The sequence below is a fragment of the Pelodiscus sinensis genome, chromosome 21 (genome assembly GCF_049634645.1).
Source record: "Pelodiscus sinensis isolate JC-2024 chromosome 21, ASM4963464v1, whole genome shotgun sequence".
NCBI classification, from domain to species: Eukaryota; Metazoa; Chordata; order Testudines; family Trionychidae; genus Pelodiscus; species Pelodiscus sinensis.
In genome coordinates this window covers 10,732,863-11,778,344 of record NC_134731.1, presented here as the reverse complement: position 1 = coordinate 11,778,344, position 1,045,482 = coordinate 10,732,863, and the positions used below count along the sequence as shown (strand labels likewise).

The following is a 1,045,482-nucleotide window of genomic DNA, read 5'->3' as shown; positions in this document are numbered from 1 at the left end:
AGACACGGACTAAGTTATTTTGAAATAATGCTGCTGTGTAAACGTACCCCCAAGAGAGCATTTCTTTCTTTTGTTGCCTTGATTGAACAGCTTTCATTTTGGCTAGGATTATCTGCTTGTTTTTTTAAATCACATTGTGATTCAGAATTTGCAAATTGCCCTTAGACTTTAAGGACAGAGGTCCAGCTACAAATAGTATTCCATTAGCTTATCAATTCTATTTTATTGGTCCTGCACTAGCAGAGGACTTTATATAAACTTTGCTGCTCACCTTTGAAATACAACTTTATCTAGCATCTGTAAATCTGGCTTGTGTGGTGAGTCACCCTTCACCTGTTGTCTCCTTTGTACTCTGGTGCTGTGTTGGGCTCTTTTCTGCTATATTGCAAAGTTCAATCTTCTTTGGCATCAGTGCTGTAGAATGTCATTCCTACTAATGTTGAAGTATTTTTTAATTTTTACATATTTATTAGTGACACTGTGAGACCCGAAAGCAAACATAGTGTCCTTGACAAAGCTTTTCAGGTTTAGTATTAACTGGACATTTATTTCCGTACATTAAGAAATTAGCTTTGTACATACAAGACATCTATTTATAGTTCTTAAAAGGAATTACAGTTCTAGCAGGAGAGAATATGTATTATTTAATAAGTCCCTGACAGAGGTTCTCTTTCAGTTAGGCTTAAAGGAGCACTATCAATGGATTTTAAACCAAAACATAATCTAGTCAAAAAAATGAGGGGAAAGGTGAAGGAATAGATGATCTAATATGAATAAATGTGTTCATTTAACATTTCTACTAGTTATGGGTGTGACCTATGATAGGATATACTTGTGCCAGTTTTGCTTATTTTGCATGTTCCATCATAATATTATGTTGGTATCCAGACTTGTATAATGTTTGTTTGGTATACCTTTCTGCTTCCTAATTTAAGAGCCTATGACTTTACCTCAAAGCAGTAACCTCAGTAAATTAAATTCAGTCTTTCAGCTATACGCTTTTGCTGCCATTTCTGGCATTGCCAAGGAAATTGGTGCCTAACGTAGTTGCAATTAGCTGACATTTGGGACAACGAGGTCAATGTAGTATAACTGTAAGGCCTAGTCTACACTGGGAGTTTAGGTCAAGCTTAGCTGCTTTAGGTCTATTTTCTAAACAAGTCCACACCATCAAATCATTCTGTTGACTTTAAAGGCCTTTGAAGTTGATTTTTGTACTCCTGCTTTCAAGAGGAGTAACCATTAAGTTCAATCTTGCATGGTCAACTTTACAGTAGTACAGATGCAGCACTGTGAAAGTTGACGTTCTTGGCTTCCAAGAGGTATACCACAGTACTCCATGGTGATCGCCGTGGATACGACTTTGAACTCTCCTGCTCTTCAGGTGAACAGGAAAAGCCCCAGGAAATTCTGAATTTCATTACTTATGTGGCCAGCATGGAGAGCAGACCTCTGAGCTGACAGCTCACCTGAGCAGTACACCTGGCCATGAGCTCCAGGAGTTCCCCGGATTGCAGATGAGTACCAGCATGTAGCGTAGAGGGGATCCTAGACTTCATTGCTGCATGGGTAGAGGAATCTGTTCTTGCAGAACTATGAACCCACAAAAGAGACACAGATATCTATGCCAGATTGCAAAGGGCATAGAGGAGGAAGGATGTGCCAGGGATGCCCAGCAGTGCTTAGTGAAAATGAAGGCGCTGAGGCAGCCATACCAAAAGACAAAGGAGGCAAACAGTTTGCAACATCGCCACAAGCATGGCACTTCTACAAGAAGCTGCCCGCGATCCTTGTGGGGGGACATGACCAGCTTCCCTAACCAGTCTGTGGACTCCTCCCAAGATACTCAGACAGGCTCAGGTAGCAGTGTGGAGGACAGCATGGTGGAAGAGGAGAAGGAAGAGGAGAACAGCAGGTGAGCAGGGCAATCGAGGTCACCAAGAGCCAAGAACTTTTTATAACCTTGGAGACAGGCCCCTCCTCCCAAGGTGTCTCACAGTTGGACACTAATACTGGGAAGAGCACTTCTGGTGAGTTCACATTTTTTTATCTTGCAAAAAGTGGGTTAAGGCAGTTGGGTGTGATCTGTGGTGGTCACAGTGCCTGCACAGTGGGGAGTCCCCGGAGCAGCTTGTTAACATGTCTAGAGCTGGAGTGGGAATCCTCCCTGCACATCTCCATAAAGCTCTCGTAGAGGAACTCTATCATCTTTCTCACAAGGTTGCTGGGGAGGCTGCCTTATTCCATTCTCCACCGCAGGGCACCTTTCCCGGCCAAGCCAGCAGAAAGTGGTCTGACATCGTTGCAGCATAAAGCACTGAAGCATAAGGTCCAGGTTTCTGGCCACATTCAGTCAGCATCCACTCCTTATGACTGTGTGATTTGGAGAAGACTGATCTCTCACATGACAACCTGGATGAAGCACAGGAAGCTATTAGCTGATGCCTCTGCAGTAAATCTCTGTTTGCTCATCCCCAATGAAGCATGGCTTGAGCCCCTGCCCTGCCCTGCTGTCAGACCAGACTCCTCCTCAATCCCTCCTGCCCACTCCTGTAGGAAGGGAAAGTTACACCTTCCTGCCAAACACTTGGGCGCCATATCAGCCCAATCCAGACCCCCTTCCCCGTTCCTCTCACCTGCCCATGCCTGTGGGAAAGGAAATTTGCACTCTTTTGGAAAATGGAGGGTGTCGTGTGAGTCCCTGCCCTGCTCTGCTGCCATTCCGAGGCCTCCTGCCCCATCCTGCCCACAGGCTCATGCCCCAGCCTGTCCCTTACCAGGCCTGCCACCAAACCAAATCCAGCTGCTCTCTTAAGAACTCTGAGGTGTACCTGATGCAAAATGGCTGCCTAAAAGTATAACTGTGGCCTTGTGCATAACACATCCCTATTGTCTTCAGACAGACCTTCATTATATTCTAATGTATTAGGCTTTACACTCTTTGATGTATCTCCTGTAAAGTCCACACTTTTTGTGACAGCAGGAACAGCAGTCAAAGCTGTGGTGCACTCCTCTGGCCCCGCCAGCTGTCCACCTGGCACAAATCTGCAGGCAAAACAGACTAGAGAAGAGATGTCCAAGGAGCAAATGCAATCCACCAACTTGGACAGGGAGCACACAAGAGAGGGGAGGAATATGCTGCAGGAGGAGATGTGAGGAAAGGAGAACATGCAGGAAACTGGAAGTGAAGGACTAGTAGAGTGTTAATATTATTAATAAAAAATATGGTAAAGCCATATACATGTTCAAACATATATATCCTGATTTTTAAATAAGTTAGACATTCAGTTCTGCTTGTAAAATATATTGTGATTATGTTGGTAATTTGGGGATGCAAATACTATGGATGTATATGTAAATTAGGTAATCATAACCTCAAATGGCTAATTAAGGTCATTTGTGGGCACAGGTACCTGAATTGCATTAGAAAATCACTCAGTTGTGAAGCTAGCTTGTTTGAAAATTAGACATAAAATGTCTGGATAGATAATTCCATAAACCTAGTGTTATATCTCTGATCTCATGAAAAGAGAAACTCCAACATAATCTGAGATTCCTGAAAAAAAGTTAGAAAACAAGCTGACTACCGAAGTACAAATGTTCTTTGTGTTTTGCTAGTACTTTTCAATCACACATACACATTTAACAAGCATACAAATTATAAATCATTTTAGTCAGAAAAATATGGAACATAGCATCGTAGCCAGATTGTTATAAGCAGTGATGTACGGATGCATCATTAATTGTAATAAGAAAGAAACTATTGTAACACTTACTGGTATGGGAGTAAAAATTTTTGGAGGCAAATAATCCAAAACATGTTAATGTGAGGTAGTAGTGTTAAAGGTGGGGAAAGCATAGGCTTTCAAATCTGCAGATATCCATTTTATATCCATGTTGTGCATAGATGCAGATGCAGACACAAATTTTGTATCTAGAACCCTGCAAATTTGCAGTTATCTGCTTCCTATCTGTGGGTATCCGCCTCCACGGATGTGGATGTGGATATTACAGCTCATTTTTGCGAATACGGATGCGGATACACATTTTTATCCGTGCAATGCTCTATTCATACCACAGCATTCTTAATCCACAGTTATCCCAGATTTCAATTGAAGTACCTTCTGGGTTGTTCGCCCCCCTCTATTTTAAAAGATCTTTTTTCATATTCTGATATTTACCTTTGGACACAGTGCTTTTCCCTTTAATAATTCCAGGTTTAAAAGAAGACATATACATTTTTCTGTTGACTATATCTTTCTGTTGAATGAATCTAAGAAATCATTAAAAATACAGTGGATATGTTGTGTATTTTTTCATTCTTTAACTCACATTGCTAATTATAGTAACTTGTACTACGTGTGTGTGTTGCTGCTGCCATCCCCTGTAAATTAATTTCAGTGGGTTCCTTTCCTAGAAGTAATAAAACAGTGCAGATGAAATGAAATGCAAATGCTTCAATTGTATGTAATTACTATTCAGAAAAGGATCGTTTCGGTTTCAAAATATTTGCTTTTCATTTCCAACATCTTGCAATTTACTCTGATATTACAGGTTGGACCTCCCTAGTCTGGCATCCTGGGGACTTCAGCTGTCCTGGACTGGGGATTTTACCTGACCAGGGGAAGTCCATGTTTCCCTGCTGACTGCCCCACTCCCAGGCTCCTCTCCCTGGGCTCCCTCTACTGCTGCTGACCCTGCTAAAGCTGGCCCAGCAGGGGCTCCCCACCTTGCTGCCTGCCCACTGCCCCAGGGTCTCCTGGAGTTTGGGAGTCGCTTGGCCACTGCCAGTCCTGCTGCCGCAGGGTGTTCCCTGGGGTTCCGGGTTGGGGCTACCCAGCACAACCGGCCCCGCTGCCAACAAGGGTTTCCCAGTCGGGGCCACCTGGCCATCCCACCTCGCTGCTGGGGCTGCCCTGCTGACGCTGAGGATTCTGTGGGTTCCCCAGCCAAGGCCACCCTCCTCCGCCAGCCCCACTTCAGCGGGAGTTCCCCGACAGATGTTGCCCAGTCACCCTGCTGCCACCACCAGGGGTTTGCCAGGATTCCTGGCCTCGGCAGCCCAGCTGCAGGGAGCTTTGCTGTAGCTGGGGGTTCCCCAGCTAGAGCCGAGGCTCTCCAGCCATGTGGCCCTGCTAATGCTGGGGGTTCACTGGCCAGGGCAGGAGGTCCTCGGCCACCTCCTAGCCCCACTGGAGCCGGGGAGCTCTCCAGCCACCACTTGCTGTCTTGATGCTGTAGGTTCCCAGCCAGGGCAGGGGCTTCCCAGATGCTACCTGGCCCAGCTGGGGCTCCCCAACCCCTGGGTTGCTCCAGGGTTCTTTGGTCCAGCAACATCCATGGCCCTGCCAGACCACAGATGTTGCAGGATCAGAGTGTCCTGGATTTGGGAGGTTCAACATGTAAAAGTTGTTGTTTTTCATAATTTGTATTATTTTTTTCTTTTATTGTTCACGTCCCTTAGGAATGTGGAATCTGCTGTCAAACTGAAATTTCTTTCTTCCAGTAGACGTTCAACATACACACTGATTTGTTATTGCAAGGTTGTCAAGACCTAGCTATTAGCAATCATCTTTTAAAGCTGGGAACTGCTGTGCTAGGCACTACACACACAGAGGTGGGCATGGTCTCTGCCCTGATGAGATTACAGTCTTCCAGTCAGTCCCAGAGAGAACAGTATAATGTTAGTTGCAAGAGAACCAGAACGATAAACTAACTGGGATGAAACTGATTAACTTAGTTTCAGTTCTTTATCTGAGTGAAAGGAGAAAACTAAAAAGTAAATAAATATAATTCAATAATCTGTTGCTAGTAAAACAGGCAAGGATATCTTTTTTATGTAGAAATAAATATTGTGGAACAATGTTTCATAACATTAAACTATATCCACTGTTACAGTGGAGTAGACCTGTAGATGATAATCAACTTTTCAAAATTGCTATATATATCCTTGACATAACTGTCTCTTACTTGTCTCAGAAGCAGTGCAGGGCTTAGCTGGCATAAAGACTGAATTGCTTCTTACCCAAGAGGAAGGTGATCGTTACAGGTGAAGCCATTAATAATGTAATAGAGGAAAATCGTGTTGCCAACAATAAGATCTTCATGTAACCTTGTGAGTAGCTAACCCAGTGGCAATTTCTGACCTTTTTTATCTCCTAATTTTCTCAACTACAAATATTTATTGCCTGAGAATGAAAAGAAAATAAATGCCCTTTTTCTGACCTTGAAACAGAGCGACCTTAAATCTCATATATTGTCATTTAACAAATGCACCTACTTCTAATTGTAAAATATTGATAGTCAATTAAAATATTAAGTATCTGCAATATTTTTTGGAAAACAAATGACAGAATTTTCTAAACGATTTCCGTAGAAAACAGTATTGCAAATATCATGTTGATTTATCACTTTAAGAAAGATTTTGAATACTTTTCAAAAGAAATGGACCTGAACTAAAGCGACCTATCTGAATACTCATGAATATAGTCCCACTAGACATGTATACAGTTCTCTTCTGCTTCTGACATGAGTATTATTGACCTAAGTAGCAGCTGTTACAGCAGTTTTCAAATATGCAATAAGGGTTCACTTCTCTTCTGTGTGCCAGAGGTCTGTTGTCAACTTTTTAAAAAAATTGTTCATATTAGGCTATTTTACCCATTAATCAAGATGAAGCATCTATGGGAATAGCAAAAGTTGCTGTCTTATTTGCCAAGAGCTAGGTGATACACAATATATTATGATTCACAAACATAGGAACACACCAAGCACAAACCATGCACAAATACACCCCCCCCCCCATGAAATTATACATTTGGCACTACCTTAAAATGAAGTTTCCTGAAAATTAAAATATTAATTAGCTATGCTGCTATTTGAAAATCATACTATTGTACCTACAAATTGCATGTTTTGGTGGAATTTGGCTGTTCTTTGTCATGTATCCCATCGACAAGCAGTAGAAGCTTAGGTAGCTTTTTCATTCAGGTTTGAATCTCTGGAGAACAGTTTTAATTAATGTGACATTGCTGAAAACATGTTTTGAAGGAGGGCCTCTTTGAAACACCAGTCATCATTATAGGTACTTTTTAATGAAATGAATTGAAAGTTGCAAAGGAAGAAAAAATACGAGTTCTTTATGCCATTGTGTTTGCAGAAAATCTATGGAGTAAAAAGTCAGTGGGGAAGAGAAGTAGCTGGTCTCAGTAATTTACCATCAGAATGATAACAGCAATGGGAATGGGGCTTATTACAAATAAAAGAAGGATACGGAGGAACGAAAGTTGACTGCCTGGGAGAGACAGAGATAGAGATAAGAAATCTTAAAGTCTATTGCAGAAATGTTTCTCCTAGGGCAACTGAGGGAATTATTGGCTTATGTTTATTGTAATTCTCTCATCCTCCAGATACATTTTCCCAGCATTAGATTTAACATATTAAGAAAAGTCTTATAAGAATGGAAATAGGGTGAGAAAAAACAAAGTCTTTCTGTTCCATTTTTTAAATGTGAGAATCCTAGATAAAAGAGTGTTTTCCTAGTCACATAAATAGTCTGAGACTTAATTGAAAATAGGCTCAAACTTGAGTGACATTGTGAAAAAAAAAAGACGTTGATTCCCCTGGTATGTTGCTTTGTGGTCTAGCACTTTAAATGGATAGAAAAAGCACTTTAGACCTTCTTTAGCAGGTGATATGATTTTACTAGATTTTCTAGCTTTACATTTATATTTACAGAGGTGGTAAAAGCCACTGTGCCTCATGGATTTAATAGTTCAAGGGCAGAGATTATAAATGATTGTGGCAATAAAGTAACCTCATTCTAATCTTTTTAGTTGAAACCAAACTTTCTGTTACTCAAGTAAATAACAATAGGAAAAGGGAGCAATTCTGTTGAATAACACCAGAGAAGAGGTATACAAGATCAGGTATTCAGCTATGAAAGTATTGTCTAGTAATTAAAATGTGAAATAGCATAAATGGGAGTAAGCATTCCATGCCTTGATCTGCTAATGACTTGTGGCATTATTTTGGGCAAATCTTTTAACTTCTTAGTACCTCACTTTCCTCACCTGTAAAAAGGTTTAAACGTATTAGTTCATGTTTATAAAAACAAGTTTGTTTCCATGCTTTGATAGGACCATAGATACATATAGGCTACGTCTACACTGGCATGATTTTCCGGAAATGCTTTTAACGGAAAAGTTTTCCGTTAAAAGCATTTTTTTGGAAAAGCACGTCTAGATTGGCAGGATGCTTTTCCGCAAAAGCACTTTTTGCAGAAAAGCATCCGTGGCCAATCTAGACGTGCTTTTCTGCAAAAAAGCCCCGATCGCCATTTTCGCGATCAGGGCTTTTTTGTGGAAAACAAATCTCTGCTGTCTACACTGGCCCTTTTGCACAAAAGCTTTTCAGAAAAAGACTTTTGCCCGAACGGGAGCAGCATAGTATTTCCGCAAAAGCACTGACAATCTTACATGAGATCGTCAGTGCTTTTGCGGAAATTCAAGCGACCAGTGTAGACAGCTGGCAAGTTTTTCCGCAAAAGCAGATGATTTTGCGGAAAAACTTGCCAGTCTAGACACAGCCATATTTATTAACAAAGTGTTGAAAACTTGTTTTATAAATCAGTGACAAAACTCCCATTTACTTCAACTGTCACAGACTGAGCCATAAACTAATTGGCTCTACTTCAATATTTTTTATAGTAGGACTTCAACATGAATGCACATTCTACTGGCTCAAATGCTTTCTTAACATCAAGCCCTACAATGTCATTGTTTGTGATAGGATTTACCATAATTAATAATCTTACTATCTCAATGCATAGAACGATTGAGACTCATTGAAATATGCAATTTTTTTTGGCCATCTCAGAAGAACTTTTTCATCTGCACCCTTTGAATTGATTGGGTTCTACATTGTATCGTTTATACTCTGGTATAGCTACAAACAATGGTAGGCAATAGTTAGAATTTTTTATTGCATAGGTTCAGTTTACAAGTTTTATTAGATGGGTATTAGTCAGAATGTCTCAGAAAGTTCCACTATATATATGTTCAATACATTATTGAATAAATTGAGAAGAGGCATGGAGCAGTGGTCTCAGTAGAAGAATGAGCACTATGAACACCAGAATTCTAACCCCATTCTAAACACCAATTTCCTTTTTGGTTTGTCCAGTGGTGATGCACAACTATAACTAGGAACAGTATTTGACACTAAAATTATAAAAATGACAATGGGGTATTGTGATTCGACATAATTCATTACTGTTTGTAAAAGCATATTGAGACCCTTAGTTGGAAATTGTTATAATACACGAAGAGAGTTCTGATTTAGAAATGTGTGATTGAGAGGCAGGCCTAATAATTCTTTAGAAATGGGAATCAGCTCCTCTTGGGTTCATTTATAGACTCCCAGTGGGATTCCATTTGGCTTGGAGAATTTTCTCTGTCCCCATTTTCAGGCTTCCTGATGTTAGCTGTAGTCACTTTTTTATCTTGTATAGCAGCTTTTTCATTAAACAGGCTCTGTGAAAGCTCTATTAAATTAGATCATTTTTGACATTTTACAACACAAGACAATACAAAATCTTTCCTGAGCTTTCTGGTGGGTTACAAAGTATAGGATGTATTGATGTCTACTGTATTGATAGAAGGCATCCAATATAGAATAATACTTCTAAAATGTAGTATTTATTGCACTGCACTTTTCTTTCTTTGTTTTAAGAATTAGTTTTCTCCTTTGAGGAGGTGTTTGGAAAAACCAAAACCAACCAAGAGGTAGAGTCTGACAAGTGAGAGAATGAGAATTATGTAAATATGAAGTGTATGTCTCATCTCTTCACTTGCAAAGTCCTTTCTCCCAAAATAGATATTACTTAGGATTCTGGATTTTCAATTCAATTATTTTACTGATTTTTGATACTGAGTAGGAGACTGTACAGAACTCATCAAGCAAATGATGTGGGGCACAACTGAAAGATATATCTTCCGTTTTGGATAGAGTTGGAAAATCTACTTTTAAGATGCTATTCTATTATGTTTGTGAGAAGTGACTAACTGACAGAAGAAGTGCCAGAAACACCTCTAGGGAAAACAAGTTTGACAACAAGGCACTGAGTAAGACACTTAATTATGACCAGCATGAGTAGTAACACTAGTGGGAAGCAACTTGTGTGGGAAGATAGGCAGATACCTACTTGCCACTGTAAGAGGTTCACAGTCGGCTCAGTGCAAGAGGCCAGCACAAGACTTGCATGTCTTTTAAATCCCAGCTTGTTTCTGAAGCATGAATATACATAATTGCTGTTGGCCATCTGCCTTATAGTGATTCAGACAAGAAGCCAGGCAAGCCAGAGAAGGTTAGGATCTATCTAGGTGGATTAAAAAACCCCGACTATAAAAGTAATACCTGTTTTTCCCTTACAGCTTTGCTTTGCCATTTCTGAGAAATGATTTGACTTTCATAGAGCCCAACCCTGTACCACAGAAATCAATGTATGTCAGTTTTGCCTTTGACTTTTATGTGACCAGGATTGGGCCCTAAAGTGAGAAATCCTGATGTGATAATCCAAAACTGAATGCAGAGAAATGCCTTTAGACAGTCCCAGCAACTGCAAGATTTCTTTTTTAAAACTATTTTTATTTAGAAAAATTTAGCAGGCATAGAAATCCTAGCTATGTAAATATCAGAGACAATACAATAATAATTACAACAGTGAGCTTTTGTTTAGAGAAACAGATAGTGTAATACAATCATATCTCACTATTTAGTAGTACTACAAAGCAAGCATCTTCATACTAACTCTGACATGTCATTTCTAGTGGTTTTATAACATTGAATGAATTGATTGCACATATTTAACAAACCAGGCATGTCTATCAAATGTTAATAGTTAAAAAAATCGGATGGGTGGGCTGGATGATTTGCAGGCAAAAATGTACTTTGAGCATTGAATAAATGGTAACCGAATGTCTAAGTATCTCTTTGTCCTCTGTCTGTTTTGCTGGGTACATAATTGCTGCATTCATTTTTCCATTACAACCACTTCCCATATTTTTGAGCTATTCATCTAGAGTCAGACTAACAAGATTTTCATTTGTGAGAATGGGACTACATCCTCAAAACTGGGAGAACTGCATTTTCTTGCTGGACAATGAGATTTGAAGTCTTAGATGCCTGCAAAGAAATCATAAAGAAAACAAAACCCAGCCTGTTACTTAGGAGCTTCTGGTTGTAAGCCCTGCTCAGTAAGGGTATATCTACATTGCAAGGCTATTTTGGGATACTGGAAGTCCAAGGAGGTCCAAGGAACGTGCCCGTTATTTTGAAATATTTTTCAAAATAACAGACATGCTATTTCGCCATCCCTGTAAATTTTATTGCAGGAGGAATAAGGAATGGCTTGAAATAGCGCTTTATTTCGAAATTCGGTGCCGTGTAGATGTGCCAAACTTCAAAATAGCCTATTCTGAAATAAAATCAAAATAAGATATGAAATTTGTGTATCTTATTTCGAGCTAAGGGTCCAGTGAAGACGCACCCTGACAGAGCATGTTACCCACCCGATCCTTACATTTGTTCCCTTAGGTACTCAATACAGATCACTGTTTCTCAAGATTAAACATGCTTTATTCATGGAATCTTTCCCTGTGAGTTAGTTCCTTCCATGCCCCAATTAATTATGTTTATTTCCTCTGTGGTTTGTTTGATACTGAGAAATCAAATCTAATCTATTTCAAATTTTTTGTGGTGTCCACTGCGATAATATCTAACTACTAGTCTAAAGGGATGACAAAAATCTGAATGTGGAGAGGATATTCAGGGATCATCCTAGTTCTCACAGAACATAGTGTCTTCTGGATAACTTAAGTAGTTGTCCTGAAGTAGGGTGTGTCCAGACTCCATGCCTCCGTCGACGGAGGCATGTAGATTAGCCAGATCGGAAGAGGGAAATGAAGCCGCGATTAAAATAATCGCGGCTTCATTTAAATTTAAATGGCTGCCCCGATCTGCCGATCAGCTGTTTGTCGGCAGATCGGGAGAGTCTGGACGCGATGCCCCGACAAAGAAGCCTTTCTTCATCGACACAGGTAAACCTGGTTTCACGAGGCTTACCTGTGTCGATGAAGAAAGGCTTCTTTGTCGGGGCATCGCGTCCAGACTCTCCCGATCTGCCGACAAACAGCTGATCGGCAGATCGGGGCAGCCATTTAAATTTAAATGAAGCCGCGATTATTTTAATCGCGGCTTCATTTCCCTCTTCCGATCTCGCTAATCTACATGCCTCCGTCGACGGAGGCATGGAGTCTGGACACAGCCGTAGTATACTTTAGGGTAGGCAGAATCCTGTATATTTAATGAGGTGCTTTAATCCCTATATTCTAGGAAAAGACCTTGATAGCATTATCAGTCATTAATTACACATACTGTATCTATTATAATGTATCGATCTATTCTTGTACCACTAGGCCAGTTAAATGAAGACAATTTCTTAAAGTGAACTACAGCTTTGTGCGTGCATGCTCTTGGCTCAGTGGCTGCCACAGAACACCAGAGACAAGGAGTCACAACTGAGAAGGGTTGTGAAGAGAGAATAGTGAAGAACAGAGGGGGCAATACTGGGTCGGATCCTGTAAGATGCTGTGTGCCCACAATGAAGCTAATGGAAAATTGCAAGTGCTCATTACCTCTCAGCAGGAGCTCCATCAGATAATAGTCTGCACATGCTATTGAAATAGCCCTAAATACTGAGAGTTTCAGTCTCACCCCTCAGTTGCAGCCTTTGTTGTCATAACAGTGAACCTTCAAATTCTGCTAGATAAACGCAGCAAGACTCCTAGTGCCATGTACGATGGAGGAAATAAACCACCAGTCGTGCTAAATGTCATACTTGGAAATGACAGTCGCACGTGTTCAGCAGCCCTTTACCAACTGAAGATTAAAAAATAATGCAAGGGGATGCATCACCAGTCAGAAAAATAGAAAGCACTGTCTGCACAGAAATTGCTGAGCCAGCCAAATGCATTGGAAGGATCTCTGTGCCAGTGAACTGTTACCTAATAACTTAGCGGTTCAATCTCTGGGAGATACAGTCACAGAGCACAGGAGAGCAATAGATAGCTTGTAGCTTGACGTTTTGGCACCTGAAAGAAAGAATTAAATAAAATCACTAGCTTTCTTTTAATTAAAATTCATGCGCTCCCATCAACTGTGAGGCATAAAAGGGAGCAAATTAAAGTCAAACAAGACTGTAAAGCCCCAAAACCAGCTGAAGGGGGAGAGCAGAAGCCACATCAGCTGCTCCTGCTTCTCAGTATCCTAAAGGAACTTCTCTAGAGTCAGCTCTGATCAATCAGGGCTCTCCAGCGCTGGGAAAGGGTACGAGGCCAACAGCAGCTACACGGGGCAGTATGTTCCTTTCTGAAATCTATGAAAATACCTTCAGAAACAAACAGCAGCAGCTAAGGCTTATAGGAGCAAAATTTACTCCCATGCCACACCGCCCCACTCCTTGTGACATAGGACTTATAATACAGTTGTGGGCAGTGGTAGTATGGCTACTAGGGGGAATCCTGCTGTCAGATAGAAAAGGCTGGCTAGAATGTCCATTCCTATCAGATCCTTGGGATGTGTGTACAGGTTGAACCTCTCTAATCCAGAATTCTCTCATCCAGAAACAGCCGTTGTCCAGAATTATTTTAGTGATCCAGATGTCCACTTTTCATGGGTGTGGCCAAGTTTCCCACAGTCCCATAAAGCTTGTTTATGGCCACCAGTCCTGGCTCTCAGTGTTCTGTGCTGTTATTTAGCTCTAATTTACCCCGAAATGTCCTCTAACCGCACAGGAAGCAGTGGAAGTATTGGTAATGCTGCTAAACAATATTGACCTCCCCATGGACCAAAAAATTCACTCATTCAGAATCAGTCAGGTCCCAAGGATTCTGGACTAGAGAGGTTCCACCTGTAGCTTGGAGAATGGATTCCCTGACTCATCTACAGGTCCTTAAATCCCTCACCTCTGAAGGGAACATTTGTCGCAAACTCTGCAAGGTGCATGTTGTGCTGAGGTTGTAAGTTATATTATTCTAGTCACCAATTATATGTCAAGGCCTAGACCTTCCGATCAGTCCAAACTTCATTCAGTGCAAGACCAGGGGATAGAGCTTTATGCACCTCAAATCCCAGAGTTGGCTGGGGATTGGGCCAGTTCCCAACAAAGTGAGAGCAGCATCAAAAATGTTCCTACTTATGTAGGAGACCGATCATAAGCTTCCAAGGTGTCATTTCAAAACCAAGGGATTGCTGTAGTATATAGACTATGGTTCCCATATGCTGTGAATTCTCACTACTGCAAAGGCAATCTATGGATCCTCCAGATGTATAGTTCCTTTGTGATGCCAGAGGAGGATCTGGATCTGGTTCATAATCGACAAAATTCAATGCTGGTATAAACTTTTGATGTTAGTAGAGTTAATGTTGGTTTTAACGTGGCCTGATAGGATATTTAGTCCTGACATTTCTTCAGAAGAAAGTCATCAAGAACAGAAAAAATGGAGGTGAGGAGGTTTCTTGGTTGCTCCTTAGAAATCATCGAAAATGTGCACAATAGCATTTCCCTGGACAGGTATGCACAGTAGAGAGACATTGCTCAAAGGCAGGCATAGAAGCTACATGCCCTACTAATACATTTGCTTGCTCACTCTCTCTCTCTGGTAATAGGTGATTCCTGATACCTTCTCAGGTATAGATCAAAGAAAATCAGACATTGAACTGAAATGAGGACATTTGTAACTGGGAAGGCACCCTAGCTTTGGTAATGTAATATGGATAGCTCTTTTTATGAACAGTACTTACAATAGTTTCTCCTACCTTTGAACTAGAAAAATAATCTTTTTATAATTATAGCTCTTATTAAGATGAGTGATAAAAAGCCACAAAGGATACGTAGACTAATTCCAGATAAGCATAAGGACTGGGAAGTTCATACATCAACTGTATTTTGTAGAAAGATACTAGCATTTTAGTTAAATGTCTGCTTCTGAAATCTAACTCGAACTTAGGCAAGTTATAGGTGAGTAAAAGTATTTGTTTTTCACCTCAGCTTCTGCTGTGCTATCAATGACTTTGATACTGTGCATATGAAAGGAGCATCTAGAACAAAAGAGTACAAGGGATTATTAAATGACAAATCAGAAATGGAACAATACTTTCTTTCTTTCTTTCTTTCTTTCTTTCTTTCTTTCTTTCTTTCTTTCTTTCTTTCTTTCTTTCTTTCTTTCTTTCTTTCTTTCTTTCTTTCTTTCTTTCTTTCTTTCTTTCTTTTAATAAAATATAGTAATATACATATATAAAATTAAATAACAATAAATTTACACACAGAAAGAGTATTTCCATGAACAGAATTGGTCATAACAAACCGATAACATTTTTCAAATATATTGAGGTGATAGATGTGAGGCAGTATGAGAAGTAATCAGCTTAATCTGTAGCAAGGGAGATTTAAGTGAAATGTTGGGGAAAACTACTCTAATATCAGGGTAGTTAAGTACTAGAATAAGTTACCAATGGAGATTATGGAATCCTTGTTGTGGGAGGTTTTTAAGAACAGATAAGACAAACACCTCTCTGCAATGGGGTAGGAGGGTTGATGCCTCGGTGCAAGGGGATAACTGACTGACATCTCAAAGTCCTTTGCAACACTATGATTCTGTTATTTTATAAATGTTCAGATTGGATATTTCATACATATTCAAATTGGACTAAATTTTGTAATTTCTTCCGTACATGAAAAGAGGCCCTCTCAAGATTCACCACATCTCCTAAGACAATGTGTTAATTTTATGTACATTTTTAAGCTAGTAACATGTTTTAGTTGCTGAGCTAGCCCTCAATGAAAATTTCCCAGGTGCTGTAGTTATTTGAGATGAATTATCTAGATGTGTAATATACTTTGTTTTAGTAGTCTTAACTTTTGTAAAATCAAACGACAAGGGACACTCTCTAGAGCAAGAACCCTCACTGGTGTAAATCAGCACAGGTTGGTTGACTTCAACTGAAATATGCCATTTTACACCAGCTGGGAATCTGGCACACTAGAAAACAGTTTCTCTGCACAGCTTGGTATTTTTTCCATTGAAAAGGAAGTAGAAAGTCTTCCATTGCCTTCAATGGGAGAAGAAGCTACGAGAAACAAATTATTCTCTGGTCATTATTAATGAAGTTACACCAGAGGTGAATTTGACCCTATATATTTCAATCAGCAATTTAATTTTTGTACAAAGATTGCAATTAACAAAGTACATTTTTTCAAACCTATGCTAATGAACATAAAAGCTTGATATTAGTTATTAATTATATTATTAGGCAGAGTTTAGAAAACCACAAAACCCCATCATACCACACTTGTAATTAGAAAAAAAATCATTTGCAGTGTAAAGGATTAGAAAAAAAAATCTAAATTGTAATGCATTGTGGGAAACTTACAGTGCATATTAAATATTCAGGAACAAGTTAATTCTTTCTATTGCAAATATATGAGCCAGATCCTCATCTGGCCTACAATGGCATAGCTCTATTGGCTTAACCGAAGTATACTGATTTACACCTGTTGAGAATCTAGTCTATTTGGGACTGATTCTCATTTACTCTAAAACTTCTTTATATCACTCTGGGGTTGTAATGGGTGTAGTTTACATTTACACTCATTTCAAGGCCCATTTACAGTGGTGTAAAAAAGCTTAGTGTAAATGAAAATTCAGGTCCACATGTTTTGTCCCTATTCCTTAAATATTAACCTTCTCTTGTTCTTTCTTTCTCTTTCATCTCACTCCAAAATAAAAAGATGCAAATCCTGGTGTAGGAAATTATTTCAGATTTCCTGTCTTTGATATTATTAGAAATCTTCTGTGTAGCATCATAAGGGCTAGTATGTTGGCTCAATTAACCAGATTAAAAAAAATTTCCTTTTTGTGTGTGTGTGTAGCAAATTATGTATATTTAAGGAAACATGATAAATGATATTGGGTAATAAATGATCAAGATAAATGATTTTTTAGCTGTTACTGTTGCATTTAAGGTTTGTTAACACCAGCATGGATTTCCCTATGAACACTCACTGAGGGTATGTCTACACTACCACCCTAGTTCGAACTAGGGTGGTAATGTAGGCAACCGGAGTTGCAAATGAAGCCCGGGATTTGAATTTCCCGGGCTTCATTTGCATCTCGCCGGGCGCCGCCATTTTTAAATGTCCGCTAGTGCGGACTCCGTGCCGCGTGTAGCCACTAGCGGACATTTAAAAATGGCGGCGCCCGGCGAGATGCAAATGAAACCCGGGAAATTCAAATCCCGGGCTTCATTTGCAACTCCGGTTGCCTACATTACCACCCTAGTTTGAACTAAGGTGGTAGTGTAGACATACCCTGAGTTAGTAGACTCTTTGAATAAGCATATTCCATAGGGAATCATAATTGTAGGATTTATCTTTGCATTATTCAGTCTCATTTGAATTATTTGGAAAAATATGTTGTTAATAACCTTACATCAATTAAAATGGATGTTAGGTTACTTTATTTAGAAAAATAAGGGATGGTGAATAGAAAGCTGCCAGTCATTCATTATTTAAGTTGTTCATTGTACTGTGTTATAACAGATGTGAGAATAGCTAATTAGGCATGATAGATAGAAAAATTAGTTGTATGACTGGGGCTCCTATATTGTTTTTATGGGAGTTGTAGTTAAGGATCAAATAAGCCCTAGTAGTCCCTAAATATTTTCTAACCTGATAATAGGCTGTTAAGAAACACCATGGAGAAGATCTCTATGACAGAATCACCAGAGAGGTGTAATATATGCCTCCCTTTGCCAGCTAATCCTCCTGGTTTACAACAGAGGAGAAGTGGTGTTGCTCTTGTTCCTCAGAGCTTTCTGCAAAGGAGAATAACTTGGATTTCTGGCTCTGGATTCATACAAGCCCTACAAGAGGCCGTTGGGATGTACCAATCTTAGCATCCTGTGACTGTCCTTGCTGGGTCTTTTCCCAAACAGCTATCCACTTTTGGGGGTCTTCCTGTTTTCTATGAGATGACCCCATCAACCTTGCAGAGAGGAGGTTGCAGCAGTTTTCTGCAATTTCATCCTCCATAGTAAACTTTTACCTTAGGGTATGTCTACACAGCAACATTATTTCAAAATAACTTAGTCCGTGTCTAGACAGCAGGCAGTAATTTCAAAATAATGTTGAAATTCTCTCAAGCTGGAGGACTTCTTACTCGGATTCCTGTAGCCCTCATTGTACGAGGAGTAAGGGAAGTCGGAGGAAAAGGGCTCTGTTTCGAAATAAGTGCTGTGTAAACATTCCCAATTTCGAAATAAGCTACGCAATTGATGTAGCTCAATTTGCGCAGCTTATTTCCAGTTAAGCCCTGATGTGTAGATGCACCCTTAGAGAAAACCCTTTGCCTGAATATACAGCCATAGAAATTAGAGCAAACTTGGGCTGACTTTTACCCATGGCTTTCTTCCACATAGTAATTGCTGATTATTTGTGGGAAGCAGTGTCTGGCTTGGGAGATGAGGTGGACAATATTGCAATTGCTTATGGCACTGGTAGAATACCAAGTATTTCCGAGAACAGTGTTTCTCAACCAGTGGTACGAGTATCCTCAGGGGTGCTTGAGAAGTGTCTGGGGGGGATGTCAGCACAACTAAAATTTAGAGAAAACTGAATTTTTGTTTTAAGTTTTGCAGTGCTTTAGTATTTTTGCACTTTTTACACCCGAAAATTTCATCACCCACCCAGCTACAATTAAGTTGTTTAAACAAATGTTGCAATGGTAGAAAAAATTGTGTGTGTCTGAAATCTGTAGGTACTGGGGATACTTATAACTTTTTAGAAGGGGGTACTTACAATTTTTTTAAAGGGGTACTTTGTAAAAAAAATACAGGACTATGTAGCACTTTAAAGACTAACAAGATGGTTTATTAGATGATGAGCTTTCGTTGGCCAGACCCACTTCCTCAGATCAAATAGTGGAATAAAATTGTCACAACCATATATACCAAAGGATACAATTAAAAAAAATGAATACATATGACAAATCACAAGGACAAATCACATTACAGAACAGAAGGGGGATGCGGCGGGGGGGAGGGAGGAAGGTAGATGTCTGTGAGCTAATGGTATTAGAAGTGGGGAAAGGTAAATGTCTGTGAGCTAATGGTATTAGAGGTGATAATTGGGGAAGCTAGCTTTGTAATGGGTAAGATAGTTAGTGTCTTTGTTGAGACCGACGCGTAGATTGTCGAATTTTAGCATGAATGACAGTTCAGAGGATTCCCTTTCAAGTGCAGATTTAAAAGGCTTTTGAAGCAGGATGCAGGTAATTAAGTCGTTGAGACAGTGTCCTTTCTGGTTGAAATGGCAAGAAACTGTTTTTTCTTTGTGATCCTGTCTAATATCTGTTTTGTGGGCATTGATCCTTTGGCGAAGTGTCTGAGACGTTTGTCCAATCTACAAAACTGACGGACACTATTGGCACATGATAGCATAAATTATATTTCTGGATGCGCAGGAATATGTATTCTTGATCTTATAACTCACTTGGTTAGGTCCAATAAGGGTATCAGCAGAGTGAATATGTGGACAAAGCTGGCAACGGGGTTTGTTGCAAGGGAAGGTACCAGGGTTGGTATTAGTGTGGTATGTCCTGTGGTTGTTGGTAAGAATCAACTTGAGGTTAGGTGATTGTCTATAGGAGACTATGGGTCTGTCTCCCAGAGCCTCTTGGAGTTTAGTATCCTGTTCCAGTATAGGCTGTAGTTTATTGATAATGTGTTGGACACGTTTAAGTTGGGGGCTGTAGGTGATGATAAGTGGTGTTCTATTGTTGGTTTTCTTGGGTGTGTCTCGAAGTAGATGGTTTCTAGGTATTTGTCTGGCTCTTTCAATTTGCTTTTTTATTTCTCCTCTGAACTGTCATTCATGCTAAAATTCGACACTCTACGCGTTGGTCTCAACAAAGACACTAACTATCTTACCCGTTACAAAGATAGCTTCCCCAATTATCACCTCTAATACCATTAGCTCACAGACATTTACCTTTCCGCCCTCTCCCCATCCCCCTTCTGTTCTGTAATGTGATTTGTCCTTTTCATATGTATTCATTTTTTTAAATTGTGTCCTTTGGTATATATGGTTGTGACTATTTTCTTCCACTATTTGATCTGAGGAAGTGGGTCTGGCCCACGAAATCTCATCATCTAATAAACCATCTTGTTAGTCTTTAAAGTGCTACATAGTCCTGTATTTTGTTTCAGCTACACCAGACTAACATGGCTACATTTCTATCACTATTTGTAAAAAAAGGTTGAGAAACACTGTCCTAGAATATAATAATTATCATTTTACTCAAGACTTGTCCAGTGTGTTTAATCCAAGGATCCCAAAACTATTTATAAACATCAATTAACTGATTCTTACCACATTTCTTTTGAAGTATTAAAGTCCTATTTTACAGGGTAGGAAACTGAAGCAAAGAGATTTTGTACATAGATATAAGTGAGTCAATAGCGGAGTTGGGAACAGAGTCTAGAACAGGCCTGGGCACAATACTCTCGGCAGGCCACATCTGGCCTGCAAAGGCACCGGATCCAGCCCACAGACGCAGTGGGGAGCCTCAGGCAGACTCCCTGCTTACCCCGAGCGCTCCCACCCACCACTCAGAAATGCAGCTGCCGGCCATTTCTCTTTCTCAGCTGTGACCTTGGGGGAGGAAGCTTCATGTGCTACCTCCACACCCAGCACAATCCCATTGGCCCATTTATGGCCAATGGGAGCTACCAGTTTGAAAAACAGGCAAGTGTGTGAAGCACCACTTCCCTGCCCTCTCCCCCGGCTCTTATTGACCAACACACATGGCCCCTGCAGTCTGAGCGGGTGCAGGGCAGACAGGGAAGCTACCTGAGAACCTGCTGGCTGGGTGTCACCTGGGAAAGTCTCCTGGTCAGAGCCTGCATCTGGCACCCCAGCCTGTTCCTTTCCTTACCCTCTGCCTCCTACACACACAATCCAAACCCTCTGCCGCCCTCCTGAATCCATACCCCCTCCTAGATTCTGCAGCCCAATCTCCTGCCCCAGATCACAGCCCCTTCCAACACTAGGTCACAACCCCCTCCTGCCCTAGGTCACAATCTAAATTCCTGCAGACCAGTGACCCAGGTCACAACAACCTCCTTCACCCAAATGCCTTCCCAGACCCCACATTCTTTCCTGCACCCAGTCCTTTACCCCCAAGCTCCCTTTTGCACACAACCTCCATCCTAGGCCCCACACCACCTCCATAAATATCATGGAAGAGTGCGGTCCTTGGCCACTTTCCAAAATCTTTGAGTGGCTCCCATCAAAAATGATTGTCCACTCCTGATCTAGAAGCAGCATTGTCAACTCTTCGGTTTACATTGCAATCCTCATACTATTTCATGTAGCCCAACAGCTCAAAAAACGAAGGTAAACAAAAATGTGAGTTAGTTTAGTTAAAAGATTTTTCAGCCAATCTCATGACTCTGGGTCATATAGTTTAGCAATAGACTGTAGAAGCCTTACCAGCCCCTTGCATGCTTTGAGATGTAAACCTTGTGGAGTAATTTACATCTGTGCAAAATGAATATGAAATGCTACCAAATCAGAATGCACTATTTTCCACTCCCATTTCACAGACGACAGCAGGACACCAGATACAAGGCAGCGGGGGGGAACATGATTGTGGGATTGAATCAGTTCTCACTTATACCAGTTTCATGCTGTTTCAACTCCACTGGCTTTGATGGAGTTGCTTCTGATTTATACAGGCATGAGGACAGAATCAAGCTCCTTCCATTCAAAAAAAATGTTCATGAAGCTATAGCATTCATGAACTGCTATCAACCGCTCCAAGGGTGCAGTGCATAGCTTGAAATAAGCTATGCAAATTGAGCTACATCAATTGAGTAGCATATTTCGAAATTGGGAACGTCTACACAGCACTTATTTCGAAATAGAGCACTCTTCCTCTGACTTCCCTTATTCCTCGTACAATTAGGGTTACAGGAGTCGAAGTAACAAGTCCTCCAGCTTGACAGTATTTCAACTGCTGTGTAGACACGGACTAAGGTATTTCGAGATAACGCTAGTTATTTCGAAATAATGTTGCTGTGTAGATGCACCCTAAGTGAAACAAACATGAATATAGAATGCTGAGGACATTGGATTAGACGCTGGAGGGTTAGTTAGAGGCTGGAGGGTTAGTTAGAGGCTGGGGGAAGGGAGCTTGGAAGAAGCTAAGGAAATAAGGGAGAGAAGCTGATGTCAGTCTCATTTAGCAATTAAGGAAAGAATCTGCCTTTATCCCTGGTGGCAGACAGACAGAGAAAAGTAAGGAGGGGGAGGGGTTGGTCTGGGGTGTTTTCTTAGAACACAGGCTAGGGTGAGACAGCTGAGTGAGAGCAAAAGAGAGTGTCTGCTGTCAGTATCAACAATACAGAAATGTCTTATCAGGGTGACAGTCAGCTAGTCAAATATTCCATAGCCCATTTATTAGCCAGGTGGCCAGTTCCCCACTTAGCCTGCCAAGCGAGATGATCCATCAACTAAGAGCCAGACAGAAGGCCAGGTGGCCACATCCATCACTCTGGATCCAATTAGCAATGACACTGGTTCAAAGCCAAGTTGAAAGCCAGCTACAAAATGGGGAGAAAGCAGTACCCCAGAATTGCTACGCTGCTGCCAATGTCCTGTTTCCCCCTGCCCCTCCAGCCCCATCTTTTAACTCTCCTGGAAAGCCCTGCTCTGTGACTCTCCACCCTCAGTTTCCTTTTCTTACAGCCTTCAGCTTCTCTCCCTCTCTCCTTCTGGCATCCTCATTTTGGGGAACCTGTCCCTCGTTTCTGAAATTCCACATGGTCAGACTTGCTCCAGACTGTGTGGGGGCACTGGACCTGTCTAGCCTACAAAGAAACTACCAAACTCATTTCTAAATGGTGCACAGTGTTATCCCAGAGATGAATAAACCAATTGGATGTTAGCAGGTAGTTGGTACCCCCAAGCAACAGAGCAAGTAACAGCATCTGAAATATTTGGTAGCAAATAGTGGACTGACCCACTGTCTCACCTATCTCCATCAAGAATAGTGATAGAAATGTAGCCGTGTTAGTCTGGTGTAGCTGAAACAAAAAACAGGACTATGTAGCACTTTAAAGACTAACAAGATCGTTTATTAGGTGATGAGCTTTCGTGGGCCAGACCCACTTCCTCAGATCAAATAGTAGAAGAAAATTGTCACAACCATATATACCAAAGGATACAATAAAAAAAATGAACACACATGAAAAGGACAAATCAGATTTCAGAACAGAAGGGGGATGGGGTTGGGGGAGGTAAATGTCTGTGAGCTAATGATATTAGAGGTGATAATTGGGGAAGCTATCTTTGTAATGGGTAAGATAATTAGAGTCTTTATTCAAACTTAAGTGTAAAGTGTCGAATTTTAGCATGAATAACAATTCAGAGGATTCTCTATCTTCATCAAGGGTGTCTTGTATCTAAGGGTATGTCTACACTACCCCGCTAGTTCGAACTAGCGGGGTAATGTAGGCATACCGCACTTGCAAATGAAGCCCGGGATTTGAATTTCCCGGGCTTCATTTGCATAAGCGGGGAGCTGCCATTTTTAAAACCCTGCTGGTTCAAACCCCGTGCAGCGCAGCTACACGGGGCACAAACTAGGTAGTTCGAACTAGGCTTCCTAGTTCGAACTACCGTTACTCCTCGTGAAATGAGGAGTAACGGTAGTTCTAACTAGGAAGCCTAGTTCGAACTACCTAGTTCGAGCCCCGTGTAGCCGCGCTGCACGAGGTTCGAACCAGCGGGGTTTTAAAAATGGCGGCTCCCCGCTTATGCAAATGAAGCCCAGGAAATTCGAATCCCGGGCTTCATTTGCAAGTGCGGTATGCCTACATTACCCCGCTAGTTCGAACTAGCGGGGTAGTGTAGACATACCCTAGGAAAGCTGTCTCTCAAGTGGCTTTTGCACAAAGTCACAGTTATAAACAAGAATCTACCTTTGGAGTCTAATTTGACACCCTTTAAAGCCAATGGAAAGACTCCATTGGCAGTGCAGTGGTGGGCAGCCTCCAGGCCGGATCCCCTTTGGCCCCTCTCCCCCGTGCATCTCTCATGCACTGAGGAACCGGAGCCCCACACTTTTTACTCCTCCCCTTTCCTCCTAGCACTTTTGGAGCGCGTGAATTGCCTGATTCGCGCTCCATCCCTGCTCCTCTCCCTCCCTCCCACCCAGAGCTTGAACAGCCACACCCAGCTGATTTGCGTGCTCCATAAGTGCTGGGAGGGTGGGGGAGAAGTGGGAAGTGCAGGGTTCCAGTGTACGAGAGGCACATGGGGGAGAGGGGCAGACGGGGGGCTGCGGGGCAGCAGGTAGAACTCCAGTAGTCCGCAGGTTGCTACAGCCCATTGAGGTGAACGAGGGCCACTCATGCAGCCCACTCCCTAGTTTTGGTTGCCCATCGCTGGTATAGTGTTTGGCCTTGAAAGTATGTCTCCATTAGAAACCTCTGCCCCAGTCCCCATGGCAACAACCCTGGGTCAATGGACAGGTTCGTGCTACAGGGCTAAAAGAGCAGTGTAGACCGAGGTTCTTCCTAGGCTGCACGGCAGCACGACCCCTGCTTCATGAGCCCACCCAGCCAGGGGCTCAGGTCTCCACTCAGGGAGCTGCCTGGTTGAGGGAGGGGCTCTTCTCCCTCAGCAACAGCAGCAGCTCCCTGCGGAGGACAGAGCAGCGAGTCTCTCCCAGCCCGTAGGGAAGGGACCTGGCCGGGCAGGGCTCATTATGCAGCTGTGGGGACGTGCTGCTGCGCAGCTCAGAGTGAACCTTGGTGTGGATGTTCCTGCTTGGGCGGCAGCCTGGGTTCGGAGACCCACCCCCCTTCCCTGGTTTCAGTGACTGTGCACCAGCTCATGGCACAATGTCTGCACTGCTGTTTTTAGCCCCCTAGCATGAGCTCTGTGAGCCTGAGTCCGTTGCCCTGGGCTGTGAGCCTAGCTGCCATGGGGTACTTTTTGCTGTGTAGCTGTGCCCTGAAGGGCCTTCAACCATCCTTTTGACTGAAACCACAGCATGGACCATATCAATTAGAGAGAGAGAAGAAAGGATTTATTTGCAAATCCAGCACTTTTCATAGCTCTGTGAGTGTCTCGCAACAGAATGTTCCCTCTTTACAGCTTGAGGCTGACAGCTAAGGCAAGATAAACATTCATGAATGAAACTCTCTGACTGGCCAAAAGTAACATGATGGTTTATAGGGAAGCATCTATATATAGCCTTCAAGAAATGCAGCTCAGTTGGAAATGCCGGAGCCAGGGACTCATGAGCAACTCAGGAATCATCTGGCACCACATACAGAAATCTGTTGGATTATCCACAATCCTTCAGAAGTGCTGCTGCCACTATTGAAACACGTGCATGACTCTGCTTAGAACATAAGAACATAAGAACGGCCGTACTGGGTCAGACCAAAGGTCCATCTAGCCCAGTATCCTGTCTGCCGACAGTGGCCAGCACCAGGTGCCCCAGAGAGGGTGGACCGAAGACAATGATCAAGCGAATTGTCTCCTGCCATCCCTCTCCAGCCTCTGACAAACAAAGGCCAAGGACACCATTTTATCCCCTGGCTAATAGCCTTTTATGGACCTAACCTCCATGAAATTATCTGGCTTCTCTTTAAACTCTATTATAGTCCTAGCCTTCACAGCCTCCTCTGGCAAGGAGTTCCACAGGTTGACTACACGCTGTGTGAAGAAGAACTTTCTTTTATTAGTTTTAAACCTGCTACCCATTAATTTCACTTCAGGACGAGGGCCGGTAATCTAGGGTGGTCTCTTGGGGCATGTCTACCCAGCAGTGTTATTTCAAAATAACTAAGTGAGCATCTACATAGCAAGCCCATTATTTCGAAATAATTTCGAATATCAGGCATCTTATTCTGAGTTCTGTAACCCTCATTCTATGAGGAATAACGTCTATTCTGAAATAGGTATTTTGAAATAGGGCGTGTGTAGACAGGGCAGATGGAGTTTTTTCAAAATAACTGGCCTCCAGGGTTTCCCACAGGTGCCCTGGTGGCCACTTTATTCACACTCATCAGAACTTTATAGTTCCTCTTCCCCTGCAGCCCTTAAAGCTAGAGCCACAAGGGAAAGGGCTTGTGGCACAACGTAGGCACCAGCCAGCCCAGTGCCACAGCAGCAGCCATCACTGCCTGCCCTGCTGCTGTGGCAGACCCCAGCACACCTCCAGAGCCCTCCACGGCTGCCAGCAGTGCTGCAGGCGACTCCCAAATCCCTGCCCAGGGGCGGAAGAGAGAGGTACCATCCTGGTCTGGTGTGGAGATCCTGGATCTCATTGAGATATGGGGAGAGGCGGCAAACCTCCAGGATCTCCACGCCAGATGTAGGAATGCTGAGATATACAGCCAGATGGCCGACAGCCTGGGCCAAAGAGGCCACATACGCACCCAGGAGCAAGTGTGCATGAAGGTCCAGGAGCTCAGGCAGGCCTACACAAGGACCAGGGAGTGCAGCAACCACTTGGGTGGCACCCCAGACCTGCCCCTACTTTGACCAGGTCCACAGCATCCTGGGAGGGGGGTCAGACCCTTTCCCCCTCCCCGTTGTAGACTCTGACCTGTAGATGCCCATCATCACCTTCCTGGAGGGCAGGCCTACAGCTCAGGAAGAGGAGGAGGAGGAGCAGGCCAGCCACTGACACCACCATGTCTGCCAGCCGGAAGCTCAGCCAGTACCACCCTCCCAGGATGTCACCAAGGGATCGGACGAAGCCGGGGAAGGCCCATCAGGTGAGCCCTATTACTTTCCCTAGACACACAAGGTGTGGGGCTGCACACTCCTTGCTTGGCTTTCTTGGCCTGGTCATCACGCAGCAGCCTCTGCACATGGGTGCACATGGAGAGCCAGTCTGGAGCATGCAGCCCCTATGAGGCTGCCACAGAAGACCCTTGTGCTCCTGCTCAGAGGGTTTCTGGAGAGGCCTGTCTTACTCCTGACTCCGAGGTGGGACACTCTCCCACCACTGGCCACCCCTAAGAAGGATGGGGTCAGGGACACACACACACACAGCAGTGCCATGCACGGCCCACGGGCATGCCTGCTCTCTCAGGGCAGCATGCGCTCCTGGGTGAGCATGGCAAGGGGGAGGACACTAAGCCCCTGCTAGGGGAGCCTGCTGGGAGGTGAAGGACGTGTAGGGGAACCCAGTAGCATCCTCCCCAGCAAGCAGTGTCTGTTGCTCAGACACATCTTCCGCCCCCCATCCACCAGTGGGCAGGGATAGAAGTCTTCTCTCTGCTGGATGCCGCCACTGCCAGTCCTGGTACGTACATGGCACAGAAGGAAGCCAAGCCGCTCCATCGCCTCCTCCCCCCAGGCTTCCGGCCTGGCTGGCACCTTCCCATGCCTGCTCATCCCCAGGACGTGGGGGAAGGGAGGCTCCCCCAGGGACATCTGTGCCCCTGCAGGAAGGGGCCTGCTGTGTAGGCCACAGATGGCCTTGCTTCAAACACACCTTTGTGGGACCCGAGACCTTTTGGAGTCGGTTCAGAGACAAGGGAGAGGCTTCAGGCACAGTGTCTCTAGGGATGACTGCCCCTTGTTTTGTTCTTCACAGCTGGACCAGCTGCAAGTGAGGCACCTGCCACACCTCCTGCATCAGCCTCCCAACCCCATGGGAGCCACCACCGCAGACGAGCCTGTGAGGACTTGAAGCAGAAACATGTGGCCTGCCTGCGTGGCCTCCAGAACTCTCTGGACCAGCGGGGGAGGAGGCAATCCAGGTGGCCAGTGTAGGGCTTCATAAGCCATGGGAGCAGAGGTAGGCAGCATCCCCCACTATGTACATGGGCATGTCTACGTCTCCGATCCTGATGGTGTGCTTGGGGGAAAACGTGCCAGCGGGCATCTTCTGGAACAGGCTGGAATTCCTAAAGATGCGGGCATCATGCACCTTCCCCAACCACCCGGCATTAATGTCTGCGAAGCGGCGCTGGTGGTCCACAATGGCCTGTCGGACCATAGAAAAGTACCCCTTGTCGTTAATGTCGTTGGATGCCTGGTGGTTGGGGGGCCAGATGGGGATGTGGATGCCATGAATGGTCCCCCCATTGGGGAAGCCCATGGCAGCAAAGCCCGTGACAATGGGGTCCACGTTGCCGAGGAGGATGAGGCGGCACAGCAGATTGGTGCTGATGGCCCTCACTGCCTGTAGAAGGATACAAACAGAATCGCAGGGTTGCCAAAGCCCTTGGGAATTCCCCGAGACCAGCTCTCCTTCCCTCACACACTGGGCCCAACCCTGAGCTTGCCCCATCTCCTTGCAGGGCTTTGTGAAGACAGAGACTGAAAAACCTTCCAGGGAGGGAGTTTCCATCACCACCAACCTCCCCCCCCCCGACCAGGGAGCCCCATTCCAGCAGTTCACCTCCCTCCCAATAACATAGTAAGAGCACCATACCTGCATGAGCAGTCGATCTCCCCACACCGAACTGGTTCCGACGGAGCAGTAGCTGTCGGCGTGCTGAGCTTCCACAGTATGATGGTGACCTGCTTCTGGAGGGGGATGCAGGTCGCATGTGGGTGTCCTGTTGCCTGAGGGCAGGGGTGAGCCACTCACACAGCTCCAGGAAGGTGTCCTTCTGCATGCATAAGTTCTGGAGCCAAGGCTGGTCATTCCACCGCTCTGTGATGATGTGGTCCCTCCAGTCGGAACTGGTGTCCAGTGGCCAAAAGCAGCGGTGCATTGTGCACAGGAGAGGCTAGGAGGGGCTGTGCTGCCTGAGCAGCACATGGAAAGAGGAGAGGAGGTGCCCCGCAGGGAGCTCTGGGTCCATATTCTGCAATGCTACGAGAGCAACCTGCAAAAACTGCACCAGGAGATGCATCATGAGGTCCAGGAGCTGGTGACAGCTTTCCAGCAGGTCCTGTATAATGTCAAAAGCTCCTATTTTATAGGAATGTGCTACAGGTAGCACTTACTTATTGATACGATTGTAAGGAAGTGCTACTGTAGAAAATAGCTGCTAGGGCAGCACAATCCTACATGCAGCAGTTCCCAACATTTCTGTGCCAAAAACAGCTCCCTGGAGGATTGTGCTCCTGGGGGCAGTTTCTGATTTCCAGAAATGAGAAATTGCTACTGTAAGAAAATAGCAGGAAGTAGCACAATCTCTCAAGGAGGAGCTTTTGACAGTACACCGGCTCCATGGCAGATGTGCTGAGGTATCCGCAAGGGCAACCAGAGCAGGCAGTGAGAAGGCTTTGCTGTCCCTCCAGGAGGTAGGCAAAAGAGAGGCGCCTGAGATACGGCTAAACCGGAGGTGGGGGGGGGAGGTTTTCCTTTAAGCACAAGCCTCAGGCAGCAGCTACAGGAAGTGACTGCTGTCCTGATGCCCTGCCTAACGTGCTTCCAGGGGGCTATAAATGCGATTGAGGCGCCAATGTGTGTGAACGGTCTATTTCATAATAGCTCAGTGCTATTTTGATTGGCATTTGCTATGTAGACGTGCTATTCAAAATAAACTATTTCGGAGTTTTTCTTCCAAAACAGCTTATTCCGAAATAAGCGTGCAATGTAGACATACCCTTAATAGCTAGGGTAAGCAGATAGAAAGTTAAGAACATTTAAAAATCCATTGCAGAAGATAGGTGTTAGGTAGGTTCCACCCGATCGCTTCCTTGTTGTTAAAAGCCTAAAGAAATGCCTATAAAAGACAGTTGAATAAATATTAAGGAGGTATGTTCTAGAGAGAAAAGGGTGTGGTACACTGGTCTGACCACTGAGGAGACCTATGTTGATTTTCTGGCTCACTCAGGGAATTAATCTGGGAACCAGGTCAAGTCACTTAATTCCTGTGCCTCAGTTTCACCAGCTGTAAAACAGGAATAACAATACTTGACAATCTCACAGGTACATGCTGAGGTTCAATTTATTAATGTTCACAAAGCCTCTTGAGACCTTTGGAGGACGGGACATTAACTGATTAATCAGAACCTCGGTCTGACTTTAATACCCTCTGTGATCTTGGGTAAGTCTCTTGGCTTTGCTTCCTGTTTCCCATATGTAGAATGGGACTAATGATCAGTAATCTATTTTACAGGGATGTTGTGAGGTTTATTTTCTGTTTCCAAAGGGCACTGAAGAAAAGTGACTGAATAACAGTACTCACGGTTACACTGTGCCCTGTGATTTCTGGCATAACTTCATGAGAGTAAGAAGCCAAACACGGCTCTGGTTCAGGCAGGGTTAACAAGCAGATGCAAATGCTACGCACTGTGTCACTCCTGGCTCTGCATTCCGAGTTCTCTCCACCCTCCAGGACTGCATCCATGTATCTGTGCCGTCTCTCTTGACTACGCATGCTTCCTTACAAAGGACTCAGTCTGGTGATTGCTGAGTGTGATACCCACCCCCTTGCATCATCCTCTTTCCTCCCCCTCTCTGTAGCTGTGATAGTAACAATTCTGGTGTGGTTCCTGTCTTGCTTACGTGTCTATGTTGATACCACCCAGCTGTGCGTCTGCACTGAACTGTGTATAGCAACGTGTCTGCAGCAGAGGCTGACAACTTGTGGCTTGAAAACATTAGGCGGCTTTTTGAAGACAGGCAAGCAGCTCGGGGGCAGGGCAGGGCCTAGGAAAAAAAATCAAATATCTCAGCAGACACTCTATGTCCCCAGTTCAACTCCCATGTGCCTGTGGTTCAATTCGGCTTCTTCACTCGCTCTGATTGGCTTTTTGGCGTGCTTGAGAGGAGAGGGAGAGGGATGTTCTTTGGTAGAACGTGAGTTAGAAATGGCAAAGACTATGATGCAATCAAGCCTCTCCTTTGACAGTTTCAGGAATTGGGGCTACAGAGCCCCTGATAGGGGGTAGATCAGATATTAAATTGACACAGCACTAATAGTGAGCACCGTAGACACACACATAAAAAACCTGTGCTAAGCTGAACCTAAGTATCATGCAGGTAGGTGCAGAAGCACTTGATCCTGTGATGCAGAAGGTACCCAGCGCCTCTCAGAAGACACTCAGCACCTCACAGGATTAAATCCTCTTGAAAACAGATTTCCAGCATAGATTTAACACACTCTGGCTGATACACACTTAGCAGACAAAGAATCAGAAACCCTTGGTTGGCTGGGCCATTTTCAAAACATTGTTCAGATAAAAGATTTTTTGTACTCTAGATGGGGCCATCCCCTTATCCAAAAAATGCTGCTTCTCTTTTCCTTTTGACGTTTATTGAGTAGAACTGGTCAGGACATTTTGGACTAAAAGTTTATTCATCAGAAAATACCAGTTGATCAGAAATGACATTTAACGGAAATCGATCAGTGCTGATAAATGTCTTAGTTCCAGGATGGAATCTCTGGTCAAAAGTGAAAGGGAGGGACCTTTGGTTTTGTTTCCCATCAGAACAGAAGCCTGTGTCAAGACCTTGCTTATTTTTTTTCAAAGTGGAAGCTCTGTTTTTAGGTCAGCCCTAATATTGAGGGGTTTGTTAAATCTTTTTTTTTTAAGTGTGACTGTTTCTAAATGTCTCCCCCAGTTTGGAGACAGAGGTAAGTGCCTATGACATCAATTTACTGATGCGAGTTTACGAATAGAATCTTAGTAATATCCGTTGATTACCCAAAAGGAAGTCACCAGCTTCATAAATTTCAAAGCACAAGGATTCAGCAGATCCCCAGGCTATAGGGTATCCTTTGCCATTTAAATAATCTTAGCTGGAGATATGTTGAGCTAATCCAGGGGTTCCCAACCTTTTTCCGTCCCCATAGCCCCTTGGCTTTTAGTAAACCTTCCCGTACCCCCTATTCAATATGAAAGGAAATAAATTCTAGACTCTAGAATCCACTGCTTTTTTCACTAACACTACTACTTTTGGAATATTTCAATTAGGATAATCTAGTTATTGACCAAATATTCCCCGTACCCCCTTGACAAGCTTCTCGTACCCCCTGGGGGTACATGTGCCCCAGGTTGGGAACCCCTGAGCTAATCAGTCTCTATACACAATATTTATGCCAGCTTATCACTGGGGTACCTGAGCGCCTCTGGATAGAGTATTTTCATTTGTTTGTCTTGATTCTCAGAGATTTATCTAGGCTCTGAATCTGAAAAAAAATGTGCAATAGATGAACAGGAACCAAATCCATTGACAATGTACAAACAATGTACCATTTGAAGTCAGTTGGGACTATTTTTCTGATCAGAGGTCTCACAGTTCCAGACACCAGATGGAAAGCAATTATGACTAGGTTTGTCGACTTGATCTTGCTCCTGAGTAGACGATGGGAGTTGAGGTTGTTTAGTGTCTCCTCAGGATCAGAGTGGCAAGACCTTTTTTTGGGGAAAAAAATGCTGTTTGCTTTGAGCAAACCAGTGATATCTGTGTTCATGCTAACTTAGACATGGGTTTAAATGCATGCACGACTATACATAATTATCCATATTTGTAGGTCCTACTCCTGCTCTATCCTGGCAGAAACATGCACCTGAATGATGAACCCAATGATGGTCCATGCAGACACAGGCATCCTCCTGAACAGATGCAGTTGCGAGGTGGAAGCCTTATACCGCACGCTCATTGGGACAAAGACCAGTTTCTTTTGTAAAGCACCATGCACACCTGCCCACTACTTATTTACTTCTCAGGGGCACAGCGAGGATTCACTGGCCAATGTTTGCAACAACGGAAAGTGCTACTGAGATACAATTATTAATTATTATGATATTGTTAACTCAGGGGTTGTGAGAGGTGTTGTGAGAACCACTTTACGTTCATAAAGCACTTCAAGGATGGGGGAGTGCATATGTCCTGAGGCCAATGGACTGTAATACTCTGAATACTGGGATGTGCATATTGACTGAGGCTGCTGGGCTGTAATACCCTGAATACAAGGAGAGTGTCTATTGACTAAGGCTGGTGGGCCATTCTGTGAATAGACCTGGTGGTTGTTAGGTCACTCAATTAAGGAAGTAAGTTCGAGGAGCCTCCAAGGGCTTGTCGCCCCTCGACAAGGAAAAATAGGTGACAATGGAGATTGGCTGATTTTTTGTGCTTTCTTGGATACATGGTTTTCTGAGAATAAGGTCAGGCAAGGGAGCAGAAGAGGGAGAGGAAGGCTGTTTAGTTGTAATATGTTGGATGAATGGATTGGAGAGAGAAGTTATCGACAGTAAGGCTGGAGAAGAAGTTGCTATAGTCTTGATGAGTGGGAACCGAGGCATGAACCAGGGATTTTGCAATGGGAATAAGGCAAGAAGGCATGCAATTTAGAATTGTTAGGGAGAAACAACAACATTTTGTGGAAAACCTGGATGTGACAAGAGAAGGAAAAGGAACAAAACACCAAGATTTTGATCATGAGTGACCACAAGGAGAATGGATTTGTCAGCAGAGAACGGAGAGAAGGCCAGTCATCCCAGGAGACACTGGGCCTGAAGCCCATCCCTCATCTCTGAGTCAACACCAAAAGTTCTTGGTTCACACGATGGCAATGTGCTTCGAGCAAGTCCATCTGTGGCCTAGACAGCAGGCAGTGTCCTGGCATGTGCACGGCACGGAAGGAAGACGAACTGCCCTACCACACCCTGCCCCTCACTGCCCACTGCCTTCCCCTTTATGTGAAATTAATGGAACTCACATGATGGGCCTTCTCCGGCTTCGTCTGAACCCTGGCTATGGTCTTAATAGCTTCTTGTGTATTCTCTTAGGTTGGGGAGGCAGTCTTCAAAAACTGAAGACAATTGTTAATCGCTTCCCATCCCTTAAATAAAATTTCACCCTGGTCACAAATCTGTTACCGTCTCCCCATCCCAATGGAACAATGCCAAATTCAAGATGGATTCTAGCACCAAGGGGCATGGTCATATGTCTTTGTAGGACCAACCACAGTTATGGCTTTCAGGACAAACACAACCATTTACAGATCCTTGTCTTGAGCACTGGGCCATTAAGTCCCTTAAGTACCACTAACAGCTCTCACTAGAAATTCTAGATTAATATACAGATTTACACTTCATATTTCTAACTTCACAGATACGTATAATGCATACACAAATAGAATATTCACATTCAGGAGATCACAGTCTTGAATGATAGGTTACTTGGCCTGTTTTGCCTAAAGCATCTTCAAATTATGCATATTCATATTCAAATACATATTTGCATAAAACTATGGGGCAAAACATCATACACATCTCAAAGAATCTCAATTACTGCAGAGGGTGAGTAACCTCTTCTTGGCTCTAGACAGTGCTAGCGCTCTCTCATTTCCACATTGCACTGAACAGACACAGATGTGACCCAGGCTGCCTGGATGTGGATAGCTGATGGGTTTTTTTAGATATAAAATGCCGTATTAAGATTTGACATTTTCCGAGCAATAATACATATAAGTCAAGAGCCCCTTCCTCAGCTGAAATAAATCATCTTAGTAACACTGAAGGGTAGGAAGCTACGCTGATGTATGCTAGTCGCGGTTCTGTCTTCAAGTATCTTATTCTTATCACTTGATGTACATTGCTGTGCTTAGCTGCAGATTAATATGTATGTCTTATCAGCTTATCACTCCCTGTATTCTTTACAATCTGTTCCAGTTTAGGATGGCCCTTAATAAATCAATGAAACAAGTGCAAGGACAAGCCGCCTGAGTTTGCTTATCTGGCATCTCAATACCCAGTTTTTAAGCAGCATGAGCAGATAAACTTGTCTGGAAAAGTATGGTAGGTCAACTGCAAAAGTAATACTTCATTTAAATGTTAGTAAGGGCCTGATCCTCCATTGTCTCACATCTTGTGTAATTTAAACCCCTACAAGAGGAGTATAAAAGCTACCAGATCAGGGGAGCAGTGTTTCACACCCACCTTGAAAAGGTGTAATTGATTACACAAGATGCAAGGCAGTAGAGAATCAGGCCCTTACATTTAGCAATATCGACTTGATGACCTCCTGAGGTCTCTTCCAGCTCTAGGATTCTATGATTCTAAGAGACCTCAGGAGGTCATCGAGTCCAACCCCCTCCCCAAGGCAGGACCAACCCCAATTAAATCATCCCAGCCAGGGCTTTGTCAAGCCTGGACTTAAAAACTCAAGGAGTGGAGATTCCACCCCCTCCCTAGGGAACCCGTTCCAGTGCTTCACCACCCTCCTAGGGAAATAGTTTTTCCTAATATCCAATCTCGATCTCCCCACTGCAATTTGAGACCATTGCTCCTTGTTCTGTCATCTGTCACTACTGACAACGGTCTCCCTCCATCTTCTTTGGAACCCACCTTCAGGTAGTTGAAGGCTGCTATCAAATCCCCCCTCACTCTTCTCTTCTGTAGACTAAATAAGCCCAAATCCCTCAGCCTTTCCTTATAAATCATGTGCTCCAGCCCCCTAATCATTTTTGTTGGCTCTCCAATTGGATGCAATACACCAGATGAGGCCTCACCAGTCCTGAATAAAGGGGAATAAACACTTCTCTAGATCTGCTGGAAATGCTCCTCCTAATGCGCCTGTTGAGAGGCCAGTCCCCTTAACGGTGAGGACACCCCCAAACAGAGGCAACCCTTGATCCTAGGCAAACTAGGCAGTTGCCTAGGGCGCCACCGGTCCGGGCACCCTATGATGATGTCATGGGGCACCGGGGTGCCCAGTGATTATGTCACGGCCATTGACGGCCGTGCAGGTGGGGGCGCTGATTGTGCCTTCTGCCTAGGGTGCCAGCTGCCACAGCCGGTCTCAGGACACTCCTCTCCCCAAAGTCGGGGCAATGCCTCTTTTTTGCAGGGTAGATACAGCCTTCCAGGCCTGGTCTCAAAGTACAATGCCCTTCGACTAGGGTAAATATGGCCCTGCAGGCCTAGTCCCAAAGTTCAGTGCCCTCCAACCAGGGTACATACGGTCCTACGGGCTTAGTCGCAGACACACTCCTCTCTCTTGGAGTTGCTCTGGCCTAGAGACTTAGTCCATTGCTAGGTCTCCCCAGGTTGTCAGGGGGTAAGGGGGAGGGTGGTCAGGGGATCCGGGCCCTCCCGCTCCACCGGGTCCCAGCCTAGAACCCTGTTGGCAGTGGAGGCTTTCGCTGCCTGCTCAGCAGGGATGCCGGTGGAAGTGTGCTGAGCTCCTGGAGGACAATCCTCTGCTTGGGGCCACTTCCTACTGTCCCCGGCACTGCTCAGCTCTCCAGGCGCTGCTCGGCGTGTCCGGCCCTTGCGGACGGCCTCCCGGGGTTGCTGCTCCTGGGGTGGCTGTGGCTCAGACGTCTGCTGCCAGGGCAGCTCAGGAGCTCCAGCCTGGGCTCCTTCCCCTCTGGCAGTCCACCCCAACTGAGCTGCTCCGCTTCCTCTTATATGGCTCCAGCAATTGGAGCATGCCAATTGATTCTTTGAGGATCCCCTCCATGATTTTTCTGGGGATTGAGGTGAGGCTGACTGGTCTGTAGTTCCCTAGATTGTCCTTTCTTCCCTTAGTCAAACCGTGCTGCAAACTGTTAAACTAAAGCAAGAGTGTTTCAATTTTGCGTTACTTTTTAGGTCTGTTTGAAGTTAAATTTAATTTTACTCCTACCTTTTATGAGGGTATGCAACAGCTCTACCATCTCTTGGAGCCAAAAACATACTGAAAACACCATCTAATTTTATGGCCTTTTGGAGAAGAAGGGGTAAGAATTCATTGTGAACTCTGATCTACATTTTTTTAATCGATTAGTAATTTTGCATATGTCAACTTTTGGATATCCAAATGAAGACATATTAAAGGGGCTGATTTTCATAAAGTGCCACCTTTGACTTATCAGACCTCTTTAATGTATGCCAAGTGGGGCACCCAAACATAGAGACATCCAGAATCCTTTGCCATTTTTTTTAAATGGGGCCCACTAGCTATTCTGAGATTTAGTTTTCAGCTTTTTGTTAGTATTAGCTCTTGGTGTACAAACCAGCTGCCCCGAGTGATGTCTGTACCTCTGACACACTTTCTCCTTATTATACAAAGCATCCGCTCCTGTGGCTTTTGCTTTAATCATGTCCCCACCTAAGTCAATGGGACTTTTGCCATTGGATTCAGTGGAGCCAGGATTTCACCTAAAGGATTTTGTCATAGTGGTTACATCATCTGTAGTGCTGTCAGATGTTCATTGTGACCATTCAGAAATGCAGCCCACATCCTCTGGCCAGGAAAAGTGGGTGGCAGAATGAGCAAGAAACTTTTGGATCTTGTTAGCTTCCTGATCCACAGGCTTAAATCGCTGCCTTGTAACCTTTATTTTGACATCCAAGTTTGCCATCTTCTCACTTAAGCCTAGAAATTCTTTTCATGCGGAGGGTTAGCGACGAGGAGATGTGTGGCTTATGCCTGTTAATCCTACAGTGAGGGAAATGGGGCTGCACTTAGGAGCTTAAGAAGTCTTTGGGAGTTTGTAATTTTTTTCTTGGATGGTTTGTATGTACAGTGATTCCTCATTTAACCCTATAGGGCTATATCTAGACTGGCATGATTTTCTGCAAATGCTTTTAATGGAAAAGTTTTTCCGTTAAAAGCATTTGCGGAAAAGAGCATCTAGATTGGCATGGACGCTTTTCCGCAAAAGCACTTTTTGTGGAAAAGCGTCCATGCCAATCTAGACGTGGTTTTGCGCAAGAAAGCCCCAATCGCTATTTTCACGATTGGGGCTTTTTTGTGCAAAACAATAACGCATTGTCTACATTAGCCCTCTTGCGCAAAAGCATTTGTGCAAGAGGGCTTTTGCCTGAACGGGAGCAGCACAGTATTTCCGCAAGAACACTGACAATCTTACATGAGATCGTCAGTGTTCTTGCGGAAATTCAAGCGGCCAGTGTAGACAGGTGGGAAGTTTTTCCGCAAAAGCAGCTGCTTTTGTGGAAAAATGTGCCAGTCTAGACGCAGCCTAGATATATTTCAGAAAATGATCGTGTTAAGTGAAACATGTTATGCGGGGTCAATTTTCCCATTGAAAATAATGGAAAAGGTGGGGCTTGCGTTTCAAGCAGTGGTGTCTGTTGGGACTGGGACATAAGTTTGAGGGAGAAAGGGGACTGGGTTACAGCAGGGAGGGGAGGTGTTTGGCTCTGGGGAAGAGAAGGGGAGAAGAGGTGAGGGGGATTGGGTTGGGAGTATGCCCCTGTGATGGGTCTGCCGGGACCCACACCGCGTCCGGGAAGGGGGGGTCGCTGGGGAACGGCGCAACAAGCAGCAAACCCTCTGCCACTTTGCAGGGAGGCGGGGGAAGCCCGCGCAGCTGCCGGCAACGGGCCGGCTGGGGAAATCGTGTTATTCTGGGGACGGTTGTGTAATTCAAAAAAGTTCGCTAAAAAAAAAAACCATGCTATAGCGAAAATGTGTTAAGCGGGCACGTGTTAAATAAGGAATTACTGTACAGGGCAGCCCTGTTATCAGTAGCCCCAATATACATCTGTTCTGCACTGAAGTCATTGATGCTTGTAGGAACTGATGCATTATAAGTCTTCCTGTTCCCTGCTCTTAAGTCTCACAACACCCTCCCCCCCCATTTGTGCAAATGGGAGTCAGCCACGGGAAAAAAATTCTCCACTTTAAGTTGTTGCACTCTTAGGATGCGTCTAGACTGCAGGTTTTTTTCAGAAAAGCAGCTGTTTTTCCGAAAAAACTTCATGTCCACACTGCTAATGCGTTCTTTCAAAAGAAAATCAAAAGAATGCAGGGGTTTTTCTGACATTGGTGAACCTCATTCTATGAGGAAGAACGCCTTTTCCAAAAGGGCTCTTTCGTAAAAAGGTGTGTATGGACGGGGAAGAGGGAGTTTTTTTGAAAGAAGAGGCCCCCAGAAAAAAGCACAGGTGCCCTTGTGGCCACTCCATCCATAGTCATCACAGCTTACATGAGAGAGCGTCCAATGAGTGTGGACGCTATCTTTCGAAAAAGCAGATCGCTTTTTCAATGCGCTTTTGAAATGTGAACGCTCTCTTTCGGAAGAAGATTTTTCAGAAGATCTCTTCTGAAAAAGCTTCTTTCAAAAGAAGCCTGCAGTCTAGACGTACCCCAAGTCCAAGATTTTTGGAATGTATCTTGGATTTATAGTGAGGATGGCCTATATCTTTTGCCACTAATGGTTTAACATTTAATGATAATATGCAGCACTTGTATCTCTTCAAGGGGGGGTGCAAACATTCATTAAGCCTTGTTGCTAGTTATTGGCCTCTGTGAGGTGGGTAAGCATGGTCCCCGTTTTACAGGTGAGAAAGCTGAAGGTAGAGAGTGTCTGAGGATCACAGTTTCAAAAGTGGCCTCGTTAATGCTGGTGCTTGCATTTTTGGGTGTCCAGCTTTCCCTAGCTGAGGCCTGATACTGAGCAGTGCGGGGCACCGATGTTTCCCATTGGCTTCAACTGCAGTGCAAGTGTCTTAGGTCTCCAGTGTCCACAACTGAGCGTCTGAAAACTGAGGCATCCAAACTAAAACACTTTAGCAAATATTGGTCTGGGTGACTTATCTAAGCCACATGGTGAGACAGTGGTGAACTCCTGAGTTCATCAAATAGGGGACCCCAGAGAGGGCAGATCCTCAGCTGGTGTCCATTGTCATGACTCCAACTTCAGTGGAGCTGCTAGAATGTGCAGTATTCAAGGATCTGCCCCTGGGCCTTGTGACTTGATTATAGCCCCATGCGTCAGTAAACTACATACTGCCTACAACTGCCGAAAACTCCGACTCGCCTTTCCTTCAAAGTGACATCTTTAGTTTTAGGTCTACACTAGACCCAGAAGCTCAGCTTCAGGTACACAACTCTAGCTGCGTAAAATTCATAGTAGGGATGTAATATTGTAGTCAGTTAAACAGCTAACCGATAATGCTACCAATTACACACATCCCTGCTCCCCCGGCTCTGCCAGTACATTTTTTAGAGGGCTGGCCCACAGCCTGGCTCGGTCCCAGCTTGCACCAGGTCCCAGGAGCTACCCCCACTGTGGTTCTGCAGGGAAAGTAATTTAGGAGCCAGCAGGCAGGTAGCCTGGTTCACTCCCAGCTCACACCTGGTCCCGGGAGCTACCTCCTCCACGGCTCTGCATTAAAAGTAATTTAGGTGCCGGCAGGCAAGCAGCCTGGCTTAGTCCTGGCTTGTGCCAGGTCCAGGAGCTACCTCTGCTGAGGCTCTGCATGGTAGCTCCCAGTACTCGGCACGATCCAGGACTAAGCTGGGCTGCCTGTCTCCTTAATTTTTATGCAGAGCTGTAGCAGGAGTAGCTCCCAGGACCTAGCATGAGCTGGGACTGAGCTAAGCTGCCTGCCCAACGGCTCCTAAAATACTTTCCCTCCAGAGCCACAGTGAGGGGTAGCTCCCAGACCTGATGTGAGGTGGGACCAAGCCAGGTTATCTGCCTGCTGGCATCTAAATGACCTTTTATGTAGAGCTGCAGCAGGGGTAGCTCCCGGGACCTGGCCCAAGCCAGGACTGAGTGCTTGCAGTGCTAATCCTTATTGATTAATTGTGTGTTCATCAAAATTTTTGTCAATGACATGATTAACAAATTACACGCTTCTTAACATCCCTAATTCATAGCTGGAGTTGGCTTACCCTTACTCCTTGCAAGAGCAAGAGTACCAGCTGCAGGCAAGGATGCCCTCTGAGTTTGATTTAGTGAATCTTAACTAGACTCGCTAAATCAAACTCCAAAAGATTGATCACTGCAACCTCAATCGTTGATCACTGCAACCTCAAACTGAAGATAAGGCCTCACTGAGAAGCGAGTTCCTGTGTACAGGCAGTCCCCGAGTTACGCGGATCCGACTTATGTTGGATCCACAGTTATGAACAGGGCTTTTCTCACCCCGGAGGACGGGAGTGGCGGGACGCCCAGATGCGCTGCGGTCCCGCCGCCCACGTCCTCCGGGGCGAGAAAAGCTGCTCTGCGTCTCCCTGGTCTGCTGGGGGAGCCCCCCCCCAGCAGACTAGGGAGACGCGGAGCAAAGCCGCGGAGCACGCGGGCAGTGGGACAGCCCAGATGCGCCACGGCTGCCCCGCTGCCCGCGTGCTCCGCAGCTTTGCTCCCCATCTCCCTGGTCTGCTGGGGGGAGCCCCCCCAGCAGACCAGGGAGACGCGGAGCAAAGCCGCGGCGGATGCGGGCGGGACCGCAGCGCGTCTCGGAGGTCCCGCCACCCGCGTCTCCCTGAGGTGCAGCGCTGCGGGGACCTACCCGGCAGCACCCCAGCTGCTCTACCCCAGGTGTCCCCAAGTCAGCCGCTGCTGAAACTGATCAGCGGCTGATTCCAGGAAGCCGGGGCAGAGCAACTCTGCCTCGGGCTTCCTGTAGTCAGCCGCTGGTCAGTTTCAGCAGCAGCTGAATCTGGACGCCAGTTCCGACTTACATACGAATTCAACTTAAGAACAAACCTACAGTCCCTATCTTGTATGTAACCCGGGGACTGCCTGTATAGGATTAATCTGGTTAACTAAAATGAAGCGATCCCTATTCAGGGACTGAATAAACATTTCCAAAATGTCATTCTCACCTTTCTTTCCCCCTCCATCTCTTTTTTTGCTTTCCTTGGCAAGTAAAAAATTGTAGCTATTATCCAGGGATTGCCCAATCAGGAAGCTAAAATCTTTTAACTCTCTTTTGGAAGCGAGAGAAATGTCTCTCTGTTTTATAGGCTATTCTTAGAGGGCTTGTGACATATCAAGAGATTCACTACAGTTAGACAGAGAGCTGCAGGCTGTCTGCCATTTCGCTGAGCACTGAAAGTTGTTGTTTGAAACACTTCAAAGTCCCAAAGCTGCAGCTGGAGGGGGTCAGCAATCCTAGTGCTGCAGAATCTTTTTCTTGAACTTTTACATGCTCGGCTATTATTCCGGAAGTGTTGTGCCACCTATAGAAAATGAGATTCTGTGCCAACTTATTGGCATTTTATCAGATTCTCTCACAGGTTCAAAAGGAGCAAAAATTCAGCTGTGTTCTCTGTCATGGCCCCTGCCATGTTTTATGAAAACTGGCTTATGAATATGCATAACTCAAAGATGCTGTAGACAAAATACCTCCTGGAACCTATCTATTTTAATGTTACAGGCTGATGCATGTGTAACCCCTTATGTGTATAGTGCATGTATCATTCTTGTATGTGAAGTTAGAAGTATGTGGATCTGTTTATAATTCTAATGTGCTAATGAAGGCCATTACTGATCAAATCAACAATCTGTGAATAGTCTTGTTTGTCCTGTAAGCCCAGATCCTGTTTGGTCCTAGAAAGGCATGTGACCCTGCCATCTGGTACTGGAATCCATCTTGAATGTGGTATTTTTCCAGGGGAATGGGAGTGCTGAACAAAGGAGTTCAGCCCTAGGAGAAAGTGTATTTATGCCATGGGAAGCTTTAGTTGGCTTTTGAAACTGCCTGACCTACCCAAGATACTTAACAATGAAGAACTCTGAAGAGCTGTAGACCCATAATAGAGTAAAGCTCAACTCTAACTTGAAGCTCTTTACCTGAGATAAGAACAGCTGTTTAGGGTAAGAATTTGCATGTAACAACTTTCTTAGTGGATTAGAACTAGCTAAGCATTAATTTAGTGACTTACTTTCATCTGACTATTTTCAATTGTAACCACTTTAATCCTACTTATTGTAGTTAAAAAACATTTTGTTTATTACCTGGGAGGGGGGAACCACTGTACATATCTCTCTTTCATTGATAAAGTGTAAGGACCTTATGAGCTTTCCCAGATTTATTTGGGGTTTGGGCCCCTTTGGGGGGTAGATTTCCTGGGTGTTCAGCCCTGATAGTTGAGCCCTCCTGGGGCAGAACGGGTTCAGCATCTGTGTTGTTCTGCAGGGTGAGGGTGACAATAACCCCAACTCTGTGCCTTGTTTGGGGGAGACCACATGATCTGGCCCAGCAGGACAGGATGGTGGGGAGCCCCAGAGAGCACGAAGGTGAGTGTCGGTGGCATGATCAGCACACCAGGGAATAACCTTAAGGGGACTTTTGTGATTCAACCCATCACACTATCATTGTAGCATGTGTTAGAGGCTTGCTCTAGATAAAGCTTTAGTGCTGATAGAACTATGTCAGTTAGGCCATGTCTATACCAGGAAAGGATTTCACAATTACTAAATTCAACGTAATGACTCCCGATTTAACTAATTCGAACTAGCGTGTCCATGCTATGGGGAAGCCTTGAAATTAGTCTGAGGCAGGCCCTGTAGATGTGGATGTGCTACGTCGGACTTAGAGCCTCAGGAAGCACAAGGAAGTAATTAATTTGAATTACTCTAGGAAGTAATTATTTCAAAATAGCAGCACCAGAGCATCCACACGACTGTTATTTCAAATAACTATTTCGGAATTAGTGCTACTTCTGATGAAAAGCAGGAGTACAGATTTTGAATTCCATGGCCCATTATTTTAAATGAATGGGCTTGCTAGTAGGGAAGCTCTGCTTATAAATTCGACCTGGGAAGTGGGGGGTTATTTCAAAATAAGTCCTAGTGTAGACCAAGGCTTAGAGGTGTGACTTTTACAGAAAAGATATAATAGTACAACCCCTTATGTGGATGCAGTTATACTGTGAGGCTATGTCTACACTACAGAGTTTTTCCGGAATTCCGGAAAAACTCTTCTGCATCTAGGGAACATGTCTGCTCTTCCAAAACTTTTTTTGCAAGAGCAAACTCACTTTTTCGGCATCCCTGTAATCCTCATTTTATAAGGATGAAGGGATATTCCAAAAAAGGGTTTTTTTCTCACATGTGGCCCAGTGTAGCTGGGCCAAATGTGGAAAAGTCTCTTCCAAAAAAAGGAAGCAGAAAAAGCTATGCAAATTGTTGTTCGTGATTTGAGTAGCTTTTTCTGGAAGAACAGTGTAGTGTATACACAGCCTGAGAAAGGTGCCTTATACTGATCTAGCTTATTCCCCTTCCCATGTAGGGATAAACTATGCTGGTGCAAGCATCTTTATACCAGTATTACTGCTTTCACACTGGGGAGGAAAGGAGTTCGTAATTATAGGAGTATAATTAAAGCAGTACAGCTTTTATGTATGGATGAGCCTTAGCATGATTGCCATCGATCACACCTAAGTAAGGATTACACCGTTGGGCCCAGTATAGTCTAATTATTTGAAATCATTTTCAAACAAATTGGCTATCCTCTTTGGCAGAGTAAGTCTGAGTATGAAAGATAATCTATACTCATAATTTATTCAGTTCTAAATGCAAAGTTTGGCTTTACAGTATGGTACAATTAAAGGGAAACAAAGTCCTTGAAAAAAAGCTTTCCCAGATTTCCAAAGAAAAGCGTTTCCTCCACAGACCTTCCCATCTCACTGATTTTTATTTCCCCTGCTCCAGGTAAAACATTCTGCTCGGTCACTAAGTATGGAGGTATCTGTCCTGTCCGTCTCCTCCTGCTTCATGTCCTGATATCTCTATGGCTCCCTGTTACTGTGTCCTATCTGACTGCCACATGCAGTTAAAGTCCCTTGCACTTCAGTGGGCAGCGCACCTTGAGCCGTTCTGCAGCTATGCATGGATGTAATTGACCCACACTTGGCTGCAGCGGAAGATCTGTTTGATACATATTCTCTCTTGGAGCATGAGGGGCACTGAACTGCAATCGGTGGTCATCCACCATGGAGCAAATTGAACAGACAGTACGCTGGTTGTCAGAGTGGTAATTCTGAGACACAATATGTCACCATATTGAAGTCTCAAAGGTGACCTTGCAGGAACATTTATTTCAGTCTGGCTGAGAGTCCCTTTGAGAGGCACCTAGTTTTAAAGGAGTTTGTTGCGAGGAACTTCTCACGAGTAGGTTTTGTATAATGTTCATTGGACAATCAAGTGTTGCTGTGATTTAAGTGACGAGGAGTCCTGTGGCACCTTATAGACTAACTGAAGTGTAGGAGCATAAGCTTTCGTGGGCAAAGACCCACTTCGTCAGATGTGATTTAAGTGTAAGTTAATGTTTTCATAAAGCAGACTTCTGCTTTGTGATTACTTGTGAATATTTGAAATTATACGTGAGGCTTCATATCATCTAGAAAACAGGCCTTAGTCCCCTTTCATTTTTCTGTTTTATGCCCATTGGAGTTCCACTGGCTTCAGTAGAGCTTATTCTTGATTTACAAGGTAGGAATCAGGCCTAGTGGTTTTATTTTTGACACAGTTTTTTGGAAATTGCCAGATCCTCCACACAGACCTTAATGCGTATATTAGAAAAGAGTCATTTCATTGTTAATATTATATCTTATTATTTAACCAGTGTCATAGAACCAAGAAATAGGCAAACTAGTTTAAGTCAGTATCTGAATCCTGTGATTGCTATGGCAGTATGGATAATTAAACTTGTTTCTGGCTATGCTAAGGAACTAGCAGCAACATAGCTTTGAAGTGAAAAATGCAGGTGTCTCAAGGAGGTATAGTGACTAGTAATAAAAATCAATGAAGTAGGTGACCCCCAAAATAATCCCCAGTCTCTTTGTACACAGGACAGCAACTGTGGAAATCATTCTTTTTGTAAAGTGAAGGGATGTCAAATTGGTGACCGGTTCACAACACCTATTTTGTGTCTCTTCAGATTTCATAGAATCATAGAATCATAGAATAATAGGACTGGAAGGGACCTCGAGAGGTCATCGAGTCCAGCCCCCCGCCCTCAAGGCAGGATCAAGCTCTGTCTACACCATCCCTGACAGATGTCTATCTAACCTGTTCTTAAATATCTCCAGAGAGGGAGATTCCACCACCTCCATTGGCAATTTATTCCAATATTTGACCACCCTGACAGTTAGGAATTTTTTCCTAATGTCCAATCTAAACCTCCCCTGCTGCACTTTAAGCCCATTACTCCTTGTCCTGTCCTCAGAAACCAAGAGGAACAAATTTTCGCCTTCCTCCTTGTGACACCCTTTTGGATATTTGAAAACCGCTATCATGTCCCCCCTTAATCTTCTTTTTTCCAAACTAAACAAGCCCAGTTCATGAAGCCTGGCTTCATAGGTCATGTTCTCTAAACCTTTAATCATTCTTGTCGCTCTTCTCTGTACCCTTTCCAATTTCTCCACATCTTTCTTGAAATGTGGTGCCCAGAACTGGACACAGTACTCCAGCTGAGGCCTAACTAGTGCAGAGTAGAGCGGCAGAATGACTTCACGAGTTTTGCTTACAACACACCTGTTGATTTCTCTCTTCCCTCTTATAATAATGCTCATGGGTCAGAGTCTGGTGCCACTACTCACACCCCTATGAGAGCAGTCCGACTGAAATCAGTGCATCTCTGATGAAGTAATGAAGTAAATACTCTCTGCTATGTATAAGGACTCCCTGGTATAATTAATTACTTTGGATCAATCCGATTTTTAACTTTCAGGAGCTGATTTGTCTTTTCTGGTTTTGAGTTGTTGTCTTCTTCCTATTGGCTTTATTTGATGCAGAGGCACCAAACTTCCAGATACACGGATTTCCCACCAGCCAGCTATCTTGCTTTTTTGAGGCATCTGAGAGTTCTTTGTTTGGAGAAAAGGGAGTTCAGTCTGTATGCTCAAGACTTTCCAATTTTCCCCAGGGAAGGAGGGTTGCCACTCTAGGCAGACTGAATAATAGCCAGTTCTTGCTCCACTGTTAGGATAATGTCCTCATCATTGAACACAATGGACTTCTGGATGATCTAGGGGTGCGTCTACACAGCAGGACTTAACTTGAAATAAGCTTCTGCGAGTTGAGCTCCATCAATTGCATAGCTTATTTCGAAATTGGGAACATCTACACAGCACTTATTTTTAAATAGAGCCCTCTTCCTCCAACTTTCCTTACTCCTCATACAATGTGGCTACATCTACACTGCAGGCTTCTTGTGCAAGAACTGTTTTGCAGTTGTTGTGCAAATGGTCTTGTGCAAAAGGTCTTCCACAAGAGAGTGTCCACACTGCCGTGTGCTTTTGCGCAAGAGATGTGCTTTTGCGCAAGAGCGTCCATGGCAGTGTGGATGCTCTCTTATGCAAGAAAGCTCTGATGGCCATTTTAGCCATAGGGGTTGCTTCCACAAGAAATTCATGTTGCTTGTCTACACTGCCTTCTTGTGGAAGAACTCTTGTGCAAGAGGGCTTATTTCTCATGGGGAGAGGATTAACTCCTCTGGAAGAAGCCCTGTTTTCCAACGCTGTACTGTAAATTTACTTGCACAAGAACGCGCATGCAGTGTAGACATTTTGCAAGTTTTTGCGCAAGAACAGCCGTTCTTGTGCAAAAAGCCTGCAGTGTAGACATAGCCTGCAGGTTACAGGAGCTGGAGTAAGAAGTCCTCCAGCTTGACAGTATTTCTACATTATTTTGAAATAACTGCCTGCTGTGTAGACACAGACTAAGCTATTTCAAAATAACACTAGTTATTTTGTAATAATATTGCTGTGTAGACATACCCTAGCAGACTTCCAGTTTTGCATAGTATATTTGTGGTTCCCTGTTTCTTGTAACCTTGCTGAAACTGATTTTTTAAAAAGCAAGGTTGAAATGTCTTAATTTTTTAGGAAGTTTGTTCTAATTTTTAGCAAATTCTCCCTTTTCTCTTACCCATTGAGCCTGATTCTCCCAGGCTGTGGTAATATTCACTTACACAAAAGTGGGGTAAAATGGCATTCTGATTTGGTAGAATTCTGTAGCCACTTTGCACAGAATTCTACCAAATTACTGCCAAAAGTACAAGATGTCAGAGAAGCAGGCCTCTCCAGGCTGCTATCCGTACTTGGATGTATGCTGTTTTATTCACTTTTTTTCATTCTTTGCTTTGAGATTTTGGATACATTGAGACCACCAGGGATAAAATGTAAAGTCTGTTTAAACTCTTTTCTTCCCCGTTCTCTTCACTAGAAATGCATCTTGAACCTCTTGGTGTGCGGCATTTTCTCTCTCTCTCGTATTTCTGTAGTTCTGATATATTGTGATGCTCCAAGAATAGTCACAAGCAGTGGGACTAAACCAATGGCATCTAAATCTAAAAGTGTGCACCTCTGCTGCCTGAGTCAAAGGACGCATCCCAACCTTGTACCCAATTCCTTCCTATGTGATCCAGCCACTAGAGGGAGACAGAGAGACACCACAGATTAAGGGAAGGAAATATTTTTGGTGTCTAACTCAGAAATAGCCTCATCTGAGCTGTTGCATTACTAGTAAACTTGTACAGTCTGGGGGAAAGCATTCATTTGAGCTCCACCAAGAACTACATAGGACACAGGAGATTAACTCACCATCACGAAAACAGTGAAATTGATTGTATATGTGGTGTAGGGACGTTGTTATACAGCAGGTTAGACTAGATAAGCACAGAGGTCCCTTCTGGCCTTACAGTTTATGAATCTATTAATCAAACTCCTAACAAATTCATCAATACGCAGACGAAAAAGAGGAACATGAGTGTCGATATTTCTTCTCACGGTAGGTAATGGATGTGCAGACAGTGTGATCAATGTTCTTTCGATATCTGAAAGCCATATTTCTAATCCTTTTGCACAGTGAGGTTCAGAGTTATCCTATCATCTTTACATATTTTCTCATGCCAAACAAATGTGATTTTGGTTTTGAGTGCATAGACTAACAGTGACATCCATCAGAGGGGTGGCTGCATTAGTTTTTAAGGCGCTATAGGACTGTTTTTGCAGATACAGACTATCAGACTGATTTGGGCATAAGCTTTTGTGGGCAAAGACCCACTTTGTCAGATGCAGAAGTGGGTCTTTGCCCACACAAGCTTATGCCCAAATAAATCTATTTGTCTTTAAGATGCCACAGGCCTCCTTGTTGTTCCAGTGATATCCAGTGGCTGATCAGCCTATCCCCAAAATAGAAGCAAACATTTCACCTGGAGCATCTCAATAAGGCAAGCCAGTGACTTAAAGCAGAGTTAGTTTGTGGTAAGATCTTTGCAAGATTGAGAATGGCACAAAGTTGTCAGCTTTGCATTTATTCTTTTTGAAATAAGCTAGTCATAGTTCTCAGAGTTTATCCCACTGTAACAAAAGGAGGGGATGTTTGTCAGTATACGTTTGTTTCCTTTTAGATTTCTTTGATAGCAAATTTGATTCACTCAGATGCCTACAGATTTCCCTTTGGTTTAAGTGCATGACAATGCAAAGCTTTGTATAGTTTCTAAGCAGAATACAGAAGCCACTCAACTTGGTTAGCCAGTTCTGCCCGTACTAATGAATATTACTTTAGAAGGCTTTTGAGCACACAAATTAATATAAACTTTAAAAAAAATTGAACATTTATTTTGGTTAGCTAAAGTGAAGCATATTAATGTGCTACCTAAGGCTGAAGTAACGGGGCCATGGAATGGCAGGAAACCATTTCTATCCAAGCAGAATTAATAAGGGACAGATTTAGTTAGGTCAGATACTCAGCTGAGGTAAATCAACCTAGCTCCACCAAAATCCGTGGTGCCACAGTAATTTACAGCAACATAGCTCTACCTATTTGTCTTTTCAATCCTGGTGGTTTTCATAGTTATTTGTGAAGAACAGAGCCAAAAACTGAATGAAGAATTAAGAATTAGTTATATGAATTAATTAGTTATATTTCCTAATTCCCATGGAATGCTAGTTCTTGATGGAAATGATGTAGCTGAATTCCCACAACGACTGCAGAACTACCCCGTTAAAGTTCAAATTGAGTGAAGTCTTTAGATATGGTAGGAAAAATATACACAACAGATACTATGGTGTTAGCTGCCAATAAAAGCCCTACATAGATAGCTGAATCTTACCAGAAAACTGCTACACCCTATGATTTATTTAGGTGCTATCAGGGCTACAACAGTGATGTAGATGTGGTGGCCATTGCTCAATAAAGAATTAGTCTGTAATGTAAAAGGGCATTTCATATATACCAAAATATGACAAACAGCTTAAGAAGTAAATTATACCAAGAGCGTACCCTATGAAGCAGTAATAGGACAATAGCATAATAGTAGCTACCAGTAAAGGGCAAAAAAGAATGCGCTAATTTCACTGTGCTATGTGAATTGTGTTTGTCAAGAGCATGTGCTTGGTGAAGATACTTGATCATCCTTGCGGTGGCTAGCCGCAGGCAATAAGACTGAAATTAATGCTATCGCTGCAATCAATGGTTACTACAGTGATGGGTGTAATGCAAGATGAGAGCACCTGTTGCATGTGTGTTGGTAATGCAGTGTTTATTTTGTTAGTAAATTGGTGATGCAGGGTCAGGATAATGCAACTAGTAGTGCATCCTGTTCCCATGCTGTAAGGGCTGGTCTCCACTACAAAGCCGAGTTAACCTAATTATGTCAGCGTCTAAACTACAGCCCATGTAAGTGCCTGATCCACCCAAACTTTAAAGCATATGCCTCTTGTGGAGATGGCGTTATGTTGGTGCAATAGGCGTTATGTTGGTGCAAACTTGAGAAGCACGGGGGTTCAATGCTGGTGTAGTAAGGTGTCTCGGAGACACTGCTTTATGATCTCAGTCATTGTCTGTCGTTCTTGTCAATTTCACAGCTGTCTACAGGAGCCCAGAAATTAACAACAAAAGGTAGTAGGCTTCTTGCTGTGAACCCCCTAGCTCACATCTCAGGTATTCCCTGGGGCTTCCTTTCCCTGCACTGCCCCTCTTAGGTTGATGGAAGCGCTCCTGGTGAGGATATGCACCACCAAGAGAAAGAGGGAAAAACTTCAGAAATTACTTTGTTAGCTGTAAGCTGACCTAAGAGAGGGCAATTTGAGTTTGCCATCTAGACATGCTCTAAGCATTCTGTGGAGATGGTTGTAGGGTTGTTTCCTACAGTCTGCTACAAATTTGAGGTAATCTTACTAATGCACCATACACAGAACCTACCTGGCTTGGGAGGAGGGGGAATTCTAGTATCATGAGGCCTTCCCATACTCGCAGAAGCAGATCTTGCTCTAGACTTACTCATAATAGAATATTGTGTTTCAGCTCTTATATAAGCTGTTCCAGAAAAATCTGGTACAAAAGCTATCCTGTATCTCATAAGCTGTTTTCTGGTACTAAACACACAAATAACCTGATAGAATGAATGGTGGCTTCCCATGCGGATGCATCTAATTTTAGACAGTGGTACTTCATGTGCCCACCCGTACTTGAGAAATGAATGATTTACAGTTAAAAATAGATTGTTTTCGTGTGTTCGCTTGTGCCAGGACTTAGAGCTACAGGGGATACAGTCCCAGAACATATTTTATTTCAGTATGTTCTGGGGATGGGTTTCAAGGCATCTGCTCAGCATAACTAATTGCACCATCACAAGTGGAAAATGTTTCTAACCCTGTGTCAAGGGGCCAGTCCCCTCAACAGTCAGGACACCCCAAAGTCTGGGCAATGCCCCTTTTTTGCAGCGCAAATACAGCCCTAAGGGCCTAATCCCAAAGTTCAGTGCCCTCCAACCAGGGTAAATACGGCCCTATAGGCTTAGTCCCAGACACACTCCTCTCTCTTGGAGTTGCTCTGGCCTAGAGGCCTAGTCCACAGGTCGGTCTCCCCAAGTTGTCAGGGAGCAGGGTACTGGGGGTTGGGAGGTTGGGGGATCTGGGCCCTCCCACTCCACCGGGTCCCAGCCCAGGGTCCTGTTGGCAGTGGAGGCTTTCGCTGCCTGCTCAGCAGGGATTCTGGCCGAAGGGTGCTGAGCTCCTGGAGGATGATCCTCCGCCCGGGGCCACTTCCTACTGTCCCCGGCACTGCTCAGCTCTCCGGGTGCTGCTCAGCAGACAGCCTCCCTGGTCGGGGCTGACACTGCTCCTGGGGCTGCAGCTGCGGCTGCTGCCAGAGTGAGTGCTCTGGGGGCAGCAGCTGCTGCAGAGGTGATTCAAGAGCTCCAGCCTGAACTCCTTCTCCTCTGGCCATCCCCCCTGACTGAGCTGCTCCACTGTCTCTTATACGGCTCCAGCACTTGGAGCATGCCCAGACTGGAGAAAGGGGCGGGACTTCCTCCGGCCACAGAGTCTTAGCTCCCCCTCTGCAGGGCGTGGTACGCTTTCCCCATCACACCCTGGTTATAATTCCGAGAGATTTATTCTGACTTGACTGCCTTCTGTTATTCAGTTAATTGTCATTCTAGCTGATTGAGTAAGCCAGGCCTCGTAGCATAATTTCCTTTTTACTAAATAGATGAACACTACAGGCTATAATGCTGCCTTTTATTGATTGTAATGTGTACTGGTAAATTGTTGTTATATCATTATTACACATTCTCCAAATGCCTCTTTGAATCAGTGGGCCCAATTTTCTTCTCATATATACTAGAGTTGAAGTCATACAAAACTTGTGTAACTGGGGCCCTGCACAAATACTCTGAAGAAATTTGACATGTGAATCACTGTGTTTCCCTACCATGCTTGTGACGCACCTTGCATCCACCCACAAAAGAGCTCCCAATAGCACAGAATTTCTCCCAACTATTTGGATTAGACATTCTTTGCGAACAGAGAACTTCTTTCAGCCGTCCAGATTAGTGGACCTAAATAATCAAGGTATTTTCTGATTTTAGAAGTTCACTTTCATGTACTGCTGCTTGAAGGGGATGGGAATTTCCCCCTCCAGCCTTGTTCTTAGTTAATTTCTTTACATGAACTTGCTAATTGACATCTCACATATCTTGTGTTTGTTAATCTCCACTTAAACATTTTTCTTCTCACGTCATTTCACTTCCTAATCTGTGATATGATTTTAATTAAATATCACCTGAAAACTAATAGATATTTTAAATGTGCCCATTTGCAAACAAGGCTCCCTTCACAAAGCCAGATTGTTCTTTTAGCATCCTAAGTACTGCATATTATGAGCACTATGGGACCTCAATATTTAACATGGAACCAACCTATTGTGCAAAACCTAGAGAGCAAATATATACAATATATGTTCTTAAAAGGCCAAAAATGACCATGCCTTGTGTAGGTGTGTAACATAGCCACAGAGAACTGATCTTGTATTAAGTGCTTAATTAGCAACTAAAGAGTAAAGTCAGGAAAATCCAGTTAATTATTTTTCTTAGGTACATAGTATGTTTCACTTTGCTATGTACAGTAATACGTTTATATTAAGACTTAACACTTTCAAGGTTCACAGGTCAAGATTAATCATTTGTGACCTTGGAATGTAGCTCTTCTGTTCATGAAGTAAAAGCTGAGTAAGGGAGACTAGACAAGAACCCATACATTTGATCTGATAGAGTGGTTAAAATATAATTGAACAGCGAAGATAACATTACTTTTTGGAGAGACGAATTAAAAACCTCAGGGACAAGAAAGGTGAAATATGAGTAATTGTTCAGAGTGGGAGAATTATGAATTAAGCTGTTGCAGGACTGAGGATGGTTGTCACTGTTATTTTTCTAATAGAGTTCTTTTTCAAGAGAAACTTTATCTGCTTAAAATAGCCATCCACTGGCTTATTTATATATATATGTATCAGATGCACTGATGGAAAGACGACATACTGCCTCATTGACCCTAGCAACTATCTTTACTTCTTTATGGGATCTTTATTTTATACGAACCTCACTCCTGGCTCCACCTTACACATTCATTGGCATAAAAGGAAAAAAATTGCTTGACAGTGGATTACTGAACCCTTTTTAGCATTGATTTTGGACAGACATGGCACTGGTTTGTTAGTAAACAAGCCAGGATACTAAGATCTAAGGGGCAGCATCTTCACTGCATCTGAATCGCACTTTGACTCGGGAGGAGGGGGTGTTTAAACTGATTGCAGATGATTCTGAGTAATCCCAAGCAATGTTTCCTCTATTTTTTTCCATCCATGTGCAGAATAAATTTTGGTATGTGCACCAAGGCATGTGTGGATGTGCACCACCAGTCGGAACACATGCAGCTGTGGGCGCTCTGCTAATCAGGTGGGTGGAATCTGACTCTCTCCTGGGTGGCTGCCCAAGAGCTCAGCTTACAGGGAACGCTGCAGAAAAGCAGCTCTGACTTATGCTTGGTCACTTACTTTGTGCCAGTCTTGAGGAGAGAGGGTGTCGCTGATCATCTGCTATCCCAGATAACCTGAGATGCCATCTCCCCCTCCACAGCAAAGATGGGGAAGGTAACTATGCTATCTGTGCTAACTTGACAGCAGTTGAGTTCTCCTGCACAAGGGAAGTTCTCCTCCTCTGGCTGTTTAAGGGAAATTTCATTTTTATTTTTTATTTTTGCAGCTTAGTGGGTTTAGCAGACCAAAGAATTTCAGCCTCATAGTTTGAACGAGTTTTGTTTGTTAAACTCCAAACAAAAAGCCCTTACATTGACATGAGACTCAGTTTTCTGCTGTGGGTTGGCTGCAGTGTTTCTATTCAAATTGAATTAGCTGCTTTTATATTCATTTCAAAATTATCCACTCTTCACTTTAGAAACCCTTAATCTGTTAGCTCTACAGATTTAGGAGAAAATCAGAAAGGAAATATTAATTTTGCTTGGTTGCATAGTTCCCCCCCGCTCCCCCGTCCTATTGCAAAATAACCTTAAACATTAATGCTACCATATTCTGGGTAGAAAATGCATAACTTTCATCATAATACATGATCTCTTTGAGCAACAAACTTTTTCTCAATTATTTTCTGTTTTTATGAGCATCTGTGCCGAGATTTTTTTTTTATTTTATAACTCCTTCTGTTTGTTTCTGCTATCACCTTTTATTATCAAAATAAAAATACATTTAAATATTTAATTATTGCCAACTCTCATGATTTATTTGAGTCTCATGATATTTGGCATTTCCATTAACTCCTGAAGGGATGTGATTGACTGAGAATCTTTGTTTTAAATTTAAAAAAAAAAAAAAACTTTCCAGCTCTCATGGTTGCAGATAACCACATGAAAACATGACCCATCAGGGTCAAAAGACCAGAAGACAAAAATAACCCCACATTTACTATTTTAAAAATAATTTCATTATTTAACAACATATCCTGATTATTTTTATCCTAACTCATGATGTGTAAACAGCTGGAGTTGGCACCACTGATTTTGATTTACTTTTCATATTTGCACTGAGGCAAGGAAACTGAGACTAGTCCTTTCAAAGTTATGTTTAGTCAGTTTCACTTTCTGGTTCTCGTGCACTAGCACAGTGGTGCAATGTTTGGTTTGTAAATTGTAACCCTACTGGGGACTACATAAATCCAAACGAATATTTTCATGGAGTTTTTCTTTTAATCCATGGAATCATTTGTATTAGTTTTGTTACTTTCTGTTTAAAAGCACACACACTATATTTTTGTTTATATGGACTTTTCTGTGTCCTTTTTACCACTGTTCATTTGTTATTATAAGGATGAAGAGATGGAACAATTTATTAATCTGTCAGCATTTAACAAATTAGTTACATTTATTTTGCAGCTGTAGTGTTGTGATTATGGTTTAGCCAGCTGGTAAATTCCATAGGCATTTCTAGATACATGTCAATAAAATTAACTAGATTATTACTGGTTGACTGCATTAAAAAAATTATGATGACATTCTAGCCCTATTGAGGTCAATAGCAAAACTGCCATTGAGTTAAATAGGGACAAGAATTCACCTGTGGCCCCTATTCTGCAATGCACTGCATCCTTGCAGAGTTATATGGACTTCAGTAAGGCTCCATAGAGGCCAGCAGTATATCTGCATGCAGCAATTTGCATGAACAGGACCGAATTGACACACTGCATTTATCCAACTGGCGGTGATGCAGCAAGAAATATTTTCAAACAACATATTCCTGGCCACAGCGACACTTGATGTAATTTCATAACGCTTGGCTTTTTCAAAATGATAGTTTATGTTTTCTTGTACACTGTATGTGTCTAGGATTTGTTGTAACTGGCACACAAGTAAGCATGTGGTGTTCTCTTGCTGCTGCCTGGTGTTACTCTCCTGTTTGAAAACTGTCCCTGAAACACCAGAGTTTGATTCTTCTTCAGGCTCAATCAATATAAATGTCGCTTGCTACATGCACATGATTGAGCATACCAGTGATATAATGTGCAGCCATGAAAATATAGGAAGTGGAAGAGTCCTTTACAGTTGCTACAAATTCATAACCAGATGGTTCCATGAATTTTTGTCTATGGGTATTCTGCACTGCAGTCAGAGATGTGTCCACAGTATGTGTAGACATACACAAGTGAACTTTGGTCTAGTTAGCTTGAATAAGATAACAAAGAAGTCTTGGTGGCATGGACTGTTAAGCCCAGCTGGGATGGTAGGTTCGTACTCAAGTAGCTAGATTTTGATATTATTCAGCGTTAATATCTACAACCCAGAAGCTATGGAAGTTCTAAGGTACTCTCCTGAAAAGACTTTGGACATACAATGATACGTGTTTGAAAAGGTTAATTCCTACTGCTCTCTTATCGGTTAACTTTGTCCACTCAGTAGAAGATCTGACTGGACGTGATTCTGACAAAAAACACAGCACTCTTATTATTGTTATGTAAAATTCCCCATCTTCGTATGCTACTTACTAACCCGCTTCTTATTTATTCAGATACTGTTTGTAGACCAAATCACTTTCATTTTCAGAAATTGTAAGTGACACTTTTGATTGATGGCAGGTTTGCCAACATGGAATCTAGGAACATGCCTTCTAGTGTGAGTAGGCAAACTCTGCTCAAGCCAGCTAGCTAAAAATAGCAGCACTGGAGCCCAAGCCTACTCAACCCCTGGGATGAGGTGGCTGGATAGCACATGCTGCAAAGCCGTACTGTTATTTTTAGTGTACTAGCTTGAGCAGAGCTAGCCCAAGTCTGTCTGCGTGGACTGGGAGGCATGCTCCCAGCTGCAGCATCATAGGCGTGCACACGGGGTGTGCCGCGTGTGCCCAGGTACACCCTAATGTCTCGGGCCAGCTAGCAGCTGCTGGAGAAGGAGGGGGATTTGAGACGGGGAGCCGCAGCCCTTTACTTTCCCCGCGGCCATCTACAGGCACTTTGGGGCAGAGAGAGTGCATGCCCGAACACAGACACCAGCCCGAGCCATTTTTGCACCCCGGGCCCCGCCCAGTGCGCCTTCTGCACCCGGGGGTGCCCCCACCCGGCCCAGCAGCACTGTGTGGCACCCCTTCTGCGCCCAGGGCCCCAGCCCTGTCCTCGGCCCCAGCCCTGCCCATCCCTGCAGCACTGTGCGGTGCCCCTTCTGCACCCGGGGCCCTGGCCCCGCCCTTGGCCCCACCCCAGCAACACTTTGCAGTGCCCCTTCTGTGCCCGGGGCCCTGTCCCTGTCCTCTGCCCTGTCCCGGCAGCACCTCGCGGTGCCCCTTCTGCGCCCGGGGCCCCATCCCCGTCCTCAGCCCCGGCCCGGCAGCACTGCGCGGCATCCCCTCTGCGCCAGGGGCCCCAGCCTGGCAGCACCGTGCGGTGCCCCTTCTGCGCCTGGAGCCCCGACCCCGGCCTCAGACTCGGTCCCGCCTGGCACGGCAGCACCGTGCAGCGCCCCTTAAAGTGAGGTGCCCTGGGCTAAGGCCTGGCTGGCCTGTAGCTTGGGCTGGCTCTGACTCCAGCCCTGCAATCTGGAAGGCAGAAGCCGGTTTAGCCAAAGGTAAGGTAAGGTAAAGATAAAGGTAAAGGTAAGGTGAAAAATAAGGGGCAGAGGTGGGAGAGGAAGGGGCTTGTGCTAAGGGGAGGGGGGCAGGTCAGGAAAAGAAAGGAGAAAGCACCAAAGGACAGAGTAGAGGAGAGACAAATGCCAGGGGGCCAAGTGGAGACAATGAGGAAAAGGGCAGGAGGGGAGGTGTCAGTGGGAGGGGGACAGGGTGATGCTGGAAGAGGCGAGGTTAAGGGCATTGGGTGTTAGAGGGGGGAGGTGGAGGTGCTGGGAGAAGGCTTGAAAGAAGGGGAGGGCGTGAGGAAGGCAGGGATGGAGCAAGACATGTGTGAGGGCCCAGGGGCATGAGGGGAACGGGGGCAGAGGGTGGTGAGGGGGTGGGCATCAGGGAAAAAGAGGGCAAAGGGGGCAGGGGCAGTGAGGGAAGGGGGAGGCACCAGGAGGGTGCAGGGCTAAGGGAAGGTGCAAGTGCCAGGGGATTCTGGGGTGAAGCAGAAGGGCAGACACCTGCAGGGGAGGGACCAGCACCAGAGGAGAGAGGCAGGGCAGGGGTGTAGAGGGAGGTGTTAGGAGAGGGGATGAGGAGGGGTAGCTCACATGATCAGAGTGGGGCTACTGGAGGAGTGGGCACGGGGGGAGAGAAGGGCTGGTGGAGGGGGGCAGGTCTCAGCAAGGCTGAAGGCAGCGAGAAGGGCAGGAGTCAGGACAGCAGAGGAGGGTGAGGGGTTGGGGGGCAGCAGGCACCAGGGGAGATGATGGAGCAAGGAGAGACATGGCAGCAGAGGGAAAAGGTAAAGGTTTATAAGATATTTATTAATAACTTGGGTGCCACAGTGGCACATCCAAACAAGCCACATGAACTCAGTACTGGTGCACAACACAAAATTCATTCTGCTCATGGGAGGAAACTCTTAGAGGGAACACTCCCCCCAGCCGCTCCGCCCCTGAGTTGATGTCACACACACTGGGTTAATGCAATTGCAGGATAGTTGTATGAGGAGGTTTTGGTGGGGGCCAAACTAATCCCTATTGGTAGGAGGATGGTGGGAAAAGTCCTTGGGGGGGGTCACATGGCACCTTTTACTTCTGGTCATGTATCCATCTTGCCCCGAGAGTGTTACCTCCAGAGATGTGGCCAATGGGAGTCAGGGGCGTGGCTAACAGGGGTCAGGGGTGTGGCTAATGGGGGTCAAAGTACATTTAAAAAAAATTCTTTGGGTGCACACCCTAATGAAATGTGCTGCGCACGCTGATGTGCAGCATAGATCTACCCTATCGATATTAAATCTTTGCAGTAGTTTCAAACAAAAGTTGGTTTGACTGAGAGAGAGCATAATATCTGTCCTTACGCTACTTGGCTCAAACTTCTGCTAAGTTCCTCCATACAGAGCCACTAGACTTCAGTCTGGACTAGAAATACCCCTTCTTCCCCCATCCTGGCTCTCTCTTGAGGCTAGACTAAGCTGTGCAGAATTGTGTTATGATTTATTGTGCGGCTCAGCACCGTGCACACACAAATCTACTCTGAAGTGAATTTTTTACTTTTGAACTCTGGTTTTCCTCTATTCAAATACTCAGTAATGAATCCATATTATTCACACAATTTATTTCTCCAACCTTTGTCAGTAGCAGTGCTTCCTAGCTTTCTCACTATGTTAAGGAAGTACCTTAGGGTGTGTCTAAATTACATCCCTCTTTCGACAGAGGGATGTAAATTAGGCACTTCGAAATTGCAAATGAAGCCGGGATTTGAATTTCCCACGCTTGATTTGCATAAGCGCGTCATGGCGCTCTTTCAAAAAAGTGCTATTTCGAAAGTAAAACCACAGTCTAGACACGGTTCTTTCGAAAACGGAAGCCTTTTTTGAAAGATCCTGTAAACCTCATTTTTTGAGGCTTATAGGGTCTTTCAAAAAAGCCTTCCCTTTTCAAAAGAACTACATCTAGACTATGGTTTTACTTTTGAAATAGCGCTTTTTTGAAAGAGCGCCATGATGTGATTATGCAAATGAAGCGTGGGAAATTCAAATCCCAGCTTCATTTGCAATTTCAAAGTGCCTAATTTACATCCCTCTGTCAAAAGAGGGATGTAGTCTAGACATACCTTAGTAACTCTTTACACCGATTTTTCTCTTGGACATCTGAGATGTATTGCAACCCGAACACACTCAACCACACATTTTAGCTTTGCTTTTTTCATCAGTTCACTCTTCATTTAATCCAGCTTCTCAGTTCCACATATATTTATCAAATTGGCCTTGTCTGATTTCTGAAGCGTTTTAATTATTTTTCAACTCGGAACTCCCTTGTGTGCTAAGCCACAAAGAGAGTTTAAACGAAAGCCAAGGAAAACACTAGGGAAACCATTTCTGAAGTAGGTTACTCTCCACTGTGCAATTGTACATAATGCAGTCCGAAGGGGGATAGGGTTAATCTGGCACATTTCAGGAAAGACGTCAAATCTTACAAGCCAAGATATCGCTGAAGCAAATACACTGTCCACCACAGCGAATCCGACAGCCTCCATGGGCCCCTGGACAAGGTGCGGGGGGAGCTCCATGCTCCCGGAAGGGGTGGGGCCTTGCGTGGAAGGGGCAGGTGTGCAGCAGACAGGCCTCAGCACTGCCCGGGCCACAGTATGTCTCCCCTCTCCCCCCCAAACTTCAGCTCTCAGAAATGCAGAGAGCACACAGTGCTTGGCCATGATTGAAAGGGCCCAGGACTCCGGCTGCCACTGCTGCAGTAGCAGGGGCGGTGGCCAGGAGACACGGGCCCCTCTGAATCATCTAGCTCCAGGCAAATGTCGTTTTTGCCCTCCCCTCCCCGCGTTGGTAGGCCTGGTCCACCATTTTTCCTGTCTCTTCCCAGCAGTTTTCAGTGCTGCTGCTTTATACCAACTCTTCTTTAAGAGAGAAAGTTCCTAGCTGTGTTGTTTTGGTTGGATTTTTAAGCAAACAGGACAAACAAGCTTGCTCCAGAAGGCTGACTCCCTGACTTCCAACCCTGCCAAGAAATGATCACATCACTGGATCTCCCAAAAGGCAGCAAATTCATCTTTTGCCAAATCACATGACCCATTGGTTATATAATGAATGAAAAATGGCTTTTTTTTTTTCTAGGTCAGGCTAACTTAACCATCAGCAATCTTATTTAAAGCATACACTGGCGCATGTGGAATCACCTCAGCTGATGTTTACAGTTTTAAGAAATACAGGGCACAAATCTGGAATATAGTTTTCAGAATATGGCGTATTCTTTCTTTGTATGGTTGTGTAGGTGATTTTAATGCGGTAGGACCTTGCATGAGCCTGATATCTATGGGAGAATGCACCCGATGGACAATGCAAGCATTTTTAAAGGAATCCTAACCTCAACGCAAACAATGCATTTCCATTTTCCCAGGAATCCTTGTGCTTTATCTCAACATTTCCAAGACCCTCTTTCATCTCATTTCCCACACATAACTCTTCCCTTAAGAGTTGCCTTTAGTTTAATGTTTACAGGGGAAAGATTTCGCTGCAGCAGCATCTGTGACAACTGGCATGGACTGAACAGCATGTTAGCATCCTGGATGGACTCCCCTCAGGGCATTCAGCAGGCTGCTGGACAGGACCCAAGCTTGGAGCGTGCGTGTCTCTCTGGCTATGGGCCGTAGGCTCACATGCCAGGTGCAGATTCCATGTCTGACTCTGCCTCTTGGCAATGGGGACACTGAGGTCTGATTGCCAAGATCCTCAGACCAGCACCAGCTCTTCCAAGCTTCGTCAGTAGCTGTTGCATAAAGTTGCAGCCCCCTTTGTCAGCTGACAGTTTTCAGTGACTTCAAGTCCCTTGTCAGGTGATCCGTTGCTTGGTTACCAGCTCACCAGGAAGAACAGGTTTCCTTAAGTGGTAGCTAAAAAAAGAGCTTAGAAAAGAGGAGACTAAAGGGGGATATGATAGAGGTCTATAAAATCATGACTGGTAGGGGGAAAGTGAATAAGGAAAAGTTATTTACTTATTCCCACAATAAAAGAAATAAGGGTCACCAAGTGAAATTAATAGGCAGCAGGTTTAAAACAAACAAAAGGAACTTTTTCTTCACTCAGCGCACAGTCAACCTGTGGAACTCCTTGCCAGAGGATGCAGTGAAGGCTAGAACTTTAATAGGGTTCAAAAAAGAGCTTGATAGATTCATGGAGGTTAGGTCCATCAATAACTATTAGCCAGGATGGGTAGGAATGGTGTCCCGAGCCTCTGTTTTTCTGGAGGTGGGTGACAGGGGAGGGATCATGTGAGGATTACCTGTTGTGATCCCTCCTTCTGAGGCATCTCGTATTGGCCACTGTTGGCAGACAGGATACTGGGTTAGATGGACCTTTGGTCTGACCCAGTATGGCCGTTCTTATGTTAACTCATTTTGCAGAGTGTTTCCATTTAAATAGGAGACCCTCCAGTTTATGGACCCTTGGCCGTTCTGTATTGATCATCCTCAGCCAATGTCTCTAGGAATCCCAGGCAATGATGGAGGGAAAAAGAAAACAGTAAGGATAGAGTGCAGTTTTGCAATCAAAACGGTATTCCCAAAAAACGGTATTCACAGAGGGAGGGAACTGAAGTGGAGTTCATTTACAAGTGCAGTACTTAGGCTTGAATAAAGATCTTAACTGGTTCTCAAAGGCAAGCTCCCCAACCTTGATATTTGCATCTCCAAATGCTGTGAGTGAGACACATCCACCCTGACTTCATTAGCTTCATTGACTTCTTTTGCTGTTATGTATACCCTGGATTCTGTCATTTCCACTCCAACTCATCTGATGATGTGGGCTCATGCCCTACTAAATCTGTTAGTCTCTAAGGTGCTACAGGACTGTGTGTTGTTTTGACAATTACAGACTAACACGGCTACCCCGCTGAGACTAGTTTTTTATAGATACATACAGGAACATGCTAATGCATCACATAACACAATGTACATTTATAATGCATTCACTGGATTTGCAGTTTGGGAGATAAAATAGTGTTGGTCTAAGGAACTGATGGGTTAACCCACCTTACTCTCTGTTGTACAGCTACAAGCACTGTAACTAAATAAACTTTTCGGTCCTCAGACTCCCATGTATTGTTCTTTCCATTTGCATTCCCAGTCTAAGGCTACATCTAGACTGCAGAGTTAAATCGGAAAAAGATATGCAATGTGCAGTATGCAAATTGCATATCTTTTTCCGCTTTACTGTTGAAAGAGGCTTTTCTGAAATTTGGTGCATTTACACGGCACCAAATTTCGGAAAAAAGTCCTCTTTTGACACATCCCTTATTTCTTGTAAAACGAGGTTTACAGGGATGGTGAAAGAGCACGTCCGCTTTTTCGAACATTTTTCCGGTATCCCAGAAAAGCAGTGCATTCTTGATGTAGCCTAAGTTCTGTTATACTGTGTAACCTTTGGAGCTCTGCTGTTCTTTCTTTGCATGGGAAGGCTGAAGAGCTGAAAATGCCGTGACTTCTGCCATAGTCCTGCTATTTGCATCACATGAACCACAGTTTCTCTGAGCTCTGTTCTCAAGCAGCTTTGAAAACAATATAGCGCGAACATCATCCTCCCAACTCTGTAATTCTGACTTTTGGCATTCCCTGGAGGTCCATTTCCCAGGCACAAGATGTCATCGTCCATCTAGTCCACTGGGGTGCAGTGGTCCATCTCCACGGGACATTTTTAGACACACTTTCCATGTCAGACCGAGAATCAATGCAGCTTCTCCCTGCCAAGATTAAGCAACAGCCAACTGCCCCGTTGGATTAGTACTTTCCTTTCCTGACTATCTTCACACTGGTGAGTGTTCTTGCAATGCAAACTGCTCCTTCTCATTTGGCAGCTCTTCGGAGCCACCTTGTCCTGTGTAACCCCCATGGACTCAGACCAGGATTCTGTCTGGATTCCTTGTCACGGGGGTGGGGATAGGAGTTGCGGCAAAACATTCTGCCTGTGTCAAATCCAAACCCACAAATTTCGCCCCAGACTTCCCACATCAGAATCCAGAAATTCCCTCAGTCCTTCCTAAGCCCAGCCAAGCATCTTGAAACATCTCATTATCTTTCATCATCCCTGAACTGGAGTCTGAGCTCAGAGTTCAGAGTTACAGCAGACAGTTGATTGGCAAACTTTCCTGGTACATCTTCTGTGCTCTATAGCAGTGGAGCACAACCCATAGGTTGTGACCCCCAAGAGGGTAGCAGATGTCTTCCTGGGGGAGTCGCCACAGCAGTGAGCATAAGCCCTGGCTGGCTGGATCTATGTGCGGCGGGTCTGCCAATGGCTGGGCCCAGCCCTCGGCCAGCCAGATCTAAGTGGCGCACTGTAACTTACCTTGAGGGTCGTGACATGAGTACAATAAAATATGGGGGTCATGGTTGAAAAAAGGCTGTGCACCACTGCTCTATAGCAGTGTTTCTCAACCTTTTTTATAAAGTACCCTTTAAAAAAATTATAAGTACTCCCAGTACCTACAGTTTTTCAGACACACACAATTTTTTCCTACCATTGCAACACATTTGTTTAAACAACTTAATCGTAGCCGGGCAGGTGTAAAAAGTACAAAAATACATTTTTGCGTGTAAAAAGTACAAAAATAATAAAGTGCTGTAAAACTTAATACAAAAAAAATCCGTTTTCTCCAAATTTCAGTTGTGTTGACGTACCCCCCAGACTTCTCTTGAGTACCCCTAAGGGTACTCCTACCATTGGTTCAGAAATACTGCTCTATAGATTTCATCTGCCTTCTTCCTCCGGCAAAGTTTAAAGCTTATTATTTTGCTCCATTTTGCAATTCCCAGAAGTTTTGTTACCGTACTCTTGTTTGGGTCCCAAAATGGCCCCATGATTTTGTCAGAGGCTTTTTAGGAAGGAGTCCACAAGTCCCGTGTTTCCAGCAATCACCTGACAGACTTCTAAGTAGCTGTGTATTTAAAGCGCGTACTTACGTATGCCAGTAGCCACAAGGTACTGGAATTATCTCATCTTCCCCCTTAGCTTTTTACACATTTTATAGCAGGGGCAGGGAACCTTTTTTGGGTCAGGGGCAACTGGCCCCCAGAAAAATCAGACGGGCTGCTCACACATACAAAGCAAAAAAGAAAAAAAATCCCTCACTAATGTGGCCTCCGACTGAGAAGAAGAGACACTCTTCACGTTCCCCTCACACACTAGAATCTAGGGGGGCTCAGCCTGGAAGATCTGATGTGTTCCAGCCCCTGGTGGAGCAGTGGGGGGCACTGGAGCACCAGCAGGAGTTCCTCAATAGTGGAGGGGCCCTGAACCTCAAGGGCCAGATCCAGGCAAGCTGGGGATCACATCTGGCCCGAGGCCTGAGGTTCCCTACCCCGGTTTTATAGCACAGATTTTTTTTCTTTAACTTAACTATTGCATTGAGGCTATTCTCCAAACCAGTGATCTCCCTGAGATAAGGAAACATTCATTGCTACACACCCGGCTTGGCTCAGTGTTCCTTGTGAGTTGTTGGTGCTCCAGTAAGTATTCGTTGTGCACCAGAGCGAGGGCGAAGTGAGTGCAGAATCACTCTTTCTTTCTCAAAAACCAGGGTCAGCTTTATCACTTACGGGGAGCGTTGAGAGAAACCATGTGGAAACTTCGACTAAAAGTTTGCTCCTTCAGGCTGCCTTTGCCCTGTGGGGTATTTTAGCCTCATGTTGGAAGTGGCTGAGAACAGCAATGGACATACTAGATCAGACATCAGACCAACGGTCCATCTAGTCCAGTATTCTGTGTCAGAACAGCCAGTACCATGTGCTTCCACACAAAGTGCAGGAAACTCTGCAGAAGCTAGTTATAAATAACTTGCCCAGAGGGAAGTGTCTTCCTAATGCCCATTAGTAGTGGTTGGTTCATTCCTGGAAGCTTGAGCTTTTATATCCCTTCAAAATCTTTTTTTTTTAAATCTTCACTATCATAACTCTAGATACCTTTGTTTTCCATGTCAATGTCCAGTTCTTTCTGGTTCCAGGCAGGTTTCATATTTTCCAACTATAATGTTTTTTCCCAATTTGTTGGATATTTGTTGTAGAGTGGTGTGGTGGGGCGACTGCCTCATACTGTCCAGAAGGGGTTAAAGCAGACAGGAAGGCGCCTGCGTAGAGCCCTGGCCAATTAGGAAGAAGCTTTTAAAGAGCCAACCAGAAAGTGGCTTGCTGGGTCAGCCCTGTATATAAAGAGCTGCCCAGCAAAGACAGTCAGTTAGGCCTTGACCAGGGAAGGTGCAGGACCAATTCCCAAAGAAGGCACCTTTGCTACAGCAGGGCTGGGCAGGCACAAAGGGGCTAGAGAGGGAGGCTCCAGCCTGAGACAAGGGCCTGGAGGGTGCAAAGGGTTGCAGGGGAAGTGGTGGCCCAGCGAACAGGAGGCAGTGAAGGGAAGTAGAGAAGGGCAGGACTAGGCTGCTGCCAGAGGGACCTTGGGTCGGGACCCAGAGTTGTGGGCAGGCCTGGGTCCCCCCCCACCCCTTTGCATCCACCACACCTGGCCACCAAGGCGTGGCCTGTACAAATTGTGGCTTGTCCCTGAGACAGAAGGGCTGGGCGTGGAGACCACAGCTGCCACTGGAGCAGTAGAGACCAAGGACTGCTGAGACAGCCCCCGGAAGGGGGATGAGAGACCATTGGAGTGGGCCCAGCCGGAGGTCAGTGTCCTGAAGTGGACGCCACAGTCTGGGAGCAACGTGGGTCTGGAACAAGAGTGTGGCGCGCAGCGGGGCGAGTCACCACCACAAGGGGATTCCCTGCTGAGAAAGGACTAAATCCCCCAGAGCTACCAGCAGGAGACGCCGCAGCAGTGAGTCCTGCCCCGTGACAAATGGAACACAGTTTTTAAATTACCGGGCCTGAAACCTACCTATGGGCATGTCTGAATGACCAAAACCACCCCGCGGTAGCAAGTCTCAGCCTGGGCTTTGAAATCTTGAGGGGAAGGGGGGTGGGTCTGAGCCCCAAAGTCTACACTGCTGCTAGTTTTATCTCTGTCGCACAAACCCCTTGAGCCGAGTCAGCTGACCTGGATTCAGACAAGCCAACACCTAGGCGGGTACCTGGGCAAGGTAGATGGGGGTGGCGCCACACTCCCAGAAGGGGGGGGGCAGGGCAGCCAGCCCTCTGTGCTGCACAGAGTGCACCTCAGCTCTCAGAGCCATAATTGCTCCCTTCACTCCCCCCCCCAACACACACACACACACACACACACACACACACACACACGCACATATCGGCAGGCCTGCCTGGACTTTGGAGGTTCACAAACACTAATGAATTTATGTTCACATCACCTCCGTGCAACACAGCAATGCTGGATCCCCATTGTACAGGGGAAGTGCAGCACAGAGAGATTTAAGCTCACAAGTACTTGTTAACTTTGGGTTCCTGGTGGAGATGCCCCAGATGTGACTTTTCAAAGCACATGGCATTATCCAGCACATAATGTTCAAAATGCAGCTCCTGTTGCCTTCAGTTCCAGGTGAGACTGCTCAACATCTCTGCCTATCAGACCTCTGCGTCTCAAGCCAGGCTGCGATAAAAGAGGAACACGCTACCTGTGACATTAGCGACTTGCCTAGTTTCACACAGGAGCTTTATGGCATGGACAGGGATAAAATCTAATTCCCCAAGGCATGATGCAAGTACCTTAACTATTATGGATATGTCTAGACTACAAGCCTCTTTCAAAATAGGCCTCTTTTGAAAGAGAGCATCTAGACTGCAACCCCTTCTTTTGAGAAAGCGAGCCGCTTTTTCGAAAGAGAGAACCCAGGCAACCTGGTTGCTCTCTTTTGAAAAAGCCCTGTTTGAATTCAAGAACGCCTTTTTTTGAAAGAAAAGACAGGACTATGGAGCACTTTAAAGACTAACAAGATATCCAAGTGCAAAAAGATGGACATCGTACCCAAAGGACTGAAAGTGAAAACATCACCTAATAAACTATCTTGGTAGTCTTTAAAGTGCTCCATAGTCTTGTCTTTTGTTTCAGCAAGATCAGATTAACACGGCTACATCTCTGTTACTTTTTTTGAAAGAGCACTTTCGAAAAAAGGCGTTTTCTCATAAAATGAGGTTTACCACGGTCGAAAAAACCCTGCATTCTTTCAATTTAATTTTGAAATAACACAGCGGCAGGCTAGACGCGGGGGAAATTTTTTCGAAAAAAGGCCACTTTTTTTCGAAAAACCCCCGTAGTCTAGACACAGCCTCTGAAACCCTCCTTTTTCTTCTTACAGAGACCTGCTTTATTCCCTACACACTGTCCAGCTTCTGCAACAAAGCTGGAGTTCTACCAACAAGAGGCTCCTTCGTGACACAACCCAGCACAGATTGCCCCTCCGTACGCAATGATGCAGAGGTGCCGTGGAAAGAATATTAAGTGATCATTCAATGAAAGACTGCATTATAACGCGCACACCCAAGGACATATTTCCAATCTTGTGAGAGCTTGATTTTGCAACCTTAATAATAGTCTCTTAACATAGGTGTTTTGTGGGCCATTTCTGAGGTTTTTGAAAAAGCAACAGAAATTCCAACATAAGCAGGCACAGCTCTGCCTATTAGGAAGGTTGTCCAACACATCCACTATAAGAACTTATTGGCTGCTGCTTGTAACTTGCCAAATTTTAACTGTCTATGGTGGGACGAGTCATACAACTTTAATAATAGGCAGAATTGACAACCCTATCTATAACATATAATAGACAGTTTGATAGATCGATCACCTTGACTGTGGAAGTGTGGATTAGCTCCTCAGTGTGAAGAGGGAAGTACTATGCTTCGGAAGGTACCAAAAATGTCTTTGTGTTTTTGATTGCTATTGCTATGTGGTTCATAAGACAGGTTAATTCATTAGTTCAATGTGACTGATCAGGCGGAAAAAATGTTGGCAACAAAAAGTTCATTGCAGGATCAGAGCTTACAGGTGGAGTACCGCAGCCCAAACACATCGGTTAACGCTTCCATGTGGGCGTCTAGGTAGCATAGTGTTTGCTGTATTATAATAGTGTAGTTCAGATAGCTTCAGCTTAAATGCAGAGAGCGACCGATCATTGATTAGGGCAGAGAGCGCCTATGCAACGATATTGCTGACACCAGTATTGTGCTGTGATTTTAAAATATGGCTTTTCATTAGTAAACAGATGGGTTTTGCTCTGCATTGCAAGCCTGAATAAATCTGATGCCAGTCCTTGAAGCGATTTGTGTTCTTGGACTCCGACTACTAAACAATAACAGATGTGAGAACACTTAGCTGTCAAAGAGCTTAATGAAGTAAAACGGAGATCACTAACCAGTTTTAGAGAAAGGTTAAGGGGATCCCCTTTTGAAAGCTAATTATTTAGGACAGCACACCTGTCATTAGGCATCAGCAGATACCAAAAAATAACCATTTGTCTCGCATGAATTCTTGCTCTGCCACATGTTGTTGAAATGATCGACAGAGTTGTAGTTCAACATTAATTGAGCTTTCAACCCTAGAATTCAAGTGAGGGAAAATTCAGATTTAAGGTCATTAAAAGCCATTAAAATCTTTAGCACGGCACACTTCCTATAATTATGAAACATTTCCTATTAATTCTTAACATTATAAGGATGTCTTGGTTGCTAGAAAATGATAATTAAACCCAACATATTAAATGCAAATACGTCTGAATGTCTGTGCTTTGCATGTTCTGGTTTATCCTGGCAAAGATATGGTCTTATAGTTAAGGCCGTGGACTGAGACTTGGTCAAGTTCCTTTATCTCTATGCATCTCTTATGCCCTCTGTAAAATTGGAATAATAATACTTCTTTTGTCTATCTGGAATGTAAATAATTATAATGACAGCGATTGCCTAATTTGGGCTGATCATTGGAACTGTGTGTCAATAATTTTGCATGCATTTTCTTTGGTATGTTGCTTTGAACTATGTCAACAAACACCTATCAGGGATGGTCTAGATCAGGGCTACTCAATTTTGGAAGCCCCGGGGGCCACAATGATACTCACAGTACATGCCGAGGGCCACAACTTAAGTGTGGTTGCATATACATGCAAATATCTTTCACACTGACAAGCACGAATACAAAGCACTTCCCACAATGCATCGGTGCTCCCAGCACCTCCTCCCTGGGGGAGAGAAACGCCGACATCCTGTACCCGTCTGTTCCAGCCAGCCAGTCTGCTTGCGTCTTTCAGTGCTCATCCTGCCTGGGTGACACCTCGCCGTTGTGGAACGTGTTCCCAGTGGAGGCCGTGTTCAAAGGATCCCACCCGCGGGGCACATCTTGAGCCCCGCATAAACCCAAACCGCACCGCGGGCTGCAAATAAACGGGCCACGAGCCGCATGTTGAGTAGCCCTGGTCTAGATGGTGCTTGGTCCTGCCATGAAGGCAGTGGACTGGACTTGATGACCTCTTGCGGTCCCTTCCAATGCTATGATTCTATAAGCTCACTTGACTAGTAATTTTTAACTGTAATGGTGATGTGCAGCTAAATCTTCTGCACAGCTTTAAAAACCCAGCCCTTATGTTTAATTGAGGCAGATGAATGGGAGTGGAAATAACAGAAAACAAGGTGTGTGTGTGTGTGTGTGTGTGTGTGTGTGTGTGTGTGTGTGTGTGTGTGTGTGTGTGTGTAAAATAAGATACACACACAAAACAAGTTTGATTGATATATACACACACACAAGATCAAGGTTGTACACTGTACACATTGTACACAGACTGGCTAAGTACCCTCAAACGTTGCTACATCTTTGCCTTTTGTTACAGTTCTCAGATTATCCACTTCCCATCTCCACACAGTCTCTTTTATACAATCTGACCTTTGTAGCATGAGCAATGCATGTGACCTTTACTAGCTGTTGTATTCATCCCCTTCCCGTGGATCAGTCAGCACGCATGTCGCACGCATACAGTCTATTGTACGTCTCTTTCTGCAGTGAATGAATTCTGCCCTCCCTCACTGTTCAGTGGCATCCCTGCATTTTCCCAGCGGATGCCCAGAATCATCCTCGCCCAGTGCATCCAGGCCCATCCAGCCTCCTTGTGGTTTGTGCCTCTGCCAAGAACCAGCTGTCTAATTCGCTGGCAGTTTCCTTTCACCTCACATGATGCATGAGGCAGTTGTACTCAGCCTGGCTACTGGGAGATAAATCACTTTCTTGCAGCATGATGATTTCAGTTTAAGTAGTTATTTAATCTTTCCAATGTGATCCTCTTAGGTTAATTGCACCGTCTTTATTAGCCTTATTGCTACTGTAAAATAGCCATTGTGGGGACCCAATCCATGTGTGCAGGCAGATGGAAAATGGGCCGCTCTGAATACTCTAGTTCTTTCCAGTGACAAGTGCTTTCTATGACTGTGCATTGAAATTATGATCTCAGCTTGTTGAGTTTTTTTCAAGCCTCAAGCCATCTGGCAGGCTACATATTAGAAATGCAAAAACAAATAGATTTGTTTGTATAATATCAAGATTCTGGTAACAGTAACTATCCCTTAAAATGTGTCTGTTTAAAAAAAATCCCATTATCTGTGGTAGATTTCCCCCCAGGAAGTTACTTGTAGTATTAGCAAAGGAGAATATCGTGGGCATGAATTTAAATGTATTTTGGAATATTACCTTCTATGAACTTTTCCTCTTCCCCATCCCCAAACTTCCTGGAGAATAGAATATGCTACAGTGGCGTAGCCAGAAGGGCCCACTTGGGTGGGCCCCGACTTCAAGTGGGTGGGCAAGAATGGGATGGAATGGGACAAGACTTGACCCCCTACTTTCTGGCCCAGAGTACTGGGGCACAATTGGGGCTCCCCAGTCCTGGCCTGGAGCACTGGGGTGCAGTGGGGTAAGTCCTGGCCCCCGCTGGGAGTGCCAGGGCGCAGTGGAGCTCTCCTGGGCAGGAGCTGCCGGAGGTGGGCCTGGCTCTGAAGTGGGTGGGCCAAGGCCTACTCAGGTCCGCCCATGCCAACGCCCCTGATACGTTATCGATAACCTTGTCTGAAGGACTTCAGTGTGAAAACTGTTGTGTTTCCCTCTGGATGCATCCACACTGTGGCGCTAGCTCGAAATAAACTACGCAATTAGAGCTGCGCAAATTGTATACCTTATTTCGAGCTTATTTCGAAATAGAGCGCTAGTCCGACAAGTCCCTTAATCCTCGTGGAATGAGGTTTACTGGGACTTTGGAATAGCGTGCCCGTTATTTCGATTACATTTCGAAATAACAGGCATGCTGTCAAGATGCAGAAAATGCTATTTCGGGATACCGTAAGTATCCCAAAATAGCGCAGCAGTGTAGATGTACCCTTTCCGTCTCTGGTTATTGTCTTTTGTGGCTCCTTCTATTGTTAAAAACAATAACTATCCCTCTTTCTCTCTTTTTCCAGCCTGCCAGAGAAGGGTGATATGTTTATAAAGAAGGGGTTATGTGTTGTGTGTGCAGATGGTAATGCATGTGAAGAAAAGTTTATGCATATGCCACATAATAAGTTTCAGTGAAATCAAAAAGGCTTCTCTGGCAGTGTTGAAGCTTTACTGAGGAAAAGCTGAGTGAAATGAATAGCTTTTGCATCAAATGCCTATCTTACCAACACACGCATGCTAAAGTTGCTCACTTAAGATGTCCTACTGAGTTCAATTGGGAAGTGTTTGCAGAATCAGGGCCTATGTTCTGAAAGTGCTTAGTTCTGTGATTTCTTAGTTCTGTGATTTCTTAGTTCTGTGTTTCCTTGCCAGAAAATGTTTATTATCTGAGATCACCTCTGGTGAGACTTCTGTCTCCTTCTCCAGTGAGCATCCCCAGACAGGTCAGCAGATTCATTGTTCCAGAGGAATGTAAGTGTGGTGGCAGATCACAATCAACGGACAGGTAGGCCCAATCCAATGGAAAACTTTGCATCCAGATAGAGTCTTGGCATGTATTTAAAAGCTTAGCTACTTGGTAATGTTTCCTAGCTACCAGGTGAAAACAGTATGGCTACATCTACACTGGCATAATTTTCCGGAAATGCTTTTAACGGAAAAGTTTTCCGTTAAAAGCATTTTCGGAAAAGCGCGTCAAGATTGGCAGGATGCTTTTCCGCAAAAGCACTTTTTGCGGAAAAGCGTCCGTGGCCAATCTAGACGCGCTTTTCTGCAAAAAAGCCCCGATCGCCATTTTCGCAATCGGGGCTTTTTTGCGGAAAACAGTACTGTGTTGTCTACACTGGCCCTTTTGCGCAAAAGTCTTTCAGAAAAATATTTTTGCCCAAACGGGAGCAGCATAGTATTTCCGGAAAAGCACTGATGATCTTACATGAGATCGTCAGTGCTCTTCTGGAAATTTAAGCGGCCAGTGTAGACAGCTGGCAAGTTTTTCCGGAAAAGCGGTTGATTTTCCGGAAAAACTTGCCAGTCTAGACACAGCCTTTGGGGATAATATGTTTCTTTACCTTAAAGTTTGTAACCAAACATTTAGCAAAGCAACTTTACAAAATGCACCAGATGGTTCTAGAGCTATCACAGTGCATTCTTTCACAAGGCAATTTGCCTTGATAGTGAAACTGTTACTCCATATATTTCTGTGCGCTTTCCACATCATGTAGGTAAATAGCTGGCTGAAACCACAAACTGTTTTTGACACTCAAAATTGTACACAATCTGATAAAAAGTGCATAATGTTTAAAAAATAGTGCACCAGATTCTTGGACATACAATTATACTTTCAGCTTTCTTTATGACTGTGCGTTTATTAGCTGATAACTAATTTCTGCTTCCCATTGGAATTGCTACTTCAATCTGAAATGTTTCCATAATGTCCACTTTGCTAACATGGCAGATTAGTAACTTTGAAACATTCACAAAGTGGTAGAGAGATTATTAGTGTCTACTCATCCTAAACGGTCTCTGAGTCCAATCTTGTAATGACTTCTGCATGTGAATAATTTTATTCCAATAGCAGTGCTATTGAAGTCAATAGCCTTTATCTAGGAAAATCATAGCTACTCATTGTCAAACTTGGAGACTTTTCTAAAACAAGGGTTTTTTTTTAAATGACAGTTAATATATATTAAAAGAAAAATAGCATTTGGTGTGATTATTCCCACTTTAACATGCCACTAGGGTTCCTTACTTGAAAAACAAGTTTACAATTTCTAGAAGATGGCTGCATTTTTACCAAGGATTGAGATAAATGTGTGAATTCCCAGTGTAGGTTGGTTCTTTCTTTTGGCACCCTATTGTCTATTTTTTCCTCTTGGAATTAATCTTTGATTTTCAGGCCATGTCTATATAAGGGGATAAGTTCGAATTAAGATATGCAACTCCAGCTGTGTTAATTGCTTAGCTGGAGTTGACATGCCTTAATTCAAACTTTGGCACCATCCCCACCGTGAGAGGTCAATGGAGGAAATGCGACCATTGACTTCCCTTACTCTTCATGAGAAGTAGGCATACCAGTGTTGACAGGGGCGTCCTCAGTATTCGATTTACTGGGTCCTTACTAGACCTGCTAATTCAAATGCCAGAAGATTGACCTTTGGAGCATCGATCCACGGATAAGTATAAATGTGGCCTCTGAGATAAATCTTTGAATGCTAATAAATTGTCCCTCTTCCTGTTAGTGTTCATGGCTATAGTACAAAAGGTAACATTTTAAGTCTATGTGTTAGGATGGATATCTGTTGCCTCTTCCAGCATAGAAAATCTGCTTTGTGGTTCTTCATTGATCCTGTCTTTTTTTAATATAAATCTTCATAATTTGTATAAAGATGAATCTGTTATTTTTCCTGATGGATTTCCAGATGCTTTTTTCTTTATTTCTGAAAACATGGTGGAAAGCAATAGAGCAATACAGCCCTTCGCCAGTAAAATACAGAATTGCAGAAGCATAGAATCATAGAATACTAGGACTGGAAGGGACCTCAAGAAGTCATCGAGTCCAGACCCCTGCCCTCATGGCAGGACCAAATACTGTCTAGACCATTCCTGATAGGCATTTATCTCACCTAGGTATGTCTACACTACCCCGCTAGTTCGAACTAGCGGGGGTAATGTAGTCATCCGCACTTGCAAATGAAGCCCGGGATTTGAATTTCCCGGGCTTCGTTTGCATGAAGCCGGCTGGCGCCATTTTTAAATGCCGAGTAGTTCGGACTCCGTGCCGCGCGGCTACACGTGGCACGGACTAGCTAGTTCGGATTAGGCCTCGTGGAATGAGGTGTACAGCTAGTTCAGATTAGGAAGCTTAATCCGAACTAGCTAGTCCGTGCCGCGTGTAGCCGCGCGGCACGGAGTCCGAACTAGCCGGCATTTAAAAATGGCGCCGGCCAGCTTCATGCAAATGAAGCCCAGGAAATTCAAATCCCGGGCTTCATTTGCAAGTGCGGATGACTACATTACCCCCGCTAGTTTGAACTAGCGGGGTAGTGTAGACATACCCCTACTCTTAAATATCTCCAGAGATGGGGATTCCACAACCTCCCTGGGCAATTTATTCCAGTGTTTGACTACCCTGATGGTTAGGAACTTTTTCCTAATGTCCAACCTAAACCTCCCTTTCTGCAGTTTAAGCCCATTGCTTCTTGTTCTATCCTTAGAGGCCAAGATGAACAAGTTTTCTCCCTCCTCCTTATGACACCCTTTTAGATACCTGAAAACTGCTATCATGTCCCCCCTCAATCTTCTCTTTTCTAAACTAAACAAACCCAATTCTTTCAGCCTTCCTTCACAGGTCATGTTCTCTAGACCTTTAATCATTCTTGTTGCTCTTCTCTGGACCCTCTCCAATTTCTCCATATCTTTCTTGAAATGCGGTGTCCAGAACTGGACACAATACTCCAACTGAGGCCTAACTAGTGCAGAGTAGAGCGGAAGAATGACTTCTCATAGACCTGTCGGGCTGAAAGAGACCTCAAGATTCCACAATCTTCCTTGGAAGTCTATTCCCATGCTTACCTATCCTATATAGTTAGACAGATGTTCCTGATATCTAACCTAAATTTCCACTGCTGCAGGTTAAGATGAATACTTTTTGTCCTATCTTCAGTGGACCCAGAGACTAAATGATCACCATCTCTTTCAAACACTCCTTAATATATTTGAAGACTGTTATCATATCGCTATGAGTCTACTTGTTTCAAAACTAAATTTGTCCCTTTTTTTTTTCAACTTGTCCTCAGAGATCAGGTTTTCTAACCCTTTTATCGTTTTTGTTGCTCTCCTCTAGACACTCTCCAATTTGTCCACATCTTTCTTAAAATTATGGCACCCAGAACTGGACACAGTACTCCAACTGAGGCCTCCATAGTTCTGAGTAACAGAACGATTGATTAACATTTGTGTTTTACATATGGCATCCCACTTAATACTCTCATCAGATCAGTCTTTTTCGCAACTGCATCATATTAAATTTGTGATACTTTTCTGCAATGTTGCTGCGTAGCCAGTTATTCCCCATTCTCTAATTGTGCTTTGATTTTTTTCCCTTCCATTTGGACTTGTCTTTATTAATTTCATCTTGTTGATTTCAGACCAATTTTCCAGTTTATCAAGGTCATTTTGAATTGAAATCCTGTCCTTCAAAGTGCTTGCAAAGTGCTTGGTGTCATCCACAAATTTTATTTGCATGCTACTGACTCTATTATCCAAGTTATAAATGAAAATATTGAACAATATCGGATCCAGGATAGAGCCTTGTGGGATTCCACTAGATACATGCCCCCAGTGTGATAGTGAACCACTGATAACTACAATTTAGGTGTGGGTTTTCAACTCATTGTGATGGGTTGTGGTCACAGAAGACCCCTTGGGATTGTTTCCCACTGTGCTGATTATGCCATTGACGCCCACCTCCTTGCTCTTTGGGGCTCCCCACCAACCTGTCCTGCTGGGCCAGATCCTCTTGTCTCCCCCAGACAAGGCACAGAGTTGGGGTAATCGCTCCCCTGCAGAGCAATGTAGATACTGAACCACATCAGCTCTGGGAGGACACAGATCTAGGGCACAGCATCTAGGAAACCAACACCAAAAGGAAGCAAAACCACAAATAAATCCATCTTTCTCTGTGTAAACGTTTTACACAGTGAAAGAGAGATATGCACAGTGGTTGCTCTTCCCAGTAACCAATCATTTACACTAGGCTTGATAATATATCAAATGTGTGTATTTTATTAAATCTGAAAGATAGGATTTAAGTGGTTGCAAGTAAAAACAGACAGATCAAAGTAAGTTAGTAAATTAAAACAAATACAAAATGGATAGTTAGTTCTAATTCCCCAACGGTGTGTCTACACTGTAGAGCTTAAATTGAAATAAGCTATACAAATTGAGCTACATCAATTGCATATCTTATTTTGAAACAGGGAGTGTTTACACAGCACTTATTTCAAAACAAAGCACTCTTCCTCCAACTTCCCTTATTCCTCGTACAATGAGGGTTACAGGAGTCGGAGTAAAAAGTCCTCCAGCTTGACAGTATTTTGACACTATTTCAAAATAACTGCCTGCTGTGTAGAAGTGGACTAAGTTATTTTGGAATAGTGCTAGTTATTTTGAAATAGTGTTGCAGTGCAGATGTATCCTAAGAAACTTGTCACATGCAAATGCTTACCCTAAATTTCTGTTCTTATTTCAGGAATAAGTTTCAAGTCAGAGATGGTCTTTTACTTTGACTTGGGTCACCAGCCCTCTTTAAAGTTCTTTGTATCTTCTTGGGCATGTTAGGCAGTTTCCAAGGCCAGCCGAAGACAAAAGGAGATAGCTTCCCATTGCTTACATAGACTTTTCCCAACAGTGGGAATCCTTTGTTTTTACATTCCCCATTGCATGGAAAAGGTTTAAATGGATTTTAATAGCAGTTGGTATGGTCACATTTCTTACCATGTCTTACTGGGCCTACAAGACTGTTCACAAGTCTTGAGTTGATCACCATGCCATTAGGCTTCTAATAATGGCTTTTATTAGCGCACTTAAAACTATGAATAGATTCACACTTCATATTTGTATCTTCCCATACAAGAATGATACATGCACCAAAATAGGATATTCAGATCCAGTAGCTTATAACTGTAAAATGGATATGTGACATGACCTATTTTGCATAAAACATCTTTGAGTTATGCATATTCATATTCACAAGCCAATTCTCATGAGGCATGGAGTGGGGAGAGCTGTCACACTTACTTTATAGTAATTTCATATCAACCACATTTCCTTAGTTTGCTTATGAGACTGTCATGTGGGACTGGGTCCAAAGTCTTGCTAAAATCCAGATATATCATATCTACAGCTTCCTCTCTATCCCCTAGACAAGTAAGAACATGTAAGCACATGCTTAACTGTAGGTTCATAAATGGTCCTATTATCTTCAGAATGCATATGCTTAGAGTTAAGCATGTATTAAAATATCTTGCTGGGGTATGGGTCACTGTAGATTTTTTAGGATAATACAGAATGATTTACTGTGTTTTAGCATATATAACCCACACTTGTGTATAACCCGCACTCGTGCATAACCCACGGTTTTTCTTTGCTGTGTAAAAAAACCCGTAGATTACCCGTGGACGTGTACTTCTCTTTTGATTTAATTATTTGTAACACGCAATTTGTACGTTTTTAGTATTTTTAAAGAAGTAATATTACTTTATAAATCACAAGCTATTTTTATTTTTAAATGTCACATTTTAGCATAATATGGGCCCAAACAAATAAAAGGAAGTACTTCTTGCCATAACACTCAGTCAACCTGTGGAACTCTTTGCTAGAGGATATTGTGGAGGGCAAGACTCTAACAAGGTTAAAAAAAAGCTAAATACATTCATGGAGGATAGGTCTGTCAATGACTGTTAGCCAGAATGAGCAGGGATGGTGTCCCTAACCCATTTGTCAGAAGCTTGGAACGGGTGACAGGATCGATCACTTGGTTGCCTGTTCTGTTCATTCCCTCTGAAGCACCTGGCATTGGCCACTGTCAGAAGACCGAATACTGGGGTAGATGGACCACAGGTCTGACCCAGTATGGCTGTTCTTATGATCTTAATCTATAAAAGCACATATGATTAATTTTACTTATATTGAATGGTCCCATTAATAGTAATAATAAGAAAAATTTACACATATAGATAAGTGTTTGCAAGATCTCTTAATCTGACATTTTTAGGTCACAATAGCAGTTTCAGTGGTTAGCTGCCATACAAGTAGATAAAAAAACATAGCTTTAAATCTGACTAAATTCTTAACTGCAGTATGACTAGCAGTCTCAGTATAATGGTAGGCATTTGTCTCTCTGAAAGCCACTACAACTACCCGAAAAACATGATGTAATTGGTCTCATTTTGACACAAGTGACATATTATCCCTGTTTACAGAGATCGGGCACTGGAATAGCAGCTGTATTACACAGAGGAGTAGGGAGGAGAATCGGCAGTGTTACACCATGTGCAGAAGGCTGTTTTGCAACATGCTTATTGTATGCTCCAGTTTAGTTGATCCCTCATTTACGCTTAATTATAAAGAATTAATTTTTTTGCCATTTGAGAATTATTTAATAGTCCAACACACACAGAGAGAAACATGTTCTGTGATCTTTTAATTTGAATAACAAACCCCAACCTTTTAGGAATGTTCGTATACAACAACTAGATTTGAACATGATCTCAAGATATCTTCCTTTGGATTTAAGACCCTTTTATCCTGAAGTGAGTGGGGGTTTTTTTTGTTCTTCATTGATTTATTTTTTCCTTCCCAGAGGGAGGTGGCCCACATAGCAAATCAAGCACAGTGGCAGATGTAGAATAGGGATACATCTACACTGTCCTCTCTTGCGCAAGAAAATATGCAAATGAGGTGAAGCGGTGAATATCGCCACACCTCATTTGCATACTTAATGAACTGCCATTTTTGCACAAGGGGCTTTGGTGCAAAAAGGAGCTATTTACACTGCTCCTTTTTCTGCAACCCCCCCACCTCTTGCACAAGAGCCATTCTGCTGCTTTTTTTCAGGAAGAACGGCTCTTGCACAAAAGCCCTTTGTGCAAAAATGGTGGTTTGTTAAGTATGCAAATGAGGCGTGGTGATATTCACCATTTCACCTCATTTGCATATTTTCTTGAGCAAGAGAGGACAGTGTAGACGTAGCCTTAGAGCTTACTCCCCCAATGAATGCACTGGCAAGTTTCTCTTTCGTGTCATTTTACATTTTAAAAAAACTTACAACCGAGGGGACAGACAGGTTTTTTTATGTCTTTAATGTTAGCAACTGTGAATTTAGTTTCCAGCCCCTTTTCTGCCACCCACCCACAAGCAGGTGCTTGAAGTAAAATTATTTTGAATTACTTGTATAATAGCAACACTTAGAGACTGCAACCAAGATTGGGGCTGCATTGTTTGGGGCACTGTCCAAACACGTAGTAAGAGACCGGTCCTACCTGAAGAGCTCACAATTTAAATCAGTGATGGGCAACGTAGGCTACTGAGTGGCCCCCTTCAGCTCAGCGGTCACAAGATTTTTGTAACCAAGACAGAATTGAGCAGTGTTGCTAACGGCACTTGTGTACCTAGAACTTGCGGGGTGGGCAATTGAACCGTAGCAGCGCTCTGATTGGACACAGAGGAAGCGTACGGCTTTCACCATCAATATTGTGTGCAGTCAGCCCGCACCTCACTCCGTATGTCACTTTAGCAATTTCAGTGGGAGAAATAATACACAGACCAAAACCAGTGGAATCTGGTAACCCTGCATGGGGGCAGCAGTAAACAAAATGTCTTGTGGGCCACACATAATACAGCACCCTGATGGGCTGCATGCATCCCTCAGGCTGCAAGTTGTTCAACGCTGACCTAGATAGATAAGAAAATACAAATGCAGGGAAAACAAAGAAGTGACATGCCCTGGATCACAGAGCAGAGCCAAGAATTGACCTCAAGGCTGAGGATAGAGAAAGGTTTTTCTGTGTTGCTATGCCAGCAAATTCTCCTAGTATAGAGGCAGCTTATATTGGTAAAAGCATACTTTTTCCATTGTAATGTACACCAGTTCCTCAACAACATAAACAAAAGAGCGCTTTTGCCCCTTATAACTGCATTTACACTAGGGCTATGCCCATATTAAAATGTCATAAAAACGACACCCTAAGCAACATTAATATACCAGGAAAATTTCCTAATGTAATATCGGGGCCTAGTACCATAACAGACTAATAGCATTTTTAACAGAATAACTTCATTCTGTTCGTGTTTTATTCTTTTTGCTTCTGAGTATGGAGCAGCAAAAAGAGATTTAATCCATAGGAATGTTTTGGAGTACAATTCTAGCAGGAAACTGGTTTTTATGGATATTTCTTGATTCACAATCAGCACATAATTGCAGTAAACTACCTTTAATTAGAGAGATTAGAAAATGATAGTAAATGTAACAGTAATATCGTAGCTCAAATGACATAGATTACTTAGGGCAGTGGTACCCAACCTTTTGGGGTTGCCGGGCGCCCGGGGGCAGGGCCATGCATGTGCCGCGCCCCTGGGGGCAGGGCTGTGCATGCATTGCGTGCCCAGGGCCAGCACTGCGCATGTGACGCGCGCCTGAGGCCGGCATCATGCATGTGCAGTGCACCCGGTGCAGGGGCCACCCATGCGCCACACGCCCGGGGACGGCACCTGCATGTGCCGTGCGCCCGGGGTAGGGGCCACCCATGCACCATGCGTCTGGAGCCGGCACCGTGCATGTGCCGCATGCCCAGGGAGGGGCCGGCCCAGATTGTTCGGCGGGTGCACATAAATGCCCCGGTGGGCGCCATGGTGCCCATGGGCATCGTGTTGGGGACCACTGACTGAGGGTATGTGTATACAGCACGCTTATTTCGAAATAAGCTAGTTTGGATTTTTTTTTTCAAAAACAGCTTATTTTTAAATAGCCCGTCTACACTACAGGGAAGCCTCAAACTTAGTCCGAGGCAGGTTTCCCTAATGTAGACGTGCTACCTCGATCTAGAGCCCCAGGAGGCACTGGGGAGTAATTACTTTGAATGGCCACGGGGAGGAGCTATTTCAAAATAGCAGTGGTGGAGCGTCCACACTACCACTATTCCGAAATAGCTATTTCAGAAGAGGTGTTGTTCCTTGTGGAATGAAGCCTACAGATTTTGAAGTTAGCCGCCCATTATTTCGAAATAATGGAATTGCTGTGTAGACACCCCCATTGTTATTTCGAAATAACGGTCGTTATGCCAAAATAACGCTGCTGTGTAGATACACCTGTACAGAGTTAGATGTTCTTTGCTCCCTGCAAAGCCTTTTAAAGGGAAAGGTATTATTGTCCAATACCTGTCTCTCAGCTATCCAGAGCTTGAGTTGATTAAAGATATGGAAGTTTTCAACCTATGCAGCTGATCGCACATTTTCATGGGCATATTGGATTCAGTTGAACAATGTTTTTACCATGCACATTAAAACATTCTGAAACCAGCATGGCCTGACATGAAAGTGAACAGCTTCCTGCTGCTTGATACCTTTTCCATTGTTTTTGGTCATTGTCTTCTATGTAAATATTTCTTTTCAGCGTGCGCCTCTTTTAAAAAGCCCTGTGAACTCTGCTGATGGAAGGTCACTATGTAAGAGTATGTCTAGACTGCAAGCTCCTTTCGAAAGAGAGTGTCCACACCTCAAAACCGGACCAAAAAAGCGATCTGCTTTTTTGAAAGAGAGCATCCAGGCTGCATGGACGCTCTCTCGAAAGAAAGCCCCGATTGCTAGTCACTGAATGGCCACCAGGGCACCTGTGCTTTTTTCGATTGCCTTTTCTTTCAAAAAATGCCCCTGTTCTGCGTTCACACATGCCTTTTTTCAAAAGAGCTCTTTCAAAAAAGGAGTTCTTCCTCGTAATTTGAGGTTTACCTATGTTGAAAAAAACCCTTTCGATTTTATTTCGAAAGAACGCGATTGCAGTGTGGACGCAGGTGACTTTTTTCTTTCTTCTTCGAAAAAGGGCAGTTTGTTCTTTCTAAAAACAACATAGTCTAAACATACCCAAAGAGCCAGGTGGTGCTGGTGGCGTTAGTTATTATTCACCAAGGAGAGCATTTACTGATGAGACGAACAGTGAAGGGAATTTGGCAGACATGAGTTATTCTCTGTGGGGTAGATAGATGACAACTAGCCATAACAGAGCTATGCAGGGGAGTAGTCAGGGGTGGCCCGTGAGTATAGGCAGTCTCGGCAGTCACCTAGGGCCCCGCCTTCAACGGGGCGCCGGGGGCGCCCGATGATGAAGTCATGGGGCGCCCGGGGTGCCTGATGATTACGTCATGCCATTGATGGCCGTGCAGGTGGGGGCGCTGATCGCACATTCCGCCTGGGGCTCCAGCTGCCACAGCCAGCCTCAGGCCGCTCCTACGAGTAGTGGGAAATAAAACTCTCAGCCCTCCGCCCTCCACAGCTGCATTACAGTACCCCAGATCTGAGGTCCCTACCCGAGGATGACAGAGGTAGTGAATGCCAGTTATTCCCTTTGCCCTGAGCAAGCAGAAGGGACAGAGAGAGACGGGCGTGCCTGGAATGATGGACAACAAAGAGCTAGCAACACAAAGGGGATAGGTCCTTTTGCTTCGATGGGCTCTTTAGTTTTTAAACATATTTGTATTAACTCACCAAGCCTGTGATTTTGTAGCAGGCAACATTGGGCAAATGCACCGCCTGATTTTACAAGATCTGTAATGTTGCGCCATGTGTGAGACTCGAATGACTCCACTTCACAGGTTGTGCCAATCGAAACCTTCCCCGGATATGTGGCTGTTATAGGTGGGACTACATCTCCTGGAAGCTGGTGGGTGTTGTAACTGCAGCCCTTCTATGAAGGCAGCTGAAGCAGTTAAGCTGCTTTCTGATTTCACAGCAGTTCCCACTCATAACAAAGGCCCAGCCAAGGCCACGCAGGAATTTGAACTATGTGGGTGGAGGTATTCCTGGAATAGCTAAGTAGGGGGAGACAAGCACAGAGGGAGACAAGGAGCAGACAGAACGGAGCAACAGACACAGCCTAGACAAGCAAAGTGTGTGGCCTTCAGAGTAGTCTCGGGAGAGGGCTTTTGGGATTGGGGCCGGGTAAGAAAGGCGAGCAAGGGTATTGTTTGATTCCTCCTGTGGTGTGTCCTCTCTGTGTGCAACCCATGCATTGCAGGACCACTTTGTCCCTGGGATGAGTCTACCTGGTCCCGAGAGATCCTCAGCACAGCATGAGTCTTCTGTGCACATGTATCATTGCGTGCCTTCCTGAAAACGATCCAGCACTCCACGGGGTTCCTCCTATGTTAAGAGAAGCAGGATTTTCACAGAATCATAGAACCATAGAGCTGGAAGAGACCTTAGAAGGCCATCAAGTCCAGCCCTCTTTTTTAAAGAAATAGTCCTTCCTTTATAAACAACAGTGCACCAAAGGTATCTGGCTCCACCACCAGTCTCTTTCCTTAACTGGAACAATCTGCAAGACTGAATTTTTGGCTAGCTGAGCTTTTGCCTCACAGGGGGCAGCACTGCAAAGAAGGGATGGAACAGCAGAAGGAAAGGTGCAGTGATTTACCCCAAATACCTGAGACAACGAACTAAACATTAAAATGCATTTTAAATTTTTAAAAATGTCTTCTAGACATCAACTTTAGAATCATAGAGTTGGAAGAGACCTCAGGAGATCATCAAGTCAAGCCCCCTGCCCAAGGCAGGACCAACCCCAACTAAATCAACCCAGCCAGGGCTTTGTCAAGCCTGGACTTAAAAACTTTTAGGGATGGAGATTCCACCCCCTCCCTAGGGAACCCATCCCAGAGCTTCACCACCTTCCTAGTGAAATAGTTTTTCCTAATATCCAACCTAGACCTCCCTCCCCCCATTTGTTTAAAAAATGTTGATGTCTGTAGTTGTCAGCTATCTCGACCAACATTTTTAAATAGTGTCCTCTAGTTATGAACCTATATGGGTATGTCTACACTACAGCGCTAATTCGAACTAACTTAGTTCGAATTAGTTAATTCGAACTAAGCTTATTCGAACTAACACATCCACACTAAAAAACTAGTTCGAATTAGCGTTTTCCTAATTCGAACTAGCATGTCCACATTAAGTGGACCCTGAACCGGGCTTAAGGATGGCCGGAAGCAGTGCCGGCAGGGCATCAGATGAGGATTTAGAGCGTGGAGCTGCTGCCTCAGGCTAGCTGAGGGCTGTGCTTAAAGGGACCCGACCCCCACCCCAGACAGTTCTCAAGGGTGCCCCGCTTGCAAAGCAGTCCTGGCTTGGAGTGCCCAGAGTGCCCACACTGGGCACATCACAGCACTCGGCCATCAGACCGGCTGCACTTGCCGCAGGCTGCCATCTGGGGAGAGGGGGCAATTGGGGGGCTGCAGGAGAGCTTCCACCCCCAGAAGCCCACAGAGCCAGCCTAGTCCTCCCCATCGGGGACTCGTACCCCATTCCTCCCTCACCTCCTTCCACCTACCCTTCCCTAGCCCCCCTTCCTGATGTAAAAATAAAGAAAACGTGTGGTCAAAAATAGAATCTCTCTTTATTGCACAAAACTCGGGGAGACTGGGGAAAGGAGGTGGGAGAGGGGAGGGCAACTAAAATGATCAGAGGTTTGGAACAGGTCCCATATGAAGAGAGGCTAAAGAGACTGGGACTTTTCAATTTAGAAAAGAGGAGACTGATGGGGGATAGGATAGAGGTCTATAAAAGCATGAGTGGGGTGGAGAGGGTGCATCAAGAAAAGTTCTTCATTAGTTCCCATAATAGAAGGACTAGAGGACACCAAAGGAAAGGAATGGGTAGCAGGTTTCAAACTAGTAACAGAAAGTTGTTCTTCACAAAGCAAAGAGTCAACCTGTGGAACTCCTTGCTGCAGGAGGCTGTGAAGGCTACAACTAGAACAGAGTTTAAAGAGAAGTGAGATCAAGCCATGGAGGTTGGGTCCATGGAGTAGTCTTAGCCAGGGGGTAGGAGTGGTGTCCCTGCCCAAAGTTTGTGGAAGGCTGGAGAGGAATGGCACGAGACAAATGGCCCAAGAGTCACTGTCTTCGGTCCATCCCCTCCAGGGTCCCTAGGGTTGGCCGCTGTCGGCAGACAGGCTACTGGGCTAGATGGACCTTTGGTCTGACCCAGGACGGCCATTGTAAGCTCAGGGCTCAGGGTCGGGGGTCTCAGTGGACCACCTTGATTTTCATGCACACCTGCTCCTGGGTGGCCAGGCTGGCAGCTCTCCTGCCCTAGACGGCCACTTCCCTGTGCCTAGTGCGGAGGTCGTGGACGAGGTCCACGATGTCCGCACTAGACCAGGCGGGTGCCCGCCTCTTGCGGTCCCGGGCAAGCTCCCGGGAGCTGCCAGTCTGGTCCTGGGAAGAGGGGGAGGGCTGGGGGGCATCGGGTGGCTGGCTTGAGCCGTGCCAGGTGCAGGGTCTGCTAGCTGTGTGCTGGCAGGCTTGCACCTGGCACGGGCACTGTAGCCAGCCCATGCCCCTTTAAGGGGTCCGGGGCCAGGAGGGGGGCAATAGGGTTTCCCTGGTGTTGGCCAGAGTGGCCACCAGGGAAAGCTGGGGAGGGCTAGCCTCCCACTAGTTCGAATTAAGGGGCTACACACCCCTTAATTCGAACTAGCTAGTTCGAACTAGGCTTAGTCCTCGTACAATGAGGTTTACCTAGTTTGAACTAAGCGCTCCGCTAGTTCGAATTAAGTTCGAACTAGTGGAGTGCTAGTGTAGCGCCTATCAAAGTTAATTCGAACTAACATCCGTTAGTTCGAATTAACTTTGTAGTGTAGACATACCCTATCATATTAGATGGGTAAAAGCTGCGCACACACTATTTTATTAGAAAGTGATCTATATTTAAAGTATATAAAAACGGCGGCTTGTGCATATTTCTACCTGAATTTCTGTTAATGGGTATTTTGGTAAGATCAGTAGTATCCACTAGTTCAGTGGTTCCAACTTTTTTTATACCGCGCCCTAGCAAACCCATTCACAAACTTGTGGTGGACTGGTAAAATTTTATTTGCATATTTGCATATTCATATAACTGATACACAAATAAAATGTTACTGGTCTGCCAAGGGGTCTCTGGGAACAGCCAAATTCAGCTGCAGCTGCCACCTGCCACATAGTGGATGCTGGAGCTGAAACAGACTGCTGTGCGGCAACTCAGGGGGCCAGGGTGTATCGCAGCCCAAGCCACCATGAACAGCTGCCCGTCAGCCCGCAGTTCATGGCCCAGCACCGGTCCCCAGACTGGCGATTGGGACCCGCTGCGCTAGCTAGATAATATATATCTCTTTTAGCTGAGCAAATATTTGTGCTAGAGTTCCTTTCTTACAAAGGAGACACAAACTAGCACAGACAGAAATTAGTTTTAAAAAAGGTTTCTTCTTTTGCTGGCTTGTTTTCACTTAGGAGTCAGTAGAAGCAAAACAGCCTCCTGAATATTTAGTAGGTGCTGCTTTTGCTTAGTCCTTAAGTGAAGCAGTAGCAAAGGAATTAAATAGATTGTCCTGTCCAATGAGAAAAAGGCAGTTAGCAGCCACCGTAAAAGACTAGATCTATGCCTGTCTTCAACCGCATACTTTCAGAATTACAGATCTGAGCCAAAGCCCATTGAAGTTGCAGGGTACATAGCAGGGCTTGTAATTACCAGTTCTAGAATTACCTACTGCAGCTCCTTGAATAGAAAGCATATGTGGATTACAGAGGGCTAAAGGTTCAGGCCTTCCGTCTGTATTTATACATGCTGTATAATACTTTCCATCTGAGAATCTCAGATGGTTTTACAAACACTTCACGCTGTCTAAGTATTGTTCAGACTGTCAAAGTATTGTCTTCATTTTATAGATGAGAAAACTGAGAAACGGAAAAAGTTTATTTTAAATAAGATGCTGATGGGGGCATTGCAGTGTAAATGTAACATTGTAAATCCCAAAGTCTTGCTGATACCTCTCCATCCATTTAGCTCTGTGCATTGTAAAGAACATGAAAGTATGCTGTTTGCTGAAGGCTTAAAACCGCTCATGTACTTGAGTACTCATCACCCTACTGTTAATAATACATTCCCAAACGTTCCATTAGATGCACTTAACCTGCTGCAGGAAACCACATTGATTCCTGATTCGTAGTAACCCAGCAACAGTTTCTTAGCACTGGCTCAGCTGATCTGCATGCCGAGTAGTAGCAGTTTGGAGGGGTGGGGGCCAGGGCGTTTCTGTGTTGGAAAAAAAATAGATGCACCTCATGTAGCTCTAGAATCCAGGCAAGCTAGAGAGCCAGCCAAGAATGGGAGCCAGCTAAGCAGAAATATTGGCCTACATTTTTCCTTCTCTTTCGTGTAAGGCATGCAAGTTTCTATGGCAACTTCTGTTTTCTCTTCTGCAAGGCCTACTGACTCATTTTGTGTAAGAGCTGCACACCGGAAAAAAAAATTGTTTTCTTTCCCTACCATGTCAAGTGGCTCCTTTTCACCGGCCCATTGCTCTCGTCTGAGTTTGTCGGAGCGACAAAATGTCTGGTGGTTGATGCTGGCCCAATTCTTGCAATTTAGATTGACGACAAAAGACAGCTCCACATTAAAAACACCCTCTCCTTCTTGAAGAATTGCCACAGGGAAGCTTCACTTTGCCATATCTTAAAATAGCACATCAGTCTCGTTAAAACACGAGAATGCATTAGGTCAATGCACCTGGAGATAAAGCAGTGTTATGCCAAGAAAGTAGCATTTCTCTGGAGGAAAAAACATCTGCAAATGGGCCAATAGCTATCAGACCATTTGTGACCTTCCCATTTTATGAGACCCCAGTTGCAATGTCTCCAACAAAGGCTAAATCAAACTATGCATCTAGGATGTATTTGATAATGTTGACTGGAACGCTGCATGCAGACTCTGTTATTACCTTCTGGGATTTGTAGGCACACAGCCTTCCATTAGGTCTTGAAAATGTAACCCTGTATGGCTTTGTTATTAGCACATGGCTGTATCTCATATAGAAGCCAGCTGAGTCTTGATTTACACCAGTTGAGGCTTTGCAGAGATGGCAGCTGCGGGTAAAGAAGAACGTGTGGCGATCCTTTTGTTGGACCATCTCTCAGAGCCAGTGAGGAGTATCAGAAGTGTTTGAAATAGAGGGTGGTACTTTGGGATGACTTTGGAGAGAATAAACTTAAAAAACAACAAATGGTCTGGTCGCACTTTATAGACTAACACAACTTGTAGATGGTATCATGAGCTTTCGTGGGCACAGCCCGCTTCTTCAGATGATGGCTGTGCCCACGAAAGCTTATGATACCATCTACATGTTTTGTTAGTCTATAAAGTGTTACTGTACAGACTAACTCGGCTACACCCTGAAGCTTTTGGAGAGAATGGTAGTTCTGGATGAAGAGAGTGGTATAAGACCAGAGCCATGCCCAAAACCTGCATAATCACTGCCTTTCGGGAATTCAGGGTGCTTTTGTAACCTGATGGGTAGAAGGAATCAGCACATTTTCAGAGCTTCACACCAGGCAATGCAAGGTAGATTTGTAACTATGTAGATCTGTAGCTGTACAGTAAGGGTGTGTCTAAACTACATGGCTCCGTCGATGGAGCCATGTAGATTAGGCTGATCGGCAGAGGGAAATGAAGCCGCGATTTAAATAATCGCAGCTTCATTTAAATGTAAATGGCTGCTGCGCTGAGCTGACAAACAGCTGATCAGCTGTTTGTCGGCTCAGCGCGCTAGTCTGGATGCTCCCGCGCCGACCTGAAAGCCCTTTATCGACCTCCCCGTTATGCCTCGTGGGATGAGGTTTACTGGGGAGGTCGATAAAGGGCTTTCATGTCGACAGGGGAGCATCCAGACTAGCGCGCTGAGCCGACAAACAGCTGATTAGCTGTTTGTCGGTTCAGCACGGCAGCCATTTAAATTTAAATGAAGCCGCGATCATTTAAATCGCGGCTTTATTTCCCTTTGCTGAACAAACAAATCTACATGGCTCCGTCGACGGAGCCATGTGGTCTAGACGTACCCTAATTTAAAAAATCCACTTGTTTTATGTTGCCTTGGAATTCTGTTTAGAACATTGACCTCAATTCCCTGCTAAGTTCAAAATGATTTTTCTGAAACATGCCAGTCTCTATTTCTTAAATGGTTTAACACATGCTTAATATGTGTGTGGTTTCACTTGAGCTAGGCACACTAGGGACCAGATCATCAAATGGTGGGAATAAGTCTGGCACCAAGGATGTGACCCTACAAATCCAGCTTTTCTCTGGAAAACCAGCATAGACACTGAAGTGTGGATTTTCAAGGGGGCCCTGGGAAAGTTGGAACCCATCTGCCACTGACATTCTATGGGAAATTCTACGAATGTACCTAACTCCCTTAGGTTCCATTGAAATTCTCCATTTTAACGTACACTGTGATGATTAGTACTACAGTGGATTCCTCTGGAGCGTTCGTCCTCCTAATCACAAACATATGGCATGCTTAAAGGGAGATTATATTGTTAGTGTTAACATGCTACCTTCTTGCTAGCTTTACTAAGCAGGCATCCAGTCAATTGTTAAAGCAGAAGTTAGGGGAATAAAACCCAGGAATAGATTCTGACCATAACTCAGTGATCATGGACAGTCAGCTAACCTCTCTATGCATCAGTAGACTGTACAAGGAGAATACATCCCATCTCTCTACAAAGTGTTTGGAAATCCCTGAATGAAAGGCCTGGCGTAAGTGCAACGTATTAATTATTTAAGTGTGAATAGGATGCTCAGCATTACAGAGAACACAGGTGAGCTTATGACTTATTATTGTCTGTTTATTTACTACTAGATTTTACACTGATTGCAGATTGGTAGAGCCCTGTGCGGATACAGAATTTTGTATCTGTATTGGTACCTGCAAAAATAAGCCGTGGATATCTGCAAATTTGCAAGGTTCTAGACACAAAATGTGTATCTGCATTTGTATCCATGAAAAAGGGGCCGTGGATATCCGCATCTTCAACTGTGGATGTAGATACTCGCGGCTATAAAATGAATAGCAGCAGATTTGCAGGGCTCTATGGCTAGGCACAGTGATGCAGCTGTCGGTACACTGTGGAGGTTGTGGTTAGCAGGTACTATTCACTGACCTCCCTGCATTTGCTGTTCATGCCACTGGCACTTAGAAATGATGGCCAGATACACGGGGATTCAAGCATTGCTGGTCCTACAGGTTCAGTGAGTGGGACTGTTTTAAAGGACTTAAGTCAGCATTTTATAGGGAGGCACTCAATAATTATGCAGTAGGAAGAGGGGGGTGTTATGTTGTAGCCAGCCCTCTCGAACCACAGTGTAATGTCATGAACCAAGCATATTTTCTAAAAAATGATACAAATGTGTGTACATGGAAAAAGCAAAGGCTGACTCTTCTTGCTCCAGATAGTAATTTCAGTTATGTGATTTTGTGGGGAAACGTAATCCGAAATCGCTCATAAATTGGCCTTCTGGTGTTGCATTAAGCTGGATTACCCATCATAAAGCATTGATTTTTAGATTTTAAAATGTTGAATAATTTATGTGCACATTGCCCGCTAACTGATTGTGGCAGTTTGACTGGTGAGCGCCTTTCTAAAAGAGGTCCAGATAATGACTGGTTTAGAGATTGGCAAACTTGCAGTTCTTTTATTTGGCTAACACCCTCATTACAAAAAAGCGAACATGTCTTTCCCAAGGCGGTCCGATTTTACTGTGGGCTCATTTTGTGATTTCCAACAGCACGGTCCTACTGGGAGCTTTGCGGATGATTTTGAAGTGGTTAAAACCTCCTCTTATTATAATTTTCATTTCAATACAAGCATACGCAGCAATCAGGAGTGTTCCGTCCAACTGGAATCTGCAGAGCGGGGGAATGATTGTATTTTTATTCACCACTTCGAGGTTCATCGTAAATGGGAATAAAATCCCATCAGAACTTCTGTCAGATGAATTTTTAGCCATTCAGACTTTGTTATATCCATGAATAATGGTGCACATGGATGCTTAGAAATAAAACAGCGTTTTGAAGAGCAACTTATTTAGGTGAGCTGTATGTATCTTTGAGGAAGGCCCGCCAGTTGGGGCATTCATGCTGGGGAAAGTATTCTCCTTAAGGATTTTATTTATTTATTTAATGATTTTAACCATTGGAAAAGTGCCCCAGAGGGTGCTGATGATTCTCTTATGCTTGGTCAGCTTTGCTTAAGACTCATCAAAAGCGAGAAACAGCTATTAAATGTTTTTTTTGCCGAGTCCTCAATATAAATGAATTTGCAAGAAGCAGCAATTTTTCCTCTTCCCATTTTCCCTGGACTAGCTGCTGCATCCCTCAGAGGTCACATCTCCCCAAAGTCTGAGAAACACTGGTCTAAACAAGCCCAAATGCAGCTATTCAACGACAGTACAATAATCTCACTCAACTACCCTAACTTCCATCCATCAAAACGATTGACCCTATATATAATAGGGTGGGAGAGGAGAATAGGTAATTGTAATAACACAATGCCTGATGGCAAACTATTCTTCATAGTAGCCTTTACCTAAGACAGTGCATTATCCTCACACAAAAGGCTATTGACACAATGTCAGATGTTGACATTTATAGCAGAGTTATTGACAGTGATTGTCCCATGTTGTAAATAGATTGGCTGCTTATAGCTTTTTACCGGTATCTTAGCTGTTTATCACTAGCTTTATAGACACATCGGCTTAGGGATCCTTGCTACTCTCCAGTTCAGGGCATGCATTACAGAGACACTTGTCACAACTCCAAAGGTAAAGCCTGAAAGCTGGGTTTCAGACTCTTTGTTTTGTGTGAAAGAACATATCCTCTCCTAATGAATAGCACTTGCTCTTTAGTGTATTACTCGCTAGCTTGGAAAATTAGTTATTGCTTTCCACCATGCCGACTATTGGTTAGATCGGTGTTTCTCAAACTTTTTTTTATAAAGTACCCCTTTTTCAAAACAATTATAAACACCCCTAGTACCTATAGTTTTCAGACACACCATTTTTTTTCTACCATTGCAACACATTTCTTTAAACAACTTAATTGTAGCCAGGTGGGCAATGAAATTTTTGGGTGTAAAACATACAAAAATAATAAAGCACTGTAAAACTTAACACAAAAATTCAGTTTTCTCCAAATTTCAGTTATGTTGATGTATTCCCCCAAGCTTCTCTCAAAGGGTATGTCTACACTACCCTCCTATTTTGAAACAGGAGGGTAATGTAGGCATACCGCAATTGCAAATGAAGCCCGGGATTTGAATTTCCCGGGCTTCATTTGCATAAATGGGGCGCCGCCATTTTTAAATCCCCGCTGATTCGAACCCCGTGCCGTGTGGCTACATGCGGCACGAACAAGGTAATTCGAACTAGGCTTCCTAGTTCGAACTACCATTACTCCTCATTCCACGAGGAGTAAAGGTAGTTCGAACTAGGAATCCTAGTTCGAACTACCTAGTTCGTGCCACATGTAGCTGCGCGGCACGGGGTTCGAACCAGCGGGGATTTAAAAATGGCGGCGCCCCGCTTATGCAAATGAAGCCCGGGAAATTCAAATCCCGGGCTTCATTTGCAATTGCGGTATGCCTACATTACCCTCCTATTTCAAAATAGGAGGGTAGTGTAGACATACCCAAATATCCTTAAGGGTACTTGTCCCACTGGTTGAGAAACACTGGGCTAGATGGCACTAAATGGGGTTTTCTACTTGGTATATTCTCTCTGAGCACCTTCTAGGTTTTATTTTGTTTTGTTTTTAACTAGCTGCTATTGTTTTGTTGGGCTTTTAATTGTCATGATATCTTGGGTCCATTGTAATTTTTAGTATTTCCCCCCGCCCCCAAAGCCAAGGGCTGCTATTATTTAAATGTTTCAGCCAAATGCTGAAAAACAAATCTTAGTTTACAGTCTCAAAGGGAAACTACCGTTCCCCTTTGTTATAGTAAACAGATTTCTCATTGCCTGGTCATTCCAGATATAAGTGAAATCCAGTTTGAACAGTGGAAATAATGCTGCTTTTCACAGGCAATGGCATGATAATAGCATTGCCTCTCTAGTTACTATTACAGCAGCTGGGCTAGCTCCATTTATATTTCATCCCACATAGCTTAGACCTAAAGCCTGCTAAAAATTGTTTCGCATTTTTTCTATTAATGATTTGTATTTATAATGTGTAATTCTTTGAAAAGGTTCCTTTATAAAGCAACTTGCAATGTTTTCCCTGCTGTGACAGGTGATAAAAAGATTTTTTCTCGCTCTGCTGACTGCACGTGCTGTTATTACACATTAATCCTGGGCTACATAAATTGTAATTGTTTCAGTAAGAGCCTGCATGTTTTCCAAGTCTGACTCCCAAGTCTTTATCAAAGTACAAAACTCCTCTTTCCTTAGAAACCATCTAAAGATAGTCACAGCAAGTGAGACTGAACAGCAGAATCTTAAGGTCTGAGATCTTCAGTTTGTAGCAGAGTCTGGATCCATCTAGTGGTGGTAGTACAGAATATGAACATAAATATATTTTATAAATACTAGGGGGCCGTGCCCCCTGCTCACTACACTCCAACCCTGCTGTCCTGAGGGGTAGGCAGGCCACGCCAGCCTCAGCCTCTTCCTCCACCCCCCGGCCACCAGGAAGGGCCCCAGGGTTATGCCAGCCCCCGCCTCTCAGCTCCCCCCCTCCTGGCTCCTTGGCAGATAGCCCCGGCCTCTTGGTCCCCCCAACCCAGCCACAGACAGCCCTGGCCTCTCACCCTCCCTAACCCCTCATCGCAGTCAGTCCCGGCCTCTTGCCTCCCCCGGACCCAGCCAGCCCCGGCCTCTCAGCCCTCCCCAGCCACAGCCAACCTCGGCCTCTCACCCCCCCATCCCTCATCAAAATCAGTCCCTGCCTTTTGCCTCCCCCTGCCCCAGCCAGCCCCAGCCTCTCAGCCCTCCCTGGCCACAGCCAGTCCTGGCCTCTCCCTCCACTCCCCTGACTGCTGGGGCTGCATCAGCCCCAGCTCTCTCCCCCAGGAACAGGTTGAGCTGAGGCCTCGCCAGGTCCCACGCTCTCCCCCCGGCCGCTGGGAAAGGAGGAGGATGGAGGCTGCAGTACGGTAGCCCAGCACTGGGGAAAGGGGAGGCAGGAGGAAGGGAGGGAGGAGACCTATGGGATTCAGAGTAATATGATGACGTCACTCTGTCATCCCACAGGAAAAGTTTTTGTCTAGAGAGAGAGAGAAAGAACATACCCGTGTAGTGTAACTCAGGCAGTCCACTAAATGCCCAAACCACAACAACATGGATGAAATGAGACAATTACTGAGCTCTTGAATGAACTCAGAAAAATTACAAAAAACAAAAACACCATAAAACAAAGCAGTCACTATCTGATCTCTCAGTCCTCCTCCTCAAAGGAAACTACCCGAGGCCTTTAAAAGATGATCCTGGAAGCTTAAGTAAATAACTTGGTTAGACACAAAAAATCGTGGACAGAACTGAACAGGATTTATGGTTTATTACAAAAATCGATAGCCTGCTCACTCCCCCATCCCAACCTTTTTTCCTCTCCTTTCCCTGCTAGGATTGGAGAGGTGTTAACTGGCCTCCTGCAATTTGTGTTGGCTACACCTGTTCCACCCTGCATTTAGCTGTGACACTGAGGTCGTGTCTCAGACCTGAAGAAAGCAAAACTCCGTGTAAACTTGAAAGCTTCTCTCTCACCAAAAGAAGTTGGTCCCATAAAAGATGCAGGTTGGACCTCCCTGGTCTGGCAGCATTGGGGTCTGACTGGTCCCGAATAGGAGAATTTGCCAGACCAGGGGAGGTGTCCCCTGCCACCTGCCCCGAGCCAGTTGGCCTCCTGCCTATGGACCCCTCTACTCCCTCCCCGGCTGGGCTGTCCATCGTGCTGCTGCTGCCCCTGACTCCAGGCTGCCATGGGCAGCTGGGGTTCTCTGGCCCCGGCACTGGCCCCACACCACTGCAGGTGGCCAGGTTTCCCTGGCTTTGTGCTGCCGCATGCTGCTGGGCTTCTCTGGCACCCAGCCCCACGCTGCCACAGGAGGCTGGGGTTCTCCTACCCCTGCTCCATGCTGCTCCGAGTTCCCCGGCCCCACTGCCGCAGGTTCTAGGACCCTGGCCTCAGCTCAGCTATGGGGTCCCTCCAACCATGCTGCCCCCAGCCTTGGCCGGGCTGCTGGCCCTCCTGCCATTAGGCTCCTGGACTCCTGGGTCCTGAAGCATCCAGAGTCCTGCCAAACCACAGATGTAGCCAGACCAGAGAGTGCTGGATTTCAGAGGTGCAACCTGTACTATCTCAGCCATATTCTCTCTGTAGTAAAGAAGTGTTAGTTGTCTTGCTTGTTAAGGAAGCAAAAGGAAGTGTGTGTGTGTGTGTCAGAGAGAGAGGGGTGAGGGCACCAAAAGTGTTGTCCCTTTTTATTCCTGTATAAACATCTAACTGATTTATTTTTTTTCAAAATAGTAAAAGGAAACATCAGGGACCAACCGGATTGCACAGCTGTCACCGATTTTCAGTTGTCTATTGCAGGAGCAGCACTATTTTCCTGCCTTCTCAGCCCTTGTCTTGCATTGCTCATCGGCAAAAGCAAAGGAAGTGCCTCTCAGGGCACGTCTACACAGCGACTGAACACCCACAGGTGGCAGGGGTCAGCTGACAGGACCCGGGCCTGTACCATTGCCATTTAGATGTTCGGGCTTAGCCTGGAACCTGAATCTGAACTCTTGGGCCCCGTGAAGTGAGAGGCTCCCAAAGCCCAGACTCCAGCCTCAGCCCCACTGTCCGCACTGTGTTTTTTAGCTCTGCAGCCCATGTCCTGTAAGCCCACATCAGCTGACCCAGGGCAAGTGCAGTCGTGCTCTGAGTCTTTTATCCCAGTGTAGACTTACACTAAGAGGGAATGAAAGCCACTGAGGGACCAACACGCAAAGCTAAGATGCCGATTTTTTTTCCCCTCCTTGTGATGGGGCATTTGCCCTGCGCTGGCCCTTTAAGGGTAAAACCCAGTGCTGGGAGAAGGCTGAGAAAGTGGAGCCTGCAGCTGAGGAAAATACAGCCAGTGAGGGCCCAGCTGGGACTGTATAAATAGGGGCTGCTGGCAGGAAGGAGGATAGATACTCTCCTGCTCTACCTGGAGAGCAGGAGGGACCTGACTGCTAGGGAAGCTGGAGGCTTCCTGAGACAGGGCTGGGGAAAGGCCGGCAGAGCTGGGGAAGCTCTGGGTTGGCTTCACTCCTAGGCTACAGGGCCTGAAGCAAGGCCTGAGGGTAGCAGGGCTGCAGAGGGGCAGGCAGGACAGACAAAGGCAGCAAGTCCGCACCCCCTTGCTGATGATGAATGCTCAGACTGCAGTTTGCCCCTGAGGCAGGGGCTAGAGGACAGCTGGCAGTGGGTCACTGAGGCAAGGTGAGTATAGGGGAGCTGGGGGTTCTCTGAGAAGGAAGGACCCCAGACTGCTGGGGCACTGAGCTAGGACAGCCTGAGGAGGAAAGGGCCAGGAAGGGACACACAGCTGAGCCAATGGCAGACTTGTGCGGGAGGCTGGGCCAGCGACCAGTAGGGGGCGCTCTGTGGCAGGAGAGCTGATTCCCTGAGTGACTACCTGGAGGTACCATGCGGACGAGTGCTCCGCTACTACCTTTTAAAAGTAAGTAGACATGAAAAGCACTTGATTTCTGGTAGCTTGCAGTGGTGAAGATGACTACTACATGCTGATGGACCCCTTAGCCCAGTGGTTCCCAGCCTTTTGTATACCAAGGACTGAAGCCCATCCACAAACTTTTGGTGGACCAGTAATGTTTTATTTGCTTATTCATTATGCAAAATTCATATGCATTATCCAGCCTTGGGGAAGGGCCACATGGTGGTTGCCTGGCTGCTCCCGGGGCGGAGCTGCATGGTGGGCGGTTGCCCCATGTGCCAGGGCTGGAGCTCGGGCCACAGTGTGACTGTTCCTGCTGCTGCACTGCAGCCCTGGTTCCAGAAGCAGCCACATGGCAGCTGGGATCAAGCTCCAGCATGTGGGGCAGTGGAGATGGCCAAAAGAGCCCCATTTGGTGCTGTACTAAGCCATTCTTGGCTTGCAAACCATAGGCTGCTGACTCCTGCTCTAGTCATTAGGCTGCACTACCCTGAACCCTAGGGCTGTGTTACAGACTTTGGCCACTGGGCAGCGCTGCCTCAGGGCAGGGCATACCTATGCTGTGATACGACCCTTGGTGTCAGTGAAATTAATTTTGCATTTACATATGTAACCCCCACACCTAGTGGGTGCAGGTCACTGTCCCATGAAGTAGCATGCAGACCACTTACAGCCAGAGATAAGAACAAGGGCGCTCTACAGTCTAAGCTGAGAGCCAGCTGGTAGAGGTCCCTACACAGAGGTCCCAGGTTCAAATCCACCTTGTGGCAGTTATATATAAAAGGCTACTTCACTGTGTGGATGGAGTGAACTAGAAAAAGGGCCTGTGTGATACTTACGGGCCGCCCCTGCAAGCCTAGGCAAGCTAGGCAGGTGCCTAGGGTGCCGCTGGCCCGGGTGCCCAAAGATGATGTCACAGCCATTGATGGCTGTACAGGCAGGGGCACTGATTGTGCTGCCCTGCCTAGGGCGCTAGCTGCTGCAGGCAGCCGTGGGCCGCTCCTGGATACTTGCACAGGCCTCCACAGCTTTGTAGGATTTAGTGTTACAGGAAATAGCGATTATACAATAGGGGAGCTCACTTAACCAAGTTGTATCTTCTGAAGTGGAAAAGCTCCCCCTCCTGTCTAATAAATTCAACATACCCAAATAAGAGAAATGGGGTTCTACTGTTTTTTTTCTTTTTAAAAGTTAATTGCCAATGTCTTACAGCAAATGCTAAGCTAGTCCATGAGGAATATCAAAGTATTTTTTTCATTTGTTTTCATGAAGGGTTCCAGGAAACTTAGAACTCCCACATTGGCGTCTGCACAAGAGAAACCAAACACATTTGCTCAAATCTGTTCCTTAGTCTCTGGACGGTAGCTAAGCAGGGACACCCTGTTGGCTTTGGGGTGGCAAAACAGTTATGCTACTTTATCAGAATGATTTTATATGGCTCTGATTGTCACACAACTTTGAGGTGATTCAAAGGAAAGTGGAAGTGAGTCATCTCCATGCTCTCTAAGACAGACAGGCTACATTTTTGGCAGACTTCCTGATAATCTGAAAACCGATTCATTGGAAGGGGCAAGGACACATGACACCCTGGTTTAATGGAAAATAAAGCAGTGAAAATGAGGAACGTGTCATTGCAAAGTACCTTTGTAATGCTTCTGCTCCTGCTTGTGGAACAGGCCTGCTTTTGAAAGATCAGCATGGTTTTCCTTGTGAGAGAAGACTTAATATTTGGAGAATATTTAGATTGCGTCTTTGATACATGTAACATGATCTCAGTTAGGTGTTGAATTCCCGATAACAGGTACTGGTTTGTTTGGGAAGATGTGAAATTTTTTTTTTTTAATTAGGGTATTAATTCTTTAGCCAAGTGGTTTTGAGACTGTGGGACATGGACCACTGCTGATTGCCAGAGTTGGCCAGTCCCTGGAGCTGATTTTGTTTCCCTGGTGTCTAACCCTGTTCAGAAGCACTTCTGAACCATAACGGCTCTTTGAAGGATGGAGAAAATGTGACATTGAGAAACTTACATAATGCAATCTGCTTCACTTATCAAAAAGAAGACTGAGGGATGACTTGATGACCGAGTAGATAAGACTCTTCATGCAGAGAAAATACCAGGTAGCAAAGGGCTCTTTAATCTAATAGAGAGGCCAAACAAGAACTGGTGTCTGGAAGATGAAGCCAGACACAATCAAACTAGAAAGCAGGCACAGTTGTTCAGCATCCAGGGTAGTTGCTCACTGGAATAAATTAACCAGGGAAGAGAGAGTCTCCTTCTTTTGATGTGCTCAGATTAAGACTGGCTGCCTTTCTGGAAAATTTGCTTTATCTAAACACAAGTTATGCCTTAGTCAGACCGAAGATACTGGAATCAATACCAGGATAAATGGGTAAAATGTAATGGCTGGTGATCTACAGGAGCTCAGACTAGATGATTGAACTGTCCCTACTGGCCTTGAATTGTGACTTGATGTCTTTTGATTATCTGCAAAATATGATTGAGCACCCCCCCCCCCCCCAACACCTTCCCTCCACAAGAGAGACACAAAGTCCTCTGTGCAACTAAGGCCAGGTCTATGCTGGAGAATAAGTTCATATTAAACTATGCAACTCCAGCTCCATTAATTGTGTAGCTAGAATGAATGTACCTTGATTCAAACTTAGACAGCGTCCCCACAGTGGAAGGTTGAGGGGAGAAACACTTCCATTGACTTCCCTTCCTCCTTACAAGGACTAGGAGTCCAGCGCTGATTGGGGAGGGGTGCCCTCTGTGTTCGATTTAGTGGATCCTGACTAGACCTGCTAAATCGCACACCAGAAGATTGACCTCCGGAGCGTAAGCATAGCAAGTAAGCATAGATATGGCCTAAGAGATTGCATCGCTTTTTCATAAAAGGGATGCAAATTAGACATATCGCAATTGCTAATGAAGCAGGGATTTAAATCTCCCCTGCTTCATTAGCATAAAAGTGGCTGCCGCTTTTTTTCAGCACGGAGCTTTGCCAGAAAAAAGCGCCAGTCTAGATGCGGATCTATTGGAAAATAAAGCCTTTTCCGAAAGATCCCTTATTTTAAGAGGGATAAGGATCTTTCGGAAAAGGCTTTATTTTCTGAAAGATCCGCATCTAGACTGGCGCTTTTTTCCGGCAAAGCTCTGTGCTGAAAAAAAGCGGCAGCTATTTTTATGCTACTGAAGCGGGGGAGATTTAAATCCCCGCTTCATTTGCAATTGTGATACATCTAATTTGCATCCCTTTTACGAAAAAGCGATGCAATCTAGACGGAGCCTAGGATTTGATTTGTAGTTCGATTAAATTCAGCCCTTCCTTCAGTTGCCAGAAGGTGGCATATTTGTCCTTTACAATTACATCCTACATTGCATTTGTATTGCAGTAGGCAGGGGATTCCTTCCTGCATAGAAGGCCCAGATGTGATTTGTGCATTGCTTAAGCCCTCTGGAATTAAGTGGTGCACCAGCCTTCAGCTGGCTCACTGCCCCTCCTCTCAGACTGAAGTTGCCTTGTCTTGTAATGTTTAAAAAAACTCGGCAATGAATCTCTTCCTAGAACAAAGACCCTATAGGAATCCAGTAAGGCAAGACTACAGGTTATTTTCACTACTGTAGCACCTGCATTCAAAGGCCAAAATATTAAGATGAAGTCTAATTTTTCAATAAGGGCAACTAGAATAGCTTCTTAGACCTCTTGGTTTTGCCCCATAGGAAGGCCCCAGTTCAGCAAAGTATTTAGGCATGCGCTTAGCTTTAGCAGTTGAGTTGACTTCAATGGAAAGATTCACCTACCATATATGTTGCTGTATCAGGGCCTTCTAGGTTATGTCTAGACTACATGCCTCTGCCAACAGGGGCATGTAAATTAGACTACCTGACATAGTCAATGAAGCGGGGATTTAAATATCCCCCACTTCATTAAAATAAAAATCCACAGCCACCGCACTGTGCTGGATCAGCTGATCGTCGGCACAATGCAGCAGTCAAGATGTGGATCGGTCGACACGGAAAGCCTTTGCGGACCGCTCCCTTCTGCCTTGTGAAACAAGGTTTACAGGATCGGTTGGCAAAGGCTTTCCTTGCCAACCGATCCATGTCTTGACTGCTGCCTTGTGCCGATTGAGCAGCTGAGCTGGCACAGCGTGGCAGCCATTTTTATTTTAATGAAGTGGGGGATATTTAAATCCCTGCTTCATTGTCTATGTCGGGTAGTCTAATTTACATGCCTCTGCCAGCAGAGGCATGTAATCTAGACATACCCTTAGAGAAGCTTGTGTTTGAGAAGACAGTGCTTACCAATGTTGTCATGTTCTAGTATGCATGGTTAGAACATTGGACTGGGCGTCAGAGATCCAGGGCTCTGTTCTTAAAGGACAACATGCTCCAACAGGCCATAAGACTGCTACTTGAGAGACCTAGCTTCAGTTCCCGGCTCTGCCACGTTTCCTGTGTGCCCTGGGGTACATCACAGGGTCTGCCTTGTACCTACCATCCCCTTCTGGAAACTGGGGACAATAGTCTGCCCTATTTTGCAAGCATGTTGTGACGGACCTAGCTACTATGACACATCAAGACCTTAGATAACCGAGCACCTGAAAGTGAAACTGACCGGAAACAGCAGCACACACAGGTCTGGTTTCCATCTCCAAACCAAAAGCCGTAGACATGGCATACGTAGTGAAAGCAAATTAATTTTATAAAAGGGAGTGCAGCGCCCAGTTTGCATTGTAAGTCGTTAGTTTTGTAAACTGGGAAAGAAGAGTTTCCTACCTGTGTGATTTTTGTCTTTTTATTTTTAATAAACCTTGGCAGCAAAAATGTGGCACAACAGCAGGTCTCGCTGCCACGGTCTGTTCATATAGAACTGTTCAAAATCATCCAAGCCAGCGTGTCTCGAGGCTCTGATAACTACTGTTTCTCAGCCATCAATGCAGCGTGAGAGGATTTTTCCATACATGCTGCTTTCCAAATGAGAAAAACATGCAGACAGCTGGGCGCTTGCATTCCGTGACACAGCAGAACGCCTGCAGCTGACCGAAAGTTTTCACGTAGGCTCAGCAGCCGTGTAGCTGTGGGAGGGGGAGGGGAACTGGGCGATCACTGGCTGCCCCAAAGTGAACATGCTGCAGCCCTCATGCCCTATGAGTTAAGAGACTGTCCAAGAACACACCCCCGACAGCTGTTCCTGATAAACTCAACAACAGCAAAACCAACATCCTGATCCACACCTCTTCTGCAAGAGAACCAAATGCAAGTAATTTCCTTCAATGGGAAAAAAATTAAACAAAAATCATAGGCTGAACTGCAAATATGACAAAGAAGCAGACTGTTTAAAAACTTGTCTCACCAAGTTTTGCTTATGGCTTTGGGTGCGTCTACATTGCAGGGCTTAATCTGAAATAAGCTACTCAAATTGAGCCACGTCGATTGCGTAGCTTATTTTGACATAGGAAGTGTCTACACAGCACTTATTTCACAATAGAGCACTCTTCCTCCGATTTCCCTTATTCCTCATACAATGAGGGCTACAGGAGTCAGAGTAAGAAGTCCTCCAGTTTGACAGTATTTTGATACTATTTCAAAATAGCTGCCTGCTGGGTAGATGCAGACTAAGTTATTTCAGAATAGTGCTAGTTATTTTGAAATAGTGTTGCAGTGTAGACCTACCTGTAGTGTAATAGGCAAAAGGAAGCCAGAACAGAATGAGCAAAAGGAGAACTGTCACATCCTTATCTGGATTAGAGTTCTTCTCCTACGTCCAGACCGACAAGGTCCAGACAGGAAAGGTCTAAAATCGTGTTTCTCAATTAGTGGTACCCTTAGGGCTACTCAAAAGAAGTCCGAGGGGGAACATCAACACAACTGAAATTTGGCAAACTGAATTTTTGCTTTAAGTTTTACAGTGCTTTATTATTTTTGTAGTTTTTACACCCAAAAATTTCATTGCCCACCTGGCAATGATTAAGTTGTTTAAACAAATGTGCTGCAATGGTAGAAAAAAATTTTGTGTCTGAAAACTGTAGGTACTGGGGCTACTTATAATTTTTTTTAAAAAAGGGGGTACTTTTTTAATAAAAGGTTGAGAAACACTAGTTTAAAACATCCAAGTGATTGCTACACGATCTACAATATGCTGTTAGAGGCTTAGAATATTATGTAATACTTATAAAGGGATAAGAATGTATGACATTGGACTATAAGAATTTATCCGCAGTGCCTATTTCTTATTTTCACATGTGATTTATTTTCCTTCCTTGTTAGAAGGATGTTGGTCAGAGAAAACAGGAGTCCAATAACCCCTGCTTGTGCATGTGCTCCTTCTGCATGTAACTGACCTCATTTTAATTTTACCTACTTAAATCCAAATATCCATATAGCGTGCCCCTCACAAAAACTGAAGGACAGCACATTTCACAACATACAGTATGGCATTATATTGGTGGGTTTTTTTTTTTACCCTATTTAGGACAGTAAAATATGCCCTGGCCACCAGCCTTCATGCTTTACTCTGGTAGCCGAAATCATCACTCAGCTCCTACAAGAAATTGAGCCAGGTTTATTCTTGGTGCAACTCTATTGATTTCAGGTTTATTTCACCAGGGATAAACCTGACTGAATAGTTACAAAAGGGCAACGTGTACTAAACAAACCACAGAGTGGGACAAGTAGGAAAAGCCCAAAACCTCAACATCCTTCCACCGCCTCAATAAAATACAGACCTACCAAACCACATCCACTTGAAAAGGAATGGAAGGCTTGGGATTCTGCCCTCTAGCACAGTGGTTTTCAAAGTAGGGGTCGCGACCCAGTACTGGGTTGTGGAACGACAGGCTCTGAGTCTCATTGATGGGGAGTAACAGGTGGGGGTTGCTAAGGCAGCTTCCTGCCCGTCCTGGCACCTCAGACTGTGCTGTGCCCCAGAAGCAGCCGGCAGCAGGCCCGGCTCCTGCAGGGAGGGAAGAGCGCGCAGGACTTGAGCACTAGCTCTACGCTCCCACTGACAGACTCCGTTGCTGGCTGCTTCTGGGGGCAACATCGTTGGTGGTGCCAGGAGAAGCAAGAAGCTGCCTTAGCACCCCTGCTGCACTGCTGAGTGGGAGCTGTTCAAGGTAAGCCCCTCCTGTCCCAGCCAGAGCCCCCTCCTGCACCCCAAAGTTCTCCTCAGCCCCATCCCGGACCCGACCCTCCAGTCACGTTATGTTGAATCGTAGCATCAACGATTCTTTTCAACTGGGTCATAAGAGGAAAAAGTTTGAAAACCGCTGGCCTGGATATCACATCGGATCTGGGGAATAGACCAAAACGAAGAAAATTTCACTCTCCTCAGGCCCTGCTGCCAAAACTTTCTGGATTGTACCTTGGGGGGAGTGTTGGCCATTCCTGTGCTTCTGAGATAGAAACAAGAGAACAGGTGGTTCCAGGAGAACAGGAGAGTGACATTTCTATCCGACATGCTGAGCTTTCAAGCAGGGTTGCTAAAGAATAAGCCGATGGTACTGGTCTCACAGCCCTATGCTCAGTGACTTCTGGGGGAAGTCCTCTGCCCAGCTATGCATCCTGCCATCATTTGCGACCTGTGTGGCTTTCAGGAGTAGCCCAGATAAAGAGCACTAGAATAGAATCATAGCGCTGGAAGAGACCTCAGGAGGTCATCAAGTCCAGCCCCCTGCCCAAGGCAGGACCAATCCCAACTAAATCAACCCAGCCAGGGCTTTGTCAGGCCGAGACTTAAAAACCTCTAGGGATGGAGAGTCCACCCCCTCCCTACGTAACCCATTCCAGTGCTTCTCCCACGGCCCTCCCCCCCCCCCTCAGGGAAATAGTTTTTCCTAATATGCAACCTAGACCTCCCCCACTGTAACTTGAGCCCATTGCTCCTTGTTCTGCCATCCGTCACTGCTGAGAACAGCCTCTCTCCATCCTCTTTGGAACCTCCCTACAAGGAAGTTGAAGGCTGCTATCAAATCCCCCCTCAATCTTCTCTTCAGACTAAACAAACCCAAATCCCTCAGCCTCTCCTCATAGATCATGCGTTCCAGCCCCCTAATCATTTTGGTTACCCTGTGCTGGATCCTCTCCAGTGCGTCCACATCCTTGCTATAGTGGGGGGTCCAGAACTGGACACGATATTCCAGATGTGGCCTCACCAGAGCTGAATAAAGGGGAATAAGTGCAGCACAGAGCTCACCAAGGTGTGGATCTCTTCTGTACTGGAATGAGCCGTTTCTATGAGAAAAGGCTCCGACTTTAATAAAATGTGAGTGATAAAAACCAAAACCCATAAACGAAAAATACACTTGGGCACCATCAAAACCTGAACTTCCACCTTCAGCTATGCAGCATAGATCAAGTTCTGCTCCCTCCATAAGCTACAGGCTATAAGGCAGGGCAGAGTTTGACTTGCTGTGTTTTTGCCGCATATCTGCAGAGTTTAAAAGCTCCCAATGAGAATTGAAGCAGTCAAGCCAAATAACTGGACTGTTTGGTGACATGGCTGCACATGGCAACAGGATCAAATGATTCAGCAAAAAATGTCCTTAGCATAATTCTCCAGTGGCAAATAGATGGATTTTGGATGATTTCCCAAATTATTGTATTAGTTGGGTCCAAAAGCCCTCAATAAATGATTTTAATCAGGCGCTGTGTACGAAGTGTTACTTTGTCTGATATGAGCAGTAATTTGGACATCCAGCTGCCAGACAAGCAAGAGCCCACTGGACTAAAGGTTTTAGAACAATGAGCTGTCCGTGGAGATTAGTGTTGCAAAAGAGGTTACTAGACAATTAGAGGCAGAATTTTGCCTCCTTTTAATCAGCTAACATGACACAGGCCCCAGCTATTCCAGTGAATCTGAAATCATTTCCTTACCAAGCCATGTTTTTAACACATGCTCTGCTACAATTGCTTGTTGTATTTTTAATACAGATCCGATTCAAAAAAGAAAAATGAATTGGAAGTTTCCCTTATTTTTAACCAATTTGCAAAAAACGAATAGTTTATGATATTTCTACTTGTGGCTAATATATGCACGGCAGTTGGCTGTTTTGACAGCTGGCTATAAAGCAGTATTAGGGAGCTGTAACAAACAAAAGCATAACGTTTGTAGTTACAAAGAAGCCCAATTATGCCTTTTGCAGTGTAACCTGGTATTATTTGTAAACCAAAACTTTTGATAAGAAATTAGTTATCCGTTCCCGAAAAAGGCCATACATAGGAACACAAGCATATTTACCCGGACTTGCCTGATAGTTCCAAAACAGAGCACTACTCCAAATTTCTTCCCTGTATCTCTTTTCTGTAAGGTTTATTGAGAAGCAATCCAATTTCAGGTTCATCCTATTTTTCTGGCTCATCTTCAACATTCACTCTGTTAGGTCAATCCTAGGATGACGTTAAAAGAACAAGTTAAATGCCACAATTAACATTGCCTGTGTATCTTTAAATCCGCTCCATTGCCCATGTATCCTCAAATCAGCTCTTTTATGTGCATTATGATCCAGGCCATAATTACAGGATCATATTATTTCTTCTATAGGACCCTGGCCTTATGTACTCAAGTGCAGCTCCCATTGACTTCAGCCAAGACTGTGAGTTTTCAGCATTTCTGCAAATCAGAACCCATAGGCCATGTTCAGAGATGAATCAGGGTTGTGTAGTGAAAGGTTCTTGTCTATGAGACTCATGCATTATTTGTTGCAAAAGTTGGAAGGTGCTTAATGAACAAGGCAGAGGATTGCAGGAAGAGAAGATGGGTCTGTGGTTAAGGCAGTAGAATATTAGATTCTACCTGTTTCCACCGCAGAATTCCCATGTGATGCTAGGTAAGTCACTAAAACTTTTCACCAGTGGCCACTATTTGTTTTCCTCGTTCTCTGGTGCCTGATTTGATTTGCAGAAAAGCTGAAAACACACAGCTGCAACTGAAGTAAATGGAGGCTGCACTTGCATACGTAAAGTGCTAAGTTCTCCGAAAAGTCGGACCATGGGCATCTGAAATTGGGCACCCAAAATTAATGTTCACTTTTGACATATGCTGTTCCCCATCTGGCATTTCCTGGTTTCTAAGCCCTGGTCCACACTAGGGAGTGCGCAAAAAAAGCAAATATGATTCTGGGAGTCATTAACAGGAATGTTGTGAGCAAGACACAAGAGGTCACTCTTCTGCTCTGCTCTGTGCTGATTAGGCCCCAGCTGGAATATTGTGTCCAGGTCTCGGCACTACATTTCAAGAAAGATGTGGAAAAATTGGAGAAGGTCCTGAAAAGAGCAACAAAAATGATTAAAGGCCTAGAAAACATGAGCTATGAGGGAAGACTGAAAGAACTGGGCTTGTTTAGTTTAGAAAAGAGATGACTGAGAGGGGACATGATAGCAGTTTTCAAGTATCTAAGAGGGTTTTACAAGGAGGAGGGAGAAAAATTGTTCTCCTTGGCCTCTGATGATAGGACAAGAAGCAATGGGCTTAAATTACAGCAAGGGAGGTTTAGGTTAGACATTAGGAAAAATTTCCTAACTGTCAGGGGGGTTAAACGCTGGAATAAATTGCCTAGTGAGGTTATGGAATCTCCATCACTAGAGATATTTAAGAGCAGGTTGGATAGACATCTATCAGGGATGATCTAGACGGTGCTTGGACCTGCCGTGAGGGCAGGGGACTAGACTTGGTGATTTCTCAAGGTTCCTTCCAGTTCTAGTGTTCTATGATTATTTCAAAATAATGCCCCCTTATTTTGAAATAATAAGTGGAGTGTCCACACTACCAACCCTGTTACTTTGAAATAGCGTTAGTATGGATGCGCCGCTGCTGCTATTTTGAAATAACTACTCCCTAGAGTAATTCAAAGTAATTACACCCCAGTGCTTCCTGCAGCTCTAAGGCAAGGTAGCGCATCCACAATAACGGAGCCTGCCTCAAACTAATTTCAAGGCTCCCCTACAGTGTGGACATGCTATTTTGAGGGTTATTATTTTGAATGTAGTTATTTCACAGTAATTTTCTAGTGTAGACATGCCCTAAACGTTTGACTTTGCCACCTTCCTACTCTCCCTTTACTGTAGTTTTTTGTGTGTAATTTCCTAGGTGTTCTAAAATGCAAATGGAAAATTCTATCATGTGGAATCACACTGACACCCTCATTGGGTTGAAATGCTTAGATCCACAGCACAGACTTCTGCCACTCAAGGTAGTTGGGTAACCGACAGCAACAGTAGTAGGGTACGTCTAAACTACATGGCTCCGTCGACGGAGCCATGTAGATTTGTTTGTTCGGCAAAGGGAAATGAAGCCACGATTTAAATAATCGCGGCTTCATTTAAATTTACATGGCTGCCGCGCTGAGCTGACAGACAGCTGATCAGCTGTTTGTCGGCTCAGCGCGCTAGTCTGGACGCTCCCCTGCTGACATGAAAGCCCTTTATCGACCTCCCCGGTAAACCTCATCCTACGAGGCATAATGGAGAGGTCGATAAAGGGCTTTCAGGTCAGCGCGGGAGCGTCCAGACTAGCGCGCTGAGCCGACAAACAGCTGATCAGCTGTTTGTCGGCTCAGCGCGGCAGCCATTTAAATTTAAATGAAGCCGCGATTATTTAAATCGTGGCTTCATTTCCCTTTGCCGATCAGCCTAATCTACATGGCTCCATCGACGGAGGCATGTAGTCTAGACACACCCTAGGTTATCATTCTTTAGACCAGACACCGGAGGAGAATGACACACATGTTGTGCCAATGGGTTTCACACATATTTACTGACAACCGGGGAAAGGTGAGCCTCAGGGACCTCAGGGTCCATTCCAGATTCAGGGGCGGAATGTTTTGCCTGTGGTCACAGACTCTGCTGCCTCATTTCCCACCAAGCTTGGGTCCTCTCCAGCTTGTTCCCACTCCAAGCCTGCTACCCACACTTCTCATGCAGGTGTTCATTACATATCCCCCTCCCACCTCCTATCCTAGTCCCAGTTTCCTTGCTCAGTCAGTCCCAGACTTCCTTACACTCCTCTCAACCCCAGGCCTATTCCCCCTGAAACCTGGCCCCAATCTACTGGTCCAACCCCATGCCCATTCTGGTGCTTGTCTCTGTGCACCTGAGCCAGATGCCTCCTCATCTTCGTTCCTTGGGTGCCAGCAGAGGGAGCATATTGAGCACAGTGGAAACATTCCCCTTCCTGTGAGCCCATCAGGACAGCGCCTCCAGGGTGACCCAGGGCCAGCAAGTCCCACTCGGCCCCGGGACAGAACAAGAGCAGCAGCTCTGTCCGGCAGGAACAACGTTGCCCACCTTGGCGATTTTTCGCCAGACGGGCCATGTTTGGAAAGCCTTGCAGACAAAGTATCTGGAATCAGCAGCAGACGACTTCTGGGATGGCAGATGTGTTGCCTGCACTGAAATTTGGGCAGTTTTCCATAGGGCTTGTCTGCACAGGCTTGGCACTAACACACTGCCAGGGCCCTCAGCTGGGGCTGGGTGGGTCTTGGCTGGCGGGGGGTTGTTGAAGGGACATGGTCTCGGGGGAAGGGGCAGGGCTTTGGGTGGAGGGGGCGGGGCCTCAGGTGGAAGGGGCGGAGCTTCGGCTTGCCTTCCCCAGTTGGGACTTCACCCACCGCCCGTGCTGTCTGCATGCTGTCCATGTCCCTCATTTGCATGACCTCATCCTGTATCTTTTACAGTGTGGCAGCAGGATCCGTATGCAGCAAACAGCACATCATCATAAGAACAGCCATAATGGGTCTTCTGACAGTGATCCCAGGTGCCCCAGAGGGAATGAAGAGAACAGATAATCAAGTGATCCACCCCCTGTTGCTCATTACCAGCTTCTGACAGAGGTGAGGGACACCATTCCTGCCCAATAGGCATTGATGGACCTTCCTCCATGAATTTATCTAGTTCTTTTTGGAGTCCCAGTCTTCACAACATCTTATGGCAAGGAGTTCCACAGCTTGATTGTGCGTTGTGTGAAGAAATACCTCCTTTGGCTTGTTTTAAACACTAGCACACTCTGTATGTAAGCATCTCCAGTCTAAGGGAGCAAGTCTGGGGCCTGGTTTGTAGGGATACAGTTCATAGTCCACTCCCCCAGTGTGGTTTGTGTGGGTTCATTCCTCCAGAGCATGATCAATAACAAGAGAGCCTGGGGCACACTAGCACACTCTCCCCCACACAACCGTGACTAGGATGACTTGTGACTTCACTCTCCCTTGTTAGTGGTCTCAGTGCCTCTGGATTACACAGCCTTCAGGTTGCAGGGTGTACAGATGCACATCTGGTGTTTAATTAAACACAGTCCTGATTTACACCAGACAGGATCTGGCCCTTGTGGGAAAGGGACTGTAGAAGGCAATGTTGTAATGCTTTTTCCCACTCCGCATACTTAAAACTTCTTTTTTACATTGCTACAGAGAACAGAGCAAGCGGGCTCTTTCCCTCCTTGGCGTGCCCTGCTACACTGAAAGCTTTGCTTGACAATCACGGCCTTTATGCTGTCATCTGAAATTCTGACTGAATTATTAGTTGGCAACACCAAATAACTGGGCTTTTGTCCTGCATGTGCTACTGTGGTAAGTGACGCAACCTCCCTTTAAGAGGCACTGAGACAAAGCGATGTTGCATTACAATTCTCTAGTCCTTTTTTATTTCATTTATTTATTTTTCCTCCCCCAGATTGGTAACACCAAAGAGGGTAAGTGACCTATTTGGAGAATGGCCTCCACAGAGATCTTGGGTCCTCCAGAAATATTGCATGATGGAGGCTGGGGGAGATTATTGAAATGAAATTTAAAATATCGGATTAAAAAAAATAAATAAGAGAAGGCAAAAGACTTCAGCATTTGAAGCAGCAGCAGTCCTAGCTCTGAGGGTCATTCTGACAGCGGCTTTGGACAAGGCACTGGATCCATCTGCATTTTGGCTTCTCAATAAAAGCAAGACAATCTCACTCACCTTAATAACTGTGAAGACTAATCAGTTATTGACGTCGTGCTGCAGTTGAAAAATGCCAGGTAGTGTTATATGGATCCACTCTGGGTGATGGAGATGCTAGATGGTGTGTGAGACTCCATAGTGGGGCCGTTTATTGGTGACGAGCTGACGAGGAAGGTAGGGCAGGTGTTGGACTTTGCTGGGGCTGCCTCCCACGAAAAACGAAACCAAACTTCTTGAGACTCCCAGGACTTGGCTGCGGCTGTCTGGGGATGCCGCTGGTTCTGGGGGGTGGTTTGGGTTATCCAGCTTTTAGAACAAAGTCTAGTCCACGGGTTTTCAAACTACGGTCATGAGCCAGGACTGGGTCGTGGAATGTTGGGCACTGGGGCTTGTCACCTGAGCCCCCTGCAGCAACCAGTGGGGCTGCTAAGGCAGCTTCTTGCCTGTCCTGGCACCCCAGATTGTGCTGCACCCCAGAAGCAGCCAGCAACAGGCCCAGCTCTTACGTGGGAGGAGGGGGCTGCCCCTTCCATGAGCACTAGCTCCTCACTCCCGTTGGCTGGGAACCTGCTGCTGGCTGCTTCTGGGGGCAGCATGGTCTGCGGTGCCAGGAGAGGCAGGAAGCTGCCTTAGCCCCCCCGCTGCACCGCTGACTGGGAGCCACTCCAGGTAAGCCCCTCCTGCCCCAGCCCCGACCCTCCTCACCAAGCAAGAGCCCCCTCCCACACTCCAAAGCTCTCATCTTCAGCCCTGTCCCTGGGCCCAGTTATGTTGGGTCACAGCATCAACCATTTTCTTCAACTGGGTTCTGAGAAAAAAGTGTGAAAAGCGCTGGAGTAGGGCACTGGGTCGCTGACCCTGGACTGTGCTGTGAAAAGGCAGCAGGTCAGACAACGTGCTAGCTCACAGGATCTGAAACACATTGTTGTCCTTAGTGTGGGCAAGGAGATGTTAGCTGGGGATGCCTAACCCCGATGGGGATTTATAATGCGCGAGTCCAGAGCGTGATGTGATATAGTTCCTGGGCCTGGCCTCTATACAGCTTTTCATTATCTCACAGCTAAGGACTCCTACTATAGCTTGAGTGCGGGATGGAATAAGGCTGAGCTACAGGATGGACCTCCCTAGCCCAGCACCCTTGGGATCCAGAGGGCAGCAACAGAGGGGCAGGCATTGACCTCCCCTGGTCCAGCAAACTCCCTGATTTGGGATCAGTCAGGCCCTGAGGATGCTGGACCAGGGAAGGCCAATGCCAGTACCTCTGCTCCAAGCCGCTAGGCTCCAGCTCTGGCCACTGATCTCTGCCCCCGGAGCTCCTGCAGACTCCCCAACCATGCTGGACCACAGATGTTGCCAGACCAGAGAGTCCCGGACTAGAGAGGTTCAACTGGTCTGTGTTCTTTGGTCTCAGTCACAGAGCATGGGTCAGGATTATAAAAAGTTATACCCAAGGGGCCAGGATGGATTGACTCTGGTGGTTGCTGCTCAGATAGGGTACGTCCAGGGCCGGATTAAGGCATGGGCTAGCTGGGCAGCTGCCCAGGGCACCAATCTATGGGGGGACGCCTGATGGCAGCTATAAGGGGCGCTGTGTGGGCTGCAGCATCACCCAGTGTCCACCCTGCAGCATCCGCCTGGGGCGGGGGCCACGTTAACCCCCGTAGCGCTGGCCAGCAGCGCCCTTCCCCCCACGGTCGCAGGGCCCTGCACAGCCAGGCTCAGCCCACCCCGGGCTGTGCACCAGCGACAGTAGCCAGGCTGGGCTGCGCCGGGCACGTGGGTCCTGCTGCCACCAGATCCGCACGCCGTCCCCCACACGCCGGGCGGGGGCGGGGCCATGCATGTGCCCTCCCCCCCACGCCGGGCGGGGGTGGGGCTGCGCATGTGCCCTCCCCCACACGCCGGGCGGGGGCGGGGCCGTGCATGCGCCCTCCCCCACACGCCGGGCGGGGGCGGGGCCGTGCATGCGCCCTCCCCCACACGCTGGGCGGGGGCGGGGCTGCGCATGCACCCTACCCCAACCCGGGGTGCAATTAAACTGTCTGCCCGGGGCGCTGTAATGGCTCGGTCCGGCCCTGGGTACGTCTACACTACAGAGACGATCGAAGCTTCCGGGGTTCGAATGAGCGGATCTGGTGAAGACAAGCTAATTTGAACTGAGAGGGGCTAGTCTTTAAAGAGTTAACAGACTATCTGTTGTTTTTTAAGTTTATAAAACAAGGATTAGAGCTACCTCATGGGGGTGCTGTGAGACTTACAACATTAACATGTGGAAAGGGCTTCTAGACCTGTGGGGGAAAGTATTAGACAAATACAAATTAGTGGAGCTACTATTTGGCTCTTATATTTGCCCATCACTTAGCTCTATTTGATCGCTGAGAAGTTTCCAGCACAATAGATGGGAGATTTCTAATATGCCAGAGGCAAGGTTTTGTTGTTACCAAAAGCTGATTCCTAACCTGTCCTTCTCTTGGCAATCCATGGGCTCACGCTGTGGGCATGGATCTGTGGGCACCTCTGCGGTTCTCCAGACTTTATATAATGCAAAGTAGCTAATTGTTCAAACAAAACTTATGTCTAGATCAGAAACTGCTTTTTTGTGTCTTTTATCCTTCCTTCAGAATTGGGCCTTCTGTTACAATTTTCAGGCAGTCGCATGGGCTGTCAAGCTACCGTACCTTTCACCGACACTACAGTCACCCCAGTAGGGGGAAAGACACGATCGGTGCGGTGGGGAGTAGCGTTACAGGTCCCGTCCCCATTTTTCTCTGCTTTTTATTCTTTCCCCATTTCTAGCCCTTTCTCCTTTGGTGTTTTAATTGCGCTGTTTCCAACATAGTTGAAATATTTGATCTGTTTGGGAGTTAGAACCTATCAACCGGGGGCGGTTTGAGTTGCTTTGCCAAGGAGCAGCTGGAGTCCCCAGTCCTTTAGAGGAGGGGGTCTCAGACTCCTGGCCTGCAGCCCAGTCCCAGCTGGAGCAATAGCACAATCCTCCCCAGGATTCCTGGCAGGCTGGGGGAGGGCTGTCCGTTATTAGCCCCCAAGTCCCGCCCCTTCCTGCCATCGCCCTGCTCCCCCCATGGCATCCTGTCCTCTAAGAACACGGCTTCAAGGACCCTGGAGAGGCCTGGTGCAGGGCAGGGGCAGCAGCGGCCCCCTCCACATTCCCTGTGGCGGCAGGAGCCGTGGGGAAGTGAGCACAGCTTTGCACAGTGCCAGGTCCCGCCCCCGTGGTCCTCCAAGCTGCATGCTCAGGGGACAGGGTTGCCAGATGGTCTCCCAAAAAATATGGTATTTTTTGGTCGAGCAAACAAAAGAAAGAAGGAACACGGGATAAGCGGCGATCACAGCCCTGCCTCCTAGCTGGGAGGTGGGGCCGCGAACGCCGCTGGGAGCTTGTGATTGCACAGAAGCCTGGTGGGGGCGGGGGGAGTGGCTGGGACTTCCAGCCACTCCCCCTGCCCCCGCCAGGCTTCTGATGCAACCAGAGGCACCGAGCAGCGATTGTGGCCCCGCCTCCCAGCCAGGAGGCGGGGCTGCGAATGCTGCTGGGAGCCTGTGATTGCGCAGAAGCCTGGCAGCGGCAGAGCTGCCCACATCAGGCTTCCGTCTGGTGCCCAGACGGAAAAATCAGAGAATACCGGACACTGCACGTGTCCGGTATTGTCTGATTATTTTTTTTACTGGGCAGAGGGCTCAAATACTGGACTGTCCGGTAGGATACCGGACACCTGGCAACCCTATCGAGGGCAGGGCAATGTCAGGAAGGGTAGGGTTTGGGGGCTGGTAACGGACAGTCCCATGCAAGATTGCTCTGGCCAGGACTGGCCCACTCCCTGGCTGGGAGACTGAGACCCCTAATTTAGGGCCGGATTGTGCAAAGGGCTGAGCGGCCCTTGGACAGAGACTTCCAATGAGGAACCTGCACCGGGAGTGGAGTGCAGGGGTGTAGCCATGTCGGTCGAAGGACGTTAGAGAGGCAAGGTGGGCCGGAAAATATCTTTTATTGGACCAGCTTCTGCTGTTGCGAGAGACCAGCTCTAGTGTGTACCCAGAGCTGTTCTTCAGGCCAGCAGCTCAGAGGTGCTTGGTTTTGCAGGATCTGGTGCTTAGGGCCTGACTTTCCGAGTTGCTTGTGCAGCTATTCAGGAGAAATTCCAATGCCGCCCAGTGGGTTAGCAGAGCACCCACAGGTAGGTTTTGTTTCTGCTGGAGATGCACATGCCTCAGTGCACACAAAAAAATTATTCTGCACATGGATGGAAAAATCCACACATGGGTGGAAAAGATTCGAGGGAACATGGGAGCTTAGCAGGCATCCTCACTGAAGAGGGTGCCTTACTAATCTGCTAGAGTTCTTTGAGGGGGGTCAGCAAAAATGTGGACAAGGGGGATCCAGTGAAGATACTGTACTTAGATTTCCAGAAAGTCTTTGACAAGGCCTCTCACTAAAGGCTCTTAAGTAAAGTAAGTTGTCATGGGATAAGTGGGAAGGTCCTTTCATGGATTGATAACTGGTTAAAAGACAGGAAGCAAAGTGTGGGAATAAATGGTTAGTTTTCAGAGTGGAGAGAGGTAACTAACGGGGTCCCCCAAGGGTCTGTCCTGAGACCAATTCTATTCAACTTATTTATACATGATCTAGAGAGAGGGGTAAACAGTGAGATGGCAAAATTTGCAGATGATACCAAACTGCTCAAGATAGTTAAGACCAAAGCAAACTGTGAAGCGCTTCGAAAAGATCTCACCAAACTAAGTGACTGGGCAACAAACTGGCAAATGAAATGTAATGTTGATAAATGTAAAGTAATGCACATTGGAAAAAATAATCCCAACTATACATACAATATGATGGGGACTAATTTTGCAAGATCTCTCTCTATCCCCTTTTTAATGATTCCTAACATTCTATTTGCTTTTTTGACTGCCGCTGCACATTGAGTGGATGTTTTCAGAGAACTATCCAGTGATGGCTACTTTATACAAAAAAAGGTTGAGAAACACTGGGCTAGATGGCTTGTTAGTTTGACCCAGTCTAGTGGCTGTTATGTTCTAAAACAAGTGGAGCTGAGTGATGGTGCTTTGCAAGATCAGGCCTTTATTTTTTAAGCCTTTGGTGCTGATTTTTTTACACCACCTGTGGCGCTCGCAGGCTGCTTTCCCTTCTCTGTGCAGGGATGAATCACGCCAGGGAACTCCCTGTATTGAAAGGCAGGGCAGAGCCAGCTCCATTTTCCCCTGCGCTGCGCGAACTTCCCTGTCGAGCCGCCTCACGTGTTTCCCCGGCGGGGCCCTGGGAGAAATGGCGCACGGGCCCTTTAAGGAGCAGGCTTGGCCAGCGCAAGCCATGACTAGACAGATTATCCTGCCCGAGGTGACTGTGCTCCGCCTCCCTCTGCCAGATCAGGCGGCTGGTGTAAGGCCCGGAGCTCCGCCCCCCTCCACGTTGGGTTGCCTGATTTACTGGGGAGGGTGAAACGCCGCAGAAGAGGCGGCTTTGCCTTTCCCCTCCTCCCCCCGCCTGCACCCCCCCCCCCACCTCTTCCTCCTCCATCCTCCAAATGCAGCAGCCTCCGCCAGCAACATCCATCACGAGGCTGGGAGAAAGCCAGTGCGGGCAAAAACTGGGGCCAAGGGCTTGGGGAGACTGTGCAGCGGGGAGGCTGATCTGGGCGCTTTTTGGGCCATAGGCATCACGCTGAGCCTGCCCGCTGGGGCGTGCGTGGCTGCTTGATCCTCGCAAATACACCCTCCCCCCAGGGATCAAACACCTGCAAGGGAGCGGGAGGGGCCTTCCTCTCTCCTGGGATTGCCGATCGCCTAACGTCAAAGGGAGCCGTCCCCGAGGTTAACGCACCTGGCGCTGTGCCCCCAGCACCGTTCGCGGCATAGGTGTTCAGTGTGAGCACCCCCCGGACTACAGCCCGCTGAACCCCCTCTCCCCCATACGATGCCTTGCGCAGCGCACGGGAAAGCACCGATTCCGTGGGCGCATGGAACCGAGAGCGCGTCCGCTGCGGGGTAGGGGGAGCGCACCCCAGGGCGCCGGGTGTCTGGGCTCGGCCGGGTATTTTACAGCCTTCGGGGCTCCATGTTGCAGCAGCTCCCGGTGCATCTCGCAGCCCGCGGGGCTGCCGCCGACTTGCTCGGCGGCCGGGTGCCCTGGATTGGAGGTAATTCCTTTGGCTCCGTAACCAACGCAGCGCGCCCCGTTGGCTGCGGGGACCTCCCCTTCCCGCGCCCTGCAGTTTTCTGACCCTGGCTGAAACATCTCCCGGGAGCGCCGTGTTCAGAGCATTTTAGGCTGTTTCATTCAGCCGCAGCCTCCCCCTTTCTTCGAGGCCCCCTGCGGGTGCGAATCTCCGTCCCAGGAGCGTGGGAAGGAAAAACCCTCTCCCGGTGGCACACTGATGGAGGCGCAGCCATCAGGGTTCACCGGGGGTAACGTGCCCTCCTCCTCTTCTAGTGCGCTGTTCATGGCTGCTGGGGAAACTCCGAGGGTGGCTGGCCCTTTAAAGGAGACGCCGTCGGAGGCAGACGGAGCAGGGTGCCCATGTGGAGCTGCTCCATGCCTTGTTGTTTTCCAAGCGGATTGGCTCGGGGCAGGATGACATATTGTAATCGGATGCAAACGCACTGCGGGGGGAGGAGCAGGTGGAAAACCCGGCGCCAGGACTCACCTCTCATCCTCTTGCAACCAGACCTGGGGTATCATTTAGTACAAAATAATAGTGCATGCAACTCATGGAGTTGTCTCGTTCTCTGTCAAAGTAATCGCAAAGCAAGAGGCACCCCTCCTTCCCAGGAACGAACCAAGTAAAAGAAACTGGCACTCAGCAACTGAAAACAAGCCTGTCTGTAAAAATAAATGTGGGTTTCTTTTTTGCCCTGCAGAAACATCTGATGTAGCCTTAATGGGTATTTGTACCCTGTTGTGTATACTTACCTTCCTGTGCTGCAAGGGCAGGAAGTGAATTCAGTGATCTATTTGGCCTTTTCCATTTACATAATTTATCTTGTCCTGAATTACACATGGAACCTTATTTGTTTTCAATGATAGCTACAGGCATATATGAATAATTATGATCACATGTTCTCTTCTGTTTCATCTACCCTGTACATTCCCATTTGCAAAGTTCATACTGATGTGATGGGACAATACCCTTCCTCTTTCTAGGAACCTAGTGCTGAATATTGAGCAAAGGGCGGTCTTGCAGAACCAGTAACTGCATCATTGTCATGGTTATATAAGAACATAAGAACGGTCGTACTGGGTCAGACCAAAGGTCCTTCAAGCCCAGTATCCTGTCTACCAACGGTGGCCAGCACCAGGTACCCCAGAGAGGGTGGACCGAAGACAATGATCAAGCGATTTGTCTCCTGCCATTTCTCTCCAGCCTCTGACAAACAGAGGCCAAGGACACCATTTTATCCCCTGGCTAATAGCCTTTTATGGACCTAGCCTCCATGAAATTATCTAGCTTCTCTTTAAACTCTATTATAGTCCTAGCCTTCACAGCCTCCTCTGGCAAGGAGTTCCACAGGTTGACTACACGCTGTGTGAAGAAGAACTTTCTTTTATTAGTTTTAAACCTGCTACCCATTAATTTCATTTGGTGTCCTCTAGTTCTTCTATTTAGGGAACTAATAAATAACTTTTCTTTATAGGCCCTCTCCACACCACTCATGTTTTTATGAAACACCACTCTTTTGTTTTTATGAAAGACCTGTCATTCATACTGACTTCTATTACAGTTAGAGGTATTTTCAAATAATTCATGAAAGAAGAGAAAAATCAGCTGATGTGGAAATTCTAAGATCTCTGTCAGTTTGTGTTAATAAAATGTCAGGTGACTGATTTGTGTAAGCCAGGGTGTCCAACACACTAGCCCCATGTGACTACTTGGCTGGTAAAGTGTAGCTAGTTGGCTTGAACAATGTGGCTGTTTGACCAGTTGAGTGGGGCTAGATTGCTATATAACTGGTTGGACACCAGGGCTGTATCTTATTTAGGTCCTGGTTTTCAGCAGTGTGAAGCACCCATAAATCCAGATGAAGTTCTTAACACCAGAGCTGGAGGTACTTAACCCCACTGAACAATCAGGTCCCAATAAATAATAACTGCAACACCTGAGGTTGCTGACCGGAAATATTCTGTGGGCAACAATACTGCAGGGAAAGAGAACAGAGAGCAAAATGACCTAATTTCCCCTCCCCCATCTATAATTATTATAATTAATAATTATATTGAAAGCAAGGGGTACCCTCCACCTGCTCAGACCCAGTCGGTAACATGCAGACCAAAGCCAGTCTAATTTGTGAGACAGAATCTTTTTGGATTAAAGTGTAGATAGATGTGTTTGATTTATTTATTTGTATTTATTTAAATATTTTACCCCCCCATTCTATTTGATTAGTGATAGATAGTTCACAACTAAGTTAGAACAAAGTTCCATGAAGATAGTCTTATCTGACCGTTTGAGTGACTCACTCAAATCCATCAAGAAAAGGAGAATTAAAAAAAAAACACATTTAATTGATCCCAAATAAGAGCCTTGGCCGATCTGCTCCCTTTTGTAGCAAGAGTTTTCACTCAAACCTGCAGTGGTTAAACTCCACCCCTGCAAAATGGCATTGACGAGTTCCAATCCAGTGACCTACACCGATCCAGGCTGGGTTTTGTCTGCAGCTGTCTGTATAGTAGCCGAGGGCAGTGTTAGGCCTTTTTTCTTGTTGTGTTTCTGTTACATACTCATCGCCATCTTGTTGCAAACCCTTTTCTTGTCTGGAAGATTCGCAGGGGATCGGGGGTGGGGGGGTGGTTTGATCAGGCATTTTGACTTGGGAGAAGAAAAGAAGAAGGAGACCTCCCGGTTTTTTTAAGTCTCCAAGATTTTGGATCCTCCACTGAAAGGCAACCCAAGAGATGAGCATTGAGACGCTTTTGGAAGCGGCCAGATTTCTGGAATGGCAAGCCCAGCAACAACAGAAAACACGTGGTAAGGGGGGGACAGCATGTAAAATCGGAATTAGAGCGGTTTAAAGACACAGGACACCATTTCCCCAAAGCGGGGGGAAATATAGTCTTTATTTTTAGAAGAAAGCAGCCTTACTTTCAGCCACCCGCCGCTGCACTGCGTGTTACCGACTGGGTCTGAGGCGGGTGGAGGGTACCCCTTGCTTCCAAAGCGGATTTTGTAAGAAAAAAGCACGGTCTGCAGTCCGTTCCAAATCATTCTATGGAATGATTGCAAAGGGGCTTGGAGATAAACCAGCCTCCCTTTAGCCTTGGGAATCAGCTCTGGACCAGGCAAGTCTTTAATTTGGGATGGAGTGGAGCATTTAGTAGCGATGTGCTGACACATGCTTGTGGGCGATCGGAGAGGCTTGGTTTTCCGGAAGATTAGCTGTCTCTCACCTTTCCTCTCTCATTCATCTGTATGTATGTACAATGCACAGACTCTTACTCGTAGGAGGGGAGTCTGCCAAAGCACTTTTTTTTTTCTTTGCTGAAATGGTGAAAACGATCGTGTTCAGAAAGGAAGAATCACCGAAGCCTTATTTTTTGGGTCAGAACATAAAGCTGTGTTAAGAATGTGTATCTCTGCTGGTGGGTTGGGAGGGAGTAGTTATGCGCCAAAATGACCCCCCCTAAATCTGCCTTCATAGATTTGCTTTGCAGTTGAATTCTTAGAATGATCCTTGTTCTATTTAACGTGTGCATGGCTTTTTTTTGTTCCTTGTGGGGGAAAAAAAATCTATATTTCAGGGCTTAGGGCGGTGGCAGTTCTCCAGCAGAGCTGAGCGAGGGGAGGTTGCTTTTTGCATAATGAAATGACATCGAGTGTCATATGATACACGCCACACAGTTCCTCCCTCCCTCCCTTTTTTGTGTGTCTGCCTTCCTGGAAATGTGCAGAGGGGAACCTTGGGTGGTTCTCCTTCCTCCCCCCCGCCAATGGTGGGATGGGGTGGGTGGGGAGAGCCCTGATTCCGTCTGCGGGGGGGGGGAAGGATCAGGCCAAGGCTGGGATGCCTTTCCTTTCGCATTTGGAATCTAGGGTGCTGCTGGCTCGCCGCGTTCCAAACTAGTGCGTTCCATTGGGGGGGGGGGGGGAATGACGTGTCAGGCCCCGCCCTCTACCACGTGCGCCGCCGACACTCCCTGTGGGGCTTTTGTTGGGTTGGGCCACAGCTGTGCTTTCGTTCTGAGCGGGGAGTGTGTGCCCGGTGGGGGAAGGGCTGCTCCATTCCGGGGAGGGGGAGGAGTCAGAAGTGCAAGGGGGGGGGGGGTTAAAGAATAATTTACACCCTGCTGCTGGTCTGCTCATTCATGTGCCAGTGCAGTTTATCCGGGCATCTCTTGCTGCAGGAAGAACCAGGCTGCACCCCCAGGAGTTTATAGTATATATGGGATTAAAAATAGAGCAGCAAGAACTGTACTTCGGTATTTTCCCTCCAGCTTATCTCCCTCCCCCCTCCCCATGTGATCTTCATCCTGCAGATAGTAAGGGGTGTGCACTAGAGTGGTGATTATTTCATTTCTTAGGTTGTGGTGACATTCACTGTATGCCATCCAGAAGTCAGCCACTTGCAGCCCACTGGGCCGTGTGTGGCCCATGAGGTGTTTTTGTTTACCGTTGCCTGGGCACCGGGTTGCCAGAGTCTGCTGGTTTTTGCCCACCTAGTTTTTTAAACTTGAAGGGCACACAAAGTGAGGGGCGTGCTGATTTCACACAAAGCTGAGTGTGAGAACCACGCACTCCCTCTGCATTGAATCAAAGTGGTGCTACAATTCAGTCGGCCCATCCCACATATCCTAAGTGCACAAGTACACTTGGCTAAAATACCCTGTCCCAGGAGACGGTCTTGGTTACCACTATCTTGTGGCTCGCTGAGATGAAGGAGGGCTGCTCATGCGGCCCACTCACTAGCCTAAGTTGTCCTTCACTGTGCTACACAAAGGCAGGCTTTTAGGTGCATCAATCTGTCTTCCAATTCCCACTGGCTTGCAGGGAGATGCCTGCAATGTTTTGATCAAGACGAGAAGGGTAGTTTTAAAATCATCATTCTGGGTGCTGCTGCATGTGTGTGTGTGTGTGTGTGTGTGTGTGTGTGTGTGTGTGTGTGTCTCTCTCTCTCTCTCTCTCTCTCTCTCTCTCTCCAATTCTTCCTTTGTGGGGATATTTTTGGTGGAGTGGATGTGGAAATCTCAGTCTACTTGAGTTTTAGATATTGGCCTGTATCAAGATGTGCCAAATAAAAAATGAACCCAGGACTTTTATTGGCATTCATAATAGTGGGAGTGTATGGGCAGGATTAGACCTCCTGCAGGAGGTACCATAGGGTTAGGCATCCCCACTTCCAACCTGTTATCTTTTCATCACATGGTAGCATAGTTGTAGGTGCGGATGATACCTGGCTACTTGGCAAGAATGCCATCTTTCCTGATTGATCGCCGAACTTGCTATCAACCTTAACCCTGGCATCATTCACTTTTTCTGTAACAAGTGTAACCTTTTCAAAACGAGATTAAGTGTGTATCTATGTGTGGCTAGATTAGCAGTGCATTAATACAGTAAGTGGGCTTTCAATTAATTCTAATCAAGCAAAGGTGCTTGAAAATATTACAGTTGCATTTTGGGATTCCCCTTTTTATTTATTCATTTTATGTGTGTGTTGTCAAAGCAGTTGGAGCGATAATGCAGCATTAGCTCAGTGACACTACCTGCTGCAAAAGCAAGAAGGAACAGCTCTCTTTGTATGTCATTGCTGTGGGATGCAGACGAAAATCTATTGTTTCACTGATGAGTCATGCAGGAGATAGTGGATGTGGTGAAGAAAGGCAGCTTGGAGACATGAAAGACCAGACAGCTTTCTGGTTAACTAAGAAGGAAAAATCATCAGTGTAGGCTAGTGGGCTAACATGTCGTCTTCCGAGCCAGAGCTAATGTCATCGCTGAAGCTGGGAGTTGTACCTGTAAACTGAAGCTTTAGGATGAATTTTTTTTAAAAAAAATCCATGTGCACATTTAAGATGATGGTTTTACAGCCTCCATATTCCAACTTGCTCCCTGGTTAGTGTTAATGTTCCTAGCTCCACAGCAAGTGCACCCTAGAAATAGAAGAGATGAAATATGTGAGACGTGGTGGCAGGCATGCATGGGACGATAATTTCTCAGGTGCCCCAAAATATGGGAGGCATAGCGCAGAACAAGTAGTGGTAGGGTCCCAGCTGTGTCTGGCAAGGTGAGGTCAGCAAGACACAACAAAGGAATGTCACAGGCACACAGGAGCAGGTGGGGATTGCATGAGAGAGCAGGAACAAGAATGACTCCGGTCACGCAGCTTGTTAGCTGCAGGGGACATTTGTTAAAAACAGGGTTTGTGGCGGAACAGAGCTTGAGGAAGGTGATTAAGCAGACAGGGCCAGAGGGGGCTTTCCAAGCACAAAGAGTGCCATGACCAAGCACAGGGGTGCCTTCTTAAGTCTGTAAGCCCTTTGGGGGCAGGGATGGTCTTTTTCTCTGCTTGCTGGCGCCTGATCCTGAGTGGGCTCTTGGGGTGCTACCACACTAGAAATATTTACTACTGGTGCTAAGAGAGGAGGTCTCCATGCTGGCAGAATAGGGAGGTCACGTGGCAAGGGAGAGTCCACGTGAAAGGAGACCAGGTCAGAGACACAGGGGCTACGTCTAGACTGGCATGATTTTCCGCAAATGCTTTTAACGGAAAAGTTTTTCCGTTAAAAGCATTTGCGGAAAAGAGCGTCTAGATTGGCACGGACACTTTTCCGCAAAAGCACTGTTTGCGGAAAAGTGTCCGTGCCAATCTAGACGCGGTTTTGCTCAAGAAAGCCCCGATCGCCATTTTTGCGATCGGGGCTTTTTTGCGCAAAACAATACCACGTTGTCTACACTGGCCCTCTTGCGCAAAAGCATTTGCACACGAGGGCTTTTGCCCGAACGGGAGCAGCATAGCATTTCCGCAAGAACACTGACAATCTTACATGAGATCGTCAGCGCTTTTGCGGAAATTCAAGCGGCCAGTGTAGACAGCTGACAAGTTTTTCCGCAAAAGCAGTTGCTTTTGCAGAAAAATTTACCAGTCTAGACGCAGCCAGGTAGTAGCGGTCTAGTGTACAACTTTAAAGGAGACAGCGAGTTGTATGGACTAGGGGGATGTAATAGTGTAGTCGATTAACCAATACGCAAAAGGTGATAGGTTAATGCTATAGACTACACGCATTTTCCCTCCCCACACATGTTGCCAGTAATTTTTCAGCAGCCTGGCCAGCAGCCTGGCTCAGTCCTGGCTTGCGATGGGTCTGGGACCAACCCCTGCTGTGACTTTGCATTTCAAGTGTATTAGGAGCCAGGCAGGCAGGCAGGCAGCCTGAGTCAGTTTCGGCTCATCCTGGTCCAGGAGCTCAGACTGCCCCCCAGATGGGCTGCTGCTACCCCACGCTGCTGTCTCTGAGTGGCAGGGGGCTCCTTGAGAGTGGGGCCAGAGCGTACTGGCTGCCAGCCCCACCGCCGGGGACTATAGAATAGTTGACTAACCGATAAGAATTCTTGAGGTTACTCGACTATTCAATTAACCGATATTTAGCATTCCTTGTATGGACTTGGTGTGTGGGCCAAGGGGGAAACAATTGAGCAGCTCAGCGGCTGGGGAGTGACAAAGCAGAAGTGATGGGCATGAAACAATATTTTGAGCCACCGGAAACGTGTGGGGCTGCGAGTGGAGTCAGGAAGAGAGTCTGCCAGCACTGCTGGGGTCTGATGTCGCTCTAGCAGGGGCCCGCAGGAATGTACCGGCCCCGTGGGAGAGCAAAGCACATGGCTGCTGGGGAGATCCTGCTGTCCAGTGCCAACTCTAGACTCATAGGACATCTGGCTGCCCCCCTCCATTCCATTGCCAGAGAGGAGGAAAACTTTCTGCCGTGGCAGCCACCCAGCCATGGGACTGAACAGGAAAGAGCTATTGCTCTCAGAGTCTCCTCTGCCAGAGGTGGGGTTTTTTTTTTTTGGCAAGACTATTACGTGTAGAACGTGGAACTGTGCATGTGACGGAGCTTGCCGAGTCAATATCAGCGTGTTGTTTGCTGCGCAGCTCTGGGGAAAGATCCAGACACTAGCAAATGTTTTGTAGCATGGATGGTCATTTTCTGTGTATTTGCACAGCACCTGGCTCAATGGGGCTGCAGCCCGTTGGCTCTGCCTCCAGGCTCTTCCACAATACACCTCTTCAGTGTAAAGGAGGAAGGAATTATTTTGGGGAAGGTGAAAAGAAGGCCGGTGCGGTTTTTGCAGATCCCTGTAAATGTTGAGTGTGGCAGTGGAACTTTTCACATCGGTATTTGTTACCCAAAGTTCCATACTGTGACTCCATACTGTGTGGGGGTACGTCGGCAGATACCGAGGCTTGCACAAGTCTTGTGTCGAACCAGGGGGAGCAACGGAAGAGTGATGTGGAACGTCAATTCGCAGGTGAGGAGACAGTGGCTCGGATGTGCAGCCTCAGGAAATTGACAGTTAAGCCACAGGAGACATGAATTCTGTACCTGGCTCTGTGACCTGTGCGACGCGAGCTTGGGCAAATTACTTTACCTCTCTGTGCTTCACGCGTGACATGGGGCTAGCCGTGCTGATATGCCTCCCCGGGGTGTCGTGAGGCTTAACTCACTAATGTCTGGCAAGTGCTTTGAGGTCCAAGGGTGCAAAAGGGCAGAGGATTACGAAGTAATATTAAAGCACTTGATTCTTCTTTGACACCAATAAATAACACAATCTCAGGACCAGAGCTATCTGGGGGACAAATGCTAATACAGTGTAAAGCATGTAGCTTTCTCTTCAGCGCTAAATTACTAAGGTCCTCCCCTTGCCCCCTCTCGGTCAGTGGGAGTGGACAAGGCCAACGGACATCCTTGGGGGGAGGCCTATTGTTTCAAGCTCAGGGGGCCGATGTGTTCAGCCAGTCCAGAAATCAAGATGGACTGAACATTCTAGAGCGCTTCATAACAGGAAGCAAAAGAATATTCCAAGGAGACACATGGCCAGTTTGAATTCCATCAAGGGCTGTGCTCCCACCTGCCCAGGCTCAGTGATCTCCACCCATCTGGGCAGGCACAACGGAGGGACCGTTCGTGGCAGCGAGTTTGGGTTGAGAAGATCTGCTTGAAAAGAGAGGAAGCCATAAGATCCATGGAAGGGAGCCATGGTTATTTCTGGTTGACTGGTTGGGAAATCAGGCTAGAAGCTTCTATCACCAGATGTTCTGTGGGTTTTTTTTGTTTTTTCCAGACTGACTCTGTTAGTGGATTGCAACTTGAATAGTCTTAAGCTTTGGGGATCAAACCAAGGAAAAGCCACTGGGAAAGTTTCACTTGCTGAACAGGAATGACGTCACATTCTTAAGGGAGTCAGCTGATTTCTGCAGAAGAACGAAGGGGATCTCTACCCCCATCAATTGCATCAAACAATTGCTTAGGAGATCTCTAAAGCATCTATACCAGGCTTGACTAAATGAGCTATGCAGTCTGCACTGAGCCGGCAAATGCTGTATTTGTAGGACTGTCACGTCACTGTCAAATCTAGTGTATAAAACATTTGTCAGTTTCACAGCAGAAACAGCCCTCACTCCTTAGTAGTTTGTCTCTTTGGTTTAATTGTGTGTCTCAGAAGGCTGGATTCCCTGATCACACATGTGGCTTCCAAATGTTTTGTAAAGCTGACACAAGTATTTCCAAATATTTTGTTTTCCCAGCAGTTACACTGATGCCTTTTCTCTTGGCCAGTCTGCATTTGCTTATCTGGCACACATGGCTTTTTGTTGCTCTCCCAACCTCTGTGATGTGAAGAAAAAACTAAAACAGGTAGGGGATTTAGGGGATTGTTTATATTAACTCAGGGGTGGCCAAATACCGGCCCACGGAAGCTCCTGGTGGGCTGCCACTGCTATAATTACTTGCGCCTCCAAAGGTACAGTCGATTGAAGCTTCCGTAGGCCACAGATTGCTGTTCCTAGCCAATGGGAGCTGTGGGAAGTGGCAGGGACCAGGATACCACTTCCTGCAGCTTCCATTGGCTGGAAACGGCTATCCGTAACCAATGGGAGCTGCAATCACCCATACCTGCAGAGGCTCAAGTAAATAAAGTGGCAGCAGCCCGCTGGGTGGGCTAACGCTGGCAAACTGATGCTGTTTTATTGTTGATCCCTGCCTTAACTGGTAATCTGCCTGTTCACCTCATTTAGTTCTCTAAGGACCCATGTACATTAGGGGAATTGTGTTTGTAACAGTTTGGTCTTGTCTTTGTGGATGAGATAAAATGATGCCATCGGCCATGTTAAATATCCCTCAGCAAAACCAGTTTCTAACCCCATTGGGAATCTGCTTTGTTGTAACCCCATGCTCCACAGTGGTAAATCGTTTGGAATACATGGCTGTAAGGCCTTGTCTGCACGGAAGTTGAAACGGTGTTTAAAAATGGTTCTTACTAGAAATGTGCTTGGATGCTCTGCCGAAGGCACATACTAACCTGGTTTCAAATAGCAGCTTGAACAGGACATAAATGTGTTATTAACTGGTATACAACAGCATTACAAGGTTAGGTAGTGTGAATGCTGGTGCAGACAGGATTTAAAAGTTGTTTAACCGTGGTTAAAACAGGTGCCACGTTTTCAGCCTTTGCTAAAAGATGCACCAGGGTCTGCGAAAGATGCACACATGGGAAACTGCCATCGCCATTCTGCATCGGAGCACAGACTCGGTAGCACACAAGGATCAAATTGGGGGATTGTGTTTTAGGGGTGGGAACTAGGCAGGTATTTTCTCTTTAAATGGACACTCTCCAGAAGTTCCTTGTAAGTTGCATACACACTAGGGATGTAAAAGGATAACTGTTTACATGGCTAACTGGTAAGCCTAGGCTTATCGGTTAGTATGAACGGTTACATGCAGGCTCCCACCCCTCTCCAGAGAGCTGGCTGCCGCCTCGTGCTACAGGTCCGTGTAACTGTATAACCATTGAATTTCAGCAGTTACATGGTTACCCAATTAGCTGCTTTTTAACATCCCTAAATTACACACTTTCTTTCTCTCTCTCATTCTCTCTTCATAAGGTCTATATATAACATAACAGTATCTGCTTCCTTACTAACATTTATTCCTGTCTTAATCTTTTGTTCTTGTAGTGTTGCTCTTAATTGCCAGTTGCATGGGCTGGTTTCTCTTTGTAGAGTTGCTTGAGATTGCCTAGTTGTCTGATGGGGAAATTGAAGCGCAAAGAGACTAAGTGTGGGGGACCGTTGGAGACAGCCAGCATCCTGACTTTAAAAGTGCTGAGCTCCCGTGTTCCCCATTGCAGGTCCCCCCAGAAAATGGGGCTGTGACACGCCCAAGCGCACACGGCAAGTTCCTGGCAGACTAAGCAAAGGTCTTGACTCTCAGTCTCCCCCTCTCCCCACTGGCCTTGTCCCCTTTTGTCATGAGCGTCATGCTGCATGAGTCTTTCAAAAGCTTTGACCCTGGGCTTCCCCCAAGACTATAGTGAGGATTTTTTTTTCTTCCTTCATAGGATTCCAGGTCAATTGCCTTTGAGCTCCACTGCACTCAGAGATGTGCCATAACGGATGCATGGCAGGTGGATATAACGAAGCTGATGTAAACACCAGCTTGACTTGTATCAGTCCACACAAGCCTGCTGGAACCACAGACTCAGCAGGCTGGTGGCAAGGAAAGAATTGCCTCTCGTATCCCTGCCCGATCCTGTTCCTTTACTGCTGGACTAAATAGCTGCGGTGTCCCCCTCCTTTTGTTTAACTGGATGATGAATGCAGACAGAGTACAGCATGTTAACCTGTGTACAGATAATCAGGACAGGTGATATGACGAGAGGGAGAATATCTCTGCATAGCTTGGACTTTAAATTTTCTCTCAATCTGGTGCTGTCTTCACCAGTCTTTTGTATTTGATACACTAAAAAGGAAGGGTTTTGTAGCATTGTGTAAGGAGATGGGATTGTTTTGTGGGCTGAGCAGAACATAAGAACATAATGCTGGCCATACTGGGTCAGACCAGTGGTCCATCTAGCCCAGTATCCTGTCTGCTGACAGTGGACAATACCAGATGCCGCAGAGGGAGGGATCACAACAGGTAATCATCACGTGATCCCTCCCCTGCCATCCATTTCCAGACAGACAGAGGCAAGGGACACCATCCCTACCCATCCTAGCTAATAGCCATTGATGGACCTAACCTCCATGAATCTATTAAGCTCTTTTTTGAACTCTTCTAAAGTCCTAGCCTTCACCACATCTGCTGGCAAGGAGTTCCACAGGTTGTCTGTGCGCTGAGTGAAGAAAAACTTCCGTTTTTTGTTTTAAACCTGCTGCCTATTCATTTCATTTGGTGTGCCCTAGTTGTTATATTGTGGGAATAAGTAAATAACTTTTCCTTAGTCACTTGTTTCACACCGGTCATGATTTTATAGACCTCAATCATATCCCCCCTTAGTCTCCTCTTTTCTAAGCTGAAAAGTCCCAGTGTTTTTAATCTCTCTTCTTGGGACCTGATCCAAACCCCTAATCATTTTTGTTGCCCTTTTCTGAACCACAAACTCTTGGCTGCTTTTCCTAGCTCTGCTCCTGTCTCCTTGGGTGGCCTTGGGAAAGCCATTTAAATTCCAGGGGTGAAAGCCTGACCCCATTGAAGCAAATGGCATAACTCCAGTTTGACTTCAGTGGTGCCACATTTTCACCTGGCGTGTTTATTTCCCTCTTTGTAAAGTGGGGGAAATAGTATTTGTTAGGGATGTTAGATATCATTTAATGTAATAATCATGTCACTGCACCAAATCTTAGCAGTTACACAATTATTTGATGGTCCCTGGGTGCAGTGCCAGCATCCAGTGTGCGCCTGGCCTCACTCCTGGGGAGCCCCCTCCAAGCCCACACATCGCAGGGTGGCAGGTGGGAGCCGATCTGTGAAGGGAGTTGGTTTAAAAACAGTTTCCTTGTGCAGACCGGCTCCCGGGTGCCGCTCCTCACTGCTGCCTCTGATACAGAAGCAGCAGCGTGGGGTGGTAGCAGCCCCTGCCTGCGGGGGGAAGGAGGAGGTGGGCGGGTCCGCAGGAGCCGATACATGCGGGGAGCCAGCTTGAAAGCTGGCTTCCCATGTGTATTAGCTCCCACCTTTCTCCTTCCCCGTTTCCGCTGCTGCCTCTCAATCAGAGGCAGCATCACGGTGGGGGCGGGGAGGGGGAATAGGAGCTTTTGGGGACCATTTAAAAGCTGCCTCCCCACTGGCACCAGCTCCTGCCTCACACACCCTCTCCCTGCTGCCTTTCATACAGTTGTTTGGATTAACTGATAAGCCCAGGCTCAGCGGTTAATCATTTACACGAGTATACACTCACATCCCTAGTGTTTATCTGGCTCACAGGGATACTGTGCCATCAAATTAGCCACATTTTGGGTTATCCCTATAGTATAGGTTGAACCTCTCCTGTCCAGTACCCTTCAGACCTGACCAGTATGAAACCAGAGTATTTGCCAAACCATAGGAGGTCAATATTGTCTAGCAGCATTATCAACACTTCCACTGCTTCCTGGGCTCTTAGAAAGCATATAGGGGCAAATTAGAGCTAAATAACAGCACAGAACACTGACAGCCCGGACTGGTGGCTGTAAACAAACTTTATGGGACCACGGGAAACTTTGCCACACGCACGATAAGTGGACACGCTCACTAAAATTGTGCTGGACCACGGATGGAGCCGGACAAGAGAGGTTCAACCTATGTGGAAAGGGGTGTGTGTGTGTGTGTGTGTGTGTGTGTATGCACGTACCACATGGCCTCCTCGCCCCTCATGGGGGGGTGGGAGCTGCACACCCTCCCCACACCCCCAGCCCCCTCACTCACCACACTGCTGAGACCTCACACCTCCAACCCCTCACTCACCCCTTCTAAGAGACCCCATATCCCCAGCCTGCTCCTGCCCCCTGGCCAGACACCTACCCCCAGAGAGTGGGTTGGTGAGTGCAGCGAGCAGTGGGTACAGCCCCCTAGTGTGTGTGTGTGTATTCATGCTAGTTGAAAGTGTGACAGAGAGAGAGAGAGAATGTATGTGTGTACGTACACCTACACACATACTTAGGGCTGTACTTTCAACTGGTATGAATTGACATGATTTTGTTGGGAGTCAACAGATCTGATCCTTAGTGTTTTATACATGAGTGTTTGATAGATGCATATGCTGGGCTTCTATGAAAGACTCGAGGAAGAAAGGATATCGGCTGCCTCCATCCCCCTCCCCCTCGGCCACATGCATAGGGTTTTCATAGAAACGTAGAATACTAGAACTGGAAGGGACCTTGAGAGGTTATCAAGTCCAGTCCCCTGCCCTCGCGGCAGGACTAAGCCCTAGATCATCCCTGATAGATGTCTATCCAACCTGCTCTTAAATATCTCCAGTAATGGAGACTCCACAACCTCCCTAGCCAATTTATTCCAGTGTTTAACCACCCTGACTGTTAAGAAGTTTTTTCTACTGTCCAACCTAAACTCCCCTTGCTGCAATTTCATAACACTTGGTCGGTGGGGATCTGTAAATACTTCAAACTCACCATTGTTGTTCGGGACTTGAGATGCCCCAGAATGAATTGTATGTAGTGCCTGCATAATTCCATCGGGAATGTAGTAATTGTCTTACTAGAACAGACCAAGAGTCCCTCTAGTCCAAACAGTGGTCTGTATTAGCAGCTGCAGAGGAAAGTGTAAGAAGTCGTCTAGTGGACAGTTACGAATCACCTGCCCATAGGGGATTTTTCTTAATCTTTGACAGAAGATGCTTTGGTTTATGCCCTGAGGCATAAGGGTTTAGAGCTCTTTTTTTAAGGCATTTTCATCCATATAACGTCTAATCTATTTCATGTTTAATCTCACAGAGCTCTTGGTCTCGATGATATTTTGTTTCGGTTGAGTTGCACAGGTTAAGTATGTGTGTATGCAAATGATGAGGGACTCCCAGACAGTGTCTGTTTAAAGAGCAAAAGGATTTCCTTTGATCAGTTTCCACCCTGTTGCTTTTCAGTTCTGTCCAGCGTCCCCCTTATTTTTGTATGATGAGAAGGTGCAAATAGTTGTTCCCAATTTCCTGTCTCTGATCCATTTGTTAGTTTACATACCTGTGACACAGACCCTCTGATTTGTCTCTGTCTAAAATAAACAATCCCAACCCTGCTGTGTACGGAAGCCGTTCTGTGTTTCTCGTGTTCCTGACCCATTTCGGAACTGCCTCTGTGTCGGCAGACTCCTCTTGGCGCTAAGGGGGAGGGGCAAAGTTGAACGTAGCATTCGAGGACAGGGGTGCTGTGGGTCCGTATAATGGCCCTAGAGCAGGGGTTTCCAACCTTTTTTGGTCCCCATACGCCCTTGGCTTTTAGTAAACCTTCCTGTACCCCCTATTCAATATGAAAGGAAATAAATTCTAGAATCCACAATTTTTTTCACTAACACTACTACTTTTGGAATATTTCAGTTAGGATAATCTAGTTATTTACCACATATTCCCCGTATCTCCTTGACAAGCTTCTCATATCCCCTGGGGATACTCGTAGCCCAGGTCGGGAACCTCTTCCCTAGAGCCTTGCAGAACATGGGAGGTGAGTGATTAATGAAGATTTTTTTAGGGATTTAAAAATCTGTGATTTTCCCAGTCAAAGTGGGGCAGCTGCTTCTTCTAGTTCTTACTTATCCAGAGAGAAGCAGTTTCAGCTTCCAACCACAGATGGCCACTCTCTCTTGCATGACTATACACCTCTGCTGGCTAGGAAAGCAGCTATATTTCTTACGAGGGTCTGGTTTTAATTTCCCTAGTACAACGTACAGGTCCCTACCAAACCATGAATAACCTTGGTATGTTTCAATGTGTGCATTAATCCCAGCAGCATCCTAGAATCTCTTGGCTCCCCCTCCTTCTTTCTGCTTCTTCAGTCTTTTTCATAAGAGTCGCAGCATCTGATTTGAAAAAGCCAACTGTCTCCCTAATGGCACCTCATGCAAGCCAAGAAAGTGGCGATAGCCCCTTGGAAGGCGATGGGCGTCTGTACCCGGCGTTAGCCTAGTTGTGCATGGCACACTTGAAATCCTTCTGGGAGCATCTGTGTGTGAATGCTGTGGCTGCCAATGGCATGCTTGGTTTCCCTGGACTATACGAGGAAGAAGTTTTGGTGAGTCTGAGCTTTCTGTTAGATCTAGGTTCTGGGCAGTTTTGTTTGTGCTAAGACACTGTGCTGTTTAGCGGGAATGAAACCCAGATTCCCTTTACCACTCCCAGCACCCTTCAAAAAGGGTTGGAAGCTGTTGTCCGACTGTCATACAGGGCCGCTTGAGTTCACCATCCATTACAGCAGGGGTCTCCAACCTTTTTAAGCGTGAGATCACTTTCTGTATTTAAGTGCAATCCACGATCTACCTCAAACTCAAACACCCTTGCCTCGCCTTCTTCCTGCCCCTTCTCCAACGCCCTGTCCTTGCTCACTCCATCCTCCCTCTTTCCTTCACCCTCACTCACTTTTATCAGACTGGGGAAAGGGGCTTGGGGTGCAGGAGAGGTTCAGGACTGGGACCGAGGCTCGGAATTCAGGCTCCAGCTGGGCACTGCTTACCACAGGAGGCTTCTCGGTGGTGGTGCAGGGGGCTAAGGGAGGCTCCCCCCTCCCCTGGCCTTGTATCACTCCTAAAAGCAGATAGAAAACTCTCTCCAACCCTGCCCCTCTCTGCTCCATGGAGATTGGGTATGGGGTGGAGGGAGGGGCACCCTGACATCAGCATCCCCTCTTTCTCTTCTTCTTATGCCCTGCGCAGCAAGCAGGAGGCTCCCAGGGTGGGACACACCTCCAAAGCAGAGGGCAGGAGCAGCACAGCAGTGCTGAGAGGGGCAGATGAAGAACCAGCACTTGATAGCATCCCGGCCAAACCAGTCAGAATCACCTGTCAGAGGTTCCAAGAGCTACCAGTAGATCCCGATCTACTGATTGGTGACCCCTGCACTACAGGATAGCTAGGTTTTGTCCCCTGCTTCATTCTTTCATTCCAATATCCATCCAGTTTGTTAAAAATGCCTCTCTAGAACTCTAGGTAGCTTCAGTAGTTTTTAAATGCTCTGGTGAGAATTCATACAGCCCAAAATTCAGAGGGTTCTCCCGTCAATTCACAGACAAAATCCTCTGTTATCAATGGCTTGGTCCCCCGTTCCCATTGTGGAAAGCTGAGAATGTATAAGCCATGCAGTTTTCCCCAAAAGTCAGGGAAAGCTGCGGAGGGGCTCCGGCGGCGGGGCAGCTCAGGCGCGCCTGGGATGCCCCGCCGCCGGCTTCCCCCGAGGCTTTGCAAAGCCGCATACCTGGCGTATAAGACGACCCCCGATTTTGGGGGGATGTTTTTTAACATCAAAAGTCGTCTTATACGCTGGAAAATACGGTACCCCAAATGTCCTCTAGCAGCCCAATAAGCAGGGGAAGTGTTGGTAATGCTGCTAGACAATTTTGGCTTCCTGTGGTGCAGAAAATTCTCTTGTTTGGAACCAGTCAGGTCCTGAGGGTGCCGGACTAGAAAGGTTCAACCTGTAGAAGAAAGTGTTTATTGCTTGCTTTGTCCTTCCTGTTGCATAAAGTAATGCCTAACAATTAGACCATTGAAAGAGACAGATGGTTAATAAACAGATACAGTGGTGCCATGACTCAGTGTGAATTGGAGTAAGTTACTTACCCTGTCTGTGGCTTACCTTCCAGAAGCTCTGAAATGGAAATATTAATTCTCTCACCTGCCAGAAGGATTATGTTTTCTTTAGAAGTAAGTTTTATTACAGTAATCACCAATTACTACACACAGTCAACCTGTGGAACTCCTTGCCAGAGTATGTGATGAAAGCTAGGACTTTAACAGGGTTCAAAAAAGAGCTAGATAGATTCATGGAGGTTAGATCCATAAATGGCTATTAGCCAGGATGGGTAGGAATGGTGTCCCGAGCCTCTGTTTGTCTGGAAATGGGTGACAGGGAAGGGATCATGTGAGGATTACCTGTTGTGTTCCATTTCTCTGGAGCATCTGGCATTGGCCACTGTCAGAAGACAGGATACTGGGCTAGATGGACTGTTGGTCTGACCCAGTGTGGCTGTTCTCGTGTTCTTATGTTCTTATGATTTATATTTACAACACAGTCAACCTGAATATTTAAATGTTTCTTGGTTCCACTGGATTTCTCCAGGCAATCCACCATCCCTCATATGAGTGTACTTCAGAGACTGGATGGGACTGTATTCCAGAGATCATGCAAAGTTCCCTCTTGCTTTGGGGTCCTGCAGGGAAGCCATTTAGATGACACGTAGATGCATATGAGAATAAACTGTTTCCTGGCTATTCCTTCAAAAAAAGCAGCTGATGCCCAATAGAAAAAAAAATTGAAATAAACATCCTATTTAGAAACCACTCTGGTGACTAGACTCCCAAGGGCCTATCATATGATGTGGCACAGTCAGTAGTAAATATGTGGTTGTTCTGTCTGCTGAAACCAAAGTTCTGCATTTCTGTAACTGGGCTTTATGTAGCGTTGTACCTTCTGCTGATTTCAGACTGCCAGTTCCACGGTGCGCACCAGGGAAGGCGGCTCGGTTATTAGGCAGCCTTATCTTTTGAAGGCAAGACAGTTAGAGCTTTTGTATAAATTGTGTCGTGATGACTAGCAGAGAGGACTAGCAAAGGGGGGAAAAATAAAGCCTAGTCTTTGGCTTTGGTTTCATTGAGAGTTTTTCTCATAAGAACAGCCACACTGGGTCAGACCGAAGGTCCATCTCGCCCAGTATCCTCTCTTCTGACCCTGGCCAATGCTAGGTGTCGCCAGATGGAATGAGCAGAACGGGGAATCCTCAAGTGATTCCACCCCTGCCAGCTTCTGACAGAGGCTAGGGACACCATTCCTACCCATCCTGGCTGATAGCCATTGATAGACTTTCCATGAATGTATCTAGCTCTTTTTTGAACTCTGTTAAAGTCCTGGCCTTCACAACATCCTCTGGCAAGGAGTTCCACAGGTTGACTGTATTCCATGAAGTAGTAGGGATGTTAAATTTAGATGAATTAGCCAATTGAATAGTTGATGCAATTTGTCCATAAGGACACCTCTGCCTTTGAAGTGTAGCAACGGCCCCAGGGGCTGTTGCTATACTTCAAAGGCAAAAGCGCTGTGGGGAGCATGGGGCCAGCAGGGGACTCAAGCAGCCCCCTGGTGGCCCCGTGTGCCCCGTGGTGTTTCAAAGTGGCAGCGCCACCTGGAGCCCGGGGTCAGCTTGGTCCCCAGCTGACCCCAGGCTCCATGTGGTGCTGCCGCTTTGAAACGCCGCATGCAGACAGGCATCAGGCTCCCCATGGCTTTTCAAAGCAACCGCGCCACATAGAGCCCTGGGTCAGAGTCCCTAGCTGGCCCCGGGCTCCAAGTGGTGCTGCTGCTTTGAAGCACCCCCTTCACTCCCCCCCCCCCCTTGCTGCCTCTTTCTATTAAAGGAGCAAGGGGGGAAAGTCACTAATCAACTGGGGTGTCGACTATCCGATAAGCGTTTGTTTATTGGATAGTTCACAACCCTATAAAGTAGTACTTCCCTTTGTTTGTTTTAACCCTTTTCCCTATTTCTTGTGGCAAGTAGGCACCAACCTGTAAATAAGATAAAAAAACACCCCTCTCCAAAAGAGGAGCATAATACACAAACCTCTAGATTTGCTGCGGTGGGAAACTGCCAGCATCCAAGACCCGATGGACCAAGCGTCCTGAAGTTTCCTGCGCCCAGGCACAGATCATCAGAAGCCACTTTGATAGACCAAGGCCCGCAAGGACACGTGTTCTTAGGGACGAGTTTTCTCTGTTGTCTAGAAGCCAGGTGTGATGTGGCAACTGGAGTTCCTTCCAGCTGTGCCTGGCTGGGAACCTCGCATGTTATTTGGGAGAATCAACCAAATCCCTGTGCTCTGGCTCCTCCTCCCTGGGGCAGCAGCATCTCGTTGGTCCAACCGTCTTGTTCTGGACACGCATGCTAAGCTTTCAGGGCATCTCTTCAGAGACCGGCTTTGGCTCCGTGACTCGGGGGATCCCCATGACACCACTCCCGGGGGCTTTTGAGAACTCCCCTCCCAGGCTGGCGTAAGATCTCTCAAGCAGAATCCTTAGGAGAATAAGGTTAAACTGGGGTGCTAAGGCTCCACCCCCAGCGCCCCTCCCCCCTCCTTGATTTTTAATTTAAGGGCCCTACACTCAGCCAGGAGTGAGCTTATATGGCAGCTAGCTATGCACATCTTAAAACCCCAGCAACTGGTGCTGGGAGTATCCTCGAGCTTGGATCTCTTTCGCGGTGTCAGATCCCGGGCCCTTGGATCCGTTCTATTTTTCCTTTCCGCTCAGCACTGCGTAGGGGCAAAGAGTTCTGGCTCCTGACCAAGTGGACTTGAAGGAGGGTTTCAAGAGCAGATTGGCGGTGAGGAGAAGTTTGCCCTGCCCAAGAGGCTGTCTGTCCCCCCAAGGAAGAGAGGACATGTGTATCCCTTCCTCTCCGTGGGCACCTTGCAGCTTTGTACAGTCATTTCCTTCTCTGTTTGCTTGGGGGAGGGGATGTTACGAGTGTTGCTTACTTTTCCAATAGTGTTTCACATAAGCACGTCATAGCGAAACCAGCAATAAGCTGTAGTAGTTGATGCTGCAGGAGGCCTTTCAGCATCATCTGATTTGATTTGCTTACATAGACGTGCCCATTCTGCTGCTGATTGGGGAAACAAGGACTCAAACCTTTTGGCGGCCTGGTAACTAATCTGCCTCTGAGTTGCTAGTAGCTGCTAGTAGCTCAGTGTTGGAAAGGATGGCTTTGGGCAATGGGCGTGGGTTAGACATTGCTACCCTTCCTAGAACCACCGTTCAAATCCCAGCAGGTTTGATTCCATCCGTTAGGGCAGGGGCTTGGAACCTTTTTTGGGTCAGGGGCCACCGACCACGGAAAAATCAGGTGAGGCTGATTGTACTGACTGATACGCTCTGGGATGGGGCCAGAAATGAGGAGTTCAGTGTATGGGAGGGGGCCAACATGCAGATTTCTGTCCACCTACCTCATGCAAGGAAGATGTTGATAAACAGGAGAGGGCTCAGCGAAGAGCCAAAGGGATAGAAAACCTGCCGTAGAGCGGGGCTCTCAGACTCATGGCCCGTGGGCCATCATCAGCCAGAGCATTTTTGCAAACTGGCCTGGGAGTTCCAGCAGCCGGGTGGGCGTGTCCATCTCGATCCCCAAGCCCCGCCCCTTCCCACCACTGCCCTGCCCTCTCTCCCCCATTGCACCCCATCCCCTGAAGGACAAGGCCTTGGGAGTTAGTGGTGTGGGGTGGCAGCAGCGGTCGGCCCCAGGAACTGCAGGGACGCGGGATGAGCGTGTGCCCTGAGGAACGTTGGAACCATTTACCAGAGTCATGGAGTAGTCTCCGTCACTGGCAACTTTTAAATCAAGAGTGGATGTTTTTCTCAAATGCAGGCGTTAGGAAGCATTTTGGGGAAGTGGATAGCTTGTGTTATACCAGAGGCTACTCTGGATCACGTGGTTCCTTCTGACCTTGAAATCTGTGAGGCTATGACTACACAGACAAAGAATGGCTGATCCGTAGCAGACGGGTGGGGAAGACGTTTGCATCTCTCATAGAGGAAGGTGTGGACAGTGCAAGCTGCCAAGCCAGGAGAGTATTATAAATAAACAAACCAGAACTCCTGGTGTCCAAGATGTGCCTAAAGCCAGGCGGGTACCAAGTGCAGCTGGTCAGTCTCTTTTTCCCCCCACCCCCCGCCACGGGTGTTGTGGGTGAGCTAGTGAAGAGTACATGTGTGGGGGTGTGGAGGATTGTGCCCGTGTGTCATAACTCTGCATAAAAACGATCACAGATAAAAGGCCCATAGGAATTTTTAAAGGCAAATTGAACCAGAAGGTACATAGTTTTACCCCCATGCATCTTGCTTCTTCCATTAGAACTAGTGCCTCCAGCCAAGACCAGATGTAACGTTTTGCTCTGATACAGTGAAAGAGGTTTTTTTTTTTTTTTTGAGGTGACGTCCTCCTCAGTCTCTCGCTGCTCATAGATTCCCCTGTCTGCTCTCCAAAAAGCAACTCTCCTTCAGCTTGTCTCATGGACAACATCAGTCCTGTGTTAGGTTTGGTACATTCCTGAAACTGGGATGCTCTTCCTCCCATATGAATTGGGCTCCTCGGTGCCCAGGAGAAAGGATTTGAGGATCCTACAAACAGCCTCTGTGAAGTCTGAGGTGGTAGTATCCTGCCTTTTCTAGGGTTGAACAGATTTTTTTTAAATTAATTTTTTAGATTATTTTTTTTTAATTAAATTAATGGAGATTGCCTATCTCCTAAAACTGGAAGGGACCTTGAAAGGTCATCAAGTCCAGTCCCCTGCCTTCACAGCAGGACCAAGTACCATCCCTGTCAAATTTTTGCCCCAAATCCCTAAATGGCCTCATTTTTATCTGAACTACCAAATCTCAGGATTTCATACCTTATTCTGCCTCCTAGCCACACTTGTCTGCAAGCCCACTGCTCAATTCCCAGCTGTCCTCTACCTTCGGGTCAGCAGGGAACCACTTTGGGAGGGCAGGGTCGGCCTTTTCCGTCATGGACTGTGAGTTCTTGCCATCGGTTCTAGTGGGATTTTACCTTCAAAAACCTCCCTCATCTTCTCTGCTTCTCTCCATAACCTGGGGTCTGCAAAAGCAGAAAATAAATAGTCTTCCCATTGCCAACAGTGGGGTTCTGGTTGGTTTGCAGTTTTCCATTCACAATTCAGAGAGGTCTCAGTGGATTACAGGAATGGGGCCATAAGATGCATCGTGAGTGTTATTTGCCTGACAATGGTAATCCAAAGATATTGTGCTGCTTTTGAAGTCTTAGAAGTCTGGGGGAAAAAAACAGCATCCTCCTCCATTCTTTGTCCAAGCCTGTTCTCTTTTCCTATTCCCAACAGGGGGACTCCCACCAGAAAGATCAAACCAAGCACGTATTCGTTTCAGAACTCCATTGTTTGTAGCTACGCTGTCCCGCCCAGACATTTGTAAGCAAACTTCAGCTGCATGGCATTGTCCTCCAGACAGCTGATTATTGCTTTAGCCCACTTGGAATGCTGGGAGAGGAGGTGTTTGCTGTAACATAAGACACTTAGGGTGAGCGCTGCACTAAAACGGGAAATGACAAAAATGCACCAACACAGTTGGTCTCCACAAGCTGGCCTAAGGTCCGTTTCTTGTTCGGGAGGTTTAAAACGGTTAAAAATGTAACCGTTAAATATCTTAGTGGTTACACGTGCTGCGGACTCTGCAGAATAAAGCTGGACTGCAGAGCCTGGGGTGGCAGCCGGCTCCCCATGTTCACTGGCTTCAGCTGCTGACCCTGCTTCTGGGGAGCCAGCTGTCACCCCACGCCTGCAATACAGGGTGGCAGCCAGCTCCCTGGGAGCCAGTGTATGTCAGGAGCTAGCTTATAAACTAGCATACTGGTTCCTGGCCCCGCTCCCCGGGGAACCAGCTGCACTGCAGGCTCTGCAGTATAAGCTTTATACTGAAGAACCAACGGGGCGGCAGCGGACTCCCCAGGAGCAGGGCCGGGAGCCGGCATCGAACCATAACTGAAACCAATAAGCTGATGCTTATCGAGTAACCGTTAAAATGGTTAACCTCTTTCATCCCTATTTCTCGCACAGCTCTACAGGATTTGTCTGTTGCATTTCTCCCACTCCAACCCCATGAAGCAACCAAACTAAAGGGAAAGGAATTCTGTGTTTATTAAACTGTTATTTTACTGCTTATTCAATATACACTTCTAGAGAGGGACCTGTTTGCAAACTGAGAAACAGAGCATCATCATCTCTAGTTAACAGTAAAAGAGATTTTCAAAGGCAGTTTGGCACCCAATCCCCATTCAAATCCAATGGGATTTTCCCTTTCTAAACCGACCCCTAATTCCTTTACATTCTTTTGGAAATTCAAGCCAAGAGGCACAAAAATGGACATAAACTACACGATTATCAGTATGAAATAAATATCTGAGTTAAGATTTATCAGAGGTAAAGGAAAAAGAATTAACAGGAGGGACCCATCTCCCACCCATTTAAACTGGTGTAAATCTGGAGTAATACTGATGTGTGATCTATCAGAGCTTTTGTGTGGCATGTGCAAATTAATACAGTAATTTCTTTGCGTTCCCCACTACCTGAAGCATTAAATGGTTCAAATATACATTGAAATGTGCCTGGATGTGCCATCTGGTTTTCTTTGCATTGACTCCAGGAAGTTCTGATTTACACCAAGGGCATGTCTACACAGCAGGGCGAAAGCCAAAATAAGCTACGCAACTTGAGCTAGGTCAATTGTTCAGCTGAAGTCGAAATAGCTTATTTTGGCTTTTGGCGCTGTCTACACAGCAGGAAATCCGAAAGAGCACTCTTCCTCCGACTTCCCTTACGACGAGGGCTACTGGAGTTGGAGTAAGAAGTCCTCCAGTTCAGTGGTGCACAATCTTTTTGATCTGCGACCCCCGCGCCGTGGGGGCCGCCAATTGCCAGGCCCAGCCACCAGCTGGCCAGATCTAAGTGCCACACTGTGTGGCCACCAACGGCCGGGCTCAGTCCCTGGCCTGACGGATCTAAATACTGTTACCTCCTGGGAAGACATCCATGAACCTCTTGGGGGTCACGAGCCATGGGTTGCACACCACTGCTCCAGCTCAACATTATTTCGACATTGTCTGCTTGTAGTGTAAAGGCGGACGATGTTATTTCGGAATAACGCTACTGTGTAGACACAGCCCATGAGAATTAGGCCAGTGCATAAGTTCATGTGCACTTCTGGCATGTTCTCTCAATATTCCAGCATATGTATATCAAAGATGGCGGATTTAGCACAGGCAGATGCTCTTGACATGTCAGTTGTGAAAGCTGATGGTCTGTCCAGTTAGCAACACGACAAACAGCAGGAATCCTTCATATTGTACTCTTGCAAAATGTGTTTTCCTGGAAGGCCGCAGCCTGCTCCTTCGGTGAACTTCTGCATTCCTGACAGCAGCCGCTCCTGCCGAGTGGTAGCAGGAGGTGTATATAGCTCTGTCTGCAGAACTACTACTTGTAATTGCAGCTTGAGGAAATTTCCAGGCAAAGTAGGCGTTAGACATAAACCCAGGCGATTATTACATAACAAAGTTAAGAGTCCTTGATGTGAACCAGTGAGGCCCTAAAATAGCACCAGTTCACTATCAGAGACTGTTGACCCTGCTACCTGTGTCCTCCTCATGTGACATGATTTGCTGTCTCTTCTCTTCCTCTTGCTGCTAGCGCGGCAGTCCTGCTCCTTTATTAGGTGCAGCCGCTCCAGTTGGGGCTGCAGCTGAACTCAGATCCTCAGCCCGAGGGACTGAAATCCAGCCACGGAACATGGACAGCTTAAGCGGGGGTAGTGAAAGTTTCCCAGTTCCAGCATGTGACCTAGAGAGTCCCCGAGGGATTTGAGAGGAGTTCCGCTTTCATAGTCCCCTCAGGCCTGGCTGCCTCTACTGAGAATGTAAACGGGGGGTGACCGTGATGGGGGTGAATTTGGGGATGTTGGCCCCTGTTCAGGAATCCGAGCAGGCCAGAAATACCGGGGCCTTGTGAATGTCATAAACATCCCGTGTGTTCTAGGGATGTCAAATCCAGCTTCCGGCTCCATGTGAAGCTGCTGATTCCCAGCCCAAATGGCCTGGGAGCCAGCTGCGGGCAGGGGACGGTTCCCAGATAACCGTTACCCAATACGTGGTGCTAACCAGGTAACCAGTTACCCACTCATATCCCTAGTGTGTTCTGCATATTGGATTTGTATGAGACCGTCTAGGTGAACTCATACAAAAGTGGGCCTTGATGAGTGTGTGTGGACTGTCATATACGAGAGATATGCCTTGTGCTTCTGTATTTGTACATATGATACAGATGGGGAAAAAGTTATCTGAGGCCACCCAAGTTATTTCATATAGACTTCTAAAGAGCTCTCAAAGGACTTCTTAAAAGCTCTTAGAAATATAAGACTGGAAGAGACTTCAAGAGGTCATCTAGCTCATCCTCTTACACTGGGGTGTTTGTCTGACCTGGCCTTAAAATTCTCCGATGATGAGTTTCCACAGCCTCCCTATTCCAGTGCTTAGCTATCCTGAACGTTCATTTTCCCTAATATCTTACCTGACTCTCCCTTACTGCAAACCAAGCTGCTTGCTTCTTATCCTACTCTCTATGGCCAGGGAGAATGATTGATCATCAACTTCTTTACAACAGCATTTTACATATTTGGAGACTCTTATCTCTAAACCAAACATGCTCATTTCTTTCCGCCTTTCCACACAGGTCATGTTTTCTAAATCTCTTATCGCGTTTGTTCCTCTCCTGTGGACTCTGTCCAATTTGCTCACTGCTTTCTTAACATGTGGTGCCCACAGGAGACTCCAGCTGAGGCCTCACCAGTTAGGCACAGGTATAAGCTTGAGGAGGAGGTTGGGCAGAGACTCTACTTCCCTGAGGTCTGTCTGGTGTAATTAAGAGAGCTGTCTTGGCCACACTTTTCCCCTTTGCATATTCAGGAGCAAATGCCAGTTCAGTTCCTTTGTGTTTATAAATAACTCATGTCATTGATCTATTGTGTTATAGATTGGCTAACCCATCCTTGAAATGATTCCTCTAGCCCTGCATTCGTGACACCAAAGGCCTAGTGGGCAGCTGGTCAGTAGCCTGCTTTGTGCTGCATTTACATAAATGTTTCTGAGCAAGAGGACATGCCTGTCAGCCAGGGGCGGCCCATGAGCCTAGACAAGCTAGGCAGCTGCCTAAGGTGCCGCTGGACCGGGCACCTGATGATGACATCACGACCATTGACAGCCGTGCAGGCAGGGGCGCCAATTGTGCAGCCCCGCCTAGGGCGCCAGCTGCTGCAGCCAGCGCCAGCTGCTGCAGCCGGCCTCAGGCCGCTCCTGCTGTCAGCTGACTTTCCTGCTCTCTTATCTGCCGGGATGAATGAAAATTGCTCATTGTGTGATTTTTCACTAACAATACTGATGTGTAAATTGATTAGCATTGCCCTCACTTTGAGGTCACGGGGCAAATGCAGGCCATATTCTGGGGTCTTACATTATAGCTATTCTTAGAGATCTGCACAAATTCGAAATTGGTATCCATATCCATAGCCGTGAAAAAGAGCGGCAGAGACCCGTAAATTTGCAGGGTTCTAGATACAAAGTTTTGTGTTTGTATCTGCAAAAATGAATCACAGTTACTAGGGATGTTGGATATCGGTTAATTGAATAGTCGAGTAACCACATTCATTCCTATCGGATACTTGACTATTCTATCTTCCCCAGGGGTGGGGCGGCATCCAGTGCTCTCCAGCCCCACTCCCAGGGAGCCTCCTGCCACCCTGTGCTGCTGCTTCTGTATCAGAGGCAGCAGAGTGGGGTGGTAAGCGGTGCCAGTCCATGAGGGGAGCCAGTTTAAAAACCAGCTCCCTGCACAGACCGGCTTCCTGCCATCCCGTGTTGTTGCCTCCCGTGAGGCAGCAGCGGAGGGGTGGCAGCAACCCCTGTCCGCAGAAGGTATGAGCTCCCCGTGGGCAGAGGCTGCTCTGCAGCAGCCTCTCCTGCCCCCTCCCCCTCTGCTGCTGCCTCTAATACAGGTGGAGGGGGGAGGAGGACACCATGCAGCCAGTGCTGCAGGGAACCATCTTTTAAGCTGGCTCTCCCAGCACCAGCTCCTGCTTCCCCCTCCTTGCTGCCTCTGATACAGAGGCAGTAAAGGCGTTGGGAAATGTGAGTAGTTGAAAAGATTAACCAATAAGCTTAGGCTTATCAGTTAATTGTATACTCGACAACTTGTTTACATCCCTAATGGATACCTGCACCCATATCCGCAGATGCGGATAACCACAAATATAAAGTGGCTATTTGCAGGGCTCTACTTATCCTGACTTAAATACCAGGAGCCAGGACGGACTTTCATTCATCATGGACTTCTGTTGAGTTGTCCCAGGGATGAATTTGGTTTCAGGGTTTACCAGCCTTAACCAGACTTGCAGTAAGTCCAGCAGTTTATTATCAGACCAGAATTTTTTAACTTCTTTCAGCTAGTTAGAGGTTCTTCGTCCCTCCATCACAGGCAGTAAAATCTGGCACCGGTGACATACTCCTTGCCTCTTGGAGCAAAACTGCCCAGCAGCTCTAATGCTGGAGAGCCTGCTCAAACATGAAAAAGAGAGAACAATTAGTCACCAGGTCACCCGGATCGAATTTCCTCTTGTATTCTGTGCCAGGGCAATCCTGTTGGTTCTGGCGGCCAACCAGGCAGCAAATTGGAGTAAAAGAACAGCAGACAAAGGGCTTTTATTTATTCGTTCTTAATGTTGTTCAGTTTAAGTGAATCAGTCTGAAATGGTTGGTAATTCAGCTTTAAAATCGTTTACATCAGTGGAATCCTGCTGACAGGTGTTTGCCCTTACATCTTCCTTTAAAAAAAATGATGTTGGTAATATCATTTCCTCACGGTTGCTTGTATTAGAGAAGACCACAGTCAAGCCCAACACCGCAGTCCAAACCCCCCCTTGCTTTGAGGGCTCCCACATGCCAGCTTCACAAGTTGGCCTTGATCTCTGTAACAGACTGCATCTAAGCACTGCATACGAATGTGCCGGGAGCTTGGGAAAACCCAGATTCCAAGTGTGGAGTTTCACATGCTTTCCACCCCATGTGTCTCACGCAAAGCGTTGGAAACCTAGCCCTAGTTTTTGAGCCTGATCCAAATGTTGCCTTCCGCTTTTTTAGATGCTGGAGCATTCTGAACCGAGTCCTTGTCCCAGCCTGGGGTCTGGTTGGGTTTGCACTTTGCTTGTTACTGCAGCTGAGAAATGAACCAGGATTCTCAAGGTTCATTGGCAGCAGCTGTAATAGGGGGGTGAAAATAAAGCTTCTTTTCCTCCTTTGCCTCAACCGCAGGAAACACACTGAGCTGCCCTCGGTTGGAATTTGCTCTCTGCATATTTTACACTGTCTGCTGCTGTTCCTTTTCCTTCTGAGTGTTCTATCCCCTCCCTGATATGCACTGTGCCAAAGTCTGCTTTCAGTTACTCTGCTGCAAGTCTGGTTGATTCCAGTCAGGGTTGTGCCTGTTTAGATGAGTGCAGAATTGTACCTGAATACTTTTCTGAGAGTGGGTTGGTGATAGGAAATACCCAGTATCATATCCGACAGCAAACAGGCATGTTGGAATGGGACGAAAGTTCTGCCAGCATCTGGAAGAACATTTTATTCCCTCCACCTCCTTCCCCACTTGCCCCACTAAGCAATTCAACTAATGCAAAAAGCATTTGTTTTTAATTGAGAAAAACTGCCATGAAGTGGAGCTGAGCATTCAGTTCTGTATGTGTGAAAAGGATTGTTTAGAAGAGTGTGTTGGAAGACTGCTTGGGAAAGAGTTTTATCAGCGGTTTTTGTGTCGCTGGTGCAAAAGGGAAATCCCCAATTAAATGTAAGTTGATGTGGGCTTCTGTTGATTTTGTTTAATTTGACTACTCTGCCCAGTTCTAGCCAGTGTACTGTAGGGATAGGACATTCAGTAATGGATTTAAAAGTAGTCATTCTCTACAAAGGAATTTTATCACACAATTACAGAGAGAGACTGCTGAACTGGAATTCATTTACAAGTTTGACACTGTTAATCTGGGCTTGAATAAAGATATTAACTGGTTAATGCACTAGAAAGCCAATTTCCCCAACCTTGGATATTCGCATTTTCACATCAATAGTTATGAATGGGACACATCCAGCCTACTTACTTAATTTCATTAACATGGGTCCTGCAGTTGACAGGTAACTGCTTTTGAGTCCTATATTCCTTGGATTCTGTATTTTCCACTCCAGCTCATCTGATGAAGTGGGTTTTACCCATGAAAGCTCATGATCTAATGTATTTGTTAGTCTGTGGGGTGCAACAGGACTCCTCATTTTTATAGGGCTAGAAGTCATCAAAGAATTAGGTGGACATTAGAGGAGTTGCATTACATCACCTTACTAGCTTTATTTAAAATCTATGTGCCTTTATGATGGATGATGTTTTAGATGTTTTGGGTTCATTTACTGACTCAGGGCCAAATTCTGCTCCATTTTACAATCCATGGTAACTAAAGTGAGTGGCGTTACTCTGGATTGACATCAATGGCATAATGTTATTTACATTCTAGTAGCACCTAGAGGCCCATTTGAGAGCAGGGATCCATTGTGGTAGGCTCCATGCTCACAGATAGTGAGACACAACCCCAGTCTAAACAGAGACCCAGACAGGGAAAGCGTCTTGCCCAAATCTGTGCTAGGAATGGAACCCGGGTTTTCTGACTCCCTGTCCAGAGCCTTTGCTGCTGGATCATGCTGCTCCTGTGGTACAGAAACGATCATGTCTAGCATCAAGAGGTGAAGACGCCAAACCAGCTAGAATAAGCAGAGGCTCAAATTCTACTTGCTCAAAACCCCCACTTTCTGGTATTACCAGTCTCTTTTATTTCCATCTGGTTTTGGTGCTGCCGTCTAGGGGAAAGTAGTGAAAAAATGGGAGTACTGGTGTGCAGTGTAAATATCTTCATTGAGTCAGACCCCTTACATGCTTCAGAATGCAGGACAACTCCTAGTTTCTTCCGGGGGACAGTTGCATTTGACAATAGTGGGCCATTCTTGTATCTTCCCTCTGAATCATTTGGGAGCGTCAAAGATAGAATGCTAGACTTGCTGTACCACTGGTTCCTTTGCTCCTGAGTATTTGAGGATCATTCAGGGGAAGGAGAGGTCGTTGGTACCAGATTTGTGGAGTAACTCCGTGACTGCAGTCACCCCTTAAACTTGCAGGTAGGGGGTTGTTTGCCCACTTCAAAGGAGTGAGTTTGTTTTCTAGGAATTTGATGTCAAGCAGGGATGTGTGGAGATGCCAAGTCTATCTGGGTCTTAGCACTAGTATAAATACATTTCAGATGTGCCATATTTGCACAATTCAAGCCAGGAACCCGGCACATGGTTAACGGGGGTTTATTTTGCTAGTCAGGACACACACATTTTGTCTGGTGGTGTAAAAATACACACGGGCATGTCAAAGTTAAGTGAAAGGGCATGACTAATGCACAATGGCAACGAGATGTAATTTACGAGCCTTGCTCCTGCCTCGCCACAGTTTCACAGCAGAAGTAAGTCTGTGGGTTCCAGCTGAATTCCTCCTCACTGAAGGCTTCACACAGCTCCCACTGAAGTTGGTGGCCCAGCTGCCATTGACTTCAGTGTTGTGGGATTGCACCCTCCCCCAGCCGTAAATCAGGAAGGGTAAGTCTACACTACCCCGCTAGTGCGAACTAGCGGGGTAATGTATGCATATCGAACGTGCAAATGAAGCCCGGGATTTGAATTTCCCGGGCTTCATTTGCATAAGCCGGCCGGCGCCATTTTTAAATGCCGGCTTGTTCAAACCCCGTGCCGCGCGGCTACATGCGGCACGGGCTAGATAGTTTGAACTAGCAAGCCATTCCGAACTATCTGTACGCCTCGTTCCACGTTCCACGAGGCGTACAGATAGTTCGGAATGGCTTGCTAGTTTGAACTATCTAGCCCGTGCCGCGTGTAGCCGCGCGGCACGGGGTTCGAACAAGCCGGCATTTAAAAATGGCGCCGGCCGGCTTATGCAAATGAAGCCCGGGAAATTCAAATCCCGGGCTTCATTTGCACGTTCGGTATGCATACATTACCCCGCTAGTTCGCACTAGCGGGGTAGTGTAGACATACCCAAAGATCTCAAACCCAAGAAGTCCTTTCTGTCCTGAATCACCCCAGGGAGGCCTTTTGAACCACATGCCCAGTGTTGATATTAGGCGGTGGAGGGACTGGCTCACAGCTGTGTGAAGTCAAAGAGAGATGCATGAGCTGGAAGGGTTTGCCTGACTCATGCACAGGATCTCCGTAGGGCAGCGGTTTTCAAACTTTTTTTCTCATGACCCAGTTGAAGGAAATCGCTGATGCCACGACCCAACATAACGTGACTGGAGTGTGAGCTCCAGGATGGGGCTGAGGATGAGCACTTTGGGGGGTCAGAAGGGGCTCTGGCTTTGTGGGGGGTCAGGCTGGGCCAGGAAGGGCTTACCTTGAGCAGCTCCTGGTTAGTGGTACAGCGGGGGGGCTAAGGCAGCTTCTTGCCTCTCCTGGCACCGCAGACCATGCTGCCCTCAGAAACAGCCAGCGGTAGGTCCTCAGCCAATTGGAGGGTGGAGCTAGTGCTCAGGGCTGGGGCAGTGCATGGAGCCCTGTGCGCTCTCCCCCTGCCTAGGAGCTGGGCCTGCTGGCAGCCGCTTCTGGGGCGCAGCACAGTCTGCTGTGCAGGACAGACAGGGAGCTTCCTTAGCACCCCCACTGGTCACCTGATCACTCTGCAATAACAAGACCCAGCATCCGACATTCCTCCACCCAGTCTTGGGTCATGACCCCTAGCTTGAAAACCGCTGCCTTAGGGAGATGAAGCCAGGATGTTTTTTTAAGGCCGGACACTGTCATTGTCTCCTCTCTCTTTGGGCCCGATCCCACCCCCCTGGAAACCCTGAGGAGTTTTGTCACTGCTGCTTCAGCCGTTGCAGGATCGGGTCCCTTTAAAGACATTCAAGAGCCCTTGGCCTGTTTATAAATGGAAAAAGCAAGACGTGGACAGAGTTGATGGGGATTGAATTCTGCTGCAGTGCAGTACGCGGCAGCAAGGTCTTTTGTTGGACCTGAACTGGCGCCCTGAGCTGGAGGGAAAAGAGTTCTCTGGCAAGGCACCGTGTCGGAGGGGTCCCTGCAAAGGGCCTGCTTAAAACTGTGTGACGGCGTGCGGAGGATAGGGCCAGCGATTCCTTGTCCTTAAGTTTCTTTGGATGGGGTTTGGTTTCATTTTGAACCAGCTTCTGGGAGGCAAGGGTTAAAAATAAATGTGCTTCATCTTTCTTAATGCCAAGACTCCAGATTTGTAGCCTGGGGGTCCGAGGTATTTAGATCGGAGGGTTTGCTCTGGGCCTGCCTAGTTCAGGGTATATAAGATAAGAGCTGTGGAGGCCAAAAGGTAGCTCATGCCCCACCCACTATATACATTATTGCACAACTAGCTAGACCTGCTGTGAAAATGGTTTTATCATCTCTGAGGAAGCAGGGAGAAGGCCACTACCCGGAGGCAAGAGGCAGATCTTTATAATCTGTTGGTCTTGTCTGGTACGAGATGTTCCGTATACCAGTAAGGCAGTGAGGCCTAGTCTTATAATTTGTGAGGGGGGGAGGGGTGTCACATTTTGGGAGGGCAGATTGGGCCAGGACATTGGCAGCTCCGCTACTTGAGACAGCGGGTGGGTTATCTAGTAGTATATGTCTTTTCTGCCAGACTGCCTGGTCTCACTGCTGTCGGGGAGAGTAGGCTGGTGGGTTTGTGGTTGGATGTGTGCGGGACCCTTTGGTTTCTTGTCCTGAAGGTCTGGTTCTGAAGGCAGCACATTATCTTCTACTCCCTGTTTGAGTTCGTCTGTCTGTCTCTCTGTTTGTTCAAGAACTAAATGGTAAGAGCTAGGACTGCCAAATTTGGTATACTGAGCAAGTAGGGTTGCAAGATAGTTGAAACAAAAATACCGACCCCCCCCCCAAAAAAAAAACCCAACAACAATACTGGGAAAAATTCTGTTGAAGGGGAAAAAAGGGGGGGAGACCAAAGTTGTTGAGCCAAAAAAAAAAAAAAAGGACTCCAAACACTTAAGCCAAAAAAAAAAAAAAATTAAAATAAAACAGCATGTCCCCTTTAAAAGTGAGTGCAGGGCAGAGGTTGAGCACTAAGACCCAGGGGAAGCATTGCTGGGAGGCCGGGCGCTGAGTGTTTGTAGGGTTGCCAGGTGCCCAGCATTTTTGCCTCCTGGCCGGGAGAAAATTCAGAAAATACCGTACATCTAAGGTGTCCGATATTCTCTGAATTTTTTTACCGGACGGGAGGTGAAAATACCGGACTGTCCGGGTCAATACTGGACACCTGGCAACCCTACGAGCAAGATCAGGGTTTATTTGTGCCAGGGCAATAGGCTGTGCCTGGAATGGGATTGCTTCTCAGAAAAGGGACAGATAGGGTTGCCAGATGTCCGGTATTGACCCAGACAGTCTGGTATTTTCACCTCTTGTCCGGTAAAAAATTTCAGAAAATACCAGACACCTAAAATGTCCGATATTTTCTGATTTTTGTCTCCACCTAGGAGGTGAAAATATTGGACACCTGACAACCCTACAACACACTAGGCAACTGGGCCTCCCCCCGGCGCCCCTTGCTTTTTTTTTTTTTTTTTTTTTTTGTGCTCAACAACTTTGCTGTCTCCCTTTTTTCCCTCCTCAACAGAATTTTTTCCCCAGTGTTTTTCTTTTTTTTGTGGAGGGGGGGAGGTGTTCGGTATTTTTGGTTACATCATCTGGCAACCTTAGAGACAGAAATACCATGAAAGGGGCTGGCTGGGGACGCATCCCGCCCCCTTGGGACTATCCAAGCTTTGAGCCAGCCAGGCACCCTTTAGAGAGGATGAGGGGGAAGTTGAGGCTCCCCTACCCTCTCCGATTCGTACAGAGACACTGCTATCTGTTCCCATTTGTCAGGAAACAAGGGGAAAGTACACAGTTTCCTGCATTCCTCCCTCTGGCTGGAGAGTGCAGGGGGCAGATGAGCTGAGCACTTTGCTCTCGTTCCCTGATAGGGACAGGAAGGGGAAGAACAAGCCGCCTTGGTAGGAATTTTCCTTTTATTTTAAAAAAGAATAAAATAAAATATTGAGATAAAGGCCTGAGCAACGCCGGGTAAATGTGCAAGTATTTTATTATTGACGCACGAATCAAGGGAAGGTGAGCGGAGAAAGTAGCAGGATCTCATAGCTGGGTTGCAGGACAGGGAATCGAGAGCCCCAAGCTGTGTTCATTGCTCTGCACTAACTTACTGCCTGGACTAGGACAAGGCATTTCATCGCCCTGGGTCTCCGTTCCCCCATCAGCAAAAGGGAGGGATACCGATATTACCAGAGACCTACGGATGGCAAATACAGTGTCCGGGCAAAGGGCTTCACTATGAGCACTTTCTGTTTTCTTTTACAGAAGAAAATGAAAAGCTCCGCCTAGAGCGGGAACAGGAGCAGAAGAAGGCCAGCGTACAAAGGGTTAACAATGCCGTCCACCCAGAGGAGCCCAGGAACGAAATCCCAGCAGTGCCCATCTCTCCCCCTGCGCCAGCTCCTCCCCCTCCTCCGCCTCCGCCCCTAGCAGCCCCCATATCAGTCATTCCCATCCCCGTGGTCACTAGCCCCCCTCAGCAAGCCACCCTGTCCCCTTCGCTCATACGCCACCCGCCTCTCATAAGCACTCCCAGCATCAGCAAGGAGGTGTCCTCCGGTGCACCTGTCATACAGAGACCACCCGGCCCCCTTCTCCCAGACGTCAAGGCTGCTACGCCCCCTTCAGGGAGCCCCAAGCAGTTGCAGCAGTATGCCGCTCCAGTGCTGGCCATCTCTCAGCATCATGTGGTTCCACAGCCAATCCAGCCTCAGCCCCATCAGCCTCTGCAGCAGCACCCGGCACCGCCTCAGCAGCTCAACGCTCTTAAGCTGGCCCCGGCCGAAGATGCCAAACCAAATGAGCAGAAGAAGAGACCTGGCGGGTGAGTCCCTAGAAACTCTTACACTGCTTCATGCATGTGTCCTGTGGTCAGCTCGCTGGAGCACCCATTAGGGAAAGGAAAAGGGAGGAGGCGTGGGGGGGGGGATGGGGTTTTTGATCGCTGCTCTGTGGAGGGTTCTCCAACCCTGTCCACAGTCAGATCAGCACCAGGCATGTTCCATGAGTGTTTGGATCAACAGTGGGATGTTGGCTTGGTTTGCTCTGACCAGAGCGCAGGGTTTGGCCTGACCCCACATTGCATTATAAAAGTTGGCTCGCAACCAGGAGCACACACATCCCTGGAGTATACTGACGTCCTCCAGGGGAACATCAGCTCATTTAGATATTTGCCTCGTTTTATAACTGGCCGTGTAAAAAGCAACTGGCGCCAGTACCAACTAAAATTTCCTACAGACAATGAGATATGTCCTGCTCTACGTACCATACACTGAAATGTAAGTGCAGTGTTTATATGCCAGTTGATTTATTTTATAATTATAGGCTAATAATGAGAAAGTCAGCAGTTTTTCAGTAATGGCATGCTGTGACAGTAATTTTAGGTCTGATTTTGTGAGCAAGGTCGTTTTTAAGTGAGAGGAAAGCTGGATGGTACACAAGACAAATCGGACTCCTGGAAAGTTATCTGGAAAGCTTGAGAGCCACTGCTGTAGACTACTTCTCTGATCCCAAGAGGTCTGTAATGTTGCTTAAGCAAAAAAAAGAAAAGCCTGCAGGGAAACCATGCAGGGACTAAGGATGTTAAATTGCGGTTAATTGACTAGTCGAGTAGTCAATGGAATTTCTATCAGCTATTTGACTAGTCGATAGGCACTTCCGCTTTTCTCCTTTGAAATGTACAAGAGCCCCCACTGGGGCTTTTGCACATTTCAAAGGAGGAATGTGGAACTCCGCATACAGCTGGGGACCAGTAGGAAGTCCCGCTAACTCCTGGCTGCAGGTGGGCATGCCTGCTTTGAAATATATAAGAGTCCCCAGTGAGGGCTCTTGTGCATTTCAAAGCCATGGAGCCCGGGGTCAGCGTGGGACTCGGAGTCCCCTGCTGACCCCGGGCTCCATGCTGCACTGCATGCCACGTAGAGCCTGGGGTCAGCTGGAGACTCCCCAGCTGATCCCAGGTTCCATCGAAATGCTGCGCAGAGCCCCGGATCAGCTGGGGAGTCCCCAGCTGACCCCCAAGCTCCACGGGTGCTGCCCCTTTGAAATGCCAAGGCGGCATTTTAAAGAGGCAGCACCGCACAGCTGAGCTGGGGATCAGCTGTGCAGCGGCTGCCCCTTTGAAACGCCGCCTTGGGGTTTCAAAGCAGCGCAGCACAGCTGATACCTGGCTCAGTTGTGCGGCACTGCCGCTTTGAAGTACCCCTTCCTCCCCCCTTCCCCCCATGCTGCCTCTATCTGCTAGAGGCAGCAAAGGGGAGGAAGCATCTAGTCAACTAGTCCTTAACATCCTTAGGAGGGACCCTGTGAGCAACAGCAGTTCAAATTTGGTTGTCATTAGAACAGTTTCCCAAGGCAGATAGCATCATCATTATTTCTTTGTGCAATGATAATTTTAAATACTAAATTAAATGCAAGGTGAGCACACGAGCAGCCTGTTTCACAGAGGAGGAGTGTCCTGGTTCTCATGTGACAAAGGTAACAGAGCAAACACGCCTATGGTTAGCTGCAGTGGACAAGTTCTTTGTGCTTGGTGTGTCAGTTCAGGAATTAAAGGGGAACTTTGTTGAGACAAAATTATGTATAACAGGTAACTAAACTCCTCTCTCCAGCCAGATAAGAGGTCCAGCAGAGGTGAAGATTCTGAGAGCTGCCCCTATGCTGTCCTGCCAGTTTGTCTTAGCCGTGGCCTGGAGAGACCACGTGTAGGGGTGTGATGACATTAGGGACGTGAACGGGCCAACCGTTTAACCAGTATCCAGGAGCAGCCCCGCTGGGGGAGAGAGGGGAGACCAGGAACAGGAGCCTCACACATGCGGGGGCTAGGAGCAGAAGTTACCCCTTCATCTCCTGCAGCCCCATGCTCTTGGGAGGTGGGGGAGGGGCTTAATCAGTTAACCAGTTAAATCTAAGGTTCAATCAGTTAACTGATTAACCAGGATTGTACATCCCTAGGTGATACTGGGTCCCTACTGTACATTTGGCCTTCCATGCCTCTGCTCAGATTGTGAACAAGGATGCCTTTTTGGGGTGGACAGCTGTCCACTGAGACCTGGGGTTGGTACCAAGCAACAAAGAGTAGCATTGCCTTCTGCTCATTACCAGACTGAGCGGGATTTGCACTGCTAGTCAAGAGGTTCAACGCGCCGTAGTCCATTGTTTATATCCTGTGTTCTCTGCCTTCGGTCTCAGCATTGCTCTCATGCAGCGGTTCCCAACCTTTTCCAGATGAGGACCTATTTTGACAATTCAGAAAGACTTGGTGATGCAAGGCAATTCAAAAACCGGGGGAGGAGGGAGGGCAGAGCCACCTAGGGAGACACTTGACTCTTTTGAAATGTAATGGCAACCCATATTTGGGTCCCAACCCATAAGTTGGGAAACCCTGCTCTAATGCAACAGGGAAAAGGAGTCCAAAAATGAAGGGCTGTGAATTCTGCTCATTAGTGGAGAGAGGGTGCCTGGCCTTGCTGAGCAGCATCCTCCATCTCTTGGCTGACTGAGGCGCGTTGTTGACCCCCGGCCAAGGGGGAGTCTCATCTGGTTCACCTCAGCCAAAGAGTAATGGCTGCAGAGTGGGGCCTTGAGAGCAGGGGAGGGCTGTGAGGAGTAGAGAAGATGAAAGGAGCTTGTGTCTCTTGGGGGCACAGAGATTCTTCCCAGGAAAGCCAAGAAAGGACAGAAGGATAAAAAAGAGTCTAAATCAGGAAGCTATGAAGAGAGTAGCAGTTTTTCTCCTCAGAATATAATCATAATTCTCGCTAGAAAGGTTGTGGTCTTTAGCACTGGATTATCAAAAATGCCAGTTGCTACTGAGGATGTGAAAGCGTAACCGTTTACATGGTAACCGATGAACTCATCGGTTAATGTGCGTGGTTGTACACACCCTTCAAGTATGCATGGAGAGCCACCTCCCCCTCCTCCCCCCTGCACTGCTGCCTCTGTATGAGAGGCAGCAGTGCGGGGGGTTGGCAGTAGATGGTGTGCATGGGGAGTCAGCTTAAAAGCCAGCTCCCTGCACACGCTGGCTCCCGGGGAGCTGACTGCCCCTCCCACGCCCACGTGTAACCGCTGGACTTTTGTTTTTTAGCGGTTACACATTTACTTGAATAAACGTATTTTAACCTTCCTAGTTGCTACCAGGATTGCTTGTGAAAAAGAGATTGTGCATACGAATGGCTAGATAGACCCATAACTGCCCATTTGTGTCAAGTATCAGAGGGGTAGCCGTGTTAGTCTGAATCTGCAAAAGCGGCGAGGAGTCCTGTGACACCTTATAGACTAACCAAAGTGTTGGAGCATAAGCTTTCGTGGGCAAAGACCCGCTTCGTCAGATGCCCATTTGTGTTCATGCAAGTCCGTGGTCTGGGCAAGTCCAGTGATTACTCTTCCTTAATAAGTGAGCAATTGGGTGCCTGCAATTCCGGAACAGGCCCAACGTGCTCCTTTCTCTAGCTCTGGTTTTATGTGACGGGGAAAATGCTGCGTCAGAACAGATTACCACAGCCCCAGGCCCAATCTCCAGAACTCTGCTTGTGGCAGGCAGCCACCTCCCGACTTGCACCCAATTATTCCTGGAGGGTTTGGACAGCGGGCAGTGCCTTTGACCGTTTAGCTCCGAACAGGATTTGCTTGTTTCCAGGACATTAAGCAAGCCACCTTGTAAATGCTACTTTCTGTAATGCCTTTGGGTCAGACACCTAGGTCTGTGCTGTTTTCTCTTCAGCGCTGCTTGTCCAGACACATGTATGTGGAGAGATGGTTTAATTAGCTCATAAATGTTTCATGGGAAAAGGCCCAGGGCGGTTTATTTTTAATTGATTGAATAATTTTAGCCCTTATACAAAATTGACCTTGCTTTCCGCATATTTTTTATCAGTGGCAAATAACTGTACAGAGACTGGAAAATACCAGAGCTCTTTCCCTGCCTAATAATATACTCTCCAGTCTGAACCCCAGAGCTAAGTTGTGGCCAGGGGGAGGTGACATTTGTGAATTCATTCTGAAAGAAGGTTTTCTCTGTTTTTATAAGCATCTGGAGCCCTGGCCCTATACTGTGTTTGTTGAACAGTGGCAAATTCTGTGTTCCTTGATTACATTGTTTCATATTTCTGTTTGGTTACATTATTCCAGTTACAACAGAAAATGAAAAGCTTTCAAGTATGCCTGCCACGTAGCATATGTTTTAGTTTATAGTTGTAGAACTCCCACTGATGGGTGGGTATGGATTAGAAATGGGCCTAAGGTCTGGCTCCAAACACTCCGAAACCGCTCTGAAGTCAAAGCTTGGATACTATAGTGTTTAGTGCTGTACAGTATACATGCCCAAAATCCACACCAATGTAAATACCTCTGAGCTTTGCATCTTTTCTCCTCTCTAATGTATATACCTAATATACTAACTGGAACCTATATGCACCTAGTATACAGTATATACCAGTGTTTCTCAACCTTTTTTTTTTTTTTTTTAATAAAGTACCCCTTCAGAAAAATTACAAGTACCCCCAGTACCTACAGTTTTCAAACACACAAACATTTTTTTCTACCATTGCAACACATTTGTTTAAACAACTTAATCATAGCTGGGTGGGCAACGAAATTTTTGGGTGTAAAAAGTACAAAAATAATAAAGCGCTGTAAAACTTAAAACAAAAATTCAGTTTTCTCCAAATTTCAGTTGTCCCCACCCTCCAGACTTCTCTCAAGTACCTCTAAGGGTACTCATACTACTGGCTGAGAAACACTGATATATACATTATGTATTGTGCATGAGATGTATGTGCGTGGTTATACTATATATATATATGGTTTATATCATATATACAACAGGTCTATACTATATTTACAAATAATATGTTATAAAAACCTCTCATTTCTGAACAGTTTCCTGATGTTCTTTAGAAATCTCTCCTTATATATCAGCGACACACAAGGCTGAAGGCTCAAATGGACACAGTTCTAAATCTGACACTGAGTTTATCTTTGTTCTGTTTGGGTTGCAGGGTTGGGACCAGGGAAGTACATAATAAATTGGAGAAGAACAGGTGCGTAGAAAGCCAGATTTTTGTTTATTGTAACACCCTTTCTTATGCTTCTCGTCTGCAACTACTTGTTTTTCTAGAAAGACTTGAACAAAATGTAGAGTTACTTTAATTGATCTTGTATTACTCAATTTCCTTTTTAGCTGACTCTTGTCTGTTTTGCTTACTACTGAATTGCATTACAATAACCCTGCAAAGCCCTAATCCAGCAAAGTGCATTAGCACATGCATATTATTAATGTTGCTTATTGTGTTGAAGTAATACCTAGAGTCCTCCCCTGAGATCAGGGCCGCACTGTACTGCAAACCGATAGTAAAAAGCAATCCCTGTCCCAAAGATCTTACAATCTAAATAGATAAATGGTGAGAGACAAAACAGACACACAAAGTTGACAGGGTTTATCTAAGAGCACACCACACTACAGTGGCAAAATTGGGAATGGCACGCGGGTCTCATATGCTCCAGTCCAGCAACTGCTCCACTGAACCACACTGGCTCAGGTTTAAGAGTGCAGGCAATCCCACTGATCGCGACCCACATCTTTAAGTGCTTTGCTGGATCAGGCCCCAAATTTAGTCCTCATCCGCAGTTTGGCTTATGCTCCCGCAAACTGACAGGCGACTCATGTTGTTTCTCCAGGCGTGCCCATTTGAAAGAATGCTTTGAGACGTTAAAACGCAACATCCCCAATGTAGATGATAAGAAGACCTCAAACCTCAGCGTTCTAAGGAGTGCCTTGCGATACATCCAGGTATGGCCTTCTTGGAACTGATTGTTACTCCTGGCTGCTGATTCTAGAATGCTTTACTTGTTGGCACAAAAATCTAGTATTGTGGGGTTGTTTTTTTTTTACCGTTTAATTGTTTTTATCATTGGTTGAATTCTTTGGCTTTCAGTGCTTGCAAAGGTAAAATGAACAGGGACTTTCTCCTTAATGTAGAATGGTCATTTGTACCTTGCAAAATTTTCAGCATCTTTGGATCTGCTGGGACTACCCTGTGTAATCCATGATGCCTGTTGTCAGAAAGTCCTAGTTTACCAAAAGCCATCCATGCCCATGAGAGCGATCCACTTTGGATCAACTTCCATGGTGGGGTCGGGGGCCACCCGAAGGATTGAGTAACACTTAAACCTGACGTTAGGGGGCCTTTAAAGGAACGGAAGTGGTATATAACCCTGCTGCTGGTCCTCTGCATGGGTGTGAATTGAACCCCCAGGCATTTTTCTCCCTGGGGACCCAAGACACTAGTAGGTTTTGTGATGGTTTTGAATGTCTCTAGTTTTTTGCCGGGGAAACAGGGCTGCACTGCATCTCTGACATGTTCTATGGCAGGAAGAGGCGCTCCGGGCCTGGGAGCTGTGAGTGGTTGTGATGCAGGAGCACATCATTTAGAGATTAAGGATCAAATTCAGCCCTGGTGTATGGTGGGCCAGCTCTTGTTGAAATCAGTGCAGAAGTGTGCATGATAATCTGTGGCTGCGTTTAACCAAAGCGTGGTACTGTACTGTCAGCAGTGAGAGCTGGAGGCTGTTGTTTGTCTGTAGATTCCAAACACCTTTTCCTTATGTAACGTTTGTTAGTGTGGTCTAAGGATGTGACCGGTTAAGTGGTAAGCACCACCTGGTAAGGTAACCGGTTACCCGGGGGCAGGAGGCTACTCTAGCCCAGCCGGGCCCACAACACCATGGTAGGGGGCTACTCCAGCTTGGCCGGACTGGAACAGCCCTCTGGTTAAGCAGTTAAGCGGCTAACCAGTTATACATAGCGGTTAACTGGTTGACTGGCATGTTATATAGAGTGGTCAACGGTACAGTATGTAAAAAGAAATCCCAAGCCTTGTATTCGGTGATTTTAAAGTTCCCATAAGTGTAAATTAAAACTAGCTTTGTTATTTACAATGGGTGTCTGCTAACTCTCTGTATGTGTGGTATCCTTAGTGCTGACTTTCGGAGGTGCTGAGCCCTTCCGGGACTTCACCTGGAGATCCAGGTGCCCAGCAATTGCTCGCCAACCCTCAGGATGACACCATTACTCATTACATGCCTCCGGAGCCAGAGGTCGAGGGCTCGAGCCCCCCCCCCCCCAATCCAACATGGGGTCACCCAAGATCAGCTTGGCGATGGATGCACCTGGCACCGCTGGGACATAGGACAGATAAGAGGGGCTGAGATATAGGGCACTTAGGAGGCTCCTTCAGTGGTGCAGTGGATAAGGTATCTGCCTCCAGAACCAGAGGCTAAGGGTTCAAGGCCCACCCTCAACAAAGATGGATTTGGGACATAGGATGGATAAAAGAGACCTGGGGGGCTCCTCCAGTGACCCAGTGGATAAGGTATCTGCCCTCAGAGCCAGAGGTCAAGGGGCTTGCTCTATTCTGTTTGTGCTTGTGCTGGGAAGGATGCCTTCAGCAGGGCAGGTGGGAGTGGAACACAGCATGGAAACCAAAGGAGAAGAGCTGTGTTTCCAAGAACAGTCATTTCTGGAGAAGCAGTCATTTTGCAGCTCATGGGCATTGAAAAACTCGGGAGCCTTCCCTTTGATTTCCAGGGAAGGAGCTGAGCTTCCCTTAGTGCTAGCAGAGACAGAGCGAGCGGATTGCCCACTCTCACATATGGGAGTCAAGTCCAAAGTCCTGATACCATGAACAGAGACGTCTCGGGCGTTGGTGGCTGACACGCTATGAATATTGCTACAAGCGCTGGTCCATCCCTCCGCAGGCGCTGTTGACAAGCACAGTGTTCATGCTGTGCCTCTAGAATGCAACGTAAAATTCTCTTGAGGGTGACAGTGGGGATGACGGTTCCTCTCTGTCTCTATAGTCTTGATCCACCATGAAATACTGTGACGGCTAGGAACAGCGAAGGCAGCAGCACGGCACTGTAAACAAATGTGCAATCAGATCTGTAAATTGCTAAGAATTAAGCTCTTGCACTAATTATAGCAGAGCATTTCCCTGATAATGGAGCGGTTCGTAAGAGGAGGATAAATGTTTCCATTCAGACAGTTAATGAAATACGTGGTCGTGTCCTTGAGTGCCTCCGAAGTGTAAACTGCAGTTAGGACAGTCCAAAACACGGCCATTGACTCAGAAGAGCATCCTGACACCCTTGTGTTTCCCCTGTGTGATATCTGTTTCGGTTTTGATCTCAGAGTTGGCTCCCCTGTGCTCCTCCATTCCTCACATAGCAGGCCAGTCATTATTTGTGCAGAACCGAGTGGCAAATGAAATTAAAATGGTGCTGGGTTTATAGCTGCGCAGTTGCCTTTGAAAAATGTCTTGGGAGCCGTGTTCTGTTTTGGGAGGCCGGAGGGAGGGAAGGGGAAGGGCGCCCATCTCTACCCCCACCTACCCACTGGCACCGACAGGCATGTCAAGGTAGTATAAAGCTGCAGCCTACCTAGCCATTCACCCAGGTGTCAAATGCGAAAATCCAGGCAAGGTTGTCATTTTGATGCCAGGTTGTTACAAAAATGGCTCTGAAAGAAAGGAAATCTTTGTCTAATTCTTCCCGTTCGTTCTCCCGCCAAGTTCACAATGACCACGTTGGGGTGTTGGGGCCGTCAGTTGCCTGCTGCCTGTTTCTTCCCCTTGTAAAAGCCAGTCTTTGTCATGGAAGTTATTGGCGAAGGAAAAAGAAAATGTGAAAGGGTAAAAAATAGGGATGTAAGGGTGTGTCTAGACTACAGGGTTTTGTCGACAAAAGTGGACTTTTGTCGACGAAACTATACCTGCGTCTACACTGCCGCTGAGTTCGGTTGACATAATGTCGACAGAACTCAGCAGTTTTGTCGATGGCGGTAAACCAGTCATTCTACAAGGAATAACGCCTTCTGTCAACAGAGTTCTGTCGATAGAAGGCGTTATTGCATTTACACTGTCCTTTGCATCTACACTGTCGTGTCGACGAAGCGGCTTGCTTTGTCGACAGAACTGGATGTAGTCTAGATGCTCTTTGTCGACAGAAGCTTTGTCGACCGTATCTGTAGACAAAACTTCTGTCGACAAAAGCCTGTAGTCTAAACGTACCCTAATTGACTAGTCAACTATCTGAGAAGCAAAAGCTGGGTCTTTTGTACATTTCAAAGGCGGCACACGCGCTAGTCCTTATCAACTAATCGAATAGTTGATGGAAATCCCGTTGACTATTCGATTAGTTCATTAATTGTTATTTAACATCCCTAGTGAGAAAACAAGACAGCAGCTTCCTTGTCCCCTTCTGCTCCAAAAGCAATGGCATCAGCTTGCCTTGAGTGAAGTCCTTGGCCTTAGGTTGGCAGGGTTAGGCCAGACAGTGAGAATTTTGCCACATAGGAATGAAAATGTAACTGGATAGCTGTCCAAGCCGGTGGTTGAGGGATTAAAACGGGCGCCAGCGATATTTGAGGCTTTTCAGTCCTGTCTCTGATAGAGATGTAAAAACAGTTAAAAATACTCACTTTGGTTACAGTAACCACTGCTGGCCCCACGGGTTGCCAGCGTCGGGAGCTCCCAGTGCAGGGCTGGGCAAGAGGCTGTCAGCGAACTGGATCTGGGCCACCTAGCATTTTGATCCAGCCCCCGGCAATTTCCGGCTCTGCCGCTAATGCGTTGCCATGGAGCGCGAGCCGTTGCAATTGCTGCTATCGAAAGGGCTCCTGGCCTGCGGCTACTCTGCCACTCCCACACCCCCAGACCAGTCGAGACCTGGGACCAGGGGAAGGCGCGAAGTCTCCTCCCCTGGCCAGGAGAAGTGGCACCAGAGGGACCAGCTGGCAGTTCTCTCTAGGCACTGTGCACCTACGGTGGGTATGGGGGTGGCTAAGACTTTACCTTCTCCCCCACCTCCAGGCCAGTCAGGGTTTCCAGGCCTTGCCCCTTACGCCCGAGGCCTCGCCCCTTCAGAAATTCACCAAGTGGCCCCCCCCTTTAAAAATTATTGCCTGCCTGTCCTACTGGCTGCTGGCCCTGTGGGCTGCTGGAGCTGGGAGAGCTCACGGCACTGGTGATCCACTGGAGTTTAACCGGTAACCGAAACCAATAAGCATCAGCTAATCGGTTAAACTCTTACATTCCCTAGTCTCTGCAGTACACCCAGGGTGTGTCTAGACTGGCATGATTTTGCGCAAAAGCAGCTGCTTTAGTGCAAAATCTTGCTGCCTGTCTACACTGGCTGTGAGTATTTGCGCAAGAACACTGATTTTGTAATGTACAAAATCAGTGGTTCTTGCGCAAATACTCCAACGCTCCTGCTCAAGGATAAGCCCTCTTGCGCAAGACGGCCAGTGTAGACAGCCCGTTAATTTCTTGTGCAAGAAAGCCCGATGGCTAAAATGGCCATCGGAGCTTTCTTACACAAGAGAGCGTCTACACTGGCACGGATGCTTTTGCGCAAAAGCAAATCTTTTGCGCAAAGGCACATGCCAGTATAGACGCTCTCTTGCGCAAATACTTTTAACAGAAAAGCTTTTCCATTAAAAGTATTTGCGTAAAATCATGCCTGTCTAGACACAGCCCCAGAGTTTCAACCAGCTGGCAGTACTTTTGATAACCTTGTAATTCTGTTTGGTACCCTCTCGGTGAGCCCTGCTGTAGGAGACAGCTTGGATTGCTGTCTCCATAAATCCAAGTGCAGTGGGTAAACTGAGGCAAGCTTCTGTTTCCCCCATAAATTCAACCATTCACAATAAGAGAAAGCACGAAGGAAATGATACTGGGGTGAATCCCTCTCCCAAGTGAAACACACTGGTGATTGCATGAAGATCTTCACAAGCCCCTCCGAACAGCAGGCTTTGCCTAGTCCAGAGAACGAGGGGGGGTCTTTACTTTTCCCATGAAACCCTTACACCATTGACTTCAGTGGGAGAACTGTCCAGATCCTGTCCCACCTACGCCCTGTTCACACATGGCCCTACAGGCAACTCTTTCAGTTTCACTGCCAGGTTGAGAAAGTTACAGGTTGTGGGTGTCTACACATGCACTAGGGAGCTCTGCACTGTGGGGCCTACAAGGGGCCAGGCCAAGGGAGAGGTGGGTATGTTGTGAGCGGATCCACGAATAGTGGGCACACGGTGGTTGTAGATGGTTGTAGCACTGGACAGGTGAACTCCCACAGGGCCTATACACTTTGCGTTTGTGCAAAGTAGGGATGTGAAGATTTCACCAGTGAGCCTCACCCTTAACGGGCGACGCTTACCGGTTAAGGTTAACCAGTGGGGCTGGAACAGCTCCCTGCCTGCTGCAGGCAGGGGACTGGTCCAGCCCCAGAGGGGGCCCACCACAGGCAGGGGCTTCTCCCATGTCCCAACTGGAGCAGCCTCTGCCCATAGCAGGCCCACAGGCCCCTTAGGCAGGGGCTGTTCTGACCAGGCTAGAGCAACCCCTGCCTGTAACTGGGTGGGGAGAGGCCCCCTGCTCCTGCCCTTTAATTGGTTAACCAGTTAAACATTTTGTATAATCCCAGTTAAACAAGATTTCCCATCCCTAGTGCCAAGGGACAGGATTTGAGCCTGGCTGAGGAAAGCCAAGCAGGATTGCCCTTGCAGTTCTGTGGGTGCAGCCGTGTTGCAGACAGGACTGGTTAGACCAGCTTTGGGCTGTGGGAGGGGGCTCTGGCTTTGGGGCACGGGGTCAGGTATGGGCCAAGAGAGGCTTACCTTGAGATGCTCCTGTTCAGTGGTGCACTGGGGGGGGGCTAAGGCGACTTCCTGCTTCTCCTGGCACCGCAGACCATGCTGCCCCCAGAAGCAGCCAGCGGCAGGTTCCCAGCCAGCAGGAGTACGGAGCTAGTGCTCAGGGAAGGGGCAGTGTCCGGAGTCCTGTGCGCTCTCTCCCCTCACCCCCCACCACCACTTAAGAGCCAGGCCTGCTAGCGGCCGCTTCTGGGGTGCAGCACAGTCTGCGGTGCCAGGACAGGCAGAGAGCTGCTTTAGCGCCCCCACTGGTCACCTGATCCCCCTGCAGCAACGAGACCCAGCCCCCGACATTCCACAACCGAGTCCTGGGTCTCGACCTGTGGTTTGAAAACCTCTGGGTTAGATGCTTTCATTTCTAGTGAATCATTTCTGTCCGATATTTTGAATTTGGGTGGTTACAAGCAGGAGACTGACAATTCTGTACTTTCCTTTTGAAAAACGCTTCTACAGCCAGATTCCTACGGCACTGAGAAGTCTGATTTTTCCCGGGCTGATAAGAAAACCTTTTATGGTGGATGGATTCCGCAGGGCTAGTTGGAAGCTGGCAGTCTAAGTGTGTCACGTTTTGGGCACTGAGGAAAATGAATATGTCATTTCCCTCCCAGAAAGTCTCCAGTGGCTCTTGCTTCTCCCCTCTTCCCCATTTCAACCCCCAAAGTCAAAACCAATAGAGCAGAAAGTTGCCCCTACAGCCTCTGGACCATGGCTGGAGTGAGTAATGAACATCTCTCTGCTCGTGGGTGGGACTGCCTGTTAGCCCTTCCTGGGCGATGAGGGGGTGAAGCTGGTGAATTGGTGTTTGCACTGAGCAGACAGAGTCTGGGGCTAGTTCTTTTTAAATCAAGGGACTCACATTTGAAGTCGTGTGTGAGTCTCTGGGTAATTGAATTTGCCTCGGAGGAATCCGTAGAGGTTCCCCCCCCCCCCCCCCCGATCACTACATTGGAACACCAGTGCTAGGGCCTGTTCCTCTCCGTAGAAGCAGCACCAGGGCGTTTATAGATAGCCACATCTGAGCCTCGTGCTGGGCTGAGAGGGCGAGGCAGGTATATTCCTGCTACTGCGTCTTGCTTAACTCTTCCCCATACAGTGACCTCATGCTATGGTGTGGGAAGATATCTCAAGCTAAACCAGGTCAGGCTGGATTAGGACTTGGGTGGGAAACCCCAAGATCACCTGGGTGCTCTCAGAAGTAATAGGGGTGGTTCAACAGGTGGCACGCTGAGTCAGTAGTGAATCTGAATTCCAGCATGTTGTCAAGGGTCATTGTGCTGCTAGCTGAGCCATCTTTAGAGTGAAACGTGAAACCGAGGCTTCAGCTGCTTGTAGTCCCTTGAGATTCCCCAGGCCTTTTTCACAAAAAAGCACCGGGAAATGCAGTCAAAGGTGATTTCCCCTCCCTGAATCCCCAGGACCATCCATTGTGAAAATCTTCCTATCGCCTGGTAACTGAATTTCAGCTCTGATAGTCTTGCTGCATACAACTGGTGCCTACCACCGAGTTCGGGAAGTAGATGCGCAACTTCTTCAGTTTCAGCTGGATACAGTTTTGACTTCCTCTTCTAAATTGCTATGGGGTGTTTCTGCAACCTGCTATATAGCTCAAAGATAGACCACAATACAGGTGTGTCTCTGTACATCTTTTTGGGATCCTTCAATGTAATGCTGTCACACCTGCTGCTACAGTCCCCCTGTCCCATCCACAGCTATCCACTTTATAGCTGCATCTGCGGATGTAGAGGCCAATATCTGTGGCTCATTTTTGCAGATACGAATGCGGATACCAATTTTGTATCTAGCATCCTGCAAATCTGTGGATACCCGCTTTATATCCATGGGTACCTGCGTCCACGGATGTGGATATCTGTGTCTTATTTTTGCAGCTACGGATGCAGATACAGATATGCATTTTGTGTCTAGGGTTGCTAAGTGTCCGATTGTCATCCGGACTGTTATTCAGGTCCCCTGTCCAATAACAAAACCAGAAAATAGCAGACATGTGAAATGTCCAGTATTTCCTGTTTCCCTCGGTAAATTTTCCCCTGCTGCGTCGGGCGGGAGAATGAGGAGCATGGGGCCATTTAAAGGCGCAGCGCTATTTTTTTTTTTTTTTTTTTTGCTCAACAAGTGGTCTCCCCCCTTTTTTTCCTCAACAGAAATTTTTCCTGCTTTTTTTTGCGCGGGGGGGGGGGGGGGTTGTCGGTATTTTTTGTTAAGCCATCTGGCTACCCTATGTGTGTCCACGCAGGGCTCTAGACACAGGACGGCTATTATTTCTGTCCCCAGCTGCTGCTTGCTGAGGGCTCGCTCAGGCGCGTCCCTTTCTAACGGGGGCCACAAGGCATCCTCCTGCTCCACAGAGACCCCTTGCTGCTCTTCTTCCAGAAACACCGCCCACCAAGTTTACCCCCACCCCCTCGCGTCTCGCCCCACCCACCCCAGGGCCATGGCTGAGCAGATTAAAAAAAAAACCCAACCAAGCCCCCCAATGCTCGTTGAGGCTTGAGGGCGGGGGCGGGGTTTCATTTGGATGCCCTGGTAGGGGAGGCGGCTTGCAAAGAGGCGGGGTCCGAGCAGAGGGGGCCCAAGGCCGCGCGCACCCCTCGCCTCCTTGCAGGGGCCCGATCCCGCCGAGTCCGGGCGCTGGGGGAGAAGGTCACCGTGACCGCGCGGCGCCGCCCAGCTGCGCTCGCCTGCCCGGCTCCCTCCACGTGTGCAGCGCGCACATGGCGCCGCTGTATCTGCGGGCGCGCTGCGGGGCGGCCGCCCCCGCCCTCGCTTTGCAGCGCTACCTGGGGGGCCGGTGGGGGGCAGCTGCTCTGTGCAAAGCCGAGGGGGTATGAACGCCCCAATCCAGGGGCGTGTCCGCTTTGCATCCGGAAAAGAAGCTGGTCAGTTTCTTGCTCGGTGTCCAGCCCCCCAGCAGGGCAGGTTGGGGGTTGCAGAGGCTCCCGGGGGCTGGCTGTTTACAAACGAAATCGCGTTTGGATTTTCAACACGTGGGGCCCCACGTTCCCCCAGCTCCTGACTTTTTGCCAGGGATCTAGGTTTGATTATTGTAAAGTTTAACTCCTCCCCTCCCCGGAAAAAAAAATTGCAATGTGGGATGCAAAGGGCGTTCGCGTCTGTGGATATGAAAAAAAAAAAGTCGGCAGTCGGTTAGGCCAGGCCTTGGTTGCAAAAGAACAGGTGTGGCTTTATACCAAGATGGCTATCATGCTGTAAAAATGTCAGTGTGTTTATCTGTTAGCTACATTAAGGTAAAATTAGACTCCAGTGTAGGGTTGAGCCCAACTATGAAAACTACCCATGCCTTAGCCATGGCAGAGAGGGTCGCAGCATTGCTCCCCCCCTTTACACTCTAGGATTTTACATTGTTAGCTATGTCAAGCTAGAAAAACACACTCCTTTTTGAATAGTGATAGAAATGTAGCCCTGTTAGTCTGGTGTAGCTGAAGCAAAATACAGGACTATGTAGCACTTTAAAGACTAACAAGATGGTTTATTAGATGATGAGCTTTCCTGGGCCAGACCCACTTCCTCAGATCAAATAGTGGAAGAAAATTGTCACAACCATATATACCAAAGGATAGAATTAAGAAAAAATTAAACCATCGTTAGTCTTTAAAGTGCTACATTGTCCTGTATTACACTCCTTTTTGGCAGTGAAGACATAGCTTGAGTGAATGTACCTACATATCTGATACAAACAGTGAATTTACCTACTGCACTTTGAGTCTCAGAAATTGCTTTCCTCTGTTCCTCTCCTCCCCGCTCTCTTCTCTTTCTTCTCGTTCTTGAGTACCACAAATAGCACCCAGAATCCCAGTGCATATCCCTTAACAGATTTGACACGTGTTTCTCTCCAGTGGGACATGGGATTTTGTAAAAGGGAGAGTTGAAAAATTGTAATTCTCGATCTAGTAAAATAGTTAAGCACAAGAACACTGAACTTCTAGCCACCACCTCCCCCCCTCAAAAAAACCTTCTTGTAAAATTAATCCCTCCTAATATAAGTGAGTCTTGCCAGCTCGTAAGTTGCAGCTAGTGGATTTTTTATGCCCTCAAGCAGTGTAATGGGCTAATTTTGAAGCCTCTTTTCTGGCAAAAGACTTTTTTCCCCTTTGGGTCCAGCTGGAACGTCTTGGAAGCGAGCCTACTTGTTTCCTTGGTTGGATTTAAATATTTGTGTCTGCGTCACATCAGATAAATCAGACAGTAAAATTCTGAACACCCCATATATCTGTCATTTTAATTTATCCTCCAAGTTGGGTTTGTTGATCTGCAACAACACATGTGGCTTTCTGCTATTAAAACGATTGCACAACGGAAATTGGGCTGAACACAGTTGGAAGTCAGTAATCTTTAAAAAAAAAAAAAAAAAAACCTACAAGCATGATAGTTGTTTCTAGGCAAACCACCTGGCTTCAGTGCTTTCAGTGGGAGGGACTGTGCCCTAGTGGTTAGAGCAGCTGACTGGGCCTAAGGATTGTTGTGGCCACTCATTTTGCGGCTCGTTTGTTCCGCAAGCCACTGAACCTTCTCTGTGCCACAGTTTACTCCGCAGTAACATGGATTCCTAATTCATACAGGTTGTGCGATGTTCAATATATATAACATGCTTTGAGAGGCTGTGATAAAAGACGTTTTGGAGGAAGTATGATTAGTGTTTATTTAAGTTCCTAACATAATTGCAGTGAAGCCCACTGAGAGCTTGGGGGACCAAGCTCCCTTCTGTCAAAAATTGAAGAACCTTGGCAATTTTTTCCAACTGTGTGCAGAATATTTTGTCCTGTGCGCCAAGGCATGTGCAGATGTGCACCACCAGTAGAAACAGATGCTGCCAGCTGTGGGTGCTCTGCTAGTCCATTGGGCTAAGTGAAAATGTGGAATTGAACCTTTCTCTAGCTGTGTTGAATAGGGCACTGTCTTAGTGACCAATAGGCACATAAATTGTAACTGGAGCCTAGAGAGGAGACAAAGCATAGTCAAGATTCTCACTCAAGTAGGAGTTTTGTTTCTGAGCATCTTCCGTGTTGGAAGGATTTCTCTCCTGCTCCCATTCCCCCAGGAAACACTGTGGCTGTGTCTAGACTGGCATGATTTTCCGGAAATGCTTTTAATGGAAAAGTTTTCCGTTAAAAGCATTTTTGGAACAGAGCGTCGAGATTGGCACGGACGCTTTTCCACAAAAGCACTTTTTGCGGTAAAGCGTTCGTGCCAATCTAGACGCGGTTTTGCGCAAAAAAGGCCCGATCGCCACTTTTGCGATCGGGGCTTTTTTGCGGTAAACAAATCAGAGCTGTCTACACTGGCCCTTTTGCACAAAAGTTTTGCACAAGAGGACTTTTGCCCAAACGGGAGCAGCATAGTATTTCCGCAAGAAGCACTGATTTCTTACAGTAGGAAGTCAGTGCTTTTGCAGAAATTCAAGCGGCCAGTGTAGACAGCTGGCAAGTTTTTCCGGAAAAGCGGCTGATTTTCTGGAAAAACTGGCCAGTCTAGACACAACCTGCTAGCATCTTTGCTGGGATATATTTGAGGCCCTCGTAAGCAAGGCTCTGTTTCCCTTCTAGATGTGTTCTCAAATCAGGCTCATCGCCATTGTATATGAACCCTTTCCAGTTTCATGGGTTATTTTCTTCTGCACGTTATTTTAAAAAAAGTTTCAAGTGCTTAGTAACACCAGGGCACCAGGACAGTTCTCAAACTGAGCAGTGGTTACAGACTGAGTCACAGAGCCTGACAAATTTCAGAGCCCACTGCAAGCCCTGTTTATTTGCCAAAGCTTTCCCACTCCAACCAAAGTCCAGTGCGAACTAACGAGCAACCTGCTTATAAAAAATAAGACTGAGCTGAACTCCCCGGAGAGGCAGAGAGTAGAATCCCATGGTGAAGTCCGTAATGGGCAAAGACATGCAGATTTAAATTACTGCGGACAGTGCTTAAACACTATGATAGTGGGTGCTATAAAAATGTCTTAGATAGACAAATACTAAGACTCAGGCAAACCACGGGAACGTTTATGGTTAGAGGGAGCTGGCTTAGATTATTATTCACAAAAGATGTCTGCCAGTTCCTGGTTTGGTGGAGATTAGTCATAAAACAGATGGAAAGTTACAGAATAAACCGGCAATACCAAACTGATCTCTTTGCTATCTTTGAACTTGGGAAGGGGCAAAAGAGGAGAAGATTGGGAGTTATTTGTGCTTTGGGACAGATGGAAAGTCAGGATTTAAAAGTTCTGTCCTGAGTTATAACCATTGAAGTCAGTGGGCTTGTATAGGGATTAAGTTGGTATGGAATTTGCCTGCCGGTTCTAGGCCTACATGTGATCATCAGTTGGATTTCTGTTGCAGAAGCTGACTTTTTTTCAGTATGATTTTGGTTGTAGCCCTATATGTTTGGAGATTTATATGAATGATTTACTCAAAGCACTGGTCACAGGAAGAGCCTGATTCAATAGAACTGCTATAAATCAGCTGGCCAGAGAGTCATTCCCCCCCTTTCCAAAATTAAAATTAAAATAGTATTTGTTGTTCCCTCAATCCAGTTCCTTAGAGGCAAGGGGTCACATCAAACCACACACCTCCAGCTGGGAATAGCTGGCTCGCAGAGAAGTCAGGCAGTACATGGATAGAGACCCTGAAATACCCTAGCGTTAGTTCCACCAAATCCTGATTGAGACACATTGACAGAACACAGTGGGAGCCAGTAGTGTTGGAAATATTTTTAGGGTTAGAGTGCTGAGCTGAGCCCCTCCCTCTCAACAGCTGCTAATGCCCCTCAGTGCCCCAGGATGGGGTCACACCTAGGTTTGCCAACTTGACCAGATGTCCTGGACGCCATTGTTGCAAATGGACTCTGGTCCAGGAGAGCTGGCAACCTAGCCACAGCTAGAGACGGTTGCGGAGCCCGGGGCCAGCACTGGGACCCCAAGAGGCTATAGAGCATGCAGAGCCGATGGTCTGGACCGCGGACACAGCGGGCAGTGGGACCCCAGAGGGGCTGCCCAGAGGCTGGGACCTAGGCTGGTAGTTTAGCAGGGAAGTTGGGTGCAAAACCTGAGGTGCAAAACTCCTGTGGTGGGAGCAGCTTGTACTGCAGCTGCCCAGATGCTATTCAGTCTTGAGGTTAAAATAGCAGTGAAGACAGGGAAATTCTGCTTTTAGCTTAGGTTAGCAGCCCAACTTCATATTATTGAGCCAATTCAAATAGTGTCTTAACCCTAACACGAGAGACCACCCGTGTGGGCGCCATAAACTTCCGCCTGCGATGTGCCATACCATTGACTGTTGTCTGATGTTAGACAGGCTCCTTCAGCTCTCTGTGCTTTGGTTCCCCCATGTCTTTTCTGTTTACAATGTAAATAGAATCTGTTATCTACAGGTGGAAACTCTCTAGTCTGGCACACTCTGGTTCAGCAACCTCCATGGTCTGGCAGGAATTTAATTATGGATGTGGCCAAATTTCCCACGGTCCCATAAAGTTTGTTTACAGCCACCAATCCTGGCTCTCAGTGTTCTGTGCTGTTATTTAGCTCTAATTTACTCCTACATGTCATCTAAGAGTGCAGGAAGCAGTAGACGTGTTGGTAATGCAGCTAGACAATATTGACCTCCCATGGATTGGCAAATTCTCTGGTTTGGCACCTGTCAGGTCCCAATGGTGCCAGACTAGAGAGGTTCAACCTGTACTACTATTATTTGTATGCTGCCCTGATCTTAGTGGACTAATGTTCCCATATTACAAATAATAAATGAAAGATAGGATTCCCAACTTCCCACCGGAGGCAGACAATTGCTTATGAATAAAGTTTGTCCATGTGAATTGGTGACAATCAGAATGCTGCTTATCAATTACTTTTAGTTTTTTTACTTCTGTAATCAGAGCTCAGAGAATTCCAGCCGAACCTCTCTCATAAATTTAAAGTGGAAAAAAATTACTTGCATCGTTTCAGGTGAACGAATTATTACCGCACATTACCCAGCCGCAGTATTGTGCAGCTGCGTGACTTGCTACCTGGGGGCAAATCAGTACAAATATAATTCAAAGGAGGTCAGATTAGTGCAGCTCAGAAATGTTGGTCGTCAGCCTTTTCGCTGATTGCGTAGCTGCGTGGCCTGGGGAGACACCTTTGGCGTGAGTTGACATGAGGGATCTTTTTGCTTAGTGGCAAATGAATTTGCTGATGGCTCCAGTGCTTAGCTCTGCCCACGCACCCGAGTTTTTCAGTTTATACTGAAACACCTTTTTGTTTGTTTTAAATTACCATTCGTACCGCGTGATCAGAGCCTAGAAACAGTGGTGCTGGATGAGGCATTCCTCCCCACACAGGCTAGAGGACCAAAACCTGGACACCACTTCGTAGCCCACTGAAACGCTCAGATGAAGGCTTAAAGGGTGCGTGGACGCACACAGGGATGAAATTCACACTGTGTGTCTGTGGCAGTGGTTCTCAAACATTTTGGCCCTCAGCCCACCCCACTCAAGGCAGAGCTTTCTGCGGACCAGCCAACCACCCATGATTGCAAAATGGGTGGAGGAGAGGATGGGGGGGTGAGGTCTGGACAGGAGGTTGGGTACAGAAGCGGGCTGAGGGTGGGGGGGTCCTGGGTGGGTGAGGGATGGGAGTATGAGGTCTGGGCATGAGGGAAATGGGAGGTGCTTACTTGGCTCCCCGCCTCCTGCTGCTCTCAGGCTCCGCCCCCTGCTGCTTCCATTGGCCGCGATTCCAGCCAAGGGGAGCAGTGGGGAAAACCTCCATGAGCCCCTTCCCCCCCCTCCCTGGCAGTGGGAAGCTGGCCTGGTGCTCCAGCTTCATGGGCGGGTTCAGGGCTAGAGTGCCAGTGCAGCCTCCCTGCTGCAAGGGAGGGGGGGAAGCCCTGTGCTTGTGTTCCTCCTGCCAGATGGTTGTGGACCCCTCGTGTGCATGGACCACGCTTTGAGAACCACTGGCCTATGGGCTCCGTCCTGTCGCACTGAAGTAAATGTAAGTTTTGTTACTGACTTCAGTGAGAGCTGGACCAGGCCCTACGGCAGACGGTCTTCCTGTGTTTGACTAATACTGCAAGCCGAGTTCATCCCGGCAGGAGGATTCTCAGTGAACTCACTGCCCCGAGTCTAAATTTGGCCTTCCCTATATAGTTCTTCTGTAATGAACCAAGCTCATTAAGCTCCTGTCCCGCCACAGCTGAATCACTAATCAAAATGCATGAAAATGAGCTAATCTGATAGCTACATTTTTTCTTTCCCTACCTTTTGAAACTGCCGACATGACCCTGTTACTTTTCATTGTGCAATGACTCCTGGAAAAATGACTGCTTATAAAACATACCCGATCAGACTCTGTTCCTAGCAGGCCTCCTTCATGTGGCCAGCATTCATGTGCCAAGGGCTGCCTCTTCATGTTGTTTACCTGACCTGATCCATTGAGTCCATCTCATCTAATTAGCCTGGATTTTACCACACAGGTTGGAGGCTCCCAGCACCCACAGGCTGTGCTCATGCACTAGGGTATTTTGTAATCGCCACGTTTCAGAGAGCAAGGAGAAACTGGCATTTTTAAAGCCACTGATCTGTTCATACGGAGCAGGAGTTTGGTACCCTGAGTTAAAAGCATGATATAGTTGGAAGGTGAGAGTTAGGGGATGATCCTCCAGTGGAGTCAATGGGAGTTTTATATGCACAAGAAATGAAGGATCTAGCTCCTCCGACCAGCATCTGGTTCAGAAAAGGGCAACAAAACTGATTAGGGGTTTGGAATGGGTCCCAAGAAGAGAGATTAAAAAGACTGGGACTGTTCATCTTAGAAAATAAGAGACTAAGGGGGGATATGATCGCAGTCTATAAAATTATGACTGGTGTGGAGAAAGTCAATAAGGAAAAGTTATTTACTTGTTCCCATAACATAAGAACGAGGGCTCACCAAATGAAATGAATAGGCAGCAGGTTTAAAACAAAAAACGAAGTTTTACTTCACGCAGCACATAGTCAACCTGTGGAACTCCTTGCCAGAGGATGTTTGAGAAGAGCAGGGCTTTAACAGGGTTCAAAAAAGAACAAGATAAGTTCATGGAAGTTAGGTCCATCAATACGTATTAGCCATAATGAGTAGGAATGGTGTCAGAGGCTGGAAGTGGGTGACAGGGGAGGGATCACTTGATGATTGCCTGTTCTGTTCACTCCCTCTAGGGCATCTGGCATGAGCCACTGTTGGAAGACAGGATAATGGGCTAGATTATTACCTTTGGTCTGACCCAGTTTGACCATTCTTATGTTCATCTGACCTCATGTAAATCAGCATGACTCCATTGACTTCAGTGAAGCTAGCTCAGTTTACATCAACAGAGCATCCAGGACCTAGAGGTTAAAGGGCCAATCCCTTGAGGCTTTTCAGTTCATTGCTATGGGGGAGGGGGACACTCAGCATCTTTCATGACTAGGTCCAAAGATGTTCACCTCTGCTCCACCATCGTGTGGTCCAGATGGATTCTGCTGTGATGTCGGGGGCTCCATTGGAGCAAGGTCAAGCCCTCTGAGAAATCCTGTACTATGGTTCTGTTAAGTTCATGCAAAGTTCACTAAGGTTTATCGAATTCTAGAACACTAGAACTGGAAGGGACCTCGAGAGGCCATCGAGTCCAGTCCCCTGCCCTCATTGCAGGACCAAGCACTGTCTAGATCATCCCTATTAGATGTCTATCCAACCTGCTCTTAATGGTTGCTTTAATAGTTGGGGCAGTCATTTTTATTCATTCCTGACGCATATGTTTGTGGTATGAGCTTATATTTACAATATCGTTTTATACATTCCGAGTGCAGAAGGAACTATGTTGATAATCTAGCCCGACCTGTTGTCAAACAGAGCCGTAGAACTAGTTCAGACAGATGTTTTAGAAAACATCTGATCTCAATTTTAAAATGGTCAGTTTGGGAGAATCTGCCACGGCGCTTGGGAAATTGTTTCAGTGGTTAATTACTCTCACTGGGAAAAACGTGTGCCTTATTTCCAGTCTGCATTTGGCTACCTTCGACTTCCTGTCATTGTTACATTTGAGAATAGTTGCCTTCCCGTTGGTTAACTCACATATTCGTTGATGTGAGGAAACGGCTTTCCATATTGCATCAGACAGCTCATACATTTGATCTCTCAATCTGGCTTGAGCACTGACCAACACCTGACTGAGTCCAAAAGCAGCCACGGAACAACGAACAAAGAAAAATTCCAACCACACATATCGCCCATGCCTGGTGTAGGATTCTTAACATGGCGGAAGATTCCTTCCAGGGGGCTGGAACAGCCAGGATGAATTTTCCATTAGTACGTTTGTCTTCAAATGCAGTATGATCTGTGGCGTAACATGGCCCCGCTCTTTTAAAAAATCCACCCGCTGTTTGTCTCCCATAGGATGGGTCATTGATGTGCACATTGTCTTAACCACGGAAGATGGGGCTGACACACAGGTTCACAAAATGGAAACAGCTTTTTAAGCATTTTTTTCCTTTTGTCTGTTTTAAATGTTAAAAAGTCTGTATCTGTCAAGCCATTATCCCACAAGGAGTAATTTAGGGAGCCATCGCTGAGGTTGCGATGCCTCAGATGTGAACGACCTTTGTCCCATGCTGTGGATTTGTATAATTGCGGTTTATTTCTAGTTTGTTTCCTATCGCACACGTAATGTGTTTGGGGTTGTACCTGCATAAAGGAAGGTACGATCCCTGTTTGAAAGTGCTTGCACTCTTAGGCCAGGTCTAAGCTAGACCTGGCAGCTCGGCTTACGGTGCGCAACTCCAGCTATGTAGAATATCTGGGGTTGGTTACCTTCAGCCGAGTTTGACAGCATCCCCACAGTGGGAAGCAAAAGCTCCCACTGGTTTCCCTTACTCCTTTCAAAAGGAGGCATACCAGACAACAGCGAGGGTGCCCTTGGAGTTTGATTTAACAAGTCTTGACTAGACTTGCTAAATTGAACTCCGGATGATCGATCGCAGCAGCGGCTATCTTCTTTTTTGAGTAGACCAGTGTTTCTCAAAGTGGTCCACGAAACCACTTTGGGAAACCTGTTAACTGGCCGCACCCGTTTGTTTACTTACCAGCCATGGAGCCTCGCAGCTCCTATTGGCTCTGTTTTGCTGTTTGCAGCCAAGGGGAGCCACAGGAAGCAGCAGCCCGGCCCACGCCACTTCCCACAGCTCCCCTTGGTGGCAAATGGCGAAATGGAGCTAATAGGAGCCGCGAGGCTCTGTGGCTGCAGGGCCGGTAAGTAAACAAACCAGCACAGCCAGTTAACAGGTTTCCCGTAGTGGTTTCATGCACCACTTCGAGAAATACTGGTGCAGAGAAACAAAAAACAGGACTATGTAGCACTTTAAAGACTAACAAGATGGTTTATTAGGTGATGAGCTTTCGTGGGCCAGACCCACTTCCTCAGATCAAATAGTGGAAGAAAATTGTCACAACTATATATACTAACGGATACAATTAAAAAAATGAACACGTGAAAAGGACAAATCACATTTCAGAACAGAAGGGGAATGGGGGGAGGTAAATGTCTGTGTGCTAATGATATTAGAGGTGATAATTGGGGAAGCTATCTTTGTAATGGGTAAGATAATTAGAGTCTTTATTCAAACTTAAGTGTAAAGTGTCGAATTTGAGCATGAATGACAGTTCAGAGGATTCTCTTTCAAGTGTAGTCTTTAAAGGCCTTTGAAGCAGGATGCAGGTAATCAAGTCGTTGAGACAATGTTCTTTCTGGTTGAAATGGCAAGAAACTGTTTTTTCTTTGTGATCCTGTCTAATATCTGTTTTGTGGGCATTGATCCTTTGGCGAAGTGTCTGAGACGTTTGTCCAATGTACATAGCAGACGGACAAAGAGAAGACCTTAAGAACTGAAGAGAAAGCATAGGGATTGTTTGGCCAGGCCTTAATAACACTCCTGGGTGAAGAGTTTTGAACAGCAATGGGCAAGCAAAGCTAGAGAGTGGACCACACAAGTGACCCTCCTTCATCTCAGTGGGGTGCAAGAGCATCATAACCACGATGGTCTCCCGGGACAGGGTAGTTTTGCTGCCTGCGCTGGCATCCCTGGAATGTGCGGGATGTGCCGACTGAACCGCAGCAGCGCTGGGCTTGGCAGCTGAGGGAGCACCCGTCTCTCACAATTTTGTGTGCAGCCAGCCCGCACCTCCCCTCAATGTGCCCTAGCTTTTAGTTTAAAAAACAACGTGGCTGACAACCAGCAGGATCTGGCAACTCTGCGCGCAGCAGCAAACAAAATGTCTTGCGGGCCACACATAGGAGCCCAAAGGGCCACTGGCTTTGAACCTGACTCAGTTTCCCAGCGGTAGGTGTTTGTTCTGCGGTTGCACGGTGGCGCGAGCGTGCGTGATGCAAGCTCCGTGGCGCTGTGGTGGTACTGCTGAGAGAAGTGGCCCCGTCAAGTCAGGAGCCTTGGCGGCAGGGCCAAGTGGAGGGAGCGTTCTCTGCCCGCGCTGTCCCTTTTCTGTGGCTAGAGAGAGGACTTTGGACCCCAGAGATGTCGGCCTGGCACCCTCCCTCCTGCAGCTCCTCCCTCATCTGGGGGCGCAGCCTTCCATGACCATCACCATCCCTCAGGACCTAAGGTCCTTAAGACATCTCTTCCTAAGGCCTGAAGCTGCCCCTCCTCACTGGACTGAGCACCGAGCTCCCATGGCAGGGGAAAAGGGGCCCTCCTTGTCTTCCCCAGGAACCACCCAGGTAAGCCCCAAGCTCCTGCCCCACCTTGAGCTCTCCTTCAGCCCCAATATCCTCCTGCACTCCAACCTCTCATCCCCAGCCCCACCCCAAAGACCACCCCCCCAGCCCAGAGCTTGTACCCGCTCCTGCACCCCAACCTCCAGCCCTCTCCTGTTGCCCCCTCCTGCACCCCAACCCCTCCTCCCTAGCCCCACCCTAAGGCCTGCACCCCAGGCCAGAGCCTCTGCACCACAACCCTCTGTTCTAGCCCTCAACCCCTGCCCTACCCTAAAGCCTACAGCCAGAGCCCTCACACTCCTGCCCCCCAACTCTCTGTCCCAGCCCTGAGCTCCCTCCCACACTCAGAACCCATTGGCCCCACTCCTGCCACATGCATTTTGTTATGTGCACCCGCTGCTTTTTTTGTGACAGTTGCCCGGAATGGCGTACCGTCACCTATTTTCCCAATACAGAGAAAAGGAATGTCCCCCGGGTGTATTGACACCTGTTTTCCTGGGGTGACGGAAGCCTACTTGGGATGTGAGGCATTTTTCTTTTCTGGCTCCCAGCACCGTGTTTTGGCTCTTAAAGGGGCTGCGACTGCATTTTGGACCCCAGCGTGGTGGGGCTTTTTTGTTTTTGGTTTTTTTTCCTCTCAACAAGTTTGAGCCTGGAGTACCAGCACCTTTTTCCTTACAAAAAAAGCACTGGGTGCACCAATATGCCAGTGATGTGCCACATGTCACCTCTGTGATCGCACAGCCCCTCCCCACTGGTGTACATAAAAAAATTCATTCCCATTCGGTGTGGGGGGAGGGAATAAAAGGTCCCATGACTTAGCACTCACTGGCAAGTAAAATCTGATCATTGGCCTTTGCTTGTGACTTGTCGATTTCCCGTTACAATTCCGTGACAGGAGAGTGGTCCTGGCCACGTGGAGCCTAAAATAGCTACTCCGGCCTTTGGAGTCACAGCAGTGTTAGGAGAAGGCGGAGAATGTTCTCCTACGTGGCAGTTTGTTGAAACATATGCTGTGTTATACAATACCATTGCCCTCCCGAATGGGGTCTGGCCCTTACAACACTTCAACCCCCTCTCCTCGTTTACATGGGCGACTGCGGTGTTCCAGACCTGACACTTTTCACTAATCCAGCGAGTAGATTAGGGTCACTGCCAAAACAGATCTCTGGTGTCCTTAAACAGCTTGGTGCAGGTCACAAATTGTCACTCGCTGCTGCCAGGAACAGATGTTAACATAGAAGGGGAGGGAGGAATAATTAACCTAGCAGGCACTGCTGCCAAACAAGAGTCCAAATCAAGTGCTTCTCTGCCATAGCCTTTTCCTCCGTGGGGCGGCTAACTGAAATTGACTGATGCACCCATTGTGACAGGATAGTAAGTATGATTTTTCACCTGGGATCTGTTCTTTAACTGCGGTCTCAGTTTTTCCTGTAAGCTGAGCTCTTGGGCGGCCACACAGGAGAGATTCAGAGGCCGTCCAGCTGATTAGCAGAGCACCCACAGCGTGCGTTTCTACTGGTGGTGCACATCTGCACATGCCTCAATGCACATAACAAAACTTATTCCACACATGGATGGAAAAAAATGAGAGGGAACATTGGTTTCAGTAAATAAGTTAATTGACCTTTTTACATGGCATGTACCATACTTATGTACTTGTGTGTGTGCAGAACGTGTGTACCCAGATAAACCCGCATAAAGTGTGTACCACAGCACCGCATCACATGCATTTGGCAAGTCGCCTCTGGGATTTTACTGGCATGAGTTAAAACCTTTACCAGATCTATTGCTCATCTTCCTTCTCATGCCTTCTTCCAGAGAAACAAATGCTTGTGTACAAGATTTCAGTGACATTTTTCTGTGGCTCTTTTTTGGACCCAATTTGGTGAAATAAATACATTAATTAATATTAATTAATTTATGCCTCTCCTAGGGCTTCCCAAACAGTGCCTTTGGGTTTTCTAGAAAGTCAGGGCTGGTACAATCACTTTCCCCTTACAATTTTTATTCAGGAGGGATGGGGGGGAAGGTAGATGCACGGCCCAATGGTTAGAGAAGTAAACAGTGAGGGTTAATCTTATTTTGGCCAAGTCACTTGGTTGTGTCTCTGTTTCCATGTTTAATGTGGGACACTAGTGATACTTCCCCTTCTGCATCAAGGATTTTGGGATCCTCTGATGAAAGGTTCTATAGAAATGTAAAAATGTGATTTATTTTTTGTATTGTTACCCACAAGGATTCTTGTGATTTTTCCACTTGAGGGACTGTTAAAAGTCTGTCCCATCCATGAAAGGGAGGGAGAAGGAAAAAAATGCAGAGAAAGGTGGAGGAGAAACGTAGGGGAACATCTTCTATTTCTCCGACTTTTCAGTTCAATTTCTGAACAAGACCATCCTGGCAACAACAGAATCCATGGTGTTATGGCCAGCCCACCTTGAGAGCCAGGGTTCCATCTGTCTTGCTGCCCCTGAATCCACAAGAGGAATAGTGTTGATGCCATTACACTGGTCTTCTGAGACACTCAATATTTCCAGTCTAACTCCCAATCCCCAGGGTATTTAGGGCCCTTTTTCATAAATGTAGAGTGTGTGGATATCACAAGGAGAGCTTGTGATGATACAGATGAGAAGATGTACTTAGGCAACTAGATATCAATATATAATATGCACATACATATAAAAATATATGTAACATGCATATAATTGTGTGTATGTCTACAGTTTATATAACTTTGTTGAATAAACTCTCCATATAACCCTATCTATGTCACCAGAAAGTCTGAAGGCATTAATACCCTTGTAAATTGCAGTTATTACATTTCTAACTGTTACAGGAAGACAACAATTATCACCAATTGCTTTTCACCAGAGTGTTACAGAGCCATGTCCTCGTTATTTGATGAGCTATACTTACAGATGTGACGATAATCTTTGCTGGACCTGATTCATAAAGTACAAAATAATCAATTATAATAATTTTGCAACTTTTTAATGACAGCCAGCTGAAAGCTCTATATGTGCGTGACCATGCACTGTCCTAGTAACTGCGGACAAAGATATAACTTATTTTGTAAGAAATGGAAATGTAAGCAGGATTCTCAGAGACCCCCTTCAACTTGAAATCTTGTTGTTTTCCAAAGCTGAATTAAATTTGGTTCCTGGTTCTGCAGCTGCCCCATATCCTTTGTGCCAGTTTCTGAGGCCTTCAGCAACATGTTTGGATGTTCTGTAGTGATGTTTCCTCTTGCACTGAGAAAGACCCACACAAACAACAGGGAAAACTGGCTTTCCTTCAGGAGGAAAAAAATGACACTGTACACAAAGTGAACAGATCAGAGAAAAGTGTCATTTCCCTACTCTCGTTCCGTTACAGTGCTCTTTAGTGTCACTTGTAACTTTGGTTGGTTAAAAAAATTCAGACAGAGGTTTAAGTCAAGAGTGTCTCTTTACTTTTAGTTTTGCATTATTCTTTTGGCTAATAACAATGATGTGCCCTGGAGAGGTAATCCAGGGACACCGATATACAGCTGTTGCACACCTGGCCTATAGAATTCCAAATGCAGCTCACAGATGCTACTAGTGAGGGCATCTTGGTGAGACTACAGATCCCATCATGCCATGATCCACTTTGGTCCAAATAGCTGGGCTTCTCAGCTCCCAAAAAGGTACAGCATGTTGCACCTCTGCTCGAAAGTGGATGCCGCGTGACCTGTTTTTTGACACAAGTCAGGTGCCCTCTTTTGAGAATATTTTGATTTCTTTGCTAAAGTTCCATCTCGGAATGGAGTGGGCAATAATTTTAGAAGGGGGGGGCACTTCACAAATTTTTGAAGTGGCCCCAGGCTACCCAGGAAGGGGCGGGGCCTTGGGCAAAAGGGGCAGGGCCAGAATACTTCCGTGCTCCCCTGCCCATAGATCCTGATTGGCCTGGGGGTCGGGGGAGCATGTGAAATCTTTGCCCCCCCCATAGAGAGAAACGCCAGCTGTTCAGAACAGCTGGCGTTTCCCTCTAGGCAGGCATCCATGCCCGCCCCTGATGGTGGGAGGAGACTTTGTACTCTCCCTTCACCCCTAGGTTTATCAGGGCCTGGGGGCGGGGGAGCACGTGAAATCTCTCGCTCCCTGTTGCTGCCCTGCAAGGGGTGTCTGGTGCCTAGAGTGAACCAGTGGAACAGCTGTCAGTTCACTCTAAGCGCCGCTCATCCCAGGCAGGGGAGGAGACTTCGCACGCTTCCCCCTCCCTAGGCCCTGGGGCCTGATTGGCCTGGGGGTGTGGGAGTGGCAGGGCGTCCGCGAGCTGGATCAACCTGCTTGGCGGAGGCTCTCTTGCCCACCCCTGATCTTGGGGATGCAGTTCCTAACACTTAAGCTCTGCTGTCCTTGGGGTGTGACTGGCCTTTACGTTGCTCATGTTCCCAAAAGCCAAAGATGTTTTTATTGAAGTGGAAAGTACCATTTTTTTAAAAAGAAAAGTATCAATTACATTTTCCAGGCAGAACTCTCCACCAGCAAAGTTGCATCATTTATTTCGGTCTAATTCGTTTGTTTCTAGGTAGCTGACATATTTTTGTTAATCCTGGTGCATTGTCCTTAATTAGGGGACCTAGCATCATGAGAAGGTTTGGCTGTCCACTGCTGTTAGCAGATTAGTCAGTAGGACACTCTGGAATTATCACTGTGTTTTTCCCTACAATTTGCTCCACGGGGAGAGAAAGGAATCCGTTGGGTCTTTGTCTGTATTTTTCTCCTTGATGCTGCAGATCCTGGGATATGGGCGCATCATTGGTATCTCTCAGTCAAGCTGCACTTTTGATTTGATGTAAGATTTTCAAGTGCACCCAAGTAATTTAGGAGCCTAAGTTCTATTGACTTGCCATGAGGCTTAGGCTTTTAAGTTTTAGAGGTAATGTCTGCACTACAGACTGTGGTCGACAGAAGTTACATTACTCAGCTGCTGACATTTGTACATCACTTAGGTGCATGTGTAGTTGGCTGCGCATACTCACTAGGAGTGCTTGAATCATTGTAAAAGTCAGTGTATTTTTGAAAACGAGACTCAGGCTCCTAAGTCACTTAAGTGCTTTTTCAAATTTTATTCTTGTCCACCTTCCCGTCCACCCCCATTATTGTCTCTCTCTATGTATAAAAAAGCTTTTCCTGACAGGCGACAGAATGACATTATCACACTCTGTGGTTAGATGACTGTAGTGAGTGTAGCGGGCACAGCCACCTAGTAGCATATAAAAGAACTGTTGGTTTGCACTATGGGAACTACAGGAAAACATTTTACGTGTACAAAGGCCAGTGAAAAAGATAACAGAGCAAGAAATTATTACCTGTGATGCTACAGTACACATACAGCGTGGTTCCAATATTCTTTAGCACTGACATTAGCTTTATCCTCAGGAAAAAATGTGATTTTTTTCTCATCTTATTCTACACTGGAACTAATACTTTAATATTACATTCAGAGGAGAAGCTGCAGAATGCTGATCAGCCAAAAATTATGAAAACATTCTTAACAGGAATGAGCCTTAAATAAGAGAATTTTAATTACAAGATTCTGTAAGCAATTCTCTGCAGTGCTTTACTCCTGAGCCATAAGGTAATATTATATTGTGATTCAGGATTCATTATCATCCACAGTTTTGCACCTCTCTGTTATTTTCCACTTGACAAATGAGTGCTTCACATCCTGTGGGGTAGGTCTCACTTCCATTTCCAAATGGGGAAACTGAGGCACAGAGCGAGCGTGCATGATTTGGCTCGTTACCCATTGAGTCATTGACTGAGGCGGGAACTGGGCCCAAGTTTCCTGCTGTCCATTCCCACGCATCACACATGGTAGCATTTAAAGTTAAGCAACCTGAGTTGCTTGGGCTTTGCCTTTGCTCACAACGCCCAGCACAGCCTTGCCTCTCCCTTTTAGCAGCGTGAGATGACTCAGTCCAAACTCCTGCAGCCGCCGTAGTTTGCAAACAGAAGGGCAGGCCCACAGCCTCTAGTGTATCTTTGCTGCATTTTTTTTGGCTCTTGGAGTACTAATTTGAATCTGTGTGGGAAGCACCTCTTTCTACTTTTTGTTGTTATTGTTTTTGTTTCCCCAAGATGTGTACTAGCATCAGCCATCCTCTGACTTTTTGGCCTCTTCTGCACTTCCTCTCCTTGTGCGTTGGTTTTCGTCCAGTCCTCCAGTTTCATTCTCTGTCACAAGACAGTCTCAGTTGCTCCTTCCCCATAGAGTCTTTGGGATGGGACCAGATTGCTCAGAGCTTCAGAATGGGGCATGCAAACTATGGGTCGTTAGTCGTTATTTCGGTGGTAACAGCGGCAATTAGCTCAATCTTGCCACTTACGGTAGGGCTGGCCTGGTTGTGAATTACTTTGCCTTCTATGCTGGGAGAGGAAGAAAGTTACGGATGCCCTCAACTGATTGTGAGCTGCCAAAACTGTGTATGGGCCAGACGCGCCACCCCTTGCAATTAGATTATGGCCTGATCAGCTAATGTGTGTGTTCCCTCCCACATTTGGTTCTAGGTCAGAACCTTAGTGTTGGCATTTCGCAGTGGGCTGAACCACCTCCCGATACAGCAGGGATGCACGAAAGGGCCTCGGTGGGCTGGATTCGGCCTGCCAAGCAGGTTGATCCAGCCTGCAGAGGCCCTGCCACTCCCCCGGCCAATTAGGGCCTGGGAGTGGAGAGAGCTGCACAAAGTTTCCTCCACCCCCAGGCCCTGTTTGGCCCGGGAGCAGAGGGGGGACCGTGCGAAGTTGCCTGGAGGGGAACCTCTGGGAGAGGGGGCAAAGACTTCACGTGCTCCCCCATCCCAGACCAATCATGGGGAAGCAGGGAAATATCCTGGCCCCTCCTCTTCCGCTTGAGGCCCCGCCCCTTCTGGTACGGCCTGGGGCTACTTCAGAAATTTCTGAAGTGCCCCCCTGGTAAAAAATTACTGCCCCCCTTTGCGGTACAGGAACGTGGGACTTGGCAGGCTCCACCAGACTTGAGGTCCAGTGGTCCCATGCCTCCGAGGAGGGTGTTTGAATCCTACAGCGGGGTCAGCGGAGGATAATCTCGTCCTAAGGAAGGTCACTCCATGATCTGGAATAGACAGAGATTAGCGTAAGCGCTGAAGTCTGAGCTTTGATTTCTTGTCCAAAATTTTAGTTGCCTGAACGTCAGCTCAGCTGTTTTGCAGGATCCAGCTCTGGTGGCGAGATGAAAGGCGAGTGTGGCTGTTTTTTGCTCCTCCTCCTCCTCTCCTGATTAAATCTCCTTCATGCATAGAGCTGTGTTTCTGCAAAAGGCAGGCTGGCACAGGTACTGCGGCAGGGACTAACTTTTTGTTATGTACGTGCACGGGTCCTGGCTCAGTGGGGTGCTGGAAAAATAAAAGCCCCCCCTTCTCTTCTTTGCCCCCCTTGTCGCCTCTGGTTTGGGGCACATTCTGTTTAGATGGAGCAGTCTATCTGCTCTGTCAAGCTAGAAAGGATGGAAATGGCTGCGCCAAAAATGCGTTTAATCACCAGCTTGAGCCATCTTGCTGAAGTGACCCCTTTGGCTGCTTGTGGACAGGGCAGGGCTGTTCCCTCAGGAGGGGAGCTGCTCACTTCCTGGAAACACCGTGTTGGCTGCCTGTCTGCGAGTGTGAACTCACACCCTAGCGCAGGAGTTTTCAAAGAGCAGGGCGCAACCCCGTCTTGGGTGGTGGAATGTCAGGCCTTCAGTCGCTTTGCTGTAGAGTGACCAGCGGGGGTGCTGAGGCAGGCTGCCTCCCTTCCCCGGCACAATGGGCCACACTGCACCCCCGAAGTGGCCAGTAGCGGGTCCTGCTCCTAGGTGGGGGGCTACGGAGCTCCACGCACTGCCCTTCCCCCTCTTCCCCCGGAGCACCGGCTCCACACTCCCATTGGCTGGCTTCTGGCCAATGGGAGCTGGGGCAAACAGTGTCTACACTCCTGGTCGCTTGCACATCTTTGCCTAAGACTCGGACCAGCTGCTGGCCTGGTCTTAGGTGCCAGGACAAGTGGTAAGCCAGCCATAGAATCCCCTCTGTTCTGCTGAACAGAGCCCATGCTCAGCTCACCACCCTAATGCCCTGCCCCCGCCCTGAGCCTCCGCCTGCACCCCAAACCCTTCATTCCTGGTCCCAGCCCGGAGCCCACACTCTAGTCAAAAGATAGAATTATGTTGGGTCGTGGGCATCAACCATTTTCTTCAGCTGGGTCGTGAGGCAACAAAGTTTGAAAGCCGCTGCCCTAGGACTTTGCAAACCTCCTTGGCTACTCGCTCTGTCCAGTGTGTTGTGGCAGATGGAAAAACTAGGGAATGAGGCCACTCACAGATGACAAAATCAGATTGGTGTGATCCGTAGATAGACCTGTGCTCCTCTCACCCAGAGTCACACCACGGGTTGTGTAGCCTTTTTGAAAGAATGTGAAAGGTGGCTCCAGATCGACTCTCTATTGATATGTAATACGGTAACCCTGCCTGGTGCAAAGATTGGTGATAAGAGTGAGGGGTAGGGTGGGATATTATAGAATCACGGAACACTAGAACTGAAGGGACCTCGAGAGGTCATCGAGTCCAGTCCCTTGCCCTCACAGCAAGATCAGACACCGTCTGTTCTTTTAATTCCTTTGGCCTTAGGTTTTGTTGGGTGAACTTCAGTGGTTGTTCAAAAAGCTGGCTTGACAGCTCAGGAAACCACAGTCCCCAAACGGATAGTGGCAGAATGAGCTTCCCCTGCAGTACCCCATCCACATGTCTCAACTCTGCATGGGGAGGGCAAGAAGAACGTTCTGTTCCTGGAGCTCAGTTAGTCCTTGACGTGTGTGCTCAGGCTGCCAACAAATGGGCGCTGTATACCAGTTGTGGTCAATGTTCCCACTCATATTTTCCACCTATGTGTGGAATAATGTTTTTCTATGTGCACTAAGGGGTGTGTGAATGTGCACCACCAGTAGAAACATAAAACCTAGCTGTGGGCGCTCTGCTAATCATCTGGGTGGAATTAGAATCTCTCCTGAGTGGCCGCACAAGCGCCCAGCTTACAGGAAGCACTGGATGTGGTGGGTTATGTCATAGGGACCCTTATCCTTCAGGAGCAGGGTCCGTCACAATTATTCCCCATATGTCACCCAACAGCCACCAGTGGGCTGTCATTTTCAGTGATTCCCAACCAGTGGTCTGCCCCCAATGAAAACTGCCGAAGCTGTAGATCAAGGGTGGGCAGTAATTTTCACTGGAAGGTCACTTAATGAATTTTGGTACTGGTCATGGGCCAGCTCCACCCCCGGAAGGGGCGCGGTTCAGGACTAGCCTCCCCCCAGAGTAGTCTGGGGCCAGAGGCTTTGAAGTAAAAACAGAGCATAGAGCTTTCAGCTCCCAGCCCCTTTGCTACCTTGTTGCCTGGCAGCTGCCCTGAGTTGCTATGGCTATTTAAAAGACTCATGGCTCCTTCCCCTTCTGGGGTAGTGCCGTGGCCAGGAGCCTTTTAAATAGGCTGTAAATTCAGTGGCACAGGCAGCAAGCTATAAATAGAAAGCAGCCAGGTGCAGTCCGTGGGCCGGATTAAAGTGTTAGGTGGTCCAGATCCATCTTGCCCAGCCCGGCTGTAGATTCTTGCCTTTAGTGATGGCATTTTGGCACCCAAACAGAAGCAGGTGGAAACGACTGTGAATCCTCCCATTAACTTTGTTGGGCTTTGGATCCTGCCCTTAATGACCTCCTGTTTTTCCTGGGGAGAATGTAGATGCCTGTCTTCTGAGGCAAAACTGCCAAGGAAACCAGTAAGGCATTTACTGTGGTACAAATTGCCGGGTGTCGGCCTGTGTGGGTTGATTTTAATTGCGTGTGTGTGAGGATGCGCGGGCGCGTGCACGCATGTATTTCCCTAAACACTGAAAATCTGCAGCAAAGAGGTTACTTCGACAGTTCTTTTACTTAGCATGATAATGACACGGCCATGCAGAGACGTGTGTTTTCCCTTCTGTGTCAGGCGGCTAAAGAAGAAGGAACTTCTACTGCTGCCACGGCAAGATTTCATCTGTAAAAGCCAGTCAAATGAAACAGTTGCTATGGAAACCCCAGTTTTTGTTCCCTTGGAAACCAGCTGGTGGTTTCACACATGCTGAGTATTGAATACAACTCTCACCTCGGCTGCTGGGCCGGATCCTGCTGAGCCCCGAGTGCTGTATCTTGCAGACCTGTGGCCTTCTGTGGCAACCAGGCCTGGGTCTGTTCCTGTCGATGTCAGTGGGAATTAGGCCACTGACTTCAGGAATAACAGCAGGGAGGCCCTTTGGGTAAGGACTGAGGACATGGTATGTACTCAAATAGAGCAGGGGCAGGAAACCTTTTTTGGGTCCAGGACCTCTGACCCACAGAAAAGTCAGTCGGGGGCCACACACAAGTGAGAAGGAAAAAAAATCCCTCACTGACATGGCCCCCGACTGAGAAGAAAGATACTCCCCACATTCCCCTCACACACCAGAGCCTGCGGGAGGGGGGGGACACACCCCTGTTTTGGAGAACAAGCCCTTAGTTTTCATGCTCTTTTTACTCAATCTCAGCTCCGTGGAGAAATCCTATAGAACGTAGTAGGAGTGATTTCTGTAGTAAGGTTCGATAGAAATGATTCCAAACAGCGCTACTTAATAATGGAGCAAGATTCAGAGAGATTAAGCCTTTGTGTGGCTAACAAGAATATCCAAAGTTGTTATAATAGTTCTGAAATACTGCAAAACTATAATCTCTCAGTCCCTGGAGTTAGATTTATGGGGGACATGTTATTCCATTGCTTCCTACAGGGTTCTTTTTTTCCATCTTCATCTGAAGCATCTGGTTCTGGCTGCTGTTACCCGATAGATTTGCTTCCAGTTCCTATGAGAATGCGATGCCTTTCGCTTGACTTTTGGTTATTTTCAATCATCCTTATCAAATGCTGCAGCAGAGCTAGAAATCTCCGTTCACTGCTATGTGATGGTTCCAAAGACACCTGTAGAACAGAGCATTTTCTGTTCAGCTCAGTAGGGATTGCCCATATAGGGCGATTTCACCGGGGAGTTTCTCTGTGTAAAAACCAAATAAGGAAGTCACGTTCTGGCGTGGTGGCATAACTCTCATGAGTAAGGCTTGCAAAATCAGGCTCTAAATTACAAGTCATTTTACGATCACTCTGGGTGTGATGCCTACTAGCACAGCAGCCAAAAGGCTTCTTTGGAAGTGGGTTTTTAAATTGCTAATGTAATGTACACAAGGAAGCATTTTATGAAGATTTTTTACACTTCCTGGATGCCCAGGGCATGGCTAATGTTGTTCTGGAGGTGAAACACAGAGGAAGTGTTAGGGCCTTATTGTCATCCAGACATCAGAGAGCTAGCTATAACCTGGACATATTTGTATGGCGACAAAAGGCTGTTGCTGTGTACAGGTTGCCAAATGATGGCAGGTGACATGCACACAAGGACCACGTTGGCAGGTCTTAAATTCCGAGAAGAAGGTATGCAAAGGGGAGAAATGTTACAGCTGGTGTTGCTCCATTTATTTGCTGCTGTTCATGTTGCGCTTTTTCGGTTTAATAATCTGTATGTTGGAACGCTGCTCTGAGTCTGCCTGCGACAACCCAACACACACATTCAGGTTCTCACTTGGGGGAAGTCCATTAAATAAAATAGAAAAGGGCCTGATTTTCCCATGGCTTGTGCTTTGTGTTGTCATGCACAGCTGTGCGCAGCGGTATAACCGCGGTGGCCAACCTGCGGCCCATCGAGGTTCCCTGTGCAGCGCACAAGATATTTTGTTTACCGTTGCCCACGTGCAGGATTGCCATCTGTGTAGATTTTTTTTTCCCTACTGGTATTACTAAAGTGACACGCACATAAAGCAAAAGCACATGTAACGAGGTTTGTGCTCATTCCACACAACTCTGGCTGTGAGAGCTGGATGTTCCCTCTGCGTCAAGTCAAAGCGTTGTACAATTCAGTGGGCACACTGAGATGGAGGGCCACTCACACGGTTCACTCACTAGCCTAGGCTGCCCATCACTGGGCAATAAGAGGCTACCAAACCAGGATTCTTGGCTACTACAGAGAGTAGCATTATTACAGGCAGTCCCTGGGTTACATACAAGATAGGGACTGTTGGTTTGTTCTTAAGTTGAATCTGTATGTAAGTCGGAACTGGTACATATTGTAGGGGAAACTCTAGCCAAACATTTCTCCAGAGCTCAGTTTTATTCTCCCACACCTCACTTCCCTCAGTCCTTTATTCTCAAGCTGATGTGTCTGCTGAGAAAAGCCGCTCCGCGTCTCCCTGGTCTGCTGGGGGGGACGCTAGCTTCGCGTCTCCCTAGTCTGCTGGGGGGAAGCAGCTAGTGCGGGGTTGCCTCACCCTGTTTGTAAGTAGGGATCCAATGTAAGTCGGATCCATGTAACCTGGGGACTGCCTGTACACCCTCTTTGCACCGGTGTAAATTAGTGATGTTAAATTGTGTTTAATCCATCGAATTTCCATCGACTACTCGATTAGTTGATAAGGGGGAAACTGCAGAGCCACAGCGGGGTTAGCTCCCGACCGCGGGAGCTAACCTCGCTGCAGCTCTGCCTTTTAAATGTATGAAGCCAATATATTTAAAAAGCAGGGACACAGTGTCTAGGACCGGGCACGAGCTGAGACCGCTGATTCCCAACTCGCTCCCCGTCCCCGCTCCTGTGCCTCTGCCCCCCTGTGGAGACGGTACTGCAGGAAACCAGCTTTTAAGCTGGCTCCCCCCAGAGGCAGCAAGGGGGAAGAGGGGAGCGACTAGTTGAATAGTGACTCAACTAGTTGCTTACATCCCTAGTGTAAATGACAGCACAGGGCAGCAGAGAATGAGATCCGAAGGGCTATGAGCCAGTCCCACCAGTATCCCAAGTGTCCCAATGAGACGACTCATCCACAAAGCTAAGCACATGCTCATTTTCAATACAACCTTTGCCCCCCCACCCCTCAAAAGAAAGTTAATACCTTGTGGGGGATGGAAGAAGTTTCTCCCTCCCCCCCTCCAGAAATTCAGGCTCTTTTTGCCCTGTTGGTGTGTGTCCTTGCTCATCATTTGCTCTCTCTTCACTTCTCATGCAGCGTAGGGTTTAATCTAGCAGCTGGGGTGGTTCTCAGTGAACATTGGTGCCACTGTTTCTCCTCAGAGCCTGCCAGCGTCCCCACATCTCAAAAGGCCTGGATGCATTCTGGCAAACAGCGTGAATGTCCTGGAGTTAGTGACTTCTACCGCAGCAGTGCTGGGGCCAATGTCTGTTGTGTCCAATCAGCATGGTTGAGATTTGTACAGGCACAAAAGTCAAGAAATTCAAAGTTCTGGTTGTCACAGCAACCCGTTAACACTGTAGAGTAACAGTTGCCTTGGCAACCAGTCCTTTAAATTTCTTGGTTGGGGGAAGGGGGAAATTGCGGTCATAATTTCTCATGAACATAAGAAACGCATGGAACTTCTGTGCTGAAAATAGCAGCCTCCTGGGCTAGTGTGCTCGTGAAGCCAGCTGAAATCGGATTGCACCTTGTGCTACAGTCAGGTTGCATCTTCACATCAAAGCTCACATGCTGCTGGGCTCTTGCAACTCTATTGCGTGTGCAAATAGAAAACTGGTAACATGAGTGTCCATATTAAAAAAAAAAGCCAAACTTATTGGTCCCATTAGGTGCTTGCTTCTGGGTAGCATGATCTGGACTCAGTTTTCCTTTGAGGTACAGAACCTCTGGACCACAACTTTTCAGTTGAACAGGAGCTCTGAGAAGTGCTTGTTTGATACAGGAGTGTTACTGATCACCCCCAAACCAGAGTCCCCTTCCCAAACCACTAAGAAAATCTCTCACGGCACATCTGCCAGGTTAGCTCACAGGATCATGTGGCCATCTCTTAGAATGGGCAGAATGACAGTCGCCCCCTCCAGTTGCTACTAACCGATTTTGCTGTATGATAGTAATGTTTATGGCCTGTTTAATAGCTGATACTTCCCACATGAAATGAAACTGTAGCGCAGGGAAGTATATCCATTTTTTAGGTAGAGAAACAGAGTAACAAATAATTAAGTGATGTATTCAAGTCCAAGAGAAGGAATCAGTGCCTGAAACAGGACTATTTCTCTGACAAAAATAAACACATTAAATAGCATGGCAGGATAGTGGTCCAGGGTGAACAGTGAATATGAAGCAGTCAATATAAAGCTTAGGCAGTCTGCTTTCACTGGCTTATTCTGTTTGCATATGCATTTCTCCATGTACATGTATCTGGAATATTTCAGTGCATGAATCGTGAATACATTAGGTGGATGCTACATGTGTTCAATGATGCAAGTTGTGAACACTTAAAAACTTTTCTCAGATGTGCGTAAGGTTTTTGTCCTCATCAAAGACTACATGCGCGGCGACTTTGAAGTTAGCCTAAGCATGAAAACCACATGTGGGCAGTTGGATATCTGGTGGAAAACTTGTGCTTAATTTTATTTTGTTCATGCATGAATGGTGCAAAGCCAGTCCAATTGATTTAAGTGGAAATCTCAGTCATCTTTCTCCCAGGAGAAATTCCAGCCAAAAGGATCTTTTTTGGTGGAAAATGATAAACCTGACAAAGCAGAGCATTCTAATAAAAATGCTAAGTATAGTATCGGTTCTCTAATGGTATAATACAAGCCTTTGGTTTTTTACACTAACAAAGCGATCACTAACCTTGGACACCTGCAGTATCATCGCAATTGTCCTTGATCATGTATTATCTCCGTACGTGGGTGTTCTGTTGCTCTGCAGGAGGGGAGCGCTACAGATGAAAAATGAATCTCCTAATGATCTATTGCTGTTGGGTTCTTTTTGAGCTTCTTGGTAGGTGACGAGAATTCTTGGCTAACTGAAAGCAGCTGAGAGTCTGGTGTAGGGTTTTAAAATCTGTATCGGTGTTTAAAATCAGCCTGCTTGGAGAGGTTTCTGCCCTTACAGGGTTGTTTTAAAACACCAGCGCCCTCTGTCCTGGTAGTTATTAGTTTCCCACACTGTCAAATAAGCTACTTGCCCTGAGTTTCCACTCAGGGTTTCTCACTCCTTCGGGGCATTCTCCCCTTGTGGAGGAGTGACTGCCTCCGTGTGGGTCAGCAGCAGATTACATCGGAGAGGGGGATGAACTCCTTCCAGTCCTCTGCTGGAGAGATGGTGCAGGACAACAGGAAGATGTGCAGAGGACACTCCGAAGGAAAAAGCAACTGTATGTCATGGGCTGGATCACCCTATGCTCAGTACAAAGACCTAAGGAAGATCTCGCTATATGGTTCATCTTAGGGATGTTAAATTTAGATGAATTGGCTAATCGAATAGTCGATGCAATTTACATCGATTAGTTGATAAGGGCGCCTCTGCCTTTGACGTGTAGCAACAGCCCCAGCCTTCAAAGGCAAAAGCCCTGTGGGCATTTCAGAGCACCGCATGAGTTCAGGGTCAGCTGTGGATTCAGAGTCCCCAGTTGACACCAGGCTCCATGCAGCGCTGCTGCTTTGAAACGCTGCGGCGAGCCCGACGTCAGGCTCCACATGGCGTTTGAAAGTGGCAGCGCCACATGGATCCTAGGGTCAGCAGGGGAGTCCCCCACTGGCCCCGGGCTGCATGCAGTGCATCCCCGCCTCTCCCCCCTCGCTGCCTTTTTCTGATAGAGGCAGCAAGGTGGGGGGAAGCGACTCGGATTATTTTAGGAGTGGGTAGGTGAGATTCTGTGGCCTGCACTGTGCAGGGGGTCAGACTAGATGAACATAATGGTCCCTTCTGACCTTAAAGTCTATGAGTCTAGTCGACTAGTGTGTTGACTATTTGATAAGCATTTGCTTATCAGATAGTCAGCTAGTCCTTCACATCCCTAGTTCGTCTTATGGAGGCTTCCATGCTTTTTCTTGGAAGAATCAGCAGCCCGTTACATTTAATGGCTGATCTGTGATTTTAATCCTTTTCCTCCAAACTCTCTCTCTCTCTCTCTCAATGAGACAATACTCACTGGTTTCAGAAAGTTTGAGACCCAAACACTCACACCAAAGCTTTTTGTTTGTGGCTCTCCTACATCCCAAGAAGCTTCCCTTTAAATTGGAGGCCATGGGCCAGGGGAGAAAGAGAGAGAGAGGGAGGTGTGGTCTGGGCACAGGACTGGGAGACTGGACTCTAGAATTCTAATCCCAGCTTTGGTGCTGTCCCTGGAGCTCCAGAGAGCAAACGGTCTCCCGCGAACACAGTCAGGCAATACCATTATCTGGTGAGAGGGGGCTAGATGAGACTGTGCCAAGTGTTGCAAGTAAAGCACGTCTCCACTTCACAACAGGAAGCTCCGAAGGGGACCATATCCTGATGGAAACAGCAAGGCCGCCTGGAAGGAGGAAGTGTTTCTTTGTAAAGGGCGTTGCTTTGAGCAAAGGATTGGAACATTCAGGCTCGGAGACCTGGGCCAAACTTGGGGAACATGCATCTCCCATAGCTTGGCAGACAACTTCATCTTTATCTCAGCTACGAGCCCCTGCAAACTCCCTACTGGAGTCTTAGATTTGTCTTCTTGACAGTTTCCATTAGGAGTGACAGCGAGGGAAAGTGGGTCAGATTGCAGCTGAAAATCTGCCACTGTGCCAGATACACGTGCGACTGCTTTAACAAAATATCAGACGTAGAAAGAGAAGTATTGGGGTATTTGTGCTAATTCCCTTATTGAAACATCATGCCTGGTAGTTTAATTGTTGCTCTTCTTTATCTGGGGTCTGGGTTGGGTTTTTTTCCTGCCTGGTCTAGACTTATTTTCTATCTCTGTTGCGGATCCCGCAGACAAGATCAGGTGAGATGGGGGGTGCATATGAAATTGGATCCTATTTTTTAAAATATGCAACCTCTGTAGGTTGCAGTAGCACCTGGGGCTGAGTTCTGCTGTGAGAAGCATGGTAATTCAAATTCTTCTTTTAATAACGTTGTGCTGGGGGGACTGGGAAGTAGGGATGTAAAATGCCGGTTAACCAGTTAACCCGTTAACCTGTTAATTGTTACGTTTAACCAGTTGACCACTTAACCGGGATCGAGGGGGCTGCTCCAGCCCTACCAGGCTGCTGGTTAACTAGTTACCGGTAATCATCACCCAGTAAGGGTAGTGCTTACTGGTTAAATGGTTGACCTGGTGCCTCCCTGCTGGGAAGTCTGTTGAAAGATGATTTTCATGGCAGAGGAGCTCTAAGCCAGAAGATCTAGAAGAGACAGGGCTTGAATATCACGGTGCCCTTTCTGGCGAAACCCAGTGTCTGACACTGATGAGTCTTGAGAGTGCTCAGCTGTGAAGAGGCGGGTGCCTTGTCTAAAATGACCTCCAAAAGCAGCTAAAAGAATCAGGGCAAAATTCACCTCTGACCGACTTAAGCTGGCTATGTGGGAGATGTAAGCACAGCTGGACCTTTGCAACTGCAAGCAGCACCCTGCCTGGGCCCCAGACCCTGAGTCAGCATTTCACCGCATGGCGGAGGCGGTGGGGGGGAGCCTCGCTGAAGGCAAGCGGATTCCAGGCCCTCGGAGCAGAAACTCCTCAGGAGCGAGAGCGTCCTGCTGGGGCTGAATCCCTGGTGAGATGCCGGGATCAGACACTGCAGGGAGGTTTCGTTTCCTCCCCCTGCTCTGTCTCTGGCGAATGCAACTCTGTCTGGCTTTAAAAAAAAAAAAAAGCTGCAGCAATATCTCCGCAGGGGCTGGGTGGCGTGGAGCTCGCTGCGTGTTTGCAAAGGGCAAGGAGCGCCTCGGAGGGGTGGGACTAAGGTAAAGGGAAATATCCTGATCAGACTGATTGAGGAATCGGAATGCCTGGTGTGGCGTTAGTGAATCTTTACGGGCGCGCCTTCGGGGTGAGAGACAACCCCAGTGGCCGGGCCCTCCCTTATCGCCGTGCACTCGGAGCGAGCTTCCTGTTGGAGCACACACACACCGCCCCCCCGTGCATGTACGTGCGTGCACCAGTGTCAGGCGCGCGGGTTGCACAAGCCCTAAAAGGAATGTGTAGCTACAGCAAGTGGCTGTTGTCAGCTGGCACCCAGTCAAGTCATTTCCCGGCAGAGGGAGGGGCTCAGGCTGCTGACATGTGGAGCGCTGCGTGGGGGCGGTGGGTGGTAGGAGGAAGGGCTGGGCTTGGAGCACTACCATGCAGACAGCTTGTGTGCCAAGAGGCGGTGCCCGGACCATGTGAGCTCCGGGGGAGTGGATTACTGAGAGAGCATCCGCGTGAGATCTCTGACCCCAGCCTCCAGGAGAGAGTCTAGTAACCGTTGCTAGGGGCTGCTTTCCTTGTGGCGATGAACTCTGTGTAGCTCGTCAATCCCAAGTCACTGCTCTGACTCACCTGGTGCGACACTCTTCTTTGCTCTCAGGAGGGAAGGAAACCGAATCCGAGTCGGGATTCTTGTGACGTACGACATACGGGTTTGCAGACCGGGGAGTGATTTCTCCAAAGCGGCCTGGCTCTGTGTTCTTTCACTTACCCCGCCATGTGGAGAGTCATGTGGTGATGTCTTTGGAGGGAGATGATGTGTAGAGACTGGTAGCAGGTCTTGTGTGCGCACATCCGTTTATGAGCATTTTATTGGCAGGCTTTTTCCTTTCTCCCTGGCTTACATTGCAAAGTGACAACTCCTACTCCGCTCACATTGGGGCTGTGCCAATGAAGGACATTTTTTCACGGCTGAGAATAGGAACATGTGTCTTCCCCCACTCTCCTCCGCCTCTGTAGAAATCGGAGCCAAGCCAGCTTGTGTTAAGTGTTGCATAGTTTTGTAACGTACCCGCCACAACCCAATGAGAAGCTGCAGAATAAGGGGCTTTAAAATAAACGCCTGGATTTTAAACCATGGCAGCCTTATATGGACTTAAACCAGCTCTCCTAAGATTAAAGATCAGAGCTGTAATATAGTCAAGAGCCCCTTAATCCCCATCTATAGTAGTCACAAAATTTATGATTTACCTGTGTTTTGTTATCTCGGTGCTTACTGTTGCTGCTATAAACTATCAGTGATTTCCAGTATACACCTCTGAGATTAGGGGGTTCCACTGTAATGTGTCTGTTTAAAAAAAAACCAAACATGAAAAACTTCTCTCCCTGGAGTGAAAATATTAACTCGTAAAAGGTTGTTTACCTTGGACAAAATCCAGCTGTGGCATAAAGCCATTTAAGGGAGTTGCCCCTCCCGTTACAGCAAAAGCTGAATTTGGCGAGTTAGTATAAATTACTTGGGTTCTGTTTTAGGGTAGTTGCTTTGTTTGCTTTGGGGAGGGAGGGGGGGAAGACTCCAGTAATTTCTGCGCTTCACTAATACAGTTTTGACGCAGCTTTGCTGTAAGGAGGAGGCAAGAGTCACCCTCAGTCTGTTGTTTGGTAACTAACAAATTAAGAGCCCCCATCTGGGTCCCACTAGACTAGTCAAGCAAGCATGAAAGGTGTCCCAAGGAAGGCTTAAGTCTGTTGCCGTTTGGGACTGTTACAGAATATGGGACCGTACTCTGTCTGGAGACAAAACACTGGTAGAATTGCAGTCTAGGTGCCTGTGTCCTGAAGATCATGGGGTTGATCCTGTGTGAGGAAGATCAGCAAAAGCGTTGTCTTAGATTTCACTGAGTGTTGGTTGTGAGTGGAGAGAAATACCCATGACATAAGCACATAGGAACGGCCATACTGGGTTAGACCAAAGGTCCATCTAGTCCTGACTTCCGACTGTGGCCAATGCTATATGCCCCCAGAGGGATGAACAGAACAGGGAATCATCAAGTGATCCATTCCCGGTCACCCATTCCCAACTTTTGACACCATTCCTGCCCATCCTGCCTAATAGCTATTGATGGACCTGTCCTCTATAAATGGATCTGGCTCTTTTTTGAACCCTATTAAAGTCCTGGCCTTCACAACATCCTCCGGCAAGGAGTTCCACAGGTTGACCGTGCATTGTGTAAAGAAATATTTCCTTTTGTTTTAAACCTGCTACCTATTAATTTCATTTGGTGACCCCTTAGTTTTGGTGTTACGGGAAGACATAAGAATAACTTTTCCTTATTACTTTTGCCACATCAGCCATGATTTTATTGACCTCTCTCATATCCTCCCTTAGTCGTCTCTTTTCTAAGCTGAAAAGTCCCAATCTTATTAATCTCTTCTTATAAGGCTACGACGGGCTAGGTGACAATCTCTTTGGGTATAATTTTCAAAAGCACCTGTATGATTTAGACTTCTAAGTTCCTGACACAATTGAAAATGGGATTTCGACACTTTAGTGGATTTTACTCACTGCTTGTCTTGAGGGCTCATAATTGAAGCCCAAGGGCTAAACGCTTCTTCTTATTCACAGCCAGCCTGCTGTAGAATGGAGCTACCTAACTGAAAGATTCTGTATCCCATTAGCAGAATCCTGTGCCTCACTGCTGGTTTAGGGCTTCCAAAAAAAAAAAAAAATCTGTGAAGATTAGGGATGTGAAAGTGTAACTGCATACATGGTTGACCAATGAGCTGGGGATCATCTGTTAACCTTCATGGTTACATGCAGGCTCCTGGTACACATGGGCTGTGTCTAGACTGGCCAGTTTTTCCAGAAAATCAGCAGCTTTTCCGGAAAAACTTGCCAGCTGTCTACACTGGCCGCTTGAATTTCCGCAAAAGCACTGACTTCCTACTGTAAGAAATCAGTGCTTTTTGCGGAAATACTATGCTGCTCCCGTTCAGGCAAAAGTCCCTTTTGCGCAAAACTTTTGCGCAAAAGGGCCAGTGTAGACAGCTCAGATTTGTTTTACGCCAAAAAGCCCCGATCGCGAAAATGGCCGTGCCAATCTAGACGCTCTTTTCCGAAAATGCTTTTAACGGAAAACTTTTCCGTTAAAAGCATTTCCGGAAAATCATGCCAATCTAGATGTAGCCATGGGGAACTGACTTAAAAGCCGGCTCCCCACATGCACCAGCTCCCAAGGGAGCCACTTCTCCAGTCCCCCCTCACTGCTGCCTCTGATACAGAGGCAGCAGTATGGGGAGAGGGGCAGGCAGGAGCCACCTGCTGCCCTGCATGTAACCATGTAACCACTGAAAATTTCAGTGGTTACACAGTTAATTAATTAAATGCATTTTAACATCCCTAGTGAAGATCGGCTTCTTTCTTGTCACTATTAGGGATGTAAAATCCCATTTAATTGGTTCACTGGTTAAACATAAGTTTTGACCGATTAACTGATTAAAGGGGACATGGACAGGAGCCTCACCCTCACCCCTCACCTCAGGGAGGGGCCACTCCAACCTGGGGAAGGGTGCGGGTGGGGACAGGACTCTGCTGGCCCCACACGGGACTGCTGCTTCCAACCACAGGTAACTGGTTACCTGAGTACCCCTTCACATCGCTAGTCATGATCTGGTGCAATGACTTCAAATGTATAGTGGTGCTTTGTTTGCTGTGCCTTTGTGTATTAGGAAGACTGCCAGTGACACAGCCTCTTTTTCCTTCTCTGCTGATCGATGTATGTAAGGGCTCTCAGACTCTGTTAGCAGGGGCTAGCAGAAAAGGACGGTGCATGTTCTCTTTCTTACTTCACTTCAGTATTTCCTGGTGATGCTGCCTCTTCGCCTTCCCCCTTCTATTAGTAGCCCTGTTTCAGGGTTGTGCTGCTCAGGTATGCTGGTTAATAATAGTACCTGTGCTTATTTCTTTTTGTAGCGTGTCAAGGTTTCTTCCAACCCCAGTGGTTCCTCTCCTCTCCGCACCACTCTCCCAAGGTCCTTCTCTGGGAATTGGTTCTGCATCTTCCCTAATCAGGGCCTAAATGACTCTGTCTGCTGGGCAGCTCCTTATATAGAGTGCTGCCCCAGAAAGCCACACCCTGATTGGCTACTAAAAAACCCTCTTCCTCATTGGCCAGAGCTCTGTACACAGGCTCCCTCCTGCCTGCCTTAACCCCTTCCAGCCAGTGTGGGGCAGTCGCCCTACCACAGAATGTTACAGCACAGAAGCAGCAAGGGACTCCCCCAGATTGGGCTTGAGGAGGGGACTGGAAGAGGTGTTCAAGTTCATGCTGCTGCTTTGGGGTAATGCCCCTCCTAGGGTTCTGGAACTGGCTGCCTCATCAGCGCATGTTTCATAAATTCTGTATGTGCTTTGCCCCCGTGATTCATTTACCGATGTCCTTAAGAGAGCCTCTTTCCATGTCAGCATTTGCCACGCACGTACAGACAGAGTGTTCTGGCACACAGCTTAGGAAGTCAGCAGGGTGGAAGCGCTGGGCGGGAAAGGGTCTGACTTTCACATTCCAGATTCATTTCATGGGTCTTAATTTCTGAGTTTTCTTTGGGATGCGGTGGATGTGTGTGCGTGCACGGAGGAATGTAGGGAGAAGGGTCTAGTTGGTTTGAAAGAAAAATCCTTAACAAACATTGTAAACTTAGGTTGAAGAGCCTGGCTTATGTCTGCATAGCGCTATGGTGGTTTTGTGTGAGAAAACAGGTATACAATTATTTTTCTTCTTCGTTCCATGTCTAATCCTGCCTCCTCCCCTTCCCTTCTGCACTCTGTGGCCCTCTCAGCTCAAACCCGAGGGTTAGATAATGGAGAATGCAAACTGCGAGTAGTTTTCAGCCATGATTGTGCCTTACATTCTATGTGCCTTGCATTTTAATGGGTCCCAAACTGTGCCCATGCAGAATTCACTTAAATGCAGCCCATATTTGGGAGACAGAGCAGGAAGCAGATGGGTGAACAAGCCATAGAGCACTTCGGGGAGGTGAAAATCAGGATGCGGGGGGGGGGGGGGGGGGGGGAGACACAAGCCCCTCCCCCCGCTTCTCCCCCCGAAAAGTGAAGTGAGATCTTTAGTATTCATTATGACCAGATGTGATCTTGGGTTTTTAAGGCTTCGTATGAAAGATACTGTATGGGGTAAACTCCCATGATCATTAAATGCCTGCCTTGGAAGGGCCGAGTTTATCCTTTTCGAATTTGAGTCTATTGTTTTGGGGCGTGTAGGTATTTGAGAGCCAAATTTGAACCACTGTGTCCTTGAAGCTAAGAGCTTCCAGAGGAGATCCTGGCCAAGTCAAGTTACTTGGCAGATCCGTGCTGGCTGGAAGTCATCTCCCTGTAGTATGGGTGGGGTCTTGATCCTGAGAGGGGCTGAGAACTCAGAACTTCCATGGGGATTGTAGGTGTTCAGCATTTTTTTCAGTCCAGCCAGGAGCTGAATCAACGGGTGGATCTCAGGAAGCCTGCTCTGTTTCCTAGTGCATTTGGATCACCTGCTATGAGAGTCGGCCATAAAGGCGTTTCCCCCATCGCTCGCATGCAGCCTTGCAGAGTTTTCCATGTGGATTATGGGAGGTTTTCACATTGCCCTGGAGCATTCAGCAGGCCCCACTGACAGAGAGGCGGTGCTCACCTTGGCAGGCTAGACTAGGGATGTTAAATATCGGTTTATTGAATAGTTGAGTGACCTCATGAATTCTTATTGGTTAATCGACTATTCTGTAGTCCCCCGGGGCAGGGGCGGCAGTAGTGTGGGCTGTCAGGTGGGAGCTAGTCTGTGAGGGGAGCCAGTTTAAAAAACAGCTCCTCTTGTGGACCGGCTGCTTGTCACCCTGTGCTACTGTCTCTAATAAAGAGACAGCAGTGTGGGGTGGCAGCAGCTTCTTTTCGGGGGAAGCGAGGAGATCTGAGTTCCTGGACACAGCACAAACTGCAACTGAGCCAGGCTGCCTGCCCGGCTCCTAATACACTTTAAATGCAGAGCCACAGCAAGGGTAGGACCCAGACGTGGCGTGAGCCAGAACCAAACCAGGCTGCTGGCCAGCCTACTAAAAAATGTACTGGTTGTGGAGGGGTAGGATGCGTGTAGTCTATAGCATTAACCTAGATCAGGGGTGGCCAACCAGAGGCTCGCAAACCGCATGCAGCTCCCCCCCTCCCCTGGCCCTGGGTGCCGCTCGTGAAGCCCCGTGGCTCGAAAGCCGCCCCCGCACCCCACAAAGCGGCTCTTTCCTGTGCTGACCTGGGCAAGGGAGCCATCCGGCGCAGCCATGAAAAGCTGCAGAAATAAAGATAGCGGCAGGTGGTGGGTGCCTGCTGTGGCCAAAAAACCTCAAAACACGTTTAACTGCGGTTTCTTAAAGGGGCAGAGTCTTTTTTTTAATTGGTTAATCAACTGCACTATTACATCCCTAGACTAGACGTTCACTCAAATGCGGCAGAGCTCACATTTCTACGTGCACGGCCTCAGGAGCTTTGCTGCAAAATGCTACTGCGTGCCAAGGAAGGGGAGGAGGCAGTATGGAGCAGATTCTTACGCAATACATTGTTGCATTGTGTATGTGCTTCTCCTTATTACATCAGCTGGCCTGGTGCCACCCACTCTAATGCAATTAACACGATTCCCACAAGTGTTGGTTGATGAAGCCAGTCAGTTCTGCAATCTTAACTATCCTCAGAAACCAAAGCATCAGCAAACACATGGTAGGATTATTGTGGACTCTTACAATGTGGGCCACAATTTGCTTTGGCTCCTGCTCCGTGCATGATGCTGCTCTGTTAATTGTTGCGGTGGTCTTAAAGAAAGGGACCAATCTTGCAGTGTCATGACTAGGACCCCCATTTTCAGCAGGATATTATGCTCTCATGGGAGAATGGAGGTGTGTGTGGTTTTTGGTAATGAACTGGACAGTTCTTTGCTGTGTATGTAAGGCTAAGCAGCTCAAAGCCCCATATAGAGACGAAGCCATGGGCAAGATTTTCAACAGTGATTAGTTGTTTTGGGTTGGGTTTGGGGGTTTTTTGGTCCCCAGCATCTGAAAATGGAGGGGCATGAAATCGCAAGGCACTTTTGAAATTCTCGGCCTTAGGTTCGTGATTGAATACAGAAGATTTCCGTGATAGCAAGGCATGCTGCAGAAATATACTCTACTTAAACAGGAGCAGGAAGAAAGTCAGCGGAAAGCTCTCTCTCGTTCTTTCTCCCTTTTTCTCCCTACCTCCCTTTTTTAGGGGAAATCTTCTTGTTGGGATATTTTTGTTTGTTCGTGGAATTTTTTTTTCCTGATTGGCTGATAAGCTGGCTTGTTATAAGTCTTCTGAGGCTGTTTTGGTTCGGTATTTAAGGAGGGAGCATGTTGGTAGATGGAGACGTTGTTGATGGGATTTCACTCTGGCTGTGGGGGGAAAGCATTTTTGAAGAGGCAGATTTTATTACTTTTTCTAAGTATGGTTAGGCTCTGGAGGCTCCGGTGTCCTTTAGGAGTTTGATCCATGACTGGCTCCTTTCAGCTGAGAATGCTCTGTCCCCGTGTCTTAGACACAGCATCATGGATTTCTGATCTGTTTAGTCCCAGAGAGCCACAACTGTCTTGACAGTTCACAGATAGAATCATAGAGGTGGAAGAGACCTTAGGAGGCCATCAAGTCCAGCCCCCTGCCCAAAGCTGGACCAATCCCAACTAAATCAACCCAGCCAGGGCTTTGTCAAGCTGAGACTTAAAAACCTCTAGGGATGGAGATTCCACCCCCTGCCTACGTAACCCATTCCAGTGCTTCACTACCCTCCTAGTGAAATAGTTCTTCCTAATGTCCAACCTAGACCTCTCCCACTGTAACTTGAGACCATTGCTCCTTGTTCTGCCATCCATCACTACTGTGAACGGCCTCTCTCCATCCTTTTTAGAACCTCCCTTCAAGAAATTGAGGGCTGCTATCAAATCCCCCCTCAAAATGTAGGCCCTTGGGACTTATTCCTAGTTGTGTACTTTGAGAGGATGTAGCCCACAGTTGCAGCAATTTATTTTGGCGTAAGACTATTAAAAATTTCCAAAGGAGACATCATTATTAACACTATTAAAGCTCAGTTTAAACACACGTCCGTTACTTAATCAGACTTGTGGCTAACTTCAGACCCAATGCAAGCAGGTGCAGTTCTATTGATAACCGTGAAGTTGCATTTACTTATATCTTGCTTGATTTTGACTCATTAATCACCAAGAGAGTAGTTATTAATGGTTCACAATCCTGCTGGAAAGGTATAACAAGTGGGGTTCCGCAGGGGTCTGTTTTGGGACCGGCTCTCTTCAATATCTTCATCAACGATTTAGATACCGGCATAGAAAGTACGCTTATTAAGTTTGCAGATGATACCAAGCTGGGAGGGGTTGCAACTGCTCTGGAGGATAGGGTCATAATTCAAAATGATCTGGACAAATTGGAGAAATGGTCTGAGGTAAACAGGATGAAGTTTAATAAAGACAAATGCAAAGTGCTCCACTTAGGAAGGAACAATCAGTTTCACACACACAGAATGGGAAGCGACTGTCTAGGAAGGAGTATGGCAGAAAGGGATCTAGGGGTTATAGTGGACCACAAGCTGAATATGAGTCAGCAGTGTGATGCTGTAGCAAAAAAAGCAAACATGATTCTGGGATGCATTAACAGGTGTGTTGTAAGCAAGATATGAGAAGTCATTCTTCCGCTCTACTCTGCGCTAGTTAGGCCTCAGTTCTGGGCACCGCATTTCAAGAAAGATGTGGAGAAATTGGAGAGGGTCCAGAGAAGAACAACAAGAATGATTAAAGGTCTAGAGAACATGATCTATGAAGGAAGTCTGAAAGAATTGGGTTTGTTTAGTTTAGAAAAGAGAAGATTGAGGGGGGACATGATAGCAGTTTTCAGGTATCTAAAAGGGGTGTCATAAGGAGGAGGGAAAAAACTTGTTCATCTTGGCCTCTGAGGATAGAACAAGAAGCAATGGGCTTAAACTGCAGCAAGGGAGGTTTAGGTTGGACATTAGGAAAAAGTTCCTAACTGTCAGGGTAGTCAAACACTGGAATAAATTGCCCAGGGAGGTTGTGGAATCTCCATCTCTGGAGATATTTAAGAGTAGGTTAGATAAATGGCTATCAGGGATGGTCTAGACAGTATTTGGTCCTGCCATGGGGGCAGGGGAATGGACTCGATGACCTCTCGAGGTCCCTTCCAGTCCTAGTATTCTATGATTCCATGATTCATTTTTGGTGCTGTGCTCAGCCGTTGTTGGGATGAGCACTGTCCCTACAATGGGGGAGATTCCAGAGGATTGACCAAGCAGAGCATTCTGTTTTTTAATAGGTAGCAGGTTTAAAACGAACAAAAGGAAGCACTTCTTCACATAACACACGGCCAACTTGTGGAACTCCTTGCCAGAGGATGTTGCGAAGGCCAGCACTTGAAGCACCTGGCCTTGGCCGCTGTTGGAAGACAGGATACTGGGATAGATGGAACTTTGGTCTGACCCAGTGTGGCCGATGTTATATTCTAATGCAGTGGTTCCCAAACTTTTTGACATCACGCCCCCTTTTTGAAATTTGAGAAACCCTCACACCCCCCCCTCCCAAAAAAATAGCAAAACTTGGGGTGGGACTGATGGGAGTGTGTGTGGCTGGGTCACCTTGGGCCCCCCCTGCAATTTCTTCATGACCCCCAGTTTGGGAACCCATGCTCTCATGGCAAAGACAGCAGGTGTGTCCAGTTACAATGGGTCACATTTTTATTTGCATTTCTTCCATTCCTTTCTCCATCCTGTCCCTAGACTTTAAAGAGAAAGGAGAAGGAGTATGAACATGAGATGGAGCGGCTGGCACGGGAGAAGATTGCTACCCAGCAGCGACTGGCTGAATTGAAGAACGAGTTGAGTCAGTGGATGGACATCCTGGAAATTGACAGAATTATTCGGCAGACAGTTCAGCCAGAGGATGACCAGGCATCTACCTCGACTGCATCAGGTACCGTTAGCTTCTTGGTCATCAACGTGGCATTGCCTGGTGCTAGTGGTAACATGGAAAACAAACTGAGCGTCCTCTTGGTTTCACCCCAGACCTCTGAACGTGGCACTAAGCAACGGCATCTCCTCCTTGCGGGGTCAGTAAGACTTTTGACTTACCCTGCCCATGTTCTGCTTTTGTAACAGAACTTGGAAGCGGACGAGGGTCTGCCGGTGAAAAGCTCCGTTTTAGCCGGCATAGTGTAACACGATCAGCAGACTTGCTTTCACAGCTAAGTAGCTGCATCGCCATTGCCTTTGTAAGACCCACTTAGATCTAAGACCCACTAGATCTAAGACCCACAGCTCCAACCTGTGAGCAGTGTTTTCCAGGTGATGCAGCAGGAGCCAAATATGGCTGTGCCATCGGCTTCTTTAGGGTGTGGAACCGGAGGCTCAGGGAACCTGCGCTGGTGATCCCGCCCCACCACTGGACTGGAGCACACAAAATTTACTAGCCTGGGCCCTTCTAGGCCTGGTGTGCGAAGGGAATGTGGGGAGTGTCTTTCCCCGGCTCGGTCATGGGCCACGTCAGTGAGGGTTTGGCGTTTTTGTTTTGTTTTGTTTTGTTTTGTTTTGTTTTGTTTTGTAATGACTCCCCATTGCTTCCTGGGGCTATAAGTTGAGGTAGCACGTCCACATTAAGGGGGCTTGCCTCGGACTGGTTTCGAGGCATCCCTGCAGTGTGGACGCGCTATTTCAAAATAGTTATTTTGGGAGTTGTTTTTTCAAAATAATTTCCTAGTGTAGACATGCCCTCAGATGCCACAGGACTACCCATTGTTTTTAAAGTTACAGACTAACCCGGCTACCCCTCTGAGACAGAGTCGTATGTGTTGCAAACCCACTTTTCATTGTGCTAAATGCACTAAGTATTTCAGGCCTCTCTTGGAGGAATCTGGAGATGAAATTAAATAGGACTTTTTTCATGCCCATTAACAGGTAAGTAGTTTCCAGAAGTTGAGCCATCATGATATATCCAATCCTGAAATCAGGCTTAAAGCACACAGAATTGGAATCAGATGACCTGAGTTCTAGTCCTGTGGGCACATCATTTACAAGGGCACCATTTCAGGAGAGCAGTGGGCAGCAGCCGTGTGTACCGGGATGTAGCTGGATTTTCTTCCTGTTCCTCTATCAAGGAGCGAGGGGAAAGTACTTGGATACCGTGAATTACTCCTCCGTCCCCTGTCTTCCCCAGCCAGGAGTGAGGGGCATGCACGGAATCCAAGTACTTTCCCCTCACTCCCTTATCGTCAGAGGAACAGGAAGAAAAGCAATCCGTGTCCCAGGACGCACGTCTGCTGCCCCCCTGCTCTCCCAAAACAACGCCCTTGAGCATTTGGGCCCAGATTTGTGTCCGGGTGCCCAGCTTCACAGCCTAATGCTTGATTGTTCAGAGTGCAGCGCCCTGGGATCTCTTGTGGACTTCCTCTGGAGCGGTGGGTGCGTGGCACTTCTGGAAATCAGGCGCAAAGTTGCTTGGGGTCGGCACCCAAAACGAGAGATCACTTTTGTAAAAGTTGTTCTTAGCCTCTCACACGGGGGTGGCTCATTCTTGCCCATCTTCATAAAGCCCAGGGAGGATCTTGCATGGGAATTCTATGTATGGACAAGGAGGTATTGTTTAAAATTGCTGTTTAACCATTAACATCTGCATGCTTGGTCACCCCTCCTTGTAAAACTCAGCTCCCCACCTTCAACACCCAGTTTTAACCTAATACCGGGCACATTCCTGGTGGTTGGAGCTGAGCAAGTATAAAGCCACAGGTGTATTTTCATAGATTCATAGATTTTAAAGTCAGAAGGGACCATTATGATCATCTAGTCTGACCCCCTGCACAGTGCAGGCCACAGAATCTCACCCACCCCTCCTAGAATAATCCTCTCACCTATATCTCAGATATTGAAGCCTTCAAATACTTTGAAGACCCCAAGATGCAGAGAATCCTCCAGCTGTGATCAGTGCCCCATGCTACAGAGGAAGGCGAAAAACCTCCAGGGCCTCTGCCAATCTACCCTGGAGGAAAATTCCTTCCCGACCCCAAATATGGCAATCAGCTAAACCCCAAGCATGTGGGCAAGACTCAGCCGCCAGACACCCAGAAAGTTCTCTAGAGTAACTTCTATCATCCCTCCATTGACCTATTTCCCGGTTCAGTATTTGCACTGGGGTCTGAGGGTTTTTCTGCCCAGTAGAGAGGAGACTTTCGAAGGGAGCTGAATGGAGGAAGAAGCCGTCAGTCCGTTGGAACGGTTTTAGCATTGGCCTGCTAAACCCAGGGTTGTGAGTTCAATCCTTGCGGAGGCCATTTAGGGATTTGGGGCAAAAATTCATTAGGGATGGTATTTGGTCCTGCTGTGAAGGCAGGGGACTGGACTCAATGACCTTGCAAGGTCCCTTCCAGTTCTAGGAGATAGGCAATCTCCATTATAATAAAAAAAAAAACAAAAAAAACCCCCGGTTTGAGAAAGAAAAGGAAATGGTTGTTAATGGAAGCAAAACCCTTTCACACGCACCTGCCCCGTCACGCGTTTGTCAGTGCGATAGAACGGGCCCTGCCTTTGGCTCTTGTGATCTGCCCTGTGAAGAATAGACAGTTTGAGGATGTGCTTTGGCCGAGGTTAGCCTTCTGTAGCCATTTGTATCAATTCCTTCAAACAGAGATGGCATCTGCTTGTGAAACTACAGGCAGTCAGTACGGCAGCCTCCGGAAAGGGAAAATCTGAGTTTACCAATTCTGTCCAGGTTCTTCTACTGTGCCTGTCACCAACAGGGCTGACAGCCACTGAAAGGGGCGGGGCCTTGAGTGGAAGGGGCGGGGCTGAGGGCCGTCAATCCTTAGCGCCACCTGGAGCACAGTGTAAGGCCTCCCCCCCAGTCCTCAGAGCTGCATAGAGTGGCTGGGAGCCCCTTGGAAATGCCAGTTGCCCCTTTTGCCTCTCCTTCCCCATCGCCATGGCATCTGAGCATCAACAGACTGAATGTAGGCGGCTGGAAATGAGGAACGATGCCAGCCTGCCATCTCTTGAGCTGTCCTCTGCAGGGAGGGATCTCTGAGAGGGCTGGGAAGAGGGAAAGGCCTTCTCCATTCCTCCCAAGACGCGGTGTCTTTCAAGATGCGCAGTTGCCATTGCATTGCTGCCTTTAGAATGAGCAACGCAGAGTAGAACACTCAAGATCCCAGCGTTCCCTGGCTGGCCCAATCTCCCCTTTCCGTAGCCAGAGGGCAAGGAAACGAACGGCCATATTTCCCCATCTCCCTTTCTTTCCTGATGTGAGAGCAGAAAGAGAGGGGCAAGTTGACTAAACCCCTTGGCAGAAATAAAGAAAGAGTCCCAGTTAGCTAGGTCTCTCTACAGCATGACCACCTGCGGCCTGAGAGCCACACGTGGCCCCTCAGGGTTCTGTGCGTGGCCGGCGAGACATTTTGTTTCCCGTTGCCCATGTGCAGGGTTGCCCGATTCTGCTGGTTTCCAACCACCTGGGTTTTTTCTACCGGGAGTATTGACCTGGCCCGCACGTAAAGCAAGGGTCCTGAAATGAGGAGGGTGCTGAGTGCGCTCAGCATTGACCGTCAGAGCCGGGCGTGCTCTCTGCCTCCAATCACAGCGTTGCTACGGTTCAGTCGGCACTTCCCGCGTGTTCTAGGTGCGCAAGCGCAGTGAGCTAAACTACTTGGCTGGTCTTGGTTGCAATAGTCTTGCAGCCCCGTGAGATGAAGGAGGGCCGCTCATATGGCCCACTCACTAGCCTTCATTGCTGCTCTACGACAAGAAAACGCCCCAGGCTAGGCCTTTGCCTTGTTCTATAACCCTTGGATGTGCAGACTTCCACTAGTTTCCCATGCAGCCATTCTTTATCACCATTCCTGAGCACCTGGGAAGCTCAGAAAGCATTCGCCAGAATACTGTGTCTGCCCCCATCACAGGAGGCAACTCTCACTGTCTGATTTCTTTCCCCCAGCCTGGCGTCATCAGGGCACCGCTCTCAATTGGGGTGTCCCGCTTTGGGAAGCTGGCTTTGCCCCACTGTGAAAATCCCTGTCTTGGCAATCCTAGTGGGAGTGCGGAAAAGTTAGTGGCGAGGGTTGGTCAAGTCGATGACATTGAATCTGAATAGGTAGCAGAACTTGAATGGGTAGCAGGTTTAAAACAAACAAAAGGCAGTATTTCCTCACACAACGCCTCATCAACCTGTGGAGCTCCTTGCCAGAGGATATTGTGAAGGCCAGGACTGTAGCAGGGTTCAGAAAAGAGCTAGATAAATTCATGAAGGATAGGTCCATCAATAGCTACGAGCCGGGATGGGCAGGAATGGTGTCAGACCCTGGGAATGGGTGACAGGGGATGGAGCACTTGATTCCGTGTTCTGTTCATTCCCTCTGGGGCACCTGGCATTGGCCACTGTTGGCAGACAGGATACTGAGCTAGATGGATGCTGTATGGCCGTTCCTGGGGTCATGCTACCCTCATGCTTTAGAGTGATAACTCTGTCCTGCCGGTAGGATCTGTTCCTCGCTTCATGCCCCAGAGAGGCTGGTGAGTCAGGGTCATCCTCTGCACTCTGTTTACCCCAGTTTCTTTCCTGTCGTTTCTTCCAGAGGGCGAAGACAACATTGACGAAGACATGGAAGACGACCGGCCCGTGAACTCGTTACCAAAACTAACCCAGCGCCAGCACCCCGAGTTATTGAAAGCTGTCCCTCCGAATGCTGCTTCCCCCCACCCGGCGGCCTTGCCTCCGCACCTGTCTGTCCATCAGAAACAAGCCCCTCCCCACGCGCAGCCTCCCCTCCAGACCCAGGCGCTCGTCCAGCCGCAGGCGATCGTCCCCGCACAGACTCACCTCGTGGCGGCTTCGACGGTGCAATCGACTGTTATTGCCCACACCGCCACCACCCACGCGTCGGTCATCCAGACTGTCAACCACGTGATTCAGGGTCCGCCGGCCAAACACATCGCTCACATCGCACCTTCCACGTCCAGCCCTGTTCAGCTCACCACTGCTGCTCCGCCTCTCGGCCACATCACTGTGCACCCGGCAACCATCAATCACATGACCCACCTCGGCCAGCCCATTTATCCTCAGCCTGTGGCTGTCAGCCAGCCGGTGGTGAGCCACATCGCTCACACGATTTCTCACCAGCAAGTGAACGGAACCACAAACCTAGGCCAGCAAGCGGTGATGGCCAAACCGGCTGTAGGAACCCCCGTTGTTCACCATCAACAGTTAGTTGGGCAAACAGTGCTAAACCCGGTAACTATGGTCACCATGCCCTCATTCCCTGTAAGCACGCTCAAGCTGGCCTAGGACAGGAAGCCCGCTGGCAAAAGTCTTTGGCTGGCCACCTTTCCTGAAACTCCATACATTCCAACCACGTTCGATTCCAAGGGAGAGTAGTGCAGGAACTCTGTGAACAGGGAAGAATGACACATTTAAGGTTGGGACTGTCACGTCCATCATGTTTTAACAACCAACCTGTCCGTGGTAATGAGAAACGGGGTTTCTCTGCACTTGAATTTCGCTAAACAGAGAAAACTTTTAATGACGGTTGTTCATAGTGATTTTTTTTTCCTTTTACGTGTAATCAGTGACCTATGGATATGGTGTTCTTAAGACTTTAATTTCCCCCTTTCATGTGTTGCTTCTTTATAGAATAAAAAAAGGCTGATCTCTCTATTGAGACATTGCGTAGAATGGGAAAAAAAATCATAGACGTCTATATTTTTATATATATATGTATCTGCCCAAAGCTACATATATATAAATAAATATAACTGTGCAGAAGGCCCTTGGCAAGGTTGTTTGCAGGAGTATTAGTCAAATGTTAATTTTCGGAGGAAGAAAGCAGAGTTTCCTCAGATGGTTTAGTGGACCAGGGTACAAATATTTCATGACAAATAAAAAAAAAAATGTTAAAGGTATTTCCCTTCCGTATATTACATTTCAGTAAACCATCTAAAATCACTGTGACTTGTTATGGCATTTAAAGGAAATTCTCTGTCCTGTTTAATAAAAGGAAAAAGAATGCACAACCGGACTTCATTTGTTGGGATTTCATAAATGACTCACTTTTTACAGCTTTGTCAACAGAAGATTTCATATTTGTTATTTTCATGGCTTACAAATATGTTTTGTTTGGGGTTGTTTCGGGGTTTGTTTTTGTTTGTTTTTGCTAACGCAATAATTGATTTCACAGAACTCTCTGTGCACAGCTCTTATCTATTTCAAGATTCCTCACACAAGTCCCATTCCCTAAAAGGACTTTGACAGAGGCAGTTATTTTGAACTAGTGGCTTTGAAACATATTTCACCCATCAGGTGGAATGGAATCTGGGACAGGAATGCTGCCAAAAATTAGGTTGATTTCTGCGGGGGGGAGGATTTTCCTGAATGTGACCACGTTTTAGTGCTGGATAGTGTACGGATTAGACAGTTGATCAATATGCACAAGAAATGCTCTGAAGAGCTGCTGAGAGCTTTTAAAAAAATGAAATGGAATTTAGTTTGTGTATAGGATAACAGTAAATCCATTCTAGAACCAGTAAACCGTTCTCGAACCAGTTTATTCCAGTAAATCAGTTCTAGAACCTGACAGTGTGTCTTACAAAATGCAGCGAGCAACCCCTTCTCATCTGAAGTGACTACTTTAAAGCGTCCCAAGGTTTCTGATATAGTTTTGTTCCATCTTTTGTGGTGGTGGAACTAGATCCCCATTGAAGTCAATGGCAAAATTCCCATTAACTTCAATGAGCGATGGATTTATTTTTTTACAAATACTTGCCATTCTTTGTGCTGGTTGCTTAAGATATGTTTTATTATCTGTTGTTTGAATCTTCTGTTTCTTGTCCCACTTTCCATGCCGTACTAATGCTAACATTCTCCTTTTTCCTCTTTCTTTTTCAATCTGTAATCCCGATGCAGGCAAAACTCCCACTGCAGTGAGGGGCGGTTTTGCGTGTGTCGAGTCAAGTGGATGTTGGTTCCTATCTGAGCTTCTGTCCTTTCTATCCTGTTACTGTCTGGAAATGGCTGGTCGCGGGAGTAAAGGAGCAATTAACTCGACCCCCTTTGGAAGCGACATCAACCCCGATTGGGATGTAAGGAGTTCATTGACTAGTGATTGGACACTTCGCCACCCTAGCCGTTGAGTGTGCAAATCTCTTTTCTAAGTCGAGATCCCTTGGAAATGGATCCTTTGGACTGTATTTGTCCAATACTCACATTCACATCAGTGGGCATGTCACCTGAGTAAGGACTGCAGGATTTGACTCTGGAATCATCAGTGTCAGATAGTTACTACTGAGTTAACCTTAAAAAACAACAAATAGTCTGGTAGCACTTTAAAGACTAACAAGAATTGTTTAAGTTTAATCTGAAAATCTACCCCCAGATAGATCCTGCCCCACCCGACAGTTGGAACCATTCAAAGCGGCGATCTAATACTGTTTCCCTTGCCGCGTAGACAGGGATATTGCTCCTAAGAATTGGAAGAGATCCATGTTTGTGAGAACTTGCATGAAATGAGAAGTTGTCGGGGGAAATCATCCCTGTTTACGCTAGTCTGGGAAATTGTATGAGCCCTTTGCCTGCCTTGCTAGCACCCTCAGTTACAGAGCAGTCAGCTCTTAAAGCAAATGAGGCCCTATTCCCAAACCACCTGCCTATACATTTATTCCTAGTCATTCCCAACGTACTGTTAAGATTGTGGAGATAACAGAATCGCTCCAGGGTTACTTGCTCCTTTATGCAGTTAGGGGCTTTCTCAGGAAGGCACTATTTCTTGTGTGAGTTGGAGCCTTTGATGGACCTCGGTGGAGATCAGAGTTAGCCTGGAGGACGGTGACTCTTCATCAGAGAGTCTTGGGGTGTGGGGGGCAGGGTTGCCCACCCGTTTAGGGATAACTGTGTGGCTTTGTCTCCTGTAGCCATGGAGGAGGAAAGGGGGACTAAGAGCTCCCACCTGTCCTTGGCACAGGTCAAACTGATGGACCCTGAAAGGACAGTAACAGCGAAACAGGAAGTCCCGATTCTTGCCGTCGAAGGCTACATTTCTCAAAAGACTGGGGGCTCCAATCCAGGGGCTAGAATTCATGTGCCCATGGTTACTGGGATTACAACTATAAATTGCCAGCTCAGATAAATGTGGCTAGCGAGTCCTTGAAGCAAGGTTGAGGGCATCCAGGACTGGACCCACAATTATCAACCTTTGCAGGAAATTACAGTCATTGCATAGGTGACTTTGGGAGCTGTTGCAGGCATATTTTTGCATGTGGATCTGTTCTCTCGGTGTTGGAAAACATGGTCCCTGAGAGACTTTTGTAACACATCCTGGATATCGAGCGGGGAAAGAGACACACAGTTACTCCTAAAAACACAGACTAGTGAAAAGTGTTGGAGGTGCAAAGGCAGCACTGCTTTCATTTTACACCGGGGAGCAGGTTTGCTTGTGGGTTTGTCAACGGCTTTTGTTGCGTCGGCGTGTCCTCTTGCCAGCCTTCGACTCTTTGACTCCTGTCAGTAGATTAAAATGTAACGGTGACGGGAGGACTGAGGACGGGGCAACACTGCCGTTTCAATTCCTGTAATTTGCTTCTGCCTGACGTCCCCTCCAGTGATGCTAACAAGCCCCACGACAAACAGGGCTCCGCCCCTGTGGGGGAGCTGAGGCAGTCAGCAATACTAGGGCTTGGTCTTCACTAGCACTTTTGTTGGCAAAACTTCTGTGTGGAAACAACACACCTCGACTGACCTGAGTTTCACTGACAAAACCACTGGGTGCTGACAGCCTCTGGAGGCCCCTGGACAAGGTGATGAGGGGGGCAGCTCTGTGCTCCTGGAAGGGGCGGGGCTTTGGGCAAAAGGGGTGGGGCTGGGTGGAGGTGCCCATCCCCTCCCCCTGCCCTCAGAGCTGCTCCGGCAGTGATTTAAAGGACTTGGGGCTCTAGACGTTGCCACAGTAGTGGCAGAGTCTGGAAGCCCCAGGCCCTTTTGACTTGCTGGGGGCCTGGGGCAATTGCCCCCCTCCATCGACAGGCCTGGGTGTGGAAAATGCTTCTCAGTGTGGGGGTTAATGACATCAACGGGCGCGCTCTCCTGCCGGGTGGCTACCGCGGGAAACCAGAAAGTCTGTAGTGTAGCCATAGCCTAGACATCTTGGACCAACCCCTTCCTCGTTCCCAGTCTCCACGGTAACCCAAAAGACTGTTGTTTGTTTGCAAGTCTCAGGGGGGTAGCTGGGTGAGCCTGTAACGTTACAAACAACGAGTTGTCCTGGGGCACCTGCTGTCTGGCCTAGCGAGGAAGCCCCGTCCCGTCTCGTCATCTCTGCCATTCCCGTTGAAACCCTTCCCCCCGGACTCTAATGCTTCTTAGAAATCCTGTTCAGTACTGTATCACAAGGGGCACTTTAGCAATGTCTCTCCTCCTCTGAGATGTGTGTTTTCCCTATGGAGAAAGCTATATATAAATAAATACATATATATCTATATATCTATATATCTGTACACGTTGGGCTTCGGAAGATCGGTATGTCCCAAAATAAATAAATAAATATGAAGTTTACAAGAAATCTCTTCTGTTGTCGCATAATATTAGTGACTGCTAATCCGACCGCAGGGAAAGCAGTCAAAATGGGATTCCTGGACAGGCGGCTGCTGTCATTGAGGCCAGCGGTTTTCAACCTTTTTTTCTCATGACCCAGGGAAAGAAAATTGTTGATGCCGTGACCCAACATAATCTGATTAGCGTGTGGGCCCTGGGGTAGGGCTGAGGATGAGAGCTTTGGAGTGTAGGAGGGGACTCCAGCTTGGGGGGCCAGGACTGGGGTGGGAGGGGCTTACCTTGAGTGGCTTGCGGTCAGTGGTGCAGTGGGCGGGGCTAAGGCAGCTTCCTGCCTCTCCTGGCACCGCAGACCATGCTGCTCCCAGAAGCAGCCAGCATCAGGTTCCCAGCCCCTGGGAGTGCCGAGCTAGTGCTCAGGGCAGGGGCAGTCCATGGAGCCCAGTGTGCTCCCCCCCCCATCTAGGAGCAGGGTCTGCTGGCGGCCACTTTGGGGGCATTTCAGTCTGCAGTCCAGGACAGTTAGGAAGCTGCCTTAGCACCCACCTGGTCACCTGATCCCCCTGCAGCAATGAGTCCCAGAGCCGACATTCCACCACCCTGTCCTGGGTCGCGACCCGTCCTTTGAAAATTGCTGCATTCGGCTGATTTAATGCCCATGGAAGTCAGTGGATAGGTTTCCACTGACTTCAGCGGCCTCTGGATCAAATCCTTGAGCTGCAGTGGGTCCTAGCGCTGCAGCCTTTAGACAAGTCCTGGTGTACGTGTAACACGAGGATGCCCTCCAAGATAGGGTACCGAGAGGGAGCAATTGGTGGGTCAGGCAGTTTCTGTCTCCTTTCAATCTAATTTCTAAAATGAACCTGCTGTAGAGGCCACATCTAAATGCTGCTTAGTAGGCACAAAAACCAACTAGCTTTTAAAAAAATCAAGTACTCCAAAACACTCTCTCTTGCAACTGGCACATGAAATATGGAGCACAGCCCTGACCTCGCAGAGCTGTAAATCCAGAATGCAACTCACAAGATTAGAATCTGGCCCCATTTTCCAGCCTCGTGCATCTTGTGTAATCCCTTATGCGTGTGCTAAGTGGGTGTCAAGGGTTCCTATTCTGGCTTGGGAGCAGTCCGCGCCCACTCTGCACTCCCATTGCGCAGGGCTGACTGACGACACACTGCGCGGTGTGTTAGACAGTCAGGCCTGACGCACTGTGGCTCGTCAAAGCCAGTACAGGGGACTCTGTTCTTAAAGGTGGTGTTCTTGGCCCAGCTAGTGTTTCATAAGCTCTGATTTCTCCCTTTCAAACTGCAGATTGCCGAGGTGTTTCAAACCAGATCTGAGCAGTATCTGTAGTTTTAATAATAATAATAATAATAATGATGATGATCCCTTTTACCCCAGAGAGTGGCTGGAATTTTTAGAAGGCTAAGTCTCTTAGCAGCAGAAGTCCCAAAGACTTTCAGTTGGACTTCTGCTCTGAAGACTATAAGTACTGCTCCATATGACTCAGGGTGGTGGAATCAGTCTCCAGTGGACAAGCTTTCCTCCTCAGTTCATTAATTTGAAGCTTTTGAACACGAGGGACTAAATTCAGATGGCCCTTGGTAATGTCTGGCCAGATCCTGAAGTCTTGACTTACGCTTTTCTCAGAAAAAACTCGCATTGATCTCAATAGAGGCTGAGAAGCGACATCAAGATCTAGGACCTGATCATGCAGTCATATACTGCCTGTTGAACCTCTCGAGTCCGGCACTCTCTTGTCCAGCAACATCCGTGGTCCAGCATGATTTTAGTTGGCCAGATGTTCACTTATCATGAGTGTGGCCAAGTTTCCTGCAGTCCCATAATGTTTGTTTACAGCCTCCAGGCCTAGCTCTGTTCTGTGCTGTTCTTTAGGTCTAATTTACCCCCAAATGTCTTCTAAGAGCCCAGGAAGCAGTGGAAGTGTTGATAATGCTGCTAGACAATATTGACCTCCCATGGTTCATCAAATTCTCTGGTTCGGCACCAGTCAGGACCTGAGGGTGACAGACTAGAGGTTCAATCTGTAGTACTTGATACTGCTCATGCTCCTGGCAGTAATGGTTGGGCCTGGTAGCCCAGCAGCTTTGAGCCCCGCCCCTGCACCAGACAGAGTGGGGACCAGCAGCCCGCCTGCACTTTGCCAATCACACCATCCGGGCATCCATGTGCTGCAGTATAAGGAGTGCAACTTTTACATCAAAAATTCCAAAGTAAATTTCCCTCTCTTCACCTGCGCTTCTGCAGGACACAAAAAAACTCGTTTTATAGGAGGCTACACATTATGCCCTTGGCTTTAACAGTCCTCTTTTAAGCCAGACCGTCTTTTCTCTGGAGTTGCATTTGTAAGCAGGACAGAGCAAGGGAAGGAGTTTTAACGGCTTACAGTCTGCCAGGCAGGTGGGGTCTGTCTTTCTGAGCGTGGCTGCTGAATACAGTTGGAACATTGGAAAGCCAGTTTTGACCCAAAAGGTTCTTCATGTGACTCTAATAGAAACAAAGATAATCATTCCTTAAAAGGCTTGCATGAAGACACACAAGGACAGCCTTTGTGCTTTCGAGCAGACCCCTGTAGCGATTAACGTGAGGGTTTGGTTTTGGGGTGGGAACTGGTCTCTTTAATCCCAATCCATCCCTTTCTCTGTCCGGCCATCAGTCTGCAATCAAATCCTCGCTTTGCTCAATCATTAGCAATTTCATGTCTTGATAAAAGGGGGGGTGCACGTCCAAAGCAATAAACCCACGGCGGGGCCGGTGCTTTTACAATGGGCAGGGCTTTCTGAGGTCATATTCCCAGACAGTATGTTGCGTGGCTTGTTCCTGCCCCATTCCCGCCAATGCCTCTGGCTGTGCTATGTCAGAATACAGCCCTTGCTCGCTGTCCATAAGGGACTCACGGATAGTGAGAGATTTGAAGTGCGCAGTGCCAGATTGGGGCTCTTTAACTGTCCTAAGGGACACCTGCAGTGATCATAACTGGAGTAGAAACTTTGTATTCCAGTTAAATTACTGGAAGCCTGGCAAGATGGCTGCACAATGGTGTGTATGTTTCTCTCTACACACAGGTGGGCTGTGTGTGCCTTCACCACGTGTGTAAGTGTGTATGTGTAAAAGAATGGGACCGAACCGAAACCTCAGGCCCAAACGCTCTGAACCGTTGGGGGAAATCAGAGCGGAACCCAAACTTGTGTGTCCAGGCCTCATGGGGGGCGAAGGAGGGGGTGTTGTGTTGCTCAGTTCTAGTGAAAGGCAGGTTTTCTAATGGAAAGTACCGTGTGGCAAGACTTTAGTTGTAATAATGGAAACTGCTTGATTAAAATCACGTACTGTGTTAGCAGCTGAAGGCTGCTAGGCTATATTAGTCCATCATTGAAATCCAAATGTTTGAAGAGCCTTAAATCTTCCTTGGAGGGAAGCAAACAGAGCTCTTTGTGGGCCGTTCTTTGTCTACAAGGGTCCTGTTGGGTGGGGAAGGAGAAAACCAGGAGCAAATTGTTCTAGTTATTCAGGGTTTGATCCTGCATCGTTCAAGCCAATGGGAGTTTTGCTGTTGTCCTCAGTAGAAGCAGGATTAAGCTTGCATAGTGCAGGGACAAAGGAAGGTTAATTCTTATTTTTCTTTCTTTTTTCTCTTTTCCCCCACCATAGAATCTGATGGACATGATGTTCCATCTGCAGCTGCTTCTACTTACTGCTTGTGTACAATTTATCCAGGTGGGCTGGTGGAAAACTTCTCCACCAGTTATGATTTAGTTTATTCTTGTGTCATAAAAATAGCAGGTCCAAAGATCAGACGGGGCTGTTGGATTCTAGCGTTGAACTATTTGTCTTTCTGTTGTTGTGTTTTGGGTTTTGTTTGGGGTATTTTTGTATTAAAAGTGGCCTTTCGTAACAAAAATAAAAAGACATAAAATAAAATGCCTTTGAGTGGGTTAGATGGAGGTGAGATTATATTGCTGCTTTTGTTGATGTTGGTGTGATTGTCCGTATGCACGCCTGTTTATAAACGTAGAGAAGTTCAAGCAAAGATTTTATTGTGTCTCTGATTTTTGTATGTAGCCTGTGTCTCTTTTGGACAGATCTGCATCCCGAGTGAATTTTTTGCATTTTAAAAAAAATGTGTGACAATTGTTACGGGTGGGGAGGGGCGGAAGACGGGGATTTGAAAAACATCACCGTGTGTGTGTATGGGGATTCAGAAGAGGGATGGGGGAGAAGACTTAATTTGCCTTGTGTGAAAAAGATGCATTTGATGTGTTTGTTTTATCCCCTCTTGCTTTCTGTGATGTATAATGAGAAGGGTACTGAATAAAGGTAAACATTTCTTAGCTGGGTTCCAAAGGGGCACAGTTTCATGAGGTGCTAGCGGTCTCCTCCAAAGCCCAAAGAAGTCAATGAAAGTCTTTCCATCAACTTCAATGGGATTTCAATCAGACCCAGAGGGTCCAGTTCAGCACTCCCTTTCTATTCAGTAAAAGCACTTTGGCCTTCTACACTTATCAGGAGATGGAGGCTGTAAAGCTCAATCTACCGGGGTTTGATTTAGCGGGTCTAGTAAAGACCCACTAAATCAACTGCTGATCATGTTCCCGTCAACTCCACTACTCCACTGGATTCAGAAGCGTAAAGGAGTCAACGGGAGAGTTTCTCCTATTGACCCTTCACAGTGGAGATGATCCAGTAACTCAGTCTAAGGTACATCAGCTCAGCTGCACTATTCACATAGCTGGAGTTGTGTACCTTAGTTCGACATTGCCCCCTAGTGTAGACCTGGCCTTAAGCACCTGCTTAGGTCCATTGACTTTAATGGGAACTAAGCATATGCTTAGGTGCTTTGCTGAATAGGAATGGTTTTAATCACACATGCAAGTATTTTGCTCAGCTGGGATGCCTTAATTGTCTTGTAGTCAATGGGAGTTGAAACTGCATAGTAGCTGCTCAACTCCTTTCATGATCAGGCCGTTAAGACTTTGGAATTCTGAATCTAGAGTAACCAGTTACCCATCGTAAACTGTTTATATATATTTTTTTCAAGTACAGTGGAATGATAAAAGGCAATATATGTAAAAGTCCCCCTCACCCGCCATGAATGCGGGGAACTGGGCTTGATAACCTCTTGAAGTTCCTCCCAGTTCTATGATTCTAGGAAAAACCCCAATATTTTCGACCTACTTTCAATCTCTCAGCATTTGTACAGTCTAAAATTGATACCAACACTTTATTTTTAGATTTCCTCGTTAGTCAAAATATCATCTGTTTGGAACAGACATTCGGAGTTAAGAAAAAGGTTGCCTTTTATACATGTATTATTTTTTAAGGTTCATTCCTATTTATGGCTTTTTTCTCTTCCTCTGTTTTACAGTATTTTTAAAAAATAATCCCAAACTTGAAGACCCAACAAGACACCAGCACAAACATAGCCTCATTTGCCAGAATCAGAGAACTGTAATAATAGGCAGTGTTTCAGGTGGATGTTATTTTTCTTATAAAAGTGACATGGAAATGTCAATCATTTTCTGCACTCGAATTTAGGATTTCTACAGGCTGCAAAAAATGTCTTTGGCCTGATTCTCATTTACTTTAAGGGCTACTTACCAAAATTCTCTCTAATGTTTTCCAGCTGTGCGGATTTTTTCCAGCCAAGTGCAGAATGAATTTTTTATGTGCACCTTGGTGTGTGCTAATGTGCACCACCAGTTGAAACAAAAAACCTAGCCATGGATGCTCTGCTAATCAGCTGGGTGGCATTTGGAACTCTCCTGAGTTGCCACACAAGTGAATGGCTTACAGGGAACACTGCTCATCACACTGTTAGGATAGTTACAAGTTTCCTTAGTCATTGTTACATTTATGACTAATTTAAGACCTGCTTTATGCTGCAGAGTGGTGTTAAGGGACTTGCGTGTAAACCAGAATAAGGGTGCATGTACACTGCACCGTTATTTCGAGATAACTAGTGTTATTTCAAAATAACAATGCGATCGTCTACACAGCCATTCCGTTATTTTGAAATAATTTCAAAATAACAGACAGCTTATTGTGAAATCTGTAAACCTCATTCTACAAGGAATAACACCTGTTCCAAAATAGCTATTTCAAAATAAGGTGTATGTAGACGCTCCACTGCTGCTATTTCAAAATAGCCCCTCACCAGGGCCATTCTAAGTTATTCCTCCCCAGTGCCTCCTGGGGCTCTAAATCAAGATAGTACATCTACATTAGGGGAGCCTGCCTCGGACTAATTTTAAGGCTTCCCTGCAGTGTAGACGTGCTATTTCGAAATAAATTATTTTGGAATAATTATTCTAGAATAGTTTCTTTCGAAATAAGCGTGCAGAGTAGACATACCCTAAATTCTATTAATTCGACTCCTTTCCTGGCACTAATTACATTGTGAAATAGCATTTTTGGTACTCTCCAGAATGTCCCAACCTCTTTCAGACGGGCAGAGGGCAGGACACAGGAAACCGACCGATGCTTTTGCTTCTAGGTAAGTATCCTGACCCTCGCCCACCTCCCACCTCCCCACTGCCATCCTGTCCTTTGGTACCTTTCTTGAGACTCCTCTGCACATCATGCTCAAACCAAAGCCGAAGTATCACAGGCCCGATCTGTGAGGTGCTGAGTGCGCTTGTCGATCGGACAGCTCACACGAGTCAAGATTTCAGGATTTGGTCTGTGCATGCACAGACATAGACGCCTTACAGACATGACTATTATGATCCTGACTCCACAAAGCACTTAGGCATGGTTGAAACATTTAAGACTGTGAGTGGTTCCGTTGACTTACAGGGGACTATTCCCACACTTAAAATTAAGCATGTGCTGAAGTGTTTTGCTAGATCAGCGCCTACAGCGGGAGTGGAAAATCAAACCATCCCATTCTCAGGCTTAAGTCTTTCAAAGAAATATATCTATAGAGATAGAGTTACAAATATCTATGTTGAGAGAGCTGCAGATACCTAGTTATAGCTAGACAATTTAAGCACCTTTGTGGCTAAAAGTATTTACCTTTATTAGCTCTGAAATTTTTTCATGGGGAATCCTTCTGTGAAAGGCATTGCTTACCAATGCAAAGTTACTTCCACTGCTTGTCCACGATTCAGTGGTGGGCAACCCTATTCTCCTTCTATTGAGCATCACAGGAAAGCCAAGCAATCTGGAACCAATCACACTGGGCAAATGGTGTCTTTGTTTACAGTGCGGACTTGTCACTGTGTTATCAATTTATTGAACTATTAAATATTGAAAAATCTAGACTGTAAAGATTTTTATGTGTTTGGATACATCTGCTCTGTGGAAAAAAACTAATTTTGTACATATTGTATTTTTACTATTCAGCTGTATTATATTGGCTCTTCATGCTCCACAATTTAGGTATCAAACATGAATAATATCCATGTAATAAGCACTTGCCTGAAATAAAATATAAAACTGAAATAAACATGCACTGAAACCTGAAACAGGATTTTGCATCTCCATCCTCGTGCTTTATATACGGATCTTCCAATTTATTTATCGTTTCCCAGGCATCTGATTCCCAACCTGGCAAATATCTATTATCGGGCTTCACACTTGGGACTTTTGATGGAAGTCACCACCACAGCTAGGCCGCAGGTGAATGAAGGCAGCTCCCGAGTACCAGTTAACTGGAACCCAGTAAGCATCATCCGTTAAGGGTGATGCTTACTGGGTAACTGGTTAACTGGTTACCCAGTCTCTTCCCTAGTTGTGATAGTGCTGCCCTGGTGGCCTGGTGTGGTGTTGCCACCCTTTCTTCTGTGCTGCTGCCTGCAGAGCTGGGCCCTGAATCAGCAACTGCTGCTCTGCAGCCACCCAGCTCGAAAGGCAGCGTAGAAGGAAGGGTGGCAATACCACAACCCCCCTAAAATAATGTTGTGACCTCCCCCTGCAGCTCCCTTTTGGGTCAGGACTCCCAGTTTGACAAACACCGGCCTCCCCTCGGAAATCTGTGTAGGACAGAAGAACAGATTTCAAGTGGGGGGGAGACCAGATTTCACAGTCTGTGACGTGTCATGGCTGTGAATTTGGTAGGGCCCTAACTGTAGCCACTAGGACGAGTTTGCAAGATCAGGTCTTTGCTTCCCCCCCAGTGTATTGAGAGTTCATCTGAAAGCCATTCTCCCTTGTCTCCAGCCTCCAAAATCATAATCCTTATCCAGTCATCAGCATTCCTCAGAGGAGGCCAAATGTTATAACAGATAGAAAGCACAAACGGGAAGTCCTGGCCCCATTGAAATCAGAAGGATCGCTATCAATGGGGGAAAACAAGGGCGGAGGTTCATTCAGCCCCTATTCTGGGGAGCTTTGCCGGCTTAGGGCAGTGGTGCTCCACCTTTTTTCATTCATGACCCCCGGAGCTGGAAAAAAATTTGTTGAGAGAAAAAAAAAGCCAGAAAAATTTTTTGGTGAGCAAAAAAACTCCCCAAGGAACATTTTGTTGTGGCTCCTCTGCCACTCTCCCCACCCCCACCATGTGTACGTCAGGTGCCACGCCAGGAAAACAACATGACAGCTGGCCCGGATCAAAGCACTGCGACCCCCCAGGGTTGCACACCACTGGCTTAGGGGACTCCAGCCCCACCTGCTGGTTCCAGCTGTAAAGTCGCTGTTCACCCAGCTACGTTCTGCTATAGGCCAGTTGTTTGCATCACCATTTCCCCCTGCTGTAATCACCCGTCCTGACTGAAATTGGCATTGGATCACTGACGTGTCTCGGCAGAGGAAGAGCTGCAGTGCTAGGGAAAAGTTCATGCTGTTAATCAATCCAGTGCACAGGATCCTACTTTCTGGCTGCATCCACCATGCTTAACCTGTGAAAGAGTTTGAGTTCTCAGGAGCCTGTCTGCTCAAAAGATATTTAGATGCCTAAGTCCCCTAGAAATCAGTGCGAGTCAGAATCTATATGGCTTTTATCATAGACTTCAGAGGGGCTAGGATGTCACCATCAGACTTTCAGGAAATCCTGCGAACATCTGCCGCCATTAAGGATCACGGTTACCAAGTTTCCAGGGAATTTTTTCTAACTGGTGTACAAAGAATATTTTCTGCCTCAGAGCTGTGTTATTGAACTCTGCTCTAGGCTATTCCCGTCCCAGGCCATTGAGAGCAGGGTGTTATAACATGATTATAGAACCACAGAACACTGGGACTGGAAGGTGCCCTGAGAGGTCATCAAGTCTGGTCCCCTGCCCTCAGGGCAGGACCAAGCACCATCTAGCTCATTCCTGACAGATGCTCTGCTAATCAGCTGGGCGGCATTTGAATCTCTTCTGGGTGGCCACTCAAGCCCACAGCTGACAGGGAACACTTGTTGTGACTTAAGGCTTGCTCCAAACTGCCGTATGTTGCTGTGCCCCAGAGCTGGCTGCTTTTGTGCCTTCCATCAGTGGGTGAAGTGGCCCTAGCTATCAGTTGTGAGTTTGCTGAGTGTCCTCTGCAAGAACAGCCGCTATTTAAATGCAAGACGTTATTATTCATTGGGACAAGCTTCCCATGATAATGAGATCAATTAATCTTACTCTGTGGCACTTCACAGCTCTTTTAAAAAAAATCCAAAGCTGCAGCAATAGCATCCTATTCTATTGAGGGTCGCTAGAAAGGGATCGTGCATCCTCAGAACAGAAGCCTTGGGTTTAATTTTGGACTGAGTTGCTTAGCACAGTGGTTCCCAACCACTGGTCTGCAGACCGGTGCCGGGCCGTGAACCGCTGGCTGCCGGACTGCGGCACACTGCCAGGCCACGCCCATGCCTTGACAGGCCCATACGCAGGAGGGGGGGGCGCGAAGGGTGTGAACGCACCCCCTCTCCATGGTCCCTGTGTTGGTCTCTACCATGGCCCTATGGGTGTGCCAGGCCTTAGGTCATCTTTTCTCCTTTGCCCAGTTCAGCGGAGGGGTGAGGTGGGGCTGCTGGGGGGAGTGAGCAGGAGGCCGGCTTGCAACGCCTTGCCTACCCCGCGGGGCACTAGCTGCTGTGACTCTGCCCCTGCAGCCCAGTGTTTACCCCTGCTCCTCTCCCCAGTGTGGAGCAGCAGCTCAGCCAAAGCAGAATGGACCCAACTGTTGCCAGGGGAGCCGCGGAGGGATGGCTGGGGGAGCCGCGGAGGGACCACCAGGGGGCCCTGGCTGCAGACAGAGGCCCCCTGTGGAGATGTGAGACCTTCCCACCTGCCCCAAATGCGTCCCCTGGTCCCGGAGGTGGGTGGGAGCATCCTGGCTTCTCGTGCTGCTCCTGCCTTCCCCAGGGGAGCCAGGAGTAGTAATTTGAGGGCCTACAACACAAGCCCATGTAGCACAGGCCTGGTTAGAGGCCTGAGGCCTAGCTATCAACGGACAAAACATGGCTAATATAAAGCCAAGCTAAGCTGTGAGCAAGAGGCAGGCCCCTGCTCACAGAACTTGGCATGCACAGAGCTGAGAGTGCAAAACACTAACTGGTAACAGGCCCAGGTATAGACCAGTAATTGGTACTAGGTACGGATTGTAAAACAGTAATCGGTACTGATCATAACTTGAAAGCAAATGGCAGCACCAGCTCATTAAAAAAGATGTTGGTACCCACATTCCCCACAGATACCAACCCAGGTTCCGGAAAGGGTCTAAAATGACAGCATGATGGATAGAGATGATCTAATCGAACCATGAGGTGCAGGGTGATGGGTGGTATCCAAGTAGCCTCAGAAGGTGGTAACCTGACCTGTCAGGAGTGATGTGTAACTTGTTTGTACCTGTATATAAAGTGGTGTCTTGGGGAGGAGGGGCACCATCTTTGGATGTCCTGAGGGGCAGTAGGACCTTCCACTAGTTGAGTCATTCCATTGTTCCGGGGTACATATGTGGAATGGTGCAGTAGAGTCTACTGAAAGCTATGACTGTACTTTGCTTAACAATAAACCTGGCCTGGCACCTTCGATCCTTACCTGGTTTGTGCTCTTTGGGGGCTCTCTTGGGGGTCAGTTATGGAGACTAAGTGCACAAGTCGACACAGCACAGATCATTGAGCACCCTTGCATGCAGCCTTCTGGTGATCATCATCAACGGAGACAGAGACCTGTGAGGACACGTCAGCAGTAAATCCTGACCCCACTTGATTGACTGCACCAGATAGGCTGGAGCCACTCTGCCTGGTTCACGTGTGGGGCGTGCAGGCTGGGGGCTTGGCTGTGCACATCTCCCTCTCTCCAGGGTGGGACTAGTGCAGTGAGGTGAGGACAGACGGTAGTTTGAGGTGTCTAACTCCTTTCCCTCTGGGCTGCAGGCAGAACAAAAGGCCTAACTCATGACATTTATGTGATTACATTTCAAACAAAGCTTACATAGGTGTTAATGGCTCAAGATAAGAAAGGAAAGGATCCTTTTAACAGAATTTTGTTAGTGCTGTAGATATCTGCAAACTCTGATACCTTACAGTGGCAGGTATTGTGTGCATACAGATGCGATGTAAAATAACACCTGGATGAGGGGATGGATTGCACCCTCAGCAAGTTTGCAGATGACACTAAGCTAGGGGGAGAGGTAGATACGCTGGAGGGCAGATATAGGGTCCAGAGTGACCTGGACAGATTAGAGGATTGGGCCAAAAGAAATCTGATGAGGTTCAACAAGGACAAGTGCAGAGTCCTGCACTTGGGACAGAAGAATCCCAAGCATTGTTACAGGCTGGGGACTGAACGGCTAAGTAGCAGTTCAACAGAAAAGGACCCGTGGATTACAGTGGATAAAAAGTTGGATATGAGTCAACAGTGTGCCCTTGTAGCTAAGAAGGCGAATGGCATATTAGGGTGCATTAGGAGGAGCATTGCCTGCAGATCCAGAGAAGTGATTATTCCCCTTTATTTGGCTCTGGTGAGGCCACATCTGGAATATTGTGTCCAGTTCTGGGCCCCCCACTATAGAAAAGATGTGGACGCATTGGAGAGGGTCCATTGGAGAGCGACCAAAATAATTAGGGGGCTGGAGCGCATGAGGAGAGACTGAGGGATTTGGGTTTGTTTAGTCTTCAGAAGAGAAGAGTGAGGGGGGATTTGATAGCAGCCTTCAACTTCCTGAAGGGAGGTTCCAAAGAGGATGGAGAGAGGCTGTTGTCAGTAGTGACGTATGGCAGAACAAGGAGCAATGGTCTCAAGTTACAATGGGGGAGGTCCAGGTTGGATATTAGGAAAAACTATTTCCCTAGGAGAATGGTGAAGTACTGGAATGGGTTACCTAGGGAGGTGGTGGAATCTCCATCCCTAGAGGTTTTTAAGTCTCTGCTTGACAAAGCCCTGGCTGGGTTGATTTAATTGGGGTTGGTCCTGCCTTGGGCAGGGGGGGCTGGACGTGATGACTCCTGAGGTCTCTTCCAGCTCTATGATTCTATGAACACATGACCTTTTAAAATTAATTACCATCAAGAATATGCAAATATACAAATAATATGTTACCAGTCTGCCAAAAGTTTGTGAATGGGTTTGCCAGTCTGCAGTATAAAAAAGGTTGTGAACCACTGGCTTAGCAGAAGCGAGTGACATTTCAGCAGCCTTGTACCAAGGAAGTGATGTCGTCCGCAAAGAGGAAGTTTACACACCCCTTAGCAAACTACCATTTGGGGCTGCAGCTAAGGCGTATCTGGGTATGAGGAAGCTCAGTGCCCTCTGCTGGTCAGCGGATGCATGACGGTGCCAGAACTGACAATTATTATAGAGACCAGGTGGGCCAGGCAATATCTTGTACGGACCAATCTTTGCTGGTGAGAGAAACAAGCTTTTGAGCTTACACCAGAAGAAGAGCGCTGCGTAGCTTGAAAGCTTGTGCAATAATAGATACTACATCATCCACCTTTTCTCTCTAATACCCTGGGCTCTGCACGACTATGACTCCATGTGCAAACAGTAACTGTAGTCCCTGGAAACTAAGGATTAGCTGCCACAAGTATTTCCTAGGGCTGACTCCAGGCATCAGCAAAGCCAGAGGGATGGTCCTGGAAGAAAATGTTTGCAGGCCGTCAAAGCAGAGTGAAGTGGGAAGGTGGGCTGGTGAAAGGCCCTGGGTGTGGCAGAGGTTTGAGAGATCTCCAGAGGTGAGAAAGGTTAGAGAGTCAGAAGGCTGAAGACTGGTGTCTCTCTCCTTTCAGCATGTCACTGTACCAGGAACCGCATTGGTATAAGGCAGGAGGCAGGCATTGCCTTGCTGGCACTCGGTGCATTAGCACGTGTGACTGTGGGCATGGATGGAAACAGTCAGAGGGGAGGAGTGCTGGAGATTCCACAACTCCCTAGGGGTATGTCTACACTGCCACCCTATTTCAGACTAGGGTGGCTAATGTAGTCATTCGAACTTGCAAATGAAGCCCGGGATTTAAATATCCTGGGCTTCATTTGCATGTTCCCGAGTGCCGCCATTTTTAAATGCCCGGTAGCTCGAACTACCTGCCTGCAGCTACACGTGGCACAGGCTAAGTAGTTCGAATTAACACTCTTAATTCGAACTACCGTTATTCCTCCTGCAATGAGTGTAGACATACCTGTGCGATTTATTCCAGTGCTTAACCACACTAACTGTTAGGAAGTTTTTCCTAATGTCCAGCCAGGGCTGGATTACCCCATAGGCAGACTAAGCACGTGCTTAGGGCATCAGCAAAGCAGGGACACACACACACACACAAAAGAGATTTCACGGTATAGTATTTTTATTTTGAATTACATGTGGGGGGGCACCATAATCTTTTCAGTGCTTAGGGCCTCTAAAGGTCTTAATCCGGCCCTGTGTCCAGCCTAAACCTTCCTTGCTGCAATTTAAGCCCAGTGCTTCTTTTCTTATCATCAGGGTCAGCAAACATGTTTGTTGACTGTTTGGAAACCTGAGTTTGATGGGTCTCAGTTGATGGCTCCAACTATTGGTGGACAGGCATTGGAATTTCAAAATTCACCGTTACGGGCACTGTTGGCATATGGAAAATAACTACAACTTGCATCCTCTGCTTTGCTAAGATAGTCAGATTTCCTAAGGCAGTGGTTCTCAACTCGTTTCAGCCCACGGACCACCAGGCCAATCAAAACATTTTCATGGACCACTTCCTTTTTGAGACATGATAAAAAAGAGCAGACAACAAACATTTTGGTTTGAAGTTTATTTCTTACTAACAGATTTTTGGTGCCTGCCCACGCTGTGTGACTTTGGACAATGTTCCTGTGGACCACTGAAAAAGTCACCGTGGGCCACCAGTTGAGAACCACATTCCTAAGGAATCCTGTCCCTCGCCCAGTGTTAATTAGTCATATGATTGTCTATCTAGCTATGAACTCGCTAATGAAGACAGGAAAATTCTTTCAGACAGCTCTGTCTTACCAAGCTGGCACCCTACAGAGCTAACTCTCTGATTTCTCCCTGTGCATCTATGGTAAATGCTTTCTTGAGACTTATGGGAACTGGTCAGGCTACCAGCCATGAAGCGCTAGTCAGTGCTGTGTTAATCCAGCACCAGCACTCCAGGACTCTGGAGTTCGTGTAGTAAAGGCAAGTCCACGGGAGAGCAAATCCCATATTGATCCTAGTATCTGTGGTACAAAGTTCAACCCTACAAGGTCGACCCCGGAGCATGTGCATTTCAGATGCTGCCTAATGTTCAGTGCTCTGTTTTCTATCTCCTTTTGCAGGTGTGATCTTACACTGTGCCCACACCTTCCTGTGCTGACTGAACACTCAGAAGCACAGGCAATCAGAAAGTGTAAACTTGTGGCTATAATTCATTACAGGAGCACGCACCCCTAGTCCGCCCACAAAAAGGCAACCGAGTTGGACCCTGATTGCATACAAATGGGGGAAGGGCAGACTTCCGCATCCGTAGCCGCATGGATCTCCGTGGGTGTGCAGAGCTCTCACCAACAGCCTCTCTCTTTGTCCATCCTCCCTGGGCTCCTGTGGTCTTCAGGGAGGCTTCTGTTTTATGAGTCTGTTCAGTGTAAAAACAAAAAGCACGTGGGGGTCTTGGGTGGTTGACTGCTTGTTGCCCAAGTCTGACCTGTGTGAATTTCAACAGGGGGATGGTCCCCCAAAGCAGTCCAAGGCTACATCTACACTCGCGACTTCTTGCGCGAGAAATATGCAAATGAGGCCAAGCATGGAATATCGTCGAGCTTCATTTGCATACCTAATAAGCTGCTATTTTTGCAGATGAGGCTCTTGCGCCAGAAGGAGCTGTCTACACTGCCCCTTCTTGCTCAAGAAAAACCCTTTTGCGCAATGCCGCGATGACAATTATTTTCAGGAATAACAGCATTGCACAAGAGGGTTTTTCTTGCGCAAAAAGTGGCAGTGTAGACAGCTCCTTCTGGCACAAGAGCCTCTTCTGCAATAATGGTGGCTCATTAGGTATGCAAATGAAGCTCGGCGATATTCCACGCTTAGCCTCATTTGCATATTTCTCGTGCAAGAAGCCGCGAGTGTAGCCATAGCCTAAGGGTACATCTACACTGCATGGCTATATAGAAATAAGCTATTCTGGAATAGTTATTCCAAAACAGCTTATTTTGAAATAGCACGTCTACACTGCAGGGAAGCCTCAAGATTAGTCCGAGGCAGCTTCCCTAATGTAGACGTGTTATCTTGATTTCGAGCCCCAGGAGGCACTGGGGAGGAATAACGTAGAATGGCCCTGGTGAGAGGCTATTTCGAAATAGCAGCAGTGGAACATCTACACATGCCTTATTTTGAAATAGTGATTTTGGAATGGGCATTATTCCTCATAGAATGAGGTTTACGGATTTCGGAGTAAGCCGCTCGTTACTTCGAAATTCTTTCAACATAACGGAATGGCCGCATTGTTAGTTGCTCTTGATTGCAATACCAGAGTGAGGCTGAACTGTCCCAGGTCAGTATGGCACCTCTCGTGCAGTGGATTGCTTGAGAATTTGGATCCCACAAGCAGAGCTGGAGGAAGCTTTTTGGCTGCCAAGAAGTAGCCATGTGATTGACATCGGGTGTTCCCTGCTAAGGAGCGTATGGCGTTTGTTTGGAGGAGGAGGAGGAGGAGGAGGAGAGCTGGCTGCCTGCCGACTCCTCGCTTTTGTTCTTGCCATAAAGGCAGCCTGGAATGTTAACTAAATCCAAAGCATATCTGTGTTTCCTTCTAGCATGGCTAGTTCAGGGGGCATTTGTGACTGGGCTCCTGCCTAGCTTGGATCTCTTCAAACTTGAGGCCCAAACACCCCTACGCTTTGGAGTGTTTGGAATCGGGGCTTGACTGGTGTCGTTTGGGGTCCAGTTCCAGCATGAGCCTGTAGCTACACCGAATATGACCTGTCGCTAGAGACATCTGACTGTGTAGGCAGATTGGTGGAGGCTTTCCTGGAATCTGTGATACCTCCGAGGGCAGGCGTTAGTGGAGAGGTGTCATTTCTCTGTTACAAAACAAGCTGAGGGTTCTGCTTGCTTGCTTCACTCCAGTGTGTGTGTGTGTACATGCATGTGTACCCATGCACATGCACGCACACAATCAGCAGGGATTGTGAAAGTCAATGAAAAGCTGACAAATCAGGTTACTCTTCCAACTGCGTCACTGTGAGAACAAGTTTGACTACACATGCATTTACGGAACCGCCAGCCTGCTCCGTTCCCAGCCGCACTACGACGTCCTCAGAGTTCGGGAGAACGTTTGGGCTTGGGGACTTAGTCCTGAGCTGTTAGTGAGGGAGGAGGCCATATTGGAATTTCACCAGCCAACCCCTGAGACTTCAGAATTGATCTTTATATGCAAATTTGACACTGTTTCCCTGGACTTGAACAAAGACCTGAACAGGATGTCCCATTATAAAACCACCCTTCCATATATTTAACACCTCATTGACATCAAAAGCCAAGTACAGGACACTTCCAGCCCACTCAATTAGCCTTATTAGCACCAGGGCTACAATTGACAGGTACTTCTTTCTCTCTTGCCCTTCTTTTTCTGTTATAAATTCAGGGTTCCTTTTTTCCCCACTCTAGCACATCTGATGAAGTGGGTTTCACCCATGATACTATACATACAGGCTACATCTACATTGGCATGATCTTGCACAAATACTCTTTAATGCAAGCGTTTTTGCGTTAGAGTATTTGCGCAAGAGAGCGTCTACACTGGCATGTGCCTTTGCGCAAGAGATGTGCGTTTGCACAAGAGATGTGCTTTTGCGCAAGAGCATCCGTGCCAGTGTAGATGCTCTCTTGCGCAAGAAAGCTCCGATGGCCATTTTAAACATTGGGCTTTCTTGTGCAAGAAATTCATGTTGCCTGGCTACACTGGCCTCTTGCACAAGAACTGTTGCGCAAGAGGGCTTATTCCTGAGTGGGAGCATCATAGTTCTTGCTCAAGAAGCACTGATTTCACACATTAGAACGTCAGTGTTCTTGCGCAAGAACTCCCTGCCAGTGTAGACATGCAGCAAGTTTTTGCGCAAAAGCGCGTGCTTTTGTGCAAAATCATGCCAATGTAGACACAGCCATATATTTGTTAGCCTCTAAGGTGCCACAGGACTACTTGTTATTCTAGTTCAGATTTAAATTGGGAGTTGGCAGTTGGTGGGATCTTGGTTTTTTGGCCCAGACTCTCTAACTATTGCATCGGCTGGGATTGTTTTTCACCCTACCGCAGAGGTACTCCTCTGCTTTTCACAGACTGTTCGGTTAACGGTGCCATTCCAAGTGTACTCTTGTATTTGAGCTCATGGTATCAACAGCTCCCCTGGACAGACCCCTGGGTCCTGTCTCCATGCCCAGCTCGCATACTTCAGAGAGGCTGTTAATTATGCCCCATTTGATTTCTAAACCCCTAACAAAGGCCTTTTCTGCTGAAACATTGTTTCTCACTTTTGAGAGCCTTGTTAGCCCTGGGCGCTGCTTGAAGTGGATTTGGTTAATTAGATGCTGTGCAATAGGCAAGTTGTCCAATACTCGTTCCCACTGGCATGGGAAAGGGCTGTTTCTTTTCTGCCAAAGCTCTTGAAATACAGGACACGGCTCATCAAATTATTTATGGCCTAAGCCAGTCCCTGCTCAAAACGTAAGCTGTCTCCTGCAGATCCTCTCTGGCAGGCATAGCGTGAGTGTGCGCGTCTTTGGTTTAAACCTTTTTGTTTTATGCATAGGAATCAGAGCGGCCACTTTAAAACTCTACTAGTTTGGGTGGCTAGTGCCAGATCTTAAAGCCGGGTGGCTTTTGTGATGGGCTGAAGTTGCGTGCAGTAGCTTAATTGTGACCTTTGTTTTCAGCATAAGGCGCTGGATGCCAGGGCGGGAGGTGGCAAAGCACCGCGGGAGGTGGCAAAGCACCACGTGTGTATGTTTCAGAAAAAACGTCTGCTTCCTTCCTTGCATACGAGTCGCTCTATGGCTCCTGCACCCCTCCCCGAGGGAAGTAAGGGTAAAGACTGCTTGGTAAAGATTACACAGCATCTTACTAGCACAGTCCTTGGTGGCAGGCAAAGAAAGAATCTTACAGATAGATTATGGAACAATCTCTTATTTGGATGAAATGTCGTCTCTGTCTCTGTGATATTACTATGCAAAATCAGGGATCTTTTTTAAAATAAAGTTTCTGTTCTTTGCAGGAAGAATAAGTCCTAATATTGCACTTCTTGGTGAACTAGGGGCTTAATGTAATGCCTGGCAGAGCTCAGGGAGTGTGCAGTCTAAGCATGCATAGAAAATCTGATTTTTTTTCTCCCTGTGGTGAAAACAGGATTGCTAAGGCATGAGCTCTCCAGAAGCATTAGGGGCGGATACTAGTATACTCCTGCAGTCTACAATGTATCCCATGAAAGTCTTGTCTTAATCCTGTGGGAACCACTTTGGGAGCTCAGCTTTGTACAGGAGAGGCTGCATACGCCACGCGGCTGGAACAGTCTCCTGTTTGTGCATATTGTGTGGGTCACCGCGATACTGCCTTGCGGGTTTTAGCCCATCTGATCGAGATGTGAAAAATGTGAGTAATAAAGGCTATTGTGCCTAGTGTCGTTATGGCGAATGTCCTTGACTTTGGGCAATTAGCTGGGTAGCTGAGATTTAAAAATAGTCTCCTAGCACGGGGGTTGGATACGTGTGGTTGAAGGGCCCTATCAATCTAATCTATCTAGTGTGTGTCTGTGAGTCTGTTTATTCAAGAACCCCTGAACGGTAAGAGCTAGGGCCACCAAATTTGGAAAGCAGCTTCCTCTTCTCCTAACTTGAAGCAAGGTCAGGGTTTAGCTGTGCCAGGACAACAGGAAACCTCAGGGAAAGGACTGTTTTCCATAACACACAAAGGAAGGGGCTGCTGTTCCAAGGGGCGTGATATGAGAATGGCCACTGGGGGCAGCCACATCACCAGGGGGAGTGGCCAGCAGGGCTAGGACTCTGCCATCTTACCTGCCAGCACACTGAGTAAGTAGCTCCCTGCCCCGAACCCTTTCCCCCCTCCCAGCCCTTGGCTGCAGTTTTCCCCCAGCATTGGCTGCAGCACATGGGGGGGGGGGTGCTGGGGGCCTGGACTGGCCCCTGTGGCCTGCTCCACCTGCAGAGGGCCTTCAGGCCATGGGGTGAGGGGGACTCTGGAGATTGGGGCTGCCCATCGGAGCCTCCCCCCGACAGGCTGCAGACAACAAGGTTGTGGGGGGGCCCCTGCAGGCCAGGAGCCACTCCTAGAACCTTGCGCCCCCAGACAGGCTGCAGGACATGGAGAGGGGGGGCTAGAGGCTGCGAGCAGCCCCAGGAACCGCCCCTCCCCCACTGACAGCCTGCGACTGCAATGGACCCCTGGAGGCCTGGACCTGCCCCCGGAGCCTCCCTCACACCCACAGACAGCTGTAGCCTGGGGTTGGGGGTCTCTGCAGACCAGGGCTCTTGCTCCCACCCAGGCACAGAGAGCCGGTGTAACGTCACAAACAGCGGTGAGCACAACTGGCTGCCAGTAGCTGTTTTGACAAACTACCTGGCAGATTTCGCTTCCATCAGTTTTAGCTACCAATAATGCATAATTAGAGGGGAAGCTGATTATGGTAGATGGAGATGCACAGTGTCACATTTGGCTGCCTGGACCCCTGCCAGTAGTCCAGAGGGGCCTTTCGCATCCCCTGGTCCAGGGCTACTGATTCTTATAGAGGGGGTGATTCACCCTGTCACATTTGACTGCCTGGACCCCTGCCACTGGTCCAGAGGGGCCTTTCACATCCTCTTGTCTTCAGCGCTACCCTTCCCATGCCACACAGTGTTCTAGCAATGATTTACAGGTTCCAGGGCTCTTTTAAATCGCTAGACCCTTGGGCAGCTGCCCTTCCCCTCTCCCTCCCAGTTATTTTTGCACTGATTAGACACTGATTCGATTTCTAAATACTCTGACTTAGGTATAATAGAGCACGTATGATTAACTACACAGTTTTCTCAGAGGCCATTTTTGCATTGCATCTTCTCCTTTTTGCAGCATAAATTGGGCGGCAGCTAGGAAACTAATACAATTCCCTCTAAATTCTTAATTGTCCTCATCATGGAACCTGGTTAATTGACTATGTCTTGACTATATCAGTTTACGCTGAGGAAAATAAATGGGGAATGATGTTGATATGAAATGCATTCGATGCTGTGAGTGATTAAACAGTGTTAGGGTTTTTAAGTTATACTAAAACATTGAAATTAAGTCTGAAATAAATCTAAGATATTTAAAGAATGATGGCTGACATTTTCGTTTACCAAACCTTTGTGATGTATACCAAAGACTATGTGTATATTTCCAGTTTGAAAGTGGAAGGCAACTTGGGTGAAACTGATCATGAACTCATAGAATTCATGATGCTAAGGAATGGTTGAAGGCCCAAAATGAGCTCACTCTTGCTAGAGACATAAAGGGTAACAAGAGGACTTTCTATAAATATATTAGAAGCAAGATGAAGACCAAGGACAGGGCAGGTTCACTGCCCAATGATGCTGGAGAAACAATATCAGGAAACTTGGAAATGGCAGAAGTGCTTAATGGCTTCTTTGTGTCCGTCTTCACCATGAAGTTTGATGATGAAAGGATGCCTATCATAGTGACTGCTAGTGGAAGTGGGGTAGCTTTAGAAGTTTTTTTTTAAAAAGTTAACATTTCTTAGAAAAGTTAGATGCCAGCAAATCACCAGGGCCTGATGAAAATGCATCCTAGAATACTGATAGAGGAGGTATCTGAGCCCTTAGTTATCATCTTTGAAAAATCATGGAAGTTGGGAGAGATACCTGAAGGCTGCAAAAGGGCACATCTAGTGCCCATCTATAAAAAGGGAAATGAGAACAACCCAGGAAACTACAGACCGGTCAGTTTAACTTCTGTGCCAGGGAAGATAATGGAACAAGTAACTAAAGAATTCATCTGCAAACACCTGGGAGATAATACGGTGATAGGTAACATAAGCATGGAGTTGTAAAGAACAAATCATGTCAAACCAATCTGATAGCTTTCTTTGATTAGATAACAAGTCTGTGGATAAGGGAGAAGCAGTGAACATGGTATACCTAGACTTTAGTAAGACAGTTGATACGGTTTCACATTATCCTCTTATCACTAAACTAGGCAAATACAACTTAGATGGGGCTGCTATAAGTTGGATGCAGAACTGGCTGGATAACCGTTCTCAGCGAGTAGTTATTAACAGTTCAGTCATGCTGGAAGGGCATAACAAGTGAGGGTCCAAAGGGGGTCTCTTTTGGGCCCAGTTCTGTTCAATATCTTCATCACTGGTGAGCTGATGGCATAGCACGTACATTTATTAGGTTAGCAGATGATACCTAGTAAAGAGGGGGTTGCAAGACCTGGTACCCTACAGCCTGGATGTGTCCGAGGCATCCTCTGAGGCCAGGGAAGGCTCCTCAGGCGAGTGGTCTTAGTTTCTTACACAGCCAGGGTAGGGATGGTGGGCACTGAGAGCAGGGGGTGTGATCATTGCTCGGCCTTCGGATGGCGCTGCAGTCTGTGAATATGGATGCATACGCAGCACCAGTCTGCACCCTGCAGCTCCAGACAGCAGCACCAGAGCACTCACAGGCTAGGAGGCAGCTGGGGACATACACACTCACACATGCCGCACATGGGCATGCCTGCACACCGGAGGCAGCACCCGCTCCCGGGGACAGCGTACCAGGTGCAGGCGTGTGTTCGGCTCACCTCCCCCATACCCTCCCCCTCTCCCCCAGCAGCCAGGGATACAAGGTCTCTCCCCTTGGGATGCCACCACTGCTGAAGCCGGCATGTGTGTGACACCGATGGAAGCCCAGCCAACTCGAGACCCCCTCCCGCCCATTGGATCCCAGTGTGGCCAGCCATTTCCCATGCCTGCTTGTCCCCAGGATGTGGGGTGTGTGAGAGAAGCATGGTCCCCTGGAGTGGTCTGGGTCCCTGTAAGACAGGGCCTGCTGTCCAGGCCACACATGGCCTGGATCCCAGGACATCACCATCCTCTGACCCAGGAACTGTTGGTCTCAGCTCACAGACGAGGGCACGGCTTCAGGGCCAGTGTCTCCAGGGATGACTGACCATCTCTCGTTATTGACCCCAGCTGGACCAGCCATGACAGGGGTGCGAGAATCACCAACTGAGCCAGCCACCTGACACCGGGGGAAAAAGGGCTGAAAAGTTATTCGCCCCAAACGTTACGGGTCATATTTTTATAGCAAGGATCCATTTTTGTAAGGGTAGCCACATGATTAATCGATGACCACACATTGGAGGTGTGGGGTTGTGGTTAGACGCAACTGATTCAGCTATTGGCTGCTGAAGAGTTGCTTAGCCATTTATTAACCATCTATTACCCCCTTTATAAACTAGCTCTAATAAGAAAGCGTGACCGAGTTACTCTTAAGAGATGGAAAGGCAGCCTGAACAAAGCTTGTAGCAAGGAACATAAACTGTTAAAAATGTAAATGGGAACGTGAAGACAAAATAGACGGAACAGGATAAAACCCAAACTCTGTAAAGTACATTGGAAACAGCAAGCCTGAGAGAGAAAGTGGTGGATTCGCTGGAAAGAGTAAAAGTGAACAAGTAAAGAGGAAAAGGAACCATCACGGAAGCTCATTAGTTTTGTTGCACGAATGTGGTGAGAGCAGGCTCTAAACTTGTACGGTGAGATTTTCAAAAGGAAAATCCTTCAGCATAATACCGCCCCCCCCCATTACAGTCCAAGGAAAAATCCCCATGACTTAACTGCAACAGCATCTGGTGCCGTGTGCGTGTAGTTATATATAATGAATGCATAGATTGTATTATGTGTTAAGTTATTCAGGAAACCTTTAAAAATCTATTTGATGGTGACCTACTTACTCTGAAAAGGGCTGCATAGTACAATCGTCCATGCAGATTATGCATGGAAATTTAATTACATATCACTTGTTATTCAGACACAAGCATAAGGTCAGTGTTCTCTCTTCAGCTTTTAAAATCGCTCCCATCCCCCCAATAAATGGGACCAAAGTTCACAAGAAGCCTTGACAATATGTATTATTCATATGTTACATTTAAAGATAAATAATTTTGAGCAATAAAGGAAACATAGTCTGCTCTTGACAAAAATAAATAAGGCAATGCACAATAGTCATAAAATACAAGAATGCAGACCAGATACAACAAAGTTTGCAGAGGGTTGGTTTTTTCTAAACATAGTAAAGAGTTGTATAGTACATTCCAAACAAAAAAAATAGTGCAGTTTTTTTAACATAAAGTCCTCAGGCTGGGTTTGTTGGAGAGAGTTTTTTCTTCTGACGGGATTTTTAACGGATTTTTGTTTTCACCTCTCAAATGAACAAACAGATACACAAATCGTAAAGCATTTGTTAAGACCCTCCAGCAACCATGCAATGGGCTATAATACAATTTGACACAAAGCTATAAATAATAGTGGTTTTTGGCGGCTAGCATGCCATTAACAGAATGGTTTTGTTAATTTACCTTTGAGCATTCCCAAATTATTGGGTGGCAACTGGTCTCCTCCTCCTCAAATGCCTTTTAGTTTGGCATTGTTATAGGCTTAAGAAAAGGGTTCTTCTTTAACAGACGTTCTCCACACATCGAACTTCAGCCTATTTGCATACACCTTAATCTTCTGCACTTTTTGACCCTTCTTGGTTTTGAAAATGCAAGATGCAGCTTAATGGTCAGCTCTCAGCACAGAACAAATGGCTGACTAGATCTAATGAACTGGTCCTGGATCAAGCCTGCCAGCCTGGGAAAGTAGGGAACGATTTGAAAGCGATGCTATAATGCATCCCAGGAATTCAAAGAAACAATCATTAAGTTGATGACACTCAATTTGTTTTTGTGTTTTTTTTTCATAGATCCACTGGTACCTTCCCAAGCCAGGCTGATGTTTAAAAGAGAGACTTTGGCCTTTTTAACTCATTGCTCCAATAGACCACTGCTACATACACACACTGCTGCCCCTTAACACCCTTTAGGGACAAATCCTGCTGCTTTTTTTTTTTAGTGAGCCTACTCAAGGGAAGTTAGCAGGTCCAGCCTTAAGAAAGCAGCTCTCCACAGGACTTGTTTACCACTCCAACAATATTTAATTCAAACCTTTTTGCTTGGTGTCTTTATTTTAACCATTGGCTAATGACCTGCATTTTGGGAAGAAGGTCTAGTCCTTACTTTCAAAGGACCAGGTTTTCTTTGCCTTTTTGTCCACGTGCTGCTATATAGAATCTATCTGCATAACCCTTCCTCCCCTTTCTACCTGGATAGAACGGCTTCTTGCTGAACACCAGAAGCAAGCAAGCAAGCCTTGGCAAAAGTCAGGATAGCTCAAATGCAAGATGGCACAATCCTGCGCGCGGCAGCTTTTCTCATGGAAAAGAGGCAAGGGTAGGGGGCTATTTATGTATTGGCCATTTGGGAGAGGGTGGTGCTCAAACCCCACCTGGAATGAATTGAAACTGAGAGGCATTTTAAACTACTCTGCTATTTCCTCCACTCTGTTTTGTGAAATCACAAAGGAACATGGCACCAAACGTCTCATGTCTCTCCTTAGCGGTGGTCACATGAACGCTGACAGTGGTAACTGACGGCATGATATTTAGGTGTAGTTGGAATGACGGACAGTCCTCTTAAAGACCTAAGATACTTTACAAATGACACAGCTTATTAACAATAGACACGCAGAGTGATGTAGCCAGGATGTTGCAACAATATTCTGAAATGTTTTTTTTGTTTTTGCCTGAATCCTTGTTTTGAACACACACCATTTACTTGGTCAAGTAAGGCATAAATGACAAATCTTCATTCATCGAAGTCAACGGTCTATGGAAAGTGGATCAAGTTAAAGGCGATTTCCCCCTAACTTCATGAGGTATGGGCACATTACAGGTTATATATCTGAAACTCTATAATTTAACATCTTTTTTTCTCAAAAAAAAAAAATCTGAAAATAAAAGGGCCTATGCCCATTTTATTGAATATTAAGGTGGCTATACATCTCATTAATATTAAGGATACAAAAGTTGGTTGTGTCTTTATATACCTGAAACTTTTTGCCTTGATTTGTAAAAATATAACAAAGAGGAATAGGGTCGTGTACTGATTCTTTGGCATAATTCAATCTGTAACTTTGCACAGACTGTAATTGACAGTAATGTGCCTCCGATTTCACAGTGGGCCACTTGCGGGTTATAATCTGTTCCAGAAATGCATCTGTTTACCAAACCCGCTATACCGTGTAAAAGATGCAAGTGAAACAGTGGATAAACAATCACTGTTCTAACGCTATTTAGTGAAAACAACACTTGAATTTTTCTAACTCTGGTCTTGTTCATTCTACTGCAGAAATTGATGTAGGTTTTAAAAATACAACACTGATTTATTCCCTTCTTAGGAGAAATCTGTTTAAAAATTCTCTCAGACAGACTAATATGTTATAGGCCTGATTTCCAGAAGTGGTTAGGATTGGCCTAACTCTGCTTTACCACAATCCAATGTGGAGTTTCACCAGTGATCCCAATGGAAACAGAGTCAGGCAAGCTGTGAGCCTTTTGAAAATTCAACTCTCCAAAGGTAACTCAAGCAGATGTAAACTGAGCTGCAAACTCTAACAGCATTTGGATCCGGGTTTCAGTTCAGGACCAAATTTAACTTTACCAGCTCTCCCTTGGGAAAGATTTGACCATCTTTAATGTCGAGGCACATTGGCAATGGATGGAATTTCCAAAAGTGCTGAACTATTTAGGCGCACAAGTCCCCCTTGCAAGGCATGAATCTTGCACAGCTGAATGTTTTAAAGTGCCTGCGTCTACTGAAATCAGCGTGTAACTTCATTGGGCTCAGACTGTCTCTCGTGCCAGCACAGTGATCAATCACTCTCTCTGCTATAGCATTACACTTGCAATGCAACTGTTCAGGCTGAAGCCTCTCCTGGTACGTCTGGATCTAGACATGTACTAGAGTGCGTGGTGATGCTGTTCCACTGTAGCCAGAGACATCCTGAGACTGGGCTTTTGACTGTTACAGACCTAGGACAGATCCTCAGCTGGTTTAAATTGTCATAGCTCCTTAGCCCAGCAGAGGAGGTATAAGTATTGTGCCACTGCTACACACTTTCAGCCTGAGACGGAGATGAATGCTGCAGAAAGTCGGGAACCCGCAAATGACAGAGAGGGCTATTGCATGTTTACACGGGGAAATTCAGGCTGCAATCAAATAAAGACTAGTTCAACAAAACACACTGTGTTCCTCAGGCACGGTGCTGTTACCTGCATGAGAATTCATGATGTTCCGGATTCTATTTTTCAAAAGGACCGTGGTCCTCCTAAGATCAGCCCTAAGCCTTTCTGAAAAGTCAGGTGCGTGAACTGCAGGGCATTCACGTGTATTCAGGAGAGGCCACAGCAAACAGGGTCCTCCTCACGCATATGCAAAATATGCAGCTGTGCAGGGTGCTACTCAGTTTGGGGCAACAGGTGCCCTAGGCAGATGCATGCTGCATATGTGGGGACCCGGGGTTCAGGGCCGGCAGCGGAGGCCCATGTGGCAGCCGGGGCCCCAGGTGTGGGTCTGGCAGCAGCTGCGACCCGATGTAAAATGTGGGGGGTGCTGCAACACCCTCCAGTTCCTGCATCTATGCCTTCTTGTCCCTCCAGAGCCTTGAGTGCAGCACCCCCCACCACCCTCTGGAGCAGCCATTTTATTCCCCCACTGCCTCCATGTAGGGCACCAGAAACCGAAAGGACAGCCCTGACAGTAAAGCCCCATTCCAGTCAGTTTGCCTGTTGCAGATTCCTGCACTTGCTCCATTGAACGGACCATCGCTCCAGGTGCGGGAATGCCTGAGCAGGAGATCCAACCATATGAGAAGGGGCTTAATTTCCCATGCATTCAGCCTCATACCAAGACCTGACTAACCTGAAAGTGTAAACTCTATAGGGCCAGCTTCTGCCACCCTGGAGTACTTGCAGTGTAAGGTGCTAACTACTTGGTGTGGGGAAAGGTAGCAGACACGTAACCCTGATAGCTGGATCCTCTTTTTATTACAATTATTTATATTGTGGTAGGACCCCCTATTATGCTAGGCACTGTACAAACACGGAACAAAAAGCTAGCTCCTACCCTACAGAGACTGCAATCTTTCTGGCCCAGCGTCAGCATCTCACTAACTATACATTTCACACTAAGCAAACGTAGTGGTTAGCTGAGTGGGGGGGGATTTAATAACAAATGTAACTTTAAGCACCTACTCAAGGGCTTTGGCCGCTGAAAACTGATTGGTCTGAAAAAGACCAATGTCACAGAAATGCTAGCAAGGGCTATCGTTAAGTTTAACGATCAACACCTGTCATGTTTTGAGATGTCTGACCAGGATTTTTCTGAGTAAGCTGGCTAGCGTCTCTGGTTCTAGGAGGCCTGGTATTTTTATTCTCTTCAACAGCATGCTTTTTAACATGGTTCTAGATAATGTGATGGGCAGTCATTAAACAGGCAAAAATACTCTTGGGAGCTGGTGCATCCTTTCACATATCCTAGGTGAGCGCCACAACATTTGCTTTCCTAAGATCCTGGTCCAGTGCACACAGAATTCGACTTCAGTGGGCGTTGAATTGGGCCGTAAGTCTGCTAGCCCAGGGAGTTTCAGTCAAGCACAAAATATGCCAAGTGTGTTAAGGGTCTGATAGGCCAAAATATGACTCCAAAAATCCCTTCTGTATCTCAAACATGTAGCTGCATAATATCTGGAGACTAGGATAGGCTAGAATGCCAAAAAGAAAAAAAAAGTGTTTTGCCTCAAAATACAAACTGAGCGTAACAAGGACTATCAAACACAAACCTCCTCAGCTCGAGGTGGAAAATTTTGTTTGTTTTAAAAGTCTAGTATAAATCTCTGGGCTATTTACTACATTACATGGAAGATGCACTTAAAACATCATCTGAAGTGACAGTGCAAGAAATGCTTCGTCCCACAGTCAGCACTAAGCCCGTGTTCCTCTCTGTCCACATTCACTTATTTTCAATCAGCGTTTGCACTTTATAGACGAGGTCTCTTGCAATTTTCAGGATTTCCTGGGCATTGTGATGCTCCGCCATTTCTACAAGAAAGACAGACACAGATTTGTAACTGCATGACTCCCGCAAGCCACCGAGAGTCTCTCACACACACAACAATCAAACATACTGCGTGACTACTGACTTGCAGATTTAACTAGGTAGGAAAGCTCCAGGATTAATCCTTTGGGGCTAATGGTCCAGAGATTCCCCCCATGCTAACAAGCCCTTTTGTTTCCGTTTTATTGCTGGGAAAATTCCAACTCCTTCCAGTCAAGGGGACGGGCGGTGGACTAGGATAGTTCGGTACTTACATGATTTACAGTGCCAGCTACTTTCAATCTGGTAGGCACATGTACACTTATTGTAGGGACCAATTAATTTGGGGTTGTGGAAGTATTACATTTTCCAGCACATTACAGTATTACATTTTCCAGGAATGAAACAGACCACTGGCTGCTTTATTGTTGAAAATATAGTTTAACGGTACCACAGAACTGCTCCCGAGCTCACAAACTTGCTTGCTAATTAATAAATCTCCTGAATTCAGTCTCAGAATGCGTCTACGCAGCAGGGCTTAACTCAAAATAAGCTACACAAATTGAGCTACGTCAACTGTGTAGCTTATTTCGGAATTGGGAGCGTTTACACAGCACTTATTTCGAAATAGCGCCCTCTTCCTCCGACTTCCCTTACTCCCCGTACAATGAGGGTTACAGGAGTCAGAGTAAGAAGTCCTCCAGCTTGATGGTATTTCAACATTGTTTCGAAATAACTGCTGGCTGTGAAGATGGGGACTAAGTTATTTCAAAATAACGCTAGTTATTTCAAAATAATGTTGCTGTGTAGATGCACCTTCAGAGGGGTAGCTGTGTTTGTCTGTAACTTTAAACACAACAAGCAGTTCTGTGGCACCTTAGAAACTAACACATTTATTGGGTCATGAGCTTTCATGGGTAAAAATGAAGTGGGTTTTACTCACAAAAGCTCATAATCTAATACATTTGTTAGTCTCTACGGGTGCATCTAGACTACATGGCTCCATCGACGAAGCCATGTAAAGTAGTTTACTCGACATAGTCATTTAAATAATCCCCGCTTCATTAAAATAAAAATGCCAGTTGCGTTGTGCCGACAATCAGCTGATCCGGCACAGCGCGGCAGTCTAGATGCGGCGCGGTCGACAAGGGAAACCTTTGTCAACTGCTCCGGTAAATCCCCACTTCATTGACTATGTCGAGTAAACTACTTTACATGGCTTCGTCAACAGAGCCATGTAATCTAGACACACCCTAAGGGTGTATCTACACTGCACCCTTATCTCAAAATAAGCTACACAATTTGTGCTATGCAAATTGCATAGCTTATTTTGAAATTTGGTGCTGTCTATACAGCGCCAAATTTTGAAATAAAACGCTATTCCGAAACATCCCTTAGCCTTCATGGAACAAGATTTACAAGGACATTGGAATAGCATACCCATTATATTTTGAAATAACGGACATGCTCAACAGATGCAGAATAGCTATTTCAGGATATTTCCAGTATCCCAAAATAGCGTAGACCTAGTCTAAGCTGCCACAGGACTCCTCATTGTTTCTACTGAATTTAGTGAGATTCTAACACGTGTGCTGGTGGGGTTAGAACCTAAATGAAGAAGCAAATCTCCAAGAGAGGGCATGGATGTATCAGACTGAGGCTGATGAAAGTAAGGGTTGTGTACATGGGAAAAGTGTCTGGAATACCTTTATTGCAGCATACCACAAACAGCTGTTCCTAAATCATTCCCCATCTGGACACACTTATTCTGGTCTAGGGGGTCTTTTTCCAGTTTAGCTTAATCCATCTAAAGCAGATAAAGGCCAGGTCTACACTGAAGGAGAAGATCAAATCAAGATACACAACTCCATCTACGTTAATTACTTAGCTGGAGTTGACATACCTTGTTTCGAGTTTCCGCGCCATCCCCCATGGGAGGCTGATGGGAGCAAAGGTTCCCATCAGCTTTCTTTACACCTCACAAAAGAATGAGAACTGGCTGCTGATGGAGGTACCCTCTGAGTTCGATTTAGTGGGGTCTTATCTAGACCTGCTAAATCAAATGCTGGAGGATCAAGCACGGGCAGCTCTTCCGCTTAGTGAAGACATGGCCTAAGCTACATTGCAACAGATAGCCTTATTCCTGAATCGATATGGCAGAACAACATAGGTCACAATCGCTATGCCAATCAATTTCCCTGCGTAGATGGAGAGGGTGGCCCAGGGAATACGACCTGCTGAAGCCGATATGAAACCAGATCTATGACTGAGCAGCATCACTGTAAATCTTTTAAAATACAGGTTTTACTCCATGGTCCTGCACCCTCGGGACCACAATCCTAAGGTTGTCAGACCACAGAAGTCCGGACTATAGAGGTCCAACCTGTAGTTTAACGATTCATGGTGGGAGACAAGATCTAAGCCTCCAATTCCGGAACGTGCTAAACTTCAATAGCATTTAACTTGTTTTCAGCAAAGCACCTAGATGCGAATTCCCCGGCAGATGTTGCTGCCTATCCTGCTGCCCTCCAGCTCTGTATTTAGGTGCTAGCAAAACAGACATATTGTACCATAGCAGGATTCCTTCAGAGCTGCCATGCAAAGACCCAATGTTGCAAATTCTCCAGAAGGTGAATCATTTGCTTTTCATGGGACATTCTGCATTAGGAAAGTTACACACATGCTTAAGCATTTGTAGGACCGGGACATACATGTGGAAAGCACTTGTGGCGATCTTAAACCATACAACTGTCTTTCCAACCAACTCTTCAGTTCCAATGGTTCTGTAATGGAAGTCCCCTTCTAATATCATCTTTAAAAGATTCTTGTACTGCCCAAAGGACAGAAGTTGTATTGGACCTTTTTTGAACAAAAAAGGCAGAAGCTTGCGCTATGGAGCTTTGAAAACCCATCTTCTTCCATCACTCACTTTGTTCAAGATCTAGGGCCACTATAGAGGTGACGCATGTGCAACCACCACCAGGCGAATTTGAATGTGGGCTCTCTGAAGTGGAGTATAGGAGCCTCTACCCTCTGAGCTAAAAGCCAGCTGGCTCCCAGCCCATGCTGTAGAGGTCTCTTGGTCTTAACTGTTGCTGTGGTCTAGGTACCACTCGCATTGCTCAGTAACGACACTAGGGGCTGTGTCTACACTGGTGCGATCTTGTGCAAAAGCAGCCGCTCTTGTGCAAAAACTTGCTGCCTGGCTACACTGGCCGCGTGTTCTTGCGCAAATAAACTGACGTTCTAATGTATGAAATCAGGGCTTCTTGCGCCAGAACTCTGACGCTTCTGCTCAGGAATAAGCCCTTTTGCGCAACTGTTCTTGCGGAAGAGGCCAGTGTAGCCAGGCAACATGAATTTCTTGCGCAAGAAAGCCTGATGGTTAAAATGGCCATCGGAGCTTTCTTGCGCAAAAGAGCGTCTATACTGGCAAGGATGCTCTTGTGCAAAAGCACATGCCAGTATAGACGCACTCTTCTGGAAAAGTTTTTGCACAAGAACTCTTCTGCAAAAGAGTTCTTGCGCAAGAAGCTGCCAGTGTAGACGTAGCCTAGAGGTGTGTGGGTTTCATATTTCCCCTAGGTGAGGAAGCATGTCCCGAGCTTCAGAGACCCAGTTGAGATCCCGGACGAGCCCCCACTTGCAACCACCACCAGGCGGATTTGAACTTGGGATCTCTGAAGTGGAGTACAGGAGCCTCTACCCTCTGAACTAAAAGCCACCTGCCTCCCAGCCCCTGCTGTAGAGGTCTCTTAGTCTTAACTGTTGCTGTGGTCTAGGTACCACTTGCATTGAGCTTCTACAGTAACCACACTAGGTGTGTGGGTTACCCACGTATAAACACTGTAGCCAAGAGTGAGGTGTGAGTTTGAATGCCTCTGTTATTTGAGTGCTCCCCCTTGAAACACATTTTTTTCTCAAAAGTCCTGCTTTCAAATACTGCAAAATACCCGCCCTCTGGAAAACAGGCCCGTTATCTTATATCCGTGGGCGGCAGGTATAAGAGGCAGGGGAAGGCATTGCCTTTCCAAACTGCCTGACTGACTAGCCCTGCCCACACTCCACCCCTAACTCCCCCCATTCAGCTTGGCTCCGTCTCCTGGAGCTACCTAGGCTTCAGTCCTATGCTGCCAGCCCTCCTGGTGCATCAGGGCCAGGGAGGTGGGAGAGAGCAATGTACTGCTTGCCCTTCCTGTGATGGGGTGGAGGGAGGAAGAATAGAGAGGGGAGGGCAGGTTGCCTGTACTCTGGGGGCAGAGGGTGGGAAGGGCCAGGGTCATAGGCTGCCTTTGCTCTGGGGTGGGGAGGGCCCTGCAGGGGCGGGAGGATGGGGGCACAGCCAGGGTCACGTGCTCAAAGTGGGGGCTGCACAACTCCTACAGGGGGAGGGGCATGGGAAGCAGGGTGGGCGCTTGCCTCCCCCCCACTGCTCAGACTCAAATGTGTTGGTACCCAGCATCACTAGTCACTTGAAATTCTCGGCCTATTGCACCCACCCGGAGCTTAAAAAAAACCCCCAACCAGACAGTAATGGAGAGGGAGTACGGAGAGGGCAAAGGTTCTGTTTCAGGTCTTTTAAAAGTAATTTATTTTGAAAAAGCACCTCTTACCATTAAAAAACTTGATAATATCAGTGAAGTCCATGTTGTTATCACGGATAATCTCTCGATAGACCTCCACTAATGCTAAGGCAATGAAAAGGACAAAATGTTCTGAAGAGATGTGCTTTGCTGCCCAAATAACTTCCCACACTGTAAATACATCCTCGTACAACAATTCTGAATGGGAATAAACATTACAAAGAGCATCTGATTATTCAAACTGACCATTTCTTTTTCTCAAAGGACATGTTTTTCCTAGTGCCTTAGCCTGAGGTAAAACAGTATTCAAAGCTTTTGGGCCAGATTCTGACGCTTACATGAATACTGCTGGCAAAGCCCAGTCCCTAGTGGTTATACAGGCTCGTTGGGCTGTCAAACAATACACTTAACTTTTTTTCCTATAAATAGGAAAAATCTTCTGGATTGAAAAATGAAATGCAACCGCTCCCTTCTGGGAAGCAGGAATGAAAGGTTCCCTAGCAACACTGGGGCTGGGAACCAGGAACTGACTAGGCCCAGTGTGTGTCCTGACTAAAAAGCAAATTATAACCAGCGGGGGGGGGGGGGGGGGGGGGGGGGGGGGCGGTTCTGGGAGCAAATTACATTGGTTCATAGATTATGAAGGCAGTGAGCTAGTAATTTCACAAGACATACACAATAAATACAGATCACAGTGCAGGCATGGAATAACAGACATGAGTTGGCCACTATGTGTCTGCCCCCAATGACCTGGAGACCAATCCGAGCCAGCAAGACACAAAGGCTGTGTCTACACTGGGCCACTTATTCCGGAAAATCAGCCGCTTTTCCGGAATAAGCTGCGAGCTGTCTACACTGGCCCTTGAATTTCCGGAAAAGCAACAACGCTCTACTGTACAAAATCAGCCACTATTCCGGAAAAACTATTCTGCTCCCACTCGGGCATAAGTCCTTATTCTGGAACACTGTTCCGGAAAAGGGCCAGTGTAGAGAGCCCAGTAGTCTTTTCCGGAAAAAAGCCCCGATCGCGAAAATGGCGATCGGGGCTCTTTTCCGGAAATGCGCGTCTTCATTGGCCACAGACACTTTTCCGGAAAAAGGGCTTTTCCGGAAAAGCAGCCTGCCAATGTAGACGCTCCTTTTCCGGAAAAACTGAAAACGGAATAGTATTCCGTTTTAAGCAGTTCCGGAAATTCATGCCAGTGTAGACACAGCCAAAGAAGTAAGTTACTCTGAGGCTGAGAGATGAAGTGACTTGTCCTCCCACACAGGCCAAGGGCAGAGCTGGACTCAGACTCTCCAGTTTCCCTTGACTCAGTCTTGTCCATTAGATGCTAGAGGCCAGATTTGTGAAGGCAATTTGAGGCCTAGTCAGATTTTCAAAAGGATCTAGATGCCCAATTCCCATTCATTTCAATGGGTGTTCGGCATCTAGGTGTTTCTGAAAAATCCCACGAGGTGTTTAAATACCTGTTAAAAATCCGGCCCTAGGTTCATTAGAATCATCTCTGGCTTTGTTTTATGGACAACGTGGAGCACCACCAGGCCTTAGTTTTTTATGGAGGCTTCTAATCATAAATAAGAAACAGCCTCTCTTCCATGAGGGTTTGAAAGCACCTGTCGGCTGCAGTAGTGGGTAGTGCCACAGGCTTTATAAAGGGCACAGCAATTGGTCCAGCAAAGATGGTGAGGAACAAGCCGTAAAGGATTCATTGCTGTGTCTGTACTTTGCTGACCTGCAAATCGCTGCTTGGGGGTGATGCAGTGGTGGAGACAGGCAACGATACTTAAATCGGACACAGAAATGGATCCCTAAGGGTCCAGAAGCCAAATTAGTGACCAGCATGACCCCAAAGAGCCACAGTCGTATGAATTCACTATTGTTTCATTTACTCTAGTGCTATATAGTCACCGTTAAACAGTATGATGGGGTAGTAGTTAATTCTTGTATATATTATTCTGACTGTAAAATGACCAAGTACAGTAAAAGCTTTGTTATCCAGCAGGCTGTTAACCAGAAAAATCTGTTAACCGGCATTGCCCCCAGCTGTTTAACAAACTCTGAAACTAACAAAGGGCTGTGGTTCCCCCCTGAATGCAGGCTAACAAAGCGTTCACTGTATCTTTTATCTTTTATCAACTACAACTGGTTAATAACATAGTAAAAAAATCTGGATTGGTTAACAACTTGGATTGATTAATAATGAAATCACACAGTGTTTTAATATCACATGCCACACAGCGCCGCAGAAGACACATTAAAAAACCACTTGCCATCACGAGCCTTGCTCTGAGAATCACCAGTCTCCAGTGTGTGTTTTGCTGTGGCGCTCTTTGGAGGAGCGGGAGGAAGGTTTGGGGTCCCATCAGATTTCCCTTCCCCGCCCACCATCTGACAGATGGTCAAGAGAGAGAACCCGCAGACGAGTTCTTGGTTTTTCTCCTCCTCCATCTCTCAGCTGCAAGACCTGCACTTACAGCATGTGCACATCCGGTCTTTTCATAGCTGACATTAACATCGTTGACGTTAACGTGTCTTCAAGCCGCTGGGGAAAGCTGGTGTGTGTGTTTAAATGAACTGTGGACTTGTTCTAGAACAAGTCGTGTTTCTTGAGTTGTAGTGATTGGTTCAATGCGCATCTCTTTAATGGTGAGAGAGGACATCTTGGTATTTGGGACTATATATAATACAGTACCACCTACAGGACCCAACCAAGTCTGGGTTGTGCCAGGCACTTTATACTGTCTTCAGAGCTATTGATCTGCTGCTGATTTGTTAGAAGGCAAATTTCCACATTGGCTTGCCAAACGGCGCCATGTCAACATCAGATATTGTGCCGGTAACCAGTTCAGTTGCCTGGGCAAATACATAGAGAGCCCTGCATGGATACAAAATTGGTATCCGCATCCCGTCTGCAAATATGATCAATGGAACCCACCTCCATGGCTGCGGATACCTGAGGAGATGAAGTGGATCTTTGCAAACGTGAAGAGTTTTAAACACAAAATCTGTATCCATAGCCACAGCTGCAAAAATGAGCTGTGGATGTGGATATAAAGTGGATATCTGCGAATTTGCAGGGCTCTACAAATGCATGCTTGGTCAGGAACAACAGGACCGACTCGGGGTAACCTTCTTTTCGAAACTTTTGACTTCCTTCCAGCCTGTGAATGTATGACGTTTGCCATTGTCAGTTGTATGTAGGGTCTTTGGCTTGGCCCCGGTGGCCTCTATTTACCATTGCTACACTTAAAACCAAAACCACTGGTGGCTCACTGCATTACACAACACCGGAGTCAGGCTCTGAGAGTTATTACCTCTTTTAAAATCAAGCAGGAACCAACGATAACAGAAATAAAAGTGGGTGTAGTCTCCATTTTGGTGCATCAGCTCAAAGAGCTCACAGTCGAGAATCTGAAAAACAAACCCAAACCATTAAACTTCAGTATCCTGCCTCCGCTAGCGCTGGTATCACACGCTCCAAGGAGATCCTCTGTGCTCCCAGCCAGCCTCACCAGGCTGCTAGAGACGCTCCTTAGCTGCTCTACCTCACTACTGCTGTGAGGGCCGTAGGTGACCTCAAAGCAGTGGTTCTCCACTCCAGTCTCCCTTCTGCGATGTGACCCTACAGCAGAGTCAGGAGAGGAAGATGGCTGGGGTAGGAGGTTACCTCCTCCAGCTTTGTAACAGCTGAGAGTTCTCCCCTGGCCACCCCCAACCAGAAGACAGCCGCTCTTGTTGGGCTAGGGAATCCAGCCCTTAGTCTCAGAGCGGTGTTGCTGGAAGAGGAACAAAATCTTTGCTTGTGAGTGCACAGAAAAGCTGGGCTGGAAAGTGTATGGAGCAGCGGATACACCTCTGGGGCTAGATCCTCAGCTGGTGTAAACTGGCCAAGTTCCACGGAAGGAGGCAGCAATGCTGATTAACCCAGCTGCCCATGCTTAGCTGAGTTCCCACCAGTGAACGTGCAGGGGGTGGCAGTCTCTACAATGGTTCTGACGGCACTTCAAAAACCCGGTGCCAAAGCATCCATCTGGCATAGCCTGCCTGTCCTCCCACGCCGACTCCTCATCTCCCCTTACGTGGGGGCGGGAGGAGAGGCAGATACAGCAGGGCATAAGAAGTCAGGATTCCAGACTTTCCTTGCCACCGAGTGTCCTTGAACATGTCACTTAAGTTCTCTGCACCTCAGTCTCCCCATCTATACAACGAGGATTGCCCCTACTTCCTGTGCAGGGAGCGGAGGCATATGCAAGTTCATATTTGTAGAGCTCTTTAAGATCTGAGGCAGAGGGGAAGCTCCGTTCACTGTCTGCAGCATACTAAAGTCACATTTTGAAAAATCTCTCCCCCTGCCACGGCCTGAGTTCTTGGCAGCCCATATACTTCACCCCTGCCATAGCTTTGGGAGGTCTAAGCAGTGGTTAATCTTTGCAGCACTGTAAAGCACAGGAGCTAAGCCTGGGTCCCAAAACTGGTTGCAGATGTAAACATGGGGTAGCCACTGCTTGAATGTCAGGCACTCTGCACACTGCAGCATCTAATGGCCACTAGTGTGTGCTCCCACACTGATAGAAATAACCGACCCAGAAAAGGTATGAACTGGCACAAATCAGGACGTGTGTTACAACATCAATTGACAGCCCTGGACACTCTTTTGGTGCATTTATTTGTGCTGCGCCTAAGAGGGCGGGATCGACAATACATATAACAGATCTCTACCAGCCTGCAGTGGGGTCTGAGTTTTCAAAGATGCTAATGATGTGTTCAGGCCTGCAAGCCTGACCCACGTGAACGATCCTACTGACTTCCACAGTTACTCACTGGACTTCTAGAAGTTGCTGCATTTTGTTATGTGGCGTCATCTGCACATACAGTTCACAGTCTAACTCCCTGCTCCTGTGGAAGAGGCATACAATGAAAGTACCTCTCACCAGATGTCAGGTGGATGTCTCCAAAAATAAAACGTGTAAGTGAATCACTCTGACAGACCTTGGAAGACAGACCAGTCCTCATTTACAGACAGCCCCTCAGCCTGAAGCAAATACTCACCAGCTACACACTACACCACAGAAACACTAACCCAGGAACCAATCCCTGCAGCAAACCCGCTTGCCAACGCTGCCTGCATACCTACTCAAGCGACACCATCATAGAACCTAACCACATCAGCCATCAAGGGCTCATCCACCTGCACGTCTGCTAATGGGACACACAGCATCACGGGCCAGCGACGCCCTCTGCCATGTTCATTGGTCCAACCAGACTGTCTCTACACAAAAGAATAAATGGCCACAAACCAGACATCAAGAACCTCCAAAAACTAATCGGAGAGCACTTCAGTCTCCTTGGACACTCAGTAAGAGATTTACAAGTGGCCAACCTTCAACGCAAACACTGTAAACAGACTTCAGAGAGAAACTGCAGAGCTGCAATTCACTTGCAAACTTGACATTGTTCACCTGGGTTTGAATAGGGACTGGGAATGGCCAGCTCTCTACAAAAGCAATTTTCCTTCTCTTGGTATTCACATCTCCTCAGCAACATCCACCCTGACTAAACTGGCCTAGTTAGTACTGGTCCCGCACTTGATAAGGTAACTCTCTTCTGCTCATGTGCTAGGATAGTTATGCTGCCTCTGTGATTTCCACTCCAGTGCATCTGAGGAAGTGGGTGTTCGCCCGCAAAAGCATATGCCCTAATAAACCGGCTAGTCTTTAAGATGCCACAGGACTCCTCATTGTTTTTACATTGAAATGATTTTTCCCAATGGCCATTTGATGGAGTAGGGCGTGAGTGCCCTTTGCACTATGACATCCGCCTCGGTTCTGAAAGGAGTTGCTCTTTCTATGAAGTGAAACTGTGGCCACACCCTGCTAGTATCACCTCACTTAAAGACAATTCGCTTATAAAACCAGACAGAAAAATACACAAATGTCACCCCATGCTCTTACTGAAAAATGGCCGACTTTCTCATTTTTCCTATATAGTTATAAAATAAACCAAGGGCTTGACAAACTGTGGCGAGAGCTACTCGGTAGCCCTGCACAGAGCATGCGCCAGACTGGCATTGTGCATGCGTGCAGCGCTGGTGAATGGGGCGCACGGAGCGACCGCCTGAAATCTACTTGCCACGGGCAAATAGAATCAGCAGTTTGTCAAGCCCTGCCAATAGGAATATAAATATTGTACTTCCATGTCAGGGTGTGGGATATAGAGCAATGCAAACAATTATCTGTATGACACTGTAGTTTGCACTGACTTCACTAGAGCTTTTCATGTGGCCTAGGCAAATATCTAGAATCTGAAGTGAAGTACGCCCCTCCCCCCAGTAAGACCTCTGTTTGTCCCTGGTTGAGAGTTACTGAACTAGTTTCTCCACCTCCCTCCCTCCCCCGGTACCACAGATGAATGATAAACAGAGACATCTAGTGGTGCTATAAAGTAACTTTCTATGATTAAACAACGAGAAGTCCTGTGGCACCTTATAGACCAGTGGTCCCCAACCTTTTGGGGCTGCCAGGCGCCCGGAGGCAGGACTGCTCATGCGCCAGGCATCCGGGGCTGCTCACATGCCACGCATCCAGGGGCGGGGCCATGCACGTGCCGCGTGCCCGGAAGCGGGGCCGCCCATGCGCTGCATGCCTGGGCTGGTATCGCGCATGTGCCGCGCGCCCAGGGCAAGGGCTGTCCATGCACCAGGGGCCGGTACTATGCATGCGCCGCGCGCCAGGGGTGGGGCTGGCCCAGATCATTCGGTGGGTGCAAATAATGCCCTGGCGGGCGTCATGGCGCCCGCAGGCACCACATTGGGGACCGCTGTTATAGACTAACAGATTTATTGGAGCATAAGCTTTCGTGGGTGAAGACCCACTTCGTCACATGCATCTGACAAAGTGGGTCTTTGCCCACGAAAGTTTATGCTCCAATAAATCCGTTAGTCTATAAGGTACCACAGGACTTCTCGTTGTTTATGCAGAGTCAGACTAACATGGCTACCCCCCCGATACTTCTTTCTATGATTAAGAAGCCACTCCCCTAAGATGCTATCAGCATATTGCTTACTTACGGTTTATGATCATTTAAGTACAGGTTGAACCTCCTCGTTCGGGACTCTCTGGTCCTGCAACATCTGTGGCCCGGCAGGAACATGGATGTTGCTGGACCAGAGGGCACCTGGACCAGAGAGCCCTAGGAGCCTAGCAGCTGGAGTGGAGCAAGGAGCGCAGCAGCCTGGTGGCCCTAGAAGAGCAAAACCCTGGGGCTTCGGCAGCCCTGAGGCAATGGGCCCCCGGCAGCAGTGGAGCCAGAACCCCAGCGGCAGGGGACAGGGGAGCCCTGCTGCTGTGCGGGGGAGCCCTCTGTGATGGACCCTGGAAGAGCCTAGAGTCTTTCAGCAGAGGGGTAGAACTGACCTCCTTTGGTCCAGCAAAGTCCCTCATTCGGGACTAGTCAGGTCCCGAGGGTGCCAGACCAGGGATGTCCAACCTGCACTACATGCAGGAGTGTTTAAAGGACTGAGGTCTCGAATGTAGATATAAATCGGTATGTCACAGCTAAATAGCTGTGTTTAGACATTTGTAGCACTGGAAGAGTTTAACTGGTTAAACTCAGTATCTGTTCACCCTTCCCGTACGCCCAATTTTAAAATGAGCACAGGGAAGATTAAAAAAATCTTTGCACAAATACACGGCTCAGACGGGGCTCAGAGGCGGCAGCTGGCTTCATTCCTGTAAACGCAATTGGAAGATCAGGCCTTCGTTTGTGGTCAAATCCGACACTCCATAAGACATGATAACTTATTCCTAGCGCAAACGTTGTCAGGGATCAATTTGAGTTAAAAATTGACTCTTCAATTATTTGAACAAGCAAATGGAAAGCCTATTTATGTGGTCAACAAAATCTACACCAATGATTATAGTTTCTAAGAAGTTAAATTATTAAAATCCAACAACCTTCCACTGATGTATTTATAACTAATTAGAATATAACACACATTAATGCTTATCGTGGCTAATAAACATTACTCTTTTGCCAACTACTTATAAAGGTAACCTTAATATAAAAATGTGATCCTTTATTTAATGTCACACGACTGTAGTTATATGACAACCTGTGTCTAATTCATGGTTAAAAGCAAATATGATTCATTGTACCTGATAAAATCATAATGATTTGTTACTATTTTTAATATTCATAATCTATTTATCCTGGAAAACTGAGAGAGTCCCAATCTGAGATTGGATACAGTCTGGGGTTTTTCGTTTGTTTGTCTTGTTCATTTTCCCCAAAGAGCTGTGATCGTCTTACATATAACTCAGCTACAAATGTGTGTGTGTGTGTGTGTGTGTGTATCTGTTCTTCTCTCACACACACACACGCCTTGCTCAAGATACACACAATGAATCCGTGGCCCAGACAGCATTATATAAACCATCACAGCTCCGGGCTGTTCTCCGATCCCCACCCTGCCTTACACATTCTCTGCTTGGCAGTGGAATGTTGGGCCTAAATAAATCACGCGACGATCATATCAAGAAGAGCCTGCCAAGAATACAGACAGAGCCCGTCCAAGTCCTGCGTGTGAGCTGAAAGGAAATTGAGCCTGCACTGGGGAAATTCATTGTTCTTTCCATCTCAATTGCTGCCCAGCTGCCTCCCATTGAATCCAGAGTCTTTTTTCCATTGATTCCAGCAACTGAATTGCCCATAGACCAGGGGTGGGCAAGAGGCGGCTAGCGGGCTGGATCTGGCCCAGCAAGCCGCCGGATCTGGCCCAGGGCCGCCTCGCCAGCACAGTTACTACAGAGCAGCTGCAGGCTCTTTAAACAGCAGCCTGCTAACTGCTATGCAGTCAGGGCAGGGAGGAGAAGCTTCCCATGCTGTCCCCGCCCCCTCGCAAAATCCCTCAGCTCCCATTGGCCAGTTTCCGGCCAACAGGAGCTGAGAAATTTTGCTGAAGGCAGCGGCAGCAAATGAAGTCTCCTCACTTCCCCACTCCCCTCTCCCGCTCCTTGTGCTGGAGCAGAGCCACATAGAGCAGCCCGCCCGGCACACAGGCAGGGAGCTTGCAGGGCTGCTGGCTGGGAGCCGCCTAGGTAAGCATCTCCCAGCCAGAGCCTGCCTCTGGCATCCCACCCCTACTCTGTCCCCAACTACCTGCCCCAAGCCACCACCCAAACCCTCTGTATCCCCTCTGCCCACCTCCTGCAGATCACATCTCCCTCCCAGGCCCTGCACCCCTCCTACACCCCTCTCCCAGGCCAGACTCCTCTTCTGCACCCCTGCCCCAGGCCAGACTCCTCTTCTGCACCCATACCCCTCCCTGGCCCTACATCCCTCTGCACCCCTCCCCCAGGCCAGACTCCTCTTCTGCACCCCTGCCCCAGGCCAGACTCCTCTTCTGCACCCATACCCCTCCCTGGCCCTGCACCCCTCCTACACCCCTCCCCCAAGCCAGACTCCTGTCCTGCGTCCATAACCCCTCCTGGACCCTGCACCAGGTCATAACCCTCTCCTTCACCCAAATCCCCTCTCAGGCCCCACACTCCCTCCTGCACCTCAGTCCTCTATCCCAAGCTCCCTTCTACACCACACCCGCCAACTGAGACCCTGTTTCCCCTCCACAGAAGTGCAGCCCTTGACCATTTACCAAAATCTTGGAGTGACCCCCATTATAAAGTATTGCCCACCCCTGCCATAGACCCATTTCCCGGACTGTCATTCCTCTTCGTAGCTGGTGGGCAGCTCATGCATGTGCCTCTCTGAGCGGAGCTGTGCTCCCAAACATCCCTTCCTAACCACATAGGGCAGTCACCCGGGAATTGACCCGAGCAACCTCCCACTGGAGCTGTCCCCTCCTCCTTGCTTCATCAGGAAGAGTTTGCCCAAGAACAGGGCGTGTTTGAGCTAGTGGGACACAAAGGCTGATAGAAATATGCTCCCCCGAGCCGAACCCCAGCGCCACTCCAACGAGGACTCGCCTGGATCAGCGATCGCATGTTGGCGAAATGTGTGTCCATAGCACCCCCATTGGGGAAATTCTGGCTCATTCTCTTCATGAGGTGGCTGAAGCAGCTGTAGGCCAGTTGATCTGTGGATATAAAGAGGGTAGATTAGACGGCTGGAAAATCTGGAACTCCATGGTGGGCCCTGGAACAAAGTGAGGGGGGGTGGCTCTGTGCTTCTGGAAGAGGTGGGGCCTTGGGCACAAGGGGCGGGCTCAGGGCAGCCAGCCCTCTGCGTGGCTCCTCCCCCCAGCCCTCAGAGCTGCACAGTGCGGTGCTCCAGCGGCGATTTAAAGGGCCTGCAGCTTTGGTCACCACTGCTGCTGCAATAGCAGGGGTGGTGGCCAGGAGCCTTCCGGGCCCTGAGGTAATTATTCCCTTTGCTCCCACTGCTGGCGGGCCGGGACCCATGTTTGCACCGCACGAGGCGATGCGCTGCAGGGTCAGGTGTTGGGGGAAGAGGGGCAGCTTGCTCCTCCTAAATCTGTTCATTCCCTGTGTGAGCAGTGCGGGGTGAAAACACGAGGCGGGACACTGGAGCCTCCCTTCTGACTGCAGAGCCTCTCTTACCAGTGGTGAGTGGAGGGACAGACGGAACCCAGCTAGATGGGCAGATCCCGTGTTGAGTGGGCAGCCCCTCCTCCCCCCGCAATAAGGATACTGTTAACTCTGGTGACACGTCAACTTTAGTGTGGGGAGAATAAACAGGGAAGCCCCTAGATGCCCTTGCGAGTCCCATCACCACGATCCTCTGAAACGTGGCACATTGTTTGAATCGGTGTATTCTAGGGATGTTACATTTTGCATCGACTATTGGCTTAGTCAATAGGGCGCCCCCGCCTTGGAAGTGGAGCAACAGCCCTAGGGTTCTTGCTACACTTCAAAGGTAAAAATGCCGCATGGAGCCTGGGGTCAGCTGGGGACTCCCCTACTGACTCTGGACTCCACGCAGCGCTGCCACTTTGAAACGCCAGGAGAAGCCCGGACTGCACACAGCGTTTCAAAGCGGCAATGCCATGTGGAGCCTGGAGTTAGCTGGGGACTCTCCTGATGACCCCGGGCTGCGCTGCTGCTTTGAAACACCACATGCAGCCTAGGGACAACCCAGCGGACCCTAGGCTGCAAGCGGCATTTCAAAGTGGCAGCGCCACGTGGAGCCCAGGGTCTGGCTCCAGGGTCCATGCAGTGCTGCCGCTTTGAAGTACCTTCCCCTTTACCACCCTCTTGCTGCCTCTTTCCGATAGAAACGACTAGTCCACTAGCCTGTCAACGATCTGATAAGCATAGTCAACTAGTTGTTCACATCCCTGGTGTATTTCATGTATCCTCGTTGTAATCTGTAATGGGGGCAACATATTATGCAAGGAAAACTCAGCCCTCCTACCATTATCAAGTATAACCATGAGAGGAGCCAGTAGGTCACACATGCCTTGGACATATCCGACATCCAGGTGCTCCCAAACATAACTGCACGAAGAAAAAAACAGAAGAGACACTAGCAAATGTAGTCTCTAAATCTTCTCTCTGATGGATTGTTTTTAGTCAATCCAAGACCTTGCGCCCATAAAAAGCCCTGTGTGCAGTGACAGCCTATAGAGCAATAATTCCTGTAATATTTTCCATGCATGCGTGGAATAAATTTTGTTATGTGCACCAAGGCTTGTGCAGGTGTGCACCACCAATACATGCTGCCAGCTGCAGGAGACTGTGGTGATCTGCTAATCAGCTGGGTGGCATTTGACTCGCTCCTGAGTGGCCGCCCAAGTGCTCACCTTCCAGGGAACACGCCTGTAGATGCAGTGGGTGAATTCCCTAAGGAGGGCGTCGATAGTGTTTATAGAAATCATCCTTAGAAACCTCTACAATTTAATAGTGAGCGAGATCCTCACTTACAGCTTTTTTGCACCAGCCTACAGAATTCTGTGGCAGGCGTAGAACTTTCTCCTACATTATACACAAGGCTCCAAAAATGCCCAATGAGGAGGTTTTCTGGGTGTTTCCCAGTTGCATGACAGCCCGCCTCCATGCCTGTTTTGTCACAAATACATCACACGGGATTGAAAGCTGGGGGGTACAGAGGGTCAGCAAGGTGAGTTATTCTCCTGCCCCACCTGAGGCAAAGATGAATTACCTATTGAGGGTATATCTACACTACCCGCCTAGTTCGAACTAGGAGGGTAATGTAGGCATACCGCACTTGCAAATGAAGCCCGGGATTTGAATTTCCCGGGCTTCATTTGCATAAGCGGGGCGCCACCATTTTTAAAACCCCGCTCGTTCGTACCCCGTGCAGCGCGGCTACACGGGGCACGAACTAGGTAGTTCGAACTAGGCTTCCTAGTTCGAACTACCATTACTCCTCATTCCACAAGGAGTAACGGTAGTTCAAACTAGGAAGCCTAGTTCGAACTACCTAGTTCGTGCCCCGTGTAGCCGCGCTGTACGGGGTTCGAACCAGCGGGGTTTTAAAAATGGCGGCTCCCCGCTTATGCAAATGAAACCCGGGAAATTCAAATCCCGGGCTTCATTTGCAAGTGCGGTATGCCTACATTACCCCGCTAGTTCGAACTAGCAAGGTAGTGTAGACATACCCTGAGATTTCTACAAAGCACACAGGGAGATATTTACCAAAGCCCACAACTGTTTTGGGAGAAAGAATAATCACTGGCTTCCAGTATGGCTTGTGCACCTAAATCTTAGGTGGCTTTGAAAAATCTCCCTTTGGCAGGGACTTTTTGCTATGGGGTGAAACACAAACTAGCAAATATAAAGGAGAAGCCTTCTCAAAAAGCCGGGGCGCTGAGAGCCATTGAAGCAAACTGTAAACCCCGTATGTGATGGAAGCCAAACCCGGGGGTGCAACAGCATCCATACGTCCCGCCCTTAGGGAGAGGCATGCGTGTCTGGTAGTGGGATGGGGGGCCCAACTCAGATTCCAGCTTTCAGACTCTCGCCCCGGAGAAAACAGGTGACTAAGCAGACGTAGAGAACGGTAGAGAGTTTAAATGCCACCTGACCGGGGTGAATGTAGTTATATCAGCAGCAACTGGCACTGGCCACTGTCGGCAGACAGGAGACTGGGGTATGTCTACACTTGCAGCCTATTTCGGAACAGGGCTGCACATGTAGACATTCGGAATTGAAAATCAAGCCCCGGATTTAAATATCCCGCACTTGATTTGCATCTTCCCATCTGGAAGCCCTATTTCAATAAATAAAGCCCTATTTCAAACTATCTATTATTCCTCCTGCAATGAGGTTTAATGGGTAGTTCGAAATAGGGCTTTATTTCGAACGCCCGTTTCACTGCCGCATGTAGACGTGGGCAGTTATTCTGGGCTTGTAAATTTCAAAAAATGGCGCCCAGCCGGGAAGATGCAAATCAAGCGTGGGATATTTAAATCCCGGGCTTGATTTGCAATTCCGAATGTCTACATGTGCAGCCCTATTCCGAAATAGGCTGCAAGTGTAGACATACCCTGGGCTAGATGGACCTTTGGTCTGACCCAATCTGGCTGTTCTTATGTTCCCAGTGGCATGCGGTACTGGCAGGGGGTTGATCTGAAAATGTAGCCTTCCCACTCCAATCAATTATCACATGAGTGTCTGAGCCACTCAGTTTCCACGGATCTTTGCCACACCCTTGTAAGCAGGGTAGTGTACTCTCCCTTTAATAGGTGGGGAACTGAGGACCAAAGAAGAATACAAAACGTGTCCAAGGTGGTACACAGTGTTTGAGGACACGCTGGGACTATCTAGCCTACCTCCATCTTCTCTTTCTCTAGAAGCTTTTAGCCAGACCTCCCTGCCCGCTGGGAGAGGCACGTGGTATCGATTATTAACTCAGGGGAGCCGTAACGCCACGAGGAGAAGCATGCTCTCTGCAAGCTGTTACCTGCACATGATGTTTCTGAGTTTCTCCAGGTTAGCGGCAGTAAAATACCAGTAATTCCGGTCACACCTCTGGACATCTTTATCGATTCTATGCAGATTTAAGGCAACTGTGTCCAGCAGTTCTATCTAGGATTTAAAACACCCCAGGGAGTCAGGTGAGCTGTTAAACAAAGGTGTTTCTGGATATGAACTGGCGTTAAGAAGCAGGAAGGTAGCGGGATTCAGCCACCTGACTTCCCTTGACTCGCACCATGAAACGCTTTGAGATGAACAGGTGAAAGGGACCTATACAAACTCGATATTATTATTACCACCAAGAAGGCATTTGAAGCTGCAGCAGAACTTGCTTATCCAGCTACTTCGCTCACCATGACAGCCCTGGGGTTGAAGCCCAGGCAATTCTTGGCCTGAGCACGTTGCATTCTGGCAATTGTGTATAGTTGGGCCCTACCAAAGTCACAGTCCGTTATGGCCAATTTCACGGCTGTCACAATTGAACATTGGTAAATGTCACATCTTCAGCTTTTTAAACCTGACATTTCTCAGTGTTGTAACCATGGGGTCCTGACCCAAAAGGAGACTGGGGGCGTGTCACAAACCTGTTGTGGGAAGGGTCATGCCACCCTCTCACTTCTGTGCTGCCCTCAGAGCTGGACTCTCAAGGCAGCAACTGCAGAGTTTCCTGTAGCCACAGGAGGTTCCAAGAGGTAAAGGGGAGGGTCTTGTCTCGTGCCCCCTCCCACCACTACAAGTTTCCTCCAGCTGCAGCAATCTCAGGCCGCTTGCTGACCAGTCTCAGACAGTGTCCTGCAGCAGGAGGAAGCACCCAGAGGTGCATTTGGTCTGATCCCCACCCCACCACCAGCATAGCAGGTTGCCAGCTGCTTCTGGGGTGCAGCACAGTCTGTGGTGCCAGGACAGGCAGGGAGCTGCCTTAGCGCCCCCACAGGTCACCTGATCCCCCTGCAGCAACAAGACTCGGTGTCTGATATTCCATCACCCTGTCCTGGGTGATGACCCTAAGTTTGAAAACCGTTGCATTAGGCATAGGCAGATTTGTCCTAGGATAGACAGTGACCTACTGTATAGGCAGCCATGCAGACAGAGCCAATGTCCTCGCTGGATGTTAAATAATCCAGCTGGGAGCACAGCTGTTCCTCCATTACAGGATCCTGAGACTCCAAGACAACCGCTTTGGCTTTCTGAGCCTGGGTCGGGTCCAGATCTGGTCTTTCTGAGTCCGTGTTCACATCTTCCTCAGCCCCATCCTCAAAGCTGACACTTTGCCCGTCATCGATGCTGGACAGGATGCCCGAAGCTACCGAGTAGTTCCGAGAAGAAGGCAGCCCCGAGTCGGGAGAATCAAATTCTACCGACTGCTGTTCAACCACAGCAGCCGCAACCGGCGTGTCGACGTTCACCACAGTCAAAGAGGGGTCATCTGGACCTTTGAAGTCTCGATCTGCTGAGTCCATGTCATCTACAGATATGAAGACCTGAGAAGGATGATTGCAGGAGGGGGAAGAAAGGAAAGAGATTAATTTTAGCAAACAAGTCCTAAACTTGTGGGGGGGGGGCGTGGTCATGTCAATAGACAAGATCACTGATTGAGCAGAGCATTTATTATCACCTGCAGCATCTTGGTGTGTATCTATTAGGAGGGAATAGAGCAGGGGTAGGCAATAATTTTTGATGGGAGGCCACTCCAAGATTTTGGAAAGTGGTCTATGTCTCCAGCCAGAGCCACCCTGTCCATAGGGTATGTCAGGGAGGCTGTCCCAGGCCCTGTGCTATGGATTGGCCTGGAACGAGGCGACAGCATTCATCAGGGCGGTGCTCAGCCCTGCCCTGCCACCCCCTCCCGGCCTGCTGCGTTGGTTTCTCTGCGGCAGCAGGAAGCCGGGCACCCAGGCCCCAGGGTGCTCTGTTTCCCGTTGCCACGGAGATGGAGCCGCAGTGGGCTGGGAGGGCAAAGTGGAACAAGCTGCTGGGTCGCTCCACTCCCAGCGCCGTGGTGAGTAGGATGACCCCTGCTGCTGCTAGCACCCGGCCCCTGGTAATCCCCTTCTTTGGGGGAGTGGGAAGGGGCAATGCAGGGGCGGGAAGAGGCCTGATGGGGATGCAGCAGGGGTGAGGTTTGGGGGAGACATGGAGGGGGTGGGGTGAGGGTGGGGCAGAGGCAGGACCTGGAGGGAGGGAGTTGCTCTGGGTCCTGCACTTGGGGCACTGGGGGGAGGTTGCCCCAGGTGCCGCACCTGTCTTGGGCTGGCCCTGTCTCCAGCATCACCCACTGAACTGAAACATTCCTTAGCGGGGAGCACACAGGAGGGCAAAGTGCCCGACAAGGCAGCTTACGTCGTTGCTGATGGTGGAATCCCGGTGGATCAATCGCTGGACGTGGCTGTCGATGCTGCTGCCTGATGAAAACTTAGCAAAGATGACGGAGTGCGACTCTTTCTCCCGCTGCTTCACGATGACCTCGCAGGCTTTCCACTCGGCCATGACCTTCTGGTATTTGAGAGCAATGTCCTCATCCACCTTCAAACAGACACACGGACCCTTCAGCTGTAATGTTCGCTGGAAGGCCTCCAAGGCTGTGAGGGACCCCGACCACGTGGCTTGCACACGAGAGATTAAAGCTAGTGAAATGGCCCAACAGGAAGACAGGATCGGAAACCCTGTTGAACTCCAGGGCAACTGGGTTTGGGGCTTATATCGCATGTCCAGGAGGGGTCCTTCCCTAGCAAAAAGTTGCTTGGGGGGGGGGGGAACAGACTTAATTTAGGTATGTGATGTGAAAGAAGATCATGTGCTCACTACACTGGGAACTGGCACGTTTTCTCCGTGAGACCTAGGTTAAGTTGTCTGGGCCGTGTCTTCACTAAATGGAAGACTGATGCTGCCGCGGTCAATCTTCCGGAGTTTGATTTAGTGAGTCTAAAGGCCCACTAAATTGAACTCAGAGGGCGCCCCCGTTGGTGGCCAGGACTCCTGCTTCTGCAAGAAGTAAGAAAGCCGATGGGCGTGTTTGCTCCCATCAGCCTCCTGCTGTGCGGACAGAGGGGAAACATGAAACAAGGTACGTCATCACCAGCTATGTAATTAATGCAGCTCGAGTTGCATATCTTGATTCGACCTTCCCTTTTAGTGTAGACCTGGCCTTAATTTCTCTGTGCCTCAATTCTCCATTTGGATAGTGGGAGTAAAAGCCCCCTCGCCCAGAATTTTGGGGATGGATTTACTGTTGGTGAGGGGTCAACAAGAGGGAGCCACAAATACCTAGAGTAATGGGCAAAGTGGAACAAGGTGCATGCTTGGGCACGGACAGAACGAGAGGCAAAGGACTGGAGGGAAGTTCAAGGCCAGGTCCAGCTACAACAAATAAAAAGAAGCAGCTAAGGTGCAGATTTTGTGGCTGCAGCCAGCCAATAACATCAGGCTTGTTAAATGGGTAACTGAATCTCATGCTTCAGGGTAGAAGCTGCCACCAAGAAGTGCAGGAAGCATTTTTTTAACATTTACTGTCCGGAACTTTCTGACTGGCTGCCCCCAGTGTTCCCTCTCATCTTTTCCATCCATGGGCAGATTTTTTTCCATCCAGGGGCAGAATAATTTTTGAATGTGCACGGAGGCACGTGCGAATGGGCACCAGCAGTAGGAACAAAACCTGGCTGTGGGAGCCCTGCTAATCAGCTGGCCAGCATCGAAATCTCTTCTGAGTGGCCGCAGAAGTGCCCAGCTTCCAAGGAGTGCTCATTTAGAGGTGAGCTGCGACCAGACGGACCAGTGGCCTGCCCTAATCAAATCCTCTGGCACCAGAGGGTATTTCTGCGCCCCCTTTCCATCTTTGCACCTTAGGGCCCTGCAGTGGGCTCCAGACACGAGCGCAGGGGTCTGCACAGAGTTCACTGCAGGACCAGCCACTGAGAGCGATTCTCACCCTGGAAACTCCAGCTCTGATACCATCGCTGCACGGTAGCCGGTCACAGTGACTGGTGCCACGGGGCTAGATGCTGAATAAAGATGGGCTCTGCCCCAAGGAGTTTTCAGTCTAGCTCTTCAACGGCACCTTTTATCTAAGGATCTCAAAGAACGCACCCAACACGAGTTTACGCTTTGAAACGCCCTTGTGAAGTGAGTAGTAGTCCCCTTTCACAGATAGGAAAACTGAGGCACGGGCGTTATTCAGTTCTGATGACCAGTCCCTGGCTTGAATCCCCTAGATGCTGGGACTAGAAGCCAGGTATCCTGACACCAGGACTCCTCATTTAAGCACTAGGCAAACAGTCCCCTCTCAGATATATGCAGATTGGCCTTGCTTTTCTACTTATTATTATCCTTACTTATTGGTTTTATCTCCCTCTGGAGCAAGGATGTAAGAGACTAGTTTCTTCCCTGCCCCCCTTGCTGCCTCTATCAGAGAGAGGAAGTAAGGGGGGAAGGAGCAGGAGCTGGTGCCGGGGGGAGCAGTTTAAAAGCTGGTTCCCCCCAGCACCATCTCCGCGGGGGCAGGGGAGGTAGAGGCACAGTGGAAACAGTGCGAGCAGGGACTGAAGCAGTCTCTGCTCACACCACTTCTGCTGTGATTCTGCTTTTGAAATGTACAAAAGCCCCAGTGGGCGCACAGGGGACACCTCTGGCCCCACGCTCCCTGTGGGGGCTTCCTTTTGAAATGTACAAGAGCCCCAGCCAGGCCTCTTATACATTTCCAAGGTTGAGGTGCCTCCGAGAGCATGTGGCCAGCGGGAGAGTCCCCCTCTGGTCCCCCGCTTGATTCTGCCAGGGCTCTTGTACATTTCCAAGGCTGGGCCAGACGAGTCCCCTGCTGGTCCCATGCTCCTTGCGGGGCTTCCTTTTGAAATGTACAAGATCCCCACTGGGCTCATGCTCCCTGTGGGGCTTCCGCTTTTCAACTGTAGCAAGAGCCCAGCAGGAGGCACCCTTATAAACCGACCGAATCGTCGATGGAAATCCCATCGACTAATCGATGAGTTAATTAATCTAAATTTAACCTCCGTGCTCTGGAGGAAAAGGGAAGCAAGGAGACTGGTGTGTGCTTGTCTCCCCCGGGGATTGCACCCTGGCCATCAGACAGAGGTGGAGTTACTTGGACTCTAGTGCGGCGTGTCTAACAGGAGAGAAAGAGGGGCAGTTGCCAGACCCGTGTCACAGCCGCGGCAGCCCGGAACCAACGTGGCTAACGCTTTAACGTGCCAAGAATGGAAGCCTGGCGGAGAGGTGCCGACACGGCCGGGTGAGGCGAGTCTCTGGAGCGCCGCCCACAGCCCTGCTCCTACGAGGCATGTCTGCCCACAGTCCCTCTGCCTGCCCTTTCCCCACTCAGACCGGTGCCACGTACGAGCCTCACAGGACTCCCCCACCACCGCATTCAGCTCTCAGGCTGCTCCCCTGACGTAACCCTTTGCAGACACCGACAGGGCCAGCAGGATCATTTTCACTTCTTTGGGGCCACGGGGAGGCTGCAACGTGCGGGGGGGGGGGGGGGGAGAAGGGCACGTGAGAGGTGGAAAGCAGGTGGCACATTCTGGGCATGACTGCAGGGGACGCTGTGTTGCTCTAAGTCAGGGGTTTTCAACCCCTTTTTTTTCTCATGACCCAGTTGAAGAAAATGGTTGGTGCCGCGACCCAACATAACGTGACTGGAGTGTGGGCCCCGGGGTGGGGCTGAGGAGAGCTTTGGGGTGTGGGAGGGGGCTCTGGCTTTGGGAGGGGGTCAGGGCTGGGGCAGGAGGGGTTTACCTTGAGCAGCTCCAGGTCAGCAGTCCAGCATGGGGGGATAAGGCAGCTTCCTGCTTCTCCTGGCACCACAGACCATGCTGCCCCCAGAAGCAGCCAGCAGCAGGTTCCCAGCCAATGGGAGTGCGGAGCTAGTGCTCAGGGCAGGGGCACCGCGTGGAGCTCTGTGTGCCCACAGTCTAGGAGCCGGGCCTGCTGCCAGCCGCTTTTGGGGCACCGCGCAATCTGTGGTGCCAGGACAGGCAGGGAGCTGCCTTAACGCCTCCCGGTCACCTGATCCCCCTGCAGCAATGAGACACAGGTTATGTCTAGCCCGGTGTTTCTCAACCAGTGGTACGAGTATCCTTAGGGCTACTTGAGAGTAGTCTGGGGGTACGTCAGCACAACTGAAATTTGGAGAAAACTGATTTTTTTTGAAGTTTTACAGCGCTTTATTATTTTTGTATTTTTTACACCCAAAAATGTCATCGCTTGCGCGGCTATGATTAAGTTGTTTCAACAAATGTGTTGCAACGGTAGAAAAAAAATGTGTGTCTGAAAACTGTAGGTACTGGGGGTACTTACAATTTTTTTTAAGAAAGAGGTACTTTATATAAAAAGGTTGAGAAACACTGGTCTAGGCTACTGAGTTTTCCAGGCTACCAGAGGTATTCCGGAAAAACTCTGCCACATCCAAGGGAATGTGTCTGCTTTTCCAAAAGAGGAGGTTTTTCTGAAATTTGGCCCAGTGTAGATGGGCCAAATTTCGGAAAAGCCTCTTCTGGATTTTCTGTGGAGTGCAATTTGCTACCTTTTTCCGATAAAAAGTAACAGTCTAGACGTAACCCCAGTTACAGGATTGCGACCTGTAGTTTGAAAAGCACTGCTCTAAGCATTCTCCACCACGAGTGCGGGTGTGATTGTAGAGCAGGTCAGCATAACTGCAAACAGACAACCGTGTAACAAAGAAATGCTGTGCACTTGCTGCTGGCCCTTTTGGCACAAGAAAGGCATTAGAAGAGCCTACAGTCACTGCCCTACTTAGAAGCCATGTCCAACGGCTTGCATGGGACCCTGAACTCTTCTGAGGCAGAGGCACTCTGTGTTAGGGGAACATGACAGCGGGGCTGCTCGCTCTATGATCAATGTGCTGTCAGAATCTCCCTGACAACCCCCCCTTACTTCTAGGGCTTTACTATTTGTATCAGTCTTGGGCTGAAATGAGGTAAATAGCATTAGTGTGGAAGTGGTAGAGCAAAAGCTGTGCATGTAGTACAAATAGGATATTAGAATTTACACTCTGCAATAGCAGGGAGTGTAAGTGTGTGTGTGTGTGTGTGTGAAGATATGTCTTACCTGGCTGCAGGAAAAGTGGACATACACAGCCCTTGTTGTCTATTTTTAGGAGCGCCAGGTCTCCAAAGTTTTATATGGGCCATTTTGAACAGCTGTATTAAACCTGGGAATTTGAACTACTACTAGGTCACCCAGACAAACACCTTAGGGTACATCTACACTGCACGGTTATTTTGGGATACCGGAGGTATCTCGAAATAGCTCCTGCGGGTCTACACAAGCCTCTTGTTATTTCGAAATATTTTTCGAAATAACAGGAGTGCTATTTTGCCATCCTGGTAAACCTTGTTGCAAAGGAGATAAGGAATGGCTCGAAAGATCGCGTTATTTCAAAATTTGGCACTGTGTAGATGCGCCAAATTTCAAAATAAGCTATTTCGAAATAGATGCAAAATAAGATAAACAATTTGCGTAGCGCCAATTGCATATCTTACTTGGAGGTTAGGGTGCTGCGTAGATGCACCTTTACTGTGACTGATGAACGTGCTGCCCTTTGGTAGCCCCTTTGCTGCAGGAAAGCATTTTCCATGCACTAATTTAAAAAAAATGCCCCACGAGGACAATTATCCCCCAAATGGAGAAACTCAGGCACAGAAAGCCAGGGGGCTTGCCCATGGTGGCACACAAAGGCGTCAGACTCAGGCATTCCAATTCCCAAGTCCACTAGACCAGTGTTTCTCAATCTTTTTTTTATAAAGCACCCCCTTTTCAAAAGAAAAAAAAATACCCCCAGTACCTACAGTTTTCAGACACACAACATCTTTTTTCTACCATTGCAACACATTTGTTTAAACGACTTAATTGTAGCCGGGCGGGCAATGAAATTTTTGGGCGTAAAAAGTACAAAAATAATAAAGCGCTGTAAAACTTAACACAAAAATTCAGTTTTCTTCAAATTTCAGTCGTGTTGACGTACCCCCCAGACTTCTCTCTAGTACCCCTAAGGGTACTCGTACCACTGGTTGAGAAACACTGCACTAGACAGGAGAAACCCCCAAATACAGGTTTTGGTCCCTCTAAAGACCATATCCTCGGAGCACGTTTCTTAACATTTACTAGGTATTACACCTCCATTGTCTTCTAGAATTCAACATCCCATGTACAGCTCCAGAAGCTGTCACTTACCCGATCCATTTCTTTTTTGGTCATGCCAAATTTGTAGTGCCCGAGTAAAAAGGGCCACACTTCCTTTCGAATCTCGTGCTGCACTCCTCCATAGTACACGCGTCTGAGTAACTCTAGCTCCTTGTAATTCTAAAGGAGTCAGGAAAGAGGGAGGGAAAATTAATGCGCCTTGCTACTGCGTTTACATCAAAGCAATACAGTTACTTGACAGTATAAAGCTAAAGGAAAAGACACCCAGTAGACCCCTTAAAAAGGTTGGCAATTACAGAAGGGGTATTTTTATGTCTAGACTATTGGTTCCAATCTGGCCTGATATGGTAATCATCTTAAGCTGTTACTGTCTGATGGAGGTTCAGCGGCGTATATAAATGGGTCAGTTCCCACTGCACTGGTATCCATCGTGAAATCCACCACTCCGTAGATGCTCAATTATACTCTTGCTGTCACCACAGATGCAAAGGATCACACATAAAGAATAAACGTCTCTTCCATCGCAAGGGAATTCACACAGTGAGAATCCATAGATCGACCCTGATTTAAGAAAGCACTTACGTACATGTTTAACCCTGTCCCTATTCAGGAAAGTGCTTATGAAGCATGTGCTTGGCAGAGGGGTAGACTGAACAGGAAGCACTTGGATGTTTGCCCTGATATTGCTTGTGCCACATCTGTACTTTAGATAGAGGACTCCAGTCCTTAAAGCTGGCAGGGACTTAAGAACATAAGGATGGCCACACTGGGTCAGACCAAAGGTCCATCTAGTCCAGTATCCTGTCTGCCGACAGTGGCCAATGCCTCCCCTGTCACCCATTTCCAGCCTCTGACAAACAGAGGCTCGGGACACCATTCCTGCTCATCCTGGCTAATAGACATTGATGGACCTAACCTCCATGAATTTATCTAGTTCTTTTTTGAACCCTGTTATAGTCTTGGTCTTCACAATATCCTCTGGCAAGGAGTTCCACGGGTTGGCTATTTTAATGGTGCTAAATTTGCTTCAAAGAGTACACAGAAAATCTAATTCACTGTGGCTTCTACCAAAGGTTTTCAAGCTCCAAAATTTGCAAGTCTTCTCATCACTGCTGCCCAAAATCAAGAAGTGGCTCATCCAGATTTTTTAAAAAATCACTTTAAATGTCTAAAATGGCAGGTCAAGAAGCTCTGTAGAAGTATGTGTTCCTCAAGATTGTCCTAGTTTCCAAAATCTCCTTCATCCAATCGGGCTGAGTCTCATCTGGATGTTGTCCACACATGGCATCATTCTTGATTAACCCTACATTTGGACTCCTTTATTCTGGAGTCTTAGCTTAACCCACTTTTTGCGTTAAGCCAAACAGCATGAAGGCGCTCTTATTCTGGAATACTTAGGTGTGTCCACACATGGAGTTAATCAGGAACAACTCCATATGTAGCCTAGCCCTTATACTTTTATGCCACTCGGGGAGTGAAAAGCAGCTTTAAGGTAAGTGAAATTGTAATTTACATCAACTTTCTGCCACTCTGATACTGCACAGGGGCCTTAGTGTAAGTCAGAATCGAGTTTGCAGAAATATTAGAACAAAGCTGGCCCATTCATGTCCCATCTTAGAAGCAACAATGGACATTGGGAAAGACTCTTAGGGTATGTCTACACTACATGGCTTCATTGACGGAGCCATGTAGATGAGCTTTGTAGACCTAGAAAAATGAAGTGGTGATTTAAATAATCACCATTTCATTTACATCAAAATGGCTGATCAGCTGTTTGGCGGCAGAGTGAGGTAGTCTGGACGCTCGGCGGTCGACATCAAAAGCCTTTGTCGACCGTCCTGTTATGCCTCGTGGGATAATGTTTACCAGGGTGGTCGACAAAGGCTTTTGATGTCGACCACCGAGTGTCTAGTCTACCGTGCAGTGCCGCCAAACAGCTGATCGGCACAGCGTGGCAGCCATTTTGATGTAAATGAAGTGGTGATTATTTAAATCTCTGCTTCATTTTGCTATGTCTACAAAGCTCATCTACATGGCTGTCGACGGAGCCATGTAGTGTAGACATACCCTTAGAAATACTGATAGCGGAATTGGGGAGTGACACTGATAAAAGCCATAACCCCTAGAGCAGCGTGTGAGTGGGAGGCTGACTTTTCCCCTTGAAGAACTGGGGGGTAGGGTTTGTGTCCGTTACCTTTTTGTCCTTTTGATATTTACTCCAGACCTCTTTTGTCAGGCCTCCAGTTGCACTGGAAGGTTTGTCAGGCGGGACAATTGAGTGGTTCACGAGGGCAGACAGATGCGTTCTCACGGTGGACAAGTGGCGGCAGTAGGCAAGCCCTGCAGAGGGGGTAGGGAGGCAGGGTCTCATATAAGCGAGCAGGTCCCAAAGAGGGTGCCAGCAGCTCCTTTTGAAGCTGGAGCTGCGCAGTTTAAGCTGGAAGCAAAACGTTCGTCTCTACGTGCACTAGAGAAAGCACACAGCACCCTGCTGACCTGTAATCATCCCTCCTCCACGGTTGCTGGCCGTCGCGTCCCTGGCACTACCCAGCCAGGAGACCTGGGGCATGAGCATGAACGTTCTAAAGTCCTAAGTTGCTCTGGCTCGTTATAAAGAGAAAGGCAACCCTTCAAAATGTGCACCAGGACTTGGCTTTCAAATGTCTCCCCCTATAATTGGGCTTGGATCCCCTCTAACCTAAACATGGCCAGTGACCTCATTGTGCAGCCCTTCTAAGCGCAAACAAGTGGATGACCCAGCGGAAGTCACATGCATTGTCCCGTTTGGAAAGCAGCCTCACTTACATCCATAAAATGCTCTGGAAACAATCTGTCTCTTCATGCTTTCACACAGCATCTTTAATGGGGTTCTGTAAGGCAACATTTAAAAAAAGGATTAGTTCCACTTGAAACACATCCCTGATCCCAAATGAGCTTCAGACCATGCTCCCTTCCAAAAGCCAACCAAGACAGATTTGGTTTAAAAAATCCAATAGGAAAAAGGTCTTTAGAGTTTAAAATTATTTTGTTGCCTGGGATGCTATCCTTGGCCAAATGGCTGGTTAGATAACTCAGTACCACAGTGACAGGTGGATTGATGAAGAGCTCTGTGTAGCTTAGCACCTTCAACAACAGAAGTTGGCTCAATCAAAGATATGACCTCACCTATTTTGTCTCTTTCATATCCTGAGACCATCACGGCTACAACAACATTGCCATTAATAAAATGTGGCACACAGCAACATTACACAGCAACAACACTACACAGCAACATTATTTCGAAATAACTGGCGTTATTTCGAAATAACTTAGTCCGCGTCTACACAAACGGCAGTTATTTCGAAATAATATCGAAATACTGTCAAGCTGCAGGACTTCTTACTCCGGCTCCTGTAATCCTCATTGTACGAGGAGTAAGGGAAGTTGGAGGAAGAGTGCTCTGTTTTGAAATAAGTGCTTTGTAGACACTCCCACTGACATAGCTCTATTTGCGTAGCTTATTTCGAGTGAAGCCCTGCTGTGTAGACACACCCATAGAGATGTAAGCATCCTTCACAGGATTGCTGGTTTGTCTATTCCCATAAAATTCTGCCACTGATTTAACTGGACATGAGACATAAGAACTGGAGGTTTTTTGATTGATTGAAATGAGCAAGTTATTCAATAAAAATAAAAATGACACTGAACAATGTTCAGTTTTAAAAACCAAAATTGTCACTAAAGGAGTTTTTGAAAACAAAACTTCCTGGGGGCATTGCAATGGGGAACATTCCTAGCAAACAAATAATAGGCAAAAAAAAAAACCATGCCCAAGCTCTACTAGATACCAGTGCTTCCCACCGTGCAAATCTACAAGCGTGTCAAGGAACCCCCCACAGGGAGCAGTACAAGCTAAACGACTAGACTGGGCACAGCACTGCAATCGATGAATCGCTGTCCTTGGAGAACATGCACTAAATGAAAACGGCATTCCCTGGCTTCTACTGAGAATTTATAGAGCACTACACACGAGGCTCCATAATAGACAAAAAGGCCTGATTCTCCTTTTGCGTCCACTGATGTAAAACCAATTTATTGCGAGGACAATCAGAACCCAGGTCTCCGTATGGCCCCATTGCTATAGGTCAGAGTGCCTCACGAGCTTCTAATGCAAACAGTCTTCCAACGTGGCTGAGAGGTCATAGAATACTGGAACTGGAAAGGACCTTGAGAAGACATCAAGTCCAGTTGCCTGCCCTCACAGCAGGACCAAGCACCATCTAGATCAGGGGTCGGCATGTGGGGAGCCCGTGCTGCCACTGGAGCCTCGAGGCCGGTGCGCAGCTGTGAGGCTGCAGCACCAGCTCCGGGGGGCAGGCAGGGAGGTGAAGAAAGCAAACTCCTCCTCCCTCCCGCTCAGTGCCGGTCTCAGAGCTACACGTGGAGGAATGCCGCCCCACCCTCATCCATGGAAAAGTCCCGCCTGCCGCTGGGCATCTGCCTTGATTACTCCCGCGGGGCAGCTGCAGATTGAGCTGTGCGGGGCCCGGACGGGTGGGATGGGTTCTCGTGGGGCGCAAGCAGCCAGCACCCTCCCCCGTCCCAAGCAGCAGGTTAGGCTGCGCCACACCATGCAACAGCCCTGGGGCTGAGGACCCTGCTCACGCAGGACACAGGTGAGGGCTCAGGGCCCTTCGGGGATTTGCACCCCCAAGGACTCCGTCTGGAGGCATGCAGATCTGTAAATAGAAGTGAGTAAGTTCAATCTTGGCACGCCACTTCTGAAAGGTTCCCAACCCCTAGTCTAGATCATCCCTATAGATGTCTCTCCAACCAGCTCTTAAATATCTCCAGAGATGGAGATTCCACAACCTCCTTAGGCAACTTATTCCAATGTTTAACTACCCTGACAATTAGGAAGTTTTTCCAACCTAAACCTCCCTGCAGTTTAAGCCCATTGCTTCTCGTCCTGTCATCAGAAGCCAAGGAGAACAATTCTTCTCCCTCCTCCTTGTAACACCCTTTTAGGTACTTGAAAACCGTTATCATGTCCTCTCTCAGTCTTCTCTTTTCCAAGCTAAACAAACCCAGTTCTTTCAGTCTTCCCTCGCAGAACATATTTTCTAGACCTTTAATCATTTTTATCACTCCTTTCCAATTTCTCCACATCTTTCGTGAAATGTGGTGCCCAGAACTAAACACAGGCCTCGCTGTGAGGAGGATATGACCCTAACCCTAACACCTTAACCACTCGGCCATCACAGCTCTGAAGGTAGGGAGAGGAAACCAGAGAACTGGATTCAGGTCTCCCAAGAAGCTGGCTAGCTCCCTAACCACTGGACCCTCCTTCCACTCTGTCCCATGGATGGTACAAAGTACCTCAGACAAATGTAACCACCAATTAGCCTAGGCAGAGGGCATTGTAAAAGAAGTGGTGGGAGACAAAGTAGGGGGAAGGCTGCTTCTCACATTATGAGTGGGAGGCCCTTCTAAGCATGCTCTGGCAGTGGGGGCTATACCACAGACAGGCAAGCAAAGGCTGTCCTGCGGACAAGGAGGCGGCTTTCTCTCTTGTCCTTGGGAGGCTCTAGCACTCTCACAGGAACATGCTGGCCCAGGCACAGTGTGCTCCTTGTAGCCTGTACCGGATTTGCCTGGGAGTCCTGAAGCATCTCCCCAAAATACTGGCCATTGCTGCTTGGAGCAAAGGTCTATGGGGTGATTTCTCCACAGGCAAAGCCTTGCCTTGTGGGGCGGAGTTAGCGCACCGCTGACTACACAGGTGCCACGGCAACACTGATGATTTCTCCTCGGCCTGCGGAAGAAACCTTTTGAAGACCATTTTGAAAAGGGCCAGTGGGGTTTAGGAGCCGAACTCCCAATGTCAAAGGTGAGCTAGGAATTTAGGCGCCTATGTCCCATTGATTTTCACTGCAACGGAGGCTCCTAGATGCCGAGGGCCCTATTGAAATTGGGAGTTACGCCTGCAAGAATTTTTTTACCTCAGCCTCGGATGTTGCTACTAGCGAGTCCCCCGTGGCTTTTAAAAGGGGGCCGGATTCAGGCGTTTGTGTGTACGATGCACAAAGCGGTCCAGAGGCAACGAGCCCAGAACTCTCCCCCGCCACTGTGGCTTTCTGCCGATAGAGCCAGGCCAGCTCCCCGTGCCCAGCACGTTTACCTGTCGTGAATGCAGTTGCAGCAGCTGGGGAGGTCATAGGGAGAGCTGCCCGTCGAACAGGAGAGGCACGAGGACCCTTGGCTGCAGTGCTCCAGCTGCCAGGACAACAAGCTCGCACCGAATCCCTGCATCTCTATCATGTCGCCGGAGTCTGGGGAAAGTGGGGAAAAACCCATGGGCATAAATGTTTGTCTGCCCCTGCCCTCTGATGTCAGGTGCTTTGCTTTGCTGCAGGCTCTTCCCTTTATGACAGTAAGGGACAGAACGACCCACCCTAAAATATTACTGTCTGCTCTAACGCCTCTAAACCAGCCGAGTCCTCTGTATGCTCAGTTTTTCACAGAATCCCACAAATGGACAGCTGCAAGGGACTGCAAGAGGTCACCCCGAGCAGCCCCCTTGGGCCGAGGCAGCATTAAAACCTCTGTGATGGGGATTCCACAGCTTCCCAAGGGTGTCTACACTTGCACCCCCTTTCGAGAGAGGGATGCAAACGCAGCGGAGCGAAATTGCAAATGAAGCGTGGATTTGTATTTCCCGTGCTTCATTTGCATATTCGCCTTATGGCGCTATTTCGAAATAACAAACACTGTGTAGACGCGGTTATTTCAAAAGAAAACCCTCCTTCGGAAATAACCCTTATTCCTCCTACACTGAGGTTTACCAGTTATTTCAGAAGAAGGGTTTTCTTTCAAAATAACTGCATCTATACAGTGTTTGTTATTTCAAAATAGCGCCATAACGCAAATATGCAAATGAAGCACCGGAAATTCAAATTTCGCCCATCTGCATTTGCATCCCTCTCTCGAAAGAGGGTGCAAGTGTAGACATACTCTAGAGAACCATGTGGTGGCCCCGCACCCTGCCTGTTCCGAACACAGGGGGTGAGATAGGCTGCGAATCTGCTTTCCGAAGAGAGGAGCTGATTTTAATCTTACGCGGCAGGAATAGATGTTAAAGCCCAAAGGACCCATTATGGTCATCTAATCTGACCGCAAGCCCTTCTTTCACTGAGCCCGTCACTTCTGGCTGAGCTGCAGTAGAACGTCTTGTGTGTTTAATTGCAGAGCAACAACAGGCTCTATCTCAAAAGGAGACCGAATAAACATCTCCATTCTGGACGCAGCCATTTGGGCTCTGACCTTTCCACGGTTACTCACAGAGGTACAAAGTTACTCCAGCACCAGGTTCCACTGATTTTCAGATACTCCTGGGAGTAAAATGCTTTGCCGGGAGAATGGTGCTATTGACCCATCTTCACAATGCAACCTCTCTTCCCAGTCTCTTGAGCATTTTTGGTTTTTAAAGTGGCCTCCGCCAAAGCCTGGTTTATGAAACCAACATGAGCACCAAGGTAACACGTCACTCCTAAAGGCATTTTCCGTGTGCATTTAAACGTAGGGTGCTGGAACATTTCACAAAATCACTATTGCCTCTCTGGGCGCCCCATGGCCCTCCACTGGATCATCCCCAAGTGGACAAACTAGATTCTAAGGCTCTGACTCATGCAACATCCATGTGTCTGAAATCTCTCTGCACGTGGAAACAAGTTGCAGGAGCAGCACTTACAACATTTACAGAAGCAGCTAGAGATTTTGGGTGCCCAATTCCAAACCGTAGAGGGCTGATTTTCAGAGGGTGGATGCTTCTGAAAAGCAGGGTCCCCCTTTAAAGGCATCTCAACCTGAGAACCCCAAAATTGTGAGTAGCTTTTGAAAACGATGGCCCATGTTCTTAACACTGCTGGCGCTTTTCATAAATAACTGGCCTTTCAGCTCACCTTGGATTTAAATTAAGGCAAAAGACATAGTAAAAAACGTCATTCACTGCATTAACACATGCAAGCAATTCCAGTTCTCTGGCCGTGCTTTCAAATGCTTATGTTAAGTGCCTGGCATGGGGGAGGAATTTCCAAACTGTATCATAAATTCTGCCATTGCAGAGAACAAAACTTTTTTTTTTAGAAGATTGGACTCCATTTTTAATATATAGCCATCAATGTCGCATAAAGCATTTTAACGGCAGGGAAATAATAGAATGTTACGTTAACATATAAAGCACAGGCTCATGCGGAAGCAGTCATAAATATTTCACATCACAAAACAAAGTTTAATGAAAAAATGCTCTTCACCTTAATTCTTCAAGAAGGAGCTGAATGACCCAGTATATGTTGCAGCTTTTGGTCCAATAAAAACCATTGGACAAACAAATCCTTTTAGATTTTTTTTCCTCCCCCTCCAAGGACAAGAAAAGTGGGTGGGTTTTTGTTTGGTTTTAAAGAAATCATCTACTTTTAAAAGGTGAGAACCCCACAGAACCTAAGGATTCAGATGAAAGGTACCTGAATTAGTGAAGAATTAGAGTGAACAGCATCTTCATTTCATTCATTTTTGTTGTTGTTTATCTGCAACTTTGGGCACATGCAAAATGTCAAGCATGTTGCAAAAATTCAAAGCAAAATGGCTAGCAAACCTGATACAACAGTGTTGTCATTGTGTCAAGGGAGCAGTGATGGTTAGACAAATGATAGTCAAACCTAGCTCCCTCAAGAATCACTCGTCAAATGGTGGGTGGTCCTAATTAAGCTGTTTACTACTTTTTAATAAGTGTTTCTGGGCCTCTCTCTAGTAAGGTGGCTTTAAATGTCCATTAGCTGACTAGCTACCAAATAAAGTGGACGTTGCAATAGTTTCTCTTATATTTTTACTCTCATTTTTGCAGGCATGCGATGTCACAGACAGATCTTTTACCACAAGCCATTGCAAAGTCCCTTCTGCATAAGAAACCTGCTGTAGAGATATTTCCTGCTACAAGATGAGGAAATCTTTGGGGCTGTTCTTTCCTTCCATCCCTACCAAGAGCATTTTGATAGACTATGAATCCAGCCCAGCTGGGTCACGATCAGATCTAATGACAGTTTTGGTGACCTGTGAGGTTCCCAGTGGACAGGGGTCCACATAACAACTAAATAGCATCGTGGCAGAGGTCCAGAGTAGAATGGACCCAAGGGAGTTATCTGCTCGCTCCCATTGGTGGCATCACCAAGCCAGGAATGGTGTCCACTCAGCACTTAACTCATGTGAGAGCTCCGAGGAAGGAGGAAAAGCAAGATGCCTGATATCACTCAACAGCTGGAGGAGGTTCTATTGCTAAAGGAAGAGTGTGTTAAATCTATGGCACCTGCAGACATGATGGCTCCAAGCACAGCTAGGAGGCATGGAAACAGTACCAGGACAGCTACTATAATGAAGGGAGGAGGGGTTTTGCTCTTGAATAAGGTCAGTCCCGGGACAATCGGGAACATGAGAGAGGTAACATGAGCATTGAGCAGAACTAAGAAAATATTTTTTTTCCTCTTCTGTTCTATTCTTGAGCCAATGCAGCTATATTTCTACAGCCTTAGGGCTCCATCTGGCCAGCAGACAGCTTTCTGCTCCGCCGGACGAAGGCCGCCGGATGCCCCTCACTTTCCTTCTTCAAGACAGGAGGGATTCTAAATCTCCAGAACAACCTGATCGAGGCCTGATCATCTACTGAGGAGCACCTCTGTGCTGGGATGAAACTTTGCTGGTGTGAGTGCTTTTTGATGGGAGCGGGGCCTAGTCTACAGGAATCCAGAGTATGTGGATAGGTGGGCATTTGCATGCGAAAAGCTGCTTGGTCTGTACAAGTCTCCATGTGCACGGAAGGGTAGATTGTATAGGGACCCTGAGACTCACTGCTGGGGGTCTTTTTCTGGTGTACAGATGTTCCCTAAGGGTGTGTCTGCACTTGCAGCCTAATTCGAACTAGGGCTGGAAATGTAGGCATTCGGAATTGCAAATCAAGCCCAGGATTTAAATATCCCGTGCTTGATTTGCATGTTCACGGCCAGGCACCATTTTTGAAATGTACAAGCCCGGGCTAACTGCCCGCGTCTACACAAGGCAGGGAAACGGGCGCTCAAAATAAAGTCCTATTTTGAACTACCTGTTATTCCTCCTGCAATGAAGTTTAACAGGTAGTTCGAAATAGGGCTTTATTTTGAACGCCCGTTTCCCTGCCGCGTGTATATGCAGGCAGTTAGTCCGGGCTTGTAAATTTCAAAAAAAAAAAAAGGCACCCGGCCGGGAACATGCAAATCAAGTGCGGAATATTTAAATCCTGGGCTTGATTTGCAATTCCGAATGCCTACATTTGCAGCCCTAGTTTGAATTAGGCTGCAAGTGTAGACACACCCTAAGAAGTTACAGCTTTATTCTTCTTTCCCTGCACGAGCTGAGGAGGTGTGATCTGTACCAGCCCTTTACTCGGTGCATCTATTTTCTCACTACCCATTATGTTGGACAGGGCTCTCCACCGATGCCTTCCCCCACCCATCTCCCACGCAGCAAAATGCAGGGGCCTCTTCTATCTGCTTACTTCTCTGTGACAGCACATGCCATGAATCGTGACCTAGCTCATAGAATGTTTAAGGGGGAGCCTGGAGGAGGCAGGTTCTGGAAGCAAGATAGATCTGTGGTTCACTGTGATGGATCTCACCTTGAGAGCCAGAGGGGAAGGTGCTGCTAACCCTGCTCCCCCAGCTTTTGGGCGCCTTCCAGGCGGGCATGAATGAAAAACGTTTGCCTTGCCATAATGCCAACACTGTTGTACGCAGCACTGGGGCGATGCTGCCACAGAACACGGACGGGGCAGGGTCGGGGGTTGGCGGATAAAAACCTTTCATCCTATTAGGAGCTGTGAGGTTCCGAGAGCAGATCATTGAGAGCATAGCGTGGAGCCTGTCTTCCTCCTCCTCGTCGTCATCGACTGAGGCAGAGCGGCTGGCAGCTAAGTGGTGGTAGTTAATAGTTACTGCTCAAAGAAAATAGTGAAAGAGGAGCATAAGAAGACAGGACTCGGTTCTCCGAGAAGTCTCAAAGGACACGTTCAACACAGACAGGGGCATCGGCGCTGGGGAGAGACCCCGTGAAGGCCCGTGCGTCTGGGCGGGAAAGAAACATTTCTCAAGGAGCAAAGGGTGCATGGCGTGGGCCAGATTTCAATCAGACATGACCAGCAGCGCTTGCCCACAAAGTCCGCAGCGCCTCTAGCTGGTGGGAGCAGACTGCCTGCCGAGCTCTGGGACCCCGCAAGGAGGGTCCCAGAGCTCGGGCTCGGCTTGACATAGGCAGCTTGTGGGTGTTTTACTGCGTTTAGACATTCCCTCACAGGCTGGATTGAGCCTAGCGCGTGGCCCCTTTAAGGCCAGTTCGCTGGGGCGGCAAATGGGAAGGAGGGGCGAATGTTTAATTGGGTTTTGCCACTTTCTAGATGGGACAGGAATGTGGGGTTCAAATCCTATTTACACTGGGGGGCCGTATTTAAACATCTCCAGATGTTGCTCTTTCCGGCTTCTCCGCCAATGGCCATGTCAATGAGCCTACTGCGAGAGAACCGGAGCGCAAGATCCCTTGTAGACAGAGAGTTCAGTTTCACTGATGAGAGGAAGAAGTTTGATGGTGGGTTCTGCCCCCCACCCTCCATTCGTTGTGAAACTTCAGTAGAGAAAGCCAGGCCAATAGGGCTGGTGGGGTTTTTGGTGGGGGGGGGGGTCTTCTTTTTTTGTGATTTATCTTTTCTCCTCTTCATAACAACCTTATTAGTAAGCTGCCTCTGAAATAAAAATCCCCTGCATGTGGGGGGCAGAATTGCTGTTGGATTAAGCCATGGGGATTTTGTTGCATTTAGTCGCCGTCCGACCGTCTGCGAAAGTTTTGCAGTGGGTTCAACTGGAGAACGCTGGGTCGCTCCAAGAGCAGGACTCTCCACTTCCGTTTGGGGTAAGGAAGCTTTCCGGAAACCCGTTTGAAACTACAGCATGGCCCACGATTACCCAACAAGGCAGAACTCCTCTATGGCAATATCCACGAGAAAAACCTGCATGGTCTCTTCCGCCCACAGATCACAGCCTAACCCTTTAGGTTTTTTTCAATGAAGCCACTTACTGTTATCATGCCTGTGTCCTGGATAGATAATTCTGAAGACGTAGTCCGTAGCGGATTCCTCTGGCATTTCCTCCAGGTCCACTGACTTGTTGTTATTTCTCTTCCGGAGTTTGGGAAATACTTTACCCTACAGCAAAAATGACCCAGTGGGTACAGTTACCAGGAGATGAGGAAGTGCAGTACAACAGCGTCAAAATAACACTCAGGAGATGGCTCTGCAAGCCCTTCGATCGGGGTGGGGAACCTTTTTTGCACCGGGGGCTGCTCACCCACAGAAAAATCAGTCGGGGGCTGCACACAAGTGAGGAGCAGGGGAAAAAACCCCTCACTTTGGCCCCCAAAGGAGGAGAAAGGCACTCCCCACATTCTCCTCACACACTAGAGCCTGGGGGGGAGGAGGCAGCCTAGTAGATTTTGTGTGCTCCAGCCCCATAGGGAGGCAGCAGGGGGACTGGAGCTCCACAGGTGTGTGTGGGGGGGAGGGGGGCTGGATCCAAGATCCACATCCGGCCCCCGGGGCTCAGTTTCCCCACCCCTGCCTTAGATGAAGGAAGGAAGCATTGTGCACTAACCGGAGCTCGCCAGCAGCAGGCCAGCATGGGCTGCAGGCCCGTGCCCTAGCCAGCGGTGGGTTTGAAAGGGAGCTGGGTAGACAATTCCAACTGAACAGGAAAGGGGAACAGATCTTCCACCATAGCCTTTAAAAACCCAAGTCGTGGATGAGAGCCATGATGACCCTACTGCATATGGAACAATGGGAGGTGGGTATCCGAGGCCAGGGGAGACTGAGCCTCTCCTAACAGCTGGTATGGTCCCACCTCCATCTGCTGCCTCCAGGCCGACTCCTGCCTGCTTCCCGTTCTCACTCTTCCCCCATCACCCAGGCTGGGCTGGGGTTGACCTGCAGCCAGGATTCAGGGTGGCTCGGGCTGGTGCTCGCACCACTTGGTGCTCCGGGATTGGGGGTGCAAAAGCTGGGGGCACTCAGGTGGTCTGGGGCTGGGGCAAGGTGGCCAGCAGGCATTTATGGGGGAGGAGAGGTGAGAGGGGCGGGGCCTCTGGCAAAAGGGGAGGGGCTGAAAGCTAGCCCCTCCCACCCAGTGGGCAGCTCATGAGCCACTCGTATATAGAACCAGGGGAAGCTGATCATTAAAGGTAGCAGGGAAAAGCCTTGTCAGGCTATCGGGAAGACGTGTAAAAGCCTAACAACCTTCACAGATCGGCAAGAGTCTACCAGTTAGGCGATATCCTCGGCTGCGGATGCTCCTGTCCGCGTCATTTTCAGCCCCCTTTTTAAAGTGCCACTGCAGCGGGTCAGTGGTGAACCTATAACCCGGTTGCTCTAGAATCTGTGTCCTTATAAACAAGCCAGACTGTTCAGGGGATAATCTGTGGGGTTGTTTATTTTGCGTTTAAGTTCCTCCCCATGTCCTGAGTGTATTATTTGCGTTGCAGTCCTTCCCAGGGCCCCCTGGCTGCATTGTGCTGGATGCGGTGGCTCTGTGAAGAAATTACAGTTCAAATCCCTGCCTCTCAGCTGGACCATACCTTGCCCTGCTGTGACCAAAGTGGGGGCTCTAGCTGTCCTCGTGGCAGAAGCCCATTTTCCAGGCAGGAGAGGAAAGCGAGGAGATGACCGCCCTGTGGGAAATGGAGTGGAGGTCTCTGGATCCCATCCTGGCTCACCAGTACTAACGTCCCTCCTCTTTCTGCTGCAAAGAGAACTCACGGTGAGCTTGGGTTGCCTTTCGTTAGCCTACAAGCAGGATCAGTGGACCTGACTTTCAAACTGGATTCTGTTTGTACCCCAGAATCACACGGCACTACAGGACAGCTAACCGGACAGATATGACATTTCCCAGATGTTTCCCAGCGAGCAAGAGTTATGGAAACCTTGGCAGGCATTTTTTTAGATGACGTCTACATGGAATATGGGAAACCATTTATAATATTATTAATGCCAATTTTACAAAACCTTACCAGATATGCCATGTAAGGTATCAGGGAAAAGGTATGCTTTGCTACGCATAACCTTGTTTGTATGGATGTTTGAGCTTTGTACTGGGAGTTATAAATAGGAGTGATATATTGATATCTCAGACCTGGGCTGTGTTTCTGCGTGACACCCCCAGACAGACTGACATCAGCACTATCCAGCCTGCTTAATGGCCCATCAAGGGCAATCAGTGGTGCAATCAACCCATTGAGAGACGCCACAGGTTACGCCAATGAGTCAGCGGGACATGGCTGTGGTCAGGGGACTAGTCCAAGAGTTCTTCCATGTCTATATGAGCTTGTGTTTGGGGCAAAGAATGAACAGGCCCTATGGCGCAGGATATAAAAAGGCAGCTGCGCCTTCTCCATTTTGGCTTCAGTCCTCACCTCTGGAGTAACTTCTCTACAAGCTGATGCTCTGACCAAAGGACTGACAGCTCCATCCAACTTCTGGACATATTCCAGAGGGACTTTGCAGGACTTTGCCCTGGTCCTGGAGCAAAGTGGCTGCAGAGCTCCAACCCAGCTATGGAGCGGCAGCTGTACAGCACTGGCCCTGGAGCTCCGGCTGTGTCACTCTGGCCCCAGCAACAGCGGGCCGGTGGCAGCTAGAGAGCCCCGGGGAGCTGTGGCAAGCAGCAGGGCCAGGCTGGAGCCCTAGCCTGGTGGTGCCATAGCAACGCAGGCCATGAGGAGAGGGACCTCTCCTGGTTCAGCAAATCCCCCCGTTCGGGACCGGTCATGTCCCAAGGGTGCCGGACAAGGGAGGTCCAACCTGCATGGATCTGACTGCTCCGACCATGTGACAACTCTTGTCTCTTTTCTTTCTTTTGTAATAACCCTTTAGTTTGAGACCCCAAAGGCAGGGCTGGCAGCATGGTATTTGGGGTAAGACTAGTATGGGGGTGGTAATGTGGCTCGCCCTTTGGGGATCAAAAGAACATTTTGTACAGCGAGTGAAGTTTTAAATCACTTCTCATGGCACTGAGCCTATGTGCTGATTGGGAGCCTGTGACCGGAAAAGGCAGCCTGGGGGCGAAAGGGGGATGTGTGATTTCTTTTTTGGGCTTTTTGATACCCAGTGTGGGATCAGGAGCACAGCTGGTGACCGGTTGTTGAATCTAATTACAGTGTTAACCACCTGGTTTGGGAGAATCTGCTCTTCCTTTTTGCAGCCTGCCTTGACTTTGGCAATTTCAACTGTGGGCTACCACAGGCACCTCGACTCACACAGCCTGGGCCCACTTTAGATATTAATTTAATTGCAATCACACGTCAGGCATTTATCTGGTGCTCACCACAGGGGTGGGTGTAGCAGCAAACAGGGGTGCAGTTTTTCTATATCACACAATAGCTAAACTGTATTAGACATTCCATCCAATTTCCCCCCACTGTCCCCACCCCCCCCAAATCACAAAAAGGCTCGTAACTCACAGGAACATAGTCTGATTTTGCCCTAAGTAGGCAGAAATATTCTAAATATAATCGATAATGCAATGATGTGCTCAGAACAGTTTTGGTCTGGAAAGGTGGGGAAATATTTCGCCCCTCCAGTCGATAGATGTTATACCTTTTTCTGTGCTTTTTTCTTTGGCTTTGGCTCAAGTAAAACCGTGTAGCTGAACAACAGCATGAGTTTGTCTTTACCATGTAATATAAAGACTTTTTTTCCCTTATGGACCCATACAATGTTTCCAATGGAGATGCAGACCCCTTTGGAAATGTCAGACCAAGTGTCCGCCAAAGAAAGCAAGGGCAGTGGAACGGGGAGTTCCCAGGATATCCCCATGCAAATCCCTTGTTTCATGGGCAGAAGCAGGATTTGAACCAAGATTCCCCCACCTCCTAGGTGAGCACCCAATCACTGGACTCTTTCACCAACAGAAGTGGAGCTGATAAAAAGTATCACCTCTCCCACCTTGTTTCTCAATACAGGGGTGGGCAAAAGGGCCTCCGAGGGCCAGATCCAGCCCACCAAGTGAGTTGATCTGGCCCACGGAGGCCCTGCCACTCCCTCCCCCCCAAGACATTCAGGGCCTGGGGGCGGGGGGAAGCACACAAAGTCTCCTACCGCCCTGCCCCTGCCCTGCAACGAGTGCACGGCGTGCGCACGCTCCTGGCAGGGCGGGAGGAGACTGCTCGTGGTTCCCCGCCCCCAGGCCAATCAGGGTTTGGGGGCGGGGGGAGCATGTGAAGTCTCCTCTGGCTCTGCAAGGGGCTCAGCACTTAAAGTCAACCTCCAGTTGCTGCCGCTCAGCTGGCAGTTGACTCTAAGCGCAGCGCTCCCTTGCAGGGCAAGGGCAGAGAGCGAGAGACTTCCCATGCTCCCCCTCCCCAGGCCCTGAATGGCCTGGGGGCAGCAGGGGGAAGCACGTGAAGTCTCCTCCCAGGGCCAGGGGCACAGGTACCTAGAGGGAACCACCAGCTGTTCAGAACAGCTCGCCGTTCTCTCCGGGCGGGGGCAATGACTTTGCAGCTCCCCCACTCTCGACCAATCAGGATCTGTGGGCGGGGAAGCACGGAAGTGTCATGGCCACGCCCCTTCCGCCTGAGGCCACGCCCATTCCGCCTGAGGCCACGCCCATTTCAGGCAGCTTTGGGCCACTTAAAAAATGTCTGAAGTGGCCCCCGGTCCAAAATTATTGCCCAACCCTACTCGAATAGCTTGAGACCGACAAGGCTACAACAACTCTGCATAAATATTAGTAACTGTTTGAAATACAATTATTTGGCCTCCACCCATTAAAATTACCCACAACCATTAAAAAGTTGAGGCCAGATTCTCAGAGCAACTGAGCACCCACAGCTTCTCGCCATGGTGTGGCCGTATCTGGAGAGGTTTGAGCTTGCTACAGCCTCGGCTGGCACAGCAGGATCCTTTCAAGTAGAGGCTCATGCTTTTAGATCCAGATGGTGTCCCATCAAGACGTAGGACCAAAGCAAGCCCGAAGAGACACTGGAAACAGCGTTAGGCCTAGTCATGCTCGCTGGCTCTTTCAGTGAAGAAAAACCACCAAAGAGTCAACAATAAAAAATACAGACATCACGAGCATTTCACAGGCAGACACCGGACCCTCGAGTCTTTGTGGCACCCCGGGGGATACGCAAGTTTATGCTTACGTTGTTGATGGCAGTGAATGCAGACAATCTGACTAAATGGCACGATTAAGGCGTAGTCCCAGTACACACTAAAAGGAAGAAAAAACACCCAGGAGATGTTATGTTTTAATCATCAGTAGCCAGACTGCCCAGTAAAAGCACAAGCACGTCCATAAATTAAGAGCCGCTTACAAAACTTGGCCGGTGAAGTGGAATTTATGAGGAAGTAAGAGGCAGAGGAAGTAGCTGAGTATCACTTATGTGTCTGGAGCCGGCGGGTTCACAGTCGCTCCCCTCCCATGCAGCACTCATCCGCTGGCTAGCAACAGGAGCATGACACTGGAGATTTGTGGTCGGGATTCAGGACACCTGGGTTCCATTTTGCCACAAATTATGCGTGACAGGAGTCGGCTCAAGTGGGGCCCAGTGTCGCATGCGCCAATTCAATTCAATGGGAGCAAGATCCTTCCCCTCAACTGGCCAAAGCATCCACTGCCAATCTAGACGCGGTTTTCCGCAAAAAAGCCCCGATCGCCATTTTCGCCATCGGGGCTTTTTTGCGGAAAACAGTACTATGATGTCTACACTGGCCCTCCCGAATGGGAGCAGCATAGTGTTTCCGGAAAAGCACTGATGATTTTACATGAGATCGTCAGTGCTTTTCCGAAAATTCAAGCGGCCAGTATAGACAGCTGGCAAGTTGTTCCGCAAAATCAGATGATTTTGCAGAAAAACTTGCCAGTCTAGACACAGCCCAGGTGTGAGAGAGAAATATTTCCAGAGGGGAACATTCTACCATAACTGCAGGGATTTTTTCGCCTTCTTTTGAAGCAGCAGGTACTGGCTCCTCTCTGGGGCTAAATCAACACCGGCACAGAGGTGTGAAAACACCCTCCCTCCCCCCAAACACAGCCAGTTACAGCTGTGCTGTAAAGCACCAGTGTAAACAGGCTCCTACGCTGTTAGCTACTCCCCTGGTGGAGATGGTTTACACAGAGTGCTGGGAGAACTCTCTCCCAGTACTCCTACTGTGGCCACACTTCCAGTTTAAAACGTTGCTGCAGACAGCACACTGCATTATAGAATCCTAGACTCCTAGAACTGGAAGGAACCTTGATAGGTCATCGAGTCCCGGCAGGAGCAAGCACCAACTAGATCATCCTTGAGAGATGTCGATCCAAACTGCTCTTAAATATCTCCAGTGACGGGGATTCTACAACCTCCCTAAGCAATTGATTCCAGTGTTTAACCACCCTGACAGGTAGGAAGTTTTTCCTAATGTCCAACCTAAACCTCCCTTGCGACAGTTTAAGGGTCTGTCTACACTTGCACCCTCTTTCGAGAGAGGGATGCAAATGTAGACATTCGAAATTGCAAATGAAGCTGGGATTTAAATGTCCCGTGCTTCATTTGCATATTCGTGCTATGGCGCTATTTTGAAATAGCGCTATTTCGAAAAAAGAAACGCTGTCTAGACGCGGTTATTTCAAAAGAAAACCCTTCTTCCGAAATAACCCTTATTCTTCCTATAACGAGGTTTACCAGTTATTTCGGAAGAAGGGTTTTCTTTCGAAATAGCCGCATCTAGACAGCGTTTCTTTTTTCGAAATACTACTATTTCAAAATAGTGCCATAACATGAATATGCAACTGTAGCATGGGATATTTAAATCCCAGCTTCATTTGCAATTTCGAAAATCTACATTTGCATCCCTCTCTCGAAAGAGGGTGGAAGTGTAGACATAGCCTAAGTCCTTTGCTTCTTGTCCTACTATAATTTTCCTATTATAATTGTCCAAGGAGAACAATTTTTCTCCCTCCTCCTTGTAATAATCTTTTAGATACTTGAAAACTGCTATCATGTCCCCTCTCGGTCTTCTCTTTTCTAAACTAAACAAGCCCAATTCTTTCAGTCTTCCCTTATAGGGCATGTTTTCTAGACCTTTAATCATTTTTGTCGCTCTTCTCTGGACCTTCTCCAATTTCTCCACATCTTTCTTGAAATGTGGTGCTGGACACAGTACTTCCAGCAAACACAAATCTAATCAGGGGTGATCATATCACAGGGCTGGTTTGAGGCTGGATTATGAAATACTTTCATATCTTGCAAGGGGGAGGCACTAGAAAAATGAGATTTGTGATAATGGGAGGGAGACTTTTAGCTCTGTGGCCCTGGAGAGCTGGAAAAAGACTTGTTCATTTTAAATGGATCCTAAATCTGGATGATATTGTTTGCAAAAGCATGTTATCTGATGTATGCTAGGGTAACACTGCCTGTGTGTCTCTGTGATTCAATGAGGCTGCCCCAGCAAACACAAATCTAAAGCAGTAAATATTTCAGCACTGCTACCCAGCAAACATTACCATTTTTCTTAATATTAGTTCACAATAAAAATTATTCTGGAAAATGGCTGAAAAATCCTTGCATTTTATTAATGCTATTATTTGTATGAAAGAATCATAGAATCACAGAATACTAGAACTGGAAGGAACCTCGAGAGGTCATCAAGTCCAGTCCCCTGCCCTTACAGCAGGACCAAGTACCATCTAGATCATCCTTGACAGGTATTTGTCTAACCTGTTTTTTAAAATCCCCAATGATGGAGATTCCTGACCTTTATTCCAGTGTTTAACCACCCTGTCATTTAGGAAGTTTTTCCTAATGTCCAACCTAAACCTCCCTTGCTACAATTTAAGCCCATTGCTTCTTGTCCTATCATCAGAGGTTAAAGAGAATAATTTTCTCCCTCCTCCTTGTAACAACCTTTTGGGTACTTGAAAGCTGCTATAGTGTTCCCTCTCTGTCTTCTCTTTTCTAAATTAAACAAATTCAATTCTTTCAGTCTTTCCTCATAGCTCATGTTTTTTAGGCCTTTAGTCATTTTTGGTGTTCTCTGGACCTTCTCCAATTTCTCCACATCTTTCTTGAAATGTGGTGCCCAGAACTGGACACAATACTCCAACTGAGGCCTAATCAGTGCAGAGCAGAGCGGAAGAATGACTTCTCGTGTCTTGCTCACAACTCTCCTGTTAATGCACCCTAGAATCATGTTTGCTTTTTCGGCAACAGCATCACACTGTTGACTCATATTTAGCTTGTGGTCCATTGTGACCCCTAGATCCCTTTCTGCAGTACTCCTGGAAGGGGCGGGGCCTCCCTCAAAAGGGGTGTGGCCTGGGGCAGCCAGCCCTCACTACTGCTCAGAGCATGCCGTGCTGGCCAACCCTGAGAACTTCCCGGAGTGTGCCGCATGGCGCTTCAGTGGCAATTTAAAGGACCCGAGGCTCTGGCTGCCACACCACCCGTGATAGCCTCTGGCTCTTTTAAATCACCATGCCTCTTGGCAACTGCCCTTTTCTCCCACCCCCCACAACAGCAGGCCGGCTTGCCTGTTATTCCCATCACGGTTAGCTGCGTCACGTCTACCAGCCGGAGACCTAGCGTAAATGCTGCAAGCGCTTCTGCAAAGGACGTGTTACCTTTTCTCAAGCTCCGAGTCCCTCAGGGTGCCGTTCATGAGCTGATTGGGTGTCCATTTCAAAGTCAAGCTCTCTGCTGACTGATGCAGGGAGAGATAGCCTGGAATTGCCTCCATGTCGTCCTTCTGTTTCAAACAATACACAAAGACCAGCGCATTGACATCCTGATGTGTACGACTGTGGAATATGTCAGCCCTAAGGAGAGGTCCCCGAGAGCAGGCTGACCCTGAAGAATCCTCTCAACGAGCCTCACTTATTCAGTGCATCCTCCCCTTCCAAGAGCACTTGGACTCAGGCCCGTAGCCAGCTGGCTAGTCCTGTCCCCGTCCACTGTGGAAACCCAACTGGCTTCCAAACTCCCATCTCCTCCATTAACAGTGAGGGGTTGTGGGTACCTGAGCACCCACAAAGCCAGCCAATGGGAGCCCCATGCCTCTGGAAATCTGGGGTTTAAAGATGACAGCCAGTGTGTTTTCAGATCCACTCTGGGCCTACAAACAGCCCTCCCTGCTCTGCCAACAGTGTTACCCAGGCCAAAGCATCTCCCCTCTGTGGGCTTCCGCTTTTATCCCTTCCCCTCTTGGGCAGCATAAGCTGTTCAGGGCAGGGACGGTCTCTCCCAGCAAGTTTGCTTAACTGCCACCAAGTAGATATGAAGCTAGGACCTCTGGAGCTTAGTGTAGCCTCTACAGCTTGAGCTATAAAGCCAGCTGCCTCTCAGCTTAGGCTGTACAACAGGGCTACTCAGCTTTGGAAGTTCCGAGGGCCACGATGATGCTCACAGCACATGCAGACAGCCACAACTTAAGTGCAGTTGCATATACATGCAAATATATGCAAATGGCTTCTTTCACTCTGACGGGCATGAATACAAAGATTAAGGCAAGACTACACAACACGCAGGCCCCATTTAAGTCAGTTCTGCTGATATTACTAAAATGCACTATTTACCCCATATGACAGCACTTTAATGAGAATGACAGTTCAGGAATGTAACTACTAAAACGCATATTAACAGCAGACCACCCGCGGGCCATGTGTTGAGCCCCCCCATAAATCCAAACCGCACCGCGGGCCGCAAACACACAGGGCACATGTGGCCCACAGGCCATGTATTGAGTAGCCCTGCTGGAGAGCTCCTTTCAAAGCCTATGCAAATGAAGCGCGGATTAGCAGATCACCGCACTTCATTTGCATAATTAATTAGGAGCCGTTTTTGCACAAGAGGTTTTTTGCAAAAACCCCCTCTTGCTCAAGAGTCGTGCTTCCTCATTTTTTCAGGAAAAACAGCTCTTGCGCAAGAGGAGGGATTTGCACAAAACCAGCTCCTAATTAATAATGCAAATGAAGCGTGGCACTATGCTAATCCGTGCTTCATTTGCATAGGCTTTTGCGGAAGAGAGATGTTGTGTAGACGTAGGCCTAGTGCACCGGGCCCCAATGTCAGCTGGGGTTGCTATGTGCTACCATCATGCCCACGAATTCACGACAACCTCAATTTATTCCTCTGCAAGCTGCCAGTGAGTGGGAGCTCTGGGAAGGGATTTAAGGCTGCAGAAACGGTGATAAATTCAAGCTCTTGACAGGGCCAAGAGTTTTCTATAAACTCACGACGGTCTTTCAAGCCATTTTCCTTGCTTGGCAGAGAAGATCAAGTCGCAAATCTGTCTTCTGGGTGTTTGACATTATTAGCTCACAGCATCAATCCTGGGGCAGATATAACAGCTCCAAACCCACCAGCAATAAACATCTTAACCCTGTTCAACAACCTTGTTGGACAGGAGCAAAACAATCAACCCTCTCCCCCGACTATTCCTAAAGCATGTGTATGTCTGTCCGTCCATCCATCTTTCTGCCTTTTCGAGGCTGAGGCATGCGAATGGAGCTTTGCAACAAGTAGCCATGAATGAGTTTCTAAACTGTTGACTACATTACCTAAACACAAACTCATTCATTATATTGTAGTTGCACCACTGGATGTAGTTGAAATAGACACTCTCCCCGTTATGTGTATTGTACACACATAGGCTATGTCTACACTACGTTTTTTTGCGGAAGAGGCAATGCAAATGAAGAGCTCATCAGCATTTTCTCACGCTTCATTTGCATAATCTCTTCTGATCCTTTTTGCACAAGAGGTTTTTGCGCAAAAACAGGTAGTGTGGACGTGTCCGTTTTGTGCAAAAAACCCCTTTTTGCACAACATCCTTATACGTCTATTTTACAGGCATAAAGATCTTGCAAACGGACACGTCCACACTACTTGTTTTTGCGCAAAAACTTCTTGCTCAAAAAGGATCGGAAGAGATTATGCAAATGAAATGTGAGAAAAAGCTAATGAGCGCTTCATTTGCATTGTCTCTTCTGCAAAACGTGCGTAGTGTAGACAAAGCCATAGTGAGAGACAGTGCCTGCCCCAGAAAATCTACAGTCTAGACAGACAAAACAGTGAACGGGGCAACAGGGGTGGAGAGAGGTGAGGTGACTCACCCAAAGTAAGGTAGTAGGTCAGTGACAGAGCCAAGTTCCCCAGGTCTCCTTACTCCCAGTTTAAAGCCCCCCATGCTCCCTAGACCACTGAGAATCCTTAGCAAGGCTCTTGCTTTCAGTCCATTTAACATGGAGGAGATCAGTTTGATGGGCAGGGGTATAAACCCATTTCAATTAGCCAGTTTTAATCCCAGTTTGATGACTTTTCTCTTTGTTTTGGTGTGGTTGGTTTGTTGGTTGGCAGTAGCTCTCGCAGTTGAACTGGAGGCGGGGGCGGATGGGAGGGGGTACCACTGGTGAGGTCTTTGCCTGGGTATGGAGTCAGAGCTCCCAATACTCAGGCTGAGACCAATAGGATGGCATTTGGCAACCCTGAAGCTTCCATGACTCTTTTGGGTGATGTATCCATCTTCTGTTGGACCGGCTCAGGAGTCAGATTTTGCCTCCAGAGCTGGATTGTCCATAGGATGAGGCACTGGGTTGGGATTCAGGAGACTTGAGTTAAGGAGTTGAGTAACCAGCAGTATCTCACTCCAGTCTATGAGCTCACACACATGATGGTCAGATACTCACGGGCTGGACCAGGACGTTATTCTTCCCATACAGAAGGTGCGTCCTTGAATTCTGGTGCAAAGACTCCACATATTCTCTGGCCGAAGCCGCAAACCGGTCTTCCGACATGCTCCCGCTTGAGTGCCGCTTCCGGATCTAGGAGACACGAGAGCTGTGGCTTGACATGCAGGCCACACGGTACCAAAAGCAACGATGTGAAGAGCCCGCTCAGAGCAGCAGCCCCACTAAAAAGGGCGCCTCAAGAAATCTCCTTTAGAATGGGACTTTCTTGCAGCAGCCTGGGGATGACAGAGGCAGGAGAGGGGCATGTCCCTCACCCTGGCCAAAGAGGGTTGCTGTTCCCCAAGGCTGGGAATCAGCACATCAGGTGAAACTCTTGCTGTCTCAAGCCACAGAATTCGACCAGTGGTAGTGGCGGCTGCCTGGTTGTTCCTAGGGCAGGCATGGGACTCAAACCCACAATCCCGAGGCTAATGCTGTATCCATTAGGCCACAGGGACCTAAGCAAGCTCCCTTCCTTCAACTGAAGCTTTGTCCTCCCTAAATTCAACTAATGCAGGGTGGGCAAAAAGGCCTCTGTGGGCCGCATCCAACCTGCCAAGCGGGACGATCCAGCCCACGGACTCCCTGCTGCTTCCCCACCCCCGGGCCAATCGGGGCCTAGAGATGGGGGAGTGTGCGAAGTCTCCTCCTCCACCAGCGGCTTGGGCCAGATGTTGAGAACTTCTGGCAGTTCTCTTTGGGGGCGGGGGGAAGACTTCACGCGCTCCCTCCTCCCTTAGGCCAATCAGAGTCCGTAGGCAGGGAAGCATGGAAGTGTCCTGGCTCCGCCCCTTTCACCCTAGGCTCCGCCCCTTCTGGGGAGGCCCAGGGCCATTTAAAAAATTTCTGAAGTGGCCCCCCCATCTCCAATTATTGCCCACCCTGAACTAATGTCAGCTCCAGCCCTGGGGAAGCTACTGGTGGCTGCCCAGCTGGGTTCTCTTCAGCCTGGTTCTCAAATCTCCCTACATTTGGGAAGGGGTGGAGGGGAAATTTGGCACTTAATGGGCTTTCATCTGTGCCGAAGGCGCACGCAAAAGTGTTCTCCATCCCTGGCAATGGGAGGCTGCCGGTGGGTGTGATCTAAATCCACGTCCACCCTTCTGCCTGCCCGTGGGGTCTCCGCCAGTGCCAGTAACAAGGGAGGGGCGTGCTGCAAATACCTACTCCCAGCGCCGGGCGTTTTGATGGTGAGTCCTGGCGCCCGTGAGCTCCATGGATCCGGTGTCGCTGAACCAGTTCATCTGCAGAAGGGTCTGTCCAGTAGTGGTCAGCTGTTTTCAGCTTGGTATATTCTAGTGCACACGGCCCAACTAGGAGGACAGGAACGAGAGAGGATCTTTAGGAAGAACGGACATTTGTTCACTCTCGTCCTCCAGGTCAGAGGTGAAACGGAAACGCTTTCTGCTCGAGTCGGGTGAAGTTATCAATATCACTGCATAATTATAACCAGAGCTGATGAGAGATTTCACTGAGCCTTAGGGGGCAGCCACTCCAGAAGGGGCAAGGCCTCAGACAGAAGGGGTGGGGACTCAGGCAAAGGGGGTGGGGCCTCAGGCAGAAGGGGCAGAGCCTCAGGCAGAAGGGACTGGGTTGGGGCTAGTCTCTCCCAGCCAGCCCATCAGCACTGCCAGGCCCAGGGAGAGGGTGTGACGGGGGCTCTGGCAGTGATTTAAAGGGCCTAGGACTCCAGCCATTGCTCCTGCCAAGGTAGCAGTGTCTGGGAGCCTTTTAAATCACCGGGCTCTGACACAGCTGATCCTTTTTGATAGAATCATAGAATCCCAGGGCTGGAAGAGACCTCAGGAGTCAGAGTCCAGCCCCTGCCCAAGGCAGGACCAACCCCAGCTAAATCAACCCAGCCAGGGCTTTGTCCAGCCTTAAAAACCTCTAGGAATGGAGATTCCACCTCCTCCCTAGGGAACCCATCCCAGTGCTTCACCACCCTCCTAGGGAAATAGCTTTTCCTAATATCCAACCTAGACCTCCCTCACTGTAACTTGAGACCATTGCTCCTTGTTCTGCCATCCATCACTACTGTGAACAGCCTCTCTCCATCTTCTTTGGAACCCCCCTTCAGGAAGTTGAAGGCTGCTATCAAATCCCCCCTCACTCTTCTCTTCTGCAGACTAAACAAGCCCAAATCCCTCAGCCTCTCCTAAATCATGCGCTCCTGCCCCCTAATCATTTTGGTTGCCTCCGCTGGACCCTCTCCAATGCATCCACAACCTTTCTGTAATGGGGAGCCTAGAACTGGACACAATACTCCAGATGTGGCTTCAGATGTTTGCCCTTCCCGGTCAACAGCCCTGATGGTAACCTTGGCATTCTGGAGAAATTACCTCACTTAAAAAGCCAGGTGTTGTTGGGACACAGAAATATTGCTGAGCATGTAATACACAGCCACTGCTATCTCGGTACCTCCAATGCCCTCCAGTGGGATGCTACACGTAGAAAGAGCTCTAATAAAACCAATTCTGCCAAATCATCAAAGCCAGCAATCAAATAGTTTGCCTGTCTCCATTTCTACCCCTCTGCTTCAGGGAAAATTCAATAAGAAAAAACCAGCCACCCCCAACACAACTGGAGATAATATTTCAAGTACTTACCAAGGAGAGAAGCTAGGATTGGTCCATACACAGGATCTGCCAATAGAGCTTCTCTCTCATAGTATTTGCTGGGAATAAACCATAAAAGTGGATTAGAGCCAAGGGTTGGGGTTTTCAAAAACTCCCAACTCGCTTAGTGTGAATACCAGTGCCGGCAGCAGATACACGTGCTCCTGCCCGTGCTTTTGAAAATGCCACTCACCGCTAGCTCCTAGTGCGTGTGTCTGTTTGTGTGTGTGAACCCTGGCAGCACTGCAACTCACCGCTAGCTCCTTGTGTGTGTGTGTGTGTGTGTGTGTGTGTGTGTGAGAGAGAGAGAGAGAGAGAGAGAGAGAGAGAGAGAACCCTGACAGCACTGCAACTCACTGCTAGCTCCTAGTGTGTGTGACTGTGTGTGTGAACCCTGGCAGCACTGCAACTCACCGCTAGCTCCTTTTGTGTGTGTGTGTGTGTGTGTGTGTGTGTGTGTGTGAGAGAGAGAGAGAGAGAGAGAGAGAGAGAGAGAGAGAGAGAGAGAGAGAGAGAGAAAGAGAGAGAGAACCCTAGCAGCACTGCCTGTAATGCAACATTTGATTTTGGCTAACAAGCCGAGAAGTGACCCCCAGACCAGCAACCCCGCCAGACATGCTAAGAAAGGTATCATCTCCATCCAGCCAGGCAGTTACCACAGAATTTGCTTTGAAGAGAGAGCCTGGGATACAAACCTCAACGCACTTAAAACCACCATCACAAAGCAAGGACACGCCACCCTCTCCAGAGAAGTAGATCGCATCATGGAACGGGCACCCGCACACCCTGGGAAAGCCTGCTTCAATCCAGAAACCAACTGCCACCCACTGGCCATGCTGGAACCTGTATGCGGATTCATCAAGCTATATCTGAGGGAAACACATCCTGAAAGAAATATTCCCCAGCCCCTTTCTTCTGCCCTGACAGCAACCCTCTGGCCTCACTATACTCGTCGCCAGAAGAAAGCTCCCCACAGACCCGGGCCAATTGATCCATGGGTCCCACGTGTGCATCAGATGCCCCCATAACAACTCTGTGGACAGTCACTAAGCTCTCGCATGAGCTCACGCAGACAGTTATAAAAGACAAAGATACCGTGTCACTCTTGGGCGCCCACTTTTCACACACCGACCTTTCTCTGTCTGATCTGCCAAAAGGTATCCTCAAAGACACCTTCAAAAGATGGGAACCTTGGGACTTAAATTCGTAACTCTGCTGGAGCCCTGAAGGGCATGTCTGCATTGCCAAGTTTTGTTGCCAAAGTCGGCCCTTTGGTGACACAGCAGTGAGTGCGTACACACTGCAATGTCCTTTCGTCAGGAAAAACACCCCATTTCTGCAACAAAAAACTTCCATCTCTTCGAGAGACTTGTTTCTTTTCCCCTCTTTTTATTGTCAACAAAGAGCCAGTGTAGACACTGCTGTTTATTGTGTTGACAGAACTGGCTTCCGCCAGTATCCCACAATGCCTGCCTGGATAGCTCTGCTCAGGGCAGGTCTATGCTAAACCGGAAGGTTGGCTTAAGATATGCAACTCCAGGGACTTACCTTAAGCCAAATTTCTCTGGCGTCCCCAGAGATGGGATGGGAGAAACTCTCCTGTTGACTTCCCTTACTCCTCGTGACTGCCAGGAGTACTGGAATCGATGGGGTCATCCTCAGCATTTGATTTAGCGGGTCCTTACTAGACCCACTAAATCGAACACCGGAAGGTCCATCTCCACAATGTAGATCCTCCGTTTAGTATAGACATGGCCTTAGAGTTTTGATCTCTGCTGCTCTGCTGGCATGCACCCCTCCTCTTTCAAAGCTCGGGGAAGTATCTGACAGCCGAGTGAGCTGCTGCAGGGAGAGCTCACAGAGCTACTCACAATGAAATCTCAAGATGCACAGGGATCAGCGCTACCCAGGTCTGTGGGATACATACCCACCCTGTATTGCTCACACTGTCGATGATGGGCTCCTCCCCCCGGTCCTCAGTGGGGATATGATCTGTCGGCAGAGGGAGCAAGCGTGAACACCCTCTGGGGCGATTTCTGTTTTGTCGACTTAAGGGTGTCGACATAAGTTTTGTCAACAAAACTTGGCAATTGAGACATACCCAAACTTAACAGGGACAATGGTTTTATGGTTCGTTACATGTTATAACTAGAGATGCAAAATCCTGCTTAAAATGTTAACCAGTTAAACTACATGTTTAACTAGTTAAGAGGGGGTGGAGACCTGGCTGGAACAGCCCCCATCTGTGGTTTGGGAGCCACTTTGGCCAGGCTGGGCCGGGGCTACTGCACTGTGTCATTGTCGGGGGCTGCTTGGGCCAGACCAGGTGCCGGTTAACTTGTTACTGGTAAGCACCACCTGGTAAGGTTGATGGTTATTGGGTATCCAGTTAACTAGTTACTCATTTACATACTTAATTGTAACACACCACACTGCCCGTTAAACCTTAATTGCTCACTTTACAAGGTCTCCTGCAGCATGTGAGAACCTCTTGCGTTTAACAATCTGTCCCAATTTGTAGTTAGCTCAGACACTCTGGTTCCTCTCCCAGGCCTGACGAGCTCCTTGTGGCTTGCAAGATCTCTCACAACAGAAGTTGGTCCAAGAAAAGCTATTACCCCACCCGCCTCGTCCCTCTGAACATCCTCTCATTTTGCTTCTCTCTCCCACTAGATGGGGCTCACACTCTATGCCATTTCCGATTTCCGAAACACCAGGGATTCAGGGAGTGACGTCATTACCCTGATCAGGAATGTTCTCTCATCTTCAAGAAAACTTTTCAGCACATTCCACATGGATTCAGATACAGTCAGCCAGGAAACCACGGCAACACAAACCAACAGACCAACCCTGCGGCTGCTTTAGGAGCAGACACGAGGCACCTCTCTTCCCAGGGACAGGACCCAAGCCTGGCAGGGCTGACCTGGTAGCAGAGACTGGGACGGACTGGAAGACTGGCCTGGGAACCAGTCTGACCAACAGCAGGTTGGGTTTTCCAAGTTAGGTGCCTAACATGGCCTGTGTTTGCATTGCCCCAAGCATGTATATCTTTAGGCTTGTGGTGCCCCAAGCACAGGTGCAATCAGCACACCTGGTTGGCAGAGATAATTTAGGCAACAGCACATACCTATCTGTGAAGCAACAACCCCAAATCTTGTAGACGGAAGCAGTAACCCTTCTACTCCCGGGAGAGCCTAATGCATTTCTGCAGCACTGCAGTGTGCCTGGACAAGATCGTGGGCCTCACTTGTCCTGTCCTGCCATGACAGGTAAAACCTGCTTAACACAGGAGGTCAGTTAGCCTGAGGCCTTGAGCCAAAATATCTCCCTGAGAGCCAATCACAGGATACCCTCATGGTCCATGCAAATCTGACACACAAATCACACACAGCTGTTTAATTTTAAGCAAACTGGGATGAGAGGCCACTAACACAGGGGTGGGCAATACTTTTTGATGGGGAGGCCACTTCAAGAATGCGATACGTGCTGAAGGGCCGCATTCTTCCATGATATTAATGGAGGAAGTGCAGGGTCTAGGATGGTGGTTGGGTGCAGAAAGGGAGTCTGGGGTAGAGGATCGGGGTGCAGAAGGGGTCTGGAAAGGAGTTTGGTTGAAGGAGAGGGGTCACGGCCTGAGACAGGGATCTGGAGTGAAGGAGGGGGCGTAGGATCTGGGAGGGAGTATGGGCATGGGGGCAGGAGAGGATTCTGACCTAGTGGAGGGGTATAGGAGGGAATGCGGGGTTTGGAAGGGGAGTGTGACCTGGGGATTGGGGTGCAGGGTCTGGGAGGGGATATGGATGCAGGAGTGGGGGTGCAAAGGGTTTGGGTTACATGAGGTAGGGGTACAGGAGGGGGTCGGGTGCCAGGCGCAGGCAAGATTAGGGTGCAAGGTTTGCGAGGGGATGGGATGCCAGGCGGTTACCGGCCAGCAGCCCAGTGGGAACCTCGGGTACACTCCCTGCTGTCCACGCCCCCGCACGCCACTCAAAGCAGTCGGCTGCGAGGACCATGTGCTGTGAGTCCTGCGGAGGGGGGGGAAAGGTGTCACACGCTGACTGCGTGAGAAGCACGGCCCAGGCAGCCCTCATCAGCTGGAAACCAGCCAATGGGAGCTGCGAGATTGTGCTGGGGGATGGGAGCAGGGCGTGAAGCCCTCCCCTCAGGGGCTTGTGGGGCACAGGACACATGGTCCCCTCAGCCGGTCGCTTTGTGCGGGTGCAGAAGGCAGGGAGCCTCCCGCTGGGCCGTGGGATGGCAGCAGTGTGCGGATCCGGCAGTCTGACAGGCTGGATTCAGCCTGCAGGCCTCCTTTTGCCCACCCCTACACTAACAAAATCGTTCTCTTTGAACCTTACAAAGATCTTTTCTTTCCCTCTCAACAGGAAAACAGAACAGGAAAAAATATCCCTCTTCTGACCTGCTGCCCACGAAACGTAAGCCAGATTTGGGAAATACCGTGGGAGAAAGACCAAGTCTATATACTGCAGCTGCCCCATGGGCTCCCCCCAAATACCGCTCTTCTTCGCAACTGCACATGTCCTGAGGTGCAGCCATCAATGAGAGCCAAGCAAGTTGGATCGTCAGTGTGGGCAGACGGGCTCTCGGTTAGCCACTAACCTAGGCCAGGCCTCAGGGTTTCTTCTCTTCCAAGGCTACCGAAATGTCTCTGCTACACTCCTCAATCGATTGCATTAGCTGTGGGGGTGGGAATAGATAAGGGAAGGTGATGACGGTCTTGCTGGGGAGAGCGACACCTCGGCATGCCCTGGCCAGAAGGAAACTTCAATAGAATGTCTTGGAGCTTGTCCATATCACAAGAACGTAACATAAGAACGGCCATACTGGGTCAGACCAACGGTCCATCCACCCCAGTATCCTGTCTTCTGACAGTGGCCAATGCCAGATGCCCCAGAGGGAGGGAACACAACAGGTAAGCCTCACATGATCCCTCTCCTGTCACCCATATCCAGACAAACAGAGGCAAGGGACACCATTCTTGCCCATTCTGGCCAATAGCCATTGATGGACATAACCTCCATGAATCTATCTAGCTTTTTTTTGAACTCTGTTTAAAGTCCTAGCCTTCACCACCTCCTCTGGCAAGGAATTCCACAGGTTGACTGTGCGCTGAGTGAAGAAAAACTTCCTTTTGCTTGTTTTAAACCTGCTGCCTATTAATTTTATTTGGTGACCCCTAGTTCTTATATGGTGGGAATGAGTAAATAACTTTCCCTTTGACATTTTTTCCACGCCAGTCATGATTTTATAGACCTCTATCATATCCCGCCTTAGTCTCTTCTTTTTTGTCTGCCAGAATCTAAATGCACCATGTCCACAGGGCACCTGAGCTTCTGCCAACCCTGAAGGGCAAAATCTCCATCACAAACGTAACCCTCCCAAATACAGGCAGCATGTCGGCACAGGACTGATCTACTCCAATCAGACCTTCCTACAGTTTCTTAGATGTCTACTCCTCACCATCCTTTGTTCTCCTCTCTCCTTTTTCCCTCTCCTCTGCAGAGCACACATGGTCTCCTGGCATGCTATCAATTCTATGCATGTGTCTCAAAAATGCCTACATGACGAACACATTTAATTCTTATGGCAAGTCAACAGAATGCAGGTGCCTACATTATTTTGGATAGTGGTTCTCAACCAGGAGTATGTATACCCTTGGGGGTATGGAGACATCTAGGGTACGGCTAGACTGTAGGGGGGTTTTCAGGATACCTCAGGTATCCCAAAAAAACTCCACCGCATTGAGAAAATGCGTTTGCTCTTCCGCTTTTTTTTTTTTTCCGGAAGAGCAAATGCACTCTTTCGGAAGCTCCTGTATTCCTCATTCCACGAGGAAGAAGGGGCTTTCGAAAGACGGGATTTTTCCGAAATTTGGCCCAGTCTAGATGGGTCAAATTTCAGAAAAGCCTCTTCTGACAAAAGTATTGGAAAAAGATACACAAAATGCAGAGTGCATTTTGTGTATCTTTTTCCGATAGATCCTCGCAGTCTAGCCATACCCCTAGATATCTGCCTGGTTTTACAATCGGCTGCATAAAAAGCACTCTCAAAGTCAGTACTGACTGAAATTGTATTCAATGACTTATTTATACTTCTCTGCATATTATACACTGAAATGAAAGTATAATATTTATATTCCAACAGATTTATTTTATAATTTATATGATAAAAATGAGAAAGTCAGCGATTTTTCAGGAACAGTATATGACATGACACAGTTGTAGTTTTCGTCTGATATGTAAGCAAGTTGTTTAAGTGAGGTGAAACTTGGGGATGCTAAAGATAAATCAGAGTTGTTTGGGAGCCACTGACTTACGTCCTTTGACAATTTTACCCCTGGCCAGCTGACCTTGCAAAGTTTTAAAAAAGTAGTAAAAATATATATTTTTTAAATGTGTAAGATTTTTTTTACTTATTCTTTAAGTTCTATTCCAGGTTGACATTTACATTTAAAATGTTGTCAATGTTTAAAAAAAATACAAATTTTGGTGAAACTTTTTTTAACTGTTGTTCTCTGATCAGCTCTGGGGTTGTGGATGGGACTTGACAAAGTTCCCTGCTGCAAAGACACAGTGCACATTGGTCGACAAACAAATCTTTGCGTTCCCAGCCATTTGCTCCCCTCGTTACCTGCAGTTGTCCACAAGGTACTGCACGATTTTGTCCAACACTTTCTCAATCAAGGCCGTCCGCACCCAGATGTGTCTGAGGGCCTGCGGCGTTAGGACAGGCGTTTTGCCTGAGGCAGAACATTGTCTCTTGAGGGACTCCTGCCCACTCAACTGATTCCTCCTGCAAAAGAGTTAAAGTGAAAGGTGTTGGGAGTGCAGACTTTTAAAGGTGACCTGCTTGCCCCTTGACAGAGCTTCTTCAGATCACTGCTGCAAATTTCTGTTTTATTTCTGTTCTATCAAGTTTATTGAGACACAATCCTACTGCAGGACCATCCCATTTTTCTGGCTCATCTTGGTTCAGTCTCTTTCAACATTCACTCAGGGTATGTCTACACTGCCACCCTAGTTCGAACTAGGGTGGCTAATGCATGCATTCGAAGTTGCAAATGAAGCCCGGGATTTAAATATCCCGGGCTTCATTTGCATCTTGCCGGGCGCCGCCATTTTTAAATCCCCCTTAGTGCGGACTCCGTGCACGTGGCTACACACGGCACGGAGTAGGTAGTTTGAATTAGGCTCTCTTAGAATTAGGCTCTCTTAATTAGAGAGCCCAATTCAAACTACCTACTCCGTGCCGTGTGTAGCCGCAAGCACGGAGTCCACACTAAGGGGGATTTAAAAATGGCAGTTTCAAGTTGGACAGGGATACCCAGAGTTACCAAGTGGTGAAAGTTAAAATTCATTTCTCCCTGGTGTGTGTGTGTGAGGGGGGGGGGGGGGGTGTTTTTACACCAAGTAAGGAGGAGACCATGTGATCTCCCCATGTGCCCCTCCACGTGGTTCTATCTTGCCCCCAGCCTGAGGTCTTCATGCTCTTCCCACCTTCTTCCCCTGTTACCTGGGGGAGGGGAGGCTGGAGGGCAATATAACCGCCCCCCCCCAGCCCTGCCCCCTATGCTTCCACTGAGCTGCATCTCCTCTGGCTCTGTACAGCAGCAGTCCTGCAAGGGAACAGGGCTCCTTCTTCTTCAGGGAGGGGCAGCAATGAACAGGGAAAAGAGCAGAACACAGGCAGCTGTTGTATCACTCTCAGCTCTCCCCCTCCCCCCCCCCCCCCCCAGCCCTGTTCTCCTGACAGGCAGCTCCAGGGAGGGGCTGGGGGCAGCACGGTGTCTGTCTGGTACGTTGTACCCGCTACAAAGAGCTTGCTGGACGGCGTACTGGACCCTACCAGCTTAGGTACTTCAGCCACTTTCTTATAGGTACGCCCTACCAGCCCGTACCGGCTTACAAAGGGGGGGGGGAATTGTCCTCCTTGGCCCCTGAGGATAGGACAAGAAGCAATGGGCTTAAACTGCAGCAAGGGGGGTTTAGGTTGGACATTAGGAAAAACTTCCTACCTGTCGGGGTGGTTAAACACTGGAATAAATTCCCTAGGGAGGTTGTGGAGTCTCCATCACTCGGGATATTTAAGAGCAGGTTAGACAGACACCTGTCAGGGGTGATCTAGATCCGGGTTTCATCCTGCCAGGAGGGCAGGGGCTGGGTGCGATGACCTCGCAAGGTCCCTTCCAGTTCTAGGATTCTACTTCCACCTCCGCGGTCTCCTTCCTCTTCTCTTGCCTTTCCCCTCCCTCCTCTCATCTGTCCCAGTCATTGGGGTGTCTCATCATTTATCAGGCCCTGCTCCCTGAACGAGCTCCGTGCAGGTGGGACCCCTACTCCTGTATGTCCGCCTCTGAACCAGCCAGCAGCGAGGACACTGCAGGATCCCGGCCTTGGAGCGTACGCACGGTGGGGAAGGGACTGGGTCTTGCGGTGTGTCCAGACTGCGCCTAGCACAAGGCTGACTGGGGTGGATTGAATGTGGTGTCGCTTGCCTGTTCCTCTGATTCTCCCAGTGCACATAGGGTGGAGAAATGGATAGCGAGGGGGTGATTTTTTAAAGTTCAAACAAGCAAGCAAAGAAAAATGTTCAGGCCTCCTTTGCTGCCTAAAGAACCGACCCCTGGCACAATGCGGGCGAGTCGCTCCCGTCTGGCACTGGTTTGGGCCCGGGGCGAGCCGAGACATCTGCTTCTCCACTAAGCTCTGTTCATTCTGTCGCCTGATCCTCCTCCCTCCCAATCCGTCCACATTATCCCCAGGCCAAACCCAGACCGCGCGCTGCCTGTGAGCAGCGACGCTCTTCGGTGTCCTTTGTCTCGACAGCACCGGGTGCAATCAGGGCTCCTGCGCCTCAACTGGGGCGCCAGAAAGCTGCCCCAAGTCGTTTTCCAACCAGCTCTCGCTGTCCCCTTCAAGCCGCCACAATGTTCTCACTTTAAGAACAGCCCCCTGGGCTTACCTGCCTTCCGCCTGCTGCTGCAGCTCCTGCACTTTCTTGCAGATGTCCCCCGCTACCGCAGATGTTTTGCCCACTTTGGTGAAGAGAGCGGCGACCTTATCGGTCCGGAGGAAGCCGGCGGCTCTGCGCTTCAGCATGTGCAGGAGGCATGCCTCCACCACCCCTGGAAAAGGAAAGGAGACAGCACGGTGAGCACTCGGCTCCACTCTTCTCGGCACATGTCAGTCAAGAGAAGAAAAGTCACCTAACAAAATGAATCTGACGTCTAGGCAAGGAGGGAGGGGGTGGCGTACTCAGTAAGGAGGGCCCCTGGTTTCTAGTCCTGCTTGAGCTGTGGACTCAGCACACCCAAATAAAGCACCTTCTTGGTGCCTCAGTTTCCCCATCAGGATAGCAAGGGTAACAATACATTTACCTCTCCTGCAGGGGGCCATCAGGCATACTAATTGCCCTGATAATCTTGGATGAAAGTTGGGCTCTGCAGCCAAACTCGGCAAGAACCTGCATAAACCCAAATGTCCAGCCAGGCGTCGGCCTCTGTGTTTATGTTTTTCCTATGGGCCATATTCTGTGCCTCAGTGAGCCATTGATGTGAATAATGTAACAGGAGACTGGCCTTCTAGGAACTGAAAAGCAGAGGAAGATCAGATCTGGTAACTGGTAGAATCATGTATACAAGTGCCAGACCTGCAGCCATGGGTCCTTGAAAACACTATATTTTAATTCCCATGAATAATTGTAATACCAAGCTCTTATATAACCCTTTTCTTATATAACCTCAGTAGCTTTCAAAGTGCTTTATAAAGGAGGTCAGTATCATTATTCCCTAGATAAAGAGGGGGAAACTGAGGCATGGCTGGTTAAGTGACTTGCCCAAGGTCACTCAGAAGGCCAGTGGCAGAGTCAAGAATAGAACCTAGATCTTCAGAGTCCAGTCTGGTGCTCTATAGTATTATAGCAATACTATAATAGCCCCGGAAAGTGAAAGAGACCTTAATGCTGCTCCACATGTGTGGCAAAACTCCCATTGGCTCCACAAGGCAGGATTGTGGAAGTACGCAGAGCTAAATATTGGGGATGTTAGATATTGAGTAACTGAACAATCATGTAAAAACTTAGTGGTTACACAGTTATTTAATAGTTCCTGGGGGCGGGGCTGGTAGCCAGTAGTGTGGGGTGGCAACAGCCCCTGCCTGTGGGGGGGGGGGGGGGGGGGCGGGGGAGATCCCTACAGACAGAGGCTGCACCAGCATCCCAGGGAGCAACCTCCCCTCCTCCACTGCAGTGCAGGGGTTGGGGGAGGTGGCTCTGCAACTCAGTGGAGGCTTCTGCACAGGCTTCTGCCATCCCCACCTTGCTGCCTCTGGCTATGTCTACACTATGGGTATGTCTACACTAGCCACCATAGTTCGAACGAGGGTGGCTAATGTAGGCATTCGAACTTGCAAATGAAGCCCGGGATTAAAATGTCCTGGGCTTTATTTGCATGTTCCCGGGCGCCGCCATTTTTAAAGCCCCTAATTCGGACTCCTGTTACTCAGCGGCGGATTTAGGTCAGGGCGAGCAGGGCGGCTGCCCCGGGCCCCACGCTTCCTGAGGCCCCACGCATGCGCTGTGTCAAAGAGGGAGCCCCGCGAAATTTCGCTGCCCGGGGCCCCGCGGCGCTGCCATGGACCCCGCGGCACTCTCATCCGCCCCTGCTGTTACTCCTCATTGCAGATCAAGAGAGCTATGGACGGGGCGGAGGTAGTTCAAGTTCTGTTTTCCTGCTTCTTAAAAAGCCATCCATGTCTCCGATTCGGTGCCTATCAGCTGAACTGGACTGCCGGGCTCCTACAGCCCTGAGACCTGCCAACCCTTCACTGATGATTTACTGGTGACTGACACAACCCTGAATGAGAAGCAGGGGGAGGAAAAGGAGAACACACCAGAGCATCATTTCCCAGAACACACTTGTCTGAATCAGGCTGGAACAATTAATGTTGGAGATCTCGGGGGACAGGACTGGCTTGCGAGAGAGAGAGAGAAAGAGAGAGAGAGAGTGTGTGTGTGTGTGTGTGTGTGTGTGTGTGTGTGTTTAATGGAAGGAAGGAAAGGTTGTGCACAGCGGCAAGAAAGCTGAATGGAAATAGCCATCCCTGACAGTGGAAAAATACAGGGTTTCTGGGATTTCATGCGATTGATCTCATTGAAGTCTCTGAGGAAAACTGTCCCTGCCTTGCTGGGGGAAGGGAGAGGCTTCTAGCTAAGACACATATGTGCAGGGACTTGTTTTAACATCGTTTTTCTCTTACGTTAGCCCTCATTCCTGATGTGAAGATGAACGATTACTTTGGTTTAAGCAGGCTGGTCACTGAACTCCCACTGGACACAGACTCCTGAAGGGAGAAACCCAGTCAGACCTGCTGGGTAAAAACCGTGGTGGTACGTGACGCTGTCACTCAGAATCCAGACTAGGGTTGGGAGAATCATGAGATCCTGCCCCGAGAAAGAGAAAGACCTGACACCCGCAGGGTGCAGGGCCGGATTAAGGGGGGGGGGCTAGCTGGGCAGCTGCCCGGGGCGCCAGCCTATGGGGGGAGCCTGATGGCAGCTGTAAGGGGCGCCGCACGCCCGATTGCAGCTGTAAGGTGCGCAGTGCTCCGGGGGGCAGGGCCGTGCATGTGCCGTGTGCCCGGGGGTGGAGCCGTGCATGCGTTGTGCGCCCGCTGCCCAGGGTGCAGGAATGGCTCGAGCCGGCCCTGGCAGGGTGGGGTGGGCTGGGGTGGGGGTGGTGAAATCAGCAAGACCAGGCAGGGGAGAGAGGTGCAGCTAGCTCCAGGCTCGTGAGGTTACCAAGCGGAATGTTCGTTTTGTGATTCTTCGCACAACAGACTCTGAAGTTCACCAGCCAAAGAGTGAAATCCAAAGATCACCCTGGTTTTATTTTGGTCTTGTGCAATGCCCCCTAACTCCCAGAATCTGAACGTTACACTTCAGTGGCTGCAAAGAGCCCCAAAACTAGCATGATCTATTTCTGAACACTAGGGGGGAAAAAGCCATTCGGGTCCACTAGATCCATTTTCAGGATTTTAAATCTAGGCTGAAAATGGCTCTTCCCATCAACGCTGTACACAAAGGTAGCAATGGAGGACAATATCACTTACTCTTTGAAAAATTAAACCCCTGACAACGGTCCCTCTAATCTCTTCCATCCACGTGTGGATTTTTTCCATGCATGCACCGAATAACGTTTATGTGCACTGTGTGAAAGTGCACCACTAACACAAACACAAAACCTAGCTGTGGGTGCTCTGCTAGTCAGCTGGGCAGCATTTGAACCTCTCGTAGGTGGCCACCCAAGCGCACAGCTTACAGGGCATACTGGCCCCTGAACCCGCTCCGGAGTTCACACCCCCGCACCGGAGTTTGTTTTCCTGCCTCTGAGCCATGTTCTCCCATGTTTATTGATGGCAATTTACCACAGACTGTCTGCTGCTAACATTGCACCATTAAATTTTCATCACAAGTATCAAACGGCGCTCCATCTGCTCCAACGTACAGTACCTCCGCCTTAGAAGCTGGCTGCTCAGAGTGAAGAACGCAGAACCCACCTATAGTTGCCAAACCTGCCAGGTGTTAAGCCCTTCCTGCAATGACCACACTAGCCTCTTTGATAGATTTTTCCTCCCAACACCCCGAGGAGGTACTATGATCCCATTTTGCAGGCAAGAACCTGACCGATTCTTAAAGAGGTTTAGGCACGCAAAGTTGCAAATAAGTGCTTCTGAAAATCCCACTGGGTATGGAGGTGCCTGACTCCCAAGCAATGATCCCTCTAATTTTTTTCCATTCATGTGCAGAATAAATGCTGTGATGTGCACCGAGGCACGGGCTATGTGCACCACCAGTGGAAACACATTATGCCAGTTGTGGACATTGTGGGCACGCTGCTAACCAGCTGGCATTTGAATCTCTCCTGGGTGGCGGCCCAAGCACTCAGCTTCCCGGGGAACACTGCTCCCAAGGGGATCACACCTCTTCACACCCCTGAGTGACATCAGTATGCCGGTAGCAGTCTGGACGGTGGAGACAGCCCCAGTTTTCATGCGAGCTAACAAGTTGAATTACAGGCCAGTTTTGAGGTTGTACCCTGAGTTAGCTAACTCAAATGAAGAACATGTCTTTTATCACCTGAATCTCTCTTGGTACCTCAGCTCCTCATCTGTAAATTGGGGATAACAACACTCCCTTTCCCCTTTGTCTATTTAGACTACAAGCAATTGTAGTTCTTATTATACGTCTGTACAGTGCCTAGCACAATGGGGCTCTGATCTTAGTTAAAATTTAAAAATTCAGCATAGGAATAGCAACAACTCACCCCAATTTCCGGAGGTAGAAGGAATATTTGTTTTAATCAAGGCTGTAGGAGGCGTTTGTACTGCAACCTCAAGTGGCTCCGCAGGTGTCCCTAGGCACAAGACAACCTTCCTGCGTGCACTTGTAATAGACAATCCAGATAAACTCTCATCTGGGTGGAAATTCTAAACACAGGCCTTGCTCCAAATGAAGAATTGGCTTGGATCTAGGTATTTTTGTTGCTAGCTCCTTGCAAATGCACCAGACCCTGGGAGACAGTAGACTGAATGTCATGCTCCTTCATCAACCAACAGCTTTCATGTGTTTTCATTTTTAATTAAAGTATTCATGCTTTCATCAAATCAATTCCTTAACCAGGGATACTCAAGATCTTACAGACCCATCATTGCTGGGTTAATGGGGAGCATACAGTGGCTACTATCTTTGAAACCAGATGGATAAAATACAGATTCTTTGATTATTTAAAAAAAATGTTGGCAACACACTTCCCCATATTGCTGCTGTTTGAAAGCTACTTCAGTTATCATTTAAGCTACTCAACAGCGTTTTTATTAAGAACACAAGAACGGCCATACCGGATCAGGCCAAAGGTCCATCTAGCCCAGTGTCCTGTCTTCTGATAGTGACCAATGTCAGATGCACCAGAGGGAGTGAACAGAAAAGGTAATCATGAAGTAATGCCTCTCCTGTCACCATTCCCAGTCTCTGAGGGTATGTCTACACTACCACCCTAGTTTGAACTAGGGTGGTAATGTAGGCAACCGGAGTTGCAAATGAAGCCTGGGATTTGAATTTCCCGGGCTTCATTTGCATCTCGCCGGGCGCCGCCATTTTTAAATGTCCGCTAGTGCGGACTCCGTGCCACGCGGCTACCGTTACTCCTCGTTTCCTTTTGTTTGTTTTAAACCAGCTACCTATTCATTTCATTTGGTGACCCCCACAGCCCTTGTGTTATGGGAAGGAGCAAATAACTCCTTTCCCCCCCCAACTTTTTTTATACCAGTCATGATTTTATAGACCTCTATCATGTCCCCCCTTATCATCTCTTCTCCAAGCTGAAGTCTCCAGTCTTATTAATCTCTCCTCATATGATAGCCGTTCCATACCCCTAATTTTTGTTGCCCTTTACTGAGCTTTTTCCAGTGCTAAGATACCTTTTTTGAGATGAGGTGACCACATCTGCATGCAGTATTCAAGATGGGGGCATACCAGGGACTTATTAAAGTAGTACTCATAAGCTTCTAAAGTCACTGGAAATTATGCTTCCTGGGTATAAGAAACAAACCCCGTAATTCATGGAGTTTTATTAATACACATTGGCTACGTCTGTACTGCGCTCTCTTGCGCAAGAAAATATGCAAATGAGGCGAAGCGATGAATATCACCGCACCTCATTTGCATACTTAGTGAGTCGCCATTTTTGTACAAGGGGTTTTTGCACAAGATCTGTTCTGCCACTTTTTTTCAGGCTGAACGGCTCTTGCGCAAAAGCCCCTTGTGCAAAAATGGCAGGTCATTAAGTATGCAAATGAGGCACAGCAATATTCACCGCTTCACCTCATTTGCATATTTCTTGCGCAAGAGAGCGCAGTATAGACGTGGCCATTCAGTTCCCACTTACTGCTCCCCAGCTGAGCTGTAAATACAACAACAAAGTTTTCAGAGGTCGAGAACGGCAAGGCACCTTTCACGCAGAAGCATTATTAAGCCAGTATCTTTTACATAATGTTAGCATCTGGAAGCTACAGGAAAGCCATTGTACCAAGCAGTGTGATCACAGGGTGCCGCTATAAAATTGTAGTCAGAGGTGTGCCTGCTACCTGTGCTCCTAGCCTGGATCTAGCTAGCTGCAATAACAGACTACGTGGCCCATCGGAGAGGCTAGCTCACGCTGCCACCGCTGTGCAGCTACTGTTGGTCAAAGCTAGCTTGGGTGCAGGAGTGAACTGAAGGTGGGGATCTGGGTGGGAGAGGGCTGAGGGTGGGAGAGGTCTGGATGGAAGGTTGGGTGCAGGTGTGGGCTGAGGGTGGAGGTCTGGATGGGAGGTAAGGTGCCGGTGCAGGTGCATGCTAATGGTGAGGGGTCTGGTTGGAAAAATGGGTGCAGGTGTGGGCTGAGATGGGGGGTCTGGGTGGGAGGCAGGGTGCAGGTGTGGGCTGAGGATAGGGGGTCTGGGTGGGAGGCAAGGTGCAGGTGTGGGTTGAGGATGGTGTCTGGGTGGGTTGAGGGTGGGAGGCAGGGTGCTGGTGTGGGCTGAGGGTGGGGGTCTGGGTGGGCTGAGGGTGGAGGTCTGGGTGGGAGGTTGGGTGCAGGTGTGGGCTGAGGGTGGGGGTCAGTGTGGGAGGTTGGGTACAGGAGCGGGCTGGGGGGGGCTGAGCGGAAAGGGAGGGTGCCAGCTGCAGGCAGTTCTGATTATGATTTGTACTGCTGCCGTGCCAGGGACACGTGTCTAAGGTGCAGCAGAGCTAGTATCAGCCAATTTCGATGTTGCCGGGATGGGCAGACGCAGACAGAGGCCCGAGTCAAAGAAAAGACTCAGCTTACGACCTGTGCAACCAGCAGGCTGGTGCTGGCTGCAGCGACTGGGAGGGGGGTAACACGCACGGTGCTGCACCCCCGAGGCATCCGGTAGCCCCGGACTGTGCAGAAAAGCAGCGTGGCAGCTGGCTGATCAACAACTGACACAATTTCACAGGGATCACATCAGCCCCAGGCTGGGAGCCCAGGCAAGGGTTTCAATTAGCGTCACCGAAGCTGATGGGGAAGCTCAGGGCAGGGATGTTACAGGAGCCCAGGTGTTCCCCAGCCGCCCACCTCCGCCTCTCCACGAGCGAACGACTCTTATGAATGTTTCAGGGAGGCAGCCGTGTGGGTCGAGAACTCTCTGCTGTGTGACCAGTGTGTTTTCTTCCAGTGCCACAACACAGGAAGTGGGACTACGGCAGAAGGATCCAAATGCTGGGGGAGCCGGGCTCCAGGTTCATCAATTCCCAGCCAGGAGGAGCCAGCATTTTGTCTGTGTGTGTCCATAAGGCACAGAAGCTGCTCTCTTAATAACGGCTGGTTCCAATCCTGCACCGCTTGGGTCATCAGCTGATGTGCCCCCAAGGAGCCTCTTGGTCCAGCACGCCTGGTAGCCCTCATCCGGCTCCGGGACACTGCCCAACGGCCAACGCTGCCTATGACAGCAAGCCCCGCGCACCCCCCTCCCGCCACTCGCGTCCCAGTGCGGAACGTGCGATGCAGTGTTGAGGATCGGCACATCCCGGCCCGACCCTGCCACTGCCACTGCCATCCCACGGCGTGACGCACGAGCTTGGATCACGACGGCCGCCAGAGAGGACGGGCAGTTAGCATCTCGTGCTCTGGCTTAGAACGCCTCCAGCTGACGGCGTCTCCACGAGAGGGGGCCCTCTCGGCTCCGTACCGCGGGAGGGGATTGCTGCACAGTTGCTCGTGGGGCAATGCAAGCGGAGCTGCACAGGAAGAACAGAGTGAGCTCCCGGAGCTGGGACGCACAGAGCCGCTCTCTGCCGCACGGCTGCGGAGCCTGCTGTAAGGCTCCCAGCCCAAAAGCAGCTGGCAGGGCGGGGGAGGGGGAGACAGCTGTCACATCACTGAAAAAAAATCACTTGAGATGTTTCACATAATGCAGCAATAATTGGTCGGGGTAGAACAGAGCTGGGAAGAGGAGCATCGCGGTTGCCTAGGAACCGTATTTTTTTTTAGAAGACAAATACAATATTAATGGAGCAAATTTAGTAACAACCACAGCTGACCCGGCTTTGATTGTTAATATTCGCGGAGGCTGATATCAAGAGTAATCGCCACCTCGCCTGTCCCCGAAGCCCCCAAATTTAATTATGCCACTGTGACATTTCTCATCACCACAAGTCACGACAACGCGGCTTAACTGACTGGAACGCGCGCGTGATGTACGTGTGAAGGGAAATGGCAGGCCAGGCTTTGACAGAACTGTTGTATTGTCAGCCCCAGAGGTACAGTGGGAATCAGGACATTTGGCTTTGATTCCTAGATCCATGTAACAGTGTCTGGTAAGCTGTGCACGTGGGCAACCACCCAGCAGAGATTCAAATGCCACCCAGTGGATTAGCAGACCACCAGCAGCATGTGTTTCTCTGGGTGGTGCACTTCTGCACATGCCTTCGTGCACCAAACAAAATTTATTCCACACATGGGTGGAAAAAATTAGAGGGAATGTTGACTCAGACTAGCGGCTGCCTGTCTTATATGTTTAGGTGACCAGGTACTCATGGCAGAGGTTGCCACTTGATCCATGGTTGCACTTAGAGGCTTGAAGCACCCAATTCACCCATTAATGTCCAACACCAAGCTCAACAGGGCACATGCGGCTTCACGGCATGTTCATCCAGCAGCTCAACTGGCTGGTTCAAAATGCCTTTTCTGTGTGTCCAGCGACAGGGCCAGCCAGAGGTTTTGGGAAGGGCCCAGGGCAAAATCTGGACTCCCCCACTCTTCCAAAACAATGAACAATGAGAGGGAAGGGGTCTGGCGAAGGAACCCTCCGTGAACTCACCTTGACTTGGTGGCCCCACCCCATGAGGCGGGGCCCAGCTCCACACTCCAGTCGTTGTGACCGGATGAACAACGTCGCAGCCCCTCCATTGTGACAGAGGGGCCAAGAGGTCAAATGACAGCCAGTGGTGTTGTGATCCCATGTGCCAAGTTACACCACCCCTCACTTTGGGGCCCTCTGACACTGGAGGGTCGCGCAAACTTCCGCTTTTACCCCCGCCCACTGATAGGGCAGAGACAGTAATAATCTCATTGCTTGTCATCCAATTGTGCCCTGGAAAATCACACCCATCAGCCTCTTACAGAACCAAACTTGGCCAAATGGGAAATGCCAAATGGGTTTAAAGTGCATACAAAAACCTGCTTCCTGGAGGGCAGCGAACAGCTGGGTCTTCCAAAGAAGTGACTGGGCTAGGATATGTAAGTACCTTCCTGGGGCAAACACAGCAGGTATTTTAAGTTGTTAATCTGCCAGAGAAAGGCATCATGAGAGTCAATGGCGAGAAGCTACCTTCAGCCAAATTCAAATCTGAAATAAACCTCAATTTATTAAAACCAGTAAAAACTGGAACAAACTGCTAAGGGACACAGGAAATTCTCCATCTAAGTCATCAACTCAAGACTGGATGCCTTCCCAAAGAGATGCTCGAGTCAAACAAGTTTTTGGGTGCAAAACAGGAGTTAACTGGGTAAATTCTCTGGCTGGTGAAATAAAGGAGGTCAGTCTGAAAGAACTAAGAAAACTTTTAGAACAGAACTACAGCCAGGAACTTCTTCACACTTCACTGAGAGGCAGCCATTTCTGAAGTGGGACATGTCAGCTGTTTAAGCATGCCTTGGAGTGGTTGATTAGGTCAGGCTGTAACGTGTTGTAGTGGATAGCTCCTATGAAGTACCTCTTCTACCTCTGAGCATATTGGAAGATATCAACTCACCCAGAGTGCTTTGTTACAGCACTTCACAGCAAGCTAGAAGAAACTTAGAAAGGCAATCAACAGAAATGTGCCAAGCAGCCTCAGTGAACAACAAGAAGTGCTTCCCATAACTCCAGATAGACCTAACAGTGGTGAGACGTACTGAAGAGAGTCGAACACCACATTTTACAAACCTCTCCCCTCTGATCCCACCTTGGACTACCAAAAGAAACTACACTGTCTCCTTAAAAGCCTCCCCACAGCTACTCGGGAACAAATCCTCACAGAATCACCTTCTGACCCCCGACCAGGATTGTTCTATCTACTTCCCAAGATCCATAAACCTGGGCACCCCGGACGTCCCATCATCTCTGGTATTGGCACGCTCACTACTGGTCTATCCAGCTATGTAGACACTCTTCTCAAACCCTTCGTAACCAATACCCCCAGCTATCTCCGAGACACTACTGACTTCCTAAGGAAATTACAAAACATCGATAACCTCCCCAATAATACCATCCTTGCCACCATGGATGTAGAAGCTCTATATACCAACATCCCACATGAAGACGGATTACAAGCAATTAGAAACACTATCCCAGAGGACACTACTGCCAACCTGATAGCAGACCTATGTAACTTTGTTCTCACCCACAATTATTTCCGGTTTGAGAACAACTTATACCTCCAGATCAGCGGCACAGCCATGGGTACACGCATGGCCCCACAGTATGCTAACATCTTTATGGCTGACCTAGAACAACGTTTCCTCAACTCCCGTCCCCTTTCACCCCTCCTCTACCTACGGTACATCGATGACATCTTTATGATCTGGACACATGGCCAAGAAACACTGGAGATATTCCACAGAGATTTCAACAACCTACACCCCACCATCAACCTCAGCCTGGACCATTCTACACGAGAGATCCACTTCCTGGACACCACCGTACAAATCAACAATGGAAAATTAGACACCACTCTCTACAGAAAACCCACTGACTCATACAGTTACCTACATGCATCCAGCTCCCATCCAGAACACACCACACGATCCATCGTCTATAGCCAAGCCCTTCGATACAACCGCATCTGCTCTAACCCCACTGACAGAGACCAGAAGCTTCAGGATCTCTACCAAGCATTTATAAATCTCAACTACCCACCCAGAGAAACAAAAAAGCAAATTGAAAGAGCCAGACGAATACCTAGAAACCATCTACTTCAAGACAGACCCAAGAAAACCAACAATAGAACACCACTTGTCATCACCTACAACCCCCAACTTAAACCTGTCCAACACATTATCAAGAAACTACAGCCTATATTGGAACAGGATACCATACTCAAAGAGGCTCTGGGAGACAGACCCATAGTCTCCTATAGACAACCACCTAACCTCAAGATGATTCTTACCAACCACCACAGGACATACCACACTAATACCAACCCTGGTACCTTCCCTTGCAACAAACCCCGTTGCCAGCTTTGTCCACATATTCATTCTGCTGATACCATTATTGGACCTAACCAAGTGAGTTATAAGATCAAGAACACATATTCCTGCGCATCCAGAAATATAATCTACGCTATCATGTGCCGAAAGTGTCCGTCTGCTATGTACATTGGACAAACATCTCAGACACTTCGCCAAAGGATTAATGCCCACAAAACAGATATTAGACAAGATCACAAAGAGAAAACAGTTTCTTGCCACTTTAACCAGAAAGGACACTCTCTAAATGACTTAGCCACCTGCATTCTGCTACAAAGACCTTTTACATCTGCACTTGAAAGGGAATCCTCTGAACTGTCATTCATGTTAAAATTCGACACTTACCACCAGGGACTTAACAAGTCTTTGAACTTTCTCACCCATTATCAAGACAGTTTCCCCAATTATCACCTGTAATACCATTAACTCACAAACATCCCACTCTCCCTACCTTTAATATCAGCAATTCACAGACACTTACCTTCCTTCCTCCCCCTTCCCACCCCCCCGCATCCTCCTTCTGTTCTGCAATGTGATTTGTCCTTTTCATATTTGTTCATTTTTTTAAATTGTATCCTTTGGTATATATGGTTGTGACTACTTTCTTCCACTATTTGATCTGAGGAAGTGGGTCTGGCCCACGAAAGCTCATCATCTAATAAACCATCTTGTTAGTCTTTAAAGTGCTACATTGTCCTGCTTTTTGCTTCAACTACCCCAGACTAACACGGCTACATTTCTATCACTAGTCATGCTGTTTGCATTCATAGGGAGCTTGAGCGAATCTTTGGGTTCAGGTCAGATGGGCTCACAAGCCCAGAGTTTCACTTTAAATTTCTCTTTTCGATTAAGCTTCAGAAACTGGGTAAAACTCAACCAAGCCTCCGATTTAGCTGGCTGAGACCCTGCAAAACTGTGGAGTTCTGGAGAGTTTCTTCCACAGGTGGAACCTCCATACCAGTTCTAAGTCCAGAATCCAGTTCTACGAAACTTCATGAACAACGAGTTTTGGAATGGGCCCTGTTTCTTGCTTTCATCCAAATGCCATTACAACTAGCCCAGTTTTACTAAGAGTATAAAATAGCCATACTGCATCAGACCAAAGGTCCACCTAGCCTAGTATCCTGTCTTCCAACAGAAGCCAATTTCAGGTGACCCTGAAATGAACAGAACAGGTAATCATTAAGTGATCCCTTTCCTGTCATCCATTTCCCGCTTCTGACAGAGGGTAGGGACACCATTGCTATCCATCCAGGCTAATAAGTATTGATGGACCTAACCTCTATGAATTTATCTAGTTCTTTTTTGAGCCCTGCTACAGTCCTGGTCTTCACAACATCCTCTGGCAAGGAGTTCCACAAGTTGACTGTATGTTGCATGAAGAAATACTTCCTTTTGTTTGTTTTACAGGTCAAAAAGCTTGCAAACCTTTTGAAAAAGTTGGCACCTGCGTTTTGCAGTTTGAAAAGAAATCCCAGACCAGAAGATCTTGTCCTTACAGTGGATCTCAGGTACTTAAAGTCAGGTCAACATTAAAAAATTAGGCCCACCCAGCTACATAGCTCAGGTGTGTGAAAAATCTGTGTTCATGGGTGACATAGTTAAGATGATCTAACCCCCAGGTTAGAATTCTTTCATCAACCAAGACACCACATCACAAGGAGGAGAGTGACGGAGGAGCCCCACCCCTCATTGCAGCGAGTGGCTACATAGAAGCACTCTAGCTGTGCCCCTGCAGCGTTTTTAGGGAAGTCCTAGGCTCAGAAACTGTCCTCCCTCAAATTTCATAGGAGGCTTCTCGCTGCACGCACTCTGCTGCTGAGAAACCGAACCTACGTCCAAACTCAGGGGAGCCCTACGGCCAGCTCCTCTGATGCTGCATGAGCCTTGAGTTAAGGTCCCATTTCTTCTGGAACTTGGTCCAGGTTGAATTGCGATAGATTGCCCTAGGCATGGGAGTTGTCAGGGCTGCTGGGTGTTTCTACCGTCCCATTGGTGTTACTGGCCTGGGGGGTTATCAGATCCAAAGGAAAATTTCTGTACCCAAGGGAAGCCATACAAGCCAGCAGCTGGCTAGGTGATAAATGTGGGCCAGAGATACAGCCCAATGAAGGTCGTGGGAGACTTTCTACTGACTGCAGCAGACTTTGGGTCAAGCCCCTGAAGCGTTATGGCTTCTCCAAAATGTGTTCCATAGGGTATTTCCTTACTTAGGACAAGAAGGATGGTCCAGTGCTTACTGTGCTAGTCGAGGCTGTGGGAGGCCTGGGTTCTATCCCTCTGCCACTGCCCTGCATGACCTTGGGCAAGTCACTCGGTCTTTCTGGGCTCATTTCCCCATCTGTGCTGTGGGGACAGCAGAAATGCCCTACTTCACAGGGCTCTTGTGAGGCACTCAGACACCTAGGTGCCTGAGACAGACAGCAGCCAGAAATGTGATGCTCAGCATTCTCAATGCGCAGGATTTCTCTCTCTTTTTTTTTTAGACTCATAATACAAATCAGACACCCATATCAGCTTCAACTGATCAATACACTTTCCGGGCCCTTTACTCTCTCTCATCTGGCACTGAGCGGTTGGGCGCTCGCCTCCAATCGGCCCGCGGGGCCGGCCTCCACCGCCCGCTTGCTGCATTTTCAAAGAAAACCCTTTGTGCTGTCTCCCAGGCTTGGGAGGCGCGCCCTGTGCGTATCGACACAGCTACCTCATTCTCTTCCCTCAGCTCCCTCCTCAGAACCTTCTCAGGCCGCGATGCCTGCAAACACTTGCCACCAAGTCAGCTGGCGGCTGGCAGAGACCACTGCCCACCGAGCTGGCCGGGGCTCCGTCACTGGTTCCTTGTTCTCCCCCACCTGTTGTCTCTGGTCTTCTCCCATGCGCCGGGTGCTTCATTTGTAATGAAAGAGGTGCCAGAGTTCAAGCAATTTTTGCTTTCATCCCTCATGCAAAAAGCCCAGAGGTGCCGCGGCTACAAACTGCCAAGCCCAGAGGTGCTGAGACTCTGAACGGCTACCCGAAGGGCCGGGGCTCAGCCCTGACAGGTCCTGGCACTAGTAAAATACTGTGCAGGTCCCTTGTGGAAAGGCCCACCTCAGCACCTAGTGCAACCGGTCCCTGGTGCACAATGGAAGCATCTCGGTGCCACAACAATACACATAAAATTAGGCTTGCAAGGTGTCCAGTATTCACCCAGACAGTCTGGTATTTGCGTCCCCCATCCAGTAAAAAAACCCGAAAATACCAGATATGTGAAATGTCCTGTATTTCCTGTTTCCCTCGGACAGAAGCCCAGTGGGGACAATTTTCCCCTATTGCATCTGGTGAGGGCAGGGGCGTGAGGAGCGCAGGGCCATTTAAAGGCACAGCACTTTTTTTCTTTTTTTAGCTTAACAACTTTTGTCTCCCCCTTTGCTTATTTGCTCAACAACTTTGGTCTCCCCCTTTTTTTTTCTCAACAGAATTTTTCCCCCAGTGTTTTTTGTGGGGGGGGGTGAAGGTGGTTCGGTATTTTTGGCATCTGGCAACCCTACATAACCATCTGGCAACCTTACATAAAATCAGGCCCAGCCGAAGAGTTTGCTGGGCCAAAGGCGGCACGCTGACAGCAGGGCCAGGCTGGTGGATGCCACAGTGCAGGCAGAGCCCCAGGGAGTGGGGCCGGGGAAGGCACTGCCCCCACCCTTCCAACGTGCTGCAGGGGCCGGCCAAGGAAGGGGCAGCGAGAGGCAGGTGGAGCGCAGCAGGAGCTGCAGGTGGAGCGCAGCATGCCCCATGACGTGGGAGCGGACAGGAGGGAGAATGAGGAGAGCAGGCTTTGGCAAAGCTTTTTCCCCAGGCCCGGACCCCCATTGGACAGCGTGAGAGTGGTCAGGGCCAATCACCACCCCAGTGTTGCAGCTAGCGATCCATAGCTGGGCACCCCTCCGTGGGAATCAGGCGGTTTCGATGCCTGAGGCATTTGTTGCGAGCCTGAATTAGCCACCGAACAGGCTCAGGGCCCAAGGCAACTGCCTTGCCCTGAGACCGGGCTTGACTAAAATAATCATCAAGAGCAAAAGCTCAATGTGAGGCACTTTGCAAACACTCTACTTTCCAACAGAGGCAGCAGCTTTCCCCTTCTTTGTGAAAAGGCCCGTGGGCCCAAAGGAGCAGAACTCTCCTGCCTCGCCATCTGGCTCCCTACAGGCCCCATGTTGTGTTCAAACGAAGCCCCCACGTCCAAGGGAATTCGCACGCTCTCTCAGCCAGCATTTGAACTGAAATGCAGTCTGTATGGCAGGTTCTTGGCACTCGTGCGAGTGCTTGCTGAAATGGGTGGGGACATATGGAACCAGCTCATTCCCTCGGATCATGATGTATCCTCCTCTTCTTCTGTGGGGGGTGTCAGAGAGGAGGAGAAATGTTAATTGGATAAATGAAAGGACACAATTTTCACACACAGTCTTTCAGCTCTTCCCACATCCCACTTAGCTTTAACCATCTGTATGGGCCACTCCCATTTTCCACTTGTTTACTGCATCAATGTTCCCTTATAAACTGGATTTAAATCTACACAAATACATGTTAAAGATCCCTAGATGTATGGTACAGGTGGGGTAGAACACAGCACTGCATTCCCCCAACTTTTTTTTTTTGGGGGGGGGGGGGGGGGCAGTCAGATACATGGGATCCTTGCAAACATCCCAGAAATTAAAACAGAGATGCTTCTATGGGTAGCCACTGATTGTCAAGAAGGGAGCTCCAGCCAGGACCATTCTTAGGATTTATGGGGCCCTACGCAATCCTATTAAACTACAGGCAGTCCCCGGGTTACGTACAAGATAGGGACTGTAGGTTTGTTCTTAAGTTGAATCTGTATGTAAGTCGGAACTGGCGTCCAGATTCAGCCGCTGCTGAAACTGATCAGTTTCAACAGCGGCTGAATCTGGATGCCAGTTCTGACTTACATACAGATTCAACTTAAGAACCCCAGGCATCCCCAAGTCAGCTGCTGCTGAAACTGATCAGCGGCTGATTCCAGGAAGCCCGGGGCAGGGGCTTCCTGTAGTCAGCCACTGGTCAGTTTCAGCAGCGGCTTACTTGGGGATGCCTGGGGCAGAGCAGCTGGGGTGCTGCTGGGTTGGTCCAGTAGCGCCGCCGCTCCTCGGCACTACTGGACCAACCCAGCAGCACCCCAGCTGCTCTGCCCCAGGCGTTCTGATTCAGCCGCTGCTGAAACTGACCAGCAGTACTGAATCAGGACGCCTGGGGCAGAGCAGCTGGGGTGCTACCGGGTTGGTCCAGTAGCGCCCAGAGCGGCGCTACAGGACCAACCGGCAGCGCCCCAGCTTCTGTACCACAGGCATCTGGAGCAAAGCCGCGGAGCACGGGGGCAGCGGGACAGCGGGACAGCCCAGACGCGCCATGGCTGTCCTGCTGCCCTCGGGCTCCGTGGCTTTGCTCTGCTTTGCTCCCCGTCCCCCTAGTCTGCAGACCAGGGGGACGGGGAGCAAAGCGGCGGAACAGCGGGCAGCAGACAGCCCAGACGCGTCTGGGCTATCCGCTGCCCGCGTGTTCAGCCGCTTTGCTCTGCTTTGCTCCCTGTCCCCTTGGTCTGCAGACCAGAAGGACGGGGAGCAAAGCGGTTGAACACGCAGGCAGCAGACAGCCCAGACGCGCGTCTGGGCTGTCTGCTGCCCGCGTGTTCCGCCACTTTGCTCCCTGTCCTTCTGGTCTGCAGACCAGGGGGACGGGGAGCAAAGCAGAGCAAAGCCACGGAACACGCGGGCAGCGGACAGCCCAGACGCGTCTGGGCTGTCCGCTGCCCGCATGCTCCGCCGCTTTGCTTCCTCTCCCTGGTCTGCTGGAGGCCAGGGAGAGGGCCCCGTTCGTAACTGCAGATCCGACATAAGTCGGAGCCACGTAACTCGGGGACTGCCTGTATTGCCCCTATGCCCGATGGCAGCCAGGGCGGGTGGTGGTTTTTTTAGACATGCGATTTTATAATTTTTAGCAACGCACTAATGAAATATTTTTAAAACAAATTCTACATTAAGGTCCTGTCGACTAATGCAATACATTCAAAAGCTTCAGAGAAGTAGCTGCATTAGTCTGTAACGGGGGAAACTTAAAAAACAACGGACAGTCTAGCAGCACCTTAAAGACTAACAAAACATGTAGATGGCATCATGAGCTTTCGTGGGTACAACCCACTTCTTCAGATGAATGTAGTATTAAGACTATGTCTACACTACAAGCCTCTTGCGGAAGAGCAAATGCAAATGGAGTGCTCATTTGCATATGTCACACTCTCATTTGCATTTCCTCTTCCTTTCTGATTTCTTTTGCGCAAGAGCCGTTCTTCCTCCAAAAATGAGGAAGTCCAGATCTAAGAATAAATAAGGGAAGGGGGGGAGGAAGGGAGAAAAAAATGGAATCAGAGTGTTCAAGTTACAAGAAGCTGTTAAGAACAATTTGCACCTTCTCTGAGTACCCGTTGTTTAGTTGGTTAAGTCATTAGGATGTGGACGGTAATGTGTGAGCCAATGTCTTTATTCATATCTCTATGATAGGAATCAAACTTGTAAATGAAGTTACGTTCCAACCCTTCCCTGTGCATTTGATTTGTGGAATCGGCCTGAAACAGCATGGTGACTTGGAGATCCATTAATGAGCGCCCGGGCAGGTTAAAGTGATCTCCAATAGGTTTTCGTGTGTTGCCTTTTCAGATATCTGGTTTGTGTCCATTAATTCTTTCCCAAAGAGACTGTCCAGTTTGGCCAATACACATGGCAAAGGGGCATGGCTGGCATGTGATGGCACAGATCAATACATTCAGAAACTGACAGTCTATACCTGGGTTTGGCAAATGCCCGTTAATGGCTTCATTCCCATTTGAATGGCTCTTTCACAGGGTCAGGGGTCTGGCTCACATCTCTGGAGGCTTTTTCACTTTTAAGTTCACAAGATCCTCTTCGGAGGAAGCAGAACCCCAGAACAGGAATAGGAAGAGGCAGGTGGGTAAGGGCGGCCCTGGCTCCAGCCACTATTCCCTTGGCCTTGCAGGAAATGAGCATCTCCGGGGAGTTGGTAGAAGAGATCCTGGGGAGAGATTAGGGTGGGCAGCAACAGTGGGGCTCGTTCTGTGGGAACCGGAGTCTGCAGCACTGGGGCTCAGGAGAGCCGGAGCCAACGGCAGCCCAGGAGGAGGAGAAGGCCTCGCTGAGCATTTCAATGGGAAGTGGGTGGAAAAGGCAGGCTGGCGGACACACATACACAGTACTGAGTCTGCAGGTTCTTTGGGGCAGGGAACATATTTCTGTCATCTGCACGCCCAGCACCTAGAACAACGGGGTCCCAGTGTGGGCTGGGGCCTCTCAGAGCCACCGAACCAGCAAACAATTACAAAGGCAAGAATCTGCCTGTACCCCTGGCCCCAAAAAGGGGGAAGCTTCTTCCGATGCTCAGACTGATCGAGTAACATTATATCTGTAACAGGCCACTGCCATTCATGAAGCTCAGGCAGGCACGGGGCTCAGAAGCCAACTCTCTGATCAGTTACTTTGCTCACCTCACTCGGCTGACAGCAGCCGTCTGAAAATTCATTATCTCCAGTCGATTTTGAGGTAGATCCCCAGCAGTATTTAACCGGCTGACAATACGGATATTGATTTGCAGTCCAAATAATCACCTCCCCAGTATGCTTAGAAAAATGTCACATTTTTATTGTGTAAAGCCATCCAGACTTTCTGCACTCAGACAGCTTCAGGTTTTTTCCCCTTTTTCTCTTGACTGAAATCTTACTGCAGTTTAATGGCCTACATGCTAAGGGGGCTTTGGAGACCCAGGCAAAGGGGTGCAAGAAGTGTTTTTTAACGGAATTCATTTAACAAATGGATTTTCCTTAAGCTGCAGCTAAACTCTTTGTTTTCATAGAAACCGTGCACAGGATTCCTAAGGTTGAAGTGTGGACATAAAAAAGAATGAAAGCAAAGGAAGAAACGAGAAAAGCAAACCAAACACCAGCCTGTCTTCAGCACACAGCTTGCTGGCAAAGCTGGGAACCCATGGTGTGAAGATGGGCTGAGATCGAAGTCGGAATGGATTACACACATACACACGTTAAGACATGGTCTCTGTCTTAACTAGCTTACAGTCTATACATACCAGACACACAAAGAAAATTATTAGGCTTCCCCATTTTAGCAAAGGGGAATTGAAGCACAGAAAGATTAAGTGACTCACCCAAGGGCACGCAGTGAATCTGTAGCAAAGACAAGAAGTGATTCTAGAGCTCCTAAGACCCGGCCCAGTGCCTTAACCACATAACTAGTCTCCCTCTGAAGGGGACTGCAATGAGACTACTTGTAAGACGAAGGCCTTGTCATGCAGATGAAGGATGATTCTTCATTAATGACAAATTACGGAATACATTTGGGCAAACTGGTGTGTTTAAAAGCAAAGGCGGAGATTTTCAAAGGTGTCTAAGAGATGTGGATGCCCAGTTTGGATTAAAATGGGCATCCCACTTGGGAAAAGGGTGTCCAAATCTCCTAGGTGTCTTTGAACATTCCAGCCTTGAACACACAAGAAAGAAAGAAACGTTTTAAAAGAAATGTCCAGTGTTTTTCACATTGCTGCAATAACTCCGGGGGAGGGGAGGGAGATGTTTATTTCTTCCTTCACATGATTTTCTAGTTGTTCCTTTCCACAAGTAAGGATTTTGAATGGCAGAGTTTTGGTTGCAAATAATTTTTAAGGCTAAGAACATAAACCTACAGAATTAAGAAGTTTATAGTGTCGTTGAGAGGCGCACTTTGAGGCATAAATAGATTGCTGCAGAGAGTAGAAAGGAGAGGGGAGAAAGATTGCAATAAGTCCTGTTAAATCCCTTCCCACAATTACCACCTAGAACTAAAGCCAATGCCAAATCTGATTTAGTCTACTACCGACCAGATTTTATGATTGTGCATCCCAGCTTTTGATACATGCAACCATTCACTCTGCTTGTGTGTGGCTGATGTAGGATGTCATTAGTTTCAGTTTCCTTTAAAAAGTGCTGAGGTATTGTTTCAGAATAACACTTGAGCCGTCTTAGGGCTGAGATTTCATTGCAAGCTCCATGCATATATTATCCTATGGGCTCCCATAAGCAACACCATCATAGCAGGGCATTGTCAACACAACCCAGGCCACATCTTCACTTGCCAAGCTGGAGATCGATCTTCTGGCGTTTGATTTAGTGGGTCTAATTAAGACCCACTAAGTCAAATGCTGAGGGCAGCTCCAGTCAGTGCCGGTACTTCTCGCAGTCACGAGGAATAAGGGAAGCCGACAGAAGCGTTTGCTCCCATTGGCCTCCTTTAAGCTTGGTCAACGTATTTTATGTAGCTGGCCTTGTGTACCTTAACCTGACTTTCCAGGCTAGTGAAAAATCCACACCGCAAGCAACTTAACTAATCCAACCTAACCTCCGGTGTAGACAGCACTAGGTCGAGAGAAGAATTCTTCCGGCGACCTCATTACCATCTCTCAGGCGGGTGGATTACCGATGCCAACAGCAGAATCCCTCCCAGATAGTGTCTACACTAAAGCACTACTGCTGTTTCAAGTGCAGACAAGCCCTTAGAGAGATACAGGCTATTGGGCTATGCAAGGGTTAACTAAGGAGTCTGGGAAAGGGATACCATGGTGATAGGAGTATGGCAGGGGCAGGCACTCTCCCTATTGATTTACAGACTTATTTTGATGCCCCTTTTTTCTCCCTTCCTACTGCCTGGATAGATAAACGTGCAGCTCCCCCAAGGCTGTGACTTTGAATGAATACCATTGTGTGACAACCTTATGCCAGTAATTCCCAACCTTTTTCCCATGGAGGAACCCCTACAATAATTTTTCATATCCTGAGGAACCCCTACCTATGAAAACGTTTGCTTGGCCAGAAAAAGTTGACAGCGGGGAGCGCAATTCAATTACTGCTAAATTATTGTCAAGAAAATGTATTTGTAAAGAGCTATAATATATGTCAGCTTACATTGTAATAAAAAAATTATTTATTTATTCCACAATTTCTTGCAGAACCCCTGATGATGGTCTGCGGAACCCCAGGGTTCCACAGAACCCTGGTTGGGAAACACTGCCCTATGCTATCTTCCTCCCCTCCCTCCTTTCCCACTCCTTCTGAAACCTATTCAGGGTCATAGCTCCTTCTCCCCCTATGTAAGTTGTTGATTCAGGGAATTTGTAATGTAAAAACTGCATGCTTCATCTAAAAGTGCTGTAAACAATAAACAGGCATGGATATAAGTATATTCACCATATGGTAATTACTGTTCATTATATGTCTCAGAGGGGTAGCCGTAACCTATCTGTGCCTCTTGCTCCACTCATCTGAAGAAGTGGGTTGTGCCCACAAATGCTCATCATACTATATATTATTTTTCTGTTAGTCTCTCAGGGTATGTCTACACTACAGCACTAATTCGAACTAACTTAGTTCGAATTAGTTAATTCGAACTAAGCTAATTCGAACTAACACATCCAGACTAAAAAACTAGTTCGAATTAGCATTTTGCTAATTCGAACTAGCATGTCCACACAGAGTGGACCCTGAACTGAGGTTAAGGATGGCCGGAAGCAGTGCCGGCAGGGCATCAGATGAGGACTTAGAGCGTGGAGCTGCTGTCTCAGGCTAGCCGAGGGCTGTGCTTAAAGGGACCCAACCCCCACCCCGGACAGACAGCTCTCAGGGTTCCCCGCTTGCAAAGCAGTCCTGGCTTGGATTGCCCGGAGTACCCACACTGGGCACATAACAGCACTCGGCCATCAGACCGGCTGCACTTGCCGCAGGCTGCCATCTGGAGAGAGGGGGCAATTGGGGGGCTGCAGGAGAGGTTCCACCCCCAGAAGCCCGCAGAGCCAGCCCAGTCCTCCCCATCGGGGGCTCGTGCCCCATTCCTCCCTCACCTCCTTCCACTTACCCCTCCCTAGCCCCCCTTCCTGATGTACAAAATAAAGGACACAGCAATACCCATAGACTCCAATGGGAACTTACATGTATAACATGGGGTGGTTTTGCCATTAGACTCTGGGTTCGGTCCTGCAAACCATGCCTTAGGAGCCTCGAATCACAATCGAATGGTCCCGACTCCTCATTCAGTCAGTCTTGCCTGGCCAGTAAGACTAATGTGAGCCACAACAGACTGGTAACTATACAACATCTGCAGGACCTGTGTGTGTGAGTGCATATGCTGCTTTTCATGTTGTACTTTCAATAAATACGGCATATTGCCTTTTCCCCTGAAAAAGATCCCATGTGCTTCTTATAAGCATAGCAGACATAATCACAGAACTGTCAGGGGATAGCCGAGTTAGTCTGTACAGGATAAACTTAGAAAACAACAAAAGGTCTGGTTGCACTGTATAGACTAACAAAACATGTAGCTGGTATCATGAGCTTCTGTGGGCACAGCCCACTTCTTCAGAGGACCGGAGTTATGCATTTAGGATGTGTAGACCCAAAATAAATAGGGAAGAAGTCAGTGACTTCGACAGGAGAAGCAGCAGAGGCTAAAAGATAAATGAAGCAGGGCTGTCTCCTTCACTAAGGCTGGCTGATAAAAACCTTACACTGCAAGGGCATCACCGCACTCTTAGCTCCCTTGCCGCTCATCTGATTAGTGATCATCTACATGCCTAATTGCTAATGAGGTTTTTAGGAGGCAATTTTGCCCGAGCGAAGCTCAGTGCTCTGCTCTGGGCCGCATGCTGAAGTCATTAAAGGTCTGCATGTATGTTGTTTGCTCGGTGATGCTGGTTCTCCCTCTTTCTACAACACTAACTCACGGTTTGGCTGGGAACAAGGAATCCAACATTGTTTTCCAGCTCTGGAGTGACTAACACTCTGGTGTTGAGTGCTGTCTCCCTTTACATGCTATGAAGGCTGCTTCGATGTGTTTCCAAAAGGTGAGTCGGCACGGCTGTAAGATGGAATGATGTATATTGCCTAGTCTACATCAGCCTGACAGCAGATCATGCTGCCGGGCGTGTGAAGCAAAAGGAAAAACTGTGGCAAAAGTTGGGCATATTTTTTTCCTTGTTTTCAATCTCTCACTGATCCATGAAAAAAAGATTACTCCAAAAATACATGTAATTGTCTAACAGTCCTAGCCGACTGTTTGAACAGTCAGAGGGGGCCTTTCAGGGAACAGTCACAAAGCAAAGACTGATCCCTTCCACACACATCACCAATGCAAATGTTACCTAGTCTGTCAACACGCACAATTACCCCAGAGCGTCAGTAAACCAGCTGTTTGGGCTCGGAAGACGTTTGAGTTTATGGATCAACCACTGTCAAGATGACACTGCAGCCGTGTGCCCTTAGCCATGGAGGAAAGGCACCAGACAGGGTCCCTTTTTGCTGACCAGATAAGAAGCAATGGTTGAATTCCCAGTGGAATGGCCAGAGTCATCAGTAAGGGTGCAGGTGTTCGGGGGAGAGAGAAGAAAGAGGGGGGGGGGAATCATGATTTCTAATATGTTAAACTCCCAGAGCTCTGGTCCGCACAATGCTGATAAATATGCTAATTGTTTTATTCGAATCTCCTGCTTTATGGTCCCGTTTGGTGTTAGTTAAATCCTGCTTGCCTTAGCATAATCATCAAGAGAGAGCAGCTCCGCCCCAGTTCAGGCAGAACAACAGGTTATTATGCATGGGCGCTTTGAGCTCGGCCTTTGAAAGAAAAGGACATTGTCAGATGCTTCTCTCTCTCTCCCTCGATTTGGCTGTGAAAGTTGCATGCTGTTCACAACAGCATAGTACCCACTAGGTGAAATGCAACCCACTTTAAACAATTATTTCATGATTCTTAAAAAAAAAAAAAAAAAAAAAAAAAAAAAGCCCCATGTCCTGATTCATCTGTCTGTGACTGCAGTTTTAGCTTGATGGGAGTCCAACCAAGTCATTGTCTTCATTGAAATCCAGCCAGCATAAAACTGGAGGAACAGAGCCAAGGATCAAGGCTCCCAATTTCTTCCATCCAAAGTGCATCCTTTTATTAGACCTTCATAAAACTCAGCATCTACTGGAGACAATTAATTAATGGAGATTGCCTATCTCCTAGAACTGGAAGGGACCTTGAAAAGTCATCAAGTCCAGTCCCCTGCCTCACAACAGGACTAAGTACCATCCCTAACAAATTTTTGCCCGAAATCCTTCAATTGCCTCTGCAAGGATTGAACTCACAAGCCTGGCTTTAACAGGCCATTGCTCAAACCACTGAGCTATCCCTCCCCCTGCCTGACGATGAAATGGCCGTGTCACCTAACACAACCTCCCCCCCCCCCCCCGCCCCAAGTACAGCCCATTAAAGGGTGCACCACGACTGCAGAAAGCACTCATTGAACGATGCTAAATGTCGCACTTTCTGAAGCACCTTTCATTGGAGACTCCCCATAGTCCTCTATGGACATGAACTAGACCTCGCTATGTCCCGGATGGTGGGCAGGCATATGATCACACCAGCCATTTTACACACAGACAAGTCAGACCAGACTGCCAGCTCCAACTCTCCAGCTCGGTTTTGCTCCTCCAGCCTCCAATCCGCCAGTATTCCTAAACTTATAAGGAGGGAAACATGGGATCTCAGAGCCACACAGACAACACAGTGAAACTCCAGAGATATGGATACAACTCAAACAGAGCTCACCGGTTGTCACTGATAATGCACTCACCTCTCCCTTTTATGAGATACTCTTTCCTGGGCTGAATGTAATTTTGGGGTCCCATCGTGCCAGGCAGTATACAAACACATGTGCGAAGTAATGTTATTTTACAGTCTAAAGAGATAAGACAAAGGATAGGAAGGAAACAGAGAAGTCAAGTGACATGCTCAAGGCCATGCAGTGGGTCAGTAGCAGAGCCAGGAACATAACATGTTTCCATATGCTAGTCCAGTGCCCTAGCCTTTAGCCCACATTGCCAACCCTGGAAGCATTGCATTGGGGAATAAGTGTTGGCAGGGTGTGTCTCTTTGGCCTAGTCTACCGTGGAAATATGCCCCAGTCCCAACAATGGTAGGCCAGCAGCTAACACTGGTGTAACCCCCATGTGTGGACAGAGAAAGCCACAATTTGGTGCTTGCCCCATTTTCAAGATTGGACCATATGGAATTCTGGGAATACATCAATCCTTGCCAAATCACTGCAACTAAGATTCATCTAGAATGTTTGTTGACAAGATTCTGGCTTAGATCTTGTGGTCATCTATCAGTTATGGCCCCCTATCTGTAATAGCTGAGTGCCCACAGTTCTTAATGGAGTTCTCTTCCTAATAGGTCTGTGAGAAAGGCCAGTGGCATTAGCCCCATTTTACAGATGGGGAACTGAGGCACACAGAGACTGGACCTTGCACAAGGTGACAGAGGAAATTTGTGGCTCAGCAAGGACTTGAACCTATAGTTCCAAATCACCTCAGTGTCTGAAGTATCATGTCTCCATCTAGTGGCTGAGCCTAGCAACTATTTTGGTTAGTCTCTAAGGCAGGCATGTCCAAAGTCCGGCCCGCGGGCCAATTGCGGCCCGTGTTCCGATTTAATACGGCCCCCGCTTCCTCCCCCTCTCCTGGCTCCCCAGCGCTCTTCTGAACTGGCGCGTCCAGCGCGCCGCTTCCGGCCGCGCTGCCGCCGCCCATAGCCTCTGCGGTCCTAGAGCCTGCCCTGTAGGGCACGTCCGCAGCCCCGCTCCCCCGCTCGGCTGTGGGTTCGCCCTGCCCTCGGGCCGCCGTGAGGCCGGCGTGCCCTGCGCTCTCCGCCCGCCTCCGACCCTGCGGGCCCTCCGCCTTGGGGCTAAGAGTGCAGGGACGGCCCTCACGCATGTTCACTTCTTCAAATCTGGCCCTCTTTGAAAAAAGTTTGGACACCCCTGCTCTAAGGGCACATCTTCATTTGCTGCACCGGGGATTGATCTTCTGGCGTTTGATTTAGCAGGTCTAGTTAAGACCCAGAAATCAAATGCTGAGGGCAGCTCCGGCTGGCACCTCTACTCCTTGCAATCGTATGAAGGGAAGCCGACAGGAGCATTTGCTCCTGTTGGCCTCTTTCTATGAAGACAGAGCCAATCTCAGCCTAAGGTAAGATGACTCCAGCTACAAATTTTACATAGATGAAGTTGTGTACCTTAAGCCGAGCTTCGAGGTCTAGTGTAAACTTGGCCTAAGGTGCCACAGGACTACTTGTTGTTTTCCCAGCAACTACAACAACCCAGAAGTTTCTCAGCCTGACAGGGACTTTCTTTTACCTTCCCGATGTACAGTGCAGGATGTTTTGGTGCTGATGATCCAGCTGATGACTGGATGATGACACATGTCCTCTTATGCGTGTGAGGCCTGGGGCACTAGCAGAGTTTACTACAGAAGGACGATGCTCTTTCTAGCCTCGGCTCTTGGGGTCCATTTCTGATTGCTAATTATATAGTTAATCACATGAAGCAGTGCAAAACCCCATTTTTTTGTTTCACTGCTGGCCATTTAATGGACCTTGGGATGAGCTGGTTATTCTGATATTGATTCGGCTGCACCCGTCTCAGGAGGTTTCTTATTTTTATTTGAAAAGAGCCTCTGAAGTCTGTTGCGTGATAATAAACACCGAAGGTGCTATACAGGGCCTGAGATACAAATAGTCTCATTTATATACCCAACCTGCCAGCACATGGTGCCACCGAACAGAGCTCAGAGACCACTGCTGCTAAGCAATCATAATGCACGATTATGAAATAATTGATGGCTTCGAAAAGCTTAATAAGCAATAAAGGAGCCAAACTCTTGCATGAAAACAAATCAGTCTTCAGCGGGAAAGAAGGGATTCATCAAAGTGCCAATTCTGTTCCTAACCGCAGCTGCCGGAAGAAGGAACGAGGTTGCTTTTATCACAGCGTCTGTTGGATTTAGGCTTATATTGCAGCTGTGACTGCTTGGGTGTTTGAGGAGGAAGATATAAGATGTCTCCTGTTTCATCTGGGTGGCAGCCACAGTACAGATCTTCTGGTGCATAGATTACAAGCACTTTAGAGCAGGAACTTTCTTCTGTGTTTGTACAGCGCCTAGTACAGTGGAGTCCTGGTCTGTGACTGCCACAACACTAATAATAAATAACCACTATCTGCGGTGTGGTGTGCTGGCTCTTCGGGCAATGCATGTAGGAGGCTTCTCAGCCCAAAGTAGGAGCTCCCAGCCAGTCGGGCTAATCTAGGACCCCGCCTGTCCCCTTTCTGCCACAGATAGATATGAAGCCTCAACTATATCACCGCTTGTCACATGGTGCCTGCCTGCCGAGGTTCGCACGTGGCCCTGATCAGCACAGTGCTGCACTAGCAGTAATACACTCTCACCCATGAGGTTAAGATCCTCCTCATTTTACAAATGGGAAACTGAGGCACAGAGCTACTAAGCGACTTGCCTCGGGTCACAGAAGCAGCACGTGGCAGAGCCAGGAACTGTACCATGGCCACGGAGTTCTAGTTCCATGACTTAAAACGTATCATCCTGCCTCATTCTGTCCAAGCACCCAGACTGGCTGTTATTTGCCTACCCCACAGTGCTCCGAGTGTCCTTGATGACTTTTGATGGATGATAATGGAGGAGCTCTACACCGGGCAAGAGGGACACGCTCAGTGGCCAAGATCGCAAGGAACTGGGCAGCTCTCCTTGGAGAGTCCCTGCCTTAACTGCTTAATCCAGGGATTGTGTGTTCCTCTCTGCTCTGGACAGCACTCAACACAGCCTATGGAGCACTCAGAGCATTGCATTTTAGGTCGGACCAGGATCTGCAACGTTCCCTCCAGGCGTAAAAACTCTTTATGGGTTAGATCTCTTATGCTTACTTGTTCCCATTATGTCCTTCCTCCTCTTGGTGGCACTCATCCTGTTCCATGCTATTCAGCTTTTTTTTTTAAAAGGTCAGAGTCATTTACAATTTCCATTTGAGTATGTTAAGGAGATTAAAAGCAGCTGGTAAGTGTTGCTAGCTCAGCCTCAACCTTCTGTCTGAAATTTTTCTGGGGCTCTCCTCATGAAAAGACAAAAAGAGTGTGTGTGTGGGGGGGGGGGGGTGGGGTGGATAGCAGCCTTCAACTTCCTCAAGGGAGGTTCCAAAGAGGATGGAGTGAGACTGTTCACAGTAGTGACGGGTAGAAGAACAAGGAGCAATGGGCTCTAGTTACAATGGGAGAGGACCAGGTTGGATATTAGGGAAAACTATTTCCCTAGGAGGATGGTGAAGCATTGGAATGGGTTACGTAGGCAGGGGGTGGAATCTCCATCCCTAGAGGTTTTTAAGTCTCAGCTTGACAAAGCCCTGGCTGGGTTGATTTAGTTGGGATTGGTCCTGCCTTGGGCAGGGGGCTGGACTTGATGACCTCCTGAGGTCTCTTCCAGCGCTATGATTCTAAAAGCAACTTTGCAATGCCCTCATCTAAGTCTTCAACATTGAAGGCTTGTTTGAAAGGGAAACACAACAGAAATGCATGCTGAGAAGCTCTACTCTTCATTGCCTTAATTCATGAGAATATTTTGCCTTTCTGTAGCACCTCACTTGGAGGATAGGGAAGTACCATTTTTCCCATTTTACAGGGGAGGAAAACTGAGGCTGAGTGTGGTGACCTGACTTGCCCAGGGCTACGTAACAAGTCTGAGGCAGTGCCACGGATAGAATTTGGGTGAAATCCTGGCCCAAACTGATATTATTCGGTGACTGGTGTGTTTTCCATTAAAGACTATTAAGAGTAAATCCCCTTCTTTATCAGGGGTGGGGAACCTTTTTTTGGGTCGGGGGCCGCAGACCCACAGAAAAATCTGTTGGCACATAAGTGAGAAGCAAGAAGAAAAACCCAAAACAAAACCTCCCAAACTCTCACTGACATAGTCCCCTGGTAGAGAAGGAGAAAGATGCTCCCCACATTCTACTCCCGCATCAGAGCCTACGGGACCCAGGCTAATAGATTTGTGTGCTCCAGCTCCATGGTTGGTAGGAAGAGGGGCTGGAGCACCAGCGCAGGCTCCCCAATGCTGGCGGGAAGCCCTGAACCTCAGGGGCTGGATCCAGGCAAGCCAGGAGCCACATCATTAACCTATCCCACCCTCGCTTTAAATGATCAGTCTAGAGAAATCTGAGGACCAAGGGCTGCAATAAAAGTCGGCAGACTAAGAGTGAAATGCTCTAAACAGTATGAGAACATGTAATTCATTTCCCCTCCAAAACTAGGAGTGCTGTTAAAAAGCTTTTGCATTCCACCCCAGAAGTGGCTGCATTTCAGTGCCTGCATTTCAGTAAAGACAAAAGGTTTTCTACTTTAGGGTGTACTCTCTCTCTCACACACACACACCCTTTACAGCAGAAAAACACATTTCTCTTAGTGATAGAAATGTAGCCGTGTTAGTCTGGTGTAGCTGAAACAAAATACAGGACAATGTAGCACTTTAAAGACTAACAAGATGGTTTATTAGATGATGAGCTTTCGTGGGCCAGACCCACTTCCTCAGATCAAATAGTGGAAGAAAATAGTCACAACCATATATACCAAAGGATACAATTTAAAAAAATGAATACATATGAAAAGGACAAATCAAATTTCAGAACAGAAGGGGGATGCGGGAGGGGGGGGGGAAGGTAAATGTCTATGAGCTAATGGTGTTAGAGGTGATAATTCGGGAGGCTATCTTTGTAATGGGTAAGATAGCCAGAGTCTTTGTTGAGCCCCTCGGGTAGAGTGTCGAATTTTAGAATGAATGACAGTTCAGAGGATTCTCTCTCTCTCTCTCTCTCTCTCTCACACACACACACACACCCCTAAAAATGCATTTCTGAAGTGCAGTTACTTTTAGGGTAAAATGCAACTGCTTGCTTATCCAGTTATATTATTTGATATAGGCCTCTGTACAACTGCAACAGACTGTGACCCTTCTCTTTGGACACAACTAGTCACAAAGTAGACTTTAAACTTCTAAACAATGTTACAAGCACTGTCCAGTTCTGAAAAATCATCCCGTTCGTCCTGGTTTTGCCCTCTGAACAGGGGGGAGCAGTCAGAGGGGAGTTTGTTTATGTGTGCTTTCACACTAGTCCACTGGGCGATTTATTTGTTTGGTTTAAATGAGACTCTGAAAATGCCACGGTCAGAAAGCCAAAGGGATTAACCAGGCCAGTTTCTGGCTAGACAATGGTTATTTACATCTGGCTCTGTTCTAAAAGTTGACGTGTTTCTGTGGGCTTGACCAAAAGCAATGCCCTCTAGCAGTCTCACCAGAACCTAGCACTATGTTGCCATTTGCAAGGTTTTTGGCACATTTATTTTTTTTAAAAGACGGCAACCTGTGTTCATAGGGGGCCTGATTTTCAGAGGCGCTGAAATGGATTCCTCGCTCTCCTCTGTCGTATAAAAAGTGAACTCTACAGGTTCAAAACCCAGAAGCCAAATCAAAATTCCTTCCTTCCAAAATCCTGTGGTTTTTAAGCCAAAGTCCTGGGTTTTGGTAGGGTCTGACTCATGATTTTTGAATGCAAGGGGCTGTCAATAATGCATCTGGGTGACTCTAATCGCAGCCTGGATTGGAGGGTCCCTGGAGGTGAAAAACCAGAACACAAGCTTCAGGATCATGTAGTCATAAATACATAATTAGATCTTCTCTGTCAAAACATAATTATCTTCCGTGCAGATTTTTTCTCCCTTTTGCACAAAGCTACATTACGTAATTAGCGTGGAAAACAGTCGTACTGCTCAAAACAGCATTTTAGCAGTTAACCCTTTAGTCAGAATAAATAGGTGACAACAGCATTTTGGGGTCCCAGCTAGGACCCCCAGGCACTATTTCAATCCAAATTATAAAGAGAAGCCCAGATTCCCCAAAAGTGCTAATGACTTTGGGTGCCAAGTCTGACACGCCCTTAAAAGAGCTTTGTTTTCGGGACCGAGGGTGCTCTGTTTTCTGAAAATCATGCTCCTTTTCAGGTTGGGCCCCCCAAAATGGAGACAGATAAAATCAGTCATCGCTGCCAATAATCTTTGGATACGTCTACACTTGCACCCTCTTTCGAGAGAAGGATGCAAATGCAGCTGAGTGAAATTGCAAATGAAGCGCGGATTTGAATTTCCTGCACTTCATTTGCATAGTCACGTTATGGCGCTATTTCGAAATAACAAACTCTGTGTAGAACGGTTATTTCGAAATAGCCATAACACAAATATGCAAATGAAGCGCAGGAAATTCAAATCCACATTTCATTTACAATTTCGCTCAGCTGCATTTACATCCCTCTCTCGAAAGAGGGTGCAAGCGTAGACATATCCTTTTGCGAACAACAAAAGATGGTTTTGCCACTAAAATGCAGCACTTAGAGTCAAAAGTGGCCTGGGTTTTAATTCCCAGCCATGCCAGAGACTCTTCCCCATGCGGGGTAGGACTACATCCCCACTGGTCGTTTGCCATCAAGCCTGGGTAGATAGACACACAGTAGCTCGTCTTGAGCTAGTGAGCTAAAAATAGCAGTGCGGAGGGGGCCACACAGGCTAACCACATGAGTCCCAGGGGGCGTGGCTCAGGCAGCTAGCTCAACCCACCTGATAAAGTTGAGATCATAATTACATACCTTATTGGGACACTAAGAGTCTTCGTTTAATAATGTTTATCAAGTGCTTTGATAAGTGGTTAAGGGCCCTGACAATGCTGGTACAGCCATAGACTCATAGAAGATTAGAGATGGAAGAGACCTCATCTAGTCCAATCTCCTGCTCAAAGCAGGACCAACCCCAACTAAATCATCCCAGCCAGGGCTTTGTCAAGCCAGGACTTGAAAACCTCTAGGGATGGAGATTCCATCCCCTCTCTAGGTAACCCATCCCAGTGCTTCACCACCCTCCTATTAGTTTTTCCTACTATCCAACCAGGAACTCCCCCACGGCAACTTGAGTCCATTGCTCCTTGTTCTGTCCTCTGCCATCACTGAAAATAACCTAGCTCCTGTCAAGGATTCCAATTCTATAAACCCTTGAAAATGACACGCTCGTGCAGCTATAAAAACGTGCTTTGAGTGGAATCTGGCCCATGGAGCTCTCTGGATGGGAAAGAAACATTTCAAAGCGCTTTGAAATGCACAAGAGCCTGGTGCTCTTGTGCATTTTAAAGCAGAAGCGCCCACGTGGAGCCCAGAGTCAGCGGGACTTCCCGCTGGCCCCAGGCTGCACAGTTGTGCCAGCTTTGAAATGTACAAGAGTCCCCAGCGGGGACGCTGCATTCTAGTCTCAGTTATGCTGTAGTAACTGCGTGGAAATTGAAGAAGCTTCTCTGGATTTTACACCCGCATAAGTGAGAGCAGATATTGAGGATTAATAAATAAACTCATATAATGCTTTTTGTCCAAAGAGCTGCACCAGGTAGGGAAACTGAGGCACCGAGCAGCAAAATGACTTGCCCATGATCACACTTTGGGTCAGTCAGTGGCAGAACTGAGAATAGACTCCCCATGTCTCCCGGCTCCCACTCCAGTGCCTGTCCATAGGACCATCTTGCCTCCCTGACAAACATGCAGAACCTAGATCGGTGAGCTCCCAACCCCATTTCTCAAGTTCTGATCCCTCAATGACCACCACACAGGTGTACTGGCCCCTGAATCATTGCTGTAGCTTCTGGTGGATTCCAACCAGACTAAGTCAAAATTTAAACAACATCTAAAAAACCCAACCTTGCTTTGTAAACAAAAAGTAAAGATAATTTGAGCACTTAACGTTATTCATATTAGAGCTTGAAAAAGAAGTGGCCACCTTCTCTTCCTTTCAAAACACAAACTTGGAACCTAAAATCCTTTGCTGTTTCACAGAGCAGGTGTCGAAGCCGTACCACACTCCGGCACTGAGTGCAGATGATGGGAATTCAGCTTCAATTAACATGAAGACAAATCCCCCAGTGCAAAGATAACTCTGATTAAGAGAGTGGAAGGAACTGAAGACTCATCTAGACTACACCGAAGTTCCGAAAGAGGATTTGCAAATTCCGCAGGGAATTTACATATCTTCTAAACCTCATTTTTTGAGGAAAAGCGGCTTTTTGGAAAAGGGGGGGAGGTGTTGCCAAAAAAAAACAACAACAACAACAACAACAACAAATGCGTCCCCACTACTTTTACTTTCGAAAGTGAGATCGGAAGAAGATATGCAAAGTGGAATTTGCACATCCTCTTTCGGAACTTTGGCGTAGTCTGGACATAGTCTGAAAGAACAAAGCTAGGGGATGCAAAGAGGCCCGCGAGGTCCAGGGAGAGGCGTGGGCAGTTTCAGGGCATCGTGACACCCTCTTGAAAGCGAGAAAGAGGCTGGCTGAGGAGATGCGCTCTAAGAGGTTTCCACCAGATGGGTAGCCAAGGCCGGCAACGTTCATTGTAGTTGGTCCCCGTCATGCAGGAGCCGTGCTTACCCCAACAGACAGCGTTCGATTCCTTGGTGAGCTCCTGGGCATCACTCGCTGATGCACAGCAGGATGGCGAGATGACGCCAGATGGGTCTTGCCATTCTCCGCACCCAGCTCCACCCTGGTGCAAAGGGAGGTGTCAATGGAGCTGCAGCCATTTACGCCGGGGCTTGTTTTCCGCATTAGGGGAGCAGACTGCGGCTTTAAACCCTTGGCCATGTTAGGAGCATGGAGAGGCGTGCGCTCTCCCAGAGGACTCCAGATTCTCCGCAGAGTGAGCACTCGCTGCAGGAGGAGAACCACTGTCTCTTCAATAGCCCTGCTGCCAGGTGCATGCTGGGGTCTTGCCCCCATCTGGCACTCCCTGGCAGAGCCAGCACAGGTAGCAGTGTCTGCACTCTCCACGGAGGAGGAGGAGGAGTGTGGGGAAAGGGAAACGAACACGTGCCAGCGGGAAAGGAAATGAACAAATTTTCCACCAGCATGGCCACAGATGGAGACAAGCAGAGCAGCCCTCCCGTTTCTGGTCGGGAATTCCTACATCCCTAATTTCTTCCATTGACAAACATCCAGCCCACAAAGCAACACATGTTCCCTCCATTACTATCGAATGCCGAAACTTAAAACACAATGAATAGTCTTGCAGCACCTTGGAGACAAACAAAACATGTCGATGGGATCATGAGCTTTCATGGGCACAACCCCCCAATTAGCCATTATCTGCATGACAACTCTCAAGAAGCCCCCCTTGAGCTCAGAGCTCTTTTTGTGCCATGTACTGTAGAAACACAGAAGAAATGGCTGTGCCCCTGTCGGAGAACCTCCTTTCAGAACAGACAAGCTGGAGAAATGGCGGCTGAGGGAATGGAAAGACAGAGACAAAGGTCACACTAGGGGCAGAACTAGGAACCGAATTTGCTTCTCCTGGCTCCCACTTCAGTGCCCCATCCCCTCGCGAAGGCCTGCCTAAGATTGAACACTGGCCCCTGTGTCGGGGAAGCTCCGTGGTCGGTGTCCGCTTGATTAGAGACTTGGGTTCGTGACGGCTACGTCTCGGTCCGTACAGCAGGCCTCGCTCCAAGGAACTCTCCGGACAAGCACAGCATGGCTGAGGCCTCACAAGGGTGAGGAAGCCACTGCCAGACAAGCAGAGGGGAAGGTGTAAAGAGAAAGACCATCCCTGAGGCAATTCCAAGAAGAGAAGAAAAAATGATGGAGGGAATTTAAAGCTGGGCCCTTCGGTGCCTAGGGCAGGGGTTCCCAACCTTCTTCCTTCTGAAGCCCCCCATCCTGCTACAAAAACCTCTACAGCCCACAACAACTGCTGTTTTTGCTGCATATAAAACCCAGGGCCAGCGTTAGTGGGTAGCAAGTAGGGCAACTGCCCATGACCCCATGCCGCAGGGACCCCTGCAAAGCGAAGCTGACTTCGGTTTTAGCCCTGGGTGTGGGAGTCTGGAGACCTGGGTTTCAGCCTCATGCGGCAGGTCTTCAGCTTCTGCCCTGGGCCCCAGCGACTGACCCTGCTTGGCGGTGCCCCCGTAACCTGCTCACTGGCCCCCAGTGGGCCTGAGACCCATGGCTGAGAACTACTAGCCTCCAGGACTGGAGTTCTGCTGGGAGCTGTTTACTGAAGAGGTCTGTCGCTTGCTTCTAGTCTCCATTTCGGAGAAGCTGGGCCCGGCGGTGATAGGATGGGGAACCTAACGGGGAGACATTTTAAAAATGTGTCAGACATTGAGCCTGTCAATCTCACGCCATCACATGGCTAGAGAAGAGCCCAGAAGCCAATTCCTGTTTCAGAGCAACCAGCTGGACTTGGGATGGAGACACTTTTGTTAATAGGACAAAACTGGAAGTGTCTAATCAGTCCTTACGCTGGCCATCGTCAACTTGAGATGGAGCTCACCGGCTCTGAAGCACAGAAGGGCTTATTATGCCGTCTCTCCAGTACCATTATTCATATATAAAAGCGCATTATTTCAATGACTGATTGCTAATATGACTCTATTATATCCTAGATTCCTGCCTATTTTGCAGTAATTACACCCCTTCTTGTTAAAAGGATTTCACATGCATGACTCAATGTCGTTACATCGAAAAGTATTATCGTATTTCTGCTAAGATTCAGGCTGCAATCTGCACAGCCTCAAAATACATTCCTCAGGCGCTACCTTTATCCCAGGACAGATCATCACAAGGTTTTTGTTTCTTTTGTATCTGAAGTCCCGGATGTTTCTCAGAGATTACAGAGTTATTGCTACAAAGTGGCACCAGCAGCAGAGCCAACTGTTTCCGCAGGCCCCTGGGCAAGGAAAAGGAGAGGGCCACAACGCTGCACTCCTGGAAGAGGCGGGACTAAGGGCAGAAGGGGCGGGGCTGGGGCAGAAGGGGCAGGGCTAAGGGCAGAAGGGGCGGGGCTAAGGGCAGCCAGCCTCCAGCTCTGCCTAGAGCATAGTGTGGCCCCCACCTCAGCCTTAGCACTGCTGAAAGTGTGCTGTATGGTGCTCCGACAGCAATTTAAAGGGACCCAGGGCTTTGAGTTACCAGGCTCCAGTGCAATTGCTCCCTTTGCCCCCCAACCCCCCATTGGCAGACCTGGGCACCAGAGCAGTGAGCACATAACTCAGGGCCCTCAACAACCACAACAAATTGGAACCAGTGTGGAGGGGGAAAAAAGGAATCTATCAACCTTCAGCAGCTTCATCATTAATAAATCCTCAAACACACACATACTGAGGAGTAAGGTTTTAGCCTCCCCGGCAGGGACGGCATTAATCTATATACGTGCTGAGGAAGAGAAAACTGCAAGACCGGATTAGGGATGTTAAATATCGGTGAATTGAATAGTCAGTTCACCTCGTGACTTCTTATTGGTTTCTCGACTACTCTATAGTCCCCAGGGTGAGGTCAGCAGACAGTATGATACGGCCCCATTCCAGTATCAGGGTGCCAGGAGGGAGTTGGTCCAGTTCCCTCATGGACCAGCTGCCTGTTCCCCTGTGCTGCTGCCTCTGATACAGAGGCAGCAGCATGCGGTGGCAGTAGCCCCTGTCCAGGGGGCGGGTCTGAGCTCCCAGATCTGGCATGAGCTGGAACTGAACTGGTTCCGGCCACCTGGTTCCTAATACACTTTAAATGCAGAGCCACAGTGAGGGTAGGTCCTGGATCCAGTGCAAGCCAGGACTGAGCCAGGCTGCTGGCCAGCCTGCTAAAAAATTTACTGGTGGAGATATGCGTCAGTCTATAGCATTAACCAATAAGCTTTTGCTTAAGTCAGTTAATCGACTACACTATTTCGTCCCTAGACCAGATCAGAGCAATAGCCTGTCTAGTCCAGTGGGCAGTACTGGATGCTCTATAACAGTGTTTCTCAAAATGTGCTCCACGGAGCCACAAGGCTCCGTGAGGCAGCTCGAGGGGCTCCGTGAGGTTGACAAACTGGAAACATCGATAGGTACAGCACACACAATCGGTGGACTGCTCAGGCTCCGCATACATTTTCACACATGTAAAGGGCTCCGGAGCCCAAAAAGTTTGAGAACCGCTACTATTTAGGAAGGGAAAACTAGGCGTGGAAATTTGGGTGGGCCCCGACTTTCGGGTGGACAGAGGCAGACTGCGTTAGCTCGGCTTCTCCCCCGACGTTATGCCCTCTTCCCAGTCGCGGTGCCCCCAGACACAGGACTTCATCTGCCGAGCTGGGCGCACGCATGGGGTGGCTCAGAAAATGGCAAGGCCAAGTTGCTAGCATGTAGCTGTCCGACAGGCGGGCGCGTACCTCCACCCAGGATATCAGGTGTCCTGGTGACGTTCCGGGCCACTGTGACAGCACTACTCCCCTGCTCAGATTTGCATAAGCCTGGATGCTCAGTTGGTGGGCAGCCCAGCTGTGACTACACCCCTGACCAACCCTAGCGATGGCAGGATGCTGTTCCAAGAAGGACTGCTAAGCACGGATGGGGTTCGACTTTCGAGGAAGGGGAAGAGAGTATCTGGACACGGCTAACCTAGTGAAGAGGGCTTTAAACTAGATTTGACAGGGGCAAGCGACCAAAGCCCGCAGGTAAGCGAAAAGCATGGAGACCTGGGAGGTGGGTCAGAAATGGAAGGGAGCATGGGCTATAACAGCAGAGATAAAGAAGGGGCAAGGCAGAACTGGGGGGCAAAATCAAATCAGTATCTTAGATGCCTGTATACAAATGCAAGGAGTATGGGGAATAAACAGGAAAAACTTGAAGTGCTAATAATTAAACACAACTAGGACATAGCTGGAATCACAGAGACCTGGTGGGATAATACACACAACTGGAATATTGGTATAGAAGGGTACAGCTGACTCAGGAAGGATAGGCAGGGAGAAGGGGAGGTGTTGCCTTATATATTAAAAATGAACTCACTTGGACGGAGGTGGAGATGGCCATAGGAGACAGACTTGTTGAGAGTTTCTGAGTTAGGTTAAAAGGGGTAAAAAACAAAGGTGATGTCATGCTAGGGCAGGGGCAGACTGGCCCGGCGGGATACCGGGAATTTCCCAGTAGGCCGTTGTATCCACCCGTGACGGTCCATCGTTGCCCCGCACTCCGAGTGGCTCTGCGTCTGTGCTGTATCGGCGCACGGAGCCTGACCCGCCACGTGTGCTGTGTGCTGGACGTGATGCAGGGAAAGGGGGCAGGGCTCGAAGGGGGCAAGGGTGACGTCATGGGGAGGGCCGTTCCCAGACCTATTTTGATTGCCAGTCCACTCCCGCGCTAGGGGTCTACTACAGACCACCCACCCAGGCAGAAGACGTGGATGAGGCTTTTTTTAAACAACTAACAAAATCATCTACCACACAGGATATGGTGGTGATGGGGGACTTCAACCATCCGGACATCTGCTGGGAAATGAACACAGCAGAGCACAGATTATCCATAAAATTACTGGATTGCATCAGACACAATTTTTTATTTTAGAAGATTGAGAAAGCTACTATGGGGGAAGCTGTTCTAGATTTGATTTTAACAAATAGGGAGGAACCGGTGGAAAATTTGAAAGTGGAAGGCAGCTTGGGTGAAAGTGATCATGAAATCATAGCATTCCTGATTCTAAGGAATGGTAGAAGGGAGAACAGCAAAATAGAGACAATGGATTTTAGAAAGGCAGATTTTAGTAAACTCAGAGAGCTGGTAGGTAAGGTCCCATGGGAACCAAGAGAAAGAGGAAAAACAACTGAAGTTGGCAGATTTTCAAAGGGACATTTTTAAGGGCCCAAAAGTAAATTATTCCACTACATAAGAAAGATAGAAAGTATGGCAAAAGATAACCAGGAGATCTTCCATGATCTAAAAATAAAAAAGGAGTTGTATAAAAAGTAGAAACTAGGTCAAATTACGAAGGATGAATATAAGCAAACAACGCAAGTATGCGTTTAGAAAGGCGAAGGCACAAACTGAGATCAATCTAGCTAGAGACATAAAGGATGACAAGAAGACATTCTACAAATATATTAGAAGCAAGACAACGACCAAGGACAGGGTAGGCCCATTGCTCAGTGAAGAGGGAGACACAATAACAGGAAACTTGGAAATGGAAGAGGTGCTTAACAACTTCTTTGTTTCGGCTTCTTCCAAGAAGATTGATGGTGAAGGGATGCCTAACATAGTGAATGCTAGTGGAAATGGGGTAGGTTTAGAAGTTAAAACTTTAAAAAAAAAGAACAAATTAAAATGACTTAGAAAAGTTAGATGTCTTCAAGTCACCATGGCCTGATCAAATGTGTCCTAGAATATTTAAGGAGCTGACAGAGGATGTATTTGAGCCTTTAGCTATCATCTTTGAAAGGTCATGGAAGTCGGGAGGGATTCCAGAAAACTAGAAAAGGGCAACTATAGAGAAATAAGAGCAACCCAGGAAACTACAGACCAGTCAGTACCATTTCTGTGCCAGGGAAGATAGTAGATGTGGATATCTACAGATAGAAATCTGTATTCTCTGAAACGCACGGCTCTTCCGGAAACCACAGCAACAAAAGGAGCAGAATGTGGGGCTGCCGTTTCCAGCTCCTCTGGTGCAGCTGTACCATCTTCAGCCCTGCCCCCACTCCTCCCATACAGTCGCGTCAGCTGTCTGGGGGCTCGTTCTGCAGTGCCACGTTCTGCTCCTTGCACCGCTGCGGTTCCCAGAAGAGCCCTGTGGCTCAATGGATACCGATGTCTATCGGTGGATAACCACATGCATGGGCATACGTTTATACCCACGCGGGGCTCTACAATTCAGTCTTGAAAACGTGTCTGTCCAGGACGGCATAGCAGCAACAAATGTCTCTGTTGTAGGGATGTAAAATCCTGGTTAATCAGTTAACTGGTAAAACATTAAGTTAACCTAACACTTAACTGGTTAACCAACTAGCGGGATCCAAGCGGGGGACCACTCCAGCTTCCACTCCCAGCCCTGCGCTGGGGCTGGCTGCCAACTCCAAGCTCTCAGCGGCTCAGCCCCTGCCTGCGGAGCAACTAGGCTTCCCACAGGCGGAGGCTGCCCTGGGATGAGAGCAGCCCCGGTCTGCAGCAAGCCCCCTGGTTGGAGCTGCTCCAGTCACCACTGGTTACCTGGAATCAGTGAGCCACACCCGTTACGGGTGATGCTTGCTGGTTACCTTTCACATCCCTACTCAGTAGTATGGCGTACCTGACCACATCGGCTTACTTGGCCCACTGGGGCAAAGCCACCCACATATATGTGAAGTGGGGTGTCTACCAGACCTTCCAGATCAGAAATCCACCTGTAAGAAAATGGGAAAAGAAACCTGCTCATAAACACACGGGTGGGGGACGGGAACGGACAAACCAGTCCATTTTGCTTATTAAAAATCAGCCCTTTCAGGGCCAGGCTACAGAGAGCAGGTGGATAAAACGCCGGGAGAGCAAAAGGAACCAAGGAGACAATTCGGACTGGCATTAGGAATAAACATCCCAGCAAACCAGCTGCCTAGCCATTGTTGCGTTTTGTAGGAGTCATGGCAGAAGAGAGGGTGAAGAAGGGCTCTGAAGGAGGACCGCGAGGGGGCTTTGCAAATGCAGACCCATTTGTAATACAGCAAAGAAGTTTAGGTTCCAAGTTTGTGTTTTAAAGGGGAAAAAAAGGGGGAGGGGAGAGAGGTCATATTTTTGCAAGCTTTAATATGACACATGTAAGTGCTCTAATTACCTTTACTTTTTGAATCGATGCACACATTTTTGTAGATGTTGTTTAAACTTTGGCCCAGCTTTTAATAGTTTTCTGTACAATCCTATGGCTTGATTTGCAATAGAACAGAGATTGCCTTTCCTTGGCGCCATCAGGAAGTGGGCATCAATGCAGATGGAGTTTCTCAGGGTTAGATAACCCACTAATGATGCCCAGGGGTTAAGTAAAAAAGGCCTAATAACATTTTTAGTGAGTTATTTTACAGAAGAAAAATAATTCTCGGCTGATGTATCCATTGCTTTCCCCAGGCAGGGAAAACCTTTGTAAGTCACCGTTCAGAGCAATCCTATAATTTCTACAATTACTGCCCTCGCTTAATGGCTGACCTGCGGAAAGTGGTAAACAAGTGCCGTGATAATGCGCAGAAGGAGCTAATTGCTGGAGAAGGCAGCTCATTCCATCCGCTGATGCGATCTCCACTTTATCATCATTGTACTACACAAAGCTCGCCTTGGCGTTTGGTGTCTTGCTTTGCAGTGAGGATTCACATTTCCCTGTTAACCAGTGCGTTGAAGAAGTGGTTTCATTTTGCACTGACAGTCAGAACTTGCCCTGTTACGAAGCATCTTCATCGGACTAGATGGATGCTTCTGGAGATGTCTTGTCTAGACACGCCGCACATAACCCAGCACACACCAGGTGGCTGAGCTGAATTATTTTATCATCTCGCTGAGCTTAAGAGGCAGGACGACGTAAATAACAGAGCAAACTTGAAAGCGGGTCTATTTAACAACCTGAAATTGCTTTTGCCAGCAGTTCCCTCTTGCCATCCACAGTATCTGTGTTCGGATCAGAGGCTTGCCACTTCACAGCCCTGTTGCTGGTCAGCTCTGCCGTCAAGTCACAGGAGCCAGGGCTAAGCTGCACAGAAGGGAGCAAAGGAGGGTAGAAAGGCCCCCAAAGAAGCAAACTGGGGAGGGCAGCCCTGTGGAGTGCTTCCCCCACTGCCCTAGGAGCCTGCAGAATCCCTTATCCAGGGAGCTTTCAAGGCCAAAAAGGCGGCCGCATGCCTGGGGAAAGATCTGTTTGAAAAGCACCGAGCAGTGCCAATTCCTTTGAGGGAGCAGGGAGAACCACAAGCACCATGACAGCGCAGCTGGGGTGATATTGCCAACCCCCAAACATTCACAAATCACGAGTCAAAGCCAAAAATATCATGAGCCGCTTAAAAATCACGAGAATTCTTTTTAAGTCATTAATGCTGGGTTCTTTTTCTTCACCCTCTGATTTCTAAGCCTGCCTGGTGCACTTTTCAAGCTTTTCTCTGCAGCCATGCAGGTAGAAACTTCTCCTTCCAGCTTTAAGGGCTTGAGAGTTGGCAACAGCAGCAGTACAAACAGAAATCTTGAGGGTAGACCAGAGCTGGTCCTAATAGATGGCCCCGGACAACATCCAGCTCACCTGCAGGGATGCCAGATGGTTAAAAAAAAAAAATATCGGACTTTTGTCAAGCAAAAAAAAAAAAAAAAAGTCGGGGAGTAACCAGGGAAACCTTGGGGAAGGATTCAGGAGGTCAGGTCGAAATGCGGCTCTGTCGGCGGCCCCTTGAAAATGGCGGCCCCAGGTGACTGCCTGGCTCACCTGCCCCTAAGACCGGCTCTGGGTAGACCAGAAGAGCAAGCCCTCTCCATGGATTTCCCAGGAGGGGTCCAACAGACTCGCTGGCCCTCTGGACAAGGTGGAGGGGGTCAGTTCCATGCTCCTGGAAGGGGCAGGGTCTCAGGCGGAGGAGGGGCTGGGGCAGCCATTCTTCAGTGCTGCCCAGAGAATGCCACGCTACCCCCTAGCCCTCAGAATTGTCCGGAGTGCACTGGATGCCATTCCAGCACCAATTTAAAGGGCCTACCGCTCCTGCATCCTCTTTGAACTGCCTCCCTTTGTCCCTCCCCCATGTCAGCAAGTCTGATCCCATAACCCACAATTCAGAGCTTGATTTCTCAGTGCACCCTTGGAGAATGCATGTTCCCTGCCCAGCCATAAGCCTTCCCCCATACACAGAGACTACAGCCGATTTGGGATCTATTGCCCTCCTCAAGTAGGACTTCCCACGGAACGATGCACTACAGCCCCATAAGCCAATGCTTGAGGTGAGGAAGGACAAAAATTGATCTCCTTGACCTGTTAGGAGAGGACAAGAAGCAATGGGCTTGAATTGCAGCAGGGGAACTTTAGGTTGGACATTAGGAAAAACTTCCTGTCAGAGTGGTTAAACACTGGAATAAATTGCCTAGGGAGACTGTGGAATCTCTATGACTGGAGGTATTTAAGGGTAGGTCAAACAAACACCTGTCTGAGAAGCTCTAGAGATGGTGCTTGATCCTGCCAGAAGTACAGGGAACTGGACCTGATGTCCTCTCGAGGTCCCTTTCGGTTCTAATATTCTATGACATGGCAGCAAATGGCACTCAGGAAGACAAGGCACAGTTCTTAGGTTTAGTAGGCCCAATAAAACTTCTTCATGTCATGTACTGCTAACAGCTTCCTTTGTGCAACTCTTTCAATCTGCTCTTAACATTCAGGAGAGAAGAATTCAAGTCCGTTTACGTGAGGTTACACGCACAGTTTACGCTGTGTGGCAGCAGCGTTGGGGTAGTGGGGGAGGGGAATACCGTGAGGCATAGTAAATGGACTTGTGGTCTGAGAAGGATTGTTTCTCAAGTTTTATTTGGCATGAAAGACTTTTTAAGTTAGCCATTGGTTTCGCTCAGGATCTAGGTCCTCGGCAATTGAGTGGAACGTCACTGATCATTCCAACGCCAAAATTCAGGAGCATAGACATAGCCCAGCGATTAGAAGACCCATCTTTGCTGGGGAAGAGCAAGTCTGTTGCATTTTAAAGAGCAAGTTTACCCCAAAGGGACCAGAGCTCTCACTGAAAGTGCCTATTTGGGGACACGATGAATGGGTTTGGAACGACACAGATGAGCTTAATTGAATCAATCTGCCCTCATTTGGCTCTTTTACCTCAAGTGGCGCAGAACTAAGGTGTTGAGTCACTTGCTTCATTTCCTCACTTTCTGGCAATCCTACTGAGGGGAGTCACAGGAGGAGCAAAAATGCAAAATGAGGGAAAAATCAGTGGAGAGAAGTGCCCCATCAGTGCGATCTATGGACCAGGGTCAAATCCCACCCTGGCCACGCTTAACACTAGACAGAGCAAAACTCTAGAAAACAGAGCCCAAGAGAGAATCTTGCACTGGGTCCTCGACAGCGCTTTATCTGAGGAGAAAACGGCAAACCCAGCCAAAATGAAGCTGTGTAGCTGAGGGGCACACAGTAAAGCGCTGCTTTACCACAGCGGTTGCTCTCCACATTATGACAGACCCACCCCCTTTTTTTAAAGACCACTTTAAGTACAGACCCCCCAGGTGGCTTTGATCCCCAAATGCATTTTCTCCATCCTGGACTCCTATGATGCACAGTTCATTTCAGCTTCTAATAAACACCCACTGCGGACAAACGAGGCAAGTTAGAAATGAAGCTGTTTCCTTGTCCATCACAAGGTACTATACTATGGGGCTCACATGTTCAGCTTTCTGTAGGACTATTACAGCTCCTCCAGCAGGGACAGAGCTGCTAATCCAAAGCCGTCACCATGAGGACTCCTGCCATAAAGGCGAGCAAATGTATCAGAGTATAAGCTTTTGCAGGCTGCAGCTCACTTCCTGGCCCAAAGAGCTTGCACTCTAAGTCAAGCCATAGAATTCAGAGGCTGATTTTGAAGAGCACTGCAGATTTTCAGAGTGCAACTCACTAGAAGTGGGCAAACTTCTATGGCAAATCATAATTTTGCTTTAAAAAACAAACAAACCTGGGGCTCCACCTAAAACAGTTGCAAACTAAGGTTCAATTAAGCAAATAATGTCAGAGGGGAAAAAAATTTCAAATTCCAAAATGAACCGTTTCAATGTTTCATTTGGAATCGGCATACATCGACCCTGTAACAGCAATATACAGATACAACCTGTCAGTACAGACACTGCAGGTAAACTAGTCAAAAGGGTTCTTTTCTATTCTGTTTGTGTTTTCATATTGCCCTTGTCACTGTAGCCTCCGAACCCTTTCCAGGTGTGCAAAACCAAAATCTGCATGATCAATTAAAATCATACATCATGATCCATTAGCAAAACCGTGGCACATCTGCAATGTGATTCAGAACCACACGTTTTTCCATGACAAGAATGTTCTCACGTCCCAGCGTGGGGCATGCATAGAGTTCATCAACCTGCTACCAGCAGCTGATCAAGGCATGTACCTCTTAAATTGAGTTAATTAGTAAGTGGTTAAACTGTGAGGGGAAGTTGATCTCGAGGGAATCTGGGTCAGGTTCTAAGAAATGAGGCTCTCACCCCCAAATTTTCTCTGCAGAACTCTAGCTACAAAAGGGACAACTCACATTACTTTTGGCACAGTGCAATTAAAGCTCAAATCCTTTTAAATAAATCCTTGTCTCTGAGGATTTATATGAATGAGTCTGGATCTAATCCTGGGGCTAAGGAGCTGGGATTAATTTAGTATCGAGAGATTCAGCATGGTCCCTTCTGCAAAATAATTGGTAGGGCACTAAGCTGATGTAAAAACAATTACTTTTTGGCCCTGGCAAAAAGGGAATTAGTAGCCTGACTTTGGAAATAACTACAGGCAAGGCAGCGGTCCCTTTTACACTCAATAGACAGAGCTCTCCCTGTCAATTAGCAACACTGCATTTAGGCAAGCTGCAGTTTTCGATGTGCTGTTCTCCCTGTTTCAGTGCTGTGCTCTTGTTTTGGCTTTTTAGCTAATGGGTTCTTAACAAAAATCCAAAGAAGGTGGAGGGAAAGGGATCCTGAAGTTTAAGAATGAATTAAGCCAAGGTTCGCTTGGCTCCAGAGCTGCGTACCCCAGTCATCTAAAGAAGTGGGCTGTGCCCACGAAAGCTCATGATACCACCTACATGTTTTGTTAGTCTTTAAGGTGCTGCTAGGCTATTTGTTGTTTTTTAAGGTTTAGCTTCTCTCCCTTCCGTACTGAAACTCTCCTTAGAGCTCTCCTTTTCCATGAAACCTACCAAACCCCTGAAAAAAGCGTTCGGCTGCTGCTGTGCTAAGATCACAGCCAACCATGTTGACCAATGCTGTCTCATGGTTTCCTTGTGCTCCTCTGTTGGTCTGTCTCTGTCTGTTATCTCTTGTCTTCTAAGACTCTGTTCTGTGTTCATACAGCGCCGAGCACAAAGGGGCTCAGGTCCATGAGCTCCTAAGCATTTTGGTAATACCAATAATACCTAATCATAGGCAGTGGGCTGTGTCAAAAGTGAACAGCTTTTTCATCCACCATGCTCAGCATCCAACAGTGGGTTACTTATTTCTAGATGGTACTGTGTCCTGCCATGAGGGCAGGGGACTGGACTCGATGACCTCTCGAGGTCCCTTCCAGTTCTAGTGTTCTGTGATTCTTATATTGAACCAGGAAAGGTTCCACTGCAGAAGGACACAGGACTACAGAGTTGGTTAGAGTCAACTAGTGGGCCAAGACCTGGAAATTCGCTAGTAGGTAGGGTGATAATGCAGTGGCAGGAAGTAGCCACCACTTTTCCTCCAACAAGGGACTCGAAAGGAAGTCAGTGCCACCTGAAATATCAGGAGAGGTGGACAGGATATCTGGGAATCACTGTTCACATGCTATCCCTGATGTAGCCTTCTCTGGACCAGCTGCTTGGTGTTCAAGCTGCCTTCCCTTGATAGAACTTCAGAGGGTGAGCAGTGCTGGAAACACTGCTTGCCTGGTCTCTGTAAGGGATGAACCGCAACCTCCCCAGTCACATGTTCCAGAGGCTGGTCCAAGGTAAAGTTGTAATCCTAGAATAAGAGTTTAAAAAGAATCCTTGAGAGCACCTGTCCTGAACAAGGGGAGTGCTGACCAGCACCCAGCGACTAAGGAGTTAACTTAGGCATCTAGCAAAGGTGTTGGCCAGGGGGATGGGAGAGCCAATCAAGATAAAGAATTGAAATTTGAATTGGATATAGGTTCCCTGCCTGTTTTCTTTGTAACAAAAAACAGGACTATGTAGCACTTTAAAGACTAACAAGATGGTTTATTAGGTGATGAGCTTTCGTGGGCCAGACCCACTTCCTCAGATCAAATAGTGGAAGAAAATTGTCACAACCATATATACCAAAGGATACAATTTAAAAAAATGAACACATATGAAAAGGACAAATCACATTTCAAAACAGAAGGGGGATGGGGGGGAAGGTAAATGTCTGTGAGCTAATGATATTAGAGGTGATAATTGGGGAAGCTATCTTTGTAATGGGTAAGATAATTAATGTCTTTGTTTAAACTTAGGTGTAAAGTGTCCTGTGAGAGTGTTAAACCAGGAGTTGAGAGACACAGAATGATTTAAACCCAGGCAGGACTACCATGCCCCCCACACGATTCAAGGCATGGTAGTGGATGAAACAGAGAAAATTAGAAGTGAGTATCAGAGAAATGTGAGTCCAGTCGCATTCAGGGTAATTTTTTGCTTTATTTTGTGGTTTGGTTTGAACTGCTCTGTGTGAATCTATGCCTCCCCTCCCCATTTACTACCATCTAAGCATTGTGCCGAGACTTTTTTATCTGTTTTAATTTGTTTTCCTTATTTGCTCGGTGACATCTAGCAACCAAGTATCAAGTTTATCTTTTGTTTTATAATAAAAATCACTTTTTTTAAGGTGTTGATTTGATTCTTGCGTCCTGGAAGGTCTGTCTGTGTGCATCTGCAGGCCTCTGACTGAGGGGTCAGCTACCAGAGACAGCAGCTTGTTTTTCTCTTTTCTTTTTTCAATCTCTTTTGGGGCAAAAGAACGTGGGGTGCCCTGAGGGTAATTTCAAATGTTCACCCCTGGTTTTTTTAGGGGATCAAAGCATTTGATGGTGGCAGCAAATTCCCCAAAATCTGTGTATTAGGATTCTGGGTGGAAGTTTTTGTAACCAAGGCCTGTAGAGGAGAGGTTTTGAAGCTCTCTTGCGAGCCCCCACCTTCTGCGTTCATAGTGCCGGGGGGGGAACATCCCTGACAGCATTATTAAATAAAATCCTATGGTGCTGACACTTCTACAACACTGGAATGGAGCTTTTCAATTTATACTCTATAGGCGATTCTGCATTTTCTAATTAATGGGTTTAATTACCAGCAGTAGGTTTATTGTTCAGGCAGAAAAGAGCTTTTTGTTCAGTTAGTTAGAAGGGAAAGCTTGCTAAAAAGTCAGGTTTTATAGGCTTGGAGACACATAAAAAAACAATGATTTTAACTCAATCATTTGAAAATGTAATAATCGCATTTACACTGACAAAAAGCAAACTGGATGTATGTCTAAAAAGTCCATTTTTGAGGGCTCGGATGTTTTCCCCAGTTCTGGCTGAAATTTAATGTCATTATGTTACAGTAAGAGATTTAGAATCACATCACTTTTAATTTATTTAAAATACTCGTCCAAGGTAAACCATCTCATCTGTTGAGACTAAAGTTAGACAATATAAAAATCCTTGTTACGAGCCACACTAGAACACATTCCTATCCAACAACTATTTCACTCTAAATCGAAATCAAGCCTCATTTTCTTTTAAGACCAATACAGTAGGTGATAGCATAAGGATGCATACACAATCAAAGGAATCTCACCCTTAGCTCAGAATCCATTGTAACTAACAACTATTATTTTGACAAATCACATAGTTATACCAGTGGCAACAATGTTTACAAGGTTCAGAAAAGGGCAAAAAAATGATTAGGGGTTTGAAACAGGTCCCATATGAAAAGAGATTAAAAGACTTGGACTTTTCAGCTTAGAAAAGAGGAGACGAAGGGGGGGATATGATAGAGGTCTATAAAACCATGACTGGTGTGGAAAAAGTGAATAAGGAAAGGTTATTTACTTATTCCCACAATATAAGAACTAGGGATCACCAAATGAAATTAATAGGCAGCAGGTTTAAAACAAACAAAAGGAAGTTTTTCTTCACTCCGTGCACAGTCAATCTCTGGAACTCCTTGCCAGAGGATGTGGGGAAGGCTAGGACTTGAACAGGGTTCAAAAAAGAGCTAGATAGCCATTGATGGACCTAACCTCCATGAATCTATTAGTCAGGATGGGTAGGAATGGTGTCCCTAGCCTCTGTTTGTCTGGAAATGAGTGACAGGGGAGGGAACACGTGAGGATTACCGGTTGTGTTCTCTCCCTCTGGGGCATCTGGTATTGTACACTGTCGGCAGACTGGATACTGGGTTGGATGGACCATTGGTCTGACCCAGTATGGCTGTTCTTACATTCTTATTTCATCTACTATATATTTGAGAGAGTTTGTGAGCAGTAAGTCTGTGGCCGTTCTTATGTTCTTGTGTTGTTAACTTCTGCCTGGAAAATACTATCTCAGCACAGTTTGTTTTTAGCTAGCGTAGTTATTGATATATCTTTAAAAAAAAACCACATTAAAAAAAAGACACGTCACATTTAATTATTGTTATTACAGGTGTGGTACACATTTGTAGGCATAATCTCATTCACCGAGCAGCTCACAATCTGCGCGGTACGGATTGCTTTTTAAAATTTCATTTCTATTAGGTTCTCCTCAGACATGGTCCCATGAAGAATAGATACAAATGGACTAGTGAGAACTAGCCCTGGAGACCAGCGACTGTTATTACAGCTCAGCAAATGTAATAAACAAGGAAAACAAAATGCATTAAACAGAGGCGGGGAAGGTAAAGGAGAGGTTGGAGGGAATATTTATGTCCATATCTACCAGCCAAACAGGTGATTTGGTTGTACAACGGAAACAATATTAGAGCTTCCTCCTTGTCCTGGTTCAGATCATTCCTTCAAACTTCTCCTTTGCCATAGTGCCTACAAAAACTTGACACCAGTTAGGCAGTTGAGCGAGACCTCTGCCATTCATGTTGGTCAATATTGTCTCACTTCCTTGCGCCCTCCTCCCCCGACCTCTCAACATTCGTCTTAGCTTGTCCTATTCGAATTGTAAGGCTGTTAGGGCAGAGGTCAACTTGTTAGGTCTTTGTCCAGAACCTAGTACAATGGGATCCAGATCTGCAACTGGGGCTCCCAGCACTGCCATGATACAAATAATACTTGATTGTAATAAATTAGGAAACCCATGCGGCTCTGCTGTCATACGGACTTTTCCAGCCTTGGGGCTCGAAGCCCCAGGCCAGTCTCCAGTGTGCACTGTTCAACGCGCACACGGGTTATGCCTGTGTTATGAGCTGCCAGTGATCTTCCTGCTCGCCTCCACATGCTCGCCGTGGCAGCGTCATGGCTGAGCTGTGCTGAGCACAAATGCATCTGGAACCACATAGAGGGATGTGCTCAGCTGGGCTGCTACTGCGGCTACACAGCCATCCATGCCCACGCGAGTGCGAGGATGCATACGCGCTCAAGGGAATCACACTAACTCAGAGTGTAGCAGGGGTACAGCCGCTTAACATCCAAGCCCACTCCTCTGCCCTGGCTCTACTCTGCCCAGTGATCCAGTTGTTGAGGGAGTTCAGGGCGTAGAGACTTGATCTGCTCTGCCAGTCTGGTGCCTTGCCAGGGTGGGGCGGGTGAAGCGGGGCTAAGCCCCACATCCTGGCTAGAGCATCAGGCAGGCGGGTGGAGTGGGGCAAGCCCCCGCGCTCCCATCTTATTGCCCAGCTGAAGCACTTGGCTTGGCTCACATGCCACTGGGAGGAGGCCAAGCGAGTGGATTTCCAGCAGCCGCAGAGGGGATCTTCAAAATGCATAGGCCTGCTGCCTGGGGGAACCAGGCCCAGTGTGGGCAGCAGGACCTGAAAGGGAGCTCTGTGTGCTGCAGAGCAGCACTGCCTCTTGGAGACGGATGCATGCCCAGGACTCCAGGAAGCCCTAGCCAGAGGGTTCCTCCGCCCCCCCACCCCGAAGATCAGCTGCCGGGGGGTTGGGAGGAGACAGCCCCATCCCTTCTGCCCTCCTAACCTTCCCTTAATTGCCCAGGCCCACTCAAATATTCTCTGCTGGCTGCACCACTGGACTATTGGAATCACCGTACAGCAACCAGGATCTTCCTCACACTTTTCCAGTGACCAATTAGAGACCCATTAAAGGGGCCCACTTTTCAGATAGAGGGTGCCCCATACCCTTTAAAAGGCAGCTTGTACTGGGCACCAAAACCCCCCATGAGCCACAGCTGAAAAGCCTTGCCCAGTCACACTGGATACATTCCACAGTTGATTTCCCCATCTCTCTCCAAGCAGCCCTAGGGGGGAAGAAAAATCAGAAACATGCCCCAGCTTTCTGCAGATCACAAATAAAATGCTCTCATTTGCTTTCCCTGTTACCACAGAGTGTCAGGCACCGTTATTAGTGCTTAATGGACTGACGCAGAGGAGAGAAAGTCTCCCCCGAAGGCACCGCTGATATTAGCTTCCCACGGCTGTGGCAGAAGCGACAGCAGCAATCAGAACTCTGAGCAGATGCCCACGGATGCCCCCTGCACATCCCATTTCTCCATCAGGACACTGTTATTCATCTTAGCAAAGTGGCAGCTTGTGGCATGGCAGGTGCCGAACGTACCTCCGGGACTTCGTGTCACACCTGGAGTTGTGCAACCATTTCAGTGGAAAACAGCAGCCCACGGATTCCTAAATGTCACAGAACAAATACGACACCACACAGGAGGTCACTGTCAGTTTCTCCTCACGTCACACCTGGAGAACCTTCCCGGAACTCAGCGGCCCGTGCTGCTGGCAGATTTTCCCCTGGCGTTCGGTTAAGAAGCAAGCTAGATTTTCCCTTTCCTATTAGCTCAGCATGCTGGAGGCTTGGGCAGTGCCTAGCTCTCCTTGCCAGTTTTAGTCAATAAAAAATATTTGAACAGAAAGTTGATTTTAAGGCCAACATTTCAGACCTCCCTTTAAAAGGTCACATCCCCTAGCTCTGTGGGTTTCAACCCCGGGGGTCTGCAGACTATTCCAAAGGGGTCCAACCCTCCAGGGGAAACTTTGAAAGGGTCCACAAAATTAAAAAAAAAAAAAAAAAAAAAGGTTGAAAACGACTAATTGAGGATCACAGAAGGACCTTTAAGCAGTTACATTACAGGGCCTGGACTTGGGAACTGATCTATATACCAACTGGGTTGTAAGGGTCAAGGACTGCACAGTAGTTTTGGGACTACAGCTGGATATTCAAGGTGAGTCATGCACCTCAAACCCATTCAAATCTGATCAGCGTTGGGGATCTCATGCCCTTAAACTCTTTTTGAAATTTCAGGCTAACATCATAAATCTTTGGGGGAAAAAAAAAGCTTCTGATTTAATACAGCATGGAAACCAGGTCAAATGAATGAAGAAGAAACAGTACAACAAGGAGCCTCAGAGAGGTAGCCATGCTAGCCTGTATCTGCAAATACAAGTCATGTGGCAGCTTAGGGGTGGGGAACCTTTTTTTGGGTCGGGGCCATGGACCCTCAGAAAAACCAGTCGGGGGGCACACACAAGTGAGAAGCAAAACCAGAAACACAAACAACAAAACCCTCCACCCCTCACTGACATGGCCCGACTGAGAAGACACGCCCCACATTCCCCTCGCACACCAGAGCCTAGGGGAGGCCCAGGCTAGTAGATTTTGTGTGCTCCATCCTCGCGGAGAGATGATAGGGGGGCTGGAGTACCAGCGCGGGCTCCCCCTAAGCCTTGAGGGCCAGATCCAGGCAAGTCAAGGGTGGCATTCTGCCCCCAAGCTTTAGTCTTTAAGCCAGGGGTGGGGAACCTAACGGATTTATTAGGGCCTAAGCATTAGTAGATAAAACCCCACAGCAGATGAACACTGCGGCAGTCTCTATGGGGCCACAGGACTCCTTGTTGTTTTAACAAAAAGGAAGTCGCACCCCCAGCAATGGGACAAGCCTTTGCTGAATAGTTTTACGAAGTTTAAGCCCACCATTGAAATTTAAGGCTGCAGATAGTCTGCACCGGCAGCCTTCCAGAAGCCCAAGGGACAGACCTATTTTAAAAAGAAATTTAGTACAAATAGTCAAAATACCAACAACAGTGAAGAATGAAGGGGCTGCTTGCTGAACACAAATAAGAAGTGCCGCAGCACCGGCTCGGAGCGTCATGGTGATGACTTATAGTCATAGAACCAAATGCTAATTGCTCGTTGGGGCAGGGGCTGGTTGGGGCAGGGACTGTCTTTTTGTTCCCGGTTTGTATGGTGCCTACCGGCTTGCCGACAGGGGAGGGGAGGACAAAGGGGGTTGCTGGCCCGGGGCCTGGCTATTCCAAGGAGCCCAGGGCTCCTGACCACCACCGCTGTTACTACGGCAGTAGCTGCAGCCAGAACCTCAGACCCTTTACAGTGCTGCCGGAGCCACTTGCTCCAGGGGACTCTGTGGACGGGGGAGGGGGCACTCCAGGCAGTGCAGAAGGCTGGCTGACCTGGCCCCGCCCCTTACATCGGAAGCCCTGCCCCTTCCAGGAGCATGGAGCCATGCCCCGCCCCCATCTTGCCTAGGGGTCCAGGGAGGCTGTTGCCGTAGCACCATGGGATTCCGAGGTGCTACAGCAACTGAAATAGTCCGTCACCTCCACTGACTCCGCCTTTGCACCCAGCCACAGCTCTGAACACCAACCCCAGCCCGGCAGTCCTCTCTCCCCTCCTCAGAGCCCAAGTGGGCCCAGCAGGGAACCCTAGAAGTCAATTGTCCTCAGCTATTTTAGAGCAAGGTGTGAGAATATGACACAGCAAACACGCCGCCAGCTGCCCCCCTCTTTATTATATGATGGGGGCTCCCATCATCGGCATTTCCTCTGGCTTCAGTGGTAGCCGTGCATCATGGAGAGAGAGAACACGTTCACAAGTAAGTGTTCAGGGAGCAGGAGGGGAGAAGCCACCACAATGGGGCAGAATCAGGCCTTCCTGCCTACAGATTAGCTTATAACGTCCACCTGCGTGATCGCTACTCGAGACTATTCAGGGGAGGTAAAGCATCCTTGCAAAACCAAACAGAACTGCTGTTGTAATACAGGCACAATGGGAATTCTCATCTCCATGTGACTAGGGCGCTAGATGGGTTTGCAAGGGCAGGATGCAGAAAGCACCCAAAGCCCGGATGTGAAAACTGCTTAAGGTACACATGGATACAGGCACTAGCTCATTCAAAGGGGATAGACAACATGCAGGAGTGGCCAGAGACCGGCTGCGGCAGCTGGCCACAATCAGTGCCTTCGCCTGCACAGCCGTCAATGGCTGTGATGTCATCATGGGGCGCCCCGTGATGCCATCATCAGGTGCTTGGGCCAGCGGCGCTCTAGGCAACTGCCTAGTTCACCTAGGCTCATGGGCTGCCCCTGACAACATGGAGCCCAGGGGCCATCCCTCCTCTGCACCAGGTTGCCTGCAGCAGCAAGGATACAATGATCATGCCAGGATGATGAAAAGTCCAGTGTGGCCTAGCAGAAAAGGAAGCAAACAGGGAATCATGAGATCTGGACTCTGTTCCCAGCTTTGCCGCTGATCTATATTTTTTTCACCTTGGTCAAGTCACTTCAACGCAACGTGTCTCCTTTTCCCCCTCCACCTTTTATCTGCCTTGGTGTATGCAGTCTGTGAGTGCCTACAGACAGGAACTGTTCCAAATAAGTCCATGTACAACACCTGACACAATGGGCCTCGATCACAGGTTAATTCTTTAAAGACTATTGCACTACTAGAAAGGGCTCACCTGGTCTCGAGTGCCCCCTCTTGGACAAGGATGGGTATCCGCAAGCTCCTCTGCCCCAACTGGTTCTGGGAGTGGAGGTATCCCAGATGCTCTTTCCTCCAGGGCACCTAGGAGCAGGCTTCTTTCCTACCCTCTTTTTGTAGCTGCTGGGAGTTGGGGGGAGAGAAAGGCCCACCCACCCCTCTGGGTCCCAGCCCAGGGACCATGTAAACAGAAGTTGCTTGCTAAGTGTCCTTACTGTCCACTGCTAACACACTCCCTGGCCACTTCCTCAAGAAGCTGTTCTGTCCAGCCATATCTCTCAGGGCTTTGAGATCAAGTTCTCACCGTACCCTGTCCAGGTTCTGCAATTTGCCATAGTCCACTACAGCCAGGCTGTGTCTACACTGGCATGAATTTCCGGAACTGCTTAAAATGGAATACTATTCCGTTTTCAGTTTTTCCGGAAAAGGAGCATCTACATTGGCAAGCTGCTTTTCCGGAAAAGCCCTTTTTCCGGAAAAGAGTCTGTGGCCAATGTAGACGCGCTTTTCTGGAAAAGAGCCCCGATCGCCATTTTCGCAATTGGGGCTTTTTTCCGGAAAAGACTACTGGGCTGTCTACACTGGCCCTTTTCCGGAACAGTGTTCTGGAATAAGGACTTATGCCCAAGCGGGAGCAGAATAGTTTTTCCGGAATAGCGGCTGATTTTGTACAGTAGAGCGTCGTTGCTTTTCCGGAAATTCAAGGGCCAGTGTAGACAGCTCGCAGCTTATTCCGGAAAAGCGGCTGATTTTCCGGAATAAGTGGCCCAGTGTAGACACAGCCCCGTCTTTAGCTACCTGAGGTGGGCTTCAGCTGGGTCTACAATCCAGCCCACGCTCAGAACTGTTTGAGGTGCCACTGCCTTCACAGTCAGTCCCTGGGTCTGCCTGGCTTGAGCTCCAGCAAGGAACTACCAGGCCCTGGCTCTGCAGCTTCTTTATACCGGCTTGCTGGGCCCTGATTGGCTGCAGCAGAAGCAGCCACTCTAGTTTACCTGGAGGACCTCTCTTCTGCTTTTTTCCCTGAGGCAAGGTGTGGCAAGGCCACCAGCCTCCAGCAGGGGGCTTCAGGCTTCAGCCACCCCGTCACAACTACAAATCATTAAGAATCATTATTTGAGAGTTAATATATGGACCAAGCCTAGCTACAGAGGCACCCATGCAAAGCTTGCAAATTGGATAGTATGGCTAGCGTGGGGGTTCTGTAGGGTATGCTCTTCCTTTCTGGCTTTGCAGGCATCATCTGCCCCAGAATATTTGGTACCCATCAGCATTAAGTGACGTCATAGGCCCAAATCCACAGCACAGGCCTGGAACAGCAGATCTCATTACACATACATCAAATACATTTGCTGCAAAAAAGACGCAGTCCTTTGAATCACATTAAAATTCTAATTTAAAAAAAATGCAGTTGAAAGCCAATGAAAGGGACTTTTTTTTAAAAAAGGAAGTTCTTATTATAGCACAATCTCAGCTGGCTTTGTGCATCTGGGGGAAAGAAACTCTTTAATAGGGTGTATTTCAGCTTTCAGTGGAAACGTAGTACTTACAGTATAAAGGACTAGATCTTTAAAAAAATACAGAACTAATGAAAGACCTCAGACAGGCAGAGCTTGAAGGACAACTATAAGAAAACTAGACCAGGGAAGAGTTAGAACATGAGCCACATGCTCATAAGGGAAGGAAGAAGAGTCTTCAAAGGACTAAGACTAGTTCCCAGTCTTTAATGTAGATATTAAAGGGCTGTGTTTGTGCCACAGCAATTTTGTGAGGGGTGAGATGGGAAAATCGTGACTTCTCATGAGCGAAATATCAAAAGCGGAGATCAGAGCCCCGTTGGGCTAGGCACTGCCAGAACATAATCAGAGATGGCTGTCTGTTCCAAAGTGCTTAGAGTTTAAATCCACAGGATGGACAAAGGGTGTTTAGGGGAATCAGAGATGTCGAGGGTATAATGGGGGCCAAGCCTTACCCCATGGCACCTCCTGCTGGTCGTCCTGGGAATTAGCTTTGTCCTCAGCAGGGCTCCACCTTCAGGCTGGTGCCTCACCTGCCGTTGCTCCACGCTCTCTCCACTCTCTGGTCTGGACATATGTCGCCCCTGGGATCATGGCGACCTCTTCAGGACATTGCCCTCCGGCAGCGCCCACCACACTGGTCTCTTGCCCCCTTCCAGGGGTACCAGCAGTCCTCTGCTTGCACCATCCACCGGGGCCAACAGCAGCCTCAGTCTAGCCCTTCACCTCAGGAGCAAGTACCTATCTATCTTATAGAACTGGAAGGGACCTTGAAAGGTCATCGAGTCCAGTCCCCCGCCCTCAAAGCCGGACCAAGTACCATCCCGAACAGATTTGCCCCAGATCCCTAAATGGCCCCCTCAGGGATTGAAGGTTTAGCAGGCCAATGCTCATACCACTGAGCCAACCCTCCCCCCTTGAGCTAACCGTCCACACATGCCACTCACTGTCTCTGGTGGCAGTGTGTGGTATAAAGGTGAAGGGGGGAACCCAGGCCCACCCGCTACTCTGGATCCCAGCCCAGGGACCCTTTGGCAGCAGCCTTGTCCTGCCCTCCTCCTCTTCTTCCCTCTGTTCCCTGGGCCATTTCATCCTCCTGGCCCTTACATCAAGGCCTGTGGCCTGTCAGGTATCAGGCTGGAGCCTCTCTTGCTTTGTTCTCTTGAGCCTGGCTAGCACTGCTTTATCCCAAGTGTTTCTCTGGGAAACAGTCCTGCACCCACCCTGGTCAGGACCCAACTGAGCTGTGCTTTGCTGAGCAGCTCCTTATATACAAGGCTGCCTCAGCAAGCTGCTCTCTCATTGGCGCCCTCTAAGCCCCTGTGTGATTGGCCAGGGCTCTGCCTAGGCTCCCTCCAGCCTGCTTTAACCCCTTCCCTGCCAGAGTGGGACACCTGTTCCACTACAGAAGGATTTTTGGTTCTGCCACAGACTTCTAGGGTGACCCTGTCTGCAAAGGGCTCGGACACCTTCAGATGGAAGGTGCTAGGAAAAGAGTGAAGTATTAGCATTTTATCACTTGGCCCATCCCTGAGACACAGTCATGGCTGGGGGAGGAGGGGAGGAAGCCCCGTCACACAATAGCAAGGAGAGAGTGAAGAAGAAAAGGTGCTGTTTCCAACTGAAACGCTGGGACAGGATGGAATTACTCAGGTAAGAATTTGGCCAGCATGCCCGAGTGCTGATTAATAAATAATAAAAAAATTACCTTGTGTCCTTCTATGCTTCCTTCCAGCTGAATACCCCAAAGTGCTTTGCAAGTATCCATGAACTAATACTCAAAACACTCCTGTAAGGCAGGAACAGCGCTTTTGTTCCCATTTTACAAAGGGGGAAACAGAGGCACGGGGCAGTGAAATGTTGTGCCCCTAGAGGACACTTTGTGGCAGAGCCAGGAACAGAACCCAGATCCCCTGACTCCCAGCCCTGCTGCGTTTAACCCTCGATTCTGCCCTTTTCACCCAGCTTCCACTGAGGTAGCAGCTTATCTGAAGGAGAGACGCTCGCCCCACATGCATCCGTGGGCTCATTTACAAATTGGACACTTCCCGTGACGTTGGCAGTTTGGCTGCAGGCCATTTCATCGAGGTGTTAATTCTTCAGTCCCAGCCCTGCGATTCTGTCAATCCTAAAGCACCGGCATCCAAGCAGAAATAAGGCTGCAGGTAGTTATGGACACGCACGGCTCAGGCGTAGTTCCCTGAACTAGAAGCTCTTGCTTATTCATTACTGCGAACTGATCACATCCCTATTAGAAAATGATGAACCAGAGCATCCCCTTGTTCAACAAAGCGACAAGCCGAGAGGAGGGGGGCTAGCCTTTTTCATAAGGATGACAAACCATTTTCCCTGACCCTCTGGGAAAGGAAAGATGCTGGAGAAAATGGAGGTGAAAGGGGGAGGGCATTTTCCTTGTCCTGTAGAGAAGACACTTAGTGAGCTAAGTGAGACTCAGCTCAAGTGAGGCCCAGTTCATACGCCATTAGATGTCAACACCAGTTACTGTTACCAGGGAAACAGCTCCCTGCAACCCAAGCTGGAAACACCCCCAGATCTAGTGCCCTCGGGGAACACCCATCACAAGTGATGTTACACAGATCCGATCGCTTATGAGAGAGCCAGAGTAAATACAGGAGAAATCCACCTCAGCTGCAGAGGAGTCCACGGAAACTTATGTGGAGATGGGCACCAAGGCGCCCCTCTGAGTTAAGGCAGAGGGTGCCATGCCAACAGGCATTAGGGCAGGATGTCAAGGGAGTTTTGCTTGTGTGGGTCTAACAACAAAGGGTGCCCATGGAAAGGGTGCCGGGATAGTGGATGCTACAGAGGGGCTGGATTGCCCTGGACTGGGCAGGAGCCCAAATTGATGTGGGCCTTGAGAATTTCTATTCTGTGAGGTTTTCCTCCACAACAAAACACTTCAAAGGTGCTTTTCCCCATTTAAATAGCCGCATGTGCCCAGAAGGTCCAGGCACTCTGTCACCACAAACCAGCATGCACAGCCCTGCTCTTGAGAGCCCCCTCCCACAACAAACCGTTATTGTGCACGCAGGTCAATAAGGCATGGGGGAAGGGGGGGGAAATCCTAAATAGATAAGAAACAAGTGTGGGGAGACACATCCTGAGTACAGCCCAAGCGTGCCTTTTATCTAATGAGTATCCCTGAGGCCAGGCCCGCTGTGCAGGGTAGGACAAAGGGGATATCTGCCTCAGGGCCTGGAAATTCAAAAGGGCGAGGGGCTCTGAGCCAACACCACCACTATTACTGCAGCAGCCAGCGTCCCGCCCCGGCCCCTTTAAATCACCACCAGAGTACTGGGCAGCACTGAAGGGCTGGCAAGGAAGATTAGCTCCAGCCCCACCCCTTCTTCCTGTGGCCCCACCCCTTCTGGAAGCACAGAGCAGCCCCCCAACACCTTGCCTAGGGGCCTAGCAAATCTGTCATCCCTCCTGCTTGAGACACCGGAGAAACGGTTTAGAAATGGTGCGTCCTCGGGGAATCGCCACTCTCATGCTGCCAAGACCCATGAGATTCCAGCACCCCGACTTCAAAGTCTGATCCTTCCAGCTGTTGGTCGCCTATTAAGAGGTGCTGAGCACACTGCATACCCTGTTTGATGTTGCTGGCTGTTGGGAGCTCCTCACACCTTGCAAGATCAACCTCTAAGTGTCCTCAGTGCAAGCTGCTTTCGGCTTTTCTCCTCAGCTTGTCCTGTTGTCTCCCACTCGGTCAACCTCTCTACCCTGGTTCCCCTCCAAGCACCAGGCCATGATGGTGCTGTGCCAGCAAGAATCGCGGAGGCTGAGAAGCAGGACAGGGTGGAACACAAGCCCTGAGAACTCATGCGGTTTAGAGCTAGGGGCTGGGAAGGAAACATGGGAATCTAAGTCACCTTCTGCCGTCGCATTCCATGGAGTTTGCCTCCCTTGAGTTTCCTTTTGAGTTATATGAACCCACCTTAAGTCACAACCACCAAAAGCCACCTGGTTCCCTGTCCAAACCTTGGGGAACGGAGGTGTGAGAGCTGAAACTGTTTTAGTGCAAAGGTGTATTTCAGCCCAGGCTTGCTCAGAAAGCTTTCCAGCCTTTCCACAACCCAGAGGGCAAGGAGTACGTAGGCTCAACTCCAGTGGGTTAACCAGAAGCGTTCAGCAGAATGGTCTCTTGGCTGGAGTCCGTTTGGAACAAAAGCAGGCTGGCTTCATTGCCTTCGTTTATTGCACTAACCTAGGCACATTAAGCATGAGTGCAATTTTAAAATTACATCTCACTAATCCTACAACCCTTGCTTGATGCAAAGGGCAAATAAGGGCAGCAAGATCATGTCCTAATGTAGTTTTATTGATACTGTTTTATAGTTAATTTCACCCCCTGGAACAGCTAACAACTGCTACGCAGCAGGATGTTCCTGAGACACATTAACTTTGTTGTAACAAGGAATTTTATCATATTCCAAGCAGTTATGTAACAAGGAGTTTTATCATACCATAGCTCAAGTGTTTTAGAGGCGATTATACACAGTTATTCTCAGTGACATCATCTTCTATGGCCCAAATCCCCAGGAACATTTTTCTCTTTTACTCAGACAAACTTGTGGAAGCCAATGGGATTTCTGTCCCAGTAAGGCTCTCAAGGATGGTGGCTAGAAATCCCAGTACATGCCATAAATCAATGTGTAATTATCCTGTAAAGGCACCAGCTTAGTTATTAGGCAAATCTGAGCCCTTTTTCCTATATCCAGGAAGTTGCTGCAACAGCATCAAACCTCATGGAGTTTAATAATAAACTCAGTAATAAACCATCAACTCAGCTTGCCCTGCCATGAAGAGGCTGCCAGCACAAAGACCGAGCCTTCAGCTTCCAAATATGTTAAACTGGATTCAGAAATCAAGAAACAGAATCAGTCAGTTTCCTCCAATCAAGCTCACAACCTTAAAGTACATTTGCTGCAGAAGGAAGCAAGAGCCAATATCGAACCCAATAAGAAACAAGCCAAGCATAAAGGAATGCTTGTCTCTGTGCAAACTGAGCCAAATCTTATTTGCTCAGTGCAGTGTTTTAAAAGCTAACAGATGACGGAATAAGACAACTGAATAAAATCTCCGCAAGGCATACAATGGAATGGAAGCAGCTTCTCTCCCAAGTGAATATATGTGATAAGAGTAAAGGTGAGTGCGAATCTCAAACTAAATATCTAAAGGGAGAAGAGAGTAGGGAAATCCAGACTACCCTATTTTGAAGGTCCTCATTCTACTAACACTGATCTGGACACATATGAATTCTTTCCTAGCGAATGTAGAATACTCGTTCTTTACAAAATTCTATATAAAAAGGAATAATAATTTTTTCGATTGTGTGAAAAGTAGAGCTGGAGATCAGATTTTCTGGCAGAACCAGACCAACTCCCGAGAACCCAACCTACCAAGTTTAAGTTTACACACACTTAAACCTACAGCACTCCAGAAAATCTTTCTGCCTAATATTATTTCCATTACAGGACCAACCAGAGAACTAGATTTGGAGTCCTGCCCTGCTGGGCACTGTACAAACATGGAACAGCTCCTGCCCTTGAGAGCTTTCAGTCTGGGGATGTTTTCTTTTTCAGCTGCTAAAATGCTACTCAAACTTTCCAGCCTGACTCATTCCCCCTCCATGACATACTGCAACAGCTCCTGCCAGTTCAAGAGCTGTGGGTAGAGTAAACACAACCAAAATCTCCAGTGCTGGCATCATTCATTTCTTCCCCATGAATGAAGCTCAGAAAGACGCCGCTGCTAGCAAGCTTGGTTTTTGTGTTCCTTTAAGAAATATTATTCCTGCCCCGCTGTGTGCATCATTAGGCCACGCACGCTACTGTGTCAGTACAAAGTGTGCTGCTCTAGGAGAGCAAAGCTTTGAGTCACGTAACTGGAGGTCTAAAAACCAGATGAGATCAAAGCAAAAGGGCATCACGGGGCTATAAATAGGTTGGAAAACACATGCATCTACATCCAGCCTGTTCAAAACGGTGACTCTGTCAGGGCTGGCTTTTTTGTTAGGCAGAGCATACAGAAAAACGTCATCTCGCAGATAACACGGTCACAATAACCCCCTTCCGAGTGGTGCGGGCTAGGTCCCTACTGAATAGCACGGAGGGGTAGGTAACCAAATCTCTGGGTTGAAATGTTGGCCCAGGGGAGCTGTCCCTGGTCCTGGATCACAGCATCTTTATGCTGTTTATCCTCCTGAGCTCCTCTGCGAAGCAGCTCCAGTGCTCTGAACCAGCAGGGCCTGACCAAGAGACATCGTCACAACCAGTTGAACCAGGAATAGTTCATCCGTTGGGCTCCATGATGGCACAAGCAAGATCGTGGAAACCCAGCAAAGCTCTGGAAGCTTGTTCTCTGCTCCCAGACCCAAACCACACACTGCAAGAAACAAGGACAGAGGCCTCTGTTCCCAGGCTCCATTGCAATTTGTTTGAGAAGCTGAGCATTTAGGGCAGGGTTTCTTAAACTTTTTAAGACTGAGGAACACTAAAGATTTTTTGTTGAGGAAAAAAAGGTTGCCTGCCCCTTTAAGGGCAGCCATTTTGAACTGAGTTCTCCGCAGCACACCAGTGTGCCACAAAACACAGTTTAAGAAACACTGATTGAGGGGCCCTAACGCTTTTGAACCTCTGAAGCACATGCATATTCCACCTGAGCATGTGGGAACTTTGCTATCTGTATTCATGTCAAGGTCCAGCAGAAGCAAAGCCTTAAATGCCTGCCCTGAAACTTCAGAACTACAGAAATTATCATTAGTAGTACAGAAAAATATATGGGGCCCATCATGCTAATGGGCAGTGCAAATACAGTCTCTGCCCCAAAGTGCTTACAGTACAATACAAGCAGCAAATTCAGGATCTCTCTGAATAAGAGATGCACAGGGAAAGATCATGTGAGGCAGGTTTTTATTGAGATCTGGATTAGCACAGCTCCTCATAAAACTCACTTTATCTTCTTCAATCAGTGCATTTAAGACACGGGGCCAGATCTTTAGCCAAGAGAAGTGTGTGTAGTTCTAATGAGGTGACTTGGCGTGGCTCCATACACATCAGCTGAACCATGTAATCTGCCTTTTTACATTTCCTGTGGAGACAGCTGTACCACGTCGCTAGACAGCACCATGAATGTTGCGTTGTACAGCTTGAGCCAACCAGCAGTATCAGCTCCAACCAGATTTCATTCATCCATTTGAAAACGTATTCAGGCGTTCTCAAGGGCTAAAATCCACGACCCATTGGGACAATCTGCCTCCCTGCACCCAGCATCAGCAATTCAACAGGCCTCTGGGGAATTCCACAGGGATTCTCAAAAGATACAGCACGAGGGTGGCACTCTCCAGACTCAAGCAGGCTCCAGGACCTTGACATTCCCTCTCCACAAGGAGAGAGGAGACAACCAGGGGATCCATGTTGTGGCAGCCAGTCTGGCCTCATGCCCAGAGAACAGCGGCATCAGCAGTCGCTAGGGATCTGAGTTCTACACTACACCGGGGAGTTCCATAGAGTGAAATTCTTCCCCCGGAAGCCCTTAAATGAGGAACAATGAGTCCACCCCCCAACCCCTCACAGGGTTTATTCCATACCCTGATGCCTGTTGATCCCCCACACAGTGGTTCATGGTCACTGACACAGTGATAGGGGCCCTACCCTGCCCTCCAGACGTTGGCCTATGCTAAAATGGCCCAAAGCTGCTCTTCAGGCAGCCTCTCCGTGCATCCATCCATTCAGCACAACCAAGAGAGCCGGCTAAACACTACCTGCATGGTGGGGGAAGGATCTATCTGCAACGGACTCTCTTGCGCTCCTCCTGTGGGCTCTGAAAAATACCTCCATGCCGCAGGTCCCACCTACCCCATGCAGAATGAGCAGGGTTTGAGGAGACAAAGCATATGAGGGAAGGAGCATGGGTTTGCCAAGTCACACAGCCTCTTGTAGCCGCTCAAGGTCTAGCAAGACTCGCCTTGCATTTAGCACACTACATGCCAAGGACCAAAAAGCAAACAGTGTATTTAGAGAGGCTCTCGTTAAGCCCAGCTTTGCAGGAGCGTAAAATGATTCACAAGTACCCTATAGCTATAAAAAGAAGATTCGCGGCAAGTGACTCACCTACTGAGTTTTAAATAGAGGGAGAATACATCTCCTGGAAACAGACAGCGCTGGAAAACCCAAGGCAGGGCCCAGCCAGGCCCTGTTTAGCCAAGTCTGTTGGAAACACTGTGACATTTCTCTACTCAATTAGCTAAGGTGATATCAAAACACCCTGCTTCCCCTACTCCTTGTACAGAGATAATTATCCTCTCTTCTTACATTCAAAGCAGCAGCGCCGCTTCAAGTCCAAATACTTTCTTAGGCTAATCAAGACTGTCTAGCAACAGCAAGCTGGCTAATGAAGTGTTTCTCACTCCTTAGTCCTGTCACAATATCACACATATTCAGAACAAGAGCCCAGCTGGAGATGGGGGACGGTGACAGGAATTTTTAACAGTGTCGCTTAATTTCAGGGGAAGGATTTATCAACTACTAACAGTTGCCTTTTCTCCCCTTCACGCAGACATCACCCTGGCTAATATTCCTCTGCGGTGCAGGAATACAAACTGGGTAGCACGCCAGGCAGTCGCTGTGAAAAATGAGAGATGACTTACAAGTATAAAATATGCATCACATGGTTCTAGCCCTAGCCCTACCTATGTTGAGTGGTACATGGACTATACACAACATTTCACGGTCCAAGCCTCAGCCAAGATCAGGGGCTTGTGGCCAGTGCTTAGAATTTTTGTCACGTGCCTCATGCTATTTGGCACTACAGTGTAATCTTAAAAGTCGAGCGTCTAGAGCCATGGGAGTAAACAAGAAACTTGGCTGCCATTTTTTTTAAAATTAAGCAACCGTCTAGCCCTCCTGGCTGCAGCAAAAAGGTGATTCCCCGAAAGCAAATAAAAACAACCCCAAATTTACTTTTTCTAGTTCTCATGATTTTTCAGGCCTGACTCCTTGATTTTTTTAAAGGTCTAGGCTTGCTTGGCAGGACTGCTACTGTGCAAAATGCTGTAGATAGACAGAGTGAGAAGAAGTCCCTGCCCCAGAAAACTTACAGATGAAGGCTCCCCTCCATGCTACCAAGTAAACCCATGCTAACTCCCACTGAAGTTGGCAGGAGTCAGCCAACAGGGTGTTGGAGCATTGGGGTCTATGTGGACAAGGCAGGCAAAGGGAAGAAGAAGAAACTAAAATAGCATCCACTGGGGTCTCCATGTAAAGAATTCGGACAATTATTTAAAATGCAGGTACCCACTAACAGTGGCCAACAAACACACCAGGCCCCTGGGCAAGGCAGGGGGAGGGGCTAGCTCCATGCCCCCAGAAGGGGCTGGGCCTTGGGTGGAAGGGGTGGGGCTCCAACAGCCATTTCAAGGGTCCGTGGCTCTGGCCGCTGCCACTGCTGCACTGGCGGTGGCGGCCGAGAGCCCTGTTGGCCTTTTTGCCCCTCCTCCTTGGTGGGCTTGCCCACTACACAGAGCCTCCAAGAGCGACAGCGGCAAACCCACCCCCTGCAAAAGTCAGAGCTACAGTGCCCCAGCCACAAACCAAAGAAAGAGCGGGGTCTAGCAAACGCATAGTTAAGGACTTGGCCAACGGCAGGGAAGTGGCGGGATGGGGGGAGGGGAGGGGGAAGAGAGGAGGGGAGTAACCATGGATACACCAAGGAGCGGATTCTGACCTGGAGGAGGGGTGTAGGGTCTGGGAGGAGGCTGTGACCCAGAGTAAGGGTACGGGGGGGGGGGGGGGGGGGGGCAGAGAGTTCCAGGGGAGGGAGGGGCTGGGAGGCGCTTACCTAGATGGATCCTGGCGAGCAACCCAGTGGGACCTTCAGTCAGGCTCCCTGCTCCACGTGTGCTCCCTGCACATTGTGTTCTTCTGGGCGGGGAGGGGGACAAGGGGAGGGGCACTTCACACGCTGCCTGTGCCACAAACTGGCCAATGGGAGCTGCACAATTGTGCTAGGGACGGAAGTGTCATGTGGAGCGGGGCTCACGGTGTTTAGTAAAGGATAGGACCCCTGCAGCTGGCTGCTTTGAGCAGTGCGTGGGTGCACAGGAAGCCTGCCTGAGGCTCTTGCTGGGCCGTGGGACAGTGGAAGGCTGGATTTGGTGGTTTGCCAGCCCCTGAACTAAAGCCTCACCCAGGTGGTTAAATGTAGCCAATGATACAGATCTTCAATAACCATAAAGGAAACAGAGACAAGAACGTGTCAGTCCAGTGGGCCCCAGCATCAATACAGCAGTTGTCACACAGCTTAATGCATAACTGGGCTGAGGAGACCGATATAAGGACATAAGGTATTTATCTGGCCACCATTGCCGTATTATGTAAGCACCTCAGGACTTGTAACGTATGATTCTAGAATAAGTTCATAGAGGAGAGATCCATCAATAACTATCAAAGATGCAACCCCCCATGCTCTGGGAATGTTGAACTGCCAGGAACCAGACCTTGGTCAAGTCACTTATTCTCTCTGCGACACAGGTCATTTGATAACTGCACCGTTCTGTGGATTCCCTCTGCAGCATCCGGCACTGGCCAGTGTCGAAGACAGGCTGGCTAGATGGACCACTGGCCTGGCTCTGTATGGCCACTCGTATGTTCTTGAGGAAACAACACCAGTGGAGACAAAGCATGTGTCTAAGTGTCTCCCTTAGATCATGAGCAGCTATTCAGATACATCATGCATAACATGCCCCATTTCACTCACAGTCATGGAAAGTAAGATGTGCCAAAGAAAAACTGAAAATTGTGTAGCAAAATGGTTGCTGTAGGCGTCAAAAACCTTCCCTAATTTTTACTACAGGTTGAACCTCTCTGGTCTGGCACGATTTTAGTGCCCACTTATGATGGGTATGGCCAAGTTTCCCACAGTCCCACAAAATTTGTTTACAGCCATCAGTCCTGGCTCTCAGTGTTCTGTGTTGTTCTCTAGCTCTAATTTACCTGTAAATGTCTTCTAAGAGCCCAGTCAGCAGTGGAAGTGTTGGTAATGCTGCTAGACAACATCGACCTCCTGTGATTCAGGAAATTCTCTGGTTCAGCACCAGTCAGGTCTTGAAGGTGCTGAACTAGAGAGGTTCAACATGTATTTCTACTCTAGAAAGATCAATCGCACCATTTGGAAAGATCTTTCAGGCCAGACTCTGCCACCTTACTTGTACCGACTAGCACCTTACTCCTCAAATAGTGCTAGTGGAGCAACGGAACTACTTGTGGATGATGGTACTTTTAATGGGAATACAGGCACTCTTCGGCTACGTCTATATTAGCAAGATTTTGCGCAAATACTCTTTAACGCAAGAGTTTTTGAATTAGAGTATTTGAGTAAGAGAGCGTCTACACTGGCATGTGCTTTTGCCAAGAGCATCCGTGCCAGTGTAGACGCTCTCTTGCGCAAGAAAGCTCCGATGGCCATTTTAAACATCGGGCTTTCTTGCGCAAGAAATTGATGTTGCCTGTCTACACTGGCCTCTTTACGCAAGAGGGCTTATGCCTGAGCGGGAGCGTCAGAGTATTTGCACAAGCAGCACTGATTTTATACATTAGAACATCAGTGTTCTTGCACAAGTACTTGCGGCCAGTGTAGACAGGTGGCAAGATTTTGCACAAAAGGAGCCGCTTTTGCGCAAAAACTTGCCAATGTAGATGTAGCCTCTAAGTTACAAACGCCCGGCTTATGAACATCCACAAACAAAAGCTCACCTGCAGCCTCAGGCATGGCCGTCCTTAGGATTTATGGGGAGATGACGATTTGAGAGAGATGTGATTCTATCATCTGTAGTGTAGGCTATGTCTACACTACAGAGTTGGGTTTTTTTCCTTCAGAAAAACAGTCATTTTTCCGAAAAAACTTCACTTATGTCCACACTGCAATCGCATTCTTTCGGGGGGGGGGGGGGGAGGGGAAATCAAAAGAACAGGAGGGTTTTTTCCGACATTGGTAAACCCCTTTCTATGAGGAAGAAGCCTTTTTCTGAAAGAGCTCTTTCGGAAAAAGGCATGTGTGGACGGGGAAGAGGAGTTCTTGTGAAGAGGAGGCAAGAGGAAAAAGCACAGGTGCCCTGGTGGCCCCTCCATCCATAGCTGAAATGCAAGATAGCGTCCACACTGAATGGACGCGATCTTTGAAAAAAGCAGATCTTTTTTCAATGCACTTTGGCAGTTTGGATGTGCTCTTTTGGACAAAGTGATTTCGGAAAAGCTCTTCTGGAAAAGCTTCTTCCGAAAGAAGCCTGCAGTCTAGAGTAGCCTAAGACCCAGCGGTGCCCCACATTTTTGGATGCCCTACGTAGATGTGTATTCTGCGTATGGATAAGGATGGCCCTGGCCTCAGGGGAGCAGCAAGAGGTGCAGATTGTGGTAAGCGGCTCAGGTGCTGACCAGAGGACTCCAGAGGAGTAGGGGGCGGTTGAGCAGCCAGTGGCTGGAAGGAAGCAGCTCTTTAGAGGGGAAACTGCTGCTTCTCTTCATCCGCCAGCTGCACAGCCACCTCCTGGGCCTTCAGAGTCCTCCAGCCTGTGCTTGCGCCATTCGCCACCTCCAGGTGAGCAGGGGTTGGGTGTAGCCTGTGGAAGACGGGGGTGACCAGGGGATGAGTTTGGCTGCAGGAGCCCACAAGAGGGAGCAGGACAGTGGCCTGAGGATGCCCCTAAAATCTCCTTCAGAATCTCCCCGGTGCCTTTGAAAAATCTCTGCCTAGACCGACACGCACAAAAATATCAGGCAGGACAGAAGTGTGAGGGTCCTCGTTGTGAGTAAAGCTACAACTCCCAAGCTATCCCGATCTCGCAAACATACAGGTCACTTTTCAGGAGACCTACTCAAGTTTCTTCACACCCCGCTTCTAAGGCAGCAATACTGTTTACCGGCAATATTCAGCGCACCCCCAGCCTTTGTATTCTCAAAGTGCCAGACTAGCCAGCCTTCTTCACAGCAGTCATATAACGGGGAGGTGGGGCTGTCCTTACTGTACAGATGGAGAAACTAGCACGACATGGTAAATGACTTGTCCAAAAATTATTTCCTGTTCTTGGTCCACTAACCCGCACTGCCTCCTGCTCTGTTGACTGGTTGTGCCTGGCACTATACAAACATACAGTGCCCCACAGAATTTACAGTCTAAACAGAGAACACAGACAAAGGATGGGAAAAGAAAGAGAGAAAAGTGACTTGCAGCAAGTCAGGAGTCAAGCCAGTCTGCTCCATCCTGCCTCAAAGCCCAAGCACAGGACCACGGATAATGGGATATGTACTACTGCCATGCAAACATAAAAGGGGCTAAATATGAGGTCACTGGCAGGAGGATGGGGCATTTCTTGACTTTTGGAGCATTCAGCTCTCTGCTTTTGCAATGCTCCTACAGGGGAGCAAGCATGGATTTAATAATGCAATTAAGACGACAGGCAATGTTAGTGGAACCCATCTGCAAATGTTGCATTTACCACATAAGGCGATGATGTGACTGCTGTCTTCGTGCACAAATTTCCTGGTGACAGCTTCTTCCATTATCTGCTTTACCTGAAAGAAAAGACAAAGCATATTGACCGGGTGGATTTTACATGCTGGTTCCATCAACTCTGTGGAAGGAGAGTCCAAAGAGGATTATTTTCCTTCTTACAAACATCAGACGTTTACCTTGACTTGAACGGTTTCCGTACTTGTCACTGCAGGCATTGTGCCAGGATTCATTTCTATGTCCCAGGACAACTGAAATGCCCTTAAATGTGTCACCCCAGCTGCATATCAGCAGCAAGCTGAAGGACAGGAGACAGGAACACCTACAGCAGTGGTTTTCAAACTATGGGTCGTGACCCAGCACTGGGTCATGGAATGTCAGGCACTGGGTCTCGTTGCTGCAGGGGGATCAGGTGACCAGTGGGGGCGCTAAGGCAGCTCCCTGCCTGTTCTGGCACCCAGACTGTGCTGTGCCCCAGAAGTGGCCACAAGCAGACCCAGCTCCTAGACGGGGGACGGGGGAGCACACAGGGCTCTGTGCACTGTCCCTGCCTCGAGCACTAGCTCCGCACTCCCATTGGCTGGGGACCGGCTGCTGGCTGCTTCTGGGGCGCAGCATAATCTGTGTGCCTTAACACCCCCGCTGCACTGCTGACCGGGAGTCGCTGTGGCTAAGTCCCTCCTGCCCCAGCCCTGAACCCCCTCCTACAGCCCCATCCCGGAGCCCACACTCTAGTCAAATGATGTTGGGTCGTGGGCATCAACAATTTTCTTCAACTGAATCATGAGAAAAAAAGTTTGAAAACCGCTGGACTAAAACGCCAGGTGCAGTCCTGCAGAGGTGCTAGGGAGGTAGCCAACGATTCCTCAGCAGCTTTGCTGCACCGTAGAGCCAAACACTACCTCCCACCCTGGATCCTTAGGCTTGCGAATGACAGGACAGTAGGCCAAAGAGACTGGGAAGCAAAGGGTTCACCACCCCACGCTGCTCTCTGGTGTTGATGGGGTGGGACCTGGGGCTATCACACAGAAGACAGCTGGTCCAGTGTTTAGGACTAGTCTTGGAGCTGGAAACCCAGGCAAGGCTTCCCGAGGGGATGCATCTCCACCACACTCAGAAATGTGACAGCAACGTATCTCAGGCAGCTTCGGTCCAGCTAGCGAGAATAACAGTAGCAGCAATGCCATGGCAGCATGCGCTAGCCGCTTGTTTGAGTACATCCCTGGGGCCCGGCCAGGGCTGCCGCAGCTTCATCGCTATCGTTATTGGCGCTGGCCAGATCACAACTAGCTCAGGTACGTCTACACACGCTCTGGGCACAGCCCTGACTGCGGTACGGAGAAACCCCTCGCCTCAGATTCACTCCCATCTGCCCTGGTCAGGGACAGAAACGAGGTTTGGCTGACGCAGGAGAGAGATGCAGCCACCACAGCTCAGCACGAGCTGGAGTCCACTCCCACGTATGTTTACACAGGGACACCTGTGCAAACCCACCGAAAGCAGGGCCTGCCGTGACGAGGTTGCCGAGGTGCCACAGAGTGGCATGGGGCCTCTGGAGCCTTTATTACAACAGACGATGAAGGAGAGGAAAAGCACCCAGCTTGACTATCAGACCCCAGGTTGAGTCTGCAGGACTAGTAAGTTAGAAGAGACTTTTTTTGGGCAATAATCAAACTCCTTAAGGAAGCCACTGAGAGACAATTTGTACCAATCCCCGCCGAACAGGAGAAATACATTTTAAAGCAACGATGGGCAACCTAGGCTAGTGAGTGGGCCTCCTTCAGCTCAGAGGGCCGCAAGATTGTCATGACCAAGACAGTCTCCCAGGACAGGGTGGATTTGCTCCCTGTGCTGGCGTCCCTAGAATTTGCAGGATATGCCGACTGACACTGCAGCGATGCTTGGATTGGCTGCAAAGGGAGCGCCCGGCTCTCCTAGTCAGCATGGCGTGCAGTTAGCACCCACCTCACATCACCCTCACTTTACGTACGCGTCACGTTAGTAATACTCAGGGCTCAACAAATAATGTAATCTACTCGCCACAGGCGAGTAGATTACAACCCGGAAGAGCCGGCACAGAGCGATCTGCGCATGCGCAGAGCGCAGAACCGCGCGGCTGGCGAGCGGGGCTCACCGCCGCTTGGCGAGCTCTGGTAATACTGATATGAAGGAAACGACATGGACAAAAACAGACCCCGCCAAAGGGCTTGCGAGGCCCAAGGCAGGACGCTGGGAGCGGGGCCCCAAGCTCGGGCCAGGCCCAAGGCAGGACGCTGGGAGCGGGGCCCCAAGCTCGGGCCAGGCCCAAGGCAGGACGCTGGGAGCGGGGCCCCAAGCTCAGGCCAGGCCCAAGGCAGGATGCTGGGAGCGGGGCCCAAGGCAGGACGCTGGGAGCGGGGCCCCAAGCTCAGGAGGGGCCCAAGGCAGGACACTGGGTGCAGGGCCCAAGGCAGGACGCTGGGAGCGGGGCCCAAGGCAGGATGCTGGGAGCGGGGCCCCAAGCTCGGGCCAGGCCCAAGGCAGGACGCTGGGAGCGGGGCCCCAAGCTCAGGCCAGGCCCACGGCAGGACGCTGGGAGCGGGGCCCACGGCAGGACACTGGGAGCAGGGCCCCAAGCTCAGGAGGGGCCCAAGGCAGGACACTGGGTGCAGGGCCCAAGGCAGGACGCGGGGGGGCGAGGCCCCGGGCCTGGCTGGTGGATGGTGAATAATCAGCAGCGCGGGACCCAAGCATGTGTCTTGCTCACCTTGCCCTAGGGCCGGGCCTAGACAAAACCAGTGGAATCTGGCAACCCTGCTCGTGAGCAATGGCAAACAAAACGTCTCACGGGCCACATTGGGATGGCCGCATGGAGCCTGGGGTCATAAGCTGCCCACCATGGCTCTAACGTGCCCAATGGGGCCTTTGGACAGTGAAGTCCTTAGTGCAAGTTTCCATGTACTTGCACAAACCCTTCAGAACGAGACCTGCATTTGCTTTCCTGCACATAGCTACTTATATACAACAATTCTATCCACTGTGCTTTCTCTACCGAGCGCTGGCGTTTTTCAAACCTCCACCGACTCTCCCATCGCTCTCAGGAGACAAGCATCCTCCGAGAGGTTTCCAGTGACCTTTCAAACGTATTAGGCAGAGAGAAAAACCCGAGCGCAGGCTGACTGCAAATGGATTACGGCGAGGGGGCCAGGCAGTGACATTTTGTAGCAACAGCTCTGACAAATGCTTCCTGACACCGATCTCTTTGCAGGTGGGCTGAGTCAACAGAAGCAAGTCTATTTGAAAGGGAGGCATGCAGGGTTTCAACTGAGCAACTCCCAGAGTCAGAAAAGAAAGAAAGCAGGTGCAGCACAGCTAACGCCCACCCGCACTGCTTTGAAATTCTTTTCCCCAGACCTGCCAGAAGCAGGTTTGGGAGAAGATCTCGTTCTAGATGGAGGGAGTTTGAAATAAAATGCTAAAGCCAGGTAACAACTGCACAGATCATGCCTTATATTATTCACGTCTTACGTGCATGGCTAAGTGGTCTAAGTGTCTCTACACGGGATAGTACAACCACACCCAGTAGGTGTGTGAGTTACACATGCATAAGATTTTATGTTTATATATGAAAGAGGGCAGTGTGGCCTACTGGATAGAGCACTAAGCTGGGAATAAAGAGACTTGGGTGCCCACTGGGAAAGCTTGGGCAAGTCTTGCTTGCACCCCAGTTTCCCCATGGGTACAAGTCTCTCCTTTGTTAAGTGCTTTGAGGCCTATGGACAAAAAGCCCTATATGAGAGCTAAGTTTTACTCTGTATTGACAAAACTGAACATCTGTAATGGAAAACTTGTTCAGAGTGGGGTGTATTCTTAGTACTCACACTAGGGTAGAGCCCAAAGACTGCCTTGGAGACCAGAGTCCCGTTGTGAGAGGCGCTGTAAAAAACAGAGCAGCTGAGAGTCCCAGTCCCAAAGACCTTATAGTCTAATGAGCCGTGATGAACAAGTATTATCAACTTCATTTCCGAGAAGAGGAACTGAGGCTCCAGGCGCATTAAGGACTAACTCAAGACCATGCAGGGAGTCTGCCACAGAGCCAAGAATTCAGCCCCGATCTCCAGAGTCCTAGTCCAATGCATTAATCAAAGCACAATGCTTTTTCAGTATAAACACTCACAGGGGATAGATAAATGGGCAAGACTGTCTCCCATCACCACCTTCAATATTATCTCTCCCCCCACCCCCGCCCAGGGGCCGGAGAGGAAATAATGTTGTTTATGTATTTCCACTACTTTACACCTACTTACGCTTTTATCCCCACATGAACAATTCCTCCCCTTAACAGCCAGGCACAAACCCATAATTTCCTCTTAAGTAGATCTCACTTCTCTCCTAGGATGTGCAATCACCTTCCGCGTATTCAAAGAGTGATAAAACCACTTATCAGCCATTATTGCTCAGCGGCAGAAAGGGACGAAATGGCTTGATGACAGGCCTTCACATCTGCCGGACCATATGTTAGCTCGCTTCAACGCCAGCAATAAAAGAAGAGGAAGTTTTCAGGACGGAGAAACCCCCTGTCACCAGGCATTCCCCACCTGGGTTTGCAGACCCCAAGGAAGAGGCGTGGTTGGTGCCAGCGTCTCGGCCACCAATTCAAACTCCTCTTTGCTTTCAGATTCCATGTCACTAGGCTCCTGCTACTTGTGATACTGTGTCCTCTCCCGCACCACATCTCCAAGGCAAACATAGTTCTATAGCTGCCCATCTGTTCCTGGAACACCAAGTCAGCCACGCCTCCCCACTTTCCCAATTTAGGGGGGGTCAGCTTATGATTTTGTACAGCACAGTGAGGCCAAGGTGCATGACTGGCTCCTAAATGCTAGCCCAGTACCATCAATACACAACATGCTATCGGAAGCCATCAAAAAGAGCATGGAGGGGCTGTTGCTTCTGAGGCAGAAGTTTCCTTCCAGTGTTGAAAAACTTTCCAGCAAATAGGCTGCCCATAGAACACACACTCCTATCCTCTCCTTCATGAGGGAGGAATCATTGGATAACCATGGCGGGAAGCACGGAGAGGAGCGGCCATTAACATAGCTCCATGTCCACAGCTCAGCTTTGGAGAGGAAACAATCACTCCGGGGTCCAGCAAAAGAATTAAACTCGGCTGCAGCATGTGGCTTGTCCTTGCCTGAATGTGAGATGACTTTCACAACTGGTTAACATGACCTTCTCCCTGAGTGAGCCGGGGTAGAGTTATGTGATCCACGTTGGGGGTGGAGAAGGTTTGAGAGGAGGAAGAGACATGCAGATCAGTCAGAGATTGGGAGATTTCTGAGGGGAAGGTTATAAAATGCAGAGGCAACAGATCATAGACTGGAGCAGATTAGAATCTATACTAATCTAACTAATAATGGTTAACCGGCCTGCTGCATCGTGCCATGGGTGGGGGACTGTTCAGGCCAGGCTGGGCATCAGTTATCTGGCTACCAGTAACCATCATCCAGTAAGGGTTACTGGGTAACTAGTTACCCATTTAAATCCCCACTCACAAATCCAGATGGTGATGGTGAAGGAGAAAGCTCAGATTTTAACTGTGCTCATTGAAAGAACACGCTGCTATGGAGCAGTGGCCCCATGTTACACGGAGAGGGCCCCAGTTTAGCAGAGAGAGATACTGCCCTTTTCTAGACATCCCAGCCATTCAGTTAACTAACCTGCCTGTAAAGGGCAAAACCCAGAACTAGGGGGTATCCAGGAGGTGTTGGCAGGGAGCCAGGAGAGCCACTGGGAAAAAAGTAAGAAACCTGAATCAGGAAAACAGGTTTTGCCTGCTCCCATCCTTTGTGTGAGGCAGAGCAAGAGCTGGGGAGGGACTGGAGTAAGCCTTGAGAACCAGGCACGGAACAACAAATGTAAGCAGAACAGGGAATGTTTAGTTAGATGCAATCAGGTTATTTTCTTTATTTCGGAGCTTGGTTAAATTCTGTGCGGAGCCCATGTGTGTCCCCATCCACTGTAACTGAAACTGAACGCCAGGGAAGCAATTCTTTGTGCTTTAATCTTTCTTCGGTTGCTCTGGAACACCGAACCACCAAGTACACTTTACTTAGTATGTTCTCTCTGTTTTGTCAATACAATCACCTTCTTCTTTCTTTCTTTATTTTAAGACGGTGCTCTGATTCTCCTGTCCTAGAAGGCAGGAGGTTCTGTGTGCACATGCCTGAGATGGAAGGTTAGCTACTAGGAGTTACCGTTTCTTTACAAGCTCTCACCTAAGTGAGGGGTAAGGAGCTTGGGGGTACATCACAGGAAGAAATTCCCAAGTGCATCTTCTTGGGTTCAAAAGGAGGGAGGGGGAGAGTTGCATTTGGATGATGGAGGCGTGACCCTGGGGAGTTTTATTCAACAGAAGCCTTTAATAGCAGAGTATTTTAAGGTCTCTTGCAGGCCCCCACTTTCTTCACTCACAGCATCACACTGGGGAACAACCTTGACAGAGCCACTCTGGCTAAATCACTGAACACCCCTCCCTCAGCATCGCTCCCCATGCCAAGGGGATAACATGCACTTGGCTTGCCGGGCTGACATCAGGGGTGCTCAAACAATTTGTACAGTGAGGGAGCAGAGCACCACTGACTCATACTGCAAACCCGGTGCAGAATGGCAACCGCTGCAAGCCAGGGGATGCACGTGGGTGCAGTCGCGTGTGGAAAGAGCTTTGAGGATGAAGCATGCCGTGCAAGCACAAAGTGTGAACTGGGATGTGTGCACTAATGGTTACAGCTTAAAATTAGGACTCAGGAGTCCTAGGCTAGTTCCTGGCTCTGCCACAGGATGTGCTGTGTCCCCTTAGGCACAACATGGAACTTCTCTGACCTGCCATGTAGCCCTGGGCAAAATAAGAATTGCACCCCCACTCAGGGCTGGACGGGGGAGAAAGGGGAGGGAAAAGGGGTAGTTGCCCCGGGTCCTGGCAATTTAAAAGGGCCCAGGGCAACTGCAGCAGCAGCAGCCAGAACACTGTGCAGCGAGATCCAGGTGGCACTGAGGACTGGCTTGAGGAGGCGTGGTGAGGTCCAGGCAGTGCTACGGTCTGCCTGCCCTAGCCCCGCCCTTCCCACTCAAGGCCCCGCCCCTTTTCAGGGGGCAGAGCCGAGTCCCACTCACATTGCCCAGGGCCTGGCCAAATCCGTCACCACGCCTGCCACCAGTTGAGAAGATATTGGTGCATTCCTTGGACATTAGCATCACAGGGATGTGCAGTACTAATATTTATTGTGCTTGAATGGGGGCTGGCTTTGAGTGTGGGGGGGGTACAGTTTCTAGAACAACAAGGCTCTGCTGGTGTCTCTAGATAGCTGTGTAATACTAATACACAAAAAAAGGATATAAAACCAAAATTCCTTTCCAGCCCAAGAGCACAGCTGCTACACAGTAGAGGGAATTCGGCAGTGTAAACTCAGACCTCTGATAAAAGGGGGGGGGGGAGAAAACGGACACTGTGCCCCAAAAGCAGATTCTCCGAAGAGATGCTGCAATTGCCTATAATTCCATCTGCTTGCCTATCTAACCCACAATGGCATCCACAACTTCCTGCCACCAGCTGAAGCCCGGGGGCCTCGTTACACTCGTTTATCGCACGTGAACACAACTCCCTCCCTTAATGACGCAGAGTGCAGGCTCTGAACAGCGGCATCAGTTGTGCCTCTTCAAGAGACAAATCCCTCCAAAACGCTGCTTTTGCTCATTTCCGAATAGTCATTAACGAGCTGAGACCCATTCCCCAAACAACGCTACTGGATTTCATCACAAAAAGGTGGGCCCACTGGGGTAACAACCGACCAACCCACACTCTGGCGCTCTGTTATTTTTAGCTCCCGCATCATTTTCCTACCCCGTGTGTTGGAATCTAGGGCTGCTGCTAAAAAGAGATCAGCATGTGACCCCTTTTCCCCACGCCCACATGCTCAGCACAACTACTGATCTGTCAGAACTTCAGACACTAGAATCACTTTCATGTATTAGCCTTCCCAGTCTCATCAGTAGCTTTACAGAGAAAATATATTCGTCCCAGAGGATGGGTGAAGGACAAACATAGTAACTATCTGGAAAAGGGGGTACAAAGAGTAGCCAGGAAATTATAGGCCAGTCACCCTAATTTTGATACCAGTTTAGGATCTTTTGGTCTGCATTGGCATGGTGCAAGAAACAAAACCATCACACTGCAGGAGCTGATGATGAAAACCGACATATGATCCATCATCAGACCAATCCGTGGCATTTCATAAGAACAGGCAGACTGGGTCAGACCAAAGGACCAGCTAGCCCAGTGTCCTGTCTTCTGATAGTGGCCAATGCCAGGTGCTCCAAAAGGGACTGAAGAGATCAAGTGATTCCCACCCATTCCCAGTTTCTGACAGAGGCTAGGGACACCATTCCTGCCCATCCTGGCTAATAGCCATCGATGGACCTAACCTCCATGAACTTACACAGTTCATTTTTTAACCTTGTTATAGTCTTAGCCTTCACAACATCCTTCTGGCAAGGAGTTCCACAGGTTGACGAAGTTGTGTGAAGAAATACTTCCTTTCATTTTTTAAAAATCTGCTGCCTATTAATTTCTTCTGAAGCCCCTTAGTTCTTATGGTATGAGAAGGAGTAAGTAACACTTCCTTATTCCCCTTCTCCACACCAGTCATGATTTTACAGCTCTCTTATCATATCTCCACTTAGTTGTCTCTTTTGCAAGTAGAAAAATCCCAGTCTTATTAATTTCTCTTCCTATGGCAGCTGTTCCATATCCCCCTAATTGCTTTTGGTGCCCTTTTTTTGGAATTTTTGCCAATTCCAATATATCTTTTTTGAGATGGGGTGGCCATATCTGCTCTCAGTCTTCATGATATGGGTGTATCATGGATTTATATAAAGGCAATAGGATATACTCTGTCTTCTCGGCACCTTTCTTCCAGATTCCCATTTTGAGGGCCTAGCATTGGGGGCAGCAGTTGGATGCTAAAGATTTTGCCCATGGAAGCAAGAAAATCATCTCTCCCCTGCAGGAAGGGCTGCCCTTAGAGTGACAGTATTTGAAAGAGCCATTCAGGAATCAGCCTGTCACATAAGCATCCCTCTCCTGCCCCTCCCTCTTACCTCTGCCCGCCATCCCTGCTCGCCAATGGTCTGAAAACATGTTCTCTTTCCTGTCTGGCTTGCAATATTGGTGGTTGTTCCCAACTCAAAGCCCGAGCTACTGGAGTCATGTGATTATGTGAGAATTAGGGATGTTAGCCTGTGCCCGTTTACATGATTTACCAACAAGCCTGGGCTCATTGGTTAATCCTAACAGTCTCCCCCCCCCCCCACCCCGACCTTGCTGTCCTTTAAGTTGGTTCCCCATGCATACCGGCTCCCTCCAAGCCAACTGCTCCCTCTCTATAAGAGGCAGCAGTGCAGCGGGAGGGGTGGGGGAGAAAGCTTTTAAGCTGACTCCCTCTGAGCACTAATTCCCCCCCTGCTCTCCCATAGTTCTGCCTCTGTGGAAGGCATCCGGGGGAGTGAGGGGGCAGGAGGCTCAGCTCCCTATGCATATCAGCTCCCACCTGCCCCCCTCACGTAAACGTGTAACCACTGAAAAATTCCGTGGTTATACGTTTCCAAAAATAAACACTTTGTAATACCCCTAGTGAGACTCTCACTCAGTTTTTTAATTAAATCTAATTCTCTAGCCCTCCCAGTGGCAGAGCAAAACCTGGAAACGTGAATGGGCGCACCCTAAAGACTCAGGGAGCAGCGTACAAAAAGAACTATTTGATTTGCACACCAGTTTTGTGATTTATTGAACATGGCACCTGGACAGGAAACATCCGTAGGACCATCTCCTCTCAATATCCCACCCACTCAGCTGGGGCTGTTGGACAAGTCAGAAGCAGCGAAAGGTGGAGGACTGAGATCTTGTCCAAGGAGGAAGCCACCATGAGAGCTCTGAGCATGGACTCTAGCAGGCAGCTCTTGAACTAGCATCTTTAGCCTCCCCCGCCTCGTAGTGACAGCACTGTTGACTTACAAGCTTGAGGTGTGTTTGCCTTGGCAGGAACACAATACACCACATCCCTAACCTTTCCTGTTTGTGAAGTGCCAAATTGAGATCGCCTGGGGAAAAGTGACTAAGCAGGACACCACAAGGTGGAAATGAAAAGGCCAGGCTGGGTGAGCAACCCACCTTTGTGTATTCAGTTTCCATCTGAAGACAAAGGCCTGCTCACCGAGAGCCAATTGGGAAGCAACATTATTCAGCACAGATGGAAAACAAAACATCTTGCGGGCCTGTGACATAGTGGGGGTGCTGCCTACCTTGTAACCTTGTTTCTGCCTGCCTGTATTGTGTTGTGTGTGATTCCCTATGACTCAGTCCAAAAGTGTATTAGCCGTAGACACCTAAGGGCCAGCCTGCGAAGATAACTCTGTTCTCAGAGAGACAAAGGGATATAGGTGGGGACTGTGACCAGGCTGGGGGGTAGGGCCTAGGAGTGGGGTTAGTCTCGGCTGGGTGGGATGAGGAGAGCAAGAAAAGGGGGTTCAGGGCCCATGATCCAGCCCTTCCTCTCAAGAGGAATAAGGCTTATGCTAACATCGATCCTACGCTACACTGTGTCCCCGAGAACCAATAAAATTTTCTACTCTACTGGCCGGCTAAGAGTCACATCTGACTGCGGATGGGTGGTGCAGGATCAGGAACCCCCCGGACGTGCCATCACGGGGCCACATACAGAACCTTGCTGGGCCACAGGTTGCCCACCGCTGCTGTACACACATGTCAGAGACCCTACAGACCGTACCAGCTAAGCAAACAGAGCACGGGAGAAAGGAAGGGTGGTTTGTCCCATTTTGCAAACGTGCAAACAGAGGCACGAGGCAATTAGGTGACTTGCCCGTGGTACCACAGAGAGTCTGTGACGAAGTTTGCCCCTCTCAGCCCAGACCTCCCGATTCCCAACCTCTTTCCAATTATCTGGGGTTTCCCCAAGTACGGTCTGACTTCCCTCAGAACTTACTCACCATTAAAATACAGTGAAACATTTTGATTCCCCCATTGGCTCCCTGTATTAAAAACGCAGGGCGATCGCTCCTCTCAGGTCAGAGGGATGAGAAAATAATCGCAGATCACTGCCAAAGGCCACCCACAGCATAAATCAGCCTCTACTCCCAGCAGTAACTGAAACGTACAGCAATCCTTCCAAATGCTCTGAGGCGATCGCGAACCTTAATGGACAGTGCTTTCGGGGCATGAAGAGAGGGCACTCGATGTCAGAAGCTGGAATCATCAGCAGCAGCGCAGAAGGGTGGAAATACCATCAGTACGCCCCTAAGAGTGTGCACGGGAATTTGCTACTAGAGGGGTCAGAGCTACCAGAGGGGTCATTGCAGCATGAAAAAAAAAAGACCTACATAATCCCTGGACTGAGCTGCAGGAGATCTGGGTTCAAGTCCTGTCACAACGATAAATGCCCTGAGGGTGTGTGTACACTGCGTTATACACCCAAGTCTGTGGGACCCAGGATGGTCAGCCAGGTGTTTCCAAGCTGGGTTGAGCTGCGTCCATACTGTGAACGCAGAACTTGTGCTCTGAGCCCCCTCCCCTTCCTCAGCAGGGTCTTAGGAGCCAGGTCCCAGGTGCTCACTGACATGAATCAGACTGATATATGGGAGTCCAGAAAGGGAGCTCGGGCTTAAACCAGAGTCAGAGCCTGGCTATCGTGTGTCGTGTAAACGTATCCTGTGGGAGCCAGTCTCTTCATCTCTCAGTGCCTCCTTTGTAAGATGGGAATAACGCTTTAACTGCACCAACGAATGACACCAACGTTTACTGGTGCTGCCATCTTGGGAGGAGGTGAGTAGAGAAGGACCCGATCCCTGCAGTAAGAGCTTTGCGGTCCTGAAAGCACTCTCAGAATATGTCACCGTGGCCAGAGCATTCCAAGGCTGAGCACCCATAATTACAGCTAAATCTACAGGAGCTAAAGGGCACCATCCTTGTGCCTCAGTTTCCTCATTCAGAAAATGGGAATGTTACTTCCCATAGAACCCAGGACTAGAAGTCAGGAGATATGGGTTCCCCTTCCACCTCTGCCACCAACTTGTTGTTCAGTATTGGGCAAGTCACTTAAAAACTCTTTATCCAACAGCTGGTGAATCTGATGCATAATGAGGATGATCCCAACTTGAGCGTAGCACTTTGTGATCCAGAGGTGAAAAATATTACAAACACACTCTGTAATGGGAACATTAGCACCCACCTTAGTACAGGGAGTGCGTGTGCATGCGCCATCCTCTTATTAAACGTAAGACGTGGTTTTGACTTTTAAGGGCTGGACCCTGCACACACTTTTGACTGGTGCTTCAGTGCCTGAGCGCTCTCACTGCAACGAGGACCTGTTTGCAGGATCAGGGCCGACTTCAGGGAAGACAGACATAGCTGATCTGCCGCTTCATCTCCCCAAAACAGACGTCTGGATTTTTCAACACTCTGCACCATTTTCTGTGCTGCTTTCTCCCCCCTTTTAATTTTTTCCTCTTGTCTCTCTCCCTTTGCGTCTTTCCAACTCAAGCGGCATAGCCGTCCATTACTGACACACCCCAGTAGTTGGTGTTGCTTCTGGTCTAATTTGTGACTCAGAATGATGCCCACTGAGGACAACCTGATCCCCCCCTCCCACGCGCTCCAAATTAGGCTGCGTCCGGGTCACGAGACAGAAGAGCAGACAGAAGCCGTTTCCTGCAATACCTCGAACTGGCAATTAGCTCTGAGGAAAGTCATACAGTGCAGAAGGAGGCAAAACTGGCCATGTGGGTGCCGTGTGCACATCAGGCGATCTGAACATTTCACCTCTTCACCCGCCCCTGTGCGCCGCTCTGGTGCACTTCATTTTCTAGTGAAGGTCTCCGCAGTTCCTCCATCGTTCATGATTTCTCAGCGCTCTGGAGGCCTCTCACCTCATGCACCCAGGGATATGAAGCAGCTAACTCCCCCGATCCCTTGAGGACAGCGTGCTGGAGGATTTCCACACAAAGAAATCAACCGGTTGGCATGGCAGTGCTGCTGTTCTTCTGCGGGGGTGGCTCCAAAGAGAGCAGCTGGCCCACGGTTTATACCTTACTTAGGGAAGGGATGAAAGAGTGTTTGCGAGGCATGAACATTTCTGGATGACCTAAAATCTCGTTTCCCTGGAGCTAGTGAAGGGAAGTGGCCAAGGCCTTGCTCCTGCAAATACGTACAGGCCTCACTTTACCCTTGTGAGCAGTGCCACTGACATCACAGGAAGCCATCACAGGCTTAGGAGTTCACTTGGGCCTAGTTTGAAAGCCTGACTCAACCCCGCCCAGACCACAACTAGGGTTGCCAGGTGTCCGGTATTCTACCAGACAGTCCGGTTTTTGTGCCCTCTGTCCGGTAAAAAATTTCAGAAAATACCGGACATGTGCAATGTCCGGCATTTTCTGTTTTTCCGGCTGAGCGCTACCAGAGGGAGTCCCAGGCTGGGAGACGGGGCCATGATCAGCGCTGGGAGCCTCTGGTTGCATCCAGAGGCCGGGAGGGAGGACAGGCTGAGAGCGGGGCGCGATTGGCGCTGGGAGCCCTCAGCTGGTTGCTTCTGAGGAGGAGTGACGCCGTGGGGAGGAGGAGAAGCCTCGTCCCTGCTCCTGAGCGCTGGTCAAGCGCGTTGTGGCGCCGTAGCCCAGGAGAGACGCCCGCAGGTGCTTTGTGGTTGCGTTTAGGCGCCTTTCATGGGCGCTCAGCCAAAACTGACGGGGGTGGAATTTCTGCTTCTTCCCACTGGGACACCCAAAGACCTGGCTATGTGGGACTCACCTTCCTACCCATGGCCGCCCCGCCCCCCCCTTGTCCTGCCATTGTGTTGCCCTGGAATCTGCCTCTCCACTTTGGGTAGCGAGCGGCTGCTTTACAGAGCAGGCTCTGCTGCCTCCCCCTTTGTTCCCAGCTTGGTGGCTCCTGGTAGTAGCCTCACAGCAGGAGGTGTGTTTGGTGTGGGTGATTTTTTCCCCCCCTCGACAAATTTTTAGCCCGTGTGTTCGGTATTTTTTGGGAGACCATCTGGCAACCGTAGCCGCAACCAGCCCAAACGGGACCGGACCCCAAGTGTGTCCCGTTAGTTTTAAAGCTGAACCCAAACCCAACACGTGTCATCAAGTCCTGTCGGGTTCAGCCACCAGGGTCTAACCATCAGCCTGGACTCCATTTCTCACCCCTCCCCCAGCCTGTTCCCCAACCCTGGCCACGCACCAACAGGCCACTGCTCCTCCCAAACTTGAGTAAGTGGCATGGTCTTGGCTTGGTGGGAGCCTCCTGCTGCCCATGCCCACAATCTATCTTCAGCCACCTCCTGCCCGTGGGGTCGGCATGCCCCACTCCTGCCAGCCATCACCACCTTGCTATGTCCCATGTGTGCGGAGGAGTGAGAGCTTGCAACACGTCAACACCCTCCCTCCACAGCATGGCTGGCCCGGCACGGCGACAGCTGCCGGCAGAAACAGGTGCCCAGCGGACACTGTGCCAATCCCATGGATTGGAGACAACCAGGCCCGAGCCAGAACAGGCTGGGTTGTTTTTCTACCCAACCCCACTCAAGTTGGGTTACCAACATCTGGATCAGGGCCTTATTTAGATAATTGCTTAGTATTGTTGGTATAGATCCCGAAACAGGCTGGTGCCAGTAACACCCCATACACCCAGGTGTGTTTCTATCAAAGACAGAATGTTAACCTTCCATTTGACAAATTTACTTGTCACCACTGTGGGAAACAGGACAAGTGTGGCTTTCAGAGCCATGCGTGGGACAGCCACGGAAATGCGCATGGTCATTCCCTCAGGCTAGGCACATTACAAGCAGAACAGAGCTCAGGTAGGAGGCCTCCAGAGAACGAGGTGCTGCAGGAAAAAAGTGGCTTGATTCATATTTCCCCATCCAGAGATGCTACAGCGTTGGGAGGGTGCTTGGGACAATATTTAGACCTGGGATTCTAGTCACTTATGTTACTGAAAATCCGCAGCATTTCTCTCTCTCAAGAGGAGGTATTTACCACACCCTGCTGGTCAGTTTCAGCTCTGGTAATTAGGGCTGCCAGATGGTTTAACCAAAAATACCCAACACCCCCCCCCCCCCAAAAAAAACAAAAACAAAAACACACCAGGGAAAAAACTCTGTCAAGAAAAAAAAAGGGGGGAGACCAAAGTTGTTGAGCAAAAAAAACACCAGTGAGGCCCCTTTAAGAAATGCTTTTGAGGCTTTTCGGCCCTAACAGTCTGCTGGCAGCCGTCCAATATCTTGTCTCCCTACTCCGCCAGACAGCTCCCCTGTGGATCCCGGTAAGCACCTGGGATTTTTGCCTCCTGACCAGGAAAAAATGAGAATATCCTGGACATTTTAAGTGTCCAGTATTTTCTGAATTTTTTTTTACCAGACAGGAGGCGAAAATACCGGACTGTCTGGGTCAATACCAGACTGTCCGGGTCAATACCAGACACCTGGCAACCCTACTGGTAATTGTTATCTACTCCACTAGTTTCAGTTGGGTCAATTCTTCATTTCCTCTGCTCAAGCGTTGTGTGGCATTGCTGGGGGTTGTTAAAGTTTCTAAAATGCTTTGAGATCTTTCAGGACGGAAGCTGCTTAAGGCTCCCATTCATATATTTGTTTCCCAGCTAGAAAGAGCCCTTTGGCCGAGTACAATAATGGCAGAAGTTCCATTTCAGTAGGCAGGAAATAAATGGCTAGAAAAAGCCTGTGTTAACCTATTTGTCACAATACAGTCTCCTGCAGAAAGTGAGAGAGATGTTTGAAACGCTGATTTAGAGGCTGCTTCAGCACAATACCCAGTGGAGTCAAATAACCAAACCATATTACACGTCTTTCCTTCTCTCAGCATCCATTTACCAGTGGAAACAGCAAGTCCACCCATGAAAAAAGCCAATTCGTTCCCCAGCATTTCCAAAAGATTTAAGGTTTGAAAAGTTTTACTGGAAATAAAAAGTTTCAAGCCACTTGATGAATGTTCTACCCAAATTCCCAGAAAGAGAACTGAATGTCAATGGATTTCGTAGAAGCGGGGGGGGGGGGGGAAATGATAACATTAAAAGATCATTAAAGACTGATTCTGTTTGGGAATAGTGAGACATTGGAAACAGAAGTAATGGACAGAGTAGCACCCTGTGAGAACACACCCACAGAGACAGGTTTGGGCAGGGGAGGGCAAAAGGATGTCCACGGGCCGGATCTAGCCCACCAACTGAGTTGATCCGTCCCGTAGAGGCCCTGCCGCTACCTCCATCCCCAGGCCAATCAGGACCTGGGGGCGGCAGAGGGAAGCGCACAAAGTCTCCCTCTGCCCTGTGACGGGCGCAGTGCTTCTAAGCACCGCACACGCCTTGCAGGGCAGAGACAGGGTGGGAGGAGACTCTGCACACTCCCCTTACCCCCAGGCCAATCAGGGCTTGGGGGCGGGGGGAGCACGTGAAGTCTCCTCCCACCCTGCAAGGGGCTCAGCACTTAAAGTCAACTGCTGCTCAGCTGGCGGTTGACTAAACGCAGCGCTTCCCTTGCAGGGCGGGGGCAGGGAGCAAGAGACTTCACGTGCTCCCCCTCCCCAGGCCCGGATTGACCTGGGGGCAGCAGGGGGGAGCACGCAAAGTCTCCTCCCACTGCCAGGGACACGGGTACCTAGAGGGAACCGCCAGCTGTTCAGAACAGCCGAGGGTTCTCTCTGGGGGGGGAAGGGGGCGGGCAAAGACTTTGCGCACTTTCCCACCCTCAGACCAATCAGGGTCTGTGGGTGAGGAAGCATGTAAGTGTCTTGGCCCCGCCCCTTCCAGGGCGGCCCGGGACAACTTCAAAAATTTCTGAAGTGGCCTCTGTCAAAAATTATTGCCCCCATTATTTGAGACGGGCGAGGAGAACGTAAGAGCAAACTGTGTAAGCTATGGGGCAGGCATTAGCAGTTATGCTGCAAGCTGCATAAAGGGAGGTTACAAGGTTGGAAAACTTACCGACGTACCATTGTTGGCAGGCAATGCAGTCTGGTGGAAAGAGCGCCAGTCTGGGAGCCAACGGAGGGGGTTTAGTATCTGGTCTGATTGCGGGCCAGCCGGTGTAACTTTGGGCAAGGCACGGCTTGTTTACACACACTTTAGTGAGGTGCAAGTTTTAGTCCATCACTAGCACATTGCACACTTACCTGGCCTGGGCAGACCCTGCTGACGTGTAATAATGTGAGGGGGGAACTTCTAATGCAGTGCCATGGAAGTACAGTGATCCATCCTTGGGAACATTTAGTGAACTAAAATGTACACCTCTCCGGGTTGAATGGCGGCACCATAGAGACAAATCCTCATTTTACATCCCTGTCTGTCTGTTCCCTCCTCTCACTCTGTCTTTGTCTGTCTACACAGACCGTGAAATCTTCAGGGCACGAGTTGTCCCTCACCATGTGTATATTCCAATACAGGCAGTCCCCGGTTTACATGGATCCGACTTACATCGGATCCCTACTTACAAACGGGGTGAGGCAACCCCGCACTAGCTGCTTCCCCCCCCAGCAGACCAGGGAGACGCGGAGCGGCTTTTCTCAGCAGACACCTCAGCTTGAGAATAAAGGACTGAGGGAAGTGAGGTGTGGGAGAATAAAACTGAGCTCTGGAGAAATGTTTGGCTAGAGTTTCCCCTACAATATGTACCAGTTCCGACTTACATACAAATTCAACTTAAGAACAAACCTACAGTCCCTATCTTGTACGTAACCCGGGGACTGCCTGTACTCTGGTTGGAGCATCTACACATAACGTCATTACTGATTACCTCCACAGTTACGTGTGTTGCAAAGGCCAATCCAAAGCTAGAAAACGCCAGATGCAAGGCTGTCTTTGCAACCTTAATTCTGCCCCTTTGTGTACACTTCCTGACTGAAGTACGGTTACATTGCAAAATTATTATGACATCATATTTAGTGACTATACCAGGCATAATGCAGTGCACAAGGGGGCAAAACTGAAGTCGCAATTGAAGTCCCTCCCCCAATACCAGGAGAGATTCATCCTATTTTCTGACTGTTCCTCACTGCTCATAAACAGAGAAACTGTGGGGCAGAGAGAGAGAGAGATAAAGATATTAAATGACATGCCCAAGGACACAGGGTAAAAGAACTTAGATCTCATCTCTCAGATAGCTGCTCTAATCACTCTCTCACGCTGCCTTCCTTTCTTGCTTGCTCTCGGTATGTCCAGTACCAATATAGCCTGTAGCAGGAAGCAATACATTTAGGTTTTCCATCTAACTCTAATATAGTCCATCATAAACGGACAGTGAGAACTTGACTATAATGCCATAGCTTGGAGCACTAAAGCCAAGAAAGTAACAAAGGATGTTAACGTTCTCCAGGAAAAAAAAGATGCTGGATGCTGCAGCTGTCTCCAAAGGCAACGTTACAAGACTAAATACAAACCAGTGCAGGGACCAGCGTATCAGCCGTAGAAGCAAATCCAAGCAGGAAAGAAGCCCTGATCTCATGGGGCTTGGTGGAGAAGTGGGTTTATCGCTAGGCACAGATGACATGACATGGCATCAGATGCGTTGGGGGAAATAAGACATTTACAACATAGATACGCGCATTAAACATCATTACACAAACAGGGTTTTTTTTAAGTTTTAATGTCTTCGACACACAGAAAAAGGATTACAACAGACCGAATTGCAATATCCATTATACTGTGGCATAACACTGCGGTTATTCTTTTCTTCAGCAGAGCTCAAAAGCATGTTCTAAAATTGCCTTATGGGCCTTCTCCAAATGACAAACATCTGCACACACGAACCAAAGCTCCTTGGCTACCTCAGGAGAGGAGTCAAGAGGTGCAGGAGGTGATGAGCTGGGCAAGTGCTGGCCGCAGGACTCCAGGGGAACAGGAGACGGCCGTGCAGCCAGTGGCTGGGGAGAAGTGGCGCTTTGAAAGGGAAACCACCACATCTTTGCAACCACTGGCTGCACGGCCACCTCCTGTTCCTCCGGCATCCTCTGGCCCGCACTCGCCACTGCCTGCCCGGAAGTCCCCTTCAGAATCTCCACCCATCTCCTCAGCTTCCTCTAATTAAACCTGCCTTTCCTCAGGCACCAGCATTCAACGTGGAATAAAAAACGATTTCGCCCATTTTCATTGCAGATCACAGTATCTCCTAATGCCTCGTCACCCCCCAAAGTCTCAGCCAACGAAGATGGCAGCCTGTTTTAAGCAAGACGGCATCGTGTAATTTCAGGGGAGGAGGGAGGCTTAAGTGACATCTGAGATTCTCCAACACCTTAAATTGCACAGCTTCCCCCAGGCAGCCCTTGCCTTTAAAGAGACAGTACAGTCTAGTGGAGACAGCACTGGACTGGGGGTGACAATATCTGGACTCCAGCGCTGGCCTGCTATGGTTCCTTGAGCAAGTTACAGCCAGCGCCCTGCCTCAGTTTCCCCAGGTGTAAAATGGGGATGATAAATACTTACCCTTGTTTATAAAGCACTTGGAGATGTCTAGATAAGGTGGCTTTACAATCAGAGCTAAGTGTTCGTGCTAGAATCATGCTGGGCTTTTTCCCATCCCCGAGCATGCAGTAAACCCAAGACCATCCCAGCAGAACATCCCCACATGAAAAATGGGCTCCCGTCAAGAGAGCGCAGGTCTGCATTTCAAACCACCCAACATTTGAGGGTGTTCAGAGGTGAGGATTTATCCGGCCTTGTCGAATGGCAGGGTCCACCTGCACACCAGCCTGGGGGGTTGGATTCCAGCCATGAATTCGGGCCCTTCTGCCCCACTTCCACCTCACCTCCACTGTTTCTACTCTTCTCCATTGCCCGTTTCCCCCCACGCTCCTGAAACAGTGGAGCAGCCTGGGCCGTGCTGCTGCAGCAGGGCAGTTTGTAACACTACAGACCCCCGGGACCTTCCAGGCTACTGGAAATCCCAGGTGGGGTATTTATCCAATCTGTGTGGAGAGTGTTCTGGGTCTTTTTCAAATACAAACCAGCACAAGTGACAAAACTAAAACCTTCCCCGCCCTCCCTCCCCCTCGCCCCCCAGTGCTGGCTACTGCCACTCCTCCCCCCCTCCCCATGGCAGAGGAGAGGCCTGGCCAAACCTGAGCAACACATTGACCCCGGGCACCAAGTTTCAATGGGTCAAGGAGAGCCCAGCCCTGCAGAACAGGTGACACCGCTATGGGAAGAGTGCAGGGCAGACTTGCTCTGCCACCCCCCAGCCCCTCCCACCCCTTCCAGGGCAGGAACCAATCCCCGCCCCTCACTCCACCAGGGCAAAAACTCCAGAACAAAGTGAAAAGTTATACAAAAGTACAGGCCATTCCCGGGGCTGGACTCTGGAGCGGGCCAGGCTGCAGGAGTTTTCTGGGAGGGACGTTACACTGCGCCTGAACCCCCAGAGGGACGTCCAGGAGCAATAACAGGCAGCACTAACAGCAGTACAGCCTGGCACCTACACAGACTTTATACAATCTGAGGCTAAGTGAGCCTGGAAGGCTAAACCTAGCACCCCTCTTTAGCCAAGGCGGTTCAGGGGCTTACCCAAAGACATGGAGGGAGGATGGGTCTGAGCTGGGAGCAGAACTCAGGCATTCCTAGCTCCCAGTGCTGCCCACACACGGCTGCATCGCACCCCACTGTCCCCCAGAACGCTGCACCCACATTCATGGGGAAACGAGGAGAGCAACCAGAGCGTCTGCTGAAGGTAAAGTCCCCCCTCTGGCATGCCACTGTTCTCACCAAAGTCCAGACAGGGCTGTCCTTAGGATTTATGGGCCCTACCATTCCTATTAAACTGGTGCCCCTCGGCCCGATGGCAGCCCAAGGGGGGGAATAATGATTTTTTTAGAGCTGTGATTTTATCACCTTCAACGGCACGCTAATGAAATGGTTTTAAAGCACATTTTAAACTAAGGTCCTGTGGACGAACACAGTAAATCCAGAAACTGACAGTCATTACTCAGGGTGGGCAAATGCCTCTTAAGAGGTGTCATTAGCGCTCCAAACGACTCTTGAACAGGTTCAATGTTGCTGCTAATGGGTCTGGCAGGCTTTAAACCTTTTAAATTAACTAGATCCTCGCCAGGGGAAGCAAAGCCTTAGATCAGAGGCAGGAAGAGAATCAGAGAAAACTAGGGCTGGAAGAGACCTCAGGAGTCAGAGTCCAGCCTCCTGCCCAAGGCAGGACCAATCCCAACTAAATCAACCCAGCCAGGCCTTTGTCAAGCTGGGACTTAACCTCTAGGGATGGAGATTCTATCCCACGGACTAGGTAGTTCGGACTAGGCTTCCTACCTTCCTAGGCTTCCTTCACGAGGAGTAATGGTAGTTCGGACTAGGAAGCCTAGTGCGAACTACCTAGTCCGTGCCGCGTGTAGCTGCGTGGCACGGAGTCCGCACTAGCGGACATTTAAAAATGGCGGCGCCCGGCGAGATGCAAATGAAGCCCGGGAAATTCAAATCCCGGGCTTCATTTGCAACTCCGGTTGCCTACATTACCCCGCTAGTTCGAACTAGGGTGGTAGTGTAGACATACCCTTAAGGACATAGTTTTTCCTAGTATCGAACCTAGACCTCTTCCTCTGTAACTAGAGACCATTGCTCCTTGTTCTGCCATCCCTCACCACTAAGAACAGCTTCTCTCCATCCTCTTTGGAACTTCCCTTCAGGAAGTTGAAGGCTGCTATCAAATCCCCCCTCACTCTTCTCTTCTGCAGACTAAATAAGTACAAATACAGGCTGTGAATTTACTGCGTTAGTTGACAGGACCTTAGTTTAAAATGAAACAAAATACAGGACTATGTAGCACTTTAAAGACTAACAAGATGGTTTATTAGATGATGAGCTTTCGTGGGCCAGACCCACTTCCAAAGATCAAATAGTCTTTTTGATCTGAGGAAGTGGGTCTGGCCCACAAAAGCTCATCATCTAATAAACCATCTTGTTAGTCTTTAAAGTGCTACATAGTCCTGTATTTTGTTTCAGCTACACTAGACTAACACGGCTACATTTCTATCATTAGTTTAAAATGTGCTTTAAAACCATTTCATTAGCATGTTGTTGAAGAGGATAAAATCACAGTTCTAAAAAAGGGTGGGTGGACGTTAAGACCCAGTGGTGCTCCAAAATTTCAGGTGTGTATGGGTAAGGATGGTTCTGAGCTCGGGTAAAACCCAACCCGGTGACCAGAGACAATGAGCTAGGATGCTACCAGGCAGGATTTGAACTCTGTCAGCACAAGGGAGGTTACTGATTGAAGAGGAACAAAAGTAGCGCACAAAGTCTTGTATCTCGCCAACCTGGATATTCTAGGACAAGATTCTGAGGCTGATTTACTCTGAAGGACGTAAAAGCAGGGTATTTAGACTGCATTTTCCATATGTCATGCACACAAGAGGAGAATGGAAATCTGCCCAAAAACAGGCTGAGGGAAATAGGCAGAGAAGCCAGATAGAGGGCAAGATATGGGTGTGGCCCCACAACAGGTTGCTCATAGTTTTCTTACTGCCTTCTTCACAAACCACAAATATGTTGCCGTCCTCCACCCAGAGGGAGCGGCTGGTCACAGATCAGCTTAGCCGAATGACCTGATAGGTCCTTTCCATCTCTAAATTAGATCTACAGACCCGACAGAAAATGTTACATCCCAAATGTCCTTCTTTATTATGCGTGGAGGAGTTTGGGCATCCGTCCTAGATCCAATGCAAATTGGACAGGCTAGAAACAGGCTGCATCTTAAGACACCGGTAGTGCCAACACAATTTGGAAGGAGAGTACCTGACTTTTGTACAGCAAATGGCCTAGACCAGCACCATGGGAGAGCTGTTTAGGAAGCCAGAGTGCAAAGCCAGCCCTTGGAAGAATCTTAACAAGTTATACAACAAGCAAGCAGACTTCAGCTCAGCTGCAACTTCACCACCGAGCTTTGTTCAACACCCAGCTGTCTCCATATGGATCAAGTCAGGACATTGCTGAAACTGCTCTTCTCTCTGTGATTGTCATCTTACTAGCATCTGGATCTTGCCTTTAATCAGGGGATGGGACCATGAGAGTTTTGAGAGGGCTATAAAAATCTCATGCTTTCGGGGCTTACTTCAACCACTCACTAATGAGAGCCAGGAGGAAATCTTCGCAACCTGCAGGGTTTCTTGTAACTTCCTATGAAGCAACTGGTCCAACAGGCCCCCTGGATATGGGATTAACAGGACCCCTCCAATCGGCTTGCTCTTAAATTCCAGCATTCATTTAGCTAGGTCAGGGGTGGGGAACCTTTTTTTGAGTCAGGAGCCACTGACCCACAGAAAAAAAAAGGGGGGGGGGGGAGCTGCTCACATGTGAGAAGCAAAAAAAGGGGGGGGCACATCTCACTGATGTGGCCCCCAACTGAGAAAGAGAAAGACACTCCCCACACATTTCCCCCCCCCCCACTGGAGCCTAGGGGGGCCCCAAGCTAGTAGATTTAGGGTGCTCCAGCCCTGCGGTGTGGCAGGGAGGGGGGCTGGAGTGCCAGCATAGCCTCTTCAATGCTGGGAGGGCCCTGAGCTTCAGGGGCCAGATCCAGACAAGCCAAGGGCCCATCTGGTCCCCGGGCCTTAAGTTCTTCACCCTGAGCTAGGTACAGTACTGACTCATGAGGCGGGTGATCCATCGTGTGATGGACGGTCGCCTTTGAGAATGAAATATTGTCTATCCCACACCAGATTCCTAAACTGGCTCTTTTAACCTCTCCCCAAACAAACCCCTCCCCAGTGGCGATGCTTTGGATCCAATCCTTGCATAACCTGCTGATAGAGGAGGCAGTTCTGGGCAGTGTTCCCAGTAAGCTGAGCACTTGGGTGGCCACCTAGGAGAGATTCAAATGCCACCCAACTGATTAGTTGAGTGCCCACAGCCAGCAGCATGTGTTTCTGCTGGTGGTGCACATCCGCACATGGCTCAGAGTACAACAAAATTTATTCCATCCATGGATGGGAAAAAATTAGAGGGACCCCTGGTTTTGAGTGCCTAAAGAAAGTAGGATCAAACTTTTGTAATTTAGTTTAAACAAGACTTGGCCACAGCCATACAAATGTTGATGCAAACTACTGTACGATAGAACAACAAACAGCATCATTATGAGAAGTGAACATTCAAAAAGACTGTTCCTAAACACAGACAAGACATTTTTATAATACACAAAGGAGTTAAGAGGTCTATAAGAGCTTTCAAAAGCGAGAGTAAAGGCCAGATTCAGAGTTTCATAGAAGTTAACTTTAGTCTGGCTTCCTGAATAAGACAGACCATTACATTGCAACCAAATACCTCTATATCAGGCCCAATAACTTGAGCTAAACTAAACTGTGTGTCACCAGCACAGAGCAGGAGAGACTGAGGTGCCATCTATGCTCAAGGCCCCAGCAAGGAATTGATGAGATGAGATACGGCCATATGATCTCATCAAGTGATCCACTGCATGCTGCAGAGGAAGGCAAATCCCCCCCCCCCACCATCTTCTTTCTACACCAGTGTTTCCCCAATTTGATTTGGCCACAGAGCCCTTTTAAACTCGGAAGAATTTCGAGGAACCCCTATAGCCAAGAGGAAAATTTTTAAAGTAAAAAAAAAAAACCAAACAGTGGACCAGAGAAACCTGGAGGTCACATGTCTGGAAAAGCAAAATGCAGAGTGGCAGGAAGGGAGGGGAGGTGTCTGAAAGCCAGCGGGAAACCAGAGAAGGGGTGTCTTTGCACGCTGGCTCCTCTCTGTCTCTTAAAGGGGGAGGATCCGGTTCCCACGGAACCTTCACTTTCACTTTGCAGAACCCCAGGGTTCCATGAAGCTCCATTTGGGAAACACTGCTCCACACACAAGGTTGCAGCCAATTTGACCAGTGGGAAAAAGTCCTGCTTGACATCAAATATGGTGATCAAGTTTGACTCTGGACACATGAACCGGACGTAGCAACCAAGCATTTAAGAAAGAGGAAGGTGAAAAAAACCTCAAAATACAGCTGACCAATTATACATCGTGTGTGTGTGGGGGGGGGGGGGGGGGGGGAAGGAATCCTTCCTGACCCTTGCAGGCATCTAGCTGAAGCCCTGAAGCATGAGATTTGATTACAGTGGTGGTTTTAAAGCAAAGTTGCAAGGGCAACACAGAGTTTCCTGTTTTCACCCTGGCCCATGAAGGACAGGAACTAAGGGAACTCTTAGACTTCAAGACCAGAAGAGACCATCCAGCCTGAGCTCCTGCCCACACAAGCTGCAGAATCCCCCCCATAAAATAGATTAAACTATATGTTCTAAGAAGAGATCTAATCTCATTTTAAAGACTCCAAGTAATGGTGAGTTCACCATCTCAGTAAACTGCGCCAATGTTTAGCTACCCTCACTGCTAGAAAACGGCATCTTATTTCTAGCTTCAACCTGTCTAAACTTTATCTTCCAGCCACTGCATTCCAAAATGACACCCTTTCAAATTCACTCAAAACTTTCCTATTGCTATTAGTTTTATAGACATGGGTCTTAGGTACCACGGCCGTATAAAGCCAATAGATTAGACACATCACTCCAAAATGTCCTGTTTTGAAGGGGAGGGGCAGCTGAGTAAAGTTTTTCTAAGAATTGCAGCCGCACTTTGGCCCCACTAGAGCCACCTTTCCAAACACAATTATGAAATTAACTTCAGTAATTTGGCTGGGCAGATCTGATTGATTCTTCAATTGCTTATTTTGCCAGTTCCCAAAAGCAACTGTAACCTTCCTGCCACATGCACAGAAAGGGTTAAACATTTGTCGTTGAACAAAGCCTCCACATCCCATTTATTGCCTTCTGGAGGGAAATTAGATTTTAATTCAATCTAGCCAAAGCTTTATTTTATTTACTCTAAGCAAACTCTTAACTCTATCTGCCTTATTGACAAATAGATTAAACAAATTCATCACATAAGCAGTGTAATTTTTTTTTGCAATATTGAACCGGTCACCAAAGAGGCCAAAAAATCCAGCAGCGACATGCTGATTTTCCACTTGCAACAAAAGAATGAATGTTTGGCTTATATGTTTACTGAGACTAGAAAGCCACCTGGGCCAGGACTGTCTTTTTGTTCTGCAGCTTCAGGGGGTAGCCAAGTTAGTTTGTACAGGATAAACTTAAAAAACAACAAATGGTCTGATAGCACTTCATAGACTAAAAAACATGTAGATGGTATCATGAGCTGTCATGGGTATCATGCCCACGAAAGCTCATGATACCATCTACATGTTTTGTTAGTCTATAAAGTGCTACCAGACCATTTTTTGTTGTTGTTGTTCTGTGTTTGTACAGTGCCTAGATCAACAGGGTCTTGGATCTATGACTCCCACAATATAAAAAATATGTTCAATTCACGAGAGGCTATTTTTCAAACACAAGATCCTGGATCATACTCGTGACCTCAGGCTTGGTCTGCACTAGAAAAACAGGTTCACATGACTCTCTCGCTCTGGGGTGTGAAAAATTCACACCTCTGAGCAACAGAGTGAGTTCTGAGTTGCCTGGAAGACAGTGCTAGGTGGATGGAAGAACTCGGCTATGGGATACCTACGGTCCTGCTGGTGTAGCTAGTGTCTATGCAGAAGCACTACAGTGTTTTAAGTGTAGATAAGCACTGAAGTCCCAATCCTGCAAATTCTTAAATCCACAGGAAATGCCAGGCCTGGGTGTGCACCTGTCCAGTCAATGGGACAATTCACGTGATTGAGCCTAGCCATGGGTCACTCTTGTCAATTCAGATATTTCTTGGAGGTGGGAGCAATTCCTGTCCGTGCGGCCAACCCTGCCCTCCCAAGAGGCAGCCTGTTCTGTCCCCCCTCCAGGGACAGTGGGTCTCTCATAGCTGAAGCATCTCCCTCCCTTCTTACCCACACAGGGCTTGAACCCATTCGCACAGGAAGCCAGCTGCTGGCAGACTCCCCTGAGCTCCTGTATGGGAACAGGCTCTGTTGTGCGCCACCATTTGGCCTGCTCACCCTTCCATCCGTCTGGAGGGTCAGGCAGGTCAAATTTCAGCAGCTTTCCGGCCACACACGGGACTGCTCCAGCTGTACTGGGACCACTGTGTCGATGGACACAGCCCGCCCCAGCTCTGCTGTCTATGGAAGTTTAAACGCAAAGATCCCGGGGGGAAGGGACTTGTGTCCTGCCCACCCTTCCCAATTGGCGACCCGGGCAGACGTGTCATTATTTAATGGAAATCCTTCTCCAGCCTTACCTTGCTGGCTGGGGCTGTGATAGACACCTGCAGCTCTAGGGAAAGTAACCGGCCTGACAGGTGCTGCACTTTCGATCTGATCCCCAAGTGGAGGCACAACTAAACCCACACGACAGAAGCCCCTGCGGGTAAAGGTCCAGGGCAGAGCCCCAGGGCCCGGCTGCACATGAGAGGCTCCTAACTCTCCTTGGTCGTTTAAATCACCCGGCAAAAGAGGTCTCCAGCCGGGGCCGGTCCCCGCCCTGCAGAGCCTCCCCAGGGCCAGATCGAAACGCTGCTGGGAGGACGCGGAAGCAGCTACACACTGGGCACGGCTCCATCCTTTTTTATGAATGAGCCTGTCTCGGGTCCCCTGCTACGGTGCTTGTCACTGGAGGCAGGGGGAAGGAGGGGGAACTTCCCCTCCCCACGGAGCCTGGGCTGGCTTACTAGGCATGTCTCCCCCCACCCAGCTCTCCCTTCCTAGGGCCCAGGTGCCGCTGCCCCCTGTGTCCCCCACTCTCCTTGTTTAAGGAGCTGCTGGCCTGAAGCGGCAGCCCCTTTCTAGCCCCTGCCCTGAGCCAGGCTGGGGGGCACCGCAGCCACGTTGCAGCTTCCTATCCTCCCCCAGCCACAGGGGGAACAGCTGGGAGATGCCCCCACGGTGCTGGGGGGGGGAGCGGGCTTGACCCCAGCCCCGGTGTTTCCTTGATGCTTTGCCCTAGTGAAGGGGGGCACAGACGCCTGGATTTCTCCCCTCCCCGCTGCCCGGAGCGAGGGGGGCTCCCGCACCCCGCGGCTGGGGGGGTCCCCTCCTCTACAGGCTTGCAGCTCGGCCTCGTAGCGCTCAGCCCAGCGGGGCCAGATCCGGGGCGGGGGGCGAACCCCCCGGGGACCCCACCCCCCGGGCTCGCCCGCTCACCTCCTTCTTGACGTTCCATAGCAGCTTCTCCTTCGCCGCCTGCTCCGCGCCGCTCATGGCTGCGGCGGCCGCGGGGGCTCAGCGCGATCCGACGGCGGCTGGGGCGGGAGACCCCCCGCGGGGACACAGCCAAGCACCCGCCGCCCGCCAGGCAGGCAAGCGCCGCCGCTGCTGCTGCCGCACTGGGCGCTGCTCCGCAGCCATCTTCCGAGCCTCCCGCCTGACGTCAGACTGCTGGCCCCTCCCCCGGGAGAGATTATTTGGCAACAATACAGTGTGAGATTGGGGGGAGGGGGGGGGGTTACACCTGCCTGCAAAGGGGGCGGGCAAGCAGCCAGCCGGCAGGATCGGGCCCCTGCCTGGGGCAAGATCCAACCCAGCAAGGCAGGAGAAAGCCGGGGCTGCAGCACAATCCCGGCCAGGGGGCACCCACTTTAGGAGAACGGGATGGAATCCATCAGCGCCCAGGCAGCGGAATTCCAGAGGAAGCGGGGTTCCCACGCACCCCCCCCCCCCCGCCCGTGGGCGCCTGGCTTTGCCTCTGGATGTGGCTGCACAGCCGAGGGTTGAGGGGTGCTTGCTTGTGACACACCTGATGCCCGGGCCGGCTGTGAAGCGATGGGTCCGAGTCCCGCTGCACTCAAAGGGGGCAGAGCCGCAAAACCCCAAGGAAAGGTAATTCTAAGCTCTTTACGTGGGACAAGCACAACACCCAGGCATAAAACACGGGCCGCAGCCGGACTGGCTGAGCCAATCGCGTTGGAGCGAACTCTGCACCCTGGGGAGGAAATCGGTTTACAAGGTGGGGGAAGGGGACATGTCCTACGGATCTGCTCTCTCCAAGGCGGCGTGAAAACTACCGGCAGCTCCCGGAGAATTCTCTATCCCGGAGCCGCTTGCCCTTACCCCTCCCCCCCCGGAAGCTGGAGACTCAACGTTCCCGGGTAGAACCCTGAGTTCTGAAGCGTTCCACGGTAACCACAGCGACCAATTATATTGCGGGCGAGAATCCCTGCGCGACACGCACAAGCCGGGCTAGTACGTTCTGTTCCATTTCCTCTGCCCCCTCACTCTAGCTCGGGAGGGGAGGAGCAGGGATAAAGCGGATCTCTGCTCCCTTAGGCCGTGTCCAGACTCAGGGGTTTTTTCGGGAAAAGTAGCCTTTTCCCGAAAAAACTTCCCCTGCGTCCAGACTCAAGCCGCGTTCTTTCGAAATTATTTCGAAAGAACGCGGCTTTTCTTTCGATGGCGGTAAACCTCAATTTACGAGGAAGAACGCCTTCTTTCGAAAGTTCCTCTTTCGAAAGAAGGCGTTCTTCAATGTAAAGAGGCCGTCTTCAAAAGAGAGCATCCAGACTCGCTGGGTGCTCTCTTTCGAAAAAGCGGATTTCTCTTTCGAAAGATCCACCTGCAGTCTAGACGCGATCTTTCGAAAGAGGCTCTTTCGAAAAATGCTTTCGAAAGAGCCTCTTTCGAAAGGAGCCTGCAGTCTAGACATAGCCTTAGTTACTTGCAGATTCGTAGACGACGTCCTGGCTGTTCAACCCCATTGACAAATAAAAACTAAGGCCCTAGAGTTAAGCAGGTTCACCAACTCCCACTCCAGGCACAGCAGAGAGGCAGCGCCGGTTTACTCTAGCCCCTGCACAATTCATACAAATGGCTTTCTTCTCTCCTACTCCCTCTCAGCAGAATGATACCGGCCCTCTTGCGATTTACTCCCGCCCAGACCGTGGCTAGAATCCGTTGCTTCATCCCACCCGCTCCTTGTAAAATTGTCTAGGAAGCTAGCGCCACCTGTTTGCAATAAGCGCTGGGCGCAGCTTCAAACAAATCGAGCTAACGGGGCCTTTTGACAGAGTCAAACAGCAGCAAATATAGGTACACGGAAGCTTCTGTTTCCATAATTGTTCTTTCTGCTTCCATCATTTGCGAAAAAGCTACTGCTAACTAATTGCCTGAAATGAACTGTACTAATTCCTAAGCAAGCAAGGGAACAAACCTTGCACAACAGATCCAAGGATGCGGAAATATTCACCATCCGTTACTGGGGCAGTGTATTAGGATCTATAGATCTGCCTTCTTAACACTTTGCATTTAATTGAAAGTTTTATAAATCTACATTTTAAAAAGTTTGTAGTATTCTAATCATCACTGTGGATATTAAAAAGGAATAGTGAGTTTCACTTTGATTCATGGTCAATTTTACTTTCAGATCCTGGTAAAACAAGCAAAGCTGCAGGGAATATTTCTTTTTAAGTGATTGACCCAATGGTAATACTTCTACTGAACTTGGGTTTTAGCTTGCCTTTATAAAACTGAAATTAGGAATGTGCAGGGCAGGACCATCCCTGAAAAAGTACCAGTGCCCTGTACATTGGGGGCCAAATCTGTTAAAGGCATTACTGGAATATGGATAATATAATATGTCTTCTGAGCTCCCCGCTAGGGATGTTAGACCTTGTTTAATAATTGCATCAAAACGTATCAGTTACACAATTATTCGATGGTTCTTGCGGCGGGGGCAGCAACCAATGCTCTCTCCCACCCCACTCTGGGGGAAACCCCTGCACCCCTGTTCTGCAGTGCGGGATAGCAGGTGGGAGCCACCCAGGCTCCCAGTGCAGACCAGCACCCACCTGCTGCCTCACACTGCTGCCATTGATACAGAGGTAGTAATGCAGGACCAGAACTCCCTGCAGCCAGAGACTGCTCCACCATCCCATGGAGCAGCCTCTATCCACAGGGAGCTCAGACCCACCACCGACAGAGGCTGCTTTGGCATCCTGCCCGCCCCTCCCCCCCACCCACTGCAGCCTCTGATAGAGGAAGGGCAGGCAGCTCTGTAGGATCTGGTGCTTTCCTGCCTTTCCCGCCTTGCTCCCTCTGATACAGAGGCAGCAATGGGGGAAGGGTGGGGAGTGTATGTAGTCATCTGGATTAATTTGCATGGCAAACACCACAACTCTCTGGAAGCTCCAGTGTGACCATATAGATATGCAGAGGAGTAATACACATCTCCCAATCACAACAGTCCCACCAACAAAAGGAAAAATGGACCTCAGGAATAGATAGTAGAGGATGAGCATGTATTCTTACAGTGCATCATGCTCTTGAGTTTTGTACTATCCAAGGCCACCTCGGGGGTAGAAGTTGCCAAATAAGCACGTTCCCCATAAGAACTATGAAAATCAATTTGTAGCCAAGTTTGGAACCAATGATGCAGTGGTGGTAGAAAGAGTCTGAAACTAGCAAAGCCAGACTGCTGGCATTAAAAGGGAAGGAAGAACAAAAAGCAGTTGAAGTGAGGAAATGCACCTTACTATATCCACCACGTGAAGATGACAAATCTCAACTAAATGGCTCCAAAAACATGCAAGTTTCAGCAACAAAAGCAGCAGCTAAATTAAGCTGCTAGGCAAATGATCACTGCTAATGAACACTTGCCCAAGAAGGTTAAGAACACTGCCAAATCTCAGTGCAAATTCTATTTGTTGTGAAAAATCTCACTGGTTTCCCTTCATTGAAAAGAATCACTGAATCGCAGATCAACTAGAGTTGATAAGTTGTTACAGAGAACATGAAAAGATCTGAAACCAGTACAGGTAAAACCAGTGATATCACCCCCAGGGCACACAGAAATAAAAGTTTAAAAAAAAAAAAAAATCAATGTGAACTGGTGATGTAGGGAAATATTTAAGGTGTCCTTATATAAAGACAGGCCATACACAAAGAGAATGTCATTTCCTGATGGGCACTCTAGCCTGTATTTGTAAAAGGATGGACTTAATCAAATGGTTCAGGGGATAGCGGAGTTTGTCTATAAAGTGCTACCAGACCATTTGTTGTGTTTTAAGTTTATCTTGCACAGACTAACAAAACATGTAGATGATATCATGAGCTTTCGTGGGCACAGCCCACTTCTTCAGATGACCGGAGTTTTGAGTTTAGGATGTGCAGACCCAACATAAATAGGGGAGAAGGGAGATGGGGGAAGGAAAAAAAAGGGAGGGGGGGCAGTAAACCAGGAGCAGAGGGTATGAAAATATCAAAGGGAAAAACAAGTAGGCAGAACTGGCAATCTATAAGCATCTGAAGATTGGATAGTTAAAAGGAAGCCGATAAGGATCAAAGGATAGCAACAGATAAGGAAGCGTACTAAGGCAAGAATCTACACAAAGAGCTGTTGGCACCTTCATTGAATGTTAGGTAGATAATGCCCCAGCCATCCCCTATCTCTACTGAGAAGGCCATCAGCATGATAACTGAACTTGTGGATGAATTGTAATTCCAATGCCTCTCTGTGTATTTGACTAGTAGAACTGGTTTGTGACAAGATAGACACCTGCAGATCTTTTAAAGAGTGATTAGGTAGATTTTGGGGTCTGCATATCCTAAACTCAAAACTCCGGGTCATCTGAAGAAGTGGGCTGTGCCCATGAAAGCTCATGATATCATCTGTGTTTTGTTAGTCTATAAAGTGCTACCAGACCATTTGTTGTTTTTTAAGTTTAATCAAATGGGTGAAAGATAAGTAGTCTTAACAGGGCACTGTAGTGCAACCTATGGATCAAAAACTAGTGTTACATGTCTATAGTGCAGGGAATGTTATGTTGGAAGCGTGACCCGTAACGAATGCATGAACTAGAATTGTGTGCGCTAGGTATCCACAAGCCAGTCTGAATAAAATCTCTAACCCCAGTGAAAAGTCACACAAGCCACTTAAAATATAACAGTTTATTAAAAATTAGTGATCCATTTCCATTCAATGCACTGAGAGAAATCACAGGAAAATACTATGTTATTGGTTAATAAGCTTACTCCATCAACCTATTTCCCTTGCAAGGCTGACCCTTAAAAGACTAAAAATCCAGAACAAAATGAAAGCTCCTGTGATCACAAAGCAGCTTGTTCATAGAGTGTCAGCGACATTATGAAGAGTCACCCTAATAATTTGATGTCGGCCGCTAAAAAAAAAATTACAGTAGTTCAAGGGGCTTGAAAAACATCAATGAATTAAACCTCAAGACCCCTCTGAGGTAGGGAGTGTCTCACCCCATTTGTATGGGCGAGGAAAATGAGGCTTACCGAGGTCGGAGGTCACACACTGAGTCAGTGGCAGAAGTCTCGCAGCAAAACCTCAGCTGCCCTAATAAAAGGGGGTTGGTATGATATTTGGTTATACGGGAGATTTTTTTAAAATGCAAAAGGATTGCCAGAGGACACAATTCAGTTAGTCAAAAGTATTCAGCAAAACCAAACTTACTCCGGTTTCTGGCTGTTTAAGAACAAAACAAGCATTTTCTATGCCCGCCAGAATGCAGCTCTCAGAAATAGCCTAGCGTCAGTCACTCCAGTGCCCCACCAGTCGGGGTTATTTATTTATTTTTAATCATCCGGTACAAGAGAAAAAGTCAGCGAAATGGAACGTTACCAGGGGATACACGTCTCCCATTCTGAAGCTTAAATGTCAAGGCAAAGGTTAAATATTTTGTTCTGTCTCGGCATTTATCAAGCAGTGGAAGACAGCTTCCCTGCAACACTGTCCCAGCTGATGTTATCACCTAATTAAAACCTATATTAAAGTGCTGCTCAACGTAAGACATTTGTTTAGAAAGCTCCAAGCTTCCCTCCCTGGAGAAAGGAGGCCATTTGCAATTCATCACTACCCCATTTCAGAGAATACAGCTTTCCCAGCACAGATGCCAAATCAACAGTCCCCTGTCAAGGACTTCATGTACAAATGTCAGTTAATTTTCCTATTCATTCTCTAATAACCTGAATGCATAAAGTTCACTTAAACACAAGTGTGTAGATTATAGCCGGGCTTCAAAAAGAAAGCACCAGCTAATGACGGCTTGCTGGTATAGTTAAAATTCACACACTGCAAATGAGGCTCTCTCTTCTTTTCCTCCAAAAGGCTATTTTAGAGCCACAGACACAGCAATAAAATGCAAACGTAGGTGATTATGGTCTTTGTAGGAAGTTATTACAGATCTCTCAATGCACAGCTGTGAATGCCTCAAATTAAAAAGCAACACTGTCGTAATGGGGAGATCATAATAACTGCTATTTAAAAAACAGCAGAGAAAACATTCTCAGCAAGAATGGCTGCTTTGTCAACCCTGCAAAGGGTATTTTACTATAAATAAGCAAAGATTGTGCTTAGTATGATAATGATTTCAAAGCTGCATGATCCTGCACAATGGTACTTGTTCTCAATTACATCATGTCAGAAAACATAACCTAGGATTCAACAGCATCCAAGCAATTTACATCTTTTCAGGAAATAGAGGGTTAAAGTGATAATACAGAGCACAAGTTACATCAAAACTATTACTATTAAACAAAACCAGGTAGTCATACTGTACAATCAACAAGTCACGGTTCAGGTGCAATGAAAGAACATTCAACTAACATTCTGCATTGAAATATACAGGAATTTTGTTAGAACATTCAACCCATTAAAAACAGTTTCCAAATGATTCGATATGGAAACAGTGGCACTGCCTATTCCTGCATTTGGATTTAGTGAGACTTCATGGAAAGCTGTCCAACAAGGTAAGGCCCTTAGTATAGTCTATGTTCTATATAGGTACAGTACTATCTTAGCAAATCTAGTATTACGATCATTTAACACTGTGAAGGTCTCTTAGCACAAAGTCCTAGCTTTCTCTCTGAAAGTGAAGGATTTTCTGATATTCTCCCACCACTGGACTATCTCTGGGGCTGTCTGTAACAATGACACTGCTAGTTTTGACCAGCCACAGGCATTTTAACATGTCATCTAACCATGCCATGAACCACACCAATTGCTCCCACTAGTTTCTCAGAACAAAGGAAGAAACCACCTCAATAGTTCCTTGATTCACAGAACTTGTATTTCAAAAGTTACAATATGGGGGAATTTTTTTTTTTAAATTACCAGAATTCAGAGATTTCAAAAGCCTTAGTCAAAACAAATCTCAGCAGCTGTGTTTTTGCTGGCATGATGTCAAAACCATCTGGAAAACAAAAAAAACCACCTCAGAAAGCAATAAAACCAGGCTATTGATCTGTATAGTGTTTGAGAGAGGCCTTTCATAAAAAGGCAGGTGCAGTTGCCTTACTGTGGCGGCAAGCCCTGCTAAAGGTGAGGAGAATTAAGAGATCGTGTTCCAGATGCAGGAAAAGCGGCCAAACAATAAGGTTAGACAATCTGCAGCAGCTAACGCCCTGCAAAGAGGTACATTCACTCTTGTTTTAAAAAGAAAAAAATAGACGGATCCTCTATTCTTTCTAAGTATTTCTTCCCACCAAAATACCTATCTAGGCAGTGCACATTCCAGCATGTCACTGTGAACTAAAAGACTCCACAGGAAAATAATCCCAAGGGATTTTACTTTTAAATGTGCAAATGAGTTTAGGGCTGGTGAAAAGTGACCCTGGAGGAGATGGGAGTCTCCCATTTATCTAAAAAGCGGATACTGAGAAAACCAGTGGTACAGCATGCTTACCACAAGGCTCTCCACATCAGGCAATGGTTTGTGGTCATACCTAGAGTGAAGCAAAGTTTTTGGATGAATAGAAATTGTGTCAAAAATGCCTGAGGAGGGACAGCTCTGTAACTTTTAGTGAATTTGGGTTGCAAATAGTTCTGGCCAAAAACAAAACAAAAACAAAAGTACACCTGGAAAAAATATTTGGAAATGTTAGAAAGTGTTGACACTATTTTGAGGTGTCACTCTGAAATAACATTCCAAATGTTTTGTTTGAGACAAACAATGTTTTTTTCTTTTTTCAGTTTTGTTGACAACACACAAAAAGATTCCATCTTGGTTTGAAATAAATTCTCCCCCCTTTCCCCCCCATTTTTCATTTCAGTCGCCAAACAAAGAAAAAAAAATCTGCTCAGACTAACCAACCAGCCTCTTAAAAAAAAAATCAAGCTCATTTAAGATCTCAAACTAGGGCATCCAAAATAAGGTCAACTTTTCAAATGTGCTTATACATTTTTCCTCATTATCCAAGTTTATGCATGTTATCTGCCAATTAATAAATAGAACAATTAGCTAGCTTACTCCGTTTGTATCCTGAATACAAGTAAGGAAATAAAATATACTTGACACTGCAACCTGAAAGCATTTTTACCACCACATTCCACAGCCATTTAATGAATTGTCAAAGAAAAAGCTAATTAAAATATTCAAAATCTTTTATCTAACCAGACTGCTGTAGACTGGGATCTTCGTCCTGGGAGACGGACCATGCTAAAGTGCTGAGCAGCTCAGGTTTTTTAATGGTTTATTACGCTGGAAGGCTGGCAAGTCTAGCATCTGAACTTCATTGCTCTTCCCACAAACTACTCTCCGGGCAATAAAACCCCCACACCTGCTGCAGTTATATACATATTTTAAAAGGCCCCTGAAACAAACCTTGTTTTTCCTTTGATACAGTAATAAGTCATCCAGTCTGATCGTTAACCGAAGGTCGGACCCTGTGACACTGGAGCTTGCTTGGATTTGTCTCCAAAACATCATTTCTACACCAAGCCCATACCCCATTTGAGCCTTCTGTGACCAGCAACCCAATGTAGCTGCCCCACTGCTGATGTCTAAGCGTAAGCTGAGGCTGGCAGGCGTTTGCACCTATTACTATCACCAGGGTCGGATGAATTGGTGCAAACCCAGGCAAGCTCTTCTTTCTGCTTTGCACTCGGCACCAGTCCAGCTACACCAGCGAGTCACACCAACTCCAACACTAATTCCAAATTCTCCAGTGCCCTTGATAAGTTTGCCCTATGTGATTAATACCACAGCGGGATGTGGGAAAGGCTGGTTTGACTGCACAGCTCCCATGATCTTTAATGGGGAATCAAATGCCTTCCACTGAGCACACTGAGTTTAGCAAAATGAAATGCGGCACTGCGGATGCTCATGGACGGCATGCAACACGCTCTCCTTTGCAACCCGAAACCTTGAAAAGCAAATAGAAAATGTCTCACAGAAGCACTGGAAAGTCAAGCTTGGAAAAATCCTACCATCCAGCACAGGCAGGCAAGCAACAAGCCAGTCTAGACGGATGACAATTAATTCCTGGCTGCTAGACAAATTGCCGCCCTGCATTAAAACAATCCTTGATGCAATAATGAACGAGGGCATGCAACTAACTGCACATTATATAATCGTCTCCTATGTGCAGTAGCTTCCCCCCCACCACCACTCAAAAAAACAACCACCCACCACGGAGATCAGACGCCTAAAGTTGGCTGACTTGGTTCGTCAGCAAACCCCATTGTTTGCCAATCTGGGATCACCAATTGTCCTCAAGGGGGAAAGAGAGAAACTTGGGGGTGCTGAGAACTTCAGAAAAAATGAAGCCTGTAAGCTTTCAGCTGAGCTACCGAGCAAGTTGGGACTGTCGCTTTCTCTCACTGGATAGCACGTGTATGATCAAAGCTCAAGCCCAAATCACCCGAAGTCCAAGGAGAGTTGACATTGCAGTACAAAGCGGAGAGGGAACCGTTTGACAGAGTGCACGTGACCTCTCCTTTTTTAAAATACACGTTTAAAAAAAACCACGTGAGTCACAGAAGAGTCTCTCTTAAAACATAATTATAGAACAAGTCAGCGGAAGGAACTGTTTAAAATTCAGTATCAAAGTCTCTCCCCCTGGGCTGTGCACAGCCAGAGCGCCACTCGGTAACAAAGCGTAACAGCCGTTCTTATCCCTGCACTCCAAGCTCCATACCTCAGAGGGGCTTAAAACAGAGGCACATGGACAACCCCAGTGGTGTGGGAGCGAGCATGCTAAGAAGCGTCCTTTGGTCTTCACTTTACCTTAGTTCTTTTCCCTCAACAAGCCTGCTTTGTCCTAGCCTGAGGAAAGATGACACCTGGCAATGCTTTGGGGCCCTCTTGATCTAGTGACTAATTCTAGAGAGATCCCCAAGATCTGTTAACACAGTGCTCTCTCCACTCCCAAAGGCTGGAACGGTAGAGCCCACACCTTACCATGATCTCACCAGGGCTTTCTTTTCCTGTTAGCTTCACCACACCCACACCCTTCATCTTCAAGGCTTTTTCTTCTTAAGAATCACATCATTTGATGTTGGCTCTCTAAATTTCCCCCATGTGGACCATCTGTCAGCTTGATTCCTAAACGACTGGCTTACAGTGAGCTAGGTTACGCTGTTTTAGAACCAAGGGTGATCTTTGCACAAAAGGGCAAACGCCCTTCCTCTTGCCACAAGAATCTAACCATTTACTTGGCTAGCGAGACAAAGCGAATGCTAAACTACGGTTAGGATGGTACGGGGCAGCCTTGGTAACAGAAATTTAAAACTTAAGAATTCCATGCCACAAAGCTCTTATGTCTCTGGAAATGGGGTTTCAAACCGACCCATCAGCAAATGGAAGAATACCTTGCTTCCCACAGGACACAGTGCCTGGTGGCTGTCAGGACAGAGAAACTGCCACCTGTATCCGAACAAGTGAGCTCCACAGGCAAGTTCGTTGCAGCATGTGAAGAACTGCTGTCTAACACCGCACGGTGCGCAAGGAACATGTCACAATGACGCTAAACGCCTCCGGCCGTTAATGTTGCTTTTGGTTTGCACGCACAGATCCTGAGCGGCTTCTCTAGGAAGCACCCAAACCATTTGAGGATCAATGCTGGCCCACCCCCTGCTTCCCAGCCTAGCTCTGTGCATGCCTCAAGTTCTTGAACAAAGCACACCGGCTCTCCTCCAGCGGCAGGCTAGTGGCCAAGCTGCCGGTCGTCGTACGTGCTGTATCGCTTCACATGGATGCGGCGCACTCGGTCGCGCAGTTCAAAGCCCTCGTCGTCCTCGCTGTGAGAGGCCTGGCTGTGGTTCCGGCTCGTCGCCTCCAGCAGAGAGTTGTCAGGGACGCGTGGAGTTTCATAAAGTAAAACGTTTAGTGTCTCCTCGTAGATACGCGCCTCAGGGAATTCAACCTAGGGAAGAGACATGCAGACTGTTTGCTGAGGCAGGCTGGCTACCAAGACAGGAATCCCTGTCGTGCTTACTGGTGAAGGAATTTCAAATGCTCGTGCACATGAGGACAGACACAGAGCCAGTAAAACAGTTCTAAGCAGAAGAGATCTGAGAGATAATCCCCCAGGGTAGGATAATACTTCCCATTCTCTCTTGCTCAGGCCAGCTGCCGCTACTTTTGGGAGAGACTTGCCGAATCTAGCCCATCTCAGTGTCAGGATGCGGTTTCTGATACTGAACTGCAATGTCTGGGCTGCAGTCTGGTCTCAGCATCAAGTACCACTTGAGTTGATGTCAGGGGAATGACTCTAGATCTATCAGTCTGTAATTGTAAAGCAGCAATTTTTCTTCTTCAGCTGTTAGTATTGAGTCCAAATTTCCCTGTTGTCAACTTCATCCTACTGCTTTTATTGACATGTCCCCGCTTGGAACAATTCGCCTCTTTTGACATTTGTGTTTTCCAACTTTTGGAAGATCGTCAAGCCCCCTCCCGCACCCCACACATCTCACCCTTTAATCAAGCCACATATGGGGTAAATTCTGCTCCTAGTTACACCAGTGTAATCAAGTCTAGACTAATTCCAGGGAAGGTCATTTGCACCAGTGTAAGTGGGAGAAACGGGGATGTTTCAAAAGCTCCTATGGGACTTAGGAGCAGGACTCTCAATGGCATCGTTCTCCTAAAAATTATGTCGGTGCTTCTGAAATTCCCTCGCTCAATCTTTCCTCCTAAATTATTCCTTCTAATCCCCAACCCTATTTTGCACCTCTGAATTATGCCCAATCGGTCAATATCTTTGGGATATGGAGATGCTCAGGACAAGATGCAGCTCGTGAGCCCAAACAGCAGTCCCGACCCCCCAGTGAGTCACAGGAAGGGTCTAGGTGGATTGCCAGTCCCACCCTCCCATGCTCTTGCTTCTTCTGGAAGCAGTGGCATAGTCAACAGGATCTGGCCAGCAGCAGCACAGAAGTGGCTGGAATCTATTGGCAGCCTGGTGGGGCAGGAGAACAAAGGGAATGGAAGGCCGAGGAGGCCCAATGAGAGAAAGAGAGCGAGCGAGCACCAAGGGCAATGTGGACAAAAGGCAATCGGGTGGGTCACCAGTACAGTTTGGGAACCACTGTGCTAGCCAAGTTATCCCAGTCATTTGGAGTTCAATGATCAACACCACCACATGATGCACAAGTACAGGTTGTCACAGGGATGTAATAGTGGAGTCCCGCGTTTCTCAAACTGTGGGTCCTGACCCCCTGGGGGGTCACGAGCAATTTAGAGGGAGGTCGCGGTATCACAAAGTTTGAGAACCCCTGGTGTAGCTGATTAACGTGTAAGCTTTTGCTTATCGGTTAATGTTATAGACCACATGCATTTCCCTCCCTGCCCCTTGCCAGTACATTTTTTAACAGACTGGCCAGCAGCCCCACTCAGTCCTGGCTTGTGACAGGTCGAGGACCTACCACTGCTGCGGCTCTGCATCTGAAGTATATTAGGAGTCAGGCGGGCAGGCAACCCAGCTCAGTTCTGGCTCGTGCTGGGTCTAGGAGCTCAGATCCCACTTAGACAGGGGCTGCTGCCACCCCGTACTGCTGCCTCTTTATCAGAGGCAGCAGCATGGGGCAACAGGCAGCCGGTCTGTGTGGGGAGCTGGTTTTTAAACTGGCTCCCCTTGTGGACCAGCTCCCGCCTGGCACCTCGTGCTTCACGGAGTGGCAGGATGCTCCTAGGGAGTGGGACTGGAGTGCACTGGCTGCCAGCCCTGCCCCGGGGACTACAGAATAGTCGACTAACCAATAAGAATTCATGAAGTTACTTGATTATTCAATTAACCGATATTTAACTTCTCTAGTCTGTCACCCTTGGGATCTGACCGGTGCCAAACCAGAGAGTTTGCCGGACCACAGGAGGTAAATATTGTCTAGCAGCGTCTCCGACACTTCCACTGCTTCCTGGGCTCCTCAAAGACATTTAGTGGTAAATTAGAGCTAAGTAACAGCACAGAACACGGAGAGCCAGGCCTGGTAGCTGTAAACAAACTTCATAGGACCAGGGGAAACTTGGCCCCTCCCATGATAAGTGGACATCTGGCTAACTGAAATTAAGCTGGACTACAGATGTTGCTGGACCAGAGAGTGCCGGACTAGAGAGGTTCATCTGTAACGAGTTAAACCCATTCATGAGCTGACCTGCTCCTAGTCACTTGGTCTGAGACCGATCCCATTGTGTAAAGTCCCCACTTTGTTACTTAACCACAAGACTCAAAAGGAGGACAGTTCCCAGTACCTTGGTTTGTTTCTTTTCCGTGGCATACACTATTGAGGTGCAGCAGACCTCAGCAAGCTTCCGCCCCTGTCCGTAGAAAGACCAGCAGCAGATTTCATCCCCTATAACATCCTTCATGAAGAGGACTCGGCCGTTGAAGCGGAGCGAGAGTTTATCAAACAGTTCTATGTTCTTCAGTAAGTTATCGTCCGAGTTACTGAAACACAGCAGCAAAGGCAATGAAAAGGTCTTGGTGGTTTAGCAATTGGCCTGCATGGTAAGCTGCCACTGGCTTCCTATTCCTGCCCCACCACAGCTACAAGCAGTAGTCTAACTGGAGGATACAGCTGGTGACTCATTGCTCTGCACTGCCAAGAACAGGCGGGAATCCCAGCCAACTTGGAACATAAAGAGGATGCTCTGGTCCCATGTGCAAATGCTTCTTTAGAGGTCAAATGGTGTTATTAATGTAATAGTAGCCTACGGTTTCCTATGCCATTACAGCAATGATCTAAACCCACATCCTGGCCAGCGCCTGAGCTGATATCATATGCCACTATGGTTCTACTTAGCAACAGCAAGTGACCCCAGAGAGCCAATACCAGGCTCAACAGAAGGTGTCCGCGCATCAGAACTGTCACTGTACAGCAGGGGTCTCCCACCTTTTTAAGCATGAGATCGCTTTTTGAATTGAAGTACAATCCGAGATCTCTCTTGGAGCCAAATACCCTGGCCCCGCCTCCTCGGTGCCCCTTCTGCAAGGCCCTGCCTCTGCTCACTCCATCCTCCCTCACTTTCACCAGGCCGGGGCAGAGGGTTGGGGTGCAGCCTCTGGTCTTGGATTAAGGGATTTGGAGTGTGAGAGGCTGGGCTGAGCTTGGGGCAGGCAGTTGGGGTGCTGGAGGGAGTTCTAGGTACAGGCTCTGAGAGGGTCTCTGGGGCATTCTACCAATCGGCCCTGAATCCCAGAAGCATTGAAGTTTAACATTTAGTTATGGTCTGATGATTTGGTCTGGCATTCAGCATACGAGGGCAAACCCAGGCCACCTCATCACCCTGGGCCAAAGGGGCTGAGGCAAACTTCAGAGGCCTCTAAACCTGGAGGGGGAGGAGAAGGTAGCCAGGCAAGAAAAAGCACTGTAGAAGCAACATATGAAAATGGATTTCCTTAACAGGGATGTTAAGAGTTTACTCGATCAACTGTGTAACCAATAAGCTGATGCTTATTAGATAATGGTGTCTGGTAAACTCAGCCGGCTCCCAGGGAGTTGGCTTCACTGCAACAGGGCAACGAAAGCTCCCCGCTGGGAGTCGGGCCGGCAGGGGCTAGCAGCCCCACTCCTGGGGAGGTTTCACAGCAGGCTGTTCAGTATAAAGCTTAGCTTTATAGCACAGCGCCTGCCGTGCGAGTAACCACGTAACCGATACGATTTTTTTTTTGTGGTTACACGGTTACCGTATTAAAAGATTTAAGCATCCCCAATCTTGCCTGCCACCAGACCTGGTAAGTGGGATTCAAATGCTGCCCAGCTGATTAGCAGAGCGGATCAGCAGCGAGCCCACAACCAGCAGCCTGCCTTTCGAGTGGTGATGCACATCTGCACGACATGGTGCACATAACATGTATTCTGCCCATCGATGGAAAAAAATGAGAGGGAACGCTGCTGGATGTCTGGGTGGAAGCCGAAGGCTGGGCTGCTTTAAGGGATCTGTGTTGTACTGTATCACAGAGGCTGTTTTGTGCTGACTTGGTAAATCCAAGTATCAGAATAACCACCTGCTTTAGGGAGTGGCTGCTCCATTCTTTGCAGTTCACCCTCACTGAGTGGCCTCAATTGGCTCCCCGGCAGCTCCTGATGTGATCAGTCACAGGCAGCTCCTAATGTGATCTAATGCTTCATATCTCTGCCCTGAATCTCCTTTGCGGCTATGTAATTCACTGATTTCCAAAGGGCTGGAAGTCAGGCCCAAGGTGGACAGCAGGGCTGCATGGGGGCTCGGGACTGGAACTGCAGAGGGAGGTATGGGTCACAGCTGCATTGCAGCACGGAGGTGGAAGTTAACTCTGCATGGCGGGACTACTGTCGGTGGTGTTAGTACTCACGGTTCTCTGGGCACTTTGAGACACCGCCACCTCCCTCCCCCGCACGCTGAGCTCTAAGCCCCTCCCCCCCGGCAACTCAAGAAGTCTGATCATCCTTTGCCAATCACAAGTAACCACTCCTGGTGCGTCTAGACTGGCAAGATTTTGCGCAAAAGTGGCCGCTTTTGCGCAAAAACTTACCAGCTGCCTACACTGGCCGCTTGAATTTGCACAAGAGCACTGACTTTGTAATGTACAAAAATCAGTGCTTCTTGCGCAAATACTTTCATGCTCCCACTTGGGAAAAAGCCCTCTTGCGCAAGAATACCAGTGTAGACAGGGAAGAACTGTTTTGCGCAAAAAAGCCCCGATGGCCAAAATGGTGATCGGGGTTTTCTTGAGCAAAATCACGTCTAGACTGGCCACAGATGCTTTTGCATAAAAGCATCCATGCCAATCTAGACGCGCTTTTGCGGAAATACTTTTAGCGGAAAAACTTTTCCGTTAAAAGTATTTCTGCAAAATCCTGCCAGTCTAGACACAGTCTCCTGGAAGAGGAGAACCAGGACTTTACACTCCCTGCCCCCTGTTGCCCCACAGGAACCTTTATTGTCGGGGGAAACCCTCAAGACATACCTGGTGTAGGAGTATTTGTTGTTGCTCCTGTTGTACAGCAGCTTGACCACAGGCTGTGAGGAGAGAAAAGAATAAAGGCAGGGCTGGTAAGTTGTATACTGGGAAGAGCTCAGCAGAAATGCAGCGAGTGTGGGGTGGGAGGGAAAGCGGTTACTTTCATGGAGGATTCAATGAGCCGCTCCTCTTCCTTTGGAGACGTGATGATGGGGATGTTACAGACGGGCTCATAGGAGTCTTTCTTGTCCTGGTTAAAATAAAACAGGAGGCATAACTAATGCGGGAACCTCCAGACACGTATCCAAGCACTCTGGTGCAGGGAAAGCACAAAGTTGCTATAGTAACCCCACACTGTTAGCATGAGCAGCAATCCAGAAATACAACACAGACGGTAACTAGCCCTGAAAGGCCACGACAACCAAAGCATTTGGATGCAAACCAACATCAGTCCTACATAGAGCAACAACTCCCAGCCTGCTGAGGGTTTGTGTTTGGGGGCCATGGTGGTCTAAGCCAGTTTTCTCAACCAGTGGTATGAGTACCTTTAGGGGTACTCCAGAGAAGTCTGAGGGGTACATCAACACAACTGAAATTTGGAGAAAATGGAATTTTTTAATTTACATTTTATAGCGCTTTATTATTTTTGTACTTTTTACACTAAAAAATTTCATCGCCTGCCCAGCTATGATTAAGTTGTTTAAACAAATGTGTTGCAATAGTAGAAAAAATTGTGTGTGTCTGAAAACTGTAGGTACTGGGGGTACTGTATTTTTATACATTTATTTATTTATTTATTTATTTTAAAGGGGGTACTTTATAAAAAAAGGTTGAGAAACACTGGTCTAGCCCCTTTGACAAACAGGGGAAGAGTGTGGGCCAGTTTTAGCAACTGCCCCCTGAAGATCAGTCATCACACTGTATACATTTGCTGGAGAGAAATGCACCTCACTGAAATGGATTCAAACCCTTTGTTGTACAAGCAACAAGCGAGTGTCTGCTATAGTCAATAACTCCAGCTTCCATTGCAGTCAACTAGAGAGTCAACGATTGGTTTCTTGAGTAGAAAATGTATTTAAAAAAATCAAAATCTATCATCTATCTTCTGATATGACCCCCATTTAGGGTTGCCAGGTGTCCGTTTTTCGCCTGGATAGTCCAATAATTGCATCTTCTGTCTGGTAAAAAAAAACCCAGAAAACACTGGACATGTAAAATGTCTGATATTTTCTGTTTTTCTTGGATGGAAGGCCGGTGGGGACTTTTTTCTCCTGCTGCATCTGGTGGGGGGAGTGGGAGCACAGAATTTTTTTTTTTCCCTCAACAAATTTGATCTCTGGGGTTCCCCCCGCCATGTTCAGGATTTTTTGTGAAGGTATCTGGCAACCCTACCCCCATTACTGTAGTGTCTCAGTATCTCTGATCCTCCCTATACCCCTAGGAGGCAGAGAAGTGCTGCTGTCTCCAGTTTGAGGCACCAAAAGGCAAAGACTTGCCCAGAGTCACACAAGGAGTTTGGGGCCGAGCAAGGACTTGAATTCAGGCCTCCTAAATTACAGGCCCTAACCACTGGCCCACCCTTCCTTTTTTTATGATGGGAGAACTCCTTTGTTCCTGCAGTGCTTCACAAGCCCCGTAGGCACTCAGCACTGCTAACTTCCACCCCTTTTAGGGTGGAAGACAGAAGTCCAATAGTCAGATTATCTGGGGATATTCTGGCCAAGTGATCACTCCAATTCTCTTCTCTGACAAGAACCATCACATGTTTAGTTCTCCTCTCTGCATGGACACAACATGGCTTTACAGTCTTATCCAAAAGATGCACAGAGCAAGAGGTATGTTTCTCGATTTATCTGCCTTGGAAAGAGACCCTGGTAGGGATCAAAACTGTGGCTCTAGACATTTAAGACTTGCTATCAGACATCCCCTGGAGTTGCACCAGTGCCTCATTCAAACACAAGCACATACAACAGCAGGCAGGTCCTGAAGTAGAAAAACTTCAGGCTGCTGCTATGTCTTACCTGGAGAGCTGCCTGGCATATGTCGACTAAGCCCTGAATTAGGTAATATTTTGCTTCTGCCATCAGCTCTTTGATCTCCTGCCTGTTTTTAGGAAGCGCGACAGTGTCGTCTCGGAGGTAATTTAAAATGGCACCAAAGTGTTTCCCACAACGGTCTATAAGGATCCACCCTGAAAGGCAAACATCACAACATTTGAGCAGCGTATTGCAGCAGGGGAGGCAAGCAGCAGATCAGCAAAGTGACTAAACATGGAATCTGTGGAGAATTCATCTTCCTGATGTCTCCTGCAACGAAGCTTGACTCAGTTCCCATGGTAGCTAGTGGGAGTCTTTGCTGACTTCAGGGGAGCCGGAGCAGGTCCACAGAAAAGAAACCGACAGAGGAATTGCTCTTCTCCACGGCCCAACCACCAACCTCCCAAAAGGAAAAGATTCCCCACAGATTCCAAGCCTAAGAAGACCTAAATGAAAGAATCTGTAAACCTTCAGGCTTGCACTAAGAGCAACAAGAGAACCTGTAAGAATCCTAGCGTGGTTTTTTTTTCTACTGATCAATCCATACAGTTTCATCCCAAACCTGGTTGTTGTGCTTTGTCTTGTCTAGATTAGATGCCAATCAGCTTGGGACTTGGAGCCATAGAAATATTAGTGGATGTTACCAGTTGGCACTTGAGTAGTTCTGTTTAACTGACTGGTTCGGCAGTTCGATCTTAGAAAAATGCTTATGGTTAAATATGGGGCAGGTGTTTTAAGAAGCTCGGTACTATCCCAGAGAAGTTGGTTCTTACTGCTTTAATTTCTGAGTTATTTCTGTTGCCTACAGGTTGTATGGGCAAAAAAGAACATTGCATGGTGCCAGAACATTACAACCACATGAAATGCAGTAAACACTGGAGCTGAAACTCAGGCTTGAGAAATAAGTGTGGGGTGGAAAGATCTTTCAGGGGTCCTATTTAATTTTTTTTAAATAGGTTGGAATAGATTTTGTGATTTTTAACTCTTGTGCCTGGAGAACATAAGCGCACACACAAATAAATATCAAGATGTAGGTATTCAGTAATAACAGAGATCTACTAGACCAATTGGCATGTGGCAGAGATTTCACCAGTCCTCTCTCCCAGGTCTGGAGAGAGAAATCAGAGCACCATCTCACAGATGCCAAGAGACAGAACAGGCCAGTAAAGCCAGCAAGAGAAAGGCCATCCTGCATATGCAGAGAGCAATGCACCCATCAGGAAAGCCACCCATCAGGGAAAAACTCCGCACAGGACCAAAGGAAGAAAGACTCTTTTCTAATCTGGCCCCGGTGCCTCATTCCTTTGAAGAAGGATGTAGAAACTGCCATCAAACAACGCTTGCGTAGGCTGCACATAGCATTAAGAAGCAGCCCCCTGAACCTCCTTATGTAACAAGGTGGCGTTAACATGCCAGGCGGGCAAGGATTTGCAATGAGTCAGGATCTTACATGAACAGGGGATGAATAATAACGAGACTCTGGATTTCTACACTGTCTTCCGTACTTCAATCTCCCAGCACTATACAAACATGGAAGACTTACATCCCTGTGCTCTTAGGGTGCGGTCACTCTCCCCATTTTGCATCTGGTCTAACACACTAAAGATGTGCTATCACACTGATTTAGTTAAGCCAAGTATTTAGCAAGCAAGATACACCAGCTTCATACCAGTGTACGGTAGCCACACACAAAGCTGCCCTGAGTTAGTTTACACCTGGGTGTAACATCGCCCCTTCAGTTTAACCAGCACAACTTCTACGGGTAGACGAACAATATGAAATACCTAGAAGCTAGGCGACGTGCCCAACCTCACCCAATAAATCTATGGCATAGCAAGGGCCAGAATCCAGATCCACACATCCTCAAACCCAAACCCATCCCCAAACCCAAACCCACCCACTCAAAACCCAAGATCATTCTTCTAGAGGGCCCCAATCAAGGATGTTCTCTCGCAACATAACTCCACAGCTTTACTGAGCCTGCGTTATTTCTTCTCCTAACGAGACAGTTTGGCTTAGCCCATCGTGAAGCGGACTCTGAAAGCATGGCCTCTGCTCGGGCAGATGCTCTTCTTCCTATTTAAATAAAGTCGCCGCATTAAGCCCGTTTAGATGTAAACTTATTGAGCCACATGCACAGAACAACATGGCCTTTATCCTTGACGGTGGCCTTTAAATGCTACCTCAATTCAAATATTATATTATATAATTATATACCTATACAGAGGGCTTGCCGAGTGGCAGTGAGCCCCGCTCGCCAACTGCGTGGTTCTGCACAGATCGTTCTGCGCATGCGTGGATCACTCCGCGCCGGCTCTTCTGGGGTGTAATCTACTTGCCACAGGCGAGTAGATTACGCTATTTGTCGAGCCCTGCCTATACACCTAGGTTTGGCAACGTGAGTCAGAGCTTTAAAAAAACAAAAACAAAAAAGCGATTCCACTTGTCTGCCCTCCTCACACGCTTCTGGATGCTTCTATATAACACCATACAAGTGCCAACCCACATGCCGTATGCTCAGTCCTCCTGACAGCAGGGTAAGCCATCCACCTATCAGTCGTGCCAAGAGCAGAGCGAATTCTGATGAGGAAGGGGGAAATTTTCCAAAGGTAAGCCAGGACATTAATACCAATGGGAGTTGGGTTCCTAATTCCCTTGGGTCCCTTTGGGGGGAAAAAAAGTCACCCTAAATCTCACGTACTGACAGAGTCCTAGTCTCAGACACGCAAGCAGCTCCTGACTCTCTTACCTTCCTTATCCGTCAACACTTCCATCCTGCCACTGAACATGGCCTTCAACATGGTGTCATGCCTGGTCAGCACCTGCACCGTGGTGTAGTACAAGGCGCCCCCCACGTTGAGCCGCACGTACTTGTTGCCCAGGCTACCCCCTTTGAAGCTGCAGGTTTTGGGCTTGGCTCCTGAAGACCGGTAGATGGTCGTGAGGCACGTGTCCCCAGACATCTCCTTCTGTAAGTAGATGATGACTCTACAGAGGGTTGGCTTGATGGATTCCGCCGTGGTTGGGGACGAGGTCACAGGTTGTCGGATGGGGAGAGCAGGGTAGGAATGGTCATCACCTGCTCCAGCCCTGGGTGGGGTTAGAAACAAGGGGAAGAGAGTGAAATCAAGGCAGAAGCCTAGATTTACCTTCGGCGATGAAAACATGAAGCCTGCGTCAAAGAAGGTAGGGATTGTTAAGAGGGTACACAGCCTTCCACCCTGAGGTTCCAGAGTCAAAGCGAACGCAGGTGAAAACGGCTGAAAACTGTTACCTGAAAACCTGCCTGCAGGACAACTTCAACAGGGAATTTTCATCGGTTTTTACTAGACAAGCTACGTCTGTGATGGGCAACCTGTGACCCATCGAGGTTCTACGTGTGGCCTACAAGACATTTTGCTCACTGTTGTCCACGTGCCGGGTTGCCACATTCCCTGGTTTCTATCCAGCTAGGTTTTGCTCCTGCTGGTATTACTAAAGTGACATGCACTTAAAGCAAGGGCACGTAAAGCGGAGGTGCACGCTGATTGCACACAACACTGGGAGAGCCAGGTGCTCCCTCTGCAGCCAATCAAAGTGTTGCTACAGTGCAGTCAGCACACCCCGCAAATTCTACATATGTCAGCGCAAGGAGCAAAACGACCCTATCCCAGGAGGCCCTCTTGGTTACAACGGTCTTGCAGCCCACTGAGATGAAGGGGAAGCCACTAGCCTAGAAAAAAACAAGTAGTCCCGTGGCACTATGAAGAGTAACAAAAATATACAGTGTCAGGAGGTTTCATGGGCAAACCCCACTTCTTCAGCTTGAGTGGTGCTCATTAGCCTAGGTTGCCTGTCACTGTTCTACAGTTTCTGACAACACACAATGTTGGTCCAGCATTCTTCTTCCTAAAGACAACGTTACTGCTCATCTGGGATGTTAAACTGCATTTATTAAAGTAAATGTGGAACTGCTAAAAATGTCAGTTACAAGCGGGGAGGCATGCGGGCGACAGGGACCATAGTGCGGCGAGACAGGGGGCTCCGCAAGGTGCCAGCTTAAAAGCCAGCTCCCCGCACATACCAGCTCCCATCTGCCCCCTCCCCTGTGCTGTTGCCTCTGATGGGGGGGGATGCGTGTAATCGTGCATGTTAACCGGCTAGCCCAGGCTCATCGGTTAAGCATGTAAATGGCTGCACTTTCACACCCTAACTCCCACTGATGCCAACAGGAGCAGCGTTACAGCCCTGTTAAAAATCCCACCTACAACATTGAAAAAAAGGGGAAAAAGAGAGAAGGGGATCAGACAGAATATGGACTTTATTTGAATAGCTAGCCAGGAACACGGCTGTCCTACGCTTACAAACCACTGTACGAAGACAAGTGATAGAAATGTAGCCGTGTTAGTCTGGGGTAGTTGAAGCAAAATGCAGGAAAATGTAGCACTTTAAAGACTAACAAGATGGTTTATTAGATGATGAGCTTTCGTGGGCCAGAAGTGGGTCTGGCCCACGAAAGCTCATCATCTAATAAACCATCTTGTTAGTCTTTAAAGTGCTACATTTTCCTGCATTTTGCTTGTACGAAGACAGACGCATTATTAGCAGGCATAACTGAAAGGTTGAATGAAGGACTGACACAGGGAAGCTATAAAAGAAATCACAGAGTGTGAGTGCATGCCTAGTTACAATGCATCAGGAAACGAGCTATTTCCTCCCAACAAAGTCATGAGAAAATAATCCAGGCCACTGGCATTCGGTGTTTAACAAAGGAGACAGCAGAAAAAAAAATGGGGGTTGATTTTCTCTTCAATAGGAGACAAAACTTGGCAGCTCATTTCAAACAATCATTTGAAAACAATGGTGCTTCAAACCCCCCTGGCCAAATTACACTTTTCAGGACTTTACAAAGCGGAGGCATCAGCCAAACCTGAAGTGGAGGCGAAACACGTCAGTCTGAACGTCTCTGGGCAGAAGGCAGGAACTCTGCGCTCGCTCTCTGCTTCCCAGAGGGATATTACACATCTCGTTCAGACCTGTCCCTCACAATGGGAGAGTTTCCTGCACTTCCCCTTGGCTGGAAGAACAGCGTGTAGGGCTTTCCTGGCAGTCTCCATTGTCAACTCGATTCCGATCCCTGTGGGGGCCATTCAATTTCTCTATCCATACACCTGGTACATCTTTGCAGTCAGAGTTGTTCTCACTAACAGGGGAACAACTAGCTGATGCTGTAGTTGCATTCCAATGTGGAGAAGATTGCTTGGGACCTGTTTGCTGAAACATTCCTCGCTGATGAGTGCAGATAAATGAAGTTAACCTGTCTCTAGTCCAGTCCTAGCCCCTCCCTCCCCGCCCCTCTTCTCTCCCATCCCCACACAAGCAAAACAAGAAATGGAACCAAACGAACGCAAGCAAAGATGGGCCCCATCTAACCCATCAGAGCCACGACCCTCTCACTGGACTCTGGATCTCACAGGCACCGGGCTGTGCTCAGCTGAGCTCAGGAGCAGCTGCACTTTGCTCCCAGAGCTGAAATCTCTTCCCTCCCTCCCACTACGCGTAGTCTAAAAGGGCGGATCTTTTTGCAGAGCCCAGGCACTGGGATGCAGCTCCTGAAGCCCCTGCATCGCGGGTGGGTGGGTGGGTGTGGAATGCGGCTCCACTCCTGCCTCCCTCCTGCCGGCCTGGACCTGCAAGCTCTGCCCATGTGCTTCCCTTACCTGCAGGCTCCACTCCCACAGATCCCATTGGTCGGGAACTGCGGCCCATGGGAGCTGCACCGGGCAGTGCCTGCAGGGGAAATACAGAGCCACCTGCCCACTTCCCCACTGTGCCACCAAAGGGGAGCTGCTCCAGGTCAGTGCCCCTCACCCTCACATGCACCCTATCTCCTACTTGGACCCTGTATCCCTACCCCAACCTCCTGCCGACCATATCCCTTGGCCCCAGCCTGGAGTCCCTTTTTGCCTCCCAAACCCTTCGTTCCCAGCTCCACCCCAGAGCCCATAATCCCTCATTTTGGCCCCACCCTGGAGCCTGGGGGAGCGGAATGACAAAATGTAATGGCCCTAGGCCCCCAGAAGAGTAAATCCAGCGCTGAATCTACCGATCTGTCCATTTCGGGTAGCAGGCTCTTCTGTCTTCTCACTTCTCCGGACAGCAAAAGGCACCATCAGTGATCTCTTACAAACAGCCCACTACCAGGTAGTGCAATCCTTTACTGCCCTACCGGCAGCATGAGAGAGCTAAGCATCCACCTGGTACAGAATAACCTCCCGAGAGCTACAGATGGCAACTTAAATGTCAGAGATTTGAAGAATCACTGATATTACAGACCCAGACAAACCTTCCAACAGCGTCATTCCCCCCTTTGTTGGATCTGAGTAATCCCTGCCAACTGCCTCTAATAATCCACAGTGAGTGGGAAGCAAACTCTGCAACATGCAAGGACACAGCAAATTCCACAAAGCATTTTGAGGCCAAAGCAGGTCAGTCAGGTTATAACTGGCTCTAATTGGCAGCCCCACTCACTGGTTGCATTCTTAACCTCCAGCTGAGCAGCCCTAGAAAACAAAGCCCAAATTCTTTTCTGCCTGCAAACAGGTTGAAAGTTCCTTCCTCGCGGATCATTTGAGCCAAGCATCTCAGAAGTCAGTATGAATCACAGGCAATCAGGCATCACAAAAGGAAATGGCTATAAAAGCAACTGTTGATCTGCAAGCGACTAATCACTAAGGCTATGTCTAGACGAAAGAGGGATGTAAATTAGATCCGAATTGGAAATGAAGCCGGGATTTGAATTTCCCGCGCTTCATTTGCTTAATGGCGGCTGCACGTTCTTTTGAAAATGGGTAGTTTGAAAGTGAAACTACTGTCTAGACGTGGGTCTTTCGGGGAAAAAAACCCTTTTTCGAAAGATCCTGTAAACCTCATTTTTTGAGGAGTACAGGATCTTTTGAAAGTTTTTTTTTCCTGAAAGAACCGTGTCTAGACGGCGGTTTCACTTTCGAAATACCCGTTTTTGAAAGAACGTGCAGCCGCCGTTATGCAAATAAAGCATGGGAAATTCAAATCCCGGCTTCATTTCCAATTTCAGTCTATCTAATTTACATCTCTCTTTCGAAAGAGGGATGTAGTGTAGCCATGCCCTATAAGAGGTGATCACCAAGACCTGCTTGGGTGTACTGTCACACAATGACAAGATCATGGAACAATACCACACTGTTCACTTCTGAGACCCCCTGTTAAAAGGTCCTAAAGCACATGACAAACACTAAGGAAATTCAGTCTCACAATACTCACGTGGTAAAGGTAAAGGTAAGTTACATACAGACAGTAAGTCTGACACAGGAATAGGAATAAAGAGCAGGTTTCCTATCTTATTTCAGATAACCTGACCTATGCTTTCGCTGCGATATAATCCATCAGGGATGTCCTTAGGATTTACGAGGGCCTATGCAGTGCGACTAAACTGGTGCCCGACGACAGCTGGCAGGGTGATGACTTTTGAGAGATGTGATTTTAGAATCTTCAGCAACACACTCATGAATAGTTTTAAACCAAATTTTAACACTAAAGGTCCTGTCGACTAACACAGTAAATTCAGAAACTGACACTATATACCTGGGGTAGGCAAATGCCTCTTCAATGCCTTCATTACCACCTGAATGGCTCTTTCACCGGTTGGATGTTCTGCTAATGGGTCTGGCAGGCTTTTTCATGTTAAAGTTAACTAGATCCTCTCCGCAAGAAGCAAAGCCACAGACCAGGAACAGGAAGAGGCAAATGGGTGGATATTAAGACCCAGTAGTGCCCCAAATTTTCAGGTGCCCTATGCAGCTGCATGTTCTGCATATGGGTAAGGACTGCCCTCTAATCTATCCTCCGTTTGTCTTTGTTACCTTGGAAAACAAAACAAAAAATAAGTTTTATTTGTGTACGGGCATTTTCACTTTTAGGTTTCAGTTGCTGAAGGGAAATAATACTGATTTAAAAATCAAGGGGCTTCATTTGGATTTTGTTTTAAACAATTACAATCGTCTGAGGTTTTCAGTAAAGATTAAATTTTGTAAAAACCAATTTTCAAATCCAGTTAATGTAGGGAGTGATTTAAATAAAACATGTTTAAAGACTTTCAGAATGAGTGATTATAAAGGTTCTGAAAAGGACAGAATTCAAGAGTCTGATCCTGCAATGAATGGCAGATCTCCACACCCAGTCAGAGTTCCAGAAACCTACATGAGTCTGCCTGACAGCATCTCATTGTAGAATCAGGGTCTTTGTTAGCGCTATTATTTTCTCCCAACAAAGCACAGAGGAGTAAAATAGGGAAATCCTTTTTGCCATCCAGACAAGTCGCATGGGAGCCAATACAATTGATTTCACATGTTAATTAAGAGGCAGGCTAGGAGACTTCACCCATACTCAGCAAGGAAACCCTCAATTAGCGTCTTGACTGTAAGAGGAAAAGTTTGTTACTCTGTCCTTCTTTCCTGCCTTGAGCAGGAAGAGTGGCACAAGATTGTAAATACAATAGCACAACATTTCATCTCTCACATCAGGAAACTGTCCCAGTTAATAACTACTGTAAATCCCAGACCACGTTCTCAACAGCTCAAAAGAAGCATTCATTTCAAACAGCAACACTCACAAACTAAGGACGATAAACACCACTCCCCATCTTTGGGTCCAGCCCGGTAGGGAGCTGGAAGAGAGACACAAACTGGTCTATTAGCGTTCGCTTGTACTACAACAGCAATATGTAGAGTCTCTAGCTGACATCAGAGCTCCACTGTTACAGGCTCTGTACAAACATGGAACAGGAGACAGCCTGCACCCCAAAGTTGATCATCTAAAACAGCGGTGGGCAATCTGTGGCCCAAAGGCCGCATGGCACCCAATGGGGTTCTATATGTGGCCCATGAGACATTTTGTTTACCGTTGCCCATGCACAAGGTTGACAGATTGTGCCAGTTTTCGTCCACATAGTTCCTTTCCTACTAAAGTGACACACAGGTAAAGCAGGGGCACATGAAGTGAGGTGCGTGCTGACTGTACACAATATCGCGAGAGCCGTGTGCTCCCTCTGAAACCAATCAAAGCCCTGCTACGGTTACATCCGCACACCCTGCCAATTCTAGGTACACAAGCAAAACCATACTATCCCGGGAGACCGACTTGGCTACAACAATCTTGCAACCAATTGAAATGAAGGGCTACTCATGTGGCCCACTCACTAGCCTAGGCTGCCCCTCACTGGTCTAAACAGATGACAAACACCACCACTGCGTTCTTACACGGCACTTTTCATCGGTCGATCTCAAAATGCTTATAAAGGAGGGTGAAAGATCTCTTTTATTGGACCTACTCTGCTGGTGGAAGAGACAAGCATTCAAACTATAATGGAGAGCTGTATCATTATCTCCATTTTACACATGGGGAAAACATGCCTAAGGTCAGGGGCAGAACCAGGAACAGAAACCAGCTCTCGTTTTTGTATTAAGACTTATCTGTAGGAAACAATAAGCAGCATGGCCTAGTCCAGGAGTAGGGAACTTCAGGGCCGTGGGCAGCCCCCAGTTTGCCTGGATGCAGCCCCCGAGGCTCAGGGCTCCCCCCCCCCCCCCAGCATTGGGGAGACCATGTCTACGGTGGGACTGGAGCACACAAAATCTACTAGCCTGAACCCCACTAGGTTCTGGTATGTAAGGGGAACGTGGGGAGTGTCTTTCTCCTTCTCAGGGACCACGTCAATGAGGGCTGGGTTTTTTTGTTTTTTTTTTTCTTCTTACTTGTGTGCAGCCCCTCGATTGATTTTTCTGTGTGTTAGCAGCCCTCAACCCAAAAAAGGTTCCCCACCCCTGGCCTAGTCAAGAGAGCGGAGGAGTGGAACTTGGAAGACTGGTCATTTTTGCATCAGTTTCCTCAACTGTAAAATATGAATAATGTTGCTGTCCTCCTTTATAAAGCCAGGTGAGATCTTGGGATGAAATGAAATGCACTGCATGAGAACTAGTCAGTAGGCAGCAAAAGAGAGACCATTCCCTAGATTGCAGAGAATCGTGACTGCGCACACAGGAATTTATTTTCAAGAGGCATGGGGGACACCGGCAAGAGAATCTAAGAATTCCTGCTGTAAATAAAAAAAGAGAGGGCACTGGACATCTATAAGGCATCCTCAGAACATGCAAGAAGCTGCCTTACAAAGGGATAAAATATTTGCTTATGGTGCCTCTGTGCATTTACATTTACAGACATTAGTTAACCCTCACTGTCCCCCTGGGAGGTAGGGAACTTTACAAATTGTTAGTCCTGCTTCATAGGTAGAGAGAAACATGGCCCCTTCTGCAAGGAGCAGACATACCATATGAAAATACTGTAAAACTCTTTGGGGAAGGGATCATGTTTTTTGTTCCAGGTCTTTACAGCCGAGCACGCTAAGGTTCTGGTCCATGAAGGTGACTCCTGGTCACCAGCGCGATACAGCTAACGAGTAATGAATGATATACGACAAAGGGAAGAGAGGAGAATGGTTCCCAACTCTCATGAAGTTACCGTAAGTCTCAGCATTCTTAGTGTGATTCCTGAAACACTTTGTGAAGCGCTCGGAGGCAAAACGTGCAACATGAGAGATCAGCATTGTTATTATTGAAGTCCCAGCTCCAGCACCACAAGTATCTCGGCCCATCCCACCCTGATCCCCGCTTACAAAAAGTTGTCCTCCTTCCACTAGGGACAACCCTAAAGGCTTCAACATAGGAAAGGAAATACCACCCCCCCCCCCCCCCCCCCCCCCCCACACACACACATTTAACATTGCCCACAAATGAGAGGACTTAATCTCACTAATTTACCCTTTTGGCCAGACCAATGATATCGGTGTGTTTGTAGCAGATATCACCAGCCCCACCACAATCAGGTAGACAAACACTTTGATTAGTTACGCACACTAGGGTTTATACTCACAGGGGATACGTGTTGGGGGCATCCTCCCCACTCCAACCACTCCCAGGGGCATTTACCCGGCTTCCTTCTTGCCCCCAAGTCCAGGGATATTTACCCACCCACCTCCCTCCTTCCTTCCTTCCCCCCAGCCTCAGGAATCTTTACCCACCTCCCTCCCTCTTTCGCTTACCCCCCCCCCCGCCAGTCCCGAGGGTATTTACCCGCCTCCCTCCCACCCTCTTTCGCTTACACCCCCCCCCGCCAGTCCCGAGGGTATTTACCCGCCTCCCTCCCACCCTCTTTCGCTTACACCCCCCCCCCGCCAGTCCCGAGGGTATTTACCCGCCTCCCTCCCACCCTCTTTCGCTTACACCCCCCCCCGCCAGTCCCGAGGGTATTTACCCGCCTCCCTCCCACCCTCTTTCGCTCCCCCCCCCGCCAGTCCCAAGGGTATTTACCCGCCTCCCTCCCACCCTCTTTCGCTCCCCCCCCGCCAGTCCCGAGGGTATTTACCCGCCTCCCTTCCTCCCCCACCCAGCCCGCTGGTATTTACCCGATTCCCTCCCTTCCCCCCACCCAGCCCGGGGGTATTAACCCACCTCCCTTCCCAGGCGGGGAGTATTTACCCGCCCCCCAGAGTATTTACCCGCCTCCCTACATCCCGGGGGTATTTACCCGGCTGCGGGCCCTTCGTGCTCCCCGAGCTGCTCGCGATGCTTCCCCGCGGCCCCCGCTGCAGGAGATCCCGGCCCAGCTCTCCGCCCTGCCCCGGGCACAGCCTCCGAGCGCAGCTTCCCCGGCGCGGGCCCGGCTCCTCCCCCCCACGGCCCGGGACCGCTCCCTGCAGCGCAAACTACAGGCTCCGGCATGCACCGGGGCCGGCCCATCGACCGCGACTCCCAGCATGCACCGGGGCCGGCCCATCGACCGCAACTCCCAGCATGCACCGGGGCCGGCCCATTGACACCACAGGCATCGCATGCCACAGGTCTCTGTCTACCAAGGACCACAGTCCCCAGCATGCACCGGGGCCACCTGCCCGCAGAGGCCGCAGCCACCAGCATGTCAGAAGGTCGCCACCGCCTCAGGACTACAAGCCCCAGCATGCACTGGGGTAAGAGAAACGGCGCGAGAAGCGCTCCCCAGCGGGCTTGTGCCCCCGTCGGTGCGTGCGGCGGGGCCAGGGGCAGGCTGCGGCCGAGCGGCGGCAGGGGGCTGAGCCGGGCGGGCTCTGCCGCTGTCTCCAGCCGCGCCGAAGCGGGGGCGGGTCCTCTCCGGGCGGGCGCCGCGTGGTGGGACTACAGCTCCCGTGATGCACCGTCCCCCCTCCCCCCGGGAGTGGTACGGTCCGGCCGATACCGGCGCTGTCGCCGTGGCAGCCGGAGGCCCCAGCGCCCTGCGAGCGGGGGCGTCGGGCAGGTACGAGGCGGCCGCGCGGCGGCTCCCGAACGCCTGGGGACCCCGGCAGCGCCGCCTGGAGACGGGTCAGCCCCTCCCCCCCCCTCACCTCCCCCGGCCAGGTCAGCCCCTCCCCCCTCCTCCCGGCCAGGTCAGCCCCTCCCCCCTCCTCACCTCCCCCGGCCAGGTCAGCCCCTCCCCCCCAGTCAGGCCAGGTTAGCCCCTGTCAACTCCTCCCCCCCCCCGCCAGGGTCAGCCCCTGTCCCCTCCCCCACACAGCCAGGCCAACCCCTGTCCCTCCCCCCCCCCCCCCACAGCCACGTGGGCAACAGGCTGGCTTTGTCCCCCCCCCACACACACACCCCTGGGCACTTGGTCACTTCAGCCAGCTGCATAAAAAGCCCCGGGGAGGTGAAGCAGCAGCTTCCGTCCCTGGGACAGCAGGTAAACTGAGGCACACAGTGTTCCAGGGACTTGGCAGCAGTCAGGGAGCAGCCCCTTGGCTTTACTTGCCCCACTCCACTTTCCTGTTGTGCGACAACACTGTGGTGAGCTAAGGGCGCGGGGGGAGAGATGGGGAGAGGGCCGACCATGGTTGCCTCAACCCCAAGGCTTTTCTGACACTGTCCCTCTCAAACTTGGTCTGGGACTAGCAGCCCCAAATCCGTCCCATGCACTTGGATCACGGCAGCACTATGGTAAACATGCTCCCACGGGGTCCACACTAGCTTGGTTGTCATTGCTGCCCAGGGTTAGGGGGGGGGGGGGAGAAAGCCTTTGTGTAGACAAGAGCAATTGTTTTCTAAGGTTTTCTTCAAGATTCCCAACTCTCTGTGGAAAGCCTGCCCTCTGTGGAGAAAGGCTAGATGGGAGTGGGCATGTGGTAGCAGACAAAGTGAGATGACATTTGCCTTGGGGAGCATTCCCCACCCAGGCTGTCCATTACTGCCTTGCTCTGTGACCTTGTGACAGCTCCTCTATACATAAAGCTACCAGGTTCTGATCAGCATCATAACCTCTGCCATGTAGTGTATCTGCTCAGCACGCATGTATGCTAAAGCCAGTCAGCTTCTTTGCATGAAGTGGCACCAGGCCAGATGAAGTGCTAGCTGTCGACCTCGAAACACCCACCCTGGGGAGAGAAGCAGCTTTGGGCGTATCCAGGCAGCTGTTTCTCATTGTGTCATGTTCCAGTTGCCCTAACTTTCCCTGTACACAACCAGCTCCTGGGGCTCACGCAGGGACCATCATACTGTCATTCTTCCTGGACAGTGGGATGGGACTCAATGGCTGCGTCTAGATTGGCATGATTTTCCGGAAATGCTTTTAAATGAAAAGTTTTCCATTAAAAGCATTTTTGGAACAGAGCGTCTAGATTGGCACGGACGCTTTTCCGCAAAAGCACTTTTTGCGGAAAAGCGTCCGTGACAATCTAAACACGCTTTTCCTCAAAAAAACCCCGATCGCCATTTTTGCGATCGGGGCTTTTTTGCGGAAAACAAATCTGAGCTGTCTACACTGACCCTTTTGCGCAAAAGCTTTGCGTAAAAGGGACTTTTGCCTGAACGGGAGCAGAATAGTATTTCCGCAAGAAGCACTGATTCTTACAGGAGGAAGTCAGTGCTTTTGCGGAAATTCAAGCGGCCAGTCTAGATACAGCCAACACCTTTATTTTTAAAGTTCTGTCTTGCTCTGATATGAGCTCTGGGGTCTTAGAGTGCAATTTGAAAATGGCTGCAAGTTTAATGCTCTTATTTGCATGCTTTTTATCTTTAAAACGGATGTCTAGATATGGCCAAGGACATTCTAGGCGATGCAAATCTTCACTTTGATGAGCTGAATAAATTACGAATTTTGGATCCGGAGGTTGCACAGCAAACAACTGAACTCAAAGAAGAATGCAAAGCTTTTGTAGACAGTAAGTTCTTCCCCTTTTTTTACTTTCCTTGGTCAAGCTCTCAATCCTACTAAATACCGTACCAGCCTCCTGTTTTCAGAGCTTCACTGCACCCAACCCCTCCAGAGTCTCCCCAGTGCCAGCCCCCAATATTAGCCCCATCCTCAGAGTACCACAGTGCCAGCCCTGCCCCTATAGCCACCCTACACTACTAGCTCAGCCCCCAAAGCCCCCAAGCACTAGTCCGCCCCCCCCCCCCCACCTAGCCCTGCACTGCTGCCTGCATCACGGCTGCTCTGGGGATTGGGGTACACTGCCCAGCGCCGCCCCTCTTGTTGCAGCTGTTGGGAGAGGCGTGTTCTGGGCCGGGCAGGGGCGAGGTCTCCTCCAGCTGTGGAAGAGCGGTTCCCTATGCAGCGGGAGGGCCGTGTGGCGCAGGGTCTCCTCCCAGCCACAGACCAGCGCTTCCCTGCGCAGCAGGAGGGGTGCGCAGAGTGGCTCCGTGCGGCCCTCCCACCACGCAAGGAAGTGCTCTTCTGTGGCTGGAGGAGACCCCTCCGCCTGGCGCTGATTAGCTGAGAGGCAGGGCAGGCCCGCCTCTCCCAACAGCTGCAACAAGAGCACCATGTACCCCAGCCCTGGGCCCCAAGAGCCGCCGCGGCCCGGCAGCCAGAGGTCTGTGGCCCGCCTGGCAGTTGGGAACCGCTGTGGTAGGGCACCTATTCTTGTATAGGCAATGGCATCTCTTTTTAAATATAGATCTAAATAAATAACAGAGGGAAGGAAGACTGAGAAGACAAGAACCTAATCAGTACTTAATGGCCTTTCATTATATTTTTCTCTCCGTCTTTTGTATAGAAGTCTTATAGTAAACATTCCTAATACAAGCTATTTAACAGTGTTAAGGATATAACACACAAACCCTGGATAAAAGCACACCAGTGCTATGGTATAAGAATTTTGGTCATTTTGACAAACACTTCTGGCTTAAACACCACCATTTTTTCCCCTTTCAGAAATTGCAGAGTTTCAGAAAATAGTGGGTAGCTTAATAGAACTTGTTGATCAACTAGCAAAAGCAGCTGAAAATGAAAAGATGAAGGTACTGTACATGAAATTATTGGTTCCTGAAGTATTCTGTCCTCTACAAAACACAGTAGCCCCTGCCTTACCTGTGTGTGATTTAAGCAATCTAGGTGGTTATTCAATTGATATGATAGAGATTGTTTTAGGGATCTTTTAAGTGGTCGAGCTGTTAACACCTATTTTTGGATTAACATCATAGTTATCCCTCCCCAAGGGCTTAAAGGACTACTGCTAGCCTGTGGCACACAAACAAGCAAGCTTCAGGTCATTCCTGGTGCTTCCCCTCCTCCCCCCAACCCTACAGCTGATCCATTAGATTTGCATGTAAATAGCAGATTTCTTCCTTCTAATCAATCTTGTCCTTCTACCAGTTCATTCAATGGGGCCAAAATTGAGTGCATGGAACAGTAGGTTTTAATGAGATGTTGGGGACAGCACCATCACTGAAGACATGTGGCAGAAGGAAGCAGCTGATTAGAAACAAAGCGGTTTTGTTTGTACACATCTCAATAGCTACTTTTGCAATCGCCACACTTGTAGAAATACATGTTACTGGGATCTCTACTTTATAGGTCAGTCTAGAAACAAGCATGAACATTTGTTGTTTAAAAAACCATGTATATAGGACAAAACTTATTTATCTAGGAAAAGGTTCAGAACTAATGGTCAATTCTGTGCTTAAATATCCGTTGCCCCAGTCATCCAGAGGTCAAGTAATATGTTTAGACTTTGCACTTAGTCACAGTAATGAATGTTTGAATGGCAGCTCTAGGAAGCCGTTATCTTCCCTTGAAGTCTAATTATTCAAACCCCTTGGACAAATGACTTGTTAAAAATGACAATAGCACTATTGCTAAAACCGAGAGCACTATTACTAAAACCCAGTCTTGGTTCCCTAGGCAATTGGTGCCCGAAACTTGTTAAAGTCTATAGCGAAACAGAGAGAAGCCCAGCAGCAGCAGCTTCAGGCTTTAATAACAGAGAAGAAAATGCAGTTGGAAAGGTAAGTTAAGATGGCCTGTGAAGCCAAGACCAATAGTTTTCCAGGAGTTTTGGTTTGACATTTTGAAAGGATAAATAGTAACAACAAAGAGTTACACACACAGCATCAGGACTGGGCTAGATGACCTCTCAAGGTCCCTTCCAGACCTAAAACAATGGTCCTATCGGGGCTCTTCAGTGGTAGTTCTTTATATAAGGAAACTGGACCTCAAGCTCAGTGCCTGCCTGCCGAGCGGTTTCCCACAATAAATCTGATATATGAAACACCTGATGCTATTGATATTTTCCCCCATGCACAACATTGGACACAGTTTACAAACTTTTTCTAAAGCTGACATGTCAGTACAGGCAGCAAGTCAACTGCGTAGACATTGTTGCGTTCTCAGAGTATCACTGGTTTTGTGGATTAAAATTGTCCCAATATTTAAACTCTAAATACAGGTTGTAAGCATTCTCTGTGTCTTTTTTTTCAGATACCGAGTGGAATATGAGACCCTTTGTAAAATAGAAGCTGACCAGAATGAATTCATCGACCAATTCATTTTTCAGAAATAAGGATTTAAGACCAACACCAACTCCCTTGGCAAACTTGTACTTTTCCAGTATCCTAAGGATTCTTATGATAAAGTTTTATATTGCATAGGAAAGATCAAAGCAGTATGCAAAAAGGTTAAAACACTAATTTTTTTTTTTACACTAGATGAACTTACATTTAAATGGCAAAAGGAAGAGTTTTCTATGCATGTGTAAATAAGATTTCTAACCTGTCTCTTGTTTTAAAAAAAAAAATGGTATGGTCCTCATCGTTTGAATTCATTTAATTTTTGAATACTACCTTTACATGTCCCTCCCCCCTTTTTAAGTTTACCATACTTCCTAAGGAATCAGGAAATAAATTATTGTTTTTAGTTTCTTTTTTCAGATTGTTTTTTGAAAGGCCAAAAATCAGCTGCGCAAGTTTTGTATATAATTTAAGAGACTGTTTTCCTTAGATTTAACTAGTTCGCTGGATTGTCGCATTAATAGTTTTACCAACTAGAGCTTTTCATGTTTACACAGACACAAATCACAACATTGAGAAGCACCAATAGCTTTTTATTTGGACTGATCAGACAACAATGGCTGTCCAGTTTAAAAAGCCACACACATTCAAATTTGTGACTAACAGAACCCACAAGTGGCAATCCAAAATTCGAAAACATACAGCAGAATTAAAGACAGATTATACCTAAGGTAAAATCTGTTCTTTTACAATTACAGACTGATGTTCAGAATAGCAATTTGTTGGGAATTTTTAACAATGAAACAAGCCACCAGTAACTAAGGTCATGTCTATTCTACATGGAAGATCAGTGCTGCTGCGGTCAATCTTCCAAGTTCGATTTAGCGAGTCTAGTATAGACCCACTAAATCTAACTCAGAAGGCACCCCTGTCGTCCCCCCAGTACTCCTGCTCCTCATGAGGAGTAAGGGAAGCAGATGGGAGTGTTTGCTTTCATTGACCTTCCGCTGTGTGGACAGTGCAGCAACATGATTTAAAATATGTCGACTCCAGCTGCATATTTAAACACAGCTGAAGTTGCATCGCTTAAGTTGACCTTCCGCTGCAACGTAGACCAGGCCTAAGAGACCATCCTGAAGTCTTTGTGACAGAAGCGGCTGTTTTGACAATGGATGTCTAAGGTCAGGCTCCACAATCCACCTTTGGATATCTGACTAGGACAGGTCTGATTTTCCAGAAGAGCGGAGCAGCCACAAATCAATAAAGAGCAACAGAAGGTGCTGGTGGTCAGCATCTGAAATAGAAGTCAGGCTGCTTATGTAAGGGTATGTCTACACTTGCACCCTCTTTCGAGAGAGGGATGCAAATGAAGACATTCGAAATTGTAAATGAAGCCGGGATTTAAATATCCCGTGCTTCATTTGCATATTTGCGTTATGGTGCTATTTCGAAATAACAGATGCTGTTAAGATGCGGTTATTTTGAGAGAAAACCCTTCTCTCGAAATAACCCTTATTCCTCATACAATGACGTTTACTAGTTATTTCGAGAAAAGGGTTTTCTCTTGAAATAACCACGTCTTAACAGCGTCTGTTATTTCAAAATAGCGCCATAATGCGAATATGCAAATGAAGCGTGGGATATTTAAATCCCAGGTTCATGTGCAATTTTGAATGTCTTCATTTGCACCCCTCTCTCGAAAGAGGGTGCAAGTGTAGACATAGCCTAAGTGCTTAGGTGGAGTTGTATATTTAACTGTAGGCAACCAAGCCATGAGACCACTGGACCTTGTAATTTGAAGCACAGCACTTGGCTAAATATTCAAATATACTTCCAAGGACAGACTAGGCCTGGACCCACTAAACAATTGACATTGCCGCACTTTAGATGCTGATACTTGCCCTTTGAAAAGAGACTTGACTATAAGACCAGACCACTTGCCACCAGTGTCCAATGGCAACACATTTGCGCATTTCACCTCCGATGTGGCTGCAGATGATCTGTGTGTCAAGCGACTAAAAGGAGGCTGCCCCATCACACAGGTTTGGCTCGGCTTGCTCTCTCCTCTGTACATGGAAATGGAGGAGTGGACAGGCCAAAGCTAAGCGGGGAGGCAGCCGCATGCACGAGGTCATACAAATACTAGGTTTGGGGTCCTGCAAAGAGGGGACCCAGGGCAAGCTCCCCCTCCCCAGGCAGCCCAGAATGTGGGAAATGTTCACTTCAACTGAAATGGGCTGGGAATCCAAGTAGACTAGTCCCACAAACCCAGCACTGCTGGGAGGAACGCTGCAGATCAGAAGTGGTAAAATATCCCTGCTCAAACCAGCAAGGAAAAGATTTTAGGACCCTTTGGGAAGAGAGGTGCTTTACAAAAAGCAGATGCATGTCTCAGAAACCCACTTCAGAGGCAGGTTTTGAAATGTACTGACAGCTGATTCAGCTTAATAATCAAAAATGGAGCTGGGAGAAGCAGACTAAAAGAGCATGGGGTAGTTTGAGCTGGTTTGACAATGACACATAAGAGGGTGTTTGAGATCTTGGCGGCAGCCTGGAACACTGGGCAAGGCGCAAGATCAAAAACGTAACGAAAGACCCAGCATTTTGGCCAACAAGTTCAGAGTTACAGAATCGTAAAACTTCAGCAACTGCATGATTTGGACAAGAATAGCCAGTTGTATTTGCGCATCTGCCGTAAGAATCTAGCGGGCCAAGTTCTGCTCTCAGCACTACCCAAGTCAAAGGGATTGTGGATATGGATCTATGGGCAGAAACAGCCCCTGTTTTTACTGCAAATAAAAATGATACCTAATAGCACTTCCTCCCTCACATCCTCTTTGCTCCCCAGCTGCTTGCAGTTGATTAAGTCATAACACTGTAGGATTGTGCAGCCTCCAGCAGGCCTTATTTTTAAACAGAAGGAGGGATCAGGGGTTTCTCACATGGGTATATTTACCATGGTCTTTTGAGAAGGAGAGCGGTTGAAAGGGAGGCAGAATATGCAAATGCACTCTTGTATCTTCAATATTGTGCATCAAAGGCTGTACCGATTGCTAGCACGGATGAAAAAACACTTTGCCAGCAGCAGTGAAGCTAGGTCCCGTTAGCCACAAACAGGTATAGCTTAGGCAGTTGCTACTGGGACCCTTCTTTTGGGAGGAGCAAGGACCTTCAGCCAATTCAAGTCTTCCATTGGGAATTCAGTTGCGTTGAAGGAGCAGACTGTGCTAGACGGGCATTTATCCCACAGGATTGAGAGGGGCCAGAGACCAGCTGGGGCTAGCTGCTTAGTCAGTTTCCATTTGCCATTATTTCTTTTTCCTTTTCTCCACTGGGTTGTACTGGGGGCTGTGCAGCATGGTAAGCAGGATCAGAATTGGAATCAGCAAATATGGCACATAGATGGACAACAGAGTAAGGCGTTCCTGCTGAGTCTTGGGACCCAGGTGCTTGGATGCTGCGAAATCATGAAACAGGATGTGTGCAAGGATAGGAACCAGGGTTGTAGCTACGTGAGTGGAGTAGATAATTGCTGGAGTCCGTATCCATTTGCAGCCACCTGTATTTGAGCCAGAAAAAAAAAGCATAAACAACATTTGTTTGAAGGTTCCAATTCAGAAGGCTGCATTCAACAGTGATAGGATAAATACTTTAAAGAGGGTGAAAGTACATTGAGATCTACCTATGAAAGCGGCTATAAAAGAGGGAGGTATTACCAGAAAATTAACCTAGACTGCACAAACCTCAGTTGCAAGGAATATATGGTAGCAGGAACACTAATCTGGTTTTTTTTAAATGGAAGAGTGGCAACACAAGGCATGTCAAACAGAAGCTCAGAAAGACAAGAGTCCTGGGACATCACATCAAAGCAAATGGATAAAATATGCCCATCAAAATGTAGAGGATGATGAGTAGTTGAATGACTTGTCCAAGGTCATACAAGAAGTCAGTGGCAGAGCCTGGAATTAAAATGCAGCCGTCACTGGGCTGCATTACTTAGACACATAGGATATTTGGTTTAAAAAAAGGTCTCTGATGTGGAAAAGTATATTCTGCCAGTTTTGATAAGCATCAGTGAAAGAATATTTTGTCCTGTTTTTATTTTAATTAACATTCCTATAGGCTCTATTAGACACTCCTTACTTAGGCAAAAAGCCTACATGTTGAACCTCTCTGGTCCGGCAACATCTGTGGTCCGGCATGATTTCAGTGAGCTGGCTGTCCACTTTATCATGGGTGTGGCCAAGTTCTCCACGGTCCCATTCAGTTTGTTTGTAGACACCAGTCCTGGCTCGGTGTTCTGTGCTGTTCTTGAGCTCTAATTTACCCCGAAATGTCTTCTAAGAGACCAGGAAGCAGTGGGAGTGTTGGCGATGCTGCTAGCCCAGAGTGGGCAAGAGCCTGTCCGTGGGCCGGATCTGGCCTACCTAGCTCTTATCTGATCCACCCGGCAGTTCCTGACCCCGCCCCTAGCGCTTTGTCTGGGAGCCAGGCACCTTCCCCGTGGCCGCCTGAAAATGGCAGCCGCGAAAGGTGCGAGCCGTTTAAATAGATGCAGTTGAAAGGTCTCGCGCAGCCCCAGCTCCCTGGCCACACGTTAGCAGCGAGGCTGGGAGCAGCGAACCCTTTAAATAGCAGGCGTTGAAAGGGCTTGCAGCTCCCACCCCCGCTAACATGATGCTTGTGAGCAGCGGAAGAAGTGCGAGCCCTTTTAACGTCTGCTATTTAAAGGCTCCGCCTCTTCCACCCAAGGCCCCGCCCCTTCCTGGACGGCCCGCAACCACTTCACAAATTTTTGAAGTGGCTCCCCTTCAGAAATTATTGCCCACCCCTGTGCTAGACAATATTGATCTCCTATGGTTTGGCAAATTCCCTGGTTCAGCACGGTCAGGTCTGGAGTGTGCCCGAGCAGAGAGGTTCAACCTGTAGTGAAAAGCCAGGGCCCATACAGGATGTATTTTGTAATGGCGTAAATGTACAGAATAAACGTTCTGTGCCACATAACATGACTATTTGCAACAGGATTGCATTCACAGTATTGTTCTGTTGTTCCTGCTGTACCAACCTTTGAAGAATGCATAGGCTGCAATGGGAAAGAAAGGCATTTGTAAGAAGGCTTCACAATAGATACATGACTTAAACCATGCAGGGGGCTCCAGCATCATGGGATCTTTAAAGGTAACCGCATACCACTTTAACAACTCCGTCAGCTTAAGAAAAAAAACACAACAGATTAGCACATTTAACGTTAATGGCAATTAGAAACAACAAGGCATTCGAAATGATCCATTAGGTGGCGTCATTATAGCAAGAGGAACATTTTTAAAGAGACAGTCTCGTTTGGAGGCTTCAGCTGCATAACTATTAGCGTTAATGGGAATTAGGCTGCTAACACTTCGCCAGGGTGAAACCTCTTTTTAAGCATACATTAGATTCCCCAATGTTTATTCCATATGCTCTCAGGATTATTTCAGCTTTACACACAGCCTGCTGCCTCGGACGTCAACAGCAACAGACAGCTCCTGAATCCTGATCTGTCTTTTTCCATGCAGGAAGCAAGGCAGGTTTACTGGAAAGCGGAAAGATCCTTGAATTCCACTCTTCCTTCCCTGCCCCTGTGAGGCCATGCGGAACCTGATTTACAAAAGTGTTTGCACATTCCAAGAGGCAAACCGGTGCCTAGTGGAATTCACAAAAGTAGGTTTGTACAGTGCCTAGCTCAGTGTCCAAATCCACCCCGGGGTTCCTAGGCACTAGGACAATAAATAAGAGGTGCTCAAAGCTTAATCCTGACTTAGGTGCTTTGTAACACCCATTAGGCCCCATCTGCATCTTTTGGGGCTTAAATCCCTGTATATATCTGGCCTAAATGTGTTTACACAGTCCAATAAAAAAGGTTTGGTCCCAGCTCCCAGTGCAAAAAAGTTAAGTGTCAGAATGACAGGAAAATAAATGTAAACGCTATTTCCTTAGGAGTCCTTTGGTTGAAAGTCCATTGATATTTGCTAGTTAATTTTTAATTTAAATTTGGCTTCTAAAACGGAAGAAGCCACCTGATGGACCAATAGCAGAGAGAAATCAAGTTGACTAAGTAAGCGGCTGCGTGACCAGTCCCAGTCTCATGCAGATAATCGAAACTTAAAATTGTCTGAGCTAATGACCCCCTGTCCCTGGCTATTCATTCAAATTCATAATCCCTATATTGATCAGCCTGCAGTGACGAAAAAGGAGGCTTTTACAAATAACTAACTGGAATGGTTACATGAAACACAACTGGCTCTCCATTATCTCTGCCCCTCACATGCAGGAGGGAAGAGCATAGAAAACAAACATACTGAATCAGGAGGTCAGAATTACAGAGCTCACTCAATGAGCTCCGCTCTGAACTCTTCCAGTCTCTCTCAGACTCTGGTACCGTTTTAAGGACAAGTAACACATGTTGCTTTCCTGGATGCAGAAAAATCTATTTTAATCAACTAGATATTCAGGTAGTTCTAGGCCGGTTGGGTTTCACCTCTGCAATAACACACATGCATCTGACGAAGTGGGTCTTTGCCCACGAAAGCTTATGCTCCAACACTTCGGTTAGTCTATAAGGTGCCACAGGACTCCTCGCCGCTTCTACAGATTCAGACTAACACGGCTACCCCTCTGATACTGCAATAACATAGTAGGCTGGGAAATGGGGATGTGAAGGGTTAACCAGGTGATGCTTAAGCTGTTAACTGGTGGCCTGGCCAGGCTGAAGCAGCCCCTACCCCCACATGCAGGATCCTAGCTAACTGGTTAAACTTAATGTTTAACCAGTTAACTGTTTACATGGGATTTTATGTCCCTATTAAGATGATAAAAGTAGGAGAGATTTTTAGCAGGGAGGTTTCTTGCTGTTGTCTAACCATTGTGTAGATTTAAATGGCTGAGGAATGTTGCACAGATTTCATTTGATTCTGTGAACAATTGTCTTGTGTTCACAATTGTCTTGTGAACTGATCACAGCAAAATGTATCCTAGTGACCCCACTCTAATGAGCTTGGCAAAAGGAAGTTACGCTCTCTATGGCTGTGTCTAGACTGGCAAGTTTTTCTGCAAAATCATCTTTTACGGAAAAACTTGCCAGCTGTCTACACTGGCTGCTTGAATTTCCGCAAAAGCACTGATGATCTCATATAAGATTGTCAGTGCTTTTGCGGAAATACTATGCTGCTCCTGTTCGGGCAAAAGTCTTTTTCCGAAAGACTTTTGCACAAAAGGACCAGTGTAGACAGCAGAGATTTCTTTTCCGCAAAAAAGCCCCGATTTCGAAAAGTGCTTTTGCGGAAAAGTGTCCTGCCAATCTAGATGCTCTTTTCCGAAAATGCTTTTAACGGAAAACTTTTCCGTTAAAAGCATTTCCGGAAAATCATGCCAGTGTAGACGTAGCCTATATATGCACTTAATACTATATAAAAGCCAAGTGGGAATGTAAAATAACCCTTACTCTAGGGCTGTGAATTAACAGGAATCTCGTAGGAAAGATGCAGCAAGCGCAGGTTTTTCAAGCCAAAGGCGAAGCGCACACATTCATTGCTATTCAACCCCTTGTACGGAATGAATTCCCCCTCAAACTCCTGTATCCGACAAATCGCTACAGATTTTGCACAGAGCCCCACCCCCCCACACACACGGTACGTCGCTGAGAGACTCTTAGCAGCATAACACTCACAGACCCTCCTCCCCACACACACATTTGCAGAGATTTATCAGCTACTTACGCTCTGCGGGTAGATGCCAGCTCCAGGGACAAGAGCTTGCAGGTCTATCATTAAAGTGATGGGAATGTGAGTGAGGAAGTACAGGGCAAAAACCCACTCCAGGAAGCCTGTCACCCCAGCCATAGTTTTCCTGGTTGCAGCTGCAGGAAATCAGCTTGTAAGTGACAGACAGCAACATGCCATCTCTCTCTGGCTCCCATTGGTTGCCCTCTAGTAGGGCTGGCTTTCCTGCTGGGACAAGCCACAATTTAAAGGGCTACACATGTGGCTGAAGTCCAAACATGTGCAGCTGCCTTAAGGAAGATGCCCTACGCCAGGAGAACTTACTGCATTTGCGTGACGATCCATTTGAGAGACTCGAAAACATTTTCGCTGCTTGATGAGGGAAAAAAAAGTATCGATTTGATCTCTAGTACTCAGCCCAAGGAGTTACGGTCTTCAAGGCATCCTCCAGCAAAGCAGCCCCACACTTGACAAGTTACCTTTGCAGCAGGTCACAGAAGGTCAGAGATTCTCTGTGTGTGCAACCCACACAGCTACGCTATGTCTACACTCGCGGCTTCTTGTGCAAGTACGGCCGTTCTTGCGCAAGAATACGCAGAGCGTCTACACGGCCCGCAAGGAAATGTATAGGACGGCGTGGTAAGAGAGGGCTTCTTGCGCAAGAGCTATGCTCTTTTTTAACAGGTGTAAGCCCTCTTGCACAGGAGCTCTTGCGCAAGAGGGCAGTGTGGACGTTTGGCAGGGATTTTTTGCGCAAGAAAGCCCTATGGCTAAAATGGCCATCGGAGCTTTCTTGCACAAGAGCGCGTCTACACTGCCATGGGTGCTCTTACGCAAAGGCACAGCTCACACATGGCAGTGTGGACGTTTTCTTGCGCAAGAAGCCGTGAGTGTAGACACAGCCCCAGTGTGGTTACTGAGTACTGCAAGTGGCACCTAGACCACTGCAACAGTTAAGATCAAGAGACCTCTACAGCAGGGGCGAGAAGCCAGCTGGCTTTTAGCTCAGAGGGTAGAGGCTCCTATAGTCAGCTCCCGAGATCCCAAGTTCAAATGCACCTTGGTGGAGGTTACATGTGCACATGCACACTAGTATGGAGCCCCACAAGTATCAGGAGAACAAGTCCTGTTGCCTGTCAATGGGACCGCACAGGTAAGTCACATATAGTGCCATTTTCAAAAGCAGCCTGTGGATGAGATTCTCCTGCTAAGCAGAAATTCTTGGCTACATCTACACTGGTGGCTTCTTGCACAAGAACACTTTTGCGGAAGAGTCCTTGTGCAAAAAATCTTCCACAAGAGTGCATCCACATTGCCATGGCAGTGTGGACGCTCTCTTGCACAAGAAAGCTCTGATGGCCATTTTAACAATAGGGGCTTCTTGTGCAAGAAATTCATGTTGCCTGTCTACACTGCCCTCTTGTGGAAGAGCTCTTGCACAAGAGGGCTTATTTCTTGTGGGGAGAGGAATAACTCTTCCAGAAGAAGCCCTGTTTTCCAATGCTAGACTGTAAATTTACTTGTGCAAGAACATGTGGGCAGTGTAGACAGCAGGCAAGTTTTTGCGCAAGAACAGCCAGTGTAGACATAGCCAAACTGTTGTAAGATGCTCATATACTCTTGCTCCTGTTCTTTTATTTACTTTCCCCCTATTCCCCTGACTGAATCCATCCACTAACAAATCATGCACTTTGCTAGTTAACTTCCTCCGAATAAGAGTTTTCAGCTGGCTGAAAGGTTTTAGCAAGATCCCAGGAGTAAGAGGGGCAGATGTGTCTAAATGTGCCTTGAACATCTCAACCTTTGGGCTGTGTAATACGAGATTCCTGTTAATTCACAGCCCTAGAGCGAGTTTTTTTCTTTTACATTCCCACTTGGCTTTTATATAGTATTAATCTACACAATAGTTAGACAAGAGCAAGAAACCTCCCTGCTAAACATCTCTCCTACTTTTATCTTCTTAATAGGGATGTAAAATCCCATGTCAAAAGTTAGCTGGTTAAACATTAAGTTTAACCAGTTAGCTAGGATCCTGCATGCAGGGGCAGGGGCTGCTTCAGCCTGGCCAGGCCACCAGTTAACAGCTTAAGCATCACCCGGTTAACCCTTCACATCCCTACTTTCCAGCATGCTATGTCACTGCAGCGGTGTAACCCAACTGGCCTAGAAGTACCTGAATTGATTAAAATAGATGTTTCTGCAGCCAGGAAAGCAACATTTGTTACCAGGCAATGTACTTCCCAAGGAGCAGGTTGTGTTCCTGTCACACACACAAGTTTGGTTGTTTAAAAACCCCTCCACACTATTTACAGGTTTACTTCAAATCCCTGAACCAGTCTTATTGCCTTCCTGAACTGGAAGCCGACTAAGGTTGAAGATCAATTTATGTATCAAGTTGTTATTGTGCAGCGGCTGTAGATGTCTTCCGTTAATACAGATAGTAGGAACACGACCAGGCCCAGGCTGTGTGCAAAGAAGTGAACGCTGGCAGCAAAGCTCTACAAAATACATACACATAAATGAAGACCAGGTGCATTTCAGGGATCTCAAGATAACTCTATTGCTACAAGAAATATAAAGTGTAAGGGAGTAAGACTGGGAAAGCTTCTTCACAATGGATTGAACATATGGTTTTAATATTTATTAAACATTCAAATCCTGTTAGCAATTCAAATGGGTTACGAGATTTGGCAGCATTTGCCTTCTGCTCTGGTGTGTCTACCTGAAGTTGTGGCAACTTTTCTGTTAGAAAGCCCGTGGCTGCGTCTAGACTAGCAAGTTTTTCTGCAAAAGCAGTTGCTTTTGCGGAAAAACTTGCCAGCTGTCTACACTGGCCGCTTGAATTTCTGCAAGAACACTGATGTTCTCATGTAAGATTGTCAGTGTTCTTGCGGAAATGCTATGCTGTTCCTGTTCGGGCAAACGCCCTCTTGCACAAATGCTTTTGCGCAAGAGGGCCAGTGTAGACAATGCGGTATTGTTTAGCGCAAAAATGGCGATCGGGGCTTTCCTGCACAAAACCGCGTCTAGATTGGCACGGACGCTTTTCTGCAAAAAGTGCTTTTGCGCAAAAGCGTCCGTGCCAATCTAGATGCTCTTTTCCGCAAATGCTTTTAACGGAAAAACTTTTCCGTTAAAAGCATTTGCGGAAAATCGTGCCAGTGTAGACGTTGCCCTTCACTTTCAGGGAATCTTAAGTTTTAAACATTCTCTCCCTGTTCAAATGTCTACACTGGCCCAGATCCTCTTCTTCCAGCAGGTCTCCATGGAACTACTGGTTGAAGCTCTCTAGTGCAGCACTCCCTGGCTGGGCAAACAGCTGCAGTCTGGCAGGTTTTTAAATAGCTAGATGGCCACTTATGATGGGTGTGGCCAAGTTTCCTGCAGTCCCATAAAGTTTGTCAGACTAGAGTGGTTCAACCTGTATGGATTTATACATGGGCAGTTGGAGCAGGGAGAGGCAGGCCCCACACCTCACCTCAAGCCCTGCCCCCTCTCAGGCCCTGCCCCCCACGGGGAGGGAAAAGAGATAGGAGAGGGGGTGTGCACGGTCCTGCCTCCCTGGCGCACCAGGGGGAGATAGGAGGGCACACTGCACTGACCGCTCCTGCCCCTTTGGCCCCCGGCGCACCAGGCTGGGAGGAGGCTGTGCAGCCAGGAGCACAGGGAGAGTACAGCAGGCATTCTGGGGGGCGGAGTGTGGGCGGGGCCAGGCCTTGTGGTTTGGGAAGGCAAAGCCCTCCCCCACCTAGGCTACCGGACGCCCATGGATTTACGTCAAGGATCAGGCCCATGTAGGATGAAATACAGGCTCCACTGAGGTCAGCGGGCCCAAGATCATAAATCAGACAGCACTGCAATAAAACCAAAACTAACCTAATTGTAACTTACTACCAAGTGTATTGTATAGTCTTCCAGATGGGCTGTTCTTTAATGTGAGGGATTATGTCCTTCTGTGAGCCGAGAGCAAGGTTCATACCTTGCCAGGGCACTGAAAGCCCAGCAAAAAGCATAACCACCAAGTCTCTGCTTGTGCCTTCCAGCTGTTGCCTCAGTTTGGAAAGATCCCAGCTCATCTTCAACTCAGAAGACTCAGTTTTTTAATGGTGGTGGTGATTTAAACGCAGTCAAACTCACACATTTACATGAAGTCAGGTGGTCAAGGGAAATAAAGAAAGTGCATTCATCAGTCCTGGGGGAATTCTGAAATTTTACTATGGCTCCAAATGCAACAATTGCAAAATTCCCCCAGGACTAATACATAAGAACAGCCAGTCTGGGTCAGACTAATGGCCCATCTAGCCATTAGCCTAGTATCCTGTATTCTGACAGTGGCCACTCCCAGGTGCTTCAGAGGGAATAAAGAGAACAGGGGAATTATTAAACGATCCAGCCTATCATCTACTCCAGAGCATCGCATCCATGATCATCTTGGCTACTAGCACCCCTATGCTCCATGAACTTTCCTAATTCTTTCTGGAAATCACTTAAAGTTTCAGCTTTTGTAACATCCCCCGGCAAGGAGTTCCACCAGTTGACTGTGTGTAGAAAAACTTCCTTTTGTTTCAAACCTACTGCCTATTAATCTCATCAGGTGACCCCTTGTGTGCCTGGGTAATGACTTCCTCCACACCATTCGTGATTTTATAGATCTATTGCATTGCACCTTAGTCGTCTCTTCTCCAAGCTATGAAAAATATACTTACCTATAATTTGCAAATACATACGCAAAATCTGCTACCCCTCTTGGATTAGTCAATACACCAATATTATGCAACTAGTACATGTGGAAATAGTGACTAAATCACAACATAGCAAATTATATACAATGGTTATGGGCCAGCCACTAAAAAACTTTGTTCTGAATTCAAGAAGCCTGGTCAAAAATGTAATTCCTTTTTGAAAACAGCAGTTTTGTGGATGTGCATCTCATGAATTGGCTGAAGTAGAAGATAGTTTTGTTCTAAGCCAATCAGTATGCAACCAGTTGTAGTAAGATAGCCTGATACAAACGCCCATGTAGCACAGGCCTGTTTTGAAGCCTGAGGCCTAGCTAACAATGGACAACACTTGGCCAATATAAAGCTAAGCTGTAAGCAAGAGGCAGGCCCCTGCTCAAAGAACTTGGCACAAACAGGGCTGAGTGCAAACCACTAATTGGTAATAGGTCCAGGTGTAGAACAGTCATTGGTATTGGGTCATATGCTGAAAGCGCATAGTACCACCAGCTCATTAAGAATAGTAATAGAAATGTAGCCGTGTTTTAAAGACCTTTTAAATCTGCATTTGAAAGGGAATCCTCTGAACTGTCATTCATGCTAAAATTCAACACTATCTGGAGGGGGGGGGGGGGTTGAACAAAGACACCAACTACCTTACCCATTACAAAGATAGCTTCCCCAATTATCACCTCTAATACCATTAGCTCACAGACATCTAACATTCCCCACCTCTAATATCATTAACTTACAGACACTTACCTTCCTTCCCCCGCCCCCTGCATCCCCCTTCTGTTCTGAAATGTGATTTGTCCTTTTCATATGTGTTCATTTTTTTTAATTGTATCCTTTGGTATATATGGTTGTGACAATTTTCTTCCACTATTTGATCTGAGGAAGTGGGTCTGGCCCACGAAAGCTCATCACCTAATAAACCATCTTGTTAGTCTTTAAAGTGCTACATAGTCCTGCATTTTGCACCAGCTCATTAAGAGAGACCTTGGTACCCACCCTCCCCACAGATACAGAGCCAGGGTCAGGAAAGGGTCTAAAATGACAGCATGATGAACAGAGATGATCTAATCAAACCAAGAGGAGCAGGGTGATGGGTGGTATGTAAGAAGCGTCAGAGGGTGGCAACCTGACTCAGCAGCAGTGGTGTGTAACTTGTTCGTACCTGTTTTTAAAGTGGTGTCTTGGGGGGGACCGTCTTTGTCCATCCCAGGGGCAGTGGGCGTTTCCCACTGGTTGAGCTGTGGCCGTTGTTACAGGTACATAAATGTAGTGATTTAGTAGTCACTGCCTATGACTGTACTTTGCTTAACAATAAACCTGGCCAGGCACCTTCGATCCTTATCTGATTTGTGGTCTTTGGGGGGCTTTTTAGGGGGTGTGCTGTAGTAACTATGTGCACATGTTGACTCAGCACACATCACTGAGCACCCATGTTTGGTTATCATCATCGACGGATCCAGAGACCTGTCAGGACACCATGGCAGTAAATCCTGGCACGACAACACCAGTCAATGATGTTTCATGAGCTGTGAGGAGGGGGATACTAGGAATCGACTCCTACATGGTTAATCTTGTGCCTCTGATGCTATTCTTTGCTATGGGCTTGCCTTCCTCCGAAGAACCTGCTGGCTGTATGTGTATTATGAGCATAGTGCTTCCAATATGTATGTTCATTTTTGCATCTTTCCTTACCCTTGTTCGCTCCCTCCTGGTCCCGTAGAAACCACCGACCGCATGCAGCATGTTTGTCAACGAGCATCTCTGTGGTAATGGAACACCATTTGTTTTAAAAATTCTCAGAGGGGTAGCCATGTTAGTTTGTTACTTTAAAACCAATGATTGGGCCTGGGGCACCCTAGAGACTAACCAAAATAAAGAGAATCATGAACTTTCGTGGGCAAAACCCACTTCATCCACTCCAGTTCATTTGGCAAAGTGGGTTTTGCCCACGTAAGCTCATGACTCTTTATATTTTGGTTCGTCTCTAATTGTGCCACAGGACCACTCGTTCATTTGTTTTAAAATGATTTTCCAGCGCTTGCTAATTCCGCACCATTTGTTAGTGCAGAACTAATAAAGAAGAAGCACGAACTAATGTCCAAAAGCTTGCAGACAAGCAGTGACAATAATTGTTTAATCCCTTGTACAACAGGAATTTAAACGTCTTAAAATGCCATCCAGAAAATTCAAAATGGCTGTCAATGGAGAAGAAAGACTTTGGCCGTACTGAATGCAAAGAGGAATTTCAACAGGACTTCACATTTTTAGTACGCAGAGACAGATGCACACAGAATAGCTAATTATATATTAAATCTCCTCATTTTAATTCTTGAATCACTATCTTTGTCCCATAGACACAGCCCCCAACACTGCTCTCATTTAATTGTAATTTATGTAGAGAACCAAGACACCATGACTATGGAAAATATTCAAGTCACTACACATTTTAAAGCTGTTGTCCTGGTGTGTGCACAACCATTCCTCAGGGTGCCGATCCCACACCTGGGCCACTGGCTGGCTACCAACACGATTTTGTTCATTATGTGTTTAGAAGACCTACATAGGAAACTCTGGCAATTAGCTCCAATTGTATTGGTTCACAGCGTGGACATTACTATTTATAACATTACGAAATAAACACTTTGCAAGGCAATGTATCCAGGAGAGAGAGGCCATAGAAGCAATTCATTTCCTATCTGCATTTAAAATAATCAGACTCCAGAAAAATGTAAGCACTATGATAAAGCAGAATGGAGTGAGTAGCACTGGCTAAACAAAAGTTGTGCCAGATAAATTAACCCAAACCAGTTCAGTGATATTCATAGATGGCCCAGGAATGAGATACCACAGGCAAAAGATGTTGTAATTTAGCTCAGCATACTAATTTGAAGAAAGTGAGGCAGAGAGGTTTCACGGATTGCCTGCAGTCATTGGCAAAGCCAGTGTCAGTGCAGGGAACAGAAGCCAGACTGTCTCACTCCATCTTACATTCAAGCCATGGCACCATCCTTCCCCATCAATAAGATTATTATATTTCTTGTGGGTTCTAACAGCTGTAACTATGTAAATTACTTGCTTGATTCTTTGAAAGGTTCATAACCATGAAATGTGCGAAATGCTTTCCATTCTGGTTTGTGAATGCAGCACTACAGAAAGCTGGCCTAACACTCATTGTTTAGAGAACCCATAACAGCCTTTGCTTTGAAAGAAAGAATTACATGGAAATTGCAAAAAAAGTAGGACCAATCCTCTTTGAAGTGTGTAGCTTTAATCCCACCCATATGTTTAAGTGTAAACGAATTTATTTCTCAACTTCATCCATTGATCAAATGTTGTAATAAGGTTCAGAACATAATTAGCAAAACTCAGTGCTTCATAAAAAGTAGATACATCAACCAAATCACCACCCTCCAAATCAAGATGCTTTGAAGTATTCTCACTTTAAACCATTTTAGAGAGCGTTAAATCAAGTTTAGAATCATTGAAAAGTTAGCAAACTTTTTTGGGGGGTGAGGAGTGGAATGAGTCAGGAAATGAAAAAGATAACACAATTTTTTTCAAATGTCACATTTAATGTTTTCACCACTGTACTTCAAATCTACATTTTACAAAGTGACCAGCAAGTGTGCCACATTAACTGACCAACCTCTGAGATTTTACCTTTCATACCAGTGTCTTCTTGGGCTCTTTTAATTAAACATATTTCTCATTCAAGTGAATTGAGATGTTTCAGTTGCTTTTATTCTCAAGAGCCTCATCAAAAACAAAGATATTGCACCATCTTTGTTTAGTAATTCAATGTTTGTCTCTTTCACAGCAAATAATTACTTCATTGAAGTTAAAACTTCCAAACATAACTTACTAATAGTCTTCAATTTCAGCTCAGATCACTCTTGTTGAAAATACTCTGCTAAATACAGATAACTTACAATAACTTTAACAGTTAATTGTCCATAACAAACACCAAGGTTTTTCCCCAGACCAATGCTCAAAATTTAAGACCATCCATTAGTATTTCTTTGTACAGGTGAAAAACAGTCTTCAATTTTCTTGTCTTGTTTTAAATATAAAAGTTGGAAGGGACATTCAAGTTTCAAGTCTCCACACTGAACTTAAAAAAAAATAATAATCATGTGGAGGTAAACAAACCAAGTTGTATACTCCAGGAGGTAGAGGCCTTCAATTTGTGTTCATATATACATATGCACAGAATAATTCAGTGTTCCAACAGAAAAAAAGAATTAGCCAAAAAGAAATAAAAGTTATTTACTACTGTGACATTTCAAGACTTCCACAGCTTTGCCTAAAGACACAAACACAATTAACATAATTCCCTATGTGCTGTTTTTTTTCTTTTCTTTCTCTCTCAACTGTCCAGTGCAGGAAAAAATTCTCACAAAATTTCACAGACCTAAAATGTGCAAGCTAGTTTCTCTCTATACAGCAATGATGTCAGGATTCTTTGAAATTAGCCCATAAATGGAATTATTTACACACATAGAAGATGCATGCTTGGGGGTTTTATGTAAGAAAGAGCAGAAAAACTTCTAATAAAAATAGATTAAATATATATATATATATATTTATACTGGGTAAGGAAACAGAAGTTTATTCTCTCCTAGTCACAAACTCATTCTCTCTACTCACAACATTTGATTTTAGAACAGCACACATCACCATCACAACTCTAGTGAGAAGCTATTTATAGGATTTGATCATCAGGTGACATGTCCATTCGTAGTCTGGTCACTGTCACCTGATGTGACTTCATGATTGGTCGCAATCAAGTTCTCTGTATTCCTTAATTTTAGAAAACCCCAAATCTTCAGGAATGGATCAGTATCAAAATGTATGTCCATCCTTTGTACAATCTCACTTCAATTAAAAAAAATCAAAACAAAAAAACATAACTTCCCCAAATTTGGTTCATTTCTCTATTTGTTCCGAGCTGAGCCATCACAGCTGCACCAGAATTCATAAAACATGTGCAACTCTGGGTAAAATATTTTCTTCTAAAAGCACAACCACTTTACAAGATTAAAAGTCTAGTACATCTCTAAATATTATTCGTATCATACAAGTAGTGGTTGTTAATTTAAAACTTCATTAGTAAAATTACAGTACAAGCATGATTAACCTCCAGAATTGCAAATCCCAGACTCCAGTGGAAAGCTACATTACATCTTCAGTAGTATATCATCTTCCACTTTTATTCCCAAACCAGTGGAGATGGTGGCATCTCAGATGGCTGAGCAACAGTGGAACTAGAATATAATGAGAACAGAAAATCAGTGTTCATTAGCAATGGGTAACAGATAAGCAGCACAAGAAGCTTCAAGTTTGATTTGTAAAACTAACATTGACCTCAAACTCAGATCAATAATCTTTTATATTAAAATATTTTAGCATACATTTTTTGTTATTATTCTTAACTGCTCATTGTGTTAATGGTTCACCATCATTTTAAATTTAGAATCAGAATCTCTGAATACACTCATCTCTTTATTTTAAACTTTACATGCTGACACACTTCTCTGTTCACACACAGATGATTACTTGAACTTTCCATGTTTTACTGAATTTCAGCATCATCCAAATACAAATACTTTTAACTTTCACCATACATGTTTAAACTAAACTAGTCTCGGCAGAAGGCAGTTATATGGAAAGTTTCCCCACCCCCTTAATTCAAAATTTAAAACATTTCAAATGAATCACAAAATGCTGTACAACTAAGAAATGTGAATGAATATCAGATGTGATTACATACAGTTACCTAATAAAGCTCTTAAAAGCAGCAGACTGAGGGTTGATGCAGAGAGGTACTCTGTTTCCTTTCTGCTGTTCCAAAATGAACTGATGAATTATTTCTGCACAAGAAACAATTGATACCATTAGGTTAGCGGGTTTTGCTTTGGTTAGATGCAATGCAGAGTGGAAGCAAACATGGATTTTTTTGGTGAGAGCACATGCAGTAAGATTATTGGGGACGAGAGTGGAAAATAAGCCACCCAGTTTCCCCACTACCAGTCTGATGCAGCCTGTGAAGTACCACAAACGGCCATGGTACACATTGAAATAAAGTAAGTAAAATAAATACTCATCCCTATTCCCTACTGAAACACTAACTGATGACAGACTATGAAAATTTAAGGACAATTTCTTGAAGTGCAGAAAACTCTCGATAATGTTAAGCTGGAGTTGCATGCATGGAGAACATAACCCTAACATCTACTACATTTTATTAGTACGTAAAAGCTGAAAATAGAAACTTCTGCCTCCAGATACGCTCATTAGTCCAGTCTGGTATTTAAATACACTGCAACTGCAGCTATTAAATTCATGAAACAAGCCAATAGTACTAGTTGGCGAGGTGAAAACAAATCAATCCTCACAGAGCAAAGGGAACTCTGGCGGCATAGATTACCTGCCTGTGCATCTCCTTATGCAGGAGGAAAAAATGGCAACTGGAAAAGATGGAAACAGGGCAGGAATGATGTCTTTTAGGAGAAGACTCTGGTATGGACAGCGTGCAAGAGTTTGCACTGTTGTCAGTAATCCCTGAAGGGAGCTTTCAGAACAATCCAGTGACCACTGTTTCATTCTGTACCTGAATGGGGGACAGCAATACACTGGTTGGTAACAATAGTGGTATTCTGTCTTTGATGTGAACGCTTGCAGGAGATCCTGATTACTAGATCGGTGAAACAAGGTGGGTGAAGTAATCTATCTTTTATTGGACCAATGTATGTTGATGACAGAGACAAGCCATAAGCTTAAAAGCTTGCTTCTTTCACTGACAGCTACTACTTCACCCACTTTGTCTTTCTACTACCCTGGGACCAATATGCTCATAACACTACAAACATACTAGGTGTATGCCAGGGCCATTAATGCTGGCAATGTGCTGAGGCTATCTTGTATCACTGGCCTGATAGCTTTATACAGCAGGATCTGACATTCCTCATGTAGCCCCGCCACAAGAAATCCTGTGCACAAAGTATTACGTTGCAGAGTGAAAAGGGGGAAATATTTTTATATGGATCAAATATTTTAGTTTCAGGAGTTTTGTTTTTTTAAACAACACAAGGTACTTGCCAAGAGTTATTATGCTGCTAACTGGCCATTGCTTCATCACATGCGAGATAATCTGCCATTCCTACCTATGAGTATTGCCCTACCAAATTCACAATCCATTTTGGTCAATTTCGTGGGCACAGAATTTTAAAAATGATACATTTCATGACTTCAGATGTTTAAATCCGAAATTTCGAGGTTTTGCAATTGTGGGGGTCCTGACCCAAAAAGGAGTTGCGTGGGGGTTGCAGTATTGCTACCCTTACTTCTGCGCAGCTGCTGGCAGCAGCATTACTTTCAGAGCTAAGCAGCTGGAGAACGGCAGCTGCTGCCCAGGAATTGAGCTCTACAGGTGGCGCTACCGCCAGCAGCTATGCAGAAGCAAGAATAGCTTGGTATGGTATTGCCACTCTACTGCACTGCTGCATCTAGAGTGGGGCCCTTAGTCAGCAGCTGCCACTCTCTACCCAGCTCTGAAAGCAGCAATGCAGAAGTAAGGGTGACATGGGTCTGATATTGCCACTCTTACTTTGGCATCGCTGCTGGAGGGGTATTGCTTATGGAGCAGGTCACCTGGCCAACATTACAATCACCGCTCTCCAGTTGCTCAGCCCTAAATACAGTATAGAAGTAAGGGTAGCAATCCTGTATCTGTCCCAAAATAATCACAAGATAGAGTGGGGATTTTGGATTCCAACTATTCCTTTTGGGTCAGGATCTCCAATTCGAGAAATCCTGGTCTTCCCTGTGAAATCTGTTAAAAAAATCCATAAAAGACCAGATTTCAGGATCCATGATGTGTTTTGCATGGCTGTGAATTTGGTAGGCTCCTACCTATGAAGGATCTCTTCCAGGCACATGCTATACTCTCAAATTTACATGCACAACTTCATTGGGAATGAGAGGATGGAAGTTATGTAGCCTGTAACACAATAGATATTTCTTTATACTTTGCATCTCTGCAGCAGTTTGTGAGTGCAAATGTTGTGCGTCAATGAACTGCAGGGCTTTAAAGAGCACAGTAAAATTAAAAATAGGTAAAAGTCAGACCCAATTTATTACCAGTGTACAAGACAGGCTCTGCATGCCACAACAGACATACAAGTTAGGGTTAAGAATGCCTACTCCAAGTGCCACTTTTGCACCAAGAAACTGAGAATCTTCTGGCATTCTTTTTATTCTTGAATAAACTAACATTATTTCATTAGGAATACTACACAGTAGCCTTGCTTTGAGAGACAATACAGCTGATACTGCTTGCATCTTAGCACCAAACTGGGCACAGAATAGTACATTAATGTGTTCCCTATTTAATAAAAAAAGTTAACGTTAATTAAAATCCTTAATAAAAAATCAGTTTTGGAAACCTCTCTTTATATATATATTTATAGCAGTTCATTAGCATATACCTCGCTAGTGATGCATTAACACACAAATTTAAAATTAAAATCAGACACATGTTCTTATGGTACATAGAAGGGATTTTTAAAATTAACATTTGAATTGAAAAATGCTCATCTTAGTATTTCAGGTTCCCAGTAACACCTTTTGCCAGCATCTCCCTTTTTGGTAGCATTCTAGTAATTAAATTAAGAGGCATGAGGACCGTTCTCTCTAAGTTCAATTTTTGTCCGGGTATGAGATTATGTCAAGCACACATGTCACTGAAAAGGGCTGGGTGGTAAGGTGAAAATAGGGGCAGAATGATTAGATCAAAGAAAGTTTGATAAATTCACAGAAGCAAAAACTTTGAAAGTTTCAGAAATATGGGTACCCAACAGGGCAGATAGCTCAAGGCATCATAGCAGTACCAGGGGTCCTGTTTGTGAATGAGAGAAATGAACCTCTCTTAAATCATTTCTTCCACCTCCGAAATGCATGTTATTCCATCTATATTTCATCTGAAAGAAATGTATTGAGAACAACTCTTGTACAACTAAATCCCTATTCATGCTCTCTTGCCTTTGTTCCCATTCAGTTTCCCAAGGCAATGACAAATTGCTGGGTCATGTTTAAAAACCCAACATTTATATTCTGGCTTGTTAGTTATGTTGAGATCAGACTTCAAGTCTCTAATGGCACAGAACAACTCCGAGTGGTTAGTAACTTCTGCACCACTAGTTTCTTCTTTCAGGCATCAAACCTGATGCCATCATGATGACATGTCAAGACTCAGAGCATGCCCCTTGGACCACTGCCAGATTCGTGGAATGGCACCAGGAAGAGAGCTTCTGATGGCAGCTGCTTTTAAGGCATTTGACAGGGCAGTATCAATGCAAACAGAAAGTGACAGAATTAAGTGGGAGTACTATAAAACTTTTCCCAGCTTCTGCAAACTGCTTGTTCATGAAGGCTGACTCTTCTGAGGAGCACAGCCATTGCTGATCCACTCTCTTCCTTACAATGGTCATGGCAAGTTTTTTGGTAGAATTTCTTGTTAAAATACCAGCTTTCCAATGCCTTATGCTCCAATATGGATGGCCAGCTCAGAGAAAATACCAGAAAGGACAGAAATTCATATGCCTTATGGCATTCTCTCTATCAATACCGTAAGAAAATAAAGTTATTTGGTAGAGGACTGTGACTCTACTGCCTGCCAGAGGAAAACACCTAATGGGTCAGGGTGGTGGGTTCACTACGCAGAGCAGGGATTCCAGATCCCACCTATGCACTGCCAAGCACAAAGCAGGGAGCTACAAACCTGAACGTGAAGAGTGCATGAGACTCACCTTTCACCTGACGAACAGAACTGAGGTTCTTTTCAAAAGTGTCATCAAATTTGGGATTCGTGATGGGTTCAAAGTCACTGGTATAAACTCTTCCAGTAGAGGTGGAAAAACAACATTTACACATACAAGTGTGATATCGCAATCGCCCTTCATCAAGATACGGATGAGCTAAGGCATCCTTAGCAGATATTCTTTTGGACTGAAATATTAAATTAAAAAACAGTCAGTGTATTTGTAATAGAAAGTATTTTCAGTACCTTATTTTGCACACAGAATGTTTTCCCACAAATTTACCTCTACTGTTTTATAAAACCCACAGGAAGTATACTTAAAAAAGTTACTTTCTATTTTTGACTAATTATGCCACTAGGGGGAGTATCTTACTAAAAACCAAGCAGTATTTTTATTTATTCATATATATGACACACACACACACGGTGTATATCAAATATATTAACCTTTCTATGTAGCATCCAGTATCAGAAAATTATGCTATAAAGCCTTCTTCTGAAATATGTTTCACAATAATTACTTTTTACATTTAAATTCATTACAGTAAGTGCTACAATAACCAAAATATTCCCTAATACTTTTAACAGTAGCAAAGAATTCTCTGGGCTAGTCAGCAAATCATTTCATCATATGCCTAATTTCATGCCCTATATAGTAAAACATTTAAGCACATACAAAAAGTTAAGTACATGACTATAAGTCATCAAAGCCAATAGACTTAAGCATGTGCATCTGAGATCCTTAAGAGCATCTTATACATTAAATGTCACAATACCCTTCGTGAAGGCAGTACAGTATAGTAAAGTAGCTAGGATGACCTAAGGTTAGAGCAGTGGACTTTGACTAGACAAATCTACATTTTATTTCCAGCTTGTTGACAACGGCTGTTATATGACCAAGCAAGCCACTTAATCCTTCCATGGCTTTGGCTCCTCACATCTGTAAAATGAGGAAAAACTTCCACTTCTGTAAAATGCTTTGATTTTTTTTAATGGAAGCTGCTATGGCAAATGCAAAGCATAATTAAATTCTCACCTCACAGGTGAGTGGAAACAGCAGAAAGATTAAGTGACTTCCCCCAAATTTCTGAGAAAGTCAGTGGCAAGGCTAAAAATAGAACTCAGACATCCTGGCCACCTGTTTTAGCCACTATACAACATGATCTCCCCTCCTGAAATATCAGAATATACTGCAGTGGTCTCCAACCTTTTTAACCACAAGATCACTTTTACAATTTAAGTGCAATGTAAGATCCACCTTAAACCCAAATACCCTCGCTCGGTTTCCTTCCTACCCCTGCTGTGAGGCCTGCCTCTGGGTCCATCCCTTCTCCGAGGCCTCACCCTGCTCACTCCATCACCCTTCCTCCCCCATCCTCACTCACTTGCACCAGGCGGGAGTAGGGGTTGTGGTGCAGGCTCTAGTCTTGGGCCAATGAGTTTGGAGCATGGGAAAGGCTCTGGGCTTAGCCCAGGGAGGGAACTGGGATCCAGGAGGGGGTTCAGGATGCAAGCTCTAGGAAGGAGTTTGGGTGCAGAGGGACTCACATCTGGGACTGGAGATTGGGTGTAGGAGGAGATTAAGGGCTGGGACAGGGGTTCAGGAAGCAGCCTCTGGCTGGGCACCATTTAACTGAGATGGCTTTCAGGCGGTGGAGCAGTGGGGTTAAGGCAGGCTTACTCCTTCCCTGGCCCTGGCTGTAAGCAGCTGGCATGTACAGAGATGGCTCCATGGTGCTATGTGCTGTCTCTCATCTACAGACACTGAGTCCACAGCTTCTACTGGCCACTGTTCCCCATTACTGATCAATGGGAACTGCAGGAGCGGTGGCTGCAGGCAAGGACAGCTTATGGCAACCCCCTGCTCTGCCTCTCTCAGGGGCTGCAGGGACAGGCCAGCCACTTCCAGGAGCAGTAATTACCACAGGGATAATGACTCCAGCCATGACGAGTTAGGCATTTGAGAACTCACTACTCAAAGAATTAAATTTAAGCCTCAGAGAAATGAAAATTATGAACTGCACAGACCAGTCAAAACCCAAACATAACCCAATTTGCAAGCAGTAAAAAGAGTAACCTCCCCCCACACACCCATGTATGTGTTGGGTCAGATGCGAGGGAAGGACAGTGTGTGTTTGTGAGAATGACAGAGACACACACAGTGTGTGAGAGTGACAGAGATTTGTACTGCCAAGCTCCCTTCATCCCCTTCTCTCTGTATGGAGATAGGACACAGAAGTGTGTGTGTGTGTGGGGGGGGGGAATAGGGACACCCTGACATCAGTACTCCCCTCTTCTCCCTCCCACAGCAAAAGGAGGCTCCCAGTGGGGCAGCTCCAAGGCACAGACAGGCGGGGGAGAGGCAACTGAAGTGCCAGCGCTTGATAGCTTCCCGGCCAAACGAGTCAGGATCACCTGTCAGAGGCTCCAAGATCTACCGGTAGGTCCTGATCGACTGGTTGGTGACCCCTGGTCTAGAGCACCTGTTCTAGGGCTGTGGGTGCTCAAAGTAGTTGAGCGCCCACAGCTTCCACAGACTTGACTGTGATTTTTGGGGATCATATGTAAGTAAGTTACTACTGAACTTTAAAAAACTTTTCCCCATGGGACAACAGAGTGACGTCATGCATCATTCTACGTCCGAAGCCCCTCCCTCTGCCCTCAGCCGCATGCCTCTGGCTTCTCCGTGTGAGCCACGAGCCATGCGGACTCCCCTGCGCTCCAACATGCCTCAGTGAGGCCTGGGGCAGCGGAAGCCATGAGCTGCATGGCTCCCGGGGCCTGCAGCTTTCCCCCTTCCCAGTGCTCTGGGGAGAGGCCGCAGGGCCTGCCTACTTTGTTCCTGATGTGAGGCAGCAGGGGGTGGGGGAGCACTGTCCGTCCTGCGGCACCTCGGACTGCTTCAGAATGGGCAGCAGCGTGGCTGGGGCAGGCAGCCAGGAAGCAGGGCGGCCTGACTGTGTGTGGCATCTGCTTCACAGCCTCCCTCTGCCTGCTGGGTCCTGGGTGCCTCAGGTCACAGCCCAGAGTTGCATGAGAACGGAGGGAGGCAAGGCCTCCATTTCCCTCTCAGTGAGCCAAGGTGTCACCGTGGGTTCGGGCCCTGGGCAGAGATGTGCTGCAGCCTGGAGTGGCTGGAAGCCCACAGAGGTGCCTGTCTCCCCTCGCCCTCAGCTGTGGGTTGTTGGTGGGGAAAGGGGTGTAGGTTGGCCTTCCACCTTCTCCTGCGAACGGGACTCCTAGCCCAATCCCACAATGCACAGGGCTCCCTCAGGGCCGTCTAATGGAAACCTTGCTGCTGGGCGCCATGACCTCCTACTGGCTCTGCACCGCACAGGCCAGGGGTTAACCCCCCCGCATCTGGGCCTTGTCCACCCCCCCACCGGTTCCGCACCGCATGGGCTGGGTGTTAACCCCCTCCTCCACTCCACAATGTATCCTATGCGGCTTATGTCAGGGGCTAATTCTCCACACACACAGTCCAGTGGGGCAGCCCAGCAGCATTCGGAGCAGCTGCCAACGTGCAGGTGCCTGTTTCTTTGCTGGGTTAGGTTGACCGTTCCGGGGGGAGTAGGGTATATGTGCAGGGAGGGAGGAAGGGGGATGGAGTGTATGCGGGATGGGTGGTGTGGTAAGGGGGAATGGTGGAGGTGAGGATGATGTAGGAATGGAGGCAGGGGGATGGGCAGGGCGGAGGTGCAGAGGGGAGGGGTTAGGGAAGGCTGGGGATGTAGGAATGGAGGAAGGAGGTGGGGATAGGGATAAGCAGTGTGGGGTGGGGAGGGGTTAGGGAGGATGGTGGGTGTAGGGATGGAGGTGGGGGTAGGAATGAAAGGACGGGGATGGGCAGGGAGGGGGAGTGGTGTAGGAATGTAGGATGGAGGTGGGGGTAAGGCTGGAAGGAGGGGGGTGGGTCATGGAGCTCTGGGTCCCAGCTCTTCCCCCCGTGCTCCCCTCCTCACAGCACCGGGCACACTTCCCCAAAAGCCAAATCAGGTGTGGAGCCTCGGGGTTTCCTGCTCTCCCCCATTCCCTGCAGGAAGCTAGCGTTGGTGCTGTAATCTTGGGGGAGGGGAGAAAGGAGGTTCGAGGCTGGCACACCAGGCAGGTGGCAGCCCGAATGCGGGCCAGGCGGAGGTTCCCCTCTGGGTCCCAGAGCCGCCATCCCTGCTGCCCCAGGTCAGTCCCCACCCCAGCTGAAGGGGAGCCGAGAGACTGGGGCTGTGACCGGGGGGGGGGGCGCGGGGGGGGTGAGGAGAGGGAGGAGCTGTGATGGCCAGCCCTTCCCTCCCTGGCGGCTGGGGGGAGAGCCGGGCCTGCCTACCCCCAGAAATGGGGGTTGGTGAGTGCAGCGAGCAGGGGGCAACTGCTTACTATTAAACATTTGATTTGTTTTCAATTTCCCTGTTTGTTCGCCAAAAGCTTTTACAATATTTTCTGTTGAAAGCAAAGACAGCTCCTTTTTAGCACTTTGCTGATCAGCTGCTGGCTTCCTGCTACTCAGCCGTCATTTGCTTGTCTTATTCAACTGCAATTTTACGGATTTTCCTCTCAGGGTGCAAGTGTTGCAATGACTACAAATTGAGATATCACATTTTTAAATGACAAAGTTGCACAGTAAGCCCAGGAGCAGAAGTCCACAGCACCAAAAGGCTTGATTCCAATTAGAAAGACAGGTGCGTGCCGAAAAATCCCCTATGTGATGGTGTGTATAATACAGAAGGAAATGTTCATGTTACACGACCATGGATGCCCACGCGTCACTAAAGTTCTGCTACCTACACCTAACTAAACTAGGGAGAAAAATGGCATGATTCACTAACACCCTCGTATGCCACATTTCCATGCCTTCTTTCTTTAAAAGGGAGCCTATTATTTATAGGCGAACTCCAGATTGTTCAGTGCACTTTATGCCCACAGGACCATTTATAGAGACTTTGCTGAACAGAAGACACAAAAATGCTGGTATTGAAGAAACCCAATTACGCCCCCCTCCCCCAAGTCCTTTATCCACTATGTTCATCTATTCAAAACAGAACAAGGCATGCCATTTTAATTAGAGTGTAACAAATATAAAATAAAAACACTTACTGGATCAAAGACCAACATCCTGCAAAGGAGATGAACTGCTTCATGTGTAGCTTGGCTGGAAAGTGTATATAGGACAGGAAGGGATGGCTGTAAGAGGGAAGGAAAAATATTCATCCAAGTCCTGTCATCAATCCTGTATAATATAACAGTGTAAAAAGTGCTTATTATATCAATTATCCAGGATATATATTTTGCTGACAGGGAAATACACCTTGCCTGCCACCTACAATGGGGAACTAATATTTGATAATGGCTCTTCCATCTAGCAGACGACAATATAACAAGATTCAACAGCTAGACGTGGAAGCTACACAAATTCAGTCTGAAAATAAGGTGCAAATTTTTAATAGTGAAGGACTGTTTAACAGTGGAACATGTTAGCCAGGATCATGATAGGTTCCCTATCACTGGCAATTTTAAAATCAAGACTGGATTATTTTTTTTAAGATAGGGCCTTGTTCAAAAGGAATGATTCCAGGACATTTTACAACCTGTGCTATACAGATCAGACTAGATGACAATGGTCCTTTCTGGCCTGGGAATCAATGAACCTCAAACATGAATATCACTGCTATCGCTGAGCTCAGCAAACCTGAATGAGAGGTAATCAATTATTTTTCCTAAAGACTTAGACTGAGTTGCAATTTTATTTCCATTTCTCTCACAAGGACATTCATACAGTAGTGGCCAATCAAAAGTCAAACTTTTTAATCTCACAAAATCAGCAGTGCTGCCCTATATTTCATACTCTAGTTCCTTTGGGTACCTGAAATACCACTGCGTAGCAACTAGTAGTACATGCTGATTTTTGATGGATCACTAGAGCATTGTTGCTGAAAGATTGAGAGTTGTTGCTAATGGCCTATTGCAGCACCACAGCTATTAGGAAACTCTGCAGTGCTTTCTTTCTTTTTTTTTTTTTTAAATGGGTCATCTGACAAATATAGTGTACTCTAGATTATCCAAGTCGCACAGGGACATGGATTTTATTTGGAGAATTAGGTGTTTGGAAAAGCAAGAGGCTGGCGCCTTTTGGCAGCAGGATGAACACTCTGTTCTATGTCCTCTCTGCCCTGCTTGCTCGCTCCCAAAACAGCAGGACTGCAGAGTGCCCCCTCCATTGATGCAGGGCTGCCGGCAGATGCAAGATGCAGTGGAGAGACCTTCAGCCAGGACTTTGATGCACCTGCAGGGATTAGGTGTCAAGTCCTGTGGCAGCAAAGAGAACCCTCTGCAGCTCCACTGACATAGCCCTGCTGGCTCACCCCCGAGAGGCATGGGGAATAAGAAAGGGATTCTGATAATACGGTGTTTGGATAAACAGACTACTGCGGGGTATGTACACACATACACAGTCTGGGGGCAGAGAGTTGGATTTATGGTTCACTCTGCACTTGAATATTGTATTCGTGACAACGCTTTACTCCCACTAGCCAAATATGTTCAGTCATTTCAGACTGTCAGTACATACACAAAACACTCACTTAAAAACTTTGAAAGTCTGATGCCTTTGTAAGAGCAGGAAGAGCATAATGCTCTTCTATCAAAAAAACTTTTACCCTCTATGGCAATAAAATTACTTAATACACTTATCTGGAAATTAAGAAACGTAATGTCGGTATGCTGCACTGTTTAAGACAACAAACTTCTCCAGAGATTAATTTTCTCCTTATTCTGCATGACAATCATGCCTTGCTGCCTTTTCCCTGGCTATGCTAGGAAGAAAGCGGGGGACTCCCAAGCAGGAAAAAGGATTCCCAGTCCCTAACTTCTTGTACTAAAACAGCTAAAACCATGTACAACTATTTCACATAACAGAGATACAGAAGAAAGAATTTCAAGGACACTGGAGTGTTCATTCTCAGATCATGCACAGGTCAGAAGGAACCGGAGAGGCAGGCGTTCCACCCCACCCCACCCCTCCCAATACCCTCAGTTTAGAGCATGAGGAGAGAAACTGCACAGACATGGACTAACATGCGTTATGAGTATGCATTTTCCAGTTTCAGGGACATGAAGCACATGCATCCCTACAATGGAACACACACAGGGACAAGCCCTCAAAGAACTTATTTTAGGTCCTTATAAAAATTTCCTTTCAAAGATCACAACAGTTTTGACACTTTTCCCTCCTCCACACAAACCCTATTTATTTTCTCCATAGGTGGCATTTATCTACTAACATATTTAAGGCCAGTTACATTTACAGGACAAGATAATACACTACATGTTTTTGCGATAACCTTGTTCTCTGAGAAGTGTATATGAGCTACATATTTTTAGGTTTGCATGTACTTAAGACAGGAATTTGCATGCCAAGTATGAGGAAACAAGAGCTTCTGATAGATGCTGTGTTTATGTATAGATTTAAAATATACACCATCTCAAACTCCCATTCATTTTTCTAATAAGTGCATCCCCCCCACCTTTTAGATCTTCTTATCTAGCGTGTTGACAACAAAGTTCAAAGGTTTGAGGATATAGCACAATAATCCGTTAGATATTAACCATTTGATAAAGATGGATAACTTTTTGTTGTTTATTAGTTGTAAAGTACCATTTTATTTTTCTTTTACATGGCTTTTGTAATTTACAACCCTCACTGAAGTTAGTTGCCTGTATTGATAAACAACAACAAAAATCCATTTGACCATTTCTTCTTAATGCTCCCCTATTCTCAACATATTTTTGTGAGGATACCTAGGTCCTATGAGCATTCACTTGGCTATTCAAGAGGGCCATTGCTTACTCGTTCTTTAAGTTAATCTGCCAAAAAAACATACAAACACTATTAATTTAAATGATAGCATTCACACACCACTTGGTGATCTATCATCTGGTTGTCCACTGTATTATGCACACAAACACACACACAAACATTTGGAAGAATATAAAGGTTGCCAAGACAAAGATTCAAAAGTTTGGGAATGACAAAGGTGGGTGCATAACTGGCTGGATAACCGTACTCAGAGAGTAATTATTAATGGTTCACAATCCTGCTGGAAAGGCCAAGATGAACAAGTTTTCTCCCTCCTCCTTATGACACCCTTTCAGATACCTAAAAACTGCTATCAAGTCCCCCCTCAATCTTCTCTTTTCTAAACTAAACAAACCCAATTCTTTCAGCCTTCCTTCATAGGTCATGTTCTCTAGACCTTTAATCATTCTTGTTGCTCTTCTCTGGACCCTCTCCAATTTCTCCACATCTTTCTTGAAATGCAGTGCCCAGAACTGGACACAATATTCCAACTGCGGCCTAACCAGCGCAGCGTAGAGCGGAAGAATGACTTCCCGTGTCTTGCTTACAACACACCTGTTAATGCATCCCAGAATCATGTTTGCTTTTTTTGAAACAGCATCACACTGCTGACTCATATTCAACTTGTGGTCCACTATAACCCCTAGATCCCTTTCTGCCGTACTCCTTCCTAGATAGTCACTTCCCATTCTGTGTGTGTGAAACTGATTGTTCCTTCCTAAGTGGAGCACTTTGCATTTGTCTTTATTAAACTTCATCCTGTTTACCTCAGACTATTAGTCCAATTTGTCTAGATCATTTTGAATTATGACCCTATCTTCCAGATTAGTCGCAACCCCTCCCAGCTTGGTATCATCTGCAAACTTAATAAGCGTACTTTCTATGCCAATACCTAAATCGTTGATGAAGATATCGAACAGAGCCTGTCCCAAAAGAGACCCCTGCAGAACCCCACTTGTTATACCTTTCCAGCAGGATTGTGAACCATTAATAACTACTCTCTGAGTAGTAGTAGTAGTACAGGCAGTCCTCGGGTTACGTACAAGATAGGGACTGTAGGTTTGTTCTTAAGTTGAATCTGTATGTAAGTCGGAACTGGCGTCCAGATTCAGCCACTGCTGAAACTGACTGCCAGTTCTGACTTACATACAGATTCAACTTAAGAACCCCAAGCGTCCCCAAGTCAGCTGCTGCTGAAACTGATCAGCGGCTGATTCCAGGATGCCTGGGGCAGAGCAACTCTGCCTCGGGCTTCCTGTAGTCAGCGCTGGTCAGTTTCAGCAGCGGCTGACTTGGGGACGCCTGAGGCAGAGCAGCTGGGGTGCTGCTGGGTTGGTCCAGTAGCACCGCTCCTCGGTGCTACTGGACCAACCCAGCAGCACCCCAGCTGCTCTGCCCCAGGCGTCCTGATTCAGCCGCTGCTGAAACTGACCAGCAGCGGCTGAATCAGGACGCCTGGGGCAGAGCAGCTGGGGTGCTGCCGGGTTGGTCCAGTAGTGCCCAGAGCGGCGCTGCAGGACCAACCGGCAGCGCCCCAGCTGCTCTGTCCCAGGGTCCACAACAAAAGCCTGGTCTGCTGGAGGGGGGGGGAGGGAGGCACACTAGCTGCGCTTCCCCCCCGCCCCCAGCAGACCAGGGACACAGGGAGCAAAGCCGCACCGGCAGCGGGGTGCCGCGCCTCTGAGGCTTTGCTCTGGCAAAGCCTCAGAGGCGCAGGACCCCGCCACAGCTGCAGCTTCGCTCCCGGTGTCCCTGGTCTGCTGGAGACGGTCCCCAGCAGACCAGAGACACCGGGAGCAAAGCACGGCGGGTTCCCGCGCTTCTGAGGCTTTGCTCTGGGCAAAGCCTCAGAGGCGCAAGAACCCGCCACTGCTGCGGCTTCGCTCCCGGTGTCTCTGGTCTGCTGGGGACCGTCTCCAGCAGACCAGGGACACCGGGAGCAAAGCCGCAGCCGCGGCGGGGTCCCGCGCCTCTGAGGCTTTGCTCTGGCAAAGCCTCAGAAGCGCGGGAACCCACCGCGGCTGTGGCTTCGCTCCCGGTGCCCCTGGTCTGCTGGAGATGGTCCCCAGCAGACCAGGGGCACCGGCAGCAGCTTTTCTCGCCCCGGAGGTCGAGGTGGCAGATCGCTGCCTGCGAGCTCCAGGGCGAGAAAGCTCCGTTCGTAAGTGCGGATCCGACATAAGTCGGATCCGCGTAAGTCGAGCACTGCCTGTAGTAACAATCGGCATACTTTGGAGCACTGTACAAATAAATACTAGCAGCTCTTTTATTGTTAGACATTTAGATACTATGATGTTTGGTGCCAGGATAGAAAGCAAAAAGATCAGATCCCAAGATTATAAAAAAAGTTCCTCCTACATAGTATAAAATGTTTTATGGACTGAATGCATTAAAATAATTTACCATCATAGCTCTGCTGCAGTTTATAAACCATCTGAACTTGTCTCTCTAGTTTATAAAAAGAACCACAGATTTCATGTACTATTTAACACTCCTTTGTAGAAATTCTTCATGTCGTTAATCTTAAGATCAGTGGCACTCAAACCTAAATGATGTATTTGTCGACAGACTTTGAGAGTATTTTTCTCAAGGCTTCTTGAGTCATTTATTTTATGTATATATGTGAAAGTTCAAACCCGCTCCTACCAGTGAAGTTTAGTAAACTGCATTATTTCTTACAAGGTTTCTTATCTCAGTGTTTTTGTTTTCCCTTCTAAATCCACATCCGGCAGAACACAATCAAATCTTCAGGCAGACAGTGGCTTTAATTAGAGCTAAAGCAAGCCAAAGTTGAAACTCTGGATTACATCTTTTCAGAAAGCTCCACCTTGTGTTGCAGTGAGGTATCTGAGCCAGGAGTCGATGCCAAAGGTAGTTACAAAAACTCTGCAGCTGATCTGCATGCTGAAAGAACACACTCAAATTCTAGTGGGGCTTAGAAACTGGCATGCATTCCAATTAATATATGAAGAGAACCATTAGGTTCAATTTCTTTAAATCATAGGAAGAGATAGCTCTGCCGTTACTCCCCCACACTTCCTCATCTTGTACAAATAAGTTAGAGCAAACTGTATTTTCAGAACTAGCTAATTCAGCCACAATCCTTCTGAGAAAGAAAACCTTAAAATATTTTTATTAAAAAACAAAAACAAAAACACACACGCAGAAAAAGGAATAGAGAATATTTCAAGAATCCAAAGGATCTAACCAAGTGAGTATTTGAAATAGGTGATGATAGCTCACAGACTTCTTTAAAAAAGCCACACCCTCAAACATGATTCTATAGATTATTAATTATTGTGGCAGTGATAAAATAAGGAATAGTTTGCCAGCTCCTGACTCGTTTAGGTCAGTCCACCAGAAACCTTCAAGATACACAGCTTTACAACTTTTCTTCTCCAAGGAGCCTCCGGAAACCTTTACAACAATGAAAGATCTTCTGATTCCCAGGTCAATGCCTTATCTGCATCCTGCCTCATATTGCCCCCATCCAGATTACTTTTAAATTCATTGTTTCCTCTGTATATTTAGTAGTTTAACACAACAGAAGCCAGTTTCCTTCTTCCATCAAACATACCAGCTCACAACTCTGTAATTCACTTCAGTCCGTTTTTTAATTTACTCCTATAGGGTTCTGGCACATCTCTCACTTTCATTTGCTGGACCTGCCCTACATCAGGGATCTGAAGGCAAGTAAAAATCTCCTTAGCAGAGTGGATAAAAAAGAATTATTTTTTGAGGAAAAAAACTATTACATACATTATCGCTGATAGCTATCTCATCATGGAATAGGGATTATAAATTCTAATTCATTTAATGTTTAAGAAAAGTTTTACAAATGAGTTCCAATAGTTCATGGATTAAGGACCTAATCTTATGGGGTTCCAGAGGCTTCTGTGCAGATTATTTAGGTTCATTTTCTATCTACTAGGGATGTGAAAAATTAACTGGTGAACTGGTAAGGATCACCCTAAATGGGTAAGCTTTTTGGTTTGTGTTAACGACAGGGGCTGAAGCAGCTCCCAGCCCATCCCGGACAAAGGGCTGCTCCAGCCCTGCGGGGCCCACCTCAAGCAGAGGCTACTCTTGCTGGCTGGTGGAAGCAATCTCTGTCCACGGTGGGCCCAGCTTGTCCCTCCACCTCCTCTTCCCCGCCACACTGCAGGTAACATGCTGGTTCCCAAGGAATGGAGGGTAAAATTATCAACCTGAGTCTTGATGGGTGGGGTAATGGACACAGTGATCACGTTGTATGTGCTTGTAAGGAAAGGTCTTCCTTATAGAAACAACCAAGACATCAGGAAATGCACACACAGCAGAATATTTACAAGCAGCAGCAGCAAAAGCTATAATAAACTGTGAACAAACATTCAAATGTCTAGTACGCAGCTTGGTCACAGACAATGCTGCAAATGTATCCAAGATGAGAAGAAATTTTGAAGAGTGACCCAAGCTAATACTATATGGTTGCAGTGCTCATTTGATGCACCTTCTAGACAAAGACTTCAGTGTCCCAGAAATAAAGGCTAATGTTGAAATTGCAAAATACTTCCATAACAACCACTTTGCAGCAGCTGCCCTGAAAAACGTGGGAAGAACCAAGCTAACTCTCCACAGGATGAGTGATGGAACTCAGCAGTGGACTGTTTTGAGCCCTATATCAAGAACCAGCCTAATCTGAATGACAGTTTGTGAATAAAATTGTGAAAAACTAGATGGAACTGTCACAGCCAAAGTTCTCAGCACTGGGCTTAAGAGAAATCTTGAACACATTCTGAGTACCCTGAAGCCTATTTCTGTAGCCTTGAACAAAATGCAGGTAAACAGTTGTTTTATGGCTGATGCTACTGAAATTTGGAAAGAACTGAGTGAGATCTTAAAAAGAGATATATGCATTGCCAGTTAAATTACAAGCATAGGACAAACACTATCTCCAGCTCCTTTTCTTGCAAATATTCGCAATATTCGGTACCAGGATCAAACCTTAACTACTGAAGAAGATGAGTTGGCTATGATATGGGCATCCAGCAATCATCCCTCCATAATGCAACTATATAAACTTCAGAGCTAAGGATAAATCATTTAAGAAATATATGTTTGATGATAACGTTTTAAAGAAAGTAATACCAGTCAACTGGTGGAAGTCACTTAAGCACTTGGATTCAGAAACTGTTGAAGAGATAATCTCACTTCTAATAGCAGTAGCTTCTCCTGCCAGTAGAGAAAAAAATATTTCCTTCCTTTGGATTAATTCATTCCAAATTGAGAAATTGTTTGGGTCTTGAAAAAGCAGGAAAGCTTCCTGAACAAACAGGAATATTTAGCTGCAAAAGCCAATATTTTAAGTTTCTCATGTTGACCTGGCTGACCGTCAATTTAATTTTTGTGTTTTTTTTTAAATATTTCATTTAACTATTTTAGTTAAAAACAATTTTAACAAAAAGAAACCTGATTTAAAAAAACTTGAATGTTTAACTAAATTAAAAAAATAATATGCTAGTTTTGTTATATTATCATATGTTTACTGTTGAAGAAAATATCTAGAATACATATAATTGCTGTTTTAGTTAAATACAACAATTTAAATGTCTGTCTGGTGATGTTCTCTTCCTCATATAACATGGTGGGAAAATCCTCCAAATATTAACGGATTAACCTGTTGAAATGGAGATAGTTTACCTCCTAATGACTTCATAAATATCTGCTTCAAATACCTTTGGTAAACGAAATGACCAAACAATCATTCATTTTCTGACACAGCTGTAAAACTAATCTGAAAAGTTTTCAAAATAAATCACTGTTTAAAAATGTACAGTGTGTAACTTCTAAAAATGAAACCTATATCTATCTCTGAGTTGTGAAGAATATGTATTAAGGTTATAACAATCAACAAGAATGCACTTTTATGTAGAAAATGATGATTCAATCGAGTCTTCCTGACTAGTGATTTAAATCATTATATAAATCAATTTGAGTTAAAGCAAATCCACCCTGTACCTTAGTGATAAGTGCTTTAAGCAGACTGAATACACAGATTGAAATATAAGGTCAACATTTTCTTCAGTCTCTGCATTAAATGTAGTCTTTATCACACTGATGTCTAGATATCAGTTCAGCAAGATTTACTTAAACATCCTTGTGGGTGCTATTCGAGAAGAACTTTTTACCTTCAGACATTTCCTACCCCATAAGTCTCCCATGACTTTTAAGCTTAGTCTCTGGTAATGCCAACAAGATGCAACTAAATACTTATGATTTCAAATATTTAGTAGTTCCCTTCTCAGACAGCTTATCCCTTATTCCCTTCTCTAAAATCCTGGCAGAAATACTGCCTAATTTTTTAAGAAAATATTATGATTCCATATGATGCCCTTTTAAACTGCTAGCCACTTACTAGAGACATTGGAATCTCTCTTTTTTAATTATACAGACATATCAGTCTCCCGGATCAAGTGTAAGCTTCTGTATTTTAAAACATATTATTCCTATTATCAGATCTATTCATGGGAAATAGATTTTTGGACCACAGTCGCTCTTTTTTCTTAATGCACATTAAATATGATTCATAGATAGTCAGTTTCAATTATCCTATGCCCTAGTCTTCCTGAAAAGGTATCAATAATTCAGTTAAGAAAGTGTTTCCTCTCCCTGTTTGAAGGTGGAGGAGAGTCTGCACTTGAAATCAGTTATTCAAGACCCATTTTTCGCCTCACTAGTAGAAATTAATGAAATTCTCACAAAATGAATAAAGGAGTAACTCCTCTAATGTGTGGCGAATTTAAAATTAAGATGAAGGTAGAGAGAAAAGCAGCTTCTTAATTAAAGTAATTTTCACAGCTAAAAATAGAACTGACCCCTTTATGCAAATCTAAAAAGCTGTATTTTCAAATTCCTGCTTTGAAGTTTGTTGCTCTGAAAGCTTCATACATTACCATTTTCCTCCTTTTTCAATAGTACCTGTACATCTGTTTACTTCCCATGCAAATTCGAAAAGCACTTTCATTGCAGGAGACCTAGTGAGTGCAGGTGTTGGGAAGAGCCATTAGGGCAGGAAGGGTTATAAAGAATGCTCCATTAATGTGTATGATGAATTGCTATTGAGATGTGGAAGGCATATACTACTTTGCTGGCAGAGGACTCAAATACTCTGCCTAGAATATAACCAAGCAATTGAAAGCCAGCTACTGTATTTATGGGACAATATTAACTTAAAGGGTTATAATCCATCGGAGGTGCAAATGATTTACAAGATTGTAACAGAAATGCACGAATGTTTAACTGATAGACTAATACAATTCTGATGCTTTGCATAAGTCTGTCACGTTGCTTTTTCTGCTTTAGTAAACACAAACAGATATATACACACAGGCCAGATTCTGCAACACTATCTTTTTATAATAGAAAATATTTTTTAGTGCTATACCAAATGCGTAAGTGAATTGTTCTAAACCTACACAATAGGATCACTAGACTTCTAGGGGGACTGATTATAGGATTCAGAATTACTAGTCATTTGTTCAAATAGAACCTATGCTACAATTTTGGTTTGTATTACCGGAGACCTCCGGGGAACTAGTCATAGACAGGCCCTCATTATGCTCGGTGCTGAACAAACAACAGTGATGATGTTATCATTTCAGAGCATAGTGTTCTTAATTCATTTGCAAGTGTCCATTACATAAAACCCAACATTACCACCGGCATCAAACGAAACTACAGGTTGCACATCTTTAGTCTGGTACCATTGGGATCTGACCCGTGCAGACAGAGAATTTGCTGAACTACAGAAGGTCCATATTGTCTAGTAGCATTTACCAACACTTCTACTGCTTACTGGGCACTTAGGCCATATCTACACTAGACCCAGCAGCTCAGCTTAAGCTATGTAAAATATATAGCTGGAGTTGGCTTACCATAAGCCAAACGTGGTGGCGTTGCCACAGTGGGAGGTTGATGGGAGCAAACACTCCTGTTGGCTTCCCTTACTCCTCACAAAAGCAGAAGTACTGGATGTCCTCTGAATTTGATTTAGCAAGTCTTAACCAGACTCACTAAATCAAACTCTGGAAGATCAAAAGTTCCAGCATCAATCTTCCGTGGAGTGAAGACATGACCTAAGATGACATTTAGGGGTAAATTAAAGCTAAATAAGAGCACAGAACATTGAGAGCCAGGATTGATGGCTGTAAACAAACTTTATGGGACCGTGGGAAAATTGGCCAGGCCCACAAGTGGACATGGGGCTAACTGAAATCACAATGGATTGTGGATGATGCCAGACCTGAAAGTGCCAGACTACAGAGTTTCAATCTGCAGTATGACCCATCCATTTAGGGTAGAAAATAAACTAAAACCACATATCACTCCAGAAAGGACTGTGTCACACATTAATGGACAGAGTGCTTTCTCCCTCTCCCTGCATACCACATGCCATATTTCTTCCCCCACCTTAGGCAGATTATAGTAGTTTCTCTCCCCCCACGCCCCACCCAGAGAGTCTGGCTGTCTTCCACATCTGGTGCCTCAACAAATCACTTAGGGTACATCCCTACATTGCGGGCTAAAGTCGAATTAAGATATGCAACTTCAGCTACGTTAATTGTGTTGCTGAAGTCAAAGTACCTTAACTTGGCTTCAGGCACTGTCTATACAGAAGGAAGTCGAAAAAAGAACACACTCTTCCTTTGACTTCCCGTACTCCTCGTGAAATGAGGGTTACAGGAGTTGGAGTAAGAAGCCTGTTATTTCAAAATTATTTTGAATTTTGGCTTGCTGTGTCAACATCCACTGTTATTTCGAAATAACGTGCGTTATTTTGAAATAAGCATTCAGTGTTGGCAAAGCCTCAGTCATCTGCAATGACCACAAAGGTCAGAGGCTGGAGGAGTCCTGAACAGAGGTGCTGTACTAGTAGTGCTAACAGCAGGAAGAATTTAGTAGACAATGAACTTCTTTGGAGTTGGTCACCAGGGATCAAAGTCCAGGCCCCCTCAGTAAAGAAATAGTCTGTAACCATCACTGACATCCCTTTTCTTGCTAAAAGAAAGCTCACGGATGAACTGGGCATAGAGACTAAAGTCTTGAACCAGTGGGGGATAACCTGCAGCCCACATACGACCCATTGGGGTTCTGCATGTGAGGCTCGTAAGACATTTGGTTTACACTGCCCATACGCAGGGTTGCCAGATTCCACTGGTTTCCGTCTGTGTAGTTTTTTCCTATTGATATTACTAAAGTGACACACATATAAAACAAGAGCACGTGAAGTGAGGTGGGTGCTGATTGCTCACAACATTGACTGAGAGCCATGCACTCCCTCTGCATTCAGTCAAAGTGCTACAATTGGTTCAATTGGCATATCCTGAAAATTCTAGGCATGCAAGCGCAGTTAGCAAAACTATCCCAGGAGACAGTCTTGGTTACAAAAATCTTGGGGCCTTCTGAGATGAAGGAGGGCCTCTCATGAGGCCCACTCACTAGCCTAGACTGCCCATTGCTCTCCTGGACCTTTGCTTCTAGAAGCAGGAGGGTCAAAGTTGATGCTCATTGCTGACAGTGATCAATGTAGGCAAGCTTATATTGCCACTGTTCTGTATATAGAGAGGACAGTGCTCTTGGTCAAGCTCCTTTGATTAGTGGTTAATTTACTTTTAACACTGTTAAAAAGAAAAACTATAAATGTGTGACTCTCTTCCATACTGAAATACTTACATCTACTTGAGTTTGTGCGTCTGTCTGTGAGTCTGTTTGTTCCAGAATTCCTCCTAAACAGGAAGAGGTAGGGACTACCAAATTTGGCATGCAGCTTCCTCTCATCATAATTTAATGCAAAGTAAGGGTTTGGCTGCACCAGGGACAATGGGTGTGTGTGGAATGCAATTGTTTCTCATCAAACAGAAAGGGAAGGCTGTGATAGCAGGGATAGTTATGCTGCAGGGGGGCCAACAAGCAACTTCCAGATGCCTCCAGAGAACTGTGGAGCAGCCGGCGATCATGTAATGCAGCCCCTGCCACCCCTGGGGAGCAGCCCACAGCTGCCTCCATTCACTGCCCCGAGTCCCCCATCCCCTGCCCTAGTCCTGAACTTCCCCCTCTCTCCACTGAGCCACCCCCGCACCTTCCAACCCCCTGCCCTGACCCCTGCACCCTCCACATCCCCATCCACTTGCCCTGTGCCCCCCCCCCACATGCCAACCCCCCTGCCATGACTCTTTCATCCTTTCCCCCATCTTCACTCCCTGCCCTGAAGGACCCAAGCAATACCAGGTAAATCTTCTAGTAAATTGATATTTAATCCAGAAAATGGCCCATGGATGTTTCATTACATAATGCAGTTAAGTTTTTTCCCATTAAATATTGCTGTTTACCATGTATGCGGATTAAAAGCAGTGTATGGTACAAAGGAATTTCTAATTTGCTAAGACTTACTTTCTTAGTTTTTCTATCCTTGTAAGACTAATTAAGAAATGGTACAATTTAATGACTTAACATTAGCTTAATCACCTTTTTTTAAAACCAAATTTTATAAATTTAAACTTACAACTGAAATGTACTTGAAGATCTATAGCTAGAAGAATAATCTTATCAGATATGATATAATCCCCCAATTTGCACACTGAAAAAGACCACACCAGCACCAGAGGAGTGAGTTTTGAGAACCTGGGTAATTTTTGGTAGAAACTGGATGGTGTTTTTCTTGCATTCTTCCCCTCTAAGGACTTTTTTAGTGGGGGAACTAAGGAGAAGGTGGTGTTGGGTGGGATAGCAGAAAAATTTGAGGTTTTAAAAAAACCAGACATTCACACACATTTTGAGGGCTAAAACTCATCTGGCTCCATAGTGTCTAGACTGGTTTAGAAGGGGGAAAAAAAAAAAAAAAAGACCCAACAAATTCCAACCCCCTTCACAAATCTGGTGATATACTGTGTTTTGAACATTTGTTTATACAGTGTTTTTTTTTTTTACAACTGAGTTTCTGAAAGGATTCACAAAGGTTGTTTTGGGACAATTCTTTGCTGCTACTGACTGAGCATCACTCAAATGGTATATTTAATTAGAACTATTTAAAATGTACACTGCTTGCTAATTTATGCAACGGTATTATTTCCACAACATACTGGTGTTAAGTGTGCTTGCAGCTTTACACCTGTTTATTTTCAATATAGAGTGTTAGGGATATTCATGGCCTCTTTTACAGTTAATACAACAGATGTGAGTAGTATACTTTAGAAAACCCATTTGTGGCATTGTGCAACTATGTACTTAAGAAACTTGTGAAAATTAGAACAAAACTAACTCAATTTGATTTAAGCTCCCTGAAATGGAAGGTTCTACAGAAGAAGTGCTCAAGTATTTTCAGTACGCATGGAATTTTCTGATAGTAAATAATATAAAAGCAGCTCCTAAGGTGTTCAAACCAGAATATCAGAAAAGCTATCATTTACACTGGACAGACAGTAGGTGGTGATGTATCTATTTAGGTATTTAAACTGCTTTCATGGTGGAGCATAGGCTCTGATGGCCATCAAGTCCCTCATATCCATGTCTTTGTTACCAGCATTACCATCTGTATCCAGTTCATTGATGCTGAACAGCCTGTCTTCCAGTGGCTGAAACAGTTGTGTTGTTTTCTGTATTCATGTTTACCTATGCGTTTCTGAGATTCAATGTCTGTACTAATCTAGACAAAGCACTAGAAATGATCTAATGGTACCATCACTTTATAATCTCAAAGTGTGATACACAAACCAGTCAATCCTCTTCCCACTCCTGTGACTACCCCATTGTACAGAGGGTGTAAAGAGACAGATTAAGTGGCTTGTCCAAGACCAGTATCAGCACTGGGATTAAACTCAGGGGATAGTTATAAAATATCACACACTAGTGAAGCATCTTAGAGTAGTGGATTGTACATGGTTTGTAGGCAAGCCCTGAAGTGCTAATCCCAGTGCTCACATGAAGCTTGGTAAGTGCCTGTATAGCACTTGTAGACTGACACAAGAAATATCAATACTCAGAATGTAATACTATTTTAAATGCTGGGTATAAGTGTGCACATGACTTCTTGTGACCCAGTGCCTCTAAGCAAAACACAGAAAACAACACTCTTGTTTTGGACACTGAAAAATAGTCAGTCTAGTATTCATTTACAAAACCAGATTTACAGCACTGTACACATTAGAAGACTAAGGGACATTCTCCTCAAGTGTTTGCAAACTGAAATGGCTTATTTGAAAATATATAGGGAAGACCTGGAGAATATTTTTATAGTAAACATCTCACAATAGTGTAGGAGGCAGCTTGGACTGAACATAGTTAGGAGACGGGCACTTCTGAGTTACAATTATGTAGCAGTGTATTCACAAAACGCTAATTTCCATAGTAACGGTTACTGTAGCATAAGCTAGGCTGGGGTGGGCAAAAGAGCCTCTACGGGCCGGATCCAGCTTGCAAAGGTCCTGCCACTCCCCCACTTCCAGACCAGTCAGGGTCCAGGGAGCATGCAGTGCTTAGAGTCAATCCCGGTGGTTGATTCTAAGCACCACACACCCGAGGACAGGGCGTGAGAGGAGAATTCACACGCTCCCCCCACCTACAGGCCAATCAGGACTTGGGGGCAGGGAGAGAGTGCAAACTCTCCTCCTGCCCGGCAGGAAGTGTACAGTGATTCTACATGTCGCGTGCTCCTTGTGAGACGGGGGTGGGGTGAGGAGACTTTGCATGCTTCCCTCCCACCCCCAAGCCCTGATTGGTGGGTGGCTGGGGGTGTGGGTGTGGGTGCAGTCTCCTCCCACCGCCAGGGGCACGGACACCTAGAGAAAACCTCTAGCTGTTCAGAACAGCTGGTGGTTCTCTCTGGAGGTGGCAGGGGCAAAGATTTCACATGTTCCTTCACCCACAGACCAATCAGGGTCTTGGCCCCACCCCTACCAGGGTGATCTGGGGCCACTTCAAACATTTCTCAAGTGGCTCCCAGGCAAAAATTATTGCCCACTCTGAGGTAGGCTCATCAAATTAATGCAAAGAACAAAAACATAAACATACATGTATAATTTTTTTCAGACACATAAAATAAACATGTTATGTGTTGTTTATTTTTACCATCTGTCAGTCAACTTAGAGAATTCTTTTTTCACAGAAACAGATATTACAGGTGGAAAAGACCTACTGACCTCCTGTCAATACAGAAGTGTCTCCGAAGCATTCTGAATTGTACTATTGATTTTAATTCATGTCTCTCCTTACATCCTCCTTTAAAGCAACTGCCTCGATGCGACCTCTCTTTAAAATTGGAAAATTTTTGCCCATGCCAATGAGGGAAATATTTGTGAGGTTGCAGCTGAAAGTGCAATTTACAGATGAAAAACTGCTCTGTCTCAACAGCGTTTTGTGTAGCTGCAGTGCTAATCTAAGAGCCTATATTTTGATCAGTGCTAATCTAAGAGCCTATATTGAGCAAATTCACATTTGGCTGACAGGCAGAGGCAACACGTTAACAGATAATGTTAATGGATATAGATGGGTGAGATGCTTACATAAATTATTTATAAAAGTGCAGGTGACAAATAGGAACCACAGGGAAGAAAGGAAATCTTTTTAAAACTTCTGATAACTTCTCATTTAAAAGTTACGTTAACTATTTTTGGTTTTCTCTATGAACTTCTTAGACAAATATTTATCTTGATAAAACAGGGAATTTCACAGAGATTAAGTTAATACTTGTGCAAAATGTGTACAAAACAATGGATCCATCTTTTACTGTACCATAATACATCGGGTTTCTTTGTTGGCCTGTTAATTGCCAAAGTGGAAAAGACATTCCTGAAAAGAGTAAGAGTAGGCGCACACGCGCGTGCGTGTATATATGAAAATTATATGTAACTCATACCTGTTTATGAGGACCCCTGAGTATGTGCGCCTTGGCGCCTTCACAAGCCGTCCTCATTGCTTCCAGTGACGGTGTTCCCAACAAATCTGTGATCAAATCCAACTGTAGGTGTAAAATACATACATTAGAGATTAATTTCAAAGGTATGCTTATAATCTTTGAATTCAAACAGTTGATTCCAGAGTTGGAAAAATAGATTTTAATTCAATCTGAAAATCTTACAAAGAAAAAATTTACTTTTAATAATGAAAATAAAATTATATTAATGGAAAAGGCAAACAAAGATTCACTACCACATCTGGGAGTATTTTATGTAGGTTCATACATGTTTTATTGCAATTTAAGAAACTAGATTTGCTGTGTTATTTTTTAAAATACCAGTTAAAATATATTACACATACAACAGACTGAATGTCCACTCTTGTTTGAATATCAACAGTACATCTCAAAGCACTGAGCAACACAAGATAGGTAAAAATAGCTGCATACAAATGCATGAAGACAGCAAAATACTTTTCAATGATAAAACAACTTATGATCAGAACTACTGTGCAAAGTATTATATAGTTCTAGTACCTATAGTTCTAGCACCTCCAATTATGAGATATTATGTGAACCAAAGTGCTTCATTTGTTTAATATTACTTTAGAGTAAAGAATCAAAACATGAAAAATCTCTTCAGCATAACCTGCTTTAGTTTCCTTTTTAGAATAAATGCTCATCAGATATTAGACTCTAAGGCTGTGTCTACACTGTGTCCCTTTTCCGGAAAAGGGATGCAGATTAGACACTTTGGAATAGCAAAATCCGCGGGGATTTAAATATCCCCCGTGGTATTTGCATTAACATGGCTGCCGCTTTTTTCCGGCTTGGGGATGAGCTGGAGAAAAGCGGCAATCTAGACGTGATTCTCCGGAAAATAAACCCTTTTCCAGAGGATCTTTTATTCCTAAATTAGGAATTAAAGATCCTCCGGAAAAGGGTTTATTTTCCGGAGAATCACGTCTAGACTGCCGCTTTTCTCCGGCTCATCCCCAAGCCAGAAAAAAGCGGCAGCCATGTTAATGCAAATACCGCAGGGGATATTTAAATCCCCTGCGGATTTTGCTATTCCAAAGTGTCTAATATTTTGCTCCTATTTCCACACAAGAGTGTGCATATACATTCATATTTATGGTGAAAAAAGACATTGTCAAATGCCGAGGCCTGCCAACAGGGAGAGGGGAGGAGGTCACAGAAGGGGCAACTGCCCTAAAGCCTGGCGATTCAAAAGGGCCTGAGGCTTCTGGCTGCTAGCACTGATACTGAGGCAGCTGGAGCCCTGGGCCTTCTATATCACCACTGGGCAGTGCTGAGGGCTGGTTGCCTACAGCCCCACCTCTTCTGGGAGTGCAGAGCTGCTCCCCTCCCCGCATCTTTCCCAGGAGCCTGGAAAGCTTGTCGTCCCCTGCAGATACCATCTTCACCTTCTTTGAAGATGACAGTGGCCAGATTAGCAAATATTCCTATATGACCATTATGCACTTGAGCTAATGGAGCAACTGCAGAGCTTTACCTTTAGGGTAAAGCTATTCTCGTTGTACACGCTAAGCTGGATGACAACTCACTTTGCTTGTGAGTGCAAAACAGGAAAGTGTGATTATTGTTTATACATCACCAACACATTTGTTATTAAAGCTGCCAGTCCCCTACAAATATGAAATCATTTCATATTTGTCACCAGAGATCCCAATCTATAAAGTGTCTCTTTGCACACTTACACTCAACACCAAGCAAAAGTGTAGGTCTATTCCTCAACAAATGACTTTTCACTATAGATACTGAAGTAATAAAACAAATACCTATAAACATGACCAGATGGGGGAAACTAGATAAATCATGTGTTAGGGCTTTTTTGAAATTGGAAAAGTATATGCTTGAGTAATTTACAATATAAGTATAAATAGCAAGCCAGCAGTATCAATGTGGAATTAACTGATCAGATCCTTAGCTGGTGTAAAATGATACAACTCTGTTACCTTAAATGGAACAATGCCAATTTACGTCAACTGAAGAACTGATCCAGATCTATAGTTCCCCACAATTTTGCCATTTATCTGCAACTTTCTCCTCTTAGTCACATTTAACTGCTTGGGGGATGTGTAAGTGTCAGTCGTTCATCTTAAGTTACCGGGTTGCATTCATATAACATCCCTAGGGACACTGATGTTCAGTGGCAATTTTAAATATGTTTATGGCCTCAGTATAGTTCCTACAGGACAGGTGTTCACATTACAGAAGTCACTACAAGTACAGATGAAATCCCTGCTGATTCCTGCTTCCAAGGCAGGGGTTGGGGAACCTTTCTTGGGTCAGGGGCTACTGACCCACAGAAAAATCAGTCGGGGGCCACACACAAGTGAGAAGCAAAAAAACCCCAGACAAACCCTCACTGATATGGCCCCTGACTGAAAATGCAAAAGACACTGCCCCCATTCCCCTTGCACATCAAAGCCATGGGGACCCATCAAGGGTTCCCCAATGCTGGGGGGGATCCCTTAGCCTTGGGGGCTGGATCCAGGCAAGCTGGAGGCCACTTCTGGTTACCAAGCCCTAGGTTCCCCACCGCTGATCTAGGGCCACTAGGTGATTATTTCAAATTGACTGTTTGACTTCTGAGCACCCGATTTTACAAATTCAAAGTTCCACGTGCTCACTGCGGGGAAGAATTGATTGTATTCCGAGGTAGCACAGCCACATTAACAGAGCCTTCCATGGACTCAGAGCCCCAGGAAGCTCTCTGGTGAACTGCGGGAGGCCTACCGGAGCCCAGTTAGTTCGAATTAGCGGCACTGGAGAGTCTACACTAACATTATTTCAGACTCACAAAATGTATTGATCCCAGCTAGACCATGTTCACCTTATTTTAACACAATTAGACATTTTTCTGCCTACGGGTAAGGCAAATGATACAAAAGCTGGTTTGAGGTTCAAATGTGATTATTTTAAGGAATTCTGCAGTACCCTACAGTGAAGACTTTTAACATGAAGTTTACTAATACCTGTTGAATTGGACTTTGTGCCTGAAACAATATTCGTCGGCCAAGTAGTTCTGCAAAGATACAGCCCACAGACCAAATATCAATAGCATTGCTGTAATGACGGCTGCCCATCAGAATTTCCGGAGCCCGATAATACTGAGTGACAACTTCCTGAGTCATGTGACGAGATTCATCTAATTCTTCCACCCTGGCCAATCCAAAATCACATATCTAAATTGAGAAGGTAAATAAATTTAAAAAATAACCAAAATACTTAGTGCATTTCACACAGTTATGTCTTTAGCAACAAAGTATAAAATCCCAAACCACCATTAAATGTTTTTAAAAGTCTGCATACAGCAATAACTATGTAAAGAAGCTTTACTTTTTTTAATGAAGTGTTTCATTTCACCTATCCAAAAGCTTAAAAGTATAAAAATAAATTAAAGGAGAAATCTCCAGCATTACAGACAGGGTTGTAGCAACATTTAAATGTATTAGAAGTATTTCAAAACCGCGGAGCACAGTTAAAGTCAATGGAAAAAAATTCTGTCTATATAGCTTTACTTGTGTTTTTCTGTTGGGAGGTGTGAAGCTGTTTTTACTTATGAAAACAATTAACTAGGGAAAGATTTTATTAAACGGCAAATCTTTTTGACCATGACCCCAATATACAGTGAACTGTACAAATCTTAAATAAATGGAGATACCACCTTAAGAACACAGTTGCTGTTCACAAGTAGGTTCCCTGGTTTAATGTCTCGATGTAGAATCCCAGCTGAATGTAGATATTTCAGACCTGAAATATTAAATAAATAGATTTTCTACTACAATCTATGACTGAAGGCATATTTTCCTGAAAGGCATCATAAACACTGAAGCTGCAAAGACTTATGCATCTGCTTAATGTCACACACTGCTTTTAACTCACTCCTTTGCAACTCAGAATGAAGTTAAACTAGAAATTAAGTCTTTGCGAGATCCAGGTCATAGAGAGGATACTTTCCTCTCTCCCACTAGCTGCCGGAGTTTGGCCAAGCGGAGGCTGGCCGGGCTCTGTCCCTCAGGCCACCGGGAGGCCTCCCAAACCCCATGCTCTTCCCCCAGCCACGGCAGCTTCCACCCCTTCCCAAGCACACTAGGGGGGAGGGGAAGTAGTGTGGTTCAAAGCTCCCTCCCCCCCCCCAAGCTCCGAGGGGGGGAGGAGGAGCCTTGCCAGGCCTCATGCTCTCCCCACAGTTGACGGCGGGGAGGGGGTCCACTCTGTGGTCTTGCCAGGCCCCACACAGCAGCCAAGTAGTGGGGAAAAGGGAGGGGGAGGAAAGGATGAGGCAGGTGGGATGCACAGTGACGTGATGACGTCACTCTGTCATCCCAGAGGAAACGTTTTTTTAAATATATAGACTAGAAGTTTTTAACAAGCGCATTCAAGAGGAAGTAGCATGAGGCAGTACCATATACAACATATGTTTTGGTTCACTGTGATATTTTACAGCTCACAGTAGCCAACATGATTTTCTGTTATTTATTACCTTTTAAACTGGTGGGCAGACACACCAGCCAGGGAATGTAAAATAAAGTCCCAAACTATAATTTAGTCCAAGACATTTCATTCAGGGCTAACTTTATTAATACCAAAATTTTCAACACAAAACAACTCAGAGCATTTGGTCACTGCCAATGGAAGTCTTTCAACTTTCAGCAGCTGGGGGAAGGGGGAGAGGGCACATCATTCCCTTTATTTAGCCCCCGGCAGATGCTTCCCCTGTGGTTTTATAGTCCGTGACTGCAACTCTGGCCCAATTTAATAAACAAACGAAAAATTCAGGAAGCACCTCACTGAAGCTCATCATACAGTAAGTGTCCATGACAGGAACTTTGTCAGTGTAAAGTTCACTAGGTACTGGAAACGCAGCAGACTCAATGGGAAAATGACCAGATCTTCATTTAGGAATATGGGACTAAATGTGTAGTACTGATGTCAAAAGGTCAAGTGACGAGGGCAAATGGAATAAAAAATTATTCACAGAGCTCTCTGAAGAGGCTCCAACTGGAAGCATTACATTGCCATCTTGAGGGAAATTCAAGTTGACGTGTACTACCACTCAGTCTAAAGCTAACTCACAACAGAAGCATAAACACCATTTGTGCTTCAGAGTATAAATCTCTCCTCTGGTTCAACAGGCTTGACTGGGGGATGGTACCACCTCTGGACGTAGTTTAGGGCTCCTTGTTCTGACATTGCTGAATATAACCCAATAATTTTTTTTATCAAGAAAAAAATGGCTTCTGTTTTTTTTCCCCAGTTGATTTTTATTGGCCGTGGGAGACACAAACACAGCACAGTGAGGCAGTTTAGTCAGAAATGCAATTCATTAATCCGAATCTGTAATTTCCAAATACACAAAGATCTAAATTTATAACGAGTATTAGGATAAAACTATTTTTACTCAGTCAATTTTAGTGGCCATTTCTACAAACAATTTTAGTTACTTCATTTTACAATAGAACATCACATTTAGTTCTGGCTAAAACATAATCATCTGAAAGGATGACCTCTAGTATCTTCTCTACAGCCTAACTCAAACGGTCACTTTAATTCACAAAACCCATGGTTAAAAACAAAATCAGCATGGTACTTCATTTTTTTAGTAACCATTAGAGAAATCATTCAGGTTAAAGCACAGTGATCGCCATCTTTACACATAGTGCTCTAAAAAAGCAGCAAGGCCTAGAGTTTCTTGAGCACCTGTGTTATTCTTTCAAAGACAACATTAAGGAACAAAAAAAACTTATTAAATACTAGCATATTTACCTCACATTGTTCAGATTCATAACTCGGGAATTCTATCAAGTGTATTTTGTTTCTTCATCCCTATAAACGCTTATCATTTGCTATGTTTTAACAAAAGGGGCTACAGTTCATTTTGTTTCCAATAACATTTTCTTCTAGTTTTCAAACCTTAAGCATTGATTTAGTTTTGCCAAAAGAGAGCACTAGTCCAAATTTCTCCATCTTCTGTCTTTTTTGTAAGGTTTATTGAGAAGCAATCCTATTCCATGTTCAGCCTACTGGCTCATCTTAGTTCAGTCTCTTTCAACATTCACACAGTTATGTCAATTTTTAGGACTGTACTTGCTTTGGTGATTCTGTCCCTTTTCTGTTTGGTTTTATGAGAAGTAATCACATTCAAGGCACAACCTGTTTTCCTGATGCAACCAAACTCTTATGTTGCTTTAAGTTATGATAGGAGGAAGCTGTATACCAAATTTGGTGGTCTTAGCTCTTAGACTGTTTAGGAGGAGTTCTTGATCAAACAGAGACACAAACTTTCTAAAATATATATAGTCAATAGCTTGTTCTACATATTAGTGGGGCCTGGGAAAGTTTTGGGAGTAAAATACAACAAAGAGAAAAGTACCAAGTAGGAATACACCACTGAGTTCATCATTTTTAAGTAAAAGTTACCTCTTAAAATCTGGTAAAGAAAAACTTTGACATGATCCGAGCTGAGTGGTTGAGGAGAGACGATAATCTTATGGAGGTCACTCTGCATCAATTCAGTAACAACGTATCTTCAAGTTATTAGTTAAGGAAAGTACAGAAAGTGCAGCACAAGTTATTCTTGCTCACAACAATTTAAAATCTTATAGTTCAGAGCTGTAGAACAACAAAAGAATAAAGCTTCTTGACTGATGTAAAAAAGGTCAAAACTCCACACTTCCGTAGTAATTGGCTGGACAATTTAGCTACAAAAGAAAACTTAGATTACTGAAGAAAGCCACATTTACACTTGTGTATTACACAATTATCTGAAAGCCAAAACATGGCTCCTGAGGGATAGGATGCCCAGTGTTAATTTAATCATATTTTAAAACCTGTAATTTTGGGCTCAAAATTCTTATTAAATCATAAATTACAGAACATGTGATTCTACAGGCATCATCTTAATCCCTGCTGGAAACATATCCACATCACATAACCTGACCAATACACCAGTTAGTACAGTTGGAAAATACAGCCCAAACAGGGGCACTGCAAGTCAGTAGTGTAGGGCATTTATAGGATATTTGCAAGAGTCAGCATGCATTGTGCCAGCTCTACCCATACCATCAATATTTCACTTCCACAAGCTCCAAATCTCCTCCCATGCACACACATTCAAATCACTGGTTGTAAATCTCCTTCAAATTCTAATTAAAAAAACCTACCACCTCTATGTGGAAGAAAAGGCAAAAGCCACCAATTGGTGTGCTGTCACATACACAAAGCAACAGGTGTAGGCGCCTGCTGGTGATTTATAACAGTCACTGAATATTCCAAGTGCTGTTTTTCTTGCTGACATCAATGTAGAGATGTAAATTAAGAAGAGGGCCAGGTCTGCTCAGACAACGCCAGACACTGCAAAATACTATCTTTCACAAATGGAGAAATACAGCAGAGGGAACACAGAAACATCACCACAAAGCTGTCAATTTCCTGAATGAGGAGTTATGGAGAAAAAAAGTAACTCTTAAAAAACCCCAAAAGGGTTCCTTGGATGCTGAAGTTAGCTGCTCACAAGACATATCTGCTTAATTTACTGACAATATTTTGATGATGTCAACAACAAAGAGGCTACATGGCTGCTGAAAAGCAAGTTATATTTTATTCTGCTTCCTGCACCAACAAAATTGCCAGCTAAGTACTAATTTGCATTCTTTATTGTCGAGGAGAGCCTGCAATGATGGACAGTCTGAAGTAGAGCCCAGTATGCCTTGATTTTCATGTAACAGGTTGAATTTGTAATGCTGACAGTTCAGAAAATCTTATTTTGATTTATAAATTGAGCAAGTTTGATAAGAGAATAAAGAAATGTATTGTTTACACAGCTGCTTTTCAGGGGAGAGCCACAATTGTAATGGAAAGGAAAATTCTGGGATTTGCTGTACTAATATACGCGCAACATAATGTTCTCACTGTTGCAGATGGTCAGTCAAATATTGTGATATTTTCAATAAATTATTATAACAGTGCCTAGCCTCTCAGCTGTGGTTAGGTCAGAGGTGGACAACCTGCGGCCTATGTGGGGATCTATGCCCACAGGCCATTTTGTTTACTGTTGCCCATGCACAGGGTTGCCATATTTCACTGCTTCCATCCACGTTCTCGTTACTGGTATTACTAAAGCAGCATGCACTTAAAGGACGCCATGTGAAGCAAGGTGTGTGCTGACTGCACATAACATCGACTGTGATTGGATGCAGAGGGAGCACCCAGCTCAGTTGGCATACACTGCAAATTCTAGGTACGCAAGCACACTTAGTAAAACTCCCCTATCCCAGGCTTGGTTACAACAATCTAGCGGCCTACTCACTAGTCTAAATTGCCTATCACCAGGTTAGGTAGCAGTGGTGAGCGTAACACAAACACACAGCTAAGACATACCCCTTGAATTGTATACCCTTTGAACTAAGTAGCTAAAAGTTAGAAGGGGAAACAAAATGCTTTGCCAAGGTCACATATCAAGTCAGCTTCCGAGTAAAAAACAGAGCGTAGGTTTCTCAAGTCCCAGTCCAGGGGTCTTCTTCAGTGAACCATACTCTTTCATTTGCAATTTAAGGTATGAGAATTGTTATTGACTCTCCTGTGCTTCAAGGTATAAACTAATCATCTGCAGAGGAAAGGAACAGCTCAACTTCCACCCACCTGAATATGTAAGTACAGGCAGTCCCCGAGTTACGTGGATCCGACTTATGTCGGATCCCTACATACGAACGGGGCTTTTCTCGCCGCGGAGGACGCTGGTGGCGGGACCGCCCAGACGCGCCACGGTCCCGTCGCCTGCGTCCTCCCGGGCAAGAAAAGCTGTTCCGCGTTTCCCTAGTCTGCTGGGGGGGGAGGGGACGCCCCAGCAGACCAGGGAGACGCGGGCGGCGGGACTCCCCACGTCCTCCACGGCTTTGCTCCGCGTCTCCCTGGTCTGCTGCAGGGACCTACCCGGCAGCGCCCCAGCTGCTCTGTCCCAGGCGTCCAGATTCAGCTGCTCTTGAAACTTATCAGCGACTGATTCCAGGAAGCCCGGGGCAGAGCAGCTCTGCCTCGGGCTTCTTGTAGTCAGCCGCTGGTCAGTTTCAACAGCGGCTGAATCTGGACGCCAGTTCCGACTTACATACAAATTCAACTTAAGAACAAACCTACAGTCCCTATCTTGTACGTAACCCAGGGACTGCCTGTAAACAATTGGTGATGGGCATGATATTTTTTCTGCCTTCCTCTGAAGTATCAGGCCACTGCAGGAAAATTTATAGAGTAACAAAATTTAGAGAGTAATACACAACAGAAAATTATGTATTTCCATATCTGACTAACTTTTGGGGAATTTTTTTTTTATGACTAGGGCATAACCTAGTAGCATTCATTCTGCGGTGCATCAGCCATGGCAATTCTATAAACTCTGCACCAGAGCTTTACCATTGATTTCAGTGGGGACACCATGAAGTTATTTCTGAGTTGAATGCTTTTAAAAATCCATCTTTAACCTACAAAACCACTAGATCGCCTATGAATCCACTACCTCAATACTTATAGTTAGGCTAAATCCTCTGCTAAATAATTCTGAAAATGATAACAAAATAACGGAGATAAATATTTTTCTGAACTACAAGCCAGTAAATTGATAAGCAGATTAGCCTTGTCAGGAATTTCCATGTCTTCTTATCACTTCTCTGGTTAGTGGATCAACACAGGTCAAACCTCCTGTATGATGGCCTAGAGAGACCCTGCAACCAGCTTTCTTCTCCAACCAAATAATTGCCCACTTCACTAACCCTGTCTATTACTTCACATACTTTAACATGCACTACATTCCTTTCAAGTATAATTTGTTTAGGTTCTCTATCTAATCAGGTTTTATACATCTAAAAATGAATTAAAAGTTTAAGTGGTACAGTACTACAATCCACCAAGGTACATTTAATAAATTAAAGACACATCACAACATTTTCTAACAAAAACATCCCTAGGACTTCCTGCATAAATGTAACACAAAGGGAAGTTCAGCAACTTTGCAGTACAGTATTTTTTTATTTTAATAAAGCAATTTCCACTTTGCAAAGGCCTCATAGTTATGCCAGCCTTTTTACATTTCATTTTAGCTGCTGGCTGGAACTTATCCTGAAATTCTACATTTTACAATAAAATATTCAAAAACCTAAAAGCAATACTGTGCACTTTATTAGAAGATTTCTGTTTTGCTATACCACAAATCCTCCTAAATCTCAATCCCTAGCATAATGTCTCCCAGATGTCTCAACTAGTTGCCATGCCAACTAAAGCCGCTTAAATTAAATGAGGGCCTGAAATGGCACCTGCACCACTCCAGGTCTGTTGCGCATTAAATAAAGCTCTCTTGACAGGGGCTCAGAGGTGCCATTAACTTGAACAGCAGCTATCTGATTATTGTGTCTGGATAATTTAATGAGGATCTCTAAACAAGAGTGAAAGCAGGACTTGCTCAGTGTATTTATCTTTTGCAAATGTGGCAGCCTCTTAAACAGCTGGTGCCCAACCAGGTCAATGACTTTACTTAGTTCTGTAAATATTTAGCTAAAATAACAGACTATATCTAAAGTTATGGGTTTTCAATAAAACATTTTAACTGACACTTGCATTTTTCTCATTTAAATTGATTTATAATATATGCTGGCCAGTAGGAGGTCACTGGAGCTATATTACACAGCTAAACTGAACATTACCACTAGATGAAAATTGCTACTGACATCTATAATTAGTTAAGTAGCTGTATAAAATTAGAACTACAAAGTGTACCAGTTCGCTTCAGCACAATTATAAAAGAAAATGTGTAGCACATTCACTAATTCACACAGACTGGGAGACTCACCAAAATCAGTACATTCTGCAAACTGATAAGCAAACAAAACCCAAGATACTGCATCAAATTTTACTCTGTTCATTGGCTATATTATCTTCATTTTAATAGCTCATGCCCTATTGTATATTCATAAGGAAAGAAGGAGCAGAAATCTCACATTTAGATTGAAATGAGATCACCAATGTTTTGGTACCAAGTTACGGGGTATGTCAATATGAATTGCTTCTAAGGAAGTAAATGGTGGAAGAGGTGTTCAACTTCTATGTTAACATGGGAAAGAGTTTCAACAGTTTATTTTCCAACCAGAAAAGTTATTATAATTTTCACATTTCAGGATGCCCTTGAAACAGACACAGGAATGCTCAAATTCAGCCACTTTTAGCACTTATCTTTAAATTATTACATGATTCTGGGATGCATTAACAGGAGTTTTGTGAGCAAGACACGAGAAGTCATTCTTGTGCTCTACTCAGCACTGATTAGGCCCCAACTGAAGTACTGTGACCAGTTCTGGGCACATTTCAAGAAAGATGTGGAGAAATTGCAAAAGGCCCAGAGAAGAGCAGCAAAAATGATTAAAGGTCTAGAGAACATGATCTATGAGGGAAAACTGAAAGAATTTGACTTGTTTAGTTTAGAAAAGAGAAGACTGAGAAGGGACATGATAGCAGCTTTCAAGTATCTAAAAGGGTGTTACAAGGAGGAGGGAGAAAAATTGTTCTCTTTGGCCTCTGAAGATAGGACAAGAAGCACTGAGCTTAAATTGCAGCAAGGGAGGTTTAGGTTGGACATTAGGAAAAACTTCCTAACTGTCAGGGTGGTCAAACACTGGAATAAATTGCCTAGAGAGGTTGTGGAGTCTCCATCACTGAAGATATTTAAGAGCAGGTAGATAGACATCTGTCAGGGATGGTCTAGACGGTGCTTAGTCCTGCCGTGAGGGCAGGGGACTGGATTCGTTGACCTCTCGAGGTCCCTTCAGTTCTATGATTCTATGAAATTAAGATCATATCCAGGCTTGCCGGCACAGGGGGACAAAGAGAGCAAGTGCCCTGCTACTGCAGCAGCGGCCAGGGCCTCAGGCCCTTTAAATCGCCAGTGGAGCCCCCAGGCAGCATGCTGCAGAGGCCTGGATGGCACTGGGGGGTTGGTGTGATCCCGGCAGAGCTAAGGGCCGGCTGCCCCAGCGCCGCCCCCTTCCACCAAAAGACCCGCCCCTTCCAAGAGCACAGGGCCAGCCTCCCACTCCCTTACCCAGGCACCCAGCAAGTCTGTCTATGGTTATTTCATACTAATGTGCAAAGTAAGAAAAGGCTGGCCTGGTTAAGAACATTTACAGTTAAAAATATGCTTGCATTTCTTCTCCACCCAATGTAATTATTAATATATGTAAGTACGGCTGTGGAATCACTATGGGGAGAGGGATAGTGGTTTGAGCATTGGTCTGCTAAACCCAGGGTTGTGAGTTCAATCCTACCGGAGGCCATTTGGGGCAAAAATTTGTCAGGAATGGTACTTGGTCCTGCTGTGAAGGCAGGGGACTGGACTCGATGACCTTTCACTTCCAGGAGATAGATTATAATCCTTAATGGAGATTGCCTATTACATAAGGAGGGGTTGGGACTCTGTTCTGCTGGTTGGCAGGATTAAAATGTACACCAAGTTTACTCAACTTTGGAAGCCCAGGGACCACAATGATACCCACAGCACATACCGAGGGCCACAACTTAAGTGTAGTTGCATGTATATGCAAATAGCTTCTTTCACATTGACGGGTGTGAATACAAAGACTAAGGCAAGACTACACAACACACAGACCCCATTTAAGTCAGTTCTGCTGATATTCATAAATTGCAATATTTATCCAATTTCCACCTGTATGACAGCACTTTTAATAAGCAATGACAGTCAAGGAATTTAACTACTAAACGCATATCTACAGAAGACCGTTATATTCAGGGCTCGACAAATAATGTAATCTACTCACCCATGGTGAGCAGATTACAACCCGGAAGAGCCGGCGCAGAGCAATCTGCACATGCGCAGAACCGCGCGGCTGGTGAGTGGGGCTTGCCGCCGCTTGGCAAGCCCTGGTTATATTGACTACTTTTTTGCTTTGGTTTCACAACAGTCCAGGAATTTAACTATTAAAACACATATCAACCCAAACTGCACCGCAGGCCATAAACAAATGGGCTGCAGGCCGCACGTGGTCCACGGGCCGTGTGTTGAGTAGCCCTAATGTATAGGCTCCTTGATGCTTAGTAAAAACTACTTGTTTGAAAATCTCCTATTTAACTAGTGGGATAATGAGTGACGATTCGTTCCCTGACGGCATGGGAAAGAATAACAGAACATTGGCCTGCAGCACTGATAAATTAGTAGGGATGTAAGTAACTAGTCGACTATTCAATATGCAAATGCTTACCGGATAGCTGACTTGACTAGTCGCTTCCCCCCACCTTGCTGCCTCCATCAGAGAGAAGTAGCAAGCTGGTGGGAGCAGGACACTATGCTGGGGGGGAAATCAGTAAAGCAGGGGAGGTAGAGGCACAGCGGGAAATGGTGCGAACGGGGTCTGCTGCAGTCCTCGCTCACACTGGTTCCCAACGAGGCACTTCTGAAACGTACAAAAGCCCTGATCGCTGCATCTCTGCATTTTAAATGTAGGAAGACCCCAGCAGCTCTTACTACATTTAAAATGCAGAGCCATAGCACGGGTGGCTCTGGAGCTGGCACGAGCCCGGACTGCTCAGTCCCAGCTTGATTTGGCTCCTCTGGAGCTATTCCTGCTGCGGTTCTGCAGAGGCACTTACTGACTAATCGTGTAGTTAATTCAAATTGTATCAACTATACAACTAGCCAGATACTCACATTTTAACATCTTTATAAATTACATCACCTATTTTAAGATTATTTTCAATTATGCAATTATTTAGACTCAAATGAAATGAATGTGATGTTTAAATGGGAAATTCTTCCCGTGCTCATATTACCATGCACTTGTTGCAGTTTACAACAGTGATACAGAGGAGTATTCATGTAAAGCCGCAATACAACTATTAAATGCAGCCATGCATAGAAGAAGCAGCAATGTAAGAACAGTACAAATTAAGGAGAAGAATATTTTTATGGATGACAAACTGACAGACAAGTTACTACTGATTTTTTAAATAAATACCTTCAGAGATTTGAAATTGAGAGCATATGATATTAAGAAAATGACAAAATATTGTAAAGCATTCCTACACAAAGCTAATATTTCAAGACTTTCCTCTTGTTATGTAATTTCTATTTGCTCATCAATAAAGTCAAAATCTTGTAGTCACAATTTAAGACAAAGAAGTGATTAATGAAAAATGATACAATAAGAATGGACTGGGGGAGGGGAACTTATAATCAAATACTTGATGAAATACAACTCTTAATTGTCAAAGAGTTTAACATCTATAAAAATCATGGTGCACAGCATAGCTTTTTTGCACAGTTTATTTCCAACAGGAGAATGGGGAGCACTGTATACTATTGGAGAGTTCTCACACCATTACTGCAAAGCCATCGTTATCTCCATGCATGCACAATTGGAATGTTACAATTATATTTGCAAAGACCAAATAAAACTACACATTACATACATAATGTGCAACAGGAAAAAAAGAACCTTAATGTTAAAGAAAGAAAATCTGTGTTTAGTACTTATTCAGGTGATGGAAACAGGACTCATGTGATCTGTATGAATGGCTTGTGGGCAAGTCAATTAAGTGTACTTTGGATTAGCCTGTAAAATGGGTATTATCATCATCCATTTTGCAGGAATGTTGGGAGGCTAATTTGTAAAACACTCAGATCTTCAGAGCAAAGGGGCTACATAAGTGGCAAGCATTATTTAACTCATATATTCTCAAACCTTACTGCATCATGACCCCCTTCTGACAACTCAAATTACTACACAATCCCAAGAAGAGAGACTGAACTCTGAGCCATGCTGCCTGGGGGAGAGGAGGGACAAAGCCCAAGCCCCACCATCTAGAGGAGTGGGGGTGTGGGGAACCAAAGCCAAAGCCCAGGAGCTTCAGCCCCTGTCAGGAGGCGGCCTGTACCCTGAGCCTCACATGAAGCCCTTGGGTTCAGCTTCAGCACTGGGCAACGAGGCTTGGGCTTCAGCCCCAGAGCCAACAAATGTAAGTCAGCCCTAGTGACGCCATTAAAATGGTCTTGTGGCCCACTTTAAGCTCCTGACCCACAGTTTGAGAACTGCTAATTTAACATATCACAGAACTGTTTCTTCCTTTAAAGCATGTATTTTTAAACTCAGGAAGTTTTAGGTGACACCAAGGTGGTTGCTTATGAATCACAGTCTTGTAAAAATTGACAGGGGTTACTGTGATTAACGTTCATGCCGCCCACTGGTAAGTTAAAGCAAAGAAAAATGCAGAATCGGGTGTGCTTGATCATTTACAGCAGGTATACAAGCCTCCCTAATTTTAGGCATATTTTCTAGGTAGAAATGGTTTCATATTTGGACAATATGAAGGGAAAAAAACTCACAAAACAAGGATTTAGTCACAGTAAAATAAAATGCCTATAAGGATATTGTGTGTCTGAAATTACATAGAGCAGATACCATTTTCATGTATTAACCTGCTTATATTGGAAAAACTATGTGCAATTAGCTAGTGCACGCTATTATATGAATCCTTCGCTTAGCCATTTTCAGTGATGTCAGTGACGTTCATGCAGGTAGCACTTTAGCACTATGCAAGAAACAATACAAAATGCCTCTTTTTTGCATATTGTTCCTGAATTTGGCTCCTGTCACTTCTGAGTTTATTTCAGATAATTAAAACACGCTTCCCATGTGCCCCTATAATGCAGAGACAAACATCTGAAAATTGAAATTATTTTTACCGCAGGTTTCTGAAAACTTCAGAGTGGTCATAGGCAAGATTTATTCTTACTGTTGGTTCAGCTACATAAGTGCAGGTATTTTGCTATTTAATCAATGACTGCATAATTGGTGAGATTGAGCAAAAAAAACCCCACACAGCTATGGTTTACCATTTAAAGATATATTCCTTGATATCAGTGTATACTTTTATCTGGCCTCAAACGATAACTCCTCTGTTAGTAGGGTGTATTGGTGCACAAAGACTGGAGGATCAAGGATTTATATTTTCAGGTCCAAGTGACATTATTCAACTAGCTTTTCAGCTCTTGGAACAAAGATATCTTAGTTTTCCTGATGCATTCTAACAAAATAAGATTTCAATCCATAGCAAAGGGCCTTCAGAAAATACAGAAGGGGAAAAAAGGCAGAACTTTTCTGGTTTGGAAATATCACATTTTCAACAGATGCGAACAGCAGGCCATATTATGCTATGAGCAAAAAATTTAAAATGCTTAAAAAAAAGGGGAAGAAGCAAGGAGTAATGATGAGGGAAGAAAAAAAAACCTCAAGAATAAAAAACTACTGTATACCATTCTGAAAAGGTCCTGTGAAAGAACGAAAGGTCAGGGTACTCTAATGGGCACTTTGATAGTGTCATCTTTCTTACTAGTCTCATTGGGAGGTGGAATAATGTTTAAATGTATTTGTCCAGGACATGTTTCATGAAACACTGTCAGAGAGCTCTTAAGACAGAATGGATAAGTCTGCTGCACATCTCTTCCTGCATCTTGCCCAGAGTGTTAAAATCAATTCAGGTTGACGTATATGATTGACAAAGAGTGACAATATTGTTAATCTTCAGCTGCTCCTGGTATAAACTTAAATTGGGAAAATCTTCAGAGAAAGAGTGACTATAGAAACCTGCAGTAATTACTAGTCAAGAAGGAGAACATCTGTCTTTCTTGAGTTGTAGAATTCAATACTACAAAGATTAGAAAGCAATATTCTGGATTGATACTAGAAAAGTGGTGTACTATTAATTCAGATGTTCCAATAATCCTTCAGTACCACAAGGAGGGTAATACAACTTCTTAAGACATTAGATCTCTATCTTCTTGACTTATAATTTGAGCTGCTATGTTGTCAAGATGAATTGTTCAACATTTGGCATCTTATGACTAAATATTTCACTCCGCTATCTGGTATTTAGTATAGAAGGCAGATTCTTGCTCAATATTTTCCATAGGGATTGAGTATTTATTGCTAGATTCCTAGTTTATTTATATTACCTTTATGTATATTCTTGTTTTGATTTTGTGTAAAATGTCATGCCACTTTCAGTAAAGTTTAACATAAAAAAGGGAAAACAATTAAGTTATTCACTGATGCAATAACATTCACTAGAATTAACAGATGTGAATCCTTGTAATAAAGTGCATTCTTAGTCTGCTCTAACTAGGTAACTGACTGACACCTATGCACATTTTAAATGGACATAGACTTTACAGGAGTATCTATGACACTCTACTAGTTCAGGCATATCATACCACTAGAATGCATATATATAAGTTTGAGTAACAGAGGTTGGATTTCTACACAACAGCTTTCATATACTATTCTCATGCCTATATTTATGGGGATATGCCATCAACTCTAACCCAGAGATGAATTAACTCTGAAAAAGCAAACAGTTTTCTATAACTGTGTGAGGCAAATTGTTAATGCTTGTGAATGAGCTTTAGTGTTCATTGGAAGCAGGGATGTAACTAGTGGCCTGGCTGGGTTGGACCAGCGAGCTCGGCCCGGCCTGGCTGGAGCAGCCCCTCAAACCCAGTTGGGCCCACTGTGCCGCAGGATCCCAGGTAAGCCATTTAAATGCAACATTTAACCCGTTAACTGGCCAGATGGGATTTTACATCTCTAGTTGGCGGTTGGTTATGTCAGGGCTACTCAACATGTGCCCATGGGCCACATGTGGCCCACCTGTTTGCGGCCCACGGTGCAGTTTGGGTTTACATGGGGCTCAACACGTGGCCCACAGATGGGATCCTTTGAACACAGCCTCCACTGTGAACACACTCCACAATGGCGAGTCAATAGAATGGTCTTTTGTTGATACACGTTTTAGTAGTTAAATTCCTGGACTGTCATTGCTCATTAAGGGTACATCTACACTGCAACACTATTTCAAAATAACTAGCACTATTCCAAAATAACTTAGTCCATTTTTACACAGCAGGCAGTTATTTCAAAATAATGTTAAAATACTGTCAAGTTGGATGATTTCCTATTCCAACTCCTCTAATCCTCATTGTATGAGGAGTAAGGGAAGGCAGAGGATTTCGAGTTATCCTATTTCGAGTTAAGCCCTGCAGTGTAGACACACTCTAAAGTGCCGTCATATGGGTGGAAATCGGGTAAATATTGCATTTTATTAATATCAGCAGAACTGACTTAAATGGGGATTACATGTTCTTCAGTCTTGCCTTAATCTTTGTATTCATGCCCGTCAGTGAGAGAAGCTATATGCATATATATTTGCACGTACAGGCAGTCCCCGAGTTACACGGATCCGACTTATGTCGGATCCGCAGTTATGAATGGGGTTTTTCTCGCCCCAGAGGACGGGAGCGGTGGGACGCCCAGATGCGCCGCGGACCCGCCGCCCGCATCCTGCGGGGCGAGAAAAGCTGCTCCGCGTCTCCCTGGTCTGGAGACCAGCAGACCAGGGAGACAGGGAGCAAAGCCACAGAGCACACGGGCAGCGGGACCGCGGTGCATCTCAGTCTGCCGCCCGCGTCTCCCTGGTCTGTGGGGGGGGGGGGGGACGCACTAGCTGCACCACCCCCCCAGCAGACCAGGCTTTTCTCCAGACGCCTGTGGAAGAGCAGCTGGGGCGCTGCCGGTTGGTCCTGTAGCGCTGCCCTGGGAGCTACTGGACCAACCCAGCAGCACCCCAGCTGCTCTGCCACAGGCGTCCTGATTCAGCCGCTGCTGGTCAGTTTCAGCAGCAGCTGAATCAGGACGCCTGGGGCAGAGCAGCTGGGGTGCTGCTGGGTTGGTCCAGTAGCGCCGAGGAGCGGCGCTACTGGAGCAACCCAGCAGCACCCCAGCTGCTCTGCCCCAGGCGTCCCCAAGTCAGCCGCTGCTGAAACTGACCAGCGCTGACTACAGGAAGCCTGAGGCAGAGTTGCTCCGCCCCGGGCTTCCTGAAATCAGCCGATCAGTTTCAACAGCAGCCGACTTGGGGACGCCTGGGGTTCTTAAGTTGAATCTGTATGTAAGAACTGGCATCCAGATTCAGCCTGTTGAAACTGATCAGCGGCTGATTCCAGGAAGCCTGGGGCGGAGCAACTCTGCCTCGGGCTTCCTGTAGTCAGCCGCTGGTCAGTTTCAGCAGCGGCTGAATCAGGACGCCAGTTCCGACTTACATACAGATTCAACTTAAGAACTAACCTACAGTCCCTATCTTGTACGTAACCCAGGGACTGCCTGTATATGCAACCACACTTAAGTTGCTGTTCTTGGCATGTGCTGAATCATTGTGGCCCCAAAAGCTTCCAAAGTTGAGCAGCCATGGGTTATGTGGAAAGTAGAGCAATATAGTTAAGTCCACAAAAAACTTCTGCTCAGGACAGCAAAGAGGAACTGGTGATCTTGGCAAAAATGCTTTCATGGAAATGCTAAATTTCCCAGTCAACAGCTTAGAGAGGTGTGCAAGCTACACCAGTAACCTGTCACAGAAGCCCATGTTCAATTTCTCACAGGTAAGAACTTAAGTGGTACCTGTAGCAAAAACAAAAGCACAATTTGAACTTATCCATGAAAACATGTTATATAACATGGAAAAAGCCCAAGTAGTTAGGAAGATATTTTCTGTGCCATTTTCCTCTATAAAAATACGGAGATGGGCAAATGCCTCAAACATTACCTAATATGTCTTTATCTATGACTCCTCAGAAGGTTAGACTGGGACAATTACATCAATACACAGGTAAGAGAACTGAGTGTTCATCATAGATTTTAAAATGCAAAAGCTTGCTTGTTACAAAGTTAGGTAACTTTGAATATACAAAAGTTAGAATTCTGTGTTATAAATATAAATTAAACCTCACTAGTCTCAGTGTAATAAGAGAGGAACATTAAGATGATCATAGTAATTATCCCATCTATACGTTAGACCTCTAAAGAGGGGGAAAATATTCATTGCTGCCTAACCACCTTCATTCTAAGGATTTACATTTATCTGGGAGAAAGGGCAATCTCCTCAGATCCCTCTTTATATACATGCTTCACAAGCAGTCACATTAGACTATTCTCATCCATAATATTATACTATTATATTAAATAAAGCCTCCTCCAACGAGCTAGGAGGTAGATGGCTAATAAACAGGTTACATAGAAAAACAGAAAAATTTGAGTCAGACATGAAAGAATGAGAGCTTTCTAAAATAAACACCCAACTAATCTAAAATAAACACCCAACTAATTACAAGTCAAAATTACATACAATTTGTGTGTACTTAATGGCACTTCTGAACTAGGGTTCCTCTCACACTTCCTACTTCTAATCTTATGACACTACTAGCTAAATAAACACATATAGCTCAAGTTTTTAATAGCTGTATCAAAACTGGACACCCAATCTGAAATAAGCATTAACACAGATATGTACTAAAATAACTAAAGCTGTGAATTACGTTAATTTCATTATTTTGTTATATTTAATTCTGTGTAGATCAGATAAGACCTTGGTTTTCAGAACTGTAAGACTACTTCCCTCCCACAAACAATTCAGTAGTCAAACCCACAACCTGACCTTCTATTCATTTATTCAGAGGAGCCATCCAGCCTTTAAGTATTCAGACCTTAAATTCACTCACCAGATGAGCTTGGGATTTTGCTTATTCACCAAGGAAATAAAAGATTCATCCAGATTGTTTTCACTGACATCTCTTTCCCAGAAAAGCTTCTAGGTTCCCAATCTTAGAAGTTTCCTGGGCAAGGGGAATGCATTTAGCATAACATTCTATGGCATCTGACCATTAAACTTCACACTCAGTAGCACAGGTACACATTTGCAAAGTGTGCTGTTACTGTACTTGACAACAGTAAAGCAATTAATTCTACAAAACCTCAAAGGAAATTCATACACAGACATTAAAACAACATTCCATATTAGACTGAGCACAACTAAAATGGGTTATTAGAAGAATTATTTTACAGTAATCTACAAAGAACTTTTTAAAAATTGGAATGTATCCTTTTTACAAAAGATGTAGAGAGTTTAAAGATACATCTGAAACTTAAGGGGGGAGGTGATTATCCTGGTTTTCCCCCTTTTTCAAAATGTAGATACATCAAGAATGCTAAAACTGGTCTTCCTTAATTTTGCTGGAAGACTCCTTTTGAAGCGGTGGGGGGTTGGAATATGTTGTGAAGTCTTACATCTTAAAAAAACCTTCAAAAGTTCTGCAGGATAAGGAACCAGAATCTACATTTTGTGAAGAAATTTTTACCCTTATTTTCAAAATATGCAATACATAACAAGGGAAATATGCTACCTGTTAATTTTCTCCCCTTTGTTAACCAGCAGAAAGTATTTTCCAATGACATTCCAGATGTTTGCTATGGGATTGCCAACATGAAATCCTAAGTGGAAAATCCCTGTAAGCAGCCACTAAATTAATGACCAACCAACCTCTCGAAGGAAATCTATGAATATCATATTCAGGTTGAATTGGCAAAAACCAAAGTAGTTACCAACTGAAAAATGTATGGTGACACTAAGTTCCATGAAAATTTAATTACTACTTCCCTGAATTAGACACTGTATGAACAGTAACTACAGAAACTTCTAGATCTACTTTTAAAAAAAACTAGATTTACCAGGCATTGCTCAGGTCCTTTACTCCTGTCCAAGGCTGCTGCAGCAGCAGTAGGAACAGCCAGGGGAGGGGTGCATATCCCCCAGTTAGGGGACAGACAGACACATAGAGAAACTCTGAAACTCAGTAATTCCTCATTTAACACTATAGATGCGTTTCTGAAAATGTTTGTGCTAAGTGAAAACGTGCTATGTGGGGTCAATTTTCCCATTAAAAATAATGGAAAAGGTGGGGGTTGCGTTTCAGGTGGTGGAGGCAAAGTCAATTTTTGTTGGTGCTGGGTCATCAACATCAACGTTAGATATCTAGAATCACAAGATAACTAGCAACACAAGTCGCTGTGGTTTGTTAAAAGGCAAAGATAAACACGTGAGTGAGCAGAGGAACGCTGTGACCATGTGTATTCATCCACTCATGAGTATTACCACTGTTTTCACCAACTTGTACTGCCGCATGAAGTACAGGCAGTCCCCGGGTTACATGTATCCGACTTACATCGGATCCCTACTTACAAATGGGGTCAGGCAACCCCGCACTAGCTGCTTCCCCCCAGCAGACTAGGGAGATGCGAAGCTAGCGTCCCCGTCCCCCCCCCAGCAGACCAGGGAGACGCGGAGCGGCTTTTCTCAGCAGACACCTCAGCTTGAGAATAAAGGACTGAGGGAAGTGAGCTGTGGGAGAATAAAACTGAGCTCTGGAGAAATGTTTGGCTAGAGTTTCCCCTACAATATGTACCAGTTCCAACTTACACACAAATTCAACTTAAGAACAAACCTACAGTCCCTATCTTGTACGTAACCCAGGGACTGCCTGTAGTCTGCCACTTGATTATTTTCATGTATTTCAGGGACAGTCGTGTTATTCGAAAAAGTTCCCTTAAAAAATCGTGCTATTGCAAAAACGTGTTAAGCGGGCACGTGTTAAATGAGTAATTACTGTATATAGTAGATAGCTGTCCCCTGCTGGCCCAGGGGATTATAGCTGTCCCAATACCCATCTATGGCCCCTTGCTGTGGTCATTCTGGAGTATAACTCTCTTACCAGACCCATCCCTCTCCATTTTATGAGAAACAATTGGTTATGACACAACCAAACTCTTACCTTTGCTTTTAAATTATGATAAGAAGAAGCCGCATACCAAATTTGGTAGCCCTAGCTCTTACTGTTCAGGAAACGTTCTTGAACAAATGGACTCATAGATATATGGATGGGCAGACACACAGTTCTAAAATATATTGTAAGAAACTGTTAAAGCTTAAAAAGAACAACTTCGAACTCACTTACCAAGAGTAGCAACAGAGACAAGAAAAAAAAATCCATCAATATAGACAATGAAGTTCTCATACATTAATTCCTCTGCAATACATCTATGCTGAGGATTGCCAATGTTCAGTTGTTACAATGATGTGTGCCAGGATACTGACTCCCAAAACAACTGGATTAAAATAGTAAACTTCCTAGGCACCCAAAAGTAACATTATCTACTTGAAAAAAAATTCAACACCCTAGATTTTAGGTGTAAACATTAAAACAAACCAATAAAAAGTGTGATTTTAAAAAAGCAAATATGAACTGGTGCATCCAATGTAACAGGTTTTAACCAAGTATACCACTTGTTCCCTCCATAGGACTATAATTTCCCTGGAAAGAAGCAATCGCACCACAAGACAAAAGAGTTTCATATGAACAATACAATCCAAATATCAGGAAACCCAAATCAAAACTATGTAGAGCTTTATAAAACACTATCAAAATACATTATCCTTAAAATCAGTTACATTTATGAAAAAGATAATTCTGTTATTACATATAGAATTGTTCAAAAACATCTATATATAAAGATTGTGGTTACCCAATTTAAATATTCTTGATAGTACAGTCCCACAGAGGAAGCAATCCTTAACCTAGATCTGATTTATAACTCAAATGACTCTTAATAAAATGAGGGCATTTAACTAGTGCAGATAACTGAAATCCAATTTATGAAGATTATTTGTTTCAGACACTGCTGTCCACATGAAAGAAATAGCTATGCACACTGATGGGCGTATTATCTATTGTTCATATGAAAGAGCTAACAGTAAAGTATATCCCATCTCTGCAACTAATAACTTGGTATGAAATAGAAAATTTGCATGTACTTCAGTTAGAATCAATGACCTTGAAATGTGTTCATACTTTTCTGCAGCAATCAAGATATTATATTTAAATAAAAATAATTTCTTTCCCAAGCAAAAATGATCTAAATATAAAAACCTGAATTTTCAGATGGTCAAAAAAATTGTTAAACTGGTCAAAAATAGAAAAAAAAAGTGACCCAATCAAACAGTTAAAAACAGCCTTTCAAAAGCCCAGCAGCACTCCACAAAATTGATATATTCAAACTCCAAAAAGCTCAGTTAGAGGTTGAAACCTAGTACAGTAAAGCTTCCTGTAGGATAAACAGAAAGTATAATGAGAAAGGGTAAAATACTGAATTAATCAGTTTCAATTTTAATGCTACCATATACACAGGATAACATTGCAGAAAAATGTCAATACACCTAATTCTGAATACTCATGGATGTTCTTTTATGTAGAAATTTAGGTTTTTAAAATATGAAAATATAGGAAATACAATCACTTCCCTAACAAAAAAATATTTTACTTGTGCATATCTACACATGTACACTTATTTTTAAATTTCTGGACATGGTTTGCAGCTATCTTATTGATGGAAATTTACAAAGGTTCTTTCAGTATCATGTATTGCCCCTCAGATGACAACATGATTTGATGGTGTATCTACTGTACCTTATCATAGAATCATAGAATAATAGGACTGGAAGGGACCTCAAGAGGTCATCGAGTCCAGCCCCCCGCCCTCAAGGCAGGACCAAGTTCCACCTATACCATCCCTGACAGATGTCTATCTAACCTGTTCTTAAATATCTCCAGAGAGGGAGATTCCACCACCTCCCTTGGCAATTTATTCCAATATTTGACCACCCTGACAGTTAGGAATTTTTTCCTAATGTCCAATCTAAACCTCCCCTGCTGCACTTTAAGCCCATTACTCCTTGTCCTGTCCTCAGAAACCAAGAGGAACAAATTTTCTCCTTCCTCCTTGTGACACCCTTTTAGATATTTGAAAACCGCTATCATGTCCCCCCTTAATCTTCTTTTTTCCAAACTAAACAAGCCCAGTTCATGAAGCCTGGCTTCATAGGTCATGTTCTCTAGACCTTTAATCATTCTTGTCGCTCTTCTCTGTACCCTTTCCAATTTCTCCACATCTTTCTTGAAATGTGGCGCCCAGAACTGGACACAGTACTCCAGCTGAGGCCTAACTAGTGCAGAGTAGAGCGGCAGAATGACTTCACGAGTTTTGCTTACAACACACCTGTTGATACAACCTAGAATCATATTTGCTTTTTTGGCAACAGCATCACACTGTTGACTCATATTCAACTTGTGGTCCACTATGACCCCTAGATCCCTTTCCGCCATGCTCCTTCCTAGACAGTCGCTTCCCATCTTGTATGTATGGAACTGATTGTTCCTTCCTAAGTGGAGCACTTTGCATTTCTCTTTATTAAACCTCATCCTGTTTACCTCTGACCATTTCTCTAACTTGCTAAGGTCATTTTGAATTATGTCCCTATCCTCCAAAGAAGTCGCAACCCCACCCAGTTTGGTATCATCTGCAAACTTAATAAGCGTACTCTCTATCCCAATATCTACATCATTGATGAAGATATTAAACAGTACGGGTCCCAAAACAGACCCTTGAGGAACTCCACTTGTTATCCCTTTCCAGCAGGATTACCTTGTTAAACTACCTTGTTAGTTTAGAATTGACAACAAAATAGTAGAAATAAAAATTGGAAACAGAAAGCCAACAAATGGCAGCAGTACAATGACAAGACATGCTTGAACAAGCCAAGTCACAGGAGTTTCCTTTCAACTCTTCTGCTCTTGGTTTAATCTTCAACATTTGCTTTTGTTTATCACAAAAAGATGAAAATTAAATGTTTAACAACATAGGCCAGAACAGCTTGAAAATGCTCCCAAGGAAAAGTTTTTGGCTCCTTGTAGATGTTGGCCAGTTGAGCAATCACTCAAGCAGCTGGGGCATCATCCAATCCCATCTACCCAGGAGGGCTCAGCCTAGCTCAACACAGAGCCTAACGAAAGGGTGGAGGGCAAAGCATAAAATTGCCACCAACTCCACAATTTCAATCAGGAAAGGCATTAAAAACCTCTAGAGAAGAGGTTATATTCTTCAGTTTAAGATTTCGGTACAATAGCTGAGTTAACGCAATTTAGACATAACACATGCACTGCAAAAAGATCCCTACAGTTGTGGCATTACCAATAAGATGCAAAGGTAGCTCTAATTTCGTATAAATGCAAAATAAAATACATACCGCAAATAAATCAAAATTATTTACACTTTAAATATTACAAAAAGGTCCTTTAAAAAATAACTGATTCCTTAGGGCAAAATACTCATATTCTCAACAAACATCAAAAATTGACTGGAATATCCAACATTTGGGAGTCTCTTTACAAAAAACACTCATTTAAAAATTATCCCCAACTCTTTCATACAAGATAAAGATGTACCACCACTGGTATTACAGATGTAATATAGGTTGTTCTCCTTTACCTTACCTAGATTGGATCAGATTATATTAACATGACAAAAATGCTGAGTGATCATTTAGTTTTAGTCTCAGAGGGTGGCCATGTTAGTCTGTAACTTTAAAAAAAACTTAAAAAAAACCCCAAGTAGTCCTGTGGCACCTTAGAGACTAACAAAACTATATATGTATATTAGGGTGCATTAGGAGGAGCATTTCCAGCAGATCTAGAGAAATTGTTATTCCCCTTATTCAGCATTGGTGAGGCCACAGCTGGAGTACTGCATCCAGTTCTGGGCCCCCCACTATAGAAAGGATGTGGATGCATTGGAGAGAGTCCAGCAGAGGGCAACCAAAATGATTAGGGGGCCGGAGCACATGACCTACAAGGAGAGGCTGAGGGATCTGGGCTTATTTAATCTGCAGAAGAGAAGAGTGAGAGGGGATTTGATAGCTTCCGGAAAGGAGGTTCCAGAGAATACGGAGAGTGGCTGTTTTCAATGGTGACAGATGGCAGAACAAGGATCAATGGATCAATTATACCACCTTGAGATGTAGTATATGGCCACTTATGAAAGCTGAAAAATAGTAAATGAATTACACAATTTTGAGAGTTACACTCAGAGGAAAAAAGTACTGTATTCCATGCTACAATGATATGGAAAACTGTGTGGAGATAGTCAATCTTGTTTAATGAATTGGGTACTCTTAACCCACAAATAAACCCTGTAAAGATTTTTATGCCTGACTCAGCCAAACAAACAATCCCTTGCTTTATACAAGTATGTGTCATCAAATCATTACTTACAAAGCTTATTTTCTTTAATATTCTGATCCAACTGCACAAATACTTTTAAATCAGCAGTTTATTGTGAACCTGCAAATTAGCTTGCAGTTTTTTTCACCCTAAAAGTTACACAACATACAGTAAGTATATAGAAAACTCATCTCAATCCAAACTAGTGTAACGAAACATTCAATATTTTAGGTAAGCAATTTCTAAAGCAGCAATTCCATGGGTGACATCACTTCTAATTCTAAACATGGGAAAAAAAATCTATATTGAAATGATAGCTTTGCAAGAGGAGTACAGGCAGTCCCCGAGTTACGCGGATCCGACTTACGTCGGATCCGCAGTTACGAACGGGGCACTTCCTCTCCCTGGTCTCCAGCAGACCAGGGAGAGGAAGCAAAGCGGCGGAACGGGCGGCAGAGCAGAGCGGCGGAACGCGCGGCCAGCTGACAGCCCAGACGCGTCTGGGCTGTCAGCTGGCCGCCCGTTCCGCCGCTCTGCTCTGCTCTCCCTCCCCCTGGTCTGCAGACCTGGGGGACGGGGAGCAGAGCAGAGCAAAGCCGCGGAGCCCGAGGGCAGCAGGATAGCCACGGCGCGTCTGGGCTGTCCCGCTGCCCGCGTGTTCCGCTGCTTTGCTCCCCATCCCCCTGGTCTGTAGACCAGGGGGACGGGGAGCAAAGCAGAGCAAAGCCACGGAGCCCGAGGGCAGCAGGACAGCCACGGCGCGTCTGGGCTGTCCCGCTGCCCCCGTGCTCCGCGGCTTTGCTCCGGACGCCTGTGGTACAGCAGCTGGGGCGCTGCCGGTTGGTCCCGTAGCGCCGCTCTGGGCGCCACTGGACCAACCCAGCAGCACCCCACCTGCTCTGCCCCAGGTGTCCCCAAGTCAGCAGCTGCTGAAAATGACCAGTGGCTGACTACAGGAAGCCCCTGCCCCAGGCTTCCTGGAATCAGCCGCTGATCAGTTTCAGCAGCAGCTGACTTAGGGATGCCTGGGGTTCTTAAGTTGAATCTGTATGTAAGTCAGAACTGGCGTCCAGATTCAGCCACTGTTGAAACTGATCAGTTTCAGCAGCGGCTGAATCTGGACGCCAGTTCCGACTTACATACAGATTCAACTTAAGAACAAACCTACAGTCCCTATCTTGTACGTAACCCGGGGACTGCCTGTATACAACATAAGTTTAAAGTACAAATTATATTTTCAAGGCTAATAAAAAAGGCCTGTTTTTCTATTTGTTCCTTCCTGCCTCAAGCATCAGAGTGAACCATAACAAAGGGGAAACGGGCTGTCAAACTAAAAGAACTTTGATAAAATAAACCAGTCTGAACGAGGACCCTGAGAACTAACTTAATAGGTGCTGTAACATGAAGTTATGGCTTGGTGTCTGGTTGCATGTTATAGCCATTCCGATGGGAAAATAAATGTATTTGCCTTGGATCATTTAAGGAACAATCATCTTTTTTATAAGCTTTTGCAAATATTTAAATTAATCAGAACATCGGACTTCTGCAATTTTGTGCTTAGATTGCCTAACGATAATTTTGAAATGAATAAAACTATAATTTTGTATCGGCTACAAGTCTATTAATTATATCAATTAAATGAGAATTACTTGGCAGATGTTAGGAAACCTTACAACATATTTCCTCACAGGCTCTCCAACAGTGTGGGGCAAAGAGGGCAGTTGCCCCAGGGCCCAGTGATACAAAAGGGCCCAGAGCTCCCATCTATCACCGCTGCTACTACAGTCATAGTGGCTAGAGTCCTGACCCCTTTAAATCACTGCTGGAGCACTGCGAGGCACACTCTGGGCAGCACTAAGGGGAGGGTGGCACACCATGGTTCTGGCAGTGCTGAGGACCAGCTACCCCAGCCCCACCCCTTTCCACCCAAGCCCCCGCCCCTTCAAGGTGCGCAGAGCAGACCCTCCCGTCTTGCCCATCGGCCCCACTGTTACCATGAGCAACTTGCCCAAAAGCACATTCCAAAATGGTGACCGAATCAGGAATGGAACCTAGGTTCTTCTTTCTACCATGCCTTTGACACATGCACTGAACTTGCTGTTGCATGCATCAGGTGCTGACTGTGCTTATTAATGTAGTCTTAATAAAGCAAATACTCTTCGAATCACAACATGCTGCCCATATCTTTATACAATACACAATCTCAAACTCTTAAATAATTAAAAGCTATAGCTGGTACATGATGAGGGGAAAAAGCCCTTTAAGCTTTTCCACAGACACTATCGAATACCATACCACTACTGGTTGACAAATTAGATGCAATGGCGTGAAAACACAAAAGCAAAAAGATACCATGGTCTCCATGGTATTTGTTATTATTTCCAACTGACTGACTTTTTCCTCAGCTAAAACTACAAGTGCAACACCCTACAGGCACATATACTGACAGTTCTGAGATTTCTCTTTCTTCTTCAGCTGCCTGAGGGAGCCATTTATCTAAATATTTCCCTACCAAAAAGATACATAATCTGTAAAACCAGCCCAAAAAAATCCATTTGGCATTTGAGATACACCCTCTGTGTAATCTATTCTAGCAGAAAATAATTCTACTCCAACAGTTGTATGCGCAAGCGGAGATGACACTTACAGTTGGGTTGGGAGCTTAGACTAATGTTACATTTGGCCTAATTAGAGATAGTTTAGTACCAGACTTCTGCTTTGCAAGATAAACAGGCCCACAGTCAAATACAAGAAACTGGGTAGACATCTTTCTGTGGTAGACTATCCCCCTGAGATGTAGCCCATGTGTTGGCCAGAGAATAGGCAGAATTTTCATTTCATCAACACTTGGAGAACAAGGAGCAGCAACCTGGCACTTTTTCCCCATTGCATTCCCCTGAAATTTGTTCCACCATAACGAAAGTCTACAGCAGTGGTCTCCAACCTTTTTAACCACAAGATCACTTTTTCAATACAAGTGCAATATAAGATCTACCTCAAACCCAAATACTCTCACACCACTTCTTTCACACCCCTTCTTTGAAACCCTGCCCCATCCCTTCCCCATGATCTCATCCTGCTCACTTCATCCCTTTTCCTCTCCCAACCTCACTCACTTGCTACAGGATGGGGTTGGGGTGCAGGCTCTTGTGTTGAGCCAAGGGGTTTGGAGTGTGGGAGGGGCTCCGGGCTTAGCCCAGGGTGGAGTATTGGGGTCCAGGAGTGGTTTCAGGGTGCAAGCTCTAGGAAGGAGTTTGAGTGCAGGGGGACTCGCATCTGGGACAGGGTGTTGGGTGCAGGTGGAGGTTCAGGGCTGGGACAGATGTTTAGGAATCAGGCTCTAGTTGTGCACTGTTTAATTGAGACAGCTTCTGGATGGTGGAGCAGTGGAATTAAGGCAGGCTTACTTCTGCTCTGGCTTCTGAAAGCTGCTGGTATGTACAACAATGGCTCCATGGCACCGTATGCTGCCTCTCATCTACAAGCACTGAGCCCACAGCTTGTACTGGCCACGGTTCCCCATTATTGATCAATGGGAGTTGCAAGAGTGGAGGCTGCAGGCAAGGACAGCATGTGGAGACCCCCTGCTCTGTCTTTCTCAGGGGCTCCAGGGACATGCTAGCCATGTGCAGGAGCAGCAATTACCACAGGGATAATGACTCCAGCCAAGACAGGTTAGATATTTTAGAACTCAATACTCAAAGATTTAAATTTAAGCATAAGAGAGAAATGAAAATTATAAAATGCAAAGACCAGTCAAAAACCAAAAATAACCCACTTTGCAAGCAGTAAAAGAAGTAACAACCACCACCCACATATGTGTTGGGTCAGGAGAGGAGAGGGAAGGACAGTGTGTGTTTGTGAGAGTGATAGAGATTAGCACTGCCAAGCTCCCTCTATACTCTTCCCTCTGTGTGGAGATAGGGTACGGAAGTGGGGGGAGGATGAACACCCCAACATCAGTACCTCCTCTTCTCCCTCCCACATCCTGCACAGCAAGCAGGAGGCAGGGGGGTAGCCCCAAAACAGAGGGCAGGTGCAGCATGACAGTGGATGGAGGGGCAACTGAAGTGACAGCACTTGATAGCTTCCTGGCCAAACCAGTTAGGATCGCCCGTCAGAGCGTCCAAGATCTATTGGCAGATCCTGATCTTATGGTTGGTGGCCACTGGTCTACAAGATGGGAGAGCTACTGAAATTCTCAGTAAACTTCACTTTAAGTGTTGAATTTTTTAGCAGACAATATTAGAACGAGTTGAAAAAATGAGAGAGGAATTTCACAAACATTTTTGCAAAATCTGAAATCCCACTTTTAGTTTTATTTAAATATTTTGAGCAGATGCATGGAGGAGGGGGGGTTGTCCAAAAATGGAACATTTTTTCACTAAAAAAAATTAATCTTTATTTTTCCAATTTCTTTTTGGAAAAATTCAAGAACTTCAAGTTGATCCAATATATTTTAGAATTCATGTGAAACAGAGTGACAATTGTCCCTCATGCTTCATGAAAATTGGCTCATGAATATAAATACCCATAACTTAGATGCTCCGAACAAAATTCCCCGTGTAACCTATCCATTTTAATGTTATAATCTGTTGGATCTATATATCCTATTTTGGCACATGTATCATTCTTGTACATGAAATTAGAAATATGAAATATGAGGCTGTTTATAGTTTTAAATGTGCTAATGAGAACTATTACTGTCTCCTCCTAAGCCTCAAAAACTGGGCGATCAACTTAAATTGTAAACAGCTTTGTTTGTCCTGTAAGTCTAAAGGTGATTGTCTAGTACAATATGTGACCATGCCACCTTTTTGACCAGGCAGTTTTCCATGGAAGAGAGAATGTAGACCAAAAGATTCCCACACTGGGGAGAAGACTAAGAAATGGGAAGCTATTAGTCTTTGTCTTAGGCTGGTCTAGAAAATCCTAGAAGGATACAAAGGGCTGGGGAAACAAGTCAAGATAAAAGAGGTTGTCTCTGACCTGAAAATTTTGCCTAGAACAAAAGCAGCTCTTTAGGATAAGAATCTCATTGTAAGTTTTTTAGTGAATTAGAACTAGCTATGTGTGGGTTTTTTTTTCTCCATTTTAACTTAGTAACTTACTTTGATCTGTCTGTTTTCACTTGAAACCACTTAAATCCTACTGTTTGTACTTAACACAAACACTTTTGTTTACTATCAGGCCCAGCGTACATAATTGTTACTTGAGGAAAACGACCGTGGGCATATTTCTCTTTTGTTGACAAAGAGGGTGAACATCCTCATGAGCTGTCTTTGTGTAAAACTTTTACTTGGAGAAAGACAGATTTGGGGGCTTATCCCTTTTGGGGGTTGGTTTCCTGGATTGGTCTCCCAGAGCTAAAGTGGTTCAGTGTCTGCACTGCTCTTCAGGGGGGTGGTAACCCCAACTCCGTGCCTTATCTGGAGGAGACCAGAGAATCTCACCCAGCAGAACAGTGTGGTAGGGACCCCCAGAGAGCAAAAAGGAGGGTGTCAGTGGCATAATCAGCTACACTGGGGAACAATCCCAAGGGTTTTTCTGTGACCACACCCAGAGCCCAAACTGACTCATTTATTTTTGAAGACTGGACTCTGAAAAGAAAATCTACGCAACTCAAGAGACAGAGAAATAGGCTGGCTCCTCAGGACCTACTAATATCAAAACATGGAGGCCTTTATGCAAGAAAGAATACATTTTCCAGAGGCATCCTAACCCTAACACCCCTCCCCCCCCCCACACACACACTTCCATATGTCTATCTGATCACTAGGAAACATTGTAACAGTAAAAGTGAGGAGAGAGTGAAAAAGTCTGTATGCCAAACAGACAAACCTGATATCATTTTCAAACTTCTGTAGTTATTAGGAACTAAGAAGAAAGCTAACTCCTGCAAAACTTCATTTAAAATCATGGTGCACAAAACTAGCCACTCGAAGTTTTAATTTATCAGAAAATTTGACAATGTTATATCACATACACACAAATCTGATTATGTTCTCCATCAGCATGTAATTTAAATGCAGTTGATGTTTTTACTCTGAATAGCTTTTCCGCAACTCTCAATCTTTCGTTTAATTGGTTTAAGACCAAATTTTAACTGTTGGTTTCATGTAGATAGATGCCCATGTTAATGGTCTTATCATTCAATTTAAAATAAAGCAGCTCTGGAGTTGACCTTCGAATCCTCTATCTTCCATCGCTATGAACTTTGTTTCTTATATCACAAGCTTCAGCTACTAAGCCTGTAAGTTTACAGTTCTTGAAAAAAAGCCAAAAAAAGTAAAATGGTGTTTCTTCCACAACTACCAGGGCTTTAAGTGCCTAAAAGTCAGCACCTTTTCAGCTAAGATTTATTATAAGACCAAAAGATTCCACTAGCAAATAATTAAAAAAGAAAACAAAACTAAAAAATGTTTCAGTTTTCCTGAGGTATAAGTACATCAGCATTGCTAGCCATCAAAATTATGATAATACAGCTGTGACCTTCTTGGTTCTACAGATTTACAATATTTTAATAAGAGCTTATATAATACCTCCAAGGTGAGCATTCATTCTGAACTCTCAATTCAGAAAAACTTTTCATTAAACTTAAAAACTTCATTGCTGTAGCTTGCATGTTATAATAGTTTGTAAGATTATACTATGCTTTAATCCTACCAATAGGAACCATGTTTATAATTGACATATAACTTTAATACATTGTTTTAAAAACTGTTTAAAAGTATCTAATCAGGACCTGTTTGTAAGATGTACAGAATACTGAAAATGAATCTTTAAAAGGCAAATATATTTTCATCTTTTAATAAAGTTCTATTATTTCATCTTAGATCATCTCTAAAACCAAAGTTTCATAAAAAGGGAGGTGGGCAGAAACACAACAACATTTAAAAGCCCTTTCTAAAAGGTCTATGAAACTTCAGTATAAAATATTAATCAAGTATCTTAATAAAATAACGTTTACATTACCAAAATTATCTGATCCTTGAAATACCATTTCCTTTTAAACCTGCAAAAATATTTGAATATTATTTGGACTCTTAAAACATTTTAAATGTTTTTGCAAAGTTATACAAATTACCTACATCAGTCAAGGAAAGGCACCTGATGCATTATTTACCATTGCAAATATGTCTAACGCCAAATAATCCCCCTCGATATTGCTTATCTGGTTTATTTCCCTATTAAAACTGCTAAAACTTTCCTAAATATTCCTAATAAATTAGCATTTTGTGTATTAAATGTATAATTTAGCCATAAAATAGTAATAGATTAGTGAGATCTGTGTAGGCATACCATACAATCTTTATTGTGATCATTAGATCTGTAAGATGGCAATGTCTTATTGAAAGGAACAAAATTATTCTTAATCATAGACATTTTAAAACCAAAATCATAATACTCCTATATACTTTTGTACAAAATCAATACTAATATATTGTGGTGATGGGCATTATACAAAAATCTTCTATACAAATGGCTAAAAATATTCTAGAGCTATATTTCATAATATTGCCCAATTATTTTACTTCTCTCCAGTATTAAGAATTTTCAACTAAAAGGTCACAGATAATCACTAAATATGTTCTCGGTACACTTAACCGCTAAATAAATAACCTCTCCCCTTCCCGCCTCTCCCCCCCCCCCCCCCCAAATAAAGCCCAAATCAGCCAACTGAACAAGTAAGAATTTGAAAATACATATGTATTTTGTTCATAGTTGTCAAGTATTGTTTCTTGGAATTAATCAAAACTGTTCCAGTGATCTGAGAAATATCCTAATGTTAGGTAATTTATTATGGTATTCCTTATTTCTTGATATAATTATCCACAACAGCTTGTGTTCTTTTCTTCTGTAAAACTATGATAAACATATATAATATCATATGACAGTTTTCTACTTCAATATGAGGCCTAAATAATGGATGTCACAAACCACTGGCTGTGTAGGAATATACCTAAAATTTCTATATTTTTGTATGAGTCATCACCACTCATGCTTTGAGCATGGGAAGATAAGCATTTATTTTTAGATTTTTATCTATGAGTTTATCATATGAGATTTAGATTTATCTCAAATACAGATCAACAAAGTCATTCTTGGAAGTAATTCTGAAGGCAGTATTTGGGGAAACCTGTTCTTCTCTAGTGAGAACATTAACAAACTCTTGCATAATCGATCCCATTGATCTCAACAAAACTATTCACACAAAGACTATGTAAATTGGGCCCAAGTTCTTTTCAATTCCCTTTATAGAGATCAGAGGTTAAATCAAACATTTGCAATTTGTAGTCTGAAGTCAATCACATATACTTCAATTTTTTTATATATATATTTAGGATACATTTCTTCAAAGTAGTCAATATGTGGAGGCTGGAGTATGTCAAGGGCGGAAAGCACCTATGGAAAAACAGGTAAGACAATTTTACCAGAGAGAAAATAAAATTCTTAGTCAAACCAAAGCAAATACTTACTAAAAAGGCAAAGTCAGGTTATATTTTAACTCTGTTTGTCTATTATTTAAAATATTTGTCACATCAATTTAAAGGACATCTCCGACAGAACAAAATTTATAACTGCTGGTGAATTAAGTTTTTACTGTTTAACCTTGGTCTGCACCATGACTTAGTCCTACCTCACAGTTGGCATAATTTACTTGTTCTTTATTAAATTAAAATACCTAACCAGACTTTCTATACCTATCTACCAATATCTTTGTCTGCAAATGGCCTCATTTTACTGGTAGGACTTTGCCTTATTCTACCCCAAAAATATTAGTCTGGTCTTCACATCTGGAGAACAACTCTATAAAAAGTGAAAAAATAGCTAACTTCCAAATATTTGTGAAGTTGCCATACAATATAATTGTAAGTTACATTGTATGGCAAAACTGTGAGATAACATATGCTGTATTCTGTCAACACACAGGACAGAAGGAAAAATTTCACACTTGCAAAACATAAAATAAACCCAACTAACTTCAGCAAGACTGTATTGCATGCAGGTGCATACAGAATTTAGCCTGTGTCTTTATTTCTCCCAACAAAATCATTTATGAAATGTTTATTTTTCATCTTGCATAATGAATACAAAACTTGAAATAAAACACAATACTAATTCCTTCTATAATTCAAAAGATGGTGTTTGTTTATAAAATAAAATGCCTGCAATCAAATTTCACTATCAAAGAGACATTAAACACACATGTAAGTGTAATTTCAAGTACATACTAAGAATGTTAAATATCGGTTAATTGAATAGTCGAGTAACCTCATGAATTCTTATTGGTTAGTCAACTATTCTATAGTCCCGGGGGTGGGGCCAGTGCCAGTGCGCTCTGTCCCCACCCCCAAGGAGCCCTCTGACGCTCCGCGCCGCTGCCTCTGATATAGAGGCAGCAGCGTGAGGTGCCAGGCAGCAGTTGCCTGTCGCCCTGTGCTGCTGCCTCGGATACAGAGAGAGCAGTGTGGGGTGGCAGCAGCCCTTGTCTAGGCTGGGTCTGAGCTCCCAGACCCTGCACAAGCTGGAACTGAGCTGGGCTGCTTGCCCACCTGGCTGTTAATACACTTTAAATGCAGAGCCACAGTGGGGATGGGTCCTGGACCCGTTACAAGCCCGGACTGAGCCGGGCTGCTGGCCAGCCTGCTAAAAAATTTACTTGCAAGGGGGGGAGGAAGGAAATGTGTGTAGTCTATAGCATCGACCGATAAGCAAAAGCTGGAAATTCTGCATCTTAACAACAGATATCCTGTTTTACACTTCAGGCAATGTTGGAGTAACAGTGCCTATTTAGAAAAAAAACAACATATCAAAACGTTCTGTGATAATGTAAAATTATGCAAAGAAGAGAACACAATTTTGAACCTTGATAACAGAAAGATAGAGAAGCTCTTCTCCCATGTCGCATTTTAGGGCTAACATACTGTTGCATAAATATTATAATTTGAATTTTAGTCAATCTATTCCTAATTTAACACATTTGTTTCTAGATTAATTCATCTTTTGAGTAACATTATTAGAGAAAAAGTTTCACTTGTTTACTATGAACATGCAATTTTCACTGCAATTAACTGCAGTTAGGGCATGAGTTTGCCATCTCTTTCCTCTCCTAGACTACTTACAAACTTCCAAATATGAGCAAAGGAGTATTTCAGAGAATTACAGCTCAAACTCATATGCCATCCTCTCAAACATTATATCCTTAAAAAAGAACAGCAAAGGAAGAGTATATAATCCCACTTCATTCATTTAGACCATTGTTATACTATTTTATTTTATTCTGCTATTCTAAATTAGCTCTTCATTCCCTTTCTTTGCTGCAAGACCATGATAAATCTTTGGAGAAGCTGACTAGCAAATCCACAAACTGCAATTTGAACTATTGCCATCCTTCGCCATGCTAAGTGTTGAAAGGTCTATGTTTGCATCCAAAAATTAAGCTGAGGTCTTTTTGCAAAGAGAGGAAAGTTAGGACAAGATGGTCAGAGGGCAATATTTTCAAAACTGATGCCTAAACTCAAACACCTGAATCCACAATTAAGACGCCAGAATAAGTGGACTGATTTTCAAAAGTACAAAATGCCCAGCAGCTCTATGCCAATGCAAGGTAGGGACGTTAAATTTCAATTAATCAGCTAATTGAACAGTTGATGGAATTTCCATTGACTGCTCGATGAGTCGATAAGGAGAGAGAGGGGCACTCGATCTACCTTCTGCACTTCTGGTCTTTGAAATATAGCAAGAGCCGCCCGCAGTTCTTGCTACATTTCAAAGGCAGAGGCGCAGTGGGGAACCCAACAGGGGAGGCAGAGGTACAATAGTCAGGACCCGGGGAGAGCGGGGATTGCTTCAGTACCCACTCACACCAGGTTCCCTACTGCATCTCTGCCTTCGAAATGCAAGTTACTAAGTATTCCATTCTTTTCAAAAACTAATGCTTTCCTTCTCCCCCCCCCCCCCCCCCCGCCGAGCCTGAACATTAGCATACAAGTGTAAGGCATCTTGGGCTCAGTATCGCAAATGTAAAAATGTGACACGCTACGCCTCTGCCTCACCTGCTCTCTCCCCCCCAGATGGTGCTGAAGGGAACCGGCTTTTAAGAAGGGGTGGGACTGGGGACTAGTCTCCTCCTAAAGTTGTCTGGGGCCAGAGTCTTTGAAGTACAACACAGCAAAGGCTGGTGGATCCTGGCCCAGATGCTACCACATTGCCTGACAGTTGACCAGTGTTGGTGTGGCTATTTAAAGGGCTCACAACTCTGGCCCCGCCAGGTAGCGTTGCAACTGGGAGCCCTTTAAATAGCTGCAGCATCCCCGGGCAGCTACCAAGCAACACAGTAGTGTCAGGGCCAGGAGCTGTGAGCCCTTTAAAAAGCAGCAATTTAAAAGGCTCCTGGCTCCAGCCCCTGATACGGTAGCACGGCAACCAGGAGCTGTGAGCCATTTAAATAAGATCCTGCTGCCTGAGCCACAGACTGGAAATTGGGTGGCACGGCAGCAAGATATAACTAGAAAGCAGCCACGTGCAGTCCGTGGACCGGATTAAAGTGTTAGGCAGGGCGGATCCGGTGCCCGGGTCTCATCTTGCCTAGCCCTGTTTTAACTCCAGCCCAACATATCACTCCATTTCCAAAAAGGTATTCATAACAGACATTAAAGTTATTCACTTTTTGAACCAACAGCCCAGATACTTACTTAGGTTGTGCCCCTACAGTGAAAAGTTTGAGAAAGCAATCACACAGAATTTAAATTCTCACAAAACCAGAAAATTACTTTGTTATGGGGGATATAATCTATGTGAGTAAGTGCATATGCACAAGATGTTTGTGTTGTCATCAGACGCCTCTTCAGATCACCTGCCAAAAGTAGCTATTATTTCTTATTCCATAACAAAAGTTAACCCTTCAGGAAGTTGCTGCACAGAAGTGATTTAATGTGTTGCCACAAGGAAATTTTTTGTAAAAGAAATTAATAAGATTTTCTTGGACTCGGGTCTCATGGAATTCTTATGAAAAGGGAGTAAAAATCTTCCCCTCTTGTAGGAATGTCAACGTGCAGACAACTTACACGATGAACTGATAAGCTTCATCAACTAGATACACTTCCTCTCCCCACCCCGCTTTGCTGCCTCTGTACCTGAGGCAGTGGGGGAGGGGGAAAAGCTGGTGTCCGTGAGGAGCTGTCTTAAAAGCTTCCTCCACATGAGCACTGGATCAGCCTGCCCCCTCTCCTGTGCTGCTGTCTCTGATAGAGACACAGCAGCATGTAGGGGAGGGCGGAAGGCAGGAGCCAATACACGTAGGGAACTGCTCTGCACAGGAAGATGGTTTTTAAACTGGTTGCCTCGCAGACCAGCTTGCGCCTGCCATCCCATGCAGCTGCCTCTGATGGGGGGCTCACCAAGAGCAGGGCAGGAAGCACACTGGCTGCCAGCCCTGCCGCTGAGGACTACTGAATAGTTGTGTAACTGCTAAAATGTCATGCGGTCACACAACTATTCAATTATATGCTATCTAGCATCCCTATCCTCTTGCCATGAGCTTTATTTTCACCAAGGATCTGGTGGAACCTTTGGCAAAAGTATGCAATTTAGGGATGTGACAGTGTAGTCAATCAAGCAATAAGCAAAAGCTTATAGGTTAATGCTACAGACAACACACATTTCTCCTCCACCCCATCCAGTAAATTTTTTTAGCAGACTGGCCAGCAGTCCAGCTCAGTTCTGGCTCGTGCTGGGTCCGGGACCTACCCCGCTGTGGTTCTGCTTTTAAAGTATATTAGGAGCCAGGCAGGCAGCCCAGCTCAGTTCCAACTCCTGCCAGGACAGGGGCTGCTGCCACCCTGCGCTGCTGCCTCTGTGTCAGAGGAGGTGGGAGCTGGTCCACGAGGGGAGTCAGTTTACAAACCAGCCACCCTTGTGAACCAGTTGCCTGTCACCCCATGCTGCTGCCTCTAATACAGTGGCAGCAGCGCAAAGTGGCAGGGGGCTCCACAGGAGTGGGGCCAGAGTGCATTGGCTGCTGGCCCTACCCTCACAGACTATAAAATAGTCAAGTAGCCAATAAGAATTCATGAGGTTAATCGATTACTCAATTAATCGATATTTAACATCCCTAATGCAATTACCAGTAAGGGAGAGGAACCCACTTCCCAATGGCTATCAGAATAAAGACAAAGAAAAACGTTAGTTTGTACAGAAGTCTATTACATAGTACAGGTTAAAACTCTAAAATCTAGGACTCTCTGGTTCGGTAACATCCGTGATCTGGCAGGGCCTCAGATATTGCTGGATCAAAGTCCTCGCTGGCCAGGTTCAGAGGCTGGGCTGGCCACAGGCAGCACATCCCCAGTGGCAGTGGGCCAGCATGCTGGAGAGCACAGCGCCAGCTGGGGCTGGAGATGGGAAGTGCAGCCCCGCCCTGGCCACAAGCAGCAGAGAAAGCACCTGTGAGCACAGCTCTGGCTGAGTTGGCAGACTGGGGAGCGCAGCCCCACTAAGACCAGCACAGCTGGGAATGCTGCCCAGGTCAGTGGTGAGCGCAGCCCTGCCCAGGCTGGAAACAGCAGGCCCTGGCACCCCAGCACGGTGGGGAGCACAACCTCGTCCCCTAGGTGGAAGCGCAGCCCCAGCAGGGCCAAGGGCAGTGAGACCATCATGGAAGCAGGGCTGACAGCCAGGAGAGGAGCCTTGACCGCCCCTGGTCCGGTAAATTCCATGGTTTGGGACCATTCAGGTCCCAAGGGTGCTGGACCAGGGAGGTTTTACTTATTCTCCTTCTGAGCGCTCTTTTGTAGAAACTTGCATAATGATTTGTAGGCCACCCCTGGAAGCTGAACTTTTGTTATAATATTTTCATTAGTTACCATCTGGCTTATTTCTAGCATCCAGTTTGTGTTTTTAGCTCCTCAGACTTAGATTGCCTCTTTGTTCTAATTGAGAGCTGTCTTTACATTGATTTCTTTGCTTAGCAACACTATAGTTAGCCAGTAATACTTACAGTGTAATAGACCAAAGACACAGACTTTCAAAATTGCTGGGGGATACTTGACCCCCCAGCTCTGCCCCAAGCCCTGCTCCCACACCATTCCTTCCACCAACACCCCAACTTACCCTGCCTCTTCCTACCCCTTCGCCACCCATGCCCCACTTCTTCCTACCTCACCCTCAATCCCTGAACCCCAGCCTCCCAAACACTGGTAAACAGCTGATCATGGCAGGCAGAAGGTGCATGGAGAAAGAGGGAAGCACTGATCCATAGGGCCGACCAATAGGCAGGCAGTGCTGGGTAAGGGTGTTAAATTGTAGTGAATTCACTAGTCTAGTAGTCAATGGAATTTCAAAGCCATAGAGCCCGTGGAACCCAGGGACTCCTCAGCTGATCCCGGGTTCCACTGAAATGCCACACAGAACCCGGGATCAGCTGGGAAGTCCCCAGCTGACCCAGGGCTTCATGACACTGCCCCTTTGAAATGCCGAAGCAGCTTTCAAAGGGGCATCACCATGGATCCCGGGGTCAACTGGGAACTCCCCAGCTGATCCCAGGCTCTGCGTGGCATTTCAGCTGACCCCAGGTTCCGCGTGGCATTTCCCCAGAACCCGGGGTCAGCTGGGGAGTCCCCAGCTGACCCCAGGATCCACGGCACTGCCCCTTTGAAAGCCAGGTTCTGGGGAAATGCTGCTTGCAATCGGGGTTAGCTGGAGAGTCCCCAGCTGACCCTAGGCTCCATGGCACTTCAAAGGGGCAGCACCGCAGATCAGCTGTGCGGTGCTGCCACTTTGAAGTACCCCTTCTTCTCTCCCTCTTTGCTGCCTCTATTAGATAGAGGCAGCAAGGGGGAAGAGAAGACTCAACTAGTCGCCTGACTATCCGATAAGCATTTGTCGACTAGTCCTTAACATTCTTAGTGCTGGGGGGAGCTGCCAGTGGGTGGTTAGCACCCACTGATTTTTCTCCACAAGTGCTCCAACCCACAGAGTTGATGCCTATACAACAGACTTATCTGGCAGAAGGGAAACTGCGAGTAAAATCTCAACTGCTATGAGTAGTATACGAACTGGTCAACTCTTTGAATTAAAAGAAACTCTCTCCACACTATCTCTAGGTATGTCTACACTTGCAGCCTATTTCGGAATAGGGCTGCAAATGTAGGCATTCGGAATTGCAAATCAAGCCCGGGATTTAAATATCCCACGCTTGATTTGCATCTTCCCAGCTGGGCGCCATTTTTGAAATTTACAAGCCCGAAATAACGGCCCTATTTCGAAATACCTGTTATTCCTCCTGCAATGAGGTGTACACATTAGTGGTATCAATAACCAAAATGGGTTGGAAGAGGTCTGAAAAAATAAAACTCATTGAAATCAGATTACAGAGTGGAGGAGGAATTGCTGGCCAAACAGAGATACGTCTCAAAGGCCTTCTTATATGTATCAAAAGAAAGTCTTAAAGCTTCTATGAGTCTGCTTTGCTGCCTCATCACACCCAATTATGAAGACAGATACTTACACTTATTAAAAAATACCACTGATCTCAAAAATGAAAATTTATCAAATATAAAAAAGAATGCAATGTCAGAACATATGTTTACAGAGCAATATCACATGCCAGAATCAAGACCTGTAATTTCATAACAACTATTTCTGTAACTGCAAGTTAATAGTTAATGCGTTGGAGAAAAGCAAGAATAAAAATACACCAACAATTCAGTAGAAAAACTACTAAGCTGAATTCAGCATTTAACCACATACAAGAGTATCATTATTAGAAACTGAAACACTCAGATGAACTGGCTAGGAAAAATAGGGAGAAGACAACACAAGGTAGTGAAATAAAGGTAATTTAGGCATAGACTCCACTATGTCAATCAGTTCAGATCAGGATGAATAAGTGGGTGTAAGCATCTAAATGTCAAGTATTTAACTCTGTGCATCATCTGAATTTTTAAATAATTCTAAAGCAAATGGATTTTTAAAAGCTGATTTAAAGAATCCCTGTTTAAATCTTCTCTTAACACTTCTACTAATATACAAAGAACTCAAACTTTACTTACATTGTCATGCTTAAAAAAACACAACATCTTCAATTCCCGGAAGACCCTTTTGCAAGAGACCAGATTTTGGAAGACATTGGGCATCTTTTTGAGTGCAACTCTCTTTCCATCTCGTGGATCTGTTACTGACCTGGAGAATAAAGAGACTGAAAGGTTAAAAACCAGTTCAAGTAAACTTTTCTAGAACAGAAAAAAAAATGTCTCAAGTTTACAATACTTTTTAACCAGGGAGGTGGTTCAAGACGCTTACAAAATGGGGAAAAAAATCATGTAAGCAAGGGGAATACAGTGTAAATTACGGTCTTTTATTAAGTAAATTCCAATCACTCTTTGGTTAGATTATGTATCTACACACATTCAACTACTCCTGGTTACGTAAGTGGCTGAGCACATGTCATGCATTAGTGAATTTAATTGTTCACCTTTAACATACACCTCTGTTTGAAGTCAGGGATCAACTGGGACCACAGCTCATGTCAGACCACAAACATTTCCTTCAACCTCCCACTAAACAGTCTATTAATATGAGAGCATTTTTCATTTATACAAATTTGCAGTGTCAAACAGTTACACCGCTTTCATTTTTTTTCCTTAAAGAGAATAGATTTAACTATTGCATGGTAATAGAAGAGAAATGAATACAGCTTAAAGATGCATTCCCTAGATCACACTGCCAAGCACAGAACTCAGGAGCTCCATTCTGATCTTGCATCTGCCACGAAGTATCTTTGTGTGGTGTTTTGAAAGCTGTGTTAAAAATTACAAGCTACCACTTTAAATTTGAAAGGGATTCCTGGTCCCGCTTGTGGAGTAGGAGACTCTAAAAGAAACATGTGATCTGGTTCCTCAGCAGTTAGTCTCCAAAAGGTAGGTAAAAGAGCCAGTCAGCAAGATGAGTTAAGCTGTACCACTCTGCCTTAGACAACACCTGCTATGTGTGTGTGTCTCTCTAAGTATTAGATTGTTGGTTAGATTTCTGGATTCTAAGAAATAAAGTAGTTTACATTGCATATTTTCAGGACAAATATTTCTATTGTTATACTCAGTTAGAAACTTTGAGTATAACACTTTGGAGAAATCACTCCAACTGGTGTCTGAGTTTACTCATCTGTAATGTGGGTTTGATGCTTACTTTTTCTAAAGGATTATGAGGATGTATATACAGCTCTTCAGAAGTTATTAACACTTGCGGGACTTCTTGCATTTTATTCTAAAGTTACTAGCCTCTGAAAATTGAGAGTTAAACTGAAAACTTTAAAGTCAGAGTGATGGGACTTTGATGCTTTAACTCCACAGTCTTCAGATTTTACAGCAAGATGAGGCCAATACAGTGCTTAATTTGTGCCAGGGTTTGCCAATGCTGGGCTCCAGCACCTCTAGACTTGACAGTTCATAGCCCTGGCACTTTTGGGCTAACTGCATCAGTTATAAATGGAAGAAAATTGCTTCAGCTCAAGCACCTATTTGCTTGTGCCCTGGCACCTCTTTCGTTACAAATCAAATGCTGCACCAACACTTCGACCACCTGTCTATCACAAGCCAAAGAATTTTACTAATTCCTCCGTCAGTCCCATAACTTCTGATTGAACTAGAGCACATCTTTTAGACAGAGACATTCAATCTTTATTTAAGGTCTTAAAAGTGATATAAAATTCTTCAATCCAACAGTTAAGGCACAAATATTTAACAACGAGAATATTTATTTCCAGTCTGAATTTTTTTTAAACTTTCTCTTTGATAAGCGAAATATATCAATCAGGATTCTTACACTTGTCATTATAAAGCATGTTTTTAGATGGCAAATTATTCTTTTAGATCCATTCTGAAGTCCTTGAAATTTTTCTAAATCAGTTCACAACTGGACATTGTACCAGATAAACAGCACTGCACTGGGAGTTCACAATCAGTTATCCACCATAACACCCAAGTCCTTTCCAGAGTCCCTCTTTTACAGAATACATTCCCCATCAGGAAAATGTGGCCTATGCTGGTTGCTCCTAGATGTAACTCTTTGCATTTCGCTATATTACAAAGCACAAATTTCAATGAGCCTAGCTTATCAAATAATTCACATCATTCTGTATAACAGGAGTGGGGAATCTTTTTTGGGTTGGGGGCCGCTGACACACAGAAAAATCATTTGGGGGCCGCATACAAGTGAGAAGTTAAAAAAAAAAAAAAGACACCCTCACTGACGTGGCCCCTGAGTGAAGAGAGAGACATTCGCCTTGTATACCAGAACCTAGTAGGGCCCAGCCTACTTGATTTTGTGTGCTCCAGTCCTGCAGTAGGTGCAGGCTCCCCAATGTGTGTGTGGGGGGGGGGGGGGAAGGAGGAGAGGAACGATACTGAGCATTGGGGGCCAGATCCAGGCAATGCTGGATGTTCCTCACCCCTGCTATATAATAACCAACTTGTCATTTACCACTCCACCAATCAGTCTGTCATAGTCAAACTTTGTCAGCAATGATTTTATATTTTCTTCCTCATCATCAATAAAGACACTTAACAGTATTAGGATAAAAATAATTGGTCCTGTAAGATCTGACTATATAGCCTTGCAATTTCAGAAAGTTAATGATTAGTTTTAAAATTAGTTTAATATGTGCTACACTGATTTTGTATCATGATGATTTTTAATCATAATATTGGGGGGCATTAATCAAAGGCCTTATGGAAGTCCACGTATATTATGACAGCATAGTTACTTTCATCAACCAAACTTGTCATCTCACTGAAAAACAATATCAAGTTTGTTTCACAACACCTTTTTTCCCTAAACTCATTTATAATTCTGTCATCTTTTAATTCTGTACTGATTGCTTTGATGTATCTCTTCAGATCACCAAAGTACGTAATAATGTACCATTGTGAGTTTACTTACAGCATTATAATACTATGTGGACAAAATTAATATTGTATTATTAAAAATGCTGCCTTATGAACTGAATTAATTTTCTTACAGTAAAACTATTATTCTGGTTTAATTTTCTAATGTCAAAGTAAATGAGCTTGTGGAAGTGAAGACGGGATGTGAAGCAAGGGGCATGATGTCAGAAAGAGGCAGCAGCAACAGAAGACAGAAGTAGTGAAAAAGAAAAAGAACCACTCGCAACTGCAAAAGTCACTGGCTTGCACTATTTATAAAAGAGCAAAAGTAAACTTTAGACTGACTTTTTCTTGTCTGCCAAGAGGAAGTACCTTATGGCTTTGGGAGGGAAATCTGTCAAATCTCCAAGCACCAGGTATGACAAAAATTATAATTTAGAGTCCAATGACATTGGGTGGAAAGGGCTGCAGTGTTCTTTTGCATCAGGTTCCACTTGTTCAGAGTTCAGGTAAAATGCCCAAAGTATCTTTTAACAAGAATACAACAGGCAGGAGAAAGCCCCATTGCAATTAAATTTGATGGAGCTTTTACCTGATTCAACTTTATGTCCATATATTACTCAAGAATCCTGTCTTCTAGACAAAAATGTTGGCCTTAAAAGTATCATCCATTGACAGTGCCATTGGTTTCTGTTGGAGAAATGAAGTTCAAGATACTCTGTGGACAGAAACCCAAAACAGATGGCTTCAAAACAATATTAAGAATCTGCATTTTCTGTCTTTTTTCCTCTAACACACCAAACTCACAGGTTTCACTAGGGAACAGACAGAGGAAAAAAACAACTTTTTTTTGGTTGTGTCTCTATACATGAAGTACAGGAAGAGCATATTTTTAAATGGGCAAAATTTGCTTACACCACACAATCTGCCCACATCAATAGCTGGTAAAAAGTTTCCTTGAGGCCAAACTTAAAAAAAAAAAAAAAAAAAATTCAGACAGCAAGTCAAAAAATGTCCATTGTCTGCACAAATTGATCCTCATTACTGGACAGATTACAACACCTCTTCTTATGTTTACCTTACTCCACACATTCCCACTGACATCAATGAAACTATTTTCAAAACAGAGTACTAAAATGTGACTAAGTAGGGGTTACAATTTGGGCCTATAGCTTTAACTTTACACCAAGGAAAAGGCAAACCTTATCCATCATTAATTTGAAATAATGTATATCAATATTAAGAGGATGCAAGTTGTTTTTGAGTCAAACATTTTTCAAAAAAAAAAGAACTATGTTCTATTTCACTATGGAGTCCCCCTCTACTGAATTTTACTATCCCTATTATAAACACTGTATTATGTAGTCTGAGCAAAAATATACACACTCTACCAACAGTATCAAGATTTAATAACCCATGAGTTTTAAATTCTACGTAGAACTGACCTGCCAGAATTGTTCTTTACAGTCCTGATCCTAGTGTCAATCCACGCTTATGCACAGTCTCACCAAAGTCAACAGTACTTCACACAGGTACAGGAATCCAACAATAGGATCTATTCTAAACTTCAGTTACTGTCTAGCTCAGAGTGGCCACTCTCAAAATCCCAGAATATGAGACATTTCATCACTTTCAGAAGTGGTATGAGCCAGCTGAATTTGGAATTAATTTTGGTAATCTAAACACTGAAGATTCAGAATATTTTAAATACAAGCATTCCAATATCTATGGATGATACACACATAAGTAATTATACACCCTGACAGAATCAGTATTCCATTTTTCTCAATCTACTGCAGAACAAAGACTTGTTCACTGATTGATGCTAATATGGTATTCAAGCTACTATGGCATGTGCTGTACATATGGATAAACATACAGCTACCAGCTTGGCTTCACATTTCATAGGGACACCCACACATTTCAGAAAAAAAGTAGAAAATGAAAAGACACTGACGTGCACATGAAGTGGAGTTAAGTTTCTAAATAAGTTATGCAAGTAAACCAAGCTGTATCTTAACTTTGAGTTTAAGCACCAAGTTATCTTCAAGGAGGCAGACCAGTATAACCAGAAAAAAAACCAAAAACCCTTAAGTATTCTCCTCTCTCTCAAACGTACATAATCCTCTTTCACAGTGGCACAATGGGCTGCATTAACTAGAATCAGATAATACAAAGGAAATTATTAGAAGATTGCCTAAAAAACTTCTAATTATACACAATACTACTATCGGCAAAATCTGTGCTGGTTACAAATTAGATTCTTGTACTATTTGCAGAGAGAGTTAAAATGACTACTTACAGAAAATGTACTCATTTAGGTCCCAATTTACAATCACTGATAAATTTTAAATTCATATTCATCTACTACTACTACTACATTTCTTCTTGACATACCTGAACATGTTCTTCATAAATTCTCTCCACCTCAATGAAGTTATATCAAGAGTAATAAACTCTACATACAAATGCTCAGGCACAGATTCAGAAAAATAACTGAAAGTAAATCATGTTCTGTCTCTCTCTCTATTAGCAAAATGACATTTCACAGAGGGCCTTCATTCTTCCTTTCACAAGGAAAATGATGACAGAACAGCTCAAGTAGTGAGAATTTGGAAAGCTTATTTATTTGCTAATCTGTGTACAGTGGTAGGTTGTATCATCTCAGGAGGCTGCACCATTGTTTAATAAAACAGAGAAAGGTTTAAGAAGAATGCTATGCCAGGATTAGCATCCAAATCCAGTTGGTTTTTAGTCTATGCTTATAATCATTAAAGCAATTACATGAAATGCATGCATGCTAGTAGTTTAAATCCCCACCTTTATCCAAATGTCACTGCCATGTTCTACTTAATGTGCTTTTAGCAAAAACAATTCCATAAGGGGAAAAAAGTGGACTCCAGCTTCTATTGAGGACATGCTACTAATTTATGTCAGCACATATTAAGTAATCTCACTAAAAAGACACGCAGAATGCAAAATTCACAATTGCTGAATATTCAACCAAAAGGGCAATTTGTTTGCTTGTGTAAGTTGTTCAGTATGAAATGAAAACTTCCCGATATTTCACCATGTTTTTTTCCTGAAATAAAACACACTTGAACCTCTTTAATCCAGCAACCTTGGGAAACAAGGTTTGCCAAAATAAAGATTTTGCTGGGCCAGGGAAGGAGTGAGAGTGATGAGGATAGGGCACTTCCCTGTTACTCCACATCCCCCGCCACTTCCAGGCACACCCCCCTCCCCACACACACACTACTCCTGGCAGAGGGAGTTGCTGTGCTGCCGTTCCCCCAACGGGGAGGGAGAGGGGAGTGGCCGTGCACAGAGCCGCTTCTGCCTCCGCCTGCCAGGATCGGTACCATGGGTATTTCCCCTGAATTAGGGACATATGAAGTAGAGAGGCCATAGTGTACTAAACAGCCAATAATAGGAGGGATTATTATTAGATTAAAATAATGTACAATATCATGTGAATCTGGTTCAATTAAGATCCCAAAATACTGCAACAGTTTTCAAACTTCTTTGATTGAGAGGATGATTACAGTATATGTCCTAGTTCATTTATTTTACTAAAAAGGATCTTAAACAACTAATCATAGATGAATATCTTCAGCCTTAAATTATAGTGAATAAAGGCAAACAAACAATCTTCAGCTTCATTATCTGTCCATACAAATACTCTGATAAACTAAAGAAAATTCTCGTCTTTAAGTTGTTTCAAAGTATGTTTCCAGAGTAACTGAACAGCAGCAATAATCACAAATCTACATCAAAGTAGCATGTAAACTCACACTCAAACACATGTTTCTAGTTTCCAGTCATATGATTTGCACTGAATTACTGCTGTAATCAGAATGGGATTAATCTGTAAATAGGCTACAGACAAATTGCATTGGGTCATTCCCTACTTCAGGGTGGAGGTAAGATATAGCGGAGAGGCATAAAACAAAGAAGCGATCTAAAGATGATGTGTCCATAGTCAGATTTCACTGAAGGAAACAACTGCAATTTCACAGCTTCAGCACTTCCTTTTTTCTTAAAAAAACTCCTTACTATTAACCATCAATAACTTTTACAGCTAACCTATTAATAGGAGTTCCATACACACACCTATTTCTAGGGTTAGATCATTTCCTTAAATAATTCAATATTAGTAACTCAGTCACAAACATGAATCTGTACATCTAATGTGACACATCAACTAAAATACCTACTTGGAAAACAATTAGGATAGAAAAAAAAATGAACTATAGTTTTTCCGTTTGTTTTCTCATGCAATGGACAGCACAACACATCATATACTCTATCATTTTTTCCTTTAAGGCAAACTTCCTGTTTATCCCAGCAACATGGAGAAATATTTTTAAAGTTAGAATATGAGATAGTAAAACAACAATTGATAGGATGACGTGGGGGCTGTTCAACCACCTGAAAGTACTTGTAACAAAACAAACTCAGGCTTGTAGCAAAACTGATCTCAACTTCTAGCCACTCAATTTTCAACTAGGGATGTAAAATCCCAATTAATCAGTAATCAGTTAAATGTCAGGTTAATTTAACATTTAACCACTTAACTGACTAAGCAGCCCCCATCCTACAAAGGTCCCACTTCCAGCCCCACAAAGGCCTGGCTGCTGGCTCCTGGCCACAGCCACTGGCAGGCCATGGGTGGGGGCTGCTTCCGGGTAACTGGTTAACCAGTTAACATGTTCATATTCTCTATTTTCAAACTTGGCTACATTAATATTATCACTTTATAAACTGGGTTTTCTTTAAAATAAAGTATATCATAGGGTTGCCAGGTGTCCGGTTTTCTACCGCACAGTCCGCTATTTGCACCATCTGTCCGATAGAAAAATTCAGAAAATACCGGACACGTGCAATGTCTGGTATTTTCTGAATTCCCGGCTGGGCGCCGGACGGAAGCCTGGTGGGGACGGGGGCAGAGGAGTGACTTGGAGGCAGGGCCACAAATTGGCACTAGGAGCCTGTGGTCGCGTGCAAAAGCGGAGGGAGGGGAAGAGCGGGGGCTGGGGAGTGCCTGCCGGGGGCACGGCCCCTTGGACTCTGGCTGCAATCAGTGGCTGCACCCCTCCCCCTGCCGCCAGCTCCGCTTCCCGCCCCCCCTCCAGCCCCGCATCTCCCCCTAGCTCTGCTTCCTGTCCCCCCCCTTTCCTCCCGACTAGCCCTACTGCCCCCGGGACTGCCCCCACCAGCTCTGCTTCCTCTCCCCGGCCGCCCATGATCAAGTGTGTCCGGTTTTTTGGCGGGGTCTACCTGGTAACCCTGTTCCTATAAGATATATGAAGGGGCTGCACCCCCTGCTTGCTACACTTGCCAACCCCCCTCTCTCCAGTGGTAGCCCCAGCTCTCCGCCCTGCCCCGCCCCGTCGCTACTGGGGAGGGCTGGGCCGAGGCCAAGGCAGTAGGATGTAAAAAAGTAGCTGAATAGTTGACCACTTGCATTTCTCACCTCCTCTTGCTGCCTCTATATGAGGCAAGTTATAGCAAGATGCACCTTAGTTTGTACTGGAAAACAGAGTATTTTGCTTCAAAAAATTCTGGGATGAATGAGTTTAGAGGCAATCCAAAGTGAGTTCAGCCATCTTTTCTACTTAAGGAGAGTGCACACTTTAGATAAACAAGAGTCTGAAAGAGTTTTCCCTTCACTCATTCTCTGGTTTTAAAGGCCTTGATCCAATTCCACCCAAAGTCAGTAGAAGTTCGAACTAAAATTAAAAAACAAACAAAAAAAACCCCCCACACTACATCCCCCTAAAACTGTCATTAATTTGAGGGGTTTTGGTCAAAAATTAAAAAGCCATTGAAAAACTAAAATTCAGCAAGTGTCAACTACCGCTAGCAGAAATCTTTTAAACTTTAAGAGGAGCTGTATTGGGTGCTAACTACTTATTGCTAATACTTACAGGAATATGCAGCAAAGGAAACCTATATTAATGTATGGGTATGAAATTACAGGTGTAAAATAATGGCAGGAGGAGGAAATAATGAAAGAAATATTAAGCAGAAGCAATGGATAAATACACCTTAAAAGAGAAGGAGACCAAGCAAGACTTAATTCCCTTGTCTATCTTCCCTTATGGATTAAACTTACTATGTGAAACCAGGGCATTTAGAGTTCAGTGCACAGTAACAGTACGTGGATTACCAAGTGATTGCTTGCAGATAACATGTGTTGTGTACACCTCCTCTCTTCTCTACCTTTTTAAGACTGAACTCTCTATAATGGGACCATGTCTTCTTGAGTATACAGCAACTAGAACAATCAGGCTTCGAACTTGATTAGAGCCTCTAGATCAGTGGTCTCCAACCTTTTTACACCCAAGATCACTTTTTAAATGACAGACCAAGCCAAGATCTACTACCCCGCCCCTTCCTTGAAGCCCCACCCTCTCTATTCTCCTCCTTTCCATCACTTGCTAGCCCCAATCCTTATACTGCAGCTTTTTTTAAAAAACAAAATAATTCTTCTGTAGGAAGAGGTTTTTCCAACATTTGGCCTGTCTAGACTGGACCAAATGTCAGAAAAAAAACCCTTCTTTTGGAAGCCACCTTATTCCTTGTGGAAAGAGGAATATAGGGGTGACCAAAAGAGACTGTTTGCTCTTCCACTAAAAAAGCAGAACAACAAACATAACCCTGGATGCAGAAGAGTTTTTCTGGGATATCTCCAGAATCCTGAAAAACTCCTGCAGTCTAGCTGGACCCTTGCTGTGTTGAGACAGGATGTGTAGTCTCTGGGGTGGGAATGAGGGATTTGGGTGTGGGAAGGAGTGAGAGGTGCAAACTCTGGGAGGAAATCTGGATGCAGGAGGAGGTGGAGAAGGGGACACTGACTCGGGTAGGGGGCTCCAGGCTGGGCAGTGTTGGGATACGAAGCAAGTCACAGGCTTGCGGATGTGAGGGTGCAGGAATTTGGGTTGGGGTCTGTGAGGGCCTGAGGGCAGGGGGTTCCAGTGTTTGATAGGCTCAGATCTACGGTCTGGGGAAGGGGGAATGCAGGAGTGGTTGTGGCCAGAGGGGAGCTTGGCCCCAATTGGGGGTTTGTTGGCCAGGCTTCATTTTTAAATAAAATACTATGTTAAACACAAAGGCTGTGTCTAGACTGCATCCCTTTTCCGTAAAAGGGATGCAAATTAGACACATCGCAATTGCAAATGAAACAGGGATTTAAATCCCCCACGCTTCATTTGCATAAACATGGCTGCCACTTTTTTCTGGCTCGGAGCTTTGCCGGAAAAAAGCGCCAGTCTAGACATGGATCTTTCGGAAAATAAAGCCTTTTCCGAAAGATCCCTTATTCCTTATTTTAAGAGGAATAAGGGATCTTTCGGAAAAGGCTTTATTTTCCAAAAGATCCGCGTCTAGACTGGCGCTTTTACTGGCAAAGCTCCGAGCCGGAAAAAAGCGGCAGCCATGTTTATGCAAATAAAGTGGGGGGATTAAAAAGTCATTTGGGAGCACGGGACACAGTACTGGGGAAATTTCACAATCTTAAATTTGTGAAGGTGAATTGCACTACATGTATGGCCTTGTCTCAATGAGGCTTATACCCCCGTTTTTAAGAAACTACTTCTCCAAAGGGTTTGCGCCTTTGGGCTAGAACCTGGTAAAATACTAAAGATATTATTCACACAGAGAGAGAAAGACCCTCTGGACTGTAAAGTTAAACAGAAAGTTAGCATATGTCTTGCCACTCCAGGTGCTTCATTAATTTATCTCCTGGAAAGAGTTTTAAGTTCCTTTCACTTTCAGGTTAGTGGTGACCAGAGTGCAAAAGGTAAAAGCCATCCAATAGCATGCAGAGCATTTGCAGTCATTCTTAAAACTATCTTGCAATCCCATAACTGCAGCACTTGCAAAATACTTCATCTGGATAGAGACTGAAAAGTTGTGTCTGAAATTAAACATCTCTCTGCCAGAGGAAGAATCTCTGATCTCTGATTAGTTGATCATTTCTAATTCAATAAGAGGAGAAGAACCTCTTGTGTCAGAACTGTGAGAGATTTGCTTCCCTTATGAAAAAGCTCCCCCTGAAGTCTATTAGGGCCACATACTCTGGAAGAAGAAAAAATTGTGGGAACACACAAATCAAGCAGCTTCTCTTAATAATCATATCCTATTTACTATGTTTTCTTCTGCATACTTCGTACCTAAAGCAGCAAAGCCTTTTCTAACATTTGAAGGATAGTTGCTGTAAAATTAACCCAGGTGTGATGATGCTATACAGTAGAACCTCAGAGTTACAAATAACAGAGTGACAAACTGACTGGTCAACCAACCTACTCACTTTGAGCCAGAATTATAAAATTAGGCAGCAGTAGACATACAAAAAAGTAAATATGCTACACAACTAAAAAAAGGGGAGGAGATAAAAAAGATTTGACAAGGTAGGGAAACTGTTTCTCCGTGTGTTTCGTTTAAATAAGGATGACTGAAAGTAGGGATGTAAAAATGTACACAGCTAACCAATGAGCCTGTATCAGAGGCAGCAACGAGAGGAACAAGTGGGAGACAGTACGCACATGGAGACCAGCTATTACTTAACTGAACATATTTAAACATCCCTAATTGAAAGTAGCATTTCTCTTCAGCACAATATTGCTTTGAAATCTTAACTCCATTCATCTGAAGAAGTGGGTTGTGCCCACAAAAGCTCATGAAACAATCTACATTTTCTGGTAGTCTCTAAGGTGCTGCAGGACTTCTTGTTTTTAAAGTTTTTCAGTTACAGACTATCACAGCTACCCCCTCTGAAATTTTTACTAAATCAATATTCAGTTGTAAACGTATGAAAGAACCACCACAATGTTTTATTCAGAGTTACGAACAACCTCCATTCCTAAGGGGTCTGCCACTCTGACGTTCTACTATATATGGTTTCAAGGTTAGTGTTGTGACTTGTTAATGTTCTACGGTAAGACTCACAATGTAGCATTTCATTTTATTATTCATGCAAAGACCAGTCATGCTTGTACCTGGTAACAATATAACTCTAATGAATGTGAATGGTAGTGCAGTAATTTCACACCATGTTGGGTTTGTTCTCTCTTAACTTGGAGGAGCAGCTGCTTTGGTTCAGCACAAACAGTACCAGAGAACAGAGATAAGTGCTGAAGCCTGTTACACAGGAATGCTTTTATTTTCTTTGTTGCTGAAAGGCTTGCTGTGCTGAGTCTTCTGGTGCTGAGACACACTGGTTATCCCATCTGTACTAGCTAATGAATCTCAGGCTGCAAAGATAATGAACAGCTCTGAAGGCAGCTTCCGTTATCTCTAGCGAAAATGAGAGAGATGATGTCTTAGTGATCAGTTACTTTTCACATTAAACTTTACTCCATAATTGTTTTGAGTATTAAGTGCTTTAATTACATTAGACTGTGCCCTTTAACATACATTAGATCAATCATAATGTATATAGAACCATAAATGAAACTTCATTTTACTGGTAAGGGGGTTTTGCATTAAAACAACTTGGACCATACAGATCCAAATACTCAAAGGTGTTAACATGACCCTGTAACTGTCCAATATTAAACAGTTTCAAGCTAAGATCAAAGTTTGGTATAAAGAGATTTCAGCTTGCTCAATACCACAGCGAACATACAGATAAATTTGTAATCTACTATTAAACACATGGAAAAGAAAAAACAATTTGTAGGGTTTTCCATAGTGTGCCATGAGAAAAATAATCATGACAGTTGTCTGTTATTTTGTTACTATTTTTCTGATTGTTTTCTTGGTTTTTACATCCCTACCTGTTACCTGGTAAGCATATGCCTTACCTGAATGTTTACTGGGTAACCTATTAACTGGAGGGGCCTGAAGCTGGGAGCAGCCCCCAGCTCGCAGAGCCAGAGCCACCCCCACCACCGACAGCCACAACGATGCTGCAGCAAGGCCAGGCCAGAGCAGCCCCTGCTGCCTGTGGCAAAGCTGGGCTGGAGCAGTCCCCGCTGTCTGCTCTGAGCAGGGAACCAGCTGCCCCATTGCTGTGGCAATATAAGCCTTCCCGCAATGTGAGGCAGCAGGTGGCACCCTAGGAGCACCACTCCACCATCCTTCCTTCCCTAGTTCCACCAGTCCAAAACTGGCAAGCCATGTGATTTGTAATGGTTACTGTTACTTTTTAAAAATCTTTTTTACATATCTAATTTGTGGTCCCACACTTCTCTTGTTTAACAGGTATGATCTTAACCCAATCCCTGAGCTGCATCAGTAAGACTGTTAGTTTGGACTATACCATTCTGACTCCCTTTTGCAACTTTTCCCATTTATTATTACAGGTGATTGTGACATTTTATAAACTTTCACTGACTTCTTACAACTAAGCTTGCAATTAGGATAAATTCATAGGCCTAATTATTACAACAACAGATCTTATACACATTTAAGTCAATTCACTGAGAAAACTAGAAATTAAAAAAACTGACGTGCAAGTCATTAAGAATAATAATTAAATCTTATACTGCACTTTAAAACTATACATTTCAAAGCTCTTTTCTAAGGAGAGCATGCACAATCATCTTAATATAACAGATGGGGAAACAGGTACTGAGAACTGAAGTGGCCTAAGAACTCATGGCACAGCGACAAGAACCAAGTACAAAACCCAGGTCCTCCTGACTCTCAATCCAGTACTCTATCCACTAGAAAACACTGCCTCCCTTTAACCATAAACATCTGTAAACATTTTTAGATTTGGAGACTGAAGAAATGACATTCCCAATTCTAATAAAATATAAAAACTGAATAGAAAACACCTATTGTTTTAAATTATTAATCCCAGAGATGGTTAATCTCTCAAATTTAATATTTTATTTAACGTAACAGAAGAAGAAAATTCAATCTCAACTGTCCAAAATTTTAATACAATGAGGAACAGTGTGAACTTACTCACATCTAGAGTTATCCATCTGAACTGCCTCCATGGCTGTTCATGTGGGTTTATGTGTTTGTTTTTGGTAAATCATATCATTTTGATGTTCAGTGGCTTGATTCCACCAGAATAACTCTAATAGAAGCAGCCCTACACATACCTCATTTTTGTCCATTTGCCCATGAGGAGTTTCAAAGACAAGTGGTGAGGGAACAAATGTGACAACAAGTTTCTGTGGAGATTATAGAGCTATGAGGCTGTAGCCCAGATGTAAATTTGCATAAATGTGGTCCCTCGTTCAACAGACAAATGGAGCCTAAGAAACTGCAAGAAAATGACACAGAGAAGAGGAAAAAAAATGTTTAATGCCTCCTTACAACAGGATAATAAAGGTGGATTTCTCTAGAAGCAAATTTGCAGTATTACATTCCTTCAGCTATATACTGCTATTAAAACATGCCAGTTCTGTGGACCCACTGCAAGAGTTCAGGACTGCTGATCTGTGGAAGCATTTCAAGTTGGAGAAATAAGGCTTTACGAAAACTGGTCACTCTGCAGACCACCAAATTCTTTTATGCAGATAAGCAGCTTCTGCTCCACTGCAAGGTAAAGGGTTAGAATTTATAATTACACAACTGATAGTTCTAATATATCAAAAATATATTTAAGTTTTATGGGCACTGAAAATTCAGTTTGCCAATTATGCGATCATACTCCATTTCCCCTTTCCTAGTCCAAAAACATAATTAAGAACAAGGAATGCTATTCCTGCTTTTAAACATAGCTGTCTTTAAAAATAATCTATATTCTAGAAATAAATTCTTAAATCAGTTCCCTCCTATTAGCTATACAATCATTTAAATTCTCTTATACTGAAGAGATTATGTAAAATATAGTGAAAGAGAAGGAAAACAGCATAACACTTTTATAAAATCTGAAACAGATTTCTTCACTTTCTCTCTCATTCAGATTATTTTTATCTGTAAGAGCTATAGAGTAGGGATGTAAGTAACTAGTTGAGTAGTAACTCGACTAGTCGGTTCCATTCCCCCTTGCTGCCTCTATCAGAGAAAGGCAGTAGGGAGGGGGAAGCAGGAGCCAGTGCTGCACGGAACTAACTTAAAAGCCAGTACCCCCAGCACTGTCTCTTCAGGGGACAGGGGAGACAACGGTATAGTGGGGGGACCAGGCGTGAGCCAGAGGCAGAGGTGCAAGAGCCTGGTGGCTCTTAATAAATTTAAAAAGCAGGGGTGCAGCATCTGGGACCCGGCGTAAGCCGGGACAGCTGATTCCCGGCTCACACCCGGTATTCCTCCCGCCCCAGGTGGCTCTTAATACATTTAAAAGGCAGAGCAGCAGTGGGGTTAGCTCCTGAGGTCAGGAGCAAACCCTACTGCGGCTCTGCAGTTTCCCCCCTTATCACCTAATCAAGTAACTGATGGAAATACCATTGACTACTTGATTTGTTAATTTAATGCAATTTAACATCCCTACTATTGAGGCCACATATTTAATTTGAACTAGACAGATGTAATCAAAGAAAAGAAGGGCTGGAAGGGACCAAAATCCAGACCCCTGAGCTGAGTAGGATCAGGTAAACCTCAACTATCTCTGCTGTCTAAAATGCAAACAGGCTCCAGAGCTGTTCAATAAAGTATCCAACATATCGCTACAAAAAATTAGATTTTGTATGTTAAACATAAGGCTCAAATGCACTCAAAAGTGTTGACTATAAGCATACTAAAGGAAAGTTAAAGACTGCAACAACTACTTAGAGCAGGCATGTCCAAAGTCCGGCCCGCGGGCCAATTGCGGCCCGTGTTCCGGTTTAATACGGACCCCGCTTCCTCCCCCTCTCCTGGCTCCCCGGCGCTCTTTTGAACTGGCGCGCCCAGCGCCCCGCTTCCAGCCGTGCCGCCGCCGCCACCCATGCCCTCCACGGTCCTAGAGCCTGCCCTGTAGGGCACGTCCGCAGCCCCGCTCGGCTGCAGGTTTGCCCTGCCCCCGGGCTGCCGTGAGGCCGGCGTGCCCTGCGCTCTCTCCCCGCCTCCGACCCCGCGGGCCCTCCGCCTTGGGGCTGAGAGTGCGGGGACGGCCCTCACGCATGTTCACTTCTTCAAATCTGGCCCTCTTTGAAAAAAGTTTGGACACCCCTGACTTAGAGCAATATCTTACATTTGACCCTATAGCATCATGGAAGTGGTTTACAAACAACCATTTAACTTCAGAATCTCTATAAGTGAAGCTTTCCTATGATATAATTAGGGTAACCAAGATAGTGTTAATAGAAAAGCATAGTTAGAGCATTTGAACAATTTTAACTCTGGCCCTGGACTGACATCTTGCAATAAACATACACTTATGATGAATGCATACTAGTGTGCATAGTCCCCGAAGAACTTCAACTGATTTAAAAAAAAAAAAAAGTCCCCATCTCCACCCCTCAATAGTAATTTTAACTCTGAATTTCTTGGGTTTATGCTGCTTATTCTGTGGATAGTTACAACATCCATGTAATCTCTTTCACCCTAAATTATTTATACATATTCAACCGTAAATCCATCTCACTGTACCTGTTTAAAAAAATCATTTTATACATGAACAGTGAGCAAGAAACCCAAAAAGGCCATCTCTAATCCAGGGGTCACCAACCAGTGGATCAGGATCTACTGGTAGATCTTGGAGCCTTTAACAGGTGATCCTGACTGGTTTGGCCAAGAGGCTATCAAGTACTGGCACTTCAGCCCCTTCTCCCACTGCTGCTCATCTCCTGTCCTTTGCCTTGGAGCTGCCCCTCCTGCTAGGGAGCCTCCTGCTTTCTGTGCAGGGCAGGGGAGGGAGAGGAGAGTGCTGATGTCAAGATGCCCCCTCCCACTCTGTATCCTCTCTCCACAGAGCAGAGAGGGTATACAACAGGAGTTGGGATGGAATTTGCTGGCTGCTTTAGGGAGTGGTCCAAGGCCACGGCAGGGGTGAGCTTGCCTTAGCCCCACTGCACCACCACCCAGGAGACACCAGCAGTGCCCAGATGGAGCCCACAGCCCAAACTCCTACCCCAGTCATGAATCCCCTTTAAATCCAAGCCCCTGCCCTAGCCCCGAGCACCCTTGCATCCAAACACCTTCCCAGAGCCTGCACCTAAAACCCATCCTACATCCAACTGCTTGCCCCAAGAGCAGCTCAGAGCCCCTCTCACACTCCAGTTCCCTTAATCCAAGACCAGAGCCTGCACCCCAACCCTCTGCCCCAGCCTGAAAGTGAGTGAGGATGGGCAAGAGAGGGAAGATGGTGTGAGCAGTGGAAGGGCCTTGGAGAAGGGGTGGGAAGGAGGTGGGGCAAGGGTATTTATATTTGAGGTAGATCTTGGATTGCACTTAAATTTAAAAAGTGATCTCGTGCTCAAAAAGGTTGGAGACCACTGCTCTAATCCAATTGTATACATTATCAATTTTTTAAATAAAATTCATGTTATATAAAATATGCACGCGCACAAAACATAACATTTAGGGTCAAGATTCAGTGAGCCGTTTTGACTGTTTTATACCATTCTGATGCAGCAAAAAGTAGTCAGAGCACAAGTGTTCAGTTTTCCATACTGTCTGACTTACCCACACGCCCCAAGTTGCTAGTGATGTTTTCCACATTCACCAGTGCATCAGAGTTCACCGCACATCAAAAAAAACAATTGTGAAGCCTCAGAAATTTCATGGTGCATCCAATGAGTCACTGCTGTAATTCTGGAGAGTATGCATATTTATCCTAAAGCAGAATCCTTATTGTATACAACCCCCTCCAAAATTTTAAACCTGACCGGTCACAGAACAACGGGATTTGCTGGACCAGGGGAGGTCTCTCCTAGCATGGCTTGCGGTGTCCTGCTGCCCCCGGCTAAGGCTCCTAAGGCTCCAGCCTAGCCCCGCTGCTGCCTGCTCAGCTGTGGCTGCTGCTGGGGCCGGAGCTCCACGGTCCCACAGCTACTGCTGCCTGACCCCGTTATCGCCTGGCCACAGGGGCCAGAGGTCCCTGCTGTGCCACCCACCCCTCCGCACCTTGCCCCCTGGCTGAGTCTCTGTGCCCCCTCTGCCCTCCTGGGCTCTGTGGTCCAGGAACATCCGCAAACACTTATAATGAGGTAATGCCTATTTAATAACAAGAAAAAGATCAGAGAATGTTTAGAAAACAGTGGAAAAAAATGCCAGTGAATCCGACAGCCCTATTTACATTATGCTTGTTACTTACACATTGTTACTAGTGGTGATACTGCCCAATAGTAACAGTCAAAGATTTCCTATGATAGGGGCTCATGAAGACATGGCTGGTCTGGACTCGCTTACACTGACTGCCAGAGCTATCACAAGTTTCTAAATATATGCGTATTTCTCACCTGTGAGTCCCATCCTCAGAGAATGGGCCAAGTGCACACAACAGCTACAACTGTTAAACTCCACCATAGCTGAATAAGCAGACTCTAAGAGACCTCTGCTCTAACCTTGTTCTTTGAAGGCTTGTTCCTTCCAAAAAATAGGTTTTACCCAATGGCCTTTTCCTAACTATCCTGTTTCGGAGTGTGGAGAATTAATGAGTGAAATGGATGGCTGCAGCGTATGTGTCAAGGGGCCATAATTCCTAACCGTGCCCTCACAATACACACCAACCTGATCTTCCCAAAATAAGTGCAAGTTAATTTCACATTGCTTTCTACACCATCACTTTTGCTGGTGAGCTCTGCACCACTTATTGTCAATTTAACTTCAGGGAGCAGCATGAAACGAACCACTGGAGTCAAAGATCGGAAGTAAAGAGACTTCATGCAAAAAAAAAAAAAAAAAAAAAAAGGCTTGCCTGAACTGAAAACAACTGCTATTTACAGCATCTAATAGAGATGGTGAAAAGCGCTGCTTGTCTTTTGTATACAGTACGTAGTTTGATACAGGCAAAATAATTATTTATAGCAATAAGTTATCAGGTCACAAATTACCAAGAGAGACTGGCTAAGCATGAAAGTCTCCTAGGAGCCAATTGAGAGAATAGATAGAAAGACAGCTTTACTTACTGCTGTTCTCAGAAGAACACATTTCAATTCCCTGCTCTGCTTTGTTAGGATTTTGCACCCTAGGTGAATCTAGCAGTAAAGTGAACAGCAAGCAGGAAATCCATCCATCACTCAGCACAGAGTCAGTGGGGTGCTCTTTCAAGCCACTACAGAAGTCTGCAAAGGTCTCACTTATTAAGCATCAAGTGTAGCTGGAGATAGATAAGAGACTAAGAGGATTTAAACTAAAAATAACCTAAGAAAAAGGATATCAGTAGTGGACAAAAATTAAATAAGTAAATACAGCCTCACAGTGAGAGTTCATGAAGATCTATTAAAGACCTAGTTACATATAAACTAATTATGTATATTACTATGAAAATTCAAAACCATGCACCTTACTTGCCTCATCTTTAGAATTATATTATATTGTACATATTAAAGTAAAAATACATCTAATACCAATAGTTTACATTTAGGGCAAAATTTTTGGCTCAAGCTATTTACAGTCCTATTGTAAATTCCTTACTTACAATAATGAACTTTTACAATAGTGAAATTCACATATGTCATTTTCTAACATTACTGGAATTAGCCATATGAGTTAAGCACTCAGAAACTTAACTGAGAAGGTCATAATCTGATCTATTGTAAAAACATGTGTACACAGCTTGTTAACATGACTCAGTAACCTTCCACACACAGTCATAACAATGGTACAAACTGTAAATTCATTGCACAATATATTTTATAAAAGAAACTTGTGCAATGTCTTAAGAAAGTCCCTCCCCTTGTTACTCTCAATAGTTTTTTTAGTGTTTGTGTATTTGCCAAGCTAAGCAATAGCATTCTGAGTGGCCAAGCGGAGCCCCAGAGCCAACTACTGAATTTGGTTAGCAGGCACTCCTTGACATTACAGTTTGACCTGCATCGCAGCTGCAGCATGGGTTGCCTCCAAGACCCCAAAAGTGCTAGTTGGCTGCATAGAGGCATTGCCCAGAACAGAACTGGTTAAGAAGGACCCACTGACAATATGGCAGGTCAAAGTCAGGCAGGCGAGCAATTGGGTCTGTGATGAGAAACCAGAGGTGAAAGTAAGCAAGTGGGCCCTGATGTACATCTCCGGCAAGAGCTGGCTGAGCTGCAGCAAATGCCAGCAGAAAGCTATTTAAAAAGCTGGCAGAGACCTGGGTTACAATACAACAGTACCCATAAGAAATGTTAAGTTACTTTCACCGCTGCAAGGAACTGATTGGTAGTTGACATTAAGCACCAATCTTTCTGCCACAAGTCACCTGCTGGCATGGCAGCCTCCACCTCCAGTGGGTGTTCATGATCAAAGACATATAGCTGGTGGGCTAAAAAGCTTGCTGATCAAGGGTAAACTTGGGTTTGCACATAACTTCTCAAGCAGCTTACCAGCTGCAATCTCCCTCCTAGGAGGGAGCACTGTGGCTCAGAACCGCACGCCATAAAAGATGTATTGGTCAGAGAGTCCTATGAAAATGCACATTGTTGGTGAAGTTGCATGACAAGTTTAGTGCGTGTCGATCGATTCAATACAGGTGCACTGTGACCTACTATTGAGTATGAGATGGCAAGGCCTGAGGTCCTTAAGGCAGGAATATTCGCTCCCAATGAAGAACCTGTTAGTTTGCTAAGAAGGCTATTTTGTGTCTTGACCTTCGCTATCATTAAGGAATCAATGTATGAAAGTAATTTCCCTGGTGACAATACTTGTATTAATTTCCCCCAGACTTAATGTGCTTCAGATTCAACCATTTACAAAGGGACTCCAACTTAAAAATAACTAATTATTTTTTCCATCACCTGTTGTCACAAGGAACTCCAGGGATGTCAAAATGCATTTAATCAAGCCTGTCCCCACCTTTGCTGCTGGCTCTCCCCAGGCTCATTGGTTAACCATTACACTTTCACATCCCTAAGCAACACCTAACTTTACTATATCCAAAACAGGGATGTACAATCTCAATCAGTTAACCCAGGGTTACAATACAAACTTTGAGATACCGCAACCCCCCCCCGAGTTGCTCACGACCCCCCAGGGGGTTGGGACCCACAGTTTGAGAAACACGGAGTTAACCAGGAATATGTCTGGGCCAGAGCAACCCCTACCCAGCACAGCTGGAGTAGACCTATGCATAGTTCCCACTCCCCTTACCAGTTAAACCTTCACATCCCTGTGTCACACACCCATACGCTCAGGCTGTGACACACCCTATCTATCTCTCACACACACACACACACACACACACACACACACACACACACACACACACACACACACACACACACACACACACACACACACACACACACAGAGCCCCACACTCTCCCAGTCTCCATGCCACAGTCTCTCTCCCTCTGCCCCCCCCACAGAGACTGTCTCTCTAGAGACCCCATCCCTTCCAACTGAGGCCCCACCCTTTCCTATGATAACTTCACAAAATGTGTGAAGTAGACCACCTGCAAAAATGATTGCCTATCCCTGGTTTACATCATGAATTTGACAGCATTTTGTTAACTATAACAAGTTCAATGTCCTTGACAGCATCAACTTAGTTGTGCATGTCTGTCAGAGGGAGCAGTGTGTAGGAAATAAGGGTCTTTCACATATCAGCAAGAGGAAAAAAATATTTAAAGATAACAAAGTGATTACCAGATCGCAAAAAATGTAGTAAGAGTAGGCAAAACTACTTTAAACCCATTTTGAGAAACTATCACCTTGAAATACAATACGTTTTCCTTTAAAATTTTTAGTGACTATCTCAAGGAGGTCCCATTGAATGTTTAATCTGAAAAAAAATGCTGAATACAAACATTTGCAAAAACTTTATATTAGAAATTTTCAGAGTTCAGCAAAATAAGCTTATGTCAAAATGTGTATTAAGGGAAGTAAATTCCGTACATACGAGGAGGAATACAAAATAAGTTTTTAAACCCATCATTTTAAGCTATGGGCCATGGAATACAAATCCATTTTTCTGCATTAAAAAAATGTAACCCCCTACAATATGTGCACAATATTTCCAAGATGACTCTTTTTGGGACTGTTTTTCTACTAGGGATGTAAATTAAAAAAACAAAACAAAACAAAACACTAACCATGTAACCAATTTAAATACAAAGGGTTAGGCAGTTAACGCTCCCAAATGCTTACTGGTTAAACTTATATCCCTGTTTTCTATCTTCTCTCACCACCACTTCCATTCACACATGAAAGAGAGAAAGGTCTGAAAATAAAGGACAAAATTATGAACACAAAACAGACATGCACTCAATAGATAGGAAAAGTGGGGGTAATGTTGCTGAAGTCTTCATGGATTGCATAGCTACTGCTTACAGTGGAGATGGCAGCACTAGTGAAAGAGACAACGACTACCTACAGTCAATGGAACAGTCCACAGAGAGGAAAATACAGTTGGAAATACTACCAAGACTTGTTCATGTTCGGAGCAGGGATGTTAAATTTAGTTTAATCAACTAGTCAATCAGTCAATAAGCAGGGGAGCTGCAGTAGGGTTAGTTCCCAGCCCAGAGAACTCTTAATACATTTAAAAGGCTGAAGCGCGGCAGGGGAGGACCTGGCACGAGCTGGGCCAGCTGATTCCCAGCTCGCACTGGGTCCCCCCGCTGCACACCAACCTTAAATGTAAAAAGGCTGGAGCACAGCAGGGAACCCGGCACGAGCTGGGAATCAGCTGTCCCAGCTCTCGTCAGGTCCCCCTCCTGGCTGTGCTTCTGATTTTTAAATGTATTAATACATTTAATAAGCAGAGGTGCAGCATCCGGGACTGGGCGTGTGCTCTACCCACTGCTTCTCCTGCCCCCTGCAGAGGCAGTGCTGGGAGGAACCAGCTTTTAAGCTGATAGAAGCAGCAAGGCGGGGGGAAGCTACTAATTCAGGGACTAATCGGCTATTCGATAAACTTTTGCTTATCGGACAGTCAACTGGCTGTTTACATCTCTAGTATAGTTCCTTACAACAGAAAGTTCACCCACTATCTACTGACAGATAAAATTGGAACAAGTGATCAAAATGATGGTCAAAGAAAACCTGTTGATTGTGAAATGCTCTTGAGTCGCTGGAGGTTATTTAAGATGAAGTCATGTGGAATGAAGCTTCAGACCCAATGACCATGCATGCACTGGTTGTCCCCAAACATGTCCCCCCTTTCACTGGAACTGCTAGCAAAAAAAAAAAAAAAAAAAAAGCCAGCAACTTACACAGATCTACTTAGGAGTCCCTGGATTAAAGTGTACATTTATATTCCCAGAGCCATTAAAGACCCTCTCAACTCTACCTGAGAACATCTGGATTAAACTAACGTGTACAATATGGCTGTCTCTAGACTGGCATGTTTTTCCGCAAAATCATCTGCTTTGGCCGCTTGAATTTCCGGAAAAGCACTGACGATCTCATGTAAAATCATCAGTGCTTTTCCGGAAAAACTATGCTGCTCCTGTTCGGGCAAAAGTCTTTTTCCGAAAGACTTTTGCGCAAAAGGGCCAGTGTAGACAGCATAGTACTGTTTTCCGCAAAAAAGCCCTGATCGTGAAAAAGTCGATCGGGGCTTTTTTGCGGAAACCCGTGTCTAGATTGGCCACGGACGCTTTTCCGCAAAAAGTGCTTTTGAAGAAAAGCATCCTGCCAATCTAGACGCGCTTTTCTGAAAATGCTTTTAATGGAAAACTTTTCCGTTAAAAGCATTTTCGGAAATTCATGCCAGTGTAGACATAGCCTATACGTATATATTAATAGTGCATGACCCCGCCCCCGGCGCGCGTGCGTGGCCCCGCCCCCGGCAACCCCAAAAGGTTGGGGACCACTGGGCTAGATCAAGCCAAATAACAAAAAGCTATAAAGAAAGTTTCTCCAGTTATAATTTTGAACTGAAGCTCACACAAAACGAACTAAATTTCTAAGGGAAGAACAATAGCACTTTGAATCAAAGTCAGATACAATGTTTATATAAAAATTGACATGTCCGTTTAAAAACAGATTAATATTTGGACTTGCTATCATTTTAAATATTTAATTGCATAGATTTTACATATGAAAAAATGCTACACCCTTTGGAAGTCTTGGACTCAACATATTCAAATAACTGCATTCATATGGAAATCCAAAGTTGATATTAGCTCTGGAAATGGCCCTGAATAGTATATGATTGCCATGGTACACAAGGGAGCATACTATTTACCAGAAGTTAAGTATAGACAATCAAATAGCCTGATGAAAATTAGAACATAAACTTCAGAGAATGCATCCTAACCTATTCAATTACCCCAAATCAGGTTCAGTTATCTACTCAGGTGATCATTACTTTAATGCTCTTATTTTTTTAATGAAACATTAGCTCATATTGGGATTTTAGATAGCGTGATGCAGGTTGAATCTGTCTAGTCCAGCACCCTCGAGACCTGACTGATTCTGAACGAAAGAATTTTCCAGACCACAGAAGGTCAATATTATCTAGCAGCACTACCAACATTTCCACTGCTTCCTGGGCTCTTAGAACACATTTAGGGGTAAATTAGAACTAAACAACATCACAGAACATTGAGAGACGGGACTGGTGGCTGTAAACAAACTTTATGGGACCACGCGAGACTAGAGATGTTAAATATCGGTTAACTGAATAGTCAAATATCCTCATGAATTCTTATCGGTCTATAGACCCCAGGGGTGGGTCTGGCAGCCAATGAGCAGCCAGCCTGCTACTAAGGAGCCCCCTGCCACTCTGTGCTGCTGCCTCTGATACTGAGTTGAAAGTTCCGCTTTTTATGAAAACTGGCTTTGCAATATGTTATCTGAACTTGGAGGAACAAGCTATTTACTTGCCAAGAGAAAAAAATGATTATTTCTGCTGTGCATGTCCTCTCTTAAAATCCACTCATTTTATCTTCATTCTTGTTCATTTAGTTATATTATTTATTCACGGAGACATTAAAATATTGCATATTACACAAGAATCATTGTCCTACAATAAGGTTTCCTTTCAAATGTACAAAAGTTTCAGGGGGTAATGAATAGTCTTGCAGCACATTAGACACTAACAAAAAATGTAGATGTTATCGTGAGCTTTCATGGGCACATGATGAATGGAGTTAAGGGATCCAGTTTCTAATAAACAGCAGAGAAAAAGAGGGAATGTTGGGCCTATCTTGAAGAAGCGGCTATTTGGGTTGTCCTCTGGCTCTGTGAATGTGTTTCTTCCCTTCTCCAGGTGGGCATTTCAATTTTAAGAATAGTTAATATAAATCCTGTAGGTGTTGGTCTTTGTCTGTGAGACTGGAACAAATCCGGTTGTATTTTAGGGCCTGGCTATCAACAATCAATTAGGAAATGTGTCTTGGAAGAAAGCTAGAGGCATGTAGGTAGGTGTAATGGTTGGTAGGTTTCCGGTATAAGGTGGTGGAAATGTGTCTGTCATGTAATTGTACTGTAGTGTCAAGGAAGTGGATCTCTTATGTAGACTGGTCCAGGCTAAGGTTGATGGTGGGGTGGAAGTTGTTGAAATCCCTGTGGAATTCTTCAAGGGTCTCCTTCCCGCGGGTCCATATGATGAAAATATCGTTGATGTAGTGTATGTAGAATAAGGATGCTAGGGGGCAAGAGCTGAGGAAATGTTCCAGGTCAGCCATAAAAATGTTGGCATATTGTGGGGCCATGCGGGTGCTGTGCAGCTGTGTTGCTGACTTGAAGATATAAATGGTCTCCAAGTCGGAAATAGTTGCGGGAGAGGACAAAGTTGCAGAACTCTGTAACCAGGTGTGCAGTGGCGTCATCAGGGGATAGTGTTCCTGACCGTCAGTAATCCATCATTCTGTAGAATATTGGTGTAAAGAGCTTCTATGTCTATGGTAGCCAGGATAGTGTTCTCAGGAAGATTACTGATGTTCTGTAGTTTCCTTAGGAAGTCAGTGATGTCTCGAAGATAGCTAGGAGTGCTGGTAGCATAGGGTCTGAGGAGAGAATCAACATAACCTTAAGAGGCAGAGGTGTAGCACAGAACCCCACTGCCCAGCTCTTACTACATTTAAAAAGCAGAGGTGCACAGCATTTGGGATCGGGCACAAGCCAGAACATCTGAGTCCTGGATCACGCCCAGTCCCCAACTGCGCCTTTGCCTCCCCTGTCCCTCCTCGAGACAGTGCTGAGGGTAACCAGCTTTTAAGCCGGCTCCCCCCAGCACCAGCTCTTGCTCCCCGCACTTGCTGCTTCTGATACAGACAACAAGAGCAGGGAGATGCAAATAGTCAAGCAGTGACTCGACTACCTGATAGGCCTAAACTTATTGGGTAGTCGACTATTTGCCTATGTTCCTACTGCAAATCTCAAATATTTTATATTTATCATGAAAGAAATTACATTTATTTAAGCACACTGCATTTAGAAAAATCTTAGTATTTACCAGCAGTGTCAGAAAACTTATTTTAAATTGGATCAAGGATGCTGCCATATGTTCACCTTGAGGGTAAATGAGGCTTTTCCTATTCCATCAGAGATTCCACTTGCTTTAATAAATCACAGGACACTATTTTAAGAAGTGGAAGTCCTGCTAGAAACTCACATTTATGCCACAGTACCAGTCATTTATGTTACAGATTAGAGAGAGAATTTTTTAAACAAAAAGTCTAGTAAATCTAGATCAAGGCTCAGCAACCTGTGGCTCTTTTGGAACCCTGGATCAGCCCCCTCGTACCCCCCTCACAAAAGGGAGACCACGCTGGCGCTACGCCCTTACAGCCTCCCGCAAGATTGGAATGACAGCACGGGCTTCCTGCACGGGAGAAAACCCTGAGCCTCCTCCTGGATTCAGCATGTGGGGAACAAGCGGAGCCAAAAATAGCTCTGCATGCTTCAGTTTTCCTTCCCCCAAGCTGGGAGCCAACCTTGCAGGGTCCTCCCTAGATGCTTCCCCTGAAAATCCTTCCTGGAAGCCTCCTTCTGGCGAATGGGGGCAGTGAGAGGCTCTGCAATGCAGCATGAAACATGTTAGTGTGCCCCTACTCCCTCATGACCAGACTCCGCCCCCTGCGTCACTCACCGCCCTGGCTAGACACCCTGCCCCCAGACCCTCAGCCAGACACCCTACCCCCAGCCCGCTCCTGCCCTTTCCCCAGCCAGACACCCTCTTCCTCCAAGCCTGCTCCTGCTCCTCTTTCCTCCTGCTCCGTAGCCCCTGGCCAGACACCCCCTCCCCAGCCAGACACCCTACTTGCAGCCTGCTCCTCCACCCAGACCTTGCACCCCCATTCTTATCCCATTCGCTGGCAGCCCTGTCCCACACACTCATTTCTGGCCCCACCCCAGAGCCTAGGGAGGCCCACAAAATCCACTAACCCTGGAACCCCAGAAGAGTAAGTCTGGCCTAAGGCCTTGAACCTCAGTCTTCCCTGACCCTCCCCCAACTATGGGGCTGAAGCACCAGGGGAGTGAGGTGTCTCAGTTGGGGCCCACATCAGTGTGGGTTGGGGGGTTTGGGTTTTTATTTATTTATTTATTTGCATCTCACATGTGTGGTCCCCAACTGAATTTTCTGTGGGTCAGTGGCCCCCCAACCCAAAAAAGGTTCCTTGCTCCTGCCATAAATAAAGATAATGTTGAAACCTTGTGTGTTGGACATAATATTTTACTTTATTTAAAAATGAACCTGGTCAACAAGCCCCCAACTGGGGCCCAGCCCCCATCTGGCCTCAGTGTCATACCACTCCTGCATACCCCCCACACACCAACCCTGAGCCCATCATATACCTGGAACCCCTGCCTTGAGCCTGTGATACCCCCACATCTCCAAACTCATGCACCCCCATGCCTCCTGCCCCTTGCCATAACTAACACTCCTGCACCCCCCACACCTCAACCTTGTCCTCTGAGTCCATCATGCACTCACACCCCTTGCTCTGAAGCCCTCATACACTCCACTCCAGGCTCCTGCACCCCCACATCCCCAGCCCCCTGCCATAAGATTGACAGAAGACAGCCTGAATGCAGGCAGGAAGCTGGATTTCACAAGTTATGATGTAAACTTCAAAGAAATGTGCAAAAAGATGCAGCAGAAGTCCCATTAAATAAAGTCTGTGAATACTAGGTATAATTTATGCTATTATTAATCATTATGCCAATTGTCAATAAAATGCCCCCTCCTCCCCCCACGGGCCAGTAAATTTGTTAGCAGGCTGGCCAGCAGTCCAGCTCAGTCCTGGCTTGAAACGGGTCCGGGACCTTTAAATGCGGCTCTGCATTTAAAGTGTAAGAGGAGCCGGGCAGCCCAACTCAGTTCCGACTTGCACTGGGTCTGGGAGCTCAGATCCCCCCGTCCCTTGACACCTTGTAGCACCTCTTCATCAGAGGTAGCAGTGTTGGGCAACAGGCAGCTAGTCCGTGAAGAGAGCAGCGTGGAGTGACAGGGGGCTCCTCAGGAATGAGGCCGGAATGTACTGGCTATTGGCCCTGCCCCCAGGGACTACAGAATATGCAACTAACCAATAAGAATTCTTGAGGTTACTCGACTATTCAATTAATAGATATTTAACATCCCTAGACTAAGCCAGAAACTAAATTCAAGTGTCCTGGATTCTAGTCCAGAGTACTGCCTACCAAATTATCTTTCCTACTCTACAAAAGCTTCCCTTGTTTCTTATCCATGTTCTTCACAAACCCAGAGTGAAATGAGACCTTGACAAATATAATTTAAGAGGATTAGAAGTGTTTTACATATCTGTTTATAAAGTGGAGGATTAATAGGCTAAAAACTTTGGAAAATATAATTTTAAGATAAATTGTGGAAATGCTGAAAGCGATAATAACCCAAACCCTTAGTTACGTCATGTTGTCAGAGATAATACTTATTTCAGATAACTATCCTTTTCAGGGATTTCACTCTGAAGCCACAAGTGTCGTGGAATGAGGAGTACAGCTAGTTTGGATTAGGAAGCCTAATCCGAACTAGCTACTCCGTGCCGCGTGTAGCCGCGCGGCACGGGGTTCGAACTGCCGGCATTTAAAAATGGCGCCGGCCGGCTTTATGCAAATGAAGCCCGGGAAATTCAAATCCTGGGCTTCATTTGCAATTGCGGATGACTACATTACCCCTGCTAGTTCGAACTAGTGGGGTAGTGTAGACATACCCTAGGTTAATGATTATGCCAGCAGTTCCTTTTTCTTTCTGAATCCAGCTCATTTAGCAAAGTGTACACTTTGTTCTACAGTCTCAACTGGTAGAAAAACAAGTTTGTGACAACTCCATTACAATTACTATACAGAAACAAGATAGTGAAAGAATGTGTTCTCAGGGTGGAGTGGGAAAAGTGTTCAGTGAAATTTTAGAGGGAAATAACCTTCACTCATGTGTTATAGGCAACACCTTCCTAAGACATACAGAATGGAAAGAAATCAAGGTTTTTTTAAGCTTTAGGTCTTTATCTGCACTACGGATGTGAAAGTATAACCATGTATACAGCTAACCACTAAGCCTGGGCAAAAGCAGCAGCACGGTGGGTGGCGGGTGCATTCACCCTCCTGCCCTCTCCCTCCCTCCCCCGCCCCCGCTGCTTCACGTTATCAGAGGCAGCAGCTGGGAGGGGGGAGGAAGAGCAGGCGGGAGCTGGTGCGCGCAGGGAGCCGCTTCAAAGGCAACACCTTCCTAAGACATAGAGGATGGAAGTAAACCAAGTTTTTTTAAAGCTTATAAGCCATTGTCCACAATACTACATGGTTTTCAGCAACACATCTGTGTCAACACAGCCATGTCGCTAGAAGTCAGGAAGTGTAGCCACTGTTTGTCGGCTCTTTAGCTGATAAAATACTACCTACATTGAAGTAATAATCTTAACAGGGTTTGCATTTAGGCCTGAGGATTACCTAACCAAGTTCTAGCACTCTGCAGTTATGTAGCACCTTTTCATCAAAACACTTCAAAGTACTTTTGCAAATGTTAAGAAATTCATGCTGGAAATTTTTTGCTACAGGCTAAATCCTCCTTTTGTTTCTCCCCCCCCGACATAACAATTCAATGTGAAACAAAGATACTTTTCTGTGCTTTTGGAAAATATATAACCAGAACTCAGTTAAACACAAAATCTTTTAGTACCTGTTTTCAAATGGCATTCTGGCTGTCATGCCTGACCAGGCTGAGGTGGCAGCTAATAAGTGACCCATGAGATGGTACTTACATTATGTGACCTGAAACAGTTTTGTAACCACTCAAAACTTTTATAAAATATGCTCATTCCCCTGTATCAATAAAGGTTCATACACTCAAAAGTTTTATGTAGAGTTTTTAAAAAAAAAAAAAAACCAACTATGGAGCTGCATATGGTTTCACAACAAAAGAGTCACACAGCTCCAATAATGAGGCTGAGAAGTATTCATTGAGGAAAAAGCAGTACTAGGTAAGTGAAGTTCTTGAATGTTAGCCTAGAAAATAACTGAAAGGCTATAGTGTTAAAAAGACACACATCTCCACAGAGGGGCTGTGCCCTTTGGAGGTACATTTAAGAAAACATAATATGTTATTAGTTATAGTGATTTCCAGGTCTTTATTGTTGAGCCAGGGTCTCAACCTGACAATATTTCAAAGACGTTAAAATGAAATCCTGGAGACAGCAAGGAGGTGGCTGTCAAAGGATAAATCAGAAGCCAGCAGGACACAAAGATCCTTTTATTTTGGGAGCTATATTAAAAGAGCACTAGTGAAAGAGATAGCTAGGGAGGGGGCATTACCCATCATCCATCTCTAGGACTATCAAGTAAAACCTGGTTTTCACTTGGATTCATATGCATGAAATAAACATTCAAGATTAATAACTGCAAAGACAATCAGACAAGATCAAGCCAACACTCTGATAATTTGAGGGAAGGGTTTAGTAAATCTAGGAGATATAGGGTATTTGAGTAATAGTGCAACCACCACATCTCTTCCTCATAACATGTATGTATGCATCAGTCTTAATTTTATATATCATCACCACTTTGGAAAACTGAGGATGCAATGACCTTTACTATATTTTTATAGTAAATAAAAAACATTCAATTTGCTGGAATTCTTTCCGTGGTTAGCTGTATGATATAAAAACAATTTCACAGAACAAGCATGTCTACAATGCAATGCTTTCACAGCTGTCAGGTAATTTTTTTTGTTCATTAATTGTACTGAAGGAGCGCTTCAAAGACCCCGTCAGAAATGAAGCCTCGTTGTGCTAGATGCTGTATAACAAAGAGTATGAGACACTGTCTACCCCAGAAAAATGAGTCAGCTATGTGCATAGCTGGATGATGTGAAGCTGGTTAATTATATTGTCCTTACCATGGTCAGATATCGCAAAGAACTGGTTGTTCATGGTTAACCTTGTCACGCCAAAGACTAAATCCTGTAACTCTGTGCTAGTTAAAGCATGTTACTTAACACTTCGTAATAGGATGCAATTTTCCGGTATAGCCAAGACCTTATAGTAGAAGGAAACTAAAGCAGAGTGAAAACCAACTGAAATGTACTAAAGCAATTCAGGATTTTTATTCCACTGAAAATGCTGTTTTACTATATCCAATTTCATTTGACTATATATTTAGCAAAACTCACAATAAAAGGAAACCTGTTTTCACTAAATCCCACTAGCTTAAGGTGAATAATACCAGAGAAGGCAGTTTATAATCTGTTTGCCAGAACCCCGCCAATGCTTTTCAGTCTACATTTATTAACAACACTGGTCAGTAATTTTAGCCACTCTCCGGCATTTTCCCAAGCTTTAGAATTACTGTAATAAAGCAGTTCTCATAGTAGGTGGTAATGATTTGTTATTAAAAAAAAATCAAGGCACTTTTTAATTTCTTTACAAAACATCACAATTTCCATCATGAACCTTCGAGCCGCAAGGTTTAAGCAAAATACACTCTTAATTTTCAGCTTGATTTATCAGTCAGAACATACAATTTATGTTTTTGCTTACTAGACCAGCAAAAAAGTTATTAGTATGAGTGCTTAAGAAAGTTATATATTGTATATAAATGCAGTTTTTAAAGACTGCCAAGTAGTTAGTGAACTAATTTGTTTGTGGTATTTAAATAAAAGCATGCAAGTAACTTTTATTAAGAGCTAAACTTGCACTTTTGCAGTTTTAAGTGTGCAATTAGCAAAATTCCATAATGAATCCAGATGGGTTTAGAATAAATAAGCCACTTGAATAATTGAATATAAATTCCTTTTCATTGACAAAATGATCTGAAACAGCAAAAATGCTCAACTATAACCATTCTTAGACCACTAGTCTCCAATAGGGATTTCCCTTTTATTTATCTAATAATGTGCTAGCTTTCATATAATGCTGTTACCAAAACTTCTGCAAGAACATTTCCACTGTCACTATTTTTGCTAGGGATAATTTAGATTTACAGATGATCATTGTCACAACTGATCATCCTTTCTGAAAACCTTACACTGTTTTGCCTTTTCTACAGTAGACTTCCGATAATCCGGAACCTATGGGACCTAGGTGGTGCCGGATTATCAAATATGCCGGACTATCAGGAGGTACAATAAACTGGTTTTTAACACACACACACACACACACACACACACACACACACACACACACACACACACTAAAGTGTTCTTAACCCTTTTTATTACACATACTGTATACAGTATACTGTAATGTTTTAGTTTAAGCCTTTTTTTTACCCTTTTTGCTCCGTTCAGCTGCTGCCGCTGTTACCCTGTAACTCATTTTTTGCCGAAGCTCACTCACTAGGCTCTTGCCATTTTGATGCCGGACTATCAGGAGTGCCGGACTATTGGAGTTTTACTGTAATTCTCTAGCATCTTCCTAGATCTTTGTGATTTGTCAAAAGACAGACTCTGGTTTGGCAAATTCATTATACTATTTCCTTAGCTTCCCAGGCTATATGTCATAAAGACCTATTAATTTCTGAGCTAACACCTTAACTGTCCATACTATATCACTTTTTAATAACTCCACTATTCCATCTTTAAATAGATGCCCAGTGCATGTATCTGCAGGACAAATTATTGAAAATATCCACAAAATCTAGAACCACACAGTATGGATGTTAAATTGAATTTAATCAGCTAATCGAATAGTCAATGCAATTTCCATCGACTACTAGATTAGTTAATGGAGGAGGGGGACTGCAGAGCCGTAGTGCCTTCTGCAGCTCTGCCTTTTTAATGTGTTAAGAGCCACCAGGCTGATTCCTGGGTCAGGCTTGGTCCCTTGCTAGCCTCTGTCTCCCCTACCCCCCATGGAGATGGTTTTGGGGGAAAACCAGCTTTAAGCAGGCTCCCCCCAGCACCAGCTCCTCATCCCTCACACTTGCTACCTCTCTCTGACAGAGGCAGCAAGGGTGGGGGGGAGACTAGTCGAGTCACTACTCGACTACCCAATAAGTATATGCTTATCAGCAGGGCTTGACGAACGGCAGGGAAAACTACTCGCCAGCCCAGTACTGCACATGTGCAAGAGCCGCATTGAGCATGCGCGCAGCGCGAATGAACAGGGCGCGTGGCTGAAATCTACTCGCCATGGGCGAGTAGATTGTATTGTTTGTCAAGCCCTGCTTATTGGCAGGGCTTGACAAATTATGCAAAACTCTACTCGCCAGACAAAAAAGGGACTCACCACCCTCACTATTTGACCTCCACCATGCAGGCGCACGCCACCGGAGAACGGGTCATGTTTGCTCGTGTGACAGGGCGGGACTGCCCCGTGGTGGCGAGGGAGACCCACCCCGCACTCCAACGACGCCGACCCCCATGTTGCACAGGGAGCGCAGCGTTCTGACAGTGGTCTGTGCCGCTTGCTCCCGTGCGGCTGCCCAGCCGAGCGGCGTGCAGGGAGGCCAAGTCCTGGGACGGGAGCAGGAAGCGGGGGTGGGGTCGCATGCGGGCATAGGGCAGGGCCAGAGTGTGCGTGCGTCCCTGATGTCAGGGGGAGAGGTACCGGTGCAAGAGAGCGCCACATTGAAAAGGGGAGTAGAGGAGAGCGGAAGAGAGGAGGGAGGCAGCGGAGACAGAAGAGAGTAAAGGAGGGAGAGGGGAGAACAGAGGAGTGAGCTAGAAGACGGCGGAGGGTGGAGGAGTGAAGGATGAGAGTGGAGGAGAGAGGAGGGGGATGGGAGACAGAGCAGGTCAGAGAAGGCAGGAGGGAGACAGGGAGTGGAGCAGAGAGCAGAGCGTGAGGGCAGAGGACGTGAAAGGAGGAGCGGAGGTAGGAAGCAGCCCAGGGCGGGGCTCCTAAGGAGTGCCGGCGGACTGGTGAGTTACGGCGCATGCCCCACCAGTCGGACAGAGTCCGGACCGAGTCTGTCCTTAGGGCCCTGGGCTGGGGCCCCATACCTCACCCCCCCCCCTTCGGAGGGGCTGAGAGCGGACAACTGACAATTGAGAGGCCTTGGGGACAACCGAGTGTACCTTGTCCCAAGGAAGACTAGAGGTCGTCCGGCATCCAAGGAGGGCGCCGCAACCATCTGGACTGAGAGAAGGCTTCTTTACTGAAACAGCCAAAACTACCACTTGTAATGGGGGACTTTGAAACAGGCAGCTGTTTACTAGGAACTAATCCGAGAAATGCAATTAATTCAATGGTTTCAAACAGGCATCAGTTAGTTTAAAAAAAAATTGCCCAAACTTTCTGTCATAATCAACATGGGTTGTATGTTGAATAATGACTTAGAGGTGAAAGTATTTTTAAATCTCCTTATAAATTCACTGAAAGAATATTTGTTAGCAACTCAACATCCAGATAATCTATTTTTTTTTAAACTAAAATAGAGAGTGATTTACTCTTAAAGGTTTTTCAAAACAATACACATTTCTGATAAAGTTCTCAAAGTGTTTGCGGACGTCAGCTGGTTTATTTAGAAAGCCCATACTAAAGTTTTTAATCAAAAACCCTTAGTGTGTAGAAAGTGAGAATTAACTTGTCAGACTGAAAGCACAATTCAAGTGTTTACAAAATCTTGGAAGCTATATTCTCTGGAGACCCTGATCAGACTGTGGAAATAAGTCTTGTTAGCAATGCAAATTTACAAGACAGCGGCAGCAAAGATTTTTAAGCAGCAACTTCAAGGCAACATGTTCTGTGAGGAAATACTAAATATGACAAAACAGACATTTACAAAACAGACATTATTATATCTCAGTATTCTCAATATAAAATATTAGAATGTTTAAGTGTGAATTATAATCTCACTATGGTGAATATATTACTAACATCTTGATAATTTAATATACTTAGAAGAAGAAAAAATACGTTTTTACAAAATATTCTAGACGGGTAGTAAATTAACCTGCTTTTCAAACAATAACATCTAAAGATGTGGTCATAATTCAACACCAAGACAAAGCATTCCCAATACTTCCTGAGAAAGTGCTTAAATGAAGTCATGCAATTACTTACAATTCCATGACTTGATTTGCTTTCAAAACAAAAATTGACAATCTAAACTTTAAAATGTTATTCTAGTTATTGTCATATAAATTATCTTAAACTAAAATATGCTTTATAAATAACATATTATGTATTACCTCACTACATAGTAAGTGATAAAAAGTCTGTAGTATTCACTGTGTATTTGCAGACAGTATAAAATGCTACAAAGGGAGAATTGAACTGCCTATCAGCCATATAACAGGGTAACACAAAACTCTTTATACAAGTTTCATAAGTCTGCTGGGAAAACCGTATCACTTCATTGATTTTGCTCTCAGAACACTTCCAACAATACTGGGGAAAAGCCCACAGTCTCAATTGTTACTGAAATGTCAATATGAGACAAAAATAAAAGGAACATACAACTGTTTCTCAAAACAGTGCTTCCTTTACCAAAAGCAGTGGTTCTCAAACTTTTTGGCCCGTGGTCCGCCTGGCTCAATGCAAACCTTTCCATGGATCACCAGTAGCTAATGGAAACTCACCATTAATTCCATAATTACGCCCGAGCCAGTTTGCTAGTGCTACAGCTAGGGAGAACAGTTTAATTTAACCAGTAAGAAAGGAAATATTAAATCATTAAACAGATTAAGCGCTTTAACTTTCTCATGTTAGTTTATCAAACTTCATTTTAAATAAAGTAAAATGTTAAAACCTTTTGTGTTGGACATAAATTAATGTTTTCTTTATTTATGGCAGGGCTGGGGAACCTTTTTTGGATCGGGGGCCACTGACTCACAGAAAAAAAAATCAGTTGGAGACCACACAAATGAGAAGCAAAAATTTCCTCTAAAAACCTCCAACCCTCACTGATTGTGTCCCCCAACTGAGACATCTCACTCCTCTGTGCTCCAGCCCCATGGGGGTGAGGGGAAGGGACAGAGAGGCCTGAGGTTTAGGGCTTCACATGGGCCAGAATTACTCTTCTGGGGTTTCGGGATTAGTGGATTATGTGGACCTCCCCCCCAGACTCTGGGGTGGGGACAAAAATGAGCGGTTCAGTGTGTGGGAGTGCCAGTGAGTGGGACAGGGTAACAGTGCAGGATCGGAGGGAGAGTGCAGGATTTGGGTGAGAGATGAGGTGTAGGAGGGGATGAGGATATTTGGGTGGGAGGTAGGGTCAGGGCCGGCCCACAACATTTTGGCACCTGAGGCCGGGAGCTCAAATGATGCCCCCATGCCACCTTTTCTCCTGCCTGCCTATGTCTCTTGTGCCCTCCTTCCAGCAGCACAGCACTCTACCATCTCTGTGCATCTAGAGCAGAGAGAAAACATATGCACCAGCAGCAGACAATTTTCTACACTCTGGGTCCTAGTGCCTGCCCTCGCCCAGTCTGGCACCTGAGGCGGCTGCCTCAGTTCGCCTCATATGGCCAGCCCTGGGTAGGGTGCAGGAGTAGGCTGGGAGCAGAATGTCTGTCTGGGCGGAGGGAGGGGGGGTAACAGCAAGGGAAGTGCATGGGCAGGGTGTCTGGCCAGGAGGGAGGGTGCAGGAGCAGACTGGGGGAAGGTTGTCTGACCAGGGGGGTGGGTACAGGAACAGGCTTGGAGTAGGAAGTGTGGCCACAAGGGAGGGTGCAAAAGTGGGCTGGGGGTGCAGGATCTCAGCAGGGGGCAGTGCGGGAGCAGGGTAGGAGTGCGGGGTTTCGGCATGAAGGAGTGGCAGGGGTACTTACTTTTGCACCCCATGCCACTCACAGACATAGTGTCTCAGGCATGATTTCCTGTTACTCCCATTGCCCAGATTCCAACCAATTGGAGCAATGGGGAAATCCTCCAGGCAGCACAGCAGTGCACTGCTGTTTTCTCAGTCGGTGTAGGGGGAGTGGTAGCGCACAGGGCTGCTTCTGGATCTGCTTCCGCATGAGACAGATCCAGCAGGGAGGTTCGGGGCTCCCCACCTACATAGGGAAGCCAGTGCTGGCACTCCAACCTCGCAGGGACGGGGTGCATGAGGCTTAAACACCAGCATGGACTCTCTGCTGCGATGAGAGGGAGAGAAGGTGGCAGGAAAGTGGGAGGAAGGGCAGAGATTGAGCTGCAGGAGAACCACTGACCTAAAGCATACAATTCACCACCAATATTGAGCTCAGTGGCTTGAGCACTTGCCTGTTATACCCAGGGTTGTAAATTCAATTCCTGAGGGGGCCATTTAGGGATCTGGGGCAAATCTGTCAGGGATGGTATTTGGTCCTGCTGTGAAGGCAGGGGACTGGACTCAATGACCTTTCAAGCCCTTCCAGCTCTATATGAGATAGGTATAGTTCCATATATTTTATATTTATTTAAACTCAGAGAAGATATGCCAAACACTAAAAATTTTAGGAGGAAAACAATGTGAAATGGAGACCTTCACCTATGAATTTCTCAACTGACAGATTGAAACAATTCACCTTCAACTTACTACAAGCCTATGTAAAAGTAGTTGCCCATATTAAACTAATGAATCCTCTAAAAAAGAAATAGACATTCTGTTTTTTCCAAGTAAGAGAAAGTCACAGCTGAAAGGAACAGTGAAGAAAGGTGCCAAAAAACTGTGAAGCCTGCTTCTTGTCAACTGTCAGAGGAGCAAGCAATTACAATTAAAATATGATGCCTTTCCAGAAAATATATATGAGATTAGATATGTGGGAGAATTCTGTTTGACTGAACAGAGTTGTGGGGTTGCCTGAAGGACTGAAAGGAAGACATTTAGCATGATTTCTAAATAAATGGGCATCAAATTTTGAAAGTGAGGGTGGAGAATGACAATAATGGTGAAGCTGAAGCCAAATATTAAGGATGTAGTTACATTTCTGTTTCAAATCAGCATCATGTAACTGTCCTTTCAAAAATCTCAAAAGTAGGATCAGCCTAAAACTTGGGTAGGTCAAGTCCTTCAGTCTATCTCAACAAAATGTTGCAAGAAAACAACTGAATTCGCCTATTAAACAGTTGCACATGGATAGAGTCACTGTGCAGTGGATGAAGCAAGGGCCTTCACTAAGAGAAAGAATGGTTTTGCGGATAAAGCAATGAACTAGAACCAAAGAGAACTCTATTCTATCCCTGGCTATGTGCCACAGACTTGAAGCTGAGGGAAGCCTAGTGCAGTGTCACGGGTGGACTAACAATAGGAGAATCAAGAGCTGTACCTGGAATACGATTAAGAACTTCTTGTTCCTCTCCTCCCTCCCACCTAGGACCCAGCTTTCTTCCCCAAACACAGTTTTGTTGTTTCAGCACTCTCTCTCACCCATCTCTCTAAATAAATGAACCTATTTACCTCAGAAGCAACTGCTGGGCTGCTCAGTACTTCTGAAAATGTTGTCTTATTTAGAAGCTGCAATATAGATATAGAAATATAACTGTAGAGTTCTGTGTATATACACAGGTATGTTGAGAGGTTCAGTAGAAAACTATCCTAATTTAAAAAGTCACAGATAGAAGAGAAACTAATTTTGCACTCGGTGCTGGTTAGACTTGTTCCCATAGTGACCAGGGATGTGAAGTGTTTGGTTTTTTAAAAATGTGTAATCACTAAATTTTTTAGCAGTTACACGGTTACATGGAAGGAGGAAGGCGAGAGCCAGTGTTCATGGGCAGGCAGCTTTTGAGTCAACTCCCGACAAGCACCGGCTCCCATCTACCCTGTCCCCTTCCCCACTTGCAGCAGCATGGAGGGGGCAGGCGGCTCCCCAGGAACTGGTATATGCAGGGAGCCAGCTTGAAAGCCAGCTTCCCACATGTACCAGCTCCCAGCTGCCCCTCCACCCCCTGCATGGCTACCTATATGGGAGGATGGGGGAGAGGAGGTGGCTCCCCATAGGCACCGCCTCCCCTCCCCCTTGCTGCCTTTGATACAGGGACAGCAAGGGGATAGGGGTGCATGTAACCCTTAGGATTACCTGATAAGGCTGGGGTCATCAGTTAATCGTATGAAGAGGTACATGCTAACATCCCTATTTGTGCCACTTAAATGTGTCTACCACATTATATGATATGCTGTCATTTTTCTTTTTTCAAAACCAGAAGTTAAAAATAAAACAATCACAGTGATATTAAACACACACACAGAGAGAGAGAGAGAGAGAGAGAGAGAGAGAGAGAGAGAGAGAGAGAGAGAGAGAGAGAGAGAGAGAGAGAGAGAGAGAGAGAACGAACTTCATAGCGTACCCAGCTTTAAGTTAAAATACATTATCAATTCTATTGGTTAAAAATGTTAATTTTCCCCTTAGCTATCTCCAAGGTCAGCTTTTGTCATTTACATTAATTGTAAAAAGTGCAGTTTCTATTCTCAGGCCAAGAAGTTTGTTTTTTAGTGACGAAAAAATACCTTTTCTGTCCTATTACTTTGAAGGTCAACTTTAAATTTCTCACTTCATTCTTAGTCCACAATCCAAGTGCAAATCACCTAACAAATTAAACAGAGTTGCAGAACCATAGCTTTAGTCATGTCCTTTCATTTTTTTATATCCTGTTTGCAGACAGAAGTGGATTGATAAAAGTTGGATGAATGTATTAGCAAACAAAAGCAGAAAATGTCTTACAGTTATAATTAGACATCTGGGACCTGTAAAGCTGTATTCTGCCAGCTAAATATTTTCCTGCAATTTAGGCAGCTAAAATGAATTTTGTATCCTGGGATTTTGTTTGATCACCAGCAATGTGTTTGAAAAGGTTGCAAAGAAAATTTCCTTTAATAAAGGCAGTTTTCTGCTGACAGACCACTATATGGCAAATATAATATTTCTATTCTCAAAACCTGTAATAGAATTGACTGGAAATATCTAATAGAATATTATGTGCATCTAACAAAGTTTCATTCATTCCAAATATAAAAGTCTCTCTAATACATATGCTCGACAGGTAGTCTATTTTAGGGTTCAGGATCTGTTTGAGGAAGACAGGATTGAAAGCAGGCAAATACATTTAACGGTTAACTTAAAGCTGAATCTAAAAACACCTATATTTAGCCTTCTCTAAAACCAAAAAGGCATTTTTCACATGAAGGGGTTAAGCAGCTTGCGCTTCATGATATACTTCAAAGGTAAGCTTTATTCACATCTTGTTCAGCTGCCAAATGCAGACCTCTCCAGAGCTCCTTTTTCAACTGTAGATGTCCTAAAAAGCCTTTTAATGTTGCACTCTAATCACCCCCTCAAGCATGTGTGCCATTATCACTTATTCTTTAAAAATCAGAGCTAAAAGCAAAACTGATTACTGAAAGAAATCTGTCTCCTTGAACAAAAATTGATTCAGAGTATCTAACTTACAAGAAAGGATAGGAAATTAAAGGGATACGGTCATGGTTAATGCCTTTAAAAATGTTTAATTTGCCTTACTCCATGGAAGCTTAAAACTGAACCCATTTCCAAATCAAGTTTATATTTCTCCCTTTATGCAAACTTCTTCCAGCTAGATGCTAAACTCTAGTATTTTCATTTACCTGCTGATTTACATACAATGAACTTTGGTGACACCAAGTGATATCATTTAGGAAGTCTATTTTTCCATTTTCCCCTCCGCTCCTTAAAACACAGTGGCTGCGTCTAGACTGGTAAGTTTTTCCGCAAAAGCATTTGCTTTTGTGGAAAAACTTGCCAGCTGTCTACACTGGCTGCTTGAATTTCCGTAAGAACACTGACTTCCTACTGTCTGAAATCAGTGCTTCTTGCAGAAATGCTATGCTGCTCCCGTTCGGGCAAAAGTTCTCTTGTGCAAAAAAGCCCCGATCGTGAAAAGTGCTTTTGCGGAAAAGCATCTGTGCCAATCTAGACGCTCTTTTCCGCAAATGCTTTTAACGGAAAAGTTTTCCGTTAAAAGTATTTGCGGAAAATCATGCCAGTCTAGACGTAGCCACTAGGTTTCTTCCTTTGAACTAATCAGTAGCATAATTCTGTAAATTGCAAATGATGAAGCATCACTAATATGCATTCAGAGATGGGCAGCAGGCTGGAGGCTGTTTGTTAGGGTTAGTCCCTGGCAGGCTGCTCGCTTTTTATTTACCTGCACATCCACAGGTATGGCCACTTGTAGCTCCTGTTGGCTGTGGATCATGGTTCCTGGCCAATGAGAGCTGTGGGAAGCAGCAGAGACTGGGACACCACTTGCCACAGCTCCCAACGGCCAGGAACCATGATCCACAGCCAACAGAACTGTAAGTAACAGTACCCATGGGCAGGCAGGTAAATAAACAGCTGTCTAGTCCGTGGGACAGTTATTGCCCACCTCTGGTCTACTTGTTGGTTCCTATTTTAAGTTTATATACACTACAAGTATAGGAATTGCTGTCTTCCTGGCACAACTCAGTGATATCCATTCCAACCAAAACTACCCTTGCAAACAAAATCCAGGTCAGAAATGCTGCCCTAGTTATCCAATAAACTTCTAGGCTCTGGGACCATTCTCAGAAGAACCTATCAGCTACTAGGGGTGGCAAGGGAGTGAGAGGAGAATTAAGTTCCTAGACAAAGCCATCTACCTGGGTTCCCTAGTTAAAATGCTGCGGGAGGGACAGGGATAGCTCAGTGGTTTGAGCACTGGCCTGCTAAACCCAGCATTGTGAGTTCAATCCTTGAGAGGGCTATTTAGGGAACTGGGGCAAATCTGTCAGGGATGGTACTTGCTCCTGCCATGAGAGCAGGGGACTGGACTCAATGATCTCTCAAGGTCCCTTCCCAGTTTCATATTAGAGAAGGATTAACTCCCATCCCAATCCTCACACACACCAAAAAACCCCTCTCACCTTACAGCTTTAAATCTTTTATTTAAAAAATATACCAACTCCCCCCCAAGGAACTGTACATACTTCCCTCAATCACTAAAACTGTTCTAACCAACGTTGGCTGCAATTAATCTTAACTCGAATGATAGCACAATGATCCCCTCAATACCCCCCACAGCTTACCTCCCAGACCAAACCCAATTTCTCCCCACCGTATGGCCCTTGGCAACTTACTAAGGTCTGAAAATCCATCTCATACATATCCAGAGTTCACCAGCTATGCCACAAAAACTCTACATTCTAGCATTTTAGAACTGTCTGAGCAAGTATTAGACATGGTTTGGCTTTATTTGACAAGGCACAGTAGATGGGCCTGAAAAACTGAGGAAGAAAGGTTGACAGCACCCCTTCCATTTAAAAAAAAAAGGCAAATATAATTTATGCTTGTCCCTTTAGAACTAAATATAAATATTACAAATCCACAGAGGCATATGAAGTTTCTCATGAAAGTGACAAGTCGTTGGCTTGTTGACCATTCATAATCACCATGTAATCGTTCACAAAAAATACCCCCCCATCGCATCTGAAATTTAGAACCATTATGATTTATCCATCCTCCACCTTCTAGATATTATTTTAGATAAATGTAATAATATATCTTTTTGGTTTCTTTTAACCATAAAAGACAGTAATACTCATTATGAACATATTAGACCATGGCTACTCAACTTAGGAAGCCCCGGGGGCCACAATGATACTCAGAGCACATGCAGAGGGCCACAACTTATGTGTGTTTGCATATACATGCAAACCAATATATATAAATAGCTTCTTTCACACTGACAGGCATGGATACAAAGTGCTTCTCACTCGCTCCTGGCACCTCCTCCCTGAGCGCGAGAAACACCAACACCCTATACCCGTCTGTTCCAGCCAGCCTGTCCTCTTGCGTCTTTCAATGCTCACCCTGCCTGAGAGATGCCTCACCGTTGTGGATGGGTTCCTGGTGGAGGCCATGTTCAAAGGATCCCACTTGTAAGCCCCATGTGAGCCCTGAATAAATCCAAACCGCACCACAGGCCACAAACAAATGGGCCGCCGGCCATGTGCTCAGTAGCCCTATTAGACAATGGCTAGAGTCAATCAAAGTTAGAGGACTTTTTATTATGTCTTTAACTTTCTCTTGTCCATGTTTACACTGGCAATCAAATGACAAAAGTTTTGTTGTTCAGAAGTGCTAACCCTGTATCTCTTTCCCCCCCTAAAAAAAGATACAAGTTTTTTGTGGGAAGTGCCAACGTGAACAGCATATTGTCACCAACATGCTATCCTTTAAATAATGTGAATGCCACTTGTTAGAGCTGACAAATGACTATACCGACTTTAAGCAGGACGGCTGTGTGAATGCTAAAAGCCATGCAGTGCAAACAAAATCTAACAACTTCTATTTTAGCATGGTAGTTCACTTTTAAATGTAAAGAGAAAGTCAGGAGATATTATACATAGATTATTATTAATTTAGTATCTATTCATGGGCCATATATAAACAGACAGAACTATTTGTTGAAGGCTTTGAGGATTTTTAGATGAAAAACAACAAATTTGTAATTTCATAATATACAGGCAGTCCCCGGGTTACGTACAAGATAGGGACTGTAGGTTTGTTCTTAAGTTGAATCTGTATGTAAGTCGGAACTGGTACATATTGTAGGGGATACTCTAGCCAAACATTTCTCCAGAGCTCAGTTTTATTCTCCCACACTTCACTTCCCTCAGTCCTTTATTCTCAAGCTGAGGTGTCTGCTGAGAAAAGCCTCTCCACGTCTCCCTGGTCTGCTGGGGGGGGGGGGGGGGGGGGGCGCTAGCTTCGCGTCTCCCTGGTTTGCTGGGGGGAAGCAGCTAGTGCAGGGATGCCTCACCCTGTTTGTAAGTAGGGATCCGATGTAAGTCGGATCCATGTAACCCGGGGACTGCCTGTATACCCAATTTCCATGTCTTTTTTCTTCTTGGCAGCACTCCCTGAAAGATCAATTGACATTTGGAAGTTACAGTCCACAAAGAGCATAGAAGGTTGACAGGACATATTTTTGAGTTGTGAATAGTGGAAACAAACTCCTTTTTCAGGAGTTGCTTGTAATTTTTATCATAAAAGTAGTAATTATAATTTTTAATTTAAATTCTTAGGACTTCACTTCTGGTACTCTCTCCCATGAACAAGCCCCTGGTTCTCTGTTTATTCCCGGGACTATAAAGTGATTTCAGCATGAGCAAAAAATTATTTTAGGTGAAGAAAAATGTGTTGCTATTTCAAAAAAGCTGTTATACAAAATATATATCTAGGGATGGTCTGCACAGATCACTTGTCACAAGTTCTAGATAATTTTTTTCGTGGCATGCTGTATCATCAAGAAACTTACTGTCACTAAATAAATAACCTAAAAATGGGAAGCAATCTGACACATCCAAAAGGAATAAACAGCATACCAGATAAGCTTTTATTTATAGTTGTTTGAATAATTATCACCTCTACTAAAGAAAATTCATTTTCTGCATCTCATACATTAATCAGTTATTTAAAATTTATTCCAAGCCAGGAATAATTTAAATGGCAAGTGATGCTTTTTATTTTGGCTGTAAGAGCTGGGGTCATTACCACATCGGTAGCAGTCACTTTTTCTTTTGTTTGAAGTTTTTGAGGTTTCATATATTAGCTTTAGAGATATTCACTATTCACGATTCCTCCATGGTTTATTCTTTTATAAAGCTGTGTTGATGACCAAAACTTTATCATCACCCTGCATAATGCCAATAAACCGACAACGAAACAAGAGTGTTGAACAAGCATATAGTAAGTACAACCCAGCTGTTCAGCAAATGTATTAGTCTTCATTCAATGGTATTTAGCTCTTTATTCATCTCTTTGTAAAGGCATCAAAAAAGCTTCCAAAAAAGAGCATTCTTCTTTACATTCAGAAGGTGGCTTAGAAAGTACACAGACATAAAACCTAAAGAGAGACAAGCAGGATGGTGTAATGTTCAAAGTACTCGGATAGACTGACATTTGAGAAGGGAAAATTTAAAATCAAATATTTTTTCCAACTCTTTCCGCTATCTCTGACAGACAGCCTGGTAAGTAACACAAATAGTTCTTTATCACATGTGAAGATATAAACACACTGCAGATCAACTGATTCAGAAGTCAATAACAAACACGGTGGGCTTTGAAAAATCTCCTATACAATCTTCAGGTGAAACAAGTTGCTGACCTATCACGATCAATTCTAGTGTTCTCTGCAATTTCACTGTAATCAGGAGCTGATGTTCCAAAACATTTTAGCATTTTAAAGGTCTAGATTTTAAAAAGACTATCTATGGGACACTGTGCAGTAGTTACAATCCAACAGCGTTTACATTCTACTGATGGAAATTTAATCTAATAACACTATGCGTCAAGTTGAATGCCTACTTCTCTCTCCTCCTCCAGTTTTATTTCATTTTTTTTAAAGTCTGCTTGATCAGGAGCTTGCTTCAGTAGCTAAAATATCTATAATCCTTGGAGAAAGGAAAGAGAAGGGAATCCTGCCAATTGGAGATCTGAATTCATTATATTAGATAGTGGGAAAAGATTATGAGAAAGTAAAGATAATAGACAAGACAATAGGGGAAGGGAATAAAACTCTTCATTTGAGTTATTCTCTTGTAAAAAATGTTATGTAGATAAGATAGAAACTAAGGGATAGGATGACCACTGGACAAAAACTTAAGGAGAAATGGAAACTGAGAAAGAAAAGAGCATGTAGGTTAGTTAAGACATTTATACATAATTCCTATATTTCATACCTCTGGAGAAAAATCAACACTATTAATAATTTGAGGGAGAAGGCAAAACAAAAGGGAAGTGATGACAGAATGCTACTGTTAATGGGAGTTGAGTCAAATTGCTGTTTATTTTTCTGCTTCTTACTAGATTGATATTTTTGAGAACTACATGGCAGAGTAGTATTTAAACTTTAAAGGCTGCCCTCTCCCTCAAATTTCAAGTACTGTAATGGTTTTTTAAAACCTTATTTTTCCTATGATTCATACTTAAATGTAGGCTTATATTATACAATTAAACATATATACTTCTCATGCCTAAGAACAAACGTTTACATTTCTTTTGAGACAGCATCAGTGTTTAGTTACTGAAGCTAGTGCAGTGGTGTTATTTAAAACATACGCATTCTTAAAAGGGATTTATTACACCATTGCCTATTTAACTGCAGAATGGTTTTAATTGTAATTTATTTCACTGTAATTCAAAATACTTCAATACTCTCAAAATGCATTAGTGAAAACTAAACATTTGTGTACACAACTTGCTCAACAGCAAAATGAACGGAAACTAAAATTCTAAGACAAAAGTTCCAATTATGATTCTTAGAAGCTGTACTATTTATCCTAAACAGCATTTTAGAAGGAGGTAGAATTCAGTAACCTAAAAATTAATTAAGATGACCAACCTCTGAAAGAGATGAATCACATGGTAATCTCATCAGTCATTCAAAAAAACTCATGACATAAAAATGCACAGCAGTTACTTTATGCACAAAAAGGGGCAGATATTGAAGGCAATACTGAAAACTTGATGTACAGTTTATTCTCTGCTACTAAACAGAGTGCACTCACAAGTAATTCCAGTACATACTTGCACAGAAAAAGATGTCATTCAGAATGTCCTTGTTTCTTTAGTTTCAACTATCCCGATGTGGACCATTCTGTTTTGACTTCTTGTTAAAAAGGTATCCAATTCCATCTTAATGTATTTGACTATGGCTTAAAAAATCCATACATGTATTAGCTAGAGAATTAAACTCAGTGGCTTAATTACAAAGAAGTAGAGAAAAGGAAGCCTATAAGCGGGAATCAGAAGTAATGCTTTATTGAAAAGCCCAGCTCCCAACTCCTCTCCATGCTGGGATCATTACCAGGATGATGTCACCACACACTAGTTTAGAAGTTTTCATTCTGTGTGTCAGGCTCTGGTAAGCAGGTGTCAGATTTGTTGTAGAAGAGAAATTGACCAGAGTTAAATATTATACTGCCACTTCCTGGCAAAGCTCCGAAAAGCAGCAGAACCACTGCTGTCTGCAGACTAAGGAAACTAAGTCTATTTATATTCGGGTCACATTTTGAACGTTATCTACAGGACTATAAGGGTGGGTCTAAACTACACCCCTCTGCCGACAGAGGGATGTAAATTAGGCACATCACTATTGCAAATGAAGCAGGGATTTAAATATCCCGTGCTTCATTTGAATAAGAATGGCCGCCACTTTTTGCCGACGTGGCACTTTGCCGGCAAAAAGCAGCAGTCTAGACGGGGATCGGTCAACAAGGAAAGCCTTTTCCGACCGATCCCTTATGTCTTGTGCAACGAGGTTTACAGGATCGGTCGGAAAAGGCTTTCCTGGTCGACCAATAACCATCTAGACTGCCGCTTTTTGCCGGCAAAGTGCCTCGTCGGCAAAAAGCGGTGGCTATTTTTATTCAAATGAAGCGGGGGGTATTTAAATCCCTGCTTCATTTGCAATAGCGATGTGCCTAATCTACATCCCTCTGTCAGCAGAGGGGTGTAGTTTAGACACACCCTAAGACATCTTTAAAAATGAAATAGTAAGTTCTGCAAAAACTGAAGGAAGAGTCAAACGTATCAGTATTCTACCACCAATGGTCCCTTTAAATTGCGCAGTAGCACAACTCCGCAGCTACTTAATCAGCCCCACTCAGGCAGAAGTTCAGGCTCAGCACACGGAGCTGTCTGACTGGGCTGGGCTGATTAAGCAGCTGCAGAGCTGCAGAACAAACAATTTAAGTGAGATCCAATGTTAATGCTTAACTATTTTAACACCTAAGACTGAACCTACATTAGAACTATATTAGCTGCAGAAAAGCCACTGACCTTGCAGAATATAAAGGTGAAGACACCATACTTGAGCCTAGAGATGATTTGGTATCATTCCCAAAAGTAAATCTGGTTGAAACTAACAACCACAATATTCTTCTAAATAGAAGATGATAGAAAAAACTCAAGTTGTTTATCTTCTGGCAGGGAGAAATGCTGCCCAAATTCTAAACCAATGTCCCCGGTGCAGGTGGGGGGGGAGGAGCACAACCAGTTTTCAGGGGATCATAGAATACTATAACTGGAAGGGACTCAAGAGGTCATCAAGTCCAGTTCTCTGCACTCACGAGAACAAACACCATCCTAGACTATCCCAGAAAGGCATTTGTTTAACCTGCTCTTAAAAATCTCCAATAATGGGATTCCACAACATCTCTAGACAATTTATTCCAGTGACCAACTACCCTGACAATTAGGAAGTTTTTCCTGATGTCCAACCTAAACCTTCCATGTTTTAATTTAAGCTCGTTGTTTCTTTCCTATCATCAGACATTAAGGAGAAAAATTATTCTCCCCCCTCCTTATAAACACCCTTTTAGATACTTAAAAGTTGTTATCCTATCTACTTGTCTCTTTCCTAGACTAAACAAATCCAATTCTTTCAATCATGCCCTAATCAACAGGTATACTATTGGCTATTCTCATTGTTATTACAAAGAATACAACTACTCAGAAGTCCTGTGGCACCTTATAGACTAACAAATTTATCGGCGCATAAGCTTTCGTGGGCAAAGACCCACATCATGCATCTGACGAAGTGGGTCTTTGCCCACAAAAGCTTATGCTCCAGTCAATCTGTTAGTCTATAAGGTGCCATAGGACTTCTCATTGTTCTTGCAGAGTCAGACTAACATGGCTACCCCTCTGATACTTGTATTCTTTGGCTATGGAATGAAAACGAGACATTTAAAAAGAATTGAGCAAGACAAACAAAAACCCTCTCTCAAAACCTTAACTTTTTTAGGGAAACTGTTTTCAGGCTATCTCTAATTCCTGCCTCTGTGCCTAGAATTCTGTCCATTAGATCATGCTATCTCAAGAAGCTAGGAAATTCACAAACCAAGTTTCCAATTCTAAGAATAAGAATCCCTTCCTCTTTCAGTAAAGGCAGAAGGAGAGATGCAATTATACAGCCCTGGATGACTCAATATTTAGATTCTCTAGTGCTGTTAAAGTCCTCCAAGCAAAGAGTGGGATGCAAGGATCTCCTTATATACCTGACTTTTCAAATATATAAACAATTAGAAAGTACTTGGATATGTTTAAGGCCATCTTTAGATGTTAAGAAATAATTCAAGGCAAAACACAACCATACTATTTTTTACTGTCCACTTCGTTCTTAAAAGAAGCAGTTTAATGCTTACCTGGAACTCCACTGTAGAGGCCTGAATCAATGCAAACTGAAGTACATAATATATACTGATTTCTTGTTTTGAGCAATACCAACTACGGTAGAGACACTATTTGCTTTACTTTATATACTGCTAGGCTAGTTATGCACAATAATTTCTTGTATTTGGAATTAGGGTTAATCATATTGCCTCAAGGATTGATGGCATGCAGACTAGATCCATTTGGAGAAACTAATATGCTTCCTTGCCTTGCATGGTTATAAATTCACAGAGCTCACCTACTTATACAGTTGTTTTAGGTTACAATTATTTAAGACAACCTCGTGGAGGATATTAAATTAGGTCATAATTTCCCTTCCCTATCCCCTTGGCTTTGTTCTATAATTCAAACTGGCTACTTGGATACTTCTCCCACCCCCAACTGATCACTGGCATCTTGCAGGTTAAGTGACTAATTGTGTTGGTTTCAAGAATTAAAACTGAATCTTTCAACATATGTTTCATTGTGTCAGACCTTACAATGATCAAGAGAGGATAACACAGCAGCTAAGAAGAGTCTGGATTAACTTGTCATGGTGACTAAGAGGTGGGGGATAAAATCCGTCTGTTCATAAGGTTTACAAAATTTACAGGGAATGTTACATTGGACTCTTTCTACAGCAGTTTGAACCAAAACACAAAGGTGCGATAGTATGACTAATATACATACATCTAATATGGAAGAATTTCTTTTGCTTCCTTATATATCAGGAGAAGACTTACCTGGCTTTGCCCCAGGTTTAGCACCAGCCAGGCGCAGTGGGGCTGTATTGGTCACCTGCCGACTTCTTTCCAGAGCCTGTCCAAGGTGGGAGAACCTGCACTTCTGGCCCAGGGTGGGGGTAGGGGACCACACAGGTGGCCCTCTGGCTTCTCTTTGGGGCCAGCAAGGGAGGGGGGGCACCCAGGCTGCCCATTGGCTTCTCCCTGCTACTCCCTGGGGCTGGCCCAGGGCAAGGGAAAGCGGGAGCCCCAGAGGCTACGCATAGGGTTGCCAGATGGTTTAACAAGAAATACCGAACACCTCCCCTCTCCCCGCTCACACACACACCCCTAAAAAAGCTACACACAGGGAAAAAATTCTGAGGAGGAAAAAAAGGGGAGGGGGAAGAGATAAAGTTGTTGAGCGAAAAAAAAAACTCTTTAAGAAACACTTTACTTTTGAGGCTTTTTGGCCCTAATAGGCTACCAGCGGCTGGCTGCCACCTTGCCTCCCTGCGCTGGGCTGGACAACTCTCTGCGGAACCCAGTAAGCACCTGGGATTTTTGCCACCTGGCTGGGGGGGGGGGGAGGGGAAATCAGCAAATACTGGACATTTTAGGTGTCTGGTATTTTCTGAATTTTTTTTTTACTGGACAGGAGGCAAAAATACCAGACTGTCCGGTTGCAGGCGAAGAGGCAATGCAGACTGCCCAGCAGCTTCTTCCTGGAGGGGGGCGGGGAGAAGGAGAGGAGGAGGAGGAGGAGGAGGAGGAGGAGGAGGAGGAGGGAGAGAGCGCAGCCTGATTGGCAGCAATTCCCCAGAAGCAGCTCAAAGTGGGGGGAGCCCAGCATGGTGGCAGACAATGGCAATCTGGGGTGAGGACTATGTGGCGGTAGGCAGATACTCCCTGGGGCAGGCCAGGGGAGTGGAGGGCTATGCTGGGGCCTCATGAGTGGTCATTCATGAGTATAACTGTCCCTGCTATCACAGCTCTCCCCTGCCGTTTGATGTGAAACAATGGCATTCTACGCACATCCCACTGTCCTGGCACAACCAAACCCTGACCTTGTTTTAAGTTAGGAGAAGGGAAGCTGCATTCCAACTGTGGTGGTCCTAGCTCTTACTGTTTAGAAGGAGTTCTTGAACAAATAGACTCACAAACAGACAGACGCACAAACTCTCTAAAATATATAATAGTTTTAGATTTAAATGCAAAAAAAAAGTTAATACACTTGGTCATTATAGTTATTTGTGCTAATGTTTGTTCATGATCACCTTAAGAAGTTCATAGGTTCTCTGAATTCACAATCAACAGAAACAATTAGCTTAGAGACTGACACATATTTTTTATATATATATATATATATATATATATATATATATATATATATATATATAGTATCATGAGCTAAGATGCCACAGGACTCCTCATGGTTTATTAAAACAGTAATCATGACTTGATGACACAAGCTAAGAGCTGGCAAGACCACTAAGCTTTGCCAATACCATGAACCTGAGTGTTTAACTTCAGATTTATCACATATGGGAATTAGGGTTGTTAAATATTGGTTAATCAAATTGTCGATTAACCTCATGAATTCTTATCGGTTAGTCGACTACTCTATAGTCCCTAAGGGTGGGGTCAGCAGCCAGTGCACTCTGGCCTCACTCCCAAGGAGCCTCCTTTCTCCCCTTGGTCCCCCGCCACTCCGCGCTGCTGCTTCATATAGAGCTCCTGGACCTGATGCGAGCTGGAACTGAGCTGGGCCGCCTGCCCACCTGGTTCCTAAGACATTTTAAATGCAGAGCTGTAGCGGGGGTAGGTCTTGGACCAGTCACAAGCCAGGACTGAGCCAGGCTGCTGGCCAGCCTGCTAAAAAATTTACTGGTTGGGGAGGGAAATGCATGTAATCTATAACAGTGTTTCTCAACCAGTGGTACGAGTAACCTTGGGGGTACTCGAGAGAAGTCAGGGGTGGGGGGAGAGTATATGTCAACAACTGAAATTTGGAGAAAACTGAATTTTTGTTCTAAGTTTTACAGCGCTTTATTATTTTTGTACTTTTTACAACCAAAAATTTCATCGCCTGTCTGATTACAATTAAGTTATTTAAACAAATGTGTTGCAATGGTAGAAAAAAATGTGTGCCTGAAAACTGTAGGTTCTTATTTTATTTTTATTTTTTTAAAGGGGGTACTTTATAAAAAAGGTTGAGAAACACTGGTCTATAACATTAAACTATAAGCTTTTGCTTATCGGTTAATCGATACACGATTACATCCCTAATAGGAATACTTTTCATGTAAAATTATTTAATTTCATGTTTGCTCAGACTTTGCAGCATTTCAACAAACAATTTTGTTCTTCCATTTCATTCAATTGTTATTTAAAATGGCAGTGTCTTTTCTTTGCTAAATCTTCCAGTTCTGTCTCCAACTCAGAATTTTGCCTCTTGTATTGCCCACCCACCACTACTTTTCCCATGACTCCCACATTACAGAAAAAAAAAATCAAGGCAAAAAAGTGAGCCTAATTTTACCTTTCAGAGATTACAAGCCTGGTATCAAGAGTATGACTGTCTGAAGAATGGGCAATAATTTTTGATGGGGGCCACTCTAAGATTTTGGAAAGTGGTCAAGGGCAGCACTCTTCCCTGATATTAATGGAGAAGGCGTGGGGTCTGGGATGGAGGTTGGGAGCTTGGGGTAAGGAACTGGGGTGCAGGAGGGGGTATGTCTGGGAGGGAGTTTGGGTGAAGGAGACAGTTGTGACCTGGCCTGGGGCACTGGATTGGGGTGCAGGGGTTTGGGTTGTGACTTAGGGCAGGAGGGGGTTGTGGCCTGGAACTGGGGTGAAAGGACTTGAGTTGTGACCACGGGCAAGGAATTGGGGTGCCGGATCTAAGAGGGGGTATGGGTTCAAGAGGAGGGCAGGGGGTTTGGCTTATGTGGGGCAGGAGTGGGGATACAGATGGTGGGGGGGGACAGAGAAGCTGACGTGCCAGAGAGAGGCTCTAGCTGGGAGACTTACCTGGGACACTCCCAGTCAGCAGCCTAGCAGGGTTCAGGATGCAGGGCCTTGTGCATTGGTGACTTAGAGCCTGAGGGGAGGGGGGCAGGGAGCTTTGCACACTGCCTGTTCTTCAAACAGCTCCCATTGGCCAGAATCAGCCAATGAGATTGTGCTGGGGGGCAAAAGCAGCCTGTGAAGCACTACTTCCCCCTCCCCAGGCTCACAGCTGAAAAAGAGAAATAGCTGTGGCAGCTGCTTTTCTGAGTGGTGTGGGGGGAGGGAGCGAGGCAAGCAGGGAGTCTGCCTGAGGCTCCCCGCTGTATGCACAAGCCAGATCTGGCCCCTGGACCGTATTTTGCCCATCCCTGTCTTTGTGGAATACCTCCAGCCTTGTTCCAGCATGGTTTATTATTCTCGGACTTGAGCCTAAATTCAGAGGGGATAATAAAATCTTAAAGATATTTGCCTCTGGATGAAATGGGGTTGGGTCAGCAGACTCTCTACCCCAACACAGAGAAGGAGAGAACTGAGCTGAAGGCAACTTACAAAAGCCTGCCATGAAACTTTACAGGGTAGGAAAAGCCCATGAGCATAAGCCTTTTTTGTTGGTTTGTTTTAATCCGGCATGCTATGTACTTTGGGGTGAATAAATAGTGCTTTGTTTTTAAGAAGCTGTTTTTAAGTCACTTTAATCAGGTGCAGTCAGAGACTGTCAGAAGAAGAGAGTTTACACATGCCAAATGGGATTACGGTTAGAGCTCTGAAAATCTGCAGATATCCACTTTCTATCTGCAGGTATCCACATCCGTAGATGTGGATGAGGCTATCTATGGCTTATTTTTGTGGATATGGATGCAGATGTGGATACACTTTTTTTTTTTAAATCTAGAACTTTGCACATTCGCAAGTATCTGTTTTATTTCCGAAGTTATCCACATCCACAGATGTCAATGGATATATCCACAGCTCATTTTTGTGGATACAAGTGGGGATAAAAATGTTATAACCATGCAGGGCTCTACCTATGGTATTAAATTGGTTGGGAATGTGGGACGTTGGGTGCCACTTCCCAATGATCTGGTCCTACGGGAGTAAAAAAGTGGGGTTCAGCCTTTGAGAGGCATACACAAAGCCTCAGGGATGCACTAAGGAGGAATTAAAAGAGATTTTGGGGACAGCTCACATTGTAACTGCAACCATCCCTCCCTTAATTAATTACGAGTCTACTAAAGAACTAAAGCCAAACCACAGATGCAGACAGTGCGCAACATTTCTTCTTAAGGTTGAACTCAGTAGATTTTCAAGTCTCATTTAGACAAATTGGCAAATGTGACAGTAAATGACCTGAGAGATGTCTTATCCCTGGATACATCCATTTCCCCCAAGGAACAAACAATGCCTACTAATAGAAAAATGTTATGCTTTGCTCTGCATGGTTCTAATGTATGCCATTTAAACTGTTTAGATATTGATCATTTTGGTAGTGTGGGTATATGGTGAGGAGGAAGACAGGGAAAGCTAGCTCTAGCGGTACCAAATGAGAGAGTTGCTCCAAAAAAGGAAGGGAATATTAAATTACCATTACAGCTTTAGTCCCAAATTAACAAATTCTTTGGGAGCAGCAGCTCTGGGAGAGCAAAAAGTTCTCATAGGCCCATCTCTGGCTCCAATGGTGCAAACTGGATGAAGATCTAGTTCTATGGACCTTTATTATCTGAAGAAAACATCCTAAATAAAATTTACCTTAGTTGATGAGCTACCTTTTACACTGAAGTCCAGGTGAGAAATAAAACTAGAAATAATGCAAATCCAAAACATGAAAATATCTGAACACATCTCCTTCCTCAACAGCCTTTTTCCTAATCAAATACACATAAACAACAACAACAAAAATCGAGCAAGGAAGGGAATGGGAAAACCATGTTCTGAGGTTCAAGGATTCCAGATCTCATTTGAACTCATAGGACACTGTAATGCCCACAGACTTGTAACAATTCATAAGAGAAGAAAGCTTTATATGTATTTTTCAATTATTCTGTTAATGCCATCAGAATAAACCACATGGTAAGATTTGATAAAAAGATAAATTATTTATCAGCATATATGTTCTGTATATGTGGTAAACTATGATAGTGTTAGCCACAGCAGCGTAAACAGTATGACGGTTTAAGTCTCAAATGCAATGTCTGAGCTCTGTAAACTTCTAGGTTTCTGATCCTTAAAGATAGGTAGTACTAGGATTTGGAGATCCTTTTTCCTGCTTTTATCATTAGTTTTCAGACCTCTCACTAAGCACTTTTAAAAACTTAATATGGTAACTTAGAAGGTTCATCACCAAACCAAAGGCCATTTATGGTAAAGGCTGGCATAAGTCTATCCTTAATTTATCCATTATACACTCATGTTGCATTAACTAAAGATTTAGCATTAACCTTTGCTTTAATGCTGAAGCAGTTCTAAAAATCTGTAAAATCAAACCAACCAAAACAGTACAAAAATATAAGTCTTTCATGGAAGCTTGAGCCACCTGAAATGAAGTTTACGTTTGTCCAACTGTTCGGAATGTCACCAAGACAGTTGTTACGACGTATAAAACCAGGGCTACTCAACTCTGGAAACCTCGGGGGCCACAATGACACTCACAGCACATGCCAAGGGCTGCAACTTAAGTGTGGTTGCACATACATGCAAATATACATGCAAATAGCTTCTTTCACACTGATGGGCATAAATTCAAAGATTAAGGCAAGACTACACAACACACAGGCCCCATTTAAGTCAGTTCTGCTGATATTAATAAAATGCAATATTTACCCGATTTCTACCCATATAACAGCACTTTTAATGAGCAATGACAGCTCAGGAATGTAACTACTAAAACGCGTATCAACAAAAGACCATTATATGGACTACTTTTTTGTTTTGGCTCCCAGCCGCAGGCTGCATATGGAGCCCTGCATAAACCCAAATTGCAAACAGATGGGCCACGTGCAGCCTGTGGGTTGCGTGTTGAGTAGCCCTGTATTAAACACACAGTATTTACAACTTTTTCTACAATAGCTTATTTACCTTGATAGAGTCATTCCAGTCTAGCATTTCACTTTATATTCAGGCAGAACAGTAGTATAAAAATGCATATTAAGTTGTTATAAAACTTAACAGTGAACTATTTAAAAAAAAAAAAAATCTCTTATAAAGAATTCCTAACCAAAGATTATGACCAAAGTATACCCGCTCACACGCACAAGCGAGAAGAACCTAAACTACGATGAACATCAATGTACAGCTACAATATTTAGACCACTCATTATAAGCACCAGCCTCTTAAAAATACTGGTATTACTAACTGGACCTTCCCACCTGTGCCTCCCTCCCCACCCAAAAGAACGAAAGCCAAATTAGTGCATTTTTGATCACAGTCAAGTTTCAGTAGAAAATGTTCAGTTCTCTAAATGTTTATTGTCTAACTCAATAGCAGCAAATTCTGGAATATTGAGATCACACACACACACACACACACACACACACACACACACACACACACACACACACACACACACACACACACACACACACACACACACACACACACACACACACACACACACACACACACACACACACACCCTTGAATAAAGTTTTATAGATACAAACCTGCCTTTAGTTACCTAGTTTGTTTTCTCCCTTCAAACTACTAAGCACAGCACAGCACATAATTTGCCAATACAGATTTTTACCCTGGTACTAATTCCCAGTCCATGTCTATTATTTGAAAGGTGTTAGCTAACATTAGGCTGTTAAATTAATCAAGCTTAAGCAATGAATGGTCCTGCAGCACCTTAGGCTGTGTCCAGACCTGCGTCTAGACTGCAGCCGCGTTCTTTTGAAATTAAATCGAAAGAAGGAGGCTTTTCTTTCGACGGCGGTAAACCTCATTGCACGTGGAAGAACGCCTTTTTTGACAGAGAGCCGTCGAAAATAAGTGAGTGTGGATGCGGGGAGGCCATTTTTTCAAAAATAATGGCCTCCAGGAAGAAGCCCTGGTGGACAATCTGGGGCATGCCTTGCATGTCTCTGGTTCCTGTCTGCAGCCATTTCTTAAAGGGACAGGCACCCTCACAGCCACTTGTGGCAGCAAAGCAGCCAGAGCACATGGCTATTTAAGTGCAGCATGTCCCAGCCCCAAGACCCTCCTGGCCCTAATACGCGAGCATTCTGGGGACCCAACCAGGGGCTCCAAATGCTGGGCACCGTCATGGTCTGGGCCAGAGCTCAAGACCCTTCTTGCGCTCTGGGGAGAGGAAGAGGCCTTACAAGCCCTAAAAAGCAGGCGGCGAAATGCGGACATTTATGGCCGCATGGCAGAGGCCCTGGCCCAGAAAGGGCACTACCCCCACACCCAGGACCAGGTGTGCTCCAAAGTTAAGGAGCTGTGCCAAGGATATGTGAAGGCCAGGGAGGATAGCTCCCGTTCTGGGGCAGCCCCCCACTCCTGCCCCTATTATACTGAGCTGGACCAGATCCTGGGTGGTGGTGAAGCACGCACACCATGGCGTCTCGTGCAGTCAGGCTTGGCGGACCCTGTGGTGGACGCGCCAGAGCAGGACCCAGAGCAGTCTGGAGACGGGGACATGGTGCCAGAGGAGGACAGTGAGGAGATGGCGACCCTCACCCTGGGGCCAGTCACACAGACCCCAGAGGCCTCCCAGGTGTCATCTGACACCAGAGATGAAGCAGCAGGTGAGTGCAGTGAGGTTGTGTAATACCCAGGGGAAGGGGGCGGGTAGGTGCACAGTGGGTGATGCACAAGGGAAACCTATAATACTCAGGCTGATGCCCAGGTCACACACGGTGTTACCTTCAGAATGTCTGATTCCCCTGTCTCAAGGAGAGGGCATGCCCTTTTGGACAGCTGTTGCACACATGACTGATTGTGATAGAAATGTAGCCGTGTTACTCTGATCTGAGGAAGTGGGTTTGGGCCACGAAAGCTCATCCCCTAATAAACCATCTTGTTAGTATTTTAAGTGTTACATAGTCCAGTTTTTTATGACTGATTGTGTCTTCCTCTTTTCCTCCACAGCCGGACCAGCCGTGCAAGAGGGCCGCAGCACCCCAGCCCCACCTCCATTTCGGGAACATGGGAGCCGCAGACACAGGCGTGTGTATGCGGACATCCTGAGGCAGCATGTGGAGGCCGTGCAGGAGCTCAACACCATCCTGCGAGGGAGGGCGGAGGCAGAGAATCGGTGGCATGACCAGCTGATGGAGGAGCTGGTCCAGCAGCGCACGTCCCTGAGTGCCACTCTCATGGAGGTCTGCGGCTTGCCTGCTCCTGTGCCTGGTCCTGCTCCTCCAGCACCCCATGACCCTGCCCCACCAAACCCCCCCTTCCACAGCAGCATCCCTTTCCCCCCTTGGACCTCCCTCTCCCCCAGCCCCCCTCTCCCCCTAGCCCTCCTCTCCCCCTAGACTCCCAGTCCCAAGAGCACCTACCCGCTGTTATCCAGCCAACCGACAGGCGCACCACCCGATCCCGTGGCCATGGTGGACCCTGAACACGAGGCCCAAGCAGGAGACTGAGATCAGGCAAGCACTATGCAACCTGATCCCCTTCCCCCCTCCAGGTTTCAAGTCCCCTTCCCCCCTCCAGGTTTCAAGTCCCCTTCCCCCCTCCAGGTTTCAAGCACCCCCATCACCCCAGTTAAATGACAAGGAATGTGTTAAACAAAATGTTTATTGTACATACTTTGGCATGAAAGTATATTTTCAACATCAAAAATGAACAAAAGCTTTTTTATGTTTGCAACAGTTATACTATTTTCCAGTGAGTGATATTTAAAAAAATAAAACAGAACTTATTATTTTGAGACAAACCCTGGTGTTTATTATTTCTCCAAACAGAGTCAGGAGATGGGTTGTGGAGGGAAGCTTCTATTGGGCCAGGGCCCAGTCCCCAGGCAGAAGCCCCTCAGTAGAGTCAGTGGCTTCCAATTGAGAATTGCTCCCGTAGGGCCTCCCGTATGCAAACAGCAGACCGGTGAGCCTGGTCGATAGCAGCTGTCCGGGGCTGGGCAAAGTGCCTCTCCTGACCATCAGCACCTGTACCCCACCCTGGTAGGAAGGCCTCCCCTTTCCTCTCCACCAGGTTATGGAGAACACAACACGCGGCCACCACCTCAGAGATGTTGCTCTCCCCCATGTCTAGGCGTGTGAGCAAGCACCAGAATCTGCCTTTTAAACGTCCGAACGCACATTCCACCTGGTTGCGAGCCCAGTTAAGGTGAGCATTAAACTGCTCCTTGCTCGCATCCAGGTGGCCGGTGTAGGGCTCCATCAGCCACGGCATCAGGGGGTAGGCGGCATCAGCCATTATGTACACCGGCATGTGCACATCCCCAACCGCAAAGTCGTGATGCGGGAAAAATGTTCCTGCCTGAAGCCTCCGGTAGAGGTACGAGTTCCTGAAGATGCGGGCATCATGTGCCCGCCCTGACCACCCAACGCAAATATCAGAAAACTAGCCACTATGGTCGACCAGGGCCTGGAGGACCACAGAAAAGTAGCCCTTTCTGTTAATGAATTGGGCTGCTCGATGGGGCGGTGCATGGATTGGAATGTGTGTCCCATTGAGCACTCCTCCACAATTCGGGAAGCAAAGCCGGCCATGACGCTGTCCAGATCTGTTAGACAGACGAGCCTGTTGAGCAGCTCGGAATTGATGGCCCTCACCACCTGCAGAAAGAGACAGACAACAAAATGTTAGAAGAGGTGCCTTATCTCTTAGGAGGAGAACCCACCACCCACCTTCCCTCTCAAACACCCCGGGAATCCCCTCCTCAGAACTCCCCCCACAACAATTCAGGGTGAGTGGAGGAGCTCCCTCCTACTCACACTCCACTTTGCCCTTCCTGACAGTCTCCCTCCCCCCCACCCCAAACTGTGACTGTCCCCAGACAATGACTTACCTCCATCAGGATGTATCCAGCAGTAGACCTGCCCACTCCAAATTGGTGTCCCATGGAGCGCTAGCTGTCGGCGGTTGCCAGCCTCCAGAGGGCAATGGCGACCCTCATTTCCACAGGGATAGCGGGCCGCAGGTGGGTGTCTTGCCGTTGCAGAGCAGGGGCGAGCCAGGTACACAGCTCCTGGAAAGTGGTCTTCCGCATCCAGAAGTTGCGTAGCCACTCTTGGTCATCCCAGAGCTGCATAACGAGCCAGTCCCACCAGTCAGAGCTGGTGTCAAGCCTCCAAACACGCCTGTCCACAAAGAAGTTTGGAGGCAAGGGCAGTGGGGCTGCATGACAGACGATCCCTTCGTACCTCTGGTCTGGGTCCAGATGGGGAAGTAGCCTCATGACTGTGTCATGCAGATGCAGCAACACTTGCAATATGATGGCGTGGGGCCATCACCTGCCCAGGGGCAGCCCTGGCTCCATGCTGAAAAAACGGGTCTAAAACAGAAAAACCTCCAAACAAAAAGCCTGCTGGGGTGTCCCAGGAAGCTGAGCACTCCAAACCAGCATGGCAATGCCTTGCTTACCTCCTAGAGGGACAGCAAAGGCAGCTGCAGAAGCAGAGCAATGGGTGTTCAGGGGCGTCCCTTTAACCACGCATCTCTGCAAAGGGCAGGCAGCAGCACCCGGAAGGAAATGCTGCCCCCATGCCCTGGCAGACGCGGTTCCGGGTGGCTTTTAATTTCGAAAGAGCGTCCAGCAGTCAGGACGCTCTTTTTCGAAAAAGCGGATCGATGTAGTCTAGACGCGCTTTTTCGAAAGAGGCTTTTTCAAAAGATACTTTCGAAAAAGCCTCTTTCGAAAGAGGCTTGCAGTCTAGACATAGCCTTAGAGACTAACAAAAATATAGATGGTATCATGAGCTTTCATGGGCACAACACACCTCTTCAGATGAATGGTGCAAGGCTACCTGAGACTTTTAAATTGATCAGTTCATCAACTGTTAAAAGCATAGTGCTTTAGCCATACTAAACTGTTAACATGTTGCACCTAGTACATTAGCTAAACCCTTCCAAATCCAAGTCTAAGGAAGGCCCTAATGACTTCATTAAGATTCCTTACTGGTATAAAGTCCAGAGTCAAGGTTCCTACTGTAAGGCTGAAGTATAAGCACTTGAAGTGAGTATTAGAGATATTTGCAAATTATACACTACATGGGGAAAATCCTTCATTGATGCTTAGAAAGCTAGACAAGCATGAACAGATATACGAAGTCTTACTGAGATCTACTTATTTTTTCAGGGATTTGCCTTCGGGGAAAAATTTACAAATAAAATTCCCCACGAAGAAGAGTGAAATGTCAGGCAAGACGCTTAACAGCCTAAGTGATGGGGTAGGTAATAGTTTGACATAAACAACAGGTACCAGTAGTCTTAAACCATGCTTCAGCCAAGATGCATCTCCTAGAAGGAAAACAGACAACTAGAAGAACGACTGTGGCAATTATGCAGGTAGAAGAGTGCACTCACTTCCCCATTGCTATCAGAGCAGCCTAACCATGGAACTTTCATTGTATACATATATAGAAGCAATGACCTCTATTTTTTCCATCCCATTCCAACACACATTTATGTCCTTATTTAAGCATACTGTTGGCATGCTTCACTTCATATATAAAACACACAATAAGTATATAGAAAACAGTGTGTTTTATTTCTGGGTGCCTGTGATGGTTAAAATACTATTATCTATAAATAAAACATTAATCACATAAACTTCTATCCTTTACATACATATTTACCCTGCTTGTCACAAGCCACTTGTACTTAAACTTCAATTGCCTCACTCAGGGGTCTACTTTACAAAATTGGGTCTAATAGCTAGTTTCACTCACAGTAAAGCAAAAGATTTACAGCCTCTACTAAATGATTTACTGTAGAACTATCTAGATGAGGTCTTACCTACATCTTCAGCATTCAGTTGTTTGCAGAACAATTAACTAAAGCACAAACAATCAAGAACACCCACACTAGCCATCTTAAAGGACTCTAAAGCTTGTCCTTCTGTCCAAAAACTAGAATTGCCTAATCCTGATTCAGATGACATGGCTGTCATCTTTTGATTACAGTTAAGATCTGACAGCTGCCCCTCAGCCAATAAACCTCCTTCATGTCACACATCCTCCACTTTCCACCTCCTCAGAAACATTCCCTCAAGCCATGTTTCTCCCCATCTCCATTACAATACATTGCCTTTCTCCAACTCCACAATTTCTCTGCTCCCTCCCATCTTACCTCCCCAGCTTCCTCACTATCCTCCTCCCATCCCTACCCAGTAATTCCTCTAGCTCCACCATAGCAGGTTTGCAGCCAAGCCATTAAAATTTCACTCAGAATGAAATTCCTAGCTGAGGGAGATGACAGCTCTCAGCGTTGGCAGTGCACCAACTGTGCTAGTGTGTCACATCCACAATGGCATTCCAACTGACTGAACCTCAGTCAAGAGAGACTTTACCCCAACCCAATACTGGGAGTAAACTGCAGTGATTGTAGTTACCATAACAATCAACTGAATCACCTCTTTCTGTAGACACTTTGAGCGATAGGGTAGAAATAGTATGACTTCCTGTAGAGGTAGACAACCTTAAATTAGTTCTCGTAAATTAATTCTGCAGTCAAGCATATACTTTGAATAATAGATGGCATCTGAATTAAGGAAATTTTTACTAAGCGTTCCCTGTCCTTATAAAGATTTTAGGCTGATTCAAAACTTAACATTGTATTCCCACACACATATGTAAATGTTTTTATTACACTCACACATATGTACATGTATAAATAGTAGTTGTCATTTGGAAAATAATAGCTGATTTACAGAAAATGAGTTTTACTACTGAATTATTTTATATGAGGAATGCAGAAGAATGAATCTGACAATGCTGTTGTATCACCTCACAGTGACTTTTAAAATAACACACAAAAGTTTAAAGCAGGAGTGGGCACAATACAACCCACCAAGCCGTCTGATCCAACCCACCCTGCCGAGACCCCCAACACTGTTCAAAATGGCTGACGCCTCCCGTCTACCAAGAGCCTGAGGTGCCTAGAGGGAGTTGCCAGCCATTTTGAACAGTGAGGCACAACCCCAGCAGGCGGGATGCGTATGTGTGTGTGGGGGGAGAGGGGTGAGAGACTTTGCATGCTCTCTGCCCCCAGGTCCCAACTGGCCTGGTGGCAGGGGAGCATGCAAAGTCTCCTCCTCACCTCCTACTGCCAGGGGCACACTGCACATAAAGGGAGCTGCAAGACCTTGCGGGGGGGGAGGGGAGGGAGAAAGAAGTTTCCACATTTCCCCATCCCCAGACCCTGTTCCCAGCTGCGATGATTAGCCTGGGGGCAGAGGAGTGCGCAAAGTCTCCTCCCTCTTCTCCCCCTCTCTCCCCGGATGCGTACAACATGTAGAGGGAGCTGCCAGATGTTCAAAGCAGCTGGTGGTTCCTTCTACACGACACATGACCCTGGTGGGAGATAAGAGTTCACATGGTTCCCTGTCCCCAGCTGCCATGATTGGCCTGGGGGCAGTGGAGCACGTGAACTCTCTTGCTCATCAGTTATTCCTGTAGCCCAGGGGCGGGGAACCTCAGGACCAGGCGCCACATGCGGCCCCTGGATTGCCTGGATCTAGCCTCCACGGCTCAGGGATCCCCCCCGTATTGGGGAGCCCACGCTGGTGCTCTAGCCTTTCTGCCACCCACCTACATGACTGGAGCACACAAAATCTACTAGCCTGCCGCCCCCCCATGGTCTGGTGTGCAAGGGGAATGTGAGAAGTGCCTTTTTTCTTCTCAGTCAGGGGCTTCTCATGCTCCTCACCTTGCTGTAGCCCAACCGTACTTTGTGATTTCATGCTTTAACATTTTTGACACGTTAGGTTTTGATTTCATTTTTTTTGGTAGACTACATTGATTCCAAAACTAGGGATGCAAGAGTTTAAACAGTTAGCAAATAAGCTGATGCTTTATCAGTTATCTTGACCCAATAAACTCTTCATGGGGCCACCAGCAGCCTTGGGATCAGTTAGCCATGTAACTGATATAACTGTTAACAATTCTGCTGGTTACACAGTTAATATTTTTATTCATTTTACACATCCCTAATCAAAACCAAAACCACTTTAAAAAAATGTAAGTGACAACCATTTTGTTTAAATGGCAGCTCTAAAGCCCGTCCACATAACACTATTACAGTGGCCTAATTACTGCAAAAGCCCAAATTAGATTATTTTAAGTTCAGTAACTAAAACTCCAGTTTTATTCAACATTATAACTGATAATTTAAATGTGCACATTAGGGATGTGAATGGTTAACCAGTGGGGGCTTGTCCAGTCCGCCAGGTGCAGTAGGCGCTCCAGCCTACCTGAAGCAGTCCCTGCCCACCCTGGCCAAGCCCAGCATGCCACAGGTAGGTATGCTCCATGCTGGCCAGGCTGGAATGGTCCTTCCATCCCCACCCCCATTTAAGCAGTTAATCAGTTAAGCATAAACGGGATTTTACATCCCTAGTGCATATGCCACAAAATCCAGCATTATTAGGTTCCCACATCTACTGTAACTAGGTCACCTGATATGCTACTAATGCACATATCTCTAGGATATGCAATATTCATGTTACCACAACTAAGAATGATATTGTTTGGGGCTTTCTGGCAGTTCTACATTTAAATTCTCAACCTTATTGCTTTGCTACATGTGCACTTTTATTTAAAAAACTAAATTTCACAGCATTTGTGTGCACAATGCACACAATGTTTTCAAACGTCTACAGAATCACAAACTGAAACAAGCACAAGTTTGTTTATTTCAACTGGGTTCATGCAGAGGGTCTCCATTATAATCTTTGCAATCTAATTCGCAAATAATTACATTTATTTCAATTACGGATGTTAAAAAGCAGGTAATTGTGTAACTGTGTAACTGCTAAAAATCTCAGTGGTTACATGCACCTGCAGTTCAGGGCAACAGCCAGCTCCCTGGGAGCTGGTGCGTGGCAGGTGCCAACTTTTACGCTGCCTCCCAGCATATACCGGCTCCAGGCTGCAGCCCCAATTCCAGGGAGCTGGCTGCTGCCCCATGTTGCAGGTGTCTGTAACCACTGAAATTTTCAGCAGTTACACAAGTACCCGATTTTTAACATCCCTAATTGATACAGAGCCAGCAGCACAGGGCAGCAGCCAGCTCTCCAGAAGCGGGGCAGGAGGCTGCATATAACCTTTCATAGGAACCAATAGGCTCAGGCTATAATTTTACATCCCTATTGTCAATACTCGCTATATTAACTACTGTATAGGGAATACAATGGTTATCGTACGATTGACAATATTGAAATTGACTGTAATAGCAACCATGTAAACTGTATCTGAAACTCTGAATCTTGGCGTATCTGAAGAGACCAACTACACAGGTAAACTAATAAGAGCATTTTAATCTTCCTATATAAAACCAAACGGAAGAATCTGGCTCATGTAAAGTACTGTACAATGTCCTGCATACTCCATATCAACCCAGAAAAGGTCTTCATTCCCCTCTCCATAACAATTAGGAATAAACCACCTTTGTTGCTCTTTACAAAAGAGCTCGCCAGCTGATACCACACTACCATAGTCTTTCGAGTAGTGAAAGACAAATGCATCCTGTACTTGAATAACAAAACCACAACCATAAAAACGGGAAGCAATGACTTGTTCAATCCAAAATTTAAAAAATTACGGGAAAATTACTTTTCAATATCTTCCACTAGGCCAGATGAACAGAACTTAAAAAAAGAGTCCTGGAAGTTCAAAACAGATGAGAATATACTTCTATACAGAAGCTGCAAAAACTCATACACCTTTATCCCCCCTGAAATCACCTTTCCCTACCATGCTGCCTAGCCTTGCAAACATTTGAGGCTTTTCCCCCCAAAAGTTAACAAATATTTAAAGCTAATTTTGACCGATAGCACCGTTGCAAATGGTTTCTAAATATTCCAATTTTAGAATTCTATTTAAGATACTCATTTTAACAACAAAAATTCAGCCTAAAAAACAATTCCATACTATGTAAGTTGCCTTTCACGAGAAACAACTCAAAACATTACTTCATGTTTACTATCCCAGACTGACAGGTAAATAGGATTAATTTTTTTTAAATCCTTACCCAAATGGATTAAGGCTAAATGAATCCTAGATATAACAACCAAAAGCCACCCCATAATCATATATGCCAACAACTTCCTCCCATCCCACATTCCAGCCCCTGCTTCAAGGGCAGATTAAGTCTTACTCTTCTCTACCCCAGTTCCTTGGATCTCCCAAGAAATTGGGCAACTAGCATACCCCACAACATAGTCTACTTCACTTGCTACTCTGCTTCACTCTTACCACCCTGCCTTGGTCTGTTGCTAACTGCTGCATGCATTTTGTTTCTTCTTAAAGTAGACAATTTAAGTGACTCAAATTCTGGTTTTTTGTATTCTTTCCTAAAACTCACAAGTAAAAACATAAATTAAGATGTAAAAAATGCATCAGTCAGGGGATGGACACATCTTAAAAATAAATATCTTGTGAAAACCTAATTTTGATTCCCAATCCAGTTACAAGCTGTTCAGCTATAACATTTGCAGAGCTCAACTGAAAGAACAAACATTGGATTCTATCATGCGCTATCTGTATTGCCAACATGCAATTACATATGGATACAAACAATATCAAGACTTGCAAATGGTTTAATAGAACAAAATGGCATATGAAGTTAGTCATAAAACAATGCTGCCTGAAAAGAGTCTCACCCACCTTAGAGAGAAAAAAATATACTGTCCATATTTCTTCATTTTTATGCAATCTTGCAAGGCAACAATTCGGACTTTATTATTACTAAGTGTTGCTTGGATCCTTAAGGAGGGGCTCAGAGCAGGGAGTTGGGGCTGTAGGAGTCAGGGTTGGGTGAGAAGGGGCTCTGAGCAAGGGTGTGGGGGGGGATGGGAGGAGGCAAAGTCCCCCCCTCCCTCTGAGATTCATATCAGGGCTGATTGCTCTTCCCCTTTCTGTCCCTGTCAGGGAGCAAGAGCAAAGTGCATAGCTCATTTGCCACCTGCACGCCCCAGAAAGAGTGAGGCATGCAGCAAACTGCATTTTTCCCTCGCTCCCTGCTGAAAGGGAACAGTCAGCAATGTATCTGTACAAATCTGGGAGAAGAGCTGCAGTAACCAGCCCCTCTCCTGCCCCCCTTCCCCCCCGCACAAGGGGCACCTGTGTGGTGTGAGGCTCAGAGCTGGGGCAGTTCTAGACTGGGGTAAGGGGACGTCCCCACCGAGCCCTTTTTACTTGCCTAGTGATTCTGTCTCTTTTGTATGAGAAGCAATCCCACTCCAGGCACACCCTATTTTCTTGGCACAACCTAACCTTTATGTTGCTTTAAGTTATGATATGAGGAAGCTCTTACCATATTTTAGGATAAGTTCTTGAACAGTCCCTCAAACTCTCTCAAGTATATAGCAGATCTGTCACCCAGTTTCCAGATAATTTTTCAGAGCTGTAACTGGATACAATAAGAAACTATGCCAATGTTGAAACAGTATTTTTCCTGTACACCAGCTCATAACAAAAAAAAAAAAATCAGAGACATTATTTACATATACTTGATTTAATTCAGAAACACTAGGGATTGTAATGTTAAAATAGGTTTTCCCTAGCTCACAACCCAAATCCCTGCATCCTCTCCTGTACCCCAATTCCCTACCCTAGGTCACAATCCAACCCCCCTCCTCCCCAATTCAGTGCCCCAGGCCACAACTGCCTTCTTCACCCAAGCTCCCTTCTGCACCCAACCTCCGTTCCAGACCCTGCACTTCCTCCATTAATATAATGGAATATTACGGCCCTCAACCACTTTAAAAATTCGTAGAGTGGCCCCCATAAAAAAAATTATTGCCCACCCCGATGTATACCCATTTATTCTTAAAATGTGGTGGTCACTGTTACGAGTCTGCATATTTTGTCTGCTCCACCCAGTCGTTTTATTCACACACAACCCCCGTGACACTTTGCGCCACCCGCCCCACCCTCTACGCATGCACCGTAGCAGTCAGCAGGGGGAGCGGGAGATTATACCCGATTGCAGTCCCTAGATCACCTGCCGGCAGTGGAGAGGGGGGTCCGGGCCCACCTACTCTCCTGGACCCCGGCCCAGAGCCCTAATTCAGGGGACCATGCTCCCTGCGGTAGCAGGCTGGGGGTTACCCCTAAACTCGCTTACTCGCGGGCTTCGCAACCCCGCTCTGGGCCAATGCTCAACCCCACCACCGGGGACCCTCTTGGCAACCCCTCAGGTGGGTCTCCCCACACTCCCATCTCTCCCTTCCCCATTACCTGCCACCTCTGTCTTTTCCTCCCCTCTCTTGCTCTTCCCCAAGCCTTTATCCTCCTCCCCCTCCTGGGCTCGGCGGATTACGTCACCCTCCCTGGTTGCCCCGCCGCCCTTTCCGCCCCCTGTCACGCTGGTGACATCATTCGCCACGACCAGCGGGGCGCTTTGCCCAGACGTTTCCCCGCCTCCTCCTGCGGGCCTCCCGCATCCCACCAGCCGGCCTCCTCCCAGTGTGGGCTTGCCGGCACTTGCGCTGCCGCTTCTGGAGCGGCACAGGTGCACAACCCGCCAACATCCCGACTTCCCCTCCATTGGCCGTAGTGGCGGGGTTGCCTCACCCCGCCACAGTCACCATTAGGTACAATATATGTACTACCCTCTCATGTTCTCATTCTGAGCCTGCATCTTTTGCCTCAGGCTCTCACATAGTTTCCTCCCAGAACCAATGATATCAAACTGACATAATATCTTAGTTAGGAAATGAGGAGTAGCTGCCTTAGATGTCCCAGACAACAAAAGAATTCATTACAGCATGATACAAGAATAGGAATACTTCACAGATAAATCTTTAGTGTAATTTTCAAGTTTGAAATGGTCCCAACCCAATGTCTTCAAACCATTCAAAACTGAAGAGTTTGTGCCTAGCTGAACAATTAATGGTCAGGTTTCAAAATTACACATTAAAGTGTAAATCTGAAAATTATACAGATTGCACCTCCCTTAATCTCTTGTCTGGCAACATCCATGGTCCAGCATGACCACAAAAGCTCCTGGATGAGAGAACTCCGGAGCAGGAGGGCCAGCAGCTGGGAGCCCCGTGGATCTTGTGGCGGCAGGACCACAGAAGCTAGAGCAGCAGCGGTGCAAAGGCAGCTGGGCGGTGGCAGAGCACTATCAGAGCTGCTTGGCATCTGGCAGCGGAGCCTGGAGCATGGCTGTCCAGGAGGGAAAGCCTGGCTGGGGCCTAGTCTGCCCAGGCAGCAGTGGGGCTGTAATATCCTGAGCAGCAGCAGCAGGTCCACAGCTGCCAAGGTGGCAGCGGCAGCAGGGCCAGGACCGAAGCCACATCAGCCTGGGAGGGGAAAGTGGGTCATGGCAGCCCAACAGAAGCAGCACAGCTGGGGCCATGTGCCACCCGGCAGCAGGGCTGCGGCTGTGGATGTAACCCAGAAGGGGAAACCTGGCTGTGGCCACAGCAGCCCAGCAGAAGCAACACGGCCAGCCATATGCCACCTTGCAGGTAGCAGAGCCGGGGCTGGTCAGCAGGCAGCCTGACCGAACTCAAGGAACCAGAAGAAGGGAGAGGCAGCAGGCTGAAGGTCTAGTGTCAGGGGACCTCCTGTTGTCCGATAAATCCCCTTATCTGGGGCTGGTCAAGTCCCAAGGATGCTGGACCAGGGAGGTTCAACCTGTACTACGACATCAACACCAACCTCAGTATCTCGTACTGCTGGGTTTTCTGAACAGATCCTCACATCATAAAACACTATGGAAGCAATAACTGTGATAATATGTTTTTCTATCAGAAGAGTGTAGATCAAATTTTCCAATTATGGTATTTATCTAGACTAACCAGATAAACTCATTGAATGAATTGGTGTGTGCAGATAGCTAGAAGAGTGAGAATTGTCAGTAATACCAAACAGGGGTTTCCTCTAAACTGCATGGTGATGCACCTATTCTAATAAGCCAGGCTGCTGCAGCCAGGAGAGAGACCCCTCTGCTCTAGAAGCTCCCTGCTGTGGCCAGAGGAGTATGCCTCTCTCCCTGCCGTACACAGGGGAGAGGCGTGCTCCTCCAGCCAAGCAGGGAGTTGCAACAGCAGGGAAGAGGTTCACTCCTCTGGCCCCAGCAGCAGGCCCAGATTAAGAAACAGTTCTCAGGGCTACAGCCAGAGCCCCAGGCTAAGGGGAGTCACCGTAGCACAGAATTACAGTCCATAAAGCCCCTGTGCTTCAGGCCATGCATTACCCCTCACCCCCACCTGCAGTTACATCACCACAAGCACTAGGAAGCTCTGTTCCCGCACTGCCCTCACCTGGAGGTTCCACTCCTGCAGCTCCCACTGGCCAGGAATGGCAGCCAATAGGAGAAGCAGGGGACCATGCTTGCAGGTGAATGCACAGCAAAGCCATCTGTTCCCCCCACCAAATAGGTAAGCACCCTGCACCCCAGCCCAGAGCTCCAGCCATGAGCCCTCCCCTGCACCCCAGCTCTGAGCCCACTCCACCACCCTAGATCCCTCCTAGACTCCACACCTCAACCCTGAGCCCCCTCCTGCACCCTAACTGCTGCCCAGAACCAACACCCATCCCAACCTCCTCCCTGGAGTCAGTTCCTGCATTCCAACTGGCCACAGCCTGGAGCACCCTCCTGTATCTCACCTCATCTCCAGTCCAACCCCAAAACCGAAACCCTCAACCAGAGCCCTGATCCCATCCAACTTTAACCACCACCCCCATGCTCCAATCCCCTCAGCCCCACCCCCACCACAGATTGTTGATATACAGAATTAATTTTGTTGATGTGCAGTACATCATCTCCATATTGGTGCACTTAAAATTAATTCTGCATAGGGGCACGAAGGAATACTCATGCTGAATGCAATACCCATTTTCTTGCAGTTGAGTTTTATTGGTGTATTATCACAAGAATTTGTTCAGGAGCATTTTATTTAATTACACACACTTTTTTCCATTTGATTTATACATTCTTAAATAGAATTCTACTGTCCATCATAAAAAAGTAAGTTTTACTGAGCAAAACTGATATTTTAGTGCATATTTTTAATGGGGCTTTTTCTCCTAGAAAAAAAAATAGCATTCCTTACCTAACTCCAGACCATTAGTCACCTGTCATGTTAGTACTTTTTTCAGTAGTCTCATTGGATTTGCCTGAGGTTTGTTCAATTAATATTTTGTTATAACTATTTCTACGGTGGCCTTCTCTATGGATATTATGTTATCAGCATGGATTGCTATTTCCATGGCCTCCTACTGATACCCAGCTATATCTAGTTGAGCTAGCATTTCCTGTTTGCAGTTCAAGTATTACTCAGCCTCATTAGCATTTAGAACTCCAAGGAAAAACTTTCAGCTAGTTTTTTTCCTATGTCAATATTGGAAAAATCATTCTAGATTATTGCAAAGCTGCAGATGAAGTAGTTTTTTTAAAAGTAATTGTCAACACAAGAATATTTTTCTGATTGTTAAAATCACTTCCTGATTCATTTGCTGCATGCACAATATAATGCTTACTAACAAGGGGGGAAAAAACAACAGAATGGCTCTTCTGGTTCTCATATGTGAGCTTTGTGTAACTGGAAATTACCTTCACACAAAATGGCTTCATGAAAAACGTCTGAAAACATAGCAAAACTCCTCCTGAAAGCTGTTTAGTAAAAGGTTTTTAATCATTCAACTATCTGCTGAGCGTCCATGCTTTCCCTAAACTAGCTCTAGTCTTTTATAGTTTGGATTTCCATTAACACCCAATGCAAAACAGAATCCTGGTTCTCATCAGCACAAAAGAAAAATTTATCCTACACTTGTTTATAGGATTCAGAACTTACGGCCTCAATTGTTTGTTCTACTATACCATCCAGCATATTGTTTCCAAAACGAATTATTTCTACTGTTCTCTTGTTCAGTACAAAAAGCTCTTTCACAAAAATATTAAAAGGTTATCAGTTGATTCTAGAAACATCTTCATGGCTAGAGCACTTAATATCAATACAATAATGTACCTAACTTTCAAACACAAATTTCAGGCCCACATATGATCCACTTAAAATAATATTACATATAATAATTTTTTCAATAGTTACTTAGTATTTGCTTTAACCATTTCAGATCTAAATACAGGCCAGACACCAACTTTATCTCCCAGCTGTCCTTATCTTTAATACAGTTTCAAGTCACAGTCCCATCTTTACATGAACAACCGGACTACTTGGTACGACCATACTGCCATTAAAAGGAACAGGAAAAAAAGGTGTTAACCTTTGGGGGGGTTGTCCCCCCCAACATGAAGAAAATGAACACTTTAAAATCCACTTCACTTTGAGTCTTCAGAATTGATGTTCAATTTTATAGCTTATTTGTAAACAAACATATGTTGACCTCTTAGTGCGTGCAGTTCAGATACATTGGTGAGAGGACATTACATTGTGCAATGAGCTGGAAGCCACAAATGCACACTTCCATAAACTACACAAGAATACAAAATGATAGCTGCCACTATTCAAATCTATGTATTTAAAATGTGAATGCTAGTAAATTAATCTACCAAGTTTTTAAACTTTTTAGAGTTTGCACATGTCCTGTATATGACATTTATACCAATTTAAATATGGACTTCCCTCCGACAGCATGCCCATTTCATCATCTTTTAAGAAACTAAATGGATTTCTCCTACACACCTTAGGAAATAGGTCCTAGTAGGGATACTGTATCCTCACAGATAGGACATTGGACTGGAATTAAGGAGACCCCAGTTTAAGTTCCCAACTCCACTATTGACCTGCTCTGTGATTTTAGGCCAGATACCGTGCCTCAGTTTCCCCATATATAAAAAGGATATAATTATACTGACTTCCTTCCTTTGAAATAGGCTTTGGGGGTCTAAGGATGAAAAGCATTATTTAAGATCTAGGTATTACCTTAGTAAGCACCTTCTAAAAGGCACTCTTTCCCTCTCTCTCTCCAGCATGAGCATGTTGGCTTACATAATGGTTACAGGCCAATTCCCAGCCCCACTCCCGGGGAGTCAACTGCCACCGTGCGCCTCTGGCTCTGTATCAGAGTCTGCAGCGTGGGGTGGCAGCCAGCTCCCTGGGAGCAGGGCTGGCAGCAGGGAGCTAATGTGCTAGCAAGCTGACTATCAGCATGCACTGGCTCCTGCTGCCCGTCCTGCTCCTTAGAAGCCAGCTGTCGCCTCATGCTGCAGACTCTGAAATATAATACTTATACCCAGGAGCGGAGCCAGCAGCCAGAAACCAGTTTCCAGCATGCACTGGCTGCCAGCCCCTCCGGTGTGCACTGGAGGAGCCAGCTGTGCTGAGTGCTCTGTAGTATAAGCTTTTTTAACAGTTACATTATTAACTGTTTTTAACATCCCTAACACACACATACCTGCTCTCCATGTATGCAAGCAAACTGTCAAAATCACTCAAGAAGGCTTCCCAGCAGATCTGCACCAGCACTAATGGTTCTCCTCACTCTTCTCGGAAGGGTGCTCCATAAACCGCTGGAGCGATATAAGCATCTATATTGTCTCCTGACCACTCTGAAGTGTTCCCAATCCTCTTCTGTATTCCCATCCTATAGTGGGAGCACACTGGCAACAAAAACAGATCCTATGCCCACCAACAGCAGAAGTATAAGTTACCTGTTTGCCCTCCCATACTCCTCCCTAGCAGTATTTGCTCATCACCACTGGTATAGTGAGGAGCTCTGCAGTGGCTGCTTCAGCTTCTCTACATGCATCCTGGAGAAGCGTTACAAGGTACTAGCATTTTCTCTTCCTCTCTAATACCAAGCCCCTGAGCTACAGCAAGTTCTCTTCTTTGCAGGGGAATCCCACCAGCTGGCAGCAGATCTCCCTAGCAACACAGGGAGCACTCCCAGTGGAGGACAGCTCCTTGTGCATGTGCACAGTCTAAGGATGTAAAAGAGTCTTCCAAAACCCATATTTAGGATTGAAATAAGGAACACAGACAGAACTTTCACGAAGGATAAAGATTTATAAGACTATTCTTAAACAAATTTAACTTTAAGTTGATACGGATCCTTTAATGACAAGGACATCTGCAAACTGCTCTGTTTTAAGCAAGCTAAGTTGCAGTCCTTGAACTGTTGGCAAATTGACAACATAGATAAGCAAATTGTAGATGTCCCTGGCAGAGGCACTTTTCAACCCCTCCCTGCTTTAACAACTTTTTTCCACTTTCACTGTAAATATCTTTGGTTAAGTTACTGCATGCACACACTGCTAAAAATGCACTGGCCTCTGAACAGTAAAGTGATTTATTTATGGCTATTCTGCCTGTTGGAAAGTTCTTATGGCTAAACCAGTTAGGTTGAGCTTGTTTTAAAAGATACATGTAGTTAACAGAGATTATATTTGTCAAGGATTGCCAAATTATGCTGCAGTGGTGCCCACAATAAAGATATAATCCTGGTATATTAAAACAGTATGGCAGTATAAGTCTGAATAAGATACTACAGAAAACACTGAAGCATAATGCTTTGACAACTCATGAGTGGTGAAGTACAGCAGCCCACTGGTTGCACCAAAAGGTAACAGGCACTCTTAATTACAAACATTAATTCAGTTGTCAAAACAAAATCTTTACCAGCTAGCTAATGGGAAATTCAATATCTTTACCAACTGTCCACTGCCAATAACTTAGTTCACTAGCTACATTCAGCAGCAAGGTAGTCAACTAGGACTTGATTTAACTATTAAGTGATAAAACTGAATGGTAAATTGCAGAATTACTTTTACAAATGTCTCATCTATATGTAGCAGTAATAGTAATTTCCTTCAAAAATCACACGCATTACTTTTTTCAGAAATTAATTAGTGCCATGATGTGTTTAGGGAAGATGTATGGATATGTAATTTGTAACTGATTCATTATATAAAATTAGTTTAGATGTACTACAGCTCTCAGGTTTTACAAGTACCAAACTTATGTATTTCATATCTAAATGAACTCGGGCAAATTTTGTATAAACAATTTAGAAATGCATCCTTATCTTTTAAAACAAAATTTACTTTCATGCTAAATTCTGGATGTATTTCATCTGGAAAAGTCAACATCAAATGCCTAAAAATAGAGTCAGATTACTGAGTTCTCTGAATATAGTAGGTTCAAAACAGGAACGAATTTGCAAGTATACATTTTAAACACTACTAATTATTCAGTGCATAGGAACACAGTAAAAACCATAGTGTGGCGCACAGATATGGGAATCTTAACCATTTTTAATTAAAAGTGTGACAGTTTATCTTGAAGTAAATACTGAGGACCCAATTCTGCACTATAAGTCACTCAGGGAAACCCTTCCATCTGCATGGATTCAATTGCAGGAACAGGGCTAAGTAAGACCAGTGAAACACTTGGCTATCATTCTACTGTAGTCACAGTCAACTACTATTTCTACAACATATTTTTCTTTTTCTTGATGTTTCTGTTAATGCTGACATATTTTACTTTACTATTTACTCTCCACTCTTCATTTTTATTTGGTCAAAATGAAATTTACAAAAGTAACAAAAGCAGGTCTCTTTTTTTTATAATTTTGTTTGTAAACGGAATATACAAAACAAACTTAAAGAAATACATACAATAGCAAAATGTTTGCAAATGAAAAAAATGGAATGCGATCTTATATAGTAGTCAAAATTAATAAAACTTACAATAAAGTATATTCCAAAAATATAGATATAGATACATCTCCAGTGATAAAAAAAAAAATCAGTGACAGATGGAAATTTAGATATATCTGTACAGCAGGCTTCTCTCTAGTTTTTATCATCTCAAACTTAAATCATGTTACACTGAAGAGTGGCAAGAGCACCTTTACTAGGGGTACAGAAATTCAGACTCTGTATAAACATGCATCTTTTGACTTTTTAGTATTAATATCTTATAAATTTCCAACATGGGGATCTAGAAAGTTTAAGTTTCTTCATAATCAGTACAAATGCAATTACAATATTAACATAGCTTCTTAAAGCTTAGCAAATTTAAGCCATATGTTTTGTGTTCTTAAAAACATGATTTTGTAACAAACACATTTGTCTGGATACTTAGTCACCTTTAAAAAAGAATAAAGTCTTGTTTTTCAAAGACTTCTACTATAAAAATTTTTTGGAGCTGCAGTACATATTAGCATTCAAAGACAATCATAGCTCTAAAGGCTTCAGCACTTTTATTTAAGTAAAATGAAACTCGGGGAAGGCTGTAAAGACAGATGTCCCCTAAATGACACCAAAAAGTTATATTTAACAAATACAGAGAGAAGTTTTGTGGGGTCATGCCACTGCTACGTACTCGTGACTTCATATCAGTGATACAGGAAGTATGGTGCAATATGCCTGCTCTGTCAAAAAACAAAACCCAGACGCACTTCGTGTTTCTAAGGCATCTTCAAGTCAGTGATAAATTTGTTGGCTTAAAATCAGCATTATAACATATGAAAAACAAATGCTGGTTTAATTTCAGCAATCCTGGAAAAGGGGCTAAAGGGAATTAAATAGACTACGGTAGGTGATCACGAGTTATATTGTAAGAGATTACATTCCAAAAATAAGATCTACTGAAATAAGTGTCTGGAGAGAAGACAGGACACACACAGGTACAGCAAGACAGAAATTTCCATTTATGACAAGTGCAAAATACAGGGATCACTATCTTAGGTAGTATTTAATGTGCACAAATGCAGCCTCCTAAAATCCTGGCAAATGTCTAGAGAAAAAACCAATTTTCATATTTCTGGTTTGTAGCTCTTAAGTGTAAAAGTATATTCTACTACCCAATTATTATCAAAAATTGATATTTTGTTTTAAAGCTGTGCCATTCACCTATAAGGAAAACAAATGCCATTTCACTGTGTCTCTATAAAGTTTTTAAGCTATGTTGCATATGTCTCAAGATAATGGTGTCATCCAAAAACCGACTTAGCTTATTGTGTGGCCTTATGTTGTTGCCCCCACAAAAACAAGAGAAACCGACTTTCTACAATAGACAGATATCACTGAAAACAGTTTGTAAGTAGCTTTCTTGTATTTTGGCCCAAATGACAAAAATGAGTTATGATTAGGCAAATAATGAAAAGGAAAAATTATCTGAGTTTATTTTCTGTACTCACCAGACAACACCAAAGGCTCCATATCCAATAGGTCTGTCCGGCTCAATATCCAGTTGCTGTTGTGGATGATGTGAGTGCTGATGATGGTGCGCTTTAACTGCAGCAGCTGCTGCAGCCTGTACCTGAGCAGGGGCCGCTGCAGCTGGTCCAGGGGCCTGACCCGGTGCCGGTGATGGGAAATATGGCTGTTGCTGCCCTGGGTTTAACATTGCCGCAGCCGCGGCCGCAGCCGCCGCAGCCGCAGCCGCCGAAGAGGCATGCTGCTGTACAGGATGTACCGCAGCCGCAGAGCCTGGATGTAAGTGATGTTGAGGGTGGTGGTGGTGATGGAGGTGAGGAGGGGGGAGGTGAGGAAGGTGGTGATGATGGTGGTGGTGGTGACCTGCTGCAGCTGCAGACGTACCGCCATTGTAAGCCGCCATCATTTTTGCGTTGGCTGTTGTGCCACAAAGAGACATTCAAAAAAATGCCCTTTGACTGGATAACAACTGGGTCAAGCTGTCATTTGGCCATAAAAAATGAAATTTGCTACACTTTAAAAGAAGTCAGGCTTCATCATACATGGCCCACCTTTAAAAGCATTGAGCCCAACTAGCTCTGCATCTCCATCAAGCCAGACAACGTGACGAATCTTTTCACGTGTCTGCAAGCCCAAAACCCCCTTATCCCCCCCCAAGATTTCGGCCGTGTCTGGCTACTAAAACTCCATCCTTGGGCTGTTGGGGATGGGGGTTTTTTCTTGTGCCACTCTTTAGAAATAAAATGGTCACTCCCCCTCCCCCTCAGAAAAGGGATGTGAAGTCACCCCCCTGGAATAGTTTGAGAGTATTGACAAGCCTACCCCTTCCATTCCCACATCCTCTTGGTCAAAAACCTTGGAAGAGCTCCCCCAGGTCTTCTACATCACTTCCCGCTTTGACACTCCCTGTACCCACTGAAATATACTAAAAACTTGGGAGGCTGGCAACTTTCTCTGGAAGGACAGAGAAGCTGTGCACGGGCACAGAGCAGCCCGAGAAGGGATGAGAGAAGAGATGGGACTAAGAAGGGGGAGGGAAAGAAGGGGGTAAATAAATGGGGGGGGGTGGAATCAAGATGCGAGGGGAGGGGGGAGGGCTGGCAGAAGGGAAAGTGACAAATGGAGGAGTGGGGAAGGGAACTGGAGAGGAGAATAAAGGGGGGAGGAGAGAACGAGGTGGAGGGGGACGAGGGAGGGAGGCGGCAAGAGCCCCAGCCCCCTCTCTGGCTGCCTCCCAAAGGCCCTGACAGCCTGACCCAGTGCGGGGCGGGGGGGAGCCCGGAGGCTGCAGCCCCCCCCTCAGGAAGGGAGGGGAAGGAGCAGGAGCCGGGATGGGGGGAGGGGAGAGGGTCTCCCGCGGAGTGTGTGCGGGAGGCAGAGGATGGGGGGGTTCTCAGGCCCCCGCCGCGCGGCGCCGCTCTGCCCCCCGGCAGCCGCCGCCGCCTCCTCCTCCTCGGCCGCCCGACCCGCCGCCGCCGCTGCTGCCGAGACTCACCTCCTCACGGAGCCCCAGAGCGGAGCACACAGCGAGCGAGCGGCGGGCACGCGCACCCGGCCTCCCCTCCCCACCACCCATGCGGGGCGCGCGCCCGACACCCGCCCGCAGCCAATCGGACCCGGCCCACCCGGCTCCGCGAGAGCCGCCCCTAGCCAATCACCGCGCAGAGCCACAGCTCAGCCGGTCTATCGGCTGCGGTCGCTGCAGAAACTCCGAGACTCAGTCCCGCCTGCCCGGCCCTGCCATCCAATCACCACGCGCCTTCTCGCCCGGAGCCGGTGAGACCCCGCGAGATTCCCTCACCTCACACAACCCTCACCTCGAATGGCCGCACCTTCTTCACCTTCCTGGCCAATCACCTGTCGCCGTTTCCCCCAACTGCCCAACCAGCTCTTCCCACCGCTAAAACCCACCCCAAAACAAGTCTCCGGACCAATAGAGATTGAAGGTGGGCAGTCATGGTGATTGACAGCCCTTCTCACGAGTGATACGGGCCGATGGAGCCGTCGTGCTTCAAATCGTAACGGGGAGGTTCCCCTCCCACCCCATGCCGGACCAGGAAGTGGCTTGTGCCACCTTCCGCAGAGGCCGGACGACCTGTAAGAGGCAAGGATGGTCGTGATGGGCAGAAGAAGCAGCCAATCCGCGAGGAGGGGGCGGGGTGAAGCGAGGACGCTCCTGGCAGGCGAAGAGAGGCAAGTGGGGCTGATCTCGTTGCTGAGGCGGCACGGGGAGGGAGGGGCCTAAAGGGGAAGGAAGCCTGAGGTGACCGAGGGCTGGAAGCCGCCGCTTGCCAAGCTCGTGGGGCGCGGGCTGGGCAGGGGCACGGAGGCGCGGCAGGTGTCGGGCAGCCCTGTAGGCCGCTGACGTGCGTCTGGGTCGGGCGCAGGCGCGGGGCTCCATGGGACCCCGAATCCCCCTCGCAGGCCTGTCAGCCGCGTCGCTGGGGGCTTGGGAGGCGGCCCCGCCTTGCCTCAGGGCGCCTGGGGTTAGCGCAGCAACAGGCTGCCCCGCCCACCCCCCTGGACTCAGGGCTCTAGGCCAGGGGAGCTTTAACCCCTCCCCCTCCCCCCCCCCCCCGGCATAAGAGTCGTTGGGCCGGCCCAGGGGCTAGACATCCGTGTGCGGGGCGGTGTTTCAATCCACCCCAAGTAACCTGCTTGGGCCTGAAAACCAGGAAGTGACACTGACTCGACGCAGGACCAGAGGGGACCTGGCAGTGTCAGAGACTGTCTGAGCTCTGGGACTTGGGTCTTGTGAGGACTCTGCTCGGATGTGGAGCCAGGACCGGACAGAAGAACCTTGTTTCTCAAAGCAGTGATTTCCCCCGTCTCCCTCCAAAGGGACAGGGGTCCTCTCTCAGTTCTCCACCGAGTTAATCCACTTCCTCAGGAGCTGTGTGGGCAGAAGAAGCTCTCCTGTTGACACAGCCTCGTCTACATAGAAGTTTGGGTTGGTATAACTGCCTCACTCAGGATGAGGATTTTTCACACCCTAGAGCCACTTTACATCAATATATATTAGGAATGTTTGATATAGTTTATTTTAGTATTTGTGTAGCGACAAACAATTTTTAGCAGTTGTACAGTTACTAAAATACTTCCCCTCGTGGTGGGACCAGCAGCCAATGCACTCTCAGCCCTATTCCTGGAGAACCCCCTGCCACCTCACAAAGCTGCTTCTGTATCAGGTGGGGAGCCCTGACCCACTGTGGGCAGGGGCTGCTGCTGCCTCTGATACTGTATCAGAGGTATGAAAGCAGGGTGGCAAGTGGCTCCCCTGCATGCTCTTCATTTAAAACTCAAACCAGTGATCTGAGCCAGCCTGTTGGTCTGAGTTTAAAATGCAGAGCATGCTAGGAGCGGGGGAGGGGTTGCAGTTAACCAGCACCATTAACTGATAAGCAATCACTTATCAGTTAAATGGTTAGCCGGCTAGCCATTAACATCCCTAATAGATATCTGTAGTGTAGATTTGGGTTTAATAGCAGATGCTGTAGTGAAATCTTATATTGCTAAGATTTTACTTTTTCTACATCTACTACTGAATATTTATTAGCATGCTCAGCAGTCCTGTCCAAAGTTAAAATAAATATCACTTTCCAAAATAAACAAGCAAAGTATATTTTTAACCATCACATCCTTGATTTATTTTTAAGGTGGTAGTTCATGCAATGAATAAAGTCCAATAATTCAAAATGATTCTTCCAAATCCTGTTAGGCAATACACTGTACATGCACTTGAAGAAGCATAGACACAATAAGGACATGTTCCATATATACATGAGTAAATTTGTAAATACTGCTTAAATCTAAGAGAGAGCTTTAATTGTCTACAACATATCCTTAAACTAACCCAAGCATTATTATGGGAAATGCATAAAAACTTACTAAATGGTAAGAGTTTTATAAAATCTATTTAAATGAAATAGGTGGGGTGGCGATTCAATGTCAGAGGAAGAATGACTGACTGACAGTGAATTTGCAGGTGTCATCCTTAAGTGTGAACAAGCTGACAGGCCTTTTTACTCCTTCCTAGCTGACACTGGAAGCTTACTACACAGGGAAATTGACCGGCAGAACTACAGTGGTATAATTATACTGCCGGTCAATTTCCCTGTGGAGACAAACCCTATCTCCTATTATTCTAACGTCTTGTCTCTGTTAAAAAGGCAACAGCCAAATCATTGTGCTGTTTTTATAATAGTGCAGAAGAAGCTACATGATATGTAATCCCATCACAGTACCAGGAAGTATTTAGCTTCAAAAGTGTTACATTAGCCAAATATCTAAATGAGAAGAGGCTGTAAATAGCTTTAGCATCTTGTTTGACACATTGGTAGAGGGGATAAAGAATTTTCAGTAAAACTAGTCATGTCAATTAAATTTTCACTGCATTTTGTAAAAATGTATATGTAGAGTATTATCCAATTTTGCAAACATTGAACCAACATTTGAAGGCATTTTTCTTGGTGTTATGATCCACTAATGAGCAAACCTCAGTGAGAGAAAATTGAAATCAGTTTGCATTTTGGCTGGGGGAAGGAAGAGGAAACACAGATGATCAGGACTAAGACACAAATCAGGGATGTAAAGGTTTAACTGGTAAGCTTTGCCTTACCAGCATGCTTACTGTGGTAACTGGTTAACCGACACCTGGCCAGCCAGAGAAACCCCCACCCATGGCATGGTTAACCAGTTAAACCTATATTTTAACTGGTTAACAATTTACACAGAATTTTACATCCCTACCCCACATTGTGTGTTTTGATGCCTGCTCGCATCTCCTGTTGAAGTCAGTGGCAGCCATGAATGTGCTTCAGAATTCCCCTAAGTAGCTTGCACTGGGATGCTAAATAGAGAAGCAGGCAAACATCACCAACTTCAGAAAACATGCAGGAGTCTGAGGTGCAGAATCAACCAATAGGATAAACAGTGTGTGTGCCAACTTGAGCTCAGTACCCATAGATCTCACCTAGAGGGAAAAAAATACTTTCAAAGAGTTGAAACAAAAAACAAGCAAACAAACTCCACAAATGTGATGCAGTGTGATCTTACTGAAACACCATTTGCCCTTCCATGTTGAAAACACTTCCTGAAGACTGCATGAAAGGAACATTTTAAAGGAGAAAAATCCAGTTTGGACCTAACCTTCATAGTGTAATTGTCTGATCAAAAGCAAATGGCAAACAAGACATGATATTTAATGGGTTGCTAACAGGCAAGTGCCTACACACTACAGTCACAAGTGCTTTGCAGATGCCTAAGATAGATGTCTCTGGAAATTCAGGCCCTATGCTTGCAAACACTTGTGTAATTTAATATACATGAGTACTTCAGTTGAAGTCAGTGCACCTACATAAATGCCTTCTGAATGGGCCACAGTTAAATTAGGTCACAAAGGAACTGAAACAGTGGGTCAGTGTAGTTACAGCAAAGATATATTTGCACCTATGTATTTATTAAATCATATTGCAAATCCCATAGACTGGAAGTCACAAATGCTGGGGTGGATGGAGAGAGAGAACAAAAACTCATTTTCCTTGCTCTTGAAGCTGATCTAGAAATTAATCAAACTGCCTTGCTGAAAAATTGTCCCAACATAATCTAGAACTCCTGTAATGTACTTATTTATTGTCGCAGCTGATAGATACAGTTGGCTTTCAAAGTTGACAGTGTATTTGAAAGTTGCTTGTGAAGATGTTAAGCTGTTTCCACTGGCAGAGCCTGGCTCCTTCAGGTACTATGTTGCTAAAGAGATTTGAATCACCACTACTCATTCCTATCAGTGCTACTTATTCAACACAGCTGTTACCACTTTCTCAGAAGCACACAAGTTGCCAAATAACTTCAGGGAAGCACCATCTGACATGCATATACATTATCGTTTGTACTTTCTTGAGGCATCAATACCATGTTGGGGGCTGCATTTCTTTCAGTATCTTCTCTGGGATCCAGAATGTATTAGATACTTCAGTTTTCCAATGTAAATAACTCATGGCACATGTCCTGAATCCTGAGCATGATACTGGTGTTTGCTAGTTGTGTATAGCAGGCCTGCACAACTCGGAAAGCGGCAAGGGCCATATTACTCCAAAGAAAACAGCTGCGGGCCGCAAAGGTAGGTTTGGGGGGGTGGTGATACTTTATTAAGAATTTTCAATTAAATCAGGCCTGCGCAACATACGGCTCCCAATACCCTTACCCTCTCCTCTCCCAGGATCACCCTGTCCCCCCTCCCACTGACACCTCCCCTCTTGCCCCTTTTCCTCATTGTCTCCACTTGGCCCCCTGGCATTTGTCTCTCCTGCACCCTGCCCCTTGGTGCCTTCCCCTTTTTCCTGACCTGCCCCCCTTCCCTCAGCACAAGCCCCTTCCCCTCCCCTACCTGGCTTCTGCCTTACGGTTTGCAGGGCTGCCGGAGCCTTTTTGAATCCGACGGTCACTGGCCGTGACGTCACAATGCCACGTCACGCCAGCGTCCTGGTGTCTGCTGGCGTCCTGCCCTCTGGCTTGCGCCCCGCCTCCTCACGCCAGAGCTGCATGCAGGCAGCCCGGCGGCGAGAATCGCCACACTTCCCCCTCCCCGGCAGCACTCCGCTTCTCCGCCTAGCCAGCAGATTGGATGGGGCTGCACCGCCCATAGTCGTCACGGGCTGCACAGTGAGCTCCTGTGGGCCGCATACAATCCGCAGGCCGTATGTTGTGCAGGCCTGGTGTACAGGAACAGCAAAGAGGTGCTTTGGGTTTTAAAAAACATACAAGCATTGCATTAGGAATAGTCCTGTTTAAAGTTAGTCTCTGACAAAGAGGTGCTTTTCCATGGTTTGTATACATCCTTTGTGTACATGTAGCCGAATCATTGGTCTGTTACACTTCAGTTGATCGCTCCAGTGTGGAATTCTGTACGTTTGCTGAAAATAAACCTGTTCCTTGGATTTGAAAGCCTAGGTAGTAGCGTTTTTGTCTCCTTTGCAAGGGTCATGAAGTAAGCTGTGGTTCTAAAATATCCTATAATGTGCACAGTGTATTTCTAATTAATAAAAATACTTATATTGCATCTGCCATTCAAATATCTTAATTTGTTTCCACATTTTATTATAATTTATTCCTAATTAGAACAGACTTACAAACTCTTCATTGCATTTGTTTGTACCTCATACTTTTACTTACTTTGGTCCTGATTCTGCAAACCGCCTAAACACTTGTTACTTTACACATGTGTATAATCCAGTTGAAACTATATGAACAAAGTTATTTGTGTCCTGAAGCACTGGCAAAACTAGCTGACTTTTAATGGTAATGGAAGAATGTCAAGCATGTGCCCCATGCAGGAGATGGCAGGGGTTATGGTCCAACCAGAAAAATGTTACTTATTAACCTCTGACCCTAATGCTGTTTAACTGTAAAAATCAGAGCTTTAACCACGGGTGGGCACTAATTTTTTGCCGGGAGCCACTTCAGACATTTTTGAAGTGGCCCCCAGCTACACAGAAAGGGGCGGGGCAGCAAGCAGAAGGGGTGGGGCCAAGATACTTCAGGGTTCTCCACCAGAGCCGAAACTAAGGTTTTCTGCAACAGGGGCAAGCTACTGAACTGTGCCCCCCTCCCAAAAATGATAACATTCTTAATTTTTGTATTAATTTTATTCATCGCACATGTTGTTAATTGCACGTCTATTGAGATTGCAAATAGATGATAGTAAAGATATAAATGAACTAATATTTTAACTTTATAATTTTTAATTTTGCGCCCCTAAATGTACTGCGCCTGGGGCGAGTGCTTCACTTGCCCCTCCCTTGTTACGGCTCTGTTCTCCACCCCCAATGCTTGGTCTGGGGGTGAGGGAATGCCTCCCCCCCACCACGTTCTTCCTATGTGCCCATGCCCCTGGTGTGGGAGGAGACTTCCCACGTTCCCCTGCTCCTAGGCCAATTAGGGGGTTTAAAAGCGCAATGTGTTCCTGGCAGGATGGGAGGAGGCTTCATGCGCTCCCCAGGCCCTAATTGGCCAGAGGGCAGGGGAGCAGCAGGGCCTCCGCGGGCCAGATCCACCCGCTTGGCAGGCCGGATCCGGCCCACAGAGGACCTTTTACCCACCCCTGGCTTTAACATATCTTTACCTCAGTTTAATATATATAAACCTAAGCCAGATTGGGGTTTGGGGGTTTTTTTGGAAGTGGCCACTAATTGTGGTTTGAAATAATATCTGACTTTTAACTCAATGCTATTGTTGACTACAACTGCTGCTAAACACACTGGACCTAATTTGCAGAAGTATCTCAAGCTGGTCCTCCAGAATTAATGGTCACACTTGCATAATTTGGTTACTAATACATATATTAAGAGTGTGTGTGTGTGTACATCTACTATATATTTGAGAGTCTGTACATCCGTCTATGTGTCTGTCTGTCCAAGAACTCCTCCCTAATGGAAAGAGTTAGTACCACCAAATTCGGAATACAGCTTCCTCTTGTCATAACTTAAAGCACGGTCGAGGTTTGTTTGTGCCAGGACAATGGGATAGATGTGGAATGCAGTTGTTTCTTATCAAATGGCAGGGGAGTGATGTGATAGCAGGGACATTTATACTCACAAATGACCACAGGGGGCAGCTTACATGGGGGACAGTTATATCCCAGAATGATCAAGCGGGGCCAGCAAACATTCCAGGCCTGGGGAGCAGTCGCTGGCAGGCAGCCCCTCCCTGGGCCGACCCCAGGCAGCAGCCAGTGGGCGGGCCACACAGCCCCTGCCACTCTGTGGAGAAGACACTAGCTTCCCCCTTCCCCTGCTCTGAACTGCCTCCCTTCCCTGAGCCTCTCCCACACCTCCGAACCCCCTCCCTGAGCCTCCTACCCCATGCTCTGACTCCTGCAACTCCCACCCTTTGCCTTGAGCCCCTCCTCACCTCCAACCCTGACTCCCACACCTTCCACACAACCCAGTCTCCTGCTCTGAAGAACCCGAGCAACACTGGTTATGTCTTCCAGTATGTACATTTTTATAGCTTTTCTTACCAACTGAGTTTGAGTTCAGAATTCTGAATCATGCTTTCTGGATTCACTATATAAATCAATAAATGAGAGATAATTAGGAGTTACTGTGAAACATTGCATTTGTTTTTCATAATAGCTGCTACAATATGTTTCACAAAGCGACAACACTTGAAATAATTATGGAAACAGTACTTAAAGCAAGGGAAGATTATGTTGGACTCACCATTACAGTATAGACACTGATCTGAATTTCACTATAAAAGTATAAGCAAGAAAGAAAAGATTAATCGCCTACATTCTAGTGTGGTCAAACCTAGTGGTTCTCAACCAGAGGTACTTGTATCCTTGGGAGTACTCAGAGATCTTCCATCCGGGTCCATCAACTCAGCTAGATATTTGTTTATTTTTACTACAGGCCACACAAAAAGCACTAACGAAGTAAGTACATGCTAAAATTTCATACAGGGACTTGTTTGTGTTAGGGATGTTAACTAACGATTAATTTACTAGTCGAGTAGTCAGTGGAATTTCCATCGACTACTCAACTAGTTGATAGGCACTTCCACATTCTGCCTTTGAAATGTACACAAGTCCCCGCTGGGGCGTGCCAACTTTGAAATGTACAAGAGTCCCCCCCAGGCTCCATGCTGTGCTGCCACTTTGAAATGCCTGTGGAACCTGGGATCAGCTGGGGACTCCCGAACTGATCCCAGGTTCTGTGGAAATGCCACATGGAGCCTTGGAATAGCTGAGTTTCCAGCTGACCCTGGGCTCCACGCAGCGCAGCAGCTTTTAAACTCTGTGGCAGTGTTTCAAAGGGGCAACGCTGCACAGCTGAGCCGGGGGATCAGCTGTGCGGCACTGCCCCTTTGAACGCTGTCTTTGTGTTTCAAGGCGGCGGCACCGCATAGCTGAGCCCAGGAAAGGGCAGCGCCACATGGAGCTCAGGGTCAGCTCCTTGCAGTGCTGCTTTGAAACGCCGAGGTGGCGTTTCAAAGGGGCAGCACCACACAGCTGATCCTGGGATCATCTGTGCTGCACTGCCACTTTGAAGTACCCCATCTTCCTTCTCCTCCTTTACTGCTACCTTTTCTGCATTTGCTCATTTATAGTCAACTAGTCCTTAACATCCTTAGTTTATGTTGCTCTAGACACTGAAATGTAAGTACAGTATTTATATTCCAATTGATTTATAATTATATGGTAAAAATAGAAAATAAGCAATTTTTCAGTAATAGTGTGCGCTGACACTTTTTGCATTTTTAGGTCGGATTTTGTAAGCAAGTAGTTTTTAAACTTGGGGGTACATAATACATATTATACTCCTCAAAGCGGTGCAGTACTGTGAAAAGATTGAGATCCACTGGTCTAAACCAACATCCTGAGAGAAACACTTTTGCTTTATTAATGAAATTTAGAAATACAATATATTGGCCATCAAACGTAAAAAGAACACTAATAAATGTGCTGGAGCAGTGGTGTGTGATACAAGATCACACTGCAAATGTTGATAGTGCAGTTTGTCTTTATATATGTTTAAGTCCTGATCTCAAGCCCATTCCAGCCCATTAGTACTCTTTCCACTGATTTCATTGGGCTTTGATTCTGGTCCTTAGTGGATTGCATTACTTTTAATTTTTGTATATGTAAAATACTTGGCCTAAAATGTGCCATGGAAAATAATGTATGTCAAAATCTGAAAAATATTTCTTTTAAAAAATATATATAATTTATGGCAATTATCGTTGCTACTCTATAAAGCTGAAGATCATGCCTTCCATTATTATTTTTATCCTGCAAAGCCCTCCGTAGTGTATCGAAAAGCCGTTATACTCCAGTGCAGCTACATTCATGAGCACACAAAAGTTTAAACTACGGAGCTATGTCTATACTGCCCCTGTTTTGGGCAAAAAATATGCAAATGAGGCAAAGCGTGGAATATCACTGCACCTCATTTGCATAATTAATGAGGCTCCACTTTTGCGCAACAGGCTTTTGCATAAGAGCCGTTCTTCCGCATATTTTTCAGGAAGAATGGCTCTTGCTCAAGCGGGGGTTTTGCGCAAAAGCCTGTTGCGCAAAAACGGAGCCTCATTAATTATGGAAATGAGGTGCAGTGATATTCCACACTTTGCCTCATTTGCATATTTTTTGCCCAAAACAGGGGAAGTATAGACATAGCCTAGGTGTATTTATCTGCATTGTGAGAGTGCTCCAATAAATAGGGTCCAAGTGCGAGAGGTAGGAGAGCTGGGTTCCAGTCCTGGCTCTGCCACCACTGACTCCCTGTGTGACCTTAGCCAAAATATTACAAATCTCACTGCCCCAGTTTCTCCATCTGTAGAATGGAGATAAAGATGTTTAATGGAACTGATCATTATGTGCTTTGAGTTTAATGACTAGCGAGCATTATTGAAGTGTTATCTATTACTGTTTATAAATAGTAGTATGTCTCACATGCCCTTACTGTTTGTTTGTTCAAATGGGATTGAGGGAGGCAGATCAATCAAGTGGAGGGCTGATATCAGATAATGTCTGAAGGGATGCATTTATCTGAGGCATCCACACACAATTCTGGCAGATGACAGCATGGAAGGATATACAAGTATATCTGACTGGCATACAGGATCCGTAAACCTCCTTTTTGGATTTGCCATACTGTATTCTTTGCAGCAGAACCTTACTAGTTCTTGTTTTGATTTTGGGGTGGGAGCTTGTTTTGAGGTTTTTTTGTTTGTTTTGTTGTTGTCTTTGGCATCCCACAGACACTCAGAGAAGGGAACAAGAATCCCCTTCCTGCTTTCAGTTAATCTTTTTTGCAAAATACCACACTGATTTTTTTTCTCACAACGTTCAAAATAAAAGTATGTTATAACATAAGCTAAAAGAACTATCTCCAGGAAAGTCTAATGCTGTATATTTAAAAAGAGCATGAGAGGAATGATTTGTGGATTTTTTTAAAAAATTTGATTGACAGCCCTTGCAAGATACCATTTAAACGGTTTCTTTTTTAAAAAATGGGTAGAAACATACAGAGATCAAGAGACACTGAAATATACGTGAATTTTTCTATTGAATCATGTAAGGGAATATAAAGATGTAAAGGAAAAAATAAACATGATGTTCATCATTTGTAAGACACTCTTAGTTACCTCATTCTGAACTTGATACATCTACCCTTTATTCACAATGAGTAGTACTTACAGATTGCATTAGTAAGCCCTATTCTATGTAGGGTGCAGAATCAAGTTGTCACATACAATTATGTGTGCTTCACAGCTCTTCTTTTCACTGTTCCAATCATCCAGGGCCACACTGTGCAACTTTACTCATGCTGAATAGTACCTACCTTCATCAATAGTCCTAATGATGTCAGTAAAGCAGAATCAACCCCTCATTAGTTTGGAAAGTGCAGGTAGAGACAACACGAGATCGTGCCAAAGCCTAGATTGATTGAAACTAATTTGTCGTTCTCAGTGATGCATGGAGAAATCTGATTGATGACTGTTGTTGATGAAACATGACAGATCAATTCTAATCTTTTACTGGTGAAGCCAGTTATTCATGGGGACATGCATCTGTCTGTTGCAATTTTGTTCACACTAATGGTGCTATAAAGTGGTAGCATGTCTACCGTTTGTGTATCCAACACCAAACACTGGCATTTCATCTATATATGTGTCAGACCTATTTACCTAAACCCACTGCAAACTACATGGAAAAGTTCCATATACATCAGTTGCACAGCATGCAGACCAGTATATTTGTGAGAACACAGTATGTCAGGTCAACGTACAGAATTCCATTGATCTGATTCTCTACTGCATTGAATTTGTCCCTTGCTTTGCACAGGTGTAATCCTTCTGGCAGCCTCTTGCACTAGCTTTGCACAAAATTAAATGGAGGAAGACAGTGGCTACTAGTGCGTCTTCAAAATGTTATTCACAGTTTCCTTCCTTAATTTAAAATCCCCTATACAATGGTTGGCACCATCCTGTATTGTGTACAATAATTGGACCAGTTCTGGGCAGAGGGTAATACTGAATTCATAGACTGCTGAGACTAGTTGTGAGAGCAGAAGTTTGAATATTAGAAAGCATCTTTTTTAATTTAATAGCTGAAAACAGTTATATGCATAGATGCCTTTTAAAGCTTGTGTATATCCCTTCTTTTGACCCATGAATGAAAGAAATAATGTAATATTTCACAAGGGACAAAGCATAATAGGATACTTGTGTATCAGTCAAAGACAAGAATCTGTACAAAGGGGATACTCTGAACTGGGCTATTGATAATATACCATGTGGGTGTTCACAGGCCCACCCTGCCCCCAATCCACAACTCTACAGCCAGCGACAGAGTGTTAAAGAATGTAAATGCCCTGGTTATATTTTATTCATAAATCCTACTGATGCCATTAAGATGTCATAAATGCAGTGTTATGTTAATATATGCTAATTAGATTTTTTTGACTTTTCAAATAAACATCCTGCTCTAATTAGGTGCATGGCTCCTAACATACAGACGACAGTAAATATATTTAATACACACAGGAAATATTTAAAAAGCTAGAGAATTAAAGCATCTCCATTCATATTAAAAGGCCTTTTTCATTAAAAATAAATTAGTTAAGGCTTCATCTCAAACCATTTTTTTGTACAAAATTAGGAATAAATCAGCACATCTATTAATAAAATTGAGTGGGGGGTGGGAATTGAGTATTTTCCTATAACTAAAATAGCTTGAGTAGGAAGGTTTGTATTGTATTGTTGTTTTGGAGCTTATAATAAAGATACTTTTCAGGACTGAAAACACGCAAAAGTGAGTGAGGCTCCTTGAAGGCACAGAGATCCATCCACCCATGCACATGACCTTGCAGGTTTGCAGTCTAAGTCCATTTCGGTGCTCTGAGGAGGAAGAGGGTATGAGCTCATTATATGCCCAGGAAGGCTCAGGGGATCAAAGTGACCAGGTTAGTGTGATCAAGGACCTGATCCAAAGCCAATAAAAAGACTGACATTGACCTCAGAGTATTCAGCTCCATCCCTAAAAGCAGTTGCAGAGGGGATACAGAACTTCTGTTTGTTTTCAAATCATATTACCTTTGGTAATCTGCATATGGATAAAATCCTATGCATTAATTAAATGTGTTTTAATATGGCTGTAAATGTAAATTTCAGAATGGGTACATAGGATAGGATGACAAATTCCTCATTTCAAAGCTCAGATTGGAACAAAGACTGAGTCTGAAGGCCTGTGTGACGTTCAGCATCAGGACCCATAGATGCATGCATGACCTCATTGTTCTGGCAATGCCAGCAGCATAATTTATAAGATTCCATGTAGCTCCCTGACCATGCACATATAGCAAACCACACACACGATCATCATGCCTGTGAGCGAGGATCAAATCCAGGACCTTCAGTACCCAAAACACAGGCCTCTGCTACATGAGCTAAAAGAAATCTCTTTTAGCTATGAGGCAGTAAAAGGTTGTAGAGTCACTAAAGTCCAAATTCAACCAGATAGTTAAGAAAAAAGATAACCTTGAGCACATGCACAATCCCACTGAAATCAGTGGAACTATGCTGATCTACACAACGTGAGAGTCTAATCCAGATTATTTGATTACCCTGTGCTCATTCTTCCTGGATTACCTTCTCCCTTTTCTCCACTTCTCAATGCAAGCCACCACATCTCTCCCTGTGGTGTTTATGGAGAAGGTGACACCGTTTTGTCATTTGCTCTGTTCAACATTTCTTTGCACCAGAAATGACCTCCGCCTCCCCTGCAGCTCTTCACCAACAGTGTTTCCTTTCATCCTTTCCCTAGCAAACGCTCTCACTCATTTTTCACGTTGGGACAGCAGGTGAACTCCCTCCGAAGCAAAGGCATAGATGCAGCAAGAAAATGGACATTCTCACCAAAGACTAGTGTGGGCCTGCTCATCATCTTCAAGTCAGTTCAGAAACATGCTACGCTATTTCCATGTAAGGTGAAAGATTTTTATACAAATGGCTAATTATGCACTATAAGAAGAACCAGTTTGAAAGGCCATGCCCTTCAGACAATAGTCCATCTAGCCCAATATCCTGTCTCTGACAGCAGCCAGGGCCAGATGCTGCAGAGAGAATGAACGGAACAGGGCAACCTGTTGGCCAATCCCAGCTTCTGTGAGCTAGAGGATTAGGCACATCCAAGGCATGGGGGTTGTGTCTCTGACAATCCTGGCTAAAAGCTATTGGTGAAGCTATCCGCCATGAACTTATCTAAGTCCCTTGTTATCTCATTTATGCTTTTGGCTTTCACAGCATCCCATGGCAATGAATTCTTCAAGTTGGCTTTGTGCTGTGTGAAGAAGTATCAGTTGAGCCTCTAAAATCCAGGACTCTCTGGTCCAACAACATGATATTGCTGGACCGGAGAGCCCTGGCTGGCCAGGTTCAGAAGCACAGCCCCAGGGTGCTGTGGTGGTGAGCACAACTGAAGGCAGCAGAGCTGCAAAAATCAGTTTGCAAATTAGAAGTAATACAGTTGAATCTACCATGAAATACAAACAGCTGCAAAAATGCATAGCATTCCAACTACGTATATAAGATATTAAATAAATAATGATCTGATTTAAAAGAATACAAATGAAGCCTTTAAATAGGTCTTTTCTACATGCATGTTATTCCTCATTAAAGAAAAATATGTAAAAAGGCCATTGGTAATTGCTATGTTAACCTCTTAGAAAATGCCAATTTTCTGGTCTGACTCCCAGCTGTGGCTGGAGGCACTGGGGCTGGCAGTCAGGAGCTCATCCCTGACCAGGGTTGGCACAGTGTAGAGCACAGCCCCATTTGGGGCTGGATGCTGGGGAGCTGGCCCCTGGCTGGGGCTGATGCGGTGGGCACAGCCCCGGCTGCGAGCAGAGCCTACAGCTGGGTGAGGAGCCTTGACTTCTCCTGGTCCAGCAAACTCCATGGTTTAGGACCATTCCAGTCCAGAGGGTGCTGGATCAGGGAGGTCCCACCCACACTTTTGTTTGGTTTAAACCTGATGCTTATTAATTTAATTGGGTGACTCCTAGTTATTGTGGTATCTAAAGGGAAAAGAATGCTTCCCTATTCATTTTCCCCTTACCATTCATGATTGTATAGACCTCTAATATTATCATCCCCTTAGTTGTCTCTTTTCTAAACTGAACAGTTCCACTCTTTTTAATATCTCTTCTTATGGAAGCCTTAATTATTTTTGTTGCTCTTCTTTGCACCTTTTCCAATTCTAGAGTATCTTTTTTGAGTTGGGATGCCTAGAACTACATGCACTCTTTAAGATTTGGCTCCTTGGAATTCAGCTGGCCTACTTGCATGCAAAGTTATCCGTATGTACATGTTTGCAGTGTAAAGACCAGTGCTGCTGATTCTCTGTTGCTCTGCACCTTGTGTAGTCAGTCACTTCAGTGCAAAGTGAGTACAAAAAGCTAGCAGGTACAAATAGATGCATTTTTTACCCATTCTGCACAGGTGTAAAGGAGTGCAGAACATGTAGGGCAGAGGAGACTCAAGCCTTTACACTAGAGACCATGTCTTATGTGGCTGTAAAGCATCACGTTCAGTTTTGGAAGTCATATAGAGAATGAGAATACATAAAACTAGTCATGATTATTTTCTCATTTTAAGTCAAATGATTTATTGCTGCATTTATTTGTAAAGAATAAGCCTGCCTATCATACAAACAAACCCCTAATCCTTGCTGTGGTGTGGCATTAATACGAGCAGTACATCATATACAGCCAGTATAAAAAAAAAAGTAATATTATGAGTCAGCAGTGTGCCCAAGAAGGCTAATGGCATATTAGGGTGCATTAGGAGGAGCATTGCCAGCAGATCTAAAGAAGTGATTATTCCCCTTTATTCTTCTTCGGTGGTGTCCCCGTGGGTACTCCACTGAGGTGTCGGGCTCATCCCTGTGGCGCCGGGATGAGCCCAACACCTCAAGTGGAGCACCCACGGGGGGACATAGCTAGAAGAAACGTCGTTACTGCACAGTCCTCTTCTGCACTAGTAAGGCCACATCTGGAATATTGTGTCCAATTCTGGGGCCCCCACTACAGAAAGGATGTGGACACATTGGAGAAAGCCCAGTGGAGGGCAATCAAAATCATTAGGGGGCTGGAGCACTTGACCTACAAGGAGAGGTTGAGGGATTTGGGCTTATTTAGTCTACAGAAAAGAGTGAAGGGGGATTTTGATAGCAGCCTTCAACTTCCTGAAGGCAGGTTCCAAAGAAGATGAAGAGAGGCTGTTCTCAGAAGTGACAGATGGCAGAACAAGGAGCAATGGTCTCAAGTTACAGTGGGGGAGGTCTAGGTTGGATATTAGGAAAAACTATTTCATTAGGAAGGTGGTGAAGTACTGGGATGGGTTACCTAGGGAGGTGGTGGAATCTTCACCCTTAGAGGTTTTCAAGTCTCGGCTTGACAAAGCCCTGACTGGGATGATTTAGTTGGGGTTGGTCCTGCCTTGGGCAGGGGGCTGGACTCAATTACCTCCTGAGGTCTCTTCCAGTCCCAGGATTCTATGAATCTAACATAAAAACAAACAAACAAACAAACAGTGATTTTCAGGAAGTCAAATTCTGTACATGAGGTCTATCTAGCCATTATAGCAAGCAGTTCTGAGAAAGCAGTTTAAAAGAAGCCTGATTTCATCATGCTAATTTACAACACTGATTATTTTCAGTCGCCCTGCCACTGAGTTCTCTTTTTTTGACGTACCCAAACTAAAAATATCTGGTGAAGACTAGACAGATAGGAAACAACGTATCTGTGACCTGAATCACTAGAGAGAATCACTCTAGTATTACCTCCGGAGTAGAGGTAAAACTGGAGAAATGCAGTGGTTAATAAACTCAGTGAAGTTCTTCCCATAGAAGCTCTGTCAGATACTTAAGGCTCATTGTGCTCATTTTTACTAATGTAACACCATAGTTACTTTGGATTTATACTAGTGTAACTGCCAGAAGACTCTGGTCCCTAATGTGCATTATAAAGGAGCACTGCCAAATTAAAAGTCATGGGCCAGATCTTTAGCAAGTGTAAACCAGTATATCTTGATTGTGGTGAGTGCCTTCTTATAGGCTAAAGAACTGAACCTGTGACTTTGTAGAAGGAAGTTTTCTAATCTCTGTTATTGACACCTTAGATTATTATGCTGGAGCAACTTTCCATGTAAAATTAAATTTTTACTAAATATGATGTTATCTTTGTTACATTGAAAATAGATTCTTCAGTTTACTTTTAGTTTGTTTCTCCCATTAATTCAAAACCTTTATCCTAAAATACAGATGTAATCTTCTTGCTAATAACATTTCCTTCAACAGGTTTTGAATTATGTCCTCCCCCGAGAAGCCTTTTTTTGCCTGCACATAAAACCAAATATAGGAAACTGAGCAATTTGTTAAAAAAGAGACCTACAAATAGAATTCAAAAAATAGTAGCAAAGACATACAAGAGAACTGAATAAACAGAAACAAAATATAATGTAAACTAGGGCCAGATTTTACAGATATTTATGTAGGAGTAACTCTTATAATAATAACCCTATTAAATCAATTGGACTACTCGTGTGAATAAAGTTACACGTGCACATAAGTGTTCATGGAATCAGGCAGACCTAAAAATAAGTGTCAATTTTTCACTTCCGGTCATTGGTCTCATCATGAATTTCACCCACCCCTCTTGCTACAGAGACAGTACCTTGGATCTAATCTAATCTAACTTGCCTGACATCACTAGTTTCATTGGAGTGGCTTTTGATTTATGCCAGGATAAGTGAGATTAGAATCAGGCCCTATGCTTTTCTGCGTTAGGAATAATAAGAGAAAGTATTTCTGATACGCCCAACTCAGAATGGCACCCAAAATAGCACCTCTGAAGTTTTCTTGTGTGAACTTCATTTTGAAATATGTTTGACTGATAATGAGGCTAGCCTTCAGGAAGATTCAAGAAATACATATGGTTTGTTATTTCAAGGGGGGGGGGGACACATTTAAATCAACAACTACTCTTACGCATACCCAGATGCATCATTTGTAGTAATTAAATTATTCTTGACATAATATTGGTAAGGAGCTATGTTTGCACATTTTAATGTAACCATTAGGCGCACATAACAAGGTCCATTAGGCAGAAATGACAAGCTGTATCATTAAGCTAGAAATATATGCACAGTAAATGCCCATGCTTGTAAGCACATTCCTCCCAAAACCAACACCGCCTCGTACCACCACGATGACCCCAGCAGTCTGTATCCTTGGAAGTAGCTCTAGGATGTGGGAACATAGAGTGTGCATGCTACAAAGAATAGCAGCATTTTATAAAAACTGCCTTGAAATCCGGAGCACAAGCCAAAACATCCTGCTTGATTTGGTAATGTATAATACCAAATTTATAATAATAACCCTAAGAACAAAAACTGGCTTTGTCCTACTCACTTTAAATCCAAGGGATTTTTCTCTTACATAGGAGCTCTTTACAAAGTACAGATGAATGGGTGGGCAGACTCAGAGGGGTACTGGATTGTTGTGCTGACACCCTGGAAAAACAACATAACTTGCCACAGGAAACACTTACTATATTACTACAGCCATTGGCAGCAATGACTACTCATGAGCATATACTTGAGTTTACCCATGCAAATGCTTCATAGGATTCCTAAATTTGCACAATGTGAGTGATCTCAGAATACAGGCAGTCCCCGAGTTACGCGGATCCGACTTATGTTGGATCCGCAGTTACGAACGGGGCTTTTCTTGCCCCGGAGGACGGGAGCGGCGGGACGCCCAGATGAGCTGCAGTCCTGCCGCCCGCGTTCTCCGGAGCGAGAAAAGCTGCTCCCTGTCTCCCTGGTCTGCTGGGGAGGGGGGGCGCAGCTAGTTCCCCCTCCCCCCCAGCAGACCAGGCTTTTCTGCCCACGACGCCTGGGGTAGAGCAGCTGGGGCGCTGCTGGGTTGGTCCCGCAGCGCCGCTCCTCGGTGCTACTGGACCAACCCGGCAGCACCCCAGCTGCTCTGCCCCAGGCGTCCTGATTCAGCCGCTGCTGGTCAGTTTCAGCAGCGGCTGAATCAGGACGCCTGGGGCAGAGTAGCACCCCAGCTGCTCTGCCCCAGGCGTCCCCAAGTCAGCCACTGCTGAAACTGACCAGCGGCTGACTACAGTAAGCCTGAGGCAGAGTTGCTCTGCCCCCAGCTTCCTGGAATCAGCCGCTGATCAGTTTCAGCAGCAGCTGACTTGGGGACGCCTGGGGTTCTTAAGTTGAATCTGTATGTAAGTCGGAACTGGCGTCCAGATTCAGCCGCTGTTGAAACTGATCAGTTTCAGCAGCGGCTGAATCTGGACGCCAGTTCCGACTTACATACAGATTCAACGTAAGAACAAACCTACAGTCCCTATCTTGTACGTAACCCGGGGACTGCCTGTATAGGCAGTTTTAATTGACACCATAGTGAATAATATGTAGGGCTTGTAGAGCAGTTTTCGGCTGTGTCTAGACTGGCCAGTTTTTCCAGAAAATCAGCTGCTTTTCTGGAAAAACTGGCCAGCTATCTATACTGGCCGCTTGAATTTCCGCAAAAGCACTGACTTCCTACTGTAAGAAATCAGTGCTTCTTGCGGAAATACTATTCTGCTCCTGTTCAGGCAAAAGTCCCTTTTGCGCAAAAGGGCCAGTGTAGACAGCTCAGAAATGTTTTCCGCAAAAAAGCCCCAATCGCGAAAATGTCGATCGGGGCTTTTTTGCGGAAAAGCGCGTCTAGATTGGCCCGGACGCTTTTCTGCAAAAAGTGCTTTTGCGGAAAAGCATCCGTGCCAATCTAGACGCTCTTTTCCGAAAATGCTTTTAACGGAAAACTTTTCCGTTAAAAGCATTTCAGGAAAATCATGCCAATCTAGACGCAGCCCCATGTATAGATCTCAAAGCATAATAAACCCTACATTACAGATAGGAAACAGAAATGTTAAGTGACTGTGACAGGATCCCGGGGTACAACTTGGAACTGAGGTCTGCTGTGAGCCCCTTAACTCTCCAGCCTAGGCAGTCTCGCACTGTATTTTGCGAGTAAAGCTCACCCTAGGGGATGGCAAATTGGGGCAACTCCTACTGGACCCAACACTTTGGGTGGGGGCAGGCCCACACAACTAGCCAAAGTGGGCAGCCCTGAAAGCGACAGATCAATCCCATAAGTGATGTATTAGTCACCTCTGCTCCAGGCCCTTCACCCTCCTAAGAACCAATCTGCTAGTGACAAGCAACAAACCTCTCCAGGTGTGCTATCACTTAGCACAATAGCATATGGCCCCCCCAACACATACATACCCAACTAAACTGTATAAATACTCACTGAGCCACTCACAAATCACACAGAGAAAGGCCTCAGCAAATCTCCCAAATCCCAGCTTGGCACCCCCAGAATACACCATCTTGCCCTGGTCAGAAGTCTGACCAATGTAAGTTGATTACTCAATCTGCTCCTCCGTCAATGTGGAGAAGACACACACTAGCCTTTGTAAAATGAACTGAGATTTCCGAAGCACTTCAAGCAAAACACACTGTAGAAGATGAAATGTAAAAAATAAAACAGGCTTATTAACTTCAGATAGATTTTTAAATGATTATAAGTGGTAAGAACAAAGGGGCAGAGCCGAGATGGTTACCAAAGAAAATAAAAGGTCTAAATCTTAAATCTTCTGGCTACGTCTACATTGTGCTCTCTTGCGCAAGAACGTGCAAATGAGGCGCGGCGATAAATATCGCTGCGCCTCATTTGCATACTTAATGAGCCACCATTTTGCGCATGGGGCTTTTGCGCAAGAGCCATTCTGCCTGAAAATAAGCAGCAGAATGGCTCTTGCGCAAGAGGAGGTTTTGCACAAGAAGGAGCAAAGTGTAGTCTGCTCCTTTTTGCGCAAAAGCCCCTTGTGCAAAAATGGCAGCTCATTAAGTATGCAAATGAGGCACAGCGATTTTCATCGCCACACCTCATTTGCATACATTCTTGTGCAAGAGAGCACAATGTAAATGTAGCCTATTAGAGTAGGCAGTATTTAGGTCAAATAGTTTTTCTCACCCCACTGGATGTTGTAGGTAGGTTGTAGTTCTTAGTACATAGGCTTCCTCTTTAAGCCTGGGACCAATGTCTTTAGTGCTAAAGACCAAGTCCATGTGTCTAGAAAACACTGGCCCAGACATGTCCCAGTGGGCTTTGCTGAGTCACACAGTGATGTGTGATGCTTCTGCAGTTCTTACACAGCATTGTAAATCCCTTGATTACAACTCCCCTGCTGATGAATGGTCGTTTAATGCTCTCCTAGGAGTGGGTTAGCTCCTTTGTTGTCACTGGAGAATTAGTAACATCTCTGAGTAACAACCATACAGAAAAATCTCATCAATTTATACACACTAATGATATACATATTTTGGCAGAACAATGGGTTTCAGCAGATCATGACCTTTGGTATGATATCTTACATGGCATGCTGTGTATGAAATATATCAGAATTTTATGCAGGGGTGATATGTGGGTTTCAGGGTGCTGCTTTGCCACAGTGATGCACCTAAATCCCACACCGGAAGTCAATGGCAGAGCTAGGACTAGAACTCAGGTACTCAAAGTATTAACTTGCACAGGGTGTTTTTGCCATATATTTCTGTAGCTCGTAGCCCACTGGGCACTTGTATGACACCTACAGGCCTCCACTACAGCCCTCCAACATACAGCAACGAAATTAAGTGACATGTTTTAAAGACAAAAGGATTTTGCTCCCAAGTGGAACTTTGAGTCACCAGCCCCAAGCGAGCAATCTATATTAAGTGTGCAACTAAAAAGGCTGCGGGAGAGAAGGGGAGAGAGAGTTCAGCCAGAGAACTCTCTCCACCCAGGGATTTGTTGCTGTTGTCAGGAAAGTTGAGAACTTAGCTGTCAGCTTTGTACCTCATGGTGCACCTAAAGCATGTAATAGCTCCAAACAGTTGCATTGCCTCTTGTGTTTTATCACTTAAAAATATCCCTAGTTCTTTGTGACTGTGTGCTCTTGTGTGAGCTGCTGCTTCTAGGCTAAAGTACTTTGGCTGAAAATAGCTCAGGGAGAGTTTTTCTGAAATTATAAATCAGCACTTCTCCATTAAAGTCAGCGGAACTATACTGATTGACCAGATCCTCATCTGGGGTAAACAGCATTTTCTGTCCTTTGCCTGTAAGTTGACAAAGATAGTATGTTATCTTAGGGAATCATCCTGCAATCCTCATTCAGGCAACAAACTCAGGGAAATCAATGGATACTTGTACAAGTCACGGTTATAGGAGTCTAATTCTAACCTATCAACATTGGTATCAAAGTTCACCGAACTGTCACTTACTCGTGATTTGTTGACCCCCTTGTTTTCTTTCACACATATCCATTAGCAGAGGATTATATCATTAACACCACATGACACAGATATTTTGTTACAGTATATTTATACATGCAATGCTGAGTACATTGTGAGGCATGCAGCTGAAGGTTGTGAAGTTTATCACTAGAGACAAGTGTACATGACGCTAATCACACACTTTGCCCCGTACAATTTTATTTTGGTCAATCCTCAACACAAACATACTTAATTCTACTGCTTAGCTTTTGTATCATCCAATCCATTTACTTCCTCAGTCCAAGTGTGTCTGATCAGAAAAGATAAAGGAAGGACAGACACTGGGAAATGGTGCCATTTACATGTGACCGGGGAATTACTAGTTCAAGTGCTTTGATGATCTATTTCTGTGGTTAGACAGACATCAGTCATTACTGTGTACACAGAGAATTTTGTTAGTTTAAGAGCCCTTGCTGATAGTTTTCCACCTGAATGAGCAGTCACCTCTGGGTGTTTGATTTCCTGATGGCCTCAGGAGAATCCCTGTCAGTGTTAGACTTGCTAGGAGAAACTGGTAGCAGGTACAAGAGCATTATTTTGGTTAAAACATCTGCTGTCTTTTCAGAAAACATATGCCTGTGATTTGTTTCCTAAATCTGAGGGAAATTCATTTGTATTACAAAAGACCAGCTGAAATGGTACTTTTTGAGAATCACTTTAAATATTTCTGTATGTGACGGCAGATGTTTATTTCCCTTTAGAAAATAAACTTGTGCTGTCTACAAGGAAAAATAAAGTATTTATATTATATATCATACATCAGCTGCAGACGTTGTAGATAAATTGTACATCAACCATGCTATCTAGGTATTTTTGTCATGCCTTTTGGATCTGAGCATAGTTTGTTTCAAACAAAACTGCTTTCCCAAGGTTTTGAATTATTTTGGGGGCAGGTACTAGCAGTATCGGTGTATTTGTATTGGAGGCATTAGTTTTGCCCTTCCTTGCAAGTCTGCTGAAAGGCCCTCTATTAGTCCCCTCTGATGCAGCAAGGTAAAGCATTTGCTTAATCTGTAGGACAGTTCATGTGCTTAAAGTTAAGCATTTTGCTCAATCGGGTCCTGAAACAGAAGATGTTAAAAGTTGGTATGAAGTATGATTGAGCTCAAAGAGCCATTATGCAATTCCCTCTACAGTGTATTAGCTACAGTACATTAACACTTTAAAATAATTCAGAATATGGGATGAAAGAAACCATCCCTCACCCTAAGGACTTAAGGGTCAAAGAAAGAGATTTGCAGTGTAAGTTTAGAAGTATTCAACAGTCTTTCTGGGGAAGAGGGTATGTGTGTGCGTGTGTGCGCGCGCTTTCTTGGCTGTTCCTATTTCCCCAGAGCCTGTATTCTTCCTGAAGCAGTATAAGTGGCTGTAACATAGGTAAGGCCAGGTGTACACTAGGGGAGAAAGTCAACCTAAGATACACAACTCCAGCTACATGAATAACGTAGCTGGCGTCAACCTACCTTTGGTCAAATTTCCTCTGCATCCCTATTGCGTAGGTCAGCAGGAAACTCTCCTGTCAACTTCCCTCACTCCTCGTGACCTGGTGGAATATTGGAATCAATAGAGGAACCGTCAGCAGTCTATTTAGCATATCTTTTAGACCTGATAAATCGAACCCTGAGAGATCAATTTCTGCAGTGCCACTCTCACAGTAAATGGAGACAAGCCTGGCAAAGAGCTGAAAATAACGTGTACAGGAGTAGGAAAGCCCAATACATCTGAAAGACTAACAGAGCTGAACTTCTTCTCAAAATATGAAAAAAACCCTTGCAGATCTGAAAATATACGGATCATCTTTTTTCTTGCACTCATTGGAATGATAACTAGAAAATGAAACTGGCTGGGAACAAAAATGAAACAGCTGTTGAGAGCTGAAATTCTTGACGCTGGGTTTTTTTTCACCATAAAATGATCTTTAAGGGAAAAAAAGTCACTGAAATAATTGGCATTTTCAAAAGTTTTCATTTTTTTTGAAAAAGTCCACGTTATTTTTTAATTATATTCATGTTCTGAAAATCTCCATTTTATTCAACAAAAATGGTGATAAACATTGTGACCCATTTTTTCATAACATCTGTAACAAAATTTATAAAAATGTTGGAGACACTTTTGAAAAAAGAGGAAACATTTTTGCAGTTTTGAAACTTTCATGACATTTTTAATTTTTTTCAGCCAGCTCTACTGACCTACATATATTTATTGAGTAAGCTGAATGATTTGTATAAATAATCAGCATTTATGGTACAAATACATTGGATTTTAAAAATATTCATATATAATAATTTCAGGATGTATTGATAATACAGTATGGAAATTTTAAGAAGTGTGATTCTTGGCATGATTGTGTCTCTTTAAGAGCTACTTTGGCTAGATAAATGAGCTACCTAATAGAAGAAACTAAAGCTTTTATCTAGTTCATCCTGAAGTTATAATTTATCCTTCAGGCTTGAATTTCTCATATCAAGATAACTAACAGCGATACTCCCTTCTGGAGATTCACATCAATTACTTATACATCATTCATCTCCGCAGCATTGAAGGATCAGTCAGTTGTAAGAATGATGTTAATGTAAACACCAAGGACTCTCTTTTTGAAAGAAACAGCATACATGGCAGCATATTAAAAGATGGGAAATGTGTAGATTTATACACGCGCATACAGAACCATGTGGTTGCTTCATGCAGCCCCTTTTGGGATGTTGAGTTTCTTTGCCCACTGATCTCGTAAACAATTTATGAAGGATCTTATTCTTATAGCTAAGCAGATTTCTCACAACAATACTACAGCCAAAGGGGAGCTGTGTGTCATCCAGAAAAACAAGAGAGCTCTCAGAACTCACAGCAGCTGGGCTCTTAGCTGATGCATAGATCTAAATGCTTTTGTGTGCCCCATAGCTGTAATGTCTGAGTATCTGATGCCACCAGGATGGTATCAGACGCCTTACAGACAGACAGAGTCCTGCAGCCTTAAAATTCCACACATATCCTGAAGGACAGGATTTTGTTGTTTCTCCCTAGGATTAATATTGGTCCATGGAACTTACCCTGGAGGAAATGTAGACCTTTAAGGCTCTCTAGATAACTGAGATGTGATCTCAGAGTTTGCCTTGAGCTAATGAGAGTGAGCCTTGCAGAGAAAGCCACAGTCTAATCTAACTTCACTGGATAGCTAACAGTTCAGAAGCCAGCAACTGTAGCTTCATATTCCATCATATGTGAGAAGCCATTTAGTCTTCTGGTAAAACAAGGGAGAAAAGCAGCATGAACAGGAGGCAATAATTCCTGTATATGAACCTTGCTGTCTTTTTACTAATTACTTCTTTGTGTGCATGTGAGTCAACTAAGTGCATTCATACCGTTCTGGGTACTATTTAGGCACCTGCCCTGAGCAGGTGGGATAGAAGTTGCTGCTATCAGTTATATACAGGCAGTCCCCGGGTTACGTACAAGATAGGGACTGGAGGTTTGTTCTTAAGTTGAATTCGTATGTAAGTCGGAACTGGCGTCCAGATTCAGCCGCTGCTGAAACTGACCAGCGGCTGACTATAGGAAGCCCGAGGCAGAGTTGCTCTGCCCTGGGCTTCCTGGAATCAGCCGCTGATCAGTTTCAACAGCGGCTGAATTTGGACGCCTGGGACAGAGCAGCTGGGGCGCTGCCGGGTAGGTCCCCGCAGTGCTGCACCTCAGCTCTGCAGGGACCAACCTGGCAGCACTCCAGCTGCTCTACCCCAGGTGTCCCCAAGTCAGCCGCTGCTGAAACTGATCAGCGGCTGATTCCAGGAAGCCGGGGCAGAGCAACTCTGCCTCCGGCTTCCTGTAGTCAGCCGCTGGTCAGTTTCAGCAGCGGCTGACTTGGGGACGCCTGGGGCAGAACAGCTGGGGTGCTGCCGGGTTGGTCCAGTAGCGCCGAGGAGCAGCGCTGCGGGACCAACCCAGCAGCGCCCCAGCTGCTCTACCCCAGGCGTCGTCGGCGAGAAAAGCCTGGTCTGCTGGGGGAGGGGAGAGGGGGCACTAGCTGCGCCCCCCCCTCCCCAGCAGACCAGGGAGACGCGGGTGGCAGGACCGTCAAGATGCGCCGCGGTCCCGCCCGCATCCTCTGCAGCTTTGCTCCGCATCTCCCTGGTCTGCTGGGGGGGAGGGGGGGGGAGGCCGAAAGGATTTAGGAGCCTAAAATGTAAACTTTTTAATGTTGACACATCATCTCTGCAGGCTGTAACCACTACTCAGACCACATCAAAACACACACATATGCATATACAGGCAGTCCCCGAGTTACGCGGATCCGACATATGTCGGATTCGCAGTTACAAACGGGGCTTTTCTCGCCCCGGAGGACGGGAGCGGTGGGACGCCCAGATGCGCCTCCCGCGTCCTCCGGGGCGAGAAAAGCTGCTCCGCATCTCCCTGGTCTGCTGGAGGGGAACCCCCCCCCAGCAGACCAGGGAGACGCGGAGCAAAGCCGCGGAACACGCGGGCAGCGGGACAGCCGCGGCGCGTCTGGGCTGTCCCACTGCCCGTGTGCTCTGCGGCTTAGCTCCGCGTCTCCCTAGTCTGCTGGGGAGGACTCCCCCCCTCAGCAGACCAGGGAGATGTGGAGCAGCTTTTCTCGCCCCGGAGGACGCGGGAGGCGCATCTGGGCGTCCCGCCGCTCCCATCCTCCGGGGTGAGAAAAGCCCCGTTCGTAACTGCGGATCCGACATAGGTTGGATCCACATAACTTGGGGACTGCCTGTATATGCATATGTGTGTGTTTTGATGTGGTCTGAGTAGTGGTTACAGCCTGCAGAGATGATGTGTCAACATTAAAAAGTTTACATTTTAGGCTCCTAAATCCTTTAGTCACTTATGAAACTCTCCCCCAAATGAAAAGGCACATGCCAGGCACTGAAGAATTTAAAATTTTGCAAAAAGGACTTTGTTTTAAAAAGGAAACAGCAATCCTATTCCATTCGATTTCAAAGCTGCTTGACTCACATGGATTTAATAGTTATTGTGAAATCCAATGTTTTGGAACATTCAACAATCTACAGAATGATCTTCATTAGGGTTGATGCTCTGAAAATGATCATGCTAGCTTGGGATGTAAAATCTCACTTAATTGGTTAACTGGTTAAACGGGATAGGGGGGCACTCCAGCCTGCCTGAAGCAACCTCTCCTCCCACCACTGGGTAAGTTACGTATGGAGTAAGCACTTGAAAGTGTGGGTAAAGGATCATTTGGGTTGGGCAGCAATGGTGAACCAATGGACTCACATGCAGTCTCCACACTGCAGCTACAGTGAGAATATGCATCGCTTTTTAAAATATTCCATGGTAAAGGAGGAAACGCAAGGTCTAGTAGCTAAAGCACTGATTGTAAGGAAGTCATTTAAGGATAGTAAGGATGATTTAAAACAGGGCAAATCATCTAATTAATGCTGTTGTGAGCCTTATTTCATTAATGATGAAGAGCTTTCAGACCTTTGCATGGAAGAAGCTATATGTAGAATAAAAGCAAAATGATCTTGAGCCAATCAGAGGCTTTTGAGTCAGAAGCTTTCAGCTTGAGAAGACCTCCAGAGACCCAGAAATGGAAACATCAACCATCCAGACCATGTAGAGCAGTGTTTCTTAAACTTTTTAAGACCGACGAACACCAAACAATAATTTTTTTTATGGGGAACACCAAGGATTTTTTTTTTTTAAGAAAAAAAAAAAAACCCCAGGGAAAGGTTATTGAGCCCCCCCCCCCCCCAAAAAAGGAGGCTTGCCCCTTTAAGTATTAGAGGGGTAGCCATGTTAGTCTGAATCTGCAAAAGTGATGAGGAGTCCTGTGCATCTGACGAAGTGGGTCTTTGCCCACGAAAGCTTATGCTCCAATCTGTTAGTCTATAAGGTGCCACAGGACTCCTCGTTGCTTTTGCCCCTTTAAGGGCGGCCATTTTGAATTCTTTTCTCTCCACGGCACACCGGTGCGCCATGGAACATACTTTAAGAAACGCTGATGTAGAGCATCATCCACAGCACCACAGATACATGGTGAGCTGTTCTGGATGCCCCAGACATGGTCTGTCTTGGTACAACGAATCACACTGCACATGAACCTGGCAAGCTGGCTGCAGAGGTGGCTTGGGAGTCTAAAGCCAAGTAGCTGTTCAGTCACACTGACATTGATATAGGAGTTCCTGGAAGTGACTGAAGCTCTTACCCATTCAATCTGCCTGAGCTGCAGATATTGTCAGCTGGATGGCAAGTTTGCAGCACTGTCCAGATGGAATTTCTCCTATGCAGTTGATGGCAGGGCACATCCCATATACCAAAGAGCAACAGCAAGGGTGGTTCTTGCTGTATCTTGATCACTTTGTTGGCAGTATTACGATGCTGTATGTTAGGTGGAGGAATGTTGAGTAGGACGGTAACCATACCAGTTCTGTTGGCTTCATTGGGCCAATGATAATTTTTATGTTATGATTAAGATGTGTATCCAATAATCTAGTGTGGGCAAAATTGGGGCACAGTATTTGCCAACTTTATAACAGAGAGTGAGTCCCAAATTACATAATGTTTGCACACACTGGCTCCTTAGGTGGACCCTACCAGCCCAAAGGAATTATGCAAGTATACATTATACAAGATCATAGTAAACGTTAAGGGCTAACAGTCCAAAGCTTGGCACCTAAGTGCTGTGAAACATTCAGTTTTACCCTCAGACTTGCCCATCCCTGCAGTTACCTGGCCTATGGCCATACCGGACCGAACACCCCCAATCTTGTCTGATCTCAAAAGGTAAAGCGTCCCAGGCCTGGCTAGTACTTGGATGGGTGACCCCCTGGGAAACCCAGGTGCCGTAAAAAAAAGTGCTTGCTTTGGCAGCACGTATACTAAACTTGGAACGATACAGAGAAGATTAGCACGGCCCCTGCGCAAGGATGACACGCACATTCGTGAAGCGTTCCATCTTTACAGCAACCTGTCAGCCCATCAAAGCAAAGAGTCAACCTGTGGAACTCCTTGCTGCAGGAGGCTGTGAAGGCTAGAATTAGAACAGAGTTTAAAGGGAAGTGAGATCAAGTCATGGAGGTTGGGTCCATGGAGTGGTATTAGCCAGGGGGTAGGAGTGGTGTCCCTGCCCAAGGTTTGTGGAAGGCTGGAGAGGGATGGCACGAGACAAATGGCTTGGTCACTGTCTTCGGTCCATCCCCTTCAGGGTCCCTAGGGTTGGCCGCTGTCGGCAGACAGGCTACTGGGCTAGATGGACCTTTGGTCTGACCCAGTACGGCCATTGTAAGCTCAGGGCTCAGGGTCGGGGGTCTCAGTGGACCCCCTTGATTCTCTTGCACACCTGCTCCTGGGTGGCCAGGCTGGCAGGTCTCCTGCCCTAGACGGCCACTTTCCTGTGCCTAGTGCGGAGATCGTGGACGAGGTCCATGATGTCCGCACTAGCCCAGGCGGGTGCCCGCCTCTTGCAGTCCCGGGCAAGCTCCCGGGAGCCGCCAGCCTGGTTCCGGGAAGAAGGGGAGGGCTGGGGAGCATCGGGTGGGTGGCTCGATCCGTGCCAGGTGCAGGGTCTGCTGGCTGGGTGCTGGCAGGCTTGCACCTGGCACGGACACCGTAGCCAGCCCATGCCCCTTTAAGGGGTCCGGGGCCGGGAGGGGGACAGTAGAGTTTCCCTGGTGTTGGCCAGAGTGTCCACCAGGGAAACCTGGGGAGGGCTAGCCTCCCACTAGTTCGAATTAAGGGTCTACACAGCCCTTAATTCGAACTAGCAAGTTCGAACTAGGCTTAATCCTCGTGGAATGAGGATTACCTAGTTCGAACTAAGCGCTCCGTTAGTTCGAATTAAGTTCGAACTAACGGAGCGCTAGTGTAGCGCCTATGAAAGTTAGTTCGAACTAACGTCTGTTAGTTCGAACTAACTTTGTAGTGTAGACATACCCTGACTCATCGCGAGTGTCTGGTCCTGGGTGGGTACTTTAACTGCACCCTCGAGGAGCAGGACTGTACGGGGACCAAGCAGTGCCTGGCTGCTGCAGATGTCCTCAGGGAGATAATAGACCATCACTCCCTGGTGGACGTCTGGCGAGACTTCCACCCAGGCAGAGACAGGGTGTTTACCTATGTCCGGGAGGTGGGTCAATGGTCATTCCACTGCCAGTTGGACCGCATTTATTTTTCTCATCATCATCTCTTCCGGGCCCACTCCTCCAGCATTCATCTAGCCCCATTCTTGGACCACCACTTGGTGGCCGTGATGGCCTCGTTTTCCTCGAAGAGGCCTGGGCTGGCCTACTGGCATTTTAATAACAGCCTGCTGGAAGATGTGGGCTTTGTGGCGTCCTTCTGGGAGTTCTGGAGTGCGAAGCAGTGTGCCTTTCCCTCGGCGCGGAGGTGGTGGGATGTGGGGAAGGTGCACACGTGGCTCTTCTGCCGTGACTACCCTGATGTATTTGCGCGTGCGGGTTCATGTCCTCCACCTCCGGGCCCTTCAGAGACTCTTATTTGATGCAGGTAGTCAGGTATGGAACACGCTTGTGCACGCTTTCCTTCGCCGCTTCAGAGGGCTCCAATATGACTGGCAGCTCCTTTATTTGAGGGGTCTTCTGCGAGACCTCTCCAGGCTCCTGGCCTTCAACCAGGACCTCCTCTGGACCTGGAAGCTGCTTACAGCAACCAGGTCCTTGGGAGCCACCGTGGGGGCAGACCTCCTCGCAGAGCTCCAGCTACACAATCCCCATCTACGTGTGCAGGCGGCAGAGTCCCCCTCGGTGTGCCAGAGTTTGGTCCTTGCAGAAGTCACCAGAATCGGAGACCTCCTGGACTACGACCGGGGAGACTAGGTGGATCGTCCGGTGCTTGCTCCGTGCATGGGGCTCTCCACCCTACGTACTCCCCAGTGCGTACTTCAGGAGGTGAAGGACGCTTTGCCACCCACTGCTCAGGTGTACCTAAACAGGGTCTTGCGAGAAGGTGCACTCCACCCACCCCTCACCCCCAGCCTTCCTGATCTCCCCATCAACCCTCAGCCCCGCGTACCTTCCCGATCGCCTCCCCGTCATCACCTGAGCCAGCTGCATGCATTGCAGCCGGTCCCCTTCCAAACTGCCCCAAAGAGTATACGCTCGTGCTTCACATTCTCCACTTCCCTACTCTTGTGTCCCGCCCAGACACCAAGTGCTGGGACCTCTTACCACCAATAGAGGTTGGGGAGCCCTAGTGGGCTAGCCTCTATTCGACCTTGGTTCCACAGCCCACCGGGGACATCAGCTGGAGAATCCTGCACAGTGCTGTGAGTACGGGTGTGTACTTGGCGTGGTTCACCCCCGTTCCCAACACTTTCCCCTTCTGTGGCCCTGGTGTATGTCTGCCTCGGTGCACCAGGCTACAGCCCCTCTTTCAGCTCCTCCAGAACCTCTTGTTAAGGTTCTGGCTGCACTTCTTCCCTCACCTACTAATCTACGCACACCCCATCTGTGGCCCCACAAGGTCCCGGGACCTCCTGGTCAACCTCCTCCTGGCCATGGCCAAACTGGCAATTTATAAAACCAGGGAGCAGAGGTTGGCTGAAGGAGGGGCCTGCGACTTTGGGGCCTATTTCTGTTCCTGCATTTGCTCATGTATCCGGGCAGATTTCCACTGGGCAGCATCTGCTGGCTTTCTCTCGACCTTCGAGGGGCAGTGGGCGCTGTCTGGGGTTCTCTGTTCGGTGTTCCCATCCGGTTGCCTTGTTTTAGCCCTTTGACCCACACACCCATCCCTATTTTCTCATTATTTGTCCCACGCAATCAGTTGGTTATCTGGGCTCTGTGGGCCCTCCCTGTAGGCTGGGGGGAAGGTCCTTTAGATGTATGCCTGGACACTACCTCCCGGATACCAAATAGGACTGCAGTTACCAGAGTGGTACCTGCATATAAGAGGTTTGCGCGGGTAGTTGGTTTGCAGGTGCAGAGCGCTTGAAGGATACAGTTTAGGAAGAAATAATATGAAATGTTGTCTGGAAAAAGCCCTTTTTAAGTTCTCTTCAGCACCTTTGAACCATGTGGCTCAGAGGGAGTGGTTGCAAAGCTCTCTAAATGCTGCATGCAGGGTAGAAATAAGCTTTTTTGCATTAATCAATTATAATAATTATCCTCCTAAACACATGCTTGGTAAGATATGAGAGCCTTACAGAGATTGATTAGACTAAAATAAGCACCTCATTTACATTTTTCTGATTTTCCTCCACTCCATTTGTCCCCATTAAGGAGCCTGATCTACAAAAGGACAAATGTTGAAAAGCACATTTAAGAAAAATGTCATGTTCCACACCCACCTGTTAATGCTTTGATCCTTTACCTCAAATGCCCTTATGAAAGCTTCAAACAGGAAAAACTTGTCTGTCCCTCAAGGTGAAAACTACAGGGTAAAGTTTTTCCATTCTTGGCAAAGATTAACGCTTAGGTTCCCAAACATTTCTCCATACAGCATTAGTTTTAAGTATGAATGTGTAAGGAGAACTTACCTGCATCTAAAAACGAAATAAGCTTTGTATTTATACTTTTAAAAAGTGAATAAAAATGGGAAATGAAACATTAAAGAGCTGGTTCTAATGAAATTAAGTATCTAAAAATGAATAGCCTCAGACATGTAATAGTTCAAGACAACTTATAATTGGCTTGATAGTGAGTGAATCAGTTGGAGTTATAAATGCCCAGCAGTTCACCTGGGCTCTAATCCAAGCCTCACTGAAGAGAACACATTCCCATTGACTTTAATAGACATTGGACTGAGTGGCTATTTGTACATGCCATACATTTATTTAAATTTTTAGTCATATGCATGCAAATATATAGCTCCCACTTAGCAATATTTTATTACATATTGTAGTGGCATTGTCATTAACAAAGCAACCAGGCTATGTCACTGCATGTTTGCTGTCAGGTCTGATTAATTATGCTCTCCATCATATCTATTAGTCAGATGAAAATAGACTAGATCATAAGAAAATAATGGCTTGAACCTTCATGCATCTCTCCATTTGAACTTCTGTAGTGCCATTCCCATCTCTCCATCTTCCCCCAGCAGCTCCTCAAACTGGCAGTGTTCTTTCACTAGCAACATATCGCCAATGGCAATTTCTAAGTCACCCCTTTTCCCATGTATTTTCAGATCCTGTTGTTATTCCATACCAACAGAAATGATGCCACGAGCCGGTGGGGTCTGCAGCTGAATGACAGAATGTACAAAGACAGAAGAAGCAAGCTAGAGAGTTGGAGTAAGGTAAGGCAAGGCATATTGGATTCTCCAAGAAGTAACGAGAACCCTAGACTAAATCAGATAATCAAAACAAGAGTCAGAAGAAACTTTTCAGGTTCTTTGACTTTCTAGCAGTGGTTATTCCTCAGATATGGGAAGGAATCAGTCAATGAAACAAATCTTCGGCTGTTTACTTTGATTGGCTTTAGTGTAATGTAAGTTAGAATCATTGCAGAATTACTGCTAGTGCAATTTTCCTACACTCATTTATGCAGCACCAATGGTGGATGTGTGTCATCCTTCCCCTCCCCCCACCTGACTAAAACACATGACTGTGGACATGGTTTCTCACAGCTGCCCGGGTTGCAATGAAAGTCCTCCACTCTGGCCTCTTTCTGGCAGGTCTTTCAATGGTTCTCCAGCTTTGTGCCAGGTTTTTCAGCTCATCTTCCACAGCTCTTCACCATGTTGGTTTTGGGCAGCCTCATTTTCTCTTGCCTTCAGGTGTCCATCTTATTCCTGCTCTGGTCAGGGAATCAATTTCCTCCAAAACATGTGGCCAGTTCATCTCTATCGCCTGCTGACAGTGGTAGTGTTCACATCCTCTTAGCTGCACTGTGTCAATGGATCTTGGTTTGAAGTGGTTCTGGGCCAAACAGTACAGAAAATTCTTCTGAGGCAGGTAGTGTGGAATGAAGGCAGATTGAACATGTCGTATTTTCTCATCCCTTAGTATTTTGCACTATAAAGTAGTGTTGGAAGTATGCTGCTCTGATAAATCTTGGTTTTGGTGTTGGTGTTGTATTTTAATGATTTCCAGAATGTATTAAGCTCCTAAAAGTATTCCTGGCTTTACTGATTTTGTTCCGGATGTCCTGGGTTATTGTACCATCCTAACTGATAGTGTTGAGCTCAGGAACGGAGTAGGGAGCAAAGTTGGCTTTTAAGATATGTCTGTGATCTCTGTATTCTGGGGACTTTCAGCGGCTGACACAGGCCCTGGTGTCAGAGCAATGATCTTCGAATGCAATAGGGCATGCATTGGCCAGAAAAACTCCACCGATTTCATTAGCTTTACTCTCAATGTACATTGGTGCGAGTGAGAACAAAGTATGTCTCTGCTGTAGAACCTACTAGGGACACATAGATGGGAGGGGGGGGGGGGGAAACATTTTAAAACAGCTGATTCTCTTTCACTGATGCTTAAGACAAAACTCATTTCAGAGAATTATTAGTGAAGGACAACTGTAAAGACAAAATGATACAGGATCTCATTAAAATGAAAATGCTGAAATAAATGGGTAATTTGGCATTGATTCCACTCTCCCACCCCCTCACTCTGAAAGCCATTTTGTATTAAAAGTTACATGGCTGCAGGATGATGCTCCAACATCTGTTATTGCTGAAATAAAATGATTTGCTTGGGTTTTTTTTCCTCCTCATATTCTTCTAACATCTGCATGTGTAGATCTCTCCTGTATATTAATCATTTCCAACACTGATTGCTCACGTGCTAGAATAATGCATCAAAGGATATAAAATTCTGTCTTCATTTAGGCAATTGAATATTCTGGTCAGAGATTAACATTTCTATATTTCTGTCCACCTACACTGCTTGCTAGTTGATTATTGTTTACAAAAATTAGCATGGTGGGCGATATATATCCCTATGCAAAGGCCAGCACCAAACTCATATACCACTTGGGCCCACATTTTCAGGGGTTTAGACATCCAATGCCCATTTAAATCAATGAGGTTTAGCTGCCTAAATACCTTTTGAGGATCTGACCTCAGTCTCACAGGCTCACATGGAATTTAAAGAGGTCCATACACCTTAGACTAATCCTCTTCATAGCAACTAATTGCAGCGGATATGATTAGAACAAAGCAAATAATTCACGTTCGTCTCGTCTCTCAGAATGTTTGCAGACAAACTGCAGTTTCCTCAAGCATACTTCTTGCTGAAAACATTGAAATGTTGTTGTTTAACCCATGGATTTATCCAATCGACTGCTTGCAAACAATTCTCTGAGTCTTTCCTATTCCTACTTTTTCAGTTAGCTTTGATTGGTCAGATAAAAATCATGGGATTGGTTTGCTGTGATTAAACATTTCTGAGACAAGCACTTGCATGTGCCAATTTCGAATTCTGCACGTATTTGTGAGTGTGACTTTAAACTCTATGCTCCACCAACATTTGCACTGGTAAACTCAGTGGAACAAATATTCCCAGGAAGCAAATGCAAAAAGTTCACACTGGGTCTGAAAATAAAATTGTTTAAAAATTCAAGTGAGTAGCTGCAATCGTTTATTTTATTATATGTACCAGACGCTATTTACAATGTATTTTAGTGTTACCATGCAGCATCCAAACTTTGGCCCTGATTCAGAGAAGCACTCAGTCCATCCCTATACAGAGAATTAAAATTAAGCATATGCTTGAGTTCTTCTTCGAGTGGTTGCTCATGTCCATTCGAATGAGATGGTGCCAGGACTGGATTACCCAATAAGCAGACTAAGCATGTGTTTAGGGCACCAGCAAAGCTGGGGCACCAAAAAAATATGAGATTTTACGGTATAGTATTGTTTTTATTTTGAATTACATGTGGGGGGCACCATAATCTTTTCAGTGCTTAGGGCCTCTAAAGGTCTTAATCCGGCCCTGGGTGGTGCGCGCACGCCGCTTGCACAGTTTCCCCGGAGCATTTTCTCTAGAGGTACCCGTAGCTCCGGCAGGTTGCCCCCTGAAGTGGCGCCACTATAGTGGAGCATAAGTACCCCTGCTGGTGCTCCCCCTCCTCAGTTCCTTCTTACCGCCTGCCCGAGACGGTTGTAGGAGCATTGATATCTCTTAGATTAGCTAGTGTGTTGTTTACCCATTGGCAGTTAGCCTTTGTTCCTGTAAATAGTTCTCATTAGTTAGGTACTTAGTTGTTAATTGTTCACCTTTGTTTCTCCCCCCCGCACGGGGGAGGGTAATGCCTGGGCTGCACGGCTTTATTACCTATGCATCCTGTGCAAAATTTATGCCTAAGGGGGACCCCCATGACGAGTGTCTAAAATGTCTGGGGGAGGCCCACTGGATAGACACCTGTAAGATCTGAGGAGCCTTTAAGCCCCGCACAAAGAGGGAGAGAGACTCCCGTTTACAGCTATTACTAATGGAAGTGGTTCTTCAACTGGCACCGGTGGCTCAAGCCATGGTGCGCAGTGCACGGGCGTCGGCGCAAGCTGCATCGGCGCATACTGAGACATCAGCACTGAAGGCACCGAGGCACCGGTCGCATTCCCCAGCTCCAAAGTAGCCACGAGCCTGGAGGGGCAGATCTCTAAGCTGTACACCCCATGTGGGCTGGCGCCACTGGCATCGGTCATCGGGCTGGGATTCCCCTGGTATTGGTGGCTCAGGGGCGCAGAAGAGGAGCGGCGACCTGCTGGGAAGCCTGGGCCCGATGCCAGCGCACTGACCCTCCACACTGGAGACATTTGAGGCAGCGCATGAGCTAGTCCACCTAACCACCTCCCCGCAGTCTTCGCTGAGCTTGGAGGGGTTGCGGCCGCTGACACCGGGGGCCATGTTGGCACTGGTTGCCTACCTGGAGCAGGCGCCTCAGTCAGCACCAGCATCCTCAGCGGCTCCCCAGACGACAGCGAGAGTGCTGCCTGCCGCACCACCCGTACATGCGCCCGTGCCGATGGACACCCAGCATATGTGGTGGGACCACTCGACATGGTTTGCACCATTGGTGGGTGCGGAGTGGGCACCGGCTTCCACTTTATTGTCGTCATTGTGGCCGGTTCCCGGGCTGATTCTAACTATGTCCAGCGGCCCACAGCTGGTACCGTATCACCAACCAACCGTATCCCGTGGCCGCACCACCTCAGCAGCCAGCAATGCACCACCCAGTACCACGCACCATGGCAGCACCACCATAACCTTCATCAGCAGGGACGGCATCGGCACTGTACCCTCAGCCCTATGGTGGCACTGGCAATAGTGCCGCCAGCGCTGGCAACAATGCCGCTGGCACTGGCTCCTGGACCCACACTGGCACCGTTGCCCCTGGCACCAGTGGTGCCGTCGCTACCGGCTCCAACCCCTGCTGGCAGTTCATCGCAGCAGACTCCCGGCACTGGGTTTTTGGCACCGGCACCTCTGTGTCTTCCCCCACAGACGCATACCGGAAAACCTGAGTCCATGGCCAGATTTAGATCCACCATGGCTCCTGGACATTCCGCTTCAGCTCTACTTTGGTCCCAGCCCCACCCATGCCGGCGATGGATGCCAGATCCCACCAGAAGCTCCTCCGCTACCTGGCATCCAATTTGGGGGTCCCCGTGGAACCAGTACCAGAAGAATCCAATCCAGTGGTGGACATCCTCTCTGAGGATGCCCCAGCTAAGTTGGCTTTGCCACTCAATAAAAGAGTGGCAAAAATTATGAACACCCTATGGCAGACCCTGGCATCCTTAACCCCTACCCTCAAAGGGGTGGAAAAACGATATTATGTCCCACAGTTGGGACATGAACAGCTGTACTCCCACCCTGCTCCCAGCTCTTTGGCAGTTCAGGCCATGGTACAAAAAGAGAGACTACTGCAACCATCTCAGACCCCAAAAGCCAGAGATCCCAAACACTTAGACTTGCTGGGACATAAGCTGTATGCCACGGGGAGGATGCAGCTTTGCATCGCGAACCAACAAGAGATGCTTATAATACCTGGCAGGCACTGGACAAATTCAAAGACAAACTTCCCCCTGACGTGAGACAAGAATTTGCACGGAAGGCAGGGCCATTGCATGAACAGCCTTGCAGGCCTCCCTGGACTCTGTGGACTCAGTGGCGAGAACCATGGCGTCTAGAGTGATCATGCACTGCAGTACAGGTATCTGGCATACTGCTGCACGTACAGACTACCATTCAGGACCTCCCTTTCAAGGGGAAGGCCCTGTTCTCAGAGCACACAGACTCCAGGCTCCATACCTTGAAAGCCACCAGGTTCATGCTCCGATAGTTGAGGATTCACACACCGGCCCTTCAAAGGCGGCAACTTCCCAATAGACAACTGGGGAGGATATAATTCCAGCCCTCCTGCGGAGACTATTGGAGGCATCATCCTAGAGTTCCCAGTGGGGGTGTGGGGGCGGCAGCAACTGCTGCCTTTAACTGAGCAAGGTGTCACAGTCTCTTAGGACAGATAACCTTCGGGGAATGGGTCAGCCCCCCTCCAGCAGCCCAAACATCCATTTTGAAGTTATCATCAAGGCCCTCATACCAACCCCCTCCTTTTTCCCCTGGTTTGGAGACAGGCTGTCCCATTTTTTCCAGGCATGGTCCGAGGTCACTTCTGACAGATGGGTGCTCGACTTGTTGAAGATGGGGTATTCCATTCCCTTTCTGGGTTCTCCCCTTTTTTCCCCCCGTCCCTCCTCAGGGACCCATCTCACAAGGTTCTCCTTCAGCAGGATGTCCTCGCGGTCCTTGAAAAGGGAGCAGTAGAAAGAGTCCCCTCCCATCTAGAGGTTTCTATTCCTGCTATTTTATTATCCCCAAACCAAAAGGAGGGCTTCGGCCTATTCTGGACTTAAGGAACCTCAACAAAGAGGTGATAAAAACGAAGTTCAGAATGGTAACCCTGGCCTCCATCATTCCGGTTGTAGTGGTAGGGGATTGGTATGCGGCTCTTGACCTCAAAGACACTTATTTTCATATAGCGATAAAGCCGAACCACAGGAGATTTCTCCACTTCATGGTGTCCTGCAGCCACTTCCAATTTACTGTATTCCCTTTTGGGCTCTTACAGCCCCCAGGGTTTTTACAAAATGTATGGCAGTGGTGGCTGCATTTCTCAGGACACACGGGATTAATTCAAATGCAACATTATAGAGCAAATTTCACCTTTCTGCTAATTACTACTCTTTATAAGCGATTTCTTTCTAAAATAATAGTTTATTGGCCTTACATGGACAATTGGCTGATTTGTGGACGCTCCCAAGGACAGGTGTCCGCGCATGTAGCTTTTACAAGGGCCCTCTTCCAGAGGCTTGGGTCAGGGCAGACAATCCAGGGGAGATGCACTGACCATGACCTGGCCACAGGGGCTGCTGTATGCGGTCCCCCCCACCCCCCCATTGGTACCCAAGGTCCTAACCAGAGTCAAAACGTTCAAGTCACATATTATCCTCATGGCCCCGAATTGGCCCAGGCAGTATTGGTTCCCCATATTGCGGGAAATGGCGTGTGCGGAGCCACAGCTCCTGCCCCTGGTTCCAGATCTCATCATGCAACCCTGGCAAGGGGGATTCCTGGTTCTTCTGAACCTCAGATCACTCCATCTGACTGTGTGGCTTATCCGTGGCTGACACAGTCAGAAAAGGCATGCTCCGAAAGGGTGCAAATGGTCCTATTAGGTAGCAGGAAGCCATCTACCAGAAGGTCCTATGCAGCTAAGTGCAAATGGTTTACGATATGTGTGTCCAAAAAGGGGTTGGACCCATCCTGACCTCTGTCCAAGTGGTTCTGGACTACTTATTTGAGTTGCCCTAGAAGAGCCTATTTACCTCTTCCATCAAAGTGCACTTAGCTTCCCTCTCGGCCTTCCATGTGGGCTGTGGGAGCACTTCCCTGTTTGCTGACCCCATGGTCAAGAGGTTCTTAAAAGGGCTGGATAAATTGTTCCCTCATGTAAGGGAGCCTGTTCTCCAGTGGGACCTCAATCTGGTGCTCACGAGGCTTATGTCACCCCCGTTCGAACCTTTGGCCACTTGCTCCCTAAAGTACTTATCCCTCAAGGTAGCGTTTATTGTGCCATAACGTTGGCGCGTCGAGTCTCTGAGCGTCATGCCTTGACGATTGAGCCACCATATTTAGTGTTCTCAGCAGATAATGTCAGGCTCCGCCCGCATCCGGCCTTCCTTCCTAAGGTAGTCTCTACTTTCCATATGTCCCAGGTGATATACTTACCTGTCTTCTTTCCAAAGCCACACCGCTCCCCTATGGAGCAAGTGTTGCATTCCCTGGACACTAAGCGCACTTTGGCATTTTACATAGACAGAACAAGACACTTTCACAAATCCTCTCAATTGTTTATTGCTTTTGCGGAAAGGATGACGGGACTACCAGTTTCAACCCAAAGATTGTCCACCTGGGTTTCTTCATGCCTTAGGGAGTGTTACATGTTGGCCCATAGAGAGACGCTTCAGGTTAGGGTGCATTCCACTAGGGCACATGCATCCTTCACAGCGTTTGGGGCACATGTTCTGATTCTTGAAATTTGTAGAGTGGCCACGTGGTCCTCTGTCCATACGATTGTGACACATTATGTGCTCACCCAGCAGGCCAGGGATGATGCCGTGCTGGGGGCCACAGTTCTCAGCTGTGTATTGGGACTGTAAAATACAGGTTACTTGTTATTATTCTGTTGCACTTTTGTTGAATAAATTATCTGGTTGTTGGTTACAACTCTTAAGTATGTGCTCCTAAGGGTTTACTCCTTCCCCATCTCCGTAGGGGCTTCTGTTTGGGAGTCACCTCATTCTAATGGACATGAGCAACCATTCAAAGAAGAAAAGAACGGTTACTTACCTGTAACTGTTGTTCTTCGAGATGCATTGCTCATGTCCATTCAGTTCCCCCTACCTCCCCTTCATCGGAGTTGCCGGCAAGAAGGAACTGAGAAGGGGGAGCACCAGCAGGGTACTTATGCTCTGCTATAGCAGTGCCACTCCAGGGGGTGACCTGCTGGCGCTACGGGTACCGTTAGGGAAAATGCTCCGGGGAAACAGTGCACGCGGCGCATGCGCACCACCTCATTTGAATGGACATGAGCAACGCATCTCAAAGAACAAGAGTTACAGGTAAGTAACCATTCTTTAACTTTTACTCCAGTGAGAAGTGAGCTCTTTCCAATGAGAAGCAAGAGCTTTCATAAATAAGGAGGCTTTCCTGACTGGAACTCTGAAAATATATCTATATTTTTACATTTATTTCAAAATCCTGCAAAGGGAAAAGAACAGTGGTTCTTTTTGACCTTTCTAATTGTTTTCTAATCTGTTTTTGAAGTCAGAAAACAAAAATAAAAATGTGAAAACTATGGGTTTTATTTCAGGAATGTGCTGAAAAGGAGAGGGTACACAAAAGGAGTTCTATAGTATAGTAATTCTGTGTGCAGAAATAGAGTACTTTGGGTGCACGGCAGATGGTTTCAAAGGAAATCCTCGAGAGCAAGGATTAAAAAGCAATTTTCAGCAAGTTAAAACTGGGTCTCTATATTTGGGTCAGTGAAATTAACTCTTTCATTGTGAACGATGGGAGTCTTTTGTTGGATTATCTGTCTGTATAAACAACCAGCCTGCCCTATGGAAAAGGAAAGTTTAGGGGAACACGAATTTGTGTTCACTCCATTTATGCTTGACCATGATTTATATATACACAATAGTGTATATGCTTTTGTTCTAGCTGGCATGGAAAATATTACTAGTGTGAAAAATTCAAATGCAACGTTATAGAGCAAGTTTCACCTTTCTGTTAATTACTACTCTTTATAAGCAATTTCTTTCTAAAATAATAGTTTATTGAATTTTTAGCTAGAAGGCATCTATCTTTCTGTCTACTATGTAAATACACACCAACATGACAGCATAAAAATATTCACGAGGAAGGGTGGTCAGGTGGTTACCATACCATACTGGGATTTAGGAGATCTGTGTTTAGGTTACAAGTCTAAGAGAGGTAGCCATGTTAGTCTCTATCTGCAAAAACAATGAGGAGTCTTGTGGCATCTTAAAAATTAACCGATTTATCTGACAAAGTGCTTTTACCCACACAAGCTTATGCCTAGATAAATCCGTTAATCTTTAAAGTGCCACAGGACTCCTCCTTGTGTGTAGGGTGGGATGTTCAAGGAAGCCCAAGGAAGTTGGAGGCATAATTCCCACTGAATTCCCAGACTGCATGACTGGATCTCCTACTAGCTTCCTGGGCAAGTCATGTATGGACTGATTCAAAGCTCACTGGCGTCAGTAGTTTCGAATGAGGCCTTTGCCACTTTGCGCCTCAGATCTCCTTCTGGGGTGAGGAGGTAAAATGGGAGTAGTAATACTTCCTTTCTCTCATCATTATTCATTCTTTTCTTTTTAGATTTTAAAGCTTTCTGGTTCAAGAACTGTTTCTTACTAAGAGTTTATTTAGCACCTATCAAGATGGGCCTCTGTTCTCATATTACAAATAACAAATTCTATTTTACATTGTGTACAACATTTTCATAACATTTAGGCACCAGATTCTTTAATTATAATCATTTTTCTCTCCTTTTGTGAGGCTGTGACAAATGTGTGAAAACAAATAGTAGGTGAGCAGAAAATAAATGAAAAATTAAAACAAAGAGGCTGCGTCTAGACTGGCATGATTTTCCGGAAATGCTTTTAACGGAAAAGTTTTCCGTTAAAAGCATTTTCGGAACAGAGCGTCTAGATTGGCATGGACACTTTTCTGCAAAAGCACTTTTTGCGGCAAAGCGTCCGTGCCAATCTAGGCGCGCTTTTCCGCAAAAAGGCCTCGATCGCCATTTTCGCGATCGGGGCTTTTTTGCGGAAAACAAATCTGAACTGTCTACACTGGCCCTTTTGCGCAAAAGCTTTGCACAAATGGGACTTTTGCCTGAACGGGAGCAGCATAGTATTTCCGCAAGAAGCACTGATTTCTTACAGTAGGAGGTCAGTGCTTTTGCGGAAATTCAAGCGGCCAGTGTGGACAGCTGGCACTCACAGCTCCCTCCCCCTGCCATACTCACTGGCAGCAGCTGGGAAAGTGGAGCAAGGCTTGCTCTGCCCTCCAGGTGTGCTGTTCAGGGGAGGAGGCGGGACCATCCCGGCACTCACCAGCAGGAAGTGGAGCAACGCAGCTAGAAAAGCAGAGCAAGCTGGAGCCCCATCTCTTTGCTTTCCCCGCAGCGGCTAGTGAGTATGGGGAGTGAACTCCCCCGCTACTGATGCTGGACCCTCAGCCTCACTAGTTCCCCAGGTTGTACTGGCTGAGGGAAAAGGCAGGGTGGGGATGGCACAAGGGCAGTCCTGAGGCAGGGAGAAGGTGGAGGAGCACAGCAGGGATGGGAAGAGAAGGGGGTGGAGGAGTTGAAGAAAGCTAGCGTGGTTGCTAACGAAGCAGAGGCAAAGTGCCATGCAGATATTCTCCCTGGCTGCAGCAGTTTGCGCCAGTGGCTTGATGTGGCTGCCAGCATGTTGGAACAACCAGATGCATCCGTCTGTTTCAGGTAGAGACCAGTTAAGGAGGAGATGCAGCTCACCAAGGTGCTTTGTTCTGTGAAGTCAACAGAAGATACTGGACAAGTTCCTTAGCTCACAGCTCCACCAAGATCAACTGAATCTACATAGGCACGCAGGCCCGGAGGCAGGGGGGTGTGAAGGGTGCAAAAGTACCCCCGATTGCCCCCCAAGTAAGCATGCTCTGGGGGCCAGGGGAAGGCTGGGGCTGTTTTCCCTGCTTATTTGGGGGACCATAGGGGATGCATTCACACCCTTGCAATCCACATTTACAAAAAAAGCACCCCCTCCAGAAATTCCTGCATACGGGCCTCATAGGCTACACCAGCTGAGAATATGACCCACAACAGATTTTAAAATAGACCTAATTAGGAGCCAGAGTCACCTTTACTCTAAAATAGTATAAAGTTCCAGCAGTGTAAAGGAGCCTTAAGATGCATCTAAATTACTCTTACATCCACTTTAAGGCCCCTTTATCTTGCTGAGTGCTGTAAAGGTGCCCAATCGAAATGAAAATTCATCCCTAGACAGCATTCAGTACTCAACAATTAAATACAGCAACTGATACAGTTTTATCATGTCCATAAAGCTAAACCAGGCATATTATGAATAGATCTGGAAAGTTCTCTGAGCAAAAGTGTCTGAGGCTTTGTTAATTATAAAACAAAAATGCTGGTTTAAATTTCAGCCTGGGGAGGAGTTAACTGCATTGTGCTATGGCGATTTTGTAAGCTACATGTTAACAGCAAAGGACAACATATTCCTGTGTTGGCATCATAAATGCCCTGATGGGATGATTAACTGCAGGTGTATTATCACAATTAATTAACAGTCGTAAGGTGTTTTTTTTCCCTGGAGAACTGATCTAAGATGGAAATCACAAGATCCTGAAATGTCTTATCTACTATTCAGAAAGAAAGAAAAAAAGAGTTCAAATGACTGACAAAGTTACTGTTATAAGGTGTCTTTCAAATGCCTTATACCACAGTTCTTGGTAGGGATGTTAGTGTATAGTCGTTTAAACGATTAACCGATAAGCCTGGGATTATTAGTTAATCCACACGACTACACGCACCCCCCCCTTGCTGCTTCCGTATCAGAGGCAGCAAAGGGAGGAAGGCAGGAGCTGGTGCTTGTGGGGAGCTGGTGCTTGAGGAGAGCCGGCTTAAAAATGACCCCCCACGAGCACCGTTAGAGAGGCAGCAGTGCAGGGTGGACAGAGGCAGGCAGGAGCTGGTACATGCAGAAAGCCAGCTTTCAATCTGGCTCCCTGTGTGTATCAGCTCACATGGAGCTGCCTGCCCTCCCCCACCCCCCTTGTTGCTGCCTCTGAATCAGGGGCATGAGTATGGGGGGTGCTGCCCTTGGGGGGCTCGGACCCACCATGGGCAGGGTCTGCTGCCATCCCGCACTGCTGCCTCTATTACAGGTATGGCAGCACGGGGTAGCAAGTGGGAGTTGGTCTGTGTGGGGAGCCGATTTTTAAACTGGGTCCCCTCACGGACCAGCTCCACCTGCCACCCTGTGCTTCTGCCACCCTGTGCTTCTGATACAGAGGCAGCAATGCATGATGGCAGGGGGCTGCCCAGGAGTGGGACTGGGAGATGGGAGTGCACTAGCTGCTTTTACCTTTAAAATGGAGAGTATCCATTTAAATCCATCTATGAGTTTTACCTTTGTATGGCCTCATATGAGCAGATCTGCATCCCATTTCCATTCTATTCAGGTTTTCACATCACAATGATAAGCGTAATACATGAGTGTGTTTCTGTATTTTGGCTTTCGTTGGCAGAATCAATTAATAGTCTTTCTACTTAAAAGTATGACATTATAAACTAGAAGTGTTCCTTGTGTTTTAGGTTCAATTTAAACTATAGTAGGTCTTGTCAAATACTAATAATGCCTTCATTTACTTATACCTTTATCGCCTCATTGTGGCCGTGTTCTGATCTAAGTTTTACCACTAAGAATCCAGTACAGTTCATCTGATGAAGTGGGTTTTGCCCATGAAAGCTCATGATTCTATAGAATTTGGTTAATCTAATGTGCCACAGGATTACTCGCCATTTTTAAAGTTACAGTCTGAGATTCATTAAAAATACAGATGAATGCCACTGGTGTCAGTTCCAGCTTTACATCGATGCTTATGAGATCAGAATTTTTCTGTGGGTTTTCAAGTGTTTATATCTTGCAACAGAAGGCAGACTGGTTTGAAGCAAGGTCTTCTCCTTATTGTTCTTTTTAATAACTTCTGGCTTTTGAAAAATACCTTGGAAGATTCCACAACGTGCCTTGAGAGAAGATTTGATCCAAAGCTCATAGAAGTCAATGAGGAATCATTCCACATTGGCTTTAGCAGGTTTTAGGTTGGGCCTTGAGTGAAGAAGTTAGCACCGGAGTTACAGCGGTAGAGTAAGTCTATTTTATTGATTTTTTTTTTTCGCCAAACTGTGCAGCCAAATGTTGAATCCAGCAAAGAACTTCTAATGAAGGGAAGAACCCTATTAATCAAAATGTCTGGGTTACTGTCCGCCTCATAGGGCTGTAAAATATTGGTCCTGTGTTTTATTTATTAGGCTGTTTGTGCCTCATTTGTTTTCTCTTAAAACAGTGGTCCTCAAGCTAAATAGCTTTCAGTTGCATGCATCTTTCCTGGGGCCTGTGTCCTCATGTAAAGCTGAGACTGGGCTTGGCAGTGCAAGTACAGCACCGATCAATAAACATTCCCTCTACTGCTCATGCGCAAAGGTAATGAGCCCCCGCTGCGGAGAGAGCACCATATCTCCCAAACTCCCTCCACAGCTGTGATGGGGAATGACAGACTGAGAATCCATCCTGCTGCTTTCAGTAGCACAGTACAGGGAACTACTAAGTGGTGTCCCCAAGTGGACTCTTACTTTTTCCAACATGAAAAGGGTATGGTCTGCTGTCAAATGCACCAGTGTAGCGTCCAGTGAAATCCGCTAAGAGCACTGCAGTCTTCTGAAGCCTATCAGTTTGCCATAGCTCTTTATGATGTTTCAGATTTTTTTTTTGTTGGAAAGCACAGCATCAGGAAAATTTGAAAGGCTCAATTCCATTGAGTGTTTTAGGATTGCTCGCTGTTTAGAGCTTAAGGTGGTTCAGTGTATTAAAGAGCATTGTTCTGAGTAGATTGCTGAAGGACTAACCAATGCATCTCAAGGCCATGAATTTACATGTACTATAACTACCTAAGCAAGCTCAAAGATCATATGCCGATGAATTTGTGCTTTCTTCTTACATAGGCTTATATGGACTGCTTTATCAATGGCGTTTTGAGTAGCGAGATGAAGAAGAGGAGATAATGAACAATTGATTCTTCCCCGCTCGTCTTTGCTGCTTACTGTTGGACTTGGACAAATCTAATCTGAGAAATAATTTAAAGTTCCCTCACTCTGATTGCTGTAAGTGGAGTCTTAGGCCTGGTCTACACTTAAACAAAATACAGGACTATGTAGCACTTTAAAGACTAACAAGATGGTTTATTAGATGATGAACTTTCGTGGGCCAGACCCACTTCCTCAGATCAAATAGTGAAAGAAAATAGTCACAACCATATATACCAAAGGATACAATTAAAAAAAATGAATACATATGAAAAGGACAAATCACATTTCAGAACAGACGGGGGATGTGGGGGGGGGGGGGGGAAGGAAGGTAAATGCCTGTGAGTTAATGATATTAGAGGTGGGGAAGGGGAGATGTCTGTGCGTTAATTATATTAAAGGTGATAATTGGGGAAGCTATCTTTGTAATGGGTAAGGTAGTTGGGGTCTTTGTTCAGCCCCCTGCGGAGAGTGTCGAATTTTAGCATGAATGCCAGTTCAGAGGATTCCCTTTCAAGTGCAGATTTGAATGTCTTCTGAAGTAGGATGCATGTGATTAGGTCATTGGTCTACACTTAAAAATTAAATTGACCTAGCTACATTGCTCTGAGCTGTGGAAAATGTTCATTCCCTATGCAACATAGTCAGATTGACCCGTGTAGAGGTGACTATAGGTCAATGAAAGAATTTTTCTGGAGTAGAAGAGATGGATTAACTATATTGATGGAAAAATCCTTTCAGCTGAATTAGGAAGTGTCTACATTATGTTGTGCTGTTGTAATACAGACCTATTCTTGGTTTCATGAAATGTATTAGGAGCCTATTTGCCCTGTACAGAAAGAAAAGTGAAAATGCCAAAGCACAAGCAAATGGCAAAACTGATAAAGCGAGCACCAATTTGTTATCTAACCGCACATGTTGTGAGTGATTCCTTAATGGCATTTTGTAGCTAGAGGGGAAAAAACCAACCCTGTTGACAAATTTAATAGCACAGTTCTAATTGTGAATTGTCAGTAAAGATCCCAAATGTAACAATATTTTGAAAGATACTTTCATCAGGATTACAGATGGATTATTTATCTCAGCATGGGAGATGGGTTCTGCTGTTGTTATGTGTTTTGCATGTAGTTCAGAACAACTACTAGCATTCCACTGCCAGTTACAGTTAGACAAAAGTGTTTCCTGACATAGGAATATCATTAATATATAGTTAGCCTTTTTCTGTCTCAGAAATGTCTCTCACAGGATTCCAGGTTACAAGGACATGCACGTGCAATTATAGGATTTGCAATTTTGCTAGAATCTTAAACAACCAGAATGTTTTCAGGTCCACTTCACCCCGATGAGCTGAAGCACCTATAGATAAAAAAACACATCCTACTAAATGAAGGCATTATTACCATCACAGTGGAACACATCCCTAAGTGCAATTTGTTCTACTCATAACTGAACAAATCTTGGGAATACCAAGCATGGGCAGGGGCGGCCCGTGAGTACAGGCCAACTCGGCCGTCGCCTAGGGCACCGTCTTCAACGGGGCGCCTGGGGTGCCCAATGATGACGTCACGCCATTGACGGCCATGCAGGCAGGAGCGCCGATCACGCGTTCTGCCTGGGGCGCCAGCTGCCGCAGCCCACCTTCAGCCGCCCCTGAGCATGGGCAGTATTGTGGGCCTGTGCAAAAAGAACAAACAAACCAAACTTCAGCTCAAACAGTGGTGTACTTCCAGATATCATAGGAGATTATTTAGTATGGTAGTCATAATAGGTGTATCCTATAGCTGAAGCAACCATGGTCATTACTTTAACACATCTTTGCCATCAGGCAAGTAACTAAATTTGCCTCTGATCTGAAGCTCAGACTGAACTCAAGGGAAAGGCTCCTGTTGACTTGAGTTGGCTTAAGGATTGGGCTCCTACTTATCCTTCTGTAGAAATCGACTGTCCATGCTTTAGGGCAGGGATGGACAATAATATTTGAAGGGGGGGGCACTTCAAAAATTTTTGAAGTGGTCGCGGGCCACCCTGGAAGTGTCGGGGCTTCGAGCAGAAAGGGCGGAAGGGCAGGGCCTTGGGTGGAAAGGGCAGGGCCTTCACATAGAAGGAGTTGAAAGGGCTTGCACCTCCCCTGTGGCTCCCACACAACATGTTAGCAGGGGGCGGGAGCTACGAGCCCTTTCAACTCCTGCTATTTAAAGGGTTTGTGCCCAAGCAGCTGAGGGGAAGACGCGAGCCTTCTAAATAGAAGCAGTTGAAAAGGCTCGCGTGTGCCTGGCTCCTAGGCAACGTGCTAGCAGCGCAGGAGCTGTGAGCCCTTTCAACTGTTTCTATTTAATGGGCTCATGCAAGCCTTTTAAATAGAAGCAGTTGAAAGGGCTGGTGTGTCGCCGCCTCCCAGGCAATGCGTTAGGGGGCAGGGCCAGAAACTCCCATGCAGGCTGGATAAAAGAGCTGAGCAGGCTGAATCCGGCCCACTGACAGGCTCTTGCCCACCCCTGCTTTAGGGTGTCTCAGAATAGTTCAGGGAAGGGCAAAATGTGGCCCTGGGCTGGATGCAGCCTGTTCAGCATTTCTGTCCAGCTTGTCCAGCTGATTGGCAGAGCATGTACACTTTACAGCCGACAGCGTGTGTGCAGCTGCTCCTCTCCCCACCTTGCTCAGTCCGGCAGCCATGCTGCTCCCTGCACCCTCTTGCTAGGAGAAGAGAGGGGGAGTCCTGAAGTCAGGGTGTTCCTCAGTCCCTGTACCCCATCTCAGCAGAGCAGGGGTCGGGCAGAGGAGCATGCTCCAGCCTGAAGCATGGTGAGTGACTGAGATGAGTCCCTGTTTTAAGAGGCAGTGCACCGTTTCTAAGATTCACACACACACACACACACACACACACACACACACACGCACTTCCCATATACCATATCTTTTCAGAGTAGGGGAGGGGAGATAACAGAGCAGGACAGCTTTCCCTGCCTTAAAGAGAGAGTGCATGGCATCTCTGAGAAACTTACCCAGCAGTAGCCAGCACATACACTCTGTGTCATACACCCACACGCCTAGACTGTGCCACACACAATCTCCCAGTCTCTGTGCCCCAGACACACAATCTGTGTCACAAAGTCTCTCTCACGCAGTCTTTTTCACTCATACACTCTCTCTCTCTCTAACCCCCAGCCCTGCCCCCATCTGCCTGAGGCCACGCCCCTTCCACCCAATGCCTTGCCCCTTCTGGGGACTCAGAGCTGATCTCTGACAACTTACCGAAATTTGTGGAGTGACTCCCCCCGGCAAAAATGATTGCCAACCCTTGGAATAGTGGGATGTCGTGTTAGGTATTTATTATGAATGTATAGGCGTTTCTACAGCACATTTTCTCACAACACTTCTGTAAAGCAAGGGCATATTTCCAAGTGACTTGCCTAAGTCACAAAATAAGTCTGGGACAGAATTGAGCATGACACTCACATCTGATTTGCCAATTCAGTGCCTTAACTGTAAGTCGTTCCTTTTTTCTGAGAAGCCCTGGCACTGCTAATTTTGAACAGTGATTGAAATCCCCCATTCATGCTAATCACACAGCAAGATAAAGCCTTGATTCTGCAAAGGCCATGAAGCACTATGCTTACTGCTGTGAAACCAAAGGGACTGCTCAAAATAGTCAGTGCTACCCTAGGTAGAGATTGCTTCCCAAATTGGGCTGTGAAGTGACCTTCACAAAACCGGAATATTGCTTTGCTCCAATGGTGCCCTCAGTGGGCCAAATTCTATACTGATTTACACCCACTGACAGCAGTGAGGCTGCAGTGTCATTCAGCACAAAATTGGCCCAAATGAGCCTCACTGCACTGATGACAGACCACAAAAGACTTCTTCTGTCGCCTACATTAATAATCCTAGTAATACTGCTGCTAATGACACGTCCTGTATTCCTAGAGATGTTGCTATCAATGGTTATGTGAAAGGGTCCCTCATAAGGAGTCTGCTCCCCTTCACTTTCTCTACCCCTAATCCCAAGTCGTGACCCCGGCGATGGGGGTTACTCATATTCTTGGTGGTGCACAACTCCCGAGCAGGTTGTGAGGGGGACCTGGGCCCTCCCTCTCTCCAGGTCCCAGCACAGGGCCCTAAGGTGGGGGTGGTCTCTTCCCCTACCCGACTGGTGGGGCTAACTGTCAAAACTCGCCAGCCCAGACTCCTTCTGCCTGCCCTGGGCCACTTCCTCACCCCCGCTCTTCGGCCCTTCCCTGGGCCTCTCTCCCTTGGCGTGGTGGACCCTCACCTGCCTCCACCTCCGTCCTTCCTCCCTGTTGTGTCAGCCCCTCCCATTTTATGGGCGTCCAGCCTTTCTCCTGGTCTGCCCCCAGAGCGCATGTGCTGGCGTCTTCTGGGTACTTTCCTGGCATTCTTGCCTCAGGGCTCGGCATCCCGCCTCCTAGGGCGCATGCGCCGGCATCCGCCACACCTGCAACTTCTGCGTAGGCAATCTTCCTCTCCCAGTGCAGCTCAACCGCCACCGCAAAGAAAGCTGGCCGGTTGCTCACCCCGTCCTCCCAGATCTTGCCCCTGGCAGTGTGGGGTTCCTTTACCCTGTCACAGGGTACTATTCCTGTAATCAACCATGACCAAAAAAAAAAACCCACTCAAAATTCAGTGTCCCCAAAACCATAGAAATTACGTGCTGGCTTCCCTCACAAAGAAGTTATGGAAAGTTGTGCAGCTGACATCTGCATCTGGCTGACATATTCAGCAAGATATTTGGCTTGGATGCTGAAGTACTTTTGCCAAAAGTACCTCTCTCATTGAGCTGTTACAGATCGAGACTTCATTATATTACTACTTTCCTCCCTTAGTGGAAAACAAACCGATTCACCAGTACCAGAATGTTGCCAGAATGGGAGCTGTTGTGGACTTTTGAGCATTAATCAAGCTCTGATCATTTAGCAATACTTTGATAATTTACAAAGGGTTAGTGAGGGCTTATTTCTGTTCACTCTGATGGCAGATATGCTATACATGGATTGCCATTTTGATTTTCTTGGATGGTAATCTGGCCCATAAAGCTGAAGCATGATGTGCAAATTGCTTCTCTGGCACGCCTGCACTCTTGCCATCTGTGTTAGGCTAGAAGTGAGCCTGCTGAGAAGGTGGCCTGCCAATTTTAAACAGGCCATGAGTGCCAGTCACAGATGAATTTAAATTGATAGCCTTGAGAAGACAGAAATTGGTACTTCTGCTGAAAGAAGATTCTGTTGTTGGCAAGAAGCTTCACTTTCAGGCATATCTCATCTGTTGGGTCTTGTGGGAACTGGAATGCTCTTCTCCTCTCTCTTCTTTTGCCAGCCCACTGCCCAATCGTGGGAATACTGTACTGTGTCCAGAGATTTACCACCATAAATGAGCTCATTCATTTCCTCATGCTGCACAGACTAGATCATCACCATAATGGAATGCAGTGGAACCCACCTGTAGGATCCTGCTAGGCTTGCCCTACTGGCTTGAAAACGCTGGCTTTACTGTACAGCAAGATGGGGCGTCAAACACTGACAGCAAAATGATCCATATGTTTGAGACATGATGAGCCTATCTTCTCATGTTTAACTAAAAAGTGTCTTTACACAATATGTCAAGGAACTCAAGGAAGCACTGTAAGTAAAAGTGATTTCCACTGGCTAACTATACACTCTGTGAAGGAATATTTCTATTTATATTGCTTGAAATTGACCTTATAATTAGCTTGGTTGAGTGACCACTTATTCTTACATTAAGGATATTTAAAAAGGAAGCATTGATCAATTTCCACTCACTTCCACTTCATAATCTTAAAAACCTCAATCAAGTCCCCTCTAAGCTGTCTCCTTCCCAGTCTAAAGGAGGTGGATTTTGCACTCTCTCATCATCTACGCTCCTTAATTACTGCTCTTGAGAGAGTTTCTGCCAATGCATGGTGCTATTTTGTCATGTCACATCGAATTGCATCAGCTTTATTTTTAGGAACCAAGAGGGAGGAGGCAGAAACAGGATGTGGGCTACAAATATAACCAAAGGGTTTTTCTTGAGGACAAGCTGAAAATAGACGAGAAAGGTAGCAGTGCTGTTTTAGGCAATAATCCATGAAAGGAAAAAGTCAATGATGAGAAAAATGGAAAGTGGGTCTGGGTGGGGAGAAGGAAAGGGATGTGGAGGCATGGGCAAGTGTGAGGGGAAAAGTTGATCAGCTTGATTCTCATTTACACTGAGGGTACATCTACACTGCACGGCTATTTCGAAATAAGTTATTCTAGAATAGTTCTGAAATAGCTTATTCCAAAGTAGCTTATTTTGAAATAGTATGTCTACGCTGCAGGGACGCCTCAAAATTAGTCTGAGGCAGGCTTCCCTAATGTGGATGTGCTATCTTGATTTAGAGCCCCAGGAGGCACTGGGGAGGTGTGATGGGGCATCCCAACCCCGCACTGGCTGAGGGGAGGCTAACCAGGCCTACTGGACTGAGAAGACCCCTCCCCCACAGCCCTGCTGGGCATACTCCAACTGCAGGCCCGGTATAAAGACCAGAGGAACAGCTCAGTTGGGGCTGACCTCCGGAGGGGAAGGCGCTCCTGCTGGAGCACAGGAGCAGCCGCCCTTGCTGTCGGAGACCGAACCGCTGCCCCAGCCGGAGCTGCAGCAACAACCACTGCATTGACATCAGCCACCACGCCAACCACGGCCGGCCGCCATGCCAGCCACCGACGCCACTCCAGCCACTGCAGCTGCCGCACCAGACGCCGATGCTGTGCCAGCCACCACAGCTGCCACACCAGTATCCACCCACACAGGTGGGGACTGTGCCAGTCGGGAGCGGGATAGGAAGCAGCCCGGGGCAGGGAGCAGGAGGAGCCCCAGCGGACTGGGTCCATTTTGGGGGGAACTGCCCGCCAAGCCAGTGGTGGAAATCGCCAACCACTGATAGGGCTGGGGCCTGGTGGAGAGGGAGGGCTTGAGCCTCCCTACCCCCCACAACCTTACACTTCCGAGAAGGGGCATTAGAGACTTGGCCGCTGGGCCATATTGACCCCCAGACTGGGGGGAACTAGAGATTCGGCCACGAGGCCTGCGGCCCCGTGACAGCCATATTGACCCCCAAGAGGTGTGGGCTCAGCTGACCCCGTGACGGGAGGAAGAAATTAGAATGGCCCTGGTAAGGGGCTATTTCGAAATAGCAGCAGTGGAGCATCTGTACATACCTTATTTCGAAATAGCTATTTTGGAATAGGCGTTATTCCTCATAGCATGAGGTTTACAGATTTCGGAATAAGCGTCCATTATTTTGAAATAATAGAATGGCTGTCGTTGACGCTTACACTGTTCTTTTGAAATAACGCTAGTAGATGCACCGTGAGTCTGCTTTCCAGTGCAAGGATGATAGAACATGTCGCTAGCATGAAAATCAAGTGTAATGAATTCCAGGTACTGAAGAAGGCTTGATCTGTAAGTCCTCAAATTTTATATGTGGAGGTTTTGTAGAAGTAGACTGGCAGAGTTTATTGTTATGGGTAATATATGCCTATTAGCTGACATAGCCTCTGTAATGAATTGTATCCTGGTCATCTTGGTCAATAATATCTTTTCCATCTCTAAAAGCTATAATCGCAAGGCTAAAATCGGCACTGTTCCAAGCAGGTCCGGCTTCCTTGACTTCAGTGGACTTCTGCCTGCTTGCACCATAGTTGTGTTTATCTCCTATGGTTGGCATGATTTGTTCTTGCATCATTTGGCTTCTAGTACCAATTCCACCTGCTGGGTTCCCATTGCTTTCTGGGACAGTGCCATGTGCAGGAAGCACATGAATTTCTGTTTACTTTATGCTGTTTGTACCATTTGGGGCACAAGTTGGGATTTTATTATAATTTGAAAAACCAAGGAAAATGAAAGTTTAATAAAAGGAGACAGGAGAAGAAAAATATTTAAAGAGAAGAAATGGAAAAAAAGAAAAGCTGGAAAGTAGTTTAGAGAAGAGTAATGATTCTTTGCTGCTGTTTCACTGTCTTTTTCAGTTGGCTTTTGGCCAGACTCCTTCTGTAGATATCCCTCTCTTTCCCATCCCGGGTCTTTATTTAGCAGATTTTTTTCCTTCTCCCTTCTTAAAGTACTAATAAGATGGTAAGCCATAAGCATGCTAATATCACATAATATGTGCACCTTCTATGTGCTTCAGAAATATTAAAACTTGTGAAACTCCCATGAATCAGTTGGATGATACAATAGGTGGTCGGGTCTAGCCTCTCATCTTATCAGTAACACCATGGTAAATTTGGAGTTAACCTCACTTTAGGGACCAAATGACTAGCCCATCCTCCAGACTTCAGCTACTGTAAATCATGATCACACCACAGATGTTGTTGGAACTATGATGATTTAAACCAGCTGAGAGTCTGCCCCCGTGACTTTGATAAAGCCTTTACACTAGTCTAACTGAGGGTATGTCTACACTACAAAGTTAATTCGAACTAATGGACGTTAGTTCGAATTAACTTTAATAGGCGCTACACTAGCGCTCCGCTAGTTCGAATTTAAATCGAACTAGCGGAGCACTTAGTTCGAACTAGGTAAACCTCATTCCACGAGGATTAAGCCTAGTTCGAACTAGCTAGTTCGAATTAAGGGGTGTGTTGCCCCTTAATTCGAACTAGTGGGAGGCTAGCCCTCCCCAGGTTTCCCTGGTGGCCACTCTGGCCAACACCAGGGAAACTCGTCTGCCTCCCTCCCAGCCACGGACCCCTTAAAGGGGCACAGGCTGGCTACGGTGCCCGTGCCAGGTGCAAGCCTGCCAGCACCCAGCCAGCAGACCCTGCACCTGGCACGGCACAGAGCCACCCACCCGATGCCCCCCAGCCCTCCCCCTCTTCCCGGGGGCGGCTCCCGGGAGCTTGCCCGGGACTGCAAGAGGCGGGCACCCGCCTGGGCTAGTGCAGACATCGTGGACCTCGTCCACGATCTCCGCACTAGGCACAGGAAAGTGGCCGTCTAGGGCAGGAGACCTGCCAGCCTGGCCACCCAGGAGCAGGTGTGCATGAAAATCAACGTGGTCCAGTGAGACCCCCGACGCTTAGCCCTGAGCTTACAATGGTCGTACTGGGTCAGACCAAAGGTTCAGCCCTGAGCTTACAATGGTCGTACTGGGTCAGACCAAAGGTCCATCTAGCCCAGTAGCCTGTCTGCCGACAGCGGCCAACCCCAGGGACCCTGGAGGGGATGGACCGAAGACAGTGACCAAGCCATTTGTCTCGTGCCATCCCTTTCCAGCCTTCCACAAACCTTGGCCAGGGACACCACTCCTACCCTCTGGCTAATACCACTCCATGGACCCAACCTCCATGACTTGATCTCACTTCCCTTTAAACTCTGTTCCAGTTCTAGCCTTCACAGCCTCCTGCAGCAAGGAGTTCCACAGGTTGACTCTTTGCTTTGTGAAGAAGAACTTTCTGTTACTAGTTTGAAGCCTGCTACCCATTCCTTTCCTTTGGTGTCCTCTAGTCCTTCTTTATGGGAACTAATGAAGAACTTTTCTGTATGCACCCTCTCCACCCAACTCCTGCTTTTAGAGACCTCTATCCTGTCCCCCCTCCGTCTCCTCTTTTCTAAGCTGAAAAGTCCCAGTCTCTTTAGCCTCTCTTCATATGGGACCTGTTCCCAACTCCTGATCATTTTAGTTGCCCTCCCCTCTCCCAGCCTCTCTCTTCCCCTCTCCCACCTCCTTTTCCCAGTCTCCCCCAGTTTTGTTCAATAAAGACAGATTCCATTTTGGAAGACACGTTATCTTTATTTTGTACATCAAGAAGAGGGGCTAGGGAAGGGTAAGTGGAAGGAGGTGAGGGAGGAATGGGGCACGAGCCCCCGATGGGGAGGACTGGGCTGGCTCTGCGGGCTTCTGGAGGTGGAAGCTCTCCTGCAGCCCCCCAATTGCCCCCTCTCTCCAGATGGCAGCCTGCGGCAAGTGCAGCCGGGCTGATGGCCGAGTGGTGTGATGTGCCCAGTGTGGGTAGTCTGGGCACTCCAAGCCAGGACTGCTTTGCAAGCGGGGCACCCCTGAGAACTGTCTGTCTGGGGTGGGGGTCGGGACCCTTTAAGCACAGCCGTCGGCTAGCCTGAGACAGCATCTCCATGCTCTAAGTCCTCCTCTGATGCCCTGCCAGCACTGCTTCCGACCATCCTTAAGCCCGTTTCAGGGTCCACTTAATGTGGACATGCTAGTTCGAATTAGCAAAATGCTAATTCGAACTAGTTTTTTAGTCTGGATCCGTTAGTTCGAATTAGCTTAGTTCGAATTAACTAATTCGAACTAAGTTAGTTTGAATTAACGTTGTAGTGTAGACATACCCAGAGATTAGTTAGTTAAATGAGAGACTGAGGCAGAAAGCTGCAGCGCTCCGAATTGTGCACAATGCATTAGACCAAGAGAAGTCCCATTGTTAAAGATTGAGGGTCAGACAACGCCACCTTTATACACATGAGTAGCCACTTACTCTACAAGTAGTCTCATTGAGAATAGATTTGAGGTCAGTGAGTTTACCCATGGAATAAGTTGCTTCTTGCAGGAGTATAGCTGGTAGAATTTGGCCCTAAAATGGGTCCGGATTCTTATGTAGGATGGATGTAAGTTCATTTATTCCTAAAATATAATATAATCCCATTGATTGTTTCCTTTGCTAACAAGTCAATAGAGCTGAGATGCCGATTGACTTCATTGGTCTTTGGATCAGGCTTTTTGTAACTGTTATGCATACACCTTGACCTTTATTCCACTCCGCTCTCCAAAAGTTAGTCTTTTCTCTGCTTTAGAGAACGTCTCTTCAGCTCTTTGTTTTCCCTTGGGACAGGCAATTCTGTAAGAACTATAATTAGAATCTGTCTAAACGTTTGATTTTGTTTTCAGGTGAGAGTAGTGAGAAGTAGTTTTGCAAACCACCTATCTCAACTCAGTGTTCAGCAAAAGACTTTAAACATTTTAATTTCACTGTGCGGCAGAAATGTAAAAGTGACTTTGACAGTGAGACTGTAATGGGGAGAGTTCTCATTTAAATACGCTTTAAAGAAATGGCACAATGACATTGTCACAGTTGCAAAGTCAGTATTATGCTTATTGTTTGCATATATAGGTGTGAAATAAGGCATCTTCTAGTAAACACATTAGAATGTGTGCAGGGAGACTCCACTGATGTGCTTTAATCTTTTAAAATCTTGCTAAATCAGGCTTCCTGGCACCAACATTATTCATTCATTCATTTAAACACACACAAACACACACACACGTGCGCGCGAGATTTAGTGGAGACAAAACTAGAACGATTAATTGGAATTTAGTGATACTTGTATAATTTGGAATAACAGTTGAAATTAATAGTTGTTTGAGATTTACACGCAGGCAAACAAAAATCAGAATCTAGCCCATCTACCTTACTTTTTTCCATTGCTTTTTGTTTTGTTTGCACAGCTCCTAGGACAGTGGGATCTTGGTCTACAACTAGGCCTCCTAAATGTCATCCCTATACGAGTAATCTACCATTTGTGAGTCTGTCTATGCGTCTGTTTCTTCAAGAAGTCCTCCTAGTGGTCAGAGCCAGGACCACCAAATTCATTATACATCTTCCTCTTAGCATAATTTAAAGCAAGGTCAGGGTTTGATTATGCCAGGAAAATGGGATGTGCCTGGAATGGTACAGAAAAGAGAAAGAATCATTAGGCAGGTGAAAGGGGCTAGCTGGGGGCACCCTGACCCCAAGTCTCCTACCCCCCAGGCACCTTTAGGGAGGGGGAGAGCTGAAGCTCACACAACCCCTCCCTGATTTGTACGGGGACATTGCTGGCTGTTCTCCTTTGTCAGGGAGGGAGGGGAAAGTGCCCAGCTTACTGCATTCCTCACTCTTGCTGGGGAGTGCAAGGGGAAGACTAACCTGGACCTTCTCCCCTAGCTGTGCCTCCCGCAGCTGCAACAGCCATGGAGACAGGCCTAGCCAAAGAGTTTGTGGGGCCGAAGGCAGCGAGTGAGTGGACGGGTCGGGGGCTGGGAGCTGGGCAGCATGGGGCCCTGAGCCTCACAGCAACACAGTCAGGGCAGCGAGTGAGCGGCCGAGTGGGTGGGGCTGGGAGCTTGGCAGCACGAGGCCCTGAATGCGTGGGGGCCAAGGCAACCACCTTGCTTTCCTTGCCCAAAGGCTAGGCCTGCATGGAGAGGTGCTTCTCGCTAGGGGCGAATGAGAGTGCCGCGGGGCCCCGGGCAGCAAAATTTCGCGGGGCCCCCCCTTTGACACAGCGCATGCGCCGTGGTGCCAAGGCGCATGCGCGGGGCCTCGGGAAGCGCGGGACCCGGGGCAACCGCCCCGCTTGCCCTGCCCTAAATCCGCTGCTGCTTCTCACCTGGCCCCATGTTGCTGCAGTGCGAGAGGGCTGGGATAGTCCTCTCTCCCCAGGGCAGCCGCATCCTGAACCCCTTGTCCCCAGCTGTACCCCAGAGCAATGAAGAAAAACAAAAATTAACTGAGATAAGGAACTGAGTGACTCCGAGTAAATCTCATTGAGAGCTGTAGTAAAAGGTTTAGGGGCAGTCATGGTATCAGAGAGGGGAAGGGAGACTGGTAAGGAAGGCTGGAAACAGGTTGGGCATCTTGCATCACAGCTGCCCTTCTTGTACCTGTTCTGTACATAAAGACTTAATGTTGTAGGGTTAACAGCTGGATGAGGGAGGCTTAGAACAGAAATGAAAGGGAAGACAGCAAGGCTTTGAAGGGGATGTTCTCCCTCACTTTCAACAGTCTACCTTGTACGTAGGCCAAATATGGCTTCTGGGGATGTCTTGATACATGTAAGATTGTGACTTATTGGCCTATGTACCCTGCTGCAGCGGGCTCTCTTCCTTTTGCACCGCCCTCCCCTTCCCTGCTGACAGTCTCTCCCGCCCTGCAGGGGTCTGCTTCTTACGTATGTCGTAGCCCTAGGACCTGGTTACACCATCTCAGCCTTTCCTGGGCAACCCAATGGTCAAACAAACAATAGTCCGGTGACCTGGCAACAGGCCTTCAGTCCAACTGCAGACTGCATGGGTATGTCTATTCTAGCCCCCTAGTTCAAACTAGGGAGGCTAATGTAGGCATTCGAAGTTGCAAATCAAGCCCGGGATTTAACTATCCTGCGCTTGATTTGCATCTTCCCATCCGGTCGCCATTTTTTGAAATGTACAAGTCTGGACTAACTGCCCATGTCTACACGCAGCAGGGACCCGGCAGTTCGAATTAAAGCCCTAGTTTGACCTGTTAATCCTCCTGCAAGGAGTTTTAAAAGGTAGTTTGAACTAGGGGCTTTAAGAGCAGCAGGTTGGACACCCTGGCTCTAAACCAACCGCTTCCCCAGGCTCACCACGGAGCCCCTTAGGGTATGTCTACACTACAGCGCTAATTCGAACTAACTTAGTTCGAATTAGTTAATTCGAACTAAGCTAATTCGAATTAGCACAGCTAGACTTAAAAACTAGTTCGAATTAGCGTTTTGCTAATTCGAACTAGCATGTCCACACAGAGTGGACCCTGAACAGAGGTTAAGGATGGCCGGAAGCAGTGCTGGCAGAGCATCAGATGAAGACTTAGAGCCTGGAGCTGCTGTCTCAGGCTAGCCGAGGGCTGTGCTTAAAGGGTTCTGACCCCCACCCCGGACAGACAGTTCTCAGGGGTGCCCCACTTGCAAAGCGGTCCTGGCTTGGAGTGCCCGGAGTACCCACACTTGGCACATCACAGCACTCGGCCATCAGCCCGGCTGCACTTGCCGCAGGCTACCATCTGAGGAGAGGGGACAATTGGGGGGCTGCAGGAGAGCTTCCACCCCCAGAAGCCCGCAGAGTCAGCCCAGTCCTCTCCATCGGGGGCTCGTACCCCATTCCTTCCTCACCTCCTTCCACTTACCCTTCCCTAGCCTCCCTTCCTGATGTACAAAATAAAGAAAACGTGTGTTCAAAAATAGAATCTCTCTTTATTGAACAAAACTGGGGGAGACTGGGAAAAGGAGGTGGGAGAGGGGAAGAGAGAGGGTGGGAGAGGGGAGGGCAACTACAATGATCAGGGGTTGGAAACAGGTCCCATATGAAGAGAGGCTAAAGAGACTGGGACTTTTCAGCTTAGAAAAGAGGAGACTGAGGGGGGATATGATAGAGGTCTCTAAAAGTATTAGTGGTGTGGAGAGGGTGCATACAGAAAAGTTCTTCATTAGTTCCCATAATAAAAGGACTAGAGGACACCAAAGGAAAGGAAAGGGTAGCAGGCTTCAAACTAATAACAGAAAGTTGTTCTTCACAAAGCAAAGAGTCAACCTGTGGAACTCCTTGCTGCAGGAGGCTGTGAAGGCTAGAACTCAAACAGAGTTTAAAGGGAACTTAGAGAAAGTCATGGAGGTTGGGTCCATGCAGTGCTATTAGCCAGAGGGTAGGAATGGTGTCCCTGGCCAACGTTTGTGGAAGTCTAGAGAGGGATGGCACGAGACAAATGGCTTGGTCACTGTCTTTGGTCCATCCCCTCCAGGGTCCCTAGGGTTGACCGCTGTCGGCAGACAGGCTACTGGGCTAGATGGACCTTTGGTCTGACCCAGTACGACCATTGTAAGCTCAGGGCTGAACCTTTGGTCTGACCCAGTACGACCATTGTAAGCTCAGGGCTAAGCGTCGGGGGTCTCACTGGACCACGTTGATTTTCATGCAAACCTGCTCCTGGGTGGCCAGGCTGGCAGGTCTCCTGCCCTAGACGGCCACTTTCCTGTGCCTAGTGCGGAGATCGTGGATGAGGTCCACGATGTCTGCACTAGCCCAGGCGGGTGCCCGCCTCTTGCAGTCCCGGGCAAGCTCCCGGGAGCCGCCCCCGGGAAGAGGGGGAGAGCTGGGGGGCATCGGGTGGGTGGCTCTGTGCCGTGCCAGGTGCAGGGTCTGCTGGCTGGGTGCTGGTAGGCTTGCACTTGGCACGGGCACCATAGCCAGCCCCTGCCCCTTTAAGGGGTCCGTGGCTGGGAGGGAGGCAGACGAGTTTCCCTGGTGTTGGCCAGAGTGGCCACCAGGGAAAGCTGGGGAGGGGAAAGCTGGGGAGGGCTAGCCTCCCACTAGTTCGAATTAAGGGGCTACACACCCCTTAATTCGAACTAGGCTTAGTCCTCGTGGAATGAGGTTCGAACTAGTGGAGTGCTAGTGTAGCACCTATCAAAGTTAATTCAAACTAACATCTGTTAGTTCGAATTAACTTTGTAGTGTAGACATACCCTTAGTGCTTTTGCCACCCAGCTGGTTCTGCTGAAGTTGTTTTTCCACTCAGCAGGGTGGTCCCTGCCTCTGCAGATTCCTTCTTCCCTGCCAGCACAGAATGCTGGCCATGCTTTTAATAATAATGGAGATTGCCTATCTCCTAGAGCTGGAAGGGACCTTGAAAGATCATCAAGTCCAGTCCCCTGCCTTCTCAGTAGGAAGGAGTACCATCCCTGATGAATTTTTGCCCCAAATCCCTAAATGGCCTCTGCAAGGATTGAACTCACAACCCTTTGTTTAGCAGGCCAATGCTCAAACCACTGAGCTGTCCCTCCCCCCTTCTTCCAGTGGCACTTCTCTGCTGCCTGGTGCTCCCAGCTGCAGGAGACTTTCCTTTAGCAGGTTCTCCCTGTCAGGGGGGCAACTCAGCTGTCCAGTTCCAGTGAATAGGAGATCTGCCCCCAACTGAGACAGGTTCATCCCTTTGGGCTTGACAGTGATTGCAAGGGCTGACTGAGCCCACAGGCTGTCATTAACCTCTTCTGGCCCGCTATAGAGTTGGCACATCTGTGACAGTAACTCACATACTGGTTTCACCATGGGGCCCAGAATCTTTCATTACTGCAGCAATGACCCACATCCAACTCCGAGGCAATACCACAAGCAGGGCTATCTTTCTGCTCTTTGCTCACTAAGGGAAAAATCCATCAGTCCCTAGTGGGCAAGTGTGCACATCACTAAAGCCATCACTATAAATGGGGAAGTCTCAATACAGCAGCCAAGAACTGAACAGGTTGTGGAAACTTAACTTGCCCCAGAGGCAGTCCCTGTGGGTCAGGATACAGCCACATTGGAGGGACAGTCTGGGAGAAGTTTTCAGTCCCATGAGGAAGGCGGGGAGGATAGATGAGAGACCTCACTCAATCCAACACATTTCAAGTGTGCTAATTGCACTGTCTTTTGCCTTTTGAGTAATTTCTCCTCCTTCCCCATCATCATTTTAAAAAATAGTCTCAAGGAGAGTTGACTTGGTTGTTCAGAAAATATATTCGCACTTTCCCTATGGAAAACAGACTTTTATTTTGCCCCCTCAGAACTTGGCAGCAAATGATCTATTGAATTCAAATGCATACATTATACATGTCCTAGAACTTGCTTTGCAATGACGAGTCTGATAGGCGGCTGATGGAAATTAACATGAGCGCTGAAAGATCAATTCTGTTTTAGAATCAGCAGAACTGGGGATGTGGATATGATCTGTAGGCGTAAGCAGCACCTACTTATCAAATTAGAAAAATACCATTCATTTCATATAGTTGAGTGCGTGGAGGCTTTCCTTGGAAATAACTGATGATGTTTTAGGTAATATTTTTATTCTTGTCACCAAGGATAATAAAAATGCAATAGAAGTTTGAAAGCGCATATATTTATTGGGTTATGACAGATGTAAATCAAACACTGCATTTCAAACTGCAGTGAGGCAGAATAAGACTCAGCCATTCACAGTTAAATATTAACCACCCTTCAGGGCTATAAAATAGTCAATATATTGATGCTATTATCTAAACTCTGCTTTAATTTGTAAACTTTCTTTATACAAAAGCAAAACAGCCATCCTGGTGCTAAGTCCATCCATCCAGTGCAGACAGGGAGTAACAAGACATGAAAGACTTGCCTTTGCCTTTAAACACAATTGCAGCGGTGTGTGTGTAGGCACGTGCACATGGTGGATGGGCTCACAAACGAGATAAGGAACCTACTACTGGCAGTTAAGTCTCACAACTCATGTAGTCAAGACCCCTGTCTTTGGGCTTGGTCCATACTGATGGATCCTATCTTTTGTGAATTTACCTAGTAATTGAGCCTGCTGTCTGCGGCATTTCAGTGCATTACAAATGGAGGGCTGCATACCTTTGTGTAGTGGGGTGAAAAGAGGCTAACAACACTTTCCCTGAATCGGCCAGAATTTTTCATCTATTATTGTTTTAGTGCCTCTCCCACTACATTGTTTAACAACCACAACCACATGCAAATTGATTTCTGTGCTCCTCCAATTTTTCTTATTCATGGCAGAGAATTAAAAAAGAGCAGAAACAAACATAAAAGCAAACTTATGAATTCCCAATGCATAGTGTATTTTAACAGCCAAAAATTAAAGCCCAGTGTACTTCTATAAAGCATATCATAGAAATTTTTTGTTTGGTGCGGTACATGATTTTTATTTTATTTTTTTACTGACTCTCTAAACAAAACCCCCAGATATAATGTACAAATCAAATGAAGAGATTGTCTAGTCTTAAAAAAAAAACCAGTGTAACAAAGCATGTTCTTAATTAATGTCTTTGGCTAATGAAAAAGCATTGTGGTGCTCTTTAGAATGTATTATTAAATCTATGTTGTTTAGATAATAAGACAGGGAAAGACACTTGTACTGAGAGCTGTGTCGAATTCATCAAGGCTTATTTTAATTCTAGTTCACTTGCTGCATTTTGCAGCTATTTGTCTGGGTACTAGGGTAATTTGGAGGATTGAGTGAAGCCAGATGACTGTAATAAACTCGTTTTATGTATTTATGACTCATTTTGGCAAAAAGAGACACTATTTATGGAGTATTTCGTATTGTTAAGACTTCTGTTCCTCCTGTCTCTCAAACTTTCTCTGGGCTACTGTCTTTGCTCCATCACCACTAATTACATCAAATTAATTCAGCATAATTTAGTTAATTATTAGCACTGGGGGTTAGCAATATGACTCCATTGAACTGAAGCTTTTATTCCCTTTTCCCTTAGGTTTTACAAAATGTAAACAGATTTGAATTGCGGATCAAAATTAGGGCTGCTCCCTTTCCATCAAGAGCTTTTGCCAGTCTGAAGATCTGTCTTGCCACATTCATTCACTCAGACAGGTGCTGATAAACACGCTGTCTGCTGCAGGCAGGAGAAACAAGTCCCCGGGCATTGTGTGTCAACGCTCAGGCAGTTCCGGAGATAGGATGAAAATATATTTAAAGCACCCCAAGAATGGGTCAATCAAAAATAAAACAAAGAGAAGTACTAAAAAAAAATGTTGACACATATTGAACATTGGATCTGTCCTGGCAAACACATGGCATGAGCCCTTAGAGCACAAATTCCACAGAAGGACAGGCCTGTGGGCTGTGGTTCTGCATTGGCACAGAGGAGACAATACTTGGTCAGGGTAACACAGCTGTCTGATTGCCAGGTGCTATTCTGGGCTCTGCCCTTGACCATGGGCATGTCCCTTCCTTTCTCACTGCTTTGGTTTCCAGTTCAGTCTGGCTTGTACTTTTAGATTGTCTATTCTGGCACTGCCGTTTGCTATGTGTATGTGTAGTGTCTAGTACAATGAGGTCCTGCTACCAACTGGGGTCTCGGTATTACAGTAATGTTGATATCCGTGGTAGGACTAAAAAAATCGCTATAATGCTTTTGACCCTCAAGGCACCGTCCAGTCTTTTACAAGATTAGAGCATGCCTGTCCTTGGGTGGGATGTGGCAGGGGAGAGAAAGGAGCCATTCTTTCTATCCTTCCCAGTAGCACCCTGAACATGGTACTTAGGGTTGCCAGGTGTCCGGTTTTCTACCGGACAGTCCGTTTTTTGGGGGGCTTTGTCCGGTTAAAAAAATCCAGAAAATACCGGACAGGTGTAATGTCCAATATTTTCTGGTTTTCCGACTGGGCGCCTGGAAGCCTGGTGGGGGGGAGTGGCTGGGAGGCGGGGCATGATTGGCGCTGGGAGCCCTGGTTGTGTGTGAGGAGGAGGGACAGTCCAGTCCGTGCTCCTGCGCGCTGGTCAAGTGCGTAGTGGAGCCGCAGCCGGACTGACTTGCGCTTCGCCTGGACCGTGTGGGGGATGGGAACGCCCTGGGATCTGCACCGCCCGAGTCAGTCCTGCTCTCCACTGGATGATACGCTCCTCCTCCTCACCCCCTCCTGGCTGGCCGGTTGGTTCTCCCCCATTCTCCTGATCTTCCCCGGCTAGCCCCGCTGCACCCGCCGCCAGTGCTGCTTCCGGCGGCCAGTTTTCCCCTCCTCCTCCTGAGCTCCCCTGGCCAGCCCCGCTCCCGCTGGCTGCCCCCCTTTCCCCCGATCTCCCTTGGCCAGCCCCACTCCACCCTCCCCCCACCAACCAGCTCTGCTTCCAGTCAGCTACGCCCCCCCCCACCTGATCTCCCCCGGCCAGCCCTGCTTCACCCTCCCCCCTCTGCCCACTGACCAGCTCTGCTTCCTGTCAGCCGCGCCCCCTCTGAACTCTCCCAGCCAGCCCCCAACACACCTCCTCTGCCAGCTCTGCTTCCCGGCCCCCACCCCGCTTCCTCCCAGCCAGCCCCGTTCCCCTCCTGGCCAGTCCCTCCCCACCCCCCCTGAAGTGTGTCTGGTATTTTTTTTAAGACTACCTGGTAACCCTGTACTTAATCCTTTCTCCTTGGAGTGCAGTAACAAGGAAAGTCCAGCTCCAACAGAAGTACTTAACAGTACAAAGATGGTGGAATTTAGGAAGAGGGTCCAGCCATGCACCCTTCCAAGCCTACTAGCAGAGCGGTGCCGGTGCAGAGAGGTTTGTACGCCATCCTGAAAAAGAGCACAGCTGGAACTTCCAGAACATTTCTCACCTTAGAAATGGCTTTTTGACCAAAACAAATGTTTTCCTACATTATTTTTTAATTTTGGTCACATTTTTGGGGGGAGGAAATGTTTGAAAAATCGCAAATTGAAAAGTAAATGGTTTTGGGAAAATTCAGGTTTCAGTAATTTTTTTAAACCAAAACTTAACCGTAAAAAAAATCAAAATTGTGTTTGTGGCAGGGGGAGGGAGAATGGAGGGAAGGGGAAGTGTGTGTGTGTTTTTCATTGAACAAGTCCCAGTCCTCACCAGGACTAGGCTGACAATTTGGCCCCCAACTTTACCTAGCATGGACCATAGACCTGGGCGCTGAGCAAGGCTTAGGTTTGGGCGCAGTTCAGCAACCTGGGCAGGGCTCAAGCACTTTGTGTTACATAACAGCAGCCTCTTGTGTTCCACAGCAGCAGCGTATGAGTTTCTTGCCCAGAGGCTATTGGCCTGGAGATGGAGAAAAACTAAAGGAGGAGATAATGCAAAGGAGATCCTCAGGGCTCTGGCAGGGTCGGAAATGCCCCCCAGAAAAAAATCATCAGAATTGGACCTCAAACCTATATCTTGGCCAGCTCCAAGTGAATAGACTCATTGAATCCCAGGGCTGGAAGAGACCTGAGGAGTCATCAAGTCCAGCCCCCTGCCCAAAGCAGGACCAAACCCAACTCACTCATCCCAATCAGGGCTTTGTCAAGCCTGGCCTTAAAAACCTCTAGGGATGGAGATTCCACCACCTCCTCCCTAGGTAACCCATTCCAGTGCTTCTCCACCCTCGTAGGGAAATAGTTGTTCCAAATATTCAATCTAGACCTCCCTACTGCAACTTCAGACCACTGCTCCTTGTTCTGCCATCTGTCGCCACTGAGAATAGCCTGGCTCCATCCTCTTTGGAACCCCCTTCAGGTAATAGAAGGCTGCTATCAGATCCCCCCTCACTCTTCTCTTCCGAGGTCTAAATAAGCCCAAATCTCTCAGCCTCTCCTCGTAGGTCATGAGCTCCAGCTCCCTAATCATTTTGGTCGCCCTCCACTGGGCTTTCTCCAGTGCGTCCACATCCTTTCTGTAGAGGGGTCCCCAGAATTGGACACAATACTCCAGAAGTGGCCTCACATCTGTGCCGAATAAAGGGGAATAATCACTCACCTAGATCTGCTGGTAATGCACCCCGCTATCCTGTTAACCTTGGCTACAAGTGCACACTGCTGACTCATATCCAGCTTCTCATCCACTGTCATCCCCAGGTCCTTTTCTGCTGCACCACTGCTTAGCTAGTTGGCCTCCAGCCTGTAGCAGTGCTTGGGACTCTTCCATTAAACACTCCCTCTGTAAAGGATAAAACCAAATTCCTGGTTCCACGCTTCTCTGAACTTGAAGGCCGAAAGCCAGATCTGAGTTCAACCTTCCTCACCGTTCTAGGTATGTGAGTTTGGTCCATTCTAGTGACAGCTCTGAGTTGGGAGCTCAGATCCAGGGTTTTGACATGGGCCCAAATGAAAGACCGCCCTTTTTATCTCTGTTGTCCCCTTAAGATACCTCAGCTAGAGCTATGCATGCCAGGATGGTCAAGGCAGTCAGTGCACTGTGACAGGAATCAGTCCAAACCAAGGGCTGAGCTTCCTGATTTTTCTGCCCTGTCGTACTCAAATGAGCCCCCAAAACACCTTGAAAAATTGACAATGCAAATTTTAATCACCCTCAGAATCCATCCTGCAGAAATGATAGCTGAGATTTTGGGTCTCAGATTGTAGCACACAGTACACCAGCCCAGTCCTAAAGTCAACAGGGCTACTTTGCTGGACTTCCGTGGGAATGCAATTGGGCTATCTGTGTATGGGGGGACTTTCCCCAAGCAGCAGCAAGACCATCCATACCATCTAGAGTTACAAACAACTCCATACTCCTCACCCATAAACATGTTACACAGCAGCATTCTCACTGGCTCATTTGACAACATTATTAGACTCCTGCTGAAAACAGGGTGAGCTGTGATCAAGGACAGGATCCACATAAAGATGCTCCTTTGGGAATAAGAGTTATGCAGGAAACAGCAAAAATAATTGCCAGGAAAATGCATCATTGTGGAGTTAATCTAATTTTCCAACAGCCTGCAACCTCATGGCAAAATCCTTAAACAAGTGCAGACTCTACGGCAGTGGTGGGCAACCGGCGGCCCAAGGACCATCGGGGTTCTCTGTGTGGCCCACATGATATTGTGCCTTTCGTTGCCCATGCACAGGGTTGCCACATTGTGCTGGCTTTCGTCCACATCGTTTTTTTTACAAGCAGTATCACTAAAGTGACACCCCCGTAAGCAAGGGCACGTGAGGTGAGGTGCAAGCTGTTTGCACACAATGTTGTGCGGGCCGTGTGCTCCCTCTGCATCCAATCAAAGCGCTGCTGTGGGTCAATCAGCACACCCCACGAATGGCAGGTACGCAAGCGCAGTTAGCAACACTATCCCCGTCTTGGTTACAATCTTGTGGCCCACTGAGAAGAAGAATGGCCACTCATGCTGCCCACTCGCTAGCTGGGTGGCGCCTCATTGATCGAGAGCTCCATGTAAGTGTCTTTCTCCTGTAATGTTCAGAGCCAAGCAGCAAAACCACCTTGGGCAACTTCAGTATAAGTAAAACAAACATGTGAATGTAGGGGAGCCAAGAGCCTCAATGGTCTCGCGGGAGGGGGTTGGAGGGACGTGTCTCCATGCTCCTGAAAGGGATTAAGGCCTTGGGCAGAAGGGATGAGGATGGTGCAGCCAGTCCGCAGTGCTGCCTGGACCATGGTGTGCTCCCCACCCCAGCCCTCAGCAGTGCCTGGAGTGCATCCCACAGTGCTCCAGTGCGACGCAGCAGTGGCCAGGAGCCCCACGCCCTTCTGAGTCATCTGCCCCCCATCGCCAGACCTGTGTGAATGATGGATTTGAGTTACTGGAAAATTGTCCATTGAAGGGATGCAGCATAATCCAGCAGATAAGGCACCTGACTGGGCCCCAGAGGCACGTCTACACTACATGGGAGATCGACGCTCCCACACTCAATCTTCTGGGGTTCAATTTAGCGGGTGTAGTATAGAGTCTCTAGAGGGCCCCCCCCCCCCTTGGTGCCGGTACTCCTGATCCTCATGAGGAGCAAGGGGAGCCAACGGCAGCGTTAGCTCCCATCGACTCCCACTGTGTGGACGGGAATTTATGATACATCGACTCCAACTACCTAATTTACGTATCTCACTTCGACCTTCCCGTGTAGTGTAAACCTGGCCCTAAATCAGTTAATCTTTAAGGTACCACAGGACTTCTCGTTGTTTCTGCAGATAAAGACTAGCACGGCTCCCCCTCTGAGACTTGTAACTAAACACAGATCTCCTGAATCCCAACAGAGTGTGGTAGCCACATGACCATCTTTGCTCATGAATATTTTTAGGCTATCATGTGGGTAGTGTTGTGTCTGTGTGGGTGACACAGAAACGTGATGTAAGGTAAGTCGACTCCAGCTACATAATTTACGTAGCTGGAATTGCGTATCTTACTTTGACCTTCCTGTGTAATATAAACCAGGCCCAGGAGACCTGTGGAGACATAGGCTGCTATTGACATATTGTCTGCCCCCGGGCAAGTCATTTAATCTCTGTGCCTCAGTTTCCTTTTCTGGAAAGTAGGGCTAATTACACTAACCGTTCTTTGATAAATGTTTTGAGTTCTATGGTTGGAAAGGACCAAGGATTATTTAATAACAGAGCATTTTTGAATTTTGGGTTTACTTGTAGAAATAGATGGGATGTTACCCCACTTTGCTTTCTGAACAATCCAGGGACAATTTCTGCTTCCAGTTACACCAGTGTGAAACTGGAGTGGCTCTTCTTCCATCATTCTGGCCCTTAATTGATGCAGGGCTGGAAGAGAATGAAGTAACCTTTGTTTTGGAAAGCAGTCATACATGGTTACTGATAATACGCGCACTGTATCACTACATAATGCAGTGTTATTGATTCATCCTGAGCCAATCATCATAATCTGATGTAAGCAGAAGAACAGTGTAGTTAAAGTGTAAATACATTGGCAAATCTCAGATCTTAAATAATGTGGGTTTTTTTAAAAACAGTGCATGGCCCATCCTCAGATATTATTAATACATACATAAAGCTGCCATGCTTTATTCCATGTTAATTTAATACTAGCTGGTGAAGTGAAAAAGAACTGATGTTAAAAAGATAGAAGGTCAGAGCTTCTGATCTGTATTCAGATCTGAAAAGCGCATCCCCAATTTCATCCTCCCCATTCATTTGCCTGATGTTCAAATATTTCTGTGAAGCCTAAAATGTTAGTACATAGGAAGGGACGCTAGACAAAGATCACAGTCCCTCCTGGGAAAAGGGTCTGGTCTTGCGAGGAGCAAAATGCCTCCTGCACCCTTCTGTGTGCTCTTCATTGCCGTGACAGTCACTAAAAACTGAGACTTTTCAGTATCAGTGAGGGACCTGCTCCTACTGGACCAGATCCTTAGCTGGTGTAAATGGGCATTGCTCCATAGAAGTCAGTGGAATTATGCCCATTTCTATTAGTCGAGCCCATTTATATTAATTGAGGATCCAGCTGGTATCAGTGGGGTTTTTGCCATTATTTCAACTAGATTGGGCTCAAAATGACTATTTATTGGACTGTTTCATTTGGATTTTCCACAACTGTCTTCTAACAGCAGCCAGCTCCTCTTTACATTCTGGTTCCTACATCTAACCCAAGAAGCAGGGATTCAGCTAATGCAAACAACTTGTATGTAATCATCTCTTTAAAGCATTTCAAGCAGCATTTAGACCTGGAATGTAAATACACGGCATTAACTGCCATCTGCTACCCATACGTCAGACCTGGCTTCCATTACTTTTATTGTCATACTGGGTCAAATCCTGAAGCCTTTTACTCTGTTTTTATCTAGTCCTTTCTAGGGACAGGCTCTCATTGATTATGAAATTCCATCAAGGTTTTCCTTACGTGTTTATAGCATATCAAGCAACCTTTGAAAATTAAAAATGGTGGTGATCTATAGCATCTATAGGAGAAAGGTTCTTGGGAGGGGGAACCACCCCTCCTTCTCCATCTAATGCATGCAGACTGTTTAAATCTCACAATCTTAGCTGAATTAGGCTCTGATCCTGACACAGACTTCACCCGTGTGCATTTCTGTGCCTGCATGGAGCCCTGTTGAAGGCAGGAGATTTTCTGCAGATGTCCTCCCGTATGGAGCTAGTTGCAGAACCAGGGCCTTAATTTATGAAAGGCTCTTTGCTGGCCAGATTTCCTTATTTCTTTTATAACAAATCCAGTTTTAGCTAAGCTCCAGACAACCGCCATCAAGTTACTGAGAAATCCTGGGCTACAGCTTTAAGACAGTGCACAGTATTCCGAAGGCACGATGGGCATCTGTCCACGTGATTAACTGTTGGTATGGTAACAAACCCTGATTAGTGAACTGTGCAAGTTAAAATCCCTCTTAGGAGGCTAAAGATCCTAGACTTATATGTACAATACTACTGCTTATAAGCATTTCCTCCACAAATAGGCATACCCTTTGCTCAAGGTAGAGTGGGTCAAATTCATCTGTTGTGTAATTCCACCAACAAGAGCTTATACCAGGGATGGTTTTGACTCAATGTGATTACTGCTTGGATTGAGGGCACAGGACAAACACAGGACAAAGGGATGTTATTTTGCAGGTGGTATGATGTGAGATGCTGTCATAAAGATGATGTAAATTGTGCAGAGGAATTACAAAGGCGAACTAGAGATACCAGGACATCATACAAGTAAAATCAAGATTAGCCAAAGTATGAAGTACATTTACTCATGACTAAGAGGAACATACTGTGACTGTCTGCACCATTATGCTCACCCTTTTTACAAGACTATGATAAATTTTGTACAAAGCATGCCTTGTGAGGTATTGTTTGAAGACTCATAATCTGCTGAACATTATTGTCCTGGTAAAATATGCATGGCAAAATTGTAATGAAAATTATAGAATTCTACTGTATGACTCTTCTGAAACATGTTCTAAGTTTAGAAAAGCAGGCACTGACCTGTTTCTCTAGAGGCAAAAGGCAAACTGATGCCATGGCCAGGTGCCAATTTAATCAGATGGAATTTTACCAGGTTAAGTGACCATTCTTTGGCAGGAAGAAGGGTCTAAGCGAGAAATTTACATCTTGGCAATGGAACAGCTGGAAGTTCCCATCCCACAGACTTTTGGAATCGCAGCTGGAGATGATTCTCAAAGAAGAGAAATGTTATAAGAAAAGGGAATAATACACTCCCTAGATCACCTCTTTCCTCCTTTTCTCTCTGCCCATGGCAACAACTCCTGAAGGATAAGAATCATAGAATACTAGAATGGGAAGTGACCTTGAGAGGTCATTGAATCCAGTCCCCTGCCCTCACGGCAGGACCAAGCACTGTCTAGATCATCTCAAATAGATGTCTATCCAGCCTGCTCTTAAAAATCTCCAGAGATGGAGATTCCATCCAAGAAAAGGAGTATTGGACTAGGAAAGAGGTCCTGGCTAAAAGGCATCTACTCAGTCAGCAAGACTACAAAAGAATATGGGGTAAAAGAGGCCCTTTTGCTCTAAGTTCACTTGACCTTGTTAAGTCAGGCGTTAGTTTGTGTTTTACCTTTTATTTCTTTGCAACCAATTCTGACATCTATGTCTCATTCCTTGTATCACTTAACTATCTATCTTTGTGTAGTTAATAAACTTTTTTTTTTTTTTGGTAAGCCAGTGGTTTGGGGTTTAAATATCTGAGGAAACTCCATTTGAGATAATTAGGTTTGTGTATATCATTCTGTTAGAGAAAAGATGGATTTTACCTGAGTTTGTCTGTCCAAGAGGGTCCAAGTACAAGACACACATTTCTGGGGGAAAATCTGGGACTGGGAATTTGGTGGTGTCACTCTACAATACAATTCAAGGGTGGCTGGGTGGCTGGCAGAAGCACTCTTTTATAGCTAAGGGTAATATACATGCTGAAAACAGTGTGTGAGCAGGCCAGGAATGGTTGCTGTCACAGCAAAGCAGTGTAAAAGGGGCCTCGGTTTGGGGAACCGAGGAGGACACAGCTGTCCAACAGATTAGATGGTAGCCAGGATAATGTCACATATACCCTACTAGATCAAAGAAATGACTGATGGAAAATCCTTGTTATACTATGGAATCCACCCCCTACTAGTGCAAGTACAGAGTCTTCCCTTAAAGAGAGCCAAAATGCTAAGGGAAAGGCTCTGGGATTATTAGCACTCTGGGCAAATAATTTCTCAATTCACCTTAAGTCAAAGTAGCACATGAGCCCTTTCTAGCCATTTCCCTGGAGTTCCCCATCTCTTTCCCTTCCATTCTATCTCTGCTTTTTTTTTTTTTTTTTTTTTCCAGAGAAGCCTCCTCCAAGCCAAGTGACACATACCCTGTTTGAAGTTCTGGCCTGCTGTTGAAAAAGAGGTAAATCAGGGTGGCACAGCTAAAATGTGCCCATCTGAAGTGAGTAGAATAAATTTCCACTTGCTTCAGTCCTCCTTGTCTATAGCCACACCGTGCGATAAAAGAGGTAGAAAAAGACTATCTGTGACCCATGATTATTAATGGACTGGAGGGAGCAACATGAGTGAATTCATTACCAGGTCTCTGTTAGCAACACCAGATTCTGAGCTCGTAAGGGCTGTCATGTTTGCCTACACAGATGCAATGTACAGGCTTTCTTTCTGTATCCTAAAGAAGCATACGGGTTGCAGACCTGTCATAGTCTTTGCAGGCCATCTTTGGGTGACACACGGTGCTTTGAAATACTTGATTATTAAAAGCGCCGTATAAAACTGAATGCTGCCTCTCATAAGCTAGCCAGAGCAGGGAGCTTCCGGTTACCCACATATTCATGCTCCACATCCATCTCCTCTTAACTCGCCTTAACTTGTACGCTGCTGGCATATACGCTAAACTTTCAGCAGTTTAATTTTTCAGTGAAAAGGGTTTTACCACTAACTCTGACTGCAGTCAGTGAAATAGCATTGCTGATATCTGTGCTCCTGTTTCCCAAGGATTAATCCAGTAAATTATTATTATTAAATGCTGAAAACCTGCATTTAAATACTATGAGTTGTGACACGCACTGACAGACTCCAGGAAATGAAAAGTTAAGGCAGGCAACTTTCTTATCTCCTCCGGTGCAGCACTGGGATGGGTTGAGGGACAGAGGCTTAGATGTAACTTTGTTTTTCTTTATTTTCTTGGTATTTCTTTTGAGTTTCAAACTGTCCCAGTCTATTGGGTAAATGTTCATTCAGGCTGCAACAGTTAAGATGATTAAGGCCACATCTTGTCCTCATGTCTCATGGAAGCACATACATTTCAATGTTAAGGAAATTATTTTTTTATTTTTCAATATTCCCCTTTTCTCCTTCAAAGACCTCCCAGCCTAACAGTTGAATTTAGGGGGCATTTTGAGGCTTGGGATTCTCACTCTAATGGTTACCTAAATCCAAATACAGTTTGAACCTCCCAAACCTGGCAACATCTGTGGTCCAGCAGGGCCATGGATGTTGCTGGACCAAAGAGCCCAGGAGCAACCCCCAGTATTAGCTGGGGCTAGGCAGCAGCCAGGAACTCCCGCCTCGCCCAGGGAATTCCTGGCGTTAGTGGGACCATGTGGCCAGGGACCCCTGGCTGCAGGGAAGGTGTCTCTGGCCGGCCGGCCCAGGCCAGGGATCCTGTAAAACCCCTGATGGCAGCGGGATAAGGGTGACCAGGCAGCCTCTGCTGGGGAACCCCTGGCTGAAGCGGGGCTGGCGGGGACAGGTGGCCCCAACCGGGAACCCCGGGGAACACCCTGTAACAGCAGGACCGGCAGCAGCCAAGTGATCCCCGAACCTTGGGTGTGTCTAGACTACATGCCTCCTTCGACGGAGGCATGTAGATTAGCCAGATCGGAAGAGGGAAATGAAGCCGCGATTAAAATAATCGCGGCTTCATTTAAATTTAAATGGCTGCCCCGATCTGCCGATCAGCTGTTTGTCGGCAGATCGGGGGAGTCTGGACGCGATGCCCCGACAAAGAAGCCTTTCTTCATCGACACAGGTAAACCTGGTTTCACGAGGCTTACCTGTGTCGATGAAGAAAGGCTTCTTTGTCGGGGCATCGCGTCCAGACTGCCCTGATCTGCCGACAAACAGCTGATCGGCAGATCGGGGCAGCCATTTAAATTTAAATGAAGCCGCGATTATTTTAATCGCGGCTTCATTTCCCTCTTCCGATCTGGCTAATCTACATGCCTCCGTCGAAGGAGGCATGTAGTCTAGACACACCCCTTGAGAAACCCTGGGGCAGCAGGCAGGAAGCAAGGTGGGGAGACCTGCTGGGTCAGCTTTAGTAGGGTCAGCAGCAGTGCAGGGAACAGGGCAGCCAACAGGGGAGAACTGACCTCCCGTGATCTGGCAAAATCTCTGGTCCGGGACAGCGCAAGGCCCCAAGATGCCAGACCAGGGAGGTCAGGAAAGGTCAGATTTGGATCTTGATCTGAACTGTGCAGCTCAGTCCCCCACGGAGAAAAGGGACAGGACTTGGCTGGGGTGAGTCCAAAGGGGAATTCTTTATTCTGGCTGCTGAACACTGACAAATCCAGTGGCTCTTTTTGTGGCTCTTGCTCCCCAATTTTTTAACACCACCTGTCCAGCCCATGGAGAGAAATCTGGGGTCTTGGTACATCATGTCTGCCGAAGCCCCAGTTCCTCTCATTTCAGCAGACTGGGGGACTGAAATAGCGGGGGTGGAGTGTGGGCGGGGCTAGGCTGGCAGTTTGGGAAGGCAGTGCTGACTTATAGCAGGTGTTGAATTCACATAGGCAGCTGCTAGTACAGGGCCCTGGTCTGGAACCGGAAGTAGAGGGCAGGGCTGGGTTCCACCCAACACCCGCCTCCCCATTTCCACTCAGGGAAAAGACGGTGGAGACTATTCTTCCCTGATATCACACGCTGGCCAATGATGAAAAGAGCTCAGTGAACAGCAAAGTAATGCCCTGGGTGCGGTGCCTAAAATTGGGGGCTGCTGTGAGCCTCCGAGGCAAGCAAATCCACCAGGAAGCGCAGGACCCACCGCATTGAAGGAGGAGCTCTGTCACACTACCCAAATGGCCCGAGTTTATAAACTTGTGAAGCAGGTCTCCATTTTAAATAAGCAAAAAAACCAGTGTGCGCCTCTGCTTCTCTCTTTGACGTAGCTCAGCTGGGCAGCTTCAGTCAAAGGAATGTGAAAAGCTGGCTTCCTGGTAGACCAAACTTAGTGCATAATTTTGCAAGAGATCATTTCTACATAGACCACTTATTCTATTACTGCCTTTGTGGACCCTAGAGGACCCCAAAGAAATAGATTTCTTGTCCATTTGAACAAACTGATTGTGCCATAATGAAGCATTCTTGGAATATGCCATTTTAATTGTGGAATTATGATCCATGAGAGAACACTTGCTAGGTACCATTAATCATTAGACTGGTTGCGGTATTCCCCAGGAGAGACACTGAAGTGCAATTACATAAGAGAGGCCATATAATGGTACAGTAAATTCTAATTTAAGCCATTGAGTTTTCCTGTAACTCTTTGTCCTGTAGGGTCTGGTTAACACCCTGACTAAGGGTAAAAGAGAGAAATGCAGGTGTGTTTTACAGGCGTATCATGGAAGAACAGGTTCTTAATGCAAGGAGAGATAAGATCAGGACTCCTGTTCTAATCTCAATTCTGACACTGACTCACTCGGTGACCTAGGACAAGTCACTTCACCTCTTTGTGCCTCAGTTTCCATGTATACAAAATGTGACTAGTACTTCTTGCCTACCCCACAATGGGCTGGAAGGGTTTATTACATTGTGTGTGGAGGAAGTCCTGCCCCCTCTCCAGCCATACTGGATATGCTCCAGGTGCTGGACTAATATAAAAGAAAGCAAGTCAGCTCAATCTGGGCCATACCTGTGGTAGGAGCTCCAAAGGTGAACCAGCCACAGACTAGCAATGGGAGCCAGAGACCCAGGAGATTGGGATGAGCCTTCAGAGCTGGAAGAACCTCAGGAGTGATTTCTGTTGCTGAGCCTGAGGACCTTCATGGATCACCCCACCACCAGGGCTGGTAGGAAGTGACCCAGGCAGGGTGCACGAGTGGTATCTCCCACCCGAGCGAGCTTAGCATGTTTTGGTGGGATTCCCCACCAAGCGAATGGTGGATCACTCCATCACTGGCACAGCCCTGGGTCAGGACCCAATGGATTCATGGGGAGTTGGGTGGGCTCCCCTACCAGAGATCCTGTACCACTCCCTTCTTCTAATGATAGTCCCTCAGTCCCAGCCATTATGCCACGCTGCCCTGCACCCAAGGGCCATTCCATAGACTCTGGCCACTAGACCACACTGCCCAATAAGCAAAGGCTGCTCTATAGACTCTGGCCATTAGGTTGCACTACCCTGGGGGTATAGACAGACAGACTGATAGTGATAGTAGTGGTGTCCACACACCCCAGTGATAGCCCCTTTTAGGACGGGGTTTGCATACACCATCACACCCCCACAGAGCATGGGAAGAATAGTCAATGTCTGCAAAGTGCTTTGAGGCTGCATATAATAAATCCTGTTAATGCAAACAGCGAGCCGAGTTATTTTCCATTAAACATGGAGACCTCTATTTAGGGTTTTACATTTTTAATAAGTCACTCTCCGAGAGAGTTGATTCCTGCTCCTGGAGTTCCCTACATGTTGTGGGGACAGAATCTGATCCCATGTCATTTGAAGTTGGAGATAGAGTGAGCAATTTCATTGATTGGATTCTGGTCCATTAGGAGAGGTTAACAGGTGACCTAGGATTTGCTTCATTGATTTTTTTCCCAATTTATATCTTTCATTTGCTGAAATATGGAAGCTTCATTCTGTTTCCATTTAAATCAGTGGACATTGCGTGATGGTTTGGTGGAGGCAGATTGGGTCCTGGATTTCTAGCTGTCAGGGACCAGGATTAATATAAAACAGGTGTTCAGGAAGTAACACAGGGTCCAGTTTGCTGCTGGCAGAATAAAGCGTGTGGCCTATGTGTGGTGGAGTGTCTGCTGGAAGTAGAGAAATGAGGCACTGAAGCTGAGCAATCCATATGTTGTCCACAGGGAAGAATACAGAGAGTGAACGCCTCTTTTATGATCATTATATTCAACTGAAAATACCCCGTTAGTGCAGGCTAGTTCTGTCACGGTTTTATCAGCTCTTTATCAGTTACGTCAGCGCCATTGATCTACCTAGTAGCCACTGGCAATTAGACATAAAGGATGGTAACTAAGGAATCCTGAACTTCTGTCATAAGGGGAACTTTATTTTAACAAAATGACTTCAGAATTTGCCCAAGTTCTCGATATTCCACAGATCATTAAGTATTGTCCTGCCAGGTTCTACGTGTCACTGTGACAGAGTTTGCAGCTGCATTGTATCAGTGGTAAGTTTGGCAAATGCTTGTAGGATACAGAAAAAACTTCCATGGGCCATTAAGGACATAGATCTCATCATAAAGTTAAAAGGAACGAGAGAAATGATAAGAGCTGTCAGACAACAGGTTTCAAACCTAAGGATTTATATGCCCACTGAAAACCATAAAAATCCAAGTTCTGTAAGAAATAAATGGGTGAAATCCACTGATTTTACTAGGTAGTTTTGGTTTAAAAACTTGTAGTGCCTTGATTTTGGCTCAGTTCATATTCAGCCATGAGCTCGAAAAGGTAAGAACTGCTGGATTTGGCCCAATAATAACAACGTTTGCATTGACAGTGTTTGAACAGTTTACAGCTGGGGAGATACAACCCTTTTAGGTTTTGCTCTTCACATTTCTCTAAGTCAGGGAGACAGCATTGCCTGCCTGGAAAGGTGAGCGGAGAGGGTATGAATTACACCAGAGACATGGAAATGCCCCTTGCTGCTCATTTCAGACTGAACATGGCATGTGGGAGATGAGAGAACCCCAGGGAGGGACTATTTCCCTAATTAGCCTGTCTGAACAAAACCTTTCGTTAACCTACACAGAAAGCGTATTCAGTTCCCACTGGCCTGAGAGAGCGAGCATTAGGGATCATGTGACAGGGCCTGCATTATGTCATTGTATCCATCTCTGTCCTGTGTATACATGTCTCTGCCTTACAAGACCGGTGACAGTCACTCTTGGTACTGCTATCAAAGTGCCAGCTGAAGGTAACCTACTTGCTCCGTGATTTCTGTGGAGACATCCATGTAAGTCAGGGGTGGCCAACCCATTCTGGGTAAAGAGCCAAGATAGCAGTGGATCCAGAGCAAAGAGCTGGGGCAAAATTGTTGAGCACACAAAAAAAAAAAAAAAAAAAAAAAAGGACTGCCCCTTTAAGAAAACACATTTAAATGCATTTTGAGTTTTTTGGCCACAGCAAGCTCCTGGCACCCACCGCCATCTTTAATTCTGCATCTTTCATGGCCGCGTCAGACAGTTCCCCTGCCCAGGTCAGCACAGGGAGCCGGGAGGAAAGGGCCATTTCTGAGGGCACGGGGGGGGGGGGGGGGGGAAGGGGCGGCTTAGAGCCATGGGGGGGCTTCATGATCCTCACTCGAGGGAGAGGGGGAAGAGCCGCATGCGGCTCGTGAGCCACGGGTTAGCCATGGCTGATGTAAATGATCATTGGTGCTAGTAACCGGCTCACAGGCTGGTTCCAGACTATCATTGGATATGTACCTGTTGTGTTGCACCGCCTCCTAGCAAGATGTGGCATTATAGGGGCTCCCAGCCTCACTTTCCCGCAATATCATCAGCAAGTTAAACAAGGTTTTAGGCAGGGAACAAAGCCGTGTCGGAGGTGTCTAGTCTATTAATGAAAGGGCCAGTGAAAATGCAGCTAAACTTCACCCCACTGTTCGGGCTGGGAGACCGAGTCGGTCTTAGTTTATCCATTCCCACCTGGGTTCACCGCTCCCCTCCAGGAGAGTTCTTGGCTCGCGTCCCTTCCCTAGAGTCAGACCTCTTGCCACTCCTTGGGAAGAATCCTTGCCTGGTGTCAGGCATCTGCAGTGCTGTCAGCTGCAACATGTCTGTGGGGCATCATATAGCTTCTGGCAGGTTGAGCTTCCTTTGGGGAGTCCATAGGAATGCACCTTCTGGCTTGCTCTGAAGCTCTTCTGCTCAGCTATCTAGGATCACCTCCCCTCAGCAGCTTCCTATCTCTATGACCTCCCCTCTGGGGCTAAGCCTTTAGCAAACTCATTAGCTGCCAGACAACCAGCCACCTAGGAATTTAATTTCTTCCAGGTGATGCCTTCTTCCTTATAGGTACTTATTCCAGGTAGGCTGGTGACTGACTCTCCTTAAAGGGCCAGCTCCTGTGACACAGAATCCAGTGCTAATTTATGGTATGCATAACCCATTGATTTAAATGTGGGCAAAACTCTGCCTCTGCATCCCATCTTACAGTCAAAGCCTAACAAGGATCTAATTTTGAGTTCCCTTTGCACCCTCTGGCACTGTACACAGTCCCTGTTTAGCTCAAATGTAAATGTTACTCGGTTATCTTTCTATTGAGCCCAATAATTTGGGTCTGACTAAAGCAGACCTTGCATTTGGCTAATGTAGATCTTCCAAAAATGCATCCAGTCTCGATCTGAAGAGTTCAAGAAATGGATAATCCGTCACTTTCTATATGAGTTTGCTCTAGTGGTTCATAGCCCTTATTGCTAAAAACGCGTGCCTAATTTCTAACTTGGATTGGCCTGGTTTCAGTTTCTGGCCATTGATACTTGGTCTACCTTTCTCCACTAGCCACCTGGTATTTTCTCCCTTGGACAGTATATACACTGTCCGTGATCTTCTTTTTGATAATGGGAACACATTAAGCTCTACATTTCTTACCAGAAAGGCGTTTTCTTTATCCCTTGAATCATTTGAAGCTCTTTTCTGTGTCCTCTCTCAGTTGTTCAGTGTCTTGCTTTAAAATTTTAGTATCAGTCTCACCAATGCTATGTGGAGAGGTGAAATCCTGTCCCGGCACCCCTGTTTATACACCCAAAGATCACATTCATCCTTTCTGCCCACAGCATCACATGGGGAGCTCAGGTTTACTTGCTTAGTCCCTGTGACTCCTAACTCCTTTTCAGTCATTGCTGTACGGCTACAGCACCCTATTATGTAGGAGTGGTTGACATTCCTTGGTCATGAGTAGGGATATAAAATCCCATTTCATTGGTTAAATGGTTACATGTGGTGTTTAACTGGTTAACCAATTAAAGGGGAGGCAGGAAGGCCACCCTACCGCCATTGTGGACAGGAGCTGCTCGGCACGCCCCAGTCTGTGGTGGGCCCTGAGGGGCTGGAGCAGACCCCTGCCTGTGGCACACAGGGGGTTAACTGGTTAACTGTTAATTGGTTAACCATTCACATCCCTAGTCATGAGGTATTCCTCCACATTTGGCTGTATTGTAGTACATTATGTTTGAATGTTGAATGCACCTATATAACTGCCCTAGCCTCCTTGCATCCTTTGCAAATTTTAACCAGCAGAGTTTTTATCTACTATATATTTTAGAGAGTTTGTCTGTTTGTTCAAGAACTCCTCCTAAACAGTAAGAGCTAGGACCACCAAATTTGGTATGCAGTGTCCTCTTATCCTAACTTAAAGTAACCTAGGGCATGTCTACACTACCCCGCTAGTTCGAACTAGTGGGGTAATGTAGGCATACTGCACTTGCAAATGAAGCCTGGGATTTGAATTTCCCGGGCTTCATTTGCATAAGCCGGGCGCCACCATTTTTAAATCCCGGCTGGTTCGAACCCCGTGCTGCGCGGCTACACGCGGCATGAACTAGGTAGTTCGGACTAGGCTTCCTAGTTCGAACTACCATTACTCCTCATGGAATGCCTAGTCCGAACTACCTAGTTCGTGCCGCGTGTAGCCGCGCGGCACGGGGTTCGAACCAGCCGGGATTTAAAAATGGCGGCGCCTGGCTTATGCAAATGAAGCCCGGGAAATTCAAATCCTGGGCTTCATTTGCAAGTGCGGTATGCCTACATTACCCCGCTAGTTCGAACTAGCGGGGTAGTGTAGACATACCCCTACAGAGTTGATTATGCCAGGAAAATGGGATGTACCCAGAATGGGATTGCTTCTCATCAAACCAAACAGAAATGAGACAATCACTAAAGCAAGTACAGTCGAATTGGCATAACTGAACAGATGTTGGAAAGAGACGGAACCAAGATGAGCCAAATAAATAGGATGAACCTGCAATGGGACTGCTTCTCAATAAACCTTACAGAAAAAGAGATAAAATGGAGAAATTTGTAGTAGTGCTCTCCTTTGGCATAGCTAAATCAATGCTTAAGGTTTGAAAACTAGAAGACAATGTTATTGGAAATCAAAGTGACTATAGCCCTTTTTGGTTAAAATGTAGTGAATGATAAGAGTTTATAGGGATGAAGAAAAAAAATACAAGTGATTGAATTTCCCAATTATGGACTCTGGCCACACTGGGTAAATCTGCTAGTATTTACTATGATCATTTACGGAAATGTTGAGTAGTGTTGGGCCTAGTCCCAACCCTTGTGGAACCTCACTAAAAACACCCCCAATCCATGCTGACTTGCTGTTGACAATCGTTTTCTGAGATCTGTTGGTTAACCAGTTCTGAATCCATCGAGCGTGTGCTCTGTTGATGATGAACTGTGCCGATTTTATATGGAGTCTCCAAACAGCAGTGTCATTGCACCCTGGCGTTTGACATTGCTTCTGTGCCTCATGCTCGAAGCTGAGCAGTAAGCAGGGGGAGAATAAAAATAGAAGAGAACAGAACGAGAAGTCTGGCATCAACATTCAGGCCATTCAACAGTATGGAGCATAGTTAGAAAGGACCGAATCCACCATAATGACAGGCCGCAACTTGTCAGAAGCGATCACATCAAAACAGCAGATCCTAATAAAAGCTCAGCATGTGGGAGAGATGTGTTTATTAGAATGTGACTTCAGCATTGTACATGCTCACCCGTACACCAGGAGGGGTATATCTACAGGGCCTGGAGCAGCAAAATATTAGGGGCAGCAGAACATTCAGTAACTCTGTAAGCTACTGTGGGTGGGTAGGGACAGATGTTTACTGGTTTGCCTAGGGCAATAGAACCCATAGACTTGAACGTAGTACATGATTCACTCTCCTGTGACCTAGTAAAGGATACAGAAAATGTGTCACAATATGATAACTAGAGAGGGAAGCATGTATTCATGGACCCAGAAAGAAAACCAGATTCTCTTCTCGGTTGCATTGACGTGAATTGGGAGTAACAATACTGCAGTGAGTTACATGTGTGCTTAATTCGTGAGAGGTTAGAGTGAGGTCACTGTAGGTCTTGCCCATGAAATCTGGAAGTGAAAAACGACATACCTGAATATCAAGACACCAGAGAATGAGCATGAGATTGTGCGTAGCAATAATAAATTCAGGCAGCGTCTGAACCTTGATGCTTTACAGCTAGAAATGTTTCAGTGGCACATCCAAATTCAGCAGAATCTTGTTCATTCTCATTCTGTTCATGGAATCCTTCTCACCCACCCAAAACTCCAAACAGTTTCACTTTGTACAGATCCCAGTTTGCGGCTCTTATTCACGTGTGCTGCCCCAGTGAAGGCTGCAGAATCGCGCTCTCAGTATTGAGCAGCAGGCGTTCTGGCGAGGTTTCATGTTCGACTCTCTTTCGTTACGAAGTCTGCTGCGGTAGGTTTGGAGCTCCCTTTTCAAAGGGACAAAATCATTTTGGGCTCTCAATGGGAAGCTCCATAAAGGGGCATGATGATCGGAAGAGCTGAGCCATGAGCACTCAACCTCCAAAAATTAGGCCTGCTGAAGGTGTCAGTTTGGGCACCCAAAAGCACAAGTGGTTTTTGAAAAGGTAGGGGGCACTGTGCTGGTTCTTGGGTAACTGTATTGCTGGGAGTATTCTGAATTATCACCCTATGTTTGCCCTGATCTATGCATTTTGTATCTTCCCTTTCCTTTATTACTATTTTTCTTATCATAATTAGTTTGCCCACTTGCTAATTTGCAATAGTCAGTGGGAGTCTCCCAGTCATTTTTGCAAATCCATGAAGGCTAAGCTTAGGAACAACCAGGGAGTCAGAGTGTTTTTTTCCTCCTTATTAACAGGAAGCAGCAATTGATTGTCAAATGCTGCATCTGAACAACTCATCAAAATAAAATGCTCACATGCTTGGCAAATACTCTCCTCTGACTGGCTATCAGCAGCAAGCTAATCATTTATTATTATAGCTCTCTAGAGTTAGATGATTATTCGTAGCTTTAGGATTTAATAGACAGCCATGTCTCTATGTTGTAAGCATTGCCTGAAACACTGTGTTTGATGCATTATATCCCTAGTGACAGCTGACAGGTCAAAAAGTAGAACTAAACAGCTGTGTTGTACCCTTTGGATATTGGAAATCACAAAGCACAGGGAAGTTTTTAACCCTTTAGCTATGAGAAAGGAAGCTAGGAAACTGGTCCATGTATCATTTTATGTATAAAATGTACTTGCTTTCTCCCTCTGAGGCTGTGTCTACATTGGTGTGATCTTGCGCCAAAGTAGCCGCTTTTGCGCAAAAACTTGCTGCCTGTCTACACTGGCCGTGTGTTCTTGCGCAAGTACACTGATGTTCTAATGTATGAAATCAGGGCTTCTTGCGCAAGAACTCTGATGCTCCCGCTCAGGAATAAGCCCTCTTGTGCAACTGTTCTTGCACAAGAGGCCAGTGTAGACAGGCAACATGAATTTCTTGCGCAAGAAAGCCCTATGGTTAAAATGGCCACGAATTTCTTGCGCAAGAGAGCATCTACACTGGCATGGATGCTCTTGCGCAAAAGCACATCTCTTGTGCAAACGCACATGCCAGTGTAGTCTCTCTCTTCTGGAAGAGTTTTTGCATAAGAACTCTTCCGCAAAAAGAGTTCTTGTGCAAGATCATGCCAGTGTAGACGTAGCCTAAGGTGCAATGAAATAGCAATGTGCTATTTTGAAAGATCGCATGCACACTGATTGGACACTATCTCACATTTAAGGGCACCCGGAACCAGTTCAGGCAGGGCATTCGGTCAGCAGTTGCTTCTGGGTGCTGCTGCCTGCGGCTATCTGAGACGCGTGCTCAAAGGGACTCCCCTGGACAGCCGTTTCTCAGTTTCTGCTGCTTGCTTGCCAACCTCTCCGAGGGACAGCAAAGCATTTCCTCTGTATGATCTGGTCGCCCTGCTTCAGGACACCACAGCACTCCCTACCACAGAGCTGGAGCTGCCCCTGGGCACACGATGGTCCCACATTGCCAAGCTGCAGTTTCTGCAGGCTGCCTTCATGGCCCTGTGTGGGGGTGTGTACTCACCACCTTGCCTCAGTGACCCACTGCCAGTCTTCATCTAGCCCATCTCCGGGCAAACTGTAGTCTGTATGGGCCGCTCATCACCGGCACAGGGTGTGGATCTGCTGCCCCGCTTACCAGGGCTGCCTTGCTACCGCTCTCCAAGACCCAGGCCTTGCCCCAGGCCCTGCAGCCTGGGAGCAAACTTGGATGGAACTCCCCTAGCCCTGACTTGCTGCCCCAGTACTGCTCTAGCTCCTGAGAGCCTCCTGCTTCCTTAGCTGCCAGCTCCTTACTGCTCTCTCCCCTCAGCAGCAAACTGTTCTCTTCTTTATATAGCCCCCAGCTGGGTCCTCATTAGCCCTAATGGCCTTTGCTTTCAGCCCCTGTTCTCGCCTGGATTTTGCCCTTAGAAGGCCAATGCAGGGCGTGTGCCCTGTCACACACCCTCTCTTCCGGTCCGGGCCTCTCTCCCCCGCCTGCCCCTGTTCTGGGCCTCCGGTGTACTTTCCCTCCGGACCTGGCTTCCCCCAGGGCCCTAGCTACCCTCAGGTTCTCTCTAGCTGCCTCTGAGCATGCGTAGCAGAGTTTGCGTGACGGCCGGCGCGCTCCCCAGAGTGTCGCCTCGCAGCTGTCAGTGCGGGGCAATGGTGCCCTGTCACACCCTGCACGAGCTCGACTCTGAGATCCTCATTGAGACTCTCTGCCTGTGTGTGGGAGCAAGGCCCTTGCAACCGCACCCCATGATGGAGAGACGGTTTAGGAGGCTGGACACCAATTCCGACTAGTGAGACAGGCTGGTGATGGAGCACAACTTCAGTATGAGGAAGGAGACATTCCTGGAGCTGTATGCCTGGCTCACCCCTGCCCTCTGTCGATGGAACACCCAGATGTGACCCGCCATCCACCTGAAGAAGCAGGTCACTGTCGCCATCGCCATCTGGAAGCTCACCATGTCAGACAGTTACGAGTCTGTGGGCAACCAGTTCAGCATGGGAAAGTCCACCGTTGGGGCCCTCCTCATGGAGGTAAGGCACTCTTGGGCTGCATTCCTTGGAGTGGTGGGGGGGAAGGAGAAAAACTGGAAAGGGGGACCCTTCCTCAACTGTGAGGGGGCCATAGATGGAACCCACATCCCTATCCGGGCCCCAGAACACCAATCCACCCAGAACATTAACCAAAAGGGCTGTTTTTCTATGGTCCTGCAGGCCCTGATCAACCACCGCTGACAGTTTTTGGACATTTTCGTCTGGTGGTTGGGGAAGGCACACAACACTTACATCTTTAGAAACTCCAGTCATCCCTGGAGATACGGTCCTGGAGGCCTTGCCCTCACAAGCAACAGTCCTTGGGCCAGAGGATGGTGATGTCCTAGGAGCAAGGCCACGTGTGACCTGGACAGTGGGCCCTGCCTCACAGGGGCCCAGATGTACCCAGAGGACCATGCTTCCTGTCCCCAACCCCGTCCCATGGACAGGCAGGCAAGGGAAGTATCCAGACACAGTGGGATCCCATGGCTGCTAGAGGGGCCTCGAGGAGCCTGGCCTTTTGTCGGGGTGTGACGTAGTGGGGGTACCTGGCTGGTTTCTATGCTGCTGGCTCTGGGGTAACCCCCACTGGCTGCCATGGGTACCACGACCCAGCAAAACAGGATGAGTCACTATGCAAACCAGTATGGCCAGACACCCCCCATGGAGAGGAACAAAGGAAGGTGGAATGCTGCCCTGGCTGGGGGGCAGGGCTGGAAGAGAGTTAGTTAGTGGCTGGCTGTCTGGGAGCATGGAGGAGACAGCCTAGGGAAAGGGGCTGGAGTTTAGGGGCCCGGTCTCCCCCATCTCCAGTGGGCCTGAGGCATCCTAGCCCAGCTCTGTGACCAGATTACATCTGTGCTGTACTGTATCCTGGAGAGGCAATAAACTTCCTCTATTCCACCGGCTGGTGCAGTCTGTTTGTGCCATTTTGGGGTGCAGGAGACGGGGGACCCCCAACGCACCGTCAAACTGGTGTCAGAAGTGGGATGCACTGCACCCCGTGGATGGAGCTTCCAGCGGCGAGCGATAAGGTGCAGTAGAAGCAAGAGCCCTGGAGCCAGGCGTGCTGGAGACAGAGCGAAGCGGTTCCTGGGAATCGTGGGGTGCTGCAGCACTAGACTGATGAGTCTATACCGAGGGGACCCGCGGGCAGATGGCCTACGCCCGACTCTTGAAGGCAGAGCTTGTGGGGCTGTGCAGAGAGAGGGGCTTGCCTGCGCGGAAAGCAACCAAGGCCCAGCTGATTGCCCAGCTGGAAGAGAATGACCAGCCAGGTACCCCGAGGGGCCTCGAGCAGCCTGGCCTTTTGTCGGGGCCACACATGCACCTGGCAATGCTGTCCCCAGGAGTGGGTGGTGCCCCAAGCGTGCAGGCATCCCCATGTGTCGTGTGTGGCACTCCAGAGTCTGTGTGGCCATCTGTGTGCCCTTGTCCCCAGCCTCCTTCCAGCAGTGGCTGGTGGTGTCCCCCCCTCTGGGGGTCAGAAGTGTGTCTTGCCTCCCCAGAGCCTGTGAGCAGGAGCCTGGAGGTGCTCCAGGGCTGCTTCCAGGGGCTGCGTGGTGCAGTCTGGCGCTGCACATGCATCCACATTCATGGACTGTAGCGCGGGAGCCAGGCTGAGAAGGGCAAGCGACAATCGCACCACAGCCCCTCAGCGCCTGACACCCCCACCCTATGTGTGTGAAAAACTAAGAGCACTCACCTGCTGATCCCTCCTCGGCCTCGGAGGATGCCTGGGAGACATCCAGGCTCTGGGGTACTGGCTCCAACGTGAGGTCATCACGGTGCTGGCCGTCTCCTCCTCCCTCCCACAGCTCCTCATCCTCCTCCTCCCCCTGAGATGGGACCCCCGGCTGGATGATGATGGATGTCTCCAGCCCCGAGTCCATGACCAGGGTTGGGGAAGGGGCTGCACCACCCCTCAGGATTTTCTTTTGCTTTTCTGAGAATATTCTTTTACCTTTGCTTAAAACTGATGGTTTCTGCAAATTCTCCTGCCAATAAATGAGGCTCTTGGAGTCATCATGTACAGACACACAAAGGGCCTGTGAACCCAAGCAGAGCAAATTCATCGCATGTCACTTTATGGGGTGTTCTCCATCCTGTACTGGAGACCCATAGGATCAATAGATAAATCACTGGATTAAAAAGCAGTGGATACAAGTAAAATATTGAAGGAGAAGGCTCCGTAATGAAAATCCCAACCATTTTGTTAATCAATGATTTAGATATTGGCATAGACAGTACGCTTATTAAGTTTGCAGATGATACCAAGCTGGGAGGGGTTGCGACTAATCTGGAGGATAGGGTCATAATTCAAAATGACCTGGACAAATTGGAGAAATGGTCTGAGGTAAATAGGAGGAAGTTTAATAAAGACAAATGCAAAGTGCTCCACTTAGGAAGGAACAATCAGTTTCACAGAATGGGAAGCGCCTGTCTGGGAAGGAGTATAGCAGGAAGGGATCTAGGAGTTATAGTGGACCACAAGCTGAATATGAGTCTGCAGTGTGATGCTGTTGCAAAGAAAGCAAACATGATTCTGGGATGCATTAACAGGTATGTTGTAAGCAAGACACGAGAAGTCATTCTTCCGCTCTACTCTGTGCTGGTTAGGCCTCAGTAGGAGTATTGTGTCCAGTTCTAGGCGCCACATTTCAAGAAAGATGTGGAGAAATTGGAGAGGGTTCAGAGAAGAGCAACGAGAATGATTAACAGTCTAGAGAACATGACCTATGAGGGAAGACTGAAGGAATTGGGTTTGTTTAGTTTAGAAAAGAGAAGATCGAGGGGGGACATGATAGCAGTTTTCAGGTATCTAAAAGGGTGTCATAAGGAGGAGGGAGAAAACTTGTTCATCTTGGCCTTTGAGGATAGAACAAGAAGCAATGGGCTTAAACTGCAGCAAAGGAGGTTTAGGTTGGATACACACAGTAAAGATTGTGAGGTACACATATATTGCACATTAGAGGCTGGGTACGTACCTTAGATCAGCGGTTCCCAACGTTTTTGAGCATACCCTTTTCAATCTATTACAATTTCATGGACCCGCCCTCCCTGGGGGAGAAAAAGATGAAAAGAAAAGTAAGGATTGGGCGCACTGTGGTGGGCCTGATCCTTATTTTTAATCTTTCCACCAACCCCCCACAGTACTGTCGCAGACCACCAGGGGTCCGCGGACCACAGATTAGGAATCACTGCCTTAGCTAGAACCCCCGAGGACCAATGTTGGGCCACCTAGCAGTGATTAGCTATTTACAGTGTGTAGAGGGGAAAAAAGTTAACAACTGAGATCAATGAAGCTTTATAAAGTGCTCGTTGACCCTTTTTACCAGCCCACAGAGCTCAGTTTCTCAGGGTATTTGACTCTAGCTAGCCTAGAAGGAGTGAGACTCTCGCTGTCAAACGATAGGGGCTGGCTTGGCAAACAGTCACAACAGTGGAGAGAAATAAATCTGAGGAGCAGCAAGATGCATCTGAGAGCAGTGGCGTGATGCCCTCTCGGTATCCTAGGTTTGGCGATACACCGGGTCAACTGACAAGCTCGCTAATGCAGAGTGCAAGATTAATTGGCTTTGGTCAACCCAGGTTTCCCCATCTGAATATTTTATCAGTAACATAAATGATTATACTCTGCAAAGAAATACCACAATAGTCTCAATGTCTCCTTTTATACTTGTCTCATTTTAAACAAGCCTTTATCTAAATGCAAATGTGATTCCAGCTTTCTGATTAGGACATTATACAGTCATCCATTCCAGAAAAGCACAATTAGTGGATTATTTTATTTCTGACTCAACAGTTCTTTGTTTAGAAAGTTCGTTTGTTGTGCTGTGCATGATACTTAAGTTATCAGAAGCGGATTTGCATTATGAGAACGAGGATTGCTGCCAAATTTTCGGAGGGAGTTTTTAGAAAAAAAAAAGAGATAAAAATGGCAACATTTGTGGGATTTTTAGAAGGCTTTTTTTTTAGAACAAAAAGCAGCAACTCAAATGTTTGACAATGCTTCATTGTCCTTTCTATTGCAAACTGAGGTGAAAATTCTGTTACATCAATGCAACTCCATTGAAGAAATGGGGTAACAGAATGAAGAATTTAGCCTTAAGATATTACTGACGTAGGCAAGTAGAGGAATACTGTTAAAAGAGATGGAAGAATTCCACAGGGGTTTGACCCAAAGCTGAATGGGGGCACGAAGGTTCTGACAAAATATTTTGTCAGAGGTTTTGCATGGCTGTTGGCAGATCACCAATAACCTGGAGGAAGCAGGATTGTCTGGTGCCCCCTTGCTAGGGGGAGTTGTGGCACAATGGGAGAGGCCTCTGGCTGCTTGCCTCTGGCATCTGTGGGAGGCTTTTGGCAAAAGGGAATGCAGAAGAATAGCCGAGGTGTTGGGCTGCCATTGCAGGGAAGTGCTTGGAGCAGGTGATTGCTTTAAGGCTCTTGTTGCTGGTGAGAGAAGGAAGGTTTGGCGATCGGGGGTACGGCGAGACTACAAGTTTTTGTTGGAAAAAGGTACGCAAAATGCACTCTGCATTTTGCGTACCTTTTTTGGATTCTTTTGTTGGAAGAGGCTTTTCTGATATTTGGCTCATCTAGACTGGGCCAAATGTCGGAACCCCCCCCCTTTCGAAAGCCCCCTTATTACTCGTAGAACGAGGAATACAGGGGCTTCTGAAAGAGCGCGTTTGCTCTTCTGCAAAAAAAAGCGGAAGAGCAAACGTATTCCCTGGACACGGCAGAGCTTTTTTGGGATACTTCCGATATCCCGAACCCCCCCCCCCCCCCCCGCAGTATAGCCATACCCCCTGGGGGAGAACCCCAGGAAGAGCTCTCAGTCATCTCTTTCCCCTCCATGGGTGGATGGGGCCCAGACTAAAGCACACTGAAGTCAGTGCAAGTCTTTGACTTAATGAGTTTTGAGTCAGCTCTCTACAGACCAAAACCATGGAAGTCTGCCTTCTCCAGCCTCAACAGCATCCCATAGGCAGCAAAACCCAACTTTCCTCACCACCTCACTTTCCCTTCCCCTCTTCCTTTCCCTTTGTGCTCTTTTGCTAGTATTGTCCTTCCAGGGTTCAATTAAAGGCAGGCTAGAGGGTGAGGCTTTTTATTCTGAAAAATGAAAGCATTTTGCAAAGTTGTTTCACTTTGGCCCGGCCACTTACTGCCACCAAGGCAGGACTTAGGGTACATCTACACTGCATGGCTATTTTGGGATACCAGAGGTATTCCGAAATAGCTATCCCACGTCTATACAAGCCGCCCTTTATTTCAAAATATTTTTCGAAATAACGGGCTTGCTATTTAGGCATCCTGATAAACCTCGTTGCACGAGGGATAAGGGATGGCTCGAAAGAGCGCATTCTTTTGAAATTTGGTGCTGTGTAGATGCGCCACATTTCAAAATAAGCACCTTTGAAATAGTTTCAAAATAAGATTTGTGTAGTACAAATTGTGATCTTAGTTTGAGTTTAGGGTGCTGTGTAGACGCACCTTTAGGCGCAGACGACCCAGGCAACTGCTTGGAGTACCAGGCCTGGTGGGAGCGGGCACCATTTGGTCTAGGGCCAGCCCTGCTCACAAAATGCTCAGATGCAGCATTTTAAAAAAATCCCTTGAAAAGAGGGTGTGACAGGGAGTGGAAGAAGGATCTATGGGAACACGTGTTCCTACACACAGACAGTGCAAGGAACAGATGCAGATGCAGAGGCCGGCAAATCATGCAAAGTCGTAACATGGCCATGGAATAAAAAACAAGGTATTCAAAAGTTAAGCAAATGAAGGAGAGGGCACAAAAGGTGCTCCTTGTCGCAGGTGCTATTTGGTCTAGGGCCGATTCCAACTGCCACTGAGGCGCAATAGTAACACTAGCTTCTCCTCTATGTGTCCACTAGTACACGCCCAATCTGTCCCCACTCTGGTACAGCATGACACACATCGCCACATGGATCATGGGCATTTTTTGCCACCAAATGTTGAGCACAGCCAGAGTTGGTTTGGATGGTTAATGGTCTTATGGACCAAAATGGTAAATTCTTTGGGTCAAATTTCCAACGTCTCTGCTTATCCCTGCAAATAGAAGGAGGAAGGAGTGACCGTCCCAGCAGCAGCTCTGTTCCACCAAAGGCATTCCTACCATGGTTCTTCGCTCTTGGCAGCTAGGTGACATCCCGGGCCAAAATGCTGCTGTGTGGTGACCAGGCACTCGCTGGCATCGCCAGATTGACCACCTGACCACCCTGCCTGCTTCAAAAGCAAGAGGGAGAATGATTAGTTGGGTTTGCTTTCAGGACAAATACCCAGCCCTTGACACATGAGCAAGGGGGAGGATTACACTTGATCTCGTCAGTTTACGGCTGGCAGAGCCAATAATTGTTAGGCTCCCTTGTACTGTCATGGTTCCTAAGAGGAGTCATAAATAATTTCAGTTTGATTAATATCTGCTCAGTTTGCAGTTGCGTTCTGTTTGAAAGCATTCAGTTAGCTGGAGTTTCATCTGGTTTTACAAGCTGAGGGCTTCCAGAGTGCTGGGCTCTTCTTTGAACACGTTTTTGTTAAGCGTTTGGAAGTTGGGGTGAGGGAGGGTGTTAACTCACACTGGCTGAATGAACCCCTCTCCTAGCTAAACCACCAACAGGTGTATGAGTTGGGTGCTGACTTGGGACTGATAAAACCAGGTCTCTTAGTTCAGGCAGAAGAGGTGCATGGTTTTAGATGTGGGGGTTCTTGCTGCCAACACCTCATCGAGGGACATTGTGTCATATTAAAATGTTGGGGGTTTAAAGTGGATTTTATCTACTGGGAATACAGGGACAGATCTCCAGCGCTGATTGTGCCCTTTCATACAATAAGGCTACAACGCTACCCTGGATCCTGACCTTTCCAGTAATAAAGACAGTCTGGGGGAAGTCCCAAATTATGTGGTGGTACAATACACAACCCTTTTGAAGCATCTTTTTAGAGTCTATGCCCTTTGGCTGCATATTTCATGGTTAGGATCTCAAAGCACTTCACAGGCATTGAACTTCACAATGACCTGGTTCAGTAGGTAAGCAGCATTAGCCTCTTTCAACAGGTGGCACAGATAGCCGACGTGGTTTTCTTAAAGACATAGTACCTCTGTAGCAAAGTCAGTGGCTCTTGACCAAACAAATCTCCCATTGATGCCAATGAGAATAAGATTCAATGAAGCATAGGAGAATTTGGCCCCAGGCTGGGACCAGAACACAGAGATCTGACACCAATCGCCTGTGCTACCTCTGCCTGCTGTAGGGGAGACAAAGGTCTGATAACTATTAAAATGTCTGAATTCTCATGGCTGCACAAATCCCGTGTCACACGTAATATGTGTTACCAGGTTACAGTGTGACAACACCCAGGCCAGCAGCTGTTGTTGCTGATTCACAGATCTGTTACGATGGTGCACTACAGCTGCCAGAAGCAGTTAGTAGTCTGTAAAGAGAAACCCAAAGTCAGAGCACTGCATACAAGTTACGGATGGCAATACAAAACACTGGAAATGAGGTGCTCTGAAAAATGGGGTTTCAGGTCAGCCCAGAGAGGTTGCAAAATCTCTGTGTTTCATCATGGCTGGATGGCAGAGGAGACCTGAGACACTTTTCCCTTGAAATATGGGGTCCTGGGATGTAAAAGGCTGAGAACTAGAAGCACATCCTTTATCTCCCGCCCCCGCCCCAGCATCTCTGCAACAGTATTTTATCTCCATTGACCGCTTGACTCATTCTATATTCATCTATTTATGCCATTCTAGTTTCCTGCTCTCTCCAGTGGCTGAGTGTCTTTCTGCTGAGGCTGCCCTATGCATTCCCAACACATGAGGGATCTTTGCTTTTGTGACAGGAAATCTATTGCAGCACTTAGGTTTAATTAGAACACAATGACAGCTGATGAGTTTACACATCAAAGCCTAGAAACAACTCAACAAGTTGGCCCTAGTCCCAAAGCGCATTATGAGATCTGCCTTCGACTGCGACGGTTTATTGCATTTTGTGGGAATATAAAAGATACAGGGCTAGATCCTCAAGGGGAGTCAAGAGGTGACGTCGGGCTACACGGATACTCACCACCTGGGGCTCTGGCCCCAAAAGACCATTGCTTGCATTCTTGCTCTGACTGAATTCCTATGCACGTCTATAGATTGAATAAAGACTGTGGACCCTGCATAGATTTTTTTTTACCCCATCAGATAGCTGAGTAGGCCTACGTGGGATGAGTTCAGGCTGCACAAATGATGCTTAGCCTCCATTCCTATGTGTAACTTTGCACTGCGTGTACAGTAATAAATCACAGTCTCTGATCTGAATGGGGCTGCCCACTCCACCCTCTTCCAAGCGCAAGATTTTCTCTAAACAATAAACTGTTAGGCTGTGTCTAGACTGGCCAGTTTTTCTGGAAAATCAGCCGCTTTTCTGGAAAAACTTGCCAGCTGTCTACTCTGGCCACTTGAATTTCCGCAAAAGCACTGACTTCCTACTGTAAAAAATCAGTGCTTCTTGTGGAAATACTATTCTGCTCCCGTTCAGGCAAAGCTTTTCCGCAAAAGGGCCAGTGTAGACAGCTCAGATTTGTTTTCTGCAAAAAAGCCCTGATCACGAAAATGGCGATCGGGGCTTTTTTGCGGAAAAGCACGTCTAGATTGGCACGGACGCTTTTCCAGAAAAAGTGCTTTTGCGGAAAAGCGTCCGTGCCAATCTAGATGTTCTGTTCTGAAAATGCTTTTAATGGAAAACTTTTCCGTTAAAAGCATTTCCGGAAAATCATGCCAATCTAGACACAGCCTTAGGGTTCCGTCGTGCAGCAAATCTCTCCGCCCCTCACCCGCTTTAGATGTGACGAGGGCATTTCAGCATATCACAGATTTTGTTATCATTATTTTAAACAAAGAGGAACCTGAGAAGTAGCATCCAAATCCCAATCAAAGCAAGAGGTGTGGAAACCTTATGCTTTGTGCCCTTCTTTATTGCTTCTATTTACGCACCCACCCGCCATGCGAAGGTAAACCCTTCCCTCTGAAAAGCAAGGGAGGCCTCTGATAGAGGAGGAAGTGAACACAGGTAAACTAAGTTCAGTCTGGAAGCACTTCAATGCCTGCATTGTTTTCAAAGCTACATTTTTTCCCCCTAGTCATTGGATTTCTTCAGTGTGTTGAGAAGTTGCACTAACTGGAGACAAGAGTTATTGCAGGATAAAGACTATTATTCTGTCAATGCCTAGTGCAGTTTTCTGATTTAATTGTATAGTAATGGTATGTGAAGCGCAGTATCCTGGCATTACCCCTAGGAGGCGCTGTGCCTCAGACACACGTTTAAGGTGCTGTTGTTTCTCTCCGTTACCCGTCAACCCCCACAGCCAAGAGGAATTAATCTGCTGTTGGCCTGTATTGGCAGCAAGTTATGACACTTCCTGTGCTGGCCCAGTCGTACTGGCCAGGTGTCGTGGGGAAGAGGTAAGGCTCCACCCATCTCCGGTGGAGTAAGCAAGTGAATCCAGCCCTAAGCTCTGTGTGTCCCACTCAAGGTTCAGATTCCCCTGTGGCTGAGTCACCATCTACCCAGGCCTGGACTTTGGGCAAGGTGAATGAGGCGGTTACCTTGGGCCCTGCACATTTAGGGCCCTGTGGCTCCACACATTCAGGGCCCCGCGCCCCGACATACTTGGTGGAAGTATGTTGTGTTACATCCCAGTATCTGTCAGGATGTTTTCATCTGTCAGCAGATTAAAGCAGGGTTGGGGAACCTTTTCTGGGGTAGGGGCTGCTGACCTACAGAATAATCAGTCGGGGGCCGCACTCAAGTGAGAAGCCAAAAAAACAAAAAACAAACAAAAAACTGACGAGAAACGCACATCCCACATTCCCTTTGCACACCAGAACCTAGAGGGGTCAGTGATGTAGCGACGGGGGGGGGCAGTTGCCCCCAGGCACCACGCTGGGGGGTGCCAATTTAGCTGCCAGGCCACTTGCTTCCTGCAGACAAGCCGCCGAGGCAGGGCTGGGCGGCAGGAATGGGCATTTCAAAGGCCTGCCCGGGAGCCCAGCGCCCCTGGTTCGGCACAGTTTTGCCTTTGCTCTCCTGGGCGCATAACACCCTTGCTACGCCACTGAGAGGGGTCCAGGCTAGGAGATTTTGGGTGCTCTAATCCTGTGGGGGGCAGCAGGGGAGCTGGCAGGGAGCCCTGTGCCTTGGGGGCCAGATCCAGGGTTTTTTGGTTTGTTTTGGCCTGGCCCACATAACTGCAGCCAGGCAGGCACTCTCATTCAGAGAAGAAAATGGAAAGTGAATTGAGTGGGACATCGGTGAGACAGAGAAGCTTTCAGTATCAGGCAGAAAGGGAATATCCAAACTTCAGAGATGTGCGCATGCTCTCCCTGCATCATTCTGGATGATTAAAAAAAAATCTGAAGATTGAAAAACACAAAAGCATTACTGCTCAGGTTATTGCATTTTTTGTCCCCTGCTTGTCAGAGGAAAGTCCAGATATTGATCCAGAATGTAAAGGCCCAAAGCGCTTCTGAAATGAATCAATATTGACAGTCATGTCTCTTTCATATAAAATGGAATGGTGCATCAAAAATAAATTAAGAATGTGAATCATTTAAAGCCGCGGTGTCCAACATGCTAGCCACTAGCCACAGGTGGCTGCTTAGCCAGTTGAGTGTGGCTAGTTCACTAAAGCAGTAGCCACTATAGGGCATGTATACACTAGGAAATTATAACTAAAATTGACATCAACACACCCGCTTTAACAAAATCAAACCAGCCAGTCCCTACTACGGGGGAGCATTGAAATTAGTAAGAATTATTCTGAAATAGTGTGTCCGCACTGATTGGAGCCTGCCTTGGACTTAGAGCCCCCAGAAGTACGCTGGGGAGGGCACCAGGAGGGCGGATACTTCCTGTGGCTGCTTGGCCAGGCAAGCTGTGATGTCTGCTTTCAGGGGCTCCTCTCTATGGCCGGATCTCACACACCTCTCCTCCACTGCCTCTCCCCTCATGGGACACAAAAGGTCATAGCAGGCATGTGCCTTCTCATGTTCTGGTTGCCCTTGCTGATGCCACAGCTCTCACAGCATAGAGGCAGAGCTGCTGCAGAGCAGTGCCAGGCTCACAGGCCTTGTGCTGTGTCTCATGGCACAGTTCTTCCAGACTGCTGCTCCAGCAGGACCAGGACCAGGACTAGGACCTGCAGGACGAACCCCAGTGTGGACTCAGGCCCTGGCCATCCAGGTCCTGGGGTACCTGCTGCTGCACATGCCCCTCAATCCCCTGGACACTGCGGAATGCTGCTTCTGGCAGCGGGAGACAAGCTCATACTGGTGGGACCGCATCGTCAAGCAGGGATGGGATGACCAGCAGTGGCTGCAGGACTTCCCAATGCAGAAGGCCACCTTCCTTGAACTCTGTGAGTGGCTCACCCCTGCCCTCAGGTGACAGGACACCCGCATGTGACCTACCTTCCCCGTGCAGAAGTGCGTGGCCATCGACCTCTAGAAGCTCGCCATGCTGGACAGCTACTGCTCCATTGGGAACCAGTTCCGAGTGGGGAAATCCACAGCTGGGGCTGTACTCCTGGAGGTAGCAAAGGCCATCAACCAGGTGCTGCTATGGAGGGTCTTCACTCTGGAAACGTGGACAATGTTGTAGATGGCTTTGCCACCATGGGCTTCCCCAACTGGGGCCGGAGGGGATGGGGACATAGATGGCATGCACTTCCCCATCCTGGCTCCCGACCACTATGCCTCAGACTACATCAACAAAAAGGGATACTTCTCCATGGTGCTGCAGGCCTTCGTGGATCATGAGGGATGCCTCATCGACATCAGCGTTGGGTGGTCAGGAAAGGCGCACAATGCCCACAGTTTCCAGAACTCCTGCCTCTTCCGAAAGATGCACACTGGCCCCCTTTCCCCCCAATCATACCATCAGGGTCATGCCCATCATGCAGCTGACACAGGCTTCTGGAGGTCAATTATTTCAAAGTAGCAGCACCGGAGCATCCTCACATACACAGTTTTGAAATAACTACTTCAAAGTTAGCGTTATTTCCTGAGGAAAACAGGAGTACAGATTTCAATATAACCAGCCTGTTATTTCAAAATAACGGGCTTGGTAGTGTGGACGCTCCGCTTATAAATTCAACCTCAGGGAGGTTATTTCAGAATAACTCCCTAGTATAGATGGGGGATAGTGACTACTGTTTCAGCATTGGTTGAACACCACTGCCTCTTCCCTCCCCCCTCCCATTTTTTTACTCTTCCTCCCGCCCTATTTATTTTGATTCTGCACATCCAACACTCCGGTCATCTGAAGAAGTGGGCTGTGCCCACGATAGCTCATGATATCATATAGATGTTTTGTTAGTTTATCCTGTACAGACTGACTCGGCTACCCCCTGAAGCTTTTGATCATTACTATTCACTGCCCATTGAAAAGCAAGGAATGTGGTCAGTTTTCAACACAAGTGAAGTTCTTAAGCAGCTAAATTAGTCCAGTAAAGATATTTGGGATCAAGTTTCCAAACTCAGTCTGTAGGTTTACATGTCCCAAAAATACATGTCCATATTTTTGTGAGTGTAACTTTGGGTGCATGTGTTTATGGGGTGTAACACCATAAAATCTCATAAGCAAGACAAGTTGATGATCCCTCTGTAGCTGATAAGCACTTACCAATGCTGTCTTCACATTCAAGCCTGAGATCTGCTTTGCCTGAAATCTGAGATTGTATTTGAAAATGCACAAGACAAAGTGCACACGGTACAGATGTCTCAGGTAGGCTTTACTTCAGATATGGAAAATGGACCCAGGAGACAAAAAGCCATGCCCAGATCAAAACATTGTCAGAATTTGGATCTGATCTTTGCAGATTGCACCATGTCTACTAAAATTTGTATGCTCAAAATCTGGGCATGAAAATGGAGAGGTAAGACAGAAGCCACTATGAAAGATCAGCTCTTGCTCTACATCTCTGGCTTTTCGTAACTGGCTTTTCCCTATGTAAATTCTATTGAGTTGAGAAATCTATGTTATTTCTGGGTCAATTTTTCAAATCCCTCATCAGTGATGATGGATGGCTTTTAGGAAGCAAATATCTGAGCAAGGAATTTGAAATGTCTCCTTCAGACAAAAGAATGTAACAAGATAAAGCCGCTTATTACCTTCATGATTGAAGAATGATTTTCTAATCAGCTATGGACCCTAATGGAAATCATAGTTTGGCTGTGAATAATTCTCAGGAGGGGATCATGGGAGAAGAAAAAAAAACCCTTACCTCAACTTTCTTACTTGAACTGATTCAACGCATCAAAAATATTCAAAAGCAAGCATCCTCCTCCTAGGTAGTACACAATGAACCACTGGCCTATTTCACGCAAGGAAGATGTAGTAGTTGGAGGCGATTAACAAGTGCTGTCATATCATTGAACTATAAAAGGCTAGAACTGATCCCTCATTAGCAAGCAAGTATGGCTCAGGGTCCAAGAAGAAGATAGGTTGAGGTGGGGACCAGTGTTTCATAGCATATATAAGACTATAGTTAATTTTTACTCTGAAAGCAATTGTTTACTTGTTGTCTGGCACAATAGTGTCCTTTCCATGGGGCCAGGAGGAGGTCACGGCAAATGATGTGGATGGCAAAATCCAGGGGCCACTAAATATAAACATGTTCATGCCCAGAAGTCTCTTTTTCAATAGCACTTCTAGACATGAACACACAGCCTGGTTTCTGGCCCTGCTTTGACAAGGTCAGGTCAGAAGGATATAGCAGAGTTGTGGAGGGCAAATATATTAGCCCCAGATTAAATAGGTCTCTGTTCCCAGGGAACACTAACAAGGGCTGATCCAGAACTAGCAGAAACCTGCTAGAATCAGACAGAGCAATCAGGCCAATTAAAACATCTGGGAACAATTAGGAGGCTTCCAGGCTCCAGAACCAGACTAATCAGAACACCTGGGGGCCAATTAAGAACCACTTGAGACTGGTTTAAAAAGTCTGCTTCCCTTCTGTTTGCTCAGTGTGCAAGGAAGGAGCTGATGAGAGAAAGAGTGGTGGAGAGTTTGGGAGTAGAAAGTGCAATCAGATACCTGGAGAAAGATCCTATGGTAAGGAAGGTGCTGGGGAAGGCTGTGAGGAAGTGGTCCAGGGATTTGTAGCTTTCATGTAGCTGTTGCTGGAGATATTACAGACAGCTGCTGTCACAGAGTCCCTGGACTGGAACCCACAGGGAGCAGAGGGTGGGCCTGGGTTTCCCTCACTACCAACTTTCCATTTCAGCTTGGGGGGGGGGGGAACTGGTTTTGGTACAGGGGTTTGACCTATCCCATATCACTTGGGGTACATCTAGACTGTTTTCCTTTTGAAAGGAGATATGCAAATTTGGGGCTAATTTGCATATCTTCTTTCAGTTGCTTTTTTGAAAGCATTTTTTTTTCAACAGTGAAAGCCGTTTAGATGGTTGGTTTGTTTTTTTGAAAGAACTTCCCCATTTTTGAAAGAACCCTGTACACCTCATTTTTAAGGAAGTAGGGTTCTTTTGAAAAAGGGGGGTGTTCTTTCTAAAAAAACTGTCTAAACTGCTTTCACTTTTGGGGGGGAAGCTTTTGAAAAAGTGATTGGAAGTAGCTATATGAATTTGCATATCTCATTTTGAAAAAAGAATGTAGTCTAGATGTACCCTTGGTGGGGCCACAGAGACTATGGAGTTTAGTTTCCTCTCTTTCTTCATGCTGGCCAATGATGAGAGTAGCTCAGTAAAAAAAGCTGGTATCTAAACTGAAGGCTGTTGTGAGCCTCTGAGGCAAGTAATCCTCCTGAAAGCACAAGACACACCAAGGTTAAGGGGGAGGCTTGTCACACTATTGGTGTATATGCTCAGACAATCATGACCTGAGTTGGAGCTGCACAGGGCAGGATCTGGCCCTTGGCCTTTAGTACCACATTGTCTTCTAAGCTCTCTTTCTTGTGGATTGCATATATGCAGGGCATGGAGAGCTCTGCCCAGTGTAGCCGCACTGCAAATGCAGAAGGGTGTTGGGGAGAATGCAATCTGAGGGTGCGTCTACACTACACCCTTAGCTTGAAATCAGCTATGCAAATTGCGTAGCTGACTTCGAGAATTTCAAAATAGCTTATTTCGAAATTTGTCCCTGTCTACGCAGCGCTAAATTTCAGAATAGCGCTCTATTTTGAAATTTAGCGCTGCGTAAACATCCCTAATCCTCATGGAATGATTTTTACAGGGACACTGCCATTATTTCAAAATAATGGGTGCACTGTCAAGATGTGGAAAGTGCTATTTTGGGATATTGGAAGTATCCCAAAATAGCACCGCTGTCTAGATGCACCCTGAATGTCCCAGCTGAATATAGAATTGAACAGATCATTTAGCATAAGTTGTCAGCACATATTCCAAGGGACCATTCAACATGAATTGGCCGGTTAGTGTCCCTTTAGTCTCCAGACAAAGAGGGAGATTAAGAGGTTGCAGATGGTTGCAATAAACCATATATCTAGTGTCTTTACGAAGACTATGATTTGAATGTCTAGCAAAGTTATGAATTTAAGCTCCCAGATCGTCTTTTGAAGGTGTTGTGCGGGTTTCCTTTGAAGATGAGAACTAGTAAACCAGTCAGAGCGCGATGGCTTTGAAATGTGTTCGCCTACCAACAGTGTTTTTGTCTTTATCATTTTCTGTTTAGTAACTGTAAGGCCTGAGGCTGTGAAGGCTGCTGAATTGATCTGTACTTCCCTTAATGACAGTCAGATCCCTTACAAGCCTTTAAGTGTTGATTTACAAATGCAACAGCAATTACTCTCATTGGATTTATAAATAAACATTGTGTTAGATTTTAAATATTCCTGCACGTTTTTCCAGCGCCTTCCATCTGTGGGTATCCAGGTAATTTACAAAATAGGAAATAAGCCTCAAAACTTGCCCTGGGCAGTAGACAAGTTGTACCTTCATCATACAGGTACATAGACTTGAAGCAAAGCTAGTTCTGTGGCTAACAGGAGCGGCCTGAGGCCAGCTGCAGCAGCTGGCACCCTAGGCAGGGCGGTGCAATTGGCGCCCCTGCCTGCATGGCCATCAATGGCCGTGACGTCATCACGGGGTACCTTGGCGCCCTGTGATGTAGTCATTGGGCACCCGAGCCAGCGGTGCTCTAGGCAGCTGCCTAGCTCGCCTAGGCTCACGGGCTGTACCTGGTGGCTAACGCATTGGAGTGGGACTTGGGCAAACCAAGCTCATATACTTGTCACAGACTTCCTTTTGATCTTGGGTAAGTCATGTCCTCTCAGAACTTCTCTTCGCCAGCTGTAAAATGGGAGGAAACAATATTCCCTCTTCTACTGGTTGTCTGCTTTTGCTATTTCAAAGTGAAGTTTTGAGGGAAGAGGAAGTCTCCTAGGGTGTGTCTAGACTATGGCGTTTTTTCGAAAAAACTTCACCTGCATCTACACTGCTGTTGTGTTCTTTTGAAATTAAATCGAAAGAACATGATGTTTTTTTTGAAATTGGTAAACCTACTTTTACCAGGAATAATGCCTTTTTTTGAAAGAGCCCTTTTGGAAAAAAGGAGTTCTTGAACACAAACAGGGCTTTTTTTGAAAGAGTATCCACATTGCCTGGGTGCTTTCTTTCAAAAAAGTGGATTTTTTTAAACTCTTGTGGCTGTCTAGATCTTTTTTTTTTTTTTTTTTTTGAAAACTTTCAAAAGAGGCCTGTAGTCTAGACATACACTTATTGTCTATTTGTACAGTGCCTGGCATAAAGGAGCCCTAGTCTTGGTGCTACCGTACTGCAAATAATAAAAACCAGAACAAAGGGGAGACCCTGTATGGCAGGGCCTGCATCTTCCTCAGGGTGTCTCTACACTGTTGACTTTTTCTGGAAAAACAGCCATTTTTCTGGAAAAACAATACTTACATCCACACTGCTACTGCATTCTTTCGACAAAGTTGAAAGAATGGAGGGGGTTTTCCGATGGTGGTAAATCTCATTCTAAGAAAAAGAAACCTCTTTTCGAAAACATGTGTGGATGTGGAAGAGTGTTGGTTTTTTTTTTTTTTTTTTTTTTAAGAGGAGGCCTCCAGGAAAAAGCACAGATGCCCTGGTGGCCACTCTGTCCACAGTAATCTCAACTTTAATGCGAGATAGCATCCAATCAATGTGGATCACCTTTTTGTTCTACTTTTGCTGTGTAGATGCTCTTCCGGAAAAGCTTCTTCCAAAAGAAGCCTGTCATCTAGACGTAGCCTCGGTCATGCTGGCAGGTGGGCTCAGTTAGCTCCATCTAGGACAGGGGTCTCCAAACTGCGGCCCGCGAGGCCCTCTCATCCGGCCCGTGGAGACCGTCCCTGGGGCGCCGCCGAACGGGCCCTTCTTGCCGCGGGGGGGGAGGGGCCCTGTCAGGGGTGTGCGGCGTGTACTCACGCCGCGCCGGGGCAGGAGAAGCGGGCCGCTCTGCTGACAAGCGGCCGTGCGGCGGCGCAGGGGGCGGGGGTTAGCACGGGCGGCGTTCCCCCGCCCAGACTGACAGGGCAGCCGGCCAATCAGGGGGCAGGATGGGCGGTGGTGGTAACGCCCGCCCGGCGACGTGCGGGGGAACGTGAACCCCGGCGGGAACTTTAAAAAGGTGACCCCTTCCGCCCGGGGGGGGGGGGGGGAAGGAGTGAGCGGTGGCAAGCAGGAGGGGAGGACAGCGTGCAGAGGAAGGGGAGAGCAGGGGGAAAAGCCCCCCCCCCCTTCCGGGAGAAACGGATTCGCAAAGCCAGAAATGTCTGCTATTTTGGCATCCAGGAAACAATTTCACCATTCACACTAATACAGGTGTTCATGTGTAGTGTATCAATGTGTTATTAAATAACTGAATAAAATAATATTAAATAAATAATTAAAAACAACATCCATGTTTTGATTGTTTTTTATTTGGACCTCAAGTGTGTAGTTGGCCCCCGAACTGCTGTTTGATAGTTAATGCGGCCCTTGGGCTGAAAAGTTTGGAGACCCCTGATCTAGGATATGAAAGGGTGAGCATGTCTCTTGGGCCAGAGCAAGAAGACAGTTTGACAGAGGAAGTTCTGGGGGGAGGCTGACATTTATTAAAAGACACGCAAGACTATTCATTATTTTTTAACACCTTAAAGACTAACACGACTTGTAGATGGTATCATGAGCTTTGGTGGGCACAACCCACTTCTTCAGATGACTGGAGTTATTAAAGGTTCAGTTTCTAAATGAAGGGGGGAAGGGAGAGAGAGTAGTGAATTAGTGTCCATGCTACATGAAGCTGATAGAGAAGGTGCAAAATGTTCTTAAGTAGCCATTGAGAATAGTAATAGAGATGTAGCCGTGTTAGTCTGGTCTTGCTGAAACAAAAGACCGGACTATGCAGCACTTTAAAGACTAACAAGATGGTTTATTAGGTGATGAGCTTTCATGGGCCAGACCTACTTCCTCAGATCAAATTGTGAAAGAAAATTGGCATGACCATATAGCCATTTTTTAATGTCATTAGGATGTGGAATGTTGCAGGCCAGCCAGCCAGTGTCTTTATTCATACTTTTGTGATAACTTCATTTACAGGTTTGAGTCCTAAGTTCCAAGGCTTCCCTGTGTAGTTGGCTTGTGGAATTGGCCTGACACAACACAGTGACTTCGAGATCCATTAATGAGTGCTCGGGATCTCAAAGCTTCTCTATTTCTCCATCCCCCTATTTATTTAGAAACTGGACATTTAATGACTCTCTTCATCTGAAGAAGTGGGTTTTGCCCGCGAAAGCTCATGATACCATCTCCATTTTTGTTAGTTTTTAAGGTGCTGCAAGACTATTTAGGTTTTTAAAGTTTTTTTCCAGTTAGACTAACTCGGCTACCTCTCTGACGTTTTTAAAAGACAAACCATCAAGCAGGGGATGAGTTTAGACACGAAGGATTTGCTCCAATAGGCACCAAAGTCAGTGGGAAAACTCTCTTTGCAGTGGATGACTAACTCAGGTAACTGCTACCTGTGTTCTGTTGTTCTGACATCAGAGTCAAATCAAGAAAGAATTTGGCTCAGTATGGGTAAATGCACTCACAGGTTTTCCTTTCTTTTCTTTTTTTTTTCTCAGCTTCCATTTGTCCAGCCCCCTTTCCCCTTGCTCATCTCCCTTTTATACTAGAGATATTAAAACGCAGGTAATTGTGTAACTGCTGAATCTCAGCAGTTACGTGGCTACACACACACACCTGCAGCATTGGGTGGCAGCTGGCTCCCTGGGAGCTGGTGCACACTGGAAGCCAGCTTGTAAGCTGATTCCTGGGGCATACTGGTTCATGCCTTCCATCAGGGAGCCAGCTGCCAGCCTGTGTTGCTGCCTCTGATACAGAGGCAGCAGCGCAGGCCAGCAGTTGGCTCCCGGGAAGCCAGTGTGTGACAGGAGCTAGCTTTTAAGCCAGCTCCTGGTGCACTGGGTCCCACCCGCAGCTCTGCTCCCAAGGAGCTGGCTGCCACCCCCATGCTGTGCAGGGTGGCAGCCAGCTATCCACTCTTGGGCTACGTCTAGACTGCAGCCTTTTTCTGCAAAAGCATATGCAAATGAAGCGTGGAGTAGAACATCACCATGCTTCGTTTGCATAATTAATTAGCAGCCATTTTTGCACAAGAGGCTTTTGCACAAAAAGGAACCGTGTAGATGGCTCCTTTTTGCACAAAAAACCCCTCTTGTGCAAGAGCTATCTGATTGCAATGTAGTTCTGCCTCACCTTCCCCTCCCAACCTGCTCAGATAGTCAGTGTCCATAAAGGCAGGGCTGAGCCCCCGAAACATGTTCTCAGAAGGTTTACAATGCTTATGAACTACATTATGTATTAGCGAATCGATTTTAAGAGTGTATGGTCAGCCCATGAGACAATACGCTGGCTAACATCACTCCATTCAGATAGGCTCCTTCCCTTTTGCAAGTTTGGAACACACTTCTTACACAATGGGAGCAAAACACATCTTGGGTTTCTATGGTATCCCTCACTAGAGTCATGACTTACTCTTTTTGCAGCTCCTTAAAACAAATAATTGGTCTGACAGCTAGATAGATGGGGAGCTAGTGCGTGTGCATGGTCAGTCTGCATACACATGTTTGTTATTGTCTCTTGCTGATTCCCTGCCTGCCTGGTTGTCTCCCCCACTTTATCTCGTGACTTGGATTTTCAACTTTTGGGGCTAGGGACATTGTCATTATGTGTCTGAACCACCCAGCAAGATGGGGTGTTGATCCCTAACTGGAGCCAATAGGTGTTACTCTGATACAAATACTACCATAAACTCCAGGGCTGTGTCTAGACTGGCCAGTTTTTCCGGAAAATCAGCCGCTTTTCCAGAAAAAACTTGCCAGCTGTCTACACTGGCCACTTGAATTTCCGCAAAAGCACTGACTTTGTACTGTAAGAAATTGGTGCTTTTTGCAGAAATACTATGTGCAAAACTCTTGCGCAAAAGGGCCAGTGTAGACAGCAGAGATTTGTTTTGTGCAAAAAAGCCCCGATCGCGAAAATGGCGTTCGCTGCTTTTTGCGCAGAAGTGTGTCTAGATTGGCCACGGACGCTTTTCCGCAAAAAGTGCTTTTGCAGAAAAGCATCCATGCCAATCTAGATGCTCTTTTCCGAAAATGCTTTTAATGGAAAATTTTTCCGTTAAAAGCATTTCCGGAAAATCATGCCAGTCTAGACGTAGCCCAGGACTCTGTTCTCTACTCACCTCCTGCAGGTACAAACATCTGCTCTAAGGTGAATTGTCCCTAATTTAGATGGATGCGGCTTATTTTGGGTCTAATCCTCTCATGTCCTATATCAATACAGTCTGAACTTTGTCCCATACTTTGCAATTTTCACGCAGAAGATAAAACGCAGGATTTTGTACTAAGTTTGACTTTGTACCATCAATACAATATTGTCCTTCAAGGACAACTTTTATCCTGTATTTTTCATGCATGGTCCTTTAATTGTTCTGACACAGAGGTGCCGTAACTAAAATCTTAATCGAGCCCTAAATCTTCAGTAGTGTATGCCTATAGATGTTTAAGCCTTAAACGGTAAATATTTTCTGCAGTCTCACCAGCATAAGTCAGTCACTGCATTCCAGTTGAGAATCTAGCCCATCATTTACAATTAGCATCTGTTTACACCTGGATTAATTCACTGAAAGTATGTCCTGCAGTAGCTTTTTGCCCCTCTATGCCAGGGGTGGGCAATAATTTTTAAAAGGGAGTCACTTCAAAAATTCCTGAAGTGGCCCCAGGTCACCCCGGAAGGGGCAGGGCCAGGAGACTTCTTGTGCTCCCTCGCCCACAGACCCTGATTTCCCCGGGGGTGGGGGAAGCACGTGAATTCTTTGCCCCCTGCCCTCAGTGCCTAGAGAATTGCCAGCTGTTTTAAAGCAGCTGGTGGTTCCCTATGATGCCTCGTGTCCCTCGTAGGAGGAGGAGACTTTGCGTGCTCCCCTGCCTTCAGGCCCTGATTGGCCTGGAGGTGAGGGGGAGCACGCAAAGTCTCTCACGCCCTGCCCTGCCAGGGATGCGAGGCAGCTAGAGAACTGCCAGCTGTTTTAAAACAGCCAGTAGTTCCCTCTGGTGCTGCACACTCTTGGCAAGAAAGGAATCTTCGCACATACCCCTGTCCCCAATTTGTGATTGGCCTGGCGGTGGGAGCGACAGAGCAGCTGTGGGCTGGATCCACTGACTTGGTGGGCTGAATCCAGCCTATGGAGGCCATCTTGCCCACTCCTGCTCTTTACTATGCATATAACATTTTTTGCTTCTGCAAAAAGTTGACGATTTAAATAAAGATGCAACATACAGACACTTAGGAGGAAAATTCAAACATTTATTGATGTTACTAAGCTAGAGGTTTTATCTTGTTACTTTGCAAAATGCTTTTTGAAATTCTAAACTAGAGAAACTGAAGTGTCTGACAAAAGGAGAGAACAGCATGCAATGGCACCGACTATTTCTACTTATTCTGTTCTCATTTTGTAATAATTTTCATGTCGTCGTCCATTATCTGAGTAGGTTTTATTTTAAGCTGACATATTCCTGGCCTCATGCATTTGCAATGCATTTTCCAATTAGTAAAGCATTTTGTGAATGACAAGGACTGTGTGTGTTTTTGCAGCTAGAAGGGGTCCAGGAACTCCAAGGGGCGACCTTTTCAAGGCTAAAAGAGCAGTGTGAGGTCTGAATGAATATTTTATGAATGCTAAAGGTATTAGGACACTATGTTTCAAGAACTCAATGATCTTGGAGCAAATAATGGAGGAGACCAAAGAACAGATTTCTAAACATCTTTCAAAATACTAAGCCAATCAAAAAAGGCATGTGATCAGGTGTTCCCCTGGTGAACAAAATAACCTACGGAAATAGAAACCCTGGTCTCTATCTATTCAGAATGCCCCATATAATAAATTTAGCAGATTAATGGTTTATTGATGGACTCTGCACCAGTGCTGTCATGCTGATCTGAATCAGGCTACTGGAGTAGCAACCATATACACCAGGCCTGGACTTGGCCCAAACAAGATCCTGATTTGTGAGTGCACCAAATCTCTTCAAGGGACCCTCACTATCAAAAGTTCAAGATGTAGGGGAAGGATGTTGTAAAAGGGGAAAGGAGGGTTTTACATCTCCTAAAATGAAAATAACTTATTTTCATTGTTAATTCTAGGGGAAACAATTCCATGAGTTGGATATGTCCCTGCATGTTGCAAGCCAAAGACAGACAAAACTATGCCAGCCCAGAACTAGAAAATGATACTGATTAGTCTAGTTTTATTTTCTGAGAGATGACCCAATGCAGGAAAGCACTTAAGCATGTGCTTAATGTTTAAATAGTTTTCTAAACAGGGATACTTTCCTTAATTACAGCCTAAGCAAATGGCAAGAATCATCCATACGTTATATGGTGGCCCTTGAATTTTTCTTCTGGCATTGATAATTTAAAATAAAAATGCAGGTAAGGACTGTTTAAAAGTCACGTGCTTCATATCTTGATGGGGCCTCTCTCTTTTAGTACACTATGCAAACCAATCGAAAAACTCTCTCAACATGTCAGAAATATTGATTGCTACAAGATTGCATTGACAGTGGGGACATAAATTGCATAGCACAGAACAGATCTGGCTCAAGTGATTCTCTGCAATATTCCCTTGGATACACTACTGAAGGAAAAGTGCCTAATTTTGAAAAAAAAATCGCACTCAGGAATTTAGCCTTGAAAGAAACAGTCTGTTTATTGGCTTTTTGAAAAAATAATAGAAGTATTAGAGGAGGAGAAAATTGCATATAGGCTTGACAGGCATTTCCTAGAGCATAAAAAAAATCCCAAGAGGTGCATCATGGCACAATTGAAGTCAATGGCAAAATTCCCATTTGAATCTGGAACGGGGCTACTGCCTTGAAAGTTCTCCTGGAGAATGTGATCAATAGCCTGCCTTGTCTCTGTTATGATGTTAGTTGTCAGTGATACATTTGCTCAACTTTGTCTCCCTCTTGAGCACGATGGGTTGAAATTCTAATCCCTCCCCACCTGGAGCCTGAGACACTGGGTTTTGCATGTAGCACTAAGAGGCCTGGGGAGCAGAAGGAATCCAGCCCCCTCCACTGACAACTAGATTATGGGGTTCTCCAGCATGCAATCTGCTTTTGCTGTTAGGGCTTGTAGGAGCATTGGGGGGGCCCCCTCTCACAGCACAAAATACTCTATACTCAGTGTCTCTTGGCCGTTCACAGGCCAAATCTCTGGAACTCTTGCAGCCGCTGCAAAACTACCCCGGGTGCTCCAATATCACAGATCATGATAGAACATGGTGCTGCAATTTGCAAGGAACTGCAGGATTCTGTGTGACCTGCCCTCCCGTATTTTGTGCCTCCCCAGCAAGGACCCGTTTGCACCATGTAAGCCTGTGAAAGGCTGGTGGGTTGCTGCGGTATCCATCCCTGATCCGTACAGGACAAGAGGCATTTCTTTGGAAAGAAGAAATTAATAGCTTTAAAAGGGGGTGTCTGAACAGGAAACATAATTCAGCAAAAGGAAAAATGAAGGTAAACAAGTCTCAGGAATATATATCTGGGCAGTGAGCGTCTAGACCCCAAAGCAACAGTGGGAACTCTCATTACATGGCACATTTCAAATCAGGTTGGACAGGGCACTGGAGAACATGCTGCTGGCTGGGACAATCCTGTACTGGCACCCAGAGGATAAAGGAGAAGTATCTAACCTAATCCTTCTGACTTCTGGTACAAGAAGTTTTTGCTTCTCTCTTTCCTTTTACATCAAGCCCAGTATTTTAACTTCAATAACAAAGCCTTTGACTCCATCAGACCTGTTTTCCCTACATGTGCATCAGAAATAGTTTAGCATTTTCTAAGGAGTCTGATCCAGAGCCCACTAAAATCAGTTGGAGTCTTCCCATTAATCCAAAATCCATGGAAATTGAGTCCAGAATTCCTTCACTGCACTCACTGGACCTGATCAATGTTCCTTCTAACTTTTTTCTATCCATATACATAATAAATTTGGTTGTGTACCATGTACGGATGTGCCCCACCAGTAGAAATGCATGTTGCTGGCTGTGGATGCTCTGCTAATCAGCTGGGCAGCATCTGAATCTCAGCTGGGTAGCTGCCCAAGTGCTCAGCTCACAGGGAACACTGGACCTGATCCTATAATTTCCCCTTCACTTCCATTGCAAATCAAGGCAGCTTTGGAGAACCTTCCCCATGATCACAAATAGCCTCAGCAAATTAAGAAGTGACGGATTCTCTAAGGAGAAAGTGTGGTTTGTAGACAGAACACTGGCCTGGGACTCTAAAGACCTGAGTCATACTCTGAGCGCTGGCTAGCATTGGGAAAGTCACTTAATGGCTTTGTGCCTCAGTTTCTCCAACTATAAAATGGGGAGGATGATACTGACATGCTTTGTAAAGTGCTTTAATATCTTTAGATGAGAAGTGCCACATAACTGGTTGCTTAATAACAGCATCACCCTTATCACAACAAAGCTTGAAAGTCCAGTCACTATAAAATATCAACACTATTTTTTGTTATGGGGCGTCTTTTAGATAGCAACTAATGTTTCTTTCTTTCTGGATACAAAACTTGCATCTAATCAATCCAGAGAGATATTTTAGCGCTACCCTCTACAGCAGAGAGGGCTATTCAGTAAAATAAACATTATTTCACTGAGAGACCACGGTCGTTGCAGTAGCTCTCTTTTCCAATTAAATTCAACATTCCTTTGCTGCACTACCAGTCTGGATTGGTCTGAAGAGAATGGTACTTGCATTACTGTCAGCTTTATTCTTTTTGACAGGTGTTATGGGACTGTAATTTGATGAAATGAATCAAAATGTCGTTCTAGCACAAAAGCCAGCTCCGGAAGCTAATTATCCATCTATAAGTCCTGTCAATACTTGTCACTTAAAAGAATGGGGAATTCTGCTCCTTGGATTATGAAAGACAGGTCAGGAAAGAAAATATTAAAGGGAATCACATTCAAGGATCTCAACCTCCTGACAGTAGGACAAACTGCTGATCTAATCTGTCCCGAGCTCACTTTCACCTGATCTTAAGCATGGTCTTCTTTCACCAGCGTGCACCTTCCTACATTTAGCCACACCTTTGTGATCGACTGTCTCTACGTGGGGCTGGACAGCATAGACCCTCAGAAATTGAACCCAGCACAAAATGCAGCTGTGCATTGTTTTGATGATGTTTGATGCAGGGGGCTCAGTGCTGCTCTACCTGCCAGGGTGTTTCCAGGGGATTTTAAGGCCTTAAGAAAAAGCTCTAACTAGCTTGGGCCAGATTACCCAGAAACTGGCCTCTCCCCATGCCGGGTGGCCAAGGAGATCAGCAGAGACCTGGGGGAGATACTGCCAGAGCCACGGAACTTGCTCTCCACTCTGTCTATGCTGCAGTCAGAGGTGTGGCTGCAGCACATGTAGATGCTAGCTTTAGTCCAGTTCTAACACCAGTAACAGTGAACCTATGACAGCACCCTGGATATGGATTGGAGTAGCTAGCCTGTGCTCCCATGCTTTCACTGCTAATGGTGTCCGAGCTGTCTAGAATGAAGCTAGAGTGTGTGTGTGTCTATGTCTATGCATGTGTGTGTGTGAGAGAGAAGGTGGGGGGTCTCTACACTTGCTCCCAGGGCTTTGGAGTGGAGCCCGGAGCTAGAGCCCGGAGCAGTGGAACTGCAGGTTTTTGCCCAGAGCTGGAGCGGAGCCGGAGCATAGAAAATCTTGACTGCTCCAGGGTTTTTTTTTTTCATTTTCAATCCAAAATGAATGATATTTTAGCAAGAAAGTCCTAAAGGTGCCAAAACGTTTCAGATTGTATAACAATTGATGTTAACATCTACTTTATAACTTTACGTAATATCAGTTATTCTCACTTTGGCCAAAATCAAGATTTAATGTACAGGTACAAAATTAAAGTTTTTTGGAGATATGTTTTATTAAAGAATTAGATAATTATCAGACATCCGGCAACACTGCAGACTGCTCCCACCTTTTTGCCAAGGTTGGGCGAGTACATACTCGCGTAGATTAGTTAGATAAGTATGTGTTTATTTTCAACCTTGTAACGTGTAGCCTCGTTACTTCCCAACAATTAATGTTGTAGAACAGCAATAGCACATATTAACACTATGGCACATACCAAATGTCATTGATATATCTATTAAAGCGTTTTTGAGATATTAATTAAAAACTTGGAAAATATTTTGAATATTCTACCGCAAAATTATATAAGAAAAACTAACGTGCAATTTATAAATAAAAATTTATATTAATTATGTTTATTAAAAATTTATAGTTAAAAATTAATTTGAGTTGGAGTGCAGAGCGGAGTCAGAGCGGAGCTGGAGCGGTCACTATTGGTGCCAGAGCGGAGCAATTAAAAAATTTGATTGCTCCAAATCCCTGCTTCCTCCATTTGCACCCCTGAATGCAGTGTAGACATACTATCAATCCACCAGGCCCAGCTGTGTTCACCTTCTGGGCATGCTGCAAAGTCCATCTCTTTCCCCAGGCTTCGAAGGGATTGAGAGGTTTTCTATGGGCCAGATTCCACTACCCTTTAAGTGAGTAGTACTTTGGTGGATGGAGCTATTAAGTGTGATGAAAGGGATCACAATCTGGTCCTGTATGTGCAGAAAGTGTATTTCTCCCATTATGTGTCTACGGGAATTTAGTTAGCGCGCAGCGTGGGCTGAGCAATCATTGGTACTGTGCTGCCTGGCAGGATTATATGTTATCTGCTTGGGGTGCCTGGAGCAAAGAATTGGGCACCTTATAGAGAAAGAAATCCAGGATGGGCTCTAGGCTTTGGATGCCCCATAAGGGAGGTGGCATTTCAGAGGTGCCGATCTACGACTGTCTCAGTGACAGGGAAATATTGTGCAGTCTAAGTGGATATGTCCAGTGTAAAACTTATTTGAGGACAGCACCCCCACCTTACCCCAAGGAGCACCCCCTCTGTCCGGCCTATGGTGATGCCGCAGACCTCAGACCATGTTACTTGGCTTTGGGATGGGGCAGGAGGCAGCACAGCAGAGCCCCCCCCCCCCCCGCCCTCAACACAGGTGTCCCCTTTGCCAGGACAGATCAGCTGATGTGCGTGTGTCTTGCTGGTGTGATCTGCGCTTCGCCCAGCGGGGGGCGCTGCTCACCGTCCGACCCCGGCAGCCCAGGACTCCCAGCCACGCGGGGCAGCTCTGGGGCGCGTTTTGGGGGCAAGCGGCCCGCGAGGTACCTGCAGCGCGCTGGGGAGGAGGCTGCGGCCGGGAATAGCGGGGTGCAGCGCACTAGAGGAGCCTGGGGACACTGGGCTGTAGGGAGATTGGGGGGCAGAGTACGGGGAGAAGGGGCTCTCGGGATACTACGGGGTGCAGCGCACTGGGGAGTGGGCTGGGGGGATAGCAGGGTGCCGCGCGCGCGGAGAGGGGGCTGCGCGGGGTACCGGGGTGTAGTGCGCGGAGAGGGGGCTGCGCGGGGTACCGGGGTGTAGTGCGCGGGGAGGGGGCTGCGCGGGGTGATTTCGGGGTGCAGCGCGCGCGGAGAGGGGGCTGCGCGGGGTGATTTTGGGGTGCAGCGCGCGCGGAGAGGGGGCTGCGCGGGGTACCGGGGTGTAGTGCGCGGGGAGGGGGCTGCGCGGGGTGATTTTGGGGTGCAGCGCTGCGCGGAGAGGGGGCTGCGCGGGGTGATTTTGGGGTGCAGCGCTGCGCGGAGAGGGGGCTGCGCGGGGTGATTTCGGGGTGCAGCGCGCGCGGGGAGGGGGCTGCGCGGGGTGATTTTGGGGTGCAGCGCGCGCGGAGAGGGGGCCGCGCGGGGTACCGGAGTATAGTGCGCGGGGAGGGGGGCTGCGCGGGGTGATTTGGGGGTGCAAGTCTCCGCGCTCTGCAGCTGCCGGGAGGAAGTGCCGAGCCGCAGCTGCGCCGCCGCCGCCTCCTCCCGGGGCGGGTCTCTCCGGCGCCGGAGCTGAGCGGTGCTGCAGGCTGGGGCGCTGCGACCTTGGCCTTGCGGGGAGGTCTGGCTGCCCCGCGCCTGCCCGCAGCACCAGCCCTGCCGCTTCACCCCAGCGTCCAGCCTCCGCGTCTGCCCTCGGCGCAGCCCGGGGGCTTTACACGCGCCCTGGGGGCAGGGCCTGGCTGGGTGAGTCCGGCCGGCACCGCTGCAGGGCAGCGCCCATCTCAGCCCGAGCCTCGCCGTGAAGCGCAGCCCACCCCCGAGACCCCGCAGTGGGGACCCGCCCTGCCCTGGCGGGGACAGGCCCAGTCCAGACGCAGAAGGAAACTAGCCCCGCTCATGCCCCTACGTTTGGACTAGGCCCTAGATATCGTCTAGGGGTGTAAAATTCTGCTTAAAATGTTAACCGGTTCAACTGTATGTGTAAGCAGTTAACTGGCCCTGCGGGCACGGGGTTTAACGTGCACACCCCTCCTCCCCCCGGAGTTCAGGACTTTCCCCAAGTAGTAGCTGCACCAGTGGTAAAGTGGAAGGGCATTTGAGGGGCAAAGGAAGACCCTTCAGGACCTGTTTGAAGGCTGTAGCCCAGCGGTTCCCAACCTTTTCCAGATGGGGACCCCTTTTGACAATTCAGGAAGACTTGGTGACCCAAGGCAATTCAAAAACGGGGGGAGTAGAGGGGGCAGAGCCCCCTGGGGAGACACTTGGCGACTCTTTTGAAACGTAATGGCGACCTGTAGGTTGCGAAACCCTGCTCTAGCCCAAAGATGCAGTACCGGACAGCTGTGTATTTGCTGAGAGGCAGGGTCTTGGTTCAGTGAGGCGAGTGATTTAAAACTGAAACTCGCCTCCATCAAGGGCTGTCGCGCATAGTTTTACACGCCAATAGTGTCACTAATCACTTATCATGCTGTTGTGAGACACTTAACCTAAGAGCACGATTTTTTCCTGAAGATGAGGTTGCTGCAGTGGAGCAGCAAAATACAAGAGCTGCTAGGACTGGAGGTCATTAGCCAGCACCTGCTGAAAGTTAATAGTGTTACACTCCCATGAGAATTTGGCCCAAGGACATTGTGTTTAGAAAATCCATAAAAGGATCTTATGAAGGCTAAATACTCTTAATTGACGCTAAAATTATATCACACCTACTTGCTTATTTAGTTATGTATTTCTTGACTCTGATGAGTAATGATATAAAAACTATTTTCTCCAAAATGTTAATTTAGATTTCCACAGATGGCAACCATCTGTTAAATGACTGGTAATGTAAAATATCTGATTAGCACTTGATGTAGCTTAGATGGACTTTTGGTTACAATATACAAGTGTACTGGTGGGGGGACAGCTGGTAGATTTTGTTCTTTTCCTGTCACTGTTATGTTCATGGAGAGTCTCAAAGCTATTCCTGTTTTTGCGAGAGGCCTGTTGTGTTGACACAGGTTGTTAAAAAGGTGGTATGTGAAGCTTGCAAGCCAGTTTTCGCCTCTTACTCTTGAAACTATTAGAGCCTTAGGAACTGTAGCCCAGCTCATGTAACTTTACAGCAATAACTTAAGACCCTGATTCTGAAGTATCAGCTGTATGTGCCCATGTGGAGTCTCACTAAACGCAGGGGGGAGAGGGGCAGTCTGGACACAGAGGTCAGGTCCTATAGATCAGACCACTGGGGCAAAGGCTAAGATGTGTTCTTCCATACTGGCCCACTGCATGAGGATATAGTAGCACTCAGCTAGTGGCCTTATTCTGCTGATTACAAACAGTTCAACTCTTTGGGGTTTGCGTTTGTACATTTGAATGCCCCATCCCTGCAAAGATGTACACGATGTGAATAGTTCCCCAATATCAAGATCAGTCCCTGACACAAGTGATTTACAAAGGATGAGGGGGGAGAGGGTTTGTATGCTGTGGGGGATATGTACACCCAGCCATCCACTCTCACGCACTTTAATCAGATGTATAAATATAAATGACACTTAACCCCATCTGCCCTAAAATCTTCAAATAAACAATTTCTCAATCGTACCTTAACCAGTTCATGCCTCATTTGCTCCTAATCCTATGGGGATATTTATATAAAGCGCTGGAAGATTCAGGGATGGATGTTCAAAGCATAATTAAGACAGATGATACTAAACCTGCATGTTCCTGCAAACTGCTCAGATTGCTTCTGGTTTTAAGCTTGCCAACAGTGGGGCTCTTTTAAAACTCAAGGCTAATTTTACTTCTGCAGCGTGCATTTCCCAGGTTTGTGAAATACATTTTGTTTGTTTTAGCAGCTTGAAAGCTTAACATGACAATGGCTCCGTTACTGGGGGCGGAATTAGTCCAGAAGCCTTTGCAGTTGTACCGCTACCTGCTTCGATGTTGTAAGGAGCTTCCTGCAGAAAATATCCAACAGCATTACAGACATGCAATCAGACAGGTAAGAGAAGCTGTCTTTGGTAATGGGAAAAGTCGTTTCCCCATTTATTTGGATTATTAAAGGCTATTATTGAGGCTATTTGTAATAAATTAACGATGAGCATTGAAAGAATTCTCTTCGAGCCAGTGGAAAACACAAAATCAGGTTAAAAGAATCATACAATTAAAAACCAAGTTTCTTTGCATGTTTTACTAAGAGCATGTTAAACTTTTAAAATCTTTTCCATCACTGTTGCCATGTTTACTCTCTGCGGTTCACTCAAGCCTTCTTTATGCTAGTCAAAATAGGGATGTTAAATATTAGTTATTTTACTGGTCGAATAGTCGATGGATTCGTCGCATAGTCCATCGACTACTAGACTAGTCAATAAGCGCTTCCGCATTCCTCCTTTGAAATGTACAAGAGCCCCCGCTGGGAATGTGGAACTCCGTGTTCAGCCCAGGGCCAGCAGGAAGTCGCAGTGACTCTGGGCTGCACGCAGGCGTGCCAGCTTTGAACAAATGATTCACATGGTGGCAAATAGACTTTTGCGCACAATGTGTAGCCTTTTTGCAGGGCTATACACTGTTTCCGTCTGAATTGCTTTAGTGGATACAAACTAGCTGAAGTGGATTAATGAGTTGTCCCCTTACTGTCCCACAGTACAAAGGGGCATAGGACTGGCAGAGATATTGAGTCTAGTCTCCCGCTATCGGAGTCAGCTCTGTCAGACAGTCTTGTTCGTGAATGTGCTGGGTGGCCTTTTAAAATCTCCCAGAATGCACCACTTCTGGGATCTGTGCTGGAACGTGTGAGTCCTTAACACAGGGGTGTCCAAACTTTTTTCAAAGAGGGCCAGATTTGATGAAGTGAACATGCGTGAGGGCCGACCATTTTGCCTGACATTCTTTGAACCATTAAAATTAAATGCAAATTAACTATTTTATGCAAAGTTTATTGCAAACAGCATACTTTTCATTTCGTCACATGGATGACAAATCTAAACAGGTGTTAAATCACTCTGCCTTTCATATCTGAAGGCCAGATGAAAAAAAAATCCAGGAAGCTGAAATATATGTCAGGAACATTGTAAAGTACATTACATATTATTGGTAATAAAGGTTGTCTGTCAACTTTTAAGTTCGAAAAATATGAACAGGAACATAACACCAAGTATACATGTTGTGTCCAAATATATTTATAACTGATTTAGACCAACTGACATTAACTGAGATTTTACAATGTATTCATCTCAATTGAAAAAAAAACTTGCCTGCACTAATGTGAAGGGTGAAACTGAGATCTGGACTGCGCACATAGGCTAGGTCTGGTTCAAAGGCAGTGGTTTTGATGTGCAAAATGTCACTCAGGTGAGAGTCACTTAGTCTTGTCCTCACGCGGTTCTTGTTAAAGTTCATAGCAGAGAATGTCTTTTCACACATATATGTTGAGCCAAACAAGCTCAGCATTTTCTTAGCCAATGTTCGAATCTCTTGAAACCGGCTCTTATCCAGTTGGCGGTAAAAGTTCACAAGAGAGAGCTGTTGGTGACGACTGCGTAACTCGCTGTCACAATGCAGCTCTATGAGCTCGAGCTGCAGCTGATCTGGAGCATCATCGGGGTCAACAGAGAATGGAGAGGAGAAAAGGCTGATCTCCTTTTCAATAGCTGCAAAATCCTGAAAGCGCCGTTTAAACTCCCCAGCCAGAGATGCAATGTCTGCTGCATACCTGCTCGTTTGCGCACTGATATTGTCCTGTGGAAAACTGTTCATTATTTCCTGCAACGCTGAAAAATGTATGGTATTGGGCTGTGTTTGTGACATCTGCCTTATGAAAAGTTGCAGCTTTGTTCCAAAGGCTTTGAGGTGTGAATAAAGTTGGTTCACCGCTGCATCTTTCCCCTGAAGACTCGTGTTCAGTACATTCAGATGCTTTGTTATGTCAGCTAGAAACCCCAAATCAGCCAGCCAAATAGGATCAGATAGTTCTCGCATTGGTTGTCCCTTTGTTTCCAAGAATTCTCCGATTTCCTTTCTGAGAGAGTAGAAACGCTGCAGTGCAGACCCCCGACTGTGCCATCTTACATCGTTGTAATATAAAACATTCAGCCTGGATGTCCAGTAGAAACTGTTTAAACTGGCAGTGGCACAGGGCTTTAGAGCGAATAAAATTAATAGTCTTTAGCACCGGTTTCATAACATGATCATATTTGAGATGTTTAGCACAGAGAACTTGTTGATGAATGATACAATGGAGTTTAATAGCTTTGCCTCCTCCTTCGATCACCTTGTTACAGATTAGGGTTGATAATCCACTCCGTTCACCAGCCATGGCTGGTGCCCCATCAGTAATAATCCCAGTAACTTTGTTCCAAGGCAGTTTCATGTCATCTATGGCGGAACTAACAGAAACAAATAAATCTTTTCCTCTTGTTTGGTCCGTAAGGCTCTGGAGGTCAAGTAGCTCTTCAGTCACATTCATTTCATCGTCCACCCCTCTCATAAAAATCAGCAACTGAGCTGTGTCCGATAGGTCCGTGCTTTCATCACAGGCTATTGAAAAGAAGTCAAAATCCACTCCTTTGGACGTCAACTGTCTCTTAATATCTGATGAAATCTCTTCAATTCTCCGTGCTACAGTGTTACGAGCCAGGCAAATGTTGGCAAACTCTTGCTTCTTCTCGGGACAGATATTCTCAACCATTTTCATAACGCATTCTTTGATAAAGTCACCCTCAGCAAAAGATTTGCAATTTTTAGCAATTAACGTTGCCACCTCATAGCTCGCCCTTGTGGCATTTTCATTTGACTCACGGGCTCTTGTGAAAAATCGCTGTTGTGACATTAAAACAGCTTCAAGTTGCTTCAACATTTCACTGCGGTCGCGCCCTGTTAGCTTGTTGTATGTGCTATGTCTCGACTGGTAGTGTCTCTTGACATTAAATTCCTTATAAACAGCCACAGTCTCTTGGCATATCAGACAAACACAGTGATTCTGTATTTCAATGAAGAAATATTCCACTTTCCACCTGTCCTGGAAGCAGCGGCCCTCACTGTCAACTTTCCTTCTCTTATTTACAGTCGCCATTTTTTAAATAGACCAGAAGGGGAAGAGATCATGTGAGCGCAGTGCCCGAGGTTTTGGTCTAAGTGTGTTCATCCGAGCACTAATACACTGCCCAGCAAGAATTCTCTTGCCTTTGTGGCTGTGTGTGGTGAAGAGTCTAAGGATGAGCTCGGGCGTGTTCAAAGCTCCACATGCCCGAGCCCGCCAGGAAGCTGACAGCGCGCAGCGCCAATCACAGGTACTGAGACATTTCCCGATCTCTGCAGCTGCGGACTACATGGAGCTGCGAACACGCCCGAGCTCATCCTTAGTCCTGAGCGGCGCTCGGGGATTCGTTGGGGGCCATAAAAGATAGATATTGCCAAATTACCTGTGGGGCCGTATTAAACCGGAACACGGGCTGCAGTTGGCCCGCGGGCCGGACTTTGGACATGCCTGCCTTAACATAAGTCAGCATGGCTAGTGTGTGAGCACATGGAACTATTTGTGCTCCCAATATATCTGGTTGTGTTGAACTATCACAAGTGGTCCAGATTTTTAAAGCTATCTTAACTCAGGCCCCAATTACAGAAAGCACTTCTAGTCAAGACACTTCTTGAGCCCAAGTCCCATTGAATCTAGTGGAATATAGGCATGTGCTGAAGTGCTGTCCTGAATCAGGGCCCCTACCACCTGGCTCTTATTAGCACAAACTTCTGCAAGACTCCCTGTTGCTTAAGGGTTAGAATAGTGAATGTGAGGCTATGTTTATGCTGGGAAGGTTTGGCTATGAAAGTGCTGACATGCAAAAGTCACCGAAAGTGAAAACCTGTCAAACTATTTTTTTCTGCCTCCCATTGTCAACATTTCCTGGCCACGGTGCTAACACCCCTGTTGACAGAGCAAAGCAGTGTGGGTAAACATCCCACAGTGCAGCGTTGTGGAAAGGCAGAGCTGACACCTGCGCTTCCTGGGATTCCCGCATAGTTCTGTGAGCTCTCTGGGCTGAGAAATGTTAAAAGCAGCACCACAGTCTCTCCAGCCCTTCTCCTGCAGCAGCAGTGTACCTGCACCTGTGTTTTTAGCAAGGCAGAACAGAAGCATCCCAATGATTTGCTCTTTGTTTGTTCCCTAAATGGAGCAGCTCACTCAGCTGCCAGATATTGCCCAGAGTTTTGAAAGGGGAGGCGGTGCATGCCTGCAGGGCAGCAGAGATCGCAAAACACTGAGCACAGCAATTGTGGGATACTGGCAGAAGCCCATTCTCTTGATAAAACGAAAGCAGAGTCTACGCTGGTTCTTGGTCAACAATAAAGGGAGGAGAAAAGAAAAAAAGTCTCTCTCGGGGCTGGAAGATTTTTGTTGCCAAAAGTGGATGTGTTTTCCCAACAAAAGTCGTATTGCAGTGTAAACGCGCATTCTTTTGTCACCCAAAGGCAATTTTTGGCAACACAGTGTGCCATTGTAGACAAGGCCAGAAAGGACGTTCAGTGCAATCCCTTTTGAACAAAGCTCATTTCTACCTCTTCAAATTGCATATATTTTTAATCGAGTGTTTATTTCAGGATTTTAAACTGATCCTTATGTTTGCAGGAGCTGAACAGCTGTTTCATTAACTGAGTTACTCCTTTTCACACTCTGCTCAAACCCTGCAGAGTTTCAGAGTTCATGCAGATGAAGACAGTCCTGAGAGAATCCAGCAGATAATTAAGAGAGCTATTGAAGATGCTGACTGGGTCATGAATAAAGTAAGTGCAACTACATTTCTCCCCATCAAGTTGTCTGTGTCTTGTTTAGAGCTACTCCAGTACAAGAGCAGGGATGCTGAAAAACAAATGTGTGAATCCCTCTGCAGTGCGATTTGAGATCTCTATCAGAAAGGATTTGTGTAATACACATGAGTTGGAATGATTATTTTAACAGCTCTCTGCTGGCAGAAAAACCAAAACTATAAACTCAACGAATCATAAGGCTTTTGCAAGTGCATGTTCTCACCTCAGGACAGTAAACTTCTGTCCTGTCTGAGGCTTTTTTACATTGGCAGTTGCTTCAGATTTCAGCAACTAGTGTATTTGCATCAATGTCAAATATTTAATATAGATGAGAACCCCAGTTTATCCCATGGCTCAACACTGAGGCAAAACAACTCCCCTCCCTCCCTGCTGCTAACCATCCATACTAACCTCCCAGAATGCTCATCTCACAAGCCTGCCTGTGCTGTAAGATCAGGATTAGGAGACACCGTGGAGAGAACCCTAGGACCCCTATCCTAGGTATCGCCACTGCAGCTGCGTTGGCACAGCAATGAGAGCTTTTCCCCCAGTTGTCTGTGCAGCCAAGGCTCCGGATGAGGCCTGTCTCCTTGCAGCCAGCACAAGAAAACTTGTCTTGAAAGGTTGATTCCTAAGATCGATTCCTTCTGGCCTGCTGGGCGACAAGTCATACACTGCTGTTTCACTGTACGCATGTCTGACTAGGAAGTATTCTATAGCTGCAAACATGGAACAAAAGGAGTTAAACATTCAGCTGCCTTTAAAAATCTGCTTAGTCAATTAAAAGTCATCGTGGAGGAGGAAGGCGGGAAAGTCACTCTGAAATTAGGGATGTAATAGTGTAGTCAATTAACTGATTATCCGATAAGCAAAAGCTTATAGCTTAATGCTACAGACTACACGCATTTCCCTGACCCAGACAGGGGCTGCTGCCACCCTGCACTGCTGCCTCTGTATTAGAGGCAGCAGCACAGGGCGACAGCAGGTGGTCCATGAGGGGAGCTGGTTTTTAAACTGGCTCTCCTTGCGAACCAGCTTCCGCCTGGCACCCCGCGTGGAGTGGCAGGGGACTACTCAGGAGAGGGAGGCTGGAGTACACTGGCTGCCAGCCTTCCCTCTCCCCCCCCCACTATAGAATAGTTGACTAACTGATAAGAATTCATGAGGTTACTCAACTATTCAATTAACCGATATTTAACATCCCTATCTGAAATCCAGAAGAGGGTTGATACCTGTAGTAGTCAGGAGTCACCGTGCAGTGTCCTGACAAGTCTCCTGCTCCATCAGTAGTGATAACCATTCGGCTCCATGTGTGTGCTCCTCCTGTGTGTTGTGTTGACTTTTGGAGTCTGCTGTGTTGACTACTTGTGCAGAAAGCCCCCAAAGACCACAAAATCCGATAAGGATTGAAGGCGCCCGGCCGAGTTTATTGTCAAACGGAGTCCAGTACAAGTCGTCAGTAGACTCTACTGATCCACTACACATGGACCGACTCAATCAGTGACTTGGGAATCCATCACTGCCCCACTTTGTTGGACAAAGACAACTCTTTGGGGTACACTTTTATACGCAGGGACAAACAAGTTACACATCACTCCTGACGTCTCAGGTTGCCACGTCCTGTTGGTTAGTTACCACCCTTTACCTCATACCAGGGGGATTCAATTACTATCTATCATGCTGTCCGTTTAGACCCAGTCCCGAACCTGGGTTAGTATTCCTGTTGTTTGCACAGAGGAAGTTGGCACCAACATGTTTTTTCACGAGGTGTTCTTTTATGATTTTTTTTGGAATGTGTATTGCCTGTGCTTGGCACCTTTTAGTGTTTTATATCCTTAACCTTGTTTATATTAAATCTTATTGGCAAAGTCTGCTTCTCACTCATAGCTTATCTTTTGCTTTATTTGGGCAATATACTGACTGTTGTTTCTAAGCCTCAGGCTTTATACTAGGCCTATGGTCCATATTTCAGGCCCTCTCATCTTACTAAACAAAGTACAGTACTAGTTGTCAGTAGATTCTACCGAACCGCTACGCATATGTACCCCCAATAATGGACCAGCTCAGTCAGCGAGAGGTCCCACGGCCTCCTAGGCCAGACAAAGACAGCCCCTCCAAAACACAACTTTATACACAAGTACAACAAGTTATACATCATTCCTGATGTGTCAGGTTACCACCCTCTGAGGTTACTTAGGTGCCACCCATCACCCTGCACCTGGTGGGTCAAGTAGATTATCTCTGTCCATCATGCTGTCATTTTAGACCCTTTCCTGAACCTGGGTCCGAATCTGTGGGGAGTCCTTTTTAACTATGTGGTGTTACCATCCTTCTAGAACGTGCTTTCAACCTGTGCTGAGAAGGGATGTTAAGAAGTGGGTATTTTACTAATCGTGTAGTCGATAAGACTTTTTATTGACTACACGATTAGTCGATAAGGGAAGGCGCTCCGTTCTGGCTCGCGCCAGGTCCAGGACCTACCCCTGCTGTGGCTCTGCAGTTTAAATGTAGGAGCCAGGCTGCCTGCCCACCCAACTCTTACGTTTAAAATGCAGAGCCTCAGCGGGGGTAGCTCCTGGACCAGGCGCAAGCCGGGACTGAGCTGGGTTTGCTGGGACCCCCTGTGGACAGGGGAAGCTGCTGGAGCAGCCTCTGCCTGCAGCAAGCCTGGGCCTGCTGTGGGCAGAGGCTGCTTTGTAGCAACCTCTCCTCGCCCCCTCCCCCAGGGTGCTGCCTCTGATAGAGGTAGCAGTGCTGGGGGAATGCAGGCGACACCGCAGAGATGGTGCTGGGGAGAGCTGGCTTTTACTCCCTTACACTGGCTCCTGCTTCCCCCCCATTGCTGCCTCTAATACAGAGGCAGCAAGCTGGGGGGGGAAGGGGAGCGAGTAATCGACTCGACTAACCGGTAAGCCTAGGCTTATAGATTACTTGACTACTTCCTTACATCCCTAATGCTCAGTACCACTTACCGTTTTACACGGGTGTCTATTACCAATTGGTGTGTTATACTCTCAGCCCTGTTTGTGTCAAGTTGCATGAGCCAGCGCCTGCTCTTGCTCACAGCTTCACTTTGCTTTATATTAGCCAAGTCTTCACCATTGTTGCCTAGGGCTCAGGCCTCACACCAGACCTGTGATACATGGGATTATGTTTCAGGCCCTCATCTTACTACACCACCAGGCAGAGCCATGTATTAGTCATAGATTTTAAAAAATTTCAGCAGCATCAAGTTTTAGCCCAGTTTGGAAACCCTGCTCTGAGCAGCTGGCAAAGACTGGTCTAGCGCCAGTGGCTTCGGCTGAGTTATTCTACATTTTACACCAGCATGAGCAGGATGTGATTCACCCATGATCGCTCTCCAGAAAAACTCAATATTCTGTGTGTGTCCGAGAGGGGAAATCCTGGCATTTCATGCTGTGAAGGCTAACGGGCATTCAGACAGCCTTATGTGGATCACACACGTGATCCTGATTGCTAGTGCTTGGTAGGTCCAAAATAGAATCATTCAGTGTGTGAAAGGTTATTTTTATTGTGCCCTGACATCACACATGGTTTGTTTGTTTGTTTGTTTCAGTATAAGAGACAGAAGTAGAAAGAAGGGGATGAAGAGAAGACATCCATCAGTACGGATCCTCTGAGTCCAGACCAATAAGCTCAGCTGTTTGTAACAATGCCATGTTGTGTATTGTGCCCGCAGTTTCTCCTTGTGTAAAGTAATTGTGCCGTCGAACCTACCTCACTGGGGTGACACAAGGCTTAATTCCTCTTTCTGAAGCCCTTTGAGAGTGTTTGACGAAAGGTGCCAGGCAAGGACATAGTTTTATAGTCAAAAACCTTGACTACAGAGCTCAATTTCCCATTGTTGTTAGTGGGAGGAGAGGAAGGGCAGCAGAGAGGGATTTCACATCCTACGTTTTGGGTTGGTTCGGTCTGATAGAGACAAAAACTGTCTGCTAAGGCCCCTATTGTACTAGTAAATATTATTTCAAGATCAGAGCATAAGATTAGATCAAGATCTAAAATGCATCCAAGTTTTGGCGTGTTGAGCTTTTTATCTGGTGTTTATTAATAATAGCTGAACCCAAAACAAATTTTTTAAACAATGGCAAGCCTGCACTGCTGTTATAAATCAGTGGCCGTGAGAGGCAAATTAATTGGATACTGGCATTTGCTCCAGACTAAAGAAGTAGGACAATCTACTGCCAATATCAAGGAAATTCAAAGGTTAGCCTTTTACTAGTTCTAAATACTGTACCCAGAAAGGGGGAGGGTAACATGCATGTAACTGAGGGCAAAATAATTGACCCATAGTAACTAAGGTTCTGTTCCCCCACCCACCTCGGTGAGCAGAGAAGCTGCCTAGACACAACAAAACAAAAGAAGGATGGAACTTTTCGGCCTTGTGTGTTTGTCTTGCCCTGTTAGAGTACTGGAGGCCCCCGCCTTATGACGGCCCAGTTATGACCTTGGCACTTCCGGCCTTTTCCGTAAGTGCGGAAGGGGCAGAACCCCTCCGACTTACTTCCTCGGCCTGGCATTTATGATGACGTACGATGCCCGTTGTAAATGCGGACTCGAGTTACAACGCCCCCGACTTGCGACACGATCTCCTGAACCGATTGCATCGCGAGTCGGGGGCAGCCTGGACGTGAATGTCCCTTTTTGATTATTACTTTTAATTACACTCAGTGTTTGTCACTTCCTTTTATGCTGGGTGACTAGGAACCCACTTAGAGCAGTCAGAACTGTTATACCGACACTTCTCAAACTAGTACGTGGATGTTGGGAAAGACGCATCATTTTTATTTAAGACCTAAGGGGAAAAATAAAACCCTGTATAATCACGAAGCATTTGTATCACCCTGGCCTTCCTCTGCTTGCTGGGTAATTGTAGAAAATACTGTCTTTTGCGGGGAATACAGATGAAGTAAATCCTTGATAATAAGGACTCCAAAAAGTGTGGCCAATACATGCTGAGCTATGGTCTAATTAGACTGACCAGGCCCTTGACTCAAAGTTTAAGATGTGACTGAGCATAAATAAGTTATGTAGGAGGGAGAGGGAAGGGAGACAAATTTAAGATGGAACTTCCTGATGAACGCCCACTGAAGGCTGTAGCGAGCTCTTTGTAGACGATGGATTTTATTGGGGGTTGGATTGGATGCTCAGGGTCTGATTCAGCAAAACATGCAAGTATTGTGAAAACTTTAAGCTTATTGACCCATGTTCAGCAATGATCTTATGCACATGCTTAAGTGCTAGGGGATTTACGAAGGCTCCAATTCAACATAGTACTTGCGGGACTGCTTGCATGCTTGAATGTACGTACCCACTCCTCTGCCTGGCTGAATCAAGCCACTAAAGCATTGACTTGTGTTAAGCCTCTAGTCCTAATTTCTAGTTTTGGGGAGAACACACACTGTGGGGTGGGTGGGGGTGCATCCATGTGCATACTGCAGTGCTGTGAGAGGCACTGGACACTAATACGTTGTAGTATATTGCACGGTACAGCCACTTTCTAAAGGCCTTGGCAAATCTTTTCTCATGCTGAAAGTGCTTTCTTACAAAACAGTCACCTAAGTGTCTTAAAAAGTGAGCCCCCTATGGAGGAAGCATGCGAGAGCAGCTGACTGTCATACATAAATAAAGTTATACAGGTTTGACCCCTGTGATCTGGGCTTCTGTGGTTCGACATCCCTGTGGGGGCTTCCCGGTTGGAGCACTCCCAGGGCTAAGCTGGGTTCAGCAGCTCTATATTCGCCCCACCCACCCCGAGACTCCTTTGTAACAGTTCAGCTCAGGGAAGGGTGCAGGAGTGGGGACAGGGGATGCTCCGGGGAAGAGGCCAAGTGGCTGCGGAGCCCCAGGGCTGGCGGCCTGGAGCCTCGATGCTCTCTCAAGGGCTGCGCTCTTACCCCCCAGCAGTAGTGCTTTACAGCCACCCTGCCTCTTCCCCGGAGCATCCCCCACGCGGCCAACACTGGCCCCTCTGCTGCAGCCAGAGCAGAGCCCTGCAGGTGTTGGCAGCAGAGGGCCCAGCAGATTCCCTGTTTTGGGCTCCGTCAGGTGCCAAGGGTGCCAGGCCAGGGCGGTCCAGTCTTTTGTTTGAAGCGTGACCTGTGTTTCGGTGCATTTGCTTTCTTCTGCCCCTAGATGGCAGTGCACCATTTACTGTCCCCAAACGAAAACAGGGCGAAAGGAAAACCCCTACACAAAACAAACCCTTAGATGATTTCTTTCCCTCAGTAGAGACCCTACCGCGGAAATACATTCAATCAAGTAAGCAGGTTTGGGTCTTGTCTACACTGGGGTCGCTGGCACTCAGCTGCACTAATGTAGCTGATCCAGTGCAAATGCCTGATGCAAGTAAGCTACACTGGTGTTAACCGTGGCTTGCACCAGTGTTCAAAACCCTCCAGTAGAGCAGGGCTTAGACATGGCTCAAACAAGTGATGATCTACAGCAGTGGTGGGCAGCCTGAGGGCCTCGTGGTGGGTGGCCCACGAGACCGTTTGTTACCGTTGCGCATGTGCAGGGTTCTGCTGCTTATCGTCTGCGTAGTTCTTTTCCTACCGGTATTACTGAAGAGACACGTGCTTAAAGCAAGGGTGCGTGAAATGAGGTACGGGCTGACTGCACGCGATGCTGACTGTGAGCCAGACTCTGCAGCCAATCACAGCGCTGCTGCAGTTCAGTCGGCACATCCCGTAAATTCTAGGTATGCCAGCACAGTGAGCCACACTACCCTATCCCAGGAGACTGTCTTGGTTACGACAGTTTTGCAGCCCACTGAGGTAGAGGGCCACTCACACGGCCCACTCACTAATCTGTGCTGAGGAGTGAGGACAGGACCATTATGAGGGCTAAGGAACAAACGTCTTTGTATAATGCCTAGCACAAGGGCAGTAGCCCACGACTGCAGTCCCAGGCACCCAGATAAATACATTTGGGATTGTTTGGTACTCCAAGAGGGCTGGACAGAGCAGCAAGTTGAAGGCTATTAGGGTCTGGGATGAGGAATTTTTTCTGTGGCTGAAGATCCTTGTCTTGTGGCTATGAAAGAGGAGCATGTGAATCGATTTCAGGAACTGCCCTTTCTTGGGTGGTGGAAGATGCCGAGAAACTCTGGTAATGGGGGCCACCTAAGTTCCTCAGCAAAGTGCAACGTAATGCAATTTCGGTGACAGCCTTGCAAAAATCAGTGAGAGGCTGCCGGCCCTAATGTGGAATTGGTGCGCTCGTGATGGAAAAGGGCACATGCAAGACTAATTGATATTGAATTCATCCGAAGAAACAAGCCTCCTTGTCTTAGACAAGAAAAGTTTGGCCGGGCTGCTATGAAAGGGGTCCCCAGCTGGCGGAGCAGTTAGCATATTACGTTCCCCCACAACGCTCTCTTCTGATTCTGTCTCCATTTCCTTGCTTCTGCCCTCCTCCCCTCCAGGGGAACCTGTCTGCTGCCTCCCTGCCCGGATCCTGTGCCACTATTCCTCTGCTCCTGTCTTCCTCTCTCCCTCTGTCCTTGCCCATCTTCCCTTTCAGATTCTATCCCCCCTCTGAGGCTCCTGCTTCCCCAGCTTGCTCATATGCCTCCCATACTCTCACTCTCCTGTTTTGTACCAGGCCTGATCCTGCACCCCTTTTATCCTTTAACAAGGGGCACAGCCCTGCGACTAGCCAGATGTCAAGTTCTAGCATGGATGTGTGGGAATCCTAGCACCGACGGGGTGAGATGGGGCCATACAGGTCAACGGGTCTAACCCCTGCCATGGAGCAGGATTTGTTGTCTAAACCAGAGGTTTTCAAACTTTGTATGGGTGACCCCTTTCGTATAGCAAGCCTCTGACTGTGACCCCTCCCCTTATACATTAGAAACAAAGGGGATAACTTAATGGGAGCTCAGAGCTGACAGCTCATAACTACCATGTAACCACCTTGAGACCTACTGAGGTGTCATGATCCCCAGTGTGAGAACCCCTGGTCTAAACTATCCAAGACTGGTAACTGTTCAGCCTGCTTTGAAAAACCTCCAGTGAAGGAGCTTACACAACCTCTATAGGCAGCCTGTTGCATTGTCTTATGCTTCTTCCAGATAGGAAGATTGTCCTGAGACACTAGAGCATCTTAACCCAGGGCTACTCAACACACGGCCTGCGGATGGGAGCCAAAACAAAAAAAATAGTCAATATAATGGTCTTCTGTTGAGATGCGTTTTAGTAGTTAAATTCCTGGACTGTCATTGCTCATTAAAAGTGCTGTCATATGGGTGGAAATGGGGTAAATATTGCATTTTAGTAATATCAGCAGAACTAACTTAAATGGGGCCTGCATGTTGTGTAGTCTTGCCTTAATCTTTGTATTCACACCCGTCAATGTGAAAGAAACTATTTGCATGTATACTTGCATGTACATGCAACCACACTTAAGTCGCAGCCCTCGGCATGTGCTGTGAATATCATTGTGGACCCTGGGGCTTCCAAAGTTGAGTAGCTCTGTATTAACCTAAAGAGTTGTAAGAGTGTTTGCCAAATTACAACTGGTCAGGCTGGCTGACCTTTTCCATGCTGGGTGTTTGCTTTGTGATGAATTCTGTGGGCAAGTTTCAGGTGAAACAATTCAGCTGTTCCCAAGAATCTTTGAATCACCCACGTTGTTATCGATTGCACAAGTCTTAAACACGAGGCAGCATGAACTGTAGACATCCCTATTTGCTGCTCTTTATGATGCATGGTGCAAACAATTGTATCCTGCCATGTTCCAGAAAGTAATTCAGAGATGTTTGTTCTGAAGAAGGGAAGTGCCTAAAACAAATGGAATAACTGCCACAGCTATGTCTCCATTGATTGTCACATTGGCTGAAGACGGATTTGTATTGGAGGCCCTGTGTGACGTTATTGGATTTCAGTAGGAAGGTGCAGATCGTTGTTGCACCCACTGTTTTGTGTTTGCCCCAAATTCTGTGCAAAGTGGGCCCAGTGAGGTGTCTATTGAAAGCTGATGCTTTGCTGACTCTGTTCGTGCTACTCGTATGCATGTATGGTTTTTATATGTGAAGTTCTGGGTGTTGGCTCTGTGGTTGTATTTTAAATGTTTGTGCCTGAGAGACAGCAGCGGATATTGCCCACCTATTGTGGGGGTGGCTACTCAGTGGATAGCTTCATGGAGAGTGGTCCTTCTCTTTAAACTCTGTTATAGTCCTAGCCTTCACAGCCTCCTCTGGCAAGGAGTTCCATAGGTTGACAACACGCTGTGTGAAGAAGAACTTTCTTTTATTAGTTTTAAACCTGCTACTCCATTTTGGAAGGTACCATCACACAGGAGAATAATGGATTTCCTGCCATGTAGGCCAGATGATAAAAGGGGCTTTAGGGGTTTCTCCATTGTCTTCAATCCTGCTCTTGACTTCAGAAGCATCCTTGCTATGAACATAGGGCCTGGAAGGATTTGTTAACCCACCCTAACATAGGATGTACTCCAGAGACTTTTAAGCTAGCAGTTTATTATATCACGGCTACGAGCCTGCATCAAGAACTTGGTGATTGATGTGTCCTGTGTTTTCTTTAACAATTCTGCTCTCAGCCTTTTCTTTTCATTAATAACTCTTTCGATTTTAGATTCTAAAAGATTGGCCCAGCATGCTCTTTTGGGTAAGATCTGAGGTATAAACTGATCTGGGACTGTGGCTGGTCCTTTGGGATCTGTAGAACCTGTTTGGAGTTGGGGAGATTGGTTTTTATGCCCTCTCATCTCTGTAAGGTGGTTGTGGCACAGGTAAAATGGGAGTGTGTAAGGGGATTGGTTGTGAGACTACTTGTTGGCCAGTGGCAGCTGAAGTGTTCTTTGGGGTTGATTTGGTGCCTTCTAGAAGACCCCAGTTTGGGGCTATAAATAGCCCTGTTTTTAAGCAATTTGCTGAGAGGGTCAAATCAGGGTGGTGTCCCCAGCCCCCTGTTACATTGCACCCTGCTTTTCCAATCAGAAGCATACAGACACCCCTCATTGACTTGGGCATTGCGATCCATTTTGCGAGCTGTGCACATTATGCAAATTACTTGTCATGATTATTTACACGTGCGTGCATATTTCCATATACTCAAAGATCATTTTATGGACAAACACCTCTAGATTTAGTAGGTGGAGCCAGAGCCGGTCTTAGGGGCGGCCATTTTCAAGGGGCCACCGACCGAGCCCGACAGAAGGCCGTTCAGGACTCGTGGCAATTAAAGGGGCCACAACCGCATTTTGGCCCCCCCTTTTTTTTCCTCAACAAGTTTTTCCCAGTTACCCGGGGCTGCCAATTGGTCAGGACCAGCCCTGGGTGGAGCAGTGAAAGAGGACATCTGACTGCCTGGATGGTGCCACAGTAACTTCTAGTGGACAAGAAGTGTAACTGCGGCGGGAATGCAGTCAGAGCCATCAAACAAGTGTCGTGCCAGCCCTAAGTTCGAGCTGTGCCTGGGCAGGTCACACTGCAGGAGAGGAGGCAAGAGTGCGGATTTCAATCGTCCGACACAAAGGTGCAGTGCACATCCCTGAGCTTACAACCTGTCTCTGCACTTCCCCTCTCACTGGATTTGGCCAGTGCTAAAATTAGTTGAGTGGTTTAAATAGAGGAATTGCGCCATTCTCTCTTACCAACATTGTGGCTCAACGTTCAGTGCTCAGGGGAAAAAAATCAGTTAATAGTTAGCCCCCACGATAAAAGAAAGAGAACAAATATAGAAATGACTCAAGCCAATTTCTTGGCAATGGGCTGGCATTCATCCAAATGCTTCATACGTCTTTGCAACAAGCAACCCTGGGTCCTGAAAGAGGTAGAATGGTGAGGGAGAAGAATCGTGACTTGCACAGCCTGAACCGATACAGAATCTGTGCGCTGAGGGACTGTAACAATTTGTGGTGTACGCCTTCCCATCCCATCTCACTATTACAGCAGGGGATGCGAGTGGAAGACAGTGAACCAGAGAAATATTCTAAAAGGGCCCTAGCCAGCCTGTTTAGTCTTCAAAAGTATACCCTTCCTTAAAGGGGGCCAGTTCTTCTACATTATTCATGGACCAAAGGCTTTGTTAATGTTGTTAAGGTTGCCTGGCATGCCTTCTAGAATAAAGTTCAGCAAAACAGATGCTTCTGAGGAATCAAGGAAGTGCAGAGTTAAGGTGGGAGGTGGATCCAGCTCAGTGGCTACTGGACGTGCCTTTGAGTCATCCTGCTGCCATGAAAACTGGTGGGCTAAACAGCTGCTCAGTGTTATCTGCCTCGCTCGAGAGCTCTCACCAATACTGATTTCAGTTTTGCTCCTCCAGTGGGGGGGTCTATGTATCCAACAATAGCACCAGAATCAGAGACATAATTTGACACACACACACCCTGCCCCTATATTGCTAGACTGTTCAAGAAGAGGTGAGGCGGCATCTGGAGAACCCCGTGGGCCTATATGGGGGCAGTTGTGGATTGCTAACCCTGCTTCCCCACGAGGCAGGCCAAATTTCGAGTAATCTGAGTAGCGCCAAATTTCGGAGCCTTTCGAATAGTCGAACTTGAAACAGAAACTCCAGGGGGTAACTGAGTTAGTCTGCTACAGAAAAAAACAACAAATAGTCTGGTAGCGCTTTATAGACTAACAAAACATGTCGATGGTATCATGAGCTTTCATGGGCACAGCCCACTTCTTCAGATGACTGGAGTTATGAGTTTGGGATGTGAACACTTGAAATGAATAGGAGAGGGGAAAAGGAGGGGGGAAAACAGAGCATCAGTAAGTATCTGGAGAATGGGTACTTAAGTACTTACTGATACTTACTGATGCTCTGTGTGTCCCTCCCATTCCCGTCTCCTATTTATTTCGAGTGTTCACATCCCAAACTCATAACTCCAGTCATCTGAAGAAGTGGGCTGTGCCCATGAAAGCTCATGATACCATCTATGTGTTTTGTTAGTCTTTAAAGTGCTATCAGACCATTTGTTGTTTTTAAACAGAAAGTAGGTTTCAACCATGATTTCTGTCTTCTCTGGGGGTGTTTTTATAGGGATTTTGGTTTGTTTTTGTCATTGCTTAGCACACTCCAGACACATGGACAGATCATATCCATCCAGGGATTTTAATGGAATTGTATTTCCTCCAGCCCTGCTGGGGCTCCACATGCGCCTGCTGGCTCCCAGCCCACATGAGGCCAGAAGCAGACAGGCTGTAGCAGCTTCCGCCTGCATGGGGGAAGGGCGGGCTCCAGACCCCCCTTTTAATCAGTTAACTGGTTCAACTTAACATTGAACCGGTTAACTAATGAAATGGGATTTTACATCCCTAGTAGGTATCTAATCTGCTTAGAAGTTTTTGTAAATCCCACTCGGTGCTTAAGTAGCTTTGTGAATCTGGCCTACTGAGACAGGGTGGCTACGTCTAGACTGGCATGATTTTCCGCAAATGCTTTTAATGGAAAAGTTTTCCATTAAAAGCATTTGCAGAAAAGAGCGTCTAGATTGGCACGGATGCTTTTCTGCAAAAGCACTTTTTGCGGAAAAGCGTCTGTGCCAATCTAGACGTGGTTTTGTGCAAGAAAGTCCCGATCACCATTTTCGCCATCGGGGCTTTTTTGCGCAAAACAAATCTGAGCTGTCTACACTGGCCCTTTTGCGCAAAAGCACTTTTGCCCGAATAGGAGCAGCATAGTATTTCCGCAAGAAGCACTGATTTCTTACATGAGATCGACAGTGCTCTTGCGGAAATTCAAGAGGCCAGTGTAGACAGCTGGGAAGTTTTTCTGCAAAAGCAAGTGCTTTTGCGGAAAAACTTGCCATTCTAGACACAGTCGGTCAGAACAGAAGGCTATAAACAGTAGGGAAGGCTGAGGAAATCCCTGCCCCCAGAGTAATAGAGAGGGGCTGGTTTAGAACCAGCAAAGGCAATTGCGGGCAGTGGAACACCTGGGGTTAATTGACCAGGCCTGCAGAGTCAGGCCAGGAGAGGCCAATTAGGGCACCTGGGGGTAGTTAAGAAAACCAGTTCAGACTGGTTATAAAAGAAGCTTGTCTGCAGTGGTAGGACATGTGCAGCTGGGAGTAGGAGGCAAGGAGATCACAACTAGAGGACTAACCAGAGAGAAGGAAGGGGCTGAGCAAGGTGTGGGGAAGTAGCCCAGCGGCTTGGAGCTGTATTCTAGCAGGTGTTGGAGATTCACTATCACAGGTCCCAGGGCTGGAATCGGGAGAAGAGGGTGGGCCCGGGTTCCTCCCAACACCCAGCTCCCCATTTCCACTCAGGGGAAAGGACTGTGGAGTTTATTCTCTGGTTTACCCTACACTTGCTGATGATGAAAAGAGCTCAACCAACAGCAAATGAAAGCCCTGGGCACAGTGCCTAAAACGGTGGGCTGCCGTGAGCCCCTGAGGCAAGCAAATCCTCCAGGAAGCGCAGGACCCACCGAGTTTTCGTAGGAGCTTTGTCACGTTATGTAACAAGGTGGCAAATCTGTGAGAGAGCCAGACGGTTGCACCTGAATCTTCTGAACCTCAGTAGTTATTAACCAGGACTATTCTTCCTTTCAGCTGACCACGTTCTAACCGCCACTTAGTCATGAGCTTTTTATAGGCCGTAAGGGACCTTTATGATAATTTACTCTAACTTCTTGCCTAATGCAAACCAAAGACTCTCATCCACTAATATCTGCATCCACCCAAGACTTCTGCTGTCATGCTATCATGTGCCTTAGAAAGAGAGCCAAGCCAAGCCTGGGAGAATTCACCATGTCTGTACTGAAAGGGCACTACTCACAGTCCTGCATAGCTGATGACTTTTGGCAATAAAGCCAGACTGGGATACTAACTTCTTTCGTGCATCATGTTTTATGAGGATAAATTTGCGTCTTGGCGACTGCACAACTAACTTACCGTAAAGTCACGAGTATAGTGCGCACTTTTTTCCCGTTTTTTTAACATCAAAGTCGGGGTGTGCATTATCCATAGGAGGTTTTTTTTAAACGTTTTAAACTCACCCTTGGCAGGCACGAGTTGGGTGGGGGGAGGCAGGCACTGGCTGGGCTGGGGCGGGGGGTCAGCAGGTGTGAGCTCAGTGTGCCAGCAGCTGGGCAGGGGAGACCCTCCCCCCCCCCGCAGGCATAAGCTCAGCTGGGCAGTGGGACTCCGCAGCTGGAGTGAGCTCAGCTGGGCAGGGGGCCTGGCGACAGGCGCGAGCCCCTTCCTTCCTATTCATACCTTAAAATCTTGAGTATAATGGGGGTGCACATTATAGATAAGAGTTTAGTTTATTCAAGTATTTTGACCTTTAAAAGGCAGATGTGCATTATACAAAGGTGCGCATTATACTCGAGATTTTACGGTAAGCCAAATGCAGAGGTGATGTCTAAAGAACCGGCTGATCCTCTCTAGCCCAGCACCCTCGGGACCTGACCGGTATCATGGCCGAACCAGGGGAGCTCAAGGTTGCCTAGCAGCATTACCAACACTCACGTGGCTTTCTGGGTTCTTAGAAGACATTTAGGGGCAAATTAGAGCTAAATAACCTCACAAGACACTGAGAGTCAGGACTGGTGGCTGTAAACGAACTTTATGGGACTGCCGGAAACGTGGCCACAGCAATGCTAAGTGGACATCCAACTAATTGAAATCATGCCAGACCATGGATGTTGCCAGACCAGAACTGAAGGAACTGGTGTCTGTAATGGGAGACTGCAAGAAACAGATGAGACTCTCCTCCCCTCCCCAAGAAGTGCGACTTCACGTGCCCTCATCCCTTAATGCTGCAACTGTCTTGTGCCAACACCATTTCCATCGTGGGCTATTGCCCTTTGACCTTTCATTGGCCCCATGTGTTGTCTTCACTCTCATGGTAATTATAATATTTACATGCTAGGAGTTTTTAGTTCACAGCATGTTAGCCAAATGCCTGGGGGCACCAACTCCACTCAGATAATCTCTGAAAATCTCCCTATTACTCATCTGAATTACTAGTTCAGACATTCTGCTTTCTTGCCCCCGACAGAAAGAAGAGTTCCGTGAAGGTCAAAATGCTTGTACATTCCACTGTTGTTTGCAGTGTTGGTCCCAGGATATGAGAGAGACAAGGAAGGGGAGGTAATATCTTTTATTGAACCACTGAAAGATATTGTCTGTCACACTTCGTCTCTTGTATCTTGGGGCAAATGCAGCTATGTTACAGCAAACAAGTCAAAGATGACAGTTGACTTCTTGTATCAGTCCTTTAGGGCATGAACACAAAGGCCATTAAAGTGAATAGACATCTTTACATTTACTCCAATGACTTTTAGATTATGCCATTAATTATCAAAGCTTCACCAATATTAACGAATCTTTATTTCATCCATATGGAAAGTGAGGAGAGAGAAAGAGAGATTCACTATTAGTTGCTAGAGGCCACAAATGAGCCAAGTTTTAAATGAGGACCAGAGCACAGGAGCTTCTGGCTCCGAGCCGGCTGCCTAACCACAACTTCCTCTCCTACTTCCTCTTGTGCACGGGGAGTGACAGTGAGACTCTAAAAGTGAAAGCGAAGGGGAAATAATCAAATCCTGCCATTATGTAAGTGATTGGTATTACAGAGCTATCTATTTTCTTTATGGGAATATGCAGAACAGGAAATTGCTTTATTCACAGTATTTCCTGTAAGGTATGGTTGAAAAGTTGTATTCTGCTGAACATGTACATTCTATTTGTGAGTACGCGCTATTCTTTCACGAGACGTCATTGTTCCGCTCTTCTCTGTTGATTAGGCCTTCATTGGAGTACTGTGTCCAGTTCTGGGCTCCACATTTCGAGAAAGATGTGGAGAAACTGGAGAAGGTCCAGAGAAGAGCAGCAAAAATGATTAAAGGTCTAGAAAATGTGAGGGAAGACTGAAGGAATTGGGCTTGTTTAGTTTAGAAAAGAGAAGAATGAGAGGGGATGTGATAGCAGTTTTCAAGTATCTAAAAGTGTGTTAAAGGAGGAGGGAGAAAAATTGTTCTCCTTGACCTCTGAGGATAGGACAAGAATCAATGGTCTTAAATTGCAGCAAGGGAGGTTTAGGTTGGACATGAGGAAAAATGTCCTAACTGTCAGGGTGGTTAAACACTGGAATAAATTGCTTAGGGGGGTTGTGGAATCTCTATCCCTGGAGATATTTAAGAGCAGGTTAGATAGACACTTACCAGACAGACGGTGCTTGGTCCTACTGTGAGGGTAGAGGACTGGACTCAATGACCTCTCGAGGTCCCTTCCAGTTCTAGGATTCCTGTATTTGAAGTTAGAAATATGAAGTAAAAACCAGTGTTACTAATATAGACATGATAACTGAGGGCCATTAAGGATATTTTGGAAACTTGATGGCTCATGGATAAGATCAATGATCCGTACATGGGTTTGTTTTCCTTCTGGACCTGTCCATAGGAGGGGCTGAGAGTCCCCACAAAAACATATATTTAGGTGACCTGCTGCCGGAACCCATCTTGTTCCTTGTAGTTTTCCACTGAAGCTGAGAAAAAAAGTTTAAACTGAACTCAAAGCATTCCTGCCTTGGGCAAAATCTATATAGAGGTGGGAAACCAACCCGTGGGGGCTGGTGCCAGATGGCAGGGTACCCCTACTTACCACCCAAAGCAACTGCTGGAAACTTCTAAAACTGAACAGGGGAAAGGATCCGGCCCAGGCCATGAGGCTATTTACCCTGTTGGAAAAAACGGTTATTAGAACTACTGCTAGGGTTAGGTATTGCATGTAGTAAGTTTCTTAGTCCTGGTCTACAAGACTAAGTAACAAACGCAGCAGTCACACTACCAAGCTGGTTATTTCGAAATTACAGGCTGGTTATTTCGAAATAACTCCTGCTTCCACGAGGCAGAATGCTTACTTTGAAATCGTTATTTCGAAATGGTGATAGTGTGGACACACCGCTGCTGCTATTTTGAAATACCGACTCCCCAGAGTTATTCAAAGTAATTACTTCCCGGGGCTCTAAGTTGAGGAAGCGCATCCATAGTCACAGAGCCTGTGTCGGACTAATTTTGAGGCTTCCCTGTAGTGTGGACATGCTATTTCAAAATTATTATTTTGGAATTATAAGTTATTTCCAAAAAATTTCCTAGTGTAGACATGCACTTAGCCTACGTCTACACTGCAGGCTTTTTGCGCAAGAACTGTTTTGCGCAAGAGTTCTTGGGCAAAAGGTCTTGCGCAAGAGCACGTCCACACTGCCATGTGCTTTTGCTCAAGAGCGTCCATGGCAGTGTGGATGCTCTCTTGCGCAAGAAAGCTCTGATGGCCATTTTAGCCATAGGGCTTTCTTGCCCAAGAAACCCCTGTTGACTGTCCACACTGCCTTCTTGTGGAAGAGCTCTTGCACAAGAGGGCTTATTCCTTGTGGGGAGAGGAATAACTCTTGTGAAAGAAGCCCTGTTTTCCGATGCTTTACTGTAAATTTATTTGCACAAGAATACGTGTGCAATGTAGACACTCTGCAAGTTTTTGCACAAGAACAGCTGTTCTTGCGCAAGAAGCCTGCAGTGTAGATGTAGCCTTAGTGTATTAAGGTTACCTGGTGTATTTTGTTTTAGTTTGCTTAGTAACTGACTTTGCCCGTGTTTGCTATTACATGTAACCACTTAAATCTTACTTTTTATACTTAATAAAGTAATTTTTTGTTTATTAATTAACCCAGTGTAAATAATTGTTACCGGGGGTGGTGGGAAGCGTCTCTCTTTGTGTAAGTAAGAGGGTGGACAATATGAGCCTGCTCTCTAAAGAACTTCATACAGAGAAAGACGGATTTATCTGAGGTTCTGGTCCCACTGGGGCAGTGCACCTGGGAGCTGTGGCGAGTCCCTTTGACTGAGCCTTCCCAGAGCTGAGCTGATCTCGGTGCCTGTGTTACCCTGCAGAGGGCTGTGACCCTCCCCCCATCTCTGTGCCAGTGTAAGAGGCTGGAGGGCCGGGCTCAGCAGGACAGAGGAAAGGGGGGGTGCCCAGGAACGCTGACACAATGGCATTTCAGCACATCAGGTGACAACCTCAAGGGGACAGCAGAGCCAACAGCCTCTGCGGGCCCTTGAGCAATGGGGAGGGGGCGCTCTGTGCTCCCAGAAGGGGTGGGGCCAAGGGCAGAAGAGGCGGAGCTTAGGGCAGAAGTGGCAGGGCTGAGGGCAGTCAGCCCTCTGTGCTACCCAGAACATGCTGCGGCACCTCCCCCCAGCCCTTAGCACTGCTTGGAGTGCATACCCCCAGCAGCTCAGCGGCAATTTCAAGTGCCCAGGGCTTCAGCTGCCATTACTGTGGCAGCGGTGATGGCTGGAGCCCCAGGCCCCTTTGAATGGCTGGGTCCTGGAGCAATTGCCCCATCGGCAGGCCTGCCAGGGAATCTCTGTAACCGAACCCATCACAGCTGGTGGGGAATGCAGCAGAGCGGTGGTGTTAGTGGCGAGCGAGTTCGGTGCTTTTCTCATTTGCGGACCCCTACAGTAATTGCAAATGGAGAGGTGGATGGGGTCACTCTACAGCCAGGTCTTCCTGGATATATATATATATATATATATATATATATGTGTGTATATATATATATATATATATATATATATATATATATGAGAGAGAGAGAGAGAGAGAGATATCCCTTGATCCCTTGATCCAGATGGATTCTCCCAAAGAAGAAGTGTGGAGGAGATGTTGCAGATGAGAGAATGTTGCGAACAAGACACGAGAAGTCATTCTTCTGCTCTACTCTGCTGGAGTAGGCCTCAGTTGGAGGATTGTGTCCAGTTCTGGGCACCACATTTCAAGAAAGATGTGGGGAAAGTGGAGAAGGTCCAGAGAAGAGCAAAAAAATGGTTAAAGGTGTAGGGAACATGACCTGTGAGGGAATATTGAAAGAACTGGGCTTGTTTCGTTTAGAAAAGAGAAGAGTGAGAGGGGACATGATAGTGATTTTCAAGTATCTAAAAGGGTGTTACAAAGAGGAGGGAGAAAATTCTCCTTGGCTTCTGAGGATAGGGCAAAAAGCAATGGTCTTTAATTGCAACAAGGGAGGTTTAGATTGGACATTAGGAAAAACTTCCTACCTGTCGGTGGTTAAACACTGGAATAAATTGCCAAGGAGTGTCGTAGAATCTCCATCACTGGAGACATTTAAGAGCAGGTTAGACAGAGACCTGTCAGGGATGATCTAGACCAGTGGTCCCCCAACGTGGTGCCTGTGGGTGCCATGGCGCCCGCCGGGGCATTTATGTGCGCCTACTGAGTGATCAGGGCCAGCCCAAGCCATTCTTGCGCCCCGGGTGCATGGCGCATGGATGGTGCCGGCCTTGGGCACGTGGCGCATGGGCGGCCCCACCCCCGGGCACGCAGCGCATTTGTGGCCCCGACCCCACCCCGGGCACCTGGCAGCCCCAAAAGGTTGGGGCCACTGATCTAGACCATGCTTGGTCCTACCGTGAGAGCAGGGGACTGGACTCGATGACCTCTCGCGGTCCCTTCCAGTTCTAATGTTCTATGCTTCCACATGCTGGTGGGTCCCGCGCCTGCATCCACAGCCGCCAGATCCTGCCTGCCCTGGCCTGCTGGCTCATGGAAACCACCAAATGCATCTTGGCTGAGCTACCTTCCCTGGCACAAGGCCTCAGAGTCTGGCTGGCAGGGCAGACAGAGCCTGGCCCCCTATGCTGGGGAGGGGGCAGAGGCCTGCTGTGGGGCACTGACTGGTGGGCTGGTGCTGCATCTCGGGTCGGTGCCAGCCGTCCTGCCCCCATGACAGGGAGTGTGACGCTGCATCCCACCTTGAAAAGGAGGCTCTGCAGCACCCGTCCTATTACCCCCTTCTAGCACCCATCTGACACTCCCGCCCCCAGCGTCGCCCCAACAGCATCCTCCACTTGGGAGCTTATGGCAGGGTGTTTCTATGTGGAGATCTCTTTGGGAATGTTAGACACGCTGCAGACCCCCAGGGATGTGCTGATTGAAAAGCCACGGTGCTAGTGAATGCTACTTAGAACATGTGACCTCCTGCTAAGAGCACCAAGGTCTCAAATTGCCCATCCTGTCTTTATAGCACAAAGGAAGAAAGGTCCTGAAAAATATAGTGTAGGGAAAGTCCTTACTCTCTTAAGCACGTAACATCAGACGAGAGCTGCACCTGGTCCCCTGAAAGCGATGGCTGACGTGCCCATTGCCTTCCATAGGAGCATGAGCCTAGAACGCTAGAACTGGGAGGACCCTTGAAAGATCATCAAGTCCAGTCCCCTGCCCTCACGGCAGCAAAAGCAGCAGCAGGAGGAGAAGTGTCTGAAACAGGCCGGCATGTACAGCGTACTTAGCACGGCCACCCAGCTCTTGTGCAGCCTTTGACCACAAACTGATTTTCCCTTCATCGCCCAAATCCTCTTTCAGCTTCCGCATTTTGGAAGTGTCACTGGGCGCATTAGTCACAGCACAGCCCGCTGTGATTGTTTCACTTCTCCCGGGTGTATCTGCAGGGATTGGCGCTCGCCGTCGGTGCTAAGAGCCGCTCTCTTCTTCCCCCTCAATTTCAGAACTGAGGAAGCAAAGCCTCTTTTGGGATTGATTTACAGCAAGCGCTTCACGGAACCTATTATTAATTCTGCAAAGGAGTGAAATTCTGTAAGGATTTCTTAAGAGATCAGTTCCTTGTCTGTTAGCTGGGAACCTGGCCTTTCTTTCGTTAGCCCTGGGTGAGTTAGCCCCAGGCAGAGTGGGTGACCATCAGATCCAAGTAACCCTCCTGGAAACCTGACTAAAGGAGGATCCCAAATGGTGAAGACCACAGCAGAGACCTCTACTACTTGAACTAAAAGAATGGCTCTCTTAGGCCTGGTCTATACTAGGCCAAATAGGTCAGCTTAAGGTACGCAACTCCAACTACAGGGAGTCAGCTTCCGTTAAACTGAGCTCCACTCTGAAAACTAACCATTTATCCTTTATCCTTTGTTTCCTGTCTTTTAACCAGTTATCAATCCATGAGAGGACCTTCCCTCTTATCCCATGACAACTTACTTTACTTAAGAGCCTTTGATGAGGGACCTTGTCAAAGGCTTTCTAGACATGCATCTGACGAAGTGGGTCTTTGCCCACGAAAGCTTATGCTCCTACACTTCAGTTAGTCTATAAGATGCACAGGACTCCTCACCGTTTTTTCTAGAAATCTAAGTATACTATATCCACTAGATCCCCCTTGTCCACATATTTGTTGATCCTCTCAAAGAATGCTAGTAGATTAGTAAGGCATGATTTCCCTTTACAGCAACCATATTGACTTTTCCCCAACAAATTATGTTCATCTACGTGTCTGACAATTTTATTCTTTACTATTGTTTCAACTAATTTGCCTGGTATACAGGCAGTCCCTGGGTTACGTACAAGATAGGGACGGCAGGTTTGTTCTTAAGTTGAATTTGTATGTAAGTCGGAACTGGTACATATTGTAGGGGAAACTCTAGCCAAACATTTCTCCAGAGCTCAGTTTTATTCTCCCACACCTCACTTCCCTCAGTCCTTTATTCTCAAGCTGAGGTGTCTGCTGAGAAAAGCCGCTCTGCGTCTCCCTGGTCTGCTGGGGGGGGGGGGGGGGGCGCACTAGCTTCGCGTCTCCCTAGTCTGCTGGGGGGAAGCAGCTAGTGCGGGGTTGCCTCACCCCATTTGTAAGTAGGGATCCGATGTAAGTCGGATCCATGTAACCCGGGGACTGCCTGGACTGACATTAGACTTACTGGTTTGTAATTGCCAGGATCGCCTCTAGAGCCCTTTTTAAATATTGGCATCACATTAGCTATCTTCCAGTCATTGGGTATAGAAGCTGATTTAAAGGATAGGTTACAAACCACAGTTAATAGTTCTGCAATTTCACATTTGAGTGCTTTCAGAACTCTTGGGTGAATGCCATCTGGTTGCGGTGATTTGTTACTGATTAAATTAAATTGTCGTCCCAACTTCTCCAAACTGAGAGAGATGCAAAAGGTAACAAGGAGTATAAATGACAACAGGCAAATTGAACTGAGAAACTCAGTTTTAATCATTTACAGCGATCAAAGTGGAAAAGGGTAATGTTCTAAAAGCACATTAGAGAAACAAAATGTGTGTATTATGTTACACAAGCGAAACAAGGACTTTTAAACTGACTGTGCTCTTTTAAAACACTCTGTGATATTACTTCAGTCAATGTATGATGTGAAAGAGGGAGAAGCCTGTGGCTACGTCTAGACTGGTATGATTTTCCGCCATTGGGGCTTTTTTGCGTAAAACAATACCACGTTGTCTACACTGGCCCTCTTGCGCAAAAGAGGGCTTTTGCCTGAACGGGAGCAGCATAATATTTCTGCAAGAACACTGACAATCTTACATGACATCATCAGTGTTCTTGAGGAAATTCAAGTGGTCGGTGTAGACAGCTGGGAAGTTTTAGTCTAGAGGCAGCCTATATGTTTAATAACCTTGTACTTAGCACGGGAACTCTGGTTACTTTCTCCAGAAAAAACTTTTTCTCCACAAAGCTTGCCAACTTGCTATTTCTACCCATAGAAGTTGGTCCAGGAAGGACTTACTTCACCTACCTTGTACCTAACATTCATATAAGGAAGCTGTACAACCAGTAAAAGCTCAATAGTCCCATTTTTTGCTCAACCAATGACCTCACATTAGCCACTAGAGTTCAGGGTTTTTTTAAATCTATTTTCCATTAACACCATTTACTGGAAAGAGAAAGCAAGATTTGAAAAGGAATGGAGATCAAGGAGTTTAAAGGTTGTATTGACAGGACTTCTGGTATGCAAGGAGTTTCTGTCCTGAGGTCCAAATCCAGACATAGACATTTAAGCACACGCTAAAGTCCATACACTGCTCAGCAAAGCACTAAAGCACATGCTTAGCAAGAGTACCAGTTTCAGTGCTTTGCTGAATAGGGGTGGACTTAAGCATTGCTTAGATCAGTAGGGAGCAACTTGCGTCCCATCGAGATTCCATGTGTGGCCCACGCGACATTCAATTTACCATTGCTCATGTGCAGGGTTGCCAGATTCTGCAGCTTTCTGTCCATGTAGGTTTTTTTCCCTATTGGCATTACTAAAATTACATGCACGTAAAACAAGGGCATGTGAAGTCAGGTCATGCTGGTTGCGCACAGCATTGACGGTGAGAGCTAGGTGCTCCCACGGGAACCAAGCAAAGCGCTGCTCCAATTCAGTCGGCACCCACTGCAAATTCTAGGTACGCAAGTGTAGTGAGCAAAGCTACCCTCTCCTGGGAGACTGTTTTGCTTACACCAGTCTTGCAGCCCACTGAGATGAAGGAGGGCCACTCATGTGGGTCACCTGCTAACCTAGGTTATCCAGGGCTGGCTTACATGGTAAGGTTATGTCTACACTGGCAACTGAACGACAAGTGGTGTAATTCAGAGGTACTAACCGCTACCCCCCAAAAGACACACGTTTTGCCATGACAAGTGCCATTGTGAACACTGTTGTTGGCCGGAGCACATGAATGCTGACCATGTGAATGCCCTTAGAAATATTTTGTTGGCACTCCACCGCTTGACTTTTAGCAACACAGCTGTGCTGCTACAAGCTGTGTAGTGTAGACAAAGCCCAAGTCTCACTTTAAATGTATGCTTTGCAGAATACAGTGGCTTTGCTTCACCACCACAATGCACAGAAATGTAAATAGCCATGCTAACAAAAAACCAACCCTCAATAACCTCATAAGGCTATTTTAATGTGTTAATAACGTGCTCAGGCTGCATCTCTCTTGTTCCAATCCTCCCTCCTGTTCAAAGACAGGACATTTCTTCTTGATTAGCAGCCAGCTGGCACCCCTGTGGACTGTCCTATTATTGGATTTAATTTATCTTCTCCTTCGATCTAGCGCAGTTTTATGAAATAGTGTTAACTGAAATACACACTAGTCATCAACGTGCTCCTTTCAGCTTGTATTTAAATCAGCGCAGGTACACCAACTCTTTGTTTTACCGGATCTTTGGGGACTATTTACTGTTTTCTTGGTAGTCGTTTTTGCGATTGCATGGGAAGTTCATAACCATTGTGAGGCATCTGCCGTTTTTAGCTGTGCCATTGCTGCAGAAGTCCCCGATCCTGAGTAATTTTTGCATAAATCGTCCCATAGAAAGGAAAGTCCTAGGTACAGTCGTAGGACTCTATCCAGGAGCTTGGTAGATCCAGGGTGTATACTGTGCATGTTTCCTTGTGACCTTGTTGCATAGGGCTTATGGATACGTGACAATTTTCAGATTTATTTGAGGATTTTGGGTGGGATAAGACCTTGAGTCCACATACAGGAGGTTGTCCCCTAATGGTTTGGTGTCTCATTTAACATTAGTTAATCCACTTTGGAAGTGGATTCACACTAGTTTGGAATGAGCTAACCCAGGATAGGATTTATGTGGGTGCATTCTCATGGCAAATTAACTATTCCCTTCTGCCATTCCTCCCATTGCTATCCCACAGTGCACTGCTGCATAGCTGAGCCAGCCCGCGTACCATCTACTACGCGGAGGTCATTGTGACTGGACACCACATCCCCATGTGCAGGAGTGCCCTTTTCAACTCACCGGAAGCTGGAATTTCACACACACCCTTTCTAGCGCCCATGCCCTGGGCATCCCCATGGAGAAATCCTCAACAGCCTTGTTCCTTGAGGAGGGGAGCATGTTCGGTCCCATGTTCACAGCTGCCATCGGAATACTCAAGTGGGTATCTGATCGAGTGAAGGACAAGGGGCATGCTTCGAACATGGCCCAATGCAGCAACAAAGCAGAGGGGCTCCAGGAGAATTAAAAAGCCACCAGCACCAACAGCAACTGTTCTTGTGTCTGCCCTCTCACGCAAACTGGCCTTTCCTAGGGAGGCCACTACTGAACGCCACAAACCCCAATCCAGAGCATGAAAAGATTGCTAGAGACATCCAGGAATCCTTGGGTATGCATAACATGAAATCCAAGTTGAAAGCCAACCTGATAGTTCAGGGCGGGGGACCTCTTCCACTAAGAATATTGGCTATGCTGTGATACATTTACATGCATTTGAGACCCCCATCAGCACAAATGTGTGTGCACTTTAGGCTCCGTTCCAGTGGTTTTCAATTAAAGATTAATAATACCTTGGTTGGAAAAAGTGAAAAAAAATCCAGTTACACAAAGCATAACAAAATCCTTGCACACAGTGTATTGATTTTTCATGGCTATGGCCTTGCCTTAAATTACGAGAACACTGGATCTCTGATCCTGCATGCCCTACCAGACATGGCCTGTGGCTAGACAGAACATCTGTCCATCTCTTCCTCCCAGCAGTTGCCGAGGTTCTGTTCCTTGTTTTTACAGATGTGCAAAACACAGCGGCTGCGTCTAGACTGGCAAGTTTTTCCGCAAAAGCACCTGCTTTTGCAGAAAAACTTCCCAACTGGCTACACTGGCCACTTGAATTTCCGCAAGAACACTGACGATCTCATGTAAGATTGTCAGTGTTCTTGCGGAAATGCTATGCTGCTCCCGTTCGGGCAAAAGCCCCCTGGTGCAAATGCTTTTGCGCAAGAGGGCCAGTGTAGACAACGCAGTATTGTTTTGTGCAAAAAAGCCCCGATGGCGAAAATGGCGATCGGGGCTTTCTTGCGCAAAACCGCGTCTAGCTTGGCACGGACGCTTTTCTGCAAAAAGCGCTTTTGCGCAAAAGCATCTGTGCCAATCTAGATGCTCTTTTCTGCAAATGCTTTTAATGGAAAAACTTTTCCATTAAAAGCATGTGCAGAAAATCATGCCAGTTTAGCCAGCATGTGGCTATCCCATGAGACCGATATTGCTCAGAGTCAGCAGCCTCCAACTTTCCCTTAAGGTGCCCCTGTGACTCACAGAACCCTTACTGCCAAGGGCAAGGGAGGGTATAAGAATATCCTGATTCTGGTAAGTGCATCCTGGTTCAGTGGAAAGCAAGTGTCACACTAGTCATGATATCTAAATAAAATATATGTGTAGCTACTGTCTAAGGAATTCTGTATAGACACACACTGGAAATTGGTTCTTCTATCAAAGTGTTAATCCCCAGCAGAGGTGAAAAACTTGTTTCCTGCCAAGCCAGAGATGTTTATCTACCTGTTTCTGTTCACGTGTACCCCTAAGTTGAACATTGGCTCATTCACAATCGCCAGTCTGAGCTAAACTCATCTATTTAATAGGAAGAAAAGAACGGGGGAGAAAAAGTCTTGTCTGGGGATCCACTTTGAAGATTTACTGGACTAGGACTGGGGGGCCTAGGAAAGCATCTTGTTATCCCTGCATCTCAGAAGCCAATGGAGAGCACATCTATATTCATGAAAACAGGATCCCAAGCAGGGCTTGGCTGAAAATGCTGCCGAAGACATTTGGTATGAGAAACTTCTCTAAACTGGAGCTTAGCCTGATAAGTTTAGTCTTTAAAAGGATTCTAGTTTGGTTTATTGTGAAACAATTCTGTGTCCATTATCCTTCCCCGCTTCCTCTAAAATCTTGATCTTCGCTAAGCAACTTACGATTTGTAGCTGTAAATATATCTCCATGGTGTGGCATTAAGCAAAGCGTTGGTCTTGAGTTGACTCATGCAAGCTGGTGATCACTCTGCTCTTTTGGGGACAGCAGCTGGCATTTCTGTAATTAGCCAAGTGACAGAGGCTGCCAATCCCAGAACAATTCAGAGGGGCCGACGATTCACCAATTGCTAACCTGCAGGGCAGAGTTAGCCCAGAGGAGAGAGCTTGGGTGACTGATAGGCTGGGGGTGTCAGGGACCTGCTATCCGGATAAGCACCAGCAAATTTTCCTCATTCTGGAGACAGGAGAGGGACAAGGTGATTGTCAGTCCTTAGTACTCTAAGAACCTCAATGTTCACCTACCCGTTGGCTTTCTTTAGACACCCAGGCTAGCTAAACAGCTCCAAGTGCCTAGTTAAAGGCTTCAGAAGCCAGGGAAGCTGAGGACAAGCTGACTGTCCTGCAGCGACAGGAGTAATGGCGCTGTGACTCCTATCCCCAGTGGTCCTGGGAACAAGAGTTCCATATCTTCATGTTCATGATACACAGAGGTAAGTCAGAGAGAAATATGCAGTGCTCTTGCGGGAAGGTTGCAGTGTCACATTGCTTAGCCTTTAAAAGCGCCTCGGCACGAGAATAGGGAGACAAAATAGGCTGCTTCCCAGAACAGCAAGGTGCTTACCCCACCCTACTCTAGCTTGGCTGCAGATTGCACACATCCTTACAGATGCCTCTACCTTGCAAGCAGGACTAGGGAGAAAACTGGGACAGTAAAGCATCAGCCTATATTTTGAATACACCAGACATTTCTCATTGCAAAAAATGGGCTTGACTATCCAGAGGTCCATGTCCCACATTCAACGCCCCTCTGCCATGTATATTGGCCAAACCAGACAATGTCTGTGTCAAAGCATAAATGAACACAAATCTGACATCGGAAATGGTAACACACACAAACCTGTAGGCAAGGCCGGACCGAGCCATTCTGGCACCCTGGGCAGACAGTTTAATTGCACCCCGGGTTGGGGGAGGGCACATGCACAGCCCTGCCCCTGTGCCGGAATGTGGAAGAGGGCGCATGCACGGCCCCGCCCCCACCTGGCGCGTGGCGGGGAAGGGTGTTCCTGGCCGGCGCTGTGGGAGTTAACGTGGCTCCTGCCCCGGGCAGCCACTGCAGGGTGGCCGCTGAGAGCTGCTGCAGCCTGCGATCTGGGAACCGGGCACGTGGTGCCCCTTACAGCTGCCATCAGGCACCCTCCATAGGTTGGTGCCCCGCTAGCCCATGCCTTAACCCGGCCCTGCCTGTAGGGGAACATTTTAATCTGCCTGGTCACTCAATCGTGGATTTAAAAGTAGCCATTCTTCTATAAAGGAATTTCACCAGCCAGAAAGAGACTGCAGAGCTGGAATTTATCTATAAATTTGACACTGTTACCCGGGGCTTGAATAAAGACATTCACTAGCTAGCACACTACAAAGCCAATTTCCTTTGCCTTTGATGTCCGCATTTTCACATCAAAAGCTGTGAATGGGACACATCCAGCCCACTGAATTAGCTTCATTTACATGGGTCCTACAATTGACAGGTATTTCTTGTGCGTTATATATGTCTTGGATTTTGTTATTTACAGTCCCACTCATGAGATGAAGTGGGGTTTACCCACAAAAGCTTATGATACTATACATTTGTGTTGGTCTCTAAGGTGCTACAGGACTATTTTTTGTCACTGCATTTTCCTCTCCTATAGGGTTCAGCTAGATAACCTAATTTAGAGAATCCTCCTAAATTCACAGCTACGAAAAACACCCACAGACCGTGAAATCTGGACTTCCACTGAGATATCTGGTCTTGTGTGCTTTTTGCCCTGTCCTGTACAGATTCCATGGGGGTGACCAGTGTTTCTCAAATTAGGGGTCCCCACCCAAAAGAGAGTTGCCAGGGAGCCACAAGGTTATGTTAGGGGAGGGTCTCAGGGTTGCCACCCTTATTTCTGCACTGTCTTCAGAGCTGGGTGGCCGGAGTACCGTGGCTGTTGGCAGGGAGCCCAGCTCTGAAAGCAGCACCCCAGCAGCAGCCCAGAAGTAAGGGTAGCAATACCATACTATGCCACCCTCGCTGCTGTGCTACTGATGGTGGGGGATCTACTCTCAGAGATGGGCTGTTGGCCAGAGCCACTGCTCTCCAGCTGCCTAGTTCTGAAGGCAGTGCTGCTGCCAGCAGTTGCACAGAAGTAAGGGTAGTCGTACTGCAACCTCCCTGCACTAACCATGTGACCCCATCCACAGTTCCTTTGGGGGTCAGGACTCCACCATTACCACACTGCGAAATTACAGATTCCTATAAAGGATTTTAAAAATACTTACATTCAATGAGTGACATAGACCAAAATGTGCTGTGAATTTGGTAGGGCCCTACTAATAGATATGCTAGCGCAAAAGACCTAGAGGAAGAGCATAGAAGAGCCACAAAGGCAGCATTGCTAGCTGAGAGCCAGGGCCCAGCAAAGGGGGCAATTGTTCTGGGGGGCCGATGACCTCAGCAGAAGCAGCAGCCAGAGTCGTGGGCCCTTAAAATGGCCACCGGAGCCCTGCACGGTGTGGTCTGGGTGGCACTAGCTGCCTCTAACCCCGCCCCTTCTGCCTCAGACCCCGCCCCTTCTGCCTCAGACCCCGCCCCTTCTGGAGACGAAATCAAAATGCAACCACCAGTGAAGCTGGTAAACAAAATAATGGGAGAGTCATCCGTGTCTTGCTTCGCTTTCAAATGTGGGGTTGTCAAAAATGTGATTCAGCTCCCAAAACAAAATGAAATGTCAGTTGATGTGTTTCCGGAAAAATTCGTCCCATTTATCCCTCCTCCCCATCACCCTTTAAAAATTAATTGAAAGTCAACAGGCGCAAGGTACCTAACTCCCTTAAGTCTCTTGCATGACTTGAAAAAGAAGTTGTCTGCATGTTTAGGCACCTCAGAAAATTTGACCCCAACCCTTCTTACAAATGGCTTCTAAGCAACTCAGGCATTTTTGGACGTGTTGCCGTGGGATACTGTGGTGACACATGCAGTTTGTATAGTTCGAGAGAGCTCAAAAGGCAGACAGAGGGTGGGCCAAGCAGAGGCTGCCGGTATAATAGGCAGGGGAAGGCCCTGCTCAGGCTCCGCCCCCAGAATGCCTACTGTCGGTGTACCGGAGGCAGAGTGTGGCTGTCCCTGAGCGCCTGCCCTTCCTGTGCTCTGGGGCTGGGGAGGCTGGGGCCACTCCCCACCCTCCCCATAGTGCTGGGTAGCACCTTGGTTCCCATGGGGCGGGGCTTGGGTAGCAGGGGTAGGGCTAGCGACGGAGTTAGGGGCTTTCCTTCCCCCATCCCTACCTTCACCCACCAACCATGGAGTCATGTTGTTATGGTCACACCTAGCAATCCCAGTCAAGGTTCAGGAACTCACTGTACCAGGAGCTGGACAGACAGGTAACAGAAAGTGCTGCCCTGCCCCAGAGAGCTCACAATCTAGGTTTCTGCCAGGGCAGAGGCTGGTTCTAGTTTGCTAGGAGAGGTGGTTTTCAGGCTGCATAGCTGCGGAAGGGCAGGGGTAAGGAGCCCCCAAGAGGACAGATGGTACTATCCGGACTGAACCATTTTGGTGCCTCACCTTGAAAAGCGCGGTGGCTCTGCTGTGCAGAGGGTCTCCCATGGAAAAGTGGGCTTTAAGAAGCATAAACAGAACAGCTGACCTCTCTGTCTGACCAGCGAATGGGCCCCTCTCCCCTCCTTTCTCTGAGCAGTGATAAGCATTTTGGTTTTGCAGCAGCCACGAGGCATTTAAACTTGTGCTTTATCGGAAAAGAGTTCCTCCCCCGCCCCTCGGGTCTCACTTTCGCTTTCTTAGAAGTCATCTCCCCATCAGCCAACCAGCGCAAGCTCCCATGGTGTGAGACAAGGCAAACCACCGTGTTTCAAAACAAACACGAGTCAGAAGTTGTCAGTCTGGAAAATATTAGCTCAGGACTTGACACAGCTAAATCTAATTTGTTCAGGGACTTCCTGCCAGCTGCTCGCTTAGGTGCAGAAAGGCAGCTCCTCCTGTTCAAGAGTGAGTTGCCCCGCAGTTGCGAAACTGTCCGTCTGGCTGTCTTATCTGGCTTTGCTTTTGGAATGTTGTGGGTGTCGTTAAATGCTGCCGTTCCGCGTGTGTCCCAGCAGAATTTATCCTTCAGGGAAGGGAAATCCCACACCGGGCAGGTGAAGTTTTAAGACTCTAGGCCCAAAATTTCCAGACGTGACTAAGTGACTGTGGGCATTCTCCCCTATTAAATGCCCATGGGGAGATGCCAGGAAGCAGGGGTCTCAAACTGCCAGCCCACAGGTGATTCCCAGCTGGAGCAATCACGAAATCCAGCTCAAGACTCCCATAGGGGGCTGTCCATAACAGGCCCCCAAGTCCTTCCCCTTCATGCTGTTGCCTGACCCGCTTCCCTCCCTGGTACTCCGTCCCCTGAGCATGCATTTTTGGTCATGGATGGGGGCGCTGGTGCTACACGGTGGCAGCATTTGGGCGCCTGGTGCTGGCAGGAGCCGTGCACATGCTTTCCCTCCCAATCATGGGGAGAGGAGGGCAGCAGGCGGGCAGCCCCAGGGATGGCAGAAGGTGCACGGCATGGCCCCAGCCCTGGAGGAGGTCGGAGGCCGCATGCTGCATGGCGTGGCCCCTGCCTCCCCAGCCCTGGAGGAGGTCGGAGGGCAAACAATCAGACGATGCATGTGTCACTTGAACCATCTCTCAAAGGCTGCTTGGCCTGTGGAGCAGCAGAGAGACCTCTACTGAGCGTGCACTTGCTCTGAGGTGTTCAGTCCTAGAGGCTGGGCGCAGAAGCATTCTGGCTGATGACTGTAAGGCAGGGGGAGGGGAAAAGTCATCTCTGAAGCTGACACTGTCTAGCCAGTAGGTCCTGGTCTATGCTACATGGGACGGTCTAAGTAAGATAGGCAGCTCCAGCTACGTGAGTTTCATCACCGGAATCAACGTATCTCCCATCGCATTTCTGCGCCGTCCACACAGTGGGAGGCTGACGGGGGCAAATGTCCCGCTGGCTTCCCTTACTCCTTGTGAGAAGCAGGAGTGCCGGCGCTGGGGCACCTTTTGAGTTCAGGCTAGAGGGTCTATGCTATACCCTCTACATCGAACCCCAGAAGATCAACCACGGAAGCATCGATCATCCGTGTAGTGTAGACGTGCCCTATTTGGTTTGACTCCGCACTCCCACAAATGTCTTCTGGAGGAAGGGGGAACAAAGTCTCTCCCTCTCTTCTGTGGAGAAAGGCTAAATATTACGTCTCTCATTCTCACCTTTAACCTCTTCTTTCTGGTCGGAAGGCCAAGCTTCGCTCTCCCGTGTCACCACTCACCTGGAAGGTCCATCTTCAGGGCTGAGAAAGAGTCCTTCGTGGCCTATTCGTTCCTGGGCCTCCTTTACTGGCCAATGTGGGGATTGTTGATATCTGTCCCAGTTGGAACTGGACTGAGGTGATCAATTCCTGTCACACAGCACTCACCATGTGCATGAATACTTTACTGCCCTGTTTTATCGCTAAAGGCCATGAGACAATGACGTATCCATGCGATGCTGCTCACACTATCTGTTTGATGGTTGCTGCAGAGGTTTTGAAAGCTACCCACCAAATGAGTTCAACAGGGCACTTCTACCAAGCCATTGTCACGTTTTAAATAGTTCCCCTGCACCACCATTGGTGGCCAGTCATGTGCCGTGACTTCTTTTCTCACACAAATCTGGCGTGTTCCACTCTTCCACTGACTGGATTACTCTGCAAGGGAATGAGTTTGGAAGGCAAAGCATGAGGAACCTCACATGTGGGAAACGACAGTCTTAGCTTGCTCTTCTCAAGTCTGTATCCTGCTTGTTTCTGGAACGGTTTTCCAAGGGGAGCAGTGGGGAGCAAAAAACCCAACTGGCTTCAAGACTGAATTTGATAACTTTATGGCAGGGATGATCTGATGAGTCCCTCTCCAATGGCTGGAAATAGGATGCTATATGGGAGGGCTCCAACTTACTACAGAGAATTGTTTCACAAGTTTGTGGCTGGAGGGTTTCAGGACCTGATTGATGCCATATTTGGGTCAAGAAGGACTTTTCTCTAGAGGCAGATTGGAAGAGGCCTGGGTTGTGGTTCTTTTCACCTTCTTCTGCAGGAAGGGGCACAGGTCGCGTGCAGGTTTAAACTGGTATAAATGGTGGATTTGCTGTAACTTGAAGTCTTTAGACCACGATTCCAGTAACGCAGCTAATGGTGCAAGGTCTCGTACAGGAGTGGATGGGTGAGGTTCTATGGCTGGCAACCCGACTAGAGGATCATGATGGTCCCTTCCTTAAACTTTGAGTCACTGTCAACTCACTAAGTCACTTAGCTTGGCTCCTGGCTCTCTCTTGGATGGTCGGGAGCCTTGTGGAGCAGGCCACGTTTCAATGGTGCTCCTCACTTTTCCCAGGCGGCCGTAGCATGTAGCAATAGGAGGCTCCAACAGCCTCCATGGGCCCCTGTGCAAGGGCCCCTGTGCAAGGTGAGGGAGGGGCGGAGTCTTGGATGAAAGAGGCAGGGCCTTCCCCACCCTCACAGCCACCTGGAGTATGGAGCCTGGCGATGACTGAAAGGCCCTGGGGCTCCCGCCGTCACCATTGCCACAGTCACAGCAGTGTTGGCCAGGAGATCCTTTGCCCTGGGATCCAGTTGCCCTGGGATCTTTTGAATTGCTGGATCCCAGGGCAACTGCCCCCTTTGCCTCCCCATTCTGCTGGTAGGTTTGGTAGCAGCTGCATAAAACCTCCATTGTTGTCTGACTGCACCGCAAGTGAGAACAACAATTCTTCACAGTCAGTGCTTGATCTCCAGCCACTCCTCCTGGGTACTGAGGCTGGCCCAGTTGGTGCCAGAGGCTAGAAAGTGAGGTAACTTGCTCATCTTTGATCGGCCTTGGTTGCACAGCAAAGTCTATACTGTGGTCAGCAACCATGGGGAATTCCCTCCTTCAGTCTTACCATCACCCTTTGGAAGCCTTGTGGTAAAGTGAGTCACTTGTGGAAACAGAGAGAGATGCATGGAAAACATGTTATGCCACCCAAAAAGACACCTCAATGTTATTTCTGTCCCTCAGAGTTTGAAAGTCTCCCAGGGGACATCTGCACAGCAGGGCTAAAGTCAAATTAAGCAGCACAACTTCAGCTACGTCAATTGCGTAGCTTAAGTCAAAGTAACTTAATTTGGCTTCTGGCACTGTCCACACAGCAGGAAGTCGAAGGAAGAACACTCTGCCTCCCACTTCCCTTACTCCTTGTGAAATGAGGGCTCCAGGAGTCGGAGTACGAAGTCCTCCAGCTCGCCATTATTTTGAAATAAAGGCGTGTTGTGTAGACACGCACAATGTCATTTAGGAATAACGTCAGCTATTCCGAAATCATGCTGCCATGTAGACGCACCCCTCGTGAGAAACCTACATCTCTGTCAGCTCTTTTTCGCGTTGAGTGGCTATGGTTGCAGTAGCCAGATGGCATCCTGGTAGTTTGCACGGCAAGGATGCCTTACCCCTTGTTGCACGGATGCAATTAGTAATGAATAATTTATAACATACAACCACTGTGTATTATTGTGTATGACACCCCCTAAAGCCCTTGCCCATTGCTAACTCTGTCATCCCCTGGGCAAAACTCCCACTGACTTTACCCCACCAAGCCAGGTAGAAAACTTGCTGTTTCTTTTGCTGTATTTTTCCCATCTTTATTACTGGCCTCTGTCACCCACATTATGCCATTCAAAATGCAGCCCCAAGACCAGTCCCTCTAATCTGAGGGGTAGCACAGCTTCCCAGGTGATTAATCAGCCCCACTCAGCCAGAGGCTCAGGGCTCTCTGCCCTGATTGGACAGGGCTGATTAATCACTTGCCATCCAGCTTAGAGGGACCACTGCCCCCGACCATCGGCCCTTCTCCATCATTCTGATTGCGACGTCTTCCTCTCTTGCCCCCTTCTGCACCACGGCAGCAAGCTCATGGTTCCTTTACCTTGTCTGCCCTGGTGCCTTATGGCACCTGTGCCTCTCTTCCAGGGACAACTGCTCGGCTAGACCGTGCATGTGTCCGCTGCTCACACAAACATCTGAATCTTGATTGGCCTGGGTGCCTTCTTCTATACCACTCCTTCTGCACGGGAGGCCATCAATGGATCAGTAAGGCGGCCTTTTCAAATCCCTTCTTCAGAGCGAGGGTTTCCCACAATGCCCGCAAGAACCAGGCCAGCCAACAATGGCCTGCCATGTGTTTCCCCTCATGGCAACTCAGCCCTCCAGCGAGAGGCCCACTACATCCAGGATCACAGAGCTCACACACTCTTCGGTGGGCCCTACTTCCACTGTGGGCTCTACCGCCCATCCCTCAGGGCTCTTTCATATCCCCTTTCCTGGTGGCAAACAGGGGAACCCAGATCCTCCCTCTAACCTGGGTTCCATGCTGAGGAGCCTGGATTACCCAGCTCAGGTCTGCAACCTCAGAATCACCAATACGTCTCTGCCTGCCTCCAGGCCCCTTTCACAGAGCTGCTCCTTCCAGATCTTTCTCCACGGAGATTCCAGCTGCTTCCTGCCAGTTTGTAGTCACCACAGAGTCCTCTTCCACTCCCACACAGCCTCTTTTGGCCAGCGCTGCCGGCACTTAGCCCAGCTGGGAATGGTCCCCCAATTAGCCATAGCTAAGGAGACTTCTACTCTGCATCTTTTAACACCTTCATGGCAGGCTGGAGTTTATACACTCGGTCACAGGGAGTTAGGATGAGCTCCTCACAGGTGGGGGACAGTTTTCAATGAAAATTCAGAGACATTCTGGGCCTTAGGCACAAAATCCTTCCAGCAGGAAGTAAGTCTTGTTAGTGATTTTGTTTTCAGTCAATGGAGATCTAGTGGGAGACATCCTACAGAAAAACAAAATACTCTGTTTATTGTGATGCAATCCACCAACTACCGAATCAAACATGTCCTCGCCTCAGTATCAACAATTGTGCAACCTCCACTAGACAGGGAGCTGTCCCAATCAATTTATGCTGCACCTGAAGTTAGCATGTGCACAAATGGTACCTGTTAATGACTAACTTTATGGGCAGCACCATTTTGAGACAGTAAAGTGACTCAGTTTTTTATATGTAATTGAGCATAGTGTTGCATAGCTCACTGTTCTTTGGAAGTTGAGAATCTTCCCCACAATATAGTTAAAAGGGATATATATTTTGATTGAAACAAAATACAGGACTATGTAGCACTTTAAAGACTAACAAGATGGTTTATTAGATGATGAGCTTTCGTGGGCCAGACCCACTTCCTTTTGATCTGAGGAAGTGGGTCTGGCCCACGAAAGCTCATCATCTAATAACCCATCTTGTTAGTCTTTAAAGTGCTACATAGTCCTGTATTTTGTTTCAGCTACACCACACTAACACGACTACATTTCTATCACTATATATTTTGATTGTGCTGCTTTCTTTCATCTGCTGGTCTCCTAAGGCTCTACATTTTCTGGGGCAGGGACAGTGTCTTCTTATGTGTCCAGACAGTGCTAGGAATGGAGTAAAGGCTTTAGCGGTTACAATACAGACTGAACCTCTTAGTCCAGCACACTCTAGTCCAGCAGCATCCGTGGTCCGGCATGATTTTAGTGAGACGGATGTTTGCTTACCATGGGTGTGGGCAACTTTCCCACAGTCCCATAAAGTTTGTTTACAGCCACCAGTCCCGTCTCTCAATGTTCTGTGTTGTTATTTAGCTCTAATTTACCCCTAAATGTCTCCCAAGAGTGCAGTAAACAGTGGAAGTGTTGGTAATACTCAGGGCCAGCCTTACCATGAGGTGAACTGAGGCGGTGGGGGGTCCACCGCCTGGACCCAGAGTGCAGAAAATTGTGTCTGCTGCTGGTGCATGTGTATTCTCTCTGCTCTAGATGCACAGAGATGGTGGAGTGCTGTGCTGGAGGAAGGAGGGCACAAAAGATCTAACAGGCAGGCAGGAGAAAAGGTGGCATGGGGGCGTCATTTGAGCTCCCCACCTCAGGTGCCAAAATGTTGCAGGCCGGCCCTGGTAATGCTGCTAGACAATACTGACCTCCCGTGATTTGGCAAATTCTCTGGCTTGGCACTGATGAGGTGTCAAAGGTGCCAGACTAGACAGGTTCAAACTGTACTTGTCCTTCCCTCAGCTCCTATCTGTAGAGCCTTGAAACAATCTTATCCATCCTCAGAAAGCTCCCATTGACTAGACACAAGTTATTATACCCAATGAGCCAAGCCCAGCCCGATTGTAACTCCATAGGCACCAACAGAATAACACCGGGATATATTTGCCACGTTGCATTCAAAGATCAGAGAACTAAAGTGACATGCCCAAGTGGGGACAAAGCAAGGAATAGAATCCACAAAAATCGCAGTATGTTAGCAGGGCTGGACGGAGGCATGGGCGAGCCGGGCAGCTGCCCAGGGCGCACGGCGTCCCTTACAGCTGCCATCAGGCGCCGCGTGCCTGGCTCCCGCAGCACCAGCCTGCCCCCATCCCCACGGCACCAGCCAACAGCGCCCTCCCGCTCACAGCCACGGGGCCCTGCATGGCCCGGTGTGCGCGCCAGCAGCGACAACCAGGCCAGACTGGACCGCGCTTATGCCGAGCACCCCGGGGGTGGGCCCCAGGCTGCATGCCAGAGGCCGTAGCTGGGCCGTGCATACGCTGTGCACCCTGGGCGGGCCCACGTATGTGTCATGCACCCGGGGGTGGCGCCGTGCGCCCGTGCCCAGAATGCCTCAGGCCAGCCCTGTATGTTAGGCTCCACTCCCTTACATGTCATGAAGCCAAGGCATAAAGCATAGCTTGTTCTGAAAGTTGATGTAATCCGAGTTTTGGCAGACTCCTCCCAAGAAGAGAATGAGATATTAATAATGCTTCCAGATAGGCCTCATGCACATGAGAGAAATTGACCAACAAAACTATTCTAGAATAACAGTTCTGCTATATTCCTAGAGCCCTGTGCAGATACAAAAGTTTGCATCCAGATGAGCATCTGCATCCACAAAAATGAGCTAAAGATATCCACATCCACATCCGCGGATGCAGATACTTTTGGATATAAAGCAGCGATCCACAAATGTGCAGAGTTCTAGATACACAATTTGTATCCGCTTCTGCAAAAATGATACCGGCAGATATAAAGCGGACATGCGTGGATTTGCAAGGTTCTGTCATTCCAGAATGACACTCAGTGTGGACACTTTATTCCAGAGTAAAAGTGATTTTATTTTTGAGGTAGAGTAATTAGTCCTAAATGGAGAAGCATTGATGTCAGAGCAGAGGATCAGTATGGGGGGAGTTTTTCCATGCTAGCATTTGTGGAATATTTACTCCTAAGTAGCTATGTGAGTCAATTAGTCAACACAGACCGGCCCTAAATTACTTGCCGAAAGACACAGAATATCAATGGCCTAGCAAGAACAGTAGCTTCTGACTCTGTACTTTGGCCAGTAGACAGAAATTGTTCTTTGTAAGCACACTGACTCACGATGATCTATTAAGTAAGTCTTGTTAGTGATATTTTTTTCAGTCAATGGAGTTCTAGTGGGAGCCATGCTACAGAAAACCAAAATACTCTGTTTATTATGATGTAATCCACCAATTACTGAATCAAACACTCTTACCTCAGTATCAACAATTGAGCAAACACCACTAGACAAGGAGATGTCCCAATCAATTTATGCTGCACCTGAGGTTAGCATGTGCACAGATCATAGAATCATAGAATAATAGGACTGGAAGGGACCTCAAGAGGTCATCGAGTCCAGCCCCCCGCCCTCAAGGCAGGACCAAGCTCCACCTACACCATCCCTGACAGATGTCTATCTAACCTGTTCTTAAATATCTCCAGAGAGGGAGATTCCACCACCTCCCTTGGCAATTTATTCCAATATTTGACCACCCTGACAGTTAGGAATTTTTTCCTAATGTCCAATCTAAACCTCCCCTGCTGCACTTTAAGCCCATTACTCCTTTTCCTGTCCTCAGAAACCAAGAGGAACAAATTTTCTCCTTCCTCCTTGTGACACCCTTTTAGATATTTGAAAACCGCTATCATGTCCCCCCTTAATCTTCTTTTTTCCAAACTAAACAAGCCCAGTTCATGAAGCCTGGCTTCATAGGTCATGTTCTCTAGACCTTTAATCATTCTTGTCGCTCTTCTCTGTACCCTTTCCAATTTCTCCACATCTTTCTTGAAATGTGGCGCCCAGAACTGGACACAGTACTCCAGCTGAGGCCTAACTAGTGCAGAGTAGAGCGGCAGAATGACTTCACGAGTTTTGCTTACAACACACCTGTTGATGCAACCTAGAATCATATTTGCTTTTTTGGCAACAGCATCACACTGTTGACTCATATTCAACTTGTGGTCCACTATGACCCCTAGATCCCTTTCTGCCATGCTCCTTCCTAGACAGTCGCTTCCCATCTTGTATGTATGGAACTGATTGTTCCTTCCTAAGTGGAGCACTTTGCATTTCTCTTTATTAAACCTCATCCTGTTTACCTCTGACCATTTCTCTAACTTGCTAAGGTCATTTTGAATTATGTCCCTATCCTCCAAAGAAGTCGCAACCCCGCCCAGTTTGGTATCATCCGCAAACTTAATAAGCGTACTCTCTATCCCAATATCTACATCATTGATGAAGATATTGAACAGTACGGGTCCCAAAACAGACCCTTGAGGAACTCCACTTGTTATCCCTTTCCAGCAGGATTTAGAACCGTTAACAACAACTCTCTGACTACGGTTATCCAGCCAATTATGCACCCACCTTATCGTGGCCCTATCTAAGTTATATTTGCCTAGTTTATCAATAAGAATATCATGCGAGACCGTATCAAATGCCTTACTAAAGTCTAGGTATATGACATCCACCGCTTCTCCCTTATCCACAAGGCTCGTTATCTTATCAAAGAAAGCTATCAGATTAGTTTGGCATGACTTGTTCTTCACAAACCCATGCTGGCTATTCCCTATCACTTTATTACCTTCCAAGTGTTTGCATAGGATTTCCTTAATTACCTGCTCCATTATCTTCCCTGGGACAGACGTTAAACTGACCGGTCTATAGTTTCCTGGGTTGTTCTTATTCCCCTTTTTATAGATGGGCACAATATTTGCCCTTTTCCAGTCTTCTGGAATCTCCCCTGTCTGCCATGATTTTTCAAAGATCATAGCTAAAGGCTCAGATACCTCCTCTATCAGCTCCTTGAGTATCCTGGGATGCATTTCATCAGGACCTGGTGACTTGCTGACATCTAACTTTCCTAAGTGACTTTTAACTTGTTCTTTGTGAATCCTATCTTCTAAACCTACCCTCTCTCTGCTTGTATTCACTACGTTAGGCACACCTCCAGACTTCTCGGTGAAGACCGAAACAAAGAAGTCATTGAGCATCTCCGCCATTTCCAAGTTTCCTGTTACTGCTTCTCCCTCCTCACTAAGCAGTGGGCCTACCCTGTCCTTGGTCTTCCTCTTGCTTTTAATGTATTTATATCTGTTAATGGCTAACTTTATGGGCAGCTCCATTTTGAGGCAGTGAAGTGACTCAGTTTTTTGTATTTAATTGAGTATTGCATTGCATAACCGTTCCTTTTTAGAAGGAAATTTATGAGTTGATAAAACCGATGCTTGCTTCCAGCTAGACTGAGTGGGAGAAGAACCAGGAGTTTTATGAGATGATAAGTGGGTGACTCTTTCTGCAAACAGAGCCACTGCAGGAGGAGGCAACAAACAGGAGGGGGAAGTAAAGACACTATTTCACACCAAAGAATTTATATACAATCATAGAATCCTAGAACTGGAAGGGACCTCAAGAGGTCATTGACTTCAGTTCCCTGCACTCACGGCAGGACACAGTACCATCTAGACCATCCCTGACAGATGTCTATCTGACCTGCTCTTAAATATCCCAAGTGATGGAGATTCCACAGCCCCCCTAGACAATTTATTCCAGTGTTTAACCACCCTGACAGGAAGTTTTCCCAAATGTCCAACCTAAACTACCCTTGCTGAAATTTAAGCCCATTGTTTCTTGTCCAATCATCAGAGGTCAGGAGGAACAGTTTTTCTCCCTCCTCCTTGTAACACCCTTTTAGGTACTGGAACTAATTCTGTGAGGGTTACTCCATGAAATTAAAGTATGAACAGAACAATGGGAATTCACGTCAGCTGTATTTCTGGCTTGCTTGGGTTTAGTTTAAAATCCCCTAGTGATAAAGGCCCTCAATTTAAAATGCATGCAGGGAACACATACTTTGTTGATTCCTCTATATGTTTAAAACAATTTTTATTATCACAGAGGTACTCTGTCTTGAACCCAGCAAATGTAAATGAGTGCTACCTCTGTGATTCTTACAGTGTGCTCATTGGGGCTGCTCCTGTGCTTAAAGTTAAGCATCTGCTTAAGTGGTTTGATGAACTGAAGCTACACAGTGCAGCCCACACAAATACAGATCCAATCAAAGTCCACCTCATGCATCGATAAGATAATTGTCAGCTAGATTCCAGCTGTTGAGCCTTACACACTGGAGATAGACAAAACCTGGCTGGATATTCAGCTCCCAGGTTGAGTTGCAGCAGTAAAAAAATTCTCTTATTTTTTAGCTGAGAGAGGCAACACAGGAGTTTCATCTTTAGCGAGTCACTGTGAGCTCTTCCGTGGTCCTCCCCTTCCCCCCCCCCCCCCCCCAGTGAGCTATGGGTGCCATCTCAAATCAAAATTGTATCATTGCAAATTTCAACCCATGAGCTGCTACTTATAGTCAGTTGGGGCAGCCTCTCCCTGATCACTTTTTGGCAGCAGGAAACAGCCCATGCTCAGTGTCCCTTGTAAGCTGAGCACTTGGGTGGCCATGCCAGAGAGATTCAGGTGCCACCCAGCTGATTAGCAGAGTGCCCACTGCTGGCAACATGTGTTTCTACTGGTGGTGCACATCCACACATGCCTCAGTGCATAAAACCCAATTTATTCTGTGCATGGATGGAAAAAAATTAGAGGGAACATTGCCCAGGCCTGTCTGAATAATAGAGCTGAAAACAGATTGCAAAAGCAGTGCTCAGGTGTGGTTGTGTTCAGCCATGTTCCAGCCCTTTGTTATTTTAGATTTGCAAGCGTCTGCATAAATGATTTTTCCTGTGTGTGAATGTTTGGGAAATTCCCATTCTTCATAGGGATCTCTGCCTGTCATCCAAACAAGACAATCACCCATGTGAGCAAGAACTATTGCTATTCGTCAGTCAGTATTGGCTGAACCACACTGGTTAATCACCTGGTTTAGAAGATTCCACCACTAATAGCAGATGACTTGCATGATAAGTATATAATTGGCCATGTAAATTGCATCACTGATGCAAACACTTAGCCACCCCATGAAATTTGTCACCAACCTTTTGGCAAACACTTGTGGAAAACCTGCAATACCTGGACAGCACCAAGATGGGTCTGACACTAGTCTTCCCTGTAAACTGAGCACTTGGGTATCTGCTCTCCAGAGATTCAGGTGTTGCCCAGCTGCTCACAGCAGACAGTGTGTGTTTCTATGGGTGGTGCACATCTGCACGTTTCTCGGTGCACATAAAATTTATTCTGCCAAGGCTGAAAAAACGTAGAGGGAACCTTGTCTGACACCAGAGAAAAGGGCTACAATTTTTAGCTAGTTTTTTCTCAATGAATAAGACCTGGAGAGGTTTGACACTGGGAGCATGGGTATAACTATACTGTTACCCTATACTGGTGAAACTGCATTTTTACCACTACTGCTCATTCTACCATCCTGGAATGAAACTAACTCTAGTGGTAAAAGGGCAGTTTTATCACCATAGCTGCATCTACACTAGGGGGTCTTCCTCCAGTACATCTGTGTTAGGCCATGTCTCCACTTGCCGGAGGAGTGACGCTCTGGAGATCGATCCTCCAAGGTTCAATTTAGTGGGTCTAGTAAAGACCTGCTAAATCGAACCCTGAGGATGCCCCTCTTAGCTCTAGTACTCCTTACTGTCATGAGGAGTAAGAAAAGTCAGTGGGAACATTTCTCTTGTTGGCCTACCACTATGGAGCTGCCCCAGAAAATCAGTGTAAGGTATGTTGACTCCAGCTATGCAATTCACGTAGCTGGAGTGGCATATCTTTCATCGATTTTTCTCCACCAGTATACACCTCAGAGAACACGTCTCTTCACACCCCAATCAACCTAGCTATGCCAGAAGATGTGTGTAGAGTAGACCTGGTACTAGGCTACATTAGAAAGTTTGCCATTTTGGAGCAGTTAAACCAGGAAAACCCTGCTATTGTTGAATGAGTTGAACCTGTAAAAAGATGCTCATAGCAATAAAACTTATACCAGTTCTCTGTGTAACCCTTCTGCTGGGTAGGCCTGGCAGTAACGAGGGCTGGGTTCGATATCTTGGGGTCCATCTCACACAGAACTGGCTTGAGCCCCCACCCAGTAATCTGGGAAATTCACACACCCCTGGGTGTCTCTGAGAGGCAATGCTTCCCCACTCGCAAGCATTGAGTCTGAGTATAGGAAAGAAACATTTAATGAAACAGAGAGAGAAGTCATATGGCATTAACTTGGAGGAAACACCACAAACAGAGTTCATAACCCAAACATGAGCTAAGCCCCCCCCCCCCCCCCCAGCCAAGAATCAGCTCATAGACTCATAGACTCATAGACTTTAAGGTCAGAAGGGACCATTATGATCATCTAGTCTGACCCCCTGCACAGTGCAGGCCACAGAATCTCACCCACCCCTCCCAGAATAATCCTCTCACCTATATCTCAGATATTGAAGCCTTCAAATACTTTGAAGACCCCAAGATGCAGAGAATCCTCTAGCTGTGATCTGTACCCCATGCTACAGAGGAAGGCGAAAAACCTCCAGGGCCTCGGCCAATCTACCCTGGAGGAAAATTCCTTCCTGACCCCAAATATGGCGATCAGCTAAACCCCGAGCATGTGGGCAAGACTCATCAGCCAGACACCCAGAAAGTTCTCTATAGTAACTCCTATCATCCCTCCATTGACCTATTCCCACTGATAATGTATGGACAATTAGTTACCAAGATCATGTTATCTCATCAAACCATCCCCTTCATAAACCCATCTAGTTTAATCTTGAAACCAGCTAGAACTTTTGCCCCCACTACTTCTCTTGGAAGGCCGTTCCAGAACCTCACTCCTCTAATGGTTAGAAACCTTCGTCTAATCTCAAGTCTAAACTTCCTACTAGCCAGCTTATATCCATTTGTTCTTGTGTCCACATTGGTATTAAGCTTAAATAATTCCTCTCCCTCCCTGGTATTTATCCCTCTAGGGGTATGTCTACACTACAAAGTTAGTTCGAACTAACGGACGTTAGTTCGAACTAACTTTAATAGGCGCTACACTAGTGCTCCGCTAGTTCGAATTTGAATCGAACTAGCGGAGCGCTTAGTTCGAACTAGGTAAACCTCATTTTATGAGGATTAAGCCTAGTTTGAACTAGCTAGTTCGAATTAAGGGGTGTGTAGCCCCTTAATTCGAACTAGTGGGAGGCTAGCCCTCCCCAGGTTTCCCTGGTGGCCACTCTGGGAAACTCTATGCCCCCTTCCCGGCCCCGGACCCCTTAAAGGGGCACAGGCTGGCTACGGTGCCCGTGCCAGGTGCAAGCCTGCCAGCACCCAGCCAGCAGACCCTGCACCTGGCACGGCACAGAGCCACCCACCCGATGTCCCCCAGCCCACCCCCTCTTCCCGGGACCAGGCTGGCGGCTCCCGGGAGCTTGCCCTGGACCGCAAGAGGCGGGCACCTTCCTGGGCTAGTGCGGACATCATGGACCTCGTCCACGATCTCCGCACTAGGCACAGGAAAGTGGCCGGCTAGGGCAGGAGAGCTGCCAGCCTGGCCACCCAGGAGCAGGTGTGCATGAAAATCAAGGGGGTCCACTGAGACCCCCGACCCTGAGCCCTGAGCTTACAATGGCCGTCCTGGGTCAGACCAAAGGTCCATCTAGCCCAGTAGCCTGTCTGCCAACAGCGGCCAACTCTAGGAACCCTGGAGGGGATGGACCGAAGACAGTGACCAAGCCATTTGTCTCGTGCCATCCCTCTCCAGCCTTCCACAAACTTTGGGCAGGGACACCACTCCTACCCCCTGGCTAATACCACACCATGGACCCAACCTCCATGACTTGATCTCACTTCCCTTTCAACTCTGTTCTAGTTGTAGCCTTCACAGCCTCCTGCAGCAAGGAGTTCCGCAGGTTAACTATTTGCTTTGTCAAGAACAACAACTTTCTCTTACTAGTTTGAAGCCTGCTACCCATTCCTTTCCTTTGGTGTCCTCTAGTCCTTCTTTATGGGAACTCATGAAGAACTTTTCTGAATGCACCCTCTCCACCCAACTCCTGCTTTTAGAGACCTCTATCCTGTCCCCCCTCCGTCTCCTCTTTTCTAAGCTGAACAGTCCCAGTCTCTGTAGCCTTTCTTCATCTGGGACCTGTTCCCAACCCCTGATCATGTTAGTTGCCCTCCCCTCTCCCAGCATTTCTCTTCCCCTCTCCCACCTCCTTTTCCCAGTCTCCCCCAGTTTTGTTCAATAAAGACAGAGTCAATGTTGGAAGAAACGTTATCTTTATTTTGTACATCAATAAGAAGGGGGGCTAGTGAAGGGTAAGTGGAAGGAGGTGAGGGAGGAATGGGGTACGAGTCCCCGATGGGGAGGACTGGGCTGACTCTGCGGGCTTCTGGGGGTGGAAGCTCTCCTGCAGCCCCCCGATTGCCCCCTCTCCCCAGATGGCAGCCTGCAGCAAGTTCAGCCGGGCTGATGGCCGAGTGGTGTGATGTGCCCAGTGTGGGTACTCCGGGCACTCCAAGCCAAAACTTCTTTGCAAGCGGGGCACCCCTTAGAACTGTGTGTCCGGGGTGGGGGTCGGGACCCTTTAAGCGCAGCCCTCTGCTAGCCTGAGACAGCATCTCCACGCTCTAAGTCCTCCTCTGATGCCCTGCCGGCACTGCTTCCGGCCATCCTTAAGCCCTGTTCAGAGTCCACTCAATGTGGACTTGCTAGTTCGAATTAGCAAAACGCTAATTCGAACTAGTTTTTAGTTCTAGATTCGTTAGTTCGAATTAGCTTAGTTCGAATTAACTAATTCGAACTAAGTTTGTTCGAATTAACGTTGTAGTGTAGACGTACCCTAATATATTTAAAAAGTACAATCATGTCCCCCCTCAGCCTTCTCTTGGTTAAGGTAAACAAGCCAAGCTCCTTGAGTCTCCCCTCATAAGACAGGCCCTCCATTCCTCGGATCATCCTAGTGGCCCTTCTTTGTACCTGTTCCAGTTTGAATTCATCCTTCTTAAACATGGGAGACCAAAACTGCACACAGTATTCCAAATGGGGTCTCACCAATGCCTTGTATAATGGCACTAACACCTCCTTATCCCTACTGGAAATACCTCGCCTAATACATCCCAAGATCGTATTAGCCTTTTTCACGGCCATGTCACAATGGCGGCTCATAGTAATTTTTTAATCAACCAGGACTCCGAGGTCCTTCTCCTCCTCCGTTACTTCCAACTGATGTGTCCCCAGCTTATAACTAAAATTCTCGTTATTAATCCCTACATGCATAACCTTACACTTCTCACTATTCAATTTCATCCTATTGCTATCACTCCAATTTACAAGATCATCCAGATCTTCCTGTATGATATCCTGATCCTTTTCTGAATTGGCAATAGCTCCCAACTTTGTGTCATCCGCAAATTTTATTAGGACACTTCCACTTTTGGTGCCAAGATCAGCAATAAAAAGATTAAATAAAATTGGCCCCAAAACTGATCCCTGAGGAACTCCGCTAGTAACCTTCCTCCAACCCGACAGTTCACCTTTCAATATGACCCGCTGTAGTCTCCCCTTTAACCAGTTGCTTATCCACCTCTCAACTTTCATATTAATCCCTATCTTTTCCAATTTAACCAATAATTCCCCATGTGGTACTGTATCAAATGCCTTACTAAAGGCCTTACTTATACTGCATTTCCTTTATCTAAAAAATCTGTTACTTTCTCAAAAAAGGAGATCAGGTTGGTTTGGCACGATCTACCTTTTGTAAAACCATGTTGTAATTTGTCCCAATTGCCATTAGCCTCAATGTCTCTAACTACTTTCTCCTTCAAAATTTTTTCCAGGATTTTACATACTACAGATGTCAAACTAACAGGCCTATAGTTACCCGGGTCACTTTTTTTCCCTTTCTTAAAAATCGGAACTATATTAGCAATTCTCCAGTCAAATGGTACAACTCCTGAGTTTAGAGATTTATTAAAATTTTTTGCTAATGGACTTGCAAGTTCATGTGCCAGTTCCTTAAATATTCTTGGATGAAGATTATCTGGCCCCCTGATTTACTCCCATTAAGCTGTTCAAGTTTGGCTTTTACCTCGGGTATGGTAATATCTACCTCCATATCTTTAGTCCCATTCGTTAAGTTACCATTGTCCCTAAGCTCTTCATTAGCCTCATTAAAGACTGAAGCAAAGTATTTGTTCAAATATTGGGCCATTCCTAGATTATCCTTAACCTCCACTCCATCCTTAGTAATTAGCGGTCCTACTTCTTCTTTTTTTGTTTTTTTCCTATTTATATGGCTATAAAACCTTTTACTATTGGTTTTAATTCCCTTTGCAAGGTCCAACTCTACCTGACTTTTAGCCTTTCTCACTACATGGTCTAACCTCAATAAGGTAGCTTTTTTTACTGATTCCTCTCATTTTCCACTCCTTATATGCTTTCTGCTTTTTCTTAATCACCTCTCTGAGATGCTTGCTCATCCAGCTTGGTCTAACACACCTGCCTATAATTTTTTTCCTTTTCTAGGGATACAGGCTTCTGACAGCTTCTGCAACTTTAACTTAAAATAATTCCAGGCCTCCTCCACTTTAAGATCCATAGTTTCTTTAGTCCAATCAACTTCCCTAACTAATTTCCTTAATTTATTAAAGTTAGCCCTTTTGAAATCAAAACCCCTAGTCTCAGATTTATTTTTGTTTATCCTTCCATTTAATTTGAACTGAATTAGCTCATGATCACTCAAGCCAAGGTTGTCTCCTACAACCATTTCATCTATGAGGTCCTCGCTACTCACCAAAACCAAATCTAAAATAGCATCCCCCCTTGTTGGTTCAGCAACTACTTGAAGAAGGAATTCATCAGCTATCACATCTAGGAAAATCTGAGCCCTATTATTATTACTAGCAGTTGTTCTCCAGTCTATATCTGGAAAGTTGAAATCTCCCATGATTACACAGTTTCCATGAGTATTTACTTCATTAAAAACATTAAAGAGGTCTCTATCCATATCCAAATTGGATCCTGGTGGTCTATAACACACCCCAAGCACTATCCCAGGGGAGGATCTGATAGTTTTCTTCCCCAATGTGATTTTTGCCCAAACAGACTCTCTCTTCTCCATTCCATCACTTTTTATTTCTTTACATTCTACCTCATCTTTAATATACAATGCGACTCCACCACCTTTACCCTTATTTCTGTCTTTCCTAAACAGCACATACTCTTCAATACCTGTACTCCAGTCATGCCTAGTATTCCACCATGTTTCTGTTATTCCTATAATATCTGGTTTCACTTCCTGGACCAATAGCTCTAGTTCCTCCTTTTTGTTACCTAGGCTCCTCGCATTGGTGAACAAACATCTTAATTTTTGCTGTTTGGCCTCATTCACATTCTTTACCCAATTTGGCACGGACGTTATACCTCCAATATGACCTATTAGACTAGTATCCACCCCACCCTTCCTCATGTTCATTCTCCTACCCCCAGCTATATCCTTTCTTACTTCGTTTTCCTCCCTCTCTGTGTTAAAATCTGGCGTAGAGATTACCTGGGCATCTCCCAACCGTCTTCCCCAAATTCCTAGTTTAAAGCTCTCTTAATCAATTGAGCCAGCCTCCATCCTAGAAGTCTATTTCCCTCCCTACTTAGGTGAAGTCCATCCCTAGAGAACAGTCCTCTGTCCATAAATGCCTCCCAGTGACCATACATCCCAAAGCCCTCCTTATAGCACCACTGCCTAAGCCATCTATTGATCATCATAATCCTGTCACATCTTAGTTGCCCTTCTCTAGGAACAGGCAGAATCCCACTAAAGATCACCTGAGCCTCAATTTCCTTGAGCATCCTCCCCAGCCTAGCATAGTCTCTCTTAATTCGTTCCAGCGAGAATCTAGCCGTATCATTTGAAGGATGATCAATGGATTCCTTCCTGCTCCCTTAATAATCCTCTTCAACCTCAGTTCCACATCCCGTATCTTAGCACCTGGCAGACAGCACACCCTTCTATTCTCTGAATCAGCTCTGGTTACAGGCCTATCTATTCTTCTCAATAAGGAGTCCCCAATCACATAGACCTGCCTTTTCCTAGTGACAGTGAAATACTCTGGTCTATCTCTAGCTTCCTCTGGCTGCAAGTCCTTGCCATTCCTATTTTCCCTTGTAATCCTCTTTAACCCATCCTGTATCCTCCTAATGCTCATTATTGGTGTTGTCTCCATTAAGTCTTCCCCTTTATCTATGGGACTAGCCACTCTTCTCTTCTTCCTTACCCTTCCATCTTCATTATCTACCTGCTGTACCCCTTCTTCATTCTCCAGCTCCACATACCTGTTCTTGAGCTCTATTTTTCCTTCACTGACCCATCTTTTCCTCTGCCTGGTTCTCTGAGTCACATGCTTCCACTGTCCATTTTCTTCGTCCAGCAGTCCCCCCTCTGAGGCCCTTGATCCTGCTTCCATCTGCATATCTAAACTTTCCCCTTCAGCCACGTCATGCCTTTGCCCCATCATCTGCTCAAACCCCCTTCTAAACTCAACCAGAGTTTCCACCTGCATCTCCAGTCCTCAGATCTTTTCTTCCATCAGCTCGATCAGGCGGCACTTCATGCAAACAAAACTCCTTTCAGGTACCCCCTCCAGAATCATGTACATACCGCAGCTACCACATCCAATCATCCTCCTTGTGTTCTCTACTACTTGGGCCATGGCCACTAATGCCTCTGTGTTTTATCTACTTTCTCACCAAACTCCTATTACTCCAGTGAACACAAAAACAAACCAAAACAACCCCTCCACAGCAAAAACAGTCCAAAGAGTCCGACACCCCAAAAGTCTCTGTCCCTGGTCTGTGCCACCCAGAGTCCCAAAGTTCATCCACACTCCACCAACTGTCTTGTCCCACGCCACCGGACGCTCTGCTGGTCGCCTGCTGCCGCTCCTTGCCTGCTGCCACCGCTGGTCGCCGCTCCTCATCTGCTGCCGCTCCGCACCACGCCACTGGTCACCGCTCCTCGCCTGCCATCACACCACGCCACTGGTCGCCGCTCCACACTGCTGGTCGTCGCTCCTCGCCTGCCGCCGCTCTGCGCCACGTTACACCACCAGCCAGTCATTCCCACCAGCCACTCTCCTGGTTGCCGCCACTCCACTGGCTGCAATGGGTCTGGCTCTCAGCCAAACCAGTGATTTCAACTCTTTAGCCACCAACTGGACTGGCAAAGGAATCCAGCTTCCACTGGACTAGCAAAAGAAAAGACTCCTCAGGGAATCTGCTTTAGGTCTGTCCTTAAAACAAAGGGGGAAAGGGACAGGTTGGGCCAGTCTTACACCTCACACCTGGCAGGTGTGAAGCAGGCTGACTCGAGCCCTTTAACCCTTCCCCCCAGCTCAGTTCACTCGACTCTGGAAGGGGGGAGGCTTGTTCCTCCGAGACTTCTTACCATGATGAAGTTTTCCCTAATGTCCAACCTAAACCACCCTTGCTGAAATTTAAACCCATTGCTTCTTGTCCTATCATCAGAGGTCAGGAGGAACAATTTTTCTCCCTCCTTGTAACACCCTTTTAGGTACTGGAACTAATTCTGTGAGGGTTACTCCATGAAATCAAAGTATGAACAGAACAATGGGAATTCACATCAGCTGTATTTCTGGCTTGCTTGGGTTTAGTTTAAAATCCCCTAGTGATAAAGGCCCTCAATTTAAAATGCATGCAGGGAACACATACTTTGTTGATTCCTCTATATGTTTAAAACTATTTTTATTGTCACAGAGGTACCCTGTCTTGAACCCAGCAAATGTAAATGAGTGCTACCTCTGTGATTCTTACAGTGTGCTCATTGGGGCTGCTCCTGTGCTTAAAATTAAGCATCTGCTTAAGTGGTTTGATGAACTGAAGCTGCCCACTGCAACCCACACAAATACAGATCCAATCAGAGTCTGCCTGTTGCATCGATAATATAATTGTCAGCTAGATTCCAACTGCTGAGCCTTACACACTGGAGATCATGTCATAGATAGACAAAACCTGGCTGGATATTCAGCTCCCAGGTTGAGTTGCAGCAGTAGAAAAAAAATCCTCTTATTTTTTAGCTGAGAGAGGCAACACAAGAGTTTCATCTTTAGAGAGTCATTGTGAGCTCTTCCGTGGTCCTCCCCTTCCCCCCCGCCCCTAGTGAGCTATGGGTGCCATCTCAAATCAAAATTGTATCATTGCAAATTTCAACCCATGAGCTGCTACTTATAGTCAGTTGGGGCAGCCTCTCCCTGATCACTTTTTGGCAGCAGGAAACAGCCCATGCTCAGTGTCCCTTGTAAGCTGAGCACTTGGGTAGCCATGCCAGAGAGATTCAAGTGCCACCCAGCTGATTAGCAGAGTGCCCACTGCTGGCAACATGTGTTTCTACTGGTGGTGCACATCCACACATGCCTCAGTGCATAAAACCCAATTTATTCCATGCATGGATGGAAAAAAATTTAGAGGGAACATTGCCCGTGCCTGTCTGACCAATAGAGCTGAAAACAGATTGCAAAAGCAGTGCTCAGGTGTGTTTGTGTTCAGCCATGTTCCAGCCCTTTGTTATTTTAGATTTGCAAGCGTCTGCATAAATGATTTTTCCTGTGTGTGAATGTTTGGGAAATTCCCATTCTTCATAGGGATCTCTGCTTGTCATCCAAACAAGAGGATCAGCCATGTGAGCAAGAACTATTGCTATTCGTCAGTCAGTATTGGCTGAACCACACTGGTGGTTATTTCATAGAGGGATAAGGGATCTTTCGGAAAAGGCTTTATTTTCCGCAAGATCGGTGTCTAGACTGGCGCTTTTTTCTGACAAAGCTCCATGCGGAAAAAAACGGCAGCCATTTTTATGCTAATGAAGCAGGGGAGATTTAAATCCCTGCTTCATTAGCAATTGCAATACGTCTAATTTACATCCCTTTTACGAAAAAGGGATGTAGCCTAGACGTAGCCTTGTAGTGGGCACATCCACCCCTCCTTTTAGCTGGCTGATAGCAAGCAGTAGGTCAGCCCCTGCTTACACCTGTTTAGCATAAAGTATAGCATTATAAGCGCTTTTAGATAGATACAATTGCGTCTACACTAGGCCTCTTAATAGCATAGCTCTGTTGACAAAAGGTCACACCCAGTTGATGTAGCTATGCCAGTAAAATTTTACAGTGTAAACATGCCGTAAGTTAGCCTGCTACAACAAGCACCGGTGGAGCAAAATCAGCCTGTGATGGGAATTCAGTGGGAGATTGTATGCAATGTGGCGCTATAATCATAAAACCATGCTTAGATTTCTGCGTTACCTGGTAGGAAGGTATGACGGGTGAGATGATAAAGTTCTGGTAAGAGCGCTTGTACTAGATAACATTTGTTTGATGTGGGTTTTTTTTTTTTTTTTAGCTTCTTCCTTATTCCTTGTTTCTGAAAGGACATTTAATGACTGTTTTGAGGCAGGCACGTGCACTATATGGTGAGTAATGGGACAGCTCCTCCTCCAGGGCTCAGCACAGCCTGGCGACGGGTTCTCTGCAGCAGGAGGATGGACTCACTTGTCCCTTGCACTCGAGGGATGGGGCCCCACCGTGGCACAGCCCCAGTGCCCGCTGAGCCCCTGAACTCCGCTTCAGGGAGCTGGGAGCCAGCTGCAGAGAGCAGCCACCATGGCCGCGGCCTGCCCTGCTGGGCTCAGCGTCACCAGCAGCAGCCACCCCAGATGTTGCTGGACTAGAGAGTGCCGGATTAGAGAGGTTCAGTCTGTATTGTAACCCTGAAGCCTTCACTCCATTCCTAGCACTGTCTAGACACATAAGAAGACACCAGTCTTCACCAGCCATGTATCATCAGCGTCACCAGCAGCAGCCGCGGCCACCACACCTCACCTTCCAGGAAGCGCTCCAGCAGGGGCTGCACACACAGAACTCTCAGTGCCCTGGGACCAGGTGCAGGCTCCGAGCAGCTGGGCACAGGGCTCCCAGCTTTGGGCAGCCTCCGCGGGGCTCCCCGCCTGCTCCTCCTCGGGCCGGAACACTGCCCCGGGCAATGTGCCGCCCCAAGCACGTGCTTCCTTCGCTGGTGCCTAGAGCCGGCCCTGCCCAGTGCCCTGCAAGCAGTGGAACTGTTAGTCATGCTACTTGACTCTACTGACCTCCCATGGTTTGGCAAATGGTCTGGATCGGCGCTTTTCCAATCCCGAGAGCGCTGGGCTAGAAAGGTACAGCCTGTGCCCTTACTCCTTCATCCAGCAAATCCGTGAATCCATGACAAAGGCTAGCAAGGCCTCCTTTTGGCTGGCAAGTTCAGAAAAATCTCCACTTTCATTCAAAGCAAAGTTGAATCTTACCCCAATGGACAGTGAACGACTGCCCGGGCTTTACCATCGAAAACCCCTTGGGCTGAATCCTCTTAGACCACGGACCATTGGGCAAATGCTCCTCTGTGTTACCCTGGTGGGACAGTGGCATTGAAGCATTGTCCCATGGGATCATGTGTCTCACCTGCAGTTCTTCTGCTTTCCACACTACACTTCAGTTTAAAACCGTCTCAGGTTTACTAGAGAGGAGCTGAAGCCGGAATGCTCCTTTTGATCCCTTCCCCCCCCCCCCCTCCAAAGGAAACCCCTTTTTTTAGTTTGTGTAAAAAAGAGTCTGGAGCTGACCCACCGATTTCTGGGGGGTTGTTGAGCTGAACCCCCAAAGTCTTGTTGCACTTCAAACTGAGCCCATTTCTATTTGTTTGTTTAAGCCAGAATTGCGGCCTCGGAAGGGGACATGGTTACAACCCAGAGGAACTCCAGGTTGATTTAAGCATGGCTGCATTTTGAAGTATGGCTAACAACTGACTGGTTTTGGACCATAGCCCTGACTCATGCTTGAACATGCCCTATTCTCTACTGAGTTTCTCTTCCTAAGTGCAGCTCCTAGCGCAATGAGACCGGGAGTCTGATTTGGACTCCTGGACATTTCTATATTATAAATACTGGGATTGGGTCTCCCTACAGCTGCAGTTCTAGGTTAAATGGACCCCTAACATACAGACTCTTAAACTTCACAGCATCTTCACTTTGGCGGCTCCCCGAAAGCATGGCCCATGGACAGCAGAATTGTATGAGTTTCCCATCAATCAGAGAGGCAGGTGACCAACTGTGAAAGCCTCCAGGTAGGAAAGGGTGGTTCACGGGAGGAGAGAAGCAAAGGCTCCCCGCCAGCAGCAGGTGCAACATAACAGTACCCTCCTTCACTGTCTGTGTTGTGCACGGGTCCCTTTTTGCTCAATGTTCATCTTTGCCAACATCTCGGCAATTTGAAGAAGCATTCCATGAATGTGCATTCCTTCCCCATCACCTTGATCTCCACCCCTTGTTCCCAAGGGCTTGGCCAGGTGTCACCGTTTGCTTTTGGCCCGCGTTTATGAATGTCTGCCGGGCATGATGGGAGGTGACGAAAAGCACCGATGTGCATTGACAAGAAGTTTAATGAAGAGAACAGAATTGTCTTTTTCACAAGAATGGCTCATTACCCTGACTGATGTAAAACAACACACGTAAAAGGAAAAAAGCATTAAAATGTCAGGAGTCATGTGCATTGTGCTCACATCGAGACAGCGTGTCGTGTCTCAAACCACTTGGAATCAAACTGGCTTAGATTGGTTGATGCAGAGCCGTGATTACCCACAGAGTATGCAGCTGCATAGGGCATAAGATTTGGGGCACAGTGGGTCTTAATGCCCACCCAGACACCTCTTCCTAGCCCTGTTCAGTGGCTCTGCCCCCTCCAGGGAAGGTCTGGTTAAGTTAGGGTACGTCTACACTGAATAGTTTTGGCAACAAAAGTCCTGTTGGACATGCAAAAGTCACCAAAAAGCAAGTAATCAAATCCTGTTTACACTGCCACCATCTGTCAACATACCATGGCCACAGTGTTAGCTCGCTCGCCCACAGAAAGAGCAAAGCAACGTGGGTAGGCATCCCACAGTGCCTAGTGTCACCATCAGTGCAACATAGCGCAAGGAGTTTTGGGAACTTGGCAAACATCCCATCAGCTCTCAGGTTACTTTTGCACCACTTCATACGGCGACTGTCCCAGCTAGGAGAAGTCCTGGACCCCAGACTTCTCTCCAAAGCTACATTCAATGGGTGTAGAACATCAGGAGGTGCCGCAGCGCTCCTCTTGAACTTCGCCTCAGAAGACGACGATGCGGATGCGGATGACCATGAGAGTGTCATGGGCGATGGCGAAGGGGCGTTGCATTGGGCTGTCACAGAGCAACAGTGCAGGGCAGAGCGTCGCTTTTGGATGAGGGAAACCAGCCCCGAGTGGTGGGGTCACGTGGCCATGCAGGTGCGGGATGAACGGGCTAACTGGAGGGCTTAGCCAGTGGGAGTAGCCCCTCCACCCTGCCCAGGGTGTCCCAGCTGGTAGGATCCAGGCTGTGATGAGCTGGCAGGGCTGGTGCAGACCCGGCCCTTGGGCTGTAGCAGCCGCTAGCCCATGGCTCTGAGGCAGCGGACTAGCCAGCAAGATTCCTGCCTCTGGCGTGCACCCGCTCTCCATGGTTAACTAGTGTTTACATCCTTTTCCATGACCCTGCCTCTCTTCCCTTCCTTCATGCTCCGCACCCAGTTGCTGAGACGCCCCATGAGCCTTGGGACTTGAGAACGATTCCTGGCTGCCTGCCGCAGGGAGACCCTCCTCCTCATCTGCTTCCACCTGCTCATCAGGTCCTGGTTCTGTTGGCTCTGTGCTGCGGGAAGTCTCCACAGGCTGCCCACGGGGGGTCCCCACTCCGGACTGCATCCAGTTCTATATAAAGACAGCACGTCGTGGGCGCTGCAGTGGGCTGGCTGTTTGTCTCCTTCATCATCTGCCCGCCGGCCGGAGTTCTGTTACCTCGGCTCCGCTCTGCGGGGGTCTCACGCCGGGCTCAAGAAATGTGGCCCCTCGTGCCCCAGTTCCTACAGGCCACGTACAGCTGTGATAGCCCCCATACTTCACCCCCCCCCCCCGCACGCCGATAAGGTCCAAAAGCTGTGGGGTGCCCCAAGGAGAAGAGCATCTTGAGTGACAGCCACCCTGTCTCCCGGAGAAGGCGCCATGAGGAGCAGCCAGCAGGAAATGGATTTTAAAGTTCTTGGAGCTTGTGGGGGGCGTGGGGTGGGAAGCGGGACACACATTTCTGTTTACTTGTTGTCATGACTGCTGAGCAGCGGCGTTCAAAGCACTGGCCAGAGTGGCTAATCAGGCCTTGTGGGGTGTGCTGGGAGGGGGCGCGGCTCCCGCCTCCCAGGATCACCAGAGACGGGGAGGCCTTGGAGAGGGGGACGCCCTCTGGTGCACCGGGGGAGGGAGGGCTTCCCCCCCCCCAGAGTACCAGGGAGGGAGGAAGGGGGGAGGCTGCATAGCTAACGGCTTCTGTCCCCTCCCCCTCAAGCACCATGGAGGGGGGAAGGAGAAAGGCCACGTGGCTCCTGGGTCTGCATGGCTTGCAGCCCCGCCCGTCCTCCCCCTGAGCACCAGGAATGGGGGAAGAGGAAAGGCCATGCAGCTCCTGGCTTCAGCCCCCACTCCCAAAGCACTGGGTGGGGGGAGAGGAATGGCCTCATGGCTCCTGGCTTCAGTCCCCCCCCCCCAAGCACCGGGGAGGGGAGGCCACTCAGGGACATCCCTAGGCCCCGTGTGGCAGCTGAGCACTGGGGAAAGGGGAAAAGAGAGGGAGGGAAAGGGGGGGGGGGGGGAGACAGGCAGGATGCAGAGTGACTGTTGTCCCGCAGGAAAAGTTTTTTAAATCTAGAGAGAGAAACAGACATGGAGGCATGAATTTCCACTTGCTGCTGATTGAAGTAGCACCACAATTAGGCCAAACCTGGATAAAAGGGTCATTGCTCTGGACTGACAGCTGCGTGAAGAGTGGGGGGAGGGGGGAGGGACTCCCTTAAAATATGGCCTTGAGGGCTCACTCTTTGATAAGGACGACAAGCAAGGGAGGACAGGGCCTTTACGGGAGCCAGCCTGGGAAAAAAATGTCCTTGATATTTGGACCCAATTTTATTTTCTTCTCTTCAGCAATAAAAGGCATTTTATTATTAAATGGTTTTATAGGCCAATGTGGCCTAAGAGCTGATGTGGAGGCTTCCAACAATTGCCTTTAGAACTGATGAAGTGATAAACCAACCCGCTACTTAGATACTTTTACAGGAGGTGGGAATTTTTTTATATCAAACTTTTATTTTGATAAATAAAATCAAATCAGCATCAACTGCTGTTTGATAATCTTCTGTGGCTAATAAGGCTTGTAATTACATTACTGCTGTTCCTGTAATTCCATTGGGCTCTAGTGAAACAGTCTATTATTGTTTGCCCTTTACTCCAGCAGTGAGGGTGCGTGTGTGTCTGGGGGAAAGGTCGGGGGTGTGTGGGTGGGTGGGCGTGTAAAGGAGGTCAGGGGTGTTTGTGTGGAGGGGGGGTTAGGGAAGTCAGGAGTGTGTGTGTGTGAAGTCATGTGTGTGTGTACATAGGTGGCTCATATAGAAGATCATCTTTTTAGGCCGTACGCGACCCTCCTAGGAACCCATTTGATGGGACATTGGAGAGGTGCAGTTTCTTCCTAGTGCTCATATGTCACATGGAAAGAAGGGTGTATAATTGTGCATTTTGGTGCAAAAACTTAACCGAGAAAAGGGCAGTTTTGAGGGTAAAAGTTGCAGTGGGCAGAAGGAAGTCAGAGTGATGACACCTCTCCTCGTCATAGGGTATAACCGGGCCAAAGTCCACTGTCAAATTCCACTTTCCATTGGAGTCTCTTGTCCTGCCTGTTCAAAACAGTTTATCCATCATGTCTGCCTAGGCCTCCAGCCTGCAGCGTCACTTTTTATTTACCTCTTGGTTTTGGAGCCTTTAGGGCAGAAGTTTTTAAACTCTGGGCCAAGACCCAGGACGGGGTGGTGCAGTGTTGTCTCTGGGTCTCGTTGCTGCGGAGGGATCAGGTGACCGGGGGGCGCTAAGGCAGCTTCCTGCCTGTCCTGCACCGCAGACTGTGCTGTGCCCCCAAAGCGGCCGGCAGCAGGCCCGGCTCCTAGATAGGGTAGGGGAGAGGGAGACCAGGGCTCCATGCTCTGCCCCTGCCCTTAGCGCTAGCTCCTCACTCCCATTGGCTGGGGACCTGCTGCTGGCTGCTTCTGGGAGCAGCATGGTCTACAGGGCCAAGAGAGTCAGGAAGCTGCCTTAGCCTGTCCTGCTGTATTGCTGACCGGCAGCTGCTCAAGGTAATCCCCTCCCGCCCCAGCCCTCGCCCCCCCCTCCCAAAGCCAGAGTCCCCTCCTACACCCCCACGCTCTCATCCTCAGCCCCACCCCGGGGCCCACACTCTAGTCCAGTGTTTCCCAATTTTATTTGGCCACGGAACCCTTTTAAACTCGAAAGAATTTTGCGGAACCCCTAATAACAGTCTTATATCTGGAGCTGAAAAAGTAGACCACAAATAAGTAAGGATAATAATAAACAGATGCTAAGCAAGGTCATGAGATCACCGTTTAGTTTAATGGCACATACTTAAAAACAAAAATCATATTTAATGGGTACAACATTTTTGTTAACCATAAAACGTTATTGTAATGGAATTTTCTCACGGAACCCTTATTTTCACTTGGTGGAACGCCAGGGTTCCGCGGAACACCATTTGAGAAACACTCTAGTCATCTTATGTTGGGTTGAGGCATCAGCAACTTTCTTCTGCTGGGTCATGCGAAAAAAGTTTTAAAACTGCTACCCTAGCGAGCCCTTGAGTCACATTTTCAAGCTTTTCTCTGCAAACATGAGAACAAGCTACTTCCTATAAACACGCAGGCCACACGGAGGTTTTTGTGTCATCTGTAGATTTCTGGAACGAGGGCATTGAGAAAGGCAGCACACCATGTGAGAGTCAATACAAATCACAAGCACTGGCAAGGCTGTTTGTGCGTATGCGTAATTGTGTACAGTGCCAGCACCTACTCCCACATTAGTAGGGCCTCTGGCAGGATGTAAAGTTCAGTGTGCCCTTTGGGACAGGCAATCTCCTGCTGTATATGTGTGCAGGTAGGATGGCCAGCATAAGGGGAAGCCAAGCGTAGGGGACTCCATGCAGCACAATACAATAAATAATAAAATCATTGTCCCGCTGCATCCTAGAACTAGATAAAACAATTTAAAAGCGCATCTAATTTTATCCATCCCGGCTATTCATATATTGCATTTTAAATATGCACATTTACATTTATGAAAAAGCCCCAGAGAGGGTATGTCTACACTACAGCACTAATTCGAACTAACTCAATTCGAACTAGGCTTTAGTCCTCGTAGAATGAGGTTTACCTAGTTCGAATTAAGCGCTCTGCTAGTTTGAATTAAGTTCGAACTAGCGGTTTGCCTGTGTAGCGCCTATCAAAGTTAATTCGAACTAACGGCTGTTAGTTCGAATTAACTTTGTAGTGTAGACCATTGGTCCTCAACACGGTGTCCGCGGGCGCCATGGCGCCCGCAGGGCTATTTGTGTGCGCCTGCCAAGTGCTCGGGGCTGGCCTGGCCCCGGGCACATGGTGCATTCATCGGGGCCGGAGCCGGCCCGGGCGCATGGTAAGCGCCACGAATTGGCCGCTCGCGCCCCAGGCACGCGGCGCTTGGGGGGGTGCCGGCCTCGGGCACGCAGCGCTTGTGGGGGTGGGGCGCCGGCCCCGGGCGCGTGGCGCTTGCGGGGGGGCCCAGCTCCGGGCGCACAGCGCTTGCGGGGGGGGGGGGCCGACCCCCGGCGCGCGGCGCTTGGGAGGAGCGCCGGCCCCGGAGCGGGGTGCTTGCGGGGGGCCCCCACCTCCGAGCACGCGGCTATGGGGGGGGCGCCCCCGGGCGTGCATGTGTCCCTTCCCTCTGGCGCCCGGCAGGCGAACGGCCACGGCCCCTGGCGCCTGGCAGCCTCTAAAGGTTGGGGACCACTGGTGTAAACATACCCAGAGTGAAATCACCTTCCTATAGAATTATTAAGCCAACTATACAATTATTTAGCAGATATTATTCCACTTTACTCCAATCACTATACAACTGGACTAATTCCATCAAAACCAATAATATTTTACTAGCATAAACCTGCTGTAAGCGGTGAGTAGGCCCTTAATGACAACAAGATGATATAGAAATTCTTTAAAAGGCACAGTCTTCCGTAGTGGCAGCACTGCCTAGTGGATCGTGCATGGGATAGGATGCAGGAAACTTGTGTTCTCTTCCCAGCTTTGCCATTGGCCTGCTGGGTGACTTTGGGTGAGCTACTTCTGTGCCTTAGTTTCCCCATCAATAAAATGAAGATAATGATACCAACCCCTGTTGGGGAAAAAAAAGTGTTTTGAGATCTACCGATGAAAAGTGCTACATAAATTAGGTAATATTACTGAATTCTGTAGGATTTCAAAGTAAGGAATATTAATTTCAGTGCTGATAGCGTCCATAGGTTTTACTTATAGAATGAGATGTATTTTCAAGTCCTAAAAGATTAAAATGTTCTCTGTGCCCAGAACACCACAGCTCAGCTTTCTGAAGTGGCAGTGTGGGGCTGTCTACACTGTCAAGTTTTGGCAGAAGAGGAAATGCAAATGAAGCGCTCATTTGCAAATCTTGCGTTCTCATTTGCATCTTCTCTTCTGATCCTTTTTATGGAAGAGGTTTTTGCGCAAAAAACCGCACTGTAGACGGGGCCATTTTTTGGAAAAAAACCCTTTTGCAAATAATCCTGTAAACCTCATTTTTTGAGGAATAAGGGATCTTGCACAAAAGGTTTTTATTTTTTTCTGAGAAATAGGCTTGTCTACACTGTGGTTTTTTACACAAAAACCTCTTCCACAAAAAGGATTGGAAGAGAATATGCAAATGAGAGCGCAAGATTTGCAAATGAGCACTTCATCTGCATTTCCTCTTCTGCAAAAATTCCATAAACAGAAACAGCATAAACTGTCAGTGCTTAAGTCAATTTCTTTTGGGCTGTTTCACACACAAAAAAGCTGATTTGGTTCTCCTCTGGATGCTGTTGGAAGCATTTTGATGATTCATTTGGATAACAAATGCAAAGTCCTGACTATGGTGCATGGTTTGGATATCTTGGGATTGTAATTTGAAAAATATATTTTGCATAACTTTACTGTTCCTTATCCTTAACATAGAAAACAAGCTGCACATCTGAGAAACTAGAAACTGTGCCACATGGATGTAATGAAGTAACACAGTGAATTATGCACACACGGGTGTAGCAATGAATGAATCTTCATTGCTGAATCACTTTGTCAATCAAAATGTGATGAACCAGACCAGACATGGCTGTTTTAACTTAACATAGTTAATGCAGTTATGCCATTTTATGCCAACTGTGGATCTGAAGGTTGGAAGCGAAGGTTACAAAGCTGCCTAAAACCAGTGCTGCTCTTATCTCAAATACAAATTCCACAGACTCCCAGGGTCAGAGGTTCATGATTGTACAAATGCAAAACAGTTGTCCATTCATTTGCATGCTTAATTGGCACGAGCAAATTCAGTGAAAGCACCAATGAGGAGGTACATGTTTGATGTTTTGCCTGTCTCTTTTCTTGCACAAGAGCCGTACTTTCAGAAGAATGCAGGGACTTTTTAAGAAACAGAATATGTTTAATTGCTTGAAGTCCCCCTCTCTCTCTCATTCCTACAAGCCACCCTCAGCAGAGTAGCTGCTACAGAATGACACATACTGCAGACAGCTCTGTGGTGGGTTGCTACAGCTTTGACGCTGAGTTTACACAAGCGGTGGGAGTTTGAGTTGCTATTTTTTCATGAGCCAGTGTAAAACAGATTTGTCTGTGGGAAAGAAGTGACCCACAACTGTCTCACACAGAGACCATGTGGTTCACTGACTGTGCCAGGAAAAGACCCTTACAAACAGCACAGTTCCTGAACTAGAAGTTCATACTTTTATTTTCACTCTCAGATGCTGAGTCACTGTTGTGCTCCATCTTTACTCTCTCTGGAAGAAATTGGACTAGATCTGTGAGGGGCAGTCTAGGCTAGTGAGTGGGCCGCATGAGCATCTCAGTGAGCTGCAAGATCGTTGTAACCCAGACAGTCTCCCGGGACATGGTCGTTGTGCTAAAAGCATTGGCGAACCCAGAATTTGGGGGATGTGCCAATTGCATCGCAGCATGGCTGGGAGAGGGTGCACGTGGCTCTCCCAGTCAATGTGGTGTGCAATCAGTACGCCCCTCACTTCTTGTGCCCTGGCTTTACATGCGTGTCATGTTAATAATACTGGTAGGCAAAAAATTATGCAGACAGAAACTGACCGGTTGTCCAGGTTTTGTGTCTTCTGTTTGGTAAAAAAAAAACCCCAGAAAATACCTGTCGCATCTGGCGGGCATGGGGGGAGCGGGAAGCATGGGGGGAATTTAAAGGCGCAGCTCAACAAGTTTGGTCTCTTGTTTTTTTTCTGCTCAACCAAATTTTTTCCCTGCCATATTCGGGATTTTTTGTGAATGTATCTGGCAACGTTAAATGGAACTGGTTTGAAAATCAGCTATGGGTGCTGAGGATGTTGGACCTTCTGGTTCTTGGCACTTACAAACATTTGATCTAAGACAGCTTCTTCTTCATAGCAGAAATAGCTCTTTGTCGAGGCTTTGCTGAGTGCCCTCTGCACCCAGTGAAGTCAATGGAGATCCAGCATCTTGGCAGGATCGCATCTTCACTGGGGAAGAGAAGCAAAGGAGGGGAAGTGAGTTACTGGCTTTATTAGAGTCCCTGTGTTTGGAATGTTACTTTGAAGGTGCTTCTATTTTGGGCATGGCTCAGTATGTAGATACCTTCCCCTGCTGCTAGACCTAACAAAATCCTTCTTCACTTAGGACTTGTCTCACAATGCGAGGGATCAACGCTGCAGTGATCAATCCACTATCCATTGATTTATTATGTCTGCTTAGACAGGATAAATAGATCTTCAAGCGCTCTCCCATCAATGACAGTACTCCACTGGATGAGAGGAGTAGCCAGTGTTGGCCGGAGAACAGCCCGCACCAACCTTACCACATTTGTGCAGCAAGTACACTGACTTCAGCTACACTATTGGCGTAGGCCTTAAGCCTTGTCTACACTAACCCCCACCATCGGTCTAATCTACATGACTTTAGCTGCACAAATAGCATAGCTGAAGTCAACATGTTCACTGTGCCATCTTGTGGGCAGTAAGGTCAGCAGGGGCTGCTCTTCCATCGACGCTGTCTACTTTTCTCATCTTGCTGGAGTATCAAAGTCGATGAGAGAGTGCTCAGAGATTGATTTGTCACATCTAAGCAGATGCGCTAAATCAACAACCGGTGGATTGATCGCAGCAGCATTGATCTCCAGCGTAGTGGAGACAAGCCCTTAGGTGCATGTCTAAGCTATTATAGGGATTCTCCAGGCTTAGCAGCTGTGGAGTTGAGCAGCTCAAACATTCAGCCTTTGTCCCTGAGCTATGGTAGATGGGGAGCACTCCTCGAACCTTATATGTCTGATGTCTTCAGTGTTCCCTGTAAGCTGACTGCTTGGGTGGCCACCCAGCAGAGATTCAAATGCTGCCCAGCTGATTAGCAGAGCACCCACAGCTGGCAGCATGTGTTTCTAGTGGTGGTGCACATCTGCACGTCTTGGTGCACAGAACAAAATTTATTCCACACGCTGATGGAAAAATTAGCGGGAACATTGCTCCACATGGCAAGCGTTAATGAATGTGTCACCAGTGCTAGCTGGCATGAGTGCTCTTCAGATGGGCCAGCCATCAGTGGCAGCTGCTTCTCTCCTCATGTGAGAAAGTGGATTCCTTGTCTTAGTCTACAGGAAAAGAGCTTTGGCTTTATTCATAAAGAAACTCAAAACAAAACATAAAACCCCAGTCCAGCTTTTGCATGGTTCCCGACTCCCCTCCCTGAGAGATGCTTAGCCCCACTGTTGTATACGTGGTACAAGAAGCCAGCTGAACCATAGAGACAAAATACCCAACTCATGTTTTTCTGCTGGAGTTTCGCCCATCATCAGCATGTGGGCTAGGCAAAAAGTCCAGGAGAATGTAGTATGGTTTGAACCAGCAGAGTTCTATGGCCGTTGTCGAGAGTCATGGGTAATGGTGGCCTTCCGAGGGATTAGCTTAACCACCCAGCATAGTCTCAGAGAAGGGAACGATTTACATATCATCTTGGCAGCTAGGTAGGACTCTCCAATGACTGGGGCATTAAATGTTTCAGCTTTCCGGCCAAGAAACCCCTCAGCAGTTCACTCTGATTTTTTTTAAAATGAAAAGTGGACATGTTTGTCAGTGAGCCAATCATTTTTTAAAGCGGTTCTGGGCAGTGACAAGGACCCTGGGACTAAGATTTAAACGCCCTCCCCATGCTAATGGCTGAAATAGAGCCCTCCTTTCAGAGGCCTTGTGGTAAACAAAGCCCCTCCCCCCCACACACACATTGGTCACCCCAGCTCAGCACCTCAGAGGTGATGCCTTTGGGGTCCCTTTCTCAATGATTTTGGGCAAATCAGAATAAAAGACATTTCCCTACAGTTACAGAGAGTGGTGCCAAGCAAGATGGCACACATCTTGAGCTTCAGCACAGAGTATCCCCACCCTACAGCCCAGAAGCTCAGCTGCAACTTTCTTCACACGCTTTTGATGTCCAGAGCGAGCAGGAGCCCGATAGGAAGCTCTAACATTAAGCAGTCCTCATGTTTCATCTAAAAACCCCATATTACCTCCAGGAGCAGCCGTTAAACTGCTGCTGACCTGTATTGACCATTTGAGCTCTGGGAGACTGATATTGGCCATTACTATCAGTCTTCGCCAGTTCCTTCAGCATTTTGTAAAATGGCAGGAGGTTGTATGAAATGCTACCTTGGTGTTGTTTTTATTCATGTCGGCTGCGTCTCGACTGGCAAGTTTTTCCACAAAAGTTGCCGCTTTTGCGCAAAAACTTGACAGCTGTCTACACTGGCCGCTTGATTTTGCGCAAAAGCACTGACGTTCGACTGTCTGAAATCAGTGCTTCCTGCGCAAATGATTTGACATTCCCGTTTGGGTAAAAGCCCTTTTCCGGAAATGTTTTTGCGCAAGAGGGCCAGTGTAGACAGCTAAAAACTGTTTTGCGCAAAAAAGCCCTGATGGCGAAAATGGCGATCGGGGCTTTCTTGCGCAAAACCGCATCTAGATTGGCACGGATGCTTTTCCGCAAAAAATGCTTTTGCGGAAAAACGTCTGTGCCAATCTAGACGCTCTTTTCCGCAAATGCGTTTAACAGAAAAACTTTTCCGTTAAAAGCATTTCCCGAAAATCATGGTTTTTGCCATTGTTCTGCTTATTGGTAGGTAAGGACAAAATTAGGAAAATATTATAATTTTTCCCAGTTCATATTATGATTCTATTTCTGCATGGTTTGTATGGGGTTAACACACATTTATGAGATATTAGAAGTAGCATTGCTGTTGTTCACTGACATTAATATGACCAAGCTGTGTCCAACATCAAACTAAACAGTTTTCTCTGACTCGTTTGCAGCAATCGGCTCGTAATGCTTCCATTTATGGGAAGTAGACTTATGACAAAGTATATCTGTAAAAGATAGGCGTCATCAAAATCTGACATTGAAGACCTTTTGCCCTCTCATGAGAAGGCCATGCGTGGGACCTAGACACAGGGCAAATCGCGTATCTTACTTCAATTTTATTTTGAAATAGGCTATTTTGAAATTTGGCACATCTACATGGCACTAAATTTTGAAATAAAGTGCTATTTCGAGCCATCACTTAACCTTCACGCAGTGAGGTTTACAGGGATGGCAAAATAGCAGATTGGTTATTTCAAAAAATATGAGTGCGTCCCTTGGACGCGGGGTAGCTATTTTGGGATACCTCCAGTATCCTGAAACAGCCACTCAGTGTAGATGTACTCTGAGAAAATCTTGACGTGTACCCATTTAGAGATCAGATTTGATTGTGAGCCAACGCAGCGTCCCAGAGGGCATGAGCAAGGGCAATTCTTTGGTCACCTTCTTAAAAGCTTTGTGGGCAGTTGCCTTTGGGAATGTTAACTTGTATACTCCCAGCAGAACATGGCTGGGGCCCATTGTGAACCCCGTAGCTACGTCTAGACTGGCATGATTTTCCGCAGATGCTTTTAATGGAAAAGTTTTCCATTAAAAGCATTTGCGGAAAAGAGCGTCTAGATTGGCATTGACGCTTTTCCGCAAAAGCACTTTGTGCGGAAAAGCGTCTGTGCCAATATAGACACTTTTTTGCGCAAAACAAATCTGAGCTGTCTACACTGATCCCTTTGCGCAAAAGGACTTTTGCCCGAACGGGAGCAGCATAGTATTTCCGCAAGAAGCACTGATTTCTTACATGAGATCGTCAGTGCTCTTGCGGAAATTCAAGCGACCGGTGTAGACAGCTGGCAAGTTTTTCCGCAAAAGCAGTTGCCAGTCGAGACACAGCCCCTGAGTGTGGCAAGTATAAAGTGAATGGTACATCCCCATGAGTAAGCCCTCCCAAGCCCTTCCCCTTTCACATCCACTAGAGCCAGCCGCCCCCACTGTAGCCACTGCTGGCTCCAGGCCAGCCTTCCTCCCAATATGGCTGCTGGCTCTTGCCCCTGCTCCTGCCCCCAGCCTGTCCCAGCCCCAAAGAGCAGTCGGTGGCGTAGCCATGGTCTGCCCCGGCCCCAAAGCAGTGGAGAGCTGGCCAGCAGGCACGGCATGTGAAGGCTGGGACTGCCGTGCCCACACCCCCAACCAGCAAGCCCTCCCACCCCAGCTGAGCTGCCAGTCCCAGTGCTGGATGGCCAGAGTGATCCCAGTGCTGGGCAGGCAGGCAGCATGGAGCAGCCCCCAACCTGCCTGCCCCAGTCTCTGGCATCACAACAGCAGGCCAGGGGAAAGGGACCAGAGTTGGGGGGGGGAGGGCATGGGCAGGCCAGGTGAGGTAGCAGGGAGGCATTGTCTTCCTCTGCCTATGAAACCTACCGCTCATAGAATCATAGAATCATAGGACTGGAAGGGACCTCGAGAGGTCATCGAGTCCAGCCCCCCGCCCTCAAGGCAGGACCAAGCTCCACCTACACCATCCCTGACAGATGTCTATCTAATCTGTTCTTAAATATCTCCAGAGAGGGAGATTCCACCACCTCCCTTGGCAATTTATTCCAATATTTGACCACCCTGACAGTTAGGAATTTTTTCCTAATGTCCAATCTAAACCTCCCCTGCTGCACTTTAAGCCCATTACTCCTTGTCCTGTCCTCAGAAACCAAGAGGAACAAATTTTCTCCTTCCTCCTTGTGACACCCTTTTAGATATTTGAAAACCGCTATCATGTCCCCCCTTAATCTTCTTTTTTCCAAACTAAACAAGCCCAGTTCATGAAGCCTGGCTTCATAGGTCATGTTCTCTAAACCTTTAATCATTCTTGTCGCTCTTCTCTGTACCCTTTCCAATTTCTCCACATCTTTCTTGAAATGTGGCGCCCAGAACTGGACACAGTACTCCAGCTGAGGCCTAACTAGTGCAGAGTAGAGCGGCAGAATGACTTCACGATTTTTGCTTACAACACACCTGTTGATACAACCTAGAATCATAATACAACCTAGAATCATGGGGGACTCTAAAGCCCACTAGAAACTCAGTAGAACAGACGCGTAGCAGGAAGCCGCCAACCATTTTGTAAAATAGCAAAGCAGCTCGGGGTGGCTGCGACTGAGCCACAACGTGCCTGTATCAGTCGGTGCAGGTCCGGCGTTTGTGCATTAAGGACTTTGTTGCTGCTGAAAGGAGAGACGTGCTAATATTCTGTTTTCCCAACTTCTCCAGATGACCCTTAGTGCGCCAGAAACTTTTGCGGTCACAGATGAGGTCACAGAGGCAGGGGAAAGGGAGTGTGTAGGCAGAGTGTAAGTGGGTTTGGGTTACTTCATAAGTAGGAGCTGGGTTTTGGGGTCTGGCTAGAAACCTCCTAGTCTCCATTAGAGAGCCGGTTCAGTGAGGAAGAAGCTGAAGACAGCCAGAGCGGGAGAGGAGTGGGCAGTTGTGGAGACAAGTCAGCCAAGAGAAGATAAGGACTGACACGGCTGAGTCCCTACTAGGAATGTCAAATCCCGTTTACTCGGTTAACCAGTGAAACATTAGGTTTCACCAGTTAACCAATTAACTGGTGGGGGGGACTACTCCAGTCCACTGGAGTAACCTCCCATTCATGGGCCTGCCGCCACCTCCCACCCATCTTTCTGCATGGGGCTGCTGCCAGCCCTCTCGGTTCCCCCCGACGCAGGACTGCCACTGCCTCCGCTTCCCCCAGCAGCTGCCTCCCCTGGCCCTGTGTGGGGCTACTGCCTCCATGTGGGGCTGCCAGATCCCACCTTGGCCCACAACATAGCATTCTTGGCAGGGCTGGAAGAGCCCTCACCCATGGTGGGCCACAGGTGGGGAGCGGGCTCCTCCTGGACACAGGCTAACCATTACCCAGTAAACATCCCTGGTCCCCACCAATGCCAGTGCCGGAGAAGCGCTGGGAAAGTACTCACAGCAGGGAGGTGCTGAGGAAAGGCTGGCCAAGAGGAGCCGCTTGCTTTAAGTTCCAGGGGGAAAAGCACGACTCACAGCAGGTACGTTGCCTGGGCCGTTTCCTTTGCCTGTGGGCTGGTGCCAAATGGCAGAGTCGGGTCAGTGGAAATAAAACACCCCAATTCTCTCAGGAGAAACAGGAAATGTCGCAGGGAAAGTCTCCTTGTTAGAGACCCAACTGCTTGTTCTTCAGCCCTCGTCTAGATTTTCCTGAGCTATTCATGATAGGAATCTTATTCGCCTGTTTGGCTACTGGTGTGTCTTCTCCTTACCATAGATTCACTATTCCCTGATGTTAGTAATGTTCTCACTCCATCCACATGCCCTTCCCAGGATGGAGTGCTGACCCCGGGAGTAGGTAGGAGGGTCACGTGTTTCCAAGGCTACCCTGAGCATCTATTTCCTTTTTTCAGCATTATGCAGCAAGTTGTGGTTTTCAGCATTTCTTATAACTGCTACCACCTCTAGATCATGACTTATCCTCATCAAATAGACAGAGGTAGGAAGTGCGTACTTGAAAAAAAATATAGATTCCGCAGCAGGAATTTTGTAGAAGAAAATGTATGGGTGGGCCACAAGCTAAATATGAGTCAACAGCATGACACTGATGCAACAACAATAAAAAAAGCAAACGTCATTCTGGGATGTATCAGCAGGAGTGTTGTAAGCAAGATACGAGAAGTCATTCTTCTGTTCTACCCTGCGCTGGTTAGGCCTCAGCTGGAATATGGTGTCCAGGTCTCGACATTGCATTTCAGGAAAGATGTGGACAAATTGGAGAAGGTCCGTTGAAGAGCAACAAAAATTATTATAAATGACATAATCCTGGGCATTACAGTGGATGAGAAGCTGGATATGAGTCAACAGTGTGCCCTTGTAGTCAAGAAGGCTAATGACATATTAGGGTGCATTAAGAGGACCATTTCCAGCAGATCTAGAGAAGTGATTGTTTTCCTTTATTCGGCTCTTGTGAGGTCACATCTGGAGTATTGCGTCCAATTCTGGGCCCCCCACTACAGAAGGGATGTAGATGCATTAGAGAGAGGCCAGCGGAGGGCAAACAAAATGATTAGGGGGTTGGAGCACATGACCTACAAGGAGCAGCTGAGAGATTTGGACTTGTTTAGTCTGCAGAAGAGAAGAGTGAGGGGGGATTTGATGGCAGCCTTCAACTTCCTGAAGGGAGGTCCCAAGGAGGAAGGAGAGAGGCTGTTCTCAGTAGTGACAGATGACAAAACAAGGAGCAATAGTCTCAAGCTACAGTGGGGAAGGTTGAGGATGGATATTAGAAAAAACTATTCCCTGGGGCTATGTCTATACTGTGCCCATTTTATGCAAGAAATATTCAAATGAGGTGAAGCATGGACTATTGCCGTGCCTCATTTGCATAATTAATTAGGCTCCATTTTTGCGCAAGAGGCTTTTTCACAAAAAGGAGCCATCTACATGGCTACATTTTTGCTCAAACCCCCCCTCTTGCACAAGAGCCGTTCTTCCTGAAAAAAATGCGGAAGAACAGCTCTTGCACAAAAGGGGGGGTTTTGCGCAAAAAAGGAGCTGTGTAGACGGCTCCTTTTTGCCCAAAAGCCTCTTGCACAAAAATGGAGCCTCATTAATTATGCAACTGAGGCATGGTGATATTCCACGCTTCACCTCATTTGCATATTTTGTGTGCAAAACAGGTGCAGTATAGATATAGCCTAGGAGGGCGGTGAAGCACTGGAGTGGGTTCCTTAGGGAGGTGGTGGAATCTCCATTCTTAGAGATTTGTAAGTCCCGGGTTGACAAAGCCCTGGCAGGGATGATTGAGTTGGGGTTGGTCCTGCTTTGGGCAGGGGGCTGGACTCGATGACCTTCTGAGGTCTCTTCCAGCCTTGAGATTCTATGATTCTATGAAAAGTCTACAAAAGAGAAGGCTGAGAGGGGACATGACAGCAGCTTTCAAATTCCTAAAGGATTGTTACAAGGAGGAAGGAGAAAAATTCTCTCTGATAGGACAAGAAATTTAAACTGCAGCAAGGGAGGTTTAGGTTGGCCATTAGGAAAAACTTCCTAACTGTCAGGGTAGTTAAACACTGGAATAAATTGCCCAGGGAGGTTGTGGAATCTCCATCACTGGAGATATTTAAGAGCAGGTTAGACAGACATTTGCCAGGGATAGTCTATATCAGTGTTTCTTAAACTGAGGCAGTCGGAGGTGTGCCATGGAGAACAACAGAATTCAAAATGGCTGCTCTTAAAGGGGCAGGTGACCATTATTTATTTATTTTTTTTGCTCAATAACTTTCCGCCCTGACTTTTTTTTTCTTTGCCCAAAAAGAAAAATCCGTGGTGTTCGTCATAAAAAAAATTATTGTTTGGTGTTCCTCGGTCTTAAAAAGTTTAAGAAACACTGGTCTATATGGTGTTTGATCCTGCCACGAGTGCAGGGAACTGGTCTTGATGACCTCTCAAAGTTCCTTCCAATGTTAGGAGTCTATAATTTTTGTTGGCATTTATTAGCATGGTTGTCTGCAGTTATAGCCAATGCAATATTTATTCATTCCAGGAAACCTTTGAGAAATGGCCACATCTGTATTTCAGCCAAAGTGATAATCTGTGAGAACTGCAAATTTGCTGTAAATCTGGGTAGTCATTAGTTTTGAATAGGAATCTGAAAGAAGAAAGAACCAAATGGCCAAATTTCAGAAATTAGTGTTTGAGGAACATTCTACCTTAAACTACGGTAATATCTATTGAAGCTTCAAGGGGTAGCTGAGTTCGTGTCCAGTTTTTAGGTACTTAGATACTGTTTGTTTTTCCTATTACATTCCAGCTCGGCTTTCCCCTTGATATTTTTTACCCACTGCCTCTTCTTGTTTTCCCCTCTCTCCCATTTTTCCTTCCCCTCCCCCTTCTCTCCTATTTATTTTAGTTCTGGACATCCAAAACTCTGGTCATCTGAAGAAGTGGGTTGTGCCCACGAAAGCTCATGATGCCATCTACATGTTTTGTTAGTCTTTAAAGTGCTACCAGATTATTGTTTTTTAAAGTTTATCCTAAGATCTATTGTCAGTCCCCAAAATAGCTTTAATAAATCACTGAGACCTCACTTAAGAAGTTTCCACTTTGGGTTTTTTCCCCTCAAAAATTCATGTGGAGTGAACTATGCAGAGGTCTCCATAGCCTAAAAAAACTGAAATTCTGTGATGTCCTATTTAGCCTTCACGGTAATAGAGAATTAGATCCCTACTATTGCATTCTAGAAAACCTTTCATGCCCTATTAAACTTCACAGTATTCTGAGCTGTTTCTGTAGTATTGGTTTCAACCCTATTCAATTTTATAGGATTTTTCTGATGGGGGAGAATAACTGCTTAGGAGTATTTTTTTAACATACTAGTGGAGTTGCAGTTGTATTGTGAGCCTAAAACCACAACTGCGGCTTTGAAATCTTTGGGTAGAAAGCACTGACTATAGAAACTCAAAGGCTGTGTCTACATTGGCACCCCTTTCCAGAAAAGGGATGCTAATGTAGACTTTGGAATTGCAAATTCCACGGGGGATTTAAATATCCCCCGCGGCATTTGCATTTACATGGCTGCCGCTTTTTTCCGGCTTGGGGATAAGCCGGAGAAAAGCGCCAGTCTAGACATGATTCTCTGGAAAATAAGCCCGTTTCTGGAGGATCTCTTATTCCTACTTTCAAGGGCTTATTTTCCGGAGAATCACGTCTAGACTGGCGCTTTTCTCCAGCTTATCCCCAAGCCGGAAAAAAGCGGCAGCCATGTAAATGCAAATGCTGTGGGGGATATTTAAATCCCCCGTGGAATTTGCAATTCTGAAGTCTACATTAGCATCCCTTTTCTGGAAAGGGGTGCCAATGTAGACATAGCCAAAGCGTTTAAGGTTGGAATTCAGTTTCTATTCTAATTCCTCTTTTCATACGACACTTATGTCATTCCTCAACTCCCTCTTGTGCTAGGATCTTCCATTTTTGTTTAAGGGATATAATTTTTGATTTTGGAAAATATGCTTAAAATCTGTTGATTCAGATTTGACATCCTTGCTGATGAGAAATTTGGCTGATCATGTAAAAATTAAAAAAAGATTCATAGATTATGACTCACTGCAGGGTTCATTATTCATTTTACTGCTTTACTTCACAGGGAGCGTGTTTGCAAACTTTCTAAGCCACCTGCGGTAGGAAAAGTTTCCCTTCTTACTCATGGTGCCTTGTTGACAGCTTCCTTCACAATACAGCAGTTGTACAGCCTGAATTTCCACACACACAAAAAAGAAATTATGAGGGCAGGCGGGAAGATGCGTCAGAGAATGTCCCCAAGATTCACAAATAAGACACAGTAGGTAATTATTGCTTCCCTAATGAGAAGGGCCAAAGACGGAGGGGGGCAAAAAGCAGACTACATAAAGGAGCATGCAGACCTAAATAATCTCTGGGGTGTGGGGGTAAACCAAGTTCTGGGGGGAGGGGTACACCAACATATGAGGGGAAGCAACTACTCCTATTGCCCGCTGATCTAAGAATGAAGCCTCCGTCTGTGTGTGCTCTATAGACTATGCCAGTTTTCCTCATGTGCCAGCCAGCCAGAGATATCCTAAGCAGACATCTCCTTGATGGGCTAAACGTGACAAACGGTGTGAAGGTGCATAGGGGGGTAGACTGCAGTCCAGCGCATACACATTCCACTGATTTACCTCTTGGCACTTTACAGCTGCTGTTAAACCTTTTTGGCTGCTAATGGATGGGGATAGCCATGCCACAATGAGTCAGTGCATTTCCTAACACACTTCTGCACCAAGGAGACGCCCAGTCAGAAGAAAAATTGTACAGTGGCTTTTTTTTTTCCATCCGTTACTTCTGCATTTGTGCCTGCAATGTAGACAGACGGGAATTCCAACCTTGCTGGCTGGTGATGGGATTTTATGTTATTGCTGCATTTCTGAACATGACCCATGCGTTTTATAATGCGCAGACAGGAGTGGAAAGACTTCACTGTTTTAGGAGGACGCTATGTTCCTTCCTGTCTCTCTCTCTCTCTCTCTGGAATCAGACTTCTTTCTTCACAGCTTTCATTCTCACTCACAGAGCTTCAAGTTGGGGAATTTCCCACTCATCGAACTGTTACAAACATGCAGCATTACACCAGCTGGCCTGGCTCTGAGGATGAGCATTGGTGCTAGGCTTCTGATCAAACTGCATTAGCAGGGCTTGTTTTTCAGCTTTTACCACCACCCATGTTCAGGTATTAGTTTTTGTTTGTTTGATGTTTCCAGAAAACTGAAAGGTGCTCAATGAAACCCTGTCTCCCTCCCCCAAAAGAGTAGAAAATGTTTATTGAGAATAAGAAAAACCATTTTTCATTGGGGAGGAGGATTTTGAATTTTTGACCAGCTCTACTTCTCTCACAGATGTCAAAAGAAGATGCAGTGGAACAAACTTAGAAATTGAAGAACAGCACAGGTCTGCTCCAAACCCTTTGACATACATGGAAAGAGGCTCATTGACTTCAGTGGGTTTTGGATCAGGCTCCAGTCAGGGTCCATGTGGTATATCTGCAAGAATGCTGAAAGAACGTCAAAGTGGCTGAACTGCAAACAAATAGATGTAATCTCTCATTAAAACACCGCTATACAAAAGCATTAGACAGTAGCAAATTGGTACACGTATTTTTCAAAGGCTCTGGGCGTGATCCAGGAAATTATAGACCTGTGGAAAGTTGTCTGAAGCAATGATTAAATATCAAATTATGAAACAGATGCTAGGACAGCACATTAGCTGTACAAGAAAATTGTACCTCGCTAATCTTGTAGAACTTTTAGAATGGATCAATGGATTTTTTACACCCTCACTTGATGTAGTTATACTGAAGTTATTCTGTAGCAGTTATGGCATGAGAAGCCAAGTGCTGTTATGGATCAGAAATTGCTTAAGGGCTTGTCTGCACAGTGTCACCCAGGAAAATTAAACCAGATTAGGTAAAGGTGTGAATTTGAAGTGGGTTGGTTAAACCACATTACATTACTACATGGAGAGAAAACTTACAGGACTGAATGCTCAGTTTTCATCATGGCAAAATGTTAACAGTAACAGTGGGATGCTACAGGGTTCTGTATCAGGATTGATACTGTATAATATATCTGTGCTGATCTGGAAAAGGGAATGAAAAATGAGGCGGCAGCATTTGTAAATGCCACAAAATTATTTAGATTAGTCAGAACTATAGGGAACTTCGGGGAAATCTCACCCAACTAGCTGAATGGGCAGCATGCTGGCAAATGAAATGCAGCATTGAGGACTGCCATTTAGAGTGAACAAATGAGGAAATACAACTGTTCAGTTCAAACAATAGGAGAAGATGTGCAACAGGGCATTATTACCATTTTTAAATGAACAGAATTAAAAGGGCTCTGAAAATAGCACAGGTCCTCAAGGACCTCTTAAGTCCATTGGAAACAACTGCACTCCAACTGCTTGGAAACCTGCACTCAAACCAGAAATGCTTGATGACGATCTGAGAATTAATGTGGGAATTTACAATTGACTGTACAGTTCAAAAAGGGAGAGCAAAAATAGCATTCCCCCATTGTGCACGTGAACAAAACAGTGTCTCACATTCTGTTCTCAAGCCAGAATCAGCATAAACCCAAGTCCATTCTTCTGATGGAAGTATAGTTTTGGAAGGGTTGTCTAGCAGTTAGAGCAGGGGGAGCTGGTAGTCAAGATTCTGGGGCAAATCACTTCAGCTCTCCATACGTCCGTTTACATATTCACAAGTAGTGTTTTTATAGTCACATCACATGATCCTTCCTAGCAGAAGGGTACTGATTGCCCTGGCTACTTGGATCACAGCAATCCCCATGGTAGATTTCCCCACTACAAATTGAGCCCCGACTGACCAGCAGCTGTCTGGTGTTGCAAGCTTCCAGAAGGCTATTGTCACTCACTTCTCAACTCTCTGAGCAGGTCTCATACTGGTACTGCTGCGCTTCCAGGCAGGGATAAGCCATTCACAAAGTTCCATAAAAGTGGCCATATGCATGCAAAAGTTTTCCAGCCAATGGTCATCATCGTCCCATAGCCGCATCACTGTGTGGTCCCAGCAGTCTGTGCTTATCTCACAGCACCAGAATCAGCATTCCCCTGTGTCAACAGGATCGACTGCCACCAGCATCTGCCAGTTGCTCCACTTAGAGGTTTCATGCGTGTGGGTTTTCGTGACCTCCTCACATTTTTCCTCGCTCCGGCAGACTCCTGGCTAAGCTCTGGACATTTCACAGCATAACGCATGAGGTATTGGCAATGTTTGCCACAGCAGTGTGCAAATAAGTGGGGTCCATGCTTGCTGTGCTACGGCACCTGCATGGACAACCAGGGGGAAAAGGGTGTAAAAAAAAATTGTTTGCCTTTTCTTTCAAGCAGGGAGGGAGGCAGGGTGGAGCTAAGTGCATTATGGGAGGCTGATGAAATGTACCTCAGAACTACCTACGGCAATGTCTAGTAAACTAATCTACATGGCTCTGGCGACAGAGCCATGTAGTCTAGACATACTCAAAGAGTGCTGATTACACTCTTGGGATAACACCCATGGAGTGCATAGAATTAAACACTCTGGCTGTGTCTAGACTGGCCAGTTTTTCCGGAAAATCAGCTGCTTTTCCGGAAAAACTTGCCAGCTGTCTACACTGGCCACTTGAATTTCCACAAAAGCACTGACTTCCTACTGTAAGAAATCAGTGCTTCTTGCGGCAATACTATTCTGCTCCCATTCAGGCAAAAGTCCCTTTTGCGCAAAGCTTTTGCGCAAACGGGCCAGTGTAGACAGCTCAGATTTGTTTTCCGCAAAAAAGCCCCGATCGCGAAAATGGCGATCGGGGCTTTTTGCAGAAAAGCACATCTAGTTTGGCACGGACGCTTTTCCGCAAAAAGTGCTTTTGCAGAAAAGCGTCCGTGCCAATCTAGACACTCTGTTCTGAAAATGCTTTTAACGGGAAACTTTTCCGTTAAAAGCATTTCCGGAAAATCATGCTGATCTAGACGCAGCCTCTTTGTAGTGCTGCTACCATCCTCCTTCTGGGTAGCAAAGCTGGGCCAAAACAGCCACTCTGCATGGCTTAGCAGCGCTCCTTGGATTGCAAGGCAGTTTCAAGATTCGGCAGCTCTCTGCAGCTTCATTTGCCGTGAAGAGGTTCTTTGCCTCTTAAGGGTGGAGCAGCATCGCAGCAAACACAAGAGGGAGTCACTTTGCAAAGTAAGCGAGACCAGTTCTGTTAAATGATTTTCTTGTTGGTTTCTCAACACACTACCATAAACTACACCTAAGTCACAGATAAGGAAATCCATCGTTAAACATTTTCCCCAACAAGGAAACAAGATGTATTTCTGTGATATTATTTCTTTGGCACTAGTCATCAAGCTTAGAGATGCTCTTGTAACGTACATAAAACATAGACATTGACCCTGCAGAATTAATGATGGTTGAACATTAAATAAGAATACAATATAATTCAGTTCAGCATCCCTGGGGGATGCTGCTTGGTGACATTAAACTTTAGATCAAGGAACTGCCAAACAATGAGGAAGCTGGTCAAGAAAGACCTAACATCAAGAGTGAAAAAGCTAAAGTATTGACTGGGGCTGGAGGGGTCTTAAAGATGCAGTACAAGAGTCGCAGAAGGCATGCACACTTTTAAATACAGGAAGACAAGAAATAAACCACATGGCAAAGGGGCAAAACTCAAGAGTTTATCGGCGCCAAACAAATATCCGTTGGAAGAGGGAAATCCAAGCCACTAGAAAGGAACAGGCCACGCATAAGTCTGACATTAGGAGACCCAAGATGGCATTTAAAGAGCAAGTAGCTAAAAGTATGAAAAGGAGCACCACTACAGCCCTTCTAGTCCTGCAGTGTAGCCACAGAGCTGTAGATGAAAGTTGCTGGTTGAGACACTACTCAGAGTCAATCCATGCAGCCCCGTTACCTCCTATCTTAATGGATAGGGCTTTATAGCAAAGTGAAGAGCCAGAGGCAGCAGTGCTGCAGAGAAACTGAGCTTCACTAATCAACATTTGCAGTGAAAGGGTAGCCACACAGCCTGGACAAGGCACCCAAAGTCTTGCCAACGCCTGCTCATGACTCAGTGTAAAGCCAATAGGAACTTCTGGGAAACTCTCATCTTGAAACACATCCCAAGGCTCTGGCCAACAGTGCAAAGGGGACGTTTCAAGAGGGGTTGCGTGTTCCTTGATCAGCTTGTGAGTGACGTGCTGCCCCCCCCCCCCCAAGCCACAACTGTCCCACCCTGGGCGGGAAGGGACACAAAGCTGGAAATCAAACCAGTGCTTCCTCCCTTGGCTGGCAAAGCTCCTTGTCTAACCTCGCAACTGGTTTTAAAAATAAGTATTTGATTAGCAGAATATCGAGACACACGTCCAATAATAACGTCATGAAATGGGTGTGGGTTGCATTGTAAACCTCGAGGGCCATGTCTACACTACAGAGCAGACTGAGGCAGCCGCACAGGCAATCTTCCAGGGCTCAAATGTGCAGGTCTAGTGCAGACATGCTAATTCGAAAAGAGAGGGAGCTCCCGTCGATGCCCGAAGTCCTGCTGCTATGAGGAATAAGGGAAGTGGAAGGGAGAGTGAGCTTCCTTTGACTTCCTGCAATGGGGATGTGCCAAAATTCGAGTTAAAGTGCTTCAACTTCAGCTACGCAATTAACATAGCTGAAGGTGAGTATCTTAATTTGAACGTATCCCCTAGTGTAGACCAGGAGTAGCTGTGTGACTCACCAAACAGGACAATAAGCATTCGTTAAGGTAGCTCAACTGAGGTCTCTTTATGCTGTTGGGATGCTGAGGGGCAAAAATAAACATAAGCAAGAGAGCCCCATGCTGCTAGTCATGGGTCAGCTCTGAAGGATGCATAGACCTGCTGATGTTACCTTTTTAAAGCGCAGACTGTAACGTGTGTGTCTGTGTTTCCTGTTATCACCTGGTAAGTAACTCTCATTGCTGTTCTCGGTGAATAAATATTTAGTAAGTTGGTTACAGAACTGACGTTCGGTGCTGTCTGGGGTTTGAGTTCTGAGTACAATTGACCTGAGGTACAATTAACCTGTTGTGGTTTTTGCTGAAAAGAGTCCAGCTTGCCTGGGTGCCAAGTAGTGGGGCCAACAGCCCTGGGGCAAGGTAAGGAGGCAGCTCTGTACCCCTGAAAAGGGTGGGGCCTTGGGCAGACAGCCATCATCACCATTCGGACTGTGGCATGTGTTCTTCCCTCTCAGCGCTGGGCAGAGTGGCACTCCAGCGGCAATTCAGAGGCAGCCAAGGCTCCAGCCACAGTAGCCGCGGTGGCAGCCTCAGGCTCCTCTGAATAGCCGGGCCCTGGGGCAATTGCTCCCTTTTCCCCCCCTTGCCCCTTGTTTGTGGACATGGTGCCAAGACAGACTGGAATGTCAAGGGGGCTGTCTGAGACTCCACTTGCAGGCCTAATAGAGCCTGAAGAGTTTTCACTTGGTGGAATCTAAGTACAGAAATCACGGTGCCTTTGGAGTGTCTGCCCTGAGGCTGATATTCTCACTCGTGAGCCAGTCCAGACAGCGAGACACACCCTCGCCTTAATTACGGCTTCCCTCAGAGAGCCATAAACCAGAGACGGGAATCCCACATCCAGTCACGCAATTGCCCCATTCAGCTGCGCTGCCTCATTATCCTTCGCACTGATGGCCGTCTCCCCCTATGAAAAGCAACTTGGGATCAATGTTCAGGTTGGCGGGAAACTCCTGCCAACACAGCAGGTGTTCGGGTTCAAATGATTTTCGGCATGAGACATACCAGCTTCTCTCTCACGCTGCTGGTCTAGTCTCCCGCCTCTCAGGATTCGGGTTTTTAAGAAAACGACGCTCCCAGGTGTAGTGGTTACAAAGAACCCCTCAAGAAAGTGAGTCAAGTGTAAGTAAGAGGAGTGTTCAGGGAGCCTAGCATGACAAGGGGCAACTAGCCCCATCTATCTGAGGTCAGATGCCAAGTGACAAACAGCGTTGCCAACTGTTTCATTCCTTGTGTGAGAAAGAAGAAGGTGGGTCAAAGTGCTGCATGAGTTAGTGAGTGATATCTTAGACTGGGGCCAAAGGCAGGTGGCATGTGAGATAAATCACTATGTTTTTTTTTAACCCAATCAAGATTCAGCTGGTGGAGCCTGCAGGTGTAGATTTTGAACCTCTGCATGGAGTAACAGGAATGGCACCTCATTTTCATGACTTGCATGTGCAGGTGTGGTTTTGCAAACAAAACACAAGGAACTGGGAAGTACCAGCTGCTTTCCCTCCCTAAAAGGAAACCTGTGATAGCTGAACGATTTTTGTTTCGCTTTATTATTTAAATGTTGAGTACAACACACGCGGGAGTATTTCTGCAAGGCAAAAGCACTTCCTTTCCCAGGAACACGCGGCATAAACAACCACTCCCACGCAGACTGAGAGAGGGATGCTGTCTGTACCATATCACTCCTGGGCTATGTCTAGACTGCAAGCCTCTTTCGAAAGAGGCTCTTTCGAAAGATACTTTCGAAAGAGCCTCTTTCGAAAGAGAGCGTCTAGACTGCAAGTTGAACTTTCGAAAAAGCGGCTTGCTTTTTCGAAAGAAAGCATCCAGTGAGTCTGGATGCTCTCTTTCGAAGAAGCCCTATTTACATTGAAGAACGCCTTCTTTCGAAAGAGGAACTTTCGAAAGAAGGCGTTCTTCCTCGTGAAATGAGGTTTACCGCCATCGAAAGAAAAGCCGCGTTCTTTTGATTTAATTTCGAAAGAACGTGGCTGCAGTCTAGACGCAGGGGAAGTTTTTTCGGAAAAAGGCTACTTTTCCCGAAAAAAACCCTGAGTCTGGACACAGCCCTGGTGCCCACACAGGCTGAGGGAAGAGAAGACCCAAGAAACCACAGTGGGCATGTCACCTGATACAGCAGAACACTTTTTAGGGAGCTGTTCAAACAGCTGCCTGGAAAGTTATTTCCTTCATTTCTGGCGCTGTGCTTGAGGCTTTCTGTAGGCAGATTTGGAGCTGAGGTTGTTCCTATAAAAGTCACACAACGCTTCTAGGTGACTTCCACGGCTGGAGAGAGACAGCGCCGTAAGCAGCCTCTCCAGGCGCTATCCCAATACTGACTATAGTAATAAGGCAGATGAGCTTTCTACACAAGAACACACCCCTCTTAGTAACATCTTTTGCTGCTTGCAGTGCAAAGGGCTTCCCCCCCCCCCCCATCAGGGATGATGGCCCCATTGTGCTAGCACTGTAGACACACAGACCAAAAAAAGTCAATCCGGTCTCAGACACACAGTACAAAAGATCTGCTCTGATGACCTTATTAAAAGTGATACATGGCAATGAGGTTTCTGATGGAAGGTATCTCCTCTCCAGACAGGTAACCACTGACTTTCAATCAGGAATGAACTCCCAAACCTAATGAACCTAACTGAGCTAAGATTTCCCCAGAGCAGTGGATGGATGGTCTTCACAGAACCAGTGAATTGAAGTTACACCCTTTGCGCCCTCTAGTGGTCAGTTCACCAAACTAAAGGGCAATCTCGCACAATGCGAGCATCCAAGAGGTTGACCTAAGTTGCCGTCTACGATCCTACTTTCTTCTAAATGATTCTATTACCACGTAGGGCAGTAATTCTCAAAGTATGGGTCGCAACCCAGGACTGGGGCCTGGAAGGTCAGTGCCTGGGTCTGTTTGTTGCCGGGTGACCGTGCTGTACCCTGGAAGTGGCCTGCAACAGGTCCAGCTCCGAGATGGGGGGCTCTGGGTATCCAAGCACTGTGTCCGTCCTGAGTACCAGCTCCCCACTCCCATTGGCCAGCTTCTGGCCAATGGGAGCTGGGGAGAACAACATGCAGCGCTGCTTGCACACCTCTGTCTAGGACCTGGACCTGCTGCTGGTCACTTCCGGGGCACCACCTGGTTTGTGGTACAATGAAACCTGCCTTAGCACCCCTGCAACACTGCTGACTGGGAGCTGCTGGAAGTAAGTCTGTGCCCCAATCCCCTGCCTCCCCTCCCCCTCGCCATTCCCAGCCCCACCCCATAGCTCATATTCTAGTCTGGGTCATGAGAAAAAAAGTTTGAAAACCACTGACACGGGGTGCCGCTAAGCGATAACACTTTACATTGTTAGGCAGCTGGTGCACAGAGATGACCGCCCATCACGCTGACCAGCATTGTCTCACTGTTTGCTGGTTCTTCCCAGCTGCCTTTTTTGCCATCTCTTGTCTCTTGTACTTACAATTTTAGGATTCTTGGAGCAAGGTTCAACTCTCTCCCCAGCATTATGTATGTTTGTACAGCACCTAGGACAAAGGGAGTATTGGTCCATCATCACTGGGAATCCTTAGGGCTACCACAGTACAAATGAACAACAAACGTTTTCAGGTAACCAGCTCCTATCCTGGTCCTATACGAGACAAATTCTGTTCTCAGTCAATAGTGTTAGTTACACCATGTGTAACTTTTGAGCAGAATTTGTCCCTGCATCTCCTAACAAAATAGAAATGAAGACGAGTGTGATTATTTTGTACATATGTCAATGATAGACAGCATCCAGTCTAGGGACAGGGGCAGCACGAATTATGTCCAAGGTCTTGTGATTTTACAGCTTTGATTTTTGGGCCCCCAAGTTGAGGCATTTGAAAAGGGTCTGAGATTCAAAGGGTGGGTGCTGAGTCCTTGATGAAAATTGGGTCCTTTTAAGGCATCTCAAGTGCCCACCTAAAAACCGAGGCATCTCACATCACCGGTCACTTGGGAAAATCTTGGCTTGTACAACTGCAGGCTGCATTTCTGCTGCTGGGGCGTGATTTCTTCTAAATGAATTTCCTAACCTCTTCCAAGCATTGCAGTAGACTGGAAATAGCTCTGTTGCATTTCTTCTACGGCTCAAGGTTGCCTTTTCTGAGGGAACAGTTACTCAATGCAGTTTATTTGAGTAATTTCTATTGCTGCTATTGCCTTGCCTTCCAATTGTTGCGATACCAAGCACTATCAACAAGCAAACAACACACACGCTGCTTGAACAACACAGCCCAAAAATCTTCCGCTAGGGTTGCAAGTCATTACATTTCCAGGAGCCAAATACAAGCAAAATGTATCCAAACACTTGCAGAGTGCTCTGAAGGCTGCAGAAGCAGCAAGTTCCAAAGGCACAGGATGCTTTACTGCGAAACAGAGGCGTAGCGAGGGTGTTATACGCCCGGGGGCGAAGGCAAAATTGGCGCCCCCCCCTCTCCCCCACCGCCAAACCGTGGGGCCCTGAACCTGGTGCACGGCTGAGCCTGACTCTGGGAGGAGTGGGGGGAACTTGTACCGCATTTTACCCAAACCCCTCCAGTTTGGGGCTGGCTCCCGCATGCACTAACTGTCTGATAGAGGTGGAGGGTGTTGGGCTGGGGGTAGAGAGGCGGGGAAGAGGTAGCTCCAGCAGGTGGCGGTGGGCAGAGGAGGAGCAGGCGAGCAGAGGGATGACAGGGGGAGTGTAAGGCGACTATACTGGCACCTCACTAGTGTGGCACCCAGGGGCCACTTCCCCTCCCTACCCTCCCCACTACACCACTGTAAATAATCCACCTTGTAGGATATTTATTGTTTAATGAATTACTTATTTTACTAACGACAGACATATAAATTATAAAGTTTTGTCGTTTACATTCTGTTAAATATTTTTTCTCTTTCATTTGTTCATATCCCATTCTCATTAGGTTCATGTCTTTTACATAAAAAATATTTAAATTCTTAAATATGTAAGTTTTATAAAACACGAGATAAATTAATGTTATACAACCTAAATATGAATTTCATCACTATATTTCATTCAAGCATTTAAAACCACTTTTATAGCAAATGAGTAACACATTGCTTTAATGAATAAAAAGTAAAAAAAGATTCTGAGCATATCAAATGTATTGCAATAGAGAGGTAGCCGTGTTAGTTTGACCTTGGTAAAACAAAAAGAAAAAAAGTTATGTCATACTTTAAAGACTAACAAGATACCTAATAAATGTATTGTAAGCATCTGAAATGCTTCCTAACTGCCCATTTACTTACCTAGTTAACCTAATTGTTTTTCACATTATTGCACAGCGAAAAACGACATGAGAGTTATGAATATTAGAGATTAACATACCTGTTAAAATAACGCTCTGAAAAATGTTTAAATAAAGCTCACACACAACACAAGAATCACCCTCGCTTTCTTGAAGGCACTTGAAGCAATAAGTAGCCTAAGGCTGAGGATACCCTGCAAGTGTGGCTTTCTGTCTGCCATGAGGGCTTTTTCCTTCAGGCTGCCATGAGTAAAGGAGAGAGATCTCTCTGAGCTGCTCTTCCAAATTTCACACAAGCCATTCAACTGAAGACAGAGATATGAAGATTCAAGGCCAACTTTGCCTTGAGCAGACTGCCTCTCCAGGTGTCAGGGCCACATTACGACTTTCGTGGGCCTTAGGCACTTTTGCCTTCGTAGGCCCCTGCCTCCGTAAAAAAAAATATTGAAAATTATTTTTGATATAACTTTAAATACTTCAACATTTTATTTTTTTTCTGTTTTAGACAAAATGTAATAGATTTTCGTGGGCCCTAAAAGCTTCATTTTTTTTCTGACGTGAGAAAAAAATTACAACATTTTCTTCGACCCTAAAAGTTCATTTTTTTTCTTCTGATTTTAAAAGAAATTAAAAAATTTTTGTGGGCCCCTAAAAGTATCATGGGATAAGGGAACTTTCAGAAAAGGCTTTATTTTCCGAAAGATCCACGTCTAGACTGGCGCTTTTTTCCAGCAAAGCTCCATGCCGAAAAAAAGCGGCAGCCATTTTTATGCTAATGAAGCGGGGGAGATTTAAATCCCCGCTTCATTAGCAATTGCGATACGTCTAATTTGCATCCCTTTTGCGAAAAAGGGATGCAATCTAGACGTAGCCATAAAGTATCTGAAATTTTCACAGAAGCCTGTTCTATTTGCTTGACTATAGTCTACACTTCTTTTTATTTCAACAGAACAAGTTATGTATCATATACAAAATTTAAAAGTACCTTAAATTTATATTTAAATTAAAAATTATTTTATGAGTAAATAATTTTACACATCAAATCATTGTATTATATTAAAACAAGACCTGAAAAATATTATAAAATATACCTAAAACATAATCTATTATGTTAGATTATAAAATATGTTAATTATATTGTTATAATTATAAATATTATAAAATATACCTAAAATATCATCTATAATAATAAATAATTACAACTTTCCAATGGAATTACATTTTCTTTGGTGTCCCTGAAAGCTATCCGTTTTCATGTGTGGCCCTCAATGGGCTTCAAGTTTGACATGCCTGATCTATATGTTTGTTAGTCTTTAAAATGTAATCAGATTATTATTTTTTAACGTTTTTCCTTTTGTTATAAAGTATCTTTTATTTAAAAAAATTATAAGTAACCCCAATGCACCCACCTCTCCCCCCAGAGCCAGCCCCTCGCCAGCGTCTCCCCATCCCAATGCATGCATGCCTCCCACAGACCCAGTCCCCAACCCAATGTACTCACCCCTCCCCCTGAGCCAGACCCCCCAGAACCTCCCTCCGAATGCACTCACCCCTCCCCCTGAACAAGCCCCACCCCCCAGCACCGGGAACGTCCCCTCCCCATCAAATTCTGTCTCCCCCCCCACCTCAGAGCCAGGCACGGGAGGAATGGAACAGCCAGGTAAGGGATTCTAACCTTTAAAGTGGCCGCTGCTGCCACCCAGCCCTGCTGCTTCAGCTTAGTGTGTAGAGAGCTGGGAGCACTTAGCCAACTCCCAGTCTCTGTTCAAAAGCATCACGTGGGCCAGAGCAGCGTGCGCTTCACTCCCAGCCCAGCCCAGCGCCCCCTAGCGTGGCACCCAGGGGCAACTGCCCTGCCCTTCGCTACGCCTCTGCTGAGAAAGTTCTGCAAATGGCTTCCCTGTTGCAGTGGTATTTTCAGGGTTAACTGGCTGGCGGTATATGCGAGATATACCCCACCGTCCTGTTAACAGATTTGTGGGCATGGAAATGGTGACACCATTGCAAAAAAAGCAAACATGATTCTGGGATACATTAACCGGAAGGTTGTGAGCAAGACATGAGAAGTCATTCTTCCGCTCTACTCAGCACTGATTAGGCCTCAGTTGGAGTACTGTATCCAGTTCTGGGCACCGCATTTCAAGAAAGATGTGGAGAAATTGGAGAAGGTCTAGAGAAGAGCAACAAGAATGATTGAAGGTCTAGAAAATATGAGCTATGAGGGAAGATTGAAAGAGTTGGGCTTGTTTAGTTTAGAAAAGAGAAGACTAAGAGGTGACTTTATAGTGGTTTTCAAGTATCTAAAAGGGTATTATAAGGAGGAGGGAGAAAAATTGTTCTCCTGGGCCTCTGAGGATAGGACAGGAAGCAATGGACTTAAATTGAACAAAGGGTGGTTTAGGCTAGACATTAGGGAAAACTTCCTGCCCGTCAGGGTAATTAAACATTGGAATAAATTGCATAGGGGAGTTGTGGAATCTCCTTCACTGGAGATAGTTAAGAACAGGTTAGACAGATACCTGTCAGAGATAATATAGATAGTGCTTTGTCCTGCCGTAAGAGCAGGGGACTGGACTCAATGACCTCTTGAGGTCTCTTCTAGTTCTAGTGTTCTATGATTCTATGGAGACAAGTGGCCTATCTGGAGATAAGGGATATGGATGTGGCTGCCTAGGGAAGAGAGGATCTAGTGTGGGCTGAGTACCCATGGGAGAGGAACCCTACAAGCAGTCACGCCCTGGGAAAAAGCTTGTGCTGAATTTTCTTTTCTTTTTTATAGAACCCAAACAGTAGGAAATGAATGAGGCTTGGCTTAGAATGGGGAACATGAGACTTGGCACACTAAGTTTGCTTTAGAGCATGGTGTCTGATGTTATGCAGGAGATTAGACTCAATGGGTGCGTCTAGACTGGCAAGATTTTGCGCAAAAGCGATTGCTTTTGTGCAAAAACTTGCCAGCTGTCTACACTGGCCACTTGAATTTGCGCAAGAGCACTGACTTTGTAATGTACAAAATCAGTGCTTCCTGCGCAAATACTTTCACGCTCCCGCTTGGGGAAAAAGCCCTCTTGAGCAAGAATACTTGTGCAAGAGGGCCAGTGTAGACAGGGAAGAATTGTTTTGCGCAAAAAAGCCCCGATGGCTAAAATGGTGATCGGGGCTTTCTTGTGCAAAATCGTGTCTAGACTGGGCACGGATGCTTTTGTGCAAAAGCACTTTTTGTGCAAAAGCATCCGTGCCAATCTAGACACGCTTTTGTGGAAATACTTTTAACGGAAAAACTTTTCCTTTAATAGTATTTCCACAAAATCATGCCAGTCTAGATGCAGCCAATGTGATCAGAATGGGCCCTTCAGTGGAATGAAGGCATTGCTCGGCTGCCAGTGAAGTGAAGGGGTTTTTGCCATTGGTGATCTCAAATGTGGCAACAGGTCTTCTCTGATAAACTTAGGCTAATTCAGAACAGGTTATAAAAGCACCAAAGCTGGTGAACTGAAGGCTGAGCATTTCACACAGCCCTTTAAACAATGCCAAAGGACGGTGTTTACATTCCAGTGATTCCCTCCTTCCATTTCCACCCAATCTGACCTCTCACTTCCAGTCCTCACGCAGCCTATCTATGCAGCCAATCCTCCCTTTTTTAAGTCTTTCCACCTCCCCTCCGCTGTCTGCCAATATGCTTCTTGCAGCATCAGACTTGCTGGAATACAGCCAGTCTGCAGCGCGTCTGTCTAAAGCAACACTGCTCCCCTTGGGACAGGGTATTTCAGCGTTCCCCAGGCAGAGGAGAACAAAAAGGGTGGGTAAAGAAAGCCAAATGGCAAATTAAATTTAATATGGATAAGTGTAAAGTAATGCACATCGGGAAAAATAACCCCAACTATACGTACAGTATGATGGGGGCTAATTTGGCTACAACAAATCAGGAAAGAGATCTTGGAGTTATCGTGGACAGTTCTCTGAAAACTTCCACGCAGTGTGCAGCGGCGGTCAAAAAGGCAAATAGGATGCTAGGAATTATTAGGAAAGGGATAGAAAATAAGACCCAGAATATTTCACTGCACCTGTATAAAACTATCGGACCCCCCACATCTTGAGTACTGTGTACAGATGTGGTCTCCTCACCTCAAAAAAGATATTTTGGCCTTGGAAAGGGTTCAGAAAAGGGCAACTAAAATGCTTAGGGGTTTGGAACGGGTCCCATATGAGGAGAGGTTAAAATGACTGGGACTTTTCAGGTTAGAAAAGAGGAGACTGAGGGGGGATATGATAGAGGTCTATAAAATCATGAGTGGTGTGGAGAGGGCCGATAAAGAAAAGTTATTTATTAGTTCCCTAAATAGAAGAACTAGAGGACACCAAATGAAGTTAATGGGTACAGGTTTAAAACTAATAAAAGAAAGTTCTTCTTCACACAGCGTGTAGTCAACCTGTGGAACTCCTTGCCAGAGGAGGCTATGAAGGCTAGGACTATAATAGAGTTTAAAGCGAAGCTAGATAATTTCATGGAGGTTAGGTCCATAAAAGGCTATTAGCCAGGGGATAAAATGGTGTCCTTGGCCTCTGTTTGTCAGAGGCTGGAGAGAGATGGCAGGAGACAAATCGCTTGATCATTGTCTTCGGTCTACCCTCTCTGGGGCACCTGGTACTGGCCACTGTCGGCAGACAGGATACTGGGCTAGAAGGACCTTTGGTCTGACCCAGTATGGCCGTTCTTATGTTCATTCGCCGCTCAGAAACCACTCGATATTGTTAGACAAGATCTTAAAGCTCCAGTGAAGCCCTAGATCCTTAAAATTTCCCATGTTCTGCAGGATGGGGAGAGTCATTATACAGAAAATCAATGTTATAAAACCCTAGTAAGGAAACCTCCCCAAAGGCAGGTGAAATTTTAAGGCAGAAGGATGTAGCTAAATCCAGCATGGGTGGAGCCCTGCATGGATACAAAGTTTGTATCCGAATCTATGAATGCAGATACCCTTGGATATAAAGAAGATGTGGATGTGCAGGGCTCTAAGTATGGGGTGAGCCCGTTCCTTGGACTCAGAGTTTTCCCTGGCTTGAGTGCTTATGAAATGCTAGCTCTGGTCTAGGACGTATGTGTGCGCTTTGCAGAATCGGATTTTATTAATTTATATATTTATTTATTTTTGCAATTGTGATGGATACGATCAATGTTTAAGCTTTTTTATAATTTTTATCCATTTACATTTTCAGTCATGGCAAATCATGGGGAGACGGAATGAACATGATTCTTAAATGACAGGAGGTATTGAGATTCAAGCAATCAAGGCTTTCCCCGTGCAAAGTGTCAACATCCCATGTCAAAGGAGACAAAGTAAATACCCTTAAAAATCAAACTAATTTTTCAAGCAGCATTCGCTCTTTTTACTTTGTGTCTCTGTACATTTCCATGATTGTCGATGGAAATGCTGTTGCATCGGTTTGTATGTACACAGTGAAACTGGCCAAGATAAACGAATCCGTCTAAGCCCGTTTATGTGATGTTACTTTCCAACCCAGGGAACCACACCAAATCCTATGCAACTAGGATGAAATCCTGCTAGTACAGGAAAGAGCTAAGGTAGAAGAATGCAGGCTACACAGCTCAGGGTAAAAAAGGCTTACTGTGGGCATCCATACCCTACTGTGCGGCACGTTTGCTCACTAGGGTTACCCAGATAAGCAGCCCCTCAGGGGACACACTCATAGTCCAGCAAGGGGGGTGACAGCCACACCAGGCCTCAGGGAAAAGTGTGTGTGTTGGGGGACAGCTCCATGTTCATGGAAAGGGCAGGACTTTGGGTGAAAGGGGCAGGTCCAGTGTCAGCCGGCCCCCAGCGCTGCCAAGAGCACACCACTCCAGCTCTCCTCCTAGTCCTTACAGTCATCCCGAGTGTGGCGCACAGCACTCTAGTGACGATTTAAAAGACCTGAGGCGGCCAAGAGCCGTAGGCCCTTGAGAATCACTTGGGGCTCCCAATAGGCAGGCCTGCAGTCCAGCATGCTAACCTAGTGAGGCGGTCAGAATCCTGGCTAACCCGCTTCCCACTCGAGACCAGAGCAGGAGAACAGGGCAGGATTTGGCCGGCCGGCTGCGATACTGAAGAAAACCATTATCTGAAGGCCTCCCTGACAAACCTACTGGAGCAGGCATTGTGTATCTGAGGAATGCTGCGGGGGAATCCAGTAAGAGGGTGAAAGAAGTAAAGATTGGCGGGAGAGGGAAAGGGGGGAATTCTACTGTCTGCACACTGGGGCCAGGGGCTGTGAGGAAGAATCCCCTCCGGCCCCATGAATTCAGAGTGGCCTTCTCTTGTTTCACAAAATTGGTTTATCTGTGGCACTGCATCACACTGTTTTGCTGAGCCTTTCATTGAGAGGCCTAGTGGATAATGCACTAGACTGGGACTCAGAAGACCTGGGTCCTTTTCCTGGCTCAGCCATGAGCCTTCTGAATGACCTTGAGTGAGTCACTTCCTCCTCCCGTGCCTCAGTTTCCCTGTTTGTAGGATGGGGACTCTTTCCTTTGAAAGTGCTAGATATTGTTAGAGCTAGCGATGCCACCATTCCTATAGCTATGTTGCTATTGTGTGGGCAGCCATTCCGCACACATCCAGGCATTAATGTTCACAAACGGCTAAAGAAAAGGAGCCTGAAAATGGTTAGCTAAACACACAGGCACTCTAGTTACATGTGATGGGAAATCTATGACCCAATCATACTTTACACACGCCATCATGTTCATTGTTAGGTATCAAAACTGCTTTATGTTGTCACCAAGCTGCATTTTGTAGATGGGGAGACTGAGGCACAGAGCAGGCCTGTGACTCATCCAAGAGGAGCCAATGAGACAAAGACAAGTGCAAGATTGAAACCTATGCCCCAACACCCAGTCCTGTGCACCACCTGCTGGCCCAAAGATAAACACTCTCGTGTGGAATCATATGAATGACTTTGGCATTGATACTACTTGGATGATTTAAGGCTCCGTTCATCTCGAATTTGAACACATAAATCGAAACATCGGCTCAAGCACTTTAAAAACGTTACTCAGTCATGCCTTATTTTTATGAGCTAGTAATGCCAGTCAAAAGCCCTGAGGCTTTACTGGCACAGGAGTTTTCCTGATTCTGGCTGCCGGAGCCTGTGAGACCTTTGTACTGCATGCCACTGGGTTTGCTCTGTTATGCCTATTGGCTTTACATTACAGGTAGGAGCTTTTGTGTGCAGGGACTTGTGGCGATGACATGTCTGAAATTCAGCAGTTGTACAATAAAACCCCAGACGGTCTGGGAACTGCCCCCTCTGCCTTGCACAAACATTGCAGTGAGACAGTAATGGGACTTTGGGGAGATACCCCTTGGTCATGAACATGGGGGTAACCCTCAGAGAACAAGGCGGGCAGCAGGAATTAAAATGTCTGGGAAGGGAGTTAAAATGCTATGAATTCATTCGGAACTCAGACCCTAATTCAATAGGACACTTAAGCACACGGGACCTTAAACTGAATGACCATGTTTCATCTTAAGCAGAGTCCAGAATGCTTCAGTGCTTTGCTACATCAGGGCTTACACCAGCAGGGATCTATACAAATTTAAAAGTCACAGAAATCACTCCTAAAAGCTGTAGAGAAGGATTTCCTTCCTACTGAATTTTTTAATTTTCCTAGAGCATTTCATAGAGAATTCGGTGTCTCTAGATGAAATATTCAATAGATGGGTGATCTATCCCTATTTCAGTCTAGAGGGCTTTCCTGTAAAAGGGTTGGTTTAATAAATCAGCTCCAAAAAAAACGTCACAGACACATTTTAATGTGATAATTTCCTGATTACCAAAGACACAGCTGGTCAGGGTATGCTCCGATGACTGACTGAAAAATCAGGAACTGGGATGCGTTGCATACTGTAACAGAGTATTAGCTAACATCAGCCACTCCCTTTCGATCTGACACAAAATTTATTCCAAATTCAGGGAATTTCCCTTTACAGCAGTATCCATGTATGTTATCAGCCGTCTGCTTTGCATACAGAATCCCAGCAGAGTATAAAAGTGTTTGCCTTGCAACAAGGGCACAGTACTGCTGAGGTTAAGGGAAAGAAACATTGGCAGAGGAGACGATCTCCCAGCACACTTGGAAAAACTTCTCTCGAAAGCAAGGTAAGGTACATGTCTGTGTGACTGAGCAGCCTGCCAGCCAGTTATAGCTGCTTGCAGCTGGAATAGTTTTACTGATGTTTGATTCCCCCCCTCCCCTTTACTAACATCATAAGTTGTTCTTTTCTTAATTAGTTTCCTGTAAAAAGCTGGCAGGGAACCTTTACCCTCCTTGTGCTATCTTTAAGAATTCCTACAAGTCAGAGCAGTGCTACAAAGGTTCTTTAAATTAACCCTCTTGAAAAGGATCTAAGGAATCCAGGGACTAATTTTTGATCACCTGCTGTGCTAGAATAGCTAGGACAAAACTTCCTAAAACTTTTCCATGGAAGCTACTGCTCTTTGGCTCTCCTGCTCAAAATCCCAGCACAGCGTCCCAACCTAAGACGTCTCCACAGCAACTATAGCGTTAGTTTTAAAAATTCAGATTACCCTAACAGATCAGATGTTTGTAATAAATGAACATGTGTTTAGTTAGGTTTGTATTGTACTGTGTTTGAGTTGTTTCCAGTTTGGTAACTGCAGATATTTTTGTCACACACCTTTATCTTCCCCTTCTGTTTTACTTTTATTAAGGGCCAGAATCCAACACTCCTACACTGACTAGTATCGTACAGCACAGGTAGCTGCATTCTTTTTAGTGAGGCTACTCATCACGAATGGGGGTTTCAAAATCAGGCTCTGAACTCTTACATTAAACTGCTTTGATTGTGAGCTTTTGGAGGTCTCCGTTTTTTATGTGTACAGTGCCTGACACAACAGAAACCTGACCCATAACGCGGGCTCGCAGGTATCACCGCAATAAAAAATAGTGAATAAATCTTTCATAACAGAAAAAAGAAAGTTTTCTTTCTTTCCTCATCTTTTGACCTTTTTGCCTACGGTCTTATACAATGCAGTAGCTTCCTTTTACCCATCAAGTGTCTATTTTCCCCCTTCTTTGCTTTGGGATCAAAGATTAGCTGAAAAGCCCACATCCAAAAGGATGGCAAGACACAATTGGGATCAACCATTGGCAATTAACAGAGCATTGTCCTAATCTGACTTATTGGCTCCAGGGGTTATAGAGATGATATAATATTTATAAAAATCTAGAACCCATGTATAGAACCTGGAACCCATACACCTCACCTTCCGTTTGACTCTGGCAGCCTGTGCTAGTTATTCTTCCTTTAATTCTCTGGAGAAGAACGGGAATCTTTGTTGTGTGAATGACACGGACCCAGTGTTGAGTCTTATTTTCCTGCACACAGCGGTTCAAATAAAGGGGAAAAAATGTTTGCGATATCCAACAAATTTCTGAGAAACACAAAACTAAAAAGAACTCTAGTGTGTGTTTCTGCTCAACTTAGAGCACTAATGTGTTTTCTAGAACCTAATTATGCTCTGAATTTCATTCAATCTGAGTATATTTGGAATCTCATTGCACAGATTTGTTATATATGGGGTATTCTAGGAATAGACTGCAGAAGTAGAATAAATCAGGACTACAGCTTCTAATTGGCATAGAGGGCCCCTAATGTATTTGGTAAATATTTGCTACATGGTTTGGGCCCGATTTACTGATTTAGCACTAAAATGGTGGTTGGGGGAGGGAGATGTGTTTGCTGAAAGAGAGCCTTAGCTGGCTTTTTAACTTTCCATTATAGGGTACTAGCACATTTTCCAAGTATTGCTTGGGTCCTTAATTCAATGAAAGCGGGGGGGTTGGATAATAAAAGGAATATGAGCATTCTTTATTGAAATGATAGTATTTTTCCAAAATACAGTGTTATTTTTACAAAGTTATTTTTTTATTTTGGATTTCTTAAAAGGGGATTGTCAAAATTTGTACGTTTCATATTTTTAGTGCATTTTACAATGGGAATTCCATCAAGTGTATTTTTTTTCTTTATCTAACTCTTATCATTTGCTATGTTTTAACAAAAAAAGGCTATAGTCCATTTGGTTTCCAGTAACATTGTCTTCTAGTTTTCAAACCTTAAGCATTGATTTAGCTGTGCCAAATTTAGCTACTCCAAATTTCTCTGTTTTATCCCTTTTCTCTAAGGTTTATTGAGAATCAATCCTAGTGCAGGGTCATCCTATTTTTCTGGCTCATCTTGGTTCAGTCATTTTTGCTCAGTTCTGTCAATTTTGAGGACTGTACTTGATTGGATGATTCTGTCTCTTTTCAGTTTGTTTTTTTGAGACACCATCCCTTTCCAGGCACAGCCTGTTTTCCTGGCACAACCAAACCCTAGCCTTGCTTTAAGTTATGATAAGAGGAAGCTGTATCCTGAATTTGGTGGACCGAGCTCTTACTGTTTAGGAGGAATTCTTGATCAAACAGGCAAACTCTTTCAAATATATAGTGGATCAATTACAGCAGGTCCATAAAGCTGTGGAGTTCCCTCATCTTATCAAAGAGGGAGATTAGTCTTTGGTCACTATATAACCATTACTTCATTTGCACTCACCTTGCCACGTCTGAGTCCAGCACCTCCGGGCTTGTTACATCAGTTAGGAGTGTAAAAAAATCGCATGAACCCTGGCATCTCTTTTGTTACAACTTCAGCACTGTGTGTAACCTCCTTTTCTTTTCTCTCTCCAAAGAATCCGCTCGTCATATAAACCATATTTCAGGGCTAGGAAGCAGCAGGTTAATTAAGAGACCGAAAATGATGTGCCCTTGGCAGTTCCTATTCAAGCCCCAAACCGGTAGGAACGAGTCCCACAAAGAGAAGGATATAAACAATAATGTGGAAAAAGCAGCCATGGAAGTTCACAGGTAAGATTTCTCCCCTCTCAATCTGACTCTTCCTGTTTTCATACACTTTCCCTCCTTGGAGAAAGAAAGATAACAGGAAAGCACCATCAGCTTTCAGAGGTACAAGTAAAGACTTGCCAGAGCAATCATTTTAAAGGAAAAAGTTGAAGGGGGTAACTAACTGTTCCTACAGGCTCTTCTTCTGCAGTTGATTCAGATGCTGTAAATTTTACCTTTCCCTTGTGACACACAGTCACATCGACGTGACACAACATCCTGCTTTAAATGTCAAATTTCTCTTCTTAATTGTTTCTGCTTTCTATAATGTATATAGTGGTATATGCGATGGATGGCAAGCTCCGTGTGTGGGGGTCCATGTATATGTGTGTGTGTGTGTGTGTGTACATGTTTTGTGGACTTTGGAAAAGTCATTTATTAACCCTGTAATTGTATTAATTAACTCTGTAAAGTATTTTGGACAGTTTACATGGAAGATAGTATATAAAATAAGTCTGCATGCTTCTCAAAATGACCGTCATTTCAAAGGATTTCACTCATTTCGGTGCCTACATACCGCACACACATTCAGGAGGGCCCCTTGCCCTCCCTCCTCATTTTTCACTATTATTGTCGTTGAAAGTCAATTACATCATAAATACAGAATTCTGAATCTGACACCCGGTAGAGTGTTGCTCACCAGTCAGAGTGAAGGACACACAATCTGGTTCTCAGATAGACATTGTCTAAGGGAGATTCCCACCCACCAAAAGCTGAATCTGTTGCTCCAGGTTTTCCAGACTCGTTCTCGTCTTCTCAAACCTGGCATCCAAATTTAAAGGAAGAAAAGAGTTCAAAAGTCATTTTGCATTAACGCCCTTCATTTCCTGCATAAGAAAGCAAGCAGTTTGCTTAATGCACCATGACGTTGGCCCTTCATACGGCTATACCCTAAGGAAAACAGATCTTCTAAACATTTTCCTTGTCTTTGTCCATTTCCCATGATTAGTTCACAGTTGTAGCTTTTTGATGTATTTCCTTTGTTTAGCTTATAGCAGCGGTTCTCAACCTTTTACATTCTGGGACATAGCAATATCAATTCGCAGCTGCAATCCCACTACCTATTTCTTATTTCTTTGAGTTGGGAACCCATCGCTTATTGAGTTGGTATTGTTTTCAGACACCTTGTTATGCGCCTCTCTACTCATTCCACAAGTAAATGGCAATGAGTTAAAAAATGAAGGCTCTTGAACTAAATCAGATTCTGCTTATTCATTTCAAAGCTTCGTGAAAAACAAAGCCACCATGCTAAATGATCTGAACAAGATACAGAATGAGATGCTGCATGCCATAACTGCAGAAGAGGTGAGTAGAGACTATCTATTTCTTGCCTCAGTATTGGATGCTAAAGCTTGGTGAATTTTTTTAGCTGAAACTCCTCCCCCTCCCCACCACGCTCTCCCTTACACAAATAGGGTGCGTCTACACTGCACCCTAAACTCTAAATAGCTTATTTTGAAATTTGGTGTGTCTACACAGTGCCAAATTTTGAAATAACATGTTATTTCAAGATATCCCTTAGCCCTCGTGGAACAAGGGTTACCAGGATGCCGAAATAGCGCATCTGTTATTTCAAAAAATATTTTAAAATAATGGGTAGCTTATGTAGACACAGCAGTGTAGACATTCCCATAGAAACAAAACAAAAACCAGTTATAGTGACACCAAAACGTCATGTCCGTTTCACCACATTGTTTATTTTGTGATTACAAAACCAAATTTTTTTTTAAATTTCCCTTGGCATTTTTAAAATAGATGTTTCAGTTTTTCCGTTTGAAATGACTTGTTTCAAAATGTTCTATCATTTCATTTAAAAAAGATAAAAAATACGTAAAAATGGTCTAAAATCAAAACATTTTGTGCAACCCATATTTTTGCTTCTACTTTTCAATTCATTGTAAGTTTTCATTTTCAGTCTAACCTGAAACAATTTGCCCGTCTTTTTAATATCACCAGTGAACCAAACACATTTGTTATTTGCTCAGCTGACTTGACAGAAGGTACTTTCTGTGCAAAGCTTACAGAAGTACTAACAAGTTTAGTGGTTGGAGCAAGGCACTATGAGTGCTTTCAGATCCTTGGAAGAAAGATGTCATAAAAGTAGAAAGGAATTTGTGTTGGGAATTTGTAGTGTGCCTAAGGGAGTTAGGTGCCCAACACCTATTCCAAAGGGACTTGAGTGTCTAATTCCCTTAGGGTACATCTAGACTACAGGCTTTTGTCGACAGAAGTTTTGTCGACAGATACTGTCGACAAAGCTTCTGTCGACAAAGAGCGTCTAGACTACATTTAGTTCTGTCGACAAGCAAGCTGCTTTGTCGACATGGCAGTGTAGACGCAAAGGACAGTTTAGATGCAATAACGCCTTCTGTCGACAGAACTCTGTCGACAAAAGGCGTTATTCCTCGTAAAATGAGGTTAACCACCGTCGACAAAACTGCTGAGTTCTGTCGACATTGTGTCGACAGAACTCAGCGGTAGTGTAGACGCAGGTTTAGTTTTGTCGACAAAAGTCCACTTTTGTCGACAAAACCCTGTAGTCTAGACACACCCTTAGACTCCCTTGAAAAATCCCAACCTTTATTTACACACATGTCCTTTGTTTCTAAGACCATGCAATTAATTGTTTCCCATGGAACATCATAATTGACTCACATTGAGCAAACCCAGAGAAATCAGTGTGGTTAGTTCCAGAGGAAGGCATTGGTCCAACAGAAGGAGACGGTGAAAAATCTGACTCCTGGTTCATTTAGCACCAGATAGGTGGATAAATGCATACTCACTCAAGTAAAGGCTCACTGAGGGGATTAAAGGTTCCACAATCTGTCCCTTTAATTCCAGTTAACTATGTAGCAATCGGAGTGGGTCCAAATCTTCCTGGATGAAACTCCCAGAGACACCGTGGATAAATGTAGTCCAGTGATTTCACATCCCATGAGGAATTCAAAGATGATTTGTATTTCCATTTTCTCTTTGCTCAGAAACCTCCGCAAAACAAGGTCCAACCCATGAGCCAAATATCAGGATGCCCGAGGCATTTAAAAATCAAAAACTGGGAAAATGGGACCAGCTTCCATGACACATTGCACCAGTCGGCAAAGGAGGTAAGACCATGAAATATCAACGGGCAACTTTCCCCAGCGGGGTGCCATTCCTTGTTTTGACATTTCTCTCTCTTTGCAGGTTCTCAACTGCAGGACCAAGGCCTGCCAAAGCGCCCTCATGAACCCCAAAGGCTTGGTGAGAGGCCCCAGAGACACACCAGTCCCGCCGGAAGAGATTTTACCTCAGGCAATTGAATTCATCAACCAATACTACAATTCACTGAAAGAGTAAGGCTATTTTAACTTCATTCTTGAATTAGTTGAACTATAGGATGTGAGCACCTGAGTATTCAATCGTCATGAGCAGAGCCATCCTTACCCATATGCAGAATACACAGTTGCGAGGGACACCCGAAAATTTTGGGCACCACTGGGTCTTGGACATTAAGACCCGCTGGGTCTTCCTATCGTAGTTCTGTGGCTCTGCTTCCTTGGGAGAGGATCTAGTTAATTTATAAGTGAAAAAGCTTGCCAGAGAGATTAACAGAACATCAAACCCATGAAAGAGCCATTTAAGCGGTAATGAAGTCATTTAACAGACATTTGCCAACCCCAGGTACATACTGTCAGTTTCTGAATTTACTGCGTTAGTCTATGGGACCTGAGTTTAAAATTTGCTTAAAAAACTATTTCATGAGTGTGAAGACCACGATTTACAGATTAACCAAGATGCAATGATGCAGGGGAAAGTGCTTGGCTGTAACCACGAGTTATTTGGTGATATGAAAGATCCCCACCTTCCTTGATGAATAGAGGAGTGGACTTTGAGTGCTTTGTGCAATCTGATTTAACTGTCTCCACCCTCCTCAGGGAGATGTATCAATAGTCAGCTTTGACAATATTCTCTTAAAAATCATGTTACCATCCGTCCACAAACATTTATATATAAACAAATGTCTCATCTCTGGTGTCTTACCACTGAAAGCTAAAACAGTGCTGGCGTGGAGTAAAACCCAGAGATCAATAGTGTTCCATCTAATCTTTCCCATCCCATATGTGGTTTTCCATCCATGTGTGGAATAATTTTCTACATGCACCGAGGCATGTGCACATGCACCACCAGTGGAAACACAAAGCCTAGCGGTGGGCACACTGCTAATCAGAGAGGTGGCCTTTGAATTTCTTCTGAAGTGATTGCACAAGTTCACAGCTTACAGGGAACAGATCCAGCATTTAGTTTGGTGTGTTCTAAAGGCTCTGTCTCTCTGTGTTTTGGCACCCTTTGTTACATCAGCATTTCCCGTCGTGTATGACTTTTCATAAAGTTACTGGCCTTTTAGGCAAATTTTTACCACTCAGCTTGACAAAGGGATCTCTTGTTATTCGGATGTTTTTACTGCTTTGAGTGAACACGTGGGAAATGCTGGAACATTTGAGTCAAATTCTACCATTTTAAGGCCTTAGGGATTAACACATAAAAGTTTAAGACTACAAAATACTGAGAAACTCTGAAACCTGTGGGAATTAAAAGTTGCTTAGCACATCCAGGCTGTGTCTAGACTACATGGCTCCATCAATGGAGCCATGTAGATGAGGGTTGTAGGAAAAGGGAAATGAAGCGGCGATTTAAATAATCGCCGCTTCATTTAAATTTAAATGGCTGCCGCACTGAGCAGACAAATAGCTGATCAGCTGTTTGTCGGCTCAGTGCACTAGTCTAGACACTCTGCTGTCAACATCAAAGCCCTTTGTTGACCACCCAATTATTTCTCGTGGGATGAGGTTTACCGGGGCAGTCGACAAAGGGCTTTGATGTTGGCAGCAGAGCATTCATACTAGTGCACTGAGCTGACAAACAGCTGATCAGCTATTTGTCGGCTCAGCGCGGCAGCCATTTAAATGTAAATGAAGTGGCGATTATTTAAAGCGCCGCTTCATTTCACTTTACCCAATAATCAAATCTACATGGCTCCATCGACGGAGCCATGTAGCGTAGACATACCCCCAGGGCTTACTCGTCACTTTACAGGATTATGCACTAGGCCCCCTGGTTAGTTACTATGGCGAATCAGATGCTCCTGAATTTAACACACTATTTATTTTAATTTGTCCCACTTTCGCTTTTATGAAAGAAGCTTCTGATTTGCAGATCCTTTCCTCTATTTATGCTGCCCAGAAGGGAACTTTATGATGTCTAATAAGTTCTACTTTTACGGTGACTTTATTATAATAAAGAAACTACTCTTTGTAGTAATCAAGGGATTATGAAGTCTCATATTACTGAACAACTCACAATTGCTTACTCTTCTGGTTAGCACTTTCAGGAATTCCTTGCATCATTGCATCTTGGTTAATTTGTAAATCGCTTTCTTCTGCTTGGGTCATTGACTCTTAGTTTGATTCTGGTCTTGTATTTGAGCCAGATGCAGCAAACACTGGGGCCTTGTCTACACTAATCATTCCCTCCCCTCACACCCGTCTATCTAACCTACAAAACTTCAGCTACACAAATGGTGTAGCTGAAGTTGATGTACTTACCGTGATGTCCTCTGTAGGGTTGGCAGGGGCTGCTCTTCTGTCGACGCCGGCTACTCTTCTTGTCCTGATGCAGTACCGGAGTCGACAGGAGATCACTCGGAGATCCATTTATCACATCAAGGCAGACATGATAAATTGACCACCAGTGGATCGATTGCTGCAATGTACCATGTAGTGAAGACAAGCCCTTAGGGACATGTGTCCCTTGCAGTAAACTCAATACAGACATGATGTTTTCATAATCTTTGTGGACTAATAATGCAGTAAGACGTATATTTGTTACTGACGACAAATTCCCACGTCAGCAGCACAAGCACATGTAAGTAGAGGCCAAATTCAGCCCTGCGGACAGTTACATCAAGGTGCTGAACTTCATCTTATGGTCCTGATTCCTTTCTCATCACACCAGTGTAAATAAGGACACTGAAATCAGCGGAGACCCGTTGGCTCCTGAGAGAGTGATTCAGCTCTGTGAGTTTTAAGGCCAGATTTTCAGAACAGCTCAGCATCCAGATTGTCAACGCTTCTGGTAAAATCCTGATTCATTCCTGAGACCTGACCCCTTCTGAAAACCTCAGCCTGGGATGCAACCAGCTTTCACTGCCAGAAACATGAAGTTAGCAAAATCTCCCTATAGTTGCTGATTTCGCTACTTGGCAGTTTGGTTACACTGATTCACACTGTCATGCTGTGCCCTTGAGTCTTCCGCCTGGTGAAATGTGACACGGGCTCTCAGACACTGCAGGCTGTTTTCATCCTATTTATCAGCCAGCAAACCAGTGTGTCTCCGCTACGATAAATATTTCCCCCCATATTTTGTCTTCATTTTCTATGTTATCAACACAAAGAATTTTAGAGGCGAGGGCCTTCTCTTTGGTGGGGAGTAGTCGACACACTTTGCTCCAAAGAAAATCCTTCGACTTGAAAGACTCGAACGGAAGACACTTCCACCATCTGTCTGCCAAGGCAGGACTTCTTCCCTTCCCTCCAGATTTCCCGTGTTTTCATGGGATTTAACATACCCAATCTGGAAAGTCCATACCTTCCTTAAAAAAAAAAGTTAACGTGGGACAGAAGAAGGCAGCTTATGCGAAGAATGTTAATGTATTAAACACCACGGAGATGGGTGCTCAGAAGATCAAGCAGCACCCAGCTTAAAACATTACAGCATAGCATTCCCAGTATGATTTGCTTCTGAACAAGTGAATTCAGCTTTCATTCCTCCTCAACAAAGACAGCTCAGAGACTTGGAGGCCAGGAGGAATTAGTAGGAGTGGACCTCATCTCTCCCAGAAGCGGCCCTGTCTCCCCACACCCATGCTTAGATTATCCATTTCTTTCCACTGCATACAATACTAAGTGGTGGATTGGGGCAACAGAGAACTAAGGCACGTTGGGGAAAGGAGGAGCGAGATGCAGCAGAAAGGAGGGGGATGCTGGGGAGCAGTTTCCTCTAGGACACAGACTTGCCGAGGACTTGGAGATGTGGCAAACATTGTCGCCATTGATGGCATATTATGAGTAGATGCTGAAGTATGAGGCCATCCCATTTCTCTTGCAACATCCCTATGTGCTGGATCAGAGCTGGCAAGGACACTGAACTGTGGCAAAAGCCAACCCCCACTATCCAAATGCTCTGCTTTATGAAAGCCTCCCTTATAATCAGAGAGCTTACGTTCTGCCCCCAGTTACACCCGTGCCCCCTCTTGATCCCGAACTTAGTCACTAGGGAATATTTCTGCAACCGCCTGTGTGAATGACATTCGTTCTGCCTCTTCATTTTGCTTCATGGATTGTTTCCTATTCCACAGGCCGCAGCCAGAAGAACACCAGGGGAGAATGCAGTCGGTAACCGAAGAGATAGAAACAACCGGCACCTACCAGCTGACGAAAGATGAACTCATCTTTGCAACCAAACAGGCCTGGAGAAATGCTCCGAGATGCATCGGGAGAATACAATGGTCCAACCTACAGGTATAGAAACAGAGGGGTAGGTCATCGGCTTCTGTAAAGCAGCCTAGAGACACTGATTTCAACAGACCTATGTCAAGTAATACCAGCTAAGACTGCAGCCTGTAGTTCAGACAGCGCAAACTGTCTCCTCAATCCAGAGCCAAATCAAATAATTGTATATGGTTCAAAACATATTACAAATCTGCTAAGCAACAAGAGGAGATGCATCTCCTGTACTTTACCACAAAACACAGATATATTGGGTCCCTACTTAGACCAGCTAAAAGTGAAATCCCCCTATGTATATGTTGGGTCAGGAGATGAGAGGGAAGGACAGTGTGTGTGTGTGTGAGAATGACAGAGGCACACACAGTGTGACACACAGATTTGCACTGCCAAGCTCCCTCCATCCCCTTCTCTCTGTGTGGAGATAGGGCACAGAAGTGGGGGGAGGAGGAACATCCTCTTCTCCCTCCCACACCCTGCACAGCAAGCAGAAGGCTCCCAAGGGGCAGCTCCAAGGTAGGGGGTAGGAGCAGTATGACAGTGGGTGGAGGGGCAACTGAAGTGCCAGTACTTGATAGCCTCTTGGCCAGACGAGTCAGGATCACCCATCAGAGGCTCCAAGATTCACTGGTTGGTGACTATTGCCTTATCCCCTAAGCCACGCCAGAGATAAGTCTAAGCTATTGCTCCTTAACCTTACATTCTGACAGTGAACTGCATAAGAAAAATCATCCTAAACCCTCATTCCTAAATCAATTCTTTTTCATACATTGCTTCTGGGAATATGTAGGTGTTTGATGCACGGGACTGTACGACCGCCAAGGAAATGTTTGAACATATCTGTCGTCATCTTGAATACTCCTCCAACAATGGAAACATCAGGTACTTGCTCTTATATCCCAGCATTGGTATTTCAAACTCTAGTTTTGGGCTCTTGACCCGGGGTTACATTCAGAACCCCCCACCCTGCAAAAGCGCTAGGCTGTTTAGAAGCTTTTGGACCCCGTCTCCATATTTAACTCCCTCCTTTATCCTATCTCATCATATCTTGAAGGTCTGTCAGTTGCTCAGCCCCTGGAGAATGAGTGGGTGTTGGGCTTTTTAAAAAATTGTTTGCAAACTGTCAGATAGCTAGTACAAGGAACCATGTGATTTGCTGTGTTTTAATGGGAGTTGATTTCTCTGGGCAGATCGGCCATCACTGTCTTTCCACAGAGGACTGATGGGAAACATGATTTCCGTGTATGGAACAGCCAGCTCATCCGATATGCTGGGTACCAAATGCCAGATGGCTCCATCTTGGGAGATCCAGCTAGTATGGAGCTGACACAGGTACATGTTCCAACAGAACTCACCAAACCACCCTCCGTCTTATCTAGCCCATAGACCAGATTTTCAATATGTGGCTCCCTCTTCTAATCCCACTCCCATAAGGTCAAGGGGAGACTTTTATTGTACTTAGTGGATACTTTTTCTCCCGTACCTTTCTGGAGCAGGAGGGAAGAATGAGGGTGGGCAAAAGGGATGGGTGGAGCCTTGACGCCAATGCACCAACCAGCACGTCTTACCTGGCAAAAGGGGGAGGGGCTGCCATGTATTGCTCTTACTCCGCTCCATCCCAGAACAAGGGATGATTGTCTCTGAAACACACTGCCTCTTAGACCTACCTCTGGGGAGGGGCGATTTATGTTCCACCCCCCAATCGGGGCGTGCGATGGCACCTACATGAACATGGCGTGGCTTTAGTTGAACGGGGAATGTAGTTTTTAACATCAGACAGTACGTAAGGAGTTAACCTGTTTTTGTCTTCAAACCCATGGAAAAAAACCCAAAACAAAAACCCACTTTCTTTCCTTTCAGTTATGCATTGATCTTGGGTGGAAGCCCAAGTATGGCCGCTTTGATGTACTTCCACTGATCCTCCAAGCAAACGGCCAAGACCCGGAAATATTTGATCTGCCGCCAGAACTTGTCCTTGAAGTGTCAATGGAACATCCAAAGTAAGCATGATTTAGATAATCACATCTGTGCCGTACCTTGACTACTGGGCTATTGTTAGGCCCAGTTTATTAGTTTGTGCCCTGTGGCAGGTTCCTTTATTAGTTCTTTGTGAGGGTGAAATTATGTTGAATTAACCCCAGAGATAAAATGTATGTCACAGCACTTGAGTTTCATTGAAATTAGCACAGGATATTAGCATTTTTGCAGGACGTATTTGGGGGTTCTTAGATCTGTTTTAGTCCTAGCCAAAAGTACATTGCTTTTAAAATGGGCACAGTCATAATTGTTTGTGTAAAATACTTGTAGGGGGTATTTCTTCTTGCCCTCAAAGCCTTGACTCACCAAAGCATGTAAGCAAGATGAACACTGCTCAGCAAATTGCTTGGATCCTGATTTAGCAAAGCACTGCTCTTTGGGACAACCGTTAACGGGAATTACGCACATTAAAGGGAAGGATATGTTTAAGGGATGGCTGGAACTGCAGCCTTAACATTAAACATGCAAGGAAGCTCAAGCATGTGTTCAAAAGCTTTGCTGAATCGGGGCCCGAGCAGGCATTGCAGACAACAGCCTATGACGTCTATCAGCCAGTAGACTTATTTCTTAAAATCTAGTGGGACAGGTCTGTGCTTTGCAGCAGTAGGTTGAACCCTGCAGATGATTCATGAGAAGGGCCATTATGGTGTAAATCCATCATGTCCAACACACTAGCCAGTAGCCACATGTATTTGGCTGGCTGAGTCTGGCTAGTTCCCTTCAGAACTGGGTGGATGCCACGGGTGTAAATCAATGCGTCTGTATTGCTTTCAGTAGAGTTCTTCTGATTTACACCAACTGAAGATCTGACCCTTGTACATTTCATTTCCTGCTCTATGGAATTCCTGTTTATTACTGTCTAAGGGTGAAAGTCATTTACAGTTTCTTACAGGTGCTGTCCTATTGCAACCTGGGTTCTGCCCAGCTCTTTAAATTGCTCTCTGCTGAGCTCTTGCTGAAGCTACACACCAGGGCACACCTGTTTGCTGTCACCTCTGTTACTATCTTACCTACTGTAGCATTTGCCACATAGTTTATAGTGATTAGCAATGAGCAAATCATTTGAGTTTATTATTTTTTTTGTCTTGCTTATTTCGTGAAGAGACTGCCCAGTGGTCAATAATTCTTTGATGCTATGCAGCAAGGAATTCTGGATTTTCACATGGCCAGTGAAAAGTTTGTTGTGAACATTTGCAAGCCTGCACTGGGTTGCTTTGTTATGCACAGCAGACAGGATTGTGTCTGTTCCCTGATCGGCATTGGTGGTGCTTAGAAGGAGCACCTGGAGAGGGGTCTTAACTAACAGGTCAACATGTTACTTTTTAAAAGGTATGACTGGTTTAAGGAACTCAACTTGAAGTGGTACACCCTGCCTGCTGTTGCCAATATGCTCCTAGAAGTGGGGGGCCTGGAGTTTACAGCTTGCCCATTTAATGGCTGGTACATGGGGACGGAGATAGGTGTGCGAGACTTCTGTGACGTGCAACGCTACAATATCCTGAAGGTAATGTTCAAGAGGGTCTTTATGCATCTGTGTAGGAGAGGCAAGGGAGGGCACTAGGTTTGACACTGAGCCCTGCGCAGGTTGGGGCAGGACTCTTGGGCATGCTTCCTGTAAGCTGAGCTCTTAGGTGGAGCCCAAGGAGAGCTTCAAATGCTGCCCAGCTGATTAGCAACATGTGTTTCTGTGCGTGGTGTACTTCTGTACATGCCTTGGTGCATAAGACAAAATTTATTCCACACGTGGATGGAGAAAGAGGGACCTTGTCCATACCCAGTGCTTTCTTAACTGTCTCAATGTGGCACTGCATCTAGTTCAGATCCATTGGGGTCAACACTGGTGGGAGAGGTAGGGGAGAGCCAAAAGAAAGGCAAATCAATTCATTAATGGCCAAAAGCAAAAATAATTAAAAAAAAAAACCTTTCTGCTTTTCTACACTCCTGTGTTATTAGTATTGCATGTGAATGGGGTGTTTGTTTTGATATTGCAAACTCTTTGGGGAAAAGGCTGTCTTGGTACAAGTATGTAGAGTTCCTGGTCCATGCCTAGAGCTCCGAGATGCAACAATCCAACTAATAATAGGGGACAGCTCCCTTTTAATACCATATAACCCAGAAGAGAAACAGTCCCCACAATATCTGAACATCCCAGCACATTTTTCACCCAGATCTTTGTCCTTTAAGCGAATCTCCCCTCCCTCCATCCAGCACAGCAAAGATGAAAGCAGCTGCCTGGACCGCACCATTACATGGGGTTATCCTAACCCCCACAATGTTTTTTCCGACTGAAGTGCTTACTAATTTGAAAAGTCCTAGCCATGCACAAGCACCCTGCATGGAAATTTTCAGTTCATATCCCTGAGTATTACATGTGTGGTTTTTTTTCCCTCTCTGTTTGCACGTGCAGGAAGTAGGGAGAAGGATGGGTCTGGAAACCAACAAACTTTCCTCATTATGGAAAGATCAAGCAGTGATAGAGATTAATATTGCTGTGCTTCATAGTTTCCAAGTAAGTCAGCCGCCGACCTATGAAGAGACAAACCTCCTGGGCCTGATTCTCCTCTCGCTCTTGGTTTACACTGGGCCCTTTATTAGCAACTCATGAATACAGTGTGAAAGCATCTAGTCTTCCTGCAGCTGCCTGTGGCAAAGGCGATGGGGTGGTGACTTGTGGAAAATGTTCGATCATCCCATTCTAACTGCCTCACTGGGTGCTAAAAGGCAGGTGCTGAGAAACAAGTGGGTTAAACCATAGAAGAGGGGTGGTTAACTGAATTGGAGGTATTATAGAGCTTGCTCGCCTGCAATAAACTGCAGGGGCGCGGGAGGGAGGGGAAACGGTGATCTTCAAATGTTTTAAGCAATAGCGAAAAACGGGACTAGAAAGTGAGCTGCAGCAGAATCCTAATGCTCCATCTAGTGCAGGACTAGTCCAAGATTGTTAGCCTTGGATACATCCGAGTAAGGCCCAGTCTACACTGGGGGAGAAATTCAGTTTAAGATATGCAACTCCAGCTATGAGAATTGCGTAACTGGAGTCAACATACCTTTAACTGAATTTCTGGGGCAGCCCTGCACTGGGAGGCCCATGGGAGAAACTCTCCCATTGACTTCCATTACTCCTCACAACTCCAAGGGGTACTGGGATTAACAGGGGCACCCTCAGTATTCAATTTAGCAGGTCCTTACTAGACTTGCTAAATCAAACCCAGGAAAATCGATTTCCAGAGCATCGATTTTTGCATACAAGGCCTGAGGCATTAGCGGGGTGCTGGAGCAATTTGTAATGGGGCGGGGGCACTGAGAGGCAATTTGTAATGGGGCGGGGGCACTGAACCAAACTGTAATCCTGCGTATAATGGAAACCACTTCAATGTGTGGGAGGGGGTGTTGCAGCATCCCCCACATCCACAGTTCCAGCAGCTATGGGCATATGGTCCCCCTAATATGTATTCCACTAGTGAAAAGCCTACCACTGATCTAAACCCTTAGATAGTCATTGCACCTATTTGTGCAGGTCCGTGACATGGGGCACAATCACCTTATGTTCTTCTCTATGGAACTCTTTTAGAAACAAAACGTCACCATCATGGATCACCACTCCGCGGCCGAGTCCTTCATGAAATACATGCAGAACGAGTACCGCCTTCGAGGAGGGTGCCCAGCTGACTGGGTCTGGCTGGTGCCCCCGATATCAGGCAGCATTACTCCAGTGTTTCACCAGGAGATGCTGAACTACGTCCTCACACCATTCTACTATTACCAGGTAAGGGCCACCCAATGATCATAGACAACTGAAAAACCACAAAAAGGCCTGTCCTATCCAGAGACCAGAGGCTGTCTGCTGTGTACTTGTGTGGCCACTCAGCAGAGATCCTAATGCTGCCCCGCTGATTAGCAGAGTGCCCACAGCTAGGTTTTTTTCTACCGGTGGTTCACGTTCATACAAGACTCAGTGCACATAAAAATTATTCCACACATGGATGGGAAAAATTAGAGGGAACATTAATTACAGGACATTTCACGCAAAGGGATCCTGATACATGACTGGGGCTCCAGTGCATAGCAATGATGCAAATAAATATCTAACTTGAGCTAAAAAAAACCCATCATTCACATTACCTGCCAGTCCTGGTGCCTGCAAAGTACCATTAACCAACGGCTGCATTCAGTAATTGTAGGGATTCTAATATTTTGGGGGGGGATTAAGGCCAGTTGTTCCTGTTAAGAATATATCATTAGGAGTATATCCCCCAAACAAATGAAAATGCGGTTCGACACGGTAGGGAGGCTGACCCCATATTTCTGATGTAGATGCGAGCAGGATGGGGCCCACAGATTAGAGCATAGATTTAGACTAGCAAAGTAATCTGGCCTTTTCAAGGCACGACTCAAACTGTGCAAAACAAATTGGCTCTGGATTCTTTTAAGATCTCCTACCTGTCTCTTATGTCCTTTTCCAGGTGGATGCTTGGAAAACACACGTCTGGCATGATGAGAAACGCAGGCCTAAGAAGAGGGAGATCAAATTTAGCGTTTTGGCAAAGTAAGTTTCCCTTAGATAAAAAGCTTACTTAGAATACATATGGGATTGGACTGTGAGGATACAAGCCGTCCCATCTTAGGGTACGTCTAGACTACAGGGTTTTGTCGACAGAAGTTTTGTCGACAGTATCTGTCGACAAAACTTCTGTCGACAAAGAGCGTCTAGACACATTCAGTTCTGTTGACAAAGCAAGCTGCTTTGTCAACAAAACCCTGTAGTCTAGACACAACCATACATGCAATAACACCTTCTGTCGACAGAACTCTGTCGACAGAAGGTGTTATGCCTCGTAAAATGAGGTTTACCAGCGTCGACAAAACTGCTGAGTTCTGTCGACGTTATGTCGACAGAACTCAGCGGTAGTGTAGATGCAGGTATAGTTGTGTCGACAAAAGTCAACTTTTGTCGACAAAACTCAGTAGTCTAGACACACCCTTAGCGTTAGGGTGTAGACACTCCAGTTCTGGGTTTTTGGTTTGCTTGTTACAGCAACCTGGGTTAATCGAATCATTCAACTCTGGACCCAGATTACCCACAATTTGTGGCTGTTCCTGTAACCCACACACCAACTGGGTGTGGTTCACCATCCCATGTAGAGGCACTGAGACCACTGACCGAGAGAAAGAACAGCCTTCGCTGAGAGCCAGCAGGCTTTTAGCTCACGTGGCAGAGGCTCGGGTCCTAAGTTCCAGTGGTCCCAGGCTTTCCCCCGCGGCTTTGAAAATCAGGGCAGAATGTTTTGGCGACTACATGACAAGCTGCATGTGACTTTTCCCAGGGCCGTATTCTTTGCCTCTGCATTGATGCAGAAAAAAATGGCAGCCCGGACCAAGGTGACGGTGATCTATGCAACGGAGACTGGGAAATCTGAAACACTGGCCAATAACTTGTGTGCCTTGTTCAACTGCGCCTTCAGCACCCAGGTGAGCGTCCATCCATGCTGCATAGCTAGGTCAGGGCAGTTTCAGGCAGAGAGAGAAATCTTTATGCATTAGAGAAGAAAAGTTAAGAAACTCAGGAATACGAGCATCTACTAGATGCTGCAAACAGACCCTGGGAATGTTGAATGCCCGAGGAAAGCAAAGTCTGGACAGTCAGTGTCTTTAGTTTTTGTGTATCTTGCCACTCACTCTTTGTTAATCAGACTATTGTCTCAATAAGAAACGCTATCTGATGCACATTTAATGGCATCTGTCAGGAAAATATCCTGACACTGACACGGCAGCACCTACTCGCAGCTGACACATGCAGTCTAAAAGGGTGTCACAAGGAGGAAGGAGAAAATTTGTTCCTCTTGGTTTCTGAGGACAGGACAAGGAGTAATGGGCTTAAAGTGCAGCAGGGGAGGTTTAGATTGGACATTAGGAAAAAATTCCTAACTGTCAAGGTGGTCAAATATTGGAATAAATTGCCAAGGGAGGTGGTGGAATCTCCCTCTCTGGAGATATTTAAGAACAGGTTAGATAGACATCTGTCAGGGATGGTGTAGACGGAGCGTGGTCCTGCCTTGAGGGCGGGGGGCTGGACTCGATGACCTCTTGAGGTCCCTTCCAGTCCTATTATTCTATGATTCTATGATAATGTGGATTAATGACAAATTCTCACAGTCACGGATGACTTTTATTTCTACCAGTGTCAAAGGGCTCTATGACAGCATCACACTTGGCCTTCAATCAGGTCATTGCTGCTGTAGGGGGGGGAATACAGCAGCTGTTGCAGATGGATCTGAGGACCAGAGAGGGAGTTTATTACTATTTGTAAACTCGGAGGCCCCAGCTGAGAGTGGGGCCCCATAGTGCTAAATGCTGCACATGTACAAACACACACAGAGAGTACTTTCCCTGAGGATTCAGGTCCTGAACCTCAAAAGGTAGATAGATGCCAAACTTCCATTCATTTCAATGGGGGTAGGTGCCTAAATACTGTCTCTGCCTCACAGTCTAAATAGAAAACACAGACATGGGATGGCTGTGTCTAGCTTTCACTGCCTCCCCTCCCCCGGGTTAGTAGTGCCCTGAAAAACTTTCACAGACGGTCTTCATTTATGCCATATAACAATAGCTGAGGAACTTCGTTTCTTCCAGGTCCTCTGCATGGACGAATACAAGCTCAGCGACCTGGAGAAAGAAACCCTCCTTCTAGTGGTGACCAGCACTTTTGGAAACGGCGACTCACCAGGCAATGGCAAGGTAACATTCCACTGAGAAATCTGTGTTAGGGCCCGATCCAAGGTCCAGTGAAAGTGGCCTTCCTTTTATTTTACATTCTCTTTCGGGAGGGTATTGGTGCAACATGTAACATTGTATTTATTTCTTAACAGAAATTGAAGAATGCCCTGCTCATTAAGAAACAGCTGCAGAAAACATTCAGGTAATAGACCAGCGTTTCTTAAACTTTTTAAGACTGAGGAACACTAAGGATTTTTTGTTAAACAAACAAAAAAAAAAAAAAGGGCCTGCCCCTTTAAGGGTGGCCATTTTGAATTCTGTTGTTCTCTGCCGTACACCTCTGACTGCCTCGCAGCACAGTTTAAGAAATACTGTAATAGACTATCCTTCAACGGATAGCGCTGTGCAATGAGAAGCCCTAACTTGATCCTCCCGAGACTCATGCAGGTCTCTTTGTGCAGATATGCTGTCTTCGGCCTGGGGTCCACCATGTACCCGGAGTTCTGTGCCTTCGCTCATGCCATCGACCAAAAACTCGCACAATTAGGCGCATCTCAGCTTACCCCTACAGGTGAAGGGGATGAACTCAATGGGCAGGAAGAAGCTTTTCGCAGCTGGGCAGTTAATGCATTCAAGGTAACTACAGTAGATAACAACCATTGTCCCGAGACCTGTCACAGCTAATGGTTCCTGGCTCTTCACTAGCTACATTGTCCCTGCAAAGAAATTTGGGTGGGGTGGGAAGCTACATACAACACACATAGTTAGTTACTACTAATGAGGGGACCCAGCTGCCCACTTCAGATCTGGATTTCATGTCCCAACATGTTAGGGATGCTTCTTTGGATCCAGAGCTTTGGTTCAGTCCATTATAGTGACAAGAGCCATTTGCAAAAAATGAGGATCTACATCTAGGTCTAGATTTTGACCTCCCCAACATTCAGGAATGATTTGGGACATGGTCTTATTTCCCAGAGCCCAGTTCTGCCACCATGCAGAGAAGTCCACATCGCTGCCTCACCTTGTGTAGCAGGACACACAAATCCTCTCAGTTTTTCTAACCAGATCTTATCTCAGTTGAACTGGTGGAGGTTGGCAGTAATCCCATTCAAGACCATGAAGAAAGCAATTCACATTAGGAATCTGGTCTATGTATTGCACTTGATATAATTACTAAGGCTATTACAATTATTAATGTATATTGTTTAAGATAGATGAGATTGTATGTGATCAGAGAACACTAAGAAATGGCAAAGTTAACCTTCAATCTTTTCTTTTTTTTTTAAAAGGCTGCCTGTGAGGTTTTTGACATACGTGGAAAAAACAGTATTCAGCTACCCAAGGTGTACACTGCAAATGAAACCTGGAATCCCAAGAATTACAGGATAGCACATGACTCCCAGCCTTTGGACTTAACTAAAGGTACTTCTCTTTCTCTCTGTGTGCCCATGTTGCCTAACATAGACACAGGTTTTAAGGAGGATTTAGGAATGAGATCAGCTCTGAGATAAAGCAGGATGGGAGATTTGATGTTCTACCCCAGGGGTGGGCAAAAGGGCCTCCACGGGCCAGATCCGGTTCACCAAGCGAGTGGATCTGGCCTGCAGAGGCCCTGCTGCTCCCCTGCCCTCCCAATTAGGGTCTGGGGGCGGGGGAGCATCCGAAGTCTTCTCAGCTTTTCCCCCGCCCTTTGGAGCGCTGCACTACTTGCAGGGCAGGGGGAGAGCAGAGAAGGCCGGGGAGTTGTATGAAGCTTCCTTTGCACTGCCCTGGCCCTGCGAGGAGCTCGCAGAACTTCAAAGTGCCATGTATTCCTTGTAAGGTGGAAGGAGGCTTCCTGTGCTCCCCCGCTCCCAGGCCCTGATTAGCCTGGGGGTGGGAGAGGGTGCCAAGCCTCTTCCAGGGTATGGGTGCCTAGTAGGAAGAGAGAGCAAAGGGGATCCCCCACCCACAGACCAATCATGGTCTGGGGGTGGGTAGCCCTGCCCCTTCCTGTTTAGGCCACACCCCTTCCTGTTTATGCTCCGCCCCTTCTGGGGTGGCCCTGGACTACTTCAAAAATGTTTCAAGTGGCCCCTGGGCAGAAATTATTGCCCACTCCTGTTCTACCCAGTAGGTAGAAGAAGCTCAGCCCTCATTTAGGTGACTATACGGTCTCTTATTTCAAGTTCTGTAAGACATCCCCAAAAAACCACCACAACTGGCAGCCACGTTGCCAAGACTGACCAATCTATTTTCTGTCATTGAAGGAGCACAAACAGCGATGCAGCATGCTCTTGACATACGTTTGTCTGTAGGTTCGCAGGCCTTCCTTGTCACCATAGCATTTATCTGCTTCCTGGGGCAATTAACTACTCAAAAATCTGGGTCAAAAGCAGCTCAGGTCTTTTCCACAATTACATAAAGATATCAAAGAGAAATTGAATCTCTAACTCTGGGATTAATTGTGGCCTCTTTTCCCCTCCACAGCACTAGCAGACACACATGCAAAAGATGTGATTCCCATGAAGCTCAAATTCAGGCAGAATCTGCAAAGTACAAAATCCAGGTATGGTACCTAAATCTTTTAGATATTTTAATATTTCTTCTGCTGGTAGTTTAAAACTAATCCCGAGATACAAGCATGATTGACTCTGTAGGCATTTGAGAAGGGGGGAGGGTTGAATGTCAGACCATTATGAACAGGCAAATAATGCAAAACATTTTAACACTACCTGTAGAATCTGACAGAAACCTTCCCCCTCGTTAATTCCCCAAATCCAATGGGAATTGCTAGTTAATTCAGAAAAATGTGTCCCCTTGAAAAAAATTGGCCAAAAACACCTCAGGTAACTAGTTTGTAATCTTATTATAATGCACACTGAGCCATAAAATGAACAAACAATGCTCAAAAGGATGCGTTTAAACAATAATATCCGCATTAGAAATAGATTCTGAAAAATACTTCCCTGTTTCCTCAAATAAGCCCCCTTCCTCGTCTTTCTAAATATAGCCTTCTTACAGGAAGCCGTGATGCAATCCATTCATGGCACATCACTCCTCTGGTTACTTGTCTATTTCAGTTAATACATGCTATTCAGAAGATTTGGGGGGGAAAAATCTTACTAAATTTGATTAAGACACTTGACTTAACCAGCTTGCAATTTGATGGAGTCTCCATAAATAGTCAAGTTCAGCAGAATCACAAACTAACCCACTTTGTCTGCCACTTCAGATGTGTATAATTCTGTGCTGCCAAAGGGAAGTCCGGTCACCACAGCCCTGATCGTGTCCTTTTTACATTTCAGCCGCGTTACCCTGCAGCTTAAGCTTTCCTGTGAGACTAATCAGGAAGTTCGCTATTTGCCGGGAGAACATGTTGGGATTTTCCCAGGCAACCGGCCAGAATTAGTCAGTGGCATCATTGAGCGTGTTACGGATGCACCACCGACCGATCAAATCATCAGGCTGGAAACCTATAACGATGGTAAGTTGGCTGCACATAAAATATGTAGCTGGAGTCTTTCATTTATTCCCTTTGTAGACACTCCTCTCAACCAAGTTGTAAATGTTTAGCGACATGCAATCTCCTTAAAACGACACTGAGAGGTGCACAGCCCTTGTAGCTGACAGATTCTTTGGAACGGGTTCTCAAGTAACTGTTTCTTACATTTCCAGGTGGCTACTGGACAAGTGACAAGAAAATCCCACCCTCCACACTTTCCCAAGCCCTGACGTACTTCCTTGATGTTGCTACTCCACCCTCCCAACAGCTGCTAAAAAAACTCTCTCAGCTGGCAACAGAGGAAGGAGACAAAAACAGACTGGATGTCTTGTGCCATGTAAGTGTTAGGAGTAGGCTTACATCAAAAGAGTTCTGTGCCTTGAGACATCAGTGCCCCTGTGATGTATGCAATAGAAATGTAGAATAGCTGTTTTCCATTTGATGTGTAAGCTATGGTAGTCCAAGACCATCCTGGATAATAGGATGGTATTATGGCTAGAGCCCAGGAATGGGAGTCAGGAAATAATGTATGAGACTTCTTATGGTATGAGATTTCCTGTGTGATTCTGGGCTGGTTATGTACCCTTTCTGTGCCTCTTTTGAAAGGGTATAATAATATTTCCTTGTCTCATCATGGGTGGTGAGAATTAATTCATGAAAGGATTCTGAAGTCATCAAGTGGAAGGTGCTGTACGAGCGCACGGGTAGACAGTCTGTTATCCTCCTTGGCAGGCAATTTGGTAAAGCAAAGAGAGAAGAGATTTATAAATCGCTGAAGTACAAATCATTAGTTGGAAGTTCAAGTCCCCGGGAGTGTCTATGGAGTTCAACAGCCGCTCAATAGCTTCCAGGATCAACGCGCATATGCCTACATGGATGTGCTGCAAGAGAGAGCTGAAAAATAGGTTCCCACTTCTACTTCCAGATCCAGGCAGATTCAGTCTGGAGAACAACTTCTGGGAAGTATATCAGAGCTTCCAAATGTTCAGTAAAAGCATCCCAACATTTTCAGATCACTTTCAGTCGGGTTTTAAATAGACTCAGGTTTGAAGGAGTCTCTTTTTATTTGAAGAATCCCTATCATTAGTTTAACACTAGCCTAAAATGTATTCTATAGATGACCTTTCCTATTACCCCCGCTCCCAACCTCAGTGAAACAAAAATGTCTTGTTCACATTTGTGATGGGTTTTGGCTTTCAGAGCTCAGAGGAGTACAACAAGTGGAAGTTTTTCAACAGCCCCACTATTCTGGAGGTACTGAAAGAATTTCCTTCCACCCAAGTCTCCACGTCTTTTTTGCTGACTCAGCTGCCTTTGCTGAAACCCCGGTACTATTCCATTAGTTCCTCCCAGGACATGACACCCAGAGAGATCCATCTGACTGTTGCAGTGGTCAGCTACCGGACAAAGGGTAATTCTTACGTGCATTTATTCTTTTGTTGCATGCAAGTTAGCTGGTACAATGATTAAGTAAACCGGCCCCATGGTGTGGTATAAAACACACTATATTAGCTAAGAGTTTATATTGTGATGCTACTCAGTAAGCTGATACATGCAGAATATAAATGACAAGGAAAATTTGCAGTCTAAACAGGGTCCACTACTGTTGGACCAGTAATAATCCTGCAGCTAATCTTCGGTTTTTAGTTAGCAGACACCCGTTTATGGACACATCAATTTTGTTTTGATGTCAGTTCAACTTCAAAAAAAGTTATTGAATTTTTTGTGGTTCTTCATGGATGCATTTTTCCCTTCCTCCTGTTAGATGGTCAAGGTCCTTTGCACCATGGCGTTTGCAGCACTTGGCTGAATACAATAGATCTCCAGGAGACCGTCCCATGCTTTGTGCGCAGGTGAGTGGATGTGCCGTACAAAGCACCAGTGGGAAAATATCAGTACATACGTCAGCTGCAGCATCAAAGAGTATCCCTAATAATAATAACAGTGTCCATATTTATTGCAAGGCCACATGGCCTAATGGATGGAGCATGAGGCTGGGACCCAAACACACCTGAGGTCTAATCCTTTGTGATTTGACCCTGTGCATGCTTCAGCAAAACAGGGATAACAACGCTTTCCTACATCAGAGGGGAATGGGCAGGATTAGCATTTGCACCATGCCTTGGAAATAGACAGCCTGGGCTACGTGTAGACTGGCATGATTTTCCTCAAATGCTTTTAACGGAAAAGTTTTCCGTTAAAAGCATTTGTGGAAAAGAGCGTCTAGATTGGCACAGATGCTTTTCCGCAAAAGCACTGTTTGCAGAAAAGCGTCCATGCCAATCTAGACGTGCTTTTGCGCAAAAAAGACCCGATTGCCATTTTCACGATTGGGGCTTTTTTGCACAAAACAAATCTCAGCTGTCTACACTGGCTGCGCAAAAGGACTTTTGCCCGAACAGGAGCAGCATAGCATTTCCACAAGAAGCACTGATTTCAGACAGTAGGAAGTCCGTGTTCTTGCAGAAATTCAAGCAGCCAGTGTAGACAGCGGGCAAGTTTTTCTGCAAAAGCAACTGCTTTTGCAGAAAAACTTGCCAGTCTAGACCCAGCCCTGGTGTAACCGTTGATTTCAATCTAACCCCGTGGAAATTCAGGCCACAGATGATAGATAATTGGTGAGCAATATTCGGGGTACTTAGTAGCAATGGATTTACCCCATGCTGGTTTTTTCATAACGACATGATTGCTTTTTATTGACAGCGCGAGCGGATTCCAGCTTCCCAAAGACCCCTCCACACCCTGCATTCTGATTGGCCCGGGGACAGGAATTGCTCCATTCAGAAGCTTCTGGCAGCAGCGTCTCTATGACTTAGAAAAGAAAGGTACAGTGGGAATCACCCCCTCAAGGAACACTGCCCCCAGGGGGCGCCATTCACCCAGAAAGGTCCACTGCGGGATACCGTTTTCACTAACTTGACGTACACGTGGCATGGAATTCACCCTCACGACTCAGCAATATGGGGCGCTGACGGTGGATTGGAAAGAGCAGGGTGAGCAAGAGACATGTACAAGGGCTGTAAGAATAGGGGCTGGAGGAGCGGGGAGAGCTAGCCAGGAGCAAGGAGCGTAAAGACATCCACCAAGCCAGAAGAAGCTTTGAGAAGAGATGCAAAACAAAACAAAAACAAAACCCCCACAATACAACAAAACAAGCCCCCCAAAAAACAGCAACCGCAAAAAGCCCCCAAAACAAACAAAAAAACCCCCAGCCCTGCCTACTTCCCCTCTTCTTTGGCATGTCTAATACCTTCATTTGCACTGGAAGGGAGCAAATCATGCAGCCTCTTGCACAGGGGTCATAGCGTGGAATAGCTTTCTTTGTGCTCTTACTACCTACCCCCGCTGGGGAGAGGCATAGGGTTTCGTTTACACTCCACTTCAACAGGAAACTGGGATTTTGCTGTGTGGGATTTTTGCCTATTCATTTAAGACAGGTGTGGGATACCTAAGGCCTGGGGGCCGGATGCAGCCCCTGGTTTGCCTGGATTCGGCCCCCAAGACTTGGGACTCCCCCCCACCTCCCCGCAGCAATGGGGAGTCCTCGCTGGCACTCCAAATCCCCCCCGCCCATCCACCGTAGGGCTGGAGCACACAAAATCTACTAGCCTGGGCCCCCCTAGGATCTGGTGAGGGGAATGTGGGGAGCATCTTTCAGTCAGGAGCCACATTAGCGAGGGTTGGTTTTTTTTTGGTTTGGTTTGGTTTTATTTGCTACTTATGTGTGGCCCTAGACTGATTTTTCTGTGGGTCAGCAGCCCCCGACCCCCAAAAAGTTCCCCACCCTGATTTAAGCCAAGTAGAGTTTCTGCTAGTGACATTTTGTAAAGTTAAATTATGCCACACGTATTTAAAGTCAGACCTAGCTCTCTCTCTCCCTCTCTATCTCTCTGAAATCTACAGAGGGTAAAACTGCTTGGAAAATTGCTTCTTGTCCTCGCACTGCATGAATAACTGCTGAGACAAAATTTAACATTAGCCCAATTATGGGCAATTACAAAGCCAAAACCACTTTCCAATGTTTGTTTCAGGAATTAAAGGCAGTGGCATGACATTGCTGTTTGGCTGCCGGCGGCCAGACATGGACCATCTCTACAGAGAAGAAACTCAAGACATGAAAAGAAAAGGCGTGTTGAAAGAGGCCTACACAGCATACTCCCAGCAACCCGGCCAGGCTAAAGTAAGCTTCATTCCTCTGCCTTCTAAGAAGGGGGAGATAGATCCCCACAGCTAACCGCTGAGTGCAGTGTAAAGTTCTCCTTTGAAATGGTTCGGTATTTTGTTTCTACTTATCATGCCTGAGTGAAGAAAGTCTCCAGGCCTTTGAAAACTATGAGAATCGTGCCTTTGACTTCAGTGGGAGCTAGCTGTATATAGCCAAGCTTTACATTATTGCTCTAAGGAAAGAAGATAACAAGAACATCCAAATTCAAGCGTCAGATGGAAAATCGTGAAGTGAAAACTTGTTCAACCTCCCCCTCCCCCAGTCCTAAATGTCCCAAGACAAGTTCAGACTAAACCCCTGGGGGGCAGATGCTGACCTCAGCTCTAATCACTTTGCACCATTTTGGTGACAAAGGGAGCCAGAAAGCAAGCAGAGCAATCACTCTGGGCATTCCCTCCGCTGAGGAGAATCCTTGGCTGGCAACAATATGAGGCACCTCAGCCTCTCTCCCTTTGACTGCTGCTGTAGGAGGGCATGCCAGACATGTCCCTAAGCGAGTGATTGTCAAGGCAATCTGATTGGCTCCTAGGGGCTGTGGACAGTTGTGTGTCGGTTAGAGCCACCTTTGGGCTGCTCTAGCTTATGTAAAGATCTGACTCCGCTTCCAGCTTAGGCTTAAGGCCGTATCTTCCCTCTGCTCCTGTTCAGACTGCAGTTTGGCTAGAGTGAGGGAGTCAGAGCCATAATGTGGAATTTGGGTTGGTTTGCGCCAAATCTAGATAACCCATAAGCTCAAACAGCACTAAAGGAGATCCTATTTGACCTTTCCCCCACTCTTCAGGTCTATGTTCAAGACATTCTTCAAAGCAAGTTGGAGGAAGAAGTGCACCAAGTCTTGCATGAAGAGGAAGGGCATTTGTACATCTGTGGGGACGTGCGCATGGCCCGGGACGTCGCCCAGACCTTGAAGGAGATGTTCGCGAAGAAACTGAAATTGACAGAGGAACAGGCTGAAGACTACATGTTCCAGCTGAAGGTAGGTGGAGAAGCCAAATGCGCCCTCTCCCCAGCTCACAGTAGGCAAGGGTAAAGCTAAAGTGTGAGGCGTGAGTTAAATCAGACTTCAGTGTAGTGACCAAGTGCCAACAGACAGGGTAGCAATTATATCAAACGCTAGTGTATAAATGTGTCAAATTCGGAATTAAAATGCAAGACCTGATGATTCATTTCAGTTTCTACATGCACCTGTTCAGCACGCGTATGGTGCACGTACTGATTACAGTATTGACCCCTAAACTGATTCCCAATATCCTGCCCAATTTGATCATGGATTTCCAAAGGGACAGGATTTGCCCATAATAGTTGGGTCAGTGACAGGCTTTGCAACAGGACCTGACGGTCAATATTTTCAGGGCACAGGGGACTGGCTGTGAATTGAGAAGGGAAGGAACACTGCGTTTAGAACTCTAAGCCTCCTTTGCTGGCTGCCTGGGGTTCTTGGCCTGGTGCAAAGGGACAAGAACTACAAATTTCAGCTTATCTGTGAGCGCTTAGGAGTTATTCCTACCACCAAAAGCTCACCACCACGGATATGGCTACACTGCTGTTTTTTTGTGGACGAAGATATGCAAATTGCACTCACATTTGCATATCTTCTTCTGAGTCTTCTTGCCGAAAAGGTTTTGCCACTATTTGGCCCTGTGTAGAGGGGGGCCAAATGTCGGGAAAAAAACCTCTTTCGCAAGACCCTGTAAAACTTGATTTATGAGGAATAAGGGGTCTTGCGAAAGAAGGTTTTTTCCAACATATGGCCCCATCTACGCAGAGCCAAACAGTGGCAAAACCTCTTCCTCAAAAAGAATAGGAAGAAGATATACAAATGTGAGCGCGATTTGCATAGCTTCTTCCACAAAAAACCAGCAGTGTAGCCATAGCCCACGTGTCAGTAGCACGATCCCAAAGACAATGAAAAGTGAGCTGCCAGTTTAGTGTTAAAACGCGCAGTCTTACCCTGCATTGCCCGGATGCTTCAGGGAAGGGGACTGGTGGTGTGGAGATGCAGGAATCAGGGCAGGATCTTAGGGATGGGGAGCAGGGCAGGCGGCTGGGTGAGGTTTGAGAGGCGAGGAGGGGGGTCAGGGTGGGGAGCCCCATCTGGCCAGGACTGACTTTCTCCCCCACACGCCTCCCCCATCCAGCAGGGTCTTCTTTCCCTCTGGTGCAACAGTGAAAGGCTGGGGGAGTGGCTGGGAGTAGGGAGGCTACTTACCTGGTCTTGTGGCCGGTAAGATGGCGGCGCACTCTCGTGACGGTACAACTGCCCCCAGTGGTGACACTGCAGGATAGCCCTCCCCTGCTCTTGCTGCCCCCAGTGGCCAGTCTGCTGTATCATGTTCCTCCGCACAGCAGGCCCTGCCCTTCCCATGTTCTGGGAAACAGTCCCATTCCTGGCACAGCCAAACCCTGACCTTGCTTTAAGTTACGGTAAGAGGAAGCTGCCTACCAAATTTGGTGGCCCAAGTTCTTACCATTGAGGAGGAGTTCTTGAAGAAATGGTCTCGCTGACAGACGGACTCACAGACAGACACACTTCAAAATACATAGATAATGGGACTCCAGACTGATTTTTTGTGTTCTGTGTCTGATTTTTACAGAGCCAAAAGCGATACCACGAGGACATATTTGGGGCTATGGTTCCACATGCCAGCAAGAGAGATGCAAGAGCTTTGAAACCCAATAGTCCAAGAACCACTCAACAGTGACTGTTTTAACCAGCATTTGACCATTTGTGATCTTTTTCAAATGGCAAGGGGCCAAATTATTCTTCTGAAGCATGTCACGGCATGCACATACATCTTATAGCAGAGTTTACTCTGAGCCCTGGTCTGCAATAGGACTTTATTTCAAAATAACCCCCCTTGGGTCAAATTTATAAGTGGAGTGTCCACACTACCATAGTCCGTTATTTTGAAATAATGGGCCGCTTAATTCAAAATCGGTACTCCTGCTTTTCATCAGGAATAACACTAATTCCAAAATAGTTATTTTGAACTAGCAAATTTGGGTGCTCCGGTACTGCTATTTCAAAATAACGACTCTTCAGAATAATTCAAACTAATTATTCCTCACTGCTTCCTGGGGCTCAAAGTTCGAGGTAGCGTATCCACATTAATAAGGCCTGTCTCAGACTAATTTTGATGCTTCCTCATAGTGAGGGCATGCTAGTTCAAATGTGTTAAATCGGGAGTTAAGTCTAATTTAGTCATTTTGAAATAGTTTCCTACTGTAGACATGGCCTTAGAGAAAACCTGACTTTTTATTAATTTAATTAAGCCTGTATTGCTATTTATTCTGAACCTTTTTATAATTATAATAATAGTTTGGGTGCAATTTATTTTTTAAATGCAAGCCAGGAGAGGATAAATGCCTTGTAGTTACAGGAATAAGATCTGTTCATAAGGGAAAAATCTAGATTTTTATCCATGATTTAGAATAACAAATTTTTGTGCAATAGATTGTTTATATGTGTATGTATTTATATTGAATTGTTGTACTGTCTATATAACATTCCTTTTACGAGGAAGTCACTGTACAGTTGTTGCGCATTGAAATGCTGGTCATGCTGATGATGTCAATTTGTAGCAAAGTTTCCCAGGAAGAAAGATCATCCTGAAATTGAAATATTTGTTGCCTGTCACCTAAAAAGTTGCAGGCACAAAATCTGCTTCATAGGATGATTCTCTGATCTGCTGCCGTTACAGAGCCCATGGAAACACAGCTCAACAATGCATAAGCACTTTATATGTTTTGAATTCTGTATTCCTCTTGGAACAATACTGTTTTATAATAAATTATGCCTTTCTAGTGAAAAAAAGATTGTGATTGTGAACTAGATTTGAGTGGGTCACGTACTATTGATTCAAGTCTGCAGAGAGAGCTGTGTGGGTGCCCGGCTGGACTTCAATGGGAGCAGAATTGGGCCTTAAAGAATTTAGGGAACCCCACCGCCCATGCAGTATGCCTCCCTACGTGAGATACCTACTTGGCTCACGCATGGGATTACAAACCCCAAACGTTCAGAAGATCGTGTGCCAAGTCCCCGCAAAATCATGAAACTGTCTTTAAAAGAGGTTTTAAACATTTATTCTTATTTGCCTTCTGATTTTTTTACCCTCTTGGTCCAACCTTTCTCCAAACTCAAGAGGTTTATAAACAAATTGAGATTTTTCATGTTATTGCTTGCCTCGGGGAGCTAGAACTGTAAGAAAAAAACGACCAAATATTGTGAGTCTACAATGCATACATGCTACAGCAGGAAACGTTTAATTACAAGGTCAGAAAGCATGAGGCTGCCAAGACAGATGAAAAGCCAATGGTACAGGCACAGTATATCAGACAGAGGGCAAATAGGGAGTAAGAAATGAAGGTACATGGCAAGTGTTGGATCCAGCTGTTACCAAATATACACACGCCCATCCGTATAAATTCAGAATGCTTCACTCAGCAGAACACAAGTGGTCCACTCAGTTATTTTAAAGACACCTTTCCCTCTATCCCCATAATAATTCTATGGAGGCTAGCAGGCATTTTTGAGGAGGGGGTAGGAGACATCAGTTCGGGTCATTTATTCCCCTGCAGAACTCACCTTCTGGCAACAAAGTTCTCCTTCAGAATCCAAAATCCATTCTTAGAGAAATGTGAGCATCAGTTGAATTACATGGGCATGAAAACCAGGAGACCCTGACAATAGGCTCTAACATATTCCCTGTCCTGAAGGAAACAAGATGGCGGACAGCCTGAATCCAACACTTCCTCCACAGTCCTGAGGAAGCGAGGGGCTCTCTCCACAAGCCCTCTTCCCTGCCCATCTTCCTTAAGGCTTTACCTACAACTAGGGGGTGTCTCTTCCATTAAGCAACCACCCTTCTACACCAACCATCATAATCCTTTGATTTGCTTTTTAAATGCTTATGTTTACTGCTATCATTCAGAGAGGGTCATAGTCCACTCATCTGGTGGGCCTCTCCGAACAATGCTATGATGGCATTCACATCAGCTTGCGAGCGGAATGTAGTGCTGTGATGCAAGTCATTGTCCTGTACTGGTGAGGAATTATTGAAGGCTTCCTCTTATGGGAACATGCCCTCCCATGTCTTTGTTAAGCCAGAAGAAGAGGCCCAATTGTTTCTGTTGCAGCACAGTGGTTGCATGATTTTCCCCCCACTGAGCCTGTCAGGCTGTTTGAATGTGGGACTTTTCTCATCTTAATTCCACCATTCCAGAAACTTCCCATTAACGGGAAGAGGAAACAGGGTGATTAGAAAGGGATAGGAAGCCGAGGTGATTTCTTCTCATTCATTGTGAATTGGCTTCTTATATAAACTGATCCTGACTGTAAATGAAGTTCCAGCGGTGGTGAAAGCAATTATGACAGGCTTCAGATCAGTCTGCACAGGAATAAATGGAACAGATGAAGTGTAGATGTGAAGGCCAATGGATAGTTATTGTATTTCAGGCTAAAAGCCAAAGTTCCATTTGAGACAGCAACATTATGGAACCTCTCTTTTTTTGAAGTGCTAAACACGTTCAAACAAATTTATTGTCCGATTACTGAGTTCATGACAAACCCCATTCAGCAAGGTACGAAAGCACATACAGACAGTCCCTGGGTTACGTACAAGATAGGGACTGTAGGTTTGTTCTTAAGTTGAATCTGTATGTAAGTCGGAACTGGCATCCAGATTCAGCCGCTGAATCTGGACACCAGTTCTGACTTACATACAGATTCAACTTAAGAACCCCAGGCGTCCCCAAGTCAGCTGCTGCTGAAACTGATCAGCAGCTGATTCCAGGAAGCCTGGGGCAGAGCAACTCTGCCTCGGGCTTCCTGTAGTCAGCCGCTGGTCAGTTTCAGCAGCAGCTAACTTGGGGACGCCTGGGGTAGAGCAGCTCGGGTGCTGCTGGGTTGGTCCAGTAGCGCGGCCGCTCCTCGGCGCTACTGGACCAACCCAGGAGCACCCTAGCTGCTCTGCCCCAGGCGTCCTGATTCTGCCACTGCTGAAACTGATCAGCAGCGGCTGAATCAGGACTCCTGGGGCTGAGCAGCTGGGGTGCTGCCGGGTTGGTCCAGTAGCGCCAAGGAGCGGTGCTGCGGGACCAACTGGCAGCGCCCCACCTGCTCTACCACAGTCCCCGAGCTTTGCTCCACATCTCCCTGGTCTGCTGGGGGGGCACTAGCTGCGTCCCCCCCCAGCAGACCAGGGAGGCGCTGAGCAAAGCCGCGCAGGACCCGGCCCGACCCGCGGCGCTTCCAGCTGATCTGGAAGCGGCCGCGGGTCCAGCCCCGGGTCCTGCCCACTTTGCTCCCCGTCTCCCTGGTCTGCTGGCTCCCGCAGCAGACCAGGGAGATGGGGAGCAGCTTTTCTCGCCCCGGAGGAGGCGGGCGGCGGGACCAGGCGAGAAAATCCCCGTTCGTAACTGCGGATCCGACATAAGTCGGATCCGCGTAACTCGGGGACTACCTGTACATTAATGAAGCACAAGTAATGCCTTTAAACTCAGTGGGCCTGTTTGCATATTAAAAGTTACACATCTGCTTAAGGACCTTACAGATCCCAAGCCCCAAAATCAAGTCAAGAGTTTAAGCATCCAACTTGCATCACCTAGAAGGAGACTGATGCTCTGAAAGTGCTGAACCTTCAACTTCTGAAAACCAGGAGTCTCGAGCTAGGCAGCCTCAAAAAACCAGAAAGAGCAGCCCACGCCTGTTGTTCCAAATCACAAAGATCTTGGCTACCATCTCACACATACACATGTCCCTACAGAGTCATTCAGATATACACCGCCCTTCCTCAACGCTAACGGCCAACCCTTTCTTTCCTTTCTCTACTGGGAATTGTTCAGGAAGGGAAATTTAGTGATGAAGGCCCGCCGGGGACGTAAATGATCTGGCTTCAGTTCCTGGCTCAGCTACTGACTTCCTGTGTGATCATGGGCAAATTGTTTACCCTGCCCTGGCTCATTTCCTTCTCTGTAAATGGGGAGGATACTTCCTACCTCACAGAAGGGTTGAGAAGATAAAACACCACCAGTGATTGTGGGGTGCTCAGCTGTTACAGTGAGATAGTTACTTGGATAGGACATGGAACATGTCTTAGCTGTAACTTCAGTGTTGTAGGGCTATGAATTCCTCCCCAGCCCCAAAGCTATCCAGTCACTAGGGAGAACACACAAGTCTCAGGGTCACAGCAGAAAAGGATAGGGCTTTTAAGATCAAGCTTCCACAGAAGGCCATAGATTTTCCCCTCTCCCCATTCTCCAGTGGCAGGTGGCATCCAATTCCCATGTCTCAGGGTGTATCTAGACGACAGGGTTTTGTCGACAAAAGTGGACTTTTGTCAACAAAACTATACCTGCGTCTACACTACCGCCAAATTCTGTCGACATAAAATCAACAGAACTCAGCAGTTTTGTCAATGGTGGTAAACCTCATTCTACGAGGAATAACGCCTTTTGTCGACAGAGTTCTGTTGACAGAAGGCGTTATTGCATCTACACTGTCCTTTGCGTCTACACTGTCATGTCGACAATGTAGCTTGCTTTGTCGACAGAACTGGATGTAGTCTAGACGCTCTTTGTTGACAGAAGCTTTGTTGATGGTAGCTGTCGACAAAGCCTCTATCGACAACAGCCTGTAGTCTAGACGTACCCTCATAGTGCCCAGAGCTAGGCAGGATAGAATGGGAACTCCCTCCTGCCTCTGTAGCCCAAAGACAACCTGGCTGTGTCTACACTGGCCCCTTCTTCGGCATAGCCATGCTAATTTAGAACTTTGGAATAGGGAAATGCGCGGGGGATTTAAATATCCCCCGCGGGATTTAAATAAACATGGCCGCCGCTTTTTTTCCGGCTTGGGGAAAAGCCGGAAAAGAGCGTCCAGACTTGAAAGTAGGAATAAGAGGTCCTCCGGAATAGGGCTTTATTCCGGAGGATCGCGCCAGTCTGGACGCTCTTTTCCGGCTTTTCCCCAAGCCGGAAAAAAAGCGGCGGCCATGTTTATTTAAATCCTGCGGGGGATATTTAAATCCCCCGCGCATTTCCCTATTCCAAAGTTCTAAATTAGCATGGCTAGTCCGAAGAAGGGGCCATTGTAGACGTAGCCCCTCACTTTAGAGAGCAGAATGGTCTCCATGGGAGCGGAGAACATCACCTTCATGACACACAGCCTCAATGACTACAACCAAGGCACTAACTCCATCATTCCACAAGGCACTTGTCAAGGAGTCACTTGAACCAGGTACCTCATGGAGCCAGCTCGGTGGAGGCATTACAGAAAACAAGTTAACACTGAATGGAAAAAGCTAACCACCAGGGTGTTTAAATCCATAATCTTACACATGGATTCAATGCAAATACTATCAAGATTAGATCTCTGCCCAGGCCTCATTACTTGAGTTGGAGCAGGGAGGGACTGCCCTGTCTGGTCTTCACCCAGAACTGGCCACTAGTGGAAGGAGGCGGTCCTTTTTATCGGGACTGCCACCTGCTGGCATTGTTGACATCAGAGGACCAATTCTCATTGGTTCAGCTTACAGCGAATCATGGGAGGGCTATCTAGGAAGCCCCTGGAGGTTCAAACTCACTGCTCTTCTTACACAGCAGGACAACATCATGGGGAGCTGGAGATGTTCTAAGGTGGCAAAGAGTGGCAGAAAGGATGAGGATGCATTGGAGAGGGTCCAGCAGAGGGCAATCAAAATGATTAGGGGGCTGAAGCACATGAGCTTATGAGGAGAGACTGAGGGATTTGGGCTTATTTAGTCTGCAGAAGAGAAGAGTGAGGGGGGATTTGATAGCAGCCTTCAACTTCCTGAAGGGAGGTTCCAAAGAGGCTGGAGAGAGGCTGTTCTCAGAGGTGATGGATGGCAGAACAAGGAGCAGTGGTCTCAAGTTGCAAAGGGGGAGATCTAGGTTGGATACTAGGAAAAACTATTTCCCTAGGAGGGTGGGGAAGCACTGGAATGGGTTGCCTAGGGAGGTGGTGGAATCTCCACCCCTAGAGGTTTTTTAAGTCCCAGCCTGACAAAGCCCTGGCTGGGATGATTGAGTTGGGGTTGGTCCTGCTTTGGGCAGGGGGCGGGGGCTCGATGACTCCTGAGGTCCCTTCCAGCCCTAGGATTCTATGAGAAGGCTGGTACGCCCCATCAGTGCTGAACAGCCTTGGTTCCACTCCAGCACAGCACATAGGACTATGCATTATTTTAAGCATGTGCGTTATCCAATTGACGTCACAGACAATATTTGGTGCATCTAGGCCCGGGTGTTTAGTGTCTTGGGAGACACAACCCTTAGCGTAGGGTCTGATCCAAAGCCAGTTGAAGGACATGTGAATCCTTTCTGTTGGCTTGAAGGAGCTTGTGACCAATTGTTTTTACCAGTAAAATCCTTGGATCAAGGATTGTGGGTTCCTGTGTGTTTGTTCAGCACTTAACAGGGGGGGGGGGGGGGGGGAAGGAGGTGCATGTTAAGTGCTGTACAAACAAATCGGGCTTTCTTGCACAAAAACTTGCCAGCTGTCTACACTGGCCGCTTGAATTTGCATAAGAGCACTGACGTTCTAATGTAAGAATTCAGTGCTTCTTGCACAAATACTTTGATGCTTCCGCTCATGGATAAGCCCTCTTGCGCAAGACTACTTGCGCAAGAGGGCCAGTGTAGACAGGCACCTTAATTTTTTGCGCAAGAAAGCCCGGTGGCTAAAATGGCCATCGGAGCTTTCTTGCGCAAAAGTGCATCTATACTGGGCATGGATGCCTTTGCGCAAAAAAAGCACTTTTTGTGCAAAAGCATCCGTGCCAATCTAGACGCTCTTTTGTGGAAATACTTTTAACGGAAAAACTTTTCCATTAAAAGCATTTCCACAAAATCATGCCAGTCTAGACGCAGCCAAGGAGGCTTGGTCAGAACTGTCACCTCTCGCCACTATCACAACACAATTTGGGCATGGCGACCCTAGGAAATTATTTCAAAATAACTGAATTGAAAATAACAACTCCTGAAATAACAAAATCAAAATAGCGTGTCCACACTACGAGGGAGCCTCAAAATTAGTTTGCGACAGGCTCCATTATTGTGGATGTGGTATCTCGCCTTAGAGTCCCAGGAAGCACTGGGGAGCAATTATTTGGAGTTACTCTGGGGAGTGGTTATTTGGAAATAGCAGCGTCCACACTAATGCTATTTCAAAATAACAATTTTGAAATAAGCATTATTCCCTAAGGAAAACAGGAATAGCAATTTCAAAATAACCAGCCTGTTACTTGGAAATAATGGGCTTGATAGTGTGGATGCGCTGCTGAGTATTTCGAAATAACTCCCTAGTGTAGACCAGCGCCCAATTAGTAATAGCACGTAATTATGAAGTCACTATTTTCCCTTCACCCATTATAACCTTGTATAGGTATGCCTGGCATACCTAATTTTAAAAAACTTAAAACACAACAAAGAGTCTAGTAGCACCACAAAGGCTAACAAAACATGTAGACCAGGCATGTCAAACTGGCATGTGGAGGGCCGCTTGTGACCCAATCGAAATTTTTTGGGGCCCACCAGAACATTTTTATAAAAGAGTGAAGTGAGGCACGCTGGCCACTCGGCGCACATGGCTGAGTGCCTGCTCACAGCTGGCCGGGCTGCTCTGTGTCGCAGCAGCTGCTCATGGCCAGCCAGGCTGCTCTGTGCACGTGCTTACGGCCGGCTGGGCGCTCTGCGCTGGGCTTTCCAGCAGATGCTTATAGCTGGCCGCTGTGGTCATGCTGGCCCAGCACCTCAGGCAACAATGTCAACTCTGGGACCCAGGTATTAGGTTGGGTGTGCCTGGCTCTGGGGGAGTGGAGGGTCATTGGGTTAGAATGGGGGTATGGGAGTGCCCGGCTCTTGGGGAGATGAAGGGGTTATTTTGTTAATATTTTGTTATTTATTTATTTACTAGCCAATTAGCCTGTCATAAAACGGGATTTTCAGGTCTCTCCTCCACGTCCTATTCCCTTTCTATCTCGGTCTTCTCTCCTGAGCCTCCGGTCTCTCGCTCCGTCTCTCTCTCTTTCCCCTTCTCCTACTGCCTCCCCCTCTCTCCCGACCTCAGCTCTCCTCCATCTCCTGCCTCTCTCTCCGTCTCTCTTTCTCTTCTCCCCCTCCTGCCTCTCGCTCTCTCTTTCTCTTTTCCTCCTCCTCCTGCATGGGGAGCGCAGAACCCAAACGGCTGTTTGCGCCGCTTGCTCCCGCACGGCAGCCTAGCACAGCGGCTGCTTATGAGCTCCAGCTACCCCCCCTGCACCGTTTCCCTTCACCCCAACACTGATCCTGCAGCCTCCCAGTTGTCCTCCACTTCCCCCTCCCCCTCGTTCCCCCACTTCTCCCCGGCCAGGGGGCGGGGCCTGGAGCCGCTGTCACGCCACACGTCACTGCCATGGTACTTGGCTGACTTCTGCGCTGCTCAGCCGGGCCGCCACGCGGGAGCAAGCAGTGCAAGCGGCCGTTTGGACCCTGCGCTCCCCATGCAGCATGGGCTGTCCAGAAGGAACAGCCAGCATTTCAGCAACAGCGCCCCCCAGAGGGAACAGCCAGTATTTCAGCGTTACAGACTCTCAGACACTGGGCTACTATACATATGACTAGCCAATTAGCTTATCATAAGACGGGATTTTCAGGTCTCTCCTCCACATCAGTCTTCTCTCCTGAGCCTCCAGTCTCTCGCTCCATCTCTCTCTCTCCTCCTCCGACTGCTTCCCCCCTCTCTCTCAGCTCTTCTCTGCCTCCTGCCTCTCACACAGAGGCCTGGCTGAGCGGCGCAGAAGGCAGCTGAGTGCCACGGCGGGAGGCGAAGAGGGGCGGGGTGGTGACGTTCACAGCCAGGGGGCTGCTGCATGTCACTGCCCTGCCCCCCTTCCCCTCCCACTGTGGTGCTCGGCTGACTTCTGCGCCACTCAGGCAGGCCGCCGTGGGGGAGCAAGCGGAGCAAGTGGCCGTTTGGGCCCCGCGCTCCCTATGCAGCATGGGCCACCCAGAGGGAACAGCCAGCATTTCAGCATTACAGACTTGCAGACATCGGGCTACTATATATATGATTCCCAAATAAAACTCACAAAACATATATTAATTTTATATCAATAAGTATGTCAAATTTTTGCAATTGCTTGAATAATTATATCTTTATGCAAAAAATCTCAAACTTACAAAGTATCTGAAATTTTCAGATGCCTGTTCTATTTGATTAACCATGTCGATGCTTGTTTTTATTTCAACAAAACAAGTTATGTATCATATACACAATTTAAAAGTATCTTAAATTGATATTTAAATTAAAAATTATGTAAAATTAATTTTAAAATTATTTAATATGAGCAAATAATGTTACACGTCAAATTATTGTAATATAAAATAAACCTAAAACATAATCTATAAAATAAATAACTACAACTTTCCAACTAAGTACATTTTCTTTGGTGGCCCTAGGGTTGCTAGGTGTCAGGTATTGATGCCTTCTGCCTGGTACATAAAATACTTTTTTTCTTTTTTGGTCAATCCATCTGGGAACCCTAGGTGGCCCTGAAAGCTATCAGATTTCATTTGTGCGGCCCTCAGTAGGCTTCGAGTTTGATATGTCCGATGTAGATGGTATCATGAGATTTTGTGGACAAACCACAAGAAAGTCACAGATTTGAGCGTTTGAATCAAACACAGTTGAGTTTGTTTTCCTTTAATGGAGACATTTTTTTAAAAAAAGGCACAGGAGACACATGAGAAAAATTCCAGTTAAATGAAAAAAATGTGCTGACATATAACCATCCAATCCATCTTGGGCCAGCTGAATATTGGAAAGGACTTTATCTATCCCAGGTTATTCTCAACTAGAAATATGCTTTTGAACTTCACTCAACTTTGCGGATGGAAAAGGAGCCTTGCATGTTACAGAAAACAGGTGTTTTTTTATGAAACTAGGTTTTACAAACTTCCCGAGTCCTTTGAAATGTTAGCAACACCAGCCGCTCCCGGAGGATCCCCTGCCCTAATTAGCAGCCCCAGGTGCTTCCTCTTGGTAGCCATGGGAATTAGAGCTTGTCATGCACTGCCACCCTTTGGTGGGCTCTGTGTATTGTCTCTTTCACCCTGCACACACACCCCCTCCTCCTGCCGTCACGCCTGAAACTGCAGCTTCCTGCTTGAGGCTTGGAGGGTTGCCAGATGGTTTATCAAAAAATACCGAACCCGTCCCCCTCCCCCCCCAAAAAAAACACCAGGAAAAAATTCTGTCGAGGAAAAAAAAGGGGGGAGACCAAAGTTGTTAAGCAAAAGTTGCACCACTCCCTCCAGTTTGGGGCCACACACTAACCCCCAATGCACCCACCCCCTCCCCCTGAGCCAGGCCCCCCCCAGTCTCCCAATTCCAATGCACTCACCCCTGCTTCAGACCCAGGCCCCCCTAGTACCCGCCCCATCCCAATGCACTCACCCCTGCCTCAGACCCAGGCCCCCCTAGTACCCGCCCCATCCCAATGCACTCACCCTTGCCCCTGAGCCAGGCATCCCCAGCACCGGGAGCTCCCCACCTCAATTAAATTCCTCCCCCCCACTCCACAGAGCCAGGCACCGGGACAGTCGGGTAAGTTCATCTGACTTTTAAAGTGGCTGCTCCTGTCACCCGATCCAGCCACCTCGGCTCAAAATGTGTAGCGGGAGAAATCATGTGGTCAGCTCCCGGGTCTCTGCTGGTCACGTGGGCCAGAGCAGCGTGCACTCCGTTTCCACCCCAGCCCGGCGCCTCCCCTAGCGTGGTGCCCGGCACATGCCCCCTCTTGCCCCCCGTCACTACAGCTCTGCCGAGCTCCCCCACCCCCACCAGACGTGGCAGGGGAAAATTGTCCCCGCCGGGCTTCCGTCCAAGGGAAACAGGAAATACCGGACATTGCACATGTTGGGTATTTTCTGGTTTTTTTTTTTAATCGGACAGAGCCCGCAAATACCAGACTGTCCGGGTGACTACCGGACACCTGGCAACCCTAGTGGCTTGGTCCTCTGGCCCAGTCGCTACATTCCTCGCTTTCCAGAGAAATCAAAGGCCTTCTGGACCAGCTGTGTTCTGCCACACTGTGCCATTTTCCAGTTCCTGGTAGGGGAACCAGGTCTGCCCTGTACACTGGCTTCCAGCACAGGGGTTCGCTAACAAGCAGCCAAGCTCTGTGCAGCCCTACCCCTTGCTGCTATTCCTCTCTGCTTTTTTCCTGCTTATCTGTTTCCCCCTCTTTCTGGGTTTGCCAGCCCAAGCGCCCTCTTCCCAGACCCAAAGCCACGGTAGATAACTTCCTTGTAGCCTCTTGCTGATCACCATGTCTGGAGTTTATATAGGGCCCGTCTCATCTTGCCAGCTGAGCCCCTTTCCAGTTAATGGCCTGCGCCCATCTCCTCCTTCAGGTGCAGGCTGGGCAGTTAATTGGCCTGCCTCACCACTTTCACCCCTCCAGTCCTGTGTGGGTGGGGGGGGGAAGGTTGCTACTCCCCATGCCTTATGAAAATTGGCTGATGAATATGCATAACTCAAACATGCTTTCAGAGAGGTAGTCACGTTAGGCTGTAACGAAAACCAACGGGTAGTCCTCTGGCACCTTAGGGCACGAATAAACTACCTTCCTCTTTCAGACGAGGAATGGAAATGAAGCCGATCGAAAATTCAAATGAAGCACGGGTTTACAAATCGCGTGCTTCATTTGCATAATCACTTGAAAGCGCTTTTTAAAAAAACCACCTTTTTCGAAAGAAACCGTACTCCTGAAAAAATGAGGTTTTTTTTTTAAAGGGCGGGGGGGTTATTTTGAAAAAAGGGTGGTTTTTTTTCGAAAGAATCACATCTAGACTGAGGTTTCTTGTGCAAGAAAATCATGTTGCCTGTCTACACTGCCGTCTTGTGGAAGAACTCTTGCGCAAGAGGGCTTATTCCTTGTGAGGTGAGGAATAACTCTTCCGGAAGAAGCCCTGTTTTCTGACACTGTACTGTATATTTACTTGCGCAAGAATGCGCGTGCAGTGTAGACACCCGGCAAGCTTTTGCACAAGTACAGTTGCTCTTGTGCAAAAAAGCCTGCAGTGTAGATGTAGCCATACTGCAGCAGTAGCCTTAGAGCAGGGGTGGCGTGGGGCTCTTCCCCTCCTTAAAGTGCAGCTCGCGAAGCTGCCCCTGCACCTCTAGAAACGGCTTCCGGTTCCCTGTGCTCACTGGATGCAGGGGAGCCATCTGGCACAGCAAAGCAAATTGGCACTGGCAAGATGGCGCCGGCCGATAGGGATCCTGATGTGGCAAAAAAGCCAAACTGGAGGTTTTTTTAAAAGGGCAGTGTCCTTTTTTTTGGCTCGGCCGAATGCGGCTCTAGGCTCTTTGCACTATATCCAACACTATTTTGGCTCTTTGCCTGTAATGGGTTGGCCACCCCTGCCTTAGAGTAAGAATCTGCATGCATCACGTTTCTTAGTACAGTATATTAGAATTGGCTGGCATTTGGCTTAGTAACTTTGATCTGTCTGGTTTCACTTTCAATCACTTACATCCTACTTTTTATCGTTTAATAAAAATACTTTTGTTTATTATCAAGCCCCGTATAAATAATTGTTACTTGGCAGGGAGGCAACCACCGTGCAGCTCTCTCTTTCACTGATAAAGAGGGAGAACTTCTAAACTTTCTCTGTGTAAAACTTCAATACAGAGTAAAATGGATTTATCTGGGGGTTTTGGTCCTCTTTGGGGGGCTGTTACTCCAATTCTGTGCCTTATCTCGGGGAGACTAGAGTTTCTGGCCCAGAGGGCAAGATGGTAAGACACTCTAGGGCAGGTGGGCAGGCTCAGTAGCATGAACTCAGTAGCACTGAGTGACAATCCCAACGGGGCCCCTAAGATCCAGCACATCACAGGATGGACACCCCATCACATACCCTCTACCTCAGGGATGGGGATGCCTCTCTCCTTGCCTCTGCCTGAGCTGTGCCCACGTGTTGTCTCTCCCTTGTTCTGTTTCTGCCACCCGGAGAGGCAACTTACGCTGATCCTCCCGCAGCTCCTTCACTTGCCCCACAGGATCCCCAGCACCATTTCACTCAGATGCTTAGTGCTCCCTGTGGCTTGCTCCCTTGCATGTTAGTTCCTATGCCTGTCTGGGCTCCTCCTTCCCAATCGCCTCATGTGTTACCGCCTTACTCCCCCCTAGTGGTATGAGGGAGGCCCACCTGCAAGGTCCTTGGTCACTGCTGGCATGTCTAGCCAGACAGCCTCTGGCATACCCTGGATCCTGGACACAACCCCCTTATTTCCTGTTTCACTGGGGGTCCTGCCTTCCCCTTCGCTATTCTGCCCTTTCTGAACAGGGCGGTGCCTCTTCAACCTCCCTCTGCCTTGGCCTGGGAGTAGGCCATTCTTTGGCCTTTTCTTGTCTAGTCCCCGTTTTTGGGCTCTCCTTCCCCTCACAAGCCACCTCACCACAGGCAAAACAGCTCCCCCCCCCCTGCTTCCTATTCTCCCCACGGATTGAATTATTTCAGGCTTTCTTGTTTTCCTTCCTTCTGGGTAAGGCTTCTTGTCTCTGCAGAGGTGGGGCACTCTTTTTGAGCATCCCCTTCATCTGCAGGCATAACGCTGCTTTGGTTGGGCCCACAGCCTCCTGGGCCTGGTATCACAGTTCCCTGTGAGCTGTGTAATTGCCACTCAGGAGAGATTCAAATGCTGCCCAGCTGATTAGCAGAGTGCCCACAGCTAGGCTTTGTGTTTCTCCTGGTGGTGCCCATTCATACACACCTCGGTGCACCTAAAATATTATTCTGCACATGAATGGCAAAAATACGCACATGGATGGAAAAGATTAGAGGGAACATTGCCTGGGATCTCTCTTCCTATCTTGCTCCCTCCAGCCTGTACTCATTTCTTCCTACAACAGCTGACATACATAACCCTGCTGTTCAGCTAGCCTGTTCAAATAGCTGTACAGGTACCAATGTGCCTCCCACTGGGTATGTCTACACTACCCCACTAGTTCGAACTAGCGGGGTAATGTAGGCATACCGCACTTGCAAATGAAGCCCGGGATTTGAATTTCCAGGGCTTCATTTGCTTAAACTGGGCGCCGCCATTTTTAAATCCCTGCTCGTTCGAATCCCGTGCCGCGCGGCTACACGTGGCACGAACTAGGTAGTTCGGACTAGGCTTCTGAGTCCGAACTACCGTTACTCCTCATTCCACGAGGCTTCATTTGCAAGTGCAGTATGCCTACATTACCCTCCTAGTTCGAACTAGGAGGGTAGTGTAGACATACCCACTGTCTTTGAACGTTCTCCCGTACTCGCCTCAGCACCGTTCACCCCTGCTCTTTCTCAGTTCTCTTCTGCAGGCATGTTGACTCTGGAGTCCAACCTGGGAGGTGATAGGAGCCTTCTGCAGAAAAAGGTTCTGCTCCTGCAATTCCGTTGTTTCTTTCCCTTTTTCTGCAATGCCTCTCCACACTTGGGAGAGGAGGCAGGGCCAGGGTGGAGCAGGGGCAGGAAGAGGTAGGGTGAGATCTTGGGGGACGGGCGGAAGTGGGGGCAGGGCTTGGAGCAGAGGGGTGGGTCTAGCACCTCTCTCCCCTCTAGTAAGATGAGAAGTTGGCACCTCTTCCCCAGTCACTGAGCTAGCTGCAGGAATGACGTGATGGAATCACATGGGCTGTGTTACACGGACGATCAGATCACGTGATCACAATGTTCTCTTCTGGTCTTCATCTTTGAAGGCCACCCCAGCACCCTAACTCAGATGTGGGGCTCTACTACAGGTACACGGGCAGGCTTGTAAGAGAAGTTACAGAATGTGCTTAATTGCTTGGCTCCTTGGCAAATTACAGCGGAGCAAGCCAGGAGATCATCTGCAGCACACCACCTTGCTGCTCTCAGTAAGGCTACGTTTACACTGCAGCACTAGTTCAGGATACCAGAGGTAACCCAAAATAGCTATTCCGCATCTTGAGCATGTCAGTTATTTTGCATTATAATGGGCTCGCTATTCCGCCATCCCTGCAAACCTCACTCCACAAGGAGTAAGGGACGTTTCGGAATAGTGGTTTATTTAGAAATAAGTGCTGTGTAGAGAGCGCCAAATTACGAAATAAGCTATTTCGAAATTAGATCGAAATAAGGTAGGCAATTTGCATAGTTCAAATTGTGTTGCTTATTTCAAGCCTCAGGTGCAGTATGGACGCATCTAAATGGCCCAATTTTCCGTTAAGCTGCATGGCCGTCTATCAAAGGCCATGTAGGTGCTCATGTAATAATATGGGTTTTCTGTAGCCATATCGGAAGGCCTGTAGCCATATTGGTAGGCCAAAAACAAAAGCCTTCTTCTTCAGCCAGACTGAAGAGCAGCAGCCATTAGCTGTAAAGCCTGGAGTCATACTCACATTCCATCTAAATTGCATTAAAATAGTGTCACACCAGCCTGTGAGAAGGAGATCCTGTCCAAATGGCCCCCCGCTGTCACCAGATAAAGAAACAGATCTCAGGATGGGACAGAGAAAATGTAGTTAACAGCATTTCGACTGGCAAGAAACTGTTTACCAATAGTTGTGGTTGTGGAATCCGCAGTCTAGGATTATTGTCCTCACTTTCCTATTGTTTGTCTGTGTGGTCTCTGTCTGGTTTGTAACTGTTTCTGTCTTCTGCATAATTAATTTTGCCAGGTGTAAATCAACTAAGGCGGTGGGGTCTGATTGGTTAGGTAATTCTGTTACGGTATGTTATGATTGGTTAGTAAAATTATACTAAAATAATTGGTTACAGTAGAGCTAAGCAGGACTCAAGTTTCACTATATAAACTGGGGTACAAGGAGGAGACCAGGAAGAAGAAAGAAGGAAAGGAAGAAAGGAAGACCAAGAAGAAGGAGGGAAGACTTGAAAGAACTCAGCTCCAAGACCCAGCCTAAGATCAGAGCTACTACAATTCTTCTGCATGACTTTGCTTGGCCAACAGGGGAAGTCTGCCTGCCTGTATCAGGTTTGGGGAGTATGACCCCGTGTGCTTAGCCTGTGTATTCTCCATGCTTGGGAATTGTCAATAAATAGAGAATAGGAATATTACTGTGTAAGGCTCTTTCAGTGGCAAAAGATCCAGCAAACCCGCAGGAAATTCCATCCTGAGCCCTAGGAATCGGGTATGAGTCGGTGTGTAAATTAACAGGGTTGTACCTTGAGCCCCAGGAACTGGGTAAAGGTGTTTGTCCCTAAAGTGTGGAAGAGATAGAGAAATTTGTATGGGGAACACTCATGGCTGTGACAGGAAGTTGCCTCTTCTCTAACCACAGCCCCAGATCTTTCACATCCAGGGCCAGGCCCCAAGCCCAGGTACTGCTGTGGGAAGAGGGTTGAGGGGTGTCCTTTATCTCTGACATGGCCCTAAGGCAGCCTGTACCAAACTCCTCATCCCTGGGCCACCACAGAACCCACACCCCCAGCTGGAGCCCTTCCCCTCCCATGCACCCCAGTCCTCTGCCCCAGCCCTGAGCCTCCTCCCACCCTCCAAACCCTTCGCCCCACCCAGGCCACACATCACCTCCACATTGGTACCCATAATGAAGTTCATTCTGCACATGCACTGGTGCCAGCCCCTGTGACTTCTGCTACTGCGCAGGAAAAGTTGCAGGACTTTATTGTGCACCAAGCTGGCGCCTTGTCGATTCAACCCCTGGCTTCCCACCACAGTAACTTGCCAAATAGATATGCCCAGAATCTGTAGCCACCAAGAAAAGAGTACTCAGCCCTGAGCACGAAAGCTTTTTCACTGTGTTCTCACGACACCAACATATTTTCTCCTCCAAATGTTTTAATTCTTAAGTGTAATCATGTGCCTACAAAAGGAAGGAAAATAAAGCATCCTCATATGAAAAAGGCTTTATAAATGAACTACATGATCGGAGCAAATATAAAGTTCTAGCAAATAAAAACCATGCAAACAGCGTGGGTTGGTACTATAGAAACAGCAGGATTGCTAGGTAGAATGAAGTGGTTATATATAAAAAAAAGAATCCTAAAACACTAGGGCTGCATCTAGACTGGCATGATTTTGCGCAAATACTTTTAACGGAAAACTTTTTCCGTTAAAATTATTAGCGCAAGAGAACGTCTAGACTGGCATGTGCCTTTGCGCAAAAGATTTGCTTTTGCGCAAAAACATCCATGCCGGTGTAGACGCTCTCTTGCGCAAGAAAGCGCCGATGGCCATTTTAGCCATCAGGCTTTCTTGCGCAAGAAATTAATGTTGCTGTCTACACTGGCCCTCTTGCGCAAGAATACTTGAACAAGAGGGCTTATCCCTGAGCGGGAGCATCAGAGTATTTGCGCAAGAACCACTGATTTTGTACATTACAAAGTCAGTGTTCTTGCGCAAATACTCACAGCCAGTGTAGACAGGTGGCAAAATCATGCCAGTCTAGACACAGCCTAGAACTAGAAAGGACCTTAAGAAGTCATTGAGTCCAGTCCCCGGCCCTCACGGCAGGACCCAGTACCATCTTTTAGACCATCCCTGAGAGATGTCTATCTACCCTGCTCTTAGATATCTCCGGAGACGGAGATTCCACAACCTCCCTAGGCAACTTATTCCAGTGTTTAACCACCCTGGCATGTAGGAAGTTTTTCCTAATGTCCAATCCAAACCTCCCTTGCTGCAGTTTAAGCCTGATGCTTCTTGGGCTTAAATTAGAAACTTGATTAAATGTCAATAGCAAATTCCCCAGCAAGCTGCTCCTTTTAAGAGGCGACGCAGAAGCTCACTCTTATTTAAAGCGTATGTGGAATTTCGTCTTTAAACTTGAACACAGGTCAGCAAAACATCGCCCTCTATTTCCAGCAGGTTTATCTCCTGCAGGTTAGGAACTCGATGCTTGTAGTCAAACTGGTGTTGTCCATTCACAGCCACCTTAAAGCAGTGAGCGTCGCATACAATCCAGATCTGCAAACCAAAGGGAAAGGGGGAAAATGAGTGAAGAAATCCCACAAAGAGACCTTCAGAAATGAGGGTGAAAAAAAATTAAAGGTACGGGGAAAACTATGTCAACAGCATAAAATATTTGCCCTTTTCCCTCTGTCTTAAAAATACTTTTTGCAAAGCTGTGCTTGTAGCTCATAGTACTCAACATTCCAGGGCAGCGGTTCTCAAAGTGTGGTCTGCGGGAAACTAGTGGTCCATGAACATCTTGCAGGTGAGCCTTGAGCTTGGGGGCTCACCACCCCCCTGCGCTGGGGGGCTATGCTAGTGCTCCAGCCCTTCCTCCCTACAAGGTTGGAGCATCAATGCTGGCTTCCTGCAGCGGGGAAGGGGAACCTCATGGACCGGATCCGGCTGGCAGGGGAAGGAAGAGTCTCTGTACACTGCTGCTGCCCTTTCAGCTGGGGGCATGGTAGCCCAGGAAAGCTTTCCCCACTGCTCCCATTGGCTAGAATCATGACCAATGGGAGCAGCGGGGGTGATTCCTGGGAGCGCAGGAGGCACAGAGCCAGGTAAGCACCCCTTATGCTCAGACCTTGCACCCCCTCCCACCAAGACCCACACACCCACCCTGCTCCTCCTCCCCCAACCCCTTCTCTGCCCTCTCACCCACCCCCTGCGCCCATTTTGTCATCATGGGTGGTTGGCTGGTGGCACACTGAAATGTCTGCATTCAGTGAGGTGGGCTGCAGCTAAAAAGTTTGAGAACCACATCTCTAGTGCTACAGGATGTCATTAGATGTTTGGCTGCACGTGTGGTTTCCACCAGCCTGGCATTGGGATTTTCTGGTACTATCCTTCTGGAATGTTTTTGCGCCCACTAACATTTTAGGAATGTGAGTTTTTGCCGTATCAGCCCTTTTCTTGCCAGATTCTGTGAACAGAGGCCTTCCTTGACCACTCATTTAGCACAGACCTTAGGGCTTATGTCTCAGGATCACTTCCTACAGCACAGGAGAGTGTGATCGGGTAGGCTGAGCACTGGACTGAGCTCAGGAGCTCTGGAGTTTAATTAATGGGTAGCAGGTTTAAAACTAATAAAAGAAAGTTCTTCTTCACACAGCGTGTAGTCAACCTGTGGAACTCCTTGCCAGAGGAGGCTGTGAAGGCTAGGACTAGAGTTTAAAGAGAAGCTAGATAATTTCATGGAGGTTAGGTCCATAAAAGGCTATTAGCCAGGGGATAAAATGGTGTGCTTGGCCTCTGTTTTTCAGAGGCTGGAGAGAGATGGCAGGAGACAAATCGCTCGATCATTGTCTTCGGTCCACCGTCTCTGGGGTACCTGGTGTTGGCCACTGTCGGTAGACAGGATACTGGGCTAGAAGGACCTTTGGTCTGACCCAGTACGGCCGTTCTTCTGTTCTTATGTCCTTATGGAGTTCTGATGCCAGCTCTAACTGGTTTGCTGTGTGGCTGTGGACAAGTCATTTAACCTCTATGTTTAAGATTTCCCATCTATAAAATGGGGTTATCGATATTTTCTAACTTATTCCACAGGGTCGAGGAGAGGACTGGTTAGCTGATGGGGCTCCACAGCTCTGAAAATGTCAAATATTAAGGCCAGGGCTACACTACACCAGGCATTCGACTTCAGATATGCATCTCCACCTACGAGAATTATGTAACAGGAGTTGACATACCTTACATCGCATTTCTGGGGTGCAGGAGGTTGACAGGAGAAACTCTCCTATCAACTTCTCTTACTCCTCATGACCTTGTGGACTATTGGAGTTGATGGGGGCACCATCAGCATTTGATTTAGTGGGTCCTTTCTAGACTGACTAAATCAAACCCCCAGAAATCAATCTCCAGACCATTGGTCTCTGGTTAAGTATAGACAAGGCCTCAGTGTTACTCCTCTTGGATTCACACTTGTACAGCACTTTCTCTGGCAAGTCTGCCTGCAGCAGAAATATATATGAATGGTAAAGTCTTTATGCAGCCAAATGGAGGGACATTTCCATCTGATGCCAGCTAGTCACTGGCTTATTCGCTGAGGCACCAGGACTGTACTGTTATCCCAACTGCAAATACTGAACTAAACTGTCAAAAGTGACTAGGGATTTTAGCACCTCACAATTTGGGCCCTTAGGTTGAGACACACAGAAAAAAGCCATCATTTGCAGAGCGCTGAGCACTGGCCATCTTAAAAAAGCAGGCCCCTTTTATGGGTCTCAAACTGGACACCCAAATGTCACGAGCCACATCACAATTTTTCTCTGCCTCAATGTGCCTAAGCGCATATAAAAGCCTTGAAGGCCGAGAGCAATTTGCCCGCTCATTAGCATCATGAGCGGCTAGTTTAAAAAAAGGTTTTGCTCACTATGAAGCCTTTCCCATGGACGAATGGCATGTCACTTGATAGGCTACGTTCCTCTGGCCCCCAGATCTGATTCAACTTAGTGTTGCGGACAATGGCTTTCTCAGAGAATCTTGGGTTCAGCTGGAAGGCAATATCTTCATCTCGCTTCAGATTGACATGGAATCTAAACACACCAGAGACAAATCACATGGCTGAAACCCCCTCACTTATAGACAAACAAACAAACAAATAAAACCCCCATTCAGTACAGTTTTCACTGGGGAACGCCTCCCGGGGAACTAGAAACTGTGAAGTGCAGGCAAGAATTAAGCATAATAACACACACATGCATTTAAGGCCCTGAAAATGTAACTCCCTTTCATGTTGTAGCTGCAATTTGTCACTAGTTCAATTAGTTAACAGTTGGTATCAGTTCTACGGCACTGAGTCATCCACTGTCTTCATTTCAGAAACGCTGAGCAACTGCCGTTCCCATTCACCAGTACCCGATTTACGCACAAGCTAAATAAGCTACAGCGTTGGGCCTCAGATTATGAAGGGCCTTTAAATGCAAAAAAATTATAAGTTGCACCTCAGTGAATCAGAATTTTCTGGTCTGGCGACATCCGTGGTCCAGGATCAGGGAGTCCTAGCATGCTGTGGTGTGTCTGGGGGCGGGGCGGGGGGGTTAGGAGGCCAACACTATGTGGGGTGGGAGGGCTGAAGCCACAAAACCTGGTGCATGGCTCCTCTGGGCTGTGGGGATCCGGGAGCGAGCAGGTAGCAGTTCAGCTGGGCTGAAGGGGGAGCTGGGAAGCCCAGGTGGAGGGAGGATAGAGGGGGGCAGGGCAGGGGGTGGAGTCGGCAGCATGGGGGCCAGAAATGACCTTCTCTGATCACAAGCTAAAGAAGCTGCAGCTTTGGGGCTCAGATGATAAAGGGCCTCTAAATACAAAAAAATTAGAGGTTGCACCTCTATGAACCAGAATTTTCTGGTCTGGCAACATCCAGGATCACGGATGTTCCAGGATCAGAGGGTCCCGGCATGTTGGGAGGGGGGGTCGGAGGTCAGAACCATGCAGGAAGTGGAGCACACAGCCCAGCTGGGTTGGGGGGTAGGAGAAGCAGGAGCCGGGAACTGGCGCATGGGTCAGCTGAGCTGAAGTGGGGGGAAGCCATGAAGCTTGATGGGCAGCTCAGCTGGGCTAAGGGGGTCTGGGAGCCAGCGTGTGGCTCAGCTGGGCTGCAGGGGTTGCTGAGAAGCCCAGTTGAGGAGGGGGAGCAGGGCAGGGGGCGAAGTCGGCAGCAGCATGGCCAGAAATGACCTCCTCTGGTCTGGCAAAATCCCTCATCCCGGACCAGTCAGGTCCCCAAGATGCTAGGCCAGGGAGGTCCAATCTGTACCAGTTTTTAGTTACATCCTCGCTTAGGTACCGGTATATTCACAACTATAAAACTTCATTATTTCTATTTTCATAGTGCTTTCTATTAGAATAAACACATGTTTTGGTAATGCTCTGGGGGCTCTAAAACTTGATGTTGCTCAGGACCTCCTTGTATCTCCCAGCCCTGCCTTTCCCTTCCCATGGAAGTTGTAAGCCATCCTCTCCTCTGGGGATCAATTACCAGAATGGGACTAAAGTCAGGCAGTTAAATGTGTATGTGGCCACCTGTGCTTGAAATTCATTTTTCTTGCAGTTAATTGCTGGTGCAAAGGAGGTAGAATGCTTGGCTGAGGCCCCTTTAAAAATTCTGCCCTTAAAACGCGACCCACAATTTTGACTCATCATTATTTTATTTGTTATGTTAAATGCAACAACGAGCTTAGTCAAAAGGCTGGAAAGCTTTAGATTAAATATATTTGGAGACACTGTACCACTAGCCCCTTCCCATTGTACAGTCCTCTCCTGGTAAAATACCATTGTCGTTTTCAGAATGGCTTGGCTGACCTGTCACATTCCTATGATGAACACCATGCAACAAAACTTCTAATGAGGTCTAAAAAGCAGGCTCTGGCTTCTTTGGGAGACATGCTTTTGCTCCCTGCAGGGTGACAATGTCACAGCTGTGCGTGAACACATTAGCTGACCAGGAACTCCCAGGTGCTCTTAGTATCTCTAGCTAGGGGCCCTGACAGATACCTCTCCTCAGCAAAAACAAGTAGTCCTGTAACACCTTGCAGTCTAACAAAAATATAAGTACAATATCATGAGCTTTCATGGGCACAACCCATCCGAGGAAGTGAGTTTTCCCCACAAAAGCTCATAATGCTCTCTCTCGCTCTCTCTCTCGCTCTCTAAATCTCATGATTGTGTGTGTGTGTGTGTGTGTGTGTGTGTGTGTGTGTGTGTGTGTGAGAGAGAGAGAGAGACAGAGAGAGAGTGAGAGTCTGTGTGTGTGTCTGTATGTGTGTGAGAGAGAGAGTGAGAGTGAGTGAGTGAGTGAGTGAGTGAGTGAGAGAGAGAGAGAGAGAGAGAGAGAGAGTGTATCTCTAAGGGTACGTCTAGACTGCATTGCTATTTCGGGATATGGGAAGTATCTCAAAATAGCAATGCTGTGTCCAAAATAACGGACGCACTCTTTCGCCATCCCTGTAAACCTCGTCCTACGAGGAATAAGGGATGGATCGAAAAATCACTTTTTTTATTTGGTGCCATGTAGACGTGCCAAATTTCAAAATAGCCTCTTCTGAAATTAAACTGAAAAAAGATACGCAATCTTTGAATTTAGAGTGCAGTCTAGACATAGCCTAAGGCGGTACAGGACTGCTCGCTGCTTTTCACCTCCGCAAGTTATTCCGCACAGACAGACCCCCTCCGGTCATGGAAGTGAATGGGTCCAGTTGGCAGCCCAGCTTTGCCAGCAGGGCTAAGATTTGCAAACCAAGAGTCAAATCTTAACTCTTAGACGGACAATCTGGCTGAAACTGAAATCAGTTGCCAGCCCAGCAACCTACCCTGACTCTCAAAGAAGTCAATGCAGAGGCTTTCAAGACCTCAATGGGAACTGATCCAGCCCCCAAACTTGTCCATCAAACACCCACTGTACAGTGGGTGTACTTGCCATGGCTGTTACGGGCATACAGGCATGTTGTGCAGCTGAGAGGGAGGTGGGGGGTGGGGAGAGGGAGAAACACCAGCCGGGTATAAAGCAAAAGATGCGAGGAGAAGTCAATGGGAACTGTGTTTGCATACAGAGGGATTGCAGAATTCAGCCTTCAGGCAGCTATCTCAAATAAAGCAATGACTGTATACTGGGGGAAAATCCCTTACTGACAACCGCATCTTCTCTGAACGTCAGAGACATCTACCTCTGGCTGCAGTGCAGGCACAGGGCTGTTTCTGCTACCTACCTGTTAGCTTTAGGCAGAGAGATCCCAGTTATTATCACAGATTTTGATGGAGAAAGTCCTCCAGCCATGGAAGTGCGATATGGCATAGGCTAGTGAAAGATACAGGAAGAGAGGCTTAAAATGAATCCTTCAAAACAGATTTGCTGTATATTCCCCCCCACCGGGGGGAATCTAATAAATGCACGTTTGTTCAGAAAGTTACCAAGGGCGTTAGAGCCTCGAACACAAGAGTCCTGATGTTGAGGTCCATTTAGAACAGTTGTGACCAATGAAATGGCAGCAGTTCTCCAGGGTTAGCCCCTGCTGGGCCGCTGCCACGCTTATTTCCTTGCATCTCTGCAGGTATGGGTGATGGCAGCTCCCATTGGCCAGGAACGGCGATCCGCGGCCAATGGGAGCAATGATCCCCCGGGCCTGCAGAGGCACAGGGAAATATGGCGGTGTGACTGCCCGCCAAAGGCTAACCCTGGCAGGCTGGATCCGGCCTATGGGCCAGTATTTGCCCAGGCCTGATGTAGAGGATGGATGATTCTTTCGCCTGTCATCTTGCACTGCATTAGGCATTGCCCTGCAGAAGACCAAAACACCAAAACCAAAACCAACCAAACAAACAAACAAACAAACAAAAAAACCCCAGATCCAAAGAAGTAGGCCAGGCTTGGCTCTGGGTTTGAACACTGCATCCTGTGGGGCTCCTCCTCCTCCATAGGACAGGTACAGCACAGGGAATGCAAGTCTAAACTTTCCAGCATTCTCTGAGCAGATCTTGCAGGGAGCCCCTCAGAGGGGCGAGAAACAAGATTGGTCTCTGTGGCCTATTTACTCATTGGCTTCTGCCTCTCTAAAAACACCCCCGATCAGCACCAGTTGTGGTGACGGGACTCCTGAGAACTAGACTGAGTTCCACCAAACCACACTGAGGTCATTTCTACTCCAGGTTGAACCTCTCTAGTCCAGAATTCTCTTGTCTGGCAACATCCATGGTCCGGGATGATTTTTGTTAGCTTCTCATGGGTGTGGCCAAGTTTCCCACAGTCCCATAAAGTTTGTTTACAGTCCCCAGTCCTGGCTCTCAGTGTTCGGTGCTGTTAATTAGCTCTAATTTACCTCTAAATGTCTTCTAAGAGCCCAATAAGCAGTGGCAGTGTTGGTGGTGCTGCCAGACATTCTTTGGTTAGGAACCGCTCAGGTCCCGAGAGTGCCAGTCTAGAGAGGTTCAACCTGTACATTTAATATTTGCCTTTAGTGTTATTTAACTCAACCCCTCCCACCCATATCGCAATCTAAATTTGTCAGCTCACCAACACTGGGACCTTTCCCATAGGAAAGCTGTTCCATAGATGAACCTTCTGACTACTGGATAACCCAGTGGGTATTATTCTTTCCCAAAGTGACAATTCAGAGAAGTCACTCCTCCAAACAATCTTGCAGCTCTCTGAATTGACATTTTGAGCTGGAATTTTCTCTCTCAGATCTATCTGTACTTCAGATTTTAGAAGTACACACCCACCCCACCTCCCACTGTCACCAACCACAAAATAATGGTACAGAGACTTACATAAGGTTGCGGCTGGTACGGTTCTGGTGGCTACAAATGGAAAGGAAAGGAGAAAAGATATCACCAGAAGCAGGCAGAGTTGAAATTAAAACGTGATTCCAAATTCCATCAGAGCCACATTTCCTGTTCTCAACGGCAACCTGCTCATTCTTTTAACGAGGCCTACTTCTGTGTATTGGATTGGGGGGGAGGGGGAGGCAGTGTTGCCTGCTGAGGTCCAGCAAATTCTCTTCTTCAGGACTGGTCAGGTCCAGACAGTGAAGACCAGGGAGGTTTAACCTGTATATTGATCCAGGAGCAAGCTGGGAAGCTGAGAAAACTGCCTTGGTCTGAGATGTGAAAGACAAAGTTGGTTATTAACAAATCAAAGAATAGCCACTAGGAGGCGCTAGCAACACAGAAATCAAGCAAGCCTTTGTCAATGGACAAATTAATCCTGACAAAAAAGACATGAGGTAAGCAGTATTTTTGGCACGCTGCCATTATGGTCTCTGATGCTCGGTTTCCTACTGATAAGATTATTCAGAATTCTGTGGCTACAGAACACTTCCTGCTTTAGACTTCTGTGGGGTGAAGAAATAAATTTAGACTGTCAGCTTCGCTCTGTTTTCTTGCATCGGTTCATATAAGCCACCAAAAGGAACAAAGTGCAAAAAGATAGTCAGATGAAACACTTGCGATCCCAGCTGATACAGGAGAACAAACATCTGCAGGCTAAATATGATGAAAAATAATTAGTCCTAAAGGCTTGAATTAACAGTCCAGTGTGAATGGCAAAATCAGTTTACTGAAGCAATGTGATCTAGTGTTTCCAGCACCTATATGGGAGACGTGAAACCTGGGTAGGCACTCTTCCAAGAACTTCATACGCCAGCATGGGGAAATGTCAAAGGGCCAGATTCCTAAAGGGCCAGCCTCTCTCATGAGTTCTGGGGACTGGGAACATGCACCAGGGATGTTAAGAGGCAGGTAATTCGCTAATTGTGTAAGCGATGGAATTTTTATTGACTACACAATTAAGCGATAAGAGAGGAAGCGCTCGATCCCAGCTCACACCAGGTCTGGGATCTATCTCTGCTGCGGCTCTGCACTTTAAATATAGTAAGAGCCCGGTCAGGGGTGGCCTGTGAGCCTAGGCAGACGAGACAGTCGCCTAGGGCGCCGCCAGCCCGGGCGCCCGATGATAGCTTAACCAACTACTCGACTACTCGCTCACATCCCCAGGATGCATGGAGTAAAGTATGGAGCACCATGAGAAAACATGGAACTCAATCTGGTCCACAATCAAGAAAGCAACCCTGTTTGGGAAGCTGCTTTGCCTATGTTTATATCCCATTGAAGCGAAGGTGAACATGGTGCATGTGTCTAAAAGAGATTCGCTATATTGGGGATTGTTTATGATTCAATTTCCCCTGCAATAAGCTGAGACTTTGCTAGCGCTTTTTATCTAGCCTGTTGGAAAACTAGGCAAATATCCAGACAAGTTGATCTACCCCCTGGAAGAGCTCTGTGTAGCCCCAGGGGTACATGTACCCCTCGTTGAAAATCATTGCTCTGAGCAACCCAGTTAACACTTTCATGACCATAAGAATGGCCATACTGGGTCACAATAAAGGTCCATGTAGCCCAGTGTCTTGTCTTCCGACAGAAGTGAACAGAACAAGTAATCATCATGTGATCCCTCTCCTGTAGACAAAGAGGCTAGGGACACCATCCTGGCTCATAGCCATTAATAGACCTAACCTCCATGAATTTATGTAGTTCTTTTTTTAACCCTGTTATAGTCCTGGTCTTCACAACATCCTTTGTCAAGGAGTTCCACAGATTGACTATGCACTGCCTGAAAAAAAATTCCTTTTGTTTGTTTTAAACTTGCTACCTATTCATTTCATTTGGTGGCCCCTAGTTCATATGTTATGGGGACAAGTACATACTTTTTCCTTATTCACTTTCTCCATATCTGCCATGGTTTTATAGACTTCTATCATATCCCCCTTTAGTCTCCTCTTTTCTAAGTTGAAAAGTTCCAGTTCTTTTTACCACTTTATTATAAGCAGTTTGGTTTCTTCCAGGTTTAGTTTCCAGAGGACTGAAATGTTTTGGTCTAACTAAAGTCTTTGCACTTAATACCCAGGCACATGTGGGTGAAAAGTAAATGGCCTGAAATATGCAGAAAGTCAGACTAGATGATCTGAGAGTCCTTTCTGGCCTTGTAGGTCTCCAATCCAAGCATGGAGTCCAGCCCCCAGACTTGTCATCTTGAATGGGTTTTGCACACAAGGCAGCCTGGCTATAGGTCAGGTATGGGCAATCATTTTTGACCAGGGGACACTTCAGAAGTTTTTGAAGTGGCTCTGGGATGCCCCGAAAGGGCGGGGCCTCAGGAAGAAGGGGCGGGGCCAGGACACTTCTGTGCTACCTCACCCACAGACCCTGATTGGCCTGGGAGTGCAGAAGCATGCAAAGTCTTTGCTGCCCAGAGAGAACTGACAGCTGCTCTGAACAGCTGGCGGTTTCCTCTAGGTACCCAGGCTCCTGGTGGTGGGAGGAGACTTCATGCACTCCCCCCTGCTGCCCCCAGGCCAATCAGAGCTTGGGAGCAGGGGGAACGTGCAAAGTCTCCTTCCACCCTGCCATGAGCACGTGGTGCTTCTAAGTGCCGCGCACTCCTTGCAGGGTGGGAGGAGATTTCGCACGCTTCCCCCCATAGGCAGGAGGGAGCAGCAGGGCCTCTGCAGGCCGGATTGCTTGCTTGGCAGGCCGGATCTGGTCCACGGAGGCCCATTTGCTCACCCCTGCTGTAGGTCACTAGTATCTCCTGGAAAGACTTGCCTCCAGTACAGGAAATGCAGGAATATATCTGAGGATTTGTTTTACATGGAAAAGATTGGGATCAAGAAGCAAACGCCCTCTCTTTCAAGGACCCCAGTGGTTCCTGAAATAAGAACATTCTCATTCACCGAGCTCAGAGCTCACCGGCATTTCTCCCCACTGCTGGTGGAGCCAAGGTGCAGTTCCATGCGTGGCAGCAACATTGGAAGCCCTGGCACTGACAAGCATCGTGTCATCTCACGACACCTTGGAACATGACATGGCCATAAAAAATACCTGCCCTCTGTCCATGCTACCACTTTCCCCAATAGCCTAACACTCGCTCACATTACTAGTATGCATGGAGTAAGGTATGGAGCACCATGAGAAAATATGGAAGTTAGGGTTCCATAAGGTAAAGCCCACACTCCAGAAGCACAAGGGTATGTCTACACTAGCCACCTTAGTTCGAACTAGGGTGGTAGAGTAGACATACCCTAAGAGGGGAAAAAGCCAGTTTGAGATATTTATCAACTCCACAGGGGTGCTCAGAGTCTCAATCCTTCATGCCCCAAACCTCTGGAAATATCAGAGCCGCTCCAGTTCCCCGGCGGCTCTGAATACAACAACCCATGCACATCGGCACTTACAGCAGCTTTCTGGAAGCTGATGTCTGACACTTCCATGCCTCCCGCCACTCCAATGGCCTTCACTTTGTGCACTGGAATCCGGTGCTTGTACTCCAGAAAGTGATCTTCATTTACAGTGACCTGCCGTGCATAAAAAAACCAGAAGTTATTCTTTCAGCATCATGGATAACGCCTCACGCCCTAAGAAAACACAGGCTTTGTTTTAAAAAAAACAACAACCATGGCCAGGAACAATAGAGATGTTTCTATGGAGTTTTAACAAATTGAATGCAAACAATTCCAAATACCCTTCCCTGCAGCTTTTGCAATCTAAACACCGCAGTGCTGCCCTAGAGCCAAGAACTCCAACTTGAAATTCACTAGATAGTGACTAAGAACACAAGCAAAACCGACTCGGTGGGTTATAGCCACGCTTCTGTAAACATGTATGTCCATGCTTAACTTTATACATCTGAGCAGCCTCACTGAAGTCCATGGGGCTTTTCATGTGGCTAAGTTAAACTTGGGCACATGTATTTCCAGCATCTGGGCCTAAATTGCAAAAGTAAGCATTGTGTTTTAGTCTACTCCCCTTCAAATAAATAGAAAGCCTCCCATTAAAGATTCCTTTGAAAAGGGAATTGTTTGAATGTAATTCTTTAGATGTGAGAATGCTCCTTGATTCATCAGAATAGCCATTTCACAATTAATTTGGAAGTAAATGACAATAGTAAAAAATTACCATGAATGAGTCGTGTTTTACCAAAATCTTAACCTTAAAGGAGTGACCTTTTAAAAAAGGCATTTTGTATTTTCTCTCCTCTTTTCCCCAACTCTGGTTTTCAAAGGTATTGCAAACCACATATCCACCCTCTTCAAATCGTGGGTTAAAATGAAAAGCTATATCATTTTGAGGATTTTGGCTGGATGCGCTCTCAAAGTCTATATGGAACCTGTGAAGAAAAACAGTACAAAGATGAAATAAATGGAGCATGGTTAAGAAATCAAGTTTGTTTCCACTGGTAGCCAAGACAGTCTTTCCAGAGGACTAGCCCCTGCTCCCTCTCAAAGAAGTCTCTTTCGTCATTGCAATATTTCTGCACAGAAATCCTAAAGCTACACAGTAATTTATTGTCACAATCTATTGTATTGTGAATACAAACAAACAGAAACCTCATTGTGTTCACACCAAGCAGTTAAGCACGTTCTAACCGATTTTACATGCTGAAAACCAGCTCAGATTATACTCCTCCAAATACTTCTGGGCAGACATTTTTCCACCATGACTATCCCTCTGAAGTAGCGATGAGCAACCTAGGCTAGTGAGTGGGCCGCATGAGTGGCCCTTCTTCATCTCAGTGAGCCACAAGATTGTTGTGACCAAGAGAGTCACCTAGGATAGGGTAGTTTTGCTACCTGTGCTGGTGTACCTAGAATTTGTGGGCTGTGCCGATGAAATGGTAGCAGCACTTTGATTGGCTGCACAGGAAGTAGCCGGCTTGCACTGTCAATGTTGTGTGCAGTAAGCACACACCTCGATTCCGGTACCCCTGTTACTTCAGTAACACCAGTAGGAAAAAAATAATCGGACGGAAACCAGCAGAATCCAGCGCATGGACAATGGTAACAAAATGCCTTCGGGGCCACACATAGAACCCCAACGGGCTACAGGTTGCCCACCACTGCACTGAAGTTACTGGACTTAATCATGATTTTTAGGACTATTCCCAGTGTCACCATTTGTAGAATCGGGGCTCAGATGAACAACATGCATATTTACATGTTACTGAGTGGACTGAGATGTCTGCAGTATTTTAGCTACCCTTCAACCTGAGATAATGGCACGACTGTTCCATGATAAGACTGGAACGATTTATAGTTACAACAGCACATCTCGCAACAGTCAATTTCCTACAACATCCATTCTAGTAACAGCAGACCTGATCTTGCAAACCCTACCCCTGTCATAATCCCGTTGATGTAAAGTAGTAAACATCACTCAAGAGAGAAGCCACTTGAAGGCTCTTATTGGGAGGAGAATAGGATAGAAGAGGCAAAGGGATGTTTTGGATGCACTTTATAGACTAACAGATGTATCGGAGCTTAACCTTTCGTGGGCAAAGACCCACTTTGTCAGATGCATCAGACGAAGTGAGTCTTTGCCCATGAAAGCTTATACTCCAATTAATCTGTTAGTCTATAAGGTGCCACAGAACTTCTTGTTGTTTATGCAGATTCAGTCTAACACGGCTACCCCTCTGATATTTGCATGCACCGTTTTTACAAAGAAACCCACAAATAACAGTGTGACTAGTTTATGTTCTACTAAAAGGTTGAACTCTAATTTGCCTCTTGAAAGCTCCAGTTCAAGAAAGTACTTCATCTCAATTATTCTTCAGAGACGGGATTACTCCTGCATTTACGGTAAACCTGAATTGGGGATTCTATTCTAAACACATTAAAGATGGTCAGCAGAAAGAGTGTTGTATTGCAGTGACAGATACCCCTTTGTGCATAAAAACTTTATCAGGGACCTCAGGCCTGGATGTAGCCCCCCGCTGGCCTGGATTCAGGCCCCAAGGCTCCCCACAAGCATTGGGGAGCTCGCGCTGGTGCTCCAACCCCCGTTGTCCCTCCAAGGGGCTGGAACACACCAAATCTACTAGCCTGGGTTCCCCTAAGCTCTGGTGTGTGAGGAGAACATGGGAAGTGTCTTTCTCCTCAGTCGGGGGCAATAGCAGTGAGGGTTTGTTTTGACTTGGTTTGGGATTTTGGCAGTTTTTTGGGTTTCTTTGTTTGTTTTGGGATTTATTTATTTATTTATTTGCTTCTCACTTAAGTGCGGCAGCTGACTGATTTTCCTATGGGCCAATAGCCCCCAACCCAAAAAGGATCCCCAACTTGGCTTTATCTTTGTACACAAAAACTACCAGCACTGTAACTTGGCTCAGAGAGGTAGCCATGTTAGTATGTAACTTTAAAAACAGTCCTGTGGCACTTAAGGGTAAGTCTACACTGCACGCTTATTTTGAACTAACTGTTCTGGACTTGCTTAGTTCAAAATAGCTTATTTCAAAATAGCACGTCTACGCTGCAGGTAAACCACAAAATTAGTCCCAGGCAGGCTTCCCTAATGTAGATGTGCCATCTCGATTTAGAGCCCCAGGAGGCACTGGGGAGGAATAACTTAGAATGGCCCTGGTGAGGGGCTGTTTTGAAATAGCAGCAGTGGAGCATCTACACAGGCCTTATTTCAAAATAGCTATTTCAGGCTAGGTGTTATTCCTCATAGAATGAGGTTTACAGATTTTGGAATAACCCGTCCATTATTTCAAAATAAGGGAATGGCTGTGTAGGCGCTCACACTGTTATACTGAAATAACGGTGCAGTATAGACACACCCTAAGGGACTAAAAAAAAACATATTTATAGTATCATGAGCTTTCATGGGCACAATCTGCTTCATGAGATGAGCTGGAGTGGAATAACTAAAAACTGAGAAGGCTTTTGCATTTGGATCTCTGAGCCGTCAGCAGTTCACAGTTCCCCATCTTCCCCAGAAATAATTTCTGAGTTCACATCTGTTCTCAAATCTGTATCTGAACAAAAACAACTCTGTCAACAGGTAAGAATTGAATCAATAAATGTGGGAAGTGGGGAAACATTAGCAAAGACCGATTCATCTGAATCACTGGAGCTAACCTTGCAAATTCTGGTTACGTTCCAGTGTGTGGAACTTTTCCATTGTTTTCAACAGTAGATTTTAGGCACAAAAGTGGAGTACCTGTATCCTCACCAGCACATACCTGTCACAGTTCTGAGAAACAGTTCCACTGATGATAACCATCATTCCATTGCTAAGACCGCCATCAATAGGGCCAGTAAATGGGAGACACTGGGGAACAGGAGAAAGAAAAACAACATTGTGTACAGGAAAGTGTTAAAATACTTAAGCCACTTTCCTCATCCTGAATTGGTGTTCATCTCCCATTCGTCCGGGCGTAGATTTGGATTCCTCAGCCTGATGTGTCACTCCCAATTCCACCCTAGGAACTGAAGTCAGAATGCAGCAAAATTACGCTCTGGGAACCTTTCCTAAAGGGCATGATGTCGCTTGCAGCCCCAGCTAAGATGAAACAGCTGTAGCTCACTCAATCCCAGTGGCAATCCTAGTGCCAAGCAGTAGACAGATTAAGTCAATGGATTGAGTCAGGAAACCTGGGAACAGCTCTCAGCTCCGCCCCCAGCCTCCTGGGTGACCTCTGGAAAGTCATTTCCCCTACCAGTGCCTCAGTTTCTCCATCTCTGAATGCAACACGATAGTCACTTACAGCTCAGGCTGTCACCCTGGGGTGACTGGGGAGCTCCAGCTACAGCCCACCAGGGTCCAGCTGCCAGGCTCTTAGCCTCAACATCCCATCTTCCTGCTACTCCCTTAAGTGGGTGAAAGCGCTCCTGGTGAGAACAGGTATCACCCACAGAAGGAGGACAGCATGAACATTAACCACTGCAATAATTACTATGGGGGTTGTAAATTGTAGTGAATAAGTTTGTAGTGTAGACATGCCCTCGGATATAGTATTACTGACCCAGGGGTAGGAAGAGGCAAACCCACCATAGATTAGCTAACTCAGAGGAAGAAGACTCTGCAAGTGGTATGTGGAAGCTCAAAACAAGAGAAATTGCTGGAAGTCAAAAGCCTGCAACCACATGACCCACACAGAAGCATAAAATCAAGTTCATTTCCCATTTGCCCAGCACAAACATTGACTTTGTTGTCTTTAAAACTATCGTGAGTTTTTTATTCTCAGTTTCTTTTCCTCTCAGAATATGTTACACGTGAGAGAACGAAGCCTGTCAGAGGGAGGCCGAGAGCGTAAACATGCTGCACTTTCCTGTACAAATGGCAAAAGAACAATACAAGAAGGAGATTCTAGGTGCAAAATCTGCAAGCATCGATTTGTCCAGAACCTAATAAGGCAAATTTCCTCTTGCTTCAACAGATTTATTAGCTGTGACCACTCATCACCCCAACCCCAGCCACCTTGGGATTTTGGGTTGCTAGGTTGCTCAGGGCTGTCCATTTCCTCCGCTGCAAAGAGGCACTCCGGAAACATGGGGGCTACGTCTACACTGGCATGATTTTCCAGACATGCTTTTAATGGAAAAGTTTTCCGTTAAAAGCATTTTCGGAAAAGCGCGTCTAGATTGGCATGGACGCTTTTCCGCAAAAGCACTTTTTGCAGAAAAGCGTCTGTGACAATCTAGACGCGATTTTGCGCAAAAAAGCCCCGATCGCCATTTTAGCCATCAGGGCTTTTTTGCGCAAAAAAGTACTGTGCTGTCTACACTGGCGCTCTTGTGCAAATGATTTGCGCAAGAGGGCTTTTGCCCGAACGGGAGCAGCACAGTATTTCTGCAAGAACACTGACAATCTTACATGAGATCATCAGTGTTCTTGCGGAAATTCAAGCGACCAGTGTAGACAGCTGGCAAGTTTTTCCGCAAAAGCAGATAATTTTGCAGAAAAACTTGCCAGTCTAGACACAGCTGGGGGGGTCTTGATTTACCTCTGCCTCGTACCGTGTGTCCTCATTCGCACCAATGCAAAGTGGGTGTCCAAAGCTATTGCTGGCAGGGCCGGCCCATGGTATTTTGGTACCTGAAGCAGGGAGCTCAAATGACGCCCCCATGTCCCCTCACTTGGGCCAAAAGGTCTCAATTCTGCCTTCTTCCTGTTCTGCTCCTCTCATGGTCCTGCTCTGCTACCTACATATCCACCAGCAGCAGACACAATTTTCTACACTCTGGGTCCTAGTGGTAGCCCCCCTCCAACCCACAGTTTGGCACCTGAGGCGGTCGCCTCAGTTCCTCTCATGGCAAGGCCAGCCCTGCTTGCTGGCAGAGACTCTGATCGGACAGAATTTTGCACTCAGATGTAAATGAGCCCATGAGGTACGGGGCAGTGAGAAGCGTATTTCCTAAAGAGCACCTGGCTTTCCCTAGGGAGCTGTGAAAGGCCTGAGTCCAGAGGCTTTCAAATAACTGGTCGCAACCCAAGATGGGGTGGTGGAATGTCCAGCTCTGGGTCTCATTGCTGCAGAGAGATGAGGTGACTGGGGGGTGCTAAGGCAGCTTCCTGACTGTCCTGGCACCACCGACTGCGCTGCACCCCAGAAGTGGCTGCCAGCAGGCCCAGCTCCTGGGGAGTACATAGGGCTCTGCGCACTGCCCCGGCCCTGAGCGCTAGCTCCGCACTCCCACTGGCTGGGAACCTGCCGCTGGCTGCTTCTGGGAGCAGTAAGGTGTGTGGTACCAGGAGAGGCAGGAAGCTGCTTAGCACCCCCGCTGCACCGCTGACCAGGGGCTACTCAAAGTAAGCCCCTCCTGCCCCAGCCCTGCGCCCCCTCCGCCCCCGCCCTACCACACAAAGCCGGAGCCCTCTCCAACAGCCCAAAGCTCTCCTCTTCAGCCCCACCCCGGAGGCCACAGCTGAGTCCAACTATGATGGGTTGCAGGCATCCACAGTTTTCTTCAACGGGGTGATGAGAGAAAAAGGTTGAAAACCACTGACTTAGTGCAAGAGTGAGAATGTGTCCCTGTTATTGGAGGTCACAGGAGGGTCCTCTCCCGGTAGCCCCATGGCCTGCTAACGCCAGAGTCCTTCTCCTTGTGCCCCCAAACCATGACATCCCCGGGGTCGCTCTCTCTTTGCCCCCCATGCACTGCCATCCCCAGAGGAACCTCTCCCTGTGCCCTACATGCCCTGCCAACACCAAGGCTTCCTCTTCCAGTGCCCCCAAACTCTGCTAACCCAAGGGGGTTTTCTCTCTGTGCTCCCCAAATCCTGCCAACCCCTCTCCCTGTGCCCTCCATGCCCTGCCAACCACACGGGTCCCTCTCCTTCTGCCCCCAAATCCTGCCACGTCCTACGCCCCCATGCAATGCCAACGCTGGGATCTCTCTTCCTTTGCCCCCATGTCCGGCCACCCCCAAGGCCCTCCGTGCCTCAGCTAACTCTGGGGTGCCGGTCCCTGTGCCCCCAAACCCTGCCAACCTCATGGTCCCTCTCCCATGCCCCCTATGCTCCAGCCAAGCACAGGAGTCCCTCTCCCTGTTGCTCCAAACGCAGCGAGCCGCAGGAGTTGCTCTCCCTGAGCCCCCCATCACCCTGCCAACCCCAAGGGACCCATATTCTGCCCCCCTAGGTCTCTCTGCCTTTGCCCCCAGGCCCAGCCAACCCCGTGGGAACCTCTGTCTGTGCTCTCCGCGCCCCGACCAGCCCCGGCATCCCTCTCCCCGCGCCCCCCAATCCTGCCCACCCCAGGGCTCGGTACCTGTGCCCATCCCTAGCCTCAGGGTCCCGTTCTCGGTGCCCCCCAGCCCCAGCGGAACCTCTGCCCCTGCCCCCTCCCCCGTGCCCCAGCGAACCCCGCTCCCCGTGACCCCCTTGCGGGCGACTCACCGGCTTGATGAAGGGCGCCTGCTGCCGGCTGCCAGCCATGGAGCGGCGGGGCCTGATCCCTGCGCAGCCGGAGCGCAGCGGAGCCGAAGGGAGAAGCGGCGGAGCCACTGGAGGCAGGACTGGGGGAGGGCGGCGGGAGGCAGGGCAGGAAGTTGAGCGGGGGAGCGGGCGTGGGCGGGGGGAAGGCGCAGGCAGGACAGGGGGTGCACGGGCTGGAGGAGGGGGCGCAGGGGGAGGGGGAGGAGGTGCAGCGGGAGGGAGGGGGCGGGGGTGCACAGGCTGCAGGAGGGGGGCAGGGGGAGGGGGAGGAGGTGCAGCGGGAGGGAGGGGCGGGGGTGCACGGGCAGGAGAAGGGGGCGCAGGGGGAGGGGGAGAAGGTGCAGCGGGAGGGAGGGGCGGGGGTGCACGGGCTGGAGGAGGGGGCGCAGGGGGAGGGGGAGTAGGTGCAGCGGGAGGGAGGGGCGGGGGTGCACGGGCTGGAGGAGGGGGCGCAGGGGGAGGGGGAGAAGGTGCAGCGGGAGGGAGGGGCGGGGGTGCACGGGCTGGAGGAGGGGGCGCAGGGGGAGGGGGAGTAGGTGCAGCGGGAGGGAGGGGCGGGGGTGCACGGGCTGGAGGAGGGGGCGCAGGGGGAGGGGAAGAAGGTGCAGCGGGAGGGAGGGGCGTGGGTGCACGGGCTGGAGGAGGGGGCGCAGGGGGAGGGGGAGAAGGTGCAGCGGGAGGGAGGGGCGGGGTGCACGGGCTGGAGGAGGGGGGCGAAAGGGGAGAAGATGCAGGCGGGCAAGGAACTGCACAGGCTGGGGGGAGGGCACTAGGGCAGCCGGGCACAGGGGTCTGGGGCACACCCAGGGCGGGTGGCCACAGGCAGGGGGATGGAGAAGTGGGAGCAAGTGGTTGCTGACAAGGTGGTGGGGGGCGGGTCTGGGGACTTAGGTCAATGCCATCGCCAGTGTTCCCTGTAAGCTGAGCACTAGGGCAGAGAGTCAAATGAGAGTCATCTGGGAGAGAGTCAAATGAGCCCAGCTGATTGGCAGAGGGTCCAGAGCTGGCAGCATGTGTTTCTACTGGTGGTGCACATGCCTCCGTGCATATAACAAAATTTATTCTGCACATGAATGGAGAAAGAGGGACCATTGAACGGCCTCTGCATTTTGCGCAGCACTGCTGCTTTGAAGTATCCCCCCTCTTTCACCTCTATCCCATCAGCGCTACCACCTTGCCCATGACGCATCTGGTGTCACTGCTGCAGAACTGCAAGGGTAAGACATGCCCTTAGACACCGAAGCCCTAATTTGTGGTGATGTTTTAAACCCCATTGTGAGCACAAGCTCAAGAGTCGCATTTTTTGACAGTTCGTAGCACGGGGGCTTGTGAGTGTAGTGCTCTTCCATTGGCCATTAGCCTGCTCACACAGAGCACAACGTTGGCATTCAAAAAGAACTTCAGAATCTCTCCTATTCAATAAATGCTCCCAGGTCAGGCTGTGCAAGGCATCGTTACAAGGTCTAAGAAGCACAGCCCAGTTATTGGTCTAATGACCCGTCGGTACCGATGTGTGTACAGACAGTAACGTGCTTTTCTTCTTCAAATAGAACCACTTCAGCACAGCATCCGGTCTCTGTGCATCCTAGAAACTAACCACAATCCTGGAGGTTGAAGAAGCACTTTGAAGTGTGTGTGTGGGGTGGGGAGTGTACACTGAGGTAGGTGTTCATTGTCATGGTGTCTGATTGCCACTTGTGAGTATTGGTTAAAGTGTGTTCTATGCCAGTGTAGAGTCAAGGCGATAACAGACTAAAACAAGTAGGGCTTGTCAAATATTTGCCACAGAATTGGGTTTTCAGCTATGCAAAGATTATTATTATTATTATTTTTAATAAAAGCTCAAACTTTTTGGCTCTTCTGATGCAGGGTCAACATTTCTGTGGAAAACTCTGATTAACTTTTTTCCCTTGTTACTGAATTTTTTTCTGCAGAAAAGAAATCTATTTTCCAGCTGGTTTTAGAGATGTAAAAATCACAGAAGTGAGACTAAATGGGATCCAGATACATGATGTGTCTTGTATCCAAACCACATCATTCTGAATTAAATATTGGCTAGTTATTTATAAGCCCCCTCATATGGATCAGAAAGCTCCCCAGTTAAGGATGGGATGGAGAGACCCTTTTACACGATTAGATGCCATTTCAAATGTCTGATCCGACTCCTTTTTTAACCATACGCTCTTCCACTTCAAAGTGTGTTGTTTGCCTCCCTCTTTTCATGACGGGAGTAACCTAAACCTCATGCCCTTTGTCCCGGAAGGTAGTCAAGAAGGAACACCAACATAAAGTTTGCCCAATACGCTTTCAGTTGCCACCAAAGAGACTCGCTCCTGAAGAACATCATTTAACTATTCATCTTATAGTTTGGCGTAGCTCCAGTGAGCTCAGTAGAACTACTCTGAACACTGAAGTAAATTGCCCAGGGAGGTTGTGGAATCTCCCATCACTGGAGATATTGAAGAGCAGGTTGGATAGACATCTATCAGGGATGGGCTAGACCGTGCTTGGTCCTGCTGTGAGAGCAGGGGCCTGGACATGAAGACCTCTCAAGGTACCTTCCAGTTCCAGTATTCTATGATTCTATGATATCCTTACTGAAGATTTGGCAACCTAGTCATTACTCCCTGCAAATCTGTCTTCCAGGCTACGTCCCTTGTCACACTCAAATCCCTTTCCCAAAAAAGCCCTCGCCATAACAAACACTTCTGCTCTCTGACTCTTGAAAAGCGAGACTGCTTGAAGGGCGAGATAAGAAACTAAAGCCAAGGTAAGAAACCCATGAAGCTGGCATGTAGCAGCTAAACAGCTTTGTGAGATTGGTCACCTTTGTGCTTGCTCTTCTCTGCTAGCCACCCTGGTTTTTTTTAATGGTTTACACCACCAGAAGTGCTGTATGTTACGGTTAATATGTATATTTAACTAGAAGACTTACCCAGTGGTGCCCAGGTCATGGGACCCTTGGGTGGGCAGGACGCATGGCATTGTGGGTGGCTGCTCCGTGGGGGCAGTCCAAGGTGTCAGGAGCCGTGCTGCTGGACAGTGGCTGCCCTCCGGTGGTCATTCAGGAGTCTGACTGTCACTTCTATCACACCCCTCCCTTTCCATTTGATGCGAAACAATCAAATTCCATGCACATCCCATTGTCCTGGTACAACCAAACCCTGGAAGCGGCTACACTTGCCAATGACTTTTTGCAGTAAAATTCAACACGTTTCACTACAGAAAAGAAAACTGCCTCCACAAGAGGCGCACAGCTCTAACCGGTCATGTTTTTGCAGTGATGTGCAAGTTAAGACACGTACTTGTTTATATAACTTTTAGCCTCTGCCTAGGAGGTGACATCAATGTTCAACTCCACCCTCTGATGTTGGCCTCACTCTCATTCTACCTCTTCCCCCAAGCCCCGCCTCCTCCCCAAGCACACCGCCTCACTCTCATTCTACCTCCTTCCCAAGCACACCTTGTCCCTGCTCCTCTCCTCCCTTCTGGATCTTCCTGAACACTGTGAATCAGCTCTTCGTGGGGCTCTGGAAGTGGGGCCCACAAGCAGGCAAGAGGCATGGGAGTGGGCAGGGAGGCAGAAGCGGGGAACTTGGCTGCTGGTGGGTTATCACCCATTAAGTTTTCCCTGTGGGTGCTCCAGACCTGCTTCTCAGGTCAGGTGACAATGACTGCCTAGAGAGCAAATGATCCTCTGCTTCGAGCAATGCTGAGCTACTGGAGCTGATCAGTATTTGGGGAGCGGAGGCTGTGCCAAGAGTCAATATACCCTGCAATCAGCCCCTCCCTTCCCACAAAACATTGTCAAAATGGAGAAAGCTGCCCTGAGAAGTGATGGAAGTGCTGCAAATGTCAACACTTTCAGATGCCTATGGAAGTCCGTGAGTACACAAAGCAGTGCTTTTCTTTCACCGATTCACTTATCACCAGTGAAACTGACTCAGCAAGTGTAGACATCGCCTTCAAGTTGGAGCGTTCCAGGAGAAGAATTCTCTGTCAATGGGCTGGTACAGCACCCAGTATAAGGGATTGCTGGGTCTTCTGGGCAGCACTCTAATCAAATGTATTATTTGCAAAATACTCAGCTCTTTCAGCACCAAAAGGTGCTATATGAAGCGTAACATCTTCAATCAACATGGAAATCTTGCATCCCAAATGAACCGCAAGTCTCACATAAAAACACACAATTCTAGAACTTTTGTTTTATCCAGAGCAGAGATTTATTCACTGAAAAGAATCCTAAATATTCAGAATTTCATTAGCGTAGAGTGCACTTTTTTTTTTTGCCGGTTGCATAAACTAATACAGAACCTTTTGTTAATACTAACAAGTTTAATTAAATTAATAGCAATTCTGGAAGACAAACTCAGTTGATAGAAAATATAAAAAAAAATTTTACTGTACAAAGTTTACATCACATTTGAAAAGAAAATATGTCAATTTCCACCATATTACAGACTCCATTTACATACGCTACTGAAGTCCTTGCTAGTGTAGCAGTACTGTACAGCAAGCTTCACATTTACAAGGCTAAAATGATACAGACTTGCAGTGCTAGTCACTCCCTTACACCACCACAAGAAGAAATAGCACAAAACAATCATAGAACAACGCAGCGTAGAGACCCGGTTCCGTTAGCAACACGTGTTAAGGAATAAATGGGCCAGTTTCTTCCCCCCACCCTCCCCACATGAATTGAGTGACTTCCCATTTTCACCAGCCATCAGACCCAAAGACGCTATCCACTGCCCAGCCTCTTGCCAGCTCTTCTTTAAAAGAACAAGACAACTTGTTAGACCCAAGAGATCAGACAGTTAAAAGAATAACTGCAGGATTCTAACATCTTAATTCACATCAGGCCAGGTCATAAGCTAGTGTAAATCAGTGGCCCTCTACTGACCTCAAACACACATCTGCTGAAGCAGGTGTTCAACACAGTCTATATACAGCCAGGTGCTACTGGATGTGGGTAAGTGTATCCGAATCTCTCCCTAACCTGTGTTGGAATATAAAGAGCCATATATTGGGACCACTGTGCCCTTCCCATTGAAATATGTCCAGCAGTTCTACTTAAAAAGGGGTGGGCAACACGGCCCTGTGTTTCTGTGAAGGTTACTACATATGTGCAAATAAATCATGGGCAGCAGATCTCCAACTGTGCTAATGGGGCGGACTCTCCTAGCTAAGTTTTATTCAAGGATAGCTAAGAATGCATCACTTGCCCACCATTACTCTTACATGTTGCCACAGGAAGGCTAGCTGCTAATGAACGGGGGAGGAGAGAATGGATAACTCAACTGTGAAGGCAAGAAGTCAGTGGTTTGCAAGATGGGGACTAAAAGGAGGACAAACCCTGAAGATAATCACAATACCCAGGTGTGTCTTACACTCTGGAGACCCCTTACTGGAGGGGCCTTTTGTACCCACACAAACTTGCAGAAACTAATTGCTAGGAGTACATTAAGGCTGCAGCCAGTGCCAGGTGTTCAAACCAGAGTCATGTTCTTCAGTTACATGAAGGACTAAATTCAGAACACTGGAACAAAAACAGAACAACTTTAAATCACCAGAGCCTTACTGAGCCAAAAACACTTTCTGAAGCTAATAGAGGTTTTGTCTAATAAGTCTTAACATTTGTTTTTATTTATTTATGTCATTTATACATACACAGACAAATAATTTCCCCTTCATCTTAACCCATCTTGGGCCATCAATATTTCTTTAATGAAACTGAATTCTACTCATCACTAATGGATACAACTCAGACTAGCTTTGGAGAGAAGAGCAAATATTAGTTTTTTTGTTTTAATTAGCAAAGCCATGTGGTGCAAATAGCTTGCCACAAATAGAGTTACACTCAAGGGGTTTTATTTATTTAAAATAAAGCTATCGTGGGATCAGTACGTACCACACTGCCACAGTTGGGAATTATCACATCAACCCGTTTACATTCAAGACACACATTAAAAACACTTGACCACAGTATGCGCTGATTTAGCATCTACTCGTTATTACATTGTCTTGAATGTGGAATTTAGGAATCTCTGAGGGGTAGCTGTGTCAGTCTGTAACTTAAAACCCCCCCAAAAAACTTAAAACAAGTGGTCTTGTAGCATCTAAAGGTGCATCTAGTCAGCACCTTTCTGTTGGAATAAGCTATGCAATTGCATAGCTTATTCTGAGTCCAAATTGAAAGAGCTTATTTTGAAATGTGGTGTTGTCTACACAGTGCCACATTTTAAAGTAAGGCACTATTCCGACAAATCCTTTAACCCTCTTGAAACGAGTGTTACAGGGATGCCAGAATAGCACACTGCTATTTCAGGAAATAGAGAGTGCGTTTAAAGACATGGCATTGCTATTTCGGGATACTTCAACGGGACTTCCAGTAACCCAAAATAGTGCTGCAGTGTAGATGTCCCCTTAGAGACTAACAAAAAAACCTTTATGCCACCTTGTTGATTTGGGAAAAACTGGGGGGCCAGACTTTCACACATGGCCTCTGGAAGCATGGCTCCCCTTTTGCATGTCCTAGAAAAGAAAAACCGGCCATGCCTCCTCCCATTTGAAAACGTCAACTCTACACACTTCCATGCTCCCGTATTGTCCGCAGGCCGTAAGAGGCTGGAAAAGGCGCCCAACAAACGAAGCTGGAACGGATAAGCCAGATCAATGCAGCTGTTGAGGGCTTCCAACAGAACTGACTGAGGGGTTCAAAGACCTGGACTGGCCACTGGGGTTTGGCTGGTCTGTCATGAGAATATGAATGGGGTGGGGAAGGCTCTGAAACAGAACTGCCACACGCATTGGAGTGTCTAATCCTGACCCACTGAACATCAGCAAACCACCTGAACTTCAACGGGACTAGATTTGCCCCTAAGGGTTGTATTTCCCTAAAGCATCCACATCCAGGCAGTTTTACATCTGGGGTCATGTACCAAGAGTAGCAGCTTTCCGAGGACTTCACACTCGTTATACCCGTAATGGGCTGGAGGGGAGCGCTCGATTGGACAGCACCATTGTATCTGCCTGTACCTGCTACATCCTCAGCAAAACCAGACCTTTATTTCAACTGAAGAATTTGCCCAAGGGGCACCCAGGTAACACTGTGCAAGGCATTTTATGTATACATCTAGGATGCAGCAAGCCAGGCTTGCTTCCTACACCTGGCATTCTTTCAAAGGATGCATCTCTCCCCGAGCGTTCCTCTGCCCCCTTCTGAAAGACGGGCACCCTCGGATTGTTAGCAACAAGATAGCTCAAGCTAACTGGGTATCAGATGCCCAAGGAGAATGGTGAAGCAACTGACCACATTAACTCAGACAAGTGGCCTGCTGCAGTAACGCTGCTCAGAGACTTTGCAAGGCAAGAGCACAATAGGAAAGGGAATTACCCCTATTAAAAATTCAAGTCAGGAGCCTGCAAACAGATGTACCTTTTAGGAGTCTCTCACTCCACCCATGGGCTCCAGGGAAGGAGTGCCCCAGCCTAACGGTGCAGAGTGACATCCGTTTGTAGGATCTGGCCTATTTAATTCTGGCAGAGTTAGCCCAGAGAAGCCTGCCAGAAAACCAGCAGTCAAAAGAAATGGGATCTTAGGCCCACACTGTGCCAGGTATTTCAGCACATATCACCCATCAAAGCCAATGGGAATTAGCACCTAAATACTCGGCAGGATCTGGGTCAAACTTCCTCTTCTGGGGGGCTGGAAGGTGCATGGGCCTTGTCACAAAGCGACTGGTGGAGGTGCATTTTTATCTCAAGGTAAAACCCCAGAGAAGACAACACAATTGGCAGGTTTGGGTACAAGCCCTTAGCAAATGGAGTTGAACACAGTCTGTAACTCAGCCAGATAGTGCAAGTGAACTAGTTGGTTGTTTTTTCTCCCACAAGCGATCTACAATATGGCCCCTTTGCTCCCATGCAAAAGTTTGGAAGGTTTTTGCCTCAAAAAACCAACACACAAAACCAACTTGCAGCTAAAAGTCTCCCTGCAACTTTGCACACCAAGCTTTTAGTTCCAAAAGTGGAATGAAACTTTAATAGTGGTTTTGTGCCACTTCCTCGGGCAAGTAGTTTCCCCAACACAAGTGATACCACATAGGCTGCAGGGGGAGGCGTTTGTAGGAACCCAGTGCTGTCTCAGCAGAAATCATTCTGCTGTGGGAAGTGAGTTCTGCCAGGTCTCCAAAGTGTTTCATGCAGGATAAAACTCATGCGCAGAGCCAGCACCCAGGCCTATGCCCCACTGGGGTCTTCAGAAAAGGGACTTTTGCGCCACAGGCCTTGAACTGACCCTCTGCCTTGTGGTGAAATTTCGTCAGCATGAAGTGGTTTCCTCTACGTGCCCCTTTGATTGGATTGATACTGGCTGAGATACCCTGTTCAGGCCCGCTGATGGGGTGGGAGGAGCAAAGGGCCAACTGTCCTGGGACCCAGTGATTTAAAGGGGCCCTGGGCTCCCGGCCTCTGTTACTGTGGCAGCAATGGTGGCTGGAGCCCTGGGCCCTTTAAATTGCTGCCAGAGCACAGGTCCACACAGCTCTGAGGTCTGGGGGTGGAAGGGGGGAGGGGCAGCACCACGATCTGGTAGACTAGCTGCCCCAGCCCTGCTCCTTCTGCTCCCAAGGCTCTGCCTCTTCTGGGGCATATAGCCAGCCCCTTATACCTTGTCTGGGGGCCCTAAGAAGCTTAACCCCCCCCCCACCTCCCCAGCCACGTTAAACTGAATTCTAGCACAGACTGTGCAAAGTTCGCTAGACACAATACCCCTGGCCCTCCTCAACTTTCACTTCCCTACTTCAACATCCTTCTTCTCTTCGGCTTTCCCAGGGTCTATTCCAGCAGCCCACACTCAACTTATGGGTCTCCCCTCCCCGCTCAGAGATCCCTCCTCAACTGTTGTGGAACCTGCTTACAATGGGACTCCATTTACAATGGAGGAGGAACTTAAGTCCCACATTCTGGGCTGCAATAGGCAGATGGCAGCTCTGATTACTGTGGATCAGTTTGTAAGACTGTAAAGCTGAGATTTAAAAGGAAAAAATCCTTAAAGAATGAAGGTGCCCAGTTCTCTTTGAAAGCCAATGAGATGCTGCTGCTTAACTTTAAGGTTCTTTTTGAAAATCCCATCCCCCTGCTAGTCTAGGAATGAATGAACTGTGCTTAAAAAAAAAAAAAAGGGTTCCAACCTTCATCAACATGCATGATAAAAGGGCAGGATTTGGGTCTCTGCGTAAATCTGGACTCGTAAGTATTCCAGATGGGCTGCCAGTAAGAGATTAGAACCAGCCCACGGTTGGACGTTTCCAGAGAAGATCAGTAATCAAGAGTGTATTAACTTGCTCAAACCATAGCCCAATTCATGCATTTCTTTTCAATACAGTCAACGTTTTTGTAAGTTTCCTGATGGAGACACCATGGAGCTTTCACTTCATTCCCTCTCACTTGAATTGGCTGCATTCGTGATTTAAAGCTAGCAGTTCTCTCTGACAGATGTGCAACCTCTATTAGCTTCAGTGGAAATGGTGTACAAGATGTGCAGTGCAGGAGTTAGCCCTTAGTTACTCCACAGATGCAATCGAGCACGGGGAGCAGTACTTTTCAGTGCCATCTGAATGCTTGCACTTAGAAAACCCCTTTAAATCACCTTTATTATTAAAGATATAGTTCACATAGAGAAACATATGATGTAAACATTTTTTTTTAAATAATTGCTGGTGCTCAGGTAGAATGCAGACTTCAGAAACAACGAAAGACAGTTTGAAAGGAGGGTCGTGTGGCTTGCAGGTACGGGCTGCACCAGTTTCATAGTTCAGAAGAAGATGCCGTGAAGGTTTCTGATGGTTTGTGTGAGCAGGCAGACAACAATATCAACAAGAGAATTACAAACCACGCTAGATCTTTTGGTTACTCGATTCCAGGATTCCCAAGCCAAATCTTTCAAAACGGAGAACAACTTTGCTACTGTTAATGCTGAAAAGAGTGGGGAAGGGAGGGGAAAAAATTATGCATTTCTTTTCTTATTTTGGATTTGTCGTACAAAGAGCCCTATGAACAGCCCTTATAAAGAGTCCTATAAAGGAAATCAATGTTAGGCTCTGCAATAAAGCACAATGCAAGCTCATCCAACAAAGAAGTTTAAAATAAAGCCATCTACAAATACCATGAGCGTTGATAACAGCGCTTGATCCTGAAGTCCTTATTCCCAATGCTTTTCAGGATAGGTTCTCCACAGCACTATTCTTTTCTGCTTCAAGAGAAGTAAATTTGGGGGGAAAGGATTCAAAAGAGGGGAGAGAAGTCAAGATGGGGTCCAAAATGTGAATGGGTTTTGGAAACCAAGCTGCTCTTTATGCTTTTGAAAATCTCCCTCCCAAAACAGAACTCTCCCCTGCCCAGATGGATCAAAGGTAAAAAATTAGATTTGCCCGTAACTGGCGTAGGGAGAAAATGAATAGAAACCTGGGAGAACCATTGCTAAGATGGAAGGAGGCAAATTACCTAGAAAGGTCAATTTCTAACAGGGAAAGGATTGCATTAATAAGGTTAATTAAATCAGATTTAAAAACCCACCTTCTTTTCTCTGCAGACCGTAACAAGGGTTCAGCGGAAAAGATCTTCCTATATTTGCTAAAGATCTGTTAGTACTAACCAGAAAGGCTCAATTTACAAAACATCTCAGATGATTAAACGCAGGTGCCAAAATGAGTTAACTATTGAAGGGGGCTTTCTTTGGCTGCACAGGACTGTACTGAGGCACCTGGCTGTTTGGAAATGTAATATCATGGATCTAAAGGGAGACATTCACCTGCAGAGAGCATACTCACGAGATCTTTTGTGTTTCCTGAAAGGTTGAAACAGATCACCCGACGGCTGCTGTTTCATAGCCTGCTACACTACAAAGGTGGTTAGCACTCACGATTTATAAGGGCTGGTCTATAAGGGGCACTCAGGAATGTTAATCTGAATTAACTACAGGTGTGAACGTAAAGTGGATGTGTTAAACTGTTTAAACCCCAGAGTGGACACTCCCATTCCAAACTGAAGTAGCTTTACTTTAGTTTAGTTTAACCCTGCCGAATGAGTGTGTCCACACAGAGGTTTAATGCACGGCAATCGTTTCCACTGAAATCAGACCATGAACTCATTTTCCCAGAGAAAAGTTTTCAATTCTGATTAATTTATCCAGTGTCCCCCCCATGGAGACAAGTTTTAAACAAACAAAAAAAAAGCTTAGCACTTTAAGTATGCTATGCTACAGCTCAATTCAGCAAAACTCTTACACACCTACTTGTATTGAAACAGTAGAATTTAAAGCTGAATAGGCGCCCTTATTAGCAAAGCCAAGTTACAAGCAATGTTCATATGGCTGCATTGTTCCTGGGCCTGCGTGCATGTGTGGAGGGAAGGGAGAAGCCACAAGGAATTACAACTGTTCCCTAATTGAGGGCTGCTCTACACTATACTTCACGACATCGCTCAGAACTGCATCAGAAGAACTCTTCCATCCATCGAGCTACTGCCCCTAAGGCCTTGTCGACACAGCGCGGGCTGTCGATCTAAGTTATGCAACTTCAGCCATATGAATAATGTAGCTGAAGCTGATGTACTTAGATTAGGGATGTTAAATTACAGGCAACTGACTAACTGAATAGTCAATGCATTTTGCATCAACTACTCGATTAGTTGATAGGGCGCATCCACTTTTTGAGGTGTAGAAACAACCCAAAGGTTGTTGCTACACTTTAAAGGCAAAAGTGCCACGTGGAGCCCAAGGTTAGCTGGGGACTAACTCTTCTGGCTCCCATGGAGTCCCAGAGTTCACGGGAGACCGTCCAGCAGTCAATTTACTGAATCTATACTAGAGGCAACAACTCAACCGCTACTAGATCAATCACAGCTCATCGATCCGGCAGGTAGCGAAGACATGCCCTGAGAGGTGGCTTTACTTCCATCACTGTCGGGTCTATGGTACAGCATGGAAGCTGCAGCTGCACTTCTGTGGTGTTTCTAACAGTCACACCCTGAGCAAGGAAACTTGCATCTTTCCTGTTCTGTAATCTGAAAAGCCAAGAGCTCGCTAAGTGGAAATGAGGAGGTGTGACGGCGCGTTGGGGTTTTCCCGTCCCCTACACCCCCGTAATGGCACGAACAGACTCCACCAGCCAGTAGAATAGAGGGAGTTTATTGCTTCTCCAGGATACAGCACAGCACAGGTGTCATCTGGTTACAGGGCAGGCCTAGGATGCCTCAGCCCCCCTTGAGATGGGGGAGCATGGGCCCCTAAATCCCAGCCCGTTGCCTAGGCTGCTTCCTCCATGATACCAGCCAGAAACCTAACTCACTCACTTCCAGCCCTCCCCCCAGCCAGGGCTCCACTCCCCTTCTTCCCATTGTTCCGCTCCCTGGGAGATGACTGATCAGACAGGCTCTTAACTCCCTTGCATAATGACTCATTCCCTGCCCTGCTGGGCCATGCTGCAGACAGCAGCCAGTGGAGGTCACTCACAACCCAAGCTTAGCAACCAGCAAGGTCCCCACACTACATTACAGGAGGCAAGACCCTTCGAACACCAAACTCTCAGTCACTGAACTGCTCAACCAGTTCCCATTCAAGTCAATGACAAAATGTTACTGGTTTGAACGGAAGATGGCTCTGGTCCTTCGGGCTTAGGAGGGAGATTTTTCAAAGACACAAACGGTAAGTAGGAACTTTCCTCTCTAACTTTCAGTACTTAGCTCCCAATCATCATTTGGGCCTGTGAAACTATAACATTCAAGAGTTACACAGCACAGCAATAATGATTTTGAGGTGTAACCCAAGGACTCTCAGGCCATGTCTTCACTCCGCGGAACATCCCACTGCCACGATCGATCTTCCAGAGCTCAATTTAGCAAGTCTAGTTAAGACTCACTAAATCGAACTTGGAGGGGATGCCTGCCAGAGTCTGGTACTCCTGCGCTTGCCAGGAGAAAGGGAAGCTGACAGGAGTGTTTGCTCCTGTTGGTCTCCTGCTTTGTGGGGATGCTGCCAAGCTCGGCTTAAGGTAAGCCTACTCCAGCTACATATTCTACGTAGCTGCAGCTGTGTACCTTAAGCCGAGCTGCCGGGTCTAGTGTAGACCTGGCTTTAGTGGCTTGTGTCATTTTTTGTTGGATGAGGCTTGCAGAATGCACACAACCCAAGACAACATTTAGCAACAACAAAACAACCCACAACTATACAATCCAGAGTGCCATTTCTCTTGTTTATGCCTTGCTAATCAGCTGGTAGTAGGAGTTAGACAGTAATCACAAGACCATTTTGAGGAAGAAGTTACAGCCTGTTGAAATGATTCAGAAGTGAATACAAATGGCCATATAGTTAGTTGATAGCAGTTTTTCTTGAAGACAAGCATCATTATTCAAGCTAACAGCCCACACCAAGAGAAAAAGACAAGAGAGGAATTTGTAAAGTGTTGGTTATGTCCCAAGGGTTAAACATTTTAGTAGCTGTTTTGTTTTTAAGGGAGAGGTGATTGTCCAAGTTCTCAATTAGGAAACAACACAATGGAAGCATGCAAGGCAGACCCAGTTATTGCACCAGTAGCTACAACCTATAAAAGACAGGGAAAAAAAATACAATAAGAGTTAGTTAGTGGTTACTAGAAACAAGCTTTAGAGAATAAAAGTGTATCCCAAAATAAATCAAAGGGTTAGGGTAGCGATTCTCAAAGCGCAGGGAGAACCCAAACGATTTGCCAGAGTGGGTGAGAACTGTTCTAGTCTCTACTGTTCCTCACAATCACAGCTTGCATTTAAAAATTAGAAGTGCATCTCTAGCTTTACGGTTATGAAGAAAACCTTGACAACATGACCTGAATGTAACCAATCTAGCCACATTTCCCTGAATTTGCAGAAAGTCTGAAACAATAGCTCTGAGTTGTGAACTGTCCCCATTCATTTCAGAAGGCACTAACTCAGATGCCAATGTTGATAATTAACACTGTTGACATTTAAAATATTTCACTGTAAAAAAGCATGCCCAAAAAAAAAAGGGGGGGGGGGAGGGTAAATTTAGGAAGAGTGATACAAACTACTCTGAAGGTTTGTCTACACAGGGGGAAAAAAATCTATTGTGGTGTCCTATTCCACAGGCTATTCTGGAATAAAAATGATTTTATTCTAAAATAACTGCTTAGGTTTGGAAGTGCACTAATCATTTCAGAATAAAATGAGTTTTAATCCAGAAGTGTGTCCACATGGGCCTAGTCTACACTAACCCCTACTGTCAAGCTAATCTACGTGTCTTCAGCTACGCAAATAGTGAAGCTGAAGTCAATGTACTTACTACGGCATCTTGTGTGTGGTAGGTAAGGTAAGCAAGGGCTGCTCTCCCATCAATGCCAACACCACCAGGACAAGAAGAGCAGTACTGGCATCGACGGGCGGAGTACTTGGAGACTGATTTATCATGTCTAAGCAGGCGTGATAAATCAACAGCCAGCGGATCGATCGCTGTAGCATCGATCCCCAGCATAATAGGGATAAACCCATGGGGAGCTATTCTGAAACAGCCATTGCAGAATAGCTTGCTCTGCATTTTTGTTCCAGTCAATGTCTCCAAACAGACGAGACCTCAATGTCAGCGTCTTTTGGGGATGCCTTTGTAGGCCCCATTCTATGGGCTCTCAAGAGTCACAACTGGATTCAGCTTCCTGGAGGGAAGATGATCTTCCAAAATTTTGGCAAAAGCCAAGCTAGTGAAAAGGTGCCAGATCATTTATAACCATTCAAAATGGCAACAGAACTAGCGTCAGTGTCCTTTATTGTGCAAAGAAACACGAGAGTGTCACTGAACTGGACCTTTTAAGGTGTATTCTGCACCTTTCATACAATACTATGCTCTTCTGCACCGTAGTTATGTATGCCAAGGAAAGCGGACTCCTTTTGGAGTGTCAAACCTGCTAGACAAAGCTCAGAGCAAACAAACAGTCGTGCCACCCAAACGGGTAAGTGGGTCAGATACAGTAATCCTTCAATATGAAGAGGGGATATGTCATAACAGCACGTGGAAGGCTCAGGGAATCGGTAATAGGTTAGGGAGCCCTTCACTTCTATGTATCTAAAGACTAGTCATAGAATCCTAGGCATGGAAGCGACCTCAGGAGGTCATCAAGTTCAGCCCCCTGCCCAAAGCTGGACCAATCCCATCTAAATCATCCCAGCCAGGGCTTTGTCAAGCTGAGACTTAAAAACCTCTAGGGATGGAGATTCCACCCCTCCCTAGGTAACCCATTCCAGTGCTTCACCACCCTCCTAGGGAAATAGTTTTTCCTTATGTCCAACCTAGACCTCCCCCACTGTAACTTGAGACCATTGCTCCTTGTTCTGCCATCTGTCACTTCTGAGAACAGCCTCTCTCCGTCCTCTTTGGAATCTCCCTTCAGGAAGCTGAAAGCTGCTATCAAATCCCCCCTCACTCTTCTCTTCTGCAGACTAAACAAGCCCATGGCTGACCTTTGTGACTTCATGGGCAATCCTGAGTGGGCAGTGTCCAGTTGCATTTGCAATTCAGGGACATCCTTTCTGGCAAATTGAAATACGGTGGCAGGGTCTCCAACCCCATCAAACAGAGATGAGATGCACTGAGGAACATGCATGCTACTGGTAGGCTGGGACTAACTAGAGGGCTTCATTTTCCAGGGCTGTCCATCATCTCTCCAAAGGATTTAAAAATACCTCAATATGTACAGAAAAGCCATTCAGTTAAAGGGCCCAATGGGAGCTTTTAAAAATCTCACTAGGTATCTGCATCTCTATACATCTAAAAAAGATCTTAATTAGGCCCCAAATCCCTACCTGCAAAAAAGCTACTGATGAACTTTGCATCTTTTAGCCATAAAATATATTAAGGTGCACTTTATAAGTTAAGTGGGGATGTTCAGACAGAGTAGACAGCCTACAAGTTCTTTGTTATGGTTAATCATATCTCAAGAGATTAGACCCAAGGGGATAGATTCATCTCTACTGTTTCGCCTCAGTTACTGACTTCATCCTGTAACTTTTCCGAATGTGGAATTCCCAGTTCACTGGGAGTTCTACGCCCAAACGAGGACCGAGTCCACCTTTTACTGTCTAAGTTTGATAACTCAATGAAAAAGGAATTTCTACGATAAACAATTCATTAGAAAGAGGGAAGTGTGGGGGAGAAAGGGGAAGGAAGAGAACCACAGGAAAACAGGCCAGTTCTCTTATAACAGAAGCACAGAAAGGAAAAGCAGCAGTAATTACATGCAATCCACGTGCTTACAAGTTATAGCTTAACATCATTTTCAAATATGTATAAAACCAAAGCCCCCAACCTTTGAAAATTTATATTCAATCAAGAGCCTATGATCAAAATTTCTTAAAGGTTGGAGCTCAATCAACAATAGCAAGGACTACAGTTGAAGCTCCCTGCTTTAAATTGTAGCATTCAGAATGCAAAGAAGATACTTTGCTTTCCCAGCAGTGCACCATTGTGCATGGTTTGCCTAAACCAGTGATACACTTGACACTTGTTCTTTTTAAGAGCATTTGTGTTATCACTTTAGACAAATTACTACAATAGAACAAGTAAAAAGGATTTGTGGCGCTTTACGCATTAAAGCAGAGATTGATGCGGAGAGGAAAAAATATCAGAAAGCTCTATTCATCAATGACTGGACAGTAAATATTCAATCTCTGCTGACAGTAATGTCTTTTTGTATACTCATGATCCCAGGGTCTTGGAGGAAGCATTTCAGAATGAATTCAAAGTATTTAGAATTCCATAGCATGTTAGACAGGAAGATTATGCATAGGGAAATTGATGAAGTTCGAAAAGGAAATGCAGTGGCAATTGCAATACAGAAAAGGAGGAGCATTCGAGGAGTTATGGCAAGATACCGCAGGAGGATAAGAGAGGGGATAAGAGATGGGAAAGAAGATGAGTAAACCATGGGGAAAAAAGGAGAGAAAATAAATATTAGAATTTCTGTGCATGAAAATGTAACAATGAACAAAAATATTCCTTAATGCTCGAATTCTCCCCCAGCATGCTGGGCCTGTGTATTTCATCTACTCAGAAAAGTGTACAAGGTATGTGCTTAATTTTAAAGCCTGGGTATAAATTCCATTGACTTCAATGGAAAGAAAGAGATTTGAGAGCAGGAAACTTTCTTGAGTAGATGCAAAAAGGTCCAGTTCTGCAAATCTTTATTCTTCTGAGTAGCCCTTCCTCAAACTAGTCATGTAATCAGTGCCGATGGAATTACATGGCCATTAAACTGGTAAGAGATGAAATCAGGCCCCCCTTTTTTCAGTGTTGATTCAACTCTACTCCCACTGAAGTCAATGGAAAAAATCCCATTAGTTTCTGATTCTGCATGCACAGAAACCATGTCCCTCTGAATTAGTGGCTATGCATGAGCCAGAGGTTAAATGCTCAGGGCCTGTGGTACAACAGGTTTCATACTATTCTTTCCACACCAAGGTGAATTTCATGTCAGATTCTGATCTATCCCTGTCATTAACTTCAGAGACTTGTGCCTGTTATCCTCTTTTAGATTACAGCTATAATCCCATAGGCCAATCCCCAGAGTGTATTCCAGCACATTCCTTTGCCACGCCCCCTTTCGAAGCCACTAACGGCCACTTTTCAGGACAAGATGGCACCTCCCTCAAACCTCTCAAGGGTATTTCCACCACTTTCCACCAACCCTGCCTCAGAAGCGGATTTAAAACTAAGGTGAAAAAACCTGGCAAACACTAGAATAACTCTTCCTGGGGGAGAGCGGAGGGGGGAAATGTGTGGGAGGAATCAATGAAGACATTTTAAAAAAACTGGATTAATTATTTTAGGTTGGGCAAGGGGTAAGAGTCAGTGAATATCAAATAAATGTAACCCAGTTATTACAGCATTATACAGAAGAGAGACAGAGGGAAAAAAGTACATTATATGTCCAACCTCATGCCTAAGGAAGTAAGTAGGAGATACTCACTCTGCAGATTTCCAGAAGTGTCCGGGATGTGACAGCCGCCGGTTCAGTTTTGGCAGTTTTTCAAGCATATCCACGAGAAGAGTAAAGCTGGGTCTCTCACTGAGGTCAAAAGACCAACATGCAGAGAGGATTTCCTAAGGAGGACATTTGGAATGGCGTCATTATCATCTGATTTAGCTCACCAGGTCAGTGAGACTTGGGCCAAGGGACGAGGGATTTCGGGGGCTTCTGGTTTTGGGGCACTCAACTTTTGAGACACTTGGGAGGAGCCTGATGTTCAGAGAACACATAGCGCCTTTGGAGTCTCTCAAGTTGAGTGCCCAAAGCCACCAGAAAATCTGGACTTTGCTGTTTATTCCACAACAGTGAGTCGGGACAAGGGGCAGCCTATAAACAAAGGGGACAGGCTTCAAACAACCCTGGCAACAGGCTAACCAGTACAGAACCGATGGACTTCTACAAGATGAATGGAATTCATCCACCTCACCTCCCGCCTACACACATCCGTGCGACACCTGAACATGTGTGGGTGAAACTCCATGGAGCTACCCCAGCTTGTGGACAGCATACTGAGCAACCCGGAAGGTTCTCCACAAAAAGAGCTCCAGCCCCAGGCCATGCAGCCACAGGATGAGAGAAATCCCCACTTAATGACCAGGCTGGGCCTTCTCCTCTGGCTCCTGTGGAAATCCCAGCTGCACTGTCCTAGGAGAAGCTGGCCCTTGGGACTCTGACCGAGCCTGTGCAGAGCTGGACACCCATTGTGTGCCCAATCTGCAACCACTCTTCTCCCCCGTAGGAAAACCACACAGGTTCCACGGGACCCAGGGCTGTGAGGGATGAACTGAACCGGATACAAAAGCTGTGCCGTCTGACACGATCATTTCCCTGCAAGCAGAAGAATCTGGGGACAGTTCTGTTTAGTACACCTCTACAGAGAAAGGGCAAGGCTTAGGGAACTCTGGGGTACAATCCTGACCTCAAACCCAAAACAAAATGGAGCTTTGCTATTGACTTTTACAAGACCAGGATTACACCCAATGAGCCAAGCACCCAGTTCCTTCTCTGTTCAGTGGTTGGGGCAAGGGAGTGACTCTGCAGTGAGAACGGCAGCTTGACTGGGACTTCTTTGGGGCAGGCTCTGCCCTTCAGCTCTGCGGGTATGTCTACACTACCCCGCTAGTTCGAACTAGCGGGGTAATGTATGCATACCGCACTTGCTAATGAAGCCCGGGATTTGAATTTCCCGGGCTTCATTAGCATAAGCGGGGAGCCGCCATTTTTAAATCCCCGCTGCTTCGAACCCCGTGTAGCGCGGCTACACGGGGCTCGAACTAGGTAGTTCGGACTAGGGTACCTATTCCGAACTACCGGTACTCCTCGTTTCACGAGGAGTACCGGTAGTTCGGAATAGGAACCCTAGTCCGAACTACCTAGTTCGAGCCCCGTGTAGCCGCGCTACACGGGGTTCGAAGCAGCGGGGATTTAAAAATGGCGGCTCCCCGCTTATGCTAATGAAGCCCGGGAAATTCAAATCCCGGGCTTCATTAGCAAGTGCGGTATGCATACATTACCCCGCTAGTTCGAACTAGCGGGGTAGTGTAGACATACCCTGCGTGGGTACAATGCCCAGCACAATGAAGCTCTGGTCCATGACCCGAGTTCCTTGATGCTACTGCATCACAAATATTATTAAGAATGCGACGTGGTGCCCGAGTGTTTATATATCTGGACCGGGGCAAAGTAGCTGGTAAGATACTATTGACTTTTCCTTCGCAATCTGATTGACGCTGCAAGTAAATGCATCTCTAAAAATCCCATCTCCTCTCCAGAGCTATACGCCATCCCTGACCAATGGGCCCTTTGAAAGGGCTGCCACTTACGCTGACTTCTTTCCCTACGCTGACCGTCGTGAGGATGTGCTTCACTCCTTCGCCGCTTCCAATCTGCCAGATGAGCGCTTCGGCCGGCTGGCTCTTGAAAGGCCACTCTCTTGCTTGGAGCTCATACCAAACCGTCCTGAAACACGGGGACATAAATTAAGCCTCATACCCCCCTGTAAGGAAGGCAGAGTTCATGCATCCCTGTTTTAACACATGGGATGGCCAAGGCACCGCTCTATTATGGGACAGGACCAATATCACATAGGAATAAAACCCACCATCTTTGAGCTCTGTGGGCTTCAGGCCCAAGCCAAAACCCATGCCACAAAGGCGGCTCTGTCTCTTCACTTTGGACAGGGCATAATTTAATGGATTCAGGCAACCACACAAATTTACCAATGGCTCGTGCTCTTACCCAAACGCATAGACGTCGGCAGCTTTGGAGAAGGGCAGCTTGTCTTCGTCTTTCCCAGGAGACATCTCACGAACAATTTCAGGGGCCAAATAGCACAGCCAGTCATGAGGCAGCTTCAGTTCATTCTCACGCCTGAGTGCAAGGAGGGCGAGAGATCAGATAATCCCTTCCACAGGCTGTAACTGGGAATGCGCAGCTAACGGCAGGAACTCTCCCTAGAAAGCTGGTTTTTTGCTGGCTCAAGCCTTTGACATTGAGAATTTCATCCGAGTTTTATTTTTCACCATATAAATATACTGGGCCTGATTCTCAGTGGCTCCATTCCTGCACTTGCTCCTCGTGTTATGAGGCTGCACAGGGGCCTGCTCAGCCCCTGATGTAACTTAGAATCATAGAACTGGAAGAGTAACAGAGATGTAGCCGTGTTAGTCTAGTCTAGCTGAAACAAAAAACAGGACTATGTAGCACTTTAGTCTTTAAAGTGCTACATAGTCCTGTTTTTTGTTAGAACTAGAAGAGACCTTGAGAGGTCATCGAGTCTAGTCCCCTGCCATCATGGCAGGACCAAGCACTGTCTAGATCGTCCCTAACAGATGTCTGTCCAACCTGCTCTTAAATATCTCCAGTGATGGAGATTCCACAACCCTCCTAGACAATTTATTCCAGTGTTTAACCACCCTGACTGTTAGGAAGTTTTTCCTAACGTCCAATCTAAATCTCTCTTGCTGCAGTTTAAGCCCATTGCTTCTCATCCTATCATCAGGCCAAGGAGAACAATTTTTTCCCCTCTTGCTTGTAAAACCCTTTTAGATACTTGAAAACTGCTAGCATGTCCCCTCTCAGTCTTCTCTTTTCTAAACTAAACAAGCCCAGTTCTTTCAGTCTTCCCTCATAGCTCCTGTTGTCTAGACCTTTAATCATTCTTGTTGCTCTTCTCTGGACCTTCTCTGATTTCTCCACATCTTTCTTGAAATGTGATGCCCAGAACTGGACACAATCCTTCAACTGAGGCCTAATCAGTGCAGAGCAGAGCGGAAGAATGACTTCTTGTGTCTTGCTCACAAAAGTCCTGTTAATGCATCCCAGAATCATGTTTGCTCTTTTTGCAACAGTGTCACACTGCTGACTCATATTTAGCTTGTGGTCCACTACGACCCCTAGATCCCTTTCTGCAGTACTCTCTCCTAGACAGTTGCTTCCCATTCTGTATGTGTGAAAAGGATTGTACCTTCCTAAGTGGAGTATTTTGCATTTGTCCTTATTAAACTGCATCCTGTTTACCTCAGACCATTTCTCTAGTTTGTCCAGATCATTTTGAATTTTGACCCTATCCTCCAAAACACTTGCAACCCCTCCCAGCATGGTGTCATCTACAAACTTAATAAGCGTACTCTCTATGTTATCATCTAAATCACTGATGAAGATATTGAAGAGACCTGGTCCCAAAACAGACCCCTGCGGAAACCCACCTGTTATGCCCTTCCAGCAGGATTGTGAACTGTTAATAGCTACTCTCTGAGAATGGTTATCCATCCAGTTATGCACCCACCTTACAGTAGCCCCATCTAGGTTGCATTTACGCAGTTTATTGATAAGAAGGTCATGCGAGGCAGCATCAAATGCCTTACTAAAGTCTAAATATACTGAAGTCTCCAGGTTGCTCTACCTTTTTCTCATGCCCATGGTCACCCGTAGGCCCTGGGAAGCAGAGAATGGCTGTAGTGTAATGAACTCTGACCATACATGCCCCATTCACCCCTAACATGGGGGGTTAGGGACACGGCAGGCACAGAGCCTTTTGTCTGCTCTACACCATGCTGGAAGGGTGTCAGTGCATGGGTATTTCCAGGGGACCATTTTCTTCAGCTTTAAGACACCTTTATTCTGCCAGAATGCCTTAGCACAACAGAGACACCCATAGGGACAAAGAAAACCCACTTTTCAAACCTGTGTGTCTCAAGTCAGGTGTCTATCTTTTCAATCCAATCGTTTCCCCTGATTTACTCTGGTGTAACGGAGATCACAATCTGGTGCCTCGGCTACTTGGTCACTGTTTCTGTTTTCAGAAACGGGTTAGAAACGGGTTAATCCTGAACTTACCTTCCCTCCTGAACCACACCGGAAATGCCAAAGAGTCCAAAATCTGTGATCACCACTTTGCCGTTGTCATAGAAGACATTCTTGGACTTCAAATCTTTATGCACAATCCCCTTGGCATGAAGATACCCCATGCCCTGGAAAAGATCAATGCACATGGATGTAACCCTACCATACACTGCTCCACCTTCCATAGGACCGGCTTGAGCCTGGCATTCTTTAACAGATTTACCTCAGCCCACTCCTGTGAGGTAGGGCTGATCTATTATCCCCCCCCCAACTCCCAGAGCCCTTTCCTCTCCTTCACATCTCAGCCCTGCTGGGGCTTCCAGTTCTGTGCTTTGATAATCTTGTTACCCTACAGGGGCAGGGGAAAGAATGAAGATCACCAGGCTAGTGGGGGAAGAAGAGCGACAGGGATGGGACAAGAAGAGATTTCCAGTGTGTGCAGACTCCTCCTTTGTTCTGAAAACCAGTCCATTTTCCTGCCAAAGCTCCTGCCGTGACATATTGGTAGGCTGCTGTAGCACAAGGACTGAAACTTCCCTCTCCAATGAGGCACTGTCTGCTGCATGCTGGGGAAAGAACATCTGGGTCATTTACTGACAAGGGCAGCTGCCTACGTGTATTCATCACCCAGCTTTCGTCAGGAACCAGACGCCAGCGGGCTGGCTCCCCGAGCCCAGGCGGACACAAAGCAGTTACAAAGCAAGCATCCTTCATGCACAAGGAAATGGAACAGCAGTGGCCTCTCGGGCTTCAGCCGCAGAAAGGAGAACAGGGGTGTCAAATGCCCAGCTCACTGGCCCAAGACTGGGACTTTTCAGCTTAGAAAAGAGACTAAGGGGATATGCAAGAGGTCTAGAAAATCATGACAGGTGTGGAGAAAGTGAGTAAGGAAAAGTTATTTACTTGTTCTCATAACGTATGAACTAGGGGTTACCAAATGAAATAAATAGGCAGCAGGATTAAAACAAACAAAAGAAAGTTTTCCTTCATGCAGTGCACTGTCAACCTGTGGAACTCCTTGCCAGAGGATGTTGTGAAGACCAGGGCCTTAACTAGGTTCAAAAAAAGAGCTTGATAGATTCATGAAAGTTAGGCCCATCAATTGTCATTAGCCAGGATGGGTAGGAATGGTGTCCCTAGCCTCTGTTTATCAGAGGCTGGAAATGGATGACAGGAGAGGGATCACTTGATGATTCACTGTTCTGTTCACTCCCTCTGGGGCATCCGGCATTGGCCCCTGTCAGCAGACAGGACACTGGGCTCGACGGACCTGTGGTCTGACCCAGTATGGCCGTTCTTATGTAATCCAGCCTGATGCATCATTGGGTACGTCTATACAGTGAGTCACTGGGTTGACAGATTTGTGTTTGTGCTATGGCACTAAAAATAGCTGGAAAGAAAATGACTCCCCTCGCTAGGTGCCAGCCCGGGCCGCACAGTAAAAAGCGCTGCGCACGCAGCTGTTTTTAGTGTGGGAGGCAGCATGAGCCTCATGAACCCAAGTCTGGGGGATCGCTGCTGTAATAAGAGGAGGGTCTGTGGCCTAACACCAAGTATGACTGGCCTGGTGTGAGGCCTGAGGCCTAGGCACAATGGTCAAGGCTTTGCGAATACAAAGCAAAGTGAAGCTGTGAGTGAGAGGCAGGCCCTGCTAACGGACTCTGGAACCCACAGGGTTAAATGGTATAAAACACTAACAGGTGCCAGGCACAAGCTGGACGCACGTTCCAGAAAGTTGGTAACAACACCTCATGAAGAAACGTCTTGGTACCAACACACCCCACAGATAACAGGGACATACCGACCCAGGTTCAAGACAGGGTCTACACTGACAGCATGATAGATGGTAATCGAACTCCCCCGTACAAGGTAATAGGTGGTATCCAGGTAACATCAGAGGGTGGCTACCTAATATGTCAGGAGTGATGTGTAACGTGTTTGTACCTATGTGTAAAAATGTACCCCAAGGAAACTGTCTTTGTCCGACCTGAGTCAAGCCCATTGTAATGGGTTAGCCTAACTGTAGATATCCGATCCGGGGAAGCTAGGACCGTGCTTCGTTTACAATAAACCTGGCCCGCCGTCTTCGATCCTTATCTGATTTTGTGGTCTTTGGCTGCTCTCTTGGGGCATGTCTATACTTGTGAGAAGATCGACCCTCTTAATCTTTTAGCATTTGATTTAGGGGGTCTAATGTAGACCCACTAAATCGAACACTGAGGGCAGTCCTTGCTGGCATCTGGTACTCCTTGTTCTGAGAGATACGGGACAAGGTAAGGGAAGCCTATGGGAGCACGCTGGCCACCTGCTGTGTGGACGCTGCCATGGCTCTGCTTGAGATAAGCTGACTTCAGCTACACATTTTGCCACACTGGAGTTGCATACCTTAAGCGGACCTGGCTGGTCTAGTATAGACCATGTGTTGGAGTTTACTATACTTGCTATCTGTGCAGAGCTGATGTAATATAGATGGAGCATACGCATGCAGCCGAATAGTTAGCACTGGATAAAGCAAGAGACCTGGCAGGACAGCACACCGATTACTTCTGACAAAAACAGTGGGAGAGTGGTGGCCCCCACCACGGATCTGGTAAACCAGCAGGGAAGTGATTAAAAAAAGAATTTCAAAGTGAAAAACCAAGATTAATCAGGTTAACAAGAATTGATGCATTAACACAAGGAGTTACCCCAAACCCTTCTTTCTCAAACATTGTTACATACTGGTATGTTTTCCTTTAAAGCCTCTCTTAGCTTGCTAAGTTTGCTGCAGCTGCTGCCTGTACTTTAAGACCACTGCAAGAGTTAATTTCTCTTGGCACAGGTCTCCCTATCTTCCTAAGTTGCTCTTCATGTACACACACTCCCCTCCTCCCCCCCGCCCCACCTCTCTCTTTTAACTTTTAACATACAGAGAGAACTGAAGTTTTACAGAAACCTCCAAATGATAAAGCAATTAAAGGACAGGACAAAATAAGAGGAAAACAAGGTACAAATTTTACTTTAATCCAGGAATGCAACAGCTGGAATTACTCCAAACTGTCCTGAAGATATGGTTACCAAGGATCAGAAATGCAGATTCTGCTTCTAATCCTAACCACTGACTAATATTTGAAACATGGGCTGTTATTTCAATATATTATACTTTATTTTAAAACTGTGCTATAAAGTAGTGGAAAATGCTATAAATTACTAAATTAACATGGCACATATTGATATAAATGTTATTGTTTTTATTACAAGTTTTAAATAAAAGGTAATAACTTGCTGATTTAAATGTTTAACCCTTTTGTTTATTTTTTATTTTAATGCCTTTATTTTATATGGAAATGAATAGAATTTTGGCACCATTTGTTTTTAATTGTAAGTTTATCCTGCATGATGTGTGTGTTGTTCTTTGTAGTATGTCGTGTGTCATTTCACTATTTTTTTAATTTCGTTGCAACAAATATCAATTTTATACCCTTTTAAAAAACGTGGTACCACAGTATTTTAATATTATAGTTGGGGTGGAGAATTATGAATACCAAATTTTTGCCAAGTTCATAAAGATCTCAGTTATAGATATGCATAAATCTAACATTTGTTTTAATTTATTAATCACAATTTTAATTCAAAGAAAAAATAGAAGGATCTCAATATTAAAGTTAAGGTAATATTAACCAAGTCTCGACTTTTTGTTTGCCTTTCTATAAACTTGTTTTCACTTTATTTTAAAAACTGTAAGAATGGCATAGTAATAATGTTTAAAAATAACCATTTATGCATAAAGCTAACCAAACCTTTTCCACGGGTTGCCACCTTGGACTCCCAAATACAACAAAGTATACTGAAAGTTTAATACCCTCAAAGTAATTATATACACCTATTTTTTAAAATTAGTTTTTCATTTAATTTGTTTTTCTTTTATATTCTGGTAAAAGAAAGTAGTGGTTGTTAACATCTATGCTTCTAAAATGCAATTATACTTTTGTTAACAATCACAAACAAATTAAATCTAAAAAAAACTTAGTAAAAATTATGCTACTAATGCTTTTGCTCAGAGCGCTCAAGCACGGGAAAGCAATACATCTTTTCAACCTCTAGGATCCCATAAAAATTGGGACCTTTCAACTGGAAGAATCTTCCGCCCAAGAGAAAAGTAGTTACTATGCTTGAGCGACCGCTCTGCATTTCAGGTGAAGCGGCCAGTAAACTCAGCTCCAGGGAATGCCAAGGGAGAGCTTTGCATTTGGCATGCCTTATAACGATTAACTCATATGAAGCAGGAAGGAAGATTTGTCCAGATTTCAGCAGCACGGAAAAGCCCAGATAAGCGAAGAAACACAGCACTAGCTTTGGTGATCTGCACTCCAAACAGAGAAGTTTCTAGCACAATCTTCAACACAGCATTGTATTTAAAATACCGGCAGGAGAGCTACACTGGGACCCTGGGCAGGACGGAGAGTAGGGAGAGCAGAGCTGCACACTCAGAAGGGGCGAGGCTTGGGTAGAAGGGGCAGGGCTTGCATAGAAGGGGCGGGGCTGCCCTCCAGAGTGCACCATGTTGTGCCCCCCCCAGCCCTTAGAGCCACCCAGTTTGTGCCACTCAGCCCTCCAATGGCAATTCAAAGGTCCTAGGCCTCCAGGCACTGCCGCTGCCACGGTAGCAGTGGGAGCCAGGAGTCCTGGACCCTTTAGAATCATCAGGCCTGGAAGGTAGTTGTCCCCTTTGTCCCCTCCCCGGTCGACAGGCCTAAATACTGCAGCAAGGTTATCCACTAGTACAACTGCGTCTTGAACATTAGCATATCAATGGTGCCCCTTGCAAGGCTAAATGAGGCTGTGCTTGGACATTCAAAAAGTTTCTTCCCCTTACTGTAGCAGAATTCTTATCATAGACTTCATGTGCACCAGAGATTTGGTCCGGTTACACCCACTAGTGGAGCTACTTTCTGCAGAAACAGAGAGTAGTCCAGGGTAAGGTGCTACTGGCTGTGACTTGCACTGACACAACTTGTCCTAATTTCAAAAAACGGATAAATCCCATAGCTTCCTCGACAGCAATGAGCTTCAATGGAGCTATGAGCATTTACATTAGCGGAGTGTCTGCCCTGCCTCCCTCCCACTCAAACAGCAGCTTGCGTTGATTTGGAATTTCACTGCAAATGTCGCCCCATTCAAGAGTCACCAGAAAGCTTTAATTCTGCAACCAGCAAAATAAAAAGAAAGACACCTCTGCCATTGGCCCAGTGTTCCCACTTACCTTAATGATTTCTTGAGCTATCTGCCTGGTTTTGTTAATATCCAAGGATACCTTGGGATCCCTTACAAACGAATAAAGCGTCCTTCCTTTGCAAAAACTACAAAGAAAGGGGGGGAGGGGGAAAGAGACGAGACAATGAGGTAAAAAATGCAAGTTCCTAAACATTCACCCTTACTTCCCTCAGGGAAAAAAATAGAGTGCACGACCTGTCAGTTTCGTATGACGTTGATGGCACGGTTTTATAACACAGGACCTTCCCCCACCAAAGGCAGTATTCAGAAAATGTAAATGTTGGGCCCAACACGTATACAGCCGGTCCCAGAGTTACGAATGGTCAATTTACGACCATTCGCATTTATGACCAAACCTCCCATGAAGCGGTCGTAAAGGCAGTCCCCGAGTTACGAACGCGACCCGTGCTTACGAACAGTGCGGTCGCAATGTAACTCAATGGGTCCGACTTACGAACATTTCGAATTATGGCCAAGTGTTTGGTCCGTAACTCGGGGACCGGCTGTAAGAGACTTCTTTACACTGCTTTGGCAGTGGGCACTTACAGTCACTTTCAGGCCTCTTGGCAACTTCTGGAGCAGTGTCAATGAAAATTGAGGCTTTGTCAATACTTGACAGGTTTAAGTGCAGTCGCGGCAGCGCTTTAAACTGAAAGCGTGGCCGCAGCAGGAGTGCTGGGAGAGAGCTCTCCCGGCCACCTAGGTGAGGGGAGTAGCTAACAGTGCTGTAGCCTGTTTACACTGGCGCTTTGCAGCACTGTAACCTTCTGTGGGGGGGAGGGAGAGGAGTGGGGAAGAGCTAACACCCAAGCCAGAACGTTACAGTGCAATAAAGCGACACGGTAGACTTGGCCTCAGGCTACACTGAGCATGGACTGAAGACACACACACACACAGACACACACACCACTAAAAATCACGGGGGAGGGAAGGTAAATTTCTTTTTCTGTTTCTCCCTTTGCCAACGGTCTTCCCTACATTTGATTAGAAGAGGAACCAAAAGGACGGCTCATGTGATTTTGCAATCAACGGATTAGGTCAATATACAGATTCTTGGAACGCTTCTCTGTTCTCAAGAATGCGCTCCCAGGACGGAGGGCGGGGGACCCTGCACACTTCGGGCTCGTCTACACTGGCCCCTTTTCCGGAAGGGGCATGTTAATTTCAGCTATCGTAGTAGGGAAATCCGCGGGGGATTTAAATATCCCCCGTGGCATTTAAATAAAAATGTCCGCCGCTTTTTTCCGGCTTTTAGAAAAGCCGGAAAAGAGCGTCTACACTGGCCCCGATCCTCCGGAAAAAGCGCCCTTTTCCGGAGGCTCTTATTCCTACTTTGAAGTAGGAATAAGGATCGGGGATTGAGGATCGGGGCCAGTGTAGACGCTCTTTTCCGGCTTTTCTAAAAGCCGGAAAAAAGCGGCGGACATTTTTATTTAAATGCCGCGGGGGATATTTAAATCCCCCGTGGATTTCCCTACTACGATAGCTGAAATTAACATGCCCCTTCCGGAAAAGGGGCCAGTGTAGACGTAGCCTTCTTGTTTTCCAAACCCAGAAGGCCTGACCTTCTTTGCATAGTACTTGGCGCACTACCCCTTTCGGTCAGCTGGACGGCAAAGAGTGACTAGCGTGGACAAACCCCAGACCTCACCATATGTGGTGGGGTCAGTTTGGCAGGGAGTTGGACGCTACTGCTCTTACTTTAGCTGTTTGTGGAGAGATATTTGTCTCCATCGCTCCCAAACCAGAGCCTGACCCATTCACTGCAGATCAGAAAGCAGATGTAGAGTCCTGTGAAAATCATGGCAGCTCTGCAGTGAAATGCTACATTCTCACCAGCGTTCCGTGGAAGCGGAGCGCTTGGGTGGCCACCTAGGAGAAATTCAGGTGCCACCCTGCTGATGAGCAGAGTGCCCACAGCCAACATCCTGTGTTTCTATTGGTGGTGTGCATCCTACAAGCCTTGGTGCATATAACAAAATGTATTCCACACATGGATGGAAAAATGTTAGAGGGAACACTGGTCCTTACCTGGTAATAATGGCTAAATGAGGGGGGTGCATGCAAGCCCCCATGAAGAGCACCACGTTCTCATGCCGGGTCTGCCTGTAATTCATCACCTCCTTCTTAAAGAGTTTGAGATGGTCCTGGTTGTTCCCATCGATCTGCAACAGCCTGATGGCCACCTCTCCGTGCCACTTGCCCCGGTAAACCTTCCCCCATCGCCCTTGGCCGATGGGCTCCCCCAACTCAATCTGTTCAAAGGGAATGTCCCACTCCTGGAGGTAGACGCTGGTCTGGCTGGCCTTGCGGGAGATCATCCCTTGCCAGTGCGTCCGCTTCTTGGGCAAGTCGTCTAACTCGTCCTCATCGTACTCTGGTTCTGATTTATTTGTCTCTTGCTCTTCGACCTGCTTGCAAATCAGAAAGGGTAGGGTGCAGACAGGAACAACAGTTACAGTGGGGTTTCAGCTGGTGAGGCTGCACAAAACACCTCTCTCAAGGTCAGTGTTGCCTGTAAGCTGTGCATTTGGGCAACCTCCCAGGAGAGATTCAAATGACACCCAGCTGATTAGCTGAGCGCCCACAGCCCGCATGTTCCTACTGGGGGTGCACATCTACACCTAAGTTGCCCGTAAGCTGTGTGGCTGCACAGCTGTTTGCTGAGTTCTGCTCAGAGGTTCAAAGCTCCTGCGCAGGCAGGGAGCTCAGCTGACGGGCAGGGAGAAGGGCAGAAACAGGAGCCAGTGCTGGGGGGGGAGTTGGCTTAAAAAGCTGGTTTCCCCCCCAGCACCATCTCCACGGTGTCGCCTGCTCCCCCCTGCTGCCCACAGCGGGCCAAAGTTCAACATGGGCACAGGCTCCTCTGGCAGCAGCCCCTGTCCGTGGGGGTCCCAGTGGGGAGCTGTCCCCCTCCCGCCCGCAGACAGGGGCTGCTGCTCTCAAGCAGCCCCTGTTCACGGTGGACAGGGCTGGCTGCCACGAAGAGGGCCTGCTGAACTCAGAGCGAGCCAGCACTGACCAGTCCTGGCTTGCACTAGTGCTACTACATCTAAAATGGTGGCTCCTACTACATCTAAAATGCAGAGCTGCAGTGTGGGTGGCTCCCAGAACTGCTCAGTCCCAGCTCGAGTCGGCTCCTGGAGCTACCCCTGCTGTGGCTCTGCAGAGCGGCCCTTTTCGATTAATCGTGTCGTTGATACAAATTGTATTGACAACACGATTAGCCAGATAACTGCAATTTAACATCCTTAATTCTAGGAGTACCGGCTTTGACAGGAGGTGCTCAGCATTCCATTTAGCAGGTCTGCTAAATCAAACTCCGAAAAATTGACCGCTGAAGAGTCAATCTTCCAGGAAGTGAAGACATAGCTCCAGTGAAGACTATGGGATTAATCATTTGCTTAAAGTTAAGCATGTGCTTTGCTGGACTTTAACTAATTTGAGTTTTTATAGGAAGCTCAGGTACTTAGCCAGATAGATACATGTAGATTTAGGTGGCTTTTTTTTTAAAAAAACACAAAATGTTAAAAACCAAACGGACCTCTAACCATCACTACAATCAAAGGGTTTTTCTAAATGAAAAATTATAATCCTGATAGTGGCACCAAACAGTCATGCTAATGTATCGAGTAGTAAGCCAACAGCAAAAGAGCTCCTTAGGCCAACTGGAAAGAGTATAGCTAACAGGCAGGCAGGTTAGATGCAGCTAAGTAAAAATACCCAAGGGTTTTCATTACACAGCAAAGCAATACTAATTTCAGTACAGGTTGAACCTCTTTAGTCCGGCACTCTCTGTTCCAGCAGCCTCCATAATCTGGCATGATTTTAGCTGGATGTCTGCTTGTCCTGGTCAAGTTTCCCCTAAACTTTGTTTACAGAAACCAACCCAAGCGCTTAGTGTTCTGTGCTGTTGTTCAGCGCCAATTTACCCCTACACATCTTCTAATAGCCCAGTAAGCCATACAAGCGTAGGTAATGCTGCTTACTGGAAGCATGTTTTTTAATGCTGTATCTACTTTTTTCCTTGTGCCAATACAGTAAAATTATGTAGTAATACTAACATTTTGTTACGGAGAGAGCAGTTAAGCATTTGCTAGGTGTAGGCTTATATAGGGCGTATAGGTACAGTCATACATTATAAAGCAGCACTATTCCATTTATTAGCCTCGGCAAAATAAAGATAAAAAGAGAGACCCACTCGCTACAGTATTGACCTCCCGTGGTTCGGCTCCTGCCAGGTCCCAATGGGTACTGGACTAGAGAGGTTCAACCTGTCGTCATATCCGGAAGACCCCAGCACTGCTATTTAGCTTTTAATGCAGCCTTTGTCTGCTCTCACATGCAGTCACGAGAGGGGTGGTCATTTCGCCCACAAACCTACCTCCGCGTCAGGTTCTTCTGCCCCTTCTGCGTCCAGCTGTTCGTCGGCACTATCAAGAAAAAACAGGTTTACAATGAAAATGCGATGGCGCGTGGACGCAGCAGCAGCCCGGCTTCCTCACCTCCAATTTTCAGCACCACCAATAGAGTTGAGAAGAAAACCAGGGAGCGTGTCTACTAACATACCATGTCAGAGGAGGGATCTTTATTCGCTACTTAGCAGACAGGGGGAAGAAGCAGGAGCCAGTGCTGGTGAGGGGCAGGGGAGGCTGCCATGAAGCAGCCTCTGTCCACAGTGGGCCCAGGCTTGCTCTGAACAGTTCCAGCTTAGCCCCTATCTGTGGCCAGCCCCGGATAAGGGCTGCTGGACCCAGCACGAGCCAGGACTGAGCAATCCAGCTCAGTCCCAGCTCACACCAGATCCAGAACCTACCCCAACTGCGCCTCTGCAGTTTAAATGTAATAGGAGCTGGGCCACCTGCACACCCACCTCCTACTACATTTAAACTGCAGAGCTGCTGCAGGGGTGGCTTCTGGACCCGGCATGAGCTGGGACTGACAAAGCCTTCCCTCATTGACTAATCGCATAGTCGATACAAATTTTATTGACTACATGATTAGTGGATTACCCACCTTTTAACATCCTTACTTCAGAAGGCCACTTCCGATGTGCAACTGAAACTCCACTAAGACTTTATCTACACTTGAAAGAGGAGAGCCTGTTACTACAGGGACAGCCAGCAAGGGAACTTTTGGACCTCCAGTAGAATCAGTTTTCAGGATATGGAGAATAGTTTAGCAGCCGTACAAAGGCACCATTACTGGCTATGACTGTATCAGGTAACCTAAGAGCCGATGCACCTACATTGACGGAGCAATATAGAGAATTGTGAGTTAATAACATGAGAGCCAAAGTCTACGAGGAGTGATCTGCCTGAGAGCTGTGATCTTTACAATCCGGATCCCACAGGATGCTTAGAGCCAGAAAAACCGGGCTCTGTAAATCCTCAAACTCTGAAAGCTCCTTTTCCCTGAATTTATCAGATTTCCCCTGTGGAGGGAGCCAAAAAGGGACCCTGAAGCCCAGGGGCGGATGAGAGTGCCGCGGGGCCCAGGGCAGCGCCGCGGGGCCCCAGGCAGCAAAATTTCGCGGGCCTCCCCTTTGACACAGCGCATGCGCCGTGGTGCCAAGGCGCATGCACGGGGCCTCGGGACGCGCAGGGCCCGGGGCAGCCGCCCCGCTCGCCCTGCCCTAAATCTTTCGCTGCTGAAGCCAGCAGCCGACACACAACCAGAAGTGAGAGGCACAGAAGGCTTTTAAAAAGAAGGCCCAAGACTCATTGAGGATTATGTGCACAAATTGTTGGCAAATTCATCCAGGCAGTTTAGGTCAGCCAAAGGGCAAGAGAGGATGTTCACTTCACTCCACTGGCCACAGCAGTTTCCTCTATCACTTTCCTGTTTGCACATTCCAGTGGTGCAAAGGGTAACAAGCGCTGTGCTGAAGTCACCCGAGGTAATCCTACTAGAGTGGGAACAGGGATGCATCTGGCTCACTAGGATTAGCTCGACTGACTAGGGATCCAGGTTTCTAGGGGCCTCCCTAACATGTTAGATCCTTGCACCCAGACGGATGAGCCTCTGCATTTGTAGGTCATGCAGGTGTCATGCTCAGTGTCAATCCCTCTCTGGCTGCTCTTCTGAATTTGTCCTTCTGTATGCCCCCAGAAGCAGCATCTTCCCCTTTCACATGAAGCCACATGAGTGCCAGCAACTGCAGCTTCTTAACAGCCCTCGGGAACCCTGCCCCATTCCGTGTGTTACTCCAGGCTGCCACAGACCACGGATGCTTTGGAACGTAAGTGACCACACCAGTTAGCGTAACCAGCAGTGCAGGGGAACTGGGTCACAGGCAAAACAACCAACACCCCTCGCAGCCCACGGAAAGCCCAAGCGAGGGCTGAAACGGAAAAAAAAGTTATCAGCTGGTCTTCCGTGACTGTTGGATTAGGGATGTTAAGTTTAGTTTCATCAACTAGTCGATAAGCAGGGGAGCCGCAGCAGGGTTAGCTTTTGGCCCGGGAGCTAATCCCGCTGCGACTCTGCCTTTGAAATGTAGTAAGAGGCAGTCGGCTCTTAACACATTTAAAAAGGCTAAAGCACAGCGGAGGGGACCCAGCTCAAGCCAGGAATCAGCTGTCCCGGCTAGCACCGGGTTCCCCCTGCTGTGCGTCTGATTTTTAAACGTATTAAGAGATGGCATGCTCTTAATGGTAGGAACATGGACTGCAGATGTTGGGGGGAGGGGGAAGAGGCCTGCAGCCAGAGGCCAGGAGCGCAGCCCCAAGGACGTGGGGCTAGGTGTGCTCCTGGAGAGCTGTGCTCCTGGACGCCAGCCACAGGGCTCCACAGCCTCTTTCACCGAGTACACACCCAGTCGCCGCTCGGTCAAAGCCAGGGTCTCTGCTGCCACCAGAGCGGGCCCCGCAGCCAGTAGCAGAAGGGCCAACACTGACTTCTTCTTGTCCAGCAAGCTACCTGGTTTGGGACTGGTCAGGTCCCAAGGGTGCCAGACCAGAGAGGTACAAGAGTGTGGGTGGGAGGAAGTGCCCTAGAGGACTCCTTAAGGCAACCCTTCAGGTGGGGTTTGGGTGCCAGACACTGGTACCTCTTACAGGGCCCTGGGCCAGAGCCCAGTTGAGTGGGACGACCTGGGATCCCCTCTACCAACCCCCCCATTCAGAAGGGCATGAACAGAGTCACTGCTGGACTCTCCCTAGGAGCGGGCGGGAAGGAGAAGGTGAGGATTTTTGGAACCCCCAAGTTGGGACTGGACACCCGCAGGAAGCCCTTTACAATAGGGAGAGGGGCAACTAACTGGTGACCTAACTAGAGGGTTGGATCAACCCCCTTCAAAAGAGAGTGCCATGAGGGGTGATGGTGGCCCAGGGGAAAGAGTAGAAACATGGCAAGCAAAGGTACAATATCGTAGCCACTAGGCAACGACACCAGCAAGCACCGTCCATCAGATTATCATCTGGAAAATGTCATTTTTCTAGTGCTCACAGCCTTATCAGATTACTGGGAATTAATTATCATTGATAAGAGTGGCCAAAAGCATTATATTGAAACGGTTCAATAGAAAGTTTGGTTTTCGATTCATTTTTTTGCTGCTGTCAACAACCCCCACCTCCCCGGACTGTAAACGGAAATAGGCCAGCCACAAATGGAAATAATTTCCGTTTTGGTCAACTTTTTCAGTAAACCCTACATGTTCTGCGGAAAATTGAAATGAAAAATTGGTTTGTTTTAAAAATTTTCCGTAGGGAACCTCCCCTCACATTTTATGACCATTAAAAAAAAAATCACCATTAAAAACAAAAACCTGCGATAGGGTAGTGTTGCTACCTGCGCTTGAATACTTAAAACGTGCGGGATGTGCCGATCGAATCGTAGCAGCGCTGTGATTGGCTGCAGGGGAAGCGCACAGCTCTCACAATGTTGTGAGCAACCAGTGTGCACTTCACATGGCGTTGCTTTACGTGTGTGTCGCTTTAGTAATACCGGGAGGAAAAAACCTACATGGATGGAAACCAGGAGAATCTGCACGTGAGCAACAGTAAACAAAACGATTCATGGGCCACAAACAGAACTCCGCTAGGCCACATGCGACCCATGGGCCATCAGTAGCCCCCCACTGGTGTAAGTGCTTTCCTTAACATTGGGCAATGAATCCATGGCACAGGTAAGAATAACACCCAGAATTCCTGTCTACTGGCCCTCTGCTCTAACCACTCGATAGAAAGTTTAACATTTCAGTTCGCTATAAAGCGAGCCAAAGCGTGAAGAAATATAATGCTTACTTAGTGTCTTCGGCGGTTTCAGGCGGCTGTGTTACTTGCAGGGAACTGGGGATTTCTGAAACAAAAAAAAACAGACAAATCTGGAATACAATGCGCATATTGCAATCGCTATAATACATTACTGTGGATCTAGTTCTCATCTTGGAACTACATAGGCAGATATCTACATCCTGACATTTCTATACATTAAGCAAACACTATAAACAATATGCATAGTGCTAATTATGAACATTTGTGTTGACTGAATCGGATTTTTTTCTGATGAATAATGTGACATTATGTGAATTATTCAACTCAGCTGCTAATTTGATCCTGCAAAAGTTTACCTGGATGCACTTAGCTGTAAGCAGACAATAGTGCAATTCATGAATTCGTGTGCTTACCTTTAAGCACGTGCATAAGTACTTGTAGAATTGGAGCCAGCTTCAGGCGCACAATTTCATATGACTTCTAATCGCAGTTGCAACAATGCTCATAATAAAATATTAAATGGATTGCTTTACCCATGTGGCTCGCCTGCACCACCTAGTGTCAGCTTGGTGTAGGCAGCCCATTTTCTATAGCAGCCCCACAAGGCATTGCCCACGTGGACTCTCTCAGATCCTGTCTACACTCCAGGGAAGACAGATGCTGCTGCAATCCATTTTCTAGAGTTCGATTTAGCGGGTCGCCAATACTCCTGCTTCTGTGAGGAGTAAGAGAAGCTGAAGGGAGCATTTGCTCCTGTCGGCCTCCCGCTGTGAGGCCAGCGGGGAAACTCGAATCAAGCTACATCAACTCCAGTGACATAATTAACTTAGCTGGAATTGCGTCTCTTGATTAGATGTTCCCCTTTAGTGTAGGCCTGGCCTCAGTTAATCTGAAATTAAAATGTTTTTTAAAAAAAGAAACGGCCTATGAAGAGCACTAGTTGTAGAAGTGGGACACTAATTACTGATGAATTAGTATTTTATTCCTCAATCCAAATCATATTTTGCCTTTCATTCAAGCACCTCAAAAAGGTTTACAGACTCCCTACGAGACTGGCATTACCCACTTCACAGAGGTGGACACCAGAGTACCTCTACACTGCAAGCACAGGGTGCGAGTACAGTTTGTGAAGACCTATCGGAGGCGACCTTTAATCTAGCTAGCTCAGGTAATAGAGCAACAAAGCTGCAACTGCACAGGCTTCCAAGTGAGTACTACAAGCCAGCCTAGAACCCTAGATAATCATTCGGGCATCTAACCCCACTAAAGTCTGTGCTCCGTCACCCGAGCTAGCTAGATTAAAACGAGCTCAGGTGTGTCTACACAAGCTGCATTCATGGGGAGTGACAGACAGGCTGAGGAACAGAGAGGCAACATGACTTGTTAGGTCTAAAATCTTGCACGTTGGCAGGGGGTTAGAGCAGATGGACTCTAACTCTCTGGTTCTACAGAAATTAGATCCTAAGATCTACAGAGAAGGGCCCGTTCTAGTGACCAACAGGTCGCGAGGTGGGGGTTACAGAACTTTCACACTAAGACACTTGTATTCAGTCAGAGCTGTACCTCCTCCTTCAGCCTACAAGCCACCCCACCACACACCTACTGCACACACGGGCAGACCCTGCAAAAAAAAAACCACATTCCCTAATGAAGACCCTATATTAAACCCAGAGAAGTGTATGAGCTGAACAAGCTAATTCTTTCTTAAATCCCTGTGGTCCAGATCCTCAGATGCATCCTCCAGCCCTATAGCTCTGAAAATAGGGATACATTTTTCAAAGGAATATCAGTATGGTACATTGACTTTTGTGAAGGGATTCTCCTCTGTGGCCGCTCAACAAACCACTTTAAAATGTAAATAAGGAAAGCAGTCATTAGGAAAGAATGGCTTCGCATTACCAGTTATGGTGTCACAAGAGAAAGCTTTAATTCTTTTTTGGAAAAAGAAGCAGCAGTCTAAAAAAAATCAGATTTAACCATAGTTCAATTTGGGCAGAAAACGGCACAAGCTGGTTAGTAGAATTAAAGCAATGAACTTACCTGGGAAGATAAACTGTTGTCTATGCTGAATGTAGTAGGCAGCTTTATATATAAAAAAAGGACAGCAAAAAATCACCAGGAAATAATAAACATGTTAAGTGTGTCAAGAGAATCAGCAGATGCCCCATACACATTCAGGCTGTGTCTAGACTGCATCCCTTTTCCGGAAAAGGGATACAAATCAGACGTATCACAATTGCTAATGAAGCGGGGATTTAAATCTCCCCCGCTTCGTTAGCATAAAAATGGCTGCCACTTTTTTCCGGCTCAGAGTTTAGCCGGAAAAAAGCGCCAGTCTAGACGCGGATCTTTCGGAAAATAAAGCCTTTTCCGAAAGATCCCTTATCCCTCATTTTAAGAGGGGTCTTTCGAAAAAGGGATGCAATCTAGACGTAGCCTCAGTGAATGAGTCCCAGTTCATTGTTTGAGCAACAGATTAGTAGATTAATTACCAGCCAGCTCAGTGAATAGACACATGCATGTTTGGAAGACTGCACAGGATGACAGATGAAATCAAATCAGGCAAAAGCTGAGTTACTGTACTGAACGTGGCCAGATAGGGAGGCCAAGAAGCCAGTGGTTATGCCCCGAGCTGGCATACGAATGATAATACTAACCCTTCTATCTCGCTAGTTGCCAGCATGCCTTGAAGCGCTTTACAAAAGCAGGTCTGTGTCATTATCCCCATTATACAGGTGAAGAAAGTGAGATGAAATGACTTATGGTCTCATGTCTCTGCCTGCTAGGCAACACTGCCTTCCCTTGTTTTCAGCAGAGTTCTGCTGACTTACAGCAGCTGAGGATCTTGACTTATTAATATTTCTTTTTGCTAGTTTTATTCCAATGAATTAACAAGTAAGTTTCTGTTTAGCAAAACTCAAATCCTGCTTCTTCCCCAGTTGAGATAAACCATTATCTTGGCTATCACAACAACTTTGCATTTAAAATGGAAACTTCCATTCTGATGGATCAAAGATGCAGCTGCATTTTGCAGTCCTCTTGAGAGTAAAACACTATGGCTGTTTGAGCAGCATAGAGTAAGATTTCCTGGCAGAAGGAATGACATCTGACCGCAGCAGAGAAATTTGTGGTTGCAATCTTGGATCTTGTCTGTAATCCTTAATCATGCAAGGATTCCTATTAACTTCATGCTACTCATTGCAGAGTGGGTTTGACAACACACTCATAGTGCAAACGCTTCCCACCGCAGCTCTAACTTGGCCCTTTGAAAAACGCTCCATGGAGGGGACTCAATGAACACCACAGATGACCAACAGTGTTTATATGAAGCAGATGTTTGTTCTGGTTTTTATTTCCACTCTTCATTATGTTAATCAAGTTGTGTATGATTTCAAGTCATTAAGGCACACACAGAAAGCAATGTAGATATTCCAATCCAAGGAGAATGTTACTGATTTTTCATATATTCTTTAAAGAGGGAAATGTGGGGAAAAGGGGGACCCCTGGAGACACGTAAACGTTTTAGAGTAGGTAACTTTACTTTCAATACCTTTAAAAACCATGCACATTTCAGACAGCCTGAAGCGAGGCAGAGAGGCACAAGACGTGCAAGTCAGAGTAGCTTTTCTTCTGCTTTGATCTCAAAGTCAAAGCTTGGTTTCTCAGGGGCTTTCTGCCCCTCCTCAAACCAAGATGGAGATAAAAAGGAGCTCAAGTACAAATACCAATTGTAAGGCAGCCAATTCTTTCCCTCTGTTTCACGTTAGTGTTGGGGAGACCAGACTGTCGGGTTAGAGGGGGGCATTGTGGAGGTGGAGTAACACTGCTGCACCCCTCTCCCAGGATCCCATGAAATCCTCTCACCAGCAGGCCATGGATAGTTTATTCATGCAAGTTCTTGGAGAGAAGGAAGTGCACTTGTGTTCCTGGTGCCACCCGGGAGATTTTCAAATGCTGCCCAGCTGATTAGCAGAGCATCCACCGTCACCCACAGCTGGCACCATGTGTTTCTACTGGTGAGGCACATCTGCATATGCCTCAGTGCACAGAGCAATTTATTCCGCACGTGGATTGGGAAAAAAAATTAGAGGGAACATTGGAGTGCACCCAGGGAGAAGCTGCTTGCTATTAGTAGTCTACAGAAGCAGAGCAAGCTTCTGGTTAGAAACCAGAGTGGGTGTGAACAGTTTCCATGGACCCCTCCTTTGCAACTAACGACCAGTTATAAGAGGGTGAGCTGGCCAGTGGCGGCACGGCTCCTGAGGTACAGCAGAAGGGTTGGGCAACAGCCCCGGGCCTCCTTGACCTTGCAAGCTAATCCAGGCTATGAGGACAGAGCCTCCTGTGCACAGGAGGACACAGTAGACCCTGCTCCTCAAGCAGAACTCCGTCTCATGCCCGCGTATGGAGGCGTCCGAGCCTTGCTCCAGATCCATGGGCTGCAGATGCCCATGGGCAATGTTGCCCATACCTGACTCGCATGTAGAAACCAAATGCACAGCCCAAAAAGCAAAGCTGTGAGGGTCTCGCACATGGCCCTTTATTTCCTGTCCTCCCGCTAACGCAGTGGTTTTCAAACGATGGGTGGCAACCCAGGACGGTGTGGTGGAATGTCTGGGTCTGGGTCTTGTTGCTGCAGGGGGATCAGGTGACTGGGGGGGGAGGGGGTGCTAAGGCAGCTCCCTGTCTGTCCTGGCACTGCAGACTGTGCTGTGCCCCAGAAGTGGCCACCAGCAGGCCCAGCTCCTCAGTGGGGGGGGGGGGCGGGGGCGGGGTGCACAGGGCTCCAGCTGCTGGCTGCTTCTGGGGGCAGCATGGTCTGCAGTGCCAAGAGAGGCAGGAAGCTGCCTTAGCCCCCCTGCTGCACCACAACTGGGAGCTGCTCAAGATTAGCCCCTCCCACCCTAGCACTGATCCTCACACAAAGCCAGAGCCCCTCCCACACCCCAAAGTTCTTATCCACAGCACCACCCCGGGGCCCACACTCTAGTCCAATTATGTTGCGTCGTAGCATCAATGATTTTCTTCCACTGGGTCATGAGAGAAAGTTTGAAAGCTGCTGCCCTAAATCACTGGCCCGAAAGCTATTTTACTGTGCAGTGGCTTCTCGACCTAGTCGCAATTAGCTGATGAGTATGTTAGCCCCCCCCACCGCCCCATTCCAATACAGAGACCCATCAGGACAGAAATCCACTCTGTCTGGACTTGGAAACACTGTGGAAACAGGCCAGGTTCTGGTGGATTCCTAGGAGCATGAGTTGACCCCAAAATGGGAACAAGCCCGCAGTAGCAGCCAACTTCATGGGGGTGAGTAATCTCGCCAAGAGACTCACGCAGTAAGAAGTGTTGCTGTTCTGCACTGGGAGGGCTGTGCACAGTTGCTGCGTTACAATGGTACACAGGCCCCTCCCTTAGACCCTCTCTTCCCCATTGCCCTGACATCCCACAGTTCTCCTGAAACCAGTTACCTGGGAAGTTAAACCGGCAGTCCCGTTGGCCCATGGGCGAGGGATTTGGGGGCGGCGTCGCGCTGGGAGGATTGGAAGACTGGAAAGGTGCTGGAGAAGACGGCGTGGAGGAGGTGGTCGAAGATGGATTGCTGCTGGAGTCTAAGTGGCTTATTGCTGGGGAGTGCTCCTGCAAAGCAACAAAAGCCACTAGGTGATTTTGTTGAGGAAAGGAAGATGCTTACTGATGAGTCCCCAACTTTCCCCGAAGCAGAGCAGCCACTCAGCGTTAATAGGAATGAGGCACTCAAAGCCCCTAGGCAGCTCTGAAATCTCAGCAGCAGAACTCCCAAGGATTTCCGTCAAAGCAGGATCAGAGACCGGGCTGTGTTCTGAGGAATCACAGACACAATTAAGAGTGAAAAAACAAGAAGTGTGGCGGAGTTTTGTTTGTAAGCCACTGAACTCTTCAGGTGGATGGGAGGAATTCGTTACCTGTAGGCTAATCTAGCTGAAAATTGGTCACCTAGACACAGCAAGATCCTGCTGCTACGAAGCAAACTGTGGTGGTTTGGGGTGAGAGATTTTTAAAAGTTACTACTGGGCATGTGCACATTCCATTAGAATCACTGGGGTCTATGGATGCTCAACATCATTAGAGCCCCCCAAGAATTTTGCTTCTGGTTGAGAGACAAAAAAAGCAATACATGTGCCCACATACACACAGATTAGAACTACTGTTCTTTTATGCCAGCGATGGGAACCTAGGCTAGTGAGCAGGCGGCAGACTTGAGAGACTCCTTCACCTCAGTGGGCCACAAGATTGTCGTAAACAAGATGGCTCCTGGGCTAGCGTCGTTTTGCTCCCGGTGCTCGCGTATCTAGAATTTGCAGGCTGTGCGGACTGACGGGATGCAGAGGGAGCACACGGCTCTCACCGGTCAATGTTGAGTGCACTCAGCATGCAATCCGTGTAATGCGCCTCCCGTTGCCCTCCCGTTTTATGCCTCGCAAACCCTCCCAGTTCTACATCCTCTCCTCTAGCCACACGTTTCGGTGGTGCACACCGACAAGGTCAGCCTCTCAAGCGTGCTGCACAGTTCTGTTTGTAACCCCGGCCCTCTCCTTTCCAGGTGTGAATGAGAAATGCAGCTGTCACCCCACTGGCTAAACACAAGGTAACATTCACCAATGTGTTTATCATTTTCCTGCCCAGAGGGGGAAGCACCCATGTGGGCCTTCCAACCAGACAGGACCGAACCAGCTGTTCTCCATTTCCACATGACCCCATCCTCTCATTTACCTGGGACCCTGCCCCCATTTAGCACCACAGAAAGGGCAGGGTTGTGAACTAGCACCTACTTACTCCCTGTCTTCCATTGGTCGCAACCCCCCCCCCCCAACTAGGAACCCCTCTGAAATCCACTACAGGCGACCCCCAACTTAGGACTGCCCGACTTACGACCCCCCTGCATTTATGACCGCCCTGCTCCGGCCCAGCCTCTCAAACCCACCTGCCCCAGGCCGACTATAGGAGCAGCTTGCACGGTGTCGCTTCCACCCAGCACAGCTGGGGACTACAACTCCCAGGAGGCAAAGAGGACCAGGAACAGAACCCCCATTTATATCATTGTGCCTATGGGAAATAAAGGTTCAACTTACGACGGTTCTCCAGGAACCAATTCGATCGTAAGTGCGGGGGTCGCCTATACAGGCAACAACGCTGCACTGGAAGAGATGGACAGCCTGTCCCAATACAGCTTTTCCATTAGAGAACTGGATGGAGAAGAGGCTTTTATTCCTTGGAAAACTGACTTTTCAGAAAAATATCAACAACTTACGTATTTCAGAACAAAATGGCACCTCATGGGAGTCAAAATCTGGGTCCTTTAGGTTCCCATTCTCCACTATGAGCTGGGCTCTCTGGCCAAATGACTGCTCTCAGGATGGGTCACCTTCACCCCCCTGGGTGAGTGGAGGGATGAGCCCTTGGTGCTCCTGGTCATGGCCCATCAAAGAGGGAGTCTGGACAGAGAGCCTGGACCAGAGAGCAGACATCCAAACTACAATTCACACAAGATGCCATTTGGAACCAAACATTTCAGTTTTTGGTTGGAAATTGATAACTTCTTGGATTCTGGTCATTCATTATTTCCAGAAAAATATCAACGTTTTTCTGCCAAGAGCAGATGCTTTTTACTATTTTTGTTTAATCTAAAACCCAATTTTCCCTTCTTGATCTGCGCTCTTCTCCCCTCGACTGTTCTGGTTCTCGGTTCGGTCCCCCTGAAGCAGCAGAGGAGCGGAAGCTGCTCAAAAGCCACATTTCACACATCACATGGGGAAACTGAGACTTTTCACACAGAGATGTGCGAAAAACAATGCTGTGGTCACACTACTAGCCAAGGGGCTCCATCTTCCCAGACCAGCTCACAATTCAATTGCTCAAAAGACCCATCACAAGCTTTGCTCGCCAGCTACCTTTTTAGTTAGTGCTTTTGGAAGGGTTCCAAACTGCGGCTCTGTAGGTCTATCCACGGGGTTATTAATATCTGAAGGGACAGACTCCGTCCTTCGTATTTTTGCTACTGAAAAGGGGAGGGAGAGAAGAGAGGGGAAAAAAAAAAGAGAAGGGTTTTGTCAGGCTGAGTCTCAAGACGATAACATCAGTGAAGAAAGATAAAATGCTGAGGTTCACAGCAAACTTACTGGGAAGGAAAGATATTCTGCAGGCAGGGGCCTCTTTAGTACATTTATTATGACACTTCAATCTGTGAAAGAGAGAAAGACAGACATTAGACGGCAATTCACTCACTACAGACAATCCAGAGTCTAGGCTGCTGGTAGATTGTGTGCTGATTTCAAAGGAAGTGCCTCAAAAACTGGTAGGGACCCAGTGCTGCACTGTGATGGGACAGCAGGCCGAGGCCTGCACCCAGATGTAGCCCTCCTTTACGAGGCACTTCTATAGCCCCTTTACTGTAATATCTGAACACGACATTGTTTTCTATGCATTTATCTCACATGAGTTTTGTGAGAGTAAGGCGGTGCTATTCACCTCCCTTTCCAGTTGAGAAAAATGAAGCACAGATAAGTGACTTGACCGAGGTAACTTAGGGAGCCTGTGGCAGAGCAAGGAATGGAACGAGGGTATCCCATGTCTCAAGATACCACCCTAATCAGTGGATCATGGTTTCCCTCCCTCCACGATTCTCTACATTAAAGGACCCCAGGGCAGAATCAGGGCCCAAAGTTCTAACAAACTAATAAACAAAGCCAATACATCTCAGAGAACAAATAATACATCGATAACGAAGCATCCTTCAGTAAGGACCAGCGGTCTGTGCTCACCTGCAGTACTTACACTTCACACCGAACATCATGCTTTTTTGACACACGTGGCACATCTGAGATAACCAAGATTTTGTAGAGAATCTGAACAGAAGAAGGGAAAGTGTCATATTGGGGCTAGTTCAACAGAAAATCAGTCACCGAAACACTGCTGGTTAACGACAGACAGTTTACAGCACTTGTTTGCATATCTTGTGCTCTCATTTGAATATCTTCTTCCGGTCCTTTTTGCAGAAGAGGTTTTTGCGTCAAAAAGCCCCATGTAGAGGGGGCCATTTGTCAGAAAAAAACCTCTTTTGAGCAAGTGCCTGTAAACCTCATTTTTTGAGGAATAAGGCACTCTTGTGCAAAAGGATTCCCCCCCCCCCCCAAAATGACCCCGTCTATACAGGGCTTGTTATCACAAAAACCTCTTCCGCAAAAAGGACCGGAAGAAGATATGCAAATGAGAGCTCAAGATATGCAAACGAGTGCTCCATTTGCATTTCCTCTTCCACATAAAACACTCAGTGTAGACCTAGCTTCAGATTAGCCCCAGCTATAAACTGTTCTAAAAGGTGATGGCGCCCATTAAAGCAACAGCCATTTCATTTCCTTCGTGACTCCTGCTGCCTTGGGTGGTGGTGTTTACCTGTGTGTTACTGATAAGCCGATGTCTCTTCGTCCTGCCTGAGGGGATGCCTGGGGGAGATCTGATGTGGGGAGAACAAATTACATGTTAGCCACAAAAAAAACCAAACCGCCCTTAACTTGTGAGCATTTCAGAAATCTAAAGGGAAATTTGCACATGAAAATCTCATTTCTAAGGGAACAATGAGCAGCAAATGCCACCAAGAGAGCCCAACTACACCTGTGTTTGCACAAGAGATCAGTAATGCACCTCCTCCCCCCCCTCGTCAGGCCCCCAGCAGCTATTGAGTTCAATGGGAACTGAGAAACTAAGTCGCTTGCCCTTAGGCCTTAGTGTTTCAAATCATGGCAATAGCTCACATGCCCCAGGATCAATGTTCCCTGTCAGCTGGGTAACCATGAGGCCACTCAGGAGATTCCAATGCCACCTAGCTGATCAGCAGAGCACCCAAAGTGAGGTTTTGTTTCTGTTGGTAGTGCACATTCACACACGCTTCAGTGCACATACATTTATTCTGCACACGGATAAAAAAAAACACATCCGTGCGTGGATTGAAAAAGATGAGCAGGAACATTGCCCAGAAGCTGCTCTTTTCATCGTGTGTGGAACCAATATAAGCTGTAAATGGTTTCCTGCTCTACATTTAGTAGGAGTGTGCAGATTTATAGAACTTATTAGTAGGGGAAAACAAATTATTATTACAAGATCACGACTAGAGATGGGGAAAGTCCACCCATCTTACAAATGCAGCACCCCTTAAAGGAGGCCCCATCAGACATGCTAATAAATATTTGCACGGCTTGGTGGATGGTTCGCATTTCCCATCAGCTTGCTAGCATTTTAAGGCAAATCAAACACAAGGCTGAAATACATCCTGTCCCGTTGAGTACTATGGGGTAGGTCTGGGCAATGCTTACTTGCTCTGAGGAGCACCGACTCACTCACACAAGTAGTCTTATTATGTCTCCAGCAGCAATAAAGGTTACACAAGTCTAGCCCTATAGTAGCAAGAAAATGTTATTAAGAAAACAAAAGGAACAAAAACAGGGTTTCGGGGGCGGGGCAGGGGAGTCCCAATTTTAAACCAGCTTCAAATGCCTGCTTAGGAGGGCAGCCTTGATCTGGAAGGGGACCACCAAATAATGCTTGGTTATGACTATTACCGCCCAGCTCTTAGGTAGGCTTTGCACCAGTCCATCACTAAGGACTTTACAGAGGAGATCAGAATCATTATCCCCATCTTGCAGTTAGGGCACTGACCACAGAGAGGCGAAGTGCCTTGCCCAAGGTCATTCAGCTGGCCAGTGGCAGAGCCAGGGAAACCAGGCTTTGTTTCACAAGTCCCAGTCCAGTGCTCTACCTAGTAGGCAATGCTGCTTCCACTAGAGTTTTATTTCTATTCTGCCAGCTTTTCCAGGATGCTGATATTTCAGTACCCCACAGATGGGCCTCACACCGAATGCACAGCTCCCGATGCATCGTGCCAATACTTCTGAACACCCATTTCCCATTCTGTCCCTAGATGGCAGCAGATCCTTTATTGATACATCACAGAAATGTTCCACCCTCTCTCTACCCAGCTGGCAGCAAGTCTCCCAGCCTGGGTCCAGAGACTGGGGCTGCGGAACATGCACTAGTGCTTAAAAAACAGCCCAAACTGCAGCCCTAGCCACAGTGCCAGAGCCCTGTGTGCACAGCTAGTTGTAGAGCATTAGCCCCACTAGCTGTGGTCTACTGATCTGGGCTGGGAGGCTTGCTGCTGCGGGCTGCTTAGATGGACCCTACAGTACCTATGTTGTCCAATTTTACAGACCGTGCTTGATGGATAGCCATGATTTTAGAAAAAGCAGCTTGTGTGATTGATATGGCAATTAGTTCCTGCCAGATCCCTGAAACGCCTCCTTAAATTCAGCGTCGGTATCTTTGGCATCATCAGATTAAATAATTGTGGCCTGGTCGATGAAAGATCTATACCGAACAGTGCAGCGGATATGAATGGACTTTTGGGACAACGCATGTGAAGTGGATTTCCTGGGAAACACCTACGGGACGGTGAATGAAAATTCCCTCCCTCTGTCCTCCCCGGTTCTGCAAACACCTACCTTTTGCAGCTATGTCCCTTAGGAAGGGGCCACTGACCAATGTCACCTGCCTGTAGCATCTGAAGACCTAGGGCCAGGCTGCGCCAAGAAAAGCAATCTGGGCACGAGCTGAAGCCGCTATGAACTAGCAACCATTTATTTTTGGGAAAGTAACTTCTAGGGTTCTCTTTTAAAGCAGTTATGCTTTATAAATACCTACCCACCCATATAGTGCACATGAAAGTCTTAGTTTTATTTTTTACAGTAAAGCTAACACATTTTAAAGGACAAGGGGTTTTCTGTTTTAGCTTTATGATGAAGGCAGTGGTGCATGGCAGACGTGTATTGTCCGACCACTGCTGTCACACCATAGCATACCACAGTTCAAGTGCTAGGAGTTTGATTGTGACAGCTGCTGAGTTCACTGCTCCCAATGCTGAAAAACATCAGCCTATGTTTCATTTTAAGCATCTGACTAGCCCTGTTGACTCCAGTGGGACTGACTGTGTGCATAAAGCTAAGCATGAGCCCGTGTTTTGCTGGGTTAGAGCAGGCATACTCTGCACCTTGCACAGCTAAGCCTTAAGCAACCATTACATTTTACTCACAAAGCCCCATGTTGCAGATACAGGCATTGCATGATCCCTAAAGCCAAGGCTATGTGAAATTTAAGAAACTTTGTGCTACATAGAAGGATCTGGTAATGGTATGTACTGATGCTGAATGGTCGGTTGTGTACTTAGAGCTTTTAAATACCAACATATGTTGATACCAAGAGTGTGGAAAGACGGGAGAAATTTTAAACAAAACCACCTTCAATGCAGGTCCAATCCCTACAGTATCAAGGTTTCTTTTTGTTGCTCTATTCGTGTTAACAAATGAGGACTGATCTTGCAGCGCTCATGCTAGGAAATGTCTGCCAACGTTAACAACTGCTCGACATGGAGGACTTCCAAAAAGTTAGCATAAAAACAGGACCATACTGGTGCCACAATGATAAGACATTCTTTTCCCCGCAGGCAACGATGCGAAGACTGCCCCCCAAAAAATCTGTTTCTTACCAAGCCTAGAAGACAAAAAGAAAAAAAAAACAAAACAATTTTCAACACAAATGATCATGTGACAGATGAGCTAAACTTCTCTCTTAAGTGCAGAGCCCTCATTACAACCTTTAAGGCTCTATTTTCAAAACATGGCCTCTGTTTTTCCCCCCAAAGGCATCTTTGCACTTGCATATGCAATATTTTGTACACCTTATTGTGTACATGAATGATATAATTCACTGGACAGAGATCCCCGTGCGCACGCACACACTATGTGAAAGTGGAGGATAGTCAATGACCGGGATTGTCAAAGGAATTTCAGGGAGTTAGGTATTCAAATCATGTGGGAGTCTAAATCCCTTAGGCTCTGTTGAAAGCCCTCCCCCTCCCTGCTGCTGAGGTGTAAATTCTATCATTTATACATTCCACGCCAAACAAAGAGAGCACATGGAGCTATACAAATTCATGTGGAGGATGAGCAGGGCCATTTTGATCCATTAAAATCTCAACAACAATGAAGTGCTACCCTGGCCACCCAAACAGACTTTGGGCCCTCCGGAAGTCAGCAGTTTTATCACGGACTTCAGTAAGACCAGGATTTCACCACTAGATTTAAAGCAAAAGATCTGTAGCCAGCTACACCTCTTTTCGACTCAAGGGAATACCTCTCCCTCATTGCGGAAATCAGTTTGTAGAGAGGATGAACCTCTCTAATCCAGCACACGCTTCATTCGCACTTCGGTTTGAAAGCGAAGCAGAATTTGTATTTGTCACATGTGGTTTTGTTCTTAACTCTTCCATAGTCATCGGTAACCATAACTAACTATGGTAACTTTCCTTCCCTCCCTTTCATATAAAAGGGTGTGCAACTGCCTTACTCACCACTAAAGCAGCTCATAAACAAACAACTCCTTTGTACAAGCCTTCAGTAAAGCCAGGTCCTAGCTGGACAACTCCTTCAAAGGGGCAGAAGGGCCAGCTAAGTGGCATTGGTTTAATGCTAGTTGCAAACTTTGGCTCCTGATCTGAGCTTCCCCAAAAGCCAGGACTACTCTGACTTACCAGGGTGCTTGGCTCATGCTCATTTCCAAAAATAAGCAAATGCTGCATTAACAGAACATCTTTCATCCCAAAATACCTACAAAGCATCTCGCAAGCCCTAAATGGATACACAGAACTACATCCAGATCTCATTTCTTCCGTCACAGAGATGCAGCTGTTTAAAAGCCTCAGCAATACTTAACCCAGCTTAGAACAAGGAGCGAAAGACACAATAGCCAACTACACTGTGTATCAAGTTGCTATACATGGAATCGGGCAGGGGGCTCTTGCACAAAAAAAGACCACTGGTATCCCTAGTAACAGCAAGCTATCTAAATCTAAATCTAGAGTAGGTGTGATCTGAAAAATGTCATAAGTGCAAACGCCCATGAATGTTGGGAAAGGGAGTTCACCAACATGGATTCCAAGGGAAGAGTAGCACCACAACCAGTCACCACCCTCTGTCAAATCTGAGTCCATAGTGATCCAACCCAGTTTGATTTGAGAGCGTGGATGGGACGGCCATGGGTGGCAGGTAATGTAAGCAAGGGAAGGCATTGCCTTCCCAGAATTTCCTACGCTGCCCAGCTGGCTGGGAGGGGCTGGGGCCACGTGGCACGGCAGCCCCCATCCACAGCTGGCGTTGAGCAAGGCTTGACTGGGGGGCGAAGGGGCATAGTCTCAGGAGAAGGGGTGTGGCATGGGTAAAAAGGGAAGGGCTGGGGCTTGCCTTCCCCACCTGGGCCTTCACCCACTGCCCATAGTGACAGTGGTACAAAGGTGTCATGGACTGGGCCTACTAGACTGTTAGCCTCATGTAACAGTGGCAGAGTGTTTCTACCAAGCATACGTTTCAGCAGCGAGCCTTCATCAAAACAGACGGCTACGTTCTACTTTACAACAGGTCTAGGTGGTCTCCAAAACTTCCTGGTTATTTTGTAATCTGAGAAATGGGAACTGGAACGATGCATGCAGCCCTCCCTCCCCCCACACCTCTCCCAAAAAAGAGCCCAGAGTGTAAAAGAACCCTCCCCACCCCCAATTCCCACTCCACTAAGAAGAAGTTGGAAAATCCCAGGCTTACTTTAGAGGAGGGACTTCATCTATTCTGTTGCCCAGCTGTGATTCGTGGGACTTGCTTCTTGTGAGGGTTGGAAAGTTTGGTAGCAGCTGAAAAACCTTCCGGCTAGGCGGAGGGGGAGTCCGTGGGGGTTTCAATTTGTGCCGCGTTTTTAACTGAGGTGTCGTTGGCGGCGTGATGGTGATGCTGTGAGGAGTCCTAAATACCACGTGGCCACTGTGGCTCGGGTACGCTAACGGTTCCAAGAAGTTATCTGCATAGTTAGAAGGTCCATGGCTCGAGGCGAGAGACTCCGAAGAAGCGATAGCGGACACCGACACAGAGCGGGCCTGCTGGCTGTTGCCCTTCGACAGATGCAGGAGACTAGAAGTCCACACAGGCCCTGGTGGGCAGGGGGGTTCTGCAGGGTGAGCAGAGGTTCTCTCTCGGCGCACGTCGGAATTATTCCACAACAGGTCTTCTTTTAACTCCCCACCTGTTCGGCAACAGTCTCAGTGTTAGCAATGGACAGAAAATCAGCACAACGAGACTTATGGACAATAGGAGGTTCTCCTTGGGCAGACCACTAGTTCAATACCTCAGAGTCTTCTAAACAGCCAGCTCAAACTCCTTGCCAATGACGGCAACAAAAACTGTTCCCTTTTCCTAATGGTAGCCAGGAGCTACGAAACCTAAATAAATCTCCTGCCTCCTAGAAGGTGCATGACCAGCTGGGGGCTAGATTTACAAGTTCTTTAGGTACCTGAGATGCAGAGAGTTGCCTGGTGGGATTTAAAGAAGTGTGCCACTGAGACAGGCACCTACCTGCCATAAACTGTTGAAAGGAGTTAAGTCAGTTAGGTGTCTAACTCACATTGAAAGTCTTTGGCGGTTAGGCACCTAATTCACATAGGGTACGTGTGCACAGCGACGTTATTTCGAAGTAGCGTTATCTCGAAATAACTTAGTCCGCCTCTACACAGCAGGCACTTCCTTTGAAATAATGTTGACATACTGTCAAGCTGGAGGACTTTACTCCAACTCCGGTAACCCTCATTTTACGAGGAGCAAGGGAAGTCGGAGGAAGAGTGTTTTATTTTGAAATAAGTGCTGTGGAGACACTCCCAGTTTCGGTATAAGCTATGCAATTGAGATAACTCGAAATAAGCCGCGCAAATTGAGCTAAGCCCTGCAGTCTAGATGCACCCTTAGTCACTTCTGTAAATCCCACTAGGCATTTATCTACATTTATACATGACTCGATGCCATTGTAAAGCTGGCCTAACATCAGAGAGGCAGAAATGTGTCTGAATGATGATTGTATCAAAGATTACAGCCCCCCAACCCACATCCACGGCTTGGGGAGGGGGAAAGGGGGAGTCGTGTCCAACCAGAAAAATTATGTTTAAAAAAGTTGTCTCTGCCTGTCACTTGTCCCCATGCGTCAGTAGTGCTTAGCCACTGTCTGTAGCGTATCACAAACCAGGCACTCCAGAGTATCAAGGCATAACTGCCTCTGTTAGAAGGGCAGTGCTCCTCCTCACATTCCAGCATTTTGACACATTCTAGTAACGTTCATTTCATCAGCACCAGTATCTGCTGGGTAGGCTGGAGGGGACTGAACCTGTCGAGTCTTTCGTAACGTGAGCTCTCAGAAGGGACAATACTTCCTTCTCTAATGCCTCTCCGCTGAAGATCTCCACTAAATTCCATCATCCCCTTAGGAGGCAGGTGAGTATTATTAGAGCCCTAGGAGGGATGTAACCATTCCACTGAATTGGTTAAGTGTATTGTTTAACTGGTTAACTTATTAAAGATGGGGGGGGGGGGGGGGAAATCCAGCCCAGCCGGAGCAGCCACTGCCTGCAATATGCCCAAGCCTACTGTGGATAGGGGTTGCTCTGAACGGACGGCCCCCCTGCAGGGCTGGAGCAGCCCTCTGCCCATGGCAGGTGGGGAGCAGCTCCAGCCTGTTCACGGTTAACCAGAACCAGTAAGCATCACCCTGGCTTACCGGCTAACCTTTCACATGGCTAGCCCTATTAAATTCACAATCCATTTTGGTCAATTTCACGGTCATAGGATTTTTTTAAGTGGTAAATCTCAGGATTTCAGCTTTTAAATCTGAAACTTCAGGGTGTGGTCATTGTAGGGCCCTGACCCAAAAAGGAGTCATAGGAGGTGGTCACAAGATTACTTTATAGGGGTTGCGGCACTGCTTCCCTCACTTCTGCGCAGCTGTCGTCAGTAGCACTGCCTTCAGAGCTGGGCAGCTGGAGATCAGCGGCTACTGGCCAGGAATCCAGTTCTGAAGGCAGAGCTACCACCAGCAGCAGCGCAGAAATAAGGACAACCTGGTGTAGTGTTGCCACCCTTCCTTCTGTGCTGCTAGTCAACTGCCACCATTCTCTGGCCACCCAGCTCTGAAAGCAGCAGTGCGGAAGGGTGACACGGGTATGGTATGGCCACCCTGATTTCTGCACTGCTGCTGGTAGGGTGCTGCCTTCAGAGCTGGGCACCCGGACAACATTCTTACTACCACTCTCCAGTTGTCCAACTCTGAAAGCAGCAAAGAAATAAGGGTACAATTCCATGCCCCCACCCCAGCAACTCCCCTTTGGGTCAGGATCTCCATTTTGAGAAATGCTGGTCTCCCCTGTGAAATCTGTATAGCACAGGGTACAAAGCACACAAGGCCAGATGTCATGGTCCATGACGTGTTCTACGGCTCTACGTGGCTGTGAATTTGGTAAGGTGCTAAGTATTATTCACTTGCCACAGGCTCATTTGGTGGAGAAGGTCCACGTCCATCCAAACGTTTACGCACAGGCTCGACTTTAAGCACGCAAGGTGTCAATAGGACAACTCCCGAACTTAAAGTTCAGCATGTGTTTAAATGACTTGATGGATCAAGGCCAAGCATCTTGCCTTACATCACACCAGCCAAGCAGTGGCAGAACTGGGAACCAAACCCAAGAGTCCTGGCTCCTCGTCCTCTGCTCCAGTAACAACCTCTCGTGCCAAATGATAACATAGTAATTAGAACTTTGGTCAGGAGCCACTGCTTAAAGGAAACTGCACTGCCTGAGCTAGAGGTAATGGCTCTTTTGTCACAGTATGGATGGAAAATACTTGACAACCTAAAATGGAAAGATTAGAAGGGGAAAAAAAGAAAAGCAAAGAAAAGAAAAGGAAACGTGAAGTCAAGTTCTGCTCTAACTTTTCCATTTGCAGGTCCTTAGATTTGCCAGAGGTATGAACTGTCAGATTACCAACAGGAAATGACACCTTCCAGCAACAGCAGTAACTGTTACAAAGAAAGATCTGATGCTGATTATGACAGTTGGCTGCAAGTAACACTCCCAGCTTTCCATAAAGCTACAAAGTGCCAGTGCATTGAAGAACAGCACTTTTCTAAGAAAGGGCTTTGAAAAAACAGTCCACTAGCTATGACTTGACAAAGGATCCAATCTGTTTGCAGAAAGGTGTTTACTTCATGTTTCCACACACTCCCCCCCTCCCTACCCTCTGAAAGTCATGCTAGGTTCTTTCTGGCTCTGGCATCATCATCAATACAGATCTGCAATTGCAACCCTGCTAATGAATATGTTCTTAATGAGCGAGATAGCGATCAGCTTGGGCCATGAGATTGCAAGTATGAAAAAATCCCTGGGACACTATTTTTTTAAATAGTTGCTAGGGATGTTCGTGTATAGCCATTTAAACGACGAACCAATAAGCCTGGTCTTATCGGTTAATCAAAACAACTACACACAATTCCCCCCATTGCTGTCTCTGTATCAGAGGGAGGAAGAGGGCGAGGGTTGGGAGCCAGTGCCTGTGGGAGCCAGTCCCTGTGGGCAAAGCCCCTAATATCAGGATACCTTCACATGCTCCAGGTTCTACGTGCCAAAGCAGTGTGCGGGTGCTAGTTTTAAGCTGAAGGCACAGTCTGTTAGCACAGGCATTAAACGGATTTCTGAGCAGGTCTACGGAGATAGAAGTGGCTCTATAGTCATTTCCAGAACTGAATGCACCCAGAGAGCCATTTCCTGTCCTCCCAGGGGTATGTGGCTCCTGATCATTTTAATCATATGAACCTCACATGCATCCAAGAGCAAAAAACTTGGTCCTTAAATGTTGCCAGCAGAATAAGCTCAAGAGATTCTCCAGAAGATTTTTAGATTAAACAAAATGGGGAGGGGGGGGGCGGAGGGTGGTGCGAATGTCTAATTAGCCACTAATCAGGGTTCCCTGTCACCTGAGCATAAGGGAGGCCACCCAGGACAGATTCCAATGATGCACATTCACACAGGTCTCTGTGCACAAAACAAAGTTTATTCCGCACATGAATGGGGACAAAATGAGGGAACATTGCCACTAATCCCATCAAACAGCAAGGAAATCTCTACCTGATTCAGTCACCTTCCTTAAGCAGGTGAGAGCCCCATTGAGTCTGGAACATTCCTCATCACTGGCCCCACATCGCTTCATGGTTTCTTTCACCTTTGATTCGTTCATATCCAGTAAGGCATCAAGGGTTAGCTCCTCTGGGATTCTCTGCAGAGAAAGAGGGAGAAAGAGGGGGGAGAAGAAGACACTCTTTATTTGTTCTGGCACATTTCCTTTCATGCCACCACCTTCTTGACAAGGCTCTGACTCAAAATTCGCTCATTTCAGCTATGACTCGCGCTCTCTCTCAAGGATGCCTGGGTCAGCAATGCCTGCACTGACTAACTCTCTCAGTGCCTAAACAGCTGCTCCCCAAGCTGGTCTCAAAGCCTTTCTAAGCAGTGAGTAGGCAGATGCATGGTGCATCATCAGCACGTTACACTCACTGTCTCGTGAGCAATGAAGGCTTGTTGTACCATAATTAGAGCTTCTCGGAAAGCGGGATTTCCCCCCCACTGTGGAAAAATTTAAACAAAAATACTGTTGCCAAACATTTCAAAGGATCTTTGACTTTTCATCAGAAAAACCCTCACAGTCTGGAAAGTCTAAAAGGGGAAAAAGTTTTCAATTTTCTGAGGGAAGCTTGAAGTGATTTGGTATTTCCTGCAGAGAAGTCAAGTTTTGTTTCTACTCCACCCCTTCTTTTCCAACATAGACTTGCAACCATAAAAGAAGGTTAATAAGGTATATCCGAAATGGGATAACCGGCTCAGATGTGCAAAAATGCTGCTGAAACTTTTGCTCCCACAAACCCACTGTTACCGACTCTCAAGACTGTATCCACAAGCCCTGTGCAATGTAGTTTTTCTTAAAGGCCTAGCAGTTCCTGGAGTCAAGAGGCTACAGAACAATTATAACTCTGCTTTAAAGAAAAAACAAAGTTTTCATCCTCATTTGGTAGGAAATACAGCTTCAAAACATGAGCCCGAAAGGCTCCAAAGCCAAGCATATAGTATCAGAATGTATTCTCTTATTTTATTAATCCAGTCTCAAGAAATGCCTAATTTTTCAATGTTTGGGTCTCTCAGCGCCACTTCCTGTGCTGACAGGATGGGTTCTCCTATTGGCATAAGTAATCCACCTTCCCAAGAGGCGGTAGCTAAGCCAATGGAAGAGTCCTTCCATCAGCCTACGTCTCCCTACACTGGGACAGCAGCATAACTAAGGGTGTGTCTAGACTACATGGCTCCGTCGACAGAGCCATGTAGATGTGTTTACTAGACATAGCAAAATGAAGCGGTGATTTAAATAATCGCGCTTCATTTACATCAAAATGGCCACCATGCTGTGCTGACGATCAGCTGATCCGGCACAGCGGGGCAGTCTGGACACACCGCGGTCAACAAGGGAAGTCTTTGCTGACCGCTCCGGTAAACCTTGTTTCACGAAGCATACCGGAGCTTCCCTTGTCGACCGTGCTGCATCTACACTGCCCCACTGTGCCGGATCAGCTGATCGTCGGCACAGCGCGGCGGCCATTTTTATGTAAATGAAGCACGATTATTTGCAATGTCTAATAAACTCCTCTACATGGCTCCGTCAACGGAGCCATGTAGTCTAGACACACACTAAGTCTCCCAGAGGTAGGGCTTGTTCATGAGACCAAGACAGGCTGTGGGCAGCCTGCAATCAATGGGTTCAAAGCGGAGAGAATCACAAGGAGTGAAAAGGGAAAGGAAAAAAAAAATCCAAGGAAATGTTTAAACATTGGCTTTGCTAATATTTGATTCTCAGGAACTCTTGTGTAACAAGCATTACGTGATGCAGATCTGCAGCTTCTTCGGAAAGAACAAACAAGAAGCACATGGTCTGAAACAGGAACAACGCGGGGCCAAAGTCTGCTTGCCTTTGGCAACATTCCCATGAGAGCTTGCCACCTTATGCAGGTATGGGGCCAAGAGCACTGACTAGCAGAGTGTTTCTCAACCTTTTTATAAAGTACCCCTTTTTTTAAAAAATAACAAAAAATTGTAAGTACTCGCACTACCTACAGTTTTCAGATGCACTTTTTTTCCTACCATTGCAACACATTTGTTTAAACAACTTAATTGTAGCTGGGCTGGTGTGTAAAAAGTACAATAACAACGCGCTGTAAAACTTAAAACCAAAATTCAGTTTTCCCCAAATTTCAGTTGTGTGGACGTACCCCCCAGACGTCTCTCGAGTACCCCAGAGGGTACTCGTACCACTGGTTGAGAAACACGGGACTAGCAGATTCTAAGCCAGTGGTGGGCAACCTGCGGCCCACTGCAGCTCCACCTGCAGCCCAGAGACCTCTTGTCTGCCCCTCTCCCCCATGCAACTCGCGCTGGAACATTGGAGCCCCACACTCCCTACTCTTTCCTCTCCCTCCCAGAGCTGGAACACCACAAATCAGCTGTTCGAGCTCTGGGAAGGATGAGGAGGAGCGATGACTCTCTGGAAGTGCTGGGCGGGGATGGGAGTAGGAAGTGCAGGTCCCAGTGTGTGAGATGCACGTGGGGGAGAGGGGCAGACAGGGGGTGAACCCCCGTGGGCCGCTGCAGCCCACTGCAATGAAGGAGAGCCACTCAGATGGCCCACACGCTCTTCTTGGTTGCCCATCACTGATCTAAGCCCAGCCCTCTCTAGCAGACTGATTACATCCCTGGCCAGTCCCCAATTTCCTACATTCATAGAAGCATCTCTGTCCAGAACGCGTGCCAGGGTCAGCGCTACAATACATGAACTCCTCTTCAGAAGAGGCAAGAATGGCCAGCTGCACCCTAACCCAGTGGTCTCCAACCTTTTTAAGCACAAGACCACTTTTTGAATTGAAGTCACTATCTACCTCAAACCCAAATACCCCTGCCCCCGCCCCTTCGCCGAAGCCTTGCCCTCCTCCCTCTGTGAAGATAGGGGACGGGGGGGGGGGGGGGAGTGACATCAATGCTCCCCTGCCACTGTCTCCCCAACCCCACACAACAAACAAGAGGCTCCCAGGGGATAGCTCTGAGGCTCTGGGCAGGAGCAGCAGAGTAGTGCAGGGAGGGGCAGCTGAAGAGCCGGTACTTGATAGCCTCTTGGCCAACCCAATCATGGTCACCTGTCAGAAGCTCCAAGATCTACCGGTAGATCCTGATCTACTGGTTGGTGACCACTGCTATAACCTTACTATTGGGGAAGTTTCCTCCTAAACCCTATCAACCCAGTTAGTGGTTGACTCTAGAGTCTAAGGCCGGAAGGGCCCTTCATGGTGATCTACTCTTACCTCTTAGATAGTACAGACACGGGTCTTCCCCAAATCACTCCTAGAGCCAGTCCTTCAGAAAAACCCTCCCACCTTGATTTCAAAATGGACAGGGATGGAGAATCCACTGCAGTCTTTGGTAGCTTGATTAACCCTGGAACACTATCAACATTAAAAAAAATTCACACCTCATTTCCTGACAGTTTTTTTTGGCAATTTTTTTTTTAATTTTCCCCTGAAGCATGAGGGTTTAGCTCCCTTATAATTTTTTTATAACCTTTTAATGTAAATTCAGGAATTCTCATTGTGTGTAATTAAAGCAATAGGGATTCAATTCACTTCTGTTTTTTAAAGAATGCGAGAATCATTTACGTTCCAGGCAGAAAAAGAACCTAAATTACTTTGCTTCTACTCTTGGCAGTGTCGTCATTCCGGGCCAGAGTGTAAATCGTTAAGTCATTGTACCACACTGCCCCGTGCTGTTCCCAGGCCCGAGGCAAAGGTGACCAGTAACCTATTGCAGCTAATAAAAATTCAAAGTCAGTGATGTGTAACAAAGTCAAACTGCCCTGAGAAAGCAGAGCAGCTCATTCTTCACTGACTCCGTTGGGTTTGAAATTGCAACTCAAATGGGAGGTGCACTGCGGTAGGATGTTGCAGCATTAGGCTGGGAGTCCGTAGGACTTTGTTTCTCATCTGGGGTCTGCCACAATGGGCACAGCACCTTTGAACCCTAGGGCTGGGGAGGTCATAGAGTCCAGCCTCCTGCCCAAAGCAGGACCAACCACAACTAAATCAACCCAGCCAGGGCTTTGTCAAGCTAGGAATTAAAATCCTCTAGGGATGGAGATTCCACCACCTCCCTAGGGAACCCATTCCAGTGCTTTACCACCCTCCTAGGGAAATAGTTTTTCCCAATATCCAACCTAGACCTTCCCCACTGCCACTTGAAACCATTGCTCCTTGTTCTACCGTCTGTCACTACTGAGAATGGCCTGTCTCCATCCTCTTTGGAACCCTCCCCCTCCCCTATGTGTTTAAAGGCTGCTATCAAATCCCCCTTCACTCAGCTGCAGACTAAATAAGACCAAATCCCTCAGCCTCTCCTCATAAGTCAAGTGCTCCAACCTCCTAATCATTTTGGTTGCCCTTCGCTGGACTTTCTCCAATGCATCCACATCCTTTCTGTAATAGGGAGGAGCCCAGAATTGGATGCAATACTCCAAATGTGGCCTCACCAGCACCAAATAAAGGGGAATAATCACATAGGGGCACTCAACCTTTCCAGATGATGGTACCCCCTTTCAGGAATCTGACGGTCTTGCACACCCCCAAGTTTCATTTCACTTAAACTCCTTGCTTACAAAAATCAGACATAAAAATGCACAAGTGTCACAGCACACAGCCCCTGAAAAATGTCTGACTCTCTCACTTTTACCATATAACCTACTGTATATGTGTAGTCAAGCTGTGGAACTTCTTGCCAGAGGAGGCTGTGAAGGCTAGGACTATAACAGAGTTTAAAGAGAAGGTAGATAATTTCATGGAGGTTAGGTCCATAAAAGGCTATTAGCCAGGGGATAGAAATGGTGTCCCTGGCCTCTGGCAGAGGCTGGAGAAGGATGGCAGGAGACAAATCGCTTGATCATTGTCTTCCGTCCATCCCCTCTGGGGCACCTGGTGCTGGCCACTGTTGGCAGACAGGCTACTGGGCTAGATGGACCTTTGGTCTGACCCAGTACGGCCATTCTTATGTTCTTATGTATATTTGAGAGTTTGTCTGTCTGTTCATTCAAGAACTCCTCCTAAACAGAAAGAGCTAGGACCACCAACTTCGGTATGCAGCTCTCTCTTATCACAACTTAAAAGCAAGGTCAAGGTTTGGCTGTGCCAGGAAAATGGGATGTGCCTGGAATGGGATTGTTGCTCAAAAAAATGGAAAGGGAGGGCTGTACCATATAATGACCACATGGGGGCCACAAGGGACATGGGATGGAAAGCAGGGGCAGTTATACTGTATAATGATCATAGGGGGACAGACGGCTAGAGGACAGCAGCAGCAGCCATGGAGAGGCGCTTCTCACCTGGCCCCAAGCCACTGCGGTGAGAGCGCGCTGGTTAGTCCTCTCTTCCCAGGGCAGCCTGCCTACCGAACCCCTCCGCCCCAGCCCCACCCCAGAGCAATGGTTTAAATGAAGAAAAAACAAAAATTATTTATTTGAGATAAGGAGCCGAACAATGCTGGGTAAACTCTTCTAACTCTAAATTAAGTCAACTGGAATATAAATATTGTACTTACATTTCAGTGTCTAGTACACAGAGCTGTACAAACAAGTCATTGTATGACATTTTAGTCTGTACTGACTTCTAGTGCTTTTCGTGTGGCTATTGTAAAACAAGGCAAATATCTAGATGAGTTGATGTACCTCTAGTAGACCTTGGCATATGCCTAGGAGAATGCGCAGCCCTGCTTGAAAATACCTTAGTTAATCTCCATGTCAACCCCCTACCTTAATCAACCACTCTGCAAATCAACAGCTAGAAAGAGCCGTGATACTTCATGGGCATCAGGACAGTGGACTGTAAAAAAAAAAAAAAAAAAATGACGTTTACAGGATCTTACGAAAAAGGGTTTATTTTAGAAAGATCCCTGTCTAAATTGACGTTTTTCTATCGAAAAGCCCCATTTTGAAAAAAAACCATGGCCGCCATTATGCAAATGAAGCAAGGGAAATTTAAATCCCGGCTTCGTTTGCAATTTCAAAGTGTCTAATTTACATCCCCTTTTCGAGAAAAGGGATGTAGTTTAGACACAGCCTGACAGAGGCAGCGAGGCCTCAAGCAGGCACGGCCGGTCACAAGTTCTCCCATCCTGTGTGTGGCGCGCTGACAAGCTGGTCATGTGCTGCGTTTTTGCTCTTCCCACATTGTCTGGTGGCGGAGACTAAAATGTCATACAATGACTTGTTTGTACAGCTTGTGTACTAGACACTGAAATGTAAGTACAATATTTATATTCCAGTTGACAATTTATAGTTAGAAGATTTACCCAGCATTGCTCGGGTCCTTATCTCAAATAATTGTTGCTTTTTCTTCATTTAAATCATTGCTCTGGGGTGGGGCTGGGGAGGAGGGGTTCGGTAGGCAGGCTGCCCTGGGAAGGGAGGACTTACCAGCTCTCTCTCACCACAGTGGCTTGGGGCCAGGTGAGAAGCGCCTCTCCATGACTGCTGCGGCTATCCTCTAGCTGTCTCAGTCCTCTATGATCATTATACACACTTGCAGGAGAGGCGGGGGGCTGGCAGCCTTAGCCAAGAGGAGAGTCCTTTCAGTGAAGGGTTAGTAACTGAAGCAACCGCTGCTATTTCGGACCCGGATCCTGCAAGGGACAGCATGCTGCTTGGGGGAGTCTGTTCCCTCAACTTCCACTCCAGGCTTGTGGGACGGGGCTGCCAGTTGCCTAATAAGGACCAGAGGATCAGATGTGATCAGCCCATTGGCTGCCGACCTTGACTGAAGGCTTGGCCCTCAGTGCCAAATGGAAGCTGCTTGGTGCTACGTGCTTTGGCCACCCGGCCCTATGAATAGGCACTGCACTAGCCTAGAAACACTGGGATGGCAGCAAGACGGCACAAGTCACTTGGAACTTCTCAGCCCACGCACAGCTCTCATATGCGACTGGATGGGGGATTTACTGGCTAGGGCAGGGGTGGGCAATAATTTTTAAAGGGGGCCACTTCATACATTTCTGAAATAACCCCAGGCTGCCCCAGAAGGGGCAGGGCCGTGGGCAGAAGGGTCAGAGTCAGGAGACTTCTCATGCTCCCCACAACAGACCTTGATTGACCTGGGCGTGGGGAAGTGTGTGAAGTCTCCCCCTCACACAAACACCTCGGCACCTAAAGAGAATTGCCAGCTGTTTTCAAACAGCCAATGTTTCTCTCTAGCCGCCATGCGCTCTTGGCAGGAGAGAGGAGACCTCACACGCTCCCCTGTCCTAAGGTCTGGATTGTCCTGGGGGCAGGGAACTGGCAGAGCGGCCATGGGCTGGCTCCACCAGCTTGGCGGGCCAGATACGACCCACAAAGTCCCCTTTGCCCACCCCTGGGCTAGGGAGTTGGGATGTCAGTGGTTAACTTGTTATTGGGTGATGCTTACTAGTTAGCTGGTGGCCTGGCCTGGCCGGAACAGCCCGCCCCATTTAAGACGTTAACTATAACGTTTAACTGGCTAAGTGATTAAACAGCATTTTTCCATCCCTAGTAGGGCACGGCCTTATGCTCCTCTCCGAGGACGCAGCAGACCGGAGTCACTGCAGGCTATTTGCTGAGCCAGAGGTCACATTTGCTGCCACATTTCAGAGGCATCCACGTTTGATACACAAAATTCAGCCACTCTCAGTATTTGTCCATCACGAGACCAGACGTTTACACATGCTGCCTGCCCACAGTCCCCGCTTTCCCTGCTGTGGGTTTGTAGGGTTGCCAGGTTTTGAACCAGACAGTCCAATATTTGAGCTTTCTGTTCAGGAAACAAATTGAGACAATATAAGTGAGAAAATACAAATGTCCGGTATTTTCTAAATAAGATGTAATGTAGATTGCGATGTCATGTCAAGTGTGTCCGGTATTTTTGTTGAAACCATCTGGCAACCAACCCTATGGGTTTCAGCAGCATCCAAAGACCCGCAGGAGAACACTCGGAAGGATCCACAGAGGACTCAGTTTCCAGACCAGCACTCAGCACCGGCTCAAGTCAGCTGCGACACCTGCAGCTATGTAAGAGTACGTGGCTTGGGAGCCAAGGGAAAGGCCAGATATGTGGAGTTTATTCCCTACACTTCAGCTGGCAAGTTAAGAGGCAGCAAAATGAACCACAAAAATAAAGCAATCGTCACAGATGTCAGAGGTGGGAGACCCCTGTTTGGTCAGCTAGTCCCTGCTAGTCTAGGCTAGCTCCTGAGGCAATTGCTACCTGCTTCTTTGCTCGCTCCCAGAATGCTCATGCACTACGTTTGCTCTCAGAAATTACTAGCCCCCCACAACTCCATGCTTGCTCTTCTCCCTCTTGAGCAGGATCAAAGCTGGGCCAGACAACGCTGCCAGCCCTCCATTTGCACCCCATGGGAGTGGGCCTGGGATATTTATTAGTGCTCCAGTGGCTTCTGGGAGGTGGGAGCGTACAAACTGCTTAGCAGAGGTAAGCCTAGTCAGCACAGATTTTGTACTGGCATAACCAGAGAAGTAAAAAAAATAAACTTAAAATGGAGCCAGTCAATTAATATCTAGCGCTTTTCTTCAGTAGCTCTCCAAGCCCTTTACCAAAGGAGCCACGTTTTACACATGGGGAAACTAAGGCACAGAACACGTGCAAGTTACTTGCCCAAGGCCATCCAGCAGGCTGGGAGCAGAGCCAGATCTGCTGAGTCCCAGTCCAATGCTCTAGTCACTGGGCCTAACCCTAGCTTGGATACAATTATACCCACCTGAAGGCATCCTATATTAAATTTTCCCCTTCACCTGCTGGATAAGTTACACCAGTTAGAAGCACCTTCATATCAATATAGCTGCACCTGCACTCATGGATTGCATGGCTTGGTATAGCAAAAGCAGTTCAACCCTCTAGCAGACACAAGGCCTACACCCTAATCTCGACCGCAAGCAGCATCGGGAAAGGCATCCAGGCCAGATTCCCGACTTTACAGAGCACCGAGCGCCAGGGCACTCAGGGGACAGCTCGTCTGCACAAGACTCCCGCCCGGGACAGCCAGTGTGGGCTCCCAAGGAGGGCTGGTGCTGGCCACCATTTGCTGAGCGGGCAGGCTACTGAGCAGTGGCACTCATCACCCCGCGCTGCCCTTCACTTGTTCCCACCGGCGACCGTCTCCAAGCCCGGTTGGCGCCTGCAGATGTAAGTGCTGAGCTTGCTCCCCTTGAAAGCGCTGGCCAAATTCCAGGGTGACATTTTATCTGCATGGTAACTGGTGCTGTTTTTGTGCTTAGAGCCCTGGTTTTGGGGCGACGGGTTTTGGTTTCTGGCTCATACGGCTCCGGGGGGCAGGGAGGAACAGAAAACGTGACCGAGATGCATCCATAAAGGCCCAGACTTTTTAAGACTGGTAGCAAAACCGTCAAATGGTCCAGATTTAAAACAAATAATAATCAGGAGATTTTAAAGCAACTCTCGTGATCATGGGGCAGGCCGAACTGACACTCTCACTGGCTGCAGCAGGCTCCGCCTCTGTCCTGTAGTTTACCTGGCGTGCTCCTGGAGACTTTAGAGCAATCTCACTGACGTAGCCCCCAACTGAGAAGCTGAAAGACCCTCCCTCACATTCCCCTTGCACACCAGAGACTAATGGGGCTCAGGCTAGTATACTTTGTGGGGGAAAAGCCTGCAGGCAGCGATTTACTACACCAGCCGGGGGGAGGGGAAGCAGCAATGCACAGAGCTGCATCTTCCCATCCCCGCACCAGGCAGAGCCCATGGATTGGATCCAGCTTGCCTGACTCTGGCCTGTGAAACTCTGGGGTCCTCTCTCCCCAGTGAGGAGCTGGCACTGGTGCTCCAGCCTTCCGGTGGGAGCTGTGGAAGGGAGAGGAGTGAGGCTGGAGCACCAGCGCGGGTTCCCTAATGCTGGGGGGAGGAGCCCCAAACCTTGGGGGCCAGATCCAACCCTGGGGCAGGCGCGGCCCATGAGCCTAGGAAAACTAGGCAGTTGCCTAGGGTGCTGCTGGCCCGGACGCTCACTGATGACATCATGGGGTGCCCTGTGATTACATCACAGCCATTGACGGCCGTGCAGGCGGGGGTGCCAATCGCACCTTCATGTGGGCGCCAGCTGCTGCAGCCAGCCTCGGGCCATTCCTGCTCTGGGGCCTTAGGTTCCTCACCCCGCTCGACAGCCTCTTCCTCTTCCACCACGAGGCTCTGGCACTAGGAGGCACAGCGGAGGCGGAAGTAGCGAGAAAGTCTTCAGAGCTGCTGCAAGGGTGCATCTGGCAGCCAGCACAGCAAGCGGGGCTTCTACCTGAAGACGTGTGCTGTAACCCCACGGACTTGGGAGAGAAAGCAGATCCCACGCCAATCCCGTAAGTGACGTTCGATGCTGCCCTTCTCCTGCCCCCAAGGAGTTTAATTTTAGAGAGGCAAATGGTAGGGAAGAATAAGTACAGAAAAGGAGATTATATTTAAACAATCCCAATGACCTTGAGTAGGGAAAGCTCAGACAGGCTTCCAGAGCCTGCTGCCAGTCCCCAGGACACGCGACAAAGCAAACTAAGCTTCAGATGCAAAATAAGAGGCTTTCTTTAACCAGCCACTCATGCGCTACACATATGTGGTAGCTTAATATAAAACTGGTCAACCTGATCCCTGCAAGACTGGCCTGATACGATTTAGCTCTGTTAGCCCCCTGGCCAATGCGATAATCATGCGGGTCACTAGTTCATGTTGGCACTTTTAGAAACAGGTTCAGTTGTTCTCACTGTTGCTCACGCTCAGTTGTTGAGCTGAGCAGAGCAGATTCGGCATGACAGCAACTGGCTCAAGAGCACACAACACTGGGACACCCATGGCTCCAATCCCAATCTTGCCAATCCTGATGGAATGCCAGTGGAGTGACTCCGGATTCCCCGCAATTACGTGAGAGATTGCGCAGCAATGGATTGAACGCCGCCTGGCTTGTTTAGGTACGGTTTGGGGCCCTGCTCCTTTAAAAGTGAAAGTGAACCCAGACTACAGACAGAATCACAGAATACTAGAACTGGAAGGGACCTCGAGAGATCATCAAGTCCAGTCCCCTGCCCTCATGGCAGGACCAAGCACTGTCTAGATCATCCCTGACAGGTGTCTGTCAAACCTGCTCTGAAAAAATCTCTAGTGATGGGGATTCCACAACCCCCCTTGGCAATTTATTCCAGTGTTTAACCACCCTGACACTTGGGAAGTTTTTCCTAATGTCCAACTTAAACCGCCCTTGCTGCAGTTTAAGCCCATTGTCCTATCCTCAGAGGCCAAGGAGAACAATTTTGTTAAAATACATGTTTACAAAAATAAATGTAACAGCTGAAACGCTCAGCGATTACACATTTACACATGAGGGCGGGAAGAGCCAATACAGAGGTAGAAGGGGAAGGTGTGTAACCGTGAGGGCTAACCGATTAGTCCAGGCTTATCGGTTAGCCATGTGCATGGTAAGATCCTCAACTCAAACACATCACAGTCCAATCCGGAAAGGAGCCGAGTTCTTTCAGCTCACAGGGTGCTCACTGGTGTGAACGGAGAGCCCCCTGGAAAGCATTGCCCCAAAATTCACCCATCTGTTTTGCCACACAGCTATAGCCCTAGCAGAGACATTCAAATTAAGCTGCAGGCTCTGGGGGACTGTCGCTTAAGGAAAACAGCAGCTGCCAGACACGTTTGCTTTCCTAATGCCATTCGGCAGGCAAGCAGCCTCCTCTAGAGCCACTCCCCAGCCCTCTGGCAGTTGGCGAAGAATGAGTGTACCACAGTTTGGGTCTCTACCTGGATATGAGCAAAACAAGATCCTTCAAGAATGGCCCTACATGTACTGCACTGAAATGCTAATTCTCTGCTTCAATAGATTTTAACTGTTTTCTTCTTTTTCCTGTTGAGAAGGGGGGGCACTGACGACACAGGCTGGGGATTTTATCGGCAGAGTGGGGTATGGGTGGTGCAACAAGCATGTGGCCGCTGGGAAATGCTGACTATCAGGGGGAGAAATGACTGAAATGGCCATTCTGAAGCAGCGAGGTTCCCTGGAGCCACAGGTTCAAGCCCAAGACAGGCTGACAGTAACCTCCCTGTCCACAGGATGGTTCAGGGCAGCTACCCCAAGCCTCCATGCTATGGAGGGCCCCTCCCAAAGTGGCAGTCTCAACCGTCCTATGGACAGGATGGTCCCCCACGTTAACCCCCTGGCAGCTGGGAGGATCACCGTGGCAACAAGAGCTGCAGCGGCCTGGCAGCCAGTTCCACTCTGCCCCACTACCACCTCCCCGCCTGCTGCCCTCTGTTTCACCGCAGCCGCGATAAGCCGAGCGCTCCAGCCCCAGCCCGCTACCCCAAGCCCGTCACTGCTGAAGCAGAGCTCGGTGGGGCTGGCAGATGGGCAGTGGGGCAGGGCAGGGCAGGGCTGAGCAGAGCAGGCTCCTGGGTCAGTCTGGTTCCTGCTGCCACAGCAATTGTGGGGGAAGGCAACTAGTGTTCCCTGTAAGCTGGGCACTTGGGCAGCCACTCAGGAGAAATTCCAGTGCCACCCAGCTGATTAGCAGAGCGCCCATTGCTAGGTGTGTTTCTACTGGTGGTGAACATTCGCACATGCCTCGTGTCTCAAACAAAACAAAAACAAAAACAACAACAAAAAATCAGAGGGGTAGCTGTTAGTCTGAATCCGCAAGTACAAGGAGACGTCCCGTGGCACCTTAGGGTATGTCTAGACTGCATCCCTCTGCTGACAGAGGGATGCACATTAGGCAGGTCGACATTGCAAATGAGGCAGGGATTTAAATATCCTGCGCCTAATTTGCATAAAGATGGCAGTCACGTTTTGCGGACTCAGCACTTTGGCCGCAAAAAGTGGCAGTCTAGAGGGGGGATCTGTCGAGAAAAAAAGCCTTTCTCAACAGATCCTGTAAACCTCCTCTGCATGAGGCATTAGGGATCTGTCGAAAAAGGCTTTCTTTCTCGACAGATCCCCCTCTAGACTGCCGCTTTTTGCGGACAAAGTGCTGAGTCGGCAAAACACGACAGCCATTTTTATGCAAATTAGGCATGGGATATTTAAATCCCTGCCTCATTTGCAATGTCAACCTGTCCAATCTGCATCCCTCTGCCGACAGAGGGATGCAGTCTAGACATACCCTTATAGACTAACAGATTTATTGCATGCATGCATGCATCTGACGAAGTGGGTCTTTGCCCACAAAAGCTTACGCTCCAATAAATCTGACAGTCCATAAGGTGCCACATTTCACGAGGAGTAATGGTAGTTCGAACTAGGAAGCCTAGTTCGAACTACCTAGTTCGTGCCCTGTGTAGCCGCGCTGCACGTGGTTCGAACCAGCGGGGTTTTAAAAATGGCGGCTCCCCGCTTATGCAAATGAAGCCCAGGAAATTCAAATCCCGGGCTTCATTTGCAAGTGCGGTATGCCTACATTACCCCGCTAGTTCGAACTAGCAGGGTAGTGTAGACATACCCTAGGTTAGATAAATTGTCCACCTAGCTCACTATCTTGTCCTTCAATAATGGCCAATGCCAAATGCTTCAGAGGGAATGAAGAGAATGGGACAGTTATCAAGTGGTCCATCCCTTGTGGTCCATCCTAGCATCTGGTAATCTCTCAGTACAGACAGTCTTGGTGCACAGAAAAGCCCTTGCCTAGACTGAACTACAAGAAGAGACAACTCTATACATGGCCTAGGAGTGTAGGATCTGGGATGCCTGCAGCATTGCACTGTCGTGAGTCTCAGATGATGGGGATGAAGTAGCATTGCAGTAGGATGAAGGGGAAAAGGGGCAGGAGTGGACATGACTTTCTATTGTACATGGGAGGAGTCACAGAGCAGGACCCTGTGGGAAGCTAGCAGTTGTTACTATATTATATTTATATGGCCTCTTGCTAAGACATCTCCAGATTCCTTACACAGTCACAAATCAAGAGCAGGCAAGTCTCTAATCATGGGGGTGCCCTGCCATCCCGCAGGATGCAGATGGGACCAATCACCAGCCCTCTGTGTGTAAAAGCTTTGGGATTGCTGGGTAGAGAGATAAAGCTAGGTCCTTGGACGCTGACCACTATTCACAAGCTTTTGGAAGAGACACAGAGGTCGGTCTAACTTGCTGGCTGGATACATTAGCCAGGCATGGTGCTTATGAAGGAACCTCGTTTAGGATTAAAACTTTGCCCAATGCCTTCAGTGCCTTCTGTCCTGCCCCCTTTGGGTATGCATCATCGGACCTGTGATTCTCACGACACAGTGGTACTTGGGCCATGTGCAGGCGCTTGGTGCTGGATGGAATTTAACCCTGACTGCCAACTTCTAGGGTTTGAAAGACGAGCCACTTCATCTCGCCCGCTGCAAAGTTCTTACAAGGGCCGTGGGTGACCTAGTGAGGATGTGTCTGCCGAAGGCCCGAGTTCTGTCTCCACTCCTGACCTGCAGACGAAGGGTGCACTGAAGTCCTGGAGAGGGGGCAGTGGCTCCCGCATGTTCCTCACTCCACTCTGAGGCTACAGAGTTGGTGGCTCTCAAGCAAGTCCCATGCAGGTCTCCCCGATGGGCAGGATGGCCTCGAAGCCAGAGATTAAACACAAGTAAACCCTTCAACTGAAAGGTCTTTCTGGGGAGACCAAGCGCCAGATAGGGCTCTCCCATTCCCAAGCTAAAACTACACTGCAGAAAGATCTCCAGTCTTCTTGTCTGGGCTCTCAGTGACAATCTAGGTCCCAATCAATCTGATACATGCCGCTCCCTGCAGCCTGCCCAACATGCCAGGGAAGGGAACACTGCAGAGGGAGATGGAGGCAAACTGTTTGGTGCACTTGTTCTTCCCACAGGGCGCCACGTGCAGCCACAGGATAAAATTAACAGCTCCGCCTGTTTAGACACCAAAAATGTCCCTCAGGCCAGGCCCCCCAGGGAGGCCTCACAGAGAATGGCAAGAAACCAGAAGAACCTGAAACAACGTGCATGGATTAATCCAAACATGAACCACTGGAACGAGGCACCTCCCCACCCCACCCCACCCCCTGCTTTGCCTCGGCCATTCAGGTAGGATGACGGTTGAAGATTTTCAAAGGAAACATGCAGCTCCCCTATAATCCCATGCCCTCTGCGCTGGTCAGAAAGACTGGAATGCGCGCCTCACACGTGTTCATAAGCAGACACACACCACTGTGGTATTGCTCCACATCCCCAAAGCAGACATGTCATAAACCACACCTGCCGGCAGAGCAGCCCTTCACACCGCTGACCCCCTCTAGCAGCCCTGCAGCAGGAGAAGTTTGCTGGTTTAAGGCGCAGCTGTTGAGTGCATTCAATGCCCCAGAGAGGGGGTGCAGAGGAACAGTCTTGGGGGCACTGCAAAGCCAGGCCAGGCCTCATGGGTGGGGGGAGGGCAACCAGCTTTGCTCCACCCACAGCCTCTTCTCCAGCCTCAGCACAGCTCAGTGGGGCTGGTCCCCCCAGAGGTCTAGCGGTGGCTCCGCTCCTCCCCCTGCACTGAGTGTTGGCCACCTTTGTGCCTGTCATATATACCCCACCCCAGCCAAGGTGCAGCCCTGCCTCATTTGAGGGAAGGGGGGGGGGGGGTCACAGACAGGGGAAAGTAGGGGCTTGATATTTGCAGACCATTGATTTAATGAGCTCTCTAGTGCTGAGCTTACGACTCCCTGCCTATGACAGACTGCCAGCTATGAACACTAAAAACAGACTTCCAGGGTTGATTGACTAGAACCCCTGCTAGGGCAGAGCTGGGCCAGTTCAGACATGTCTGGCGAGATAACACAGCAACCATCTTCTTCAATTACTCTTAAGTCTGTGACAAAGTGCAGTGAGCAAGCCAAATAGTTCAGCATCCTGGGGGATTTTTCCTACATCAAAGAAAACCAGCCAAAGGCAGGGACCATTTAAAAACAAACAAGCCACTAATGGTCCTTTAAATAAACAAAGACAAACCATGGAAATTCAAGCTGGCAGAGACTTATTCCCTCTCACTGAGGTGCACCCCCATTTATCACCGTGGGAAGGGTGGAGCGATCACACACCCCTCCCAACACCTAGACATACTCTGCTGGGACTCCTGACTCCAGCTGAGAACGCGTCCATTCCATTCGTTGGGTGGCCAGGTGTCCAGTATTGAACAGGACAGTCCGTTGTTTTCACCTTCTGTCCGGTAAAAAAAAAAATCAGAAAATACCAGACACCTAAAATGTCTGGTACTTTCTGATTTTTTTTCCCGCCAAGAGGCAAAAATCCCGGGCTGTTCAGCTCAATACGGAGGCAGACTGGCAATCCTAGTGCTTACCAGGGAGCTGTCCAGCCTGGCGCAAGGAGGCAAGATGGTGGGCAGCCGCCAGCAGCCTGTTAGGACCAAAAAGCCTTACCACGCAGTTTTTAAAGGGGCCAGGGTGTTGTGGTTTTTTTTTTTTTTTTTGCTTAACAACTCTTGGGGTCCTTGTTTCTTTTTTGCTCTCACTTTTTCCTGGCGTTTTTGTTGTTGGGTATTTTTTTCCTGAGACCATCTGGCAACCCTACATGCCAACTCCAGTCCAGACAGGGTTATGCCCTGTATTTTCCTAGCACTTTGTCCAGTCTCATTATAAAGTATGGATCCTCCACCCTTTGGAGAAGAGTGCACAGCTTAACAAGTCTGCCCCTCACCCTGCCCCACCTCTGCCCTTCAGCCTCAATCTTTCATTTCTGGATTTCACCCCCACCATATTTAGGACCTCCAGGGCCACCCTACATAAATCCCATTCTCATACACTTAGCTAAAGCTAGCTCCTCCCCATTAAAAAAAAAAAAAAAAATCTCCTCAGCCATTTGCCATAAAGTGATAAAAGAACCAAAAGTAGCCAAATGCCAATGCAATGCAGCTTTAAACTTACACGGTAGCTGGTTTGAGCCACGAGAAGAAGGAAATCACAAGAGCCGGCTTCTACAAGTTTGCTGTCGACTTACCCCTCCCGAAGCGCGCATCGTACCTGAAAATTCCCCACCTACCTCAGGGTCTGCTAGCCCGGCATCGAACAACCCCCTCACTCTCCGCAGCGTTACTGGCTCGCTGTTATCCATGTTCGCAGAAGTTTTAGCTGTTGCCCAACGCCATAAACAGTGCATTGTTATTACTGTAATCTCTTCCAGAGCTAAAGGATCTGACAGCCAGACATTATTCTTGTTTTAAATACAGGCGTTCAAAGGAGGGGGGCAGCAATTCTAACACCGTGTAGCTTGAAAGCTCTCGATGGCTGGAGCGGTGTCAGGAAGCAAAAAATAGGCTTAGCTGTGGACTGCAGGAGTCAGCAAATATTTTAAATTAGAACTGGGGCTCTATTTCCAACTGGAGAGCCCGGGAGTTTCTGTGCTTCACTGCACAGCCGCTTTATTTTAGGAGAAGGCCGATCAGAATCTGGAGGGTGGGGACGGTCTAGCATCATTCCAAGCTGAAAACTCCTTCTAAGAACGCTGTTTGTCCAAGTGCTACCCACACAGATCAGCACAGTCACCAGGATACTCCGGCAGCATTAGCAGTCAAAAGAGCATCTGACCATGGACTTAATGTAATATGAGCACAAGCCCTTTATTTGCCTGGGAGAGAGACAGCATGGCCCAGTGGGTACAGCACTAGGCTGGCAGCCGAAAGATCTGGATTCTGTCACTCTGCTAATCTACTAGGTGCCGCAGAGCAAGTTATTGCACCTCTTTGGGCGTCTGTTTTTCTTCCCACTCTTTAGTTGCTCTCTATTTAGTTTACATGCTCTTCAGGGCATACAGTGCCCAATGCAATGGGGTCCCGACCTGAGTTGGAGCCACCAAGCTATGGCACAGAGGGTACTTTTTTCAAAAGCCTCAGTGGGATTCTAGGTACAATTTTTGAAAGCACCCAGTTGACTTGAGCACCTAAATCCCGCTTTCTAAAGGGAGTTAGAAAAGCGCCATGGTCACATGGGCACTTTTAAAAGTTTTACCCCAGTACTTTTCCAGCCATGAGTCTCAAAGCCAGTTACAAAAAGGAAATCTAGTCTCATCAGCCCCATTTTACAGAAGGGGAAACGGAGGCATAGAAAAGGGAAGCAATTCCTCCACAGGAAGTGATTCACTCAAGGTCACAGTATCCACCTCTCCAGACCCCCCTGCTAGCCCCCACACAACACCCCTATCCACCTATACTACCTGAGGACTCCCTCACCCATGCGGTCTCCAGAAAATCACATGCACTGTGTTCAATAGAGCATGGCAAGAAAACATCCCTAAAGATGTTATACATACACAACACCACTGAGCCCTGCATGGCCCCTTTCTTCTGACCTACCTGTTTGCAAAGCACTTTGCTCCCATGGGAATACATTTCAGATTTTATGTAAAAAAATAAAATAAAAAACTCTTATGAAGCCAGAGCCCAACCGAAACATTCCCGTGGTCTGTGTAAAACAATTTATAGTAGCAAATTAATCACAAACCGTCCCCGGCACTGTTTACATCGCAGGCCTTGAAGCCTCACCAGCCTATCAGCTAAAGCTAAACTGTTTTTGTGAACTGCTATTGCTCAAGCAGAGAGAAGACGACAACGAAAAACCACCACAAATTGTGAAAAGCCAGGTGGGATTGATACAATCCTCTCTTTGGTTTAAAAGTCCAGGTCGTTCCTAGTTTCCCTCTTCCCCCCTCCCCCGGCTCATTCCTCCAAGCCCACCAAAAAGTAGGACTGGATAAACGTTGCTGTGCATTTCAATCCTCCTGCACCACTCAAATAAATGCTACAGAAGCCACTGCCACTGCATGAGAAAACCCTTGGCAATGAAAAAGGATCAGAACTGAGGGGGGAAAAAAAGCAGAATTGGGATGGAGAAGCAATTCAAATCAATGCTTTATACAGCACTGGTACTTCTGATGGTGGGAGCCAGAAGCTGTGGGAAAATTCTCTCTTCTTGGCACATTTGCTCACCATCTTAGCAACCAAGCAGACTCTTTGAAACGCCCAGGATGGGGCATGGTAGGGGCTTTCCCCTCCATTCTGCAGCCACTGAAGGGGTTTCCAAGAAAAGTTACACAAAGCTCTTTTGCCGAAGGGAGTTCCAGTTACCCTAGAAACCAACAACAATTTGGCCAGTCAGTCCCAGGAACAGACTGCACTGCTGCAAGAATGCCCAAATCAACATGTTGATTAACGACCTATGTTCTACATAAAACCACAAGGTCCAGTCCTGGGGTATGTCTAGGCATAAGGGAGTGGTCGACAAAGGCTTCCCCTGTTGACCGATCCGTGCCTTGACTCGCGCGCTGTGCCGACGATCAACTGAGCCAGCACAGCGTGGCGGCCATTTTTATTTTAATGAAGCCGGGGATATTTAAATCCCTGCTTCATTGACTATGTCAGGTAGCCTAGTTTACATGCCTCTGCCGGCAGAGGCATGTAGTCTAGACATACCCCTGAAGTCCTACAACTGGGACAGATTCTGCCCTTTTATAGGCATGTGAACCTAGCACTCCAGAGACACCAGCGTTCATTGCTTACGCAAGGTCATCAGCTTATTATATTTGTGAACACCAGGAATTGACACCAAGCAGTTCACCTGGCTCTAGGCTGTGTGTTTGCAGCTGAAAGCTCCCAGGAATGGACCCTGTGAAGTCAGTGGCGCTATAGCAGGTGAGCAAGCGCTTGCTGCACACCCAGTGCCAAAGGAAGAACTCTGCCAGCTGCCTGCCGCCATAAATCCAATAATCCAACCGATACGAAGAATGTATGCTCCTGCCACGGACAGAGCTAGCGCCAGGATTTGCAGGCTACCCACAGGGGGCGGTCAGTGGTTTCTTGCAGTCACGGATTTTTCACGGAGAATTAAACTACACAGGGGCCATGCTCTCTTAGAGTCATGCCCCTTGGGCCTGGGTCTCAGGTGCTGAGCACCTGCAGTGCTCCCTGACCTCAGCCAGAAGCGTGGGTGCTCAGCGCCTCTGGGAATCCGGCCCAAAGGGTCTGGCTCTCCTTTGCCACACAAGTTTTTTGTCCCCTCCAATTCAGTTGTGCCCAGAGATTTTACTCCGTCAAGCCACTAGGACAGGAATCCTTCTGGTGTTCTCAACCAAGGCTAACCCAGCGAGACTCTGCTCTCTCACCTAAGGGGCCCTACAGCCTCTGGGCCCCTGAACAAGGTGGGGCAGGGCCCCAGCTCCATGCCCCCTGAAGGGGAGGAGACTCAGGCAGAATAGGCAGGGATAGGGCAGGCAGCCTTCAGTACCAGCAGGACTGCAGCACACCCTCAGCCGTAAAAGCCAGGCAGTGATCTGGCAGTGATGTAAAGAACCCGGGCTCCAGCTGTTGCCGTGGTAGCAGCAGCCAAGAGCCCCAAGGCCCTTTTGAATCAACAGGCTCCAGGGCAACTGTCCTGTCCATGGGCCTGTTCGCTTACTTCAATGAAACTCTACACCCAAGGAGCCAAATTCTCTGCTGGTATAAACTGGTGTAGCCCCACTGCCTTCCTTTGGAGCTGCACCAATTACACCACAGTATTTGACCCACGAAGCTCAGAAAAGCAGCTCCCAATTCACAGTGATGAGGCAGGCAGCAGAAGCCCTACAAAAACCAAGAGGAAATATCCCCACGAAATATCCACCAGCCCAAAAGGAGGATGTTGTAGGAGCCAAATGCAAAACTCCACCCTTGAATCCCACCCCTCTCTCCATTTACAGGCAAGACCCCCCCCACACACAGACCCGAGTCTGCCTTGCCAGATGCAATAGTGTAATGGTGCAATTAATGTAATAGAATCCAAAGTAACTTTCCTAGCCTGTATCAGGAACAGAGGGGCCTCCAGCCCTGTGCAGCCAGTGCGGTGCGGTACAGGTGGACGTCTGGCTTGTTGGGAGGATGATGCTTCTGAACTATACGAGGTGAACACGCTACATGGTGGTCCGATAGTGGAGGCATGTTTGAGAAAAACCGGTGTCTCATTCATAAATGAAGCAAGACATTAAGGTACCCAATCCATAGTAAGCAGCTCAACTACAGTTTGACCTCTCTGCCTTATAGCTGGGGGAAAATTCCCCATTAACCCTATCCAAAAGAGTGGGGGAAAGAGGGGCTCAGACAGGAGAGAAGAACCTTTTCTTCCCATCAGCTGGCGATGGAAGAGGGCTTGGGTGCTTGCTGCCGCCCACGGAGCTGGAAACAAACAAAACACGCTGCAAAACCTGTTTGATCTCCTCTCATCCAGACCTGAAACGGGATGAGACCAGGTACGCTTGCCAACATGGGCTACATAAGTCCCTGTGCTTCTTAAAGAGCCAGAGTTATTATCGGTGTGGATTTCCTTCCCCCCCCCCCTTCAGATCAAGCACACTTCAAAGCCAAGTACCGCAGCTCAAATCCAGACAAAGTCATATTATTGTCTGAGCTGAATGATTTGTACAATCCTTTATACTTTGCAAAAAGCCCCTTGCTTTATGTAACTTGAAGAGTTTGAATGACACCAGCTGGCAGTCAGAAATTCAGTGCAGAAGAGGCAGGTATCTGTCCCTTACCTGTACAACTTCTTTCTTTACATTGACGAGGTCTAACCAGTCATTGAATCGTGGGTAGCTGTTGAGCTCCACTGTCCTGTCATTCAGAGGCACACTCAGTTTACACTGCCGTTGTCTGTTGATGTATCGGACCAGTCTCACCTGTGGGGAATCAAGAAAGCAAATGGTTACAGTCTAAAGTCTTTGGGGAAGGGACTGAGGTTTTTTCCTCTAGCATAGTCAGGGGCCAGTCTATGTTGGGGACTTGTAGGTGCTACTGCATTTCAAATAAGCAAACCACCACTAACAGCTAACCAGGCAGTCTGGAAGTTGTCCCAGGGACGTTATTTCCTTTCGCTAAGCAGCACAGCACCAAAATGATTGTCTGTGATTTCACTACTGGGGGGAGGGAGGAGTGAGCAGGAGGGGTCCATTCCTGCTAGAGATGTAAAAGTGTAACCGTGTTACATAGAAGCTCCCAGTACTGGTGGAGAGGCAGCTTAAAAGCTGGCTCCCCACAAGCACCAGCTCCTGGGGACCTGTCTGTCGCCCCAGTTGTAACTGCTGGAATTTTCAGCAGTTACACAGTTACTTAATTGCACACATTTTTCACATTCCTAATACATGCGGGGAGGGCATAACAAGTGGGGTTCCGCAGGGGTCTGTTCAAGATCTTTATCAATGATTTCGATATTGGCATAGAAAGTACGATTATTACATTTGCAGATGATACCAAGCTGGGAGGGGTTGCAAGTGCTTTGGAGGATAGGGTCATCATTCAAAATGATGGACAAACTTGAGAAATGGTTGCAGAAAAAAAAAAAGGAAACAGGATTCTGGGATGCATTAACCGGAGTGTTGTGAGCAAGACACGAGAAGTCATTCTTCCGCTCTACTCTGCACTGATTAGGCCTCAGTTGGAGGACTGTATCCAGTTCTGGGCACCACATGTCAAGAAAGATGTGGAGAAATTGGAGAAGGTCCAAAGAAGAGCAGCAAAAATGATTAAAGGTCTAGAAACCTTGACCTATGAAGGAAGACTGAAAGAATTGGGCTTGTTTAGTTTAGAAAAAAGAAGTCAGAGGGGAAAGGATAGCCATTTTCAAGCATCTAAAAGGGTGTTTCAAGGAGGAGGAGGGAGAAAAATTGTTCTTCTCAGCCTCTGATGATAGGACAAGGAGCAATCGGCTTAAATTGCAGCAATGGAGGTTTAGGTTAGACTTTAGGAAAAACTTCCTAACTGTCAGGGTGGTTAAACACTAGAAAAAATTACCTAGGAGGGCTGTGGAATCTCCATCACTGGAGATATTTAAGAGCAGGTTGGACAGACATCTGTCAGGGATGATCTAGACCAGGGGTGGGGGACCTTTTTTGGGCTGAGGGCCACTGACCCACGGGAAAAAAAAAAAAAAATCAGTCAGGGGCCACATACAAGTAAGAAGCAAAAACAAAAACTCCTCACTGACGTGGCCCCCGGCAGAGAAGCAGAAAGACACTTTTCACATTCCCTTCACACACCAGAGCGGAGGGGGGCCCAGCCTAGTAGATTTTGCGTGCTCCAACCCCATGGTGAGGCAGTGGGGTGGGCTAGAGCACCAGTGTGGGCTCCCCAATACTGTGGGGGCCCTGAGCCTTGGGGGCTGGATCTAGGCAAGTGGGGGGGGGGGGAGGGGTCCGCATTTGGCCTCTGGGCCTGAGGTTCCACATCCTTGATCTAGACAGTGGTTGGTCCTGCAATGAGGGCAGGGGACTGAACTTGATGACGTCTCCAGGTCCGTTCCAGGTCTAGCATTCTATGATTTCCTAAGTGATCCTTTAAGCCACTTAAAAAAAAAAAAAAAAAAAAAAAGACAATTGCCTACAATAGTTATCTTCACCCAAATAGACTACAAAATAATGGAGATAGGACCAGTTACTTTCCATCTGCAACTGTGTATGCATGCAGCTGGTCTATATTGCCCCAGGACTTCCTGTTCTTGTGGTTACCCTCAGCCTCCCCTCTCTATTCTTTCCATTTGGTGGTTACACCCACTTAGAGCATGTGGTCTACATTCAGACTGTGTTCCATAGAGTGGGAAGTGTCTTCCTGGAACTCTGTACAGCACCCGAAATAAGGAGCATATGGTCTTGATGGGATCTTTGCCTCTAAATAGTTTTTTTTTTTTGCCTTGAAGTAAAGAATAAAACTTAAGTTGGACTCCAAACACCAAAGCTTCCAGTGCCTGACCATCTTGATTTTGCTACAAAAGTCAATATTTTGGTCACTGAAATTCAAAGAAAACACAAAAGAAATATTGTTATTTGTGTCTTGTGTTTTTCCTAACATAAAATAAACCTCAAAAGAGATTTCTCATTGTTTTTATGTCACACACCCCCAGAGGGCAGACATAAGCTTCAAAGACTTCTAAACAAAAAAACACCTCAAAGCAATTTAGTCTATCTGAATTACATTAACCAAAACATGCCTAAACTAAAGCATGAGCTTTGAGCAGTCGAAGGAAAATCAGATTTATAATTAAAAGGAAAAACAAACATATTTCTAGTCCTCTTTAATGTCTCTTCAAGTTTCCACTGGAAATATTTTCTGTCTACATGATGTAATGCAGCAACTTGCATGCAGAAGAGTCATAGAAGTTACAGATGAGAAAAAAAAATGAGATCTAATCCACTGGTTTTCAGTCTGTGGTCCGCAGATCCTGGGTGGTGCAGTTCTTAGATTCCCAAGGGATCCGCACCTCCATTTGAAATATTTTAGGGGTCCATAAATGAAAGATGCTAGAAAACCCAGAGAGAGGGTGTATCAAATACTGAAGGGCAAACAGAACTATGCATGAGCTTAGATGATAAGGGGGCATACAACCCAGTCCTCTGTGGAGCAGTTATTTCTGACCAGCTCACTGGTTTGGAACGGTATTACCTCCTATTGGACTGTCCTGACGAAAGCATGGAAGTCCTAATGCTGCCTTGGGGTCTCTTTGGTGACACAGGTGACTGAGTCACTGCTATTTACAGTCGTGCCTGTTATGCATTTGGAACTTTCCAGAAGACTTACATGATCTAAATGCAGGCAGGTTAACAGTCAGACCTAGCCCTTATACAGCACTCTTCATCAGCCCAACTCAAAACATTTTACAAAGGAACTTGGCATCATTATTCCCATTATCCAGATGGGAAAACTGAGGCTCTGTGCAGTACAGCAACTTAACCCACGGGTGTCACCCAAGACACCAGTAGCAGAGCTGGGAATAGAACCCAGGTTTCCAGACTCCCAGCCTACCGTGCTCTCTACAAAGCAACTTGCAGAGGGATGAGTGCAGTGGAACGTCCACAGGGGATAAAGTAGTGGGGTCCCCATCCACACGACCTCTGGGATCAAAGCAGTGAATTGGTTTAGGGCAAGGTTTCCCAACCTATGGGTCGGGACCCAAATATGGATCACCATTACATTCAAAAGGGTCGCCCAGTGTCTCCCCAGGTGGCTCTGCCCCTCTCCTCCCCCCATTTTTGAATTGCCTTGGGTCACCAAGTCTTCCTGAATTGTCAAAATGTGTCCCCATCCGGAAAAGGTTGGGAACCGCTGGTTTAGTGGAACACACACAATGGGCACAAAAGGGTGTAGTTATTGGGCACACACTGGGTGGCAGCACACTACACAGCCACTCAGTGTCTTGCTGTACCACGTTTATGACTGTTGCTCACTACTGCCTCTTTAAAGTGCTACATAGTCCTGTATTTTGTTACTGCCTCTCTGGCAGGTGACTGGAAAGTCTGTAATTTGGGATAAGGCCTCTGAAAGCCAACAATTGTTCATTCCTGCATATGTACGTGCCCAGGGCGAGGGTATGAGACTGGATAAAGAAAAGCCCAGGATAGGGCTTGGATCCTTGGCCATAAAAAACAAAACAAAACAAAAACAACAACCACACACCCCTCGGTCAGATCCTTCAGCAATAGTTGCAATAGCAAAGCAAAGGTTGCAGTCACTCAGTATTAGCATCAGATCTGGAAGTGCAGGACTGTGGCTTCCAAACTGAATCGACCACAGAGCAGGTCACAACCAGGTAGGGCCTAGAGTCAATATGAGACACGTCTCAAGAGACAGGAGACTCATTAGCAGGCACAAGAATCCTTTGGGCTGCAATAATTAGCTTAGTAGGAGCGATACCCCAGTCAATGGCTAACATGCGGCACTAAAATGGAAGTGCAGTGGGTTCTAATCCCCACTCAGCTTCTGAGCCACTATGGAAGTTGCATTGCTCCCACCTCCAACTTGAATTTCCCTCATTTATTTAGGCTGCAAGCTCTTTGGGATAAAGTTGTGGATTTTTTTAATCCTGCCTGGGTACAGCTCCTAGCACAAGGACCATCTGAAACATTCATCAAAGTTGGCAGGAGAGCCTTCTGCATAATAAAGCTGTTGCATAATACAGCATTGTATGAAATACAATGATAAATAGCAGCAGGCAGCCACTGGCTGTGTGCAGCAGACCTGCATTCCTGGATTGTGCTTTCCTGTAAACTAGCTGCTGGGTTTGTTTTACCAGTAAACTGGCTATGCACCACTGTCTAGTGTAAATGTGGCTTCTCACTGCCCACACACTTTTCTCAGGTCAGAAAGGCAGCAGCCCTGTGAAATTTTCACGGGTTTTTTTTTTGTTTGTTTGGGTTTTTTTAAATTTCTGGTCCTAGTTTGACGTGCTAGAGAGGGAGAGCTCCAGATACTGCATATGCAGACCCCAGAGATAGCGGCATGGGATGCAGCTACCACCTTCAGGGATGAGCACAAGATCTTAGAAAGTAAAACCAAAGCCACAAGCAGAGTTTTACAAGGCAAGATTAGAAAGACGGGGCCTGATATTCCAGAAGAGCCAAACACCCAGAATTCCACTGGAGCAGAAGGAATTTCAGAGCCTTTGCAAAAAAGGCCGTGACAGCTGCATGGGACTTCGGAGCGCTGGACCCACCAAACGTCACGTTTGACATCCTGCTCTTAGCCTCAGCTGACAGTACAGATTGAACCGCTGTGATCAGGGACTCTATGGTCCAGCAAAATCTGTGGTCTGGCAGGACCATGGGTGTTGCTGGATGAGAGAGCCCCAATGCAGAGGCTGCCAACAGCTAGGAGCAGAGCCAGATGGTGGGGCCAGCAGAGTCTCCAGACAGCTAGAGCGGGAAGCCTGTAGGGCCGCTGGAGTCTGAAGGGTGCGGTAGTGCCGGGAAGGGCAAGCATGTGCCAGGTAGCTGGAGACAGGAGCCCAGCAGAGAGGCTGGCGTCCTCCCACAGATCTTCCCTGATTCGCCCAATTCCTTTATCCTGGACTGGTCAGGTCCCAAGGGTGCCAGACCAGAGAGGTCCAATCTGTATTTCCTTTCTCCCTGTGTCTTAAACTGGGCTGGCAAAAAAAAAAAAAAGTCACCGGGGTGGGGACTCCTGTGCTCGCACGCAGCTTAGTCAGTGGGGCACTGGCTGGACAGATCTGCTTGTGCAAGTCTCTTTCCGGGATCAGTAGAGCCTTGCGCAGATACAAACACGCGGATGCGCATCCTCCAGGCTCAACGCGACATCCGAGCCGTCTGGATTTTATTTGCATCTGCACAGCAAGCTATCTGGAGGGGAGGGGGCAGGGAGCACAGATGAGCGAGGAGGGGACATGGTCCTTCAGGGAAGGGGCAGATAGCATGAAGGCAGGGCCTGGGGCTAAGGGGCAGCAGGGACCTCGGGCCGGGGCTCCGCAGGTCAGTGCTCAACAGGCAGGGGAGGCAAGGGGGTGGTGGGGCCCACACTTGGCACCTCCCGCAGGGAGATTTAGGACAGAGCTTGTCGTATCCTTTTCCCTGCCAGCAATGCAGGGGGCCTGCCCTGGCACCTGGTGGCTGGGGGGGTGCAGAGCCTTCCGCTACCCAGGGATACGCAGGGCTCTAAAGGATCCGATCATTTTACAGGCCTTGGCCAACAAGACGCTTATGGGTTTAGCATGCGTTTGCAAATGGAGCCCCGGCACGCAGTTGTACACTCCAGGCCCTGCTGTAACATCTCAACCACAACACGCCTGCTACAAAGGGCCCAGCAGTTACAGATTTCCAAGACACAGACCCGCTACTCAGCGAGGAAAGCCCAGCGTTTGAATGGGCACTCTTGCGGCCAGAAACACAAGCCAGCCCATAACGGACCATGGGACGAAGCATTGGCCGCTCTCAAGTCCATGGGAGTTTATCCCAGAGACAGCAGTAGGGCCAGAACTCCCGTGCCACCCTCTCCCTCCAACTCCCCCCCCCCCCCCTTTTTTTTCCAAGTACAGACATGGCAGGTTTTTGCTGTTTAAGATTGAACCAAAGATAAAACTAAAAAAACAACCAATCATATTCTGGTACTACATTTTCTATGCCCCTTTCTAGGCACATCTTAACACGTCACATGTCCAGTGTAACATTCCCATAGTCAAGCCAACACACCTTTGTTTGACGTGGACAGGCAGTGCCTGGGTGTAGGAAGGAAATGGGACAGCCTGTCCTCTGCCCCATTTCCAGCGGTGCCACGCGTGGAGTGGGCACATCAAGTGGGGAAACCCTTCTCTGCAGCGGGTGTCAGAGACCGTAAGCTAGGGTGGTGCACAACATGAAAGAGGGGGTTACAGGACCCATGAACGCACAGATCCTCTGGCAAGAGTTCCCTATTCAGGAGGCGCACAGAAGCAACAATAGATACTGCAGCTTACAGGCCAGTGTGGGGATCGCGTGGACCCTACTTCAGGATTGGGTTTCCCCCATCCTCTTCTTCCTTGCTCCCCTAGCCCCCATCCCCAACGCCGGATCATGCTAACTTAAGGGGACTGTCGCTTAAGGCAATCCCCTAGAACTGCAATTCAGGATTCATTAATATTCCTCCATTGGAGCTCAAAAGCCCTGTCTACCAGGTCACTCTTCCAAACCCAAGTTGCCCCACACGGAGCGACTGTCACATCCCGGGAGACTTCTCAACTCCAAAGGCTTTCTAAGTAATGCGGAAGGACGGTCATGTTGAGTCCAAGGCAAGGAACCAAGTCAGCCAACACAAACAGCTCTCAACAGAAAGTCCCCCAGGCCACTCACACCCACAGCTCTGCTCCCTACTTCAGCCTTGGCTCAATGCAAAGACACACTCATGAAGCCGTGACCAATACACTAGGCTGATTAACTACAGGGATAACAACACGCCCGCAGCCCCTCAGCCCAAACAAGTCCACCTAGAAGGGAAGGCTCCTATTTTTTCCTGAGTCAGAGACAAGCTGTCAAAAACTCACTTTACAAGTATTTGCCCATGAGCATCTCAGATTCAACTTTTATTGGTTGCTCTTGGGAATTTTCTCGTTATGCCTTCATGATTGTCTTTGCTGCACTTTATAAATCTTCGTAGTACATATTTACACACACACACAAAGTAGCTGAGATATCATATTTGGCAAGAGTTTAGACTGCAGGGCTATGTCTAGACTGCAGGCTTCTTTCGGAAGAAGCTTTTCCGGAAGAGATCTTCCAAAAAAACAAAACAAACAAAAAACGAAACAACAACAACAACAACTTCTTCCAAAAGTTCTTCTGTCCACACTGCCAAAGTGCATCGAAAAAAAGACCTGCTTTTTCGACAGATAGCGTCCACAATGAATGGACGCCATCTCACATGTAAGCTGTGATTACTATGTGCGGAATGGGCACCCGAGCTTTTTCTTCTTCTTTCGAAAGAACTTCCTCATCCTCGTCCACACACTTCTTTTTCCGAAAGAGCTCTTTCGGAAAAAGGCTTCTTCCTCATAGACAGAGGTTTACCAAGGCCGGAAAACCCCCTCCGTACTTTCGATTTACAGTGCCATGTTACTCGTCTTGTGTCGGAAAAACAGCCGTTTTCCCAACAAAACTCTGCAGTGTAGACATACCCCAGTTGAGTTCCACTCCCAAGTGGAGTTTTACTCAAAGATCAATATGATAGGTCTCTGGCTAAGGCAGAGCCCATAGTAGAGCTCCCAGTTCTACTACAGATTGAACCTCTCTAGTCCGGCACCCTCGGAACCTGACTGGTGCCAAGCCAGAGAATTTGCTGGACCACGGGAGGTCAATATTGTCTAGCAGCATCACCAACACTTCCACTGCTGACTGGGCTCTTACAAGACATTTAGGAGTAAGTTAGAGCTAAACAACAGCACAGAACACTAAGGATGTTAAATTGCGGTTATCTGGCTAATCATGTTGTCGACACAATTTGTATGGATGACTCGATTAGTTGACAAAGACCACTCTGCATAGTCGCAGCAGGGGTGGCTCCTGGAGCCAGCCTGAGCTGGGATTTAGGAGTCCCAGTTCGTGCAGCTCCAGAAGCCGCCCACGCTGCGGCTCTGCATTTTAAATGTAGTAAGAGCCACTGAGCTCTTGCTATATTTAAAATGCAGAAGTGCAGCATCCCGGACCAGCGCGAGCTGGGACTCCTTGGTCCCAATTCTCGCCAAGTCCAGCAGCCCCTGTTGGCGGTGGCCAGAGCTGGCCATGGGCAGGAGCTGCTGCGGGAGGAGCCCCTCTGCGTGGCCAGCCCAGGCCACAGCAAACAGTGGTTGCTTGGCAGCAGCAGCCCCTGTCCACAAGGTGGGGGTAGGGGGCCAGCTCCCCACCAGGACCCCATGGACAGGGGCAGCTGCCAAAACACCATCTACCTGCTGTGAACCTCAACCTGCTGCTGGCAGAGGCTGCTTTGCAGCAGCCTACCTTTCCCCCTCCCTGCCTTTGGTACAGGCCAGGAGGGAGAGAGCAGGCAGCACTGTGGAGACTGTGCTGAGGGGAACCAGCTTTTAAGCCAACTCCTCCCAGCACCGTCTCCTGTTCTCCCCCCACTCCTTGCTGCCTGGTGTGGGGGAAGCGAGTAGTTGCGTACTCCACTCGAGTGCCTGGTAAACTTACGCTTATCGGGTCGTCGAGTAGTCAGCTGCTCGCTAACATCCCTACAGAACACCGAGAGCCAGGTCTGGTAGCTGTAAACAAATGTTATGGGTCGGCAGGAAACTTGGCCACATCCATGATAATTGGACACCTGCCAGATCCCAGATGCTGCCAGACCAGAGAGTGCTGGACTAGAGATGTTCAAGCTGGTTTTTGATCTGAGGAAGTGGGTCTGGCCCACGAAAGCTCATCATCTAATAAACCATCTTGTTAGTCTTTAAAGTGCTACATTGTCCTGCATTTTGCTTCAACTACCCCAGACTAACACAGCTACATTTCTATCACTATTCAAGCTGTACTACATAACAAGTCAGGGAATGGCTTTATTGTAAGATGCGTCTCAATGGCTGGCATAGTTACAATAATACAAGCCCGATTTCCACATGGGCCACTCCTAATTAACCATCACTGGTGATGGGTGCTCGCTATGGCTAAACAGGTTTCACCAGCTAGCATCAGGTGAGGCCAGACAACCACATCTCTGAAAAACACCGCAGTGTCAATTCACAGCAAGTCAGCACTATGGCATGGCTCACTTTCTCCTCCCCCTCAGGTCAGCTCATCTCCTCCCCATTCTTTGACATACCTCCAGGTAGAGGGAAGAAATGCTGCTTGTGCAGTAGGTGTGAAACTGGTCTGGCCAGTAGTGAGAGCGGAGAGCAAAATCAACAGTCCAGTCCAGATCCTCAGCCAGATTGTCGGACACATGCCAGGTGACTCCTTAAGCATGCCTGGTCTGTTTTCCCATTATACTCTTGTGATCTTGGGCTGTTGCCTTCATTCTGCTTTGGGCCGGGGCGGCCTGTGGCTATAGGCGGAGTTGGCCGCCGCCTAGGGCGCCGCCTTTAATGGGGCACCCGATGATGATGTCATGGGGCACCCAATGATGATGTCAGTCCATTGACAGCCCTGCAGGCGGGGGCACCGATCGCATGTTCCACCTGGGGCGCCAGCTGCCACAGCCCGCCTCAGACCGCTCCTGCTTTGGGCACATTACATCCTGGCTTTTACGAAAGCCCCAACCACACCAGTGTAGGGTGCAAGCCTGCTCCTACTGAGGTTTATGGGAGTGTTCTAGCTGTCAAGGGGAACACTGCATTGGGCTTTAGGGCGCACAATTCCTGTTGAGACTCTCTGAAATTCAGGCTATAAGTTTTAACTCCCCCCCCCCCCCCCCCCCCACACACACACTCTTCAACATCAACAGAATGGAGGTCCCTTTTGGGAGCACAGCATTGTCTAGATAGGTGACAGGGGACTGGCGTGGGAGACAAGAGACCTGGATTCTACTCTGAGCAAGTTACATAATCTGTTTCCCCACCCTTTGTCTGGCTGGTCCATTTAGTCTGCGTGAGCTCTCTGGGGTATGAGCAGTCTTTTATTGCACCTGTACCATGCCTAACAAGACAGGCCCCTCGTCTGGGAGGAGATAAATATTTGACATCTATACTAGGTCCCAGTGTCTCACCTGGCGCTTGTGCATTTCACTGCAGGAATTAGGGGTGTAAAAAACGTCTAAAAAATTACGTGGTTAAATGAGACCGGCAGGCTCCCGGCCACCAATGGGTCCCGCTGTAGTTCAGCCATTAACTGGAACCAATAAGCATCAGCTTCTCTGTTAACCAGTTAAAACTTTTGCATCTCTAGCAGGATTGTACCGGGAGATAGTTACAGCAAGTTGCGAGCAAAATCAGTGTCTATGTGACAGATTGAGGCTCCCGCATTGAAGGCCTCCATACCCGTAATTGACCACAGAGCGTGGTTTGCCCGGAACATTGCCTTTGCATGCACTCTTCTGGTTGGAGGAGATGATTTGCTCCTTCTATAAATATTAAAATGTGCATCTTTCCCTCAGGATAAACCTAATTTTGTTATCTTCTGCTCAAGAGTTCTGACTAAACTGCCTGAGTTTGGCTTTCATGGCTGAGCTGTTGGGAAAAGAAACAAAAAAAACAAAAACAAAAACCCACCCCAGTTTCTGAGAATATCATAAAAACGTCTGGGTTTGGTGACGCAAATAAAAATCCACAAAAGACCGTGCAGGTCTCCAACCACAAATTAGAGATAAAAATCAATAGTAACCTTTTCACTGCCTGTGTGCCAGCAAATTAATTCTTTATAACTGAACAGCCAAACCTTCACGTAGGAACATGCACCAACTGCAAAAATCAAATGGGAGTGGGAAAGAAACAAGGGGAGGGGGGAGAGAAATGAGGAGGGTGTGAAGTGGGGGAGGAGGATAAGCATAGAATGAGTGTTACATTTAGACTCCACCTCTTTTCTTCCATTCACACTTCTGCTAGATGCCCCATTCTTCCAGATTCTCATTTAGAGGGAAAATAAAGGGAAGGGTTTGGTGCTACTCCGGCAGTGTACAGGGGCCTCAAAACATGTGAAAATGTAACTGACTTCCCCTTCACAACACAAAAGGTGCTTTAGAGAGGCCTTAGCATGAAAGGAAAATTGGTCTCAGTGTGTTTAGGGAAAATTGCTAGGCTTGATTTTTTTTGTAATGTATCTACACTCACCAAATGGCTAGCCCAACCTTTAGAGACACAAGCTTGCCTGGAACAATGACAAACAAACAGTTGGGACCTTCAACACACAAACACAGGCCATGCCTCCACTTGCTGGAGGATAGATGCTCCGGTGATCGATACTCCAGGGTTTGATTTAGCAAGTCTAGTAAAAACCTGCTAAATCAAATGCTGAGGGTGCCCCTGTTGGTGCTAGTACCCCTCACTGCTGCAAAGAATAAGAGAAGTTGGCAGGAGTATTTCTCCCATCAACCTCCTGCTGTGGGGCTGCCCAAGGGAAGTCGGTGCAAGGTACATCGATTTTAGCTATGCAATTCACATAGCTGGAGTTGTGTACCTTACATCGATTTTCTTCGCCAGTGTAGAGCAGGCCTAAGCGAAGAAGAAACAAGACTATCGGACACACAAAAACTGCATCTGCTAAATTAATTTACTGACATCAGCGTACATTACTCAAGACAGCCTTCCAATCCTGGAGTTTGCCAGCACTACTAGAAAGAATTTAGTCTTCAAACTGTAGCACTGAATTCTTCAAACCACAGGGCCGTAATTGATCAGAAGTTACATTCCCTGGGAAACTAGAATAGAATGTAAACGAAAAGCCACAGAGTTATGGCCCCTAACCAAAGGATCTCAGCCATATGAGTCTTAGCATCTCTTCCCCAGAGTTTGACTCAAATATGATTTATTCATATTAGGACCGGGACATCTTATTCCAAAAGTCTTTAAAGACAGAAAACGTTAAGTCAGTTTCTAACTCTTGCAAGTTCTTTTAATACCAAGCCAAACTGAGCGGGATCAATCCACATTAATTGGCACTCGGCTCTGTCTCTCTCATGTAGTATTTTTCCTCCATGTATTCAAAGTGCCCTGCTTAGAAAAGACGTATCATTACCAACAATGTACAGCTGGAGAAAATTGGAAACCAGCAACCCGCAAGATCAACCAGCATGTCACTGGCAACCATCCGTAATCCAACTCCCCTGGGTCCCAGTCCATTGTTCACCCTGCCTCATGAACGTGATCATTTTAACTGTGTAGGTTGAACGCCCTGGTGCCAACAAGCGCAAGCTGCTATTTGCCCCTGTGGCTTCACCCTGGTTTCAAGCAGGGGAAAATCATCTAGCAGGTATTTGAGAGAGTTTGTCTGTTGATGAGCCAGCGAGTTTATCTGTCCATCTGTTTGTTCAAGAACTCCTCCTAAATAGTAAGAGATAGGGCCACCAAACTTGGTATGCAGCTTCCTCTTGTATCTTAAAGCAAGGTAAGGGTTTGATTGTGTGTGCGGGGAAGGGGGGGGGCTGAAGCTCTCTGCCCCCAAGCATACAGGGATCTATAAAACCATGCAGAAAAAGACAAATCACTAGGCAGGTGAAAGAAGGGGAGTTGTCTCCCCTCTCTGGGATGGCCCTAGCCCTCAGCCTCCTGCCCCCCTATGTGCCCTTTAGGGAGGGTGGGAGGACTAAAACTCACCCCCCACTTGTATGGGAACATTGCTGGCTACTCCCCTTCATCAGGGAGTGAGGGGAAAGTGCAGTGTTTGCGGCATTCCTCAATCTGCCTGGGGAGTGCAGGGGGCAGACAAAACAGACCATGCCCAAGCTGGGGGTAGGGTTACCAGATGGTTTAATCAAAAATACCGAACGCCCGCCCCCCCAAAAAAGGACCCTAAGAGTTAAGCAAAACAAAACACCAGCATGGCCCCTTTAAGAAATGCTTTTGAGGCTTTTGGGCCCTAACAGGCTGCCAGCAGCCACCCGCCATCTTGGCTCCGAGCTCCGGGCCAGACAGCTCCCCTGCGTAATCAGGTAAGCACCCAGGATTTTCACCTCCTGGCCGGGGGGGGGAGAGAGTCGGGAAAAAAAAATCAGAAAATACCAGACATTTTAGGTGTCCGATATTTTCTGAGTTTTTTTTTTTTTTTAAAACCAGACAGGAGGCAAAAATACTGGACTGTCTGGGTCAATACCAGACACCTGGCAAACCTAGCTGGGGGACATGCACCCCTCCCCCGGCTGTGCCCACTGAAGCTGCAGCAGCCATGGAGAGGCGCTTCTCACCTGGCTGCAAGTGAGAGCTGGGGCTGTCCTCTCTCTCTAGGGCAGCGTGCAGACAGAACCCCTCCTCCTCAGCCCCACCCCAGGGCAGCGATTGAAATGGAGGAAAAACAAAAAGTTATCCGAGTTGGAGATCCAAGCAACATCAGGCAAATCTTCTAGTGATTTATGAGGTTTTTCCCCTCTCTGTGCGAGCGATTTGGATGGCTGAAGTTACACCAATGCTGGAGGTCAAACAAACAGTTCTTTGAGTACTAGACAGTTCCAGATCTGGCTGAAGCGGATGGATTTCCCCCATCCCTCCCCCTTTTCCTTCATGTTTTCACCATACTAAAACCCACTACCTTTCTGTGATGCGAGAGAGGGTGATGCCTAACACATTTCTGGAAGTTTTGGAACGGGTTGGATGTGACATTCAAATACAGTCGGAGACAGGACATCAAGTTGAGCAGAGGCTCTTGCTTTGCTCAGCCAACGAATCACGTGTGTCAAGTTTGCTGTCCCTAGAAAAATGCTGTTAAATTCCATAAGAATTCACTGGGAATGAAGATAAATATGGGCTTGCGCAAGTACTTCTTCATGTAGTCGCCTGTCCGTGCAATTTAATGAGCCAGCCGGTCATCAAGTACATCAGGTCCTGTAGCTAGAGGTTTCAAAGGGCTGGATTATTTTACGACAAGAGATTTTGCAGTTATGCATGGCTTAGATAAGGGCAGTCACACTGCTTGCTGCAGGCAAAGGCTGACCGGGAAGGAATTCCATTGTGGAGTGTCCACCAGGTACAGAGCTCTACCTGGCTTTCTGTGAACTCGTGACGGTTGAGTCTTCTAGAGCAACTAGTAAGTACTGTTGGAAGCTGGATACCAGATTTGCTGAACACGTGGCATGAGCTAGCATGGCAAGTTCGACATTGCTACCTTTGAAATCGGAGATCAGAACCAGTTACCGTTCAGAGAGACACTCTACTCATCCCATCACACTCGCGCCAGCCGAGTTTAATCGTGCCTCAAGTCACCCTCTGTCTACGCTTGTAATTAAGCGACACAACTTTTGTCCTTCACGGATGCTTAACACCAACACAAATTTTGCCCTGGAAAGTGCACGCTGCTGTGTCGGCAGAATGCTCTGCTGCCAACAAAGCAAAAGCTGCTTGTGGGGGCCGGAAGTAGTTTGTTGGCAAGAGTGCCAACCAACAGCATGCACACGCATCCGCTTTTAGCGACACGGCTGCGTGGACACAGCCTTGTCGTGAACAGCAGCGTAATGGCTAAGCAAGCATGACAGAGAAAAGGTGGTTGAGGTCATCTCTCATTCATGGGTGGCGGGTAATGCGGGCAAGAGAAGGCATTGCCTTCCCAGAACTGCCTTCGCTGCCAGGGAGGGCTGGGGCTCACCATGTGACAAACTCAGTCCTCCGGGTGGCCAAGAAGGATTGGGCTTGAAGGCTGGGGTTGGGCAGGGCTTGGCAGGGGGTGGGGTCTTGGAGAAGGGGTGTGGCTTGGGCTTGCCTTCAACCAGTGGGACCTCACCTGCTACCCATGCTTTCATTGTACCCATTTCAGGCCCTTTTATACATTACAATCCAACACCCAACAGCCCTCTTCACTTCGAATGACCACCTGCAATAACCCCCTCAGAATTTGGGGCAGATTATAAAGCAGTTAGACACTCCACTTCCTTCCATCCCCAGAGCCAGAGAGCTATCTAGCACAAAAGCTTATACCTTCCCCTACCAGAAGCTGGTGTGTAAATAAAAAATAAAAAAAAATAAAATGACCTCACTCACTTTGTCTCCCATATCCTGGGACAAAACACAGCTTTAACAAACACTGCAAACAACGAAGAAAGCATGTGAGAAATTGATACTGATCTTACAGACACAAGGTGGGTGAGGTAATCTCTTTTATTAGACCAGAATTCTTATTATTCTGATGGAAAGAGAGAGAAACTTTTGAGAACACACAAAGCTCTTCAGGTCTGGCAAAGGTACAGGTAAATAAATACAAGATCTTTTGGCAGTTATGGCATATTCTAAGGAACCACTCAAGGTGAAGTGGCCCATTAACAGCCCTGTAGTCTTAGGGGCTGGATCCAGGTCCCCCACCCGTAGTTTAACCAGTTAACGGATTAACAGGGATTTTTACACCTCTGGGATGGGCTAGCAACCTGAGTAATTACCCAGGGTACCAGGCGGGCATGTACACCACACACTGGAGCACACATTTTGCCTGACTCTGCTGCTCCAAGACACACTAGCTTGGGTACCTCTACATAAGCAAAGAATCACAGCAACGTAGACAACCCCTAAACGCCAAGGAAGTCAGGCCTTTACTGCATCCTGGACCTGGGAGGAGAGACCTTACTGAAAGCAGAACTGAAAGCAGCATTTGGTGTATGCAGCTCTAAATCCAGTTGTCAACAGCAGGAAGGTGGTGTTTTGCTTAGTGATGTTAGATATAGTTTGAGTCAATACTCATGTAGCTGTACAAAATCTGAGCAAGCTTCCACTAGTCCTAATAAAGAAGGCATCAGCCTCCAGAGCCTGGGATTGTGGGTTTGAGTCCCACCCACATTTCCTTCTCCCCACCCCAGATAGGGGATGCTGTGGTTTGACAGCAGCTCCTGTCCGCGGGGGACCCAAGTTCCCCGTGGACAGAGGCGGCGCTGGTATCTCACCTGCCCCCTACCCTCACACTGCTGGCTGATACAGAGGCAGCAGCACAGGGGTGGGGCAGTTCGTGAAGCCACTGTTTGTGGGGAGCTGGCTTTTAAGCAGGCTGTCCACAAGCACCGGCTCTCGCCTCCCCCTTACCTTGGAGAGAAGCAGCAAGGGGGGCAGGAGGCTCCACGGAGCTGACTTCTTGCATGTACCAGCTTCTGCCAGCCTCCCTCAGCCTCCCTCAGCCTCAATATCAGAGGCAGCAACACGGCAGGGAGAAGGAGGAAGAAGAGGTGGCTCCACAGGATCAGGTGTTTGTGGGGAGCCATCTTAAAAGTCAGCTCCCCACAGGCACTGCCCCCCCCACTTTGCCTCTGTATCAGAGGTAGCTGGAGGGGGGGGATGCACGTGTAGTCAAGCAAGTAGCCAATAAGCTCAGGCTTATCGGTTTAGCATTTACAAAACTATACACTAACATCCCCAATTTTGCTAGTGGTCTCGTTGCTGCTGCTGGAGTGAAATCCTGGCTTACCAGCAGTAGGACCAGGGCTTTACCTTTGTGTTCCGAAGTCTAGCTCCTCCGAATGACTTCATGTTTCTTTCACAGGCTCCACCTCCATCAACAGTAACTGTGTGGGCCGAGGGAAGGCTGGACTCTTAGCTGGCATGAAACAGGCGTAGTGCCACAGAGCAAAATCAATTACACCAGCTGAGAATCTGGCCACAGGGTCTTTTAATCCCCACCTTATCTGCAGCAGCAGCAGCACCACCAAAAAAATCCAAACAGCGTCCAGAGATCACAGGACTGCGGCGATGTCTGTGCAGGCGGAGGAGGGACTTTCAGTTTTGCTCATGAAAGAGGAAATGATTTCTCCATGCGTTGCTAAGCAAACTTCATGAGACAACACCAGTGCAAGTGCACCCAGGGCGGAGGCGGGGCGGGGAGTCCAAGAAAAACCACACACACACACACACACACACACACCCCTTAGGTAATGCGCTGCAGCTAGTTACCAGATGAGAGAGGCAGACCGTTGGGTTTTCCTTTGAAACTTCCACCATGCCACTAGCTGACAGCTGAACAATCACCATCACCAAGCCCTGCTGCAGCGGGTTATTTCTGCCTTGTCACATGATCCGTACAGCATCATTTCTGGGTCAACTGAAGGCCACGCGCGCCGTTCCTCCCTCCTCCTTTCAAGCTCACAGCGTCGGCGCTGTAACTGCTACACAGATCTCTTCCCAGCCAGGTGAGGGGGAGGAGGGGAAAAAATAATCAACCAGCTTTCTCAAATGGAGACCACTATGCTCGTCACCTGCCTGCAATATATGGAAACACAGGAGTCTATGTTCCTTGCAGCAGGTGCTGTCCTCACCTTAAATAGCAAAAGGCTTCTCCCTGGGTGCACACCAAAAATGAAACACACACACCTCCCCAGTGGTGCACTGGGTCTTCTGCTCAGACCCACCAGGCCTGCACTAGAACTGGCAGCTCAGCTTACGGCAGTCTCTCAACCAGTGGTACGAGTACTTTTAGGGATACTCGAGAGAAGTCTGGGGGGGGGGGGGGAGATACGTCAACACAACTGAAATGTGGAGAAAAGTGAATTTTTGATTTAAGCTTTACAGCACTTTATTATTTTTGTACTTTTTACATCCAAAAACTTCATCACCTCCCCCCCCAGCTATGATTAAGTTGCTTAAACAAACGTATTGCAATCGTAGAAAAAAAAATGTGCGTCTGAAAACGGTAGGTACTCGGGGGGTACTTTTTTTTTTTTTTTTTAATAAACAGGTACCTTATTTAAAAAAAAAAAAAGGTTGAGAAACACTGTCTTAAGGTACATCACTACAGCTACGTAGAATGCATTGCTAGAGTCGACATACCTTAAGATGAGCTTGGCAGCAGCCCCCAGCAGGAGGCCGAGGGGAGCAAACGTCCTTCCCTTACTCCTCGCAAAAGGAGAAATATCAGACACTGGCAGGGGCACTCTGAGTTTGATTTAGCGAGTCTTAAATAGACTCGCTAAATGAAACTCAGGAAGACTGATAAGCCAATCTTCTGTTTGGCGTAGACAAGAGCTCAGCTGAACTCAGACTTGCCTTCAAGTATCCATCTCCCTCCTCTATTTCAGCTCTACTGTGCTCCCATATGTACGTCATTGTGCTCCCTATGTACCAATGGAGCATACGTCCCCCTGCTGCCCAGATCACAGGGCTACAAGATGATCATAAAGAGCCTTACAACTATTCACCTCTCTCTCATCCACCTGGCAACCAATGCATGTGCCACATCTCCACTTCAGGATGTGTTACAGGCAGGGCTCTGGTCTGCCAGATACCACTAACCCCCACCAATGAGCTCCCACCCAAGCCCATTCACGTTCTCTCCCTTCCCCCTCCCCCACCAAAGCCCATTTCAAATCCTGTCCAAATTCACAGGCAGCTGAACTGTATCAACTGCACCGAGTCCGGAGACCGCCTGGCCCCCAGCAACAGGGAAGCGTCGGGAATGGCTTTGCAGAGAGGGGCAGAAAGCATGGATGAGCTTTGCCTTACACCAGTGGTCTCTACTGTGCTCACACAAGGCCTAGTACTGGATTCAGCCCTGTGGGTGTTTAGGAGCTACCACCATATAAAATAATAATTTCAGAGAAAGGGGGGTTTATGGTTTAGGTCACTGGTTCCAGGCTTGGGAGACCCTGCTTTGCCACAAACTGCCTGCAAGCCCGTCTTGCCAGCTGACTGGGGAGGACTGGGTGGGACTTTTCCCCATGGGGGGAGATTTCTGCAAGGGTGATGTCATGGGTGGAAGGGTTGGGGCCTTGGCTTTCCTAAATCAGTGGGAATTAGGTGCCCAAAACATTGGGAACGAGTAGTCCTGCGGCACCTTAGAGACTAACAAAAATATATAGGATCATGAGCTTTCGTGGGCAAAAAGCTTATTTCAAAATGAGCTCATCTGAAGAAGTGGATTTTACCCATGAAAGCTCACGATGCTATCTATCTATCCACACACACGGGACTAGGGATGTAGCAACTAGTCGAATTACGTGGCTACTCACTTCCTCCTCCCCTCCACCCAACGCTTGCTGCCTCTGTCTGGCCCAAGTGGTGTCAGAGGCAGCAGGGGAGAATCAGGACCTGGTGCTGGGGGTGAGCCAGCTTAAAAGCTGGTTCCCCACAGCACCATCTCTGTGTGTGGGGTGGGAAGGGGAGGGGGAAGCAGGGAAGGCAGAGGTGCAATGGGGAACCAGGCACGAGCTGGGAATCAGCTGTCCCGGTTCGCGCCTGGTCCCAGAAGCTGCGCCTCTGCCTTTGAAATGTAGCAAGAGCTGCCCACGGGGAGAGCGAGCGTCCCCCTCCCTCCTTACCAACTAATAGAGTAGTTGATGGAAATTCCTTCAACTGCTCGATTAGCTGATTAATCGAAATTTAATATCCCTACACAGGACGACTCATTTTTGAAGTTACAGACTAACATGGCTTCCCCTCTGACACTCTTACAAAACACTGAGCATCTTGGCCTTGGGTACATCTATCCAGCAGAGTCCTCCAGCTGGTGTCTACAAGCTGGGGCTGGCAGGACTCCTGCCATACTCCAATCACTGTGCTGATGGTGTGTTTAAATTGTAGCGTGGGCCCTATGTAGCTATTCCAGCATTCGCTCCAACCTAGCATGGGATCCAGGCTGGGAGGCTCGCAGCCCAAGTGGTGTCAATCCACTCGGTGCCCGTGCTCCCCGGCTACCAAACACGTCCACTGCAGCAAGCTGGGATGTAAGTCTACCTTGCCGCCAGCTGCCACACGAATGGTCCATGAGGACCCTGCGGCTGCGGGCCACGTTCTGCAGGGCGCTCCAGTCGACCCTGCTTTGGAACTGGAGTCTCAGTGCTCTAGGGAACCTCTCAGGCACGGCAGCAGAGTCCACCCAGGCCCTTAGCAGGGATGTTAAAAAGCAGGTTTTTTAAAGGTTCAGAGATTACGCGTTTACATGCAGGGGGTGGGGGGTAGCTCCCCATGACTTCTACCTGTTCTCCCTCCCCACTGCCACTTCTGATACAGAGGCAGCGGGGGAAGGGGGCGGAGCACTGGTTAACCCTTATGGTTACACATGAGGAGTCCAGACTCACTGGTTAAGCATTTAAACAAACACACTAGACCAGTGTTTCTCAAATGGTGCTCCGTGGAACCCTGGGGTTCTGCAAAGTGCGGCACAAGGATTCGATCACTCCCCCTTCTCCCTCTTGAAGAGGCAGAAAGGAGCTGGCGCACAAAGACTTTCCTTGCCAGCTTTCAGACACTTCCCTTCCCCCATCCTTTTCCTGCGTCCTTTTTTGGAGGGGGGGGGGCCTCAACAAACTTTCTCCCCAGCCGTAGGGGTTCCTTGAAATTTTCCCAGTTTAAAACAGTTCTGTGGCCAAATAAAATTGGGAAACACTGCACTAGACACATCCCTAGCCCATACAGGGCAGCAAGTTAGTGTGGGGTAGATTTACACCCTGGCTTGCCATGAACTGTTTGTGTAGACAAGCCCTAGGCCTGTGAGGGGCTCAGGTGCTAGAGCACTTAACTAAAATCATCCTCCGAGTAACTTGTTGGCACATGCCCCTGGAGCCGCACCAGCGGGTCAAAGGGGCCCAGAGGTCATGCCAAACGTATGCCTCACCGTAGGATTGTAAATTTTCAGTCCCTTGCTGTGTTAATTGCCTCCCTCCTCCCGGAAAGAAAAACAAATATCCCCTCACCATTACAGTCAGCACAGCCAGAAAGCCGTAGAGCGATGGGGACAAGGATCATAAACAGCTCACAATTTGGAAGGAAACACCCCGGGGGCTAGAGGGGGGGAGCCATTCTAACCCAGTGAGCAGCACTCTCTCCCAACCTCCCTTTTCAATTCCAAACCTCAGGAAGGGGGGCTTTAAGGACACTATCATGTCCAAGACGGCGTGTGCGCACACAGAGGATAACTCTCAGGCAGATCAGATTGCACAGTGTGGGGAGATTAAAGGAGGGGGGAAAATCTATGCAAGTGTCAACTTCTCATGAAAATAAAGGACTAGAATTTACAGCTAATGTAAAGTTTGACACTTCTTCCAGCAAGGTCAGGAAGGGTACAAATAATTCTAGGCTCTCACGGTGTTTTTGCTCCTCCTTAGTTCAAACTAAGGATGTTAAATTGAGATTATCTGGCTACTCATGTAGTCGATACAAATTGTATCGACTACACGATTAGTCAGGAAGGGCAGCTCTGCAGAGCCACAGCAGGGGTAGCTCTAGGAGCCAGAACTCAGCATCCAAGCTCCAGCTCCAGCGGGCTGTTACTATATTTAAAAAGCAGAGGCGTAGAGTCCCAGACCAGAGTGAGCCAGGAGCGCTCGGTCCTGGCTCGCACTGAGTCCAGCAGCCCCTGTTTGTGGAAGCCAGCCCTGATCACCACGAACAGAGGCTCCTCTCGTACCAGCTCCTGCACGCAGCCAGACGGGGCTGCGCAAATATGGGCTGCTTAATGGCAGCAGCCCCTCTCCGTGGGGTGGGGGGGCAGCAGCTCCCCACCGGGACCCCTGCAGACAGGGGCTGTTGCCAGAGCAGCCTCCCCTATCCCCCCTCTGACAGAGGCAGCGGGGGTGAGGGGGAGCAGGTAGCACTGCAGAGACGGTGCTGGGGGGAGTGGGGCTGGCTTTTAAGCCAGCTCCCCCTAGCAAGGGCTCCTGCCCCCCCCCCCCCCCACACACATACACACACTTGCTGGCAGCGGGGGAGGGAGGAGGGACCATGTAGTCAATACTTCACTCGACTACCTGATAAGCTTAGTCGACTACTCGCTAACATCCCTAGTTCAAACCTCATCCTGGTGATCACTCTCAGCTCTGATCAAAGCACGGGGAAACCACAGGGACTCGGTACCTATGAAAATGAAGACCCTGGCCCTGATCCTCGAAAAGTATTGAACAACCAGATGCTTATGGAAGTTAAGTGCTTAAATACCTGGATGATCTCCTCCCCCCCCCGCCCCTCTCCCCAATCTTTACTGGGATTTGAGGTTGCTAAGTTTTGGTGGGAAAAAGGGCACCTTATTTTTTATTCTGGATTCATTTCTTTTCTTTTCTTTGCTCTCTTTCTCTTGCCTCCTTTGCCCCGGAGGCCTTCAACTCTTTCCCCCCCTCACTTAACTATGGACCCTTGCCTTCCCCTGGGCTGTGGAATGCAGCCAGTTCTCCAAAGCACTCAGCCTTACTGCCAACGCTTCCAACAGAAGGAAACACACACACACAAAATAATCTGTGCTCAGTTGACTCAATGCCTGGGGCATTTGAAGAATGCTTCCTCCCTCCCCCAGCTACTAGTGAAGCAGGCTCCAATGGAAGAAACTACTTTTCCACGTAAACTTTTCCTTCACACAGGAAGATTCCAAATCCCACACTCATTTAAAAAAAAAAAAAAAAAAAAAACAGGGACACCTCCCCCTAACCCACATCCCTTCCTGTCACGGGAAGTCTTTTGAACAAAACCTCACTCTAGAAAACTCCCCAAATTACTTTGCTCTCTACAAAGCAGGGAGCGGTTTTGGCAAGCCCATAGGGTCACATTTCTCCAACAGACACTGCATAAAAAAAGCTGCTGTCACTGCCTATTCCCACCCTCTCCTGCCCCCCCCCCCCTTCCCCATGAAATCATTTAGCAAATCTAACCTTCTGTAGACACAGGCAACACTTTCACACAGAGATCATGAGAAGGTGGGTTCATGGCGAAGTGGCTCTAAATCAGGGGTGGAGAACCTCAGGTCCAGGCGCTGCATGCAGCCCTCAGCTTGCCTGGATCTGGCCCCCCGAGGCTCAGGGCTCCCCTCCTAGCATTGGGGAGACAGTGCCTATGCACAAAATCTGGCTGTTTGTTTTGTCCATCTGTTCTAATGCAGGGTAGGTCAATGCTACAATGGAACGCCTGTGTCAGCTGACTCGAGCTTATGGGGCTATAAAAATCAGTGGAGATGCCCAGGCTCCAGCTGATGCCCTGGGCTCTTCAAGCCCAGGAGGGTTGGAGCAACACACAAGGTTTCTTTATGTACCTGTGGTGGGGCAACTGCCCCACACTGGCAGGAAGGGGTTAAAGCAGGCAGGAGGGAGCCTGTGCAGAGCCCTGGCCAATCAAGGAGAAGCTTTTAATGAGCTAATCAGGAGGTCGCTTACTATGTAAAAGAAAGCTGCTCAGCAGACAGTAGACAATTAGGTCCTGACCAGGAAAGGTGCAGGACCTGGTTCCTGGTAAAGCACATCAGAAGAGCGGGTACTAGGCAAGCTTGGAAGGTCAGATAGGGAGGCTCCCCCCGATACCTGCCAGGCTGCTGGCCTTGTGACAAGGGCGACAAGGGCCAGAGGGGAAGTGGCCCACAGAACTAGAGGAAGAGTGAAGGAGGGCAGGACAAGGCTGCTGTCAGAGGGTCCTTAGGTTGGGCCCCAGAGCAGTGGGCAGGTCTGGGTCCCCCCTTCCACTGCATCTAGCCCCCCCTGACATGGCTTGCCCCTGAGGTGAGGAGCTAGCTTAAAGCTGCAGTTGGCCATGGTGGCAGGCGCTAGATGAAGGACTGCTGATAACCCCCAGAAGGGGGACAAAGGGACACTGGAGTGGGCACTGCCAGAGAGCAGTGTCCTGAAGAGGATGCCATGGGCTGGGAGCGCCGCAGGTCCAGAGTCCCAACGTGGGCAGAGTGAAGTGACATACCAGCCAGAGGGAGGCACCCTGCTGACACAGCTAATTCCCAGCGCTACCAGCAGGAGACGCCTCAGTGCTGATGTAACCACCACCAAGGTGGATTTGAACCTGGGATCTCGGGAGCTGACTATAGGAGCCTCTACCCTCTGAGCTAAAAGCCAGCTGGCTCCCAGCCTGTGCTGTAGAGGTCTCTTGATCTTAACTGTTGCAGTGGTCTATGTGCCACTTGCAGTACTCAGTAACCACACTAGGGCTGTGTCTATACTGGCATGAATTTCCGGAAATGCTTAAAACAGAATAGTTTTCGTTATAAGTATTTCCAGAAAAAAGAGCATCTACATTGGCAGGCTGCTTTTCCGGAAAAGCCCTTTTTCTGGAAAAGCATGTGTGGCCAATGTAGACGCGCTTTTCCAGAAAAGAGCCCCGATCGTCATTTTCGCGATCGGGGCTTTTTTCCGGAAAAGACTACTGGGCTGTCTACACTGGCCCTTTTCCGGAACAGTGTTCCAGAATAAGGACTTATGCCCGAGCGGGAGCAGCGTAGCTTTTCCGGAATAGCGGCTGATTTTGTACAGTAGAGCATCGTTGCTTTTCCGGAAATTCAAGGGCCAGTGTAGACAGCTCGCAGCTTATTCCGGAAAAGCGGCTGATTTTCCGGAATAAGTGGCCCAGTGTAGACACAGCCTAGGTGTGTGGGTTACACTGAGTCATCCCCATGACAGTACCACATACAAAACCACAAGCTCCAATGTCAACATTTTAGATTCACAGGGCCCGATATCCGTTAGACCAGTGAAATGCCACAGTAACTGCACTACCACTGGTGGGATTTCAGTGGTGTCAACCCAGAGCACATCAAAATCTGAATCTGGCCCTTTGAATTGGCCTGTCTGCCCCACCCAGAGGCTTTGCAAATCCTGTCCATTCCAGTCGGATGGGTGTAATAGGTCTCCATCTCCACCTTACTCTCCTGCAGAGCAGGCTTTGAACGCCACATGCATCCAGCCTGCCCCAGGAAGCAGAACTGTTCAGAGACAGTTACGCTACCCAATGACATTCTCAGTCACTGCCCATCCCGAGTAGAGGGCTGGGGCTGCACTGGATGATGGATGCACGGTCACACGGGCCTGCTTCTGCCTCTTGCTTTCAGGGACCATTCTGAGTAGCTTCAGTTCTGTACAGCCGTTCAGATGGGAAATACGGGTTCAGTGGTGTAGAGTTCTGCAAATCCCCAGATATCTGCTTTATACCTGTGACTGTGGAGGCAAATACCGACGTAGACACAAATTTTGCATCTAGAACCCTGCAAATTGGTGGATATCCCATGCAGATATCTGCAGATGGCTTTTTGCGGCTGCAGATGCGGATACCAATTTTGTATCCAGACAGGGAGCTCATTCTGTTCTCACTCAAGGCTTGTCTATATAATTTTTTGTATCAATTGAACTATATAGTTATTTCACGGCAACATCTTCTCAGATCCTCCTCCACCAGCATGAACACCAGTATAAAGGTATATACAATGGTACAACTAATTTCCACCCATAGAGCTCAATCATTACCAAAGCTGTGATGACCCACCCTCCCACCACCCTGAATTCAGTGAAGTTGTTCATTTCCTCCTGGTGTGAGAGAGAGCAGAGTTAGGCCCTGGCTGCACAAGAAGATTTGGCTGCTTTATAGAGCCCTGAAAATCCAGAGATTGCCGCCGTTCATTTTTGCGGATACGGATGTGGATACAAATTTTGTATCTGCGCAGGGCTCTGCTGCTGTAGTTACAGTAGCAACTATACTTATTGGTTGAAAAAAAATCGTCAAGTCCAGCATGTAATTTTCATCAAAACCAGAAAACACAGGAGCCTGGTAAATAGAAAACTGGACTAGAACAGGAAAGATGCAGGTTCAAGATACTTGCTTCAAATCAGGGAGAACAAGGACCACAGCACCAGAAAGGGGGTGCAGGTGGGCGGCAAGGAGGAGAAGGGCTGGGGGGGGGGGCAGCGGAGGGTTGGGGGAAGGCAGGGGAAAGACAGGACCTGGGAGGCATAGAGTTCAGCCACTTGTTCCTCCACTCCACTTTTCAAGGCATTTCCACTGCTGACGAGACCTTGAATGTGTGTCTCCCATACAAGCTTCCTTACCCTAGGATAGCCTGTCTCATAGGATGAGAAAAAATACATTTTTAAAAGAAGGTCTAGTCTTCATTCCCATATGGGGAAAAAAAAATAAAAAAAATCTTGATTTCTGGCCAGCCTAGGGCTCGCTCATTTACAGTAATACAGAAGCACTTATCCAGCTATGCTTATTCCAGTTCAGGAAGCTACAGTAGAGCGTGTACAGACAGACAGACAGACAGACAGACCCACACACACAAATGATACTGGTGTAAAACCTTCCACAAGTTGAACCTGCAAAATCCAGGACTCTCTGGTCCGGCAACTACTGGACCACAGGTTAAAAAAAAAAAAAAAAATTAATGAAGACTGCCTATCTTGTAGAACTGGAAGGGATCTGAAAGGTCATCATGTCCAGTCCCCTGCCTTCACAGCAGGACCAAGTACCATCCCTGCCAAATGTTTGTCCCAATTCCCTCTGTGAGGATCAAACTCACAACGCTGAGTTTAGCAGGCCACTGCTCAAACCACTGAGCTATCCCTCCCCTTTGTTTAAGGTATTGCTGAATCAGAGAGCCCCAGATCCTGGGAGTGCAAACCCCATCCCCGGGGAGCCCCAGCCAGCTGAGCAGCGGGACGGGAGTGGGGCTCACCAGGGGAGCTCTGGCCAGGCAGGGCGGCAGAGGGGAGCCAGTGGAAAAAGCAAGTCAGCCGGCAAGGCCCATCCCCGGGGATTCCTGATCGCACGGGGGAGAAGTGGGACCACAGCAGCTGGGGAGCTCAATCTCCGGGGAGTCCCAGCCCTGCAGGCAGTAGGGACGGAGCGGAGCCAACCGCAGGGAGGAGTGTCCTGGGAGGCCGGGAGCAGGGGACAGCCCTGATCTGGAAAATTCCCAAGGGTGCTGGACAAGGGAGGTCCAACCTATAGTTTATACTAGTAGCTAGACTGAGAAAGCCAGTCTTTATGGCCCCTTTTGCTGTCAGAATATTGATTAAGGGGCCTTAAAGTGGGTGCAAAGGTGCCTTTGTGTTAATGAGAATCAAGCCCTTGGTATTTTAAGTTTAAAAGCTCTCAAAGATCTTAAGTCTTGCACTCCAGATACCCCACGCTCTTTGGAAACATCCTTCCCAGCATCCTTCTCCTCTCCTTTGTCCCCTCTTCTGCCATACAGTCAGCTAATTATCACTTTCTGCTAAAAATAACCTCCGTGATTATCAACGGGAGAATCAATTCAGCAGTCCCCCGAGTTCAGGATTTCTGCTGCAGCTCTTGCACCGATGATTTCTCCAGAATTAGTGCGCTGCTGAGCCACAGCTACCAACACAACAAACAACCACCACCACCCGAGGGGGAATACAAAGGGCCATTGTTCCTACTAGGCCTGTCATTTTATAATGGCTATGACAGTACAGACAAAGGGCTTCTCTCTTGCGCTTCTCTGCCAGTGAGCCGATGGTTCTGAATGTCTGGTACAAAATTTGTTTCCTGCGCAGTTAGATTTTAGCTCTAGCCACCCAGCACTTTGCAACTGATCTGGGTTTGATGAGCCCAAAGGCAGGTGCCAGCATCCTATTAAAAATCTTAGTCCTGGGTGCCTAAGTCCCCTAGGTTCCTTTAAAAATTCCAACTTAAGTCTTTTTGATCTCTAAAATACATAAAAAGAACCCTGAGCAGTGCCATTCGGGGCCAAGAACATCTTGTGGCTCATTTACGAAGCCCGTTTTGCTCACAACACTCAATGGGGAGCGAGTTCCAAGCCCATCGGTGCCAGTCCACTGAGGCTGCAAGTTGTTACGATGACCCGCTACAGAGCTCTAGCGCTAACCCCTTTAGCTCAGGAGGGCCGGACACACTGGCCAGGAAATCCTTTGCTCCAGGATCTCTCTGCCTTCTGAAGCAGGGTGAGAGAAGGCCCAAAAGCGACTCATTTGGCAAGGAGACTGCACAGAAGAGACCGTCCCCTCCCATGCCCCCGGCTGTGCACTAGGGCAGCAGTTCTCAAAGGTCCGGAGACTCCTGGGAGCAGCGAGTGGGTTTCAGGGGGTCCACCAAGCATTAGACACACTAGAACCCAGGGCAGAAAAAGGAAAGGTCACCATGCAGGGTGGAAGCCGGTGCCTTTGTGGGGCACAAACTAAAGCCTGAGCAACTTAAGTTTTGTGGGACCCCGGGCAACAGGCCTGCTGCCTACCCCCCCCCCCCCCCCCCAACCCTGCCCCTGGCTTTTGTATGCAGGAACACAGTTGTTGTGGCACAGGTGGGCCATGGAGTTTACAGCGTGGGAGGGGGAGCTTCAGAACGAAGGTTGGGAACCCCGGCCAGAGAGACCAGCTGGCTGGGGTGGTTCTCACTACAGTAGCCTGCTAGGAGGTTTAGAGCCAGGAAGAAAAGGGGCCCAACGTACAAACGTTGAGCAGCTGTATGGGTCCAATCCCCTTGGATACAGGTGCTGTGAACGGCTGAACCTCTTCCCCATCCCCAACTGAGCACCTAGGCTCTGAGTCAAGCATCCAAAATCTCCCCTTCCTGGGCTTGGTCTTGATTTGTAAACCAAAAGCGACCACAGGACAGAAAGCTACCATCCTAAGCTCAGGCTGTTCCTACGGTGTCCCGTTCGGGCCTCTGTATCCTGGTAACCAGCCCCACCGCCCAGCAGGATTAAGTCTGAAATCTTGACTCTGAAAGCCTGGGTTTAGTAACTAACACTAGGGGTGACTCAAGAGAAGAGACCGCCAACTCGTTTCGGGATGCCCAGTGGAAGCCGCTGCTAATAGAGCCTGCCCACAGCAGTAGCTACAATAAAATAATTGCATGACTGGCCTGATCTACGGATCTGGAAGACAGTGGATATATGGATTGTCAGACGATTAGGACTGGAAGACACCTCGGGAGGTCATCTAGCCCAATCCCTTCCCCAAAGCAGGACCAAACCCAGTTAAATCATCTCCGCCAGGGCTTACTCAGGCACGGCCTTGAAAACCTTTAAGGATGGAGATTCCACCAACCCCTCTCCAGCCCCGGCCCAGCAACCCATTCCAGTACTTCATCACCTGCCTACTGACAGTTTTTCCTAGTATCCAACCCAGACCTCTTGGTACTTGAGACCATTGCTCCTTGTTCTGTCATATGTCAATACTGAGAACAGCCTCTCTCCACCCTCTTTGGACCCCCCCCCCCACCCACTTCAGGTAGTTGAAGGCCGCTATCAAATCTCCCCTCCCCCTCCCCCCCAGACTTCTGAAGACTAAATAAGGCCAGTTCCCTCAGCCTCTCCTCAGGAAATCATCAAGGGGAGGGGCACGTGACTTCTATTACCCTCCACTGGATTCTCTCCAATCTGTCTGCAACCTTTCTGTATTGGGGGCCCAAAACTGGACACACTACTTCAGATGTGGCTTCAACAGTGCCAAAAACAGAGGGGAATAAACCACTTCCCCCAATCTGCTGGCAATGTTCCTACTAAAGCAGCCCGATATGACGTTAGTCTTCTTGGCAACAAGGCACACTGTTGACTCATATCCAGCTTCTCGTCTACTGTAATCCCCAGGTCCTTTTCTACATAACTGCTGCCTAGCCAGTCAATCCCCAGCCCGTAACAATGCTTGGGAGTCTTCTATCCCAAGTGCAAGACTCTGCACTTATCCTTGTTGAACCTCAGATTTCTTTTGGCCCAATCCTCCAATTTGTCTAGGAGACCTTAGACCCTAAACCTACCCTCCAGCATATTGCCCTTTCCCCCCAGCTCAGTGTCGTCCGCGAATCTGAGGAGGATGCAAATCAAACCACCATTCACATCATTTGTGAAGATGAACAAAACCGGCCCTGGGTCAGACCCCTGGGACATAATTAAATGCTATTATTTGCTGTCTACACTTCAAAGTGCAAATAAGGAGCAGCAGACTATTGTAAACTCTCTGAACTATTAGCTCAATCCCAAATCCAATGAAATCCATGAGAATTTTTTTTTTTTTTTTTTTTTACCAACTTCCAAAAGATTTGAGCTAGGACCTATATGTGCTGCTTGTAGCTCAGCCAATGCCCTTGTCTGAGAGTTAGAAATCCCCATCCTGATGACATAAGATGTACTGAATTTTATGAGCTTCCTGGAGAGTTTTGGCTAATGTTCGAGTCGGTTAGTAGGTTAGTGATTCATGCTATTTGGTCTATCGCCATACCTGATTACAAATGTTTCCAATGCCCAAGTTTCTCAGTTCCTACAGTGTTGCCAATGCCAAGCAGTTAAAACATCACGACATTTGCTTACAAATTAGAGTGTTTTTATTTGCTTTTGCTATTTGGGCCTTAGGGTACAGCTGCATCCCATTCCCAACTATTTCTCAGTTACCAACTGGGCTAGGAAAATATCTGATACACTGAAGGCTAACAGTCTCAGAACATTGGTTGGGGCTTAATGGAAAGACACCAAATATGAGGCTTATGATAAAATGGGGAAGGAGCATAGAAGGAGGTGAGACTAACTATCAGGGTCTTGTCTCAGTGGGCTTGCATCACACACCTCCCTCCAGGAAAAGGGAGCATGATCTACTGCAGCAGTCTCCAACCTTTTTACACCCAAGATCACTTTTTAAATTACAGACCAAGCCAAGATCTACCGCCCCGCCCCTTCCTTGAAGCCCCGCCCTCTCTATTCTCCTCTTTTCCATCACTTGCTATCCCCAGTCCTTATACTGCTACTTTAAAAAAAATTCCCACCATTCCTCGCAGCTACTCACCTGTGCTGTTGCTCTGTGAGTAGCTGCTCCTCAAATGAGGAAATCTAATGTAAATGTACTGCGCAGGCGCGCAGTTCACAGAGGGCTCAAGAGCTACTCTTAGAGTCTCCAAGATCTACCGAGACCACGGATCTACTGGTTAGAACAGATCACCTGGACTCCTCGACTCCATTCCTACAACAATAAGGCCACAAGACTCCACCACTCCATTTCCAGCACTTATGAAATTACAGCTGATACAAGTTTTCAGCCTTCAGCATAGCAAGCTAAGATTTCCTCTCTGCAGAGAGGAAAACAGAAGAGGTCACTAGGGGGACAGACTAGGGTGAGGCTCACACAGGCAGTCGATAGATATGGTCAAAAAGCTTGGCTCGCAATAGAATCTTGGCCCCGCTAGGTTGGAACCCTATCATGGCCATCGAAAAGCTCTCTCGATTTCGACAACTCTACATCCAATCTAAAACAGCCTGATCATTTTCCTGAGCTATCACATATTATACACTAATTAAATACTTAATGTCAGAGAAACTCAATTACTGGTGTCAGCTATGAGCGATCCATTGACTTGAATAGAGTTATTCCACATTTACTCCAGTTTGAGTTCTCTATATCTGGTCACTATTCTGATGTATTATATCTGCAGCATTTTCCACCCCAAATATCACAAATCGAGCCCTCAAACAACTGTAAGATTGACTTAAAAATCATGAGACCAAAACAAAACACAAACAAAAAACAAAAAACCCATTTGTTGGTTTCTTTTTATTTGCCTTCTGAGCTTTTACTATATGCTAGTGATATGTTTGCAAGCTTCTCTGTGCCGCCAGGAAGACTGGAAGATTTTAAAGCAATGAAAGCAGAAATTGTCCAGTAAATCACAGGGGCTGAAGCATTAAGGGAAAGATCAAATATCAGAGTACTCACAATAAAGTAATAGGTTTCATAAAGGTAGCCCTGTTAATCTGTTTCAGTAACAACGAGTCTGTGGCACTTTTTTAAAGTGACACATTTATTAGGGTATTAGAGCACAAGCTTGTGTGAGCTACAACTCACCTCCTTAGATGCTGAAGAGAAAAAAGGAAAGAAGACAACAGAGCGAGAGTGAACATCCCGTGCTAATTAAGTTAGACTGGAGCATCTCCAAAAGCGGTGAGAAGGTGACAGTACCTGAATGGGAAGTTACATATTGTCATGAGAGAACTACTCCTCGTGTTTATTTAGTTCTTGGTTCAGAGTGTCAAGTTTGCTGAGCTGAAATTCATATGCAAATTGCTCTCAGGAGTTGGCAATAGGGAGGTGAACAGGTAACCAGTTAACCAGTAACTGGAGGGCAGCCCCTTGCCGGCAAAGGGCTGCTCTAGCCTTGCAGGGCTGCTGGCTCCCATCCCAGGCAGGTTGGAAGTAGCCAGCCTCATGCAGGCCAGGCCGCCCAGTCGCCCCTATTTACTCAGCCACTTAAACATTTAACAAGTTAACTAATGAAATGGGATTTTACATCCTGTGTAAAGCCATTGGCTAGTCAAGTAGTATGTTCACTTCATGCCTCTTCTCCTATGGGGAGGTGTGCAAACGCCTCCCCATAGCTCAAGCCTGGTCAGGTCAGGACTCCTCCAAAGTGTACACAGAGAAAGATTTAAGAGAATGGAACCACCCGCGAATGGTAAAACAAGGTTAACAGAAAAACTGCATGGAGAGGGGGGATGAGAAGGAGCACTGAGACAGTTTTGCTCAATCTTCATCTTAATGCGTAGAGCTGTTGTGTGTGTGTGTGTGTGTGCAGGTATTCCCTCCTCCGCTCCCCCAGCACAGACAGATTAGGTGTACCAATAGGTCTCTTACTAAGAAAGGGAGAATGAAGTGAGCACAGTCGCCCAGAAATGGAAAACCACCAATTAGTTAGCAAATGGCAGCTCTCAAAGATTTCCCAGTATGGAGGTAGGGGAAGGAAGTTTATCAGTTAACCAGTTAAACATTATGTTTAACTGGTTAACGGCCTAGGGGGTGGCACTGTGAGCCCACCCATAGTGCTGCTGGCTGGCCTTCATCGGGCAGGGGTCTGCTCCAGCCAGGCCACCATAAGCTGTGAGCCTCATTCCCTACCAGAACTCAGTGAACAAATAGTTACATCTAGTCATTTTCCAGCTCACCCTTGAAATACAAAATCCCTCCCAATTCAATTCTGGGAGAAAATGCTGTGCCAGGAAAAAATTCTGAGGACACCTCCACCCACCCACTATACTCGATAATGCCATTATTTCCACCACCTACTTTTGGTGAAAAGCACTGCGTCATTTCAAACAAGCCTCGTTACTTTTGTTTTATGTGCGAGACCATGTTGAATCTACGAATAAACAGCAAGACTAGGTTAATGGGCATTCCGATATGAGTATTCCAACACATGCACCGCATGACACATACACAATGCTACTGTCTAGGCAGGAGTACTGCAGAAAGGGATCTACGGGTCAAAGTGGACCACAAGCTAAATATGAGTCAACAGTCTGACGCTGTTGCAAAAAAAAAAAAAAAAAAAAAAGCAAACAATTCTGGGATGCATTAACCAGAGTATTGTGGGCGAGACAAGAGATGTCACTCTTCCACTCTACTCTGTGCTGATTAGGCCTCAATTGGAGAACAGTATTGTGTCCAGTTCTGGGCAACACATTTCAAGAAAGAAGTAGAGAAATTGGAGAAGGTCCAGACAAGCGCAACAAAAATCATTAAAGGTCTAGAAAACATGAGCTATGAGGCAAGGCTGAAGGAATTGGGCTTGTTTAGTTTAGGAAAGAGAAGACTGAGAAGGGAGCATGATTGCAGTTTCCAAGCATCTAAAAGGGTGTTACAAGGGGGGGGGGGGGACAAATTGTTCTCCTTGGCCTTTGAGGATAGGACAAGAAGCAATGGGCTTAAACTGCAGCAAGGGAGGTTTAGGTTGGACATTAGGAAAAACTTAACTGTCAGGGTGGTTAAACACTGGAATAAACTGCCTAGGGAGGTTGTAGAATCTCCATCTCTGGGGATATTTAAGAGCAGGTTAGGCAGACACCGGTCGGATGATCTAGACAGTGCTTGGTCTTGCCGTGATCTCTCTCAGTCCCTTCCAGTTCTATGGTTCCCACAACAGGCTGTGTTAGCACAACAGGCTGTGTTAGCCCCACGCCAGCCCCCGGAGTCCCACAGCAGCCCTCTTGGAGAATGAGGCCAGGCGAGAAGCCTGCAGCAAGCAGAGCTGGAGCCCCATGGCAGAGGAGCCTGTCACATCCAGGGAGCTGGCAGCAGCTGGGCAAGCAGCCCAGCCAGGCTGGGTGAGAGGGCAGGAGAGACAAAGTGCCAGCTGGGGCAGCCTGCTGACAGCAGGCAATAAGTTTGAGGGCTGGTGGCAGGAGACCTCCCCTGGTCTGGCAAACTCTCACATTTGGGACTGGTCAGGTCCGGATGGTGCCAGACCAGGGAGGTCAAACATGTACAGAGAAGATCAAAGCTGCTGAAGTTGGTCTTCTGGGGTTTGCATTAATGGGTCTAGGAAGACACACTAATTCAAATGGAGAGCACTCCCGTCAACGCCAGTAGGCCAGCCAACCCATCATGTGATGGGTTTGTAAGTGAGGACAGGAACTGAGTCAGGGGCAACGCTCAACTCTGCCACGAAAACCAGCCTTTGGTTCAGAGCCCTAGCCACTAGGTCATGCTGCCTCTTGCATGAGTACAGCTCTATAACCAGTGTAACTTAGTATAGCTTCTTTTCCTTTAGGCCATGTCTTGATGATGGTTAAGAGAGTCTGGCTTTCACTCCCATTATCTAAATACATCTGACAAGCCTCTGATCACTGGTTATGGGTTTGCCTTCACCAGGCCTCCTTACATCAAATTAACTCAAAGTGGATAGCTTAAAGTAACTTAAGAGCGGGACCTGCAGCCCAAGCCTGGAAGTCTAATTTAAATTACCTGGGAGCCCCGGCTTGAGTTGTCTGGCAGGTGCCAGTGGTGGGGTTTTCTTTGCTGCATAGAGTTTGGTCCACTGATCCGAGGTTGCTTGGGCGGAGGGGTAAATTTCACACCCCGAGTCACTGTTTTACCAACCTAATTTCAGAGCATAGTCCGGGCCTTAGATATTTCTGAAAATTTTACTCCAGACCAAAAATGACTCTACAGGGGGCTTTCCAATTGTGTTTGTGACTGGAAAGGCCCCTCGCCCTGAGAAAGGTTGAAACAGTCACTCAGGACGTGAGAGTGGCGCAGATTGCCGTTCGCTCAGGATCTGGCCCTCAGCGTTTTTCCAAACACAGTGGTCATCCTAAAAAAGGAGGACACATTCTGGGCTAAAGGCCATGGGGGAGGGGGGTTAACTGCCATGGTGAAGAGGCAGGGAGGTGGCAGAGGGAAGTGTGTTTTTAAAAATGACATCCACCATAGGAAATTGCTTAACCAGAATGTGGCAACCTGCCACATTCTCACAAGCATCTCTTCCCACAGCAGAACAGCCTCCTTTCGTTTGCCACTGCAGTTTGGGATTTGTTGGGGTAGGAGGTAGGGGGGAGGGAAGGATTAAAGCATCTCTACAAAATGCTTTTGAGCTACACGTCAATCGCTTCATTTTGATGATAAACCACAGAATCCCACAACGTATTTAGTGCCCCGCTGAGCCGCAAGGATAGAAGTTCTGGAGCCAACTAACAGGCTTTAGAATAAGTTTCCTGAGCTCCTTCTCCATACGAGGTACTGAAGTGAAGCCAAAGCAGAGCTATAAGAAATCAAAAATCACCTATGACAGCACAGGCGATATTTGTTAGCTATGAAAAGGGTGCCTCTGGCAGAGAAGAACGCTTCCAAAATATACACAATGAAAGGAACTCCATGGATCATGAAGTCTCGTTCTCCCTTCCAGTAGGACCTGGGAAATGAGCAAGTGGGTTTACAAATGGGAACAATACTGTGGTTGCCTCTCATCCCTGCTGTCTTCCCTTCCCAGGAAAAACAAACCCATTGGCCTTTCCCCTCCGGTCTCTGGGCCCCACCCAAGCTCGTTTTTCCTACTCTCCATCCAACTTCCACCAACATTCCAGTGGCAGCCACACTGCTGGGAAGCATGACAAAGCCACAGTGCAGCCCTGGGGGGGGGGGGGGGGGAAGGGAAGGGAGCAGGGCCCCAAGATCACCATGCCTGCAGACAGGCCTTAAAGCAAAACTCTGCATCCCCAACCCCACATGCTTGAGTGGGGAATTCTGAGGAGCAGAGAGTCCCAGCCCGTTTCATTTATACCGTACTGCAGCTTCCATCTGCGGTGTTCAGCTTGGAGCCCCTGGGATTTGACAGACAAGGGGGTGGCAACAAACCACGCTCCAGAAAGGCTCCTCAGCAACCCCAGCCTGCTTGTGCATGCTGCTGCGGAGAAGAGCTGGTTCCAGCTGCCACAGGAGGGCAGAGAGGTGGGAAAGGGAAACATCAGCAGAGGAGGTTGAAGCTTGATTCCATTTTACGTTTTGAAGTTGCCAAGCGCCTCCTATTCCCCCCCATGCTATGGGGCAGGACATGGGGATTCTTTCCCCCTCTTTTTATTAGGGATGTAAAGCCCACTAAAATAGTTTGCCACAGTTAAATGATTTATTTACCCGGGTAACCACTGGCAACGGGCAGGGTACCACCTTGCCGACCTCCCATTGCCATGGGGCTGCTGCGGCCTGCCACAGGTAGGGTCCAGCCAGCCACCTGCTTAGGGCTTCTGGGCCAGCTGTGGACAGGCCTGCTGCAGGCAAGGGGCTGCTCCAGCTGGGCCAGTTAACCAGTTACTAGGTAAGCAGGCTAATGAGGGATTTGAGGAGTTAAGCAGTAAATGTCTTTTTATTAGTGCAGAAGGCGTGACAAGAAATCAAACAGGGTTTCTCCTCCTATAGCACCTAGAGACCCAGGCCTGGCTCCGGGAGCTCCTCTGCAACAGATACTTGACAGCAATGAAGTTGAGGACGGGCCCCTCCCATGCAGTCTGCCTTCTAAGGCCACTAATCCTGCAGGGGAAAGGAGCCATCTGGCCCTACTGAAGTGAGTGGCGCTCTGTGGCTCTTCCGGAATAGTTCTCAGTGCAGGATGAGAGCCCAAGTAACCCTAAGGATGCCTGTGTGGGATGCTGAACGACAGGCCTTCCCTGCTCCCGACGCCCTGGATCGCAGGCAAAGGAGGACTGCCCTGATACACCCAGGGCCCTGCTGGATTTAAAGGGGATATCCTCTTCCCAGGCATCTCCCCTAAAGGAAAGGCCCAAACCCTACAACTCCCACTGGTCTATGTGGTGGCCAGAGTTGTTGCTCCTCACATGCAGGAAGCACTTGCCCATTGCTAGACCCAACCCGAACAGGGTCATTGACAGCCTCGGCTTGCACTGGAGGAGGAGCCGAGAAACTCCAGTGACCTGTTTGTCTGGCTGCAAGGCAGCACTTCCTCATTGGTCATGGGCCACCGCGCCTCACTGATCTTGGCGTTCACCGGCCTCCTAGGCCATCAACGCTGCTGCTGAACCTTTTTTTTCCAGAGCCACATCCAGGTACCATCCTCAAGGGGGCAACGGAAAGAGGCTAGGCGAGGTGCCGAGTCATCCGCCGGCAGCACGGCGAGGCAGCGCCGCAACAATGCTCAGCGCGTGCACCGCACCTCAAAACCCACCAGTAAAATCACGGTGGCAACACACGCCCACTCACAGCCAGAAACATGGCCACTGGGTGCACGTGATTACCATCAGTAGTGAATCACCACATGTGCTTCACTGCGGCATCTGGAAACCCCCATTAGGTATTTGTATTGCGATTTCCCCTAGCAGTCACTGGTAGGGATGCGGACAAACACAAAACAAAAAGATACAAGGCCTATGACCCACTGAGGCACATGCTCCAGACACATTCCCTAGCCAGGCCTCTTAATCATAGAGCCACAGGGTTAGAAGGAACAAACACCATCTGGTCTAAGCCCCTGCCAAAATGCAGGATTGGTTAGGTCTAAACCACCCTGCCTCTTTTTAAGACTTCAAATATTCAACAGTTCTTTAACAACCTATCACTTGACTTTCTTAAACATTCGAGGTCTTCACTTGATCTTGCTATTTAAAAAAGGGGATTTCTTCCTTGTTCCTCCAACTAAGAAGAAAAAACAAACCCACAACTCATTTGCCTCCAGATCCTCAACTGATATAAGCCAGCATAGTTACACTGACCTCAAGTGGGCTACACTCCTTTATGTCAGCAGAATCAGACTTTTTAATCATCTTTATAGCACTCCTTTGCATGTCCTGCAGCCTGGTCAGAAAGATACCAAACTTCTTGTGCCCAGCAGCAGATTGGAAATGCCAAGGGGCATGGAAAAACCAGAGAGGAACCAAGCCTACCAACAGAGGCTGGCACATGTGGCCCCAGTTCAACAAAGCACTTAAGATCACCATGCCTCCCTCTGAGCAGGTGAATAGGCTCATCGAGTCACATGCTTAGAGTAAAACATTTTGCCCAATCCTTTGCTGAAACCAGGGCGGGAAGTTTCAGACAGAAGGTAATATATGCATCGTGCTGAGCACCTTACCTCAATGCCTCTTGCTATGTGTTTGGAGAACGGGGGGAAAAAAACTCCATAAGAATACAGACGTTGATAAACCTCTCACTCACAGCAGTGCGTAGGAGTGACTGTAAGTCCATGGAAAGAGGAGAGTGTTGATTCAGGCCCATGGAGTTGATCAAATTTCGATTCCTTTCCTAGTCTACAGCAGAGGACACTCGCTCATGTAAACCAGACTTAGAACTCATTTTCATCATGGCTTCGAATGCAGTACACTCTAGGCTAGAAATGGGTAGCTTTTACCTGCCTGACACTGCCCAGCGGTCACCCCTAGAAAAGAACTCTGGGCCATGGACCCCAAAGCACTGTGGGTTACATCATGACAGGGTGCAGCCAACGTCCCCGGGCAGGGAAGAGGTGAATCAGCTACATTGCAGCCAGCACTCCATGCGTGACCCATGAAGCCACACTGGACTCTGCTCCCTCATCTTCCCAGCCAAGACATCTATCAAGGGTGATCTAGCTGGTGCTTGTTGCTGCCAGAAGGGGAGGGGACTGGACTTGATGACCTCTCAAGGTCCCTTCCAGTTCCAACATTCTAAGATTCTAAGATGCTTCAAGCCAGAGCAAAAACAAGTTGAGGCAGGGTTAGCAGCAAGCTCTTAAGTACTGGGGCCGGGAAGGATGTTAACACCTTTGGTGTTTCCTGGGGGAAGAAGACACAGAAGGGGGGGGGGGGGGGGGGGGGGGGGAGACACTCATCTTTCCCTTCAGGTATGGGGTGAGGAGGTTTGCCACAGAACCACATGCACTGCAAGACAAGCAGCTTCTCCGAAGGTACGTCTAGACTACACACTTGTTTCAAATGGAAAGATTCTTTCGAAAAAGCTTCTTTCAAAAAAAAAAAAAAAAGCGATCTCTTTTTTCGAAAGAGAGCACCCAAGCAATCTGGATGCTCTCTTATGAAAAAGCCCATTTGCGGTCAAGAACACCTTTTTTTAAAAGAGCCCTTTTGGAAAAAAAAGGTGTTCTTCCTCGTAAAATGAGGTTTATCGCAGTCAAAAACAAAAAACAAAAAAAACCAACCCACCACTTTCTTGCGATTTCATTTCAAAAGGAACGCAGCAGCAGTCTAGATGCAGGTGAAGTTTTTTCAAAAAAAAAAAAAAAAAAAAAACCTGTAGTCTAGACATAGCCCAAGAGACAAGATCAGGCTACGAGTGGCGTGCTTCTGTATGGAGCTGAGCTCGTGTATTGAACAGAAGATGGATTTTCTAACTTGGAAGTCCTTAAATTATGATGGGAAGACATCAGTAACTTAGCCAGAGCTGAGCGGTTTATCACAGGCATTGGAGGGTGTGGTTCTATAGCCTGCAGTGAGCAGGAGGTGAGAGTAGAGGATCGTGACAGAGAGTAGAGGAGAGAAGGGACCATGACCAGTCTTTCTGCAAGTGTGAAACTGTTGGTGGCTATTTACTCACCAAGCATTTGCCCCGAGGAAAATCTAGCAGCTCCTTCCTGTGACATGCTGCTGTCATTTCAGCTTGCTTTGGACACCGTCTCCCTCCCCCAAATCAACCAGAACAGCCACCACAAGCAGGGCGGGAGAAACAAAGTTGTCAGGTTTGAACTTCTCTAGGCCAGCACTCTCTGGTCTGGCAACTTCCACGGTCCAAAATGATTTTAGTTAGCTGGATGTCCACTTATGGGTGCGGCCAAGTTTCCCGCAGTCCCATAAAGTCTGTTTATAGACACCAGTCCTGGCTCAGTGTTCGGCGCTATCCTTTAACTCTAACGTACCCCGAATGTCCTCTAAGAGCCCATAAGCAGTGGAAGCGTTGGTAATGCTGCTAGACAATATTGACTTTCCAAGGCTCAGCAAATTCTCTAGCTCAGCATCGGTCAGCTCCCAAGGGTGCCAGACGAGAGCTGTTCAACGTGTACATGCCACAAAGAAAGTTCTTCATATGACTTGGCCCTACACACACCAATACTGCGTCCCAAACTGTCACCTGCTTCCAATGAGGTTCAACATCCAGTCTCCTAACAAATGCCCTCAAATGTGTTTCAATTCTGACCTGTCCCAGAAGTACTTTAATGCTGACACATGTCAGACACCCACCCAGCTGGCTGGCATCAGGAAACCTCTCCTCAAAAGAGATTGGCGAACAACCAGTCTCTGCTATTAAACCTTGATTTTTGAGCCTTTGCCTTCTAAGCATAGGAAAGGCTTAACTTGCGCCACACTTCCCAAGATGACTCCCCCATGCCAACTGAAACCTTTCCTGGAGCTGGCACAGGGCCGAGGGGGCGCAGGACCAATGTAGGTGGCTCTCTATCCCTCCTTGCCTAACTGCAGCTGTGAAATAACTGTGTGACTACACAATGCTTCACCTGTGATTATTCGGTGTTAGGTTGCTCACAAAATAAGCTTACACTGCCAAGCATGTGCCCACGGTTAGGTTATTTAAATAAACAATAATAATAATAAAATAATAATAATAATAATAAAAAGGTAGTCCTTCTCTTTTACAGAAGGCTTGTGAGAAATGGAGCTGTCTCTCATTGGGATTTAATGACCTTCTGGGAGATTTCTGCAACCTCTGGAGCCAGCTTTCCACAGCCCTGGAAACCAAAGTGCAACATCTAGCCTCAAAACTAGTATAGTGTAGTCAGCCACATAGTGCGACGTCCCTGAATGCTGCCCATCCATGACCTACCTTCCATCTCCTGGGCACTTTTAGTAGCTGTTCCAAAGCTGACTGAAGCAACGGTGAGACTTTCAATTCGCTTTAGTAGGAGCTTACAATCAAGCCTTTAATACTTGGCATCTTTTCCATGACTGCCAACAAAATAGTCTAACTAACTGCACCAACTCGAGTGGTGACTTGAGAGTGAAACCAGCCTAACTTTTCACAAGTCACTGAATAGCTAGCAGGCAGTCACACCCACAAGGTTGCAGGCCCATTGCATCTCTCCCCTTTCTTGTCTGAGTGCATATCCTCAAGCGTCAGGCTTTGTGTCCTGTGATTCCCTCTTGGGAGAGCTGAGGAATCACCTCCTCCAGCAGGCCCGGGGCTACCCTACCCTGTGTAACCACAGCTTTCCCCTAAGGGACTTGCAGTTCTTCCCTGGGGCAGTGGTGGGGAACCTTGCCTTGATCCTGCCTCCTGGCCTTTGGTTCCTCACCCCAGCCTAGGGGAGTCTGAGCAGTGGCACACAGTGATCATATAGCCTTCTTAAACTAGGGGGCTGTGTCTAGACTGGCCTGTTTTTCCCCAGAAAATCAGCCACTTTTATGGAAAAACTTGCCAGCTGTCTACACTGGCCGCTTGAATTTCCGCAAGATTGTCAGTGCTTCTTGCGGAAATACTATGCTGCTCCCGTTAGGGCAAAAGTCCTTTTGCGCAAGAGGGCCAGTGTAGACAGCCCACAATTGTTTTCCGCAAAAACACCCCGATCGCGAAAATGGCGATTGGGGCTTTTTTGCGGAAAAGCGTGTCTAGATTGGCCCGGATGCTTTTCCGCAAAAAGTGCTTTTGCGGAAAAGCATCCGTGCCAATCTAGACGCTCTGTTCCGAAAATGCTTTTAACGGAAAACTTTTCCGTTAAAAGCATTTCCGGAAAATCGTGTCAGTCTAGACGTAGCAGGGATGTAAAAGTATAACTGTTTAAATGGTTAATTGATAAGCCTGGATTTATGGGTTACACACAGGCTCCCGCTCCACTCCTGAGGAGCTGGCTACCATTTCGAGCTGCTGGCTCTGTTTCAGGGTGGCACCAGCCAGTGCACACCAGCAGCCAGCTTAAAACTACCTGCTTCTTAAACATCCCTATCATAAACCACATCACATTTTTGCAGGAGGAAGAAATTTAGAGAAGAAGGATTCTAAAAGCCAAACAGTTTGGCCCTGAACAGCACTTATGCATTTGCTGAGAAGTGACTGAGCTATTCTTTCCTCCCATGCTGGTTTTTCTATATAGCCCCTTATTAAGCAAAACCTAATATAGTCATAGAGTTTCAGGCTAGACGGGACCACTACATATTTCATTGTGTGAACATTCCCCAATAACCAGAGTAATAGGAGGCAGATGGCCTAGGGCCATGGTTCCCAACCTTTTTTATTTCACAAAGTTTCAGTGTACTGGCAACATTTAATTTGCATTTTCTTTATGCAAATAATGAATATGCAAATATACAAATAAAAAGTTACCTGTACACCCGGATTTTACTCCCAGCTCTGCCACGGAGCGAGTAGGTGACTCTAGGCAAGTCTCTCGATCCCCGATCCCCCTCTGCAAAACGGAGCTCATTAACTCGAAAGATAATACCTAGCTCGTTCATAGTGTTACAGAGCTTCTCTAAATCAGTCACCTATACATTCCCGACATGAAATGACTCAAACCTGTGACAAGAGAACAAAGGACCAGTTGCCAAGCTCCTAACCATACAAGTTCCCTCTGTCACTGAGGTGTGGTGAGTCACCGGGTCCTGCACCCCCATCCACAGACAGAGGGGACGCTCCGCCAGAAGACAGAACAGACGGTTTAGAAGTCAAAAGGGACACAGCACAGAACAGACTTATCAGCACAGAAGCCTGAAGCGGTGAATCCATCTTTGAGAGGGGAGCCCAGAGTCAGGCCCTTGTCCCTGCCCCCGAAGAGCCTGGCCTACACACCCAGCAGCCTGGCCCCACCCCCTCCTAGGTTCAGGTTACAAAGGGTTGTATATTGTGTATGTGAAAGAGGCGGTCACTCCGAAACCCCCATCACCGTGCAGGTATTCCTGCAGTGTCCACGGAAACGGAGGCACACAACGTTACTACGTCACTATAGGACAGTAGTAAACACGTGCAATGTAACAAGGGGAATAAAATCCCCATAATCCTCACTTTGTCACACCCTCCTAAAGGTCACTAACATCATTAAAAAAAAAAAAAAATCAGCGGCAGCAGCAGCAAGGGGGAGGGAAGGGGGGCAGAGTTTTCAAATTTAGTTTGAATGAAAAGAACAAGGCTTCCAACGTCGATTCAGTGAATGCCAATTCAAATCATTACGGTATTCCGGTAGCACAAGTGACAGCTTCAGGTAAAGAATCTCTGGCCCTCTGCACCGGCGATCTCAAATAAGAAAAAAACCAGGAAGAGTCAAAAGCTCAAGTTTACAGCAGGGCTGAGTGCCTTGAGCAGAAAAGCGCGCACACGCACACGCACACGCACACGCACGAAGCAAACAAGGAAGCAACAGAGCAGGCCAACATTCAAGGCAATGAGGGTTTTGGAGATCAGAAGAAATCAATTTCTGATGCAAGTAGTCAAAGCATTACCGGAGTATGGGATAGCACTGGTCACCAACGTACCCTGCCGGAAAGAGAAACTCATAGCCCTTGGGGAAAAAAGGGATCAGAAAGATGGGGGTTCAGTTCCCCATTTCATCATCACTGATGTTTTGGAGGTAACATGTTCCTTCCCTGTGCCTTCATTCCCCTCCATCTTGTTCATCTATAAAATGGGTATAATACAGACCCGGCCTGCATACAAAACACTGAGATTAACGAGTGGAAAGCAGTGTTATTAGATAAGATTCTTATCATTTAAGTAGAGACAGATTTTGCAAGATCAAAGATGAGGTTCTGCAGAGGAAGAATATCTGTAAATTAAACATACAATAATTCAGAGGAAAAATATTCATTTTATTAATAAACAATCCACAAATAGATGTTTGGGGGGAGGGGTTGTTTCCCATTTGCTTATTGCACAAAGTTATTTACATTGCACCCAAAGGTAAGAGAATACACATTTAGGGTTGCCAGGTGTCCGGTTTTGAACCGGACAGTCCAGTATTTGAGCTTTCTGTTCAAGAAACAAATTGAGAAAATATAAATGAGAAAAATATAAGTATCCGGTATTTTCTAATTAAGATAATGTAGATTGTGATGTCATGTCAAGTGTGTCCAGTATTTTACACATTTCATTATGCAACTTCTGGAATCTAGACAAAGTTCGGTCTCAGTTTTCACAGAGCAATTGCACAGGTTGTCAACCAACATTAGATACGTTCCGCTAACTTGGTTTAAGAGGGAAGTGATTTCTGAGTAAAACACTGGCCTGACGTCACAGAAGTGACCTTCCACTGCAAGAGAAAAAACATTTTCTACCCACGCAAGACTGACAACTGAGCTTCTTCACACTTTGAGAGGCTGAAGGAAAGTCCCTGTCCCTCACCACTTAAATCCAAGATCAACTCAACGGCACACCCGCCACCTCAGCACTAACCATTATGAAAGCCAGGCAGTAAGACACCATAGAGTCATGCCTGTAATTCCCATACTGCAAAAGGAACATGACAGAAGCAGGAAAGCCAAACCCATCTTCAAAAGCACTGAGTCACTTTCCAGTAATGTAAAATGAGCAGCAATAAATGGATGCAGTTCAAAGTACCACATCCTTCAAGTCCATCCAGCATCAGCGAGGGGAAAGCCCCTACCCTCTGTTTGTCCATGGCTGTCACATTTTACCTACTGAACGTACCAAGTCACCTGGCTGAAATACAGCAGTCATGGGGCGGAGCTGTTTAGAAGGGTTATTTTAGCACAGCCGTTTGCATGATCCTTCAACAGCATTCTGCTGCAGAGGGTTCCTAAACCAGGGCTGTGGACTTTTCATTCACGGCAGATAGCTTAAATATTACTGATCCAAGGAATTCAAAAGAGCGCTCCCCCTCCCTTCCCCCACACCTATCTGCTCCTCCCCAAACACCCATAACTACAAGCAACTGGCATCTATTTTTAAGGCTCTTGGAGCCTGGAGGATTAGGCTGAGCAAACTAGATTCTCTCCCTCCCCAACCTCATTTGAGGTAAACTGGCATAACTCCCTTGGCACTGCCTTGCTTTACACCAGCTGAGGAATGCAAGATTTGGCTAGAAGGGAAATACACTTTAGCTGACACCAGTCTGAATTTAAACCAATATAGTTATGCTGGTAGTAAGAGCCCTGGGGGCGCTTTTATTCCTCTAACACAGGAGTGAGGAACCTTTTTTGGGTCAGGGGCCACTGACCCACAGAAAAAAAAAAAATCAGCCTGGGGCTACACAAAGGTGAGAAGAAAAAACAAACAATAAAAAACCTAACTGATGTGGTCCCCCAACTGAGAAGCAGAAAGACACTCCGCACATTCCCCTTGCATACTAGTGCCTAGGGGGGCCCATGCAAGTAGATTTTGTGGGGCCCCTAGGCTCTGGGAGTGGCCAAAAAGGAGGGGTTCAGTGTAGGGGACAGGGCTGCTGGGAAGCAGGCTTGGGGTGTGGGTTCAGGCAGGAGGGAGGAGTGGTTAGGGGTTGCTGGGTATGGTAGGGTGCAGGAGTGGGCTGGAGGGTGAAGGATCTGCCCAGGAGGTAGGTGCAGGAGCAAAGTGAGGCTGAGGGGTCTGGGCGGGATGGACAAGTGCAGGGCTGGAGCGCCAGCCAACACCAGCTCCCCTCAGGGGTCGGATCCAGGCAAGCCAGGAGCTGCATTTGGCCCCCTGGCCTTAGGTTCCCCAACCCTACTCTACCACCAACTTCCAGCAGGACCTTGGTTAACTCACCTAACTGCGGTGCCTCTGCTGGAAGAGGGAATAACGAGACTTCACCACACCAGGGACCTGCTGCGCGGGCGGCTAATGTGATTAGGGTTTGTATCAGCACTGTAAGATCCTACGGAGTCCAAGGTACTATTATAAGATCATCTGGTAATCCTCACTGTAGCAGCAAATTCCAAGACAGGCTTTCCTTTCAGTTTTCACCAGCCACACGATCTCCCCGTCTCTCCCCCGGCTGCATTTCGTTAACTGAGCCAATCACCACCTACCTACAAACGCAAGCAGCCGCTGCCAGCGTGAAGACCTGCTTCCACATCTGCCCAGGCAATCAGCAGGACAACGGAGACCACCCCATTTGCCTTCCCCAGCCACGTGACACCACGCGAACACCACATACACCAGGCCCAGGTTTGGCCCCAAATTGCGCGCAGTTCCACTGACCTTAACGGAAGCCAGAGCAGCCCACCTGCCTGACAGCAACTTCCCAAGGCAAGTGAAGCGAAATAGCCCTGGTGCAGAACCAGGAAGTAGAATTAATGATCCAGCAACTATTTAACTCCCAGCAAGTTGAAGTACCGATAAGAAGTGTACTCAGGGACACCCGGTCACCTGGCAGGGCTGCTTTCCTGACAGAAAGCAAACACTAGGAGGGATGAAACCGTGCTCACTCCTTCTGCTGCACCTGTTCAATGTGAAGTTGCCCAACCAGCCACTCCTTGATAGCTGCCAAACAAGCCCCTAGAAGAGAGAGGGTGCTGCAACATCTCAGCAGAGCAGAGATGGGATAGCTTGGTTTGAGTATTGGCCTGCTAGTCCCAGGGTCGCGAGTTCAATCCTTCAGGGGGTCATTTAGAGATCTGGAGCAAGCCTGTCAGGGATGGTACTTGGTCCTGCTGTGAGGGCAGGGGACTGGACTTGATGACCTTTCAAGGTCCCTTCCAGCTCTATGAGATGGTATATCTCCGTTATATTATTTATTTAAATTTTTATTTTGGGGGCGGGGGAGGAAGAGAGACAGAAGAAAAAAAAAATCACTCCAAAATTTTGGTAAGTGCTCAAAACTTTTCTGTGGTGGGATTATGAGGTCTGGAACAGAGGCTAGGTTCAGAAGACGGTGTGGGTTGAAGAGGGAGTTTTGACATGGGGCAGAGGACTGGGGTGCAGGAGAGGATTCTGAACTGGCGGAGGGGTTCTGAGGGGTCCAGGATTGGGGAAGGGGTATGGGTGCAGAAGAGGATTCTGACCTGGGGAGAGCTGAAAGAGGGGGTTTTGTGACCTGATGTGTGTGTGTGGGGGGGGGGGGGGGGGGGGGGGAGGACAGAGGTGCCTCCAGTAGTACAATAGAGCCAATCAGTGGCTCTGTCATTGTCCCTGTTAAGGAGGTTGTGTTTCTGGGAGGGTCCAAGACCTGTTAGCCCCTGACTTCCTGTTAGCTCTGGGTGAACTGTCCAGTGTTTGGGGGAGGCTACCCAGGAACCTGCGGATCCAGGTTTGAAACCCAGAGGCCCTAGCAAACAGGGTTCATTAAAAATGTTATAAAATTATGAAAATGTTAACAATTTATTACAAATTCATAATTTTTAAGTCAATGATTTAAAACTGCCGTGATCTAATAAAACCAACCCACCTTGCTGCCAAATCACTTGTATCTGGGTCTCTCTGCACTGTACATCTGGGTCTCAAATCTGGGTGTGTGGACTTGGTGCTTCCCAGCCCACACTCGAAAACAGGCCTGCTGACAGGTGAGGGCACAGAGAACAACTGCCTCAGGGCCCAGCAAGTCAGAAGGCCCCGAGCTCTAGACAATGCTTCTGCTACTGCAGCCGAAGCCCTGGGCCCTTTAAATTGCCGCTGGAGCCCCATGCAGCACTCTACGGAGCCATGGGACGGTGCTCAATGGCTGGCAGGGGAGGGAGGGGGAGGCTAACCCTGCCCCTGCCCCATCCTGAGTGCAGAGTTGCCACCCCGTCCCCCCACCTGGTCCAGCAAGTTCTGGGCTCTCCTGCCTGAAGATTCACGCTGCATTGTAAACTCAGCTTTCCCTGCACTGTTGGGCCCAGGTCTCACAGCCGCAATAACGTGTCCATACCGTCCTTCCCACTGGAGTCTATGGCTTGAGCTGCGTCCACACTGCAAAAAGGGATCCAAGTAACCGCAGGCCGCAGGATCGGACCCACCCTACCAGCAGAGTTCTAGGACTGGGATCCGGCGTGCTTGCTAACCCAAGTCAGACTCACACGTGTACAGAGGGAAGTGGGGTTTGGGTCCAGCAGATAAACAGTCTGGTTTTTCAATTCACTGCAACTCATGAGTTTTCCTGGCAACAGGCGGGCATAAAGGCTACAAAGCCACAGAACACGCATAGCATCTGCTGAAGATTAAACACATGCATTACAGATTCTTAAGCATCACCGCTTTTTAAAGGTGGTTATGCAGAATGCTGGCTTAATAAAATAGCCCAAAGACACTATTCTTTGGACACCCAAAACACTCCCGCTGCATTCTGCCAAACACCTGTTGCAGCCAATTGAATCCAGTCATTCTGGCTGCATGGAATCAGGCCTAAAGTCAGACAGCTAATCTCTTGTCAAAGCAAAATTCACCTTTATATGAGAGCCACAAGGTAGGAACACTTTTCCCAACTGGGGGATAAAAGGCTGGTTCCCGTATTAGAAACTGGTGTGTTTTCTTGGGAAATTAAGTCATTTTTAGCGACAACGTGAAGCCCAAAAGTAGCTATTTCACTTCAGTGAGGGGGGAGGAGATTAATAATTAATATGCATAGTTCTAGGGTTTGGAATTTGTTAGTATGCACCTACTCAACTGTGACCTGACCCAAAGCCCATAGAAGTCAAAGGCTATCTTTCCTTCAATTTGGATTTGGAGAACACTCTTGGATCCATACAGAAGAAATAGTCAAGTTACGGGTTAGAAGTTTATATGGACACAAGTTCTGTACATTAAACAGACTCAAGCTTGTACAGTTGGTCTGCCTATGTTCTGTGCTACCCAGAGAGATCATTCAAAATAAACTAAGAGCCTTGACAAACTGTGAACCAGGTACACTGAACCACATACCTGACGATTTCTCACACTGCTGTCAAAAGAGGAACAGGAACGTCCAATTTTGATCTCTGCCTATTTTGCATTAGAAAAATCTATATGGGTACATCTACACAAGCCCCCTAGATCGATCTAAGGAGGCTAATGAGGGTGACCGGAATTGCAAATCAAGCCCAGGATTTAAATATCCTGCGCTTGATATGCATGATCCCGGCCGGTCGCCATTTTAGAAATTCACTAGCCCGAAGTAACTGCCCGCGTCTACACCTGGCAGTGAAACGGGATTCCGATTTAAAGCCCCTAATTCGAATTAGCTGGTAAACCTCATTGCAGGAGGAATACCAGCTAATTCGAGTTAGGATTTTAAATCGGAATCCCGTTTCACTGCCGCATGTAGATGCTCCGGTCGCCCTCATTAGCCTCCCTAGATCGACCTGGGGGCTAGTGTAGACGAACCCTATGAGTGTAGACAATGGTTTGTTGATGGAGCCCATCCCAGCCACACTACCTTACACATGGTTTGGATTTAGAAGTCTCTCCAAAAAAGAGTCAGATTAGGACTAGAAGGTCAAACTTTAAGGATCCATCCCCCTCCAAAAAAAAAATCGTTGTCAGACATGAACACAAATCTGAACTCTGACTCCTGTATTTAGCATAGAGAAGGATTCTTCTTTCCCACCTGCAGTAATGGCCAAGTTTTCAGAGGTGCTCAGCATCTACCACTTTTGATAGGCCAGACCCCCAATGGTGTAAGTCACTTCCCTGCACTCAACTCAACAAGCTACAGATCATTTACACACCAGCTGGTTATCTGGCCACCTGACTTCAAGGACATCTGTGGGAACTCAGCACCTCTGCCTTAGGGTCTAAGTGGCTATACAATTGAAAGCTAGTGGGGAAATCTGGCCCCAAAAGCCTGAGGTCTCTTAGCCTTGGTCTACACTAGGGAGTTATTTTGAAATAACAAGTGCAGCATCCACACTACCAACCCCATTATTCTGAAATAAGTCAGGTTTTCCACGAGGAACACTTATTTTGAAATAGTTATTTTGAAATAGAGGCAGTGTGGATGTTCGGACTAATTTCGAGGCTTCCCTGAAGTGTGGGCACACTATTTCGAAATAGTTATTTCGGAATGATTTCCTAGTGTAGACATGCCCTTAGCCTAATTTTACACGATCATCACACACTGTTGGCATCAGTGTAGTTACCCCACATCTGCAATGGTGTGAATGAAAGCAGAATCAGCTCCAAATATTATCGGAGCCTCTGCACCACAACTCCAGCTGGTGGAAATTGACGCTCCTCCATTAACATTAACTAAGCAACACAGATTTACACAAGCCAAGACCTGGGCTCAGTATTACTAGGTATCGAGTTTAAACAACATACTCTAATAAACAGTTATATATTTTTTTGTAACTCATTGAAAGTGCTCCATATGGGGCCAACTGTTCCCTCAGGAGACATGGCTGTAAATAATTTACCAGCAACCACATAAGCACTTAATTAGTTGTTCTTTCAGTAGGTTTTAATCAATTCAGTCTTTACAAAGACTAGGATAATGATACAACAAATGCATACGAGGCAGATGGCAAGTGGGAACTGAACAAGATATGAAGTCACAAAAACAAAAAGTAAATTTTTTAAACACTACCTGGATTTGTTGGTTTGAATTAAGGCTTGAATAAGCTCACTCACCCATACTCGGGTTGTGTGAAGTCAGGCATCTAAACTCACATTTAGACACCTGCAGACATTAATGTTAAGTATCTAACTTCAGATTAGGAATGTAAGCACGTAGTTGAGTACCCTATAAATTTAGGCTTATCAGGCAGTCAAGTCGACTACTCGCTCCCCTCCCCACCCCTTGCTGCCTCTGTATCAGAGGTAGCGGGGGAGGGGAGAGCAGGAGCCAGTGCTAGTGGGAGTCAACTTAAAAGCCTGTTCCCTCCAGCACTGTCTGCACGGTGCCGCCTGCACCCCCGCATTGGGAGGCTGCTGAGTCCGGGACCTACCCCTGCAGTGCCTCTGCACTTTAAATGTAGTAGCTGGGCTGCCTGCATTCCCAGCTCTTACTACATTTCAACTGCAGGGCCTCAAGCCGCCTTCCCTTATTGACTAATCGTGTAGTGGATAAAAATTGTATCAACTATACCATTAGTGGATTACCCACCTCTCAACATCCTTACTTCAGATGCCAGACTTCGAAAATGTTGCTTGTATAGGACAGAGCTGAAAGGAATTGCACGACCTCACTAGAGAGGAGAGCACTGGCTAATTTTTTTCCCATCCATGTGCAGAATCAATTTTGTCATGGTGCACAAAGGCATGTGTAGATGTGCACCACCAGTAGAAAAACTTGCTGCAGGCTGTGTTCACCCTGCTAATCAGCTGGGCAGCATTGGAATCTCTCCTAGCTGGCCACCTAAGGACACAGCTTACGGGGAATACTGGCTGACAGCCTCTTCCTCTAATAAGAGCTTGAAAATAAATAAATAAAACCCCTGATTTGAGGGCATTATCTGACAAACCTACAAAGGAGTTGAATTTTCCACAAATCTCCAATCACCAGCGAAAGGCAAGGATGATTACCAATGTGTCCAAATGTTTCCACTTTACCCACCAACCCACTGGTCTTCCATAATGTGGGAAGGAGGAGAGAGGAGAGGTAGGATCCAAGGCATAAGGAGAAAGGAAGCACGTTATGCAGGAGGCTCCCCCCCCCCCCCCCCCGAGATGTGACCGCCTGAGTTCCAACCCCCGCACTTACAAAAATGGTTGTAAGTGCGAAAGGGGCCAGAAACCCCCGACTTACGCCCTCGGCCCACATTTATGGTGATGCACGGCGCCTCCCACAAGTGTGAGTTCGAGTTATGACACTCCTGACTTGCAACGCTTCCTCCAGAACCAATCGCGTTGCAATTTGGGGGCCTCCTATACGGATTGGATCAGTATTCTCTTCTGCAAAGAAATTCCTACAGATCTCGAAGTGGGCAATGCCACAGAAAGCTAAAATATCCCAAGGGCCAATCCAGGGCTGGGCAAGATGTGGTCCAGGGGCCGGATCCGGCCTGCCTAACACTTTGATCCGTCCCCCAGATGGCATCTGGCTGCTTTTTATTTATATCCTGCTGCCCATGCCACAGAATTTCCAGACAGCGGCTCAGGCAGCAGGATCCTATTTAAGTGGCTCATGGCTCCTGGTCATGGCGCTACCCCAGCAGGGGCTTTAAATAGCCACAGCAACCTTGGGGCAGCTGCCAGGCAACACAGTACCAGCTTGACCAGGAGGAGCGAGCTCTTTGCTGGGTGTTTACATCAAAACCTCCAGTGCCAGACAACTCTGGGGGGAGGCTAGTCCTCAGCCCCGCCCCTTCCGCCCCAGATCCCACCCCTTCTGGGGGTGGAGCCGGCCCATAAAAACTTACCAAAATTCATTAAGTGGCCCCCCCTTGCAAAAATTATTGCCCATCCCTGGGCCAATCTATGGCCACTACATGGTGGCAAGAAAAATGTTTTACCTTCCATGTAGACTAAAGAAACAACAATGGAACTGGTCTAGCAAGCACAGGCAGCATCTTTCTTACACAGATGGAGCACAAGTCCAGACTGCAGTCATCTTTGACCCTAGTCTCTCTGTAAGGCACCACACTTCTAGCAGTCAAAAGCCTGAAGCATTAGGAAGATAGCCACTTCCTTCTAGCCTACACTGTTGAGAAGCCACTTCCTTCTAGCCTTCACTGTTGAGAAGAGAGATTCCACACCCCACCTGACAGGCAAAGGCATGATCAACCACTGAACTAGGATGACTTACACAGAGCAAATAGCTCCAGGATCACTACTGAGAATACAGATGCTGGTACAAGGTCAAGACAGTCTCAAGATAAACAGTTGACGCTACAGCACCTCCAATCCGCCTGTTGTTTCACTAGAGAGAGTCAAAAAGACAAACTGCTCTCTGCTGAAGAAATGCTTGGCATGGTTAGAAAATTACCGCCAGACAAAATCCCATGTCCAGCCACTTTTCACAGCCAAATGTCTCTCCTCCAAGGTAGCGACTCACAAGCTGCACACTCAGAATCACAGCCATGGGACACATCTCGGCACATAAATCATGGCTCGCATTTTTGCATCAGGAAGACTCGGAGAAGAGGATTATGCCAATCCACCAGTAACTCAAGCTCCTACAATAGGCAGTCAGCAGTTACTGTATCACTCAATTGTGGCCTAACAAGATAGCCCGCCATGTACACGACAAACTAGGGATGTGAATGGTTAACAGGGGAGGCTTACTGGTTACTGTTAACTGGTGGAGACCCCTGCTGCCTGACCCCCATTTAATTAACTAACTGGTTCCATGGGATTTTACATCCCCATTACAGACAGCTCTATATCCAGGATTCTAGAAGGGAAGCTTTTTTAAAAAAAAAAAAAAAAAAAAAGAAATCACAGAAGAGTTTAAGCAAGAAACATGCAGCAAAGCATTGTAAGGATTCACAAAGCTTACTGCTATGAGGAAGCCATGGGACCTTGTTAAATCAACACTGCAACAGGTGGGAGTACCCTGTGGAAGAACAGGCTAGAGGAAACAGTTTTGCTTTGGCAGGGGAGTTAGGACAGATGCTGTATGGATTTGGAGCTGCATCCTGCAAACCTTGAAGTTAATAGCAATGCCCCCACTGAATTCAGTACAGCAACTGAATGCAAGAAACTCCTTAAAAGTCGTCTCCAATTTGAAGAGTAGGTCAAGGCAATTTTCCTGCCTTGAGAATTCACACAATGATTTCTCTAAACATGGGTATAGAAGGGTGCTGTAAAAGCTGAGTGAAGGGATTGTTCTCCCCCAGCTGTACAGACCCCAAATCCTTGCCAAACCCAGACCACAGTTGGCGGGGCAGGGTTGGGGGAGAGCCACAATAAGAACAGCCGTACTGGGTCAGACCAAAGGTCCATCTAGCCCAGTAGCCTGTCTGCCGACAGTGGCCAGCACCAGGTGCCCCAGAGGGGATGGACCGAAGACAATGATCAAGCGATTTGTCTCGTGCCATCTGTAGACAGACAGACCCCCCCCCCCCCCCCCCCCGTCACATCCATCTTATTTGCCTCTCTGAGGTTACTGAAGCATACAGGGCAGAGAAGGAGCAATAAAATCAGCGTAGTCTATGCTGGCTTATCTGATCCTGAGAAGCTGAAAACATAGATATGAGAAAAGAGCGATTAAGGCAATAAGCTGACCTCGAGGCTGCAAGAACTGCCCCGGCTGGCACCCATGTTGATACGATCACACAGTCCCCTGGGAGAGGAATCTCCCACTGAGAAAAGAATCTCCAGTACTTCCAATTTAGTTCTCTCTCTTACAAGTGTAAATTAAGTTCACAACTCCCTTGTAAGAACTGGTGTCACAAGACAGACCAGCACTATTTGGCATCACAGATAAGAGAAATACGTGACCCCATGGGTATAAAAATGGGTCCAGCTGCACACTCACTTTGAGTGTCAATCTACCATTTACCTGCTGGTCGGGTTAGGTGTTTGACCTCCTGAGGTTCCAGGGGGACGCCCATCTCGTATTTTCGTCTTTCCTAGGAATTGAGGGACTGGCCCTGGCCTGACACGCTGGAGTCGAGAGGCACAGAAGGGGATAAAAATTGTACCTGGACGTGGTTCTCTGTCTTAAGAATACACATAGACTTAGAGCTCTTTAAAGATTAAGCTGTTACTTGGTACCATTATTTCTATTTTCTATCTTTATTTTCTTTGTAACCATTTTTAAGATCTATATTTGCTAGCAGTTAAGAAATAGAGCAATAACCATTGTAACCATATGATTTATAAGCTTCTTTAATAAACCTGTAACTGTTTAAGTTTTAACCTGACTCCTTCAGTTGCTGTAACAGAACCAAGCACAATTTAAAAGAACTTCAGCCGGTCATAAGGGACAGGTATAGGAAGAGCTTGGGCGTTTGGATTGTGTCACTCCCAGGTGACAGGCATCTCTCAGTCTTCCTTAGACTGCCCGCTGCGAAGGGATCCTATATCTTAGCAGCTGAAATCTGAGATGTAATAAGCTCTTCCTATAAATTCTGGGGTGTCTGTCAGCCTGTTGGCTGCCCTCTGCGACGGGACCCCAGTCCTAGCAGTAAAGTCATGGACGTTAAACCTTTTCTTGGTCACGGTCAGTCACGGTCACACACACCCCATCTCCAGCCTCTGACAAACAGAGGCCAGGGACACCATTTCTATCCTCTGGCTAATAGCCTTTTATGGACCTAACCTCCATGAATCAACCAATCCACATCTTGACTCGTGTGCAGTGCTGACGATCAGCTGAGCTGCCACAGCGCGGCGGCCATTTTTATTTTAATAAAGCCGGGGATATTTAAATGAAGTTAAGTTCCAAGGCTTCGCTGTGTATTTAGCTTGTGGAATTGGCCTGAAAGTAGTAGGGTGACTTGGAGATCCATTAATGAGTGCCCTGGCAAGTTAAAATGTTCCCCTACAGATTTCTGTTACCTTTTTGGATATCTGGGTTTTGTCCATTAATCTTTTCCCGTAGAGACTGTCCTGTTTGGCCAAGATACATGGCAGAGGGGTACTGCTGGCATAGATCACATTAGCGGATGTGCAGTTAAATGAGCCTTTAATGTGGTGAGGTCCTGTGAGAATATCGCTTGTGTAGATGTGGGGACAGAGTTGGCATCAGGGTTGATTGCAGGGCTGGGTGCCTGAATGAGTGTGATGGAGGCATACTGCATGGTTACTGGAAAGAATGTGTTTGAGGTTAGGGGATTGTCTGTAGGCACGGACTGGCCTCTCCCCCAAGGCCTGTGAGAGTGAGGGGTCATTTTCCAGGATAGGTTGCAGATTGCTGATAATGCGTTGGAGGGGTTTAAGTTGTGGGCTGTGGCTGATGACAAGTGGTGTCCTGTTGTTTTCTTTTCTTGGCCTGTCTTGAAGTAGTTCATGTCTGGGTACTCTTTTGGCTCTGTAGACCTATTTTTTCCACTTCTCCGGGTGGGGAGTTCAGTTTTAAGAATGCTCTATATAGATCCTGTAGGTGTTTTGTCTGTCTGTGGGAGTGGAGCAAATCCAATTGTATCTTAGGATTTGGCTGTAAACAATAGATTGAGAAATGTGTCTTGGATGGAAGCTGGAGGCATGAAGGTAAGTGTAGCATCAGTAGGTGTATCAGAGACAGCAGTGCAGGATGCCAGGTGGGAGCTAGTCTGTGAGGGGAGCCAGTTTAAAAACCCAGCTCCCCTTGTGGACCTGTGATGTCGCCCTGTGCTGCTGCTGCTGCCTCTGATAAAGAGGCAGCAGCATGGGGGTGGCAGCAGCCTCTGTCGAGGGGCGTGGTCTGAGCTCCCAGACCCGGTGCAAGCTAGGCAGCTGGCCAGCCTGCTAAAAATTTACCGGCAAGTGGGGATGGGGAGAGGAAATACGTGTAGTCTATAGCATTAGCCTACAAGCTTTTGCTTATTGGTTAATCAACTATACTTTTACATCCTTAGTGTGGATGTGCACCACCAGTAGAAACATATGCAGCCGGCTGTGCGTGCTCTCCTAATCAGATGGGCAGCACCTGAATCTCTCCTAGGGAGCCACCCAAGAGCTCAGCTTACAGAGAACACGGATCCGATCTGACTGGAGAGGATTCCCCCCCTTCCCTCCCATGGGATGTGAAGCAGGCACGATAGAAGTTTTCATCAGTGAAGCACTGAAAAGCTACCCAAGTAATGGGGGGGGAGGGGAGCTGTGAAGGAGTGGGGGTGCAAGACAAAATCTGACCTACAAGGTATAATGCACTTGCAAAGATTAATTTTAATAATCTAAAATGTTTGAGCAAGGCAAGTATTACACAGGCAGAGTGTTTTTACCTCTAGTAAGGCACATGGGAAACCAAAGCCACGCCATCATTTCATTTGGTAAAATGAAATCATTGTTTCCTGAGCATAGATATTTCATGCCAAGTTCCTGCCCTAATGAATATTTACAGCCTGGTTTGTATGAACACCTGAAACAGAAGCTTATATATAGAGTCCCAACACAGTTTTCAATTGCAGCAGTAGCCATCTAGGTGTCCACTGCAGCCAAGCCACAAACTAAGCCAAAATGGAAAGGAGACATTGAAATTAAGTTGGGCAGGCCTCCAGCCCCAGATGGATTTGGCAGACAGTCAGCCTTCTAAGTGGGTTGCAGTCACTGCAAGAGAAGGTTTTTAAAGCTGTTCGGTTTTTGAGAATTAGCGGCTGCACGTGTATTGGCAATAAAACGCCAGGAGATCCTCATTTCAGAGACCAACACATATTAAATGTAGCAAGCCAAGCTGCATTGACTTCAGTCGTTATACCCATGTGTACCAGAGTTGGATCTGGTCCCTCTTGTTTTAAAAATAAATAAATAAATAAATAATTAAAATTAAAAAACCACCACATTAAGGCTACGTCTACGTTGCGCTCTCTTGCGCAAGATATGCAAATGAGCCATCATTTTGCGCAAGGGACTTTTGCCCAAGAAGGAGCAGCCTACACTGCTCCTTCTTGAGCAAAACCCCCCTCTTGCACAAGAGCCGTTCTGCTGCTTATTTTCAGGCAGAACAGCTCTTGCGCAAAAGCCCCTTGAACAAAAATGGCAGCTCGTTAAGTATGCAAATGAGGCATGGCGATGACTATTGCCGTGCCTCATTTGCATATATTATTTCGCAAGAGAGAGCAATGTAGACGTAGCCTAGGAGTATTTTCCCCTTAGGGTGAGAGTTTCATATTCATTTCCTACATAAGATACTTTAATGGAGTCGGGCAACACTGCTCTCATCATCAAGATGGGAAACTGAGTCAGACATTAAGTGACTTGCCCAAGGTCACGCATGAAGACCGTAGCACAGCAGAAAAGTGAACCTGGCTCTTTCAATATCCTAACCCTCCTTCCTTTCCAGCTCTTCTATAAAGTGTCAGGCAACAGTGCTCTCCTTAAAGTGATATTGAAACAGCAGGTGAGAGATACAACGTGGCCCCTCCATTTGTTTCCACCAGGGTGATCTTTAAACTCTCAGGCACTTCATTGCGGCACCAAACAAGAGTCTAGTCTTCTGATGGGAGAGGAGCTCAAACTCAAACACACAGAACTATTCTACACAGATCAGAGTGAGAAAAAAAAAATGTGTAACCAACCATATTTTAGAGAGTTAAACGTGATTCTGCCCCACATGTTTTGATGCATTTGTGTAACAGCAGAAAAAGCAAAACATTATGCTACATTATCCACACTGACCCCTCTACAGAGCCCCTGTTCCTGTCAATTCAGGTAGGAGAGGAAGAGGAGAAACACTTATTGTTAGAATTAAGGTGAAAGTCCAACAGCCCTCCCCTTTAAAGAAGTTGGTGTAAAACTCAGACCCTTTGTGCTTACCTCCATGTAAAGTGACTGGCAAGGCATATCACCGAAATGGGATTTTCCACTGTTACCAGATTCCTTGCACAACAATCCTAGCCTCATACCACCACTTAACAAAAGACACACAGGCCTTACAAACATTTTCAGCTCACAGGGCAGATACACGGGCTGAAAGGGGTGATGCTACACCAGAATCTGTACAGCAGCCTTTTCATTGCTAGGTGAGGAGGGTCTGCTGAACCAGCCACAGTGGTATTTAGGGTGGAACTGTCCAAGCCGCCTGACAAAGTGGTCATCCCCTTCACTTTTAAAAAAATCTCCCTCTTAATTTAGGTGGCGCATGGGTGCCCAAGTTTCAGGGTCAGGTCTTGACTCGGAGCAAGCTGCTGCTACACTGAGTTCACCACCTGTAGGACAGGCCTTGACTATTTAAGTGGGCTCTCCAAATTCTGACTGTGCGGAGAGTTGCTGTCTTTGCTGACAGTTCTCACCTCCCGACCCAGCTGCTCTGTCAGCTGGTCTGGAGGTTCCGCTGCCACTTGGGGTCCCACTGCCAGCCCGGGACTCTGAAGCCATCACCAGCTCTGGCCAGGGGGTTGTCCGCTCTTCCAGACCGGGCAGGCTGTGCACCATCTGTGGCAATGGCGTTCTGTCTAGGAGAGCTGGCAACCCTACATGGGTCCCCAGCCTGGGGCAGTGAAGCAAACAGGGCAAGCGAGGGAGTACAGCTCAGCACTCTCACCCTAAAAATAGTTCCAGCACAACTGCAAAGGTCACACGGCATCCCCAAATTATCACCTGGCATCAGGCAAGTCCGACACCTGTCAAGCAATGCAAATTTGGCCAGACACACTGAAAGCAGGGTACACCGTGCCCAACAAAAAATGCTCCCATTCAGATTCTTATTTGCATCAAGTAGCTCCAGACTCCCAAACAGTCCCACTGAGATCCCAAGGGCCAGGCAACCGGAAGTGGATGTGCGTGCAGATGTATTGAGAAGGGTCCTTGATCTCTGTTGCATCCTGCACAGGAGCGTATCCGAGCGAGCCAAGAACCCTTAGCAAGGATGGTATTCTACCTTTATTCTGCTTCACTTCCGGCTCTGAAGTGCTCGGTAGCACTGCCACTTTTTTGCCACAGAGCCACCTGACTGTGGTGCAACACAGTGATGGGCAAAGAAAACCCCGCACACGGCTCTCAGGGTGGAGCAAACGTCTGGCGGTTAGACTACAAGTCTGGGAGTCACAAGCGCTGGATTCCTGTACTCCCAGCGCTGCCACAGATTTGCTTTCTGGCTTCTGTACTCCCACTTCTGTGGGTCAGAGTCTCCACTACTCCCTCAGGCTCAACCGGAAAGTTGTGAGGATGTGTTATTGATTTAACGGCCAATTCTGTCACCCTCAGTGAGGAAATATGGCAACAGTTGTTTGACTCAAGGGATTGAAAGGAAGTATTAAGGAACATTCTGTAACACACGTCTGTGAAGAGTCAACTTGGATCTCTCTGTTCTAGGAAGAGCTGCAAAAAAACAGAGTGCTGCTGAGTGTCATCTTTGTATTTAAAAGAAGTACCAGGTGCCAAGTTTTGCCACTCAGAAGTTTTACACCACATGGAATCCTCTTTAATTTAAGGCCCTGAGCCTCTGGCCAAAAGCTGGTGTTTCTTTTGGAAACTCAGAAGGAATAATGCCACAGCAGTTTGAATGCCAGCATGGTGGAAATAAATACATTACTGGGGGCAGAACACAGATCAGCGGAGCTGGAGCATGTCCTAGTAGCTAGATGTTATAGTATGTTTATGATATAGAAAAATGATGATCGTTTCACACATTGGTTATGGCTCGTTACAGATTAGCAGCCGATTACAGCAGATGAGCTTGTTTGGTTTTTGCAGCTACAAGCAAACAAAGTATGTTAACAATGCAGAAACATTTCCAGCCATTTAGAAGCAAAATGTTGCTCATAAGCGGGTATTTGTTCTTTTACAGCAAGCATGCCCTCAGTGCAAGCTCACACAGTCACGACGTTTGGACTGAACAAGCACATTTCTCCAAAGTGGGCACTCGGGGCCACGTCTTCGGGACTGAGGACCTCAGACCTTTCAGCAGGTGGGGGGAGGGATAGCTCAGTGGTTTGAGCATTGGCCTGTTAAACCCAGGGTTGTGAGTTCAATCCTTGCAGAGGCTATCTAGAGATTTGGGGCAAAAATTTGTCAGGGATAGTACTTGGTCCTGCTGTGACTGGACTCAATGACCTTTCAAGGTCCCTTCCAGTTCTAGGCAATAAATTAATGGAGATTGCCTAAGGCTAGAATACAGATTCTGACAGCAATCTGTCCTCATGGCACAAGACTGGAAGCAGAGAATTCCCCAGATCAAATTCAGGCTTGACCAAGTCACTTGCAGTTTGCAGGCATCTAATTTGGAAGCCTTAGAGTCAAGGTGTGTGAAATGGGGAAGAGCTGCACTCAAGTTCTCCACCCTGCCTGAGGATTAACTGCCCCTCACCCTACTGACAAGATCAGTTCTATTTAAAAAAAAAAAAAAAACCCATGCACCCCACTAAAAAGCACACTACACCCAAGGAGCTAGTTTCCAAGTTACCAATGCATTATTCACATGTTGGACCTCCCCTCTACCCCCTCCCCCAACTGCTCACTAAGGGCCCTGTATCAATGGCCACAGAAGTCAACTGAAAGAATCCCATCCATCTCAGAGACACATCTTTTACATACTTCACCAATCATTGCTGCTTTAAAATCATGCTCTCACCTTAGATACAGAATTTACCAGCTTCCCCGCCTTACACACAACATTTCTTTCCCTTCTCCATCTTGGGTATCATTCAGTCTTGAACCAACCACAGTTTCTCTAGCCACATAATCGGCACGATTCTGAAATCCACCTTGGGCCGCTGCAAGGTGGAAATAGATGCTTAGAATAAAAAGCCTCCCAGAGTCTCAAAAAGCTCAGGCCCTCTCTTCAAGTCATGCAAGGGCCTAAGCTAACAGGCCAGACAGAAACAGCTGAAGATTAAGTCCCTGACTTTTTTAGGTGCCGATTTTTTTCATTGTGAACAGCTCCCTATGAACCACGCATATCCTGGCTCATGGTAGATCAAATTAATCCCAAAAGAAAAAATTAATTCTAGGGAAGACAAAGACACCTCAGTAATAGTTCTTCCTCCAGTGTTGGTGAAATATCGAGACCCCACTATAGTATGGTATTGAGTGTTATGGGCACTGGCTAAAGTCACTTACCGTCAAGTGGTAAACCCCAAGTTAGTTATGTAAGGCAGCCATACGATAACCATGGCAATAAGATGGCTGTATCTCATTCCTTATGTAAGTGTATGTACAACAGAGGTGTCTTTTATACCTGCGTATCCCCACTAGCAGCAGAATATGCTCTTGCCCCAGTTTTACCTACCCACTGCTAGACTCACTGACCCCAGCTAGACCAAGTTGAGTTATTACACACTACCTTGGCTTGCTACATTTTATAGTAGACTGGTCCTTTGACTTGCTGCAATACTTTGAGCAGTTACTAAGGCCTGGTCTATGCTTAAAAAGTCAAGTCAACACAGGTCAGGGTTTGGGGGGGGGGGGGGGGGGGGAGAGAATCTCACCTCTGATCAAGATAACTACGGGGAGAAAAACCTCCAGGTTGTGTCTAGACTGGAAAGTTTTTCCTCAAAAGCAGCTGCTTTTGCGGAAAAACTTGCCAGCTTCTACACTGGCCGCTTGAATTTCCGCAAGAACGCTGACGATCTCATGTAAGAAATCAGTGCTTCTTGCGGAAATACCATGCTGCTCCCATTCGGGCAAAAGGACTTTTGCCCGAAGCTTTTGCACAAAAGGGCCAGTGTAGACAGCTCAGATTTGTTTTGTGCAAAAAAGCCCCTATCGCGAAAATGGCTATCGGGGCTTTTTTGCGGAAAAGCGCGTCTAGATTGGCACAGATGCTTTTCCGCAAAAAGTGCTTTTGCGGAAAAGCGTCCATGCCAATCTAGACGCTCTTTTCTGCAAATGCTTTTAACGGAAAACTTTTCCGTTAAAAGCATTTGCAGAAAATCATTCCAGTCTAGACATAGCCCCTATGTAAATGCAGCTTCATCAATGGAAAACTACTTCTGTCGGTGTACCTGCCATTGCTCAGCGAGGTGGAATTCCTACACACAGAAAACCCCTTGATCAGTGTAGAATGCATCTACACTGTGAGGTTACATGGGTACAGCCACATCAGCATAGCTATGTCAGTATAGTATCCATACTGTAGACCGTGATGCAACCAAAAAAACACAAAGAAATCCAGGCTATATTTCAGCTAATGTGATTCAATCTAGTGTTGTCAACTAGGGCTGGTTACAAAACTCTTTCCATAGAAAATTCAAGTTTCAACTAAATGAAATTTTGCACAAGTAGTATCTGCTTTTTGTGGAAAAAGTTTGACAGAAAAATAAAATCAAAGCCAAATGCCCAAAAACATATACTTGTTTGTGGCCGATATTTTTCAGCTCTTGAATTTTGTGCATGCATGCACGCACACATGCACACAGAAAAATGTTGGAATTTTAAACAGGAAAAGATAAAAGCCATTTCCACTGTGAACTTCAGTGGAAGCGTATGATTTAGCACAGTTGAGAATCTCGCCCTCAATATTCTGGAGAAGCAAGAACAAACATGCCCTGAAATAAAGAGTTGTCCATTAGATTTTCACCATGCTTTAAAAATAAGCCTGCTTTGAAAGCCTCAAATTGCAACCCCTAAGGTTTGTCAATACACATCTTCCATTAATTATCATGATAGATGCATCTAAACCTCACTGCAAGTGTCAGTCTAATGTAAAGTGACCACCAAAAGGCATTCATCTATAAATGTGTTAATATGCCAGATTCTTCTTTTTGAAGGCATTCAGCATCATTAATCTTTTTTTAAAAAGCTGCACGCTGGAGCCTGTAGACATCAATAAAAGCCCACGCATAACAGCAACCCTTCCTTTCTAAATTAAGGCTACTTCAAACAGAAGTGAAAGTTCTTTTGATACAACAACGTTCCCTTTCCTTTGAATCACATAACAAGGTATCGGCGTGGAAAAAAAATAAAGCACCTCTTTATTTATAGCACAGAGATTTGTGAAATGTCCCTCACCCTGGCTCTTTTGGTGCTGGTCTGTTCACTCTCACTTTTACTGTGGTCCTCCACATCTGAGCTAGTCCCCTCATTTATTTGTTTCCCAATTGCACCAGCTTCAGGACATCAGCTAAAGGGATTCAGATTTCTGCAGCCACTTTTCTTCACTAGTTGACCTAACTATGGCGCATAAGGTGCAAAATTTTTCACAACCCTTGCCACAGCAAGCAAGATTTAGCTTATTTTTAGGTGTCGAGGAGGACTAAGCTATTGGACCTCTATTGGGGATACACCTGCCAACAACGTTACATTGGTACAAGCTCTGCTATACACCTGGACGATGCATTTATACTGGAGGTTGGCATTGGTGTAAGCTACATCAGCGCTCATAGAACAATACAAAGTCTAAGGCAGTGGTCACCGACAAGTAGATCGGGATCTACCGGTAGATCTTGGAGCCTGTGACAGGGGATCTTGACTGGTTTGGCCAAGAATTTATTAAGCGCTGGCATTTTAGTTGCCCCTCTACCCACTGTCATGCTGCTCCTGCCCTCTGCTTTGGAGCTGCCCCCTGGGAGCCTCCTGCTTGCTGTGCAGGGTGTGGGAGGGAGAAGAGGGGGGCGCTGATGTCAGGTTGTCCCACACAGAGAGAAGGGAATGGAAGGAGCTTGGCAATGCAAATCTGTCAGTCTCATGCAGTGTGTGTCTGTCATTCTCACAAACACACACTGTCCTTCCCTCATCTCCCCGCCCAATATGTACATGGGAGGTTGTTACTACTTTTACTGCTTGAAAAGTTATTTTTGGTTTTTGACTGGTTTGTGCATTTCATCATTTTCATTTCTCTGTCATGCTTAAATTTAATTCTTTGAGTAGTGAGCTCTAAAATGCCTAACCTGTCGTGGCTGCAGCCCCAGAGAGAGGTAGAGCAAGGATCTCCACATGCTGTCCTTGCCTGCAGGCACCACTCCTGTAGCTCCCATTGATCAATAATGGGGAACCGTGGTCAATAGAAGCTGGGGGCTCAGTGCTTGTAGATGAGGGGCAGCATATGGTGCCGTGCCAGCTGCTTTCAGGAGTGGTGCAGGGCCAGGGCAGGAGTGAGCCTGCCTTAACCCCACTGCTCCACCACTCAGAAGCCATCTGTCAAATGGTGCCCAACCAGAGGCTGCTTCCTGAACCCGCCCCAGCCCTAAAACCTCCTCCTGCACCCAACCTCCTATCCCAGACACGAGTCCCCTGCACCCCAACTCCTTCCTAGAGCTTGCACCCTGAAACCCCTCCTGGATCCCAATCCCCCACCCTGGGCTAAGCCCGGAGCCCATCTCACACGCCAAACCCCTTGGCCCAAGGCCAGAGCCTGCACCTCAACCTCCTACCCCAGCCTGACGAAAGTGAGCGAGGATGGGGAAGGAAGGGGAATGGAGTGAGCAGGGCGAGGCCTCACAGAAGGGGTGGAGCAGGGGCAGGCCTCACAGAAGGGGGGGAAGGAAGCAGAGCGAGGGTATTTGGTTTTGAGGCAGATCTTACATTGCACTTAAATTGAAAAAGTGATCTAGTGCTTAAAAAGGATGGAGACCACTGGTCTAAGGTCTCTGGCAGCATGAAAAGGACTCATTCTTAGACTGCACTGAGCTGCTGGGCCTTCCCCCAACCCCCAGTCTAGCCGGCATGTTGGGGGCAGGGAGCAGGCCTGGCCTAGGGCAAGGTGAGCAAGGTGAGCCCGGCCACGCGGTACAGCCAACCACAACATGACACCTTGGGCCCCGCAAACTCTTGGGCCGGGCCTGGCAGGGAGAGACAAGTTTGGGACAATAGTGGGATGCAGTATTGTATTAGGAGGAGTCTTGGTTCTCCAGAGCCCACAGAAAACAGAACACAAATTAGAGCAGCCCTGATCCATCTCCGAGGTTTACATGCAGGCGCCTGAACAGCCTAAAAAGCATCCAGATGCCTTAAAAACACCTGAATCCACATCCTGTCCCACACACGGAGGTTGAGGGGGGTCAGAATCAGAATCATTACCTTCTTTTCACTTGTTAATGGAATTCCTAAGGCAAGGAACAACACATACGCTTAAATTTAGCTTTCCAATTTAAAAAAAACAAAAAACAAAAAAAAGGGGAAGGATAAGATCACCAGTACAAAAACACTGTGTTCAAGTCTGCCCTCAGCAACAGCTGTACTGCCACAGGAAAGTCAAGAGCCTTACATGGAAACTCAATTGACAGCTAGGAGAAAGTTGTGGTTTAAGGAATGTTTGCAGCTTTGAACCTATCCTACCCGGAATCACTCAGTTTCTCTCATTTATATTAATGTCTCTGCAGCAGAATCTCACAGAACGTAAGAATGGCCGTACTGAGTCAGACCAAAGGTCCATCTAGCCCAGTAGCCTGTCTGCAGACAGTGGCCAGCACCAGGTGCCCCAGAGAGGGTGGACCGAAGACAATGATCACGCAATTTGTCTCCTGCCATCCTTCTCCAGCCTCTGACAAATAGAGGCCAGGGACATCATTTCTATCCCCTGGCTAATAGCCTTTTATGGACCTAACCTCCATGAATTTATCTAGCTTCTCTTTAAACTCTGTTATAATCCTAGCCTTCACAGCCGCCTCTGGCAAGGAGTTCCACAGGTTGACTACACGCTGTGTGAAGAAGAACTTTCTTTTATTAGTTTTAAACCTGCTACCCATTAATTTCATTTGGTGTCCTCTAGTTCTTCTATTATGGGAACTAATAAATAACTTTTCTTTATTAACCCTCTCCACCCCACTCATGATTTTATAGACCCAATCATATCCCCCCTCAGTCTCCTCTTTTCCAAACTGAAAAGTCCCAGTCGTTTTAACCTCTCTTCATATGGGACCCATTCCAAACCCCTACTCATTTTAGTTGCCCTTTTCTGAACCCATTCCAAGGCCAAAATATCTTTTTTGAGGTGAGGAGACCACATCTGTACACAGTATTCAAGATGTGGGAGTACCATAGTTTTATACAGGGGCAGTAAGATATTCTGTGTCTTATTTTCTATCCCTTTCTATCCCTATTTCCAGGAATTGCTCTAGATTTATACAAGTGTGATGGCAGCTCTGTTTGTGGGGCCCTGTGCCCTCTTAGATTGTCACCGCCCTATTGCAAAGCCAGATGTCATCTCTGTACTCACAGCGCAAACCTATGGTCGCTCCACAGACCACGTTTATGCTACTGCAAAGTCCGAATCTGCCCTTAAAATGGGGAAAGGCAGGTTCGGGTCCTTGCCAGTCACATGGAAAGCTGGAACGTCTGGGTTGTTTTGCACTAGCCCAGGCTATCTAATTTGCTTACCTCCCCTGCTATGAAAATGCCAACAAGGAAGAGCCAGTGGTTTATTTTTAGAAAGAGCTCTGAAACTTGTGCAAAGCAGCCTGTGTCTCCGTGGCAGAAGAATCCCACCCTCTGCGTGTCCTTTCTCTCACTATCTTCTGGTAGACCAGCCAGGGAGAAGAGCCAAAGTAAACTCTCCCCCTCTTCTTTTAGGGAAACCGCTGCTAGCAACAGGAAGCTGTCTTTTTTTACTAAAACACGGACTGTGTACTTAAGAGCCATAGCCACCTAACCACACAGCCTTACACACCATCTGTCACTCCTCTGATCACTTTCAGGCCAACCGCAGCTCGAGTAGCCCAGCTACAAAATTCACTCGTTATGTTTTATGCAAAGTTGGTTTCTGTGGAAGCAAAAAGTCAAATCTCTTCCTGAAAGGCCGGTTCCTGTCATCCTTCCTCCCTGTTTGTTGAGTAATAGCTTGCTTTGGAAGTGACTGTAACGAAAGAGGCGATGCTTAGGGTCGGATTGTTATCAGGCACTGCTACATTGAGGCCAAGGCAAGCCAAGCTGGCAGATGCAGGCCCCGAGTGTTTTTTATTCCACTAAGCCTTTTCACACCACACTGAACCTGGCTCCTACATGATCCAACACAAAATCCCCACACCTTGAGCAGAGTCCAAAACTCACCCCCTTCCAAAGTTTGACTTGACTGACCTAGAAATTAAATTGCAATACACAGCTCAGCCCTTGGTGACACACAGGAGCCCTGCTTCGATCCTAGCCTAGTGGTCACCAACCAGTAGATCAGGATCTACTGGTAGATCTTGGAGCCTTGACAGGTGATTCTGACTGGTTTGGCCGGGAGGCTATCAAATGCTGGCTCTTCACCTGCCCCTCTCAACACTGCTGTGCTGCTCCTGCCCTCTGCCTTGGAGCTGTCTCTTACCCGCGGGAGCCTCTTGCTTGCTGTGCAGGGCACAGGAAGAAGAGGAAGGGGGGTTCTGATGTCGGGTGCCCCTCCTCCCTACCCTGTACCCTATCTCCATAGAGTGGCGGGGGCAGGGTTGGAGAGAGTTTTCTGGATGCCTTTGGGAATGGTACAAGGCCAAAGTAGGGGTGAGCCTAACTTAGTCCCCTGCACCAACACCCTGCAGCCACCTACTGTAAGCAGTACCCAGCTGGAGGCCAGTATTTCGAATCTGGACCCCAGTCCTGAACCTCTCCTGCACCCCAAACCCCTGCCCTAGCCCCAAGTCCCCCTGCACCCAAACTCCCTCCCAGAACCTGCACCTCAAATCCCTGCCCCAAGCTCAGAACCCCTCCCACACTCCATATCCTTTAGCCCAAGATCAGAGTCCATATCCCCCTACCTGGCAATCCAGCCCTCTGCCCCAGCCTGATAAAAGTGAGTGAGGGTGAGGGGAGGGGAGGGAGGATGGCGCAAGCAGGGGCAAGGCCTCGGAAAAGGGGTGGGAAGGAGGCGGGACAAGGATGTTTGGGTTTGAGGTAGACCCTGAATTGCCCTTAAATTCCAAAAAAGTGATCTCATGCTTAAAAAGGTTGGCGACTCCTGTCCTAGTCCCTCTGCTTTGGCAACTCTCCCCTAGAGACTCAGCAAGAGGCTCTCAGCTGTCCCTTCTCAGAGCCCCTGGCGCAGGCAGCGTGTTAACAGGATGACTGGAGCCAAGGGCAATCGGTTGTAGCAGCTGAGAAAAGCCAGAGCATACGGGTGCTCCAATGGCGCCGCAGAGGTGCAGACAGCCGGGAGAGAGCAGTACTGGATTACTTCACAGACGGTCCCAGAACCCACAGAGGGGGGTACAATTGGTGGAGTATGGCCTTATTTGACACCTTCAAGTCCCTCCACCTAAGCTGTGCTGAGAACAGACAGAACTGGACTACTGCAGGCCTGCATAAGAGTGCAAAAATTCCCCTAGGCAGGCTTCCCACACCTTGTCCACTGGCCCATAAGTGCATGCACTTCTTGCTCGCTTCCCCTGATCTAGGGCAGGTGCCGCCTTGATGCCTTTACTTGCTGCTACGACAAGCCAGGAGTACAGTATCAATCCAGAGCAGGGAGCCTCAAGCAGAAAGGAACCATGCGTCATGGGCATCATACCTCTGGGGGACATGGCTTATGCAGAGGCTTGGAAGGATTCAGGTTTTTTGAATCAGTCAGGGCACATCTACACAGCAGGGCTAAAGCCGAAGTAAGCTACGCAACTCGAGGGACGCCAATTGCGTAGCTGAAGTCAAAATTGGTTATTTCTGGTTTTTAGCGCTGTTTAGACAGCAGGAAGTCTGAGGAAGAGCAGAGCACTCTCTCTCCAACTTCCCTTACTCCTCGTACAACAAGGGTTACAGGAATCGAAGTAAAAAGTCCTCCAGCACGCCATTATTTTGGCAGTATGTCGAAGTAACTGCTTTTAGTGTAGACACAGATTATGATATTTCAGAATGCCAGTTATTCCAAAGTAACACTGCTGTGTAAACGTACCCTAAGAGTCAGTGTAAACTGATATCAGCATCAACCCCCAGAAGGGAAAAAAAAAAAAAAAACCCATGCATTTCATCAATAACCAGAATGTACAGAGAGGCCAAGACAGACAAATCTGCTTGCGCACTGAGTAGGGTTTAGTTTAAGGATATATTTACTTTATATCATTTGCTTTTTTAAACCATAAAGAGATTTAAATCTGAACCTCTACAGTTAAGTATTTATTGGCTGACACCCCTGCAGGTACACCACGACTGTAAAAATGGTAGGGGGGGAGGGGAAGTTTCAAAATAAAGATGGGGGAGGGATAGCTCAGTGGTTTGAGCATTGGCCTGCTAAACCCAACGTTGTGAGTTCAATCCTTGCAGAGGCCATTTGGGGCAAAAATTTGTCAGGGATGGTACTTGGTCCTGCTGTGAAGGCAGGGGACTGGACTCGATAACCTTTCAAGGTCCCTTCCAGTTCTAGGAGATAGGCAATCTCCATTTATTTATTTATGTATTTATTTATTACTATTTGTCAGTAACAAAAAAGGACCAAGCCTGCTTGTACAATCACTCTTCACCCAGGGCTATGCTGAACGGCGCTTACATATTTTGCCCCGTGGAAAGGACAACTGGTCACATGCGATTTCATGGTTTTTTTAAAACTCCACTTTGGGCAGAAAATAAACATGAGACAGTCCAACTTCAAGAGAGGCCCTGGGGTTTATTTTAGGACATTAAGCATCTGAAAAGGATAGTTTGTGCTGAAAGCGCCTTTTCAACCTTAATATCACATGATTAGTATACACACTGAACTTTTACAAAATACTTTGTGCTATTTAAGAACCGAAGTCAATGAAGTGGCTAGTTTGCAGGACTGACTCATACCTGTAAATCCATATTGTTAGTATGCAGTGGGAATTTTAAAGGTACTTATAAGCTACTTTTGAACTTCAGGCCAAATTCAGTTCGGTTATGCCTGCTCAAACCCAGTGAAACCAACAGGTTTGGATGAATACAGAGAAGGACAGAATTGGACACTAGCGTAACTCAGAAGTTTGGGATGAGGGGGAGACAGGAACAAGTTCATATCAGAATTGGCCCAGTTTTATTACTGCTAGCCACTGAAGAATTTGATTTCAATGGCTATTAGGCACAATGGGCAGGGATGGGGTCTCTAGCCTCTGTCTGAGGAGCTGCAAACGGGCAACAAGAGATGGATCCTTTGAGGATTCCCTATTCTGTTCATTCCTTCTGGGACACCTGGCATTGGCCACTGCTAGAAGACAGGACACTGGGCTAGATGGAGCTTTGGTCTGACCGTTCCTCACACAACAACTCTTGTGCAAACAAAAGACTCAACTTTAGGCTCTATTGAAGCTCCATTAACTAGGCTAAGCCAACACTGAGGTGCAGTGGGCACCAAGCCTAATTAACCCTCTCCCACAATTCCACCTGGGCTGTCCTTGCTCATCTAACTCCTCCCTTCTTCAGCACTGGGCATCAATCCCAAGTTTGTCTACTGCATCTCTACCGCTTTAGTTCACCACAGGATTCAAAAAAGAGCAAGATTCATGGAGGTTAGGTTCAATCAATGGCTATTAGCCAGGATGGGTAGGAACGGTGTCCCTAGCCTCTGTTTCTCTGGAGGAGGGTGACAGAAGAGGTATCACGTGAGGGTTACCTGTTGTGTTCGCTCCTTCTGGGGCATCTGGTACTGGCTACTGTTGGCAGATAGGATGCTGTGCTGGATGGACCATTGGTCTGACTCAGCATGGCTGTTCTTATATTCTTATGTGGGCAGAACTCCTCCCATGCTGCCAACAGGCCAGAGCCTGACTCCAACCTTTTGGGACACCAATTGTAGAGTGGCAGCAAGGTTCCTCACTCACCGTTTTTAAAATATATATATATATATATATATATATATATATATATATATATATATATATATATATATATATATATATATATATATATATATATATATATATATATATATATATATATATATAAAAAAATAAATTCCCAGGTTTATAAAAGCCATTTTCGATCACTCAAGTACAGGAAAGTACGGATTACGTTCTGAAAAGCCAATGTGTAACATCTGGATGATGTGTTTATGGTAATAAACAATTAGCACAAATGTAAATGTGAGGCTCTCTGTTCCAGGAAGGCAAGGTAGTGGAAGAGGAATACACTCGGATCAGGTGCACTGAAGTACTCCCATCACAAGAAGAGGTCTAGAACATTTATAGTTGTGGATAATTTTCCTCAGCCAGACCCTTTAAGCAGATCCACTCTTCAAAAGGCTTTCTGATCTTTTTTAAATGGCTATTTGACCATATGAAACCAACTAAAACCCCCCCAACTTCTAAGGAGGAGACTACCCAGAGAAAGGTATGTGGCACTCATGTCCAAAAGGGAAATGAAGCAAGGGATGCGAAAGCGCCTCTTACATAAGGCCTGTTGTAAAAGGAAGTTCCTTTGGCTGGGCAGGCCTCTAGCACATGGCTGCAGTTTAGGATGAAAAATTAACTGCTTCGGGTAGTTCAGGTTTATCTACTGTCCACCGTTCATGGTTTGTTTGCTTCCAGTTTGCAAGGTCAGACGCCTCACAAAGCGATTCTTCAAACGATGGATCAGGATCCCAAAGTGGGTCACGATCAGGGATGTACAATAGCAGCTAAACAGTTATCCAGTTAAACTAAATGTTTAGCTGGTTAATTGTGATTCCGCTGGTGGGAGCTGCCCAGCCTGGTCCCCTGGCCTGGGGTGCAGGGCAGGGGCTGTCAGTGTGGCCAAGGCTGGAGCTGCTGCTCCACACGGTTGGGCCGGAAGTCTCCATGTCCAGTGTGGCCAGGGCTGCCAGCGCAGCTAAGGCCGGAGCTGGCACTCCATGCAGCCAGGCCAGGGTCCCTGAGGCAGGGTTGGGGCTGCCACACAGCTTGGCAGGGGTCCCTCTACCCCCGCTGGGGCACAGGGCTGCCACCAGGGCCACTCCAGGCCCAGCAAGCTTTAGGCTTACCAGATAGGTACTTGGTTGACCATAGAATCATTTACTCCTCTAGTCACAATACCATTTTAATAGGCTCACCAAGGATGGAGTTAGATATGCTGTGGCCTGGGGGTTCAGCTTTGGCCCATGTGCCTAGGGCAGCAGGGCTCAAGCAGGCTTAGGTTTCAGTTCCCCCTCTTGGGGTTGCGCAGTAGTTTGTCCTCTGGAGGGGTCAGGATGCCATGAGAACCCCTGCCCTAGCAGTTCCTCCTCCTTCCCGCCCCCCCCCCCCCCCCCCCCCCCCGCCCACTTAGCTCTCAGCGTGCTCGTTTCTGGTTAGAGACCAATGGCAGAATGGTTAATTCTCAAAAAGCTGTCCAAATCAGGTCACCCCCAGCCTAACCGAGACACTGTGGCCGAGTCTCTGAGCAGGTCATTCAGTGACCTTCTGAGGGGTCAGGCTGAAGCCCGTTCTGGGTGGCACCTCCTGGAGGTGAGGTGAGGGGATAGCTGAAGGCCCAGGCCGGATTTGGATTAGGTGCCCTTAAACCACCTCTGTGCTCTCCAGATGCCAGGCTGCCCCAGAAACCAAGGAAGAGCCCTTCGCAACACTCCCTGTGAGCTTAGACAGCTACCCAGGAGAGATGCAAATGCCCAGGTGATTAGCAGAGCACCCACAGCCGACAGCTGTGCACATACATTAATGACATGGTGCACAGAACAACATTTATTCTGCACGGGGATGGAAAAAATTATAGGGAACATTGGCCCCTAGTGTAACACAGCCAAGGAACTGCCCTAATTTATAACAGTTGTTCCCAGCGTTCTCATGGCTAGCAGAGCAAACCAGGACACCCTAGTGGTATGTCCCATGGGGCCATGGCCCCACCTTTCTCCCTCTCAGCTCCACTCCTAATCAGTCTTGGACTAGAGCACCTTACACTGACCTTGAATGAGAGGCAGAAGCCTTCCTTTACATTCCATTGAGAATGAGGTGGCAGGGGCTACTCACCAAGGGCCTGATTCCTCATTCTTGGCATCACTTGATACAAGCTAGACAGAGAAGTTTGCCACGTTGGATCCAACTTGCAGTCCATCTAGCCCGCTATGAGTGCAGCTGCACTGCACCCATAGCTCGAAATAAGCTACGCAAATTGCGTAGCTCATTTTGAATTAATTGTGAAATAGCTTATTTCGTAATTTGACACAGTCTACACGGCACCAAATTGCAAAATAACCCACTACTCCAAAACGTCCCTTACTCCTCGCGGAACAAGGTTTACAGGGACATCAGAATAGCGAGCCTGTTAGATTTCAAAATATTTCGGATAGCTGAAATAGCGCTGCAGTGTAGACATCGCCTATCAGACCTACGGTCTCCCCCACTGGCCATAACCAGAGGCTTCAGGGTAAGGGTCAAGAACACTTCGGCATGCAGATGTAGGCCAATCTACCACCAGCACTAAGTCTCATCCTGGTCATTAATATCTTGGCTAAAGCCCTGAGATTCATTGGAACTTGGCCTCAGATTGGTAGGCAGTCTGGCAGAAGCAGAGCTAGAACCCAGAACTTTGGGTGGAGGCACAGGCTGGAGAGTCCAGATATCAGTCTTCATTCCTCCCCTACTGTGTTCTAGGGAAGAGAGAGCTCTGCCCCGCAGCTGTAGTTACAGAAGGCAAAACCTCAGAAGAATTGTGCAGTTGCCCTAGGGCCCAGCAATTTAAAAGCCTGGGGCTCTATGCCACCGCTGCCACTACCACAGCAGCAACTGGAGCCTTACGCCTTTTAAGTCTCCTGTATGGTGTGGTCCAAGCAGCCTCTAGCCCTGCCCTTTTTGCCTAAGGCCCCACCTCTTTGGTGGCTCAGAGTCAAGCCTCCCTCCTTCCCCCCATTCCCCAATTGCCCAGGGCCTGACATGGACTGTTATCAGCCCTGACAGATATTCAAAGCCTGGTTCCATCCTCACAAAGATAGAACAAGGCTTTCATCTCATCTTGTTGTACACACAGCGTACTTCTAGCCCTGAGGGTCCCAGGACGTTAGAGACAAGGTGGGCAACACAGTATCTTATTGGACCAATGTCTGTTGAGGAAACGAAATTGGTCTAATAAAAGATAGTCACATACCTGGTCTCTCTTTCATCTTACTGTGAAACAACGCTCTAATCTGCACCCATGTCATTTTACTAAATTTAGCTCCCATGGAGATTAGGGAGGTTAAAAATTAGTTTAAGTCAACTAGCCGATGGATTTTCCATTGACTAGTCGATAAGCTGGGGAGCTGCAGCGGGGTTAGCGCCCAACCTTGGGAGCTAACCCCGCTGCATCTCTGTCTTTGAAATGTATTAAGAGCCAGGAGGCTCTTAATACATTTATAAAGCAGAGGCGCAGCATCTGGGACTGAGCGCAAGCCGAGAATCAGCCGATTCCCAGTTTATGCCCAGTCTCCGCTACCCACCTTTCCCCCCCCCCCCCCCGGAGACAGTGCTCGTGGAATTGGCTTTTAAGACGGTTTTATCCAGCATCGGCTCCTGCTCCCCCCCCCTTGTTGCCCCCGATAGAGGCAGCCGGGGGGGGGGGGGGGGAGAAACTAGTCAAAGAACTAGTTGACTATCAGATACGCTTTTGCTTAGTGGATAGTTGACTAGTTGCCTACATCCCTAATGGAGACTACAAAAGACAAGCATATCAGGGTGGGAGTGAGGTATCCACCAGGCACAGGTTACAGGAAAGCCCATTCAAGTCTTCACTGGGCACAATGTACAGTACTAAAACACAAGGCTCAGGAGCACCAGACAACACATTGTTCTTTCAGACAAACTAAACACTATGCTAAACTATCCATGCTATGGGGAAACACCCCCCCCCCAAAGGGCCTTGCCACACTGTAAGCGGAAAGTTTTGCAGCTAGCTCATTTGCTAACGGGTTTTAACTCACATGCTCTCTGCAAGCAGTTCCCACGGAGCTCAATTTCACCCTCCGCACTACACAACATTGTTTCCAAGGGCTGCTGAGCACTCTTGGCTTCCTGACAAATTCAAAAATGCAAAAATCAGGCTAAAAAAAAAATTGCTGCTCTGGGTGCTCTTTGAAGCCATCAGGCCAGATTCTAGCCATGAAACCCCTGCTGAAGTCAGAGCAGTGTGCTCATCTCTAAAAGCAGAGGCCTAGCTCCACAGGCCATCCTTACTCAGGAAAGCATTTAAGGGCAGCAATAGGCAACCCAGGCTACTTAGTGGGTCGCATGAGGGTCCCTCCTTCAGGTCAATGGGCCGCAAGATGATTTTATCCACGACAGTCTCCTGGGATAGGGTGGTTTGGTTAACTGTGCTTGTGTACCTAGTGTTTGCCAGGTGTGCCCACTAGGGATGTTAATGGATAGCCAGCTGTTAAACAGTTACCTGGCAAGCATCACCATTAACCGGTACCCAGGAACCTCACCATGCCCTGCGGGAGGGGTGCTGGGAACAGCCCCTGCCTAGGCCCCGGAGAGGGGGGGGGGGGGAAGAGAGAAGAGTGTTTCTGTAACCCAACCTCAGTGGAGAGGCCCTTCCCATCCATTCTCTCTTAATTAGCTAAATGGAGTGTTAGTGTAACTGCCTGCAGGCAGATTTGAACCAGAGACCTCAGGAACTTAGTGTAGGTGCCTCTACAGCTTGAGCTATAAAACCAGCTGCCCCTCAACTTCTGCTGTAGAGCTCTCTCATTCTCCCTCCTGCTGTTAAGTGCTTTAAGTGCCACTACAAAGGACAGTGAATTACACCCACTAGGTGCATGGGCTACATGAGCACTACGATTAGCCAATTAAATGGGATTTTACATCCCTAGTGCCCACCTGAGACATAGCAGTGCTTTGACTGGATCCAGGAGCACACAGCTCTCACAGTGTCATCTGCAATCAGCACACCCCTCACTTCAGGAGCCTTGCCTTATGAGGGCGTCTCTTTAGTAACACCTGTCTTTTGTTTCAGCTGGACCAGACTAACACGGCTGCATCTCTATCACCGACAGGAAACATATTTACGGGGGTGAAAACCAATGGAACCTATAACCCTGAGCGTGTCAATGAAACGTCTTGCAGACCAGACAGAATCCCCATGGGACGCAAGTTGCCCACCACTGCTTAAGAGTGCATTTTACTTTGGCTGTGCGCTTAAGCACTGTCCAGGGGGACTTAAGGCCATACTGAAGTGCTTTGCTGGATAGGTCTGTGCTTTTTAAACATTATAGCGCTCAACTGTTCAGTTGGAACAGAGCTATGCACAAGCAAGAAAGCAGTTGCCAAAAGCAGCCACCCAGCTAGCAGAGGGCTTGTAAAGGTTTCCAGTATGCTTCAGACACGTTTTCCTCAAATTGTAGGACGCTTTCAGTCTGGTTGTTGCTCTTCATCTTGAAAACGTTTATGGAAAACTGCTCCAAATCATCCCTATACCAGGGAGTATGAGAGCGCACACACCTGAATGGCGCCTGCTGGCCCACAGACAAACAGGCAAAAGTTCAAGCAGTACTGTGTATCTGACAACATAAGGCGTGAACACTGAAAAGGTGACACCAAACCACAGTCACTGAGAAGCAACACTGAAACTACATCATCATTGACAGTTCAGGAAGTCCCCAACTTATGGGTTGTGTTCCAAAAAGTTTGTTTGCAAGTTGGTTGTTTGGAGCTTGGAAACTCATCTTCCCATAGAAACGACATGTTAAATAGCGGCTAGGTTGCCAGATTAGCCCACAAACACCCCTCTAACCCATAATGTAGCGGAAATAGTGTACACCTGCAATGAAAAATAGGATAAATCACTTTTTTAATTGAACCTTGAGGACAAACAGGTTTCGTTAAAGGAAGATGGTAGGTGGAAATTCTGAAGGAAACTTCTGGGCATCCCCCGGCCATCAACTCTCCACCCTGCAACAGGCCGCACTCAGTCTCTGCTCACCAGTAGATGTTGAGTAGCACGGGCACAGGATTCCGGAGGAGCAGGAAACGGCCATGCAGCCGACAACTGGAGAGAAGTGGAGTTCAAAGCGCCGCTTCTCTCCAGCCGCTGACTGGCTCCTCCAGAGTCCTCCAGCCAGCACTGGCGCTGCCCACCACCATCTGTGCCTCTTGCCTGCTCCCCTGAGGAGACCGGTGAGCTTTTGTTTGTATGTGCAGATTATCTTGACCAGTGGTCCCCGCCATGGCGCCCGCGGGGGCATTTGTGTGCGCCCGCCAAGTGCTCAGGGCTGGCCCCAGGCTTGCTGAAATGGGCAGCGCCGCCCGTGGCCACGCAGCGCATAGTGTTGCTTGCCCCAGGCACATGGCTCACGGGGGTGTGGTGTATGCGTGGCCCTGCCCCCAGGTGCCTAAGTGTCCCCGCGCTCTGGTGCCCAGCAGGCGAACGGCCATGCCCCCTGGCGCCCAGCAGCTTCAAATGGTTGGGGACCACTGATCTTGACTCTTGGAATGCCTATAACACGTATGTCACCGGGGGAGGGGGGGACAGGACCAAAAAAAGCCCTCACACCCCTCTGAGTGACATGTACTGCCAACATAGCACAACAGTGGGAGATGCTCTCCTACCAACATGCTTACACCTCCTCCAGTGAGTGGTGGCAGCTATGTGGGCGGGAAAGAGTTCTGCCATCACCACAGAGTGGCTACACAAGCGGTCTTGTAGACACAGCGGGCACTTGGGAAATGCACCCATCCAGCAAAAGAGGCAGCAAACCAGCTTTCCATTTCCCCACCTCTGAGCCCTGCATCTTGTTCCCAGAAGGAACCGTGACGAGAAGACAGACAAAGCAATACGGCTTTATCTTCAGCACCCTGGGCCAAATCCTGCCCTCAAGCTACACAAGTGCAATCATGTGATTAGGTCATAGAAAGTGGGCCTCTTCTTCTGCAAAAGTCATTAAATCATGACCTCCCTTCCTTGCTTTCCCTCTCGTTCCCTGTCTGTTGTATTCACCTGTTGCATTTCCATTGTGTACTTAGGGCTTGGCTACACAGGAAAGTTTTCCGGTTACCCTGGGTGTAACTATACCCATATAACTAGCCATACTGGCAGTCTTCCGGGGAGCACAGGGGAGGTTAGACTGAGACAGTTACACCAGCATAAAGTCCCACCTTAGAATATTCCAGTGTAATTTTCCCATACAGACATGTTCCATGAACTCAGGTCTTTTCATCACGTGTACAATGCCTCATACACTAGAATTATTTAACCAGCTCTGTCAAAACTGTTTTGTCAGATGATTGTGTCGTCCTCCTCACCCCCCTTCCCCTCAGCCATTGAGGAGGGGGGGGAAAATCTGCCTTTCCTGGGAAAGTCTGAGTTTCTATCAAAAGCTTCTCAGCCAAAAACTTGACATTTCCAGCCAAACAGTGTTCAGTCTGACATTTAAATGTATTCTACACAGTTCCAAGCACTACTACTGAAATTCAAATTACTAACAACAATCATCTTCAAAACCACTAAGTGACTTGTTCAAGACGCCCCATGCAGAGAGAGTCAGAACTTTCAGTCCAGGCACTGATTTCTAGTAAGGTTTAAGGACTATGACGAATCCCCTTTACCTACTAGTCAACACGTAACAGGATGGTTGTATTATCTCCAAGAGTCAACAAAAACAACACAACACTACCTTGGATAACTAGAGCTCAAGTCTCTGTTGCTTGCATATTTACACCGTGCAAAATGGGACTAGGAGGTCGCCAAATCAGAACAGCAGCATTTCACTTCCACTTTGCACTAGGGGACTTGGGTGGGAGGGAAAAAAGGAGGCTTGTACAAACTGCAGTCAAAGCTAGAGCATCAGTCCTCTTGTTTTTCTTTGGCTGGAAACACTGCATAGGCACTGTGCATACACTAACTAGCACATCAGGTGTCTCACACCCTCATGCAGTAAGAAAGCACAACCTTATTACCAAAGTACACATTTCACTATCGCACATAACCACTGCACACAGAGGTTTGGTTATTTAGTTGGTTAAATATTTGAAGTGGCACTTACACATGTATGCTGTGTAGCTGTAGCATACATATGGGGAGAAAATAAAAGCAAAACCTTTTAGGACCAGAATAGGGGTTTTCACCTGTAAAACTAAGCAAGCCAGGTAACCAACCCCCTACAAATGGAGGTTTCTTTTAGACTCTCTAGATCCGTGGTCCCCAACACGGTGCCCACGGGCGCCATGGCGCCCACGGGGGCATTTGCATGCCAGCCCCGCCAGGTGCTCGGGGCCGGCTTGGCCCCGGGCACATGGCACACGGTGAGCACCTGCCCCGGGCGCGCGGCACTTGGCGGGGGGGGGCGCCGGCCCCTGGCGCCTAGTGAGCGAATGGCCACGCCCCCTGGCGCCCGACAACATCAAAAGGTTGGGGACCACTGCTCTAGATTATCTGCTTCTTGGTGCTATGCACATTATTTTCAGAGCATGCTGATTAGAACATGAAAAGATCTGCTAAACACAAGAGTGTACACTCACCACATTGTTAAAATCTAGACAACTGCTATTAGGATATGTTGGGTTTTCTCTTCTTTTGAGGACTGTTGGGGAGGGGGAAAAAAAATAAAAGAGGAGAGAATGACAGACTTCCCTTAATGAGCTGTCACCTATTGTTCTGCTGTCTATTGAGTACTTCCCTGCTTATTGGATACTTGATTTTAAAGCCCGCCTATCTAATGTGTAATCAGGCTCCCAGAGATTTTCCTAGAGGTTCCAGATGTGAGGGAGCAAACACACCTTTGTTTCTACCATATCTACTTCACCAGGTTGTCACTTGCAGCACCCACTGAGAGCGTTAATAAAAGACTTTATTCTAAGTGAGCACAAACAAAAGCCTGACTTCACAAAGGAAAAAAATAAAATGTATGTTTTGCTTAGACCGAATATGACAGCATCACCTGCACACATCAAACAATGTTTAAAAAAAAAAAAAAAAAAAAAAGACACCACCACCACCAGTTTTTTTTGTTTTTTTTTTTTTAAATGCTGAAAGAGAGCGCATGAGAGAGACAAAAACAGTAGCACTTGACAAATAATGCTAGATCTTGCCGTAAAGTCCCCATCTTGGGACTACATCACATATTTGGGAGCAATAAAAGCTTAATACCACCTTTCCAGACAACAACCATCTTCCAAACTCGACACTGCTATTATCTGTCAATTATCCAGGAGAGAACTAAGGAGGATAAGTGAAAAGGAGCCAGTAAAAAGAAGATAGGCCTGAAAAGGCCTGAAAATACAGAGAGTCAAAAAAAAAGTGTCAGAGGAAGATAGCAAATGGGAGATTTTGTCTCTCCAAGCCTCAGAACTGACTAGTGGAAGGTCTCAGCCACCCCAACAGGCTTTCTAAATCATGCTCTCACATCATTCCCATTGTCACACCAACTTCTACTTTCACAAGGGCATTTGGCACATGTGTGGAGCCAGTTTCAAACCATATTTTTACGGGGGGGGGGGCAAGAGTGTGTGGAAGTAGAGTGAAACAGAAAGGTTTCCCCAAACTCTCCAAGCAAATGCCTCAGACTTCAAACTAAAGCAGCAAGCCTGGGATCCTGGAACTAAAACTTCCCAAATGAAGAGTCCTTCATGCAACTCTCCAGCTTATTATTCAACTTTATCATGCAATGACTTCCTTCAGCTCTCATTTACCCACAGTCTGAGCTAGCCAGGGAGTGCCTTGTGAAGGCAGGCCGCAGCTGCTATTACACAACACAAGGAAATGATGAAGGGATGGATGTGAAAGATCCAGTGGATACAGGGATACCTTTAAGGAGCCTGGGGTCACATGGCCAAGAAGGGGGTCACAATGTCCTCTACACCCCAGTTACAGGAGTGGGGAAGTACTCAGGCCCTGAGGGGACGACACAGAGTCCCCTCCAGTTGCTGCCTGGATCACAAAGGACTGCACGGATAGTACAGGGGTTACTCCAGCAGACACCCGGTAGGGTGGGCTGCCCTCATGGACAGCCATGCTCTGTACTTCAAGGTCCTAGCCAGAGACGACAAGGGAGACAGGAAATCCCTCCAGCAGCTATTTCAGGAGCAGGGTGGGACAGGTTAGTGCCTTACAGCTGCTGCTGGGGCCCTCTGTCCTTAGAGAATTGGGGTGACTCCTCCCCGACTGTTTGCAGGGTAGTAGGCTGCAAACGGGTGCGGGAGGAAGAGACCTATTCCCCCCTCCCCTGCTGTTGCCCAGAGGCAGCCCTGAGGTCTCCAGGGCTGTAGGGAAGGAGTCTTGGTCAGCCAGGACTGCAGGGCTAGTAAGGAGGCGGGCTGTAGGGGAGGTGTCCCTGTGGGGGGGCTAGTAAGGAGGAGGGATGTAGAGAGATCCTGGGGGCTGTAGGAGAGATGTCCCTGTGGGGGGGCTAATAAGGAGGGGGGATGTAGAGAGATCCTGGGGGCTGTAGGAGAGGTGCCCCTGTGGGGGGGGGCTGTAGGGAGATCCTGGGGGCTGTAGGGGAGGTGTCCCTGTGGGGGGGCTGTAGGGGAGGTGTCCCTGTGGGGGGGGCTGCAGGGAGATCCTGGGGGCTGTAGGGGAGGTGTCCCGGGGGGGGCTGTAGGGAGATCCTGGGGGCTGTAGGGGAGGTGTCCCCGGGGGGGGGGGGCTGTAGGGAGATCCTGGGGGCTGTAGGGGAGGTGTCCCCGGGGGGGGGGGGCTGTAGGGAGATCCTGGGGGCTGTAGGGGAGGTGTCCCCGGGGGGGGGGAGGCTGTAGGGAGATCCTGGGGGCTGTAGGGGAGGTGTCCCGGGGGGGGGGGGCTGTAGGGAGATCCTGGGGGCTGTAGGGGAGGTGTCCCCGGGGGGGGCTGTAGGGAGATCCTGGGGGCTGTAGGGGAGGTGTCCCTGTAGGGGGGGCTGTAGGGAGATCCTGGGGGCTGTAGGGGAGGTGTCCCGGGGGGGCTGTAGGGGAGAGGAGCTGCCCCTAAGCTCCCCCCGGTTGCTCAGGGGGCGAGTCCCTTCCAGCGGGGGGGGGGGTACCTCCAAGGTCCGGATCTCCTGCTGGGTGAGGTCGTTGGAGGCGGCGCACTTGGTGCGCAGGCCGCGCAGGCTGGAGAGCGAGATGTCGATGAGGCTCTGCAGCTGGCCGCACTGCTGCGCGGCGGCTCCGGCCGCGGCCCCGTCCCCGCCCCGCCGCGCCTTCCCCTCCACCATCGGGCCGGCGGCCGCGCTAGCCATGCCTCGGCATCGGGGAGGCGGGGCGGGCCGCCCGGGCAGGCTGCGCGGAGGGGCCGGCGGCTGGGGCCGCCCCGGGCGGAGCGAGCGAGCGGCAGCCGCAGCAGCAATCGCAGCGCCCCCGGGAGCTCGCGGGCTCCTGCGGCTCGCCTGCCCCCGCCCCGCTCCTGCCTCTTCATCGCCGCGGGGGCCGGGGGCCGGCCGACGGGGATGCTGGGACTGGTAGTTTTCCTGCTGCCCGCTGCAGAATTGGGGTCGGTCGATGGGGGGGGGAGCCACTTTTAACCCCCCTCTGCGGTGGGGCAAACCAAATACAACAGCCCCCCCCCACACACACACACACCTAGTGGCGGACACACCCCCCTTCCTGCGGGGGGGCATTTTTGTTGGTGCCCCAGAGGTGCCAGTGACGGAAAATGTCTCACAGGTGCTGCCCTGCTGCACCCCGGGGCCCTGACCACCCAGAAATACGGGACACACTTGACCTTACATCCCAATCCACATTACATCTTCTTTAGAAAACTAGCCCATTAGCCTGTCATAAGGCGGGATTTTCAGGTCTCTCCACCTTGGGCTTCTCTCCTGAGCCTCCGGTCTCTCC

The 1,045,482-nt window shown here is 46.8% G+C and overlaps 11 protein-coding genes, 1 long non-coding RNA gene and 1 other non-coding gene across 40 annotated transcripts; 5 read left to right on the top strand and 8 right to left on the bottom strand.

Moving 5' to 3' along the window:
- Window positions 1–119,972: 119,972 nt before the first annotated feature.
- Window positions 119,973–223,557, top strand: MNT (MAX network transcriptional repressor). 2 transcript variants are annotated; one of them, XM_006138575.4, is made up of 6 exons: window positions 119,973–120,234; window positions 152,483–153,041; window positions 158,218–158,259; window positions 158,897–159,008; window positions 206,273–206,465; window positions 211,108–223,557. In XM_006138575.4, exons 1-6 carry the CDS (start codon window positions 120,162–120,164, stop codon window positions 211,815–211,817), a joined length of 1,689 nt encoding a protein of 562 aa, XP_006138637.1. In that variant the 5' UTR covers window positions 119,973–120,161; the 3' UTR covers window positions 211,818–223,557. The 2 variants fall into 2 exon arrangements, with proteins under 2 accessions (XP_006138637.1, XP_006138638.1); XM_006138576.4 differs by lacking the exon at window positions 158,218–158,259.
- A 16,799-nt stretch (window positions 223,558–240,356) lies between these two features.
- Window positions 240,357–405,601, bottom strand: SGSM2 (small G protein signaling modulator 2). Of its 8 annotated transcripts, none has more exons than XM_075904863.1 (25): window positions 405,271–405,601; window positions 404,679–404,912; window positions 376,463–376,538; window positions 306,709–306,871; window positions 304,378–304,539; window positions 297,718–297,785; window positions 296,276–296,421; window positions 295,067–295,201; window positions 292,004–292,128; window positions 288,546–288,613; window positions 284,979–285,142; window positions 283,431–283,557; window positions 282,163–282,297; window positions 277,462–277,612; window positions 274,107–274,171; window positions 273,496–273,641; window positions 271,332–271,460; window positions 265,470–265,652; window positions 264,197–264,610; window positions 263,116–263,240; window positions 260,605–260,687; window positions 259,197–259,306; window positions 252,531–252,627; window positions 249,243–249,410; window positions 240,357–244,634 (listed from the first exon to the last, which is right to left on the bottom strand). In XM_075904863.1, exons 2-25 carry the CDS (start codon window positions 404,733–404,735, stop codon window positions 244,546–244,548), a joined length of 3,186 nt encoding a protein of 1,061 aa, XP_075760978.1. In that variant the 5' UTR covers window positions 404,736–404,912; window positions 405,271–405,601; the 3' UTR covers window positions 240,357–244,545. The 8 variants fall into 8 exon arrangements, with proteins under 8 accessions (XP_075760978.1, XP_075760979.1, XP_075760977.1 ...); XM_075904864.1 differs by having other exon boundaries at window positions 404,679–404,909; XM_075904862.1 differs by having other exon boundaries at window positions 404,679–405,601.
- A 3,799-nt stretch (window positions 405,602–409,400) lies between these two features.
- TNFAIP1 (TNF alpha induced protein 1) lies at window positions 409,401–434,532 on the bottom strand. Its single transcript, XM_075904853.1, has 7 exons — window positions 434,285–434,532; window positions 425,436–425,776; window positions 422,672–422,841; window positions 420,811–420,900; window positions 420,657–420,709; window positions 417,959–418,154; window positions 409,401–415,634 (listed from the first exon to the last, which is right to left on the bottom strand). Exons 1-7 carry the CDS (start codon window positions 434,494–434,496, stop codon window positions 415,416–415,418), a joined length of 1,281 nt encoding a protein of 426 aa, XP_075760968.1. The 5' UTR covers window positions 434,497–434,532; the 3' UTR covers window positions 409,401–415,415.
- Window positions 434,533–434,570: 38 nt separating this feature from the next.
- On the top strand, window positions 434,571–439,900 carry IFT20 (intraflagellar transport 20). Of its 4 annotated transcripts, none has more exons than XM_075904855.1 (5): window positions 434,571–434,723; window positions 436,797–436,925; window positions 437,921–438,006; window positions 438,890–438,993; window positions 439,466–439,900. In XM_075904855.1, exons 1-5 carry the CDS (start codon window positions 434,630–434,632, stop codon window positions 439,545–439,547), a joined length of 495 nt encoding a protein of 164 aa, XP_075760970.1. In that variant the 5' UTR covers window positions 434,571–434,629; the 3' UTR covers window positions 439,548–439,900. The 4 variants fall into 4 exon arrangements, with proteins under 4 accessions (XP_075760970.1, XP_075760973.1, XP_075760971.1 ...); XM_075904858.1 differs by lacking the exon at window positions 434,571–434,723 and adding an exon at window positions 434,777–434,950; XM_075904856.1 differs by lacking the exon at window positions 434,571–434,723 and adding an exon at window positions 434,779–435,028.
- Window positions 439,901–440,066: 166 nt separating this feature from the next.
- Window positions 440,067–447,409, bottom strand: TMEM97 (transmembrane protein 97). The gene is made up of 3 exons (XM_075904854.1): window positions 447,246–447,409; window positions 444,560–444,704; window positions 440,067–443,053 (listed from the first exon to the last, which is right to left on the bottom strand). The coding sequence occupies exons 1-3, from the start codon at window positions 447,366–447,368 to the stop codon at window positions 442,803–442,805; spliced, it is 519 nt and encodes a 172-aa protein (XP_075760969.1). The 5' UTR covers window positions 447,369–447,409; the 3' UTR covers window positions 440,067–442,802.
- Window positions 447,410–455,240: 7,831 nt separating this feature from the next.
- Window positions 455,241–605,682, bottom strand: NLK (nemo like kinase). 3 transcript variants are annotated; one of them, XM_006138584.4, is made up of 11 exons: window positions 603,878–605,682; window positions 526,643–526,772; window positions 518,938–518,993; window positions 490,025–490,131; window positions 487,269–487,354; window positions 486,577–486,786; window positions 483,536–483,637; window positions 466,890–466,976; window positions 461,788–461,986; window positions 457,752–457,851; window positions 455,241–457,245 (listed from the first exon to the last, which is right to left on the bottom strand). In XM_006138584.4, the coding sequence occupies exons 1-10, from the start codon at window positions 604,333–604,335 to the stop codon at window positions 457,754–457,756; spliced, it is 1,533 nt and encodes a 510-aa protein (XP_006138646.2). In that variant the 5' UTR covers window positions 604,336–605,682; the 3' UTR covers window positions 455,241–457,245; window positions 457,752–457,753. The 3 variants fall into 3 exon arrangements, with proteins under 3 accessions (XP_006138646.2, XP_006138645.2, XP_075760965.1); XM_006138583.4 differs by having other exon boundaries at window positions 455,246–457,245; window positions 457,758–457,851; XM_075904850.1 differs by lacking the exons at window positions 455,241–457,245; window positions 457,752–457,851 and adding an exon at window positions 458,409–458,591.
- LOC142819260 (uncharacterized) lies at window positions 504,118–511,028 on the bottom strand. Its single transcript, XR_012897086.1, has 2 exons — window positions 509,027–511,028; window positions 504,118–507,998 (listed from the first exon to the last, which is right to left on the bottom strand). It is a non-coding gene; the product is annotated as an uncharacterized LOC142819260 (long non-coding RNA).
- Window positions 605,683–605,944: 262 nt separating the features above from the next.
- On the top strand, window positions 605,945–733,613 carry LYRM9 (LYR motif containing 9). Of its 5 annotated transcripts, XM_075904851.1 has the most exons (5): window positions 605,945–606,089; window positions 638,469–638,579; window positions 723,283–723,431; window positions 728,114–728,206; window positions 731,808–733,613. In XM_075904851.1, exons 3-5 carry the CDS (start codon window positions 723,300–723,302, stop codon window positions 731,823–731,825), a joined length of 243 nt encoding a protein of 80 aa, XP_075760966.1. In that variant the 5' UTR covers window positions 605,945–606,089; window positions 638,469–638,579; window positions 723,283–723,299; the 3' UTR covers window positions 731,826–733,613. The 5 variants fall into 5 exon arrangements, with proteins under 5 accessions (XP_075760966.1, XP_006138647.1, XP_006138648.1 ...); XM_006138585.2 differs by lacking the exons at window positions 605,945–606,089; window positions 638,469–638,579 and adding an exon at window positions 720,160–720,292; XM_006138586.2 differs by lacking the exons at window positions 605,945–606,089; window positions 638,469–638,579 and adding an exon at window positions 720,190–720,292 and having other exon boundaries at window positions 723,286–723,431.
- LOC112543974 (U6 spliceosomal RNA) lies at window positions 634,181–634,287 on the top strand. The gene has a single exon (XR_003087269.1). It is a non-coding gene; the product is annotated as a U6 spliceosomal RNA (small nuclear RNA).
- Window positions 733,614–819,912: 86,299 nt separating the features above from the next.
- Window positions 819,913–850,701, top strand: NOS2 (nitric oxide synthase 2). The gene is made up of 27 exons (XM_075904848.1): window positions 819,913–820,070; window positions 822,663–822,837; window positions 824,097–824,178; window positions 825,855–825,977; window positions 826,057–826,205; window positions 830,267–830,429; window positions 831,205–831,296; window positions 831,605–831,746; window positions 832,275–832,414; window positions 833,781–833,955; window positions 834,859–834,960; window positions 836,023–836,217; window positions 836,915–836,997; window positions 837,776–837,920; window positions 839,082–839,186; window positions 839,318–839,367; window positions 839,627–839,801; window positions 840,455–840,587; window positions 841,635–841,713; window positions 842,453–842,631; window positions 842,823–842,986; window positions 843,850–844,060; window positions 844,415–844,502; window positions 845,353–845,474; window positions 846,681–846,829; window positions 847,656–847,850; window positions 849,469–850,701. The coding sequence occupies exons 2-27, from the start codon at window positions 822,728–822,730 to the stop codon at window positions 849,574–849,576; spliced, it is 3,459 nt and encodes a 1,152-aa protein (XP_075760963.1). The 5' UTR covers window positions 819,913–820,070; window positions 822,663–822,727; the 3' UTR covers window positions 849,577–850,701.
- A 15,974-nt stretch (window positions 850,702–866,675) lies between these two features.
- Window positions 866,676–886,134, bottom strand: LGALS9 (galectin 9). Its single transcript, XM_075904847.1, has 8 exons — window positions 885,978–886,134; window positions 882,319–882,407; window positions 879,255–879,465; window positions 878,534–878,653; window positions 875,073–875,102; window positions 873,515–873,603; window positions 870,184–870,346; window positions 866,676–867,824 (listed from the first exon to the last, which is right to left on the bottom strand). The coding sequence occupies exons 1-8, from the start codon at window positions 886,014–886,016 to the stop codon at window positions 867,678–867,680; spliced, it is 888 nt and encodes a 295-aa protein (XP_075760962.1). The 5' UTR covers window positions 886,017–886,134; the 3' UTR covers window positions 866,676–867,677.
- Window positions 886,135–890,215: 4,081 nt separating this feature from the next.
- KSR1 (kinase suppressor of ras 1) lies at window positions 890,216–934,371 on the bottom strand. 11 transcript variants are annotated; one of them, XM_075904835.1, is made up of 17 exons: window positions 932,244–934,370; window positions 931,327–931,387; window positions 930,696–930,779; window positions 930,054–930,115; window positions 929,826–929,932; window positions 927,366–927,534; window positions 923,938–923,979; window positions 923,797–923,853; window positions 921,928–921,982; window positions 918,066–918,114; window positions 915,713–916,095; window positions 913,671–913,767; window positions 908,423–908,556; window positions 906,323–906,454; window positions 905,908–906,043; window positions 904,025–904,158; window positions 890,216–895,994 (listed from the first exon to the last, which is right to left on the bottom strand). In XM_075904835.1, the coding sequence occupies exons 3-17, from the start codon at window positions 930,749–930,751 to the stop codon at window positions 895,916–895,918; spliced, it is 1,692 nt and encodes a 563-aa protein (XP_075760950.1). In that variant the 5' UTR covers window positions 930,752–930,779; window positions 931,327–931,387; window positions 932,244–934,370; the 3' UTR covers window positions 890,216–895,915. The 11 variants fall into 11 exon arrangements, with proteins under 11 accessions (XP_075760950.1, XP_075760953.1, XP_075760949.1 ...); XM_075904838.1 differs by having other exon boundaries at window positions 929,826–929,929; window positions 931,327–934,371; XM_075904834.1 differs by having other exon boundaries at window positions 931,327–934,370.
- Window positions 934,372–946,721: 12,350 nt separating this feature from the next.
- On the bottom strand, window positions 946,722–1,045,051 carry LOC142819259 (kinase suppressor of Ras 1-like). The gene is made up of 3 exons (XM_075904846.1): window positions 1,044,687–1,045,051; window positions 962,479–962,619; window positions 946,722–946,791 (listed from the first exon to the last, which is right to left on the bottom strand). Exons 1-3 carry the CDS (start codon window positions 1,044,882–1,044,884, stop codon window positions 946,750–946,752), a joined length of 381 nt encoding a protein of 126 aa, XP_075760961.1. The 5' UTR covers window positions 1,044,885–1,045,051; the 3' UTR covers window positions 946,722–946,749.
- Window positions 1,045,052–1,045,482: the final 431 nt, after the last annotated feature.

What these genes read in the sequence shown, in the direction of transcription:
- MNT (XM_006138575.4), top strand. Translation starts at nt 120,162, where the DNA reads ATGAGCATTGAGACGCTTTTGGAAGCGGCCAGATTTCTGGAATGGCAA. An exon ending in CAGAAGAAGAGACCTGGCGG is followed by an intron (nt 153,042 to 158,217) that starts GTGAGTCCCTAG and finishes TTTGGGTTGCAG; the next exon opens with GGTTGGGACCAGGGAAGTAC. An exon ending in ATCTACCTCGACTGCATCAG is followed by an intron (nt 206,466 to 211,107) that starts GTACCGTTAGCT and finishes CGTTTCTTCCAG; the next exon opens with AGGGCGAAGACAACATTGAC.
- SGSM2 (XM_075904859.1), bottom strand. Translation starts at nt 380,510, where the DNA reads ATGCGCCTGGAGCCTCAGTTCCTCTTCTCGGAAATGAAGTTGATAATA. An exon ending in TGCAACTGCATTCACGACAG is followed by an intron (nt 274,172 to 277,461) that starts GTAAACGTGCTG and finishes GTTGCCTTACAG; the next exon opens with AACCCCATTAAAGATGCTGT. An exon ending in TATTATCAAGTTTTTTAATG is followed by an intron (nt 244,635 to 249,242) that starts GTAAGAGGTGCT and finishes TCTTTCTTGTAG; the next exon opens with AAATGGCGGAGCATCACAAT.
- TNFAIP1 (XM_075904853.1), bottom strand. Translation starts at nt 434,496, where the DNA reads ATGGGCCGGCCCCGGTGCATGCCGGAGCCTGTAGTTTGCGCTGCAGGG. An exon ending in CACGAAGGGCCCGCAGCCGG is followed by an intron (nt 425,777 to 434,284) that starts GTAAATACCCCC and finishes AACCCCACCCAG; the next exon opens with GGCTGGAGCAGGTGATGACC. An exon ending in TATGCCAGGCAGCTCTCCAG is followed by an intron (nt 420,901 to 422,671) that starts GTAAGACATAGC and finishes TATTTTAACCAG; the next exon opens with GACAAGAAAGACTCCTATGA.
- IFT20 (XM_075904855.1), top strand. Translation starts at nt 434,630, where the DNA reads ATGCACCGGGGCCACCTGCCCGCAGAGGCCGCAGCCACCAGCATGTCA. An exon ending in AAGCCCCAGCATGCACTGGG is followed by an intron (nt 434,724 to 436,796) that starts GTAAGAGAAACG and finishes ACGGATGTCTAG; the next exon opens with ATATGGCCAAGGACATTCTA. An exon ending in CTGAAAATGAAAAGATGAAG is followed by an intron (nt 438,007 to 438,889) that starts GTACTGTACATG and finishes TTGGTTCCCTAG; the next exon opens with GCAATTGGTGCCCGAAACTT.
- TMEM97 (XM_075904854.1), bottom strand. Translation starts at nt 447,368, where the DNA reads ATGGCTGGGGTGACAGGCTTCCTGGAGTGGGTTTTTGCCCTGTACTTC. An exon ending in CTGGCATCTACCCGCAGAGC is followed by an intron (nt 444,705 to 447,245) that starts GTAAGTAGCTGA and finishes TTTTTTCTTAAG; the next exon opens with CTGACGGAGTTGTTAAAGTG. An exon ending in AGCCTATGCATTCTTCAAAG is followed by an intron (nt 443,054 to 444,559) that starts GTTGGTACAGCA and finishes GCTCAAATACAG; the next exon opens with GTGGCTGCAAATGGATACGG.
- NLK (XM_006138583.4), bottom strand. Translation starts at nt 604,335, where the DNA reads ATGTCTCTTTGTGGCACAACAGCCAACGCAAAAATGATGGCGGCTTAC. An exon ending in GGAGCCTTTGGTGTTGTCTG is followed by an intron (nt 526,773 to 603,877) that starts GTGAGTACAGAA and finishes TTTATTCTCCAG; the next exon opens with GTCAGTAACAGATCCACGAG. An exon ending in ACAGCAACTGTGTTCTTAAG is followed by an intron (nt 486,787 to 487,268) that starts GTGGTATCTCCA and finishes TTCTCAATTTAG; the next exon opens with ATATGTGATTTTGGATTGGC.
- LYRM9 (XM_075904851.1), top strand. Translation starts at nt 723,300, where the DNA reads ATGACAATGGCTCCGTTACTGGGGGCGGAATTAGTCCAGAAGCCTTTG. An exon ending in ACAGACATGCAATCAGACAG is followed by an intron (nt 723,432 to 728,113) that starts GTAAGAGAAGCT and finishes CAAACCCTGCAG; the next exon opens with AGTTTCAGAGTTCATGCAGA.
- NOS2 (XM_075904848.1), top strand. Translation starts at nt 822,728, where the DNA reads ATGATGTGCCCTTGGCAGTTCCTATTCAAGCCCCAAACCGGTAGGAAC. An exon ending in CTGTGCTTCATAGTTTCCAA is followed by an intron (nt 834,961 to 836,022) that starts GTAAGTCAGCCG and finishes GAACTCTTTTAG; the next exon opens with AAACAAAACGTCACCATCAT. An exon ending in GGTCAGCTACCGGACAAAGG is followed by an intron (nt 844,061 to 844,414) that starts GTAATTCTTACG and finishes TCCTCCTGTTAG; the next exon opens with ATGGTCAAGGTCCTTTGCAC.
- LGALS9 (XM_075904847.1), bottom strand. Translation starts at nt 886,016, where the DNA reads ATGGCTGGCAGCCGGCAGCAGGCGCCCTTCATCAAGCCG. An exon ending in GTTTCTCAGAACTGTGACAG is followed by an intron (nt 879,466 to 882,318) that starts GTATGTGCTGGT and finishes TTTTCTTCACAG; the next exon opens with GTTCCATATAGACTTTGAGA. An exon ending in TCCATGGGAAAGGCTTCATA is followed by an intron (nt 867,825 to 870,183) that starts GTGAGCAAAACC and finishes TTTGGTTTGCAG; the next exon opens with ATCTGGATTGTATGCGACGC.
- KSR1 (XM_075904836.1), bottom strand. Translation starts at nt 930,751, where the DNA reads ATGTGCCACGTGTGTCAAAAAAGCATGATGTTCGGTGTGAAGTGTAAG. An exon ending in CAAAAGCACTAACTAAAAAG is followed by an intron (nt 927,535 to 929,825) that starts GTAGCTGGCGAG and finishes GTTGCTTTGCAG; the next exon opens with GAGCACTCCCCAGCAATAAG. An exon ending in GCCGACGTCTATGCGTTTGG is followed by an intron (nt 906,044 to 906,322) that starts GTAAGAGCACGA and finishes CCCGTGTTTCAG; the next exon opens with GACGGTTTGGTATGAGCTCC.
- LOC142819259 (XM_075904846.1), bottom strand. Translation starts at nt 1,044,884, where the DNA reads ATGGCTAGCGCGGCCGCCGGCCCGATGGTGGAGGGGAAGGCGCGGCGG. An exon ending in AGGAGATCCGGACCTTGGAG is followed by an intron (nt 962,620 to 1,044,686) that starts GTACCCCCCCCC and finishes GATTCCCCACAG; the next exon opens with GTGAGACTGGTCCGATACAT. An exon ending in TAAAGAAAGAAGTTGTACAG is followed by an intron (nt 946,792 to 962,478) that starts GTAAGGGACAGA and finishes TTTTTTTTACAG; the next exon opens with TCCACTGTCCTGATGCCCAT.